This window comes from Ovis aries, chromosome 7 (genome assembly GCF_016772045.2).
Source record: "Ovis aries strain OAR_USU_Benz2616 breed Rambouillet chromosome 7, ARS-UI_Ramb_v3.0, whole genome shotgun sequence".
NCBI classification, from domain to species: domain Eukaryota; kingdom Metazoa; phylum Chordata; class Mammalia; order Artiodactyla; family Bovidae; genus Ovis; species Ovis aries.
The window spans coordinates 33,308,330-34,459,048 of NC_056060.1; the positions used below are offsets into that span (position 1 = coordinate 33,308,330).

The 1,150,719-nt window shown below is 43.5% G+C and overlaps 20 protein-coding genes, 3 long non-coding RNA genes and 4 other non-coding genes across 90 annotated transcripts; 13 read left to right on the forward strand and 14 right to left on the reverse strand.

Annotated features, from left to right (window-relative positions):
* Positions 1 to 125,801: 125,801 nt before the first annotated feature.
* THBS1 (thrombospondin 1) lies at positions 125,802 to 141,614 on the forward strand. 8 transcript variants are annotated; one of them, XM_027971665.2, is made up of 22 exons: positions 125,802 to 125,959; positions 126,549 to 126,644; positions 126,902 to 127,461; positions 128,374 to 128,449; positions 128,739 to 128,941; positions 129,053 to 129,175; positions 130,197 to 130,290; positions 131,700 to 131,876; positions 132,187 to 132,363; positions 132,674 to 132,847; positions 133,079 to 133,206; positions 133,310 to 133,462; positions 133,885 to 134,103; positions 134,597 to 134,704; positions 135,241 to 135,400; positions 135,550 to 135,668; positions 137,297 to 137,531; positions 137,722 to 137,949; positions 138,118 to 138,389; positions 138,792 to 138,889; positions 138,993 to 139,132; positions 139,522 to 141,614. In XM_027971665.2, the coding sequence occupies exons 2-22, from the start codon at positions 126,578 to 126,580 to the stop codon at positions 139,527 to 139,529; spliced, it is 3,519 nt and encodes a 1,172-aa protein (XP_027827466.1). In that variant the 5' UTR covers positions 125,802 to 125,959; positions 126,549 to 126,577; the 3' UTR covers positions 139,530 to 141,614. The 8 variants fall into 8 exon arrangements, with proteins under 8 accessions (XP_027827466.1, XP_027827464.1, XP_027827465.1 ...); XM_027971663.2 differs by having other exon boundaries at positions 131,703 to 131,876; XM_027971664.2 differs by having other exon boundaries at positions 128,742 to 128,941.
* On the reverse strand, positions 137,189 to 348,051 carry FSIP1 (fibrous sheath interacting protein 1). Of its 5 annotated transcripts, XM_004010437.5 has the most exons (13): positions 347,880 to 348,051; positions 340,726 to 340,858; positions 330,171 to 330,354; positions 325,249 to 325,403; positions 323,881 to 323,974; positions 303,186 to 303,284; positions 300,447 to 300,571; positions 298,887 to 298,997; positions 291,102 to 291,260; positions 280,770 to 280,910; positions 158,629 to 159,139; positions 144,165 to 144,247; positions 137,189 to 141,946 (listed from the first exon to the last, which is right to left on the reverse strand). In XM_004010437.5, the coding sequence occupies exons 2-12, from the start codon at positions 340,849 to 340,851 to the stop codon at positions 144,201 to 144,203; spliced, it is 1,752 nt and encodes a 583-aa protein (XP_004010486.3). In that variant the 5' UTR covers positions 340,852 to 340,858; positions 347,880 to 348,051; the 3' UTR covers positions 137,189 to 141,946; positions 144,165 to 144,200. The 5 variants fall into 5 exon arrangements, with proteins under 5 accessions (XP_004010486.3, XP_060274567.1, XP_042108188.1 ...); XM_060418584.1 differs by lacking the exon at positions 291,102 to 291,260; XM_042252254.1 differs by having other exon boundaries at positions 137,189 to 144,247.
* A 15,192-nt stretch (positions 348,052 to 363,243) lies between these two features.
* GPR176 (G protein-coupled receptor 176) lies at positions 363,244 to 479,534 on the reverse strand. Of its 4 annotated transcripts, XM_042252255.2 has the most exons (4): positions 478,446 to 479,534; positions 370,826 to 371,078; positions 365,051 to 366,104; positions 363,250 to 364,526 (listed from the first exon to the last, which is right to left on the reverse strand). In XM_042252255.2, the coding sequence occupies exons 1-4, from the start codon at positions 478,615 to 478,617 to the stop codon at positions 364,509 to 364,511; spliced, it is 1,497 nt and encodes a 498-aa protein (XP_042108189.1). In that variant the 5' UTR covers positions 478,618 to 479,534; the 3' UTR covers positions 363,250 to 364,508. The 4 variants fall into 4 exon arrangements, with proteins under 4 accessions (XP_027827468.2, XP_060274569.1, XP_060274570.1 ...); XM_027971667.3 differs by having other exon boundaries at positions 363,244 to 366,104; XM_060418586.1 differs by lacking the exon at positions 478,446 to 479,534 and adding an exon at positions 401,128 to 401,453 and having other exon boundaries at positions 363,244 to 366,104; positions 370,826 to 371,017.
* Positions 479,535 to 493,300: 13,766 nt separating this feature from the next.
* Positions 493,301 to 593,440, forward strand: EIF2AK4 (eukaryotic translation initiation factor 2 alpha kinase 4). Of its 5 annotated transcripts, XM_004010439.5 has the most exons (39): positions 493,301 to 493,505; positions 509,159 to 509,271; positions 512,348 to 512,450; positions 519,487 to 519,639; positions 521,635 to 521,715; positions 523,179 to 523,327; positions 527,199 to 527,314; positions 530,415 to 530,572; positions 531,466 to 532,001; positions 537,001 to 537,107; positions 537,650 to 537,807; positions 541,505 to 541,935; positions 542,475 to 542,544; positions 544,646 to 544,729; positions 546,535 to 546,657; positions 547,923 to 548,027; positions 550,070 to 550,127; positions 550,871 to 550,950; positions 554,937 to 555,038; positions 556,400 to 556,453; positions 559,184 to 559,420; positions 561,289 to 561,364; positions 561,914 to 562,035; positions 565,385 to 565,434; positions 566,353 to 566,521; positions 567,805 to 567,921; positions 569,642 to 569,707; positions 573,122 to 573,292; positions 573,716 to 573,850; positions 576,692 to 576,799; positions 577,374 to 577,502; positions 579,152 to 579,238; positions 585,048 to 585,160; positions 588,230 to 588,288; positions 589,179 to 589,276; positions 590,496 to 590,564; positions 591,231 to 591,275; positions 592,603 to 592,721; positions 593,204 to 593,440. In XM_004010439.5, exons 1-39 carry the CDS (start codon positions 493,362 to 493,364, stop codon positions 593,259 to 593,261), a joined length of 4,953 nt encoding a protein of 1,650 aa, XP_004010488.2. In that variant the 5' UTR covers positions 493,301 to 493,361; the 3' UTR covers positions 593,262 to 593,440. The 5 variants fall into 5 exon arrangements, 4 of the variants coding, with proteins under 4 accessions (XP_004010488.2, XP_060274573.1, XP_060274572.1 ...); XM_060418590.1 differs by lacking the exons at positions 588,230 to 588,288; positions 589,179 to 589,276; positions 593,204 to 593,440 and having other exon boundaries at positions 592,603 to 592,620; XR_006060344.1 differs by lacking the exons at positions 588,230 to 588,288; positions 591,231 to 591,275; positions 592,603 to 592,721; positions 593,204 to 593,440 and having other exon boundaries at positions 590,496 to 590,521.
* LOC114115908 (U6 spliceosomal RNA) lies at positions 514,961 to 515,062 on the reverse strand. The gene has a single exon (XR_003590017.1). It is a non-coding gene; the product is annotated as a U6 spliceosomal RNA (small nuclear RNA).
* A 293-nt stretch (positions 593,441 to 593,733) lies between the features above and the next one.
* Positions 593,734 to 596,895, reverse strand: SRP14 (signal recognition particle 14). Its single transcript, XM_004010441.5, has 5 exons — positions 596,841 to 596,895; positions 596,620 to 596,692; positions 595,989 to 596,101; positions 594,777 to 594,809; positions 593,734 to 594,278 (listed from the first exon to the last, which is right to left on the reverse strand). Exons 1-5 carry the CDS (start codon positions 596,862 to 596,864, stop codon positions 594,189 to 594,191), a joined length of 333 nt encoding a protein of 110 aa, XP_004010490.1. The 5' UTR covers positions 596,865 to 596,895; the 3' UTR covers positions 593,734 to 594,188.
* Positions 596,896 to 605,219: 8,324 nt separating this feature from the next.
* LOC121819962 (uncharacterized) lies at positions 605,220 to 608,393 on the reverse strand. The gene is made up of 2 exons (XR_006060345.1): positions 608,190 to 608,393; positions 605,220 to 607,587 (listed from the first exon to the last, which is right to left on the reverse strand). It is a non-coding gene; the product is annotated as an uncharacterized LOC121819962 (long non-coding RNA).
* A 34,362-nt stretch (positions 608,394 to 642,755) lies between these two features.
* BMF (Bcl2 modifying factor) lies at positions 642,756 to 663,614 on the reverse strand. Of its 9 annotated transcripts, none has more exons than XM_042252257.2 (7): positions 663,510 to 663,614; positions 662,999 to 663,097; positions 661,026 to 661,506; positions 660,557 to 660,853; positions 658,891 to 659,051; positions 655,236 to 655,304; positions 642,756 to 646,634 (listed from the first exon to the last, which is right to left on the reverse strand). In XM_042252257.2, exons 3-7 carry the CDS (start codon positions 661,063 to 661,065, stop codon positions 646,533 to 646,535), a joined length of 669 nt encoding a protein of 222 aa, XP_042108191.1. In that variant the 5' UTR covers positions 661,066 to 661,506; positions 662,999 to 663,097; positions 663,510 to 663,614; the 3' UTR covers positions 642,756 to 646,532. The 9 variants fall into 9 exon arrangements, with proteins under 9 accessions (XP_042108191.1, XP_042108190.1, XP_060274575.1 ...); XM_042252256.2 differs by having other exon boundaries at positions 662,999 to 663,127; XM_060418592.1 differs by having other exon boundaries at positions 661,026 to 663,097.
* A 20,822-nt stretch (positions 663,615 to 684,436) lies between these two features.
* Positions 684,437 to 741,372, forward strand: BUB1B (BUB1 mitotic checkpoint serine/threonine kinase B). Of its 3 annotated transcripts, XM_042252264.1 has the most exons (24): positions 684,437 to 684,566; positions 686,225 to 686,351; positions 694,179 to 694,325; positions 699,242 to 699,301; positions 699,689 to 699,833; positions 703,623 to 703,819; positions 712,370 to 712,539; positions 713,720 to 713,934; positions 714,107 to 714,198; positions 715,870 to 716,096; positions 722,190 to 722,302; positions 722,832 to 722,947; positions 723,507 to 723,556; positions 724,666 to 724,741; positions 724,875 to 724,980; positions 728,687 to 728,961; positions 731,156 to 731,289; positions 731,584 to 731,724; positions 732,073 to 732,173; positions 733,919 to 734,068; positions 735,676 to 735,818; positions 738,347 to 738,518; positions 739,298 to 739,404; positions 740,819 to 741,372. In XM_042252264.1, the coding sequence occupies exons 3-24, from the start codon at positions 694,186 to 694,188 to the stop codon at positions 741,048 to 741,050; spliced, it is 3,162 nt and encodes a 1,053-aa protein (XP_042108198.1). In that variant the 5' UTR covers positions 684,437 to 684,566; positions 686,225 to 686,351; positions 694,179 to 694,185; the 3' UTR covers positions 741,051 to 741,372. The 3 variants fall into 3 exon arrangements, with proteins under 3 accessions (XP_042108198.1, XP_042108197.1, XP_004010492.2); XM_042252263.1 differs by lacking the exons at positions 684,437 to 684,566; positions 686,225 to 686,351 and adding an exon at positions 690,855 to 691,084; XM_004010443.5 differs by lacking the exons at positions 684,437 to 684,566; positions 686,225 to 686,351 and adding an exon at positions 690,855 to 691,084 and having other exon boundaries at positions 724,681 to 724,741.
* Positions 738,887 to 752,674, reverse strand: LOC105608910 (uncharacterized). Of its 8 annotated transcripts, XR_006060348.1 has the most exons (7): positions 751,519 to 751,643; positions 750,233 to 750,365; positions 748,846 to 749,068; positions 745,265 to 745,488; positions 744,021 to 744,096; positions 742,667 to 743,268; positions 739,307 to 739,555 (listed from the first exon to the last, which is right to left on the reverse strand). It is a non-coding gene; the product is annotated as an uncharacterized LOC105608910 (long non-coding RNA). The 8 variants fall into 8 exon arrangements; XR_003589881.3 differs by lacking the exon at positions 750,233 to 750,365 and having other exon boundaries at positions 738,887 to 739,555; positions 751,583 to 751,643; XR_003589880.3 differs by lacking the exon at positions 750,233 to 750,365 and having other exon boundaries at positions 738,887 to 739,555; positions 751,562 to 751,643.
* A 2,178-nt stretch (positions 752,675 to 754,852) lies between these two features.
* Positions 754,853 to 791,477, forward strand: PAK6 (p21 (RAC1) activated kinase 6). Of its 8 annotated transcripts, none has more exons than XM_027971670.2 (11): positions 754,853 to 755,534; positions 756,286 to 756,365; positions 765,933 to 766,050; positions 779,189 to 779,397; positions 780,269 to 780,922; positions 786,466 to 786,963; positions 787,057 to 787,190; positions 787,559 to 787,685; positions 787,775 to 787,900; positions 788,357 to 788,491; positions 789,933 to 791,477. In XM_027971670.2, the coding sequence occupies exons 4-11, from the start codon at positions 779,194 to 779,196 to the stop codon at positions 790,098 to 790,100; spliced, it is 2,046 nt and encodes a 681-aa protein (XP_027827471.1). In that variant the 5' UTR covers positions 754,853 to 755,534; positions 756,286 to 756,365; positions 765,933 to 766,050; positions 779,189 to 779,193; the 3' UTR covers positions 790,101 to 791,477. The 8 variants fall into 8 exon arrangements, 6 of the variants coding, with proteins under 6 accessions (XP_027827471.1, XP_027827472.1, XP_042108201.1 ...); XM_027971671.3 differs by lacking the exon at positions 754,853 to 755,534 and adding an exon at positions 755,596 to 755,737; XM_042252267.1 differs by lacking the exons at positions 754,853 to 755,534; positions 756,286 to 756,365 and adding an exon at positions 765,329 to 765,466.
* An 857-nt stretch (positions 791,478 to 792,334) lies between these two features.
* ANKRD63 (ankyrin repeat domain 63) lies at positions 792,335 to 797,121 on the reverse strand. Its single transcript, XM_027971674.3, has one exon. The coding sequence runs from the start codon at positions 796,454 to 796,456 to the stop codon at positions 795,308 to 795,310; it is 1,149 nt and encodes a 382-aa protein (XP_027827475.1). The 5' UTR covers positions 796,457 to 797,121; the 3' UTR covers positions 792,335 to 795,307.
* A 4,908-nt stretch (positions 797,122 to 802,029) lies between these two features.
* On the reverse strand, positions 802,030 to 823,919 carry PLCB2 (phospholipase C beta 2). Of its 10 annotated transcripts, none has more exons than XM_042252272.1 (32): positions 823,894 to 823,919; positions 820,036 to 820,113; positions 819,342 to 819,410; positions 818,623 to 818,760; positions 818,417 to 818,496; positions 818,287 to 818,340; positions 817,904 to 817,979; positions 813,014 to 813,114; positions 812,678 to 812,844; positions 812,443 to 812,589; positions 812,114 to 812,271; positions 811,743 to 811,825; positions 811,385 to 811,469; positions 810,655 to 810,817; positions 810,401 to 810,510; positions 810,224 to 810,320; positions 809,254 to 809,338; positions 809,020 to 809,144; positions 808,333 to 808,487; positions 807,627 to 807,791; positions 806,964 to 807,063; positions 806,138 to 806,242; positions 805,875 to 805,969; positions 805,674 to 805,749; positions 805,391 to 805,435; positions 805,031 to 805,262; positions 804,770 to 804,935; positions 804,552 to 804,628; positions 804,366 to 804,461; positions 803,760 to 803,817; positions 803,441 to 803,527; positions 802,030 to 803,073 (listed from the first exon to the last, which is right to left on the reverse strand). In XM_042252272.1, the coding sequence occupies exons 3-32, from the start codon at positions 819,405 to 819,407 to the stop codon at positions 802,870 to 802,872; spliced, it is 3,396 nt and encodes a 1,131-aa protein (XP_042108206.1). In that variant the 5' UTR covers positions 819,408 to 819,410; positions 820,036 to 820,113; positions 823,894 to 823,919; the 3' UTR covers positions 802,030 to 802,869. The 10 variants fall into 10 exon arrangements, 9 of the variants coding, with proteins under 9 accessions (XP_042108206.1, XP_027827477.1, XP_027827476.1 ...); XM_027971676.2 differs by having other exon boundaries at positions 805,391 to 805,432; positions 823,670 to 823,919; XM_027971675.2 differs by having other exon boundaries at positions 823,670 to 823,919.
* LOC114115910 (U6 spliceosomal RNA) lies at positions 813,826 to 813,928 on the forward strand. The gene has a single exon (XR_003590019.1). It is a non-coding gene; the product is annotated as a U6 spliceosomal RNA (small nuclear RNA).
* A 12,877-nt stretch (positions 823,920 to 836,796) lies between the features above and the next one.
* INAFM2 (InaF motif containing 2) lies at positions 836,797 to 839,770 on the forward strand. Of its 2 annotated transcripts, none has more exons than XM_042252278.1 (2): positions 836,797 to 838,031; positions 839,457 to 839,770. In XM_042252278.1, the coding sequence occupies exon 1, from the start codon at positions 837,132 to 837,134 to the stop codon at positions 837,588 to 837,590; it is 459 nt and encodes a 152-aa protein (XP_042108212.1). In that variant the 5' UTR covers positions 836,797 to 837,131; the 3' UTR covers positions 837,591 to 838,031; positions 839,457 to 839,770. The 2 variants fall into 2 exon arrangements, with proteins under 2 accessions (XP_042108212.1, XP_012036586.2); XM_012181196.3 differs by having other exon boundaries at positions 836,797 to 837,738.
* A 5,175-nt stretch (positions 839,771 to 844,945) lies between these two features.
* Positions 844,946 to 853,913, reverse strand: CCDC9B (coiled-coil domain containing 9B). Of its 6 annotated transcripts, none has more exons than XR_006060353.1 (11): positions 852,872 to 853,276; positions 852,490 to 852,588; positions 851,763 to 851,918; positions 851,548 to 851,673; positions 850,690 to 850,889; positions 850,323 to 850,381; positions 849,674 to 849,727; positions 849,477 to 849,576; positions 848,866 to 848,908; positions 847,823 to 848,781; positions 844,946 to 847,213 (listed from the first exon to the last, which is right to left on the reverse strand). XR_006060353.1 is itself a non-coding variant. In XM_027971678.2 (11 exons), the coding sequence occupies exons 1-11, from the start codon at positions 853,789 to 853,791 to the stop codon at positions 848,233 to 848,235; spliced, it is 1,512 nt and encodes a 503-aa protein (XP_027827479.1). In that variant the 5' UTR covers positions 853,792 to 853,913; the 3' UTR covers positions 844,946 to 848,232. The 6 variants fall into 6 exon arrangements, 5 of the variants coding, with proteins under 5 accessions (XP_027827479.1, XP_027827480.1, XP_012036588.2 ...); XM_027971678.2 differs by adding an exon at positions 853,780 to 853,913 and having other exon boundaries at positions 844,946 to 848,781; positions 852,872 to 852,985; XM_027971679.2 differs by having other exon boundaries at positions 844,946 to 848,781; positions 852,872 to 852,985; positions 853,079 to 853,276.
* Positions 853,914 to 864,351: 10,438 nt separating this feature from the next.
* Positions 864,352 to 887,109, forward strand: DISP2 (dispatched RND transporter family member 2). Its single transcript, XM_015096942.4, has 10 exons — positions 864,352 to 864,385; positions 866,803 to 866,850; positions 868,310 to 872,649; positions 877,404 to 877,733; positions 878,016 to 878,045; positions 878,188 to 878,311; positions 878,574 to 878,689; positions 879,008 to 879,138; positions 879,509 to 879,606; positions 880,056 to 887,109. The coding sequence occupies exons 3-10, from the start codon at positions 872,255 to 872,257 to the stop codon at positions 883,320 to 883,322; spliced, it is 4,491 nt and encodes a 1,496-aa protein (XP_014952428.3). The 5' UTR covers positions 864,352 to 864,385; positions 866,803 to 866,850; positions 868,310 to 872,254; the 3' UTR covers positions 883,323 to 887,109.
* A 1,171-nt stretch (positions 887,110 to 888,280) lies between these two features.
* Positions 888,281 to 894,312, reverse strand: LOC132660177 (uncharacterized). The gene is made up of 2 exons (XR_009601466.1): positions 893,613 to 894,312; positions 888,281 to 890,988 (listed from the first exon to the last, which is right to left on the reverse strand). It is a non-coding gene; the product is annotated as an uncharacterized LOC132660177 (long non-coding RNA).
* A 3,486-nt stretch (positions 894,313 to 897,798) lies between these two features.
* KNSTRN (kinetochore localized astrin (SPAG5) binding protein) lies at positions 897,799 to 908,406 on the forward strand. Its single transcript, XM_012181200.5, has 9 exons — positions 897,799 to 898,032; positions 898,196 to 898,290; positions 901,304 to 901,433; positions 902,086 to 902,130; positions 902,969 to 903,074; positions 903,245 to 903,338; positions 904,404 to 904,459; positions 905,214 to 905,288; positions 905,988 to 908,406. The coding sequence occupies exons 1-9, from the start codon at positions 897,800 to 897,802 to the stop codon at positions 906,117 to 906,119; spliced, it is 966 nt and encodes a 321-aa protein (XP_012036590.4). The 5' UTR covers position 897,799; the 3' UTR covers positions 906,120 to 908,406.
* Positions 908,407 to 919,102: 10,696 nt separating this feature from the next.
* IVD (isovaleryl-CoA dehydrogenase) lies at positions 919,103 to 930,879 on the forward strand. Its single transcript, XM_027971680.3, has 12 exons — positions 919,103 to 919,291; positions 920,801 to 920,890; positions 921,130 to 921,181; positions 922,498 to 922,667; positions 923,255 to 923,348; positions 924,339 to 924,475; positions 925,750 to 925,846; positions 926,848 to 926,941; positions 927,407 to 927,488; positions 928,073 to 928,177; positions 928,282 to 928,354; positions 928,992 to 930,879. Exons 1-12 carry the CDS (start codon positions 919,139 to 919,141, stop codon positions 929,123 to 929,125), a joined length of 1,281 nt encoding a protein of 426 aa, XP_027827481.1. The 5' UTR covers positions 919,103 to 919,138; the 3' UTR covers positions 929,126 to 930,879.
* Positions 930,880 to 948,110: 17,231 nt separating this feature from the next.
* On the forward strand, positions 948,111 to 971,246 carry BAHD1 (bromo adjacent homology domain containing 1). Of its 5 annotated transcripts, none has more exons than XM_027971681.2 (7): positions 948,111 to 948,240; positions 962,421 to 963,860; positions 965,798 to 966,180; positions 967,127 to 967,286; positions 967,684 to 967,760; positions 968,511 to 968,611; positions 969,081 to 971,246. In XM_027971681.2, the coding sequence occupies exons 2-7, from the start codon at positions 962,435 to 962,437 to the stop codon at positions 969,268 to 969,270; spliced, it is 2,337 nt and encodes a 778-aa protein (XP_027827482.1). In that variant the 5' UTR covers positions 948,111 to 948,240; positions 962,421 to 962,434; the 3' UTR covers positions 969,271 to 971,246. The 5 variants fall into 5 exon arrangements, with proteins under 5 accessions (XP_027827482.1, XP_027827485.1, XP_027827484.1 ...); XM_027971684.2 differs by having other exon boundaries at positions 968,520 to 968,611; XM_027971683.2 differs by having other exon boundaries at positions 965,801 to 966,180.
* Positions 971,247 to 973,613: 2,367 nt separating this feature from the next.
* Positions 973,614 to 975,847, forward strand: CHST14 (carbohydrate sulfotransferase 14). Its single transcript, XM_027971685.2, has one exon. The coding sequence runs from the start codon at positions 973,912 to 973,914 to the stop codon at positions 975,040 to 975,042; it is 1,131 nt and encodes a 376-aa protein (XP_027827486.1). The 5' UTR covers positions 973,614 to 973,911; the 3' UTR covers positions 975,043 to 975,847.
* A 71,536-nt stretch (positions 975,848 to 1,047,383) lies between these two features.
* CCDC32 (coiled-coil domain containing 32) lies at positions 1,047,384 to 1,056,944 on the reverse strand. Of its 3 annotated transcripts, XR_009601467.1 has the most exons (5): positions 1,056,899 to 1,056,944; positions 1,055,212 to 1,055,467; positions 1,051,825 to 1,051,981; positions 1,049,416 to 1,050,185; positions 1,047,384 to 1,048,811 (listed from the first exon to the last, which is right to left on the reverse strand). XR_009601467.1 is itself a non-coding variant. In XM_004010446.5 (4 exons), exons 2-4 carry the CDS (start codon positions 1,055,453 to 1,055,455, stop codon positions 1,048,201 to 1,048,203), a joined length of 540 nt encoding a protein of 179 aa, XP_004010495.1. In that variant the 5' UTR covers positions 1,055,456 to 1,055,467; positions 1,056,899 to 1,056,944; the 3' UTR covers positions 1,047,384 to 1,048,200. The 3 variants fall into 3 exon arrangements, 2 of the variants coding, with proteins under 2 accessions (XP_004010495.1, XP_042108216.1); XM_004010446.5 differs by lacking the exon at positions 1,049,416 to 1,050,185 and having other exon boundaries at positions 1,047,384 to 1,048,339; XM_042252282.2 differs by lacking the exon at positions 1,047,384 to 1,048,811 and having other exon boundaries at positions 1,048,990 to 1,050,185.
* Positions 1,056,945 to 1,063,386: 6,442 nt separating this feature from the next.
* Positions 1,063,387 to 1,067,656, forward strand: RPUSD2 (RNA pseudouridine synthase domain containing 2). Its single transcript, XM_004010982.6, has 3 exons — positions 1,063,387 to 1,064,046; positions 1,065,737 to 1,066,033; positions 1,066,713 to 1,067,656. The coding sequence occupies exons 1-3, from the start codon at positions 1,063,420 to 1,063,422 to the stop codon at positions 1,067,445 to 1,067,447; spliced, it is 1,659 nt and encodes a 552-aa protein (XP_004011031.2). The 5' UTR covers positions 1,063,387 to 1,063,419; the 3' UTR covers positions 1,067,448 to 1,067,656.
* A 3,377-nt stretch (positions 1,067,657 to 1,071,033) lies between these two features.
* On the reverse strand, positions 1,071,034 to 1,071,151 carry LOC114115941 (small nucleolar RNA SNORA26). The gene has a single exon (XR_003590046.1). It is a non-coding gene; the product is annotated as a small nucleolar RNA SNORA26 (small nucleolar RNA).
* A 4,096-nt stretch (positions 1,071,152 to 1,075,247) lies between these two features.
* On the reverse strand, positions 1,075,248 to 1,075,329 carry TRNAS-GCU (transfer RNA serine (anticodon GCU)). The gene has a single exon. It is a non-coding gene; the product is annotated as a tRNA-Ser (tRNA).
* Positions 1,075,330 to 1,075,655: 326 nt separating this feature from the next.
* KNL1 (kinetochore scaffold 1) lies at positions 1,075,656 to 1,139,785 on the forward strand. The gene is given in 27 exon segments (XM_012181202.5): positions 1,075,656 to 1,075,914; positions 1,083,778 to 1,083,830; positions 1,084,870 to 1,084,909; positions 1,086,375 to 1,086,440; positions 1,090,298 to 1,090,359; positions 1,099,740 to 1,099,792; positions 1,100,040 to 1,100,073; positions 1,101,903 to 1,101,940; positions 1,104,149 to 1,104,201; positions 1,105,123 to 1,110,216; positions 1,111,838 to 1,111,976; positions 1,112,376 to 1,112,443; positions 1,113,229 to 1,113,327; positions 1,121,390 to 1,121,505; positions 1,123,602 to 1,123,692; positions 1,124,511 to 1,124,627; positions 1,125,597 to 1,125,684; positions 1,130,725 to 1,130,802; positions 1,130,963 to 1,131,002; positions 1,132,240 to 1,132,341; positions 1,132,794 to 1,132,894; positions 1,135,598 to 1,135,666; positions 1,136,343 to 1,136,452; positions 1,136,661 to 1,136,779; positions 1,137,490 to 1,137,612; positions 1,138,356 to 1,138,449; positions 1,138,451 to 1,139,785. Coding segments are annotated over 26 exon segments (7,053 nt in total). The 5' UTR covers positions 1,075,656 to 1,075,914; positions 1,083,778 to 1,083,795; the 3' UTR covers positions 1,138,475 to 1,139,785.
* Positions 1,139,786 to 1,150,719: the final 10,934 nt, after the last annotated feature.

Genomic DNA, 1,150,719 nt, shown 5'->3' on the forward strand with positions numbered 1-1,150,719 from the left:
AAAATCCAGGCTATATCTGGTGAGGGGCACCAGCAATCATGTGTCATCCTGCTCTGAGTCTGTAACACAGAAGTGCCAACGCAAGTCAGAACAACCAGGATTCTCACTTCCAAAGCCATCAAACAGGGCAAGAGCATGGCTACCACCTCCGCCAGAATTCTGAGAGACCCAGTAAATGGAAAACAACAGGAAAGAGGTGGGCAGACGTGCTCCCCCCACACCTAGTACACAGCCAGCCTGCCCCAGATGAAAGAGAGAAAGCAAAAAATGAATGTTGACACCTGTGATGAAGGGCACAGGCTGATCCCACATTTCATTTACCTCAGGCCTCCTCCAAGCCACTGCTTGTCATTTTGAAGGTTTACTTGTCAAGATGTACACAGGCAGTGCTTAAGCCATACCAAAAAGGAAGAACATTAAAAACAATCCAAAAAATGAAGATCATCTTTGCCAAAGGGAGTTGCTCTGTCATTTGTGGCAAAAGGCACTGGTGCTGCTGGTGCCATCCAAGTAGAAAAGAGAAAACAAACAATCTGATTTAATAATGGGCAGAGGAACTGAATGGACATTTCTCTGAAAAAGACATGCAGATGGCAACAGGTACATGAAAAGCTTTCAACATCACTGATTATCGTGCTGTGCTAAGTTGCTTCGGTCGCATCCAGCTCTTTGTGGCCCTATGGACTGTAGCCTGCCAGGCTCCTCTGTCCATGGGAATTCTCTAGGCAAGAATAGTGAAGTGGGTTGCCATTCCCTTCTCCAGGGGATCTTCCCTACCCAAGGACCAAACCTGTATCTCTTATGTCTCCTGCACTGAAACTAAATAGACATTTCTCTGAAGAAGACAAACAGATGACCCACAGGTACAGGAAAATGTGCTCAACATCACTAATCATCAGGAAAATGCAAGTCAAAATCACAAGCAGCTATCACCTTACACCTGTTAGAATGACTATGATCAAAAAGTTCAGAGATAGCAAGTGTTGGTGAGGATGTAGCAAGTGTTGGTGAGGATGTAGAGAAAAGGGAAGTGTTATGCACTGTTGGTAGGAAAGTAAATTGGTGCAGCCACTATGGAAAACAGAAGGGAGGGTCCTCAAAAATTTTTAAATAGAACTACTATATGATCCAGCAGTTCCACTCCTGGGTATTTATCTGAAAGAAACAAAAGCATTAACTTAAAAGATATCTACATACCAATGTTCATTGCAGCATTGTTTATAATAGTCAATATGTGAAATTAACCTAGGTAGCATATATATATGTGTGTGTGTGCATAAATATGATATATATGAATATTATTTAGCCATAAAAAAGAAGAAAGTCTTGCCATCTGTGACCACATAGATGGACTTTGAGAATGTTATGCTAAGTAAAAAATTCAGACAGAGAAAGATACATACTGTATAATCTCACTTATAGGTGGAATCTATAAAAACAAAATTCAGGGAGGTATGAATTGGGAGACTTGGATTTTCATATATACACTACTGATATTATGTATAGAATAGATAATTAACAAGAACCTTCTATATAGCACAGGGAGCTATACCCAATGCTCTGTGGTGACTCAAAGGGGAAGAAGATTTTAAAAAGAGGGAATATACATATGACTGATTCACTTTGCTGTACAGTAGAAACTCACACAACATTGTAGAGCAGCTATGAGTGAGTGAGTGAAGTCGCTCATTCGTGTCCAACTCTTTGTGACCCCATGGACACCAGGCTCCTCCGTCCATGGGATTTTCTAGGCAAGAGTACTGGAGTGTGTTGCCATTTCCTTCTCCAGGGAATCTTCCCAACCCAAGGATCGAACCCAGGTCTTCCGCATCGTAGACAGACACTTTATTGGAGGATAGTCTGAGCCACAACTATCCTCCAATAAAAATCTTTAAAAAATAAAAATAAAATAAAAAATCATGACTCACAGAAACAGAGAAAAGGGTATGTGGGAGGGCAGAAACAGGTGACGGTAGTCAAAGGGTACACACTTTCAGTTATAAAGTAAACAAGTCCTGGGGATGTGACATACAGCCTGGTGACTAGAGCTAACAATAATGTATATTTGATAGTTGCTTCAGAGAGTAAATCTTAAGACTTTTCATTCTAAGAAAAAATATTTGTAACTATGTGAGGTAATGGATGTTTACAAATTTTGTGAATGTTTCACTATATGTGCATATAGCAAATTCTTATGTTGTACATCTTAATGTTATACGTCAATTATATCAATAAAACTGGAAAAAAGGAATATAAAAATATAAATAAAGGTAATATAGATTTCAAAAAAGAGAAAGAAAAATTTGTTACCCAGATTTTCCACCTTTTCCCACTAACAGGGAAGAGCCCACTCTCAGACCTTCCTAAGAGGAGGCTCCTGCAGGTGGGGAAAGAAGGAAGGTTCAGTTAAGGGCTCCACTTCCTGGGGGGCATGTGCACCCTGTCTCGCTGGCCTCCCAAGCAGCTGCTTTACACTGAGATGGGAAATCAGTGCTATGATTTTCAATGCTTGATGTCCCCAGCAGCACTCATCAGCTGCTAATCCCAGAGGAAAGACGGTCCAATAAGCGATGGACCGCATCCATCTACCACGACAGCACAGAAGCTAGAGCCGCGGCCAGCCCTTGACTACATCCTGGAGTCTGCTCTTTGTTCTCACCCAGCTTTCCTTTTAGCATCTACTGCCTTATTTTTTGCATCCCCGCTGAGGAATCCCCAGACTGTTTATCAAGCCCTTCACCCATGCTGCCTGCACCAGCGCTTGTCTCGGTCTAGACTTCCCTCCAGATCTCCTGCTGCTAAAATGCATTCACTGTGCCTTTCATTTTACTGCGAGAAAAGGGTCAGTGTTAGAAAGGAGCTGATACAACACTTCCCCAAATAACTCCTGGGTCAAAGAGGAAAATCACAGTTGCAGCATTTTTAGGAAGAAAAATAACAATATTGACAAAACTACATATCAAAATGCACAGTGTGCAGTCAAAATTTATTCAAAGGAAAAACTGCCTTTAGAAATGTCTTAAATATTAAACAAGAAAGAATGAAAATAATCTGAACAGAAAATGGAAGAAAATATTAATAAACATGACTTTAGGAAAGAGAAAAGGAATATAAGTATGGCTAAGAAACTAATATTATAAGGGAATATTCATATAACCTATGCTAATACATGTTAGAGTGTCAGTGTATTGGAAAATCTTCTAGAATATTTAAGTGGAAAAAAAAGACCCATCAAGACATATTCAGCTAATATGCCAATTGAAATTGGAAAGATAAAAAGAACACCATTTTAAAAATCACCACCCCTAGGTGGTATATAATTCCTGAGTTTTCTGGATTGTTTCAGAGAATTTGAAAAGCTGGAAAACTTTCTAATTAATTTTATGAAGTTGGTAGAAATGTGATATCTGAAACCTGACAAAGTCAACAGAGACATACACACATACATTATATAAATATTAATATCTTGTATGATACACAGAGGTCACAAATAGAGCATGTCAAATGATCCAGCTAAGTATTAAGAGAATAATTCAAAATGGACAAGTAAGTTTTATTGCAAGAATATAAAAATCATTCCATATTAGAAACTGTATAATTCACTGAGACCAAAGGAAAACAGATGACCATCTCAACAGATGACTAAAGGACATTTGACGAAATGTGACTTTCATTTCTTCATTTTAAAAAGTCATAGTGAAGTTGGAAAAAAATTTTTTCACTACAATGATAATGATTATATCTATTGATAATCAATAATCAGCTTCACACGCAAGACTCAAATAGTAGAGGTACTCCCCTCAAGGTCAGGAAAAAGACAAGGATGCCTGCTACCACCACCATCATTTTACATTGTTATAGAAGCTCTGGTCTATCTAACCAGACAAAGAACTGTTGTAAAATGAGATATTAATATTATAAAGAAGGAGATAGAACATTCTTAGCAAATGATGTGATTATTCATTTGCAAATTCACCATACTTAATTGAGAGACCATTAGAACCCATTAGATTTCCTGAAGGTGATCAGTTATAAGACAGAACAAATGCTATAGCACCTCAACATGGAACAGAACAATTCATGAAAGGTAGTAATAAACTGAGAATAAATGCATCAAGAATAAACTAAGAATAAATCTAAGATCAAAAAAAAGAAACTGTAAATTCCTGAAGGAAATAAAAAGAGTCTTGAATATGTACACAAATATGCAATATTCATAGATGGAAAAATAATGCCAATTATTTATAAGCTGATCTATAAATATTATGGGGCTTCCCAGGTGGTGCAGTAGTAAAGAATCTGCCCATCAGTGCAGGAGATCCCAGAGACATGAGTTTTATCCCTGGGTCAGAAAGATCTCCTAGAGTAGGAAATGGTAACCTGCTCCAGTATTGTTGCCTGGAAAATTCCATGGACAGAGAAGCCTGGTGGGCCACAGTCCGTGAGGTTGCAGAGTCAGACACAACTGAGTGACTAAGTGCACACACACACAAATATTATGCAATTCCATCCAAGCTTTCTCTTGTCATTATTGTTTTGAAATGTTCTTTGCTGCTATTGCTGCTATTGTCATTGTTGTTGACATTTTTTAATGAATATAAAGTTCACTTGAAAAAATAAACGTGGTAGCTAAAAAATTATTAAAGAAGTGTAAGGACGGAGGACTTACACATTGTATAACCTGCAATTCTAATATTAAAACAATTAGTATGCAGCTAATGATAATGTTGGTGGAGGGTGCAAGGTGCACAAAATTGTTTAAGATATTGTTATTCTCAAGGAGATCCCATTCTTTTTAGGGAACTAGACATAAAAATGAATAAGTCTGTTAAAGCATAATACCAATTGTACCAAAAAAACATTAAGACAAAGTACTCTAATAATGCAGGAAGGGATTTCCTCCTCTCCTTTTGGGAGGCTGGGAAGCCCTGCAAAAGCAGAAGCTGGTCTATGTTTGGGGCTCACTGGTGGTAAAGGGTGGCAATCCAAGAACTGGAGAGATCCAAGCGAGGTCCAAGAACAGATTGCTTTGAAAAAAGAGCAGTAGATACTGAAGGCTATGCAGCTAGAATGGGACTCTATATCCAAATCTGAATATCTTTGGGAGGCAGGGGTTCAGAGGGTTAAAAGGTATTTTTAAGTAAATCTGGATTCCTGCATTTCATGCTCAGAAGTTATAATTTGCTTTGCGGTTGATTCAGGGTCACAACCAGTGTTTTAAGTCACTCTTTTAGGCTATAGGTAGCTATGAAAACAAAGATGTTATACCATTCTGGCCGTGTTTCAGAAAAATTCCTCTGGCAGTTGGATGGAGGTGGACTGGAAGGGAAAGACACTGGAAACAGTAGACAAAACTAATTCTCAGAGATGAAATATACTTGCCCTAAGCTGGCATCACAGGCTAATGGCAGAGCCATAGGTCTCCAACTCCCAATTCAGCGCCCTCCACCCCACATCACAGGGTGAGATGGAATGTCTAAATGATGGCAAACAGTGTCTAAGCTATGTCATTTCCCGAAGGCAACTCTGCCTGTGGACCTGAGAAGACAGACCCTGACCACCTCTCACTGTGAAATAATCCTTGTAAACACTTGAGTTGGTTGAACATTTTCTATAAAGAGAGCAAGTAATGAGCAGTACAGAGAAGTTCAGCAAGAAGACTCTTGGAGATCCTCATTTTACAAAGCAGGATGCACAAAAGAGAATTCTTCAAAGTGATGTGAGGAATTTATCTGTGTTCATAGAGCACATCCGCAAGATGGATATGAATCTCTCAATCTACTTTCTCTTCCTTCATCCAGGAAGCTTGGGTTATTCAAGTAAAAGAGTGTGTGGGTGGGTGTATGCACACACACACATCCTGTGCACCTTTTAGATTCCTGACGTCATTAGAAAAGTGCTTGAGAAATCCAACAGACTGGCTCTCCAGCCTACACCCACAAATGATGACGGAGCTAGGATCTCTCCAAAGTCTATTGTATACAGTATTCTATTTCGTACTAGTTATGCAGGACCTAAGGGAGATTTCACAACATTAGGAAGACAGTATCTTTTCACTTGTTTTTAAATTTCTATCAGGTGAGTCAGGAATATTGCCTTGTAAAGAAATTATCTCTTTGCTGATTAACTTGACATTCAGTTTTCTTGTCTAAACCCAAGATTATGACCTGAACTGTTAATATCATTGCTTTGGAAGGGCAGAGGAAAAAAAGATGCAAACAGGGAATGGAAAGAGGGAAGAAGAGAGGGGATAACAGGCTGCTTTTTTTTGATTTATCTCGCTTAATGTTCAATATGTAAGAACTAAATATTTCCCAAAACGATGGTGATAGCAACCAAGAAAGAGTCAGAGAAGATATAAGGACAGTCATCCCAAGGTAACCCTAGACCGAGACCCACATTCAATCCTCCACGCGCAGACTTTCATTTCAGTGAGCTAATGAACGATTCTACTATGAGGATGTACAGTAAGTGCCAACCTGGGCCTAGAAAACACACAAAACACCCCTTGGATGCCCATCGCTTGGAGTCTGGATCTCTAATACGACAGCCAGATATCCATAAGAACCTTAAAACATGAAAACATAGTGGACAAGGCATTCTGAGACTGTGGAGGTCAAAGTCAATAATATTTAGCAACATGGGAAAATAAACGTAGGAAAAAATCAAACTCGATTAAGGCTCTGGTTACCCCATTCTACCTAGTGGGAGTCCTCAGTATTCCTCACTCTTCTAGGCCAGAAATGATCAGTTATTCTTCTGCATTCAGCCAGTCATACACATGATCCAATCGGGATGATTTTAGTACAATTAATGTAGTTAAGGGAAAACTGACTTTACAATGTTCATCCATTTTTAAAACATCTCATAAGGCCATCACTAGTCATATCTGTGCACAGTTTTCACTCTCCCTCTCAGTCTCTGCACATTTGGATTCACCTTGACTCTCTCCAGTATCACTGCCTGCTCTTCAACATTTCCTCTTGCGGTGTTATGTAAACGGGCAGAAAGACATCTAGGTCCAAATTCTGCCTCTACCTCAGATAAGTTACTTAACTGCTCAATGCCTCAGTTTCCTCCTTATAAAATAAGAACAACTACCATATCTGATTGTTTGTCAAAGATCAAACGAGATCCTCCATGTGAAGCACTTTTATGCCCGGCATCTGGTAAGTGCTTTAAATATAATATCAGTGTTGTCAAATTCTAATGAATACAAGAATCACCTAGAGCTTATTGAAATGCAGATTCCTAAGAACCAAACACAAACCCTCTGATTCCATAGGCACAATAAGAGGCCCAGGAATCTTCTTTTAGAGAAACTATATCAGATAGTACAAAGAGTCTATAGACCACATCCTGAAAAACTCTCCTACAATGTCACTCCCTACACAAAATAATGTAAGGGCAACAGGTAGGCAGATCAGCTCTCAGAAGCGGAGACCTCCAAAGCATCCTAAACTACCATGATTAAGGAAGACAGATTACAACATCAAGAGAATAGCTGAAGAGATAACAAAACAGCCCAGGAATCTCTGAAATCTTTCCTCCAAAGCTGTCAGTGACAGCCAGGGAAAGGGTGCCAATTTCGTCCTCTTGTCTCTTTATATTTAGTGAAGTTATTTTGTTCTGTTGCTACCAGTTACCAGGAGCCCAGCTTAATCCCAATCTGCCCATTCTGTTGACATTTCATGTCTCAGTGGAGAGGACATTTACTGTTTTCCCAGTGATCTCTGTGCCAAGAACAGAGCCCTCATTCCTGGCTTCAGATGCGCGTTCCTGCAGGAGCATCAGACTCCACAAAGACAGACCCTGCTGCTGAGACCCTCCAGAAACTGGGAAGCTTGTTTCCAGTTTCCTTCACTGAGGCTTGTGCCTCAGAATTAGAGGGCTGTGCCAAGAGCTTTATGCTTGGAGAGGCCCCCAGTTCTGGAGTCCTAACCTAAAGGGGTCAAGAAAGACCTGCCAGCAAGAACTCAGGGACAGCAATTCACAATGGTGGTACAGAAGAGTGGGTTCCAATAAGCAGGAACCAAGAAGCCGGGGAAGTGGCATGGCCTGTAAACAGCTCCCAGTGAGGACTACAAGGTGCCTCTGTCGTCCCTCACACACTCCTCGGCAACCTGGAAATATGCAGCCTCCAGGGGAGCTCAAAGGGTAGTGAATGATTCACATTCCTGCTGCCCTCTGCTCTTTGCTGTGGGATAAACAGCCCCAAACTCAGCTTCCTGGCAGAATGTGATCTGTCCTGTCCAATTTCTTCAGTAGTTGTATAAGCAGCCGAGACACCCTGCAAGCTGACCCTGTCTCTGCCTCACCTGCAAAGGTGGCCTAGAGATAGCCCTTCATATCCTCATGGCGTTTGGTTAGTCCAGTTGTCAACCAAAGTGAATCATGAAATATCTCACCAAAGCACCTTAAACCTCACAAATGGAGAAAGAGAGCAAGAGAAAAAGATGGGAGAACTGAAAGGTTTTTTTAATGTTACCCTCCTTTTGTTGATCCATATATTTATATAGACTTCAGTTCAGTTCAGTTCAGTCACTCAGTCGTGTCCGACTCTTTGCGACCCCATGAATCGCAGCACGCCAGGCCTCCCTGTCCATCACCAACTCCCGGAGTTCACTCAGACTCACATCCATCGAGTCAGTGATGCCATCCAGCCATCTCATCCTCTGTTGTCCCCTTCTCCTCCTGCCCCCAATCCCTCCCAGCGTCAGAATCTTTTCCAATGAGTCACCTCTTTCGAATGAGGTGGCCAAAGTACTGGAGTTTCAGCTTTAGCATCATTCCTTCCAAAGAAATCCAGGACTGATCTCCTTCAGAATGGACTGGTTGGATCTCCTTGCTATCCAAGGGACTCTCAAGAGTCTTCTCCAACACCGCAGTTCAAAAGCATCAATTCTTCGGTGCTCAGCCTTCTTCACAGTCCAACTCTCACATCCATACATGACCACAGGAAAAACCATAGCCTTGACTAGACGGACCTTAGTCGGCAAAGTAATGTCTCTGCTTTTGAATATGCTATCTATGTTGGTCATAATTTTGCTTCCAAAGAGTAAGCTAGTACTTAATAAGAAAGAGTATTTTTTCATTTAAAAGAAATCACTGTTAAAGAATGAGGCACAATGATTATGAACACAGGTTTTAGAATTATGGATTCTACTTACCAGTTAAGTATTTTGGAGCAAATTATTTAAATATCTTAAGCCACTGTTTCCGTATCTGTAGAATGAAGACAATATTAATACCTATCAACAGGGTTATTTGGAGGAGAGCATAGCAACACCCTCCAATATTCTTGCCTGGAGAATCTCCATGGACAGAGGAGCCTGGTGGGCTACAATCCATGAGGGTGCAAAGAGTCAGACATGACTGAGCTACTAAGCACAGCACAGCACAATAGGGCTATTGGAAGGGGTAAATGATACAGTCTCTATAAAGTACTTACATAACAAGTACTCAATTAATTGCACTGATGTTATCTGTGGTAGCATGCCCCTTTATATATGAACACACACCTGTCCAGTTGACATTCACAGACCTGCAGTCCTAAAGTAGGATGACTTATCTGGTAAACCTACTCCCCACTCACACACACACACACACACACACACACACACACACACACACACATATGCACACTTGCTTTGCTGAGTCTCCTGCCATTATGGTACTTGTGGGTAAAAGGGGTAAAGAGGACAGTACGGGGATTGATACAGTCCATGATGTTGACCTCATTTAGCACCTCTTGCATCAAGCCACAGGTAAGCAGATACTGTGAGCTGTAGTTATCTAGGATCAATGGCTGTAGAGATGGGTCCTATAACCCTATAGTTCTGGAAATAAGAATATAAAATTCCCCTTCTAGAGATAAGAATGTTCCCAAGACTTTTTAGTGATTAGTGACTTTATCAATGAGACATTACATGCACACCACACACACCAGAAGTAGGAAGGTTAACAGAAATATTGGAGAGGCTCTTCCAACCTACCCAACTCACTGGGAAGTCAGCTACACAACACTCTTCTTGCCTACGGAGGAATTCTTCCATCACTCTCCATTGAGTAACACTTGACAATCACTCTCACTGTGAACAACTGTAACTGATAAGAGAGTGTTGGAATGAAAAAATATATATAACTTATCAGACTTTAAAGAAAACTGAAAATAAAATTGCTCTCTTCTTTCTTTTCTAACACACACACACTTGTTCTGTTTCACTGACTTTTGCATCACTCCAGTGTCTTTGACAGCTTCCTTCTCAAGAAGAATCTGAGGCCCCAGGAAATCTTTTCCTGTTCACAACCAAGTCAGGTCTTGTACTCCTGTTTTCCTTCTGCTTCTCTCCTGTGCAGTCCCCTATCTGTGGGGTTCGTTTATGTCCACTGGGCTCCTTTGTGGTTTCTGTTGAGCACTGCAGCTGCCTCCCTGGAAGACAACTTTCTCCAAGCTTGGCCAGAACCAATAGGTTGATATCCTTGAAGTTTCCAAACCACGTCCACTGAGGCCCTCAGTCCACTGACACCACACCCAAGTGGGATATATATCTCTTGTGGACTTGCCTTGCCCAGTTGGATACCAACACAGTCCTGCTGTGCAAGGATATGGTACAGAGAGTTTCATGAAGGACTCAATTTTCACCCTCTTTCCCATTCCCCTAGGACACAGACAGTACTCCATGAAAAGCTGGGCCAGAAAAAAGTCACATATAATACAAATCATTCATAAATCTCCTTCTCCCCTCTGATGGCCAATGGACTGAATCTCTTACCAGATCAAGTGCATCCAGTTGACTCTTTTTGGGGGGGGGGGGGAGGGGATGAGTTTTCTCTTGGGAGGCTCATCAGTCATTTATGCAATAGCATTTCTGCCCTACCAGGAGTCCCAGCATGTCTCTGAGAGTACCCTAAGATCAAGCTCAACTACTAAGATAAAAGTAATATTTTTCAGCTCTTCTGCTTCTCATATGATTTCTAGAGCTCTGAATCTGAACTTCACCCATGAGAAAAAAAAAAGAGATCCCTGATACTCATTATCCCCAAAGCCCATCATTTTAAAGGTGTGAATGAACAAATGAAAGGCTGAGAATTTGAAATATGCTTTCTCAGCCAAATGTTGAATCTAAAGCAGCCTTGATATCAAACTATATTGCCTTTGATCTCCCCATCCCACCTTTTTGTATCTTACTATTCACCCTGCCCTTGGCTCTCTGCCAACTGGATGGGCACTGCCCTGGCTTCCCTCTGTTCTTACCCAGCAGTGGCTTAATCTTAAAATTTCCTGCTGATAAACACATTTCAAAATGTATCTGTGAGACTTCTCTGGCAGTCCAGTGGCTAAGAATCTGTGCTTCCAAGGCAGGGGGCCCAGCCAGGTTTGATTCTTGGTCTGGGAACTGAAATCACATATGTCCTGTGGCTCAGTGAAAAAGTATAAGAAAAAAAAAAAAAATTTAATGTGTCTGTCTTGAATTCAACTCCCACAGGCCCTGAACCCCTAAACTAGCTAGTTAATCTCTCACTATAAGGGTGGAATGACAAACTAACCCTCTCAGGTTTCACAGTTACCACTAAAGAGAGTGTTTGAGAAGCAACAGCTTAACCTGAAGGCCCTGGGGGAGTGGTGTGGAGCAGGAGTGGGAGTGATGGGAAAGCAACACCAGGAACACTGGGCCTCTCCCTCTTGCCCACCACCCTCCAGTGTTTGCAGAGCCTGTCCTATTTTTACTGTGATCTCTCCCTTCTTATCTCTTATCTCCAGCAGAAGGTAAACAAAATAATCTTTCAACCTAATAAAATCTAATAACTTCTTAACAGAAGATAAACAAAATAATCACCAAAACAAACATTGCATCATTTGCTTTCACTTTTGGTGGTTTTCTCCATTAGTCCTCATTTATCCATTGTTTTTGACCCTTGTCATTTTTCCTACACCAGCCACAACTTGAATGAACTCTTCAGAGTCCCAAGCAGTGGATATTTACCCCTGTTTTTCCCCATGTCTCTGATACCTTCACTCTGATAATCATCATTAAAACAGGAAAATATTTAGCTCTGATTTCTGGGACCTTCTGTGTAAGCAGATCTGCAAGTATGTGGGAGATCAAAGCCCTTGGGTGAATCAACATAAACATATGCTCCAAAGAGGAGATATAAACTTCTTTTTCCTTAAACCCCAGAGCCAGAGTTCTCCTCCCTTCACTTGACAAAATCCATTCTGTATGTCAGAGAAGGTTTCCTGAGCCTTTCAGAGGTAGGCTTATGTCAGCATCATCTCTCATTAGTGAGCCCAGCATTACAGTTGGAAGAAAGTACTCATTTTCAACAATTATAGTTTATTTACAATGTTGTGTTAGTTTCTGGTGTAGGGAGAGCTCATTTTTGAGATGACAACATACAGAGACAGAAAAAGGAGACTTGATTTTATAGTAATGAGATAACCCTCACTAACGTATTTCCTTTCCTTTTTTCTGTAACTGAAAGTGCATGTACTTCAACAAAAAAAGTAATAAAGCACTTCTCAACCAGTCTTACCCAATGGAATTAACCAGAAAACTTCTTTCTTTTCACTCCCCTTTTTCAAGAAACTATACAAAAAAACAGTGTTTGATTTCTGTGAAACATTCAGGAATTCCTCATATGGGGATGGTAGTGAGGATTTCTAAGCTTTTAGGCTGTAATAAGGTCTGGGTGACTCATTCTTAGCCTTTTGATCATTTATCACATGACTTGCTCACAGTCCACAAAGGTCATGTTACAGCCAAGTTAGAATTTTCTTTAAGGTCCCTAAATTTCTCAGTAAGATTAGGACAGAAAGCTTTAATTTGCACCTCTGGCCAATACTTTCCTTTTACCCCATAGTCTTCATCTCTTTTCTCCAACATATTAGCATAGATTCAGTTTCTCTATGAACCAGAAAATGCTAAATAAATTGCTTCAGTGTCTGAAGCAATATAAACGCTGATGGATGTCTCAAGTGTAGGAGGTCTGGAGCTGGAGTGGTTCTCCACAAAGCCAGAAACACAAGTCCTTTCTACCTTATTGCCCCTCTGAGCATAACCTTAGCCTGGTGATCCAAGATGGTGGCTGGGACACTTGAGGTGGTGGGAAGGATGAAGGAAAGGGCACCCATACTGTCCCTGAAGAAGTTTCTCAGAAGCTGCTACACAACATTTCAGTTTATACCCCAGTGAACAGAACTTAGTAATATGGCCATACCTAGATGCCAGGGAGTAAGACTGCCATTCTGAAAACAGTATAAACAGGTAAAAGTCAGAGGTTCTATCTCCATGGGAAAAGGAGGTCACGAGCAAACCCATTTGTGTTACCAATTATTATAATATTCAAATCACAAAAAATTTCCAATTAAGAGATGAATCTGGCTGAAATACTGGCACTAAACCAGAAGACTCAGTGATAGATTCTAGGGTGAGAAAGAGAGGGAGGCTGAAACAGGACAATAAAATTGGAGAAGGTGGCCTTTGAACATGAGGGAAGGAAAGAAGCTGATAATAAACTTAAGAATTATTTAGAACCTACAAGATATCAAACCCTAAAGCCATAGAAATTAAAAGTTGATCACACTGTAGAAAAAGACAAATAAATCCATGGAACAGATCAGAGTCTAGAAACAGTGCTGTATATACATGGAGGAAGAATGGATTATTCAGTAGTTTGAAGACAAGGGGCTAACTTTTTAGGAAAAAACAGATCACCTTCTCTTATAACCTGGCTATTCCAGAAACACTACATGAAGGAAGGCTCTCTTGCTACTGTTTTTTGAAAATGCAATTCCATAAGTGAAAGAATAGGGCAAAGAAGTGATAAAACGAAGGGTGGGGAACCAGCATGAGGGGATGAGCTACTGGGCCTCTACTGCGTCATGAAGAGACACAGCCTATCACTCATCCATGCAGGATGTCCACAGACACACTACCTAAAACAGTGCCTCTGAACTGTTTGCTGGGAGAACAAATAGAGTATTCATCTGCTGATTTCCTTCTGTCTCCTATTTTCCACCAGCCACAGTGCTCACTGACACCCCATCTTATGCTGTGTACATTAGATACCACAGTTTCCACTGAATAGTTTCCAAATAACATGTTTCTATAAGCAGAGCAGCGAGTTGTTTTCAAAACATATTTCTTTAGGGATTCATAATGGAGTTTGATTGGCAGCTTTAGAAAAATAGAATCGTTTACATTCAATTTCCCTTTAATAGCTGCGGCTCACCAGCCAAAGGCAGTTAGAGATGTTAGAATTCACATCAAATGCTAAAGGACCCATCCCTTTGCCTTTAATATTATGAAAGGGAGCCAGTAAATATCTTCTGGGTACTCATTTCCTCATCCCAGAAGTTGAGGAAAGCAGAGAGGACAAAGGAGCTTTCCATCCCCCAGGGCAGGATCACTCCCACCTTCCACTGAGAAATCCAATTTCAGATCAGTAATATCCATCACTCAATGCTTATTGAACAAGAAGTTCCAGGCACCAGACACTGCTGAATTTCTGTGATATTCTAAATTCAACTGGGCTAGCCTTGCCCGTTTTTCAATATTGGTCATGACTGACAAGAGGGAAAATAGTTGCACAAGCCAGAAATATGAAAATAATTGAGCACTTCTGAAAGTTATTAGTTTGGATTTGATTTCTATTTGAGGCAAAAAGTAAAAAATCTCAAGTAAAGTTTTACTTGACCTATGCTGTTGATGCTTTTAAACTGTGGTGTTGGATAAGACTCTTGAGAGTCCCATGGACTGCAAGGTGATCTAACCAGTCAGTCCTAAAGGAAATCAATCCTGAATATTCATTGGAGGAACTGATGCTGAAGCTGAAGCTCTAATACTTTGGCCACCTGATGTGACGAGCCTACTCATTGGAAAAGACCTTGATGCTGGGAGCGATTGAAGGCAGGAGGAGAAGGGGATGACAGTGGATGAGATGGTTGGATGGCATCACCAACTCAATGGATGTGAGTCTGAGCAAACTCTGGAAGATAATGAAGAACAGAGAAGCCTGATGTGTTGCGGTCCATGGGGTCGCAAAGAGTTGGACACAACTGAGCAAGTGAACAACAAATGCATCACACTTAATAGACCCAAAATCAAAATAACAATGGCCAAGAAGAGTTCCCTTTATTTAGGTCTTCATCCACTAGAACAGGAGCTCAAAGCAGCAGAGATTTGTGCCCATTTTGTTAACTGAATTATCCCAAGTCCTAGGAACAGTGCCTGCTACATAGCAAGTGTTCACAAAACAACGCAATAAACAAAAGAGACTTGTGGGAGAATGTACATTTCTCATCTCAGTTGGACCTCTACTGAACAAAACAATGAATTTCGTGCATACTGCTCTTTTTTATATCTACATTTTTGTGAGTTTGAACCTGGTATCCCAGCACAATTCTCCATTTCAAGAAACAAGGAGAAATCCACCGAATTGAGCAAAGTGTTTCTGATGTCTCCTAGTCTTTGATTTATTAAAATTTGGAAACACAGCTCATGATTTGGAAACACAGCTCCTTTACATGAAGGTTTTAAAGTTTGTCTTTACATTTTAAATAGGCCAAGTTTAAGAACAAACAAATTTACATTTCTTAAACCAGCAAAGAAACTAATGGCTGACTAATTTGGACTAAAAAAAAATGGAAATCTATTGTGTGAACAAAACTTGGTAGCCTACAAAATTAAGGGGAAAATTAAATAATGAGATTGAGAAAGAAAGGGAATTAAGGCAGTTCTGGTCATTATAAGGAACAAAATTAATGAACAGGATTGTTGGGTATGTTTGTCTAGGGAGAATCAGCTACAATGGTCATACTGTTCAATCTTTAAATCCCAGGGAGAAAGGTTAAGAAAGTGTACGGCCCCTTAATAGATACCCAACAATACTGTGTCGAAGAGGAAATGCAAGTCTCAAAGCAGGGGACTATTATCAACATCCTGGGGAATGGACCCTGAACAGGCAAAAACCAACATTCCTTCTAACAGCTTTCACTAACCTAGTGACTTCTCCCCATATATGACCTACAGTTAAAAACCGAATCTCACCATGAACTTTTTTCTACCCAAATAAAAAACACAACTGCCCTCCATGGAGCTAAACTCCAATAACACGTCCAAATAGCAACTGAGAAAGTCTTGAGGAGGTCAAAAGGATGAAAACAGTCCATGCTGCAAAATTTATACACAACTTCTCGAGATTAGTGTTGCACCCATGAAGTGCCCCCTGCCCTGTGAAATGGAACAGTTCTGAAATATAACACCAAAGCATCCTACTTAAATAGCTGGAACCTTTAAGAATGGAGTTGACAAAAGCAAATTCATCTATTTCCCTGCTATGGACTTTTACTGGTACTTAGTGTCAGTTTGGACTTTTGAAAATATAGAAAGTTCTTGTTTAATATGGTGCACAGAACTATAAAAATGACTTTGCAGGTTGACCATGCAAAATGATCCAAATAATCAATAGGAAAAATTAAAATTATTCCCACAGCTTATAAAAAAGCTTTGTCAACACTTAAAGCCTTCTTTACTATTGGTTATAAGCAGTATAGGAAATGAAAAGATAGTAAAATGAATATTTACTTAGTAAACCATAATTTAAAACTCAGAATCATTGAGTATTAAAATATTTTATTTCTTTGACAAATAACATATAATATCCCTTATACGTGGAATCTAAAAATAAGACATAAATGAACATATCTATGAAACAGAAACAGACTTACAAACAGAGAGAGAACGGACTTGTGGCTGCCAGTGGGGTAGGAAGGATTGGGAATTTGGGATTAGCGGAGGCTATCTAATGTATATACTAATGATGGATAAACAACAAGATCCTGCTGTAAAGCATAGGCAACTATATCAGTAAACTGTGATAAACCACAAGAATATGAAAAAGAAAATGTATGTATATAGACATATGTGTGTGTATATCTGAATCACTTTGCTATACAGGAGAAATTAACACAATGTTAAAAATCAGCTGTACTTCAACTAAAAAATTAAAATATTTTATTTCTTTGTAAAAACAAACTCCACATGAGATTGAACCGAGTTTGACTTTTTTCTCTCATAGCATAACTACAGAGTGAGTTTTTCCTTTCTCTGCCTTGACAAATTGTCCTAATTTTTTCTAAATTTGGGTCAGCTTCCAACATTTTATCCTTCATGCTTTCAATATTATGAAATATTTCCAAGAGTTCCTTTAACGTGAACATTTTTTTTTGCTGGCGTCACTTCCTCTAGAACATCTTGATCCTTTTCTTCTCAGACACTCTCCTCCTTTTTCAGTTCATCTTCACTAAGCTCCTCTGACTGCATTTCTAGAGCACCTTAGTGGCACAATCAACTCCTCAGTCAGTGACTGCATCTTTAACTCTGTTTACCTTTGATATGAATTTCACTTCCAGCATTATCCAGTTTTGTTCTTTGCTGCATTTTTTATCTTTGTTGGCCAGTTTCCTCTTTGAAAAGTGAAGTCACTCAGTCGTGTCCGACTCTTTGCGACCCCGTGGACTATAGCCTACCAGGCTTCTCTGTCCATGGGATTCTCTAGGCAAGAATACTGGAGTGGGTTACCATTTCCTTCTCCAGGGGATCTTCCCGACCCAGGGATCAAACCCAGGTCTCCTGCATCAGAGGCAGACGCTTTAACCTCTGAGCCACCAGGGAAGTCCAGTTTCCTCTTTAATTACCTATTTTTGTAAAATTTTGCTTGCTGGGTAAGTGACAAGGAGCCAACATGATTGGTTGCATTATAACGTACATCTAGGCTGAAGAGGTAGCAGTGAAGTTTGTTCTTTATGCAATCTTCATAGTTACTATACCATGGTTACTGAAACATGAACTGAAATGGAGCACTAGTGTAATTTAAGGAAACCATGGTAACTAAAATCCATACATGTCAGAACTATACAAAGTGAGGACTGTCTGTGTTACAAAATATTCTGCTAAAAGTCATTAAGCAGGTCCTGAAATTTCTTAGCTTTGTTTTCATATTTGGGGTGAATTCCTAGATAGGAAACCAAATATCATGTCTTATCAGTATTTGCTTATAATGGCTGAGTGGCTTATATTTGACAACTGAATTGGAATTATCTAACAAATCTTATTGTTGACTTTCTGCCAAATACAAGTTCGAATTTGATATGTTAATTTCTCTTTTCTCTGATGAAAAAAGCTAATCTTTTGTTTATATGTATAAGATTAAAACCAACTATTTTCGGTTGGTTTTAGAAACACTATTCTCACCTTTCGAAACCCAACTCAACTGCTACTTCCTCCATGAGCCTCTCCTGGACTCACATGGCAGGTGAGCCCCCATGACAACTGATCCCGATCTGTGTCTTGGCTTTCTGCACACCACTCTCTCTCGGCGGCAGACAAGAGCCCTTGAAGGACAAAGATTTATTCTTGTTCATCTTTATATCCTTCCTAGCCAGCACAGTACCCAGCCCACATCATATGCACAAGTGTTTCTTGAATAAAGAAAATCTCAAACTTAAAAAAAAAAATAATCCCTTTTTTTTAGAAAACAAAAGAATGCCTCCTAGTATGGGATTCTAACTAAGAGAAAGTCCCTGAAGAAATAAGCTAGAGATCCAGTTTGAATTCCTAGCATTTGCATTCAGGAGCGCAAGAACCCCATTCCAGATTCTGGAGGGCACCTTGTGTGAGGTGGTCAGATGGGCCCAGGGAAGCCCCAAAGAGGAGGTAACTCAAAACAACCTCTTATCTGCATAGGACCTCTGCTGACACACTGACTTTGGTGTTTGGACCTTTCGAATCTATAATGGGTACACACGGGGTGAGACAGTTATGAAAAAACAAAAATACAGGTCACATGGTTCAGTGCATAAATCCAAGGAAAATGTTTTTTATATGAAATGGAGACAAGCATGTCTTGCTCATCTTGCAAAGTACAGAATGTTCCATGTGGACTAATCAAACTTTATAGGCCTACTATGCATCCTTGTACATTTCCTAATAATCTGTCCCTCCCAGAGATGTTGCTCACTGGAAACTTGTCCCTGACTAAAGAGCCAGTGTTTTCTGTAATGCATGGAATAAAATGGAAATACCACAGGGTCCATTTGACTTACTGAGGAGCAAGCAGGAAAACAACATCCATACATTCCACATTAGGCCCTTTCTCTCACAAACACACACACACACACACAGAGACATAAATCAGAGACAAAGGCAAGAAAGGATTTGGCTCATATAAAAAAATGAAATAATGCTATTTGCAGCAATGTAGATGGACCTAGAGATTATCATACTAAGTGAAGTAAGTCAGAAAGAGAAAGACAAATACCATATGATATTACTTATATGTGGAATCTAAAATATGACACAAATGATGAACTTATTTACAAACGAGAAACAGACTCGCAGACAGAGAACAGACTTACAGTTACCAAAAAGGGGAAGCAGGGTGAGGGAATAATAAATTTAAACCATGGGATTAACAAATAAAATCACTATATATAAAATAGATAAATAACAAGAACCTGCTGTGTAGCACAGGGAACTGTATTTGATATCTTAATAACCATAATGGAAAAAATAGAAAAATATATATGCATGTATGTATAACTGAATCACTTCACATGAGAAGCTAACACCACATTATAAATTAACTATACTTTAATAAAAAGCTGTCTAAAAAGTAAAGTGTATCGATTAAACAAAAAAGGATTTGGCCAAGTTGTGGGTCAAAGTACACAAAACTCCTTTCATTACATTGATTCATTTATCTGAAGATTCCCACAAATATTTAATAACATTCATCTGACAAAAGGGATTGTTGCTGCCATTTTACAGGGGGAAAAAAAGAGGAGACTCTTGATCTAATTGCACAATGGAACAAAGAAGAGAAACAGCTCTGCTAAACCTGAACACGGACTACAATATAAAGGCTGTAAGAGAATCACAAAAGGCTGCACTTGATCTTAAAGGATGTGTTGGAACTTGTCAGACAGTCAAGGAGTGTGTCCGTGTGTGTCTGCAGACATGCAGGCAGGTACGTGGAGACCTAGAGATGTGGGAGAGAAGACAGACATTTTCTGTACCCCACACCAAGGGTACAGCCTCAGCAAAGGCACAGAGATGGCTGTGCACGTCTTGTTGCTGCCAGCCAAAGTGTGAGATGATGAGTGAGCAGCAGGATTCACAGCTGGACAAAGCCAACCGAAAAGCCTCAAAGCACCATCACAAGAATCAAGTCTAGATTTCACTGTATATACAGTACAACATGTGTCTCCAGATTTTCAAGGAGAAGTTATGATAAGACCTTGGTTCTTATTTGAAAGAATGCCTTTCTGCAGCAAACAAAAATGTCCTTTGGAGTTTCTTGCTATTGCTGTTGTTGTCAGTGGTGGTGGTAATGCTGGTGGTTTAACTTGGGGTTTTTTGTTTGTTATTTCTGGCAGAAGCTGTGCTTCTGCCTTGCCCTGCTGGCCCTACACTCATAGACTTAGCCACTCTGCTCACACATGCAAACCCAGAAGGACAACCTGGTAGAAAAGCAAGAATGTATCAATGGAAATAACTTGATACTGGAACCTTAACAGCATGTTCCACCCAATGGCTCTTATGGATTGAGCCAAAAAGATCCATGACCCATCTACACCATCAATTTCCACTTACTAAGGGAAAGATCTCAATGATGGAAAAAAGGTAAAGAGAAGCAAGAAAAAATCAAAATGGTAATAATATCAGTTACACTAAGGTGAAACATTTAACAAACATACATCCATAAAATTTTAAATATACTCATTATGGAAGAAGAGCAGCAATTGAAAACTAAAACAAATCACTTCAAAACCTCACTGATAAAGCACTGATAACAAGGCATCCTTTCCAAAAGCTGTGGAAATTTCAGCTCTTTGTGGGTAAGTCCAGTGGGAGTTTTGCAAAATGTCAAATATTCCATGGCAACAAAAATTCTTATATAATAGTGTTTTGAAGGAAATACCAGTAGCCCTTCATAGCATGATTATTATTTTATTTGTAAAGTAGACCTGAGACAAAGGTAAAAACCAAAGCATTCTTGGTATATAATGCTTGCCTGCAAGTTCAAAAGAAAGGAATTACATCTCTGTGTTAACCCATCAGGAGGATTGGCCCAAACTTGAACGCAGCTTTAAAAATCTGCCAAGGCAAAAGCATCTGACAACAGTCTCCCATAGACCACACAACAGGACTTCTGTCCTCAAGGCTCTGAAAATTTCAGGGCAGTGTGATTATCTCTCAACACTTGGACTTCAGACCTGAGATGGGAAGGCCTTGAACTGATGGTCAGGGTACTCATTCTAAATCCTGCTCTTTTTGGGCTCTGTGTCCATACTGAACTCTCTATGGTTTTCCTCTAGCATCTTCCTCAAGAGATGGGCTTTGCTCCACAAGTCTGTTGCTCTGAACTCACCAGGCACAACGTGAAGGTGTGAGTGGAAAACAGTCACCAAGAATCCTTAATGAGAAATGTGATGCTCAAACAGCCTTAAGAAACAAACTGATGCCTTTCTTTCTACACAAGCAAAGACTGAGGCTCCTCAGAATCTTAAAAGGACTGCCTATTTTCTTGGTGATCATTTCAGTTGAGGGTGGAATCTGTTATACTATCTGATCATCAATCCCAAACAATATCTGATTTTCTTACTATGTATTTTTAAACCAACTGCTTTTAATGAAAAGTTCATCTAGATAGAAACTGAAATTCATTATGCTACAGCCACGGAGAGAACACAAAAATAACCAGGAATGAAGACTGGGCTTCCTGAGAGACAGACAGAACAATGAACAACAATGTCAGTGCTGATGATAAAAAACACCAGCTACGCATTTTTAGGCTCACTTCCAAGCTGTTAATTATTGCTACACCCATCCTCATGGTCTCAAAACCAAATCTGGAGCTTCTGAGAATTGATTCATGCTACTTCCCATATGGGCTGGATGTGGCTGGGGCTCTGTGAACAGGATGGTGTGTAAGAGTATGGGCTCTGAATCCAAATGGCCTAGGTTTACATTCTTCTCTCACTGTGTGATCAAATCCAAGGTATTTAACCCATCGGTGCCTCATCTACATTCTTAATCTCTAAAATAAAAATACACACCTGGGGTTCATGCGAGGATGAAACGTAAGGTGAATGTTTAAAAGTCTTCAAACACAGCTGCCATGTAGTAAGTGCTGGTTATACACTAATGAACGTGATGATAGTAATGGCCACACACTGGAAAAGGTCCCTGTCACCAAGTACCGCTACCTCATTAGCCTCTTCAGACCCAACCCACAGAAACAGGATGTAAATAGGCAAATGAAGATGTGGGATCACTCAGACCACTACACTGCACAGTTCAGTACAAAATGAATGAGGGTTGTCATTCTTTTCTAACTTTGTTGTCTTCTGCCAAACAAAGAAGACTTAGAGACACAAGTGGGGGTCAGAAAGCACCATACCCCGTCATGGTGTGCTCGTGTGCTTTCTCTCTCTTCCTCTCACGACCCACTCACTTGATTCACCATTTCTGTATCTCTACCTAATGGCTTCCCCCCACAGAAATGGAGGTTTCCAAACTGTAGCTCTCAAGCTTGATCAGGAGAGAGATGGAGGGTTCTTTCTGCTCATGCTTTGCCCAACCCAAAGGCAAAAAAGTAGATCTTAATCCAGGGGTTGGCAGGATAGCAGGCACTCATTCCTGCCCAGCTTCCCACTGAAAAGAGTCACAGTGAGCTGCTCACCGGTTACCTAAGGTGCATGCTACCATGCTCTAATGGGAACTGCATTTTTTCTGGAGACACTCCTCACCACCATCTGCCATCTCATGCCAGGAAAGGATGTACTTCCTGTGAATGTGGCTTTGACCTTGAACTACTCCTCATGAATATTAGTTAATGATGGCTCCCCCAACCCTTTCATAGGGTGGGTGGGTGTGTGTGTGTATAGGTGAGGCAACCTCATCTCTGATCTCCACAATGTTTCATCCAAGAGGAAGACATGGTGACTCGGAGAAGGTAAGTAACTAGCACAAGATCACAAAGACTGTTGTAACCCAAGTAAGCTTATAGTTAAACCCTCTGTTTTCTCCACAATAACATGCTGCTTCCCCTGCATGACATTTGAGAGTAAAAGCAGAGCCTATCAACTATTACAAAGCCACTTATTAATAAAATCTGCTGCCTGATTTCCCTAGAGAGTTAATTCCCTTTGCAGACACAGACTTTACTCACTGAATTGCCAACAAAGAAGAAAGACATGGAGAAGGGTCCAAGTTTTGGAAGCCTCCCAGCAGCTTTTCAAATCTCTTAGCCAAACACAATGAGCCCTGACTTGCATTGTTCTACCCAACAAGGGAATGCCAAAGTGTTTGTCCCTAACTTCATTATGAGAAGACCAATTTGTCCTCCTAAACACATCTGTCATTTCCTGAGGTTTATCTCTATTTCTAGTTTTCAGTGTCAGACTTTAGGACTTCTGCACCCTGAAAATGGCCATGCTCTTCCCACTGCCTGTCCACACCAAGAGTTTGGTTAAAGCCAATAGAATATGCAGTAGCGAGAGGCATGTCCCCTTGTGACCTCAAGCTCCCTTCTTGGCTCAGAAATAAGCTGTGCTCCAGCCAGGAGATACTTTCTTTTCTTTTTCTTTGCTTTTATAAATTTATTTTCAAGTTTGAATACAGTAAAAATCAGTTATTTTTGGCTTACGGCTCACTAAGTTTTGACTGAGTTGTGTAACCACTGAAATCAGGATACAAGGCCATTCCTTTGCAAAAAAATCCCTGGTGATGCCCACTGGTTGTCAGATCCTCCTTTCACTCTTAACGCCTGGCAATGCCAACTATCCTCTGCCCCTGCAACTTTACCTGTTCCAGATAAATGGAACCATGCACTATGGAGCCTTTTGAGTCTGGCTTCTTTAAACTAGCACAAAGCAGTAGAGATCAGGCCAAGCCTTTTTTATATGAATAGTTTACCTTTTTTATTACTGAGCACCACTCTGTTGGATGAACTCCCCATGGTTTGCTTATCCATTCCCAAACGGAAGAACATTTGGGTAGTTTACATTTTCAGGTTGTTGTGAATAAATCTTCTCTTACATAATTTATAAATTTGCATACAGGTTTAATATAAACCTGTTTTCACTTCTCTGGTGCAAATACCTAAGTGTGCAATTGATAGCCATATAGTAAATGTATGTTCAATTTTATAAGAAATTGCCAAACTATTTTCTGAAGGGTTGCATAATTTTTACATCTCTGCCAGCAATATATAAGAGTTCCAGTTGCTTCACATCTTCACTAGCACTTGGGTTTGTCAGGTTTTTTCTCTCTCTCTCCTCCTCCCCCCATCTCCCTCCTTCTCTCTTTCTCCACTCCCAATAGGCCAATCATGAAACTACTTATACAAAGATACTCTTGTGAAAAAGGTGAGGCTCCGTGAACCTACATAGGCAGTCATAGGCTTGGATAGCCCAAAGCAGTTCACAAGGTCAGGAATAGCAGAGTTATCTGTATGGCCTCAGTCAAAAAAACCAGGACCCACGGGATATACAATTCAAAAAGAGTTGCAATTTGAAACTCTCACAACACACGAAGTTAGGAATATTGCCTTATACATTTATTCACATAATACCATGCTTTATTCTTAACATACAACTAAACAAATGCATTCACTTTGCTTTATGAGCTTTCAAATATTCCACAGAGCATGTGGGCAGCCCCACTCGTAAGGACTGTGTAAATGGACAACTTCACTGCAGAGATGGTCAAAAGCCTTAGGCACACTCCATGAATAGTTGGAGCCAAGGCAGAGAGGCTCAGAATGTACAAACTCCAAAATGATGGTAACATGTTTTAAGAAAGTCATAAACCTATGAGCATCTTATGGAATTTCTGGGCCCTACTGCTAGAAAAGTGAGAAAATAATATAAAAAGAATCCTTGAAGTCTGTCTATGACCTTACAGTGGTCTATGATCTTAAGTGGTTAAGAACCACTGTCCAAAAATACCCATGGTTTTTACAGGCAGGAGGTCATTCTATCAACATCCTCCTCTTCTGAGCTGAAGAAAGGAACCCAAGAATTGGTTACTAGTGAAAGCATGGAGGAACAACAGCGGCATGGCTCTATCAATTATATTAATTTTCTAGGGCTGCCATAGCAAGATACTACAGACTAAATAGCTTAAACAATAGAAAGTTATTTTCTTACAATTCTAGAAGCTTAAAGTCCAAGGTCAAGATTTTGGCAGAATTGGTTTCTTCTCAAGAAAGAAAGATGGCTTACATATGGCCATCTTTCTCCACTGTCTTCACAGAGTCTACCCTCTGTGAATTCATGAAACTTTCACACATTTTAAACACATGTATCATATTACAGTTGCTACAGAAATCTCAGAATACATTTATGCATCACTAATTTGAAATTAACCACAGCTACTAAACCCACTGTCATATAATGCACTAAAGAAGAGGCACATATATTGCTATATTACATTTTTAAACTATATTTCAATTAAAAAGCATTCTCCTTTGCAATCTTACATCAAGTTTTTAAAAAATATTTTTGTCTGAGAAGGGTACTATAGGCTTCTCCAACTGCTAAAGGGTCCACAGCATAATTACAGCAATACATGGATATGGATTTATTTACCTCCAACCCTCACCACTGGGCCACTTAATCTTCGCTGGTAGGGTCAGATCTATCCCAAACTCTCAGTTCAAACATGCTCGAAAGAGAAAATGAGAAGGTCAAGAATTCATCAGTTCGGTACAAGTTGACCTTGTTGCAAGTTCTGTTTTTCCCTTCAATTATGTATTTCCTGTGACTACAGGCAGACCTCAGAGATATTGAGGGTTAAGTTTCAGACTAACACAATAAAGTGAACATCACAATAAAGCAAGTCACACAAAAACTTTGGTTTCCTGAAAGAGGAGAGTGAAAAGTTGGCTTACAGCTCAACATTCAGGAAACTAAGATCATGGCATCTGCTCCCATCACTTCCTGGGAAATAGATGGGGAAACAGTGGAAACAGTGTCAGACTTTATTTTGGGGGGCTCCAAAATCACTGCAGATGGTGATTTTAGCCATTAAATTAAAAGACACTTATTCCTTGGAAGGAAAGTTATGACCAACCTAGATAACATATTGAAAAGCAGAGACATTACTTTGCCAACAAAGGTCCATCTAGTCCAGGCTATGGTTTTTCCAGTGGTCATGTATGGATGTGAGAGAGTTGGGACTGTGAAGAAAGCTGAGCACCGAAGAATTGATGCTTTTGAACTGTGGTGTTGGAGAAGACTCTTGAGAGTCCCTTCGACTGCAAGGAGATCCAACCAGTCCATTGTAAAGGAGATCAGTCCTGGATGTTCTTTGGAAGGACTGATGCTAAAGCTGAAACTCCAGTACTTTGGCCACCTCATGCGAAGAGTTGACTCATTGGAAAAGACTCTGATGCTGGGAGGGATTGGGGGCAGGAGGCGAAGGGGACGACAGAGGATGAGATGGCTGGATGGCATCACCGACTCGATGGGCATGAGTTTGGGTGAACTCTGGGAGTTGGTGATGGACAGGGAGGCCTGGTGTGCTGTGATTCATGGGGTCGCAAAGAGTCGGACATGACTGAGCGACTGAACTGAACTGTATTGAGGAATGGCTTTAAGTCACCAGCTTTATTAAGCCTAACAAGAGAGTCAGCCAGTCCTTTGATGTTTTGAAGTCAGACATCAACTTCTCCTCTCTACCTGTGAAAGTCTTAGATGGCATCTCCTTCCAACAGAAGCCTCTTCTGTCTACATTGAAAATCTGTTCCTTGGTGTAGCCACCTTCATTCATTATATTAGCTAGATCTGGATAACCTGCTGCAGCTTCTACATCAGCATTTGCTGTTTCACTCTGTGCTTTTGTGTTATGGAGATGACTTCTTTCTTTAAACCCCATGAATCAACCCCTGCCTGTTTCTATTTTCCTTCTGCGGCTTCCTCACCTGTCTCAGCCTTCACAGAATTGGAGAGAGTTAGGGCTTTGCTCTGGACTAGGCTTTGGCTTAAGAGAATGTTGCAGCTGACTTCGTCTTCTATACAGACCACTACAAATTTCTCAGTGTCAGCTATAAGGCTGTTTTACTTTATTATTCATATGCTCACCGTAGCAGCACTTTTAATTTCCTTCAAAAACTTTTCCTTTGCATTCACAGCTTGCCTGACTGCTTGGTTCAGAAGGCCTCATTTTTGGCCTATACTAGCTTCCAACATGCCTTCCTCACTGAGCTTAGACGTTTATAGAGTTGATTTAAAGCAAGTGATATGCATTTCTTCCTTTCATTTGAACACTAAGAAGCCACTATGGTGTTGTTAATTGACCTAATTTCAATATTGTTGTGTTTCAGGAAATAGAGAGGCTCAAGAAGCGGGAAAGGCCAGTCAGTGAGCAGTCAGAACACACACATTTACCATTAAGCTCATGGTGTTATATGTGTTTTGCAACACCTCAAAAACAGTTACAATAGTCACATCAAAGATCATGGACCACAGATCACCATAACAAATAGAACAATAATGAAAAGGTATGAAGTATTGCAAAATGTGACACAGAGACATACAGTGAGAAAATGCTGAGAAAACTGGTACCAACAGACTGGCTCGATGCAGGGTTGCCGCAAACCTTCAGTTCGTGCAAAATGCATTATCTGCAAAGCACAATGAAGTGAGGCTCAATAAGATGAGGTGTGCCTCTGGACTGCTGCCTGGGCCCGCAGTTTTTTTGAGACTGAAACCCAGAAACCTCGCACCCCAATCATTGTACCTACCACAAAAAATATAAAAGGTCTCCTGTAAACTGTAATAATAGCCAATGTTTCTAGCTTAATGAATTGAGAGACTAGTGTTCTGCTCATGTTTTCTTCTATAGAAAGCTCTGAGGTTGAATGGCTGACAGGAGACGGTTCATGAGGCACCATGGGTTGGATTATGAAATGACAGCCAAATTTCCTGCGTGAAATTTCCGTCTCCTTTACATCAGGAAGGTGTTTCTTACTGACCACGTTCACAAGGAGCACTGGTCCTTATCAGGTTTAGTGCTAGACTCCCAAAGGAATCGAAGTTGTGTGAAGGAGAAGTTCTAATGCACTGCTATGTCTTCCTTCTCCAAGAGTATCTGAGGGATAGATTAGTGTAATTAATGTAATTAATGTAATTCCTAGAAGCGAGGCTGGGAAGAGCTGCAAAATGACCTCAAAACTTCTAAAAACTGCTAATATGGGTCTGCAGAATTAAGGCAAAGAAAATGACAATCATGATAATGTAGAAAGGGAAAATAACTTAGTTACCACAGAAACATCTGGAACTTAAAACAATGGAAGAAGTTGTCCACTGAGGAAAAGTTCTTATTTTCCATAGATAGAGACTTTCTGCTGAAGAACCACCAGTTCTGAAGTTGTTCTTAATGATAATAGACTAAGACTTTCTCAATAGCATTTTAGTAAATCTTTGAAGGAACTGAAGAAAATTCAGGAATGGGATAAAGCTAAAAGGAGAGAAGTTAGGTGTCATGTTCATGACCAGATTTGTTCAATTCACAAAGAAGCCTTCTCAGACTTTCAGTCCTCTCTGGCACTCTCTCCAAGAGCAACACTGCTGCTGGATTAACCTCTTGGAGTATGGAAACTTAAGCAGATGTGTTTTGGTTTTACTTATTTCACCTAAAAAAAAAAAAAAAAATTACATTTGGCTCCAACAGAGGTAACTACAAGTTTCTTTCCTGTAGAGTTTATACAGATTTTAAGACAAAGAGTCATGCTACCAAGTAAAATCTGGGCTATTGCACAGGTGCTTGGCTCATTTCTACAGGCAGGCTAGAATTAGGAAGTAAAGAATCTGAACATATCACACTCCATGTTCACGGGTATATATGGGGTCCTGCTTTCACCCCCATTTCCTCAGGAACTCTGATCCTGCAAATAAACCATTTCTAAATTCACCTTTAAGCAATGTTTTCTTTATTTAATTTGTTTTATTTTATGTATTTATTTGATTTGGCTGCATCTCACAGCATGTGGAATCTTAGTTCTCCAACCAGGAACTGAATACACACCGCCTGCAATGGAAGCAGAGTTCTAACCACTGGACTGTCAGACCAAGCCCCACTGAAATGAAATTCAGGCCCTCAAAGGTACATTTCCTTAGTTTCCATCTTCTCCACACACAGAGGCCACTTACACGGAAAACAAATCGCTTCCCCTAGAGATAGTCCCTTTTGTTTTGTCCCAAGTGCCACATTAGTGAATAAGCCTGCAATGTAGGATAGTAATCGCAGTGAATTATAGTAATGAATGAACCCTTCACCCTAAAGGGTGTCCAGGAAATAAATATGAGTGCACTCCTGAAACACATATGTATAGGAGTCCATTATGCAATAACTTGCCAATCGTAGAATGTATTTTAAGAACTCATCAGGTATCTGTGGTCCTCTTGAAATCTGTGATCTGGAGCCCAACCAATTTCTAAAAAGCCCCAGTGATTTAGAGCTGTGGTTCTTAAATTTAGCTGTATATCAGAATCATTTAGAAGGATTTTTTTTTTTTAATCACAGTTCCCTGAACACAGCCTAGACCAAATAAACTAGAATATGTGGGGGTCTGGGCATCACAGGTAACAGCCAAAAATAATCTCCCCTGGTTACAGATTCTCAGGGCTGAATGCTTTAAGGTCTGGAGAGTCCTTGTCTGGGCCACACATTTTAGGTGAAGCCCAAATCGCACAACAGGCGGATGGAGAGAAGGAGGCGAATCTGCCTGCTGAGGATGAAAAGACACCTGAGGGTTTAGTATTTATCCTCCACAATTGGTTCAGGATACTAACCAAGGTCACACCATGGCACCTTTTTTCCCATTCAGTGTTGCCCTTAATATGCATTGTTGCCCAATTTCACACATATAAGCATATACATGTAGAGACAGAAGCTAATTATTTGCCCCCGTGCCACTGCCCTGGAATAGTCCTATCCAAGACATAAACCTGCTTAGATTCAAGCTAACCAGATAACTTTAAAGGAAATCATTCCTCAAATGACAAGTCTTGTATTTGGCATGCTTTCAAATTGCTTGAGCAATTAAAAAGTAAGCAAAACTAACCTAGACTCCCTTCCCTTCGTGAGCTGAAAATAGCTCAAAGTATTTTTCAAGAATGAAGGATGAAGCACCAACCCACATAAACTGCTGACTGGTGTCTGTGGCTGATTTGCACAGCCATTTAGAACACTAGATGAATGAGGGTCAGGTCCTAATCTCATTTTTGTTCTGTTTTGAGGCCTCGGATTTTGTACTAAGCCCTAGCTACTGGTTCAGCAAAGATAAGATACTCCCTTCATGACCAAGTGCGCCAATACATGCCCAGCCCTCTAGAACATACAGTTAAGTCATTAAAGACACTAGCTGAGGACCTAAAATGCAAGGGGAATTGCCCAGGTAAATAAATCCTTGTTCTTTTAAAGTATATATAAATACGAGGATAAAGCTGAGAGTAAGAATCCATGATCTGGAGGAGGGGGAGGTGAGGACAGGAAAAATTACATTTTCAGTCACCAATACCAGCTTGTGTAATCCTCTTTTCCCTTTTTTTTAAATAGTAGAAAATTTCCCCCGGGACTTCCCTGGTGGTTCAGTTGTTCAGACTCCAAAGCAGGGGACGCAGGTTCAACTCCTGGTTGGGGAGCTAAGATTCCATGGGCATTGCCAGCCAAAACACTAAAAGCAATATTGTAACAACTTCAACAAAGACTTTGAAAAACGGTCCACATTAAAAAAAAAAAAAAGTGCCCCCTTATGAGGTTAATTCTTCCACAGATGGTCTGGGACCTCCCCTCTCCCTCTCAACCCAATTCCCCCCATCAGTTAGCCCTCTCACAGCTTAACTTCTCCCCAGGTGCTCCTTCTGGGTAACATCTAGATTCTCTCAAGTCTCCCCTAACTAGAAAAAATAAGCAGAAAGAATAAAGAAGAGGAGAAGTAAATCTGCTCTCTTCCCTGTGCCCTTCTAACGACTGCCCCAGCTTCCCAGCCTCACATCCTCATCTACCTGTTCACCTCCCCCAGCCCACCGAGTCTGGCTTCCCTCAGCACTCTTCCCTCATTGCCAAGATAAACCACCGCCACCACCCCTTTTGTAGAACCCAAAGGAAACTTTCAGTCTCTACCTCTTTCCCTTGACCCCCAGCTTGCACTAGACACGTTTGACCACTACCTGCCTGACACCGTCCCTTCCCCACCCTCTTGCCTTCCACTTCCCCATCCTCCTCCCGCTTCTCTGGCTTCTCATTCCTGCTTCCTTTGGCTGTTTCTCTGCCCTTGCCCATCTGACCTGTTATGTTCCTCAGAGACCTGCCCTTGGTCTGCTTCTCACCCTACTCCTTCTTAACAGGTGAATCTTCATGGCTTAAATGACCACCTATTTGTTGATAAACTTCCAAATTTATATTTACAGGCTTGATATTTCTGCAGAGTTTCAGATCTGAATAGCCCTCTGCATACTCAACATCTCCCTTTGAGGGACTTCCCTGGTGGTTCAGTGGTTTGGACTCAGTGTTTCTGTTGCAGGGGGCAAGGGTTTGATTCCTGGTCAGGGAACTAAGATCCCACAAGCCAAGTGGCAAAAAAAAAAAAAAAAAAAAAAGAAAGAGAGAATCAATATAACATCTCCCCTTGATCTCAGAGACATTTCAAGCTCAATACATCCAATTATATACAACGCAATTCACTTTCTCCCCTAAACCTGCTCTTCTTCTGCTCCCTGGGCCAGTCAACAGCAGCACCATACAACTGGTTGCTTAAGTTAAAAAACTTAGCATCTTCCCTGTTCTTTCTTTTCTTCAGTCTGTCCATCCAATAAATTACTAAGTCCTGTTGACCAGAGGAGCCTGGCAGGCTACCATCTATAGGGTTGCAAAGAATCCTACACGACCGAAGTGACTTAGCACACACAAGCATTGCATTGATTCTATCTGCTAAATAATCTTTTCAGTCTATTACTCCTTTCTCTTTCTACTGCCAAAGTTGAGGTCACTATCCCCTCTTAAACTGATCACAGCAACAAATCCCAAATATCCTCACAGCTTCCAGACTTACACCCTTCCAACCTATATTCTTTGTTGTCACCAGATTGATCCTTCTAAGATGAAATGCTGACCTCCCTCCCCCATTACAAGCATTAAAAATCCTTAGTACATTCCCCAGTACATTAGAATAGAATCCAAATTCTCCACAATGGCTTCATGTCCTAGGAGATTTGGTGATCTGGCCTTGCCTCCCCTCTATAGCCTCACCTCATGGCCACAATTCGTGGACTATAATCTCCCTAAAAAGCAATTTTCTTTATCATGTCCATCATTGTATTCCCAGCCTTTCAACAGTGCTTGGAATATAGCAAATTATTTATAGATATTTTGCTTAATCACTTTGCTAATAATTAAAGTTTAACATATTAAAGCTAAAAGAAATGACAAGTCAAATTTGCAGTTTCTTCCCGGCAGGAGTTATCAGTATATTGCCTGGGGCTCTACTGCATAATTATGAGGCATCAGGCCCTTCACTAAAAATGCTAAGGAGCTGGTGACCACTATTTGGCAAGGAGGCTTCATAATGAAAGGGACTGTATCTTTTTTCACTATGCCAAAGAAGACCCATCATAAATTCTATTTAGACACAACATATGCTGCAATGAGAGGGACGTATTCCAAGAAATGGAAAAAAGTATTTCCCAGATATCTCAAACTGGGTTCAGAATTTCTGTCTTCAGATCTTAGACAACAGTGAGAGAGGTAGAAGCAATTGGTCATCCTTAATTGTACCTGCTACCAGTTGATGGCTGAAAGGAAAAGTCTAAGATTACTTCTGTGAATATCAGCACGGAACCCAGTTCAGATATTTCTAGACAGTATGGAGGTTTGGGGAATAACTCACAGACATGTAGTCTTGGACCAACCTCAGAAGCAAATTGTTTATCCAGAGTAATGTAGAAATTTCCAAGGAATCTGTGCACGTGCATATGTGCATGTGGTGTGTGTAAGTGTGCATGTAAGAATGTATGAGTATGTGTATGTGATTTACTGAAGATCAAAAAGTGAGCTGAGATTCCTGACATATCCAATTGGCTTATAGCCACTCCCATCTCTACACTAGGACCATCACCACACACACACACATCACATATTTATTTATATTAGGTTGGCCAAAAAGTTAGTTCAGATTTTTTGTATGCTTTGGCAAAACCCAAACAAAGTTTTGGCCAACCCAATGCAAAACTTACTGAGTCCATCTATTTCCTTAACTCTTTGGTTTTCCAGAGAAGGCAACAGCAACCCACTCCAGTACTCTTGCCTGGAAAATCCCATGGACAGAGGAGCCTGGTAGGCTGCCGTCCATGGGGTCGCACAGAGTCGGACACGACTGAAGCGACTTAGCAGCAGCAGCAGCAGCAATCCTCACAACAGCCCTGCAAGTTTGATGCTTTTTTCTCCATTTTACAGACGTTTAAGCTGAGCACCTGAAGATCTAAGATCCTTCAACAAGTTAAAAAAATAAAAAAGAAAGAAATCAGAATCTGAACCTTGGTCCATCCAATTCCAAAGCCAGCCACCCTGTCATCAACATTTTCCTCCCTTGAATTGTCACTCTCCTCGTACTGGTTACAAGAAATGCCAGTGGGAGCAGCACTGCTTTACAATAAACCACCCTAATAAAAATGCTTCAGTGATTATTTTTGAGATGTCAAATTGAAAATGTACAGATTTCCCAGGACAAACAACCTGCCAAGTTTGATTGCACAATCAAAGGGCTGCAAGAAACCAAGGAAGCCAACTGTGTGTTGGAAAGACTACAGATGTCATTTGGGAATGCTCAGCACTTCGAACTTTCAGGCTGAGACAGCCTCACTTCCACCGGAACCACAGCCTTATAAGGCTAAACCAAGGCCAATGACTTCCTCAGCTGAATCAACCTGACACATACCGCCTGTTCTCTTAGCTCACTGGGATTCCACTGGCGGAGCATCAGCCCCGTCATGGAAAAAACACCATTGCCGGTAGGGCTGAGTGAACTGGATCACAAACACCCACCTTGTCATAAAGCTGCTATGAGACTTGCAGTGGGAAGATGGAGGAGGAAACAAGCTGGGGTCAGGAGTGGAGATATTTAGGCTCCCAAGAGAAATTAGTCACAAGCCATTCCTTCATCTCCACTTATAGCCATTTTGGGGAGCAACAAACTCTAAAAGGATGAAAAACAAAGTCCGCCTCCCACCCACATCCAGCATGTGCTCTGAAGATCACAGGAAGGCTTCTCTTCATTTGTTCTGGGGCACACAGGCTGCCTGTGAACAGCTGTGCCTTCCGATGGACAAATTAGACAGTCAGTGTTCCAGAAAAATAGTGGGCTCTGGGGAATTAAATCAGCCATTCATTTGATTCTTTTCCATTAGACCTTGTCTCATTGTACCAAAACTCTAGGAAAATAAAAGGAACTTAGCAGAAATCAGCTCCACAAATATTCACAAGGAGAACTGCCTGGTTCTGAGAAGCCACCTCGACCAGAGGTTGGGAAATAATGAAAAGGTTTGAGGCTTCAAAGTTGAGCACATGAGCATGCTTCCAAAAATGGAAAACTAGTGCCATCGCCAAGTAACTTCCCTTCCAGTTATCATTACTCTCTACAGATTATGGAAAATATTTGTCTGAGATGTTATTTCAACTGCTCTCATTCTCAGTAAGTATAGTAGGACTATCATGAAGCATGTGTTCATCATTTCCCCCCAGAAGTAAACTGTTGATCTTGAAATGTCAGGTGCTAGGGAAAGGATGAGGAAATTTTCAGAAGAAACCCAAAGGTCCTTCTAAGGGGAAAGACACTGCGAGTCCAAGTCTTTGAGATTCTGCTTAGTGGAACATCATCAGGGTGGACTTTGGTGACCACCTCCCCAACCAAAGCCCAGGACAAGAAAAGGCTACCAGCCCCTTTAAGAGGAAGCATCATGGTAGAGAGATATGGGACCAGTGGGCAGACTTATACACCAAGATTTATCTCTGAGACAGAGTAGTGCTTCTGGGTCTTTAAGGCTGTAACCATCAGAACTAGTACTGACCCAGCCCCATTGAGCAGAAGCTTGTGTCCTAGGGAAGAGAGACATAGGGGAATCAAACGGTGGACCAGCTTTTGAGTGACTCATTCTTGGGTCAGGAAATACTGGAGAATCACTGTTGCCAGGGTTGCTGCTAGAAGAAGTGCTACCCTCCATTATCATGTCTGTGTATCCACTTAATTTGCATTTTCCTGAGTGAGAGGCCTGATACCAACCAGCTCTCCCACCTGGCAGCCTGGTACCACACTGCAAAGCTACCAGCTTAAGGGGTGGTTATAGCACCATTTAGCCTCACGGAGTACAGCAGCCATGAGAACGTGTCTTGCAAACCTTCTCCTACCAGGGATGGAATCGACCCAGGGCCTCAACTACTACACTTTTAAGTCTCTTGCTGTGTTCGCACCATGAGTCCTCTTTCTGAGAGCTGCTCCCTGCCACTGATGAGGACTCCATTCTGGGTGACAGCATACCCTTTTGTCAGTTAACTTGGGCACGAGAACTTCCCAGGTGCCTCCTTAGACTACAGAGCAGGGTAGCCAGCTTCTACCTATCCTTCTCTCCTGATCCCTTTCACTGACTCGGTCACATTGTGATCTGACTGCTAACGCCAGCTTTTCCCTCCCTAAGTCCTTTCACACAAGCAGTCCCCCAGGAAAATCTTTGCAACGTGTAACACGATCTTGGCGTCTGCTTCTCAAGTTCCCTAACATAAAAAGAAACATTTGAATTGTGTCTACAGGAACAAAGTAGAAGAGGCAAGGATTATTGCTCAGATGTAAATTAAAATAGCACCCTGAATATAAAACACCCTGAAGCACCTGAAGACTCGTTGAGGTTATCATAAGTATGGAAGCCAGGGATCACTATAGATAGGTTCAAATTGATCAATTGTATTTGTGACTTTATCTGTAGGCAACACTTTAAATAAATATCTGCTATGCAAGTTTAGGCACAAAGGGAAGTATCAAAGCAAAAGGCTGTTCCCTACTCCAGTAACGGAAGGGAAAGCAAGAAGAGATGACATGCACCAGGGAGCAGCCCAAGGTTGCTTGGCCATGGTGACCTCCCAAATGAGCACTCCTAATATCCCATTAAAACCTGCAAGCACAGCCTGGATTCCATGTGTGGAGAGTTAAGGAATTTCTCCAGACCCCATTTATTGAACCCAACACCATCAAAGCCTAATAACACTCGCTAAATGATGACACATAGTCACCAGCCCTGGGACCCTCCATGTTCTGTCATCCAGAAGTAGAATGATAGCCCTCCCCAGAGAAGAGCCTTCTACCCAGTGCCAATTCACATGCAATTGATAGCTGGAACTTCAATCCATCAAGCGCTCATTCTGTGCCAGCCATTGCACAAAGCATTTTACGTTCAGTCATCTCATCCAGCCGTTGATTCATTCAGCACATCTGTTGAGCACCTACCCTGTGCCATCATTCCTCCAGGAGAGAACAAGACTAAAGAGTCCCAGCCCTCATAAAACTAGTGCTCTAGTGAGAAAGACAGAAATAATTTTCAAAAAGAAAGCAAACATAGACATATGTTTCAAGCAATGATGAATACTATAAAGACAACTAAAGCAGAGTAAGGTGCCAGGAAGCTATAGATAGAGGGGTAGAGTGCATTTTAAAAGGAGTAGCAAGGAAACTCATGTACGGAAGCAATATAATGGTAGAGATCTACAAGAACTGGGAGAGGTAGCTGGATAATCAAGCTATCAGTGAACAGTCCCCTTAATCTCCTTTAATCCACACCTCAAATGTGTGAAGTAGATGGTGTGCATGCATGCTAAGTCGTTTCAGTCATGTCCAACTCTTTGCAACCCCATGGACTATAGCCCACCAGGCTCCTGTGTCCATGGTATTCTCCAAGCAAGAGTACTAGAGTGGGTTGCTATGCCCTCCTCCAGGGGATCTTCCCAACCCAGGGATTGATCCCATGTCTGTTATACCTCCTGCATTGGCAGGCAGGTTCTTAACCACTAGCACCACTGGGGAAGCCCCAAAGTAGAAGGCATTATCCCCCTATTATGCAAGAACCTTAGAGAGGTTACATACTAAAGTAAATTTCATTCTAAAGCCAGGGTTAACATTACACCTCAGCCATTAAATTGGACTCTAAAATATTCCCACTTATATGCTAAAGTCGAGAAAGCCCAGGCTTTATTCATAGCCTGTTCCTGCTGACACACTTGTTGGGTTACAGAGAAGACACTTACGAAATGACAAAGAGCTGGCTGTGCTTGGGAAGTTCCTAGCCCAGTGCTCTCCATCACACACACACACACACACACACACACACACACACACACACAGTCTGCCAGGTCTGCAGCAATGCCAGGGCATCCTTGGAAGCATCGTAAGGTCTCTCTGCCTCTGCCTAGCAGAAGGCTGGCACTGCCTGGAGACCTTAAAGCCTGAGCAGTGGACACTCAGTGGGACCAGAACCACAAGGAAACTGGCCAGGTCCTGTTTCCTCACAAAAGTGTTCACTACACACATGAACAAGGAAATGTTTGGGTCGAGCAAATGGTAGAGTATTGCTTGAGCTTAAATATGGAATTTTATGAAGTTATCAGCATCATGTGTGAAATGACAGTCTTATCAAAGCTTATAATAGAAAGATGTGTCATCAATAGCTGCCACGGTCGTAAGAGATGAACATAAAGTTAACCACTCAGAACTCTGTTCCACAAACTTTTTCTTCAACAGTCCTTGACACATAGTAAGTCCTCAAAATGGAAGCTATTATTATTATATTCATTAAACATCATCATTATTATAGCTCTTTATCCGATCCCACAGTCCTGGCAGCTAGGAAAGGGGGTGATAACAAGGACCCAGAGAAGCTGTACTTCCCCACGAGGGTTCACCAGCCAGGGTGGAGGTCCCTGTGGGAGATTCTAAAATCAGCCTTCAGCAGGGAAAATGATGACTCAATAAACTCATAGATATTTATGTCACTCCTGCTTTAAAGAACATCTTTTCCTCCTGGGTAATAACTGAGTCCCATAAATAGATTCTAAACTTCTACCCATTCACCAAAAATAAACTTGGAGGACTTTCACAACATGGCAGTATGTCACACCATTAGCTCTACTGGGTCAGTTGATTTTTGCCTTCTTCCCAACACCTGCTTTATTGGAATCCCAATCTAACCCAGAGGTCCATGTAATAACAAAAGATCCAAGCCTATGCATTCATGGTTTCCTGAGCCCTGAATAACCAGGATTCTCTTCCTGTGTTACCAATAAATTGTGGTGATTAGGGGCTTTTTGTTTTGTTTTTTTCATGAACAGACACTCTTTTACCACCTTCATTTCTGGCACATGACCTAAAAATCTGTTTCACTGAGTTTTTTAATAACAACCTGGGTGTCTCTAGGGTGTTGTCTATGGGGTGATGAACATTTTTATGTAAATCTTCTAAGCTGAGAGCTAACATAACCCCAAGGACAGGGATCCTCTTCAGTCCATATAGAAGATCACATAACATCATCCTTAATAAAACGTAACTATAATTGCTTTGACAGTTTGTAATTTAGCTCAACATGTTTTGGAAGTAATATTTATGCACATTTATTTTCATTCAACCTATGGGACAACTGTTGATGTATAAGTTGGGGTTCACATCTGATAAAGACTGTACATAAAAAGTATACCTTGGAAACTTCATTCTCTTCTTGATTCTCTGGTGCTCATAGTCAACTGAATAATCAAGTTCTATGCCTGAGAAACATTGTTTATTACCTCATGTAAGTGTGCGCACTTTGAGAATGGAAACTGTCTTTGAACTCTCAGTCTCTCTGTAGCCAAACAAATCTGGTAAGCCCTAAGAAAAATGAGGGAGCTGCAACAGACTTCCTGCAAACAGATCTACTCCTCTTGGTTTCCCAGGCGTGGGTTTTGATAGAATGCATCTTCTTAGGTATGCTCCTCCTTAGGTTTGATAAGGGCTAACAGAGAGGCCAGGCACTGATCAGAACCCCCTATAGTTTAGAGATGGACTATATCTAACAAATTAAGTAGTGATTTATCAGGCCAGATATAATAAACTATTTTCAGAATGTGCTTCATTGCAGTTTTACTTCTTTTTGTGGAAAAAAAAAATACGAACTGGACATGCAGGAATTAACCTGTGAACCAGAGCCAGGAGAAGAAATTTGCATAAAATAGCCAGTCAGTCAGTAAGACCTCAAGATCCATTTTTCTCTGTGGTCTCCTGCCATTCTTATTAACTCAGACTATGGTGTTTAATGCCCTTTTTCCTCCTGACTCTAATGTCTGCTGTCTCTGACCTTGGCTTAGAAATCTCTGTTAGAGTTGTAATCTCTCGTGGTTGCATGCACGCTTAAGTTGCTCAGTCGTGTCCAGCTCTTTGAGACCCATGGACAGTAGGCCACTGGTCTCCTCTGTCAGTGGGATTCTCCAGGCAAGAACACTGGAATGGATGTCCGTTTCCTTTTCCAGGGAATCTTCTGGACCCAGGAATCAAACCCAGGTCTCCTGCATTGCAGCTGGCCTCCTGCATCCCAGGCAGATTCTTCATCATCTGAGCCACCACAGAAGCCCCAATCTCTCATAGTGGGAAGGTAAATAAAGATGGTGCAGTTCAAGCCTCTACCACTTCCCCCATCACCCTTCCAGGGCAAGAAATCTCCCTTCAATATCTTTGAGCAATGGTCACAGACCCTCCATGATGGAGATTGCTGATTATTAGGAATGTCTTCCTTGGATTGGGTCAATTTTCCCTCTCTGAAAATTTCATCCTTTTATGCTCATCCTGCCTTCTCTTTGCTTTTCTACACACCTCACACTTCCACTGTCTGGACACATGCTCTGAATTCTTCCCAAGGGCCCACTGCTGTGCGGAGTCTGCAGATGTACAAGGCTCTGAGTATACATCTTGGGTGCTCTCAAGTGTCAGTATCTTAAATGATGCCCATGACAAGGGGTGATTCTGGTTATGGTCTTAAAGCATGGTGAGACTGTTTTGTGACTGAGACAATATCACTTTGTCTATTTATCCATAGCTCAGAAAAGGAGTGATAGCATACAAGCTGAGTTTCAACACTAACTGGTGTTGGGAAATGTAATGAATTCCCATCTTTTTCACAAGAATTCCTATCAAGCAAGCTCACCCCCATGTATTGATGGCTGTTTACAATAGGCTGATGATAAATGATAATTTCATGAGACTAATTTACTTTTTAAAGGGAAGTAACAATAGTTAAAAATGTATAGCAAGTTTTATGCAGAGGAAGTTCACTGTGTCTCTTTTATCATTTCAATTATGTAGACAGAGAAATGTTTGTTCTTAAGAGCTTTCCAGAATATCACCTTAGTTCCTGGTCTCTTTTGCCACTTCCAGGTATATTTCCTGGCTGTGCTGAGATGTGAAAGTAAGGAAGCAGAATATGAGAGAGTCACTGCCCAGAGAATAAAGCAACCTAGATGCTAATCGCAGCTCTGCTATTAATGCTGGAAGATGAGATTAACTAGTCATTTTGAGCATTAGTTTTCCAACTTATAAACGGAGGAGCCAGGTTTAGATAATCAGCTTTGTTGCATACCAGTGAGAAATGGGTTTGGAACACGTCACTATTAAAACACTGCTAATCTTTCTGGGAGGGCCCACTGAGACCCCACAGGGGAGCCAGCATAGCTCTGCCCACTGGATGGGGGATGAGGAGTCTGGGAACCCCTGCTCCAAAACGAGGACTCTCAGCTCAGAGGCACTCCTATACCTGGCTGGAGGGAAGAAGCCATCCTCGCTTCTTGATAAGGCCTATTATTCAAAGCAAATGGCACACATCTGCAGCAACATGGAGGGACCTAGAGATAATCACACTAAGTGGAATAAGTCAGAAAGAGAAAGACAAGCACCATATGATATCACTTACATGTGGAATCTAAAGCATGATACAAATGAACTTACAAAACAGAAACAGACTCAGGACACAGAAAACAAACTGGTTACTAAGAAGGAAAGGGGTGGGGGAGGGATATATTGGGAGTTTGGGATTGGCAGATACAAACTACCATATATAAAATAGAAAAACAACAAGGGCCTATTCTATAGCACAGAAAAATGTATTCAATAATCTGTAATAAACCACATGAAAAAATATATTCTATGTATAACTGAATCACTTTGCTATACACCAGAAATGAAAATATTGTAAATCAACTGTCAGTCAGTTCAGTTCAGTCGCTCAGTCATGTCTGACTCTTTGCAAACCCATGAATCGCAGCACGCCAGGCCTCCCTGTCCATCACCATCTCCCGGAGTTCACTCAAACTCACATCCATCGAGTCCGTGATGCCATCCAGCCATCTCATCCTCTGTCGTCCCCTACTCCTCCTGCCCCCAATCCCTCCCAGCATCAGAGTCTTTTCCAATGAGTCAACGCTTCACATGAGGTGGCCAAAGTACTGGAGTTTCAGCTTTAGCATCATTCCTTCCAAAGAAATCCCAGGGTTGATCTCCTTCAGAATGGACTGGTTGGATCTCCTTGCAGTCCAAGGGACTCTCAAGAGTCTTCTCCAACACCACAGTTCAAAAGCATCAATTCTTCGGCACTCAGCCTTCTTCACAATACAACTCTCACATCCATACATGACCACAGGAAAAACCATAGCCTTGACTAGACGGACCTTAGTCGGCAAAGTAATGTCTCTGCTTTTGAATATACTATCTAGATTGGTCATAACTTTTCTTCCAAGGAGTAAGCGTCTTTTAATTTCATGGCTGCAGTCACCATCTGCAGTGATTTTGGAGCCCAAAAAAATAAAGTCAGCTACTGTTTCCACTGTTTCCCCATCTATTTCCCATGAAGTGATGGGACCAGAGACCATGATTTTCGTTTTCTGAATGTTGAGCTTCAAGCCAACTTTTTCACTCTCCTCTTTCACTTTCATCAAGAGGCTTTTTAGTTCCTCTTCACTTTCTGCCATAATGGTGGTGTCATCTGCATATCTGAGGTTATTGATATTTCTCCAGGCAATCTTGATTCCAGCTTGTGTTTCTTCCAGTCCAGCGTTTCTCATGATGTACTCTGCATAGAAGTTAAATAAGCAGGGTGACAATATACAGCCTTGACGTACTCCTTTTCCTATTTGGAACCAGTCTGTTGTTCCATGTCCAGTTTTAACTGTTGCTTCCTGACCTACATCCAGATTTCTCAAGAGGCAGGTCAAGTGGTCTGGTATTCCCATCTCTTTCAGAATTTTCCACAGTTTATTGTGATCCACACAGTCAAAGGCTTTGGCATAGTCAAGAAAGCAGAAATAGATGTTTTTCTGGAACTCTCTTGCTTTTTCCATGATCCAGCAGATGTTGGCAATTTGATCTCTGGTTCCTCTGCCTTTTCTAAAACCAGCTTGAACATCAGGAAGTTCACAGTTCACGTATTGCTGAAGCCTGGCTTGGAGAATTTTGAGCATTACTTTACTAGCATGTGAGATGAGTGCAATTGTGCGGTAGTTTGAGCATTCTTTTGCATTGCCTTTCTTTGGAATTGGAATGAAAACAGACCTTTTCCAGTCCTGTGGCCACTGCTGAGTTTTCCAAATTTGCTGGCATATTGAGTGCAGCACTTTCACAGCATCATCTTTCAGGATTTGAAACAGCTCAACTGGAATTCCATCACCTCCACTAGCTTTGTTCGTAGTGATGCTTTCTAAGGCCCACTTGACTTCACATTCCAAGATGTCTGGCTCTAGATTAGTGATCACATGATCATGATTATCTGGGTTGTGAAGATCTTTTTTGTACAGTTCTTGTGTGTATTCTTGACACCTCTTCTTAATATCTTCTGCTTCTGTTAGGTCCAGACCATTTCTGTCCTTTATCGAGCCCATCTTTGCATGAAATGTTCCCTTGGTATCTCTAATTTTCTTAAAGAGATCTTTAGTCTTTTCCATTCTGTTGCTTTCCTCTATTTCTTTGCATTGATCACTAAGGAAGGCTTTCTTATCTCCTCTTGCTATTCTTTAGAACTCTGCGTTCAGATGCTTATCTTTCCTTTTCACCTCTCTTCTTTTCACAGCTATTTGTAAGGCCTCCCCAGACAGCCATTTTGCTTTTTTGCATTTCTTTTCCATGGCGATGGTCTTGATCCCTGTCTCCTGTACAATGTCACAAACCTCATTCCATAGTTCATCAGGCACTCTGTCTATCAGATCTGCTGCTGCTGCTGCTAAGTCGCTTCATTTGTGTCCGACTCTGTGCGACCCCATGGACGGCAGCCCACTAGGCTCCCCCGTCCCTGGGATTCTCCAGGCAAGAACACTGGAGTGGGTTGCCATTTCCTTCTCCAATGCATGAAAGTGAAAATTGAAAGTGAAGTCACTCAGTCGTGTCCAACTCTTAGCGACCCCATGGACTGCAGCCCACCAGGCTTCTCCGTCCATGGGATTTTCCAGGCAAGAGTACTGGAGTGGGATGCCATTGACTTCTCCAGATCTAGGCACTGATTATCCAGTGGAAGTGAAATCAACTGTATATCAACTTAAAAAAAATCAGATAGCTCATGTAGGCATTCTATTCCTATACCTTCTCCACCCTTCAAGTACTCTGCAAATATTAAAGGCTTTTCCTTACCCTTCTCAGATAGTACTCAGATATGGTAATCAACTCATGTGGACACTAAAGCAGGAACATTAACCCAAAACTACTTTTTACTGCTTCTCATATTAAAAAAATAATTTTGTTATCCTTAACATGTGATGTATGTACATTTCTTGTTAAAATATAGGTAGAAAAAATGAAAACATTCCTTTAACCACCATTCAGAGATAATCAGATTGTGTCCACTATTTCAGATTATAAATGTACATACATTTATTAAAGTAGGCAACACCAGTAATGTCTTGTGACCTACTTTTTCACTTGATAAGATGTCATGGACATTTTTCCATTCTCTCATATAGTCTTCCACAGTTCAACATTCTATTATATGAATTAGCCACTGTGGTTTTGACCAAGTAGAATTGGCTAAGTAGAATTTGGCTAAGTAGAATTTCTTAATTCTATGCTGCTGGACATTGAGGCTGCTTTTCTGGAGGCTGCTTTTGGACTGGTTAGTGCACCTTGCCATGGGTCTTGGTAGCTTTTCACATTATGATTGCTGATGCCAAGTATTAGAAAAAGGGGTTGTACCTTTAGTGATTGCCTGGTTCAGCCCCTCTCTTTTTGCACAGATGACACTGTAGTTCAAAGAAGGTAAGGAATGAAACCAAGGGAATACATCTTACAGATGGAAGTGCCAAACTAAAATCCAGATCACATCTAATCAGAGCCAGTACTTTCCTCACTACTTCTTTTTTAAAAAAATTTTATTGGAGTAAAGTTGCTTTACCATGTTGTAAAGCATGGTTTCTTTCTGTATGGCAAAGTGAATCAGCTATACATACACACATATCCCGTCTTTTGGGGGTTTCCTTCTATTTAGGTCATCATCGTCACTACTTCTTACATAAATATATCCTTAAATATTATCCATTTCTATTTAACTCTAAACTCTCTTTGAAACTTCTAACTATAAAAGCCAGAGCAGACATTAAGAACCTTAATTTCTTTAAACAAGTCCTTTGATTTCTTGTTTTCCTGACAGACTGACTCCTTCCTGCACTGTTAGTGGGGAGACTTTGGGGAAGACAAAAGTCTTCCTTAATAATGGAGGCGAGGTATCCAGCATAACTGTGGGGTGGGAAAATTAGGATTCCAGGCCCACTTGTCTGCTTTTTATAGTTGTTCTCTTTGGGGATGGTTACCATTGCAAAGTATTAATTGCTCAGTTGTGTCTGACTCTTTGCAACCCCATAGACTGTGGCCTGTCAGGCTCCTCTGTCCATGGAATCCAAGCAAGAATACTGGAGTGAGTTGCTATTCCCTTCTCCAGAGGATCTTCCCGACCCAGGGATTAAAACCAGTCTCCCTCATTGTAGGCAGATTCTTTACCATCTGACCCACAAATGAAGCCCATTGCAAAAGAGTCTAGTTTAAATTACTTTAAGAAAAGTGATTCACTAATTATTTAAAACTAGATATCATTGACTAACAACTGAATAGTGAATCAGAGATGGAAGGCGCTCTGGAGATGACCAACTCAAGCTCCTCATTACATAGAGGGGAAAGAAGATCTGGAAAAGGGATACAACTTGTTCAGCTAGATATTGATGAAGTTAAAACACTGCTGGGATAGGACATCCTCTGTCTCTTAACTCAGTATGTTTTTAAACTATACCTCAGACCAATTGTGTGGCTGAGATGTGTGAGGATGTGGGGGTAACAGGGACACTCCAAGTTCCCCATGTCATCCATCCTCCCCCAAGCTCCAAGAGCTGCCCTCATGATTCAGATCAAAGTCAATAAGGATACAGGCTTCCCAGTGGCTCAGTGGTAAAGAATTCACTGCCAATGCAGGAGATGTGGGTTTGATTCCTGGGTCAGGAAGATCTCCTGGAGAGGGAAATGTCAACTCACTCGGGTATTCTTGCCTGGAGAACATCATGGACAGAGGAGCCTGATGGGCTATAGTTCAAGGCATCACAAAGAGTCAGACACAACTGAGCATGCACAGTAAGGAAAGAACTAATGCTCCTGAAGTTTCCTCAGTGTCTCATCTGAAGTGGAGAAAACATATGATCAGCTCCTCTGGAGAGGGCAAATCTGGAGCTGCATTAAGTTATATTTATTTAAGTAAATTATAACTCAGCAATAAAAAGGAATAAGCTACTGACACACACAGGAACATGGATGACTCTTAAAAATACTGTGTGGAGAGAAAGTAGCCAGACATGAGAGAATGCATTCTGCTTGGCCACACTCATTATAAAATCTAAAACAAGCAAACAATCCATTGTGATCAGAATAAGAAATACATAGGTGCCAACATTTGTAACTATGATATATTCCTAATGGAGAAAACTATTATCGTTTTTAAATGTCTCTATTTCAGATAATAGTTTTGTCTTATCATCTTTTCATGATATTAGGATAGTCAATTCTCTTTTGGCCACTATTTGCATGGTACGCTTTTTCTACCCTTTTACCTTTTACTCTTCTCCTTCTTTTTAAGTAAGTTTTTCAATTGAGGTAAATTTACTTAAAACAAAATGCAGAGATTTTAAGTGCTGAGTTCAATGACTGTCGACAATGATACCAAGCCGTGTGTCCAGCTCCCAAAACAAGATATAAAATCCCATACAATTCTCTCCTTGCACTTTTCCAGTAAATTTTCATCCTCTCCCTTTGGGATAAGCAGAATCCCAAAACACATGAAGCCAAAGCTGATAGAATTGCAGGGAGATTTAGAAAACTCAACAATTATAACTGAGGACCTTTCAGTAGAGAATAGAAAAATAGAGCAGAAAATTAACAGAGACAGAGAAGGCTTCAACAACACTATAAATCAAGTAGACCACTCCACACAACAGCAAAATACACATTCTTTTGAAGTGAAGATAGAACATTCTACAGAAATAAGTGTGCTAGGTCATGAATCAATCCTTGATAGATTTTAAAAGTTTGAAATCATGTAAATTATATCTCTAATCACAGAAATTCAATTAAAAATCAATGACAAAAAGAAACTTGGGTAATAAGTGGAAATAAAACATACTCCTAAATAACTAACAGGTCAAGGGAAAAAAAATCACAAGGAAAATTGGGAAGCACTTGAGTGAAAATAAAAACCAAAAATACCAAAATTTATGGGATGTGGTTAAAGTCATGTTTAGAAGGAAATGTATAGCTCTTAATGATTATGTTTAAAAAAATCTCAATCTACTATCTAACCTTCCACCTTAGGAAACTAGAAGAACAAATGAAACACAGCAAAGAGAAGGAATAAAAACTTCAAGTGTAAATAAATGGGGTGAAGAATAAAAACAATACAGAAAATTAATAAAATCAAGGTTCTTTTTTTTAAAAGATCAACAAAATTAACAAACTGTTAGCTGGACTGACCACAAAAAAAAAAAAGACTCAAATTACTAACATTAGGAATGGAATGATAAGCTTTACAGAAATAAATCTTACAGAATCTTATAATCTTACAGAAATAAAAAGTGATATAAGGGAATAATATGAAAAACTTCAGTGCTAACAAATTAGATAACTTAGCTGAAGTGAACAAATTCCTAGAAAAGCACAAATTATCTGAACTCGAGAAGTAGAAAAATCTGAATAAACTTGTAACAAATTCCCACAAAGAAAAGTGGAGGTCTCTACCAAAGCAGGCTTCACCAGAAGTGCAGCCTTTATCAGTAAAGTCTGCCAAGCATTTAAAGAATTAACATGAACCCTTTACAAAATGTGAATAAGAAAATAGAATCAAAGGGAATACTTCTCAGCGCATTCCATGAGGCCAGTTTTAGCCTGATATCAAAGCCAGGTGAAGATATTACAAGGAGAAAACTGCACATGAATATCCCTTATGAATATAGATGCAAGCTTCCTTTTAAAAAGTATTAACTAACTGCATCCTGCAACAGATAAAAATTATTATATACCACAACCAAGTGGGATTCATCCCAGGTATGCAAAGTTTAACATCGGAAAATCAGTTTATGTAATATACCACATCCAACAGAATAAAAAACATGCCCATGATTATTTTAATAGACTCATAAAAAGCATTTGATAAAATCCAACACTCTTTTATGACTAAAACACACACACACTTACACACAAAGACTGGGAACAGAAAGATACTTCCTCAACCTAACAAAATGCTAAGTTGCTTCAGTCAAGTCCAACTCTGTGCGACCCCATAGACGGCAGCCCACCAGGCTCCCCATCCCTGGGATTCTCCAGGAAAGAACACTGGAGTAGGTTGCCATTTCCTTCTCCACAACCTAACAAAAGACAGCTATAAAAACATCTATAGCTATCACACTAAGCTATAAAAGACCAAATGCTTTCCTTTCAAGATAAGGGATAAGACGAGGATGTCTACTCTTACCGCTTCTATTCAGCTCTGTGCTATAGACTCTAAACAAGCCAGTCACACACACAAAAAAAACAAAAATCATCCAGGCAGGAAAGTAAGACACACATCTATATCCAGATGACATAATCTTGAATACAGAAAATCCCAAGTAACCCACTAAAAAACTGTTACAATTAAGAAATGAGTTTAGCACCACTGCTGGATACAAGATCAAAACACAAAATCAACTGTATATCTATACACTAGCAATGAAAAAATCTAAAAGATTTCCATTATAATTAGCATCAAAAAGAATAAAATTCTTAGAAATTTTATTTAACAAGATTCCTTAAATTTAACAAAATATGTACAAAATTTATATACTGAAAACTACAAAACGCTGTTGACAGATACTAAATAAGATTGAAATAAATAGAAAGACATCCTATGTTCATGCATCAGAAGATTCAATATTGATAAGATAGCAAAAATTCCCAAATTGATCTACAGATTCAATGTAGTCCTTACCAAATTTCCAGCTGACTTTTCTCACAGAAATCCATAAGCTAATTCTAAAATTCATATGGAAATGCAGGGAACCTACAATAGCTGTAACAATCTTGAAAAAGAATAACAAAGTCGATGGGCTCACACTTTCCAATTTCACACCTTCCTATAAAGCTACAGTAAGCATAACAGTGTGGTACTGGCGTAAGGATAGATACATAAATCAGTGGAATAGAATCAAGTATCCAGTAAACTCTCACATTTATGTACACTTGATTTTCAACAAAAGGGCCAAGATAATCCAAAAGGCAAAGAATAATCTTTAACAAATAGTGCTGGATAAGTAGAAACTCACATGCAAACGACTGCATTTGTCCCCCTACCCCACATCTTACATGCAAATTTGCAGAGACAGAAATTGCAGGTGTACGAAATATTCTCCCACCCTCTTCTGGCCTAACCCTCCTACTCAATCCACCTCAAACGCCACCTCCTCAGTGAAGCCTCCCCTGATTCCTGCCATATTCTCGAGTCTAAGTGATAAGTTCCTCTGTTACACTTTCATTGTGCGTGCGTGTGTGCATGCTTAGTCACTCAGTCGTGTCCGACTCCCTGTGACCCCATGGACTGTAGCCCACCAGGCTCCTCTGTCCGTGGGATCCTCCAGGCAAGAAAACTGGAGTGGGTTGCCATTCTCTTCTCCAATGCCTTCACTGTAGCTTGTACATATTGAATACTTCCCTTATAGCCATTACCTCACTGGTTTAAATTTAAGATGGAAGTATTTCCCGCAAGTTGGGCCAGAATCCCTGCCACATACGGCATTTCCTTCACATAAAAAGTCATACATTAGCAGGGGACTATGTTTACCCCTATGGATTTGGGCCCACAGAATTTTCCAGGCAAGAATACTGGAGTGGGTTGTCATTTCCTTCTCCAGGGATCTTCCTGACCCAGGGATCAAACCCCGGTCTCCCTCACCGCAGGCAGAGGCTTTACCTCTGAGCCACCAGGGAAACCCTATGTTTAATTTCATTCCTTTTCCCATCTGCTTACCACAATAGAACCTTTCACTAACCCTGGTGACACCATTCAGTCTTCTCAAGACCCGGCAGCAAATACTCACTTCACCACCGCTTCACAATAGCCAGATTAATGGTCCTTTCCTTTCTTTTGCATAGAACAATATTATTTCTCTGTCAGTTAGCTCGGACTGGCATCATGGTTATCACTACTTTTATTCTCTGGGCCTGATAGAGCACCAGCGGTATTCAACCAGTCTAAGAAAAGGGGTTTCCAGCCAAGTGCACAACTAAGATTATTGCCAAGAATAGATACCCCATGGAGCCCAATAACAAAAGAACATAAATGAGGAGCAACATTCTGGCTGCTACAGATAGAAGATCTTCCTGACTTCAGTGAATATCAAAGACTCACAAAGAGAAAACTAAGTCCTCAGTTGTACTATCTGGGTCAAGAGACCCAAGAGGATAGCATGCTGCCCTCAGAAAGGTGGTGGGGCCCTGACCACCAAGGGCTTTCATACCCAACACCAGAGATCCTCGGGACTTCTGCAGCCTCTGCCTTGGGACTTCTCAGCCACCACAACCAGATAATCAGCTGGTTATTACTTACTCTCTCAGACATTCTCTCACTACTTCCTACACACACACTCACTGGACTTGCCTTGTAGCAGTAAGCACTAGTGGTGCTTTATTAAAGACAGACATGAGAAGCAATCATGTCTCATCTCTTAACAGGACTAGAGAGAATGTCATCTTCCTCCCTCGCCTCCAGACGCATCCCTTCCAATTCGCCTCAGTGCTGCTGCCAGGAGCAAAGAAAGTGCAAATCTGATCATGTGACCCATTTCATTTAATACTGAGGCTAGAGCATTCCTGGCAATTGATTGAAGTCCAAACTCCTGCTCAAAGCTTTCAAGGGCTTTCACAATCTAGTGCCCATCTACCTTTGCAGCAATATCCTCAATAGCGTCTCCTCATACACTGGGGGCTCTGACCTCCCCAGACAGCTCACTGTCCTCTTGAGATGCTGCATACTTTCATCATATATGATTTTCCATTCACTGTTCTAATTACGTAGAATCTATCCCCTTCTCGCCTTGTCCACCTGATGAACTCTCAGAGATTCTTGGAGAAGAGACTCAAATGTAATTCATCCTTCTGATCCTTTCCGCAGCCATCCCAGGCCAAATTAACCACCACTTCTGCGTCCCTATGAGCTACACTCATAATGGTTTTCTAAGCAAATAGGTGGCAAAACCAAGACTCAAATCAAGTCTTCTGACTCTATATCCTAAGGTCTTTATGCCATGCCACACTGCCAAAGGAGTCGTGCTTCAGTTTGGAATCCCTAGATAGCTGACCAAAGGTGGGTACCCAGTAAACATGCCTTGAGTGAATGAATGACACCCTATAGGTACTTTCCAGCATCTGCCCACTTTCTATTCTCCAAAGTAGAATGTACAAAGGAAACTTAGCTTTTCAGATGCAACCAATTCCTGAGGTACTATGAGTCATTAATCATGTCCCAATTTAGTGACACCGCAAATTTATGTCGTGTAATCATATAGGTCCTCCAATGAAGCTCATGATGCTTGTTTAGCCAGGGAAAAGGGAGAGAAGAAAAAGATAGCAATGTGTAATGTTTAGGGAGAGCCCTGGCCCAAAGAAGCATTTCCTTTTCAACTCCCTAATACACCTCTTTATATAGCCACTGAGCATTTGAACTCTCCAAGGGCCAGGGGCCAAGTCTGAGCTGAAAGTATCACATGCTATTTGGGAGAATGAAGCCAGGGTGTCCACGATACTATAAACACAGAGACAAATGGGACAAGCAGGCCCTAAGAAGAGAGGCCAAGCCCAAGAATATCAAAGGATTTCGGACTGTGAATCTACTCTCTTGTCTAAGGAGGGAAAAAAAGTAGAACATTTTAAAAAATAATAAACTCCTTCATTTTACCTTTTCACACCAAAAATCTCTCTTTAAGAAGTGGCAAATAAATTCATCACAACTAACTGGGTGCTTAGTAGAATGTTGAGATACCAGCCCTTAAAGGAAGAAAGAGCAAGCAATCAAAATGGGCTTTCCTGTCGGAGAAGGCAATGGCACCCCACTCCAGTACTCTTGCCTGGAGAATCCCATGGATGGAGGAGGCTGGAGGGCTGCAGTCCATGGGGGCGCTGAGGGTCGGACACGATTGAGCGACTTCGCTTTCACTTTTCACTTTCATGCATTGGAGAAGGAAATGGCAACCCACTCCAGTGTTCTTGCCTGGAGAATCCCAGGGACAGGGGAGCCTGGTGGGCTGCCTTCTATGGGGTCGCACAGAGTCAGACATGACTGAAGCAACTTAGCAGCAGCAGCAGCCCTAGGCTGAGAATCTGAAATTGTCTATTTTGCCAGTGTATTCTGTCTGCCAACCTATCTGCAAAGAAAGACACCATTTAAAATTTCACATCCACCTAAGATGGCTGTCATACAAAACCTATACTCACAGGCTCCCCTCAAAGCCTGGTAAGAAATAAAGAAAGAAGAAAAACTAAGGAAATATTCTGGCAGGTCTTCTGGACTTTAGAAATTCCATAAACAAAGACTTTGCCAAGATCTACTTGACAGGATTATAGATAGTTAATAAAGCAAGGGTTTGAAGAAATTCCAGTTTGTAAGAACCATTTTGTGGGTTTTTTAAATTAGTGTAATTTAAATGTAGGTATGATCATGATCCATTAGAGATGTGATATTCTGGGCTATTCTCACACATGCACATCTGGAGGCTTCCCAGGTGGAGCTGGCAGTAAAGAATCCACCTGCCAATGCCACAGATTCAAGAGATCTGGGTTCGAGCCCTGGGTCGGGAAGATCCGCTGGAATAGGAAATGGCAACCCACTCTAGCGTTCTTGCCTGGAAAATTCTTGCCTGAAAATGGAAAATTCCATGCACAGAGCAGCCTGGCAGGCTACAATCCATGTGGCTGCAAAGAGTCTGAGGTGGCAGAGCATATTTCTAGAAAAATCACTATGTCCAAAAGGTTTTCAAATTAACCTACTTTGAATGTAGGTATGATTACGCTCAATTGGAGATGTGATATATGGGCTATTCTCACATGTGCACATTTGGAATGGCCACAACTAAGGACCATGAATTAAAAGCCTGATTTAATGCAATCCACAGTGGAAGAAAGATGCCAGCCAACGAAGACACAAAATGGTGCAGCCTGAGGAATAGGGTTGGAGCTGGTCTTCAGAGATCCTATTACTACTTAGATTCTAATCTTGGACAGGACTGAGTTTCTTTAGGGCCCACCCAATACCTAGCATGCTGTAAATCCTTAATAAGTTTGCTGTTGAGTTTGTTTCTTTTTGTTGTTTAAGGGAAAAAATGACAGTGTTTAACTTGCTCTTTTATATCCAAAACACAGTACAAATCAGAGATTTGCTAATGTCTTGTTTATTCTTTTTCACTTAGTGAAAAAAAGTGGCACATGGAGGAGAGATCAAATGGATCCTCGAAGCTGTTAAAAAGAAAATTGCGTCCCCTGCTTTAAACTTGATCACAACCTCAGTGAGGACTTCAGACATGGGCCCTGCTGAGTTCCTCAGATTGCCATGGATTAATACAGCATAGGTAGGAACTGCACTCTTTTAGCAAATAGTTGCTGAGCACTCCCACCCTTAGCCAGTCATGGTTAAGAGTGTGTTGGGAATGCAAAGATGACTAAATGCACCCTACTCTCAAGGGAGCCACTAGGTGAATTTCATCCAGCTGACCAGCCTCTGCCCTCAGGTTAATGCCTAGGATGCCTGACTTCTGCTCGTCTCCCTCCACCCTTACATGTTTTGATCTGTCACTGCCGCATTGATGCCCCTTGGATCTATAAACTTGACCCTGACTTCCAACTTCTCTCAGGTTATATCGATTGACCAAAAGGTACATTTAAATTTTTATATAAGATGCTATGGAAAATCCCAAGTAAATGTTTTGGCCAACCCAAAATACACCCAACCATTGCAGATGTATATCCTACCACTGCTTCAGGCATGAACTGATCCAGGCACCTTTCTTTCCCAAATTGCTCATCTATCCAAAATAGCCCCTCTTTCTAATAGTCCCCTTCTCTTTAATACAATACTAACCCCACTCTTTTAGTTTCCCAGACTTTACTTTCCACTTCTTTTTTTCAACCCTTTAATTTTTCTCACTAGGCCCTAGCATCTGCCCTTTAGGATGGCTTTGAGGTCTATATCACGTTTCATCACCTGGGTCCCTGCCTCATTGGCCCACAAATGAATGCATGTAAGAATTAAAGATTTTAAAATTTAAAAAATAAAAAACTAAAAATAAAAAAAATAAAAAAATAAAAATAAAATAAAATAAAATAAAATAACTGTCCTCTTCGATCCTTCCAACTAACTTTTATATAAACTTCAATATATTCTAAAAGTATTTATTATTATTTTCCTGTTCATGAAACTCTTGGCTCTCTTTTGCCTGTCTTGTTAGATATACACTCTTTAAAAAAAAAAAAAAGTCTATAGTCTGATCTTTCCCTAACGATGCAATGTTACTTTTAACCACCCTTGTAATCCCCATCCTCTATTCTAATCAAGCTAACCCATCCTGGTATCTTTGTTCAAACTGGCCCTCATCTCACCAAACCACAGCCACTGTCCACATGGACACAATTCATTTAATCAAGTATTCACCAAGTACCTACTGGGTAATACACACTGTGCTGGCCCTTAGGAAACAGCAGAGAACATGACAGGCTCATGTCTTGTCTTCACAAATCTTATATTTTGTTACAACAATTTAACCTCCTGAGAAAAAGTTGGATCATTTTCTCATACTCTTTACCTTTAAAAATCTTGGTAGAGAAAATATTTTTAGGTATTTTTAAGTGAAAGTATTATAAATTTAATGTGTACTTTCCTAATCTGATTGAAAAGATATCCAACAATAGGTTTCATATAAATGAGAGAGTGTGAAACTTCTTTTTAATCTCATCACCCCCTCAAGAAACCTTGTAAATCTATTTGTCTGTTACAGAATTTTCCTTCTTTAAATATCTATGTTCCTTAATATATTCCAAACAGGGGCCCAGAGTTTTGCCTTATGTTTCTTTCATAGCCCTCATGACAATAAGAAACTAGTAAACTTCACAAGTATACCAGAGTGATTGACAGAGTATCCAGATTCAAATATCCACATTTAAAAACAGATCTATATAATTTAAAACCACAGAAATCCAAAAATTCATTATAGTGAGCTTTAACCACAACAGCCAACCATACTTTTAACTAGAAGAAAATCTGTCTCTTTTGAGATGGACCTCCTTTTCAAGCCTCTGCAGTCCAGAGGTATGAGGACAGGCAAAAAGGAAAGGGCAGAAAATAAAGAGTAATTAGAATGTGAATGATAATATAAAGAGTCACTTCTTTCTCCCTCTAAATGATATTTTTATCTTTGGGGACTGAAATGAACTTGTCACCAGACGTCACATGAGCTATTGGAGCCAAAACCTCCAAAAGTTTTTGACAAAACTCTTAGTTTCTGACACAGCTATTTTTAGTGAGAGAACATTGTCTTAGCTTCTGCAACATTTCCCAGAACAACAGTAAGTCTGAGATCAGACAGAAGGGAAGTTTATTTTGATTTAAACACTTACTCAGTGAGAGATTGAGCTGACAGCCATCTTACGTGCATGAAAGACACTCCTTCCACCCACCAAGAAAGCAGAAGTGTTTCAAAGGGAGTCATATTGCACTAACTTCTTCCTTAGAAGAGCAGTCCATCTGGACTGGAAAACTGGGACCAAAAGAGATAAATTGGCTTGATTCAGAATTTCTAGCTTGGTCTTTAAGAATGAGAATGCTGGAACTTCACTTGTGGTCCAAGAGTTTATAATCTGCCTTGCAATCTGGGGGACGTGGGTTCAATCCCTGGTCAGGGAACTAAGATCCAACATGCAACAGAGAAACTAAGCCTACACCCTGCAACTACTGGGCCTGCATGCCACAGTGAAAGATCCCACATGACACAGTAAAAACCCTGAGTGCAGCGACTAAGACCCGAAGCAGCTGAATACAGTAATTAATTTAAAAAAGAACTAGAAAGCCTTCTGATCCACTCTAAAGGTAAGAGAACATTATGAAAAGCAAGTCTCACCTGGACTATTGCCTTTATATCTCCGATCTTTCTCATAACTTGCAGGTACATTCTGGAAGGGCCCTTTAAACCCCCCAAGCTGAAGTCAAACTGGAGTGAAAACTGCAAACTCTATAAATACACAAAATCTTATTACCATTCAAATTTTTCTTATATTGTTTTCATTACATACTGCTATCTAGTTAGTTGCATATCTCTAGTTTCACAACTCCAAAGAGTATTTGTCTACAACTGAATAAGCCATAGCGCAAACTGGTTTCAAACTTCTCCCGAATAGTGCAAAATTAAAACCATGAGGTTTTTCAACAAATGTTATCTACAACCTAGAAATACATTTCCAATGTCATATAAATCAAATATCAAGATTACCATATTTTGCCCTTCCCCAACAATATCTGCAGTGTTATTTTTAAATGCATCCATGGATTGCCTGCAACACTATCTCTGATAACCGGGCTCAGAACTCTGAGCTTAGCCTGTAAGTGATCTCTCAGAAATATTGAACTGGGAAAAAGAAACACTGAACCACTGGACCCTGCGCACAGATCTGAGGGTGCGGTGACTCAGGGTCAAGGGGGTATTAAGGACCATGAATAAGCTGAAGTCATGGGAAGTCTGCCCAGTGGAAAAAGAAAAATCGACTTGATGCACAGAGAAAATTAAGGACATCATAAATGAAAGACCATAGAGCCTTCATTCTATGAGAACTGTCTGTACTTCATTGCCTACTCCTGGGTTCCCAAAAGTATGTTCTGTGTCCTTATAATAAATCCATCTATCCATAGATTAAAATGAGTTGGTCTCTCTTAAAGGCAAAGAGATGAAACACAAATCACTGTTGATACTGTGGAAGAGACTTTTATACGCTTTGTAATAGTGGAGAAAATCAGTTTCCTCAACCTGTGTAGTAACAAAAATCACTTGGCATGTTCAAAATACAGATTATCAGGCAGCTTCCCTGCAGATTCTGACTCAGGCCCAAGAATATGCAGACAATTCTGGGACCAACCAAGTTTGAGTCACACTAGATTAGGTGAATTCCAAGATACTTTCCATTACAAGGTCAACAAGTATTAATATGAACCAACCACTTCTCTATACACATTAGTTGTTCAAGTGTACAGATTTGGAATCAAAGTCATAGTGCTTGCCCTTAGGGGAAAAAAAACCATTTCTAGAACACAGTAGACTAGGTCAATCAATAGAGGAAAGCCTTAGAGACAGAGAAACAAAGCCAAACCATGTGAGTATATGCATTCGTGCCTGCATGCACTTTGATCTAATTTTAGAGATTAGAACAAATTCCTTCAAGAAACATTTGCACTATGTCTGCATTACATAATTAAATCCATATAATTTGGTAAATACATGGATTCTAACTCCCCAACACACAGAGCTGAATATTACATACTGACATATTACAGGGAGGAGCATGATTTCCTTGAAGACCAAGAAGAAAACAGTGAAAATACGGTCAGCGAAAGGATTTGAAAGTCAAGATTCTAAAAGATAGTGCAGACCTTTACTCATTCATTAGAATTCTACAAAGGGGCTGTGAAAGTACTCTATCCAAATTCTAGGGAAAGTGTGCGCAAATCCATAAGAAATGCCCTGTGTGGCTTTGGGAGAATAAACAAAAACTTCAGGTTGAGTTGAGCCTTTACTTTGAGCTCAGCCTCTAGTTCTAATAGGAACTACAAATAATTCTATGACTTTTTTAGAGATATAAGTCTCTTTTGAAAGTAATCTAACCTCCTACTTAGAACATAGTCCTTCAACCCCTGGACGCCCTGAGATAGGCAGGGTTCCAACATGGTTAGGACCTTAATACTTGAATCAAATGCTTATAGATGGGCTAAATCTTAGTAGTTGTGTGACTTTGGTGGGCAAGATATGCTTTCTCTGAGTATCTGTTTTCTAATCTATAAGATGGGGCAAGTGTTAGTCACTCAGCTCAGTCATGTCTGAGTTTTTGTGACCCTATGGACTGTAGCCCTCCAGGCGCCTCTGTCCATGGAATTCTCCAGGCAAGAATACTGGAGTGGGTAGCCATGCCCTCTAGATGCTATCTTAGGAGCAGTCCAAAAATAGCACACCAAAAACCAGAGAAGAAAGCCAGTGCTCTCTGGCAGCTAGAAAGGAAGAAATGTCCCAATAGGACAAGCAGGACCATGAACAGTGGATTTGGAACTGAGTGATAATAAAGTGATAACTGGCCAAGAGGGCTAGTTATCATCATCATCACGATCCCCATTGCCATCATTCCATCATCACTTCTCTCCTGGACTCGTTTGCCAAAGTGAAGTGAAAGTGGAGATGGAAGGACAGAGGCCTTGATAGGTGTCCCACCCCAACTCTCTGTGAGCCGAGCTCATTGGCTAAGCTTGGAGACAAGAGCAGAGGGTTTGGAAAATGGCACCAAGAACTACCCAAATTCTGGACCTTTGTGCTCACCACACCAGGACCTGTGAGGCTCTCTTTCCTTGCTAAGCTCACCCACACTCAGGGAAAGCTTTCCTAACTATTAGAGTCACTAACTGCCTTTCCAACAGGATTCACCCAACCCCAAGAGCTACGTAAGCAACACAGAGACCCAGAAAAGCACTGGTAAAAAAAAGAAACCTATTCTCTGATGTCTGTCTTCCCACCAGAGGGTCCCTGGTAGCCTTTGTAAGCAACATGAGAAGACAGCCTTACATCATCAACCCCGAACATGAAGGAATATGACGCTGAGCCACCTTGAAATGAGGAGATCTGAATTACTCATAAAGGAAAACGTTCACAATTGTATGAAGATCATATTTGGTTTGATATCATCTTGGAACAGCTACAAAGACTCCTTTTTAAAATAAGATACATTCTGATGGCTTCAGCATCACCCTGCTTGTAACCCCTTAAGGCATTTTCTGCTCCCAGCTCCTACAGGGAGGTGACAGCATGTGCCACAGTTTGAATGAAATTGAAGGCAACTATAGAGGGAAGGCCCTGAGGGCCTCGATCATATTTCTCTTACCAGCATGTGCCAAGGACAGGCCTGGGAGGCCACAGCACAGGGGGCCCTGAGTGGGAAGCCATTGGAGGCCACACAGAAGGCAGTAATAACCCATCAACATTCAATAAACAATCCCAGGACCAAAATAACTGGGAAATGATGACATTCAGAAATAAAGTGACAGGCTTGGTGTCCAGAAATTTCCCTTTGAGGAAGAGAATGAGGGGCCTCCTATCTGACTGCGGGATTGGCAGGGAAGGAGGTGTGTATTTCAGCCCAGCATGCATAGCTGTGCTGCAGGCCAGGCTCAGCAGCAGTTTTCCATCTACATTTTTGAGGCGCTTTCAATCTCTTCCAAAAGGACATTTCTCAAATAACCTGCCTGCAAACCCCATTGCCACTCAGGACACGCTTTTCTTTCTCAAGGAGGTGCCACCAGCAAGCCGCCAAGGCTGTGGTACTCAGCCAACCTGGGAGAGCCTGGCTGAAACCTTCATTGGAGATTTTCAGAATCACAAGGCTCGTAGGGCACAGTGGGCTGGGTTCATGTTACAAAGGAAAACCTCTAATTCAACAGCTTATCTTCCCACCCGGGGCTCCTTGTGATGATGGGACTTGTCTGAAAACACTGTAGGTTAACAGTAAGAAGTGGATCTGGCCTCACCTTCCCCCTTACTTCAGGCCCAGCTTCCTCCCCACCCTACACTGCATGCAGATACCTAAGAAAACACTTGGAGCTTAGTATCCAAATAACATTGGAGCTTAGTATCCAAATAACCTTGTGTTTTGCCTGTCTGCTCTGTGTCCAACCCGTCATGAGAAATTGCTTCAGTTGAATAGGGTATGGGAGGAGTTGTGTTAGAATGATGACCAGGGTTAAGGGGGAGAGTCTAAATCAGGATGACAGTCTACAAAGTAGTCCAGGAAGATAGATGGACACCTTTTCCCAATGCATCTCAATTGTCATTTTCACCTGGCCTGTCCTAAAACCATTACTCCTTGCATATTAATAATATGAACAAAATTAGTAGATTGGAACATAAATTGACAAGCTCTAAAGGAAGAGCACATATCTTAGTCTCTCTGCAGTCTCAGAGGACCCAAGCCAGTGGCCAGCGTGCATCTGTTGTCCATGGCTGTGTCACAAACCACCCCAAATGCTGAAAGGAATACCCATTTGCTTGCATGCAAATGCAATTCAGTTCATCCCACCCTTTCCTTCCCTGCTTATGTCCACAAGTCCATTTCTACCTCCCTGTTTGTTGTTGTTATTCAGTTACTAAGTCGTGTCCAACTCTTTGTGACCCCATGTCCTACAGCACGCCAGGCTCCTCTGTCCATGGGATTTCCCCGGCAAGAATACCGGAGTAGACTGCCATTTCCTTCTTCCTGCGTCTCTATTCCTGCCTCACAAATAGGCTCATCAGTACCATTTTTCTAGATTCCATATATATATACAGTAATAAATGATATTTGTTTTTCTCCTTCTGACTTACTTCACTCTGTATGACAGACTCTAGGTTCTGAAGGACAGGGAAGCCTGGCATGTTACAGTCATGGGGTCACAAAGAGCTGGAATTGACCTAGCGACTGAACAAGGTTCATCCACATCACTACAAGTATGACCCAATTTCATTCCACCTCTTAATGAAGAGCAGCAAAATGGAATTGTAAAGAGTGTGGACCAAGGGAGGTGGGGTCCCTTGTTGTTCAATTTTTACAATTTGCTCCACGGTGCTTGTCACAGGGAAGGACAGTCTGGTATAACGGAGGGGGAAGTAGACCCAAGAGCTGGTGGTAAGACGTGAGTGTATTCTCTGCCTCTTGAGTGTGGCCTCAGGCAAGTCACCTCTTGAGCTTCTAATAATAAGGAAATTTCCTCTTCTCTAGCATAGGAATAGGATAGAGTGACTTGGTTAGAAAAGACAAATGAGATAACTAAATTAAAAACACATTGAGACTGCAGGGTATGATGTAATTCTAACCATTCTGAATCCAAATACTAACGCTGTGTGAGTTTACTGATGCCCGCCTTCCTCTTAAACAACATTCAAGGCAAACGGGGTGGCTGCCGAGGGGCATTTTAAGAGTCCTAAGAATAGCTGTCCTGTCTAACAAGCTGAGGCTTCAGGCCCAGCTCAGCCACTTTCTCATGAGGAATCATTTCATCTTTCTGACTTTGAGTGTTTCAAAATAAAATTATATTTTTGTGAGGTTATGGGCCGTTTTTCTTGATTTTTGTCAGGATTATCATAAAATGCACTAGCACAATCAACACTATCATTATTATTATTATTCAAACATTTAGACTATGACCAAAAATAAAATCTGAAACTCATAACTTGAGCAGCCAAAATTTCTAGGGAAATAGAAGTTTAGTCTGTGCCTGAGCAGCTTCTTAGACCTAGTTTTTTATGTTTTTGAAACAAAATCAACACTAAAACTTGTTTTTTAAGTTGGAGTCATTTCTTCTTTAAAGACAAAATGCTATTACCTACATCAGTTTCTGTGCCTGGAAACCCTAGCTGCAGGGAGAGAAATCCTATCCCAAGGATGAGAGCTCCTGGGGCTTCATGGTGGCCTTGCCTGGGGCTCTCTTCTACCCCCAAGAACTTGGCCATCTGGCCTCCATCTTCCAGCCAGTTTCCAGGGCATCACAGCTGGGTACTTAAGCCCAGGTCTTTGGCAACACTGTCTGACAGCTCACTCAGGAAAGATGCAGTTGGGGCTGGGGGTGTCCTGCCGCTCTCATCACTCGACCTGGGTGTAGCTGCTCTGTTATGCTTTGCTGCAGTTTTCTGGAGCTTGGATGGCTTGAAGTAGTCTTCCCAGTTAACACTGCGTGCAAACCCCCACTTCTCCTCTAGCCAAGTTCTCTTCTGCCTCTGCCTGGACCTGGGCTTGTAACCAGCACTGAAGTCAGCTGGACCTGGCTGCTCCCACAAATCGATATGGCTGGCTCTGAGGACCAGGGTCCTGGGAAAGGGAGTGAGGTCAAGGGGAGTGACTAATGAAAAAGGAAAGATCAGGACAAGCTCAGCTTCCTCTAGCCAAGAAGAACCTAATCTGATTAGAACGGAAGGGATGGGCTCCTGAATAAAACTTGCACCAGATGTAGATGGTTTCTATCCGATCTCTGTATCCCAGGGTACTTTAGAGCAGTTAACGATAACAGAGCCACATGGTGGGTAGATGGGGGTGCTGACCTGCCTGAGCAAGGATTGGTAGAAAGGAAGAACGTATCAGAATGAGACTCTAATTCTGGCTCTGACACTTATTGACTGTGTAACTTTAAATACATCAATTCCCCTCAGTTTCTTTATCTGTAAAATAAGCATCTGACAGATCAGAGGTTTTTAATCTTGTGGATCAACAATATGAGCCCGTGAGCCTGCTGAAATGGGGTTCCAAACTCCCCCTGATTATCATTCTCCATGTAAATAAATGCAATCCAAATGGTCTAGCTGAATCCAATGTATAACCATTTGGGACATTTTCCCATCCCATTCAAACACACATCTCAGTGTTTCTTAATCTAGGTGGGGCCTTCTCCACTTACAAACTTTCATCCTATATTGTTCAGCCAGCTTGAGCATCTCTTGTCAGCGTCCAAGCTCCAAGAGGCGACTATAGGGTATCATCAAGGAAAGAAACCTGAGGTCAGTATTAAGTTACTGTAGGAACTGCAGAGAATTCCAATAAAATTACACAGTCTGAGAAGAATCTGGTTCGTGTCGTCACAAATATATGGTTCCTGCTGAGATAAGCGGTGGCCACGGAATTCCTATTTGGGAAACAAAATGTTCCTTGCAGACAATTTAGCCATTCCTCCCTCAGAGAAAGTCTAAACTAAATAACCACCCACAAGAAAGCAATATAAATAAGATAGTAATATCACTTGCTTAATCCAGTGCAGGACCCTTCTAAACCCAAGCCAGTTAGCACTTGCTTAAAGCAAGCACCATTTCTCAAGAAAAAAAATGAGTCATGCTGATGTAACAGGATAGAATGAAGGCAGTCAGTCGTTTGGGTCATGCGGTGACACTAGATGGGGGGCAGGGGGAGAGATAGCCCCAGAGGCTGCCTGGTAAAAATATCCACACTGAGGTCAAGAGGTAAAGAGGGCAGGTACCCTGGACTAACCCACTGGGCTTCTATCAGAAGTTACTGGCAATGAGCTGAGGAAACTGTGAGACTGGGAGTTCTTAATATTCCTCCACTGTCAAAATTCTTGCTTTTGGTGATGAAACAAATTGCCAAGAAAGCACCAAACCTCTCTCTGCTCTGGACCAGAGAAATTTGCACCCCGCTCAGGAGAAACAGGCTTGGGATGCCCTGAATGTGGGTTCTTTCCTTCCTTCCTTCATTCCAGAAAGACCCCGTGAGTGCCCACTACCTGCGAGGACAGTCCAGGCAGGGAGATTACAGAAACAAGAAACTCAGAGTCCAGGAACCTGAAAAGAGGACAGACCCCTCTATAGCCCTAGAGTAAATGCAGATCATCTCCTGAAAAGTCCGTGAAGAAGCTGAAAAGCAGCCACTGGTTTTTGTGAAATGGAGATTTTAAAAATAAATACGAGGCTGGCCCTTGGTCTGCCTGGCAGTCATCAACCCTGATCATCAGCTGGCAACAATGAAGAAAAGCAAGCTAGTTTTGCTTTTTTTTTTTTTTAATTGCCAACATGAAACACAAGCAGGAAAAAAATTTACCACAAAAGCACTCAAAAATCCTGCCTTTAAAACACAACGGGTCTGTACTGTGATAAACTAGGCCACAGCTCCCTTGAAAGTTGAATGTACCAAAGAACAAAATGTTTCTCATTACCCCCAGAGACACAGGCCTGGTGTAGTTGAAGAGTGAGAGCTCAGAGGAAGTGGGCAAAGAACTGCAGGTCATAAATAGCTAATATGTACTGGGGGCTGATTATGTGTCTGGTGCTGTTCTATACAGTTTATATATATTTAAGCCTCACAATAACCCTACAAAATGGGTTCTGTTATTTGACTCAGTTTGCAGCAGACACGTGAAGCTTAGGTAAGATGCCCAAGGTCACACAGTTAGTCAAAGGCAGAACCTGGAATTGAACTGAGCCTGTGCAGGAAGCCCTAGGAGCCCAGCTTTCCCTGAAGCTCCAAGTGTGGCCAGGCAAGGGGGTATTTGTACTTCTCAGCAGTCTAACCTATTAATAAGACAGGAGCTTTGGACCATACTTTTTTTGTGGGGGTGAGGCTCCAAAATCACTGCAGATGGTGATTACAGCCATGAAATTAAAAGATGCTTGCTCCTTGGAAGAAAAGCTATGAGCAACCTAGACAGCATATTAAAAACCAGAGACATTATTTTGCTGACAAAGGTCCATCTAGTCAAACTATGGTTTTCCCAGTAGCCATGTATGGATGTGAGTTCAGTTCAGTTCAGTTGCTTAGTCGTGTCCAACTCTTTGCGACCCCATGAATCGCAGCATGACAGGCCTCCCTGTCCATCACCAACTCCCAGAGTCCACCCACACCCATGTCCATCGAGTCAGTGATGCCTTCCAACCATCTCATCCTCTGTCGTCCCCTTCACCTCCTGCCCTCAATCTTTCCCAGCATCAGGGTCTTTTCCAATGAGTCAGCTCTTCGCATCAGGTGGCCAAAGTATTGGAGTTTCAGCTTCAACATCAGTCCTTCCAGTGAATACCCAGGACCGATCTTCTTTAGGATGGACTGGTTGGACCTCCTTGCAGTCCAAGGGACTCTCAAGAGTCTTCTCCAACACCACAGTTCAAAAGCATCAATTCTTCTGTGCTCAGCTTTCCTTATAGTCCAACTCTCACATCCATACATGACTACTGGAAAAACCATAGCCTTGACTAGACAGACCTTTGTGGGCAAAGTAATGTCTCTGCTTTTCAATATGCTGTCTAGGTTGGTCATAACTTTCCTTCCAAGGAGTAAGAGTCTTAATTTCATGGCTGCAATCACCATCTACAGTGTTTTGGAGCCCAGAAAAATAAAGTCAGCTACTGTTTCCACTGTTTCCCCATCTATTTCCCATGAAGCGATGGGACCAGATGCCATGATCTTCGTTTTCTGAGTGTTGAGCTTTAAGCCAACTTTTTCACTCTTCTCTTTCACTTTCATCAAGAGGCTTTTTAGTTCCTTTTCACTGTCTGCCATAAGGGTGGTGTCATCTGCATATCTGAGGTTATTGATATTTCTCCTGGAAATCTTGATTTCAGCTTGTGCTTCCTCCAGCCCAGCATTTCTCATGATGTAATCTGCATAGAAGTTAAATAAGCAGGATGACAATATACAGCCTTGACGTACTCCTTTTCCTATTAGGAACCAGTCTGTTGTTCCATGTCTAGTTCTAACTGTTGCTTCGTGACCTCCATACAGGTTTCTCAAGAGGCAGGTCAAGTGGTCTGGTATTCCCATCTCTTTCAGAATTTTCCACAGTTTATTGTGATCCACACAAAGGCTTTGGCATAGTCAATAAAGCAGAAATAGATGTTTTTCTGGAACTCTCTTGCTTTTTTGATGATCCAGCGGATGTTGGCAATTTGATCTCTGGTTCTTCTGCCTTTTCTAAAACAAGCTTGAACATCTGGAAATTCACGGTACACATATGGCTGAAGCCTGGCTTGGAGAATTTCAAGCATTACTTTAAGAGCGTGTGAGATGAGTGCAATTGTGTGGCAGTTTGAGCATTCTTTGGCATTGCCTTTCTTTGGGATTGGAATGAAAACTGATCTTTTCCAGTCCTTTGCTGAGTTTTCCAGGTTTTCAGGCATATTGAGTGCAGCACTTTCACAGCGTCATCTTTCAGGATTTGAAACAGCTCAACTGGCATTCCATCACCTCCACTAGCTTTGTTTGTAGTGATGCTTCCTAAGGCCCACTTGACTTCACATTCCAGGATGTCTGGCTCTAGGTGAGTGATCACACCATCGTGATTATCTGGGTTGTGAAGATCTTTTTTGTACAGTTCTTCTGTGTATTCTTGCCACCTCTTCTTAATATCTTCTGCTTCTGTTAGGTCCATACCATTTCTGTCCTTTATTGTGCCCATCTTTACATGAAATGTTCCCTTGGTATCTCTAATGTTCTTGAAGAGATCTCTAGTCTTTCCCATTCTATTGTTTTTTTCTATTTCTTTGCATTGATCACTGAGGAAGGCTTTCTTATCTCTCCTTGCTATTCTTTGGAACTCTGCATTCAGATGGGTATATCTTTCCTTTTCTCCTTTGCTTTTCACTTCTCTTCTTTTCACAGCTATTTGTAAGGCCTCCCCAGACAGCCATTTTGCTTTTTTGCATTTCTTTTTCTTGGGGATGGTCTTGATTCCTGTCTCCTGTACAATGTCATGAACCTCCATCCATAGTTCATCAGGCACTGTGTCTATCACATCTAGTCCCTTCAATCTATTTCTCACTTCCATAGTATAGTCATAAGGGATTTGATTTAGGTCATACCTGAATGGTCTGGTGGTTTTCTCCACTTTCTTCAAATTTCAGTCTGAATTTGGCAATGAGCTCATGATCTGAGCCACAGTCAACTCCTGGTCTTGTTTTTGCTGACTGTATAGAGCTTCTCCATCTTTCGCTGCAAAGAATATAATCAATGTGATTTTGGTGTCAACCATATGGTGATGTCCATGTGTAGTCCTTTCTTGTGTTATTGGAAGAAGGTGTTTGTTATAATCAGTGCATTCTCTTGGCAGAACTCTATTAGCCTTTGCTCCGCTTCATTCTGTACTCCAAGGCCAAATTTGCCTGTTATCCCAGGTGTTTCTTGACTTCCTACTTTTCCATTCCAGTCCCCTATAATGAAAAGGACATCTTTTTTGGGTGTTAGTTCTAGAAGGTCTTGTAGGTCTTCATAGAACTGTTCAACTTCAGCTTCTTCAGCATTACTGGTCGGGGCATAGACTTGGATTACCATGATATTGAATGGTTTGCCTTGGAAACGAACAGAGATCATTCTGTCGTTTTTGAGATTGCATCCAAGTACTGCATTTTGGACTCTCTTGTTGACTATGATGGCTACTCCATTTATTCTAAGGGATTCCTGCCCACAGTAGTAGATATAATGGTCATCTGAGTTAAATTTACCCATTCCAGTCCATCGGACTATAAAGAAAGCTGAGTGCCAAAGAATTGATGCTTTTGAACTGTGGTGCTGGAGAAGACTCTTGAGAGTCCCTTGGACTGCAAGGACATCCAATCAGTCCATCCTAAAGGAGATCAGTCCTGAATATTCACTGGACGCTGAAGCTGAAACTCCAATACTCTGGCCAGCTGATTCGAAGAACTGACTCATTGGAAAAGCCGCTGATGCTGGGAAAGATTGAAGGCAGAAGGAGAAGGGGGCGACAAAGGATGAGACAGTTGGACGGCATCACTGACTCAATGGATATGAGTTTGAGTAAGCTCTGGGAGTTTATGACAGACAGGGAAGCCTGGCGTGCTGCAGTCCACGGGCTCACAAAGAGTCAGACACGACTGAGCAACTGAGCTGAACTCTGGACCAGAGTTCAGTTCATCTTCCCTGATGGCTCAGATGATGAAGAATCTGCCTGCAATGCAGATTCAACCCCTGGGTTGGGAAGATCCCCTGGTGAAGGGAATGGTAACCCACTCCAGTTTTCTTGCCTGAAGAATCCCATGGACAGAGGAGCCTGGCAGGCTACAGTCCAATGAGTCACAAAGATTCGGACAGGAATGAGTGACCAACAATACTTTGATCCAGAAACCCTGAGCTTGAATCCCAATTCTGCCATTCAGTGGTGTGCAATTTTCAGTAAATTACTTCTTAGGTCACAGGATCCTCATTTGTCAAAAGGCACTAATATCTCCTTAAAGTCTATTGTGAGGATGTGAGGATTAAGTGAAATAAAAATAAAGCCCACACAGAATTCCATGCTTAAAGGAGAGCAGTTCTGCCTGACTATGGAGTAAGTTCCATATACATGAGTTTCCATCGATGGAAGTTGTAGGCTATCCAGGGATGTGTCAAAGCAGTGAATAATCACACATTAGCGGGTCTGATACGTCCACACTTTAGTAAAAGCCAGGCAGTTTTCTTTTTTTTTCCAGAGCATCTGCTTAATTTGTAACAATTTATTTTTAAATACTAGAAAGTACAGTCATTCATTTCAACCAAGGAAACTAGCAAACTGTGTGACTACAATTGTACAGTGATTTGAGGAGCTGTTGACTGTAATATGGCCAAGAATGCTTCTAGGAACATAAGTCTCACCAGAGTCCAAACAATGGCTAAACCCCATGGTGGGGTATAAGAGTTCACTCTGGACTGAGTGTATGCATAGTACACACAGCAGAAAAATTTGTTACTTAGCATTTTCACAAATGCTTTAGAACTGGGAACAACTGTTTAGAACAATTTACAAGCCCTAAATATCTCCGAATCCAACTGCTTAGTTCATGCTTGAAATGGTTCAATGAAATGAGAGCTGAGGATTCTTTCACCTTGATATTCTATGATTCACTAATAAAGTATGTTCTTTTTTTACAGATATTTTCAGCACTCACTCATTTACATTGCTATCTGCTTGATACTCAGTTAAAATCTCATCAGTCAATTCTGAGACTTTCCTCAACATTCAAAAAATTAAGATTATGGCATCTGGTTCCATCACTTCATGACAAATAGATGGGAGAAAAAATGGAAACAGTGACAGACTTTGTTTCCTTGGGCTCCAAAATCACTGCGGATGGTGACTGCTGTCATGAAGTTAAAAGATGCTTGCTCCTTGGAAGGAAAGTTATGACCAACCTAGACAGTGTATTAAAAAGCAGAGACATCACTTTGCCAACAAAGGTCTGTCTAGTCAAAGCTATGGTTTTTCCAGTAGTCATGTATGGATGTGAGAGCTGGACCACAGGGAAAGCTGAGCACTGAAGGACTGACGCATTCAAATTGTGCCAGAGAAGACTTGGACAGCAAGATCAAACCAGTCCATCCTAAAGGAAAACAACCCTGAATATTCATTGGAAGGACTGATGCTGAAGCTGAAACTCCAATCCTTTGGCCACCTGATGCGAAGAGCTGATTCACTGGAAAAGACCCTGATGTTGGGAAAGACTGAAGGCAGGAGGAGAAGGGAGTGACAGAGGATAAAATAGTTGGATCTGTCTTATAGATAGATGAAAAATATCTATCGTATAGATAGTTGGCATCACTGACTCAATGGACATGAGTTTGAGCAAACTCTGGGAGACGATGATGGACAGGAAAGCCTGGTATGCTGCAGTTCATGGGGTCACAAAGAGTCAGACATGACTGAGTGACGGAACAACAGCAGCAAAACCTGATGCAGAAAAATCAGGGGTTCCCTGCTGAGCCAACGGCTTGAACACAGAAGGGCAGCATTCACCCTCCAACATGCAAAAGAGTTCTCCTGGACATTTCTTGGGTTTTGTGTTTCAAACATGAGACTCAGTAGTTCACACTTGATGGTAACCTCTTACATCTGTTCATAGCACACAATTTCATGCCTAACTATAGACATATGAAATACTAGTAGTAGAGTAATAAAAATACAACAGATTTGGTGTCAGACAGACCTGGGGGTAAATTCAAATTTGTAATTTCTTACTTGAATGCCTTGGACAAGTCATTTAACCTCTCTAAGCTTCAGCTTCCTCACCTGTAAAGTAAGGTGTTAATGCCAACCATGTAGGGTTGCTCTGAAGACCAATGAAATAACGTACAGAACATAACCCTAAATTTGGCTGAGGATGTAATACATACTCAACAAACGCTGAAATGAAGCTAGAAAAGAAGTGTTCTTATCTTATGGAAAGCCACTGAGAGTAGATTAGGACTTACAAAGGTTATTCGGCAGCAACTACAAGGGTCTCTTGAAGTCTGAGGGGAAGGATTTCAACAGTCTGGTGGGTAAACAGACATCCATTCATTCCAGAAATATTTGTCGAGCACCACTACATGCCAGGAATACAGTGATGAGTAGGCAAACACTAATCAAATAACCACACAAAGGTCAGACTGAAACTGTGATAAGCACTCAAAAGAAAGGTACTGACACCTGGAGGTTTTATAATAGTGAGGAGTCGAAGGGGCATGGGGGAAGGGATGCTTGGCCTCAGATCTGAGGGCTGAATGAGTGGGTGCCCATTAGGAGAGAAGGGAGAAGGAAGAGAATTCCAGGCTGATGATTTTGGTGGAGTTGGAGATTTTGATTCCTGAAGGTTTTGTACGAAGTACTGAGCAGCAAGGGAAAGAATATACTCCAAACATAATGCAAAATGATCAAAGGAGGTATTCTGAAACTAGCTGCATAATCCTTTTTTTTAACCCTTCACCCTCACTGAAAATATAAACAGGTCAGGGTTATTGGAGATGAGGTGAGAGATTTTGGAGATAGCTGTCGCATGCCGTGAGCCCTGCCTCACTCCTTAGGGAAAAGCATGTGAGTGGGGGATCCCTCCCCTCAAACCTAAGAAAGGGAGTTTCCCAAGGCAACTTGGAAAGCTTCATCTGAGTCCCCGTAAGGTTCAGGGAAGAGTGAGGACTGAGGTCTGATCCAGCTGAGTTGTCAGCTAGCTGCTCTGAGGTTGACACTGCAGGAGGTCAGCCCATACTCCTGGGAAGATCCTGAGAAGCAGAGCCCAGACCAACCCAAGACCTCAGAGCTCAGGGACTGGACTGCCTGGCTCTAGGAGGAAGACGAAGGCACGGCTGGGCCCCACTGAGTACAAGAGCCTTACTAGTCTCTCAGCACTTGCCATGAGAACCGGAAAAGATGTCATGTCATCAATACTATCTAAAGCTGTCTCATATAAGCCCAGCTATCTGAACATTAAGGAGGGTAAAATTACAACAAAGCACTCAGTCATCCCTGGGCAATGAGACAGGACTGTGATGATACAGCTAGAGATGCTAGAGATATTTTAAGGTTTGGGGGCAGTATTATTGTGGTTTTGGTTTGTTTTTAAAACAGCTACCAAGGAAGGGGTCTTATTTATCAACACCACTAACTTCTACACAGCAACCAAGTCAAAGGAGACAGGAAAGGTTACACTGCGAGGAAGAGTCACAAATTACTCCTGCTTTTACAAAAACATCCAAATTGAATTTGCATGCCACCTCTGTCCCTGAGAAAGATGTCTACACCTCAAGAACAGCTAATATGGATCTCTTTAATACTATGATGATAATATAGTATCAATTTATCATTTGCCATATGCCCAGCATTGTTAAGCTTTGGTGCGTGGTTCTTAAAAACGGTTTATGTTAGGGAAAGATGGATGATTCTCCTGTCTGCTGCCTTTTTACCCAGTGCTATTTTTGTTTTATGTCACACTTGTTGCATTTTGGTACCCTCACGAGTCCTGCCTTCAAAGACAAATTCTCTTGGCTCCTCTTCCTCCCCATTCTCACCTGGAGCTCACCCTCAAGGCTGTGACCAAGAGCTCCATGAATCCACAGAGCAGACCCAGCTTTGCAGCCTCGCTGGTCAGGGTGTTCAGTTAGTTACCGCCCTGTGTTCTGGTGCAGACTTCAATACATTTGTTTATATTTGTGAGCAGAAATTTCCTCCAGATTACCTCTCATTAACTACACCCCCTTACACACACACAACCACACACCACCAACTATCCTCCGTCTTTTCCCTGCCCAGGGAGATAATCCAACGCCCCATCCCGTTGCTCAGAGCCCAGACTTGCTCGGATGGTAAGGAGGCTCCCTTCCACCCTCTGTCTCCTGAGTGTTTCCCAAGTTCTCCTTCCTTTATCCACCCCTTAAGTATGCTGGATTCCTGGGATTCCATCTTTGCCTCAGTCTTCTTCCCATCTACATGTTTTCCTCCCTCTCCATGGCTGTGCTAATATCTCTTTGCTCACACCACCCAGATCTATGGCTCCAGGCAAGATCTCTCTCCTTAGCACCAGGTGCCACTGACTGCTTCATCTCCAATGGTTCCCTTGATTTCCTAACTGGATCGTGAGGTCCTCAGAGATGAGAACCATGCCTTGTTCACCAGCAGGTATCCCTCAAGGCTTGCACTTCAGGAAGCACTTGGTGTATTTTCACTATGATGCAGAAGTGAGTGAATAAATAAATGGATCCTATGCATGTCTATGTAATGATTATCAAATTAAAGTAAGAAGAAAAAAAAGAGCCTCCAGAGGAATAGCCATGTGCAGCTTTGTCTTCTCACCAAGATAGAATGTCCTGAAGAGCCTGTGGAGCGCTGTATTCCATAAGCTGAAACATATGTGCCAGAAAGTGGCATGGTCAAATACATCAGATAAACACGAGACTTTTTAAATGTCAGCAGGATTCTTTGATCCTCTAATATGCTAATGTGCAGTTCAAATGTCCAAAAGGCAATGCTTTTCAGCCTTTGTCAAATATGTCTGAGTGTACTTCTATTTTGGTTTGTGTGTTTAATGTAAACCAGGTGTTCTGCACACTGAGACTCTGTCAATAATCAACTGGGGAAAATGAAGTCCTAGAACATCAGACCTTTAACTCGTACACTACTTATAAGAACGTAATTTTAAAAAACAACTTCAGTTCAGTGGCAGTATTAAGGAATATTGGATTTTTTTGGTAAGAACAACTCAGCAAATCATGTAGACCACTTGGATTCAAAAGAGACTTTGGGCTTGGCCTGGTGTGGACCTCATCCCAGAGGGTTAGGGTGGAGACATGGATATGCTTCGGGGTCACATAGGTTCTCTATCACTCAGGCCAGCCCTGTTAACCCATTTGCTATACTGAAAGCCACTTTTGTCCTGCCTCCCCAGGCAGAGTCATCTTTGGGTTGTGAAGCCCACACACACTGGCTCTCAACGGCTGTTCCTCTCTAGGGCCTTGGGGTGGACTCCTCACGCTATAGCAGCTGCAGGAAGTGCTGAGTGACATCACCTCCTGCTAAGCCAAGAAGCCTCCACAAGGTCAGGCCTGGAGCAGCCATGTATAGACAGAAAACACACAAATAACCCACCTCTTCCTGCCCTGGGGAATGAGCTCACAGCTTGGGGGAATCCCAGCTCTACACGTGCCAGGTGATGTCAGGATTAGTGTCCCAGCAGTTCTGACATGCTGCAGGTGCTTCATTCATGGGACACTACCCAGTCTGTACCAGATGGCAGCGTGGGAGATGGAAGTCCAGCTCCAAACTTTCCCTTACTCTAAGTTATAAGGCCTTTGGGGGACAGACTCACCCATTTTCTTGGACTGGGTTCCATGGATGTTGGGCCAATCAGAATGGGAATAGGGTGGAGATGGAGAAGAGGTTCTCTAGAGATTTCTCTACAAATAAAAATTCCTGGCAATTGCCTCCCAATTCTATTGCCAACTGTTATTCTCTGTGTCATGGAAAATCCTGCATTGTTGCTCATATAGGGGATATAGTACGAAGAGTTCAAGGAAAGCTGATTGGCTCACAGACAGGTGAGCAGAGTCATAGGGAACAAGAGAAATGTTCCTGCAATGAGTTGGACATCCTGAAACACCTAACCTGGGCTTCCCTCTTCCCTATCCTGCCAAAGCCAAGAGGAAAAGAGAATTCAACATCAGCCTACATTTTAGTTCCATGAAAAAAAAAGTTGCTCTATTGTTGTTTATGTTCAACTACTGTTCTGCTTGTCCTGATTATACCCTGCTTTCTCATCATAGGTAGGGAATGGGCATGAATAAAACAAAAAAAAGAGGTCCTAGTTTGATGTCCATGTCTCAGTTTCCTATAACTTCCTCATCTTTTCAGCGCTAAGCCTTTTCCATGTAAGGGGGTCGTTTACCTGCCTGATGGGATGAAGTCTCAGGGACCCCACAAGGTATCATGGAAAGATGTCCCCTTCAAAGGAAGAAGTCCCTTCACACCTTGAATGTCTACACCTAATCTAATGACTAACGCAGATGGAGGGGGCTTATCAAGGAAATGAAGGAAACAGGAAGGGAGACGAAGAAATAAGGTGTAAAGAGGAGGGAGGGAGGAAGAAAGGAAAAGAGAGAGAAAAAGGAGTAGGAAAGGAGAGGAAGAAAGCTGGGGCTGAGCAGAAGCCCACCCGATTTTATAAATACGTCATGGAAACAATGAAACCTGACTCTTCTGAAAATGGGAGAGTGAAAAAGCCTCCCTGCCTTCCCCATAATCTGTGTCCTGGTTCAGGAAGCCTAAAAACTGAGGAGAGCTGGGCGGCCATCCAAGCTCCAGCCCGAAGTCCTGATGGTCTGCATGTTGGAGGCTGCACTCCAAGTGGGGCTGCTTGAAGGACCCTCTCCCCTGGAGGGTCCACCACTACTGGTCAGGAATGGCCCTTAGGAAGCTGGTTCATAGCAAAGTCATTCCCTTCAGAATTTAATGAGCAAGCCTCAGAAGTATGGAGGGGGAACCCAAGGTGTGAACCCTGACTCCAAAAATAATATGCCAGAATTTTACTTTTCTTCATGTCCTTCAGGAAACAGCAGTGGAAAGTAACCTCCAAATGAAGGTTCCTGCGCATGAGGGATCCAGGGCAGAGGGAAATGCTTGGACCCAAACAAAAGAGCTACTCTACTTAATCTCAATAGCCACTTATGGCAAAGTGGGAAGATCCAGAGTGAGAATTGGAATGCCTCATCCTCAACCCATGCAGGGCCAGCATTGTCTTCATCTGTCAGTAACACATCTCAGTTCAGTTCAGTTCAGTCATTCAGTCGTGCCCAACTCTTTGGACCGCAGCACACCAGGCCTCCCTGTCCATCACCAACTCCCAGAGCTTACTCAAACTCATGTCCATTGAGTTGGTGATGCCATCCAACCATCTCATCCCCTGTCTCCCCCTTGTCTTCCTGCCTTCAGTCTTTCCCAGCATCAGGGTCTTTTCCAAGGAGTCAGTTCTTCACATCAGGTGGCCAAATATTGGAGTATCAGCTTAAGTGTCAGTCCTTCCAATGAATATTCAGGACTGATTTCCTTTAGGATGGACTGGTTGGATCTTCTTGCAGTCCAAGGGACTCTCAAGAGTCTTCTCCAATACCACAGTTCAAAAGCATCAATTCTTTGGTGCTCAGCTTTCTTTATAGTCCAGCTCTCACATCCACACATGACTAATGGAAAAACCACAGCTTTGACTAGATGAATCTTTGTTGGCAAAGTAATGTCTCTGCTTTTTAACATGCTGCCTAGGTTGGTCATAGCTTTTCTTCCAAGGAGTAAACATCTTTTAATTTCATGGCTGCAATCACCATCTGTGGTGATTTTGGAGCCCATAAAAAAAATAAATAAATAAACTCTCTTTCCATTGTTTCCCCGTCTATTTGCCATAAAGTGATGGGACTGGCTGTCATGATCTTAGTTTTCTGAGTGTTGAGTTTTAGTTTTCTGAACGTTTGGTACACATCTACTAGAATGAAACGTCACTACACATCTGCTAGAAGGGCTTACATTAAAAAGATTCCTCATACCAATGGAGGGATCAAGTCACCTCCCCACCATGAACACATCAAAACTACAAGTACATATGGAAAGATTCTCAGTGAAAACTGTCTTGACACTGGCAGAGGGTTCCTATACAACCAAAGTTATAAGGAAGATACACATGAAATTGGGTAGAAAAGAAAGAAAAGTGATCAGGTTAGAACCAGTGCCCCAGGAGGAGATTTGGAGAGAGATGACAGGGGCTGACACCTGCCCTGGGAAATGAGCAGTTGGAGTCACAGATGGGGCTTCCTAGTCCTGGGGTCCCACAGAGAGGAGACAAGCCCCTTTGGCTGGTTGTAGGACCACTGGGACGAAATAGAGAGGGCCAGGGGCGTCCTGGACTCTGCTAATGAGAGGCACACGTGCACCAGCTAACCCCCAAGGCAGGGGGGAGAGACTCTGTCCTAGCGGCTGCCAGGTTTCCTGTGAACAGCTCACTGTGCCCCCCAGTCCAAGCTGAGTGAGCTTTTTGGCCCCGCTCACTCCATACCACAGCATGGCACTGGATCCAGGCACCTGTGACTAAGGAAGAGACTCAAGTGGGGGGTGCAGAGATGACCCAGCCCTGGGTGGGGCAGTGGCGGCAACTGCTGGTGGCCCAGCACCATCAGACAGTGCCCCAGAAGCCATCTAGATCCCTGATGGTGGTCTCTGTGCCATAGCTAGTCTCCTGACACAGGCTGTGTCCATGCAGGCCCCCGCCAGCCCTGAGGGGCGGCTCCACAGCAAGGCAGAGGAGGCAGGGGGCAGCGATCTGCTCTGAAGGTTAAAGGAGACTTGTTCCAGAGGCTGTGTCTGAGTGCAGCCATGGACACCTACACAGGTAGCTCACCAGATCTCTGTCTACACGTGGGCCCTATTTGCATCAGCACTCCATTCCTCTGAGGCAAAGATCCTGGTGCAAGGAAAGGGAAAACACACAGAGGGAACAGAGCCAGCTTGGACTCCTCAGCGACTCTGCTCAAGTAACTTGGAGTCAGACCACCCCAACCCCTAACAGGGCAGGACAGCCATTGAGCATAATGGAGGTCTCACCTCACACCTGGTGCTGGCTCTAGCCTCTCCATCTCCAGCCTGACCCCTACCAAGGCAATAGCTAAAAGTGCACACCAAAGGCAGTGGACATAGGCAGTCCATACAGGGGCATTGCCACATGAGAACATACCTTTACCACAATAGATAACTAAATTCATGTGAGCAGAGAAAGTTAAGCAAAATAAAATGGCAAAATACTACTCTCAACTGAAAAAGAGAAAACTTTTGGAAAAAAAAATAGTAAAATAGAAATAATTTACCAGATAAAAAAATTCAAAACATTGGTAAAATAATAAAAATGTTAACTGAATTAGAGAAAAGGATTGCTACAAACTGCATATTTTAACAAGTAGTTAGAAAATATAAGAAAAGATCCAATCAGCAATGAATGATGCAATAGTTGAAATAAAAAACACATCAGAAAGAATAGCAGACTAAGTGATACAGAAGAATGCATAAGTGATCTGGAAGACAATAATGGAAATCACCCAATCAGAACAGCAAAAAGAAAAACTAAAATAGTAACAGCAATTTAAGAGACATCTAGAATAATCTTCACGTACCAACATACTCAGGCATACCAACATTCGTATTATAGGGATCCCAGAAGGAGAAGAGAAAGAGGAGATTACAAATGTATCTGAGAAAATGATGGCTGAAAAATTCCCCAACCTAGAGAAGGAAACAGATATCCAGGAACAGGAAGGACACAGGCTCTTAAACAAGACAAGCCCAGACAAACCCACACCAAGACATAATTAAAATGGCAAAAGTTAAATACTAAGAGAAAATTCTAAAGACAGCAAGAGAAAAATGAAGAGTTGTATACCAGGGAGTCCCCATAAGGTTATCTGCTGATTTCTCTGCAGAAACTTTGCAGGCCACAAGGGAATAGCACACATATTTAAAGTGCTGGAAAGAAAAACCCTGTAACCTAGGATACTTCTCAAACAAGCAAAAACTAAAGTAGTTATTTTGTCAATACTAACCTTGCTCTTAAAGAAATGTTGAAGGGTCTCCTCTAAGTGGAAAAGAAGGCAGAAGCTATAAGAAAGGGAAAATCCCACTAGGAAAGGCAAATATATAGTAAGGACTGAGGACAACCCGTTTAATAAACCAGTATGTAGATTAAAAGAAAAAAACTGTAAAAGCAACTATAACTACAAGAGGTAAGAGATAAACATGCAAATGCAAAATATGACATCAAAAACACAAAATGCATGGAGTAAAAAATTTAGATCTTTTAGAATGTGTTTGAACTTAAATGACTACTAGTTTAAAACAAATAGATATAAGTATAGGTCAACACGTATAAACCCCATGGTAACCACAGATGAAACGTGGTACGATAAATACACAAAAAATAAAACTAGAAAGAAAGAAACATAAGCATACTACTAAGGAAAATCATCAAACCACAAAGAAAGACTCAAAAGGAAGAAGAAATGAACCCAGAAGAACTATAAAGATGACTGGAAAACAATTGATAAAATGTCATTATTTTAAATATCAAGGAAAAAAACACTGATCAAAAGACATGGGGTGGATGATTGGATAAGCAAATAAGACTCTTCAATAGGCTACCTATCAGAGACTCACTTCAGGGCTAAAGACATATACAGACTGAAAGTGAAGAAATAAAAGATATTTCATGTAAATGGAAATAACAAGAAATCAGGGTAGCAATACTCATATAAGACAAAATGAACTTTAAAACAAAGCCTATAACAAAAGACAAAGAACAGCATTATATAATGATAAATTGGAACAATGTAGCACCTTGGTTTGCTCTTCCTTATATAGCAACCTCTGGGCTTAACACAGCAGATCAGATTCACCGTTCCGGGCAGTTTCTTTTATGTTGCATCTCGTATTCAACTCAAGAAACTATGACCCATCCTGAAGATGGGAAATAGACTGTGTTAGAATCTCTTTAGTCATAAGGATAAACCATGCTATATTTGGTTTTCATCATAGATACTGACTTCAGAATCCTCATGTAAGACGAAATTCCACTATATCTTTTCTAATTTTCAGAACAAATCCATGAAATGGTTGAGGCACGTATTATTATCTACATTTGACAGATGAGGAAACAGAGCCTGAGTGATGTTGTGATTTGCTAATAAGGAACAGCTTCATTCCAAGAACCCATGCCTTCAGACAGCAAGTCTAGGACTCCTTGAATCGTATCACCACCTCAACATGCTGCCATTTTGCTCACAGACAAAAACATTACTTATGGCCTAGATTTGCCTCACAACAACTCTAAGTTATTTTCACAGTGCAAGCAGAAAACCCTGCTAATTAAGTCCTAACTCTTCCTTAATATTGTCTATCCTCTTAATTAAAAAGCAAATGCTAAACCAAACATGGTAGCCTTGTGACTCTTACCTGCCAACCATAATCAAAATTTACTTTAATTCACCACCAAGATGTCAGTTACCCAACCTTTGGGAAAAAGGGAACTGATGAAGCAGCTAAATTATGATGACATGATTCTACAAACAGAGGAACCAACATCCTGGGAGAGTTCTTCAATGCCCAGAGCCAAGAGAAGGGTCTAAAACACATCTTAACCTATCATGTTATGGCACTCCTTGGACATCAACATACATTCTGCCATATGGACACATTCTAGCTGAAGCCCCTAAAAGGGCTGATGGATTTCAAATAGGGCATAGAGATTAACCTTTCTTTTAGGCCTCTTAAAGAAAACATTTCTGCAGGGGGAGGTGGAGAAATTGGATACAATCACCTCCAAGGATAATTTTCACTCTAAAACTCTAAAAAACTGTCCCCAATCCATTTACCAATGCATGAATTGCCTCCAAAACTCATGTTGCAAACAGTGGGAAAAGTGAGAGGGACTCTGGCTACTGTCTATACCTCCACTGATGAGGCCTCAGCCTCAAACAGATCCAAATTTAACAAGTGCCACTATCTCAAGTGTGACAACTAGGATGGAAACCATTCCCTCCCTGACACAGATGAGAAGCCCAGAGACCATTACCCAGAAGCTAGGAAATATGCTCTAAGAGTCATATTTTCTATAGGGACCTATTTCCTATCTTAAATGAGTTTTCATCCTATAAGAAAACACAGGAGTTCAGCAGGATCCATTCACACACGGCTTCACGAATATCATAGCAATCTCAGTTACTCTGAGCTGAGGCTGGAAAGTTCCATGAGCGGCCATGTTTGGGACTGCAATGCCTATGCTCATCCATCCTTTCACTGAACTCAGCTGCAACATAGAAAGAGGCTTCAAGAATTAAGGGAAATCAGAGTACCTGAGGAGAAGGCAATGGCACCCCACTCCAGTACTCTTGCCTGGAAAATCTCATGGATGGAGGAGCCTGGTGGGCTGCAGTATATGGGGTCTCTAAAAGTCGGACATGACTGAGCGACTTCACTTTCACTTTTCACTTTCATGCATTGGAGGAAATGGCAACCCACTCCAGTGTTCTTGCCTGGAGAATCCCAGGGACGGGGGAGCCTGATGGGTCGCACAAAGTCAGACATGACTAAAGCGACGCAGCAGCAGCAGCAGAGTACCTGAGCTCACCTAGGTCATTGGTCAGAAATGTGATAAGATGTACCAGTCTAGGTCTAACGCAGGATACAGCATGCTTGGGGCTGGTGCATGGGGATGACCCAGAGAGATGTTATGGGGAGGGAGGTGGGAGGGGGGTTCATGTTTGGGAACGCATGTAAGAATTAAAGATTTTAAAATTTAAAAAATAAATAAATAAATAAAAATAAAAAAATAATTTAAAAAAAAAAAGATGTGCTGATTAAGAGAACATGGAATGCTAATTTGCCTTGTTGGCTCAGTAACACTATGCCACAGACAATTTGGGCACTTAATCACTCAGTTGTGTCTGACTCTGCAACCCCATGGACTGTAGTCCACAAGGCTCCTCTGTCCTTGGGATTTCCCAGGCAAGAATACTGGAGTGGATTGTTATTTCCTCCTCCAGGGGATCTTTCCGATCCAGAGATTGAAATGCATCTCCTTCATTGGTAGGCGAGTTTTTTTTACCACTGAGCCACTTGGGAAGCCCAGACTCTTGTCCAATAGGTGCCAGGCCTGATTATGTGGCTTTTATTTGGCTGAATTATTGTCTTTTTAAATCAAGGAATCCTTCCACCTATACCTCCAATTTCCTCCGTTCTGTCTGGCAGTGAACCAGGAGCATAACAAACAGGCCACTAACACTCTACAGATGGAAGAACCTCAGGAAAGTAAACAAATTTGCTTCTCCAATTGCATTGCTTTCCTGGAGGGAGGAACATAAGAGAGGAAGACTCAAAACTAAACTCAGAAATTTCCCAACAATACTTAATCTCAGCAGTTCCTGCCAAAGATGACTGGCTTTAAAAATGCTTTTCGGGCCTGAGCGTGGGATAGCTCGAAGGCAATCCTGCTCCATGCAGAGCTGCTATTGCGTTTTTTCAGCTGTTTTCCAGCTGCCTGGAAGGGGCAGGGAGTAAAGCACAGAGCACCCATTTGCCTGGGCCAGGTGGGAGGAGCAGAGAAAACGAGCAGTATTGTTCCTTACTCAAATGCGCTTTAAAAAGAGAAGAGAACCTTTCCCTAGGGCCTAGGCTGCTGCTAGACTTCTCTCAGAGCCTTGGATGCAGACCCGTTGTGGATGGGTCTCTGAATAGGGGTGATTAGCAGCAGGTTTCAACTACTGGAGGCCCTGCATCACTAAGAACCCCAATCACTGGAAAAGTAGTTCAAGCTCAGCTACATTTGACCAAATGCACTGCCATCTCCAAAGCCTAACACATTCTGTACATGGAGAAAGTGAAGTCCAGACAGCACAGTGACTACCTGAAGCGTCGCTTTTAACATCAGTCCTAGAGCCAAGACAAGACCCCCTGCCTTCTAGGCCACCAAGACAAACTGACTCTTGAGCATCTCATCCCAGAAACAAATTGAGGGGGAAAATATTCTATGTCCTGCATAGACATACCATATCTTGGTATTTGAGAGGTAAACTGGCCCATGGTCCATTCCTATGATCCACTGTTAAATCATTTGTCATTTGCTAAGGCACAAATGTGAACATGTCCCCTGCACAGGGGGATAGCGAAATGGGGTCTAGGTGGAGAGTGAAAGGATCCCACCAGAACAGCCTTCCCTAAGAGCAGTTTTATTCGTCTCCATCTCTCCTCACCTGGTATATTGACCTGTAAATGCAGCAGTCAGCGGCTCATAGCTGTTTAAGAGCTACTGGGTGAAATACTTTCATTGAATTTCATTATGCTCTAGCTAAGAGTTCACTTCTTCCTCATGTCTGGATCTGGACTAGACTGACTTGCCCCCCAGAATGTAGGAGAGCTGGCAGGTATTTTTTTGCAGTGTATCCTGCAAGCCAACCAGGAGCTGAATTCCTATCTGGGCATCCACCTATTGCCAGTGGCAGCAGTGATGGGTAGCTACCTCTTCTGGGGCTATGCTGTTCTTTGTCTAACCTCATCTATCAGGTATCTCACAATACCATTTAAAATAAGGTATAGCTGGCAGCATTATCAAATAAAGATGGCAAATGAACTCAAAAATGGCATATGTTTCTTCCATTTAATTAAGATCCTGAAGGTCTTGAGAAAAAAGAAAAAATTTTTGTAATAGAAGGTGCATTTGGATTGTGAAAGGACAATTTATAAGTGCATGCCATCAGTATACTTATTTCTGATTCCCTGAGCCTCAAATACTTGGAAAACTTGGGCTCCCTTAGAAAATTCAGCATAGCATGGCCTAAGTGCTTAGACTTTGGCTCATAAGGAAATTCCTGGGACTTCCCTTATGGTCCAGTGGCTAAGCTTCTGCACTCCCAGTGCAGGGTCCCGAGTTCAAGTCCAGGTCAGGGAACTAGATCCCATATGCTGCAACTAAAGATCCTTCATGCCTCAAGGAAGATCAAAGACCCTGTGTCCACAATGAAGACTTGGTGCAGCCAAATAAATACATAAAAATAATGAGTGTTAAAAAAAGGAAATTCCTCATTGGATAATATTATTCAAATATGATTCTGGTCACAATGCTGGAAAACAAACAATAAAAGAACCACTTATAAATTCTCTTTGTGAGAGACATGAGTTGGAAGAAATAACATTTTTGCTGGGTTAAAAACAGGTTTTCAGAAAAATATCTGCTGTTTCAAGTTCTTTTAAATGGGTCCAATATTCTCCTCTAGGTCTGTTTCTAATGTCTAAGTGAAAAGATATTTCAAATTCATGGGCCAGTGAATGTGACAACTTGAATGCTAAGTTAGGAAGAAAGAAATTTTATTATTAAAGAGGAGAGGCACATGATTTTTTAATGTTTTTGATTAATGTTTATACATGTTTGGAAGCAAAATAAAATGGTCTTACAATTGGACTCCAGGGTCCACACACATAACCCTTCCACCTAGCTCACACTGGTCACGTATCAGGTTGCTCTCTAGAAGTTACTGTCTATCCCTGATTACTCTTTCTCATCAAAGGAGACTATTATTTCAGACTTTTTATCAACAGTAATAAACAATGACTGTGCTCCTGACACGTGTGAAGGACCTGTGCCAGACCCTGTGGTACAGAGGTAAGAAGAGAGTTCTTAGGGCCATGCAGTCTATGGAAAGTGTGAAAGGGAAAGTATTAGTTGCTCAGTCATGTCTGATTCTGTGCAACCCCATGGACTGTAGCCCACCAAGCTCCTCTGTTCATGAGATTCTCCAGGACTGTAGCCCACCAAGCTCCTCTGTTCATGAGATTCTCCAGGCAAGAATACTGGATTGGGTAGCCATTCCCTTCTCCAGCGGATCTTCCCTATCCAGGGATTGAACCTGGGTCTTCTCGCATTGCAGGCACTTTCTTTACCATTTGAGCCTAACAGCTACCCAAATAGACAACTTACAGCACAGCACAAGGCAGTCTAAGCCAAAGGCACGTGCAAGGTACAGGCAGAGATCCTCCAAAGAGGCCTGAGGTCCCTGGAAGGGGGTCTGGAGGAAGCCTTTGTGACCTTAAAAAGAAAGAGGCACTGATGAAAACCCAGCAGATGGGGGCTCTGGTTGAGGTGGTGGTTTGAAGATTTGAACAAAGGTGGTGGTTAGAATACACAGTGTAATTTGAGGAAATAATGCAGACCATTCAGCAGGATTAGTGGATTTGCAGAGGACAGACCTGGAAGGTGAAGATACAGAGGCCAGGGAAGGCACAAGCTGTTGTCAAAGCCAGGCTTGTGTGCACCAAGTCTAAACTAGAGTCTACCTTGTTAAATTTCCATCAACCTTCTAAAGTGAAAGTTGCTCAGTCGTGTCTGACTCTTTGCAATCTCATGGACTATACAGTCCATGGAATTCTCCAGGCCACAATACTGGAGTGGGTAGCCTTTCCCTTCTCCAGGGGATCTTCCCCACCCAGGGATCGAACCCAGGTTTCCTGCATTGCAGGCGGATTCTTTACCAGCTGAGCCACAAGGGAAGCCCTTCTAAAAGATAACATTAAGTCGGGAAACCTTGGTGGACTGTTTCACTTCTTTGGTTTTATGCTTACTGCTAATATTTTTTGGGCCATGTGACACGTGGGATATTTGTTCCCCAAACAGGGGTTGAACCCATGTCCCTTGCATTGAAAGCACAGGGTCTTAACCACTGCACTGCCAGTGAAGGCTCTGTTGCTGGTATTTTTACTGCCTGTAGGTTTTACCTTAGGTTCCTACCATGTGAGCTTGATATGGTCAGCAACAACAGAAAAACAGAAAGATTACAAGTTGTATAGCTGCTACTGAAGAATAGAAGAGGAATTAGAAAGGCTTAATCACATGACGAAGCAAGAGCACAACTCCCACAAACAGGTAAATCAAAGAAACAGTAACTGAGTACTTTTCTAGACCGCATGAGGCACAGATCCCATACTGGCTCTATTTTAAGTTGGTATTTTTTCCTGATAATCTGCTCTTTTAACTGGTCATTTTATTCTGATCCTGAGAGAAATATCTAGTGGATTAAGCACCTGCCTTTTGGGTGTGGAAATAGCTTGCTTATATTCCCGGAGAATTATATAATTTGCAGGATGCTTCGGTGTGTCGCTTTGACCAGCTCTACAGGCTCACGAGGTAGTCAGGACAGAGGCATTGTTATCGCCCCCGTTTTACAGATAGAACATACTTTACTTACTAACCTACTCTGTGACACAGGGCTAACCACTTGCCATCTGGGACTTCATCCCAGCAACAGGAAAAACAAGGGGGCACATGACTGCTTAGATGACATCTGACACCAAATTTGCTTTTCTGAGTTTCCACCCTTTCCTTCTTTTGACTCAAGAGTCTCTATCCATTGTTTTAGTGTTACTTCCTCCATCAGCAAGATTCAGGAGGAATGCTTTGTAAACTCAAGAAACTCAAGAAGCCACAGCAGCACTGTGAAGAGAAACAGCTTAAGCTCAGCTCTTGTGGAAGCAGGTGGCCAAGCAGAATGAGCTCCACCTTGGAGATACCCGGAAGTGATGAGCTCCACCTTGGAGATACCCGGAAGCGGCCCAGTCATCACACCAGCATCAGGCAGGCATCCCTGGGCAGAGAGTTTCCAAAGTTCACATTTCAGTATTTCCCTGGCTTTGACAAAGGCCTGAGCACCCGTTATGATGGGGAGGGTGATGTGGGTCACATTGTCACTTAGTATCCCTCTGGTTGGCTGCTAAAACCTGGAGAAGCATTGCTTTGGACCTGAGATCAAACTACTGAGGCCTGTGGTCCTGCCAGCCTGGTTAAGAAACATAAGAGCACGGATCTGATTAAGGCAGAACTTGGATTAAGTGGAAATCATTCTAAGCCAACACAGTGATATATAAATTTTTTCATAGAGAAGCCTGGTCCTTCCTAGTCCATCCTAAATTACTTTGCTCAACACATATGAATAGCATCAATCTCCAGCTTATCCCAGCCCTCAGAGTTTCCAAGGAGATCTACTAATGAGTGTCAACACCCAATACTGACAATCAACGACTAGCATTTGGAGGACTCCTTAACTCACTAGGGATGAAAACAAAACGAAACAAAACAAAAAAAGAAGTCAATTCCCCCTATATTAGTTTTCCAGGGCTGCGGTAACAAAGTCCCACCCACTGGGCAGTTTAAACAGGAATGCATCATCTCACAGTTCTGAAAGATCAAGGTGTCAGCAGTGTTGGTGCCTCCTGAGCACTGTGAGGGAAGGATCAGTTTCAGACTCCTCTCCTTGACTTGTAGACGCTGCCTTCTCCCTGTATCTTCACGTCCTCTTCCCTCTCTCTGTGTCTCTGTGTTTAGATTTCCAACTTTTTCATCCCATTTCATAAGGACACCAGTCATACCGAATTAGGGCCTATGCTAATGACCTCAATTTAACTCGATTACCTCTGTAAAAACCCAAAGGCCAAATAAGGTCACATTCTGAGGCGCTGGGGGTTAGGATTCCAACATGTCTTTCTGGGTGGGGGCGATGGGCGCAGGGACACAGCTGAACCCATTACACCTCCCTTTTCACAAAAGATAGCTCCAAAGCGGGAGGGGAGATCACCAGGATTAATGGGTTCATGGACGTAGCAAATGGGGGCTAAGGAAGGGATGAAGTCAGAGAGAGCAGGATAAGCTCTGGAGAAAATCCCATCTTCTGAGAAGGTCCTAGGCAACCCTCTGAGGGAAGGGAAGGTGCTAGACTCTCAACAGAATATGATGTAGCAAAGAGCTAGACCCGGGCTTCATCAGCTGGTGGTTCCACGATGCTGGAAGGCCACCTGCGGTAACAGGCCCTGCACAGGGACCCAGGACCAGACCATCTCCTACTCAGCTGCAGAGGGCCCAAAGGACCAGGGTCATGGCAAGTCCACTGGAGTGCATCTCAAGCCCCCTCCCCGCACCCATGAGCCCCCACCACTACCTTGTTGGACAAGGAAAGAAAAGTAGGAGTAGAGATCTAAAAGTCTGAGTATTTGTCTCAAAGAACCATTCCACTAAAGGGTACTGATTTAAACTGAAAGACACCTTTCAACAAAATAGTCTCAGGTAATTTAATTGGCAAGTTAAACACTAGGAAAATATGGGGGGTTTTCCTACCTAACTAGGCAAGGGTGCTGGAGCAAGATTAGGTCCATCGTGCATGCATGCATGATCAGTCGCTAAGTCATGTCTGGCTCTTTGCAGCCCCATGGATTGTAGCCTGCCAGACTCCTTGGTCCATGGCATTTCCCAGGCACGAATACTGGGTGGGTTGCCATTTCCTTCTCCAGGGTATCTTCCTGACCCAGGGATCAAATCCATGTTTCCCGCATTAGTAGGTGGGTCCTTTACCTCTCAGCCACTGGGGAACCCCCTTAGACCCATCACAGAATGGTAAAAATTACACTGTCATTGCACGTACAATTAATAAGATAAAATCATTGACTGCCATTCCTATGACAGGAGGAGAAGGAGTTACAGAGATCAAGTGAGGAAATGTTTGGGGAAACAGTTGAAAATCCAACCCCTGACCAGAGGAGGGGATGAAATCGAGCATGAGACACACACCCATGATAGGTGGATGAGTGTTTGGGGACTAAGAACATCTGCACAGATGTTAGACTGTGTTTCCATGTGCGTGAGAAGATACCTTCACTCTGACCCAAACCCTGTGTAACATCTCAACTATGTGGCTGTGACAAGACTGGCCAATTTCCCCCACCCTGTCACTTTCACAAGCACTCTCTTATGCAACCCAAGTCCACTGCGGTTTTCCTCCTCAACCTCTCCCCCAGCCTCCAGATTTTCCTCGCTCATCTGTGCACTCACTCTTTTAAGAGCACAATCTTAATGCACTCAAAACAACCACACAGTTAAAGCTTTCTCTGAATGACAGGCCATTGCTCGGGAAGGGAGCTTTCTATTAGCACAAGCACTAGGTGGCCTCAGCTTTGGGAAAAGTGATAACATCACAATTTGATGGTGGAGCTCATGCCAAATTTCAGAGAGAGCCCCAGGGAGCAGAATCACTGAAGTGACTACATCCTTGCCTTGGCATGAGTGTCTTCACACCACAGAACAGTGTTTATGGAAAAGCAAATGGAAGTCACCAGACGAGTGAGCCAGGACAGCAAGGGGACAGCTGCAGGGCTCAGCTCAGCTGTGAAGGCAGGGCCCGAGGGCACTCACCTCCATGAACACATACCTCCAAGGGCGCTTACCTCTAAGGGCACTCACCTCCATGAACACATACCTCCAAGGGCGCTTACCTCTAAGGGCACTCACCTCCATGAACACTCACCTCCAAGGAAGTGCAGTATAGCAAGCACTAACCTTCTACCATTTTCATGCCTAATATTCTTCCTCCCACTCTAACAGGGGACTGAACGCAACCCTTGAGTAGTTCAGTGTCTTGCCCTGGCTTACATCTTGCGTGTCCCAGCCTCCCCTATTTGCAGATGGGGAGCCTGTGGACTGAGAGGTCTGTGGTCCCTGTCTCCCACTCCTGCCTCCTCCAGGGCACACACCCTTTGCCCTTCAGACAAGGTCCTGCTCCTGGGCCCTGTGTCAGTCCAGCAGGGATCCCTGTGGCAATGACTGGAGGCTCTGCAGCTGCAGAATCTTTCACTTCCTGCCAAAGCCCACCTGGCCTCTCTGGTGAACAGCACTCGGGCCTGGAGGCAGGGGTATGTGTCTGTAGAGTCCGCACACCTGCCTCTGAGTGTGAATGTCTAACGTCCACCGCTACTGCCTCACCAGGAAGGAAAACAGAGAAAGAGAAGGGAAGAACAGGAGCACCAGGGAACCAGAAGACCAGAGGCCAGGAACCCAAAAAGAAAGGGACCTGACGACAGTTTGCAGACTTCATACTTGTGCCCAGGGACAGCCTGGCCTCTGTCACTGCATCTCAGCATAAAATCTGTTGTGTGTGTCTGGCTCCCCTATGGCCCAGAAGAGCAACTCAGAGACAAAGAGGGGACTTGTTTTCCTCTGGATGTCCAAAGTCAAGCATTGTGTGGTCAATGGAACATGCAATGACCACCCTAGGAGCTGATGCGTCACAGGGATCTTCATATGACAACCAGCTCTCAGGGTCCAGCCAGCCTGCTCAAATACCCCTGTTATTAGATGACAGACAGGACCCTTCCCAACCTCTCCACCCCGACACCTGTCACAGATGGCACCTTGACTACAAGTGAAGGGGCAGACCTGTGGTCAAGGTTTACCTGTGCAGAGGGCTCTGAGACACTATCCCAGGACCTCTTTGCAAAGAGAAGTGTGGAGGTGACAGCTGCTTTTTGCTTAACAAGGGAATCTCCTTCCATAGCTTGCATCTCTAGGTAGGCTACTTCAGGATGATAAATGAAACTCATTAAGAAGAAACAGAGTCATCCTTAAAAAAACTAAAAATAGTTATCATATATCCTGCAATCCCACTCCTGGGCTTATATCCAGAGAAAACTCCAATTCAAAAAGAAACATGCACCCCAGTGTTCACTGCAGAATGATTTACAATAGCCAAGACATGGATATGTCCATCGAAGATAAATGGATAAAGAAGATGTGAGATATGTATCTACTCAGCCATAAAAATGAGTGAAATACTGCCATTTGCAACAACATGGATGGATTTAGAGATTATCGTGCTAAGTGAAGTCAAAGACAGACAAATACCATATGATATCACTAATATGTAGAATCTAAAATAGGATACGTATGAATTTACTTACAAAACAGAAACAGACACATAGACAAAAAAAAAAAAAAACTTATGGTTACCAAAGGGAGAAGGGGGTAAGGGAGGGATAAGTACAGAATTTAGGAGTAACATCTACGTATTACTATACATAAAATATATAAAGAGCAAGGGCCTACTGTATAGCACAGGGAACTATACTCAATATCTTGTAATAACCTATAATGGAAATGAATCTAATGAAAAAATGGAAAAAGAGAGAAGACAGAGTTAGACCATGGCAGAGAGCAGGTTTCTACAAAAAAGTGACTCCTGACTCTCAGAGAATTCTAGGCCCCCAGAAATGTCCCCCCTGGCCCAGGGCCACTCCCTGCTGAGCTCTACCCAAGGGGCGGCTGTGCCAGGACACCATGACCCAGGGACGCAGGTGCAGCCATGCAGGGAGTCCGCCGGCTCTCAGCAATTCTGGGCCTGCTGCTGGCAGCTCTGTGACTGAGGCCACACACCAGCTAAGCCATTCCAGCGTCCTTGTCTGCAGAGAATGGACTGGGCTGACCCAAGTCATCACTCCAGGGCTTTCTGACACTGAAGTCCTAAGATTGTAATGCTGAAGTTACAGCAAGTCATCAGCCATCAACTGTCTTTGGCGTTTCCACTGAAGAGGCCATTGTTTTATGTTCTAGGGCCTCAAAGACCCAGGCCTGAGCAGAGGAGTCTCTCTCCCTCCCTCCCTCTCCCCCTCCCCCATTGAAGGCTGCCCAGCAGAGGGACCAGTCCTCCCTGAAACTCTCCCTGCCCACACAGCTCTTCTCCCACTGCCTCTCATTTAGCACTCAGCAGCCAGGCCTCAGCTTACAGTTCACGATCCTTTAGTACCTTGCTATTCAAACCGTGGTCCCCGGACCAAGAGCCTCAGCATAACCTGGCAATTTCTTAGAAATACAGGCTCTACTTCTGACTCACTGAATCCAAATCATCATTTCAACGAGGCCCCAGCTGACTCCTACATACAGTAAAGTTTGAAAAGTGGATTTATCAGATTTGTTGTCAAACTGGGTATAAAAGGAATAACCTGGAGAGTGTTAACAGATGATGATGCCCAGGTCCACCTCTGAAAGTCTGATTTCATCGATATGGGTTGTGCTACAGGCACAGAGGGTCTGAATCTCCCTGATGATTCCAACAGGAGGCACAGCCTGAGAACACTGCTTTCCTAACCCTCTCCAGTTGGATCTTCTATCTACTCCTTCAATATCCAATTACTTAACAAAGCAATAGTAAGCTGTCTTTTAATCAGCTAAGATATAAATAGATTTTAAGTCAGTTTGCAGTGCCACTAATTCTAATGGGTCCCCAGTTTATTTCTTGCTTCTTCCATGGAGGTGGGAGGTCTGGGGAAGGGGCGCAGACACAAGCCCAGCCCAGGAATTTTCTCAGAGGGCAGAGCAAGAACTTTTTAATATCCGCACAGAAGAATTTCAGGGACAAATCAGGCAGATGGCTGGCCTGAAGGCTCATTATTGTACTCAGTTAAGAATCTATGAAATAAATCAATGACAAATATCATATGATTTCACTTCAATGTGGAATTTAAAAACAAAACAGATGAACAAACAAAGCAAAACTATAGACGCAGAGAACATATTGGTGGTTTTCAGAGCAATGGGCGTTGTGGGGTGCACAAAATGAGTGAAAGGGGTTAAGAGGTACAAATCCCCAGTCATAAAATAAGTAAGTTACGGGGATGTAATGTACAGCATGGTGACTATAGTTAGTAAAACCATATTGCATTTTTGAAAGTTGTTAAGAGAGTACATCTTAAAAGTTCTCAAAACAAGAAAAGAGTAACAAATAGTTTATAATAGATTTGGTAACTAGCCCTATTGTGGTGGTCATTTTGCAGTGTTTACAAATATAAACTCACTATGTTGTACACCCAAAACTAATATAGCCATATGTCAGTTATACCTCAATTTAAAAGAAAAAGCATCTGTAACTCTGCACAGGAGGAGGCAAGCTCTTTTGCTCCCTTTGGATCAAAGCCCAGTAGGTGATGCACGTTGAATGCACACCCTTAACACCAGGCAGCTCTAATCACATGAAACAGTCCAACCTGGGCCCCCTCCAAGGATGACAGCACCAATTGGCAAGAGGCAGATAGCCAGCTGCCATCTCTGGAGGAAGGAACCCAGGGAAGCTGGCCGAAGGACTCCGCTGACATCACAGAAAAGCTCAAGAAGGAAGACGAGAAGACTGAGCTCAGGGTTTTCTGAATAGGAGTCCATTGTAGGCCACAGGATTTCCCTCATTTCTTAAGGAATGGGCTGTCAGATGAGGGTCTTCCCAGATTTTTGAAACTTAGTAGGCATAATCCTTTACATGGAAAAGTGGTCTACACTGCAATCTGAGTAGCTTAATTTATTTATGAAGAGAATTTGACAGCTTCAAAATGTATGTCCAAAGGAAATGGTAAAAATAAAAACTCTAAAAAATAAAAAAATAAAAATAAATAAAAACTCTATCACCAGTAACCTTTTCTAAAAGCTCAGATACTCACCAGCCAGGTGCGCTTGGGTGGAAGAAGAGAGGCAAAGCAGTTGTGTGACCTTAGATGTGTTATCTCCCCAAGCTGGGCCTCAGGCTCCTCTATGTAAAATAGAGGGACTCAATTGGGATGGTTTCTAATGTCCTATGTCAGCATGTTGTATCCTTCTAAAGGCTGAGTCTTTTTTTTTTTCAAAGCCTTGTAATAACTGCTGCTGGTGCTGCTACTGCTAAGTCGCTTCAGTCGTGTTCGACTCTGTGCGACCCCACAGAGGGCAGCCCACCAGGCTCCCCCGTCCCTGGGATTCTCCAGGCAAGAACACTGGAGTGGGTTGCCATTCCCTTCTCCAATGCAGGAAAGTGAAAAGTGAAAGTGAAGTCACTCAGTCGTGTCCGACTCTTCGCGACCCCATGGACTGCAGCCCACCAGGCTCCTCCACCCATGGGATTTTCCAGGCAGGAGTACTGGAGTGGGGTGCCGTTGCCTTCTCCGGCAATAACTGCTACAATCCCAAAATTTGATGGCAAGCTTCCTCATGGAGTTGGATCCATAGTCCCATCAACTAGGAATGTATAGAAAATTTCAGAGAGAACATAAGAGAAGGTAATACAAGCAGGATGGGGAACTCTGTCCTGCAGGAGGTCCTTGAAGTTGTTTTCTTCCATTTTATTAAGTGGCAAAGATGAATGAACTCTTTGAGCCTACTCCCATCAAGCTGTCACCTCCAGTTCTCCACCCAAAATGGTCTTCCCAAGGTCACCAAGAAGTTAGTTTGGTTAGAACCATGGCATCTTCATCTTTCTACACCTGTCAGCAGCATACTCTGCAGATGGCCACTTGCTCATCCTTGAAATACCTTCTTCCTCTGGCTTCCAGAACACACACAGGTCTGGTTTCCTTCCTACCCCTCTGGCCACTCATACTTGGTCTCCTTTGCTTGTTTCTCCCTGTCTCCCCAACCATGTAAGTTACAGGGCCCCTGGTCTATCAATCTCTTTTCTCTTCTTTCTCTGTCACTCCCCTAGTGATCTCACTAGTCTAGTGACTTTATCCTCACTACAAACCCCCAACCATACATCTCCAGCCCTGACCTTTCCCTGCTACAGGGTGCCAAGTAACCCCAAACAGCTGGAAATGCTCTAGATGGAGGGGTTTGTTCTCTTAGCACAGTAAGGGTAAAAACCATCTTGAGGCTACTTGTTTTTTAAAGCTTTCTTTACAGAGAAAGGTGGATACTTGCTGCTTATAAAACAGGCAGCATGTTTGGCAAAAGTCACAAAACATGAGGAATAAGGCAATACTCTACAGAGAACTGGTTCTGTGTCAGGCATATCCATTCATGCATGTACTCAATCATTCTGTGCACAGGAACAATAGCCCACAAACCTGAAGGAAACAGCCCCTTGGGAAGAGGCCAGGAGACCTTGTCCTTGGGGTACTTCTGACTCATCACTACAAGGAGGAAAGATGAGGACGCCTATCAACCAATATGTCATGTTTGCCAAATGAGCAAATGAATGAAACAAAGAAGGCATAGTTCTGAGCTGGTTAATGAACCCCAAAGCCCATTAAAAGGCAATAATAAGTATTCAGCAATTAGATTTTGAGGACCAACCATATGCATGAATCATGGTAGGTTTCTGCATGGTATACAAAGCTAAGGTCACAGCCTTCGCCAGGCTACTTGTCACATGGGTAGAAAAGGCCTAAGTGCTCCAGGACAACCGGGCCAGGCTGTCACGCTCTGAGAAGCCAGAGCTGGCCCTCATCATGAGCCACTGTCCCCATTCTGCGAGCTCCTTCGTGACCAGTGGCCCTCTGATCTCACAGGTCTATTTGTCCCCATTTGTCTCTACTTGCCTGAATATGTATGTTTTCCCCTTTCCATTTGCAGCCTTCGATAAGTGAGTTTGTAAACAAGCAGGGAGCAAAGAGTCTCACCTGGATATTCTCAGAAGGTCTTTTTGGAAAAGAGTTTCTAGCTCTGCACTGCTTTCACAGGCCAGAAGGAGACAGGCAGAGACACAAACGAGACACCACGCTCCCAAGAGCATTAACCTCGGATTTGAGAACACCGCAATAAAGTGTCAAAGCTATCCCCTTTGGGGAGGCTTCAGAAACAAGGAGTTCCACCAGGATTTCAGCTGACAGACCTCCTAATGCCCTCTTGCCTCCCAGGCCACACGACACAAAGAGATGAAGAGCACCCCATGCGCGGAGGCACACGTTCCCCCACCACCCCCGCCTCAGTGAAGAGCGTGGCTAGACCATCAACAGCAGCAGGTACTGACTGGGGTCTGTTCTCCCACCTCTGACCTAGGGGCTGACCCGGAAATCCCCAGAGAGGCCCAGGCCCTCCTTGCCTCCTGCTTCCTGTGTTGAGATCCCATCGAAATGAAAGACTGAAAAGACCTTTTCATGGAGGCACTGGCAAAACTTGCCTTTATATTTTTATAATCTCTATACTTCCTCATCCTTTTACAAGCAGAAAACCAAGCAGGAAAAAGCCCAAGATAGTTTTATCTGCTCTCCTATTCAACAACGGGGCCATGCCTTCCCAGCTCCCTCACTCCTGTTTTGGAAATGGACACTAGAAATTTTTCCTGTTCGTGACTGAGGCTGCAGTCTGTTTCCAATTACCTTGTTGGAGGTCTCATGGTTACACCCCTTTCCTAGTGGAAGGAAAACAAGCTAATGCATTCCCACTCCAGTCCAGCATCGGTCCCTCCAAGAGCAGCTGACATCCATTCCAGCCTGAGGTGGGTTCCCCCAGAGGGTGACTGAGGATAGAGTGGGACCAGAGATAGGAAGCAAGCTAAAGAGGTATCCACAGGGTGACGAGCCTTCTTACAGGTGGGGAGCAGGCTGTCTGACACACCAGGAGAAGGGCACTCCAAGGCCAGGTCCTGGGCAGCTGAAGAACAGGGTAAGCCAGAGGGGCAAAACCTAGGAGTCATCCTGAAGTAGAAGGACTGGCGAAAGGATGAGTGAAATCTTTAGCAGGATGAAAACCCACCTGGAGGCTTGCTAAAATGCAGATTTCTGTGCTCAACCCCAGAGAGTCCACTGGTCTAGGGTGCGGACCAGGCAGGAACATGCATTTCCCCAGTTTCTCAGTTAGTTCTAGTAGAGATTACCATTTGAGAAACACTGATGAAGAGTGACTGTGGTCAGACTGCAAACATTGGCCAAAGGAAATTATGTGGAGAATATGTACTTACTCAAAGTCCTGAAGACAAATCCAAAGTCAGAGGCTGAAGGGATGGAGAGGAACGCACTCCCAGTTCACAGGTCAGGCCTAGGGGCCCAAAGAAAGCACAGGTCCAAAGGTCTAAGGCAATCACTGGGGTGAACAAGCCTTAGAGGAGCTTCTGGAAGCCAGTGGTATGGCAGGTGGCACATAGCAGGTAAACCCTACATGCACAGCATTCAAGGCACATGCTAGAAAGTAAGGTGAGTCCTAAGCAAGTGGCCTGGCTCCTCCACATCCAGAATTTCTCCACAGTTCTTTATAAGTGTGGGTACTGTCGTTGGGGTGGCGGGGGGGGGGGGTGCAGCGGTGGCGGGTAACTTCCCTCAGCAAAAATAAGCGCAGGGAACCACAGGCTGTTGTAATGAAGCCATAGTTCAACTGTTCTGGTATCTGTTATTTGAGCATGGAGGATGCTAGGTTCTGCTGAGATTCTAAAGAAGATAACCTAACTCCATTGCCACCATTAGGGAAACAGAACTAACACATAAAGTACTTGAGAAAAAGCTGGCTGCTTAAGCAGGCCACAGTATTAGATAAAATTGAAGTCATTGACCACACTCTAGAGTCCAAAGGGCAAAAAGGGTCCATTGCACCCAGGAAGAAGTTCCCAGATCAAGCAGAGGGCCAGGATGAAGCAATTGAAGTCATAATCCTGTCTGCTGGGCCCCTTTTTCCAATAGGCCTGACTCTGTATTATACAGTCCAGGTTACATGAAATTAGACCTCAGAGCATCAGTTCTTACCTACTTGCACCTTTGGGGACCTACAGTTGACTTCTCATCCTAATCCTTTGACAGTTCATCTTCACTGTGAGGTCTTGCCATACTGTGAACCTGACATTAGGTATCACTCCAGTTTTGACTTTTGCGGTCCTTTCTCCTCATGCTCAACACAATGATTTGCAAAGTCCCTCTCGCCACTCTGCTATTGACCATCCTGGTTATAAATATGTACACTGACCCAACCCAGCCCCAGATCCTTGCATGCTTTTACACTGGCATAGGCTACAGTAGCTCCACAGGCAACAGTACCTCTATAGAGTTTTTCCAACTTCAGAAGAGAATTTACACCCTCATGAAACAAGAGAACAAGTGGGCTGAGTATGTAGGGACAAAGGAGAGATGGCAGATAAGAAGCAATAGTCAGAGAGGAGAGTCCACATTTTGAGATCAGTGACAACATTTTCTCCTTCAATTAGAATATTTCCTAACCTCAGCTACTCAGTTGAGAAGGGAGAGATGGATTTTTTCTAGAGTCAAATAAAGGTAATGTTTGCCTTGAAGCACCAGCCAACCCTAATCTTCTCCATCTTGCTGGAACCCACATGGAAAAGGTGGAATCAGTAGCACAACTGAGATATAAAAGGAAATCTGATAAAATTGTTCATTAATAAAAGAACTTCAGTTCTCTGGCCTGATCTGGGCCAAAGCTGGGCTGTAGGAATCTTGTTCTTGCTGAGTTTCACCTGCAGCCTCAAAACCTTTGGGAATTTAGAATCAATGAGGTCTAAATATATCAACTGGCAGTCACTGGGCATGGTCCAATCCATGGAGGTTTAGGGATTTGTAGCCTAGAACTATATCTTGATCAGAGAGGATGCAGTAGTTAGGCAAATAAGGATAGGTGAGAATTATCTGTTTTACCCACTCTAAAACTAGAAAAGACATTCTTCCCTTCCCCAAGAACTTCTCATTGGTAAAGATTTGCAGAGAGTGTTGGTTTGGGGTCCTCCATAGTTTCCTTCACTTTTCATAATGAATCAGCTATAACAGGGCCCCTCCTCACTCAATATCAGCAAAGGTCTCGGGAGAAAACTCATAGGTCTATGGCTCTGCACCCCTTACATGGTTATTACAGGTCCCTGGAGACATTTTTCATCGAGGCTTGCTGAGGATTTGGGCTGATTCCACTGCATTCCAGCTAAGGCTTAACTGAAAATCTTATGGGAATAGAAAGCCCTCTAAACAGGAGAGAACCAACATCCTCATTCTAAAATGGAATTGCCTTTTCTGGTCAAATAGTCTCTGATATGTCTTTTGTGAACAGGACATGTTACTTCTCCCAGAAAATATCGATTCAAAGTGTTGCTCAGGTAAAAAGAATTGTAGAGTAAAGCTGGCCTTCAGATTTCCTAATTTCTGTGTCCCGTCAACAATTTGAGGGAACCAAATATCACCTCTTCCCAAAGAGAACAAAGTCTGCCATTCTGGTAAACCAGGTGTAATACAATCTCAGAAACAGGAGAAATTTGCCTTGTCTTGAGTTAAGGGCAACAGGGTCAACTATAAAGGAAAAGAAAGAAAGATGCTGCACTGTTGAGCTGAGTAGCCACCCAAATATCCCAGAGAATGAACTTTAACTTTCTCAACAGAAAGGCAACCGCAAGCATCTTGGCAGCTCCTGGAGAAAGTTCCTTCATGAATGTGTGACCTTTATAGCATTTCATCTTCACATAGAATTAACACAGAGCCTGAAAGATGTGTGTCTTTTCCTGTTTTGTTTTAACGGCAGACCCGGAACACAGGGTACAGTTTTGCTTCTGTCTTGAGAGCTGTCCTCGCCTTGCCCTCCACGGCCTGCAGCCAGTTCAGTATTTTTGGCCAGACAGAAACATTCTCCAGTCCCAAGAATGCCCAAGAACCAACAGAGTTAGGTGGTTCCTAAGCTTATTTCCTGTGTTCAGATTCTGGAATAGAGTCCCAGTCTGGCCTTGCTACAGACACTGGAAGGTAGAAAAGGTGAGAAATTCTCTAAAATGTTTCCAAGTTTTCTATTTACTGGATAGACAACAAACCAATAACTGTTTGGAGGAGCCAGCCTGCTGGCAGCTATTTTCCAAGAATTTCCAAATAGCTGTGCATGCCCTAAGGGAGGGAGGTACCAGAAATGGAGTAAGAAGGGAGGAAGGTTAAAAAAATGATTTATTGATGCCCTTGGCTATTTAAGGTTAGAGTGGAAGGCACAGCTAAAATGTAGCTTGCTACTGCAGAAGGGAAATTAGCGAAGGGTGGTACCCTTGGAGTTACAAAGGATGCTAACTGCACAGATGAAGAAGAAAACTTTCCTGGAGATACACAGTTGACCTGATACACAATCTCTGTGAAACACTAATGTCCTTCTCTTACTTGAAGAAAATTCAAGGGTCTCCAACTGGCAAGGTGACCTGGTGTCCCTCAGGATCTAGGCACATCTCTTTAGTTCTGGCTGCCAGAAAGTCACACTGAAAGTCTCCAGGAAACCGCTAGGCCTGCAAGGAGAGGAAAGAGACCATACCCCAAAGGGGCCACAGGTCCCAAACAACAAGCAACAAGGGGAGTGGAAGAAAAGTGTGAATAAGAGAGATCATTACTATGAAAGCACTCTCTCTCATGAGCAGCCACACAAATGCTATTAACATTCTGCTAGGATGGCTCTTGGAAATTATAAAAAAGCAATTGTTCACATGTGTGCATGCTAAGTTGCTTCAGTCATGTCTGACTCTTTGCAAACCTACGGACTCTAGCCCACCAGGCTCCTCTGTTCATGGGATTCTCCAGGCAAGAATACTGGAGTGCCCTGCCCTCCTCCAGGGGATCTTCCCAACCCAGAGATCAAACCCCCATCTCTTATGTCTCCTGCACTGGCAGGCAGGGTCTTTACCACTAGTACCACCTGGGAAGCATGGTTCACAGTAAGTAAAACTAGAAAGCCAGACCACCAGGATATACTATGGAAGAAGAAATCAAAGGCTCAAAGGGGTAGACAAGAGGTGGGGCAGACAGTGAGGCAGGCTGGGACCACACTGCATCCGCCAGTGATGAGGGATGTGCTGGGAGGAGCGGCAGTAGCAAGAAGAGCCTCAGTGGTGCTGTTCTCTAGGTTGTGCCGTATCAGTGCTATTACAGGGCTGGGCTCCCAGAGACCAATGGAGATCAAAGGAAATAAAAAACACACTTGAGGCTAAGTGACAGCACTTAAGGGTCAGAAACAAGATGACTGCAATAATTGTACTGAGCAGAAAAACTGGCATGGGAGCCAGGGACATCAGACATGCAGGGAGCAATGGAATGGTTAATAGAACATAGCATCCCTAAGAGCAAGAAAGATGGGCTGTCAACAAGAGTGTTTCTCAATCTGGATAGTCCAAGACTGAAAGATCAGGAGGCTAAAGGCAATCACCCAATAAAAAGTTGTGATCCCTTGCCCAGTTTCCAGAACTAAACCAGTTATCAGATCTCTCACCTTCTGACTGAAGGAGAAGCCAAAGTACTCAGAAGGAGCAAGCCTGCAATGGCTCAGCAGGTGTGTAAGGTAGTGATGGCCTTAGCCTTCTCCAAAGGGTCCATGGCTATTTATTCCAGTAATCATAAACTGAGCAAAAGGAAATGTCCCAGTACTTTGAAGACTGGTAGATACAGAGCCATTCACCTCTGGTGCACCACATTTAGCTGCACAGAGGTTCCTGATGTCCAGCTGATGGAGGAGAAAAAAATGTCAAATGTTGTTAACAAATGAGTCAGCTTGATGTACAGATGCAAACCAGAAATGGACTTCAGTGTTCTCAGTCCTACTCAAGAGTGACCCTGAGAGAGAGCAGAGAGGGGGTTTTCTCCTAGTGAGCTTCCGGTGATGCACTGAATCACTCACTTTGTGAAATACATACAGATTTATGGTCAGTGGTCAATAACTCAGCTGGTTGGTTAGTGGCCTGAAAGGAGAGAGATTAAAAGATGGGGGACAAGAGGTCTAGGAGAGAGGAGTATGGAACTAGACATTTAAATGTGAGATCTCTGGACCCCATGTTAATGTCCACCAAAGAGCGCTCATCATGAAGAGGCATTTTACAGTCAAGTAGATGGAATAACTTGGCCAGTTGATGTTGAGAGCCTCTCTCATTTGCCACACCAGTGTTGGTCCTATAGACATTTGAACAAAGAGGTCACAATGGCAGGGATGGAGGATAAGCAGGAATCCTGTTTATGAAAATGTTGACCCATCTCATGCTGCTGCTAAGTGACCAGATCGGCAGGAACAAAGATTACTGCCAAGCCCCTGGTACAGAACCATTCTTCAGGACGATCAACCAGCTACTCTGTGGTGCACTAATTACTTTGAACCACTTTTTCTATGGAAGGGCCAACAATCCATCTTGAATGAAATCAACACATACTCATTGTATGGATTTGCCTTTCTTGCTCATAGAGTCTTGTCTGGCATCACTGTGTAAGGGCTTACCTCATGTTTAGTTCACAAACACAGAATCCCGTATAGTGTCTCCTCATACCAAGGAACCTAAAACAAAGGAGAGATAGCATTAAACACAGGACCACAGGCTCCACTATCTTATCTCATACTGTACCACATGGAAGCTCTTGACTTTACAGTGAGAGAATAGTCATTTGAAGAAGCTACTGAAGGCAAAAGGATGGCAGAGGATGAGACGGTTAGATAGCATCACGGGCTCAATGGACATGAATTTAAGCAAGTAGGAAGAACAGGGAAGCCTGGCATGCTACAGCCCATAGAGCTGCAAAGAATTGGACATGACTTAGCAACTGAACAACAAATCGCTGAAGCACCACATTAGAGATAATACTTAAGGATATGGTGTCATCCTGCAGAATGCAGTGAACCCCCTAATCAATGTAAATTGTATAGAACTGTGTCCTCTCTATATAGAATACATGATTGGGATAGCAGTAGGGGTAATCCCACCTACCATCCCATCCAGTGAGTTACCGAGGGAATTTCTTTCTTTCAACTCCAAAACTCTGGCCTCTACAGAGCTAGGGATTCTGGTTCCAAGAACAGAAATACTTCCACCATGATCACTGCAAGAATACATTAAACTTTAAGCTACAGTCACACTTTGGACCTCTTGTAATAAGAGTTCAACAAGCAGAGAAAGGCATCATCGTCATCCTTGCAGGGGCAATTGACTCTGGTCATCAGAAGAAGGTTGGGCTGTTGTCACACACTGGGAAGGAGAGGAGTATGTATGGCACCAAGAAAGACCTGTGTGGCATCGCTTGCTAACCTCCTAACCAACTGTAATGGTAAGTAAGAGCAGTAGTCATGCTTGAGAAAACAGCACAACCACCAGGGGCTCAGCTCCTTCAAAGATGAGTGTCTGGGTCGCCCACACAGTATGTGCCCTGAGCCAGCACAACTGCTAGCCAAGGAGGAAGAGAATCAGCAGTGGGTTGTAGAGAAAGGATTCGATGAACCTCAGGTGTTGCTGAGAACAGCTCTATGGTTAAGAGCTGTAGTTTGACCCATTAAAATTTCTCTTGTACATTTCCCAAGGAAAAGAGGCTAACCAGAATCCTAAAGGCTCTATTCCCAGATAGGATGAATTTTTTAAGAAGAAATCAGATGTTTCTTGTGCAGCAAGTGCAAGGGGTAACTTCAGTGGATGCTGAATTGCACCACCAGATTCTCCCCTTCAGTTCTGAGGACTCATCCCCCAGCTGCCAAGACTGCTAGCTACCCTCAGCCTGCAACTGAGTCCTTCTCCAGGAATTGTCCTTGGCTAAAGGGAGAGACCTCACCTAAGAACAACCCCACCCACAAGAGCCAACCTGTAGCCAATGAGTGGTCAACATAATGGCAAGAGGCTTGGCCCACTCGCCTCATTCCGAGACAATTCTAAAGGGATCCCCAAGTTCCAGAGCTCCCCAGGATGAGCTGAGGTCATTTTCAGAGGACACCACAGGCCCACTGCTTCCTCCGCCCTTCCTCTTCCTTCTGCTCGCCCTCTCACAAATGTTGAGGGTGCTCAACTAAACTTCCTGCACACAAGCCTCTATGTCCTCGAAACACAATATACATTAAAATCCTAAATGTTTTAGGTTGTCAGGATTTCTCATTTTCACCCACTTTGATGCAGTAGTCTCAAGTCTAAAATAGTCTAAGGAAATAACAAGAGATGAAATCAGAATTTGCTGCTGTGACAGTATAATTTTAAAAACTAAGAGGGCAATACAAATAATAATAATATGGAACTCTCTGCAGTCATTACAATGCATATTTTTGAAAAATATAGTGTGACATAGGAAAGTGTTCACAAATACATTTAGTAAAAACAGCAGAATACAGAACGATAAAAATATACATGGTTCACAAACATGTTAGTTACAGAACTGTCAAGCCCAAAAGAAATTAGACGATCAATTGGTAAAATTGGAAACAGTCAAATTTTGATTTATTGAATAGAAATTCTATCTCATGGTCATACTGATTTTTAGATAAAAGATAGTGAGTTTCCCAGCACTGGATATTTCAAGAATAAAATGACCGCTTGGCGAGCTTGATGTAGAGTGGAATCTAGTATTGGTTTAAGTTTTAAGGCGCTGTGTGGCCTCTGGAATTCCATTCCACAGTGGTAAGTATCAGAGCTGTGCGGTTTGGGTGTGCTTGTCACTGCTTTCCCTTGGTTTGCTTTGCTCTGCTTGGTTTTTCTGAGTTAACAACTTAACTCTTGAAGACTGTCTTTGACAACTCAGTGAGAAGGAATTCACTTAATAATAGCCACCTCAAAACCCTACAATTTTTTATCACAAGCATTAGATTAAAAGAATTCCAATAAAAGAAACTTACTTCAGTGGATACCACCCAGAATCTCTAGGCAATAGGAAGGAGTAACCTAGCCCTAATACTGAGGAAGGGGTGTGCTCTTTAAATATAAGGCTTTACCTTATAAACTGTGATGCCAAGTGATGTTTTGTGGTTAAGTAATCCCCTGTGCATTTTCTCTCACTTTCAACAGAGCCCAACTCACCAAAGTTCAGAGACTTGACCCCCTTCCACCGCCAAGCCCCATTTTCTAGGTCTAAATAAAGATCAAACATTCTCATTTTCCCAGGTTTTGACCCCCATTCCCCAAATAGCTCAAACACCTGGCATGAATAATTTGAAGGTTTTAAACAGCGAATGGCAACACTGTCCCTACCACTACTCCACACTCCCGAGACTACCGCCTGTCTGTAGAAGGAGACACTTGAACTCCAAGGAGAGATGAGCCCTGTCTTGGTCTTCTTTGTGCCCAGCCTTCAGTGAGGGGGGTGGTCTGCCCCTGCCCTGCCCTTTCCAACCAAGGGTGCCCTAGCCTGGCCACAGGTGAGGAGTTCCTCAAAGCAGATGGGGCCTGAGATTTTTTGTTCTCAAAAGTCACCAAGGGGTGCTGACCACCTCTCCTTCCTTTTCACCTCACTTTTTTCTATCGCATGATCAAAATGCAAGGATATACCAAAGGAATTGGTTTGAGAACTAAAAGTGACAAACGGACCCTCAAGTGATCATGTGTGAAAATGAGAAAGCTAACAGTGGAAAAGAAGAGTGGCATAATGGATTTGAAGGTGAAAGTGTTAGTCACTCAGTTGTGTCTGACTCTTTGCAACCCCGAGGACTGTAGCCCGTCAGTCTCCTCGGTCCATGGGACTCTCCAGGCCAGAAGACTGGAGTGGGTTACCATGCCCTTCTCCAGGGGATCTTCCTGACCCTGGGATGGAGCCCAGGTCTCCTGCACTGCAGGTGGATTCTTTACAGTCTGAGCCACCAGGGAGCCTGTAATGGATCTAGTTCCTCTCTATTCTGCCTATAGAACTGGAGATAGCTCTCTGATGTAGAACCACTGAAGAAAAGCCCATGTGGAACTGGAACACTTGTGTTTATTCAACAATTATTTCAAAAGCATTCACTCTGTGTCGGGCAATATATTAGGTCTATAGACCCCACCTGCATGGAGATCCTATTCCAGCAGCTCGGAGATTTATTAGAAGACTGTTTCACAACACCTGGAAGGCCAGACAACACTGTCAGACACAACATTGTCTCTGAGCTCATCCATCCCTTAGTTGTTCCCAGAAGTGCTGAGAAAGGAAAGTACTAGCCAGAAACATCCCGAGAGAAGGATTACCTGGGACAACTCAAAAACATCTCCGGAGCTGCAACTGCCTCCCTCTCCTCCTCTGCCAAGCAGGAAGACAAGACTGGAGAGAGCAGATGCTAGGAACTCCAAGGAAGTGCTGCTATTTCAGCTTGAGCAACAGCCCCAGGTGCTACCGCAGCTCTGGGCAAAACTGCAAAGCAGGCAAAGTTGGTCTTGCAACCGCCCCAATTCTTCTTGTCTCATTATCAACCTCCCAGACACTACTTGCACTTACGCTGCTTGAAATCTGCCCCCAATCCTCCAATAAGCCTAGACATGCCATTAGACTACTGTCTGATTAAAAATGCAAATAAGGTTTAACCTCACCAGGGGTGCCTCCACAGCCCCTGGCCAAGACTCCGACCAAGACGGAGACAGGCTGAAGTGGTGTAATGGAAAAAGCATGGGTCTGGGGCCAGAGAGACTTGGTTTCTCCACCCTCGTTCCACCACTTACCATTCTGTGACCGCAGGCCAGTTACTTAACCTCTTTCGAGTTTTAGTGTTCTTGGCCATAAAATGTAGATAGTAATGTCTGTCCAAGTACATTTGGGGAAAGATTAAAATACAAATGAGCTCCTCATTTCTTATCCTGTCCTTCCTCATCTCGTAAAGGGAACCTATAAACTCAACAAAAATAAATTAGGCAGTGGCTGAAGCCCCGTGCTGAACAGGGACCCTTGCCTGCAGTTTGCCATTGTTGGTTGCCTTGGCTGGAAGGTAGGAGAGGAGTCCTGGGGCAAAGTGCAGTGGCCCAGGGGATCACATTAACAGGAGCCAGGCCACTGGGAAAAATGGCTGAAAGAAGTCAGTATTATAATCCCCTTAGGAAAGGGCATGAAAAGCAAAGTGCATTCTCAATGGCTTCAAAAAGTTCTGGGTTCTAAATAATGTGTCCTGGAAATAATGACAAGAAGAAAGACTGGACTTGGCTTTATTTCTTCAGGTGACATCATTAAGATTTGCACCCTCTTTCCAGGCAATAGCACAGGCCTGGCCTCCATCGCTGCTTCTGACATGAAGTCAAGGCCCTGACCCACATCCAGCCTGGACGCCCACTGCTCCCCCCTGCTCAGGTCCATCTAGGCCAGCTCCTCCCTCACCACCAGCCAGCTCCTGCTTCCCAGCCTCCATGTCATTCAGCCTGTTCTTCTTTCCACCTAGAAAGCCGTCCTTTCCTATCTGCCTTTCACCTTCCCCCCCTACACCCACTCACACAGATTCACACCCACATTCCGGCTCACACAGACCCCTCTCCAGTGATAGAAGTCAGAGTCCAGGATCTGGGTCCAAGGACCAGGGCCTCTTCTAGACCCTACAGACCTGGGCCTCACTCTGGAATGTGGATGTCAACCAGGGGCCCTTAAAATTCAATTAAGGAGCTTTAAAAAACATACAGACACCCAGAGTCCACCCCAAACCTACCTACTCAGAAGACCTTGTGAGGAGTGTAGCTGGGCACCTGTATTTTTTTAAAGTTTCCACCCTGGAGTCTCATGTGCAGCCCTAGCGCAAAACCACTGCTCTCGGATAAAGACTTTTCTAAATAAAAGAAACTGGATACCATGGTATTACTTCAAAGACTCTACAAATAGAGCTGATGGAAAATAACACAAAAAGCAGTGGTTGGACAACCTGAACATTTACAAATCAAAGGGCCCAGGTAATAAGTAGTTTGGGATGTTCAAAGACCTGGGTAAGAAACCAGTGAAAGGTTTAATTATTTCTCTGAATTTATAGAGGGGTGGAAGGAGTCAAAACTGAAAGATCTGAACATTTATCCTGAAATTAAGCAGCACTTGTAGGTCTGTAATTAACGAAGGAAGGGTAGTAATGGTTTAAAATATGATTTGTAGATATATCGAGGGCAGTGGAATTCTCAAGAAATAACCAAAAAGACTTGCTTAAGGACAAAGAATGCAAAACAACATGATATCTTGGGGTTTTTTTTTTTTGTTTTAGAAAGGGTAACCATATGATAGGAGAAAAGAAACACAGCAGATGTTGCATTTTTGGACTCAAGTTGCAGTATTTCATATAGCAACTCATGAAATTTTAATTGCTAACATGGTTCAGTTGGCAGGGAAAGCAAGTCACATGGCTTGAATATGAACAAAAGTTTATGAAGGAAAGGTGAATTTGTCAGACAAGTCTTCCAGTAAGAAGTGTTCAGCAGGGTGTCCCAAGGTCAGTGCTTGCTCACTTTAGATTTCCTTGTGCGTTTTAATCAGCAATGTGGGAGAGACAACAAGAGACCCCCGAAATTGATCTGAAGAAAACTTGCAAAGGGGGATGTTGCCAAACCCTAGGAAGAAGTCCAAATTGAGATAGATAAGCCTACAGGGTTTAACCTATGGACGAAACAACTGAGGGCTGAGATTATTTATAAAGAGGCAAACAAGCTCATTGGAGGGACACTAATCAGAGCTCCTTATACTACAGAAGCAAAAGGACCCATATCACAAAAAGGTTTCAACTAATGGAGTAAGAGTGGATACCACCATGAGGAGGTCAGACTGTACTGGACCCAGTAAGCCTGCCCCACCCACCTCATCCTACTCAGCCTACCTAGCAATATCAGCCAGAACATGGGCAGAGGCAAAGCCTGTCACTATATTGATGACCAGCATATTGATGGTTTCTGTCTAGAAAAATAAAGTGTTTAAAAAAATGTCTATTAGCCATTATTAGGCACTAGCACACAGACCCTTTCACTGTGGCCCAGCCAACAAGCAAAGCTCTCCATAACATAGATATTTATGATTTCCACTAATCCCCATGCCCCTCTGGCTCACTGCTCAGCCAGGGAAGGAAAAGATCCCCTTCTCCTGGGAGTCCCCCTACTCCTTGGGAATGTTTCCTGCAGAATTCTGTGGTTCTGACTTTTAGTGAGTCAATCTCGGGCCCAGAGAGTCCAGTGTCAGGCAGAAGGGATTGAAAAGGTGAGATAAAGTAGTCAGGCATTTAAAAGGACATGGAGAGAAATGCAGGCTCCCTTGAGAAGGGCAGACTCAGAGCAGTTAAGAGCATAGAGGCAGGAGCTGCAGTGTCTGGGTGTAAGTCCTGAATTTAAACAGCTCTCGCTGCCCTAGGCTCTTCATAAGTAAAATGGGTGCAAGTGAGCATTCAGAGTGAAGCACTCAGAAATGCTTGATGATGCTAGAAAAACAAATGGAGCAGAGATAAAGATTCCAAGAAGGCTTAAAAGGCACTCTCAATATCCCTAGATGGAGAGGTCTCATATGCTTAATTCTCTTGCTTACTTCTCCAGCAACTATTTCTCCTGTCTTGCGTAGACTAATATACCTCTGACATTGTTCCTGCAGATCTTTATCCCAAGGAAGATGGAGAATAACAAACAAGCAAAGTATGCAGTGAAGTCGCATGGCTGCCAGAGGTGGGCCTTTTGGGGCAAACAGTAAGGAAGGGTTTATGGGTGAGGATGAAGGAAAAATACTCATGAATAAGATTCTAATAGGGCCAGTCAATATTTCTGAAATTTAAAAATGCTTCTTGCTGACTTTAGATACATCTTTTTTGTTTTGGACCTTCTAGACAAACTGAGAAGCTGTTGAGATGTTGAAAAATTAAATCTGAACTCAGGGTGCCTGAACATAAGCAAAAACCAGATGAGCAAGTGCACCATTGATCCCGCTTCCCATCACATCTCACCATCAATCAAACATCCTCTGCCGTGACAGTTGTCACTGTCGCTGTTGCCAAAATACAAAGTGGACATGACTCAACACCACTTCTGCCACAAAGGAAAGAGGCCTGGATGAGGGCCTTGCCTACTCAGTGGGGTGAGGTCCACATGCAAGGGCTTCTTAGCACACAGACTCCAACAGGAAAAGAGGAAAGGCAGGGAACCCTTCAGTGATAATATAAACTGTTGTACTTCAGCTACTGGCCCCAAAGGCAGCTTTGGATGCCATCCTGAGATCTCTTGAGATTTTCCAGTATCTAGAACATAGGAGGTTCTCAAATCATATCTACAAATGAAAGAAAAAAATGAAAGAATGCATGCAAGGTGGTGGCTGGGTCACCGTAACCCCCTCCTGGAGAAGACAGGGACAAAGCCCTTTGCTAAACAAGGCATAGAATGATGAGAGGCATCCTGCTTGGTAAAAAGAGAACTGGACTTGGCATTGAGCCTCCAGGCCAGATTTCCCAGGGGTCAGGTTAAAAATGTAGATCCTAGAGCTCCTCTCCCCAGGAACTGGGATTCTGGGGCTGGATCCAGGAGTTTGCCATTTTAAAAAGTTCTGTAGGTGATTTCAATTCAGGTAGCCTGTGGTTCATAGTTTAAGAAAAAATCCCTCTAGGTCCCATTAAACTTGAGCCTTCAGAGATGATCAGAGTGCTGGCCACTTTTTGTCCTGGGGGAATCCTACAGTCTCTGCAAAATTAGTGGATGTCACAACCTCCAAGCCCTAAATACAGAAAGAAACATACCACAGGGGGCAGCATGGAAACCCACTCACCAGCAAACAAGCCTCAGATCAGCTAGGAGAGGAGTTTCTGGTTCAGTTGAGAGATAAGAACAGAAAGTGAAAATTGCTCAGTCTTGTCCACCTCTTTGTGACCCCATGGGCTATTAAGTCCATGGGATTCTCCAGGCCGGAATACTGGAGTGGGTAGCCTTTCCCTTCTCCAGGGGATCTTCCCAACCCAGGGATCGAACCCAGGTCTACCACATTGCAGGTAGATTCTTTACCAACTGAGCTATGTGGGAAACCCATAAGAACAGAAGAATAACATTATCTGAACCACAGTCCCTGCCAAACTAAACTTTTTGTCACATGAAGTAAGAGCCTTCTGCATAAAAGCCTATGTCCCTTGAAGAGAAGGGTCATGGAAAATGTAGAGGTTTTTATGGCTCAGTTTTATTAAGAGGACAGAGTCAGTCTCCCTACTATAAAGTATAGGTAAATTGAGAGCTAAGTATCCCTCAAAACATCATAAAAATTAAATTTTATGTTTTTGCTGGCTAACTTCTAACGGTTGAGTTTTAGGAAGAACAATTTGACAGAGAAAGAGAAGGGGCTTTGAAATTGAGAGATGTTCCATTGAAAAGCCAACTAATTTTGGGAGGGGTGTGTCTTTGAAGGATCCAATCTGAGACACATACCCAGAGTTCAGGCAGCAGCCCCTCCCTGGATCAGGAGTTCAATGTCTCAATGTGTGCTTGTGAGAGAAACCAAACAGGACTAAGGGGAAACTGGTGAGTTGAGCTCCCAGCCTTTCTCCATGGAAGTGAAACGCAATCTGCTTGTTGGATCCAGGTGAAGGGACCAGAAAGACAATGCCCAGCCCTCACCTGGAAACTGCTAGAATGTAACCTGTCAGCATGGGCTCTCCTCTCTGCAGCTACCTGATGCTCTACCTGCCTCCAAACCAAGAGTCTTTTCCAGTTTGTTCTACGAGCATTTGTTGAGTGCCTGGTGCATACTCTAGGAAGGGCAGGAAACGATCCATTTGCCTAGCATGTGTATACTTGTCCCTCCAGGGCAGTGTCCAGTCTCATACTAGAGACAAGAAGACACTTTTAAAGTCCCTTGTGGAATTTTAAAGAACAATAAAGGAACAGAAATTCAAAGTACAGGAGCTGGAAGGACCAGCCACTCACCAATGGGTTGTATCCCAAAAGTTTCTTTTTAAATTCATTGTTGAGAGGCCCAAACATATTTGTTCAAAGGACAGGGGCCCAGTCTGAACTAAAGAATTCATAATGCAGCTAAAACCATGCTGTGCAATAAAAACAGGGGAAATACTTCTGTTCCATTATTATAATTAATTGCAAAATAATTTAAAATAAATACTAATTTTAAAAACTAAAAATCGTTTAAACAAAAATATTTAAGAGTTTTCTTTAGTGAGGACAGCCCCAGGAAATAAAGTTTAATTTGAATTTTATGAAGAGGAGAAGGTACGAAAGTATGAGGAAATCCAGACTCAGAGGATGTTAGATTCTTATCTCACATTATTTTTTTTTAATGACATTTTCTGTTTATAAAAATAGTACATGTTTGTCATGGAAATTTTGAAAAATACATTAAAATTAAAAGCACAAAATATAAATTATGCATGGCCAATAGGATGGTTTTTCCTGTGGTCATGTATGGACGTGAGAGTTGGACTGTGAAGAAGGCTGAGTGCTGAAGAATTGATGCGTTTGAACTGTGGTGTTGGAGAAGACTCTTGAGAGTCCCTTGGACTGCAAGGAGATCCAACCAGTCCATTCTGAAGGAGATCAGCCCTGGGATTTCTTTGGAAGGAATGATGCTAAAGCTGAAGCTCCAGTACTTTGGCCACCTCATGAGAAGAGTTGACTCATTGGAAAAGACTCTGATGCTGGGAGGGATTGGGGGCAGGAGGAGAAGGGGATGACCGAGGATGAGATGTCTGGATGGCACCACGGACTCGATGGATGTGAGTCTGAGTGAACTCCGGGAGATGGTGATGAACAGGGAGGCCTGGCGTGCTGCGATTCATGGGGTCGCAAAGAGTCAGAACATGACTGAGCAACTGAACTGAACTGAACAGGATGTAACTATTATTGACATCCTAATGTATCTCTGTACAGATGTTTTGTTCCAAACATATAGGCATGTATTTTTAATTTCAAAATAGAAACATTTTTGTCATCTTTTTCACTTTTTACTATGAAATCATCCATCTTATTATAATACCATCAACACTGTATGTTATCTTTCTTCTTAATCCTTGCCAAATTGATAAACCAAAACTCAAGCCTCATCTTGATTTCTATTTATTCTATCATTAGTGAGATTGTTCTTTGATTTTTCCTTTGATTAAATGGTCATTTGTATTATTTTATATGTAAATTATCTTTTGTGTCTTGTGTCTACTTTTCTGCTGGATTACGCATAGTTTTCTTTGAGTTGAAAAGATTATGAATATATATTAATATCTCCTTGGTCATATATATATTACAAATATTTTCATTTAATTTTTACTTAATTCATAGCATCATTTAACACAAAGAATCCTTTATTTGTATACAGTCAAATCTAAAACATGTCTTCCTCTTCAGACGGCATATTACTGAATTTTTATCTTTTGAAAAGATGATGCATGTACATGATTACAAGACCAAATCTGTAGAGACAGATATACACAGAGAGGTCTTGCCTCTATCCTCACCTTCCTCATCCAATCATACTGTCTTGTCCTGGTGCTTTTTCTTGCAAACTTTAAAACAATTATTTATTGATCCTTCTGAATTTGTACCAAGTATTGCATCGGTACAAATCTTTTTGCAATCTTTTCCAGCTCTTACAGTGAATGAGCAATGCAACACCTGGGGTTGCTGTCGTCATTTATATTAACTAGGATGGGCTGAGTTTTATGGCTTTAGAAAACAACCATAAAATCTTAAAATCGTGGAACAATGAAGACTTAATTTCTCACTTAGGCTCTAAGCTTTTTGTCTCAAGGGCCCATTTCACAATCCAGTGTTGTCTGTTATTTTTGCTCAGGTTAGGGGCAGGAAAGCTGGAGATTTGTGCATGGGTTCTTACAGCCTCTGTCTGCAAGGGACACACATCATTTCCCATCACATTTTACTGATCAAATCAAGACATACAACCATGCCTGCCTTCAAAAGGACAAAGAAATTCTATCCTACATTTGCCTAAAAGGAAAACGACTTGGAAGTATGGGTGGACAGCACTAACAAACTACCATATCAGTCTAAACACACTGTGCACACACCAACAGTATGTGCGAGTAGATTTTCCACTGTTGATGATAGCTTTTCAAATGTATCTTGGTTGTTTGGAGGGTACAGAAGTGATTCAAGTTAATTAGATGATTCAGGTTAACTAGATGATTTTCTTTTTTTTTTTTTTTTTTAATTTTAAAATCTTTAATTCTTACATGCATTCCCAAACATGAACCCCCCTCCGACCTCCCTCCCCATAACAACTTTCTGGGTCATCCCCATGCACCAGCCCCAAGCATGCTGCATCCTGCGTCAGACATAGACTGGCGATTCAATTCACATGATAGTATACATGTTAGAATGTCATTCTCCCAAATCATCCCACCCTCTCCCTCTCCCTCTGAGTCCAAAAGTCCGTTATACACATCTGTGTCTCTTTCCCTGTCTTGCACACAGGGTCGTCATTGCCATCTTCCTAAATTCCATATATATGTGTTAGTATACTGTATTGGTGTTTTTCTTTCTGGCTTACTTCACTCTGTATAATCGGCTCCAGTTTCATCCATCTCATCAGAACTGATTCAAACGAATTCTTTTTAACGGCTGAGTAATACTCCGTTGTGTATATGTACCACAGCTTTCTTATCCATTCATCTGCTGATGGACATCTAGGTTGTTTCCATGTCCTGGCTATTATAAACAGTGCTGCGATGAACATTGGGGTACATGTGTCTCTTTCAATTCTGGTTTCCTCGGTGTGTATGCCCAGAAGTGGGATTGCTGGGTCATAAGGTAGTTCTATTTCCAATTTTTTAAGGAATCTCCACACCGTTCTCCATAGTGGCTGTACTAGTTTGCATTCCCACCAACAGTGTAGGAGGGTTCCCTTTTCTCCACACCCTCTCCAGCATTTATTGCTTGCAGATTTTTGGATCGCAGCCATTCTGACTGGTGTGAAGTGGTACCTCATTGTGGTTTTGATTTGCATTTCTCTAATAATGAGTGATGTTGAGCATCTTTTCATGTGTTTGTTAGCCATCCGTATGTCTTCTTTGGAGAAATGTCTATTTAGTTCTTTGGCCCATTTTTTGATTGGGTCGTTTATTTTTCTGGAATTGAGCTGCATAAGTTGCTTGTATATTTTTGAGATTAGTTGTTTGTCAGTTGCTTCATTTGCTATTATTTTCTCCCATTCAGAAGGCTGTCTTTTCACCTTGCTTATAGTTTCCTTTGTTGTGCAGAAGCTTTTAATTTTAATTAGATCCCATTTGTTTATTTTTGCTTTTATTTCCAGAATTCTGGGAGGTGGATCATAGAGGATCCTGCTGTGATTTATGTCTGAGAGTGTTTTGCCTATGTTCTCCTCTAGGAGTTTTATAGTTTCTGATCTTACATTTAGATCTTTAATCCATTTTGAGTTTATTTTCTCTAAATCCAATAATGCTCACCTTCCAGTAAGACTAGAATCCATGCAAAGATCAATTTTTTAATTTATAAATTATTAGGGCTTTTAGTTACTTATTCCCTTCCCCTTGTGTGTGTACTTAGTTGCTCAGTCATGTCCAACTCTTTGCAACACCATGGACTGTAGGCCACCAGGTTCCTCTGTCCATGGAATCTTCCAGGCAAGGATACTGGAGAGGGTTGCCATTTCCTACTCCGGAGGATCTTCTCGACCCAGAGATTGAAACCATGTCTCTTGCTTCTCCTGCATTGGCAGGCAGATTTTTCACTACTGCACCACCTGGGAAGCCTCTCTTCCCCTAAAAGAGTCTAAATTAATTAGAAGTTACTATGATTTATTGGTGGTTGATTTCCAGATTTAGATCTATAGTCATATATAGCTCAGCTAGTAATTATAAATTCAAGTAGTTCCTAGGAGGCCATAGTTTACTTTCAGATCTTACACATTTCAGAAAATTTGGGTAGTCCAAGGTAGGACTACTATTGAAAAATTACCACCAACTGGGAGGCTTAAGCAACAGAAATTTATTTCTCCCAGTTCTGAAGGCTGGAAGTCAAGGCTCAATGTGTCAGCAGGGTTGGTTTCTCCTAAGGACTTGCTCCTTGGTGTGCAGACAGCTGCCTTCTCTTCTCACCCTCCTCACATGGTCTCTCCTCTGTGCCTGCCCATCCCTGGTCTCTGGCTGTATATCCAAATACCCTCTTCTTACAAAGACACCAGTCATATTGGCTTAGGGCCAACCCTAATGGCCTCATTTTAACTTAATCACCTGTTTAAGGCCCTATCTCTAAACACAACCATTTTCTGACATTCAAGAGTTAGAGTCCAACATACGAATTTTGGGGGAACACAATTCAGTCTTTAATAACAGCCTAATTTTACCCAGTATTTATCTTGCTAATTCATGCCATCATTTTCATATTAAAAATCCATCTCTCATTTTTATTATGCTTATTAATAAAGTCTTGCCTCTTTCTTTGTATCACTAACTTCATAGTCAGTCAGGTACAAGGGCACCCAGTTGACAGCCTCGTAGCAAGGGTGGCTGGTGTGGTGAGTTTCTGTCTTCTATCCTGGGAAGTGGGGACTCATATAACTGGGTTCTTTTTTTGGCAGTATCTGTATTCCTCTCCATATTTTGGCATGCACGATGTAATATGTGTATGCCAGCTTCAAGTATAGGGGCAGTCAATTACCTCAATAGAAAATCTACACTCCAGGGTTAGCTATTTGGCAATATTCAGGAGATAAAAACAAATGTACCAGCTATCCATAATCTGAGCAGAGTCCTTACCAAAGCAACCTTGGGTGGGCTTTGGGAATACTACATTATTTCAAATAGTTCTCAGCCCCCCCAGAGAGCCTGTGGGTTACCTTAATGGATCATTTTTGTGACAAATCTCTTTTCTGCTTAAACTAGCCAGAATCCATTTCCATGCTGTCAAGTCATCTGACTGATACTCTTATAATATACTGTATATAGCACATAGTATTTCTAGAAACCGTATGTAGTTTATCTCCTCATACAACTAAGTCACAGGTTCACACACACACACACACACACACACACACACACACACACACACACACATCAGAACTAGAAGAGACTGTAGCAGTTATCTAAACGCAGATCAAGAGAGAGCCCTGGAGAGGAAAGTTTGTTCAACGCCACACCTGTTCTCGCCCTTACTGCCAGAAGAATTGTTTAACTCCTATAACTCATTCCATAATTCTCAGCCTAAGGATTCTTTTCATTTAGATCTAATCTCTAAATCTATCTGTGTAAGCCTGAAAATATGAATACAGTAAGTGTTCCTAGTTCTTGGGGCTGTAACTTTACATAACCCAAGGTGACAGACAAAGACGTGGAGAAAGGGAAACACAGCTGGGTCTTTACTAGATACACACCCGAGCTAAGGAGCGTTACCTGTGTCGCTCTTCACCATGGCAGGGAACCCCCAGCCTCAGCAGTAATTCATTACAGGGTCATGGGCATGTCCTGCTCTATTCCACCTCTGTATCAAACAACAGCTCAGCCAGGCTTCAGGTCAGATCCTATTAAGTGGCCATGGAAACTCCCCTGACTGGGGCGCTGAGAGGGGAACAAGGTCCTGGTACCTGAACCTGGTCTGCATATCTTCCTTAACCAGCCCAGGCTAGCCAGGGGGAGCACTGCTATTTTTTATGGATGTTATCCAGGGCCATTCACTTCTCTGTGTTGGTCATTCAGCCACAACTATGGTTTGAGGGCTTTTGCTTTTTCCTTTGAGTTTTGTGTGTGTGTTTTAAACCTATTCTGTTCAAAGAAAATACATTTTTCTTGGACCACAATAAAGCATGTTCTCTGAATTAGATGACTTTTCACAAAAGATTAGTCTTTAAACCCTTGTGAGCTTAAAGATAGACTGAAAACTACTTCCTAAATCTCTTTTTGAAATTTAAAATGTTTCTGTGAGTGTGTATAGTTTTTGTGAGGGGAGAGAGAGGGGAGGAAGGTTAGCATAATTAAGCAGATTCAGGAAAAAAAAGTTATTTCCCACATTACTCCATGCTCTGAGACTTATTCTTATTTTGTTTTGTTTTGTTTTCCTAAGATATTTTAAATGAATACTTTTATCTAAATGAAGGTATTTTTAAAATGAAAGAAAATAGAGCTTATTATCTACTTTCCATCTGGGAAAAGGTTTTCTAGGCAATTTTTAAAATTCTATAGCATCTTTTTATTTTCTTTGTTTTTTTTATTTTTGGTGTACACATTACTAAATAAACCATGAGTCAAAGAGAAAAGTTCAAGGAAAATGAGAAAATATTTTGAATTGGCATTTGTAATTTGTCCCTTCTTGTATTTTCCCTACTCAGTTTTGCAGAGTTTTATTAATTTTTGAGACTCAGTCCTGTTGATAATAAAACTTATCCTAGATACGCATCCCTTCATCCATCCCTCTTTTATTCTTAATAGTTGACTGTGTATCTTCTGATTCGAGGCTCTGTGCTAAGAGAAATATACAGGAAGGAACCTGGAGTATTTAAGAGAAGGATGTTGATACACACACAGATTGAAAGTACCATGATTTGAGCTTCTGAGATTTTGGACTAATTAAACCGCAGGAAATGCAGCGTCTATGTTGCTGGCAAAGCTGCCAACAAAGGAGATATTAGACAGAACAATTCACAGTAGATTTCATCAGCCAAGAAAATTCAATTCATTATGTCCATGGAAGGAGAAAGTTAATTACTGGCTTTGGTTAATTGCTTTCCTGGCTCTGTAGTATTATCTTACCACACAAGGCAAGAGAAGCCAAGAAAGAGTTGAAAGAACTGCTCTTCCAAAATACACCGGGGAGAATAAAAAACACAGATGTTCCTCTCCAGGGCCCTTGGTCAGAGCCTTCTGCCCAGATTCTAAAACAGTTTAGTGAAACCAAAAGTGGTGTCTGTGAATGTCAACACATCAATTGGTCTTTCCTCTTTATCCAAAGACCCAAGCCTTTCTGAACAGTCTTCCGAGACTAAGCTTAGATACCATTTCTTCATGAAAACCTTCTGTGACCTCTCTACCCCCTACCCCACTCACACAACAGGCCAGGAGAGGCCCCTTCTCACTCCCATGCATCCTTGCTTACCCCTCATAGCTCATCCCTCAATGTCAGGGTTGTGGGTCTGTGGGTCCCCTCCCTCACAGGCCTGGTGGCTAAATAGACACAGGTCTTTGGCACAAAATAGACATTTAAAAATGACATATACTTACATAAATGATGAAATTTTCAGAGCATGCATTTACAGGAAAACATAAAAAGAAAATACTCATTGTGTACATTTAAATAATAAAGACTACACTAAGGCAGTTTACACTTATAAACAGAACAAAATCTGGCACATAGAGGATAAAAGAATGACCTGTCCTACAGGGTATATGTAACTCACACCATCTTCTAAAATACCTAAAGGGAGAAATCAGCCTAAAGGCAACTGTAATCACTGAAGACATAGGGTACATTATTTTTAATAGCGGGAAGCATTTCAGAACAGGATGTTGACACACAGGCACACTGAAGGCATCATGAGTTAAGCTACAGAAATCTTACACCAAGGAAAGCTTTAGCTGTTGTTCACTCATCAAACTTTGCAAGATTACTGCACGTAGAGAGTATGTGAAGGTTACAATCAAATAAACAAGTTACATGGAAATGTGAATTGGTATACGTAATTATTATTCTGCTCCACAATAGTTAGGTATCAGTGGTAAGCAGTTCATGTAATTATTATAATAATTAGCACAGCTAAATTGTACTTTCCTCTCCCCCTCTGGCTTAATTCATTCTCCGCTATGTGGAGAAGCACCAGTGTCCGCAGTGGTCCTGAGTGTCTGCAGTGGTCCACAGGGTCTACAGTGCCTACCACACATGGGCACAGACACCAAAACACAGACACCTGTGCACCCAGCCCTGAGCGTCTTTCACAAAATGGCCTAATATTGTTCAGTGTGGTGCTCATTTTTCTCCCTATCTAGTCTCCTTCTTGGAGAAGGCAACAGCACCCCACTCCAGTACTCTTGCCTGGAAAATCCCATGGATGGAGGAGCCTGGCGGGCTGCAGTCCATGGGGTCTCAAAGAGTCGGACACGACTGAGCGACTTCACGTTCACCTTTCACTTTCATGCATTGGAGAAGGACATGGCAACCCCCTCCAGTGTTCTTGCCTGGAGAATCCCAGGGATGGGGGAGCCTGGTGGGCTGCTGCCTATTGGGTCGCACAGAGTCGGACGCGACTGAAGCGACTTAGCAGCAGCAGCAGCAGCAGCAGCAGCAGCAGTCTCCTTCTTATGCCCCTCAACCAGGGAGGACTCAACTTAGGTTGGCCTGAAAAGTATACAGTTTAGAGGGTTTTACTTAGTTAAATAATATAAAATTTCAAATTCAAAGGTAAAAATGAGTAATTACTTAAAATGAGAAAAGTCACAACAAATTATAAAATACTTAAGTGACAAAAGCCACAAACATCACAAAATCAGAAAACCTGTCTCATGCATTTCTCTAACACTTTCCATAGACTACTCTCTGACCCCACACATGTCAACACGTGTTTCTTCTTCACCCACACACACACACACCCACATCAGACACTACATATGTCATGACACCACCTTTAACCCTACACCTTCCCGTTAGATACCAGCTGGGCACTAGGAATACTCCTGGAAGCCATCAAAGGGCAGGGACAGCTAGTCATTACTTCACTGTATGTAGAAGGGACTGCAAGCCATATAAATAGATCTCTCTTCTATGTCCCCCTTTATTAGATCCAGAAAATTCCTGTAGTCACTCTAACTCTTCAACATGAGAGGGAGAGTGACTGAAACAAGTTAGAATGGAAAATTCAGTGGACTTAACCAACTGCAGTTAAAATATCTTATTTTTATAAATGTTACCAAGCATATGACCACGTGAACATACCAGTAGGGCCCCTCTATGGCCTTGGAAGGAACCCAGGCACATGAGGAGCCCTGAAACTTAAGTTCCATCAACTTGTTGGTAAAAACACCTCTGCCCTCCTCCCATGCCCCATGCCCCATCCCCCATGGAATCCAATTCCCAACCTACCTACAAGGCCATGAGGCTCAAGACACCCAGCGCCATTCTTAGAGAAGGACAGACAGACACATAAGGGAATCAGGAAGGGTGAAGCCACATAGGTGCCCTCTGCCTTGAAGTCTTGGGACAATGAAGGACAGAAGGAGTGGTCATAGAGTTCTGAAATAAGCCAAACTTCTGAACTCAAAAAAGTAGACTCCAGGTCATTTAATAATGGTGAACTAAGTGCTTGCCTGGTGGCTCAGATGGTAAAGAATCCACCTGCAGTGCAGGAGATCCGGGTCTGAACCCTGGGTCAGGAAGATCTGGAATGGCAACCTACTCCAGTATTCTTGCCTAGAGAAGTCCAAGGACAGAGCGCCTGGTGGGCTACAGTTCATGGGGTTGCAAAGAGCTGGACACAACTAAGCCACTAACACTTTCACTTGCAAGTGCCTTCCATGTGTTACTGCAGTTCATCCTCACTAAATCCCTAAGGAGAAGTGGAAGAAAAAAGGAAGAGGAGGAGGATGGAAATGAAGAGGAGGAGGAGAAAAGGAGAAGGGGATAAAATAGGAGAATGGAAAGGGAAGAAAAGAGAAGGAAGGAGGCTGGGGATGGGGGTGGAGAAAGAGAAAGATGTCCTCCCTGTACACCTCTTCCCTGGGAAGCCATAGTGCTTATCTTTGGTGTCATAATAAAATCAAAAGCTCTTCTCAGACTACATACTCATCCTCTTAAATTAGAAAGAGTGACAATTCCCTTGGCTCAGTTCTACAAAGTGCAAATTGTCATGATCTCACTATTAAGAAAGGGATCAGGGAAAAAAACAACCTCCCAAGAGATGGATATCACTTAAAACAAACGCCCGGGTAACCCAGCCATTTGGGTGCTGGCCACATTTCCCAGTGTCATGTGAGTCTTTCATCCAGAATGAAATTGGATGCCAATCTCCATGTCACATTTACTCTTCAAAATTCTTCACACAATAGTTGGGGTTTTATTTGTGCCTGTCTTACCCTTTTAACTGACACTCATAATGTTCTCCCAGAGGGAGAAAAAATAACGATAAAAAATTTGGAAATATCACTTAATCTGGACTGCACATGGGATAATTGTTCAGAAAATTTGAAAAATTATCATTAATAAATGGGTGGTGTGAAATAGAACCTCAGAAAAGCTAAATTCTTTAGGAGGAATGTGTTTCATTAGCGTCAGACGCCAACTCCCTCCAGTCCTGGAAACTCCATTGTGTCACAGCCTGGCAGACTCATAGACTTCCTTAGTGACAGGGACCTCTGGAGGTCATTCCATTCCAGACTAACTACCAAATCCATACTACTGGTGAAGACAACCAGAAAATATTTCACAATCTATCTCAGGAACATTCTGATGCATTATCATTCTCACATTTAGGAAATCCTTCATCATTTCCAAATATACTGGTCCTGCTCCACATTCTTTGTGAAAGTAACAGGATCAACACCTTTACAATTTCAATACCAAAAAAGGCACAGAATTCAAGCACATTCTACTCTTCTGCAAGCTAACTTGCCTATTTTATTTTTTTTTTAATCTTTAACCATCTCTATGGCTCTAATACACAACCAAGGTACTCCCTGGGCCTTTCATTTGTGGTCAGAACGACTAAACATCTCACCCTACAAAAGATTAGGTTGGTACTGGGCAGAAGGATTATGTCACAATCCCTAGAAACCCTGGAAGACCAGATGCTTCAGCTTCCATAAAACTTGCTTGAGAATCAAAGTGATTCTTCATCGTGTCCTAGGCTGGGTAAATCTGAAGTGATATCATGTTTCTAAACACACGTTCTGTTTCTAAAGCAATTGACAATCCTGACTTCAAGCCAAAGTGTAACACTCTCCTGGGAGCAGCGGTAAGCATTTCAGTCACCTCGAGAGTGGGGTCCAGGAGGACTGGGACTCCAGTTGAAGGGAAGAGAAGGAAATACATTGTGCAGGTGGGCCTTTGGCTAACAAACTAACATCAGTTTCTTCTGCTGTCTTCCCTTCCTCTCTCTTGCCTAGCCCTCTTGCCTCCCTCCTCTCCCAATTGTGGGCACATACCTTGCTGTTAACTGGGAAATTGGGAAGGATTTCTGATTTACTATTAAAACATTTTTGAAATCATATGAAATGAATTTCAAAGAGTGAAACCCTATGAAAGCCAAGACTTTCAGCTGGAGGTACAAGCACTTGAATTGTTTTCTGGACTTCCCCCAATCAACACGCTCAAAAGTCACATCACCTCCTTGAACCAACCTCTTCATCTGTTAACTGAGAAGTTGGACCAGAAGGCTTTTTCTGGCTTAAAAAAGTTCCAAGGTTTTATTTTGGAGGAACTTGAAGTCCTGGTGGAAAGAGAAGAAACTGGGATGCAGGAGGTAGGCTTTGTATGCCTTAAATCAAGTCCCAAAGATGACTATGCTTTCCCAGCTCCCTTCCCTATTAGTAAGTGCCTATGGATGTGTGGTCTTCTTGCAGGGTGACAAACAATGAAAAAAAAAATTTCTACAATGAAACTCAAACCAGCCCATCCTTATTGATGCCCCAAGTGGCATCAAGATGATAAAACATAAAAAGTTGAATAGAGAATAAAGTTTGAGGAGCTAGTGGATAACACAGTGACTATAGTTGATAACATCATATTGAAATCGTTGAAATCTGCTAAGAGTAGAATTAAACGTTCTCTCTCACCCACACAAAAATGGTAGCTATGTGAGGTGATAGACGTGTTAGTTAACCCATGGATGGAATACTTTCACAATGTATCGTATCATCACATTGTATGCTTTAAGTATTTTACAAGTTTATTGGTCAATTACACCTCAAGGAAGCTGGAAAAACGTTACATAGAAGAGTATGAAAGGGGAGTCAGAGAGACTGGTCTCAAACGCAGGGCTTTCCATCATCCACCCTGGCCAGCCCTACACCCCTAGGCTCAGGTCAAAAATCTCATCATTTCCTTTGTCCATCCTCTTGCCCCATATCCTCAATTTCCCAACAGATCAATTTCCCAACTGCTTCCCTCCGATAAGCTTATTCTGGATACTCTTTCCTGAACCCACTGGACTATACCTCCCAGTTCCCCAAAGAAGGGATGCAAAGACACAATAACTTCAGAAGTCATGCTCTGTCTCTCCAGTCAGCTGTGAGTCATGCTTGGGGCTAGCAGGGCCTGCTGGCAAAAGGACAGGGGGAGAGAGAACAGTGCAACTTTTCTGGAAAGCACCTTAATAATATACGTGAAGAGTCTTTGAAAACATTTTTATCCTATGACCTGTTCTTATTTCTCTTACCCTAAAAAATTCAGAAGAGGTTAAAGCAAAGTGTGTGAAAAGACAACCTAAGCAGAGGGAATTTAAAAGCTTCATGAGCTACAATATTTGTGGCTCTAAGTAACAGAAAAACAACAACTTGGCCTAACTAATAAGCTTCCCTAGCAGCTCTGACAGAAAAGCATCCGCCTGCAATGCAGGAGACCCGGGTTCGATCCCTGGGTTAGGAAGATCCCCTGGAGAAGGGCACAGCAACCCACTCCAATATTCTTGCCAGGAGAACTCCATGGACAGAGGAGCCTGTCTGGCTAAAGTCCATCGGGTCGCAAAGAGTTGGACATGACTGAGTCGGACACACACACACACAAAGTACATATCCAGAGAAATCTAGAGGTATCATGGCCTTTAAGGTTGGCAGCTCAAAAATGTGCTCTGACTTACAGTTCTGTTCATCTCCCTGCTCCACCTTCTCCAGCATCTGTCTCACATTAAGTCTGGCTCCCCTAAGAGCACCCAACGCGGCCTGCCAGCATTCACACTCAAGTGGAGATGGAGAGAACCTGACTTCACGTGGCTCTTTCTTCCAAGTAAGAATGTCTTCCCAGAAGCCTTCAGCAAAACTCTCATTGGCCAGAACTGGGTCTCATGCTAATCTCCAAATCAGTCTCTGGCTGGGAAGAGGGAGACGGAGGCAGGGAACATAATTACCATTAAAGTGATAGTCCTACCTCTTCCCACTGAGATCAATTCCCCAAGAGTATTGCTTCAATTCTGTGGGGAAGGGGTGCAATGTTTTGGGGGGTCTATCACTTCAGCTACCCCAGGAACTCAGGCATAACTGCAGGAAATGCTGGAGCTGGTCTGAGAGCTGGTGGGTTTCCAGTCTTTCTGGGCCATAAGCTGAGTATAGAGGGATTTGGAAATTCAAATATTGGAGCGCTTTCCAAGCCCATACCTTTGGATACTTACATTCTAGTCCTTATACATCTGGAAATAAAATCCATTTTGAAAAACTAAAGAATGGAGGGTGATGAGTAGTGTGTAGAGAGAATGCATGTTTCCAAAGAAGAAACAAGTCAATTTAAAGCTGCAGGAGAACATCTCCTGAAGGAGAGGGAAGCCTGAGTTGATGTTTGATTGAAAGATAAGAAACACCTGTTGGTAACTCCCCTCTGGTTCTGACCATCCAGGTGGCTGAACTAAAGCAACTCTGAACTGTGATCTAGGGAAAATACACAGAGGGAATGAATACCTGATGTCTTCATTTCAGAGATGCTAGGATTTTGGTCCATTCTAGAATACAATAGTTGGCTGCTGTTCACTTCTAGGAAATTACTAATAAAAAGGCTGAACATTTCTAGCATTTTTTAAAATTCCTACACAAAATACAGCACACCTTGCTTCTCTTTGCTAGGTAAGCAAATTTTTCCTCAATTATCCTCCTCTTTTTAATCACATGCAGTTTTTAAGATAGATAATACAGATAGTCCTGTTCCTCCTATTCATGGGCAATGGTTTTAGATCAATTCCATATCCAATTAGGGGGAACTTTAAAAATAAAATCTTCTAGAAAAATGTCATATACTTAACAACTTTATTTTAAATATGTAATCCTCAATGATGACAACTTAGCAAAGCAAGAACCAGATCCTGTCCCTGGAAGGCCCATCCCTTGAGTCCATGTCAGATTATTGGCCTGAAACTAATCCCAGAACTTGCAGGTCGAGGATACACACACACAAGAGGGAAATATCACCCATATTAAAGGTACAGTTTTTCTTTCCCCTTTTCCCATCCTGCTTCTCCAAGAAGTATTTAGGTTTCTGAGGAATATTTTCAGCACAGGTTGACTAGCAGAAATGTGGGAGAGCTCCTATCAGTGACCCAGCCACCCTTTCCCCTGTGATCCTTCCTACCAGAAAAACTGGAGTACCACATCTTGGGCAAGGCCTCTATGTTGGAGGGCCTCCGTGAGCTTTCTCTGACATGAAAGCTCTTCCCTACTACCGTACAGATCATCTTCCTATTTCCAGGGTATATAGCAGGTTGTAGATGTCTTCTTTTGTTGGAAGAAGCCAAGTTCCAAGAAAAGTCCAGAGGAATGCAGGATACATTGTAGGCATTCCTTCAGTTCTGGAAGTGGCCCCCTGAAGGGTCATTCCAGTAAGCTTCTGCTCTGTCCCTTCAGCTAAGCCTATAGGAGGAGATGATCTAAAGCGGGCAATGCATCCTGCTTTTGTGCCCCTCTTGTGGCCCCTAAACCCTCCATTCATCTATATAAAATTAACAAGTAGGCCAGAGGAACAGGGGACCATTAGGCCATCTTCTGAAACTGTTCCTAAGTACCTGGTATTATCAGTAGCAAGTGAAAAAAAAAAGAAAGAAAAGAAAGAAAAGTCACCTTTCAAAGAGCTAACAGGGTGCTAGGAAGGAGAAGGAAGGGGAGGGGCATGTATGGCTGCTGACTCTGGAATTGTCAGATCTGTTTGATGAATCATTACCTATGACTTTCACGACAGGAATCTGATTTGACTAATCATCCAATAGAGGTTTTTATTTCTGTCTCCCAGCATGTGAAATCTGTCAGGTTTAGCAACTACTTAAGCAACAAACAAACAGCTGTCTTAAGAACATACTTGTCATCTTCTAGAGGTGTTTGCTGTGTACTGAGTAACTAGTAAACACTCCATCACCCACATGACCCTTGTCACACAACACTCCCACCCAAGAAAAGTGAAATTGCCAGTTGGATGAATGTTTACACACTTGTGGGTGTTGGGAATCCGGCCAGGTGTGAATGCTAAGGAGGGAAGTGAACCCTAGGGATTCCCCTGGCCGGTGACTGAGATCCTTATTTGGTGAAGCTACTACCTGCGCCCTGGGTCCCAGGGCCAGCCTGATAGCCTGGGATCACAGCAGGGGAAGTGCGGCTGCTGACGTCCCAGCCGAAGAGATGAATGGAATTCCAGGCAGCTGGAGTCATGCTGGCTTGGGACGGTGGCTTGGACACCAAACTTCCAATGACAGAAGCATTAAGCAAGCGGCAGCACTCACGGCAGTTGGTGCACCCACAGAAATGCAACCCACACCTCAGTTTCGGGAGCCTAAAAATGAAAAGAACGTTCAGGGAGGAGGGGGGAAGGAAATAAAATGATAGGAAGAAGGTAATTTATTACTCCATGAGTCTATTCTGTAAATAGTTCAAGACCCTGGAGCCAGATGGTGCTGCAAATCCTCCAACCAGGAGTCACGTTAAGCAGCACGAGTGGGCACAAAAAACTGTTTTTCAAGACACAATTTCCAATTTGGCTTTAGAACAGTGGGTAAGACTAAGTTTCCTTAACATTCCTGACTAGAAAGAAGCTGTCCGCTCACGTCCCCTTGATCAGAATTCGCACATCGCCCCCAAGCGGCCAGCGGTGGAAGCGCCGCAGCAATTGGGAGATGGCACTTTCCCGGGGACTCGGGCGGCAAGCCCCTGCGGAAAGGCTGCCCCGACGCACGTGGGAAGCCGAGCCCGGTACCCGCACTGCTGGCCAGTGCGACACCCACTCACGTCCATCGGGGGACAGGCGGAGGACAAGCGCGGGGCGAGGGCGGGGGCGCGGCGCTAAGCGGGTTCCGTGGTCCCCACCCCACCTGGATGGATGGACGAGGGTCAACAAGTACCCAAGAGGGAACTCCTTCAACTACTGATTCCCTCTTGGTCCCATTTACCCCGTTGGGCTTATTTTTTTCTGTACAAACGGGTTCGCTCCCCAAGTGTCCACCCTTCAGCCGTCGCGCAGGCATTCAAGGGGACGAGTTTGCCTGAAAGCCTCTCTAAGGGTCTTGGGCTGGGTGGCTAGGGCCCTGTCGGCTCGGGATGCGCGCACAGGGTTTGGGCAGCTCGGCGCCAGAGCCGAAGTGCTGAGCCCGTGAGCGCCAAGGCCGCGTGGGCGGGCACCTATTTTTCTGAGAAGTTCCAGTGCTCCTAGGCGCCGACCCCCGCCGCCCCCCTTCCACCTTCTAGCTGGAAAGTTGTGCGCCAGGCAGCGGGGGGCGGAGAGAGGAACCCAGACTGGCCCCCCTCCCGCTTCCTGCCCCGCGGCCTCCCATTGGTCAGAGGAAACCCCAGGAATGTGAGCGCCCCTTTAAAAGCGCGCGGCTCCTCCGCTCCGCCAGCCACTGCACTCGGGCCGGCCGCTGAGAGCCCACCCTGGCGAGCTCTCCCAGCCGCAGCCTCCGAATCCACGGCCTCCACCCCGCGCCTCTCCAGTTCTCTATCCCGTCGCTGCGCCCTTGTTGCTGGCCCCGGCCGCTACATCCGCGTCCGCACAGGTAGGACTCCCGGGCGGCCGCCGAGGACGAGTGCTGCCCTGGCCAGCCACCTGGAGCTCCCAGGCTTCAGCGCCTCCGGAACCCCGGATCTAATAACTTTCTGCCTTCCCCGTACTGTCGCGGATCTAATAACTTTCTGCCTTCCCCGTACTGTCGCTCCCAGCCTCTGGGGACTCTTGTGGAAGGGCGCCAGAGCCATCCTCTCCAGCCTTGGGGTTCACAGACTAACCCACCAGAACACCCCAAAATTTTCTTTTCCCCAAGTCCTATCAGTGCTCTAGAAAAGGACTGTGCCTCCCTGCGCCCCTAAACTGCATCTCCTGGTCTAGTGTTTACCCTTAACTTCTCAAGGAAAAACCCCTCTCCAGTGGTTGATCTTGCCCCCACCACCTCTTTAAAGCGGTAATCTCCCCTCAACTCTTACTTTCTTCCTGATGCTCTCTCCAAAGTAAATACGGTTGCCCGTCCTTCCAGCAAATGTGGGCCCAAAAGGGGATCCCCAGGGGCCCCAGCCCCAAGGCCAGCCAGGTTTTGCCCACACTCCCTGCTGGGCAGCCTCTGACCCTGGGCTCTGTGCTCCTTGCTGCAGGTTCCTTGCTGGGCACAAATAGCTCCACCATGGGGCTGGCCTGGGGACTCGGTGTCCTGCTCCTCGTGCATGCCTGCGGCTCCAACCGCATTCCAGGTGAGTCTGTATAATACCTTGTGTGGGGGGAGGGAAGAGGAGGAGGTCGGGTTACCCCAGGTGCACTTCCCTCCCTGTGTACTCCTCTCTCAGCTGCTTCTCCCCTGAGCCCTGAGCAAACCTCAGGCTGCCGGTTTCCTCTGACTGCCCTTTATTTAGCTCTTCCAGTGGCTGTCAAGAGCTTTCATTCCAGCCCTCTGCCTCACCCCCTCCCCCAACCCAGGGCGCTCACCATGTGTCCTGCTCTTGTCTAACAGAGTCTGGGGGAGACAACAGTGTGTTTGACATCTTTGAACTCACCGGAGCTGCCCGCAAGGGCTCTGGGCGCCGACTGGTGAAGGGTCCTGACCCTTCTAGCCCAGCTTTCCGCATCGAGGATGCCAACCTGATCCCCCCTGTGCCTGACAAGAAGTTCCAAGACCTAGTGGATGCTGTGCGGGCGGAGAAAGGTTTCCTCCTCCTGGCTTCCCTGAGGCAAATGAAGAAGACCCGAGGTACCCTGCTGGCTGTGGAGCGGAAAGACCACTCTGGCCAGGTCTTCAGCGTGGTCTCCAATGGCAAAGCGGGCACCCTGGACCTGAGCCTGACCGTGCAGGGCAAGCAGCACGTGGTGTCGGTAGAGGAAGCACTCCTGGCGACTGGCCAGTGGAAGAGCATCACCCTATTTGTGCAGGAGGACAGGGCCCAGCTGTACATCGACTGTGAGAAGATGGAGAATGCGGAGCTGGATGTCCCCATCCAGAGCATCTTCACCAGGGACCTGGCCAGCATCGCCAGACTCCGCATTGCCAAAGGAGGCGTCAATGACAATTTCCAGGTGAGGCCGCTTTGATTCCTGATCCACGGGGTCAACTGCTAGGCAGCTTATGACCAGGAGCAGCAGGGGTTCCAGTATAGGAAATACTGCCTGTGCACTAAAGCAGTGGTTCTCACACAGTAGGGAGCATCACAATCACCTGGAGAGCTTCCTAAAATGTGTACCGCTACATCCCACCCCTAGAGTTTTGGATTCAGTAGGTCTGGGATGGGACCTGATAATTTACATCTCTAAACAGTTCCAAGATGAGGTTGGTGCTAGTGTTCTAGGGATCGGACACTGAAAACCTCTAAAGGAAACAAGAAATAGTTTCCCTGTAACTGCCTGTTCAAACCTTAAATACTCTTTTGCTCTTCTCAAGAAAATAATTTCAAATGCATTGCACCAATTATAATATTGCTTGAAGTGGATACTTTTTATGAGCAGGATAAATACCACTTGGCTATTTGCTTCCTCATGGGGATGTAACCGATCCCAAAGAAAAGATTAAAATAGTGGCTATTTGCTGCTATAGTGTCTTCCTTGCTTAAACCTCTAGATCTTTGGGTCTGTGGCTTTGAAACTCCCACATTTAACTGACACTGGAGAGTGTCATTGTATCATCCGGTCTCAATATCAGATTCCATTTCCTGTATCCCCAAGTAGGCCGATAACTGAATTCTTTGTAAAAGACCGCAGACTTGGCAGAAGATACAATTAAGATTTTTGAAGCTATTTTGCAATTCCCGTGAATTTGGCAATTCACCAACAGTTATTTGGTGTGTTATTTTGACACGGTGATCTTGAAAGGGAGTTCTTTTCAAATTTTAGAACATCTGTTGTGTGCTCCTTCTAGCATAAACAGTCCCCCCTCCCACTGACCCCCCGGCCCCTACCAACACTCTACAAACAGTGTGTATCCTCTGCTCACAGGGGGTGCTGCAGAATGTAAGGTTTGTCTTTGGAACCACACCAGAAGACATCCTCAGGAACAAAGGCTGCTCCAGCTGTAAGTATCCCTCTGTTTTTAGGGCATATGGGAAAGTGAGGGCATTCCACCCAAAATAAGCTGAGAAACTTCAGCAATGGTGATTGTGCATAAATTACCCCAGGTAACATAGTTACCTTTATATAAAGGTGACCTCAAACAGTTTTCCACACTCAACAGTCCCCTCCTTTTGCATCCCTCACCCAAAATGAAATGTCTGTTACAGTTAGGATGCCTAGAGGCTGGCTGGTGGAAGCATCTACTTGAAGATATTCTCCTACTTTCCTCACTGTGTTCCTTTGTTCCTTAGCAGCTACCAGTGTCTTTCTCACCCTTGACAACAATGTGGTGAATGGGTCCAGCCCTGCCATCCGCACCGACTACATCGGCCACAAGACAAAGGACCTGCAAGCCATTTGTGGCATCTCATGTGACGAGCTGTCCAGCATGGTCCTAGAGCTCAGGGGTCTACGCACCATTGTGACCACGCTGCAGGACAGTATCCGCAAAGTGGTCAGTAGTCTCCACCCACCGCCTGTTAGCAGGAGCCCCTGCATGTGATGGTGATGATGCTGAGGGACTGAAAGTGAGGCTCGATGCTAATAACCTTTCTCCCCCTTTTAGACCGAAGAGAACAAAGAGCTGGCCAATGAGCTGAGGAGGCCCCCACTCTGCTACCACAACGGAGTCCAGTACAGGACTGGTGACGAGTGGACGGTGGACAGCTGCACTGAGTGTCGCTGCCAGGTAAGGCTCTCGACGGACTGAAACACAAATGGATGGCACACTCTCTGAAGAAAGAGCCAGATGGCTGCGGAGGCTCTTTTCATGTTCCATGGCTGGATACCCAAGTGGTGTCTTTTTCTTAAGATGCAGCTATGACATCTATAAAATCATTTAAATGCTCAGAGTTTTTCAAAGTCTTAATTATACCCCAGGCTAAGAATAATATCTAAAAGAGTATATCTATTTAAATATCTCGGTAACTTACCTGCTTTAGTTCAAGAGCTAAGTGTTGAATATCAGGTAAGTAAAATCAAGTTGGAACCCCCCCCCCACAACCTGATTCATATTTGGCTATGACATGGAGATTCTTTAATACAGTACTGATTGCTATTCAAATCACTTGGCCCAACATCATTAGAACTATCCACTTACCTCAGATGGTACTGCCTGTAGTGTATGTGTCCTTCTGGCTCACCCCCTACCCAACGCCAGGGGCAGAGGATTTTGGGGGGGTGTTGCTGGCTCATTGAGCAAAGTCAAGCTTAAATACAAATCATGGATTGCCGGATTTGGGAGCCACCTTTACTAAACTCCCATTTTTGTCCAATATTATATAAAGCCATATTTATATATGAGAAAGTAAGATGCTCATTGATCTTCTTTTCCCCATAAAGATGTAATTTAAAATTTTTAAAGTCCTGGCTGAGTTTCAGGAATTTGATTTTAGACACAGAGTAACAGATCTGACTCATGATATTAGGTGGTTCCAACTGCATAAATTCATGTTGTTCTGTGCATGAAGAAGTGACTAAGTGGCAATTGAGACGAATTCTAGAGGGATGGAGTGACAAGTAAGCAGCCCTTGAACTGTCTCTACAGTACTGGTGGCTGCCAAAAGACAGGCAGAGCTTCTATTAAAATCATTCCACTAGAGCATTTATAGCCCAGACGACATTTCAGCTTGTAATTGAAATGGTTCAGTATGTAAGCTTCTGCTTGCAATATGCTTAGTACCCATTTCTCCTTCACTGTTGCCCTGCAGAACTCAGTTACCATCTGCAAAAAAGTGTCCTGTCCCATCATGCCCTGCTCCAACGCCACAGTTCCTGATGGAGAATGCTGCCCACGGTGCTGGCGTAAGTTCCTAAGATTGTTGGCCATGCTTCAGTGACTGGATTGATTGTACATAATGCTGGAATACCAGTCCCATCTCTGTCACATGTTTTCATTCAGTTTCTTGCTACAGCATCTGGTTAGCTGATGGCTTGTCTGCTGTATACAACCAAAAAAATGCCATTATGACTAAATTACCCCCCTAATTGTGGTGTAGACAATAACCTTAGTATAGTTTATTGAGTATGATTCTGTGCTTTGAGAAAAGATGAGATGAATTGGTAGCAGCAGTAGCTTTAAGTTAACTGGATTTAGAATCTGACCTTGTGGCCTAGAGTCAGTAAAAATCTGCTCACTGGAGAAATTGATGGACTTAACTGGGCCTGAAAGTTCTACCCATTTTATCTACAGGCGTAGGAGACCTAAGAAAAAATAGTACTTTGAGTCTCAGGGCTCTGTAAGAAATTGTATTGTTTCATGGTACCCAGTCCCTGGGTTTTGCTGCCAGTATAATTAATCACTTTGCTGAGACACTGTAGTAAGTACAAGTCATAAAGATGATTTATCACAACTAAGATGCATGAAACAGGAAAGTAGCACTCCCCCTTCACATCCACGCCCCCCACACTCCCTGTTTCCTACACACACGGATCATAGCTCAGAAGAGCCAGTTCCCTTCAGAGATGTCAGTGACATTGGAACTGTCATAATCATTTGTACATTGCTTTCTGTTCAGCATTCACTTCAGATGTGGGTTAAAGGGAACAAGGCTAGCTAGGGACTAGCAGAGTGCTGAATTTTGAGTCAGGGATTACTAGGAAAACTTCGAACTGATGGCAAGAGAAAACAAAGTTCTCTATCTCCTGTCAGATACAGGACGTGATTGTAGTCATGGCGCCTGGGCAGATGGTAAACAAACACACTTCCCTCTTATGAAAATATGTGCAGAAAAGGCCCCAAATGCTAGGGTGAGAGGAGCAACCCGCTGACTGACCTCATGACTGATCCAGGGCCAGAGCCAACAGCGGCTCCGCTGCCTTCAGATTCATCTGCCAAACATGTGGGTCTCTGACTCTCCTGAAAGTCAGAAGTGATTCCTATAAGTTGCCTAAAACCCAAGTATTCTTGGAAGCCTGGGGCTGGAAATGCCTACCAAGACATCTTAAGTCAAAAAAGGGAAACTCATTTAAAATGCAGACTTGGAAGAAGGGGGCGAGGATGACTAGAAACATATGTGGGGGAAAGGTTCAGCTATACCGACCCAGGCAAAGCATGCAATTACCCCAAAGCTGTGCACAGAATGACCGCTTGGCCATTGGCCTAACAAATATATTGCTTTTCACTCTCTGGCATGGGAAGAAAGTCCAGAGCAGAGCAGCCCAAAGAATAGCTTGTTTTCATGATAACACACTAAATGCACCCATTTGCTCAGCAGCCAGCGACTCTGCAGACGATGGCTGGTCCCCGTGGTCTGAGTGGACCTCTTGCTCTGTGACCTGTGGCAATGGAATCCAGCAGCGTGGCCGCTCCTGCGACAGCCTCAACAACAGATGCGAGGGCTCCTCTGTGCAGACGCGGACCTGCCACATCCAGGAGTGTGACAAGAGATGTAAGTGTTGGGCCACTTGGGGATGTGGAGACCTGACTTGTCCTTGTTGTCACCAATAGCAACTTCAGAGCACAGAGGTTGAGGGCACAGGTTCTAGACTCTGATCTAATCCCAGTTCTCTGCCTTATCTGTGCACCCTTGAGCACAGCTTCTCCTCTCTGAGGCTCTTATCTGTAAATTGGGGGTAAAAATAGTGTAAAGATGTTTAGTTTGGCGAGTTTGAAGATGTGGTTTAGAGGATGCATTTAAAGTGTTAATGTAGAGCTTGGCTTGTGGGAAGCACCATATAACCATCAGCTTTGTCCTTTAGTTAAACAGGATGGAGGCTGGAGCCACTGGTCCCCGTGGTCATCTTGTTCCGTAACATGTGGAGATGGTGTGATCACAAGGATCCGGCTCTGCAACTCCCCCAGCCCCCAGATGAATGGGAAGCCATGTGAGGGCAAAGCCCGGGAGACCAAAGCCTGCCAGAAAGACGCCTGCCCCAGTAAGTGCATGCATCACCTGGCATGATGCTGGCAGCTCCACCCCGCTAGCTGCCTGGCATCCGTGGGTCATGGATGGGGGAAGATTGCTTCCTAGAGAAACAAACAGAAGCACAGCCCTGCAGGGCACAGCAGCTTCTTCTAACGACAAATAGAACCATTTCAGACTCACCCTCTTCCCAGACATCCTTACCATGTGTCAGGGTCATGGAGGTTTCTTGAAGGAGAAGTCTCAGGACTCAGGAGAGTCTCCTGTGAAGGTAGTGTTTGGAAATTGGTCTTAGCTTTGGCCTGTGGTTAATTTTCTTACAGTCAATGGAGGCTGGGGCCCCTGGTCACCATGGGACATCTGTTCTGTCACCTGCGGAGGAGGGGCACAGAAACGTAGCCGGCTCTGCAACAACCCCACGCCCCAGTTTGGAGGCAAGGACTGCGTTGGTGATGTAACAGAAACCCAGATCTGCAACAAGCAGGACTGTCCCATTGGTAAGCCACACAGCCCAGGCAGCCCAGGACAAAACCACCTAATGGCACACTCAGCTTTCATGGGGGTTCAGTTTCGATGGTCCTGAGTGGTTTGATTAAAATGCCAGATGGACAGCATAATCTCAAAAGTTAGTAGTTACACAGACCTTACAATATTACATCCCCATTTAAGTGACCAGAATGGCAGTAACAGCAGCTGAGACCCACGTTTGCCTGTCACTCCTATTTCAGATGGCTGCCTGTCCAATCCCTGCTTTGCTGGTGTCCAGTGTACCAGCTACCCTGATGGCAGCTGGAAGTGTGGTGCTTGTCCCCCAGGCTATAGCGGAGATGGCGTCAAGTGCGAAGATGTTGATGAGGTGAGGAGCTGGGAGCTACCAGACCTAGGAAAGCATCTCATCTGCCTTGGTCATTTCTTGTGGCAGTGTTCTCTAAACATGAACAAACCTGTTTCTTCCACAGTGCAAAGAAGTTCCTGATGCCTGCTTCAACCACAATGGAGAGCACAGGTGTGAGAACACAGACCCCGGCTACAACTGCCTGCCCTGCCCACCACGCTTCACTGGCTCGCAGCCCTTCGGCCGGGGCGTGGAACATGCCACCGCCAACAAACAGGTAGAGCAGAGGGGACTAGTAGATGGGAGTGAGGGGGGGTGTCCTTGACTGAGCTAGCCATCAAAGCGGGGAATGTCCTCTCACACCCTTCAAGGAAAACGGGGGAGGGGGTGAGTGTCAATCTAGCTTTTAGAAACAGGACTAGAAAATGAATTGTTCATCCAGCAGAGAAAATTGGTCCATCACATTTAACCATGCTGCTCTGGAGTGAGCTGTGAGTGGATGGACTTGTTAAGTGCCAGGGTGATGTGCAAGTTCAAGGAAGACAAACATAAAGCCATGTCAGCCTATAACCTGGCATCAACATTCCCAGGGCAGGATGGGGGGGACTCATACTCTTCCCATGGATCTCTGTCCAGAGGCAATGGGGAGCTGGGGACCCTCCAAGGCTCTGCCTTAACGTCAGAATGTTGTACCCACAGGTATGCAAGCCCCGAAACCCCTGCACGGACGGGACACATGACTGCAACAAGAACGCCAAGTGCAACTACCTGGGCCACTACAGTGACCCCATGTACCGCTGCGAGTGCAAGCCTGGCTACGCCGGCAACGGCATCATCTGCGGGGAGGACACAGACCTGGACGGCTGGCCCAACGAGGACCTGCTGTGCGTGGCCAATGCAACTTACCACTGCAGAAAGGTAGCCCCGCCCTCACCTGCCTCCAGAAATGCTTATCAAGGGGATGAGCTGAGGAATTGTTTAAACTTGGGGAATGGAACTGAAAGATCAAATCATCTGAAGGCAGAGGAACACTAATTCTTATTAAATCACTTGGTGCCAAGAACATGAATGGGGCAGGCCCTTTGGGCAGTTGTGTCCCACAGTCGATTATGTTGTCCAAAAAAAGTTCACTTCTCTACCAGATGCCAGCAGAGCATGACCCGTGTTCCCAGTATATATAAAGTTTAGAGCATTTATACAAAGTATTTGTATGTGTGTGTGTGTGTGTGTGTGTGTGTGTGTGTGTGTGTGTATATCCTCCAAGCAAACTTTTTTGTCTTCCCATTGAAAATACCTGCTGTCACAGAGTAGCATTCAGTTCTGTCTGCAGTGTTTTTTCAGTGCAGTCTCTAGTGCATGAGCTGAGCAAAAGGCTTGCAAACTGCAGCTGCAACGTGTCTTCTCTTTCCAGGATAATTGCCCCAACCTTCCCAACTCAGGGCAGGAAGACTATGACAAGGATGGAATCGGCGATGCCTGTGATGATGACGATGACAATGATAAGATTCCAGATGACAGGGTAAAATTGTTTTCCATTCCTCTCTCAGCTTTTATGTTCAGCAACAGCCTGTAACCCTTAAGATTCAACAAAATTACTGATATCTAGTCATCAGAAATTATTCATTGTGATCCTGTAGTTTTCAGACATAGATGTTGCCAAGAGAATTTTTAAATGAGGGTTTTGTTTTTCATCACAGCCTGCCTTTCCCCTGGTTGGAGCAAAAAGTTACAATGTGTGAACAAATGACACTTTGCTCCCCATATTGGATTCAGATGTCTTCTCTAGGTCACAGTAAGGTTATCTCTGCTTGCACTGAGAGTGGAGATATTGAGTTTCTATTTACATCTCACTGACTCATAACCAACAGAAATTCATTTTTCATTCATTATGTCCTGGCTTTTAACTTTTGCAGTGGTCATTTTACAGGGGACTTAGTATATCCACCAAGTAGAAAATGATGGCTGCAGATTTTCAGTTTTATATATATTATGCATGTGATCTGAGGCTAGTTTCGTGGACCAAGTTGTACAATGCTCCGCTTCTTCTCTTGGCAGGACAACTGTCCATTCCATTACAACCCAGCCCAGTATGACTATGACAGAGATGACGTGGGAGACCGCTGTGACAACTGCCCCTACAACCACAACCCAGACCAGGCTGACACAGATAACAATGGGGAAGGAGACGCCTGCGCAGCTGACATTGATGGGGACGGTAAGGTGCTCCCTGATCCAGCCAGCCCGTGGGCAGCTGTGACGGCATTCAGCTCTCAGCCTTGGACAGTGCTGGCTGTTAGTGTGCAGTCTGGTTGAAACAGCTGAGGCTGAAGATTCCAGCTCTTATCTGTCCCGTGTTCTCTGCAGGTATCCTCAATGAACGGGACAACTGCCAGTATGTCTACAATGTGGACCAGAAAGACACTGACATGGACGGGGTTGGTGACCAGTGTGACAACTGCCCCCTGGAACACAATCCAGACCAGGTAGGTAGATTCCTTTCAGAATCTTTCAGGAAACTGTTAGCATATCCCTTGCTAAGCCTCTTTAAAAAACAGAAGAGTTTAAGTTCAAACACTTTCATTACCATGGCTATCAGTGATCTCATAGCCAATTACAGCATTTTCATGTGAACAGTTTGCCTGACCTAAGCTCTTTGAAGAGTTCCACAGGTCTTTAGCATGAGTCTTGTAACTTCACTCTTATCCTCTATAAGAAGCCCACATGATTTGCTCAGTGGAATCTACCATTGTTAAGATAAATTATACAAAGCAGAAATCTGTGACTGACAACTGTACAGGAATATTAATCATGTTTGAAACTAAGAGATGGAAGAAAATATCCCTAAGCAAGATACACAGCCATTTTCATGGCTCATGATATAATCTGACCGCAGGAAAACCAAACTAAAAATATTTCCCCACACTGGAGAAATCCCTGTTTCTTTGTCATTCTTCAAGTGTTTTGGCATTGCAAACATAATTCTGTACCGGTGCTAGGGAGTGCTGCAAACAGACATAGCCAGAACAAGTTCCATGTCTGGAGGTGTTTATTTTCTAGTGTAATCACTCATCATCATTTTCTCGATGTGAAACTTAAGGCTTTTCTTTTCCCTAAAAGCAATTATTCTGGAAATTTAGAAACCACCTTTTTATAAATGCAAATATTTTTAAAAGATTCAAGAAATGATAAATCCAGCTAATTTCTGGAGACATCCAGAAACTCTCCTAATATTTTTGCTCTTATGACTTTCTCTAAAACAAAAAGCATCAGGATGAATAGCTTTGGGGAAATAGGGGAAAGCATGAATGATTTGGGATAGCATTCTTGATCAAATGGCATTGAGGGTCATCTGTTTTGAATTTTAGTCTTACTATAAATTAAACCTCAGTGCCATTTAACCTCCCTGGATAAGGTGTTGGTTCTTCAGATAATAATAAAGTTTATAACAATTAATGAATCATGTAAAAATCTTAACAGCAAAGAGCATAAATACTGGCAAGCAAAATTGCAATTTGTATGTAAATAATCTGTAAGCATTCTGTAAGAATTCTGTACTGAATACTTTAAAAAAGGTACTCTGAGAAATATGGTTTTGAAAAAAATTAGAATTTTGAGTTTACCTGAGCCAACACTGGACAATCCTTATGGACTAGATGGGTAAAACCAAATACCTAAAAGAGAAGAAAATGACTTATCCCACCATACGGTTACCCAGGAGGTATGAAAAGCAGTGCCGTGTTGCCATGATTTAATGACCTGGAGTAGAAGTTGACGTGTCACCAATTTCCTAATTAAAATTTTGAATAGAACATAAATTGTACCCAGAGCATTCAATTCATCATTAAGATATAAGTAGTTAATATGGCATTCTATCCTTAGTGATGAAATGATGCTTTCTATTTAATTTTATCTAGAATGTTTTCTATTTTAAAAGAACTTTCAAATATCCCTTTAAAAACTGTCTAATACAAACAAGGATCAAGAATAAAACACTTAAGACCAGTGAGGCTTCGCATCTATATTAACAAATCTGACCAGACACTGGAGCATCTCCATAAGCTTTCTTTAGCATCAGTAATTCACGTTCCAGCTTACCCTCTGCCTCTTTCAGCTCGACTCTGACTCGGACCGCATTGGAGACACCTGTGACAACAATCAGGATATTGATGAAGACGGCCACCAGAACAACCTGGACAACTGTCCCTACGTGCCCAATGCCAACCAGGCCGACCACGACAAGGATGGCAAAGGCGATGCCTGCGACCACGATGATGACAACGATGGCATTCCTGATGACCGGGACAACTGCAGGCTGGTGCCCAATCCTGACCAGAAGGACTCTGATGGTGAGTCACCGGAGCCACTTTTAAAGCGAGTGACTGAAACCATGGCTGTCCGGATTGCGGGAAAAAAAAAAAAAAGCTGAATACATTTGAGGATGAAAAGACTAAATGTTAACTTTGACAAGACAGTGAATTTTTGGCACCAGTAATGGTATTTTGGAATTTCACTGAACTCTTGCCTTTTTGCCTTTAGGTGATGGTCGAGGTGATGCTTGCAAAGATGATTTTGACCAGGACAAGGTGCCAGACATTGATGACATCTGTCCCGAAAATGTTGATATCAGTGAGACTGATTTCCGCCGATTCCAGATGATTCCTCTAGATCCCAAAGGGACATCCCAGAATGACCCTAACTGGGTTGTACGCCATCAGGGTAAAGAACTCGTCCAGACTGTCAACTGTGACCCTGGACTTGCTGTAGGTGAGTAGAGAGTTCTTCAAACGAAAGGCCAGTGTGTACAGGGGAAAGAAGCCAGTGTAAAAGCAGGCAGTTGCACGTGTCCCCGTGAGTGCTAAAAAAGGCTGGGAATGTGACAGAGAACCTCCGGAAGGCTGCAGGTTTTAACCTGGGCATGGCCTTCTTTTCCAGGTTATGACGAATTTAATGCTGTGGACTTCAGCGGGACCTTCTTCATCAACACCGAGAGGGATGACGACTATGCCGGCTTTGTGTTTGGCTACCAGTCCAGCAGCCGCTTCTATGTTGTGATGTGGAAGCAAGTCACTCAATCCTATTGGGACACCAACCCCACGAGGGCTCAGGGATACTCTGGACTTTCTGTGAAAGTTGTGAACTCCACCACGGGGCCTGGCGAGCACCTGCGGAATGCCCTGTGGCACACAGGAAACACCCCTGGCCAGGTGAGAACAACATCCTGCAGGAGGGGGAGGGATGCTGTGTTTGGCCCAGCCTCCCACCAGGGAGTCTTAGACATCAAGTTCCCGGCATCACCAACTGTAGCATTAAGCTCTGCATTGTAAAAACCATCCTAGTGTCTGAGAGGGTAGCTCACTTGAGATCAAAAGGCTAAAGCTGTTTGTTTTAGCCTCTTCAAACAAACAAAAATGTCAATGTCCCTTCTCTTTGCTGATATGCACATTCAAGGTTACATAACCAACAAAGCCCTTGGGAAAAAAATCCTGCAATGCAGCCCTCTAATTTAGGTCAACTCAGTACCTTTTCAAGTACCATTCCATTTCATGGAATCTAACATAAGTCTCATAATTAAGCTGTTTCAACCTTTGCTTTTGCTTTTCCTCCAGGTGCGCACACTGTGGCATGACCCTCGTCACATTGGCTGGAAAGATTTCACTGCCTACAGATGGCGTCTGAGCCACAGGCCAAAGACAGGTTTCATCAGGTAAGATTGCCCTGATTAAATATCCCTTAAGTCATACTGACAGGCAGGGAGGAGAGGACCAAAAGTAAGGGTGGCACTAATGTGATGTCCTTCTTTCCCACAGAGTGGTGATGTATGAAGGGAAGAAAATCATGGCTGACTCAGGACCCATCTATGACAAAACCTATGCTGGTGGTAGGCTAGGCTTGTTCGTCTTCTCTCAAGAAATGGTGTTCTTCTCCGACCTGAAATATGAATGCAGAGGTAGGAGCAAAATGACAGTGAATATATAGGTGAAATCCCTAGTTCCGACCAGTACCAAGAATGTCAGTCATGCAAGAGGCTGATTTAAAGGCTATGTAAGACACAGGGTTATTTCTATCTTGCTGTTGAAGACACAATGATAAAAATGAAATAATGAAAGCCTTAGAAAGCAGAGCATAAGTTCTGGAAGGTTATGCTATATCAAACACCTAGCAACAGTGTTCAAACACATTAATGTGTAATTTTATAAACTACCAATCTTAAAATATACTTTTGCCATTATAAAAGGAGAGCTGTGCCAAGATTGTTAATGTATTAGTGGATATTAAGATGACAGTGCCTCAGTGAATTAGTTTATGTATTTATGTGTTTATATATTTATTTCACAGATTCCTAATCATCAAACTGTTGATCAAAAGACTGATCATAACCAATGCTGGTATTGCACCTTCTGGAACCATGGGCTTGAGAAAACCCCCAGGATCGCTCCTCGCTGCCTGCCTTTGCTCTCTGCTTGCATGAGTGTGGACTCCTAGAACATGTGACTTGCCTCAAGAAAATGCAATTTTCCAAATCAGACCCTGCATTCAGCCTCTGACTGAGAAGAATCTTCCAAGGAGACAAACAATGACTTTGGTTGGCTTTTGCAAAAGCAAAAGCATCCACATGCTTTGGTTGGAAGGTGCCTGTCCCACTCTGCTTTTGTCAGAGCAGAATGCGACTGTGAGGCCAGCTCTGAGCAGTGGACTCCAAAGTGTTTTCAGGCATGTGAGAGAAGGGAGGACTCACTAGAATTAACAAACAAAACCAGCCCTGACCTACTCCCTCTGGAATGGGGGGGGCGGGGGGCCAAAGCCCAAAGGGGAGGACGCATACCCAAGAGACGATTGTATGAAGAAAATATGGAGGAACTGTTACATTTTTGGTACTAAATCATTTTCAGGGGATTGAAAGACTATTGCTGGATTTCATGATGCTGACCAGTGTTAGCTGATTAACCCACATAAATAGGCACTTAAATAGGAGCAGGGAAGGAAGGAAAAGACTGGCTTCTGGACTTCCTCCCAGATTTCCACCCCTTAACACATCACCTGTAGTGACCAGAATAGGGAGTCGGAGTTAAACCATCATAAGCCAGTGCTGGCTGCCACAGCTTGGTTCTATTGAAATTGTCAGTTGTATTCCAGATGTAGCTTCTGCAGATGTAGCAGGAAAATAAGAAAACCCACCATCTCAGTGAGCACCAGGCTGTCTCCCAAGGGACAGCAGCCCGTGCTTGTATTTTTATGGTTAGAAAGGCACAAAATTATCAACTAAGACATTCCTTTTCTTCTTTTTTCCTGAATATCATGGAGTTTTCCAGTTGTCTCTTTTGGACTGTAGTTTTTGGTGTTTTAAACAAACACTTTACAATGTAAACTATTTATTTTTTACTTATTCTGGGGGATCTGTCTGAAAGACTATTCATGGAACAGGAAGAAGCGTAAGGACTATCCATATCATCTTTGCTACAAGTCATTATGACTGTAAGATTGTAAATACAGATTATTTATTAACTCTGTTCTACCTGGAATCTAGGTTTCATATGGAAAGTGTCTGAGAGCAGGTAGTTGAGATTGATCAGCAAATCTTTCACAGGAATGGCACAAGGAAACCAGCATAGCAAGCTGCTCTTCACTTTGTGCTTAGACTGAATGATTTGGAATTCCTTTTTCCTTTTTTTTCCCCAAGTGGAATTACTTGGTTGTCCATTTGCAAGTGTTTTTAGTTTGCAAAGAAAGCCAAGAGGCCATTAATACTGTCTTATCCCATCCCTTGTGCCTATTTCCAGGGAGATGAAAAGCATCTACATTTATTATTTTTGCCTTTTTCCAAAAGAAAAAAATGACAAAGGTGAAACTTGTATACAAATATTACCTCATTTGTTGTGTGACTGAGTAAAGAATTTTGGGATCAAACAGAAAGAGTTTAAGTGTCTAACAAACTTAAAGCTACTGTAGTACCTAAAAAAAAATCAATGTTGTACATAGTATAAAAATTCTTTGCAGAAAAGTATTCCCAGTAAGGAAATAGCATTGAAATGTTAAATACGTTTTCTGAAAGTTGTTTTTTTCTATCATCTTGTATACCGTTGCTTTATTTTTATAAATTATTTTCTCATTGCCTTTGGAATAGATATCTCAGATTGTGTAGATATGCTATTTAAATAATTTATCAGGAAATACTGCCTGTAGAGTTAGTATTTCTATTTTTATAAAATGTTTGCACACTGAATTGAACAATTGTTCGTTTTTTGTTTTGTTGATTTGTTTTTTGCTTGTTACCCTCCTCCCTGTTTTTACTATTTGCCAATACTTTTCTAGGAATGTGCTTTTTTGTACACATTTTTATCCATTTTACATTCTAAAGCAGTGTAAGTTGTATATTACTGTTTCTTATGTACAAGGAACAACAATAAATCATATGGAAATTTATATTTATACTTACTGTATCCATGTGTATTTGTTTTCTGGCCTTATGTCATGAGGTATGGGTAAACTGTATCCGTAAACAATAGAGCATACACAAAAAGAAATCACAGTAACAGTAACGTTCACAGTTCCTATACAATTTAGGAAGACTGAATTGCTTAGATGACATTTTTGCTGGATTTGTGGAATAAAAGAACAAAACAAATTAGCCTGTCATACTAAAAACAAGCAATGAGAAATGACCACCCCCACAAGATGTGGGACTCAAAAGGATACAAGTTTATATTTTACTAATGTCACTAAATGTCATTTATTGAATCCTTTTCAAAGCCCAGTTCTGTTCCTGAAAACAAAAAGGAAAACAGGAGTGAAGCACATACTCACAGCTACATCTTCTGACCCATGAATGAGGACCCCAGGCTGTGAAGAAACTTTAGAAACGGTGAAGGGCAAACTGTCCTTGAAAAGCTGGGTCAAATGCTATAGATACCACATTTTGGAGAGTGACTATGCCTTTGGTCAGAAAGATGACTTAAGAGGGGAGAATTGGGAATAAATCCTAATAAATCCTAATATATATGTACGTATATATTAGGAATAAATCCTAATATGTATATATACATATATATACACACATATATATACACACAACATATATATATGTACACACACATATAAAATATCAATAAGCAGAACCTGAGCTTCAGGTGCGTTAACCATGAATGTAGAATACAGTCCAATTTTTAGTTGTAAAAAGAATTTTTAAAAATTTTAGAATAAAAATTTTTATGAATAAAGATCTCACTTTGATGTCCATTAAACAAAAAGGACAGGCTGAGTGAGACAGAATGTTTTTTTCCCCTTATTGACTTCTCTCTCTCATTCTAGAAACATATATAAGTATAAATTGCATAGTCACATATAATTATAAAATGCCAAATCACTTTATGGTATCCAGGTGAAGAATCGGGAACTGGAAGATGTTGGTTATAAACTCTGGAAAACTGATTTGAAAGAAATATTCTTTGAAACATGACATCATTCATTCTCAGAGCAGCTCAGCACATGAAGTCTTGGGAGAGAATTCTAATTCACTTTTAAGTAACAGAACAAAAGTAACTGATAGTATCAGGATGGGACAGAAGAAACTGGGACCTGGAGCTTTCTTACCAGGAATGCTCCATATGCACTCCAAGACTGACCTTCGAATCAGGTTGTACTGAAATAAAGGACTTGTTAAAAATTAAAACTACGCCATCAGGGTGATAGCTCTCTCCTTCTATAGGAGTTTATTGTCATGCATTTCAGAGTTGGATTGAAGGGCAATAAACTCTAGGTCCTATGGGAATTTACAATAAAGCTGGTGCCAATAGTTTTCTTGAGGAGTCATAAGTAAAAAAACCCTCAAATTTTAAGATCCCAAATTTATTCCCAAAATAAGTTAGCTCTTGCTCTTTCATACTTTTTCTCTACCTTTTCTGGGGGCAAACACTCAGGTCTAGAGGGAAACTTAAAAACACTGCTTTTTAAAGAACATTTTCTTTCTTATCAAGGTAATCTTTCATTTAATTTGGAGCCTTCATATTGAGTATATTATACAAATTCAGCTTGCCAGTTCTTTGTTAGAGGTAGGTACCTTCAGTTTACATGTTATGGAAGGGTCTCATTCCTTTCAAGGGTAAAATTAATTACTTAATCATTCTGCTTTCCTACCCTCTGTTAAACTTTTGTAACATAAAGGTCGACTATGTCCCAAATACCATTTGGAGAAATATACTATAAAGCCATAAACTATCTCCTCGCCATCTATCTCCCTCTCCTCTTCTCTCCCTCCCTCTCCCTCTCTTTCTCTCACACACACACACACATACATATCAATAAAACACCAGAAGCACATGGGTTTGGAAAAGACATAAAAGGTTCTCATAAATTCAGGTTACTGACTTGTAACTAACAAACCCTCCCTCTTAAAATAGTAATACAGCTTTTTAAAAACCAGCTGATCTTTATTTGCTGAATTCTAAAAGGGAAACTCTGAAAGAAGATAACAAACTAAATGTCATATATGAAATAATTCAGTCAAACTTCTGCTTATGAAAAGTACCACTACTAATAAGATAGTAAGGATAGCCTAACATTGTTTTGTTGGGAAAATTCATTTCTCTTCACAGCAAGCTATACTTACTTAACAGGCATAGAGAGAAGGAAAGAAGGGAAATCAGGGCAAAACTACAAGTCATGGTCAACAAACCTGTGTAAACCCCAATAATGCAGTAATGTGTAATATTAAATACAAAACAATCATAAAACTTCAATTAGTTTTACCATAGCACACATACATAAAATGTTGGTTTCTATAATGCAATAAAAAACAATCTTCCTGGGAATTTCAATGAGGAAAAACCAGTGAGCAATTTACCACAACAAGTTTCAAAAAATATCAAAAAAATACGATCCAGAAAGAGAGAATCTAAACATTAAAATCATCATTTGAGGAATGGCCTCTATAATGCATTCACTGAATTAAAAATTTGGAAAAAATGTGGTTTAACTTAATTTACCAACTCTCTTAAAAGCACAACCCAGCCAGTCACTGCTTAAGATTCTTTACATTCTTCTGTCACATCTTCAGTCTCCTGTTCATCTGCACATTAAAAAGAATAACCAAATTTGTCAGATATCTGTGCATAATTAAGAAAAATTATCAGCCTATGTTTTTCAAACATTAAATCCTTATACACATAAGATAAGCTGCATTCTTATTTAATATTTATCATACAATCATCACTCTGCAACAAATATTAAATTTATTTCAATATTTATTGAATATTAAAATCAATATTCAAAATATCCAAAATCACTGCAGACAGTGACTGCAGTCATGAAATTAAAAGACACTTGCCCCTTGAAAGAAAAGCTATGACCAACCTAGACAGCATATTAAAAAGCAGAGACGTTACTTTGCCAACAAAGGTCCATCTAGTCAAAGCTATAGTTTTTCCAGTAGTCATGTGTGGATGTGAGAGCTGGACTATAAAGAAGGCTGAGTGCCAATGAATTGATGCTTTTGAACTGTGGTGCTGAAGAAGACTCTTTAGAGTCCCTTGGACAGCAAGGAGATCAAACCAGTCAATCCTAAAGGAGATCAGCCCTGACTATTCATTGGAAGGACTGATGCAGAAGCTGAAGCTCTTTGGCCACCTGGTGCAAAGAGCTAACTCACTGGAAAAGACCCTGATGTTAGGAAAGATTGAAGGCAGGAGAAGGGGACAACAGAGGACGAGATGGTTGGATGGCATCACTGACTTGAAGAACATGATGGACCAGGAAGCCTGGTGTGCTGCAGTCCACGGGGTCGCAAAGAGTCGGACACGATTGAGCAACTGAACTGAACTGCACAGTCACCACAAGCTGTACATAAAATTTACAAGAAGAAGTGAAACATAAGGGGCTTGCCTTCATTGAGCTTACAGCTATGGGATAGTTTTTTGGGTTCTGAATGAAAATGGTTATGAATTTGGAGACATAAATCAAAATCATTATTATCATTATTATTTGCTTTGTACTAAGATTCCAGGAAGCTGAGTGAAACAAAAAGTAAATGTGACAGTTACGGTAGATAAGAACTGATCGCCTTTCATTTCTTCAATGTTAGAAGCAAATGGTGACACTAACCGAAGTGGAATGTAAATATGCTTCCAATCTTAGCAAGAAGCCTTTCATATAAGGCAGAATTGACAACAGCACCAAATAAAAGAGAATCAGGAGAAACTGGGACCCTCAGACACTGCAAGTGGGACTGTAAATGAGGCAGCTGACTTGGGGAACATCTGACAGTTTCTCGAAAGGTTACCATAGACCCAGCCATCCTCCTCCTGGGCATATCCCCTAGAGGAATGAAGACATGTGGGAGCTCAATCCCTCAGTCACGTCTGACTCTTTGTGACCCCATGGACTATAACCTGCCAGGTTCCTCTGTCCATGGGATTTTTCAAGCAAGAATACTAGAGTGGGTTGCCATTTCCTCCTCCAGGGGATCTTCCTGACCCAGGGATTGAACCTACAACCTCCTGCATCTCCTGCACTGCAGGCAGACTTTTTTTTCTTTTTTTAACTGATGGCTGAGCCATCACAGAAGCCCCAAATGGAAATATGTATCTACCCAAAAACCTGCACACCAAGATTAATAGCAGAATTACAAATAACAGCCAAAAAGTAGAAACAACTCAAATGTCCATCAGCTAATGAATGGATAAGGAAAAAGTGGTAAATTCACACAAAAGAATATTATTCAATAATAAAAGAGTAAAGTACCGATACAAGCCACAACATGAATGAATCCTGAAAACATTATAATAAGTAAGGGGTCAGACACAAAAGACCACATATTATATGATCCCATTTATATCAAGTGTCCAGACTAGGCAAATCCATAGAGTCATAAAGTAGGTTAGTGATCACCTAGGGCTGGGGGTTGGGGTAAATGGGTAGTGACTGTGAGTGGGTACAGTATTTTTCTCTAAGATAAGGAAAATATTATAAAATTTATAGTGGTGATGAATGCAAAATTCTGTGAACATTCTAAAACCCACTGAATTGTATGGTATTCTTGAAAGGTTACCCCAGAAAGGTTATATCCACATGCTAATCCCTGATGCTAAAGCTGAAACTCCAGTACTTTGGCCACCTCATGCAAAGAGTTGACTCATTGGAAAAGACTCTGATGCTGGGAGGGATTGGGGGCAGGAGGAGAAGGGGACAACAGAGGATGAGATGGCTGGATGGCATCACCGACTCGATGGACATGAGTCTGAGTGAACTCCAGGAGTTGGTGATGGACAGGGAGGCCTGGCGTGCTGTGATTCATGGGGTCGCAAAGAGTCGGACATGACTGAGCGACTGAACTGAACTGAACTGAACTGAATCCCTGATACCTATGAAAGTCATCTCACTTGGGAAAAGCATCTTAGAGATATAATTAAGGATCCTGAGATAAGAGCATCCTGGATTATACAGGTGGGACCTACATTAATGAACAAATGTCCTTATAAGAGACAAGCAGAGGGAGATTTGAGACACGTGCAGAGAGAGAATGTGAAGACAGAGTCAGAGACTGGATGATATGGCCACAAAGCAAAGAAGCCAAAGAATGTCAACAGCCGGAGAAAGTGGAAGAAGCAAGGAAGTATCCTTCCATAGAGCCTCTAGGCAGAGTATGGCCTTGCTGACATCTTGATTGCTGACTTCGGCCTCCAGAACTATGAGACGATAAATTTTTGTTGTGATCATGTGTTGTGGCAACTGTAGGAAACTAACACAGGTGTTCAGAGTAGATGTTGATAAAGCGGTTACTTTAAAAATCAATCTAATATTTAACAACAAATGATTCGGAGTTTCAGAGTACAGTGGAAAATGTAGTGGCATTGTCAATGCATGGAGAAGAAATATTAGCATGGAGAGGAAGGTGGGATGTATGAGAAGTGCACCTCAGTATCTCACATGTGAAATGAGGAATGGTAAGACCTCGGCACCACATCTTCATAAGTGCTAGTCCTTCTATCTGGAGTGCACTCCTTCTCACCCACCCAGTAAGTGACCACTCATCCTCAGAAGCTCAATTCAAATGCCACCTCCCCATCTCTCCAATCGTCCGTCATTCCCTCTAGTGTCGACAAATACTTTGTCCAGAAGTTCTTATACTTGGCCCCATATGCTGAGATTGTCTGCTTAAGTGCCTGCCTTCATCAATATCCTATGAAATAATTCAGAGCAGTGATCGTTACTCACCTGATAACCTAGGAAGAGCATCCTTAATGAATGAACACAATGGAACCCTGGAGCAGTGGTTTTTAGTCATAACTAAACAACAGACTCACCCAGACCCCATTCCCAGAAACTGGCTTTAAAAAACACAGATGCCCAGAGCCAACTCCTAGAAATTGATTTAATTCTGGAATAGAAACAAGGTATTAACCTGTTGTTAAATATCACCTGATGATTCTAATGTGCAGAGATAAGAAGCATTGTCTAAGGGATGGACTCAGTATAGCTTTACATGCCAGGCAGACCCGAGGCAGATGCCAAAGAGAGAGAGATCTGAAAATCAAAAGTACACAAAGTACAGATGATCCCATACCAGCTAGGTATGTCTCCAAATAAAATACTAGCCATGAAAAAGTAGTAGAGAGCTAAAGAGTAGGACTAGCTTGCCCTCAAGGAGAAGGCAATGGCAGGCCACTCCAGTACTCTTGCCTGGAAAATCCCATGGACGGAGGAGCCTGGTAGGCTGCAGTCCATGGGGTCACTAAGGGTCAGACACGACTGAGCGACTTCACTTTCACTTTTCACTTTCATGCATTGGAGAAGGAAATAGCAACCCACTCCAGTGTTCTTGCCTGAAGAATCCCAGGGACAACAGAGCCTGGTGGGCTGCCGTCTATGGGGTCGCACAGAGTCGGACACGACTGAAGCGACGCAGCAGCAGCAGCAGCAGCAGCACACTTCAGTGTGCAGACAGCTACTGGAGGGCATCTTGTTAAAACACAGAGCCTAATACAGTAGGTCTGGGACTCTGCAGCTCTAACAAGCTCCCAAGGGATGCCAATACTGCTGGTTCATAAAGCTACTCTACAGTCATGATCTTCAGTAACTCTTTCATGTTTTCAATTTATTCAATTTGAATGACGCAGTGGAATCAGAAGTTCCCAATACTTGACAAAGTGATAAGTTCATTACAATTAAATATCAAAACTCTCCAACATGCCATTGTTCACTTTATACTACTAAATTAACCAGTAGAGAAAGTGTTATTTTATGGTAGAGAAAATAATCAGGGGGAAATATTTCTATGAAGTCTACCCCAAGAAGAACTGAATTAGGGAACTACAGTCAATAATTTTTTAATAAACTATAATGAAAAATAATTTCAAAAATAATATATGTGTATATATATAAATGAAACACTGTAAATCACCTGAAACACTGTAAATCAACTATACTTCAACAAAATATATATTAAGAAAAAAAAGAAAATTAGTTGAGAGTAACTTGAAAAAATAAAATCACCAAATATAAATTTACTATATACTAAGCTGGTTTTAGAAAAGGCAGAGGAACCAGAGATCAAATTGCCAACATCCACTGGATCATCAAAAAAGCAAGAGAGTTCCAGAAAAACATCTATTTCTGCTTTATTGACTATGCCAAAGCCTTTGACTGTGTGGATCACAATAAACTATGGAAAATTCTGAAAGAGATGGGAATACAGATCACCTGACCTGCCTCTTGAGAAACCTATATGCAGGTCAGGAAGCAACAGTTAGAACTGGACATGGAACAACAGACTGGTTCCAAATAGGAAAAGGAGTACGTCAAGGCTATATATTGTCACCCTGCTTATTTAACTTCTATGCAGAGTACATCATGAGAAACGCTGGGCTGGAAGAAGCGCAAGCTGGAATCAAGATTGCTGGGAGAAATATCAATAACCTCAGATATGCAGATGACACCACCCTTATGGCAGAAAGTGAAGAGGAACTAAAAAGCCTCTTGATGAAAGTGAAAGAGGAGAGCAAAAAAGTTGGCTTAAAGCTCAACATTCAGAAAACGAAGATCATGGCATCTGGTCCCATCACTTCATGGGAAATAGATGGGGAAACAGTGGAAACAGTGTCAGACTTTATTTTGGGGGGCTCCAAAATCACTGCAGATGGTGATTGCAGCCATGAAATTAAAAGACACTTACTCCTTGGAAGGAAAGTTATGACCAACCTAGACTGCATATTAAAAAGCAGAAACATTACTTTGCCCACAAAGGTCCATCTAGTCAAAGCTATCGTTTTTCCAGTGGTCATGTATGGACGAGAGAGTTGGACTATAAAGAAAGCTGAGTGCCAAAGAATTGATGCTTTTGAACTGTGGTATTGGAGAAGACTCCTGAGTGTCACTTGGACTTCAAGGAGATCCAACCAGTCCATCCTAAATGAAATCAGTCCTGAATATTCACTGGAAGGACTGATGCTGAAGCTGAAACTCCAATACTTTGACCACCTGATGGGAAGAATTGACTCATTGGAAAAGACCCTGATGTTGGGAAAGATTGAAGGCAGAAGGAGAAGGGGATGACAGAGGATGAGATGGTTGGATGGCATCATTGACTCAATGGGCATGAGTTTGAATAAACTCCAGGAGTTGGTGATGGACAGGGAGGCCTGGCGTGCTGTAGTCCATGGGGTCACAAAGAGTTGGACACAACTGAGTGATTGAACTGAACTGAACTGAGAACTTGTTCTGAGGACCCTAATAGGATAATGTAATTAGTTTTCTTATATATAAACTGAATGCCATATTTCTCAAATATGCATAGCAAAATCTTGTGACTTGCATTAATTTGACAGATTGAGCACTCCACACCAGGGAGCCTGATTTTAATAAGTCTGGCTAGGGCCTTGGACATTATAACATGGGATGGATATCATATGGCCCCAAAGGGTCAAGCACATGAAGTAGAGAGGGCCAGATGGGGCCACGTTTTCCAGCAGAGTACATGCTCCTAAGGGAAATATCTACTATTCAGCTCTCCTCCCCAAGTGTAAGACCTGCTGATTTGCCAAAAAAGTCAGAAATCTAGGCTTTTATGAGAAATCTGATGAAATGTTAAGTACTATGTAGGCCTTCCAAGTCCAATCACTGCACTAATCATTTTATGTGAGTTTTCTCATTTGATTCTTATTATATTCCTAGAGGATAAGTACTAAAGCCATATTATCTTATAGATAAGGGAACCAAGGTAGAGAGGAGAGAGAGATTAAGTAATTTGCACAAGATCATCTGCTAAAAGTCAAGCAAAGATTCAAACCGAGGTCTGTCTCACTCACAGCCCACAGTCCTAACCCCTAAACCAATCACGCTGGTGGGTGGTTGAGCCAGGCATCTCTGCTCATCTACGTTCTAGCCTCGAATCCTGATACTTAGCTGGACTCTGTTAACTTTATCCTTTGGGTAATTAATTTTCTCCTTGATTTTATGTTCTCAGTTTCAATTTAGAGTGACCAACCTTCCCAATTTGCCAGAGACTGAGGGTCACCCAAGACAAGGGACATTCAGTGTAAAGTCAGGAGACTCCTGAGCAAACCAAGACAGTTGGTCTCCTTAGTTTTCATTTAATGGTGTTATGTTAAAAATAACCCTATCTGATTCACTGTTACATTTGTTATAGAAATTTTAAAAAACATTATTCAATAAGTGGGTCCTATGGGAAATTTCACTGTTTTCCTCGAAAAATTAGTGTGGTCTTATCCCCCTTTTTTACTGTGTGATTGACTTTGTGTCCCTTTATGCCTTACTCTATCTTTGTTATTTGCCAATCATATTTTCCTCTTAGTTACATGAATTTGTTGATAAGCAGCTCAAGTGCTTGATTAGAAAAAAAAAATACTGTACATGCATAGATGCCTTTTTGATTATCTAGAAATCAATTCAGCATAAGAAGCTTTGATTAAGTACTGGACTAACCACAGACCTGCAGCACTAGTATACCTGGCAGTATCTCCATGGTTGATGTGATCAAGGACCACTTACTCCTCTCACACGTCCATGCGGGGGAACTTTCAGTGGGGATGCATCCAGCTTTACCCCCACCATGGGAAAGAACAGTCAGTTATCTGATTGGTGAGCCTAGGGGAAGAAACAGCATGCTCAACCCATTCCTCTCTCCAAGGGGGTCACCATTCTCTGCCAGGGTGCCCTCTGCTCCTCATACTACTGATCCACATGGACAGGTGTCCATGGGTGAGGCTTGATGATCTTCACCTCTGCCAGAGTGAGTAGTAGGTTTATCTTGAGGGCATAACATCAGGAAGACCATTTGGCTACCTACCCAGATGACATCAATCCCCTACTTTTCATCAGCAATAAAGCCAACCTTCTAATTTTCATTTGTCAGAATCTATACCTCTCTCAGTTGGTTTGATAGGAATCGGGAAGAGAAGACGCTATTTATCGGTCTTCTGAAACCCCAACAGTAGGTGAGTGTAACACTGAATTTACTGGATCTTGTATCCAAAAAGTCAAATAACAGTAGTTACCACTAAGCTTAAAACACAAAATGAAAAATGAAGTATTTCAGGAGGGGGCAATCAAGGTGGCAGAGTGAAAGGACATGAAGCTCACCTTCCCCCACAAACACATCAAAAACACATCTAATGGCAAACAGTTCTCTCTGAAAACAAACTGGCAGAAGGACTCATAGAGCCAAGGCTATGAGAAACATACACACAGAATTAGAAAGGGAAGGAAAGCAATCGGGACAGGACCTGGGCCCCTGGGAGAGGATTCAGATGAAAATGGAGATTACTCAAGCAGACACCTGCCCTGGGGAGTGAGCAGTTCAAGCAATAGGTTGGGTGCTCCAGTCTGGGGTCTTTTGGAGGGGAGAAAAGCCCCTTGGCTTGTTGGAGGACCTCTGGAACAATTAGAAGGGTTATGGGAAGCTTAGACTGTTCGTGTAAGGGGTGTATACACACTGGCTAGCCCTAAGGCAGGACAGAGAGACATTTGCTCTAGGAGCAGCTGGTTTTCCATGCCTGCCTTGCCATGTGCCCCAGCCAAAGCTCCAGCCTGCTCACCCCATGCCATACCATGGCACTGAATCTGAGGTGCCCATGACCAAGAAATGATTCAACTGCAGGACACAAAGGTAACCCAGTCCTGAGGTGGAGTCTGGGTGGGATGGCAGTTGCCATTGTTGGCATTTACTTAAATGGAATCTCAGAAACTGCTCAGATCTCTGACAACAATTGCTCCACCACAACTCACCTCCTGATACACATCAAGACCCCATATGAGCCCCAGTCAGCCCTACAGAATGGTTCCACCACAGGGCAGGGGTGGTAGAAGCTGGGGGCAGTGATCAGTTGTGAGGGACAAAGGTTACTAGCACTCAAGCCTGCATCTGAGCAAAGACATAGCTGCCTCCATAAGTAGCACATCAGACTTCTGTCTGTGCATGGACCTTACTTATTTCAGCAGCCCCCTTCTCTGGGGCAAGAGTTTTGAACAGGGAGAGGGAAAAACACACACTTAAAAGGAGCAGAGTCAGCTCAGAAAGGAGGAGATAATAAAGATCAAAGAAGAAATAAATAGGGACAAAAAACTAGAAAAGATCAATGAAACCAAGAGCTGTTTTTTTATAAAGATAACAAAAGGGAAGGGAAGCAGTAAAAGTCATATTTGTAGATGACATGATACTTTATATAGAAAACTCTAAATTCTCTACCTAAAACCCATTAGAACTAATAAATAGATTCAACAAGGGAACAGGATATAAGATTAATACACAGAAGTCTACTGTTTTTCCATATACCAAAATACTATCAGAAAAAGAAAATTTTCCCTTTTAAAACCAATCTCTTTTAAAATCACATCAGAAAGAATAAAATATGTAGGAATTAACTTAACCAAGGAGGCAGAAGACCTATACTCTGAAAACTATAAAACATTTATATAAGAAATTGAAGATGATACACAGAAATGGAAAAATATCCTGTGCTCTTGGATTGGAAGAATTAATATTGTTAAAATGGCCATACTACCCTAAGCAATCTACAGATTTAATGCAATACTTATCAAAATACCCATGACATTTTCCATTTTCCACAGAACTAGAACAAATAATCCTGAAATTCATATGGAACCACAAAAGACCCCAAACTGCCAAAGCAATCTTGAGAAAAAAACAAGAACAAAGCTGGATGTATAACCCTTTTAGACTTTAAACTATACCACAGAGCTACAGAAATCAAAACAGCATGGTACTGGCAGAAAAACAGGCATGTAGATCAGTGGAATGAACAGAGAGCCCAGAAATAAACCAATACACCTACGGTCGATCCATCTATGACAAAGAAGGCAAGAATATGCAATGGAGAGAAAAATTTCTCTTTAATAAGTGGTGCTGGGAAAACTGGGCAACTACATGTAAAAGAATGAGGTTACAACATTTCCTCACAACATATATAAAAATAAACTCAAAATAGATTAAAGACATAAATGTAACAACTGAAACCATAAAACTCTTATAAGACAAAATAGGCATAACGTTTTTGACATAAGTTGTAGTAACTTTTTTTAGTCTGTAGCCTAAAGCAAAAGAAATAAAAGCAAAAATAAACAAACAGAATCTAACTTAACCGCAAAGCTTTTGTGCAACAATAGAAGCCATCAATGAAACAAAAAGACAACCTGCAGAATAGGAGAAAATATTTGCAAATGATATGACTAACAAGGGTTTAATATCCAAAATATATAAACAGTTACTACAACTCAATATCAAAAAAACCACCCAATCAAAAAATGAACAGAAGATCTGAATAGACATTTTTCCAAAGAGGACATGCAGATGACTAACAGGCACATAAAAAAGTTATTCAACATTGTAATTATCAGAGAAATGCAAATCAAAATAAAATGCAATATCACCTCACAACTGTCAGAATGGCTATCATCCAGAAGTCTACAAATAATAAATGTTAGAGAGGATGTGGAATAAAGGGACCCTTGTACACTGTCTGTGGGGATGTAAATTGGTACATTCACTGTGGAAAACCATATGCAGTTTCCTCAAAAAACTAAAAAGAGAACTACCATATGATCCAGCAATTCCACTCCTGGTTCTATACTCAGGAAAAAAAAAAAAATGAAAAGACTAATTCAAAAAAACACATGTGTCCCAAAGTTCTTAACAGGACTATTTACAATAGTCAAAATATGGATACAATCCAAGTGACCACCAACAGAAAAATGCATAAGTGACATATCCATCTATCTACCTACCTATAAAGGAATATTGCTGCTGCTGCTGCTAAGTCACTTCAGTCGTGTCCAACCCTGTGCGACCCCATAGACGGCAGCCCACCAGGCTCCCCCGTCCCTGGGATTCTCAAGGCAAGAACACTGGAGTGGGTTGCCAGTTCCGTCTCCAATGCATGAAAGTGAAAAGTGAAAGTGAAGTTGCTCAGTCGTGTTCAACTCTTAGCAACCCCATGGACTGCAGCGTACCAGGCTCCTCCGTCCATGGGATTTTCCAGGCAAAAGTACTAGAGTGGGTTGCCATTGCCTTCTCTGATAATAGAATATTACTCAGCCATAAAACGAATGAAATTCTACCATTTATAGCAATACAAATGAACCTAGAGTATATTATACTTAAATAAGTCAGACAAAGAAAGATAAATACTGTATAATATCAATTACATGTGGAATCTAAAAGATAACACAAATCAGTGTATACAGCAAAACAGAAATTGACTCACACATAGAGAAAACAAATTAATGGTTCCCAGAGGGGAGAAGGAAGGAGAAGGGGCAAGTTAGTGATATGTGATTAAGAGATACAAACTACTATGTGTAAAATAGATAAGCAACCAAAATATATTCTATAGCACAGGGAATTCTAGACATTATCTTCTAATAACCACTAATAGAGTATAATATGAAAAAATATTGAATCACTATGCTACACACCTGAAATCAATATTGTAAATCAACTACACTTCCCCCAAAATGACGCACTTCACACCGGAAACTTCTAATACATCTGTGAAGCAAATCCTTATCTCCAATACCACAACTGAAATTGGTCCTCAGTGTCACTAGATTTGGACCCCAATGCTTTTGAACTGTGGTGTTGGAGAATACTCTTGAGAGTCCCTTGAACTGCAAGGAGATCCAACCAGTCCATCCTAAAGGAGATCAGTCCTGGGTGTTCATTGGAAGGACTGATGCTGAAGCCGAAACTCCAATACTTTGGCCACCTGATGCAAAGAGCTGACTCATTTGAAAAGACCATGATGCTGGGAAAGATTGAGGGCAGGAGAAGAAGGGGACAACAGAGGATGAAGTGGTTGGATGGCATCACCGACTCAATGGACATGGGTTTGGGTAAACTCTGGGAGTTGGTGATGGACAGGGAGGCCTGGTGTGCTGCAGATCATGGGGTCGCAAAGAGTCAGACACGACCGAGCGACTGAACTGAAGTTTTATCTGACTCTATCTTTTAGAAGCAGAATTTTAAAATTCATAACAGACCTCAGCTCATGTAGGAAAATAAAACAATATATTTGCTACTTAAAGAGAAAATGATGAATGATTCTTCTTATTTTCTTCCTGTCTGCTTACAGAAATCTCATCTGAATCATACATTCACACATATCTGTTTCCTGAGAAAGAGAGGGAATCTAACATAACAGCTGAATACACTGTAATTTCTGATTATAATTACATCTTTAAAAGGCTTTTTGCCAGGAAAATTGGTTTAGCATCTAGTTTGGGGGTTCACTTTTGCATAAATAACATAATGTCCAATTTGGTATTTTAGAATAAATTGATTAACAAGTTATTTTAATAATTGTAAATGTTGAGGTTAGTAAAAGAAAAACTCCCAGGTTCAGATAGGCTGACAAGCATCCAAAATAATAATGTAGGATTTATTCCTTAAAGTTTATCATGTAATAAACAGAAAGTAAAATATGGTTCATATATTCACATCTATTCTATCTTAAACCTCCATAACCACAGGGTTGTTTGAGTCAAATACTGGGAATATCTAGAGCCATCAGAGGCATGTTTTCAGAAGTTAAAGCTAAATCACCATAGCTTCTTTCCATTATGTCATATTAAATTCTAGTTCATTCCATGTTTTCATGTTCTACTTGGCGACAGATACACATCAGTGCGACTGACATTCACATGGAAGTAATGTCATATCCCAGTAAAATGCTCTTCTCAACCCCCACATACTGATTCCATGAGAATGAGGCCCCATACACAATAAATCCTCATACCCACCTGAATAAGTTTTGATTACAATTGACAAAAACGAAATCCCAATACTTTCTTCCTAATAAAACCTTTTTGTCCAAAAAGAAAAATACACTGCAATTTTAGAGTAGAACAAAGTTTTTACAGTCTATTTGTTAAGTGAAGAAGGTTGGCAGGAGAAGACAGACCACACTCATTTAACTGAATTATCTGCTGTAAGTAAACTCTGCTGCTAGGTAAAAAGAGTATAGTTTGTGGAATTTCACTAAAAAAAAAAGAAGAAAGTTCCAAATCTTTATGTAGAATATCAGGCTTGCATAATTCTTAAGCAATACCATGTGCTTTCATTCATAATGTGAATAATAAATGTGAACTGCATTTTCAGTGTATTATTCTAAAACTAGGGCTTCCCAGATGGTGCTAATGGTAAAGAACCTGCCTGTCAATGCAGGAGATATAAGAGAGGTGAGTTTGATCCCTGGGTTGGGAAGATCACCTGGAGGAGGATACAGCAACCTACTCCAGTATTCTTGCCTGGAGAATTCCTGGAGCCTGATGGGCTACAGTCCACAGGGTCTCAAAGAGTCGGACATGACTGAAGCAACTAGCATGCACTCACACATCTAAAACTGGATAATTTAAATTCCTTTATTTATTAAACAGGCACTTGATTTAAGGCAGCACTCTGGATATCAGAGAAGATCTAACAATGAATCAGAAGATAGGACCTCTGTCCTCAAAAAGGTTACATAGTTCTAAGGAAGAGTATATGGGTGTGTGTGCCTAACAATGCAAGACTGTGTAAATGATGTGATAGGGGACTAACACCCTTGGACATTCAGAAGAGAAGTAAAACTTTTAAAACAGAGGAGCAGGGAAGGTTACATAGACAGGATGGGGTTAGAATTCAACTACCATTGAAGGTATACCTGCACATTCCTGAGAAGAAATAGTCTTGAGCAACATAGAGAGCACTGTGCATCCTGAGCCCAAATAAGCTATATAACCTGAATAACATTTAAGGCACTACATAGAGACTGATTATGAAGACAACTTCAGGTCAGATTCTGAAGGTCTTGAACAGCAAGTGAAGGAATTCAAATTTCATTCAACAGACAGAGGAGAGCCGTGGAAGCTCTTTGAGCTGGAGAGTATGTTCATCAAAGTTGTACTTTGGGGGAATAAGTTTAGGTGGTTGACAATGGCTGGAGAAGAGACAGCAGAGCAGGCATGTCTGATCAGGCTACTGCACTGATCCAGCCGAGAGGGGAGGAACAGCAAGGGAGTGATGGACATGGCAGGCAGTGCAGAAGCAGAACGAACAAGATTTGAAGACTGGAAGTGGGAAGCGAGGCAAAGGGCAGAATCAATGATGACTCTCATTTTAAGCCTGGGGGACTGACGAAATGGAAGTCAAGAGGGAAATCTGAGTTGAGAGGGAAGGATGAGGAAATTAGTTTGAGTTCATATCCAGATGGCAGTTTGAAATACAGGGCTAAGGAGTTAGTTCAAAACTAATAGATGATAGATTTAATAGGTAATAGGTATAGATTTAATAGGAAATATATTTTAATCTACATGAGAGGAAAAGTTGAAGCTATTTAACTTCAAAGTTTGAGTTTATAAACTCAACAAATATAATACAGACTATGTTAAACCTCTAACATAAATAATTGAATATTTGTTTATATCAAAAATTGCCCATAGTATTGGTATTTTGTACCATTGGTAAGATACAAAAAAAAAAAAAAAAACCTGACAATATACAAGTAGCTGGGAGGGGAAGTTTGTACACCGAAACTAACAAAACCGCAATGATACACAGCATTCCACAAATTCACTCCTCGAAACAAATATTCATCACTGATATTTAGAAGTTAAAATACTAAGCAAATCTACTCAAACTATTTGTAGCCATTCAAACTAATTTCTCTTTTCTTCTGAAATCAACACTGCTTTCTGGATAACCATAACTACCATAACTAATAATGGCATTAGTTATTAAAAATAATGTATTTTATAAAAGTACTAATCCCAACAATGATCTGATAGAAACATTAATAAATATGTTCTTACGTTAGCATGCTCTTAACTGACCCATCTGTGACTTTCAAGGATACCTCCTTATCCTACTATATTTTGAACTGTATTACCTTTATATTGAAGTGTTTAGTAAAGATTATTTTCAGTGTATTCTCCAAGCCTCACCTGGTTTGAGTGTCTCTGGAGGGCTGAGTTTCACATGTTGGTCTTCAGATGAAAGGCTCACACTGACGCCATACAGTGGATCGTCCAAGAAAGAGGGCCTTTTCAGTCTCCCAATGCCCAGAGTCTTAGACATGAAGTAGTCTTCTGCATCACCAATAACCTTGTCCTCAGAAAACTGAAGGCACTTCACATTCTCTGCTTCAAGGAGAAGAGCTGGTGACGTGTGATGCCCAGTCAAGGCTTTGGTGAGAAAGTAGCCTCTGGATGTTTCACATTCTCCATTCTTGGGCACATTTATGTCCTCCACTTCAGTGCTTCTAACCTTTGTTTTTGACCTGTTTAATGACTCAGAGAGAATAGATCCAGAAAGTTGGGGGAACTCAGGTGTTATATCCTCAATGTCTTTCTCTTCTCTTTCTGGAGACAGTCTAACTGTGGACTTTTGTTTGAACGAGCATTCATCCAGAAGACACCTTAACTGTTCCTCAGAGAGAAGTGATGTTGAATCTAACTGATGAGACAAACCAAAAGTTTTCAGTCAGTTGAATGAGTAAACACATTTATCTTTGGTAAGCTTTCAGTAATACAACATAAATGCAAGTAACAGAAAATCCTTTACACAAAACACCCAAACAGTACAACCATTCATTTTAAATCATTCAAAAATGCAGGGGAAATGTACAACACACCTAGAGAAGAAGCTTAGACTCAATCACACATACTAAAATTCAGGAAAAGTCCCATGACACCGATGGAAACAAATTATTGCACCAAACTAACCACTAACACTCTACATACAGTAATAACCTTGGGCTGAAATGAAGATATTAGAAAAACCCTTCAATTTTTAAGTCTTGGGGCATCAAGCAGGGTAGTAAGTAACCACTTCTTTGATAGAAAGAAAGAAATTCTGCCACAATATCTAGTTGGTGTTTCTCTGTTTCCTCCATTTCTGGGTATGAACCCTATCACCACCCAATTCCTTAACTCAGGCAAACAGGGTGGATTAACCTGCCCCTGGGGATTCACCACTCCTATGTCTGTCTACAGCTTTCAGTGGACAATGCTACAGAAGACAGAAAAGGAAGGGAGAGGGGGTGATGCATCCTGAGATGTGCAGTGGCTTCCGTGCCACAGGTCCAGACAGAGGCCAGGGGCATTCCAACAGCAGTGCACTCTTGGAGGAGGATTTGATCATTTAATCTCTGTTTGTAAACATTATCAGGATTGATTGTTTCAAACAAGATATTAAGGATTTAAAAACTTTTTTTTCTCTTCCAGTAATGTTCTCAGGAAATAAAATTAATCAAACAAAATTAAAGAGCTATGTGTTGTACAAGAATTCAACTGAACAGCATGCCACTTGAACTGCAACAGTGATTGGAAAGGAACATGACTGAAATATATTGAAAGACACTGAAAAAAATTCTCCTTCTTTAAAGAATTAGCACTGTACCTGATTTACATAGTAGATTATCTAGGATAACATTAATCCTCCTTTACAGGGGAGTGAATTATTTGACAACAAGAAATCCAAATAAAAAAATTTAAAAAAAGAAATCCCAATAAGAAAACCTAATCATGACTTGTAATGACCTTAACTTTTACTTCAATAAAGTAAAACAATTTTATTGGTCTAATCTGTAGTACACAGTAAGAATTAACTGAATACTCTGCATTTACAAAGTATTGGTGGGGAGCTATCATGGAACTAGTACAGTTAATTCCCCATAATTGTGTAATGCCTCTAATGTAGCTAACAAAAAGTAGCATGTAAAAAGAACGTCATATCATGCTTTTAAAATATATCATATGTTTTAAAATTGTATTAACTTCCATATATTAAAAACCAAGTTTCATACTGGCAAGTACCATTAAGAGTTTGAAAGTAACAAGAAATTCAGGTAATTCACCTTAAGGTTAATGTGCATAACAAAAAAAAAAAAAGGAGTTATAGCTTTTCTAAAGAAAAAAAAAGAGTTGTATCATATATTAGCAAATCCTACTTTTAATCACTAGACATTTCAGGTATCAGGATGTAGCACTTTATCCATTAGTAGCAGCATTTCCTTTACCCAACTATGTAAAGCTAGACAGCTAGAAAATGAGAACAGTCCTTATATGGTACCAGATAACTAAAATACACCTTCAAAAGCTGCTTATATAAAATTCCTTGCAATGCATAAATAATTCGCTAGGATTTAGAAACGGTCCACTGACTGTTATCCTCAGCAAACATCAAACCAAAGGCTTAACATAGGAAATTTCCAGACCTTAGGAAAAAATAAATCAGTCCATCCTGCAGCAAGAGGGTGAAGGAATATGGAAGGAGGTATCTGGGAGGAAATAAAAGAGGGGGTGGTGGAAAATTGGTAGATTATCTGATACGTTTGATCACGTCCCCAAATAATATTGATAGGATAAATGCTTAGAAGTTCCAAAGATTTATTTAGCTAGATACACAGAAAATTAAGTCAAAGGAAAAATAATTGTGAACTCTGAAAAAACAAGAAGCTATATGAAAAGAAAGGAAAGGAAGTTTTTCAGAGAGATTACAGAAAAATAAGCAAAAGAATATAATTATTAACTCTACGACAAACAAAAACAGAAAGAATACTATAGAATACTACTTACAAGCACTGAAATTGGAGCTGTGATCAAAAATCTCCCAAAAAACAAAAGCCTAGGACCAGATGGCTTCACAGGAGAATTCTATCAAACATTTAGAGAAGAGCTAATGCCTCTCCTTCTAAAGCTGTTTCAAAAGACTGCAAAGGAAGGAACACTTCCAAACTCATTCTATGAGACCACCATTACCCTGATACCAAAACCAGACAAAGACAACACACAAAAAAAGGAAACTACAGCCCAATATCACTGATGAACATAGATGCAAAAATCCTCAACAAAATTTTAGCAAACAGAATTCAGCAACACATCAAAAAGCTCATACACCAGGATCAAGTTGGGTTTATTCCAGGAATGCAAGGATTCTTCAATCTACGCAAATCAATCAATGTGATACACTACCTTAACAAATCGAAAGATTAAAAAACATATATGATCATCTCAATAGATGCAGGAAAAGCCTCTGACAAAATTCAGCACCCATTTATGATTAAAACTCTTCAAAAAATGGGCATAGAAGGAACCTACCTCAACATAGTAAAGGCCATATTTGATAAGTTTACAGGAAACATTATTCTCAATGGTGAAAAAGTGAAAGTATTCCCCCTAAGATCAGGAACAAGACAAGGGTGTCCACTTTCACCACTATTATTCAACATAGTTCTGGAAGTCCTAGCTACAGCAATCAGAGAAGAAAAAGAAATAAAAGGAATCCAGATCAGAAAAGAAGAAGTAAAACTCTCACTGTTTGCAGATGACATGATACTGTACATAGATAACCCTAAAGAAAGTATCAGAAAATTACTAGAGCTAATCAGTGAATTTAGCAAAGTTGCAGGATACAAAGTCAATAGACAGAAGTCACTTGCATTTCTATATAGTAACAATGAAAAATCAGAAAGAGAAATTAAAGAATCAATCCCATTCACCACTGCAACAAAAAGAATTAAACATCTAGGAATAAATTCACCTAAGGAGACAAAGGAACTGTACACAGAAAATTATAAGACACTGATGAAAGAAATCAAAGATGACATAAACTGAGATATCCTGTGTTCCTGGGTAGGAAGAATCAATATTGTGAAAATGACTATACTACCAAATGTAATCTACAGATTCAATGAGATCCCTATCCAATTACCAATGACATTTTTCACAGAACTAGAACAAAAAATTTCACAATTCATATGGAAACACAAAAGACCCCAAATAGCCAAAGCAGTCTTGAGAATAAAGAATGGAGCTGGATGAATCAAGCTTCCTGACTTCATATTATACTACAAAGCTACAGTCATCAAGACACTATGGTACTGGCACAAAAACAGAAATATAGACCAATGGAATGAGATAGAAAGCCCAGAAATAAACCCATGCACCTATGGGTACCTTATATTTGACAAAGGAGGCAAGACTATACAATAGGGCAAAGACAGCCTCGTCAATAAATGGTGCTGGAAAAACTGGACAACTACATGTAAAAGAATGAAATTAGAACACTTCCTAACACCATACACAAAGATAAACTCAAAATGGATTAAAACCTAAATGCAAGACCAGAAACTATAAAACTCTTAGAGGAAAACACAGGCAGAACACTTGATGACATAAATCAAAGCAAGATTCTCTATGACCCACCTCCTAGAGTAAAGGAAATAAAAACAAAAGTAAACAAGCGGGACCTGATTAACTTGAAAGCTTTTGCACAGCAAAGGAAACTATAAGCAAGGTGAAAAGACAACCCTCAGAATGGGAGAAAATAATAGCAAATGAAACATCTGACAAAGGATTAATATCCAAAATACACAAGCAGCTCATGCAACTCAATGCCAGAAAAACAACTAACCCAATCAAAGAGTGGGAAAAAGACCTAAACAGACATTTCTCCCAAGAAGACATATAGATGGCTAACACATGAAAAGATGCTCAACATCGCTCATTATTAGAAAAATGCAAATCAAAACCACAATGAGATATCACCTCACACCAGTCAGAATGGCCTTCATCAAAAAGCCTACAAACAATAAATGCTGGAGAGGGTGTGGAGAAATGGGAATGCTGTTGCACTGTTGGTGGGAATGTAAATTGATAGAGCCACTATGGAAGATGGTATGGAGATTCCTTAAAAAACTAGGAATAAAACCACCATATGACCCAGCAATCCCACTCCTAGGCATATACCCTGAGGAAACCAAAATTGAAAAAGACACATGTATCCCATTGTTCACTGCAGCACTATTTACAATAGCTAGAACATGGAAGCAACCTAGGTGTCCATTGACAGATGAATGGGTAAAGAAATTGTGGTGCATATACACAATGGAATATTACTCAGCCATGAAAAGGAATGCATTTGAGTCACTTCTGATGGGGTGGATGAACCTAGAACCTATTATACAGAGTGAAGTGAGTCAGAAAGAGAAATATCATATTCTAACGTACATATATGGAATCTAGAAAAATAATACTGAAGAATTTATTTACAGGGCAGCAGTAGAGAAACAGACATAGAGAACAGACTTATGGACATGGGGAGAGGGGAGGAGAGGGTGAGATGTATGCAAAGAGTAACACAGAAACTTACATTACTGTATGTAAAATAGATAGCCATGGGAATTGGCTGTATGGCTCAGGAAACTCAAACAGGGGCTCTGTATCAACCGAGAGGGGTGGAATGGGGAGGGAGATGGGAGAGAGTTTCAAAAGGGAGGGAATATATGTATACCTGTGGCTGATTCATGTTGAGGTTTGACAGAAAACAGCAAAATTCTGTAAAGCAATTATCTTTTAATAAAATATTTAATATAAAATATTATACAAGGAAAAAAGAGCTGGTTGGAATTTCATTTTAATATTTCAAATTATTATTTTTAAATTAGTTTTATTTAAAATTTTGAATAGCACTTTTATTTTTATATTTTAAGTTACTTTAAATTTTCTCAAAGTAATAAAATGCTAAAGAAATAACTGTTTAAATGTTTAAGCAAATATGGTAGCTCCTTGTCCCATTTATCCCCACTCTTTAGTTTTGTTTTTCAGAGTCAACCCCTTTTAATTCCTTAGAAGTTTTCCCCTGCCATTGACTTTATATACTGTTTCTTAATAGTTTTCTTTCCTAATTGATCAGTTTTGTGTCAATACCTCATATTTCATATCAATCATACAATGCTAATGTATTATTACATCAATTATATGCTGACTTATTTTAACAGTAGCCAAAGATTAACTTTGTTACTTCAAATATCCCTTCTCTTTCCTACCATTTTTCCAAAATAGTCAAATCACAATTTTTGGTTACCCTGGTCATCACTATTTATATTAAGACTTGTGTTTCCTATTAATTTTCTGTTTTGATGATCTGTCTATTGGTGTGAGTGGGATGTTAAAGTCTCCTACTATTATTGTGTTACTGTTAATTTCTGCTTTTATGTCTGTTGGTGTTTGTCTTACGTCAACCAGCTATATCTTTGGGTATCAGAAGCCTATCCAGATTTCAAGGAGCCTGAAATTTATATAATCTTGTAGCAGGGGAAAGGTACTTCTTTAAGAAAAATAATACAAAAGTACAAATAGACAATAGGTACGAGAGTGAGTTTCTTTTTCTTTAGAATGTGAAAAGATCACAGCATCTTAATGGAGGCTTGGAAAATCAAGTTCATCTCTTATGTTATCTCTTTGGATCATTTACCAAAAATGCTTATATAGAAATGTTTCCTGATTACAACCTAGCTTCCTCTCCCCACTCAAGGTTCATACAAGAGAAGGGCCCTGGAGCTTAAGCCTCCCTGGGTCCATAGTACATCTACTCCTGAGTGCTCCAAGATAAAGCACAGAAATCTGGAGGAGGGCATGGCTACGCACTCCAGTATTCTTGCCTGGAGAATCCCATGGACAGAGAAGCTTGGCGGGCTACAGTCTACAGGGCTGCAAAGAGTTGGACATGACTGAAGTAACTAAGCACGTGTGCGTGCGCGCGCGCACACACACACACACACACATACACACAGAGAAATAAGGTCAACTACAATCACCCTGATCCTCTGTGGGAAGCAGTTCAATGGGAAAGAAAACATAGAAGACTTGAACTTGGGCTTCAGTCCAAGCTTTCCCACCTTGTTCTTGTCACTTAAGGACCCATTTCATACAGCTATGAAACAGGGAACTGAAGAACTCTGCATTAACTTCCAGCTCCAAAATTTCTTTTTTGTGAATAACCACTCCAAAATTAAAAATAAATATAAGAATGAGATGTTCAATTGTACCTCAGAATGTGACCTGGATAGAATTTATGAAGACAAAACATCACAAAAAGGGAACTTTTATTTCTTGAATTTCTTCACAATACCAATCTTGAATCCAAAAAAATGAAAAATTCTCTAGTCTCAAAACATTATAAGTAAAAGTGAACCAAGTATATTAAGCCTGCAGATTAAATTAAATTCATCACAGTGTTTCTGAGTGGTAATATAACAGACACAACACAAGCCACCACAAGCCACCTTTCTCATCTTTTGATTCTCTGCAGAGCCTTGCCCATAATCTAAGCTCAGTAAATCAGTACTGTGGGAATCAAATGAATTAAGGTTGCTGAGTGTTTTGAAATGGCTAAGTACTACGTTACTATAAGTTATTTACAAGTGCTGAATGGGACTAAACTGGGTCTTATAACAAATATCCCTAATGACCCTTGATAGTGCAGGGGCCATAATCCATATCCTTCATCAGTTTGCTTTGAAACTCTGACCTAATGAGCTCCATTAGCTGAATGACTCACTGTGCAAGCACAGTCAAGTAACCATCTGTTCAAGTCCTCACCTCAAAGTATTCATCTTTCATGCCAGCTCTAATTTTCCAGTATTTCATAAACAAGTTATTTATTCATGCTATTCCTGTCCTTTATGAAATTCACCATAGAGCATTTCAGTCTTCATTTTTCCAGACCAGAGCCCAATCTATTTTCTCTCCTTCTATGAAAGCCCCTCTTTTCCCATCCTCATTTCAGTAGCCTTTTTATGGATCTTCTTTCTTGTTTTAGTCAAAACAGACACACTCCAGAGTCAAAGAGTAAATGTACTCAATTTTCTCATTAGAAAAAAAATACTATAGACCACTTGTGGTGTTAGTTCTCAAGCATCTTGCTGGTCTTGTTGGCACCCCAGGTGATGTCTTACAGAATAATAACCAGCATTCACTAAGCACCTACGTTGCGCCAATACTGCGCTATGCACCTTACATGTATCAATTCCTTAACTCTTCATAACAAATCAATGTAGATACTATTGCTATTCCCATTTTATAGATGAAGAGCTAAAGCAATAAGAAATTAAGAAAACTGTCCTTGGTCATACAACTAGTAAATGGTGGAACTTGAATCCAAGTAGTCTGGATCCGCCTGTATGTTTAACTACCAGGCTACACAGCCTCTCACCATAAATGAGTTCTCCCTCTACCATTCTCCACATGTCCTTTTCCAAACTGAGCTTCCTTCTTCAGTCCATTCCCTCAGATATTAAAAACTCTTCCTGTAGATTATTTCACTTAACTTTGGATTTTATTACCCACACTAGCTTAGTATCTTACCCAGATTTACACAGTGTCCTCTCCTTCAGTTCATTTCAGGGAGAAAAAAAAAAAAAGACAACCTCAGCTCCATTCCCAGGGTGCCCACTGTTTACACTTCTCCACCCATATAAACACCAGTTTGGTGTAGGAGCTAAATCTGATGGGGAGTGCAACTTGAAGTTGCTGGAGAGGGATCACAGACTGTGGATTACCTCACCCTCATCCCTGCCTCCCATGCTATGCTCTGTATCTGGAGTTTCCCCAGTCATAAAAATCTCTACTCATTTCACACTGGATTTATTGACAAGGCAATCAAGATAACGTCTCCAGTACAGATAGCCAGAAAGTCAAGCATTATAAACTAGCAAAGGCAATTTTGCCCTTTGATGTAAGCTCATGTCTGATGTGGATTTTCCCGCCCACAAATGTTAAGTTCCTGAAGACACACCCTATAAAGCCAATACAATTATCACAAATGAAAAAAGGGTGGAAAACCGAAACATCCTAAATGATTAACAGCAAGAATATGGATGTAAACAGCTTTCAATGACATCAAGTTCTACTTTATCAGAAGCAACTAGAAAACATTCCAATATACCAATATATAAGTTTACAACTCTTTGTTGCAGCCATTGCTGGCAACACCTAAGTACTGGTGTAATCAAAGGTTTTTAGCCACAAGGAACAGAAATCCTTATCTCAAAAAACAAGGTAAGGAACGATGAACTAATTCTTTAGCTTTTGCTTGTCTGGAAAACTCTTTATTCAGGCAGTAGAGGTGAGTACTGATGAAAGATCTAAGAAGTCATCTCATGGATGGTTTGCTGAAGTCATCAACAAGCAGGAAATGAACTATCAACAGGCCTCTTGGGGTCTGGAGCTGAGAAGCCCCCAGGAACCAAAGTCATCTGCTTCATCTTGTTCTCTTACTAAGTCCCTGTGGTCTCAACTGCTTGTTCGATCCATCCTCCTCTCTGCAAATCAGCTTTCTCTGTTTATTAATGGTTTCTGCTCTCTCACAACCTCAGCTTGACCAGGTAGCATGAATTAACTCTTGTCTGCACTCAACACGACGTTAAGAGTCTAACACCCAACAATGACTGACCATGGTCTTTATGTCCATTAGCTCAAATTTTTAAGCAAGATAACTGAGTTGGTCATTGACCAGGTGACAGACTGACCGTGTCAGTTTCAAGTGTTCAACCACTCGTCCAATCACCTGTGGTGAGGGTCACATGGTATGAACTTGGCCATTCAAGTCCATGTTTCGGGGTAAGGGGTATTTCCCAAAGAAGAAGGCATGAGCAGAGAGGGATCTATTGATCACTGTGCAACTTTTGAAATTGCCATTAAGTAAATAAACAATAGAAGGGGCCTGACATTTAATAAAGTATAAAGGATTAAGAATCAAGGTGTTGCTGAACTTCACCAATCTCATTCAGTCTGAGCATCCATTGAATAGCTCACTGAGATATAAAAGCAGAATTACTTGTCAGAAAATAATCACTTGGGATAGAATAGTAAGACTTATAGTTGGACTACAGAATAGCATTTGCAAGTTGACACACCACCCATCTGCTCATATAGGCTCAGCAGAGTCACACCACTAGTTGCGGCTCTTAAGAGTAAAGTCTAAAAAGATGATGAGGGTAAGTGATTAGTATTCCGTTTAATGTCTGCATCAACCAGGATGCAGTGCCAAGGATTCATAGACGGAATGAGCTTATTCATCCTGCCCCCCTTAGCTCCTTTCCGCTTTATCCTATTCCTCCCCTTTCTCTCTCACACCGAGACTGCCTCAACTGCATAGAGGCAAGTCTGGCAGGTACAACACTCTTTAGGAGGTCACAAAGGTCCTGGGGGCCAAGCAAGATCTGGTATATTTTCACTCAGAATACTCAGCTGTCCAGCCAGAGGAGAATCTGGACTCTAGTTAAAAGGAAAGCAAAGGTCATTGCCAGAGAAACGATGTAAAACATTCGGAATGAGGGCTGAGGCAAGGTTGTAAACAGGAAAATGAGTCAGCCCCCAGGTCAGAAGCCGGAGAAGCTGTGCACAGAACAACACAGAGTGCGAAACAGGCCAAGACGAGTGGTTCGGAAGTGAGTTCATGAATGTTGCAGTGGTGCTGGAAGCCTGATCTGATGCAAGGCCTGCATGTCAAAGTAACTATGTAGCATAGGACACTGCCCTTGCCCGGGCCGCCTATCTTCCCCAAACGGCTGGGCGAGGCAGGGCCTGGAAGGGTCTGCCTGATGCGTCTGCTCAATGAAAGGCGGCCGTGCCCCTGAGCACTCGGTGATGGTTTTCTCCCAGCCTCGGTACTAGAGCTGCTCTCCATGAAATCAGGCTTTCTGTTTCTAAGAGGACGAGAAGGGTGGGATGCCAGTAGAGTCCCAGTGTAAAGCGGAAGTGTGGGCATGGATGGGAGGAGCTAGAAGCAGGGTACGGGATTCTCCATTCCTCCACTTTGAAAAGGGGCCAGGAACTGAGCTTTAGTTGGGGACACAGTCAGAAGGGTGCAGCTGGAGAGCTAGATCGACTTCACAACGTTGGTTTATAAAACAATGATGGGGAAAGGGAGCTCTCATCTTTCCATTCTGGGGGAAAATTGTCATTTGAGGATTGCCAGCAGTTGCTATTTTCTAGGACAGAAACAGTAGATCCACTTCAATCAGATTCTCTTTGCACTGAGCAAGACATTGGAATGGCCCCTCTTTAACACATCTGCCACTTTCTTTGCAGAAACAAGGCTTGGGATCCAACTCCACAGCTGGAAAGAGCCTGGCACTCCTGCCCTACATTCTCAGCAAAACAAAGCTTAACCAGGACGTTGCTGGCAATGAGGTGGACAAGTCTGCACACAACGCATTTTTTTCTGGTCACAGGGGGCTGGACCACCCACCCACCCCCCACTCCCTAGAGAAATAAATCCTGCATGTCACTTTTAAAACAACCACATCTCATTGTTAGGCAAGATTGATGATTTATTGCACAGTAACAGTTGTGAAAATCATTTGCATGGTTTTCTCTACTCAGTTTGAAGTTTATCTTTACTATGTAGAGATAAGTTGGGTCAGAGGAGGTCATGATGGTGTCAGAAGTCAAGAAGACCACTAACTACTTAAATGCTTAAATGTGGGCCAGAGTCCAGATCAAACCTCACCCTTTTGTCAGAGGTCAGCTGGGACTTGAGTCAAGTTAGAGAAATTTGGTATTATCAAAATAGATAACCAAAAAGGACCTACTATATAGCACAGGGAACTCTGCTCTGTAATAACCTAAATGGAAAAAGAATAGATGCATATATAACTGAATTACTTTGATGAAACCTGTACATGTGAAACTAACATTGTTAATCAACTCTACTCCAATAAAAATAAAAAACCCAAAAAACAAGAACCTAAAGAACCTCCGTATGCCCACATGACTGCCTCTCTAAAACTTTAAATACTTCTCTTGATATCATCTAAACTTCCCATTAAGGAGAAGTGATCTCAGAACCCTGTCTCTGTCTGGGATCTTCAACATGTACTGTCTAGGCTAGCCTGCAGGCAGAGGTGCTGTGGTCAGTACAGGACCATCCCCAACAAGTGCTCCTCTAAGGTCAGGGGAGTATATCCAACAGGTGTTGAGGAGGATAACTGACCACCACTCACGCCCAGTCCACAAGAGCACAACGGAGGCTATCTCTCGGGGTGCTGAAACAAAGTGGAGATACAGCATGGCCCTAAATGTAGCACCTGGCCGCCTCACAAGGCCTGTCAATGGGTTGAACAAAGCCTACAGGCTCTGACCAAGAGGACTTTTGCTTTCCAGAGAGAGCAGCCTCAATGCCACATTCATCAGCTGCTCCGAGAACAGTTCTTCTGCCTTTTGCTGTGAAGGATCTCATTAAGGTAGTATTATCTAGACAGCCCCAAGCAAAGAGAACACTCAGTTGGACCCCACTGGTCACCAAGCAGGACCCTATGCAGCCTTCCCAGAACAGCCTTCCCTCCCCCATGTCCCCTGCAGGTCTTTTGTCTGTAAAAAAAGTTTAGTCAAAGATTAAGTTTAATCAGAGAAGTGGGGGGAAAAAATGCAAAGGCAAAAGAAAACAGTCAAACAGGACCAAACAGTAATAGTTTAGCCATTAAACAAAGTCAAGGATCTTTAGTTCCTCCTCAAGGACTTCATATAATATTCTGAGCCATGTCCTTAGAGCGGTTTTGCAGGTACCGACGCCCCCACCAGGTAGAAGACGTGAACTGTACTTTGCCACAAGCAAAGATCTCAGACTGATTGTAATCAGAAGATTGATGATGGTGACTTCCTATTACCTCACCTCCAACCTATCAGAAGAAGGTCCATGAGCAGATCACATACCCCACAAACCCCCTCCCTCACTCTGTCTTTAAAAAGCCTTTCCCTGAAAGTCTGTGGGGAGTTCAGGTCTTCTAAGCACAAGCTGCCCCGGACTGTTTGCTTGGTGCCCTAGAGCGAACACTGCACTTTCCTTCACCACAGCCTGCCGTCAGTCAGTTGGCTTTACTGTGCCCCAGAGAGCAGACTCAAGTTCGGTTCCATAACACAACCCACACAAGTGACATCCCTGAGAGATGCCCCAACCCTGGGAACTGGAAAGGAAAACTATTTCCTTGAATGTACAAGAAGTTTCCTAGCAGCACAGACAAGCCCAGGGACCAAGTTGCACTGGCATTAAAATGCTCCAGTACGACTGTATTCAGTTTCTCCGTCATGAGCTGTGCATCTGCCTGAAGCAGGGCAGAGCGGATCTAACAAGGCTGGTGCTGCCCCCACAGCTACAGATTCAGGCACGCTATTGAAGCCACACTCCTCCTGTCACCCTCAGGCACATTGCACCCCTCTAGCCACTCATCCATGGCTATCCTCCTGAGGCTGAGTTGTGACTTGCTAATAAGGTGGGAGATGCTCAGCTGGCCACTTCCACGCTTGTGCCAATTAGTTGGCTCTTAGAGCAGATTTTGACTAAGAGTGGAGAACCAGTGAATAAAATCCTTTCCCTTCCTCCCTCTGGGAGGACTGCCCTAATATGCAGCCCCCATATGGATCCCCTCTGAAGACATCCCTCAAGATGAAACAATCAGCTATACTTGCTGTGGCCAGCTTTACTGACCCTACCCACTTCTGCTTTTCTGGTGCTACTATAGTCCATTAAGTGACAGCTTGTAAGTTTCAGGCTCTGCCCCCCCAGACTGAGACAGGCACAATAAGCCACAGCTTCCAAGTCTGGGCAGGGCTCTGGAAGTGGCAGCTTGAGCTGTGCAGGATCAGCCTGGGAGCAGTGGGGCAGCAGCTCCGCCCCAGCCTCTACAAACTGGTCAGAGGCTGGCAAGGCAGAGCTGGCTGGGCACAGACATTGCCGAACTATGGCCAGCACTGTCAAGGTCACAGGAGGCAAAGTAATGCTTTGGGATCCTTGGGGATTATGGCTTAAAGTTGGTTCCTACTGCCACAGCAGAGCACTGCCTGAGGGATCAGCTCAAAGGAGAAAAGCCCTGGAGTCCTGGGAGGACATTTGCCCAGGGCAGTCAGAGAGAGCACAGCTGGAGGGAGAATATGAACTGGAGCCAAGGGGAGACAGCTGAGGTTTGAGTGTCAAGATAAACAAAATGACCAACAAGCTGTAAAAGTGGCCACGGTATGGTGTTCCGTACAAAGTCACATTCACTGCCAAGACAGGGGAGGTCTGCCTTCATTCTGGGTGGGCAGAGTTCAAGGCCAGGCTCGAAAGAGAGTTAAGCAGGGCAGACCCCTCCTTGTCAGCAGTTACTGATGGATCAACACGAAGTGCTGGGCGAGTTGTGCGAATACGTGGCATTTGTCCTCTTCTTAAACGCATCTCCAGCATCCTTTCTCCGTGTTGTTTTCCCACAGCTGCTGACATTCCATCTGGTAAAGTGCTCCCAAGTGAAGTGTTCTTAGGCTTCATGCTAGCTTTCTGGGGGGTGCGGGTGGGAAGCAACAGAAATCCCCAGGAGGAGAAAAAACACCTTTAACAGCAAGAGTAGGAGACTGAGGTTGCAGTTTCTGAGTTTAAACCCCAGATCTCTCATTCCCAGGTGTTCCATTTCATATTGGGCAGAGTACTCGATTTCGCAAAGCCTCACATGTCTAAACTAAAAGTGAAACACTAACAACTCACTGACTCCTAACAACTGGTCGTGAGGAGTACTAACAACCGATAATAGGCAATGAGAATGAGATACAGGTGTGAGGCTGCTGGCACGGCACCTGAGGCAAAGGAGGACGGATTTCAGTCAATGTGGGAACACCAGGAGAACCGCTAAACTTGATGATTTGAAGAGCAGGGGCTAGATGACCCACTTATGAAGTTGCCTACTGAAAACTGTACATCCCAACTTCCAGTGGCCCCTACCCACTGAGAGTCTGTCTGGAGTACCAGGAGTAAAGCTTTTCAGATTGTGTCACGGTGGTTTGCAAAGAGTGAACTGTCCTCTAATGTCTTCATATGGGGCTACAGCAACCATCAGATGCCAGGAGAGGACACACGCAAGCAAGAGGTTGAAAGTGAATCTCCATCACCCCTGCCAAAGCTGCCACTTCAAGCAGATGCTCTAAAGTCTTCAGTACCAGAAAGCACCGCAGTAACCAAAAAGGACCAGAGAGGGGATGGTTTCATGACACTTTTATCAGTGCTCAAAATAATCAATGTCAGGACTCAAGATGACTTTTGTGAAGTACAGGAATGTAGGTGAAATGGGCTTTTAACTGCAGAGGACATGTTTCCCTCTCACCAATGTCCCCTCCTTGCTCTGCTCCCTGCCCTCGGACATCTGGAGACCCCACGGCTGTCTCCTCAGCCCTCTCACCTGAACACATGCCTCTCTAAAAGTACATCAATTCCAAACCTTTTTAAATGTCTCACCGCCCTCCCATCACAACTTACCAGTGCTGAGATGTTTCCTCATTACTCCCCCTCAGACAAAGCAATCTAGGTTTACGGATAATCCTCGCAAGGAGCAAGCTCTTCAAATAGAATGATTTAGTCCGAAGGGGCAATTATAAGAATGGGAATCCAGGCCCCACAACTGGACAGTAGCAGATATTTGGGTGATCCCAGTTTTAGCAGCCTCAAAGAAGTCACACAGTGAGGCCTGGTCTAGCTATAAAGTGGTCAGTCTGTCTAATCTCATCAGATCTGATTTTCCTCTTATGTGTAAATCTAGGGCCAGAGAGTTAACTCCATGTTTAACTTGATAATCAAGGAGAGTTTTTTTCTGGTCACAAATGGGTGACCTGTAGCTTTTCCCAGGGTTTCAACAGTGCTCTTCAAGCTTTACCCTGTCTAGACATGTATCTGAAACGTCTAATTACCCCATACATTCTGCGTGGCACACAAAGCCCGACATCATTACATAAACATGAAGCTCCCTATTAATATTGCTGCTCAGTGAACTGTCCTTTTACATTTGCCAATTTGAAAGTGAAATCGTGCTATCACTGAGACTTAGGATAATGTGCTGGGAACAATAACTGCTAAGTTTTGCTATGACCCAAATTGTGGCAGCTAAATTCTCCAGAAAGTAAACAAGAAAAATCCATGTAGTAAACTGGACCCAAATTCCTACGAATCTAAATTGCTTGATGCATACTCTCTCTTAAATGATGAATTTAACTGTCCCTTCTACACAGAGCAAGAAGTCATATTAAAGGGATAATTCTTTCCACCTCTCTGGCCGTTGAGTCCTACATTAGGCAGGTAACCATTCCAGCCCTGGTCATTAGTTAGTTGCACTAGGGTTGGGGTGTGGAGTTGGGGTATGGATAGAGTTTATATGAAGTCAAAGACTACCACTGGTATGTACCAAGAATGCTGACATAATTATTCCATTCCATTCTCCCAAATGCCCAATGAGGGAACTGGGAAATCATTCTTCACATTGAGCAGATAAAGGAATTAAGGCTCAGAGAAACTAAGTATCTTGGTCCAAGGTCCAGATGTAATAAAAAATGAAGTCAGAATGTAAACCCAGAAATTTTCATAATCTTACTGGGCTTCCCTTGTGGCTCAGCTAGTAAAGAATCTGCCTGCAATGCAGGAGACCTGGGTTCAATCTCTGGGTTGGGAAGATCCCCTGGAGAAGGGAAAGGCTCCCCACTCCAGTATTCTGGCCTCGAGAATTCCATGGACTGTATAGTCCATGCGGTCGCAAAGAGTCTGACATTACTGAGCGACTTTCACTTTCACTGTCTTCACACAGATGCTCAGAAGAGTTGGCTAAGCTCCATTTTCCAGGGGAAGCACTCTGGCAGTAGTATGGTACATCTAAAAACATTATACAGCAAAAGAGCCTAGTAGAGCCCCTTCCCCTTCACAAACCTGAAACAGAAGTATGATCAAGAACCTCCTTCCAGTGTCTGACAGTTGCTCCCTTCTTCCCCCAAACCTGGAGTGCCAGGTTATTTCAGCCCAGCACCCCCTTCATCTGCCCTTCCTGATAGATGTTAAGTTTCTCAAGACTGGGACTAGATTCTTCCCATCTCTCTGTTCCCATGTCTGCGGCACAAAACAGGCACATGGCAGTTTTACAGGTTACATGAGACCTTCTCTGGGTGCTCCTTCACCTTCCACAGTAGCACTCACTCTAAACTAAACTCTGACGTAGCCTGTCCCCCCCAGGCCTTTCTCACCCCTGTGTCCTGCTCCCTCTGGACCCTGCTCACTCCATTTGACTTTGGAAGGTAAGGGTTTAATGGATTAATGAAATTTCACTTAACTATTTGAGAAGACCAGATAACAAAGCTTTAACTCCTAAAGAATCCCCAACATTTCAGATGCCACTAACAGCAGACAGGCAGACAAACTGGCTGAAGGGAGAAGATACTTCTGGTATTCTCTACATCACCCTTTACAGGCAATGACTCACCCCCTCTATGATGCCCCCTCATCCCCACCAACTCCATACCCACTAACCAAGGAAAAATGTTTCAGATTCACAAAAATTGTCAAGTGCAATAAAAAGCCTATATTCTGGGCCTATCACTGTGATATTCACTACATGTTTGACATAGAGGTTTAATTTGGTCTGCCATGAAAATAGAACTGAATAATAATCACAGTCTTTGATTGTGGTTAGGTTTAATTATGGAAATCTGCTCATGTATTTATATAGAAAGCCGCACACGCACAGCAGAAAACCATTTCTTTTCATAAGTATTTATAGGAAAAGAGCCTTCTAAAAAGGTTGTTTATTAGGAAGTAAATACTTCAAATAAACAAGGCAAAATAGGGTCCCCACCTTTCATAGGATATATTTTCTAATCATGTCCTGTTAACATTCTCTCTTTTCATTTCCAATGGTGAGCAAGGATTAGCTACAGCCCCAGCTCCAAGTGGGGGTGCTTAGTCACTTATTTAGAATGAAATATGCAGGGTATCAAGACAAATAAGTACAATCCATGTTCAACATGGTGGTGTTGGAAACATCATCTAACTGAATGTGTTAAAATTATCTTCCTGAAAAAAATAGTGAAAAAATGAATAAAAGCTTTATTTTTTTTATTTTTTTTTAAATTTTTATTTTTACTTTATTTTGCTTTACAATACTGTATTGGTTTTGCCATACATTGACATGAATCAGCCATGGGTATACATGAGTTCCCAATCCTGAACCCCCCTCCCACCTCCCACCCCATATCATCTCTCTGGATCATCCCCGTGTACCAGCCCCAAGCATCCTGTATCCTGTATCAAACATAGACTGGTGATTCATTTCTTACCTGATAGTATACATGTTTCAATGCCATTCTCCCAAATCATCCCACCCTCTCCCTCTCACACAGAGTCTAAAAGTCCATTCTATACCATAATGCATTAAGATTAGATCTCAATTACAGGAGAAAAACTATTAAAAATTCCAGCATATGGAGCCTGAACAACACGCTTCTGAATAACCAACAAATCACAGAAGAAATCAAAAAAGAAATCAAAATATGCATAGAAACGAATGAAAAGGAAAACACAATAACCCAAAACCTGTGGGACACTATAAAAGCAGTGCTTAGAGGAAAGTTCATAGCAATACAGGCATACCTCAAGAAACAAGAAAAAAAGTCAAACAAATAACCTAACTCTACACCTAAAGCAACTAGAAAAGGAAGAAATGGAGAACCCCAGAGTTAGTAGAAGGAAAGAAATTTTAAAAGCTTTAAATCTTTGTATTTTATGATACAGAAAATACTGTCAAATCAGACAAAATAATGAACAGCCTTTATCTCCTTTTAATCAAATTTCAAATTAATGTTTTAACTTCAAGCATGCGTGGTGAAAACACAAGTTCCCCTAAAGCAGCTAATAATAATTTTAGGATGACAGGCTAAATACAAAATGCATTCGGAAAAAAATGGAAACAAGGGGAAGTTTCACTAGAAAAAGTACTGAAGAATTTATTCACAGGGCAGCAGTGGAGAAACAAACATAGAGAACAGACTTATGGCCATGGGGATAGGGGAGGAGAGGGTGAGATGTATGGAGAGAGTACCATGGAAACTTACACTACCATATGTAAAACACATAGCCAACAGGAGTTTGCTGTATGGCTCAGGGAACTCAAACAGGGGCTCTGTATCAACCTAGAGAGATGGGATGGGGAGGAGATGGGAGGGAGGTTCAAAAGGGAGGAGATATATGTATACCTGTGGCTGATTCATGTTGAGGTTTGAAAGAAAACAACAAAATTCTGTAAAGCAATTATCCTTCAATTAAAAAACTTTTTTTTAATTTTTTAAGTAAAATTTTTTTTAAAAGGGAAGTAGATTCAAATAAGCACTTCCGTTTGTTGGATGTAAATTCTCTTACTATAATTATCATTTTTTAATGTCCAAAATTTTTCCCACATAGACCATCCTTATAAAATGCCAAAACAATTAACTTAATAAGTCGTTTTTAATTATTAAAATGCTTTTTTATCTGAATTCACTAGTTAATTTTTCATGACTAACTTGTTAAAATTAATTTTGTATTTATAAATTATAAATCTATCAACCCATAGTATAATTACATGTCAGGAAGCAATCGTTACAACTGGACATGGAACAACAGACTGGTTCCAAATAGGAAAAGGAATACATCAAGGCTATATATTGTCACCCTGCTTATTTAATTTATATGCAGAGTACATCATGAGAAACGCTGGACTGGAAGAAACACAAGCTGGAATCAAGATTGCCAGGAGAAATATCAATAACCTCAGATATGCAGATGACACCACCCTTATGGCAGAAAGTGAAGAGGAACTAAAAAGCCTCTTGATGAAAGTGAAAGTAGAGAGTGAAAAAGTTGGCTTAAAGCTCAATATTCAGAAAACTAAGATCATGGCATCCGGTCCCATCACTTCATGGGAAACAGATGGAGAAACAGTGGAAACAGTGTCAGACTTTATTTTTTTGGGCTCCCAAATCACTGCAGATGGTGATTGCAGCCATGAAATTAAAAGACGCTTGCTCCTTGGAAGAAAAGTTATGACCAACCTAGACAGCATATTCAAAAGCAGAGACATTACTTTGCTGACTAAGGTCCATCTAGTCAAGGCTATGGTTTTTCCAGTAGTCATGTATGGATGTGAGAGTTGGACTGTGAAGAAAGCTGAGCGCTGAAGAATTGATGCTTTTGAACTGTGGTGTTGGAGAAGACTCTTGAGAGTCCCTCGGACTGCAAGGAGATACAACCAGTCCATTCTGAAGGCGATCAGTCCTGGGATTTCTTTGGAAGGAATGATGCTAAAGCTGAAACTCCAGTACTTTGGCCACCTCCTGCGAAGAGTTGACTCATTGGAAAAGACTCTGATGCTGGGAGGGATTGGGGGCAGGAGGAGAAGGGGACGACAGAGGATGAGATGGCTGGATGGCATCCCCGACTCGATGGACATGAGTCTGAGTGAACTCCAGGAGTTGGTGATAGACAGGGAGGCCTGGTGTGCTACAATTCATGGGGTCGCAAAGAGTTGGACACAACTGAGCGACTGAACTGAACTAACATACCATATTAAAATTAATAATATATAACTATAAAGCCAGTGGAAATGAAAATCTTTAGATGTAGTTAATTATTTTAATAAATACATGATATTGAAGATTCATCTCGGATTTTAATGCTCTGTTTCTAAACTGGAATCACTGTACAGTATCAATCTAATTTATTTCAAATATATTTCATATTTAAGAGCTAGATATTAAAAGATTAGGTGCCAGCTGCATCATCTCCAACTACATGTAATCTGAAACACTACAGCTGGTTGCCATGTATGCTGTACAAAAAGTGAAAAAAAAAAGTAACAGCAAAGTAGACTACTGTCATTCCTAAGTGATCTGAGACTCTCACGCGTGTATGCTCCATCACCTCAGCTGTGTCCGGTGGTTTGCAATCCTATCAACTATAGCCCCCAGGTTCTTCTGTCTATGAATTCTCTTGGCAAGAATATTGGAGTGGGCTGCCATTTCCTCCTCCAGGGGATCTTCCCAACCCAGGGATCGAACTTGTGTCTCCTGCATTGCAGCCAGATTCTTTGCTGCTGAGTCACCAGAGAAGCCCCAACCTGAGACTCTCATGACCTCCAAATCTACAAATACATAAACACATGTATGAGTTCCTGGCTTTCCCCTCAGTTTATCCACAAGCTCCACCACCCCATCTACCAGAATCTCTACTTCATGCCCTGCTGGCCCTCATCATCACTGGATGAACTCTCCACGCTTTTCTCTGTAGCTAACCCCTTCACTTGTACAAAGAGATGACCCCTTCTTGCCTACTCAAAGTCATTGTTTTGACAATTCTCCCCATCCTCCTCTTCTGCATCACCATGTTCCCCTCTCCCTCCTGAATTATTCCTATGAGCATACAAAAAGTCTGTTGCTCTTCACCTTAAAAAAACACCCAACTGTGACCCCATATCTGTCTCCACCCACCACTCCATTTCTCTCATTTTCTTTACAATGAATTTCTTTAAATGTTCTTACTGTCATTAAATCCCTCTCCCACTAATGTCTCTTAAGCCCATTCCAAATAGGATTTAGTCCACCACTCCATCTAAATTGCTCTTGCCCATGGACCAATGTCCTCCACCTTGGTTAAGGAGGACATAACCAATAGGTCTGTCCCTATCTAACCAGACCTCTCAGCAGTGTAAGACAGCTGATGACTCTTCACTTGGCTTCCAGGTCACTGCTCTCTCCCAATTTTCCACCTCCTTCACTGGTTGCTCCTCCTCATTAGCCCCTTGGCCAGTTTTTCCTGATTTCCTCAATCTCTTTACCCTGGCGAATGCCCCAGGACTCAGCCCTTGGATCAGTCCTCTTTTCTACTAATCTCACCACCTTGGTGATCCCATGCATCTGTACAAGGCTGACTCTCAAATCTATTCCTCTTGCTTGGAGCACTCCTCGAACTTTAAATTCTTCTGTCCCACTTTCTATTGAACATCTCCACTTAGATATGCTATAGATCACAACAAACTGTGGAATATTCTTCAAGAGATGGGAATACCAGACCACCTTACCTGCCTCCTGAGAAATCTGTATGCAGGTCAAGAAGCAACAGTTAGAACCAGACATGGAAAAAGAGACTGGTTCCAAATTGGGAAAGAAGTACATCAAGGCTGTATATTGTCACCCTGCTTATTTAACTTATATGCAGAGTACATCATGAGAAACACTGGGCTGGAGGAAGCACAAGCTGGAATCAAGATTGCCAGGAGAAATATTAATAACCTCAGATACGCAGATGACACCACCCTTATGGAAGAAAATGACAAGGAACTGAAATGCCTCTTGATGAAAGTAAAAGAGGAGCATGAAAAGTCTGGCTTAAAACTCAACATTCAGATACTAAGATCATGGCATCCAGTCCCATCACTTCATGGGAAATAGATGGAAAAACAGTGGAAACAGTGTCAGACTTTATTTTTTGGGGCTCCAAAATCACTGCAGATGGTGATTGTAGCCATGAAATTAAAAGATGCTTACTCCTTGGAAGAAAAGTTATGACCAACCTAGATAGCATATTCAAAAGCAGAGACATTACTTTGCTGACAAAGGTCCATGTAGTCAAGGCTATGTTTTTTCCAGTAGTCACGTATGGGTGTGAGAATTGGACTATAAAGAAAGCTGAATGCTGAAGAATTGATGCTTTTGAACTGTGGTGTTGGAGAAGACTCTTGAGAGTCCCTTGGACTGCAAGGAGATCAAACCACTCAATCCTAAAGGAAATCAGTCCTGAATATTGATTGGAAGGACTGATGCTGAAGCTGTAACTCCAATACTTTGGCCACCTGATGCAAAGAACTGACTCCTTGGAAAGGACCCTGATGCTGGGAAAGAGTGAAGGAGAAGGGGACGACAGAGGATAAGATGGTTGGATGGCATCATCGACTCGATGGACATGTGTTTGAGTAAGCTCCAGGAGTTGGTGATGGACAGGGAAGCCTGGCGTGCTGCAGTCTGTGGGATTACAAAGAGTTGGACATGACTGAGAGACTGAACTGAACTGATGCACCTGAAGTTTAACATGTCCAAAGCCAAATTCCTGATCTCCGCCTTAACCCTGCTCCTCCCACAGTCTTCATGTCAGTTAACAGCAACTCCAGCTTTCCAGCTGCTCAAGTGAGAAACCATGGAGCCATCCCTGGTTCCAATCCTTCTCTCACACCATGTCTACAATGTATTGGAAATCTTATTGGTTCTACCTCAAAATATATCCAGAATCTAGCTTATTCTTACTTTCTCCACACTACCACACTAACATATCATTTCCCACCAGACTGCTGCTTGTCCTCCAGACTGCTCTGCTTCCCTTGGCTGCCCTACTGAGCATTCTCAACCCTGAGTCCTATCAGAAATGTACGTTAAACCACTGGATGATTTTCTACTTAGAACCCTCCAATGGTCCACAGCTACCTCAACATAAATGTCTAACTCCTAGGAGTTCGGTTCCCTTATCACTGCTGTGTTTTTATCTCCTACTTTCCTCTCAGTTCAATTCCTCCAGTCACACTAACTACCCTTCTGTTGCTGGAACATGAAGGGCATACTCCTGTTGTAGGGATGTTGCTCTTGCTGTCCATCTTCCTGAAATGGCCACCTCCCAGATATCTTCACAACTTCTTCCCCCTTGTCTTTCAAGCATTTGTTCAAATGTCACCTTCTCATGGAACCCCTCCCTGACCACTCTATGTAAAAGTACAAGAGCTTCCTCTGTACTTGCACTCCTGGTGTCCTCTCCCTGCCTATTTCTCTCCATACATAGGACTTCCTCTTCTTATATTTTCTATAATTTTTTTATTGTTGTTGCCTGCCTCCTTCCACTGGAATGCAAGCTCAAAGGGGACAGAGATGTTGACTGATCATTTCATGACTCTATCCCCAGAAAAGTATTTTGACATAGTAGGAGCTTAACAAAACTTGGCTAATGAATGAAATACTTTTTCTTAGAAAGGTACGTGTTGCACCTGGATGTGCTCATATCATGACTTAAGCATCCTTTTTTTATTCTCCAGTAAAATTTGACCTCCTGCTTAATGAGTGATACTAGCATTATTTGGAATCTTTGCTCGAATAATTTGATAGATGACTTTTTCTTACTTCTGTAACCAGTATGTTTCTTTCGGACAGTCTAGTGTTTTTAATCTTCTTTTTTAGTTTAAATGTCTTCACGAAGAATATAAGAATGTGTATATTCTCTAGTCTGCCAGAACAACCCTTTCTCTCTACTGTGCTACCCTCATCTATACATTTACGAAAACTTCTTACTCTTGGAAGGAAGAACACTTAGCAGTACCTGCATAAAGCATACTATAGATTTCATAAGCTAGTGCCATTTCTACTTTAATTTAACCAACAATTCCATTTTTTGGCCAAGAACCATAACTTTCTCAAACTACTTTTTCCTTTATTCATTTCCATCACCACACCAGTATATGATCCTTTCAGGATTATTTCTCACAGCAAAATAAAGTATCCATAAACATGGTGAGAATTACTCTTTCAGTGGTAAGGGACAGAGAAAGGAGCTTCACTGCCGTATGGATGGCAGCAGGCTGCCTGGACTGTCTCCTTTATAGTACTACACACGTATCTTATACCAAGATACCAGTGGTACCTGCTGTATCTTACTCTCCAGGTCCTATTAGCATGTCAAAATACACTGGATTAACATGATGTCCTGTGTGATGGTCAACAACTCTGTGGACAAAACGGTGCCACAGTGCCAAAGGAGATATCACCACTCTGAGGCAAGGCAGTGAAATTACTCTGCTTCTCTCACTAGAGAAAAGCAAATGCTCTACTTATTTGCCTAGAGGAAAAAGCATTTGCCAGGTAAATAAATGCACAGCAAATATCAAGGAATGAGTTTGGTTGCTCCAATAAAGAGATTCTAATAAATACGCTCAGGTCTCTTTTGTAGGAAGTTCTTGACCTTGCTTCCGCTGAAAGGATGTTGAGCTTATGAACAGATATCTGTCTATGAATTAGGTGAGAGCCGAAACCATCCTCCTATAAAAAGAAAAGTTAAACAAGCCTCTGTTTGCCCAAGATGCTGAGATTTTGGTTGTAAGAACCAGGGAGCACAGCTAAGTATCTATTTCAGTCACAGGGATCCATCATTAATAGCTATTCCCAAAGATCCCTGATTGTCATTCCATTCAAAATGCCCATCCTACTGCCTGTTATGGTAGCCATGTTTCCCATCTTGCCTTCTAATGGTGAAGTGCTGCTACTTAAGCCCCATTATGTGTGTGCATTAGTCGCTCAGTCGTGTCCAACCATTTGCGACCCCATGGACTGTAGTCCACCAGGCTCCTCTGTCCACAGAATTCGCCAGGCAAGAATACTGGAGTGGGTTGCCATTCCCTTCTCCAGAAGCTCCATTATATCAGGATCTTAATATCCCTAGTAACATCAGGGAGACCCATTTCAGCTTGAGCATATTCCACTAGCACCACTGACCTACACAGAAGGACCACTAATTTTTCTCCAAAAGATGTGAGTGGGCCCTTCATCACTGTATCTCTCACGCTTTCACTGAAGAGTTTCATCAGGACACCCTCAAGGGATTCAATACCAATGACATATCTCCACTGTTAATCTTATCTCCCTAAGTGTTTAGATTCCTTACTCCTACATTCTATAAAGGAATTTCTAGCAACTTGGTGGGGTCACATCCCAGTTTTGGTCAACCAATCAAGGAAACAATTAGAATCAATGCTGCCTATTCAGACTAACACATTGAATCCAGAACCTCTGATTAAGTGCTCCCACAGATTTTTCTTTCTTGGACATAGAACCTTCAAAATCCATTTTTACATTTCCTGTTTTTTTAAAAATATTAACTGGCAAAATTTTACAATTTTTTAGCACCCTAACCTATTTCCTCCTAACATTGACTTTATTATTGGCACTCTGAGGTATGCTGGGATCCAGGTGTAGCTGTACATCTGTGAATTGGTCTTAGGCACACAGGGAGAACTGACTTGGTAATGCAACTCCTTCAGGTGTCAGAAAATTCAATCAAAAGAGGAACAGCCTCATCAAACAGGAAAACAGGTGGTACTTCAGCTGGGAAGGGTAGGTTGACGACTCTAAGGATTCAAGGTACCCCAAGTTCACCAAATCCTGCCATATCCCCTGTGCTAATTCTCAGAGTCCCACCCTTTCTCTCTCAAAGCCTCAGCTTTAACATAAGAGACCTAGCTGTGAATTCAACTGACACTAATTCGGCAACCTGCATGATTGCATTTGGCTTTTGACCTTTGCCACCAAGAATTACAAAAGAAAAGAGATTCTTTTACCGTAGTCATGGAAAGTGCCTAGTTTTTAATCCATGCTTAGAGAAAAAAATTTTGGAATTTGAGCTCAAATTCTCTTTCTTTAAGCTGTCCAGCACTGTTAGAAGCAGCTACCATACCACCCCAGTCCTTCAAATCCTTATCCCATCACATTATTTTATGGAAGTTCCTGTTTGGTTCCCAGACATTTTCCTTCAATGACTACTTAATTTTAGAAGTTCACAAATGCTCTATCTGCTGACTTGCCCCTGAATGTTATTGTATGCCAGGGTTTCAATCCTAATGCAGCTGGACTTTATATTACCTTTAGCTCCAACTAAACCAGACAACCAATCCCAGAGCCACGACCACCATCCAATTTCTCTGCAGTTCCATTTTTTGCAACCATTTCTGTTACTAAATTTCATACCTCAGCGTTCTTAGTTGCAAATAACAGAAATAGCAAAACTGAGACTGGCTGTTTTAAGTAGAAACAATTGATGGAAACGATGTTGGATACTCTCACATAATCACTGAGAAGGTTTAAGAAGCGTTTTGGAAAACAATCAGGAACAAGAGGAGGCTAACAACCACCACCAGAATCATGCCAAAGAGTTCAAGGCTGTGGCTCCACTGGACCATTCAGCAAGTTAGCTGAGCTACTGACCCGTATCACACCACCAGTGTTGCACTTTGCTCAGGAAACTGACATTTCTATCCCCAGTGGTGACGTGGAGTGGATTCTCCACTCTTTCTGCCCCAACTGTTAGTTCAGAGTTGGACTGATGGACAGGCTAGGTCTTATGTATGTCCTGTGGCAAAGGCCACTATGAAACTAAATAGTGAGACTTCCCAGATGCTACAGTAAGAGGGTCATATCTGAACCCTAAGATTCATAAAGTGGGGACTTTCTCAAACAAGGGAAGAGGAATCATATGCTGGGCAGTCAAAAAAGAAAATGAAAGGAAAGGAGGGAAGGGAAGGACATCTCATACAGGTATCTCCTTTATATTATTGGGAAGCATCATTACAGCAGAAAAAGACAGGAAGATAAGATTTTTATGTGAGCCAAAGTTGGAAATTTTCAACACTAAGGGGAAAACAAAGTGTTGCAAAAGTTTCACTTCTCTGTGGGTATTTGGCATCTGTGAAGGAGAGGAATATCTTTTTTTTAAAACTTCTTATTTTATATTGGAGCATAGCCAATTAACAATGTTGTGATAGTCTCGGGTGGGTGACAAAGGGATTCAGCCATACATAGACATACATGTATCCATTCCTCCCCAAACTTGTATCTTATAATTAAAAAAAGGAAGCTGGTAAATAATAAAAGTTCCCTTGAGTTTTTCCATGTAAATTAGAGAATCTGGAAATAATACTCTTCCCTCAACCTTTTTTCAGTTCTCACTTAAGCCCAATTCATGAAAAGGTATTTAAAATATCTGCTAATATTTTCTCAAGAATGTTTTAAAATTCCACAAGGACCTACGGAAGAACATTTGCTATCAATTTGAATGGATACAAGCATCAAAGAAGAGAAAAAATTCTTCTAACTTTATTCCATTCTTTTCCTTAAGCGAGCTTAAAGCACATTATGGAACAGCATGTTAAAGACATCTGCTTTCCAGCAAGAACTAAGAGGAGAAACAACACAAGGAAACAGAGCAACATGGAGACCAGAAGTCTAGCTGGATGGAGAAGGGTAGGTAACATGTGACCTGGCAAAGGAATTAGTGAGCACATGGCCATTTCAGACATTCTGCCATTGGCAAAGAGCAGGGCATTTTTTCTCCATATTAAGAAAACAGAAAATATCGAAGCTACAGAAGTACACATTGATCTCTCATCCTAAGCAAGGATTTGTCCCTCCCTCTAGCTGTAAATCACCTGAACATTATTTAAGTAATTTAGCCTCTTGTTAGCATGAGTGGTTACACAGATCGCACTATGTGTATTGTCATTATGGACATCAAGAAGACAAAATACTTCATAAAAATGTAGGTAGGTGGACCACAGGAAGAGTGAGAGAGAGAAAAGACGGAAAGGGAAACGGTAAGGAGGAGACAAAGATGAAAGTGGCTATTCTATTCTACTGTTCCCTATGTGTGCTTATTTCTGTGTGTATGTGTGTGGCTTTGACTAGCAAATTTGCTCCATTTTAATAAAAACACTAAACTACACAATTCTGTTTTTATTATTTCTAAGTATAAGGGCTTCCCGTGTGGTTCAGCTGGTAAAGAATCCACCTTCAATGTGGGAGACCTGGGTTCCATCCCTGGGTTGGGAAGATCCCCCTCGAGAAGGGAAAGGTTACCCACACCAGTATTCTGGCCTGGAGAATTCAATGAACTGTATAGTCCATGGGGTTGCAAAGAGTTGGACACGACTGAGCGACTTTCACTTCACTTCACTTTTAAACTTCACAATTCTGTATTTATTATTTCTAAGTATAAAACTAGTGCCAGCTATTAACACAAGTCAAGACATGGAAAGGAAACTAAGTGTCATTGGATAGATCAGTGGATAAATATACACACACCACCACCACTACCACCAATGGAGTATTATTCAGCCTGAGAAAGAAATCCTGCAACTTGTTACAAGATGGATGGACCTTGAAGGCATTATGCTAAGTGAAATAAGTCAGACAGAAAAAATAAATACTCTATGACTGCACTTTCATGTGAAATCTAAAAGATCTAAACTCAGAAACAGAGGAGAATGGTGGCTGCCAAGGGTTGGGGAGGGTGGGGAAAATGGGGAGATGTTGGTCAATAGGTATAAACTTCCAGTTGTAAGATGAATAAGTTCTGGGGATCTAATGCACAGCCTGGTGATTATATTTAAAATACCATATTATATACCTGAAACTTGCTAAGAAAGACGATCTTAAATTTCTCACCACCAAAAAAAGTAATTAAGTGAGGTGATGGAGATGTTAACTGACCTTATAAGTCATGGTAATCATCATACAATACAGACCTATATCAAATCTTCACATTGTACATCTTAAACTTATACATGTTATATGTCAATTATATTTCAATAAAGCTAGGGGGGAAAAGTTAATGTCAGATCAAGACCCAATGAATGCTATATGCTGGGGAAAATTTAAAGGTGTATCCTCAGATTTTAAAAGTAGTTTATGAAGTCAGAGGGATATTGTGAAATCATAAGAAATACTGGGGAAAGAAAAAAAGAAGAAGAAAAAGAGCAGATAGCTTCAAACTATGAGGTTAAAAATTTACCAAATTCTCTTAGTCCCCAAGAGACACCTAAGGCCAAAGTTCACCACTTTCCTTTCTTCTGAAGCTAAAGCCACAGCAGTCATGGCCAAAGCTGGAAGGTCTGCGGGGGATCCAGAGACATTTAAGAGGATGACTGAGCCCTGGAGGCGATGAGCAGGGAAAGTACTTTTTCTTATTTCTCTGGCAACATTTAAGTGTTTTTAACACAGCTCTCCTAGGTCTCCTTGAAAGTCCTTGTGAAAGTTTGTGAAAAGAAAGCTAGGAAACCACAAACCTGGTCTGTAATTAAACAAACAATCTCAGTTAAAGGCAATAAGAGCTGTAAAAACAAAAAGGAATTACAAGTTAGGATACAAGACTCTACAATTATGTTCTTGAAAAGGCTGTAGTCAGGAAATGGATAAACTCTATTTTATATTGGAACTTTGTGACACAACTGAGTATGTGAAGGTTTTTTCATGAGTCCTATGATTGTCAGATTTTTTTTTTTTTTTTTTTTTTACTCCAAGTAATCCTTTGACTCTCTATCCCCACAAAATACAGCAATGTATGGAGAGCACCTTTCCTGTTTGAATCACAAATGCAAATAAGAACACACTGTAAAAGTTCAGTGAATATTCAGTTGAATCCTCAGGATACCCAAGAGTGTGATATAGAAGAGATGACAGAATTATTATTTCATATAAATTCTCACTAATCCATGAAAGGAAAAGAAAGGGTAACAAATAAGTAACAAGCAATTTAATCTAGTTATAAAACAGTAGTTTCAAATTCCTCTCAAAATTGAAACAAGAAATCATATTTTACTTCCACGGGACTTTAAGTACCATTTGGCAAGGGTAAATTTCCTCTTTTCACTGTTGTAATGCTGGCATTTAACAGGGTACTTGACGAAGAGAAGATGCTCAAAACATACATCTGAATAAATAAAGGAATACTCAATATATAGAAGAATAATTCAATGAATATTTATGTTAACTTCACGTACCTACTAAAATATGCTTAGTCCTCAAATAATGCCAACTAAGAAATAAGCAAAGGAGGGTCTTCGCCGGCAGCCCAGCGTGCTCCCAGTGCTGGGGCCCAGGTTTGACCTTGGCCAGGGAGCTGCAACTAACAGTCCGAATGCTGCAATGAGGAGCCAGTGCAGACAAATAAATACATCATTTTTTTTTTTAAGAAATAAGCAGAAGTGGAAAAGATGAGAAAATGAAAGAATGAGAAGCAAAAACAAACAGAGAAAAATATCACTTGCCTTTGTAAAATCCTATTGGCAGTCAACCCAATGATTATGGCACCTTGAAAACTCTCATCCTTCAACTAATGGAGCTCTTCAAATGGAATAGCTCAAGGAGCCACCAAAGAGATAATACTGTTCCAGGCATAATTAATGATCGCCCCACACCATTACACCTAATAACAAAATGAAGTCTCATCTGGCTGTACAATTATTTTGGGGATCTGCTGTCATGTCACAGAATCAAGGAAGCTTAGAGCTGGGAGGAAACACACGAACCACCTAATTCAACCTCAGTAATTCGCAGATGAAGAACTTGCCAGGGATTCTGAGTTCCTCGGCCCAGGGCTCTGGCAGCAGTGTGAAAACCTGATCCTCCATCCTTCAGAGTCCTTAAGTCTGACACAATCAAGATATCTGTTAGCTTGTATTCACCCAAGTTTTACCCGTTCATCAAGAATTCAAGACCGTTCAAGCCACTTCTAGGTTTGAATTGCTTCTACGTCCATTCTAATAGCAATGTGACAGTCATTCTCTACAAAACTCACAGGCTGACTGAGTTCCACTGGGGCATCAGGATGCATACAGGATGGGCGAAAACAGCTCTAGAGCAAATATTTAGATTTCTAGGCTCTCATTTCCCACTCATGAGTTAGGCCTTTTCCCACCGTACCTCTGGCTTTTAATCTACAGTTAGGGAAAATGTAAATAGGCAAATGTCTCAATATTGACACCAGGACCTCTAAATCCAACTGGTAGTAACAGGACTCAAATGCTTCAAAAAAGGATAGGTGCTTAACTCCCTCACTGGATCCTCATGGGGAGTCTCAAAAGGCGGTCCAAATGAAGGCTCTGTGTGGGTGCTCCGTCACTTCAGCCGTGCCCAACTCTTTCTGACTGCGTGGACTGTAGCCTGCCTGGCTCCTCTGTCCATGGGATTCTCCAGTCAAGAATACTGGGGTGGGTTGCCATGCCCACCTCCAGGGGATCTTCCCAACCCATGGATCAAACCCATGTCTCCTAAGTCTCCTGCATTGGCAGGCGGTTCTGTGTCACCGAGCCACTAGGGGAGCCCCCCAAATGAAGGCTACACGAGAACAATAAAGGTGGGAGAGCCCATGTGTGAAACACAATTTCCCCACATTCCTCTTCTCACCTGGTACAACAGAGAACTACGAGGGACGGCATCCACCAAGGTACTGCAAAAAAAAGACTAAATGGTACAGATGTTTACTCAAACTTTTTAATCCCAAAAAGGCTCATGAACAGAATCGATTCATTACTACATACAGAATCTATTAGATGCTTGAAAAACTTTGGAGACAAAGATGTCTCATATAGCCACAGAAGGATATGAGTAAGGAAGATATACAAGTTATATATACAAATTTTTCCATTTCTAATTCAAACTGAAATTATTTTTTTTAATTCCCATTACTCTCAAGAGAGACGGAAGCAGGAGTTTCTACAGTGCACATCTCTTCAGTCTAAGAGATGTGATACCACCACATTACCTACCATTGGGGCATAAGAACAAATTCAGGCCCTCATTTTTATAATCAACATGGGTGGCTGGCAACTCTCAATTGCACCAATGGGTAAATAAATGCATACAACTCCCCTGGATGCCTGTCGTTTTTCCTCTTTTCACATCATACAGTTTTATAAGGAGGCAAAAAAAAATCCTCAAAACTGTTTATTGACTATAATTAACAGGGTTATGGTATTTGAAATCAAATAAGCACTATGACTAATACTATAAAATGATGTATAAAAATGATATTAAACCAATGTGGTGTTCTATTTGACTTTCCAGTGAATGTAATTTTTCTGGTTTCCCTGATGAAATGTTATTTTGGAGGTACAGTGGAAGAACTATGAGTCATGCCTCCAGTCTCTATTTGCCACTTTGCCATTTACATGATTTAAAGCCAAAATCTGCTCTCCTTCCTATAACAAAATTACACAGCATTAAAACAGAAGTCCACCACCATGTTCTAGGACATTTGCATCAACAATCAGATGTAAAATAGGAAAAAATCCAGAACTCTGAATAGATCACCTAGCTGCGAGTGTAAATGTATAGCAGCCTGTAAGCCTTAATAATGTTCACAAAATTACTGAGTAGTCCTTGATTAAAAGGTGCTATAAAAATGCAAATTACAGTCATAAGAATAGGATGTGGATTGGGACCCTTGAAATCAACCTTCATTTTTTTTTACCTCACATGTAATATTCTGCTACAAAGCCTCCAATTTTAATGTTAGACTTGTCAGAGTTAGTGAAACTGAAATGAATCACAGACAATATCCATGATTCCATTATTACAGTTATTATTATACCATTCAATATTATAATATCATCATTATATAATACTATAAGTATTCATGGTACAGAAGCAGAATACTATAGGATAAAATACCGTATCCGCTGATCCTTTATTATAATGAATAAAGCGCTGAGCATTCTTGCTAATTTTGATAAGACAGAAAAGTTTCAAAGTAAGCTCCCTTCCCCCACCCTTATATTTTATTTATTTTTAACCTGCTTGGGGTCCAAGAAACCACTGGAGTGATAGACATTTACTAATGACCTTTCCAGCAGGGCTCACACATATGAGTAGCTTTCTCCAGCTCCCTCACAGACTCAGAGACTCAGGGTGGCTCTCAACAACCCACTTCTACCTGAGGGTCTTTGTATTTAACTGAATTCTTTAGTGACAGTGATCTATGGAAGAAAGAATGCTGCTTCGGGTAGGAATGCACACACGTGTTTTTAGCTATTTTATATTCAGGCCTGCTGTGACTCAGCTGGCAAGTTCAAAGTTATAAAGTCATTTTTCATTTCTTGGAGGAAACTGTCTCAGTAAAAATAAGAAAATTTAAGAAAATCCAAAGCTTTTCTTTTGAAGGGAGCTGTAGGATAAACTTTCAAAATGATTTCAGTCTGTCTCAGCAATGGTACAGCTCATGAAATGACAACCATGAAGGTCCATTTAACGAAATCTAAGATAAAAAATAAATATGTTTAAATAAAGTTTAAAATAACATGCAAATTAATTCCTTTGGGAAAGTGAATACATTGGATGTTTATTATCATCGTACTTGCCGACCTTCATGGAATGTATCTCTAAAATAACTTTGTACTATGATTTTCTCCCAGGAGCTGTAGTGAGAAAATAAAATTTCTCCAATGGAGAAATTCTTTACACAATTGATTTCATCCTTGAAAGCAGTTCATTTTTGGTCGTAACACTGAATCAACAAATTCATATTCAGACTTGGCCTTTGGAGAGAATCCTGTGGCAGTGTAATTAGTCCTTTGCACCTGAGGTCAGAAGTGTGGCAGAAAAATGGCACCATTTTAGGTATTGGTAGAGGAAAGTTTGATTATAAAGTGGGAAAGAGAAAAGAAGAAGAAAAAAAAGAGGTCCAATACATGAAGTGACTGTTATTTTATTAGAACAGTAATTACAGGTATGAGAAAATATTTAAAAGACAAGTAGTAACAGTGAAATCACAAAATTTTTGTTTTCTTTTTATGGATTTCAAACTGAAGTCATTAGAGAAAGTTAAAACTGAGTTCTTAAGTGTTGAGAGTAATTCTGGAAAATATTTGCCCATACAAATCCTAACTGGACCTGTTCTGGACAATGCTCCTATGTGGAACTGCCCAAGTAGGCTAATTTGGGTCTTATCAAATCCTGAGGCACCTGGAAGGAAAGATCTGAGAAACACTGATTAAAAAAAAAAAAAAGATGTGGAAAAAGATGAAAAGATGAACAACATAGGCTGTTTTCTGATCAGAAACAAGCTTGCCCACACCCATGAGAAAGTACTTAATGCTTGTAGGTCTCAAATTTGTTTGTATTTATTCCGGATATATCTGGAAAAATCTAGATAATGTGCTTCAACTTTAGTAATAAACAATGATTGTTACCTACAACAAGTGGGATCATTAATTCTGGTCCTTATTTCTGGATGTGCCTGCAATTTGGTGCATACTTTACAAACTGCCTTTGCAAATATTCTTTCACAAGCAAGTTCTTTAAATTGGATCTAAGCTTCAACAATCAATGTCATATTTGTCAACCTTCCAGTGGGGTATGATTGGAAAATTCTGCAAGTGTGCCAACCATAAATTGAAATAAGGTCTGAAGGGGTAGCCATGTGGCTACATGATTTACAAGCCTGCCATGCCATGCTAAGTTGCTTCAGTTGTGTCCAGCTCTTTGTGACCCTAAGGGGCTATAGCCTGCCAGGCTCCTCTGACCATGGAATTCTCCAGGCAAGAATACTGTGTGGGTTGCCATGCCCTCCTCCAGGGGATCAAACCCACGTCTCCTGTGGCTCCCGGGTTGTAGGCAGATTCTTTACTGCTGAGCCACGAGGGAAGCCCAGCTTACAAGCCTACAAAGGATCTAATGTCATGAAGTGTATGAATAACAAACCTTGGTGACAGTCATTTTCCTCAGCTGAAACTATTAGTCAAAATAATCTGGGAGACGTCCTTCTGCATCTTTAGATGTTTCATAAGGCTTTTGTTACTTTAAAAACTCAATTTCTGAAATTCCCTTCATACACTTGACCTCTCCAAGTGCACCTTCTCCTGGAATTTCATGCCCATCACAGCTGACTGCCTGTGAGTATCCAAACACTTCCCCTCCCTACAGGAAAGTACATTAACCTCCAGCCGTCTGGCTGTGCCACGTTCCTATCAGTTAGGTTTGAACATTTAAAACAGCTGTTCCAGAGGTGATTAATGACTGGAAATTTGCAACCCTTTCGTGTCCCTGGGGACAGGTCACCTCAGACCCTCTGTCATTGCCACCCGTCAAGATGTCCTGACTGCACACCATGCATCCCCCACCAGTGCTCATTTATCAGTCAAATCTGCCAGAATGATTCTTTTCTGGTGTGCATCTGAGACACAAACAAGAGAGACCTCTGTTTAATTGCCCATGACTTGGCTTTATAGCCTCTAAGAACTCAAGAGAATTTTGCAAAGCAGTTTCAAATTCAGAAGCTGAGAAGAGTATTTCCACTAGAGCTGAAAAGCAGCATCTGGATGCATGATGTTCAAAACCTCTCTGGAATGCACTGTGATTTATAAGTACTGAAAAACTAAACTTAGCAGAGAGGATGATTTAAATACATAACTAAAGGTACAACTATTTTATAGTTAGTTTCTATTTGTTCAAGAAACTCCTTTCTTAAGATCTGCTGCTCTCAAAAACTGAGAAAAGTATTTAATTCACGCTTTCAAATTGCTTGTGTAAAACTGTATAATTCCATTTCTCATCCAGGCAGTGGTAAGATGAATAATCATCAGGCAGTTATATGAGAAAAGGTTTTCAGAACAAAGTGGCCAGGAAGAGGCGTGAGAAGAAAAGCCCTGAGGATGCATAATTTGGGGTTTATTCCCAAATGAATATGGGGCTTTGTCTACTGGTAAGTGGGGCTCAGGCATTGACCCCACCCCTTCCTGCCCTGGGCACACCACACCTTTGCTCTTTCCACACCTTCCTACCGCACCCCCAGGCCTCTCACAGGGTGTTGTTACACACTGGTTTGGGTGTTCTCTAACACACTTGGACCATGGGACGATAATTTATGGGTAAATTTTAAGAACAATCATTCCAAAAATTATTCCTCAAAGGCTGAAAACACACATACACCAAGAATGGGGGGGGGGTGCTGGGAAGGACTGAAGGCAAAGGGAGGAGCGGGCAGCAGAGGATGATATGGGTAGATAGTATCACTGACTCAATGGACGTAAATTTTAGCAAACTCTGGGAGATAGTGGAGGACAGAAGAGCCTGGCATGCTGTAGTCCAGGGGTCACAGAGTCTGACATGACTTAGCAACTGAACAACTACAACAAAATATTTCTTAAAAGACTTGTTTTTTTAATTTCTAATTTCCAAAAGAAAATGCAAGTTTAAGTGTTCCAACAATATCTGCTAAATAGGACATACAGTATTTGCACTAGTATGTTGATTTTTTTAAAACCAGGATGATAAAGTTTGAATCCAAAAGTGAATTTATCATCACTAGATTTTACCCTCGAGTTAATTAAAAGATGGTCATCACTAGTGATCTTTAGAAAATTGTTACCAAAAAAATAAAAAAAGAAATTTGTCATGGTACTGGCAGCTTGAAATTTCCTAAACAATTTTCACTACCTTAATATAAAGCATTTACCATATGTTAATAGATTTTCCTACTACCTACTCACTACAATATAGTTTTATGATTTGGGTTTGATATAAACAGGGGGTTCTACAAATTATTCATGATCTTAGAGGGTAAGACCTAAGCATCAGAATGCTTAGAAAGCTCTCCAGGTGATTCTTATCTTTAGTAGTTGAGAACCACTGGGGCAGAGCAATGATCTCTAAGACCTGACTCCTTAGGAAAAGATAGATGCAATAATTAAGAACCTGGAAGAAATAAGCACACAAATAGAACATGCTAATTATGTAAATAAAATACTAGCTCTCTGCACAAAAGTAAAAGTAGATTGGAAAACATAGATGTAGGATGTGGTAGGTGGTTTAGAGTCAATGGTGCAGGCTTGGGGGTACTTCTTAGAAAAGGTACACTATAAATAAAAGTATAAAAGCCAATAGAGTCACTGAATATAGAATAAATGAGTAGGCATTTCAAGACCATCCCTTAAAACTATCTGAGCATTCAAGCCACCAAGCAATAATGGCTGTGATGTAACTTATCTTTATATCACTGTTTAGAAAGGAATGCTATTTAAGACCTGTGTGTGTGTAAAGTTTTTTATTTTGGTTGATTCTGGAAAATATTTCACCCTAAAAAGAACTGAACTCTTTGTCTAGCCTAAGAGCAAATGGAAGAGAATTAAGCAAAGCAAACAGAAAATAAACAATAACTCAACAGCAAAATGAAGACAAACAGGCACATAAGCATTTCACTGAACACTTTTAGTTTTCTTTAAGAAAGGGAAAAGGAATTACGTTAAGAGTCCTAAGAGTTTTCATAAGATGCATACAAAGAAATTACTGGCCTCTTTATATATACAATTTTGCAAAATGAGGACACAAAAAACACTTGGAAAGCCAGTGTCTAACTCACTCACTTCAGGAACTCTGGCTGGTGACATTTCCTGACAGAATATTTTATCCTGAATTTCACACCTTCTTAGCATGCTGCTGCTGCTGCTGCTGCTAAGTCGCTTCAGTTGTGTCAGACTCTGCGACCCCATAGACGGCCTCCCACCAGGCTCCTCTGTCCCTGGGATTCTCCAGGCAAGAACACGGTAGTAGGTTGCCATTTCCTTCTCCAATGCATGAAAGAGAAAAATCAAAGTGAAGTCGCTCAGTCGTGTCGGACTATTAGCGACCTCATGGACTGCAGCCTACCAGGCTCCTCCGTCCATGGGATTTTCCAGGCAAAAGTACTGGAGTGGGGTGCCATTGCCTTCTCCGCATTCCTAGCATAACGAAGGACAAATATGTGTTAGTAATAGATATATAGATATTATATCATATATACATACCAGGGACATTTTTCCTATCTATTATGATAATACTTCACTATCCCTGTGTTCTTCAAGATATCAAAGATGGTTGTGATGGAGTAGTCTAGCTTCAGTTCAGTTCAGTTCAGTCGCTCAGTCGTGTCCGACTCTTTGCAACCCCATGAGTTGCAGCACACCAGGCCTCCCTGTCCATCGTCAACTCCCAGAGTTCACTCAAGCTCATGTCCATCGAGTCGGTGATGCCATCCAGCCATCTCATCCTCTGTCGTTCCCTTCTCCTCCTGCCCTCAATCCCTCCCAGCATCAGAGTCTTTTCCAATGAGTCAACTCTTCACATGAGGTGGCCAAAGTATGCAGTTTCAGCTTTAGCATCATTCCTTCCAAAGAAATCCCAGGACTATCTCCTTCAGAATGGACTAGTTGGATATCCTTGCAGTCCAAGGGACTCTCAAGAGTCTTCTCCAACACCACAGTTCAAAAGCATCAATTCTTCGGCGCTCAGTTTTCTTCATAGTCCAACTCTCACATCCATACATGACCACTGGAAAAACCATAGCCTTGACTAGATGGACCTTTGTTGGCGAAGTAATGTTTCTGCTTTTGAATAGGCTATCTAGGTTGGTCATAACTTTCCTTCCAAGGAGTAAGCGTCTTTTAATTTCATGGCTACAATCACCATCTGCAGTGATTTTGGAGCCCAAAATAATAAAGTCTGACACTGTTTCCACTGTTTCCCTATCTTGCCATGATCTTCGTTTTCTGAATGTTGAGTTTTAAGCCAACTTTTCGCTCTCCTCTTTCACTTTCATCAAGAGGCTTTTTAGTTCCTCTTCACTTTCTGCCATAAGGGTGGTGCCATCTGCATATCTGAGGTGATTGACATTTCTCCCGGCAATCTTGATTCCAGCTTGTGCTTCTTCCAGCCCAACGTTTCTCATGATGTACTCTGCATAGAAGTTAAATAAGCAGGGTGACCATATACAGCCTTAATGTACTCCTTTTCCTATTCGGGACCAGTCTGTTGTTCCATGTCCAGTTCTAACTGTTGCTTCCTGATCTGCATACAGGTTTCTCAAGAGGCAGATCAGGTGGTCTGGTATTCCCATCTCTTTCAGAATTTTCCACAGTTTATTGTGATCCACATAGTCAAAGCCTTTGGCATAGTCAATAAAGCAGAAATAGATATTTTTCTGGAACTCTCTTCCTTTTTTGATGACCCAGCGGATGTTGGCAATTTGATCTCTGGTTCCTCTGCCTTTTCTAAAACCAGCTTGAACATCAGGAAGTTCACGGTTCACATATTGCTGAAGCCTGGCTTGGAGAATTTTGAGCATTACTTTACTAGCGTGTGAGATGAGTGCAATTGTGCGGTAGTTTGAGCATTCTTTGGCATTGCCTTTCTTTGGGATTGTAATGAAGACTGACCTTTTCCAGTCCTGTGGCCACTGCTGAGTTTTCCAAATATTTCTTATATTTAAAAAGGTCTCCTGTTTTTGCTATTACTTGGGTATGTATAAAAACCAGTATGTGACCTACTTTTTAACCACAGAGCTTAGATCACTCTCTAAGGCTCCTTGCCCTCACTGTGGCTTTGGTCTCTCCATCCCTACCTGGTTCCACACCACCCTGGGGGTATTCTTCCCAAACACTGCTTTACTGTTGTCACCCTCTGCCTAGGAACCAACAAGTGTTCCCTGTTGGATCAAGTCCTGAATATTCAGCCTGACCCTCAGGAATCTGATGATGCTGCCTCTTCAACTTTGGGTCCACCTCTCAATTTTTCATGCCAGTCCAGCTGATATTCAAACTGCCTTCCCTGGAAATCAGGTTTTCACTCATACACTCACTCAGTTAATGTTCACTGAGCACCAGCTGAGGGCTGTGTCTGGTGCTCATTCCTGGTCCCACACTTCTGCTTGTTCCTCTCTGTATATTCACACCTCACCCATTCTTTAAAGCCTGGCTCAAACACCCCACCCTCCACAAAGCTCTCAATTCTGCTCACCTGCCACCTGCCTCCCTTATCCTCAGGATCCCTAAGTCACACATTTCTCAATCTGGGTTTATAGAACACTGGCCTAGAACATTCTAAAAAATTCCATCCCTCGGGCTTCCCTAGTGGTCCAGTGGTTAAGAGTCTACCTGCCAATGCAAGGAACACAGTTTTGATCTCTGGCCCGGTAAGATCCCTCCACTAGTTTAAGTGTCAGTTGGGCTTTCCTGATAGCTCAGTTGGTAAAGAATCCACCTGCAATGCAGGAAACCTGGTTTCAATCCCTGGGTTGGGAAGATCCCCTGGAGCAGGGAAAGGCAACCCACTCCAGTATTCTGGCCTGCAGAATAGTCCATGGAGTCGCAAAGTGTTGGACAGGACTGAGCGACTTTCACTTTTCGGGCAGATCCCACATGCTGCAAGGCAACCAGGCCCCTGTGCCTTAACTACTACTGAGCCAGAGCTCTGGAGCCCATGCTCTGCAATGGGAGAGGCCATCACAATGAGAGATCTGCATACTACAAGGAAAGGTAGCCCTCACTCTGCAACTAGAGAAAGCCCATATGCAGGAACAAAGACCCAACACAGCCAAAAATAAGTAAGAACACTCCAAACTACCAAAAGATGCCATTAAAAACTCCATTCCTCAAAGAAAATGGAAAATTCAGGTTTAAACAAGGTTGAATATGTTTCTCTATTATAGGAATTCTCAGAGCCTTTAAAAAGTTAACATCAGTTGTGAATTCCTAAGAAGGTATAAAGGAGTCAGCATTTCACAAACTTACTTGGACAAGGAGGATAACTTTTTTTTATATTTCTACCGATATTCCAGGGAAATCCTGCTTGGGAAATGTTGTTCACTGGTATTTAAAATTGGTACCAATTTAAAACTGGTACATGATTTACCACTTAGTTGTTCTGGCTTTCTGGTATTATCCTATTATTCCTCTGTCCTTTCTATGCATCTTAACATTTTTCCAGTATCCAAACTATTAAGTCCTTCCACCCTTATGACTAAAAGCAAACAATTAAAACAGGAAATACTGTTTATCTCAATCCTTGGTAAAAGTTTTTTAAGACACATTAATCTATATCTATGCCTTAGTAAGCAGCATAATGAACAAATCTCTGATGGCCAAGGCAGGATGAAATAATAAAATAGCACCACTCTTAAAAGTGACCTCTTGTAGACCACCTCCCTGGGCCTCAGTGTCCTCATATAAATAATAACAGGAACCTCCCAGTTCTGATGGTCTGTCTTCCAGCATCTCAGTATTATTATCCCTTAAATGAGTATTCACTGTATGGCCCCATAAAGGAAAGGACAAAACAATCATACAGTAGACTGAACTCATCATTCCCAGAACATTCTTAAGAAGTCTTTGTGCTTTGTGCTCTGCTTTCTCATTATTCTAATGTTATTTTATTTTCTTATTATTTGCCTCCTTTAAATAAAAAACATCCCTGTTAACTGAGGCTTCTTGTGATTTGAATTTGAGTTAACCAAGGCTTCACGAGACAGAGAATGGGATGCCTCTCAGCTATAATAGTGACAGTAAACATTCCAAATGCTCTTTAATTCACAATATACATCTCTGGTCAGAGGTCAGATGGAGTCCCAGAGGGCACTGTCTATGGTAAGGAAAACTTGTTTAAAGAGGAGGGTGGACATAAACTCTGAAAAACAACTGAAGCAAGTTCCCATGTCTAGTGATAGCCCTAGTTCTATGCTTTAACAACTAAACAAACAATGCATTTCAAAATTTAGGGATTTCTAAGTTAACAAATATAAAATTTCTTATGCTTCAAGAATCCATTTGAAAAAGAAGCAATCTTATCATAAATCCAAGATTCCAGAAATGGTGACTGTTAATCTCTATTCCATTCTTCTAATGAATTTTGCTACATTAATTGGTTTTCTCCTAATATACTGTAAAATGATAAATTTTGCAACTCAAATCTTCATATTTTTCCTTCTAACCATCTTTTAAAAAGGATGTTTAGTTCAAGCTATGGAAACTGCATTATTTTTTTCAAGAAGCTTTAAAGTGTGTGACTTGGGGCAAGTTAACTTCTCATGCCTCCTCATTTCTTCATTCGTCCCTCCTCAAAGTAAAGATTACATTATCATAATATCTACTTCTAGGGTTGGCATGAGTGTTCAAGAAAATAACATATTAAAACACTTGACACGTCATTGTTGCTATTGTTATTACTGTTGTTTTACTACGGTTGTTGTCATTGTTTGTTATTATTAGTAGTGTTCTTTCTTAAATGACAGAAAGGATTCTATGAAGCCTCTTGAGGAGATTACATCACTTTGATCTGAAAGCCAAAAATTTTTTGCACTCCTCTAAATCAACCTGTAAAAATAGCCAGATCCCAAGTGGGAAAAACCCAGAAAATCTTTTTCATGTGATTTATTTTGCCTTTAACAGGTCCCCCATCTCAACCACTAAGCATCTGTCTCCCCCAATTCATGTCATCCAAGAAGCTTAAAGCAATTAACTGGAGGAAAGAAGTAAAATGAAATTGGATGAAATTAGATTGAAACAGCTCAATGCTTGATGCACAGATTGGAGGATGAATTAAGGAGCAAAAAGGAGAGATTTTTCCTCCCCAGGCAGAAGGCACAACTTGTACCCCCATAACCAACTTATGTCAATAAACAGCTATGTCACTGTGATTAGGTGGAGAAACCACTAGATTAGATGACCTCGGTGATTCCCTTCCAACTCAAAGTCAGCCTCAAAGGCCACACTGTTGCTTTTTGGAAAGTCAGGTCTGAAGGGGAGGATCAGTCTAAATATTATCATTTTAAAAAGAAGCTCAGCGCTATTCAAGAATGAAGCATAACTCCATTTTGAGGAGTACAACCTCAACTCATTTACTTAAATTCTTGCAGTGCAGATTAAGACAACATGACGTGATGTTTGGGTTAAAAGTAATTTCTAAATATTTGCTACATTCAGAATTAGTATCAATACATACTTAGTCATATATGAGTTTAACAGAAGCAATTGCTACTTGTATAGGACTAAGCGATGCTGAAAAAAATAAATTGTTGTTGATTTTCTACATGCAGATTAGCAACGAAAAGATTTCATTTACTTAAACCTTTCCTTCTACTTTTCCCCTCTTAATCTTGGATCCTACTTATCTGAGAAAGGTTCCTTTCTGCTCGAAGAAACCAAAGGAAAAGTAAACTTACTCTATGATATTGCTCAAACATTTTTTTTCTAAGACTTCAGCACATTTCATTTGTGATAACATTTAATAATTATTAACTAATGGAAGCTCATCAAGCAGACACTACCTTCCTTTGGACTGAGTCAAACACAACTAACTAAGAATGTATTAATCATTAACTATATGTTGTGCTAGCTATTTTGGGGAGAACAAGGCTACTTAGAGTTCCCACCCACAGCAATTTACAATAATTAACCTTGATGATGTAGATGAGAAACGCAGTGAAGTTCGCAGTATTCCATTCTCTTTAACGTGACATGAAAAGAAGCATCCTAGAGGTTACTAAGGACATTACAGAATCAAAAGTACAGTTTCTGGTCTCTGGAAGCTCACCAAATAGAGGGTTATAAATGTCAGATTCTAGATACGAAGACTTGTGCTTTTTTAATAGTATATTTTTATTTCTCTGTGTATAGTGTGTGGGCTTCCCTTCTGGCTCAGATGGTAAAGGATCTGCCTGCAATGGAGGAGACCTGGGTTCAATCCTTGGGTTGGGAAGATCCCCTGGAGAAGAGAATGGCTACCTACTCCAGTATTCTGGCCTGGAGAATTCCATAGATAAGAGGAGCCTGGAGGGCTATATAATCCATGGGATCACACATGAAGAGTGAACACAGACCAGAGACTAACACTTTTCCTTTCATAGTGGGTAACAATTTCCATTTTCCCAATTGTTCTGCTCTAATTCCAAATCGAGTTTGGATATATAGATTAGCAAAATCTCATGTGTAAAACACGTCAAGTTTCTTGAAAAAGTCTGTAGAAGTCCAAGTATACCTTTGGGAATGTGAAAAATGAATGTGCCTAATGACCAATAAATAATTTAAGGTATGTGTTTCTCATTGCTTTTTCCTCTCTTTCCTCTGGGTTCCACAAACTACATTCATATTCATAAGAGGTTGAAAGTGTTAATCGCTCAGTCACGTCCAACTCTTTGCCACCCCATGGACCATAGCCTGCTAGGCTCCTCTGCCCATGGAATTCTCCAGGCAAGAGAACTAGAGTGGGTAGCCAGTCCCTTCTCCAGGGAATCTTCCTGACCCAGGGATCAAACCCAGGTCTCCTGCATTGCAGGCAGATCCTTTGCCACTTGAACCACCAGGGAAGCCCAGAGATTGTCTTGCTAATTACAAAGATTTCTATCACTAGAGGAGAGATTGTATAAATCACTAAATTAAATAGTGCAATAGATAACAAGACCATCCGTTCTACACCAGTCATTTAAGCAAACCTTCTAGGGTGCCTAATAATGGAGGAGAAGCTGTCCTCTCATGTGTCCATGTGTCTAGGAAATGTTCTCAAAGTCACATAAATTGCATGAAAGGCGTGTTTCTTAAAGGTAATCAGAAGAACTGGTCTTGTCATTTATTAGATTAGAAAATTATGACCTCATATTTATCACCATAAAGGTAGAAAATTTCAAAAGAACAATAGATGAGAATACTGGATGCCTGAAATACTACAACTGAAGAGAAATTTTAAATAGAGCATCTACAGAGAAAAACTGCTAGAGCCCTTTGAGAGAAAATACATCTAATTCAGTCTGCCCAGTAGAAAAAGACAGCCCTTTGGAAGTTTTAAAAGAGGAGGCAAGAGTGAATGTTCTCTCAGACATAGCAAGTGTATCCATTTTTCACCAGTCTCAAGGCCTGCAGGCTCACAAGGGCTAGTTTACAAAGACACATCAGTCAGGATGACCTGTGTGACCAATGGCTCTCATGACTAATGGACTAAACAGGGAACAAAATTCCATAGCCCCCAAGTATGGTAAATGATGAATGACAATGAAAATAGTTGCCTATTCTGACCATGTAAATTCCTTTCCTTTACAGGGAGGCTGTTTGCCTGAAGGCTTAAAGGTGAATCATGGAACTGCACATGTTCTGGAAAAAGACGCACTAGCTGATAAAAAGATGGCTTCTCCAGTAATACACACACAAAAAAATCAAAACCTTTATAATCACGTGCTATTGCTTAAGCTGGCATTCTCTCTGTCTTACCAGTTTCACCAATCAAAATATATCAGGGTACGAGAGTTTATATAACAAGTACAGAAAGATCCCAAGGAAATTCCCTGTCATCTGGGTTCCTCAAACTACAGTTTTCCCAGCACCTGTTTTCTCCTTGTTAGCAATGTGAGAAGGTATACTGTCTATAAAGAGATTTAAGACATGTCATGAACTAAGTTATACGAGAACTTGTCCTTATGGAAAAGAAATTTAAACACATAGGAAATCTTTTTCTAAGGGTCTTCATGGATATAGATGATCCCCCTATCCACCGCCCCACCAACAGTTGCCATTTAGGCTCAAAAATATTGAACTAGAGACCTGTTATATTAAAAGAATGTCTCCATTCTAGAATTTTTTTCAGAGAAACAAGCCTAAGAATGGATATCTTCTGTTCAGTTGCAATCTCAACCAATTCTTCTGCTGATCTGACATTTCAGCTGACATTAACAGACTGACCATCCATTAATTCATCCATTCATTTAACAAACATTTATTGAATGCCTATCACAAAACCCATGTTGTAATGTGTGTCTGTGTGTGTGTGTGTGTGTGTGCGCGCGCGTGTGTGTGCTTAGTCACTCAGTCATCTCTGGCTCTTTGCAACCCCTTGGACTGTAGCCCACCAGGCTCCACTATCCACGGGATTCCCTGGGCAAGAATACTGGAGTGTGCTGCTATTTCATTTTCCAGGGGATCTTTCTGACCCAGGAAGTAAACCCACATCTCTTGCAACTCCTGCATTGGCAGGTGGACTCTACCATGGCACCAGCTGGGAAGCCCGCATGTTGTAATAACGCTCTAGAAATCTTGGCTCTGAAACTCAAAATCTGTGTAATCTTGAGTAAGTTTCTTGAACTCTCAGTGTCAGTGTCTTTGTCTCTAAAATACTGGTTGCTAGTGTGTAACTACTTTTTAAAAGCCAAGCTAGAGAAACACCATCCTCCTTACTCAGATGCCATCCAATTCCCCAGGAGGGGAAGTACATGGACCAACCTAAAGGGAGACTACGATATATTTTGTTTGGGGATTCAACTCACAATCTTGGGCAGGTTGCTCTGGATCCTTCCACCAGTCGAAGAACAAGATCACTCACTGAGACACTGAGTGTCCCATTCCCATTGCATATGGATATATGTAGGTCTACACAGCAGCTGAGATGTAGAGACGCTGAAGGCGTCAATCACAGCCGGTGTTCGGATGAACCCTCAGTTTGTCTCTGGAAGTTAGTCAAGAAGGCAATAAGATGCAGAAATTGAGTATAATATGACAGGATTGCCCCTAAATCCCAGAAACCTCTGAAAACAGTAGCTGATTGTGGGAGTGAATGGAAGGCAGGGTTATGTCACCCTTGGCCTGTTGCTACCAGCATACTCCAAACTGGAAATGCCTTGTGCAAGGACTTCTGTGATTTTAAAGACAGAACTGCTCTTATTGGCTTGGAAAAACCAGTTGATTCAAAACTTTCCTGATAGTCTTGAAGTATGTCATTTCAAATCTTCTTTTGTGCTGCTACAATGACAGCATACAAATGACTAATAAGCACATGAGAAGATGCACAGCATCACTAACCACCGGGAAATGCAAATCAAATCCACAATGATACACCAATTTGCATAGCCATTAGGATGATTATTAAGAAAGAAAAGAAAAGAAGTTTTGGTGAGGATGCAGAGATTGCAACCTTTGGGTACTCGTTGTGGAAATGTAAAATACTGCAACCACTGCAGCAAACATCAGTTCCTCAAAAAACTAAACATACAATCTGATAATTCCACTTCTAAGGTATATATCCAAAAGAATTGAAAGCAGTTGAACAGACATTTATATACCCATATTGATAGCAGTATTATTTATAATAGCTGAAAAGTGGAAGTAAACCAAGTGTCCTGCAAAGGATGGATGGATGAACAAAATGTGGTATATTTATACACACACACACACACACACACACACACAATGGAATGTGATTTAGGCTTAAAAAGAAAGAAAATTCTGACACATGCTACAACATGGATCACCTTGAGCACATGATGGTAAGTGAAACAAGTTAGACACAAAAGAACAAGCAAGAACAAACACTGTATGTTTCCACTTACATGGGGTACCTAGAGTAGTCATATTTATAGAGACAGAAAGTAGAATGGTAGCTTCCAGGGTCTGGGAGGAAGGAGAATTGGGGAGTCATTGTTTAAGCAGTACACAAGTGTCAATTTGGGAAAACGAAAAAGTCTTGAAGATAGATAGAGATGATGGTTATAAGAAAACATGAATGTGCTTAACACCACCAAACTGTGCACTTAAAATGGTTAAAATGTAAGATATTGAAAGGGTACACCATGGTGATTTGATATATGGATAAATCTTGAAAAGATTCCCACCATCTAGCAAATCACTATATCCATCACCTCATATATCTTAAAATTTTGTCAATCATATCTCATCAAAGCTGAAAAAAATGGTTAAAATGATCAATTTTATGTTACATGTATTTCATCACCATTAAAAAAGAAATAGGGGGAAAAGATTGCTTCTGCTTGGAGTCTTATGGGAAGGCTTGACATTGGGGTGCACTGACCTTAGACTACAAGGAGATCCAACCAGTCCATCCTAAAGGAGATCAGTCCTGGGTGTTCATTGGAGGGACTGATGTTGAAGCTGAAACTCCAATACTTTGGCCACCTGATGTGAAGAGCTGACTCATCTGAAAAGACCCTGATGCTGGGAAACATTGAGGGCAAGAGGAGAAGGAGACGACAGAAGATGAGATGGTTGCATGGTATCACTGACTCAATGGACATGGGTTTGGGTGGACTCTGGGAGTTGGTGATGGACAGGGAGGCCTGGTGTGCAGCAGTTCATGGGATTGCAAAGAGTTGGACACGACTGAGCGACTAAACTAAACTGAACTGAATAAACAGAAGTAGGAAATGGGAGATAGGGGATGCCACCAAAAGCACTGAGTAATTAATTATCTAGGGATATTGGGAGAAATTCAGTAGAGAACTCCATGTCTAGAATAAAACTTAAGAGATCAGATGAGGCTGAAAGGACAGCTGTGTGTAGTTGAAGGACTTTACTTTGAATGTCAGGCAAGAACATCTGTTCATAGAGGAAGGCAGGATATGAATAAGTTTGAACTCTTAAAAAGATGCCTTTGTATCATAAAAGACTACTATCAGCAATTATATGCCAAAATGGACAACATGGAAGAAATGGACAAATTCTTAGAAAAGTACAACTTTCCAAAACTGAACCAGGAAGAAATAGAAAATCTTAACAGACCCATGACAAGCACGGAAATTGAAACTGTAATCAGAAATCTGCCAGCAAACAAAAGACCAGGTCCAGATGGCTTCACAGCTGAATTCTACCAAAAATTTAGCAAAGAGCTAACACTGATCCTACTCAAACTCTTCCAGAAAATTGCAGAGGAAGGTAAACTTCCAAACTCATTCTATGAGGCCACCATCACCCTAATACCAAAACCTGGCAAAAACTCCACAAAAAAAGAAAACTACAGGCCAATATCACTGATGAATATAGATGCAAAAATCCTTAACAAAATCCTAGTGATCAGAATCCAACAACACATTAAAAGATCATACACCATGACCAAGTGGGCTTTATCCCAGGGATGCAAGGATTCTTCAATATCTGCAAATCAATCAATGTAATTCACATTAACAACTTGAAAAATAAAAGCCATATGATTATCTCAATAGATGCAGAGAAAGCCTTTGACAAAATTCAACATCCATTTATGATAAAAACAGAAAGCAGGAATAGAAGGAACATACTTCAACATAATAAAAGCTATATATGACAAACCCACAGCAAACATTATCCTCAATGGTGAAAAATTGAAAGCATTTCCCCTAAAGTCAGGAACAAGACAAGGGTGCCCATTTTCACCGCTATCATTCAACATAGTTCTGGAAGTTTTGGCCACAGCAATCAGAGCAGAAAAAGAAATAAAAGGAATCCAAATTGGAAAGAAGAAGTAAAACTCTCACTGTTTGCAGATGACATGATCCTCTACACAGAAAACCCTAAAGACTCCACCAGAAGATTACTAGAGCTAATCAATGAATATAGTAAAGTTGCAGGATATAAAATCAACACAGAGAAATCCCTTGCATTCCTATACACTAATAATGAGAAAGTAGAAAAAGAAATTAAGGAAACAATTCCATTCACCATTGCAACGAAAAGAATAAAATACTTAGGAATGTATCTTCCTAAAGAAACTAAAGACCTATATATAGAAAACTATAAAACACTGGTGAAAGAAATCAAAGGGGATACTAATAGATGGAGAAATATACCATGTTCATGGATTGGAATAATCAATATAGTGAAAATGAGTATATGACCCCAAAGCAATCTACAGATTCAATGCAATCCCTATCAAGCTACCAGTGGTATTTTTCACAGAGCTAGACCAAATAATTTCACAATTTGTATGGAAATACAAAAAAACCTCAAATAGCCAAAGCAATCTTGAGAAATAAGAATGGAACTGGAGGAATCAACCTGCCTGACTTCAGGCTCTACTACAAAGCCACAGTCATCAAGACAGTATGGTACTGGTACAAAGACAGAAATATAGATCAATGGAACAAAAGAGAAAGCCCAGAGATAAATCCACACACCTATGGACACCTTATCTTCGACAAAGGAGGCAAGAATATACAATGGATTAAAGACAGTCTCTTTAACAAGTGGTGCTGGGAACACTGGTCAACCACTTGTAAAAGAATGAAACTAGAACACTCTCTAACACCATATACAAAAATAAACTCAAAATGGATTAAAGATCTAAACATAAGACCAGAAACTATAAAACTCCTAGAGGAGAACATAGGCAAAACACTCTCCGACATAAATCACAGTAGGATCCTCTATGACCCACCTCCCAGAATATTGGAAATAAAAGCAAAAATAAACAAATGGGAACTAATTAAAATTAAAAGCTTCTGCACAACAAAGTGAAAGTTGTTGTTGAATTACGGCGCCGGGATTCTTGGCCCTGGAGGAGAAGAATTCAATCCGGGGCCAGAGACGAGGCTTGATCACTCAGCTTTTGTGTAGCAAAGTTTTATTAAAGTATAAAGGAGATAGAGAAAGCTTCTAACATAGGCATCAGAAGGGGGCAGAGAGAGTACCCCCCTGCTAGTCTTTAGCTGGATATTATATAGTTATCAGCAGCCTGTTAATGAAAGAAAGGAATGTCTCAAAACTTAGGATGGCACCAGGCCCCTCACCCATAGGATGTATTTTGGGATAATCTTGGCTCCAAATGGTTCATCTTGGGCCATAAAAGGATTAACTTGAATCTTGAAGAAGGGCAGAGCACCATACAAATAGTGTTATTTACATAGATTAGAGGAACAATATCGGAGTATAACATACTGGTTTATCAAGTAGGTTCTGAGCCAAAAGGCAGAACCGACTTGAAGACAGAGTTTGGAGTAAATGCATAGTACATTAGCATAGCTTAAGATAAACATTTCCATAAGAAAAAGGCATTTCTTAGCTTCAGGTGAAACCAGGCGTCATGGCAACACAGAATTTTAAGAGAAACCTCCTTTTAAATTTGTATAGAGAAGGAAAAATGTCGCTACTTTGTTTCCTCCTGCCGCTTAAGAGAGATAAAAATGTCTGACACTTGCAGGCTATTTCCTCTATTTGGAGACCCCTGGCCTTCCTGCCTGTTACCCTCTCAAAAGGAAACTATAAGCAAGGTGAAAAGACAGCCTTCAGAATGGGAGAAAATAATAGCAAATGAAGCAACTGACAAACAACTAATCTCAAAAATATACAAGCAACTCATACAGCTCAATTCCAGAAAATAAACGACCCAATCAAAAAATGGGCCAAAGAACTAAATAGACATTTCTCCAAAGAAGACATACAGATGGCTAACAAACACATGAAAAGATGCTCAACATCACTCATTATCAGAGAAATGCAAATCAAGACCACAATGAGGTACCATATCACACCAGTCAGAATGGCTGCTATCCAAAAGTCTACAAGCAATAAATGCTGGAGAGGGTGTGGAGAAAAGGGAACCCTCTTACACTGTAGGTGGGAATGCAAACTAGTACAGCCACTATGGAGAACAGTGTGGAGATTCATTAAAAAACTGGAAATAGAACTGCCATATGACCCAGCAATCCCACTGCTGGGCATACACACCAAGGAAACTAGAATTGAAAGAGACATGTGTACCCCAATGTTCATCGCAGCACTGTTTATAATAGCCAGGACATGGAAGCAACCTAGATGTCCATCAGCAGACAAATGGATAAGAAAGCTGTGGTACATATACACGATGGAGTATTACTCAGCCATCAAAAAGAATACATTTGAATCAGTTCTAATGAGGTGGATGAAACTGGAGCCTATTATTCAGACTGAAGTAAGCCAGAAAGAAAAACACCAATACAGTATACTAACACATATATATGGAATTTAGAAAGATGGTAACGATAACCCTGTATGCGAGACAGCAAAAGAGACACAGAGGTACAGAACAGACCTTTTGATTCTGTGGGAGAGGGAGAGGGCGAGACGATTTGGGAGAATGGATTGAAACATGTATAATATCATATAAGAAACAAATCACCAGTCTAGGTTTGATGCAGGATACAGGATGCTTGGGGTTGGTGCACTGGGATAACCCAGAGAGATGGTACGGGGAGGGAGGTGAGAGGGGGGTTCAGGAGCGGGAACTTATGTATACCCGTGGCAGATTCGTGTTGATGTATGGCAAAACCAATACAATATTGTAAAGTAAAAAAAAATTAAAAAAATTAAAAAAATCTAATATGACAAAAAAATAAAATAAAATCCAATGCAAAAAAAAACTGCGTTTGTTAGACCAGACTGGAGCAAGAAGTGTGTGGAGGCTGGGGAGCCAGTGAAGAGTCTGCTGTAACAGCTCAGAAGAGAATGTAAAAATGCAAGAGGCTTCAAAAGCACAGTGCCTTACCACAACACTTCTCATGCCTGAGTATAGTACACAGCCTGCTTGTAATGATTTTTCAAGTTAAATTATCATTATTATAATGTTACTTCAATGCATACAACACAGAATAAGATATAAATTCCTTATACCTATAGCTCCATGGACTGTGAAGAAAGCTGAGCACCGAAGAATTGATGCTTTTGAACTGTGGTATTGGAGAAGACTCTTGAGAGTCCCTTGGACTGCAAGGAGATACGACCAGTCCATTCTGAAGGAGATCAGTCCTGGGATTTCTTTGGAAGGACTGATGCTAAAGCTGAAACTCCAGTACTTTGGCCACCTCATGCAAAGAGCTGACACACTGGGAGGGATTGGGGGCAGGAGGAGAAGGGGATGACAGAGGATGAGATGGCTGGATGGCATCGCCAACTAGATGGACATGAGTTTGAGTGAACTCTGGGAGTTGGTGATGGACAGGGAGGCCTGGCGTGCTGCAATTCATGGGGTCGCAGGGAGTCAGACACGACTGAGCGACTGAACTGAACTGAACTGATAGCTCCTATGAAATTAAAAACCAAAACAAAGTTACCAATAGACAGTATTGTTCTAAAGCTCATCCTTTCCTGCTACTGGACACATATCAAGGAGGTCCAGCATCCTTCCTGGGGAATGAACAATTGTCTGAGGGTGTGAGCCTGAAGCAGAAGACCTGAGTTCAAGTCCTGACTCTGCCACCTGCTGGAGACTTGGGCAAATTCTTAATCAATGTGAACATCAATTTTTATATCTATCAAGGGAGCAAAATAACCTACCTCACATGGTTTTTTGAAAATCGAGAGACAAGTGGAATACCCTATCTATAATGTATTTTCTAAGAAGTTCTCACTGTCACAATCTTGTGGATTTGTATTAATATGCAATAGATGACTGAAATTTGCTGAATTAGGTGACATTTTTGGAAATTCTGAACCATTTTGAGAGAATCATCAAAGCTTACATTTTTCTGAGAAAGAGATAATCACTTATATTTTATTAATTATACTCAGGAGATCGTGTGTTCCTCCATCTAGTACCCTCATTTACAGAGGGGAAAAGGCAGAGAGGTTGAGGGCCCTCTTGTGTTGGTGACAAAGGCAAATGAGCTCAGGCTTCTTGGATTCCAGATCCTTTCCCCAATTACAAGCCAGAAGGCTCATCATTAATGCCAAGAAAAAGTAAAAAGTAACACCTACTGTGGAAAGCATACCTGGGCACCCTTCCATGATGGCCCCTTCCATACATGGGCTAAAGCGGGTCTCAGAGAAGATTCAACAGTTCCTAAGGAGGATGGAGGGTCATCACTCCTCAGGACCCTCACTAGTGCTCAGCGTAAGAGCTAATTCTTCACCCCACACATCATGCAGAAGAAGGGCACTATGCTAACTACCAATAGGTCTAAATGTCAACCCATGTCTTTTCCATTCTGATCCGACAGGCAGCATGACACTATACGTGCCCCTGTGCATGCGTGCTAAGTCACTTCAGTCATGCCCGACTCTTTGCACCCCACCGATGGTCTGTAGCCTGCTAGGTTCCTCTGTCCATGGAATTCTCCAGGCAAGAGTACTAGAGTGGGTTGCCATGCCCTCCTCCAAGGGATCTTCCCGACCCAGGGATCAAACCTGTGTCTCACGTCTCTTGCACTGGCAGGTGGATTCTTTACTACCAGTGCCACCTGGGAAGCCCAGACATGCCCCCAAGTCCCCATAATTCTCTTTTCCAGAACAATTTCTCTGAGTCATATTTATGACTCCTTAAACACAGGCTTTATCCTACACTTTTTCAAAGAGAAGTCCTTTAAGAGCAGAGTTATTAGCAGCAATGAAACTGTGTACTTTCCAGAATCATATGAATTATTAGATTCTATAGGTTTTATTTGTTTTTCAAAATACTGACCTTTTTTAACTTTTGCACTTGTAAGTCAACTTTGAAGAACTCTGGTTTTTGTTTTTCTAAAAAAGGCTAAACACAAATATTGCTGCTTTTTTTTTTTTTTTTCGTTTTTAATGACTCCTTAAGAGAAGTCAGCAGAGCCAAATCTGCTTTCTGAGGTTTGGGCTTTGCGCTTTGCTGGCTGCGCTCCGGCAGACCACACAGATGCAGGACCAAATGTATCTGGCACTCCCTGAAGAAAGCCATCAGCACCGATCCTCAGAATACTGGTTGTGCACCTAAAAACATGCACTACAGCTCTCACATCCTGGATCTCAGTACTTTGAGCCAAGATGGCTTGAGTTTTGAACAGTAACAGTTAGGATTGGTCACGCTGTTCCTGTTCACCAGTGACTCCACTCTCTTCTTCAACAAGCAGTGTGGCTGTTATAGTAATTTCTCAGATCTACTCAGGGGAAGATCATGTAACAAACTCTAGCAACTCAGTGAACCTCAATAACTGACAAAATTGCCAAAATCCAAGAATGGTTTCTCTGCAGTCCTGTATGAAGAAGAGCATAGGGGGCATCTGCTAAACAAAAAATGTAGTTTCTGTGACTGCTGAAATCAGACAAGTGGGAAATTGGAGGAGCTTAACACAAAATGCATTTTCTTGACTTCCTTAGCACAAGGAAAAAGTAGAATAAGTGGAAAGCTATCAAGCACAAACAGCAAATATCAGAAAAATCAGTGTCCTTTAGAAAGGATGAATGTTGTGCATGAACATAATTCTATAAACCTCTAGTAGCCCTCATTATATATTTAAAGAATTCTTTTACTCTGTTTGTGTGTGTGTGTATATATACTCAGTTGCTTGGTCACTTTGCAACCCCATGACCTGTAGCCCCCCAGGCTCCTCTGTCTGTGGAATATTGTTAGAAATAACTGGGAGAACAAAATCATTACTGTAGGTCCCCCTGTGATGAAAAGTAACAAAAGAGAACTTTAGTAATGAAATCATCAAGAAGTAAGAAATTTGGATTTTCAAATGCAGATTTGGTCCAAAAGTTCACAATATGTTTATGATATGCAAAACCTCCTCTTAACTGGAGAGAAGGGGAGCAGTAACCTGAATCAGGATCAATGAAAAGAATTATCAAAAAGAATCAACGAACAGGTACTTCCTTGGTGGTCCAGTGGCTAAGACTACATGCTCCCAATGCAGGGGGCCTGGGTTCGATCCCTTGTCAGGGAACTAGATCCCACATGCCCCAACTAAGGTCCTGCAAAGATCCTGCATGCCACAGTGAAGATCAAGATCCCATATACTGCAACTAAGATCTGGCATGGCCAAATAAATAAATCAGTTTCATACTCAGAATTTTATGTCTTCAATGTGGAGAAGAGTTTATACATAAAAGCAGGGACAAAGTTGCACAACTTATAAAAGTGGATCATAACTGATCCTCATCACCACTATGTTCAACTGATATAATGAGAAAAAAGTACTGGCAAACAAAAAATGGCATGTTTATTTCTACTGTATTAACCTTAAACAAAAAAGCTTTATCCTGTCTTTTATGTTCTTGGAGAAAAACTGGCACACCTTTAATTTACTAGTGAACTTCCTGTGTTTGGGGAGGCTCAAATTATGCTTATAAATAGAGCAAATAAGATTCTGACATATCCAAGATGGCAGAGTAGAAGGACATGCGCTCATCTTCTCCTGCAGAACTCCAAAATTACAACTCACTGCTGAACAACCATCGACAGGAGAATGTTGGATCCCACCAAAAAAAGATACCCCACACGCAAGGGCAAAGGAGAAGCCCCAACAAGATGGTAGGAGGGGCAAAACAGCATTTAGAATCAAACCCCATACCCACCAGAGACTCTCAGAGGGCTCAAACAAAACATTGTGCACACCAGGAAAACCCACAGAGACTGAGTTAGACCTGCCTTTGAGTGTTTGAGTGTCTCCTACAGAGGTACGGGTCAGCAGTGGCCTGCTGCAGGGCTGGGGGCACTGAGAGCGGCAGTGCGTACACAGGACCTTTTGAAGGAGGTCCCCATTATCTTCATTATCTTCATAGTTTGGCCTCAGGCCAAAGAACAGGGAGGGAACACAGCTGCATGCATAACAGAAAAGACTTACTGAGCATCAGAACAAAACCCAGTTTCCCCCTCAGTCAGTCTCTCTCATCAGGAAGCTTCCATAAGCCTCTTATCCTTATAAATCAGAGGGAAGACAAAATGAAAACCACAATCACAGAAAAATAACCAAACTGATCAGATGGACCACAGCCTTGTCTAACTCAATGAAACTATGAGCCATGCCTTGTAGGGCCACCCAAGGCGGATCATGGTGGAGAGTTCTGACAAAACGTGGTCCACTGGAGAAGGAATGGCAAACCACTTCAGTATTCTTGCCTTGAGAACTCCAAGAACAACAGTGTGAAAAAGCAAAAACATATGACACTGAAGAAGAACTCCCCAGGTCGGCAGGTGTCCAATATGCTACTGGAGATCAGTGGAGAAATAACTCCAGAAAGAATGAAGAGACAGAGCCAAAGCAAAAACAACACCCAGTTGTGGATGTGACTGCTGATGGAAGTTAAGTCTGATGCTGTAAAGAACAATATTGCATAGGAACCTGGAATATTAGGTTCATGAATCAAGGCAAATTAGAAGTGGTCAAAGAGTGAACATTGACACTTTAGGAATGAGCGAACTAAAATTGACTGGAATGGGTGAACTTAACTCAGATGACCATTATATCTACTACTGTGGGCAAGAATCCCTTAGAAGAAATGAAGTACCCCTCAGAGTCAACAAAAGATTCTGAAATGCAGTACTTGGACACAATCTCAAAAATGACAGAATGATCTCTGTTCACTTCCAGGGCAAACCATTCAATATCACAGTAATCCAAGCCTATGCTCTGACAAGTAATGCTTAAGAAGCTGAAGTTGAAAGATGCTATGAAAACCTACAAGTGTTAGGACCAAACTGGAGCCAGGACAGGCTCTAAGGGGCAGGCCAGGCCTGAGGTTTAGTCTCGAGGAAGGCTGAGACACAGGAAACTCCCGCAGGCAGTGTAGCTCGACCAATCAGAAAAATCACCGTAGCCCCCCGCCCGCGCCAGACCCGAGCCAATCCGGATAGAGATGCGAGATTTAAAAGTCCCGCACATGTGTATGGTTTAGCCAAACAGCTATGCTGTTACAGGAACAAAAAACCGTCTATACAAAAGTAGATGTGATTCAGAGTTCAGGGCTCTTGTAGGATTCCACTGTGCTGGATGAGACCTGGGCCCTAACTCGAGCTAGCAATAAATCCCTTTATGCTTTTGCATTGCTGTGGATGTCTTATTCTCTCAGTTTTGGGGACTCAGACTTCGGGCATAACAACAAGACTTTCTAGAACTAACACCCTAAAAAAAGATGTCCTTTTCATTATATGGGACTGGAATGCAAAAGTAGGAAGTCAAGAAATACAGGGAGTAACAGGCAAATTTGGACTTAGAGTACAGTCCAAGGGCAAAGACTAAATAGAGTTCTGTCCAGAGAACACACTGGTCATAGCAAACACCCTCTTCCAACAATACAAGAGAAGACTCTATACACGGACATCACCAGATGGTCAATACTGAAACCAGACTGATTATATTCTTTGCAGCCAAAGATGGAGAAGCTCTATACAGTCAGCAAAAACAAGACCAGGAGTTGACTGTGGCTCAGATCACGAATTCCTTATTGCAAAATTCAGACTTAAATTGAAGAAAATAGGGAAAACCACTAGACCATTCAGGTATGACCTAAATCAAATCCCTTAAAATTATACGGTAGAAATGACAAATAGATTCAAGGGATTAGATCTGATAGACAGACTGCTTGAAGAACTATGGACAGAGGTTCCTGCCATTGTACAGAAGGCAGTGATCAAGACCATCCCCAAGAAAAAAGAAATGCAAAAGGGCAAAATGGTTGTCCGAAGAGGCCTTACAAATAGCTGAGAAAAGAAGACAAGTTAAAGGCAAAGGAGAAAAAGAAAGATATATCCATCCAAATGCAGATGGATCCCAAGAATAGCAAGGAGAGATAAGAAAGCCTTCCTCAGAGATCAATGCGAAGAAATAGAGGAAAACATTAGAATGGGAAAGACGAGAAATCTCTTCAAAATTTAGAGATACCAAGGAAACATTTCAGCAAAGATAGGCACAATAAAGGACAGAAATGGTATGGACGTAACAGAAGAAGAAGATATTATGACGAAGTGGCAAAAATACACAAAACTATACAAAAAAAAATCTTCATGACCAAATAACCACAATGGTGTGATCACTCACCTAGAGCCAGACATTCTGGAATGCAAAGTCAAGTGGGCCTTAGGAAGCATCACTATGAACAAAGCTAGAGGAGGTGTTAGAATTCCAGTTAAGCTATTTCAAATCCTAAAAGATGATGCTGTGAAAGTGCTACATTCAATATGCCAACAAACTTGGAAAACTCAGCAGTGGCCACAGGACTGGGAAAGGTCAGTTTTTATTCCAATTTCAAAGAAAGGCAATGGCAAATAATGTTCAAACTACCACACAATTGCACTTACCTCACACACTAGTAAAGTAATGATCAAAATTCTCCAAGCCAGGCTCCAATAGTATGTGAACTGTGAATTTATAGATGTTCAAGCTGGATTTAGAAAAGGCGGAGTAACCAAATTGCAACATCCGTTGGATCATCGAAAAAGCAAGAGAGTTTCAGAAAAACAGCTGCTTTATTGACTATGCCAAGCCTTTGACTGTGTGGATCACAAAAAAACGTGGAAAATTCTTCAAGAGATGGGAATATGAGATCACCTTACCTGCCTCCTGAGAAATCTGTATGCAGGTCAGGAAGCAACAGTTAGAACTGAACATGGAAAAATGGACTAGTTCAAATCTGGAAAGGAGTACGTCAAGGCTATATGTTGACACCCTGATTATTTAACTTTTATGCAGAGTACATCATGCAAAATGCTGGGCTGGAAGAAGCACAAACTGGAATCAAGATTGCTGGGAGAAATCTCAACCTCAGACATGCAGAAGGCACTACCCTTATGGCAGAAAGTGAAGAGGAACTAAAGAGCCTTTTGATGAAAGTGAGAGGAGAGTGACAAAGTTGGCTTAAAACTCAACATTCAGAAAACTAAGATCATGGCATCCAGTCTCTTCATTTCATGGCAAACAGATGGGGAACCAATGGAAACAGTGACAGACTTTATTTTGGGGGGCTCCAAAATCAAGGCTATGGTTTTTCCAGTGGTCATGTATGGATGTGAGAGTTGGACTGTGAAGAAAGCTGAGCACTGAAGAATTGATGCTTTTGAAGTGTGGTGTTGGAGAAGACTCTTGAGAGTCCCTTGGACTGCAAGGAGATCCAACCAGTCCATCCAAAAGGAGATCAGTCCTGGGTGTTCATTGGGAGGACTGATGCTGAAGCTGAAACCCCAATACTTTGGCCACCTGATGCGAAGAGTTGACTCATTGGCAAAGACCCTGATGCTGGGAGGTATTGGGGGCAGGAGGAGAAGGGGATGACAGAGGATGAGATGGCTAGATGGCATTACCGACTCGATGGACATGAGTTTGGGTGAACCCCAGGAGTTGGTGATGGACAGGGAGGCCTGGTATGCTGTGATTCATGGGGTCGCAAACAGTCAGACACGAGTGAGTGACTGAACTGAACTGACTGAAAATCAATGCAGATGGTGACTGCAGCCATGAAATTAAAAGATGTTTGCTCCTTGGAAGAAAAGCTATGACCATGCTAAACATCATATTAAAAACCTGAGACATTACTTTACCAACAAAGGTCCAGCTAGTCAAAGCTATCGTTTTCCCAGTAGTCACGTATGGATGTGAGAGTTGGACTATAAGGAAAGCTGAGCACCATAGAATTGATGCTTTTGAACTGTGGTGGTGGTGAAGACTTGTGAGAGTCCCTTGGACTGCAAGGAAATCCAACCAGTTAATCCTAAAAGATATCAGTCCTGAATATTCATTGGAAGGACTGATGCTAATGCTGAAACTCCAATACTCTGGCCACCTGATGCAAAGAGCTGACTCACTGGGAAATACCCTGATGCTGTGAAAGAGTGAAGGCAGGAGGAGAAGGGTACAACAGAGGATAAGATGGTTGGATGGCATCACCGACTTTTAGACAAGAGTTTGAGTAAGCTCCAGGAGTTGGTGATGGACAGGGAAGCCTGAGATGCTGCAGTCCATTGGTTCACAAAGAAGTCAAACATGACTGATCAACTGAACTGAACTCAACTCAACTGAAGCTCTTACTTTGCTATTCCTCCTTCTTGAAAATAAAAAATTCAGTGTCAAATTCTACTCATTCTTTCTTTTACTGATAAAACAAACACTTTGGGGTCACCCACAATGTGCCAGTACTATGTCAATCCTAGGGGACATAAAAATGAAGACAACCAAAGTCTCTACCTTCTGACCATGAGATTAATATTAATACAAAATCGTAGCCAGCAGACATTCAGTGAAGCGATTTCATCCAAGAGTAAAAGAAGATACAAAAAATTACTATTTGCGGGCAAAAAGGAAGTTATCATAAAAAGAGATGACTGTAAAAGTTCATAGGAAAGATTTCAGTTCAGCTGCTCAGTCATGTCCGACTCTTTGTGACCCCATGAATCGCAGCACACCAGGCCTCCCTGTCCATCACCAACTTCCGGAGTTTACTCAGACTCACGTCCATCGAGTCCGTGATGCCATCCAGCCATCTCATCCTCGGTCGTCCCCTTCTCCTGCCCTCAATCCCTCCCAGCATCAGAGTCTTTGCCAATGAGTCAACTCTTTGCATGAGGTGGCCAAAGTACTGGAGTTTCAGCTTTAGCATCATTCCCTCCAAAGAAATCCCAGGGCTGATCTCCTTCAGAATGGACTGGTTGGATCTCCTTGCAGTCCAAGGGACTCTCAAGAGTCTTCTCCAACACCACAGTTCAAAAGCATCAATTCTTCGGTGCTCAGCCTTCTTTACAGTCCAACTCTCACATCCATACATGACTACTGGAAAAACCACAGCCTTAACTAGATGGACCTTAGTCAGCAAAGTAATGTCTCTGCTTTTGAATATGCTATCTAGGTTGGTCATAACTTTTCTTCCAAGGAGTCTTTTAATTTCATGGTTGCAATCATCATCTGCAGCGATTTTGGAGCCCCCCAAAATAAAGTCTGACACTGTTTCCACTGTTTCCCCATCTATTTCCCATGACGTGATGGGACCAGATGCCATGATCTTCATTTTCTGAATGTTGAGCTTTAAGCCAACTTTTTCACTCTCCACTTTCACTTTCATCAAGAGGCTTTTAGTTCCTCTTCACTTTCTGCCATAAGGGTGGTGTCATCTGCATATCTGAGGTTATTGATATTCTCCTGGCAATCTTGATTCCAGCTTGTGTTTCTTCCAGTCCAGCGTTTCTCATGATGTACTCTGCATAGAAGTTAAATAAGCAGGATGACAATATACAGTCTTGACAATATATAGCCTCCTTTCCCTATTTGGAACCAGTCTGTTGTTCCATGTCCAGTTCTAACTGTTGCTTCCTGACCTGCATACAGATTTCTCAAGAGGCAGGTTAGGTGGTCTGGTAGTCCCATCTCTCTCAGAATTTTCCACAGTTTATTGTGATCCACACAGTCAAAGGCTTTGGCATAGTCAAGAAAGCAGAAATAGATGTTTTTCTGGAACTCTCTTGCTTTTTCCATGATCCAGTGGATGTTGGTAATTTGATCTCTGGTTCCTCTGCCTTTTCTAAAACCAGCTTGAACATCAGGAAGTTCAAGGTTCACGTATTGCTAAAGCCTGGCTTGGAGAATTTTGAGCATTACTTTACTAGCATGTGAGATGAGTGCAATTGTGCGGTAGTTTGAGCATTCTTTGGCATCGCCATTCTTTGGGATTGTAATGAAAACTGACCTTTTCCAGTCCTGTGGCCACTGCTGAGTTTCCCAAATTTGCTGGCATATTGAGTGCAGCACTTTCACAGCATCATCTTTCAGGATTTGAAATAGCTCAACTGGAATTCCATCACCTCTGCTAGCTTTGTTAGTAGCGATGCTTTCTAAGGCCCACTTGACTTCACATTCCAGGATGTCTGGCTCTAGGTGAGTGATCACACCATCGTGATTATCTGGGTCGTGAAGATCTTTATTGTACAGTTCTTCTGTGTATTCTTTCCATGTCTTCTTAATATCTTCTGCTTCTGTTAGGTCCAGTGTCCTTGGTTTCCCTCCCCCTTGCTAAGCATGGAATACAGGAAAGGCAATCTGCTCCCATACAGAAGGAAAAGCTTATAAATGTCAACAATTTTTATATTTTCTTCACCCCAGACACTATGCAAATGGAGCTTATTGTGGTCTTTTTAATAACTTTCAAGAAATGTTAGTTAACTCATTGAAAAAGTTTAAACTAATCAGAAAAAAAAGAGTGAGAGAAGAGATCATTGCGTATGTATGACATTCTTAATATAATAGTTTAGATGGAATATAAACCAGTGGATTGATTCCTCAATTCTAAATCCTACAGTTAGATTTCTTCCATCAGAAAGTAACTTTGGGTATATTTTAACAAAATAAATAACTAATCTAAGTGAAAAATGGCTAAGAAAAGTCTTTAAGACATACAATATGTAACAACTTACTGGTTTAAAACAAAAGATTATTTGCTTAACTTAGAGAAGAACTTTATTCATAAGAAAGTTGAAATTAATCTTACATAAATTTTTCACATCTGCATTCTAAATCTTAGTGAATTTTCCTGTGTGAAATAGAAAGCTTAATCCAAAAGCAATCACTGAGAAAATGAAGACTTCTCTGGTGAAAAACATTCAAGACTGTTGGTATGCAAACTAAGAACTTCAAAATACTAAGGAATAAGTATCCCCCATGGAATTTTTTCTCCCTTTTATTTTCAAAACCAACTCTCTTTAAACATATAGAACAAGGATAAACTTCTAGTTAGGTTACATCCAAGTCATGAGATGGCTAAATAATGGGGAAGCTGAGCTGCTACTACTAATTTTGACACTCCTGAGCCTGTTTTTGCAAATGTAAAAGTTTCACACTTAAATCAATCCCAGATTATTTTGTACAATCTAACTACTCGGATATTTTTCATACTCAAGTCTAATTACATGATTACCCTGAGAAAAATTTGAATAATATGTAGATGAGAAGACAATTTCAAATAGATTTTGTTTACTCACCATAAGCTTCAAGATGGTATATATTTTTTCTAAGCACTGCTGGTAAAATTCACTGGGCCCAAACTGCTTCAAATGTGACAATCTGGACTCAGTGCTATGGATTTGGTTACAGATGTCAGAACTAATTAACTTATTACCTTATTCCTTCCCTCAAGTCACACACCAGAGAAAATTTGACTCTGTAAGCAATATAACTTTCTAACCTCAAATATTAATTTTTAGATCATATCTAGTAGAGTTCTGCCCAGCTGGAAATCACTCTTTTTTTCCTGGTTTTAACATTACTTTGGGATATAAAAATATTACTTAATCAGGCATTCAGAAGCCTGCTCTCCTTCATTCCATTAACACCTTCTAATACAGTGTAAGCACTGTCAAGGTTATATTCTTAAGACAGGCCAGGATGTCTTTGAAAAATTATTAGATCGCCCCCTGAAGGATACTGTAACCCGAATGAATGAGTCATAGGACTAACTGGAAGAAGGGCTGGTATCCAGTTTTCAGAAATACAGTTAATGATAACATTAAAAGACTGTCTTTGATTTCATGTGCAACTGCTCATCTCTCTTTCTAGCTGGAGTGGGGATTGGTGGGAAAAATGGTTGTGAGGAGGGGTGAAGGTCATTATTCAAATACATTCAAGCAAATACTTAGGAAAGTTGCCTTATTTTTTTATTTTAATAAAGTTATGTTGGTTAGCAAGAGTCTAGATGTGCTATGCCTAGAAGAGACTTAACTGCCTTAAAATATCAGCTATAAATATAAAAGTCAATCAACTCTACTTCAATTTTTTTTTTTAATTTAGAAAAGTTGAAAACCCATGTCCTAAAAGGCCCTTTAGAAGATGAATTATCGTGAGGGTCCCAGCACCTACCCAAAAAGGAAATATTTAGCAGGTAAGATGTTCTGAAATAACAGATGTTGTATAGATTAAAGATGTATAGTCATATACTCTGTGAGTCTTTCTCAATTAACTTGCATAATATTACTAAAAGAAGAATAATGAAGAGGATATATTAATAGGCAGTGAGGTGTTCTCCAGTCTTTCATACTGAATAGTACAGGGAAATTAAATTGACTTCCTCAGTTAGATGGGGATAATTATCTTAACATTCAGCACTAGGCTGTAAGGTTAAGGAAAATCTATTATGTTGTAGGAAAAATATAATACAATCAATGCTTTGTATTAATTGATTTTCTTAAAAAGCCTATTAATTGATAATATAATGCAACTGCTATTAAATAGTGCTGAGGAAAGCTAAGCAATTCCCTGCTAATTGCAAATCTGGTTAATGGGACAAAAGAAGAGACCATAATTCAAAACACAGCCAAAGGATTACTGTTTTGTGTGCTTTATACATTTCTCACTGGAAAAAACTTTATCCAGCAAAAATACAAAATGATATATTTAAAACATAATCTTAGATAACATCCTTGCTAAACTCAACAAGTTCTTTTGTTAAAATTTGCTTTGATAAAATTAATTCTGCCGAAAACTTGAAACATTCATGATATGTAAAGATTCCTTACAAGTTTACACCAGTGTTCTCAAATCCCCTAGATGCCATATAATGGTGACTAAATTTAACACAACTCCTTACCACTTGAAAATAAGTAGATCACACTACTATACCCATCTGTGCAGAGTTTTTCAACAAAACCTATATATATATATATACACTACACAATGAATTTCTAAATACACCACAAATAATTGCTATTATAACAGAAGTAATGTACTCCCCAGGGTATAAGTAAATATACATATACATTTGATTTTGTATCTCAATAGATACTAGTAGTTTTTATATTTATCTGTTTATTTGTGCTAAAATCTAATATTACTATATCCAACTTAATATTCAGTCCAAATTACATTCTAATATAAAGTAAGGAGAGGATAATGAAAATTCCCTCTTAGGTCTCTATAGTAGCAGTAGTTATATTCAAATTAAAAATAGGAACTGCACTTGGCACACTCATAATACATCCTTATAAGATTGGGAATGAAAATGGACTAAACCATTTTCATTGAAGGTAACTTGAGCAGAAGTAACAATGTGCAATGTATTGAGAGAAACAAGGTATGAAACAAAAGGGGTTGCAGAATTAATTTCCACCATAAAACATTGTTCAGGGGCACAGAAAAAGGAAACAGACAGAAGTCTTAAAGGGATAACTAGGTTTTAAGAATGTTTCTTAAGGCTTTATTCAGTGATCCTACACTCTATTTAAACTCTACTTCACTGGCAAGAAAAGAATTTGATGGAGATAGATATTGTGCAATGGAATGTAACAAAGCATTGTTCAAAGGCATTGTCTATTAATTTCTGTCACTGATTTTGGATCCATTCCTAATGGTAACTAAAAGCTTTTTGAATTGAAAACATTAAAGGGCTGTTAGAAACAAAGGCAGAGAAGTGCAGCCATGAAATAACCTGCAAGGTTTGAGGCAGGGAAAAGGTCTTCACAATTAGAGAGCACTGAGGGAAGGCAAGGGTTTCTGTGTTACTAAAATTATGTTATTCTTCAGAAATTAAAAAGCATTCCATAATAGCAGTTTCGCCCGATAAATTTACTCCCTCTAAAAAATCAAGCTAATGAACTGACATGGCAATTGAAAAGGGCGGAGCATATTTAAATGTCAATCTGTAAAAGTCTTTATGCTCAAAAAGAATTAGAATTAAGAAATCTGTTGGAATTTTGGCTAAATGAGCCCATTTTAAAGAATTTTTAAAATATGAAAATTGGTCAAGAATCCACCTAGTCATCAGACTTTTTGCAGTCAGTCAACACCTCAACCCTAGATGAACTCAGACATCAAGCTGTAGGCAAGGAGCTGAATATTAGTAGACTATTAAAAGAAGAAAATCAAGCCAATGGATTTTGTTTTATATTTATGATTGCTCTCCTCAGTGCTGCCCAGAAGTGCTGCTACATTTCTCTTAAGTGTGCACTCCCACCTCAGACAACTGTGTCACACCTGTTCCTCTCCTTTGACCACCTCAAAATGACACCTAACACCAACTTCACCTGATGATCTCACTCAACTCTGCTGGCAAAACAAAAGCCTGTACCAGAGTTCTTAAAAATACCGCCATCAGGGTACAAACCTCTGCCTCAATGCCCATTTTCCCTTTCTCCTTCCTATTACCAAGGAGAGGTGCCCCTCCTCCAACCAAGGCTAAGCCCCCAGCATGCACTCTTGACCTTCCACAAAGCATCTATGACCCATTCAAGGGGAGAAAATGCAGAAATAACTTCCCTCCTCTCTACCTTTGAGAATACTATTTGTCAGAAATAGCTACTGATATGTCTTCCCACTAGAAGTTCCTAAAAGCAGGTGTCTTGTTCACAATGGCTCTCTAACACGTACAACAGTGCCCATATATAGTAGGTGTGCAAAAAGGATTCCTTGAATATTTTTGGAAAATCACAACCTCTTCTACCACACTCTCAATCAAGGAGTGTACCCCCAATGACTGCAGGTTTCCCAGGTGGCCCTAGTAGTAAAGATTCCGCCTGCCAATGCAGGAGACACAAGAGACCGGGTTTGATCCCTGGGTCAGAAAGACCCCCTGGAGGAGGAAATGGCAACCCACTCCAGTGTTCTTGCCTGGGAAATCCCATGGAGAGAGGAGCCTAACAGGCTACAAGTCCATGGGGCTGCAGAGAGTTGGATACGACTGAGTGACTAAGCATAAGCACACACAAACACAGCTACATCCAGGGAAAATTAACTGCTCCCATACATTTGTATCCCTCCTATACTGCCGTCTATGGGGTCACACAGAGTCGGACAGGACTGAAGCGACTTAGCAGCAGCAGCAGCAGAACAAAGGAGAACATTTTTTTTTAATCCTGTACTTTCCAGGAAGGACTAGCTGAATTGGTGGAAAAGCCCAAATTTGCTTTATTAATTAATTTCCAAGTTCCAGCTCATAGTTTTTCACAGAAAAAACATGTACCATAAAGTATATGGATAACCAAAAAATTTCTTTATTTGCAAGTCATTTAGACATAAAGTTGACACACACAGAATCACTTTGATGAAAAGATAGTCTAAGTCTGTAATGAGAAAACTAAAAACTGATCATGTTTTTCCCCTCAAAGATTAACTCCATTGCAAAGTCAATTAACTTCACTTTATCTCACCAACACTAAAAAGATCTTTCATTCTCCATCAATTCACATCCTCAGACTTCAAGATTTCTATTCTCATGGAGGTAGTGGATAATTTTATCTTGCCTATGAACAAAGGCAAAGTAAAGTTTTAATTAATTAATTGTACTAAATAAACCACATAATGGGAAGTGACTAATAAGAACAAACCAGAGTTTTTTCTGGGCCATTCCACACAGAGCTAAACAAAAGCCACTTTTAAAAAACTCCCTGAGAGCACAATAGCTATTTTTCTGTGTGGATTCCTACAAGATAATGATTATGCAAGAAAAACACCTAATTTCCTTTTTTCTTGAATTCTTGTGTTTCCCAAGAGAGTTTACATTCACAGTGTAGAAACTGATGCTCGTCGAAGAATCTCATATACTTATTAACTTCATTAAACTTAAAAATCAAATAATATATCAGCAGTTTGGAGCTTCTGGCTAATCATGAAAGGAATAAACAGTGAAACAAGAAACTCCATGCTAATCAACTCTATTGATCTATCAATTCCTGTTTCCTCAAAGTGAAAATGGCAGACTGCACAGAAGAATAAAATAAGATAAAACTATATCTCTGCAACTGAAAAACTCAGCCAGCCCTGTTCCTGGTACAAGTAATGTGTATGGTAGAATGACATGGCCAAGACTTAAAGAGACTAACATTAACTAACTATAAATCTGTAAGCTTACAATTTACAAGAAGTCGTTTTAACAGTAATTTTAAAAAGACAACAAAAAGTTCCAAATAGTTATTCTTGTTATGATTTCAATATTGCTATTTGCATGAATGATTCTGAACTATTTTTTAGTCCATTAGTTCTGGCATTCATATGTAGGGACCACTGGAATGTCAAAGAGGCAACAATTAAAATACCAATTGCTTTCATTTATTCAAAGTGAAAATAAATAGCCATATGAAAGGCTTTATAAAGAAAACGGCTTCAAAATAAAACATTAAGGCAAAATGGCCCGTTAAACTATACTATCAAAGTGAATGAAACCCAGATTTTCAAATTTTTCAAACTAAATATATGTAGTCTCTCATTTTCAGTTGAAGACACAGTATTGGATGTGAGTCAATCATGTGCGATTTTTAGGATGCCTTTAGAATTGAAGTCTGGGACCACAACTAACAAAAAGCAAGCACTTGGCAGCTTCACAGCAGGATGCAGATTCCTTTTTCTCAGCAGAATTCCAGACATTCCATGTGTTTCCTATGAAAATAGAAAATGTCCATCTTAAAGTAGGCCAGCCTGAACTCCGACCAGCATAAAATGGCCAAGAAATGCACTTATTAAGAGAAGGTTTACATTCCCTCTTGTAAGCAAACTACAGATTTCCACTCTTCACTTCCATCCTACTCTTCCTCCAGCTCTTCCTACAAAATACTTGATGCTGTAAAGAGATAAATTTCGGGTCCAAGGAAACACATTAGATTGGGAGGGCTTTTAGGAGAAAAAGTGAGTAAAGTGCTTGATATTCTTCCCCCTCCAAAAAAAGAGTCCTTTTAAAAAACCTGATTTTAATAATAATATTTGAAGATTATTATTTCTCATAATTCCGTGACTTGATTAAGAAAAATAATTTTTAAAATCAAAGTAGCATATCTTTTCACCTGCCGTAACAAGCATACACTAAAACACGAAGAGTACCAGGTTTAAGCAAAGATCAGAAATTTTTTTAACTGCAGACATCACAGTAAAGGTTTGGCTCCTAGTCTTTGTGGTAGCAAATATACAACTTCATATGAGTGGGATTTACACTGGCACATGTCCATCCTTAGATGGCCCCAGCCGTGAAGTGTGAAGCACAGCTGGTTTGAAGAAGATTATGTGAGCCTTCTAAGTCCTTCATTCAAAAACACTCAATGAGTCCCTACTCTATGCCAGGACTATGCTTGCCAAATGTGGGCCAAAACAGACCTGGTTTCTCATGGGGTTGTACTCCGAGGAGAAAAACAGACTGTCTCACACACCTAAATAAATGTAACACAGCAGGACCCTATACAACCTCCCCAGTACACGCCCCTCCCCAATGCCTGCTTTAGCTCTTCTCTGAAGTACCTAGATAATAATATCGGAATCACATTTCCTGAGTTGTTTTACAGATGCTCAGTTCAGTTCAGTTCAGTTCAATCGCTCAGTCCTGTCCAGCTCTTTGCGACCCCATGGACTGCAGTATGCCAGGCTTTCCTGTCCACCAACTCCCAGAGCTTGCTCAAACTTTTTAAATGGATTAAAAAGCATCAGTTCTTCAGTGCTCAACTTTCTTTATGGCCCAACTCTCACATCCATACATGACTACTGGAGAAACCAAAGCTTTGACTAGAAGGACCTAAGTCAGCTAAACAATATCTCGGGTTTTTAATATGCTGTCTAGGTTGATTATAGTGTTTTTTTAATTCCAAGGGGCAAGCATCTTTTAATTTCGCTGCACCATCTGCAGTGATTTTGGAGTTCCAAAAAATAAAGTCTGTCACTGTTTCCCCATCTATTTGCCATGAAGTGAAGAAATGCCATGATCATCATTTTCTGAATGCTGAGTTTTAAGCCAACTTTTTCACTCTCCTCTTTCACTTTCATCAGCAGGCTCTTTAGTTCTTCACTTTCTGCCATAAAGGTAGAGTCATCTGAATATCTGAGGTTATTGATATTTCTCCCGGCAATCTTGATTGCAACTCGTGCTTCATCCAGCCTGGTATTTAGCATATAAGTTAAATAAGCAGGGTGACAATACACAGCTTGACATACTCCTTTTCCTCTTTGGAACCAGTCTATTGTTCCATGTCCAGTTTTAACTGTTGCTTCCTGACCTGCATACAGATTTCTCAAGAGGCAGGTCAGGTGGTCTGTATTCCCATCTCTTTCAGAATTTTCCACAGTTTGTTGTGATCCACACAGCCAAAGGACTTGGCATAGTCAATAAAGCAGAAGTAGATGTTTTTCTGGAACTCTCTTGCTTTTTTGATGATCCTACAGATGTGTGCAATTTGATCTCTGGTTCCTCTGCCTTTTCTAAATCCAGCTTGAACATCTATAAGTTCATAGTTCACATACTATCGGAGCCTGGCTTGGAGAATTTTGATCATTACTTTGCTAGTGCGTGAGATGAGTACAATTGCACGGTAGTTTGAACATTCTTTGGCATTGTCTTTCTTTGGGATTGGAATGAAAACTGATCTTTTCAGTCTTGTGGCCACTGCTGAGTTTTCCAAATTTGCTGGCATATTGAGTGCAGCACTTTCACAGCACCATCTTTCAGGATTTGAAATAGCTCAACGGGAGTTCCATCACCTCCACTAGCTTTGTTTGTACTGATACTTCCTAAGGCCCACTTGACTTCGCATTCCAGGATGTCTGGCTCTAGGTGAGTGATCACACCATTGTGGTTATTTGGTCGTGAAGATTTTTTTTTTTTTTTTTGCATAGTTCTTCTGTGTATTCTTACCACCTCTTCTTAATATCTTCTGCTTCTCTTAGGTCCATACCATTTCTGTCCTTTATTGCGCCCATCTTTGCTGAAATGTTCCCTTGGTATCTCTAATTTTCTTGAAGAGATCTCTAGACTTTCCCCTTCTATTGTTTTCCTCTATTTCTTTGCATTGATCACTGAGGAAGGCTTTCTTATCTCTCCTTGCCATTCTTTGGAACTCTGCATTCAGATGGGTCTATCTTTTTTTCTCTCCTTTGCCTTTAGCTTCTCTTCTTTGTTACTGATGCTAAAACCATCACCAAATGGAAGAAATAAACTACCTGATGACCATCAGCAGGTAGCCCCCAGACCTACTGGCGCCTGAGGATTGATGATGTTCACCCAGTGACACCACTCTGTTACTTCACCATCAACCAGTCAGAGAATTGTGCATGAGCTCATCACACACTCTACAACACCCCACCACTACCACCTTGCTTGGCCTTTAAAAATGCTTTGCCAAAACCCTTCAAGGACTTCGAGTTGAGTTCAGGCTTTGTGAGCACTAGCTGTCCTGAGCTCCTTACTTGATGCCCTGCAATAAATGCTATACCCTCCTTCATCACAGCCTGGTTTCAGTAAATTGGCTTTACTGTGCTTGGGTGAGCAGACCCAAGTTTGATTTGGTAACAAACATGTAACTATCTGCTATGATCAGTGTTAACAGGGAGTCACAGAGGAGTGGGGAGAGCCCAATCTAGCCCCAGTATTAGCAAGTGTTCCCAAAGGAAGTAATGGGTACATGAGAAGTTAACCAGGTGGAGAGGAAAAGGGAAAAGAGCAGTCCAAGATTAGGAACCAGCACGGGCAAAAGGGGCAAAGCCCGCTGGAGGAGTTAGTGAGGGAAGAGGGGTAGGCAGAGGGGAGGGCACAGGTTGTGGATTTGGGTTTGGAAATGTAAACAGTGAGAGGTGAGGTTGATGAGCTCCAGGCAACAGTCAGTGCCAAGTGTTTTTGGCTTTATGAAAGTAGGAAATACTGATCAGAATTTCTGTAGAGTGAAGAATGGGTTGTACGGGGGCCTACAGTAGATAGGTGGACAACAGCTGCCAGCCTACTTCAGTAAACCAAGGATAATAATGGGAGACTAAACCCAGAGTGCGGCAGTGGGAAAGGGAGATGCAGGCAGTTTTTAATGCTCTCAGATTTGTTACTCTTATTACTATCCTAATGAACGATGTTATTCAAATTTTAAGAAGGCCTGGTACCCAGTAAGTGTCTCCATGAATATCTGCTGATTCAGTCAATCTTTTCATTCCCTATTTCTTCTCTTTTTCAAAAAAGTGCCCTCTCGTATCTGTCTAGAATGACCCCACAGAGCAGCAGCAAATTCTCCAGAAAAATATATCTGTTAATTTATTTCCTGATTCATCAACACTGAAGGTACAAGAGAGATACAAAAGAAAAAATTAGGGAGAAAAAGTTTCCCCTGCCTTCAGGATCAAATCTTCATTTCTTTAACAACATTTTACATCTTAACTTGTTTTGGGTATTTAAGAACATGAGAGAGTACTGTATGTATTACCTCCCATAAGCATCAATACTATGTACTTTCATCTAGGCTATTTAGTCGATACATCAACTACATTCCTTTTATTAACCGACCAAAACCCAAAGGTGAGAGTGACTAGGGATGTGACTTTCACGGAGCCAGAGAGAGCATGAACCAGGACAACAAGTCAGCTGGAATCTAAACCTGGGCCCTTCCTTGGTTACCACACCAGCTCTTGAATAGCTATACTTTCTTCCCCTCACTTTTTCCTCACTTACAGTGACCACCCATTTAAAAAAAATATGTCCATTGCAGCAGGAGGTCAGTTTGCTGAAGGCTAAGAGAGTAGATACACACAAGTTATTCTTTCTAGCTTTGTCTAGAATTATCCACAAGATCTTAAGCAAACTCTTTGGATTTTTTTTTCCCACTGGTCAGATGAAGACGATGACATAGGTGTACAACAGAAAAGTATTAATGCTAATAATAATGAGACCCCCACATGGTAGAGCTAAGTCCTCCCTTAAGAAGGACCTTCTGCCCGGCTGTGGGGAGTGTGGTCAGCAGACAGCCTCTAGCAAGCAGCTCTCTGAGCGGCCTCGGCTGCTGAAAGACTCCTGCCTGAGGTCATATATTTTCCTGGATGGCCTTCGTTCACTGATGGAGTGAGGCGATAGGAAGGCCAGGCACTTCAGTCAACATAGGACACTGTGGATTGGCAACCCTCAGTGGGTGGAGGCTCTCCAGGTCTGTGGGCAGCTCAGCTTCTCCCTCTGCCCAAATATGCTTCTTCCTTCTCCCTTTTACAGGTGAGGCTCCCAGTAAACATCTTGCACCTCAAACTCCATTGACACACCTTGGCTAGAGAATCCAAACGGCCACATGCTACTGACTGGAGACACTTTCTAGGTCAAGGTAAAACTTAACTATCAATACATATTTGAAATGCCAAGAACAGGCCTGTTGAGTAATTTGACTTGAAACTGTTCTATTCATTAACAGAGGATATTTTTATTTCTGTTTTAAGTAAATTGAATCCTAGCTGATACTAAAAAAAAAAAAAAAAAAAAAAACCCTCAAGTTAACTTAATCATAGGCCAAGTCTGAACATCTGATTTTTTATTTCAAATAACCTTGGAAAAGAGTGATGAAGCTAAAAATGAAAGTGTAAAACTTAAGTAGCATGTCTAATGGAATGACAGCATCACTGCACTGAGACTGCCATAGCCCCGCTATACAGCAGAGATCTACTACATTAGAACTAGATGATATTCCTCCTGTGATAAGTATGGAAGAGAACTTTTGGCCTCTCTGCATATTTAATTAATATAATCAGGGGCTTCAGATTTCCCTTCAGACCATATGTGACATCAAAAAAGTGTGTACTTCAAAAAAAGCATTAAAACATGCATTCTCATTATAATACATTATTTCAGGTTCTCAGTCAAAGGACTTGTCGTTTTACCCTTACTGAACACAAACTTTCAACTATATCTCAGCAAGTAAATTCTGAACTATAAGAAGTGAATTAGTAACGTCAATAGGGTTATTTTTACATGTGCACATGCAATTCCATGATGCAATAGAGAACAGAAACAAAGATAATAACCCAGACATGCGACACCCTTCAGTCTAGTTTTCAGTGTGTTACAAAAAGCTGGTTCTGTAACTGCTTGGCATCAGTAAATTAACAATCAGCATTTTTGTCAGCAAAACATGTATATAAAACCAACAAGGGAGAGAAGATCCACTCACGAGTTACTGCCAAGGCTTAATGCAACTAGAGCCATTTAATTTTAGTTTTCACTTACAGTGGAACCATGATTAGTCTACGAAAGTCTTTTTTCCAACACTCTTGAAAACCAGAATTTAATATATTTCCTTGCTTAATTATAGTCAATGCCTCAATTTTACTTTTATCTAAATTTGAAGGTGATGTTTAAAGACTGGGGTTTTAAACTATTCAGGTAAGGATAATTTATATTACATAGATAGCAGTGATATAGAAAGAAATGTTCACCTAAACCGTTAAATATATGACCACTGAATTAGACATGCAGAGAGGCCCAAAGGTCCCTGCATTCAGCATCCACCATTTATTCATTCAAACATTCCTTACTGAGTACCTACAATGTGTCAATCAATATTTGGAAGGGCAAATCTATTCCAGTAGTGATCACTTCTTTTGATGAACAGAAATAGGAATTCAGGAAACAAATTTGGCCCCCAAACACATCAAAATGGCAGAAAATGTACTTCCACGTTAAATTAAAGAGCCATGTATTAGATGTAAACTAAAGAGTATTGATTATTACACTTTATTTTTTTTAAGGAAGCATATTTTAGAAGCCCAGAGAGTTGTTTTTATTTATTACTGTGTGGCATACAGGATCTTAGTTTCCCAACCAAGAATGGAACCCACGCCCCCTGCAGTGGAAGCATGTATTTTCAACCACTGGACTGCCAGGGAAATCCAGGTCTCTTAATGATATACAAAAGAATACTAAAGAAAGGTCAATTGATCAATTGGTTGTATGTTGCACCTAACTTCTGTCATAGGCAGAAATAGCCACTATCTTAGTAAGGCTATTTAAACAAAAATCCTAATAGGATTGACACGTTATACTGCCTGCTAATCAGTGTTACCAGTAACTTAAATAGACTAAAAATGCTGAATATTGAGGGATGCCATAGAAATTCTTTAGAGTCACAAACTTCTAAATGTACTGTAAGAATGTTTGCAACATTTTTACAAACAGAATCTGAGCGTTGTGATATTTTTCATTTTAGAATTCAATCCTATTCTTTGAATTCAAAAACCAAGCCAAATATACACTACTTAAGCAAAAGGGAGGCTGCAAAAATAGCACTCTGACAAACTGACAGAAAAATGTCACCTCCTGCAGAGAAACAGAGGTGTTGAAACAAATCAGGTTGATTCTAGTCTTTATTAATGTTTAATTATTTACAGAACATACTTCATTTGCAATGAAAATACTTGTTCATCAAGTTGAAAGATGAATGATGACTGCTTTTTGAGCATTTTAATATTAACTGGGTCAAGGCAGAGAACTAGCAAAAGAGCAAAAAATAAAAATTTAACAATTCTTCCTAAAACTTGTGTTAGTTTTTTGGTGTGCTGGAGAAGGAAAGACTTTTAAATGAAATTTTTTATTCTTTTATGCTTTGGTTAATTACAATTAATTAAATACTTGGTAAAAGTAGAAGAGCAAACTAATGTTTTAAGTTGAATTTCTTTTTCAAAAAATCAGCTGTCTGATGGAATGAAGGAATCAGGAATGCATTCTGTAAAGACGATGTTAATGTTTAACTTGGTTAGGTTTTAAAGAACTCCAAGGCTCCTGCAGACTGTTTTCCCTCTATGCCCCTACCTCGTGCTGGACACAACCACCAAATTTTAGTGCTACCGCCATAAAAGCCAAGGGAGTAAGTTTATTTTTCCCAAGGTTCAACAGAGATCTCTTGTGCTTAGCGTGAGGGCAGTGGATTCCTGCATTAATGCATATTTTTATTAAACTCTCACTTTATTTCAGCATGCTACAGATATTTTCCAAAGACGTTTATAAACCCTCTAGTTTTCTGACTTAAAAATTCAAAATATAGCCATGAAGGTCACATATCTAAATATTTCTACCCAAAGTGAATAATGCAAAGTCTCTCAAACCCACCAGCCTCAGCACTGAACATTTTAGATTGAATTTTTAGTAGAAAATGGCCAGCTAGCCTCCAAAGATTCCAAAGCTTCTTTTGCCTCAGGTAGGGGCTGGCTTCCCCAAACGGCACAGAGAATCCAACTATCACCTACTCAGCAAATCCCACTGAGTTCTGGGCTCCACATACTTGCAAGTCAGTATCCAAAAAAATGGGATATAAAAATTCTCCAGGAAATACCATCTGGATAAGCAGTGGTTATGAGTGTAGGCTTCGGAGTCAGGAAGACCAGGGGTGCCTCCTGGTTTTGAAAATTACTAATTGCATGACACTGGGCTAGTTACTGAATCTCTCCAAGCCCAACTGCCTCATGTTTAAAATGAAGTGAAAAATCTGCTTTGGGGAATTGGGTAAGAATCTAGTGAGATGCTAAGGGTAAGGCATTCAGTACAGGGGCTGTTGAAGAGATGCTCCCAGGAGCATTAATTGCTGTTAATATTGTTCCTGGCATTGAGATCAGCCCAAACACCTCCATACATGAGCTGAGCTTAGAAAGGGCCTGTCTCTACAGACACAATAGGAAACAATCACTGGTTGAAAAGTAAAGATAAGGATATTTTGGCACTACGGTTCTTTTCAGAATTTAGGGAATAAAACAACTGGCACTTTTTGCACACTTGAGGGAATAAACCAGACCAATAATTTGAATCTGCATCCCATATACTTGGAGATACAAAAATTTAGTTATGGTGATATGACAATAATAATAATAGATGTAGTTTAACACTTACAAAGACCTTGGAGAAGATGTCATACAAAATTTTCAGATAACTGATGCTCAGAGTGGTTATTAAATTTTCTAAAGACCACACAGCTAGTAAAAGAAGAGCCAAGGTTCAAATTTAAACCTGTCTGATTCCAAATGCTCATAATCACTATAATACATCCCAAGTATCCACCCCATGGCCTTTAAAATCAAGAACAAGAAAAAGAATGCCCATCATCATGACTTCTATACAACACTGTCTTGGAACTCCTAAACAGTATAAGGAAAAAAGGCAAAAAGAATGGAAAAGAGGAGATAACAATGTCAACTATGACTGTATACATATAAATGCCCAAAAAATCTACAAATAACATTATTTTTTTAAGAAGCAAGTTTAGAAAGATGACTGGATATAAGATCAACATACAAAAGCTAACTACATTTTTATAAACCACCAATAAACTGCTAAAATACAAAATTTTCAAAACATGATTTACAATTAGGATTAAAAATAGCAATTCAGTTCAGTTCAGTTCAGTCAGCCACTCATATCCAACTCTTTGTGACCCCATGAATCACAACACGCCAGGCCTCCCTGTCCATCACCAACTCCCGGAGTTCCCTCAGACTCACGTCCATTGAGACGGCGATGCCATCCAGCCATCTCATCCTCTGTCATCCCCTTTTACTCCTGCCCCTTATACCTCCCAGCATCAGAGTCTTTTCCAGTGAGTCAACTCTTCGCATCAAGTGGCCAAAGTATTGGAGTTTCAGCTTCAGCATCAGTCCTTCCAAAGAAATCCCAGGGCTGATCTCCTTTAGGATGAACTGGTTGGATCTTCTTGCAGTCCAAGGACTCTCAAGAGTCTTTTCCAACACCATAGTTCAGAAACATCAATTCTTCGGCGCTCAGCTTTCTTCACAGTCCACCTCTCACATCCATACATGACCACTGGAAAAACCATAGCCTTGACTAGACAGACTTTGGTGGCAAAGTAATATCTCTGCTTTTTAATACGCTATCTAGGTTGGTCGTAACTTTTCTTCCAAGGAGTAAGCATCTTTTAATTTCATGGCTGCAATCACCGTCTGCAGTGATTTTGGAGCCCCCCAAAATAAAGTCTGACACTGTTTCCACTGTTTCCCCATCTATTTCCCATGAAGTGATGGGACCAGATGCCATGATCTTCGTTTTCTGAATGTTGAGCTTTAGGCCAACTTTTTCACTCTCCTCTTTCACTTTCATCAAGAGGCTTTTTAGCTCCTCTTCACTTTCTGCCATAAGGGTGGTGTCATCTGCATATCTGAGGTTGTTGATATTTCTCCCGGCAATCTTGATTCCAGCTTGTGTTTCTTCCAGTCCAGGGTTTCTCATGATGTACTCTGCATATAAGTTAAATAAGTAGGGTGACAATACACAGCCTTGATGTATTCCTTTCCCTATTTGGAACCAGTCTGTTGTTCCATCCAGTTTAACTAGGAATAAATATATTTTAAAATAGATGCCAGATTCAAACAGGGGAATGTTTTAAACTTTATTGGGAGGCATTAAAGGATACCTAAATAGACTGAGAGATATATCAGGTTCATAATTAGGAAGACCTAATATTCAACATCCGCTGGATCATGGAAAAAGCAAGAGAGTTCCAGAAAAACATCTATTTCTGCTTTATTGACTATGCCAAAGCCTTTGACTGTGTGGATCACAATAAACTGTGGAAAATTCTGAAAGAGATGGGAATACCAGACCACCTGACCTGCCTCTTGAGAAACCTATATGCAGGTCAGGAAGCAACAGTTACAACTGGACATGGAACAACAGACTGGTTCTAAATAGGGAAAGGAGTACGTCAAGGCTGTGTATTGTCACCCTGCTTATTTAACTTATATGCAGAGTACATCATGAGAAATGCTGGGCTGGAAGAAACACAAGCCAGAATCAAGATTGCCAGGAGAAATATCAATAACCTCAGATATGCAGATGACACCACCTTTATGGCAGAAAGTGAAGAGGAGCTAAAAAGCCTCTTGATGAAAGTGAAAGAGGAGAGTGAAAAAGTTGGCCTAAAGCTCAACATTCAGAAAACGAAGATCATGGCATCTGGTCCCATCACTTCATGGGAAATAGATGGGGAAACAGTGGAAACAGTGTCAGACTTTATTTTGGGGGGCTCCAAAATCACTGCAGATGGTGATTGCAGCCATGAAATTAAAAGATGCTTACTCCTTGGAAGAAAAGTTACGACCAACCTAGACAGCATGTTGAAAAACAGAGACATTATTTTGCCAACAAAGGTCCATCTAGTCAAGGCTATGGTTTTCCAGTGGTCATGTACGGATGTGAGAGTTGGACTGTGAAGAAGGCTGAGCGCCAAAGAATTGATGCTTTTGAAGTGTGATGTTGGAGAAGACTCTTGAGAGTCCTTGGACTGCAAGAAGATCCAACCAGTCCATTCTGAAGGAGATCAGTCCTGGGATTTCTTTGGAAGGAATGATGCTAAAGCTGAAACTCCAGTACTTTGGCCACTTGATGCGAAGAGTTGACTCATTGGAAAAGACTCTGATGCTGGGAGGGATTGGGGGCAGGAGGAGAAGGGGACGACCAAGGATGAGATGGCTGGATGGCATCACGGACTCGATGGACGTGAGTCTGAGTGAACTCCGAGAGTTGGTGATGGACAGGGAGGCCTGGTGTGCTACAATTCATGGGGTCGCAAAGAGTCAGACATGACTGAGCGACTGAACTAAACTGAACATCATAAAGATGACATTCTTTCCAAATTAACTTAAAAATCCAATACTATGCTAATTAAAATCCTAAGAAGGTTCTTCATGAATCTTTAGAAGCTGATTTAAAGATTCATGTGGAACACTCAAGAGCCTAGAACAGCCAAGACACTTTGGAAACAGAAGAGCACAGAGGGGAGATGTGCCCAATCCAACATAAGAACTTCTTAAGAACCAATTAAGAGACCATGACTCCAGGCAAGGATAAACATACTGACCTACGGACTAGAAGAGAGCTCAGAAGAAAAGTCCCAAACACATCTATAACTTTAATATATGACCAAGATGGTGAATTATGCAATAAAAATGAAAGCTGAACCTCTGTTTCACATCATATGAAAACTAATTCCAGATGGATCTGGACAAAACATATCAGATGCAAAAAATTTTTAATTTTAGTGGAAAATATTTTTCAGTTCTTTCTGACCTTGAAAGGAAAGTCTTTCTTTAAAAGACAGACGGTGACACATGTCTACCAGTGGCTGATTCACGTCGATCTAAGGCAAAAACCACCACAATATTGTAATTAGTCTCCAATTAAAATAAATAAATTAATTTTTTTAAATGAGAAGTATTCCTTATAACACATTAATAAGTTTGACTGTTAAAAATAAGGATGTCTCACCATTAAAAGTCACCTTAGGAAAGTGAAAAAAACAAGTTACAAACTGGGAGAAGATATCTCCCACCTACAAAATCATCAAAGAATTAGTATTAAGAATATATTTAAAATTCATATAATAATAAGAAAAAATGAATCAATCCAATTTTTAAAACTAGGCGGAAGACATGAAAAAAAAAGGCATTTTTCAAATAAAGGAATACATAGGACAATAAGTATTTGAATAAATATTTAACCTTAATAGTGATCAAAGATTGCAAATGACCTTTATAAACTCACATACTGACCACAAATTTTAAAGTCTTATAATACCAAGTGTTCAGAGAGAATATGAATAAATATTTCCTAGGTATTGCTGGTAGGAATGTAAACTGGTACAACTACTTTGGAAGGCATTTGGATTATCTTGGAAAGTTGAATATTCAGATACCCTAAAATAGGAATTCCACTCCAAAGTAGTAAAAACTAGAGGAACTTTTATTTACTGTGTTATGTAAAGCAGATAACACAGACAAGAATGTTCATGACAAGAGATTTCATAATTTTAAAAAAAAAAGGTCTGGAAATAACCCAAATGTCTACTTAAAAGTCATTGTTGTTATCCAGTCACTAAGTCATGTCTGACTCTGAGACCTCATGGACTGCAGCACGCCAGGCTCCCCTGCCCTTCACTATCTCTCGGGGTTTGCTAAAATTCATGTCCATTGAGTCCACGATGCTATCTAACCATCTCATCCTCTGCCATCCCCTTCACCTGCCCTCAATCTTTCCCAGCATCAGGGTCTTTTCCAATGAGTTGGCCCTTCGCATCAGGTGGCCAAAGTACTGAAGTTTCAGCTTCAGTCAGTTCTTCCAATGAATATTCAAGGCTGATTTCCTTTACGGTTCAGTGGTTTGATCTTGAAGTCCAAGAAACTCTCAAGAGTCTTCTCCAGCACCATAATTTGAAAGCTTTTAAGAATATGTATAAAAAAATATAAGTATGTTCCCACCATGGAATGTTACACAGCCCTCAGAAGGAGTGCATTACTGATGCATACAAAATACAGATAGATCTGGGCAACATAGTAATGCCTGGAAATTTAAGTCCCCAAAGACTACCAGATGCCTTTTATCAAATCTAAACCCAAATATAAACTTAAGGGTATATTAAACCAGGAATCCAAATAATAATCAAACTGAAATACCTACCTCTCTAAAAATGTATCCTAAAAGTACAAATCTTCAGAAGTTTCATGGTGTAATATGCAATTTACTTCACTTACTTCATTTGCTAAATAAAAATATGTACTTCATCAAGATCAAATGAAATACAAATGGATGAAACTAAAAGTGTACAGTGATAGATGTTATGCCATCCCTCATTATTTATTAAAAACAGTATATTTAATAAATTTAAGGATGGAGATCATCCACGCAGTCATAAAGACAGCCTCAAAGAATTCCAGTGCACCAGAAAAATATTTTTATAGTTAAAGCTATGGTTTTTCAAACCCACCTTCAATCGTCTAGTCAAAGCTATGGTTTTTCCAGTTGTCATGTATGGATGTGAGAGTTGGACCATAAAGAAAGCTGAGCACCAAAGAACTGATGCTTTTGAACTGTGGTGTTGGAGAAGACTCATGAGAGTCCCTTGGACTGCCAGGAGATCCAAACAGTCCATCCTAAAGGAAATCAGTCCTGAATATTCATTGAAAGGACTGATGCTGAAGCTGAAACTCCAATACTTTGGCCACCTGACTCATTTGAAAAGACCCTGGCGGTAGGAAAGACTGAAGGCAGAAGGAGAAGGGGACGATAGAGGATAAAATGGTTGGATGGCATCACTGACTCGATGAACATGAGTTTGAGTAAGCTCTGGGAGTTGGTGATGGACAGGGAAGCCTGGGGTGAAGGCAATGGCATCCCACTCCAGCACTCTTGCCTGGAAGATCCCATGGATGGAGCCTGGTAGGCTGCAGTCCATGGGGTTGCGAAGAGTCAGACAGGACTGAGCAACTTCACTTTCACTTTTCACTTTCATGCATTGGAGAAGGAAATGGCAACCTACTCCAGTGTTCTTGCCTGGAGAAACCCAGGGATGGGGGAGCCTGGTGGGCTGCCGTCTCTGGGGTTGCACAGAGTTGGACACGACTGAAGCGACTTGGTGGCTGCAGCAGCAGGGAAGCCTGGTGTGCTGCAGCCCATGGGGTTGCAAAGAGTCAGGCAAGACTGAGCCACTGAACTGAACTGAGAAAAACATTTTTAGGTATATTATTATGAAAAGATATGTTTTGGAAAATGGCTCAGTCATGTAATTTTTCTTGCCACACTTGGTTTAGTATCCATCTGCAGCCATTTTTGAGTGAATGGGGAAAGCCATACATTTGCTCAAAGATCAGTCTTGAGCCCAGTAAGGAAATCTCTTTAGCTCCTAAATTAGAAGCCAGAGGAGCTTGGCAGCCTTCACATGTGGGAAACCTATCGAGCGGTGAATAGGATCATTATTCCCAAGGACTGCGTGTTCTGGGCATGGGACTGCAGCCCAGTGCTCCACGAAAACCACACTTGGACTCCCAACTCTCAGATAACATTAAAACCATGTGACTTTTCCCTCCTTAATGTCACTAGTCTATTCTGATGACAAATAATTGCCTTTGACTGCCAGATATTTAACATACTAGTTATATGAATACAACCAGTAAACCTACTATCCTGAAAACTGGAAAATCTGCCATTTTTGTCCTGAATTATTTAGGCAGTGCTTAATAGGTATCAGAGAACCTAAGGTTAAATACAATAGCATTATCATGAGTTTTCACTACTAGAGTCATTTAGATTTCACTCTTACATGCTTTGTCCATATTTATAAAGAATACATATAAAACAAGGGTCTTTCTTCCTTGAAAAGGAGAACAAAATTGTGGTAAGATAGTTTTAAAGCAAATGGGTTCATTACCAACCATTTGAAGTGTCAGTGTAGTGTTCTACTCCTCCGTGGCAGTGGCAGAAAGTTGCCAGGACACTGGGAGAAGGTAGGAAAGCCCTCATAAAGCTATGAAAATGAGAACACAGCACAAATGCAGGCAAACACCTTGCTACAGAAATGAGGATATGGAAGTGGATTAGGTTTTCTAACTTACTAATGTCAAAAATTATTAGGTATGTGATTCATGATATGTACTAATCAAAACACAAATATTTCCTACAATGTATTCCATGATGCCCTAATTTCAACAGAACACATCAACACATTCCAAAACTACTTGCATATATCAGTATGTAAACTTCTGGAGAGCATGGACCTAAGCTTAATCATACACATGTCTGACCCCCACCTAGACTGTGAACTGATAGTTGGGATTGCCTTATTCATTGTTGTATCCTAATAACACAACATATTATTGGCGCTCAGGAAATATTTTTTGATTGAATGAGGGAACTCAGAATTATGTATAAAGAGTTTAAATTTTTTTCCATACTTCATTAAGCCTATTAAATTCTTAAATCTAATAAAACTAACTTCTTTAATTCTATTCCTAGGAATTTATCCTAAGGAAATCATCAGAGCTACAAAGATAAATATATGGGGCTGTTGGTTGCAGCATTTTCTCTAATAGCACAAAATCTAAATGTTCAATAAGAAATTGGTAAAATGTGGTATATCACACAATGTAATGTGGTACTAGGCGGTTATTTAAAAGTGATACACAAAGTATAATTATTAAAAGGGTAATTTTTACTATATAACATTATTTATATACTGTATATTTATATATATTATATATATATATACACACACACATATACATATACACTTAGATTCTAATTTGCTATATGGGTATGGATGAGTAATTTGTATACACAGAAAAAAGACTTGTAGAAAGGAAATACACTGAAATGTTAAAAGTAGTTAACACATTTTACTACTAAAATTTAGTAATTAATATATTTAAAAACATAAAAATAACAAAAATAATCCTTTATAAATGAAATATAAATATATTTAGTTAACAATAACCATTCTTTTTGTGTGTGTGTTCTATCTGTGAGCTACCCAACAACCACACAAAAAAAGCAGTTGGTATTTAGTCTTATAAGTCAGAAATGAGACATTCATAAGAAAGAGGAAAATATGTAAATACAGTTTAAACACCACAAGAGCAACTCCACCAAAATGAGCACATGCTTTAAAAATAGTTGTGCAAATAAAATATCTCATTGGAAAGGTAAATATCAGACAATATTTTATTTAAAATATAGACACATTCGTATGTAGAGTAATGATAACACTGAAACACACCTTACAAAAATACTCTAAAAACTTCTAAAATAATAAATAGTTATTTCCAATTTTGCTTTCTAAAAATAAAATCCTGCTACCAATTATTATCAAGGGTATGATTTTATATTGAACATATGATTTAATATCAAGGGTATTATCAAGGGTATGATTTTCTTTCTTTAATGTCCTTTTATGTCATCACTACATAAAATCAATGACGATAATAGATTTCTGGTTTCATCCACTGGAAACACTGCATCCCTACAGGAAGGCAACATGGAGTCACAGAGCCTGAGTCTGCTTCTCAGTAAAAACTTCCCACAGCAAGCCCCCAAAGCGGCAAAAATTTAACACTAGAAACTAGATTCACTGTTGACTGATCAAAAGATTGTTAGGTTTTTCAGTTCTTTGGGTATTCTGTTGTTGTTGTCTTTTTTTTTTTTTCAATCCAAGAGAAGTCCTCTCTGTAAAAATCTCAAAACAGAATTCAAACGCAAAGGTGGATCTTATCTGAGTGTTGGGCTATTCATACACAGTTTCCTTCTTCAGCCAAGTTTACTAAGCTATTTAATGTCTCTGAATTGGTTTTTCTCATTGTTAATTAAAACAAGCTAAATTGATTTTCATGAAATTTTAGGAAGTTCTACACTCAAATAACTGACATTAGGTTTTTAAGAAAGATGGAGAATAGTTCACTATAATCACTGCAGTAGCCCAAAAGTCCAAAGTAGGGTAAAAGCTAAGCAACTAAAAACCCTGAATATCTTAAACCTAGTTTTAGGAATCAAACAGATCTGAACAAATAGTGCAAGTTCGTGTACATTTTTCTGAACTGTGGCCCTGGAAAATTGTCTGGGAAAAGAGGGTCTGCCCCAAGTAACACCCAAATTTTGGTCATAGTCTCAGCTACTATTCTGCTCAGACAAGGCTGAAGTCTGATTTAAAAGTAAGAGTTCTGCTATATCTGAAATGACAGATGGAAGTTACGAGGGCCCTCCATATTTGTAGGTTCTACATCCATGGATTCAACCCTTGCAGAACCCATGGATATGGAGGGTTGACTGTACTATTGCCATTTCATATAAGGGACATGAGTTCCATGAGATCCTGGAACCAATCCCCCATGGATACCAAGGACTAGGAGCAACAGAGAACAAAGAACCTGGATCTTTGATAACTGTGGAACCTGGACCTTCTATCCAGACATAAATATGGGAGAGGAAAAAAAGTTCTCACTGCTACTCCAGTATAATACAACTTAAAGTCATACCACAGTCACACCAAACAGTCGGCAGTTTGCGGTCTTGGTTTTTGAGTTTTGCTTTTGTTTTGGAAGGAGATTATAGAGGACTTTTATTTGTTACTTTTGAAGATTTTGTAACCAGTTAGCATTACTTTTATTATCTGAAAAAGAGAGTAAAAATTTCCCTTAAAATATGTCCTGGGAATTTTTCTGTTTGGAATGTTTTCATTTAAGAATATGTAATTGTCTAAATTACCAAAAGAAAAAGCAAAACAAAAAGGCAAAGTGCTAGGAAAATCCAAAGATATAGATAAAGTCATCAAAGAGATCAGATTTATGAAAGTCTATTTCTAACTATATTTTTCCAATATGGATATACAGCAACTTATAACACTACAGTTTATCAAGGGAAGAGAGTTAAGTGAAAAAATTTCAGCAAAACTAAAGATGAAAGAAATAAGATGAAAATGATAGTGTGCCAAATGCATAGGCTAAAGTCTCACAGCCTTGTTAGAATGGGCTGAAAAATCTTTTTCTGAGCTTCCTAGCAGACAGGGCCAAAGGAGCTCAATGCGTTGATCAGATGATAGAAATGAACATACGAGAAGGAAACACAACTAATTTGGGGACCAGAACCTACTGAGATGCCTTCTCTGGTGAGACCATGGAAGGAAGGTACTTTTTCACATTAATGATATGTCTCCAAACACAGATGGGATTTTTGAAACTTTGGGGCCCAGTTTCAAGCACAAAACTTTAATAATTTTAAGGTCAAAATTTAAATAACTTAAAGCTGTGAAAGACATCCATATTGTATAGAAGCTGAAACAAAATGGTCTCAATATGGTTGCTGAGCTAGTTTCTAACCACCTTCTCCTTTGTATAAATGATACACTGTCATTCACTTTCCATAATTTACTTTCTTTGCAGATACTAATATCTTAAGTATTAATGACACATTTTTCAAATATGCAGCACTAAAATCATTATGGTCTGACATTTTTATATACTTATAAAACATATTTTGTTCCAACTGTTTTTATTAGAAGAAATGTGGCTTGCTGAAAACCAAAACCTACATATTTTACTTTGGAGAAAAAAAAAAATAGGCAGCTGGAAATATAAAACCCCACACATTTGCTTTTAACACTGCTTGGGAACTAAAACCTATAATGTGAACTTGACATCTATTAATGGTTTGCTCAAAGAAACTGAGACTATGTTTTAACAGAAAGCAGAATTCTGAGCTCACGCCACAATCCACGGCATCCTCACCTCTCCCCAGGAAGGGGCAGGCGGGAGGCCCTGTGCTCCAAGCCTCTGTGGATGAGGGCTTGCTTTCACAGGGATCTCTGCATTGCTGTACTGTCTCCAGACTCGAGAATACAGAAACAAATTCTTTGGAATTTAGCCCCTGGGAGGCAAGCAAATTATGTTAACCACATGCAAACATTTATATTACTCTCTGGTTTGTTTCCAGGACCTTCCAAAATAAACTGCAATTTAAAATCAAATCTTAGAGGACTATATATGACAAGACATCCATATTGTTTTCTTGTCTCATGAAAGGATGCTAAATAATTGTGAAAGCAATTCTTTAATATCATGTAAATTTTAATGCTTTAATCATAGATGTGTTTAAAGTAGATTTTTGTTTCTTAAAATATCATTTATCTCCAAACTTTTCTGCTATAAATTAATTATGCCAAGCACAGATGGAGGAAGTAGGTGCCTAGAAGTGGTCAATAGATAAAAGATCCTGGTCTACTAAAGGCAAAGAAAGAGAACAAAACCAAATATATGTACATAGAAGCGGGTAGAGGCCAAGTATATAAGCAGCAGAGTCATGGATGCTTTCTGGGTGGGTTCTTGGCAAACAGGTCAGCAGAATAGCAGCAGAATAACAACACAAATAGCCAACTGATTTCCAATGTATCAGCCCAAACGCAAGTCTACGTGTTCTCTGCTAGTTGATCCCTTATCAAACATCTTCAGCTGGAACTTCAAAACTTGACATGAACCTCAACCAAGTAGGTTTATCACAGGAATGCAAGACTAGCTTAATATGCAAAAACCAACCAACGTAATCTACCAGAGTAGCAGTCTACCAGAAAGAAATTATAATAATAATCACATCAATTGATGCTGAAAAGCATTTGACAAAACTTCATATCCATTCTTGACTTTAACATTTGCAGAAAAGTAGGAATAGAAGAGAACTTCAATTGAACAAAACCTGCAACTAAAACCATACTAAACAGTAAAAGATTGAATGCTTTCATCCCAAAATTTAAAACAAAGCAGAAAAGTTCACTTTCACCATCCCTATTTAAAATTGTACTGGAAAATCTCACCAGTAAGACAAAAAGGCAAGGAAAAAAAATAAAAGGTGTGTAAGACTGGAAATTAAAAAATAAAACTATTTCTATCCCAGACAAGATGATTGGCTATGGAGAAAACCCCACAGTATTAGGAAGGAAAAAAAAAAAAAACCCTCTTGGAACTAATAAGTGATTTTAGCAAGTTCACCAGATACAAGTCAACACACAAAAATTCATCATATTTTTATATAGACTAGCATGGTATAAGTAGAACTCAAAAACCATATCATTTAGAATAGCTCTAAAACACAAAATACAATACTTTGATGTGAATCTAAAAATGCATGTATAGGATCTATATTGGAGAAGGGAATGGCTACCCACTTCAGTATTCTTGCCTGGAGAATTCCATGGACAGGGTGTCTGACAGTCCACTGGGTCTCAAAGAGTCGGACATGTTGTATTATACTGGGGTGGCAGTGAGAACTTTTTCCTCTCCTTTCACTTCCACTTCCAAGATCTATACACTGAAACTACAAAATGCTACTGAAAGAAATCAAAGAGCTATATCAATAGAACTGTGTACCATGTTGATGGATGGGAAGATTCAACATAATAAAGATGATGAATAAGTCATAATAATAAGGTCATTCCCTTCTCCAGGGGATCTTCTCAACCCAGGGATCAAATCTGGGTCTCCTGCATTGAAGACAGATTCTGTACCATCTGAGCCACCAGGGAAGGCCCCACAAAAATTGTATGTATAGGATCTATATACTGAAACTACAAAATACTACTGCAAGAAATCGAAGACCTAAATAAACAGAAAGGTGTACCATGTTGATGGATTAGAAGATTCAGCTTAATAAAGATATCAGTTCTCACCAAACTTACCTACAGATTTGTACAACTTCAATCAAAATCCCAGCATGACTGTCTATGCATATAGACAAGTTCATTCTAAAATTTATGTGAAAAGACAAAAGAACTAGGATAGCCAAAATAATTCTGATAAAAGAAAAATACAGTTGGAGAAACAACATGACCCGACTTGAAGACTTATTGTAAAACTACGGTAATTAAGACAGTGCAGCACTGCCAAAGGGACAGACGCAATACATCAATGGAACAGAATAAGACTCTGGTAATAGATCCACACATACATGGCCAGGTTATTTTTGAAAAGGGTGTAAAAACAATTCAATGGAAAAAAATAGTCCTCACCAAATGGTGTTGGGACAAATAGACATTCCTGGCTCAGACAGTAAAAATCTGCCTGCATTGCAGGAGACCTGGGTTTGATCTCTGGGTTGGGAAGATCCCCTAGAGAAGAGTATGGCTACCCACTCCAGTATTCTTGGCTGGAGAATTCCAAGGACAGAGAAGCCTGGTAGGCTACAGTCCATGGGGACTCAAAGAGTTGATATGACAGAGAAACTAACACTATGCAGAAACAAAAGAAACTTGACCTAAACCTCATACTTTTTATAAAAATTAACTCAAAAGGGATCATTTACCTAGTGATAAAATGTAAAGCTATAAAACTTTTCAAAGAAAACATAAAAGAAAATCTTTGTTACCTGGGGTTAGACAAAGATTTCTAGACATGACACCAAAAAAAGAAAATGATAAACTGTCTCAAAATTAAAATTTCCTGCTCTGCAAAAGATACTGTTAAAAAAATGAAAAGACAAGCCAACAAAGTAGAAGAAAATACTTTGCAAAAAAGATACATCAGTCCTTTATCTGATAAAGGACTTATAAACAGAATATTTGAACTCTCAAACTTCAACAGTAAGAAAATAAACAGCCCAACTCTAAAACAGGGCAAAAGATAGGCACTTCACCAAACACGATATATACATGGGGAACAGGCTTACAAAAATACATTCAACATCGTTAGCCACAGGAAGCTCAGGTTCCATTCCAATCCCGAAGAAAGGCAATGCCAAAGAATGTTCAAACTATTGCACAATTACACTCATTTCACATGCTGCTGCTGCTAAGTCACTCCAGTCGTGTCCAACTCTGTGTAACCCCATAGACAGCAGCCTACCAGGCACCCCTGTCCCTGGGATTCTCCAGGCAAGAACACTGGAGTGAGGTGCCATTTCCTTCTCCAATGCATGAAAGTGAAAAGTGAAAATGAAGTTGCTCAGTCATGTCCGACTCTTCACGACCCCATGGACTGCAGCCCACCAGGCTCCACCGCCCATGGGATTTTCCAGGCAAGAGTACTGGAGTGGGGTGCCATTGCCTTCTCCGTTTCACATGCTAGCAAAGTAATACTCAAAACTGTCCAAGTTAGGCTTCAGCAATACGTGAACCGAGAACTTCCAGATGTTCAAGCTGGATTTAGAAAGGCAGAGGAACCAGAGATCAAATTGCCAACATCTGTTGGATAACAGAAAAAGCAAGAGAATTCCAGAAAAATATATACTTTTGCTTCACTGACTGTGATTGTATGGATCACAACAAACTGTGGAAAATTCTTAAAGAGATGGGAATACCAGACCACCTTACCTATCTCCTGAGAAACTTGTCAGCAGGTCAAGAAGCAATAGTTTGAATCAGATAAGGAACAACAAACTGGTTCAAAATTGGGAAAGGAGTAGATCAAGGCTGTATATTGTCACCCTGCTTCAGAGTATATCATACGAAATGCCAGGCTGGATGAAGCACAAGCTGGAATCAAGACTGCTGGGAGAAATATCAATAGCCTCAGCTATGCTGATGACGCCACCCTTTTGGCAGAAAGCAAAGAGAAACTAAAGAGCCTTTTGATGAGGGTGGAAGAGGAGAGTGAAAAAGCTGGCTTAAAACTCAGCATTCAAACAATGAAGATCATGGCATCCAGTCCCATCACTAAATAGCAAATAGATGGGGAAACAACGGAAACAGTGACAGACTTTATTTTCTTGGGCTCCAACATCACTGCAGATGGTGACTGCAGCCATGAAATTAAAAGATCCTTGCTCCTTGGGAGAAAGGCTATGAGAAACCTAGACAGAATATTAAAAAGCAGAGACGTTACTTTGCCAACAAAGATCTCTGTAGTTAAAGCTATGGTTTTTCTAGTAGTCATGTATAGATGTGAGAGTTGAACCATAAAGAAGGCTGAGCACTAAAGAATTGATGCTTTTGAACTATGGTGTTGGAGAAGACTCTCCAGAGTCCCATGGACTGCAAGGAGATCAAATCAGTCAATCCTAAAGGAAATCAATCCTGAATATTCATTAGAGGGACTTATACTGAAGCTGAAGCTCCAATACTTTGGCCACCTGATGCGAAGAGCATTAGAAAAGACCCTGATGCTGGGAAAGACTGAAGGTAGGAGGAGAAGGGGACGACAGAGGATGAGATGGTTGGATGGCATCACCAACTCAACAGACATGAGTTTGAGCAAGCTCCAGGAGATGGTGAAGGACAGGGAAGTGTGGTGTGCTGCAGTCCGTGGGGTCGCAAAGAGTCAGACACAACTGAGTGACTGAATGATGACAAGCCACAGGAAAATACAAATTAAAACAACAATGATATACCACTACACACTAAAAAGGCTAAAATTTTAAATTCTAACAGTGCCAAGTGTTGGCAAGACTATGGAACACTTCCAACTCTTATATGTGGCTGGACAGGAATACAAAATGTACAGCCACTATGAAAAATGGAGGTTTGCAATTTCTTCTAAAGGTAAACATATATTTACCAAACAACTCAGCAATTTACTTTTGATCATTTATCTCAGAGAAATGAAAATTGATATTCACACAAAAACTTGGATACAAAGTTTATAATAGTTCTACTTATAACTGCCAAAGATTGGAAATAGCCCAAATATCCTTCAGTGGATAAAAGGATAAACTATGGCACATCCATACAATGAAAAACTACTCACTGTATTTCATAATTCACAATGGAATATGCAAAAAAGGGAGAGAACTATAGATATATGCAACTTGAATGGACTGCAAAGGCATTATGCTGAGTGAAAGAAACCAGACACAAGACTGCATGCTGTGTTACTCCATTTATGTGCTGTTCTCTTGCAGATGTGGGAAGAGGGTAACTATCAAGGGGCAGCATGCAGAGTTTGGAGAAGCAATGGAGTTGTTCTGTGTTCTTACAGATGTTAAAATTCATAGGACCTTACACATAAAAAAGTCCATTTTCTGCATGTTAAACCAACTTTCTGTATGTTAACTTAATTTTTTTTATTTTAAATATCCTTGAGATTATTTAATATTAAGTAATTATTATTAATTTTGTTAGGTGAGTAATGACATGATGGCTATACTTTTTAAAAACACTCTATCAATTAGAGACTCATACTGAGTATTTATGGATGAAATGACACAATGTATTGGATATTTCTGAAAATAACTCCAGTGGGCATAGAGTCAGGGTGGGGGTCATAGATCTGATAAATGTTGAAGCTGAGGATGGGTACCTGAATTTTCATTAGACTCCTCTGAATACATTGTATGTGTTTGCAATTTCTCACATCAATGGCTTTTTAACTTAAAAAAACTTTTAAAGTTGAACATGGGGAATCCAGAGAGGACACTGAGGCACATGGGGAACGTCACTGAAAAAGTTGGAGAACAAAAACGACAGTGATGATTCTTATCTGCCTCACTCCCCGTTGGAGCCCCAGCACCAACCACAGTGCCTGGCACAGGGGACACAATCCATAAATTGTTGCTGAATGAATGAAAAACAAATGGTGAACAGACATGGGGAGAGCGTGATTTTGTCCTTAGCACTATAGAAGGAAACAGCGTCAAGAATCATAATTCTCCTCATTTGAAATGGGAATGGAGAAGATGGCTTAAGATCATTTTTTAATGTTCAAACCTCAGTTCTTTTCATTATCCCTTCCCTTCCAAAATATCCTAGCCAATACCGGTATTTCTTTTGTGAATCATTCTAATAAGTGGTCCTAACAATTTCCTACCTGATAAAACACAAGTTTGAAGTGTCCTCCTGTCTATGGTGCCTACGCTTTGGCTTCCTCACCAGATGATAAGAGGACCTAATGTTTGAGTTTCCCCAGCATACCCCCAGGCACTGTCCTAGGCACTTTCCTTTCACTCCTGCAAGGTCAGTTCCTACTATCTCCACTCACAGAGGAAGGAGTGGAGGCAAAGAGAGGTCAAGTAACTTTTCAAAAGTCACACTACTAGCAGGTTAGTAGTGGTCACACTACTAGCAAGGGTAGAGCAGGGACCCAAACACAGGCAATCTGGCTCCACACTTGTCTCAACAGTGCCTCTCATTAGAACCTTGAGAACACACTCCATCATACATACTTCCGCAGTCTTCTCAGACATGACCCCTTCACTGTGTTGCGCAGGCAGTAGACACTTTACAACCTAAGTAACTGGTATATTATCTGGGTTGTCTTTGCAAATTCAAAGGTCATCTTTACGAGAAGTGTTTAGCTAAAGTCTATGTTGTTTTGAAATGCTCTCCTGTTTATCTTATTTAATTCCACCATGAGAATTTCTTTGACAAAAAAAAAAAATTATTCAATGTGCTAATAATAAAGACAAAATGTTAGTACCTAATCAGATGTTAAGATTCTTTGTGCAAATACTGCCCAAAATGGATACCAATACAATACTAATAAAGTAAAAATCATTCTAAGGAAATTTATTTTATATCCCAATGAAAGTCAGTTATGATACATGCATCCCCTCCTCCCATCTGTCCAGCCTGTAACTCCCTCCCACATCAAACACACACATAGTGGAAACTTCAGAGAACATTTGTCACTGAGAAGAGAAGATATGCCTCTGGGAATCTGACCACTCTTAAGATCTCTATCACCAACAGTTTGTTTTGAAGAACTTCAATATTTGACACTTCTGGAATACACAGATTTAAGGGTAAAGAAAAGAAATTAGTATAGTCAGCTGTCCCTGACTATCTTTCTAATGAGCTATGTACTTGCTGAATGAACATAGCTAATCTGAAAAAGTATTCTAAAAGGTGAGTTTTCCCATTGATCTTTTTCTTCTATGGCGTTCTTCTAAAGAGAGATTAATCCTAAAAGAACAAGAAAGACTTTTAACGAAATCTCACTGCACCTGGCCATCATCCAGAAGTCAGTTTGGTCTTGCAATGCACTCCAGACACTCTACATGCCTTCCGCATATTCAAATACGAGATCAGTTCAATGAAATGGTAAGCAATCATGAGCTGTGATTTTCAAGTATAACTCAAATCTTGCTGATATAATTAGCTAACATTAGCGAAAAGAATAACAAAAGCCATCCAGCTAATAAGACTAATTTTAAATAATGAATTTGGAGCAGAACAACTTTAGTGACTGTAACACAGAGGTAAAAACATTATCCTGCCAAGGACAACAGTATGCTAGTAGATTCACCACTTATATCTTAAAATGACTCTCCAGGAAACACCTCTACCAGGCAACCCAGCAATGACACCCAATCAGCACTGGCCAGAGAGAGAATCAGATGTGATGAAGTGACCACTAGGTGGCACCTCCATACCGTTTCTCATCTCAGAACATTGTTTCCTCCTTTACTATGGCCCGAAATGCCAGCAAAGCAGAATACACAGGTGCCTCCTTTCAACAAAGGAAACAGACCAAGACAAATTTAGAAAACATAACTTTCTACATATAATGCTTTGGTTTATAGTCATCAAAGACTATCTCACCAAACCATAATTATGAATTAGTATTCTGTATCCTTCTCTCTTTGGTAATGTATCATTCCAATATCACAGCATAGAACTGGAACATATTTCTTTCCTTTTTTTTTTTGTCACAAATATCATCTAAATACACATAACAGGAATCTTTTCTGCTCCTCCCTGTATATGATGGTTAACATTAACCATTATGTCTAACTGGGGGAGAGGGTAAAGAGTGGTTTCTAATACTTCTTGAATCTCAGTTATAAGATAAAGAAGCCCTAGAGATGTAAAAATGTGATAAATACAATTAACACTGCTGTATATTATCTCTGGAGGAGGGCATGGCAACCCACTCCAGTATTACTGCATGGAAAATCCCCATGGACAGAGGAGCCTGGCAGGCTGCAGTCCACAGGGTTGCAAAGAGTCCGATACAACTGAGCAACTAAGCACACAGCTATATATTATACATGAAAGTTTTTAAGTGGGTAAATCCTAAGAGTTCTCATCACAAGGAAAAAGTACTTTTCATTTTGCATCTATATAATATGATGGATGTTCACTAAACTTATTATGGCAATCATTTCTTGATGTATGTAAACCAAGTCCTGTCAATGGACAGGATTTACCAAATGGAGGCCAAGGGAATAGCCGGTGACCTCTGGGCAGCACCAAGTGACTAAGAACCTCTGCTTCAGATTACCATCACTGAACGCTCTTCTTTAAGAAGTTCCAGATGAGTCTCTAACCTTGACAAGTCAAGGTTCTTTCTACCCAGTCTCATCTATTAAAATCTAAATATTAAAGAGGAGAAATCCCAATGAGGTAAGTTAAGACAGCAGAGAGGATTAATGGGTATACAGTTTTTTTCATGGCAGAAAGGGGACACTGGACAGGAAACTGATATATCTCTCAACTGATATGGTTCTTACCCAGCCCTTTTCTGAAAAGAGAAAGTCTCTGTAGTTCTCTTACCCACTCTGACTAGACAGTTCTCAAGGGAAAAATCATCAGACTACCTGTCGGACTCTTTGCAGCCCCATGGACACCAGGCTCCACCCCGTCCATGGGATTTTCTAGGCAAGAGCACTGGAGTGACTTGCCTTTTCCTTCTCCAGGGAACTTCCCGACCCAGGGATCGAAGCCAGGTCTCCCGCATTGTAGACAGATGCTTTACCATCTGAGCCATCAGGGAAGTCTCTATAATTTTCTAAAGATGCTTAAAACCGGTTACACATATTTTTAAAGCATAATTGTTTAAAGAAACCAGAATTAAAAAAAAAAAAAAAAGAAACCAGAATAGCTAAAGAGTAAAAAATTTGGTTTCTTATTTTATGTGAAAAGTGTGTTAGTCACTCACTCATTTCTGACTCTTTGCAACCCTTTGGACTGTAACCTTCCAGGCTCCTCGGTCCATGGAATTCTTCAGGCAAGAATACTGGAGTGTGTATCCATTCCTTTCTCCAGGGGATCTTCCTAACCCAGGGATTGAACCGAGGTCTCCTGAGTTGCAGGTAAATTCTTTACCATCTGAGCCACCAGAGAAACCCTTCTTATTTTATGGTATGAGTAAAATGTAAAATTTTGTACAATACTCACAAGCGGTTCTCTTGAAACTACAAATTGTGATGATTTTCCACCAAGCCTAATAAAAAAACAACCTAGATGTCCATCAGCAGATGAATGGATAAGAAAGCTGTGGTACATATACACAATGGAGTATTACTCAGCCGTTAAAAAGAATTCATTTGAATCAGTTCTGATGAGATGGATGAAACTGGAGCCGATTATACAGAGTGAAGTAAGCCAGAAAGAAAAACACCAATACAGTATACTAACACATATATATGGAATTTAGGAAGATGGCAATGACGACCCTGTATGCAAGACAGGGAAAGAGACACAGATGTGTATAACGGACTTTTGGACTCAGAGGGAGAGGGAGAGGGTGGGATGATTTGGGAGAATGGCATTCTAACATGTATACTATCATGTAAGAATTGAATCGCCAGTCTATGTCTGACGCAGGATACAGCATGCTTGGGGCTGGTGCATGGGGATGACCCAGAGAGATGTTATGGGGAGGGAGGTGGGAGGGGGTTCATGTTTGGGAACGCATGTAAGAATTAAAGATTTTAAAATTTAAAAAATAAAAAACTAAAAAAAAAAAACAAACAAATAAATAATGCTGGTAGGAAAGATCATTTCATCAGGAATTTTATAAATCTGTAAGCTTAACACTGGGGGAATCTTCCAGTAAATAAGCAGCATAAGGTGAGAGGAAAGAGCCCCCCAAAGCCAAATAAGTCTTCTAACACCAGCTATGCTACCAATTAACTATGTGGCCTGCAGCAGTCACCTCATACAAATTCCTAAATTACCCATGTTGAGGGTTGTTACATACCAACAAGATAATTTACATGGGAAATACTTTGCAACTATAAACCGTTATTCATCTGTTATAATTATGTCCCAGCAAATTGTGGTTATTAGTTCACATGCCAAATGTACCTAAGCATCAAATACCATTTTACAAATTGTAAAAGGACATTGCAAAGTTTGAATTATACTCTGGCTAGAAGAAAACATAGAGTTCTTCAGGAAAAAAAATAATAATAATGCATCATCCGCATCTTCAACTCCAAGTCCTAAAGGATTTAATCCCATCACATAACACAGCAAAGCCTGTTATCCCATAAAAGGAAAGTACTAAACCCTCAAATTAAGGACTAGTTACAACTGATTATAGTAAGGATACTTATAATTTAGTGTCTAAGAATGTACGCTGAAATATAATTAGTGCCTCTGAATTAAAGCAGGATGGATTAGGCTAATTCATGGAATGCTGTTGGAGAGAAGACACTGGGTTAAAAAAAGAGAGAGAGAGAGAGAGAGAGTGGGAAAGAATGATCCTTGTGTTTGCACAGCAGCTAAGCAGCTTAATGTCCTTCTAATCAATCTGAATGGAAAGAAAGGGGAGGTGGAACGCTCTCCATCGCCGGGGCCCCCATTCTGCCTGCTTGGCACAGCAGCCCTCTCAGTGTGGGTATGAGCAGAAGGGGCCAGGCTTTGTGCCCTCCGCTCATTTCCCAGCTTAATTTATATGGTAATTAGAGCTCTGCTGCCAGAAGGGAGAGCATCTGCCAAAAGTAAAGTCCTCACAATCACAAAACTGACATCTGCTGTGATATGGCCAAAGTGCTGAATAAGAAATTCTTTTATCTCCTTTTGAAGCCATAAAGTACTCTTCGTGTTATTATTAGCTGGGAATTTTTAACAGTCTTGCATTGACAGCAATTATTTAACACATGCACAAAACAATAGAGTTTCACACCACTTAATAAACCTTTGAGCTCTGGGACTTCCAATGCTCTCACTGGCTGGATTTTATGGTCTAGTGGCTCCTGAACAGTCAAGTATACGAGCCACAAAAAACAGTATGAAAATTATTTGAAAAAACCTCTCTTTGTGCCCCTCCAGATCTAGCGAATGAATGAGGTAAGCTCCATGATCACGGGCTAATTAAAAGATTTGTCTGGCCACTTGATTCTCCACTCTTAACTGCTGCAATAAATCTTTGCGAAGGAATCAAGCTGAGTGCGTGGCTATTGACCTATTCCTATATCTAATTTTTTCAAAACATCTGCCAGAGTGGAGCAGGTTTTAACAATCTATTTAAGGTAGAGCTGTATTACTACCTTCCTTGGGAAAAAGAATTCATTCAAATATTTGAATACCAAATCCACTAAACCTGAAACAGTATGGCCCCTACAAAGAAGAAGAAAATTAAAAGCACTGCTTTCTGATACCATCTAATTAGGGAGTTATGATCAAGTAACGATGACAGAGGCTACGTATGTTTAAAGAACTCTTCCAGAAGTCAGGAGATACGGGTTACAAGCAGGTCACCTAAACCCCATGTCTTGATGTCTCACCTGTGACAATAGAGGTGATGACTATACCTACCTCCAAGGTTGTCATGAAGATCAAGTCATACTGCAGGGACAAGTACTTTCCAAACTATAATGCACTATAAAAACAAAGGCAATGATGATGCTCTGCAAATGACACTGAGTAGTCTTTATGTTTTTCATGCTAATTCAAAGATTTTAGTATGTAGCCATCTTGGCCTCTGAGGCCTTGTGATCTCACTCTATTTACTATGCGTTATCACTGGGACTTCTGAACCCAGAATCAAGAATACGGAAGTCGGAATATCAAAGTTTTAAGAATTATGAAATTTGTGGAAATGGAATATTCCCTCATAGCTCAGTTGGTAAAGAATCAGCCTTCAACGCAGGAGACCCCGGTTCGATTACCGGGTCGGGAAGATCCGCTGGAGAAGAGATAGGCTACCCACTCCAGTATACTTGGGCTTCCCTTGTGGCTCAGCTGGTAAAGAATCTGCCTGCGATGTGGGAGACCTGGTTCAATCCCTGGGTTGGGAAGACCCCCTGGAGAAGGGAAGGGCTACCCACTCCAGTACTCTGGCCTGACGAATTCCATGGATTATACAGTCACAACTGAACGACCTTCATTTTCACACTTTCTTTCACAAGATGGATGGCTAAAGCCCAGAAAGCATTATAAAACAAAGTCAACTTTTAAAAGATCCAAATTATATACACAAAATTCTTTAAAACTGTATCAGTTCACATCTTTATATATATTATATATATATTATAAACAAGGTGCGAATTACACTGATGCAGTTTTCAAAGGTATTTTTAGTCAACTAACTAAATAATTTAAAATGTACATAATGTGAGTTAGGTACCATTGAAAAATCATAATGAATTACACAGTCTCTTTTTCTTAGTCCATTTATTCTCCCATAAATTTGTAGGAGAGATGCATTGTCAGTGAGGTTTACATTTTCCCAGGATACAGACTCACACCGCAGGGTTTTAGAGCGCTCTGTCTTGCTTTCGCATACACTGTGCTTCTCTCGTATGTACATATCTCATTTTACCCGTTTTCTTAGATTGCCTGCAATAGTCATGTCAAGACCACTATTTCGACAAACTTCTAGCTGACTACCTGGGGATAGTCCTTGACCCCTACTTCAGGATGCACTGTTAGTCACTGCCCTGGGTATTCCCTGCCACCCTGCCCTCCACAGTTGCCACTCCCATCCATATCCCTGTGGCATCCAGCCACTACTCCCCTGCTTGTCCCATTCCCCTCCTTCTCTATGAATAACTCAAACTCTGCAGAGGTTTCTGTCACATTTGCCAAAGCATCAAATACCACCTTCTATACTTTATCCTTCAAAATCTTTATTGTTTACATTCTCCCACTAGTTATGTATTTATTTGTCTCATGTCCTCTATTTAATCTTAAATTCTTAGAGACAAATTTAATACATATTATTAGCTTTCATCATCAAATTTAATATTACCATGTTACTTTCACACTCAACAGTGTAACAGTGGCTAAAAACATCAATTAGTGGGTAAACTTTCCAAACCATAAAAAGCCCTGTGCTTTCATAAGTATTTCAAAACTTTTTGGTTCTCTAGCTTTACTGAGATATAATTAACATATATTAACAACATTGTATATGTTTAAGGCATACAAACATATTGATAGATATATGTTGCAAAAAATGGTTCCAACCATAGCATTTATCTCCATTCTGTTCCTAATTATTATTTCATTTTTGCATGCGACTATTCAACATTCAAGTATAAAATACAGTATCAGTTAACAGATATTTCAAATCTTAATACATGTTTTAAAAATTTCCTACTGCTGCATGTTGCTTGAATAATCAACTCACAAAATATTCTGAAGGGTAATATCAGATCATTGATGTTGACTGTGTGTTTTCATGTAATGTAGAGGTAGAATAAAAATAAAAACCGTGTTGGCTAATTCTGTTTTCAACGTTAAACTAAAATATTAAAGGCAGACTCCCTGAAGAAAAGAAATTACATTCTTCCATGTTTTACTTGCCACTGCTTATCTAAAACTTAGATCCAAAGAACTGTAGCTAAGAAAAGATTAGCAGCAGACTTCAAAGTCAGTAACAGACTCTTTAGCAGGAACATCATTCAGATGGTGATTCCCTGGCACAATTTACTCAAAACATATTCCAGAAAAGATGTAGGGCTTAGACATGAAAGGATATAAATATTTTTGATATACCATTTCAAGAAATATAAAGCAAGTTGCAACAACCCACATATACTTCTCACAAATGACACCACATGATAATAAGCTAGAAAAACAGCCCCTTGTAAACTTCTGTAATACCGGAAAATAGTCAGTATAATTTAACACTCTGGAAACAGTTGGGTCTATAATATGTAACAAAGAGTATGTACCCTAAATATATAAAGATAGCTATATATTAAAAAGAAAAACACCTTAATTTTTAATATATATAAATAGAAAATTTACCAAATAAAAAATACAAACTGCCAAAAAACATTTGTAAACATGTCCAAATTCACTAGCAACCAAAAGATGCAAACTAAAGTAATAATATCATTTTAAACTATCAGAGTGGCAACAAACTTTTTAATGATAACACAACTGGCATAGGTCTAGCACTCTGGAACACTGTTGGTGCATATAAAAATTAAACATCATCTTTGGAAGGTACATTGACAACATACAGCCAAACTCTTTCTACATACACTCTGACTCAACAATTTCACTTAGGAACTTATCCTAAGAAAATAACTCAACAAATACATAGCAGATGCTCACTCCATCATGGTTTATAACAACAAAAATACTGACCATAACTAGAGATGAACAATTACAGGACTCACACAACAGAAACACTCATACACTCATCATAATAGCATATTACTTAAAGTGATGAGGTTGGTATATAATTTATTAACATAGGAATGTGCCTATTAATGGATGTTAAAGGAAAAGAGCAGGCTATGAAATATCTGTAGAATATGAATCCACTTTTGTACAAAGACAAAGAAACCCAGAAGGAAAGCAAAGAGAGAAGAGGGGAGGGGGTTGTGTGTGGTGGAGAGCAGCAAGTGAATAGGAAAAAAGTCTGGTAGGGTAATAGCCATGGGTTAACTATGGTTGTGTTATTGGTCATCTTTTCAGGAAGGTAACATTGTAGGTGATTTTTCCTTTCTTCTATATATCTTCTGGATTGCTTGAATTCTCTAAAAAGCCATTTTTGCTAACCAGGTTTACATAATTACTTTATTATTAGAGAAATCTTTCCACAAAATCGCCTTCATCATCTTTAGAAGCAATTCTCTCTCGCAGACATAGAGAACATCCTATGGTTGCCAAGCAGGTTGCGGATGAAGGAGGGGTGGATTGGGAGTTTGGGACTAGCAGATGTAATGTTACATATAGAATAGATAAACAACAAAGTCCTACTGTATACCATAGGGAACTACATTCAATATCCTGTGATAAACCATAATGAAAAAAAATTTTAAAAGAATGTATAGATGTGTATAACTGAATCTCTTTGCTGTAGAGCAAAAACTAACACAATATTATAAATCAACTATATGCCAATTTAAAAAATAAAGATAATAGAAACAAAACAGAAACAGCCATCTATTATTTCTAGTTGGGCACAAAAGAATCCCTTGTCTCTAGTCATATCAAAACAAAACAAACTAAAAAACTTCCTGTATGTCTGCAGAAACCTTTTTAAATGTTCTCTAGTACTTCCAGCAGGAGGAACTTTATTGGAGCTGGGCCCTGCTGAGACATCAGACTCTTTGCTACTGGTAAACAGAGTATCTGATGCTGGTTGACCAAAAAGAGAGTAAAGAGTTAAATACTCTTCGGAATACTTGATTCATAAATGAACTGAGATAAATAGCAATTACATTAGCAAATATTATGCCCAAATAAAGATTGTTGAGATATTCTAACTTTAGGAATCAAATTGAGTTGATATGAAGTTCAATGACTATAATAATGAAGTAATAAAGCCTTTCCTGTGTTCCCCAAATTCATCTTCTCTCATCCCTTCCAATTTAAGAAGGAAAAGGCTGTAAAACAGGCTAAATAAATTCCCAACATTTTAGCTAGACATTGTGAATAATTGCAAAAAGACACAAATAAGTTTCCTATTTCTTAATATATCCTAGAGGTGAAACTGAGAGTATTTTTCCTACTTCCAAGATTACACACGTGGTTTCAATAAATCTTTTAATTTTCATTTCTTGGTCATCTTCTTTTTAGATCATATCTAACAACCCAGGTCAGACTCACTTTAAAAAGATGGTTGGACAATTTCAATAGGACTTTTTCCTCACTATTGTTAGGTTCTCCTAGAAATTAATTTATGCGTATTTCTTCTACTGCCCTAGACAATTAGAATTTTGGTGAAAATTTTTTTTAGAATAAACCAATGTATTTCTATAGCATATAAATCACTTTGTTCTTCTCTAAAACTGCCATGTCCAGTACAGTAGTCACTAGCCATATGTGGATACTGAGTTCCTAAAATGTGACAGGTTCAGATCAAGACATGAAATGTTTAACATTCTGTATCTAACTGGAAGTAGGATACCATATCAGTCAGTATTGCCTTCATTAAAAAAGAAAAAAAAGACCTGCCCAAAGTAGCCAAGGCTGGCTATGATTGCAATTCTTCCAGAGACATAGAAAAACTACCTAAAGAGATGGAGGTTACAGAAAAATCCAACATAACCTACAATCTTAATGTAGCGTACAAAATTAGGAGACTAGAAGCCTTGAGAGTATAACAAATATTATGTGAAATTTGCCTGTTACTCCATGTATTTCCTGACTTCCTACATTTGATTTCCAATCCCCTAAGATGAAAAGGACATAGAACTGTTCAACTTCAGCTTCTTCAGCATTAATGGTTGGGGCACAGACTTGCATTACTGTGATGTTGAATGGTTTGCCTTGAAAATGAACTGAAATCATTCTGTTGTTTCTGAGACTGTACCCAAGTACTGCTTTTTGGACTCTTTAATCGACTATGATGGCTACTCCTTTTCTTCTAAGGGATTCTTGCCCACAGTAGTAGATACAAAGGTCATCCAAACTAAATTCACCTATTTGCATCCATTTTAGTTGATTCCTAAAATGTTGATGTTCACTTTGCCATCTCCTGCTTGACTACATCCATTTACCTTGATTCATGGACCTAACATTCCAGCTTCTTATGCCATACTTTTCTTTACAGCATCAAACTTTACTTTCACTACAAGACACACCCACAACTGAACGGCATTTCTGCTTTGGCCCAGCCTCTGCATTCTTTCTGGAGGTATTTCTCCACTCTTCTCCAGGAGCACACTGGGTACCTACCAACCTGGGGGGCTCATCTTCTGCTGTCATGCCTTTTTGCCTTTTCGTACTGTTCATGGGGTTCTTGAGGAAAGAATACTGGAGCGGTTTGCCATTCCCTAGTCCAGTGGACCACATTTGTCAGAACTCTCCATAGGAAGTCAGGAGATACCTGGAGTAACAGGCAAATTCGGACTTGGAGTAAAAAATGAAGAAGGGCAAAGACTAACAGACTTTTGTCAGAGTTTTGACCAGTGGTATGACACTGGTCATAGCAAACACCCTCTTCCAACAACACAAGAGATGACTCTACACATGGACATCACCAGATGGTCAACACCAAAATCAGATTGATTATATTCTTTGCAGCCAAAGATGGAGAAGCTCTATACAGTCAGCCAAAACAAGACCAGGAGCTGACTGTGGTTCAGATCATGAGCTCCTTATTGCAAAACTGAGACTTAAATTGAAGAAAGTAGGAAAAACCACTAGGCCATTCAGATATGCCCTAAGTCAGATCCCTTGTGACTATACAGCAGAGGCGATGAATAGATTCAAGGGATTAGATCTGGTAGACTATGAAGAACTATGAACGGAGGTTCGTAACACTGCACAGGATGAATTGACCAAACCATCCCAGAGAAAAAGAAATGCAAGAAGGCAAAGTGATTATCTGAGGAGGCTTTACAAATGACTGAGAAAAGAAGCAAAAAGCAAAGAAGAAAGGGAAAAATATACCCATCCGAATGCACAGTTCCAGAGAACAGCAAGGAGAGATAAGAAAGCCTTCTTAACAATGCAAAGAAATAAAGGAAAACAAAACTGGAAAGACTAGAGATTTCTTTAAGAAAACTGGAGACACCAAGGGAACATTTCACGCAAAGATGGGCACAATAAAGGACAGAAATGGCAAGGACCTAATAGAAGCAGAAGATATTAAGAAAAGGTGGCAAGAATACACAGAAGAACTATGCAAAACAGATATTAATGATCCAGATAACCATGATGGTGTAGTCACTCACCTAAAGCCAGACACCCTGGAGTGTGAGTCAAATGCACCTTAGGAAGCATTACTATGAACAAAGATACTGGAGGTGATGGAATTCTAGCTGAGCTACTTCAAATCCTTAAAGATGGTTCTGTTCTGTTAAAGTGTTGCATTCAATATGCCAGCAAATCTGGAAAACTCAGCAGCACTCACAGGACTGGAAAAGGTCAGTTTTCATCCCAATCCCAAAGAAGGGCAATGCCTAACAAAGTTCAAACTACCATACAACTGTGCTTATTTCACATGCTAGCAAGATTATGCTCAAATCCTTCAAGATAGGCCTCAGCAGAACATAAACCAAAAACTTCTAGATGTCAAGCTGGATTTAGAAAAGGCAGAGGAACCAGAGGTCAAATTGCCAACATCTATTGGATCACAGAAAAACCACAGGAATTTAGAAAAACATCTACTTTTGCTTCATTTACTACGTTAATGCCTTTGACTTTGTGGATCACAGAAAACTGTGGAAAATTCTTAAAGAGACAGAAATACCAGACCACCTTACCTATCTTCTGAGAAATTTGTACTAAGGTCACTAAGCAACAGTTAGAACCAGTCATGGAACAACAAGCTGGTTCAAAATTGGGAAAGGAGTATGTCAATGCTGTATATTGTCACCATGCTTATTTAACTTACATGCAGAGTACATCACAAGAAATGCCAGACTGCATGAAGCACAAGCTGAAGTCAAGATTGCTGGGAGAAATATCAACAACCTCAGATATGCAGATGATACCAGCCAAATGGCAGAAAGCAGAAAGGAAATAAAGAGCCTCTCGATGAAGGTGAAAGAGGAGAGTGAAAGAGCTGGATTAAAACTCAACATTCAAAAAATGAATATCAGGGCATCCAGTCCCATCACTTCATAGCAAATAGATGGGGAAACAATGGAAACAGTCACAGACTTTATTTTCTTGGGCTCCAAAATCAATGCAGATGGTGACTGCAGCTATGAAATTAAACGATGCTTGCCGCTTGGAAGAAAAGCTATAACAAACCTAGACAGCATATTAAAAAGCAGAGACATCTCTTGGCCAACAAAGGTCTGTATAGTTAAAGCTGTGGCTTTTCCAACAGTCATGTATGGATGTGAGTTGGACCATAAAGAAGGTTGCGTGTCAAAGAATTGATGCTTTTGAGTTGGGTGCTGGAGAAGACTCTTGCAAGTCCCCTGGACAGCAAGGAAATCAAACCAGTCAATCCTAAAGGAAATCAACCCTGAACATTCACTGGAAGAACTAATGCTGAAGCTGAAGCTCCAGTACTTTGCCACCTAAATGCCAAGAGTTGATTCACTGGAAAAGATCCTGTTGCTGGAAAAGATTAAAGGCAGAAAGAGAAGGGGGTGACAGAGGATGGGATGGTTGGATGGCATCACCAACTCAATGGACATGAGCTTGAAAACACTCTGGGAGATAGCAAAGGTTAGGAAAGCCTGGAGTGCTGCAGTCCATGGAGTCACAAAGAGTCAGACAAACTTAATGACTGAACAACAACAAATGTAAAAGGTTTCATTTTACTGAACTTCTTGTTTCAATAGTCCTTATAGTTACTTTCAGCATCAACCTTGTTGATCATGAAAGTTCAATTACACACCAATAAAAACTTTCCTATAAGTTCAATTCAGGTCATATGAAAGAGCTGCTCATACAACTTTACCATAGCCTGCCATTAAATATGGCCCTATTCTATTTTTATAATTTTCCTCTGTTCCCTTCCAGTTAATCTAGAGACAAGTAGTAGACCCTTGATCACAGAAAGGGTTTTGTCCCAAGTCATTTGCAAAATTTCAAGCTCCTGTCCCAATCCAATCCAACAGCAAACTCAGAATTCCACCTCCACATTTATCTGAAGCAACCAGTGTCTTTGCCCTCTTTGCAAATCTCAATAACCACCACTAGAAGAGCTTTTTAAATTACAGAAAACATAGAAACATTACTTTTAATATCCACAAGCTTTAAGCTCCATGTGATGCCAAACTGAGACTAGGAGAACTATCCTGGTGGTCGGTGCTGGGCTGGCAACTAGGGATGCTCACTCTCTAAGTGACCCCTCCCAAACAAGAATATTGCAGAAAGCTTGGTTCACATTCTTGCTTCAGCAAAGTTCAAGTTTCCAAACTGTCATGTGTCTTTGTGTCACCAGCATGAAGTCAAAACTTTGTATTAATCTATAAATGCCACTGATCTTGCCTACTAGTCCCTAAAAAGGCCCAAGCTTTCACACATCTAGCCCTTTTCTACAAAGTATCTTCTTTCTATAACACCTACCCATATCTCCATAAAGGAAAGCCCTACTCATTTCCCAAGACTCAACACAGATTTCACATTTTCCACATAGCCTTTCCAGATCCCTCTGCTATAATCCCTACCTATTTTGAACAAAGTGCAGCCCTTTCTTTGTACTTCTCTCATGTCCCTTGTTTTTTTCTGCTTAATATTATCATATTTGTTTTGTAGTCCTTTCCCACTAGATCAAAGCTTGACTCTATGGGATTCCCTGATGGCTCAGATGGTAAAGAATCTGCCTGCAATGAAGGAGACCCAGGTTCAATCCCTGGGTCGGAAAGATCCCCTGGAGAAGGAAACAGCAATCCACTCCAGTATTCTTGCCTGGGAAATCCCATGGCAAATTTACTCAGAAATTTGTTTGCATTTAATTAAATCTGGACTTGTTTTTTTCTAATTGACAGAAGAGTTAACATTAATCTTCCAACATCACTGACCAACATGGCTTTTAAAATCTGGTCAGGAATTATAAGCATCAAAATAATAATTAGCTCACTGCTTTCCACTTAGTATCCAAATAGAGAAAACTAATTTCAACTATATGAATGGATGTATGTCTCTGGCTTTTTGAGCAGAGAAGAAATATTGCCTATGAGTGTCTACACAAGATTGCCCATAAGTGTTCCATTAGAAAGGCAGATAAGCGTTGGGGGAAAAATCCATTTTACTAGGAAAAAAATAACAGTGGTGTATTCGTTTGAGTGAACTCCAGGAGATGGTGATGGACAGGGAGGCCTGGTATGCTGCGATTCATGGGGTCGCAAAGAGTCAGACACTACTGAGCAACTGAACTGAACTGAACTGATTCTTACAAATGTAGGTTGTGTGTAATTATACCTTTTTCTTTCTTCTGCCCTAGAGTTCAGAGACTGATGTGCTGTTCTAGAAAAGTTACATAATAACTTTTCTTTGGCTGGTTGGAAAACACTGGTGGTGTTCTCACTAGAGGGATGATGCAAAACTTTAGAGAAGTTACAGAAAAATGAGGGGGAAAATAAGTGTAAGTGCCAGAATTCTGAGAAAAGATCAAGGAAGGTCTCATTTCAAGAATTTCCACTTTCACTATTTTTTCATTTCTATGAGTTCTTACTGGTTCCATTTCAAATCTTCCTTTGCCATACTCTCAAAAGTCTCTTTGATTTCTTTAAATATATTAAGCAGACTTATTTTACACTCTGAAATAGACTATTCCAAATTGCAGTTTATGTGGAACTGATTCTGCAGTATGTTTTTTCTATTAATTCATGCTTATGGTGGCTTATTTCCTTACGGTTTTTTGACGGGAGAAGGGGATCTTTATTGTGAATCCATGGGAATTCTGCAAGGATTTAAATTGTATTCTTCTACACGAGATTTCCCTTTCCTTCTATCAGGACTCAGGAGTACCACCAACCTAAGACCACCTGCAACTGACCATTCAGCTTGGGCTTTCTCAGGCCCTACAAGTAGTGTGAACTCAAACCCAAAACCTACCTCCATGCAGGCTAGTAGTTAGAAATTCTCACGGAAGACTTCTTTTCCATTCCACCCACAACCAAAGCAGAGATAGATACAGACAGATAGACAGAGAAAGGCAGATACATACACACACACATATACATACAAAATGAGAATGCAAGGTCTCTACCACTCCCCCTCCACAGCAAGTTTTTCCTCCTTCACTGAGGTTTTAATCAATGGTTGCCAGTTCCTCAGCCTCAGGCTCTATGTCCTGAGCCCCCTATACATGGCCTGCTAAAACCCAGGCTTTGGGCCATTGGAGATCATTAGATACCTCAAGGATAAAAGTTGGCTCCAGCGGCTGCTTCCCCCTCCTGATTCATACCGCCCTTTCATCTCTGTCCTCCAAGACAGTTCCTTATGTTTCTGCCAGCTCAGCAATGCTTTTAAAATTACTTTTCAAACAACACATCTTATCCAGCATACTTAGGCTTTCCCTACTGAGAGGATATTCTCTAAACTCTAGTCTGCCCTATAACTAGAAGTCAAATCCACCTACTTAGAGACCTGGCACAGAAAACAAGGCTATTGTCTTCCCCTATTTCTAAGTATAAAACTTTATATGATTCCAGTCAGTATTTTTCACCTTGCCTCAGCTTTTTCAGCATCCTTCCGTGGCTGTCTTCCACATGGCCCAGCTGGTTCTGCTCTGCCCCCAGTTGCCCAGAATGAATGTGGTTCTGGTCCCCAACCTCACATGGGTCCCTCTGGCCTCACCAGAAGAGGTCAAGAATGGACCTGCAGTCAGTGTTCCTCTGAGAATGGCCTGCTAGCAATGCCAGGCCTCAAACTCGTTGTTAACATCCTGCTATGAGAGAAAGAGATATGCCAGAATTTCAATCAGCCATGTCACTAAGCAAGCTTTTCTTGATGAAGTAAAAAGTATACAGATTTATGTTTTGGTCACATTTCCTTATCCCACCAGTAGCAAATAGTTCTCTGACCATCTACACTGAGATCACTGCTTTAGATAATCCCTGCTTTGGCCAGAGGGAGTCTGAGATGGTAACCAGAAGCAGAGCTAGAATCTGAAGGTCTAGTGAAAAACTGTACCAGCTGTAGCTGGTTGAAGAAATAACAAAAGGACTAAAGACTATCTATGAATACTACTAGGGGCTACCCTGCTGACTCGATGGTAAAGAATCAGCCTGCTAATGCAGGAGACCCAAGAGATGAGGATTTGATCCCTAGGTCAGGAAGATGCCCTGGAGAAGGAAACGGCAACCTACTCCAGTATCCTTGCCTGGAAAATCCCATGGACAGAGGAGCCTGGCAGGCTACAGTCCATGGGGTCGCAAAGAATTGGACACAACTTAGCAACTAAACAACAACAACAATGAATACTAATAACATTTCATTAGGAAAGAATCATTCAATCGTTCACTTAGAATTTAATATACTAAAAGAATGATACTAAAAATGAAATTTGGTGTTGAAAATAAACAGTATTCCTACTCCAAGTTAACATTCAAGTAACAGGCTTAGTTTTAACGTCTAAAATTGTCATAATTTTTATCTATGCATTCTAATTTTATATTGACAAATGCTATACTGGTTAACTATATTTTGTGAGTATATATTACAACTTTAATAATATTTATTTTACTTTATCTCTCTCTTTAGTTGCTAAATCATGTCCAACTCTTGCAACCCATGGACTCTAGCCTGTCAGGCTCCTCTGTCCATGGGATTCTCCAGGCAAGAATACTGGAGTGGGTTGCCATTTCCTTCTCCATTTACTTTTAATAATTATATTTAATTATATCCTTCAATGTGTTATTATTTGCTTATTTCTTGAAGTATGCCCATGCATTGGTCCCATCCATGACACATGGCCTCAACAAGTGAATTCTGAAAATCAATTCAGAAAGCTAAATGTGTTATGCTAAAATCTAACTAACTTTATTATCTATTCCTAGAGCCTCTCTCAATAGTAAAGCTTTAAGGAAAAACAAAGTTTTTCAGTATTAGGAAACAAAGCTGCCATCAAAATTTTCATTTTGAAAATGACTTTCAAGATATGGCACATTATCATTCACAAAAGGCACCATACCACACCCAATCATAATATCAAGTCCACATTATCATAATACATGTGAACAGTCAAAAACCAGAAGAAAATATCCTTCATACTTATAAAAATATTTGTTATATAAACAGAATACAAGATACATTTACAACTCTTCTTGTTCCAAAATGGATTTAAAACTGAAATTGACTAATGTATTTTATAAATGGATTTAAAATGATAACTGAAACAAAGGAAGTCAATGAAAAAACATCTAATTATCGTTAACATTCTATTTCCAAAGCACTACCACTAACTGTTTTCAATTCATCCTACACTGTACTCAAATATCACATGTAATCAATATCTTTTCAAAGGTTACTGGCTCATTTATTCACTCCACAATAATTTCTGAATATCAGCCGTGTACTTATAATTGGTACATGCTGTTTCTCAACCATTAGATGATACTATTCAGTTGCAAGAAGTTTTGTCAAATTTCTTCATTGTTTTATATACATATATATGTTCAATAAATATATGTGTAAAAATTTTATGTTCTACTTATTTGTTTCAAAATACGTTTCTCTGTCTATGATTATGAGAACAAACTTTTTATGTTCCACTTGTTTCAAAATGTGTTTCTTGGCCTATGATTAAGAGAAGAAAAATTTTAAGATTTGTTTAACTATCAATGTGTAAATCTCACTCTCAAAATTTCTCAACTAAATATTTCGTATCATCATTGCACATACCTGCCATCACCTACAGAAGAAAAACAAAGTTTACATGAGCTATAAAAAAAATACCAATTTTAATGTGTCAATGTTATTTTATTCATCTTCCTAAAAGCTGTGACAAATGAAAATATAAAGATTAAATGAACCCTACAGTTCTGAACAATGACACCAAAGAAAAAGTGTAATTACTTTTCCAACTCAGGCCTTAATTAGTTAATGTATAAATACTAAAGCTTACTAGTTAGTCTTCTAGTTTAACCACAAACATGTCAGGTTTGTTTGGAGTTCTTTTGAATTCAGAAAAGATGTATAAACAATGACTGCTTAACAGTTTAAGAATAAAGCCCACATTTGTGAGTAGCCCCAAACCTTAGCTGAAAATTGACTGAACTATATAGGTGTGACCTACAGAGGTTGGGTTTAATGAAATGTCCACAGGTTTAAGTGTCAAAAGAATTGGGGATTGGCCCAAGTCTATCAATAACTAATTGTGAGCATTTGAAAAATCCTTTAGCTGTTCAAGGCATTGGTTTCTGATCCATGGAACTGGCCCACGTGACCTCTAAGGCCCCTTCAGCTCTCACATTCTGTAATTCTGATTCTATGGTATGTTTATAGCAATTGAAGGTAGACCCTCCATCCATTCACTGAGCAGAAGAAACCCTCCAGTCTTCTGATTGGGGTCTGTGTATTCTTGTACTAGGTTAAGTGGCAAGAGCATGTCGAAATAAGAATCAGAACACAAGGATTTATCACCCTTTGTGAACTGCATTCTTATCTTCAATGCTCAGCAACAAGACTTCAAGTACTAAACATTTTGATACGATCATGACAATGCAGTTCACCAGACAAGGTCAGGCTCAGCGGTTTCCAGGAAACCAAACAGCAAAAGAATGTAGAAAGAAATAGTAGAGACTTCCAAATGATGAAAAAAATGAATTAAGTTCAAACTGAGATTCGAAAAGAGACACAATAAAGACGTAAAAAGTACGGTTGGCATATTTAGAATGAATGGAACCATGGAAAGCAGTTCCTGACAATAGTAACAAAACATCTTTGAGAAAATTTTATCATTAAAGGAGTAAATGAGATAGATTACATTGACTACTACTCTTTCTTAGAAAATGCAAAAACTAAAATTGAATTCTTTCATGAAAGCTAGAATTATTATGCAACTTCATTAAAGGAATTTTTATCTAATCCTAGAAATTAAAGATGTTCTTTATTTTTTAAAACATCATCTTAGTTTTATTATCACAATGGAACACTTGATACTTCAGAAAAATAAAACCAAACATGAATTATTTCTTTAAATTACCCAAAAAGTTCATCATTACATTAAAGGATTAAAATGTATATAAATAAAACAAGAAAATTAGAAATTGCCTCAATTATGATTCTTTCTTTAGGAGTAAAGAAATTTTAATACAAAGTGGAAAAATAAACCTAAGCTATTAACACATGTGTTTCCCTTCAGACAATTGTCAGTATACATACATATCTACATTACATAGTTATAGCTGATACTTAGAATCCATCTAGAATTTTTTTTAATAAATTCATTTTCTCCATTTATTTATTTAATTTTTGACTGTGTTATGCAGCATATGGGATCTTAGTTTCTTGATTAAGGAACTAAAACTCTGCACATTGGAAGTGCAGACTCTTAACCACTGGACCATCAGGGGAAGTCCCTAGAATTTTTATGTTTTATAAAACTCATTTCCAATCAAAAGTCCTTTACCGACAAAATCCACATACTTGTTATTTTATTAGTCCCATGATAGTATTAAATGGGTTAAGGTTGTATAAATGCTTTAACATTCTATTTGAGAGCATTTAAGTTATTTCTTGTTTGGTTTGGTTTGGGTGTTATTTCTTCAGAAATATTTCTAAAACATTCTTTAGAATTATGTAGATCAAAAATATAAAAAGTATAATAGTTGTTGCTATAACAATTGAACAATTGCATTCCAAAAGGAAAGCAACCAATTTTAAAAACTGGGCTTCCCAGAAAAATCTGCCTGCCTATGCAGGAGACATAAGAGACAAGAGATGTGGGTTCAATCCCTGGGCAGGGAAAATACCCTCGAGTAGGAAATGGCAACCCACTCCAGTACTCTTGCCTGGAAAATTCCATGGACAGAGGAAACTGGTGGGCTACAATCCATGGGGTGCCAAAGGGTTGGACACAACTGAGTGACTGAGAGATGGCGTTCAGCAATGACGTTCACACCAATGACGTTCAAATATTACCGTACCCACCTCCACAGCTCTCTATAGTAACATGATCATATCACATTTACCATTGTTTTTTCTGGTCTGATAAATGTAAATAGTGCCTAATGGTTGCTTAAATATGAACTTTAATCACTAGTGAAGCTGAACATTATTACTTGTGATGACCCATTTTATTTTTCTAAATGTATAAATACCACCTATTGAAGGACAGTAAATAGCAATCTTTCGTATGCATCAATGTATTCCATATTTTTAAACATTAATTCTGTTTACAATTGCAATAAGCATATAAGTTAGAACATAAAAGTATGAGAAATACTATAAAAATCACTCAAAAACCCAACAAACTTATCCCTTTCAATAGCTTATGCTATAGAAAGTGAATTTCCTTTTTTACCTCCCCATCTATCCCATCCACACTAAAAGAAAAAACACTCTTAAACATTTGATATATATCATCCTAGGATTTTTCCATGGCTTTGTTTATAAAAATGGAATAATACTCATCATTGTCTTATGCAACAGGCTCTTTTTCCTTCGTATGGTATCACAGACATCTTTCCAAGATATATAGATGTGCCTCATTCTTTTGATGGCAGTATAGGATTCTCTTACAGTAAAGATAACTTATTGAAACCAGGTTGAAACCAAAGGGGTGCCAGCTGCTATCCATGGTGGGTGGGGTGTGTGTGTGTGTGTGTGTGTGTGTGTGTGTGTGTGTGTGTGTGTGTGTGTGTGTGTGTGTATTTGTTCCTTTATTTATTTTTAAAGTTGCTATTGAATGTGTTACAATATTGCTTGTGTTCCATGTTTTGGTTTGGGGCCTTGAGGCATATGGGAGCTTAGCTCCCCAACCAGGGTCTGAACCTGTACCCGCTGCATTGGAAGGTGAAGTCCTAACCACTAGACTGCCAAGAAGTCCCATGTTTCCTTTTTTTTTATTTTAGTTATGGTCTCACAGGTACCTCCAATTCCCTTTGCCTCCTTGATCTTCCAATGCAATCACCCAACCTCTCCTCAACCCTGCTCAATTCACAACCCATTTTCTCCATTTCTGGTGGACTACAGAGGGCCTTCAGAGAAGATTCCAAGTCTTACTAGCAGGCATCATTTCATAGCTAGGGTTTCCAATCTCAGCTGGGCGGTCATCATTATTCACTACTGCTTCCTTCTCAACCTCATAAGGTCTATTCCCATCCTTTCCTACCCTACTTCAAGGCCCTATAACCACTCTACCTCTTATCCTGACCATATGGCTTGAACTCTAATTTACAGAGAACATTCAGGCACGACCACTCTCACCTTCTCTTCATCTCTGAACCTCCCCTTCTAGGCCATCCTTCCTGGTTTCCATCCTAAGTCGGGAAAAGGGTATCTTGATTCTTCTGCAAGGCTTATCTCTCCATCTTCAGTTTCATCCTCTGTACTATATCTGCCTCATCCTTATCATAGAAACAAACTTATGTAAATACCGTATTAATAATGTTAATAATAACAATAATAATAACAACATTTACATAGCACTTGAAATGTATTGGACCCTGTTTGAAGCGTTTGATGTGTGTTAACTAATTTAATCTTCATATCAGCCTATGAGGTAAGTATTAATTACAACTATCCCCATCTCACACATCTAGGAACTGAAGCACTGAGAGGTCAAGAGACCTGTCCAGGGTCACAAGATACTAGGTACCGAGTTGAGATTCAAACCCAAGTAGTCTGGCTTTTAACCACTATGTCCCACGTATAGAAGCTTACGTAACGTGACTATAACCCAGGTGGGTAATGTAAAGCCAAGTGGGATTAGAAGGCAGCATGGGCAGAGAAGCCTACCGAGCACCAAAACAAGGGAAAGGGACTCTCAGAGCTAGACGGGAAAGTCAGGGACGAAAGGTACCACAGGGCACCACATGAAAAATGATGGACAGGGTACTTCTGGCATTTGTTGCCTATTCTGTGAATATGGCTAGTTCCATTTCCTCCTGATTCCATCATCTCAGATTATCTCCACACAAGTAGTTTGCCTGACAGATCATGGCCAAAGCCAATGGGAATCAACTAGATGAGAGGTGAATGGCTCAGCACAAATCTTCCCCTACATGTGAAAAAGAGCCCAAAGCACAGCACCTTCACATACTCACCATACACAAGCCGCTTACTTGTGCTGGAGAAACTGACCTACACCATCCACATCCAGCCATCTTTTTATTTCACTGAAGTATAGTTGATTTACAATGTTGTGTTAGTTTCAGATGTACAGCAAAGTGATTCAGATAAGATATATACTCTTTTGCAGATTCTTTTCCATCACATACTATCACACAACATTGAATATAGCTCCCTGTGCTCTACAATATGTCTTCGTTGTTTATATATTTTATATACAGTAGCATGTTCCTATTAATCCCAAACTCTTAACTCATACCTCCCTTCCCGCCCTTCTCCTTCGATAACCATAATTTCATTTTCTTTGTCTGTGAGTCTATTTCTGTTTTGTAAATGAGTTCATTTGTATCACGGCTTACCATTCCACATGTAAGTGGTATTCTATGATATTTTTCTTCCTCTAACTTCCTTCATTTAGTATGATAACCCTCAGGTTCATCCATGCTGTTGCAAATGGCAGTGCTGCATTCTTCTTAGTGGATGAGTACTAGTCCAGCATACCGCATCTCCTTTATCCATTCATCTGTCAGGGGCCATTTAGGTGGTCTCCAAGTGGGGCGTGCGTATCTCTTCAAATTAGGGCTTTCAGCTTTTCCAAATATATACCCAGGTGCTGTGCTCAGTTGTGTCTGACTCTGCAACTCCATGGTGTGTAGCCCGCCAAGCTCCTCTGTGCATGGGGATTCTCCAGGCAAGAATACTGGAGTGGGCTACCATGCCCTCCTCCAGGGGATCTTACCAACCTGGGGGTCAAACCCAGGTCTCCCTCATTGCAGGCGAATTCTTTACTGTCTGAGCCACCAGGGAAGCCCCATATGCCCAGGAGGGGGACTTAATACTAAACCCTCCATACAGCCACCCAGCAAGTGTCACTCAAGCCTCATTTGAAAACCCTGCCCCAGACAGAGCACGCCCACTGAGATCACTCTGGCTTTCTTCCCTAGTATCTACCAGGAATCTGTGGCATTACGGCTTCCCAACCACCGTGTTTCCTTTTTCCTACACTACAAAGAAGAAAACTAATACTTCTAATGTCAGTCCTTCAAATCTCTTTAGGAAGTTAACATGTGTGACTTTTCTACCAAACCACTCCTCCCCTCCTTCCCACAACACACACACACATGAATACACACACACGCATATCTTTGCTTCACCAGGCTAAATAAATACACCCAGCTTCTTCAACAATCCTTCTTATGACCTGGTTTTAACATCTTCCTTATCTTTGTCACTCTACTATCCAAGTGTGATCCATTTTGCTTACCTCTTCTTTGATGTGTAGCACAGAAGCAACATTATACTGCTAACCTATACTGCTGCTGCTAAGTCGCTTTAGTTGTGTCTGATGGCAGCCCATCAGGCTCCCCCGTCCCTGGGATTCTCCAGGCAAGAACACTGAAGTGGGTTGCCATTTCCTTCTCCAATGCATTAAAGTGAAAAGTGAAAGTGAAGTCTCTTAGTTGTGTCCAACTCTTCACGACCCCATGGACTGCAGCCTACCAGGTTCCTCCATCCATGGGATTTTCCAGGCAAGAGTACTGGAGTGGGCTGCCATTGCTTTCTCCCATACTGAGTAAACCCTAAAGATTTGTTTTATCTATGCTGCTTCTAGCAGCCATGGCTTATTCTTCCTCTATTTACAGAGCTGGTGCTCAGGCCCTTGTATGTCCACTGAATTTCATATTACATTTGTGAGCCTCACCCTCATTTCATAGTATCTTCTTCCCCTAGCTCTTAAGAGCTAGACCCACTGCTACCAATATCACCACCACCTCCAGATTAAATCAAATCCTACTGCCTCAAATAATCTTAACCAATATGGCAAATGTGCATCTCCAGCCTCAGGCTACCATCAGACACGTTGGGTTAAATCACTTTTCCAGCCTCACTGATAATTGGTCCTGGGATCCAGATGGCTCCAGGAGTGCCCCTTCAGGGCTCCAACATTGCCCGTTAGCTCACTCTTTCCTCCTTCTATCTCTAAGAGTGGTGTAGATTTGATCCTTTAATCACCAATTCAATGGCCACAGATTACTTCTTTTACATAAATCACTGATCTTGCAACAATGTTCCATTGCAACAGAGACAATAAAACAAACTACAAAATTAACCATTTACAGAAACTATCATTTAGAAAACAAGAGTCTCTTGTCTTTAGGTAAGACGCTAACATATTGTGGCTCAGACGGTAAAGAATCTGCCTGGGTGTGGGAGACCTGGATTCGATTCCTGGATTGGAAAGATGCCCTGGAGAAGGGCATGGCAACATACTCCAATATTCTTACCTGGAGAATCCCAATGGACAGAGGAGCCTGGCGGGCTACAGTCCATGAGGCCACAAAGAGTGGGACGTGACTGAGTGACTAAGCACAGCACAGCATAGCATATACACAAATGACAATGGCACATTCTCCTAAAAAGAGTTACTTAATTTCCAAAAGAATTTTCAATAGAAGATTTAAACCCATTAATACCAACTAGTTAGGAAGCACATAAACTGAGCTTTAGACACTATAAGTAACACCATCTCTCATTAAAAATAAATATGCAAAAGGGCAAAGGCCAGCTAGCCCCACTCCCTCAACTTTAAAGTAATAAAACTAAGTCTCTAAGAGACTACGTGACTTATTCAAAGCAAAAGATCAGGCTACTGACAACACAAAGACTCCAGTTTCCAGCTTCCCAAACCACAAAGTAGCCAGAAGTCTATGAGGTACAACAGGCTTCACAGAGTTTGAAACAGACACAAGATCATCCCTCAGAAGTACACACAAAGTACACAGTATGCTTCACAGGACATTATGAGACACTAAGCAATTAAAACATAAAGACAATACAGATCAATACTCATGGGCCTTTATCTGCCAGACACCAATTCTGAACGTGTTGACCATAAAACAGAAAATCATGAAATTATCATTTACATAACAGCTTCTAAATATTTTGCCCATGAATGCTAATAAATATAATAAATTTGCACATTTTACTTAACAAAAAATAATGCTAATCAGAAAAGAAAATCAAGTAAGTGCCATAAAGGCAGTACAGCACGGTTGTTAGAAGCTAACCACTTAATCCCTTTCTCTTCCTTTTAACAGCTGTATAACCCTGAGGAAGGTACTCAACCTCTCCATGCCTACATCTCCTCATCTATAAAATGAGGATAGTAGTTGTATCCTCACTCTGTGGTTGTAAAGATAAGTCAATAAATTGTAAACTATATGGAACAGTCCCTGGCATGTAGTAGGAACACAATAATTGTTTTTCACTATTCATTTTTTTTGCCCCTCTCTATTTACATATTATTCTTTTCCACTTAGATAATCAAGCAACTCTTGGTATTTACAGTATTTCTTTAAGTCTAGCCAACCACCAATATGACATTGGAATGAAATGAAAGATTTTCTAAAGGAGCCAGGTTTTCAGTCAAAAACTAAATAATGATAAGAGACATGGCATAAGACAAATGGTCAGAAATTAGGAGAACTGAATCATGGATAATCACAGGCTTTGCCTGCCTTGGATTGGCATGTGTAGGGTGAGAAGTGCCAACTGTTCTTAAAACCAGTCAAATCACAAACATTTTATTCACCACATCAAAGTTTGCAATGCCAATCACCACCACCACAACTACTAGCCAAAAACACCTTTGTACTTCCTAAACATTCCTGCTTCTTTTACCCATATCAACAGACTCAAGGAGAAAAAAACATCCCTCAGAAACAAGAATAGAGGTTTCCCTAAAACATAATTCCATTAAACTTCCCATGAAAAGTAAACAAATAATGAACAACAAAGAGAAGCACATGCAGTTGCCTGACTCTAATTGCCGTCGCTGCTGCTGCTGCTGAGTCGCTTCAGTCGTGTCCGACTCTGTGCGACCCCATAGATGGCAGCCCACCAGGCTCCCCCGTCCCTGGGATTCTCCAGGCAAGCACACTGGAGTGGGTTGCCATTTCCTTCTCCAATGCATGAAAGTGAAAAGTGAAAGTGAATCGCTCAGTCATGTCGGACTCTTAGCGACCCCATGGACTGCAGCCCACCAGGCTCCTCCGTCCATGGGATTTTCCAGGCTAGAGTACTGGAGTGGGGTGCCATTGCCTTCTCCCTGATTCTTATTAGGTAGACCTGGATACCCTTTAAGTCTGAGCCAGCGCTGCTGCCCACGGCGGCAAATAGGAAGAGCAGTTCAGCTGGACATGACCGTCAGGGGTGAAGAACCTTGGTCAGGACTGGTGGACAGTCTTCAAGGGCTCTGAGGAGACCAGAATCTAATCAAAGTCACTTACCTGATACTTACTCTCATGGAACAGCTTATGAAATGCAATACGAGAGAAGAAAGTGACAAGATTATAAGAGATTAGTCAGGAGGTAATGATGCTGAGAGAAGAATTATACAAGTAGGGACAAAAAAGAAAAGATTTTCAAAAACTCAAGGAAATGGCAATCCACTCCAGTGTTCTTGCCTGGAGAATCCCAGGGGATCCTGGTGGGCTGTCGTCTCTGGGGTCGCACAGAGTCGGACACGACTGAAGCAACTTAGCAGCAGCAGCAGCAGCAGCAAAAGGAACAGTGGTAAGACAGAGCTACAAATAGAAGTACTAGTTAACACTTAAAGAGTCCTGAAGTTCACTCAAGATAGTAGGATTTAGTAGGAAACAGCAAGTAAATACTGCTGACGATTATGACTGACCAGCACTGGGAGACGATGTAGGTAGAATCATAAGTTCAGCCTTGCCATGATTCATTTTAGGTTAAAAACCAAAATTAAACATGCTGCCAAAATTCAGAAACATCCAATGGGTAGCTGGAAAAATCACAATATTACACAGCATTTCTAACAGTCTTTAAGTTGATTTAAGAGTTTTCTCTCATCAGCAAAAATGCATCTTTAAAAGGCAAGCAATTAAAACATGAAATAGGCTCAAGATGGATTTAGGATGTATTAATATTAATGAGTATTAACATTAACTAAGATCATGCATCCGGTCCCATCACTTCATGGCAAATAAATGGTAAAAACAATGGAAACAGTGACAGACTTTATTTTGGGGGGCTCCAAAATTACTGCAGATGGTGACTGAAGCCATGAAATTAAAAGACGCTTGCTCCTTGGAAGAAAAGTGATGACAAACCTAGACAGCATATTCAAAAGCAGAGACATTACTTTGCCAACAAAGGTCCATCTAGTCAAAAGTATGGTTTTTCCAGTGGTCATGTATGGATGTGAGAGCTGGACTATAAAGAAAGTTGTGCACTGAAGAACTGATGGTTTTGAACTGTCATGTTGGAAAAGACTCTTGAGAGTCCCTTGGAGGAGATCCAGCCAGTCCATCCTAAAGGAGATCAGTCCCGAATATTCATTGGAAGGACTGATCCTGAAGCTGAAACTCCAATACTTTGGCCACCTGATGTGAAGAACTGACTCACTGGAAAAGACCCTGATGCTGGGAAAGACTGAAGGCAGGAGGAGAAGGGCACGACAAAGGATATCAAGATGGTTGAATGGCATCACCAACTCAATGGACATGAGTTTGAGTAAACTCTGGGAGTTGGTGATGGACAGCAAAGCCTGGTGTGCTGCAGTCCATGGGGTCACAAAGAGTCAGACATGACTGAGCGATTGAACTGAACTGAATATTAATGATTAATAATATATTTTTATGAACCAAAAATGGGAGTATTTGAGCTTTAAGTACAATATGTAAAGATGATCTTATACAGAATAACTACCAAATTTTTCCACACAAAGAAAGAATAGTTATGTCTCTTAAGACACAGAATATAGGCATATGGATCATTATTCTGACTTCAGATATTTCACAGGTTTATTTTGTCATATTAATTATAACATTACTTTATGTTCTATGAATTACACTTTTAGCTTTAATTCAAATCCTTACTGACAAATCCCCATGTTTTCCTGATGTAACACATGAAAACAGTCATAAATTAGTCAAAGGAAATTGAGACCTTTTCATACAATCAAATGGTTACTCTAAATAAAAAAGACTTACCACATTTTCCTTCATCTTTCTTAGTTTTTCATCTATCTCTCTCAACCGATTCTGCTGATCCCGTTGTTCTTTGGTGTTTTGAAGAACCTTTTCTCCTGGAGTTACTTCTGTATTTCTACCATCACCATTAAGGTCAGGTTTCTAATTTTAAAAAAAAAAAATCATACACAGGCTGAAACTGTGCCATCACACATTTTTCCAGAGTAACTGAGCCCTGAAGGTTGGCTTTGCTTCTCAGACAATATTCCTTCTATTCAAAATAATCCTCGGAAATAATTCTCTAACGTCTTCCTATTTGGGGGGGGGGGGGAAGGTCCGATTGTACATAAAACAAGAGGTAGTTGTACAACAATGAGAAGAGAATTGGGCTTCTCAAAGTCAGGAGTTTTGAACTCTGGCTTTTCCTGGTTCCTGACTGAGATGGCCTTAGGGGAATCAAAAAACCTCTCTGAGCTTTAATTTCATCATCTGCAAAATGATAATAACTTTAAGATCTAGCCCCAAAGTCATCACAGTACATCACACGCATGCATAAATCTTAGTAACTAACAAATACAGGCTGCAGATGTCCTTTGAAAAGAATAAACATTACGTAATGGAAGTATCTCATTAGGCTTCAGTACTATCAGTAATATTTGAATTGACAGAACGATATTCTCCCAAAGTTAGTATTATTTGTAGATAATTAAAAACGGATATTTCTTGACAGAAATCTGGTCTTGTGTCTATAACTGAACTTCCTACATTTCCGCCACAGATTTCCTACTGTGTACTTTCATGAGGTAACAGGCAAAAATGACATTTTTTAAGTTGCCTTAGGCAGAATCTGCCCACATTCTCGTTTTTTAAACAGAGTTGGTCACCATTCCCTTTTAATGCCTTTTTCAGTGCCTTTTTCATCCATGCCTTTCTCTCGTCCTCACTGCCTCCTCGTCATTCACTTGAACTAGCAGTTTTCAGACTCCGGTGTGCTTCCGTGTCACCTCCAGAGCCCGAGAAAACATTCAAAGGCTCAGGCTCCACCCTGGAGACTCTGACTCAATAGATAAGAACTAGGGACACCTGAAGAAACAACTGCTCGAAAATTTGAGAACTACTGACTTAAAGCACAAAGTCCTCACTCCTTCATGGCTCTTTACGCTCATTTCTTGCTGCTTGGGTCTCAGACTCAAAACTCCAGGGATACTGCCCACTGCTAGTTCTCCACTCTCCATGCCTCTTCCTTCCAACTCCTCATGGAGACTCCTACTTTTCTGAGCTCAGCACAAACATATTTCCCGAAAAACATATCTCCTGACACACCCAGTAAAGGCAATTTCTTTCCCAGTCATGCCACATGTTCCCTCCCTGCACTCACTACACGGTCCCTGCCCAGACAGGGATTGTGACTGGTCCCACCCTGTGTCCCTGTACCCAACACGAACGAGAAGCTGGATCAGCACTGCCAACAGACTGTAATTTCAGTTCTCAGAACTCTGATCACACCAATATTTTAATGAAATTCATATTGCATAAAGCCCTAATGAAGAGACTATTAAAAGAGTATCTCAGTTTCAAGAAGTGACTCTCTCACATCTTATTTCCCCCAAAGGGAACTCGCTTCTGGTAGCTCTAGAAGCACCCACTGAGTAAATTACAAGTGACAAGATCTTTAAGAAGGAAACCTAATGTTAAGGAGGAGTTTGTAATAGCTGGTACCAAGGTCTCCCTGCAGCTCTAAGCATCCAACATTTTATGGCCCACTTTGAAGTTAAGATACACAATGTCTCCATCTGTTTGAGCTGCTATTATAGAATACCACAGATGGGGTGGCTTATAAACCACAGACATGTATTTCTGACAGTCCTGGAGGTGTGGAAGTCTAAGATCAAGGTGCTGGCAGATTTCATATCTAGAGAAGGCCTGCTCCCTGCTTCCTAAATGGCCATCTTCTGGCTATGTCCTCACACAATAAAAGGGACACAGGAGCTCTTTGGGTCTCTTTTACAAGGGCACTAACCCTATTCATGGGGGCTCCATCCCATGACCAAATTACTCCCAAAGGCCTCCCCTCAAAATACAATCACACTGGGGATTAGATTTCAACATATGGATTTGGTGTGTACACAGTCTATAGAATATAATGACCTGAAAAACACCCAAACTGGATTTCATTTTTAAATTAAAAAAATATCTTTTAAAGGACATTATTTTTTAAAAATCTACAACTGTGATTTTCTAAAAATCACCGGATAGGCTAAAAAAGAAAAACAGAAAAGAAAATTGTTAAGCAGACTTCATCAATATTTTTAAACTTTACTTATCCAAGCCACCACTAAGAAAATAGACAAGCCACAGGCTGAGAGAAAAGTATGACACATAAATATGACACAGGATTTGCATCCAATATATACAAGGAATTCACACAATCCAATAAAAACAAGAATCAATTTTTTAGAATCTAGTTTTAAAATGACTTGAACAGATACTTCATAAAAAAAGATAACATAAATGACAAATAAGCACATGAAAAAGTCCTCAACATCATTAAGTCATCAGAGAAATGCAAATTAAAGTCCCAATGAGGTCACTACATAGCCACTAGAAAAGGACAAAAGAAAAAGTTTGTTAAAATTAAACACTGGAGAGGTATGGAACAAGCGAACTCTTGCACGTTGTTGGTAACAGTATATAATGACACAAACATTTTAAGAACTGCTTGACAGTTTCTTAAAAAATTAAATGCTTGTCTAATCCTATGACTCAACAATTCCACTCCTGTGTCTCCATCTAAGAGAAATGAAAATGATGACTCAAACTTTGAACATGAATATTCTGAGCAGCTTCATGCACCTAGCCAAATGCCTACTAATAAGACCAGAATGATAAACTATAATGAATATTTGATGCCAGCTGGGACACTCACTCTTTCTCCCTGACCTCTGTCTTGTGGTTAGGTTTAGTCAGTGTTGGGAAGGAGTGTTAGAAGGTTGGAGGGCAGCAAGAAAAAGAGTTTTGGGTACTCTCCCCTTCCACTCTCTGCTTTGCCACTATGATTTGGGCAGCAATATATCCCTGACTTGCCCATTAAGGGGATTTTCTTAGATTCAACTGAATATTCATGTTCAAAAGCAAACAGAGGCCACACTTGGAGCCAGTCAATTCAGAAAGATGAGTGCATGCATGCTCAGCTGCTTAGTCACGTCCAACTCTTTTCAACCCTATGGACTATAGCCCACCAGGCTCCTCTGTCCATGAGATTCTCCAGGCAAGAATACTGGAGTAGGTTGCCATTTGTCCCTCCACGGAATCTTTCCAACCCAGGAATTGAATCCATGTCTCCAGCGTCTCCTGCACTGGCAGCCAGATTCTTTATACTGAGCCACCTGGGAAGCCCCAACTCAGAAGGCTATAGGACAGGAAACACAGTGTCAGGTATCCCTGGTCAATGGGAGTTTTTGCTGCAGTCCACATCATAACAATACAGGTACAAGCGGCAAGGAAGCCACCCTGGCTTAAATATTTCATATCCAATAGAAGCCTCATCTGTTGAAATGACTCCATAAGTACATTATCTGGGTCTCAGCAAAGGACATTCCCAGCCACAAGAATCACTGCATTTATGGTTTCCCCTTCAGGTCTCTATAATTCTTCCAATCCAGAAGTCATTTTTAGCATAAGCAAAGTTGCCTCCTATCATTGTTGACATTTCAACTTTCAGCAGATTGCCACAGAAACAGCTCAAATTGTCATGCTAAAGAGGGAGGAGTTGGTTAATCCTCTGCTAATCCCAATATGATTACAATTTTGGATGGCAGATTCTTCTACCGCAACTCTAGACTCCCCAAGTTCCAGTACAATTTTTCTTTTCCCTAACCCCTGGTGCTAGTCCCTAAGCATCCCAGCATCCCTCATTGGCTCCTTTCTTTAAATCTATAAATAGTTCCTTCATTTCATTATCTTCAAAATCCAACCTGGGTCAATTTCTGTTCCTTGCCCAGAACTCTAACTGTGTATGTATGTGTCTATGTGCACACACTTGTAGAGAAATAGACTGGAAGGAAATTTAGCTTGATGGTAAATGGTAAGGTAAGGTAAAAATCTTGATTTTACCTTGTTTTTCTTAGACACTTCTGCATTTCCTGAATTTTCTACAGTAAACCTATACTGATTTCATATGCATAAAAAATTATTTTTTATCTTCAAGAAAACAAAACATTACCAAGCCTATCTTCACTCTGTTTTGACAATGTGACTCTCTGTACCAAAAGATACCTGTCTCAAGGTTAGACTTTAGCTGAGTTCTGCAAGTCACTTTTTCTTTCTTGGTCTCAGCTTCTTCTGAGAAAGCTTCTTCCCGTTCTGAAAGCTGAGTCTGCAATTCACCACAATCAAAGCCAAGGATATATAAGATCTTTCCTCAGTCTTTGTCTCTGACAGCATAACCACATAGTACAAATATCTGAAAGACAGCATGTGATGAAAGCAGAGGCCAAGAAAAGGCAATCATCTGTTCTGGCAAAGATTGCACACTGGTATATTCAAGAAGCTCTGCGGAGCCAGGAGAGGTTCTGCTGTCACATCCAAGTGCCGATCAGTACCGTCTGTTTTCCTGATCATCAGAAAGATCTTGATTTCCTCTGGGTGAAAGTTTTTAGCAGATTTTCTGACCGTGCATATTGTTTCTCTATTTCTTGAGTCATACAGAAATGCCTTTATTCAGTTAAAGTAAAATTCAGTTCCATAAAAGCTCTCTATAATATGCACAGAACATCTAAGGAGGCACAAGAATAGAACAGATCATGAGGTCAAGATATTTGCTGATTTGACTAATTGATTGCCAAGGGATTCTAAGTTCATTCTTAGAAAAATATCTGTGATGTTGACTGAGCCAACAGGGGTCTTTGAAGCTAAGTAAACCCATTTCTAAAAGCCAAATACAGAGGAAATTACTCACGCCTTCATAAGTTATCTGATATGAAAATAAGGCATTGAGTTAAGGGCCAGAAAAATACAAACCTGCCTAAACAAAGCCATCTTGCCCTGTGTTTTCAAGCTAATGGTATGCTTTTCCACAGGCTACTGCTATTTCCTGTCATCAGATGGCTCTTTTGCCTGGCAGTACTAAAACTAAAGAAAAAAATCTTTTAGCCAGATTGTTTTTATCATTTTGAAATACTTCCATGAAATGAAAGAAATCTTGACTACACAAGAGGCTTAGCATAGAAAAAACAAGAAATATAAATATAAACTTCAAAGTAATCTGTGAAACACAGGTAGCAAGAATTCCACAGATATAACTGGGAGTGTTTGCCAGGTGGCGCAGTGGTAAAGCATCTGCCTGCCAAAACAGGAGGCACAAGAGATGCAGGTTCGATCCCTGGGCCGGGAAGATCCCCTGGAGGAGGGACCAAGAGGAGCCTGGCAGGCTATGGTCCATGGGGTCACAAAGAGTCTGAATGGCTCAGCTTGCACATGCACACGTTTGCCAGGTTAGCATCAGAGGCAAGGATGTCTGAATTAACTTCCTGTTTATTCCTCAATCCAGACACCCATACTCTCATGGCATACTTCTATGTTTTTTTTTTTTTTAATGAACAGATGGTTAATAAGATTTCTGTGCTTGTGACTAACATACATAGAAAACTCCTCAGTTCCTGACCTTGATCAGCATGTTAAGCAATTTGAGGTCAAGTAAACAGCATGGCCATTATTGGAACTCTGCAAATTCCTGGCCTCAATAATAAAACATCTTTTAAGATTCACATCAAACCATGTTTTATATTCCCTCAAGGTTAGCTAACATTGAAACAGAAAGAGATCAAAAAAATAGTTAAATGCTGGTCAAAATTTTCTTGGCAATAGAAGAGGTAAATACAGCTACAATTTTCCTCAATCAAATGTTTGTTAATATTTGTTGGTCTTATCAAAATCATATACAACTGAATCAACAGTTTAAGAACAAGAAAATAAATTGAGTTGAGGAAAACCTTTATATAGTCAATTAAACTAGCTGACTGAAGAACAAAGAAATTCCTCATATGTCAATGAGAGCCATTTCTGAACACTCTCTCCCAACCAGGAAAACAAAATCTAATGATGAACTGGAATGCTAGATTTAGTAAGACTGATTGCATGAGAGATGAATAAATTACACTTTTTTACAAGAGCCAAACTGAATAGAATTTATTATTGAATCCAGTTGCTAAGGACTTGAACTGAGTGCTTCCATAACGCCTATATCTTGGATATTTCTGGAGAAAGCTGGAATGTAACACAGCTGCAAGCAAGAAATACAGTAACTAAATTATAGAACATCACTCAGTTTTATGGTGGGATTTACAGTACGTGGAAAGAAATAACTGATTTGTTGGAGGTTAGAGGATGGATACAAAAAGGTATGCACAGTTAAACCGCAGATCCTAAGGAAAAAAATTGCTTCAATTAGTTCTCTTTTGCTATGATGAATGAAAATAAAAACCAGATGTAAAACTGCAACCACATGATATTACTCACATTACAGCAACAGCAGCCATTCTTTCTTCTGAAAGTGACCACAAGCTTTGTTTTACACTAAAGAAATCAGACATGTGAAAGCCAAATGCTGCTTTTAAAACATCTCCATGAAGCTAACAGCAAGGGCACCTACATGAGAACATTGTAATCAGCAAACTCTCAAGGAAGAGATTCCTCATCTGCCCCTTTCACAACAACCAATACTTCCTTAATCTCAGAGTCACCTCTCTGGAGCCCCTCAAATTATTGATTCATCCAGGGCTTATGTGCGTACCAGTTTAACATCTTATTGTTGCCACAGTCAGGTAAGTCAGAAACCCGGTGTGTTTCAACTTGTTTGGGAAACTATTTTCTTGATCAAAATTTTAAAACTTTCAAATGAATTTTTTAAAAATATCACTCCTTATTAAAATACCACTCCTTCATCAAAATTTCCTTTCCCTGTGCTCCCCCAACATAAGTTTTCCAGACTTCTTATAAGATAAGTTCCCGTATTATGGTACTTCTTTCACTGAATGGTCGGCCCACTGCACAAATTGGTCTATGTTTATACATCCTATCCTCTAGAATCCTACAAGCTGCTTTAAGGTCGGAGGTAAAGCCACATACTAATCTGGATACTCAACTTCCACCACCATGTCATCTCTCATGAAATAACAGGCATCCAAAGACGTTTTGATGGCCTGGGTAGGGGCTGGGCAAGTTACTTAAATGCAAGAAGCAGGCCCATGTTTTGTAGGCAACACAATATGGCGTGATGGATGGTGTAGCAAACTGGAGAACTTGTGCTTCATGGAAAGCAGCAGTTGCCACTCAGCTCAGTCCTATACTTTGTCAATCAGGGCTTCAAGCCTAATGTTGCCAGATTTTCTAATTTTTCAAAAGAAACTAGAAATCTGAACTTTTTATATGAATATGAGTTCACCCATTTTCACCAGTTTTCAACCTCATACGATGTGATGGTGGCCTTCTCCAGGGACTCTGACCTCCCCTACCTCACTCACTGGTTTCTCTTCCTCCTCCTATCCCTCACTTGAAATAAACTTTCTTGATATTCCTTATGGATGTGCTTTCTCTCTCTCCTCTGAACCAGCAAAGCACTTTGCTCATAGCCTTCTATTGTTCTTACCTATGATGTCTTGTACCACAGTTATCTATATATATTCTGTGCCTCCCACAAGGCAATAAGTTCCTTAAGTCACTTATTATATTAATAATAACATCTTTGGTTGAGTTTCAGGTCAGACACTGTGCTAAGTACTTTACACATAGTAACTTGTAACTCGCCTACATTTCAAAAGAACCCTCAGGAATAATATTATCATTACTATGTTACAGATGAAGAAACTGAGGTTTAAAGCGCTTCTAATTAACACCCAAGTCCTCAGAGCCAGTAAGTGGAAGAGCCAGAACCTTAAACAAGGCTTTCTCACTCCACAGTTCTATATGTTCCTGACTGATCTTTAAATGCTCTGCAATTCCTTGCGTGCAGTGAGCACTTGATTAACATTTGTTAATTGATTGTTGAAAATAGAAATTTATATTCCACTTGAAAGACATTTTTTTCTTAAGGAACATGGAGAAAAATTACTGATGAGTTAATGGTTTGCAGAAAGCTTAAAAACACCATGACTATGCATTATGAATATTTGTGGTTCAGCAATAGATTGGAGGCCATTCATCAACTGAATAGATATGCAGGGTTTATCCTGAGATACTTTTCCGTGTATTATTCAAAAAGAATTCCAATCCAAAAATAATATCCATAAAGTCATCTGCCATGCTAGCATTTCTAGCTTGAAAATTCAATGTGCAATACTGGTTTTAGTTAGAAATGAGGAAATGCCAACAGGAGATTTAATAAAAGCTCAAAAGAGGTTTGTTTTGTTTTGTTTTTTTGCATACAAGGAGCATTAATTACCTCCTTTCAATAACTAGGATGTCCATTTCTGTTTCTGCATCCAATGGGAGTCCCAAAATGCAGTTTTCTCTTTTCTCTAAATATAATTTGTTTCACATAAAAATATATAATATCAGTATATAACAACTAAGTAATGTACTGGTTTTCCCTTTTATTATTTTTTAAATATTTTGTTTAAATCATAAATGCTAACTTTGAAATGTGATTTAGATGACAATGACAGCATCTGATCATTTTCATGCTTTATCAGAAGTTCTAATGGCTGAACAAATCTCTAAATTCTAAGTCTCTCTTTCAAGAATAACATTTGATGATTGTGAAAAAGACATTTTCTGTATATAGGACCATTATCCAGCTTTGAGATCTCAGCAACCTTTGAAATCTAACAACAATAATAACAACAAAAATCAGCTATAATAGAGAAAGAACAAAGAATATCCCTGAACAATTTTATTCCCCTGTCCTGGCTTTCTCCTTTTGGGAATGGGTACCCAGTAAACATAAATAAACTAGCAGAAAAAGTGCTGATGTGTCAAAGTCCTAGGGTATATTTGGGTCAGGACAGAGATTCTATAGTTCTCTCTTAGAACTCTGCCCCCAATTGAGAAAACAGTGGTTTCCACTACCACCACTGAGCTGTGTAAAGGGCTCAGAGGCAGCTATGCCTGGCCCTTAGTAATTTAAGGAAGCTGTGATGACTCCATAAAGGTTCCCTCACAACCAAACTTTCTTGGGAGTATATTAACACTGCTCCTTTCTCTTAAGGTAGTTCAACTGACCCAAATCCAGATCCCTAATCTTCAACTGACAGCTTGAAGAAAAGATTCACTATAAAGCAGAATTATTACCTATAGACTACTGATAGTAGTCTATAAATATATAGAAGTATATAAAAATATTTAAATTTAAGTATATAAAAATATTTAAATTTTTTAAAAAACAAGTAAAGTACAAGTAAAAACAAGTACAAGCATCTAACATTGTACAGAAAATGATCTGGTGATGTGTTTACAAAATTGATGGAGGCTTAGTAGACTAACGAAAGACCAGCCATTTTCCCTTCAGGCAAAATTACCACCCAACTGCAAACTAGATCCCACAAAATACTGACACCTAGGGCAGGAAAAGAATTTACTTTTCCAAAGATGCTGTCATTCTTCTATTTTTCTCCACCTTCTACTAGCTACATAAAAGAATATCTGGGAACTATCAAGTGAAGAATCCTCACAGAATAGAAGCCATCAGCATGGTGAGCTTCGTTGTTTAGTCACTCATTGTGTCTGACTCTTTGAGACCCCATGGACTGTAGCCCACCAGGCTCCTCTGTCCGTGGGATCTTCCAGGCAAGAATACTGGAGTGGGTTGTCATTTCCTTCTCCAGGGGATCTTCCTGACCCAAGGATTGAACCCACACCTCCTACATGTCTCCTGTACTGCAGCCAGATTCTTTACCACTGAGCCAGAGGGAAACCCATTTGGTGAGCTTCACTGCTTGTTAAATTAAAGGAGCTAGAAGAATGTGGCAGAGTAAGGGACAGGTGACTATCATTGCTAACTCCTAGAACCAAGGAACAGAGAGAAATAAAGCTCTCAAAGGAATGAGTGCTGTGCTGATTCTCTTCCCTCTCCTCTTCTCTGTTCATGATCAAGAATTAGCTTAAGTCATAAAGATATTAAAATAAATATTTCCTCAGTAACCCCATCCTAGCAAATTATCAACTGAAAGAATAATGAACAGAAAGTCAGCCAGGGAAAATACACACTGTTTTGAAAATCACTATCACTACAATTATAGTCATGGGAAAAGCAATTGGGAAGAAATCTCTTTAGTTAACAAGAAGATTGCCAAATGATGTGAACTAGCGTAGGTACATATAAACCTGAAATCTAGATTCAGGCTCTTGAATCAAATATACCTTATCATTCTGATGTTCTGGTCTTGGAGAAGAGCTGAAAATTGTTGGGTAGATGGCAGAAAGTTCTTGGAGTTTTGTATCAATTTCAGCAAGCTGCTGATGCTGGGTGACTGCAAGCGTGTATCCTTCTCCCGGGACCAGCCAGCCATACTGACCTCCCTAAAAGGAAACAAAGGTCATTCTCACACTACGTCTTTCCCAAAATATACCTTTCAAATAGCCACATCAATGCTCCTCACAAAAACAAATAAAAATTTAAAATTAAAAAAACAGAATTAACTTGGAATAGTATAAGAAAAGAATTAAATAGTTTACTGTTTCATTATCTGCCAAGTCTGCATAAAGTATATTCTTATATTTTGCAGGGCTTTCCCACTATGGAATAAATCTCTTAGCCTCAAAGTCTGAGTCTCATAACATCCATATTTCTCCACTCTGGAAAAGTGGTTTGTTGAATAGGAAGAAATCATGTTTACACTATAGTGGACATGTTGTTTTCAAATTCTGTCCCTGAAAAGCAATTGAGTCTATAAACTCGGTTGTTTGGGTTTCAAGATCACAACTGGTCATTCACCCAACATTAGTTTCTCTTTTTTATTTTTAGTTTTGCAAATTAATTTTTATCAGAGTATGGTTGCTTTACAATGTTGTTTTGGCTTCTACTATACAGCAAAATGAATATATGTATATGTATACCTATATCCCCTCCTTTGGATTTCCTTCCCATTCAGGCCACAACCGAGCATTTCGAGTTCTTTGTGCTATATGGTATGTTCTCATTAGTTATCTATTTTATACATAGTATCAACAATGTATATGTGTCAATCTCAATGTTAGTTTCTTCACAGGTTAAAAGCCATTCATAATATTTCATTCAAAAATCCCCTGCTGGACATATGTATACCTGTGGCTGATTCATGTTGATGTTTGGCAGAAAATAACAAAATTCTTTAAAGCAATTATCCTTCAATTTAAAAATAGATTAAAAAAATTTTTAAATCCCCTACTGTGGGGAGGCCTTATACTGGGCAGTAGTGATTCAATATGAATCTCACACATTCCTGCCTTTAGGAGTTCTCAGTCCCTTGACAGCAAAGATTTTAACAAGGTGTGAAAAGTATTGGTAAATCCAGGGCTCCACAGGGATCAGGGAGGGTCAACTAGCCTCTCTGAACAGGAAAGAGCAAGGAGAAAAAGTGTTTGGAGAAGGCTTCCTAAAGGAAATAATCAATCTTAGTAACATCTTAGAGAAACAACACAATTAGCTGTGCACTTTAAAACTGGAGCTGGTGAGGGTGAGATGAGAGACAGAAAATCCAGTTAAGAAGCAAAAGCCACAATCTAAAAGAAAAGTGATGAGTGTCTGAATTTGGAATGTTTCCTAGGAATGCAGAACACAGACCCAATTCCAGGAATTCTACTTAGGAAGCAGAATGTATAGAATCTGGAGATAATTTGATGGAAGAATGAGAGAGGAGTATGAATCAAGCATAAAAACCAAATTTCTGATTTTTATCAACTAGGGGGATAGTGGTCATATGGATCAAAATAAGAAATACCCAGACACACTGTAGGTTTGAGGAGGCAAATGATAATGAATTCTGTTTGGGGCCTTTCAATATTCACAGATACCCCTAGGATATCCACCGATTATGTCAGGTAGTTAAATATGTTTGTCTGAAGTCCAAGATAGAGACTTAGAAATAAGTATTTTGGACTCACCCATAATTCTATAGTGGTTCAAACCCTCAGGGAATGGGTGAGGTCACAAAGAGAAGCAAGAAGGCAGAAGAACCATGAAGAACACTAAGAATAAAGGGGCAGATGGAGGGCAAGGAAGCCTAAGAATTTCATGTCCTTTGGTTTCATGACTCTAAAACCAGGGATCAATCCCTAAGTGGTAACCAGAAAAAGCACATGCAAAAACTTAAGCAGAAAGACTTAACATGTGTCTTTCCCTGGCCCCAGCATCCTATCTCCCTTCCTGCTTCAGTGACACGAATACTGCATAAGCCTCTCTAGGGAACAGGTCCCCACCAGACACTCCTTCTCCCTACCCACTGGCATCAAGACCAGCAAATGAACTAGATGCAGTCAGTTGGAAGTAAACACCCTGCCTGGACTTAGACTCTTGAGGGAGACAGAGATTCAAAGATGCCAGGAAGGTGAGGAAGAGGTTAATGGTGACAGCAACAGCAGTGAGGAGCCAGTGTTGGAGCAGGGAAGGCAGCGGCAGTGATCGCTAGCGTGGGTGTCTGGCATCTGGCCTCTGCAGTGCAACCCTGAACTAGCCTGCTTCTGAGGAGTTTCTAGGGCCATTTTCTGGCTATTTTTTCTGGCCATTTTCTTGATTTCTGCCTGGTTTAAAACCTGATCCTTCCAACTTTACACTGTGCCTTTGAGCTACCCACGTCTCCCGAAAAATTCATTTTCTCCCTTTTTTAATCAAAATTTGCCTCCATTTCTTGCAACCCAGAACACTGAATTTTTTTTGCCATGTTACTTATAATAAAGGATAATTGCATAAAGTCTAAAAGTAGGGAGAAAGTGAGATTATACTATAACCACAGAAGACATACTATAGCAATAAACATTTAAAATTTACTTGCAAGTTGGCATATGAAAACTATACATAATTATAAAAAAAAATCAAACTAGTCACAAATAAATTCTGATCTGTTTTCCTAAGTAAAAGTGACATAAATACTGTATGACCTAAAAGAGAAATAAGAATCTCACAGGAAAAAAAAAACAACTATGGAATCAATGATTAAATATTGGTTAATAAATTTTAAATTCTTGTTTGAATGGAATTCTTTTTAAATGACACTGGAGGGAAAAGAAACTGTTCAACTAAGTACAGCAGAAATTGAAATGTTTCATGTTTTATAGGAAGGAAATTGTGTGTTGTTGTTCAGTTGTTCAGTCATGTCTGACTCTTTGCAACCCCATGGACTGCAGCACACCAGGCTTCCTTGTCCTTCACCATTTCCCAGAGTTTGATCAAAGCTATGTCCATTGAGTTGGTGATACCCTCCAACCATCTCATCCTCTGTTCTCCCCTTCTCCTCCTGCCTTCAATCTTTCCCAGCATCAGGGTCTTTTCTAATGAGTCGGCTCCTCTCATTAGCTGGCCAAAGTATTGCAGCTTCAGCTTCAGCATCAGTCCTTCCGATGAATATTCAGCGTTGATTTCCTTCAAGATTGACTGGTTTGATCTCTGTGCTGTCCAAGGGGCCCTCAAGAGTCTTCTCCAGCACCACAATTCAAAAGCATCAATTCTTCAGTGCTCAGCCTTTTTTATCGTCCAGCACTCACGCTGTACATGCCTACTGGAAAAACCATAACTTTGACTATACAGATCTTTGTCAGCAAAGTAATGTCTCTGCTTTTCTAATTCACTGTCTAGGTTGGTCATAGCTTTTCTTCCAAGGAGCAAGCATCTTTTAATTTGATGGCTGCAGTCACCGTCCACAGTGATTTTAAAGCCCAAGAAAATAAAGTTTGTCACTGTTTCCATTGTTTCCCCATCTATTTGCCATGAAGTAATGGGACTGGATGCCATGATCTTCATTTTTTGAATATTGAGTTTTAAGCCAGCTTTTTCACTTGCCTCTTTCACCTTCATCAAGAGACTCTCTAGTTCCTCTTTGCTTTCTGCCTTAAGGGTGGTATCATCTGGGTATCTGTGGTTATTGATATTTCTCCTGGCAATCTTGATTCCAGCTGGTGCTTCATCCAGCCCAGCATTTCGAATTATGTACTCTGCAAATAAGTCAAATAAGGAGGGTGACAATATACAGCCTTGACGTACTCCTTTCCCAATTTGGAACCAGTCCGTTGTTCCACATCCGGTTCTACCTGTTGCTTCTTGACCTGCGTACAGCTGTGTAACATGTAGTAGATGATGTACGTGGTTCCTGCCTACACTTGCATTGTGTGGGAGTCTCGCCTCCCTAAGACAGAACCCAGAAAATGCTCTTCACCACCTGCTTTACAGCTAGGATTCAGGCCAGTAATGAGGGTCTACAATCAGATTCACCCATAAAATATTGATTTAGATGTGAGGAATTTAAGATCTGATGCAAAACCCATTTTGCTGGGAAGGGTGACAGCAGAGGCTTCCGGCTTTGGGGAAAGTCATTAGTAGTTGTGAGTTCCCAACATAGGGAAAAATCTTTAACAAATTCAAAGTATCCTAGACAAATTGAAGAGAACATTACATCCATGCAATGAAGCATGCCACTATAAGAAACAACTGGCAGGCATGAGTTCTGAGGAATTCAAACATAATTATCATGTTAGTCATCCTCTTTATGTTGGATTTGTCAGAGGTGAAGGGGCAGTGCACTGCAAAAGGACATACAGACACTTGAAAGAATACAGCAAATCTGAGGCATGGCAAGCCGTCTGGTACAGTTTCACGAAACAATAGATAGATCAGTCCCTTCCTTAAGGTGGCAGTCCCTTCCTGCCACTTTCACATCCTCCTCCTCTGATCTCTATTCCATCATGTGTCACCACCCATCTGGCTTCACAGAATCTCCACATAAAATGTCTCCCACATCAGATAATAAAAAAGGACACCTTTTCCTCGGAGGACTTGCAGAAAGAACTTTCAGCAAGTATTAGTTTAAAAAACAATAATAACTGTAAAATAGCAACAACCTCAAAAGGGGGGGGGGTTGCACAAGCAAAGTAAGCAGAATAGAGATGTTTGAAACTCCACTCGGAAAACTGTAAAATGAATGTAGATAAGCAAAATGACACAAAGAATAAAGATTATGAGAAAAATGCTTGAAGGCCTGGAGGAGAGATCCAGGAGGGGATTCTATACCCATGTATGGGCTTGGTACATAGACTGACCTGGTCCCCTCTTCCCATCTCCTCCTTCTTTGCCTTCTTCTGCTTAAAAAAAAAAAAAAAAAAAAGTGAAATCCTTGAATCCCCAGTCTTGACTGCACAGCTGTATGAAACGAAAGACTATGTGCAGTCTTAGCTAGGCCAGTGAGGTGCAGGTGGAAGTCATGGGGAAACCACAGCTTTCCAAATGAAAAGGCAAAGTTTCAGAGGTATCTCTTTTACCCTTTCCTTTCCCCCTTTCTTTCTGCCTGGAAAATTTACACATTATCTACAGATATAGCAGTCATCTTGCATGTGGAAAAACAAAAACACATTAAGACCATGAGTCAAGAAGATCAAAAGACACTAGCTACTTACACTTGGATTTCTTGTTACAGAAAAAATAAATAAATTTCTTATTTAAGTCATGGTTTTTAAAGTTTTCTGTGACTTGCAGTTAATCCCTTTCCCAATTGATATCCTACTTTATAGGAAGCCCAAAAGGAAAGAAAAAGAGATGACAGAAGAAAAGAAATAACAGAAGAAAATTCTCTGAACAGATGAGAAAATTGAAACTTCAGGTAAAAAGTACCTGCCTAAAAGGTGCCATGCAAGAACAAAAATGTATTTTTAAAGATGCACACAAATAAGTTCTGATAAAATTGGTGAATTCAAAAATAAAGAGAAAAATCCTACAAGCTTCCAGAAAGGATTTTACATCTAGAATTTAGTTAACACCATTTAAAGCTACCATTTGAAGCCATCATTCAAGTGGGAGAAGAATTAATTTTTGAATATGCAAACACTCAAAAATTATCTATACACCATCATATTTAGGGGAATTCTTTTAATTCCAGAAAAATAACTCAGGAAAAATGATTTTGACCCCATGGACTGTAGCCCACTAGGCTCCTCTGTCCATGGGATTTTCCAGGCAAGAATATTGCAGTGGGTTGCCATTTCCTCCTCCAGGGGATCTTCCTGACCCAGGGATCAAACTCACAACTCCTGCATCTCCTGCACTGCAGCCAATTCTTTACCACTGAGCCATCAGAGAAGCCCCAATAAACAGTTAGTTGAGTTTAAATACACAGGTAATAAGGTGGTTTTAAAATTTGGCTACTGTTGAGAAAGATTCCTGAAATATAAGCAGCATACTATTTTTAAAAGGAAAACGTATAACATCCTGGAACTAAAATTCCAAGTGATTTCAATGCATTCTAGAGGAGAAGAAATGGGAGAAGAGGGAAATCAAGGCATACCAAAGATCCTGCCCTGTTAAGATGTAAGATTTTAGAAATTAATTATTGAAGAACCTCTAGAAAGGAAAGCAGCCCACTGCCAACACTCTGATCCTAGTCCAGTGAGACCATTTTAGATTTCTATCCAGGAGAAACCGAGCTGAGAAGAACTAACTTCCTAAGCTGACAGAACTGGCAAGTGGCAGATCCTGCTTCTAGCCAGTCTGCCAAAGCCGGCACTCAACCACTCTCCTAAACCACCTCCAGTCAAAGCTAGGACACTCAACCACTCTCCTAAACCACCTCCAGTCAAAGCTAGGACACTCAACCACTCTCCTAAACCACCTCCAGTCAAAGCTAGGACACTCAACCACTCTCCTAAACCACCTCCAGTGTCTGTAGATTCCATTTTCCATTTCGCCATAACACAGTGTCAGTTGTGAATACAGAACCTGGAGGAATGTACACCAGCCTTTCTTAGAGTGGGAATTATAGAGAATTGTTTTTTTTTTTTTAATCTGAATTTCTAGCTTCTCTTGACAAATTGGAGGATCCAGGCAGACCTGGGCGGGGATTTCTATGCAGCAGCAGCCACTGACTGGCATACTGGCCCAGATATTGCTGCACATGCACTGCTTTTTAGCCAGAGCTAAAACTGCCCTCTGAACCCACATGTCTTAGGCTGGGCTCCCTAGACCCAGAAACTGAGGCAGAGATTCCTGTTTAAGTGACTTAGTGGAAGAGTGCTGTCAGGATTAGGGATGTGAGGAAAGCAGGCCAGGAACAAGGGAACAAAGCCAGACAAGGATGTTGCCTCAGCTGAAGACCGACTGACCCCTGGGGAAGCTCTGGAGGACAAACCGCAGCACACAGCTCATCCTGTTTCAAGGTGAGGAAACAAAGGGGCTGGGCGGGGTGCGGGCGGGTGTCGTCCTGTCCTGGACTGGTCAGCTCCCATTTGGCCCAGGACAATTCTCCCGAGAAGGAGTCACGGCAGGGGATGGATGCACAGATGTGCTAGGTAAAAGGCTGCTGCAGGGTGTCAGCAGCAGTCGCCATATCATCTCTACTAAACACAGGGGGACAGAAATTAGATGACAGAGCTACGAGTTTCAAGGAACACAGGACAATGTATTTCTTTGTGGAAGTAAGAATAGGGCTAGAAGTGCAAACTCTGAGCCTGCATTACTTATGTGACCTGCCAGGCCCTATAAATACTCACAATCACAGCCTGGACTCACTCCTCAGACTCAGCCTGTGCTTGCCCCAGACTCTTCAGGGAACTGAATGCCCAACGTTACCTGGACAGGAGCAGGATGGTGGTCTTAAGGGTTACTAAAGATTACACTGAAATTATGTGGAATCAGTTTAGGGATAATAAGAAATATCCAAAATAAAAGGATCCAGAGAAACATATTTCTATGTCATCAATGAGCAAGCCTCTCACATCACAGGCAGAGGGTATTATTGTGAAAGCCAACATGTAGGTCACTCATAATGATATAAGAGAGTCAATGATGAATCAACAAGAATAAATTGGAAATTTTCAATAAAAATACATTTGTAAAGCAGGATTTTTAAGTTAAAAACATTGCCTCATAATTTGAAAAATTACTGCAATTTTTGCTATTTGATCAACAACATGATTTTAAAAATAAAAATTAAGATGTGTGGAGCCTGTAGAATATCAGAGTTTACTTACCTCAGAACTGGACAGCCCTGAATCACTATCGTCTAAGTCCTTCAAAAGTTCAACCAGCTTTTCCTTTTCTCTGTCAATCATCACCACTGGTTTTCCCGAATTCTTGGCCAACTACAGAATGTATCAAAAGAAAATACTAAATACTCAAGGCAACTCATAGTTCAGGAAAAATTAAAATGGAATCTGAGGCTTCTATAATACAGATTCACTAAGGTAAAATTTGTTATATTAGGTATTTTCATTTGCTTGTTAATTTTATTTTATTCTAAATTTTGGTACAGCTCCATTCTCCAAGCAAAGATATTCAACCATCTCAACAAACATTTTATATAAAAAATAAAACATGGGCAGTTTGCAAACCTCTCTTTATATTAAATGTATCAAATGCAACATAGTTGCTGAGACATTTGGGAGGAATCTTACCACTTTCTATGTGGTATATATCCACTAAATGAAAATGCTTTTAAGTTTCAAGACTATCACATCAGGAGTTTAAATAGGATTCAGTTACTATTGATAAAAGGAAAAAAGGAAAATCTATGGCAGAGCTGCTGTGTCAGCAAGAACTTAGATATGGGGAAAACCCTACTGCTCTTGGAAAATTATATATTAAGTCAACCAACAATGAGCCAGTGCAAAAAGAACAAGTTGGAGAAGGTTTCTTTCAGATCATAGGAACATGCAGCACCTAAAAGTCAAGAGTCCCAGAGGCCAGTCCTGGCAGTGGCAGGCTGACCCATGAATCCAGTCTTCCTGGAAAAGACGTGCTAATTGTGGAAAACATCAGGCTTGAACTATGAATTACTTAACTCTCTCCTCTTAAAACGTCACACTTATCAATGTAGCTTTCTAGTGATTTAACTGCCTGAGTGGCTCGCCGTGAACCTTCTGTTCACCATACTTTTATTTCTTGCTGTAAATTATTTCGCATTCTGGTCGAATACAGGAGTCCTTGTGCCCTTGGTTAGTCTAAGTCTGCCTTGAGGACAAACCAAGTCAGACTGCACGGCCTTTAAAACCAAGTTAAGCCTCTATATCAGTGAGCTAATCCAAGCAAATAACAGGCTGCTCCAAGAGCCGGGAGAGGAGAGGCAGGGCCAGTAGGCAGACAACCAGCTGACCTCTCCACCTCTGCCAAGGCATTTTCCACTCAAATTTCTAAATGCACCAACTATAAAATCAATCTCATTACTTAAATAAAACCAATTTTACTAATATGCAATTTAAAATCTGGGAAACAGTATATAAAACTATTATTTAAATAAATGTTTTTCAAATTGAAGGAACCAGATTCATTTCTGGGCAATGAAACAAATGTATTAAGTTGCAGCTAGCATTTTTTAAGAGGGTAGGATGAGATAGAATAGGCTAGGATGGAGTAGAAAATAGTGAAATTAAGCATTGGTTCATAAAACTTCTCTTTCAGTTATATAAACTGCTTCAATTACATATACATGTATCATGGTCAAAAAAAAAATTTTAAGACAATGAACACAGCTATCTCCATTTTTGCAACTCATTTAGTCCCACATTCTGGCTTCTAAATTTCTAAGTACATACCTCAATGTTTCGCTTAATAAAATCCTGGCTGTGTTTACCCCTGAGCTCAATCTTTTCTGTATTTGAGAAAGGTTTATTTTCTTCTTTGATCATTGACTCATTTCTTTCCACATCATAGGTAAAATCTAATAATAAAAAAGTTCAAAATTTTTTCAGAATTATAATTGTCCATTATGCCAGAATTTACCTTAAGCATATATTGAAACATATAAGAAATAAACACACATAGAAAAGGTCCTAAATTTTAGATCAGAAACTTAAGACACACAAACATTTATTCTTAAAAATATAAATGTGCTACAATAATTTGCAATGAAGTTCTCATAAAACTTTTGTTACTCATTATCATGTATCAAACTTTCTGCTGTTGATTCCTTTGGAATCATGGGAGATAATGAAAAGAACTTCAAGTGATATACACGAAGGAGAAATCACTGACGTCATGAGAACTTTAACATATATTTTATTTTAGTATTTATATGACAAAACTTACTCTAAAGACTAGAATCATTACCTACTACTCATTGATTCGATGTTATCTTCTCAGAACAATAAACTTCTCATTCAAACCTGTTTTTTAAGCCAAGTCGGGGCATAAGTGTTCTAGATGTCCCACATCCTATCTGCACAAACCCCTAAAGCCCATCTCAGTTTGTCAGTTTTTCTGAACCTTTGAAGAGCTTTGCATCAACGTCAGTTGTTCAGACCCTGAGTGCTCAAGACAAGAGCAAGAAAAATACTTGTGGCCTCTTATCCCCTTTATAAAATATCTTGTTTTCACTGTAGCCACATTTAAAGCATTTTTTAAAAAGACCATGTAAATCCTTCATTAAAGCTCTAACAATATGCATAAAAAGTCTTCCTAAATGACAAATAAGAGTCCACCTTACAAAACAGGATAAACTGCCATATTAAAGTTCTACAGAAAAAAAATAAAAAACACTAGCCAATTCAATTCTTACATGATAGTATACATGTTAGAATGCCATTCTCCCAAATTGAATTGCCAGTCTATGTCTGACGCAGGATACAGCATGTTTGGGGCTGGTGCATGGGGATGACCCCAGAGATGTTATGGGGAGGGAGGTGGGAGGGGGGTTCATGTTTGGGAACACATGTAAGAATTAAAGATTTTAAAATTTAAAAAAAAATTAAATTTAATTAAAAAAAAAAAAAAACACTAGCCAGTAACTCAATGCAGACAGGCTTACTTAAAAGTTATCTTTGTTTTATAAGAGAGGTCACCACAATAAAAAGGATTAAGGGAGCTAGTCAACTGGTGTTTTTGTGGTTCATTAGCAAAGATTCAGTACAAGTTTAATAATTAAAGAATAAATTTTGATAACACTAGTTGGAAAGACCAAGAAAAAGCGTGAGATCTCTGGATTTAATTTCTTTTCAGACTAAAATAAATTTGAGTAAAAAAAAACAACAACAACAAAGTTTTACTTAAATTTAAGTTACACATTTCTAGGCAAAAAAAAAAAAAAATCTATGCTTTATAACTGAGATTTGATTCTTTAATCAATCCGGTGTCTCAGATGGTAAAGAATCTGCCTGCAATGTGGGAGACCTGGGTTCGATCCCTGGGTCAGGAAAATCCGCTGGAGAAGGAAATGGCAACCCACTCCAGCGTTCTTGCCTAGAAAACCCCAGTGACAGAGGAGCCTGGAGGCAGTCCATGGGGTCATATAGAGTTGGACGTGACTGAGCGACTTACAAACACCAATAGTTAAAGCAGGAGTTATTTTTTTGGTGAGTGGCCTTCTTAGATATAAAACATATAACTCTTTCCCATAATCCAAGTTGTATATAGTCTTTTAAACTGAAATCTGAAGTTTATTCATTCAGCTGAAGTTTCATATTCTCTTAACACATTAAAATAAATCAAATTAAATGCATCTTTGTCTACATTTATAATAGTTTCTTTAAAATACACTTTTAATACATTGTAGGAAAAAATCTTAGATAGTCTGGTAGAAACTATTTGCCTAGAAATGTCCTCTTCTCCTCCCCATCTTGGGAGTGATCCAGGGTAGAAGTTACCATGTCCCAGTAGTGACCCCAACTCTTGCTGGGTTGGATGAATTGGTTGGACAAAGGGTGGGCACCTAACCCAAGACAGATCATGGTCTCTTCTCTAGGATTATGGAATTGAATCACCCTCCCAATGACTCCAGACTTCCCTGGTGGCTCAGACGGTAAAGTGTCTGTCTACAATGCGGGAGACTCGGGTTCAATCCCTGGGTTGGGAAGATCCCCTGGAGAAGGAAATGGCAATCCACTCCAGTACTATTGCTTGGAAAATCCCATGGACAGAGGAGCCTGGTAGGCTACAGTCCGTGGGGTCACAAAGAGTCGGACACAACTGAGCGACTTCACTTTCACTTTCACTTTCACCCAATGACTAGCAAAAGGATACGATCTTAGGAATCAAAGAAGCTATCTACCAGGAAGATTCTTTCCATAAATTTTCTTTTTCACTTAAACTAGATTTCCATTACTAGCAGCCAGATTTAACTGTTTATTACACAAAATTTCAAATGTCCGAAAGACGACTATTATAATGAACCCTCAACAACTAACTTCAATAATGATTAACTTGTGACCAATTCTGTTTCATCTAGAACCTCACCTACTTCCCCTCACCACTGAATTAAATCACATCAAATCATTTCATCTGTGAATATTTGTATATATAGCTAGTATCTTCTTGTGACAGTATATAAAATCACATACCTTGTTTGACATTCTGCATATGATTTTCATAGTTTTCTGGTGGAACTTGAGTGTGAAACACAGAGAAAAAGGTATCTTCATGCTTGTTACAAGAAGGATCTAGTGATTTAAAAATCATTTGTTCAATATCATATGTTAACATATATATGGAATCTAGAAAGACGGTACTGATGAATCTATTTGTAGGGTAGCAATGGAGACGCAGATATAGAGAACAGACTTATGGACATGGGGAAGCGGTGGTGGGAGAAGAAGGTGGGACAAATGGAGAGAGTAACATGGAAGTATACACACTGCTATAAGTAAGATAGATAGCCAGTGAGAATTTACTGTATGACTCAGGGAACTCAAACTGGGGCTCTGTAACAACCTAGAGGAGTGGGATGGGGTGGGAGGTCAGACGGAGGTTCAAGAGGAAGGGAACCTATGGCTGGTTCATGCTATTATATGGCAGAAACCAACATAATATTGTAAAGCAATTACCTTTCAATTAAAAATAAATGAATTTTTTAAAAATCATTTGTTCAATACATACAAAATAAATAAGGAATCGTTTATGTGGACAGTTGTTTTAAAAAACAGATAAGATCTAATAATGTTCTCTGCAATATTCCTCAATTTCCTCTACAAGTTTCTTAAGACAATGTCACTTTCAGATAGAAATGATAATCATCTTTGTACACATGAGCCACTGAAAGCGAGAAATCAAAGCCAGTCAACAGTTTCCCTAGAACTTCTGTGCAAGAAGTATGCACCAGGGTGTGCTAAAATATCACATTAATTACCTGGATATAATATACCCAAATTCTAACATTCTTAAAATAGAGAATATACACATTGAATAACTTTGTGTTTCTAGTCCTTATTTTAGATCCACAAGGTGAGATTTCAGATATATGATCCGTCATTAAAATAACAGAATGTGTTTGAGAGAAAACTGGAGAGATACTTGGCAGTTAGCTTTCTTTTTTGGATTCTCTTGGGATACTACACATAAAAAATTAAGAAACTGTGTTTAACCCTTTTTGTTTAATTTAATTTGTCTTATGTTCTATTAAGCTAATTTAGACACCATATGTTTATAAGAAACAGCTAACATAAATAAATACCACTTTGCCTTAACATGAAAGCATCTGCCAGGCTGTGGCACAGAAATGTTTTTGCTTTAGAAAACATGACATATCTTGAAGATATTAGAGGATTCACCCCCTACCTCTGAAATAAACCTGATTTGAGCACCTGCTTGGAGATGATATGGGCAAGATATATTCACCATGACACAAATACCAACAAATTCAAAACATACAACTTCTGATAGTAAAAACAAATTCATCAGTTCAAATTCCCTAATTTGGAATTCATAATAATGTAGTGTCGCACCACCAGGATTAACAGTGCAACCATAATCCTTGTCCAGTGTTTGATGAGTTCATCTAGCAAATTAGTGGTATAAGCCTTACAAGAAGACAGGTAAGCTACTTAGCAGGCGAAAAGTTTTGAAGTTCTTTTCAAACTTTAATTTTTTTTGCAACCATTGTTATTAGGGCTCTTAAATATTCATTGACGCATACAGCAAGTCGGCAATTTGGCAACATTCTGTTATTGGTTTAAGTTGTATCATATATATTTCCAAAATGGTAACATATTTTTGATCACATAATTCCTCTTTAATAGCAGTTTCACTTAATTTTATTCTAAAGTACCTATAGAGACTTAAAAATATGAAAACCTGCCAAACAAAAAACTATTATAGCAAGGTGACACTGAAGGTTTTAAACCAAGGAGTTCTTCTTAGCTGAAATCATTTATGTGACCCTATGGCTCTTCATGCATAGTCTCAGGATATCATTGCCTCAGACAGAATGGGTACAGCTAGGGTACAGCCCTAACACTAAGGTCTCAGTTTAGCCTTGAGTTTAAAAGACAACAGTTGTAAAAGGAAGACATTCAACTGTAGAAACTCAACTTGAGAGGAAAAAAGCATTTTCTAAATTACAAAAGCCTTCATTAGAAAGCTCTTCCTTATAGTAAAAAGCAAACCAAGAATTCTAATTCATGTAGAAAAAATGATGGGATTAGAAAATAATGATTTGATAAACACCATAATAATAACTGATTCAAGTAGAAATTAATGAATAACAAGATAACAGCCCCAAAATATCCTCCCACAAGATAATTTATCCAGTGCAAAAAGAAAAATAGTAACTTTACAGTGGAGAAATCTAGCAGACACCAGCTTAACCAAATAATCAAAGTTAACATCACCAGCAATGGAACAATCGACGTCACACACTTCCTGTTATGATTCACTGAGAATACAGTACCACTTCTATGGGATTTCTGCCAAAAATACATAACCTGAACCCAATATGTGGAAACATAAACAAACCCAAACTGAGCAACTGTCTACAAAATAACAGACCTATAGTCTTCAAAAATGCCAATGTCATAAAATACAAAGAATGACTAAAGAGACATAACAATTAAATGCAATGAAAGAGCTTGAATTTTTTTTTTTTTTTGGTAGAAAGGATTTAAGTGGGATAACTGGTGAACCATGAATAAAGCCTTGATGGATCATAGTATTGTATCAATACTAATTTCCTGATTTGTGTGTGTGTGTGTCCGTCTGTAGAGAAGACGACAGAAGATGTGGTAAGATGCTAGTACATGGGAAATCTGAGTAAAGGGTATTTGTGAATTCTTCATACTTTTGAGACTTTCAGTCTGAAATTATATCAAAATTAAAAGTTAATAGGCAGTTTTTCAAATGTCCTCACTAAAAACATTTAGCTAAAGGGAAAAAAGAAATCTCCCTTCAGATATCAAGGGCTGAGCACAATTTTTTTATTAATTTTTTTATTGAATGAAAGATTCATTAAATTCTATAGTGTTTTACAATTTTCAAAAGTTTTGAGCACAATTTTTAATATGAGTCTTGAAAGAGGAAGATTGGAGGGTTGATTTAAGTTGCTTCCGGTCACCTAGGGAAGAAAGCCCATCCCAGACAACGGGAAAGACCTGGAAGAGCATCACTGGCATGAGTTTAGAGTAGACACAAGTGACTCACAAGTGAGACTGCTCCCTGGAACTCACCCTTTTGGAGGCAAAATCCTGGAGTTAGATTGAGATCATCAAAGAAAATGGGGAAACCAGAGCACAGGGGGCTCTGCCTCACTGAACACCTGGAATTCTAGGAGACTCTGCTCACAGTGCTCCACACATACTCCTGAGGCTCCAAAGCACCGATGGCAGTGTGGCATGTTTTGAGGGAGACAGGGCATGATATATTCACCCTTTCTTTCTCCCTGTCTCTTTTTCACTCACCCCCCTGCTCCTAATACACACACAGAAACATATGACATACAATTGCACGGCTGGCCTGGAGCATGGACGAGAACCAGGAGTGCTTGCTTTCCCCTAAGAATTAGAAACAGACCCCTTCCCAGCGCACATCATGACACCAGCCAAAAATGCACACAGCCAGGGACTTCCCTGGTGGCCCAGGGGCTGCGGCTGCATGCCCCCAATGCAGGGGGCCTGGGTTCAGTCCCCAGTCGGGGAGCTGGATCCCACATGCTGCAACTAAGACTTGGCACAGTCAAATAAATAAAAACAAATTTTTTTTAATGCACACATCCAAATGTCCCATGCAATTAAGAACCACCCCCATTAGACTACAGAGAAAAGTTCAATAAACTCAAAATATCAAAAAAATGCCCACAGTATTACAGATTTCTATATTGGCTTTTAAAGCAGACGGCTTATGAAAGATTCTGGAGAACAAAGGAAAAGCACCATTTTCTAATTAACTATAAGGTCAATGAGGATATAAGAGTACAGTAACAACATGTAGAGAATAATGATAATAACACATAAGGAAGAATGCAGTATAGAGCTAAGTCTATATTTAGAAACAAATTCATACCAATGATGCCTTTATCACATTGTTATGGACTGAACTGTATGCCCCCAAAATTCATGTTGAAGCCCTAACCCCTAGTGTGGCTGTACTTTAAGGAGATAATTAAAGTTAAATGAGATTATTAGGTAGGGTTCTAATCCAGTAGAACCAGTGTCCTTACAAGAAGAGGAAGAGGCACCAGAGGTATCTTCACCCCCCACCTCTTCTACCCCTGGGCCTAGAGAAAAGGCCATGTGAGGACGCAGTGAGAAGGTAGCCGTCTGTAAGCCAGGAAGAGAGCTCACCCAAAATGAATTTTCCAGTACCTTGATCTTAAACGTATAGTCTCCAAAACTGTAAGAAAATAAACTTCTGCTCTTTAAGCCACTCAGTCTGTGGTATTTTTTTAATGGCAGCCCTAGTAGACACAGATTTTAAGAGAAAATAAAAAGAACTTAACTAATTTAAATGAAGAAACTAATTTAACTGAAAACAACCAAACAAGTTCAAGAAAAGAAATAATCAAGATAATTGCTAGAATTAACAAAGAAATTCAAAATTGATTTACAGAAGTATAAAAAGACAAACCCTCGAGTATAATTTTAAAAACAGAAAACACTCACTGCTATCAAAGTAACATGGTACTGGTAAAAGAACAGCCACAAAGACCACTGCAACAGAACAGAGGGTTGAGAAACAGACCCAGAAAAACATACTCAACTTATCTTTATTTATTTATTTAGTGAATGTCTCATTTACACCCATCATTTCGCTGAACATTCATAGCCTTACCACAACACAGAGTAGCATTACTTCCACTTGCAGATGAGGTAAATCAGGCTCAGAGAGGCAGAGTACTTTACCCAGAGTCATACAGATAAATGGAGCTTGATTTTTCTGGCTTAATAGTCCTCCTTGAGAACTATTCTGAGCCTAGCATTATTCTGAGCCTATAACTGTGATTTGTTGTTCAGTTGCTCAGTCTTGCCTGACTCTTTGCTACCCCGTGGACTGCAGCACGCTAGGCTTCCCTGTCCATCACCAACTCCTGGAGCTTGCGTAAACTCATGTCCATTGGTCAGTGATGCCATCCAACCATTTCGTCCTCTGTTGTACCATTCTCCTTCTGCCTTCAATCTTTCCCAGCATCTGGGTCTTTTCTAATGAGTAGGCTCTTCACATCAGGTGGCCAAAGTATTGGAGCTTCAGCCTCAGCATCAGTCCTTCCAATGACTATTCCGAGTAGATTTCTTTTAGGATTGACTGGTTGGATCTCTTTGTAGTCCAAGAGACTCTCAAGAGTCTTCTCCAACAACACAGTTTGAAAACATCAGTTCTTCAGCACTGAGTTTTCTTTACAGTCCAGCTCTCACAGCCACATATGACTACTGGAAAAACCATAGCCTTGACTAGACAGACCTTTGTTGGCAAAGTAATTCCTGCTTTTTATTTTTTTAATTTATTTATTTTAATTGGAGGCTAATTACTTCATGATATCATTTTGCCATACATGGACATGAATCAGCCATGGGTGTACATGTGTTCCCCATCCTGAACCCCTCTCCCACCTCCCTCCCCATCCCATCCCTCTGGGTCATCCAGTGCACCAGCCCTGAGCACCCTGTCTCATGCATCAAACCTGGACTGGTGATCTGTTTCACATATGATAATACACATGTTTCAATGCTATTCTCTCAGATCATCCCACCCTTGCCTTCTCCCACAAGTCCAAAAGACTGTTACATCTGTGTCTCTTTTGCTGTCTCACAAATAGGGTCATCCTTTCAACTTATCTTTAATAAAAGAGCAAGACTTCTGAATAGAGAGAGGATAATCTCTTTAACAAATGGTGCTGGAACAACTGGATGTTCACATGCAAAAAAAAAAAAAAAAAAAAAACAAGCCAGACACAGACCTTACATTTTTCACAAAAATGAAATCAAACTGGACTATAACCCAAATGTAAAATGCAAAACTATAAAAATAGGATAAAAATCTATGTGAATTTCAGTTTAGTGATGAGTTTTTATAAACATCACCACAAGTATGATCCATGAAAGTAAAAGTTGATAATTTAAACTTTATTAATATTAAAAACTTCTGCCCTGCAGAAAAGACAAGCCACAGGCTGAAAGAAAATACTTGCAAAACACATATCACATAAAGGACCTGCATCCGAAATAGACAAAGAACTCTGAAAACTCAACCATAAGAAAACAGACAACTCACTAAAGAAAATATAGACATGGCAAATAAGCACCTGAAAAGATGCTGAACATCGTTTGCCATTACAGAAATATAAATGCAAATTAAAACAACGAGATACCAATAAACACCTATTAGAATGGATAAAATCCAAAAACCTGACAATACCATTTGCTGGCAAGGAGGCAAAACAACAGGAACTTTCATTTTTGCTGGTGGGAATGCAAAATGGTACAGTCAATATGGAAGACAGGCAGTTTCTTTCAAAGCTAGACATTTATCATATGATTTAACAGTCCTGCTCCTAGATATTTAACCCACAAAATGGAAATTTTATGTCCACACAAAAACCTGCACACGAATGTTTAAGAAGCTTTATTTATAATCATCAAAAACTGGACACAATCAAGATATCATTCAATAGATGAAGAGAAAAACAGTGATATTGTCCATGGAATGAAAGGTTACTTAGTGACAAAAAGAAGCTAGCTATCAAATCACAAAAAGACATGGATGAATCTTAACTGTATACTGCTAAATTAAAGAACCCAATCTGAAAAGGCTACTTACAGAATGGTTCCAACTTTACAATATTTGGAAAAGGTAAAACTAGAAAGATAGTAAAAAGATCAGGTGGCCAGGGTTTGGTGGAAGATGGGAGTGTTGAATGGGGATTCACCCAGGGGATCTTTAAGGGTGGTAAACCTATTCTGTATGATACCATAACAGTGATTACATGACACTACGCATTCTTGGAAACCTGTAGCTTCACCGCACAGAGAGTGAAACTTAATGTACGCTAACTATCAAAAGATTATTTAAGATGTAATAAAATCCCAGGACAAAGTACAGAATTTGGAAAAAAAAAAAAAAAAACAATCTGTGTTACTGATGTACAAATTAATTTCACTGAAGAGGATGGAGGGAAGAATGCTCATTTTAGGTGAACAGGAAATGAATACAGTCTGCAAGACTAGAGGCAATAGAAATTGCATGTGAGCTTTTTACTCCAGTTGATTAGGTTATGTCCTCAAAAATTCTGATATCACTACACATGTACAGTAGAATTGAACAATTAACTAAATAGGTGGCCAATGGTGAGAACCAGGTTTTTCACTGTTGGAATGTAGGTTACACATGAGCAAGAGGAAAAGTCAAGAAGGATCCATGTGGTAATAAAGCCAGAGACATCCGTATGAACCTATATTTAGCTTAACAGAGAGAGAGATGGTTATACATAGAAATATTTACAGATATGTGTATAACAGGTTAGCATACACACAAATACTTTCTTTCTCAGAAGCAACAACTCCCTAATACCAACAAATTGATCAAGCATCCAGATCTGGTTTCTAGTATCATTCTCCAATAGGAGGAACCAGGGCTTCTTGGAGAAACAGCTGACTTTCTAGGACTTATGCAGGAAATATGGAAGACGAATCTGAAGCATCTTATAGTGGCAGAAAGTAAGGGAGTGCACACAACAACAACAAAACTCACAATGGAGGAAATATGACCAAGGGGCCCAAAGTCAACTGAACGAGCTCCCAATGGCCAACGGTGGGAAACATCTGAGCAATAAAACAAAGTGGTATTGGATTATAATCCAAAGTTTAAAACAAATATCCACGTCTATGGTGATATAAATAAATAGGGAGACTAGATGAATGGGAGAATGAACCTGTAATCCCACACTGAATAATTCACAATAATCTATGTAAATTCTCCGCCATCAAAGAAGTGACACATAACATCCGCACTCCTTAGGTATGAGTTGTGCATAGTAACTTTCTTCCAAAGAAGATAGTATGGAAAAGGGGAAATATTGGGAAATTTTACATTAAAGAAATCTGACAAACATCAATACTTCTTTAGCCAGGTGACCAAAGTTAATATCAGTCGTGATGTTATACTGGTAATATAATGTGATGTGATGAAAATGGCACTTTAACTCTGTGGTCTTCCTCCCAAGAACATACAACACAAATATAATCATGTGAAAACCATGACATAATTGCTAGAAATGCTACAAAATACCTGACCAGTATTCTTCAAAACTGCCAACGTCAACAAAAACAAGAAAGCTTGAGAAAGTGAATAGCCCAGAGTAGCTTAAGGAGACATGAGGACTAAATGTAATGTGGTATCCTGAAGAGGATCTTGGAATAGGACAAGGACATTAGGTAAAAACTAAACATCTGAATAAAGCACGGACTTTAGTTAATAATACCCAGAGATCAAATTGCCAACATCCGCTGGATCACTGAAAAAGCAAGAGAGTTCCAGAAAACATCTATTTCTGCTTTATTGACTATGCCAAAGCCTTTGACTGTGTGGATCACAATAAACTGTGGAAAATTCTGAAAGAGATGGGAATACCAGACCACCTGACCTGCCTCTTGAGAAACCTGTATGCAGGTCAGGAAGCAACAGTTAGAACTAGACATGGAACAACAGATTGGGTCCAAATAGGAAAAGGAGTATGTCAAGGCTATATATTGTCACCCTGCTTATTTAACTTCTATGCAGAGTACATCATGAGAAACATTGGGCTGGAAGAAGTACAAGCTGGAATCAAGACCGTCGGGAGAAATATCAATAACCTCAGATATGCAGATGATACCACCCTTATGGCAGAAAGTGAAGAGGAACTAAAAAGTCTCTTGATAAAAGTGAAAAAGGAGAGTGAAAATGTTGGCTTAAAGCTCAACATTCAGAAAACGAAGATCATGGCATCTGGTCCCATCACTTCATGGCAAATAGATGTGGAAACAGTGTCAGACTTTATTTTTCTGGGCTCCAAAATCACTGCAGATGGTGACTGCAGCCATGAAATTAAAAGATGCTTACTCCTTGGAAGGAAAGTTATGACCAACCTAGATAGCATATTCAAAAGCAGAAACATTACTTTGCCAACAAAGGTCCACCTAGTCAAGGCTATGGTTTTTCCAGTGGTCATGTATGGATATGAGAGTTGGACTGTGAAGAAAGCTGAGCGCCAAAGAATTGATGCTTTGGACTGCAAGGAGATCCAACCAGTCCGTTCTAAAGGAGATCAGCCCTTGGTGTTCTTTGGAAGGAATGATGCTAAAGCTGAAACTCAAGTACTTTGGCCACCTCATGTGAACAGTTAACTCACTGGAAAAGACTCTGATGCTAGGAGGGATTGGGGGCAGGAGGAGAAGGGGATGACAGAGGTTGAGATGGCTGGATGGCATCACTGACTCGATGGACGTGAGTTTGAGTGAACTCCGGGAGTTGTGGCGATGGACAGGGAGGCCTGGCGTGCTGCGATTCATGGGGTCGCAAAGAGTCGGACACTACTGAGTGAGTGAACTGAACTGAACTGAATGTATCAATATCAGCTCATTAATTTTAACAAAGGTACCATACTAATCTTAATAAAAAGGGAAACTGGTTGTGGGTATATGGAAAATCTCTGTACTTTCTTCATATTTTTTCTATAAATCCAAAACTGCTAAAATTAAAAATTAACTTTATGAAGACTCTATATTAAAAAGAGAAACAAACACTTAACAAAATTAGAAGTAAGAAATGGGGCATATACACAATAAGAAGGAGAATTATCATTTTTAAACACTAATGGAAACTTTAAAATCTCAGTGACATGCACATATTGCCAAAATTGACTCCAGAAGACTGGTAAACTGAAATACAATAGTAAATATGAAAGACACTGAAAAGAGTCGGAGAATCGCCTCCAAGAAATTATTTGAACCAGATGGGTTTTTTCCAGTGAAATCTTTCAAATTTTAGGGAACAGAAAATCCCCATGTTATATCAACTGTTTCAAAGCATGGAAATAAACAGACAGCTAGCTCCATTCATTTTATGAAGTTAACATAGCCTGAAAAAGCATACACACAACCACTACTAACCCCACCACTACCTGCTACCCCATGACATACATACACATGGGCACACCCACATATATACACATACACACACACACAGCTAATCTCACTTATCAATATAGTTGTGAAAATTCTGAATAAATTCAACCATTCATATCTGGTACTAAATTAAAAGAATAATCCTCCATAACCAAAAAATTCATTGATCTAGTAACAAAAGAGTAATTTAGTAATTAAACCTATTAATTTTGAAACAGTTTGTCAAGAAGAAAAAACTTTACAATAATTTAAGTAGATATTGAAATACATTGCATAAATCTCAACACTTAAGTCTTTACAAAGTTCTCAGAATAGGAACAATTATTGAAAGGACAAAAAAAATTTGTATTATTTCCAGGTGATTATAAACTAACAAAACTCAAAGCAAACAACTAAAGCTAATTAGGGTAAATAAAATAATTATCACTGAGGACCTGAGAAAATCAAACAGTAAGGCAGAGAGGGCAAATCTTCCTTTCCTCTACATTTTAGTTCCACTCAAGCCTTCAACCAACTGGATGAGGACCACCCACAATCTGGAGAGTAATCCACTCCACTCAGTCTACTAATTCAAAGGCTAGTCTCTTCCAGAAACACCCTCGCTGACACACCCAGAAATAATGTTTAAACAGACATCTGGGCATCTTGTGATCCAGTCAAGTTGACGCATACAATTAGCCATCACAGACACTGGGGGGCGATGAAACCATCCGCCAAGATAGAGAAAATATACAAAAGAAGGAATGGGATGTAAGGAGAGGGAGAGGAGAGCCAGCGGGGAATGATGAATCCAGTAAAAATGCTACTATCTGATGAGTGGTCAACTGTGTCAGATGCTACAGAGATATCAAATAGGATAAAAATCAGGAGTAAGTCACTAGATTTAGAAGTTAGGAGGACCACTGATAAAGTAGTTTCTGTAGTGTGATAAAAGAAAATACAGTTGGGAAGTAAATGGAAGTTGACCAGGGAGCACCAGTAGGTGTAGACTATTCGCTCAAGAAATCTGACCCTAAGAGAGGAGGGAAACAGAGGCGTACCTGTTTGGGAGCAGCATGAAGAACGGAGGAGGTTTTCTGTACATGTTTAGTTGATTTGGTTTTATACGTATGTTTGGTTGATTTGGGGCTTCCCTCATGGCTCAGCTGGTAAAAGAATCCGCTCGCAATGCAGGAGACTTGGGTTCAGTCCCTCAGTTGGGAAGATCCCCTGGAGAAGGGAAAGGCTACCCACTCCCGTATTCTGGCCTGGAGAATTCCATGGACTATATGATCCATGGGGTCGCAAAGAGTCAGACATGACTGAGTGACTTTCACTTAGTTGATTTGAGGGCTCTTTGATTCTGTTTTACAGTCAAAAGATTTAAATGTGGTTAACTGAAGGGAAGGACCCAGAGGAGATGAAAGAGGTGAAGGTGGTAAGAGAGAAAAACTGATGGGTCAGGAGCCAGGGGCAGAGTGAAAGGCACAGGATATTACTGACTTTGGCCTTAGAAAAAAAGAGCACACATCCTCATTTAAGGGAAGAGGGAAGAGGGTGGAGAAGCACAGTCAGAGTGCAGTTTAAAGGCAGAAAGTAAGAATGGACCCACCCAGTTGATCAGTTTTCTCTGAACACTAAGACTGCCTGGGCTAAGGACTTGCAGAAGAGGACTGGAGGTTAAAAGTGAAAGTGAAGTCGCTCAGTCGTGTCCAACTCTTTGCGACCCATGGACTGTAGCCCACCAAGCTCCTCCGTCCATGGGATTCTCCAGGCAAGAATACTGGAGTGGGTTGCCATTTCCTTCTCCAGGGGATCTTCCGACCCAGGGATCGAACCCAAGTCTCCCACGTTGCAGGCAGACGTTTTAACCTCTGCACCACCAGGGAAGCCCTTAAATACAAGAATCCAAGTACTAACATCAAAGATTTCAAGAGAGGAAAGGAAGCCAGGAGGGAGGAAAAAGGGGGAGGAGGTGGGAGAGGCAGGGCGAAAGGGGTGGCCTTACAGACATCTCCTGCCACCTACAGATACCCAGGCGTTATGGGACTTTTCCCTGGGCCTCCAGAGAAGGGAGGACTGGAACTCGGACCTACCACAAATCAGACTAGAGCAGAACCAGAATTCAAGTTCTCTGCCAAGAGGAGGTGATCAGTCTCCAATCCTCAGCTCAGGCTGACGGCCCTTTGACCAGATTCCTGCATCCAGGACCGGTGGACTAGAAAAACAGGGAAGGATAGGAAGGGTTAAGGAGAGGAAAGAGAGAGGCAACGGGAGAGAGGTCAATAAAGTCTCTTGTTCCTTACCGGTCAGGGTACTCTGGCCAGTCGTCCGAGTCAGGAGGAGACCAGGGACAAAAGGGACCCAGTTGCGGCCACTGGGTCTGGTCCATTGGCAGGCAAGCTGGCTCCTGAGTACCCTGAGCGGTCAGGATGTCAGTCTCAGCAAAGAAGTCTCTCGCCAGAGTCGCCATTTGTTGTAGGAAGGGGGACCCTTTCCAGGGCCCGAAACTGGGCTCTTGTCGGAAGAGAAGAAATGAATTGTCTGAGGAGACACATGTGCTGACAAAGCAAGAGATTTTATTGGGAAACGGCACCCGGATGGAGAGCAGTAGGGTAAGGGACCCCTTAAGCACACAGTAATAATTCAGAAGAGCCATATTGGAGAATATAAGAGAAACTGCTAAGCTATACTGAGAATCCAGAAGAGGTTAAAAAACAAAAGACTCCTTAGCTATACCATTCAGCACAGGTATGTGATTTTCTCCCCCAGTCCTCTGCAAATCAGAGCAGAAAGAAAATACCAAATTTTCTTGGAATAATTTCATCTTAACATCCGAGAGTAGAAGCAACAATTTCCTGAATTTCACAGAAAAGCACTTTAAAAGAGGTATTTGCAAATTTTGAGAAACCTAATTGATTAAAATGTCACTGTTTTGTGCTTACCCAAACTTGAACATTTGGAGCTGGAAACACAAGTCACAAATGTGACAGAGGCAAAAAAGAACCTTTGTCCAAAACACCGGTAACACCCAATCCCACCACTAGACATATCTGTCTCAGAGAGTAGTGAATTTTATTTCTATCCGTCAGATAAATGCTACAAACTAAGGGAAAACTCCTAGTTCGGTAATTTCATATTTCTCTAGAAAAACTTTAAAGTGATCCTTCACAAATGTGGTGAGACAGACTTTTAAAATATTTCTGAGACGTCTAGAAAGTACAATACTGTCCCTTTCAAAACCTCAGTGTGGGTTATTATCTCATTTATAAAGCTAAAATATGGTTTTAAAAAATTAATTTAATGTGGCCTTTATCTATCTGTTAGAGCCAAGTCCTCATTTGTGTTTAGCACCTATAAAAAATACACAAGTAACTTTTCTTTTTACTGTTGGTTATTTGTGATGTTAGAAAGGGACTACAATGCATTTTATGTTTGGGGGGCTGGAAAACAGGTTGGAAATTGCCATTCTGCCACTAGCCTGAAGTCCTTTGAATTACTCTTAAGTAAGAAGTAAAGGAAATAACCTGGGAAAATAAAGAATACTCATTCTAAGATTTTTCCTTCAGTTTAAAGGGGAAAAATTAAAAGAATGGTAAATAGTAGGTCTGGATAATTGTAAATATGTGTTTAAAGTTCAAGTCTAAATAAGCCTGGCTCTAAATTCTTCAAGAGGTACTCTTAAAGCACTATTTTAACTAGATGCCGCCACCTACTGGACAGTTTACAAGGGGTTGAGCTTTCCCTTGTAACAAAGAAAAAAATGACCGTGGAGGAAAACAGAGCAAAAGGTTTCTTGTTTTCATAATAAGCTTTACAGGAACACTTTACTTTAAATTTTATGGCTATTATTGGTCTGATCAAAATAATTGCTAAAGTTTTAAATTTTTTACATTTTTAATTAAGAGGGGATAGTTGAAGTTCAGAGAATTATCTGGGAAAGAAACTACCCTCAGGATGGAACAGATATAAGCAGTGTCACGCCATTTCATGATATGAGGCTATGTTGTAATAGTAGAAATATGAGACTGTCAAAATTAGTGTCATGCGGTCAAATCGGACTCTTGCTTTTCTGTTCATTTCTTTCATATGCGCTAATAATACATTTCATAAACTGAAGATTCCAGAAGTTACCTCTTTTGGAATAAGCTAATAATTATGTAAAATGTTTCAAAATGTATAATTAAGCTAATAACATAATCTATAGTAAATGCTGGTTTCCCAGGTGGTGCTAGTGGTAAAGAATTCGACTGCTAATGCGGGAGATGTAAGAGACCTGGGTTCAATCCCCAGGTCAGGAAGATCCTCGGAGAAGGGAATGGGAACCCACTCCAGTATTCTGGCCTGGAGAATTCCATGGACAGAGGAGCCTGGTAGGCTATAGTCCATGCGGTCACAAAGAGTCGGACACTTAGCACATACTAAAATCCATCTCTTTTGTGTTTTAAGATTTTTAAAAATCAGATATGTGTGACTAATGAATACATGTCTATGATGTAAAAAGACAGAAATATAGATCAATGCAACAAAATAGAAAGCCCAGAGATAAATCCACACACCTATGGACACCTTATCTTTGACAAAGGAGGCAAGAATATACAATGCAGAAAAGACAATCTCTTTAACAAGTGGTGCTGGGAACACTGGTCAACCACTTGTAAAAGAATGAAACTAGAACACTCTCTAACACCATACACAAAAATAAACTCAAAATGGATTCAAGATCTAAACATAAGACCAGAAACTGTTAAACTCCTAGAGGAGAACATAGGCAAAACACTCTCTGACATAAATCACAGCAGGATCCTCTATGACCCACCTCCTAGAATACTGGAAATAAAAGCAAAAATAAACAAATGGGACCTAATTAAAATTAAAAGCTTCTGCACAACAAAGGAAACTATAAGCAAGGTGAAAAGACAGCCTTCAGAATGGGAGAAAATAATAGCAAATGAAATAACTGACAAAGAATTAATCTCAAAAATATACAAGCAACCCCTGCAGCTCAATTCCAGAAAAATAAATGACCCGATCAAAAAGTGGGCCAAAGAACTAAATCGACATTTATCCAAAGAAGACATACAGATGGCTAACAAACACATGAAAAGATCCTCAGCATCACTCATTATCAGAGAAATGCAAATCAAGACCACAATGAGGTACCATTTCACGTCAGTCAGAATGGCTGCTATCCAAAAGTCTACAAGCAATAAATGCTGGAGAGGGTGTGGAGAGAAGGGAACCCTCTTACACTACTGGTGGGAATGCAAACTAGTACAGCCACTATGGAGAACAATGTGGAGATTCCTTAAAAACTGGAAACAGAACTGCCTTATGACCCAGCAATCCCACTGTTGGGCATACACACCAAGGAAACCAGAACTGAAAGAGACACGTGTACGCCAATGTTCATCACAGCACTGTTTATAATAGCCAGGACATGGGAGCAACCTAGATGTCCATCAGCAGACGAATAGATAAGAAAGCTGTGGTACATATACACAATGGAGTATTACTCAGCCATTAAAAAGAATACATTTGAATCAGTTCTAATGAGGTGGATGAAACTGGAGCCTATTATACAGAGTGAAGTAAGCCAGAAAGAAAAACACCAATACAGTATACGAACTCATACATATGGAATTTAGAAAGATGGTAATGATAATCCTGTATGTGAGACAGCAAAAGAGACACAGATGTATAGAACAGTCTTCTGGACTCTGTGGGAAAGGGCAAGGGTGGGATGATTTGGGAGAATGACATTGCATCATGTATATGTGAAACGAATCGCCTGTCCAGGTTCGATGCATGATACAGGATGCTCGGGGCTGGTGCACTGGGATGACCAGGGATGGGGAGGGAGGTGGGAGGTGGGTTTCAGGATGGGGACATGTGTACGCCTATGGCAGATTCATGTCAATGTATGGCAAAACCAATACAATATTGTAAAGTAAAAAAAAAAGAAAAAAGAAATTCGCCTCCTATAAAAGGCTAGTCATCAAAAACATCTAATTAAATCTGAAGAACAAGGAATACAATAATAACATCTCTTCGTTCTGGTGAATTGGTCAAGTGTGAACTAATCCAGATAGACAACAGCAAGAATGAAAAACAATAGACACTTGGCTTACCCAAAAGTGTCTTTGATCCCATTTCCTTTTATACTGACCCTACTTTTACATCTTATCTGCTCTGCACACAACAAACACTGCCAATACATGATAACCAACTAAGAATTCAAAATCTAAAAACTGAAACTTTGAAATAATAATATTTAAAGCAATGACTGTCTCTGGCTGTAGCTTCTAAGCCTCTAGTAACTCCAGCTTTCAGCTCATGAAGGCTATGAAGATTCCATGTTAGAATATCAGTATTCATGTAAATGTCTCAGGGTCTAAAGTAGTCACGTGACTCCAGAGATACAACTGTGAACCCCATGTTGTTGTTGCTGTTCAGTCGCTCAGTCACGTCTGACTCTCTGCAAACCACACGGACTGCAGCACACCAGGCCTCCCTGTACCTCACCATTTCCTGGAGCTTGCTCAAACTCATGTCCATTGAGTCTGTGATGCCATCCAACCATCTCTTCTTCTGTCATCCCCTTCTCCCCCTGCCTTCAATCTTTCCCAGCATCAGGGTCTTGTCTGAGTCAGGTCTTCACATCAGGTGACCAAAGTATTGGAGCTTCAGCTTCAGCAGCAGTCCTTCCAATGAATATTCAGGGTTGATTTCCTTTAGGATTGACTTAACCATATAGACCTTCCATAGGCTTTAAAAATTAAATATATTTGATAGCTCAAATTTGTGAAGAAAGGCCAGATGAAAACAAACGTCTTACCCTCCAGGGCCAAAAGCTCCCTCAGTAGTGAACCCTGTGACCAAAAAGGCTGATGTTAAAAGGCTACTACCATGGATTCCCTTACAGAGAGGCCTGACTTAAAGTCCTTGCTCCAGAGTCAAGCACAGCAAGTGTGGCCTCTTACAAATGCCTCAGTGGAGAAATCAGCATTTAACTCCTGCATTCTAGAATACAGATTTTGATCATTGTTGTTCAGTCGCTAAGTCGTGTCCAACTCTTTGCAACCCCACTGACCGCAGCACACCAGGCTCCTCTGTTCTCCACTATCTCCTGGAGTTTGCTCAAATTCATGTCCATCGAGTCAGCAATGCTATTTAACCATCTCATCTTCTGCTGCCCCCTCCTCCTTTTGCCTTCAATCTTTCCCTACTGAACATCAAAGGAAACCATCAACAAAATGAAAGGACAACCTACAGACTGGGGGAACATATTTGCCAACAATGTGACCAACAAGGGCTTAATTTCCAAAATGTACAAACAGCTCATACAATCCAATAGCAAAAAACCAAACAACCCAAAGAAAAAATTAACAGAAGACCTAAACAGACATGTCTCCGAAAAAGACATACAGATGGCCAATAGGCATATGAATAGATGCTCCATTACATCACTAATTACTAGAGAAATGCAATCGAAAACCATAATGAGGTATCACCTCACACCATTCAGAATGGCCATCATCAGAAAGTCTACAAATAATGAACGCAGGAGAAGGTGTGGAGAAAAAGGCACTCTCCTACACTGTTGGTGGGGATGCAAATTGGGGCAGCCACTATGGGGAACAATAGGGAGCTTCCTTTAAAACTAAAAATAGAACACATGACCCCACAATCCCACTTCTGGAAGCCCTACTCAGAGCCAGTCTAATGCCCAAGCAACACTATTTGACCAATTTAGATGATGTACTTAAAGGATTTAAAATGTGTTCTGCCAAAACACACCAACTCTTCCCAATCACTAAAACATTCATCACTAAGAAGGTTAAAATAAGTTATATGATTCACAGTACTTCTTCAGAAAAAGAAAAAGAAAAGAAGGAAGCAGAGGAGGCAGATCACAATATACAGTTGATTCCTGAACAATGTAAGTTTAAATTGCACAGGTTCACTTATACACAATTTTTTCTCAATAAATGTGTACTACAGTACCACACAATCCTTGATTGGTTGAATCCACAGACTTAAATTGAAGAAACTAGGGAAACCACTAGACCATTCAGGTATGACCTAAATCAAATCCCTTATGATTATATAGTGGAAGTGAGAAATAGATTTAAGGGACTAGATCTGAGAGAGTGCCTGATGAACTATGGATGGAGGTTTGCAACATTGTACAGGAGACAGGGATCAAGACCATTCCCAACAAAAAGAAAAAAAGAAAAAAGGCAAAATGGCTGTCTGAGGAGGCCTTAAAAACAGCTGTGAAGAGAAGAAAAGTGAAAAAGCAAAGGAGAAAAGGAAAGATATAAGCATCTGAAAATTCCAAAAATAGATAAGGAAAGATAAGAAAGCCTTCCTCAGTGATCAGTGCAAAGAAATAGAGGGAAACAACAGAATGGGAAACACTAAAGATCTCTTCAAGAAAATTAGAGATCCCAAGGGAACATTTCATGCAAAGATGGGCTCAGTAAAGGACAGAAATGGTATGGACCTAACAGAAGAAGAAGATATGAAGAAGAGGTGGCAAGAATATACAGAAGAACTGTACAAAAAAGATCTTTGCAACCCAGATAATCACGATGGTGTGATCACTCATCTAGAGCCAGACATCCTGGAATGTGAAGTCAAGCGGGCCTTAGGAAGCATCACTATGAACAAAGCTAGTGGAGGTGATGGAATTCCAGTTGAGCTATTTCAAATCCTAAAAGATGATGCTGTCAAAGTGCTGCATTCAATATGCCAGCAAATTTGGAAAACTCAGCAGTGGCCACAGGACTGGGAAAGGTCAGTTTTCACTCCAATCCCAAAGAATGCTCAAACTACGCAATTGCACTCGTCTCACACGCTAATAAAGTAATGCTCAAAATTCTCCAAGCCAGGCTTCAGCATACATGAACCGTGAACTTCCAGATGTTCAAGCTGGTTTTAGAAAAGGCAGATGAACCAGAAATCAAATTGCCAGCATCCGCTGGATCATCAAAATAGCAAGAGAATTCCAGAAAAACATCTATTTCTGCTTTATTGACTATGCCAAAGCCTTTGACTGTGTGGATCACAATAAACTGTACAAAATTCTGAAAGAGATGGGAATACCAGACCACCTGACCTGCCTCTTGAGAAACCTGTATGCAGGTCAGGAAGCAGAACTGGACATGGAACAACAGACTGGTTCCAAATAGGAAAAGGAGTATGTCAAGGCTGTATATTGTCACCCTGCTTATTTAACTTCTATGCAGAGTACATCATGAGAAATGCTGGGCTGGAAGAAGCACAAGCTGGAATCAAGATTGCCAGGAGAAATATCAATAACCTCAGATATGCAGATGACACCACCCTTATGGCAGAAAGTGAAGAACTAAAAAGCCTCTTGATGAAAGTGAAAGAGGAGGGTGAAAAAGTTGGCTTAAAGCTCAACATTCAGAAAACGAAGATCATGGCATCTGGTCCCATCACTTCATGGGAAATAGAAGAGGCAACGGTGGAAACAGTGACTGACTTTATTTTGGGGGGTTCTAAAATCACTGCAGATGGTGATTGCAGCCATGAAATTAAAAGACGCTTACTCCTTGGAAGGAAAGTTAAGGCCAACCTAGACAGCATATTAAAAAGCAGAGACATTATTTTGCCAACAAAGGTCTGTCTAGTCAAGGCTATGGTTTTTCCAGTGGTCATGTATGGATGTGAGAGTTGGACTGTGAAGAAAGCTGAGTGCTGAAGAATTGATGCTTTTGAACTGTGGTGTTGGAGAAGACTCTTGAGAGTCCCTTGGACTGCAAGGAGATCCAACCAGTCCATTCTAAAAGAGATCAGCCCTCGGTGTTCTTTGGAAGGACTGGTGTTGAAGCTGAAACTCCAATACTTTGGCCACCTGATGCGAAGAGCTGACTCATTTGAAAAGACCCTGATGCTGGGAAAGATTGAGGGCAGGAGAAGGGGACAACAGAGGATGAAATGACTGGATGGCATCACCGACTCAATGGACATGAGTTTGAGTGAACTCCAGGAGTTGGTGATGGACAGGGAGGCCTGGCATGCTGCGGTTCATGGGGTCACAAAGAGTTGGACACGACTGAGTGACTGAACTGACTCATGGATGTAGAACCACAGAGACAGCAGACCACCAATACACTTATACTTGGATTTTCAACTGCACGGGAGCCAGTGCTCCTAAACACCACATGTTCAAGGATCAACTGCTACATACACACAAGGGGAGTAGAAACGCATGCACAGAATTAACTAGCTGGTCTCATAAAGCAGGACTGTGAGAGCATAGGAAAAGGACAAATCAGTAACAGATTTTTACAAAAGGTTGCAGAGGCCTGAGTGAGACACCTCACGGGACGTTCTCACACAACTAGGGGACTGTGAGCATAAACTGGGTGTCTAGAGACATCCAAGAGGCTCAGCCATTAAAGGCAAAGACATGCTTAGTCTACTTCCTGATTTTTCACTCCCCTGTCTCCTCATCTTTGAGCAGACAGAAACCCTAGAAGACTCTGAAACATACTCAAATTCACCATAGTTTCATATTGTCCTACCTTACATGATGGTTTCTCCTAAAGAACAATTAAACTCACAAAGAAAAAGAAAAGATAACTAAATTGGGAATTTTATTTAATCCAAATATTCTATGACTCTTAGATTTAAAAAAAGATGAATCAGTTTTACTCACCAACAGTTTCTTCTGATGCAGCAGTCAAAGCTAGAAACTTTTTTGTATTTTCCATCTCCTCATTACTTTGCAAAACTTCACCATTTTTTGCAGACTAATAAAAGAGAATAAAAGCTTAAACATGGGGAAAGAAAGCAACTGTATTCATTGATATTTTTTAATTCTAAGATGGTTTCCAATTCTGTTCATAAATACAGGTCATTTTTACTCCTTTAATTAGGAAATCTGTTCATGTTTCCCATTCCCTCAAAATTCTGTCAATGAGTATTCCCAGTTAAGAGTTGGAATATGTTTATCTCTATATGATAATTACCTTGCTTTAAGTTTCTGTTTAATAATAAGCAAGTTTCATACATTTCAAAATTGGTATTATTATAATTCTAGTTATAATTCATATTTCCAAGCAAGTAAAAATTTGCTTTGAGATTCAACAGAGGTAAGTGATAGACTAACTTTTCCTGCTAAAATTTATTTCTCTAGCTTAAAGCACTGCATTTTATATACTTACTTTTCCATCCCATTGGTCTTCCTGGGAACCTTGTAAAAATGTATTCTTAACTACTTTACTGTTAATTCACATCACTGCCTGGGAAATTTCCTTGGAAGTTAGTCAACTAATCAAGGAAGAATTTATCAAAAACAATTCATCTGTTGTTATAATGTTCCTTATCTTAAAAATGCAATGGCTGTACACAAGTCAGTGCCAACATCTGGTCAACTTCCACCCCTCAATACTACAGAGAATAAAAAGTCCAAGAAGGCCAAGGAGAGTTAATCAAGCATTAGAAATGCACTAAAACAGAAGTATATAGAGCATGGTCACAGACCACAAGCATCTTACAGCTTCCCAAAGAGATCTTGACCAGCATGTGAAACAGTCAACTCCTCACTTGTCTGTCACAAAAGTTTACTCAAATAATAATGGCAACGAGGGGGTTAGATTTTTTTGTTTTGTGTACTTATCTCCAAACTGTAAGCTTGCTGAAGAAAAAGCTGACATATATAGTTGATGAACGTAGGCACCAAATTCCTTTCTATTCCAGATATGGAGGAACCCAGGCACCCAGGCCAGATACTGGAGAGAGAAATCTATTGTGCTGTCTGTCCACTGGTGAGAGAAGCCTATTTTGTTGTCTGGGGAATGAAGACGCTCAGGGCAGTGCCCGAAATCTGGAATCCGGCAAAATCACCTTCTCCAGTTCCAGAAAACTCTCTCTCACTGCTCCCTCACCCCATACACACATGTAAACACTACTGCCCTACCTGCACAAAATAAATTAAGGAAGACCACTCTAACACTACCAGAGGCCATGCTCTTCCTACTTAAGTTGCTTCTCACATGTCAGCATAAGATTATACAATTCTTACCTTAAGTTCCTCCCACAGCTTTATTCTCATTTCTAGACCTTGCTTCTTAATTTCTTTTTCTCTGTATTGTCTCTTCACCAATATCTTGTCAAGCCTCTTCATCTTCCGAATAGCATCCTGAAGTTGAAAATCTAATTCTTTTAATTCAAATTCATCTGCATTATGTTGAAAGTAGGAACGAGCATGAAGTTTATTAAAATCATAAGGCTTTTTTTTCTTGTTTTATTTTTACTATTTGTTCTTTCATTCAACAGATGTTTATGGTTGGTGTAATAACTAACATTGGTGTCGTGAATCTTGGTTTGGAAAAAAGTGAAAGTGTTAGTCACTCAGTCGTGTCCAACACTTTGCCACCCTATGGACTGTGGCCTTCCAGGCTCCTCTGTGCATGACATTTTCCAGGTAAGAATACTGGAATTAGTAGCCATTCCATTCTCCAGGGGTTCTTCCCAACCCAGGGATCAAATCTGGGCCTTCTGCTTTGCAGGTGGATTCTTTACCATCTGAGCCATCAGGGAAGCCTGCTTTCGCTTTTTTTTTTTTTTTTCATATAATTATCTAACAATCCTGTGAAATAGACATTTAGTTCTCTTTTACAGCTGAGATAACTTAATCCTTTCAAATAGCTAATAAATTATAGCACTGAATTCAGAAGTGGGTCTCATATGATTTTTAACCCCAAATTCTTTCTCCTTCATTCTGCTATACTTTCTATATTCATAGTTAACAAAGAATAAGACAAAGACCCTATCCTGAAATTGCTTCAGACTAACTGAAAGAGAAGTCACTTACACAAATAGCTATAGTAAAGTATAGCATGTCAGAGACACAGAGTAATTCCACCATGTTAGAAACAAATTCAGAAAAGTACACCATGTAACTAAACACCTTTTATCTACACCCCTTCCTGTTATCTTATTTTCCTCAAACACCTTAAAGTAAAAGTGAAAGTTGCTCCGTCATGTCTGACTCTTTGCAAACCCATGGACTATACAGTCCATGGAATTCTCCAGGCCAGAATACTGAAGTTGGTAGCCTTTCCCTTCTCCAGGGGATCTTCCCAACCCAGGGACCAAACCCAGGTCTCCCGCATTGCAGGCGGATTCTTTACCAGGGAAGCCCAAAACACTCTAAAATGTTCTTGAATTATGGATAATTGATAGTTAGGAACTATTTAGAACTTCTGTTATTTAAGTTTTCACTTATGACTATGATTAATAATATTAATAATTATTATTATGATTAATGGTCATATTAATAATAGCAGCTAATGCCTCAGACAGTAAAGAATCCATCTGCAAAGCAGGAGACCCCGGTTCAATCCCTGGGTCAGGAAGATCCCCTGGAGAAAGGAATGCCTATCCACTTAGTATTCTTGCCTGGAAAATCCCATGGACAGAGGAGCCTAGCGGGCTACAGTCCATGGGGTCACGAAGAGTCAGACATGACTGAGAGACTAATACTATCACTACTACTAACATTTATACATTTACCTGATAGGCACAGTGTTAAATGCTTAATTTACATTCATTATTTTGTGTAATCCTCACCATAAACCAGCAAGACGGAATAATCATTGCCCCTATTTTACAAATTAGTAAACTGAGGCTAATTTGTAACTGAGTTAAATATATGTCCAAGATCTATCATCTTATAACTAGTAAAAGGCAGAGTCAGTCTCTGCCCAGATCTGTGTTGACTTCAGAGCTAAAGCTCTTTACCATCAGGAGATAATTCCTCTGTAAAATCTGATGAAAGATGATAACCTGGCAATGAGCATAGGTGTTCAAGTCCTGAAGTCTCAGCTACCCCAGCTTAGATCATCAGAGATGTCATATTATGCAAAAGCCAAGTTTTACAACTTTTGAAAATACAAAGAGTCCAATGGTGTTTCCCTATAATGTATATCACTTTCTCTTAAAGGAAAAGGAGATATGTTTAGAGGGAAGAAGCTTACCCAAAAAGAATATTGATCTTACTAATAAGGAGGCTCTACAAATTGTATTGCTCATGTACATCAAACGCAAAAGCCTCTAGTTCTAATTCCAACTGGCAGCCCTAGCATTCTCAAGCTCCATGTATACAGGTGGTTTATCCAGCAGGCATTTTGAAGTTAACTCTTGCTACACAGAAACAACATAATATTATGTAATATAAACATTACAATGTAAATGGGGCCACTAGCTAGTCTCAACTCTAATACCTCGTTTCCTAATAACTCTAATCCTGAGTCACCTGGTCTGAGAGCGGATCTCACCCCAAACACAATTTAAATCAGTTCTCAAAGTTTATGAGCTTGTTACTGAACCTAAACTCATTCTGCTCACCGCATGACAGGCCAATAAATCAGAAAACGAGCTGTTGGGACAAGAAATGACAACTTGAGTCAAAAAACTAGCAGACTGAGATGTCAGATTAGCGTCTCAAAAAAACATCTCCCCGTCAGTCCAAACCTGGGCTCTTTTTAGTATACAGCAGGGGGAGGAGGAGGGACCCACTGTGGCACCAACCAATGGCTGAGCAGGGCTACTAATGGTTGCTGATTGACGGTTGCTCACTAACAGTCACTTGCTTGGGGGAGGGGCCCACTGTGGCACCAACCAATGACTGAGTGGGGCCACTATGGCTGGTGTCTGCCTCGCTGCTACTGCACCCCAAGCAGAAAGGTACAACTGCAGAAAGCAGCCAGGTCTGAACTAGCACCCAGCTGGTCAGCAACATCATTCTTCAACCCACAGTGCAAGGTGTGCCGGTGGCAGAGACCATTAGTGGCCATGTGGAGATGGCTGACACGCCCATCAACCAGAACCACTGTCTGAGGCAGTGGGCACTGTGAGCACAGCCCTTTGCTGGCCATACCAGCCAGCCGGTGACCCCCAAGACAGCCTCAGAGCTGGTGCCCCCGGAGTGGAGCTCCCACCTGGCTGTTTGTGCAGCGGGAGCCAGCCAGCCTGGTGGGCTTAGTCAAGGCCTGAGTGGAGACGGGCAGCTGAGCAGCCCCTGCCTCGAAGGAGCCCACAGGCCGGTGCCAGAGAGGGAAGAGCCCATCACGCCTCAGGTTCAGGCTGGTGAGGCCACCACTACAAGCTCAGCTTTCCTTTATAGTTTATAAATTAAGGAGAACCCAAAGTAACTTTTGTTTATGGGTTATGTCTATGGATAATTACCATATTAGAAATCAAAATTGAAGAATATTATAAATATATATTTATTCATTTTGAAATAATAAACATGGCATTACTTATTACATTTTAACACAAATATAACACTTTTATGACAAATAGCTATATTTTCCCAAAAAATTGTTAAGAATAGTGATATTTTCAATCTTTAGTATCTGGATTAATAGAAGACAGCCGGATTCGCATACCTGCTTCAAAGTCAATCTACTGTAATCTGTTGCTTCAGTTAAAAGTATATGAAGAAAATTTGGCCTTACACAGTAGTTGGAAAGGGGAGGAGAATTACCCTTTTCAAATAATGGTGGATATTCTTCTTTAATACTAATATCAAAACTGGACAAGAGGTAGTTTCTTAACGGTTAGTTATAATGTGAAATCTGTAACCCTAGTTATTCCATAAATCCATGGATCTATTTTTCATGTTAAATGGATCTTTTATCCTGCATTGGTTATTTGGAAAACAGTGGTTCACTGAATTATGCAAACCTTCAAAATATTAACACATTTCAATATACAATATCAACAAATCACATTTGTTAATATTGCCACTGATTTTTATCAGAAAAGTCTAAGTACTAGGAAGTTGTAAAGCTCATACTGACATACACAAATTTTCTAAGATTCTAAGTTTTTACTTGAAAGCTCAAATTTTATCATTGACAAAAAATACTGTCCATTGTTTTCCTGAATCAACAGGTCCATTTCAATTTTTACAAAAACGTCTGCCAAATACTTAAGCCTGAACGATAGTGGTTTGTCTGCCACTTATTCTTTCAAGTGAAAATGGAGTCCCATTAAAAAATGACCAGTTCAACTCTCCAATTACCACACAAACACTTTTCCTCAACAAACACTTTTCCTCAACACAAGCTTTACACTTTGGCATACAGCCGAATTGCTTTATATGTACCTCCCAATTTACCACATAGGATATAAAAAAGATGTGTACTCAAAGGTCAAGATTAATTAGAATTTTAAAATTTTACTGCTCCATCAAGAACATTCTTGAGTGACATCGGCTATTTCTTTCTTCTGCCTATGCGAGGCCTTAAAGAACACAATGACTATTAGTACAGTTTGATGCCATTCATTGTCCTGATTCACGTCAAAGCACCAGCAATTTTACCCACCATTGCTTTTGTACCATCAGTGAAACCATTCAGCGGGCAAAAAAGCAAAGAGAATAATTTCAGTATGATAATGAATTATATTACTGACATATCAGTATTACAATGAAACTAGTTTTTACTTTGCAGAGTTCCTAAAAGGGCCTCAGAGCCCAGGGCTCTGCAGCCCATGTTTTGAGAACTGCTGTTCTAATTCACTTTGACCAGTATTAATAACCATGAGAAAAAAGGAGTTTTTTGAAATCCAGAAGTTATAAAAATCAAATGAGATTATCCCTTAAAAGGCATTTATATATTACAGGATACATTTTATCATACAATTTTCAAAAAGATCAATTAAAAGATCATGTCATAAAATACAAAAATACTCCCTACTTGATTAAAATGATTATAGTAACAATTTTATTATATGACATATTTTATTATATTTCTACACGTACTTAAGAACTCTTAATATTCTTGTAAATAAAAACTTGGTGATTTGCTTGCTCACAAAAAAATGTATATTATTTCTACATAATAAAAAATAAATAATAAAAAACATATGTAATTCTAATATTTTAACTATAACATCTGTAATTATCATTAGCTAATTACCAAGTAATTATCCTACCTGAACATTCAGGGACTATCTGATGTTGACCCAAGTTTGAATCTTCATCTGACCCCTCTTCAGGCAATTTTACTTTCTCAGAGTAGCTTTCCCCTTTATTATCATTACTGTTTCTACTTTTCTCTGCATTATTGCTTTCTGAGTGGGCTTCTTTATCAGAGTTCAAATTGACTGCAGTATCAACCTAAAAATTATTTCCAAAGAAATAGTTTTCAAAAATAATGTTTTTTATTTTAAATTTCTAGACTATTTTAACTCAAATATAAGTATTTATGTAAGGACATGCATCATACAGAAGTGTTAAATTATTCTATAATACTTGATAAAATACAATTTACATACACAATTGAATTTAATAACATTTGCACCAAAGTAATATGTACCACTCTTCAGCAATTTCTACCAATAATAGAGAAGAATCAGTCCCAAAGAGAATCTCTCTCTGTCAAGCTCTGAGGACAAGGCACGATGGTCCCTGCTGCCTGAGCTTACTCTCAGATGGAGAATCAAGGGTCTAGAGCAGGACTAATCAACATAGTAGTCACTGGAGTCACTGGTCACATGTGGCTATTGAACAGCTGCAAAGTGAATAGTCTGAATCACAGTGTGCTTCTAATGGAGTTCTTCAAATCAGAACCACGTGCTTTGGTTAATCATTTACTCTTTTACTAGCCACAGCTTTTCTATTTCATTTTGGTATCTCTTTCCATTTTAGCAAAGTTCATTTGCTAAAAACTGGTGAAGACACCAGTTTGGTGCAGCTGTGTTTTCCTGAGAGAGGACAGGAAAAGACATCCATGGCTGCACGAACCAAAAACAGGGATCACAGGGCTTGAAGGCTGTGCCTGGCAGTAAAAGTCACCTTGGAAATTAACACAGCCCACAAGAGAGGCAAAACCTCAGGGAGAGTGGAGACATACCTTTCCCCTCCAACGGAGGGAATCTCTGCTCCAGCCCTGAAGGACTCAGCCCTTGGAGGCTTTTATGCTCATGGTCTACACTCCATCACTGCAATCTGGGTCCCCTTGTGAATCTCCAGGACAGAAGGCAGGTAGTGCTGAGAATGAAACTGCCAGGGTTTAACTGCTTACACGACTGCACAAGCATCTCTCTTCACCTGAACTAGGACATAAGCCCCAGGAGAACTGAGCTGAGTCCGTACTATACAAATCATAACTGACATTTACTGAGGAAATACTACTGGCCAGGTCCTATGCTGACTTGCTTTACACACACTGCCTCAGTCACGTCTCACAATGACCCTCTGGGATAGGTTTTACTGCCCCAATTTAACAGAGAAGAAAACAGGTACATTATGGACTGAAACTAGTAGAGACCTAATTTATAATAAGCAAAACAATGCTTACTTTATGTGATGTGGGAAGTGTTAAAGAGGGTTCCCTGTTCAAAACTATTCTTCTGTGAAAGGCCAGGTAAAGCTTAAAATTCCATAATATCTAGTTAATTCTTAAAGCTGCATTGTTTTCTGAAAATGCTGAAATTGCTAGAAGTCACACAAGCCCTGTCAGTAATTTATATCTTGGCATAAATGAATCAAGCTGATCTTTCCCTGAGAATGGGTTTTTATACAGGGGTAACTGGAAAACTCAGCAGTGGCCACAGGACTGGAAAAGGTCAGTCTTCATTCCAATCCCAAAGAAAGGCAATGCTAAAGAATGCTCAAACTACCACACAATTGCACTCATCTCACACACTAGGAAAGTAATGCTCAAAATTCTCCAAGCCAGGCTTCAGCAATACGTGGACCATGAACTTCCTGATGTTCAAGCTGGTTTTAGAAAAGGCAGAGGAACCAGAGATCAAATTGCCAACATCTGATGGATCATCGAAAAAGCAAGAGAGTTCCAGAAAACATCTATTTCTGCTTTATTGACTATGCCAAAGCCTTTGACTGTGTGGATCACAATAAACTGTGGAAAATTCTGAAAGAGATGGGAATACAGACCACCTGACCTGCCTCTTGAGAAACCTATATGCAGGTCAGGAAGCAACAGTTAGAACTGGACATGGAACAACAGACTGGTTCCAAACAGGAAAAGGAATATGTCAAGGCTGTAAATTGTCACCCTGCTTATTTAACTTCTATGCAGAGTACATCATGAGAAACGCTGGGCTGGAAGAAGCACAAGCTGGAATCAAGATTGCCGGGGGAAATATCAATAACCTCAGATATGCAGATGACACCACCCTTATGGCAGAAAGTGAAGAGGAACTAAAAAGCCACTTGATGAAAGTGAAAGAGGAGAGTGAAAATGTTGGCTTAAAGCTCAACATTCAGAAAATGAAGATCATGGCATCTGGTCCTATCATTTCACGGGAAATAGATGGGAAAACAGTAGAAACAGTGTCAGATTTAATTTTTTGGGCTCCAAAAGGTGACTGCAGCCATGAAATTAAAAGACGCTTACTCCTTAGAAGAAAAGTTATGACCAAACTAGATAGCATATTAAAAAGCAGAGACATTACTTTGCCAACAAAGGTCCACCTAGTCAAAACTATGGTTTTTCCAGCGGTCATGTATGGATGTGAGAGTTGGACTGTGAAGAAGGCTGAGCGCCAAGGAATTGATGCTTTTGAACTGTGTTGTTGGAGAAGACTCTTGAGAGTCTCTTGAACTGCAAGGAGATCCAATAGTCCATTTTAAAGGAGATCAGCCCTGGGTGTTCTCTGGAAGAAATGATGCTAAAGATGAAACTCCAGTACTTTGGCCACCTCATGCGAAGAGATGACTCATTGGAAAAGACTCTGATGCTGGGAGGGATTCGGGGCAGGAGGAGAAGGGGACGACAGAGGATGAGATGGCTGGATGGCATCACTGACTCAATGGACATGAGTTTGAGTGAACTCTGGGAGTTGGTGATGGACAGGGAGGCCTGGCGTGCTGCGATTCATGGGGTTGCAAAGAGTCGGACACGACTGAGCGACTGAACTGAACTGAACTGAACTGAACATAACTAGATATTAGCAACTACTCAGATACCACATTTCAGGATACACAAAGATCTTTCACACATGTTATCCCATATGATCTTGACGCTTAGAATGAGCAGGAAAAATGAGACAAAAAACATGAAACAGAACAAAAGGCAAATAGTGCCCATTTCACAATTTTACCCACAGTTTCCCACCCCGCTGGCACCAACCATCTCCCCATCCCACTGCCCATGGGCCTCTCTATTCCCAACCCCTCTGATTGTCTACCCTGTAGCCTGTTTGCTTTTTCTTACTTCTTCATTCTCAAAGCCACATTCAGTCTCCACTTTTCATTACTCCATGTCCCCTATTTCATCTCCATGTTAGTCCCAGGAAAGTTAGACAGTCTATGAAAACACTTCCAAACAATTAGATACCTACCTGAAAGCCATGAGATTTTTACACCAGTTGCAACAATTGGCTCTTTCAAGAAAAATATTCAGAAGCAACAATAAACCAAAATTCTAAGAATGAGAACTATACCATTACTACAGAAATTTCGTTAAAATTCTAGCATTTTAGGGACTTTCTGGCAGTCCAGTGGTTAAGAATCCATGCTTCCACTGCAGGGGACATGGCGTCAATCCCTGATCGGGAAACCAGATCCCACAAGCTATACACCATGTGGCAAAAAAAAAAAAAAAACCCTCTAGCATTTTAAATTCATTTTCTGCCACTCAGAAATTTTGGCAAGAAATTAATAAAAAACAAATGAGTAATAAAACTAATCAAAATACTAGGATTTATTATTCTGACAATGTAAAAGGTCTTACAGACACTAACTCATTTGCAGTCAGCAGTCAACAATGCAGCATACCTGTGAATTTCCTACCCCAAGCCCAGATGAACCTTACTGATTTTCCACGAACTTTTTAAGACAAATCACAACTTTTACAACGTTTTGCCTTTGATATAAGTATCAAAGTCCTCGTTGGTTAATAAATATGCTAGAGTTTGTTTTGACCTATAGCTTAATGGGTTCAAATAAAATATGCCTGGAATTGCTGATATATTTCTTTTAAATAAATTTTGAATGAGGTAATATCAAGCTATGTTTTAAAACATGTGCATCAATATTGTGAAGCTGCTGCTTTAAAAAAAATTCATCACCTAGGAATACATAAGCAGAAATACTAATCCTTTGCTACTCTAAAATTCGTCAGGTCTTTGTAAATATATTATCCTACCTACATAAAATGGTAAAAATTTCATTCTAAATTTGTTAAACACAGTTATGTGACTAGCTACTGTGTGTCTGACTTTACACTGAATCCCATGAAAAATAACATAGGAAGGACTGACCAATTAGGTTAAAGAATTAAGGCCAATTAGCTAAGACGTATTGAGTACTTACTACGTGCTGCTGCTAAGTTGCTTCAGTCATGTATAACTCTGTGCGACCCCGGAGACAGCAGCCCACCAGGCTCCGCCATCCCTGGGATTCTCCAGGCAAGAACACTGGAGTGGGTTGCCATTTCCTTCTCCAATGCATGAAAGTGAAAAGTGAAAGTGAAGTCGCTCAGTCATGTCCGACTCTTCGCAACCCCATGGACTGTGACCTACCAGGCTCCTCCATCCATGGGATTTTCCAGGCAAGAGTACTGGAGTGGGGTGCCATTGCCTTTTCCATACTAGGTGTTAGTCACTTCTAAAAATTGTAGATATTTCACTCATTTTGTCCCCAAAACATGCCTAAGAGGTGGACAGTAATATTACACATTTGAACAGATTAGGAAACTGACACAGAGTTGAAGTATTAATAATTTTCCCAAAATTACATAAAATATGGTCAGCAGAGCCTATTTTGAACCCATAATCCAGAGTTTAGGTTTATAATCAGTAAGCTTGAGACTAAGGAGTCTAAAATTGTTTTGGGCTACTAGAATCCAAAATTGTTTTAGATTCCAGTTTAGGCTATATGGAAAACTGAATAAACTGAAACCTTCCATCTACTTAGAAATGAACAGTTCTAAGTTCACAAGAATACTGGGGAAATTGCCAGTCAACAGAAATTAAAAGGAAACTAAAAGCTGAGAAACCTGTATGCAGGTCAAGAAGCAACAGTTAGAACCAGATATGGGACAATGGACTGGTTCAAAATTGGGAAAGGATTACGTCAAGGCTGTATATTGTCACCCTGATTATTTAACTTATAGGCAGAGTACATCATGCAAAATGCCAGGCTAGATGAATCACAGGCTGGAATCAAGACTGCCAGGAAAGAATATCAGCAACCCCAGATATGAAGATGACACCACCCTAATGGCAGAAAGCAGAGAGGAACTAATAAGACTTTTGATGAAGGTGAAAGAAGAGAGTGAAAAATCTGGCTTGAAACTCAACTCAACTCAAAAAGATAAGTTCATGGCATCAGGTCTCATCACTTCATGGCAAATAAATGGGGAAAAGATGGAAACAGTGACAGACTTTTATCTTCTTGGGCTCCAAAATCAGTGATCCAATGCAGACAGTGACTGCAGCCATGAAATTAAAAGACAACTGCTCCTTGGGAAAAAAGCTATGACAAACTTAGCATATTAAAAAGCAGAGACATCACTTTACCAGCAAAGGTCCATATAGGCAAAGCTACACTTTTCTCACTAATCATGTACAGATGTGAGAGTTAGACCATAGAGAAGACTAAGCACCAAATAATTAATGCTTCCGAACTGTGGTGCTGGAGAAGACTCTTGAGGGTCCCTTGGACAGCAAAAAGATTAAACAGTCAATCCTAAAAGATATCAACCCTGAATATTCATTGGAAGGACTGGTGCTGAAGCTGAAGCTCCAACACTTTAACCACCTAATGCAGAGCTGACACATCGGAAAAGACGATGATGCTGGGCAAGATTGAAGGCAGGAGGAGAAGGGGATGACAGAGGATGAGATAGTTGGATGGCATCACTAACTCAATGGACATGAGTTTGCACAAACTCAGAAATGGTGAAGGACAGGGAAGCCTAGCGTAGTGCAGTCTATGGGGTTCCAAAGAGTCAGACACAACTTAGAGACGGAATAAGAAAAACAACAAAAACTGAAATAGGAACCTTGTAAATCCTTAAAGCAGATGCCCTGGTGGGGGTTGGGTGGAAGCGGAGTGCGTGTGTGTTAAGTTGCTTCAGTCATGTCTGACTCTTTGTGACCCTATGGACTGCAGCCCACCAGGCTCCTCTGTCCATGGGATTCTCCAGGCAAGAATACTGGATTGCACTGCCATGCCCTCCTCCAGGGGATCTTCCCAACTCAGGGACTGAACCTGCATCTCTTATGTCTCCTGCATTGGCAGGCAGGACCCTTTACCACTAGTACCAGGACAGGTAAAAGAAAAATTTGCTGGCCTCAGAAAGCCATGGACTTCGGCTTTACCACCTACACAGAGCTAGGAGACTAGGACTTGGGCTCATGCAAGACAGGATGGAGAAGACCCTTCCCTCTCCTGCTTCGTGAAGCTAGATCCCTTAAAACCGTGCCTCCTCTGTGACAGTGCAGATTAGAAAACTGTATCTATCCAAAAGCACAGGATACAAACAAGAAACATGTCTGTGTTCCGAGTGGGAAACAGTCTTCCCTGAGAATGTGCAACCATGGGGTCATGCTTTATGGGGGTTTGAATTCTCATTAATATTATTCATGTGCTCTGGAATGCTTCAAGATGAAAAATTAGCCCAAAAAAAAGATTCATGCCAGTGGTATCTCTGAGCCATTTGGTAGAAGCAAACAGAAACTTGCTCTGGAAGGTACAGCTTCAAATCAGGCTCCATAAATTTTCCAAAATTAAAACTTATAATCCCGAAGTTCAAAAGCCATGAACACATGACCAACAGTAAGCAAGAGTCAGAATAAACAAAAGAACCTAAGATATTACTATAAAAATCTGATAAAGATAAATATACTTTGGTCACCTCATGCGAAGAGTTGACTCATTGGAAAAGACTCTGATGCTGGGAGGGATTGGGGGCAGGAGGAGAAGGGGACGACCGAGGATGAGATGGCTGGATGGCATCACTGACTCAATGGACGTGAACCTGGGTGAACTCCGGGAGTTGGTGATGGACAGGGAGGCTTGGCGTGCTGTGATTCATGGGGTCGCAAAGAGTCGGTCACGACTGAGCGACTGAACTGAACTGAAGAAAGAATCCAAATAACACAAAAAGAATAAGATATTCTTTTTAAGAATTCTCCAGGCCAGAAAACTGAAGTGGGTAGCCTTTTCCTTCAGGGGATCTTCCCAACCCAGGTCTCCCACATTGCAGGTAGATTCTTTATCAGCTGAGCCACAAGAGAAACCCAGAAATATTGGCGTGGGTAGCCTAGCCCGCTCCAGTGGATCTTCCCAACCCAGGAATCGAACCAGGGTCTCCTGCATTGCAGGCAGATACTTTACCAACCGAGCTACCAGGGAAGCCCTATCAGAATAAACAAAAGAACTTAAGATGTTATTATAAAAAGCTGATAAAGATGAATAGTTCCAATGAGTCTGAAGAAAGAATCCAAATAACACAAAAAGATTAAGATACATCTGAAAATAAATGACAAAGAACTTCAAGAAATTAAAAATATACCATTAAGATTAAAAATTCAATGGATAGATTAAAGAACAGATTTGACATAGTATTAGAAAGAATTCCAAGAAATATATATTAAAAATTCCCCAGCATGATGCACAGAGAAATAAATGAAATTTTTTTAAAAAAATTTTAAGAGATCTAAAGAATAGAAGAGAAAGGTTCAACAGAAATTTTATTGGACTTCCAGGATTTCAAAATAGAAAAAAATAATGCAAGCAATATTCAAAACATATGAAAATACAGTGGCTAAGAATTTTTTTAAAAAAATAAATAAAAAACACATATTCTTACATTGAAGTAGTACTAGTTAGTCTTCAGAAAGACAAGTTAAATAAGTCCATACCTAGGGGAGTAATAATAGATATCAAAGACAAAGGGAAAAAAATAAAGTGGCCAGAGAAAAATATCTAAACTAGACAACCCACACTGGAATGAATATTGGGCTTAGAAAAGCCTTCTCACTGGCAACAAAAGAGGCAAGAATCTAAATGCAAAATATAAAACTATAAAACTTTCAGAAGAAAAAACAGGAAAAAAAATCTTTGGGAACTTGGGTTAGACAAAGGATTCTTAGATACAACCAAAAAACACAATTCTCAAAAGAAAAAAGCATGATGAATTGCACTTAAAATGTTAAATGCTCTTTAAAAGACACAGTTAAAAGAAAGAAAAACCAAGCTACAGACTAGGAGAAAATATTTGCAAATCATATATCTGACAAAAGACTATTTACTTACTGTTGATTTTTCAGAGTTCTTTATGTATTCTAGAGTCTTTTGAACATAAACTTTCCAAAAAAGATATGTGAATTGTAAATAAGCACATAAAAACACAACATTATTAGTCATCGGGAATATTCCAGGTACACCCTCAATGAGATAGTACTTTATACTTATTGTATGTATGCAAATATTTACAGCAGCTTTATTCATAATCACCAAAATCTGCAAACTACTCAAATGTTCCTCACCTGGGGAATGAATAAGCAAACAGTGGTTTACCCACACAATGGAACACTACTAAGCAATTAAAAGATGTGAGTGAACAAGCATCAACATGGATGAGTCTCAAACACATTGTGCCAGCAAACAAAAGCCAAACTCAAAAGCTACATTTTTTTTTAACTTCATTCATATGACCTTCTGGAAAAGGAAAAACTATAGAGACAGAAAGCAGATCCAGAGTTTCCAGGGATTAAGAGTAGGAGAGACTGTTTTTGACAGGCTAGCATTTTTGAGAGGTAATGATGGAACTGTTCTATATTGTGACTGTGATAATATCACTCCACACACGTGCCAAACTCAGAATTAAACACCAAAAAAGAGTGAATTTCACAGTTTGTAAAATGTTTAAATTAGAAGCAAAGAAGTCAATGAGATGCTATGTAAATAGATAGGAAGATTACTATCATAAAGTTAGAAATTCTCTCCAAATTAATCTATAAATTCAAAGCAATTTCAATCAAAACCTCAACAGTATTTTTCATAGAACTTGAAAACTGTTCTAAAATATAAAAACAACAAAAAGCCAAGTACAGCTAGGACAGTCCTAGAGAAAAATATGATGGGGAGACCGATCTCATCAGATATCAAGAATTATTACAATGCTCTAAGAGTTAACACACAGTGATGACGCAGGATTAGGTGAAACAAAACATAAGAGTTAAGCTAGAAACTGTATTTTACAAAGCTGCTTGCAGGCTGGATTCTGGATATGTGTTAATTTCATCCAATTAGGTGCATCTGCACAGAATTTATACCAGAGGAATAAGGCAGAAGCCATCTTGCTAAGCTCCTGATATGCAGCTGGTCTCTTTACTGACTGATCCACCAAGGAACCCCTATAATATGGACAAGAAATAGCAAAGGCAGTCACCTCTGCATGTCTAGTCACCAGTTTTCTGGTTCTGAGAGATGTGTAGAATATCAGAGGCAGCAACAGCAGCAGCTTTCAGATCTCTGGATTTTGGATAAGGTGGTGTGACTGGGCTTCCCTGGTGGCTCAGCAGTATGGAATCTGCCTGCAATGCAGAAGACACAGGAGACCTGGGTTTGATCCTTGAGTAGGGCAGACCCCCTGGAGGAGGAAATGGAAAATCCCACGGACAGAGGAGCCTGACAGGCTACAGGCCATGGGGTCACAAAACAGTTGCACGTGACTGAGCATGCATGCACAGCGTGACCTGAGAACCAATGATCCAAGAAAAGTCCCTCCTGTGATTTCCTCTTCAGCTGGCCCTCAACTGATTTAGGAGCTGAATTTCTTGTATTCGATCTAGAATACATTCTGGGCTGGAAATGCCTAGAATGCTTTCTATTTCCAGCGTTAAATCATTATAGACAATCCTCTAAGAGTCTCGTAATGCAGTCTAACCCATAAGTCAAAAGAATAAGTGAGAAAGGAGTCATAAAACTGCAAAGCAAATTTTCACCATAAGCTTCAAAATTTTTGTTTCCCACAACCTTAAGACAAATAAACTGCCCCACATCACAGAGAGAAAAACAGATTCTTTAAAACATACACACACATACACATCAAATTAGATATTTTGAGAAAAGATAGATAGACTAATAAAGATAAAAAAGGGAGTCACAGCCAGGTAATGTACCTACTAAATATATACCATGTGGTCTTGATCCAAATTCTGTTTTTTAAATTAATGAATCTTTTTCATAGTAAGAGTCAATGGTGGCATAGTAGATATTAGAATACAAAGCTCTCTTATGAAAGAAGTTAACAAATGAGCATTATCAAAGTACAACTATGAAAAAATAAGCCATACTCTATCCCCCCCACCAAAAAATGAGAAAGTAAAGAAGGAAAGAGTATTTTCACATTAAAAGATCTAAAGTAACAAACAAGAAATCTATGAGTGCTCCCAGAACACACCTTTTAAAGAGAAACATTAGAAGGGGATGTTAGCAACAGCTCTGGTTTACAAGTTGCTAGAGATTGAAAGAAGTCATTTATATCATTTCTAAACAGCAAAGTACCTTGAAGGATGCTGGTTCTGGTGAGAGCACCTCCAAAGAAGCATTTGAACTTTGGCTCCCAGGACGTGTCCTTGAATTTGAGGCTGGTTTTGAAATTCCATCTAAGTTTCCCTTTATAATATCCATTGATATCCTAAAACAAAATTTTAAGCAAGCTGTGACTTGTATGTTTAAATGTTTCATCACTGTTAACATTCAGTTAACTCAGAGCCTTTATTATAAGGATTATGTTGCTACCAAACTCACAGGACCCTAACTTCATCAAAAGATGTCTATGTCCACGGATCATTACATTTTACATCACTGTAAGTGGAAAAAAGCATGCTGCCCGGGATGTTAGATTCTCAAAGTGGCTAAAAAAGTGCAGAAGTGAATGCCATTCAGCGGCTTTCTGCATCTCCAACAGAAACACTTATTATGTCCTAGGCCTTAGAAGACCCTTTCAGAGAACCACACCTCTCAGCCAAGACTCATGCTTCATAGTAATAATTTCCCAAGGCCTCTACTTGCTTTTGGTTTTGCTTTCCTTATTCTAGCTCAGCCTTCAGCCTGGGCTCCCTCTCAGCTCTGATTTCTCCTCTCTTCCTTGGTACGGAATCTTCATGGAGTACCTGCTGCTGCTGCTGCTGCTGCTGCTGGTAATCACTCTTCTTTCAACCCTGCCCTTCTGAGACACACAATTCCACTTCTGCCCTGAAGCAAGAGAGAACTGAACCTACTCTATCTACTAGAGGACAGACTTTCATTATCTGGATACACATTGCCAATCTCCTTAACTATTTTTTGGGTAACACAGTCCAAAGGCCTTATACCAGTCTGGCTGCTCTGTTCCCAGGACTGTTTCCTAAAGCAGGAGATATTAGGCAGGGTGGTTTAATCTAATGAGAAAACTTGAGTATTGCCAGCACCTCAATCCTGCCAAACTGTGCCCTTGATTAGGACCATCCCCGATTTGTTCAGTAACGCTGGGGTGGCATACATGTCAAATAAAATGGAAGACAGAGAGAATTTCAGAGTTTGCCTTCTCAATACTTAGCTTTACATATGTGTGACTGGATATCGTCCAACAAATCCTTTCCTAAATTCCTACTGGTTATGAATCAAACCATTTCTCTCATAAGAGAATAAAGGCAACTGCCTTTGGCCCAGCAAGTGAAACAATGTCCTTTTCTTACCCTACAAAATGACTCATCTATCTTTCTCTTTTTGAACAGGGAAGGCAGAGTCCAAGGAAGTTCCGGACACAGGAGGAAGCCCAAACATGAACAACCCCATGCTCCTCCAAGGCACACAGAGGGATAATATGATTTAGCTCCCAACCATTCAATGTACCAAGGCGTCAAGGACCAGTAGGTCAACTCTTTCCATCTCAGCAAATGAAAAAGGCATTGATCCCAACATTATTCAACTCTGTAAAAGGGTTTCTGGCTCACTCAGGAAGGCACTGACATTATTATTGTGGGATGACGGATCACTCTGGCCCATCACATCACAATCAAAAAGCGTAAGTCACTGAAAGGCCAAATGTCTTGTAATGCACTAAGCAGCCTGTCAAGGGAGACTTATTGCAGTGCACAGAGGGAGCAATGAGATGGAAGCCTGTGCAGAGCCCATATAATACACATCAATAATGGGAGGGGCACAGCAAACCACCAATGGCACGGATCAGCTAAGAGGCTCCAGAAATCTCTCAATTTGCTTTAGAAATAGGTCTGTTCTTTCATGTTTGCTCCTGAAAATCATAAATAAAACACACTTCCCAGGATGGGTAGGGATATAACTAACAATCTTATGATTTGGCCATCTAGAAAAAAGTATGGATAAAGGGCAGTGAATTAGGAACTTAGAGATGTATCTGAGCGTATTAGAAAACAATCTCAGTAGCCATAGAGAAATTCCACAAGAAAAATAAAGCACTGTACTAGAAAGCAAACAATCAAATGACAATTAAATACTTTTAATTATATAAGCACTGAATATTGATTTAACCAAATACTGTGCCTTAATTATATTGAGTGTATGTGAGAAGGAGTATGTAAAAGGAAATGTATAAAAAATCTAATCTGTCAAAATAGGAAATCAAAGAGAATATCCAAAACTTGATAAATCTAAACAATAGTTAAACAAGCATAATGTTTACAAGTTCAAGATATTTGTCCCTGAAGGACGTGACTTTTTCCATTGTAAATATTATAATGTAGTTTGACGTATTTTACCACATTACTTTATTAAAAGTTTTTTAAATTGCTTAATAAATATGAAATCTCCAAGGGGCTGGAAGGAAACATACATCTAATTTACATAATAATGAGGTTTTTTTTGTTGTTTAGTTGCTAAGTCCTGTTCAGACTCTTTTGAAACCCCATGGACTACAGCTGCCAGGTTCCTCTGTCCATGGGATTTCCCAGGCAAGAATCATGGGGTGGGTTGCTATTTTCTTCTCCAGGGGATCTTCCCCACCCAGGGATCAAACCCACATCTCCTACTTGGCAGGCAAATTCTTTACCACTGAGCCACCTGGGAAGCCACTTTACAAGTTCAGTGGTAAAGAATCCGCCTGCCAATGCAGGAGACACAGGTTCCATCCCTGGGTTGGGAAGATCCTCTGGAGGAGGAAACAGCAACCCACTCCAGTATTCTTGGCTGGAGAATCCCATGGACAGAGGAGACTGGTGGGCTACAAATTCATAGTGTTACTAAGAATCAGACTCAACTGAGCATGCACAAATACACCTGGGAAGCCCAAAAATGAGGTTAGTGACTTACCAAGCAGGACATCAAGAGCATAAGTCAAAAAATAAGAGACTAATAGACGTGATCACATAACATTGACTGCTCTTGAGTATCAAACCAAAAAGAAAAAAAAAACTCTAAATTAAAAGATAGATGAGAAACTGGAGGAAATATATGCAATACAGATAATATACAAAAGATGAATACATTTACATATTTAAAGAGCTCTTATCAACAAGGAAAAGAAGCATTCCAATAGAAAACTGGCAAAGGGCATAGACAAGGAAGGAAGGCAGGAAGCAGGAAGGAAGGAAGTCGACATCCTGTTTAGAAAACAAGACCAATTTCTCTAATTAAAAACATATACAGAGAGGGACCTGAAAGATGATCACAAATCAAAGAAGTGACAGTGGTGGGTTCTGGACCAGTAGGTTCACGGATGTTCTTGTGTCTTCTTTTACCTTTTGCTTACCTCTACTTGCTGGTTTTCTAGTATCTTAAATTCATAATTAAAGAATTTTATTTATTGTAGTAAATTTTCTGGAATACATTAAAGTATATTCAAAAATAAATAAAAATCACCCAGTATTCATCACCCTGAGCTAAACACTGCTGGCACATTTCTTTTACATTTTTGCCTTGTATATTTTTTCAAAAAAATTGAATCCATGTATTCCTCACTTAACATTAAGTGATCAGCATTTTCTTATTACATTAAAGATAGTTCTAAAATAGTATATTATTCAGTTCTTGATATTCCATTAAACAGAAGGATATATGACCAGATTCTAACTTGCAACAAATCACTATTCTTTAAGAGGTACAAAGTTTTCATAACATTCATTTCAAGTGAGATTAATTTAAACTTTTTCATATAGGCTTGTGAGAAATGCAACCACCATGAATGATTTAAAACCAAAATGGGGACACCAGGCCAATGTAATTTGATGTTTTGGGATGAATGAAAGAATCAAAAGAAAATTAATCCTCCTCTGTTTAGTTATAATGAATAGCCAGCCTTTCTAAAAAGGAGAATTACATTTATTTTCATGATTTTAATGTCTAAAACTATTTGTGGTGTTTTTTTTTACTTTCTATATTTATCATGTAAGAAATATTTGCCTATGAGAGGGGGAAAAAAAGCACATAATATAGAACAATGTAAAAGTTTTTCAAGTTCAACTTACCCTCATCCCAAGAAACACAGTTAATAGATTTTTGTAGGTCTTACTTATTTAGGCATATGCAAACTTTCTATCCTTTAACTACCTATTCCTACTCAACACAAACACACACAAATGGCATGGTGCTTCACAACTTGCTTTTTCACACTTAATGCATTTCAGAGACTTTTCTGTACCACCACACACAAATACATTTCATGCTTTCAAATCATGGCATAATACTCTTTTGCATAGATGTAGCACTTTAAAAATCAGTTTCATTTAGCTTTTATATGGAAGATTTGCTATAAAAAGCAAAACAAAAATTTACTCAAAATTGATCACAGGCCTAAAAGAAAAACTCAAAACTATAAACTTTCTATAAAATATGTGTGATCATGGGCTAGGCAAAGATGTCTTAGATACAACATCAGAAAGTGAAAAGAAAGTGAAGTTGCTCAGTCGTGTCCAACTCTGCAACCCCATGGACTGTAGCCCACCAGGCTTCATCCGTGGAATTTTCCAGGCATGAGTACTACAGTGGGTTGTCATTTCCTTCTCCAGAGGATCTTCCCAACCCAGGGATTGAACCTGGGTCTCCCACATTGCAGGCAGACGCTTTACCATCTGAGCCACCAGGGAATCCCTTGGCGGACAACATCAGAAGTATGATTCATAAAAGAAAATACTGATAAATTGGAATGTATCAAAGTTTAAAAGTACCACTCTTCAAGTGACACTACTGAAAAGGAAAACAAAAGTCAAATATTGGAAGAAAATATTTGCAAAACACATAGCTGACAAAGGACTTACATCTTGAATATATGAAGAAGTATCAAGACTCAATAATAAGAAAGATTTGAGCAGACACATCACCAAAGATGTATAGATAGCAAGCTAGCACAGAAGACGGTCAACATCATTAAGCTATGGGAAAAATTCAAATTAAAACCATAATAAGATACTGCTACACATTCAAATGGTGAAAATTACTTTTTTAGAAACTAACAATACCAAGTGCCGACAAAATTGAAGCCACTGGAACTTTCATATATTGCTGATGAGAATACAAAATGGGATAGCAGTGTTGCAGAAACCACTTGCCACTTTCTTACAGTGTTCAACATACACTTACCTTATGACTCCACAATCTCACACTTGGATATTCACCCAAGGAATGAACATTTATAATCACACAAAAATCTGCATATAGAGGTTTATAGCAACTCCATTAACAACTTCCCCAAACTAGGAACAATCCAAATGTCCCTCAACTAGACAATGAATAAGCAACTGTGGTACATCCATACAGTGGAACACTGCTCGACAGCATAAGGAAACAAACTACTGATAGAAAACTTAGGCAAATCTCAACTATATGTTGCTAAGTTGAAAGAGGCCAGATTCAAAAGTCTCCATAGTATTTGCTTCCAATTATATGACTTCTAGAATAGAGAAAACTATAGGGACAGAAAATGGATGACTGTTACCAGGGCTGGGCATAGGGAAGGGTTAACTACATAAACTGGTATCAGGGGATTTCTGGGAGAATGATGCAAGTGTTTTGTATCTTGACTGTGATGGGTAATAACATAAACACAAACTGTATGAGTCTGCCAAAGCTCACAGAACTGCAATATTAAAAGGGTAAATTTTACGGTATGTAAAACCTCAATTTTAAGTTAACCTCTTTGTACAAATTTTTGCTTAGTTATGTTTATATGTCCAGAATATAAAATTGAATTGCTAAGTCAAAAAAAATTGCAATATGACCCAGAAATCCCACTCCTGGGCATACACCCAGACAAAATTATAATTCAAAAGGATACATGCACCCCTATGCTCATAGCAGCACTATTTACAATAGTGAACACAGGGAAACAACCTAAATCTGTCCATCAACAGATGAATGGATAGAGAAGAGGCAGGGAAAAAGTGAAAATGAAGTCGCTCAGTCCTGTCTGACTGTTTGTGACCCCATGGACTGTAGCCTATCAGGCTTTTCCAACCTTGGGGTTTTCCAGGCAAGAGTACTGGAGTAGGTTACCATTTCCTTCTTCAAGGGATCTTCCCAACCCAGGGATTGAACCCAGGTCTCCTGCACTGCAGGCAGATGCTTTACCCTCTGAGCCACCAGGGAAGCCCAAAGACATGGTACATATATACAATTATTTAGCCATTAAATATATTATTCAGTCATTAAAAAGGATGAAATGGCGCCATTTGCAGCAACACAGATAGACCTAGAGATTATCATACTAAGCAAAGTCAGTCAGAAAGAGAAAGACAAATACCATATCACTTATTGAGGAATTTAGTACAACACGAACATACATAAAACAGAAACAGACTCACAGATACGGAGAACAGACTTGTGGTTGCCAAGGGGGAGGGGAAAGAGGAGAGGGGAGGAACAGGAGTTCGGGATTAGCAGAGGCAACCTATTAAAAATAGGATCAATAAACAACAATGTCCTACTGTATAGCCAGAGAACTATATTCAATATCCTGTGACAAACCATAATGGAAAAGAATATGAAAAAGAATATACATATATATGCATGTATAACTGAGTCACTGCTATACAGAAGAAATTAACACTGTATATCAACTACACTTCAATAAATTTTCTTAAATTGTTGAGCAAACACTTGAATTTCCAATTTTGGTAAACTACCAAATTGTCCTACAACAGAACTGTACCAGATTACATTACTACCAACAGGGTATGCTGAGATGAAAGCGTCTGTTTCGCCAGCAGGGCCAATCTGATTATGTCAAAGATTTTCACCTTTGTCAAGCTGGTACATGTCAAAAAGTATCTATGAGTTACATTTCTTTAATTACCAAAGAAGTTGTCGCTAGTCAAATGTTTACTGCCCACCTTTTTTTTTTTTTTTTCCCCTGTGAAATATCTATTGGCATCCTTTGTCACTTATAGACTATGTAAAATGACTGGTGATTAATTTGTAACACAAGTTCTAGATCTTATGGGCTAGGACAGTGGGAGTCCTTGGTACTAGGTCTTAAGGTCAGGAACGTTTGCTACAGTGTCCAGGAAATCCTGGCCCAGCCTTCGAAGAGACTGAAGCTTCTCCGAGGTCAGACCCACCGCCCCCTCCCAGGACTCCGGGCCGGCCCCCTGCTGACACCCTCCCGCCCATCCCCAGCCCAGCAGCCAGATGGGACTACGCTCCACTCCTTCACTGGCTTGTAGTCCGGCGACAGAGCTCCGCTGCTAATCTGTGCGGTCCCTCACCTTCTGGGCGAAAACTAGTGTCCAGTCGTCAGAGCATTGACACAGCGTCACGCACTGTCCCCCGAAAGGGAGGAGTCTTTTCCCGCCACCGCAGTTTCTCTTTCTCTACAAGTGGAAGTAGCGGCGGGTCCTAAGCTCTCTTGCCTCTCGGAACGCCGTTCCCTTGGCAACCAGAAGCGGACGCTTCCAGTCTCGCGATAGGAGAAAAGGACAGTACCATCTAGGAACAAGACGTGGGAGCCCAAGAACGGCTGGGGCACAACCTGACGAAACCCTGAGACCTGGGGAATCTCTACTGTCTCCTCTGTCTTCTGGGCGGACGGTGGAGGGTGTGGAATGGTTTGTTTGTATTTAGGTTGAAGCCGGAACGAGGATGTATGGATGTTTGTATGCCTCTGTCCTCACTATTAATATGATGCTCTACAGGTTAGCTCATCCTCTCCGAGTTCAGTTTGCTTCTCCGTAAAATGGGGTAGTAATAATTGCTTCCTCACAACATTGTTGTGCGCTCAAAAACATAATGTTCTGTGAAGTTCTTAGTAAATGTTGGATGGCGTGTAAATAAAAAATAGTCGTTTTGCCCAGATTGGACTACAATCCAAAGAAGGTAGTAATTTCTATATGCACTTTCTTTCTTTTGTGGTTCTATAATTCTCAGAGCATGAAGACTACTTCCCTGGGTCCTCAAATTGACTTTTCTTCATCCTCAGTGCCATCAAATGTCTGCTTCTTCCAGTATAAGCAGCATTTTACAGTTTACAAGACATTTTCAATACATGGACCTTTTAGCCTCATTGTTAGGTGGTGAGGTATGTGTTCTGTAAGTATTTTTCAGAAGATCAAATAGATAAAAGTGATGTGTGCAGACTAGGACAGTGGTGGTTGTAAAAATCTGACTCTAAATGTCATCCATATACTTCTAAACTCTGCATTTCTATCTCCAGCTCTGAAATCCACACGCTTATCTGACTAGGTGACATCGATGTAAGAAGGACCTCAAATTTAAGATGTCAAAAAACTGAACTTCTCCATGGCCCCTCCTCCACCTCACCTTCTTACCTATCTTACCTAATCAATAACTGCATCCTGCCAGTCTCAGGCCCTCCTTGGGGCCTGAGATAATAATTGCTTCCTCAAGGTCCTCCTTGTTAGTGTTTCTACTCAAGAATTTCTTCCCAACATTTCTCAGAATCTTTATATGTTTTTCCAAATTAAAAGAAAGTCAGTTGAGAAATCAGGAAAATTGGACAGAGAGTTCTAATTCTCCTGCAAGAGTTAAACCTTAGCAATCAACATAGAGATCCACTGATACCAAGATAAATCAAAAGCAAGGGCAGGAAACACTGTGAGTCAGAAGCTGAGATAAACGTTCCAGGAATCAGGAGCACCTGAGAAAGAGGCAATCACAATTTAACCAGTCAATTTTGCTTGCTGTTATGGGAAAAGGGGTACGTCAAGGCTGTATATTGTCACCCTGCTTATTTAACTTATATGCAGAGTACATCATGAGAAATGCTGGGCTGGAAGAAGCACAAGCTGGAATCAAGATTGCCAGGAGAAATATCAATAACCTCAGATATGCAGATGACACCACCCTTATGGCAGAAAATGAAAAGAAACTAAAAAGCCTCTTGATGAAAGTGAAATAGGAGAGTGAAAAAGTTGGCTTAAAGCTCAACATTCAGAAAACTAAGATCATGGCATCCGGTCCCATCACTTCATGGGAAATAGATGGGGAAACAGTGGAAACAGTGTCAGACTTTTGGGGAGGGGCTCCAAAATCACTGCAGATGGTGATTGCAGCCATGAAATTAAAAGACGCTTACTCCTTGGAAGGAAAGTTATGACCAACCTAGATAGCATATTCAAAAGCAGAGACATTACTTTGTCCACAAAGGTCCATCTAGTCAAGGCTATGGTTTTCCAGTGGTCATGTATGGATGTGAGAGTTGGACTGTAAAGAAAGCTGATCGCCAAAGAATTGATGCTTTTGAACTGTGGTGTCGGAGAAGACTCTTGAGACTCCCTCAGACTGCAAGGAGATCCAACCAGTCCATTCTGAGGGAGATCAGCCCTGGGTTTTCTTTGGAAGGACTGATGCTAAAGCTGAAACTTCTATATAACTTTTATAAGAGACGTAGCCTGTAGCAAATATTCAAATATTGGAGTACACAGAGAACGTTATTGGGTGGATACCATTTGAATAATGTACCACACAAATCTCCAAGCAAGGCTAACAGCGCTTCCCATAATCATGGGTTGGAAATTGCTCATTTAAGAACTTATTTTGAATAAAAACTTGTTCCTTGGACTATCACTCATAGAATTTGTGTAAAGTATACAATAAGTATCAACTTATCAACATTTATTTTACTTGCAAGAATGACTATTAGAAGACTGTGCAGAAACACACACTTACCACACTCAGTTCAGTTCAGTTCAGTTCAGTTGCTCAGTCATGTCTGACTCTTTGCGAACTCATGAATCGCAGCATGCCAGGCCTCCCAGTCCATCACCAACTCCCGGAGCTCACTCAAACTCACATCCATCGAGTCGGTGATGCCATCCAGCCATCTCATCCTCTGCTGCTTTATCCTCTGCAATAAATTGTGTCTTTGTTTTTAATTTCCTGAAATACTTCTATGCCAACTATTGCAATTATACCCTCAAAACAATTCACATTCAGATATGTTAGAGCACCATATTTTTCTCTGCTGTGTTTATACCCCACCCCCAAAATATTCTAGAAAGAATTATGCCTTTCAAAATAATTCATAAAGATTTCATCTACAGTCAAGATATTTTAAGCTAAAATTTCCCTGGTCTCCTTCCAGGTTGGTGACATATGGCAGCGTTGGTTTCAAAGCTGGTTTTTGTTTTTGTTTTCGGTCTCTCTCTGTTCCTGAAATTCTCCTTCTGAGTGGAGTCAGATTTGAATGAATGAATGAGCCCACGTTGTATTCCATCTGGGCTCCAACTCTCATGCCAGCCTTGTTGTCCCAATTTCCTTTTTCTCACCATGAGCTTCAGCCAAATGTAACACGATACTAGGAGAGAAACCTCACTAAGAATTGTATCATAGATTCCACAAACTAGATTTAACAGTCATTTCTTTGAAGGGAAATTAAAAATGTGTGCTACTGGACAGTTCCCATGACGTGTGAATCTATGGCTTAGTTATTAATAAGTAACATTTACTGAGGGTTTAGGACATGCTTCAGATACATCATTCCATGTCACTTCATAACACCTATGCAACAGGACTGCTATTACCCAGATCGGTACTTGAGAAGCAGAGCATGGGGGTTAAGTGATTTTGCCAAGTTCATTTGGTAACTAAATGGTACTTGGATTCCAACCCAGTTCCAAAGCCTGTTTATTCTCTTCACCTTCTCACTGGACTGAATTCAAGAAGAAAGTTTACTTGTGTCCACTAGATGGTGCTGATTGCCTTCTGTTAAAAACAAAACTCCAAATCCGCTTTCAGAAATTCACTTTCCTTGGATTTTAGGTGTGATCCAAGAGGCGACTGAACTGAAATGTTCTGTTGTTTGAACTGTGCTTGGGTACGTCTTTAAGTGGGGCTTCTCAGGTGGCTCAGTGGTAAAGAACCTGCCTGCAGTGCAAGAGACATGGGTTCTATCCCTGGGTTGGGAAGATCCCCTGCAGAAGGAAATGGCAACCCACTCCAGTATTCTTGCCTGGGAAATCCCATGGACAGAGGAGCCTGGGCTATAGTCCATGGGGTCGCAAAGAGTTGGACATGACTTAGTGACTGAGCATGCACATCTATAATAGCCATCCAAAGAAGAGTGAATTAGATACCAAAAAATCAGAGCAGACTTTTTTTTAATCTTAGTACATATTATAAATATATGTATGTGCTCAGTTGTGTCCACTCTTTGCAACCCCATGGACTGGAGCCTGATGAGAGCCTTAATGGATTTCCCAGGCAAGAATACTGGAGCGGGCTGCAACTTCTGCCTCCAGGGGATCTTCCCCACCCAGTGATGGAATCAGCATCTCCTGCATCTCCTAAATTGCAGGCAGATTATTTACTGCTGAGTTACCTGGGAAGCTCTCCATATTATAAAATTGTTATTGGCCAGTCACCAAGTCATGTCACCAAGTCGTGTCCGACTCTTTGGGACCTCCATGGACTGCAGCATGCCAGGCTCCTATTATTTGATACCTAATATCAAATAACCATTGATAATTTTGAGAGACTAAAGTTCTCACCTATTTGTATTCCTATAAAACCTGCAGACTTTCTATAAAAGTCCATGTTTTATTTCATATACCCTTTTACCCAAACTCCACTCTCTCCTGTTCCTCCTGGTCCTGCTTGGCCACAACACTACCCACGTAATCAAGAGGCAAGACCAGGGGAGTAAATCAAGGCTTAAACAGCAAAAATCAAGTTCTGGAACAAGTAATCCTATTTTTATTCACAGTAAAAATGCACTTAGTATGTGTTTAGTTCTTTTTTCAGTACTTAAAAGCTATGAAATAAATCTGCTAAAAATGGGTTCTCAGATTTTGTTGTTCATAAGGATCATTTCAGATGTTATTTAAAATGTTGATTTTTGCCATTTGCGGCAACATGAATGAAACTAGAGAGTGTCATACTGAGTGAAGTAAGTCAGACACAGAAGGAAAAATATCATATGTAATCCCTTATATGTGAAATCTAAAAAGAAATTATACAAATGAACTTACTTACAAAACAGAAAGAGACTCACAGAAAATGAACTTGCCGGTAGGCAAAGGGATGTTTAAAGAGTTTGGGAAGGTCATTTACACACTGCTATATTCAAAACGGATAACCAACAAAGACCTACTATATAGCACATGGAATTCAACTCAAAGTTATGTGCCAGCCTGGATGGGAGAGGAGTGTGGGGGAAAATGGATAAATGTATAGGTATGGCTTAGTCCCTTCACTGTTCACCTGAAACTACCATAACATTGGTAGTTTAATGTTAATTGGCTATACCCCAATGCAAAATAAAAAGTTTAAAGTTTGAAAACTAAATAAATAAATACAATGTTGATTTTAGTCCCTATTCTCTGAATTAGTAGGTCCAGGAATCTTCATTTTAACAAACACTAGTGATTTTGGTGCAGTATGACGATGAGCATGCTTTGAAAAACACTGACTCAAGTTTGTATTTTAAAGAATAAATAGTGATAAGGTTGCTGCTCTGAAAGGAACCAGAGAGACCCCTGGATCTGGGCAATCCAGGGGCTCTGAACACAGACATTCAGTACTCCCTTTGTAAAGAGTAAGCTAGAAATGAGAATGTTCTCACCTCCAGCTTCCTTGATTCTGAACCCTCTCCTTACTCTGTCTATTATGCAATGCAATAGAGAATCAGGGGTTTCCCCAGTGGCTCAGCGGTAAAGACTGGGTTCTATCCCTGGATCAAGAAGATCCCCTGGAGCAGAAAATGGCAACCCTGGAGAAGCCCATGGACAGAGGAGCCTGGCAGACTACAGTCCATGGGGCCGCAAAGAGTCAGACACGACTGAGCAACTGAGCGCACACACATACAGAATCAAGTGCCAGTCAGAGGATGTCCCCATTTTAAAAGTCCCTGTGAGTTCGAGAGAAGCTTGCTACTACTGCACAATATCTGGTAGCCCAAATACATAATGATACCCTTTGATTTTTTAAGTGAAAAGAGTTAACCCATGCACTGTCATGGGATCATGTTTAACTTGTTCAAGCGATATGAGTGTCAGTGTGTGGGGGGGAGGGGGGCGGGGGGGAGAACTGTGCCAGGATGCTGTGGAGATACATAAAAATCAACACACAAACACACACACTGCAGCTATACATTTATGGCCCAGAAAGCCAATTTGATGTCGTGTCCTCAAGTCCTCCTCTGTCCATGGAAATTCTCAGGCAAAAATACTGCAGTGGGTTGCCAGTTCCTTCTCCAAGGGATCCTCCTGCCCCAGGGACCGAATTCTCATCTCCTGCATTGCAGACGGATTCTTTACCACTGAGCCTCCTGGGAAGCCCCCAGAGAGCTAACAGGTGTTTGTATAGTAAAATAGGGACTTCCCCAGCAACCCAGTGGTTAAGATCCTGACTTTCAAGGCAGAAAGTGCAGGTCCAATGCAGGATATGTGGCTTTGATCCCTGGTCAGGGAACTAAGATCCCACAATGCCACAAAGAGTGACCAAAACTTTTTAAAAATTAATTATTTAAAAAGTAGTAAAATAAAGAGAATAAAGATACATTCTAAAATCCAGAAAAAAAAATTTTTGGCCCGTGGGGTTGGGCCATCCCAGTTCTGCCCTCAAGAAATCAGCTCCACTAAGTGAGTCATTCTCACCAGAAAGGGAAAATTTCTCTTCTTGAAATTTCTCACAGTAACAGACTATTTTATTCTCTGATTTATCCTGCTGGCTCCACAGTTTGGTCACCTGAAGCAATTCTGTACCTGTAAAGATTTAAAGAGTTGCCAGAAGTTTCCCAAGGCTAGCTGCAGTCTCCATTGCTGGATGACAGTTGAGATTATACGGTTCTGCTTCTGGCATTTGGCCCCTGCCAGGAATATGGATGTGAGACTCTGCCGGTGGATAATGAAATTTAGTAATTTCAATGTAACAATTAATCCTGAGCAGAAACTCATAATTTCAGAACACAGTCCAAGGACCGGGTGTCATGCTTCATGCTTGTCTGATTCCAAATCACTTCTGAACTGAGCTAGGTCTCTGACCCCCTGACCCCATAGGGTATTTTGTTTGTTCATTTTTTGTTTTAAATTGGGTCTCTGTATAGTAAAATGTATTCTAGAATTAAAATCTTATAAACTTTATTATTATAAAAGCCTTTTGATTTAACATAAAAAAAGTTAAATTTATATCGCACATTTGAAATATATTCAGATCAAACTTCAAAGATCTTCAGTAACAACGAAGAAAAATTTTTCTTCTCTGAGTTAACATCTCAGAGATAAAGAAGTCAAAGGTGAACAATCACAAGGGGTGTTCATTGCAGCTCTCAGGCTGCCATCCTGATGTTCTTGGGGTCTCACTCACTCCTCACACATATTTTCTCGCAGTTCAAATTCAAAATAATGTTTCTATCTGAACAGACAAAAGTTTGTTAGACTAGGAACCAGTCATTATTTTGATGACTATTGGCTTTCTTGTTTAAATCCTTTTTCTTATTTGATCATTCATTACTTATTTAACTGCATTTATTTTCTCTTCATTTTATCATCATAGACAAACTGGAATTAATATACTAATTTGGATCAAAATGTATTACATAACTCCAACACTGGCACACAAAACCATTTTAAATTACACATCTCTGCTTTCTCAGCCAGAATCTGCAACGAGCTGACCTGGTCTCTTAATTTCTCTCAATCTGTTTCTCCATCTAGTAAAATAAGAGGCAGGATAACGATTTCTAAGCTTACTTTCATCTCCAAGAGTCTGTGAATATCTGACATTAGCAGACTTGGCTGTCTTTGGAAACCACCTGCTCATGTGTTCCAGTCTGAATTTCCACAGTATTCATACTGGTATAAGAAAAAACTATGTTCATCAAGCAGATAAGCAAGAATTGCCTGTTTAGAAACATCTGGACAGTGGTAACAGCCACCAGTCTTCTCCTCTGTGATCTACAAAGAATTAAACAGAGCAAAACCACAATCAGCGTGCCCTATTTTTACAGCACAATGCAATAGAATGAGTTGAAAATGGCTTAGGTTTTATGAGATTTGGGTTTACATCTCCCTCTATTGTTGATTCTAGGACAAGCCTCTTCACTTTTCCAGGCTCCAATTTACACCCATCTATTAAATAATGGGAAGGCAACTTCTGAATACTTTTCCTTACATTGTAGAAATAGAGAAATTAAAATGTTCTTGAGATTCTGTATTGAATGTTTTCTTGCAACTGTTAATGAGTACTTTTGCTTCAAAAAAAAGCAAACTTCTAATCTATGCAGAAGAATGAAAAAGGTAAATTATCAGGTTCACTTCATACCTGTCATCCATTAAATGCTCACTTATCTTATATGTTTTGATGCAGATAACTTGGTATTTTTGTGGAAACTGTGAACTATTTTTGTTATGTATCTAGTTCAGTTCAGCTCGGTTCAGTAGCTCAGTCGTGTCTGACTCTTTGCGACCCCATGAGTTGCAGCACGCCAGGCCTCCCTGTCCATCACCAACTCCCGGAGTTCACTCAAACTCATGTCCGTCAAGTCAGTGATGCCATCCAGCCATCTCATCCTCTGTTGTCCCCTTCTCCTCCTGCCCCCAATCCCTCCCAGCATCAGAGTCTTCCAATGAGTCAACTCTTCGCATGAGGTGGCCAAAGTACTGGAGTTTCATCTTTAGCATCAGTCCTTCCAATGAACACCCAGGACTGATCTCCTTTAGAATGGACTGGTTGGATCTCCTTGCAGTTCAAGGGACTCTCAAGACTCTTCTCCAACACCACAGTTCAAAAGCATCAATACTTTGGCGCTCAGTAACTTGGCCCAAATTTATGGGAATTTTGTATTCAGGTGGCACATTTGCATTCCTGCATTCGTCTACTTTTATGTTGGTCACTTACCCTGAGTCAAATCCTCTAGCAAGCTATTTCTGAGCAAGTGAGCTTTTCAGCCTTTCTCTAGTCATACCTACTTGCTTGGAGAGCCTGTCAGAGGCAGGCACTAGATGGTCATAGTAATCCCCTCCAACTCCTCACCACCGCTCATTTTAGATAGTAAGCATCAGAAGTTAAGGGGAATTTCTGAGTGCTAATATGTAGTAGTTACCTATCTATTCATGATAAAAGCAGGAAGAAAAGCATTAGTTAGAGAAATATTTCATCTTCTCAGTGTCATGGAAAAGACACTTTAAAGCACTGGTTTCCCCTCCACACATCTTGTTTATGGATTAGGCATTTATGAAACTCATGAGTTCTGGTCCATGGCCTTGAAAAAAATTGCTTAATCTCCTGGGCATCCATCTCTTCATATTAAATTACAGAGGTGGTATATAACTAGGCTAAGATCTTCCAAATTCTAAGTGCTATGAATATATGAAGTAAATGGGCATTTTATGGAGGAAGAAATTTCCTGGATTTAAAGAAAAATTTGCCATCCATGAAAACAAGATCCCTGGGGAAGATGCACACTCTTGGTGAAGGATAATTTTTATTGTCCCTCCCTCAGCACTTTTGTCAGCATTTGATCATTTATTGCTCTCTGTCTCTTGTGGGTTTTTTCCTCCCTTAAACTGTCCAGAGGGCAGGCACCATGTCTCAAACACATATTCCATCACAATAATGCGTGTTAAATGCAATAATACTTACTGTTATGAATGAAAGAATCTTGTTAACATTTTGTATGCCTGCATGGAAGAATATGGTTAAGCACTGGGTGAGAGTGATGTGAAGGCAATGACTCTCAAATTAAACTAAGGGTAGAGACTAAGGGTAGACTCAGAGCTTCCCTGATAGTTCAGTTGGTAAAGAATCCGCCTGCAATGCAGAAGACCCCTGTTCAGTCCCTGGGTTGGGAAGAGCCCCTGGAGAAGGGAACAGCTACCCACTCCAGTATTCTGGCCTGCAGGATTCCGTGGACTGTATAGCCCACGGAGCCTCAAAGAGTCAGACACGGCTGAGTGACTTTCACTTTCACTTCTTTCAGACTCAGAATTAACAAGGAGGACCTGGGGCAGAAGATGACGACTCTGAGTACTCTCAGCTGAGTGATCTCAGTTTTGGCATTCCAGTAAGTTTCTTAACATTTATTCGAACTGAATGACTCTATCACGAAACAGGAAATCATGAAGCAGAAGGAACTTTGGGAAATAACATTGAGAAAAACAGCTGTCAGGCATTAAGACTTTTAATACAGTCTCCAGCATAGTTTAATAATATGTGCCAAGTGGGTATTCAAAAAATAGTCATAATAATGAGAGATGATAACGATCATCCGTGCTTTGGAGGATGCAGTGGAAGAGCTGGTTCTTAATACCTTCTGTACTGTTTTTAGCTCTGTCTCTAATTTGCTTCATCTCTTAGGGCCATCTGTGCGTCTAGTTTTCCCATCTGCAAAATAGAGATCATATCATTTCCTACAGAAGTCTGTGGACTGTGCTTTAATATCCTACAGTGAATCATATATAAATACAAAGCAGGCAAAGAGAAGCCAAATGCTACCACAGGAATAAACTTTGAGGCAGAGAAAATTATAAGTTAAAATTAATTAAGATCTTCTAATATTCTAATGATCTGAAGTAGTTATTGCAAAGAAATTTATATTACCTTCACTTTAGCTTTTTAAAGTATATGGTTAATGATAAATACAATTCTAGAATAGTTTAATCTATTACATTCTATATTTTATACATATTTATCTATAATATCATGGGGGTTTTAAATTAATTTCTGAAGCAAACTAGCATTATTCTGAAGCAAACTTACTCTTAAAAAGCAGTAATTCTTAAAAGTGCTTTAATAAATACACCTTCAACTATACTCCAATAAAAACTAAAAGCTAGGGAAAGTGAAAGCGTCGCTTAGTTGTGTCCAGCTCTTTGCAATCCTATGGACCGTAGTCCGCCAGGCTCCTCTGGAGTGGGTTGCCATTTCCTACTCCAGGGGATCTTCCCAACCCAGGGATCAAACCAGTGTCTCCTGCATTGCAGGCATGCATATTCTTTACTGTCTGAGCCACCAGAGAAGCCCCTAAAAGCCAGGGAACTCTTCTCAATACTTTGTAATGACCATACAGGAAAAGAATCTTAGAAAGAGTGGATATATGTATAAGTAATTCTCTTTGATGTACAGCAGAACTTAACACAACATTGTAAATCAACTATACTCCAATAAAAATCGTTTTGAAAAAGAAATATTTCTTCTTTGTTATTGAGAAGATATGGGGGGAAAATGTAATTCAGAACAGCCTACAATTGCCTAGTTCATACAGCCAAACCAAAGGAATTATCTGAGTAAATTGACATCATTTGACATATCAGCAAAAAGCCATCGACTCTGACCCTGAAGGCCTAAATCTCATTTTCTCAATTCTCTTTAAGGATGCATACGATTTCTTGTTTCTTTGTTTTGTTCAGTCCGATGGTGCATTGCAAAATTCAGAAGCTTTTTAAATAGACTTTTGTAGGTCTCACTTTATAAAGTTAATTTGTATTTTTATATTTACACATGGATTAGTCTTAAATATAGCAAGAAGTTTCCTCTAATCATGATCTCCCCTGGAGATGGGATAGAGCAGACATTATGAAGAAGGAAGGAAAGTGGATGTTTAGGAAATGGATGAAGGCATCTGCTCCAACTTATGATGTGTTCACATAAATGCACTCTTATATGTTCAGTCTTCACAAGGACAGAATGTATTAGTCTTTCTCGAAGTCAACTTTCCAGTTAACCACTGAAAAACTTGTACAAAGTTTTAGGTACAATTTTCTTTTTCGATGCAATTCTAATTTTCTCATTTCTCTAGACCTGTAGTCATTATTTCATCTATATTTAAAATCAGGTAAAGTCCTAATATTATCTTTCAAAAGCTGGGTTTGAGAAGAAAATTATCCCTTGTATCATTTGCCTTTTAAATGATCATGAACTTAGAGTAAATGTTTCTCACAGAGAAACAGCCCAGAGGCAGAAGGCTGGAGTCCAATTCTTCATGGACTTTAGGGGAGTAGTATATAAATAAAACCTGTTTACACCAGATTTCCTCCATAAAAACCACCACGAAGAAAATGCAAACAAGAATGACAATTTTGTTAGAGGGAAGTCAAAATAAACTAGAAAAGATTTTTATAACCATCTATTTCTATGTCAAATAATATACTACAGAAGCATAAAATCTCAGAGTTGAAAAGAAACTTAAAACCTCATTTTGTCTTCAGGATTTAAATACAAATTGCTTCAGTCCCCCACCCTCACCCCCAAAGTGTGAGAAAATATATAGTTTGCTTTATTATTTTGCTACAGCTTACTTTCCTCTTGAGACCCTGGGATAATAGACTCTGACATGCGAGGTTTCCTTCCCTCTCACATGACACCGTGGGCGCTGTGGGGCATGCGAGTGCAGACAGCCTCTGTCCTCTGTGCCATTGCCTATGTGGTCATTCCTTGCCCCATTTAAGGCAGCAGTCCATCCCTTCCATCCCTCTGAACTTTGGGCTTCTCTTTCAGACTTGTATGTAAATACCTGAGTGAAGCCCTGGCTCCTGGACTCACTACCAAACTCTCCACAGGGATGCAGGACCTGGAGAGCAAGGCACACACAGGTCCCCTTGCAACTGTGCAAATCTTTCTTTGTTTTGCTATGTTCTTGGGGCGTTGTCTGGGAGGCAGCAAAAGGACCCCTTTATCCAGAAGGTACAGATGTCTGTATCTTATCACTTACCCCTGACTTCTCTTCTCTACTATCCTCAATTCCAGGGAAGCTTTTTTCTACTGAGGGGAGATGGTTTTCCCTCCTCAAACTATCTCAAACCTTTGGCTAATCCAAGCTTTCCCGATGTTTGGCTCATTCAAGGCTTCTCAGTGTTTGGCTAACCGAAAGTTCCTCAATCACAGTGTTATTAATATTTTGGACCAGGTAAGTCTTTGCAGTGGTGGGCTGTCCTGTGCATCACAGGATGTTTAGCAGCATCCCTGGCCTTTACTCACTAGATGCCAGGATCACCCACCAACTCTTGAAAATCATGACCAAATATCCATTAGGCTAATCCCAAGAGTTCCCTCTGCTTTTCTAAGACCTTGGCTTTGATATACAAAAACTAGAAAGGGACTCACAGGCTATTTGGTTTCCTTTGAGGTAATGAATGCCTTCACCCGATCTTCCCTGAGGCAATACATGTGAAGGAGCTGAGCAAGGTAAGGAGGGTAGAGGAATTGGATGCACTGCTGTGATATGGTTAATATTTCAAGTATTAACCCATCTGTGATATTCTTCCTCACCTGTTGGCTTAAAAGGTACTCCACTGGTCATTCTAGCGCCTCCTTTGTGTGGATATTACCTTCCTTCTGTCTGTAGGTTGCAGTGAATACACATATAGAAAGAAATTTAAAAGGGAGCAAAAAGGGATTTAACCACTAAGTTCTGATCAATACAGAGGACAAAAGGATTACTGTTTATGCCCAACACACATACCTAGAGCTGTATTTCTCAATATTGAACTTCCTTCCAAATTTAGAATTTACACTCACTCTAGTGAATATACAGAGAGGCTTAGGTCTTGAAGAGACAAGTAGATCAAAAGCCTTGCATTCAACGCCTTTAACCCTTGTATGAGTCATTTCAAGGAAATCAATGAAAACCAGCAATAACTCTGACAGAAAATCTTACTTCAGCTCATTGCCCAGAGATTTAGCCACTTCTCCAAGTGCTGTATCTCTTATTTATCCATTTATTATATCATTCACTCATTTAAGTTTGGAATTAAGTGGCTCCTACAAACCCAGGAGATAATTAGCCATTACAGATTCACATAACACCATGCTGGAGATTACAGTTTGACTTCTATGAAGGCCACTAGGCCTTTATTCTGCCTATTAACTAACTTATTGCCTTGGCATAAATGGGAATAAACACTGGTTAAGCCAGAAGCTAACAGGAAAGATATTTTAGCTTCTAAAACCTCATGCAGGCTACAGTCCAGGGGGCTGCAAAGAGTCGGACATGGTTGAGTGACTATGCACAACTGCCTCAAAGTATCATCATTATGAATACAAATAATTGTTGGGTAACTGGTGAAAACATCAGTGTAGTATCATTTTCTGAATAACACTGCAAAAAAACCTCAACCACTGTTTTTAACGTAGCCAGGTAAATCACTGCAGATGGTGATTGCAGCCATGAAATTAAAAGACACTTGCTCCTCGGAAGGAAAGTTATGACCAACCGAGACAGCATGTTAAAAAGCAGAGACATTACTTTGCCAACAAAGGTCCGTCTAGTCAAGGCTATGGTTTTTCCAGTGGTCATGTATGGATGTGAGAGTCAGACTGTGAAGAAAGCTGAGCGCTGAAGAATTCATGCTTTTGAACTGTGGTGTTGGAGAAGACTCTTGAGAGTCCCTTGGACTGCAAGGAGATCCATCCAGTCCATTCTAAAGATCAGTCCTAGGTGTTCTTTGGAAGGAATGATGCTAAAGCTGAAAATCCAGTACTTTGGCCACCTAATGTGAAGAGTTGACTCATTGGAAAAGACTCTGATGCTGGGAGCGACTTGGGGCAGGAGGAGAATGGGACAACAGAGGATGAGATTGCTGGATGGCATCACTGACTCAATGGACGTGAGTCTGAGTGAACTCCGGGAGTTGGTGATGGACAGGGAGGCCTGGTGTGCTGCGATTCGTGGGATCGCAAAGAATTGGACACAACTGAGCGACTGAACTGAACTGAAGCACTACTATTAATACAGTTTTACTCTGTTTCAGGCTCTGTGTTGAACAGACCATGCCATTTAGTCCTCAGGGCTACCCCGTGAAGTATACTATTGGATTCCCCTGAAAACAGAGCTTGAGATAAGGGCTTTGGGTGGTTGGTTTGGGGGAGGTAATCCTTGAGGGCATGAATGAGGATAGAGAAAGCCACACAGAGAAAGAAGAGGAGTCAACAAAAGGCTGCATTAACCAGACACCATGGTGGGCAATAGGGACTCCAGCTGCTTGACCTCTTGAGAAGTAGAAAGATGCCTCCCACAGTTGTGCAGCAGAAAGACAGGAAGCAGGGGCATCTATCCACTGACGCCCATGACCCACTGGTCAAGGGTTAACCCCCAGAGCTAGGGAGCTCTCCCAGGGCAGAAAGGAGAGGAGCAAGGCCTTGATGGCTCTCAGGAAGGTAAATGGATGCAGCCAACAATGGCCCACTGCAGACATGGCTAAAATTAGAGGTGAAATATGTGAGTCAGGGCAACAGCAGCTTCTACACAGTTATTACCTCCCCATTTTACAGAGGGGAAACCAAGATACATGGAGGTTACCTCACCTGCTGAAGATCACAAGGTGGGTCAATGGTAGAGTCAGGATTCAAATACTGACCATCAGACTTCAAGGCCATGGTCCCAACCATAGCGGGTAATGACAGCTGCACTATACTCTTCCCAGTGTAGCTCCACCTACAGGTTTAAGTAGTCCACCCACCAACTCTATTTGGAAACCAGATTGGGGACATTATTCAAACACTGCACTTTCTTCTTTGGGAATTCATTTTTCAAGTTGCAACACGATACGAAAATGCTACTAGAATGCTGTATCTACATTTTGGGAAAAAAATAAATACCTTTGACTTGAGATCATGCAGAAAGAGAGAGGTTCAGATAGTACACCACTTGAAAGAGGGCGAAAAAATCACTCATACAGCTTTTTTTGAGTTTAGAAACTGTTTTTTGATTTTTTTATTAAAACATAATTCTTCAAAGAGTATAGAAATACACCTGGCCATGATCTGTTAGATGTCAACCAACTGCTTCAAACATACATAAGAAATATCTACCAAAGTCTGGCTCACCAGAACTTACTAAGTTGTACATATACATTATCAGAACATCAATGTGGCTACATTTGACAGATTATTCTCAAGTGGACACAGTTTTCTGACAGATTATGTTCCTTCTTGATGAAAGCTGTTACAGTTGTGAATGTTTGAAAGATAAGCTTGAAGGGCCACACGGTGAAGCATCAGGACGTGAGGAGTTACAGAGGGCATGCAGGCCCCTGTTTCCACTGTGAGCACACAATGTACAGAAGAGACAAACACAAAGAGGAAGGCACTCCCTCCTCGGGAGAAGGGTCTTTGGGTTCATAGTCAGGAATCACAAGACAGCACACCCAGGAAAGGACAGGAAAAAGAAATTCCCTGCACACAGTCTGACCTTCCTCCAAAGGACAAGGGCCAGTGTGGTTCAAGGAGATCTGCGAGGACCACTGCCTTTGGGATGTGCTGCCTGCCACTGAGTATGCCCCCTCCCTTCAACCTTGCTCAAGGCACTGGATTGGCTCCCTTAGGTACAATGAACAAGAACAAACACCCACCAGAAAAGAGCAGAGCTGGTGCTTGATTTGCTCTCATTAAGAGTGAAGTCACCTGTACTTTGAATTCAGTGGTCTCGAATCACTTGTGAGAGCCCCCAGGCGACTGGTCAGTTGAGGACATTGTCCCTCCCTCTCCTACCCCGTCTGGGTCCTGCTTTAACTTCGTTGGGAAACAGGAAGCCAAGAGCTTAGCTGGGCTAGGTGTTGCCTTGGCATTTCACAATGATGAATTCCTTCTGTTTTGTTCCTCCTCTGTGCCCAAAATGAAGGGAGTCACACAAACAGACTGAAAATGAAACTGGCAACACCTGGGATCTGGAGTCTTCCTTGGAAGAGAACCAAACTTTCCCCACTCTTTTGGGAAGAATCACCTCTCCTAATCAGGTATTTTTAGCTTGACATTTCCAGAGGCCCCCATGTATACTAACTTTGCCTTTTGAAATGATTTTTAATTCCAGAAGTTGGCACAAGATCATAATTTTCAATATCCTTTACCCCTGCTGATTGCTGCATAGAATCTTTCTCACGAGATCATCTGGGAAGATTAAAGCCTACAGAGTGTGGGTACTTCTCAGTCTTTCTTCTCCACTTCCTTCACATTTTAAAATCAGTCTAATAGGCATTTTCTTTATGGTCACATGGCTCCATAATTATCTTGGGCTTCTCTTAGAGTACTTGCTCCCTTTGGCACTCCATAGACACTCTCCTCTATGTATACTCTCTGCAGGGCCCCAAAACTGAGATATCCTCAGAAAATGCACACGAAGTTCCCACCCAAGACCCATTCCCCACTACCCAGCTTTTGTCTCCACAGTGAGGAACATGGACTTTACTAAGGACTTGGATCACTGAGATAAACATATATATAGATAGATAGATATACACATCCTCAATAAAGAGGACATTTGATTTTATATATAGATTTCCCTCTCATTCATAAGCACTTGGCCCACAGAGCAGGAGTCAACCCATGCTGAGTTGCAATGAGATCATACAAATCACAGGCCCAGTGAAAGAAGAGCAGGAATGTGGAAAGACCTGTGGCTTCCAAGGATTCACAAGCCATGCTAGGAATCCACCTTTGGGAAGATGCTCACTTTATTGTTTCTGCTCATCTTCCGCTCTACCCTGCCTACCTTGGGCATCTTTGTCTGGATCAGCTCTTCTGGGGTGTTACCCAAGGGAGGAAGCAGCCTCTTCTTGCTGTTTCGGGTCTCTGAGAGCCACTGGGGAGGCAACTCAAAAGGCCCAAAGCCAAACTGCAGGGAATACTTGTCAGGAAATGTCTCAGATTCCACAGACACTGCTGGTGCTACCTGGGAGATAGAGTCCACGGTGCCCGGGGGTGGTGCGGGAGCTGCAAACTGTGGCCCCAGCTCTGCCTCCAGGCAGGTGGGAAGTAGCTCCTTGGCCTGGAGAGCCCCTGAGCCTGGGTACTTGACTTCGCTCTCTTCCTCATCCTCCGTGGGCTTGAAGATCTGCTGCTGCCCAATGTGGAACATCTCCAGGAGTTGGCTGCCTGAGCGCATGCTGGGCTCCAGGCTGGCCTCAGCCATCCCACTCCCTGTGCCCACTACGTTTCGGCGGCTGTAGCGGTGGTGCAGTTGGACCAAGGTCCCTACCAAGCACTTGCGGACAGATTTGTTCACAGTAAGAAAAAGCACAGGGTTCGCCAGCAGAGAGACTTTGGGCAGCCAAATGGCCGTGAGCAGCAAGAAGACGGAAGTGTCGGGGACATTAAGCACTGTCTGGTAGATGACCAGTGTGGCGTAGGGCACGCTGCATAAGATGAAGACCATCACCATGGACAGCAGCGTGGCATGCAGCTCAGCCTCCCGCTGGGAGGCATAGGGGATAGAGATGGTGTTCTGTGGGGTCCGCAGTGCTGCTATGATGACCTTCTTCTTCTGGCTGGCACTCAGGGCCCGGCGTATCAGTATTAAGAAGAAGAACACCACAGCCACAGGCACGATGACCGTGGTGATGTTGTAGACCAGAACGTAAACCAGGTGGCCCAAAGAGTTGCTCCAGACTTCCGTACAGGTTGACATGGCGTAGATGTCGGCCACATTGGTCACCGCAAACACAGGGACACTGGCCACCACTGCATGGGCCCAAATGTATATCACTAGTTCTCGGGACTTGGCATCAGATATTTTTCTCTCCAGCGGATAGAGGACTGAGTAGTACCTGCCAAATGCACAAGCAAAATTCATTTCACAGAAGAAGATACACTTTAAATTAGGGGAATTTATATTACTAAAAGTAGGAGAGAGGAAAGAAAGGGTCGAGTTCTTTCTTTCTGCGTAAGACAGAGGAGATCACTAGGGGAATTTGGAAGCTAGACCCTAAGTTTTGAGGACTTTGCCGTACAATTCAGTTAGCTTTACAATTATTGCCACCAGCACTAAATCCCAAAGAGTGCCCTCGATATAAAGGATATCTCCATCTGCTGTGAAGGCACTCTTTTTCAATTTAAGGGTAAAGGGTAGTTTGTAAATAATTTTACATGGGCTAGAGGAGCTTAAGGGCAATTTTCAAAGCCATGAAGAGAGAGAAATTTGCACACAAATCCAAAGCAAACTCATGCTGCAGTATATGTGCATGGGTATCATTAGCATTTACAGCTGCTGGCGCAGAAGAACCCAATGTGAGGGACAGACTCTGACAAAGTCCTTCAAAATCAATTCCACTGAAAAAATTTTGTGGGCTCAGTAGCCATTTTTTACATGATAATCGCTCAGGACCCCTAAGATCAATCAGTAGGTCTAAAACACCTGCACAGTTATATCTTTATTAAAATCAGAGATTTTTTTCCTTCAAGCTTGACTTGATTATTCTATAACCACCTAATCAGAATTCCCAAAGCACCTTGCTTCAATATCACCTATGACTTGGGGAAACTGAGTAATTTGATTTGTTTTGGGTTTTTTTTTTCTTTTTTTTTTTTTTTGAGTAATTTGTTAAACCCCTAGAACCACATCTGTCTTGAATGGGCAGTCAGTAGCCCAGTCCTCAGAGATACAGAAGTTTTTTCACCCTTAGCCCACGTCTGTGCAGTCAGCTAACGCTGGAGTCGGCCTTCCAACCCTATTAACATGTATTCCCTCATGCGGCCACCTGAGCATGTGTGCTTTCCTGCCACTAGGATTTCTGAGCACCACCCTTGTGCTACATATTGTGCCAGGCACTGGGCTGCAAAGATGAAAGGATACACAAGAATGTTTCTAAACTACATGGGGGAAAATGGCATGTAAGCAAACAATTGTAACCGAGGAGAAGATGGCCCTACTGGAGGCATGCATAGAGGAGGCAGGGGAAGGGGAGCACCTGGGAAAATGTCAAGAGAAAGTGGTGCTGTGGTGGAGTCTGGCAGGGGACAAGCTGGGGAAGAGACGATGCACACACACATGACCATGGATGACCAGAGATGGATGAAGCGCGGTAAAATGTATTCTAGACCACTTTCTGGGAGGGGAAGAGAAGAGAAAGAAATGTGTAAGTCACGCACAATCTCCATTTTTTCTCTCTGAATACAGATAAACTTTTCTATTCATCATTTAACAAATCCAACATGATGGTCCCACACCCACACATGAATACATGTCCACTCTCTCTGATTCCCATTTGCTAAAAGACATGTAATGAACCCGTTTCCCATCATCTCTGATTCCATTATATGTAAGGAAATAGATGCAACACGAGCACACAGGTTCACTATACATCATTTTGTTGGAGTGTACGTGTCTAGAGAATGATGCAGAAGTGCACATGGCCTCCCAATTAACTTGCTGACTTGGTACCATGAAACCAATATCTGAGAAAGAAGTGAGGGAAAGGACTGTTCTCCCTTTGTCTTCATGTACACCACACTTATGCTTTTGAGTAAACACTAAATAATGAAATAGGGACTACCAACCTTGCTTTTCTACTAAAAGAACTTGCTTACCTTTTTTAAAAAATAGGAATTTGATATTAACAGATGTGCTAAGCCGTTTCAGTCATGCCTAATTTTTTGCGACCCTATGGACTGTAGCCTGCCAGGCTCCTCTGTCTGTGGGATTCTCCAGGCAAGAATACTAGAGTTGGTTGCCATTTCAGGGGATCTTCCTGCCCCAGGGATCAAACCCAAGTCTTGTATGTCCCCTGCACTGGCAGGCAGGTTCGTTACTACTAGCACTACCTGGGAAGCCCATTAATAGATGCACAATACTATATATAAAATAGATAAACAATACAAATAAAGACTTACTATACAGCACAGGGAACTATATTCAATATTTTGTAATAACCTAAAATGGAAAAGAATCTGGCAAGATTATATATATATTTATACATATATATATGAATCATATATATATGAATCACTTTGTTGTACACCTGAAACATTGTAAATCAACTATAATTCAATAAAAAAAATAAAGTAAAAGATACACTGGAAAAAAACTTTAAAATGATGGCAAAAACACAGTAGATTTTCTGCTGGAAAGATAATATGGATTTCTTATTATTTATGTATTTTCTTGCCTAAAACCAGAGGCTCAAAAATAATCCACAGGGATTATTGTTCTGGGTGGAATAGCAATGTCCTGAATGATGTGTTTCCACTCTTGTTGCATCCTATTCTTAAAAAACCTTCAGGATTCATAGCAGCATTATTCACAAGATCCAAAAAGTGGCAACAGCCCAAATGTCCCTTAACTAGTAAACAGATAAATAAACTGTGGTATATGCATACAATGGAAAATTATTCAGCAATAAAAAGGAATGAAGTAAGTCGTTAGAAGAGTAGATCAAGGGGCTTCCCTCGTTGCTCAGTGGTAAAAATCTGCCTGCCAGTGCAGAAGGCATGGGTTCAATCCCTGATCCGGAAAGATCCCACAGGCTGTGGAGCAACCAAGCTTGTGTGCCACAGCTACTGAGCCTATGCTCTAGAGACCGGGAACTGCAACGAGAGAAGCCACAGCCATGAGGAGCCCATACGCGGCAAGTGGCGAGCAGCCCCTGCGCTCCGCAGCTAGAGAAAAGCCTGAACAGCAATGAAGACCCAACACAGCCAAAGATAAAGAAAACTGTTTCTAAGAGACAAGAGTAGATTGTAACAGTTCTCATCATCAGGAAAATGATATGTTTCTATATGAGATGATGGATGTTATCTCATTCTTTTAGAATATTTTTTATGTGGACCATTTTTAAAGTCTTTATTGAGTTTGTTACAGTACCACCTCTGTTTTATGTTTTGACTTTTCAGCCATGAGGCATGTGGGATCTTAGCCCCCTGATTAGGGATCAGGACCCACACCCCCTACATTGGAAGGTGAAGTCTTAACCACTTGACCTGTCAGAGAAGTCTCCAGCTAAATTTTTAGTGAGCCATTTCACAATATGTGTAAGAAAATCCATTATGCCATATACCCTAAATTTATACAGTGCTGTAGTAAAGGGCCTGTTGAGTGATGACCCCCATGTAAAAGAAGGCAGACACACAACTCCAAACTGGTCCATGTCACTTGGTTTTGTCACCTGCCTCGTCTGCTCCTGTGGATGGTGAGTTGAGAGGAGAAACTGTCGAAGAGCTGCAGTGGCTCTCTAGTGGTAAAAGGATTGCAGACAATTTATCTGAGAAAGAATGTGCCAAACAGAAGAGAAGACTAGAAAAAAATATATATATATATATATGTATATATATATATCGGTGCAGCCTATCTAAACACAGGCCTCAAATAGCTCATTTAGTTCCTTTTTATCCCTGAGGAAACTGAGGCTCAGAGAGGTTTGCCCAAAGCCACCAGCAAGGAAACAGCACAGGTAGGACTTAAAATCAGACTTCTGGCTCCAAGATCCCTCTTTTAAGTACAAAGTCAATGATTTCTGCTAGTATGCAGCAGGCTTTGTATGACTTTGTGTCCCGTCATACAGCTGACACTGGGCAGCTAATGAAATCTGGGTTCCAAGTCAGATAGGGTGAAGTGACTCCAGAGATGGATTTTGCAGTCTATACCCTCAATAGGTCATAAAGGTTTAAGCATGTTTAAAATAGACAAAGAGCATTAAAATTCTAAATTCACCTAAAACATAGTTAAATTTATCACAGGATATAAAGTCAGAAGAATCAGCACATTTCACATAGCAACTTCTCCTTTTTGTAAATCTTGAAATCAAACATTCTTGTGGACACAAAATATTTTTCAGTTCTTGTGTGCTATTTAATTCTGTTCTCTAAAATGTATTATTATCTCAACTCTATTCATGAAGTGCTAGCAACAACAACAACAACAACAAAGGCAGGAAGTTGTTGATTACTGAGATCTTTACACTTCACTGTGATAAATTTGATCAAATTATGTATAATAGCAATAGCTAGGATGTAAGATGTAAGATTTATTTCAAATGGACATCCATTAAAAAGTGATGGGAAGAGAAAGCAATCACCATCACAGTATAAAACCTTGGAAATAAATCCTCCAAAGGAATTTCTGGTGCTATCTGGACAGGTCCAACTGGACTGTCTAATCACTTGTTAAATAACTACTGAATTGTTTGTTCTCTTGTTCTTCCAGAAATGTTTTCATCCATCATCAAAAGGCCCTAATTGCAGAGTTAGCAATCTGATGAGCAATCTACTGCAAATTGCAAAGCAAATATGGCCAATTCCAACCAGACTGAAACTATATCATGCCCCAGCTCTGCCCCAGCACCCTCATGATGTGCACTCCTCAACACCACATCTTTTCTCAACAGCCCCATTTTTCGGGGCTGCTGGCTTTTGTGAGGCATCTGTTTCAGCAATTGATTCTCTTTCTCTTGACCACAAGCAATATTTGGAACATCAGCTATTCACCATTTGCTTCACAATGCTAATTTTTCAGTACACTTAAAAAAAAGCTACGCCCCCGGCTCCTTAATCTTACCTATCCAAGGCAATGGCAGGGAAGCTGAGGATAGTCACAGAGCAGAAGACTTTGTGCAAAAACTTGACGACCCTGCAGAAGAGCATGGTGTAGATCCACCAGCAACAGTGAGGACTGGTGCTGAGGATGATGTCGAAGGGCACGCAGACCAGGCTGGCACAAATCCCCGAGCAGGCCAGGTTTTTAATGAACCTGTTGGTGACAGATTTGAACACGGTTGTGCGGCAAGTCGACCATAACACCATGAAGTTTCCTGGCCAGATAGGCAAAAATAAAAACAAAAGAATTTTTAGATAAAAAGAAAGAAGACAGAAAGGAAAGAAAGAGAATGCAGGTTAAAAAAAAAAAAGATTGAAAAACCACATTTGGGAGTTCATTTCAAAGAACTTAAAGGCCATATTATATTATCAATTTATGTGAAATTATTAAATCACTTTCAGATATATCAAAAAGTCTAGAAGAATTTTTAGTGGTGAGTTTTGTTATTTAATTTCAGGCATAATAAGTATTATCATGATGATCCTGTCTCACCTGAGTATAAACAATTGGCTGCTGCTGCTGCTAAGTCGCTTAAGTCGTGTCCGACTCTGTGTGACCCCATGGACGGCAGCCCACCAGGCTCCCCTGTCCCTGGGATTCTCCAGGCAAGAACACTGGAGTGGGTTGCCATGTCCTTCTCCAATGCATGAAAGTGAAGAGTGAAAATGAAGTCGCTCAGTCGTGTCCAACTCTTAGCAACCCCATGGACTGTAGCCTACCAGGCTCCTCCACCCATGGGATTTTCCAGGCAAGAGTACTCGAGTGGGTCGCCATTGCCTTCTCCAAAACAATTGGCTAGGTATTGCTAAATCTCAGCCAGTCTACTCTGTTAAAGCTTGCAAATGACCTCCAGTTACCAAACTCTGCCACAGAAACAGGTCAAAAGACACACACACGTGGCTTACAATTTTCTATTAGCCATGTTTTTTTAAAACTAAAAAGAAGCAGGTAAAATTCTAGTAGAGTATTTTATTGACCCCAATCTATGCTAAACAATATCATTTCAACATGTCATTGCTACTTTAAAAAGTACTAATGAAATATTTCCATTGTTATTTTTGTATCACATCTTTGAAATTTGGCATGCATTTTTAAATTGAAATATAATTAATACATAACATTATATTCATTTTAGGTGTGCATGCTGTACATTTTATTTTATACTTAAACATATTTTCAGTTCACATTAGTCACATTTCAAATGCTTCACAGCCACATGCAGCTGGTGGTCACTGAAGAGGCCTACACTGCTCTAGGTCTTTAGCATCTATAACATACTTGCCTCTCTCTAAGCGTTCTCCTCCTATGGCTTCCACAGGCCCACAGTCTCCTGTGTTTCTCCCACCCTCCCACCTCCCACCCTCCCACCAGGTCCTAGAGGCTCCTAGTCTTCTTCACCAGGCCCTTTCCCATCTTCTCTCTGCAGCCTCTTACTAGGTTAAATTATCCATTGAGATGTCTTGCTTTTGAAACATTAATGACCCTCACATTCACGCCCCAGACTAGACCTCTCCTCTCAGTCTGTTCTGCCTAACCACTGTCCTCCAGAGCCTACACAATCTGGGACCAACCTGCCTAATCTCACACCATGCTGCCCCTGGCTTGCTGGGCACAGTCACACTACTCTTTTTTTCTGTTCTTGAAGCACATCGAGGCTGATTCAGTCTCAGTATCTGGGTACAAGCTTTTATACTGCCCAACAAGGTTCTTGTATGTCTGATTGATTCCTTTTAATCCAGGTCTTAGTACAATTGCTGCCTCCTCAGAGAAGCCTTCTCTAACCATATTTTTATTTTAAACATTCACTGTTCCTCCCTCCACTATACTCTGTTATGATACTGTGGCCTTCTTAGCTTTCATAATTATTCATTTGTTTATTCATTTTCCCTTCATTTCATGAGGACAAAAAAAAATGTCAATCTTGTTCACTATTACAATTCCACTGCCTAGTTCAATACCTAGCACAGAATAGGCATTCAACAAATATTTAGGTGAATGAATTTGTAAAAGGACAAATAACAACTAAAAGTCCCTGCAATAAAATAACCCTTCTGTATTTGGAATATCACAAGAGGCTGTTCTAAGTCAGTAGTTCCCAAACCTTACTATGCATAAGGATTACTATATCAGACACCCTGTCTCACAGTTACAGGTATAGAATTGGAAACTTACATTTGTAACAAGCTGGCCCCAGACTGAAGCTTCAGAACTAACTGCCATGTCTAGCCCTTATCCCCAGGGCCTCACAGGGCCCACGTGCTCAGGTATACCAGGCAGCCTATTCTACTAGGGAGGCTTTCACCTGGTGAGAGAGCCCGGTCCACATGGCCAATCAGTCATGACCCAAGAATACTGCTGCCTCTTGAGTACAGCCACAGAGAATGCCCTCTAATGACCTGAGCTGGCAGCTCAGCCTCACACAGGAGAGCCATGGTACCAGGGGAGGGAATAGCAGAGTTCAGGGCTGCAGCCAAAGTCACCCCAGGAGATGCCTCAGTGCCTCAGATGTTGACATAACTTTCTGTCAAGAGTCTCTCTTCAAATACAATATTCTACAGCTACTTCGTATTTGACAGGAAGAAAAAAAAAAAAAAGGCACTGTGTTTAGGTAAGTAGGCCAGCTGCTTCCAAGAAATTCTCTAACAAACTTTGGTTACATAAGTATGCTGCCTCAGTGAGATGAAATTTGCAGTGGGCATATATACACACGTGTTCAATACAAGAGCTGTTTATACTAATACCACTACCTCAGGCCCATCCAGCTCTGTCACCAAGGTTATAAGCTGAGCAATAATGATGTATTTGAAGCTCCATCTACATGGGGTTTTTTTCCCTGGCCTTTTCCCACTGAAACACAGAATAGGATCTTGCTGAAACATCTTTCCTCACTTAAGTTTTACAGACGGGACTTAAAATCTGCTAACAATCTAATAACAAAACTGCCCACTTAAAGAAATCTGACATGAAGAGAGTGTCATAATATCATCAGTTGTCAATGCTGAGGCCGTCTCCAGTCCACCGGGGGACTTTCTATAAAGACATAAATGAAGACCCTTAGCATTCTCTTTTTCTCTATCACTATTAACCTTTGTCACTTTGTAGGTTACACTGGAAAGCCTTTTCATAGGAAAAGGTCAGTTTTCATTCCAATCCCAAAGAAAGGCAATGCCAAAAAATATTCAAACTACTCCACAATTGCACTCATCTCACATGCGAGCAAAGTAGCGCTCAAAATTCTCCAAGTGAGGCTTCAACCATCTGTGAACCAAGAACTTCCAGATGTTCAAGCTGGACTTAGAAAAGGCAAATTGCCAACAGAGGTCAAATTGCCAACATCCACTGGATCATAGAAAAAGCCAGAGAGTTCCAGAAAAACATCTACTTTTGCTTTATTAACTACACCAAAGCCTTTGACTGTGTGGATCACAACAAACTATGGAAAATTCTTAAAGAGATGGGAATACCAGACCACCTTACCTGCCTCCTGAGAAATCTGTATGCAGGTCAAGAAGCAACTGTGAGAATGGGACATGGAACTATGGACTGGTTCCTAATTGGGAAAGAAGTACATCAAGGCTGTATATTGTCATCCTGCTTATTTAACTTATGTGCAGAATACATCATGCAAAATGCTGGGCTGGCTGAAGCACTGAAATCAAGATTGCTGGGAGAAATATCAATAACCTCAGATATGCAGATGAAACCACCCTTATGGCAGAAAGTGAAGAAGAACTAAAGAGCCTCTTGATGAAAGTGAAAGAGGAGAGTGAAAAAGTTGGCTTAAAACTCAACATTCAGAAAACGAAGATCATGGCATCTGGTCCCATCACTTCATGGCCAATAGATGGGGAAACAGTGGAAATAGTGTCAGACTTTATTTTGGGGGGCTCCAAAATCACTGCAGATGGTGACTGCAGCCATGAAATTATAAGACACTTGCTCCTGGGAAGAAAAGCTATGACCAACCTAGACAACATATCAAAAAGCAGAAACATTACTTTGCTAACAAACGTCTGTCTAGTCAAAGGTATGGTTTTTCCAGTGGTCATGTATGGATGTGAGAGTTGGACCATAAAGAAAGCTGAAAGCTGAAGAATTGATGCTTTTGAACTGTGGTGTTGGAGAAGACTCTTGAGAGTACCTTGGACTGCAAGGAGATCCAACCAGTCCATCCTAAAGGAGATTAGTCCTGGGTATTCATTGGAAGGACTGATGCTAAAGCTGAAACTCCAATACTTTGGCCACCTGATGCAAAGAATTGACTCTTTGAAAAAGCCCCTGATGCTGGGAAGGATTGAAGGCAGGAGGAGAAGGGGACGATAGATGATGAGATGGTTGAATGGCATCACTGACTTAATGGACATGAGTTTGAGCAAGCTCTGGGAATTGGTGATGGACAGGGAAGCCTAGCATACTGCAGTCTATGGGGTCGCAAAGAGTCGGACATGACTGAGTGACTGAACTGAACTGAACTGAGGCTACGCTGAATAAAATATTTTATGTAACAAACAAGAAAATTCACTGCAAACGAGAGAAGAGGGTATGTGCCAACGTCTCTCATCTACACAGTAAATTGTTTTGCAACTCAACTGAAACTAATCTCAGATATCATTTCCTTCATTTTCTAACTCTCTTATCTTTCTCTCTCCCAATTATGAAGGGCACACTTTTTATTGTTTTTTTTTTAATCACACATCTTAGTAGTATGTCTACACTTATGAATGAGAAAACTAGTTTTCATCAAGTTACTATTGAAAAACTTGAGATGGCTGTAGTCACATTTTATCTTCACTTATTTACAAAACTTTAGGGCCATTCCAGTGTTCTTGTCTGGAGAATCCCAGGGACAGGGGAGCCTGGTGGGCTGCCATCTATGGGGGTCGCACAGAGTCGGACACGACTGAAGCGACTTAGCAGCAGCAGCAGCAGGTGGCATCTGAAATCTAACCCCTTTTCCTATTAATAACTACAGCTAAACCTCTATGTTTTGTTCCTTCTCTAAACTACTTCTCTCTCTCCTCACTTAAAAACTGATGCATTTGGCTCTAAGAACCTGAATTAGAAGAAAGGATCAGGTGAGGGACACCCATACTCAAGTTTGATGGGCCACACATTTTATAAAAAAGTGTGTGTGTGTGTACATGAGTACACACATACATGCACACAAATACCTACACAACAACAAAGCAAGAAAATTACATATTTCATCATTTAATCTCCTGAGCACTTTAGATTCTTCTTAGCTTTACAAGGTACTGCTGCTGCTGCTAAGTCGCTTCAGTTGTGTCCGACTCTGTGCAACCCCAGAGACGGCAGCGCACCAGGCTCCCCTGTCCCTGGGATTCTCCAGGCAAGAACACTGGAGTGGGTTGCCATTTCCTTCTCCAATGCATGAAAGTGAAAAGTGAAAGTGAAGTCGCTCAGTCATGTCTGACCCTCAGCAACCCCATGGACTGCAGCCTACCAGGCTCCTCCATCCATGGGATTTTCCAGGCAAGAGTACTGGAGTGGGATGCCGTTGCCTTCTCCATTACAAGGTACACCAAGGGATAATTCAGTATATATTTTAAACAGAATATTCAACCTTGAGATATTTTTTTATTTTAGGCATCCTGTGTTTTAAATCACCCAATCCCTTTTAGAGATGACTCAAGTTTCTGTATCCATTCTTTCTCCCTACACATTCACATTATATTTTCTAATGCTGGAGTCCATGACAACATTCAGTGCCAGGGTTGTGGGCACAGTACCAGTTAGTACACACTCATAACACACATAACCAAAAGGGAAATGAGAGGTAGAACATGATGGCATTGGTTCAAATCTACTCTCCCTGGGACTGCTATTACTCTATCATTCCTCCTCATCTAAATTACAAATCAAGATTTCCCTTTACAAAGTATAACTTGATATCAGACAATGCGTAAAATGACAAAAAAGAAAGTAAAAATTATCGACGCAGTGATAACTATCTGTAAACTTTAAAGTATTTATCTTTCCAAACTCCTGTTTAGATATACAGATATTTTTATTATGCCAGTTGGACCAACTATTCACATGGCTTTTTAGATCTTTTTCCATATCAACCATCTTTCTATGACAATAAATAAAAATAGATTGATATCATCATTTTAACAACTCCATAAAAGCAACAATGCTTCTGTGGTTATACACTAACACTAGTGTATTTTGTCTGTTGCATACTGATGAGCTTTTTAAAGCTGCTTTCAATACATCTCTAGTATACAATGTTGAGTTCAACATCCTTATATATTTAAATTTGGAGGAATTTGACTTATTATTTACTGAAGATAAATTTCTAGAAACAATTTCCAGGTCAAAGAATTTGCACATTATATATATATATATATATATATATATATATATATATATATTGCAAAATGACCCTCCACAAAAGGCATATGAGACCATTGTTTCTACCACATGCTCATAAAAATTCTGTGGTCTCACTGAAATATTTGGAATTTTGCATGCTTCCTCAATCCTAAGATTCATGTTTTCCTTACTTCTAGAAAATTTTCATCCATGGCCTCTTTGAATTTTTGCCCTACCTGTTTTCTCCCTATTATCTTCTTCTGAAATTAACAGACTTATATTAAACTTCATTCTAGTCTCTTAACCTCTCTTTCATGTTCTCCACTTTCCATCAATTTATTGTCTTCTGCAAACTGAAAGCTATTTCTCAGGTTTTCCTTCCATTTTATCAATTCTCATTTCATCTAGAAGTAGTAACAGTATCTTTCTTGTAGCTTATTGGGCATTACACTTTTTGAAATTTATATTTGGGTCTACTGCAAACTGCCTACTCTTTATTTCTAGTGTCTAGTCATCTTACTATGGCTCTGTTCCTTCTTTAATCTATAACCATGCTTTTAAAGTGCTCATAATTTTCTTTTAGATTATTATATTGTTTTTAGTTCTCAACATGTTCATTTTGCCATTTGTTTGCTATATTGGCTCTCTTTTTATGGTTTTCCTCACGTGGTTTTTAATATTCAGTTATGAGCTCATAGTATATGGGGGTTGCTTTTCTGGGGCAGGCTGTAGACCTGGTCATGGAAACGTTTCAAGTGGCTAGCCAAGCACACATTAGTATGTTGCTGCACTTTCATGTGCAAATCAAAGAAAAGGCAGTTGAAGGACCATTCTGAGAAAAGTTTAGTGTCGGGGGTAGTTTTTAACCCTAGGGAGATGCAGGATACTTTAATGACTAAGAACACAAACCCTGAAGACTTCCTCTCATATTCACATCCCAGTTCTACCATTTACTATGTGATCATGGGTGAATCAACTTCCCTGTGCCTCAATTTCACTGTCTGTAAAGTGGACATGATAACAATGCCTATGTCTCAGAGCCATTACAAGGATTAAATGAGCCCATACAAGTAACATACGTACAGCACTTAGAATAGCTTCTTATGCCTAATAACGTGCTATGTAAGGAGATGCGTCACTTGTTACTTTTAGTTGCACAGCGGTTCCCAAGAAAGGTCTGACAGAGAGAGAAAGAGAGGCTGGGCCAGAGGAAAAGAAACCTGGAGCGGTATAGAGAGACAATAGAAGAGGACAGCACCCTGGAGGGACTAATAAGCAGTCAGATATGGGAGACAAGATAGGACTGACTGGCCTGCAGATTTCAAATGGAACACTAGGGTCCACCAAAGAAAAAAATCCTTGGATGGTGCTGGCAAAATCACAGCAGACATCTCGTGGGTTCACAATACTTCCTGGGACTATGTGTTTGGGTATTTGTGACAACTTTAGAGCTTTGTTCTCAGGTGTGTGGGACACACACTGCCTGTCTCTCCTCTTTACTGTCTTCTGGATTCAGTGACTTCACTAAGCCCCTATCTCCCTGGCAGGGAGGGCAGGGGCCACTGCCAGACCTGTTCCCTCCTAGGCTGTCCAGCCTCCATTTGAATCACAAATGACAGGTCTCAGATCAAGGACATCTCTTCTCCAGATGCAGTCTTGCGCCTAGAATCCATCAAGTCTATTATAAGACATTTCAAACAGCCTACAGAAATCTTGCAGGAGCACACAGACATGATATATCTTAAGAAAGCCCCACAGTGAATTAAAAATCATAAAGGGTCAAAGAAACTGAAAACAGAATCAATGATCTTGACATGGTTTCATAAAGAAAAATCTCAACGTAATGATGACTTCTTCATCATGCTTTCAATTCAACTATGTAAACAGTGGAAAACCATCAAGAGAGTATTTGTATCATTTTGGGGAAAGTTTTTTAAATGCTATCTGGCCAATAATAATGATACAAGTAATAAAACAATGATTATAACTATACTTCATTATTTGTTTAAAAACTTTTAAAAACAATAATTACCTACCATCTTCCCAATTAAGTGGACACTACTCATGTGCATTTAGACACACAGGTTGAGCAATTAAGAATTTTATCAGAATTTAAATTTTGGAAAAATTTTATTCAAAATTATTTGGGAAAAAAAAAAACTACAGTTGGCTGTTGAATAAGGCAGAGGTTGATCTGCATGTAACATAGTCAGCCCTCCATACCCACAGTTCCTCCACATCCGTGGATTCAACCAACTGCAGATTATGTAGCACTCTAGTAATCACCACTGAAAAATATCCACATTTAAGTGGACCCATGCAGTTGAAACCCATGTTGTTCAAGGGTCAACTGTATTCAGTTTCTTACCACTTTATTAGAAAGTAAAGGTGTCTCTGAATATCTAAGGGCATTGCTACATTTTATTTAGGTATGATTCAGATGTAGTTTCATTATGAAACTGATTTTTGCAATGAGTTAGTTTTAAAAGAATGTGGCATGTGGTGAGGGGAGGGATGCAAACTTCTCAACATCATATAACCCTTTAAGACCCCTGGCTGCTCCCAGAATTACTATTCAAAGTTGCAGCATCATGATAGAATGAAATTAGCCTAGATATCTAAAGGGCAAATCCATGTTTTTCTCTCAACCCTTTAACCTGCTGCCCAACCAAAACCCTCAAAGGGACCTCCTTTTCATTAGAAAGAGTGAGAGAGAGTGACGGTAAGACAAGATAGGAATAAACAATTCCTCAGAATAAAGAAGGCAAATGGTACCTGGAAAGTTAAAAAAAAAAAAAAAAAAAGACACTGTTAAGCTCTGTGAACCTGGAAACACAAACATTAAAATTGAGTTACAATGTTCACACTTACAAAGGAAAGCTTAAATAGTTCACGAAAAGGATTCTAATTTATTCTGATTTTTAAAGTATTTCTCCATTTAACCTACATGGGTAAATTTCCCAGCACTGGCAAGGTGATAAGTAGCTACTGATATTTTTAAGAATTATGGCTGCAGCAAGAACGTGGAAGAAACAAGCTTGTAGCCAGAGCTCTGTACCTGGTGGTTTTCAATACAATTTGCTCTTCTTCTGAGTCTAAAAGTTTGAGCCTCTCCCTCACTAATGAAGTGTCAATTTGCTATAACTTGTGATTAAACTCTCTGGTATCTGCCCAACTCTTTAAACTGATTATTATTAGCATGAGAAAACTGTTACTTTAATTATCATTAATTTGATTTCAGAAGTTGTTCTAAAATGATACAGAAGGTTCAAATTAAGCAGAAATTGGATTAGCAGGAAGAAGCTATGAAATTAGTTTATTAGAATTCATGGTGAATTTTAAATAATTGCTTTGAATGAAAAGGCTCTTTAGTTCAGTTCTGTTCAGTCCCTCAGTCATGTCTGACTCTTTGCGACCCCATGGACTGCAGCATGCCAGGCTTCCCTGTACATCACCAACTCCCAGAGTTTATACAAACTCATGTCCATTAGATGTCCATTAGAATTAGATGTTTTTCTGGAACTCTCTTGCTTTTTCTGTGATCCAGGGGATGTTGGCAATTTGATCTCTGGTTCCTCTGCCTTTTCTAAATCCAGCTTGAATATCTGGAGGTTCATGGTTCATGTATGGTTGAAGCCTGGCTTGGGGAATTTTGAGCATTACTTTGCTAGCGTGTGAGATGAGTGCAGTTGTGCAATAGTTTGAATATTCTTTGGCATTGCCTTTGTTTGTGATTGGAATGAAAACTGACCTTTTCCAGTCCTATGGCCACTGCTAAGTTTTCCAGATTTGCTGGCATATTGAGTGCAGCACTTTCACAACATCATCTTTCAGGATTTGAAATAGCTCAATTGGAATTCCATCACCTCCACTAGCTTTGTTTGTAGTGATGCTTCCTAGAAACTCTATACAGTCAGCAAAAACAAGACCGGGACCTGACTGTCTCTCAGATCCTTATTGCCAAATTCAGACTTAAATTGAAGAAAGTAGGGAAAACCACTAGACCATTCAGGTATGACCTAAATCAAATCCCTCATGATTATACAGTGGAAGTGAGAAATAGATTCAAGGGATTAGACCTGATAGACAGAGTGCCTGAAGAACTATGGACAGAGGTTCGTGACATTGTATAGGAGGCAGGGATCAAGACCATCCCCAAGAAAAGGAAATGCAAAAAGGCAAAATGGTCCTGATGAGGCCTTAGAAATAGTTGAGAAAAGAAGAGAAGCAAAAGGCAAAGAAAAAAAGGAAAGATATACCCCTTTGAATGCAGAGTTCCAAAGAATAGCAAGGAGAGATAAGAAATTCTTCCTCAGTGATCAATGCAAAGAAATAGAGGAAAACAATAGAATGAGAGAGACCAGAGATCTCTTCAAGGAAATTAGAGATACCAAGGGAACATTTCATGCAAAGATGGGCACCATAAAGGACAAAAATGGTATGGACCTAAAAGAAGCAGAAGATAGTAAGAAGAGGTGGTAAGAATACACAGAAGAACTATACAAAAAGGATCTTCATGACTCGGATAACCATGATGTTGTGATCACTCACCTAGACTCAGATGTCCTGGAATGAGAAGTCAAGTGGGTCTTAGGAAACATTAGCCTAGAGGGATTATTTCTCCAATAAAACAATGCAAGATTATGAAGCCTGAGAGGAACTTTATCTGGAAATTTTATTAACCCTCATGAGCACCAACAATGGTTTTATACCTAGATAAATACCCAGATAAATGAATGAATAAAAGCTTGAAGTTCTATATGTCTCTATCAGAATTTTTTTCTGTGTACTGAGTTTTGTAGGTACATCTATTGATGGCAACTGCCTTTAATCAACAAGCTGAATGCTTACTATCTCCCCAAGCACACAGTGTCAGAGCAGTTTGAGGGAGACGCATTCAAGGATACATCACGCAATACGGTAATTAGTCTAGCAAACGTACACAGAATACTCATGCATTCTATTCTCCTACTCCCTCTCTTCCAGGAACTACAATTGTGCGGTCTGAAAGGGAAAATTATGTTGGAAATATTTCCAAAGAACACAAGAGTAAGATAATTACAGGGCTAAGAAAGGAAAGTGAGCCAAATCCTGCTTTAGTCCATGGGGACCCAGCATGACTGATAAGAAGTACAGGAGTGAGATTCTGGAAATGAGTCTCTTACTCCTCATGAACTGGCACAATCTATGACACTAATGCAGAGTTGAAAATTCCATCCTTTTTTCTTTAGCTAAGTTTGGAAGGAGAGGCAGGAGAATGGGAAAGCCTGGAAGATGAGGAGCAAGAAATGACATTCTAAAATTCTCATAACAGATTTCAGACCACTTCCTCACTGCTGAGGAGGTTCCTTTTGCTCTAGAGTAGACTCTCCTTCACCACTTTCTCCAGTTCCTTCAGGAAAGGAGGAGGCCAGTAGCAGAGGGGTGTTTGTAGAGTGAGGAGCTGAGACTGGGAGAGCCAGAGCAGTAGATGGTACAAAACGTGGAGGCAGCCAGATCCAGTCCAGGGCCAGAGAAACATGGTCAAGGTAGGGAAGGTTCTGGAAGGAAGTGGTGGATCTGAAAGTCAGAGCAAGGTGGAGAATAGAACACACACAAGAAACAATGAAAAGATAAGTTACAGCACACAGCCCATCAAGGCCAACCAACATGAGAAAATGGGATAAATGGTCAGATAAAATACTAGGAATCAAGAGCTCTGTAGGAAGCGGGGAAGTGGCATGTGGGTAACAAAGGAGGAACTTAATAGTTGAGACAGCCTCAATCTGGACTCTGAACTTGGATACGACTCCTTGTGAGACAAGAACTGAACCAACAAGATGTATTTAGGTGCAGTGCGGGTGTAATATGATTTTGGAAATACTTCTAATGAATACGCAGGAATAAAACCTTTCCGAAAGCATATTCTTAAGACTTTTCTTTGTCTCTTTTCCTCTTTTGTCTCCTTCAAGTAGTATCAGAAGATGGAGAAAGAGGAGAAGAGGACAAAATCTGAGAGCAAAATAATAAGGAGAATGATTTCAATTCTATTTATCTCCATGCCAAGTCCTGTTTTTATATGTGCATTTCCCAGTAACTATTTAAAGCAACCTAGGCCTTCTCTTCAGAGAAGGCAATGGCACCCCACTCCAGTATCTTGCCTGAAAAATCCCATGGATGGAGGAGCCTGGTGGGCTGCAGTCCATGGGGTCGTGAAGAGTCAGACACAACTGAGCGACTTCACTTTCACATTTCACTTTCATTCACTGGAGAAGGAAATGGTAACCCACTCCAGTGTTCTTGCCTGGAGAATCCCAGGGACGGGGGAGCCTGGTGGGCTGCAGTCTCTGGGGTTACACAGAGTCGGACATGACTGAAGCAACTTAGCAGCAGCAACAGCAGGCTTTCTCTTCCTGAATCTTCATTAGTCTCATTGCTGAAAACTGGCAAAAGGATTCTTTTCTCTGTATCATGTTCTAAGAATCCAGGATTCATGATTATGGTAATCACAGTGGTACAGGTAAACAGAGAAGGAGAATTCTAATATTTTAGCATTTCATGAATAATCAGCTAGCTTCCAGTTCCTGTTTTTTCCTCTCATATTAGTTGATTTGAATAATACGAGTTATTTACCATGTAATTTTCCTGCTGGTTCAAAATAAAATCAGCATGAAATACTATTACCTTGTTTAACGCACTAAAATCAATGAAGAGATGTGACCTCTTATTTTCCCACTCTAAAACAAAAGGCAGGGGGAAGAATTTTTTATCTTGTGAGACATTGATTTTCCACTTTCTGGGTTAGTAAATTACTGGCTTTCAGAGTGCAGTCAGTGTCATCAATTCAATGTGATTGAAGTAAATAAGATAAAATATAAAATCTGTTCACTTTCAATAATTCCCAGTTTCCATTAGTCTTGCTCCCAACATTTTTCTTATAAAGGTTTAAGCATGCAAACACCATGGATGAAGGCAGAACATTGGCTAGTAAGTATTAGCCAACAAAATTTAATATTACCCCAAGTAAGGAAATAAAAGTGAGCATATATACAATGTCCAGGGAAACAGTGACATGCTACATTTGTTTATTTAATTTTTTTTACCTCACCACGTAGCATGCAAGATCTTAGTTCCTCTACCAGGGATCAAACCCGTGCTGCCTGCACTGGGAGCACAGAGTCTTGACCACTGGACTGCCAGGGAAATTTCTACATTTTTAAATTGTCATTTTTCCAATTAGAAACTCTATAATTCTTTAGCAGGAATAAGAAGGTAATCTACAACACTAAACTGACTTTATATATTCACATGAATGGAAGGAACCTGGAAAAGTCATCTATACTTCTTTGCTTCCATACAAGACTGTGTAAGTCTTATGCAGAGAAAAGCTATTTTTGCTAACTGTTAAGACTTCTGGAAAAAGCAACACCTTCAGACTCCCTATGGTAATCAGCTTCCAAGATGGCCAGTGATCCCCACCTCCTGGTTTTCACAGCCCTCTGTAGGTTTCTCCTACAACTGAATAGGTAAATAATGGGATACAGCAAAATAACAGTGAGACTCCCAAGGTTAGGTCATAAAAGACATCATCACTCTCGTCTTAATCTCTTGAATCATGTGCCTTGGGAAAAACCAGAAGAGTCTGGCCACGCATCACAAGTTTGGCATTTCCTTCCTCTGCTGCTGCTGCTAAGTCGCTTCAGTAGTGTCCGACTCTGTGCAACCCCACAGACAGCAGCCCACTAGGCTCCTTTGTCCCTGAGATTCTCCAGGCAAGAATACTGGAGTGGGTTGCCATTTCCTTCTCCAATGAATGAAAGTGAAATGTGAAAGTGAAGTCGCTCAGTCGTGCCAGACTCTTAGCGACCCCATGGACTGCAGGCTACTAGGCTCCTCCGTCCATGGGATTTTCCAGGCAAAAGTACTGGAGTGGGGTGCCATTGCCTTCTCCATTCCTTCCTCTACCCCTCAGCTTTTTCACAATGAAAACAGCTTCAGTTTATTTCTGAGTGTTTTTTTTTAAAACTAGTACATGGTCACTGTTATAAATTCAAATGGTTCAGAAAAGTATAAGAAGAAAGAAAAATTACCTGGAATCCCACCACCTTATAAACATGATTAATATTCTGGTCATCATCTCTTAATATCTCTCTTTATGTGTATAAACATAGTTTTAAGTAAATGGTATATCACTTGTACATGCTGTCCTTTATGGATACCAGCATGATTTTCTCACTATATAATCATAAATAAATATATACACTGTATTTACAGACATATATGACTATATCACAATTTATTATTTACCCTTTGTGCTCCAAATGGGCATTCACTTGGTTTATAGGTCTTGGCCATTATAAATAATATCACAATAAATATTGAACATATATGCTATTTTCTGGTGTTTTTTTTCTGTGACTTTGATTTCTCATTTCCACCAGCAATGTGTATAGAAACTTTTCCTCCAAAATTTTTGCCTGTGGCAGGTACCATCACTTCTCATTGATCTTTGCTAATCAATGGCTGAGAAGTTATATAAAGACTCAGAAGGGGTAGTCCCTAAGAGCAGTGCCCTAGGCTTTGCGGATAAGACATCTTAGTAGGGCATATTACTTTTCAGAATGGATCACTGTAACATTTCTGGAAACCCATCCAGCCAGTTTGGGATTGAACACTGCTCTAATCCACCGTAAGCTCAGTAACAGATCTACTTGAGTCAAGCAGGCCCTCCTACATCATGCTCTGTCTCCCAGACCATATACACTGCTTCTGTGGGGGTTAGCACCCACAAGAATGTTAGCACGCATTACACTTGCGTGCCTACTCCACTGCATGCCAGATGAGGAAGACAGTGTCAGGAGAGGAAAATAGAAAGAAATCGTGTGCACCAGAGGAAAGCTACAATCCACAACAAGCCAGTCCCCAGAATTGTAGTATAACTCCAATCCAAAAAACATTCATTCTGAGAAAGTCAGAGTAGGATGAGAAATTAGGTAATTGGGAGTGCCAGCTAGAAGCAGAAATGGAAAGTCACTTCTACAAAATTTCACTGGGAGGTGCAGCAGGGGGGACGGGTGTGCCTGAAGAAGTCATGGAAATCCTGCTTCCATTCCCCAGGCCTTGCCCTCAGCTTCCCTTTCATCTGGCTGTGCCTGAGTTATATCATTTTATGATCAGCTGAGGATCTCGGACTCCAGTAAGCATCCTCTGAGCTTGAAGACTGATCTAGAGGCAGAAGAGCCCATGACTGAGCCACCGGGAGCATCATTCCAGATGGACTTGATGGGCAGACCAGGAAGCTAGCTCAGTTGTCATCATAAAGGCTTTCCTTCCAGCCAATCAGTGTTTTCAGGCAGTCCTGGCACCTCGAACTAACCCTAGGGAGTATCAAATATTGAGAACTCACACAAAGGAAATCACTTGACTACAAGACCCAGCATCACCAAACCACCAGTAAGCACCCTTAGATGAGTGCAGGACGCCTCATCTAAACAACAAACAAAACAAAAACACAAACCCAGTCATTAGCAGACAGGATTACCACCTCACTCAGCCTTGCCCATCAGAGGAGAAACACACAAACAAAAACTCAGCAGAAATCTCACCCTATATGAAGTTTACACAAACCACTGGACCAACCTTAGGAGGGCAGAAACCAAAAGGAAGAAAGAATTCAACCTTGAAGCCTGGGAAAAGGAGACCTCAAACACAATAAGCTAAAAAAAAATAATGAAAAGGCAGAGAAATACTACACAAATGAAGGAACAAATTGGAAACACAGAAGTCCAAATAAATGAAGAGGAAATAGGCAAACTAATTGAAAAAGAATTCAGAATAGTGATAGTAAAGATGATCAAAAACCTTGAAAAATTTACTATTCAGCAAAGGACATTGAGAGGGCGTACACTTCTGAAAAGTATCTACAGCTGAAATAAAGACAGGACCCAGGAATGCTTGAGAGCTAAAAAAAATTTCCAGAAAGGGGGACCACACAGGAAGATGGGCCTAGTTTTAGCAGGGAATGTGGGAGAAAGGCTCAGAAGCTGATGGGCTCTGGGAGTCCTTACCTCTTCATGTTCTCCTCTCTCTAAGCCCAACATGCTAGCCACTGGAAGGTCCTCCCATAGTGCAAGGGGCTCCTCCAGGTTCTGCAGAGAGCAGGGTAGAGCAAGGCATGACCACTGCAGAGCTGGGGCAAAGCCAGAACACCCATAACATCAGTGTACACACATGACCTGTTTCCTTTTTGTTCCTATAACCTTTCCAAATGGCATTTACACAAAATTCATCTGTCAATGGTTTTTAAATCATACAGAACAGCATCTATGATCAAAATCCATCATTCTCATAAAAGCTGCTTCTTCAAAGCTCTTTTTGGAGAAACTGAAGCCAGTGGAGGTCTAAAAGCAGCTGCAAATGTGCCAGAAAGGTCATCTCCAAGAAAGAACCTTGATTTACTGAAACAGTGTACCCCCAGGGAATAGCAAACGTGAGAATTCAAATAAAAAGGAGAAAACATTTCTCACCATTAATTAGCAAAAATAAAATAAAAATTTATAAGAGCAAGTATAAAAGAGTATGGGGATATGAACATCTTTATATGTTTTTGGCGGACATGTAGATTGCTATAGTGATGGAAAGTAACCTAGCAGTATCTACTAAGTGCATGTATTTCAGCAGTCCTACTTTTGTGAAACTATTGTACAAACAAAAGAATCAATATTTATTGATTCTTTCAGCTATATTTTATTCAGATATATTTGCTGAAGGATTGTTAACCATGATCCCCAAATTTGAAAACAATCTGAATGCCCATCATTAGGATAAACTGTGGCATGTCCCTATAGGAAGATACAGAAATATATAGAAAGATACATCTCAGGCTGTCAACAGTGATTACTTGAAGCAAAGTGGTATGTGGGGATGACATAATAAAAAAAAAAAAAAACTGGTAAAGAAACTGCCTGCCAATGCAGGAGATGCAAGAGACACAAGTTTGATCCCTGGGTTGGGAAGACCCCCTGGAGAAGGGGATGGCAACCCACTCCAATATTTTTGCCTGGAGAATCGCATGAAAAAAGGAGCCTGGCAGGCTGCAGTCCATAGGATTACAAAGAGTTGGACACAACTGAAGTGACTTAGCAAGCATACACACATAATACATGGGTGTAACAATTTGTTTCTAAACTTAAAAAAAAGTGAAATATGTTTAAATACACACACACAACTTTTATTTCTAGCCAGCTTTAGTATGATGCTGAAAATGTCAGCTTTAGAGGTTAATTTTTTTATTTCCAAGAGTCCATTGTTGAAATACAGATATTTCTCAAGTTGTTTGTTGGCCCTTACCACCTGGAAAGATGATGTTTTGCTCACTTTCCAGCAGTGACAGCAGGCTGGGAGAACTTCCTTACCTAGGACAGGTAGGAGCCTGCGTGGGGAAGAAAGGGGCGCAGGTGCCCCACAGCTCCTGGCTGATGGGCCCACATCTTGCTGACCCTGAGGGACAGACATTGAATGGAGAGGTTGATAAGCCTGGTATTTCCCACTTTTGCTTGAGGCCAGTATGATACTGCTCAGGCTCCCTTCCTGGTTCACTGGGGGTGAGCATCAGTACGGAGTTGACCCCTGCCAGCTAAAAGGGCAGTCCACAGGGACCTCAAGGGAGCCACAGACTTAGCACTGGCTGAGACAACAGCAGTGATCAAAGGTGCCAGACATGGTTTCTTGTAATCAACTTGGGAAACAGGACAAGTAATCACAAAAGTGTGATTTTCCTCAGCTCCAATAAAATGAAAATGCCTGTCCTTGTTATAGAGAATCAGAAGAATCAATAAGGAGTTTGAGGAGACATCAACATGTCCTATGGGCATATAAACCACTGCTTTCACGCTGATGTGAACCTGAGGGCTGAGGCTCTTCAGCCTGGACAAGTACAGACAAAAATGCCCTCCTCCCACATTGCCTGTGGGCCTGTTGCTTCAGGCTGGAGTAACTAGAACGGAGGCAGAAGTGCAAATGTTAAATGACTGCTCACCAACTTCAGCAAGCACTTACTGCCTAAGGCTTTACAAAGGTCATGTGCACTTTATAAGTACCCTTTGAGATTGGTTCTATTTAACCCATTCCAGTATTCTTGGGCTTGCTTGGTGGCTCAGAGGGTAAAGAATCTGCCTGCAATGCAGGAGACCCGGGTTTGATCCCTGGGTTGGGAAGATCCCCTGGAGAAGGGAACGGTTACCCACTCCAGTATTCTGGCCTGGAGAATCCCATGGACAGAGGAGCCTGGCAGGCTACAGTCCATGGGATCACAAAGATTCGGACACATCTGAGCGACCTTCACTTTCATTTTCACAGATGAAGAAACTAAGGCACTAGCAGTTAAGTCATGGTTCAAGTTTATAGAAATAGGAAGTAGGGGAGCTGGAATTCAATCCCAAGCAGTCAGATTGCAAAGTCTAGGATAAAACCACCACATCACATTGCCTTTGTAGGATGAGACAACACCTGAACGCAACCCTGGATACTGAGAACAAGGTCCAAAGATGTGTTCTGGAAATGATCTTAACTCTGGTGGGATGGATCTTTGAAAAACCTTGGCTTGAATATGGAAGCCATGAGATGAGAAACAATGCCAAAGTTCCAGGTGAGGTGTAGATATAGGAAACAAGAAGTTTACAGCATAACCAATACTCTGGGGGCAGAATCTATCAAAGCCCTGTAGAGTGAGGTTGCAGGTGCCTGCAGGGAAAGGTATCTCACTCTGGGGCGGCAGGGTGAGCTTAGGACACACTCAGAGGACTTGAGAATATAACTGCTTGACAGCCTCTGGTCAAAAATTAAAATAAGAAAAGCTACTTAAGCCAAACCTATATAGTGGAATTTGTTAGACTACTTTCCCTGCTGTATGTATTCACTTATTGCTTTGAATTTATCAGCACTGTTCCTACCTCACCTGAAAACTTGGCCACCTGGCTTTACAGAGAGTTTAAACATCTCCCTCGAACAAAGTTGGCCCAGAGAGAAGTCCCCCTCTCTTCTCTTTGACCAGGAACCACTCTGCTGCCCACTATATCAAACAACTCTAATCCTAAGCCAAGAGAAATGAAAACACAGGTCCACAGAAGAACTTGTAAACAAGTATTCATAGCAGCACCATTCATAATAGCCAAAAAGTTAAAACAACCTAAATATTAATCAACTGATAAAGACAATATATTATATCCACATAGGAGTATTATTCAGTCATAAATAGGAATGAGGTTCTGATACATGCTATAACATGCATGAACTCAAAAACATATACTAAGTGAAAAAGCCACTCACAAAATATGACGTATTATATGAGTCCGTTTGTATGATACACCAGAATAGGCAAGTTCTTAGGGACAGAGAGTAGATTAGCAGGTGCCTAGGGCTGGGGCGCCTGGAGGAGGGCATGGGAACCCACTCCTGTACTCATGCCTGGAGAATCCCATGGACAGAGGAGCCTGGCGGGCTACAGTCCATAGAGTCACAGAGTCAGACATGACTGAAGCAACTTAGCACACACGCACACTCAGGGCTGGGGGGTAAGGAGGAAATGGGGACTGACTGCTATTGGGTTCACTTTTGGAGTGAAGAAAATGTTCGAAAACTGATTGTGGTGCTGGTCGTACAACTCTGTGAATATGCTAAAAAAACCATTGACTTGTACACTCTAAAAAGGTGAATTATCCAGTTAAGTGAAGTTTATCTCAATAAGGCTGTTATTGAAAAAGATTAAAAAAAGTTTCAGTGAGTGCCTGAAGGTTTGGGGCACAGAAAAGAGAGAAGCCTTAATATGCATTTAATTACATTTCCCTTAGACATTGCTTTTAGTGACTATTACAGGGAATGTGGTCTCCTGAATCAGACAGAATATAAAGACAGCTGGCACAGAAGCATGTCTAGCATCTCACACAGGGTCCCCCATTTCATGCACCAGAGGAATTTGGCCTTGCTCCCCCAGTGGGGTGAGCCTCCTGCTCCCCAGGAAGCTACAGAACAGGGCAGCAAATAGACATACAATGTTTTGCTTTGAAGACATTCTCTCTCTTTTTCTCTGACTCACCCACTCACATGCACACACCAAAAACCCATTTTCTAATACTTCTCCCCAGTGTTACAGTACCTCCTCTGTCTCTCTGTTTTCTCCTTTCATAGTTCAGCAAACAGCTTACTCATTTCATAAGAGCAAGTTTGTTGCAACCCACAAATAATAAATCACAGGCATAATTAGAACCACAAGCCTAGCATAGCTAATTCTCTTACCAAAAAAGTCTGGTTATGAATATTTTTCATAAAATTAAAGAATAACTGCTTAAGAGTTCTAAATCCACTGATGGGCAAAAAGTTATACAATTAAGGTAAATCTTACATTCCACAAAGATTTATTACAAGAAAGAAGTCAATCAATCATTCTGCTTTTTTAGAGATTTGAACAAGAGAAAACAGGAATTGATTGCATCAGAGAAACTTTTTTAAAAATAAAAAAGGAATATTTTGTCCTTAACGATGATTAAGCCCTTTAATAAACTTCCTGGAAAGGCTATGAAATCTCCTTCCCTTAAGGGTCGTATCATTGTTATCACTTGAGATCAGATTTGGCTAAACATGAAATAGTAGCTTAAGCAAGGCAAAAAAAAAAAAAAGTGTTTGTCTCATCTAAGAATCTGGTGACTGTTCAGGGCTGCTTACAGTGGCTCTGCTCAACAAAATTCTCAACATCTTTCCAGCTCACCATTCCATCATCCCAAATAGGGAACCCCCATCCTCATAGTACAAGGGGACAACTAAAGCTCATGAAACACAGCAGTATTTCAGGCAGCAGGGTGAGAGAAGGGATGAGCTGGGAGAAGGGCAGCATGTGTCAACTGTCCTTAAGAAAAATTCCAGGAATCTATCATGTGATGTTTTGCATTGGTTACTGGACCACACTGGTTGCCATGGAGCCTGTCTTTATCTAAGCAGCCATGTGTCCACGCTCACTGGCTTCAGTCATGTCTGACTCTTTGTGACCCGATGGGCTATAACCCACCAGACTCCTCTGTCCATGGGATTCTCGAGGCAAGAATACTGGAGTGGGTTGCCAGTTCCTCCTCTAAGAGATCTTCCCAACCCCAGGATTGAACCTACCTCTCCTGTATTACAGGCAAATTCTTTACCCACTGAGCAACCTGGGAAGCCCCTAAGCAGCCATGTGCCCACCTAAAAATCAGGGTTTCTATTGTGATGGAAAGAGCAGGAAAAGCTACTGGAGACCATCCCACAGTCTCTGCCACTGTCTTCAATACTCATTTCTTTTACTTGGACAGACACTTCAAAGGCATTTCTTTTTACAAAAAAGTGCACAGAAGCTGAAAGACAAAGAGAAAGGGATTTTTCACACTTTGGGTACTCAGAGATATTTGAGTACCTCCCTATTATCCACAATTTGGGACAAATTTTTACTTTTATTCTGCTTTAGGTTTGAGAAAGGATGCAATTATCCTAACCCCAAATAGCCAGAATATTATCAAGTACAGGATAAATAATCAATAAATAAAACCATAAAATTAAATAAATAAGCAAAAAGATGAATAAGCCAAAAAAAAAAAATCCTTTTTGTCAAGCTCTTGCACTTAATGCATCACCTGAGGCAGTCCACATGCGACATCAAACAATCACTTAAATGGGCTACACTGCTGAATCTGGTAGATTCCGCCTAAACTCCTACAGCAGAACCAGCTCTTGGAGAGGATATTTTTCCCTGCAGTAACTCATATAGTCCAAACTATCAGACTCCAGTACAGTGGAGAACAGTGGACAGTTCATGACCTCCATAGATTTCAGATGAATAAACTCTGGTTTAAATTATGCTGCTTTAAATAATGTATAAAGTGCTTTTTATATATAATAAATAATCATAAATACAGATATATAATTATTTTTCAGATTTTATTAATAAAAATACTAATAATAATAATAAGGATGTAATAAATACTTGATCCTAGAGACAAATACAGATTTTCTTTTTGAAAAGTGAGAATTGGAATATTTCTTGCCGTATCAATAAACAAGAATGACATAGTCATCCAGGATTCCAGCCCTCCAATGTGAGTTCCTGAGCCAAAGGGCACTCAATGGGCTTCCCAGGTGGCTCAGTGGGTAAAGAATCTGCCTACAGTGCAGGAAATACAGGCAGAGGCTGCTTCGATCCCAGTCAGGAAGATCCCCTGGAGCAGGGCACGGCAACCCACTCCAATATTCTTGTCTGAAGAATCCCAGGGACAAAGAAGCCCGGAGGGCTACAGTCCAGAGGGTTACAGAGTCAGACACTACTGAAGTGGCTGAGCATACACTCAAGGGCACTTAGGAAGGGGTCAAAAACTGCTATCTAACAGCCATCAGGACTGCAGCCACTCCCTATTGTAAGCCCCAGGGGAGCTCAGGATGTGAAAAAACACAGAATGCTGATTTAGGATAGCTGAGATGCATATGCAAGGAATGATTTCAGTGAGCCCAGACTATTGCATCCTCCTATACATAAAAAAGCACTAAATTCATTAGCTTGAGATATCTGGTTCTCTTTAATTAATAATCGTTTGATGTTCAGACTACCTGCCCTTATTGCAAAACTTCTTTATTACCTGGCTCCTCCCCTCACCTCCTTAAGCAGTTCTCTCAGGGTTACTCGACATGCTGACTCCAGGGCTTGAAGTCCTAAAAATTCCCACTGAATAAAATATAATTCTTAACTTTCAAGCTGTGACTATTTTTTAAGTGAAAGACAGGTGAAGGACAGGGAAACCTGATGTGCTCCAGTTCATGGGGTTGCAGAGTCAGACATAACTGAGCAACTGAATAACAACAACATATTTTAAGTTGACAAAAGTACACAATTTTTTCTGTGTGTGTGTATAATTTTTTGTATACACACACACACAAAGTATATACATAATGATTAATGTATACAAAAAATCGTATACATAAAAAAGTATACAATAACAGAAGTATACAATTAAGTTGACAAAAGTAATTTAAAAATTACTTTAAACAATGACATACCGTCTAGTCAAGGCTATGGTTTTTCCAGTGGTCATGTATGGATGTGAGAGTTGGACTGTGAAGAAAGCTGAGCGCTGAAGAATTGATGCTTTTTGAACTGTGGTGTTGGAGAAGACTCTTGAGAGTCCCTTGGACTGCAAGGAGATCCAACCAGTCCAGCCTAAAGGAGATCAGTCCTGGGTGTTCAATGGAAGGACTGATGTTGAAGCTGAAACTCCAATAATTTGGCCCCCTGATGCAAAGAGCTGACTCATTGGGAAAGACCCTAATGGTGGGAAAGATTGAGGGCAGGAGGAGAAGGGGATGACAGAGGATGAGATAGTTGGATGGCATCAGTGACTCAATGGACATGGGTTTGGGTGGACTGTGGGAGATGGTGATGGACGAGGAGGCCTGGCGTTCTGCGGTTCATGGGGTCGCAAAGAGTCAGACATGGCTGAGCGACTGAACTGAACTGAACTGAACATGATACCTAGACAGTCATTGTGGAATTATTTTCATATAAGAAGACTGTCATTTCGTTTCCTACTAAAGTCAATTAAAACAAATATCTGTGGAGTTATCCTAATTGCCTAGGCTAATTATGACAATGTATGCATGTGTGCATACTCAGCCACTTTAGTTGTGTCTGACTCTTTGCGACCCTATGGACTGGGCCTGCCAGGCTCCTCTGTCCATGGGATTCTCCAGGCAAGAATACTGGAGTGAGTTGCCATGCCCTCCTCCAGGGGATCTTCCTGATTGCCGGATCAATCAGGCAGGCATCTGCCTGTGTCTCCTCAGTCTCCTGAACTACAGGTGGACCCTTTACCCACTGAGCCACCTGGGAAGCCCATGACAATGTATACATGTCTGTCATTCTGTGCTGAAAGGGTGATAATCACAGCCATCAGTTCCCCACAGATTACAATGCCTCCACAACATTTTAAGCTCTCCATGTTATCTCTTTCTTTGCTATGTGTAAATCTGCACTGTCATCATCTGAATGAAATGTGGTATTCCTGACTCACCATGTAATATAGGATCTTGAACCACTCTGTATCAGGAGACTCTAGTCCCATAGCCCTTTCCCAACCCCCTTTGTACAAGAAAGAGAAATTCAGAGACTTTATAAGAAACTTTAGCCAGTGCTTTGAACACAGGGATATAAAAAGAGACAAATTTCTGGGAGTTTGGGAGAAGGAGATAATCTCAGCTTAGCAGAAAGAATAGAGAAGATGCAATTTAAATGAAGAAGACACAAGAAGACAATGTAGAATCAGAACCTGATGGTTGAAATGGAAAAGGAAATAAGTGTGGCTGATACCCTGATGTCACAGGGCATTCAGACCTTGAAGAATATGTGTGAAACGTGCCATTTGAACCTGAAGAGGGTTGGTGCCCTGGAAGTAGCACAAACCAGCACAAAATGGCCTCACTTGTATATATGTATAAGGGAAATTATAAACAAAAAAAATTATACTTCTAAATCATTATTCTTATTAGCCTTAGTTTAGTCCATCATTAGAATAACCTAGGCATTAAATACAAATCAAAACTACAGTGAGGTACTACTTCACACCAGCCAGAATGTCCATCTTCAAAAAATCTACAAACAATAAATGCTAGAGAGGGTGTAGAGAAAAGGGAACCCTCTTACACTGTTGGTGGGAATGTAAACTGATACAGTCACAATGGAGAACAATAGAAGGTTGCTTCAAAAAAACTAAAAATAGAACTATCATGTGACCCAACAATCCCACTCCTGGACATTTATCCAGTTCAGTTCAGTTCAGTCCCTCAGCCATGTCTGACTTTGCGACCCCATGGACTGCAGCACACCAGGCTTCCCTGTCCTTCACCAACTCCCGGAGTTTACTCAAACTCATGTCCATTTAGTTGGTGTGTTGCAGCCACACGTTCCGGGAAACAAACAAACTCAGATGGACAATGCAGATAGTGGAGTGCAGTTTATTACACTGGTGGGCCCAAGGCAGAGTCTCCTCTTAGCATAGGACCCCAACCAGTTTTTGTGGAAACTTTATATATCTTAAGTGGACGTGCCCAAACCACCTCCCCAAATTCCCCGAAACTAGTCTGAACAAAGGAAAAGAAAGATACAATCAAAGTTAACCCGTGATTCATATGCCTTAAGCCTAGGTAGTTAACAGTGGACAATTATCAATAGGCCTGTGGTCATACCCCAATAAGCATAATAGAACGTATGATTCTATTTGGTTACACAGATAATTAGGGTATTGCCAGGGTCCAGCCCTGGTGGATCCAGGGTAATTTGAAGGAGAGACGGAATCGGCGTCCTAGGAAAAAGCTATTTAATTAGAAATATAAGGAGAGATTAGAAAGGAATAGTGTAGTAGGAAAATTAGTGGAGAAAAAGAGGCTGAATAACTTGGTTTATGTGGGATACCAATAAAGCTTCGAGACAAGAAGCTTGCACCACCTACGTAGGCCATCAACGCCCACTTGAATAGTGGAGGGTGTCCCTCCTTGGGCTCCCTCTCACGTGGATCTTAAAAGCCAGGGCAAAATTAGCAGGCTTGGCAAGCACCCATGCTCCAGATGGGAATTCAGCCAGAAAAACGGAGAACAAAAATGAAACGACATGGGGGAATCAGTCTTTCTAGAAACTGATCCGTTTTCTTTATTTTTAGGTTTGCTTATATATTTTTTGTTATACATAGGGATGAATTCAGAGTCACGTGGGGTCAGCAGACCTGACCCTTGTCAAAATCAGGTGCTTCATATAAAATTATACAAAGGTCTTAGGGGTTTTACATCATCTTCTGGCCATGAGGCCTCCTGACATTTTATGGCCCTTTCTGATAACGGTCAGTCAACCAGAAAACTTATTTTTTCCAGAGGTGATTTTTTCTTAAAGTAGGCGCCACCCTCCAAATAAAGTTGCATTCCTATAGGGTGAGGGTGTAGTGGGTTACAATCAAGAAAGGAATTTACTTAGCCTAAGGTTTAACATAATTAATCTTAAAGGTTACTATTTATTTTTCCTATATGCTAGTTATATTCACTATAAGGGCAGGGAATATGGAGATTTAGCAGCAAATATTGGCTCAACAAATGAAAAACCCTTCACCAATATAATTTTTAATCAACCCACTAATACTATACTAATAATTTTGTAACTTCTCAAAAGAATCTGTATATAGAAAGTTTAAAGCATCTCGTGCCTCTCACGGTTGGGAGGCTGTAAACAATCACATGGGGCTGGACGAACCTGCTCAGGCAGGCTAGAGAACCTTCAGAGGAGCTTGTAAGTTGAAACACTCTTGTCACGACCAGGAATTTTTATTAACTTGGAGCTGTAAGTTAACTCCTTCTCCAAAAGAGGTGGTGGAGAGTCAGCCCCCCGTAAAGTCAGAGGTATAGGTGAGAGCATAAAACAGTAAAGTAGGCACTCTGGTTTGGGGGTAGATGCTCGGGAACAGGGGGTCTCCTGAGACTCGATCTCGCCTTTGCGTAATGCCCAGCCTCCTTCCTCACGACCTTTGCCATGGCGGAGTTCCTCACGCTGGCTCCCAGCAGGGTATTCTTTTAGGCAATGGAGGGGATCTTCCTTCCGGGGGCTCGTTTTCCAGTTGGTATGTAGTTTCCATCAATACTGGGCATATAGCTCAAAGTCCACAGTCTGGCCCAAGATGGAGTCCTGCTTTCAAGATAGAGCCTGTTCTGTTTTCTCCTTCAGATGATGCCATCCAACTATCTCATCCTCTGTCGTCCCCTTCTCCTCCTGCCCTCAATCTTTCCCAGCATCAGGGGCTTTTCCAATGAGTCAGCTTTTCACATCAAGTGGCCAAACTATCGGAGTTTCAGCTTCAACATCAGTCCTTCCAATGAACACCCAGGACTGATCTCCTTTAGGCTGGACTGGTTGGATCTCCTTGCAGTCCAAGGGACTCTCAAGAGTCTTCTCCAACACCACAGTTCAAAAGCATCAATTATTGGGCACTCAGCTTTCTTTCTAGTCCAGCTCTCAAATCTATACATGACTACTGTATGGATTTGACTATGGTCCAGTCAAACCATAGCCTTGACTAGACAGACCTTTGTTGGCAAAGTAATGTCTCTGCTTTTTAATATGCTAAGTTGGTCATAACTTTCCTTCCAAGGAGTAAGCGTCTTTTAATTTCATGGCTGCAATCACCATCTGCAGTAATTTTGGAGCCCCAAAAAATAAAGTCTGCCACTGTTTCCACTGTTTTCCCATCTATTTGCCCAGAGAAAAATGTAATTCCAAAAGATACATGCACTCCAATGTTCATTTCAGCATTATTTACAATATCCAGGACATGGAAACAACCTAAACGTCCATCAACAGAGGAATGGATAAAGAAGATATGGTACGTATATGCAACGGAATATTGTGTGTATTCAGTTGTTCAGTTGTGTCTGACTCTTTGCTACCCTATGGACTATAGCCCACCAGGCTCCTCTGCTCATAATATTTACCAGACAAGAACACTAGAGTGTATTGCCATTTCCTACTCCAGGGGATATTCCCAACTGAGGAACTGAACCCATGTCTCTTGTGTCTCCTGCATTGGGAGGCAGATTCTTTACCACTAGTGCTTCCCAGGTGGAATATTACTCAACCATAAAAATGGACAAAATTGTGCCATCTGCAGAGATACGCCTGGACCTGGAGACTTTCATACAGAGTGAAGTAAGTCAGACAGAGAAAAATAAATTTCGTATATTAACACATACATGTAGAATCTAGAATATGGTACAGATGAACCTATTTGCAAAGCAAATAGGAGACACAGACACAGAGAACACATGTATGGACACTAAGAGGGGAAGAGGGTTCGGATAAATTGGGAGATTGGGATTGACATATGTATGTGCATGCATGTAGGCCTAGTTCGCTTCAGCGTATCTGACTCTTTAAACCCTCTGGACTATAGCCCGCCAGACTCCTCTGTTCATGGAATTCTCCAAGCAAGAATACTGGAGTGGTTTGTCATGCCCTCCTCCAGGGGATCTTCCCAACCCAAGGACTGAACTCACATCTCCTACGGCTCCTGCACGGCAGGCAGATTCTTTACTGCTGAGCCACCAGGTAAGCCCTGACATATATATACTACTTATATATAAGGTGGATAACTAACAAGAACCTACTATATAGCACAGGAGGAGAAAAAAGAAGATACAATCTGTTTGTAAGACATATATAAGTTAACCTTAAAAACAGATTCCAATATATATTAGGTGCAGACAAATACTGCTTGATTCCACTTATACGAGGTACCTAGAATAGTCAAATTCGTATAGTCAGAAAGTACATTGGTAGATGTCAGGAGCCAAGGAGTGATGGTGGAGGGGAATAAAGAGTTAGTGTTTAATGGGGACAGAGTTTCAGTTTAGGAAGGTAAAAAATTGAGGAGATGGATGATGGTGACAGTCATACAACAATGTGAATGTATTTAGTGTCACTGAACTGTATAGTTAAATATGGTTAAAAAGGTATGTTCTATATTATGTGACTTTTACCACAATAAAAAAAGATTTTTTTAAGAGATTTACTATCTAGCCACTCCCACCCCCAATACCACCGCCACCATGATAGTTGCCATCAACTGAAGCAGAACTCCAGGTCAGCCCCAGTGACAGTGAATCAAACAGCCACTCTCAGAAATATATTTTGCAAGTTAGACTACATCTGGTGTTTGAACTTACCAGTTGATTGACAAAGCAATAACACACTCTGCTTGTGCAAAAGACTATTATATAAGCATAGCTCTGCTGGAGGAGGGGAAAAAAGCCAAATTCCCAGCTAAGATGTCATCAGGATTCAAAATGCAATAAATCTCTTTCTAGAGTAGGTATGATTTTTAAAATACCAGACATCCGATGGCAGCAGATGCAGTTAACAAGGAAGAAAATGCTGACTTCAACAACAACAAAAAATAGTTTAAAGATCTGGGAATTTAGCCCAGTTTCAGAACACAGGGTAGCAAGTACTCTTTTCTATGTGATTTTGACTCACTTCCCTCATTTAATTTTCCCTTCAGCTCTAGGGGAGGCCTGTAAAGCTGAGAGCAAAAGCTATTAAACTGCTATGAAGATATTACTCTGTCACTTTCCACTCAAGTTCTCTTTCCACTGCTGAAAGTAGAAAGAATAGTTAATAAAGTGTCAGAGGGATTACTACCATTGCTCATCAAGTTTTACCCAAACCTTAATGCCACACAATTAACAGAATGATAATATATAATAAAGCCCTGCAAAATCCCCAGTATTTTTTTCATGGCCCTTCCAACAAGGAGTAAAATCAAGGGCAGATTTCCCCAAAATCCTCTGGACATAATCTAAATAGTACAGAACAACAGAAAAGTGGTCCTCTAATGTCAGGACTCGTGAATATGACATGGGGTGCTTATAAAAATGTAGTTTTCTGCTGCTTTCCCCAAACCTGCTGATTCACAGTCTATGGCACTGGGTCAAGGAATCTGTATTTAATAAGCCCCTACGTGATCTTGAAAAGGTAATTTCATATCACACTTTGGAAAACACTGCTATAGAAAGTATATTTCACCTCAACCCACATTACATGCCTGGCAATTTAGCTTTTCACCTATCCCAGTATCCAAATCACAACTAGACAGTGTTAATGGTTCTACCAGAGACACAGGTCAGATGGAAGTGGGGGGAGGGAGAATGGTGAGTAATGAACAGAGATCAAGAAATCTTCTTTGAAACTGGTCTTAGTCACCCAATAGGAGCCCCTCCACATCACCAACCTCTGACTGACGGAAAATAAAAGATTAGGTGAGAATTTGGAGCAAGAACCAATAGGACACATAGATCTTGGCCCAGGAAGTACCCATCTTTTCCCTTGGTTTGCTGCCTTAAGGAGAACATACATTCAGGTCACTTCAGTTCAGTGGCTGAGTCATGTCCAACTCTTCGCAGCACACCAGGCCTCCCTGTCCATCACCAACTCCCAGAGTTCACTCAGACTCACGTCCATCGAGTCAGTGATGCCATCCAGCGATCTCATCCTCTGTGGTCCCCTTCTCCTCCTGCCCCTAATCCCTCCCAGCATCAGAGTCTTTTCCAATGAGTCAACTTTTCGCATGAGGTGGCCAAAGTACTGGAGTTTCAGCTTTAGCATCATTCCTTCCAAAGAAATCCCAGGGCTGATCTCCTTCAGAATGGATTGGTTGGATCTCCTTGCAGTCCAAGGGACTCTCAAGAGTCTTCTCCAACACCACAGTTCAAAAGCATCAATTCTTCAGTGCTCAGCCTTCTTCACAGTACAACTCTCACATCCATACATGACCACAGGAAAAACCATAGCCTTGACTAGACGGATCTTAGTCAGCAAAGTAATGTCTCTGCTTTTGAATATGCTATCTAGGTTGGTCATAACTTTTCTTCCAAGGAGTAAGCATCTTTTAATTTCATGGCTGCAATCACCATCTGCAGTGATTTTGGAGCCCAAAAAATAAAGTTTGACACTGTTTCCCTATCTATTTGCCATGAAGTGATGGGACCGGATGCCATGATCTTCGTTTTCTGAATGTTGAGCTTTAAGCCAACTTTTCCACTCTCCTCTTTCACTTTCATCAAGAGGTTCTTTAGTTCTTCTTCACTTTCTGCCATAAGGGTGGTGTCATCTGCATATCTGATGTTATTGATATTTCCCCCGGCAATCTTGATTCCAGCTTGTGTTTCTTCCAGTCCAGCGTTTCTCATGATGTACTCTGCATAGAAGTTAAATAAGCAGGGTGACAATATACAGCCTTGACGTACTCCTTTTCCTATTTGAAATCAGTCCGTTGTTCCATGTCCAGTTCTAACTGTTGCTTCCTGACCTGCATACAGATTTCTCAAGAGGCAGGTCAGGTGGTCTGGTATTCCCATCTCTTTCAGAATTTTCCACAGTTTATTGTGATCCACACAGTCAAAGGCTTTGGCATAGTCAATAAAGCAGAAATTGATGTTTTTCTGGAACTCTCTTGCTTTTTCCATGATCCAGCAGATGTTGGCAATTTGATCTCTGGTTCCTCTGCCTTTTCTAAAACCAGTTTGAACATCAGGAAGTTCACGGTTCACATACTGTTGAAGCCTGGCTTGGAGAATTTTGAGGATTACTTTACTAGCATGTGAGATGAGTGCAATTGTGCGGTAGTTTGAGCATTCTTTGGCATTACCTTTCTTTGGGATTGGAATGAAAACTGACCTTTTCCAGTCCTGTGGCCACCGCTGAGTTTTCCAAATTTGCTGGCATATTGAGTGCAGCAGCACTTTCACAGTGCCATCTTTCAGGATTTGAAATAGCTCCACTGGAACTCCATCACCTCCACTAGCTTTGTTCATAGTGATGATTTCTAAGGCCCACTCGACTTCACATTCCAAGATGTCTGGCTCTAGATGAGTGATCACACCATCATGATTATCTGGGTCATGAAGACCTTTTTTGTACAGTTCTTCTGTGTATTCTTGCCACCTCTTCTTAATATCTTCTGCTTCTGTTAGGTCCAGACCATTTCTGTCCTTTATCAAGCCCATCTCTTCATGAAATGTTCCCTTGGTATCTCTAGCCCTAAACTGTACAAGGCTTTGAAAAATTGAACTGGACAGCCCAGCAATGATCTCAAACCACTCCAATGCCCTGTCAACCTGTTCCCTCCGCAGATCCAACCATAAAACATGCTGAGATAACTCTCAGACTCTCTTAGGGTGACCACCCATCCTAGTTTTCTCAGAACAAAGGGATTTTGTGAGATGCAGGACTTCCACTGATGAAACTAACAGAATTCAGGGCAAACTGAGATGAGCTATCTGACTTCAGTAATAAACAGGGGTCACAACTTGTCACCAGTCATGCTGACTGGCTCCTACTAGACACAGATAACCTCTCCATCCTCACCTGGTTTGGAACTACTTTAAACATTCCCCAAGGTCTAGTCCTCAAACCATGTGAGTCACCAGCACCAGGGAGCAACTCCACCAGGATCTCAGACAGAAGGAGGCAGGGTCTGGTAGAATTCTTCTTGAGAGGCCATTTCTAGACTAGGCCTATGATTTTTCCAGTAGTCACGTACAGATGTGAGAGTTGGACCATAAAGAAGGCTGAGCACCAAAGAACTGATACTTCCAAATGGTGGTGCTGGTGAAGACTGTTGAGAGTCCCTTGGATAACAAGGCGATCAAATCAGTCAATCCTAAAGAAAACCAACCCTGAATATTCACTGGAAGGACTGAGGCTGAAGATGAAGCTCCAATAATTTGGCCACCTGATGCAAAGAGCCAACTCATTGGAAAAGACCCTGATGCTGGGAAAAATTGATGGCAGAAGGAGAAGAGGGCATCAGAAGATGAGATGGTTGGATGGCATCACTGACTCAATGGATACGAGTTTCAGCAAACTCCAGGAAATAGTATAGCACAGGGAAGTCTGGCATGCTGCAGTTCATGGGGTCACAAAGAGTTGGATACAACTGAGAAACTAAACAACAACACCCAAAAGTTCTGGTTCAAAAGTAGAAACCTCATAACTCTGAAGTCTTACCAGAGCACTCAGAGAGATCAAGTCATATTTAGTCCTTGCTCTCATATCCAGAATCTGCATGGAGTCTCAGCATCCAGAATCTTCAGCAGAAACCCAGTAATTACAAGTAAGAAAGTTTCCCATTCACCAGACTTTAAATTTACTTTTCCTACTAGATAAGACCTAAGTTAGAGAAAAACTAACAAGTAAACAAAAGATAAATTTCAGACAGTACCTAGTAGTGATAAAGCAAAGAAGGGAGGTACTTACTAGATAATCTTCAGTGACTTCAACCTTGGCTACAACCAGGAACCCCTGAATGCTCTGGAAACTGATACCTGGGCCACCCTCAGAGGTCTGGATTTAATCAGTCTGTGATGAATTCACCTGGGCTTAGAGATGTTCTTTAACATTACCCTGATGTTTCCAACATGCAGCCAAAATAGAAAACCCCTGCTTAAAGTTGAAATGGAGGGTCTCTCTGAGAAAGAGACCTGCGCATGGAGACCTTAATGAACAGGAGGGAGCTGAGGAAAGAACACTTGAGAAAGTGCAAGGCTTTTGAGCAGGAATGATAGAAACAATGCAAGCCCTAGGAGGCAGGAGCTTTGTGCCTAGACACTATGCCCACCCAGTGCCTGGAATATAAAAAAAAAGGCTTCATGTATATTTGTTGAGAAAATTAATTTTTAAAAGGCCAAAATGCCTGAAGTGAAGTGACCGAAGTGGAGGGAGGCATATGGCAGAGGAAGGAAAAGCAGGCACAGCAGGACTGTGTCCTTCTGAAGGTCAGAGGGGAGCTGCTATTGTGTGTACAGTGGAAGACACTGGAGGATTTAAACAGGAAAGTGATGTTACTTTTTTTAAAAAGATCATTCTGGACTTCTACTTCTGGGAAGATGAAACAGATGTACTTTTCCTTATTCTTCCCACTGAGTACAATTTAAAACCTTGGACATGATATGGAAAAAAAGAGAAGAAGACTATGGGAGATAAGTCAGAAGCTTGGGACCCAGGAACCAATAAGGTGATGAATTCTCTGGGTTTTCATTGTGCCTTCTGTTTCTCAGAGCTGAACGTGTCAGTAAACTGGAAACACAAATGGACCAAGATAAAAACAAAACAATCAAAAAGCCTGCTCCATTCTAGCAAAAGACTAGAAAAGGGGCAGCCTAACAAGATGGAAAACTTTTAGACAATTAATATCCTGGTGGCTCAAAAGGTAAACAATCTGCCTACAATGTGGGAGATCCAGGTTCCATCCCTAGGTTGGGAGGATCTTCTGGAGAAGGGCATGGCAACCCACTCCAGTATTCCTGCTTGGTGAATTCTATGGACCGAGGAGCCCGGTGGGCTCCAGTCCATGGGGTTGCAGAGAGTCAGACACAACTGAGTGACTAACACTTTCACTTCCCAGCCAAATAGCACAGAAAACACTGTCACTCCAGCCATACATGCCAAGAGAGGCCAAGTGAGGAGCCCAGACTTCCAGCCTTGCCAAGTTGTAAGGGGACCCCATCACCCCCACTAGAATGGTGTCAGAGAAAGCAGAGGAGAGAGTAGGAACCTTCACCACTGAGCAGTGGTGATGAGGCCAATAAGGTCTGTGAAGGCCATAAAGAGGACAGTGACGTGATGCTTCTGCCCTCACACCCAGGGAGGAATCAGCAGGCGCCCAGTAGGGAGCCAGAGCTAAAAACCTACTCAGCTTCCTTATTGTGCATCAGTGGGACAGAAAGGGGAACCTGGGCCTCTATCCTCATCTTACACTAACAAAGCAGTACTCTCACCTCCCCTGTCATAGTGGAATCAGAGAGTACCAACTAAAATAGGAGGATAAATAAGATACTCAACCTCATGACATAATTCCAAAAATGCCCAGGTTTCAACTGAAAAATCAATCATCATATCAAGAACCATGAAAATATCAAACTAAATGAAAAAAGATAATCAACAGACGCTAATACCAAGATGACATATGTTACAATTATTTAACATATGTTACAATAATTTAACAATTATTTAACAAATTATTTAATAATTTCACAATTATTTAATTATTTAACAAACTCCTCCTGCCTAAAACAAAGGCAGGAGGAGTAGGGGATGACAGAGGATGAGGTGGTTGGATGGCATCACCGACTCAAAGGATATGAGTTTGAGCAAGCTCTGGGAGCTTTTGATGGACAGGGAGGCCTGGCGTGCTGCAGTCCATGGAGTTGCAAAGAGTCGTACACAACCGAGTGACTGGACTGAACTGATGATATATATGTATATAAAATCATCCTGTCAACTGTGAGGAGGCTGAATGGTAAAAAACAGGGGTAGTGAGAGAGAGACCAGTTAGGAGAACATGAAATCATCCAGGTAAGAGATGACTGTCCTACAACTACCACAGTGGGAAGTGAAGCAGAGAAGTGGGTAGATTGGGGATGCACTGTGCAGGTATAAGCAACAGCAGTTGCTGACAGGTTATCTGCAGAGAGTGAAAGAAAGAAAAAAATGAAAAGAGACTGGGAGGTTTCTTACCTGAACAACTAACTAGATAATGATGTCATTAACTGAAGTGAGGAACAGTCTGTTCTCCACAAATATTTCGGATTTCAGTTAGCTTATCCTCTTCTTGAACAACATTCACAATTTGGATGTCAGTTGTTGCCCCTGCACATTTAGAGCTGCATAAGTTCTACACAGGTGACGCTGCTTTCAAGAAATGCAATAAAGAAAACATAAGCCTGAAACGACCAGAAGCAAGGAAGTACTGCTGAGTCAGAAACCCATTTCCACCATTTCTTCAAGAATTGGAATATCAAGAGTAAGAGAAAGCAGGACTTTGTTGCTTACTCTGAATTTGTAAATCAACTATTTCAGGTGAGTTTTCTACTGAAAAAATTTTCCCATTCAAACTGATGTTCTAGTTGAGGGGTTTTCTTCCTGATGCAATTAAAGATAATTGGAGGGCCTAACCCAAAAAACAGATGACCATACAGCATCAGAGAACTTATCTCCTCTGAGGTACAAGCTGAAGGCCCAGGTTTACTCTTCCTCTAAGGCGGTGCTGGATTCTCAACCATAAACATCAACTCTTATTTTCCTTAGGAACACAAGTCAGTGGGCTGCAGCCTCTGGTTGTCACAGCAACTGAAATTTCACACATGAAATGTTTTGCTCAGAACATAGACTTAGCGTAGCACTTTTTTTTTTTTTGAGCATGTATTTTATTTTAGCACATGAAGGATTTTGTGCCATTTTCAGTCATTTCTTCCATCTCAAATATATTCTTTTCTAAAATGCCACAGTGACTGAAGACTAAGACCAAAAAAGGATTGCCAGATTTCTCTCTTAATTAGACTTTTGATTGTAATTGCTCCCTTGGTTGCTATCTACCCTTGAACAATCTCCTTTTGGTATTGTGGTTCCAAGGTAACATAAGGCCACATAATCAGATTCAGCCCACCAGGCCACCATAATCTACTGATACATTCTGAAAGGACGGACCTACTTATTCCTTTATATCATGCTGTCCTTACTCTTTTGGTCTATTATTTCCTGCTAGCCCAAAAAAGAAAAAAGAATGATGCACTGGCTCAACTTTAATATTATGGGAAATAGGGAAAAGAATTCTGAAGGCAATGGTTTCTTGTTCAAGAACAGTTTCCCAGTGGCCCCAGAGCACATATTAAGCACATGTATTAATACTACCACTCCCAACTAGAGAAGGAAATGGCAACCTACTCCAGTTTTCTTGCCTGGGGAATCCCATGGACAGAGGAGCCTGGGGGCTACAGTCCACAGGGCTGCAAAGAGTCACACAAGACTTAGCAACTAAACAACCCCAACTTTCAACATAGCAAACACTGAAAAACTGCCACAGTTCTCTTTGCCTCAGAGCCCAGTACAAGACCTCAGAATCTTTCTCAACACTGCACTACATGCAGCTGCTACCAATCAACTGGAGATGTAGGAATGCTGAAACCTATTTGCTATCTGGGACTAGAATCTTTCCCAATGTTTCAAAAATCAAGTACAGCATACTGTTTGACTATAGCAGTCAAAAAATAATCCTAAAATTTTGTAAAACAAGCTTAAAACTAGTCTGTTACTTGCTGGGTCACTCACTTGCAAAGTCAGTCAGTTGTCAACTATCAAACATATTCTTTGATTTACCTTGAGACTCCCATCTTTGCCCTATGGGTTATTTAGAAATGTGTTAGCTAATGCAAACAAGAGAGCCTGTTAGCTTTTCCTGTTGCCCAGAGATTGTGTCCTTAACTCTAAGTAGCTATGCTACAAGTAAGTACATAACAGGAGAGTTAGATGGCCTCTTTGAAACACACACACAGGGTCAAGTACTCCCAATGTGGTGTGTTTTCCTACAGATTTCATCCTCTTTGTGATCTGTAATTTTGGAATGTCTGTTAGGAAATGACTTAATTTGCCATCATTTTCTAGTCATTGGCTACACCTCCTGTAGTTGGTTAAAGCTGGGCAATAAAGAAGAAAGATCATAAAGATCTGAGGGCTCAGAATGCAGGCTGGCCCTAGCATGGATGAGCGAAGCCAATTTCAACCTGCTTGCTCACAGGGGTTTTAGGATGATGGTCCACCGTATCAGGAGAACCCTCGCTGACTCTGCTCTTTTGTATATATTTACATTGCATGCATGCATGCTAAGTTGCTTCAGTCGTGGCCAACTCTGCGACCCTATGGATTGTAGCCTGCCAGCCTCCTCTGTCCATGGGATTCTCCAGGGAAGAATACTGGAGGGGGTTGCCATGCCCTCCTCATGTATTTACATTACCCAATGCTAAAGGCCCACCTGAAAATGAAACATAAATTCTGTTCTTAATTATTACAATGCTTTGGAATGTCCAGAAACTGGCTCCATTTAGAAAGCAGGAATCAGGTGGGCCAACTAAGGAATTCAGTTAATTAACTGAAAAAGAGAACCTCTGAGATAGTCCTGATTGTGAACATTCTGTTCATCATGGCCTCAATAAATCTCTGAAATGTCCCAGAATTTCAATGTTTCAGTGAACTATGACAGACTGAAGTCAATAACCTCTAGGTGGAAAGCCTCCAAATATTCTCCTTATGTAAGAAAAAAAAAGTTCACACAATTGTAAGAGCTTGCAAAGCTTATCAACTATGATGTAATGTAGTTCACTTCAGTTGCTCAGTCATGTCTGACTCATTGAGACCCCATGGACCGCAGGCTTCCCTGTCCTTCACCGTCTCCTGGAGCTTGCTGAAACTCATGTCCATCGAGTCAGTGATGCCATCCAACCATCTCATCCTCTGTCATCCCCTTCTCCTCCTGCCTTCAATCTTTCCCAGCAACAGGGTCTTTTTCCAATGAGTCGGCTCTTCTCATCAGGTGGTCAAAGTATTGGAGTTTCAGCTTTAGTAGCAGTCCTTCCAATGAATATTCAGGGTTGATTTCCTTTAGGATTGATATATTAGTCATGGCAGCAAATATTTTCAGGAATTATTAATATATAGTATAAGTTATTTTACCTATAGTATGAAAAGTGTTTGAATAATTATGAAACTGTATTTTAGTATCAACATGACTAAGAAACTGTACCTTTATCAAGGCTTTGAAAAAGAAATCATGTTTTAAAGATGTGACAATCCCCATTTAACATTCTACACCCTTTATGAGTGGGATAAACCGTGCCACAGCAGGAAACCTGACATCAGTTCCCATCACAGAAACATCAGTTATCAGTCAGCTGGAGAGCTTTTAGTATTTCAATTCAAATTTTTTTCATATAAAATGTTGAGTCATGTTTCACGAAAGAAGCAATGACTTGATGTCAAATCTTAACAAGATAACTGTTCCAGACCTTCATACTCAGTGTTGAACTATCAACCCAAACCCTGTGCATTTTACCGTGTTTACTCAAGTACCCTTGGGGGTTTGAGATGGGGCCCTTGGGCATGCTCCCTCTGTTCCAAGCAATTGTTTAGAACTCTTTTCTCCCTTGGGGCCCTTTAGGAACTTCCATTCCAGTGGCAGTTCTATGGAATGAATGTTTGTGACCCCACCAAAATTGACATGTTGAAACCTAATCCCTATTGTGATGGTAACTGAAGGTGGGGCAGTTTGGAGGATGATTAGGTTAATAGGATGAAGTGAAGTGAAAGTCGCTCCATCGTGTCCGAATCTTTGCAACCTTGGACAGTAGCCTGCCAAGCTCCTCTGTCCATGGAATTCTCCAGGCAAGCATACTGGAGTGGGTAGCCATTCCCTTCTCCAGGGGATCCTCCCAACCCCGGTCTCCCGAATTGCAGGCAGATTTTTACCTGAGTCACCAGGGAGGCCCACATGAACGGGATTAGGGCCCTTATAGAAGAGACTAGGAGAGCTAACTGGGCCCTTCAACCCTGTGCGAACACAGGAAGAAGATGCCCATCTGTGAACCAGGAAGTGGGCTCTGAGCAGACACCACATCTGCCAGTCCTTCCTAGCCTCCAGAACTGTAAGAAATACATTTCTGTTGTTTAGAAATTCAGTGGTAAAGCATCTGCCTGCAGTGCAGGAGACCTGGCTTTGATCCCTGGGTCAGGAAGATACCCTGGAGAAAGGATTGGCAGCCCACTCCAGTATTCTTGCCTGGAGAATTCCATGGCTAGAGGAGCCTAGCAGGCTATAGTCCATGGAATCACAAAGAGTCAAACACAATTGAGCAACTAACACTTTCACTTTTTTCACATCTATGGTATTCTGTTATAGTGGCCTGCTGCTGCTGCTGCTGCTGCTGCTGCTGCTGCTGCTGCTGCTGCTGCTGCTGCTGCTGCTGCTGCTGCTGCTAAGTCGCTTCAGTCGTGTCCAACTCTGTGTGACCCCATAGACAGCAGCCCACCAGGCTCCCCTATCCCTGGGATTATCCAGGCAAGAACACTGGAGTGGGTTGCCATTTCCTTTTCCAATGCGTGAAAGTGAAGTCGCTCAGTCGTGTCCGACTCTTCAAAACCCCATGCACTGCAGCCCACCTAAATAGACTAAAAGAGGCTATTTGCTTGACTTCTGATCCTTTTGGTTAGTCTGCCCTTGGAGTGAGAATTTATTTCTCCTGGTTTGACCTTCAGTGTCTGCACTGTCCTTGTCCCCAGGCTCCAGCATATGTTGTCCCTAGTCCTTTGGCTAATACATCCTCATTCTTAGAAGCAGAGTAGCTAACCTACTCCAAACACACACATACAATTTGAAACTAAACCAATTTCCAAATTTCCATACTGTTTTTTCTGTTTGGTTAGGAAGTTTTGTTCCAAATTGTGTGAACATAAATTTTCACCAGCACAATCTAAAACTAGAGCTCAAAATAATAAAAATAAAAATTCAGAAATGGTCAAAATGTCATGTTTTATGAGTCATTTCACTAAAATGTAAAAAGCTTTCCTATAGAAACAAAAGGTAAGAACTTTTAAACATGATATTCTACCTGATGAAATAAGAAAAGCAGCCTCACTGATGAGTTTGCTGGCATGTGATCTGGTTCATATAATAAATTTTTAAAAAAACAGAGCTGAAATTCATACACATTTTAAGATTCTTTCCAAAAGTCAGTGGCTCACTACAATTAGTTGCAAGTCACATATCTGCAACAATATTCTATAAATAACATATCTGATGCTCAACTAGATGTAGCAGCTCATGTTAGAAAATCATTCACACTTGTTTATGTTTATTCAATTCAAATGAAGGATCTGAAATCATTTAGTGGTCATCAAATGAGAAATGATGTCTTGCCATATTTTAATAAGATTTCTGATATCTATGTCTGCTCTTGAAATAATATGAATAAAGTCTCAACTGCCAAAATGTATTTTTAACCATTGAAAATGTTGCCACTATGTTTAAATTTCCAACAATTCCTGAAAAATTTAAGCCAAAACTTGATCAAATGAAGAGATACTACTTGATCTTACCTAACACTGTTCAACATTATAAAGATATCAACTACCTCACATTAACATATAATTTTAACATGAATCCAGTAACGAAAACCAGCAAGTTTATTTTTACTCTGGAATTTGATACATCGATTTCAAATTTCATATGAAAAAAATGATCAATCCAAAAAAATTAGGAAAACTGAAAAAGAAGATAAATTTGGAGGAAATAGTTCTATTGCTATTAAAAACAACCCAAGAAGCTTCTTTGATTAAAGTAGAACAGATGGGGAAAAAAATAGAACAGAATAGAAAAAATACACAAATTACATTTGGAAATTTGGATTATGATAAAGATGGCAACACAACTCACTGAGCAAGAAAAGAAGAGAGTTTATAATAATAGGGCTGTGTCAATTAGATAACATTTAGGAAAAAAATCATTTCAGTTCCACACTTCATAACATACGCTAGAATAATTCTAAATGGATCAGATTTAAATGTAAAAAAATGAAAGCATGCAAGTACTAGAAGAAAAGATAGTGAGTTCTTTTATAATCTAGAAGTAGGAAACAGGGCAGCAGGCTCAAGCTGGGGTTCAGGCTCCAGATTTTGAGGATGAGAATGAGGCAGAGAAAGATGCCTCAAAGACAGCACGTGCCCAGACATGGAGGTATGGAAATGCATGAACTTCAGGAAACTGCTGATAATGAGCGTGGCAAGGGGGTGGGCCATATGTGAAAGGAGCTGAGGAGTTTGAACTTCACTCTGAGGCTACGGAAGGCCATGGAAGGATTTCATACAGCTGAGTGAAATAAGCAGATATAGATTTTAGAATAATCAGAGGAGAAGACGATGGCACCCACTCCAGTACTCTTGCCTGGAAAATCCCATGGATGGAGGAGCCTGGTAGGCTGCAGTCCATGGGGTCACTTTCACTTTCCACTTTCATGCATTGGAGAAGGAAATGGCAACCCACTCCAGTGTTCTTGCCTGGAGAACCCCAGGGACAGGGGAGCCTGGTGGGCTGCCGTCTCTGGGGTCACACAGAGTCGGACACGACTGAAGCGACTTAGCAGCAGCAGCAGCAGAGGAGAGTGAGACAGACGGGAGGCACAGAAACATAGTTGACAGCAGAGGAAGATAAGATTCTAGAGGAGTAGCATGAGTCAGACAGACAGAGGGTCAGGATAGAGAGTGGAAGCAGGGCTGAGGCGGAGGGAGGAGCCTGAAGTGTCCTGACCACCCTTTACACTGAGTGGTGAGAACTGTAGCATCTTTGCTCAAGTAGTTCTGGAATAAGAGACAACCTGGGTACCTGGGAAACAAGATTTTATATAAGCTTTGAAGTCTCTTCCAGTCTTAACTGGATTCTAGCTATTTGCTCAGGCTGATCCAACCAAGACGGAGGTCACGATGCCACCCTCAGCGTCAATAAATGACATTTCACTAGAAAAGTGGGTTGGGGCTGTAAGGACCTTTCACCATCACCTAGAAACTGCTAGGGGAGAAGGGAAGCAAACATGAATTAATTAAGGTTTAGCTGGCCCAAGAAGAAAGCAGAAGTCGGAAGATACAAACAGAAAATAAGTCTAGGAGCATGAGCAGCCATCCACCAACTATTTCTTCAGACTCTTGGAGTCTTTACTACTTTTTTGACAAACCTGGCAGTTGGTTCAGAGTAAGTAATCGGTAAGGTGATCAGAGCACAGTCTGCAGGAAAACACAGGATTTACTCAGCAAACCCAATCTGTAAATCTGGCTAAGAATAGGCCCCAGTGCCAACTGTGGGTTTAGAGGAGCTTCCAAATGAAAGCAATGCAGCAGGCAGAGTCAGAGGATTTTAACAAAACGTACAGTGAGACAAAAAATAGGAACTAACAACTTGAGCACTTCTTCACCAGGACATGCACATTTAAGTATCACCTAAATCAAATCCCTTATGATTATACAGTGGAAGTGACAAATAGATTCAAGGGATAGATCTGATAGACAGAGTGCCTGAAGAACTATGGACAGATGTTCGTGAGGCAGGCATCAAGACCATTCCCAAGAAAAAAAAATGCAAAAAGGCAAAATGGTTCTCTGAAGAGGCCTTACAAATAACTGTGAAAAGAAGAGAAGTGAAAGGCAAAGGAGAAAAGGAAAGATATACCCATCTGAATGCAGAGTTCCAAAGAAAAGCAAGGCGAGATAAGAAAGCTTTCCTCAGTGATCAGTGCAAAGAAAAAGAGGAAAACAATAGAATGGGAAAGGCTAGAAATCTCTTCAAGAAAATTAGAGAAACCAAGGGAACATTTCATGCAAAGACAGGCACAATAAAGGACAGAAATGGCAGGGACCTAACAGAAAAAAAGATATTAAGAAGAGGTGGCAAGAATATATTGAAGAACTGTACAAAAAAGATCTTCATGACCCAGATAATCACAATGGTGTGATCACTCACCTAGAGCCAGACATCCTGGAATGTGAAGTCAAGTGGGCCTTAGGAAGCATCACTACGAACAAAGCTAGAGGAGATGATGGAATTTCAGTTGACCTATCTGAAATCCTGAAAGATGATGCTGTGAAAGTGCTGCACTCAATATGCCAGCGAATTTGGAAAATTCAGCAGTGGCCACAGGACTGGAAAAGGTCAGTTTTCATTCCAATCCCAAAGAAAGGCAATGCCAAAGAATGCTCAAACTACTGTGCAATTGCACTCATCTCACATGCTAGTAAAGTAATGCTCAAAATTCTCCAAGCCAGGCTTCAGCAGTACATGAACCATGAACTTTCAGATGTTCAAGCTGGTTTTAAAAAAGGCAGAGGAACCAGAGATCAAATTGCCAACATCCCCTGGATCATCAAAAAAGCAAGAGAGTTCCAGAAAAACATCTACTTCTGCTTTATTGACTATACCAAAGCCTTTGACCATGTGGATCACAATAAACTGTGAAAAATTCTGAAAGAGATGGGAATACCAGACCACCTTACCTCCCTCCTGAGAAATCTGTATGCAGGTCAAGAAGCAATAGTTAGAACTGGACATGGAACAACAGATTGGTTCCAAATTAGGAAAGGAGTACATCAAGGCTGTATATTGTCACCCTGCTTATTTACCTTATATGCAAAGTACACCATGAGAAATGCTGGTCTGGATAAGGCACAAGCTGGAATCAAGACTGCCAGGAGAAATATCAATAACCTTAGATATGCAGATGATACCACACTTATGGCAGAAAGTGAAAAAGAACTAAAGAGCCTCATGATGAAAGTGAAAGAGGAGAGTGACAAAGATGGCTTAAAACCCAACATTCAGAAAACTAAGATAATGGCATCTGGTCCTATCTCTTCATGGCAAATTGATGGAGAAACAATGGAAACAGTGACAGACTTTATTTTGGGGCACTCCAAAATCACTGCAGATGGTGACTGCAGCCATGAAATTAAAAGAAGCTCGCTCCTTGGAAGAAAAGTTATGACTAATCCAAACAGCATATTAAAAAGCAGAAACATTACTTTGCCAACAAAGGTCTGTCTAGTCAAAGCTATGGTTTTTCCAGTAGTCATGTATGGATGTGAGAGTTGGACTATAAAGAAAGCTGAACACAGAAGAATTGATGCTTTTGAACCGTGGTGTTGGAGAAGTCTCTTGAGAGTCCCTTGGACCGCAAGGAGATCCAACCAGTCCATCCTAAAGGAAATCAGTCCAGAATATTCATTGGAAGGACTACTGCTGAAGCCGAAACTCCAATACTTTGGCCACCTGAGGCAAAGAATTGACTCATTGGAAAAGCCCCTGATGTTGGGAAATTTTGAAGGTGGAAGGAGAAGGGGATGACAGAGGATGAGACGGTTGGATGGCATCACCGACTCAATGTACACGGGTTTGAGTAAGCTTCGGGAGTTGGTGATGGACAGGGAAGCCTGGCGTCCTGCAGTCCATGTGGTCACCGAGAGCTGGACATGACTGAACGACTGAACTGAACTCAACTGAAAGTGCCGTGGATTGAATGTTTGTGTCCCCCGCAAATTCATGTGTTGAACTTCTATTTTTTTTTTCAGTTTTCTTTTTTTTTTTTTAATCTTTAATTCTTACATGTGTTCCCAAACATGAAGCCCCCTCCCACCTCCCTCCCCATAACATCTCTCTGGGTCATCCCCATGCACCAGCCCCAAGCATACTGTATCCTGCGTCAGACATAGACTGACGATTCGATTCTTACATGATAGTATACATGTTAGAATGCCATTCTCCCAAATCATCCCACCCTCTCCCTCTCCCTCTGAGTCCAAAAGTCCGTTATACACATCTGTGTCTTTTTTGCTGTCTTGCATACAGGGTCGTCATTGCCATCTTTCTAAATTCCGTATATATGTGTTAGTATACTGTATTGGTGTTTTTCTTTCTGGCTTACTTCACTCTGTATAATCGGCTCCAGTTTCACCCATCTCATCAGAACTGATTCAAATGAATTCTTTTTAACGGCTGAGTAATACTCCATTGTGTATATGTACCACAGCTTTCTTATCCATTCATCTGCTGATGGACATCTAGGTTGTTTCCATGTCCTGGCTATTATAAACAGTGCTGCGATGAACACTGGGGTACATGTGTCTCTTTCAATTCTGGTTTCCTCGGTGTGTATGCCCAGAAGTGGAATTGATGGGTCATAAGGTAGTTCTATTTGTAATTTTTTAAGGAATCTCCACACTGTTCTCCATAGTGGCTGTACTAGTTTGCATTCCCACCAACAGTGTAGGAGGGTTCCCTTTTCTCCACACCCTCTCCAGCATTTATTGCTTGCAGATTTTTGGATCGCAGCCATTCTGACTGGTGTGAAGTGGTACCTCATTGTGGTTTTGATTTGCATTTCTCTAATAATGAGTGATGTTGAGCATCTTTTCATGTGTTTGTTAGCCATCCGTATGTCTTCTTTGGAGAAATGTCTATTTAGTTCTTTGGCCCATTTTTTGATTGGGTCGTTTATTTTTCTGGAATTGAGCTGCATAAGTTGCTTGTATATTTTTGAGATTAGTTGTTTGTCAGTTGCTTCATTTGCTATGATTTTCTCCCATTCAGAAGGCTGTCTTTTCACCTTGCTTATCGTTTCCTTTGTTGTGCAGAAGCTTTTAATTTTAATTAGATCCCATTTGTTTATTTTTGCTTTTATTTCCAGAATTCTGGGAGGTGGATCATAGAGGATCCTGCTGTGATTTATGTCAGAGAGTGTTTTGCCTATGTTCTCCTCTAGGAGTTTTATAGTTTCTGGTCTTACATTTAGATCTTTAATCCATTTTGAGTTTATTTTTGTGTGCGGTGTTAGAAAGTGATCTAGTTTCACTCTTTTGCAAGTGGTTGACCAGTTTTCCCAGCACCACTTGTTAAAGAGATTGTCTTTACTCCATTGTATATTCTTGCCTCCTTTGTCAAAGATAAGGTGTCCATATGTGTGTGGATTTATCTCTGGGCTTTCTATTTTGTTCCATTGATCTATATGTCTGTCTTTGTGCCAGTACCATACTGTTTTGATGACTGTGGCTTTGTAGTAGAGCCTGAAGTCAGGCAAGTTGATTCCTCCAGTTCCATTCTTCTTTCTCAAGATTGCTTTGGCAATTCGAGGTTTTTTTGTATTTCCATACAAATCTTGAAATTATTTGTTCTAGTTCTGTGAAAAATATGGCTGGTAGCTTGATAGGTATTGCATTGAATTTGTAAATTGCTTTGGGTAGTATACTCATTTTCACTATATTGATTCTTCCAATCCATGAACATGGTATATTTCTCCATCTATTAGTGTCCTCTTTGATTTCTTTCATCAGTGTTTGTGTTGAACTTCTAATGGCTATGTGGTGCTATTAAGAGGTGGGGCCTTTGGGAGGAATTAGGTTTAGATCAGATCATGAGGGTGGCTTCCCAGGTGGTGTAGTGCTTAAGAATCCACCTGCCAATACTGGAGACACAGGAGACATGGGTTCAATCCTTGGGTTGGGAAGATCCCCTGAAGAAAGAAATGGCAATCCACTGCAGTATTGTTCATGGAAAATACCATGGACAGAGGAGCCTGGAGGGCTACAGTCCATAGGATCTCAAAAAGTTGAACACTACTCAGCACACACACACACACGGGTAGGACCCTCATGATGGGATTAGTGCTCTTATAAGAAGAAGAGAAAGAGGTCTGTTTGCATGTGCACACACTGAGGAAAGGCCATGTGAGCACACAGCAGGAAAGTGGCCGTCTGCAAGCCAGGAAGAAGGTCTTCACAGAGAACTGCTGGCAGGCACCTTGATCTTGGAATTCTCAGTCTCCATAACTGGAAAGTATTTGTTGTTTAAGACACCCAGTATGTGGCATTTTGTCATTACAAACAAAAGGTGACAAAGTACGCATCTTATGTAGAGCAGTCAAAGAGGTCACCCCAAGACAGAGTAATGCTTTATGCTTACAGTCAATTTTAAAAACTACTTTTCCAAAATACTTGCTGTGCTTTTATGGGCTCTCAAGACAGAGGCTTTATTAGGACACATATCTTTAATTAAGTGCTGATATGAGTCCATTAATCATGTGATTACAATTACAGGTGGGACTAGACCAAAACTTCAGTAACGAGTTTGATCATTCACTTCCTGAACAATGTTTGTGCCTACAGGAAGGAGCAAAGGGGCCAGCCCAGAGTCTCTCCCTCTTTGGACACTTGACCTTCACCTGAGTGACCTGTCTTCAGCAAGGTAGCAGGTTCAGTTTCATAACAGGGTCTGACTACAGAGAAGAAGGAATGGGCTTGCTACTGAAATAAGTGTTTCTCAAGTCAGCACCTTAGCCCTATAGAATGTTCCCTGAGACATTTAAGATTCCAAAAACACTGTTCATACACTCCCCTCTTCATTTCATTCAAGTAGCGGCACTCCCCTTCACGCCATACATCTGTTTGTTTTTGCAAGTTAAAGGGTAGAGAACCCTTTGGTGAGCTTTCTGTTTTGCATTTTTAGGGCCTATAATTTTAATTTACTTAGGATTCTGTTATGGGTATTTCAAAAATTCTTAGGCTTGGTGAAATTAAATAAAAGTACTCAATACCTTTTCCTCCATAAATCTGTTTAAAGGGAAAGTAGAGATTCTTAGATCTGGAGCCCCAGACACTCAGCAGGAGAAGCCATGGGAGGCTGTAGCAAGCTACTCCTGTGACATCCCCTCTGAGCTGTGGAGAAGCAAGGGCTCTGTTGTGTTCACCTCTGGCAGGTCTCTTGGCTCCCAGAGGTCCAACCTTGAGCCACCAACCCTCCGGATGGAGGCTACTTATCACAAGCTATTTACAGAGTGAGTCTGCACAGCCAAACAGTACTTCTCAGTGGCTTCTTTCCTCTCTTCTCTCTTCCCCTATAAGCCCTCCTTGCTTTCATTTTCTTTTTTAAAAATATTTGTTTGTTTGTTTATTTGGCTGTGCCAGGTCTTAGTGGCAGCATGCAGGACCTCTTAGTTGCAGATGTAGGACCTAGTTACCTGACCTAGGGAAAAAATTAAAATTTCTAATTTATTTATTTTTAATTGAAGGATAATTGCTTTACTGTGTTGATTTCTGCCAAACATCAACATGAATCAGCCATAGGTATACATATGTCCCCTCTCTCCTGAACCTCCCTCTCACCTCCTACCCCATCCTACCCCTCTAGGTTGTTACAGAACCCAGGTTTGAGTTCCCTGAGTCATACAGCAAATTCCCACTGACTATGGTAATGCATGTTTCCATGTTACTCTCTCGACGAGTTCTTGTTCAAAGGCTAACTGCCTTCCTGCAATAGCACAATATTAATCCTTCACCCCAATCACATTTTATTCTTAGAGATATGCCCCATCAACTCTTCCAGCTTTGTCTCCAATTAATCTCACTACATTCAGTGAAAAAGAAATGTAGACATCATAGCTGTCTCATTAACAAATATGTGGGGTGTTGACGTATCTAGAATTTTATGGAATTAATAGCGGGTGTGTTGGTATCTTAGGACTGCTATAACAAATCACCACAAATTGAGTGGCTTACAATATTAATTATTTTCTCACAGTTTGGAGGTCAGAGGTCCAAAATCAGTTTCCCTGGGCTAGAGTTAAGGGGATAGGTCCTGCAGAAACTTGAGGCAAGGATCTGGGGCCCTGCCTTTCCAGCTTCTGGAGGCTGCCTTTGTTCCATGGCTCATGACCTGTACCTCTGATCCCTCCAACCTCCTGCTTGTCACATCTCCTCTGTCGTTAAACCTCCCTCTGCCTTCCTACATTGTGATTATACACTTAAGTCCCACTCAGGTGATCTCAGATAATCTCATCTTAAAATCCTAAACTTAATCACATCTGCCTAACACAACACTATAAAGCAACTATGTCTGCTCAGTTGCTCACTCATGTCCAACACTTTTCAACCCCGTGGACTATAACTATAGCCCATCAGGCTGCTCTTTCCACAGGATTTTTTCAGGCAAGAGTATCAGAGTGGCTTGCCATTTCCTCCTCCAGGGGATCTTCAACTATACTCCCCCCAAAAAATAATTCAAAAAGAAAAAAATTTCACATCTGGAAAATCCCTTCTATTATATTAGGCAGTAGTCATAGGCTCCAAGGATTAGGAGGTGGATATTTTGAGAGGTCATTATTCAGCGTAGCACAGAGGACTTAAGAAACTCCATCCATTTTTGTTCCTTACAAGCGAGCCAGTGAAAGGGAATGACCTCATTCGGGGATAACCATGAATCTGCTCTCTTTGGGAGAAAATGGTAAATTCTAGTACTTTATCAATAGCGTATAATCTGTAACATCTTACAACTTATCATGTGTCCTAACACCATCATTAGAAAACTAATAAAATGGAGAATTGGTGTGGTAGGAAGAATTCTAAAATGAGCCCCACTCCCCACCTTGGTATATGCACCCTATATTATCTTCTGCCCTTGAGTATGGGTGGCACCTGTGAATGATGAAATGTCAGTCCCTTGATTGCATTATATGATACATGAGACTTCATCACAGCTAACTAGATTGAGATTCTCTGGACAACCTTGAAGAAGCAACTTGCTGTTTTGAAAGGGCCAAGTCACTATGACCTGAGAGTGACTCCCAGCAATACCAACAAGAAAATGGTTCTGAGCACTGTCCTAGAACTGCAAGAAGATAAAATTTTCCAATAACCTGAATGGGTTTGGATGAGGACTGCCACTTCAGAGGAGATCACAGCTGCAGTTGAACATCTTGATTTCAGCCTGTGAGACTCTGAGCAGAGGACCCTAATAACCTGTGCCCAGACTCCTGACTCAGAAAAACTGAGATAAAATAATTGCACTGTTATAAGCCACTATTTGCCTGCCAATACAGGAGATGCAGGTTCAATCCTTGGGTCAAGAAGATCCTCTGGAGGAGGAAACAGCAACTCACCCCAGTATTCTTGCCTGAAAAATCCCATGGACACAGGTGCCTGGAGGGTTACAGTCCATGGGGTCACAAAGAGTTGGACATGACTGAGTGATTGAACATACACACAAGCCACTAAATTTGTGGCTATCTGTTATGTAGTAATGGAAAATTAATACAGTTGGCAAATATGAAATTTTTTACATGGATAGACTTGGGGTGGGTCAACGAGCTATCTGAAATCACATTAAAATTTTAGAGGGTTCATACACATGTGTATTTAAGGAATGGAGCCAAAACTTCCATTAGATTTTCAACAAACCAGTGACCCATACAAATGGAGAACACTAAATTACGGATCAAGTGGAGCAGTCAAAAAATACTTTTTTGAGATATTTCTTTTGAGATCTCCATCCGGCATGTATCAGAGAGTAGAGAGATTCTATAAAGAAAAAGTGGGGACTAATAAACCATTCTTTGTTAATATCCTTCCATCTCTTACCACACAAAATGAAAGTGGAGAGTGGAGACGCAGGAGTATATTTCATTACAAAGTATTTCTGTAGAAAGACATCTCCCTCCCTCGAGGCAGGTCTCATGGGCTTTAAAGTACCTAGCAGTACCCAGTAGAGTGAAAAAGTTGGCTTAAAACTCAACATTCAGAAAACTAAAATCATGGCATCTGGTTCCATCAGTTCAGTTCAGTTCAGTTCAGTCACTCAGTCATGTCTGACTCTCTGCGACCCCACGAATCGCAGCACTCCAGGCCTCCCTGTCCATCACCAACTCCCGGAGTTCACTCAGACTCACTTCCCATGAAGTGATGGGACTGGCAAATAGATGGGGAAACAGTGGAAACAGTGGCTGACTTTATTTTTCTGGGCTCCAAAATCACTGCAGATGGTGATTGCAGCCATGAAATTAAAAGATGTTTATTCCTTGGAAGGAAAGTTATGACCAACCTAGACAGCATATTAAAAAGCAGAGACATTACTTTGTCCACAAAGATCCATCTAGCCAAGGCTATGGTTTTTCCAGTGGTCATGTATGGATGTGAGAGTTGGACTGTGAAGAAAGCTGAGCGCTGAAGAATTGATGCTTTTGAACTGCGGTGTTCGAGAAGACTCTTGAGAGTCCCTTGGACTGCAAGGAGATCCAACAAGTCCAGCCTAAAAGAGATCAGTCCTGGGTGTTCATTGGAAGGACTGATGTTGAAGCTGAAACTCCAACACTTTGGCCCCCTGATGCAAAGAGCTGACTCATTGGAAAAGCCCCTGATGCTGGGAAAGATTGAGGTCAGGAGGAGAAGGGGACAACAGAGGATGAGATAGTTGGATGGCATCAGTGACTCAATGGACATGGGTTTGGGTGGACTCCAGGAGTTGGTGATGGACAGGGAGGCCTGGTGTGCTGTGGTTCATGGGGTCACAAAAAGTCAGACACGACTGACCAACTCAACTAAACTGAACCCAGTACATGCTAAAGTTGCTGTTGTTTTGTTATTCCAAAACCAACACCACATCTGTTGGTGGCAGGCATAGTTGATTCCCTTTTGTTAGGGAAGTTTGCTTTCTTTCTAACTGTCCAAGTTGTTGGGTTTTTTTAAAATTACTAAATATAAGAGGTGCTATCTTATTTTTTGAGCACAGTAAAAGTAAAAGCAACCATTTCTGAAAACATCTTAGATTATTATGACAATAAGCATGTCAATGTCTATTTGTTTATTTAACTACAAAGGTATCATAATTTGGTAAGATTTGGTTTCAGAGGAATATTTGTCTTTGCAGAATTCACACTAGTTGCACAAACAGTGACATTTAAAAGGCATCCCTGGATAAATGCATATGTTTGTATACAAGAAGAGTTGACTCATAAATACTGAGATTTTCAATGCTATGTTTGTAGATGGTGATAATGGTTTAGTTGCTAAGTTGTGTCCAACTTTTTGACTCCATGGACTGTAGCCCTCCAGGCTCCTCTGTCCACGGGATTTCCCAGGCAAGAATACTAGAGTGGATTGCCATTTCCTTCTCCAAGGAATCTTCCCAACACAGGTCCCCTGCATTGCATGCTGTCTCCTGCATTGCAGGTGGATTCATTACCAACAGTACTACCAGGGAAGCCCCAAGATAGTACAAGAGTATTAGAAAGATCACTAGACTGACAGTCAAGAACCAGACACCCATCCAATCTGCCACTCTAAGAGCTTGGTCAAATCTTTGAGATTGGTTTTAGGAGGTTGCTCAAATCCTTTTTTTCTTCACATATAAAATGGGGATTATAATGCCAATCCTCTTTATCTAATGGGTCTGTCAAAAAATGAAATAAAATATGTGAAAATGTTTTGAAAACTGCAAAATATGATAAACATTTACAATAGCCTCATTATCATTTTGCTTAACTCAAAGAAGTTTCTCATATGCACACATATGCTCATCAGCTGTCATCAACTGATTTATCTGGTGTGTACTTTTTGCAGATATATGAATCTATTCTAAATTCCTCCCTAAATTTACTATTAAAAGAATAATAATATTGGGCAGTATTATTTTAAAAACTGCTTCAGCATTCATACACGTGTAACCCCTTTCAAGGTACTGCTGCTGCTGCTACGTCGCTTCAGTCGTGTCCGACTCTGTGCGACCCCATAGATGGCAGCCTACCAGGCTCCCCCGTCCCTGGGATCCTCCAGGCAAGAATACTGGAGTGGGTTGCCATTTCCTTCTTCAATGCATGAAAGTGAGAAGTGAAAGTGAAGTCGCTCAGTCGTGTCCAACTCTTCCCGACCCCATGGACTGCAGCATTCCAGGCTCCTCCGTCCATGGGATTTTCCAGGCAAGAGTACTAGAGTGGGGTGCCATCGCCTTCTCAGTTCAAGGTCCTAGTAACATGCACTTAAATTTGATGTTAAACAAATGAAATAAGTAACAGATGCAATACCCATTAAGGGGAAGTTTCAGGAATCTCTTTTCCTTTGCACTTGGGAAATCTCATTGCTAGCATCCAAGTGTACACAGGGAATTCAGGCCCAATAAGACTGGATTTCCCACACCTTCTCTCTCATCCTCTAGAATCCTAGATCTGTATGGGCTGCAATTCTCAAATTGATCTCCTACCAGTTTGCGTATTCCAATACAGGACATATAATATTAATGGTTTTTGTTGTTGTTGTTTAGTTGCTAAGTTGTGTCGCACTCTTCTGCAGCCCCATGCACTATAGCCAGTCAGGCTCGTCTGTCCATGGGATTTCCCAAGCAAGAATATTGGAGTGCATTGCCATTTCCTTCTCCATGGGAGCTTCTCAACCCAGGGATTGAAGCCATGTCTCCTGAATTGGGAGGAGGATTCTTTATCACTGAGCCACCAGGGAAGCTCATTAACAATTTTATGTTTATATTAAAGATTTTTATACTTTAATTACTATTGCTGTTATTAGGGGATGCCCTATTCAATACCTCATGGAAACTAACATTTTTCTTAGCTTATATTCTGGTGGGAAATTTTCACAAAGGCCAAGTAGGTGATCCAAGAATACATGGTCTACAATATATTTTGTTCCTTCAAAGTGGTCTTGGAATCAAAGGGGAAAAAATGGTTGCTTATTCAACTTACAAATAGTGTCACCTCTCCATTTCCAGAGCTTGGCTGCTTTATCTATTTTATCCTATTTTTCTTAATAATTCAATTAAAAGTCTCTCTCTCTCTCTCTCTCTCTCTCTCTCTCTCTCTCTCTCTCTCTCTCTCTCTCTCACACACACACACAGACACACACACAAACCCAACCAATTACTGAGTCTAGCAGCTCTGAAAACATCTAACAGAAATCCATGTTGGTCCCCAGTGTTTTTTATATTCTCTGTTCTTTCAATCTTTGGGTTGTTGTCTCATTAGCCTTGGGGAGATCTTTTTTACCAAAGTTACTGTTGCCAGGAAACATAAGAACAAGATGGAGAACAAAAGCTAAGAGCAGAATACGTTCATCTCCCCTCAGAATCCACACAGATATGTTCAAGTAAACACCCCTGAACACATAACCCTCTATAATCACATTCACTCAGACCCATCCACATCCAAATGTAGGCTGTAAACACAACAGATGCCCCATCAAATCCGAGCAAATGCTGTTCTAGACATCATTGCCCTTTATCCAGCTAGTATCCACTTCTGGGACTTCCCTGGCAGCTCAGCAGTTAAGACTTCAAGCTTCCACTGCAGGGGTCACAGGATTGATCCCTGGTTGGGGAACTAAGATTGCACATGCTGTGCAGCCAAAAATAAAACAGCATCCACTTCTGAACTAGTAACAGGTATATTAAACCCAGGTCTCCTGGTTCCTGACCCCCTGCTTTTTTTTTACTGTACATGCAGTATTTCCTGATAGGAGTGTTCTAAAAACTGAGGCATATGCTTGTGACATTCAGGAAGGACTGTGCACTTTCCTTCACCACAAATATTTCTTGCCATTCGTTATGAAACCAATTTAAAGCTCTTTGGAAAATAAAGCTCATCATTATACCAAAGAAGAAAAAGAGACCAAAAAAAAAAAAAAAGAACAGAATGAAGGTGAGGGAGGGATGGCTGACTGAAGGTCTATCCTTTGCAGTCAGGTGAATGGAACACTCAAGAAACCCCTACGTGTTTAGGCTCTGAGGACACAGTTCTTCCTGAATGTCACAGGCAAAGTAAAGTGAGAGTAGGCAGTACCTGACTTGCATGTGTGTGTCTATGCCTGGAAGGTGGTCCATCCTGGTGGAGATTACAGTGAAAGGTCAATGAGTGCTATAATGGTATCAAAAACACCACATCTAGTGGAAGAATACCAAAGGACAAATGGGATCAACATACCATTCCATAGATTATCTGGTTTACCCCTTCACTTTAAATATGAAGACACTAAAAGGGTAAGTAATTTGCCCAAGACCATAATCAAGGTCAGAGGAAGAGCTCAGACTAAAACCCAGTTTTTATCTGTCCAGTGCTGAATGTTGACCAAGTATGGGGTTGCTCCATGGAAAAAAGCCCAGCTAACCTCATTCTGTGACGTTGGAAGAATGTGGTTACAGGAGCTAAACATTCCTGACTAGAACTAGTCAGTGGTCATCAGTTGATTTTTAGATGCCTGTGGAACACCTAAAGCAACTTTATCCCAAAGATCTACTGAAATGTTAAGGCCAGTGAATTCTTCCACACTTGACATCCTTGTCATATATCCAAAATTGTACTCCGTTTTGTACTCTCATCACCACATTGCTCAGGGGTGCCTCTCTCTACCCTAGCTCTCCTCTGCTCCTTCTCTTACCTCTCACTGTACCCTCTGGATCTTTTATTCCAAGATTAAGACTAACACTTGACATGATCAAGTGCCTACTTCACAGACTACTCCCTGTAGCCTTGGGTCTTAACTGAAATCCAAGCACCCTGCTTCCCCACTGGGTACTACTATTGACTCGACTATGCACTCCACCTCAGGGCTGGGCATTGGATCATCAGATTCCTCACTCCCCATTCCACATCTAGCACACTGTCCTTCCATATTCTTGTAAACCATGGGTCCTTTATGGCTCATGTCCTCTGACTATATTTCCCTCTGCTTCTTCTTCATTTCTGTAATCTGCAAAGTTCTAGGTTGTTCATTACTTGCTGAAGATTTTAGTGCCTAACTCATAGCCTCTGTCGTCTCCAGGTCTTACCATTATCTAGAATAATTTCAAAGTCCCATGTAAGTGACCAGACCCACAATTTCTGTACCTGTCAACTCCAGTGAACTTCTCTTTCCTTCACTCACTCACATAGTGAATACCCTCAAAACCTTGTTATTGCTGAACTTCTCTGGCAAAACTAACATTGACCACAATGGATTAAAATGAAAGTGAAGTCGCTCAGTCATGTCCGACTCTTTGCGACCCCACGGACTGTAGCCTACCAGGCTCCTCTGTCCATGGAATTTTCCAGTCAAGATTCCTGGAGTGGGTTACCATTTCCTTCTCCAGTGGATCTTCCTGACCCAGGGATCAAACCCAGGTCCCCTCATTGCAGGCAGACATTTTACCACCTGAGCCCAGGTGGCTTAAGGGAGAAGCTTACTCTCCCTCCACTTTTCCTGCTTTCACTTATTCCTTGAACCACAGTAATCTATGCCCACTACTCTTTTGAAACTATTCTGTCTCAAGGTCATCATGCGTTCCTCTTTGTCAATCAAATAGACATCACCTAGTCTTTCTCAACTGGGTTTGATGCCATTTGTCATTCTCCTCTGGAAACTCTCTGCTCCCTTCATTTCTGGGACACTTCACAACCATGGTCCTCCTCCCACCTCTGTGACCATCCCTTCACAGTCTCCTTTACAGGATTCCTTTTAACTTGCTTTTTAAAATGCCTCCCCAACATCCTCTCATTAGGTGAACTCATCCACACTCTCGTGGTTTGGTCATCTACTATGATGACTTCTACATTTTTACCCTCAAGCTTTAGATTCTTATAACTCAATAGGTATTTCACAGGGACCTCAAACTCAGTTTGTACCAAACTTGAAAACTTTTCCCTTCACACGCTACTTTATCCCACCTGCTTCTCCCCTTGAACTCAATCTCTCTCTTTATTAATGACACCACCACAAATATCCTATCTAGAAAACTAATCAACACCTTCAACTCTGCCTTAACCCAACCTTCACCCCCACATCTGCTCAATCATCAAGCTTGACAATCTTATCTCCTATAATTTTTTTTAATTGAAGGATAATTGCTTTACAGAATTTTGTTGTTTTCTGTCAAACCTCAACCTGAATCAGTCATAGGTATACATATATTCCCTCTCTTTTGAACTTCCCTCCCAGTTCCCTCCCCATCCCACCCCTTTAGGTTGATACAGAACCCCTGTTTGACTTTCTTAGCCACACAGCAAATTCCTGTTGGCTATCTATTTTACATATGGTAATGTAAGTTTCCATGTTACTCTCTCCATACATCTCACCCTCTCCTCCCCTCTCCCCATGGCCACAAGTCTATTCTCTATGCCTGTTTCTCCACTGCTGCCCTGGAAGTAAATTCTTCAGTACCATTTTTCTAGATTCTGTATACATGTGTTAGAATATGATATTTATCTTTCTCTTTCTGACTCACTTCACTCTGTATAATAGATTCTAGGTTCATCCACCTCATTAGAACTGACTCAAAGGTGTTCCTTTTTATTGCTGAGTAATAGTCCATTGTTTATATGCACCACAACTTCGTTATCCTTTCATCTGTCAGTGGACATCTAGGTTGCTTCCATGTTCTAGCTATTGTAAATAGTGCTGCAATGAATAATGGGATACATGTGTATTTTTCAATTTTCCTCAGGGTATATGCCTATGAGTGGGATTTCTGGGTCATATGCTGGTTTTATTCCTAGTTTTTTAAGGAATCTCCATACCATCTTCCATAGTGGCTGTAACAATTTACATTTCCACCAACAGTGCAAGAGCATTCCCTTTTCTCCACACCCTCTCCAGCATTTATTGTTTGTAGACTTTTTGATGATGATCATTCTGACCAGCGTGAGGTGGTATCTAATTGCCATTTTGATTTGCATTTCTCTAATAACGAGCGATGTTGAGCAGCTTTTCATGTTGTTTGTTAGCCATCTGTAGGTCTTCTTTGGAGAAATGTCTGTTTAGGTCTTTTTCCCACTTTTTGATTGGGTTGCTTGTTTTTCTGGTATTGAGTTGTATGAACTGCTTGTATATTTTGGAAATTAATCCTTTGTCAGTTGTTTCACTTGCTATTATTTTCTCCCATTCTGAAGGCTGCCTTTTCACCTTGTTTATAGTTTCCTTTGCTGTGCAGAAGCTTTTAAGTTTAATCAGGTCCCACTTGTTTACTTTTGTTTTTATTTCCATTACTCTAGGAGGTGGGTCATAGAGGATCTTGCTTTGATTTATGTCATTGAGTGCTCTGCCTATGTTTTCCTCTAAGAGTTTTATAGTTTCTGGTCTTACAGTTAGGTCTTTAATCCATTTTGAGTTTATCTTTGTGCATGGTGTTAGGAAGTGTTCTAATTTCATTCTTTTACATGTAGCTGTACAGTTTTTTCAGCACCATCTATTGAAGAGGCTGTGTTTGCCCCATTGTATATTCTTGCCTCCTTTGTCAAATATAAGGTACCCATAGGTGCATGGGTTTATTTCTGGGCTTTCTTTTTCCATTGGTTTATGTTTCTGTTTTTGTGCCAGTACCATAGTGTCTTGATGACTGTAGCTTTGTAGTATAATCTGAAGTCAGGAAGGTTGATTCCTCCAGCTCCATTCTTCTTTCTCAAGACTGCTTTAGCTATTTGGGGTCTTTTGCATTTCCATATGAATTATGAAATTTTTTGTTCTAGTTCTGTGAAAAATGTCATTGGTAATTGGATAGGGATGGCACTGAATCTGTAGATTACATTTGGTAGTATAGTTATTTTCACAGTATTGATTCTTCCTACCCAGGAATATGGAATGTCTTTCCATCTGTTTATGTCATCTTTGATTTCTTTCATTAGTGTCTTATAATTTTCTCTGTACAGTTCTTTTGTCTCCTTAAGTAAGTTTATTCCTAGATATTGTTTTGCTGCAATGGTGAATGGGATTGAGTCCTTAATTTCTCTTTCTGATTTTTCATTGTTACTATATAGAAATGCAAGTGATTTCCGTGTATTGATTTTGTATCCTGCAACTTTGCTAAATTCACTGATTCAGTTCAGTTCAGTCAACTCAGTCATGTCCGACTCTTTGCAACCCCATGAACCACAGCATGCCAGGCCTCCCGGTCCATCACCAACTCCCAGAGTCTACCCAAACCCATGTCCATCAAGTTGGTGATGCCATCCAACCATCTCATCCTCTGTCATCCCCTTCTCCTCCTGCCCTCAATCTTTCCCAGCATCAGGGTCTTTTCCAATGATTCAGCTCTTCACATCAGGTGACAAAAGTATTGGAATTTTAGCTTCAACATCAGTCCTTCCAGTGAACACCCAGGACTGATCTCCTTTAGGATGGACTGGTTGGATCTCCTTGCAGTCCAAGGGACTCTCAACAGTCTTCTCCAACACCACAGTTCAAAAGCATCAGTTCTTCGGTGCTCAGCTTTCTTTTTAGTCCAACTCTCACATCCATACATGACCACTGGAAAAACCATAGCTTTGACTAAACAGACCTTTGTTGGCAAAGTAATGACTCTGCTTTTTAACATACTGTCTTAAGTTGGTCATAACTTTCTTTCCAAGGAGTAAGCATCTTTTAATTTCATGGCTGCAGTCACCATCTGCAGTGATTTTGGAGCCCACAAAAATAAAGTCAGCCACTGTTTCCACTGTTTCCCCATCTATTTGTCATGAAGTGATAGGACTGGATGCCATGATCTTAGTTTCCTGAATGTTGAGCTTTAAGCCAACTTTTTCACTCTCCTCTTTCACATTCATCAAGAAGCTCTTTAGTTCTTTACTTACCAAGAGAAGACTCTACATGTGAAGATCACCAGATGGTAGACACCGAAACCAGATTGATTATATTCTTTGCAGCCAAAGATGGAGAAGCTCTATACAGTCAGCAAAAACAAGACTGGGACCTGACTGTGGCTTGGATCATGAACTCCTTATTGCCAAATTCAGACTGAAATTGAAGAAAGTGGAGAAAACCACTAGACCATTCAGGTGTGACCTAAATCAAATCCCTTATGACTATACAGTGGAAGTGAGAAATAGATTTAAGGGACTAGGTAGATCTGATAGACAGAGTGCCTGATGAACTATGGATGGAGGTTCGTGACATTGTACAGGAGACAGGAGTCAAGACCATCCCCAAGAAAAAGAAATGCAAAAAAGCAAAATGGCTGTCTGAGGAGGCCTTACAAATAGCTGTGAAAAGAAGGGAAGTGAAAAGCAAAGGAGAAAAGGAAAGATATGCCCATTTGAATGCAGAGTTCCAAAGAATAGCAAGGAGAGATAAGAAAGTCTTCCTCAATGATCAATGCAAAGAAATAGAGGAAAACAATAGAATGGGAAAGACTAGAGATCTCTTCAAGAAAATTAGAGATACCAAGGGAACATTTCATACAAAGATTCACCGATTAGCTCTAGCAATTTTCTGATACTGTCTTTTGAGTTTTCTATGTACAGTATCATGTCATCTGCAAACAGTGAGAGCTTTACTTCTTTTTTTCTGATCTGGATTCCTTTTCTTTTTCTTCTCTGATTGTTGTAACTAAGACTTCCAGAATTATGTTGAATAATAGTGGGGACTTTGGCCAGACTCATCAAGAAAAAAAGAGAGAATAATCAAATCAACAAAATTAGAAATGAAAAAGAGGTTACAACAGACAATGAAGAAATACAAAGACTATTATGAACAACTACATGGAAATAAAATGGATAACCTGGAAGAAATGGACAGATTCTTTAAAAAGTTCAATCTTCCAAGACTGAACCAGGAAGAAATAGAAATTATGAATAACCCAATTACAAGAACTGAAATTGAAGCTGTCATCAAAAATCTCCCAAAAAACAAAAACCCAAGACCAGATGGCTTCACAGGAGAATTCTATCAAACATTTAGAGAAGAGCTAATGCCTTTCCTTCTAAAACTCTTTCAAAAAATTGCAGAGGAAGGAATACTTCCAAACTCATTCTGAGGCTACCATCACCCTGATACCAAAACCAGACAAAGACAACACACAAAAAAGAAAACTACAGGCCAACATCACTGATGAGCATAGATGCAAAAATCCACAAAAAAATTTTAGCAAACAGAATTCAGCAACCCATCAAAGAGCTCAGACACCATGATCAAGTTGGATTTATTCCAGGGATGCAAGGATTCTTCAATATATGCAAATCAATCAATGTGATATACCATATTAACAAACTGAAAGATAAAAACCATATTATAATCTCAATAGATGCAGAAAATGCCTGACAAAATTCAGCACCCATTTATGATTAAAACTCTTCCAAAAATGGGCATATAAGGAACCTACCTCAACATAGTAAAGTCCGTATATGATAAGCCTACAATAAACATTATTCTCACTGGTGAAAAACTGAAAGCATTTCCCCTAAGATCAGGAACAAGACAAGGGTATCCTATGTTTCTTAATATATCACCAGTTCTTCATCCCTATTGCCATGCCTTGGTCTAAGTCCTCATCATATCTTACCCAGAATTCAACAACATCCTCTAATTGGTTTTACTGCTTCTAAACTTGTCTCCATCAAATCTATCCTTAATACAACTAACAGAATAATCTGACTAAAATATAAACCTGGCCTTGTCCTGCCCTATTTAAAACCACACTGTGGCTCCCTGGAAAACACCATGATGCTGGGAAAGATTGAAGGCAGGAGGAGAAGGGGATGACAGAATATGAGATGGTTGGATGGCATCACTGACTCGATGGACATGAGTTTGAGCAAGCTCTGGGAGTTGGTGATGGACAGGGAAGTCTGGCATGCTGCAGTCCATGGGGTCGCAAAGAGTTGGACATGACTAAGCAACTGAACTCAGGCTTCCTGAGGCTCAAAGAATAATTTCTAAGCTTCTTCACAGTCAGGTTCAGCCTTGTGAGATCCAGTTGCTGCTCACTCATGAGTAGAACAGTAGAGACCTAGTAGACAGTGAAGAAGTCAAGAGGAAATGGAAACAATATATGGAAGAAATATACAAAAAAAGATCTTAATGAACTGGATTGTTGTGATGGTGCAGTCAGTCACCCAGAGCCAGATATTCGGGAGTGTGAAGTCAAGTGGCCCTTAGGAAGCACTGCTGTTAACAAAGCTAGTGGGTGTGATGGAATTCCAGTAGAGCTATTCAAAACCCTAAAGGATGATGCCATCAAGGTGTTCCATTCAACATATCAGCATATCTAGAAGACCCAGCAGTGGACACAGGACTGAAAAGGTCAATCCTCATCCCAATTTCGAAGAAGGGTAGTACTAAAAATGTTTTAAACATCAGACAGTTGCACTCATCTCCAATGTTAGTAAGGTCATACTTAAAATCTTGCATGCTAGGCTTCAACATTACGCAAACCAAGAACTTCCAGATGTCCAAGCTGGGTTTAGAAAAAGGAAGAGGAACCAGAGATAAAATTGCCAACATTCACTGGATCATAGAGAAATCAAGGTAATTCCAGAAAAACATCTACCTCCATTTCATCAACTATGCTAAAGCCTTTGACTGTGAATCATAACAAACTGTGGAAAGCTCTTAAAGAGATGGGAATACCAACCCATCTTACCTGTCTCCTGGGAAACCTATATGCGGGTCAAGAAGCAACAGTTAGAACTCAGAATGGAACAACTGATTGGTTCAAGATTGAGAAAGGAGTATAACAAGGCTGTCTGCTGTCATCCTGTTTGTTTAATTTATATGCTGAGCACATAATGAGACATGCCAGGCTGGATGAGTCACAAGCTGGAATCAGCATAGGCAAGAGAAACATCAACAACTTCAGATATGCAGATGGTACCACTCTAATGGCAGAAAGGGAAGAACTAAAGAACCTCTTGATGAGGGTGAAAGAGGAGAGTGAAGGAGCCGACTTAAAACTGAATATTAAAAAAAACTAAGATCATGGCATCAAGCCCCATTCAGTTCAGGTCAGTTCAGTCAGTCAGTCATGTCTGACTCTTTGAGACCCCATGAACTGCAGCACGCCAGGCCTCCCTGTCCATCACCAACTCCCTGAGTTTACTCAAACTCACGTCCATTGAATCGGTGATACCATCCAACCATCTCATCCTCTGTCATCCCCTTTTCCTCCTGCCTTCAATTTTTCCAGCATCAGGGTCTTTTCAAATGAGTCAGTTCTTTACATCAGGTGGCCAAAGTATTAGAGTTTCAGTATCAGTCCTTCCAATGAATATTCAGGACTGAATTCCTTTAGGATGGACTGGTTGGATCTCCTTGCAGTCCAAGGGACTCTCAACAGTCTTCTCCAGCCATAGTTCAAAAGCATCAATTCTTTGGTGCTCAGCTTTCTTACAGTCCAACTCTCACATCCATACATGACTACTGGAAAACCCATAGCTTTGACTAGACAGACCTTTGTTGACAAAGTTATGTCTCTGCTTTTAATATGCTGTCTAGGTTGGTCGTAACTCTTCTTCCAAGGAGCAAGCATCTTTTAATTTCATGGCTGCAGTCACCATCTACAGTGATTTTGGAATCCCAAAAAATAAAGTTTGTCACTGTTTCCACTGTTTCCCCATCTATTTGCCATGATCTTAGTTTTCTGAATGTTGAGTTTTAAGCCAACTTTTTCACTCTCCTCTTTCACTTTCATCAAGAGGCTCTTTAGTTCTTCACTTTTGCCATAAGGGTGGTGTCATCTGCATATCTGAGGTGATTGATATTTCTCCCAGCAATCTTGATATGGAGAACAGTGTGGAGATTCCTTAAAAAACTGGAAATAGAACTGCTATATGATCCAGCAATCCCACTGCTGGGCATACACACTGAGGAATTGAAAGAGACACATGGGATTGCTGGGTCATATGGCAGTTCTATTTCCAGTTTTTTAAGGAATCTCCACACTGTTCTCCATAGTGGCTGTACTAGTTTTCATTTCCACCAACAGTGTAACAGAGTTCCCTTTTCTCCACATCCTCTCCAGCATTTGTTTCCTGTAGACTTTTTGATGGCAGCCATTCTGACTGGTGTGAGATGGGATTGCATTTCTCTGATAATGAGTGATGTTGAGCATCTTTTCATGTGTTTATTAGCCATCTGTATGTCTTCTTTGGAGAAATGTCTGTTTAGTTCTTTGGCCCACTTTTTGATTGTGTTGGTTATTTTTCTGGCATTGAACTGCATGAGCTGCTTGTATATTTTGGAGATTAATTCTTTGTCTGTTGTTTCATTTGCTATTATTTTCTCCCATTCTGAAGGCTGCCTTTTCACCTTGCTTATAGCGTCCTTTGTTATGCAAAAGCTCTTAAGCTTAGTTAGGTCCCATTTGTTTATTTTTGTTTTTATCTCCATTACTCTGGGAGTGGGTCACAGAGGATCTTGCTATGATTTAAGTCAGAGTGTCCTGCCTATGTTTCCCTCTAAGAGTTTAATAGTTTCTGGTCTTATATTTAGATCTTTAATCTATTTTTAGTTTATTTTTGTGTATGGTGTTAGAAAGTGTTCTAGTTTTATTCTTTGACAGATGGTTGACCAGTTTTCCCAGCACCACTTGTTAAAAATATTATCTCTTCTCCATTGTATATTTTTGCCTTCTTTGTCAAAGAAAAGGTGTTCATAGGTGTGTGGATTTATCTTTGAGCTTTCTATTTTGTTCTATTGATCTATATTTCTGTCTTGTGCCAGTACCATACTGATGCTAGGAAAGATAGAGGGAAGAAGGAGAAGAGGGCGTCAGAAGATGAGATGGCTGGATGGCATCACCAATGCAATGGACATGAACTTGGGCAAACTTTGGGAGATGGTGAGGGACAGGGAGGCCTGGTGTGCTGCAGTTCATGGCATCACAAAGAGTCTGGGCAACTGAACAACAACAGTACATATTTGAGGGAGAAGCACTTTAAAACTCTTGCTTCTGTTTCTCACCGTAAAAACTCATCAATAAAAGACATTTTTCATTGGAAAAGGTACCTTAGGATCAACAGTGATGGAATAACCCAGCTATGTTTCCAGGGAGAGAAGAAAGTGCTACACAAATAAAATAAGCTTTATCTTTATGCAAAACACCCACTGCTTTATTCACTACAATGGATAACACACAACAATATGCCTCCTGATCTTAACCTGGGGGTGTAGGAAATAGTTTAAAACATGAGTATAATCAAATGACAGCCACTGTGCATTTGTCTTCTCAGCATGCTCTGCAACAAAATGGACAGAGAGTCCTAGATTGGTTGTTCCTGCCAGAAGTGCTCTGTCCAGAGCACTGATGCCACCTTTTGAACCAAGGGATGAGGCTAAAGCATTCCTGTTCTACACAGATAGCATCAGAAAGAAGCAGCTCCATGGTTTCACGTGGCAAATGTCAGCAGTACAGTTGGTCTTTTGATTTTCCCGATCCTCTCATTCAGGAATACAACATGTTTATTTTGAATATTGAGAACAAACTATAAAGGTTCTTTGAGAAGACTGAAGGGCAAGTTTGAGGAAGATGTTCTTGCATACTTACAGATTTATCATCTGATGAAACAATGACTACTCTTCATGTGAAAAATCACACTATCATTTCTGGACACAAGTTCAATTTGAATCATCCAGTTTCTTAAACTGACAGAGTTATCATATGCTTGCTGCCACTCCTGACAAAAATTATGAAGTATTTTCTATTTTAGTAAAATAAGGAGAAAGAAAAAAATCACTGGGTATGAAATCGATCATCTTGCTAAACATTAGGTATTAAATTGCAAATAATAGCTTTCACTTGTATAAGGGAAGCATTTACTATTAATTTTTCAAGCTTTTCTGCCAACTTAATAGACATTTATTACCAATCTGCTGATAAACATGGGATTTTTTAATTGTTGCTCTTTTTTCTTTTTTTTATTTGAAAGGGATTTCTTTTTTTTAATTGAAATATAGTTGATGTACAATATTATGTTACAGGTATATAAAATAGTGATTCACAATTTTTAAAGATTATACTGTTATAGTTATTATAAAATATTGTTTATATTCCCTGTGTTGTACAATATACCCCCATAGCATATCTGTTTTCTACAGGACAGTTTGTACTTTTTAATCCCCTACTCTGCCTTGCCCCTCCTACCTTTGCTCTCCCCACTGGCAACCTCTAGTTTGTTCTTTAAATCTGTGAGCCTGTTTCTCTTTTGTTATGTACCTGTTGGTCATCTGAATGTCCTCTTTAGAAAATGTCTCTTCAGGTCTTCTGATCATTTTTTAATGGTCAAGGGGACTTATATGCTAGGTAGAAAGCAGAAAAGGCCTAGGCTAAAGACAAAGGCATGTCCCAGCTTGACTTGTCCCTTATCACCATAAAAAAAAAAAAAAAAAAAAGACATTTCCAGAGCTCCATCCAGTAAACTTCCACTTACTAACTGGCCAGACGTACCCCTATCTGCAAAGGAATCTGGAAGGTACTTCTATCTAGGTACTCTGTTACCCCAAACAAAATCAGAATCTTTTAAGAAAGGAATAAATAATAAGAGGATAGACACTGAATGGGGAACAAGCTGTGACAGCCACATGATAAAGAACACTGGGTTTTGCAAGTTTAACAGGTCAAAAGTCATCGACTCAGACCTTTACTAACTACAGAGGATTTTCCCCCTAAGAAATAGTTCTTGATCATTTTCTATCAAACTTACCATGATGACTGATTTATGTTACCCTGCTCCCCGAAAAAGATTGACCAGACTCTAGAAAACATCATGTTAGTAACCAAGATTCACTGGCTCATCAGCACTACCTGAGGGAACTAAGCCAAACTCTCTAGCTTTGCTTTGCTTGTTGAATGTTTATTCTTGCTGATTCCACCTTCAGATGTGTCTGTGCCCCTCTGTAAAGCCAGAATGGTCTCCAAAGTAAGTCAGGTAAAGAAGGAGGAATGTGAAATACAAAACAAAAGAAAGCTTCCCCCACCTTCGTGCTCCAAGCAGCCTCTCCTGCCCATTTTCCAAATCACCTATCAGTCTCCAAAGTAAATTAGAGACAAGGCTTCCAATTCATTAACTATGGCACAACTATCAGCAGACTTGGTAATCACAACATACTTGCCCTCCTAGGCACTGAAGACAGTCCCCTGGCCCATATAATCAGCCAAACACTGTTCCTCCCTTCCAGAAAGCCAGTGCTCAGTGATGCAGAACAAGACACGGAGAGAAAGACACAATTTGTCCAAATCTTAGACTAAATCTATAATTCAACACAATGTCCCTGCTTTCACAGGGGAATGCTAAATAATGTGTCTTTAGAAATGGGAATCTTGGATGTGTCTGCCAAGAACTGTGAGACTCAGCAGAGAACTTGTCAGGAACACTTCCCTCTTGCTGGGAAGCAGCCCAGGGAAGAGAAGAACACTCACTTAGAAGAGGCGAGACCTGGGGCCTGCTGCACCCCAGCACACCCAGATAAGTCGCCTCCTCTCCCCCAACCTTGATTTTCACATCTATAAAATGATGGCGTCGGACACAACTAAAGATATCTGTGCTGTTTTGCCTCAGCAGCAGGCCAAAGGGTCAGAGGCATCAAAGTGTGGGACTGAATGATTTTTAAAATGTTACTGATTTGACAGAAGCAACACTTGGTACATGAATACTAGAATGTCAGAGAACAGGTAAAGGGCACAAAACGTATTTACTCACACTGATTTCCTTTTTGTCAACCATCATGCAAATGTGCATAATATGATAATAGCAGAATTAAATTTTAGCAGCTAAAAACAAAATAATTGATTATGTTCACCTTCAGCTGTAATGGTTAATTGACCTGGGCCTGTTAGCATCAGTGTGTCACATAATAGCGATCTTTGGGAAGGGAACTTGTCCCTACTGGCCTAACAAATGGTGTGGGTATCCTAATTTAAACAGAAAAATAAGGCTCCAACCCTTTCCCAGGCTTACCTGCAGGGACAGGTAGGCAGCTTTTGTTCCAATGGGATTCAGGTTGGACCCCCAGGGAAACTCTGAGGCTATTGCCTAACAGTCTCTGAGTCTAAACCAGTGGTTGTCAAATTTTAGTGTACCCATGAATTACCTGAGAAACTTGTTAAAAATGCAGATTTCTAAACCCCACTCTAGAGACGCTGGTTCAGTAGGTTTGGGGCACATCACCACAGGAATGGGTATTTTAGAGATGTACCAGAAGGCAACTGTGATATAGGTAATCCAAAACCCATAGCTGAAGACACACACTCTACATGGGTACTCAGTCAAGTCCAACTTTGTGACCTCATGCACTGTATCCCACCAGGCTCCTCTGTCCATGGGATTTCCCAGGTAAGAATACCGGAGTGAGATGCAATTTCCTCCTCCAGGGGGTATTCCTGACCCTGGGATCGAACCCTCATCCCCTGAGTCTCTTGCTTTCCAGGCAGATTCTTTTACTGCTGAGTCATCCAGGAAGACACATTGGTCCTTCCAAAATAGTTGAAAGGGACCCTTGTACTAGAAAAGGGCCTGGGTTTCCTTTGTTTGGCTAAAAATCTCATAGTCAAGCATTAAATTCCAAGCCAGCATGAAGAACCTTGCTTCTAAAGAAGATCGAGATGGCCTGGGCATGAATGAGCAATGCATATTCCAGATGAACAGAAATGAATGGTCTACAATCTACATTCACTGGAATGATGACACTGAGTAAGGCAGCAGTATCATTAGACACTATGTATGAATGAATCATTCATTTGACAGGTGAAAAGCAGCATGGGCAGAGGTCCTGGAGGGCCCTGCAACCCAAGCAGAACTTACAAAGCATCAGACAGTTAATTTCCAGCAAAGTTTCTTGCTGGAAATTAACTGTTTCTGCTTTTGCTTATCTAAAGCTTCTGAGTTTCCTAATGACCTACCTTCCTAAACAAAAATTTCACTTGATTTGAGGTTCTTCACCAAGAATCCTAACTTCTCCTCCAGAGAAGCATGTATTGTTATCCTTCTCCCTGAGCTCTGCCAGTAGCTTCTCCAGTGCCTTTCTTACCCTTCTTGAAGATGTAGACCTTTGCAATTCTTTGATAAGATTTCAGTTGCCAGAGTCTTGTCCACTTTATAAGCTTCCAGCTCATTAACTTTTAATGAAGAAGACTAATGGCTTGCAATTAAGTCACCTCCTCTGGATTAGTTAGGGAACTAAAACTCCAAGCAAGACCCTTATCTTCTCTGCCATTGTAACTCCCACCCCTTGTGGCAACTGCTAATGCTCCTCATGTTGCAAGGTTTGGGATCTCTGCCACTTCAAGGTAGGGACAATTCAGAGAGCAATGCTACCTTCTCCCTCACAATCCCTGCTTTAAGCCCAGGAAAAATTAACTGAGCCCATTCTATCTCCCTCACTGAATAAAGTGTTATGGGACCTTGACTCAAACTGTCCCCAAATATGAGAATGCTAGCTTCTCAAAAACTTAAAATTGGAAATTTCTGAAACCTCTTCCTGGGATATAAATGCCACAAAGGCAGTGACTTCAGTTTGTTTCTTATGCCCCTAGTACCTAGAGCAGCGCACGACATACAGCAGGTGGACAAATAACACTAGGAAGGGCCACACTCAGCATCGTCACAGACCTTCCATGGCTGGACCTAAGGCACATCCCCTCAGTCCTATATTTACAGTGGCAAGCAGGAACCTGCTCCCAGCTCAAGAGAGCTAAACATACATATCTCTTCCCAGCTCCACTTCAGTGAGGTCACATCGGTAGCTTGAAATTCACGGTGGGAATATCTACACCATCAAAACTGGCAAACACATCAAAACTGGCAAACACATCAAATCAAGGCTTTTTTCCAAGAGAGAGCTAATTGTTTAACATTTACCAACATACCATTTACCAACATACCACTGTCCTTAAGACCTACAACATCTCTTTTCGGTGAATACAAAGGCTGGAAAAAATGAAGTTCAGTTTTTGGCAGCTCCAATCTAGAAAACAAAGCAGTATTATGTAAAAGAATCTCTTATTTACTTTTTAAAAGAATCAATTCACCCCAGTCCATGATTCGGGTTCCCTGCACAACTCTATACAAGAAACTGCAATGAAATCTGAATGGGCTCCACTGTGAGGATGTTTCCCATCTGCAGGTTATAGTTAATAAGAGGTAACTGAGCAAAGACAAAAACCTGATAACAAGGATGAAGGAGAGCCTGGGGAGATGAGCCTCAGACCTGGGCCACTAAGAGCCTAGGGAGCTGCCAAATGTAAAGCTCTTCTGAGCTGGGCAGTATGGAATCATAGACAATGATTTTAACTATAAATTACACTTTCTATTGTATTTTCAAACATGTTTATAGCATTTACTATGTGACAAGCAATAGTCAATTTGCTTAGCAAATGTTTACTCATTATTTTAGCTGCAAGTACCATACAAGTGTCCAAACTAAAGAAACCTTTAACTCTTCGGCTCACAAAAAAGCAGAAACACAAATCTGCTCATCACCCACTTAATGACTCTGGACTTGGTGAGAAAACTGAAGCTGAGGTCCACCTGACTATGGATGAGCTGGACTTGACTAGATCTGCTTAGGGGACACAGACTAAATGTAGCACCATGGTATATGTCTTCTGTGGAGTTTAGAAGCCAAGGAGAAGGAAGCAGTCAGTGTTGCCAGAGGCCTTCTCCTTTTTGAAAAGGTAGAAGACTAGATTAGGAAGCCTTTTAAATCTTTTCCAGCTATGTAACAATGATGATAATAAAGACAAACTATAAAGCTGGTCCTATTTGCCTGTTCAGATATTACACCGCAATATGAAATCGTCTCTCAGACCCAGACAGTATTGACAATAACAAAATCTCCTTAAAGAGTAAATGATATGCCAGGAGAATCTGCTTATGCTATTTTTGAGCCTAAATGGACTAGAACCCCAGAATGAGACTAAAATACAATACTGATACTCTAAATAGAAATTTTAAATCAAAGAGAAAACAATAGTCTACCTGAATAATTTATGCTATCAAGATGGACCCATTCTCAAACAACTAGAATTTTGGAAATCAGATATGAGGATTCAATATTTGCTGATTCATTTATTTTCAGTTCAGTTCAGCCATTCAGTCATGTCTGACTCTTTGCGACCCCACGAACTGCAGCACGTCAGGCCTCCCTGTCCATAAACGATTTCTGGAATCCACCCAAACCCATGTCCATTGAGTCACTGATGCCATCCAACTATCTCATCCTCTGTCGTCCACTTCTCCTCCTGCCCTCAATCTTTCCCACCATCAGGGTCTTTTCCAATGAGTCAGCTCTTCGCATAAGGTGGCCAGAGTATTGGAGTTTCAGCTTCAACATCAGTCCTTCCAATGAACACCCAGGACTGATCTCCTTTAGGATGGACTGGTTGGATCTTCTTGCAGTCCAAGGGACTCTCAAAAGTCTTCTCCAACACCACAGTTCAAAAGCATCAATTCTTCAGCACTCAGCCTTCTTCACAGTCCAACTCTCACATCCATACACGACCACTGGAAAAACCATAGCCTTGACTAGATGGACCTTTGTTGGCAAAGTAATGTCTCTGCTTTTTAATATGCTGTCTAGGTTGGTCATAACTTTCCTTCCAAGGAGTAAGCATCTTTTAATTTCATGACTGCAATCAACATCTGCAGTGATTTTGGAGCGCAGAAAAATAAAGTCAGCCACCATTTCCGCTGTTTCCCCATCTATTTGCCATGAAGTGATGGGACCAGATGCCATGATCTTCGTTTTCTGGATGTTGAGCTTTAAGCCAACTTTTTCACTCTCCTCTTTCACTTTCATTAAGAGGCTTTTTAGTTCCTCTTCACTTTCTGCCATAAGGGTGGTGTCATCTGCATATCTGAGGCTATTGATATTTCTCCTGGCAATCTTGATTCCAGCTTGTGCTTCCTCCATCCCAGTGTTTCTCATGATGTACTCTGCATAGAAGTTAAATAAGCAGGGTGACAATATACAGCCTTGACGTACTCCTTTTCCTATTTGGAATCAGTGTGTTGTTCCATGTCTAGTTCTAACTGTTGCTTCCTGACCTGCATACAGGCTTCTCAAGAGGCTGGTCAGGTGGTCTGGTATTCCCATCTCTTTCAGAATTTTCCACAGTTTATTGTGATCCACACAGTCAAAGGCTTTGGCATAGTCAATAAAGCAGAAATAGAGGTTTTTCTGGAACTCTTGCTTTTCCATGATCCAGCAGATGTTGGCAAACTTGATCTCTGGTTCCTCTGCCTCTTCTAAAACCAGCTTGAACATCTGGAAGTTCATGATTCACGTATTGCTAAAGCCTGGCTTGGAGAATTTCAAGCATTACTTTAGCGTGTGAGATGAGTGCAATTGTGTGGTTGTTTGAGCATTCTTTGGCATTGCCTTTCTTTGGGATTGGAACGAAAATTGACCTTTCCCAGTCCTGTGGCCACTGCTGAGCTTTCCAAATTTGCTGGCATATTGAGTGCAGCACTTTCACAGCATCATCTTGCAGGATTTCAAATAGCTCAAGTGGAATTCCATCACCTCCACTAGCTTTGTTCGTAGTGATGCTTCTTAAGGCCCACTTGACTTCACATTCCAGGATGTCTGGCTCTAGATGAGTGATCACACCATCATGATTATCTGGGTCACGAGGATCTTTTTTGTAGTTCTTCTGTGTACTTTTGCCACCTCTTCTTAAAATCTTCTGCTTCTGTTAGGTTCATATCATTTCTGTCCTTTATTGAGCCCATCTTTGCATGAAATGTTCCCTTGGTATCTCTAATTTTCTTGAAGAGATCTGTAGTCTTTCCCATTCTATTGTTTTCTCTATTTCTTTGCATTGATCATTGAGGAAGACTTTCTTATCTCTCCTTGCTATTCTTTGGAACTCTGCATTCAGATGGGTATATCTTTCCTTTTCTCCTTTGCTTTTTGCTTCCCTTCTTTTCACAACTATTTGTAAGGCCTCCTCAGACAGCCATTTTGCTTTTTTGTATTTCTTTTTCTTGGGGATGGTCTTGACTCCTGTCTCCTTACAATGTCATGAACCTCCATCCATAGTTCATCAGGCACTCTGTCTATCAGATCTAGTCCCTTAAATCTATTTCTCACTTCCACTGTATAATCATAAGGGATTTGATTTAGGTCATACCTGAATGGTCTAGTGGTTTTCCCCACTTTCTTCAATTTCAGTCTGAATTTGGCAATAAGGAGTTCATGATCCAAGCCACAGTCAAGTCCTGGTCTTGTTTTCGCTGACTGTATAGAGTTTCTCCATCTTTGGCTGCAAAGAATATAATCAATCTGATTTCGGTGTCGACCATCATTTATTATAATTACCATTTTATGACATCTTTTAAAGTGACTCACGGCTCTCAAATTATATTAACTTACACTGGCAACTTGGGGTTTCAAGAACATTGATTCCCCTCTCTTGCTTTTCCCACTAGCCAACACACATAACTGAAATGCATATTAAATTCACATAGTTGTGAACTACAAGCTTTGACATTATATTAAAACCAAGATAGATATAGAAGCCAGTTGTGCCAATCTTTCAATGGACTGCAACAATTTTCTGTTTGTTTTTTAACTCAAAAGAAATACTTCAAATGTACCCAATACTGTCTTTCCCCTCAACCTTCCACCTTCACACACATTTTCAAAGGCAGTTTCCAAAAAAGAGCACTTGGATAGACTTTCACACAACAAATTCTCTATCACAACAAAGACATACAATTCAGTTAGAGTTTATTTTCTTTTTTAAACAACAGATAATTGTGGTGGTTAAGCACTTACTGATTTGGTATGGTGGAATTAAAGAAATCTCAACTAAAACTGGAGTGAGGACAGGCCTGTAGGGGGAGCTCTCATGCCTCATGGAGATAGTCAACTGCTCGGAAAAGGAGATGTACACCTACATCTGTAACAGAAAGGTGATGCCTACTTTACTATCCAGGCTTCCCTACTACCCTACTTCCCTTCCCAGGTGGCTCAGCGGTAAAAAAAAAAAAAAAAAAAAAAAAACACCTGCCCGCCAATGCAGGAGACACCGGTTCAATTCCTGGGTCAGGAAGATCTGGAGAAAGAAACTGGCAACCCACTCCAGTATTCCTGCCTGGGAAATCCCATTGGCAGAGAAGCCAAGTGGGCTTCAGTATACAGGATTGAAAAGAATCCAACTCAACTTAGAGTCTAAACAACAATAACCTTACTATCCAGCAGGAAGAAACACAAGCTGGAATCAAGATTGCTGGGAGAAATATCAATAACCTCAGATATGCAGATGACACCACCCTTATGGCAGAAAGAGGAACTAAAAAGCCTCTTGATGAAAGTGAAAGAGGAGAGTGGAAAAGTTGGCTTAAAGCTCAACATTCAGAAAACGAAGATCATGGCATCTGGTCCCATCACTTCATGAGAAATAGATGGGGAAACAGTGGAAACAGTGTCAGACTTTATTTTGGGGGGCTCCAAAATCACTGCAGATGGTGACTGCAGCCATGAAATTAAAAGATGCTTACTCCTTAGAAGGAAAGTTATGACCAACCTAGATAGCATATTCAAAAGCAGAGACATTACTTTGCCAACAAAGGTCTGTCTAGTCAAGGCTATGGTTTTCCCAGTGGACATGTATGGATGTGAGAGTGGGACTGTGAAGAAAGCCGAGCACAGAAGAATTGATGCTTTTGAACTGTGGCGTTGGAGAAGACTCTTGAGAGTCCCTTGGACTGCAAGATCCAACCAGTCCATTCTGAAGGAGATCAGCCCTGGGATTTCTTTGGAGGGAATGATGCTAAAGCTGAAACTCCAGTACTTTGGCCACCTCATGTGAAGAGTTGACTCATTGGAAAAGACTCTGATGCTGGGAGGGATTGGGGGCAGGAAGAGAAGGGGATGACCGAGGATGAGATGGCTGGATGGCATCACTGACTCGATGGATGTGAGTCTGAGTGAACTCTGGGAGTTGGTGATGGACAGGGAGGCCTGGCGTGCTGCGGTTCATGGGGTCACAGAGTCGGACACAACTAAGCGACTGAACTGAACTGAGCTGAGGACGAAGAAAATCCTGTCTCCCACCTCCCACACACACATACACTCTGATTGGAGACGGTGGCAATCCAACCAACGAATTGGTTGATTCTTCTATGGGGAGACTCTCCGTACTTTGGACTCACAGCTTCCTCCAGTGGACTCTTTGGCTATTACAGCCCCTGCCCTGTTCCCTCCTCTTCCCTATAATAGCAAGTTCCCCTGCCTTGTCTCTGGATTTGCCTATAGTATTCCATAGTTCACATACCCTAAGTTGCAATTCCTCTGGCTGTTCTTAAATAAGCTTGCTTTTACTGGTAGAATATCTGGCTGTTATATTACAGAAACTGACAGTATGGACAATAGTGATATTAAACCAACCTAGACAGTATATTCAAAAGCAGAGACATTACTTTGCCAACTAAGGTCCGTCTAGTCAAGGCTATGGTTTTTCCTGTGGTCATGTATGGATGTGAGAGTGGGACTGTGAAGAAGGCTGAGCGCTGAAGAATTGATGCTTTTGAACTGTGGCGTTGGAGAAGACTCTTGAGAGTCCCTTGGAGTGCAAGGAGATCCAACCAGTCCATTCTGAAGGAGATCAGCCCTGGGTGTTCTTTGGAAGGAATGATGCTAAAGCTGAAACTCCAGTACTTTGGCCACCTCCTGCGAAGAGTTGACTCATTGGAAAAGACTCTGATGCTGGGGAGAGATTGGGGGCAGGAGGAGAAGGGGACGACAGAGGATGAGATGGCTGGATGGCATCACCGACTCGATGGACATAAGTCTGAGTGAACTGTGGGAGCTGGTGATGGACAGGGAGGCTTGGCATGCTGCAATTCATGGGGTCGCAAAGAGTCGGACATGACTGAGCGACTGAACTGAACTGATCTGAAAGCAAAGACTAGAAACACTGACAATATTTGCGTATTTGCTTGTCATCTCACTAGTGCTCTGCAGATATTAGCATATAGCCTCCCAGCATTATGATACAGATAAATAAGAAAACTGGTGCTCCGCATAATTGTTTATCCTTTACTCTGCTTTCAGTTATCAAGAACTTCAAAAGCAAATATTAAAAATGTACAAATAAAACTCCATAACACCCTTTCTAGCAAATCACCCCACTGAGAAAAAAACTTGGACAAATACCTTTTTTTAATTAAAAGATACTCATCACAGCACTACTCTTCATGGTTTTAAAAAAGAAACATCTTCCATGTCCAAAAATATAAGCATGGTTAAATGATTAAATACCTGAATACCACACAAATGTATGAAATGCTGCTTTTAACAAATGTTTAATGATATAAGAAAATGCTCATGAATATTTACTCTTCTCTTCTTCACAACTTTTTGTGTTTTCTAAATTCTCTACTATTTTACAATGAGACGAACATTACCTTAAAAATAATAACAGTCAGCACAAGGACAAAATGCTAACAAATGCCAGAACCAGAACACCCAGAACTATCTAATTCTAGAGCCCTTTGGCCCATTACCCAACACTGATCCTATCTAAAGTGTTAGTCATTCAGTCATGTCTGACTCTTTGCAGACTCATGGACTGTACCCTGCCCGGTTCCTTTGTCCATGGAATTCTCCAGGCACGAATACTGGAGTGGGTAGCCATTTCCTTCTCCAGAGCATCTTCCTGACCCAGGAATCGAACCCAGGTCTCCTGCATTGCAGGCAGATTCTTTACCACCTTAGCCACAAGTCCTATTTTTATCCCAAGAACATTATACTCAAAAAAGGAGTAAGTCTGGCATGACCTACTTTTTCACAAAATAGACGATTATGACTGAGCTTTCATAATTTAAAATATTGCTTCTAGTTCTGGTTGTTTTTTTCCTTAGTTTTCTGATGCAACATACCAGAGGCAGAGTTCAGTGTGAATAAATGTTATTATACCAAAAGGCAACATAAACCAAGTGAGTCATTTGCCCAGAGATAGACTGGCTAGGAAACCAGTGCAAAGAATGTAGACCAGAGTTCCCACTCCAGGCATTTCGGCTGGAAAGTAATTCATCAACAGTTCCATATCCCTGGTGAAAAGGAAATTATACCAGCAGATGCTCTGTCCTTAATGAAGCTGACCATCCCTAGTCTCTCTTGCACGTCTTCCTCTAGGATTTTTTAGGACTCTAGGACAGAACATGATCCAGCAGGCAGAAAACTACACCACCAAGTGTGTTAGTGTGTTAGTCACTCAGCTGTGTCTGACTCTGCGACCCCATCAACTGCAAACTGTCAGGCTCCTCTGCCCATAGAATCCTCCAGGCAAGAGTACTGGAGTTGGTTGCCATTTCCTTCTCCAGGGGATCTTCCCAACCCAGGAATCGAACCTTGGTCTCCTGCATTGCAGGCAGATTCTTTACCATCTGAACCACCAGAGAAGCCAAATACACTACCACAAACAGTTCCTTAATAAAAACCCTTCATTTAATTTCAAATAATTCACATATTTTATATTCGCTCCACACACATTTACAGAATACCTATTGTGTACAAAGGATTAATATTTATCTCTGAAACACACACATTAAGACCATTTTGCAAATAAGGTTTTAAGTCTATTCGCCCTTCAACTTCCACCTTTCCCCATCCCTTCTCATATCTGCAAGTGCCATGGCAATAATGCATCTGATAGCAAATTGCATTTGCTGCCTGTGAGACCATGACCATAGTTATGGAAAACATTTTAAAATTTTATTAAAAAATTTTATCTGGTCATAGCCTCGTTTGTTTTGGACTTAATTTAATTTATTTCAAGTTCAGAGCATCTAGAGCTTGAATAATCAGCTAATAATCCATCCTCAGTGTCTGCATCTTTTCAGGCAGCTTTCCATCTCTATTCCCTGTTATTGTCAAGAAACCCCAATTCATTCCGTGATTTGCATGAGGCTACTCTAAGCCAGCAAGAGACTCTGTCACTCTGCTCCCAAGGGTGGCCATTGTAAGATGTTGTCAAAGTTCTGAATTATCATCTGAAAACCTTACCATTCATCACTGTCTCTGTGGACCACATTAGTGACAATATTTTAATCTGATAAAATATTTTTATTTTATTGCTTCATTCCTACAAAGTTATAATGTCAATATGGTCTTAATGGTCTTAATGTCAATGGTCTTAATGTGTGTGTTTCAGAGATAAATCTTAATCCTTTGTACACAATAGGTATTCTGTAAATGTGTGTGGAGCAAATATAAAATATGTGAACTATTTGATGTTATAACGTCAATAAATATTACATAGGTCAGGTAGACTAATTCACACAATGAAAACTAATTTAAAATATTCTTTTTCCTCTTCATTTATAGTTAAGTCTTCCTTTTTAAAAAAGATTATGGTGATTTTACCAAGTGACTTGCTATCCTTAAAATCTTTCAGTAAGAATGATCACCATCATGGCAAGATAACACCTCCTTACACCAGTTCCACAGTTGCAGGTCAGAATGGAAACATACAAGTACCTCTCTTTTCAATCATTCTTGAATTATGTAAACAATAACTATAAACAGAAATGTGAGGTTATGTTTCTAAGAGGAGACAGAGAGTGAAAGGAATATCTGAGGAATGAGAGCAGTTAGCCAAGGAAGAGCTTTTATGGATAAAGGAACAATATTGGAGAAGGAAATGGCAACCCACTCCAGTATTCTTGCCTGGAGAATCCCAGGGACGGGGGAGCCGGTGGGCTGCCGTCTCTGGGGTCGCACAGAGTCGGACACGACTGAAGCGACTTAGCAGCAGCAGCAGCAGAAGATAAGGTGAGGAGACTGGGAAGAAGATAATGTGCCCTGGGAACCATGTGTGGTTTGGAATTCCTGGAGTGGAAGAGGTGAGCTGGAGGGGGAAACAGGGGCCAGGTTGCTGAATGTCACTACAAGGAAACAGAGGGAATAGGAGGCCAGAGAAAGGTTCCAGATAGGAGAGTGACAGGATCAGAGTCAGTAACTGAAGGATACTCACGACAGGTGAAAATGGAAGTGTAAGACATGTTCTCCCAAGAAGCCTAACCGTGAGCAGAAGAGGAAAGACACTGAAGGGGGAGAAACGCAAAGGGGTTGGCAAAAGAGCCAGGTGGAGTAAGAGACATTAAAGGTAAAGGAATGAGACAGATGACTGTTGGAGGATATGGATACTAATGAGCTTGTAAGTATTGAAATATGAACTTGAAAGCTTTACTCACCAGGGACCTCCTTCCTGTTCTAATGGAACATTCAAATCTAGATTTCTCATCCAGAATGCCAAGTCTTCTGGTTTCGAGCTACACAGAGTGTAGTCTGAGGACCAAGAGCATCAACAGCATCTAGAAGCTTGTTAGAAATGCAGAATCTCAGGCTCCACCCCAGACCTCCAGAATCAGAACCTCTATTGTAACAAGATCGCTGGTAGATTCACTTACACACTGAAGTTTGAGAAGCACAACTATAGACTAACTCTGGAGACCTTTAAGGAATTATGAAGAATAGGAAAGGAACCAGAAGACTAGAGACAGGAAAAAGAGGAGAAAAAAATACAGCAAAATTCATACTGGTCAACCTGACACTAATATGAATTAGTGACAGGATGACCAGAAGTAATCACTAGGAGCCAGCATGGATACACTAAGTATAAATTCTGCCCCAGAGAACAGATTTATGGTAGCCAAAAGTGGGTGGGTTGGGGGGAGTGATGGAGTGGGAGGTTGGGGTTAGCAGATGTAAACTATTATATATGGAATGGACAAACAACAAGGTCCTACTGTGTATCACAGGGAACTCTACTCAATATCCTGTGATAAACTACCATGATGGAAAAAAAAAAAGAATATATAAAACTGAGCCACTGCTATAAAGCAGAAATTAACACAGAATTGTGAATCAACTATTACTTCAATTTGAAAAAAGAATAAATCATGCCAGTTTCTCTTTATTTTCTATCAGCAAGCCCAGGAGATAAAACAGACATATCTGGTTTTCAACAAAGCATCTGATAAAATGCCTCAAAATACATTGCCTGTGAGACCATGACCATAGTTATAGAAAACATTTTAAAATTTTATTAAAAAATTTTATCTGGTCATAGCCTCGTTTGTTTTGGACTTATATGTCTGGACTGGGTAATAGTTCTATTCAATCCATTCATAATTGGTTTAATAATTATTTCAAAAGGGTTTTAACTAGTAAATTAAAAGTAGACTAGATTTTACCAGATCTCTAATGACAAGACTTCCAACCTTCTCTCCCTAACCATTCAACGCTTTTTAAAATTTTGATAATTTAGGAGACACCAAAGATACACTTCCCTGGTAGCTCAGTGGTAAAGAATCCACCTGCAATGCAGGAGATGCAGGATTGATCCCTAGGTCAGGAAGATCCCCTGGAGAAGGAAATGGCAACCCATTCCAGCATTCTTTCCTGGGAAATCCCAAGGACAGAGGGGCCTGGCAGGCTACAGTCCATAGGCTCATGAAGAGCCGAACACAACTTAGCAACTCAACAACAACAACCAAAGATACACAGCTGGTTATCACTTAAAGCAAAAATGTTACTTATCAAGCTCCACTCCCCTTCCCCACAAAATTAACAGGTTGATACAAAGAATTAAAACATCTTAGTTATATTTAGATGAATTTAAACGATGATGAAACTAACCTGGGCTCCTAAACAATAAAGACAGGATAATGAATAAGAAGCATAACAGCAGCAAAATAAAGGCTTGGGAGTTTGAGAGATGCTAAATTCAATATGAGACATTAACATGAAGTCAACAGGATGTGAGTTCAGTTCAACCCACCTGCCAAACTCCCTATACAAGACTCATGTAAGATTAAAAGAGGGCAGCAAAAAAATAAATAAATAAATAAATAAAAATAAAAGAGAGCAGCAGAGATTTAAATTAGCTTTTGCATTCTGTAACTTGAGAGAGTACACAAAGATCCCATAATAAAAATTAAAGATGCCTGATATTAACAATAAGAAGTCTTAATAAGGAGACCCAATTGAAGTGTGCTTTAGAGATGCCCACACACTCCCTTGTTGTTCATATTCTAACAAGAGATTGGCATGCTAATTCAGTCATAATTCTCCCCAAACTCAAATAGCCCTTAATTGGTCCTTCTGATCACCTACTTGCCCTCTCTGTTCTCCTTTGTGCCAAACTTAACATGACCCTTGACTATATTATGTGTGTTCCCCTAACTACACTGCTTGTGGCTTTTTTATAAAGACTTAATTTCCCAGTCTGGGATCGTTGCTGCATACATATTGGATATTTAGAGGGCACATTTAGGCTTAAAGCATCTTAGGGATACTGTTGGCCTGGGAAATCCAGACTAGTGACAGATGGGTGGAACTTCAAGGCTTTAATTACTGAAGTATTAAGAAGCCCCAGAAGAAGGTGGAGCCCAGCATGAATGAAAGGAATGAAGGCAAAAGAAGCCCAAAACACTAGGGATGGCATATGACATGTACTCATAAGATGATGCGTATTGTCTAAAATTTTATTTCAATCTCAGTTTTGTGAGTAAAAAATAAATTCTGCATAGTACAAATGGAAGGATGATTTCGTGTTTTCCAATTTAGGTAACTTCAGACAGTTCTATCATGTTTCTAACTGCTAACTATTCCAGCTGAAATTCCATATGGAGATATGAGGTTGCAAGACAGAGAAGGAACATCTGAAAATAAGATGAAGTACTCCCATTACCCTACCACTACTTTTATAAAGGATATACCTCAAAAGGCAACCAACCTCCTATCTTTTGAATAAATAATTTAGTTATAACTTATAGGATATGGGCTGAGATGGAGATGGTTAGCAGAGGCAGAATTAGGAAATTAATCTCACACATAAAATTTTGAGGTAAGTTTCATTATCTAAGTCAGATTTGAGAAGGGGTCCTGCTTATTGAAACCGTGAGTATCTATCTTTTCCATATTACCTTCAGATAGTAAGTAACACTAGCTATTAGAAGAGGGGTAGAACTGGTGCCAATAACCCCAAACTTAAATTCCTACTTCCTCCCCATCCCAATCCCTCTTTGCAAGAATGAGTTGACTAAAAGCGATTTCCCAGGTGGCTCAGACAGTAAAGCATCTGCCTACAATGTGGGAGATCTGGGTTCAATCCCTGGGTCAAGAAGATCTCTGGGAGAAGGAAATGGCAACCCACTCCAGTATGCTTGCCTGGAAAATCCCATGGATGGAGGAGCCTGGTGGGAGAGTCCATGGGGCCGCAAAGAGTTGGACATGACTAAGCGACTTCACTTTCTTTAACTTAATGCTACTACTCTTATAGGAGGAAAAAAACACATCTTCCAATGACCCAGACACTTAAGTAACCAATCTTTCCTTTCACTCCCCTAACATCTACCCTCACTGCTTGGCTCCTGGGGCTATAACCTGGGAGTTAACCTGCATGATGCCCACCTAAGAAGACACTAAGAAGTTGGCTGGGCATCCCTCAGATGAATGTTAAAGTGTGAAGCACCTGCATCAAAATCACATAGAGCATTCATTAAAAATATGGGCTGCAAGATCCCAGGCCAGGGGTCTCAGAGCCTATGGTGGCTCAGTAGTAAAGAACCTGCCTGCCAATGATCTGCCTGCCAATGCAAGAGACACGGGTTTGATCCCAGGTCCAGGAAGATCCCACATGCCATGTGGCAACTAAGCCCATGCACCACAACTACTGAGCCTATGCCACAACTACCAAAGCCCGCATGCTCTAGAGTCAGTGAGAAGCCCACCTACCCCATGAAGAGTAGCCCCTGCTTGCCACAACTAGAGAAAGCTCATGTGAAGCAACAAAGACCCACCACAGTCAAAAATAAATAAATAAATAAAGTTATATTAAAAAAAAGACCCCAGACCAAACCCACAAAATAGAATTTCTGATAGTGGAACTCAGGAACCTGCACTTTTTAACGAACTATTTTTATGCACACTATGTTTAAGAATCTCTGCCTCTCAATGACAGCCACAAAGAGAGACGAAGTGATTTACCATGTCAACCCATCACTCAACAGTAGGGCCAGGCTAGAATCCACCATTCCTCAGCACCTGGTGTGAACTTCACCAGCTAGAGCCCAAGGGCTTGGTACCAAACAGAAAAAATGATTTGGCGCTCTACAGAGAAAAGTCCCATCCAATCTTAACAATAATGGCATCCCACAGAGAAATAGCCATCTAGTCCTTAATCCTGCCTTTCACGTGGCAGAGGCAGAAAGCTTCATTTTAGGGCTTCTGATAATTTGTAGAATTGCCACTGCTAAAGATTCACAGCCTTGGGAGAAGGCCATGGAAACAACAGGACAAACACAAAAGGTGCTATTTTCATCAATCAGTGAGAGGGTCTGCAAACCGAAATTTGATTATTTTGTCTCAGCTTGAGTCTCACTTGAACTTTATGTTCCTGGAAATTACATTCACACTCAGGTTGACTTCAGAGAGTTATTCTTTCTTTTCCATTTAGCAGCATTTGGAAGTGCTTTTTGTCCTAAGACACTGCACAGGAAGCCCCCACAAAAAGAAGCTATAATTAAACGTGTAAATGAGCACACACAGGGATGCTCAGGGAGCCAGGGAATAAACATCACAAACCCTCTACCATGAGGCACAGGTATCCTCACACATTCTTACTCAGAAAATACAAAGTCATTCTTAATATAAGACACTCTCAACTACTTTATTCAGAACAAGTAATAAATTACTTAATTTGAAATTTTGTCTGCAGAAGGCATAATGACCTTAAATTATCACATTCAATATTATTTTAGCCTTCTTATAAAGGTCATCTGATGAAATATCAGTTATTTTAATAGGAGGTAACAGTATCATTCATGTTTCATGGACATGTGAACTCACAACTGCAAGTTTTATCAGCTCTCATTAAAAAGCCACACATGATAATGTCATAGAGTTTGTGAATGGCAACCAGACATATATGGAGACCAAAAAATGTCCTAAAGGAATCAGAATGCTTACTTGTGGCTTAGGTTGAAATTTCAGTGCAAGTTTTAAAAATATAAAATAAAAGCAGTGTCTCTCCTACCCAGCTTGGAAGTGATGATGGGCCCTAAAAACTGTATAAAACAAGAAAGTGTAGTAGCGCGGTCTTGTCCAACTCTTTGAAACCCCATGAACTGTAGCCTGCCAGGCTCCTCTATCCACAGACTTCTCCAGGCAAGAATACTGGAGTGGATTTCCATTCCCTTCTCCAGAGGATCTTCCCAACCCAGGGATTGAACCCAGGTCTCCCACATTGCAGGCAGATTCTTTACTGTCTGAGCCACCAGGGAAACCAAAGAAAAACTCTATAAGTGGCCCTAAAATGCTTTCTTCAAAAACAGTTGCTGATATGAAAGAGATATGTATAAAATTTAAACAAAATCGCTTCATCAATTTTAAATAAGAAAAAAAGGCTGGATGAAGCACAAGCAGGAATCAAGATTTCTGGGAGAAATATCAATAACCTCAGATATGCAGATGATACCACCCAAATGGCAGAAAGCAGGGAGGAACTAATGAGCCTCTTGATGAAAGTGAAAGGGGAGAGTGAAAAAGCTAGCTTAAAACTCGGCGTTCAAAAAATGAAGATCATGGCATCTGGTCCCATCAGTTCAGTTCAGTTCAGTCACTCAGTCATGTCCGACACTTTGCGACTCCATGGACTGCAGGACGCCAGGCCTCCCTGTCCGTCACCAACTCCCGGAGTTTACTCAAACTCATGTCCATTGAGTCGGTGATGCCATACAACCATCTCATCCTCTGCCGTCCCCTTCTGCTCCCACCCTCAATAGTTCCCAGCATCAGGGTCTTTTCAAATGAGTCAGTACTTCACATCAAGTGGCCGAAGTACTGGAGCTTCAGCTTCAGCATTAGTCCTTCCAATGAATATTCAAGACTGATTTCCTTTAGGATGGACTGGTCTTCTCCAATACCACAGCTCAAAAGCATTAATTCTTCAGCACTCATCTTTCTTTATAGGCCAGCTCTCACATCCATACATGACTACTGGAAAAACCATAGCTTTGACTAGACGGATTTTGTTGGCAAAGTAATGTATCTGCTTTTTAATATGCTATCTAGGTTGGTCATAACTTTTCTTCCAAGGAGTAAGAGTTTTTTAATTTCATGGCCACAGGCACCATCAGCAGTGATTTTGGAGCCCCCCCAAAAAAAGTCTGTCACTGTTTCCAATGTTTCCCCATCTATTCCCATGAAGTGATGAGACCAGATGCCATGATCTCTTAGTTTTCTGAATGTTGAACTTTAAGCCAATTTTTTTCACTCTCCTCTTTCACTTTCAACAAGAGGCTCTTCAGTTCTTCTTCACTTTCTGCCATAAGGGTGGTGTCATCTGCATATCTGAGGTTATTGATGTTTCTCCCAGCAATCGTGATTCCAGCTTGTGCTTCATCCAGCCCAGTATTTCACATGATGTACGCTGCATAGAAGTTAAATAAGCAGGACGACCATATACAGCCTTGATGTACTCCTGTCCCTATTTGGAACCAGTCAATCCTAAAGGAAATCAATCCTGGATATTCGTTGGAAGGACTGATGCTGAAGCTGAAGCTCCAATACTTTGGCCACCTGATGCAAAAAACTGACTCATTTGAAAGGACCCTGGTGCTGGGAAAGATTGAAGGCAGGAGGAGAAGGGAACTACAGAAGATGAGACGGTTGGATGGCATCACTGACTCAATGCACATGAGTTTGAGCAAGCTCAGTTGATGATGGGCAGGGAAGCCTAGCATGCTGCAGTCCATGGGGTCACAAAGAGTCAGACACAACTGAACTGACTAACTTACCAAGGCATCAAGACACATTACAGTATATCAAAGTAAGGAACTCAGATCAAGAAACACATTTTTCAAAGTCATGTCCAAATGCTCTTAACACTTGATTCCTCACCCACCTGGAAGAATAGATGGAGAGCTGTGCCCACCACTGGGTCCCACCCACCCAGATGAGAAGGGAGGGGCTGCCCATCTCTCCCCTCAAGCCTAGAAAGAAGCTTCAACAAGCCCATGCAGACAGCTTGGTGTGTGAACCCTTACAACTGAAGTTCACAGTGAATAGTGACTGGTTCCCATCTGAGAAACCTACAGGGCAAGACATGGGTTGACGGGCTGCTTAAAGAGGAGGATAAAGTGGGCAGGCTGCACTCCCAGAATTTTGGGGGCCAAGAATTCATGTGTGTTCCCTTGGATGAGATGTGGGCTATGGTTTAAAAGCAATTGCATGGGGTCAGGTCATGACTTCTCCAAGAGGGTCACCTGGAGGGACAAACAGTCCTCAGCAATAAGAAGCTGGAGCCCCAGCAGCATTCACAGAAGCTGAGGACAGAGTGGGCTACCAAACAAGAATATGAGAAGACATCACCACCATCAAGGGATAGGTGATAGTCCAGAAAGCATGACGTGAATTACAACAGGATGAGTCTTTCTGGTCTTTTCTGTACCTCCCACATTTCCTCCCTCCACCCCTATACTATCAGGCACAACTTCGGCTTCAATCCAAAAAGTCAAGAAATGTTGGCCAGAGCTCAAGATAGGGAAGGAAGCCAACCAGACACCTTTACCCAACTTCAAGCTTCTCCCAGGCAACAGACCTGACCTGGGGGTTGTGGGGAAGGGAGAAGTTTTCATTTTCAACCAAGTTTGGTGTTTTGCCTCTTTCATCAGACTTGCACACACTATGTACTAAATTGGCAGTGTTTTAAGACTTAAGAGTAACCAGAAAAGTTGCAGAGTTGCTCATCCTTTCATTTAAGAAGTCATAGAAATGGAATTGAAATTAAAAGGAACAAAACACTGAAAAACACAATTAGGATGAATCTTTGGGGAATTATATTAAGTGAAGAAACCATTCCCAAAAGGTTCCACACAATATTATCCTATTTATATAATCATCTTGAAATGACAAAATTATAGAAACTGAGGTCATATTAGTGGTTGCAGAGTAGGAAAGGGTAGGAGCAAGAGGAAAGTGGATGTGGTTACAAAGGGGCAACAAGAGGCTTAAAACAACAGAAATTTATTGTCTCCCAGTTATGGAAGCTAGAAGTCTGATATCAAGGTGTTGGCAGGGCCATGTTCCCTCTGAAACCTGTAGGGGAATCCTTCCTTGTCTATTCCTGGCTTCTGGGGCTTGCCAGAAATCTTTGGTGTTCCTTGGCTTACAGTTGCATAGCTCAATCTCTGTCTTTACTTCTTTCTCTGTTCCCCTGGGTTCTGTCTTCACTTGGACTTTTTATAAGGACATGTCCATTAATGTTGGATCAAAGGCCCACCTGACTCCAGTATGACCTCACTGAAAGTAATTACATCTACAATAACCTCACTGCCACATAAGGCCACATCCTGAGGTACTAGGGGTCAGGACTTCTACATATCTTTGTGGGGTGGTGGGGGAGTAGGGATACACAACCTCTAATACTTGGCTAGGGTAAAAATATTGGGTTTTTTTTTTTCATATCTTATTCACAGCCCCATTCCCACCACAGAGCTTCCCAGATAAGACAGGGAGAAGGATGAACAGATAGTGGTTCCCTAAAAATTGACAGAAACTCCAGGGCACCACTCTGCTCTCACATAGCTAGGAGCCACCTGTCTCAGTATAGACCACCTGTAGCTCCATGATGACAACACCGCCTCTTAGCCACTCTCCCACAGGGAGCATCCTGTCCCTAAGCTGTTTCAGCAATCACTTTTATTTTGTCTAGGATCTAAAAGCCTGTAAAAGCTATAGTGACATCCTCTATGACACATTATGCTGCCAGGTTCAAAATGCTGCCTGTCTTACTTCTCAGGCTCCCTCTAAATTAAATCAGGCTATAATTTCTGTCCTTGTGGATTTCCTATCAAGGGACCTGCTGTGCCTCATGATATCTGGTTTTTATGAGCACCACTCCAGGCTACTGGATATGACTGTATCTGAGTCCTGGCTGTGGGCAAAATTCACGGTCAGAATGCTCCTAAGCCTCATGCAAATCAGGATAGTGGCTATTTAATTAATTGTTCTGTTTAGCTGCCCCCAAGCATCTCATTCAATAAATACTTACTGAGCATCAACTATATGCCAGACACTCTTCCAGATGCTGGGGACACAGTGGTACATTAAACAAACTCTCTGTCCGTGCGATTCTGCATCCCAGTGGAGAGAGACAGAATGCTACACAAACAAGACAATTTCAGGGATTGTAACTGCTATAGAGGAAATAAACAGGATGATGTGATAGAAATGGAGAGGGGACATTTGAGCTGCAATTTAAAGGATGAACACAAGTCAGCCACAGGATGTGTCTAGGGAAGAACATTCCAAAGCAAAGAGAACAGCAAGGACAATGGCCTTTACAAGTATTGAACTTGACATGTTAAATTGAAAGGTGGTTCAGAAACTTATGTGGGACATCTATGCTTTGCTCCTTTCTGCCACTTGCTATATACCTTCTGCCTCTGTATGGCCTTTTTAAAAATTTTTATTCTATATTGAAGCATAGTTGATTAACAATGCTGTGTTAGTTTCAGCAAAGTGATTCGGTTATACGTATATATGTATATATTCTTTTTCAAATTATTTTCCCATTTAGCTTTTTACAGAATATTGAGCGGAGTTCCTTGTGATATATAGTAGGTCCTTGTTAGTTATGTATTTTAAATATAGTAGTGTGTATATGTCAATCCCAAATTCCCAGTGTATATCTCCCACATCCTTCCCCCTCAACTATGAAAAGATACTCTACATCACTAATTATTAGAAAAATGCAAACCAAAACTACAAAGTGATATCACTTCACATCTGTCAGAATGGCCATCATCAAAAAATCTGCAAACAATAAATGCTGGAAAGAGCATGGACAAAAGGAAACCCTCTTACACTGTTGGCAAGAATGTAAATTGGTACAGCTACTACAGAGAACAGGATGGAGTTCCTTAAAAAACTAAAAATAGAGCTACCATGTGATCCTGCAATCCCAGTCCTGGGCATATAGTTGGAGAAAAACATAGTTTGAAAGGATGCATGCACCCCAACGTTCACTGCAGTTCTATTTACAGTAGCCAAGACATAGAAGCAACCTAAATGTCCATCGACAGATGAATGGATAAAGAAGATGTGGTACATATAAGCAAAGGAGTATTCAGTTCAGTTCAGTCGCTCAGTCGTGTCCGACTGTGCAGCCCCATGAACCGCAGCACACCAGGCCTCCCTGTCCATCACCAATTCCCGGAGTTCACCCAAACCCAAGTCCACTGAGTCGGTGATGCCATCCAACTATCTCAACTTCTGTCTTCCCCTTCTCCTCCTGCCCTCAATCCTTCCCACCATCAGGGTCTTTTCCAATGAGTCAGCTCTTCCCATCAGGTGGCCAAACTAGTGGAGTTTCAGCTTTAACATCAGTCCTTCCAATGAACACCCAGGACTGATCTCCTTTAGGATGGACTAGCTGGATCTCCTTGCAGTCCAAGGGAGTCTCAAGAGTCTTCTCCAACACCACAGTTCAAAAGCATCAATTCTTCGGTGCTCAGCTTTCTTCACAGTCCAACTCTCATATCCATACATGACCACTGGAAAAACCATAGCCTTGACTAGACGTTGGCAAAGTAAAGTCTCTGCTTTTGAATATGCTGTCTAGGTTGGTCATAACTTTCCTTCCAAGGAGCAAGCATCTTTTAATTTCATGGCTGCAATCACCATCTGCAGTGATTTTGAGCCTAGAAAAATAAAGTCTGACACTGTTTCCACTGTTTCCCCATCTATTTGCCATGAAGTGATGGGACTGGATGCCAAGATCTTAGTTTTCTGAATGTTGAGCTTTAAGCCAATTTTTTCACTCTCCTCTTTCACTTTCATCAAGAGGCTCTTTAGTTCCTCTTCACTTTCTGCCATAAGGGTGGTGTCATCTGCATATCTGAGGTTATTGATATTTCTCCTGGCAACTTGATTCCAGCTTTGCTTCAGCCAGCCCAGCATTTCTCATGGTGTATTCTGCATACAAGTTAAATAAGCAGGGTAACAATATACAGCCTTGACGTACTGCTTTTCCGATTTGGAACCAGTCTGTTGTTCCATGTCTAGTTCTAACTGTTGCTTCCTGACTTGCATACAGGTTTCTCAAGAGGCAGGTCAGGTGGTCTCTTTCAGAATTTTCCACAGTTTATTGTGATCCACACAGTCAAAGGCTTTGGCATAGTCAATAAAGCAGAAATTGATGTTTTTCTGGAACTCTCTTGCTTTTTTGATGATTCAGAGGATGTTGGCAATTTGATCTCTGGTTCCTCTGCCTTTTCTAAAACCAGCTTGAACATCAGGAAGTTCACGGTTCATGTATTTCTGAAGCCTGGCTTGGAGAATTTTGATCATTACTTTAACCAGCGTGTGAGATGAGTGCAATTGTGCAGTAGTTTGAGCATTCTTTGGCATTGCCTTTCTTTGGGATTGGAATGAAAACTGACCTTTTCCAGTCCTGTGGCCATTGCTGAGTTTTCCAAATTTGCTGGCATACTGAGTGCAGCACTTTCAAAGCGTCATCTTTCAGGATTTGAAATAGCTCAAGTGGAATTCCATCACCTCCACTAGCTTTGTTTGTAGTGAAGCTTCCTAAGGCCCACTTGACTTCACATTCCAGGATGTCTGGCTCTAGGTGAGTGTGAGTGATCACACCATCACGATTACCTGGGTCATGAAGATCTTTTTTGTACAGTTCTTCTGTGTATTCTTGCCACTTTTCTTAATATCTTCTGCTTCTGTTAGGTCCATACCGTTTCTGTCCTTTATTGAGCCCATCTTTGCATGAAATATTCACTTGGTATCTCTAATTTTCTTGAAGAGATCTCTAAGTCTTCCCCATTCTATTGTTTTCCTCTATTTCTTTGCACTGATTGCTGAGGGAGGCTTTCTTATCTCTCCTTGCTATTCTTTGGAACTCTGCATTCAAATGGGTATATCTTTCCTTTTCTCTTTTGCTTTTCGCTTTTCTTCTTTTCACAGCTATTTGTAAGGCCTCCTCAGACAGCCATTTCGCTTTTTTGCATTTCTTTTACTCAACCATTAAAAAGAATGAGATAATGCCATTTGTGGCAACATGGGTGGACCTGGAAATTATCATACTAAGTGAAGTAAGACAGAGAAAGACAAATATATAATATAGTTTATATAGAGAGTCTTCAAAAATGGTACAAATGAGTTTATTTACAAAACAGAAACAAACTCACAGACTTAGAAAATGAACTTATGTATTATCTGTTTAGCTTGACAATGCCCACATGGATCTGGCCCGGGTTCTTCCCTGCACTTGAATGCCTGGACTTTGTGCTGACAAACCTCCCACTGTCCCACCCATACCCTGGGCTTGGATCAATGGAGGGCATTCATTTCACCCCTTACAGAAGTGATCTGCTTCAACAGTCGTGAGAGCTGGACACTGGCCACGGTGAAATTTAAAGCAGAAAACCTGGAGCAGCTAATTTCCCCAACCATATACCTGTCAAGTGTCCAGGACCCCAACTACACACCACAGCTAACTGTGGTGAGAGTGGTGTTTCCCAGGACTCAGCCATGGCCTTGCCCTCTGACCTCCCCAGAAGCTCTGTAAACACTCAGGAAGCAGAAGCCAGTTTATCACCCAAAACCTGGTGAGCTCATCATCTCCTGGGAGGTTCCATCTAACAATGGCAATTTTTCCCTTTTCTAACACAAATTTTCTTTCCTAGCTTCTAAATTTTTATATTAGGAATTAAATTTTTATGTTAATTAACTATTAACAGCTGTTTATGTGTAAGTAACTTGATTTTTTAAAACAATGTTTAACTGAGAGAGAAAAAGCAACAGAAGCTCTGTGCTGATTCAGAACCAACATCACTGTATTTCCTGGTCCAGCAGAATCTCCTCTGGGCTTCTGCCCCTGTACACGCACAGGCAGCTTTCAGCCTCTTTTACATTCCTGGGCTTATTTTCCACTCCTGACCTCTGGCACTGCTAGACTTAGAGTCACCCTCAGTGTATGTGAGCATCTCTCCAGCTGCCAGCCCGTCTCTGGCTCTTATGCAACTCAGGGCTCTGGGTCTCAGCTGCTCTTCTTTCCTGGGCATCAGATGTTCATGGCATCAGGCCCTACCTGGCTGTGAGAATATGCTCACATGCATGTCACTCCCCCTCCGAATTTGTTTACACAAATGCAGGATATGAATGGTGATGGCAATACTATATAAATCAAGCAGGATGTTTCTGTCATGCATGACAAAAAGCCAACTCACAGACGCTGATGCAAAAAAGGGAGATGCTGGGTGTTTGGGGTTCATGTAGTTGGAGAACACAATTTCTGAAACTCCAGGGACTCATACAGTATCACCAGGATAGCTTTTATGTCACCCTTCTCCTTCCTTTCACCCTTACCTCTACCCTCATTCTCTACGGATCAGCTTGCTTTATCTCTGCTCAGCAGTCCCTTTGGAAAAGAGGAGTTCTCTACACCTATGGCATTGACCAAGCTTAGATCCCATGAGCCATTCCTGGACTAATCACTGAAGACAGGGAAATAGGATCCCAGGACCAGCAAGGCCTGGGTCACGTGCCCTCTACTGTCCCCCAGATTGCATGGAGTCAAGCGGAGTACTGTGAGGGGCTATCATATAAGGAACCGCACAAAGTAGAAAGTGGTAGATACTACAGTTTGGTTCACTAAATATTCATTTCATAATCTTCCAACCATCTGCTACCCTCTGCAACAAAGGCTGGAAAGCTAAAAATACTACTTTTTCAGACAGCCTTGCAGTTAGAGCACAGGCTTATATCCAAGTTCTGGCCAGCAGATGTTCCCAAGAAAAGCAGACATGATTAACGTGAGGTGGTGACTGGTGCAGTCATCAGATTTTCTCGTAAGTACAGGAGAATGACAGATGCCTTTGGTCCTTCACGGCCAGCTATGTCGTAGGGTTCTAGAGTCTAATCTCTGCATCACTGATGGTATACAACGACAGCTTCATTTCTGCTAGAACTAGTGATATGCTGTTCATATTTCCTGATGAGGTCCCAGCCCTATACCATTCAGGCTTGGTTCCCTGAATTCCATAAATTTTGTAAGCAACTTAATATCCTGAAGGAAATTTCTTTCCTCATCATCAACAGGCTAGTTTCATGTAGAAGAAAAACTAACACCTTGTGCTGTTGCTTTATGCAAAAATGTGCATATTATATTACTTGGTCAGGAGTAAATAAATATATGTCTGCTCTCTGAGTCCCACCACTCCGCCAAAATAAAGACAATAAAAAGATCCAAGATCACACTGTCTAGCTCTGGTCCCCAAAATAACTGAAATTGTGAATCTTTCCTATAAATTACCAACTAAACAACAACTTTATTGTTTTGCAACTTTATTGACTTTTACAGTGGCCTCTTTTCCTTTCACCCTCACCTCTACCCTCATTCTCTATGGATCAGCTTGCTTTATCTCTGTTCAGCAGTCCCTTTGGAAAAGAGGGGTTTTCTACACCAGTGGCATTGACCAAGCTTAGATCCCATGACCCATTCCTGGACTAATCGCTGAAGACAGGGAAATCAGATCCCAGTAAGACATGACACACATATGACATATCTGAAGATATGACATAATCTTTGAGGTTACAACACTCATGTGGGGTAACTGTGAGCAGAGTAACTGTAAACACGGTAATCTTGTGGTGGTTGTTTAGTCGCTATGTCGTGTCTGATGTTCCTGCGACCCCATGGACTGTACCTCGCCAAGCTCCTCTCCACGGGATTTCCCAGGCAAGAATACTGGAGTGGGTTGCCATTTCCTTCTCCAGGGATCTTCCTGACCCAGGGATCAAACCTCCATCTCCTGCATTGGTGGGTAGATTCTTTACCACTGAGCCACCAGGGAAGCCCAATCTTGTGGTTGTTTTTTTAAAAATAACGGTTTGCTGTGTATTTCATCTGGGAAGCCAGTCCTTCAAAAACCTGAACTCCCTTGCAATCCACCTTTGTAAATAAAATGTTTTTCCTTCTAGAATGCCTTTATGGCTGAGTCTTCTTTTGACAATAACCTCTGTTATTTGCAGTTAAGAGCCCTCATAAATACTGGAAGGGAAGTTCACCAGTGGGTGCTCATGCATTGTTAAGGGAGAGCAGTACTGTTAGAGGGAGAGGATGAGTTGAGACAATGAAAACAGAAAATTGTCCCTACATTGTTTCATAATTCATATTATGATTGGAATAATGTGGTATTGTTGTAAACTACAAAATCCAGTGTACACATAAGGCTAAAGCAATATTCTTGATTGCCAGTTACCATTTGGCAGGTAAGTCAAGGGCACCTACACTGTATGGGTAGCATCCATCTCCCATTAGCTAAACCCTGCTTGTCTTTTGAAGATCCTTTAAGAAGTTCCTAAACTGCCCATGTATAATGTGACCATCCTATGGCAATTAACATTGCACACGGAGTCATCTATCCATTAATAGATATCGACTAGGCATCAACTGACAAAAACATGATCACAGGCCAGCATCAAGCAGCACCAGCAGGACACAGACAGGGAGGAAGGTTATTCTGGACACCTGATTCAATGTAGCCATCAGCGCTATGGGGAAGCCAGGGTAGTGGGCTAGGAAGAGGCACAAGGGGAGATTCATGTTATCTGTAACATTTTAATCAACAGAAAACAAGTATGACAAAATGTTACCATTTGTTATTTCTGAATAGTGGGCTTATAATTTGTAAATATTTTTCTGTATTTTTAAAACTTCTCAAAGGAGAAAAAAGTGAGGCAGTCAGAAAGAGAAAGTGTATATACGTTTCATGCTTTGCCTCTATCTCTGTAATTTTGCTCCTCAGGAGAAACTTTCATCAGAAAAAATATATTAATTTTAAAAAAAATACTGAATTCTGCAATTGATGTTAAACCATTGTTAGAAATTTATTTTAAGTGGGAAGGTGCCTAGACATCAGTGATTAAGATTAAACTGGAAGTTTTTCAGAGTGTCTCAGATTTGGTGAAGCAAATATGCAGTGCAGGCCAAAAAAAAAAAATGTTTCCCAACATTCTTCAGAATCAAGTGTGGCCACCAACTGAAATATTGCTTAAGGCCATTTGAAGGCATTTCCCTGGAAATTGCTTGTAAATGCAAAAGCAAAAGAAAACAACAAAATTCCTGAGTGTTTTTATTTCTAGAGGCCTCCTGAAAGAAATCCTTTGTGTGCGTGTGAGTGTGAATGTGTGTACATACTGTGGGGAAGGAGATGTTAATTGACAGGGTTCAGGGCTACACTTTTGGCTTACTGAATCTTGGCCATGCCTTACAGTGTGTTAAAGGAAGCTTTATTTACACTTATTTTCCTTTTGTCACTAATGCTTTATAATACCCTAGCTTCCTGGTAGAATTTTAGGAGAATTAAGCTAACACAAATCAAGACCGCATAATTAAGTCCTGTAATACATTAATTGACCTAAGTTTAGGAAAAGGAGTTGGCTAGGAGATAGTCAGTTATACAATAGGTATAGCACTGGTGGTGGTGGTTTAGTCACTAAGCCGTATCCAACTTTTGTGACCCCATGGACTGTAACCCGTCAGGCTCCTCTGTCCAAGGGGTTCCCCAGGCAAGAATACTGGAGTGGGTTGCCATTTCCTTCCCCAGAGGATCTTCCTGACCCAGGGATTGGACCCCAGTCTCCTGCACTGCAGGCAGTTTCTTTACCGACTGAGCAACCAGAGAAGCTATACTAGGTATAGCACTAGTTACAGTATAATGGCCAAAGTTGGGTTTAAAACTATTTTGGCTAAAAATCCCAAGTGTGCCCCCAACCTCCATCCTATCAACCCTCAAAGTTGTAGGTTCTCTGCATCTGACCTAGGAGCTACATTCTCAGACACCTAGGAACTATGGGATTAGAAGGAAAGAGAAATTTTAATGTTTTATGAGTGTAAAGTAACTAGAACACAACTTTTACTCATTCATCCATTCAATAAAAACTTATTGAAGTCCCAATGGCTCAGTGGCAAATAATCTGCTTGCAATGCAAGAGACACGAATTCCATCCCCAGGTCAAGAAGATCCCCTGTAGAAGGAAATGGTAACCCACTCCAGTACTCTTGCCTGGGAAATCCCATGGACAGAGGAGCCTGGTGACTACAGTCCATGGGGTCACAGAGGAGTCAGACATGACTTAGCAACTAAACACACAACATATATACTCTTAATGTTCTTTAGACTAGATTCCTAAACCTTCTTAAGCTCTATTTCCTCATCCACTTTTTTATTTTCCCTATTCTGAGCTAATGCCATCACCCCATTTTATGGTAGCATATCTCCTAAAATCAAATCTAGCAATCATTCCACCTTATATTTTAATATGTTTTGCCTATTCTCCAACTAAGACACTTGCTCCTTGGAAGAAAAGCTATGACAAACGTAGACAGCATATTAAAAAGCAGAGACATTACTTTGCCAACAAAGAACTCTATGGTTTTCTCAGCAGTCACGTATGGATGTGAGAGGTAGATCATAAAGAATGCTGAGCACTGAAGAATTGATGCTTTTGAACTATGGTGTTGGAGAAGACTCTTGAGAGTCCCTTGGACTGCAAGATCAAATCAGTCAATCCTAAAGGAAATCAATCCTGAACATTCATTGGAGGGACGGAAGCTGATGCCAAAGCTCCAATATTTTGGCCACCTGACCCGAAGAGCTGACTCCTTGGAAAAGACCCTGATGCTGGGAAAGATTGGAGGCAGGAAGAAAAGGGGACAACAGAGGATGAGATGGTTGGATGGCATCACTGACTCAATGGATATGCGTTTAAGCAAGCTCTGGAGATGGTGAAGGACAGGGAAGCCTGGCGTGCTGCAGTCCATGGATTCACAAAGAGTCAGACATGACTTGAGTGACTGAACAATACAATAATTCTCCAACTTCCAATTCTGGCTCCATGGCAGAACTTAGAACACTGCTACAAACACCTAGAAGTGTTGGATAAAACAGAAGAGATCTTTAAATTCATTGCAAACCTTAGAAGAAATAAAAGGGAAATCCCCAGTTGCCTGAAACAGAGACAAAAGGGCTTGCACTGAGGGGCAGTTTTCAGACCAGGAAATAGGCTCTAACAGTTAACTTTGGGTTTCTACAGCTACACACAAACTGAATGAGGCTGGATACTCCTTGAAGCAGGTAGTTGGAATGAAATCCCAGCATGAAGCCAGAATCCTCCAAGAGTGGCCACCTCAGTGAGAGAGAGTGAAAAACTGTGTCCTCCACCTCAAAGAGATGACAAAGAAATGAACCTTTTCCTGCAGTTGAGGTCTTGGGCTCGTGATGGCCCTATGATACCTGGCAGAAACAAATGTGAAAATGAAGGTCACTTGTACAGCCAAGACCTCACAGAATCCTTCAGAAAAAGGAGATGGACTCACAATTAAAAACTTACAAGCATTCAAGGAAATGATCCACCACAAGAAAGAATCAGCAGACACAATAAACATCCCAAGATAACAATCTGAAACAATACATCTGAAATTATACAAGAGGGAAATAAAACCATGAAAAAGAGAGCAAGACACTAGTATAAACTGATACCCTCCTGCTCCTTTACATGCCAGGTATGTGCTTATACCCTCAACTTTTTTAAATGCCCTACATGTAATCTCAGTCTTGCCTATATGATGATGTCACCAGAAGTTCCAAAAAGATCCACTCCATCCATTTCTTAACATATGTCACTACATGAAATGCTCAATGTAGTCACCCTTTTTGCTTAAGATAGTAATTTTTTTAAAGTACTCTTAAGGTCAATATATTAATGTAATAATATCTGTAAACATCGACGTCTGAAGTGGTTTATTTAGCACGCCACCATGAGGGAATGGAATTCAGTTCCCTTTAAGTTTGAAAGAAGGAAGACAAGTAAGCAATTCAGAACAAGGTCACTGGGCATCCAAAAGGAAAAGAAGAAAACAAGAGGTGTCTGAAAGAGATGGAGTGAACATGAGACCATAAAAACTCTGAAAACAGGTGTCGATTTTTCAAAGGCAGTTTTCTTACTTTTCACTTTGCCTAGGGTAAATCCTTACTTTTTAGGTTTTACCTAGAGTTACTCATGCCTTTCAGCCTAGTCAGAAACTCCTCTCAGATTTTATACTTTATTGCTAACAAAGATTTTCCACCCAGCCAATCTGGAAGTTCCTTGACAATAAAACAGTTTTCACAACAGCTTCCAGTCACAACCAATCTAAATGACTTATTCAGAATAATGACATGTAGAGAAACTTTTGAGCAAACTCAATGGAAGAGATAATTTCAGAGACTTGGGACACCCCAGAGAAAAACAAAGCCATATCTGTTTGTTCTCATTTTGAGACAAATTTTCTCCCTTTCTACAAAATTCAAATAAAGTAAAAGGATATTTCTTGCAGAACCATGAATATCTGGAGTTGAGACACTAGGATCAAAAATAATAATAATTAAAGGTGAAATTTTCAGACAATAAATTAGTTAGTTGCTTTGTCTACCAGCATTAAGACCTTCTGTGCTGTGCTGTGCTAAGTCACTTAAGTCATGTCTGACTCTGTGCAACCCTATGAACTATGGCCCGCCAGTCTCCTCTGTCCATGGGATTTTTCCAGGCCAGAATACTCGTGTGGGTTGTCATGCCCTTCTCCAGGGATCTTCCAAACCCAGGGATCAAACCCACGTCTCTTATGTCTCCTGCATTGGCAGGCAGGTTCTTTTACAACTACCACCACCTAGGAAGCCCTACTATACCTTAACTCTCAACATACGCAGGCATACCCCAAAAATACTGTGGGTTCAGTTCTAGACCAATGCAAACAAGGGAACACTGCAGTAAAGCGAATCACAGGAATTTTTAGTTTCCTAGTGGATGTGGAAGTTATGTTTATACTATACTGTAAGTCTATTAAATGTGCAATAGCATGTATAAAAGCACGATGTACATACCTCAATTAAAAAATACTTTATTGCCATATTTCAAATATTTTAACCTATATAATTTACTCCAAACTTTTTTTTAAATGTCTACAAACTTTATAGGTCACACTACTTTAATACTACTACTTATACCTACTGTTATTTATAAAATAAAGTGTCTACAAGAGAAAATCTATTTAATAGATGTTCAGATATACCAAAAAAAAAAAACCTTATTGTTAAAAAATGCTAACCATCATCTGAATCTTCAACAAGCCATAATATTTTTGCTGGAGGGCTCTTGCCTCCATGTTGATGGCTGCTGACTGATCAGGGTGGTGGCTGCTGAAGGTTGAGGTGGCTTTGGCAATTTCCAAAAATAAGACAATGAAGTTTGCCTCATTGATTGACTTTTCCTTTCACGAATGACTTCTCTGTAGCATGCAATACTGTTTGATAGGATTTTACCCACAGGAGAACTTCTTTAGAAGTTGCAGTCAATCCTCTCAAACCGTGCCACTGCTTTATCAACTATATTTATGTCATGTTCTAACTCCTTTACTATCATTTCAGCAGTCTTCACAGCATCTTTACCAGGAGTAGATTTCATCTCAAGAAAACTACTTTCCCTGCTCATTCATAAGATGTAAGTTCTCATCTGTTCAAGTTTTATCATAAGATTGCAGCAATTCAGTCACATCTTCAGGCTCCATTTCTAATTCTTAGCTCTCTAGCTGTTTCTACCACATCTGCAATTACTTCCTCCACTGAAGTCTTGACCGCTTCAAAGTTATCCATGAGGCTTGGAATCAACTCCTTCTAAACCTCTGTTGTCATTGATATTTTTACCTTGTCTCATGAATCACAAGTGTTCTTAATGGTGTCTAGAATGGTGTATCCTTTCCAGAAGGTCTTCAATTTACTTCACCCAGATCTATCAAAGGAATCATTATCCTGACAGCTGTAACCTTACAAAATATATTTCTTAAAGACTAAGACCTGAAAGTCTAAAGTACATCTTGATATACGGGCTGCAGAAGGGGTATTGTGTTAGCAAGCATGAAAACAACATGAATCTCATTGCACATCTTCATCAGAGCTCTTGGGTGACTAGGTGCCCAAGAGCTCATTGTTAATGAGCAGTAATATTTTAAAAGGAATCTTTTCCTCTGAGCAGTAGCTCTCAGCAGTAAGCTTAAAATATTCAGTAAACCATGTAAATAGATGTGCAGTGATTTAGGCTTTGGGTTCCATTTACAGAGCACAGGCAGAGTAGACCTGGAATAATTCTCTAGGATTTTCAGAACGGTATCAGCTTCAACTTCAAGTCACCAGCTACATTAAACCCTAATAAGAGTCAGCCTATTTGAAGCTTGAAGCCCGGCACTGACTTCTCCTTTCTAGTTATGAAAGTCCTAGATGGCATCTTCTTCCAATACAAAGTTGTTTTGTCTACACTGAAAATCTACAGTTTAGTGTAGCCACTTTTATTCATTATCTTAGCTAGATCTTCTGGATAACTTACTGCAGTTTCTATATTAGCACTTGTTGGTGCACCTTGCACTTTTATGTTATGGAGACAGCTTCTTTCCTTAAACCTCATGAATCAACCTCTGCTAGCTTCAAACTTTTCTTCTGAAGCTACCTTACCTCTCTCAGCCTTTACAAAATTGAATAAAGTTAGGGCTTTGCTCTGGATTAGGCTTTGGCTTAAGAGAATGTTGTGGCTGGTTTGATCTCCTACCCAAACCACTAAACTTTATCCATATCAGCAATAAGGCTGTTTTACTTTCTTACTATTTATGTATTCACTGGAGTAACATTTTTAATTTCCTTCAAAAATTTTTCTTTGCATTTACAACTTGGCTGTTTAGCACAAGAAGCCTTACTTTCACCCTGTTTTAGCTATCAGCATGCCTTCCTCACTAACCTTAATCATTCTAGCTTTTGATGTAAAGTGCTGCTGCTGCCAAGTTGCTTTAGTCTCGTCCGACTCTGTGTGACCCCACAGACAGCAGCCCACCAGGCTCCCCTGTCCCTGGGATTCTCCAAGCAAGAACACTGGAGTGGGTTGCCATTTCCTTCTCCAATGCCTGAAAGGAAAAGTGAAAGTGAAGTCACTCAGTCGTGTCCGACTCTTAGCGCCCCATGGACTGCAGCCTACCAAGCTCCTCCATCCATAGGATTTTCCAGGCAAGAGTACTGGAGTGGGGTGCCACTGCCTTCTCTGATGTAAAGTGAGATACATGCAATTCTTCCTTTCACTTGAACACTTAGAGGCCAGCGCAGGATTATTAACTGGCTTAATTTCAATACTATTGTATCTCAGAGAATACAAAGATGAAAGAAGAAGGAAACAGGAATGGTTATGCAGTACAGTAGATAGCTAGGGCTCAGGGTATTTAGAGGAAACGAGAAGCAACTACTATGGATATGTGACTTCTTTGGGAGGGGTATTAAAAAGTTTCCTGAAATTCAATAGTGGTGATGGCTGCATAATTCCATGAATATACTAAAAACCATTGAACTGTATACTATAATTGGGTGAAATGTATAGTACATGAATTTTAATTTTAATAAAGTTTTTTTACATTTTCACAGTAGAATTTCCAGAAGAATTGATAAATTCAAGGCCTAGAAAGGGAAAAAAAAGGATTATCAAAAACAGTTCATTCAGATGGAAGCTAGACTGCTTTCCTGTATATTACAGATAACATTATTAAAGAATGGGGTGGTGAAATGCATATAGCATATGGAAATCAAAGGCAACATGACGCAGCTTGAGTCAGTATATTATGAGTTCATCTACCCAGGCTGATAACTATTGACCTCACCACTTCAAACTCCTTAGGTCAATTCAGGACACCTTATTCTTGAAGTAGTCTACTAGGTTTCTAGACATACCAAAAACAGAAAAAAAGCAGGTATAATAAGGCTGATGATATCACATTATTACTGGCTATAATTATGGTAAAGATATTTATCATGATATATATATTTATATCATGGAAAGAACATTTTATGCAAAGATGGGCAGAATAAAGGACAGAAACAGTATGGACCTAACAGAAGAAGAAGATATTAAGAAGAGGTGGCAAGAATAGGCAGAACTATACAGAAAAGATCTTAATGACTCAGATAACCACGATGGTGTGGTCACTCACCTAGAATAAAACATCTTGGAGTGCGAAGTCAAGTGGGCCTTAGGGAGCATCACTACCAACAAAGCTAGTGGAAGTGATGGAATTCCAGCTGAGCTATTTCAAATCCTAAAAGATGATGCTGTGAAAGTGCCGCACTCAATATGCTAGCAAATCTGGAAATCTCAGCAGTGGCCACAGGACTGAAAAGGTCAGTTTTTATTCCAATCCCAAAGAAAGGCAATGGCAAGGAATGTTCAAACTACCACGCAACTGCACTTATTTCACGCACTAGCAAAGTAATGCTCAAAATTCTCCAACCAAGGCTTCAACAGTATGTGAATCAAGAACTTCCAGATGTTCAAGATGGATTCAGAAAAATCAGAAGAACCAGAGATCAAATTGCCAACATCCACTGGATCATAGAAAAAGCAAGAGAGTTTCAGAAAAACATCTACTTCTGCTTTATTGACTATGCCAAAGACTTTGACAGTGTGGATCACAACAAACTGTGGAAAATTCTTCAAGAGATGGGAATTCCAGACCACTTTACTTGCCTCCTGAGAAATCTGTATGCAGATCAAGAAGCAACAGTTAGAACCAGACATAGAATAATGGACTGGTTCCAAATCGCAAAAGGAGTACATTGAGGATATATACTGTCACTGTGCTTATTTAACTTACATGCTGAGTACATCATGAGAAATGCCAGTCTGGATGAAGCTCAGACTGGAATCAAGACTGCTGGGAGAAATATCAATAACCTCAGATATGCAGATGACACCACCTTAACAGCAGAAAATGAAGAGTAACTAAAGAGCCTCTTGATGAAAGTGAAAGAAGAGAGTGAAAAAGTTGGCTTAAAACTCAACATTCAAATAACTTAATCATGGCACCCAGTCCCATCACTCCATGGCAAATAGATGGGGAAACAATGAAAACAGTGACAAACTTTATTTGGGGGGGCTCCAAAACCACTTCAGACAATGACTGCAGCCATGAAATTAAAAGATGGCTCCTTAGAAAAAAAAAGCTATGACCAACCTAGACAGCATATTAAAAAGCAGAGACATTACTTTGCCAACAAAGGTCCATCTAGTCAAAGCTATGGCTTTTCTAGCAGTCATGTACGGATGTGAGAGTTGGACCATAAAAGAAGGCTAAGTGATGAAGGATTGATACTTTTGAACTGTGGGGTTGGAGAAGACTCTTGAAAGTCCCTTGGACTGCAAGGAAATCAAACCAGTCAATCCTAAAGGAAATCAGTCCTAAATATAAATTGGAAGGACTGATGCTGAAGCTGAAGCTCCAATACTTTGGCCACCTGATGCAAAAAACTGACTCATTAGAAAACACCCTGATGCTGGGAAAGATTGAAGGCAGGAAGAGAAGGGGATGACAGAAAACAAGATGATTGGATGGCACCACCAACTCAATGGAAATGAGTTTGAGCAAGCTCTGGAGATGGTGAAGGACAGGGAAGCCTGGCATGCTACAGTTCATGCAGTTGCCAAGAGTTGGACACAACTGAGCAACTGAACAACAATAATATATTTATTATATTATAGTATCATATATATTATCATATTTACTATCATATATAGCGTGTGTGCGTGTGTGTGTGTGTGTGTGTGCATGCTCAGTTGTGTCTGACTCTTGGTGGCCTCATGGACTGTGGATTGCCAGGTTCCTCCATCCAGGGAATTTTCCAGGCAAGAATACTGGAGTAGGTTGCCATTTCCTACTCCAAGAGACCTTCCTGACCTAGGGATTGAACCCATGTCTCTTGCATCTCCAGCACTGGCAAGCAAACTCTTTACCACTGAGTCACCAGGGAAACCATATATGTGTATATATATGTATGTATGTACGTATATATACAGACTGTTACTATTACATTGTTATTGCCTATAATCATGGCCAACATACTATATTGTATATAATTATGAAAAACCATCCTTGTATGTATGTCTTATGAACACAAACTAGCAGTAACATTGTTTCCCTCAAAAATTTAACTAAGGAGCTCCAAGAACTATCCAGCTGGTTAATTAACTGGTTAATTTCAACTAGTATCAAAAGCACAAATATATTTCTCTGTCAAACGAGTGCCATGAACACTGCTAGTACTCAATATAATTTTGTTGAATGATTACAGACAATCATGAACAAAAATAGTGTTCCCCCATATCATCTGTCAAATCAATTCAACATATAATTTCCCTCCCTCTTTCCTTTGAAATTATTACTTCAATGACCATCTCAAGAAATCACGCAACAGACAACTTGAACCTTTATTTGAGGTCATCAACTTCACATAGGTATAGTCTGTTTACAGTAAACTATTCCTAAGGAAAAGGGAGATAGGTTAAAATTAAGAACAGTACATATGGTGTTTTGGCAAGAGGACGGCAGGCTGATTTCTCTATTTTAAAATAAATTTCAGGGTAGGATACACACTTTTTAGCTATTGTCTACAGTGCTAATTTTCTTTAAATAAGAGCAAATTCATTTATGAAAATCTAAATGCCTCCAATGATGATAATAACAGGTAAGAGGCAATCTGTCCAGAAGCAGCTGAGAGGTAATACACTAGGTCACAACCACTGACCTTTTTCAAGTCAAAGCACCAGAATGGGTCCAGCTCTCCAGGTCCTTGGACTGTGAATCCAAAGAGAATAAGGGAAAAGAAAAAGATCAACTCTGAGGAGTTAGATCCAAGACATTTATTGGAAATGATGGTTCCAATTCTTTTTTAGTCTTTGATTTCACATTGCTCACTACTAATGCTATATATTTATCAAAGGCAATCTAAGCTATTTGACTCTCTTTCAACATCTACAGTATATCTGAAGATATCCCAAGATGTTGCACAAAAAGGCTGAGAGACACTAACTCACAAAAACCTTCAAAAGGCATTATTTGAATAATATTATATACAATTCTTGAGTTCATTTTCAACACAGCAAATAATGTTCTCTGAGCGACTTCACTTTCATGCATTGGAGAAGGAAATGGCAACCCACTCCAGTGTTCTTGCCTGGAGAATCCCAGGGACGGGGGAGCCTGGTGGGCTGCTGTCTATGGGGTCGCACAGAGTTGGACACAACTGAAGCAACTTAGCAGCAGCAGCAGCAGCAGAGTTGAAATATTATAGCTATTTCTTGATGTTATTTTTCCCTCATACAAGGCACTAAAACAGTTTTCAAAAGAAGCTGTAAGATGTCAACAGTACAAAGAAATTTTCACATATAGCAGGTATCTGGAAATCCCAACAAAAAATCTATGTTGACAATATGGGAATTTACTCAAAGGGAAAAATTCATTCTCCCATGTTTAGAGACAGGGGAAACAAGCAGATTAAATCAGTGTCATATGCTATTCCAGATACTATTCACTCTTCTGCTTTACTTTTTATCCTAGATTCTTCTGGGATAATTTTTCTCTTTTGGGGCTTCATGAAACTAGGCTTCCCAAGTTTACTTGCCATGCAACTGACTACACATGGCTCTGGAACTTAAGCTCTGAGAGCCTCAACTGGCATTCACCAGGATGTAATGACATAGACATGTTTGTATGGGTCAAATCCTCAGAGAACAATGAACCAATAATACCAATAACAAGTGCACAAGGCAATGCTATGTAGCTAAGCTTTTATGAAAACCAGAAATGCCTTTCATGTTCGCATAAGTTCTCTGACTTTTGATTTCTAGAAATTTAACCATATTTATACTTCTTATAAAAAATAAAAAGGAGAAAATGGAATTCTCTCCTAGAAGGGCTTAAGTCATGTGTAAGGGGGAATCCTGACTAGGTCAAGTCAAGTATAACCAAAGATCAGGAGCAAAATCAGTCTTCTCTTTGAAGATATCCATAAAAGCAGTTTTTGCATGTCAATTAAAGCGCTGTGTAGAAAAAGTTCAATTAAGGGTATATTTACCTAGGAACTCCTGAATCCAATGCAAGTTACCAGAACTGAAAGTACATGGGAAGCAAAGCATTAGTTAACTGTGCATTGTTTGTTTTGTCCTTTATAGACATGCTCTGTTTCCTATTTCAGTAGTACTGAAGTTTTCAGATTCAACCTATGAGAAAATTTCTCTAGGCACCATCTTCCTTCAGGGTTAAAGCTACCAATGAAAAAAGCAAAACATTCCCTCCTCTCTCTCTCTCTTATATATATATATATATATATATATATATATATATATATATATATATGCAGATATATGCAGAATAAATGCAGAAATAAAAATGCAGCCACTTCTACTGCCTCCCCAATAATAATCTACTCTTTAAGTAAGTGTGGCAATATTAGAATTTAACTCTCAAAAATCTGTAGTGCATTGTGCTTGATACCCAGTTGGTGTTCAGTGTTTACTGTTTGCTAAGTGAATACTAAAAATATTTGGGACACAAGCTTTTGCTTTGTTATTATGCATATATATTCCACTCATAAAAACACATAACATACACACATAAATCTACATATAGCCCATTAGTGTCACCTCCTGAAAATGTCCTCATGACAAAAAGTGAAAGATAAATATGCTAGAATGGGACAGGATGATGACAATTACAGAAGTTACATAAGGAAATTATAAACAATTCTGCCATAGTCTGTTTTTTTTATTTACTATAGTGTGTTATTCTTTTTCTTTTAAATTGGGATATAGTTGATGTTTCATGGTCTTTTTGATGTCAATTATCTTGGTTTCCATGGAAATTCACAAGTGTCTACAAAAAAGTAATCTATTCCTACTTTGAAACTTTAAGACTGCTCTTGGCCATAATATCACACATAATTACAATCAATCTTTTCACAACCTTTAAATGCCATTATCAGAGAATTTATATTTGAAAGGAAGCCACATATTTACAAGTAATATGCAACATGAACAACAAATCTCAACAAAAATGAATATTCATTGTATCATTTATCATTCAAAGAGTAGCTACCAGAAGTTCAGGTAATTCTCACATTAGTGCACTAATATTTTTACTAACCACTCATTTTATTTCGTTGGTCTTTTCCTCCCCCAACAAGTATTCCTAAATTTGTTGTGTGTAGTGTTTTGTGTTTTTTCTCCTGTCTTTATCCTATACTTTAAAAACAAACAAACAAAAAAACCTAGGGAGAAAAGTATATTGGGATTTATTTCGTTTCGGGGTTTAAAAATATCTGAAGGCAACACAGAGCTTAACTCCACAAGGTTGTTTACCAGAGGTTGGTGTTCCGAAGAAGCAACCCATTTTTTCAAAAGCGCGCAAAATAGGGTTCTTGGGGGAAAATACAAAAATGTATACAAAGAATAGATAGGAGCGCAAAACATATCAGTCATCAGCAACAAAACTGAAGCTTTGTGGCTCTGTATTTGTCAACAAGAGGTCGGGGCCAGCGCACCGCCATGGTACTCAGGATGGGCACAACCCAGTGACCATCCCAAAGCGGTCCTCAAACAGCCTCCTGGAGAGGTTGACCTCCGCCGGGGCCAGGCAATTGCTCCTCCACTCGGGACCAAACCCTACCGGAACTCCTGTTTCCAGCTTGGGCGCTGCAGCCGACCATCCCTGCTTAACTCCCCTTCAGTTACCCTGGCATTCTTAAACCTCCTTCAACTATCTGCACTTTTTCCAGGCACCCCGAAACCCAAGGAGGCTCCAGCGACGCCCCATCCCGGCTCTCCGTGCCTGAGCTCTCGGGGAAGCCCACCCGGGAGGCGCCCCAGCGGGCGGCTTACCGAGCAGCGAGCCTATGAAGATGACGACCTGCACGCTGGTGGTGAACTGGCGGTACAGCTGCGCCTCGCCAAACTCCCCGAGCGCGCTGCGGTTGGCGCCCGCCGCCTCGGCGCTGGACGCGTTGCGCGGCTCGCTGGCATTTCGGGAAATCCAGCTACCGTTATGCCCCATGGCAAGGCTGGGGCTCCCGCTCAGTCGTCGCCCGCCCGTGCGCTCGTCTTGGACCCCGGCGCCACCTTCGCCAGCCCCGGGCGCGGAGGAACGCGCGGGTGCCTGGTGGAGTCCTGAAGAACCCCGGGCAGCCGCGGGTCCCCTCAGGTCTCCACATCGCCAGCCCCGGCTCCTGGGAGGCGGGGAGCTGAGAGGGCGAGGCTTCGCCCCATGCCCGCTCCCTCCCGGGCCCCCGTCAGCAGCCACATGAAGGCGGCACGGTCAGAGCCCCCCAAGCGTCGTCCGTCCCTCTTGGGTGGTCAGCTCCGCCAAGACCACTTAGCAGAGAGGGAAACACAGGAGGTTTCTGATAGTCAAGGAGGGCGCTCTTTGCTCCCGCCGCCCTCTTCAACCTCAGCTCCTACCACCGAAGGTCCTCTCGAGTCTCCTCAGACTGGCAGACTCAGGCCCTCTCCTCAGAGGGAAGAAAACATTTAGCTGAAGCCCTTTCTCAGTTCTGCTGGCTTCGAGGATAGATGGCCATGGGAAACCCGGAAAATGGCCAAGTCAAATGCTTGGAGTCCCAAGGGGACCCTGGAGCCCCTCACAGCGCTCATGGTCAGGGTGGAAAGCTCTGAACCTCTCCAATAGCCTCGCCCTCAACGCCCGGCCCGGCTGTCCCTCAGAATGCCCGCGAGGTTTCCTGCCCAGCCCCTCGCTGAGTGCTCAGACCTCCTGCCTCAGCGCGGGCTGCAGGGATCTTGTTCTGCAGCCCCTTTGCTTCTGCACAGCCCAGTGCCCCGTTTCCTGGACCCGCTCCGGCTCTCAGTTGCAGCGAGAGAGCCTCCAGACTTTGCGGGGACACGAGAAGACACCCCTAGGAGTGCAGAGCCACCTTCTGCGAGGGCACCGGACTCCTGCCGTGCGCCTGGGGCAATGGGGAGCGAGCGGCCCGCGAGCGCGGCCACGTGACACGCGCGGCCCCGCCCTCACGCTCAGCCTAGAAGAGGGGAAGGGCGCCGCCATCTTGCCCCCCCTCCCCACCAACGAGCCCGACAGCCTAGACGGGGAATGGCAGGCACTGAGGAGCCGGGTCTGGCTCCGGTGGACAAGCCCGGTGCTCCTCCGGTGCTTCGCATCTTTTAATGCTGTCGTTAAGTACTCCTTATCTCTTCAGCTGGGGCTGCCTGAGGCTGATAATTCCACGTCGTCGTTGCCACCTGGGCAGGGAGCCCAGTCTCGTTCATCAGGCTTTGGGTGTAGCTGAAGTTATTTAAGAAAGATGGGATTTAGAAATCCAGTGTACTAGTTTCCTGAGCCTTTTCACTTAGTCCCATTTCGTGGTGCAGTGGTAAAGAATCCGTTTGCCAATGCAAAAGGCAAAAGAGACTACAGTTTCACCTCTGGGTGGGGGAGATCCTGTGTAGTTGGAAATGGCAACCCGCTCCAGTATTCTTGCCTGGAAAATTCCATGGGCAGAGGAGCCTGGAGGTCTACAGTCCATGGGTCACACACGCATAGGGTACAACCCATAGGGACATACACACACTCACAGATAGGATGCAGTCCGTAGGGACATACACACACCCCATACACCCCAACCCCAACAGGGTGGATTCTGGGATTGAGTGAGCAACTTTCTGCCCGCTGATGCAAACAATTGGGAAGCTGGGATGACCAAGTAAACGAGGGGGAAAATGGCACAGAGAAGCCTAAGGGGAAAAGGAACAGGTATGGCATCCAAAGAGAGGATTGGGGGAAAAGAGAAAATGACAAATGAGATGAGAAGACAACTAAATATTTGCCTGTTTGACCTTTTTTTTGTTTTGTATTAATAAGTGAAGGACACAGTAGAGGGCTTTGACATAGTGCTGGGTAGGACTAGGTCCCAGGACAATAACTTACGAATTGATTAAAATTACAGTTATTTCTTGGTTGTCTCAAGACTAATCATGCCACTATAAGGCTGCTTCTCTTTCCCTGTTAACCCTAATTACTTTTCTTTTTTTTCTTATTTAAATCAGAGGATAATTACCTCACAATATTGTGATGGGTTTTGCCATACATCAGCATGAATCAGCCTCAGGCATACATGTGTCCCTCTTGAACCCCCCTCCCACCTCCCTCTGCATCTAATTACTTTTCTTGAAAGGGCTCTCCGGAGACCTACCTTCTTCAGTCTTCCCAGTGTTAGCATATGGGTGCTGATAAGTATTTCCATGTCTATGGAAAGATATAGGATCCATTTATCTTCAAAGGAATTCCTGGATTCCAACTTTCTTGGCTATGTATCAAAGAGCAGGAAGGGACTTGGGTAGGGAAAACAAGAGATGGAATAGGACTGGAGATAACTGCAAAGACCAAGGAGAAGGTTGGGGGAAGTGAGGAGGGGTCTGTGAGTTTTATTGCCCCCTTCTTCCCTTTCATCATTGACTGTCTCTTCCTCCTCCCTCGTGTCCCCAACCCTACACTGTCATATGTCCCTGCATGGCCTCTCACTAAAGGTGGAAAGAAGGAAAAAGCTGGGAGTGTTTTGCATCAGTAAACCCAAGCAACAGTTTGCTAAGAAAAGAGGTATCCTTATGGCTGCTGGCTACTCATCTGGACTAATAGTTCTATTTCCAAATGGCTATTTCTATACCTATACAACAGACATAGACATTGCAGGCTATTATGCAAACATCATTAGTGTTCAGTGACATCTCATTCTCCTCTTCTTTTCGGCATTTGTAGTTGTTGTTGACACTAAGTCATGTCCAACTCTTTCGTGACCCCGTGGACGGCAGCCCACCAGGTTCCTCTGTCCATGGAATTTCCCAGGCAAGAATACTGGAGCAGGTTGCCATTTCCTTCTCCAGGGCATCTTCCTGACTCAAGGATAGAACCCAGGTCTCCTGCATTGCAGGAAGATTCCAGACTGTCTAAGCCTTATCGGCATACAGAAAACTATTTTTCTTATCTGCCCCTGCCAATGGGCAAGGTCATGTGACTACAATAACTAATGATATGTAAGCAGAAGTGACAAATCATTTCTGGGCAGTGGTAGTGAAAAGCCAGTTGTGATTCTCAAGTCTCTCTGCTGCCTTCCATTGTGATTGTGGAAGGGGACTTGTGTTGAACTGGAAGAGCTGAAATACTGAAACTGTACTGCTGAGTCACCATATTGGAGGGCGGGTATTGCAGATGCCCTCAAGATCCACCCCAATATAACATAAAATTTTATATAAGCAAGAAATAAATATTTGTTATACTAAACAACCAAGATTTTTGGAGCTGCTCATTATCAGGGCATAAACCAGGCTACCCTGGCAGATAGAATCCTGAAAACTGGGGCCTGCATATTTAAGAGAGCATAGACTTTATTTCTGGAGAATAGAAGGTGAGTCAGGACTTAAAAAAAAAAAATGTGTATATTGGTAGCAATAAGGATATCCTAGGTACTTATAAAATGAAAGTAGTAGCTCATAATAAAGCCCCTGGGCATCTCTCAATTAAACTATTGGATTTTTCATGTCCAAAAACCTACTGGTCTCTGATAAATTTGTCATTTATAGCTTCTTTGGGGAGTATTTAAGCTTAGCATACTCAGATTGTCTCTTTACACAGACAAACCAGCTCCCTCAAGGGAAAGAGTATAATATGGGGTAGGGGGGAAGGACATGATGGTGTCAGTTGGACCTGGGTTCTAATGCCTATTGCCCCATTTCTACTTGTGACACTGGGCAGTTACATGACCTCTCTAAGCTCAGTTTCCTCCTCCATCAAATAGGTATAAAAAATGCCTATTTTGCAAGGCTGTTTAGAGGACAATAAAATACTAAATTAATGAAAATCTCTAACAGTACCTGGCACATCACAGGAAATCAATAAAGCATAACTACGTAAGATTGAATCCTGTTTATTGATGTTTAAAGATGACAAATATCAAAAAAAAGCATTATCTGTCAACATTTTAAACAATCATCTCTTTGTAAATATGAATAAAAAACTGCTGAACAAGTCCTATATTTAAAAAAAAATGGAAGAACCACTTATTTTGCCACTAACAAAGGACACAATTGGCTTTCAGAGAAATTTTGTTTGAAGATTTAGAAGTCCGGGATTTAGCTTTTACACTATTGGGTTAAACACATTTACTTTATAGGTTTTAGTCTGGTGTAAGTTAAATTATCATCAAAGCAATTATTTATTTAAAAGACCCTAAGACAGTCCTTTTCATGTTCCAAATTATCTCAATATGTGGACTAAGAAATGGTTTTCTACTGATATGCATCTATAATTCCTAATGCAGTTTCTCAATCTGTAATAGTCATTGTACCTATAGATTGCTATTAAATTCATCCAGAATACCTAAGGTGAAAGACTGAATACCTCTTCCCCCAGAAAGCCTCAGTAATTTCACACACACATATACACTTAGTGATTATAAAGCAACCTGACTAATTTTTTAATAGCAAGTATGCCAAAAATAAAATATCCATAAATATTATCTATCACCTTTAAAAAAGTCACCTTGGGAAAACGTTTAACTGTTGAAGAGCAGTATGATTTCTCAATACTTTGGGGGACTCTCTTTTACACTTTATTTTTATAATTGCCATCACTTCATGGCAAGTAAATGGAGAAACAGTGGAAACAGTGACTGACTTTATCTTTCTGGGCTCCAAAATCACTCCATATGGTGACTGCAGCCATGAAATTAAAAGATGCTTACTCCTTGGAAGGAAAGTTATGACCAACCTAGACAGCATATTAGAAAGCAGAGACATTACTTTGTCCACAAAGGTCTGCCTAGTCAAGACTATGGTTTTTCCAGTGGTCATGTATGGATGTGAGAGTTGGACTATAAAGAAAGCTGAATGCAGAAGAATTGATGTTTTTGAACTGTGGTATTGGAGAAGACTCTTGAGAGTCCCTTGGACTGCAAGGAGATCCAACCAGTCCATCCTAAAGGCAATCAGTCCTGGGTGTTCATTGGAAGGACTGATGTTGAAGCTGAAACTCCAATACTTTGGCCACCTGATGGAAAGAATTGACTCATTGGAAAAGCCCCTGATGCTGGGAAAGTTTGAGGGCAGGAGGAGAAGGGGACGACAGAGGATGAGATAGTTGGATGGCATCACCGACTCAATGGACATGGGTTTGGGTGGACTCCAGGAATTGGTGATGGACAGGGAAGCCTGGCATGCTGCAGTTCATAGGTTCGCAAAGAGTTGGACATGACTGAGCAACTGAACTGAACTGACTGAACTTTTATAATTAACTTCAGAAGCTGTACTATTCTTTCCTGTATCATAAAAGGAAACATTGTTTCACTGATAGTGATAAATATGTTCTCCAAGAATAAATTTGGAATTTCTTGAAAGAGCCAAAAATTATCAAAGATCGATTCGGGTGAATTAAAAGGTCAAGACAGTATCTTCTTTGCTAAAAGAGGACATATGATTATAAAATAGTATGACTGAGAAGTAGTGACACAGTTTTGGATTAAAAATATTTACTTAACTTATTCCATAGAGGACAAGATTCATTTGGGTATATCAATATGTAGCTACATACAAATACCCACAAAGTGATGCCCAAAAAGGGCAGTTTTTATTTCACACTTTCTTGAGCAGCAGGAGCCACATTGCCTCTCCTACTCCTGCCAGGCCAGAGAGAGCTTTCAGTTCAGTTCCGTTCAGTCGCTCAATCGTGTCCGACTCTTTGCGACCCCATGAATCGCAGCACACCAGGCCTGCCTGTCCATCACCACTCCCGAAGTTCACTCAGATTCACGTCCATCGAGTCAGTGATGCCATCCAGCCATCTCATCCTCTGTCACCCCCTTCTCCTCCTGCCCCCAATCCCTCCCAGCATCAGAGTCTTTTCCAATGAGTCAACTCTTCGCAGGAGGTGGCCAAAGCACTGTAGTTTCAGCTTTAGCATCATTCCTTCCAAAGAAGTCCCAGGGCCGATCTCCTTCAGAATGGACTGGTTGGATCTCCTTGCAGTCCAGGGACTCTCAAGAGTCTTCTCCAACACCACAGTTCAAAAGCATCAATTCTTCAGCGCTCAGCCTTCTTCACAGTCCAACTCTCACATCTATACATGACCACAGGAAAAACCATAGCCTTGACTAGACGGACTTTAGTCGGCGAAGTAATGTCTCTGCTTTTGACTATGCTATCTAGGTTGGTCATAACTTTTCTTCCAAGGAGTAAGCATCTTTTAATTTCATGGCTGCAATCACCATCTGCAGTGATTTTGGAGCCCAAAATAATAAAGTCTGACACTGTTTCCACTGTTTATCTATCTATTTCCCATGAAGTGATGGGACTGGATGCCATGATCTTCGTTTTCTGAATGTTGAGCTTTAAGCCAACTTTTCCACTCTCCTCTTTCACTTTCATCAAGAGGCTTTTTAGTTCCTCGTCACTTTCTGCCATAAGGGTGGTGTCATCTGCATATCTGACGTTATTGATATTTCTCCCGGCAATCTTGATTCCAGCTTGTGTTTCTTCCAGTCCAGCGTTTCTCATGATGTACTCTGCATAGAAGTTAAATAAGCAGGGTGAAAATATACAGCCTTGACATACTCCTTTTCCGATTTGGATCCAGTCTGTTCCATGTCTAGTTCTAACTGTTGCTTCCTGACCTGCATACAGGCTTCTCAAGAGGCTGGTCAGGTGGTCTGGTATTCCCATCTCTTTCAGAATTTTCCACAGTTTATTGTGATCCACACAGTCAAAGGCTTTGGCATAGTCAATAAAGCAGAAGTAGATGTTTTTCTGGAACTCTCTTGCTTTTTTCATGATCCATCAGATGTTGGCAATTTGATCTCTGGTTCCTCTGCCTTTTCTAAAACCAGCTTGAACATCAGGAAGTTCATGGTTCACGTATTGCTGAAGCCTGGCTTGGAGAATTTTGAGCATTACTTTACTAGCATGTGAGATGAGTGCAATTGTGCAGTAGTTTGAGCATTCTTTGGCATTGCCTTTCTTTGGGATTGGAATGAAAACTGATCTTTCCCAGTCCTGTGGCCACTGCTGAGTTTTCCAAATTTGCTGGCATATTGAGTGCAGCACTTTCAAAGCATCATCTTTCAGGATTTGAAATAGCTCAACTGGAATCCCATCACCTCCATTAGCTTTGTTCGTAGTGATGCTTTCTAAGGCCCACTTGACTTCACATTCCAGGATGTCTGGCTCTAGATGAGTGATCACACCATCGTGATTATCTGGGTTGTGAAGATCTTTTTTGTACAGTTCTTCTGTGTATTCTTGCCACCTCTTCTTAATATCTTCTGCTTCTGTTAGGTCCATACCGTTTCTGTCCTTTATTGAGCCCATCTTTGCATGTTCCTTTGGTATCTCTAATTTTCTTGAAGAGATCTCTAGTCTTTCCCATTCTGTTCTTTTCCTCTATTTCTTTGCATTGATCACTGAAGAAGGCTTTCTTATCTCTTCTTGCTATTCTTTGGAACTCTGCATTCAGATGCTTATATCTTTTCTTTTCTCCTTTGCTTTTCCCTTCTCTTCTTTTCACAGCTATTTGTAAGGCCTCCCCAGACAGCCATTTTGCTTTTTTGCATTTCTTTTCCATGGGGATGGTCTTCATCCCTGTCTCCTGTACAATGTCTCAAACCTCATTCCATAGTTCATCAGGCACTCTATCTATCAGATCTAGGCCCTTAAATCTATTTCTCACTTCCACTGTATAGTCATAAGGGATTTGATTTAGGTCATACCTGGATGGTCTAGTGGTTTTCCCTACTTTCTTCAATTTAAGTCTGAATTTGGTAATAAGGAGTTCATGATCCAAGCCACAGTCAGCTCCTGGTCTTGTTTTTGTTGACTGTATAGAGCTTCTCCATCTTTGGCTGCAAAGAATATAATCAATCTGATTTCAGTGTTGACCATCTGGTGATGTCCATGTGTAGAGTCTTCGCTTGTGTTGTTGGAAGAGGGTGTTTGCTATGACCAGTGCATTTTCTTGGCAAAACTCATTTATCTTTGCCCTGCTTCATTCCGTATTCCAAGGCCAAATTTGCCTGTTACTCCAGGTGTTTCTTGACTTCCTACTTTTGCGTTCCAGCCCCCTATAATGAAAAGGATATCTTTTTTAGGTGTTAGTTCTAAAAGGTCTGGTAGGTCTTCATAGAACTGTTCAACTTCAGCTTCTTCAGCGTTACTGATTGGGGCATAGACTTGGATTAGTCATACTGAATGGTTTGCCTTGGAAACAAGCAGAGATCATTCTGTCATTTTTGAGAGTGCATCCAAGTACTGCATTTCGGACTCTTTTGCTGACCATGGTGGCTACTGCATTTCTTCTGAGGGATTCCTGCCTGCAGTAGATATAATGGTCATCTGAGTTAAATTCACCCATTCCAGTCCATTTTAGTTTGCTGATTCCTAGAATGTTGACGTTCACTCTTGCCATCTCTTGTTTGACCACTTCCAATTTGCCTTGATTCATGGACCTGATATTCCAGGTTCCTATGCAATATTGCTCTTTACAGCATCGGACTTTGCTTCTATCACCAGTCACATCCACAGCTGGGTATTGTTTTTGCTTTGGCTCCATCCCTTCATTCTTTCTGGAGTTATTTCTCCACTGATCTCCAGTAGCATATTGGGCACCTACTGACCTGGGGAGTTCCTCTTTCAGTATCCCATCATTTTGCCTTTTCATACTGTTAATGGGGTTCTCGAGGCAAGAGTACTGAAGTGGCTTGCCATTCCCTTCTCCAGTGGACCACATTCTGTCAGACCTCTCCACCATGACCCGCCCGTCTTGGGTTGCCCCACAGGCATGGCTTAGTTTCATTGAGTTAGAGAAGGCGTGGTCCTAGTGTGATTAGATTGACTAGTTTTCTGTGAGTATGGTTTCAGTGTGTCTGCCCTCTGATGCCCTCTTGCAATACCTACCATCTTACTTGTCTTTCTCTTACCTTGGGCGTGGGGTATCTCTTCACAGCTGTTCCAGCAAAGCACAGCCACTGCTCATTACCTTGGACGAGGGGTATCTCCTCACTGCCGCCCTTTCTGACCTTCAGTGTGGGATAGCTCCTCGAGGCCCTCCTGCGCCCGCGCAGCCACCGCTCCTTGGACCACTTCTTAAAGAGCGATAAGAACAGGTAAATGTTTTTACTTCCTATAAGGAGAACCTAAACAGAGCAGGGCAGAAAAAGTATTCAAAGAGGTGATTTGAATATGAAGATTTCCCGTATTTGGCAAAAATCATATGGCTACAGATTCAAGAAGCTAAGTGAGTTCTAAGCAGGATAAACTCAAAGAAATCTATACCAAGGCACATTATAATCAAACTTCTGGACACTAAAACAAAGAAAAAAATCTTTAAAAGTAGCCATAGTGAAAAGCCACTTTATCTATAGGGAGAAGCAATGTGAATGATAGTAGAGAGGCTGACTTTATTTTTCTGGGATCCAAAATCACTGCAGATGGTGACTGCAGCCATGAAATTAAAAGACACTTAACCCTTGGAAGAAAGGTGATGACCAACCTAGACAGCATATTAGAAAGCAGAGACATTACTTTGTCAACAAAGGTCCATCTGGTCAAAGCTATGGTTTTTCCAGTGGTCATGTACGGATGTGAGAGTTGGACTATAAAGAAAGCTGAGTGCTGAAGAATCGATGCTTTTGAACTGTAGTGTTGGAGAAAACTCTTGAGAGTCCCTTGGACTGCAAGGAGATCCAACCAGTCCAGCCTAAAGGAAATCAGTCCTGAATATTCATTGAAAGGACCGATGTTGAAACTGAAACTCCAATACTTTGGCCACCTGATGCGAAGAGCTGACTCATTAGAAGAGACCCTGATGCTGGGAAAGATTGAGGGCAAGAGGAGAAGGGGACAACAGAGGAAGAGATGATTGGATGGCATCACCGACTCAATGGACATGGGTTTGGGTGGACTCCAGGAGTTGGTACTGAGTGACTGAACTGAACTGAATTCAAACTACATAGGCCAGAAAGAAGTAGCATAACATTTTCAAGTGCTGAAACAAAAGAACCACTGACCCCAAATTCTATATATATATCCAGTGAAAATATCCTTTAGGAATGAATGAGATTATAATTTTAAAATTTGGGGACAATGACCAACAATCTGGGAGTTTTCCCTTGGAAAATTGAGGGTAAACAGCAAGTCCAGGAGATGTACTGATACTGTGGAGAAACAAGAAGGGCACAGGTAAATAGAGACTCTTCCTTGGAGAACTGATCTAAGGATTTAAGGAAGGGTTAGAGAATAAGGAAATCTTGGGTGTCCTGAAAATTGTATGTGAAGCCCATTTATAAACACTTTTAGCAGTCTGAATGCTCCGAGAGTTTAGAGGTTATTTGCTGGAAGCCAGGCAAAGAGGCAGTCTTTACTTTCGAATGATCAGCAAGGCAACCAAATACAATGTGTGGGCCTTGTTTGGATCCTAATACAAAGCACTGTAAAACAAAACAAAACAAATCTCTTCCTTTTAACAGACTATTAGGGTATAACTGACATACAATAGTGTTAGTTGCTCAGTTGTGTCTGACTCTTTGTGACTCTGTGGACTGTACCCCACCAGGTTCCTCTGTCCATGGGAGTCTCCAGGCATGAATACTGGAGTGCGTTGCCATGCCCGTCTCCAGGGGATCTTCCCAACCCAGGGATCAAACCCAAGTCTCTTGCATCATCTGAACTGGCAGGTGGGTTCTTTACCACTAACACTCCTGGGAAGGGTATAACTGACATAACAATAAATTGCATATATTGTACAGTTTGATCAGTTTTGATATATGCAAATATCTGTGAAACTATCATCATAATTAAGATAATGAATATATCAATCACTCCATTCTTCTAGAATCCCTTCCTGTGGCTCACCTTTGTCATCTAACCCCGGGCAATCGCTTACCTTCTTCCTATCACTAAGTTTGTTCTTAGAATTTTGTATAAGAGGAATCATACAGTATGTACTCTTTTGTCTGGATTCTCTCAGCAAAATTATTTTGAGATTCATCCATGTTATTACTATACATAGCAAATTTCTTTTCATTGCTGCATAGTGTTCTGTTGATTTTACTGATACATCTCAGTTTGTTTTTACCTCAATTTGTCCATCACTTTTTGTTTTCAGTTTGGTAATTAAGGGCTATGAACATTCAATTACAAGTCTTTATATGGACATATGCTCTCATTTCTCTTTGATAAATAAATACCTAGTCATATGATCAGTATATGTTTAACACTTTAACTAAAACTCATGATAGACCTAAATGTAAAACCAAAAACGACGAAAGTTCTAGATGAATACATGGAGGAAAATCTTTGTGACTTTGAGTTAGGCAAAAATGTCTTGGATAGGACGATAGAACATGATTCATGAAAGATAAAAACTGATAAACTGAATTCCCTCAAAAGTAAGAACTATTCTCTTTGTAAAACATTGTTAAAATAATAAAAAGGCAAGCCACAGACTAGGAGAAAATCTTCGTAAATTACATATCTGATAATAGACTTACTTCAGAATATAAGAATTCTCAAAACTCAATAATGAGAAAACAAACAACCTAATTTGTAAAATGAGCAAAAGATATGAACAGACAAGATATATGAATGACAAATAAGCACATGAAAAGCTGACAAATATTATATATCATCAGGAAAATGTAAATTAAGGCACAATGAGATACTGCTACTGCTACTACTAAGTCACTTCAGTCGTGTCCAACTCTGTGCAACCCCAGAGACAGCAGCCCACCAGGCTCCCCCGTCCCTGGGATTCTCCAGGCAAGAACACTGGAGTGGGTTGCCATTTCCTTCTCCAGTGCATGAAAGTGAAAAGTGAAAGGGAAGTCACTCAGTCGTGTCTGACGCTTAGCATGGACTGCAGCCTACCAGGCTCTTCTATCCATGGGATTTTCCAGGCAAGAGTACTGGAGTGGGGTGCCATTGCCTTCTCCAGTGAGATACTACTGCACACCAATTACAGTTTTTTAAATTTAACAATTATTGGCAAAGATGTAGACTAACAAGAATTCTCATAAACTGGTGGGAATGCCCACTTTGGAAAACAGCTTGCCAAGTTTTTTGTTATTGCTGTTGTTGTGAAATTTTGACTTTGAGATAATTTCAAACTTACATAAAAGATAAAAATTATTCAAAGAATTCTCACATATCCTCCACCTAAATCCTCCAGTGGTCAATATCTATGCTTGCTTTATCATACCTCTATTTTCTATCACTTGGGAGATAATTGGAAATGTAATAACCTATTACCCCTTAAGGTTTGAGTGGAAATTTCCTAATAACAAGGACATTTTATATTTGACCACAGGACAACCATTAATGTCAGGAAATTAACACTGATATAATACTGCTGTCTAATCCACAAGACCCTCTTCAAATTTTGATGATTGTTCTGATAATATCTTTATAGGTCCAGCACCCAGTACAGATTCTAATTTTAGACAGATGGAGAATTTTGAACATAAATTGGATATTAAATTATGCTAAGCAATTTTTATTTTTTAGGGTATAAGGATAGTATTATGTTATCTTTGTAAAATATCCTTATCTGTTAGACATATGTACCTAAGTGTTTATAGAAAGAATGATATGATATCTGAAATTTTCTTTGAGATTCATTCCTAGGGAGGTGTGTGTGTGTGTGTGTGTGTGTGTGTGTGTGTGTGTGTTGGGGGCTGAGGAGAGGGGAGAAATTAAGTAAGATTGGCAAGATATCTAAATTTGTTGAAACTGGGTGATGAATATGGGCAGGTGGTAATATTTCCTCTGCTTTTAATGTATGTGTGAAAATTTCCATAATTAGAGTATTGTAATTTTTTAAAATGGAGAAATGGAAGGATTTTAGGGATTGGAGTGATATGACCATATTTTTTACTTAGAAACATTACTTTGGCTGCAATAGGAAGAATGGCTTAAAGTGGGGCAAGAATGAAAGCACTGACTAGTTTCCCAACTGCTGAAGTCATCCAGGGAAGAGATTATGGTGACTGAACCAAGCTAGTGTCAGTAGGATAGAGTGAAGTGGATGAATGAAAGAAATGGTAACTCTCTCAATGTCCAGGATTACTCTTACTTGGGTTGGGTTGGGGAGGCGATGGTGCTATTTACCTAGACAGGCATCACTGGAAGAAAAACAAACAGATCCCCCAGGGAGGGAAGATTTGAAGGGGCCTTCGGTCAGACTAGTGCCTTGTATTATTTGGCCAAAATTGAGTATATAGATGACAGCAAGAAAATTAAATCATCATTATTTAGCAAGCAGTATATGGAGAAGGAAATGGCAACCCACTCCAGTATCCTTGCTTGGAAAATCCCGTCGACAGAGGAGCCTGGTGGGCTTCAGTCCATGGGGTCACAAAGGGTCGGGCACGACTGAGTGACTTAACAACAACAACAGCAACATAGGGGTAAGCCCAGGTATAGCTACCGTTAAAAAACCTGCCTGCCAATGCAAGAGACATAAGAGATGGACGTGGATGCAATCCCTGGGTAGGGAATATTCCCTGGAGGAGTAAATGGCAACCCACTTCAATATTCTTGCCTGGAGATTCCCATGGACAGAGGAGCCTGGTGCGCTACAGTCCGTAGGGTCACAGAGTCGGACACGACCGAAGCGACTTAACACAACACACATATGGGTAAGCAAGGTAGACAGAAGGAAATGTCACTTACATCTAACTTGAGGTAATATGATATGATTATTCTAAATCAATATGCAGCGTTAGTAGCCAACTGAAGATGAAACGCAATGACAAGGTCCAGGTAGATAGGTTATTTTATAAACTTGTAAAAATATGATTGGCGACAGCACACAACAGAGAGACCTCTTAAATTTGCATCAAGCAAACTGGACAAGCAATATAATTCTCTTCCTGGGAACGTTGCTCATGTCTGAGTAGAGCAACATTTTTCAGTTTAAACTGCACGGTGGTACAGGGTGGGCAGATAGGAACAAAGAACATGCACTACGATGTTGAATCTATGATTAAGGGGACGAGTGTGAGGGTATAAAACAGGGGCGAAGGAGTATTGGTCACAATTTTTACTCCTGGTCGTCTTCTGGGAAGGTTTAAGGTGAGTCAAAGCTTCTGGGAAATCCATCAAAGTCTGACTCTTGTTTCGTCTCTTACCGTTGCAAGAGTAAAGGAGTTCCGACAGCCACTTCTGTTAGAGACTTATTTCGTGAAAACCATACCCTTTGGCATTATCATTCCATTCTGATTCATCTGATCTCTCTTGTTCCTGCAAGTTCCTCCGCTCAGATTCCCCCGGAAAAATGTAGGCCAAACTCCCGCAGGTTCGCTCACACACCACTGCTGTTAGCGCGCTAACAGGACTAGCCTGGAGAAGGAAATGGCAACCCACTCCAGTATTCTTGTCTGGAGAATCCCACGGACAGAGGAGCCTGGTGGGCTACAGTCCATGGGGTCGCAAAGAGTCGGACACGACTGAGCACACAGCAATACTAGTCTTCGTGCCGGAGGGACCCACCCCAACTCTGACCGGGCCCGGGACTCAGCGCCCTGCCCACACGCCCACTGCGGGCGTGGAGCTCCAGCTCGGGTCTTTCTCGCTAGCGTAGAGCCCCTAACCTCATCCCTGACCCCGCCTCCGGTTCGGAGACTCGCCCCAGGCCCGCCCCGGCTAGAAGGCCCGCCCCGGCTAGAAGCCCCGCCCACGATCCCACCCCCGGAGTGGAGCCTGGGCCCACCAGCTACCGCCAGGCCGTTCTTCCAGGCTCACAGGACTGCTATGGCCGGGGGCCGCGGGGCCCCCGGGCGTGGCCGGGACGAACCGCCGGAGAGCTACCCGCAACGACAGGACCACGAGCTGCAGGCCCTGGAGGCCATCTATGGCGCCGACTTCCAGGACCTGCGGCCGGACGCGCGCGGACGGGTAGGAACTTGGCATGTCTGGTCGGGGCTGGCGTGCTGCGGCCCAGCCTCCCTTGGCGCGATCTACCCCGGCTAGGCCCGCCCGGCCTTGCCGGAAGCGAACACCCGACACCCACTTCGGATTCTGGATCCCTTTCATCCCTTACGATCCACCCGCGCTCACTTCTTGTCCTTGCACCCGCAGCCGCACGGCGGGTCTTCAGAACCCCTGCCTGGGACAAGTTCTCTTACAGCGTTTCTCCTAAATCGGCTCCCGTCTTACCTGGCCTTGCTTCTTATTCCCCCTGACGTTCCATAACATACCTGCCTCCTTACTGTCTTGTCTCCTTGGGTTTGATAGACAGCGCATTCATGGGGACCCATTGCAACTTTGGGAACGCTTTGAGGGCTCTTGCACAGATCTTATTGATGTCCTTAATCAGAAGTCTCACCCTCCGGTATGTGTTCAGGACTGTTAGCCGTGTAATTACGCTGTACCCCTCGGGCGTCCTCACTGTGTTGTGCGGTGTGGAGGAACTTTCCTCTGTGCCTGTCCTTCAAGAGTGTGGAATATATTCTTCTTAGCTGTAATGAAGAGGGAGTGTGCTGAGTCCAAACCTTTTAAAATGGCATTTGGCTAAAATAGTTTCCTTTTTGTCTGGAAATAAGGCACATTTTAAGCTGCTGATCCAGTTTTTTTCCCTCATCCTTGAAGCATTATCTACCAAACTATTGTTATCTATAGTATTTTTTTTAAAGTAGTACCTTTCTTCATCTGCCTTTAAGTCTTGGCTTTTTACAACATGCACTTTATCAGCACATGCAGGATTTGCTCAATATCTAGGATCTTCTGGAGCTGTCAGGGCAAAACATTCTCTCTCTCACCCAATGTGTTCCTTCCTTAACTATTTATTGTTCTAGGTATTCAGAATATAGTCCAGCACAAACCAAACCAAACCCTCATCCTTCAGGGAGCTTACTTTCCTAGTACTTAATTTCAAGAATTAAGACTGAAATAGTAGAAATGTTAATATTCCCCTTATACATACTTAGGAGAAGGAAATGGCAACCCACTCCAGTACTCTTGCCTTGAAAATCCCATGGATGGAGGAGCTTGGTGCAGGCTGCCATCCAGGGGGTCGCAAAGAGTCAGCAAGACTGAGCAACTTCACTTTCACCTTCATACATGCTTATAATAAAAGAATAAGGTAACTTTCTGGTGATCTGGTAACTTCTCAGTTCCCTTGAGAACCAGGAAGTGTAACTAAAATGTGTCACAAAGTGTACATTGGGACTCAATACAAAGCTCCTAAGACTTCATTCAGAGACAGTGTATTTAGTTTACACAGCTTAATTATCTGGTCCTAAGACTGCAAGAAAACAGAAAAGAACAAGGAACTGCTTGTGGGGATACTGATAATCTCAATTTATGGCTGGTAGCCTTTATAACAAGATAGTATAGTAAATAAAACCAAGAGTGTAAGAGGCAGGTAGAAGAATTCAGATAGCTGTACCCTGAGGTACATGGGCAAATATCCTTAACACTTTGCTAGGCCCCACAAGCAGCTAATTGGTAGTTATAAGGATGAATCAGAAGGTAGTCATTCAACATGGAGAACAGACTTGTGGTTGCCAAGAGGGAGGGGAGGGGGAATGGATAAACTAGGAGTTTGGGGTTAGTAGATGCAAACTATTACATATAGAATGGATAAACAACAAAATCCTCCTATATAGCACAGGGAACTCTATTCAGTATCCTGGGATAAAACATAATGGAAAAGAATATAAAGAGTGTATATATGTGTATAACTGAGTCACTCGGCTGTACAGCAGGAATTAACACAACATTGTAAATCAACTATACTTCAATTAAAAAAAGTTTTAAAAAGTTAAAAGAATGTAATCATTCAACAGGTACTTTTTACTTGCCGGTCTTTAGGGGAAGGTTATTCAAGTCCACAATCCTTTATCCAATCCCTGAGGCTTGATGGGTTTCAGAACTGGAAGTGTTTGTGTTCGTGGCCATGTGTGCACATTCCATGCTTATCTAGTACCTCCCTCAGTGGCTTCCCTGGCGGCTCAGATGGTAAAGCGTCTGCCTGCAATGCGGAAGACCGAGTTTGATCCCTGGGTCAGGAAGATCCCCCGGAAAAGGAAATGGCAACCCACTCCAGTACTCTTGCCTGGAAAATTCCATGGACGGAGGAGCAGGGTAGGCTACAGTCCATGGGCTTGCAAAGAGTGGGACACGACTGAGCAGCTTCACTTTCTTTCCCTCAATGTCTGGAGCAGCATCCAGAATCAAGCACAGTGAAACATGTGAAGGTTCGTGTTCACCCTCAATGGGATGTATAAAGACTATTAATAGCCTCATGTCAGTTCAGGCCAAATTTGCTGCCAGTAAATTCAGCTCAAGATTATTGACCTGAGTAAACTTTAATTTCTTAAACATCTGAAGTTTTTTAAACTCTTTTTGGGAGATGTATTATGAGGTATAGTTTCGTTTAGTAGCATATATATATATCATTAATAAAGAAACATTTTGGGAATACATGCTAAAAATTGTCTTACATACTAAATTTTGGACACTCATTGCTAGTTTAAAATAGGATTTCCTCTGAAGTTATAAATGTATTGTTAACTTAATTATCTTGGCTACTTTTCTGTCAGCCAAAGGCCTGCTCATTTATAATTTGATAGCTATTACCTCCCTCCTAAAACCTTGCTTCTGTTTCTGGGCCCACCAATAGTGTATAAGTACTTCTTTACCTACATCTTCACCAACATTGTAGACATCCGACTTTTTCATCTTTGCCAATGAATAGATGAAACATGTTTACTTTTTTAGTTATAAGTTATTAGGACCACCTTTGTCTGTAAGCCATGTTTTTTTTTTCTATAAACTTTTTGATGTTGTTTAGTTTATTTTTATACTCTGTTGCCTATTTTCTCATTCATTTGTCAGAGCTATTTATATCTTGAGGCATACCATTTATATGTTAATTTATGTGTTAAGAAAATTAGCATTTTAGCTTATTATATTGAAAGTATTTTTCCCTGATGATTATGCATTTTGATATTTAGGTAATTTATACAGTTTTTAAAAACTTATAGTCAATATAGTCAAAATGATCTTTTTTTCTTTATTGTTACACGGTCCCTGTGGTTTGTTTTTTCCCTGCTCCAGTGTTACCAAAAATGAATTCTTTAAGGCTTTCTTTTAAATCTTTCATGACTTTTTTAAAGGCTTCCTTCAACTTTTTTTGTTAAGTTCTTACCTCTGAATATGAATCTTTTCCACTAATGTGAAATGCCACCTTTGCATTGCATAAGGGTAGACTGGCTTCATAAGGATCAGTTCAGTTCAGTCACTCAGTTGTGTTCGACTCTTTGTGACCCCATGGACTGCAGCACGCCAGGCTTCCCTGTCCATCACCAACTCCTGGAGCCTACTCAAACTCATGTCCATCACGTCGGTGATGCCATCCAACCATCTCATCCCCTGTCCATCCCCTTCTCCTCCTGCTTTCAGTCTTTCCCAGCATCAGGGTCTTTTCCAATGAGTTGGTTCTTTGCATCAGTTGGCCACAGATTTGGAGTTTCAGCTTCAGCGTTAGTCCTTCCAGTGAATATTCAGGACTGATTTCCTTTAGGATTGACTGGTTGGATATTCTTGAGGTCCAAGGGACTCTCAAGAGTCTTCTCCAACACCACAGTTCAAAAGCATCAATTCTTCAACACTTAGCTTTCTTTATAGTCCAGCTCTCACATCCATACATGACCACTGGAAATACCATAGCTTTGACTAAATAGACCTGTGTTGGCAAAGTAATGTCTCTGCTTTTTAATATGCTGTCTAGTTTGGTCATAGTTTTTCTTCCAAGGAGCAAGCATCTTTTAATTTCATGGCTACAGTCACCATCTGCAGTAATTTTAGAGCCCCCAAAAATAAAGTCTCTCACTGTTGTTCACACCTACATGCCTACTGCCTGGTAAACAGCTCTCAATTTTTATTTGGTTGTTTGCTTAATATACGCTTCCTTACTTGCTCAGCTGGTAAAAAAATCTGCCTGCAATGCAGGGAACCCTGCTTCCATTCCCAACTGTATTTGGGTGTATTTCTTGACACTCTATCCCAGAAATCTATTTAGGTTCTATGACCATATTGCTTTCATTACTGTAGATTTATAACCAGATCTAGTATTTAATGTAGTCACCATTTACAGAATATTCCTGACTAATTTTACTTTGGTTTTTCATTATAAACTTTAGAGTCAACTTGCCTGGTTAAAAAATTACCCTGGCATTTTTACTATAATAATGTTGTTATTGTTGTGCAGTCACTAAGTCCTGTCCGACTCTTTGTGACTCCATGAACTGCAGCATGCCAGGCTTCTCTGCCCTTCATTTTTTCCCTGAGTTTGCTCAAACTCATGTCCATTGAGTCAGTGATGTCATCCAACTATCCCATCCTCTGTTGCCCCCTTCTCCTCCCGCCTTGATTCTTTCCCAGCATCAGGGTCTTTTCTGGTGTGTCAGTTCTTTGCATCAGGTGGCCAAAGTATTGGAGCTTCAACTTCAGCATCAGTCCTTTCAATGAATATTCAGGATTGATTTCCTTAAGGATTGACTGGTTTAATCTTGCGGTTCAAGGGACTCTCAAGAGTCTTCTCCAGCACCACAGTTAGAAAGCAACAATTCTTAGGTGATCAGCCTTTTTTATTGTCTAGCACTCACATCCGTACGTGACTGCTGGAAAAACTATAGTTTTGACTAGATGGAACTTTGTTGGCAAAATGATGTCTCTGCTTTTTAATACACTGTCTAGGTTTGTCATAGCTATTCTTCCAGGGAGCAAGCGTCTTTTAATTTCATGGCTGCAGTCACCATCTGCAGTGATTTTGGAGCCCAAGAAAATGAAATCTGACACTGTTTCCACATTTTCCTCATCTATTTGCCATGAAGAGATCGGACCAAATGGCATGATCTTAGTTTTGTGGATGTTGAGTTTTAAGCCAGATTTTTCAGTCTCCTTTTTCACCTTCATCAAGAGGCTCTGTAGTTCCTCTTCACTTTCTGCCATTAAAGTGACGTCATCTGCTTATCTGAGGTTGTTGGTATTTCTGTCTCTGCCGGCAGTCTTGATTCCAGCATGTGCTTCATCCAGCCTGGCATTTTGTATGATATACTCTACATGTAAGTTAAATAAGCAGGGTAACAATATAGAAGCCTTGACGTTTTTGTTTCCCAATTTTGAACCAGTCCATTGTTCCATGTCCAGTTCTAACTATTGCTTTTTGTCCTGCAGACAGGTTTCTCAGGGATATTCCCATCTCATTAAGAATATTCTACAGTTTGTTGTGATCCACACAGTCAAAGGCTTTAGCATAGTCAATGAAGCAGAAGTAGATGTTTATTTGAAATTCTCTCGCTTCTTCTATGTCCAGCATATGTTGGCAATTTGATCTCTGGTTCTTCTGCCTTTTCCAGATTCACTTGTACATCTGGAAGTTCCCGGTTCATGTACTGCTGAAGCCTAGCTTGAAGGGTTTTGAGCATGATCTTGCTGGGATGTGAAATGAGTGCAGTTGTATGGTAATTTGAACATTCTTCAGCAGTCTCTTTCTATTGGGAGCCGTTTTAGGCATTACTGACAAAATGGAGGCATAGCCCTAGCCCCCTCTCCTCATTCCACAGTCACGGATCCGGGATGAAAGAGTTTAGTTTTGTGATTCTGACTTGTTCTTTCCTTTCTTCGGTTGAGTTGGCTGGAAAGAATGTTAAGGTGTTTATTGTTCTTGAGAGAAGCGTGAGAAAGCACAAAGCCTTCTGCAGTTGTGCCCAGAAGATAATCTATAAAGTAACCATTGACATTTGTTCAAAGATTTTTACAAAGAATGTCCCAGGATGAGCAGGTAGGCTGCAGCTTGAGGCCATGGGAAGGATTGTTATCTGAGACCTATTTGTGAGGGAAATGTTTATGGCAAAGGAAGTTTGCTGAGCTTAGGGTTGGGGAATAATTAAAAATAGTTAGAAGCCTTTTTAAGGAGATAGTGAGCTTAGCATACCAGGGGCAAGCAGAATTTAGAAATTTAAGAAATAAACTGAGGAATGTGGAATGCAGCCCAGACATCAGCATGAGTTACAATGTAATCACAAGTAAACAGGGATTCTAAATCACTGAAGCAGGAAGGCTGCTTGAAGGGCAACAATGAGACAATAATCTGGGTGAGGGGAAACTGACAGTCTCAAACCTTTCCCGTGATGCTTTTGAAAAAATATAAGAGAGAACCTGATGCTTGAAATAAACATGTAGTCCCTTACTTACCTGGAGTCAGAGGCTACATCGTTTCCCGCCGACACTGCTCATCCCTTCAGGCTGATTCCCTGGCTGATGGAGCTGGACTCCAGCACCTTTCTTTGGAATTGGGATGAAAACTGACCTTTGCCAGTCCTGTGGCCACTGCTGAATTTCCCAAGTTTGCTGGCGTAATGAGTGCAGCACTTTAACAACATCATCTTTTAGGATTTGAAATAGCTCAGCTGGAATTCTGTCACTTCCACTAGCTTTGTTTAGTAATGCTTCGTAAGGCCCACTTGCCTTCACACTCTAGGATGTCTGGCTCTAGGTGAGTGAACACACCATCATGATTATCTGGGTCATTAAGACCTTTTTTGTATAGTTCTTCTGTGTATTCTTGCCACCTTTTCTTAATCTCTTCTGCTTCTGTTACGTTCGTGCCATTTTTGTCCTTTCTTGTGCCTATTTCAAAGCCTGAAAGATGATGCTGTGAAAGTGCTGCACTCAATATGCCAGCAAATTTGGAAAACTCAGCAGTGGCCACAGGACTGGGAAAGGTCAGTTTTCATTCCAACCCCAAATAAAGGCAATGCCAAAGAATGCTCAGACTACCGCACAATTGCACTCATCTCACATGCTAGTAAGTAATGCTCAAAATTCTCCAAGCCAGCCTTCAGCAATACATGATCTGTGAACTTCTAGATGTTCAAGCTGGTTTTAGAAAAGGCAGAGGAACCAGAGATCAAATTGCCAACATCTGCTAGATCACTGAAAAAGCAAGAGAGTTCCAGAAAAACATCTATGTCTGCTTTATTGACTATGCCAAAGCTTTTGACTGTGTGGATCACAATAAACTGTGGAAAATTCTGAAAGAGATAGGAATACCAGGCCACCTGACCTGCCTCTTGAGAAACCTATATGCAGGTCAGGAAGCAACAGTTAGAACTGGACATGGAACAACAGACTGGTTCCAAATAGGAAAAGGAGTACGTCAAGGCTGTATATTGTCACCCTGCTTATTTAACTTCTATGCAGAGTACATCATGAGAAACGCTGGGCTGGAGGACTCACAAGCCGAAATCAAGATTGCCAGGAGAAATATCAATCACGTCAGATATGCAGATGACACCACCCTTATGGCAGAAAGTGAAGAAGAACTAAAAAGCCTCTTGATGAAAGTGAAAGAGGAGAGTGGAAAAGTTGGCTTAAAGCTCAACATTCAGAAAACGAAGATCATGGCATCTGGTCCCATCACTTCATGAGAAATAGATGGGGAAACAGTGGAAACAGTGTCAGACTTTATTTTGGGGGGCTCCAAAACCACTGCAGATGGTGACTGCAGCCATGAAATTAAAAGATGCTTACTCCTTGGAAGAAAAGTTATGACCAACCTAAATAGCATGTTCAAAAGCAGAGACATCACTTTGCCAACAAAGGTCCATCTAGTCAAGGCTATGGTTTTTCCAGTAGTCATGTATGGATGTGAGAGTTGGACTGTGAAGAAAGCTGAGCGCCGAAGAATTGATGCTTTTGAACTGTGGTGTTGGAGAAGACTCCTGAGAGTCCCTTGGACTGCAAGGAGATCCAACCAGTCCATTCTGAAGATCAGCCCTGCGTGTTCTTTGGAAGGAATGATGCTAAAGCTGAAACTCCAGTACCTTGGCCACCTCATGCGAAGAGTTGACTCATTGGAAAAGACTCTGATGCTGAGAGGGATTGGGGGCAGCAGGAGAAGGGGACAACAGAGGATGAGATGGCTGGATGGCATCACTGACTCGATGGATGTGAGTCTGAGTGAGCTCTGGGAGTTGGTGATGGACAGGGAGGCCTGGCGTGCTGTGATTCATGGGGTCGCAAAGAGTCGGACATGACTGAGCGACTGAACTGAAACTGTGCCTGTCTTTGTGTGAAATGTTCCCTTGGTATCTCCAATTTCTCATGGATCTCTAGTCTTTCCCATTCTATTGTTTTCCTCTATTTGTTTGCATTAGTCAGTTAAGAAGGCTTTCTTATCTCTCTCTCCTTGCTGTTCTCTGGAACTCTGCTTCAGTTGGGCATATCTTTCCCTTTCTTCTTTGCCTTTCACTTCTGTTATTTTCTCAGCAACTTTAAGGCCTTCTCAGACAACCACTTTGCCTTCTTGCATTTCTTTATCTTGGAGATGGTTTTGGTCATCATCTCCTGTACAACTTTACAAACCTCTGTCCATAGTTCGTCAGGCATTCTGTCTACCAGATCTAGTCCCTTGAATCTATTCGTCACCTCCACTTATATTACCTTTATTTAATTTGGGGAGAACTCAGATTTGATTTTAATGTTTGTTTAAAATGGAGTCATAGTTATTAAGTTTTAAGGAATCTAGCAGTTTGTTGTTTTTTTCTTCTTGGTCATTTGACAAATAGGCAAATGCTTGAGAACAGAAAGAAGATGAATGAATGAGCTTGGTGATTTTTATAAGGTCAGTTACAGAAAATGACTGAGAGCTTTTACTCTCATTATTATTTTGTTTTTGGCATCTTTATAGACGTAAAACTAAAGACTTGCCCAGATTATCTAGCTTTCACGTGTTACTTTATTTCTAGATTTGTTGTTTTTTTATGCAGACTAATTTCTTCCCCACATTACAGGAAATGAGAACAGAAGCAAGTAATAAACATGGGGCCATGCTGAACCAAGTCTTGTCATCAGAATTTAAGGGGGATTTGACTAGCAGAGTCTAGATAACAATTATAGACCAAACACCTGAAAGTGGTTTGAATTGTATAGCTTGTTTTATGTGCTTGTGGATAAAAATATATAACATAAAATATACTAACTTAATTTTTAAGTGTATGGTTCAGTGTATTTATGTGGTTAATTGAAAATTGTGTTAGTTTTTCTTTTTTTAAGTATAGTTGATTTATAATGTTGTGCCAGTCTCTGCTGTGCACCAGAGTGACTCAGTTTTACACGTAGATACAGTCTTTTTCAATATTCTTTTCCATTATGGTTTATCCTAGGAAATTAGATATAGTTCATTGTGCTAGACAGTAGGACCTTGTTGTTTATGTAATAGTTTGTATTTACTAACCCCAAATTCCCAGTCCATCCTTCTCCCTCTTGTGTTAGTATTTTTAATTAATTTCCCAAACCTTGTCCTCACTCTGCTGCTCATCTTGTAAACCAGTGAATTTTAATCATAGGCTGTCATTAACCCTCATGCCTTGGAACCAAAAGTTGTGCTCCTATGTGGAATGGTCGATAAAATTCTTTTTAATAGTCTTGTGGCTCAGCAGATAAAGAATCTACCAGCAATGTAGGAGACCCAGAAGACGAGGGTTTGATCCCTGGGTCGGGAAGATCCCCTAGAGGAAGAAATGGCAACCCACTCCAGTATTCTTGCTCAAAAAGTCCCATGGAGAGAGGAGCCTGGTGGGCTATAGTCCATGGGGTCACCAGGAGTCGGACACAACTGAGAACACGCACATCCTTCCTTTCGGTACTTTTAGCAGAAATAGACACATGCTTATACCAGTTTATTTTGGGGTGAGTGTGAGGAGGTACCCACGAAAAGCATATTGAGACTGAGAAACTGGGGTTTCTGCTGGCATTGGCTGGGCACTTCTCCAGGTGGAGTGCACAGTGCTGAAAAGAGGGTCCCCCAGGTCAGTGTTGCTAGTCCTGTGGATGTAGTAATATACTTGGGGTTTATTTCTTGAAGAGCTAATATCTTTTTTTTTTTTTAACTCTGGTGGTAATTAGTCTAGAGTATTACCTTTCATATTTTAGGACTGAGTTTGTATTACTCATTCACATTTTATACCTTGAGGATTTTTTTGACTGTTTTGTAGTATTAAAGGGCTTCCCATGAGGCCCAGTGGTAAAGAATCTGCCGGCCAGTGCAGGAGATGTGTGTTCGATCCTTAGGTCAAGAAGAACCCCTGGAGAAGGAAATGGCAACCCACTCAAGTATCCTTGCGTGGAGAATTCCATCAACAGAAGAGCCTGGTGGACTATATAGTACTAGGAGTTGCAGAGAGTCAGACACAGCTGAGCATCTGAGTACATGTATAGTATTATACTTCAGACGAGTATCCAACTTCATGATCTCATTGAAAAGCATTTACTCATATTTTATTATAGTGTGGCCTTCTTTCCATGACTGCTTCCTGTCACTTATATTTTCAGTCTTCAAAACAAATCTTTTTCCTCATGCAGAATTTTGTATATTTTGTAGCAGTATGTTCTGCATTGCTTTCCTCTCATTACATGCTCTCAAAAATTTTTTTTTACCCCTTACTATGTATTTTTCTGTCTACAAATATTTTTTCCAGGAATTCATTATTTCCTTGTGGAGGTTAAATCAAAGATTTTATCAACATTAAATTCTAGTGACAGTTTATCTTCTAAAGGCATGGAAGATGCCCTGCCCAGTGTTAATCTTTAATATATCTTGGTTGTTGAACTTTTTAATGAACTCCTGTTCAGTTCCAGGAAGCCTTGAATATCCTAATATGAGCTAATGCTTGGTATCCTAAACATGTTTTGCATAAGAGCCTCTTTACATGTAGGGGAGCCTCTCAGTTTGCTTGAGAAAAGCCTGGTGAATTTTCTGTTCTTACCTCTGAAAGCACTGTTCCCTGACTGTTATTTTCTTTTTCCCCAGTGAACCTATGCCGGTTAAAATTAAGTTTAGCTACATATGACAGAAAACTTTAAATAACAAAGTCTGTTTTTTTATATGTAAAAGTCTGGAGCTGAGGGCTTTTTCTGAATTACTCTTCTACCAACCTTACTGCCCCCTATGTGGTCTGAAATGGCTGCCTGGCCTCCAGTCATCACGTCTGCGTTCCAGCCAGCTGGAAGGAGAAAGGAATGAAAAAGCTTCATCCCTTTCTTTTAATAAAGGTCACTTCCTGGAAATTGCATCTTACAGTTCTTTCATATTCAGTTTAGTTCAGTCACTCAGTCGCATTTGACTCTTTGTGACCCCATGGACTGCAGCAGCTAGGCCTCCCTGTCTATCACCAACTCCCGGAGTTTACCCAAACTCATGTCCATTGAGTCCGTGATGCCATCCAACCATCTCATCCTCTGTCGTCCCCTTCTCCTCCCGCCTTCAATCTTTCCCAGCATCAGGGTCTTTTCAAATGAGTCTTTCATATTACTGGCTTTAAATTAATCCAGTAGCTACAATGAGCTGCAGACGAGTTGGGGAAATGTATTCAGCTAAAAAAAATTGAGGATTCTATTACAAAGAAATAAAAGGAGAGTGGATATTGGGGAAACAGTACTTCACAGTCTGTGCTTCATAAAGAGAATATCATTCTGGCCCAATCAAGCTGTCAGCCAAAGACGAAAGCTTTATAAGTATCTAGTCACCTGGTAGCTTCAATGTCCTGCTCTTTGGGTTGGTCTCACTTGGTACTCAGAACCGGACAAGTTGTTAGATTTTTGTCCAACATATGTCGTTCATCAGCATCCATGGGTCTGTTCCTTCATCCAAACCACCATAACTGGACTCATGCATTTCCTAAAACTGAAACCTTTATGCATCCAGGAGTGTCTTCACTTTGTATCCGAACTCTTTCCTCAGAGTTTGCTTTGGCATTAAGTTTGCTTTGGCATTATCTGGGCTCACCACTATTACCAACATTGTTCTGCTAGTGTTGCTGTGCAATGGAAGTAACTAGAACACTAGACCTGCATTTGTCCTAAGGCTGGGTCAGCCCAGGAATGTTTGCAGGATCCTAACCACTTTTTTAGGCCATTGTTTTATATACTGATGTTCTGCCTCGTGGTCCCTTTGTGACTGAGAGAGACCTCCTTTCCTGATTGTTGCCAGGAGTCTTTACCTTGATTCATTGTTCCTTCTTAAGCATCCCCTTTAGTAAAGAATGGTATGGGCTTCCCTGATAGCTCAGTTGGTAAAGAATCTGCCTGCAACGCAAGAGACCCTGGTTCGATTCCTGGATCGGAAAGATCCAATGGAAAGGGATAGGCTACCCACTCCAGTATTCTTGGGCTTCCCTTGTGGCTCAGCTTGTAAAGAATCCACCCACAATGCGGGAGACCTGAGTTGGGAAGATCCCCTGGAAAAGGGAAAGGCTACCCACTCTAGTATTCTGGCCTGGAGAATTCCGCAGACTGTATAGTCCATGGGATCACAAAGAGTCAGACACGACTGAGCGACTTTTACTTTCACTTCTTAAAGAATATCTTCAAAATGTGTGGTCTCCCAATGGCCTCTCATTTCTGAAGCTGGCTTCTGTTGTAGTGACTCCAGACATGAAATGTGGGCTTCCCTGGACCATTTCCTGAGAATGTCAGTTACGTTCAGATACACGCTGCACTTCCTCCATAAAGAGAAAAGGGAATGCTAAACCAAATTTGTTATCATATGTGTGTGGAGATAACCCCCTTCATGTGGCATATGTTGTCTATTTGTTGCAAGTTTATCTCTATACCGAGCCCAGGAAAGTTCATCCCTTGCTTTGCATTCGTAGTTTCTACTTACACAACTTGCTTATGTATTAGTAGTCAGGTGACTCTTGCTCCTTTCATTCATAGGAGGCTACTGCAATGTTGCTTCAAAACAGAAAATCTGCTATTGCTCCTAGATACTGTGCTTGTGTTTTAACACCTTGGCTTCCACCTCTTTTCCTTGGATATTTTACTTTAAGAAGATTATCTATATGGCATTTTCCATTTTTTTTTAATTTATTAAAGTATAGTTGATTAGCAGTGTTGTGTTAATTTCTGCCTTACAGCAAAGTGACTCAGTTACAGATATGTATATGTGTGTGTGTGTATATATATATACACACTTACTTTCATATTTATTTTGACTCTTTAAAAGCCAAGTGGGTCAGTATGGATTTACAGCAGTATCCCCATCTGCATTCTAAAATATAGTTTTTGTTGGTCTTCAGCCAAATTAGAAAATGAAAGGCAGAATAATGTCTATGTGAAGATATAGTAATATAAGCTAAATTGACTACACTTTATTCTGTTTTTGTACTTTTCTCCTACTTTTGGTGCTAAAATATTCTCTATTTTCTAAAGTGATATCTACAGTAGAGAGGGAGCAAAAAAGTATTTTCTTGACAAAAGTGTAAGTTGGCGACTGTAGTGTCTCTCTAAAATTTGTGGCCTATGAGATGAGAAATTTCTAAAGATTCGACCTGGTAGAGAAAGCATTGGTAAAATTTTGAGTCTGTCTAATAAGCCTTTCTCTTTAGTTTTTACATCTCTAAAATGGAGATATATACCTTTTTCTACTTCACTGGATTGATGTTGGGAAGTGAATAATAGTAACACAGGCAAAGACTGGTTGATAGGATCTACTTCAGAATGATCCAATGTGGGACTTGGGGATAGGGCACATAAAGATGCCCAAGATTGGCCCTAAATGGGTCATTATTGAAACTGGCTGGTCAGTACATGGAGTTCATTATATCATTATCAGCTTTATTTGAAGATTTCCATACTGAAAAGCTTTTCCAGAAGTGAGGCTGTTTAGGAGACTGGTCAAGGTAATAGTTTGTCCTTTCCTTCTTAGCAAGTGAGAATTGGTATTTTTGCTGCTTTTAGTAAATAAATGGTTGCCCTGTTAAATTCTGTCTGATATGATCTGTATCTGCTTTACACCAGATGACAGCCAGCGTGTCTCAATTGAAGAGGAAACAGGAAACTGGGAATCTAACAGGTTGTTTCATTCTCACTCCTGTGAGGATCCTCAGAGGAAAGCCTCCTCTACTTGCTTTTTTTTTTTTCCCCTCACATCTGCCTGTCTAGAAGAAAAACCCCTCCTCCAGTCAGTCTAGCCTGTTTCTGTTCTGCCCAGGATCCATCAACTTCAGATCCTAATTTGGTCTCCTTCCCGCTCTTCCATAATATTTCCATCAGCATCCTCACACTCTGTAGTATCTCCCGTCTTTAAAACAGAACAAAATAAAATTATCCCTTGATTTCACCCCCCAGCCCCAGTCTGTGGCCCCACTCTCTGTCTCCTTTAATTTAACCCGAACCCACACCTCCTTGAAAGAGTTGCCATAGACTTGCTGTGGCCTCATCCTCACCCAGCACCCACTCCTCTCACACCAGGGTCTGCTCTTGGCAAGGCCACCAGCAGTCCTCGTGTTTCCTCTCAGCAGATGTCCTTTTTCCTCATCCTACTCTGCAGCAGGGAGCTAGAGATCTACAAGACACTAGCCTTTTGGTTTCCTCTCTCAGGACCCAGTCTCTCTGTCAGCTTTATCTCAAATCCACCTTCTTCTCTGTCCTTTGCCACCAACACAGACTGAATTTTTACAGCAGCTTTTTTAAAAAAATCAAGGATTATTGTAAATGAAAACCGAGCTTATGTATTTTATATACACAGCTGATTGTATACCTCAGAGTGCCACATGTAAGGTTCATGTTCTGTCGGAATTTAATGTTCCTCAATACTTCGTCACCCTTGGAAGAATTTTTATGCTTTCTCTTTTCCGATAATGCCACACTTCTCTTTTTGCCCGGGCTGCCTTGACATTCCCAGGCAAAGGCAAGCCTCAACTCCTTTCAACTCCTTACTCTAGCAATGCGACAACTCAGGATTGGCATTAACAAGGGAGGGCTGATGGGAAAGACACAGGTTTGGGTGTCTTAGCTGGACTTGAAGTCCAGCCTTGCCACTGTGTGTTTGTGAGGAAGAAACTTTGAGCCTGAACCGCCTTGTCTGTAAAGTGGAGATGACACCTACCTCACAGAGTTGGTAGGTTTATATTTATAAATTATAGAAACTGCCTCAAATCCTTTTTGGGAAGAGCATATATAAATAAAGGATAATGGAATGTTTAGTTACTTGGGGAAAAACAGTTGGTTGAAAGCATACACAGTTCTAGAAGAGCTATCAGATTTCTCCTTGTCAAGAGTTTCACATGTTGTCTCAGTATTTGAAGCGTCAGTAGGCCTTCTGTGACCCGCCTGTCTGAATACCTTCTCCTCCTCCACCACTCTGTTCCATGGCTCAGCTTTGCTTTCTTTACAACACTGGTCACTATTTGAAAATATCTGTATGTCCTCTATTTTGTGTCAGCTAGTTGGCTTCCTGTCTGTCAAGATTTGCCCCTGCACTCTCAGTCTCTAGGGCAGCACCCGCTTACTTGAATAAATGGAGGGTGCATGGGACATTTCAGGTCACTCCTTAGAAACCTGAAAAGGAAAATGTACTCTCTCTGGCACAAGTTTTGTTTTTAAACCATGCTTTAGGAAAATGTTACCAAAGCACCTGTATAAAGTAAAACTGTGTATAATATTTTAAAAGTAGAACTTTTGAGCTGAAAGAATTATTATCTTAATCGTTAATGACTGGCTCTCTAGAGAAAAAAAAAAATTTTCTTTTTCTCTTTTAGGTCAAAGGGCCTCCTGAAATCAATTTAGTTCTGTACCCTCAAGGCCTGACTGGTGAAGAAGTGTACGTAAAAGTGGATTTGAGAGTGAAATGCCCACCCACCTATCCTGATGTGTGAGTTCGTTTATAAGTGTGTGTGTTAGTCTCTCGGTCGTATCCAACTCTTGCAGCCCCATGGACTGTAGCCCACCAGGCTCTTCTGTCCATGGAATTCCCGAGGCAAGAATACTGGAGTGGGTTGCCATTCCCTTCTCTAGGGGATCTTCCCAACCCAGGGATCAAACCCAGGTCTCCTGCATTGCCGGCAGATTCTTTACCGTCTGAATCACCAGGGAAGTCTGTTTGTAAATAGCTTTGATGTGATTTCAGTTCTCTGTTTTGAAAACAAAGGAGCAGGTTGAAGTTAATGGTATTTTTTTCCTTCTGGCCCCCATACCATTTAAAATTTTATTTCCTGTCACCTGCAATTCATCAGAACTACATCAGCAATAGATGTTTTCATGAAGCCCGTCTCCAGTTAGGTTGGCTTCTAGTTAATCGTCTCTATGGGTGGTAGTGTTTGCTCCATGACTAATGTTTGCTTCTTCTGTTAACTTTTGTTTGTTTAATTTTTCACAAACTAGGAAGAGGAACAATTTAGGGGAAAAAAAGGTAAAGGTACAGTGACTATAAAAGCCTGTGTACTTAGTTTTAAAGTACAGTTTACATTAGGACTTAGAGTAGCCTTCCGAGCCTAGTGAGACCTTGACTTCCAAGTAGAAAAGGATTTAGTCGCCCTCTTTCAGGGTTGGGAAGATGGCAGGGTGTGTAACATCACTGGCTTCTACCCATTAAATGCCCAAGAGTTTTCCAGTCAGTGAGACAGCCAAAAGCCTCATGTATTTCTAAACTCCCCCGAAGGTAATAACCCCCTGGGTTCAGATCCAGTAGTAAAACAAAAGCATTAGCTGTCAAGGCTCAAGTAATCTTCATTTCAAGTACCATGCATATTCCATATAATTTTTCCCAGACATTCCATGTAGAAAAGCAGATTTGGCCTGGATGATGTTTTTTTAATTGAGCTTGTTGTGCAGGAAGCCAGTGAAGGAAAATGACAAGTAAAAGGATGTACTGCCTTACCTGGTGGGTGGTAAATGTATGGAATTTGTTACCTTAAGAGGTGATGGAGTTTATGAAAATACAGGTAGGTCAAGATGAGCTCCCTGAAGTTAGTAACCCAATTTTAGCCCAACCTCTGTGCCCAGAGTAGAATATAGTAGACATTCAAAAAGTTAATTTATGCATTAATTGAAAGGTAATTAATTTTATGAAAGAAAAACAAGACAGTGCCTCTCTAGGTCTTATCTTTCCTGACACTAAATAGGTGGTATCTTTTCTGACACCAACTGGGTGTCTGAACAATTCAGTTCAGTTATGACACTAACTGTCCATAGTTGTTGATAGCGGAGTTGGGGCTTAGTCCCATGACGAGACATGGATGCCAGTTGCAAGTCCCAGTACTTCTGATCAACTGGCTATAAATTTGCATGTTCCTGTGACCCCCCTCCCCCTGCCCCAGGTTTAATAATTTACTAGAACAGTTTACAGAACTCAGGAAGGCACTTCACTTACTCTTACTGGTTTGTTATCAAAGATACAACTCAGGACTGGCCAGATGGAAGAGATGCTTAGGCAAGAAATATGTAGAGGGGCACAGAGCTTCTTTGCCTTCTTGACATTGACTGATGTCACCTTGGAGGGGGAACATAATTACCCCTGGTTGAGAACCACTATGTTAGAGAACTCATCAGGTAAATCTCAATGTGTCCACTTGGTAAAAATATCATTTAAGAAACAGCATGCAAGTGTTTAAAAAAGTTAAAAAGTAAACATTGTAATATCAGCTACATAAACTTATGAATTATGTACCAAGAGCATGAAGAGAACATTGGAAATTTTATAGTGTTTAATTAGTGTTGCAGATGAATTTTTCGCTAATCTGTTAATATTGCTATATAATGACTGCTTGAATTTTTTTTTTTTAATTATGTAAGTCTTGACTTGGGGAAACATTCCTATCTTTTGAGATAATATCATGCAGGAAAACTTTCCTTTTCTGTAAAATAGTCCTTTATACCACTGTGAGAAAGAGAATCCTGGATTAAATGGACCTTACGTAGCCTTTCGCTAAGATTTCCATCTATCCAGGTAGATGATGACTGTAGTAATCTATCATAATGAAGCATTGAGAGAATGCATAGATAAGTGAATAGTAAAGGCTTCACCAAAGTAAAATGCCATGAATTACTCAGAAATGCTTGGTGGGAAGTGATGAATCATTTTCTCATCTGTAAAATTAAATAAAGCCTACTTAATCTCACGAGTTGTTATTGGATATGTTGTGGTTGGAAATAAGAGGAACCCCAAGGGAGGGCTGATTGTATTTTCCTTGGGTTGAAGGTGTTGACTGTTAGTTGTGCCCTATAGAGATGAAGAGTATGTGGTAGGTGTCCTTGGAATAGCAGAGTTTGCAGAGTGTGCATGACATGAGTGAGTGAGCTCATTTCTAGCAGAATGAGTTCCTGGGACACAGCCTGTTGTAGGAGTACTAGATGGAACACTGTGCCTCCATCTCACACACAGTTATCCTTATCCTGCTTTATGCTGGGAGCAGACAGATGATCACAGAGTGCTTAGACCCTTGTGGGTGAGCTGTCAGAGTTTGCTGATGTTAGGGGGCAAGCCAGGATTGAGCATTACCATAAAAGGGAGTGCATGGTGAAGTTACTAGGCTAGAATCACACACAGAGCTGGAGTGATTTTTTAAAAGACAGTAAATAGTAGTTGATGTTAGAAATTTGAATCAGATTGTAAAGCTGAAATCAGAGACAGGAGTTGGAGAGACACCTGATTGAGCCCCAGTAAGTCTGGTCCTCTTGGGGTGCAGGGCACTCGAAAGCCCATGCTGACGCCTGGCCAGCCCATTTCTGCCCTACAGGCTGCAGGTGACTCCATGTTGAGTGCTGTGTCAACAGAGTTGCTGGAGTAAAGTTGAAATCCTTTTGAGATGAAAGGAAATGTTCCTAGGGGTACCAAGAAGTTCACAAGTGAGGCCCTTATGGAAACCCCAGGCTCCAAGCTTGAAAATTAGCAAATATTAATGCAAACAGTCTGTACTTTTTAGAATAACTCTTTTTTCTTTCTTTTCCAGAGTCCCTGAAATAGAATTAAAGAATGCCAAAGGTCTGTCAAATGAAAGTGTTAATTTGTTAAAGTCCCGCCTAGAAGAAGTGGCCAAAAAACACTGTGGTGAGGTATGATTTGTAAAACTGGAATTATGACAGAATGATAAAAAATCTTATCATGTTCACTAGTGTTTGCCTTCCAGCCTTTTCTTTGGCCTTAAAGGCTTTCCCATTGCACCTCAGATCTAACTTTCACTAGAATGTTCTGGTTTTTATTGGTATCTACAAAGGGGAATATTGCTGTTTGGATTGCTTTAATTAACAGTACTTATGAATTACAAATTTTAGAGTGTGTATAAACAGTACTGTTGATATTTAATTCTTCTGGAAACACTCCATATGAAACTGACCAGACTTTTTGCACACTTTGAGCCTGGCATCATGACCTCATCTTGACTTGAACATTTACGTTGGAAAATGTTTGCAAACGAGTGATTTCTGACCAAACTTTGCCACATCTCCCCTTTTCATATCAGAAGAACTAATTGTTTACTTCTCAATAATTAGGGACTCGCTGTCCTCCATCAGTGTCCCTTTTATACCTGCGCATTTACACCTACTTCAGTACTGATGCTTTTTTAATCCTCTGACTTCAGGGTCTGCATGAGCTCCTCTTTGGGTGAGAACTCTCTCTAGAGGGCCAGGCTGGGTGACCTCTTAGGGCGAGTATTACGGTCTGTTCCTTAAGCCCACTGAGTATCCTAGGTATAATCCATCTTCTCCTCACTTTTGTGTAAGATTATGCAGTGGTTTTGCCTGTGCACATCACTTTTAACTTCTCCTATCCTATAAAAACGGAGAAGAGTTAAGTAAGGACTAGCCCTAGGCCTCTATGTCACTATGAAAGTGACTGGACAAAATTTCACTTGCATTCTGTAACACAGTGAGTTACAGTGTGCCCTCTGGGGTGTTTTTTGACCCTAAAATCTTTGCCCACCTAAGTTGTGTTTCCAAGAACTTCAGTGATTGTTGTGGTACATAAAGTGATTTTAGAACAGCTTGGACAAAAAAATAGGCCTTGGGAATTACTGCAGAGTTCTTTCTAGTTTAAGTTCTTTCTAATGTAGTCTAATGTCTAACTGAAAAATAATATGGAGTTATATTGAAAATTCAGCTACAGAATCCTCTGGTTTCTTGGATTCATGATTTTTCATTTTTTGTAAAGTTCTTTGCTGTGCTTGATTTGACTTTTATAGTGCAGTATTATATAATATAACTTACATAATCGTCATGCAAACTCCAGGAGATAGTGAAGGACAGGGAAGCCTGGCGTGCTACAGTCCATGGGGTTGTAAAGAGTTGGACATGACTTAGCGACTGGACAACAGCAATATAATCATCATGCTATACATTAGATCCCCAGAACTTACTTATTTTATAACTGAAAGTATGTATACTCAGACCCACATATCTCCCCTTTACTCTCACCCACCAGTCCTTAGGTAACCACCATTCTAGTCCCTGTTTCAGTTTTCTTAGATTCTACATGTAAATGATATCATGTAGTATTTGTCTTTGATTTATTTCACTTAATATAATGCCTCAAGTTCCATTTGTGTTCCTGCAAGCAGGAGGATGTTCTTTTTCATGGTTGAATATTTCATTGTGTATGTATATTTATATCACATCTTTATTCACTTTTTCATTGACACTTAGCTTAGCTATTGTGAATAATGCTGCAATAACGTGGGAGTATAGATATCTCTTCAAGATCCTTTGTTTTCATTCCCTTTGAATATGTACTCAGAAGTTGGATTGCTAGATCATATGTAGTTCTGTTTTTAATTTTTTGAGGAACCTCCATACTGTTTTGCAGACTGGCTGCAACAATTTACATTCTCACCAAAAGTGTACCAGGGCTCCCTTTTCTCCACACCCTCACCAATACTTGTTGTTCGCTGTCTTTTTGATGTGTGAGGTGATAGCTCATTGTGGTTTTGATTTGTGCTTCCCTGATGATCAGTGATGTTACACATCTTTTAATGTGCCTGTTGGCCATTTGTATGTCTTCTTTGGAAAAATGTCTATTGTGTTCCTCTGTCCATTTTTTAATTGGATTGTTTGGGTTTTCTTTTTTATTTTTGCTGCTGAGTTGTATTCTTTATATATTTAAATATTGACCCCTTATCAGATATATGATTTGTAGATATCTTCTCCCATTCTGTAGTTTGCCTGTTCATTTTCTTGATGGTTTCCTTTGCTGTGCAGAATCTCTTTTTTTTTTTTGCTGTGCAGAAATGTTTGATTTAGTCCCACTTGTTTATTTCTGCTTTTGTTGTCCCACTCACCCCAGCTCCACCTTTTTTTGACTTTATTTATTTATTCAAATTTTTATTACAGTATAGTTGATTTGATTTACAATGTTGTACTGATTTCCACTGTATGGCTACATATACAGTATCCACTGCGTTTTGGATTCATTTTCCCTGTAGGTCATTACTGACTTTTGAGAAGAGTTCCCTGTGCTATACAGTTAGTCCTTACTAGTTATCTATGTTATATGTAGTAGTGTGTACATGTCAATCCCAGTCTCTCAATTTGTCCCTCCTTCCCCCCTCTCTTTCTCCCTTGGTAACCAAAAAAACATGGAATGCTTCATGGATTTACATGTCATCCTTGCACAGGGGCCATACTAATCTCTGTATCTCTCCAGTTTTAGCATATGTTCTGCTGAAGAGAGCACATTGTCTTTATTTTAGATTATACTTTTTAGTGGTCAACAAATGCACGAAAAGATGCTCAACATCACTAATTATTAGTGAAGTGCAAATCAAAACTACAATGGGGTATCACCTCATACAGGTCAGAAGGGCCATCATCAAAAAATCTATGAACAATAAATGCTGGGAGAGGGTGTGGAGAAAAGGGAACCCTCCTATACTATTGGTGGGAATGTAAATTGGTACAGCCACGATGGAGACCAGTATGGAAGTTCCTTAAAAAACCAGAAATAGAACTACCATATGACACAACAATCCCACTCCTGGGCATATACCTGGAGAAAACCAAAATTTCAAAAGGTACATGCATCCCAGTGTTCATTGTAGAGCTATTTACAATAGCCTTCACATGGAAGCAACCTAAATGTCCATCAACTGAGGAATGGATAAAGAAGATATGGTACGTATATACAATGGACTATTACTCAGCCGTAAAAGGAGTAAATTGTGCCATTTGCAGAAATGTGGATGGACCTAGGGAATATCATACAGAGTTAAGTAAGTCAGAAAGAGAAAAACAGATATAGTAGATGAATACATATATATGAAATCTAGAAAAATGTTACAGATGAACTCAGTTGCAAAGCAAAAATAGAGACACAGATGCAGAGAATAAACATGGATACCAGGAGGGGAAGGGGAGTGGTGGGATGAATTGTGAGATTGGAGTTGGCATATACACTACTGTGGATAAATGGATAACTAGTGAGAACCTACTGTGTAGCATGGGGAACTCTATTCAGTGTTCTCTGGTGACCCAAATGGGAAGGAAGTCCCAAAAAGAGGGGATAATGGATACAGATAGCTAATTCACTTTACTGTACAGCAGAAACTTAACACAACATTGTAAAGGAACTATACTCCAATAAAAATAAATAAATTATACTTTTTCAGTCATGTCCGAGTCTTTGCAACCCCATGGACTGCAGCACACCAGGCCTCCCTGTCCATCACCACCTCCCAGAGTTTACTCAAACTCATGTCCTTTGAGTCGGTGATGCCATCCAACCATCTCATCCTCTGTTGTCCCCTTCTCCTCCCTTCGCCTCCTCCTAAAATATACTTTTTGTATTGAGATGATTGTAGATTCACATGCACTTGCAAGAAATAATACTAAGAGAAGCCATGTACTGTTTACTCAGGTTGCCCCAATGGTAACATTTTTGCAAAACTGTATTATAATATCATAAATAGTATATTGACATTGATATAGTCAAGATACAAGATAGTTTCATCACCACAAGATCCCTTTTGTTGCCACCTCCTTATATCCCCACTTCCCTGATAGCTAAGTTGGTAAAGAATCTGCCTGCAATGCAGGAGACTCCAGTTTGACTCCTGGGTTGGGAAGATCTGCTGAAGAAGGGATAGGCTATTCGCTCCAGTATTCTTGGGCTTCCCTTGTGCCTCAGCTGGTAAAGAATCCACCTGCAATGTGGAAAACCTCATTTCTATCCCTGGGTTGGGAAGATCCTCTGGAGAAGGGAAAGGCTACCCACTCCAGTATTCTGGCCTGGAGAATTCCATGGACTATATATATAGTCCATGGGTGCAAAGAGTCAGACACAACTGAGCAACTTTCACTTTCTTTCCTTATATCCCCACGCCCTCCTTGATACCCAGCAACCATTAATCTGTTCTCCATTTCTATAACTTTCTCATTTCAAGGATATTATATAAGTAGCGTCTTAGTATGTAACCTTTGGGATTGGCTACCTCCCTTTCATCTTCATTCTCTGGGAGCTCACCCAGATTGTCACATGTGTCTATAGTTGTGACTTTGTATTGCTGAGTAGTATTCCATCTTACGTCTATATAAGATGTTTGTTTTGCCATACACCAGTGAAAGACATCTGAATTGTTTCCAGTTTGGGTGTGTTAAAAATAAAGCTGCTCTAAACATTTATGTTAGAGTTTTGTGTGAACATGTTTTCATTTCTCTGGAATAAATGCTCAGGTGTGCACTTGTGGGTGTATGGTACTATGTGTTCATTTTTTTAAGAAACTGCCGAGATTTTCCAGATTGACCATTTTCCGTTTCTACCAGCAATATGTGAGTGATTCAGTTTCTCCACATTCTTGCCAGCATTTAATATGACTTTTTTATTTTAGCTCTTCTAATAGAAGTTGTGATGGTTAATTTTATGTGTCAGTTGGCTAGGCCATGGTACCCAGATATTTGACCAAACACTCCATATGTTTCTGTGAAGGTATTTTTTAGATGAAATTAACATTTAAATCAGCAGACTTTTAGTCAAGCAGTTTACATAATGTGGGTGGGCCTCACCCAATCAATTGAGGGCTTTAAAAGAAAAATACTGGCCTCCTTGGAAGAAGAGGGCATTGCCAGGAGATGGCCTTTGGAGTTGAATTGCAACATCAGCTCAGCCCTGCCTCACCAGCCTGCTGGCCTACCCTGCAGAATTTGGACTTAGCAGCTTCTATAATCATATGAACCAATTCCTAAATCTCAATCCATTCTTCCCTTTCCCTTCTCCCTCTGTCTTCTCTTCTTCTCTCTACAACATACAGTCAGCTCCCTGTATCTGTGGGTACTCCATCAGCACCCATCAGCAGTTGGAGTCAGGCAACCACAGATGGAAAATATTCATGAAAAAAAAAAAATCCAGGAAGTTCTAAAAGCAAAACTTGAGTTTACTGCATGCCAACAACTATTTACATAGCATTTACGTAGTGTTTTCATCCTAGAAGGTATTGTAAGTAATGTAGAGATGATTTGAAGTATATGGGAGGATGGGCATAGGGAATATGCAGATACTGCATCATTTTATATAAGGGATTTGAGCATCTGTGGATACCAAGGGATGACTTTGTGTGTGCGTATACACATACACACACACACACACACACACACACACACACAAACACACACGCCCCCCTTCTATTTGGTTCTGTTTCTCTGGAGAACCCTGACTAATAGAGATGTGTACTATGCCATGAAGCAGTGTCGCTGCTATAAATAAGGAGGTCGGGGGGGTGGGGTGGGGGTTCCTGGTAAGGTGACATTTGAGCAGAGGCCTGAGAGATGCAAGCCAGTGAACAGTGTAGATGTGGGGATGAGGAGGACAAGAGTCAATGTGGAGAGCAGCTCTTATTTACATCCAGTCTTATATGATTTATCAGATTTGTATAGAAAATGCTAGTGAATTATATAGATTATCAAAAGAAAAGTCCTCCACTACCTGGCTCCTGGCTTCTTTCTGGTGTAGAAATGGTTTTGTAATAGAGACTGCCTTCTTTCACCAGCTTCCTGTAAGAGAGCTTTTCATACAGTAGCTTGCCTCTTAGATTCTAGACTAGTGTTTCTCAACTGTAAACAGAAATAAATCAAATGAAAGCCACAGCTTCTAGTACAATAAAAAAAAATACAGCTTCCTCCAATCATTGCTGTATATATGTGCTGCCAACGATCTCTGTGATTTCTCTCAAAAAGAGAAAGGTGAACAGCAGGAGAACTGTATATTTTTGTGTACAGTGACATCTATTTCTAGTGACTTTCTACCACCCTTTTAAGTCCTTTTAGAAACAAGAACTTTCCATCTGCTTCTTTGTCACTGAGGAAAAAGAAATTTCAGAGTGGTGGTCTTCGTCTGCAGAAGGCACTTGGCTGTCTTAACCTCTTTGAAGTTGGGGTAGTTTGGTCAGTGTGGGTCCCAGAAACATGTGTTCTGTTGATTTACCAACCAAGCTACAATTTAGGACTCCAAGAGGCTGGGGAAAAGTGGCTTCCTACATTCACATCTGATGTCTGAGAGGGGAGGCTTTCTCCTTCTGATACTGTGAATGCTTCCCTAAGTGGAAATGAAATGCTTTCCAGCTATTGATCCACCTTCTGCTGGCCCATTGCTAGCAGGAAGAGAGTGAGGCCTTTAAATATTTGCATATGTACCCAACTAGGATGTTTTCAGTAGGGTTCATGAATAGGTGAAAGCACTCGTGTTAGCAATGATTATTCTCTGCTCAACTGTCATTATATAGGCAGGTTTTCCAGTCAGGAATGTAGTTTTTACTTTTATGCAATCTTAAAAATCTTAAATATATTATCAGATTTACTTATATAGAAAAATATTTTAGAAGATTTATTATATAGAAAATGCCAATAAATTGAATAGGATTACAAAAGTGACGCTTTTTATTTATTTAGATAGTGATCTGTCTTGATAGCAACACAGTGAGATGAGTGCTGAAAAGCTTTCTCCTGCTGTGGTCACCTCCCATAACTGATTTAGAATGCGTCGCATCAAAATGAATATCATCATTGTGAACGGTCTCGGATGGTCTGCATGTTTCTCTGTAGTCTTGCCGTTGGACCCTGTCTTCCCATCACTTGACCATTTGTGGTTGATTTCCATCCATGTGTTTAGGTGATGATATTTGAACTGGCTTACTATGTGCAGTCGTTTCTCTGCGAGCACAACAAGCCGCCTCCCAAGTCTTTTCATGAAGAAATGCTGGAAAGGCGAGCTCAGGAGGAGCAGCGGAGGCAGTTAGAGGCCAAGCGGAAAGAGGAAGAGGAGGTGAGACTCATGTCACCACGGTGGCCAGCCAGAGGACTGAGAGCCCCTATAGGTTTTTAATCTCTGTCTCTGCCTACATACTTATCCATAGTTATTAAGTTTTGCTCTGGATTTGATCCAAGAACCATGAATTCATGTGAAAGGAGGCCCTAGGAGTAACCAAAAAATAAATACTATGAGTGATTCCCTCCCAACAAGTATCAGTGCTGCCCCTAGAACCCTTCCTTAGTCCTGGTCTTTAAATGAAAGAAAAAGTCAGTTTAAGCCAACTTTTGTGTGTGCTTGCAGAGCTGTGCAGGAGTTCAGAGGCTATTACCATCTTCCCTCTGTGGGACAAGTATCTCATGCCCAAACAAGTAGCCAAAGCCAGAGGCTGAACGTATTTTTTTGTTCACTCACCATTTGTATTTTTTCTTTAGTCTTAGTCTGCATAAGAATGTACACTCCTGTGTTACTTTAAAAATCCTTTAATCAAACATAATACGTATATCTAAATTTCCTTCTTGATTTTTGTTCTTTTTCCTCTCTTTAGTCTTTTAATAAACTTACTTACCTAGAACTTACTTTGGTATAGGTTGTTAAAATGAGGGTCTGAGTCCTCCCCCCCGCCATTTTCCTAACACATTTATTAAATAATCATTCATTCTTAGGTGATTTGTAATACTTCATTTAAAGGGTATTTTACCTACTTATTTGTACTAAGTTCTATTTGTAAATTATCTCTTTGGTTCAATTCATCTGTTTTTTTCTCAGGTCTATACCACAATCTTTGAATTATTGTGTCTTTGTAACATTTGACTATCTGAGGAGTCAGGACCCCTGTCCCTTCCTCTTTTATTGTTCTTTTTTTTTCTCTCAGCTATCCTCACACATGTATTCTTACAGAGAAATTATAGGATTGCTTTCTCAAAATCAAAACAAAGCCTCTGGAATTTTGAGTAAAATTGTACTTATATATCCATTTGGGCAGAATTTACATCATGACAAAGTTCAGACTTCCTATCCAGGAATAGTTTTTCCATATATTTTTATCTCTTAATGAGGCGTTTTAGTTTTCTCCCCTTAGATGTTACAGTTACTTCTAGGATTTTGTTATTCCTACTTTTCTTAGGTTCTTATTCCTTGCTCTTTTTTTCCTACTTCATTTTGTTCATCCTTTGCCTATGTTAGCATTGTCTTTGTGAGTTCCATTCATTTTGTTACTGTTTATCTCCTATTTAATTGCATAGCCTAGTTATCATTTAAAGTTTAAAGTTCCTTAGCTCTTAGGCAGACACATTTTAATTAGAAGATAAAGATATTTAATTAACAGTCTTGTTTCAATGTACTGCTGTAAGTTTGGGGTTTGTTTTTACATTTTCTATTATTGCTGTAATTGTTTTTGGTTAGTCTCTCAATGGTTTTGATACTTATAACCTGGAATTTTAGGAGGCTCATAAAAATGCTACTTTACGTAAACTCAGAATCATTTGAGTAATAGGTACTTCGTTCAAATGAATAGATTCAAATGCCCCTTTTAACAGTGAGAAAGCTGGCTGGGGAGTGCAGCTGAAGGTCTTGTTACGGGTGTGGTGCCAGCTCAGTCCACCTCCACCTGGGCAAAGAGTAGGTGCAAGTGCATGTTCTCTGCAGACAGGCAGATACCAAGAAGGAGGGGCTCAGTCAAGAGTGGGGAGAAGTGAGAGGCCAGTGGTGTTGCCACAGTGAAAGTCCCTCCACTTTGGGAATCTCCTGGTGGTCCAATAGTTAGGACTCTGAGCTTCCACAAGTCCCTCCACGTTAAAGTGGGGAGGAAGTGTCCCTCCCCCACAGTCTACTGCATTTAAGTGGGAGGTCTACTGCATGAGGACTCTGATAAACTGATGAAACTATAGTATTCACTAAGGTTCTACATACTTTTGGGACTGAAACTCGAAAGATTTTTTGTGATTTCAGAATTTGTGTGTTGTATGGGTTTCAGAGATCAGCATTTGATGGCGGTATGATTTATTTCAGCAACGTGAAATCCTTCATGAGATTCAGAAAAGGAAAGAAGAGATAAAAGAGGAGAAGAAAAGGAAAGAAATGGCTAAGCAGGTACTCTAGAATTTCTGTCATAGTCAAATAGTTTACATTTTGCTAAATATACAATCTTTTTCTTTCCATTGATGGTAATTTAATTACTGTATCTTCATAATGTTTGAATATCTCAGAAGTCTTGACTTCTGTCCTTCATTCTTCATTATTCCTTTTCCCCTCCTTTGTTGCTATCAGTAGTAAAGTTTAAAATGAGCCACTTAAAAGTCTCCCAAATATCATTCATTGTGTATTTTATATTCTCCAGATAGTTACCAAACTTTGAGTTGTATATTATCTGTAGAAGACTTAGGCTTATGTAACTAGAATAGTTTATCAACAGAGTTGAAGGAGAGGGGAGATTGAAGCTTTGATAATCAACTCAGACTCGAATTCCTAATGCTTGGAAAACAAAACTATTTGTTCATACTGAAGAGTGAACAGAAACCAGATGGATCTGCCTGAGATTTCATTCAGTGATGGAAAACAGATTTAAAAAGCAGTGGTGGAAAAAGGATATACTCCTTTGTCCTGTATTTTTCCTGAGTCCAACTCAATCAGAAAACCAGTTACACATGGAGAAATCCAGAGAGAATTTTGCTCATTCTCCTTTAAAGAAATGGCCTTTCACCTAAGGGAAACAGTGAGGTGCAGTGGGAGGAAGTACTAACGTACGAGTAAACAGAACCTGGCTGGAAGCGTCAGCTTTTTTACTGCCTTGGCTTGGTGACCTTGACAGGTGACACTCTGCGCTTATTTTCTTCACCCCTTAGTGTGGCACAGATAACGCTTTCCTGGATGTCTTGTGTAACCATTCCTACAGAAAAATGCACCGCCCTTTGTGAACGTGCAAAGCTGTATACAAATTTAAGGTGATACGACTGTTCGCCTGTCTTACATCTAATCTGCCTTCCCGACAGCCGCTCTGCTCTCTGTTTTTTTCTTTTTCAAACGTGTTCAAAATAGTTTAATATTGGAGTCAAGATAGATAATAAAACAATACTAGTTCTGTCAATAGAAGAGATAATCTAAACGTAGACCCCCACCCCATATATTTATATATAACTGATTTTTTGAGCCAGGTGCAAAGATAATTCTGGAGAAAGTATAGCCCTTTTTGCAAATGGTACTAGAATATTTTTTTTCTTTTCCATTATGGTTTATTACAGGATATCGAGTATGCTCTGTTTGAAATGCCTCCTCCTGTTTATCTCTTGCTCTTCTCCCTAACTTTTCATGCATAGTCCACATTTCTAAGTATTTATAAAATTCACATTCTCTTAAAACGGTAACCTTGACCTTCAGTTCTTGAAACAGTACGTATTTGGACACCAAATTTTAAAAAGTTGAGTTCAACTTTATTACGCTTGAAAATCTTCAGCTTAAATGAAATTTGCATGCTCTACATATTTATGATTACTTACCATGATTGTCTTCCATTATGACTTTAGGTCTAAAGTAGGTTTTATTTTTCTTTTTTTAAGGAACGTTTAGAAATAGCTAGTTTGTCAAATCAAGATCATACCTCTAGAAAAGACCCAGGAGGACACAGAACAGCTGCCATTCTACATGGAGGCTCTCCTGACTTTGTAGGAAATGGAAAACATCGGACCAACTCCTCTGGAAGGTCTAAGTAAGTCCCTGAGATTTCCAGTCCCTTAAAACAACTTGTAGTGAAATTTGGTTGAGTTGTCACATGACAGTTTTAATAACTTTTTCAAAGCCTGTGTATCTTAATATATTAGTAATATAAAATTTTTCATTTGTTTTAATACCTCCAAGTATCTTTCACAAAGCTAGTTTTATTTCCCTTTATATAACAGTTATTAACCTAAACAGTGTTGCCTCCAGCGCAGTTTGATCTGACTTTTGATGATCTAACTATTCAACGTTAGTTGGTCAGTCGTGTCCAACCCTTTGTGACCCCATGAACTGTAGCCCACCAGGCTTCTTAGTCCGTGGAATCCTGCAGGCAAGAATACTAGAGTGGGTTGCCATTTCCTTCTCCAGGGGATCTTCCCAACCCAGGGACTGAACCTGAGTCTCCAGCATTGCAGGCAGATTTTTTACCATCTGAGCCATCAGGGAAGCCCAATTATTCAGTAAGTGATTTAAAAACTTTTCTTCCATCAGAATCATCATCCAGTCAGATTCACACTGTTTTCAGTCTGTAACGCCTTAGGTCTCACCACAGATGTGGGGAGAGCGCCACAGTGGGCACAGGTGTAGGGGATCTTTACTTGAGGATGGGAGCCCCAGTTTGCCGCCAGGGCGCCCCTCCCCTTGCTACTGCGGACACTGGGCTTCCCTGTCACCGCAGGTGGGCTCCTGGGTTACATGTCACCCAAGGTCACATGAAAGATACTCTCTTCCTCCGTATCCTTTTCCACTAAAGAATTGAAACTTCCCTGCAAAGTAAGTCCCCTACATACAAACCTACAAGTTTCGAACTTTAAAAGATGCAGACGTGCATTCCATCAGTGTCAGGCGTGAGCGAAATTGCAGCTTGCCCTCCCTCGCCTAGTGCTGACGATCCTTCAGCTCTCCCACCTCCCATCTCTACCCCTTCCTCCAGTCAGTAACGCTTCTTGACTGTTCATTCAGTGCCAGCCCCTGTATGCCAGCTGTTGTACTATACTTCTTGCTTTCCAAGGTACTGTACTATAAGATTAAAAATGTGGGTTTTTTGGTATTTGTTTTTTATATATTTCTTGTGTGAAAGGTATTATAAACTTATTATAGTACAGCACTATATAGCCAGTTTTGTTAGTTGGATACCCAGGCTAATTTTGTAGGACTTATGAACAAATTGGACTTATGAACACTCTGTCAGAATGGAACTTGTTTGTATGAAGGAGACTTTCTATGTTTGCTGTGACTGCCGCTGTAGACCAGAAAGGAATTTTAGTACAGAATTCCTTTCTGTGATTAGGTGGGTGATTAAATAGCACAGGTATTACCATTCAGCTTCTGTATATATTTAAGCTATCTTCTGTGATAATCTAAGCACCACTTAAAACCAGCATTTTAGGTACCAAACTAAAAGCTTATGTAATCTTTGGGGTTGCAGTTTGTTTATAAGAAGGAGTCATTTCACTTCTTTCCCTAATTAGCTACTTTGAAAAAAAATCAGCTCAGAAAACATTTTGATATTAACATTTAACCACCTACTGTTAAGGTGAACTAAATGTTTTCTTGAATGCAGTTTCTGGTAATGATTTCTTTTTAAGATTATAACTCCTTATTCCAATTTAGATTATTTTTGCAACTGGGCCTCCATTAGGCAACATAGTTTGAAGCTGTCAGAGTATTCCACTAGGAAATATCTAACAAATTCCTACTGTGTTAGAAATGGTGGAAATAAATCAATGCTGTGAATAAGGCTGTATAAAAAGCAATTTTTTTAGTTTAATTTTTTCCATTTTTGTGGCTAACTGTAAACAGTGGGTCCAAGATTAGACTTGCTTTTGAGATCGGTAATTATTAGAAAGTTTATTCAAGGAAGGGTGGGAAATTCTCTGTTTCCTTGACACAGGTAGAACAGATTTTTATGTAGCGCTTATAAAGGGACATTAGTATGTCTTGGATAGAATGACATTTCCACGAGCATCCAAGAAGTCATTTTCATGTATTGTTTGCCAAGATTGTTGTACAAACCTGTATGGAACTCTGGCACTATGTCACCGACAGACTAGAAAAGAATGAATCTTTGTTATAGTTTACATGCTTCTTTGGTTAAGAAATAAAAAGTCCTTGATATACTGAAGTATCTCAAACATACTCTTTATTCTTTTTCTTCCTTGCTATTCACTAGTCTTTAAGTTGGAAAGCCAAAGGAAATGAGCAGTGTTCCATTTTATTCTTTCAACTAGAAGATGCATTCAGTAGAGTCAGTAGACATAACCTTGTCATGAACATTGTCAGCAGTCAGTATTCAAATTGGCTGTGACTAAAAGGAATACAATCTAGAACAAGACACTTGATGAGGACTTACTTGCTAAAGGCCAGACACTATTCTGAGTCCTAGGGATTCAGTAAATAAGATCAAGATGGACTCTGGTTTCACGGAGCTTGTATTCTAGTTGGAAGAGACTGTCCACAAGCAAACCAGTTGTCAGATAATGACTAGTGCTCTGCAGAGAATTTAATTGGCTGCCTTGAAGAAAGACTGAAAAAGTGGCTCAGGTGCCAAGTAACTTTCTAGGTGGACCTGCAGAAAGTGTGGGCTTCACTGCTCATTGCTTCATGTTCTCAGTGAAAGTGGAGGTCAGGATCACATTCACAGTGAGAGGACTGCTTCCTAGAGATCTGTGCCTGATCTTAGCATTTCTAACAAGTGTCCAATCCTGACCATCAAGGGCACTCTTCCTGGCCTCGTCCCTGCAGAGCTTTCGCAAGTTAGTTGTAATTTTTGCATTGTAATCTGGCTTTCCACTCAGAAAAAAAGGGAAAGAGAGAAAGAAGGGTTAGGCTTTGAGTATGGGGGTTGGGCATTCTGTAGTGTGGGGCCCAGTTAGTGACTAGGAATTTGTAGTGCTCTTAAGCCCCGATTTTGCAGCTTTCTCCAGATGTGCGTGTACACAGGATGTGGGGTCAACATGGACTTGAGCTAAACCACTTCCATAGAACTTCTGTGATGATGGAAATGTTCTCGATCAGTGCTGCCCACTATGGTAGCCATTAGTCACTTGGGGCTGTTGAGTACTGACATACCTCAGAGATGTTGCGGGAGCAGACCACCACAGTGAAATGAGTATCACTGTATAGTGAGTCACTTGCGCGCTTGGATTCCCAGTGCATGTAAAAGTCATGCTTACACTAGGCTGGAGTCTGGTAACTATGTGATAGCATTGTATCTTAAAAAAAAAAAAAACAGTTTACATACCTTAATTTAAAAATATTACTAAAAAAACACTAAACATCTCAGCCTTCAGTGAGTTATAGTAGTAACTGAGCACAGATCACCACAACAAATACATAATAATAATGAAAAAGTTTTAACTGTTGCAAGAATTACAACAAAAGTGTCACACAGACACATGAAGTGAGCAAATGCTATTGGAAAAATGGCGCTGATAGACTTGCTTATTAAAACAAGGTTGACACAAACCTTCAATTTGTTTTAAAAAAAAAAAAAGCAGCCATGGTATCTGTGAAGTTCAGTAAAGTGGAGCACAATATAATGAGGAATCCCTGTACTTTTGCCTACTCAAGTTGAAGAACTGAATTTTTAATTAAGTTTAGTTGTAGTTGAATTTAAGTAGCCACATGTGGCTACCATACAGGGCAGCGCCCATCTGGAACAGGGTTTGTAGAGTTCACATGGGGAAGACTTCATGGCGAGTTGGGGGTTGGACAGCTTTCCCATTAGCCCCTTCAGCTCAGTTCCCAGCAGAGACTGCTGTTGGACAGTGAATTGACTAGTAAGCAGGAGAAAATGGAGGGGCACAAATTTCCTGTGTTAATCTTAAAGAAAAAAATCATTGTCCAAATTTATTTTTAAGGCGAGAACGTCAGTATTCTATGTGTGGTAGCGAAGATTCTCCTGGCTCTTGTGAAATCCTGTATTTCTCTGTGGGTAGTCTTGATCAGCTCATGGTGCACAAAGGGAAATGTATTGGTGAGTAAACTAGCTAAACTCGTTTAAATTATTCTAATTACGCAAGTTAATCATGAAGGAACAGGGGAGAATAGACACTACGTCGTCTAGACCAGCGTGGTTGCAGGAAAACTCTGTAAGCTGACAGTCATTCTAGCTCCCATTCTTGATGATCAGAAGGAGAAGTCACTCAGCTTTCCACTTCTGTAAGATGGAAATAAAGCCCCAGGCTGTTGGAAATATTGTTAGCAGAAAGACAAAATTTGTCATCATTAGAATTTGCCAAAATTTTCAAAACCCGGTTGGTTGAAATATTATGAATCTAGAATTTTGCCTCATATATATCTGTTACTGAAGAAATATGTATAGCAAAATGAGTTCTAATGCCTGTGATCTTTGAGGGTTAAGTCTCATTTTCTTAATTTGCTGTCCACCTGCTTAGCATTTTCTTGCTTCGCATCCTGTACCAGACCGAGAAATTCACTTTATTTTCTGTGTGTTTTATTTAGCAGTTTAGCCATCTTATTTAGCAGATGGCTATTTGTAGTAAATCTTGTTCAAATTTTTATTTGAATTGTTTATATTAAAATCAAGTTTTCTGTGTCTATTTCCTTTGCTCTAAATGTACATCATCTTTTATCAGTCATACAGATACAGCCACTAATTGGTGTAGGGATCACTTGCATATGGTGAATTTGACAATTAAGTTTCATTTCCAATCCCATGAGTATTCTTAGCAGAGCTAGTAGGCAGCTAAATTACCTAAATCAAGTTTGCTTTCTTGTAAAGGGATCTTTTTTCCCTTCCTCTTTGAGGAGATGTACACAGAAAGGGAAGTTGCCAGGGAGAGGGCAACAGGTAGAGGGAAAAGAAACCAAGCGTCTGAAGAGTCCATGACCTGAACACGTAACCTTGGCTGATGGAGGCGGCGTGGACCATGCAGGATTCTGCGCGTACACAGAGCCTGCCCTCTTCAGACACAGCCACCATTTGGGAAGGTTCAAGACCTTGGCAGAGATGATTTGCTTTGGTCTTGAGGCTGTCCTTGACTCTAAGGCATTTCTGACTCATGAATTGGCAACATAAAACTCACTGCTTTTAATGATCTGGGGAAATCAGGGAGGCGAATCAATCCAACTGTGTATTACCTTACCCCAGCCTCCTCGTCTCCTTGGTACTCATTAGACAAATTCACCTTTGTTAATACTCTCATTAGGAGACACATTTGCAGTCTAAACTTTTTTTAATGTAAAACCACCAAGTAAATTATTTATTTTCTTTTCTCACAATGGGTTTCATTTTTTAAATGGGTCCTAATTTTTTAAGAAATGTTTTTGTGAAAGATCAACTAATTAACATTTGCTTTTCAATTTAAAGCTGTTGGAACTAGAGGGAATCAAGAGCTTCCCCAGATACTATTCCCTATATATTAATATTAAAGCACTGAAGAGGCTTCTATATAAATGACACACGGTAGAGTATCCGTCTGAGTTCTTATGGTAACATTTTCCTTCAGCCTTGTTTCAGTGTGTTCTTTTTTTCTTTTTATTATCCCCACAACACAGAAGTGACAAAAGGTGGGTGGCAATAATAGAATTATAATACAAAAAAAAAAAAAAATGCAGCCAGCAATTACGAAATAACCACTTAATCCCTGCTGGGGATATATATATTGCAAGACATTGTGCCATATAATTCACAAATTTAATTAGGCTTTATGTATATCACATCACATTCCATCCCATTAATATTTACTATCCTATATCTCCAACATGTGCTGCATAAATCCTACATTCCATAGGTTGCTTACTTTGGTTGACAGATTTTCAAACACTAGAGGTTTTTATTTTTACTTTCCCTTAGCTAAGAATGTCCAGAATTATTTATAACTAGTATAACAGATCATTTCAATTAAAATTAAAAATCTCTTAAAATTGTCAGCATATCTGTGAAGGAACACTGCCTCTCAGTGAGTTAGTTCAGCCACATTTCTCTAGACTATTTTTGCAAAAACTACTTTGTCTTATGTATACAGGTTAAATACTTTACTTTTCATTATGAAGATAATGTAGCATCATTGAAAACTATTGTTTATATAGTAAGAGAAAAAGAATAGATCAGTAGTTTTCATTTGGGGTGATTTTGTTCCCTAGGGGACATCAGTTGACGTTTGGATATTTTGATGATTAACACTAGGGTGGAGGTGCTACTGGCATCTGATGGATAGAAGGGAGGGCTGCTGCTGAACATCTTAACAGTACACAAGACAAAACCCCTTTCAACAAAAGATTTTCTGGTCCCAAGTGTCAGTAGTGTCGAGGGTGAGAAACCCTGTTATATATGCTACAATTTGGTAAATTAGGGGAAAAAAAGGTAGACGGTTCTAGAAGAGAAAGACAAATTGGTGATATTGCGGGTGATATTTTTCTCTACTTCCAATTTTTTGGTGATTTTCTATTACAGTCTTTAATAAATTTTTAGATTTTTGTAAAAAATTTGGGGGCATTACAAAAATTTAGCTCCCCCAGGCATAGGTGGACACCATATGCCTATCACTAAATAAATGTGTCTCTCTCAAGCACTTCAAATTTAAACTGTCATGACCTGTTCCTTCCCTCAAAGCCATTGGCCAGTTTGTATTTACTGAGCATATTCAGATTTTGTGTTTAGAAGATCATTGATGTGTTCAAATTTCTGAGTTACTAAAACCTGTTTTCACTATGCATGCTAATCTTCATTGATGGAGCGTTCCTGGTTCCAAACTCCTATCAATGTTAGTTGATATTTAGCATATGAAGGTTATACTACCACACCAGCAGGCACAGTTGTCAGAGGTGGTTATGAAAATAACATTATGAATACCAGTAAATAGAAGAAAACATTGATCTGATACTAAGATCTCACTGTTGAATATTGTCCCTTTGTAAAATTAAATATTTTAAAGTTGAGTATATTGTTAAAACACCAAAAATTGGTTACAAAAGAGCATGTATTACATGAAATCACATTTTTCATAGTACATGGTATCCATTGTTGAGCAAATGACTATTCCCTGTGTTTTTTTTTATGCCCACAGAAAATATACCAGTGATACTTAATTATATTTCCTTTCAATGTGCAGGCAGTGATGAGCAGCTTGGAAAATTAGTTTACAATGCTTTGGAAACAGCTACTGGCAGCTTTGTCTTGTTGCATGAGTGGGTCCTTCAGTGGCACAAAAAAATGGGCCCATTCCTTACCAGTCAAGAAAAAGAGAAGATTGATAAGTGCAAAAAGCAGGTAGGCATCCAAGATGGCTCACTGAGCGAAAGGACTAACCTGGAGTTTAAGGCAATGACAAAACAAAGTAACTCAGCATTTGACTGGCCAGCAAAAAAGACCCAGAATGCGATGAGATCTGTTCAACCAGAGGGGATGGTGGAGGATCATAAGTGTTTCCAGACCCTGCTGCCTCTTTCAGAACTTCCAGAGCGTGGTCCATACTCTTGCAGCTGCTTCTCAACCTCCTTTCTTAGCTCTTATTAGTCCATTAATAGCTCTCTCTCCAACAAGGACTAAAGAGTACTTCATAACGGTGCTATTTGCAATCATTAGCATTTTCTCAGTCTCTTGAAATATTCACAACTACATTTTAGGGGACTGGAGAATTGTATAATTGATTCATAATACTTAGCTTAAGGAGAACATTTAATATTGCAGTGGTACATAATAAATAAAGAGGTTATAAAACAGTACGTGAAGCATCGTGTTTGGAAATGTATGTGTATTTATTACAGACAGAAAACCTGAAAGTAAATACACTAAAGTCATAACAGTTGTCTTTGAGTAGTGACCATAAAGATAAATTGTGGGATTTTTCTTTTGTATTAGTACCTATTAAAATTTTGAGAGTGAATCTTTATAATCAGAAAAACTTATTTTTAAATTAATGTTTCTGTTTTCTGGTGGCCATATTGCAAAAGAAGCTGCTTTTAAAACTTGTCCATCTTTAAGAACTAGTAAAATGACCATGTGGTTTAGGGGAGGACTCAGTTCAGGGCATGTTCCTTCTCCTTGCTGTTGAAAGTACATTTTCTATTCAAATATTTCACTTTTGCAGTGAAACACTAGTAAATGCTGACCAACCCAGCTGTCATCATCTTATTGTTTTTGTTTTTTTTTTTCCATTCCAGATTCAAGGGGCAGAAACGGAATTCAGCTCACTGGTGAAACTGAGCCATCCAAACATAGTACGCTACTTTGCGATGAACCTCAAAGAGCACGACGATTCCATCGTGGTGGATATTTTGGTGGAGCACACTAATGGGATCTCCCTCGCAGCCCACCTGGGCCACTCGGGCCCCATCCCGGTCCATCAGCTTCGCAAGTACACAGCTCAGCTCTTGTCAGGCCTCGATTACTTGCACAGCAATTCCGTAGTGCACAAGGTTCTGAGCGCATCGAATGTCCTGGTGGATGCAGAGGGCACCGTCAAGATTACGGACTACAGCATTTCTAAGCGCCTGGCAGACATTTGCAAGGAGGACGTGTTTGAGCAGACCCGGGTTCGTTTCAGTGACAGTGCCCTCCCTTATAAAACTGGGAAGAAAGGGGATATTTGGCGTCTCGGCCTTCTGCTGCTCTCCCTCAGCCAAGGACAAGAGTGTGAAGAGTATCCCGTGACCATCCCTAGTGACTTACCAGCTGATTTTCAAGATTTTCTAAAGAAGTGAGTGTCATTGAGATTTTTCTCTAACTGCATTTTACTCGTTTACTTTTGATTGTGCTTGAATGTGCTTAACATCTAAGTCATGTATAATCTGAAAAGTGAAGAACAGGTTTCGACTTACTTCTTTGTTCTCCCAGTCCTTTCCCAGCCACATATGTTCTATTTTCTCAGGTTTATTGTTCTCATAACTCCTACATTCTTCTAAATTCCCTTGGGCTTAATAATAGACTTTCAAACTACTTTTTGGGGACTGCCTGGTATACGCTAAGAAATCAGTAGGGACTGCTGCTAGGGGGAGAAATGCCCCAGGTATCCCAAATGGTAAAGGCCACTTTTACTGCTGGTTCCTAAGGGGTCAAAGACGACACCTCCCATTTAGAAAACAGCTTTAGGAGTACGATTCTGCCCCTGGTTTTTCTTAACCATTCTTCATTAGCAATGTCCCATTCAGCCAAATTATAGAAAGCAAATGACTTCCTTGTCCTAGTCAGAGGAGTCTCAACATCTGTAAATTACAGTTACAGATTTAATTACAGAGCCAAGTGTTGTTTTTTTTTTAATTAAGATATAGTTGATTTACAATGTTGTGTTAATTTCAGGTATGGTGAGTGAAAGTCATTCAGTTGTGTCTGACTGTTTGTGACCCCATGGACTATACAGTCCATGGAATTCTCCAGGCCAGAATACTGGAGTGGGTAGCCTTTCCCTTTTCCAGGGGATCTTCCAAACCCAGGGATCGAGCCCAGGTCTCCTATATTGCAGGCAGATTCTTTACCAGCTGAGCCACCAGGGAAGCTCAAGAATACTGGAGTGGGTAGCCTATCCCTTCTCCAGCAGATCTTCCCGACCCAGGGATCGGACCCAGATCTTCAACATTGCAGGTGGAATCTTTACCAACTGAGCCACAAGGGAAGCCCAGTTTCAGGTCTACAGCAGAGTAATTCATAATTCAGGATGTTTGCAGATTATATTCCATAGTAGGTTATTCTAAGATAACAGCTATAATTCCCTGTGATATACAGTACAGTTAGTCCTTGTTGCTTATCTGTTTTGTTATCTGTTGCAAATCTGTTGCTTATCTGTTTTGTATATAGTAGTTTGTATCTTTTAAAACCATACCTCTAATTTGTCTGTTTTATACTTTGAGATAGTCCTTACTGAGGTTTTCCTCTGGCCGAAAGTCTTTGCCCAGGTCCTTCAATTCAGTGATTCCTTATTTTGCCCTGCCTCTGTCTAAGCTACACCTTGGTTCTCTCAGTTTCAATAAGATCCCTTAGTCTGCGTTTTTCTAGACATTCCCCTGGTCCTGCAGAAGTGAACGTGGCTTCTTCCCTTTCTGACACTGTCATATTTCCCACCTTTTTTTTTCCCCCAACCATTCACTTTTACTCACTTCATCACTCTCTACATTTCTTTTACCTTTTACGTTTCTTCTGTTCCATCTATTCCAGCTGCCATTTGGCCTGACCTATAATATTACTATTTCCTGTCACTCAGTTGTTCTTACCCATTACAGAAGTGAAAGTAGCTGCACTTATATTTAAATAGATGGTTTGTGTATACTGTTGCTAAGTCATTTCAGTCGTGTCCGACTCTGTGTGACCCCATGGACTGCAGCCCACCAGGCCCCTCCGTCCATGGGATTCTCCAGGCAAGAGTACTGGAGTGGGGTGCCATTGCCTTCTCCCGTGTATACTGTTAAATAGAAGTAAATGTGCCTCACAGACATAGAGATCAGACAGTGATAGTCAGGGTCAGGGATGGAGTGGGAGTTTGGGGTTGGTAGAAGCAAACTATTATGTATAGAATGGATAAAACCAAGGTCCTACTGTATAGCACAGGGAACAATATCTAATCTCATAGCATAAACCATAGTGGAAAAGAATATTTTTTAGCAAGATGTATGTGTGTGTGAAACTGAATTACTTTGCTGTATAGCAGAGATTGGCACAACATTGTAAATCACCTATAATTTAATTAAGAAATAAATAGAGATACAATACGCAAAATTGTAGAAAGGGGCTAACGATTCTTGATGCTTGTCCTCTCAAAGTATATAAACATCTAAAATTTCCAAAGAAATCTTTTATGATTTCTCTTTAATGCAGTAGAACTTTTTAAAACTATTTATAAAAGCACCCTGATGATGAAGCTGGCTAAAATGACATCAGAGGGAAAATGATAGAACCACTGATGGAAAGATTCATTTCCTCCTTCAGAATGTCACCTTTAGCTTTCTGCCGTTCCTCCTTGGTCAAGAATAGTTTAGTAAAGGTTAGTAATATAAACAAACAACACTGGGAAGTTTAAGTAGAACATATCTTTCATATTTAATAATAAAATGAAGGACTCAGTTGCCAAAATTTTCATAGTTCTCTCAGAGAACAGTTCTATGCTGTCAGTTTTGAACTTGAGATCAGCACCATTTCTTATTCTGTTAATAATATGGTTGTCCTTTAGACTGAGTCATATATTTCTCTGTCTTCCTAGAGTGGTTTGATAGACCACTTTTTTAAGAAGCAGATGTGCAGTATTGTTTTACTACGTTTGCTGTCTAACCCCAGTTAACAACAACAACAAATCATTCCCAGACAAGCGTAGCAGCATTTCGTGTGTAGTTACATTTTTACTTATTGGTGAACATCTTTTGAAGAAAGGTTTTGTTTCACATCAGTCTCTGTGATAGGATAGAGCCCAGAGTCGAAGCCAGACAGCTCGGTTCATATTCTACCTTTATCCCTCACTGGTTGAGTGACTTAAACTCCCTACTCTGAGTCTTTTCCTCCAAAAGACAGGGATAATAGCAAATAACATAACAAGACACCTAAGGATGGAAAGCACCTAAGGATAGGGACTGGTTGCCAGGAGAACCAACCACTTGATTTAGGGCTTGAAACTTTCAGTCCTACCGCCAACCTCCGTGGAGAGGGGAGGGGCTAGAAGTTGAATGGATCACCAATGGCCAGTGATTTAATTGTTCATGCCTACGTAGTGATGCCTTCATTAAAAACCAAAAAGACAGGATTCCGAGAGCTTCCAGGCTGGTGAGCACATGGAGGTGATGGGTGGGTGGTGGCCCAGAGAGGGCAAGGAAGTTCCAAGCCCCTTCCCACATACCTTGCCCTCTGCATCTCTTCCAGCTGACTGTTCCTAAGTTATATAGCCTTTTACATTAAGCTGATAAACTAGTAAGTAAAATGTTTCTGAGTTCTGTGAGCTGCTCTAGCAAGTTAACTGAACCCAGGAGGAGGTCATTGGAATCTCCGTTCCATCGGTAGCCCACTGGTCAGAAGCACAGGTGACAACATGGACTTTTACCGGTGTCTCAAGTCAGGGTAGGGAGGGAAGTCTCAGACTGAGCCCCTAACCTCTGGGATCTGATGCTCTCTCCAGTGTCAGAATTGAGTTGAGTTGTATGACACCCAACTGGTATTGGGAAATTGCTTCTTGGTGTGGGGATACACCCTCGCCTCAGTAAAATTGGGTGCAAAACCTTTTATGTAGTCAAATGAAGAAAGCAGTTGATGAAAATATGTTCAGGATAGTGTCATTTTTTTAAACTCTGTGTTCACAAATTAAAACTGTATCTTTTGTTTGAATGGTTGTCCAAGACTTTATCCTTATCAGTAATGTTTTAATATTTGCAAGGAGAAAGTATTCACATGTTAATGATGTAATTAAAAGTTAATTTTTAATTTAGGGGACAATACAGTATCTTTTACATGCTTTTATTGCAATCTTTTCTTCCCTCTCAAGGTATAAAATTAGGAGTGCTTTACTTTTCAGTACTGTGCCATGAGAAAATTAAATATTACCTTTTATGGTAGTTGCTGTCACCACTTCATACATGTAGATTTAAGTCCATAATTCACAATGATGATTGATTGTTTTAAATACCTTTTTGTAATTAGGGCAACGAGCTACCAATAGCAGTGCTACTTGGGTCATTGTTATGAAAGCCAAGCAGCTTATTGGATTAGTTAGAACAGTGATTCTCAGACTTTCTCTTGGATTGAATCCACCTGGAGAGCTTGTTAACGCACAGATTACAGCCCAACCCCCCATAGTTGCTGATTTACTAGGACTGGGGTAGAAAATATGTATTTCTAACAAATTTCCCAGGTGATACTGATGCTGCTGTTCGAGGGGCCTCACTTTGAAAAACACTAGCTTAAAGGTATGGCTTGTTTTCATTATTAAACAAATTGTTTGTTAGAACATTAAACAGAAAGGCTCAAGGAATGATAATTAAAAGAAACCAGGTGGTAATATGAGCTTCCCAGGCGGCTCAGTAGGTAAAGAATCTGCCTGCAACGTAGGAGACACAGGAGACACGGTGTAGGGAAGATCCCCTGGAGGAGGGCAACTCACTCCAGCATTCTTGCCTGGAGAATCCCATGGACACGGGAGCCTGGCGGGCTATAGTCAATAGGGTCGAAAAGAGTCAGACACAACTGAAGTGACTGGGCACATAGGCAGGTGATAAAATGTGGGACTTTTGAAAAGTTGTTCTTAATTGTTACCAGCATACTTCAAACTGTGATGAATAGGCTGCATCTAAATTTTGTCATATTGGGCCCCAACCCTGCATCAGCTAGCTGTCTGATTTGCCTTTCCTTTGGGAACTCTTATGACTGGTCCCCAGAAAAGCTTAGTGTAGCATGGCAGGTCATTAAGCTATTAGTGGGAGCAAAAGTTCATAACCTACTTGTGCTATCTTATCCTAGACTTTTAAAAATATTAAAAAATGAGTCAGTCTTCTGGCCTCTAGAGACTATACTTGTTTTTTCTCCCACTTATGCAACCTGGTGCTTAGCATATAAATCCTGCAAGAATGTTTATTAAATTAAATTCACTTAGGGACACATTTTGGTCCGCAAGTAACGTGATTTCTCTAATGTGTATCTTTGAAAGATAAACCCATAATTAAAAGCCTTGGATTACTTTATTTAGCATTTATTTTGTGCATTGCTGAGATTCTTTTTCCCCTCTCATTGAGGTGTGTCTGCTTAGATGACAAGGAAAGATGGAGTCCTCAGCAGTTGTTAAAACACAGCTTTATAAATCCTCAGTCTAAAATACCGTTACTGGAACAAAGTCCCGAAGGTGAGTCTGTTACCATTCTTTTCTGATAGCCTATTTAACATTAATTATTTTGAAAGGCTATAAACCTAAGACTGGAAAGGACTGCATGGGTCATTTGTCTATTTTATGCTGAGCTATACGTGAATCCATTCGTTGGTTGTGTCTTGTGTACATGGAGGTGTTTGGCCATCCTGGTTTTTCATATCCCCTCTGATGGAATGTCAGGCAGTGCAGCCTCTTCATGTGGATTCACCCTTATCATGTCACCCTGATGAAGGAGCCTCAGTAGAGACTGGGATGATCAAGAGACCTGGGTTTGGCTCCTGGCTCTGTTGCTCGGTCATTTCTTTACCCTCAGTTACCCCTCCCTGTAGACTTGGGCTAATTAAATATTTCTACCTACTTTAAGGAATACGAGGTGAGGAAAGTATTAAAGGGTCAGCCAGGTAAGAGGTACTTTTTAAAGCTCCCCGGCGGGGGCCCCTTCCTCCCACGCCTGCATCGCGGTTGGATGTTGCAGCTCTGTTTTCAATGCCTCAGTTGCCTCTCTTGTTTTATCTCAGATTCTGGAGGACAAGATTATGTGGAGACTGTCATTCCTAGCAACCAGCTACCCAGTGCTGCGTTCTTCAGTGAGACCCAGAGACAGTTTTCCCGCTATTTCATTGAGTTTGAAGAATTACAGCTTCTCGGCAAAGGAGCTTTTGGAGCCGTCATCAAGGTGTGATATAGAGTTGTCCCCAGCCCCTTTTAGAGCCCTTTCCCTATTCCATCTCTGTAGAGGTAAGGATTTCTATTTTGAGGGTAGGGAGGAAAGTGAATACAACTGTTTGAAACAAAGATCATCTTCCCCTTAATGTAGTTAAAGGCTTTTTTTAAAGTTACACTAGACACATTAAGAATGCATCATTCCTCTTCCCTCGCTGATGCAGGGCATTAACATGATAACTACATGATTGTAACAGCCCTTCAAGTGGAGTCAGGGCCTCTGCATGAAGAATGTTTCTCTGTGCTTCACTTCAGAAAGAAGATTATCCTCTTTTTCTCCCATTTGCTTTTAGAGTCACTGTAGCTAAGAGAGTTACAAGGTTAGAACTGAGATGGAATTCAAACTGGGAAATGGCCCAGATGGTCTTGATGGCTTTTATTTTCCAGCTCTTACCGAGATGGAAAACTAGTGATACGTTATTAAGGTATGCTGCTGTTAGGTCTTGCTTTCCTCATTCCAGGCTATTTGGGCAACTTTTATTATCAGCTTCCCCTTGAGAGAGATTTCAATTCTTTTTTGTGTAATTTAGCTACTTTGTTAGAATTTAACAGACCCAGATTACCGTTATCAAATCCATATGAGAAATATATCATCTTACCCATAAGAAGGTAGCCCACCATCAATAGAGCAGATTTCTGTTTAGGATTCTGAGAGTATTATTAAGAAGCTTTGCCTGTCTCACTGTAGAAGGCCTTTTACACTGAAAAAAGAAGCAAATGAGTTTTTCTGTAGTAATCAGGGACAGAAAGACAAACTTCAGCCAGTTTTCCAAAAAACAAAGTCATAATATCATGGAAAATTTTCAACTTTTTTCTTGAAAGTATAGACATTATATGACTGAATAAATCTGCTTGGGCAGGTATATTCTGATCAGGTAATCACAGTTATTTTTAAGAGGAATGGGTGATTGACACATATATTACCCCTTTAACTCACGTCATAATTTTGATCTACTTCTTTAACTTCTTTGTATTTAGATACTTAGAATGCAAAACATGATCAAACTTCATTTCCTTATAAGTATTTTAAAATGATTATTGTTGTTGTTGTTCAATTGGTAAATTGTGTCCGACTCTTTGCAACCCCATAGTCTGTAGCACACCAGGCTTTCCTATCCTTCACTACCTTCTGGAGTGATTAGTAAACTCATATAACAAAAACATTTTAGCAATTTAAGCCCCGTGTTTTTCCTGTGGTTTCTCACTATGAGAACCTCACAGCCCTCACACCCCATCTCTATTTTCAGGTTAAGGTAGGGCTTTGTGCACAGAAGTCTGGCATTTCATTAGCAGTTGGAGCTGTTACTGTTCATGCACCTCTGCATTTTAATAAATGAATTCCTAAGAGTTCCCGTGTACCAGGCCCTACACCACAGCCAGTGACTCACAGTGTTACCAGCCCAAACTTGGGTCAGCTCACCCAGCTCACTCTCAGTAGAGCCAGTCTACTGACACCAGGATTTAGTGAGGGAAAGTGCAGGCGCCAAGCAAAGAGTAAGGGTAGCTAATGCCCAAGAGACCCAAACTCCTCAGTGGATTCCAGGGAAGCAGTTTTCTAATGGCAAGGTGAGAGAACAGTAGGGTGAGTGATCAGCTCATGGACAATTCTCTGACTGGTTGATGACGTGTAACAGGGTGGTGTCACAGGACTTACCATCTTAAGTCCTTGGACTTCACCTGGTCTGGGAGGCTACATGCTCATGCTCATCATGAGTTTCTTCCATCTGGTGGGGTTTTAGTATCTGTAAAACAATTCAGGAATATGCTTCAGACACTGTTATCTCTGTGCTTCAGGAAAGAACTAAAGATCTGTGACTGCTCTGTGGCTGATTCACTTTTTAAATCGTTCCAGTTCTCCTGGCCCAACTACTATTTTTTGGTCACTCTGTGTTCACATTCTTTCAGTCATTATTGAGCAGCCTTTTCTGACTCAGGAGAGGCCTGGGAGACTAAAGAGGCAGGCTGGGAATATCATGGCTGATTTATCCTGGGAAGGCCCTAGGGAGCCCTGCTTGCTTACATTTGTGATATGTGTGATATATACTGAGACATAAGGTTGAAAGACAGTGCCAAAACTTCCCACCATCCTCCTCTCTATTAACATGGCAGTAAAAGGGCTGTCATTTTTGGAGTGTACATTCCCTATTTGAGGCTTGTGGTAGGTGGCTCACTAACCTTGTCTTTTAATCTTGTGATATTCTTACAGAATAGGTATTATACCATTTTCCAGATGAGGGAACTGAGGCTCAGAGAAGTTATTTCATTTGCCTGAGGTTACATGCATCAATAAGAGATATCAACCAGCATTCAGACTGACCTGTTTGACTCAAAAACATCTTTTGTACCACTGTTTTCATACCCCCAAAAAAGATAATCTGAAACTCATTTTTATAGTGTTCCTTTCTCATTCTTAAAAGTAGTTTTGGTATAGAAATTGAAGCCCATGAGCCAAGCAAGAGAATGATGCTATGTTTTGTAACCAACTAGTTTCTCCCTCTGCTATGGGCAAGTTGTTAGTTTTTATCACTTCAGTTGACCTGCATGGTTGATTGGAATGTTCAGAAAACAAAATTTTGAATAAAATTTTTCAGCCAATTCAATTGCGTAGTGAAACTGCCCAGGGTAAGGATGCCTCTATGTAATATATGGAGATTTGCCTTTGAAATGTTTTCTTGTATTTTTCTTTTATTCTTAATTGTATTGTTCTAGTCCCTACATAACATCAATTGTAAATCTTCAATCTCGTAATAAAAATCAATGGGCAGTAAATGTGTTATTGCCAGTTACTTTTATTAATATTTACTGAGCACTTTTCTCTGTGAGGCCTTGATACATGTGCCTCACTCACATCACTTCATTTAATCTTCAGTCACCTTTGAGGTAAGGACAGTGGTATAAGTTCCATTTTATAGTTTAAAAAAATGAGTTTCAAGGCAATTGTCATTTGCCCAAATTCTTTATAAGCTGATGTTTAGAATTTGCATGCAGGTCTATTAAAACTATTGGAGTTTAGTTTGTGTTTAGTGATTTTAAGTGTTAAAAAAAAATTGGAAAGAAACTAAAATCACCTTCTAAAACTTTATACTGAGTTTATAAAATAATTTTTTAAAAACAAAGTTGGAAAAGCAACAAGGCTTACTTGGAAATTTAGAAAGCAGATGTGATATTGGCAAGGCAGGGATGTAATTGTGAATAAATTAAAATGGAGATTATGAATTCCAGAGTGGTCCAGTGGTTAGGACTCCATGCTTCTACTGCAGGGGTGTGTTCCATCCTCGGTGCCATGAATCCTGCCTGAAATGGTGTGCGCCAGCCCCCCCACCGCCCCCACCCCCGCCCCGACCCCCCCAGCCACCCCCATCCCCCGTCGCCAAAAAGGCTAATAAGGTAAAATGGATATTACGTTTTTCCTCAGAGTCTCCTAGCAAGCTAAATATATCTAGCTTGGGGTGAGATGTTTTCTAAGTTTTTGGCAGTCACAACTTTGTTCAGCCTAAGAGTTTCAGATGTGTGGTCCTTGACTGTAGCTGTGGATTCTGGCTAAGGGGTTCCCCTTGGGAGGGGGGGCTGGTGCAGTAGGAATGCCAATCCATGTGCGGTTCCGAGTGGCTGACCTGCTGGACCCCTCTTCCTTCCCTTTCGCGCGGCAGGTGCAGAACAAGCTGGACGGCTGCTGCTATGCGGTGAAGCGCATCCCCATCAACCCGGCCAGCAGGCACTTCCGCAGGATCAAGGGCGAGGTGACATTGCTGTCGCGCCTCCATCATGAGAACATCGTGCGTTACTACAATGCCTGGATCGAGAGACATGAGCGGCCGGCAGGCCCGGCAACCCCGCCGCCGAACTCGGGTCCCCAGGCCCAGGACAGGCAAGCCTTGGCCCAGCCAGCAGGCGACAGCGACCCGGACGGCCCGGGCAGCGTGGAGGCGGCTGCGCCGCCGCCCATCCTCAGCAGCTCGGTGGAATGGAGCACGTCCGGCGAGCGCTCGGCCAGCATCCGCTTCCCCGCCGCCGGCCCAGACTCCAGCAGCGACGAGGACGACGACGACGAGGAGCAGGGCGTCTTCTCACAGTCCTTCCTGTAAGAGCTTCCGGTGCATCCTGCCTCCCTGCCAGGCCCAGGCAGGGGAAGGGGGACTAGGTTGGAAATCCAGTCCTGTAGACCATGTGGGAATACATGTACATGAAACTTATTTTAGAGAGGAAACAAATTCAGTCCAAAGATTTTTTTTTACCACCTGCTATCTTCAGGAGGTCTCCAAAATTCAAGTCCTGGAAGAAGGAAAAGTAGAAACTTCTTCCAATTCTTCCTGTTAATACATTTAATAGGATTTTTAAAAGAGTGTTCTTTTTAGATAAAGGCTTCTAACTCTGGAAATAAAGGAACTAATTTGGAGTCTTGATATGGGGCCTACTGCAGCTCTAAAAAGGGTTACAGAACCAATAATTAATGGTCCTAAAATAAAGTTTAATTCATCTTAGAATCCATCCTAGTTATTTACATTCGTGGTTTTATTTCATTGTATCTGATTGGATGCAGTTTATTATGACCCCTAGCTATTGAATTATATATAACAGGGAATTTGGTTTCTTTAGTCTTTCTCTAATTCTCTTTTTAAGACCTGCTTCAGATTCTGACAGTGATATCATCTTTGACAATGAAGATGAGAACAGTAAAAGCCAGAATCAGGTAAATATATAAATGGAAGTGATACCATTTTATTCTTCATGGGATGGGGACATAGCAAATGTTTGATGTTATACACTTCAAGTAAAATAATAAAGCCTTAATCTGACATGCAAATATAGAAACTGTCAATTTAAAAAGCATGATTATTTAAAATACGCTATCCATGTGATTACTTAGATGTCTTAATTTATCCACAGAATAAAACAGGCCTGCTTTATTAGAAGAAAGGAATAAATTGACATGCTAGGTTTTTTGTTTTGCTTCGCTTTTAGTGAAAACCATTTCCTAGAGGACTTGGGGAAACATTATGTGGTTGGGAATGAGGGTTGAATGCAAATTATTTGGGGAAATAAATACCCTAATTGTGGAGTTATGTGGGTCTCTCTCACAGTTAATCTTGATGACTTACTCTCATAAACCATCCTCTAGAACAGTGTTTTAACACTGTAGGTCGTGATCCTGTAACAGGTTATAAAATCAGTTTCAAGGGTTACAACCAGCTTCATTTTATTTTCAGTGCTATGGAGAGGAGTATAGAATGCAAAATGCATACTACTACTAAAGGTAAACTGTTCACAGAACTTGTCTCTATGGTATTGTAAAATACAACATGGTCTGAAAGATTTGAAAACACTGCTTTAAGCCTTGGACCCCACTCAGTTCTGTGTCTTCCTCCACCTAGACCAGCAGAGCCCCTCAGTGCTGATGACATGGAGTTCAGGGTGAGGCTTTGTGATCTCTAGGGCTGTCTGTAGTTGCTAGAGAAAGCTTCTGTAGCTGGGGACTGGATACAGTGACTTTATTACCAAAAATAAAAATAAGAGTTACAAGCAGGGTGCATTCACAGTAGATAAAGGTAAGTCTACACATAGACTCTCTTAGATAAGCAGTTAAATTGGTTTGAATGAGGTTTGAATGCATTAGCCAGCATTTTTTATAAGTACTTCTCTTTTCTATTAAAATCCCCCTTAAACCCCTGAGGAAGTTTAAGGAATAATAGCATAAGTAGTCTAAGCTAACTGCTTTGGTTTTAGCATTAGTTATGCATTTAATTATTATGGGGGCACCAAATTTACAATTCTGGCTTTGCTCAAATAAGTGAGATATCCCATGGGGCACTCTAATTGATGGGTAGAAGCCTCTAAGAGATTAACAATTTTCTACAGATAATCCCTAGAATAAATAAATAATTCAAGAGTAGAATTTGGAGAATTCCCTAGTGACTCAGTGGTTAGGACTCTGAGCTTTCATTGCTGAGGGCGTGTTCGATCCCTGGTCAGGAAACTAAGATCCACCTCCACCCACTCCCCCCACAAAAAAAAGAGTAGAACTTGATTGATTCCATAACAGGTTATTTTTCCTTTAATAAATAAAACATTGAAAAATGTTTCCACACAAAAAAATGCAGATCAGAAACAATCAAATACTACCTAATATTTTTTCATACTTGGGGGTTGGAAAGAGTAATATGTCATTTAGAAGAAGAAAGAATTTTTTTTGAAGGGACATGAGTTAGAAAAATAGCTGTAGGGGACAACCATGTGGAAAAGTGGTGTGGGGGATTGGTCACCCTACGTGGCAGCCGGGTGGTGGTTCTTTAGTGCTATAGCCAAGGGCAGTGTGCCATTTGGTAACATGAGCATATTTAAATTGTTTTAGCTAAAGATGGATTTCTCATCTTCTGTTTCCAAAGTAAGCCTACCATCAAAGGTGACATTCCAGTAAAACTGCAGCCTTAAAACATAAACCTGTATACATTCTACCCCTTCTTACCCGTAGGAAGATGTCAGTGGTAAGAAGGAATTGACTTTGAATCTTTCTGTGCATTGTGCACCTTTAATACCTATTTCCTGTTGTCCCTTTCATTGTTCTTTACAGTAATAGACCTATAAACTATGTGTTAGACTCTGGTATTGGCAAAGTTGGCTTTTAAGTGCAGTGAGCATCAAAAAGGACAGTGGTTGTTCTGCTCACTGACCTACCCTCCAAGGCAGCATGATGGCCGTGTATGGGTAGGGCGGGCATAAACGACTTGGTGACAGTAATGACTTTGTGTCATTTCAGCCTCGTTTTGAGCTCTCTTGTGTTCTTCTTGTGTTAGGATGAAGATTGCAATGGAAAGAACAGTTGTCATGAAAGTGAGCCACCAGCAACCACCGAGGCTGTGCACTACCTCTACATCCAGGTGAGGCCCTGGCACACAGCTCAGTGACTCAGCAACTCCCAGCAGTTGCTGGTGAGTAGGTTTTGGGAGATGAGAGTAAAAGAATGAGCAGAAGAGGGCTCATCAGCACTGCCAGGGATGAATTAGCCAGAGAGGATTGCAGAATGGAGGCCCTTTCCCTCAGCCTTGAACCCGAGCTCTCTGGTACCAGAGCAACAGACAGCATAAGGCAGTGGTCTCCAGTTCTAAGCTCACCTGGATCTTGGAAGTTCACATTCTGGATCCACCAGTCACAGCTGTGTGAGCTCAGGCAAAGTTCTTCAGTATCCTGTGTCTCAGGATGCTGGGACATTTAATCACCTGTTATTTAATTTAATCACCTGTAAATTAAACAATAGCAGGTACCTTAATGACTTGTGAGGAATAAACACAGTAATGTGTGTAATTAGAACCATACCCAAGGCCACAGGCGCTAGACTGTACACATACAGAAATTCTGTTTTGTCTAACAAGTTAAATCTGGACAAGTAAGTTACGAGGCACATAACATCCTCGTGTGCACAAAAGACACACCAGCCTGGTTTTAGGAAAGTAGCTTATCCTGGAACCCCTGAGGGATAGGAGAACCAGCTCCAATGAGGCATTGCTAAAGGGAAGCCTATAGGCTTTGTCCTGCTCCCTCTCCCAAGGGGCACGTTCTAGACAGTGGGAGCCTGCCAGCAGAGGGACAGCCACAAACCAAAGAGGAAAACGTGCCCCTGGCCCAAGAGAACAGGACTGTGGGTCATTATTAGTATTTTCAATCACATCTGCAAGGAGGCAGATCTTTAAATGTGAGAATCAGTACTATGCCAAAGAAGGAACCCTCAGACAAGTGTAATGTTTCAAAAGAGGTTAGTTAGGTGGTCACTTTACAGAAGCTGCAGCTGGTTTTAGGTTTTTCCTAACAAAAATCACTCACACTCATGGTAAAGTGTTTGTCCCCCAAACTGCTAACTATTGTGTAGCTTCTCCATTCCAGTACTCTCTGAACAGTTACAGTGAGGCGAAAGTGTGTAAGGGGGGTGTGTGAAGTGCGGGTGCCAGCACGGTGGGGGAGGCAGAGGCCCTCTGGAAGACAAGCCAGAATTTGTAGATGTCATTCTGAGCCTGAAGGGTATTTCTCTCTTTTTAAATGACATGTTCCTCTCTCTAAAAGCAACAACAAAAAAATCCATGAGGAATCTCAACTTTGATGCTAGTTTGAAACATGCAGTCTGGTTTCATAAATCAAATGCTATATGTTGAGCTAAGACTTAAATGACATTGCCTTGTTTTCTGATAGATTAATACAGTCAAGCAGGATGAGATAGAGCCCTTTCTCGAATATTTGGATATTTACAATGTTTCAGTCTAGACTTGAAGGCCGTTGTCATTAATTTAACGTACAGATGAGAGAAGCTAGTGACATCATTGAATTATTAATTGGCCCTTCTTGAAAATGTGGGCTTGGAAACGATCTTGTAAAACTAAATAAAATTTAATTTAATTCTGTTTTCGTATTACTTTTGACAAGGCTTTTAAAGTCTTATTTTTTAATGAACAATAATATGAAAAATAAAGAATGATTTTGTTGGAGTGCTAAGAGTATGCTTCTTCCCCCCAGTTTTTGAGGTTTTTTTTTTACTACTGTTTGTTTCTTTTTTTAATTAAAAAAAGATAAGCCTTTCCTGTAAGTACTTAAAATCTGTGGTCCATGTTTTAAAATACAGGATTACACTAATTGCCATCGTTCTCCTTGACTGAAATCTGTCATCAAATCCTGCCTGGTTCGTTCTTATCTGTAGATGGAGTACTGTGAGAAGAGCACTTTACGAGACACCATTGACCAGGGGCTGTATCGAGACACTGTCAGGCTCTGGAGGCTTTTCCGAGAGATTCTGGATGGATTGGCTTACATCCATGAGAAAGTAAGCTTGGCAACATTTCACATCTGACATATTTCACATAAAATTTATAACAAAAGTAAATATGAGACTTGAGAAAAACTGAAATAGAGGGAAAATTATGGGTATTTTGAAATAATCTATTTTGACAGGAAATAGAACATATCAAAAGACAAGAAAATAGCATAAAACCTCACAGTTCAAAGAAAACAGTGAAGGATAGGACAGGGGTCAGCAAACTATGGCGCCCCACAGGATCCCTAGCCACTTCTGTTCATCCTGTGGGCTCAGGATGGCTTTTACATTTTTAAGCGGTTGTAAAAAAGATTGAAGGAAGGGTAACATCTCATGACACCTGACAATTCCGTGAAATTCAGACGTGTGTCCCTTAGTCACGTTTTGCTGGACCGCGGCCGTGACGGTTTATGTGGCGCCTGTGGCTGGGCCTGCGCTGCTGCTGCACAGTACAGGAGGTGTGCCAGAGCCTGTGTGGCCCGTGAAGCCTGGAAGACTTGCTGTCTGACCCTTTACAGACAAAGTTTGCCAGCCTCTGGGCTAGGTGGAAATACTTGAACAAGTAGGGAAGGGGAGCATGCTTCCCTGAGTGGTTTAGAGAAAGTGAGAGCATGATTGATTCATGCCAAGGTGTGTGATTCTGACTCGGTGCTGCCCTTCCTAGGAACATGGAAAACCAGAAAGTCATCGAGCAAGAGCAGAGATGAGACTGAGAACATAGCTTGCCAGGTGTATAAAATGTCACTTTAAAACTAGGAATTGTCATCATGACGTAAATGCTAATGGACCTAGCTTCAGGATGAAACGCAGCTTACATTTTAAACATGAGATTCTCTAATGCATTAGCATAAATGTTTTTTTCCCCCCTGTGCCTCAAGTTTCTTTAACCTTAAAATGTTTATACTGTACTGTATTTATACTAAAAGTCCAGGACTCTAATTTCCAGATGTCCTGTTTATAAATAGAGGAAGAAATGAAAGTGGTGTTTGTCTCCCTGACCAGAACAGGGAGACAAGATGCAGCAGAGAAAAGGATCATTGAAAGTCTGAGAGAGGGATGCCGAAGGGAACCGTTGGGATCAGACCTGATCAGGACCAGCAGCAGGCTGACTGGGAGAGGGTGGCAGAGGCCAGCCAGCCTAGACTAGCATGGTCTGCAGGAGATGGCCTCACCCGGTTTTTATCACTAGATCGTCCTTTTAAACGAGGAAACAGGAATAATATAAGCTGTTCTTAGGAAAAAGTATTGTTGGTTTCTTTGCTCTCTTCTATCAGGGAATGATTCACCGAGATTTGAAGCCTGTCAACATTTTTTTGGATTCTGATGACCACGTCAAAATAGGTGATTTTGGTTTGGCCACCGACCATCTAGCCTTTGCTGTGAGTATTTTTTTTATTCAAGTGTGCCTAAAAACAAATGCATGTGCCTCGATTATCCTGTCTTCTAACATTCTCATGAGTTCTCTGAACTCTGCTGTGTGATCCCCAGGAAGTATACAAGTCTGAAGGAGTGGCTGTAAATTATCTTGCAGACTTTGAGATTGTGAATATGTTTTAGTGAGTGCATTCCTCTTGAGAGACATACAATTATTAGTTAGTGGGTGATGTTTAGGGCAAAGGCATATAATACTTTATGAAATGATTTGGTGTTTTGGTCTACCGTGCCAGACACTGAGCAAGATGTTTTACACTCCAGGGACTTTTAACTTAAGGAAATAAGACTTAAAAACCATGAAACATCAGGAGAATGAGTTCTAGACAGCAAAAGTCAGAAAGTATTAATGTTATTCACAACATTATAGTTTAACAAACAAAGCTAAAACAATGTAAGTGAAATAGTCATATAAGATTAAAAGACTGAAAATTTACATATGGTTATGAGGATAAAGAAACACTGCACAGAGAAAAGAACATTTCATATGGGCCTGAAAGGACAGGGCCTGAAAGTCCAGTAGACTGGGATCGAGGGCAGGGCCTGGTGACACCAGAGTCAGGGGTTCCAGGGAAAAAGAACTGCATAAGCAAAGGCCCTGGGGTAAGCAGACATGACTGTCGAAGGCCAGCCTGTTGTCTGGTTGAAACTGTGAGGGTGTAGGGGAGCCATGAAAGAAGATGGCTTAAGGTTGGGGATTCTTGCAGGTGATTGAATACTAGGGGAAGAATTTTACTTAACATCACGAGCCAGAGCTTACGGCACCAAAGTCTGTGGTAAACACAGTTAATTCTAAGGGTGATCAGAGGAAGAAATTAATAGTGAGAAGGACCAAAGGGCCAAATTAGAAGGTGACGTTAGAAGGAACAGAGAGGGAGGAAGTGGAAGGGGCACAGTAAGGACGTGGTCCTGACCAGCATGGCGGCGAATTCAGAGTGCTAAGACCAAACGAACGAATTTAATTTGATGTCTCGGCTTTAGTCTATAGACAGACATTTAGTCTATGTCTGTCGGCCTTTAGTATATAAGGGCCTCCCCTATAAGGGGGCCTTCCCAGGTGCCTGCCAATGCAGAAAATGTGGGAGACGCAAGTTCGATCCCTGGGTCGGGAAGACCCCCTGGAGAAGGAAATGGCAACTCACCCCAGTATCTTGCCTGGGCAATTCCATGGACCAAGGAGCCTGGCAGGCTACAGTCCGTGGGGTCGCAAAGAGCCCACACAGCTGAGCGACTGACCACATGCACGTGAAGTAGATGAGAGCTCAGGCTCTGGAGGCCCGCTGCCTGGGCCAGAAGCCATGGGTAAGTTATTGAGCTTCCTAGCGTCTTTTCTAAAACATGTGCCTAAGGTAAGTACCGAATTCAGAGTTGTCACCACAACAAAATAAGAATTTAGGTGAGCCCTGGAGCAGTGCCCTGCTCTGAGAATGTTACAGCTGTTGTTATCCGTGGTAGTACTTATAACAGGAATCCATGGAATGATGAGAGAAAAACAGTGATTCAGGTTAATGCAAGACGGCACTGCCACAGATGTAGTGGAGGAGGTGAGGCTCCCTAAGAGGTATTCACAGCTCTGGAGGGATACATTTAGTGACCAGCCTCTGGGAGAGAAGAGTGAAAATTGATCCAGATAAAGTAATAGCAGTGGGAAAGTTAGAAAGTGAGTTTGTTGTTATTAGTCTTCTTTAACTCTTTCCAGTAATAGATTCTGTTTTGAAATATGAAAATAAATTAGTTTTGGTAAACTTTAAGGGGTTCTGCCATGAAGGAGGTCTGGGTGAATTGCCCCTCTCCTTGACCTCATTGGGTTTCTAGTGAGCCCTATGTTAGTAGGCTAACTGAACTAAAAAAAATACATAACTCAGAAAAGCATTATTACAGTTGTCCTGGATTCTTTGTAGTATTTTTTATTCAGTTTTCATTTAGAAGTGATAATCCATTCCTGTGGAATAATATTTTAATTTGATATTTGGCTTACTTATATTTTTAGGCTGACGGCAAACAAGATGATACATCAGGAGATCACTTGATTAAATCAGACCCTTCAGGTAAATCCAGAAGATTTACCTGTGTATTTAATGCATGTGTTAATAAGCAGTCCACAAAATTTCCTTTTTTCCCTTTTTTTTTAACATACAAAAAGCTGTACATATGTAATGTATACAACTTGAGGCCTTTCGAGGTACATACGCACTTAGAAAATGTCACCATAATCATATCCATCACCTCCAAGTTTCTCCCTGCCTTCTTACTTATTATTATTACCAATTTTGTGATAAGAATACTTAACAGGACAATTTTAAATGTGCAATACAGTATAAAATTTCTCAATTTGAAACCTGTTTTTCTTTTGTAAAGATTTTATTCTAAAGCAAATTATAATTATTCATTAAGTTAATAAAATTATGAACATTCTTTAATTTTTTTCCCCTCTTCACTATATTGATTGTTCTTGAGGACTCTTAAGAAACTAGAGCTTCAATTAGAATAATTTGGTTCTGTGGGCAAGCAGTTATACTTTGACCCCAGGTGGTAATGGGAGATTACCTCATGACCTGGCCTGTCTGAGATCTTCCTGCCTGGCACTGCCCCTTTACCACAGCAGAGCCAAGGTATGTGGCTGGCTGTCCATGATTCAGGGTTAGCAGCTTGGTGAAATGTATGCTGCTTCTTCCTGTGAATAGAGTCAACAGACTGTGTCTCTCTCTTAAGAAACTTTTTTTTAAATAAAAATTTGCCTTATCTCTAAGTCCTGTTATTAGACACCTTTTCCCTGCCTTCTTGCCTGCAGGTCATTTGACTGGGATGGTTGGCACTGCTTTATATGTAAGCCCTGAGGTCCAAGGAAGCACCAAATCTGCATACAACCAGGTAAAAAAAGAAGCTTTGCGGGGAGGGGGGGGCAGGGGAGGAGGGGGCGGAAAGATTGAGAGAGAGAGAGAGAAAAGAAAGAGTATGAAAATCACAGCGCTCGGGGTTCAGTTACCAGCTGAGAAAGCAGGAAACATTCGTTCATTCAGTCTGTCAGTTCAGTTCAGTCACTCAGTCGTGTCCGACTCTTTGCAACCCCATGGACTGCAGCATGCCAGGCTTCCCTGTCTATCACCAACTCCTGGAGCTTGCTCAAACTCATGTCTGTCGAGTTGGTGATGCAACCCAACCATCTCATCCTCTGTTGTCCCCTTCTTCTCCTGCCTTCGATCTTTCCCAGCATCAGGGTCTTTTCCAGTGAGTCAGTTCTTCGCATCAGGTGGCCAAAGTATTGGAGCTTCAGCTTCAGCATCAGTCCTTCCAATGAACACCCAGGACTGGTTTCCTTTAGGATGGACTGGCTGGATCTCCTTGCAGTCCAAGTCTGTATCTTGCATCCGTTGAGTGACTGTTCCAGGTAGGACATGTGATGCCCAAAGACAGTGACTGAAGCTGGCACTCTTGCTGCCAAGGAGCTTACAGGCCTTTTGTCCATCTAAAGATTTAAACTAACGGGCCCTGGGCCAGGCCCTGGGAACACAGGGAACAACGCAATCAACTAATAAGACATCTTTTTCCAGCCTTCAGGGGGCTTGTCCACTGATGGATGAACCAAACAAGTAAAAATTCTTAAATCACAAACTATGTAAGAGCTAAGAAGAAAAGAAATGGGGTCCAGTGACCAGAGGACAATAAGGAGCATCGTCCTTAGGTTGACTGATTACAGAAAGCCTCTCCGAGAGGACAGCTGTCCTGATAAAAGAGGAAAAGAGGGAGAAGTCACAAGAGTTGGGGCCTGGAGCTTGGCTCGGAGGGGAGAGGGATAAGCAGAGGAAATAGCACCTCAGAGAGAAGTGTGTTAGCGAGGGTGAGAGCTGGCATGGCGTGGTGCACTTAGGACAGTCGCAAAGAAGGTCAGACTGGCTACAGCAAGTGAGCCATGGGGGCAAGAGGCACGAAGCAAAGCTGGGGGGAACGCCAGGGTCAGGTGATGCAGGGCCAGCGTGGACATGATAAGGAGTGAGCACAGGCAGCCCCTGAGGGATCTCGAGTGAGAGAGTTCATTCCACCTGTTGCCGGACGCCTTGCAGAAATCCAGATGGGGCGGCTGAGCTAGGACGAGCGGTGGCAGTAGACACCGGGTTTGCTGTTTTAGTCGCTCAGTCATGTCCGACTTTTTGCAACCCCATGGACTGCAGCACGCCAGGCTTCCCTGTCCTTCACTATCTCCAGAGTTTGCTCAAACTCATGTCAGTTGAGTCAGTGATGCCATCCAACACTCTCATCCTCTGTCACCCGCTTTTCCTCCTGCCCTCAGTCTTTCTCAGCATCATTATCTTTTCCAATGAATCAGCTCTTCGCATCAGGTGGCCAAAGTATTAGAACTTCAGCTTCACCATCAGTCATTCCAATGATTATTCAGGATTAATTTCCTTTAGGATTGGCTGGTTTGATCTCCTTGCTGTCCAAGGGACTCTCAAAAGTCTATTCGAGCACCACAGTTTGAAAGCATCAATTCTTTGGCACTCAGCCTTCTTTCTGGTCCAACGCTCACATCCGTACATGACTACAGGAAAAACCATAGCTTTGACTAAATGGACCTTTGTCACCAAAGTGATATCTCTGAAGTATGCAGGTATGAGATGCACGTTGGAGGGGAAGTGACAGGTTTTTTTAATGGAGTGGGTGTTGGGTGAGGAAAAGGAAGGGAAACAGGACAATACTCAACTTTCTGCCTGGAACGGCTAGGGGAAGGGTAGTTGACTGAGCCTCGGAACCCTGAAGAACGATATGGGAGGTGGAGGAGAGAATGGCAAAGAAAACTGCCTGGGGCACGTTTAGAAGGAAATGCCAGATGAGAAATCCTATTGGTGAGGTCCAGTCTGCTGCTGAAGACTCAAGACTCAAGTTCAGGGACTTCCCTGATGGTCCAGTGGCTAAGACTCGGGGCTCCCAATGCAGGGGGCCCAGGTTCGATCCCTGGCCGGGGAATTAGATCCTGGTTGCTACAAGTGAAAGTTCATATGCTGTAACTAAAAGAGCCCACATGATGCAACTGAAGACCCTGCACAGTCAAATAAGTAAATATTTTTTTTAAAAAAAGACTCAAGTTCAGAAGAAAGGTCAAAGTCAGGGGTATAAATTTGAGAGTCACCAGCACACAGATGGGATTTAAAAGCTTGAGCCTGGCTGAGATCACTTAGGGCAAGACCCATAGAGGTAAATTTTTAAAACACACGAAGCAGGCAGTCTGCATCAAAGCGTGTTTTCAAGCTTGCAGTGGCAACTCTAGTGTGGGTTTTGATTCTGACGAGAGCACCAGGCAGTGAGTTGAAGGAGACCTCCAGACACCAGGCGAGGATGAGGGTGTGTAGAGGTGGACATGCCCACCCTGAGGGAGGGAGGCACCTATAGTGTCACCACTCCAGTTTAGCCTGCAAGAGGGTAATGGAATCCTTGAAAGGATTTTGGCCTAGCACTCTTCCACCTTTTGAAAGGTATCCTAAGGAAACAACCAGGGACATCCAAAAAGGTTGGTGTGAAAGACGTTTGTCACAGCGTTGTTTATAACAGGGCGGAATCGTGTTTAAAAGTAGGGAACTGGTTAAATTATGGGGCTTCCGTGTAATTGAATATGTCATTAAGATCACGTTTTAGAAAAATGACATTATAGTATTAAAATATTCGTTTGTGTTGGGAGAGTAAAAGTTACAGATGACACTGGTTCTAGTTTTAATGCATGTGTGTGTGTGTAGATATTTTTTTTAAAGGCATAAAATGGGCATATCTTAGCCATCAGTAGTAAATTTCTTTAGGCAATGGAGTTATGGATGGTTGCTATTTTATTCTTGGTGCTTTTCTGTATATTCCACATTTTTCTACAGCTAATGTGTAGGAAATGACACGATGAATGTTTGTTTTTAAGACTTTGGAGGTCACCGGTTGGAGAGGCTCTCCTACTAATCCTTGAGTCCAACTGCATTCAAGTTTTCCTTGGAAACGGCTTCTATGCCTGTGTGCAGTGTACCATGAGCAGTCTCGGCCTGTTTGTGCTCGGCTGCCACAGGCGCAGGACCTTCTAAACATCCTCTTCCCCTTGGCAGCTGCCTACCTGAGACTCTGCACTGACTTGCCTTTTGCCTTCTTTACTTGTACTTCCCTATTTTGTGGGGATTTGTCACGCGATCTTTCTGTTGTGCTGTGCTTCTGTCCTCATCAGTATGGCTTTGCAATCAATAGCTGATACTTGCTATCAGATGCAGATTGTGCTGTGTTTCCCTTTTGAGATGATCAATAAAAATGCAGTTTTGTTGTTGTGTTGTTTAGCTGCTCAGTCGTAACTCTTTGTGTCCTCATAGATCGCAGCCCACCAGGCTTCTCTGTCCATGGGATTTTATAGGCAAGAATACTGCAATGGGTTGCCATTTCCTACTCCAGGGAATCTTCCTGACCCAGGGAGCGCATCTGTGTCTCCGTATCTGCATCATTGCAGGTGGATTCTTTATCACTGAACCACTGCAGAAGCCCTGTAAAGATACAAAGCTGACTCTTTTAAAGATGTCGGTTGTCCTTGCTCTGTAATAATTATTCTCAATGTGTGGCCAGGGGTTATCTATGTCTGTGGGTAGGGCTGAACCAGTTACAACCAATTTTTAAGAAAAATGTTGAAGTCGTCCCAAATATTTTATCGTCTAAATATAAAAATCTCATCTATATTTTATACTTACAGATTTTTTTTTTTTTTTAGGACAGAGTGAATTTTTTCTCATATGGCTTATTTTTCGCTTAGGTGAACGTTATCCCATCTAACAGTGCTCATCCTCTAATTCCCTGTTGGATTATGCTTTCATATCTAGGTTCTAAATGTAATTCTTTTTCCTCCTCAGAAAGTGGATCTCTTCAGCCTGGGGATTATCTTCTTTGAGATGTCCTATCACCCCATGGTCACAGCCTCAGAAAGAATCTTTGTTCTCAACCAGCTCAGAGATGTATGTATCAGATGTTTTAGCGCCTCCATTTCCAGTAACCTGAATCTTAGCATGGACATTAGAATTCAGTGCTGGGTGTTTATCTGTTATTTATAATATAGAAAGGGGTGGTCCTGCTGTAATTTTCTATGTTTTCTAGTAAATGGAAATTCATCTCAGCTTATGCACTTACAATGATAAAAAAACTTACCCCAAATTGATTTATTTTTGGAGATATTGCTAGGTTATCCTTTTAAAAATATTTTGAGATTTCCTCTTGATTTTAAAACAAAGGGATTTTAAAATTTTGCATAATATCAATATAGTTACAGCAATGGGAAGGAGTTACAAGGATAGCAGATATTTAGATCTAGAAATTAAAAGGTTCCAGCTGAATGTACTGGATATAGTAATGCCTAAAAAATACCACTATGACCAGAAGGTAAGTGGGGTCTGGAATAAAAATCAGCCACTTGAATTTTTTTCACAGTGAGATCTCCCTCAGTCTTCTTGGGTTTGATTCCTGCCTCTTCCCAAACTAAAAGGGACTAATGTTGGCATGTGTGAGGTCAAGGGTGCCCATGGGCATCAGCATTAAGATGAAGGGAGAACAAGGTTAGAGTGAGGGAGATTTAGGCTCACATATTCCTGTGTAAGAGAGATGGAGGATCTTCCTCCTCCTTCCTAGAGCAGAACCAGTATGCATGTCTGTTGGTATTAATCACATACAGCGTGACTAAGAATACCCTGTGAGGTATCTCAGGAAGGAGTTTGATAGTTCAGCTGCCAGGACGGCGTGGGCAGCTATGTTCATCATGTATCAGAGGAAACAAAGTGATTACTGTGTCCTTGCCTTGACTTGGAGTGCTCTTCGAGGATTATGTCGTTGGTGAAGTGCCTTTCTTTAGTGTAAAATTCATGTTTGTTGCCTCATTTCAAGAATATCTCAACTGCCAGGTTAATGTTATGACTGAGGTCTTATTTTCCAGAAAGGTGAGAAATTTAAGGGGGTGGGTAGAGATTGTCATGTTGGTTTTCTCTTACTCTGTGTTGACCGTTTTGTACTTTTACCCTTGTTCGTTTTATAAGGTTGCTCTTGTCTTTCTCTGAAGCCCTTAGATGGTAAAATACTTTGTTCTCAAATGAGGTGCTTTCTGTCACCTAGGCTGTCATTTGGGTGAAGTTAGTGTTAAAACGTATCTCCTTGGAAGGATGGACATTGGGTTTCAAGATTAGTTTCTTGTCCATCTCCCCTTGTTAGCAAACTTTCATTTCTTTATTTGATTTTCTTACCTCTGGTGAATAAAATGCTTTCACATTTTATTGTGAAAATGTGGCAGTCTGCCAAGCACTAGCTGATTTGAATACAATATTTTTTTTAGCCCACTTCACCTAAGTTTCCAGAAGACTTTGATGATGGAGAGCATACAAAGCAGGTAATTTTCTGATACTTTAATTACTGTGTTCTCACTCTGGAGTTTTAATTACTATTTTTCTTCTTCAATTAGTAATCTTCTGCCACTCATTCTCTTGTGTCGTGGGAACAACGTGGGGGGAAAATATCAAAAGATGGAGTACTTAAAATGTGTTTAGACTTGAAAAACACTGTAAAAATGCCAAGGGCTGGCATAGAAAATTAACAAACTACAGGGTTCTTTTTTGTGATTCGTCATGCTTTTGAAGTACTGTTTGGACCTTTGGCTTAGCTATTGGAAAAAGAGAACGCTCTTACAGCTCATTGTTTGAGATTAAGCTTGAAACTTTAAGAAAAAGAAAATACATTTTAAAACTGTAATTTTGTCCTGTCTTATATTGGTTAAAGTAGCTTATATTGTAAAGGGGAAGACTAGACGTTAGATGATACAGTAATTTAAACAAAATAATTTTTCCTTCATACTATAAATACGTGTGTGTGTACACGCACTTGCCTGCTAAGTTGGCTTCAGTTGTGTCTGACTCTTTGCTACCCTATAGACTGTAGCCCGCCAGACTTCTCTGTGGGTTTTCCAGACAAGAACACTAGAATGAATTGCCATGCCCTCCTCCAAGGAATATTCCCCACCCAGGGATCGAACCCGTATCTCTTACATCTCTTGCATTGGCAGGTGGGCTATTTACCGCTAGCGGAACCTGGGGAGCCCCTGTAGTATATGTATGTCATAGTGAATTAGTAGCATCTGGCTACTATGAAGGAATAATTATTAGTGATTTTGTTATAGTGCTTCTGGTGTGCCTTTCTTCTTAGTGCTGGCTGTTTGTCTTAGAGGGACCTTCCATGGTTAATATTCTCGTCATGTAGAAGTTTACTCCTTAAACTGATTTCTTAACAATTATAATCAAGGCAGAATCCCTTATTTAAATTTTAATGTTGAGAACAGAAACCTAGCTAGAATATTGCATTAATTTGCTTTTTTTTGATTATTGGTTTTGTATCTGGATGGACTTAACTTTTCTAGACTAATTTTCCTCCCCTGTAAAATAGAGATATTAAATATCCTTTATTTTATATTGGCACAAACATCCTATAATTTGGTAACATTTAACATGTGACATTTGTTTATGGTTCGAGGGACCCATTCTGCCTCAAATGTTGAATTAGAACCATTAGAAAGTGGCTTCCCAGGTGTCTCAGTGGTAAAGAAACTGCCTGCCGATGAAGAAGACACAAGTTTTGATTCCTGCATCAGGAAGATCCCCTGGAGGAGGAAGCAGCCACCCACTCCAGCTTTCTTGCCTGGGAGGTCCCATGGACAGAGGAGCCTGGTAGGCTGTAGTCCATGGGGCTGCAAAGAATCAGACATGACTGAGTGACTGAGCATACATTAAAAAATACATTGAGTCATGTTTCTCCTTCCTTTACTAGCTATTATCACTGACCTGAACTGAGTTGTTCCCTGTGTTTTTTAGGGTATCATAAGTAAATACTCAGATCATAGCATTTCCCTGTAATGAGGTCAGTCTTATTCAGCATTCCCACGTGGTGGCTTCTGTGGTGTTGTAGTTAAACTGCAGGCATAAGCACCGCTATACATACCATTTCTCAAGACAGTGATTGTCCTCCTAGCGCAAGGACTTACTGGGCACCCTGGAGCGTTTGCACTGGGGATGTATAAACTTAGCCATATATAACCATATATAAACTTAACCTTATAAAACGTATAAACTTAACCACGGCAGCCACTGCCACTGCTGCCTCCCATGCCGCATTGTTGCTTTTTATCTGCAAGAAGGCAGCATAGAAAATGCTTATTGACTGAGTATAACAGTTATTGCCACATACAGGAATTAAGTATTACTGTTGATTTTGCTGAATAGGATATTATTTTTACCAGTTTAATTTAACATATATATTCATAAAGTTATATCACATCAGTTCCTTTCTTTATATGAAAAATAATTACCTGTGTTTTTAATTCTAGCCTCAACCAGGGTTAAGGATTATGGGGGAGGGTATTTTAAAGATATGTAATTAAAGATGCTTAATGAGATTCATCTATATTGAGGTTTTCTGATCTCAAGTATTCCTCTAACTCCTTATGAACAAGAGAGTTACAGAGTCATTCTGGGGCCTTTCAGAGGTTTAAGCAGGGAACTATAGTATCTTCAAATAGTTCCCTGCTTAATTAGGTAGTAGCTATGAAAGTATAATAAATGAGTAACAGAAGAGAATTCAAGGGAATGGTATGAATACAGATAACATAAAAACAAGATGTTTTCTACTGATTTAGGGATTCTAGCAGCTCTTAAGCATTATATTTTCTACTAAAATTAGGCACCTAAAAATAACTTGTTTTGTGTTCTTGTATCTTGTCTGGTTCAAGAACCGTACCAAAAAAGCTGTATTTTAGATACAGTGTGTGTAGAAGGCCTAACTTTTGCTTCTGTGTCTTTGTTGAAGGTTTTTTGGTCCTTTATAACAGTGAAGTACGAAAAGGGCCTCTACCTTTTAGGAAAGATATTATATTAACATTACCTTGTTGCACAATCCTACGACCATAATGAACTATTGGGGGGAAATGACAAATTCAGAAATTTCAGAAATACCAACTAAAATGGATGATCTAAGGGGAAGAAGTGTGTCCTTTAGGACCTGAACCAACCACCAGCTTGCTGGGAGAATTCCCGAGCACCATCCATCGCATCCCATCCCCAGTATTGCATTGTAGAAATCTGTCATCTCCTGGCTGTTGAACCACGATCCGGCGAAGCGGCCCACGGCCACAGAACTGCTCAAGAGTGAGCTGCTGCCCCCGCCCCAGATGGAGGAATCAGAGCTGCACGAGGTGCTGCACCACACCCTGGCCAACGTGGACGGGAAGGCCTACCGCACCATGATGGGCCAGATCTTCGCCCAGCGCGTCTCCCCTGCCATCGACTACACCTACGACAGTGACATACTGAAGGTGGGGTGAGCCATGGCTTGAAAGAGCTTTACCTGCTCTACGAAAGGATCGAGTCCATTCCTGAATTTTCCTGGGTTCCTTTAATGCCTCCCACATAAATTCTCTTTTTTTTTAATTGAAGCATAGTTGATTTACAGTATTGTAATAGTTTCAGGTAGACAACAAAGTGATTCAGCTATATCTATCTATTCTTTTTCAGATTCTTTTCTATTATAGGTTATTATAGGTTTTATTATAGGTTGTTTCCTAAAGGAAATCAACCCTGAATATTCACTGGAAGGACTGTTGCTGAAGCTGAAGCTCCAGTTCCTTGGCCACCTGATATGCAGAGCCGACTCATTGGGAAAGACCCTGATGCTGGGAAAGACTGAAAGGAAAAGGAGAAGGGGATGGCAGAGGATGAGATGGTTAAATAGCATCACTGACTCAATGAACATGAATTTGAGTAAACTCCAGGAGATGGCACCAGACAAAGGAGCCGGGTGTGCTACAGTCCATGGGGTCACAAAGAGTCACACAGAACTTAACCACTGACGACAATTATAAGATATTGACTATAGTTCTCTGTGCTATACCGTAGGTCCTGGTCCAGCATAAGCTCTTAGTTTGAGGTCTGTATATGCAAAATGTGTGCGTGGGCATTATTCTAGGAAGAGCCACACTTTTAACCACTTACTTGTAGGAGTTCCTGATCCACCCTCTAACCAAAGAGGGTAAGAAGTGGTGCTTTCAGAGACCAACCCTGGCCCAGATGCCAGTGCTGAAAAAACCAGTTCAGATCCAGGTTAAATAGCCAGCTCCAAATACTGGCTGCACATGAAAGTCACCTGTGAGGCCGTTTGACAACACAGAGGCTCAGGCCCTACATCCAGTACAGTGACTTGGAGTCTAAGTGTGAAGCACTTCAAGAATCTCTGTTCAGGGACTTGCCTGGCGATCAGTGTTTAAGACTCCATGGTCCCAGTGCAGGGGGTCCAGGTTCAGTCCCTGGTCAAGGAACTAAGATCCTGAGAGCTGCAACTAACACCCACTGCAGCCAAATAAATACATAAACAAAAAAAAATCTCAGTTTAAAAGCTCGTCAGGTGGCTTCTGAATGAAGCACAAGCAGGTTTGGGAGACTTCAACATTTTCTTTCTTAAAAGCAAAAACAATCTGAAACAGTATAGCAAAATGTTAAAATTTTATAAAGTTGGGTGAGTTAATAATAGATATTTGTTATATTCTGTATACATTTCCATATGCTTAAAATAGAATTTGAAGAGTAGCAGAAAGTCCTGGTAAGGTTTGTGGAAGATCAGTGTAGATTTCAGGGGCTAAGTGGTTTTTCTTCACTGGTATATTACATATCTACAGGATTATGGTTGACTTTTTAATTGTTGGTTTTTTGCTTCTGTATTGTCTTTAATAAATTTTCTGTAGTGAAACAGTGCTACTTTTATTATAAGAAAAAATGAAAAAGAAAGTTATTTACAAAATATATAAATGCCATGTAGCTTTCAAGAGGCCCGCTATGAAATACTGTAGTCTGTGGGAGGGGGTTTGATGCTGTTAGATGTTTGACTGCCACAGTATCTCTGAAAGTCCTTTTGGAGAGTTGTGTGTAGGACTAGCTGTCTCTGAAAGGCACACATCACCGTTGCTGAGAGCTTGGACTTTGAACTGAGGAAGCCTTCCCAAAATAGGCCATGTTGCAAAACATGTGGTTTTCTCCTTTCCTGAATATGTTCAAAAGAGGAGTGACTCGTTGAGATCTGTTTTGTGATCTTGGGAGTAAGTAGTAAAATGCATACGACAAGCCACAGAAAGATATTTTGGGCGATCCCTTCGATCAGGCTTCAATGACACTTGAATTGGTCATGTTCTAGGGCAGCTTCTCCATCCGCACAGCCAAGATACAGCAGCACGTGTGTGAAACCATCATCCGCATCTTCAAAAGACACGGTATGTCCTCTTTTAAAAACATGGGCCTTCTCAAAAGACATTTTGTTTCCTCTTCAGAAAGTCATGTTAATGGACTTGGGTGCAGCCATGCTTTACTTTTAAATTCAGTTACACTCATTTGACACCCGTGATATTTAAGCTTATTTTTATAATTCAGCTTGTGGAGGGGAGACAGATTTGAGTATTATAACCTTGATGCTAAAATATAGTTGGTTTGTGGAGTCGGAAATATGACTAAGGAATTTCCTGGCAGTCCAGTGATTAGGACTGAGTGCCTTCACTGCCATGGGCCTGGGTTCGATCCCTGGTCAGGGAACTAAGATTCCGCAAGCTGTGTGGTGCAGCCAAAAAAAAAAAAAGGAAATGTGACTGAATTAACAAACTTAACCTTAGATGAGCTTTCCATTAGTAAACTTAGGGAATTGAAGATAAAGTGATTTCAACAGTCCCAGTGGCAGATTCTTAACTGTCACGTTTGTGTTTGTTTTAATTTATGTCTCTGGAAAGCATGAGAAACAGTGACCAGTTATTTTTTCTCATTTGGTATAGGAGCTGTCCAGTTGTGTACCCCACTGCTGCTTCCCCGAAACAGACAAATATATGAGCACAACGAAGCTGCCTTATTCATGGACCACAGTGGGATGCTGGTGATGCTGCCTTTCGACCTGCGGGTGAGGCTGGCAGACTTTGCTGACAAGTGTGGGTGCCATGCCTGGTCCCAGGGCTGGTATCATATTAAAGGAATAGCCCCACCAATCATTCTTGCCCCCAGGCTTATTTTCTTAATGTCACCTCTAGGAAACGTAATCTTAAGAGAGTTATCAGGGTGACAGCATCATGAGAGCATCATGGTAAACCTTTGACCGTGTGTGCCTCCACCTTAGTGCTTATGTAGAAGCAGGTACCACATCTGCACATCAGTGTTGAGCTCCTCCAGGTGATCATAGCAGGCTAACTTGGCCAACCCAGACATTTCCCATACGTTAATGTCTAGAACGGTTGAATTCTTGTAACAGCAAGGGTCACTGCTAAGTGTGTGTGCCGAAGTCTGCTCATGCTTGCTTTCTTATCCCCAGGGTTCCCTTTGACAGCAGCACGCTTACTGGTTGATCACCCGCATGGTGCTGGCTTCTAGCAAGCCCCTCTGTACATGCATGTGACAGACAAGAGGTTTAATATTCCTCTTGTACAGAAAGCACTTACAAGTAGAGAGATGAGTAAAGGCTGTAACCAGGCAGTTCTCTGAAGAGAAGATGCATAGGGCTAATAATTTTCTCACAGATATTCAACCTCACTAATAAGGAAACACAAAGCAAAGGTGTCTGAACTTCACCTCTCAGACTGGCAAAAATCTGTAATGCCCACAGATGACTAGAGTTTAGGAAAATAAGTACTTTAATATATTGCTGCTGAGAATGTAAGTTGCTGAACCTTTAGAAAAGTAATCTGAATGTATTTAATAAAGTAAATGCATATACTACACCCTTTGAGCTAGCAATCCCACTTTGAGGGATTTATTTAAAGAAATAACACATTGGTGTACAAATATTAAAAAGAAATCCATTTCCGATTTATCATGGTGGTCAAAAACTGAAAACTGCTACTGTATCAGCAGCAAAATGGTTGAGTAATTTATTATGGAATATTAAAGAGATAAAATGTCAAATGCATATATATTTAGGTAGATCCATATCTATATTTGATCCGTAGGAATATCCATGGTATCCTATTAGCTGGAAAAAAAAGTATGTTTCAAAGGAACTGTAATATGATTCTTTTGGGGAGGTTGTGATTTCCTCAGTTCTGTCTCACTGCAGCAAAAATTTGAAGTGATGGACGGACCAGTGTTATAGTTTGGTGTTACAGCTCAGTTTTATTTGGCAAGGAAAGGAAAATACACCCTCAAGGCATGAGGGCGGGCTGACCCAAAAGACACAAAGAGAAGAGAAGCCAGAGGCTCAATTTTGGCTCCTCTTTTTATATGTTTTTTCTCCTCCCCCTGAGCCTGCCCTGTGTAAACTGGGCTAGCCAGGAGGGCTGGTTGATTCACCTGAGGTTCTCACTCCAGTCCTCAGACCTTCCTTTGTTCTATTTTCACGGGCTTTTCCCTTCTTTGTGTTTTAGCCACTTCATTCTGGACTCCTTTTTCCTAATCTAACTACCTAACAATTCCTAATGGCAGAAAGTGAAGAAGTACTAAAGGGCCTCCTGATGAAAGTGAAAGAGGAGAGTGAAAAAGTTGGCTTAAAGCTCACCATTCAGAAAACTAAGATCATGGCATCCAGTCCCATCACTTCATGGCAAATAGATGGGGAAACAGTGGCTGAGTTTATTTTTCTGGGCTCCGAAATCACTGCAGATGGTGATTGCAGCTATGAAATTAAAAGACACTTACTCCTTGAAAGGAAAGTTATGACTAACCTAGACAGCATATTAAAAAGCAGAGACATTACTTTGCCAACAAAGGTCCATCTAGTCAAGGCTATGGTTTTTCCAGTGGTCGTGTATGGATATGAGAGTTGTACTATAAAGAAAACTGAGCACAGAATTGATGCTTTTGAGCTGTGGTGTTGGAGAAAACTCTTGAGAGTCCCTTGGACTGCAAGGAGATCCAGCCAGTCCATTCTAAAGAAGATCGGTCCTGGGTGTTCATTGGAAGGACTGATGTTGAAGCTGAAACTCCAATACTTTGGCCACCTGATGCAAAGAGCTGACTCATTTGAAAAGACCCTGATGCTGGGAAAGATTGAGGGCAGGAGGAGAAGAGGACGACAGAGGAGGAGATGGTTAGGTGGTATCACCGACTCGATGATCATGGGTTTGGGTGGACTCTGGGAGTTGGTGATGGACAGGGAGGCCTGGTGTACTGCGGTTCATGGGGTCGCAGAGTCGGACACAACTGAGCGACTGAGCTGAAGAATTCCATTTTTATTATACAGAGAATGAAAAAAGCTTAAAAAAAAAAACAGCTGAGCATGTACACAGAGATGGGTATTTGAATGTACCTGGTATGTTTGAGATATATATAGTGCTCCCACATGCATGTGAATAATGACACATATCAGCTTGTTTGTATCCCTAGACTGAAGTGTCAAAAACTTGAACTTTTGACTGTATTTTTCTGGAGGGAGGTCTGGAATCAGGACATTGTCTTTTTTTCATATCTGTGTTTTGCAGTGTATTGCAAGAACATGTTTTGCTTTTATGGTTTAAGAGGAAATTCCTTGTATGCCCTTGGATGTAGTTTTTCTTTTGCAGTAAGTCAGGTGGTTTGGGATTATTTTGAGTGAGAGGTGAGTAGGTAGCATATCAGATTTGGGCTCTGTTAGAGAAAGTACAGAAGGGCAAATATTTACATAACTATACTTAAAACTGGCTCCTTATTGTCTAGACATTAGGACACTAAAATGCAGATTGTTAAACATTAGCTTTCTTTCTGGGAGCAAATATATTAAATCCCCCCAAATAAAAAATAATTGCCCTTTGAGAATTTGACCTATTAGTTAATGATACCACGTCATATCTCTTGAAGCAATCTGATAATGGTTTTATAAACTGTGGTGATTATTAGTGGGTGGTTATTAAGAATTTCTTCTGTAAGATCTATGAGAAAGTCAGGAAATTTGTAAGAGGTAATACCCATTTTGACTGCAGTATTATGTGACACTTAAAAAAAAATTCACAGGTCATCACATAACTTGCACAGAATAAAATTTGGCAGAGTATATTTCACTAAAGTGATTTTCTTCTCAAACTTAAGAACCTAAGAAATGCCACAGTGAATAAGGTTGGTGTTATATCCAGCAGTGAGATCAGCTGCTGACTGACCAACTCAAAAACATTCCAAGGAGTGTGAGTGGCGAGCAGTGCACAGCTTTGTGAACATTCTCAAAACCACTGAATTGTAAACTTTAAAAGGGTGAACTCTATGGTATGTGACTTACAACTCAAAGGTTAAAAAAACAAAAGGAGTAGTGGTCGGCACCTCTTGATACTGACCTTTGAAACTTTATTTTTCAGGTTCCTTTTGCAAGATATGTGGCGAGAAATAATATATTGAATTTAAAGCGGTAAGAAAAAATGGGGGTTCATTTGGTGCACGTGGGAAAGAAACCCAAAAAGAGTATTTCATCTACTGTGATCATTACACAGTCAAGTGTTTGGAGTTTAAAGTACTGAGCTTGGAAAATGGTCACAAAGCCCAGCGCCAGTACCCCTTTCTGTGATCAAGACTGGCATCCTCCTGTTTGTAGGAATGTTGCATTTGGGTGGCAGCCTGAGACTCCCAGTCTTTTCTCTGCCTTCTAAATGTCCCCAAGCCACTTGACCAAGTACTGTCACAAATGGTTGCTTCGAAAGACATCTGGCTGTTCTTGATCACAGATGACCCCTTTTAAAATTTAATTGAAAGGACAAGTGGCCGGTGGTCTCTGTGTGAAAACTGCCTGCACAGGTAACTGAATAAAAACAGCTTGTGGAGAAGTGGAGGAAACCCAGCAGGAGTGCTGAACCTCCAGGCACTTACCGCTGGGGAAAGGTTTTCATTCAAATACCACAGGGGCAAACACCAAGATCTGCATAAATTGGAGCAATGTCAGCGAGGCATCTGACTTTGCAGCTCCTTTCCTAAACAAAGTAAAAGCTCTTTTACATGCCTTTATTCTCAATTCCAAGTAAACAGTTACTAATCATAAAGTGTGGGCATCACTGTGTAGAAAGCAAACACTTATGATAAACTTGTTTTTCTGTGTTATTTCATGTCTATTTCAGACTTAAAAAAAAATAAACCCCATTGCTTAATAGTGGCAACACTGGGAACTGGAACCTAGATACAAAGCATGACTATTCTGGGCAAATCTATCTTTATGTTGTTCTCTTAATCATACTACTGATTGATTTTTCCATATTATTTCTTTTATTCAACAATCTCTTACACATATGTAATTCCAGCAAGCAATGACCTTAGAAATGCAGGCTTCTCTCCGCAGATATTGCATAGAACGTGTGTTCAGACCTCGAAAATTGGACCGATTTCATCCCAAAGAACTTCTGGAGTGTGCATTTGATATTGTCACGTCTACTACCAACAGCTCGCTGCCCACCGCTGAAATCATCTACACCATCTACGAAATCATCCAGGAGTTCCCAGCACTTCAGGTTCCTTCCCAGACCCTAACATCCCAAGGTTATCCCGCTAAACAGAGTCCTTCAGCAGATTCCGTGGGGCCATAGAGCAGCTCCTCAAGTGGTGGCCGGGAATCACACTGCCACTCAAGCCCCTGGGAAGGCTTCATGTCGCTTGTGGGACGTCTCATGCTCTTAGCTCCGCCTAGAAAGGAATGAATTTTGTTTTTGTTTCTTCGGTTGTGGGGAAGCTATAGTTTCTCCATGCATTCCAAAATTTGAGGAATTCAGCTAAGAGTCCTAGGATACTTTGAGTATGTTGGGAACTCTCAGCTCCCTCCTACGCCCAGGCTCTTTTTAAAAAATATGTACTGATTATTTTATTGCTTTAGATTACATGGAATGCATTTTCTTTTTTTTTTAATCAAAGTTTAGTTGATTTGCAACAGGTTTTAATTTTTAAAAATTTTAGCCACACTGCATGGCATATGGGACCTTAGTTCCCCAACCAGGGATCACACCCAAGCCCCCACCATTAGAAGCCCAGAGTCTTAACCACTGGCCTGCCAGGGACGTCCCTGCCCAGGCGCTTAACAACTGGCCTCGCTTTGTGTGGTCTCTGTGGACTCCCCAGCCAGCGGAGGCTCCTGTGCGCTCAGTGGTTGCTCTCCTCGGCCTTCCCTCCCCATCCCCGCTGCACGCCCCTCTTACTCTCTCCACAGCGACCTCCCATCAGTCACCGTGCACCCCTGTCCAGATAGACCTCTCTACCCAGCTGCAGTGGGGGCCCGGGAGCCTGCCTGCAACCTCCCTGATGGGCCAGCCGCCTTTTCTTCTCAGCTCTCATAGCACATGAGAGAGTACCCACATGCTAGTTGCCAGCTGTTTCCTCCAGGCAGAGATGCTCTTTCAGGGCCACTGTCTGTGCAGCCCACTGCCCCTGGCTCAGCGCACAGCTCACCACCCTGTGAATGCCCTTGACTGTGCGCTTATACTCCACCAGCTGGGCTTATAGGTCAGTCAGTACTGAACCAGGTCTTCTCCCACTTTGAAATCTGTGTCACTTTGCTCAGGCTTTTGAACGTAGCTGGAGATGAAAGTATTTCTGATGTGTATGATAAAGATTAAATTATTAACATATTATACTCTGACCACAACAGTGTAAGAAGAATATATATGAAAAAGTAAACTAGAAGGCAATATGCTAGAATTCATTCCTTCCATTGTGTCAGTTTGGTAAATGGGGGATAAGAGTCTAGATTTTGTCAGGTGCCTGTGTTGCTTTTATAATGAAAATAATAATTTCTCTATCCTAGGAAAGAAATTACAGTATTTACTTGAACCATACCATGTTACTGAAAGCAATACTCTTACACTGTGGGATCCCAGAAGATAAACTCAGCCAAGTCTATGTTATTCTGTATGATGCTGTGGTAAGCATTTAATTCCTTTGAGTTGATATTGAAGGATAATAATAATAGCTGATGAGAATTTTCTTAGTGATGTAACCATAAAACTGAATTGGGAATTTTATCTCCTTCCCCTCATTGCTCTGAGGTAAAAGAACCAATGGCTTTGATTCTACCAACAGTTTTGTTTTTGTTTTTCTATCAATAGTTAACAAGTATTGGTTGAGCTTTTATCCTGTACTAAGCCTTGTGCTACTAGTCCCTAGTAGCACACCTCCATGGTTTGTTTGCAAGGGTAACTTCTGAAGATTGAATTATCTTATTTAATTTATAAGGTAATAAACTTCTTCACTCACTTGCTTCTTAAGGCAAAAAAATCACTAAGTAATTGGTCCTGATACTTGCCTGTAATAAGTTTAAAAATAGTCAGCCCTTACTAAGCATGCACTGTGCTCAGAATATATGTGCCAAGCATTGTTCTAAACCCTTTATGAAGATTAACTTGCCTAAGTTAATCTCACAAGCACTGTTATTGTCCTTTAGAGAGGCCAAGAAAGGGAGTATTAGTTTTGATAGTAAAAGACTTATGTCCTGCCCATAATTCTTCCAGCCTGTCTGAGCTTATCAGTGAAGTCATTTATAGACTGGGGGAGACTGGTTTAGACTTTTCTTGGGGCCTCATTTATCACCTCATTTATGTGAGACTGGGGCAGCATCACCTCCCATTGCCCTTCCGAATTTAGCCACATCGTTGTCTTTATTACTCTCCGGTATTTGTGCAAAGCCTGAAGGAGGGACAGTGAAGATCTTAAATATTATGGTGCTGGGGTGGAGGTGAATCCTTCCTTATCTTTTCTAATTTCTTTTCATGTTAAATATTATTTTTATAATAACATCAAGAAGATATAGTCACTAGCAGTGCCAAACAGCCTATAATTAAGACAGGATAAGCTGGGGAAGTTCATAATGGTTGACGGTTTTTTGTACACTAAAAAGCTCAACCAGCTTTTATTTCATCTTCCTGGGACACATCAAGGGTCCTAACTTTAGTGTTTGCTTCTTCATGTTTCTTTTCTCCTCCCAAAGTGCTGCTGCTGTTTGGCAGGGACAGATAGAACAGAGTGTCAGCGGGAGGCTGGCAGAAAGCCCAGGGATGGTGCAGAGAGCTTCCCATCACTCTTGTTCATATTCTATAGGCTGCCTGGCAGCATGGGGTGGCACTCAGAGCCTGTCCACACGTGGCTTTCATTAGGGGATATGGATCAGTTGACTCTAGCATAAGCACCCCTGGGTAAGCCTCTCTTCCTCTGGGTCACCTCACCATTCAGCAAGTACAGCTTTCCCCTTGTTAATTCTTTTTTGTCAGGAATTGTTGTTCAGTTACTCAGTCGTGTCCAACTCTTTGCGACCCCGTGGACTACAACACACCAGACTTTCCTGTCCTTCACTATCTCCCAGAGTTTGCTCAGACTCATGTCCATTGAGTCAGTGATGCCATCCAACCATCTCATCCTCTTTGCCCCCTTCTCTCACCCTCAATCTTTCCCACATTTTAAAACAATGTTAGTTATATAGCCTATGTGAATTGTGGAGGGAAAAAAAGTCTTTTAATCAGTTAATCCATCTTTCGTGATGAGGAGCAGTTTGTCCAAAACGAAGGATACGCCTGTCAGAATTAGCCTGGAAACTGTACCTTGTTCAGGCCAAATGTGACTCTCATTGTTACCTCCTTCTTCTCCATTAGACAGAAAAGCTGACGAGGAGAGAAGTGGAAGCTAAATTTTGTAATCTATCCTTGTCATCAAATAGTGTAAGTATCTTTCAATGGTGTGATTACGGCTGTCCCTGTAACACTGTGATTCCAGAAAATGCCAAATTCTCACTGCAGTCAGGCAGCGGCGCTTCCCGCCACCTCAGACAGTTTTTCCCTCAAGTAGCTGCCATGGCAACGTCTGGAATTAGGGGAGGAGAAATCAGGGCCATGATCAAAGAATGCGTCTCCATGCTGTTTTCCTGACACCATATCCTTCTCTTCACACTCCTTGCCAAGGCTGTGCTCGGTGGAGCCTCCTGCCAAGCATACCTCACGCTGCTCGGCCTCTGCTGAAGTAGATTCTTCAGGATCGTTTGCGACACAGAGCTCCACCTCACAGGCCTCCCCACCTCCTAGTCTTCCAGCACCTCAGAGCTGCATTATAGCTCTGGCTTTTCTGGGGCATTACCTACTCCTAAAATCTCACTGGCAGTGAGGAAAATCTCACAGGGCAAATAGGTTTGTCGTTTCTCTCTTCGAGCATGAGGTTGGGCCCAGATCTTTGCCAGTCACTCTGACTTAACTGAGCCCCTGAAAAGCAAAAGACAACAGGGATTTCTTACATTTTCCTGAATATTTATTTAAGAGAAGTGTTTTTTTTTTTTTTCTTTTTTTTACTTTCCCAGAGCCCTTCTAGACCTGGTCTGACACTCAGTTACATAATCCTGTTGTCATTTAGCCACTAAGTCTCTTGCAGCCCCATGGACTGTGTCCCACCAGGCTCCTCTGTCCATGGGATTTCCCAGGCAAGAATACTGAAGTGGGTTACCATTTCCTTCCCCAGGGGATCATCCCCACCCAGGGATGGAACCCATGTCTCCTGCTTGGCAGGCAGATTCTTTACCACTGAGCCACCTGGGAACCCTACGGTGATGAGCAAACTTCACTTATGGGATAAAATAAAATATGATGGTGTGCAGGCCGGGCAGAGTTATTCAGATTCTAGGGCGCCTACCATGTGTCAGGCACAGGGCTAGGGATGTAGAGAGAGGTCAGTGGAAGAGTCCATGGACTGCTTTCAACTTCTTCTTTCATATTGGCCTTTAAAAGCCATAAGGGCATCCATCCAGTATGTGTCTACCCTCAGCTCACAACTTTCACGGGGTGTCACAGTTTAAAGAACTCACTCAAATATTAATAGTTTGCAGGTTGGGAAAGTAAACCAGATACATAGCGCTAGGAACTCTGGAAATTAGACCAGATTGCATTTTAAATGTTAACTATTATAGGAGGTATTAATAACTACAGAGTGATTCAATGACATAATATTCTAGTACAAAGGACAGTATTTATGCAATACCCTAGATATGTACATAGCACATAGCCATGTGCAGAAATAGTCCCATGTATAAATAACACAAAGAATCTGTCCAAGAAACTGCCCAGTTCAGTGACTCTTTAAAATGGTTCAAGCCTAAAAGGTTCTCTGAACTAATATCACATTTCAAAATACTTCACGCTTGCACAAGATAGCCACATTGGTTGCTAAAATGTCAGCTGCTTTGCTTTTTGCTGAATCTCTACCCATTAGTCATGTGATGTGCATGTATGCTCAGCCGCTTGTCGTGTCCGACTCTGCAGGCCCATGGACCCTAGCCCACCAGGCTCCTCTGTCCATGGGATCTTCCAGGCAAGAGTACTGGAGTGGGTTGCCGTGCCCGCCTCCTGGGGATCTTCCCAACCCAGGGATCGAACCTGTGTCTCTTAACGTCCCTTCTTTAGCAGGTGGACTCTTCACTGCTAGCACCACCTGGGAAGCCCAGTCATTTGATATTAAGCGTTAATTCAAAGTTGTGTGTTTGATTAGTTCAGAATGGAAAAATTAGTATCTAATATAGGCATTGGTGGGCTTTCCAGGTGGCTCAGTGGTAAAGAACCCGCTTGCCAACACAGGAGACATAAGAGACCTGGGTTCAGTCCCTAAGTCAGGAAGATCCCCTGGAGGACGGCATGGTCACCCACTCCAGTATTCCTGCCTAAAGAATTCTCAGGGACAGAGGAGCCTGATGGGCTATAGTGTCGCAAAAAGTCGGACACAACTGAAGTGACTTAGCATGCATAGGCGTTTGGTACTCTCATTATTTTAAAAGGGAACCCTAAGAGTATTAGAAGAGGGAGTAGAAATACTGCAGGGAAGTTTCAAATATCTGGCCCAGTCTTCATATTTTACAGACAAGGCACCTAAAGCCCAAAGAGATGTGTGACTTATCCCACGGTACATGGAGTTACTTGGTGATAGGTTGAGTACCAGAATCTGGGGGTGTAAATTCTGATGCTTCTGGTGGTTTATTAATGGGGTGGTGGTGGTGGTTTAGTCACTGAGTTGTGTCTGCCTCCTGTGACCCCATGGACTGGGACCTGCCAGGCTCGTCTGTTCACGGGATTCTCCAGGCAAGAACACTGGAGAGGGTTGCCATTTCCTTCTCTGATTAATGGGATAATATAATTTTTTAAAAAATCTTATTAAGAAAAAAGTAAAATCAAAGACATAAAATTTTTAAATGTTACCTTTAAGATACTAAAGAAATTATTAACACTTTGGGGTTTTTTTTTAAATATAAGTGATTTATGATTATGGAACTACCTTAAGTTTCATTCATAAGTCTTCATTCAGCTCTTCAATTCCATGTACCTGGTTATAGATGAACCAGGTTCTGTCTGCCTATAGTCTCAAAGTAGCTATAGTTTTGCCTGTTAGTTTCCACGTTAGCCCCTGGAGTCTTTTTTTCTGGTTTTATGATCATAGTTAATTCCTCTTTAACTGCACTGGGCCAGGGCCTGTGCCCGGTCCACAGATGGATCATTGCTAGCTGCTGCCCCCTCCTGGCGAAGACGACGAGTACAGCTGCGGAGAGCTGGGATCTGGGATGAGGTCTGAGCTGGAAGAGAAGGCATTGGGGGCTGCCTGTAGGAGGTGGTATCCAAACTGCATCTCAAGCCTACAAGTAGGAATTATTCAAGGGAGGACAGGAAATACCCATCCTAATTCAGTGTAGTGTTAGAACGAGTCAGACCTTGCCTTCCTGTCCCTCGTTGACATGCCTATAGTCATGGAATTTCACAAGCATGAAGAAGGCAAAGAGGAACAATACTGGCCTGAAAATACATATAATGGAGGCTCTGTTAGTGTCAGGGTCTGCTCTGCTGGGGTCGGCATTCGCTGTGTGTGGGACTGAAAATGAACTGTGAGTAGGGACCTGGAGTACTTCTGCGAGGTGCCTTAGAGTTGTTGGAAAACAATGATCCTTAGTGGGGACTGTGGAAAAGACTAAAATTAGCCTTGACCACAAAATCTACCCTTTTGGAGGTGCAAGAGCTCTGCCACTCCCCCCTGTGTATAGGAAACATGCAGCAAAGTGAGTCTTTCTGGCCATGGATTTTGGAAGCTAACTGTGCCTCCTTGCTTTCCAGCTGTGTCGACTCTACAAATTTATTGAGCAGAAGGGAGAGCTGCAAGATCTAACCCCAACCATAAATTCATTAGTAAAACAGAAAACAGGTGTTGCCCAGTTGGTGAAGTACGGCTTAAAAGATCTGGAGGAGGTCGTTGGACTGTTGAAGAAATTTGGCATAAAGTTACAGGTTTGGCGGTTGTTTGATTCTGGCAGCGCAAATTTGTAGCATTAATAATAACACAAGGGGGAAATGGGTTTTATTTTAATGCTAGTTAAGTGTTTTATTTTTCCAGAAGGATGCTGCTTTCCACATTTTGGAACATTTGATACCTAGTAATAATTTTGGCTTATATCAGAATTTCTTTGTGAGCATCACAATTCCTATTGTGTGGTAATTCTTACTATGTCAGCCTCAAGAGAGGTGGTTATTCTTGAAAAGAACAGAGCTCCTCTTACTTGGTAGGCTGTGGTCCAACAGACTGTGTACTGAATATTTTGTTTATACTAAATATATTGTTCTGATGTTCATGATAGAAAATGAGGTCTTCAGCATTGCACACTCTTTAAATCTCAAGCCCTTGACACATCCGTGTGGCATTTCCCTTGACAGGTCCTGATCAATTTGGGCTTGGTCTACAAGGTGCAGCAGCATAGCGGAATCATCTTCCAGTTTGTGGCATTCATCAGACGGAGGCAAAGGGCTATATCTGAAATCCTTGCAGCTGGTGGTAGATATGACCTGCTGGTGAGGGCACTTCTTCCTCAGCTTGTTATTTTAATATTTACTTATTTGGCTGCACCGGGTCTTAGTTGCCATACGTGGGAGCTTTGATCTTTGCTGTGGCATGCAAACTCTTAGTTGTGGTATATGGAATCTAGTTCCCAAACCAGGGATCGAACTCGGACCCTGTGCCTTGGGAGCATTGAATCTTAGCCACTGGACCACCAGGGAAGAAATGTTTTGAAACTACAGAAAAATTGAATCACTGGTATTACTGAACACCTATATATATTTCAACTAGGAATAGAAATGTCTTATGAAATGCATTTGTACTATTTTTAACTTTTGTGTAAATAGCTAATAGGGTTACAGGATATTGCAGAGATAGTACAGAGAGGTCTTGTGTACTTTTTATCCCGTTTCTTCCAATGGTTAAAGCTGGTATAACCATAATAAAATACCAAGCCCAGGACACGGACCTCCACATACAGTACATGTCTAATTCTGAGCCATTTTTATCACATATGTAAATCCCTGTAATTACCACCACAGTTGAGATACAGTGGAATATAGTAATAGAACCTTAACTCCTTTATGTCCTTTACTCATCCCCTATATATGATTGTCTTAAATATTTCCTCAGTGTACATTGAGGTCCACATCAAACAGTGTTGTGCTTTTTGCTTCCAGTGTTGAACTCTGAAAAACTCAAGAAAAGAAGAAAGTTTACTGTATTTACCCAAAATTTCTGGATTCTGATGAGAAATCTGGGTTATTTGAATTATTTTTCCCCTATAGGAAAGATGACTCTTGATGCTTTTAAGATTTTTTTTTGTTTTTTTTTTTGCTTTTAGTTTGAAGTTCAATTATGTGTCTTGGCAGGACTTTCTTGGGATTTGTCCTGTTATTTGATTTTTCCCAGCTTCTTGAATCTATAGGTTTGTCTTTTGCTAATAAGCCTTCTACCAAGCACCAGCAGGCCTCAGAGAGGGTTCAGTGGGGAGTCAGGACTTCCATATCTGCCTCGGGGTAGTGCGCCTCCCACCAGCAGAGTCAGTGGAGGCCGGGATCCCTTACTTCCACCCTCACCCAAGCGGTAACAAGGCCCTCCTCCCCTCTGGGGTGTGCCGGAGGAGGCTGAATGGGAAGCTGGAACTTTGACCACTATCCAGCATAGTATGCGGCATTATTTTTTCCACAATTTTTTCAGCTTTACTTTTTCTCTCTTTCTAGAACTCGGATAACACAAATGTTACATCTTTTGTTATGCTCCTATGGTTCTGGGACATCTTTCTTTACAGTCTCTTTTCTCTGTTGTTTAGTGATTTTATCTTCAGTTTCTGATTGTTTTTCCTGTTATCTCCATTTATGCTGTTGGGCCCATCCAGTGAGTTTTTTGTCTCCCACTTCCTTGCTTTTTTTATTTGTTTCAAGCCCATTTATGATTCCTATTGTAGCATTTTTATGCTGGTTGCTTTAAAATCCTTGTCTGATAATTCTTACATCTGTTTCATTTTGTTGGTGTCTGTCGATTTGCCTTTTCTCATTCACTTTGAGATCCTGGCCCTTGTTACGATGCCTGATTTTCAGTTGTATCCGGGTTGGGGAGTTGGCAGGCGGCCTTGTTACTGCTGGAAAGTGGTGAAAGTTCCAGCTTCCATTCAGCGTCCTCTGGCACCACCCAAGAGGGGAGGGGCACCTTGTTACCACTTGGGTGGGGTGGAAGTTGGGGATCCTGGTCTGCACTGACACCACGAGGGGAAGCATTACTCCCACAGATCAGAAAGTCCCGGCTCCCCTCGGTGTTCTCAGATACCACCCTCCTGGGACTTGGTGGGGCCTCTCTGGGTAAGGGGGAATGTCTTGACCCCACTCAGCCATGAGTGGGAGTGTCTATGCTTCTTCTGTAACATTTGGCCAACCAGGGCTAGTATTGTCTACAGATTTGCTGTCTTGCTGGTTGCCCCTTTCTTGATTTTTTTTGACCAGAGAGATCAGATTTTCCTTGGGGCTTTTTTGTTTGTTCTCCTTGGCATTTCTGGGATGACAGTTTCTCCAGCACTCAGTCCTGGGTACAAGAGGCAAAAAACCAAACCCAGGGAACTCACCACATGTGGTTCCTCGGACCCCATGGTCCCTGGTCAGCCTGCCATCTTCTCTCCACTCTCAGAGTCGTCTAATGTTTGTTTTATCTGTAGTGTCCGGGGGTTTTAGCTGTACTTAGAGGAACAGGGAGAAGTGTATCTACCCATCTTGGTCCAGAACCTATGTATCCAACTTTAAATTATCTAGTAACATAAAGTAAGTAAAAAGAAAAAGGTGGCATTAATTTTAATAATGTATTTTATTTAACCCAATATATCTAAAATAATATGTAAGCATGTAATCAAAATTTTTTAATTATTAAGGTGCTATTTACATTTTTTCTAAGTCTTTACAGTTAGCATTTGTTTAACCCAGTATACCCAAATACTATTTCAACATGTAATCAAATATCTAAAAATTATTAAGAAGCTATTTTATATTCTTTTCCATTCTGAGTCTTTGCAACCAGTGTGTTTCACATGTACAGCAAACGTCAGTTCAGATTAGACATTTCACATACTCAAGCCCCATGTGGCTAGTGGCTGCCAAACTGAACAGTGCAGAGCTCGGTGCAGCATTCGTTAACATCTCCTGAATTTGCAGGTTTGCTTGCTTCTCTCTCTTGCTACACACACACATGCACACACACACTCTGACACACTTTATTTTGTTGAACCCTTTGATAAGTTGCTATTAGAGTGCATGCCCCCAAATCATCGCTTTTCCTATCATCACACTTTCTTCCCCATTTCATAACCAGAGCCGTCTGTCTCTCCACAGATTCCCCAGTTTAGAGGACCACAGGCTCTGGGGCCAGTTCCTGCTGCCATCGGGGTCAGCATAGCCATAGACAAGATAACCACTGCTGTCCTCAACATGGAAGAGCCTGTAAGTACTAGCTCTGCTTTCCAGCATGCTCTGAGATGGCTCTCCTTTTGTAGTCATTCACATGGAGCCCCAGATGTAGTAGTTATAGACTGAGGTTTGGGAGACTGTCTTTGCTGTGAGGGACAAGCCTAAGTCTTGGTGTCGATACTTAGCCTCTGCTTTCTAGCTGGGGGACCTTAGTCCAGTAGCCTGACTCTCCTTATCTGTAATATGCTACATAAATGTGAGAGATTACCCTTGTTAACAGATTCATATCAAAGCCCTCTGGTCATAATTCTACAAATAAATGGTTTTTTCATCTATGTTTCAGGCAAGATTAGTTTTCCCAGAGAAAAAGAATATCTTCCTAATGATTTAGAAATAATTTCAAGTCTTTTATCTTAAAAAACTAATATAAAAATTTTCTGACTGTGTCATTTTTTTTTACCATGTCATTTTGAAGCAAAGACTTGTGCATTTATGTTGCTGTATGTGATTTTTAAGGTGCCTGTTTCCATATGAGTGCTGCCTCCGTGGTCTCACATACATGCCTGGAATCTCCCTCCTCTAAATGTAATCAATGTTTCTGATCCAGGTTACAGTAAGCTCTTGTGACCTCCTGGTTGTAAGTGTTGGTCAGATGTCCATGTCCAGGGCCATCAACCTAACCCAGAAACTCTGGTCAGCTGGAATCACAGCAGAAATCATGTATGACTGGTCACAGGTAAGGAGACAAAAGGCGCCTGTGAGTAGAGGGCGCCTAGTCATGGCTTCAACAGCAAATCAGCGTCTATGGCTTTAGTTTCTGCCAAACTATCTCTGTGATTTCAATTGCTTCCTGTAGGAGTTTCTGATTGTTGGAGTAACAAATTACCAAACTAAATGGTTTAAAACAGCACTTATTTGTTATCTTACACTTCTGGAATTCAGAAGCTTGAAGTCACTTTCACTGGGCTAAAATCATGGTGTCTGGTAAGGCTGGTTCCTTCTGAAGACTTTAGTAGGAGAATCCACTGCCTTGCCTTTTCCAGCACCTAGAAGCCTCCTACAGGCCTGCTTGTGGCCCTTTCCTCCATCTTCAGACTCAGTAGGGTAGCACCTTCTTTCCTCTGCACTACGTTTCTGTCCTTCTATCTCAAATTGACCCTCCTGTTCCTTTTTACCAGGACCATTGTGATTATACTGGGCCCATCCTGATAACCCAGGATAATCTCCCCATCTCAAGATCTTTAATCAATCTGCAAAATCCCTTTTACCATATAAGATACCATAGTCACAGGCTCCCAGGGGTGAGGATGTGGACATCTTTGCAGGGCCATTATCTAGCCCAGCACACTTCCTAGAGGCATTCTGTGTCTAGTGTTTTTAGCTTTGTCTCCTCGGGCCTCTGACAGCTGGCTTAACTCCTGCTCTGGGGGTGGAGATGAGAAGAATGGCACCACCGAGCACCTGGCCTACCCTTTAGAGTCAGGGGCCTTCAGATGGCTGACTTCTCTGCAAGCAGATCACAGAAGGGGCTGCATTACCAGGTGGTCCTCCAAGCTGTACACACATTCACCCTCACTCATGGTGCCCCAGAGCATGAAGAGACGCCTAGGGAACAGAACCCTACCCTTCCACCTGTTTATTCCACATTACCTGCCAGCAGCTGCTGCTGTCCATTTTTGTGTGTGTTATATAAAAATTCATGTCAGAAGTATGCTGAGCAATAAATTATAATCGTTTAACAGAGCAGTATCCTATTCCACTTACTTGTTTCATAAATTGTTAGAGAAGTGTTCTGTCTTAAAGTAAAATTATAAGCTCAGTGATGGTGATTTCAGCCCAGCACAGGGGTGTCCCCTGCAGGCTTCTCTGCTCTGATACTTCTTTGCTTTATGCTTCAATTCTGCTTTTCACCTTCTACTGTTTCTTTTGTTGCCTTTATTTTCCCCTAAGGCCTTTTCCCTGTGTGTGTGTGTGTGTGTGTGTGTGTGTGTGTGTGTGAATATTTAGCAACCATCAAGATGTGAAGCTTTTGAAAACCTCTTACTATGTCCTGACCACACTGAGTGTGTGTGTGTGTGTGTGTGTGTGTGTGTGTGTGTGTGTGAATATTTAGCAACCATCAAGATGTGAAGCTTTTGAAAACCTCTTACTATGTCCTGACCACACTGAGTGATATGGCCCCTTAGAACAATAGTGAAAGCACAGGAAACAAAAGAAATCTTATTCCTCCTTTGAATTCTATACTCTTCTTGCTTAATATTTATTTATATAAACCATAAGATCAACATGTTTAGTTATTCACTTTGAGAACACACTGAGCATAGTGTTTTCATTCTCCTTAACTACTTGAAGCTGTTCCAAGTGCTTGGTGTTTATTTGTTTCAGTCCCAAGAGGAATTACAAGAGTACTGCAGACATCATGAAATCACCTATGTGGCCCTTGTCTCGGATAAAGAAGGAAGCCATGTCAAGGTAAAGACCAGAGGAAATCTTTCACAATTCAACAATCAGATTTCCCAAACTGTATTAACCATGGAACGCCCAACCTTCCCACTGAGGTCCTGTCCTGGCCTTGGGCATGAGTGGAAACCCATTATTTCATTCTCCTTTTGAATTGCTAGGCCTGTTTTTGGGAAAAAGTGTATGAAATAAGGAAGAGAGAATCTGAATCTGAACACTTTTCTTTGAACTTAAAAAAAATTAAAAAGCTATAACTAGGTTTTTTCTCTACTTTTTTCTCCCTTTAAGGAGATAAAAATAATAACTATAGCTAATATCTCCTGGCAGACATATCTCTAGTTAACTTCCTAACCAATTTTACTGTGTTGTAGTTAACCCAAAAAGTTCATAAATAGATTACCTCATAACCTTTATTTCTATTTTTAAAGGGAGAAAAATCAATGTATTTTCCCTTTGTCTTTTCCTTTTAATGTCTTTGTCTGGTTTTGATAGCAGAGTGATTTCGGCTTCATAAATGAGTTGGATCCTCTGTTCTCTGGATAATGTTGTTGTAGAATTGGTATTATTTCATTCTTAAATATTTGCTAAAATTCACCAGTAAAAACACTGGGACCTAGATACAGGGCTGTCAGATTGCCTCTTTCTCCTTGAGTTTTGGTAGTTTATATTCCATTTCACCTAAGTATTCAAATATTCCTCTTACTATCTGTAGGATCTGTAGTGATATTCCCTTTCATTCCTGATATGGTAATTTATATCTCCCCCTGCCTTTTTTTTTTCCTGATCACCCTAGCTAGAGCTTTATCAATTTTGTCTTCAGAAAACCAGCTTTTTATGTCATTTTTCTCTATTTTTTGTTCATTTGTGTTCTATTTTATTGATTTCCTTTTTTTTTCTTCATTCTGCTAAATTTGGATTTAGAGACAGTCACTAGTTGAGGTTTGCTTTTCTTATCCATTTTTTGACATTCCCTGCCTTTTATTGAAATGGTTAAATAATTTATATGTTATGCAGTTATTGAAATGGTTGGGCTTAAATCTACCATTTTGCTATTTGTTTTGTTTGTTCCATCTGTTCTTTTTTCTCCCCTTTTTTTTTTTCTCTTTTCAGGCTTTGTTTTTAGATCAAATAGTTTTTATTCCATTTTATCTCTATCACTGGTTTACTGACTATAACTCTTATTTTTAGTGGTATTTTTTAATGACTTCTCTAGGGTTTGTAGTATACAACTTGAAAATTCTGCCTTCAAAAACTACTGTATGCCTTCACATGTAGTATAAGAACCTTAAAACCAAATACTTGCATTTCCCCCACCATCTTTTGTGCTATTGCTGCCAATCTGTTTTCTAAGTATGTTACTAACTTCATAATACATTGTATTTTGGTTTTTATTAATCAATTACCTTTTACAGAGGTTTTTGAAATAAAGAGGGAATGTCCTTTATAGGGCTTCCTCTATAGCTAAGCAGTAAAAAAATTCACCTGCAATGCAAGAAATATGGGTTCAATCCCTGGGTCAAGAAGATTCCCTAGAGGAGGAAATAGCAGCCCACTTCAGTACTCTTGCCTGGAAAATCCATGGACCAAGGAGCCTGGCAGGCTACAGTGCATGGGTCGCAAAGAATCGGACACAACTGAGCACACACACACATCCTTTATATTTACCCATATATTTACCATTCCTGGAACTGTTTATTCCTTTGTGTTCAGCCAGATAGCATTCTGATTTTATTTTCCTTCTGCCTGAAGAATTTCTTATTATTTCTGATTAGTGCAGGTCTACAAGTGATGAATTCTCTCAACTGTTACTAGTCTGAGAAAGTCTTCACTTCACCTTCATTTTTGAGAGATATTTTTGCTAGATATATGATTCATGATATATGTTTTTCCTTTTGCACTTTGAACATTGTGTTTTATTGTCTTCTGACCTGATAGTTTCTGTTTAAAAGTCTGCTTTGATCATCTGTCTGTAATTTATCTTTTTATCTTCTGACACCTTTTTACGATTTTCTTCTGTCACTAGTTTTCTGTAATTTGAATATGATGTGCCTTGGTGTCATGCTTTATGTTCTAATGGTTGGTATTCACAGAGCTTCTTTGAACTGTAGACTTACAGTTTCCATAAAATTTGGAAATTATTCAGACTTTTCTGTCCCTTTTCCTTCTGGGAGTCTGATTACAGAAGGTTAATCATTTGATATTGTCCCTCAGCTCACTGGAGAAGGCAATGTCACCCCACTCCAGTACTCTTGCCTGGAAAATCCCATGGACGGAGGAGCCTGGTCGGCTGCAGGCCATGGGGTCACTAAGAGTCAGACAAAACTGAGCGACTTCACTTTCACTTTTCACTTTCCACTTTCATGCATTGGAGAAGGAAATGGCAACCCACTCCAGTGTTCTTGCCTGGAGAATCCCAGGGACAGGGGAGCCTGGTGGGCTGCCATCTATGGGGTTGCACAGAGTCAGACACAACTGAAGTGACTTAGCAGCAGCAGCAGCAGCACAGCTCATTGAGGCTGTTCTTTTGTGGGTTTTGTTTGCTTTTTCTCTCTGTATGTGCTTTCTTCTGGATCATTCACTGATCTTTTCTGCAGTATCTTATCTGCTATTAATCCCGTCCAGTGCATTTCCTATTTCAGGTATTGAAGTTTTTTCATCTGTGTAAGTTACATTTGTGTTGTTTTTAAAAAATGTCTTCCATTCCTTCCCTCATCATAGTTCTTATTTCCTTTACATTCTTTATAATAGTCATTTTTAATTCCATCATCTTGACATTTTTGGTCTGAATTTCTCCTGGTTATGAATCATATTTTCCTTCTTCTTTTTATGCCTGTTAACTTGTGAGTAGTTATTAGACATTATGAAGTTTACATTTTTCTGTACTGTGTTTTATTATGTCCCCTCCCCCACCCCCTGCTTTTTTTTTTGTTTTTTTTTTTTTTTCTGGCTACACTGCACAGCTTTCAGGATCTTAGTTCCTGAATGGGGATTGAACCCCGGGCCATGGCAGTGAAAGCTCCCAGTCCTAACCACTAAACAGCCAGGTAATTACCCTTATGTTCCTTTACATACTGCTGGACTTTGTTCTGGGATGTAGTTAATATCCTTGACTTTTGCTTCATCCTTTCCAGCCTTTAAGTTTTGTTAGGACAGCATTTAGTCTAGATCTAATTTAGCCCCACTCCTAAGGCAGTGCCCTTTGGAGGATTCTGCCTTAGGTTCCATGGATTATGAGGTCTCTCCACTCTGTAAGAACAAGAACTATTCCCATTCCTGTGGATTTCAGGTATGCCTGCTCATTTCTGCTGGTTGTTTCCCCAGCCTTGGATAGTTCCCTCTCTCCCATGCACAGATCAGTTCTCTGCCAAAGATGTGAGTGGACTTCTCTGCAGAGCTTGAGAAATCTTTCTTTCTCTGGGTGTAACTCTCCTCTTCAGTCCTCTGCCCCACAGTTTCTAGGCATCCTGGCCTACCTAACCTCTAGTCTGTCTTCCCAGCTCAACAAGACTCCTGGCCTTAGGCTCCTTCTCCCTGCACTGCAGTCTGCAGACCTCCTCAGCACAGTTATCTGGGGCACTCCAAGGTTCACTTCATTCCCCTCCTCTCAGAATAACAGTCCTCCACTACTTGTTGTCCAGTGTCTGAAAAACAGTATTTATATATTTTGTCTGGTTTTCTAGTCATTTAAGGCAGGAAGGTAGTTCTTATAGTAGTAAGTTCTTCATGGGAATGTTTGTAAGTCTTCACTGTTAGCCTGCTTGATAAGTCACGAAATCATAAATGACCCAAGTCCTACTGATCACACCTCTTCCAGAGCAGTGACTGCTCCTGTAATATTACCAAGACATGACCAACTAGCCTCTGCTAGATAATTATAGCATCATAACCCACTGCTATAATGATCAGCAAATTTTAAAATCTTGAATCAAAATCTGCTTCCCCAAATTTACATTCATTGGTCCTATTTCTGCCTCTAGAATGGTCAAAATAACAAGTCTAATTCCTCCTCTTTCTCTTAACTACCTTCACATGAATTTTAGGAGACCACTGCCATACAGTGGACCACTTTAAGTGTCCTCTTTTCTGGTTTAAACATTCCAGTTACTTAAGCCATTCCTCATAAAGTGATTTTCCAAATCCTTCACCCTCCTAGTTAACCTCCTTTAGACACATTTAACTTTGTCAGTGTCTGTCCTTAAATGTGATAATAGAATTCTACACGTGCTCTAAGCATATTCTGACTAAACAAGAAGGATCTGTAAACTCCCTCAATCCAGATAACATATTTCTCCTAATACAGCCTATAAATAAGTAAACTAACTTTATCTACCATGTAGCTCTTTTGGTCCTCCTGAATTCATCATCAGCTGAAACCCACTGGCCTTCCCACAGTTGTCACCATATCTGACCAGTCTTCTGCAGTGAGGGCTTGATGACAGGACCTCATATTTGTCTCTGTTAAATGTGATCTTGTTCACTTCAGTACATTGTTCCAGCTCATCCAGCTCTTTTGACTCTTCTGCCTCTGGTAGTGGCAGCATATATATAAATACATGTATATTTATAAATATAAAATAGCAGCATCTTTATATTTGAAGGGCAAGACATCACTATGTTCACCCATTCAGCAAGTGCATATTAAGCATTCACAGTGTGGAAGGGATTGAATTTAGGGCCATGAGGGATGCAGGGACATATAAGCCACAGGTCCTGCTGTCAAGGATCCTATAATCTGGTGGGGAACAGAAGACATTCATGCATGATTATGAGCTAGAAGATGCCCAACGCCATGAGAGTCCTACAGGAAAATTCTTTGAGGATTCCTCAACCTGAGATTACTACAGAGGTAGCAGGGAAGTCTTCAGAGTGGAGGTGCAGTTAATACTGGACCCCCATGGATGGGCAGCAGACTAAAAAGGCTTTTTAAGCAAAGGAATAACAACAGTAATGGCAGTTCTTTCAGTAGGTGGTCCCAAAGATAGAGGCAGGCCAGCAGAGAATGATTCCAGAATTACCCCAAATAGTCCATTTGGAGTGAAGCAGAATTGTGCAGAGGGGCACTTGAGCAGGAGAATATGGTTCTAGCTGGATCATAGAGAGCCAAAATGCCCAACCAGGGAATCCAAACTTGATTTAGCAGCTAGTGGGGAGCCGGTGGATGTTTTTGGACAGAGGGAACATCAGAGTATATAAGAAACATTAACCGCAGGGAGATGTAACATGGAAGGGAGTGAGGGATACCTGAAGCTGGGGACGGCTGAGGGCAGAATATCAGACTGTCCCAAGCCAAGGCAGGGCACTGGCCACGGGAGTGAAGATGAACAGACGGGCGCCATACAAGTGGGATGACAGGACACGGGTTTGGAAAGGAGGGGGAGGAGTTGTAGAAATCTTGGTGACTGACCCGAGGATGTTTAAGGGGGAAAACATGTGAAAGAATCAAATGAAATAGAAGCTGGTTTGTCTTGGCCTTTTTTTTTTTTTTTTAATTCTGTCGTCTATAATAAGCTGCTTGAATCTGGACAGGGTTTCTCAGCAGCCACATTTTGACATTTTTGGCCAGATGCTTCTTTGTGGGCCTGTTGTCCTGTCCGTTGTAGGATGTTGAGCTGCATCCCTAGCATCTACCCACCAGATGCCAGTAGCACCCCCACAGCTGTCACAACCACAGAGGCCTCTAGTTACTGCCAGATGCCCTGTGGGGAGCAAAATCACCCCTGGTTGAGAGCCACCAACCTAAACTGTTGACTGAAGAGTCTTACTATGGTACTCTTCAGCCTGCTGGCTTTAGAAATGATGGGTCTGTTTCATTCTTTTTAAGGTTAAGTCTTTTGAGAAGGACAGGCAAACAGAGAAACGTGTGCTGGAGTCTGATCTCGTGGACCACGTTGTACAGAAACTGAGGACTAAAGTCAGTGATGAGAGGACTACCAGGTAACTTAGTAAACAAAAGCCCAAAAAACCAGCTGCAACTGCCTAAATAGAATTTTCATACATTTATTTTAAATGTCAGTTTGATCCTTTGGGGAGATAAAGACAGGTCAGGATAACTTTTCTTTTCCCCCCAGCGTAACTTGTAATGAACCATAGTAAAGGTAACTTTTAATGAACCATAGTATAGCTTCTGAATAACTCAGTAGTTTAATTATATAACTCTGTGTAAAACTAGTCATAACTTACTCTCAGCATTTGTCCTTCATAACACGTCAAAGATTATTTTATCATTTTGAAAAGCCTGAGGAACCACAGTCTAGCTGTCGTGTATCTCATTTGGTCAGTGAACTGCAGTACTGTTTTGCCACTGGTTTTGAAAGATCTAATATTCTGGAAAATAATAATGTTCTGGGAAAAGTTCTCACTCATCACAGCAATGCAAATTGGTTCAACTGTCTGCATAGGAATTTAACAAAGTTAAAAGCCTTAAAACTAAAAAAAAAAAAAAAAATTACCCAGCAATTCCACTTCAGGAATTTACAGTAAAATTATTCCATAGGGATAGTACAGAGATGTCAATCAACACACATTGTTTATAACAGCAGTTCTCAAAAATTTTGGTCTCAGAACCACTTCATACCCTTAAAAATTATTTGAGGACCCCCTAAGAGCTTCATTTATGTGGTTTATATTGATCAATATTTCTATGTTAGAAACTAAAATGTAAACATTTTAAAAATACTTACTCTAAAATAACAATAATAAACTCATTACATGCAAACCTAAATAACAGTTTTAATGGAAATAACTATTTTCCAAAACAAAATAAATTTAGTAAGAAAGGTAGCATTGTTTTACAGTTTTACAGATATTGTTGCTTTAATTTTTGTAATCTCTAATGCTAAGTAGAAAAAACTACATTGTTTTATTCTTATTATTACTATTATTGTTTTATATTGTCTGTTTCTGCATTCAGTCTCTTATGATATACATCATGTAGGCTCTGGAAAATTCCATTACACATTAATGAAAGGATACCAATAAAAGGATAATTAACCTGTTAGGATTATTGTGAAAATACTTTTGACCTTGCAAATACCTGTGAAAGGATCTCAGGGACCTCCAGGGTCTCTGAACCACACTTTGGGAACCTCACTTACAATATCACAGTAATTCAGTGATAGAAGATTGCTCAAATTACAGTAAATACAATGAAATACTGTGCAGCCTTTAAAAATTATTTTTCTAATAAAGCTGAGTTTATTATAAGGAAAGACGTCCACAAATAAGATATGATCCCATTTTTGTTGCAACCAAAATATATAGCTCATACACAGAAAAATGTCTGGAATGATGAACCACATTTTTCATTGTAGTTATTTTTGATTAGTGGGATTACAAAGGATCATTTCCCTTGCTTTTCTATATTTTTGTAAGTTTTTTATTTATGCTTAGAAAAAGAGTACTCTACTGGGGGACTTCGCTGGTGGTCCAGTGGTTGAGAATCCTCCTTGCAGTGCAGGGGACACTGGTTCAATCCCTGGTCAGGGAACTAAGAGCCTACATGCCACAGGGCGACCAAGTCCACGTGTCACAACTGCAGAGCCCACGTGCTCTGGAGCCTGCGTGCTGCAACTAAGATCTAACACAGCCATAAATTTAAAAAAAATTTTAATACTTTTTTTGACTTACATCAGTAATTCTCAATCCGGAGTTTTGCCCTTCAGGGGACATTTGGCAGTATTTGCAGAGATTTCTGGTTGTTGTCTACTACTGTTATCTAGTAAACACCAGGGTGGTGGTGGTTTAGTCATTAGGTCATATCTGACTTGTGTGACCCCATGGACTGTAGCCAGGCTCCTGTGCCCATGGGATTTGCCAGGCAAGAATATTGGAGTGAGTTGCCATTTTCTTCTCCAGGCGATCTCTTCCCAACCCAGGGACTGAACCCGGTCTCCTGCATTGCAGGTGGATTCTTTACCAACTGAGCCACCAGGGAAGCCCAGTAAACACCAGGGCTGCTGTTAAACATCCTATAGTGAAGAGGACTGACTCCCCACCTGCACCCCAACAAAGAATTATCTGACCCACATGTCAGGCTGAGAAATCCTGGCTTATATAAAATCAATGTTCTTGCTTGCATGCCTTCCCTGGCCCCGGCCCCGCCCATCTCCACCTAGCTTGAGTAAATTCACTGTCAGGCTCTGGGGGGAGGGGGCGGGGTGTGTGTGTGTGTGTGTGTGTGTGTGTGTGTCTGGGGGGAGGGGGCGAGTGTGTGTGTGTCTGGGGGGAGGGGCGGGGTGTGTGTGTGTGTGTATCATGTTCTTGAAGTCTCTAGATATTAGAATTGGGTGGGTGTGTGGGTGTGTGTATCATGTTCTTGAAGTCTCTAGATATTAGAATTAAGAATCCAAATCAAAGGCAGAGCTTTAGAAAACAAAAAAGTTAGCTAATTAATAGCGACTATTAGTAATAGTACAGGCAAACATTATTAAGACACTTAACAGGCCAGATGGATTTAGTTTTAGCAGGGAAGGGCTTAAAATCTTTCTTCCATGTGAATGATTATTTCCCTGTTTTCCCAAGATAGAGTGCTATTATGTCTCTCAAAGGCTATAAAGTAATTCAGTCTGAAAGAACATCCATTCACAGCTTCTGAAAGAATCTCATTTACTAAATGTTCTCTGGTGGGTGATCACCAAGGTTGCATCCATAATGAAGGTGGGGCATTGCTGATGTTTCCTTGTATTGTGAGGAGAGCAGAAAGAACACCCATTGTATTTCATTGAAATTAGCTTCTTATGTTGAGCCAGTATTCCAAACCCAGCTGAATAAATCAGAATGTTGTCTCTAAGAATGTTAATTTGAAGTGACATCCTTTATAATTTTTATTTGCTCTTAATAAAAAACATAATTAAGTGCAAATTTTGTTTCCTCCACTAATGACCAATATTTATTAAATATCAGTATATTTAATAGAAAGCCTCTAAGTGTAGCTCACTATAAATTATGTGTTGCTTTTGTCTTAGCAACTGTTTATTCTAATTGTTTTTGTTTGCTTGTTTTTAGAGAAGCTTCCGATAATCTTACAGTACAAAATCTGAAGGGATCATTTTCTAATGCTTCAGGTATAATTACTAATTGTAACTTAAACATAATAATGCTTGTGTGTGTGTGTACATGTTTGCTCTAAATACTTAGAACTGTGGCTAACTCACTGCATCAGTAATATCCTCTTAAAGTAACATATGTACAATTAGTTATACCAAAAAGAATTAATCCCTATGAAACTTACATTCTAGAAAATGATTAAAAACCACTGGGAGTTTGGTGACTCTTCTGGTCCTGATATGTCTGTCTTATTTTTACAAGTGGTTTAATCTTCCTTTGATTCAGTTTATTATATAGATCAAATGTGGATAAATTTTCCCCATATAGAAGATTGAAGAAAAGTATTTTGAAATGCCCTAGAGACGCTATGTACATTTGTTTTCATGGAAACCAAGAGGAAACAGTGGTGATAGTTACACCTTTAGTTTTACTACATTTGTCAACCCAAGTGAAAAGGAAATGTCCCAGTGAAGTGCACGAGAAGATACTACTTGACTTTTAAGAGAATTAAGTCTTTTGGGTTCATTTCTGTTGGCAGGCTTTCTGCCACCATCAGACTTGAAATACTTAGAGGAATTTAAAGAATTACAGTTGGGAAATGTTAAGCTCGCCTTTCTTTCCTTAGGTTCACGAGGGTTGACTCCCTGTGCCTCCCTGCACCTTTGTCACCTCCCACTGAAGGAGGGAAGGCTTCGGTCCTGACAGAAGTGTCAGAACTGCTAGGCGATAAGTGGGGTTCTGGGGTTCTGGTCAAGTGCAGACAGCTGCAGAGACAGAAAACAAGGCTTAGACATGGTCCAGTGCCTAGAATTACCCCCAAGTGGATTCTAATCATCTCTGCCAGCTCTGCGGTGTGTAATAGAAAGTGGGACCAGATAAGGCCATAACTGCTAAAACTCTGTTTCAGGCTTGTTTGAAATCCATGGAGCAACGGTTGTTCCCATTGTGAGTGTGGTCGCCCCCGAAAAGCTGTCAGCCAGCACCAGAAGGCGGTATGAGACCCAGGTACATGGTCAGAGTCCTTGGCTTTCTAACATGAGCTGCAGAGGAAGAAAACGAGAAAGGGAACGAAGGGACAGTTTCCTGGAAATGTTTTTCTTCCCAACTCCTGAACTTGGTGACTTATGAAAATTTCACCAACACAAAGCATCTCAGGTGCCAAGATTCTGCCCTGTTTGTCCTCCAAAGAGGCCTCAGTGTACACTGTGGGCACCCACAAGCAGCTGTTGTCAGAAATACTGAGTCCAAGCAAAAAGTTTCTGATCCTATTTGGTTCTGTTGTACATAACAAAGCAGAGGAGATCTAGCCCAAGATGTGTAGCAGGTTCCTCACTGCATACATGTTTTTGGTATCTGTTATTTGCCTGATTCTGTGCTAAGTGCCAGGTAAAATGGAAAACACGTGACATGGCCACAGTCCTCAAAGACTTTATAACCTTAGAAGCATATATATAGTTGGAGAATAGAAGAAAATCAGTACTAGGATGCTGAATTAAGTATACTGAATGAGTGTTAAGAGTATGCTACAGACATGGGGGAGAAAGAAAGATCAGTGTTTGTATGGATGATCAAGAAAGGCTTCGTGGAGGTGATCCCTGAAGGATTTCAGCAGGCAGAGAGGGAAGATGAGGGCATTCCAAACGGAAGGGACAGAGGGAAGGACAGCGTAGAAAAGCTAATGAGCAGAGTTAGGACACTGGCCTCATTTGAGAGTAGGGTGTGAGAGGGTAGCCATTACTTAGGAATGTAATTAGACTGAAACACAAAAGATCAAGTTACCTCATTTTGTTAACTTTCCTGGCTATTTCTCAGTGTTGGGTGGAAACTCACTTTTCATATCTACCATATTTCAGTTCCATGTTCTCAATGCTGTCACTGTCCCCTTCTTAACTTTAGCTTAATACTAAAATCTCCCTGCTTCTGCATGCACTATTTTACAGTACTGAGCTTTTATTACATGTCAGTTCAAAATTATAAAGAAATAAGTGGATTAGTAAACAAAGGATCAAGGTAGGCTATAAAATCTCATTTTTCCTGAAGTCGTAATACACTAGACACTCATCTTACTGAGGTGATGAAGAGCAAGTCCTTATATAGTATTTGGGATCCCTTTTAGGCTTTGGTTTGTCACCTGTGATTGTTTCCTAGAATAAGAACTGAAATGGTAAGAAAGATGGCTTGACTGGACAGATTCTGAATTCTAACACACTTTCCTTCTTGTTAGGTACAAACCCGACTTCAGACCTCCCTTGCTAACTTACATCAGAAAAGCAGCGAAATTGAAATTTTGGCCGTAAGTCACTTTCTTTAACTTTCTGAGGATGGCTTTTGTCCACACTGTCAAATTTTTGCTGTCAACAGAATTGGGATACAGGCCTGTTTCTCCTAGTTTCTTCCTCTGAAAGATTGGGAATGGGGGACTGAAAACGAAAATCATTTTTCTGAATGTTTCAGGCTTCCCTGATAGTTCAATTGGTAAAGGACTTTGCCTGCAATGTTCGATTCCTGGGTCGGGAAGATCCACTGGAGAAGGGATAGGCTACCCACTCCAGTATTCTTGGGGTTCCCTCATGGCTCAGCTGGTAAAGAATCCGCCCGCAATGTGGGAGACCTGGGTTTGATCCTTGGGCTGGGAAGATCCCCTGGAGAAGGGAATGGCTACCCACTCCAGTATTCTGGTCTGGAGAATTCCATGGATTGTATAGTCCATGGGGTCGCAAAGAGTCGGACACGACGGAGCAACTCACTCTTTCACTTTCCAGGCCTTTGCAGGTAGTGCTGCCAAAGTTTTGTGGTGTGATGTGTTAGTTCTAAGTGCTGAGATCACATCACTGCCAAATTCAGTAAGCAGCATGGAAGCATCCCATTCATGCTGCTCCATCCAAAGTGACACCACAGTCACAAGTCAGTATGTGCTGCTTAGGATCCCTGACGTGATACATTTTTGTGTTATCAACAGGTGGATCTACCCAAAGAAACAATCTTACAGTTTCTGTCATTAGAGGTAAGCAAGATGAACTCTTCTGCACTATAGTCTTTAAAATTCCAAAGTTTTCTGTTGATTTGCCAAAAGAAAGTTAAAAGTGGTATTATTTTCTTTTATGATATGAGGCATTTTTCTAGCAGTCCCAGGAATCTAGGAGCATTGTTTCTTTTGTGTGATATGAATTACTAAATCAGATTTTGAGGGAATCACACTTTCCTAGTGGTGTTTTTTTTTTTTTTTTACATTTCAGAGATGCTTTTTAACAAACACCTAGGGTTTTTACTGTGTCTCGAGCTCTAGCAGGCCTTGTTCTAAGCACTCTAGGAATGTTAACTCACTTAATCATAACAACCCCAAGGGATACATACCGTTACCTTTTTACAGATCCTTATCTTACATTTTATGGAGAATGGAAGCAGAGAGGTTAAACATCTCACTCAAAGTCACCCAACTAGGGAGTTGCAGAGCCAGGATTTGAACCTAGGCAGCCTAGTGGAATCTACATTCTCACCCACTATACTGTGCTGCCTCAAACAAACCTTCATTCCAACTAGGGAAGCTCATTTGCAAAACTAGAACTATATGGAAGGTCTTTCTGTAAAAACTGAATGTAGGTCTTTCTTTGTGTGCTTTTTTTTTAATAGGTACATACCTTTATTATCAAATAGCCTAACTGAACTTTTTTAAAAATTTAATATTTACCTTTGCTATAAGAATATTCAACTGTAAGAATAACTACATGTGATTTTTACAGCATATCTAACCAAAGAATATTTTTGTCTATCCAGAGTGTTTCATCAGATTAAGTTAGATGAAAAATGAACTTTGTCCCAGAACTGACATTTCATGCTATATTTTAAGGTTATTCTCCATTTATATAAAATATTGATTATATTCCTTGTGCTGTACAATATATCCTGTAGCTTATAAGCTAACTTCCCCCTCCCCTGTCCTCCATCCTCACTGGTATTCTCCTGTCTGGTAAATAATCATACAGCACAATACTGGTAATTTACTGCTTCATGAGCCACTCAAACAGGTGCACATCAGAGGTGGCATCTCCATCTCACCTAAAGTCAACAGTTGGCAGAAATAACAGTTGGCAGTCACATTAACACACTGGGGCTGTAGCATTCTTAGGCAGGATCTAGTAAGCTGGTTTTATAAAGAAATTCACTTCTTCAAAAGAAGAACCCTCGCAGTCTCCCCACTAGTTCTTTCCCCCTGTAACTGATCTCTTCAGTGTACTTAGAGGGGGGATGGCATTGACACCTCATTAGTGACCCAGCAAAAGCCAATTAATAAACCTTAGTACGTGTTAAGTCTTATCTATATTTTTTCCTAGTGGGATGCTGATGAACAGGCATTTAACACAACTGTGAAGCAGCTGCTGTCACGCCTGCCAAAGCAAAGATACCTCAAATTAGTCTGTGATGAGATTTATAACATCAAAGTAGAAAAAAAGTAAGTTATCACTTAGGCATTGCAGGTTTCAATATAGGTTAAAACTCAAGCTGGGGAGGGGTGGGGGGCATTGTTTGTTTTTAGGAGTTTTTCCCCAAGAAGGGGTTTTAGAGTAACAAAGATGTTATTGTCTTGTTGAGGTTAGATGACTAATAAATTGCTATGTTAGAACTGCAGTTGGTGACCAGTGAATACATGTCAGGACTGTGAATCACAGTCATGATCGTATCAATAACAACACGGTGATCTCAGTAGCAGCTATCCCAGTTATCATTTTAATCATCCAGGTAACTCCTATGTTTTATGTCCCCTTGTCAGAATGCCAGTTGTTCATGTTTTCAAACACTAAAATGTTTCTAGTGACTAGCCTTCCATCTTGTTTTTGATTACACAGAACTCCTACAGTTAAGTGTTCTAAAAATAAATTATCAGCCCCGTTCTTTACCCATTATACTGATCCTGTCTTCTCCCTCCTCTTGCAGGGTGTCTGTGCTCTTCCTGTACAGCTACAGAGATGACTACTACAGAATCTTATTTTAATCCTAAAGAACTATCATTACACTGTTCAAACAGGCAGGAGCTTATACTACAAAACATTGTACATTCATTATAATTTTAAATTAGCTTTACATTCTAAGCTGTCCTACAAAGCTGAGCTTTGTAGGTTTTTCATGTGTAATATATTATAAATTTATCTTTTGAATAAATGTTTTCATATATCTGTTGCTTTTTAATTGCAAATCTATTAACACTACAGGGTTTATGGAGCTAGAACACAAGAAAACAGCTTTGTTCTTCTCTTAGCCCTATATACCAAGCACATGAAAATGTCCAAAGTAAAGGGCATAAAGAAATCAAATATCATCATTAACTTGGAATCTTTATTCTTGATGATTCTCTAATAAGCTTATCCTTAGTCTGGTTAAGCAGACTCTTTATTTGGCTATGAAACTCATTCAGATTTGCTAAAGGAACTAAGATGATAAAATTATACAGCCAGCTTGGAAACCCATGAAATAACACAACTTTTAATAAAATTGTCAGGTTTCAGTTCCAGTAAACCAAAAGACAGGGCCTCAATCCTATACATAATCACATCATTCCAGAACGAGAAGCTATGGCCAGAAACTTTTTATGGGGTAGGAAAAAGAATAAAAGTTGGTCAGTGCTGATAAATACAGGTTAAATAATACACTGCTCTTTACAGATGGCTACAGCGTCTGTAAACTATTATCTAGGAATATACAACTGTCCAACACAAACCACTAGCCAGATCTAAGATAAACTGGCTTCGTGTAACTACCCTGTAAACACTGCAGCCCTTCTTCCATCCAAAAATGACCCTAATCTCACATGAAAACAGTCATTAAAGGGAATCAGAAACTCAGCTTTGTGGCCAAAAATAAAAACCAAAGGAAAAATAGCAATTCAGTGGTTAGTTGGTGAAAACGGGAAAGCTGGTGCCCTTCACTGCGCTGCTTTGCTCTTCTTACTCTTGCTCTTTTTGTCCCTCTTCTTCAGCCCATCCATGTTAGCTCGCAATAGGTTTGAATAAGCCTAAAAGACACAGAGCATGACCTTAGTGCAAAGAGTTGCAAATTGGTGAAGCATCTGCCCTACTTCCGTAATGGATTTAAGATTGCCAAAATCAGAAAGCCTAACTGATAAAGTATAGAATTCTATGGGACACCTGTATCCTAAGGAATATGGTGTAAGGCAAACACCCTCACGTTATAGCAGGTTCTGCAACACCCACTATTGAGTTGCACATTTTTTACTTTTTTTTTTAAGCAAAAATGGTAGACTGCAGGCGACTTACATAGTACTCTAAGTATAGCATATATGAAGCCTAAGACAACAAAATTTAGCTAAAAAGACAATGTCAGTGTTGAAGTAAAATTCATAGCTTGGCAGCTTTTACTTGTAAACTATTGGTAAAACACAGTATCATAGGAGAGCAGTGAACTTAAGTCACAGTCTTAACCCAACCCAGTGTTAAACATTAGGCTGACTCTTGCTTCAAGAAATGGGACACAGAGAACACCAGAAACTCACCATCTGAAACTTATTCACTTCTTTGGAGCTCACCTGGAAAATAAGGGGGAAAACATCACCCCTGTTACCACAAAAAAATCATCTGCCTCACCCAGTAAAACTCAAAAGCCTCATGAAGACATCCTAACCTTTAAAAATATTTCTTCCCCACTGCAGGAATGGGAAAGCTATTTTTCTACTCCACTTTCCTCTGCCTGAGGAACAAGTAAAGTAGCTCTGCACTTTGAGAATTGTACCAAGATGGGAAACATGGGCTGCTTAAGAAGCTATGCTTCTCGCCTCTGTTGAAATCTCTTAAACACACTGCACTGACTTTTTCTAAGGAGTCTAAGCAATGTCAAAGAACTTAACCTTTTGCGCAAGATACATTTAAATTACACCCTCCCCATCTTATTTTAAACCTACTTTCCATTAATTCAGGCCCATGTAAGCAAACTGCAAGCTACCACAAGAGAAATTTTATGTCTGAAGATTCCTTAGTTTTCCATACTTCATGATACCCAACTTTATTTTTTTAAGCCACATAAATGCTTGCTTTACTGTAAAAATCTTCTCAAGATAATTGGTAATGGAAGATTAAACAACTAATTATAGCCCACATTATCCTGAACATCCTATACTGATTAGAGGGCAGCCTGGTTCTGCCCCAGTAGAATAAAGAAGTATTCATTTGATCCAAGGAGTCTTCTTGCTTTCCCATCAACTTCCACTTTGAAAGGGAAAGCTAGAACTCTTACTCAGTGTGCCATATGCTCAGTAGTGTCTGACTCTTTGCAACCCCATGGACTGTAGCATGCCAGGCTACATGCTCAAATTCAAAGCCTGATATAATACATGTTTGGTACCTGAACCACAACGATAAAGGAATAATCAGCTTAAAAGTAAAAAGCATCTGGTACCAAGAAACTGTTCACTGAAGCCCCAGCACAGTAAGGGAATAAGGAATCAAATATGCCAGCTGCTCCTTACAGTACTACTCTGAGTAAGGACCGATATGCTAATATTTTTTTCTAACAAGTGTTTGACTTCTACCACCTTCATTTTAATTTTGCTCTTGGGCTTTCTATTAACAGCTGGGGAACTACACACTAGGCTTCATTTAGTAACTTACAAAAAAAAAAAAAACACAAAACCTGGTACAGATATAACCCATCCTCAGTTAAGTTCAAGTCTTTAAAATTCCAAAACAGGAGTATTAGGAGTCCAACTTACCACAGTGCTGATCTTCTTTTTCCCATCAGTAGCTCTTAACAGACATTTGTTGTCTGAGGGCTCAAAGCCCTCCACAGAACCCTTCCTTGGAATGGGTTTAGTTCGGCCATCATCTGCATGAAAAATACATCCTGCTGAACATAGCCACAGACTTAACAGGTAGACAAAAAGTTAATAAGTCGGGAAGGGATACAAAGAGGATACCTAATCCACCTCCACTGATCTAGTTCTGTTAACCACATTATCTGCTATCACAGATGGCTTGGCCACATCTTGGGAACCTACCTGCTACTCCCAAGATGGGAACACTAATATCAAAGCACATTAAACCTCACTAATCATGGCGCGGCCTGGAATCCTTGACAAGGACAGCCCTGACATGACTGGGGCCCACTGGAACCGGAACTGACTTAGGTGGTTAAGTGCTGGGGGCCGCACCAGCCCCAATCCCTAATACTCTCTGGCCCCTCAGCTCTGAATGGGCCCAGGATAAGGTGGAGGAAGGCAGGGGAAGCAGAGGATGCGCAGCAGAAAGATTCTGCCTGAGGCTCCCAGTCACTGGGCACCCGGGCCGGGGTCTCGCTCCGCCTCCCAGCCCGCTTCCGGCCTTGCCGCGTCCACAGCTGCTTACACTTCTTCAGGGTGATGAACACGCTGCCCGACAACCGGCATTTCTGGAAGAGCCTAGTCAGCTCCGTCAGGAACTGGAACACAACAAGCCCGGCCCCGTTAGGCAACCACAAACCCCCTTCCCGCCTCGTCAAGTCCCTGTCCCTCCAGAAGAAAGAGACAGAGGTCCCGAGCTAAGCCCCAAACACCATCGGTCCCTCAGCCGGCCATCTCTGGCTATACCTGTTCACTCTCCAGCAGCACCATCCCGGCGCTGCTGGCTCCGCTCCGTCAGCACAAGCCCCAAGCCTCTGGAGCCGGAAGTTTCACTCGGCCTGGGCGGGACTTCCGCTATTAGGTTTCTTGTCTCTTTCACACAATCCCTGCTTCCACCGTTTCTCCGCCCCACCTACCTCGCGCCCGCGCTCAGGGACGCCCCCTTCTGTTCCGGGAGAGCGACGACCCCGAATGCCTTTGGAGTGTGTCTGATTTCACAGACAAGCAATCCCCTCATCCAATCAGCGGAAGGGAGTAAGAGCACGGAAGGATTTGATGGAAACCTGTAGTTGTGGATCAGCTGGTAGAGAATCCGCCTACAATGCGTGAGACATGGGTTCGATCCCTGGGTTGGGAAGATCCCATGGCGAAGGAAAAAGCTACCCACTTCAGTTAATTCCATGGGCAAGTCCATGGGGTCGCAAAGAGTCGGACACTACAGAGCAACTTTCACTTTATAGCTGTGTACATTCAGCTGTGTGTTGGGCAAGTTACCTAACAGTTCGGTGCTTCAGTTTCCTCAATGTATACTAATAGTATCCACTTCACAGTGTGGCTTTGAAGAATAAATGAGCTAATATTAAACAAAACAGTGCGCGGCTCATAGAGCCTGCTCAATAAACATTAGCTCTTCACTTCACGACCCAGATAATCATGATGGTGTGATCACTCATCTAGAGCCAGACATCCTGGAATGTGAAGTCAAGTGGGCCATCAGTACGAACAAAGCTAGTGGAGGTGATGGAATTCCAGTTGAGCTATTTCAAATCCTGAGAGATGACACTGTGAAAGTGCTGCTGCACTCAATATGCCAGCAAATTTGGAAAACTCAGCAGAGGCCACAGGACTGGAAAAGGTCAGTTTTCATTCCAATCCCAAAGAAAGGCAATGCCAAAGAATGCTCAAACTACCGCACAATTGTACCCATCTCACATGCTAGTAAAGTAATGCTCAAAATTCTCCAAGCCAGGCTTCAGCAATACTTGAACCGTGAACTTCCTGATGTTCAAGCTGGTTTTAGAAAAGGCAGAGGAACCAGAGATCAAATTGCCAACATCCGCTGGATCATGGAAAAGCAAGAGAGTTCCAGAAAAACATCTATTTATGCTTTATTGACTATGCCAAAGCCTTTGACTGTGTGGATCACAAGAAACTGTGGAAAATTCTGAAAGATATGGGAATACCAGACCACCTGACCGGCCTCTTGAGAAATCTGTATGCAGGTCAGGAAGCAACAGTTAGAACTGGACATGGAACAACAGACTGGTTCCAAATAGGAAAAGGAGTACGTCAAGGCTGTATATTTTCACCCTGCTTATTTAACTTCTATGCAGAGTACATCATGAGAAACGCTGGACTGGAAGAAATACAAGCTGGAATCAAGATTGCTGGGAGAAATATCAATAACCTCAGATATGCAGATGACACCACCCTTATGGCAGAAAGTGAAGAGAAACTAAAAAGCCTCTTGATGAAAGTGAAAGAGAAGAGTGAAAAAGTTGGCTTAAAGCTCAACATTCAGAAAACGAAGATCATGGCATCTGGTCCCATCACTTCATGGGAAATAGATGGGGAAACAGTGGAAACAGTGTCAGAATTTATTTTGGGGGGCTCCAGAATCACTGCAGATGTTGATTGCAGCCATGAAATTAAAAGATGCTTACTCCTTGGAAGAAAAGTTATGACCAACCTAAATAGCATATTCAAAAGCAGAGACATTACTTTGCTGACTAAGGTCCATCTAGTCAAGGCCATGGTTTTCCCTGTGGTCATGTATGGATGTGAGAGTTGGACTGTGAAGAAGGCTGAGCGCCGAAGAATTGATGCTTTTGAACTGTGGTGTTGAAGAAGACTCTTGATTGAGAGTCCCTTGGACTGCAAGGAGATCCAACCAGTCCATTCTGAAGGAGATCAGCCCTGGGATTTCTTTGGAAGGAATGATGCTAAAGCTGAAACTCCAGTACTTTGGCCACCTCATGCGAAGAGTTGACTCTTTGGAAAAGACTCTGATGCTGGGAGGGATTGGGGGCAGGAGGAGAAGGGGACGACAGGATGAGATGGCTGGATGGCGTCACTGACTTGACGGACGTGAGTCTGAGTGAACTCCAGGAGTTGGTGATGGACAGGGAGGCCTGGCATGCTGCAGTTCATGAGGTCGCAAAGAGTTGGACACAACTGAGCGACTGAACTGAACTTGTCGTTTTTATCATTGCCATTGTATTACGTTCCCAAGGGGGTCCTCTGAACTATTCCTCTTCTCTGACCAGGCTCGGTGGCCCCAGCTCTAAGGCCTTGATACAGTCAAGTATGAAATCATGCAGTGGGTTTTCACTGAGGGTCTCTTAGCCTGTGCCAGGCACTATGGTTGGAGTTGGAGCTACTGCAGGATAAAAGACAAATTCCTGGTTTCCCGAAAATTGGGTTAAAGGAGAAGGAAGGAAATAAATAATAAAGAAGAAGTATAGCTTCAGATAATGACGGCTGTGAAGACAACTAAACAGGATGATTCAGGTTGGTGTCAGGGAAATCTCTCTGAGGAGAACTTTGAGCTTAAAACTAAAGGGACCAGCCATTCAAAAATCTAGGAATAGAGTGTTTCAGACACAGAGAATGGCTAGAGCAAAGACCCCAAAGGGGAAACAAGTTGCCATGTGTTCATAAGGCTTGGGGTGTGGGGGTGGAGTGGATGTGGAAGGAGGGGTGAAGGAATATGGAAAACTGGGAGAGGTAGCCACTGACCAACTCATATAGGACTCATATAGGACCTGTGGTTACGACAAATTTGGATTTTATTCCAAATACAAAGAAAAGCTTCTTGTTAAGGAAGTTTTAAACAGAACAATGATAATTTATTTTACATTTTTTAAAGATCTTTGGTCTGTGGTGTAGAGAAGCTACTGTGGAGACAAGGCAGGAAATAGGGAGACCAATTAGACAGTTGCATTAGCTTCCTATTGCTGCATAACAAATCTGCACAAACTTAGTGTTTTACAGGTCTGGAGGTCAGAAGTCTAAAATCAATGTGTCTGCAGGGCTACTTCTCATCTGGAAGCTTCAGAGGAAAAATCTGTTTCCTTGCCCTTCTAGAAGCCACTTGCATTCCTTGGCCCATGGCATCCCTTCCTCACCTCATTATAACCCCTTGTTTCCATTGCCACGTCTCCTACTACTGACTTTGATCCTTTTGCCTCCCTTTTATAAAGACCCTGTGGTTATATTAGGCCATCCTAGATAATCCAGGGTAATCTCCCCATGTCAAGAGATCTTTAATTTAATCACAAAAGTCCTTTAAACATGTAACATAACATATTCACAAGTTCAGGTATTGGGACATAAATAACTTGGGGGAGATATGGGGGTGACCCCAGAGGTTATTACAAAACTCTAGGTGCTTGCAACATTTGCAATCAGATTAGTGTATGCTTCAAAAGTAGAGTCAATAGGACTCATACACAATTGGCTGTGAACATTAAGAAGAAAAGAGGAATCATGGATGACTTATAGGCTTTCGATTTGAGCAAATGGGTGATGGTGATGCCATTTACTAAGACAGGAAAAACGTGAGAGGTAAAAGTTTTGTGAGAAGAAGAAAGGGGTTATTTTGGTCTTGTAATATCTGAGATTCCTATTACATATCCAAGTGGAACTATTAAGTAAGCAGCTACATACACAAGTTTGGAGTTCAGTGAAAAGGTAAAAGTTATAACTGAAACTGGGAAGGCATCTTCATAGGCCCATGGTACTAGAACAGTTTGGTGAAAACCCTCCTATGAAGCTGTCAGCACGAGACCACTCTGCAATGACTAGCACTATAAATAGCCTCTAAAGATCCCTGGGTCTTGCTGTCACTAGCTCAGAAATCAGAGTCCTGGTTGTAAGCACCAGATTGACCAATTATAGATTATATGCTTGAGCCCAGGCTTCCCTGCTGGCTCAGTGGTAAAGAACCCACCTGCCAATGCAGGGGACTTGGGTTCAACCCCTGTGTCTGGAAGATCCCCAAGAGAAGGAAATGGCAACTTACTCAAAGTATATTTGCCTGGGAAATCCCAAGGACACAAGAGCTTGGCACACTACAGTCCTTGGAGAGTTGGACATGACCTAGCAACTAAACAACAATGCTTGAGCCCTAGTTCTGGGGTGGATGAGGTTCTGACTCTTTTATCTTCCTTGCCTTTCACCAAGACCCACATGATGGAGGATTACAAATAGGTTCAGATCCTGGAGAACTGAAAGCCAGCATATATCTGCTACACAAGGTCTTCAGGGTGCTGGACATTTGGAAGAAACTGTGAAATCATCAGAGACTGGACATATTTAAGATGTGCTGTAGACTGCCAGGGAATATGAGGGCTCACCTGATATTTATGGTCATGAATTTAAGTGAAACTAGTTACAGACTTGTGTGATCCAAAGGTTGCCCTAAATGATGAGCTTTGTGCTCTGACCCTCTGTTATTCATTGAACATTGAGAAATGTTTTTTAGAGGTATGGGCTTCGTGTTGGTGACACCAGGGTGAAGGAAAGAGCCCTGTTGTGCTCAAGGAGCACAGAACAAAGAGACCATGATTCATCCAGGGCCTTGTCGGGATTAGCCATCAAGGTGGACACATCTCACCACTTCCCAACTCTTTGTGACCTTATGGACCGCAGCACGCCAGGCCTCCCTGTCCATCACCAACTCCCAGAGTTTACTCAAACTCATGTCCATTGACCCTTCAGCTTGCTCTAACATAGTAAACATGGATGCTTACATTTAAATTAATATCAGGCATTGGCAGTTCAATGGTTAGGACTCAGTGCTTTCACTGCTGTGAGCCTAGGTTCAATCCCTAGTCAAGGATCTAAGATCCCACAAGCTCATGTGCTTCAGCCAAAAAAGAAAAAAGAAAAAATTCAGTTCTTTAGTTTCACTAGCCACATTTCAAGGACTCAATATCCCCATGTAGCTTGGATAGTGCAGGTATAGATTAGCATTTCCATTAGCACAGATTCTATCAGACAGCACTGCTGTGGATAACATCGAGGCTGGCATGCAATGAATGCTCAGCAAAGAGTACTAAGCAGTGCTATAATTTATAGCCCAGCCACCTTCCTACCCAGGCTTCCTAGGTGGTGAGTGGTAAAGGATCTGCCTGCCAGTGCAGGAGATACAGGAGACTAGGGTTCAATCCCTGGGTTGGGAAGATCCCCTGGAGGAGGAAATTGCAACCCACTCCAGGATTGTTGCCTGGAAAATTCCATGGACAGGGGAGCCTGGCAGGCTACAGTCCATGAGGTCACAAAGAGTGTGCACACACACAGGCACCTTCCATTATTTGGATACCACCATCTTGATTTCTGCCATTACCCAATTACCACCTGCATTGGTAGTTAACACTTTTAAGTTGACTCATTTTATACATAAAGTTTATTTAATATTATTATCATAAAACTACCATGCGGTCCAACAATCCCTCTACTGGGCAAATACGCTGAGAGAACCATACGTGAAAAAGATACACGTACCACAGTGTATACTGCAGCACTATTTGCAATAGCTAGATGTCCATCAACAGATGAATGGATTAAAAAATCAGTGGTACATACATATGATGGAATACTACTCATCATTAAAAGGGATGCATTTGAGTCAGTTCTAAAGGGGTGGATGAACCTAGAGCCTATTATACAGAGTGAAGTAAGTCAGAAAGATAAAACAAAATTGAACATCAATGAATATATATGGAATCTAGAAAGATGATACTGATGAACCTATTTTCAGGGCAGCAATGGAGACGCAGACATAGAGAACAGACTTGCAGACACAGTCGGGGAAGGAGAGGATTGGATGAAGTGAGAGCAGTGTGGAAACATATATATTACCATATATAAAATAGATAGCCAGTGGGAATCTGATGTATGACTCAGGAAGCTCAACTCGGTGCTGTGGGACAACCTAGAGGGGTAGGATGGAGTGGGAGGTGGGAGGGGGGTCCAAGAGGGAGGGGACATATGTATACCTATGGCTGATCCATGTTGATGTATGGCAGAAACCAACACAATATTGTAAAGCAATGGTCCTCCAATTAAAAATAAATAAAGAAAAGCAAAAACAAAATCATTATCATAAATGGAAAACCCATATTTTTGCCATAAATAAAAGATGATAAAAACAAGTACTATGAAACAAGATAATGTGGCTAAATTTTAAAACTTTAGATTTAAAAAGTAAATATAATGAATAAAAACAAGAAGGAAATGAATCAATTTATGAAAACAAACACCTGAAAATAAATTCTCCAATGAGAAAAAATGGAATCGTTTATGATCCAGTTAGGAGTAAAGATTGCTCAGTGAACAAAAATATTGAAAGTCTCTGTCAATAAGACATGGTTAAATTCTAATGTTGTCAAGCACCTGAAATCCTACCTTGCAATCAGGTCGATGGCTTTTGGCTTTTGGAGTATATGTGGCAGGAAGCTGGGTCACTGTCTCCCAGCTGTACAACCCAGACAGCTTCTGGCTCCTTCTCCCTTACCCAAGGAGACCTGGGGAATGAAAACTTGTTTCCAAATCCCCTCCCACATCCTGGTCTTCAAAAAAGGTCTGCACAGCACCAAGGGCAAGACAGATCATCCTGGAACTCCACCATCTACTTGAGGTCAAGTGCAAGGCCACTACCAGAAAACCTTGGAGGAAAGACCCGTGCTCCTCAGCCGTAGGGCCTGCAAGAGTGTCCTGCTTATACCACCTAAGGTAATCTCTCAGAAATGCTGGGGTCACACGTGTCCACCATTTATTTTATTAGCTTTTAATCAGAGCTAGGGTTTGAATTAGGATCAAGGGTCTTATTTAGGCAAGGGTTGATTAATTTACAGCTGCAGCCACTCTAATGCAATCAAGGTACCTGGAACATAGAGTGACGGTTATAAACACAGATGCTGCATCCTAGCTGCCTGATTTTGAACCCCAGGTCTTCCTCTCCTTGTCTAAATGACCAGAGAAAAATTACCTTTTATCCCCATTAAAAGATAATTTAAAAAATTAAAAGGTAAAATCATGACTCATACACATATGTAAGAGCTATTTACCTTAGCATTATAATGAGGAAAGCAGGTAGGTGTCACAATCCATTCAAAGGAGACTCCAAGGAACAAACACACATATAGAACAGGAATATTGAAATCAGTGTACATGGAAGCAAATTGACTTTTCCACAAGAGGAGAGTATCGTCCCTCAAACAAACAGAATCTGAGTAACCAAGGATAGGAATCATGGCACTGCCATCATTTCTCTGCAATTTAGAATAGCAAACAAGCTCAGAAGCAACGAAAGGCTCTAATCAGCCCAGAGGATGAGCTCTAAACACTGCAAAGTTTTCCAGTGGACACCCACTAATTTTTTTTGCTTATTCCAAATTTATGTAAATCTTCTATGCCTCAATTTCCTCACTGGCAAAATGGAGATGAAGTTCAAAGTTCAAGTGCCATGGGGAGGAGGAAATGAGTTAAGGTGGGCACTATCACATCCTACTCATCTGGATGGGAGTTGGCTGTTCCCGTTTCCTATTTGTCAAGGTATGTTCATTCTACAGAAACAGATCCTGACAACAAGCGTAAATCAGCGTCCATCTTGACAGATACTGTGCTAGTTTGACTATTTCCAGTTTCTGAGACCACACCTCGGATTTTGACCTGTCTCACTCTAACCCCAATGTACTGACTTTAAGATCAGCTTAAGAGAAGAAAGGAGGGAGGGTAGCACCAAAACACAACAGGAAGTGAAGTTGGGCAGGTTTGGGTTCAGGGTGATGGGAGTGAGGTCCTGAGGTCCTGAGTGAGGTCCTAGGTGAGGTGATGGGAGCCCTCTTGAGTCTGTGAGAGGTGGTCAGGTCTGGTGGGGGCATCTGACAGAAGGTGTGGGGGCATCTGAGAGAGAGGTGACCAGAGGGAGATGGCCAAACCTCCCCCAGAAGTGTTCTAGAAGTCTGGGTCCCCAGAGGGAGAGGAGGCCCTCCTGGTCACCACGCCCTGGGCTGAAGCCAACCAAACACCTGGAGCTGCCATTTCCTTTATTCCTCCTGTCAGTCAGCCAACAAGTATTCACTGTGTGTCTTCTCGGGAGACTCAAGCCTCCAGAGACTTCTGCCCGACTGTGCCCCCAGGATGTAGTCCTGGATTTAGTGTCCTGGAAAGACAGCACGAGAGCACTGGACTGGGAGTCAGGGGACCTGGGTTTGTCGTTGGTCCTTCTCTGTGTGGGACCTTGAGCAAGGTGCCTATCTATAGTTACTTCTGTGTAGTACATACCTCCAAATGTTGGTTTCAGGTTTCAGTAAGATAATCCATGTAAAGAGCTCACAGTAAGTGTCCAACAGATGTATTTATTAATAATTTGTTTTGTTATCATTACATTAAGGACTTAGACTAAATTGCTGAAGTCACTTCCATTGCCAAACATATGAGCTTATGCTTCTCTCCCCCAGCCCCACCTGAGAGCCCTAGGGAAGTTTCCAGAGTCCATGAGTGCCTGTGGTTAGCACTGGCCTTCCCCCTTGCACGTGGCAAGATAAGGGAAGTAGGCGCTGCCACCAGGGCCCCCCTCCAGGCAAGAGTCTCAGGGGTGGTGGTGGCCCTCCCTGGGCCCTGCCTGCAGTGCTCCTTTGGGCCGGTAGGGGACGCCCCAACCTCACCGGACAAGTGCGGCCACAGGCAGCCCTAACCTTCCCAGATCTTGTCGCATCACCTTAGAACATTAAAAAATCCAAGAGTGTTCCCATTGTTTTTCAAAATAGTGAAAACTCAGCCTTCTGCTGAGGCTAGGAGTTTCTCTGTAATGGATATCATTCATTCAATCATCGAATGTGGACTGAACAAGCATCCACTCAGGCCAGGCACCATTCTAGGTGGTGGGGTCACGGGATGTCGACCAAATTCTCTGTGAGAGGAGGAATTCCTTTTTTCTCACACAATACCTGGCTTATATTTATTAAGAAATTATTATAATTTCACTCATAATAATGAGTGCCAGGCTCATTGCTGCTTGCTTCAAATATTGCATTTGTACTCAGTCACTCAGTCGTGTCCGACTCTTTCTGACCCCATGGACTGGAGCCCACCAGGCTCCTCTGTCCATGGAATTTTTCAGGCAAGAATGCCGGAGTGCGTTGCCATGCGCTCCGCCAGGGGATCTTCCCAACCCAGGGATCGAACCTGGGTCTCCTGCAATTCCTGCATTGCAGGCAGATTCTTTACCACTTTGTCCAACCCAATGTATTATCTCTTGAACTCTCATAGTAGTCTTGTGAGATGAGTGTTGTTTGACATCCAGCTTCTGGAAGACACTGAGGCACCAGCGAGTAGAAAGATGTGGCTCGGTCACACCCTTAGTAAGAGGTGGAGTGGAGGTTTGAACCTGGGCTCACTGACTTCAGAGCCAGCCACCTCGCTGCACTGCCCCTGACAGGGTGAGGGACGGGTGAATGGTGCAGCCTGAGGGCAGCCCAGACCAGAGACAGTGGTGGGAGAAGGGTAGGAGATGGTGAGAAGGGAGGGAAGTCAGAAAAGCGGCCAGCTCTGGGCGCAGTAGTAAAACCCAGGACTCTGCTCTCCATCTGTCGTCTCTCCCCACCACCCTCCCATGCTCCATCCCCTTTCCCACCCTGCTCCACCCCCAGCACAGACAAAATCCTGCCTCTTGGGTCCTCAATTTTTGGACTCTGAGGTCCAACTCAGCACTTTCTGGCTGTGTTTCTGAAGAAAAGTCACTTCTTTGATCTATATGAGCCTCTGTTTCCTCAGACTGTAAAATGGGAATATTCTGCTTACACTGCTTTGGTGGAGTAGGACGTGAGAAAGCCCAGCAGGAAAGCCAGGTTTCAGATATTTTCCCCTCCTGCTCAAGCAGTGCCCCAGTACAAGCCCTCAGTCCTCCGAAACACCTTCCCCTCCACCCACCAAAACCCCAGTCTCTGACTAACCTCAGCTAGTGGTGCACAGGCCACCCATCTGGCAGCTAAATCATGCTAACGTGTTCATGACAGATGGTTAGATACATCACACACACACTCCATTTTTGGAGGCAGTTTGGGCAATATTAGACAAAGAAAAGACTCTAATGGTAGGATTTCAGGTGCTGTGGCTTTGGGGAGATTCAAAGCAATTCCCAGTACCCCGCAGATGACACCCCATGGGCACCTTGCCACACGCTCCTAGAAGGTCAGAAGTGTGCAGAATTGGGTAATGGCACTCATGAAATACATGTGAGCTTTAACAGGGTTACCCCCCTCGTTGATGCTTTCCTTCCTTGCTGAACCTCAGGAAGGAGAGGCCATCACACCCCAGGTTGTATGAGGGGAAACTGAGACCCAGAAAAGCAGGTGTGGTTATAGTTCAAGTCATCCCAGGAAGGCTGGAGGTCTGGGGTATGAAGAACCCTGTGTTCTTCCTGCCTTCCTCCTCCCCCTACTTTTAAGAGTTTAGTGAGTGGGACAAGGAGCCCCTTTATTCATGACGATTAGGGATGCTAAATTTTTAAATTTCCGTGCTGGGAAGTGAAGGACAGGAAATTATGTAGCCAGAGTTTCTGTGCAAATTACCCAGGTGTCCCAACTCCCCAAAGTAACAGATGCTCTTCATCTCTTGTCTTCTGCCATCATTTATCCTTGATTGTCCAGGGAAGCTGACTCCAGCGCTCTGAGAGACCAGCAGATGCAGATTTATATGGCAAAACCTAGAGAGACACGGTGAACGGCCCCTTGCCAGATCAGAGCCAGGTCCTGGTTAATAACATCACTAAACCACTGACTTAGTGAGTCACAATACGAAACTGTTAAGAGGCCTCCAAGATCGTTCTAGTCCAACGCTTACCCTTCTAGTTGCTCAAAGATAAGAAACCTGAGTGAGGCCCAGATAAGGAAAGTGACTTGCCCAAGATCATGAAGCTCATCACGGCAGAGTAGAGGCTGGAGACCCGAAGCCCCAGGCCCATGCACTTTCCATTGCCTTTCACACCCCTCTGAATGTCCCTTATAGGTGGTAGGGAGGCATGGGCCCTCTTGCTTAGCCAAGGGCAGATCAGGCTGTCTCCTAGCAGGTGGGCTCAATGCCAAGCTCAGCCCTCCCTTGGGGACAGAAGAGCTGAGGCCTACCCTTACACCGCAAGCGCCAGGCACTGGGTTAAAGGCTATAGGAGACGGCTTCCTGCTTGGCCCTCATCCAAGGCCATTTCACAATGTGGGGAAGAGCGCTAGGCTGAGAGTCTGGGCTTAGTGCTCCCTCCACCTCCACCCCAGCCCCTCTCAGACCCCCTGGGTACAACGAGCCAGGCCCTACCTGAGACGGGCAATGAAGCAGGATAAAGCAGAGAGCTCATCCTGGCAGTGTTCTGAGTGGTCCCCTGAGGTGAGCAGTGGGTGCCCTGAGGTGAGCAGTGGCTGCCCTGCAGGCAGCAACCATTCTCCCTTTTCCCTGGCTGTCCACCTGCCAGCGTTTACACTGGGAGAACCGTGTGTAGACCGGAGATGGTCCACTCGATCAGCCCCGTAGTACTCTCATTATGAGTCAGAGGGGAATCTGGAAGCAAGCTTGGAGAGGGGCAAGGCCGTGGGCAGCTTCCTGTAATGAGGCATGATGACGATCAGAAAATTCCGGGCAGGGAAGCTGAAATCATGGTCCTCTCCCCTCACACACACACACACATACACACACACACCCCAGGCTGGGGTGACTGCAGTTCACATGGGAACCAGGGCAGGGACATTGGGACATTCGATGAGAATTCATTATGTCCCTCCAATTGGGTCAGCATGAGCTCAGCTCTGTGCGGGATCTTGTCTGAAGTAGGAGGCAGTGGTCAGGGACCCAAATTCTCCTGTCTTTGAGTCTTAAAGAGGAGATAAAACAAAGCCAGGTGAAAAGTCAAATCACAAAACAAGGCAGTGTGAGGTTGGGGCCCAGACACTCATACTGCATACTGGACGGTCCAGTATAGCCAGTGGGGGGTGAAGGGGACAGGGGAATCACTGTGGAACAGCCCAGGGGACCCCCCTGGGAAGAATTTGGCTCAGCGGGAATGATGAAAAAGATCTTCTACTGGGGAAGGGGAGACAAGGCAGGAGGGAACATGCATATTCTCAGGACAGATTCTCTTTGCACAGAATGAGACTGGAAGTGTGCCTGGCCCCAGGCCGCTTCCTTCCTCTGAGCTCTCACTCCTTGAACTTGGTCTTCCTCTGAATCCATGGGGTGTCAGTGGCCTAGGGAGGTAGGTAGCCACGTGGAGAGCTAGGCAGGGGCGAGGGGTGCCAGGGAGCTCACCCCCTCAGCCGGGGAGCATCTGACAACAGGAAGCAGCTGCAGCAGGCTCCAGGGCTGTGTGCTGGTGTCTGTCACTCTCCTTCTCCCCCAGCAGCAGCCCCCGCAGAACAAACTGTTCTTCGAGAAGCTCTGGGGACAGAGGGCCCACACCTGCTCCCCAGGTCGGTTTGGACAAGTCAGCAGAGGCGTGCCATGGCCCAGCAGCCCCTCACCCCCTCTCTCGCATGATGCAATGTAACACAGAACAAGAGCTTTGGGGAGGGAAACAAGCACTGTCTCTTCATAAAGGCCTCACCCTTGAATTTCTAAGGATGTCTCTAAAAATAGGACCTAAGCTCCAGGTCCCAAACTCCAAACTGAGTGGAGATGCTGAGTGGTGTGGCTTTTCAGAAAAAGCACAAAATCAAAATGCAGGATTTTTCAATCTTAATCCTGCCAGGGAAAAGCTGTGTGACCTTGGACAAGTCACTTCCCTTAGGCAGACTTCAGTCTCCTTCTTTGTAACACGAAGAGTTGGGATGGGTGAGGTCTGGGTGACTTCCAGTTTAAAATGTGAGAGACCCATGCTCAGAGGACGCTTTGGGGCTGCTGTGAAAACTAGGGCTTGAGTAACGGAGAGAAATTAGGATGAGACTCTGATTGAGGGCTGGATAAAATAGAATGGAACTCGGGATTTCTCTGGAGGTCCAGTAGTTGAGATCAGTGCAAAGAAGGTGGATTTGATCCCTGGTCCGGGAACTAAGACCCCACATGCTAGACGGCATGGCCAAGAAAATTAATTTTAAAAAGAAAAGGAATGGGATTTAATTTAGGACCTGAGATGGTAGAGTTTTGTTCCCCCCAGATCCCCACGATAAAGAGAAGTGGATCTGTTGGACTGAGAACACCTCAAGAGAAGCTCATCTTATAGAAGGCTCCCCAACACTTAGTGAAGAGCAAGACTCTTTCTAGATAGTTTAAGGTTGTTCCACCCCCACTTTACAATGAGCTGGGAGGAGGAACACATCTGAGAGCAGGGCAAGGGGTGCAGTAACACAAAGAAGGAAAAAGCCCAGGCTTTCTAATGCTCTTCTTCATGGAAGCTGCTCCTTAAAATTCCTTCAACTGGGGACCGAGCCTTTCAGACCACAGTCAAGCTAAAAATAGTCAAGGCTAAGATTCTGCTTTTCTAGGACCCCAAGGTATCATTGGAGAGACTTTCAGCAGAGTGGGGGCTGGAAAAGGGAGAGAAGGGGGCAGTCCAGATATCACAGGAGACCTGCTTTCTCTGAAGCCAGACCAAGGTCTGGTAGCTCAGACCTGTTTCCTGTGGGCAGTGATGAGGCAGAAGGCCTTGGGGTTCTGGGTCACTTTCTGAAACCCTCCCTGTTTGCTTCCCAGGCCTCAGCAACCCCTAAGAGTAGAGTCCAGTTTAGCTCTCATCCATCTACTACCTGTTCTTTATCCAGTGTGGGGGCCAGGAGACCAAATGACACTGCTCTCTGGCCTCCCACCAGATCACCCACGTGGCTTCGATGCTGTCTGCGCTGTTTTGGAGCCGCAACCCTAGGCTCTTGGAGGCAGCTTCAGCCCAGGGTGGAGTGTGTAAGATGGGAGGAAGGCTAGAGGGTGGGGAGGAGGCGAGTATGCTAGTCTCCACTGGCCTTTAGCCTGTGGGCCGTGCTCTGCCAAGACCAATGTTGGCAAAAAAAGCAAAGGAGAGAGGAACAGGGCCAGACCAAGCTGACATGTGGCGCTTCCCAGCTGTAGCCCAGAGCTGTGCAGACACGGGCTTGGCATGCTCCTCTGTGTGTCTATGTTTGTGTGTGTGTATGCACACACACCCAAGTGTACATGCACAAGAAGGTGTGTGTTTGTTGACCTGGGTGAGTGCTGCCCATCACTATAGTGTGTGTATGCTAAGTCGCTTTAGCCATGTCCAACTTTGTGCGATCCTATGAACTGTAGCACTCCAGGCTCTTCTGTCCATGGGATTCTCCAGTCAAGAATACAGGGGTGTGTAGCCATTCCCTTCTCCAGGGAATCTTCCCCAGCCAGGGATTGAACCTGCGTCTCTTACATCTCCTGCATCAGCCGGCAGTTTCTTTACCACTAGCGCCACCATGGAGAAGGTGACAAAACTCTGTATTTACCGTCAGGCTTAGTGGTGCTGGGGGCTGCAGAGCCAGAACACCCAGCCCCTGCCTACCCCAAGACACTGCTTCTCCCAGAATCAGAAGAAGGGGAGAGGTGGACAGGGCTGCATAGAGGCTACATCTTCAAGGAGAGCTCAGCCAGGCCAGCAGCCCCCCTCACTCTGACTCAGCCCTCTCCTCCTATTTGACCAGGAGCATTTAAAGAGCAGCTCCTTGGGCTTCCCTTGTGACTCAGCTGGTAAAGAATCCACCTGCAATGCAGGAGACCTTGGTATGATCCCTCCTGGGTTGGGAAGATCCCCTGGAGAAGGGAAAGGCTACCCACTCCAGTTTTCTAGCCTGGAGAATTCCATGGACTGTGTAGTCCATGGGGTCGCAAAGAGTCGGACATGACTGAGCGACTTTCACTCACTCCTTGACCTGAAGTACTCCACAGCACCAGATCCCTCTCCCCAGACATGCCACCTGGCAAGAGAGCCAGACTTCTGCCTACAAGGAAGGCTTCAGGACAGCACCTCTACTGCCAAAAAGTTGTGCAGGAGGCGGGCTTTGAAGGATGGGAACGATTAGGAAAAACTGAGGCTAGTGGACTAGTGAGGATGGGAGCCAAGAGAGACATTTCAGACAGGAGGGTGGGTTAGGGATGCATGTGATTTAGAGGGAAGGCGATAAGCAGGCCTCTTTAGTAGTACATTCTGACACCAACCAGGAGTCCTGCAATTGAATTCAGGATCAATTCTGACACTAACTACTCAGGCTTAGCTTCAGATCCCATAGGCTAAAGGGCAGAGGCCCCAAGAAGACTGCCCTTACTTCTGTTAACAGATGCAAATGGGGTCCCCAGGCCACCCACACTTCTGATTTGGCTATACCAGTTCCCACTACCTCCTTTCAGCTTCAACAATTTGCTAGAATCACTCATAGAACTTACCAAGTGTACTAGACTTAGAGTTTTATTATAAAGTACAATTAATTCTAGAAGAGCCAGACTGAAGCGACATACAGGGAAGGTCTGGGGGCAGAGTCTCCACGCCCTGTCCTCACGGGTCAGGTGCCACCTCACCTGGTGAGCATCGATGTGTTCACCAGGCAGGAAGCTCCTCCGAATTTCAGTCTCCAGAGTTTTAGGTGGGGTTTCATGTCACAGGCACGGTTAGTTAAGCCACTGACCACATGATTGAACTCCATCTCCAGTTGCCCTCGTCTCTCCAGAGGTTGGGAGTAGGGTGGGGATGAAATTTCCCACCTTCTTTCTGGCAGGGCCAGTCTCCCCCTCAACTTCAGACTATCTAAGGACCCACCACCAGTCACCTCATTAGCAAAAACTCAATTGTGACCAAAAGGACAGGTTGTCAACTCCAAAAATAATTCCCATCACTGAGGAAATAGCATGCTTTTATTTAAAGTTCTGTTGCAGGTAAGATCAAGACCAAATACATTTTTCTATTATATTGCAATTGTAACGGATGTTCCCTGTAGGGCAAAGAGGAGGAAGCTGAGGTTAGAAAGGTAGGATGGGGCAAATTGATAAAGTCAGAAATTGAAGGCAATCACCCCCTCCCTCCCAAAGAGGTGACGGTAGAGGATAAGTAGTGGAGACAACATTTTGTGTAACAGTTGTGAGCTCTCTGCAGACATCTGTTGTCAACATCAGCCTCTCCTCTGATCCTCCTCTGACCTGGAAGAATGAGGTGCCTTCCCTTGAAGAGTCTTCTCTCTCTGAATAGAGTGTGAACATTTATCCTGCCAGACTGTGAGCTCTTGCCGAGCAAAAATGTATCTCTACACTCCAAGATTTAGCACAGCCTGCCAAGCAGTGGATGCTCAGACAGGTGTGCAGAATGAACTTGGTTCCTTCTAGAAAATGTCACCTTTCTCACATTTAGGAATGATCAAGAGAGTAGGGGGATGAGTGATGACTTATACTGGAGAGAATGAGAAGGGGAGTGGAGCTTAAACAAGAGCAAGACTGCCTTTTCCCACAGGGTCCTGCACCTCCTGGGCCCCCTGTAGGAAGACCGCCCTTGACGGGTGCTCCGCGGCAGGCAGTTGGACCGGCAGGATGAGAAGTCAGACTGGCGTGGGTGGGCAGGCAGGCAGATGGGCAGCTTTAAGCACCTGGGGGCAGGTCCAGCAGAAAGGTGCCCTTCCGGGGACTGTGTGAAAGCTTTCCCCTTGAATGGCTTCCAGCCCCTGGAAACCCCAACCAGCATCCAAGCCACAGTTTACTCAATAGTAATAGTTCCCACTCCAAGACCTGGACTGGGTGTGAGCAGACCTGCGTGGCCATCCATCCTTCCTCTGACACTAGGCCATTTGCCCCCTTAGGTAGCCCCTGAGGGGTCCTCAGTGGGCAGGCTGGTGGCGGGGGGGCAGTGAGTGCCATCACTGAGGAGGAGGCTCCAGTCCAGCCCCCCAGGCAGTGTCCCATGATATGGAATTGCTCCAAGGAACCAGACAAGAAAAGGGACCTGACACCAAGGTTTCTCAGCGGCCCTCAAAGCTAGCTGAGAGTCAGTGACAGTCCCTTGGCCTTGCTCTGCAGGGTTCTGGATGTCTCGGGTGGGGGCTTGTCTCTTGCATCCCTGCATCAGAGGTCTTTTGATATTTCTTTGGCCGTGGATCCACCCTATACCACCGAGCATGGTACCTGGCATTTTAGGGAAGCCACAGTTTGGGAATGGAAGGAATGGAGAAGGCCTGCTTCCAAGAAATAGTTAATGAATCCTCTCCCCTTCCCCCAGGCCCCTTGCACCTGCAGGCTGCGGTGTGTGGTTTCCCACAGCTGCAGCTGGCTCTGCGGCAGCCCCCTCCCTCCCTCTGAGGGAACCTGAGAGGCCCCAGGCCTGAGGCCCCTGGGAGGGGTGCCTCAGCCTTGGTCCAGCTGCTGGGGGTGGCAGAGCAGTCTGGCAGCCCTTTGACCTGGACCTGCCACAGGGAGCACTCTGGCTGAGTGACCAAATCTGGGAGGGGTCTGCCGGGCTTCCCTAAAGCCAAAGGCAGAGACTCCTGTTTCAGAGACAACCGCAGACCCTCTCCACAGGGCCTCTCAACTCTTCCCTGGATCCAGACCACTGACTTCTGGAAGAAGCTGGTGGCCTCTTTAGCGCTGGCTCGGCATCCCCTGGGTGGGGAGGGGAGGAGGGGAGGGATGGGGGCTCCTGAAGCTGAGGGTGAGTTGAGTGTGAGAGGTAAGTGGGATGGACAGGAAGGAAGAGGAGGAAGTGAGATTTGGCAGGGCCAGGCCTCTGCTGGTCAAGGCAGCCGTGAGCCCACAGTGCTAGACTCTGGCAGGCACTATTCTCTGTCTTGCCTAGAAAAGGGCAGGTTACCCCAGTTGCCCTCTGGGGCAGACCAGTGTGCTCAAGGGATCTCAGAGCACTACTCACTCTGAGGCAATGAAGCAAAAAATGTGGAAGCTTCCCTGCCGAGACATTCCCGCCCCCCACCTTCCTGGGATGAGTGAATGAGGTCCAGAGGCTCAGCCCATGCTAACAGCCTGCCCGCTGCCCTGCCCTCGGCTGCTGGGCACACACCCACATCCCAGGGGGGCATGTGGCTGGTGCTCCGCCCAGGTCCCAGCGGAGCAACGTTCACTTGGGTTCAGAGGCTTGGGAGATGGAGGGATGGGAAGGCTGGGGTCTGACAGGCACAGGTGGTGACAAGGCCCAGGGCTCTGGCTTATCTCACGTCCAGCTCTAGGCAAATTGCTTCAGCTCAACACTTTGCCTCTGAGGCCTTATGGCCTCGGGCTCAGGGCTATGGTGGCCTCTAGTCTGCAGTAAAAGCCCAGCTCCCGCTCAGAAACAGCTCCCTCACGCAGGATAAGCAGCGGGGCAGGCGATTTGGCAAAGAAGGCCTGAGAGAAAGCAGATCTACCCATCTGCAGAAACTCCTGAGTCAGAAATGGGGAGGAGGAAGACAGAAGGCCTGGCACCACCCGCAAGTTCGGTCCTCACTCCCTTGCCTCAGGACGGGGCCAGCTGCAGGGAGGCGGCCAGGCCGGAGGAGGTGAAGGTGTGTGCCGGGCGGGTACTGGGCAAGCTTCAGTTTTGGCTCCTGTGTAAACTGACACCCCTAAGTGGGTAGGGCTGGTGCCAACCACCCAGGCCAGTGCCAAGAGTCCACTGTGAGCTCCAGACTTGTGCTTGGCTGGTTTGCAGCAGTGCCACGTGGCCACAAGCACGGAGCTCTGGCTGGGAGTCACCACTGAGCTGGGTGTTCCCTCACGGGTACGGAGGCAAAGCCCCATGAAAAGCACTTTGAGCTCCTGAGATGAGGGACCTTGATGAGGAGGCCCTCGAGGAGGTGGTCCTGCCTCACTGGGCTACTGATTTATGTGTTTTTGCTTTATTGCTCTTATTACACTATCATGGGCATTTACTCATTGTGGTTGTCCAGACCCCATATGTCAAGAAAATTCCAGTAAATCTGTGGCTGGGAGAGCTGCAACCCATGTCTGAATGCCACCTTCTGATTTCTGACTTAAACAGCATCGCCCTTTTCCTTCTTGCTCAGATTCACCCACTTTGACAATTTTATATCAGTATGGATAGTTAACCAAGACTGAAATTCTCCATTATTGAGTTCGGAATCTTTCTATTCATGCTTTTATCTGTATTTCAGTCGATGAATATTTAATGAGAGCCTGCTCTGTATGATTCCCTGTGCTGGTGTTGGGAACACGTGATGAATAAAACAAGGCCTTTCCTTGATGAGCTGACAGGCTGCACCCCAGACGTCACAGCCAGCATCACAGGGGGTTTCTCTCTGCACCCAGCCATGACTGCTGAACACTTTCAATTTCTTGAAAGAAAAATCTTAGAGTCCTTAGAAGACAAGAACCCCCCAAATAAGACTGTGATCTTTCAATATATTTTGTTACTTTATCTTTAAATATGTAATTACAGTCACATGGTTCAAATACAAAAACAACATTAAAAACCTCAGTGGGAAGTCTTCCTTCTAATTTTTTTCTAACAGTTCTCATCCCCTGATATAAAAAAAATGCTTCTCCTTCTAGTATTTCTTTGTGTAAATATATTTCCTTCATTTTCCTCATTATTATTCAAGAGGTAGTTTATTACAATCATAGTTTTTCTTGACACTACGTGTTAGGGATTGTTCCATATCCACACATGGAAGGTTCTCCGTTTTCTCTTACACTTAACAAAGTGTCCTTTGTTCTAAGCCAGTCCTCCACTGACAGCACTAGATAGTCAGTCTCTAATGTCTTGCTGCCAGACAGAGCAGGATCTGTCCTTTCCCACACGCAGAGGTACACAGGGTCCAAGGGTTGGGACACTTGTAACTTAGAGAGACTTACAAACTGTCTTCTAGAGATTGTGCCACAGTCATTCCCACCAGCAATATGTGAAAAGGCCTGTTTTCCCACCAGACTGAGATTTTGAAAGAGAAAAGAAGGAGGCAATGTCTAGGCTCCAAAGAAGCAAGGGAAGAAGAAGGCCAAGTCCAGAGCGGAAGCCCAGAGCACTCAGCTTGGCAGATGAGGTGCACAGATAGCAGAGGACTGTGTGGTCCAGGCCATGGTGTTTCATTTGTGTTTAAGCCTCAGGACTGATAATCGGAGTGCTATTCCCTAGAAGAGCAAGGGACTCCAGGAAGAGAATCCGTGAAGAAAGCCCAAGGGAAGAGAGCTCAGCTGGTATATGGGGTGCATGGTACATGAACAAGGATCATGAGACCCAGCAGAAAAAGAAAATAATGACAACTATAATATTGTGGGTTTTCACTTTCTAATAGTCATGTATGGAAGTGAGAGAGTTGGACTATAAAGAAAGCTGAGCACTGAAGAATTGATGCTTTTAAACTGCGGTGTTGGAGAAGACTCTTGAGAGTCCCTTGGACTGCGAGAAGATCCAACTAGTCTATCCTAAAGGAAATCAGTCCTGAATATTCACTGCAAGGACTGATGCTGAGCTGAAACTCCAATACTCTGGCCACCTGATGCAAAGAACCAATTCATTGGAAAAGACCCTGATGCTGGGAAAGATTGAAGACAGGAGGAGAAGGGGATGACAGAGGATGTGAAGGTGGGATGCAATCACCGACGCAAGGGACATGAGTTTAAGTAAGCTCCGGGAGATGGTGATGGACAGGGAGGCCTGGAGTGCTGCAGTCCATGGGGTCACAAAGAGTCAGACATGATCGAGCGACTGAACTGAACTGAGGGAAGAGCTTGTAACTTTGAAGGTGTCTCATCCTGTTTACGGAGAAGGCAATGGCACCCCACTCCAGTACTCTTGCCTGGAAAATCCCATGGACGGAGAAGCCTGGTGGGCTGCAGTCCATGGGGTCACTAAGAGTCGGACACGACTGAACGACTTCACTTTCACTTTTCACTTTCATGCACTGGAGAAGGAAATGGCAACCCACTCCAGAGTTCTTGCCCGGAGACTCCCAGGGATGGGGGAGCCTGGTGGGCTGCCGTCTATGGGGTCACACAGAGTCGGACACAACTGAAGCGACTTAGCAGCAGCAGCAGCAGCATTCTGTTTAAGGAGGTGGAAGGAATTTTGGAAATTCCTCAGTGGGACTTCCTGGAAGCACCATCCAATCATTGGTGCAGCAAATGTCAAGCCCTAACTTGGCACCCAGAACTACCCTGTGTGCTGAAGATACAAACGTTAACAGGACAAAAACCTCTGCTCTAGGGCACTACCTAGGCAGTCCAGTGGTTAAGATCCCACACTTCCACTGCAGGGGGTGCGGGTTTGACCCTAATCACGGCCGTAAGATCCCACATGCTGCACAGTATGTCCAAAAAAACACTCAGAGTTGGACAATTCAATAAAGGATGAAATTAAAAACCAAAAACAGCTCTGTGCTACAGAGGTCTACAGGGGCTAAAGAGGTAAACAAATAAATATTTCAGATTGTTAGAGATTGCAGATGAGATGGAAAAGAGGGAAATCCTCTCTGAGGAAGTGACATTAGGACAGACACAAGTCCAGAGAAGTGGCCCATTCACAGATCCGAGAAAGAGAGTCCAGGACGGATGAGGGGGAGAGCAAGGTCGGGGTCCTGAGCGTGAAGGAGTGAGACTGCTCACAGCACAGAGGCATCGAGTGAGGCTGGAGGAGGCAGCCAACGAGACAGGCGGCAAGCTGGGGAGCCTCCGGTGGGTGCTGGACCATGGCAAGAAGTTTGGGTCTCATTTTAAGAATAACAGGAAACAGAAACTGGTCACAAAGACATATAGACATGGTTCTCGTTATGGGAAATATCTAAAATAGGCAAATCCATAGAAAGAAAAAGTAGGTTAGTCTCTAAAGTAGGTTCACCCAGGGCTGGGAGAGTTGGGAGGAAATGGGTCAGTGACTACTAATGGATACAACACAGGGGGCAGTTGATGAAAATGTTCTAATACTGATTACAGCCATGGTCATTCACACGATCCTGTGAATATACTAAAAATAAAACCCCACTAAATTGTATACTTTAAATGGGTGAATTACATGGTATATGGATTATATCTCAATAAAGCTGTTATACAATAAAGCTGTTATAAAAAATGATAATGGGAAGTTATTGGAGGGCTGCATTAATCAGGGAGTAACATTGTCATGCAGTGAGCTGCGGGAGGATAAACTATAAGGGAGCACAAGCAGAAGCGGAGATAGCTGGGAGGCTACGGCCCTGATGGAGAAGGCAATGTACTCTTGCCTGGAAAATCCCATGGACGGAGGAGCCTGGTCGGCTGCAGTCCGTGGGGTTGCGAAGAGTCAGACACAACTGAGCGACTTCCCTTTCACTTTTCACTTTCATGCATTGGAGAAGGAAATGGCAACCCACTCCAGTGTTCTTGCCTGGAGAATCCCGGGGACAGAGGAGCCTGGTAGGCTGCTGTCTATAGGGTCACTCAGAGTCGGACACGACTGAAGCGACTTAGCAGCAGCAGCAGCAGCTACTGCCCTGGGCCAGGCTCAGGGGTGAGGGGTACATGGGGGAATGGTCACTTGGCCTGGGCTGGTCACTTTGTGATAGAAATTAATGAAGAGGTCAGACTGGGGTATTTAGAAACTAGAATTTGATAATGGATTGGATGCAAAGGGAGGGGAAGAGAGATGAATCCAGGCTTTTAAACTACAATGGGGAAAACTGGAGGAAGAGTTGGGTTGGGGGAGGGACAGGGCTCAGAGCTCAGTTTTGAACATGACAGGCCTCTGAGATGTCCACTAGGTAAGGGAGATGTCAGAATCAGAGTCACCACCATGCCAACCGTCACAAGCTGCGGGTTAGCAGTCCAGTGAGGAGAGCTCTACAGTTACCCCATCAGGACTGGACACAAGGCTTCCCAGGTGGCTCAGTGGGAAAGAATCCACCTGTCAATGCAGGAGACACTGGAGATGTTGGTTTGACCCCTGGGTCAGGAAGATTCCCTGGAGGAGGAAATGGCAAGCCATTCCAATATTCTTGCTAGGATAATCCCATGGACAGAAGAGTCTGGTGGGCTGCAGTCCAGGGGGTTGCGAAGAGCTGGACATGACTGAGCAACCGAGCACACACTGAGCACATGCTAGGCACGTTGTGTGCACTACTCCAGATTCCCTCGGCCTCCCTTCTGAAGAGTTGACCCCACTGTGGTAATCAGCTTTGCACAGGCCTTGACCAGCATCAGGACACAAAAGCACCAACAGCGTCCTTCTGCTTTCATCTTCAAGCCTCCTGACACCCTGGTGTGGGGGACATCCACGGAATCCATTTGGTGTTGACCCATGAGCCACCCAGCAGGGCAGGTAGTTAATATCCCTGGGGTAACTTCACAGGAGCTGATGTACAAGTGACCCCCCCTTTCTTCTGGGAGGTTCTGAAGTACATTTCATAAAGCTTCTCAGAAGATTCTGCCGGATGGAACAGCAGTCACACATAGAGACAGCCAACTAATTTCATGTCTAGACCAGCAACCCTCTATCTGTGATTCTCTCTTCCTCTCCCTCACTCCTGTTCCCTGGGTCATGTTCCCAAATACACTGAAGCCTCTGTCTCAGACTCTGTTTGGGGAGATCCCATTTAAGATACCATCCATTGAGACACAGAAGATTAAGGTCACACAGTTCATCGGGGTGGAGCAGGACTCATATCTAGACAGGAGGTCCTGAGCTGGAGCTGCTGTTTCATCCTCTGCCCTGTTCCTCATTGCTTCTTCTTTTTTTTTTTTTTTCTTTTTAAGTATTATTGATTTATTTCTTTGGCTGCGCCTGGTCTTAGTTGCGGCACATGGGATTTTTCGATCTTTGTTGTGGCATGTAGGATCGAGTTTCCCAACCAGGGCCCCCCGCACTGGGAGAACGGAGTCTTAGCCACCGGACCCCCAGGGAAGTCCTCCCCCCATCATTGCTTCTTAAAGACTCCAACTTCTAGATGGCATTGAAAGTCACAGGCCAAGATGGGATCTGAGCAGGAGACACTATAAGTAGGAGAGAAGTCCCCACACCATGCTAACAATTAAAGGTCAAGAAGAGTAAGGGCCAGTGAAGAAACTCAGGAAAGAGCTGCTATGCAGGTAGGAGGAAACCAGAGCAATTTGTCTACTAAGCAAATGCAGTTGAGAGGTGGGATAAAATGACAGGCAACTGATCGTTGGCTATGCCAAAAAGGAAATCATTGGTGACTTGAACAAGTGCAGCTTCAGTGTAGTGGTAGAGACAAATCTTGGCTGGAGTGGGCCAAGAGGGCATAGGGGTGAGAATGCGGGGTGGGAGGAGACAGGGCAGAGCTGGAGCGATCACAGGGTCAAGGGAGGGTTTGCTTTTAGGATGAGAGTGATGACAGCACATTTATCTGCAGAAGGGAACGATCTGGTGGAGAAAGGCAGTTGGATATGCAGAAAAGAGAAGGATGATTGGGGGCAAAGTCCTGGAGGGAACGAAGGGATTGGAATCTGGTGAACAAGAAGAGGGGCTGGCTGGGAATCAGAGTGGAGGCCATTCATTGGAAGAAAAGAAGGCAGTGACTAGAATATAGTTGCAGGCACCTTGGGAGAGCTGATAGTGAGAAGACAAATACTTTTCATATGATTGCATCTATTTTCTTAGAAAATAAGGAGCAAGGCTGTTAGCTAACAAGGCTGTTGTTTGTTAGGAACAAACAGGAGGTGTTGAGGACTGGAGAAGAGAGATGTGAAACACTCATCCGGAAAGTGGGGCAGTGAATCTAAAAGAGAAACACAATAGGATTACTGGGCAAGCTGAGTGCCCACTTGAGGTTTGTGGTCAGAGATGTAGAGTGGAGCTAGTCGGCATGGCTGTGAACTCTTCCCCACGCTGTTCAGCTACTCAGCACAGGTGCAGAGTAGGTAGGGTGTTGGGGTTAAGTAGGGTCAAGGTGTGTCAGGAGAGTCCAACTGAAGGGAAAGGGCCAAGAGAGTGGAGGGCTTATGCAAAAAGGTGATTACTGTCAGACCACAGACTCAAGCTGGAAAAGGAGGTTAATGGGAGATCAAGGGGCTAACGGACAGCAAAAGAGGGTGAGTTCAGTGGCATGGTGGTCCCAAAGGGGACAAAGAATAGAACAGAGGTGATAGACTAGATGAGCTAAAAACACAGGAAGTGGTGATCAGGAAGTGGGGCCTTCAGAAGTGTAGAGTTCAGGTTATGGGCATGGGAGTGTGTGGCAGAGGTGGGACGAAGTCTGGTGCAGAGAGGACGTCAAAGACCATCAAGGCTAGGTGTTGGGTCGGTTATCTATGTAGAAGTCCTTCCCTGCCCGTTGTGTCTAAGACAACTCCTCATCACCTGCATTAACCCTCTACCTGCCGTCTTCCCTTTCATCGTAGCTCTGCCTAACATTATTTTGCGTGCTCAGTTGCTCAGTCACATCCAGCTCTTTGCAACCCCATGGACTGCAGCCCACCAGGCTCCTCTGTCAATGGGAATTTCCTGACAAGAATATTGGAGTGGGTTGCCATTTTCTCCTCCAAGAGATCTTCCCAGCCCAGGGAGTGAACTTGGCGTCTCCTGCGGCTCCTGCATTGCAGGTAGTTTCTTTGCCACTGAGCCACCAGGGACATTCTTTTATGTAGCACTTACTTGTTAATTGTCCTTACTCCCATGGGAATGTAAAAACCTTGAAGGCTGGGACATTTTCTCTCTAGTTTACTTCTATATCCTCAATTCTAAGAATGCTTCCTGGGCACATAGTAAATGCTCAAAAATATTTATTGAATGAAAGGATGATTGTTAGGTTCTCAAAAAATAATGAAGGAGTGGTGGTGGAGGGGAAGATCATGAGCCAGGCACTAAAATATTCCGGGATTGAGTGGAATGGCCTAGAGTATGGTAAACTTCCTCAAAGGGGAGGTGGCTGATTTGGTCTGATGGCACTATCTTGCCCTCCTGAAATTCACCTGGAGGAGACAGCATTTCTGATGCCTTCAAAGAAGATGAAGTTTTAGGGTGAGAGGGAAGGAGAAGAATCCTAGAAATCCCCAACAGGAGCAAGGAGGACAACTTCCCACCTCCAGACTCACTGGTATGAGGGATGTAGAAGAAAGAGCAACCACAAGAGGTGGCTACAAGGGAGTTGTGTTTTGGGGATTAGGGAGGTTTCCATTAAGAGCAGGAAGGTGAAGAAATGCTCAAAGAGAAGGTTGAGTATATGGGGAGATTTTGCTGATGATAAACCATGAGTTCCAGAGAGTAAAGTTAAAGTATTTGGGGGATTGATCTTATTAGGATGATTACAGAGCTTTATGAAAGTAAAAGTCTGGGGGAAGAGGATGACCAAGATTCTCAGACTTCAGGAGGTGACAGGCAAGGGAGCAAGGCATGAATGGGATTGTCCTGATGGTCTTTCAGAGGGAGATGTGTAAGAGGTCTCATCCCAGCCTGGTCCCTTGGGTGGTATGTGACCCTGAGGTAGCTATGTTGGGGTTAGGGGAGGGGAAGTCTTCCCAGACACCAACTGCTCAGAATGGAAAATGAGGGCAGCTTTGGTACTGGAAGGGAAACTGAGTGGGCACTCAAGAGGCTAGAATATCAATGTCACCCCAACCTTTCTCACAAACAGTTGTGTAACTACAAAATGGACAGCATTTTCCTTACCTATAAAATGGAGAAGAGACAAGGTGAGTCCCAGCTCTGTAAGTTTTGGTCTCTCTCTCTTTCTCCTTTCCCTGACCACCTGCCTTCTCAGACTCCCCACCATTTGGCCCAGGCTTTATTTTCCTTGGGGCCCTTACTTTATATTAACCACATTCCCACTGTCAGGAGAGCTCTCTTTCTCCTCCCTGGCTCTAAAATGCCCCTTGCATGCACTATCCCATGCCACTCTGATCCTGAGCAATCAAGAAGGTAGGCATGCCTTCCCTTGGGCACTGGAGGGAACTTCAGGCATGAGTGAGGAGCCAGAACTTCCCACAGGCCATGGGGAAGACGAGCAGGGACAAGTGGCAAAGCCACAGACTGACATGGAGAGGCTCCCCAGACTCTCCGAAAAGGAGCGGAGCCAGTAGCCCTGGCTCGGGGATGGGCTGGTCACTATTCAGTAACTCTGGGCACCTGGGGCCCAGCCCAGGGAAACAGCCAGAACAAGGCTTCAGCCAGGGGGCTTGATTTGAAGCTAGTATGTGAGGGAGCCATATTCTCATCCAGGCTTCCCCAAAAGCAAGTGTGATCCTCCCTGACCCACCGGGCAGAGAGAGTTATATCCACCTTGCTTACTTCACTTGTAGGAAAGGCCAACATGCACGAGGCACTCTCCGTGCCTCAGCCATTAAGTACTCCTCACAGCGCCCTGTCTGATTCCCCCTTTAGGGATGGAGTGGCAGGGACTCAGAATATCTATGTTACTCATCTGAACTCCAACAGCCAATAAGTGGCAGAGTGAGAAACACACAGTTTAGTTCCCTGGGAAGCAGGTATCATTGTCCATTTTACAAATCTGGAAATGGACATGGAGGGGTTGAGTTATTTGCTCAGGGCTACTGGGCTTGCTGATGGCAGGACCAGGACTTGAACCCAGGCCTGAGTCCATAGCTCATCCTCTTCTCACTGGTCCACACAGCATCCCCAGCATTAGCATGTGGGGCAGGGGTCTTCAGGCTGCCCTGCCCAAGGCGTCATCTGTGCAAATACAGAAACTGTACTCTCACTCAGGCAGGTTCTGCAGGGTGGAGGAGGTGGCTAGCCAGATGCTGGCAGGAAGCATTTTGCTAGGATACATCTCCATCATTCAGAGAAGGAAATGGCAACCCACTCCACTATTCTTGCCTGGGAAGTCCCATGAACAAAGGAGCCTGGTGGGCTACAGTCCATGGGGTTGCAAAGAGCTGGACACAACTTCGTGACTAAACAATAACAACAAAATCTCCGTCACTTCAGAACTCAGGCAGCAATACCGATCTTTTTTTTTTTTTTTTTTTGGCTGCACTGGGTCTCCTTTGTTGCTGGGAGGGTTTCTCTTGTGGAGCACAGGCTCTCAAGTGTGCAGGCTCAGTGGTTGTAGCCTGTGGGCTTAGTTGCTCCAAGGCTTGTGGGATCACAGTTCCCCGACCAGGGATTGAACCCACATCCCCTGCACTGAAAGGCCGATTCTTAGCTACTGGACCACCAGGGAAGTCCAATATTTATTCCTCTTGAAACTCACCAGGAGGAGGTAGATTTTCTGATGCATAGGAAGAGTCAGACTGGCCCCTATCTTGGTCTTCTCTGCAGACTTCTTTGAGAATCTCTGGAGACTTTGGAGTCATGGTCAGCTGGTAAAGATTCACCTCCCCATCTCTCAGGTTGGATAATTGAGGCATGAAACGGCAGACTCCTTCACCGAGTCCTTTTCTGGTGTATTTTATACGTAACCTGAGGCAGGAGGTGGAGACAGGATGTGTCAGGCTGCTAATGCGCTTCAGAATCCACAGGTTAGGAGTGGGACAAGGGATTATTGGGCCGTACACTACAGGCCTGCAAGCCTTGTAGTGACTAGTTGCACAGCTTTGAGACCAAAGAAAGAGTCTGGAGACAGTGACAGAAGCATTAATGGATTATTGGATAGGGGGATCCTACACAAAGCTTCCTGGAGCAACACCCCTTCGCAGATAGCGGGCAGGACATGGAAGGAGACTTCTTTGCGGGAGAGAAGGAAGCTACCATGTCTAGAGGGAACTGACATCAGATGAACTCATCAGTTACCAGGGACAAATTAAGCTCTATAATTAAGCAGATTGGATAGCCACATGAGGAAAACAGGCACTGGTCAGGCAGGGGATGTACAGAAAGCAAGAGAATAGCCATCTTGAGTGGCCTAACCACACAGGGGGATCTACAGCATCTGTTGCTGAGGAACGCATGCTGATGATGACGAAGCCTCCATTGCCAGCCATGTAGTTCAGAGACCTTAAACTTGTTGTAGCCACACGTTCCGGGAAACAAACTCACTCAGAAGGACAATGCAGATAGTGGAGTGCAGTTTATAACACCGGCGGGCCCAAGGCACAGTCTCCTCTTAGCCAAGGACCCTGACCAGCATTTGTGAAAATCTTTTATACCCCATGTGTATATGTCTGAACCCACCACTCCAAATTCCTTGAGACTTACATAAACCAAGGAAAATACAATCCCAATAACCCCATCATTCACGTGCTATGTGCTCATGTGCTCTAACAGTCAAACAATTAGCCAATAATGAATAAACCTGACGTTACACTCCGATTGATACAGAAAAATGTATGGCCTGTCTGGAGGAAGGGATACTAGTGTATGTTTTCTCTTAGGCGATGAGTAACCTAGATAGGATCTTCAAGGTTCCCCTGTCTGGAGGGGGTCTTATCCTTCTGTTATTGTTTTCATAGGCACTAAACACAGAGTTCAGAGTTCATTGGAAACGTGGCTGAGCATGATCAGCATCAACAGGCCTAAGGGAGTCCAGGCCCTGTGAATTCCTTCTTCATTACCACTCACACTGAAAATCTGAGGGCTCCTGTTTCATCTTGTGGCCACAGGACCACATTCCACCATCCATGCCCACCTATAACACACACAATATGTGCTCAATAAATATTAATCAGCTTCATACAGGGCTCAAGAAAGGCTGTGGGGAGAAAGGAGGCAGTGTTTCACCTGGGCCTTGAAAAGTGCAGAGGACCAACGCTGACAAAACAGCACAAGCAAGGTCATGTGATACACTGACGGACGAGGATCATGTGAGAGGAGATAAGGCCATAACTCAGAGCTCCCGAGTGGGAAACTGGTTACCACATGGTAATTTACATTTCTTGTTCTTGAGATGTGGACTTCTCTTGGGCCCAGAACCATAAACCAGCATAGAGCTGCACCTCCCTACACAGAAAATCTTACAAATTGCCCCTGAGGCACTGGATCAGCTGATAAGGATCCTACATGATAATCTGGCTCATCTCATTCATTGCAGTGACCATACTTCATACTTCAGAGTCGTCTGCAATGATGGGAACGTTCTCTCTCTGTGCTTACAATATGGTAGTACCAGTCACCTGTGGCTATCAAGCACTTGAAATGTAGCTAGTAACACTGAAGCTGCATTTTACATGTATTTAATTTTAATTAATTTAATCAGCCATATGTGACTAGTATTTACTGTATTGGGCAATGCAGGTGTATGTTGCTGCCTGGTCATGGACCGTCAGCTCCATAAGACACAGAGGTGCCCCGCTTTACTTACAGGCTTCTCCCCAGCACCTACTCAGGGCCTGGAATGTCACTGGCATTCCTTAATGAAGGGTTGTCACATAAACTAATGAGCAAATTCTGTTTCCTGTCACTGTTCTATAATCTCTATAAGAGTAGATACCACCTTTTTTGTGTACAGAAAAACCCATATAAAATGTCCCATCTTCATCATTTTTAAGTGTACAATGCAGTACTGTTACTATACTCACACTGTTGTACAACAAAAGGGCGTCTCACTTTGTGTTCTCAGACACCAGCACAGCGCCTGGCATGTACTCTTAGGAAACACTGGCTGAAGGACTGAAAAACACCATGCTTTTGAGAAGCCAGAGCAGAAATTCCAGTGCCACCTCCTAGCCCAGCCCCACACGCTCCCTGGGGCTTTGAGGATACCTCAGAGTGAAAGTTCTAGAGCACTGGGTTACAAAGAAGCGTGGGGACTAAGACAAATTTCATGTTTTTGATTTCTAAAATAAAATGTAATCCACATAATGTAGGGACTGACAGCCGTATATGTACATAACTTGTTTATCTGAGAATGCTGCCTCTTAGCTTTTGCCGATTGTCTGGAAACCGCTTCTCTAGGACCCTGAGATAGATTGATGCTTCTAATTGATGAACCAGGTCTCTCTCAGCCTCCAGCCACTTTATTCCCTCAGTTCAGGGAACCCTTGATAAATAATGCTGATAAATAGCAGGTTTCAGGTGGAAGCCTGAGGAAGGCTGGACTAGAGGGAGATGAGCTCTGCTAAGGGTAGTCTGAGGGCTGTGAATATAACAGGGAAGAATCTTTGTATTCTATTAGGCGTCAATTACTAAGGGTATGCTACCCATCAGTTTAAATTGTACAGATTGGCCCATTTCTGGGAACCCTGTCTCCCACGTAATGAGTGTTAAGCTAAAATACCATTGTTAACAGGAAACATCTTAACCAGACCCACCTGTGAATGGCTGCAGGAAGGAAGAAATTAACACATCCCCTACCAAATATGGGGAACCTGGACTTTATTCCCTCCCCTTTTAGTATAAAAGAAGCCTAAATTCTAACTTCAGGGCAGATGCTTTTTCAGGACCTAAGTCTGCCTTCTTCTCAGTCTGCTATTCCTTGCCCCAACACCTCATCTCTCAATGAGTGGCCTATAGTGAGGTGAGCAGTAGGCGCCTGGACTCGGTAACATGAACGAGAGCTTTGGCCACAAGTATCTGTGTGTTTAAATCATGTCTGGAGCTCCTAGCAGAAGAGTCAGATATTAAGCATATAACTTGGAAGAAGTTCAAAGAATTGAATGTCATTCCTGTAACAAAACTCATTGGTTTCCATTTATTTACTTATTTAGGTGAACAATGTTTAAATCCACAAAAATAAAACATGGAATGAAACAGATGCTGAACTTTCAGTTTAGCAGTAAATCATAGTTATTTACATATAGATGCACTAATTGGGAAGAAAACTTGCCCCTGCCACCTCATTAAGATATATTTCCAAAAAAAATTTACTGTTTATGTTTAATAGTTTATCAAATTGTGTAATTATTTACATGGCTATGATCAATCAATTCGTATTAATCACTGTGACAACTAAAACCATAACAAAAATTGTTAGCTAAGGAAGTTGTAACTTAAAACCTTTTATTGATATTACTCAAAAGAAGATTTTCAATCATAAAAAATATATTAGGATAAAATGTATAACAGAAGTAGAATGGAAATAAAAGCTCATGGAGACAAAAAACAACGTAAATTTCCAACTGTTGAAAAATTTGTCCATTTTTCTATTTCTTAATGAATAATGGAGGATATCAAATTGCTATGATATTTAGATTCCATTGAACATTTAAAATAGATTTTAAATTTTTTATTTTGAGGTGTCATTCATTTCTCTTTGACTTTTCATGACTATAATATATAATCAAATAAATGCACATGTTAAGTGAAAAAAAATCAATGTTCATAGGATGTGAGAAAGGATATCCTTTGGAATTATTTAAACTTGAGATGAAAAATTTTAAATGTGACCTTAAAAAATACAAGAGGGTACGTAATGTTAAAAATTCTTTTAGAGGATTTGGAGGCCACTGTCTGGAGTTAAGAATTCGGTGTCTACAGCGCCTGCTCCCACCCTACGGTACCGATCAACTTCTGGAAATACATCTGTACTGCTCCGCTTCTACAGGGAATCTTTGATGTGGCCAAAAAAAAAAAAAAAGACTAAAAAATAAACCAAACCCTCCCCCGCGTGCCCTGCCCTGGGGCTCTGGACGCCGGGCCAAGAGGGCTCAGCCAGCCCTCCGCCCCTCCCCGCGAGCAGCCACCGAGCCCCACTCTCCCCCTCAGCCCCGCCCGGCCCGCCAGCCCGGGCCACCTCCTCCCCGCCCTCGCCGTCCAGCCCCGGAGTAAATAAACCACCGGGCTGGGACCCAGACAATGGGCTTTGGCGAGGAGTTAATGGGCTGGGCCTCTGGCGTTAGCCGAGTGTGACCGGAGCTGGCAGGGGGCCTGGCCTGGCGCCAGCATCGATTACGACTAGACGGAGCCAGGGCAGACTTGGCACGGGCGGGCCCCACAGCTGGCAGATTCAGTCACCCTGGCCACGAGGGCATGAGGCCTGCCCCGGGGGCTGCTGCCACCCGCTGGCCGGGCCCCAGCCAGCTGCAGGCGTCACTGTCAGTGGGGAAGGGCCGCCTGTTGAGGCTCCAGACCCCCGGCTCTGACCTTTGGTCCTCCCCAGGGGACTGCCCTGATAGAGCCTCTTCCTGTCCCTGGCTGCCTCCGAGGCTGCTCTGTGGCCCGGCTGATGGGGGTGGAGGTGGGGGTGGGGTGGGGAGTCGGGGATGGGACGGTGAGAGCAGGAGGACCACAGGAGGTTTCTAAGCTTGGCTGGTGTCTGTCAGCAGGAAGAGCAGGTGAAGCAGCCCCCCTTCTGCTCTCCGGATTGAGGCTTGCTTTTCCTGTCCCTCGAAAACCCTGCAGGGCCACTTGGCTCAGCTCCACCTCAGCTCCCCCACCCTGAACAGGGAGTGGGAGGGGTGGCAGGGAAGCCGACCTGAGGGCTCGCTCTCAAGCCTGGCTGCTGTGAAGCTGTTCGCATTGCAGTTTATGAGTGGGGGCTCGGCTGGGTGGAAGGGAAATTCTTTGCTTTCTTAAGTTTACTTCTAGCTCCCAGACTCCCCTGGAGGCTCTCCCCTGGGCAGTGAAGTATAGTATAACCCTTCACCACCACACATGTCTCCATCTCAAGCGGACTCTTCAGTCTGTTCAGAGGAGATCTATGGTCTCAGTCTTGCTGATTGGGTCTGACATCAGGGAGATCATCCTGCCAGGCAGAGTCTCTAAATTTTAGGGAGTGGTCAGTCCATCTCTCCCCTGAGATGTTCAGAAAAATAAACCTGGGGGAGAGAAAACACCTGACTATGTGCCCAGAGTGACAGTCCTTGCTCCCTGAGGCCTGGGGTGGAAAGCAGGGAGGCCAGGTCCTGCAACAGCGTGATGGTCCCACATCCTCAGAGATGCAGGCGCACGAGTGCATCCCAGCCCAGGAGGCAGTGATAGGCACCCTAACCCCACTGTGACCCAGAGAGGGAGGTTGAAACAGGGAGTGAGAGAGGCATTTGAAACAGCCCTCCGAGAGCAGAGGAAGAACAGCGAGCTCTCATGCCATCTTAAGATCTCTTTCTAACCCTCAGTTTCCCCCGCTTTGCTCTTCAGGCTCTGGGACTGGATCCTCCTGCTTTTCTGTGACCTGTTCTCAGAGGGATCTGATAGTGGAATGACTGACTAGCTGAGGGTGGATAGGTTGGGATGGGGTGGGGATGGGGGGTGGGGGATTGGGAGGGGGATGTGCTGTTCACCCAGTGACTCTCACAACACTGGGGACTTGCAGCCCCTAGACTGTGAAAACCAGATGCGGTGACAAGTAAGAGACACGCTGGTCTGCACTCAGGATAAGTGTCCATGCATTTCGGACAAAGGGAGGAGTGGTGGGAGAGATGACTTTCCTTTAAAACAAGTTTGGATATTTGATGGAGAAGTAGAAATACATACAATTCATCCCCTCCTCAACCACTGCACTGACTTTTTTAGTGTCCTATGAGGACCTACAAAAATCACTTAGGTCATTTAGGAACATAAAATGTGCTGTGTATAACTTGGCTCATAAAATTGTCACCTTTGTTATATGGTTTTAGAGATGAGAAGGCCTGTTAAAAAGTTAAAAACGTGTTGTTAATGGAGAGTCTTTATTTTTCCCCAGTATTTTTTAAAAACCAAAAGACTCCTTAGGGAGTCTGATTTTTTTTTTTTTTTTTCCCCACTCTGCCCTTCACTTCTACAGTCTGGACTCATCCTTTTGGCCCAGGAGCTTGCAGGCCTTTCACAATGGATAACCTCCACATCCAGGGCCAGTTTCACAGATGTGTGACATGAGGAGCCACACAGGGCCCCATGCGTGCTTAGAAGGGACTGCCCTTGGTTTAATAGTCTGCTGTCACCATCTTAAACTTTTTCATCCCATTTTAACAATGGGCCTGCATTTTCATTTTGCACTGGCTCCCACAAATCACATAGTAAGTTCTGCTCACATCCTGCCAGTCCCCCAGCCTGAGGCCAGTGCTGACCGTCCCAATCCCTCACGGCTGGGCCTCATCAGCACAGTATCTCCCCCAGGGCCTGGATGACCTTGCCCTTGCTTAACTCTCCTTCTGTGCCGGCCCCAGCATTCCTTGCCAGATCCCCCGCTGTCCCTGGCCAGCTCTTTGGCATCTACATCTTACACCCCCCTTTCCTCTGGCTCTGGTGATGCCAGGAACCCGACAGCCCCATGAGCCTGTTTCCAGCCTGGGGTCAGTCTGAGCAGCCAGGCTTGCTTACCGCACCAGCTGGGATTCCCCTCCAGAAGCATGCCTCGCGCAGAGCGGGCAACCTTCAAAGGAGCCACGTCTTCCTGGTTGCTGCCTTTGCATCCTGATCCAGTCTGATGGTGTTTTTGCAGTTTTCCTGTCAGCTTGGAGGGGAGAAGTTCAAAGAGACTCTGTCTTCCTTTCTGACTTCCTTTGCAGACAGAGCAGCTTTCTCTCTGCAGCTCCCCTGCCCCACCTCTCTCAAGGAAATTGATGTCTTTCCCACTCCTTCCCTCCCCCGCAAAAGGTTCATTCCTAAGGGTTATACTGAAAGCAGGTATGTTGGCAGGGGGTCTGAAGCACAAAGCAGCTCAGAGTTCAGTCAATACCCTGGCTTGGGGGTCTGTTTGCCAGTACTCTCCTATAGAGTTAGACACTTGGAGGCATGGAGAGAAAGGAGGGAAAGAGAGAGCTCCTGGGGCTAGGAGAGCCTTAGCTCCTCTCACTAGAGCTCCTGCATCGCCAGTTCTGAAAGCAGGTAATAGATTGTTTATAACTTGCTTCTCCTGTTCACACTTTGTAGGGACCAGTGACAAACAGGAGTTTGCCTCGCCTGCCTCCTTCCTGCGGGAGAAGCTTTGCAAAGAAGTTATTCACTGGGAAGAACCTTGGATCCCAGGGGTCTTGGAAGGGGCTTCTGGGCTCAGAATGTGTGGCAGGCACTCCCAGCCCAGATTGGGAGTTCCCTGGTTCTTTCAAGGTATATGTGCTGCTCAGCACTGAACTTGGCCAATCTAACTCAGAAGACGTAGCACAGTGCTCAGGACCTGCACAAGTGCAGTTAACACTGTGCCCCCTTCCCTGTTCTCCCTCCCTCCTCCTCTGTCTATTAAGATGGTCAGCAGGACCTGGGGGTAGAAGTGCCTTGGCTGCTGTTCCCATGCCAGCCATAACCACTCATCGAAGGAGAGCCTGCCAGGCCCAGGGACGAGCCCAGGGCTTCAAGTCTACCCTTCCAGATCAGCACTGAAGCCAGCCAGACGCAAACTGTGTGCTGTCTCTGAAGACAGGAACAGGACTAAATGAGTAGGACTGCAAGCAGGCCAGGAGATGAGGTGAACGGTAGGCCCACATCAGCAGGAACACTCTCTGAAAATCAAAATCCTAAGAGTTGAGGGAACTGGTTTCCAGAGAGGTTCCAAGGGAGAAGAAGCCTTATGGAGAAGACTCAAACGGTAGAGGAATAGCTGCTGGAGCTCCTGGGAGAGAAGGGCAGCACCAAGGGCAGGAGAAGGACAGAGGAGCAAACCAGGGCATTCAGCAATTTACTTGCCTGAAAGGGAAGAAGAGTAAGGTGGGAACTTCCCTCTAAGCGAGACTGTCAAGCTGCCGGGTAAAAGAGGAAGGGGAAGAAGGTCCAGAGAATAGGAAAATCACACCATGGAATCAAAGTGATTCACTCTGAGCCTAATGAGGAGAGGAGGGGAATAGAGTATTGGGGAGAGGGTGGGGGAAAATTTTAGCCACTTTAGTCAATCGTGTGACCCAGCAGTGCTGGGGACTTTCCTCACTGAATTAATGCAGATTGACTTGGAATACCCTTTGTGGCCAGAAATGGTTAGCTGTGCACAAATTATGTCCCCTTCCATATCATGCAGGCTGAGACCATAAAGAATCTGCCTGCATCGCCGTAGACCTGGGTTCGATCCCTGGGTCAGGAAGATCCTCTGGAGAAGGGAATGGCTACCCACTCCAGTATTCTTGCCTGGAGAATTCCATGGACAGCAGAGCCTGGCGGGCTACAGTCCATAGGGTCACAAAGAGTGAGTCACAAAGGAGCAACTAACCCTTTCACTTTCACTTTCCACAGCATGCAGGTGACGCTGGGAAGTGCCCACCCAGCCGGGAGCTCTATCCCTCAGTTTTCCTGGCATAAGTACAGTACCATGTGACTAGAGCTCACTAATGGAAAATGAACGGAGCTGGTATGTATCATTGCCAAGCTGATGTGGTGAAGAAGCAGACGTGCCTTCTTCACCCTCTCTTTACCCATCAGTAGGGGATTTTAAAGGTACTTGCTAAAGCTAGATGAGTGACAAGCTAGAAGGAGTCTGGATCCCTGAATCACCCATCGAGTACCCACATTAGACAGCTGTGTATGAGAAATAAACTTTTGTGTGTTAAGCCCTGGAGATTTGGCCAGGGGGTTGCTATATAATATAGCAGTTAGCATTCCTAATATCTCTGACCTAGATATTACACTTATAGAAATCATCAGAGATGCGAAGATTTAGAGAGCCGAAGAAGAATGAGCAGAACCTTAAATGGTTATGATCTCAGTGATCACTGCATTGGACTTGGAGATATGGGAATGAGAAGTGGGCACCTGAGGAGAAAAAATTAGTTTGGGCAGTTGCACTGTAGTACAAATCCTAATAGCTCTGGTGGGAAGAAGGAAGAATAGCAGCTGATAAGAAAATAAGAAAACTGATCAACAAGGCTGGTGGTTATTAATAACAAGTACATAAACTGAACCATCTGTGCAAACATTTTGGAAGAGGTTGGTGAACAGATCTTGGCATGGGAATACTTTGTTAATTGTGATGGGCAGTAATCAGCATTTTTTCCTAAGAAATCCTTTGGCATATAATTAAATTACCTTTTATATCTTTTATCTTTTATATCTAGAAATTTCCCAGCTCAAGTACCCCAACACTAGTGTTTTCAGGAATCTGAAATCTTTTCTTCTCCTTCCTACAAGTGATCCTTCTCACCATCCTCTGTGGCCCCAGGCAGTGATGGTAGTACGGGTAGAGTAAGCACTAGTCCTGGAAGTTATGTCTAAAATATACTTTATTTGTATATTGCTTATATTGGGTTGGCCAAAAAAAGATCATTTGGGTTTCTCTGTCACATCTTATGGGAAAAACCCCGATGAACTTCTTGGCCAACCCAGTACTTTCAAGTTACTTTCAAATGCATTTTCACTATTTTGTAGAATTGTAATCCCTACTGTAGACAGTATCTTCCAGACTGGTGACACTCATATACACCAGAGTTGATATCCAAAGTTCTATCATGTCATGTTTTTGAAATAGTAACTTCAAATATGGGCAGAGAATGAAAAAAATAAATAAAAAATCGTTCCCCCTTGTTAACTCTGTTAGGCAGGATACGCTAGGGTGTGCTGCAGCAATAAAGTAACTCTGAACACAATGGACACAACAAGTCTTCTTTCTTTCCTATGTTATGTGTTCATTCCATGTGGCCAGGGGCTTTGCTCCACATAGTCCTCAGGCACCTAGGATAACATAGGTGATACCATGTGGTAGCGGCACTACCTGAGTAAGAGCCCTCCTCAGTCACTGGAACAAGGGAAGAGAGTTAAAAAATGGCTCACAGATATTTTCTGCTCCAACCTGGAGGTGGCGCGCAGCATTCCTCCTTCTATTTCACTGCTTAGACATTGTGACATGGCCTGCCTACAATGCAGGACTAAATACAGTGTTAGTGAGCACCAATGTCTCTGCCATAATTACTATGTCTTCTCCCATCTCGTCTGCCGTTTCCTCTCTGGGACTGCCTGTTTTCTACTCATCTTTATGTGCGTACAATACTCCTAACTTTCTGAGACTGAACTATGACAGAGACAGCAAACGTGCTATCCTTTCCTCCTCATGCCCAGCAGACAGCACTGGTTAATCGAGGCACTCTTTTCTGCTCCGTCTAGATACACCATCAGAATCCTTCCCTAGTCAGGTGGCTGCCAGTTTGTCAGTATTATCACTTGAGATGAAACTTACTTGCCATTCCCTGTCTATGGAATTTCACTGACTCCTTGAACACAGAACTGGTTTTCTTGGCTCTGCCCCCACTACTTTCTTTGGAGATGGACATGAGACCAACAGACACTCATTTCTGATTTCTATACTGTTTACAGATATCGAATATGGGGCCTCCTATGTTACCAGCGATCTCAGGCTCTGGTATTTTTCTCTTCAACTTCTACCACTTTGATCAGGGTGAAAAACAATCAAAGGAAATTTGACTTCCTTCACAGCTAACATGGGCTAACACAAAGACAGAAAGAAAAGAAATCTTTAGGGAAAAAACAGAAACTCAGGTCCTTCTGACCCAGAACTTTGAAATGGATAGGTCCAGACCTCCTCTCCAACAGCCTCTGAAGTTCCACAAGTCACTCCCTTAGACCAAGAAAGGGAATTTTTCTTTCCTATTTTCAGTAGCATGGAGTGAAGAGAACATCTTTTGTTTAAAAAAAAATTATAAATTTAAAAATAAAGATAATATTCCTTTCCTTAAGAGGTTGTGGTTGTTTTTTTTTTTTTTAAGAAAAAGCAGGATCACAATAAGAAAATTCAGAATGTCCTTCCCCTCAACCATTAAAACTCGGCTCACCATTTTCTGTTTCTTGCAAGCTTTGTCCTGAGCCCCTGGGGTCTCTGGTAAGAGACACTTCAGAAAATAGAGAAGTTGGGGCAGGCTGCCGGCTTCCTTGTGTTTTGTTTTGTTTTGTTTTGTCCCCCTCTAAGCTGTTTCCCAAAACTTCTTGAAGTCCTTACATTGTACAAAGTGAAGATTTGCTCTCTTACACCAAGTAGTCGAGAAGTCTCTCCCGACCGAAGTTTCACTACCGTTGCTGTTTGGAATTGGCTCAGCAGACGTAAACAGGGTCATCCGGGGCCAAAGAGGGTGGGTGTTTAGTTTTAAAGCTCTGGGGTTAAGAGTGAAAGCATGTGACTCCAGCCTGGCCAGAAACAGAGAAGCCTTTGTGTGCAAGGAGCAAGCAATAGGCAGTCCTGAGGCTAAACACAGGGGGAACGGGAAAGAGAGAGCTGACACGGGTTTCAGGGGTCTGACAGGATGCCACTGGAGGGAGATTAACTCTTTGTGTCAGGCTCCAAGGCTTCCGTGGGGAGAGCTTCTATTTGTGGCTCATGGTAGAGCAGAGGACCTCAAAAATAAAAATAGAGCTTCCTTGGCTTGCAAAGGGACACAAGTACTCCTATAGCCAGTATGGGGAACAGGCAAGCTAAAGCAACTGAAAGCAAGAGCAATGACCAGGGGGAGAGTTTTTGATAAATTAGGCAACAGAACTTCCTTGGAATCCTAACATCTAAACACTGCAGGCTGTTCCTGGGCCAGTGCTTCCCCCAACTCCTCCCCATCCTTGTTGTGGATGGCTGGGACGAACCAGAGAAGACAACAGGGCAGCCTGGACCACATCTCCCCCTCAAGGCCCCCCTCCGGGGGAGGAGAGTTGGCACTGCCAGAGGAAGGCTGGCAGGTTGCTGATTCAGCCCACCCTGGCTGTACCCTCAGGCACTTGCAGCCCATGGCAGCATCATTCACCATGGGCTTGGGTGGGCTTGGGTGAACTTGGGTTCTGCTCACAACCAGTACTGAGCCTGACCCACCATCCTATACTGCTCATAGCCCGTCTGCCCCAGTGCCAGCATGCCCTTTCCCTGACCCCACCTCTGCCCAGAAATCACTGCATCCAATCTTACTAAAGTGAGCAAGTCAAGTTTCCTGAAAGTCTGCAAAAATTTGACTTCTAGACTTCAGCAGGGGAGGAAAAGGAAACAAGATTCATTTTGCCACTTAATGCCTGTACCCACGGGACTCCAGAGGAGTTCAGAAATACATATGGCGGAGAATGGCCCATCTAGCTAAATATCACATTGGTACTCATTCCATTCCTCCCATTCTCATTCATCACTCCTTCCTTCCACAGAGGTTTCTGAGCAGCATACAAGTGTCAGGTTCTTTGCTGGATGGTGGGGATAGAGTGGCGAATGAGACAGACCAGTTCCTGCCACCAGAAGTCTGTCTGCAGAGACACACAGTCATTCACATGCTAATCAAGGAAACGCAGGTTCTCATTCTGGGTAAATGGTGGCTGCCAGTGGCGAGAGGCGGTCCTGATGGTATGACAGTCATTCTTACAGGTGAATTTCAGTTTCCTCAGTAGATGAAATATCACCAGCTCTTCTCTACATTTCAGAAGGGAATCACTGAGGTTAGGTCTACAGCAACAGCAGCAGCACATTGAGCAGTATCCAGCCTTAGGGCTCCAGCAAAAGGCTCACTGAATGCAGGTTTGATCTACCAGACCCTGGGCTGATCTATCAGACTGTTGTCGCTGTTTAAACCAGTACTCAGCCCACTTGATTGTGTGTGTGTGTGTGTGTGTTTGTGTATGGACATGTACAGTCCCTGTAAAGTTTGTACCTGGCGTTCAAGGGCACTCTGGGCAAATGTAATGATGTGTTAGAAATGAGGTTGTTGCCAGGCACTGAACCCTCTCCACTTCAAAGGCAGAATCACCAGGCAGAACCCTGAACTCACTCAGGTGTAAAGCAAGAACCTTTTATCAAGGGTGCCCAGAGTTCCCAGGCCTTTCACCTTGGCAGCTCCTGGGTCTCCCATGGCCACAGGCCATGCTCTCCTTCATCGTCAGCATCCAGGTGCTTCCTGCCAGCTCTTTCAGCACGATCCTCCAAGACACCTTCATCAGAAGCCCCTTTCCTCCCTGAGTTTATAGGAAGGTACCCAGATCTCACTGCCCCGCTTCAAGCTGGATGAGTTCGAAGAGCTACAACACTGTCACAGCTTCAGTCCCCTGTGCACTGATGGAGAAGTGGGTGTCTCTGAAATCAAGAATGCAATAAACGCAGGCCCTCCAGAGATGATGCCACTCTCCCTCGCAGTGGACACAAGGGTGAAGTGTCTGGGAGAGAGGATCACTTCCTGTGGGATAAGCAAAGGCAGGGGAAGAATGAAGAAAGAGCTTGCTTTGGTTTCTGAGTTTTTGCATTACTCCTCCTTTTGCTTTTGTCCTTAGAGTCCTTAAATCTGGAAACCAAGAGACCAAATAACCTGCCTGGGATCTGATACAAAAATCCTTGAGTCTGTGCATTCTCCTGAGGAGAGGATTGGTATATAGTTCCAGCAGAATCTCTTTTAAAAGAGCTTAAAACCCAACAAAGAAATTGCAGAAGAAAATGCTGGGCAGGTCACAGACAGGCAGTCTGGTTCCACCCTAATGTCCAGATGAGGACACCAAGGACCAGAGAGGGGACGTCACTTCCCTGCCCCAAGTCATTCAGCTAGTTAGTGACAGAGTCAGCTTAAAAACCCGTCTCCCTAATCCCAGCCAAGTGAACTTCCCACTGCTTCAGAGTAACTGGTTTTCTTTGGGACCTAATGTTGTGGACAGGGATCACGCGTTTCTTTGAAATCTATGCATGAACTTCCAGTGGCGTCATGCAGAAGGGCTCCTGGCAAAGGGCTCAGCCAGGGCCGTCAACTTGTTCAGTGAACCTTGTTGTCTCACGGGCATTAGTTTAAACGCTAGAGAGAGATCTGCCTGCAGGGTAGCATGGAGCCAGGGCATCTTTGGATGGTAGCAAAGCCACAGCCAGACTGAATACCACTTACATCACGTACTCTCTACCCTCCCTTCAGGGCAGTTGAAATTCTAATTCCATTCAGACCCTTCCCACTTAAGGCAAAAACTTCTCTAGGAAAGCAGGGGATTAAGGGCAGAATGACTGGTTTCAGGGTCCAGTGGAGTCTCAATTTCCACAGGGACTGCTTCTAAGGCTTCCTGTAAGACCAAAATCACAGGAAGTGAAAATTGCCCTTGAAAATCCTGTCAGACACCCATGAAGTACAACAGGATCACTGCTCAGGAAACCCCAGACAGCCAGCTTTCCTTCAGGTTGGAAAAGGGTCCTCTTGCCTCAGTTGAGCAGCTGAGGAAACCACTGACATTTAGGGCCAGACTGGACCAGAAAAAAAGCATCTTTGAGGGATAAGACGCTGGTGCGATAAGAGGTCGTGCATGCTCCTGTCACATACTATGTTCTATGTTACACTCACTCCAGGTACCACATGTTCCCTGAGTGCAGGGCCAGGGACCCGTCTGCTGCACTACCTTAGTGAATGCATTTCTCTCTCTCCCCGTTCCCCCTGTCTCACTGAACTTGTATAGTGTAAACTGAATGGGTGTTCCAGGAATCTCCACCTTTATACTAGCCTCTCAACATACTGCCTCCTTGGGCTGCCACTTCTGACCCATAGAAACTGAGGTGATAATAAATAATTGAGATGACTGGTGGTTTTAAGAGGTTTATGTGCGTGCATGCTCAATCGCTCAGTTGTGTCTGACTCTCTGTGACCCCATGAACTGTAGCCCACCAGGCTCCTCTGTCCATGGGATTTCCCAGGCAAGAACACTGGAGTAGGGTGCCCTTTCCTATTCCAGGGGATCTTCCCGACCTAGGGATTGAACCCACATCTCCTGCATTGGCAGCTGGACTCTACCATTTGACCCACCTTGGAAACCCTTTAATCAGCTACATTTAGGGGTAATTTATCATGTATAATACATATATAAGAATACACATACAGTGGAGAAGGAAATGGCAACTCATTCTATTCTGATCCTAGTTTCTATGGGTCAGAATACTCATACAAGGAGGACTGGAGGGGCAGGCTAAGAAATGAATGTGGACTGGATAGAGTAGAATAAGTTTGCCAGTGGAGAGGGGTGGAATGGAGTCTGTCTTTTAGAAAGGTCCCCTGGCAGCAGAGAAGGCACTGGGGGTGTGGCAAGGCAGGGAAAGAGAGCAGGTAGGGGCTTGCAGTTGTCCAGGGAAAAAACTGACCCTGAAACAATGTAGCAGAGATAGAGAGAAGACAGGTGCAGGGGCTATTTCCAGATAAGAATGGTCAGAGCTTATTGGTCATCTGCCTACAAATCACAATAATAAAAGCAATAATATTAACAGCTAATATATATTTTTAAATGAACATGTAACAAGCACTATTCTAAGTCCCTTACACAGTCACACATTTAATGCTCACAACAAACTTATGAGATTATTATCATCTCATTTTACAGATGAGGAAACCGAGGCACAGAGAGACTATGTGACCTGCCCAGTGTGGCTCTGCTGACAAACAGCAGGGCCTGGGTTCAAGCTTGGGCAGCTGAACCTTTAACTTCTCACTGGATTCCTGCAGGGATCGGAGAGAGAATGGAGGGCCTGGCTGGGACAGGTGAGCCATCAGGTTTCTAGCTGGGCACGAGTGCAGCCTCACCTGAAGCAGGCATAGATGACTTGAAAGAAAGTCACTTCTGTCACAATCACCTAATACCCCACGAATCTCAGAGGAGCTGCTTTAAGGGCTCAACTGCAACCCCGCACGTGAAACGTAGAATAACATCCGGATATGGCACCAGGCCCCACTTCTACCACACTCCAGTAAAAATAAACCTTGCTGTCCAAATATAGAGTGGTTAGAAGTGCCATGTTTTACAGGAGAAGAGGCAGTTATTTGGCATTAAAAATAGATGAGTTTTGGCTTCCCTGCAGATCTGGGCAAGAGCACTGCAATTTCCAAATGGAAACCAAGATGGATGGGGTGAGCCCCACTCTGACTGACTCAGCTGTTTAAAAAGTCCCAAAAGAAAACTGCATCCCTTTTCTGGGCCTCAGTTTTCTCCTCCTTAAAATGAAGAGGTTAGACAAGACAACTGACATCACTTCAAGCACTCACTTTCTACCAGGCTAGGAACCCGAGTCCAAGGCTGATCCTCAGAGAGCCAACAGCTTCCCAGGTCACGGGGGCACAGCACAGGCCAAGTGAGTCGGCCCTTCGGTTCACAGCTTACTGCTGTGAGCGGTTTTTCCCAAGGATTTTTAGAACTCTATCAAGCGCTTTAAACTACCCCTTTGAGTCAAACACATTGTTAATACTCAAAGACAAGCCAGGAAGTACTCCTACAACTAGCCTACCTTGTGAGATGCTACCTTGATAAAAGGAAAGCCAGGCCTAGGATGACAGGGGTGAGCAGTTGTGTGGAGGGGCCACCAGGGCACTTCTGGTCACTAAGGCTGCCATTGCCAAGGGCTGGCCCCAGGGCAGGTCCTTTGTCCACATTCCCTTTAATCCTGCAGGGCAGGCATGCCAGTAATTTACACACAGAAAAACTGAAGGCTCAGAGAGGTTATTCGACTTGCCTATGATCATTCAGCTGGTGGAGGCTGGAACCGAATCCAAATCCAGGTCTGGATCCAAAGTTTGTGTTTTTCCACTTCATGGGGCCTCTGCTGTGCTTCTTGTGTGATCAGAATGTCTCTTCACTAGCCCCAAGAGGGAAAAGAAGTCCTGACAAAAGCTGGGGTCCTGGGCGGGGGTGGGGTGGTGGGGGTGGGGTGTCACTCATGAGGGCAGCGAGAAGCAAGTTGGGAGAAGCAAGTTGGGAATCTCTAATCCCTTAACAAAATCACTGCAGATGGTGATTGCAGCCATGAAATTAAAAGACGCTTACTCCTTGGAAGAAAAGTTATGACCAACCTAGATAGCATATTCAAAAGCAGAGACATTACTTTGGCGACTAAGATACGTCTAGTCAAGGCTATGGTTTTTCCTGTGGTCATGTATGGATGTGAGAGTTGGACTGTGAAGAAGGCTGAGCACTGAGGAATTGATGCTTTTGAACTGTGGTGTTGGAGAAGACTCTTGAGAGTCCCTTGGACTGCAAGGAGATCCGACCAGTCCATTCTGAAGGAGATCAGCCCTGGGATTTCTTTGGAAGGAATGATGCTAAAGCTGAAACTCCAGTACTTTGGCCACCTCCTGTGAAGAGTTGACTCATTGGAAAAGACTCTGATGCTGGGAGGGATTGGGGGCAGCAGGAGAAGGGGACGACAGAGGATAAGATGGCTGGATGGCATCACTGACTCGATGGATGTGAGTCTGAGTGAACTCCGAGAGTTGGTGATGGACAGGGAGGCCTGGTGTGCTGCGATTCATGGAGTCGCAAAGAGTCGGACACGACTGAGCGACTGAACTGAACTGAAGTGAATCCCTTAACAGACCCCCTTGCATTTTTATTACACCTTGGAAAAGACCAGCTTTGCTTTAAATGGTTTTATTAAAAACTGTACCAATTGATGAGGGCAAAGATATATACACATATATGCATGTGAAGAACACAAAGCCAAATATTCTGTACAGGTTTAGAAACAATGAGTTCCCATCCCCTCCCTCTCTTCTCTTGTCTCTCTCCCAGAGGCAGAGCACAGTGAACCCAGGACAGCTAACCTGGGAGGGACAAAATGCTACATTCTCACTAGGTCTCCCCCACAGCCCTTGTGGACCCAGGGATGGAGCAACCTGCTGGGCGATGCTCACGGAGCAGGGAGAGGTGCTGGTCTGCTGTGCAGAGAGAAGGGCAGCACAGACTAGGAGCCTGCAGAGCTCCAAGCACCTTCAGCCTGAGCGGCTGACGCATCTATGGCTTGCTCTGCTGTTCCCTCAAGGCTCAAAGTGCCCACCAGCCTTGGACACCCACTGTTCAGTGTCCCCAGGAGGCTTCACAGGCTAATGAGTGAAGGAGTCAGCCTGAGTAGTCTCTCACCAAGGTGTCCCCACCCACACACAGAGGGACCCTGCAGGACCAATGTGCAGAAGCCCCCACAGAGCAGATGTGCCTGCTTCTGCTATCCCTCACTTGCCCCACCCCACTTCATCAGAACTCTCTGCATGCTAACCAGGACAATCACAGTGGCTCCTCGGCCCCCAAGTGGAGGAGGCCCTGGCTGGACTATGTCCCTCCTTGCCATGTCCAACCCATCCTTGGATGAGGCTTGGCCACTGGGGACAGAGAGACACGTCAGCTGGGCCCCTCTGAGCATTCAGGACATGCCTGTCACATAAGCCCCTTGCTCTGGGGGCTTGAGGGAGGTGATCCTTGGACAGAGCAAGAAAAGGCCCCAGGGGTAGCCTTCTACCAGTCCAGGCTTTGAGGCAGCCAAAGAGAGAGAGGCCCAGCTGAGTCCTAGAACTGTCTGAGGGAGTCAGACAGCTGGCCTGAGGGGGTTCCCTCCCTAGTCCTGCCACTTTCCAGAAGCCCCTACTCTGGGGTTCTTAATGAGAAGAGTTGTTTTGACCCTGAACATCAGGCTTCCCTTCCCTCCAGGGCAATTCCTACCAGGGAAGAGTTTCCAGTCCCTCTCCCGAACCCCACCCTCAGCAAACCACAAAAGCTCCACAAGTCTTCTGTCGGTTACAGGTCAGGAGCCAGGTCAGACTCTCCCTCCAGTTGATTCTCCACCCCCTAACTGGAGACAGCCAAGCTCCTGGGGGTGGGGGCTGGGGAGAGGGAGCCCAGGGGAGGGACGGGTCTCCTGAGGTTGAACTTGAGGAATGTTCAGACCAAGTCACCAGGCAGAGGGGGAAAAGGCCAGTCTAGATCACTACACCAATTAAAAACAGCCAGCCAGGAGGAACCTCTTCCTCCTGGGACTATTCTACCTGCTGAGTTCTGGCGGGAAGGGAAGGAGGGGTGTTTCACATTTGGTCCTGGCTTGCTTAGGATAGTGAATTAGCTTCTGGCTTCATGGAATATGGAGACAGTACAGTCAGACGACCCTCTACCCAGCCCCAGATGCACTGTTCAACTGAGCTTCTCATACTGTGGGCTCAGTTCTCAGGATAGGCCACTGGACATCCTCCTCGGCCCGGCAAGGTCTCTGAGGCTGATGGCTTTGCCTAGGCACCAAGGCCTGGGCCATTTATTTCCGCTCTCACTCAGCTCACATGGAAAGTCTGCTAAGAGGAGGTAAAAGTGGCTGGTAAAAATAATCCTGTTTCCTTATGTGTGCCACTCGAGGTATACCGGCACTCTGCCAGTCACAGCCTTGGTCCAGGAGAGGGAAAAATAACACACGTCCCATGCAATTCAAAAAAATCGTGTGAAGACCCACAGGGAAGGCTGGACTTCACAATGGTCAGCCTATCCCAGCACCAGTCTCCATGCCTGTTCCCTGGGTTCCAGAAGGAACCTATCTTCTTAGCAGACAAACCATGGTATACACCCTGAGAATACAATTCTGACCAAGAATAGGTAGGCAATACCTCTAGAATATCCAAGCAGAACAAAACCAAGGCTGATGCACAGTTTGAAGTCCTTCTTCAAGCCATTGTGAGCTCATAGGGTACCTTTGTGCAAATTAGGAAAGGCATCCTTCCTGTAAGTGGACACAGCCCGACACTAGGGCATACAACTTAGTGAGCAGAGCATGGGCTAGATTCTAGCTTCCATCACCTTCTTCTGCTGGAGCCCTTGTGCAGTGAACAACCTGCCTGACCGTACATCCAGATCAGTGTGTCCTTCAACAGGAACGAAGACCTCCTCTCTGCACAATCAGAGGAGCGGGGACTTGTTCAGATATGAGAGTCTGCTCTGGACTCCTCCAGCTTCCTTGGGTAGCCCTGGGGCCTTCTCTGCCCAGGGACGCCGTCTTTTCTTCAGGCCTTGCTTCACCGTTAGCACCAATGTTAACTTTTCTCACATATCCAAAAATGATAATTTAATTTCTAGGTGTCTGGTTAACAGATTCCCTGCATCTTTTTCAGATTCCCTGTGTCTGCTCTCAGAGCTGCCAGGCAGGCTGCTTTAAATTCTCTCCATTAGTGCCACAGCAGGGAGAGAAAAGGAGTTCAGAGGCAGCAGCGATCCTGCTGCATTCCAGCGCTTGCCTTTCTGGCCTGGCTGGAAGCTGAAGGAAGACGGGAAATGTGCACCCAGCTTTGATAGTTCCTCACTCTAATTACTGTCTGTTACTCTAAAAGACACATTTCAGCTGACAAAGCCACTATGCTGGCTTCTTCCTGGATCCCACTAGGTGTGAGAAAGGAATGGGGATAAGAGGGAGGAGGTAACTGGTTTCCAAGGAAACCAAGGGGTCTGGGTTCCTCTAGGGCTTACTCTCATGGGTGGGATGGCCGCCTGGTTTCTGACACCTCCACAGTCCGGTCCTGTCTCTTCCGGCCCTAGAGTGCTGCTGTTGGGGGCGGGACGCAGTCTGTTGGCTGGCTCTTTCAAAAGAAGACCTGACAAAGGCACAAGCTGCTGGCTACAGCACGTTGACTGGCTATTTGGCTCCTCCGTGGTTGACACCCAGCCAGTCCCGGGCAGCCAGAGTGGGCAGTGGTTCTGCACCTCAGGACCAATCCTGGGCTTCTAAGTGGGACCAAGGCAGACGTGAGGCCTACCCAGAAGTTTGGTTCATTTTTGCGGCACCTTTTGAGGGTCCATGGAGAAACCCAACCCTCCCTGAGGTCTGCTGGAGATGACAGGGGCTGGGCAAGAATCCTTTAGCCCTTGGGGCGGGCGATGGCTGGGCCCAATGAGAGCCCAGACATGGAGCTGGCTGACTGACCTAGTGTAGCTGCCATGCACAGCTGGAAAGCCCCTGGCTGAGGCCCTGGGGGGGTTAAAGTGTGACCCGTCAGATAGGGGCTCCATTCATGGTGGAAGGCTGATAGGTTTGGTGGAACCACAAGTCTAATCCAGCCTTCTATCTCTTAAGTTCCTGTGGGAAAACTACAGTCCACTCACGGGAGATCACTACCTGCTCGTCTTCAACAACTGATGACAGAAGGATCTACTCGTCCGAGCCCTTAGGAGGTTCCAGGGAGACACACCAGCCTCTACTTCAACAGTGTTTGACAAAGGCCCCCACTCCTGGTCGAGGCCCTGAACGGGGAAAGAGGTCCTGCTTGGGTATGTCTTATGTACACAGAGAAATTTTTAAAATAAAAACACAAAACAAAACTTCACAAGACGCAGTGTCAGTCCTCATCGATGTTGTTCCATGGTGCCCGTGCAAAGGGGGCAGCCCAGCCTCACCTGGGGCCTGCCCCATTCCTGTTCTCATCTCCATTCAAAGCCACGTTGTGTAGGAAGAGGAGGATCTGCCACCACATGCGATTTCGGTTCTGCTGGTGCTAAAAGAAAAAAAAAAAAGGCGATGCAACTCCTAAATGCAGCCTGAGACGACAGCTTATTATTTCCAATGCAAAAGTTCAGATCCACACATCCCAGGGCAGCACCTTAATCCCATCAGGACAGCAAACTCGGGGGCATGGGGGATCTGGGGGAGTGATGAGAAAAGTGGCGATGAGGGGGAGATAGCAGAGCTCTCCATATACAATTGCAGTGTGAATGTTAAAAAGAAAAGACCAGGCTCTTTATGCACTGTGCACAAGAGGATTAAACTTTTTCCCCTGCTTGCAGGATTTTCCAGAGTTTAGCCAAGTGCTGCTTTTAATCAGATTGGCTCCTGAGCCCCTCAAACCTCAGCTGCACGAACAACAAACTTTCTTCAGAAAGAAAGAGAAGAAGTGCCCCCCTCTCTCCCCCAACTCCAAAGTAACACAGAGAACAAGGGGGGAAGGGGGGGAGCCTCCATCTGCAAGTGATTTGACACTGTGAAGGTCAAAGGGTTAATCTTCCATTTAAACCACACTGCTGAGGCAGCAAAAATCTGATTTCATCCAGTGCAAACACGCACACACACAGACACACACAGACACACACACAGACACACTCACACACACACACACACTTGGGCGCCTGCCCTCTCTCCCTTCCCAGCATCTTCAGCTCTGCGCTGCCCTTTTTATAGCTGCTCTTGACAGTAAGCCATAAATAATCCCTCTTGGAGCGCTTTCCTACTGACTGGAGCCAATTAAACGTTAAGCAAGAACATACTTGAAAACAAAACAAAAACAAAGAATGCACACTACTCTCTGGAGGTTATCCCAGGTCCTACTGTCAGGCAGGGAAGCTTGGGGCAAAGGTCAGGGGTCAGTGACTCACAGGACTGTGGCTGGTGCCCCACCCACACAGGTATCAGCAGAGGCCCGGAGGGAACTGAGGGGTGCTGGGAGAGGCGGTCTTTGTTCTCTCTTTATCTGCCAGGGCAGGAGGACGAGGCTGGGGCCCTCTCCACGGGGTTCTCAGTGGACAGGGGAATAAAAACCGAGTGTGCAAAAAAAAGGAGCCAGCACAGAGGCTGGACTTGGACTGCTGCAGCAGCCTGGGCAGCAATCACGTTTACGTGAGGTGTGCGTGTGTAGGGGGAGCTGGAGCCCCTGCAGTCTTTAACCACAGCCCCGGCCCCCACCAGGCAACTCCCAGTCAGCTGAGCAGAGGCTAGAGTAAGTCAGTGGCAGAGCTGCAAAGTGAGCCCCCAGAGCTCCTGGATTCCCAGAGCTTCCTAGGGACGTCAGGCCCTGACCCCCTGACCTGTCCCCAGGCAACTGGCCAGGTTGCTGGGTTCCCTGTCATCCTGCCTGAGGCCACAGAGAGAGAGGAGAGGTGAGATGTCAACTGAGGCTGACCTCAGGGCCCTGTCATGTATCCGTGTCCCCCCACAGCCGCACCCCCTATCTGTAGCAATAGCATTGCTCTTTTCCCTGCAGAAGGGGAGACTGGAAAACCCAGAAAGTTGGAGGCACGGCTCCTGCTAGGAAGGGGAGGGAAGTCAGGGTGTGCCACAGAGGAGGCCTGGCAGACTGCGACTGGAGAGACTGATGGCTTCCTTGTGTTTTGTAAACAAAGACGAGTAAAAAGAGGAAACACACCAGGCTTAACAAAATCTGGTTAGAGTAAAGCAGCGTGAAAACGGACTCAGCTGCAAACCTGAAGACTCAGGCTTGCCTGCAGCAGCTGGACAGAGCACCCCCTCCTCCTGTCTCCCCTCCCCAGCTGCTACCCAGGACAGGTGCAAAGGTCATGGGTGGAATAGGAGGAAAATCCAGGAAAAGACTGGTCTCTAGGGAGGCCAGTCTGCTGGAATTTAGAGGCTCCTCAGGTGCCTCTTTGAAAAGGCCAAGTAACAATAACAACCAAAATCCAAATAGTCACTGTAAACTGAGTGTCAGGTTCTGGTTTATGTCCTTGGTTCTCAAAGTGTGGTCCACAGACCAGCAGCTTCAGCCTCAGCTGGGAGCGTATAAGAAATGTAGACGTAATGAATCAGAATGCATTTTTTAAATATTTTTTTAATATGGGCCATTTTTAAAGTCTTTATTGAGTTTGTTACAAGATCCCCAGGTAACTTTAAGACACATCAGAGTATAAGAAGAACTGCTCTACACACATTAAGCTCATTTGATCCTCTCAACAACCCTATGACACATGTATATATTATCATGCCCATTTTACAGATGAGATCATTCAAAGAGCTAGGAAACCTGGCCACACAGCTAGTAAGCAGCAGGGACTGGGTTAAATCCAGACCACCTGGCCCCAATGTCCTTACTCATTACACTGTGCTCCAAGTGCCACCGCACACCTTTCTTTATACCAGAGCAGGCCCTCCATCTTCCCGTTCTCTAAATCATCTCAAAACAGCTCAAGGGCCAAGGAAGGGAGATCACAGCTCTACAGTTTGGGGCCTGAACCAATCCCATCTCTGTAGGCCTCAATCTCTCCCCACATTCCCCTAATGGAGGCCACTTGCCACTCTGGGTAACTTTCTGGGCCCGCAGTCTTTGCGAATAAGGCAAGAGAGAATCCTCACTCCAATCATGGTGGGTTCTAGGGACCCAAAAGACAGTGGTATTAGACTGGAAGGTGGAGACATTGCTGGGAGACACAGACTGGCCTAGCTCCACAAGGGACCAGCCTTAGGAAGGACCTAGGTTCTGTGCCTCTCCCTGGGACAGGCCTTGGGGCTCCTGAATCAGGAAGGAGGCACTCTAGGCAGCGGGTAACTCCCCGGAGCCAGGAATCAGAGGAACTGGGAGGCTGGGGTCTCTCACCAGCCAGCCTGAGTCTTCCCTCTCCTCATAGGTGAAGTGGAGGTATGGTATTAGTGGTTCCCATACCTGCTGTGTCACAGAATCCACTGAGGAGCTGTTGTAAATAGAGTCCTCAAGTCCCGCCCAGAACAACTGGGGCAGAATCTTCAGGGAAGGGCCCAAGAATCTGTATACTGAAATGCTCCCCTGAGTGATATTTTTTGAAATCAGAAGTAACATCTATTGTCTACTTTAGTCATAAAAATGATACATCTTAACTGTAGAAAAACTGGAATACAAGAAATTAGAAAGGAGAAAATAAAATCACTCATGATTCTATAGCCTAGAAGAAAACATTTCATGATTTGGTATTTTCTTTAGTCTCTTTCAATCTCCTCCCACCAGAGTAATGACTTGGCGAAGCTGGAGGTTAATCCTGCCCAGGTGCTTCTAAGGCAGCCAGGCCACACAGGCATTTAGAAACCACCGAGGTGATTTCCAACCATAAAGCTTGGTGATTCGGAGTTTGTCACCCACAATCACCTTCAGGATTATAACTCAGAGCTCCAACAACTAAATTCAGCCTGGTGGAGGGTCTGGGTGGGCTTGGAGAACAAGCTGCCTAGTACAGGGTCAAGCTGGCTGCCCCGGCAGCCATAAGACACAGCAAGACCAGGGCCTGGGAAACCACCTATTGCCCCAGCAACCCTTTCTGCAAGCACGAGCAATGCCACGCATACCCCACCCAGCCTTCTCGGGCCACAGGGCGAGCTCCAGAAGGCCCTTTCCTGAAAGGACATCAAATCGCCACACAGTAAGAGAACCAGAAGGCCTTGATTATGAAGAACAATGATAAATAAAATGTTTTTTCTAAATTTTTAAAAAGGACATTACTAGAAAGGAAAGAAAAAGGACATGAAGGGAGGCCAGGGAGAGAAAGAGTAAGAAGAAAGGCAGTCAACATTCACTGAACAGGATGAGGTACACGAAGACACTGAAACATCAGAGCACATGGATCCTTCCAGGAGAGGGTGTCCGGGAGAAAGGGAGAAGGAAAGGGGAACCAGGAAAGAGTGCGCTTGGCCCCTGACTCATCACCTGAGATCAGTGAGTGCTGACCCCTGGCACAAGGTTCAGCTCTCCCAAGCTGCTTGGGACCCCTCAAGTTTGGGAATCTACAAAGAATGGGGGTTCCCAGAATGCATAGCCAGGGTATCCTCAGGGCTAGAAGACGGGCTCAGAAGATGAGAAGCTGATGGGAATTTAAGTGTACACCAGAACTCTCAAATTTGGTCCAGAAGGTAGGACCAAGGCACGGAAGGCAAGAATCGAGGTAAATGCCCCAAAGGAAGGGGTCCTCACATGGTGGATAAAAATGCTCTCTTCAGTTAAGACAGCACAACCAGGATGACACACCTGGGGTTCTCCTTTCAGCCCCACTTTCCTTCTGTGGGCAGGGGATAAAGGCAGTCAGCTGACAAGTGTTGGAGTCATTCCCACTGTGTGCAGGCACTGTGACTGAATACCCAGTCATTCATCCTGGATGATGGGGAACACGTAGGGCACACAGTAGGTATTCAACAAGCACACTGCCCTGACTATAGAAAAATCAGCGTTCCAAGATAACCTGCTTGTCTGAAGCCAGGAACAACTGATGTCTGGCCAGGTCTGAAGATGTACTTGATGCGATAGGATCAGCCTCTTGCCTAGAGAGAGGCCCAACTATTAAAGGCTTTTTTATTTTTTTTAAGAGCTGGCTGCAGTGTCTGACAAGGTTGTATTACACATATCAAACTCTGTTTCATTCCACATGGCCTCTGCTCTAAGCACAAAGAGGGTTCCCTGCTCTCCCCTGATAAGAATCTCCCTCTGTCTCTCCTGCTTCGTATCCAGTTCACACCCTCTGGGGACTCTGTGTGTCACCGGTGTACCAGATGCTCCAGCAGGAGCCAGTTCACCCTCAAAGAATTTGGGTAAAGAGCAAAGCTACGCTGTAGCCCTGATTTCGAAAAACCAAACACACAAAATGCAAATTGACCAAACAGATCAGTTTATAACAATCTCATACCTGAAATGATTTATCATCTCTTTTGCTCCTCACAAAAATCTGGGCCATAAGAAAGGCTGCTGCTGCTGCTGCTGCTAAGTCGCTTCGGTCGTGTCCGACTCTATGCGACCCCATAGACGGCGGCCCACCAGGCTCCCCTGTCCCTGGGATTCTCCAGGCAAGAATACTGGAATGGGTTGCCATTTCGTTCTCCAATAAGAAGGGCAGGTATTATTTTCAATCCCATTTTACAGATGGGAAAGCAAAGGCTCAGAAAAGTTACCCCTAATGTTAGTTGGGAGGGGGTGATTCAGATCCCTGACTCCAGAGCTGTGTTCTTTCTCTAAAATATTACAGTGTATTTATTCATATTATGAAAATGATATTAACTGTTCAAAGAGAATCACCACCTAACTGCTCCCTCCCCCCAGTACATTTAAAGAAATTGTTTCCAGATCATTAACTAATCTAGTAAGGATGCTATGGACTAGAAAGACAATAAACCTTTCCGAGGCAGAGCTAACTGAAGATCAAACAGAAATAAAGCTAAAACTGGTCTGAAATGTTAACTTCAGATGTTTCTCTGAAACCATGCTCAGTTTCTTTTAAAATATAGGGCAATACACTCTCTATAAAATGTCGTTTTCCTACCGCACTTCTTTCCTTTCCCCATCAACTCTAAACCGACCACAGCAAGGCTGAAGCACAAAGCCTTGCTGTTGACAACAGGTATACAGAGCTAAGGAAGACTTCAGGAAAATTCCACATACCAGAAGTCGGGAAGATGTTTCTGTTTGATTCAGCAACCTTTTATCAGGTATCCAACTGAGCTAAGAGTTACGAAGGACACAAAGATAAGCAAGCTGTAAGCCTTGTCTTCAATTATTTTACAGTCTGAAGGGGAGGAAAGCAAGAACTCAGTTTCACAGGAGGCAAAGGTGGGCCAGGGTGCAGAGTGGGACCTCCATCAGATTCTCACCTTCTGGGCTGCACCTGCTGAGGAGCTGGGGTAAGTGATGGGAAGACCATGGTTTTAGGATCAACAGTGTCACATGGGCATGTAATCCCACTTCTCGGAGCCCTGGCTTCCAATAAAATGGGGGTAATGAGGTGTCGAAGTACCAGGTTGCTGTGGTGCTTAAATGAGAGAAGTATCTGAAAAGCACTGGGCCGTGGCTACCTGGAGCAGCTCCCCAGTCCCTGGTGAGGTCCAGGTTCGACTTTGTGGAGCAACTCCCTTGACACCCTCAGCTGAGAGCAAGTGCCCCAGGAGCACCACCTTCTGGGCAGGCTCATGAAGCCCTGGGGGAATGCCTGACTTTTCACTCTGAGAGGGACCAGGGCAGCCAGGGGCAGCCGGGCTCAGGATCCCAGGCTGCCAGGCCGGGCGAGGAATTCTAAGACCCCCGGGGCCGTCCCACGGGCCCTGTGGGCCTACCGTCCCAAACTGCTTTTGTCCGAGACACCAAGGAATGAGCAATGTGGCAAAATGGAAAAGGAAAAAAATTCGCGCCAAGCTTCCTCAGCCCAGCCAGCAGCACTAACAGACGTTGAAGCTATCAGTCACCACCATGGCAACACCAACTGCTTCTCCCAGAAAGGCAGCCTGGGCCCAACTCAGTCCAAGATTGGAGGCCTTCCTCTAACATAAGTGGAGGCCACCGGCTTCAGTCCCTGGGGGTGGGAGATCGGGCTGTGCTTGCCACCCATGCCCCAGAAACTTGGGTTGCCCCTCCGCGGCCTGGAGACAGGAAGTACTGAGGCCCTGACCCAGCTGCCCCTGTCTCCCCCAGTCTGAGAGCAGCTCCTTCAAACTACTGAGCAGCTCCTTAGGAACTCAGGAAGAGGGGTATATGCGCTCTGGTCACAAGAGAGGGAGACACATATGGCTGATTCACATTGTTATATAGCAGAACTAACACCACGCTGTAAAGCAACTATACTCCAATTAAAAAATAAACAATTATTTTTAAAAAGTGAGGGAGAGAGGGGAGTGAGGAGGGAGCAGGTCCGTTGTGGATCTACAAGGAGGGGGAGAAGGAACCCCCAAGGCTCTACCTCCCGACCTGATGCCTTTGCAGCTGACTGTTCTCATCCCGCCTGGGGCCACTCCCTGGACGGGACGGTCAAGTCGAGCACCGAAGGCCAGACTTTCCTCCTCACCCCACACACTGGCTGTTTCTGTACTGGTCATGGAACATGCCCTCTTGGTTGCCAGACACAGATCAAAAGGCAAACCAGACTTTTTTCTTTGTCCTTCTTTTCTAATGCCTCCTCCAAATCCCTCCCTCCCATCACCCTCCCTGCCCTGGCGGGGAGGAGGGGGGAAACCCAAAGTCAACCCTATCCCCATGGCTTGCCTTGGTGGGGAGGGAATGGCCTGTCCGGAACTACGAGGCCCTTCTCCTGGAAGAGAGAGTAGTCAGGTGCAGAGTTGTGTGGGGAACTCGGCTCTAGTCAGCCACGCTGATGACTCAGAAGCTAAATATAGCGAGCGATATAAACAGAGCCAGCCACAGAGCAAACACAGGGCCCCCAAGCCCCAGCACTGACTCTCACGCACAGCACTCTCCAGAGCCCCTCCCCCAGCCTCACTCTTCCCCAGGCACTGTCCGAGGGGTACCTCCCACTCTGAAGCTGGCTCCTAGGGACCCTTCTTACCCTAGAGAGAATCTCTGGGGCTCTTGCCCCGGGCTTCCCCATCTAGAGCCTGAACAGCTTTATTAGGCATAGTCTGAACTCCAGAAAACCACTCACCAACAAGGACAGCATCCCAAAGGGTCAGGAAGCAGTGAGGGGCTCCCTGAACAAAAGATCCAGGCTGCTGGCAGAGAAGCCACTAGTTAATAAACCAAGAAAACACCAGCTCACGTACAACTTCCAAAAGAGCTCCCCAAGAACTCCAAAACCAGGTCCAAACAAAATCCTAAAACCCATTTTCAAAAGTGTTAAATTGTCGAGGCATTAATAGTTACTGTGTGTTAGTCGCTCAATCGTGGCTGACTCTTTGCGACCCCCTGGACTGTAGCCCACCAGGCTCCTCTGTCCATGGGATTCTCCAGGCAAGAATACTGGAGTGGGTTGCCATTCCCTTCTCCAGAGGATCTTCCCGACCCAGGGATCGAACCTGGGTCTTCTGCATTGTGGGCAGATTCTTTACTACTGAGCCACCAGGGAATTAATAGTTAAACATATTACAATTTCCAAAGGGCTTTCACATCAACTCTGCAAGGTGTGTATGAGAAACTGAGGCTCAGATAAGTTAGTTACATGATTTGCCTATGAACACAGGACTCATAAGGGACAGAGCTGGGATTTGAACCAGACTTTGTGTCTAACCCCAGGATCCTTTCTCTGACCTTACAACTAAAGATGGTTTCCACTGAGTGGCTGAAATTTTTCTCAGATCTCATTTTCCATAAAGTCTAATTACTATTCAGGGAATTTCCAAATCTGACTCTTCTGAATCTGACTCTTCTGAGCTACTCCTGGTCCAAGCGAAAAAGCCATTTCCAACAAGAATTTCAATTCTCCTGTAGCTTTACTCACTCAATGGTCTCCAGTAGCCACTTTTTTTTTTTTTTAATGATTCTTGGCTTCTTAACACTGCCCAGAAATACCCCACAAAGTTCAAGAGGGTGCCACTGGGACAGGAGACTTTCCTAAGGGGAGAGGACACCAGCTTTTTCCCATTTTTTGACTCATGTTGGAGGAGACCACGGCAAGGGGAATGGAAAGAAGCTGGGACTCACCTTCTGGGCCAGAGCAGCCCCTGAGCGCAGGGAGGAAGCAATCCTGTACTGCCATGTTCCCTGAAGAAGCTGGACAGACAAGAAACACCAAGGCACCATCACAGAGCCAAGGTCAAGGTAGGCTAAGGTCACCAGACCACCACAGATCATATGTTGCAGCTCAGCTAAGTTCACAAAGGAGCAAAGAGGGGAATCTTTTACTCCTGACCCAGCCAGAGGAAGTTAGGGGTGTGTGACCAGGTTTGGAAAGGCTTTTTATCTCCACTCACTCTGCCACCAACTCCCTTGCTGCTTTGGAGACCCAAAGCATTGACAGCAAGCACAGCTTGTCTCCAATCCTTGCCCATTGGTCCAGAGAAGCCATCCGGGAGAGATCACTTGGGTAGCCAGTCTAGACCTCCATCTAGCAAGCTCCTCGAGAAACATGCTGGGAGGGTTTACAGCCCACAATAAGCAGCACCAGGGGGAGTTTGGAGCATGTTGCCTTTAGGGTCATGCTGACATACTCACTTTGCCATAATGCCATCCTATAAGGCACTACCATCATCACACCCTTCCCTGTGCTCCACATCTCCTGGGGCTTCCCCTCATATAGAAAAACAATAACTGGAAATGACTGACAGTCCAGTGATTAAGACTCCATGCTTTCACTGCTGAGGGCATGAGTTCAATCCCTGGTTAGGGAACTAAGATCCCACAAGCCTGATGTGGCCAAAAAAAAAAAGAATAGCTGAGATCCCTAACCAGGGACAAAAGGCAGAAGCTTCACCTTCCCTACAGGATTCAGGGACCCATGGCCATTGTCTGGCCCTGGGACACCATCCCAGACCTGAGAAGAAAGGAGATGGCCAGGCCCCTTCAACCTTCTTACTGTGTCTTGAGTTGTCTTTCCTGGTTATCTAAACTCAACCCACAGTGATGGAGACTGATCATCATTCCCCCAGGAGAAATGTACAAGGACAAGGCCCATAAGTGAATAGCTTGGAAGCCAATTTCTCTGAACAGAGCAGGTAGAAGGGAGCCCACAGGAGGCAGCTCTGCTTAGGGACTAGCTGGACAGGTGGGCTGGAAGATGCACTGTGAACTGACAAGAACAAATGTGGGGGATGATCAGGATTATAGAGACAAAGGAAACAAGCATTAAAGAATACCTACTGTGTGCCTGGAACTCAGATAAGTGTTTTCTCACTGAATCTTCATGATCAAATTCTGTGACATTAGGTCTAATTTACAGAAGAGGAAATAGGCTCTGCCAGATCAAGTGTCTTCCCAGTAGCTGGTAGATGGCAGAGCTGGCATTCAAACCTGGGCCTTCAGACTTTGTATCTGAAGCCTCAAGACTTAACCCTAAATTACTTCTACCCCTGTGCCTCAGTGTCCTGCTTGCAGAGATGAAGGGAAGGAATAGGGAAAGAAGATGAAGGATAAGAATGTAAGAGTGACGACAGTTTTGTGTGGATATGAAATATCTAGACGTTAGTTTATATTGTAATCAAGTTCAGAAAATGACTCACTTCTTAAAACTAGCTGCTAAAAGGCCCTACACATGCCAGCACTCCATCTGCCCATGGCCATGATCCCAGTCCTTCCCACAGGATGGGCTCCCAGCGAAGTGAGCAGGGTGAGTGGGGAGGAGGGCGATAAAAGTAAGACTCCCATGGACAAAAAGCCTGGCTCTTTGAGATGGAAAATTTGGGAAATCCAGCTCTCGGCCTCATTGGCCGGCCTCCTGCCACTGCACGGTAGGAGAAGGTAGCTGGCAAGATGGTGAGGGGCACAGGGAAGTCAGGAGCCAGCAGCGGAGGAGGTGCAGAGCTGGGGAGACTCTCCTCTAGTTCTCCTCCCACTCTGTGGCTCTGCCCCTCCTGCTCCCAAGCTGAACCAGGCCCTCGAAGAGACAGCTCTGCACTGGGGTCAGTGATGCCAAACAGCAAAGGGCAGGGTCAGACCTTGGGATCAGGGCCAGCTTCTCCTGTGAGGGACTGAGTTGGGAAGAAATGGCCCTGGGCTGAGTTCTAGTCCTGTGCCAGGGCTCGACTGGGCAGAGGAGGCCTCCTAGCCTGCTCCCAAGCCTAGAAGGGCTCACCAGTGGATGGTGGAACATTCTGGGAAACAGCTGTCGAGAGAGATCAGGTCTAATGCGAATGCAGAAAACTGCCTTCCAGGTAGTCCCCCAGCTGAGTCCAGGAGACCCAGAGCCACTGTGTTCTCCATCAGCTACAGCACTGGGGCTAGGAGCTGCGAGCTCAGGCCAACCACAGGCCTACACAACCAGCGTAAAATGAATGGGTAGGAAGAAGGCCAAGAGGCAGAAATCAAGAACCAGAGTGGACTGAAGGGAAAACCCTAAGCCAAGTTTCCACAGAGCTATCAAAGGAGGGAATAGGGGCTGGAACTTGGAGCCAGAGGAGACAGCCAGGCTGCCTTATCTAAGCATAGGGCCACCCTCTCTTCCTGAGGGACTGGGGGACCCACCAGGACCAGGTCTAACCCCACATTTCCCTCAGAACCCCTTGGCAGAGAATAACCCCTTCTGTCTGGATCTCAGGAAACTTAAACTCAATTTCTGTCTCCCCACCCCACCTCCCGCCAGGTGCTGGCCATATTTTGGTCCTCAAACCAAACCTATTATCAATAGCTCTCCTCCGGTCACCTGAATTTCCCCACCTAACCTCAGGGTCTGCCCAATCGTGGTGGATTAATTATTCTCTTGATTTCCTAATATACAGTCATATATAGACACGCATATACACACACACACAGCCGACTAGGCAAGGACACTGTCTCAGAGGCAGGGAATGTGTTCATTTCCAGGTGGCATGACTTTGCTTCAGTGGTGGTTGTACTAGCAGGGATCCAGCCTCAGGCTCCTCTCCCCGCCTTGGCAGCCATCCAGAAAGTCAGCCCAGGGAGGAAGAGTTAAGTGCCCAGGGGCTGGGCCAGACTGCCGCTGCAGAGCCAGGCAGCCTCCAGCCCAAGGCACAGAGGGCTCCTCCACACGAGCCCGCCAGCCGCCGCCTTTGTTGATGGGCTCTGCCACAAGCTCCAGTGACACGCGATGCTCCGCCCTGGCGGGCTGGTGCCAGGCTGCCCGCTGAGCACCCGGTCGCTGGTCTGGAGAGACTGTGAGGTACACAGTCTCCAGAGTCCTGGCCCTGGTTTCCAGACAGAGACAATGAGGAGCGGCCTCCCCAGCTGGAAAGTGTCGGGTTACAACCGGTTCCACCACTTTTCCCAACTCAGACCCGTCCAGGCCTCGGTTACCCATTTCCCACTGCACCACAGCCAGGTACCTCCGACTGTCCAGTTTTCCTCAGCACCATGAAAATCTTCCCCTTAGGTCTGCAAGGGACCATCTCCCACTGATGAACTCAATAAGATACAGTGTGTCAATCAAGGCTGCAAGAAGCTATGCCATTCTCCAGAAGAGATCGGAGCATTTCCCAGGGGCCTGAGCTGAAAGCAGGCAGATAAACAACTTGGATCTCATAGGTGAGAGCAAAAGCACTCATCCAGCCAGGCCCATTCTCGATTTCCAGTTCAAGAGAATCACGGTAACGTGGGTCCTGGCAGAGACAGAGTTGCTGAGGCAGGCCCCAGCCCCACAGACCCAGCAGATGCACACCACCTCCCCCCACCAAGCCCCAGTGCCTACTTGCTGCATATGAAGCCGATGGAACTGGTCTGCAATGCACTGGAGTTTTCGGGCAATCTGTATCTCTGCTCGATGTTGCCACTGCCCTTCAGGGGGTTGGTCACCAAGGGGCAAGCCTGCAGGGAAACTGGCAGGAAGGGGGAGCCGGTAGCCAGCATTGCCTGCAAAGACAGAGGGCCCACATCTCAGCAAGCTCCACCACTGCCCCATCTTCCCCATGCCTGCCACCCCTGGTCAAGACCCGGGGTCAAGGGTAGACTCTAGTATGGGAAGGAGAGGAACTGAGCCTGTCTTTCTCAGGGCACTCTGCCAAATGTGGACAGCCTGACTTGCCTGCTGACCAAGAGTATGAAAGCTGATGCCAGGCTTTCCTCCCTTCACTGGCAGCGCCATGGCAAAGGTAATAAGTGTGGCTGAACTTGCCAACCTTCTGTCCTTATTTACACAGCTACGCTTGACCACAATTTATTATTCATTATTCATACAGTAGTAGCAGGCTGAAGCTCTTCTCTAGAAAAACATTGGAGGCAGCTCTCCAGAGATCCTCAGTTGAGCAAAGCAAGGGACAGAGAATGAAAATCAGAAAGTAACCTCACTTTTTGGTGTAGCAGAGAAAGGCTGGTTTCAGGCCCTGAAGCTCTGGGCAGTGGCACAGAAACATAGGGAGAGAAGACTCCTCTGAACCACAGAGTAGCCAAGTTCCTCTCTGCAGCCAGCCCCAGGCCAGACATCTAGACCTGCTCTCCTCACTGACCAAGTGCTGGTCACCGAGCTGCCGCTAGGGGCGCCCGCTTGCTCCCGTCTTTCCCTCCTTCCTGCCCGCCTGCCTTATCCATCTTCTCAGATTCCTGCCAGAACTTTGCCTGAATTGTCCTACAGTGCAGCTCCTTCTGGGAATAACTGCAGCGTCTCCTCAATCCGCTCCATTGGACCCAGCAAGATAGCCTCTGAACCACCCTTCCCTCCATAAGCTTTGTGCTAAATGAAGAACACTGGCTATCTAACCTTGCCCTTTTGCCAGAGGAGGGCAAATTGCTAATAAAACCAACCACTGAAGCCCACAAATGAAAGGGTCTTATCTGACTGAGCCTTGGAAACAGCCCCTTTGTTGGCAATGAGCCTAGGCAGGCCCAACCTCTTTCTCCAGTTCCCCTTCCAAACACAGAAAGTCCCAAGTGACAACTGGGGCGGGGAACCTTCTGCCTCCAGGAAACTTCTCTCCCAGAACAAGCTGGGTTTTCCCCTTCAGTGTCAACAGCGAGTCACAGATCCCCCAGCCTTCTCCAGGGCAACACTAGCCACTTTACGGAAGGTACATCACTATTACGACACAAAAGCCTGGGCCAGTCAACAGGCCATAATATGTAAAAGCCAAGACCCAGGTACCCTTCTTCCAACCCAAGGAGATACCATGGACCCAAGGATCCCTCCAGAAAGGGACAAATGAGCAGAAAAGAATGGCAAGGCAATCTGTCCTGCTTGTGGCCTGAGGAGCACAGACAAGAAGCAGTATATGAGCAGAGAGTCAGCAGGTGAAGAGTTGAGGGATCAATAGCCCCTGCTGCTCAATTTGGGGAAGGAAATAGCAAAGAGCAGGTTTGGGGAGGGAAAGTCCCCTCTTTTCCCCCATCTCTAAGGGAGGAGTCCTAAGGCTAAGAGCACTCACCATAAAAGAGTCGCTGGGGCTCCTCAGTCACCCCACAAGGCAGCATGACACCCTGGCTCGGGGAAGCTGGGCTGAGAGTCTGGGTAGCCTTGTCTTCCTGGCTGGTGGGTCGAAGCCCAGGGCCACAGCAGTGCGTGAGAGGGAAGAGCTGCAGACGGCTGAGGGGGCAGTCCAGCTGGCTCTGGGCAAACAGGTCAGCAGAGAGCAACCTCCTGGGCTGGGCCCCTGGCTCCCCATCCTCTGGCTGGAATACGTCATCCTCCAGCTCCTCCACACACTGGGGTGGCTCCATCTCCCCTGTGAGGGTGCAATGCAGGCATCCGGGAGGCTGCCCCCACCCAGGCTCTACCTGGAAGGACTTCCCTCCCTTTCCTTCTTTCCTGCTCCCCCTTCTTTTGTGGAGAAGTGGGCTCAGGCACTGATGACAGTCAATCCTACAGATAAAGCATTGCCAAGGGTGACAACCCACCCCCAAATGTGGGCTGCCTTGCAGTTCCAGGATTCTCCATGTTTCTTCCCTGCGCCCACTTGGAGCCACCTTCCCCTCAGCATCCTCTTCTGACCCAGGCTGGTCACAGTCACATAGTTGGACTGCTACTGACTCATAGCCATAGCAGGGGTATGGTCAGCTGCTACAAGTACGGAGGGTACCTGGAGAAATGTCAACAAGACTAGCCTCTGTGAGTGGCTGTGGGAGGGCAGAGGGTGCTGTGACTGGCTGTACCCACAGTGCTCACCACACACAGACCCCCTTGCTGGCCTGAGGAGTAACCATCAAGTTCTCATCTCAGTCTGAGCAGAGCTCCAGGCTGGGCAGCAAAAACAAAAGCCAGCGATCCTAGCCCGGCCAGGTTCCCTCCAAACCTGCTAAGCCCCGCCCAAGACTCTAGTCTCCACCCGCTGCTTGCTCAACACAACAAACAGGCTCAACGATGTGGTAAGAGTGTGTCCTGGGAGAGAGAGGGGGAGAAAAACCCAAGTTAGTCATTGCAGCTGCCCTCTCAGCAGACTGGAGCTATCTGTCTACCACAGCTTAGCCGAGAGGAGAGGTACGGCATGCAGCAAAGTGCCCAGAGTTCCCCAGCTCAGTGTGGAGTCACTAATCTCCACAACTTCAAATCCTTCCCCACAGCCTACCATTCCTGCCAGCACCGAACCTGAGATGGGTACAACCTGCCTCATAGAAGGAAGTGAAATTCAGCCCTCTCTCTGTGACCTCACTTGCTGCCTGAACTCAGGTTGTTGATATGAGTTTCTTGGTGATAAAGAAGTTCCACTTGCTCCACTTGATGGCTCTTGGAAGTACGAGCTTGCAGTCACCCAGCTTCTTGTGCTCAAAGTTAGTCCCCTATACACACACCAGGAACCCCTCAGGGTCCCTGGGGCAGTCAGAAAAGCAACCACCTGAGTGGTTAAGGATACGGAGAGATGGTGTTTGTCACTGCCAGAATCAATTAGAGGTCCCCTGGGAATTCTGTCTTCCACTCTCTTGCCCTTGAAGAACAAGCCAAATGGTCTGTGGGTTGGTAAAGTACTTAGAGGAATCTCAGTTAATTCAAGAATCTTGGCTTTCTCAAATGCAAGCTTTCTTTAAGGCGCCTGCTTCAACTCTCCCTCCATCCCATCCTGTCCTTGAGCTATCTATGGTCCCTATCCTGCCTGTCCTCTTCCCTGTCCACTTGGATGGCAAAAAAAAGGCACGTGGTGTTCTTGGGACAGTGTTTTCCTAAAAGGTGTGAGAGGACTAGTTTATCAGTGCCAGGAAACAAGGCATCCTGCAGAAAGGACCAAGCGCTGTCCTACCAGTTACCTGGCAGGGGCTCCCCTCCAGCCCTTCCACCTCCTCTAGGCAAGCTGGCAATCCCAACCTAAGATGGGGCCCTCCAAAGCCAATAGCAAGCAACAGTCATTGTCTTGGCTTTTCCTTTGAAGCTTATCACCTCTCCCACCCTCTCCCAGCAAAGCCCCAAAGTTCAGCCCTTGCCTGCACTGGACAGTGGGGGAGGTGCAGCCAGAGAGTGTGGGTCTGCCAGCCTAGGGGGACCCTTCCCACTCTACACAGGAACTACGATGGCTCTTCTGCAGGTGGGAGCCTTCAGAGGGGTGCTGGGCAAGATCAAGCGCAAACTGGGATACAGTAAAAAGACTTCTCCCCTTCCCCTGAGCTGAAGAGGTGGTGTCCAAACAGGCAGCAGGAGGGCACTTCCTAAGTGCACTACCAGAGAAGCAGTCCTATCAAGGAGACCTAAAACCTGCTGGAGCCATCCCAGCCCTTAGGACGCTAACAGGGATGCTGAACTCAGACTCCTCCTCCTCCTGGGAGAAGGCAGTAGCCAGACATTCTGAACCTCTTCGAGGGCTAAAATCTGGGAACGCACACATACACACACACACACACACACACATACACACACTCACGCACTCACACAACACACAGCAGACCTGGGTGGCTCCAGGGGAGAATCTCGGCCTCCGAGTCGTGATGCCAGGGTTCCGTGCCAGGGTCCAGCGTGACGAGCACTCGGGGGCTTGGCGCCCAAACTCAATTGGGAAGGAGGGGGGAAAACCCAGCTGTTAAGGAGAGGAGCCTTCAGACTCCACAGGGATGTAGGAGGTCCCACAACTCCCTGCCCTACCCCAATGTCAGATCCAGAGACCGGGCCATTCTCGGGCACCCAGATCTGCTCAGCGGGGAAGCGCAGGTTCCCCTGCCCACCTGGACCCAAGTCATTAGAGACTCAAATGCCACTAGCCCCGCATTCCTTTGTGGAGCCGCGCACCTACATGTGGGTTCGGTACCCCGTTCCCACACCCCAGTGCCCCAGTCCATGATCACTCCAGACGCCCGCAGCCCAACCCTTCCCGGGCCCCCACGCGCAGCGCGATCCTATCCCCACTTCCCCAAGGAGGTGAGATCCAACTCCGCCCGGCCCTTGGCCGCCCAGGCGCTCACCCGGCAGCAGCGGGCGGCGGGAGGCGCGGGCAGGGGCGGCGGCGGCAGGAGGCGGTCAGGCTCGGGTGGAGGCCACTCTGCACCGCGCGGTATTGTTTCCAAAATACGCCCGCTCGGGGCATCCCGCAAACAGCTGATGAGGCCCCTCCTCCGGAGCGTCACACGGATGGCTAGCCAATGGAGAGTGGAGCCCGAAGTCCCGGGCTGGGCGGCTGCCAGGGACTGTCACGATTGTACTAACCTTCCCTTGGAAACATTGCAAGGGACCGAGCCAAATTCCGACCTCCGCCAGAAACGCAATTGGAGCGCCGTCGCCCAAGCAGATTCGGTTCCTAACACGGACTTTGGAAGCACTCGAGAGCCTTTTAGTCCTCCCTGTTAGGAGGGAGATAGGGGGCGCCAAAGTGATTTTTGTCTTCCTTTTCACGAGTATGGTCTGAATAATTTCGGCGCGTCCAGAAAGGGAGACGAAGAGAAGGAAGCGGGGAGATTTTAGATGATGAGGCTGGCAGCATCCAGAGGGCCCAAGATATGGGTGCCTGTGGATCCCGGCCACCTGGTGGCAAAGCATCTTCCCTGGCTGCTGGGCAGGTCAGAAGCAAATTCCAGCCCTCAAAGCTGTAGGAAGCTTGAAAACGTGTGACTGACACTGTTACCTCGAGTGACATTCAGATCAAACATCCAAAGGGACCCACAGGCTCTCTTATTGACTGGGAATGGACAGTCAAACAAAATTAACATCTGGCTGAGGAGAGGAGCGATCAGGAATGCAGGGGCTGCTCGGGCAGTTGACACATCCTGCTTATGGCAACGCTGAGAGATGGAGCTAGGGTTGCAAGGAAAGCAACGTGTCCTGCAGACCACCTACTATCGGCAGGGGAATCTATGGGCTAGTTCACAAACATTTCTTAAACACCCTCGTTGTGCCAGGTACTGGGCTAGGTACCAAAAACCTGGTGCCTGCCCTCAGGGAGCTTACAACCTACTTAGAGAAGTAGACCAGAAGATAATGGAAAGCGACATGAAATGTGGTAATGCCAGGGATAATGACTGCTGGGAAAGCAGAAGAATTCAGAATGCTAAGAGTGGGGAAGGCTTTAGGGAGGTCGCTTTTGAATTGGACCTTGAAGGATGGGGCAATTTTTCAATCAGGAATACCAGATAAAATAGCCAAGGCCTAGCTTTAGCACAATCAAGTGCTGAACTGGAGAATTTGTCAAGAGATCAAGGGCAGGGGGACGTATAGGATCATTGGGTGCACACCTGGACTGAGGAAGGGTGAGCATGGGCAGGGAGGTTCAGATCAGATTACAGAGGTGTCCCTGGAATGGCAGCTGAGGAATCTGCACTTTATTCCAGAGGCATAGGTCAGCCAGCAAAGATTTCATAGAAGATGACTGACTTGACCAAGCCTGGATTTTAGGGAAAATAAATGAAGAGGCCAGAAATCAGTGAAAGGGAGCCAGTCCCTGCAACAGATTAGGTGAGGGATGATGGGGCTTGACCCAGGGGACAGTGGGGACTGGTAGTGGGGACCACCAAGCTGCTCTCTCTGAGTTTGTAAACTCAAATTTAAGCTAAGTGGGGCTGGGACTCTTAGCCTAGTGGAGCCTAAAGCCTCCTTGTCCCTTTTTCCTGCTCATTCTGTCCCTAACTCCTTCAAAGGGTACCTAAGAAAGTGGACCAGGCATAATGAGGGCTGTGGTTGCTAGAATAGGAAAATGCTATCCCCAAAAGTTGGAGAAGAGGGAAAAGGGAAAGGGGCAAGAGTCAAGCTTGGTCATCAGCCCGGTCCCCACATAAGTTGACAGATGTCCAGAAAGAGGTGCTGGAGCCAAAAGGAGGTATATTATTTTGCCAGGAGGCTTGGCCAAGAAGGAGTGTCAGAACTGGTCAGGGTGATGTAGCAGTCATGCCATATGTGAGCAGACGAGAAGGCCAAGACCAGCCTCCGTGCGGGGCACCAAGGAGCCCTCACCACATTTGCTTAGGTCTACACACACCTCCTGAGGTCCATCCGTCTCTTCTGACTGGCTCTCCTCCTGGGCCCGTATCTCAGGTGGGCCAGTTGGGCCTAAGGGCATGACTTAGGGTCAAGAGTAGAACTAAAGAACAAACCAGGTCTGAGTCTGTCCTCTGGGGCAACACAGCCCAGGGTACATGGGTCATCCTGACCCACTTGAGCTGCTAAAGCTCTGTCTGCCTTGCCACAGCCCTGCAAGGCAGAATTGGGTCCACGAGGCAAGGAATCTGGTAGAGAAAGCTTATAACCTGGGGTCCATGTATTCACCAGGCTCACCAGGGGCTCCTCAGCTTTAGGAGAGAAACTTGCTAGATTGTATTTGTGAGTTCACACAAGCATTTTTATGTGGGTGTGGTGGCTCTGTAGCTTAGAACAGTTTCCCAAAGGGGTCTGCGACCCTGTAAAAGTTTTAAACTCACATTGTAGGGGAATGGGGCTAAGGAGCAAAGGGGATCATTTTAGTGGGTCTGAGCAGGTTGGAAGACAGAAGAAGGGTCATACCCTGTGGTGACATTTCTTCACAGGCCTCTCTACCAGGCCTTCCCAGCTTGCCCCCCTGGGCTCCCTGTGAAGGACACCCATAACTTGGCCTCCTTTGCTCTCAGCCTCTAAGGTCAAGCAGCAGGGGCCCAGCCTTATGAGCTAGAGGAACCAGAAAAAGACTGTCAGGGATAAAGGGGTCAGGGAGGTCAGAAGCCTCACTCCCACTTCTCATCACTGTCAAAGCAGACCCCTCCCCGTGCCCTTTCTCCCCTCCAGCACAGGATAGACTCTGCAGCCCGAAGAGTCAGGACCTGCTGGGCTGGAGGTCTTGGCTCCAAGTCTGCTACCAACAGCAGCACCCTGGGAACAGAAGAACCCTGGACTTGTGGTTCAGAGCACATGCATCTTGCATCCGCAACAGAATCTCTTTTCCCTCTTTCTCTGTTGAAACCATTCTTTGCCCATTTTTGTTTGTTTGTTTGTTTGTTTTTTATTTTTCCCTCTGCTAACTGATGCTGGCTCTGGGAAGACGTATTTTGCCGCAAAAAAAAGTCAAGTTACTCCGAAAGGCATCAGCTGGGCACTTGAGAGGGAGGCACAGAAGACTGGGGAGGAAATGCAAAGAGTTAAGGGGAGGCTGCTTTCAGCAGAAGAGAAAACCCAGCTCCCTGTAGAAAGCTGCCGAGCTCTCTCCATTGTTTCACCTGGCTATAGGGTTTCTCTCTGAGACAAGGAATGGGCTCTAAAACTCTAGTAACTGGATCACTGGGAAGGGAGGTTTTTAAAAAACACCAGCTGACAGCTGAATAATAGGAATTACCAGGCAGGCTGCCCTGGGGTTACTGAGGTTTGTAACTCAACCCCTAGGGAGGGGTTAGATTGGAAACTGATTTATGTGTAAGGTGGGGGTCTTGGTGGAAAAGCCCATACTGCTCAACTCTCTTGCCTCTTAACTCCCTCTGGGAGGGATCGTGTGTGTTAGAAAGGCCGGGAACCTGGAAGCCATGGTGTCCTTCCTCGGTGGACTTGCTCTAACAGAGTGAATTTATCTCTCTGTGCATTATTCCATCTGTGTGCAAAGGAATAGTCTCTTCTGAGTTGCAGAGAGGTGTTTGTGTGTGTGTGTGTGTGTGTGTGCACATGGCACAGAAGAGGGGCAGGGGGTTAGGGAGGGAGGGGAACCTACCAGAACTGACAGAGTGGCTTCTTCTAATCGAGTGAGCAAGTGGAGAGACTTGATTTCCTAGTCACTGAACTTCCTCCTTACCAATCACTGGAGAGTGGGGTTCAAATAGAAAAAGCGTTGCTAAAGAGAAAATACTTAGGAATTCCAAGACCTGGATGTAAAGGGAAATGCAGAGACTGAGGCTACCATGGGAAAGCTGAATGGAACCTAAAAGATTAGGTGAAGTTTGGGATCACATGCATTATGACAGTCAGTACACAGTTTTGTTTTGGGGAATACTCAAAAAATATTTGCTGAATGAGTGAATGAATGTGCCTCTCCACATTTAGAAAATAGGAATAGTCCTGTGTTTGAAGAGTGGAGAAAACAGCTGCAGTGGAAGATTTTCCGTGAATGCCCTATCTACATTGTCTTGGCTTACATGTTTCTTCTCACCAGCAGAGCCTCCCCCTAAGAGGCATAGCTGATGCCATCAACATCTTGATACCTTCAGACTACCCTCCTCCAGGTCTGGCACATGACAGAATTTACTAAGCTTATGGAGACAAATTTACAGAAAAACTATAAGCATGGCCCTCAGGAAGTGTTCTCGCCTCTTGCCTAGTCCAGCACTCAGCCTGCTCAGCCCATGGAAAAGAAGTTGGCTTTAACCTGCCAAGGAATGAAGAAATCCAATCAAAATACTCTGCCTTTTACTCTACTCCTCCCTCGATGCATCCTCTTTCCTGGGCAAAGTTACATCAGTACATTAGTCTCCTTGGGACTGGCATGAACATCTCAGAAATTTCCAGCTGAGGCCAGAGTACAATCAGTTGCTATCAAGGAAACCTGCCACCAGAAGCACCAGGGACCTGTGCTTTTCAAGCTCAGAGCCTCTCAGTTTTTGAATCTGGTGTTCAAGAGGTGCTGGGCCAAGAAATGAGTTGGATCAGCTGTTTCCCAGCCAAACGCTCAACTCCCTGCTGTCCTGGAGTGGGAGAGGGCCACTATCTGAAAACGAGCCAGCTGTTCACTTACCCACGTGTGAGTTCACCAGACATTTGCTGAGCACCTGCCACGTGCTAGGCTCCATGCCAAGAGCTGGAGGTGCAGATAAATCCCTGCGGGGATCACTGAATATATCCGCACCCTTTCATCCCAAACATGAACCCTCATCTGCACACCTATACACAAGCTCAAAAAGAAACTGGGGATAGGAGGAGGGTACGGCAGGAAGAGCTGCAAATGCACGAGGTAAGGGAAACTGGCCTTTCCAGGAGGGTTGAGCATCCCCACAAGTGGTCTTGCCTTTCCTTGCACAGAGTGTCTGGGAAATGCCTGATGCCCCGCTATCATCAGGCCAAGTAGAAAGAATTCAGTTCCCAGCTCTGCCATCAACAAGTGACCTTCCAGCACTCACATTTACATCTTTGCCCCTACAGATTCAGAGGTGGCATAATTTAGGTAAATAGGCAGGCTGGGTAGGGGTTAGGACTTTGGGGCAGCACCAGCCTCTTATCTCAATCCTGCCTGAGGTCCCTGGGCTATAATTAAAACAATTCTCACCTGTTGAGCACCTACTGAATGCCAGGCACAGTTCATTTAATCCTAAACAATCCCAAGAGGGATTTATCAACATCGGAGCTATTTTACATTCAAGGAAGCTAAGGTCACTTCTCCAAAGACAGGCAACAGAACCCTGATTTAAGGTCACATCTGTCTGGCATGAAAGTCAGTGCTCACATCCCCTACATCTACTGCCCCAAAGGCACGCCCAGGCCCTCCCGACAGGCAGGATTCATCCCTGTTCCCCCTCAATAACACAGTGTCCCCAGTGCCCCCAGAACTGGAAGGCCAAGCCGGAGGCAGCCTAGCGAGGTGAATTCCAGCCTCTCAGTCGCAGACACTCCCACCACCACCGCCACCTGCGGCAGAAGCGATTGCATCACCCGCAGGAAGCGGTCCAGCAGCCCAGCCTCAGCTCTGGGGCACGTTTTCAGTTCCTGCTTCTATCCTTGCGTACATTGAGCACACTACCTTATCTTTTACTCCTGCGCTGGCCCTGTGGGTTCAGGCTAATGTGCATGTCTGGACAAGGGACTGTGGTTTGTTATTCCGGTGGGTTTGTAGGGACCTACTGGGGCCACTCACCCTTTTTCTGAACGCTGCTGGATGAGGGAGAGTAAGTCAGGCTGAAGGGGCTTTCCCAGCCAAGAAACAATCAGAGATCCTGTAAGCTCAAAGAAAAAGTCCTCTTGGATGCAGGAGACTAGTCCCAGGAGCCACCATTACCTCACCTCTGACTTTCTGTCTGGTCCACGTGAGCTTCTCAGGTGGGCCAGAGAGGAAGGGGCTGTAGAGCCTGCCAACACAGCTAGGATGTCTCAGGCCCATTAAACAGGCAGACACATGGCTCTGGGCTTTGCTGCGTTCTCTAAATGGTTATGGAATTTTCTGGAACTAAGGATAGATCTTTGCCCCCAAAGTTCCTCTTCTGCCCATCCTGGACTTCCTTTCCCTCTCTGCCAGCTTCCTTTTCTCTATCTGCCATGCAGATTCTGTCTCCTCAATCTCTCTTCCTACCCTGCTTTCTTTCTGCATTTGTCACCTCTCTCTGGCCTCACCTTGGGCCACAGCCACAGCAGTCAGCCTTCATGAGCTCATAAAGTGCTCAGCGTTTTAGTGGAGTCATCCTGTGTGGAGGATGTGTGCTGCTTTCTTTAAATTTATTTTTACTTTATGTTGTTTTACTTTTAATCATATATTGTTTAATTATGTTCATAACCAGTCATTAAAGACAAAAAAGCAGAAAATACAGCAATGTTGAAATAAAAATTAATGAAAATTAATCTGTTGTTTCACTTTAAGATACTCTTTACCATAGGTATAAGCTGCATTCATCCAAAGTCCTCATGTAGACCAATGAGTTGTCTCCAGTTCTAAGATGCTGGTCTCAGAGAAGGAATGGAAAAGGCTAGAGGCTGCTTCCTTTAATGTTATCATCCCCATGTGAAAATGATTTGCCTCCATCTGGGTGACATTTTAAACAGCTCTACAAGTGGGGTTATTACTGTCTCTTTACCCAGAGAGGTAGCTATGCTAAACCAGTGACCACTATATGGATCTTTCCCAGCTTTCAGATGTTCTCTGTACACAAACCTGACTTACTCCTTGGCAGGTGTAAGGACACAGAAATCAGTGATTTGAGTAAGTAGCAGGTTGTTCTCTTAGGACCAGCCCAGCCTTAAATTACTAACACTGGTTAACTTTTTTAAAGAAATGTCAAACTGCGACATGAAATTAGGTAACGATAGGGCCATTTCAGTCTCTTTCCTAAGGATTCAGGGTCATTGAACCTGTTCTAGATGTGATGACCTCTAAGGGATAAAGGGAGAAGCCAAAGACCCTCATCTCTTTCCCCGGATCAGACCAGATTATGGAGCCTCTTCCAGGTTTGACAAACTTCTAAGCATTATCATCTGAGACTATGTAAACTTGTGATGAAGAAACTTAAGTATTGGGGTCAATCCTGGTTTTCACAACTAGAGAAAAATATCAAAAATTCCCAGATACTTCAGAGTAGAATTATTTTTTCCATCCTGATTGCTCTCACAATGAGGATATAAAATATACAAAACTGACCTCTGTATAAAGCCCCAGGCATAAATTCTTATTGACTTTAGGGAGAAACTACTTCCCAGCCTAATTCAGCTCCAAGACAGGATCATAGGCTATGACCTTCACTGTGCCTTTGGACTAGGTAAGCTCCCAGAAGAGGATAATAAAACAACGTTGGGTTTAGAATGTAGTTCCTCTAAAAGGATCCCTGGAGTTTACTAGTTTCCTTGTCTGCAGGAAGGAAGTTTTTGCTCGAATGTTTGTTATTCAAATATTCCCTGTAGGCAGAGAGCTTCTGTATTCCATTTCTTTGTACTTGAAATAAAGTTTGTGTCATTATCTTTGAAATATCATTTTTTAAAAAATTAGTCTTATGTTTTGGAGCTCATGTTTTATTTGATCTCTTTTGATTCTTTGTTATTGAAGGGAGATCTCTTCCTATTTCTACACTTCCCCAATAGGTTTAACGGAAATCATTATTCTCTGCAAAGAAATTATCTCCTTTATATTGAATATTTATTGAACACAGACTGTGTGCCTCTAACTATATGAGGGTTACAGAGGCTATGAGGAATAAGACACATTTCCTGACTGCCTTCTCATTGCCTGAGCTAAATAGTCTTTACTGAGATATAATTGAGTTATAATCACCTACCTCAAAATTCATTCATTTAAAGCAGCAGTTCCCAACCAGGGACTGGTTTCACGGAAGAAAATTTTTCCACGGACAAGGCAGTGGGGCAGATGGTTTCGAGATGATTCAAGCACATTACATTTACTGTGTACTTTATTTCTATTATTATTACATCAGCTCCACCTCAGATCATCAGGCATTAGATCCCAGAAGTTGGGGATCCCTGATTTAAAGTATACAACCTAATGTTTTTTTAAATACTCACAATTTTAGAACATTTTCATTACCCTCAGAATAAACCCTGTACGCTGATACCCTGTATCAGTCACTCCCCAGCCCAAGTAACCAAGTAGCCACTGATCTACTTTCCATCTCTATAAACTGGCCTATTCCTGAGACTTTGACAATGGAATCATATTCTATGTTGTCTTTTGTAACTGGCCTATTTCACTTACAGTCCTCTCTAGATTTATCCATGCTGTAGCGTGTATCAGTACTTCATTCTTTTTGATGGCTGAATACTGTTCCATTGCATGAATTTATCACATTTTGTTTATCTGTTCATTAGTTGGTATACATTTGTGTTGTATCCACCATTTGATATTATTAACATTCATGTAGAAGTTTTTGTTTAAATACCTGTTTTCCATCCTTTTGAGTGTATACCTAGAGTGTGCAATTGCTGAGTCAAGTGGTAAATTTATGTTTAATCTTTTGAAGAATCACTAGGGGTTTAATTGCATTTATGTAATAACTAATGCTTCATTGGAAGGTCTGATGCTGAAGCTGAAACTCCAATATTTTGGTCACCTGATGTGAAGAACTGAATCACTCAAAAAGACCCTGATGCTGGGAAAGATTGAAGGCAGGAGGAGAAGGGAATGAGGATGAGATGGTTGGATGGCATCACGGACCTGATGGACATGAGTTTGAGCAAGTTCCGGAAGTTGGTGATGGACAGGGAAGCCTGGTATGCTGCAGTTCATGGGGGTCACAAAAAGTCGGACACTGAGTGACTGAACTGAACTGAACTGAATGCTGTTAAATATGTGTTCATGGGCTTTGGGCTTATTGGCCATTTGCATATCTTCCTTAAAGAAATGTCTGTTCAAATCTTTTGCCCATTTAAAAACTGGGTTATGTGTCTTTTTATTGGCTGGCTTCCCTGGTAGCTCAGACAGTAAAGAATTCGCCTGTAACGTAGGAGACCCAGGTTTGATCTCTGGATTGGGAAGATCCTCTCGAGAAGGCAATGACAACCCACTCTGGTATTCTTGCTTGGAAAATCCCATGGACAGAGCAGCCTGGTGGGCTACAGTGCACGGGGTTGCAAAGAGTCTTGCATGACTGAGCAACTAACTCTAACTTTCTGTAAGAATTCTTTATATATTTTGGATACAAGTCCCTTATCAGATATATGATTTGCATATGTTTTTTCCTATTCTGTTATCTTTTTACTTCTTGTTTTGATGATGTCATTTACAGCACAAACATTTTTAATTTTGATGTAGTTCAATTTGTCTATTCTTTCTATATTGCTTATGCTTTGGGGGTCATATCCAAGAAACCATTACCTAACCCAAGGCCATAATGATTTACTCATATGTTTTCTTCCAAGAGTTTTATAAGTTTTAGCTCTTACATTTAGGGCTATGCTCCATTACTAACTTTTGTATATAGTGTTAAAAAGGGGATTTAAGTTCATTTTTTAATGCATGGATATCCAGTGGTCCCAGCATCATTTGTTGAAAAGATTATTCTTTCTCCCATTGAATGGTGTTGGTCACTAAGTTGTATTTCTCTTCCTTTCATGTATGTGTCTATCCTTTATTCCATTACCATACTATCTGAATTACTGTTGCTGTATAGTAACTTCTAAAATTGGGAGGTGTCAATCTTCCAACTTTTCTGCTGTTTTTCAAGATCATTTGGATATTCTTAGTCCCTTGTATTTCCATGTGAATTTCAGGATACACTTGTCAATTTCTGCAAAAGAGCCATCTGGGATTTTGATTGGAGATTGCATTGATCTGTAAATCAATTAGGAAGTATGGCTGTTTTAACAATATTAAGTCTTCTGATCGATTCATGACAAGGGGTATCTTTCCTTTCATTTAGATCTTTTTAAATTTCTTTCAACAATGTCTAGTAGCTTTCAGTGTACACTTTTGCACATTAAATTACTCCTGAGTATTTTACTTTTTTGCTGCTGCTATAAATACAATTGTTTTCTTAAGTTTATTTTTATATTGTTTATTTCTGGTGCATTGAAATACAATTAATTTTTCTATATTGATCTTGTATTCTACAATCTTACTGAATTCATTTACTTAGTCCAATAGTTTTTTTTTTTTTTTAAATTTTTGAGGAATCAGGCTTTTCCATGTACGATATTGATTAGGTCATCTGTGAGTAAAGATAGTCTTACTTTTTTAAGGTCTGTATGTCTTTTATTTCTTTTTCTTGCCTAACTTCCCTGGCTAAAACTTCCAGTAAAATGTTGCACAGAAGTGACAAGAGTGAACATCTTTGTCATGTCGCTGATCTTAGGGCAAAAGCTCTCAGTCTTTCACTATTATGTGTGATGTTAGCTGTGGGGTTTTTGTAGGTGCCCTTTATTGGGTTGAGGAAGTTCCCTTTCATCCCTAGTTTATTGAGTGTCTTTATCACAAAAATTTTTTAGATTTTACCAAATGCTTCTTTGTTTCTACTGAGATGTTCATGTGATTTTGTTATTTATTTTATTGATATTGAGTTAGTTATTGATTGATTTTGTGTATAAAACCAACCTTGCAACCTTACAAATTCCACTTCACGTATAATCATTTCTATACGTCACTAATATTAGTTTGCCTGTCTTTTGCTCTGTTATAGGCTTTTGAGGAGATAAAATTTATACAGAAGAAGAAATAGAGGACATTAGCACCAACAGTATGTAACCAAGTACTATAAGGTAGACAGCATCAGTACTATTCTAGTAAATATTTATTGTGTACCAACTACGTGGCAGGTATTGTGGTTTGGGGAGATAAAAGCTACAGGGGCTGAGGGGCCTTGGTCAGTGTGCCTCCCTGCCATTCTAGCCAGCATCTTCGAAGTCATCAAGACCCCTGCTCCTACCCCTTCTCCACTCCAGTCATTCCCACGGTCCATTGAAAAGAGGACCAGGACTCCTTGGGGATTTAATTAGGTGGCCAGAGATAATGCTGTGACTCAGTTAAGAAGCCAAAATAACAGGGTAAGAACAAAGCTTTGGAGTCAGACAAATGGGGATTCAAATTCCAGCAAAGGCACCTACTGGTGATTTGGAACGAGTATATTAATCTCTCTGAACTTAGTTCCAGATGGAGTTCCGTCTGTCAGATGGAGATAATTATAGCACTCATCCTCAGGTAGTTGTTGGGAAGTAGAAATTATAATAAATTATATGAAAAACCTAGCAGAGAGCTTTTGGTACATGATAGATGCTCAGCAAATCATAGCTATTACTATGTGTTCAGTACTGTGTGACAACCATAGACCAGGAAAATAAAGTCCAGAAGAAGAATGAAAAAGTCATCAACTCTATTTTCAGAAGGTGCATGTTCCAGTTAGGGAGTCCAACTTAGCGCATATAAAATAACTGTAGCATTATAAAAACAGCATATAAGGTACCTAAAAAAATCATTGTATAGAATATGACTACTATAGGAATAAATGAGGCTATAATATGTAAAATGCTTAATACCAAAGTGTTAAGTGACATATAATAAGTACTCAATACATGGTATTAGTTATTATTATTAACAGTTGCCTTTACCTAACCTCTCTAGAACAGTGATTTTTCAAATTGTGGTCTCTGGTTCAGCAGCATCAGCATCACCTGGAACTTGTTAGAAATGCTAATAATTCTTTTTTAAAAAAACATTTATTTATTTACTTTTTGATTGTGCTGGGTCTTCGTTGCTGCACGGGCTTTTCTCTAGTTGTGGCAAGTGGGGACTACTCTATAGTTGCGACGCAAGGACATCTCATTGCAGCGGCTTCACTTGTTATGGATCACAGGCTGTAGGGTACATGGGCTTCAATAGTTGCAGCTTCTGGGCTCTAGACACAGGCTCAATAATTGTGGTGCATGGGCTCAGCTGCTCAGGCATGTGGGATCTTTCCGGATCAGGGATTGAAACTGTGTCTCCTGCATTGGCAGGTGGATTCTTTACCACTGAGCCACCAGGGAAGCCCAGCTAATAATCTTTGATCTTCTCAGACTCACTGACTAAGAAACTCAGAGTGTGGGCCCCGCAGTCTGTGGTTTAATAAAGCCTCCAAGTGATTTGGATGCAGTGGTTTTAAATGCTAGGATTACCTGGGGAGCTTGAAAAAATCCCTATGCCTCTGCTCACCTGGGCATCCCAGATAGTGCTAGTGGTAAAGAACCTGTCTGCCAATGCAGGAGATGCAGGTCTGATCCCTGGGTCAGGAAGATCCCCTGGAGAAGGGCATGGCAACCCACTCCAGTATTCTTGCCTCGGAAATCCCATGGACAGAGGAACTTGGCGGGCTACAGTCCATGGGATCACAAAGAGACAGACACAACTAAAGCAACTTAGCACGCATGCATACTCCCCTCAGACCATCCCCCCTAGGGAGGGGATCCAGGCCTTGGAATTTTGTAAAACTCTCTAGGTTATTCAAACGGACATCTGAAATTTAGGGCTACAACTCTAGATAGAGACTTGCATTAAAAAGGAAAAAAGAAGATTCAGCCTTTAAAATTAATAAATTTACTAATGCAGGTTGTAGATAAAGTCCTAAAATGCCCCTTTTCCATCTATGCCCCCTCCTCCCAAATATGCCCTTCGAGAAGGGAAAAACAAGAGAAAACAGAGCCACTTCTCTAACCTAAGTTTGAGCTAGTGGATGTGGAACAATTGTCCTGCCCCTTTCCCTTAGGGTGACTGCCATCCTGGAGAATAGACACTGCAAGTTTGAGCCTGATGTTCATTTTTAATCACCTGTGTTATTTCTCTCTGGAGGACTAGCAGCATCTCCCTTGAACACAGAGGGTCTCACGTCATTCAAATCCTTACCTTATTCATGAAACCAGAAAAATCCTTCATCAGCCCCAATCGTGCACCACAGAAGCCTGATCCAGGTTGTTCCAGCATGTAGCCTGTTCACTGCATGTACGCAGCATGTACACCTTGCCTGATCTGGTGTATTTTTGATGCCTCCAAAGTCCAAGACTACTTCTCAGACAGAAAGAAAACTTGGTATGGAGGTCAGCCTATGAGAGTGAAATGGAAGCCAGGATGGCCTAGAGCTCATTTATCAACCTATATAAATGGTTGTGCAAGATATGGCCTCTGGAGGCAGCAGATATTTGCCCCTAGCTTTGCCAGCAATTATGAGGATAGCCACCAGTCTTGGTCGGGCTTGCCAGTAAAGCAAAAGCTTCCTCTGCTACAGGCAGTTTTAGAGAAGTAGCTAGTTAGTAAAAGAAGGGTGGGGTTTGGAATCTCAGACAGGAAGAAATCCTGCTCTGTCCCTTATAAATTACTTAACATTTTTTCATCCTAGTTTCTTCATCTGTTTTTAAAAACGGGATTAAAAATGAGATGACGCACATGCTCATCCTTAGCCTGGTGCCAATCACATAGATGCTCAGGAAATGTTAGTTTCCCTTCCCTTTCCCAGAAAAGGGAAGGAGCAGCAGGGGTATGATAGGCCAGTTGCCTGAGTCTGCTCTGTGACCTCCCAGAACCACCAGTGTCCCTGTAACTCAGCATCTGTGTCTTTCAGAGCTACTGCTCATTAAAAACAGGGTAAGATTTACATGTTAAATACCTCTTCAGTAACTACCCAGCCAGGGCTGCAGCAAACCTGTGGTTTAATCCACTTTCAGTTACAATCTACATTCTCAGCACATAATTTAGAGACTCAAATAGCTGGGTATAAACTTTGTTTTAATTCCAAAATGATTATGACATTATTCAAAAAATAATATGACAATCTTATGACCCTATTTCTTTAATGGAGAGACAGTACTTCCAGGCTGTACCCATTCCCATGAAAACTTGGGCTTTTTTTTTCTGGACTTTCAATTTTGGGTTTGGGTTCACATTTCTCCTTTCCCTCACTGAGTCTAAGGCTGAATTTCTACTAGAAAGAAGAAAAGGAAGTAGAGGGAGAAAAGACTGTTTTAAAAAGGAAACAGTTCTGTCCTTTAAATGCCCCCAGCCCACATGAACCCCACATGAACCCTGCATTTCCAGCCCAGGAACCTGAACAAAAATAACACTAAGATTCTTGGGATAGTCCAGATGTTGTTCTTATTTGCATATATTTGCATACACTTGCACAGTGAATTAATTAGGGTGCCCAGTGATGACTGCAATCAACCCTAATATTACAAACTGGTCTGTGAAACAGGTGGCATGACCACAGGCCAGGGCAGGACAGTGCCACAGCCCAGAAGCTCCTACTGTGCTGGGGGGAGCTCCCTGAAGTGAGGCCAGAAACCCAGTGCCACAGAAACTGAGTGTTCTCTATTAACCTCTCACCCTCTTTACTTCCCCCTTTGCCCTGCTCCAGATCCAGATCCATCTGCCCTTCCTTCTTCTCCCTCCAGATCCAGGGAAGGCCATGGCTCAGTGACTCCCTCCTGAAAGCACTGAGTAAAGGCAGGCCTGAGCCCCCATGGAGCCTCAGACTGCAGGGAGTGCCCCAGTCTGGGAAGAGAGAACCTGCCAAGCACACATCCCTTTGGCAGTGCCTACTTCCCCCCAAGAGAATACACACAGCAGTTAGAGCAGGGCAGACATGTAGCAGCATGCCAGTAGTGTGGAGCCTTGTAGGGAAATCTCCTGGAAGGTAGGCAGAGGAGCAGACCCTGAGGGGGCTGGAGGGTGGGGGGTCGGGGCCGGATTTGGCCCTGATCCGTTACACCTGCCCTTAAGGTACACCATTAAAGTGGCATGCTGTTTTCTCCTGCAGAATCCTTCATTCTCTGGCCATTGACCAGCCTGGCTCCAGACAAAGCCAGAGAGATTGTTCTAAAGTTTGAACTTCCATAGACTCTCTGCATCTAATGAGCTGTCACTCAGAACTCTGTCCTAGAAGCCTGGTGGTGCCTGGAGGAAGTAAGAGGGGACAGCATGTGTGGCTGCATCCACAGCTGGGACTGAGCCTCCCGCGGTGAGGAGGAAGTCTGAACTCTGGCCCCAAATTTCACTCTCAAGGAGCTCTGTGCCCTTAAGCTGTTGAGTTACCTGGTTTCCTGAGGGCAGAGCCCAACCATGACTCATGTCTCTAGATCCTACGTGACCCTCAGGCCAGAGCCACCCACACAGCATTGCGAAAGTTACCTTCTCTCGTCACAGGATTGTCCATACTTAGGTCAAGAAGGTAGGTGTTCATGCGGAATGACCTGAGGAGGGTCCCAAACCTCTCAGTTCCCACAGCCTGCTCTGAGGCCTACAAATCCCACAGCTGGGATCCTTTTGGAGTATCGGAAGGTCTTGGTAAGATGCAGCGGTTGCTAGAAGAAAGGCTTGGAGAAAGGAGCTGAGGCCTCCCCTATAGAAGGTGCTCCAGTTTATCTGGGGTAAAGTTCAGCCACAACCTCCTCCTCAGGGCTAAGGGGTTTGTTCCCTCCTTTGACAAAAGCCACAGACCCAAATTTCCCGTTTTACTTCCCTCCACTTCCACATGGGGCTTCACACCCGATGTGTTCAGTTGGCCATCCTTGGACAAACTGCTTTAGTGCAGTGCGCCTCGTAAGTGATTAAGAGGAGTCAGCAAGTGGGGTGTGAAGCCTGCTAAGAAGGATGGTCCACTCTAAAGGAGATCAGTCCTGGGTGTTCATTGGAAGGACTGATGCTAAAGCTGAAGCTCCAATACTTTGGCCACCTCATGTGAAGAGTTGACTCATTGGAAAAGACTCTGATGCTGGGAGGGATTGGGGGCAGGAGGAGAAGGGGACAACAGAGGATGAGATGGCTGGATGGCATCACCGACTCGATGGGCATGAGTTTAGGTGAGCTCCGGGATTTGGTGATGGACAGGGAGGCCTGGCGTGCTGCGATTCATGGGGTCACAAATAGTAGGACACGACTGAGCGACTGAACTGAACTGAAGGATGGTTGTTACAGCCACAAAGAGGAGAATGACAGGTGCATGTTCACAACCCCTCATCCAAAATTCTGAAATGCTCCAAAATCTTAAAGAAACAAGCAAAAAACCACTTGGCATCAAAGCCTATTAAAATGATATGAAGCTATTCATAATTTCTATTCCACTTAGGGTGATTAATACTATATTTTTTTCTGCCAAATTAGCAAAGTATTTACAAATGCAGTGCTGGCGCAGACCCTGCTGGAGGTGGTAAAAAAAAACCCATGGTATATGCACCATATTATCTGGCCCCATGGGTACAGATAAGAGATTGAAAAACACATATAGAAAGCTATTACAGGTGGAAAGAAACAGGAGCCTATATAGACTATGTTAAGAAAGTAGGCTGTTCATTACATTTCGAAAAAAAAAAGAAAGAAAGCAGACTGTGACTCTGACCTGCTGAATTCAAATTTCTAGCAGTGAAAGTACAGAGTCCTAACCACTGGACCTCGGGGGCGTTCCTGATTTCACTGGTTTCAATCAAAAAGTGCAGTATATCAAACCTCAAGCTACTGGACAGATTTAATGCCTAAGAAGATTTGACAAGAGAGAGAGCTGGGAGGCACGAGAACATGGAGAAATATGGATGAAACTGACATCTGTGTGATCCAGAGGAACATGCTGCTGGGGTCCTCACTTTTCTTCTCTCCCTTCTAATGGAATTTGCTGGAGAGGAAGAAACCACCATTGTGTCATGGCCTGCGTAGATGTTTTCCCATAGTCAAAGAGGGCCCAGGATGGGCCTTGGGGAGGCTTGGAGAAATGAGTTAGGAAAAGGGGACTGGAGGGTGGCGCGCGAAGACTCAGATGTGGACCCTTCTTGTAAAGGGAGACGCAAGCAGAGAGGACCCAGAGAGGGGTCCCGTGTGACTCATTATGCGTTGGTCTTGGATTTTTGCCATTTCTAAACATGGAGCCCTGCTTACTTCTTTCAGATCAGACCTGCTCCAAGGGGTATACAGATTTTGGTGCAATCTTAAATCTCACCCATACCCTGATGACGCAAGGGTAAGACCATCAGTCTCGTCACTCAGTATCTGTGCAGGGTGGGAACCACCACAGAATCATGGGCTTTTAGATATGGAAGTTCCTTCCTTGGACCCGACACCTTCCCTTTAACGTGAACACACACCAAACTCAAATCCAGTCCCAGTGTTCTCTGGAAGAGTCCGTGGTGCTTCTCTTTCCCTGGAGGAGACAGCCTGAACAAGGACAGCTCCACAGTCCTCACAGAATCATCCCTGTACCCCCTCTGCAGGGCACGAAAGGCAAAGAGAAGAAAAGCAAATCCTCTGCCTGGGGTGGAGGGCAACAGGATCGGTTTATCAGCTTTTGGGGCACCCTTTGAGGCCGGCAGGCAGGATTGTATTCCTGGTGATTCAGTTTCAAGCACGATAGAGGGCCTGCAGGAGGGAGGTCCAAAAGGTACCACCACAAAGTTAGGAAGGACATGTGTTCAGGTTTGCCTAGGATAGTCCAAACACGTAATATATAACTGCTGCCCAGGCATAACTATTAAAAATGTCCCCTTTCACTACCTTGGGGCTTCCCTGGTGGCTCAGAGGTTAAAGCATCTGCACCTAGGTTCCATCCCTGGGTCGGGAAAATCCCCTGAAGAAGGAAATGGCAAACCAATCCAGTATTCTTGCCTGGAGAATCCCATAGACAGAGGAGCCTGGTAGGCTACAGTCCACGGGGTTGCAAAGAGTCCGACACGACTGAGCGACTCCACTTTCACCACCTATCACTGTTATTATTTTAGACAATCATTTCTCTGGTCATCCTGGAGTAGCTCTGAGTTTCTGTCTGGTGTCTAAGTCTCCACTTTGGTGAGAGTTATGGAGAGACACCCTTGGTGTGGTCAGAAAATTGCTCTGCCAAGTTTTCCTCAGAATTTTTCTCCTTCTCCACATGTCCAAGCTGCATATGCTACTTCTGCTGAATCACTGACCCCACTGTACGGCAATTTTCTTTCCCACTAGGCTGGGGGTGACTTGGAACAAAGATCCCATCTTATTTGTGACCCCCTTGCCCAGTTAGTGCCTGGCATGTAATAGTAAATGCCCAATAAGGATTTGCTGACTGAGTAACTGAATAAAGAAATGGGAGTTGGACTGTGCCCTCAAATTTGCCCCTATTACATGCTATGTGACCTTCTAGCAGATAACTTCTCTGAACCTTGGTTTTCTCATCTGTCAATTGAGAGAGTTGCTTTAGAAGACCTCCAAGATCTCTTCTCATTTTGACATTTGGTGATTTTTTAACTCCCACCACAGACCAAAAAACTCCCACTTCTGCAGGTGTTTCTTTGGTTTGAGATGTAGCTACTCACATGCATGCATGCGTGCTAAGTTGCCTTAGTCATGTCCAACTCTTTGCTCTCCCATGGACTGTAGCCTGCTAGGCTCCTCGGTCCGTGGGATTTTCCAAGCAAGAATACTGGAGTGGGTTGCCACGCCCTCCTCCAGGGGATCTTCTCAACCCAGGGATTGAACCTGCATCTCTTATGTCTCCTGCATTGGCAGGTGGGTTCTTTATCACTAGCGTCACATGGGAAGCCAGCTATTCAGATATCCTCTGTTAAAATGCACATCCACCACATGAGGAAGTTATAATAAAAAGTGCATCAACGTCACTGAGGAAAATTCTCTGGTGTTTATAATTATATGGTCTCAGAGACAGGCGTCTGGAGGGAGGGACCATAGGAAAGGTATGTGTTGACGTGGATAGGAAAGAAAGTCTGAAGCAAGGTGAACTGTGTATTCTGGGGCTAACTGAGATTCTGCAAGAACAGGAGGCTAGGAGCCTGGGTAACTGGAACATAGGGGTCATAAAGACAGTGGGGAATTGTGGGCGCATGGAAAGTTGCCAGAGAAAACACCATCAACTGCCTGTGTCTGTCTAGCAAAATAGCTGAACACGACGAGTCAGGCAGTGGAACAGACAGGCTGTGGATCTCAGAGGAGGCAAGGGCTGATAGCTTCCTCCTGGAAGGCAGACCAGGGAACTTGATGGGAGGCATCTCTGGGTGGCAGGCTGTCAGGCTACAGGCCGGCGCCATTGACCTTCCAGTGCAGCACTTCATGGGACAGTCCTGACATGGCTAAAACTGAGCAGAAGATAAAAAAGCCTGTCTCCCTCACCTTCCAGATTCCCCTCCACTCTGCACATGCGAGGGAAGAGTCAGACCCGAGGCAAGTGGCATCTTCCCAGGGTGCCTACTTTTGTCATTTGCATAACCTGTCACGTTCTCTCCTCCTCGCAGATAATTTTGCCATCAATATAATGGCATCATTTTATTATTAGTCAGTTGCCCTGTGTAAATCACCTTTTTTTTTTTTAACCCCAGGTACACTGGATTAATCATAATCCTTGGTCTATAGCCCCCTTTCTTCACTGATCCATGCATGGTCCATCTTTGTGTTTATTTATGTTTAACTGTTTATTTCAAACTAATATAAGAAACTGTCATGAACACTCAGTGCTAGAACCAAAATATGGACTCCTGCCACCTCTACCTGTGTGCTCCTCCTTCATCCTGCCCCCCTCCTTGCCACCCAATACCCTCCACAGTTGTGGTTGCTTTCTTTTTTATTTGCTCTCCAAGGCTGATGAAGTGTAATACCCACTACCAAGCTTACTCATTAGGACCACAACCCAGTGCTTCTGATGTCTAACTGGCTGGATGTGATCATGCTTAGAAGAGCCCCAGTCTCAGTGGATAACGGGTTCACAGTATCGTGGCTGCAGTCACTAATGCAATGAAGTCGCAATGAAGTCAGATTCCCCACAAATATAGTTCCCATTGTTTAAAAATTTTATCCAAGCCAGGGTTTCTCAGCCTTGGCAATACTGACATTTGGGGCTGGCTCATTGTTGTAAAGGGCTGTCCTATCCATTGGTGGATGTTCAGCGGTATACCTGGCCTCCACCTGCTATAGACGTCAGTAGCACCCAAGCCCCTCTCCCCCACACCCCCAACTCCCCTAGTTGTGACAGTCAAAGTCAAAAATGTCCCCTGAAGGAGGAGGCAAAATCACTAGCTATGGAAAACCACCAACCTAAGCAAATATTTGGCAATATTCAGTTCAACAAATTCGGCAGGTAAAATGTCCTTCCCTAAAAGAAAAGACATGCACATTTGTGCTGTAAAGCCTTGCTTTGAAAAGTGTGTGTGGTCTTGAACCAGAAGCATGAACACCTGGGAGCTCATTAGAAATGCAGATGCTCGGGCCCCTCCCCAGCCTCAGTAGGCCCCTCCCCTACTGAGTCAAGATCTGCATTTTAACAAGATCCCCAGGTGGTTTGTGTGCAATGAAGTGTGAGGAGGAACACTGCTGCAGAGATTACGCAAACTGCACCCTGTGAATAACGTGGGCTCCGATGCAATGTTTCCCAACTAGGGAAGTTACTGCCATTTGAGGGGACAATTCATTGTTCTATTGGGTTGTCCCCTGCTTTGCAGGACATCCCTGCCCCATCCCCATTAAATGCACACACGGAGCTCGGTCTCCTAGGTGATCACAGTTACCCTCACCCTCCAGATGCCCTCTGGGGACCAGAACTACCCCGTGGTACAAACCCCCCGAGTGGAATGTTTCTTGAAGCATGGACAGTTTGTCCAACAGCAGGCTGCCTCAGTCTACAGATGAATCCAGGAGGCAAGGAAAGGCAGAAGTTAAAACATCACAACTCTCCACCACAGCCCCAGCTGGGGGAGGGTACCAGCTGCTGAGCACTGGCCGGGAGAAGCCACTCCAACCAATGGGAACACGTCAGAGCTGGGGGTGGAGGGAGGAGCTGGAGGAGGGGAAGCAGGGGAGACACAGGAGCCCTCTGGGAGAGACAGAGCTGCAACTGCAGCCCAACCAGTCAGACCAGCTGGGGCAGTCCCTCCTGGTCCTGGCAGCCTCGGCAACCTAGTCGGGATAGAGCAAATAAATGACAACAGTTTGGCATCCGAGAGCTGTGTCTGAGGTGAGGAAGGGAATGCATCCAGGTAGGCGAGGTGCTCATTCTGTGCTCTGTGCTGCCCCCTTCTCACCTGGGATGGAGGAGAGGGATCTTCAGGCCCTTCCCAGAGCCGGCTGGAATACATAGTTCCATAGCTGGGAAACCCGAGAGCTCCATGGAAGAGCTCCAGCTTCTAGACTACAGCTGGACGCCTGCCCTAAACAGGAGCTGAGAGGGCTGGGTTTGCCCTCCAACCTTGCCATTTGCCAGGCATAGGGGGCGGGGGCATCCATAGCCAGGTCTCCACCTCACCTCTAAGTTCCTACCTTTGTAACACCCAGCGCACTCTCTGTTGCCTAGGATGACACGTTAGCTATGCTGTTCCTTCTGCCTTGAAGTCACTTCCTCTTCTTCCAGTATCTTTTACTCATTTTCCAGGACCCCTCTTCTGACTTCCCCTTCCCTCAGCTCCCAGGAGGGGAAGGAGCTGCATTCTCTTTTGAGTTCCCCTAACTCCAGGCTCATAAGCTGCCATATTATAGAATTTTTTTTAAGCACAGGACTTATGCAATTTTTCATATTTATATGAAAATGTGTCCATACCTGTCAGGTATGGCACCTGACATGAAATACTTAGGCAGTGTTTGTTGCGTGAATGAAGGACATCCCAGAGGGTTTGGTCACCAAGGTCATGTCCTCGTGCTCATGCTGAGTCGCTCAGAAGTGTCCCACTCTTTGCAACCCCATGGACTGTAGCCTACCAGGCTTTTCTGACCATGGCATTCTCCAGGCAAGAATACTGGAGTGGGTACCCATTCCCTTCTCCTGGGGATCTTCTCAACCCAGGGATCGAAGCTGGGTCTCCTGCATTTCAGGCAGGTTCTTTACCATCTGAGCCATATTCACTTCCATCAGTCTGGGAATTCAGTGAAGAGCCAGAACCGTGACACCCCACATCATGGTTCTCTTTTAAAAAATATTTGTGTTATTATTATTTTTGGCAGCATTGGGGTTTAGTTGCAGCATTCAGGATCTTCCACTGTGGCCAGTGGGCTTCTCTTGAGTTGAGGCACACGGGCTCAGCAGTGGTAGTGCATGCGCTTAGTTGCCTCGCAGTAGGTGGGATCTTAATTCCCCTACCAGGGATCAAACTCATATGCCCTGCATTGGAAGGCAGATTCTCAACCACTGGACCACCAGGGAAGCCCCACCTCGTGGCTTTCACACCCCACTGAGGGACACACTGTAGAATGCAGAGCCTTTGACTGCTTAGAGGAGCCAGCTGGTCCAATTTCTTTGTTTGCAGTTGAGGAAGAAACTGTCTCCCACAGATGGGAGGGCTGAGCCTCTTTCACACCTGTCTGTGAGGCGTCGTCTTCCCCATGACAGCCACCATAAGTAATACGTATCCAGGGTCTATCTGTCCCAGACACAAGGCTCTCAGTTGGTAGAAGCCAGCCTCTCAAATACCACAGCTCCCCTGGTGAAGTTACAAGGACCACAGCTGGCAGATGTCCCTGGGTCAGTTTTCCTGGAATGCTCACCGTCTTCTCTAACTCCTTATGAAGGGTCTGGATGGAAAATCAGAAACAAGATCAGATTGATCTACTCTTGTCTTTAGCTGTTAGGAGATGATGTTTTTCTAACTCTGCCTGTTTCTGGATTCTTTCTCCCTCTTTCAGTTTGGGAACCTGTGTTGAAAGAAAGACATAGGAACTTCCCAGAGGCAACATGTCCTGAAGACCTCCATGGAAAAAGGAAGTTTGTATGGTTCTGATCCAGCTCAAGAGCTTAGGGTTCTCATCACTGGTATGTTCAAGCCCAGGAGTGAGCCTGGGACTCTGAAATGTGAAGAATTTCCCTAGTGTTGCTCTAGAAGTGGCCCAAGTTCAGGTTTCCCACTGGCTCTCAGTCTCAGAACTGACTTAAGAAAGAACAATGTTGACCAGTCCTGTGAGGACCCACCCTTCCAGGCAATGATCAGAAAAGGACAGCCTTTAGAGGAGCAGGAGGAGGTGGGAGCAGAGGTCAAGTAACTTGTCACATCGCTTAATTCTCTGAATCATCTCCTATCTAGCCATGGCCAGCTTTTACTGTGCAATCCAAATATTTCCATGCTTGGCTCCCACATTCAGCCAAACTGAGTTGTTTCCAATCATCTTATCCTGTCCCAGCCTGGTGGCCTCTGACCTCTGGTCATTTCTTGGAAAAGCATAGCATAACCCAGATCCACAGAATGTCTCCCACAGCTGGGCCCCTCAGAATGTCAGAAGCAAACTTTCCAGTCTGCACCACGCCCCAGGAGGCAACAACTGAGAAAGGGAGTGAGGAAGCCTCCCAGGTGGATAAGTAATGGGAGGTGGGGTACCCATGCCCTACACACTCCATCCTCCTGTCAGTTTTCCCACACTGGTTGGCTCTGCCAAGAGCCATCCCAGTTGTTGTCCACCTAGCATGGCATCACTACCACCTTGAATAAGGACAGACCAGTATGAAATTCATTTTTCAGGTCTCAATGCTATAGAGCCACCTGAACATGAATAATGAAAATTCCACTGGCTCTTCCATAGGATCTCTAGACCCAAGGTCACGGTTAACACATACATTGCTTTGGATGAATTAGAGAAAGGAGATCCCTCTGGGCATATTCCTTTTTAAAGTGCCTACTCTGAGTGAATGAAGCAGGAAAAAGCTTCTCCATCCGTGCCTCTGGCCAGGCACTCTTGGGCATAGCATAATTTGGACAATTATATAAGAGGGCCTGACTCAACCTCCCTTTCAAAGCCTCCCCCAGGTCATCTGAGTGTTTCCCAGAGATCTGGCACTCAGCAACCTGTCCATTCCCCACTGTCGCCATCCAGTATTTGCCATGCTTTTCCCTTCCTGCTCTAGCTCCCTGGTTGAAGGCCTCTACCTCTGAGACCACTGGAGGATATTTCCCCTCTGCTGGAGCCTGCAGCAAGGGTGCTGATGTGGCACTAGCATGGGGTCCAGGAATGGCCTCCCAGTGCTCTCAGAATGGCCAGAAATTGAGATGTTGGAGCTGGGTTGTGCCCTTGGCAATTGGGCCTGAAGACAGTGCTGCTGGAGGCCAGCATTACACAGTATCAGTTTCTACAGCCTCTGCCTATCAGTCCTTTCTCTACAAAGCCAGGGTCCTTGGGGCCAGGTCAAGAAAGGTCACTGCCCAAGACAGATATCAAGTGGCCCTTCCCATTCCAGTTCTCCCCAAGCCTATGGTTCCACCATTCTTCTTCCTCAGAAACAAAAAAACTGCCTGCCAGGCACCCCATTCCTCTTTTTTTTCTTCAAATATCCAATATGTTGGAATAAGTGGAGGTTCCCACTCTTCATGATACTAGTTTCCTCCCCAAGAATTTGGCACCCAGAAGCTGAAGTTAATTAAACATAAACTTGGGTTGAAAGAATTCAACATAAATTAAGGTTGAATCCCTTAATTTAGAACTGAGGTTTGTGGCACCCAGAGCACCGGTCTAGAAGTAGGACGCTGGCAGCATTCAGATCCTGTTCTGTTCTTCCTATAATGGGTGACTCTCATTGCCACTTACTTCCTTGAGGTTGGCTCACCTCCTGTATAAACTGAGTACAATAATGAATATTTGGCAACTCTAAATTCTCCAAGACCTTCCTGTAGGGTAAAACTCTGGCACTCTGGTCGGGCTAATTCCAGATCAAAACAGCCTGCTTTTGCACTTCTTATTGATGACAAACTTGTAACTTACCTGGTATCTTAATGGCCCTGCCATATGAATGCTTCTGTTCTTAGCTTGTGATCCATTCTGACCTTTTGGCTCTTTTCTGTTGATACCAGTTGATAACTGGCATCTTCTTATTCAGTATGTCTATTTTTTGCATTCATCAGTGTGGAAATTCAGGGTCAGGCAATTTCCAGTGATTTGAGAAGACCCATGAAAAGTAGGGTAGTTCTTCCGAAAAGCAGAAGTAGAGTCCAGAAAGTTTTCATGGAATTGGAGAGAAACCCAGCTCCTAGGAGAGTTCCCTAATACCTTGTCACAACAGCTACTGTGAGATGCAACTAGGTAGCAGCCAGTAGCTGCCAGCCCTGGGGTTAATGCCTCTTCTCTCCCTTCCTCCTGGCAACACAAAGATGGTTTGGATTATTATGGCTCCTCCTCATTGGTTCTTCTACCTCAGGACAACTCATCACTGGTAAATACAAGATGCAACCATTGCCCTGATTGGCTGATCTGTTGCTGGGGTAAAGGGCAGCATGGTGATGCTGCTTTGCCAGATGTGGTTTCCTTCAGGTCCTGAACACACACACCCTCATTCAGCCTCTCTTGACCTTCCTCCCATCCTCAGAAAGTCCCTCTATCCTCCTGTGGTTGCACGGTAAACAAGCAGTTTGTCCAGGGATCCCTGGAGACCCAGAGGTTTTCAACTTTGCAGTGTTTAGCCTGCTAAAGTAGGGTTTTGTATAATTCAAGAAGGCAAAATTGGGGAAAATCAGCCTTTGACAATCAAGAACACACACATCCCCCCATGACCAAGCAAGAGCTCATAGATTTTCTGACAACTAAACTACCACTGATGCAGATAGGTATGGCTTTGCACGTAAATGGGTGAAAATGAGAGGCTTGCTAGTCCCCAACTCCTACCAGTTGCCACTGAACCTGAAATTCCATCATTAAGATTTATTCTGCTATGAATTTTCTTCCCCTGGGACCTACTGTTAGAATACAAAGAGCCAAAATCTGTTCTGAAAGATGTGTGAAAAGGCTTCTTTATGGTCAAATAAGTCTAGAGATGCCAACATATTTTAGTGTCCCCTGTGGTAGGCAGAATAACGGTCCCCAAAGATGAGTATGTCCTAATCCATGGAACCTGTGAATATGTCACCTTATGTGGCAAAAGAAACTAGGCAGATGTGACTAAAGGTTAGGACCTTGAGACAGAAAGGTCATCCTGGATAATATCAATGGGTCTGTTATAATTACATGAGTCCTTCAAAGCAGAGAGATTTTCCTGACTGTGATCAGAGAAAGAGATGTGGCGACAGATACTGGGTCCAGGAGAGTGATGCTGCTGGCTTTGAAGGTGGAGGAAAGGGGCCACAAGCTAGGGGATACTGGCGAATGTCCAAACACAAGAAAACAGGAAACAAATTCTCCTGAAGGGCCTCCAGAAACACAGTCCTGCCAACACCTTGTTTAGTGTGAGACTTGAGTCAAATTTCTGACTTAACAAATTGTAAGGTAATAAATTTGTGATGTTTTAAGCTGCTAAGTTTATGGAAGTTTGTTAGAGAGCATTAGAAGACAGAATATACTCCCTCCTTCAGAGATTCATGAGTGTGCATTAGCTATTAAGGGCTCTAGTGAATCTTTCAGGACGGCTGTGCAGCTGCTGCTGCTGCTAAGTTGCTTCAGTCGTGTCCGACTCCGTGCAACCCCATAGACGGCAGCCCACCAGGCTCCTCTGTCCCTGGGATTCTCCAAGCAAGAACACTGGAGTGGGTTGCCATTTCCTTCTCCAGTGCATGAAAGTGAAAAGTGAAAGTGAGGATGCTCAGTTGTCTCCGACTCTTCAGCTAGGCTTGTTCAAAAACGCTGCTCCCTAGCCACATCTGAACTTACCATGGTTTCTTCCTCAAGAAATCAGAACTGGGACTAAAGAATGTCAGTAAAGGCTGGTCTGCTGAAGGGGAAAAGAGGCAAAACCTCCGGAGCTGTAGCATAGCTGTATTTTCTGCCTGGGACTACAACAGAGAAGCAAGGCGGTGTCATTACCACATTACAGATGAGTTAAAACTTAAGGTCAGAGAGAATATGTCGCTTGCCTAAGGTTGCACATTTGGTACGATTTCTACAGAATTAGAATCTAGTTTTCTTCAATTCAAGTGCGGGGCAGGAAACAGCTGGGTCAGAGCCGCCTAAGAACTCTGGACACTTGTGACACTCGGGGAAGACAGCAGGAGGTGGTCATAGTCTGGCCAGCCAGTCCAGAAATCAGGTCAAGCGCAAGCACTCAGAGATATCTCACTATGCTCATTATATCAGAGAATTCTGATGCTTAAAATGTTCCTCGCTTGGCTCAAATATTAGCTCTAAGGCCTGGAGGCAGAAAGCACCTGTTGAGAATTTACACCTCCTGATTTTACACCCGCTAAGCCTGCGGCACCTGGACAGCCACAGTCCCCGGAAACTACCACTCCCACTATGCACCGCGACAGCATTGACTAAACCCGGGATAAACTACAAGTCCCAGGATTCCTTGGGAACGAGCGGGGAGGAGCGGAGGGGCGTAGCACGTTGTCCGCGCGGGACCGTTAAATTTGAAACTTGGCGGCTGGGCGTGAGAGCTTGGGGTGGCTGGTTCGTGAGGGAATTAGGTGCGTGCTTTTTCGGGGAGCACCCTCCGGTTGCTTCAGTGCCTCGAAGGGCAGGTTGCAGAAGGAGGCCCAGGCGGTCTGAGGCTCTGAAGAAAGGCCCGCGGGAGGACGAAGCCCTAAGCCGGGAATGCAGGATGGCGGCGATGCAGAAGCAAAGGGGTGCTCCGAGGTAGGTACCGGAGAAGGGCGGCCGGGAGCTGGGCCTGCGAGCTTCTAGGGTGCCTGGCAGTGACAGAGGCTCCGCTGAGAGCAGTCCAGGAGAAGAGCAGGCCCGACCGAATCGTCCTCCCTGCTGGAATTGGACGTGAGGAGTGGAGGTGAAGGCACTGGGTTAGCACTGACCTCAGTGCTCTGAGGGCGCGTGAGAATCCTGCTGCATCCAGTTGCAAAGCCAAGGAGGCTGTGGGACCCCAAGGGTCCAAAGGGCTTGGAATTTGTGGTCTGTGTTTGTGTCTCAGCCCAGCCATTCGCTAACTCTGTGACTTTGGATACGTCTTTAAATGGAAGATGCTGCTGTTAACGCTACCTACCATTCCGAGTTCTGGGAGAATTCAGGGTATTTGTAAAGTAACTGCCTCCAAATAAGTGCTTAGCACATGGTAGGTGCTGTCTTTAAGTTAGCATAGTTAGAAATCTAAAAAGCCCATTTCTGCATGCTTGCTGCTCTTCCTTATTTATCCATATATAAGCTCTTCTGTGGAGAAGGCAATGGCACCCCACTCCAGTATTCTTGCCTGGAAAATCCCATGGATGGAGGAGCCTGGTAGGCTGCAGTCCATGGAGTCGCTAAGAGTCGGACACGACTGAGCGGCTTCACTTTCACGTTTCACTTTCATGCACTTTCATGGAGAAGGAAGTGGCAACCCACTCCAATGTTCTTGCCTGGAGAATCCCAGGGACGGAGGAGCCTGGTGGGCTGCCGTCTGTGGGGTCGCACAGAGTCGGACACGACTGAAGCGACTTAGCAGCAGCAGCAAGCTCTTCTGGATTGAAATTCTATGTGCGTTCTCATTAGGGGGTACACGGTATTTATGAGCTTCCTAGGTGTCGCAGTGGTAAAGAATCTGCCTGCCAGTACAAGAGACACAAGAGAGACTCGGTTCCATTCCTGGGTTGGGAAGATCCCCTGAAGCAATAAATGGCAGCTCCAGTATTCTTGCTTGGAAAATTCCATGGACGAGGAGCCTGGTAGGCTACACACCATAGGGTCACAGAGAATCAGACACCACTGAGCACTACCACAACCACACAGTACTTAGATAAATGTCATTTTACGAGCTCTTTAATTCATGCAAAAGATATATATACTTTTTAAATTTTATATTGGAGTATAGCCAATTAACACTGTTGTAATAGTTTCAGGTGAACAGCCAAAGGACTCAGCCATACATGTATCCATTCCCCCCCCAAACTCCCCTCCTATCCAGAGTGCCACCTAACATTAAGCAGAGTTCCCTGTGCAATAGGATAGGACCTTATTGGTTATCCATTTTAAATATAGTGATGTCATGCGAGATATATTTATTAACCACCTACAAAGTACTAGGTGTAACAAAAACACAAAAATCCCTATCCTTATGAAGCATAAGTTCTGGGTGGAATGAGGGTAGGGAAAACAAGATAAATAAACCAAAAGGTAGACAGTGGTTGGTACAAAACAAACAAAACTGGGGAGGAGGACGGTTGGTGCAATTTTTGATAGTTTTGAACAGAGGGCCTCACTGAAAAGGTGTCATTTAGGTCAAGACTGGAAGGAAACTCAAGAGTTAGTCATGCATTGATCTGGGGGGAAGTACAAAGGCTGGAGGGTGAGAGTTGGGGGAGGCAGGGGCACTGGCTGAGTAATTGGAGCAGAATGAACCAGAGAATAAAAGGAAATGAAGTAAAAAAGGTGAAGATGCAGGCATTGTAAGGACTTGGCTTTTACTCTGTAGTTGAAAGTTATTGGAGGGTTTTGAGCAAAAGAAAGACATGATCTGACATGGGTTTAAACAGGATCACTTTGGCTGCAGTATCGAAAAGACTAAAGGTAGAAAAGGATGGAAGCAGAGAGACCAGTTTAGACGTTATTGAAATAGTCCTGGCAGGAGAAGATGGTGGCTTGAGCCAGGCTGAAAACAGTGGAGATGCTGAGAAGAAGGTTCATTTCTGGATACGTTCTAGAGGTGGAACCAACAGGACTTGCTGGATGACTGGGGGATGTGAGAGGGGTGTCTAGGTTGGCATTAAGATTTTTTACTTGAGAGCTGGATAAATGAAATTGTCGTTTATTTGAGATGAGGGAAGAAGCGGGTCTTTGAGGAGGCAAGAGGAGGAGAAGGGAGGGAGGAAGCAATCCCAGCTCAATTTTGGACATTTAACAGATATTTTAATTGCTATTTTAAGAGAAGAAATCTAGAAACCTCAATAAATATTTATTCACTGCTTACTACTGTTAGATCCTGTGTTAGATTATGAGAATAGAAAAATAAATGACATGGCCCTTACATTTACACAAAATAGTTAAAAAGATAAGAGTAGTTACAACTTGCATTATTAATCACTTACAGTTTGTTTTCCTGAAGGGAGTTTTTAGCTCTTGTCTAGACTGAGGTCACACAAAACTTTCACTTTATTTTTGAAGAATAGTGCCTGTCTGTCTCTGTTTTAAACACAGAAATAGCATCTCTTAGCCAGAAGTAAGCTTCTCTTCGAGAATTGTAGAGCTCTGAAGTTCACAGTATATACCCTTTGTGGTGATTACCTCCAAAAAGCTTTTGCGGATTCCCCCCATAGAATTGACATAATTGGAGGAGGCATTTATGACCAGTAAACTGTATTTTTGTCTGCTTCTACTCTGGGCTACCTATATATATAAACTTCAGTTTTAAGTAATCAGTTGAAACATGGGGTTAGTATGGTAAACACTTTGCTAATTTTAAATTAAACAAGTGATAGGTATCAATCTGACTTTTGTCTGCTTTGCCAAATTTATAATATTTTTTTCCCTTCTTTCTTCCTGTCATAAACTTTCTTCTTAGGATATTGCTCACAATACTGTAGCCATGTTCTCTCTTCCATTAGGTAATACTGCAGCCTTGAACTTGGAAACAAATAGACTCAGAAGGTTAGGAGTATAACATTAATAACACTACTAATGTGCCAGCCCACTGTTTTTAACCCAGAGATCATGAATTATCACTTTTCTGAAAACATTTACAATAATCCAATGTTATAACAATTCAGTGCTAGTATGAGATTTACTTTTGTTTCTCTCTCCACAGTGAAGTCATGTCCTTGGAGGGAGATGAATGGGAGCTGAGTAAAGAAAATGTCCAACCTTTAAGGCAGGGGCGGATCATGTCCACACTTCAGGGAGCACTGGCGCAGCAAGAATCTGCCTGTAACACTACTCTTCAGCAACAAAAACGGTGTGTAGAATGGCTGGGGCTCCACCAGTCATCCCCAGCTGTGGTAGTTAATGTGGGCGTAGACCCATGCAGGATGGCATAAGAAGTACTAAACTACTCTTCAAAAATTGGTAAAACTGGTAGTCTGAGAATCTGTTCCTCTCCTGCATTCTTATCACACAACAGCTATCTAAAGATCCCCTCGAGTGCACTTAAGAACAAGAGCTATAGGATTTCATTTCACTGTGGAGCAGCCAAACTCTTGTATCAACAGAAATATTTCTTATACAGGGGGAACTGATAAGTAAAGCAAGTATCATATTATAGTATTTACCAAAAGAATTATGTCATTCTGAATCCTGAAACAGAATTAACTCTTTGAGACTAATCAATTAATGAAATTGCTTCTTTGTGTTCTGAATACTGAGGGAGAGTGCATCTGTTTATCCTTTGTCTGTACTCAATTATTAATGTTCTAGGAACATATTTTTGAGAATGTATGCAAAAGAAATAGTGGTCTCCAAAGAAAATGTAAGCCTTGGAGAAACTGAATTTAAAGAACTCAGGGTGATGAAAAGCTGAAAAATACCACTCTATTGTTCAGTATAGTGAACAATAAAACTTGCTCTCCTTTGACAAATGTTTTGATAAATACACTTCTTTTCAAAAAGGTAAACCAAAGTATTGGTTTCTACCTGCAGTTTCGTGACCAAAAAATTCTTGTATTATCAGAAAATTAGCATAACTTTGATCTAATGTAATGAATACCCTTGATCATCTCTTTGACTCTTTAAAAGCACTGGATTTTATGGTTTTGTTTCACAGATGGTGTTCTATTATTAAATCTTTTTGATGACATTCTGTGACATTGTACTAGTTTTTCCACTTCACTAACTATTCTTCCTTTTTGCTTGTTGGCTTCCTACTTGATTTTACCTAAGTTTCTGTTCTTTGTCCTCTGTTCTCATTCCATATTCAGATTTTCCAGCATTATTTAACTACTATCTACATCTCTTACTTGCTTTCTAAATGTCTTTTTATCTACCTGTAACATATGATGAGATAAATATTTCACTAGTGTATTAAATACTGGATCTTTTCTCATGTAGGACCTTCCTTTTTCTACTCCATTTTGATTAATGATATGAATTAATCTGAATGATCTTACCTCACTGCTCTCTCATACTCATTGATTTAGTCGAGTGCTAGGGATTGGTGATTTTTTTTTTTTTAATCTATTTTTTATTATTTTAGACTTTTGACTGTGCTGGGTCTTCGTGGCTGTGTGCAGGCTTTCTGTAGTTGTGGTGAGCAGGGAGTACTTTTTGTTGCAGTGTGCAGGCTTCTTACTGAGGTGGCTTCTCTTGTTGAGCACAAGCTCTAGGCCATGGGCTTTAATAATTGTGACTCTCGGTCTCAGTAGTTGTGGCACACGGGCTTAGTTGCTGCAAGGCATGTAGGATCTTCCCAGAGCAGGGATCGAACTTGTGTCCCCTGTGTTGGCAAGCAGATTCTTACCAGGGAAGCCCCTAATTTTTTTAAGTATAATTTGCATGCAGTGAAAGGCTCAGATTTTTAAGTATGCTTAGGTGATTTTGATACACATTTCAAGACAGAACATTTTTATTTCCTCCGAAGGTTCTCTCCTGCACCTTCCCAATCAATCTTCCCCTCCTCCATGAAGAAACCAGTGATCATATTTTTATCACCATAGGTTAGTTTTATTTTACTATTTTATATAAATGGAATCATATAGTACTTTCAATATGTTTTTTAGGCATTTTCATGTTGCATGTATTAGTAGATTGTTCCTTTTTTTAACTGAGTAGTATTTCATTTGTTTATCCCTTTATCAATTATGGACAAATGGATTCTTTCCAGTTATGTGTTTTGTGGGTAAAGCTGCTATTTACATTCTGAATAAGACTTTTTGTGGACATAGATTGTCATTTCTCTTGGAATAACATTGCTAGGTCAGAGAATAAGTGTTTGTTTTCCAAAACGGTTGTAACATGTTGCACTCCTATCAGAAACAGATTAGAATCAATTTGCTCCAGATCCATTCCCATATTTAGTGTGATGTTGTTGTTGTTGTTGTTTTTTCATATTAGCCATTCTGGTGGATGTATAATAGTATCTCATGATGGTTATACTTCCCATCTCCCAAGTGACTACTGAAGTGAGCACTTATTTACTTGTTTATGGGCCATTTATATATCTTCTTTTGTGATGCGTTTGTTCAGATATTTTGCCTTATTTTACAATTGGAAGATCCCCTGGAAGAGGGCATGGCGACCCACTCCAGTATTCTTGCCTGAAGAATCCCCATGGACAGAGGAGCCTGGTGGGCTACAGTTCATGGGGTCGCAAAGAGTTGGACATGACTGAGCATCTAAGCATAGGACTGCAAGAGTTCTTTATGTAGTCTGTATACAAGTCCCTTATCAAATATATGTGTTAAAATATTTTCTCCCAGTTCATGGCTATCTATTTTCTTGGTGGTACTTTTTGACAAGCCGAAGTGTTTAATTTTGGTGTCTGATTAACTAGTGTTTTTCTTTTAGTACCTTTTGTGTCTCCTCTAGGAAATCTTTGCCTGCCTAAAAGGTCCTTTTTTTTGAAAAAAGGAAAAAATCCTGTAGTTCTTTTTTTTTTTTTCTAGTAGCTATGTTTTAGCTTTTATATTTAAGTCTGTGATTCATCTTAAATTTATCCTTGTGCATGGTGTGAGGTTAGAATAAAAGGTCTTATGCCTCCGTCCCTACCCTCGTATGCCTATCTAGTTGTTCTGCCTTCATTTGTTGAAGAGAGTTTTTTGTCTTTCCCCATTAAATGGCTTTGGGGCTTTTGTCAAAAATCATTTGGTTGTGCATGTGTGGATCATTTCTGGACTCTATGCTGTTCCATTGATCTGTTTACCTTTTCATCAGGTTGTATGAAAGACAACTTGTATGTTGTCTTGATTAGCTTTATATAATAAGACTTGAAGTCAGGTAGAATTCAAAATTCTTTTAGCTATTATTAGTCCTTTGCTTTCCAAATTTTAAAATCATTGTGTCAGTTTCTAGAAAAGAGACTGCTAGAATTTGAATTGGATTGCATTGAATCCATAGATAAATTTGGAGGTTTGCTGATTTTTATCAGTATTGTCTTGAATTTTATTTTTCATTTATTTCATTATCTCATACTTAAATCACCATTTTAGTCACACAATTGTGGCCCCTTTTCTAATTTCTCCTGTTATTATACTGTTGTTATCAAACAGGGTTCTTGGATTCTTTAATCAGTAGAAATTGATAAGAGTCCAGACAAGACATTCAAGCAAGGCTTTACTGGGACTAGAGCTGCAGGGATCAAAAACAAGTAACAGGTTCCCTTGCTTGCTTCCTGAACGTGGGGCCAGCTTATTCCCTAAAGGGAGTGAGGGTAGGGGCAGGTCCAAGGTTTGGGCTGGAGGGGTGGCTTGGATGATCTGCCCACCCCCTTGCTTTTGCTGTATGCAGGGATCATACTGCAGTACCCTGCTTTTGCTCTGGACACCTTAGAAGTAGCAGTTGGGTTTTTGGTCTTTTTATATCTTGTTCAAAATTTGTTCCAACTGCTCATGTACACAGTTATTTTTTACTCCCTTATAGTTTCTTTATATTCTGTTGCTCCAGAAAACATTTGCCCAGGTGCAAGCACTGTCGCCAAGGGTCCCAGGTCTCAGCCTTTTTCAGTGTTACCTGATTAATCTTTTTGAAATCTTTACTTAGCATATTCAAGATACTCTCCAACTGAAGAACCACTACTGGCTGAACAGCCAGAATCCAAGCTCTTAAAATTTACATTTAAAGCATTCTCTTACCTCTTCAGATATCTCCATTTATTCCCAATACTGACTTTATGTTATAGCTGGATAAGCTCTCCAACTTTGACAACTTTATTCAATACTGATTTCCCTGTCTCGTAAAACTCTTTTTTTCTTTGAAATCTTATGTTTCCTTCAAAGTCCCACCTTCTACAACTGCTTCTTTTGACATTATAAAGCCTTTACTATCAATTCTTGACAGTTGTAATATACTGCTCTGTATTGTTAGTTAATTTTTCATTTATGTACTGTCTTTCTTATTAGAGTTTAAGGGTCTTTTGTGTCAGGGACTATTCTTATTCTTTATGTTAAACATAACCCCTTATACAGTTATTATTGATACACTGTTTATTTAAATTGTGGTTTATTACATAATACTTCCCCTCTATTCTGACTGGTTGATCTTTAACTTCATCTTAGCCCTCTGCCTTTGTAAGCACTTTATAAAGTCATATTTCACACTTTCTCTGAAACATTCCTCCAATTTTTATATGGTCTAATTCTTCTTTGACTAATGTTATCCATGGAATTCTTCTTTAAGAGTCTTATTTCTGGATATATATTTATGTGTGTGTGTGTATATTTAGCTTCTTCAGTACTATCATATGCATATAAAGGTAATGGGTGTCATTTATTGAGTACTTAACTACTTACTTTGTCTAAATACTTTACACTTAAGACTAATCAACCTAATAAGATAGATCGTATTATTATTCCCATTTTACAGATGAGGTAACTGAAAGCAGAGTTTAAATAGCTTTTCTAATGTCACTCAGTTAGTGATTAGTGGAGCTGCACTGGAACCTTGGGAGTCTTGTTCCAGAGCTTTAAATGCTGTGTAATAGTTTTCTATAAGTTGTCTTGAAATTTCTCTTAATTTCTTCATATTTTGTCTCTCCAGTTATGTTATCAAACAGAATCCTCATTATTTCTATTCTTTTTCTTTCTGTTTAACAAGCTCTCAAACTCCAGTACAGTTATCTAGATTGATATTAAATACTTAATAATGAATAAAAATAAAGGTGACACTCATTCATTTGGCTGTTATCACTATTGCCTATGCTAACATTTTCTGTTTAAATTTCAGGGCATTTGAATCTGAAATCCGATTTTATGCTGGAAATGACCCTCTGGATGTTTGGGATAGGTGAGTCTTTTTTATTTAACAGGGCAATAGAAACTTAATAGATGGAGTTCTTATAGCTATGCCTCTCAAACTGAGTTGTGTGAAGCAGTGTGTTAGAGTAGAGAGTAGTGTTTTTGAGACACAAAGAAGCAGAATAATTATAGTGTATCTTCCTAAGGTGTGACTGTGAGCTATACCCATCTGCCACCATCCTCATTTTTTCCCACAGGTACATGTTAGCAATATTTAGAAAAGTCTGAGAGATACAGGTTTAGGACATGTCACTGAAAACCTCTAAATAAACATTGTCAACATATTAGATATTTCTGCTTTGAAAAGTCCAGAATGGATCTTGGAACAAGACATGTTAAACTTGAAAAATAATTCATTTCCTCTCTTCCTATTCAGATATATTAACTGGACAGAGCAAAACTATCCTCAGGGCGGGAAGGAAAGCAATATGTCAACATTATTAGAAAGAGCTGTAGAAGCGCTACAAGGAGAAAAGCGATATTATAATGATCCCCGATTTCTTAGTCTCTGGCTTAAGCTGGTAAGTCTTTCTGAAGTGCCATCTGAGTTTATTAAATTAAGAGACTTTTCTCAATAGGTATCTTATACATTCAAAAACTGAGCTGTTCAGTAGATATTAAACATTCCATAAATACTCAAAATTGTTTCCATCTAGAGATGCATTTTACAAGAATTTTTTTAACCCATTAAAAGTGACCATAAGGCCTGTATATCTCTCTCTAGGAATGGGTTATTTATCGGTTTTAATCATCATTAGGCCCTGCAGCTGTACTCGGGGAGGACATATAGGAACCAGCACATGGTGGTAGTACAATTGTTTGGGAAAATCTTTTGTAGGTGATTCTGCTGTTCCTTTCTCCCTTTTTGTGAATCATCACCATAAAAAACAGTGTTGTTTATATTTTATCTCTTTCTTTTTTTTTTTTTCATTTAGTATGTTGCTATAATTAAAACTATTGACCTGACCACTTTGTACTGTCTTACTTGACATGTAGTTCTTTTAAGAACACTTTTGAGGATTTTTTATGAAAACATCTTCTTTATAAAAATGATGACCAGAGTTTCTTAGACATTAACTCTTCTCTTTTATCCTAAAAGAGATTAGAGAAAAGCAACTGGGGACTTGGTGGTGGTCCAGTGGTTAAGAATCTATCCTCCAATGCAGGGGACACAGTTTCAGTCCCTGGTTGGAGAACTAAGATCCCACATGCCATGGGGCAACAAACCCCACAAACGACAACTACTGAGCCTGCACACCACAACTAGAGAGAAGCCCACACATCTCAAAAAAAGATCACCTGATGCAGCCAAAACTAAATAAATAAGTAATTTTTTTTTTTAAAGAAAAAAGGCAAGTGGTAAATATTTAGAATAGAATTTTAGGTGATAGAATTAGATTTTGGATAAAAACTTTAAATAAAATATATAAAAAATTAAAAATAAGTAGTCAAGTAATTCTAAATAATAGACTATTTTCAACAATCATTGTAATATGATAAAATACCAACACTGGAAATTAATAAGCTTTCTGGCTAAAATATACCTCTATATTTATGGCTAAAATATGATAAAATAATTATTAATATCGTTAAATGAATCTTGAAGACATAATTATCTTGATTTCTGCAGGCCATTTGACATATCTTGGCATCCTTATGTAAGCTGGTGACATTACCTTAGGGATAGTAGTTATAGGAATTTATAAGAAAGGATGGCACACGAAGAATGCTAACCAGATTTGTTAGTGAGACTATGGTTCCTGATGGTGAACTAATAGATTTTGTTGTTCATTGTATTTTATATAATATTCTTATACGTGACTTACTAGAAGATTGAACTAAATAAACCTCTAAAGCGACATTTAATCCCAGGTTTCTATGATTATAGTTAGTTGAAGCTATTAAAAGTAGTAATTGGAATAATTTCTCTGTTCACTTGTGTTAATACAATGTTTGTAGTGAAGAGTAATGATTATCATAGAGTAAAAAGCATAATCTAAGCCAGTGCTCCTGAAAGAATGATCTGTAGACTGTTCAAGGTAAATACAAAAATTGAGAGTAAGCGTTTAGAAATTTTATTGACATTTGATGTTGTGCATCTATGTGCATCATTTTTCTTATAACTTCTATTTTATTGTCTTTTAAAAAAATATCAGTCAACAACGCAATGGAAACTTTTAAACACACACGCCTAAAATTGTCCCCTTCACTACAGGTAATTGGAGAGGCACTGGTCTAGGTAACCCTCAAATTCAACATTAAAAAAAAAAAAACACCTCAAATTCAAATTATTAGCCCTAGAGTGATCAGCAGTAATCTAAACTTTGTACCTGGGAAACAAGGTGCCTATTAAATTATTTTGCTTTCTTTCTTAGTCAAAAGGAGTAAAGATGGGCTCCTGACACTACTCTTTTGCTTTGCAGAAAGTTTTCTCCAGTCCTTTTTATAAAGGATAACTAAAATCTAGCTAAGGAAAAACTTGTTCTTAGAAAATATCCAGTATTTTTAGTTAAAAGTTTAAAATGGTTTTAATTTGGCTTTTTAAGAGTTACCAGAAAGATATGTTTAACTTTTGAATTGATTAATCTAACCATCTTATCCTTTTATATATTTCTTAAGTGATCTTATTCAGCACTCTGGAATAACCCAAACTGTATTCACTGCCCCATGCTGCACCACAGCTGTTCAGAAAACCATTATTGAAGTGCAGTCAATTTTAAACTTTATTTATGTAGTAATAGATATCAAGGACTTGCTCTTACAGTGATAAACATTGAGAATTATTACTTTGCTTGAAATATCGTCACATGTGGGAAAACATCTCTAATTTGAATAAGCAGAAAAACTCTGTTACTGAATTACTATGAAATTAAACTATAAGATACTAATGGATTTTGTTAAACATAAAAATGGAACATTTCATTTTTTTCTACTAGACCGTGGGTAGGGACTAGAATGTAGTAGAGAGCAATGTTTTCTGCCTTTGTGGAACTTACTTTATTGAGGAAGACAGATGGTAAGCAATTAATTGTAAGTGTAATAGAAGAGAAAGAGGGAAAGTGTTGAGATGTATGGTAAAACATACAAGGTGGACTAAACCAAGGCTAGACAATCAGGAACAGAAAGATATGAATGAAAATACATGTGGTAAATGAACAGGAGAACATGTTATCCTCTGCAGTAGTAAAAGAACTCTTAATGAGAACACTGAAATGCTATTTTTATATGAAAGTAGAAACTTTTAAAAATAAATATTAGCTATGAAATTATATTTGGAAATAACTACTAACATTTTAAATTTGTATAACCATCTTAGAAAGCAATTTACTTTTTAACATAGTTCCACTTATAGGAATTTATCTTAAGGGAATAATGTAAAATGTGAAAGGCAATATGCTTAAAGGTATTCATTACACAATTATTTACAATTGGGAAAAAGTAGAAATGGTTTGTCCAGAAAATAAGGGAATAGTTAAACGATGAAAGATCTACTAGATGGAACATTGTTCACCCATTCAAACATATTAATTAAGTAGCAGCATGGAAAAATGAATGATGCACAGTTAAATGGAATAAAAATATTTAATTATGATTAAAACTATGAAATGACAAAAATCTTTTTATCCCATGGAAAAATGATACATGTTCCTTTTTTTCCTTAAGAGAAAAATAAAGACTGAAAAAATATATATATCAAACTTGTTAGTGGTGTGGGATTTTTACCGATCCCTTCCCTTTCCCTTTTTGCTGCTAGAATTATCTGTATTGTGGCTGGTCTTAATAAGGTCCCTTTTAAAATACAGATTTGACCATGTCATTTCTTTGCTTATAGCTCTCCTACCCCAACACATATAACATTGACTATCAGGTATATTTACAATTGATGAGCTTGACTTTCAAGCCCAGTCACACCTTTTTTCCCCAAACTTCTATCTCACCTACACCTCCACAATCTTAGTCTTCAGTGTCTTTGCTTATGCTTTTTTCTCTGCCTAGAGTGCACTTCATTTCCCACTCTTTACCTTATATAAGTTTATTTCTCCTTAAGGGCCACACTCAAATGTCATGTATTCTTGAAAGCTTTCTTCCCCATTTTTTTTTCTTACAAATTAATTCCTTAATTTTGTCAGGTAAGGCATTAGTGTAAATGTGTTTTAGGTCCTCCCAATATATTCCTTATAATCTTGTGTTATAATAGATAATATTTTTTTCAGTGCAGAAACTACATATTGTATCTCCAGTGACCGGCACATAACAGACAATATGTGAAGAAAAATTGGTTAACTGCTAATGTTTTTAATTTGTTACAGGGGCATTTATGCAATGAACCTTTGGATATGTACAGTTATTTACATAACCAAGGAATTGGCATTTCACTTGCTCAGTTTTATATCTCATGGGCTGAAGAATATGAAGCTAGAGAAAACTTTAAGAAAGCAGATCTGATATTTCAGGAAGGTATTGAACAGAAGGCTGAACCACTGGAAAGACTGCAGTCCCAGCACAGGTAAACTTCCTCTCTGGAGCTTTTCTTAACTCTTTAATAGGTACAGAAAGTTGTTTTGCATCTGAATAAAGTGCTCTCTGTGGATTGGCAAGTTAATTTCATTACTATTCAGTTTTTTAAAAGACATACTTTAAGTATTTTCTATTTAACATACAGTAAAATCTAGTCTTTGATGTACAGAAACATGTAACCATTATCATCATTAAGATATATTTGAATTATTTCATCACTCCATAAAATTCCCACATTCTATCCCTTTGTGGTCAACACCTATTCACAGTCCCAACCTCTAGCAACCACTGATCTATTCTCCAGCCCTATAGTTTAGACTTTTCCATAATGTCATGTCAGTGGAATCATATAGTATATAGTCTTTTAATTTGGGCTGCTTTCATTTAGCATAATGCATTTGAGTTGTAAGAGTTCTTTAATCTGAATACAAGTCTTTTGTCAGATGAGTGATTTGTAAACCTTTTCTCCCAGCTTAATTCTAGAAGTGACTTTTACAGTACAGAAGTTTTTAATTTTGAAGAAGTTTAATTTGTCAATTATTTCTTAAATGGGTTGTGCTTTTGGTATATCTAAGAATTCCATCTAGCTGAAGGTCACAGAGATTTTTCTCCTGTGTTTTTATCCTAAAGTGTTATAGTTTTTGTTTTTAAATTTGTGATCCATTTTGAGTTAATTTTTGTAGAAGGTATTAAGGTTCTTTTTTTGCCTATGAGCCTTATTTATTCATGTGCCTTTTGTTGAAAAGATTTTCTCCATTGAAGTACCTTTGCATTTTTGTCAAAAATCAGGTGATCATATTTGTGTAGGTTTATTTCTGTTGCTCTGTTTTCTCTTTTGATCTTAATGTCTATCACTGGTATATATTACCCTTATCTAGATTGCTGAAGAGTTATAGTAAGTCTGGAAATCAGTTAATTGTTCTTTTTAACTCTTCTAGTTCATTTGACGTTCTGTATAAATTCTAGAATCAGCTTTCTAGGATTTTGATTAGTATTATGCATGAAGAAGATGTATTTCTCCATTTATTTAGATCTTTTATTTCTTTGAATAGGCTTTGGTAGTTTTTATCTTTCAAGGACTTGGTCCACTTCATCTAAGTGATGAGTTAATAGGCATAGAGTTGTTCATAGTATTCCTTTATTATCTTTTTAATGTCCATAGGTTAGGTAGTGACCTTCCTTCTTTGTTTTTTCATATTGATAATCCTGATATTTGGTCCTCTAGTTTATCAAATTCTATTGATCTTTTTAGGAAATCAACTTTTGCTTCCATTGATTTTTAAATCTTAATTGATACTCTGCTCCTAATTTTATTAATTTCTGCTCTTTATTATTTCCTTCTTTGTGCTTACTTTGGGTTTAACTTGCTCCTTTTCTAATTTAAGGTGACACTGAGCACTGTTTTCTAGAGCTTTTTTTTCTAATATAAAAGATTTCTGTCTAAGCACTGCTTTAGCTGTATCCCACAGATTTTGATAATAATACTATATTTTCATTTTCATTCAGTTCAAAATATTTTCTAATTTTCCTTATGTCTTCCTTTTGATCCGTGGGGTATATAGAAGTGTATTATTAGGAAGTGTTTGCAGATTTTTCAGGTATCTCCCTGCTACTGATTTCTAGTTTAATTCCATTATGGTTAGAGAACATAATTTGTATGGTTTCAAGTCTTTCTAATTTATTAAAGTTCATTTTATGGCCCAGAATATGTGAATGTTTTGTGTACACCTGAAAAATGTGTTTTCTGCTGTTTTGGAATAAAATGTTTTATAAATGTCACTTTTAGGTCAAGTAGATTGGTAGTCAGTTCTGGTCTTCTGTATCCTTGCTGACTTTCTGTTTACTTATTCTGTCAGTTACTGAGAGAGGAATCTTGAAGTCTCTTTTATTGTGGTCTTTTTGTGGGATTTTCTTTTTCATTTTTTTTGCCACACAGCTTATGGGATCTTTGTTCCCCTTCCAAGAACTGAACCTGGGCCTTCGGAAATGAGAGTTCAGAGTCCTAACCACTGGACCACCAGGGTATTCCCTCTTTTATTGTGAATTTATCTCTTCCTTCTTTGAGCTCCTATCAGCCTTGCTACATATATTTTGAAGTTCTATTAAGTATATACACATTTAGAATTGATCCCTTTATCATTATATAATGTTCATCTTTATCCCTGATCATACTTTTTCTGACGTCAGCTTGATCTGATATTAATATAGCCAGTCCAGCTTTCTTTAGTTTTCATGGTACATCTTTTCCTTTCTTTACTTTTTTTCCCAACAGTTTTAAAGGTATGCAACCATATCCATAATCTAATTTTAAACATTTTTAACACCACAAAATGAATTCCATACTTATTATTATTCCACAGAACTGGAAAAGGTCAGTTTTCATTCCAATCCCAAAGAAAGGCAATGCCAAAGAATGTTCAAACTATCACACAATTGCACTCATCTCACATGCTAACAAAGTAATACTCAAATTTCTCCAAGCTAGGCTTCAACAGTATGTGAACTGAGAACTTCCAGATGTTCAAGCTGGATTTAGAAAAGCAGAGGAACCAGAGATCAAATTGCCACCATCTGTTGGATCATAGAAAAAGCAAGAGAATTCCAGAAAAACATCTACTTATGCTTCATTGTGCTAAAGCCTTTTGACTCTGGATCACAACAAACTGGAAAATTCTGAAAGAGATGGGAATACCAGATCACCTTACCTGCCTCCTGAGAAATCTGAATGCAGGTCAAAAAGCAACAGTTAGAACCAGACATGGAACAACAGACTGGTTCCAAATTGGGAAAGGAGTATGTCAAGGCTGTATATTGTCACGCTGCTTATTTAACTTATATGCAGAGTACATCATGTGAAATGTCAGGCTGGATGAAGCACAGGCTGGAATCAAGATTGCCAGGAGAAATAGCAGTAACCTCAAATATGCAGATGACACCACCCTCATGGCAGAAAGTGAAGAAGAACTAAAGAGGCTCTTGATGAAAGTGAAAGAGGAGAGTGAAAAAGCTGGCTTAAAACTCAACATTCAGAAAACTAAGATCGTGGCACCCAGTCCCATCACTTCATGGCAAATAGATGAGGAAACCATGGAAACAGTGACAGACTTTATTTTCTTGGGCTCCAGAATCACTGCAGATGGTGACTGCAGCCATGAAATTAAAAGACACTTGCTCCAAAGAAAAGCTATGACCAACCTAGACAGTATGTTAAAAAGCAGAGACATTACTTTGCCAACAAAGATCCATATAGTCAAAGCTATGGTTTTTCTAGTAGTCATGTATGGATGTGAGAGTTGGACTATAAAGAAAGCTGAGGACTGAAGAACTGATGCTCTTGAACTGTGGTGTTGGAGAAGACTCTTGAAAGTCCCTTGGACTGCAAAGAGATCAAACCAGTCAATCCTAAAGGAGACCAGTCCTGAATATTAATTGGAAAAACTGATACTGAAGTTCCAATACTCGGGCCACCTGATACAAAGAAATGATTCGTTGGAAAAGACCTGATGCTAGGAAAGATTGAAGGCAGGTGAAGGGGATGACAGCAGATGAAATGGTTGGATGGCATCACCGACTTGATGGACATGAGTTTGAGCATGCTTCCGGAGTTGGTGATGGACAGGGAAGCCTGGCCTGGTACAGTCTATGGGGTTCCAAAGAGTCAGATACAACTGAGCAACTGAACTGAACTGATTAGCAGTGACTCTCCATTCCCTCTCAATCCAGTTCCAGGCAACCATTAATCTTCTCTCTCTGGATTTCCCTATTCTGGACATTGCACATAAATGGAATCCTACATTATGTGGTCTTTTGTGACTGGCTTCTTTCACTTAGCATGTTTTCAAGGTTCATTATAGATGAACGTAGTTATGGCATATATCAGTATTTCATTTTTATTGCCGAGTAATATGTCATTCTATAGATATAGTGCATGATTTATCCATTCATCAGTTATTGGGCATTAGGTTGTTTTCAATTTTTGGCAATTATGAAATAATGCTGCTACAAACATTCATATTACAGGATTTTGTGTGGATTTCCTTTTATTAACAAAGGGGTTTCTTTTTATTGAAGGGTAGTTGATTGTACAGTGCTGTAGAAGTTAAAGGTACACGATGTAGTAATCCACAATGTTTAAAGGTTATACTCCGGGTGGTGCTAGTGGTAAAGAACCCACCTGCCATTGCAGTAGGCATAAGAAATGTGGATTTGATCCCTAGATCAGGAAGATCCTGCATGGCAACCACCAAAGTATTCTTGCCTGGAGAATCCAATTGGCAGAGGAGCCTGGCTGGCCACAGTCCATAGGGTCACAGAGTTGGGCACGACTGAAGTGACTTACTTAGTAAGTGACTTACTGAGCGTACGCACTCCATCTATAGTTACTATAAAATATCAGCTATATTCCCTGTGTTGTACAATATGTCCTCGTAGCTTAGTTTATACCTAATAGTTTGTACCTTCCTATCCCCTACCCCTATTTTGCCTCTCCCCACTAGTAACCACTAGTTTGTTCTCTATATCTGTAAGTTTCTTTTTTGTTTATTCACTAGTTTGTTATATTTCTTAGATTCCACATTTAAGTAATATTATGCAGTATTTGTCTCTTTGTCTGACTTATTTCACTTAACATAATCCCCTCCAAGTCCATCCATGTTGTTCCAAATGGCAAAATTTCATTCTTTTTTATGACTGAATATTATTCTACTATATATTTATACCACATCTTGTTTTTCCATTCATTTGTTGGTGACACTTAGGTTGCTTCCATATCTTGGCAGTTGTAAATAATGCTGCTCTGAACACTGGGGTGCATGTATCTTTTCATATTAGTGTTTTTGTTTTTTTCAGATATATACCCAGGAATGGAATTGCTGGGTCATATGATAGTTCTATTTTTAGTTTTTTGAGAAACCTCTATGATCTTTTCCACACTGGCTGCAGCAATTTACATTCCCACTAACACAGTACAAGGATTCTCTTTTCTCCACATCCTCGATAACATTTGTGATTTGTGATGTGTTCTTTCTGATAATCGTCATTCTGACAGGTGTGAGGTAATACCTTATTGTGGTTTTGACTTGCATTTCCCTGAAGATTATTAATGTCAAACATCTTTTCATGTGCCTTTTAGCTCTCTGCCTTTCCTCTTTGGAAAAAGTCTGTTAAGGTCTTCTCTCCATTTTTAAATCAGGTTTCTCTTTTCTGTTTTAACCTGACAGTGTCTTTTTATTAAAAGTGGTTCTTATACACAGCAAAGAGTTGGATGTTGTGTTTTTCTCAACTGTCACAATATTTTTTATGTGGTTTACTTAGAACATTTTGATGGAATTACCAACTCTGTGGGATTTAGATATGTTATTTTAGTATTTGTTTTCAGTTTCTGTGTCTTTTGTTCCTTTGTTGCCCATTTCCTGTCTTCTTTTGGATTGTTGGTTTGTTTTTTCTTTTTTTTTTAGTATTTCACTTTAATTTATTTTATTGACTTTTTGTTTGTTATTTTTTTAGTGGTTTCTCTAGGGTATATAATACATATACCTAACCTTTCACAATCTACTTAGAGTTAATATTTTACCACTTCAAGTAAAATAATAGAAGGCAGAGAACCTTTATAACCATATAGGTTCTATATTTTCCCGACTTTCTTGATATACTGGTGTTAAGTATTACATTTACATACATTGAAAATCCCATCAGACAATGTTATAATTTTTGCTTTCAAAAGCCATATGTATTTTAAAGAACTTAGGAGAAAAATAGTCTGTTATATTAGCATTTTTGTTCTCCTTGTTCCTGAAGTTCCAAGTTTTCCTCTGATATCATTTCCTGTCAGACAAGAGGTTTTTTCTAGCCATTCACTTAGAGTGAATCTTTTCCAATAAATTCTCTTAGTTTTTCTTCATCTGAGAATGTCCCCCCGCCCCCACCCCACCAGCCTCACTGCATGCAGAATCTTGATTTCCTAACCAGGGATCAAACCCATGCCTCCTGTTTTGGAAGTGTGGAATTTTAACAACTGGATCCCTGGGGAAGCCCCTGAGAGTGTCTTTATCCATCTTTGTTTCTGAAGGATATTTTCACTGGATGTAGAATTCTGGTCCAACCATTCATTTAGCATGTTTCTGTCTCCTAGACTCACTGATATCTAATGGGGCATCTACAGGCATTTGAATGGTTCATCCTCCTTTTTGTAATGAGTTTATTTTCTCTGGCTAAGTGTTTTTTTTCTTTAACATTGCTTTTTAGCAATTTGATAATGATGTATCTAGGTATGATTGCCTTTATATTTAATCCATTTGGGGTTTACTGGGCTTTTTGAATTTGTAAAGACGTGCCTTTCACAAAATTTGAAAAGTTTTCAGCCATTATTTTTAAAATGCTTTTCTGTACCTTTTCTTCTGGGACTTCAGTTCCACATATATTAGACTCTCTGATACTGTCCCACAGGTCCATGAAGCTTTGTTCATTTAAAACAAAATTTTAACTATTCTTTCTGTTCTTTAAGGTGAGCAATTTTTATTGATTTGTCTTCAGGTTCATTTACTCTTTTTTCAGCTTTCTCCATTCTGATAATGAATATATCCAGTAAATTGTTTATTTCAGATATTGTGTTTTTCTAAATTTCTAAAATTTCCATTTGATTCTTTTTCATAGTTTCTGTGTGTCAGCTGAGAATTTCTATCTTTCCACTCATTTTATATTATGGAGCATCATTGTGTTAGCTGCTTTAAAATCTGTCTGAAAACTCAACACCTGGGTCATTTGATGTTTTTATTAATTTTTTATTAATTAGTTAATTTTAATTGGAGGATGATTGCTTTACAATATTGTGATTTTTCTCTATTATTCTTTGAACCACATATAAAATTTCTACATGAGTACCAATCGTGGTTGTGCTGTGATTTCCATATTTGTATTTTTGGTCACTGTGCTGTAATGTGCTTAGTCCCTCAGCTGTGTCCAGCTCTTTGCGACCTGACAGACTGTAGCCCTCCAGACTCCTCTGTCCTTGGGGGTTCTCCAGGCAAGAATACTGGGCTGGGTTTTTATGCCTGCCTCCAGGCGATCTTCCCAACCCAGGAATCAAACCCAGTTCTCCCACATTGCAGGCAGATTCTTTACTGTCTGAGCCACCAGGGAAGCTGTCATTTGATGTTTGTATTTCTGTTTTTCCTTTGAGAATGGTCACATTTTCCTGGTTTTTTATATGTCAGGTGATTTTGGATTATATACTAGACATTTATACTGGTATTATTAGACTCTAGGTCCTGTTAGTTAATGTTGATGTTTTTGTCTAATTAGGTAACCAGCCTTCAGATATAATTTCTTTTTCAACTTATGTGAGTAGTGGTTCTAATGTCAGTTCAATTTTCAGAGACCTTTAGGTCTATCCCATTTGTCTGTTGCTCCAGGGTTAGTCTAGGGCTTGGACAGTGGTTTATATTATAGTTCAGTTCTTAAAGCCTTTTCTGTGCTGTTTTGGGTCTGCTTTGTGTATGCATAGCTCAAGGGTGGTCCAGGGCTTGTGCCAATTCATGTACAGAATCAGGAGATTCTCTTCTTCAGCTCATCCCCTCCCAATATTTCTCCCATACTCATTGCCCCTCACAGTCCGCTTTTTCCTTTCCTCTGGACAAAAAGATGAGGTTTCTTTAGGAGTTTTAGCTTCCTGCACTGCTAATGTAACAATTCAAAACCAAATGGAAAAGAGAAGGGGAAAAAAAACAGGAAACAGCCTTGAGTGGGTTGTTTCTTTGACTCCTCTCCACAGTCCACTTGCTTTTGTTTACTTTTTAGAGACCTCAGCTGCTTTTTTGTATTTTGTCTGGAGTTTTTAATTCTTTTTTTTTAAGTTTTTTTTTTTTTTAGAGTTTTTAATTCTAATCAGTGAGAAAGAGACTAATATGAGCTTATTCCATCTTGGCCAGCATTTGCAGTTTATTCAGTTTCTTTACCCTTTTGATAATACTTAAAACTTTGGCAACAGCACAGAAGTTTAGTCTTCAAACTTCTACCAGCTTTACTAAAAAGTAAAATGTCATGTTTAGTGCAACTTCATTCATCTGATTCAGGGAAAATGTTGGGGTAGGGAGTTGGGTGGGGATTCTTTGTAGCAAGAGAGACAATAAAATAGATGTGTCAAGATGTTAACAATTAGTTAATCTAGGTAAAGAAGATATGGGTGCTCACTCTTTCAACTATTTTGTGAGTTTGAAAAGTCAAAATAAAAAGTTGATGGGAAACTCTGATCTTAATATATTCTATAATCTTAATCTAAGACACTGATCTAATCCTGAGGTCAACCTGCTGGTGCTCTTCAGAGTATTTTTGATTGGTCAAATTTGGATATATAAATTTGGACCTTCTCTGATTTCAAGGTGGCTTTCTTTGTTTCTGACAGAATAAACACTTTCTTTTGGCTATTTCTATATATTTCTTCCCTTACATCCCACTCTTTTTCCCTGTTTAGCAAATTAGGAAATTGACTCTGGACAGTAGTGTTCATCTCACCAACTGTTAATTGTCCCTTCTCTTACTTTAGACAATTCCAAGCTCGAGTGTCTCGGCAAACTCTGTTGGCACTTGAGAAAGAAGAGGAGGAGGAAGTTGTGGGATCTTCTGTACCACAACGAAGCACACTGGCTGAACTAAAAAGCAAAGGGAAAAAGACAGCAAGAGCTCCAATCAGCCGTGTAGGGGGTGCTCTCAAGGGTAAGTTTGTTAGGTGTTATTATGGGAAGCTTTTAGTTTCGGGTGATAGGCAAATTATGTAAGGAAATCATGTATAAATATATATATGAACATTGTCCTGCTGTTCTGACTACTAGGAAGCAAAAAAAGAAGTCTAAGGAGAAGCTGAGATCAGTGTGCAGTAACACGAAAACATGTCAGCATTTTGTGTCTTTAGTTAAGAAAAACCTATTCTGGGACACTTATAATGCAAAGAAAGAGGGAAAGACAGAGAAGGAAGGAAAAGAAAAAAGAAAAACTTAATCTAATATGTATCTAGAGTAATAAGCAACTAGAGTTTCTGAGTTTCAGTTACTAGTCGACAGATATGCAGTAATATAGCAAGTATTATCAAAGTAAAGCTTAACGTGTACCAAATTCACAAAGAATGTATTAATTTGGTCTTCAGTTTTGGAGGGTCAGGAATTGGGCTCTCTGTATACTTAAAGATGATCAGCAATAGCTGTTTTTTAAATCTACTATTTTTTAAGGTAAATTTTAGGTTCCCAGCAAAGTTGAGCAGAAGGTACAGAGAGCAGTAAGCTTTTATTAACCACATTTATAGCAGTTAGACACGAAGACCAGATATTTAGATCTCTTATCCCTATCCTGATATCAACTTTGTAATACTCAGAATGTTCCTTGGAGATCTGAGAATTAGAGTATAGAGAATATAGTCCTAAAAAGTATTTTATCCAGATCATGATGAAGCTTGACTCTAATAAGCAGCCCCACTAAAGAGAATACCAATAATAAGTGGGCTGCATTGGGTTGTTTTTTTTTTTAGATTCAATACATTTCAGCTGAGAGAAAAATTTTACCTGAAAAATAAATATTAAGATTTCAGTTAATCCTGATAAAATTAGACAATGTTAGAATGATGACTGAAGGAAGATACAGAATTTGTTTTTTGGATATCTATATGTAAAAGATTATAGGTGAGGGAAAAAAGGGAGGGTATAAGTAACAAATACAGAATAGACTTAAAAATTAATAATTTGATGCATTAAGGTTTTTTAAAATTTTTATTTAAAAAAATCTCTGATTCTATGGTAGTAGAAGTAATCTTGATTTGGGAAAGGTTCAAGTATACCTTATTGGGCATCTAAATTGGTAAAGATTTTTAAATTTAGATTTTGAAAGTTTAATATTTTTCTCTTAGCTCCAAGCCAGAACAGAGGTCTCCAAAATCCAGTTCCTCAACAGATGCAAAGTAATACTAGAATTATTGTTTTTGATGAAAATGCTGATGAGGCTTCTAGAGCAGAGTCATCTAAACCTACAGTCCAGCCATGGATAGCACCTCCTGTGTCCAGGGGCAAAGAGAATGAGCTGCAAGCCGGCCCTTGGAACGCAGGCAGGCCTTTGGAATACAGGGTAAGGACTCTAAGATCCAGTTTATTTGCTGACATAACAAAGGCTTCAGAGTTCAAACAGAGGAGTATTTTTAGCATCTCTTTTAATTCCTCTTGAATAATTAGGCATGGTCTGCATATGGTGTGTCAGAATGTAAAACCATGGTAATTTTAGTTTTCTTCTTCATCGCCAGCCTCGTGGCAATACAGCGTCTATGACAGCTGTACCCTCTATGCTTCCAAGTTTTACTCCATATGTGGAAGAGACTGCACAACAGCCAGTTATGTGAGTTTGATTTCCAGATATTTTGAGGTGGTAATTATTAAGGATGGACAGGGGCATCTATCTAACTCCTAAAGCATTTTCTTCTTTGTGGAAATGAAAGTAAACAAAAGTTTTATTTCCTTTATGTCTTTCTTTTTTTTTTTTTTTTTAGTGTTTTAGGGCTAAAAGACCACTTGTTTTCTTATTAAGGAATAAAAATAGGTTTATATTTAAATTGGTGTAGTCAAAGATAGTCACTGTTATTTAAGGGAGATGTTCTACCTTTATTATTGACAGTAGTGAGGAGTTATGGCAGTTTTTGCTCATAACCTGCTTTTTCTTTCTGAATGTCTTTTTCTTGGCATTTCTATGAAATATAATAAATGATTAAATAATCAGGTAGTCTAAGATTCAGTCTAATATATAACATTGTGGAGTGGTAATATTAGGTCATATTTTGTGTCCCATTGCAAGAGTTTCTTCATATATAATTTGTAACCCCTCATTATATGCTAGGTGTGATGTTTGTGTAGGTTTTTTCATAGTCTTTTTATCAGTTGAGCAAATTGAGGAAGCCTTTTAAGCATGTAGATGCTTGGACCATTAAAATTTCTGATCCAGTGTATCTGAGGTGAGGACCAGATATCTTTAGTTGTAAAAAGATACACAAAAAAATAAAAAATATATAAGTGATTCTGATCCATAGTCCAGATCCTAGTTGAGGTATGCTCCATTTTTACGCCTGTATTACCACTCTCTACTCTTCCCCTTCAGCTGATAATGTTGAATTTTACATCATCAGTTCCCTAAATGCTGTATTTCTAATTCTTCTGGGTTCAGAACAGTGATAAATGGGCATAAGTTAGCTTCATTTTGTACACTGGGCTCTATTTAGATTTGGTTATTCACCACAGCCATAGAAAACAAACTTATGGTTACCAAAGGCCAAAATGTTAGTGTTAGTCACTCAGTCATGTCCAACGCTTTGCGACCCATGGACTATAACCCACCAGGCTCCTCTGTCCATGGAATTCTCCAGGCAAGAATACTGGAGTGGGTAGCCTTTCCCTTCTCCAGGGGATCTTCCCGACTCCGAGATAGAACCCAGGTCTCCCTCATTGCAGGTGGATTCTTTACCGTTTGAGCCACCAGGGAAACCCACCAAAGGGGAAAGGTATGGGATACGTTAGGGGATTGGGATTAACATATACACATAACTATATATAAAATAGATAACCAACAAGGACCTACTGTATAGCACAGAGAACAATACTCAGTATTTTGTAATAACCTATAAGGGAAAAAATCTGAAAAGGAATATATACATATATATAATATATAACTGAATCACTGCTGCACATGTGAAACTAACACATTATAAATCAACTATACTTCAATAAAAATATTACCTGCTTTGAAAAAAAGATATGTTATTCAGATTTATTTTTACCTATAAGTAATATAAGCTATTTGATGACTCAACTTATAGCTAATTCCTTCCTCATCATAGTAGTACTTAGAACATAATTGTTGATGGACTATGTAAATTATTTTTAGCCTCTTAATCATTTTTGTTTTTTGGAATCCATCATATATAGCCTTACAACTGACATCATCCCTGTGTTTTGTCAAAACATAAGAAACAGCTCATTTGATCTATATGATAAATAATAATTATCTTGTTTCTTTTAGGACACCATGTAAAATTGAACCCAGTATAAACCACATTCTAAGCACAAGAAAGCCTGGAAAGGAAGAAGGAGATCTCCTGCAGAGAGTTCAAAGTCTTCAGCAAGAGTCTGAGAAGAAGGAGAAGATGATGTATTGTAAGGAGAAGATTTATGCAGGAGTGGGGGAGTTCTCCTTTGAAGAGATCCGGGCTGAGGTTTTCCGGAAGAAATTAAAAGAGCGAAGAGAAGGTATGTGTATTTATCTAGCTCAAGTTTGTAAAAATAACTTAGTTGTAGGAAGACTGAGTTGCTATTTTAAGCCTGAGGAAAGTTACTGCTGTTGTGTGTACCTTTGTGTGATGCTTCTGTGGTTTCTGTATTTCTCTATATAAGCTGAACTTCCATTGCTGCTTTCTATGTAACCCATGAGGGAAAATTTTAAACAACTAAGTTTGTGTTCAAAAGTAAAGAAACTGCATGACCAGTTCATATTTCTCCACAATAGGCAGACAGAAAAGTGCTTTTCCTAATATTTCCTAAATATTTCACTTTACTTTTGATACTGTGCCTGAAATTTCTCCCAGGGCTAATTTAGATTAATGGACTCTGTCATTTAGATGATAGTTGTATGTCCTGATTATTAAAGAATTCTTTCTGAGTTAAGGGAGGCTTATACATTGAAAAACTGGAAATTTGGGAAAAGTAGGAAGTGGTTCTGATTCTGAAGCTTAGAAGTGCTTGGGGGCAAAATGTGCCCCAAACAGGCTGAAAGTAGGGAAGTTTAGCAGTTTAGCATTTGGAATTTAAGGCATTAGAAGATGAGTGAGAGTATAGAAAAGTAGGTTATGGGGGGTGGGGGGAATCCAAAAATAAATTTTATTCATTTAGGCATTTTGCCTAGGATATACCAAGAATGAAGAAATAATTTTTTTTTTAACGCAATCATCCAGAGTAACCTGCAGTTTAGCTCACCTAAAGAGATGTGACATTCATAGGGCTAGCTGGGAAACTTAACCGTCACTTATAATTTGTTTGAGAAAAAAAATCATTTCAGAGTTTCAGGTGACAAGTTAGAAGCAAAGGTCTGTAAAGCAGCCTGTTAGTAAGTTTGGAATTGCCTTGTTGCATGAACTAGGGCCTTCCAAAATTGACAGAAGTGCTTTGGTCTCAAATAATATATGGAAAAATGGAATCTGTGTGTCTAGGTAGGAGAGAGGGAATGCGTAAAAGATAAGGAACTAGTTGTGTGAAGCTTTTTAAAAGTGGAAACCACCACAACAAAGAAGTAGGCTAGCAGAATAGCCAAATATGAGCTGGGAAAGGAGCAAGGCACTTAGGTTGAAACTACCGCTTCCTAAAGGGAAGGCTCTAGCTACACCAAGTATATAAAAGTAAAATAGTACATTTTATTCTCAACTAGCTAAAGAAGAACCTGAGCTAGGGTTAGTTGGGATTTGAGTACTGAAAGAAGTATTGACCTCTGAGGATATTGTAATACTCTTTTCCTAATCTTGTCTCTGATTCTAGTTTGTACTCTTAAAATCCTCATGCCTATAAGAAAGTGGTTTCTTGTTATATTCAAAACTAGCTTCAAAAATTGTTGCTGACATTCAACTCTCAGGTAGGGACATGAGAAATGAGGAAGCCACAGGCTGGGTCTAAAGACAAGGCTGTTATCTTTTCTTCCCGTTACTACTTCTAAAGCATTTTCCCCCTTCTCCTTCAAAAAGTTTCTTTCCAATTCAGTTTTTTTCCTACCCATTGAACCTCCTTAGTATTCTACATACCTGGCTCATTTCTTATTTCTACCCTTACACCATCCACTCTATTGTATTCACCTGGCAAAACCTCAGCCCTAGTTAAATCCAGCTATCTCCTCACACTCTGTACCTGCATCCAAGTATAATAGTTTAATGTAGCTGGAAAAAAATGCAGCTGTGAATTGGTCTCATTTTAAATACTTTTTATTGTTTATTTTAGCTATGCTGGATCTTCATTGCTGTGCATGGGCTTTCTCTAATTGTGTTGCACCAGCTTCTCATTGTGCTGGCTTCTCTTGCTGCAGAGCGTGGGCTCTAGGGCACATGAGCTTTCCTGGACCAGGGATCAAACTTGTGTCTCCTGCATTGGCAGGCGGATTCTTAACCACTGGACCACATAGGAAGTCCTCATTTTAAATTCTTGACCACAACATTTACCAGTGCCTAACAGTCTTACTAGTTACCTGATAGGTGAATTTCTTCTTTCTGCTAAACAACTAATTTAATTTTGTTTGACTTTCAAATATATATCCCTGTCCCTCCTGACCTAGAATCTCCTTTGTAACCTCATTGAGAAAATAGAAGGAATGTAATGGTAACTCTATTTTCTTCCACCAAATCTGCCATCTCTGCTATCTGTACACTCATTCTTTTTGTTAAAATTAGCATTTCTCTGTTCCTATCAAAGGAATGGTCCTTATTTCTTCCCCCTCTAGCGTTTTCCCTTTCTACTAAACCATTCTTACTAATTTAGGCAAATATAATGTCTCCATCTTTTTAAAAAGAAAGAAAATCTTCATTACCCTTATTCATCTCCAACTACAACCCCATTTTTATACTCCCTTTCACAGCAAGATTTGGGGGGAATTGTAATCTTTTGCTGCCTACTATTTCCTCAACTGAAAAAGAGTAGTCATCTACAGAAGTGAATTGAACCATACAGAAACCTGAGTACCGAAGAATTGATCCTTTCAAATTGTGGTATTGGAGAAGACTCTTGAAAGTCCCTTGGACAGCAAGAAGATCAAACCAGTCCATCCTAAAGGAAATCAACTCTGAATATTCATTGGAAGGACTGATACTGAAGCTCCAATACTTTGGCCACCTGATGCAAGGAGTCAACTCATTGGAAAGACCCCAATGCTTGTAAAGGTTGAGGGCAGGAGGAGAATGGGGCAAAGGAGGATGAAATGGTTGGATAACATCATCAACTCGGTGGACATGAGTTTGAGCAAACTTTGGAAGATAGAGAAGGACAGGGAAGCCTGGCATGCTGCAACCCATGAGGTCGCCAGGAGTCAGACATGACTTACCGACTGAACATTTCCTCAAGCATCTTTTCTATTCCAATGATCACAGTAACCAGAAACTTCCTTTTTGCCGAATCCAATGGCTGTTTCTGAGTCTTGATCTTTATTGACCTCTTGGCTTCATTGAGTACAGTTGATGAAATGCTTTATGAAATGCTTCTCTTTGGCTTCTTCCTTGATGGTGTATTCTTGCCCCATTTCCTTTACTGTTCTTCTCATCCAGGGCCTCTTCGTGAGGCCCAGGAGAGTTCTGAAATAACCCAATTATATCTTCTTTCAACAGCCATCTTTAAGTAATGGATTAAATACTGTTTACAAGCTATTGACTCTCAAATTCATATCCCCATCCCTGACATTTCACCTGATCCCCAGACTGATATTTAGTTGCCTGAATTTATTGGCTGTCCTAATAGGCATCTTTTAAAATTTATATGTATTTATTTGGCTGTGCTGGGTCTTAGTTGCAGCGCACAGCATCTTCAGTCTTCATTGAGCATTATGGGGGTCTTTAGTTGAGGTATGTGGAATCTAGTTCCCTGACCAGGGATTGAACTCAGGCCCCCTGCATTGGGAGCTCAGAGTCTTAGCCACTGGACCACCAGAGAAATCTCTCCAATAGACATTTTAAGCTCTACATAACCAAAAACAGTTACGGATTTATGTCACAAACCACACCCCAATATACAAATGTACCACAGGCTTCCCTATTTCAACAAAAGGCATCACCGTGCACCAAGTTGGTTCAGTTCAGTTCAGTCGTTCAGTCGTGTCCGACTCTGCGACCCCATGAACTACAGCACGCCAGGCCTACCTGTCCATCACCAACTCACAGAGTCCACCTAAACCCATGCCCATTGAGTCGGTGATGCCATCCAACCATCTCATCCTCTGTCGTCCCCTTCTCCTCCTGCCCTCAGTCTTTCCCAGCATCGGGGTCTTTTCCAATGAATTAGCTCTTCGCATCAGGTGGCCAAAGTATTGGAGTTTGATCCTCAACATCAGTCTTTACAATGAACACCCAGGACTGATCTCCTTTAGGATGGACTGGTTGGATCTCCTTACAGTCCAAGGGACTCTCAAGAGTCTTCTCCAACACCACAGTTCAAAAGCATCAATTCTTTGGTGCTCAGCTTTCTTATAGTTCAACTCTCACATCCATACATGACCACTGAAAAAACCATAGCCTTGACTAGACAGACCTTTGTGGACAAAGTAATGTCTCTGCTTTTGAATATGCTATCTAGGTTGGTCATAACTTTCCTTCCAAGGAGTAAGCATCTTTTAATTTCATGGCTACAATCACTATCTGCAGTGATTACGGAGCCCAGAAAAATAAAGTCTTCCACTGTTTCCCCATCTATTTGCCATGAAGTGATGAGACTGGATGCCATGATCTTCGTTTTCTGAATGTTGAGCTTTAAGCCAACTTTTTCACTCTCCTCTTTCCCTTTCATCAAGAGCCTCTTTAGTTCTTCTTCACTTTCTGCCATAAGGGTGGTGTCATCTGCATATCTGAGGTTATTGATATTTCTCCTGGCAGTCTTGATTCCAGCTTGTGCTTCCTCCAGCCCAGCGTTTCTCATGATGTACTCTGCATAGAAGTTAAATAAGCAGGGTGACAATATACAGCCTTGACGTACTCCTTTTCCTATTTGGAACCAGTCTGTTGTTCCATGTCCAGTTCTTTAACTATTGCTTCCTGACCTGCATACAGATTTCTCAAGAGGCAGGTCAGGTGGTCTGTATTCCCATCTCTTTCAGAATTTTCCACAGTTTATTGTGATCCACACAGTCAAAGGCTTTGGCATAGTCAATAAAGCAGAAATAGATGTTTTCTGGAACTCTCTTGCTTTTTCCATGATCCAGCAGATGTTAGCAATTTGATCTCTGGTTCCTCTGCCTTTTCTAAAACCAGCTTGAACATCAGGAAGTTCACGGTTCACATATTGCTGAAGCCTGGCTTGGAGAATTTTGAGCATTACTTTACTAGCATGTGAGATGAGTGCAATTGTGCAGTTGTTTAAGCATTCTTTGGCATTGCCTTTCTTTGGGATTGCAATGAAAACTGATCTTTTCCAGTCCTGTGGCCACTGCTGAGTTTTCCAAATTTGCTGGCATATTGAGTGCAGCACTTTCACAGCATCATCTTTCAGGATTTGAAATAGCTCTACTGGAATTCCATCACCTCCACTAGCTTTGTTCGTAGTGATGCTTTCTAAGGCCCACTTGACTTCACATTCCAGGATGTCTGGCTCTAGGTGAGTTGATAACACCATCATGATTATCCGGGTCGTGAAGATCTTTTTTGTACAGTTCTTCTGTGTATTCTTGCCACCTCTTCTTAATATATTCTGCTCCCCACAAAAAACTCTGAAAGGTATATTTTATCCCTCTTTCCTTACCATTCCCCCACATCTAATGAATAAACCAACCTTGCCACCAAAAACTTTCATACATCTTTCATTTATCGCCAGTCCCATTATTGCCTCAGTCCAAAGCACAGTCTTTTAGCTGGACTACTGCAGTTAGACTTTCTGCCGACTTTCTGGCCTTCCCAAAATTCACTGTGTTCACAGCACATTATCATTTTTAGAAAGTCAGGTCATGTCCCTCCTTTATTTAAAATTCTCCCGGGTCTTTTCATTGTCTTAGAATGCAGTACAAATTCTTACAAACCCTACATGATTCGGCCCTCGCCTACCTTTCCAATCTCATCTTTTACTTTGCTCCCTATTTCTATGCTACAACCACGTTGGCCTTCTTTTGAGTCCTTGTACCAATGATCTGTTCCTCCGTTAGGGCCTTTATGCCATCTAGTCCCTTTCCTCAGATCTTTATATGACTGGCCTCTTGTTATCCAGGTTACAGCTTTATAATGTAACTGCCTTAGATGATCTCCCCTGATCACTGGTTTAGTAGCTCCTGACCTCCATTCCCCTACCCAGTAACACATTTCCACATCACCTAATTTTTAGTTTTAACACTGATTATCTTGTTAATTTCTGTGTGTTTGTTTTTGCCAAATTGAACATTAGCATCACATGACCAAGGACTTTGTATTATGTGCCACTAAAACCTAAATACCTTGTTGTGCTTGGCACATAATAGACTTCTGTTTTTTACTAAGTAAATAATAGAGACCGAGACCTCAAGTTGAGGGCTTTGCTCCATCTGTGTCATTCTTATCTGTAATATTGACTGTCCCAAAGACAAGCTTTGACAGGATAAATTGCTATGAGGAGTAATGCCTCAGCCAACTTTACTATTTCTAGCTGAGCTGCTGACCAGTGCAGAGAAGAGAGCAGAAATGCAGAAACAGATTGAAGAGATGGAGAAGAAGCTAAAAGAAATCCAAACTACTCAGCAAGAAAGATCGAATGAGCAGGTCATTTTCTCTTTTCAGTGCATAACAACTAATGCTTATTGAAACAAATTTAAACAATATGAAAATGTAGAAGGTAAAAGTCCTGCCAGTGCCCACTCTGTTTTTGGTAGTTTCTTAGCTACTAGTATAAGCAAAGTTGAGCAGAAAAGTAATTTTAACAGGTGACTTTAAATGGAATTTGTGGCATATAAGTGATACAATTTATTGACGTCTTAGTTATACTCTAAATCACTATTCTGTTACTTCTGACTTTAGTTTTTTATTCTAGTCATGTTCCATTAAAATGAGATTAGCTAAAGAAATTTAGTGTGTATTTGCTTGCCACTACTTAGTTAAGTACAGCAGTATCAGTTTATACTGGGAACATAAATTTGAGAACTTCTGTGGGACAGACATTCTATATGGTTAGTAAATATCTTGGGAAAGTGTAATATATATAGTAAAGCTAATTTTGGCACTAAAACTTGAAAATAGGTAGCATTTTCTAGATAAAAGGGGCATACTAATTTTGTTTATTGAATGCAAATAGCAAGAAGAGAAGATCTCTACAAAGGAGACAGCTGAACTGCGAATTGCTTCAGAGTCTCAGGAAATAACAGGAATGGCTCTGTCCAATTTTGTTTGCCCGGTAAACTCTTATGCCAGGTAGGACCACATTGGTGGAAGGAATGATGCTTATAGGAAGGAGGACTCTCTAGACTTGAAGTTTCCTTAACGTTTATAGTATTGAGACATGATTTTTGCAAGTCTTTATCATAACGTCAGCTTTGATGCTAATGAGGGAGGTCTAGGTACTGGCTTTTTTCCATTTAAAAAAGATAACGTATTTCTTATAACAACCAAATAATTTTTTAAGTGATAAAACCACTCATTTCTACCACCAAAAGATGACTAGCATTAACATTGCTTTATTTCTTCTTTATGTGTTGTTTTGGATTTGTTTATAAAAATGAAGGTTTATCATTTTGTAATCTGCTTATATTGTTAATGTAACTTGATGTCTGCTATCAAATATATTTCTGTAACAATTCTAATGATTGAAGGTTCTATCTTAAAGAATTTGGTTTAATGGTATTAGAATATTTTCTTTATCTTAGAATGAAGATTATATTTAATTTTTTAAAAAGCCTCTTGGACTTCTGAGAATTAAATAATTTGTTCCATGGGTAGTAAGCCACATATTTAAAAACAAGTTTCTTCACAGGGAAACATCACTTGCAGAAAACGTTTGGCAAGAACAACCTCATTCTAAAAGTAAGTTGTATTTGACAATCTCATGAAGACCTTACTGATAACAAATGCATTATGTAACAAGTATAAATAATTTTATTGATTGTAGTAAAAGGAGGTGAAAGAAAGCAAAGAGGGGAACTCAGGTTTATAATCTTTGAGTCATGGAATTCAATTTATTAGCATATGATTCAAGATAGGATAGACATTTGAAAGAATATTTTTGTAAAATAACTCATTTCTTAAAAGTATTTCATTTTAAATGTAATTTAAATTTATACTAACTATAAAATAATATTTCGCTTTAGTTAGTGCACTCTAGCTAAACATAGCAGTAGCACCCAGGAGCCAAGACTGGAAAGTGGTTTTTTGATGGAAAGAGAGGGGAAAAAACTTAAAATTAAAGCTATTTTATATTCAAATTTGGTCTTTTTGGAAACGTGTTAAAAGTGGTAGAAACATGAATATCCACCTAGTAGTTTAAAAAATTCAGTAGAATCTGATTAAACCTTTAAGTCTAACCATCAGTGTATAGGAAATGTAAGGCATAGAAGAACATTTGAAGCAAGAATATAATTGGCCAAAAATCCAGCATTATGGGGTAAACAACCCAGTTTCTAAAACAAAAAATTAATAGTAAAAACAAAAACCCTATAAAATAAAAGCAATTTAAGAGGCAATTTCAACTGGTCACAGTGTTTGAATCTACTTTACATTCCTAATTCAAACTTTCTAAAAAGTTTTGGTAAAATGTGATACTTCTGACTGGATGTGTGAATTCAGAAATGGTTAATTCTGTAGATATGATCATGTTTTGAGATTATGCTTTTTAAAAAGATGCTATCTCTAAGAAATGTGTACTGAAATATTTACATATGCGATGATATGGTGTTTTGTATTTGCTTCAAAAATAATTCAGAGTTGGGTTAGATTTGGGGAGTAGTGATGGGGAATAAAGATGAAACAAGATCATCCATGTTTAGATCACTTTTATTAAATGATCTTTACTTTTGTAGTTTGGAAATTATTTATTATAAAAGATAAAACTGTTTTTCTGCTTTCAAACAGCAAAAATGTTAATTGACCTAACTGTCGAAGAGTAGGGCATTTACTCTAAAAGAGTGTAAATTTAGTCTCTCTTTCTATAGGTTCCAGTGTACCTTTCTCCATTTTTGATGAATCTCTTCTTTCAGAAAAAAAGCCTGTCAGGTTTGAGGGTTTTTTTAATTTGTTTTGTTCCAACAATGAAAAGTTTTCTATTATTATAAATAAGGGTGAAATAGGAGGTTACTGTTATCTGTGTTAAAAGAAGAATTGCTAAGTGGGATATGTCTTTTTCTAGTCCTGCTGCAGCTCCCTCACGGGTTCTAGCCCAGCGAAGACCTCTTGCAATTCTCAAAACTTCAGAAAGCATCACCTCAAATGAGGATGTATCTCCAGATGTTTGTGTAAGAAACAGTATCCCTAAGTTTATATAAATGGGCTAGTGTATAGTTTCATTCATTTCTCATGGAAGTTTAAAGTGAAAATCATTGGCTTGAAATAAGCACATGAAAAGATGCTCAACACTATTATCAGAGAATGGAAATCAAAATCATGGTGAAATACTATACACATCCACTTGGATGGCTATAATCAAAGAGACAAAATAACAGCTGTTGGTGAGGTTGTGAAGTAACTAGAACCCTCATACGTTACTGATGAGGATGTACAGTGGTACAACCTGTTTGGAAAACAATCTGGCAATTCCTCAAAATGTTGACAATAGGGTTACCATATGATCCAGCAGTTCCCTCCTAGGTAAATATATCCAAAAGAATTTTTTAGTTAATTTATTTTCAATTGAAGGATAACCAAAAGAATTTAAAACTTATCATTACACAAAAACTACATAAATGTTCATAGCAGCATTGTTCGTAAGAGCCAATAACAGGAAACAACCAAACATTCATCACCTGATGCTTGGATAAACAACATGTGTATCTGTAAAGTGGAATAGTGTTCAGCCATAAGAAGGAATGGAATATTGACATACCCTACAACATGGGTGACTCTTTAAAACACTTGCCTAAAATGAAAGCACACCTAAAAGAACACAAATTGTATTATTCCTTTCATGTGAAATAAACAGAAGTCTTCTCATAAAGGCAGAAAATAGATTAGGATTTCTGTGGGATTAGGGATAGAGTGGGTTGGAAAGTGACCACAAATTGATATAGTGTGTCTTTTTAAGGTGATGAAAATGTTCTGAAGTTAGATAGTGGTGATGATTGCAAAGCCTTATGAATGTGTGATACTAAAAACCACTGAAATGCACATTATAAGAGTGTATTTTTTGGTATATTAATTATATCTCAATTTTTTTTTAAGTAGGGAAAAATCACTGTCTTCAAAGCCCAGGATCTTTTTTCCTTATAAAAAAAATTTTGTAGCAATGAAAGTTATGTGAACCAACCTTTTTTTTTGTAGTAATGTTCTGTTTTAACCACTGTGGACTAGTGACCCTGCACACATTCAAGTCAAAGTAAATAAACTTTATCAATGACATTTTATTGAAGTTTTAAACCAGCATCTGGAAATTTGTCTTAATATTTAAAGAGAACTGAGTATGTTTAATCTAAAGCTTATAAGGGGAGACATGATCAGTATCTATAGTGATTTAAAACAGTGTTAAATCAGTGTATTCCAATGAATCAAACATGTTTTTCTTTTTTACTTATTTATTGAGGTATATCTTATATCCATGGACCTCCCTCAGTAGCTCAGCTGGTATAAAGAATCAGCCTGCAATGCAGGAGACCCAGGTTTGATCCCTAGGTTGGGAAGATCCCCTGGAGAAGGAAATGGCAACTCACTCCAGTATGCTTGCCTGAGAATCCCATGGACAGAGGAGCCTGGCAGGCTACAGTCCATGGAGTCACAAGAGTTGGACACGACTTAGCAGCTAAAGAGAGAGAGCTCTTATATAGATACATTGCACAAATATTAATTGTACAGCTAGGTAAAATTTTAAATATGTGAATATCCATGCAGCCTTCACATATATCAAGATACAGAAAATTTGTAGCAACCCAGAAGAACCTTGGGAGCCATGTATGACTGAAGGTGCTGAGGCCCCATTCCAACTGGAATTTCAATTGCAATTCCAGTTGGAATTCCCGGAGATAAAATCCAAGCATGTATTTTTGTCTGTTTTAAATACTTGCCCAGGTAATTCTAATGTAGGTAATAGAGATGATGATGTAGAAGAGTAATTTTTACATACTGGATTCTGGAGAATACCACCAGAGAATAAGGCTGGATTTGGAGGTAGTGGTTCTAGGTTCAGATGTTCAAGGATGGACCAAATTATTAAGAGGATATCTTAGGTTTTTTTGTCTTAAACCTTTTACTTGAATTTTGTTAATAGGTACCTACCAGCATTTTTTTCCCTAAAAAAGAAAATCATATTTAAAGTGTCTAACAGGGCCATAAATAGTATTTGCATAAATGTATCCATAGACTACAGACATCTATTTTACTCCAATCTTACGATTCTTCAGTTTCATCTATTCTTTCTTCTAGATGTATCTCTCACCTCTACTTAATTATGTTGAGCCAGAAATTCAGAGTATATGTCATATTGGTAATGATCTAGAAAGTTAATATCTAGTATCAAAGAGGGTTAAATGAAATAGGCACTTTTGTGTATTCAGGTAAATGTATAAAGTGGTACAATATTTCTGAGGGAAGTTGGGCAGTATGAATAAATACCCTTAATGTCCATTACCTTTTTGACCTGATAGCTCTATTTTTATGAACTATTCCTGAGAAAACTAACATATTCCTAAAGATTTAAAATCTATAAGAATATTTAAAATAGTTCCATGATAGTAAAATACAGGGAATAGCCTAAAACAGTTGGTCAACTTCTGATAGACCCACAGTGTTACCAACATGTTTTTAAAGAATTTTTAATAGCACAGAAAATAAACTAAAAAATATAATAACGAATAATATGGACTAGCATATATGCTGTAATTTCACTTGTTTTAAAACCTCTTTTTAAAATGCATAAAATATGCTTGTGCATGTATCCTACCAGACGTATGTGGTCATAGCAGTTGTCTTTGGATAGTGATAACGGGACTTCCCAGGTGGCGCGAGCGGTAAAGAACCTGTCTGCCAGTTCAGGAGATATGAGACGCAGGTTTGACCCCTGGGTCCAGACCCCCCTGGAGGAGGGCATGGCAACCCACTCCAGTATTCTTGCCTGGTAAATCCCAGGGACAGAGAAGCCTGGTGGGCTACAGTTCATAGGGTCGCAAAGAGTCAACACAGCTGAAGTGGCTTAGCACGCACACACCAGTAGTAACTGCAGTGGAGAAGTGGGAGGATCAAGTGTGGGAGGGAGACTTTTTTACTACAGATTCTTTTAAACTAGTTGACTTTTTAAAACTATACACTTGTATTACTTTTTAAAACAAAGGCATATTTTAAGTGTTTTCCATTATTTTATACTTTTTTCCCCATATTTTCTATCATCATGAATTGTTGTTTAGTCGCTAATTCATGTCTGACTGTTTGTGACTCCATGGACTGTAGCCCACCAGGCGCCTCTGTCCATGAGCTTTTCCTGGCAAGAATACTGGAGTGGATTGCCATTTCTTTTTCCAGGGGATCTTTCTGGCCCAGGGATTGAACCAATGTTTCCTGCATTGGCAGGCGGATTCCTTACCATTGAGCCACCAGGGAAGCCCATGATCATGAGTTACCTTTAAGAAATAAAATAAAATATTTAATTATTTGTCATAGAATAAGACCTAAAAGCTAGGAGAATAGTCGATTACCAGAATGTATTCTAGGCCAAAGCCAGAAGAAAAATGGTATTGGTTCTTTGGTTCCTAGGTGAAATTGATTGAGGAGAAAACATTGTCCAGTATTTTTCCTTTGTGTGGAGAATCTTCACAGTGTATTTTCGATGAAATATAGTTTGCTGTTTTCATAATACAGAACCTTTTTCCTCAGATGTAAAAATGTACTTTTAAAAATTGTCTTTCTCTAGAGATTCTGTGTTAAAAATCACTTATCTAATGTCTCTTTCAGTAAAAAAGATAGGCCATTCATATGCTCATTGAAATGTTTCAGCTAAATTTTATGTGGTTTTTATTTCAGGATGAATTTACAGGAATTGAGCCCTTGAGTGAGGATGCTATTATCACAGGTTTCAGGAATGTAACTATTTGTCCTAACCCAGAAGACACTTGTGACTTCGCTAGAGCAGCTCATTTTGCATCCACTCCTTTTCATGAAATAATATCCTTGAAGGATCTCCCTTCTGATCCTGAGAGACTGTTGCAGGAAGAGGATCTAGATATGAAGACCTCTGAGGACCAGCAAACTGCTTGTGGCACTATCTACAATCCACCTCTCAGCGTCAAGAAGCTGAGGTGAGTGGTAATTGTAGGTTGCACAAACCAAACTGTTTGAGGGCTCTTACTCTGTGTGTGCTTGTCAATTATAGCCATCAATTATCAAGCTTTTACTACCTGCCGAGTACTGTGCTAAGTGCTTTACGTGACAATTAAGCTCCTTCAGATAAAATGTTAATGGGATTTAGTAATTTATTTGAATATGAGGGTTAGAAGTAAATTTTTCAAAATATTTATTTATTGATTTATTTAGCTGCTCCAGGTCTTCGTTGCATCACGTAGGATCTTCCGTCTTTGTTGCAGCATATGGGATCTGTAGTTGCAGCAGGCAGGATCTTTTAGCTGTGGCATGAGAACTCTTAGTTGCAGCATGTGGGACCTAGTTCCCTGACCAGGGATCAAACCCAGGCCCCCTACATTGGAACCATGGAATCTTAGCCTCTAGACCACCAGGGAGGTCCCATGGAAGAAGTAACTGGGTTTGATTATGGTATCTTTGAGAAAACTCTAAAAGGGTACCTGAGTGGTAGAGAAGAGGCATATATTTTTCCTTTAATATTGAGTTTAAAATAATGATAGAGTAGCTTGATGCTAATTTTAAATAGGCTGTCAGAGATATACTTTTCAAAAGTATCTTGTGATAGAGAGAGAGAAATGAAGACAGTAATAGCGGGAATGGCATCGAGAGCCAGGGACTAATAAGCCTTGTGATCTATCCATACTTAAAAGTCACCTAATTTAAACGAATTCCAGTTTTAGGAATATTCCTTAATTTGCCAGTTTGTGCTTTTAAAGCTGTATTTTCAAACTTTCCCCCTAACAAACTTTTCTCAGTTTCTAGCCCATAGTCACCTTGATTAGTTTCCTGTTTTCTTTCTTGGCCTTTGCTTATTGAAGAGTTAAAAAGTCCAAAGAAGAGATAAAGAGGAAGAAAGCTAGTGTCTTAATCAGTTTTTCTCGGTCTAGTTTAGAATAGATGTAGAATAAGGCATTTGCTATAGATTAGGTTGTTGTTTAGTTGCTAAGTTGTGTCCAGCTCTCTGGCAATCCCATGGACTCTAGCCCTCCAGGCACCTCTGTCCATAGGATTTCCCTGGCAAAAATACTGGAATGGGTTGCCATTTCCTTCTCCATGATAGGTTAGGTTGATAAAGCACAAATTTAATAGTTGGCATTGCTCATCAACCAAAGTAGATAAAGTTACCTAGATTCTGATTATGAATCTTTTTTTTTTTTTTCCCCAGGAAAATAATAGACTTTAAAGTGAGATTTGAATAGTGGATACTTTTTTTTTTTTTACTTTTGTTTACATTTTTTGTGGCATTTATTCCCAGGCCAAAAGTTTTTGTTTCTTTGGTTTCTTCTAGGGTATCGTTTTCTTCTATGCAACCTCCTTTTCTGGTTTAGGACCGATTTGTTCTTTTTCAGTGAGAATTGATCATCTCAGTGTGGCAAGGAGAGCTCATATATGGGTTGATCTGACCATGAACTCTCTCAAGTCCTGTGCCACATCTTGAGGACCTTGTTCACCTGGAATGTGCTCAGTAACTAGAGAATCTATATCTAAGCCCTTAGGTTCAGAATTACTCTCTGCATTTTTGAGCATGTGCAGTAAAAATTCAGCACTCTTTTTGGGCCACTGACCCTGCATCCAGCCCCACTGTTTAGCCTGTGCCCACATTACCAACTCTACCATTATAATGACAGAATGGTACACGCTGCTTCTTTAAGGTGACACCCTTTAGACACTTGGCTGCTTTCGGATATGCATACCCTTAATGGCCTGGACAGTTTCACGAATGTTCTTAAAGTGAACTCGAAGATTTGAGCCTCTTGATTTACATGATTTTGTGGGGTTTTCTGGGTCAAATGAATAGCACACAATTTTTAGAGGTCACCTCAGGCCACTTAGGCTTCCCAGGTGGCCCAGTGGTAAAGAATCTGCCTGCCAGTGCAAGAGACCCAAGAGACTTGGGTTTGATCCCTGGGTCAGGAAGATTCCCTGGAATAGGAAATGGCAACCCACTGCAGTAGTCTTGCCTGGAAAATTCCATAGACTGAGGAGCCTGGCGGGATACAGAGGTCGCAAAGAATTGAACTTGACTTAGCATGCATGCAGGTCACTTACTAGAAAAGAGCAAATAAAATTAGAACAAAGATAAGTTGATATAAATTATCCATTTGAAGACTGATTCATTTGTGGTTCTTTCAGCCCAATTATTGAAGACAGCCGTGAAGCCACACACTCCTCTGGGTTCTCTGGATCTTCTGCCTCAGTTACAAGCACCTCCTCCATCAAAAGTCTTCAAATTCCTGAGAAACTGGAGCTCACTAGTGATGCTGCAGGTAGGTTCATATATACCATTTGTGAGGAAATATCTACATCTGTATCCAGTGAGCACTTTTTATCAGAGCAAACTGAGGCATATGTATTTCTTCTCTGGAGAAGTTGCCATAAATTGTGAAATCACTAGACTAAATGACTATAAACTGAATTCAGTATCATAAAGACCTGAGATAGATGAGTGTTGTTAGATTAACAGTTTTGATCATGCAGTCTTGGGGGGAGTTTTGCCCTCCTTTGTTAAAATACCCATTTTGGTTTTAGGGTAATTTTTTTTTTCAACTTTTTTTACCCAGACAGCCCTACTCAGTCACCCTGGTGTTCACAGTATCGCAGACAACTGGTAAAATCGCTACCAGAGCTGAGTGTCTCTACAGAGTTTTTTGTAGAAGATAGACCAATGCCTAATTTGGAAATAGAGAAGGAAATTGAATTAGGTAAGTATCATTGAATGCATGGCCTTTTGTGTGTGACAGTATATAAATAAGTGACTATTAATACTTGAACTTGATGCTTAAGCACAATCAATATTTCTAGAACGTAAGAAACAGCATTATAGAAGTTGACACATTCATAAGTTTATGTCCCAGTAACAATAGGAATTCTGTCTTCCCCTCTTTCAATTTTTCCCCCTTTTCAATTTTTAACAAATGATTTTGAAAAGTGTTTTAGATGCTACTAACTGTCAAATATAAAGTTCCTTTAGCCCTTAAACCAGGAAATAAAACCTAGGGGGCTGTCCATATTCATAGTGATTTTTAAATGGAATCAAACCTTCTCAACAGATAATGAGGAATATTGCATTAGACAAGAATACCTGGTATGTGAAGATTACAAGTTATTCTGGGTGACACCAAGAAACACTGCCGAGTTAAGCATAATAAAGGTAGGACTGATTCTTTGTCATTTCATTTACTTCATAACTAACATCAGTTGAAGCAGTAATTGTGATTCCATGGCACCATCAAATCCCTCTGATAGTCTAGGAGCTGCCTTATATGAGTCAGTGATGCATCAAGAAATCGCTCACCATTATATGCCAAGGGCTGATGTGAAAAATGACAAGGTATTGTGTAAATCTCTTAAATACAACATGTTCAAACATGTTAGGTATTCTATCAGTTTTATCTTCTTGAGGACATCTTCTGAAATTTCCTGGCTTCCTTCAATCTGGAAGGAACACACACACACACACACAATATTACTTTGAAATTTCCATTCACCATCATCCCAGGGATTCATATTACCTCTTCTTTATATTGACTGCCTAGTTACCTTGGATCCCTGTTTTTTTCCTTCTTTCTTGATTTAACTTAGGCACTTGATGGCCTTTCAACCTGGAAACTTCTTTAGTTCTGAGAAATTATCTTCAAAGAAAAAATTATTTCTCCTCTCAGTCTTTGCTGTTCTTGTATCCTAGAATTCCTTTTGTTGGGATTAGGGTTTCCTGAACAGATTTCTTTAAAAATCTTACCTTTTTTTCTGCTGTTTTCTCTTTATATTTTTGCTTTATTTTCTGGAATGTTTTATCAACTTTATTTTCAGCCTTTTTACTGGGTTTTTCATTTCTTTTATCATGTATTAAATTTGTAAACTTTCTTTTTTATACTCAAATTTTTTCATCTTCATAGAATTCTTTCTTCATTTCAAAGATGAACTATTCCTTACCTCTCTGACTATATTAACAGTGCTTTAATTTTGCTTTCTCCCTGCTTCATCTATTTTCTTTTGTCTGTTTTGATCTCCATCTTTCATATTTGAGGCTTTCTTCAAGTCTTTGGTTCTCTCTTCATATTTAAGTATGGGTCTCTAGAAAACCAGTTAAAACTATGTATATTGACAGCTGTAGGCCTCACTGTACAATGATCTCATTTGACCTTGATATTGGAAAAAACCCCAGTCTTTAGGTCTTTTCTCTTGAGCTTATCAGATACCTCAGAGAAAAGTTCTGGTTTCTTACCTAAGGTATATAATCCTGGCTGCTAGTCTCCTAAAAGCTTCGTGGGGAAATTAGTCTGGAAAGTAGAAGGGCAGGAAGGTACATCTTAACATTTGACATATAATAAACTTTTTCTTCTTTTCCTTATGGCATTCCCACCCTCAACAGTGCGTAAGTGTCCTTAAGTCTAGAGCCCTTCTGTTCTCTAGGGAACAGCCCTTATATTCTCTAGGGAAAAAAGTGGTCTTCAAGAATGAAAGAGAGGCAGTTGTTAGGCTGGGCTACAGGAGCCGGAGGGGTAGTCTGGGGTCTAACTTTCTCTTTAACAGAGTTCAACCCCTCCAGTTTTAGCTCCACATTGACCCTTACCTCTGTAGATAATTAGTGCTACCAGTTTTATATTACAGAAAGATGGGCTTGTGATACAAATTTGGTTGCTGTCAGCCTTCTCTACTGCTAGAATCAGCTTTCTTGGGTCTGTTAAGTGGATTGTTACCTCTTAATATTCTGTTTCCAGCTCCCAGAATATCCTACTGCTCTGTTCTTTCCTAAAGGTTTATGCCTTTTCAAATATCCCTCTTCTATTATTATTTCTGTCAGGATATCAGAAGGACTGGAGGGAATGTTTTCAGTCTGCCAACCATTACCATAGATTCTAATGGCTTTTATTTTTAAAATATATTTTCTTACAGGTATCTTTTCAACCTGTCCCGTGGGACTTTTATATCAACTTCAAGTTAAAGGAACGTTTAAATGAGGAGTGTGATAATTTGTGTAGCTGTTATCAATACCAAGATGGCTGTATCGTTTGGCATCAATATATAAACTGCTTCACCCTTCAGGTTTGCAATAATATGAAAACATACCATTTAAAATCCTTAAGTAGAGAGATTTGTATGACACTTGGCAAAGGAATTTAGTACACAATTCCTATTAATCTTCTAGAAATAGATTAATTAATTTATTTTCCGAAGTTATTTTGACCAAGAACACATTTTAACTCTTTATTATGTCAATTTTCAAACATATAAAATGAGGCAGAATTGTGTAATGACCCGGTCATTTATGATCATCACCAGCTCATGGCCACTTTTGTTTTAAATTCCTGGTCTGATAATTCCAATATCCCTGCCATGTCTGGCTTTGATGATTGTTAAAACTGTGTTTTTTGCCTCTTAGTATGCCTTGTAATTTTTTCTTGATAGCCAGACATGATGTACTAGATAAAAGAAATTGCCCTTTAGTAATGTGATGATAACGTACGTGTGAGGGGAAGGAAAGTGTCGTACAGTGCTATTATTTATCATCTTTTGTAATGCACGTATGCCTTTGGACTGTGAACTTCACAACTTTCTGTTTCCTAAATTGCCCCCCATACCTCCCACCTGCCCAGCTTAGGTGGGACAAAATAGCTGGAGTGGGCTGGAATTGGGTATTTCATTTATCCAGGGTCAAGTAGACTCTGATAATATCCCAGTATGTTAGGCTCTGGTTAACTAGTTTCCCCTGAAGGCAGGCCTTATTAAAAAGAACAGAGTGCTCTGGCCTGTTTCAAATGTTTCTTTTTCCCCTCCCCCTGCTGGAAACAGTAGGGGGATTTTTCTACAATATTTACTGTGAAAACCTGATCTCCTAGAGGTAAAATTCACAAAAATGTGGGTGCTTCCCCTATACTTACAGATACTAGAAGAGTTGTTGATTTTTTAGTTTGTTCAGCTTTTTACATGTTCGAACAGAGTAGCAACTTCCAAGTTCCCTACATGAGGAATGGAAACCAGAGTCTATTTTTGCCATTCTTGTTTTATCTGTACTACCCCTCTGGATTATTTTTAGTACCCATACACATATATCTCTTTTTTGACCATGCTGCAAGGCTTGTGGGAATCTCAGTTCCCCAGCTAGGGACTGAACCAGGACCCTTGGGAGTGAAAGCCTGGAATCGTAACCGCTTAGGCCACCAGAGAACTCCCTACAATATGTGATTTTATTCTTTGGACTAGTCTTAAGACAATTTTATGGCTTTTTTTTTTTTTTTTTGAGATTATTTCTCCTATCATTTTTATTTTATTTTTTTTAATGTCTCTGAAATTATTTCATTTCTCATCTCTTTTTTTAAATTGAAGTATAGTTGATATACAATGTTATATTAGTTTCAGGTATACAACATAATGATGATTTTGCTGCAATTGTGATGGTAATATGAATTCTCCAAAATTGTTGGCATGAGGATAATTTTAAACTACCATTTATATAGAGATCCTACTATGGGCCAGCCTCACCCTGTATGAACAGTCTTACTGGAGAGCAGCATTGTTAAAAATGGGACAAAAACCAACCTACAAAGGAGCCCACATTCTAACAGAGAACCAGGAAGAGTACAGAGCAGCAGTAAGCAAGGTATTGACTATGTCACCCCAATTTAAATAATTTTCTGTCCTTCTATTTCCAGGATCTTCTTCAACACAGTGAATTTATTACCCATGAAATGACAGTATTGATTATTTATAACCTTTTGACAATGGTGGAGAAACTACACAGAGCAGAAATAGTCCATGGTGACTTGAGTCCAAGGAGCCTGATTCTTAGAAACAGGTTGGTCCTTTTCATTCTCTTATAATTCTATCAGCTTTGGCTTAAAACATGGGTAGTTTCCATTTTCTCTTGCCTTTTGATAAATACTATATTAAAGAATACTGTATGTTAAGAGGATATTTGCTTCCTAAAAGTCAGTAGTCACTGAGAATAGTTTAAAAGTATTCAAAGGAAAAAAAAACACACACACATTGAGGAAATAATCCAGAAAAAACGATATCACTCTGTTGTGATGATTCCTGTTTAGAGAGATGTAAAAGATAAATACTTGTGGAGTGTGAAGTGGGCTGTCTAGTGTTCCTTTGTGTGGGGCCAGTGCAGTACTAGGTAGATTGCTAGCAAAGCTGAGGCACTGCTCAGTTTCAAAGACCAAAGTTTAAATCATACCAAGCTGAGGTAATTGCTGAGAGGAGTAAGTAAAACCAGAGTGCGAATGCAAACCATGCCAAGAAAAGGGGCTTAGTGTTGAAATCCAGTGTAGCCATCAAGTTCAAGGAAGGAAATTTCAGAGCAGGAAATAAGAGATGAAACCCAGATACTCAGTTAAGAAAATATAGAAAACATTGAGGCATAAACAAGGCAAAAATGGTCAACAATTTTTGTTTTATGGAAAGGACTAGAAGACCAGCACGCCCTTCTAGTGATCATTGATCTCATGATGTTTGAGTAAGCAGTGTAGTTTAAAGATGCTTTTTCTGTCCCAAGCTTGTGACTTGGGTAAGCAGTTAATTTTCTCTTTGAGGTCTTTGGTGAACACTAAAAGCTGGAATCATTCTCTACATTTCTCCTGACTACTTATTCTGTTAGAAGAAACTGAATTAGACTCCAGATCATAGTTGGCATGGAAATTAAATAAAAGAATCTCCAATGTATTCCTGCAATCATAACCAAAAGAACTAGAGCTTCCTACCTTCTTTCCTGAGATGGTGGAGTCTTAAAGGCTTCCCCAAGCATAATACAGCAGCATTTCTCATCCAGAGTACCACAGGTACTTAGTGCGAGTCTGGTCCAAGCATTTCAGGATTTTTATATCTATTCCCCTATAATTACCTCCCACCCAATTAAATACAAGTTACAGTCAACCAGTCATTGTGATCACCAAAAATCTCCCCATATGTTTCTAAATGTGAAAAACCCTGGTACAGTTTTTATTTTGATTCTGTTTCACAGCACTGAAATTTCAGAGGGATAGTACTAGAGTTCACAGGGCTTTTCTCAGGAATTGTAGGCAAAGAGATTTTCTAAGCCTTTTTAGGATTGGGCATTTGTATTCTGTATATTTAGATATCCTCTCAGTCCCCCGAGGACTCTAGAAAACCACATAGTGTTCAAGGGACATTGCCTTTTAATATGTCACAACTTTTCAAATTTGATAGGAAATGTTGTATAGATTCACAAGGAATTGAAAGAGCCTTTTGAAGTCACTTAATGCAGTTTCTACATTGTGTGTGGGTAAAATGAGATCCAAGAAAGTGGAATGTCTTGCCCAGGGTAACAGTGAATGGAAGATTAGAGAGTTAGGAGACCTTTCTGCTTTTCATTATTCTAAGAAACATTTTCCTACCTCTCCCAAGTTTTGAAAATATTTGGGGATTACAGTTTTATGGCCAAAACAAAATTGTAAAGAAAAATGGGAACAGTTGTAAATTTTAAAGTAAAATAGATAAGCTGGTGCTGTGGAGGTATATGTGATAGGATTAATCAAAGCCTCTATTTAGAAATATAGGACCTGCCATTGATATCAATCAGGAACTGAGAAAGCAGAGAAAGAAAAGGAACACATAAAAAATAATCCATGTTTTCCTCATATAAATAATTCCTATATCTCTTTGGAGAACAGCTTTATTACATGGAATAGGTAATTCCAAGGAAAATCAGTAGTGATTTAGTGCTATGAAGTTGTGTGTGTGTGTGTATTTTTTAAGGAAATAAGGGTTGGAATTACAGATAAGTATAAGATAGAGTATGGTATTAGTTTACTGTAAACAGGATAGTTTACAGTATTTTGTAAAGGTGTCACTTTACCAAAAAACAGTCTTATGTTGTTTTTGATTAAATTCAATGAAGGAGTCTGAATGACATTCAGAAAGCCTAATCTATAATAGTAAACAAGAAAGGCTATGCCACCTATAAAAGCTTAATTTCCTCCATCGTAATCCTTGGTAGTGTATGAATTATTGCTATTATATATGTTAATATCTATAGTACAAGGCCCAGGCCTGCATTCTGCTTCTGGTACTTAGTTTATATAATATGAAAACTCGGGAAGTGTTCTGTTGTGACCATGCTCTTTGGCTTCTATAGCTTAGGCCAGTAAACCACTCTTGACATTCCCCAGTTGGGTGGATACAGGCACTTCTCTTACAGGTGCATTTTCACAACTAACCACTTGAGGGAGCTATTGGCATAGCTAAAGCACACCTGCAGTACCTCCTCTTTTTCTTTGCTTTTTTTTTTTTAAAAGACCAGCTATGCAGCTTCTTTCGTGGCCTGTTTTTTTAATCTCCTTCTCTTAAATTTGGGCTTAGAATCCACGATCCCTATGATTTTAATAAGAACAATCAAGCTTTGAAGATAGTGGACTTCTCCTACAGTGTTGACCTTAGGGCACAGCTAGACGTTTTTAACCTCAGTGGCTTTCGGACTGTACAGACCCTGGAAGGACAAAAGATCCTGGCTAACTGTTCTTCTGCCTACCAGGTAAGTGTAAAATAAGCCAGAGCAAATATGGAGAGGGTTTCTTAATCTCTTTCTTACCTAAATAAGCCATGAAAGCTAATGTTTGCTGATACTGTCTCTCCTGAAACAGATGACCTAGTTTTCATATATCACCAAGTCAAGCAAAATGTACCGTTTTTCTGTCACAACACTGAAGAATATACACATACACGTGCAGACACATGACTAACTCAGTAGCCTAAGTGTCAGGGCCGTTTCTACCACTTATCTGTGTTGTATTTTGTAAATCATTTTCTGTGATCCTCTCTGTAAAATAAAGATAATAGTTTGCTATATGTACATTAGAACTCTTGTGAGGAATAAATGAAATAAAGTATATAAAAAGAACATTAGGACAAATGTAAACTGTTTTATATGGTGGCATTATATGCAAAAATCCCTTTTGACTTAGCTCTGGATATATGGCATTTGCTGATTGAATATATAGCATAACCGTGAACTAGTCACGTGCAACACATTTAGATCACAGCTGGAGTCCATGCATATTTAGTAGGTATACAAATTTGCATTTGACAGTCCAGATATTTTTGTTCTTAAGGATAATTCCTAGAGTTGGCTCTGCTGCTCACTTCTTTGGGGAGTTTCTCCCTTCACTGTAAGGATAAGAACAGTCTACTAAAATGTATGTCATAAAATAAACTGAGCTAAGCACTGTAATGCCTGTCAACTTCCTGTATAAATAAACTGGCATCATAGTGGCAGAGAGTGATTTTAGCTGATAGTGCTCTTTGTGATTTCAGGTAGATCTGTTTGGTGTAGCAGATTTAGCGCATTTATTATTGTTCAAGGAGCACCTACAGGTCTTCTGGGATGGGTCCCTCTGGAAACTTAGCCAAAATATTTCTGAGTAAGTATTGCTGATTTCAGGATCTTTGCCTGTCCAAATGATCTTCTCTTTCTCTCCGGTGCTCTCTCAGCTTTGACAGCTTGGTTTCTTAATCCAAATGCCATGATTTCATTAATTTTAACCAGTTTTCATTAGATCTTCAGTGGAGTACCTTGTGTAGGACAAAGGAATTATTAATAAAAAGGGAATCAAACTATTCAGCTTCAGGACATTATTTTGAACCTAGATATATAAATACGACATATAGGTTGACTATGGAAGTCTCTCAGTTTAGACGTCTTAATAGAAACATTTTGTGAGAATAATTTCTAACCAATTGGTGTTAGTCTTATACCCCTTTTTAATTGCTTTTATGAAAAGGTAATAAGCATCTCTTGAAGAGAGTTAAATTTCTAAATTACACAATTTTAGGCTATTATTTATTTAGTGAATGAATAAAACCAAAGCAGAGAATTGAATCTCCTTGGTGAGGAAGTAAATGCTCTCTTAGTAAGAGTTGCTCGGTCTTAGAACCTTAGTATTCCCTCAAGCCTGCTCGTAATACTTGATAAATATCCCATCTTCCATCTTACCTTATCATAGCTGTTAACTTCCCAGAATAAGTATAACAATCTATCACCTACTAATAGATTCTTTAGTTAAAAGAAAAATCAGTATTGATACTTTAATACCACTTTACTTCCATTTTCCCCTCCCAACAATTGAATTGTTGTTTTTCTTTACTCAGAATTGGCCAGTCTTATTTGTCTCTAACATATACTTTCAAAATGGGTTTGAAATATAATTAAGGCATAACATAGGATAGAGTTAGGTATCTCCAGTTGGTTATGGTCCTAGATGAGTCTTACACAAGTGGAAGCAGGTAGGGGCAGGTGGGATTTTCTAACAACCTTGCCTTATACAATAATAGAAGCTTATCTGTTTAAAAAAAATTATTTTTTTAATACAAACATCATAGACTTAAGCAGTAGTTTCTTCAGTCAAGCTTAAGATTCTTCGAAGGTTGTAAAGATAATGAACTACTGGGCAAGGGGAGAGAGGAAGCTGTCATCTTTTTAAATGACCTAGACATTAGGAAAGTTAGAGGAGAGGAGAGAAATTTTGTTTTTCTTCTAGTTGTAGAAGTGCTGCATCTCAGTACATGGAGGAAATTTATAGATTCAAATGAAAGATTTTCTTTCCCTTTAGGTGTGTTCATTGTATTATAACTTTTCCCACTGTGGTAGTCTTTTTTTTTTTTTTTTTTTTGTAGTTTCACCTTGCGCTTTCAAAGGACACTACTTGATCTCTAACCCTAGAGTTAGGTATTACCTTAAACCATGTTGGTGCATAAATGTACCATTGAGTTAAACACAGAAAGAATTCAAACTCCTATATGCCTAATCTTGATGAAAATGGTTTTATATATTTTTAGGCTAAAAGATGGTGAATTGTGGAATAAATTCTTTTTGCGGATTCTGAATGCCAGTGACGAGTCCACAGTGTCTGTTCTGGGGGAACTTGCAGCAGAAATGAATGGGGTGTTTGACACCACATTCCAAAGTCACCTGAACAAAGCTTTTTGGAAAGTGGGGAAGTTAATCAGTCCTGGGGCTTTCCTCTTGCAGCAAGATAGGCAGTCAAGCCTCTCACAGATTCCTGCCTAAAATCAACGGTTGTACTGTGGAATGCTGGATCTGTGTATGCTGTGGTTTAATTTAGGTACACTACTAATACTTTTCTACTTTTTGATAGAAGTATATTTCTAGGTAACTGGCATTTTCTTCTCAACAATGTACCTACTCTTGGCCTTGACTAAGCTTAACAAAGAACAGTTTTATTCTAAATGGACTCAATATTAATGGGTACCTTGCTGTCATTTAACACATTTGCCTCAACTTTTCCTTGTACTCTTCCCATTTGTAATTTGTAACATGTATCCTTATGATCACTATGTATTTTGTAAATAATAAACCAGTATTTGTTAAATTTGTGCTTCTAACATCTCATCTACTTTTTGCCAACTAAGATAATAAATAGCCTTATTTTGCAGACAGGAGCTACTTTACCATGGAAATTTGTGTATTCTAGACTTGCAACTGGTATTATAGGATCATAATAATATAGAATAGCCAACCATTCCTGAAGGTGTTCGGGACTTTCCATTAAATGGTCTAGATTGAAAAGTAGATTAAATGGTTTATACAAGGCCAAATTTTCTTAAGTTTCAAGTGGTAAAGTTGTTTTTATTATGTCTTAATGTTTTCATTTTTTTATCCACCGTGCCCCTTGGTCTACTTATATAATCTAGTGGTGCTGCTGCTGCTGGGCCTCTTGATAAGGGCTGTGTGAGTTAGGGGAAAAAAGGTTTTGAATGGACTTATAGCAACCTTTCAGAAATGGAATGATCATCATTCTGTTACATGCAAAATGACTTGTTAGGAGCAAGGTTAATGAAGGATTAGAAGAAGGTTTTTCATTTGAAAAATTTGAAGGGGCAGAATGTTAGAATAAAAAGATGACTTTGACACATGGACTCATTTGGGAGTGCATAGGTCTAGATAAAGTATTAGACCACTAAACAGAAGCTTGAATTACATCAGGTTTGGAGATAGGGAAGAAAATCAGTAGAAAGGGCAGTGAAAACTATTTCATATCTAAATATCAAAATTATCAAATGTGCCTCTTATGTTGGTGCCTTTTTTTTTTTTTTCTTTTTAACTCTAGTTGTCACTGTTACTGCTCTAAAATTGCTGGAAAGCAGAAGATTCTAAGTATATCTTAACTAAAAATATTTAAGCATATATACTTGAAGCACTGAAACATGACTTGCATCTGAAGGATAGTCAACTTAGAAATTTTTGCTCTTAACCAAAATATGACTTTTGATACATTTTCATGTTTGTTTCTTGTACAACTAAAGATATAAAATTATATACTGTATCTTTTATGTAACTGAACCCATCTATCCCTCTGCTGTTCTTTGATTTCTCAATCCACCGCTTTGACATGTAAAGTCATTACTCTGAGGCTGGATGGTAAATTTAGATTCTTTCTTAACATAGGCTTAGCTTCCATCTAGTGAATTTTTCAGCAGCCTTGACAGCCTGACTGACAAAGCACTGCTTTATGGATAAAGCTTTATTTCTGAAAGTCTGCTCTGAGGAGAGGGAGGGAAATCTGAGGAAGTTAATTTATTAGGGAACTTGGAACTGTTTTGCTGCCTCTTCCTGCATTCCCCATCCCTTCCAATCCTTTGTTTGTAGAGGGAAGAAAATATTACCTGGTCAGTTAGAACCTGTGATGTCTTCATTTTCTCTTGAAGTGACCCGAAGTGACGTCGCTCAGTTGTGCCCGACTCTTTGCGACCCCGTGGACTGTAGTTTACAAGGCTCCTCTGTCCATGGAATTTTCCAGGCAAGAGTACTGGAGTGGGTTGCCATTTCCTTCTCCAGGGGATCTTCCCGACCCAGGGATCAAACCCAGGTCTCCCTCATTGCGGGCAGACGCTTTACCGTCTGAGCCATCAGGGAAGCCCTCATTTTCTCTTAGCCTGAGCATAAAACTATAAAGTGGGCATGTTTGCCTCTTCCTTATAGTTTATGCTGTTTGTCTTGAGAGAAGGAAGCCTCTATTTGGCTTCCTTCAAATGGTTATTTCTTGTCTCACTAAGGCAGTGATAGTGTAATGATGGACCTGAGGAAAAGAACACAGTTGAAAAGATTTTCACTTTTGTTTGAAAAGAAACCATGGAAATACAGTGCCTCACCATTCACAAAGTGTACATCCACTGATTTTCTTCCACTGTTAGAGTCTTCACCCCCTGTGACAGTTGCACAAGAAAGCTTCCACCCAAGTCATGGTGCTCTGCTGCCAAACTTGAATCTGGAAATAAAAGAGCTCCTATAGCATTAGGACTTTGACTGTTAGCTGGGCTGTTATCTCAAGATAGATAAGAAAGCCTTTCAGAGGGTTAGCAAAAAGCTCTTTGAAATGACTCTTGTATTTAGGCTAAAATCTTTAAGCAAAGACAGCTTCTATTGCTTTGGAAAAAGAGGAATTCTTCCTCCAGCCTCACCAACTTTTACACCAAATTTGCTTCCAATCTGGCTTCTAAAATTAAGACTTCCCTAGTGAGGAAAATGCATTAAAAAAATATATTTAGTATGGCAAACTTCAATCTTAATGAGGTTCTTGGTTCCACCAAAGATATAAGAAGCTACAAATATTTAATAGGATAAAGGTGGCAGTTCAGGTAACTGGTATTGAAGCACGGATTAGAGTTTGAACTTAATTAGAGGATGAACCAGTACCAGCACTAGTTCACAAAGTGTGCACGCAAGCTCAGCTGTGTCCTACTCTTTGCGACTCCATGGACTGTCGCCTGCCAGGCTTCTCTGTCCCTGGTATTTCCCAAATAAGAGTACCAGAGTGGGTTGCCATTTCCTCCTCCAGGAAATCTTCCTGACCCCGGGAGTGAACCCAGATCTCCTTGGCAGGTGGATTCTTTACCGCTGAGTCACCTGGGAATCCCTAACTCATACAGCACCCTTGTGCACATTAGAAAAAGGCTGCTCCTAGTGGATTCAGTCCCTTCCTACGCAGCATAGCTTGACTGGACTGCAGTCCCCACTTACCCGTTCAGCCTGGTACGCTTGTGCAGTGAATACATTGCCCTGCCATATGCAGTAGTCTTTCCTGTTTCACAGCTACCTACAAAAAAAAAAGTTAGATCAAAAACATTAATGTAAAAAGCTGAAACTATACTAGATGACTTTGTAATTTTTTGTCTGTGATATAAAACCAAGAATAAACTAAGAAGATTGCTATTTATTACTATAATAGATAAAAAAACAAAACCTAACATAGTCACCTATCTCCCCTCGCCCCCACCAAAAAAAGAAACTCTAAGCTCAAACTAGGAATAATCACTGGCCACATGTTTGTGGCATTTTTTCACTTGCATTATCTCAAGGTCTTATGACTAGTCTCTCTGCTCCCCGCCCGGCCCCACCTCCAGTCAAAGCAGAACACTCCAGTGGCTTCTAGTGTCACATAGCTCAGAATGGGAAGAATTCTCACAGCCTGCAAGACCCTGCCAGGTCTAACCTGGCCATTCCCTCACCTCTTCCCTGACTCCTTTTCCTTCCTCACTCCACTGTACCATGCCCACCTCCTTTCTCTTCCTTAAACATGCCAACTAGTTTCCTTTATGAACTTTTAGCTTTCCATCTCTTCTGCTTGGAATATTCTCTCCCATAATTTCACATGCATTACTCCCCTACTCCCCTTCAGGTGTCTTCTCAGATCGCCACCTTATCAGAGGCCTTCCCTAGCTGTTCTGTACAAAATACCACGCCTACCCTTATACACACTGCTGTTCTGCTGTTACTCTATCGTTCTTTACCCTGCTTTATTTTTTCCATAACACCTATCACCTACCTTTTCCATTGCGTATATAGAAATGTATTTTATCCTTTCCCCCTGTATCCCACTACTAGAATTTAAGCTCCTTAAGGGCAGGGATTTCCTTTGTTTTAACCCCAGTGCCTAGAGCACAGTCAAAACACTATTTTATACCTAAGATACAAAGAACTCTTGAAAAAATGAAAACCAGTAGAAATAGACAAAGGTTATGAACAATTCACTAAAAACACTTCAATGGCCAACATATGAGTTGTTCACTCTCATTTCTAATTAAAACGCAAAACAAATGGGAAATTTTCATCATTCACATCGTAAATGGTTGAACATTGTATTTGTGAGGGTGAGTGAAAATAAGCACTCAGATGTTATTAGTGGGAGTGCAGATTGGTACACTACTAGGAGGTGATTTGGCAATATTTAATTTAAATCGGAGAAGTTTTTCCTAAGATTTTACCTTAAAGAAGTGTTGGCACAGATGCTCAAAGATGAAGCACTGTGTGAAATAGCTGTCCTTCCTGCCTCCAAGTCTCATGAGTCCCACAGGGGTAATCAGTGCAACCAACCCTGGGAGAAGAGGCGCCTGAGACTAATGCAGAGGTAAAATCAGACCATTTCTGTAGGTGGCGGTGGCGCTTGGGCATTGGTGCTGAAGCCCACGTCTTCCAATTTGGCATGAGCCTGTAGAGATGGCAGAACCTGAGTTAGACTTTGAAAGTAGAATTCTACACATTTCAGCTTATGTTTAAAAAAAAAAACTGAGGGGGAGAAGGTGGTTGTCTTTGAGGAGAGGGGCAGCGAGAGGAATGAATAAAGGCTTGTACTTTTCAATTGTGCATTTCTGAGCACTTTGAACATTCTGATCACTTCTTTTATGTCTGTGGGATAATCTAGGCTAAGAAATTATGGGCTATGGTTTTGTCATTTTTTCCCTTCTCTACATTAAAAAAACAAAAGCCCTAATAAATGTTGGGTTTCTTTTTTTTTAAGCAGGAAATTTAGGAGACTTTATCATCCAAATATTAAAAAAAGATCAATTTGTAATTAAAATGAGAGAGTAAAAGCAGTTTTACATTACTGAAGATAATACATCTAAACTTCCATCTTTGGTATGTTAAAAATCCATACATGTTCAAATATTTTATAATTTTCTATTCAAAATGCTCTTTCTAAAATTAGCATCTTCCTACTATTGCAACTTCCTATGTCTGAACTGGGGTTTGTATGACAAAATTTGACTTTTTTCAAAACAAAAAACATAGGTTTCATATAAAAGGTCATTGAATTTCCACAGATTGACATAGCATGATTAAGAAAAGAACAAACTAATAAACTCAGGCTAAATGTCTGTAAACATACTTTTTTCCATCAAAGCATACTACTTCCAATAGTCTTGCTCTTTAGAGGTTCCTACAGCAAAGTCTCAGCTCCCTAGCAGTGTTGACCCCTAATTCAAATTGACTTCTCCATGGGAAGCAGTGGTTGCCCAATCACACTGCTAGTTCTCAAACCCCTTGTGAGCAAGGACTGTCTATTAATCTTATATAGTCGTAGACATTAGGAGTGAATTAAATATGTAGAGAGTTAAAAAAAAAATAGTGAATTAAAATGTGAAAAATGTGGCCACAAGTTCATAAACTAGTTATATCAGAGTCTTGGTGAGGAGGAAAAATCTCTCCTAGGCTGCAGATGTGTCTGGAATCCTCTCACTTTCATTTCTAGTATGCCACTTTGTGTATGTTTCTTTAATCTTACCAGCCTGGTCATGTGATACATTTAATTGCTTCAGTCCTACAATTAGCAAAGTGAAGATGGCATTTCATAAAAACAAATACCCATTAAAATCTGTGAACAGGAAGATGAATATACATTTGCCTTTGCATTTTTAAAACAGAATTGAAAAAACCTGGTGATTCTAGAATGAAGTGATAAAAATACTGAAAAGGATGACACATGAAGCTTCAGTGAGACTGGCTCATTCCAGGAAATGAGACAGCTAAAGGTGAGTGAGTGTGTGGTACAGCAAGTCAAGGAGTCCCAGAGAATTGAAGGAATCAGGCAGGCAGAAATATGAGCTGGGCAGAGCAGACAGAAGTTAACTGGCATTGCTAGGAGAGACCTTCCAGATCACCTACCCTGTCACTGAACAGATAAGGAAGCCACTCGCTCAGAACTCACCCAGGCAGGCACATCCAGTTCCCTACCTAGCATGTGGACAAGTAGGGTAGGCCGCTGGGGTAGCCCCATAGCTCCTGGCTGCATTACACCATTAGTTGCCTTGGATAGGTGCGTGTACATGTATCTTTTTATAGTAGAGTTACAACTTATATGTGGTGCTCACGTTATAGGGGGTCAGCTTCACAGGGGTAATAAGACCTACCAGAATCTCCTCAATATTGAGGTGGCCCCCTGCCTATGGTGCCACTGCTTGGAGGTTAGAGATGCTGCCTCTGTGGCCAGAATGCCTGGGTTTAAATCCCGGCTGTGTGGCAATGAACAAGTTACTTATCCTCTCTGAGCCAGTGTTGTCCTCTATAAAGTGAAGATAACCTGAGCGCCTACTTTACGGAGTATTTAGAACTAAATAAAGCTTTTAGTACAGATGCTTGTAGATGTTTATATTGGTTTAGTTCTAACGTGGTCCAAAGTCCTCTGGAAACTTCTCAAGTAAATTGGAACCTCAGCTAGATTAGGGCCTTACTATAATTTACTGTACAGAGTACAGCTAAATCTGTAATATAATAAAGGCAGTTGAAAGAAACATGATGTTCTGTATTCTAAAGGAGAAATAGTTATTTCTGTTGGGAGCGACCTTCAGGAAACCAAATAATTGTACTTAAAGAAAACAGTCTCAAGATCAGCCAAGTTCTAAGCTTTCAGGAAGGTCCATCTAGTCTCATCTTCACCCCACAGGGCTGTTTCAGTCCTGTCTGCCCTGGTGGTACATATCAGGCAGGGTCTTGCTGCCCACACTGGTGGGAAGCCGGATGCAGATTCCCTCTTCTTTAACCATCTGTAGATGTATCTCACTCTTATGCCCTCGCCTCTCGTTCACCAGGGGAAACCCCTTCTGGCTTAGGCACAGGGGCTACTCACCCCATTTAAGGCCAAGATATTTAGTCTCTTCCTGAGACTCTTGCTGCTAGAGCTTAGGCTTTCAGAACCATTTCTATATTACCTTCTGCTGCATCCCTCCCCTGAGCCAGTGGATGAAAAGTGACCACTTGCTTGCTAGGAAAAAGGAAAGCTAGAACGCAAGGCGTCCTATGAGTTCGATTCATGAACTGGAAAACCTGGGCTGCAACCCCAGGTCTCCGCACTGGCTGCTTGATCAGGGTGGGTCAGTCTGCCATCTGTAAACTAGTGCTAAGCGCTATTGTGAGAATTAACACAATATGGTTGCTAAACTTGAAAGTCCCATGGTTCCTGGTAAGCAGTGGATTCATCTCTGTCTGCCCAGCAGTCAGCCCAGAGCTGGGTACAGGAGGCAGCCAGAGCCAGTGTAACCCGTCGTGGACTCTACAGCACAGTGGAGATACCTGACATTCCTATTCACTCAGGTTTCGAGCTGCAACCTGTTGACTCCTGTTCTGCTCTTTGTTGGAACATGTTCATTTACCCTCTTCAGGACAGCAAATACTCTCTTGGAATGTGGCAAAAATGATTAGCCAATAAATATAAACTCTACTGAGGATCCACTTTTAATGTCAGGCACCATGAAGGATATAAAGAAATAGAGGCATGCTCTCCCCCTTCAGAGAGTTTATAATTTAATTAGTGGAACAGGATATTATAGGTTAAAGGCTAAGAGAATATAGAGGGGAATATGTCAAAGGACATCTCAAGGTAAGGCTTGACCAAGAGCTAAGGAGTTGAGCAGATGTGTTGGGACACTTTGAAGAAGGCAGGGCCAGCATGGGTGTCCCGGGGTCATCAGGGCATGGCAGGGATTGGAGCTTGTATCAGGTAGTTTTCAGCTGCAAAACTCAGAAAATCTGAACTAGCATAAGGGGTAAGAATATCTGTTATCTCACATACCAGCCTGAAGCCCAGCAGTTCACAGAAGACCCACGCTCCTCCCTATTCCTCCATTCTCTGCATGTTGGCTTTTGTCCTCAAGGCTGGTCCCCTTCTGGAACCCAGTTGGCTCCCACAGCAAGCCAGACAGCTTGGAGCAGCGCAAGGAAATTCTTCCCAAAAACTCTTCAGCAAACTTGCACTCCTGTCTGGATTGTCACATGCCTAGGGTCTAAACCAGTCCCTGACAAAAAGAAGGAAATTACCAAGATTGGTTCAAACTAATTGAGATTACCCCCAGGGCTGGTGCCAGGGAGGAGCCCTTCCCTGAGCACACAGGAAGGGGAAGAGGGTACATGCAAATAAGCTGGGCTTCTTCCAGCAAATCAGAAGGGGGATATGAGATAGATTTAGAGAGGCGACTGGTAGTGTCTTGTGCATGGGTGGTGTTGGGAAGGAAAAAAAGACAGAATTTGGTAGGAAAACACCACCCTGTACTCTGAAACGTTGCCTGGGTTCAAACCCCTGCCCTGTCACTTAGAGACCAAGCAAGAACTTCAGGAGGCCTCAGATTCATCACCTCTAAAATGAGATAGTTAATAGTTCCCAGCTAGATTGTAAATTTCATGAGGACAGGGACTTCTCCACAAAGTTATCCCTAGCGCCTAGCGCAGAGCTTAGCACCTAGCAAGTACTCAATAGCTATTTATTGAAAGGACTCATTAATTGGATTGTTGGGAGGATTTAATGAGTTAATGTGTGGCAAGGGCTTAGCACTGTGCATAGCCTCTAACGTGTGCTCAAGAAAATGAGTGTTTTGGCAGTCACTGAGGCAGTAGGAACCCTCCATGTATGTGCTTTCCCCTGTGCTGCCAGGCTTATCACTAGCCCTTGCTCATTGAGCAGAAGCTCAGGTGTGTCTGGAAGGCTCTCCTGGGGCAATGGGCCTGGGATGGCAGAGGCCATCACTGTGCACTTGGGACTCTGCGGTTTGCAACTTTGCTCTGACCAGTTTCTGAGCCAGCCCCCATGTTACCATTAACGCTTCAGGGTTAATCCCCTAAAGCCTCCAGAGACCAGCCTTACTCACCTCTAAAGCTGTATGTGCCCGAGTGGAGAAGGGGTGCCCATGTCACTGACAGAAGGCTTTTCTTTTTAGCTGTGTCTCAAGTGAAGTTTCCTCTAGTCCCTCTTCCCTGCTCTGACAGAGGGGGTCCAGCCCCTCCCATCGAGGCTGCTCCCAGGAAGTTTCATTTCTGGGAAATGCCACTGCTGGACCTGCTGCCAGCCACTGAACTGGGAACTAGGGGTGGCCCCTCCTGAATTCTAAGTCTGTGTCCTTGCCACATAGCAGTGAAAGTCAGCCAGAGGCAGCAATCAGCCCAGTCAGAGCAGGTTGTGGCCAGACCTTGACTGAGTGGCCCCCTTCAGCCGAAGGGTGCAGTGTCCCCCGGAAACAGTCACGCCAAAGCTTCCTGCCTTGGCACAGGGTGTCACAGCTGAGGCCAGGGCTTGCATGCCGACTCTGGCTTTGCCGCCACCTAGCTGATTCAAGGAGAGTTATTTTAACACTCTGAGTTGTAGACTCCTCATCTGTATGAATTGGGATAATGATACCTCCCCCTTGGTGCTTTAAGGATTCAGTGATCTAACAAGCAGGGAGAACCGAGCCTTCCTACTTTACTTCTAGTCAGAGGGCCGGTGCAGGGCCTTCTGTCAAGGCCAGAAGGGCAGTGGCCAGGCAGCAAGGCTGTCGGCCAGCAGCAATAGTAATTCCTGCTGCTGCTGCTAAGTCGCTTCAGTCGTGTCCAACTCTGTGCGATCCCATAGACGGCAGCCCACCAGGCTCCCCCGTCGCTGGGCTTCTCCAGGCAAGAACACTGGAGTGGGTTGCCATTTCCTTCTCCAATGCATGAAAGTGAAAAGTGAAAGTAAAGTCGCTCAGTTGTATCTGACTCTTAGTGACCCCATGGACTGCAGCCCACCAGGCTCCTCCGTCCATGGGATTTACCAGGCAAGAGTACTGGAGTGGGGTGCCATTGCCTTCTCCGGATAGTAATTCCTATTGGAGTCAAATTGAGTTTTTCCAATTTCCTTTTTTAACTTTACTTCACTTTACAATACTATATTGGTTTTGCCATACATCAACATGAATCCGCCACGGGTGTACATGAGTTCCCAATCCTGAACCCCCTCCCACCTCCCTCCCAATACCATTTCTCTGAGTCATCCCAGTGCACCAGCCCCAAGCATCCTGTATCCTGCATCGAACCTTTGTTGAAGAAGCATTCCTAGAGAAAGTCCCTAACAGCAGGCACTCCTACTCCAGGAGCACGGTGGAGAGTCCCACCAGTCACACTCACAGCCCCCGGCCAGGCATTCTCCACACACCTTGCTCCACCACCAGGGCATGCCCGTTACCCTGGGCTTCTCGCCCCACTCCACCCCCACAGGAGGGAAACGGGGTGGAGCGGGAGGAGAGGCACAGTAAGGGCCCAAGCACCCTTATATGACAAGGCCTTTTAAGCTCCGTTCCACTCAGCACCCCCAGGACTTGGCTGGTCCTTCTCCCTTTTGCTACCAGCACCTTGGAGGGTGGGTGGGGGCTCTGGAGGCATCTGCTACGAGAACCCCACCTGCCCTGTGGGAAGCCATTTGGGAAAATCTCTTGAAGGTGGGGCCCCTACTTCTGACCTGGAGGCTGCGGGCTGAGGGCTACCTCTGAGGCGACACCAACCCTGGAATGCAGGACACGGACCTCCAGTGATGACAGCTGCTCGTTCGTCCCAGCCCTTCCTTTCCGGAGCCTGCCCCAGCTTGGGACGGCAGTGGGGCAGGCAGATCTGTTCCTCCCTTCCTGGCCCTTTGGCAAGAGGTGCTGACGAGTGTAGGCAGGTGGAGACAGGCCCGCACAGCCGTCAGGAAGGCCTATGTGAAGCACCCTCTATACACACAGCTAAAGGAGGCGGGAAGTGTAGGAAAGAAGCTGAAGAGCTAGAAAAAGCTGGCAGTAAAAGGGCATTTTTTCCCACACGTTAGAACCCTAGACTTTGTTTCTGAAACTTGTTATTCTTAAGGAAAGCCTGGGAAGCATTTGTCTACGAAAATGTGAGGGCTTTGCTATTACAGGGCCTTTCCAAACCAGTTCCCAGATGATTTGTTTAAAGCCATTCGGTGGGATATTTCGGTGTAAGCTTTCAATCCAGTGGAACCTGACTCACCAAAATGGTGCCTACCAGACAAGTTGCTTTTGAGGCTTTAAGAATATCACCATTTTCAACAGTAAAATGGAGAGAAGTGAAAGACTGTATTAATTAGTTGTAAGGACACCATCTAGGCCGATTCACACGCTGCCACTCCCTGAGAGCCAAGAGTAAAAGACAGAAAAACCCACAGAGACAGCACCACTGCTGCCTTGGACTGAACGACAGATACCTCACTCTTGGGGCTTCAGCAGAACGGGCCTGCGGGGGCAGCAAAGGGAGCATCACCGGCCTGTGAGGAGGAAGGCTGAGTTCCAGTCCCGACTGCCTCCAATATCCTGTGTGGCTTTGCTGAGTCACCTCATCTCTGGGGGCTGCAGTTTCCTCACCTGCGGAAGGCGGGGCAGGGCTGATGATTTGAGAGTCCCCTGCAACTCCATGACTCACTGTGTTCCAAGTATATGGGGGGCCAGAGCACAGAACCTCCTCACACTTTCGTTCACTCAACGAAGTATGCGTGAGCATCTACTGTGTGCCGGGCACCATGCTAGGGCTCCTGCCCCCAAGAGCTCAGCCTGCTGGGATCAGCAGAGGTGACCCGCTGGGCTAACAAAGCGTGCAGAGCACCCAAGCAATGGCCCAAGAATGCAGGCGTCTGCCCGGCTGCCCCCTACAGGCGGCAGCCAAGCCTGTGAAGGGTTTCTTCCAATGGCTGACAGATTTCCGCTTTTCTACAACCTGTGAGGACAGGGGTCTCAGTTGGCAGCAATTCTCACCAAATCAAGAGTCCCTGTCAAAAAAAAAAAAGAATCCATGCAACATTACGTAGAGGAATGAATGAGTTCTACTCTGTGCAGGCGTCAGCTTCCCAAAGTCCCTGAAGACGAGACTAACAGAATCAACAATGTCTATCAATGATTATCACTCTCAGAAATTTGGAAGGATGAGCAAAAGTGGCCAAGACCCATGGTGACCCTTGACTGGTCTCTGAACTCCAGTACCCTTTCCTTTGGGGCTTCCCAGGTGGCTCAGTGGTGAAAAGTCCATCTGCCACTGCAGGAGCCACGGGAGACGTGGGTCTGGTCCCTGGGTCAGGAATACTCCCTGGAGGAGGAAACGGTAGCCCACTCCAGTATTCTTTCCTGGAGAATCCCAGAGGAGCCCGGTGGGCTGCAGTCCATGGGGTCACAGAGAGTCAGACATGGCTAAGTAACCGTGCACTCATGCACGCACCGTTTCCTTCAGCGCCTGCACCCTACTCTTCTTTCCCACCTCATGTGGGTAATGGGAACCCTTGACTAGGCTACTCTCTGCTCCACCAGACCAGAGACACACCAGGTGGAGCACACGGTGGGAGCACCTTCCATCCAGGTGGGGGAGGCATGGAATCTGCAGAGTCAGGTCTGATGCCTAGAGACCTCTGTACTGCCTGGCCTCTGTCCCGGACTTGATTCTCCAGATTTCTCATCAGTGCTGGGAGCTAGTTACCTGATGCCTGTCCAAAAAAATCCCTTTTCTGCTCAAGATGACTAGTAATTAGAAACCCTAATTGAGTTTTTATGACTAAACAGGCCACGTGGTCCCACACCGCACAGCTCAATCAAAATGTCTATGTGTGCAGCCTGAGACCTTCACACAGAAGGTGACTGGGGTCATTGCTTTGAAGATTAATCTGACGCCATTTGGTGGGTGGATAAGAATGAGCCCCAAACAGCACAGTCATGAAGCGGAAAGCTGAGAACCTTCATGTTTTCTGAGCTCTCAGGATGAGCAGCTCCTGTGCCAGGAGCTTTGTTCATTTATTTCCCACAACCCTGTAGGCAGGTGAAATCATCCCCATTTTACACATGAGGAAATCAAGGTCCAGGTGGTTATATAACATGCCAAAATTCACTCAGCTGATGAACGGTAAAGCTGGGATGTGAACTCGGGACGGAAAGCTCAGAACCTGGGCTTTTAACCAAATACCACACTGTTTCTTTATGGAAGAAAATTCATGAAGTTTTCAAAAATAACATGAGCAGCCTAGTGCCACCTTGGATGTAAGGGGCGGGGGTGGGGAAGCATCGAGGGGAATGGTGGGTTTCCATCTGGCCATCAGCAGCAGTGGGCACTGGGGTGGGAACTGGCTGGTGAAGGTGGTGCCCATGTTGGCAGCTGTGACTTGGGCTCTGGAATGAGCATTTCCAGGTTGATGGTCAAAACCATGGATAGGATGGTTTTCCAACAGGACCGTGGGCGAGTTTGGGAGAGAGGAGCAGGGGGCCCAGATTGGGCTTGGACACTGGGAAAAGATAAAGAACCAGTAAGTGGATGGGTGGGTTCAGGGACCTGGAGGGCATTGTGCAAGATTGAGCTCTCCCTGGCCCCAGGGGAGCTCAAGCACCTACCTGCAAAGGCAGATACTTCAGATCAGGGGCTGGGAAACAAAGGGTCTTTGCCAAGCCCTGAAGCTGATGCCCCTGCTGCCCAGCACCCTCTATGTGCCGCTTTCTCACTCTTCACAGCAAAACCAACCAAGACCCCAAAAGGGGCTCAGCCAGCTGTGGCCCAGCAGCCAGGTCTTGCAGCCCTGGGTGCGGGAAGCCCAGCAGGTCCGGGGCTGCAGAGGGGAGGCTCGCTCGGAGAGCACAGGCAGCCCTTCCCCCTCGCCTCCCCCTCAGTAAAGGAAGGCAGGAAAAAACGTGTTTTTATAAATAGCTCCAGCCCCAGCTGATTTGTAAATTCAGTGGGTTTTTTTTGTGTCAATGACATCACCCTCCTCCCCATGGCAACCCCCGACGATATCAAAATTGCCAAGCAACGTTGGAGCAGCTCGGCGCCCCAAACGAGCAGGTCGCTGCCTGAGGATTTAATGGAGAAATCCCAAAGTGAGCCGGGGTGCTCAGTGGAGGAGGGACAAGCGGCCAGGGAGGAAGCTGGAGCCCGCCTGCCGGGAGCCCTGGGCCAGCTGGGGCCCCGTGGCCGCACTCCCTTTGACAGCCTGCTGCTGCCGGCTGCAGGGGGCAGGGCATTGCTCCCAGCCTGAGGTGCTGGGAGCCAGGAGCAGCTATCCAGGTGACTAAGCCGGCCCACGGGCACTGAGTCACCCGCTGGCCTGGAGATTTCTTCCTTCCCTTTTGCATCTGATTATTTTGGGAGCTGGAAACTTGGAGCTGCACCTGGGTCCCGCCCCTTCCAGCTCTCCCCTCCCTACCTGGGGCTCCACGGAAGATGGGACCTGCCACAAGCCTGCCGCCACCCCCTAAGGATATGGAAGATGCTGTGAGGGCCCGAGGTGCCCAGGGAGAGACGTCAGTCGGCAAAGTGCAATAGCGGATAAGGTGATGAGGCGGCCTGTCCTCTGGAGGTGTCGGGAGAGAAGGGGAGTCTGGTCCAGCCGACCAGAGTCCTCCTGCCCAGCTTTGAACACACCTCCTACAAGATATTTCCATAAATGAGTGGCTCCTAGGGTCAGAGTGGCACTTGGAGATCGAGGCTGGATTGGCTTAGGCTGGCCTGGGGAAGGTAGGTGGCTCTGCTGGGTGTGGCCCCACGTGTATGTGTGTGTGAGAGGGAGAGAGAGAGAGGAGCAAGTGTGTGAGAGCAGACCACAGAGGGGCCAGTGAGAGTTGGGGGTGGGGGATCCGGCATCCATTCACCCTGACCGATGCTGGGCCTGCCCAAGACGCGTGCTGTTGAAAAGGATGCCAGGCACCTGGCCTGAGCAGGTGAGGTGCAGTTCCAGCTCAGATGGGCCCAGGACCCACTGAGTCCATGGGGCAGAGACACACAGGGTGCCAGGGCAGGGAGTGGTCCAAGGTTGGAAACCAACCCCCCAGAGTGCTGGACAGCACTTGGGCTGCCCCTCTTCTGGCAGCCCTGGGCAGTCAGCTTCCTACAGGAATTCAGTCCCTCTCCACCCGTGCCAGTCGGCACCCATGTGCGTCTCCCACCGAGCTCGTTTGGGGACATCCCTGGGGAAGATGTTGCTCGGGGCTCCGGTCCCCCATACTCAGGACCCAGAGGGCCAGCCCCTCGGGCCCTCGACCCCACGCGGCACGCTCCGGTGTGTGTCAGGCCGAGGGGCGTGGGCCCCCCGCCTCCCCCACACAGCTGGCAGCCTCACAAGTACACCGGTGAGTAAGCCGCCGGGAGGGAGGAGGCTGTGTGCCCACAGAGGCAGGACGACACCAACCAGGAGCCTTCGGGAGAAGCAGCTGAGTGAGAAAAGCACTGAGGTTTTCTTTTTCTTTTTCCTTTTTTTTTTTGCCTGAAGGGAGTGCCGCTTCCTGAGCTAGAGACAAGCAGCGGCCTGCGGTGGGGAGCCCGGGGCCCAGCTGCCCAAGGACAGCTCAGGTAAGGTCCCTGCGGCTCGGGGCCCCCCGGGCAGGGTGGGGGTGCCAAGGTGTTCAGGTTGCCCACCATCTGGGACAGGAGCGGCAGCTGTGGGTTTCTGGGCTCAGGAGCCCCACGCCCACACCCCACCCCATCTGCCCCCCTTCCCGTGGATTTGGAAGCAACCCTGTCTAAGCTGGCCCCTGGCTCCCCAGCCAGAGAGAGAAATGCTTGTTTCTGCTGCTCCTGCCTTCACCTCCCCTTCCTGCTGGGCGGCGCACTGCCACCAGGACACCCTTCCAGGAGGCCCCACCACCTCTGGGACACTCCCCTCATGTGTTCATCCCACAAATATTTATGGAGCATCCACTGGGGCCTGGGATCCAAGTCACACCCTCATGCTGAGCTTGACTTGGCACAGATTCTGACCCTGAAACTCGGCATCAACCCAGTTCAGGGGACTGCTGGGCTGAGAGCAGGCCCCAGACCGCATGCAGGGTTAATGACCTAGTCGGCTTCAGGGACACCAAGCCCATTGAGCTCCAGTTTATAAAGCACTGGGGCCACCCCCTCCATCCTGCCCCCACCCCACCTCGCAAGAAGCAAAGCTCATATGGTGTAGTTTGCTTTTTCCCTGGTATCACACACCAAGGTCAGAGGGTCCTGCTTGGGGTCTCTCCTTCAGTGATTTTGGTGGGAACCAGGTTTCTGAAGTAGAGAATGAGCTCTGGACTGCGTGGTCCCCAGGCCTGGTGGGCCTGGGACTGAGCCTCACAGAAGCTCACCTGGCCAAGAATAAGGCCTTTGGGCCAAGCAAGGGGTGACAAACCTGGGAGCCCTGGTGACCAGGGTGCCTTGTGAAGAGGACTTGGCCCCAGGAGCAGGCCTGGGAGCCCCTGATTTGGGTGGAAAGCTCTGTGCACCTTGCAGTGGCTACAGGGGAGGAAGATGGGGGCTGCATGGACCTTTCAGTCCCCCAGGGACAGACATTCTTGGTGAGCTGAGCAATCTGGAACATGCCAGGCGCAGGGAGAGGTGCAGGTCAGCGGCCTCCAACCAGGGCAAACCCGCTCTGCGCACAATCCCCCAAAACGACCAGGAAGGGTCCTATCCCGGAGGAGCTCAAGGGACCAGAGTCAGGATGAACACCAGTGTCTCCCACTCATTTAATCCCCATACGTGGCTCCAGGGCAAGGAAAAAGGGAGTCTTTACGAGCTGTGGCATTACCAGCTGAGGGGTATTCCCACTGCCTGGGAAAAGGCCGCTCCACGCCTGGCAGTTCCCTACGTATGCAGAGCTGAGCAGCAGCTGGTGTCTGGCTGGGGGCAGAGAGGCAGCAGCTGGGGAGCACCAGACAAACAGCAGGCCAGCAGGGTGGTAGCTGGCTGGGCCCAGTGGGAGGGCCAGACAGGGAGGAGGCACAGACCCTGAGACACTGCACTGCTCACCCAAATGGCCCCAGAGCCCTCTGTGCACTCTGTCCTGGGTTCAGAAGGCCAGAAGGACTTGGGGGAAGCTGACCTGTGGCCGGAAGCAGAGTCTTTCCTGCTGGATGCTCCCCACACCTGAGTGGGAAGGAGACTCAGGCGGTAGGAAGCGTGCTAGCAAACTTCATAACGGGCCCTCAGCAGCCTGTCCCTAAAAGAAGAACTAGCTGACAGGTTGGACTAGATCATGGAAAATGGAAGCTTCGGAAGCCGAAGAGCTCTGACTTCCTCAAGGCAGGCTGGCCCTCCTGTCTGGGATTAACAGGCCCACTGGTCCTGGAAGCAGCCCTTTCCAAGCTCAGTCTGAGGGCCTGTGGGCGGCTAAGGTGAGAGGTGTGAGGATGGGATAAAGGAGGGGACTTGTCTTTTCTGGGGAGCTTACAGCCCTTCAACAGGGGAGAGGAAAGCTGAACCGGATGGATTTTCATACCCTGGGGGTAGTTAGCACAGGACAGGGTGGGGGCGGGGGGCAGGGGACAAGTTCCCTTACAACTCCATGGCACCATACCCACCCTAACAAAGGGACACTCACGCTGGCCAGCATTTTCTATAAAACCTCATCACAACTCACCAGGCAGGGCAGAGACTTTACAGAGGGACAATGATGGCTTTTTGTACATCCATGGGCTCTCTGTGGTGACCTTTCACCCTTGAAGTGCTCGGTCAGCGATGCTGACACCTTTCTGCTTGGCTCTGGTTTTCCCAAGTTCACCAAGAACTTGGGGGGGCCTCAGGCCTGTGGCTAATGGGGGTGGGTAGGCAGGGCTGTGTTCTCTTGCACACTCAGGCTGCCCAGGATTGGGGACGGGGAGGGGCTCCACGTGCTCAAAGAAGCCTGACTAGGAAGCTCAGGTCTGCTGGTTCCCAATTCTGGTCTCTGAATCCCATGCAGCAGGAACCCAGCCCACTCACCCACTGCAGGGCAAATAGCAAGGAACCAGTCACCTTGCTCAAGGCCCCCACTGCCTGTTCGCCACCCCGCCCCTGAGTGCTGCTGCCGCAGCAGGGTTAAAACCTTAAAACCGGGAGGACTAGTTCTCTGGTTCAGTCCTGGCCTGGTGCCTCCAACATCCATTTCCTTTCGGCTTCGAATGAGGTTCCCTAGGGAGTTGTGCAAGACACAGACGGTGCAGGGAGACAGGGACCAGCTGTGCATGCAGAGCGCACTCCCAGGCCAGTGGACAGGAGCGCAGAGGAGGGAAGGGCTGGGCCAGACAGAAGCTGGCCGCCCTGGATGGACCGCTGTAGAGCATCAAGCCAAAGGGAAGCCCCAAGACTGTGACGCAGCCCTCATCGTTTCGCAGAGTGAAACAGAACCCAGAGAAGAAAAGTGGGGTCCTGAGATCACAGAACTGACTGGCAGCAGAGTCAGTTTCGGGCCTGGGGGTCCCAGCCTTTCCATTAGGAGCATCAGTAAAGGCGCCCCCAAGCAGGGCCAAATGAGAGCTGCCAGGTAACACAATGGTTGGGAGAGGCAGCCGGCCTGACATAGTAGGAGGCCGGACAGGTTCCCTTGCTCCTTTGTGCTTCCAGCCCTAACAGGGCTGGGCCCTGCCCTTCCCCAGCCCCTACTTCTCACTTGACCTGGAGCCCCAGCTCAGCCCGTGCTCTTTCACCAGGTCCCCACAAGGAGACAGGCTTGACCCCTTCCTGGGACCAAGCCACTCTCTGATAAACAGATCCAGCTAACTTGTAAATAGATAGACTCAGCTCTACTTGTCCCAGGAAACATTTTCTATTTTAAACATAAGCCTGTTAATGTCTGAAGCCAAAGGACGGGGTAATGGTGATAGCATCTAGGAAGGAAAGAGATTCTGGAGCTGACTCTGTGACCGGGAGGCACACAGGAGATCCTCTGCCTCAGGTGGTCTTTTCCCTGGTTATATGCCATGACCCTGAGCAGGAATTTAAGTGTCCACCATCAAAGGTCAGATTCCAGGAGCAGGCGGCCTGTCATCTGTCATTTGTCTCCCTGACACCAGGCCCAAGCTGGCTTTTATATCCCATGATAGTGGGTTTTTCTGGGAGATGGTATGTCAGGGATCAGGAAAGGTGGAGGTCTCAGACCCTGAGGAGGGATGGAGCCAGACCCAGGGACATGAATGCAAGGCCAGGAGTTAACAAGCATGCAGGCCTCCTATAGAGAAGAGGTTGGTCAGACAGGAGGTGGAGCTGCCTCTCAGCAAGAACCACTGCGAGGAGAGGCGGGTAGGGCAGTGCACACCAGGACCCTTCTTGTCAGTGTTCACATAAAGGTCCCACAGGCCCACCTAGGACGGCTGAGGTGTGGTCCGGAGATTAAAGAATGAAACACCCTGAGAACAGATGATGGAAGCTGTCTGCCCACACCCCATCCTAGCACCCTCTAAGCATAGCCCAGCCCAGCCAAGTGGCAAGTCATGTCTTCTCACACTGACCCAAGGCGGATGCAGAAGGTGGATTGCCACAAGCTTTACAGCAAGATGGTTAACGCTCCCAAGAGGCCACATGGGCCAGAGTCTGTGAACTCCGTGCATTTAGAGCTAAGGTATCCCCCAGAAGGTTGTAGATGTGCCTTAGGCAGCCAACATCATGCTTCCTTACTCTTTCCTTCCCTGGATTCTGGCCGGAGTTCATACCTACTCAGAGCACAAGCCTTCTGCTGCTCCAGCTCACTTGTCCTTCCTGAAAGTCAGGCCCTGGGCTCCAGGACATGGGTGCCCATCAGAACCCTGCCCCGACCTTACACTGGGGGCAGCTGCTGGAGGTTCCTGGGAGAGAGGAAATGACAATGAAGGGTTTCCATTCAGGAAGCTTCCAGCTGTTAGTTCTGCCAGCAAAAATGCCAGCTAGAGAACTAAACTGCCAACAACAGACATTTGGATGGAACTTTGGAGCCCATTAAGAGCAGGGGCTGCAAAGTGATCATAGTGAGAAGATATTAAAGGAATTCATCATGTCTCTAAAATGAGTGTCCTTAGCATAGAGGTAGCTCTTTCTGGTGCCACCCTCCCCAGTGTAGCTCATGCCCCCATGTACCCAGGAAGGGTGCTGCAGTCTGCCCTGCTCCTGCTCCAGCCCCTTGAGGTGGGTGGACAGTGGCCCCTGCATCTGGGTGGTTCGTCCAGGTCACCAGGTCCCTTTGGGACTCTCAGGCAAGCTCAGCCGCAGTGTCAACTTTCATTTAGAGAAGATGGGCCTATGTATTCTAGTTGGCAAAGGAAGCCCAGTACAGATGCATGCTTGAGGAAAAGGCAGGGTGTGGTCATTTCCTTCAGCTGAGGTTCAGAGTGGCAGTGACCAGGCAGGGGAGAATATGGACCTTCCCCAAACCTAACTGGGCCCAGGTGGCGCTGCCAGACGGGGCTGGGGTTCTCTCTCTGGAATTTGGAGCGATTTAGTATCAAGGTCTCCTGGAAGAACCTGGGATTCTGCCCTGATGGTGCACTACACTGGGCTCCATTGCTCCCAGTGGCAGCTTGTGCATACATGATGTGTGAGAGGGGTGTTTTCTCCTTGGACCCTTCAGCAGCTGTGAGGGCCAAGAGCCAAGAACTCTCACCCTGTTTGGGGGTGCTGGTCCTTTGGGGGCCCTGTACCCCAATGCTCTAGACCTCATCATTCCACCATCTTCCCAAGGAAGAAGGGCACATGTATGCATGCTCAGTTGCTCAGCTATGTCAGACTCTTTGCTCCCCTATGGACTGTAGGCCTCCAGACTTCTCTGTCCATGGCATTTCCCAGGCAAGAATACTGGAGTGGGTGGCCATTTCCTACTTCAGGGGATCTTCCTGACCCAGGGATCTAACCCACGTCTCCTGCGTCTCCTGCATTGCAAGCATATTCTTTACCCACTGAGACATCAGGAAATCTCCCCTGAGAAGGGAACCCTTTCCCCCTTTATACATATCAAGAAACTAATGCTGAGACTAGCTGGAAGTCTAGAAAGGCAGAAGGGCTCCGATCTTGTAGGAACTCATGGTCTCTGTGGCTAGATTCGACCTCCCTCCTGCCTGAAGACCCCAAGGGTTTGGCAATCTCAGCTTTCTCAATTCATTCTCCCAAACCCTCAGAGGTTGCCTCCCAAGCCCATCAGGAGAGAGATGGATAGTTCTGTCAGGGTGAGGGGCACTGATCCAGGCCACCCCAAGAGCAGGAAGGGACAGGCGTGGACAGCCTGCAAGCAAAGGGGAGGAAGGGATCTTCTCCAAAGAATGCCTCCTCTCCTCAGACTAGGGGCTCAGGGTAAACGGGCTGCTACTCCTCCTAGTGCCCGGCCCCAAGGGGTTTCTCCAGCCAAGTAGCTAGCAGGTGCAAGGCCCCACCTCCCCATGTGGCCTGAGGGTACCTGGCACATTCTGGGTCTGTGAGGGACAGACGGCTTGATGCAGGGATTTCAAGCAGAGTGCTGGCTCATGACTCAGTGAGAGATGGCAGAAACTGAGGCCCTCTCTGCCCCTCATACCCAGGGCCATGTGGGGTTCCTCATCCCCTCACCAGAAATGGAGGAGAGGTCACCCCCGCACTTCTCTGTCTCACATGACTTACCCTTCCTGGGTGGTAGTCAGGGCCGGCACCAAGAGGCAAATTACCAGTGCGTCCCCCAAAGACTGCTGCCATGGACCTGACCCCGCATGGTCAATCATACCTGACAGCCTCTGCAACCAGGGAACTCTGAGCAGTACTGAGTTATAAGAATGGACTGGGGACAGATACTCTTGGGTTGAAATTCTGGCTCCACCGCTCAGTAACTACAAGACCCTGAACCGGCTGCTTAACCAGTCTGGGCCTCATCTGTTTCCTCATCCGTAAAATGAGAATAACAACAGTATGGTCCTTCTGTCTCAGGGTTGTTGTGAAGACTTGAGTGATGATATGTGTAAATAGCTTAGCATGGGGCCTGGCCCATCGGAAGCATTCAAGAATCAGTAGGCATTATTCTTACTATTATTACAGAAGGGCAGTTATCCAGAGAAAGGACCCTGCGGAAGTTGTTCGAGTCACGGAGCAGAAAGGTGCCGGGAAAAGATAATGTGTTTGTGTTTCCAAACCACGTATCGATCTGTATCTCTCCTCCTTGGCCCTAACCCGGGCTCTCGGCTCAGATGTTACAACAGGCCCCGACAGCCACAGGCTGAGAGCCAGGGAGTGCCTGCCCTGCCCATGTGCCCTCCCTGACACCCTCCCAGACCAGGCTGGTTGACCAGTGCCCCAGAGCTGGTAGGGCTCTGAGAACCACAGCCCATGGTGAAATGCCAGCTTTCAGTGCCCCAGTCCAGCACTCCTGCCCAATTTGTGGAATGGCAGTGCATGGACAACCCCCTCAACCAGAAGGCCTATGCCAGCTGCCAAGGCTCTTCAGAGGAGGGTGTGCCTGGTCCCTCTCCCTGTGCTTGGGGTGGCAACCTGGCAATAGGCCCGAAGAAGGCTTGTAGATGCTGGAGAAGAAGCTGTCCCTAGACTGTCCCCACCACTTCCGGCACTGCTATTCTGCCTCCTTCTCCTGGGCAAGGCTGAGTTGGGAGTGGATGAGAGGAAGATGGGGAAGGGGAGAGAGTCACACACAGAAGTTACTCACTCAGGATCTATTCTGCGCCTCCCAGCCATCCAGATATGCAGAGGCTCATCCAACCCACCGCAGCCGACCCATCTGTACCCTGCCTGGAAGTGCAGAAACGTGTAGCTATGATGGGCCCAAGAGGCCCCCTAGTCCAGTTTGGTATTCACTATGGGAACCTTTACTCTAGCCCATCTGACAGATAGTTATCTGCTTCTTGAATACCTCCAGAGATGGGGGATTCATTACTTCCTCAGTCAGTCTTACTTAGGTAGGAGTCCTGTCTCTCTTAAGGCCCCAAACCCCACAGCAGCTCTCAAAGATGAGAGTCCCCCCAAGTTTCCCTAGACTTTCTCCCTATGGGGTAAGGATGGGACTTGGCTTGTAGCCTTTCTGGGATACCCAAGCCTGGATCCAACCAAATTAAATACCAGTTCATTTCTGATAATACTGTAATGTTCCCACTTTAGTGTAGCTTAACAGTTCAAAAGTCCTGCTTGGATCTGTGGTTTTGGCATATAAGGTATTTTAATTAAAAGAAAATAATTCATGTGTGTCAATTAAAAAAATGGTTTAGGGTGTTGATTCTAGGTTCAATGGTGTAATGCATTTCATTCTAGCTTTGGTTCCTGCTTCATTTCAAATCCTCAACAACCATTTTCCCCCTCCCTCCTTCTCCTTCTCCTTCTCCTTCTCCTCTTCCTTCTCCCACCCAGCACAACCAGCTTCCCATAGCCAGCCTGTCCATCTGGCATCACCATGCCTTCCCCAGGGAGGCTGAGGACAGACATCAGGGCTTTGTGATGCAGCCAGACAGGGTGCAGGCCTGTTTGGGGTGATGAATTCCCACTGGCCATCTCAGCTCTGTTTGGTGGGAGCCTACAGTAAACTGTGCATAGCAACTGAGCCTAAAATGCAAATTCTTTATCCATAAATTGCACAATGTCTAAAGAATCAGTGAGCAAAAATGTACATGGCAACAGTGACCTCAATGATAAAGTTTGAGGTGCTCAAAGTGATGAAAATCCCTGCATTGTCCCCAGTGCCTGCCACTGCTTTGGGGGCAGCCATCTGGGGTCCAGATATACTGAATTTCTAAGCTAGAATCCCCTGGATACTCAGTTGGACACAGCCCTCTCTCTGGACCCAAGGACGGCAGGAGTCTGCTCACTTCCTTGTTTGGGGAAGAGACAGATGGCCCGTGCCCCTCTCCCACACATATAAACACAGGACAAACCATCCTCCAATCCAGGGGCAGGGCAAAGAGCAGCCCAGAGTGAGCCACTTGGGATTGCCATCCTAACCCTCGGCCAGGGAGCTGCTGGGGACAACTAGGAGATACTGGCTCTAGAACCATATCTTCTCCTCTGTTTGGCGGGGGTGGGGCTGGGGGTAGGGTGGGGGTCCAGGGCTCCTGGAAGCTTTCTTTCCCCAGAGGTTCCCTACAATCCTGAGACCAGAGGGTTCTCAAAACTGAGCAAGATCTGACAAAGGCGTTGGGGTCTATAATTTCCGCTTTCCTGCCCACACAAGGGGGCCACCCCAAGGCAGTCGTGGGACCTTGTCCCTGTGGGACAGGACGGGCCAAGGTGGCAGGTTTCAGGGCTCCAGCTGCGCTCTCCCCGGTGTGCGGTGGGCACGCGCCGCCCGGGCGTGCGTCTTCAGTGCAAATCAGGGAGTTAATTACAAAGAGGCGCTCGGGGGACAGTCCAGGTCAGGCCTCTACGCGGCAGCCCAGGGTCCGAAGGGCCACGTATAGGTCACGGTAGGCAGCGGCCGGGACCAGTACCGGAAGGCAAAGGGCTGGCTGCCGCTGGAGCGGAGCGGCCAGAGAAAATGGGTTGAGCAGAAGGGCGCTCCTCGGGAGAAGAAGCCCCCTGGCCGCTGCCCCTGCGCGCCTCGGCGACTTCTCCCGGGCTCTGCGTTCGCCGCGTCCTACCTGAGGCCACACCCCGAAATCAAACTCCGGGCAGGTGAAGCCGGCGCGGCACAAACATGTAAGCGCGGCCTCTCCTCGCCGTTCCCGGCGCCTCCCGGCGGAGGGTGGGCCGGACTGCCGCGGCCTCTCGGAGAGCTCTGGGGGCTTCCCGCTCGGCAGGTGGGTGTCCCGACCGCCGAGGGGCTGTGAGCTCCGCCGGGGCGGGGACCGGCCTCCCCGCGCGCGAGGCTCCGGGTCCCCGGGCTTTCCTTCCCCAAAGTGCGGGGCCGCCGGCGCGGGCAGAGGGGACTCGGCTGCGCCGGGAGCCGACCTCCCTCGGCGTGTGCGCCCGGCGCTCGCGCCCAGGCTGGCGGGGGCGGGCTTCGTCCAGAGAGCGCCTCGCCCGGGCTGGCGAGGCGGGGCCGGCGGCCGCGCTGGGTCGGAGCGAGGCGGCCAGAGGGAACGCTGAGCCTACCGCCCCCTATCCCCGTGCGCTCCCCTCGCACCTGAGAAGGTGGCTCAGTCGGAGGCCGGGCGGAGGGGGATGGGTGGCGGTTCCGAAGCCTCTGGATTCCGGCCAGTCGCAAAATCCGCGGGGATACTTACTACCTCGGTCACAATGAATTTCTGATCTGTTTCCACCCAGGCCTCGGAGGACTGGCCCTGGAAGGTGCCAGGCCTTCCCTTTCCTCGGTGCCTGAAAGCTCTGCCCTCTAAAGAGTGAGGAGTTGGGAGAAAGAAGAGGCCGGGAAGGCGGCCCAGAGGTGAGTGAGCCCCGGGAGGGTGTCCAGGGGACTTCTCGGACCTGCGTGAGGCACAGGCTGGGACAGTGGCAGGCAGGTGGCCCTCCTGTGCTGGCCCGTTTTCGGTACTGTTAGGCAGGGGTCCCTCCCAGTCCTTAGTGGGCGTCCATTGTTACTTCAACTGCCTGCACCCACAGCAGGCGCAGGGCTTCAAATGGCCCGCCCTTGTTCCTGGCCCAGGTCTGATGCCTGTCTGGGGAGAGGCAGTGGCGCCAAGGCCAGTGCACTGAATTCTTGTTTGGGAAAGAGGTTCCCAAACAGGAAGGAGGGAAGCAGGCCCAGCCTTTGGGCTGAGCAGGTCAGGCAGGAGCCCCAGCCAAAGGTGCTGGTCCGCATATCCCAGCCTACCAGCTCACTCCCCAGCTCTCCAACCTGCTAAAATCTCTCCAACTTTACCTGCACCCAGTGAGTGGATTCCAGTTGGGAGGGAGATGCCGCTGAGGACACCAAGGGCCAAGACATGAAGATTTCCGGTGTGTAGGCTGCATTTTCTCTACCTTGCCCCATTCTGGTGTGTGTGTTTTTTAAAAAGATGTATGTATTTATTTGTTGACTTTGTTGCTGCACTCAGGCTTTTTCTACCTACAGAAAGCAGGGGCTACTCTTTATCGTGGTGTGTGGGTTTCTAGCTGCGGTGGCTCCGCTCGTCGCCAAGCACAGGCTCAAGGGCGTGTGGGCTTCAGTAGTTGTGGCTTGAGGGCTCTAGAATATGGGTTTAGTAGTTGTGACACATGGGCTTAGTTTCTCCGTGACATGTGGGTCTTCCCAGGTCAGGGATTGAACCTGAGTCTCCTGCATTGCAAGGTGGATTCCCAGGCGCTGGACCACCGGGGAAGCCCATGGTGTGAGTTCTGCTGTGAGCTCTTCCCAGTCATACGTAGGACAGTGGTGGCGGGCACAGCATTTGGAACCCAGAACCCAGAAAGACCTGGGTTCGAATTCTGACTCTTTGCCTTTGATTCCTTAGGCAAGTTGCTTTGTTTTCTCTCCTAACTTTAATGAAGTTATCTATAACATGGGGGTGATCATGCCTTCCTTGCAAGGCACGTGGTGAAGTGACAATAATAACTGATGAAGGAGGACAGCCCCAGCAGGAGCCTACCTGCCTCGCCTCCAGTTTTGGAAAACGTCAAGCCACCTGAGCCCTCTCTTGGAGAACTTGAAGAATGGTCTGGCTGTGTGACAAGAGATTGTGGAGGATGTTAGAGCCAAGCAGCGGGAATAAAGTCAAGGCCGAGGGTCTGTGGAGGGTGGGTAGTAAGGCGCCTCTGGGCAGAGGCCATTTCTGGAAGGGAATTGGCTTTGGAGGCAGAAACAACAGCATGCTCTGGGGAGCTTTGCAGGGCTTCACCTGTTCATAGGTGACCCTGGACATGTTGTTACCACCAGTGCAGACTGGGCCAGAGAGAAACTCTGGCTTGAGGCTTCTGGTCCTACCTCTGCCCAGAGGAGCTGTGTGATCTGGGGCAGGTCAGTTAGCTTTTCCATGTGTATCCATCGTGGAAGAGCTTGGGAGTTGGGCTTGAATCCTAGCTGCACACTCACCATCTCAGACAATGACTTCCCTCTGAGCCTGTTTTTCCACCTGTAGACTTAAGCTCTTAAAATCTACCTTGTAGAGTTGTCACTGTCATGACCACAGTGTCTGACACGTGCTGGGCACGTAATACACGTGTATATGTAGGTTCCCTTTTTCAGCTCTGCCTTCCTCTCCTTGGTCACCGGTCCTCCTAAAAAATACACTCAAACAGGTTTGGCCCATCTCACTGCAGTTTTGTGAACTTGGAGTGAGGAGGCGAGCAACGTACAAACGATAACTGTAAAAACAGTCTTTTTGTGACTAGGGGATTCTGGAGGTTCTTTGGCCGAGGCACCAAGGGCTCTGTGATGAGGATTTGGACCTCTCTATCTATGTGGAAGCTGGTGAAAATTGAATAGCAAAGAGGGGCCAGGACTGCAGCCCTGCCATGCTTCCCTCTGCCCTTGGAGATAATCCTGTGCCCAGGAAATCCCAGCGCTGCCGACTGGGGAAGCAGTTGAGATTCTAAGTATGGTGAACAGAAGAGGTCAGAGGGCTGCTCTGGCTTGAGCTGTGGCTGGACCGCAGCACGGCACTTGCAAGCTGGAGCTGGGCCCAGGAGGCAGGCCTGAGTCAATATTGACCTTCCCTGGCTGACCAGCCTGACTCTTCGGCCTCTCATTCAGCTGGAGTGTTGACACAAGTGATTGAATGAGACTTATTATCATATTCTTTTCAACAGCAGCCCCATTATCTTTCCCTTGGGGATTCACTAAGACCTGTAGTGTGGGTAGGATGCCAGGGGTGGGGAACCCAGACATTCTGGTGCATTCTGTGCCCAGGCCCTCTGTCCTGCACACTGGGCTTCTCTCTGGGCTGCTCTGGTAGGGCAGAAGAACCTCAGGGTACTGCTTTGCATCCTGGGGATGCTCCATCCACATTTCCACACAGCACCCTGGGCAGATCTTACGGAGCCTGTGGGCAGGGGCAGTAAGGGGTACAGCCTGGGTCTAGGACCCACCTACACTGCAGGGGACAACTGGGCAGAAGAGCAGATGAAATTGTCTTCAGGCCCTTTGCCTGGTGCATTTCTAGGGGCCAGGAAGGGTGCTGGGGTGCCACCTCTCTTGTCACGTGCAGAGGGCAGTTTGAGGCCCAGATCCTGGTGAGCTGAGGGGGGACAGAGCTCAGCCCTACACGAAGGACGACGAGCTCTGAGGGGACAGAGGGCAGGGGCCTTAGGAAGGGGCACATCCCCATCACTGAATGCATTGGCACTGGCCAGCAGGATGTGGGCGAGCTCCTACAGAGAATGCCACCAAGGGATGGAAAATGAGGCAGGGACTCAGGGGAAGCCAGACCCCAGCAAGTCCTACAGGCAGGCTGTGCAGGTCGGGGGACCAACAACATCTATTTGGAAAAGCCAGCTAAACGCACAAGAGCAAGGATTCTGTTTTGTTCACCACGATCCCCAGAGCCTTGAGCAGAGCAGATGCCCAACAAATGAAATTTATTGAATAAATTAACGAATAATACAATTTTATAAAACTTTGAGAATAATCTTGCTGACGGATGAGAATACTCCAGTGAAAGACTGGCCTCTGTCCAGGGTATTCTCAACCAGGGGGCTGGTGAGGCACATTCCTTGTCATGGAAGGGTGGGGGGTGGGGGTGTTAGCTCATCCTAACAGAGAGCTTACAACATCTCGGAGCTTATGAAGCCAAACAAATCCTATTCCCTACGAGTGGCTGCAAACTCCTTCAGGCTCGCTTTCTGGAAAGCACCTTCCGAGCCTGTAGTGTGCTGTTGTGAATCCCTTCAGTGGGGTAGTGTCCTTTCCTTGAAAAGAATTCAACATGTGGGAACAGCCAGAGCCCACTGGAAGCCAGGTCTGGGGGTGAGGCAGCCACATTGGACACCAGCTCTTCTGGTGAACAGCAGAGACCACAGGTTAAGAAAACAGTTGGCACTGGCTCTAGATGGGCCCCAGAGTTACGTCCCAAGAGGACTTCTGGCAGGAAGGCAGTCTGGGAGCACGTCTGGAGCAGGCAGTTTCACTTCCCAGGGTCTACCTCAAATGGCAGTGCACCCTGGGAAGCCTGTGCTCTGCTTTGAGGTTTAAGCACAGACACATGCCTTCGGGGCTCTGCCTTGGGTTGGTGGGGTCCCAACAACTGGGTGGTCCTGGCACCTCAGGCCTGGCAGATGGGTGTCTCCTCACTCAGAGGAAGAGCAGCTTGAGGGAGTGACCCACCCAGTGCAGCTGTCTGCCGTCCCTGTTATGGACCCTGGACCAGCTGAGCCACAGCACCTAGTCCAGGGGCTCCACCGCCCAAACCCCACACACACACCTGTCACTGTAGAACCTTAGCATCAGCTACAAAGCTCTGCCCACCCTCCTTGAGCCAGGCCTGCCAGTTGCCTGACTTTAGGCTGAGACCCTACTGAGGGGACGTGACCTGTGCTGGAGAAAATACTCTCCTGCTATTTCTGTGGTCTTTCTGTATGTGCCAGGCCCTGCATCACAGCTGCCAAGGCGAGCTCTTTAGAACACCCGCACCACCACCATTGCAAGGCAAAATACAAACAAATCCTGGTTCCAAAGTAAGGGTCAGCTTACAAGTCAGCACCCGTCTCCGTTGGCCTCTGACTCACAGATCAGAACAGGAAAGAACCCAGCAATCTTGGTTGAGAGAGCGGGCCCTGGCCCACCCCCTTTTACACAGGCTGCGCAGCCCCTCCCTGTTCACAGATACCTCTGGGAAGGAGACCAACAACAGCCCGAGTCCTTCCAAGTGGGCATGGTAGATGGAGCAGGACTTGGGAATCAGATCTGCGTTCAAACCTCAACTTGGTCATTTCCTGGTTCTGTGACCCTGGGCAAGTTATTCAGCCTCCCTGAACCCATCTGGATTTGCAGATGATGATAATAATGCCTACCTCCCAGGGTTGTTGTGAGGATTAAATTAGTTGGTGCTTGAAAAGTGGCTAACACATAGTAGGTGTTCAAGAAAAGTTACTTCCCTTTCTCTCTGGAGTCTCCTGCTCCTCTGACAGGAGAGTCCCGCCCCTCAGTGACCCCGGGCTTCGGCTCCCTGAACTCTCCCACCAGCTCCACCCTCAGTGTTACTGGGTGTGGCAGCTCTTCCTCCAGAAGGCTCTGCCAGGAGCTGACCGGCTCCCCAAGTGCCAGGCTCAGCTCACACTGGAGGGAGCAGCCTCGGCAGGAGCTGTGCCCGGAGCTTCCTCCTCAGACTGATTGGGGCAGGGCTCTCCCCTCCTCTCCCTTCCTCTCCCACCCAGTCATGGGCCAGCCTGCTGGCTGGAAGGTGACTTCCTTGGCCATTCAGAAGAGGAATGTGCAAAGCATTCCTCAGGCGTAGAGACGCATCCCAGCCTACGAAGACTCCTAACCCCTCCCTCCTCTGGTCTGGCGAGGTGTCAGACCAGAAGGGAGGGGCTGGGGCAGCAGAGTTCACCCTGAACCAGAGCGGGCACCCTGCCTCTGCCCACTTTCTTCCGCCACTGAAGCCCACATATTTTCTGTCAGGCTGGGCAGAAGGCAAGGCCGGGACTGGCTCTCTGAGGGGACAGCAGCCCTCTTCCTGCTTCCTGCTCCAGAGTATCTTCCTTAAGGAGAGCTCTTCCACTAGGTGAATGAGGTGTGGACTCAAAGAGCTGGAGCTTCTGGGTGACAGTTTTAAACGTGGGCGTGGCCTGATTTGATTTAACCTCAAGGCTGACTCAGCACCCGCTCTCCCTCAGCCCAGGGACTCCTGGGCTTGTCAGAAGGTGGGAAATTGCGTGGAAGATGGAGACCTAGGAATGGCAAGGGAGGGCCCCTGTCTGGGCATTAGTGTGTGTGTCTAGGACACAGAACTGGAGAGAGGCACTCAGGTGATTGATACCCAGTGACCTGGCAACAGAGAAAGCAATGGCACCCCACTCCAGTATTCTTGCCTGGAAAATCCCATAGACAGAGCAGCCTGGTGGGCTACAGTCCATGGGGTAGCTAAGAGTCGGATACAACTGACTGACTTCACTTTCACTTTTCACTTTCATGCATTGGAGAAGGAAATGGCAACCCACTCCAGTGTTCTTGCCTGGAGAATCCCAGGGACGGGGGAGCCTGGTGGGCTGTCATCTATGGGGTTGCACAGAGTCGGACACGACTGAAGCGACTTAGCAGCAACAGTAGACCTGGCAACATCAGAGACTTAAGTGGGTGCATATCTCTTAGGAACTCAGTCCTCATGGATCACTCTTTTCTTTATTTAAAAATATGTTGTTTTCTTTTGGAGAAGGCAATGGCACCCCACTCCAGTACTCTTTCCTGGAAAATCCCATGGACGGAGAAGCCCGGTAGGCTGCAGTCCATGAGGTCGCTAAGAGTCAGACACAACTAAGCAACTTCACTTTGACTTTTCACTTTCATGCATTGGAGAAGGAAATGACAACCCACTCCAGTATTCTTGCCTGGAGAATCCCAGAGACGGGGGAGCCTGGTGGGCTGCCATCTATGGGGTTGCACAGAGTTGGACACGACTGAAGTGACTTAGAAAAGCAACCCCCTGTCTTCAAGGAAAATTCAGAAGAGTACAAAGATGAAGTAGGAGGAAGTCACCTGGGGCCCCACCAGTCAAACACGAGGATAATGAATATTTTGCTATATTTCCCTTCAGATAGTCATTGTGTTCATACTGCATTTACAAATTAATCTTTGTAAAATATTTACAAAGACCTTTGTGAAATCTTTAGAAAGAAATTACTATTGCTAACCTAGGCCTGCTTTGGACAGAGAAGACCTTGGTAGTTTAATTTGTCCTTGGGACCCATGGGTATGGACAGGTTTGGGCCCCAGCAGGTCAGGGCCTCCAGAAGAGGCCCCGATAGTCACTCACAGCAGACCTAGGGCAGGGGATGGCCAGACTATGGGTTTCCCCTTCCAACCCTCCACCATCACTTTATTATTTTGCCTTTCACAATTAGAGCCAATTAGTTTGAGGATATGATATGAATTCATTTTTTCCAGATTCTTTTTTTTTTTCATATGAAGATCTAATTGCTTCAGCTACGTTTATGGAAAAGATCATCAGTTCCCTGCCATATTGCAGTGTCACCTTTGCCATAAATTAAAGGACCTTATGTGAGTGAGTCTATTTCTGGATTCTCTCTTCTGTTCCACTGGTCTGCTCATCAATCTGTGTGCCAATTCCACCCTGCATTAATTATGGTAGCTTTATAATCCGTCTTGATGTCTAGTAACGTAACTCTCCAACTTCGTTCTTGTTCAAGACTGTCTTGGCTATTCCTGATTCTTTGTTTCTCTGTACATTTTAGAATCGGTTTGTCAATTTCTTTTTTTATTGAAGGATAATTGCTTTACAGAATTTTGTTGTTTTCTGTCAAACCTCAACCTGAATCAGCCATAGGTATATACATGTATCCCCTCCCTTTGGACTTCCCTCCCATCTCCCTTTCCATCCCACCCTTCTAGATTGATACAGAGCCCCTGTTTGAGTTTCTTAGCCGTACGGCAAATTCCCATTGGCTATATATTTTACATATGGTAATGTAAGTTTCCATGTTACTCTCTCCACACATCTCACCCCCACCTCCCCTCTCCCCATGTCTGTAAGTCTCCCCATTGCTGCCCTGTAAGTAAATTCTTCAGTACCATTTTCCTAGATTCCATATATATGCATTAGAACAATATTTATCTTTCTGTTTCTGACTCACTTCACTCTGTTTAATAGGTTCTAGTTTCATCCACCCCGTTAGAACTGACTCAAAGGTGTTCCTTTTTATGGCTGATATTCCATTGTGTATATGTACCACAACTTCTTTATCCATTCATCTGGTGATGGACACCTAGGTTGCTTCCATGTTCTAGCAATTGTAAATAGTGCTGCAAGGAACAATGGGATACATGTGTCTTTTTCAGTTTTGGTTTTCTTAGGGTATATGCCTAGGAGTGGGATTGCTGGGTCATATGGTGGCTTTATTCCTAGTTTTTTTTAAGGAATCTCCATACCGTCTTCTATTGTGGCTCTATCAATTTACATTCCCACCAATAGTGCAAGAGCATTCCCTTTTCTCCACACCCTCTCCAGCATTTACTGTTTGTAAACTTTTTGATGATGGCCATTCTGACCAGTGTGAGGTGATATCTCATTGTGGTTTTGATTTGCATTTCTCTAATAATGAGTGATGTTGAGCATCTTTTCATGTGTTTGTTAGCCATTTGTATGTCTTCTTTGGAGAAATATCTGTTTAGGCCTTTTCCCCACTTTTTGATTGGGTTGTTTGTTTTTCTGGTATTCAGTTGCATGAGCTGCTTGTGTATTTTGGAAATTAAACCTTTGTCAGTTGTTTCATTTGCTATTATTTTCTCCCATTCTGAGGGTTGTCTTTTCACCTTGCTTATAGTTTCCTTTGCTGTGCAAAAGCTTTTAAGTTTAATCAGGTCCCACTTGTTTACTTTTGTTTTTATTTCCATTGCTCTAGGAGGTGGACCGTAAAGGATCTTGCTTTATGTCATTGAGTGTTCTGCCTGTGTTTTCCTCTAAGAGTTTTATAGTTTCTGGTCTTACAGTTAGGTCTTTAATCCATTTTGAGTTTATCTTTGTGCATGGTGTTAGGAAGTGTTCTAATTTCATTCTTTGACATGTAGCTGTCCAGTTTTCCCAGCATCATCTATTGAAGAGGCTGTGTTTGCCCCATTGTATATTCTTGCCTCCTTTGTCAAATATAAGGTACCCATAGGTGCATGGATTTATTTCTGGGCTTTCTATCTCATTCCATTGGTCTATATTTCTGTTTTTGTGCCAGTACCATAGTGTCTTGATGACTGTAGCTTTGTAGTATAATCTGAAATCAGGAAGGTTGATTCCTCCAGCTCCATCCTTTCTCAAGACTACTTTGGCTATTCAGGGTCTTCTGTGTTTCCATATGAATTGTGAAATTTTTTGTTCTAGTTCTGTGAAAAACACCATTGGTAATTTGATAGGGATCGCATTGAATCTGTAGATTGCATTTGGTAGTATAGTCATTTTCACAATATTGATTCTTCCTACCCAAGAACATAGAATATCTCTCCATCTATTTATGTCATCTTTGATTTCTTTCATTAGTGTCTTATAATTTTCTGTGTACAGTTCTTTTGTCTCCTTAAGTAAGTTTATTCCTAGATACTTAACTGTTTTTGTTGCAGTGGTGAATGGGATTGATTCCTTAATTTCTCTTTCTGATTTTTCATTGGTAGAATATAGAACAGTTTCTCAATTTCTATCAACAGAATTATGCTGTGATTTTGATTGATATTGTAATAACTCTGTAGGTTAATTTGGGAATAATTGATAATTTTATAATATTGAGTTTTCTAACCTATGAACATTCTTTATTATCTTTAATGTTTGATATTTTTCCATGTAGAGACCTTGCATCTCTTCAATTAGATTTATTCATAAAAATCTGATATTTTTAATGTAAAGTGGGAAAGGATGGCTGAAGGGTTTTACCTAATAACACTTCTGACATCAAATGAGAAGGTTTTTTTTCCTCCTAAGATCACTTCTCCAGCTCTCTGGGATCAACTGGGTGTTCCACAATGCAGTTTGATTCTGACACTAACTACCTGGAATAGCACAGACCCCTCAGGCTCAACCTTACTAACTGCCCCCTATTTTGGACTCCCGCTCCAAAGCCAGTACTTCTGACCACCTGGCTATAAATTAAGTTTCCCACAACCCTCTTCTCACATTTGATAATTTGCTGAGATGGCTGGTGGAAGTCAGGAAAGCACGTTACTATGACTAGTTTACTAGAAAAGAGACAACTCAGGAACAGCCAAAGGGAAGAAGAAATTCTGGGCAGGAGAAGGGAAGGGCATAGAGCTTCCATGCCCTCCCCAGACACGTCACCCTTTTGGCACCTGGGTTCACCAGCCCTGAAACCTATCCCGGAGGGGTTGAATGGCGGTTCCATTAAGTAGGCACAATTGATTAAATCATTGGCTATCGATGGCTTTGGTGGGGGTTGCTGTGCTAGGTCTTCCTTGCGGTGTGCACACTTCCCAGTTGTGGCTAGTTGCCCTGTGGCATGTGGGATCTTGTTTTCCCTCCCAGGGATCACACCCACATCCCCTACATTGGAAGGCAGATTCTTTACCACTGGACCTGAGGATTAACTCAGTCTCCAGCCCCCTCTTCCCTTTGCAGAAGTAGGAGAGGGTGAGGCTGAACATTTCAACTGTTTTATCACTCTGGGGATTCCAAGAGTTTTAAGAGCTCTGTACCAGGGGTGGGGGCTGGGGGAAGGGTTGGGGGACAAAGCCCAAAGGTCTATTTCCCATGGTACCATAGAATTTTTTTTTATTTCATTTTCTATTTGTTTGTTGCAGGTGTGCAGAAATACAGTCGATTTTTTTTTATACCGATCTTAAATTAGGGACTTTTAAAATTCACATTTAATCCCAAAAGATTATGTGTAGATTTTTCTCTGTGCAAAATCATGTTGTCTCAAGCAGTGTTGGCCTTACTATCATTTTGGATGAGTCCTGGAAGCCTCCCTTTAGGTGTGGATCTCCCACTCACTAAGTGACTGGCTCAGATTCCTAAATCTCTACTTCCCCTCCCCTGAAGCCTGAGCTCAGTTCATTGCTTCTGTCAGCTCCTGACCTCCCACCCCAACTCCTGGGCCCTAGGACCCTGCACTGTCTTCCTTTCTCCTCAGGCCCTTCCTGATACCTGTGGGAAGAACTTGATCCTGGAATAGTTGTTAGGGTGATTTTGGAGTCACATAGACCATTTACTGAAGATGCTGTCTCCGCACATTCCTGCAGCAAATGCTGGGCCCTTGAGTGGGGCCAAGAAGTTAGCGTGGAGGTTGTTCTGGGTGGGGTTGGGGGGAGTATTGTTGTTGTTAAGTCGTTGTCTGACTCTTTGTGACCCCATGGACTGCAGCACACCAGGCTTCCCTGTCCTTCACCATCTCCCGGAGCTTGCTCAAACTCATGTCCATCAAGTTGGTGATGCCATCCAACCATCTAGTCCTCTGTCGTCCCCTTCTCCTCCTGCCTTCAATCTTTCCCAGAGGGCCTTTTCTAACGAGTCGGCTCTTCCCATCAGGCGGCCAAAGTATTGCAGCTTCAGCTTCAGCATCAATCCTTCCAATAAATATTCAGTTAATTTCCTTTAGGATTGACTGATTTGATCTCCTTGCAGGAGGGAGTATTAGCCAGCTCTTTTTCAACTCTTGGCTGTTCCCTGCACCTCTAGAGGAGTTCACAGAGTAGGGAGGAGAGTGAAACTGTCAGCTGAGCTAATCCAGAGATGTCTGGACAGATCCAGAGGGTCTGAGACGCTCTGAGAACAGAATTGCAGAACTGAGATTCTTCTGTAGCCAAAGACCACCAGGAGGAGGTCAAGTTTTACCAAACCATGAAGAGTCTACATTGTGGAGAAGTAGCAAGGGCCCTAGTACCGGAAATCACACATAACCTGTGCCAGGTGACTTTGAAGGATTGAGGTTGAGCATCAATTCCAGACTTGTATCTGCTCATGTTCTGCTGTCTGCAGAGCCCTGAACTGAGAGGATGCTCAGAGAGGTAACAGAGCAAGAGAAAAAGCCCCTGTTTCATGGGAATCTGCTCATTCAACACTCCCTAAACGTGTGTGTTATCTTTTATTAACCCCACTTTATAGATGAAGAGTGCTGGGGGTTACAGCATTTATGTAACTCACTCAGAATCTCCCCAAATTAGTGGCAGACTTCCTGCCACTCTCCTATAACTCAAAGGTGTATTTCATTCTAAAGTCCTTGGTTCTTGGAGCTTCTGCACATGTGGCTTTGCCTGGTGGGAATGTTTGATAGATTACTGAATTTCAAGGTCCCCAAAGTAATGGCCATTCCAAGAGGTATGACCTGGATTCAGATTGATTCATGCTTGGTGAATGTGGAGAGGCTGTGGCTGTTTGAGCCCCCTTCCCTCCAAGTGGGCACCAGCTCCCTCCTAGATCTGTGACCTACTCCAGAACCTGTGAAAGTAACCAGGTTACTGGTTAACCTCCAGAGCAGAAGCAAAAAGAGAATGCCATGTTCTGATGCCATGAACATATTCAGTTCTGTGGATAAATGAAAGACCCAAGCATTCAATTCAAGACACATGTCTTGTTGAAAGTGACCTTTCTATCTGACACAAGCGCCTACTGAGTATCTTTTGCACACATACCCCCCCACCCACATACACACAAACCCATTGAGCTATTTTGAGCCACATCAGACATAAAAGTATTTGAGTGGGTACCCCAACTGTGTCTTCCATCACATGTGGTCCCAGCCTAGGGCTCCCTGAAAGCAAAGCCAGAGCAGTACTTGGAAGGGTCAGTCTCCCTTGCTCAGATCTGCGTGCCCATGTCACTCAGAGCTGTTGATGGAGCTTAGTAGGGCCTTAGGTGGTGGTGGTTTAGTCACTAAGTTGTGTCTGACTCTTGCGATCCCATGAACTGTAGCCTGCCAGGCTCCTCTGTCTATGGGATTCGCCAGGTGACAATACTGGAATGGGTTGCCATTTCCTTCTCCAGAGCATCTTCCCAACCCAGGAATCGAACCCAGACCTCCTACATTGCAGGCAGATTCTTTACTGACTGAGCTATGAGGGAAGCCCCTTAACACCTTAGGCAAACCCCTAACTGCAAAGTAAGGGATGGAGGTTTGACTGCAGGGGATGTTTTGTATAGTCAGAGTTGTGAGACCAGAGAGAAAGGAGCCCAGGCAGAAGTGGGCTATCTTTTCCCCCTAAGATAGTGGCCCTCACCCTCCCCAGCAGTGCCCTTGGCTCAGGGCCTTTCCAGAATTAGGGCCGAGCACCTGGGGACCACAAGGGTCCTTTTAGTTTGGCCCCTGACTGGGCAGCATGCCTGTGAATCAGCAGCTTGCCTTTTTGTGAGGGTGCATGTCACATTGACAGGTTTTGTTTTAGAACCATCCTGGGACAAACCCGAGTTGACTGTGATATAAAAGAAAAAACAAAAACCTTTAATGCGCAGTTGGATTCAATTTGCTAATTTTATTTAGGATTTTCTTTTATGTTCATAAGTGAAGTTTGCTCACATTTTCCTTTTCTTGTACTAGTCTTATCTGCTTTAAGAATCAAGATCATCCTCGCGTCATACAATGAGTTTGTGGGCTTTCCTCCCTCTTCCCCACCCCCCTTTTAGCTCTTTGACGGTGGAATGATATTTGTCATGTCTTTGGATCTTATAAAAACACACCCCCAGAGTCTGCGTGCTCGGCAGGGGACTTGGCTCAGACAAGAAAGCAGACACCCCTTTTCCATGTTTGTAGTCTGTGTTGGCTTGTTTATGGGGTTCTTGCTACTTCTGGGACTGCTCTGTGGGGAGCTAGCCCATTCCCCCAAGGAAGAGGCCTGCGAGGTGGGGTAGGGGGAGCCTGGGCTGGTACAGGGGGGCTGTGCCCGGGAAGGGAGCCTGGGGCCCCAGCACACGCTGCAGCCCCCTGTGCTTCCCTGGGGCCAGGCCCCTGTGGAGCCGGAGCTCAGCCTAAGCCTCCCCATGCAGGCGCCATGTTCCGCAAGAAAAAGAAGAAACGCCCCGAGATCTCGGCCCCACAGAACTTCCAGCACCGCGTGCACACCTCCTTCGACCCCAAAGAAGGCAAGTTCGTGGGCCTCCCCCCACAATGGCAGAACATCCTGGACACGCTGCGGCGACCCAAGCCCGTGGTGGACCCTTCACGCATCACCCGGGTGCAGCTCCAGCCCATGAAGGTGAGGTGCGGGGCGGGGAGGGCGGAGGGTGGGGTTCAGACCATCCCTCTCCACAGAGGGCAGCTGGCAGGACCACCCAGGCACCGGAGGAAACGTGACAACCAGTTATCAATTAGTTACCTTGTTTTCTTTCCCAGCTAATCAGCCTCTTCTCTCCCTAGGGAGAAGGAGTCTGGTTTGAAGGGGGAGGGTTATCCCAACCCACAGGGTGGGAGGGTTGCCAGATTAAGCAAATAAAGATACAGGAGGCCCAATAAAATTTGAGTTTCAGATAACAATGAACAATCTTTAGGTATGTCCCAAAGCGATATTTGGACCTGGGGCTCTCACAGACCAGGGGGATTATGTTGTGTAGGTCGGGACACAACGTGATAAAAGCCCCGTGATAAAGGGGTTGGGGTCAGGGCTCTGGTGGGGTTTGGAGGCCACAAAGCCCATGTGTGTGGAGGAGAGCCTTGGCCTGGAGCCTCTCCCCCCAGAGAGCCCTGCATGCCCCCCCAGAAGACCACAGATAGAGCTGGAGAACGGCAGCGAGCCCCAGGCAGGGTCTGAAGTCCCACCAGCTCCCCAGGCTCAGCCACCCACACCATCAGGCATGCTGGATAAAACAGTGTAGTTACTCACCTGCCCTGCCAGTCTGCGGAGCTCTTGAGCCCATGAGAATGAACCTTCTTCCTGTATGCCCACCCCGGCACAGGCCTGGCCCTCTGTGAGCCCTGGTAAGGGACTGAAAAATTAAGGAACAGGTAGATGATGCACCAAGCAAGGTCCTCAGGTGATCCTCCTCCTCCAGGCCCCGCTCTCTGACCTGACCCCCGCCCTCCACCATGAACAGGAGGCTCACCACACTCTTCCTCCACCCCTCCTGCAGACGGTGGTGCGGGGCAGCTCGGTGCCTACAGACGGCTACATCTCCGGGCTGCTCAACGACATCCAGAAGTTGTCGGTCATCAGTTCCAACACCCTGCGTGGCCGCAGCCCCACCAGCCGGCGGCGGGCACAGTCCCTGGGGCTGCTGGGGGATGAGCAGTGGGCCACTGACCCGGACATGTACCTTCAGAGCCCCCAGTCTGAACGCAGCGACCCCCACGGACTCTACCTCAGCTGCAACGGGGGTGCACCAGCAGGACGCAGGCAGGTGCCGTGGCCCGAGCTGCAGAGCCCACGGGTCCTTCCCAATGGACTGGCCGCCAAAGCACAGTCCCTGGGCCCTGCTGAGTTCCAGGGTGCCACACAGCGCTGCCTGCAGCTGGGCACCTGTCTGCAGAGTTCCCCAACCGGGACCTCACCCCCCACGGCCACGGGCAGGCGTGGGACCAAGACTGCCAGGCATGGCCCCGAGGAGGCCCGGCCACAGTCCTGCCTGGTGGGCTCGGCGGCGAGCAGGCCCGGCGGGGAGGGCAGCCCCAGCCCTAAGACCCAGGAGAGCAGCCTGAAGCGCAGGCTGTTCCGAAGCATGTTCCTGTCTGCTCCTGCCACGGCCCCTCCAAGCAGCAGCAAGCCAGGCCCTCCAGCGCAGAGCAAGGTAGGTCAGGCCGGGGCCCCCACTCTCACCAGGGTAGGCAGCTGGGCCCACTGCATCCGCTGGGGACACAGGCCCTGCCCGCCTTTCCTGCTTACATGGTCGGGTTGGGGGAAGGCAACAGATCATCAGCTGCAGATTCTACCCTGAACCAGCTGAGCACTCCTCCTCCAAAGGCTTAGCACGTGTGAGTCAGAGGTTGCAAGCCAGGTCACTTTGCAGGGGTTTCTGAGGGGCTCCAGTATGCCCCAGCTGACACTCCTGCTCTCTGGGGTGTGTCTAGGCAGACCACACAGGGAGGCAGGTACGCCCCCTGAAAAAGCAGCACTTTTAACCGCAAGCCCAGACTCTTGCCTGCCCCCAGTGACCGGCAACCCCCACCCAGGCCCCAGCAGAAGTAGGGGCTCTAGGACTTAGGGGGCAGGGTCTCTCTGACTCCCTCTTCTCAGATCTTCTTTTGGCCTCAACCCCCTGCTTATCCCAGGGCTCTCCTGAGGTCAGGCACAGCCTCCCTGCACTGCTTCTCCCATAGACATTCAGAATGCCCTTCTCTAGTGAGGATTTCTTCCTCCTCACTCCCTCCCTTCCTCCTCTCCTTCCTGCCTACCCTTTTCCTAGTGGTTGTTGCTCTGTTTAACATTTCTATAATTATTTTTTTCTCATATTGTGTGCCATATGAAAAGCTAGAGGACTGAATTTGCCTGGGGTCTGGGAGCATCGGGAGAACCGACTTTCAGCATGTGTGACAGTATCAAATGCACACATTTTTCTTGTTAAAAAGGAACCAGTGAATGGAGCCCTAATGGTGACATTTCTTGGCAGGCAGAGGAGAAAGCTTTGCCTTCTTCCATACCCTATGACACCCCGTCCGTGGTGACAGTAACATCCTTTCCCATTTGGCAGATGAGAAGACTGACTCAAACAGTCAGCCAGGGGTGGGGGGCCCTCTGGGCTCACACCTCCTCCTCATGAAGGCCTTTTCACAAAGGCATCTTTTAGCTCCTTCCTAAGGGACAGGCAGAAATAAGCTTAGGCCACAGCACAAGCTTGTTGCTGTTTAGTTGCTAAGTCGTGTCCGACTCTTGGCGACCCTGTGGACTGCAGTCCACCAGGCTCCTCTGTCCATGGGATTTCCCAGGCAAGAATACTGGAGTGGGTTGCCATTTCCTTCTCCAGGGAATCTTCCAGACCCAGGGATCGACATGTCTCCTGCTTGGCAGGCAGGTTCATTAGCACTGAGCCACTAGAGAAGCCCACGAGGGTTCTAGGTCAGATCTAAGAAATAACCACCACAGCAGCGTGAGTGACAGAGTCTCCCCTCCCAGATGGCGCCTCTGTGTCCCGCCTGAGCGTGGAGGACAGTGGGGTTGGGAGTGACCTGGACCCTCAACCCCTTCTAAGTCGCTGCCAGCCAGAGGAGGTCTGGGCTCTATGCCCTCCAGCCCCCACTGGGACAAAGGACAGTGGGCTAGGATCCTCTGCAGGGGTTGGTTTTGGAGAGGAATAGATGAGATGTGGCTTGATATGTCATGTGAGAAAACATGAGTGCCTGTGAGCATGTGGAGGGGTTTGGAAGGCTGTCCCTGGGGAGACATTCCCCAGAAAACTAAGGATGGAGCAGGACAATGCATACCACCAGAAAGTGCACGTAGAGGGTCCTGATGGAGCAGGGAGGTGGTTTCAGGGATTTGGAGAAAGACGGTGTCAAAACTGGCATGCATGGCCCAGGGCTCCCTCCTCCACCCCACAGCAGGGGGCCAGGCCATCCCCCATCTCTGCACACTTCACCAGGCGCCTACTGTGGGCTGCTGCTGCAGGCGGTGCAGCATCTCCCCTATACCTATGGAGGCAGGTGGCGCTTGTCCACAGTTCCCAGTCTGGCCCCCTGGGCACACCCTTCTGGACAGATGTTCTCAAGCCAGGCCCCTAAAAGGCAGGACCAAGACTGCCCCTTAGCCACTCTGGGTCCAGGCTTCTCAAGCTTGTACCGCTGATGTTTGTAGATAATCCTTTGTGGTAAGGACACTTCTGTGTATTGAAGGATATTCAGAAGCATCTCTGACCGCTACCCTCTAGATGCTAGTAGCACCCCTCAGATGGGACAACCCCAAATTCCTCCAGACATTGCCGAGTGTTCCTCAAGGGAAAAAATCACCCCCAGTTAAGAACTACTGCCCTCAGCTCTTGTACCACTTGGCCTGCAGTCACTCACTTTGACCAAAGAGCAAAAGAGGACCTCAAGGAGGGACAGGAAGGCCAAGGAGGTAAGACAGAGCTTGAGGGATTTAGAAGTGGTCCCACTTAGTGGCAGAAGGCCAAGTCAGAAAGACCTCAGCAATCTGCAAACCTGGGTTAAATACCTGCTGTGTATCATGTACTCCATTATATGCCAAGGACCCCCAGTCAGACCACTGCATAGAGGTCAGAGATTAGGCTGACCAGGGCTGAAGTCTGCTTCCTACTGAGTGACTCTAAGCAAGTTACTTAACCTCTCTGAGCCTATTTCCTCATCTACAAATGTAGATAATAATATTACCCATGGCTTAATAAAACAAGCCACAGGGCCATGAGCATTAGATGAGATAAGGCACTTAATGCCCTTGTTAAAGTGGTAAGCCCTCTGAAAACGGCTTTATTATTTCTTAAATATCATGAGATGGCCTCTGCCTGTGCAGCCCCAACAGAACAGCCTCCTGAGCCCGTAGCTGGAGAGCCCGGCCCTGTCCCCACAGCCCAGGAAGGGGACATGCGGCAGCGTTGTAACTCCACGAACGACTCTTTCTAGTGGCTTCCTGCCCTGCAAGAGGCCTCAGTCACACAAGTAACTCCAGAATTAATCCAGAGTCCTTAATTAATTCCACGTTTTGTTGCCCTTTCGCTTTCTTGAAATGGTTTAACAAGCTTCACCCAGTCCTTTCTGGTGGCTCTGTGAGGTAGAAGCTCCCTCCTTGTGGAGACAGGCAGCAAAGCCCACAAAGGGACACTTGGGACCAGACCCCGCAGAGGTGAAGACCAAGCCTGGCCCACCACCCCCATGTCCTAGACCACATGGGTGCTGGCCTCTCCACCAGGTCCATCTACTGCTTCCATCCGCCCCCTGTAACCTTGGGCCCTAAGCTCAGGGTCTCCATGGGGGCCTTGATGGCAGAGAAAGATGAAGCCCCCTCCTCAGCCCCTCTGCATGGCCTGTCCCCACCCTCCCCATGTCCACACATCCTCAGAGCAGAGAGCTCATGCAAGAAGCTGAGAGGCTGGAAGGAATGGGAAATAGTCTGACTTCCTTAGAGATCCACGGTGGAGAGAGGTCAAGGGCTGAGAGGATGAGGTTGAGGGCAACATGAGCTTTTCATGTCCCCAAGCTCCGCCCAGCCCCACACCAGCGCTGCTCAGAGAGCACATTTTCTGTACTAAATCCGCCTTGGCCAGCAGGCAGCCTTTTTACAGAGCCTTGGGCGCTGCTTCTGGGTGACAGCGTGTGATACTTCTGTTCCTGGTTGTGGCCCCACAGCCTCAGTGGTGGCCACGCTCCCTCTACCCCTAGTCCCCGCCCTCCCATGGGCTCCCTGCAGCCATGGAATCAGAGCAGCTCAAATTGCGGTTCGAGGTTCCTCCCACCTCAAAACCCAGTGCTGGTGTGTTAGTTGCTCAGTTATGTCTGACTCAATGTGACCCCAGGGATCAAGCTTCTCTGTTCATGGAATTCTCCAGGCAAGAATACTGGAGTGGATTGCCATTTCCTCCTCTAGGAGATCTTCCTTACCCAGGGATCGAACCTGGGTCTCCAGGGCCTTGTTAAAATGCAGAGTCCCTTCCCTCAGAAACCTACTGAGGCCATTCCCAAGGCCCAGGATTCTGCATTTTATCCAGCTCCCCAGATCAGAGGAAACTGGGGCTCAGAGAGGGGGACTGGCCTAGGATTCATGGCAAGTCAGAGCAGAGCAAGACCAGAATCCGGGTCCTTTCCTGACCCTCAGCTGGAGGTCCCACTGCTTCACCACAATAGACTAGGGAAGGGCAGGTGAGGGTTGGGTACTGGCGGGGACATGGGACAGTCTACCTGCTGCACGGAAGTGCTCCCCAGGCAGGAGTGGAGTGGTCTCAGCGGTCCCAGGAGGCGTTCCTGCTCCTTCCCCTCGAGGACTGAGCTGGAGCCAGGCACAGCCTGCCTGAGGCTGCAGCACGCCCAGCGTGCACACGGGGCTGGGGCTGGCAGAGCGGCCACGGCAGTGGCACTGTGCACCTGCTCAGCCCTAGGCCAGCCCAGGCCGGGGATTGGGGTGGGGGCTCTGAAGTCCAGGGGGAAGGGCTGCTGAAGAGGTTGAGAAGGCTCTGGCTGAGCCTGGTAGGACCCAAGGCCCAGACTGACGCAGTCCAGCCCAAGCTGAGTGCTTGAGCAGATTCTCTGGATGCTGACTCAGTTGTGAGGATAAGGGAGGGCCAGCACCCTCTAGGCACCTAGACAAACCGTCTATGAAATGGGCTCTGAGACATTCTCAGAAGGTCCCCTTGCAGCTCCTCAAGTGTCCCCCAGTAGGTCACTTTGGGGGATGGCCCTCTCCAGGTGCCAGGGAGGTGTTGTGTGGTACTTTACCAGCTTCTTGGGGAAAACCCAAGGATGGGACCCTTTCTTACGGGGGCTGCCAGGAGGGCTGGAGCTGTGCAGGGCTTACTGGGGGCCCAGTCTGCACTCAGTTCCACCTTCTCTCCCTCACTCCCCACCAGGAATCAGAAACATGGGCTCCCTGCCCTCTCTTCCTTGTTGGGGGATACATGGGGGTTGCATGTATCACCCAGAGGGGCTGCTCCAGGGAGCCCTTAGGAAACCCTTTCACCCCAGCCCCAAGGCTTATGTTTGGCCGGACCTACCCTCCTGACTCCACATCTCTCTAGCACCAAATCCCCAGTCTAGGGGACACCCAAGGATCACCCCCCCCACACCCCTAGGTAACATGGCTGTGTGGCTCACAGCACAGACACACAGACTCCCCATTGTCAGGAACGAGCAGGACTATCAGACCTCAACTGGGGTTTTCCTTCCCTGCCCTAGGAGTCAGTCACAGCTGTGCTGCTGCGTTTGCCACCCCCCCACCTGATGCCCAGGGCCTCTTCTGCCCACCTGAGCCCTTGGATGGGAGAGACACAGCTGTGAATCCCTGTGACCCAGATTCCCTGTGCACCCCACAGCACAGAGTGGGGATCGCCTCCTGGTGGCCTCCCTGGGGCCTGACTGTCCATCACCCAGGGAAGAAACACCGAGCTAGGACACTCCAGGGACCTGGCTTTGTCTTCCCAGGAGGGGCAGAGTAGATATAAACAGCTGTTATTTTTTTCTGCTCACTTGGGAACACTGAGGGTTGGCTTCTCAAGCAGGACTGTGGTTTGACTTCAGTTCCATTTGAAAATCTTTGCTTGAGGCATCTCCCACATTCATCTGATGCCCTGCCTGACCCTACCCTTGTCCAGAGGTCACAGAGGCCACCCCCTGTCCCTGGGAAGGGTGCTCCAAGTGCTCTCACAGCCAACCTTCTTTCTGTTTCTTTCTACAGCCCAGCTCCTCCTTCAGACCGGCACTGAAAGGCGGCCCCCCCAGCCTGGTGGCCAAGGCCCAGTCCTTGCCCTCAGACCAGCCCATGGGCCCTTTCAGCCCTCTGACCGCCTCGGATACCAGCAGCCCCCAGAAGTCCCTCCGCGCGGCCCCAGCCGCCGGCGCTCCTCCAGGCCGGTCTTCCCCTGCGGGGTCCCCCCGCACCCGGCATGCCCAGATCAGCACCAGCAACCTGTACCTGCCCCAAGACCCCGCGGTGGCCAAGGGCGCCCTGGCTGGCGAGGACACGGGCGTCGTGACACACGAGCAGTTCAAGGCTGCGCTCAGGATGGTGGTGGACCAGGGTGACCCGCGGCTGCTGCTGGACAGCTACGTGAAGATTGGCGAGGGCTCCACGGGCATCGTCTGCCTGGCCCGGGAGAAGCACTCGGGCCGCCAGGTGGCCGTCAAGATGATGGACCTCAGGAAGCAGCAGCGCAGGGAGCTGCTGTTCAACGAGGTGGGAGGAGAGGGTGTGGCGGCCAGCGGCGGGCCTCCGGGCGCAGGGGCGCCGGGAGCGTGCTGGCACTCAGGCATCCCCTCCTGCCCCCAGGTGGTGATCATGCGGGACTACCAGCACCTCAACGTGGTGGAGATGTACAAGAGCTACCTGGTGGGCGAGGAGCTGTGGGTGCTTATGGAGTTCCTGCAGGGCGGTGCCCTCACGGACATCGTCTCCCAAGTCAGGTGGGCAGCTGGAAGAGCAGGGCCCTGGCACTGGCTGCCCCACTACTGTCCTGGCAGGGCTATCAGATAGCCTGAGTCCCAGATGATTGAGGTACCACCTGTTGCATTGTCCTGAGCCATCCTCCCCACGCCCATCGGCTTGGGTAAACCAACCTGGGGGTCTTAGGGGAGTGAGGAAGATACTGGGTCTCCAGCCTAGGCCCAGGCCCGTTTCCACCAGGGCTCTGACCTGACTTGGCTCCTCCACACATTGCCCAGGAAGCTATGGGGCCCAGTATTGGGGCACCCACTCTGCCCAGCCCCTCTGCCCGGCCGCCCTGCCAAAGCTAACATTCTCTTTTGCTGGTGGCCGTGTGTTCTACATCCAGGCTGAATGAGGAGCAGATCGCCACCGTGTGCGAGGCTGTGCTGCAGGCCCTGGCTTACCTTCACGCCCAGGGTGTCATCCACCGGGACATCAAGAGTGACTCCATCCTGCTGACTCTCGACGGCAGGGTAAGCCCTGCCCATCCTGGCACACCCACCACCCCCTTCGCAGCTCCCTCACCTCTCATTTCCTTTCCTCCCCTTTGCCCTAACTCCAGGTGAAACTCTCGGACTTCGGGTTCTGTGCACAGATCAGCAAAGATGTCCCTAAGAGGAAGTCCCTGGTGGGAACCCCGTATTGGATGGCTCCAGAAGTGATCTCCAGGTCTCTGTATGCAACTGAGGTAACCACTCTCTCCACCCCCCAGTCCTCCCAGAAGGGGCTTGGAGACACATGGTTCTACTTGTGGTCCTCCCCAGAGCTTCCCACCAAACATTGCCCCCAGTTCTTAGGTTCCCGCTTAGTCAGTCCTGTCCACTGGCCCCTTTTGGATGGTTCTTCTCTGGCCTGTGAGTTTGCTGCCATAAGCTGGCCCCCCAAATGCTCTCCCCCAAGCCCAAGGGCAGGTCAGGGTGTGGCCAGGCTTTCCTGTGTGTGATGGCCTTTCTAAGAGAGTGGCTGACAGCTGTGACCCTGCAGCCAGTGGTCACTTAAGCAGGGCACTGGGCGGGTGGCCAGGAAGGAAGCCAACTCACCAGGGAGACCTGGGACCAGCTGCTCCTCTCCGCCTGCAGCACGCTGCTCACTACCAAGAGGCCAGACTCTGGCCAGTGGAGTCAGGGACATTCTCCTCTTGCAGGTAGATATCTGGTCTCTGGGCATCATGGTGATTGAGATGGTGGATGGAGAGCCACCCTACTTCAGTGACTCCCCAGTGCAAGCCATGAAGAGGCTCCGGGACAGCCCCCCACCCAAGCTGAAGAACTCTCACAAGGTCAGTCAGCACACAGGCGTGAGCCTGCAGGCCCCGTTCTCCCTGAGGCTTCAAGGATCAGAGCCTGGCTCTCAGGCCCAGCTGCACCTGGGTGTGGAGCCTAGTCACAAACTCTTACGGTCACTCTGACAGGTTTCCACCTGCAGGCAATGACAGGAGCCGAAGAGAACAGAAGCAAGGCTGTGGGGAACCCTGACGTCCTGGAAAAGAATCTAGAGAAGCTAACTGAACAGGACACACCATGCGTTGGGGAGCTATACCACAGCACATGTTCCCAGTCCATCCCAGAGAACTGGCTTGCCCTCCCTGGCAGTGTATATGCTAACCACATCTAAGCCAGTTTCCCCTTAAAACCAGTGTTCGTGTGTATGTGTGTGTGTGTGTGTGTGTTGAACCTTTTTCTGCCAAATCCACCCAAACCAGTGTTCGTGTGTGTGTGTGTGTGTGTGTGTGTGTGTTGAACCTTTTTCTGCCAAATCCACCCAAACCCCCAGTCTTACCTGTGGGTACCCCCTGCTGGTGGCCAGCTCAGCACAGAGCTGCAAAATGGCACTGCCATCTGGTGGCCAGAGTAAGAAATGTCCCAGAGGATTGAAGCTGGGTGCCTAAATGGCAAAATAGTTTCGTAGCCCAGCTGGATGAGAGGACAGACAGGAAACACTTTGAGACAAATGGTCCTTAGAGCCTGCACTCCTGACCCCTAGACTAGCAGATAGTTCTAATTAGCTAATTCCCCAGAGGATGCAGCTTTCTGTAACAGCCTAAGACTCATCCTTATCCTAAAATATTTCTCAGAATGAACTGAGGCAAGCCCTTGACTTAGACTCCAAGGCATCGAGCAACAAAAGAATCTTCTTTTCAGGTCTCACTTTTCTAGTTTTCAAAACACTTCTTCATCCCTGACCTCTTTTTTTTTTTTTTTTAATCTTCACTAAAGCCCTGTGTGAAAGACAAGGCAAGCAGATATTATCATTAGCCCATTCTACAGATGAGAAAACTGAGCTGTAGATAAACGTGCAACTTGTCAAGGGATCAGGGATAGACCCAGAACTCAATCACTGGCACCTTTCCACAGAGTCTGAACACAGAGCCCTGAGAAGCAGCATGGTAGATGGGCTGTACTAGGAGCCCAGCTCTCCAGGTACCCTAATTCCATTGCTCAACAGCCCCCTGTGGTGAACTGGCCACTTTTCCTGGACTGATGCTGACTTTCCTTGGTGGTTGTTTAGTTGCTAAGTTGTGTCCCACTCTTTCGTGATCCCATGGACTGTAGCTTGCCAGGCTTACCTACCTGATAATCCAAAAAGTGCAGAGCCTGGGAGGAACCAGGAATAAGAAACAAGAGAATATAAGGCTTTCATATGATGGTGGAGCCAGGCAGATTGGGTCACCCGAAAGTGGCTACCAGCTATGGCTTCCTCTCACTGCCCTGCCTCCACAGGTCTCCCCTGTGCTGCGAGACTTCCTGGACCGGATGCTGGTGCGGGACCCCCAGGAGAGAGCCACAGCCCAGGAGCTCCTGGACCACCCCTTCCTGCTACAGACCGGGCTGCCCGAGTGCCTGGTGCCCTTGATCCAGCTCTACCGCAAGCAGACCTCCACCTGCTGAGCCTGGCCCCAGAACGCGCCTGCCACCTGTGCCCACAGGCAGGGGACACTGGGCCGCCAGCTTGCCAACAGGCCTGCCTGCCTGCCTGCCTCACTCTCAGTATTCTCTCCAAAGATTGAATGTGAAGCCCCCAACCTACCCTCCTGCCCCTCAGCCCACTGGGCCAGGCCGGACCTGCCCCTCGGTCACTCTCCCTCCCAGGAGTCCCCAGTTGCCTTTGGGATGATGGAGACCCCTTCTGCGGGATGACCCTTTGTTATTTGCACAGGGATATTTCTATGAAACATGGAGACCAGCGCTTCTGGCCACGGCGGCCAACACAGCAGAAAAGGCTGCTGTGGTTCTTTTTTATATATATATAACGGTAGTTGTAAACGAGCATCCCAGGTCACCCAAGAGGCAGACTGCCTGTCTTCACTAGGATGCTTGCTATTCTCAGCTCCAGCTCCAAACCCTGGGGTCTGAGAGGGCCACAGGGAAGGCGTTTATTGCCCAAATCCATCTTCCTCCCTTTGTGTCTGACTTCCTGAAGTTGCAGTTCCACCTACACTGGCTTCCTGTCCCACCTGTGATGACAACATGCCCCTAGCACAGCCAGCACCTGAGTGTGAACAGCCTGCTCGAAGGACATGGGTGAGGGAGGGGCATTTTCTGGGTGAAAGAGGAAGGAGGCAACTAGCAGTGAAGGTGGTCTCCCTTGACAGGGTATGCGTGTGGTCGGGGGGGGAAGGCCACCCACAGCTGGCTTCGGTTAGGCTTCTCCATCTTTTCTCCCACTGAGTTCTGCTCTGAAGGCAACCTGCCTGGCTTCCTATCACTTAAGTCCCAGGTTTCTACCTGACCAATGAAGAGGTCTATATTGTCAAACATATCCCAGGTGCTTGGCAGTTTTCTCCTGTACCGTGGAGTCTGAGAGCCAGGGACCAGTATGGTGAGAGAACAGGCTTTGTGAGCTTCATCTCAACAACCAAGTCATCAGGGACCCGCTCCTTTTGTGTATGCACGGGGGACCGGTTCATTTCAAAATCCTGGTCTGAGGGAGGTGAACCAACTCCCAGGGTCCATCATGTCACTGGAGTGGGCACCCCACCTGTGCAGACCACCCACCCCTAACTCCTCCTCATACACCTGTCTCCTTGTCCTCCCAGCCTTCAGGGCTGTTGTGAGACAGGGAATCCCAGGGAAGAACTCCAGGTGTCTGGACCCTATCTAAATAATATTTTTAGATTCCTCTGTCCCTAGAGCCCTGCTTTGGGGCAAAAAGAAAAAATTGCAAGAACTTTTTTTTAAGGGTCAGAGTTTTAAAAAACAAAGCATCTTCCCTTTTGTGAATTGTTTGCACTTGTGCCTGTTTTAAATTAAACTGAGTGTTCAAAACCTCTGGCCTCCCTGTTGTCTCTGGGAATGTAGCCAGGCTGTCTTCAAACTAGACACACTCTAGTGGGTGTCCAGGGTGGTCCCCCTTCCTCCCTGATGTGAGTTCCCCATGGCCATTCTGAGTCACAGAAAACCCAACTCTCTGGTGGCAATGAGGGCCGAGAAGGAGGGAAACAGGAAGTGAAAGGCCCTTGGGACTGAATGAGCTGAAAAATAGACAAGGCTCCTTCCCAGGGGAGAAGAACTCAACCAGAAAGCCAGAGCCATGGGCCGTGCTTGCTGCCTCCACGGGGGCTCTGGGGCAGCCGCCAGGGATAGGGACAACTTTCTGGAGCAGCGTCTCCCTTTCCCCGTTTGCTTCTCCCACCCCCAGAAAGCTGCGGCTCTCCTCAACATGTCTACAGGAAGTGGCCTGGAAATGCCTCTAGTGAGAAAGCCGTCTCTGTTTCGGTTCTCAGAAAGGAAGGAGACCATGAGGAGCTGTGAAGAGCACAACTGGAAATCAAGAAACCCGGGTCTTTAAACTTCTAGCTCTGACACTGATTCCAGCACTTCCTTCCTGAGGTCTCATCCTGCCCTCTCTCTGTCGGGGTCACTGAAACCTCTAACCTAGGAGGAGCAAGGAGTCCCACAGACTTTCTCCCCACAGCTCCTTACCACAACCCCACCCAGACAGCTGCCCTGGTCTGAGGGTCCCAGTCCCAACCGCTCAGCAGCACCTGATTCTTACCTCCAGGAGGCAGCCACAGTGGGCTGGGCAGAGAAGGAGGCTGAGAGAAGGTGGGACCTTCCCCCTCCCAACGGGAGCCCACAGTCAGGAGTGGTTGGCAAGGCAAAAAGACACCAGTTCTCTTAACTGAAGAACACTGGATTTATTAACTGTTCTGAGTTCTAAGGGTCCTTCCACTGCGGTGTCATTGCAAGCCTGTGCTTTGTGTCATTTAGCTTCACACACAGACCAGTTCTGAGCTTACATCAGCTCCAGTGGCACAGGTGACTTCACAATGATGAAAGCAACAAGAATTTGGAAAAGCAAAATGTTTCGAAAAGTCTCTGCTGGACCAGAGTGAGCTCAAGAGGACCGCAGCCTCAATGTTCTGGGGCTAACAATGAGAGGAAGTTCAGGAGAGCGAATTGTGGTGAAACGTCAAAGTTTTGCACAGAGCTGGGGCAGGTAAGTCTGCAAGAACAGCAAGGCAGTCAAAATACACAATTTAGTTCAGACAGGAAAGATCTGCTGTGGTTTTTTAGAAACAGCACTTTCAACCATCAAACCCTTGGCAACTCCACAGAGAGGAGCCCTTGAAGTTGTTTACCCAATAAAGAGGACCTAAGGTGACCTTCAACCAGAAATCCCCATGTTAGCGACACTTAAAACATGACAGCACCTTCAACACAACATGCAACCCCAGACCCACGTCTTCAATGTGGTATTTTGAAGAAGCCAAAATACTTATATTCTTACACCATTAAAAACGTCATAAAAGTTAAACACAGTTGGAAAAGGATAAGCGAGCAAGCAAGGATCAGGAAAAAAAGGAGTTTGCAGTTGGCACATCCAATTACCACCCGCATCCCACCCCAGATCCTCTCCCTCTGGCTTTTCAGGTGATTTTCAGAACTTTTCAGTTCACCCACCACTCAGACAGTGGGATATTTAGGGAGAGAAGAGTGGGGAAAGGGCAAAACACCCAGAAACGAAAGCAAATCTCATCAGAAGAAAACAGTGCAGAATCAGTAGGCCCCACAGTTCAGAAATCACAAAGGACCGGTTGGAAGCTCCCAGTCTCTCAGAAGTCAGCCGGAGCTCTCCACATGCAGCCTTGGAAGATCTTGGGGTCCTAAGTGAAGGGTCTGGGCTCCTGCTACTCCACATGCGAGTTTTTTGTTCATTGTCCCTCACTTCACTGCTGTGAAATGACTTCAAGTATCCGGATTTAACATACTACAAGAGGAAGAGGATTCCATGGGTAAGTGCACAGGAACGGAGAAGTACACAGCGGTGATTTCAAGCAAAACCAGAAGTCTGAACTCCGAGCCAGGAGGCAACTAGAGCGCAGTGTTGCCACCAGGGGGCACCAGAGATCACGTCCAGAGTCTGGGCCCTGGCGGCCTCGCGGACCCTGGAGGGGTGGAAGCCCTGCGCAAGCGTCTGACACCTATACGAGGCCCGCCTCTGATCACCCACCCCTCACCGCAGGCCCTATTTCTCATCACAGGTTATTCTCGCTCTGGGCAGTTTCCTTAGAGTTACTGGCGAGAACCCCTCCGTTCTGCAAAGATGAACAGATCGACGTCTTGAAAGGACCCCACTGCCGGCTCCTGAAGCGGCTGCAAACTCAACCTCTGGGGTTCACAAAAAACTCCCCCACGCACCGCTACCACAACCGCTGGGCGCGCGGGTTCGTGTGCTGGCGCTTCCGCAGGGCACGCGATTCGCCGGACCCTCCGGACCCCTCCTGCTTGGCTGACACAAAGAAGAGGGCGGGGGAGAGGAAGGAGGGGACCAAAGGCCAGGCCAGGAAAGGGCCTTTAACCACCTCTCCATGGTTGCCTCTGACTCACTAATCTGCCCAGTGTTGAAGCTGGGCCGAGCCTGAGTCCCACGCGTTGGGGCAGAGGCAGGGGTCCTTGGTCTCGACCTCTAGCATCCATCATCTGCCCTGCCCTCCATTAACGGCCCAGCAAGAAGCAGGAACCGTTTAACAGCCCCCTTCTAGCTCTCGCCAGTTTGATATAATTTAAACCCGGACCTGAGGCTCGTGTGGGCTTCAGACTCCCTCGCGCCGCAGCCGTTTACCGTGGCAAACACTTCAGTCAATTATCCCCCTCGCGGAGCTTCTATTTAAAGAGACATTGTCAGGTTCTTAAGCCTCGGATCAGACCCGCTGCTTTCTGCTTCACATACAAAGACTTAAAACATGAGTTCTTTGAGGATTGGAAGAAATACAATTAAGCAAAGCCTTCGCAACCGTTCCACCCTGCGGGAGCACCCACGTACGGGACGGAGGAGCTGGGAGGCGGTGGGGACGGGGGAAGGGCTACGTTCTTTTCGTTTCAGGTCTCTGAAAGTGAGAGGAAATCACTCAAGAGCCCAGAACTGGGCTGGGCAAGGGGAGGGGGGCGGAAGACCCCACATTGTCAATGAAGTTGAATCTTTGGATCAGGCAGAGGGAGCTAGAATTACTCAGCTGCTGGTTCAAGGGACAACTGGCATTCCTGCCACCACCGCCCCCCCCCAAAGCTGCTTTCAGTGTATTGAGGCAGGAGTTTCTCCCCAGAAAAACTAAACTTCCAGATTTCTTCCCTCCTGTCCAGAAGGGCTCCCCTTCTCCAACACTCCAACGTGTAAGGGGAAGGAAGATTTAGGTGGTGTGGGGCATTATTGTCAGCATCACTGGAGTTGGACGGGGGAGACTAGGCCTTTGTTCTACAGGTCAACTCTTTCTGCCTGGCTGATGAGGGTGTGAGAAAACCCTCCAAGGGGGAAGGAAACCCTGCGGGGGGCCAGAACGACTCTGGACTACACCTTAGCAAGGAGAGAAGGAAGTCCAGCTGGAAGGTTGTAGCCTATGCAGCTTTCACAACAGGAACAGCAAGCCTTCAGAGAATGTGAGACTTAGGGAGTATCAACAAGCACAAAAAAGAAATAAGATAGGGGTCCCTTTCAGAGAGAGGGCTGAGGGAGTGAGATCTCATCTCAGCAGTAGGGGCAAGTTCTAGTCTCTGAGGGTGAGAAATTGTCAGGAAAGTGAGGGGCCTAGGAAAAAGAAATCCCAGTAGAGCAGAGATTGGAAGGTGGGGAGAGCAGGACTCAGCCTCGAGGCTGTTTACCGCTGAGCGTGCAGCACCACGGCCTCCGTGCCCCCCTGCCAAGGCTGAGGCCCGGGCACCGAAAGTGGCAGAGCATTGGGCTCTAATTCCTGGCCGCTCTCGGGCCCAGACGCCTCCCCGACCAGGCTGGGGATGTCTGGAGCTGTGGAGCGTCGGCGCAAACCCAAGCGGCCAGAGCCGGGATCACCTTCCGGGTGGGGGCTAAGACCAATGGGGGCTTGCACTAAGGTTGGGGGTGCTCCCTCCAGCACCTCCTGCGACAGCCACCGTCCAGCCCCCGAAGACTGGGGCGAATGCGGTAGGGCCATCAGGGCTCCCGCTCGCAGTCGCGCCGCCTCCTCCTCGGTCACGGCACCCAGCGCCAGGCTCATGCTCCGGCCCAGCTCCGGCCGCTCGCAGCCCTGTACCCGGTGCCGACCGAAGCTCTTACCCCCCGAGCCAGCCTCGCCGCCGTGACCATGGCCGCCCGCCGCTCGGGCAAAGCGCGCCAGGAGAGGCCGCGGTAGGCGGCGGGGGCTGGGTCGTCGGCGCTCTGGGCTGGGAGCGGGGACTGGACGGCCAGGGGGGCTGTCAGAGTTGGAGCCCCGGGCCGCGGCGGCGGCGGCTGCGCGGCCCCACGGCCCTGTAAGGGCCTGCACACAGGTCCCGTGGCCGCGGGCGGCCGCCAGCTGTAGGGCCGTGAGGCCCGCCCGATTAGTGCGGTCGAGGCGTAGGCCGAGGCGGCGGAAAGAGCGCACCAGGAACTCGAGCACCGCCCCGTGGCCGCACGCGGCCGCCCACATCACCGGGCTGTTGCCTGCCGAGTCGGCCGCCTCGGGGTCGCCGCTGAACTGCACCAGCAGTTGCACGGCGTCCAGGTGGCCGCGCTCGCACGCCAAGCTGAGCGCTGTGCGGCCGCGCTCGTCCCGCAGATTCACTGCCGCACCCTGCTCCAGCAGTAGTCGCACAAAGCGCGCGCGCAGCGCGGGGTCTGGTAAGCCCACGGCCACCATTAGCGGCGTGCGGCCCTGCTCCGCCCGGCAGTCGATGATGCTACGGTCCAGCGCATCCAGGACAAAGCGAGCCAGGTGCACTTTGCCCGCCTGCATGGCCTCCAGGAAGGTGCGCGTACCCGCTCGGGGGCACAGGTCCTTGGGCTTAAGCATGGCCTCGGCCGCCGCACCCAGGCGGCCCGGCAGCTCCGCGCGGGGGCGCCCCTGTTCCCGCGCCCCGCAGGGCTCGGGGGCGCTCCGGTATAGCCCCCTCCTTGCGTGGGCAGCTGCAGCTGAGGGTCCTGAGGTCCCGGCTCGGTCCCCAGTTGCCCCGCCGCTCCTGGGGTGCACCCCTGGTGTCTCGCTGCTCCTTTCTTGAGCTTCCCGCCTGAAGGTGTAGATTGCTTGCTACTCCGGGCTCCGCGCCTGGCCCGCCACAAGACGACGGGAACCGAAACTCAGGCCCCTCCTGACTCTCCGGCTGCTTTCCCGGTGTCCGGCGCCTCTCAGTCCCTCGTGGCTGGGAGCCGCGCCACTCACCCGCACCCGGGGCAGCCCCGCTCCCCCGATGAGACGGTGGCGCCCGCCGTGCGCGCCTGCCTCTAGCCCTGGCGGGGCGCGCCGCTCCTCATCTGCTGGCGCCGCTCCTCCGCCTCCTCCCCTCTCGCGGGGGCCGGGCCACGCCAGGGCGCTTGCTCCTTACTTGGGGGGCTCGGCGGCGCGGGAGCTGCCGCCCGCCTGGATACCTGGTTTTATAGCCTCGGGGGTCTCCATGACAATGGCTGCCCTAGAAGCGGGCTGAGCTGTCTGGGCCAAAACGGACCCGGCGGGGGAGACCGCCTCTGACCGCCACCCACCCCTTCGTGGGCCACGATGTCGGGGAGCAGCTCCTCCTCCGCGCTTCCCTGGGACTGCGGCAGCGGGGATGGGGCGGGGGCTGCTCGCCGAGGACTATGTGTACCCAACCCGGCCAATCCCAGTGTCACAGTCTGCTATCCCCACCCTCCGCCCCCACCGGAGTTGGTTCCCTGGGCTCCTTAGAAACTGGCGGGACCCCGAGCCCGTCGGGGAAGAAGAGAGCTACCCCCAGAAGTGTGGGTGGAAGGAAATGGAACCCCATGAGGGCAGAACTCGACCATAAGCGAGCTGGGGGTGGCGGCGAAAGGCGGACTGGGAGTAAATCACTCCCCAAATCCGGGGAGGGGGTACCTACGCTACGCGGGGCTGGGGCCGCTCGATCTGGCTGGGAACGGCCCCTGGAAGTGTAGCGAATCACGCGCGCACACACATTCGTTCCTCCCGCACACACTCATTCGGCGCGGGGGTGGGAGGGGGAGTGCGTTCTCCAATCTCAGACGTTTCAACCCCGACAAAGCGCCCGCCCGCCAGCTCCCGGCGGCTGAGACGCTGGCGGAGCTGAGACGCGGCGACCGGAGCGGGCGTCTTAAGATCCGAGAGTGTGGCAGCCGCGTTAGCAACTCCTCGGCACTGCTCCCCGCTGCTTCAGGACCCGTCGCTACCCCAGAAAGAGCAAGGGACATGCAAGCCTCGCCCCAGGGTCCCCTTCTCCCTCTTGAGCACAAAACCACCCCCAGAACACAGGACTCTGACCTTTACCACTAGCTGACCTCTTCCGAGAGGAAGACAGCACGCGTCAGTGTGGGAAAACCACCACTGCCTCTCTCCCTCTGGCCCGCTGCTCCACCCTGGGCAGGGAAGGAGGGGTGTGCAGGCCTCGGCGGGGAGTCCGAGCGCCCAAGAGCTGCTGGGTGTGGCGGTGTGTGGGGTGGAATGAATATTTGTGAAGAAGTGAGTCAGGAATCCACTACAGAATTCACTGAGACTTTTAGTGAGCCAGGTATTGTGTGTTCCCAGGTGTGGGAAATACAAAGGCGGAAATTTGGTCCAGGATGGAAGAGACCTCCCCTCTCAAGATGGAAGACAAGACCAGGACATAAAAAGCCGAGTTTATGGCCTAGGGGCTGAATAGGTCTGTAAAATACAAAACCGAGACAGTCCCTGAAGGAGAAAAGGGAATTGTGGAGCAGGGGTGGGCCCTAGGATCTTCCCAGGATAGGCCTTCCAAGATGGAATCTGGCTGCTAAGAAGCAAGGTAGACATCCTTATGGGGTTGCTGAGGCCAGGGCATGGAGACAGGAAAAACACCTTTAGGGGACAGTGTTGAGGGCTGCTTTTCAGGGTCCTTTTATATGAAAGACAGGAAAATACAGGAAGAATGAAGTCCAGGCTGAGGACTGCATTGTCCTCAGCCTGGGCAAAGCAGTGACCAGAAGCTTTGCAGCAGAATCTGCCTGGAGAAAGGTATGGGCAGGGAGATTTGTCTCTGGGAAAACCCAGTGGGCCCAGATGGCCGAGAGACAAAGTGGATGCCTGGCCCTGCACCCTAAGCATCTCACCTCTCTCCAGCTCCCAGGCTTCCGAGATGTCCACCTGGCATCAGGGCCAGTCATGGAGCTGCTGCTGCTGCTGTTGCTAAGTCACTTCAGTTGTGTCTGACTCTATGCAACCCCATAGACGGCAGCATGGAGCAGGGGCTCCCAACTCCCCTCTTGCCTGCGGGGAGCATGTGATGTATAGCTGCACACACCATGAAGCCTCCCCTTTTACTTTTTGCATTTTTTAATCCCCCTACTCTGGGATCTGCCGATTTTCTCTCAAGGTGTCACAGAAAGGGCACAGTATTTGACAGTAAAGTCCTAGCTTGAAGGCATTCACTAGCAGTGTGGCTCCAGGCCGGAATACTCTCATCTGAAAAAGAAAGCCGATAACACCAGCCCTGCCTGCTGCAAGCAACAACAGCAAGCTAGAGAGTGTCAAGGAAAGAGCTGCTCAGTTAGAGGGCAGAAAGTCCAAACCCACCCCCAGACTGGGGCAGGTGGTGGTGGTGGGAGGCATCCTGGGGTCGGAATAGACTCTAACCCTAGCAAGAATGCAGGAATGATCTCCCTGTTTTCTCAGGCTGCAGAAGAAAGGTATTCCTCTCTTCATGACTCAATTTCCCTTTTCTGCAGCATGAAGGAAATTGCTGTCTTCTCTTCTTTCTCTGTTTCCAAGACTAAGGGAGGGGGTATCCCAGAAGTCTGTGTGGCAGGCCGGCCTGACAAGCCAGGACCTGACACCCCCAGGTGGAGGAGAGAAGCAGCTATAACACAGAAGGGGCACTAGTCCCAAAGAGCCACGCCGCGCCTCTCCTCCCTGGGCCACCCAACCTTGTTTACATCCTTTTTCTCTGTGGTGGATGAAGAGTTCGAAGGAAGAAAGGGAGTTGAGGCAAGGCCTCTCTCTGGCCTGTCAGGGTGTGCTGAGCTGTGTGCGCTAAGGGAGGAGCAGCAGTTCCATTGCTTCAGCCCGTGCTACCAGCCCAGCAAGGCCTATGGCAGGACGGTGTAGAGGTGGGGTAGGATGGGGTGGAGGGGGGTGGGATGGGGTGGGGAGGGCAATGCCAGGTCTCATGCCCTAAAGCCTTTGCTCTGACTTCCCTTGGGCTCAGCATGTTCTGAGCAGAAAAGAAATAGCAACGATGAAAAAAAGCCGAGACTTTGCTTTGGAGCACAGAGGCACCAACAGCCGGAATTAGAAGCTGTCGCTTAGGGAGCTGAAGGCTGACAGGCGATGGAGCTGAAGCAGGCAGGGGGCAGGCAGGCACGCCACACTCCCCTCCCCTCCCACCTGCTGAGCCTCCCCTATTGCAGGCCCCAGGCTGGCAAAGGGCTTCCTCCCAGAGGCGGCTGGGGTCTGCAGTCTGTCACTCTGTCTGCAGCTGCCCCCCTCCGCAGGCTCCCTTCTTTCTTCCTCAAGTGTCACCAGCCCCCTCATCCAGTCACGTTGCACCAGCTCAGCAGGGTTGGGCCTGGTGGCACGTGGCTGGGAGATCCAGAGAGCTGGGGGGAGGGGGGTATAGGGGATGGGGTGAGTCAGCAGGGGACTCTGGCAGTGAGTCAGCAGTGGGACTGGGAAGGGGGTAGGGACCTTTCTCTTTGTGAAAAAGGTGAAACTGAGGCATGCCGCTGATGGGGAATCTGGCCCCAGCCCCCTAGATCTGCAACAGGAGTGGAACTTAGGTGCTCTTCCCTGGCCCAGAGCCCTGAGAGAGGGCATCAGTTCTTCCTCTGCACATCCCTGGGGGCCAGAAATTAATGCACCCCCAGGGTCCGAGGACTATGGCATATTCCCAGGGGCACCCTGCCATTTTTCCAGAGGACAGAAAGCAGGAAGGTGGATATTTGCCCCCTCCTTCTGGGAAGCCCCAGCCTCTCCAGGAAGCAGGACTGCATCCTCTCCCCCATTCCTGGGCATCTTAGCGCCAGGCTGGAGGCCTAGGGACGCTGCCCCAAAGTGACTGAGAGGCAGAGAGAAGGAAGTCTACTTCCAGTGAGCGGCCATTGACCAAAGCTGGGAACTGCCCAGGGGGCCTTATTTGGTGCTGGCTCTGGCTAGGTCAGTGAGTTCCTTTAGTCCTGGATGCTCATCCCTGTGAAGTTCTACCCTGGGCTGAGGAGGAGAGGGGGCAGCTGAGTGCTCAGCTGGAGGGGTGAAGACAGAACACTGGCCTGGGATGTAGATGTCCCAGGCTTAGCTGCCTCCAGCGTGTATGCAGGCTGATCAATGACAGGACTTACTTCTGTGAATGAGCAGGGCCCCAGCCTCATCGTGCCACGAGAGACTGCTAGTATCCCAGAGATCAGCCCCCAGAGGAATGGGGGGAGGGGCTCCTGTTTATTTTCCAAAGGCACAGGTGCTCATAGCTAATGGCATTTGCTATAATTCTCTAATAAGAAAACAACCTCTTCCCAGAATCTACCCCCCCCCCCCCCACCCTGCCTCTCCCAAGCCAGGGCCTGTCTTCATGTGGGATTTGAGACTGTGTCAATAGGTGTTAGGGAAATCCCTGGTGGCTCAGAGGTTAAAGTGTCTGCCTGGAATTCAGAAGACCCGGTTTGATCCCCGGGTCCAGAAGATCCCCTGGAGAAGGAAATGGCAACCCATTCCAGTACTCTTGCTTGGAGAATCCCATGGCGGGAGGAGCCTGGTGGGCTACAGTCCATGGGGTCGCAAAGAGTCGGACATGACTGAGCGACTTCACTTTCACTTTTCACTTTCAATAGGTGTTAGGCTTCCCCGGTGGGTCAGGGGCCGCAGAGACCCGGGTTCAATCCCTGGGTGCGGAAGATCCCCTGGAGAAGGGCATGGCAACCCACTCCAGTATTCTTGTGTGGAGAATCCCTGTGAATCCCCATGGACAGAGGAGCCTGGCGAGCTACAGTCCATAGGGTCACAGAGTCAGAGACAATTGAGCCACTTGGCAGATGCAAGCACAAAGCCTCCTACAGCACATGGTGGGGTCAGCCCTAACTGCCACAAGAGTCTAAAAATCTGACCACTCTAAGTCTGTCTCAAGGGGCCCAGTTGGCCTGAAATATTCTGATTCCCCAAGAGGGTGGGGGACACCTTTGCTCTTTGCCCCAACCCTGAGGGCAGAGCCAAGGAGGCCACATTTGGGTGGGGAGTGGAGCAGAAGGGTGATGTCATTTTCCAGTGGTTATGGCATCAGGGCTGGCAGAAGGGGAAGTGAATCCTCTTCAAACCCAGAGGCAGGGCTTTCCCACTGTGCTCTGGAAGGGACCTCGCACCCCTAACCCCAGTGCACTTCAGTTGAGGGGCACTCTACTCTGCTGCCTGCCTCCCATTTCTCAGCCAGAGAACAGAGGCCAGGCTTAAGCAGAAAATCTTGGGACAGGGTTCTTTAGTAGGAGTTAGAGAAAAATAAATAAACCTCATACAGTCAGGAGAGAAAATGGTGCTGACTTTGTCAGACAGTCTGAGTCGGGGGCATATGCTGGGAAATGCCCCCAGGTCTTGGAAAAGGGGTGATTGGGCCTTGGGTGGGAGAGAGCACAACAGACCGTCTTTCTCCCCTCTCCCCCAGCCCCGGTTGTCTCAGTGGCCTGAGGGTCATACAGCTGAGGCAGCTTTTCCACATCAGCCTCCCATCCCCCACAGGCAGGAGGCAGCCATCCATCCCCAAAGAACTGGAAGGAAGTGCCAGACTCTGTATCTGGGAACTGACAATGAGGTCAACACAGGGCAAGCCGGAGATGGGGCCCAGGAGCCAGGCTAAGCCGTCCCCCTTAGGTCAGGAGCTTTGGGAGTTTGGCCCTGCTTGAACTACAGGGGCAGGAGTGGAGGTTCCAGGTGGCCAGGTCTAACCCTCCAGGGGAGGAAACTGAGTCCAGAGTGGCTCACTAGGAAAGGCAAGAATGGGGGGCCAGAACACCATTTCCTGCCTCCCCGGTCGTATTTTTCCCCTCCACAAATATGTGACACTTATTCAGAGAGGAGGGGAGGAGGAGCAGGATGTTGGCTTGGAGAGGGCCTCAAGGCCCCAGAGAGGCCCCACATGGTTCCAGCCTCCACCTTCGCCTGCAGCTGAGGGAGGAGCTCCAGTGTCCAAGGGAGCTCCAGCTTCCTGCACCTCAGAATGCAAGGGGCCCTCTCCTTCAGGGGTTGGAGCCATGTCCCAGAAAAGAATGAATGTCCTCGCAGGATGTCCCCATGGGATGGGAGCATCAGAGGTGGCTCTCCTGGGTCTCTGCCTGCTCTGTGAGTGTGTCCTGCTCACACAGCTCCCTGGAGACCACACAGGGTCTCTCAGGCTTGTCCTCCTCCTCAGAGGAGAAGCAGGCCCGGAGGCAGGTCCTCACTGATTCCTTCACTTCCATCTCCAGGCCCTTCATCTTGACCTCGTACTCTGCCATCGCCTCCTGCTGGAACTGTGGGGACAGTGAAGAATACCCACTGTCTCAGGATGGGCCACCTGCCCCCCTCTCCCTCCCCAGGACAGTGGAACTGAACCTGGAGATGCCTGGTTTGTTCAGACTGCCCAGGAGATCAGGGTGGGAAATGGAGCCCATCAGGCAGGTTTCCCAGGGGAGGGTCGGCCAACCAAGCGAAGAGATCTGCAGAAATGCCTCATGACCCCCTGGGAACCAGAGCCCTGACCCCTCAGGAGAGGGGCCAGTTCCTCTCCTCCCACCTCCTGACTGGTAGCTCCCCAGAGCCCGGTCCCTTTACACCCTGGAGCCAGGCCAGCTCTGCTGTGGGCCTGGGTAGTGGTCCCCCCAGCCCCGCTACACCCACCTGTTTTTCCATCTCCTGGATCTGTTCCAGGCAGGCTGCTTGCTTCTCCTCCAACTTCTCCTGGTGCCTCTCCAGGTTCTCCTTCATCTGGGCCGGAGTAAGTGGCAGATACAGACCCCTTTAGGCTGGTGTCCCAACCTCTGTACAAATACTAGAACCCCAGATGGCCAAGGGGCAGCCCCTCCCCCACTGGCTCCTGCGCCATCCCTAGCTGCCTGGGCCAACCGAGACAGTGCATCTCCTAAGGGCAGAGTAAAGGCCTGGGACCACCTCTTCCCTCAGAGAGAGTGTGTTTGGGAAGAACATAGCTCTAACACACCTGGTTGATCACCTGCACCACCTCCTGGATGTGGGAGTTGTTAATCTCTCTCTTCAACCTGTTGGGGTGATCAGAATCTCAGATGAGGTAAGAGGCCGCTGAGAAGAGCTGGGTAGGACAAAGTCTCCACAGGGTGTAGGCAAAATGAGAACTTCATCATAGAATCATCTGTGGCTGGAAGATCTATGTCTGGTCTGGGAACCAGCTAGAGGGGTAAGCAGACAGACCCACGGAGGACCTGAGGAGCCTTTGGGAGCCCTGGGGGCCTTCTGAGGGAAGGGGCTTCCTCACTAAAATGCACTGTTCCTCAAGGCATGCATGGGAAAGTGTAGGTGGAAATCAGTTGTCCCAAGGTTTCGCTTCCCTCTTGGCATGTTTAATTTCCCCTTAAATTCTCCTCTCTGCTCAAACAGTGGTGGCATCTGCTTTTTGCCTAAGGAGGACATTCTTTGATTCAGAGGCAACAGAAGTGGAATCGCCTTTCAAGAACCAGCAGACCGAGAAGCAAGTCAGGATCCCCTTGTAGGGAGGCCCCTTCCCACTGGAGTGGTTCCTGTTCAGCACCAGGCCCGGAGTTAAGTCCTGTGCCTCCCCTCCAGGGCTCACCTCTCCTGAGCCATCTTGTCTGTGGTGACCTTCATCATGGCCTGGATCCGCTCCAGCCTCTTGGCCTCCAGCTTCTTCTTCATCTCTTTGGTGTCACTGCAGAGAAACAGGCATCAGGAAGACGTTTCCTGCGGCCTGGGCCTTCCTAGGAGGTAAGAGTCAGGAGTAGAAGGGAGGCAGGCATACGTCTCCAAGGTCTCCTTGAGGGTCTTCCGCTCTGCAGCCTGTTTCTCCCTGGCCAGCTCCATCATCTTGGTCATTTGCTGAGGGAGAGGAAGAACCGGCTAAGCCAAGCAGAAGAGAAGCCCTTCGATGTGCAATGCGCGGAAGATGTGCAATGCGCGGAAGGTGTGGGGTCTGGCCGTCGCTTCCTCTCCTTCCCCTCCCCTCCCGGACTCTGGCACCTGGGCCGCGTGCTGCTCCTTGAGCTTCAGGACACACTCGCATTGCTCCTCGCCCAGCTGCAGTAGCTCCAGCTCCAGCCTGTCCCTCATCTCTCGAAGGCGCACGTCCTCGCCCTCTGGGCCTTCGGCCGACGCCGCCCCGGCGGTGTCCTCGCCTGGCAAGGTCCTGAGACCGCCACGTGGGAACAGGCTGTGAGCCCCAGGCCATCCGCGCCGCCGAGGGCAGGGTGCCGCCGCCGTGGCCACCGCCACCGCCCTTACCTCTTTTTGCGGGATCCCTTGCCCGGGCCGAGCTTGCGGCCCCTGCACCCGCCGCTGACCCCCGCGCCCGGCGGCCCGAGCCCGGCCAGCTGCGCCGCGCCCCTCTGCAGCAGCTCCTCCCAGCGCCGCACGCCGCGCCGCCCCAGTTCCCGCAGCTCCTTCTCCTGGCGTCGCTGCAGCTTCACGACGCCCTTCAGCTCCCGCAGCTCCTCCAGGCTGGCGGTCTGCGGTTCTGTGGGGGCCAGGGTGAGGCGTGCGCCCCCCCCCGGGAACCGCCCCGGGGAATCGCCCCCCGCCACAGAGTCCCCGACCCTCCCCAAACTCGACCCCAACGTCTCTCTCGGACTCAGCAGGCCTTACCCGCAACTTCTTTCGTGGCCTCCTCCCTGGCCTTGGCCCCGGCTGCTGCAAGAGCCAAAGGCGAGGCTCTTGGGGTGCCCTGCGGGCCCCCGGGTTCGGCTGCACCCCGCCCAGTCCCGTGACCGTGTGGGCCGCCGGCTGAGCACTGCCCAGCCCGAGGCTTCACACGCAGCTGTTCCCTCCCCAGGTCTTGCCTTTTTATTTTTATTTTTAATGAAAAGCTGCCCCCAGGCTGGGATGTGCCTATGCCCTTCGGATGGGTGGGAGGACACCGAGCGCGTACCTGCTGACCCGTTGCTTGTTGGAGCCGATGCCCCGTTGACCTGGCTGGCAGGGTGATTCCCAAGAGGGAAGGGACCCTGTTGCAAGAGTGGGTTGGGAAGGTGCCTCTCACTCTGAGCCCTGGAGTCCGCCCCCACCCTCATCATCCTGCAGATGGGGCAGGCCTGTGGGGGACCCTGGCAGGAGACCTGGTGACACAGACCTCGGGCTGGCCTCCCATGGCTTCCTTGAGCTTCACAGCCTTCTTATCATGGGCACTGAAGAACTTGATAGGATTGGCGAGGGCCACCGTGAGATCTGGGTGCACAGGGATATGGTAGGCCTGGTAAGGAGATGTGCCTCGGAGTCTCTCCTGTCCTCGCCTGCCCCAGGACGCCCTGTTCTACCTTCCTCTGGAGGCTGGCTTGAGGAGAAAGGAGAGAGGATGGATAGCCTGGGGCTCCCGGCATTCCATGGGCCTCCTACCTGCCCAGGTGTCAGGCACATAGTCCTTCATCTCCAGGAAGACAAAGAGCGCAGGCATGGTGAGCGGCATGTTGCTCTCGTTGTGCAGACAAAGATGGTGGTATCCTGTGGGACATACCAAATGGCCAGTGAGCCAGAGCCCACTGCTTCCAGCGCTGCTCGCCAGCAGCCCAGTACTCAACACTCCTGCCTTTAGTCTGGTTCCTGGCTGTGTGATCTTGAGTAGATTACTTTAAATCTCTGAGACTTTCCCCATCTGTGAAATGGGGTAACAGTGTCTACCTCATGTGGTTGCATGCATGCTAAGTGGAGTCAGTTATGTCCAACTTTGCGACCCTATGGACAGTAGTCCATCAGGATCCTCTGTCCATGGGATACTCCCAGGCAAGGCTACTGGAGTGGATTGCGATACCCTCCTCCAGGGGATCTTCCTGACCTAAGGATCGAACCTGTGCTTCCTGCAGCTCCTGCATTGCAAGCAGATTCTTTACCACTGAGCCACTGGGGAAGCCCACTTCATGTAGTTATTCTCAAAATAAAGTGAGAATGTGTTATAAGCCATTAAAGCATTTTAAGTGCCCAGTGAGTGTTAGCTGCTTGGGAAACTGCGCCAGTAATTCCGGAAAATTAGAGACATTCAGTTGGGTGGGCAGAGGTCTCAACCTCTGTCAGTTTCCTGGAGAGGTACTATTCCTGCCCCACTTTCTTGGGCTGATAACATGACAGGGCTACCTTCCTGAAGCTGCCCCATCCTGTGGACAGGATCCTAATACTGGTCTTGGTCTCAGACCCATTGGGAACAGCAAAGAAGGACCCCTGTCCTTACCAGAATTCAGGGCACTGATGGGGATGATGCGGTGTCCAAGAAACTTGTTGCCTTCCTCCATCACAGCGACTCTGAGGGAAGCCAGCTCAGGCATCAAGATCTGGGGAGAGTTCAGGACAGGCTGGAGTGGGGAGGGGGCAGCCAGGCTTTCCCCCTTCCTGGCTCCAGAAATCTAGGGTCAGTGTAAGAACTTTACCAGGTTTGCTGAGGACAAAAGGCCCACTCTAAGCCATGCACACAGCCATCCTAGCAGCTCCTGTCACGGCTGGTCCACACAGGGCAGAGAGCTGGGTATATGGCCTGGGCTCCGGGGGCCTGCTGCAGACAGCCCTTGGCAGCTTTGTCAACAAGTATCCAGTGGGCGCAAAAGACCCCCATGATTCCTTGGGCCCCCGCACCCTGGTCTGAGAGGGCACATTTCTGCCTCTAATCCTAACATGAACAAGCATGGGCATACACACCTGGACACACACGCAAAACCTGCCCACCAAGTAAATTTCTGTTAACTTGGTTTTTGAACTCTTGAAACTCAGGAGGCACAGGTGAGGGGTGGGGAGAGGAGGAGGTTCAAAGAACTCCCTTTATGTATATCCTCTTCTACAAGTAGAGACCAAGGAGGAGGGGCAGGTCCCAGCCCCTGCCTGCCCTAGGCCCCGCCCCCACCTTCTCAAAGACAAAGGGCTCCTCCTTCCAGACCGGATTGATGGAGTTGGTACTGGGTGACAGCTTGGTGCGATAGCGCCTCTTGGGATCCCCCGGAAGGCCAAACAGCTCCACTTCCACATAGGTGCGCACGCTGCGTTCTGACAGGAACTGCCCAGAGATCACCTGGAGGGGTGGGCCGTAGCACGGGAGATCAGTATCAGTTTCCTACTCAGGCCATGCCCAGAACCTAAGTCCTCCAGCCCCTTGGCTGAAACATCCATTCTTGGGTACTGGGAAGAGCCCCGTTCAATTCTGGCCACAGAGTAGAGGCTGTGTGGCTCAAAGGTTACGGCTAAGCTCTGGCATCCAGGGTGTTTCCAGCATTCAGGGAAGAGGTGTGGGCTTCCCCACCTCCTTCCCCAGTGAGGAAGGAACAGGGCCCTCCCCCAGGGCCTGGGGCTCCTGCTGCCCCACTCTGCCCACTCTTCTCCCCTCCCCCAACCCAGCCTCAGCCCTTCCCCTTGGTTTCCATGGGGACCAAGAGGCAGCCTCCAGTGCAGAGGAGGAGGCAGTTTCCAAGGCAACTTGCTACTGCGCTAAACTGGCTGGGGCTGAAGTTTTCAGGATATCAGGGAAGGGGGTTGGGAATGGAGGGGTGGGGCTCCTGTGTCTTTTTACTCAAGACCCCAGCCCTCCCGGCTACTTGTCCACCTCAGGGCCTTGCCGTAATGGAAAGGGTGGTGGCTACCACCACGTCGATGCGGTCCACTGAGAAGGGATTGAACTGCTTGTCCGACCGACGCATGAACTCATGCTTGAGGAGGTAGCCACTCTGCCCGTTGAACTCGAAAAGCGCCATGTTCTGCTGCATGGGCAGGTCTGGGGGGACAGGGACAGTCAGGCAGGGAGCCCCAGCTCTGAGTCTGCACACAGCCTCTCTTTCCACATTTCCCCGCCTTTCCCATCTTGTGAGCAGGGAGGTTGGGAGGGCTGTAAGGATGAGGGTTTCTCATATCCCATATTGGTTCCTTAGGGTCTCATCTCTCAGGAAGGGCCCCCAGCCCGAAGTCAGCAGGAGCAAAACCACGACCAGACCTCACACTCAGAGTGGGAGCTGAGACCAGTGGAGCAGGGGTTCCCACAGCCCCACTCAGGCTGAGCGGCCAGAACGCCAGAACCCTTGCCAGCACTCTGGCATCACCACATACACACTGGTGTACCTGCAGTCACGCAGGTATGAGCCGAGGCACTAAACGCTCACACACCTGCACGTGCACCCACCCAACTGCATCAGCCTAACTGAACATCAGCTCCCCCAAGTCTGTTTCAAAGACCACCTCCTCCTCCCCAGGGAAGGGGTAAAGGTGGGAGGGGCAGGGGAAGGTTCTTAAGGGCCTGATCATGCCCTTACCCATCGTCTGGAAGTTGAGGGCAACCATCTGACAACCGGCATTCCAGAACATCTGGGGCATGTAGTTGGAGGAGTCCATGCGGGTACCCTTGGGGTAGATGCGGCTCATTTGGCGCTTGTTGTAGCTGCCATGGAGTATAGGAACCGGGAGGACCACAGACCCACGAGCCTCGTCTCAGGACCCCCGCCTCTCCACCCCACCAGGGACCCTGGCTACAGAGGTCTCAAGGATACTCCACAAACTGCACGGAGGACTTGGAGAGCAGGTCGTAAGCCTTGAGCTCCGTGAAGGAGGAGATAACATAACTTCGGTTCTTCTCTGCATAGAGAATGATGGAGAGTCCACATCAGGCTGTCCCTTCCCATAAACCTGTCCTCCCCTTTGGTATGCTTGAGGGTTGAGGGGCCAGTCCCAGGGCAGGAAATGTGCAGATCTCTGTGGGTAGCGGTGTGTCCTGGGATAAAGGGTATGCACAGTGGATACACAACAGGGGTTGATTGTGAGTGCCAGAGCCCTGGAGGGTGGAATGCATGCCCTGGGCACACACAGGGACTGTGGGGAACACACCGAGATGACCCCAGAGGTCAGGAACGTGCCATGAAATACAGGGCACAGAGGTTAGGGGCCCACAGCAAGAGTGGTGCACAGGAAAGGGCACAGGCTGGGGGTTCAGGGATGAGAAGCATCGCAGAGTGGACACAGAAACAGGTGTTGGTGATGGGGACGTGCATAGAGGGTGAGAGGAACTCGCTATGAGCATGTCCAGAGAAGATAAAGGTAAACAGCACGGGTGCGCTCAGAAAGGGAAGGGGACAGGCACTGTGCTCTGGCTGGTGTCTTTGCCGTCCACCCCCTCCCAGGAGTTCTCATGCCCCAGAGACCACAGGAGCCCCCGGACGCCCAGCTGAGGTGGCCTGCTGTAAATGACCTGCCTGTCACCGACACATTCCAGAGCATTCTGCTTGCTGCCAAGTTCCCAGTACAGTGACAGCACACTGGGAGCCACTGCCACTTAAACATGCCCTTTGCCTGGCTCCTCTGCTGGGTATTTATAGACAGGGCTCCCAGCCCAAGGGAGGGGAGGACCTGCCTGGCTCTCACCCCCACCCATCAGGCTGCTCTGGTGTCAGGACACACGTCCAAAGGGCCTTCTCCTGCATCGAATCTTGACTTCCAGCGTCCCACCACCCCGTGCTAACTCACGGGCAGAGAACTCGAAGGAGATGAACTTGGTGGGCTGGATGTAATTGACTAGGCTGGACATCTCCTTGTAGGCCGTCACCTCCAGGCCTGCTGTGCCCTAGGGAGGAGGGGGAGGGTAGAGAAGAGGCCAGAACAGAGCCCGGCCCCACATCCCCGCCTGGAGGACTCCCCACACACCTCATCTGATTGCATCTTCTTTATCTCTTCTTCATCCAGGTTCCCGGACTCCTCCTCTTCCTCTTCTACCTCCTCCTCTTCCAACTCAGCCCCTTCCTCACCAGCCCACACTGCCACATACAGCTCCGTCAGTACTGGGGGCACCGGGAGACCCCACACCAGGCTGGCTCTCCCCTTCAGGCCCAGCCCCTCTCTCCCATTCCAGATGCTCCCCCATGCCCACGCCCACCCCTACTCCCCCCAGGCCAGCTCACCTGTATCCTCACCCACAGGGCCATTGGGTGGGCTGCTACCCTCAGCCTCCCCATCCGGCTCCGTGCTGGGGGATGCAGGGCCAGAAAACTGGTTCTTCTTGTTCTTTATTAGGATCTTGCCTCGGAGATCCTCAGGGCTGGGCAGGGGGATGCCAGGTTTCAGCTGTGGGAGAAGAGAGAGAGGCCTCAGCCATCTCCTCACCTTCAGGGTATAGCCTAAGCTCCTTCAGGCCAGGCTGCCCTCCACTTGCCCCCTGCCTACTTCTCCAGCCTCGTGTCTCCTCACTCCACCTAGGGCACCAGTCCTCTGTCTGACCCAACTTATCCCAGCTCCTCAGTGATGTTTTCTCACCTTATTCAGTCTGCCTGGAACACCGTTGCCCACTGTCATCAAGATAAATCCATTATCTCCCTTAAGTTACAGCTTAATAATCACCTTCTCCAGGAAGCCTTCCCTAATCCCCAGGACCAGATCTGGAGCCCCAAGTACTCCTAAAGCAGCCACTGGTTATAATGGCATGGTTACTTGTCTGCTTCCCAACTAGAGGGTAAGCAGTCTGAGCGCTGGGACTGGCCCCTTTGCCACTGACATGTCCCTCAAGCCCAGCATGGTCTGACATGTGGTAGACAATAGGACCCAACAATCCTCGAGGTGAGTCCCAGCATCCTGGCACCCTGCCCTGGGTCCCCAGCCCTTAGCCCCAGATGCCCCACAGTGAAGTCTTCTCACCGGGAACTTCTCCAGGGGTTCTGTGAGCAGCATATCCCCAAACATCGTCCGGCAGTACTCGGCCATCTTAGCCTGTTGGCGGGGTCTGCAGGGAGCAGATGTGGGTCGTGTTCAGCTGCTCCTCTCTACCCTCTTATCCATCTTTTTGTGCCCCCTGATGACCCAGATCAGGGGCTCAGGAATTTGGGGAGGTAGGGACAGAGGCAGGAGAGCCCGCAGTCCCAAGGAGATTGTGAGGAGACCTGGGAGGGAGCTGGAAGGCATGGCTAAGAGGCTGGGGAATGACTGTGGAGAGGGTAGCAGCAGGTGGGAGACAGGGCCAGGGAAGAGAACAAGGCTGGGTGGCCGGGATACACACGAGTCCACGTGGTTTTCAAATGACAGGATGACCGGATAAGGGGAGGTCTTAAAGGCACTTTCTGCAATGGCTTCGATTGCTTCCTGGAGGAGAAAGGGACCCCGTGGGGAAGAAGGAGGTCAGTGCTGTGCTTACACTCCCCAAAAGGCACCGTTGTCCACTCTCCAGTTTCAACACACATATAGAACTGGAGGGCGACTCTTGGCCCCTGTCACTTCTGGTCCCTTCTGGTCCCTTCTATTCCCCACGCTGGTCCAAGGCCTCCCAGCCATCCCTCCTCTCCTGCTTCACCACCCCCAACCCCCAGAGGCTCTTGGCCCAGGGCCCTTCAATAGTGCCCCTGTCACCAGCCTCTGCACACCGAGTCTCACCTTGAAATAAATGTCTGTGGTCATGGTGAAACCGTGGGTGATGATGGGCTCCTCATCGGGGGGCTTCCCCTTCCAGCAGTCCAGCTCCACGCAGCGGCAGCCTGCCAGCAGCACTTGGCGGTACATCTCAGCAGAGGAGAGGCCTGAGAACTGGCCAGCTGAGCCAGAGGAGGGGTGAGAGGCAGGGGCTTCACTCCAGGGCAGTCCTGCTCTGCCCCGCCCCTCTCCATCACGGGGGGCTGTCCTGTGGGCAACCCCTGCAGGGGATTCAGGGGACAGGAACAGGGCCCAGAAGAAGAGAGGTTGGCTGTGAGGTCGCCAGGGCCCACCTGTCAGGTAGGTGTTGTGGGAGGAGTTGATGAAGTAATGGTTGAGTGGCTGGGTCATGTCGTGGTGCAGCAGCAGCTTGTCCTGGGCCAGCACACTGTTCTCTGGCCCGCAGAGAAACCACACCATGCCCTCGGGGGACAGCTGGCCTGGGGGATGGGGTGGTTGTCAGGGTTGCAGCCTAGTTACGGGGACGGGAAAGGTCCATGGAAGGCCCAAGTTTCCCTCAGTCCTCACCCCGCTGCACATTGATGCCGCTGGGCTCATACTTGTCGATGAGGCCCTGCACCTGGTCAGGCCGCGCTGGCGGAAACAGCAGGGAATTGAGCCTGGAGTCACGCTGTTTCTGGTTGATGAATTTGGCCAGGTGCTCCTTAGTCATATACGGTTTGGCCTTGGAGTGGCTGCAGGCCAGAGAGAGGAGCACAGGTCCCCCTCTAGATCCCCTGGGCTGGGGTGAGAGGGGACTCAGACAACCCCCTTCTCCAGCAACATCACCTAATTATCAGCATGGCAGGTGGGAATTTCAGCCACCACCCCTTCCCCAAGCCCAGCCCAGCCCAAGAAGCTCACTAGGAAGTGAAGATCTCATCTATTTCTGGACGAGGACAGAGGCTCATGAGGAAGCTCTTGTACACGGACTCTGGGAAGTCCTCGGGATTGATGGCATCGTTCTGGGAGATAGAGAGTCACTGATGACTCCTGGGTCCACCTCCCAACACCAGGAACCTCAGACTAGGCCCAGCCCTGTGCAAGGGGACCTGGGGAGAGGGATGGCTCAGGGCAGACAGAAGAGCATCAAGGGTACCCTGAGCCCCTACTTTTCAAGGCCCTTGTTGCTGAGCAGAGAGCATCTTAGCTAGTTTGCTTTGCCCCTGAATTGACCTCAGCTAGTCACTTCCCAGGTGGCTCAGTGGTAAAAGAATCCGCCTGCAATGCAGGAAACACAGGTTCAATCTCTGGGTCAGGAAGATCCCCTGGAGGAGGAAATGGCAACTCACTCCATTCTTGCCTGAAAAATCCCATGGACAGAGAAGCCTGGAGGGCTATAGTCTGTGGGGTCACGAAGAGTCAAACACGATTGAGTGAATGAGCACGAGTCTCTTGGCTAAGACAGAATTTGAACTAAGAATGACCAGAACAGGAAAGGAAAGAGGTGAGAAGCAAGTGGGGCTGTTTGTCAAAGCTGTGGGCTATCTTTTTCTTTTTAAGTGAAGGATAAATTTTCAAAAGAAAGCAATTTGCATATAAACAATGTACCTAACAACAGAACCTCAAAATGCATGAAGCAAAATTGACAGAATTGAAGGGAGAAATAGACAGTTCAACAACAATAGTTGGAGACACAAAAAAAGCACAAGGAATGATAATGAAACATAGACAGATTGGACTTCATCCAAATTTAAAATTTTTATATTCCTTCAGAGAAGGTTAGCATGGCCCCTGTGCAAGGATGACACATAAATTCATGAAGTACTCCATATTTTTAAAAAAATTGTATTCCAAAGGACACTGTCAATAAAGTAAAAAGACAGACCACAGAATGGAAGAAAATATTTGCAAATCAATATTTGACCAATAACTGATATCCAGTAACTGACCATGCCACAGTAAAAGACAGTCCAATTGAAAGATGGGCAATGGATTTGAATAGATGTTTCTCCAGAGAAGATATGAAAATGACCAATAAGCATATGAAGAGATGCTCAACATCATTAGCCTTGTGTTCTGTGCTTAGTTGCTCAGTCGTGTCCAACTCTTTGCGACCCCATGGACTGCAGTCCTGCAGGCTCCTCTGTCCATGGGATTCTCCAGGCAAGAACACTGGAGTGGGTTGCCATGCCCTCCTCCAGAAGATCTTCCCAACCCAGGGATCAAACTCAGGTCTCCCGCATTTGCCATCTGAGCCACAAGGGAAGGGGATTCTGCTGGGCCAGTTTCTGAAAATCATCAGGACAAGGAACTCCTTTCTATGTCTGTTCCATTTTCTTCCTTCTGGAATAAGAATGTCTATGACTATTATCATATGCCTATCACACCACTGCATTTTGGAAGCACAAGCCCTGTTGTCTTTTTCACTGATTCACAGATGTAATAGGGCTTCCCTGGTGGCACAGAGGTTAAAGCGTCTGCCTCCAATGTGAGAGACCTGGGTTTGATCCCTGGGTCGGGAAAATCCCCTGGAGAAGGAAATGGTAACCCACTCCAGTATTCTTGCCTGGAGAATCCCATGGACAGAGGAGCCTGGTGGGCTACAGTCCACGGGGTCCCAAAGAGTCGGACACAACTGAGCGACTTCACTTTCACAGATGTAATGGAATTTTGCCCCAGGATTTTGACCTGTTGCTGATTTAGCTGATCTAGATGAGATTTGCCTGGAAAACCCCATGGACGGAGGAGCCTCATAGGCTACAGTCCATGGGTCACAAAGAGTCAGACACAACTGAGCGACAACACACACAGATGAGATTTAGGAATTTCGAACTGATGATGTTTGGATGAGAGTTTAAACTTCAGGTTTGAGACTTTGGGGAATATTAGGGTGGGGTGAATATATTTTGCACAGGGGACAGACATAAATTTGGGGATCCAGAAGGCAGACTGTAGTGGGCTAAAGGTCACCTCCAAAAAAGATATGTCCATATCTTAATCCCCAGAACCTTTGAATGTCTCCTTATTTGGAAAAAGGGTCTTACAGATGTAATTAACTTTGGGCTTTTCATATGAAATTATCCTGGATTGTCTCAGTGGACTTGAAATTACAACAAAAGTGTCCTTATAAGACAGAGGCATAGGGAGATTACACAGAGCAGAAGGCAATGTGAACACAGAGCAGAAAGAGAGATGCGGCCATAACCCAAAGAATGCCAACAGCCGCCCAGAGCTGGGAGAGGCGAGGGGAGAGTTTCCTGCAGAGCCTCTGGAGGGAGCGCGGCCCTCGATTGTGGACATCTGGCCACAACAACCAAGAGAGAATACATTTCTGATATGTCAGGTCACCTAGTTTGTGGAAATTTATTGCAGCAGCCAGGGAAACCAATACAACTAGTAAACATTTTAAAGGGTTTTGCACTTTTAAAAGACATTCTGAAGAAAATCTGGATAAACTGTGTGTACGTGCTTAGTCGCTCAGTCATGCCTGACTCTCTGTGACCCCCATGGACTGTAGCCCGCCAGGCTCCTCTGTCCATGGGATTTTCTAGGTAAGAATGCTGAAGTGGGTAGCCATTGCCTTCTCCAAGCTAATGCCTTCTCATTATCCTTAGGTAATTGCAAATCAAAACCACAGTGAAGGGCAGTCCAGTGGTTAAGATTCCACTCTTCCACTGCAGGGAGCACAGGTTCTATCCCTGGTCAGGGAACTAAGATCCCACAAGCCAGGGGGTGTAGCCAAGTGGAAAAAGAGCATAAAACCACAATGAGATACTGTACACACAGAATGACTAAAGTAAAAAATAAAAAAAGAGAGTAACAAGTGTTGGTGAAGATGTGGAAAAATTGGGACACTTGTGCAATGCAAGTGGGATTATAAAATGGTATGGTCGTTTTGGAAAACAGTCTAGCATTTCCTCAAAATATTAAGTATGCTGCTGCTGCTAAGTCGCTTCAGTTGTGTCTGACTCTGTGTGACCCCAGAGACAGCAGCCCACCAGGCTCTCCCATCCCTGGGATTCTCCAGGCAAGAACACTGGAGTGGGTTGCCATTTCCTTCTCCAGTGCGTGAAAGTGAAGTCACTCAGTCGTGTCTGACTCTAGCGACCCGTGGACTGCAGCCCACCAGGCTCCTCCGTCCATGGGATTTTCCAGGCAAGAGTACTGGAGTAGGGTGCCATTGCCTTCTCTGAATATTAATGAACAATTTTGTCTGGACATATGTTTTCAGGTCACTTGGGTACATACGTAGGGGTGGAATTTTGGGGTCATACTTAATATTAAGTATAGAGTTACTATATGACCCCCAAATTCCACCCCTAGGTATGTACCCAAGTGACTTGAAAACATATGTCCAGACAAAATCATTCATAGAAGCATTATTCAGAATTGCCAAAAAGTGAAAATGACCCAAATGTCCATCAACTGTTGAACAGACATCTACACCATGGAATATTATTCCACAATAAAAAGGAATGAAGTACTGATAGATGCTACAACATGGATGAAGCTTGAAAACATTGTGCTAAATGAATGAAGCTTGATATCAAAAATCACATATTGTATGATTCCATTTACATGAATTGTCCAGAAGAGACAAATCTATAGAAACAGAAACGAAAAGTAGATTTGGTGGCATTCAAGAATTCTGTGCCTTTGCTTTTCATTCCAGAAAAACCCATCAATTGTTTTCCAGGTTCACTCTGAAAAGCCAATATCGGTCTCAGTTTGGAGCAGAGGCTCTGAGCAGACGAGCTAGACTTGAATCTTGGACCCACCGATTACAAGCACAGATGGCTCAGGGGCTCCTACTGCGACGCTGGAGAACTGATCAATAAGGAGGATGTGGTCAAGGTGGGAGCTCAGGAGGTGGGAGTAAAGAAGCACGGATGTTACTGACAGCAGCCATGGTGCCCTAGCAGGAGCCCACTCACACCTTCTCCCCAACCCCCAGCTTGCATCCTCTGTGACTCATGGCACCAAGGGGTCCCCAGCTCCATAGAGCTGACCGCAGGGAAGGATTCCTCCTGGGATTCATGTGGACAGGTGGTCAGTGAGGCCTGAGTTTTATTTATTTATAACATTCCAAATTCTTATCAGGAGACAAGACTCCATGGATTCCGGGTGGTACTCTATACTGAGGCACTGACCAAGGGAGAATGGGGGCCTGAGATCCACCCCCGCCAGGCAGGAACCCTGGCTCAGAGCTGTGTTTGCCCAGACAGCTCCTTTCTGTAAGTCACCTAAGGTACCTCATGGGTGACCCCGCATACAACTTGTAATTCAAAAGTAATTACTTAAGTAAAAAGAAGGGGCTTCCCTGATGGCTCAAGTGGTAAAGCATCCGCCCGCAATGCAGGAGACACAGAAGACCTGGGTTCAATCACTGGGTTGGAAAGATCCCCTGGAGAAGGAAATGGCAACTCACTCTAGTATTTTTGCCTGGAAAGTTCCATGGACAGAGGAACCTGATGCGCTATAGTCCATGGGGTTGCAAAGAGTCAGACATGACTGAGCATGCAAGCACACCAGTGGAAAGAAAGATGTTTTCATGTGTTGAGCTGAAGGAATGTAGACCAACCTACTCTGAACTTGGGCACCTCAGCCCCCTGCCCTGGTTCTCTCACTGCTCCTGATGTCAGGAGTCGGTGGCTCCAGACTTACCTGGTTTTTCAGGCTGTTGGCCAGGACTGTACCATCATTTTTGCCCTCCCCACTCCCATGAGGCCTGCCTAAGTTGCCCTCCAGCCAGAGGCAACTCAGGTGAGGAGGAGAATGCCAGGAGTGGGCTGAGAAAGGAGAACCACTCACCTTGCCTTTGGGGAGGTGGCAGGTGCTGAGGGCAGCTTCCACCCGCTTGCGGTCAGCAGGGAACATCTGGAAAAAACTGAGAGCAGAGAAAGTGAAAGTGAAAAGTGTAAGTTTCTCGGTTGTGTCCGACTCTTTGCGACCCCAAGGACTATACAGTCCATGGAATTCTCCAGGCCAGAATACTGGAGTGGGTGGCCTTTCCCTTCTCCAGGGGATCTTCCCAACCCAGGGATAGAACCCAGGTTTCCTGCATTGCAGGCAGATTCTTTACCAGCTGAGAAAGGCATCAGGCAAAGAAGGGGTGTCGGGCCTGGAGAGGGAAGGCTTTGAAGAGCTTGGAGGAGGGGAGGGGAGGACATGGGGAGGGAATAGGGGAGACTCACTTCTTCACGGGAATCTTCCCCTCAGGGTTAAGCTGCATCTTGAGCTTCACAAGGCTGGTGGGCAGAAAGCAGCCTGTCAAGGCTCAGTCCCGCACACTTAACCCTGAAGGCCAGGCAGGTGGGCACTTACATCTTGTCCAGGAAGGTGCTGCGGGAGGCATTGGCCGTCAGCGGGTGCTTGGCCAGAGCCAGTACGTCTTCAGCCCAGTCCTGCAGGACCCCAAACACAGCAGTCAGGTCCCTGACCCCAGAGGTGCCACCACACCCCACAGCCCAGGCCCATCCCTTGGGATTTCCAGGCAGTCCCCAGGGCCCAGACCTGTGCTCCCCACACACCTTGCCCACGTTCTCCTTGTAGGAGACGAAGTTATGGAAGGTGAGGTCCACCATGTCAGGGCCGGATACCACTGTGAGCGTCTTCAGCAGGAAGTTGTCAGGGGTGTTCATGTTGAAGACTTCCCGGAGCTTCTGACTCTGCAGCGGGTGGTGACACAGTGGGGATCAGCAGTGTGCCCCTGGCCCTCTGCACCGTGGATCCCCTGTCTCTCCTTCTCAGCCACGTGAAATCTGGCTCACTGGAGGGCATCTCATCTGTGCCCATCGTGGGAGCCACGGAAGGAGAGGCCCACAGGAAGAGACAAACCAAGGCCGTGGGGCTTGCAAGTTCTGTGTATTTTGTTTGCCATTTCTCATTTGAAGACAGATTCTTCGTCCCCAGGTTCAGGGAATCTTGCTTCCCACCAATCCCTTCCTCCAACTTCCTTACCAGCATTAGGCAAAAACAGGCAAAGCATTTGGAGGGCAGGGGAGAGGGGGCTAGCCACACCTCCCAGACAGCCTGGGGTGCTCTAGGGGCAAGAGCTTGCCGTGCAACATCTCCATTCACTGTGTCCTGATACCAAAGCCCCAGCAAGCCAGGGGGCAGTCACACCCCTTCATGGCTGAGGGAGAGACCCTTGGCTCGCTCCAGAGATCAGGCTCCCCGCCCCCACAGGGACCCCTACCCTATGGAGCTGATGGCTGTGCTGAGCCTGGTCTCCTCTGGGCCCACTTACCTTGGGCATCTTGGCAAACTTCCCAAAGCGGGTGTCCCGGATGCTGGTGATATCCAGAAGCTCCATCTCCTAGTAGCAGCAAAGACGGGATGTGGACCAAGACATCAGATCGAGGATGAAGGGCAGGAAGCTTTACACCCCTTCACATCTTGGCCAACTGCCTTTTCTAGATGCCAAGACTGTGGGGTCTCCCAGACTGCAAACTTCCCTTCTCAGCAAGTGGTTCGCCTTCCTCATACGACCCTCCTCCCTTCCTCTATAGCCATGCCTCTCCTGGCCACTCAAATTACTGGGCGGCTGTGACCTCATCTCCCCACCTCCATCCCAGATGCACTCTCTCCAGACTCCCCCACCCTTCTTTCTGCCCATGTGCTGAGACTTCTCTGATCTCTCTGGACCCTCAAGGTTACCCAGAACCATAGACAGGGAATCAGCCTTTGGCAGCAATTCTAATTCCATTCTCTCTCTCCAAGAGATGCTAAGGGTGGAGCACTGGGGCCCAAGGCAGTCGTGGTCCTCACTGGGGTCCTCCCTCCCAAAGCAGCCAGACCCACCCACAGGGGGTCCCATGGAGCCACCCCTTCAGGTCACTCTATACTGCTGGCATCCACACCTTCACCCCTGTGTCAAGAGGCTGCTTGGATTCGATGGATCGGCAGGAGTTCGGGGCCATGGTAGACAGGGGCTGCCTCACCTTACTCTGATATGTCCAGTACAAGTAGTAGCCCTTGGGATCCACACGGAGGATAACCGGAGAGGCTATCGTCGTTTCCTACAGAGAGAAGGAGTCAGCACCCTGCTCTGAAACTTCAGGCTGAGCACTCCTGGCTCTAGCCAGGGGTTTCAGAGTTCACCATCTGAGGTGGCTGTCCCAGGGGTCTGTGGGTATTTCTCTTTGTTCTCCAGAGCTAAGGGCGGGGTATAAGCCTTAAAAGCTCTGAACCAGGGCTGGGAAGGGGTAGAGGGTTGGAAATGACATTTCTGGAAGAGAAGAGGGTTTCCCCTCTAAATCCCAAATAGAAGTTCTCCCTCTAGATCCCAAGCAAGAGTCTTGGCCCCCACCTTACCCTGTTTTCAAGGCCCACAACTCAACCACTGGAGTAGAATGTTCCTCACCAAGACTCCATGCTACCTCCAGGAGAACTAAACACAGTGAGAGCCGAGAACCCAATCCCTGCAAAGCAGCCTAGCTCCTGCCTGCCCAGTCCTCCCATCCGTGGATCCCAACCACCCAACTGTCCCACATGCCTTCCCACCTCCCAACACAAGCACCCAAACTTTCTTGCCTAAAATATCATCAAAGACAAGGTTCTGGAAAGCCTTTCCTGAGACACGCTGCAACAACAGGGTAAGAGCCGGTTCTCAGATGTAGAACCCTATCTAAGAAATCCCCAGGGGCTCACAGACTCCCAGGAAACAAGCCTCTCCTAGACCATGAGCTCTGTGCACCGCGTTTGCTGAAGGAGTGAGTGAATGAAGGATGAACTCCCTTCTGAACTCCTGTTCCACTCACAGAGCACACAGGCTGCCTTTTATCTTAACGGTCTTTGCATGCACAAATAACAAGATACGAAAGTTGAAGTTTCCAACAAGGCATGGTAGTTGTTACACACCAAACCAGAACAAATGCAAAACTTACAAAGGAAATGGTCCAGAAAAATGTTCTCAAATCCGGGGTGGTTAGGATATGAGAGGGAAGAGAACACTGCTAATTCTGAAAAAAGCTATGTTGTGAACTCCGTTCCCTTGCCTCCCCAAGGGAGGGTTGGGGGGCCTGACCCCTCACCTTAAACCTCCTGCACTTGGAAAGCTTTTGTCACCCCTGAGGTTGTGGGGTCTGACACCTACCTGGATGACATACGGGCTGACTATTGGAGAGAGAGAGTCATAGTGGTGTGATAGTGAGCCCAAACCCCCAGAGTCTGTAGGGCAATAAATCCGTATTTTCTGGGTCCAAAACGGGCCTGTGTGGGAGAGGGGCAAAGCCAAAGTTGCAAGAAACTGAAAGTGGTAACTGGATTCTGAGGGGCTGAAGAAGTAATTTCAAGTGACCTCCTGAAATAGAAATGATAGGAGGACCTTGGGCTTCCCTGGTGGCTCAAGGGTGAAGAATCCATCTGCAGTGAAGGAGCTGCAGGAGACATGGGTTCAATTCCTAGGTAGGGAAGATCCCCTAGAGGAGGTTATGGTAACCCATTTCAGTATTCTTGCCTGGAGAATCCCATGGACAAAGAAGCCTGGCAGGCTACAGTCCATGGGGTCGCAAAGAGTCATTCATGACTGAAGTACTTAGCACAAACCCAGGAGGCCCCTAAGTAAGAGATCCCCAGGGGCTTCCCTGGAAGGTCTGGTGATTAAGATTCTGCACTTTCTTCGCAGGGTGGGGGTGCAGAGGTTCCTTCCTTGCTCAAGGAATTAAGACCCCCACATGCTGTGTGGTACGGGCCAAAAAAATTTTTTTTAATTAAGGAAAAAGATTCCCCAGTTTGGGGAAGGTGGTTGGTGGGTCTCCTAAGAATCCTCAAAAATATGCATGAGAAAAAAAAGAAGTCTTGACCTTTTGCCAGGCCCAGTCCATGATAGCAGCTGCTCAGTTAAGAGCATCAGTACCTCTTTGCCCCATCCCTCTGTGCACCCCACTCCTAGTAGGCATAGAGGAGGAGCAGGGGATCCCCCCACAGGCCTTCGCAGAACGTCTGCAGCTCACCTGAAACCATTCTTGGAGGTGGGGTAGAAGATGTCATTCTAAGTCAGGTTGGAGTTTTGAGATAACTAGTCTCTGAAGTTAGACTGGGCTTTGTGAGGAAAAGAGTCCATAGGCCTGTTTATTCCCCAAGAGCAGATGAAATGTCTCATGACTGGCTGAGTGTCCTTCGGGGGTCATAGGGGAGCTTCTCCCACAGAATACATTGTAAAGGGGCTCTGGGACACAAAATTAAGTTGAGAGCTCATTGCACGCACTGTACTTATCCAATACCCAGGTTATCTGCCAGCTGGACCAAAGGCAGTCTGAGAGCAGAGCCTCATCTGGCAGGTGCATGTGCCTGAGACCGGGAGCTTCCTGCTTGTGGGAGGCAGGGTCCAGGACCCTGCAGTGCCCTGCCTCAGGGAGGGCAGCGGGCCCGCTGGCTACACGGAGGCTGGCTTGCAGAGAAGGCCACATGGCACATCCCCGTCCATAATGACGCTAAGGTTACACACATTTCCCGGAGGAACTGAGAGAGGCCACTTCACTTTTCATTCTGAGCCACTTCCCTCGTCCTGCAGACTCCTGGGACATACCTCCACCATGCCGCAGTGGCTACACCACTCCTGTCAAAGCAGAAGGCCCCTTACCACGGGCCACTCCCCACAGTCATGGCAACCGGGTTACTCAGCCAAGCCCAGTCCCAAAGGCCTGAGAGCCGCAACTCGTGGCCCCCCTCATCCCACCTGCGAGGAGGAGGAACCAGCCCTAAGGGCCCACCCCTCCTGCCCCACCACCCAGCCTTCAGATTCCCTCCCTGGGACCAGCCAGCTCTGACTCTCACACCAGGCCAGCCCAGCAGCCTCCCCTCCCTGAGGAGGACCCCAAATCCTTCCCCTTCCCTGCCCAGAGAATGCCTGGCCTGTGGCCACACACACATTTTCAGGGTCCAGGAGAACCAGAAGCTAGGAAGGAGGCCCAGTTTGAGAAGGAGCAGACACATGGAGACAGAGGTGCAGGACAAAGCGTGGTTTCCCCATTCCCTGCAGACAGGCAGGCGTCAGGGAGCCAGGCAGAGAGCAGCCGGCAAAAGCAGAAGTCTATAAGTTCCCTCCCAGGGCCGGGGAGCAGAGCCTCCAGGTCTCACTCGCTCAGGGTCATCCCACAGCCGCTGGCGGGGAGTGGGACATCCCCAGGACAGGCCGGGGTGGGTGTAGAGGAGCAGGTGCTTATGCTGGGAGCAGAGGCCTGGCTCACCTCTGCTTCTGGTCCGGCCTTGGCTCTGGGGCACCTTTCCTCTCTCCCTCACTGAGACCAGGAGAAACACACCCTACTCTTCTTGGGGGTTAGGGAGAAGGGGAGACCCAGACCCAAAGAGGCTTCCTCCTGCGACCACCCGAGCAGCCATCCTCCTCTCACATCCACACACAGAGCCTTAGCCCCTGGCTGCCGAGGGACACAGGCTTGGGCACATACCCTCACCCCCAGGTTTGTTTATCTGGGCAGCTGTATCAGCTGCCTGGCCAAGCCACACGGGCGCCTGAATCCTGGCAGACATAAACCAACCCAGTCCCCCTGGCAAAGCCCGCAGCAGCCCATCCGCCACCCCATCACCGCATCAGCCCTCTCCAGCCCCACTCACATCATCCCATTTGATGAAGCGCTCCCCTTGGCTCAGATAGGCCTTCACTGTGGGGGGCAGCAGGACAGGGTTGAGAAGAGACATGGTGCCAAGAGTCCCTCTTTGGAGAGGCTGGGCAGGCAGAGAGCTCGGGAGGAGGGGAGGAAAGAGGGCGGGCAGGAGGGGAGCCTAGCCGGGCTCACATAGCACCCGCCCCAGCTAGTCCGGAAGTCTGGTGCTCTTACAGCCCACAGGGTGCAGGACGAAGTGTTTCGGCCAGAGGCCCATCTGCCTTTTAAATCAGCCTCCTCCCGCCAGCCTGCAGCTGGGGGCTGTGGTCACCGCTCCTGCCCATGGAGGCCAGGCTCCCCTCCCCAAAGCCCCCGCCCTCACCCGGCGCCTCAGCACTTCCTGCTCAGGGCTTCCTTCTCTGTGCTGCTCGGCACTGAGAGACAGGTCATGAGGTCTGGTCGCCTCAGAGCAGGGGCCTCTTGGTCCCAGATGAGATGCAGCAGGGGCATGAGCTAGGGGTACTGCTCCCCAAGTGGACACCTTGGGGGAAGGGGCCCCCACAGAGGTGGGGTCCTGAGCGCCAGAGTCTGTCTCTCAGAGGCTGAAGAGAAAGCTGGGACCACCTGAAGATGGGAGTTGAGGGTGGGGCAGGGTCCAGCTGGGATTGAGTGCTTTGAATAAGCAAAGTTTGCTGAACACCCAGCTCCTCTTTCTCAACCCTTCCTCCCCATGAAAATGAGGTGCAAGTGAGGCAACTGCACCCCTCACCTGTCACATGACTCCCTCCTCTCAGCCCTCCAGAGTGGCCAAGGCCTGGACCCTCACTGACTAGCTGCCACTCGGCACACAACTGCCCTGAGCACCCTTCAGCCACCGCCCTCCACTGTGATCTCCTGCAGGCCTCCTCCTCTGCCCTGCACTGGGGCCTGTCAGAGGGAACACTTAGGGCAAGGGGTGCTGTTCAGAGAGGCCTCTGCTCGGTCCACTCAGGACGCATGACCCTAACTCTACTCCAGCCCAGGCCCAGGCCCTGGGAGCTGTCATAGCCCAGGGCAGTCCAGCCCACTTCCTCTTGCCCAACCTGCTCTTATCACCCTTCTTAACCCAGCTGGGGGAGCCAGAGCTCTGACCAGGACTTCCTTCCCCTCTCAGGGCCCCACTTTCTGCCCCAGGTCCCATCATGGTGCCACCCCCTGGTCACCACGGGACCCTTGCCCAGGCCCTAGAACTGCCTCCGATGGCCAGTCTGGCCCAGGGCAGGAAGACGGGGGCCCTTTGGGGGCTGGAGCTGAGGGGATTCCTAGCACAAAAATAACTCTCAGAAAAACAATTGTAAGACCACTGGGGTGGAGTAAGGCCTGACAGCCTATGAAATCAGCTTGGGAATCCTCCATGCTGACCTGCCCTCTGCCAAAGCACTCAGCCAGGCTCCCGTCCCTCTGAGTCCTGCTGTCTCTCGCCTCTCCTCCCCCATGCCTCCAGCCCAGGCCCATCTGTGGGCCCCTCTGGTGTCTCCTGCTCTTCCGATGAGTCCCTCCCTGGGATCAGGTTCCCTCTCTGTCTGTTTGAATGCATTTTGCAAGGGAAATCCTTGTCCCTTCCCAAAGCCCCTGCACCTGTCACCTGCAGCCACCCTGTTCCTGCACCCAAGTTCCTCCCTCTTGTCCACCTTGCTGAAGCCTTCTCTCCGAATCTGGAAAGACAATCTCCACCCTGTACAGACCTCCCCCCCGCCACACCCGCCATTTTATGGGACTGAGGCAGGGATTTCAGGGCTCTTTACTCTTTTACCCTTTCTATCTCTTTTACCCTGAATGTTGAAGGTCTGAATCCACAGAATAAAGTTTCACTCATCTTTACCCAGTGATGACATTCACTACCTGGACCCAGTTCTTTTTTTTTTTTTTTTAATTGTAGGATAATTGCTTTCCCATGTTGTGGTGGTCTCTGCTGTACATCAGCTTGAATCAGTTATAATTATATATTTCCCCTCCCTCCTTACCCTCCCTCCCCACCACACACCCAGTTCTTGAGGCTCCCAGCTATAGCTTCAACTGTCCTCTCCTGCTCACATCTTGCAAAGCAGCCCCCAGAATGCAGGAGACCCATGCAGTGAAGGGAGGGGGGGAAAACGTTCATCAAAGAAGGTTTGAAAGTGAAAGTGTTAGATGCTCAGTCATATTTGACTCTTTGCAACCTCCTTGGACTGTAGCCCGCCAGGCCCTTCTGTGCATGGAATTTTCTAGGCAAGAATGTTGCAGCAGGTTGCCATTTCCTTCTCCAGGGGATCTTCCTGACCCAGGGGCTGAACCCGGCTCTCCTGCACTGCAGGCAGATTCTTTACAGTCTGCGTCACCAGGGAAGCCCAAAAAAGGGCTTCTTTTCCTTCAAAAATATTTAGGTATTTTAAAATATGAACGACAAAAATATTGTGTAAATAATGGTAGAGTGGATATAGAGAAAATCAGAGAGGTCACATGAATACCCAGTTTGACAAACTGACTCCTGGGCTGAGCTGAGTAGAGAGTGCCTCACACCAGCTCCCAATCTCACCCCCAGGGCAGAAGGAGGAAGGGTGAGGATGCCCCCTGCTGGGCGCACTAGAAAGCACGGGCCTCCTGGGGAAAGGCTGGGAATCTGAGCAGGGCAGATCCTCAGGGAAGTCTCTGGAGGGTCTGTCAGTCGTGGCGATGGGTATGCTGGAGAGTTTGGCATGGCCGAGCTTTGGGTGGTAGCAGACTGTGAGAAGTTAGCTGCAACAGGGGGCTATCTCCCAGGGAGATCCAGGTGGCCTGGAGCCCCATAGGCAGGTCCTGAGGTCACTTGCTCACCTGGCAGCTCTGTGTGAGGACCCCATGCTTTTGGTTTTTCAACCTGTTTATCAGAGAAGTTTAGTGCTGGAAGTCGAACTTAGGTCTTTGGGTGGCCCAGTTACCAGACAAATGAGAGAGTCAGATTAGGTGGGTTTCTCACCTGCTGCCATGACTTACCTGATGAAGCAGTGGGGTTCAGGAGCCCGGAGGCCTGTGGTGAGTCTTGGGCCAGTGGCCAGCCTACTTTTGAAATGAAAATGGCTCAGATGTTGCATCCTTGAAGATCGGTTTCCTAGTCAGGCACGGGGAGCCAGGCTGGGATCACTGCTCTATGAACCCAGCCACCTACTAGCTGGTTTGTCTTGTGATAGCTAACCTTCCTGTGCCTCAGCTTTCTCACCTGTAAAATGGGGATCGTTATGCCTCACAGGACTCTATAAGAGTTAAATTATACAATGGATGTAAAGTACTTCATACATGGCCTGCACATGAGCACAATAGTATTATCATTATTTTTGTTGTTTTGTTGTTAATATTATTACTTGTTAGCAGACACAGACAGGAGAAAATCAGTTTCTCATTACTATCTCCTCAGTATATATTGCTATCGTTTCCACAAGCATCTTTACTGACTTGCTCTTTGGATTCTTTTTTGGCAGTTTGTGAGGATCAGGGGCTGATGCCAAGGTATGATCCTACCCTTCCCAGGGCAGATTGAGTTAGGGGTGCTCCTGGTTTAGACCTGAAGGAGACTGTCCCCCAAGCAGCCTGAACTCCTGACATCATAAGCACAAGGGCTCACATCATGGACAAGCACCAACCTCCCACCACCTTACCATCATCACAGCCCCCACAGCTGATGAGGCAGGCATGACAGTAAGGACCAGGGGCTGTCCATTAGTCTGGCTGTATGTCCAGCTGTGGCTCCAGACCCAGCCACCAAAGGCATGCTGAGAGCTGGGTATGAATGGAGGCAGGGACAAGGCTGGGTAAGCAGGTGCTGAGCTGCTAATCCCTTAGGGACGAAAGCAAGTGATCAAGAGTTCTCTGCAGAAACCCAGAAGGAAGGTATTGCCTGTCCTCCCATGCCAATCCCTGCTAGAATCATAGAAGAAACCATCTGGGACTTCAAAGTGGAAAAGAAGCAGTCCCGTGTGTGTTTCCCTTTGAAGTGTCATTTTGAATCAAACTTACATGGAGGTATAGCTAGGGGAAGCCTGGATCCATCCTCAAGAAACGTTGATTTCAATCTCAACTGGAGAAAAGGTTTGCTATGAGATCGTAACAAGTTACCTAAGCTCTCTGATCTTTAAACTTTTGATCATTTCCAAGATTCATTCCAGCTCTAAAAATCTTTCCATTCAGAAGGGCCAACCTTGTCACTTTCCTCTGAGAGATGACAAACCTAGAGATGAGAGCTGAAGACAGCAGGAGAAGGATAGCCTCTTCCTCCTATGGGCTGTTCTTGGACACATTTCTCGTTTTCTCTGCCGCAGTTCATCTGTCTGTGAAAAGGACCTGTTTTCATAAGTGTGATGGAAATGAGTTAGACACATTCTTCTCCAGGCAGGCATGGTGACTTGTGCATAAGGAATGCCCTCAGAACTGATTGATTGCTTCCATCCTTACTCCTATCCTGGTCCATCTTTTTATCAGGACCTGGGCAAAGCCACAGTGAACCAGCCCTTCAACTTTGCAAGTAGCAGGAAGCCAGTAAGGACAGGGAAGTTGTTGAGAGACATACTCAGGATCCCCAAACATCCTAACCCGCTGGAGCAATAGCCTGAACCTCACAAGGTAAAATGAACAGGGCTTAACTGAGAGATCTGGGCTTGGCTCCAAGGCACCGAGTGTACAAGGACAGGGTGGGGAAGTAGCGGCTTAGCAGAAGCATGTGTGAATAAAACTGAGGGTTTTTGCTGACAGGTTTTCATTTCATGAGTCAAATGAAAAGGCTGCCAAAAAAGCGGACAGACTCTTAGGCTGCTGAATTAAAGTAGAATACTGAGCCCAGTGACTCTCCATTTTTATATCAATCAGAATCGCTTGGGAAGCTCTGGAAACGCTGCCTATTCCTTGCTGTACCCAGACCTTCTGAATCAGGACCTGGGATGTGTGGGTGGGGAAGGGGAAATGAGGAGTTTGGATATCTGAAGAGCTTCAGCCTTGGTTCCAATGTGTAGCCAGGGCTCTAGAACCAAGGAAGACTCACGCCTATGCTCATTCTTGGTACGTCAGACCACATTGACTGCACTCTGGGACTTCAGTCTTGGTGGCTTTATGATGGGGGAAAGCAAGCTGGAGGACATTTGGTGGAAGGTGGTCAGGGTGTAGGATGCACCCGACGCTCTGTGAGGGCTGGCAGAGGGAGCCATGGCATAGAAGAAGATGGTGAGTTCCACCTTCAAATGGATGAGACTTGTTCACCTTTGGGTCCCAAAGATTGGAATTTTAGGTGGTTTAGGTGATTGTCTTAGATCAAGTTCCTCATGAAATATTATGAAACGAAGATTTGCTTGTAGGAAGTTTATTGGGAGTTATTTAGTTATTTAGTGCTCTCAGAAACAACATATCTGAGGGAGTGAAGGAAACAAGATTGAGCAGAGGAAGAAAAGGATCAAGGATGTGGTCACAATCAAGGACTCCTCCACAGGCAGCTTGAAGGTGGGGAGGACCTTTCAGAGTTGGTCCTGACTGAGGTTGAAAGCCCTTCCTGCAGCACTGACCTGGTAGCTTATCCTTCATGAAGTCAGGAAAGACAGCTCACTTTGGCAGTTGAAGGAAATACCTAGAGAGAAACTCAGCTGTGAGCCATCAGCAGCAACACTCCTACCAACTTGGGGATAAGCTTATTGGTCCCAGAGGCAAGATCTGGGTGGTGCACCCTACCAACCAGGACAGTATTCCCCTTTGCACAGCTCAGAAATATTTGCATCATATGGTAAGCACCCTCTGCCTGGGAAGAGCCACTCCAGAATTCTGGTGATTGTTTCCTCTCGGGAACTTACAGGGAGGCAAGTAGGATGAAATATAGTCCTCACTACTGAAGCTTGTCTTGGTGTCAGGCTGATATTCAGAGTCCCTCCAATACCCCTTCTAGATTATCTTTCCCTTCAGTTGGTATCTCTCATGATCTAAGTGGCCCACCTGGCTCAGGAGTCTGAGCTCCTAATCACCATGCCCTTTTCAAGCCATGCTGCCAAACTTATCAAAACTGGGCAAAAGAGTATCAAGAGACACCCTAGAGGATCACCTGGGTGCCAAACATATCCTTCCCTGGCCCCATGATAGAGCAGCAGCCATCGTATTCCCAAGGATCAAGGTCAAGTACCCCCAGCAGGAAGTGACTCCTTTTTCTTGCCTGCTGGTCTCTTGACACAAGGAAACTAAGAGGCGGGAAGCAGCCACACTTAAAGTTCATGAGATTTTTTTCCTGTGCCCTCATGGAAATGTTCCACCTCTAGGAACGAGATTCTCTAAACCCAGAGATCCTAGAACTGTAGGAATAAGAACCATAAATTCTCCCAAAGTATCATTGGGAGCGATGGTGAGTGGGGCTGCTCCAACTTCAACCCCATGTTTATTAGGCTTCTGTATCCTACTGCTGGGCCATATTATAATTAAACAGGGTGCATACTTCATCCTGTAGCATGATGTCCCACCATCTCTAAAATAGTGCTTCAGCTGCACCTTTGAAAGACTGTTCCTTCACTCTATCAGCTCTTTTCACCAGTAGATAGGTAGCAAAGAATGTGGTAAGACCAGAAGATTCTATGTGCCCAGAAGATTCTTCTATGACTATGTGCTCATTGTTTTGCTGTGAAGTAGGACTCTTGGTCTGATGTAATGTTGTGTGAGATCCCATGTCTATGAATCAAACACTCTTTAAGCTCTCAAAGAGCAGTGCTACTTGAGGCCTTTAGCAAGAAAGAGAAAACGATCCAGAATACATGCCGATTCAAGTCGGGATAAATCACCAACCCTTCTACATTAAAACCAGTACAATGTAGTCAATTCATCACCAAGTAGCTGGTTGGTTGTCAGATGTTGGCAGGTTGGAGATTTGGCAAGAACAATAAAAAGTCAGCCTTGGTGAATGAGAGCCCATTCTGTTAGGCCTATCCCTGCCACCATACACTAAGTGTAGCCTCCATCTATGCCAACATGGCCACTTTATCCATGTACCCATTGGGCCAGCACAAGTGGTCAGTGACAGAGACTGACTGATGTCAACTAGCCAAACCATTATATCTGCTTGACTATTTAGCCTCTCCTCCACGGTGGGTCCCCTCCGGTGGCCATTAACATACAATGTGTGGGTCTTCACACTTTGTGTCCACTCCTATAGCTACAGCCGTGTGCCTCTTCTTGTTTCCAGTTTCCCATTGCTTCTCTTTCTAGGCCAACTCATCAAGCCATTTGCTACAGCCCGTGGGCCTGCACATATTTTTATGTAGGGCTACTCTACCAGGCAGCCATGAAGATAATTCAGGTCTCCAGATATCAGTGTCAACTCAGACACTGTATGACCTTAAAAAGTTTGGCTATTCCACTTTCCCCCCTGTACAGTTACCCAGTAAACGGCCATGGTCCCTTCGGGGAAGGAGTAGAACAATCATTACTGTATTGCCACAGTATTACAGAGGCCTTCCTCCTGGGACCCAGTCTCTTCTTCAGTCAAAGGGTTTTGGATCTGAAAATGGAGTCAGGTCTAGAAACCAGACAAGGTATTGTGCCTTTTTTTTTTTAAGTTGATATTTCTAATTCTTTTATTGATTGACTGATTTAAGTTGTACTTATGTACTGTGGCTGTGCTGGCTCTTGGATGCTGTGCAGGCTTTTCTTCAGCTGTGTGAGCAGTGGCTACTCGCTCGGTGTGATGTGTGGGGTTCTCTCTGCAGCCACTTCCCTTGGTGTGGAGCACAGCCTCTCAGTGCATGGGCTTCTGCTGCTGAGGCCCGTGGGCTCAGTAGTCCCAGTTCCCAGGCTCTAGAGCACAAGCTCAGTAGTTGTGGGTCATGGGTTTAGTTGCTCTACAGCATGTGGGACCTTTCAGAATCAGGGATTCAACCTGTGTCTCCTGCTTTGGCTGGTGGATTCTTTACCACTGAGCCACCAGTGAAGCCTGGTATTGGGATTTTTTATTGGAGCAACCATCACCAGTCTCCTGGTCTTTCATTCTTGATTTCTTTTCATTGTACAACTCAGCAATTCTGTGTGTGGTCTGTAGATCCCTGGGAGTTCCTGAAACCACTTCAGGTATTTCACAAGGTCAAAATATTTGCATGTAAGACATTATTTATCTTTTTAACTGTGTTGACATTTGCACTGAAAGCAATGTTGCGCCTTATCAAACCAAGGCAGTGGAACCAAACTGTTCTGGTAGTGACCAGGGAGGGAGGAAAGGGAAGGAAGGAAGAGAAGAAAACAATCAGTTTTAGTTAAGGATGTCCTTAATGAAGCAATGAAATTTGTTAAATGTTATTAAATCATAACTTGTAAATACATGTCTTTTTAATTTTCTCTGTAATTAAATAGCACTGTATTGCACACAGAAATAGAATGGTTCTCTCAAAAAAAGTACTTGCACAATTGAGAATACCCTAAACTAGCCTTTTTTTTTTTTTCATGAAACATCACTTTCACTTGAAAAAATAACTGACAGATAAACTGTGGTCATTGGACTTGGTTATTTGGCAGATATTTTCTCAAATTCAAGCCAAGTAAGCCTGTAACTCTGAGGAAAACAACTGATAGTATCTATTGTCAATGATACAATTTGAGCTTTCAAATGAAAATTAGAATTTTAGGAAACTTGTATGCACTATCATCAAGTTGACAGATTCCCAATATTTCTGATGATAATAACAAATTTGAATTTTAGTATTATATAATGAATTGTATCAATATATGAAAGATCTGTATAAGTCAATGACCTAATATTTTCCAAATGACCAAAGGATGTAACAAAATCATGCACAGGTTAGAAAAGTCATTCAGAATGCACGATATTTTTTTTTATCGAGTATATATTACCTTCTAAAATAAAAATAAAGCTGGTGAATGCTGAAAAAAAAAGAATACAAGATAGATCAATAGACTTTAATGTGATTGAGTACAAAAGTTCACTGAAAGAGTTTTATAATCTACATTATAACTACCATTTAAGAAAATACCACTTGTTGAGTTTGGTGTAGTATCAAAGAAAAATACCCACAATTAGTTGAAAAGACTATTAAAATGCTCCTTTTCCAACTACATATCTTTGTGAGGCCAGATTTTCTTCACATATTTTAAACAAAATAACATATAGCCAACCATAGCTGATATGAGAATCCAGCTGTTGTCTATAAAACCACATTTAAAAGACTTGCAAAATTGTGAAAAGGGAACTCTTTGCACTAATTTGCCCCAGTAATGTTACATCCTATGCACTAATAGGATGTAATGTTACATCCTATTTTATTAACCATCTGCATGGCTCTACCGTCAGGACCCCCCCCCCCCATTGCCAGTCCAACTTGCTGCTCCTCACAATGGTGTGACAACCTCCGGTCTCCATCATTTTGTGGTCCCGTCAACCCCGCTGTTATTAGGGAGCCAGTTCTGTGTTGGTCTCTTGCTGTCGGCCCTGACCTGCAGAGGACAGCCAAAACTCAGCTTCTCAGTAAGTGCACTCCTTCTTGCTCTGATAACAAGAGTATCCTCTGGGCCTTCCTGCAGAACTGAAGTGGATTTCTGGCCTTACACAGAACATCCACTAGAGCATGACCACTTCTCTGGGTTTTTTGAACCCTCCTTCCACCTTCTGCCATGGTACTTCTGGCATTTCCGTTTCAGTTGGTAGCCTATCTCCCAGGATCCTTGTCAGGATATGAAATTCTGTTTCACGGGAGAGTGCTCCTAAATCAATAAACTCCCCCTCATTCAACTTAATAGTATTCAGCTCCCCCTTGATTCAGCCTATACATTCTCTCCTGGCTCCTGTCAATACATACTGGCTACTTCTGCATTTTGGAGATGGAGCCTTCCTCCTTCTCTTCCCAGGTTTGTTGCAACTTGGCTCTGTGTTTTGGTCTTATGAGCCAAGAGAAAGATGCAGCTTCCTTTGGTGCCTACGGGCAATGCCCAGAGACAGTGGCAGCTGTGAGCCATCAGAAGTCAACATCCCTAATAGCTAGAGGAATGAGTGCCTTGATCCTGAGGGTGATGTGGGCGGTACTCCCAACATTCATTACAGAGACAACTTTCAGCTCTACCTGTGAGGCAGAGAGAGATCAGGATCTAAGGTCCTAGAGTCAGAAAGACTCAGGTTTGAATTCTCTCTAGTTATGAGACTTTGGGTAAGTTGTTGAACTTTTTTGGAGGCAATTTATTCATCTCTAAAATGAAGGTAAATAACAACTACCTGGTAGATTATTGTGAGACAAATGAGACAAGGAATGTAAGTGCTTAGTATAGTGCATGTGCGTGTCAGTTGTGTCCAACTCTTTGCGACCCCATGGACTGTAGCCCGCCAGACTCCTCTGTCCATGGGATTTTCCAGGCAAAAATACTGGAGTGGGTTGCCATCTTCCCCTCAAAGGGATCTTCCTGACCCAGGGATCGAACCCGAGTCTCCTGAAGCTCTTACATTGGCAGGTGGGTTCTTTACCACTGAGCCACCTGGGAAGCCCTAGCATAATGCTGAGCATATAATACAGATGTGGATGTCGCTGCTGCTACAATTGGTCAGAACTTTCCAGACCCCAAAAGGGCTGCCTTAGGGAGCAGACAATAAGGTACACCAACATGGAGGGTCTTTTAGCTGATTCTGGAGGGTGCTCCATAGGATGCTGTGGGCAAGATTCTAGGGTATTTACAAAAGAGGACCTTTGGGGCCTATTCTGTCCCCAGGCTGCTTTGATTCTCTGCTCTGACTGCCTACCCTTAGTCCAAGAGAGGCTCTTAAAGAAGCATATTCACTTTCAGGCCACTAGGGGGCCATTTAGCTGCCTGCAATAGGAATACGCTAATGGTTTCTTAATGGCTCAGGCACCGCGGAGATCAGGCTCAATTATATCTGAAAGCATTTTGAGTTCCTAGGGTAAAAGACACTGTGTAAATCCAGATAATAAATAGAGCTTATTGATGACAGGTTAAAGAAGCTGGCACTGTTTAGTTTGGAGAAGAATAGGGTGAGAGGATTTGAATAGGGGCTGCAAGTATATTTATTTTTCGGTATGGAAAAAAGTGACAGGCTGTTTTCCTACTTCACTGGGAGCCAAACAAGAAGAAAGAAGTTTAATTTGCAACAGAAGAAACTGAGTGCATTCAAGGAAGCAGTTGGAAGGAGGCTTTGGGTTGGATGGACTCACTTGGAACCTTTACTAATAATTCACCTTGGTATAGCTGGTACAAATAGTCCTACCAGGAAGGTCAGAGAGTAAGGGAGAGAAGAGAGTTCAACATCCAGAGACAATCCGGGAGGTTTGACTTAACAGGTCATCCTGCATGATAGGCTCTGGCCACCTTGGGAGCAGAATGGGGAAGGAGTGGTTGTCTTTTCCCCATCAGCCTGCAGAAGGCAATAAGCACTCCACACGTTCAATGTCCTTAAAATTTCTCAGAAAAGTAAAAGGGAATGCTGTTCTTGGAATAAGTCCGGTTGGCCAATGCTAGCGGCAGACTCGCACCTGAGCTTCAGGAATCACCTGGCTATGGTGTTGCAGTTCCAGGCACTCATCAGCACACTCAACTCTGGTAGCCACTTGACTTTTGTGCTGCTGAGGAGGCAGGGAAGCAGCGTTGAGGTGGGACTTCGTAAGGGGGCATGGTGTCTTGAAACTAAGAAGCTGGAGAAATGGAAAAGATAAAGATGGCGGGGAGGGGCGGTCGGACCGCGGAGCTGTCAACTCTGGCGCCTCCCCTCTGTGTTCAGACTGCCCGAAGTGACAGGTTATGTAGCAGCAGCGGCTCCCGCTCCCAGGCCTCAGTTTACCTCCAGAGGCGGGGGTGATTTCACCTTGGTGCTCTCGACTCGCGCCCGGTCCCACGTACCCTCCGGGCGGGTCTTTCAGACCCCTTTACTTCTAGCGAGCCTGGCCCACAGAATCTGAAGCCAGGAGCCAGGAGGAAAGATTCACCCACAGAACCCCATGAGGACTGTCTTCTCCCCACCCCACCCCCACCACTCCAAGGCAGTTCTCCCATACCCATTGAGATACCCAGGCGGTCCATAGACCCAGCTCTGGGAACAAAGGAAGCAGAACTCAAGGAGGAGAGAACCAGAAATTTTAGAAAATCTCACAAACGGAATGCAGTCGGGGGCGGAGAGAAGGCAAAAGAGAGAAGTGGCTACTGAGAGTGTGAGCTTGGAGACAGACTCTCCAAGGGATGACAAGCCCCACGTACGAAGGGTGGCAAGGGATCACCGCCCAGGCTGAGACCTGAATTGGGTCAGAGAAGGAGAAAACTCTGTAAGCCGCTCCACCGGTTCAGTGGAGCCTCTTGAGTCCATGGATCAAGCCTAAACCCGGGAGCCAGAATCCCCCTAAAGCGGGATCTGGGACCTGTTGCGAACTTCAGGACTAAGGCGGGGGGAGAGTCTGGAGAACCAGCTCAGCACGTGTACTCTCCCGACTCGGGAAAGGACAGAGAATCGGGAGAGCGCCTGAAGTCCGGGGCGGGATGCGGCTGCGGGTGGGAGTGAGGGCTAGGAAAGAAACCGACCAGCTGCAACCTCAGTGCATTCTCCAGGTTCCTGGGCTGCCTACGCCAGACGTGGGCCAGGCTCGCTAGAAGTAAAGGGGTCTGAAAGACCCGCCCGGAGGGTACGTGGGACCGGGCGCGAGTCGAGAGCACCAAGGTGAAATCACCCCCTCCTCTGGAGGTAAACTGAGGCCTGGGAGCGGAAGCCGCTGCTGCTACATAACCTGTCACTTCGGGCAGTCTGAACACAGAGGGGAGGCGCCAGAGTTGACAGCTCCGCGGTCCGACCGCCCCTGCCCGCCCAGCTTCTAGTTCACCACTCCGCCCCAAAAGACGCTGTTCCCCTTTTAAAGAAGCGCCGGAGGCTCCCACCCTCGCCGAGTCAGCCCATGCGGGGCTGCGGCGACGTTGCCCTTTTAAGAGACAGCCTCTGTTAACCCTCTCTTAACGGGGCGTCCCGGCGGGGGGCTCCCGGCGCCAGCCAACAGCCAGCCTCCTCCCCGCGCGGCACTTCCGGACCCCCGCCGTTGCCCTTTTAAGAGGCAGCCCCCAGCAGCTCTTTCCCCCGCCCCTTGTTGCCGGCGCGCGAGGCGGGGGAGCCCGGCTGGAGCGGAGAGCGCTGTCCGCGCGGCCACTGGAGACCGGGCGGCCGGCCGGGCAGGCGGCGGCGGCGGCGGATGGGGACTTGGAGTCGGGCGACTGTGGCGGCTGTGGCTGTGGCGGCAGCGAGGAAGCAACTGACGGGCCGGCGGCGGCGGCGGCGCTGGCGGCGGTGACTGGTCCAGGCCCCGGCGGCGGCTGCAGCGACGCAGTGGCGGGCTGCGGGCTGGCGGCGTGAGGAGCGGCTGCGGAGAGCCGAGCGGCCGGGAACCGAGGGCGCCGGGCCGCCCCTTGCCCAGTCCTTGCAGGCCGCCAGGCCCCCTCCAACCGGGGCCGTGGAGCACCGGGGCAAAGGCCGGGGCCCCCCCATGAAGGAGCGCGACGCGGCCCCGGCCGAGCGGGGCAAGCCGGCCACCTACACCGGGGACAAGAAGGCGAAGATGGCGGCCAAGACCAACAAGAAGTGGGTCCGGCTCGCCACCGTGTTCGCCTACGTGCTCTCCGTGTCGCTGGCCGCCATCGTGCTCGCCGTCTACTACAGCCTCATCTGGCAGCCGGTGGGCGCCGGGACCTCTGGGGGAGCCGCCGGCCCGCCCCCCGGCGGCTCCAACGCCACCGGCCCGTCCGGGACTTCGGGGGCGGCGGCGGGGCCCAACAGCACGGGATTGTCCCGCCGCGAGGCGCCGCGCGACGCGCCCCCGCTGCAGGCGGCGCGGCCCGTATCTCCGGAACCCTCTGCCGACAGCCCCCAAGCCGGGCCGCTGGAGCAGCCGCGGGGGGCCGAGGAGGACGAGGAGGAAGCGGCGGCGGCGCCGGGGAGTCGTTGAACCCCTCGGTGGCAGGGGCGGCCGGAAACCATCCTCCCCAAGCCCGGAGGCAGGACTTTGCAGCAGGACCGGGCGGGGAGCCCGCGGAAGTGACCCCCACAGGAGTGAACGCCTCTCTTCCCCCGATGATCGCCGGCTCGCCCCAGGGGTGAGGGCCCTGCAGCTCATCTTCAGCCAAGGGACCACTATGCCCCGGGGGTTCCGGGTTTGGTCTTCCTACGGACGGTGCTGCGCCAGGGCCCTGAGCCATAAGGGGGTGGGGGAGGGGTGGGGAGATCCCAGCACTGAACCCTTCTGCGCCGCTAGCTCTTATGTATCCTACGTGGAGGGGTGACTCGGGCTCTCCCCCAAGACTTAAAGAAAGGAGGGAGCTGTAGGGGCTCTTCTTTAATAAGCCGAAGCTCTTGCAAGGAGGCGGGCACCGAAAGTAGTGGAGCTCAGGTACGTCAACCTAGTTGCAGTGGCCACAGATACATTTAATTTATAGATCCCTGTATATAGTTGTTGACATATGCACTAGAAGCTATAATTACATAGAACTACATGTATCCTCCCACACCCTGGGTAGCTACTGACTGGTGGGGTTAAGCAAGGGCTATTTGCTGGCCCCCAAAGTGCAGCTAGCCAGAAGGGCACAAACACTTTTTCATTACCCACTTTTTTACCTTTTCCCCCTCCTATTCCAGAAAGATAGGTTTATGACACAAAAGAATATAATCGTTCTCAAACCTGTTGAAAGGACGATGGAAAACCTTTGGAGAAGTAGAAGCAGTTTGGGGAGGGTGAGGAATGTACCAGTCTCCTCCTCTTCCCACCCTAGTGCCCCCACCTAAGAGGCTTTCTATTGCAGCCCCAAGTATCTGGATACCCGCCAGGGAAGAAAGGAAGGGAAAGAGCAATGTCTCTGTGCTTCAACCCTTGGCCTTCTCACAGAGGTTAGGAAGAGCAAGCTTTTGTAAGTAGAATAGCTCACAAGTGTTTTATCCTTTTTTTTTCCCCCTGCTCTTCAAGGTCAGGTCTTGTTCTGTAATCACCTTCACCTTCCCTCTTGCCCTGAGCCTGTAGTGACAGTGTAGCCCTGTGATTAGAATGAAATCTGTTGTAAATCCAGAGCTTTGAGCACATCCTCTGGTTTTGAGTTCTACTGTGGAACTCGAAAGGCTGAAAGATGGGCTTCAAACTCAGGATTGTGTTTTGATAGCCAGATAATAGACCACCCATGGGAAAGCTAAACTGCCTAGTCTTTACCTCTCCTGATAAGCCCTACTTATATGCAGCCTATACTTTCATTGAGATGAGAAGCAGCAAGTGAAATGACAGATGTAAAGCTAGCTCTGGGGCCACAAGAATTCTACATCCTCAATTTGGATTCCATTTCCTTCCGCCACTTGCTTTTAGGCAATTGAGTGTGGGTAGTGACAAGATATCAAACCCGTTCGTGTTTCCTTTTTGGGAAATGAGGCACTTTAAAACAACGACAACAACAACTTATCCACCTGAGTCCTGAAACAATTTGTCTCTCCAGTTTTCTGGCCTATACTCCAGTTAGCTCTGATCCAGGTTTACAGGACCACAGCCTCGATTTCAGCCATGTCCTGCTGTGGGCAAGATAAAAGCAGCTGAGCTGTCATTGCCTAGGGGCAGGCTGGTAGCACCCCCAAGGTGTCTTGGCTGAAGGAGATTTCCGAGCACTTGACTTTGGTCATTAGGAAGCCTTTGAGACCTTTTTAAATTTTTGGTGAGGGCCTGGGGGAAGAAACATAGAATGCCACTTTATAACTTCAATAATAGCCTGTAATTTATATTTATTGTGTGAATTTTTAGTCCTATATTTTAATAATTTGTAAATCAATCTCTTATTCCAAGAATCCTTTGAACTGGCAGGAGAACATCTGGGAGTCCAGTCCCCTGTCCCCATTCTGACCCCTGCATTCTGGACTGTTGAATCCACTTTGGGATGGATCAGCGTCTAGAGAGACCACTTGTGGGTTCAGCTGTTGGCCTCCTGACTCTAACGCCTTCACTGGAATTGGGACATCAACTCCAGCCCCAGCTGTGAGCATGCCCAGAGACATTATTTATAATTCAGCCATTTAAGATATACCTGTACTCAAAAAGTCCTGTATATTTTTTAAAAGTTTTATTTTTCAGGTGAACAAAAATACATTCTAAGAACTCTACGTCAGGCTGTGTAAGTTGATCGTTTCTCTTTTCACACTTCTTGGGGAAGGAGTTAGAGTTTGGAAGAGGTAATGGTCTAAGGTGTGGTGGATGGGTGATGATAAATAAGTGTAGGAGGGAAAAGAAATTGCTCTAATGTTCTCTGTGCCTGATGGTTTGACCAAATGGATCAGTGAAGGGAGGCAGGAATCCATCTTAGTCCGGAGCAATCACGGGGTGGGAAGAACAGTGATATCTAGTTGGGCTACCTTTGGCTGACCTCCAAATGGTTGGAAAAAGTTCTTCTTTTAAAGGACTCTGAGCAGATGCCTAACTGAGGAAATTAAGGGACCAGTAAGCATGCATTTAAGAATTATTACAAACACTGAGCTGGCTGAGACCTAGAGGATCAGCTGCCTGATAGAATCACTGTTCTCACCTTTAGACCATTGGCCCCTAGAAAGCTCAAGAAGCACTAATACTGGGGGAGACAAATGGATGCGTCTGCAGTGGTTGGTCAGAGCGTTGTCTACAACAGAGGAGGAGGTGAGAGAGCCACAGGGCAGAGAGAAGGTATGGGTTGCTTCAAAGGTGAGGCTTTTTCTTCCCTAGAGCAAACAATAAAAGACTTGTGGGTGAAAAGCACAAATATGAGGGATTAGTTGTGCGGCAAAATACACAGCAAGCAATTGAGCTCAGCTCATTATTAGACAATGCTGCCCTGCGCAAACCAGAGTGAGAAGCCAGTGTCGGTGGAGCCCCCTGAGGCCTGCACTTCTCCAGAGCTGTTGGGGGTGGCTGCTGTGCTTTTACATGGCCGTGTAGTCCGCAGGGGAGCCAGGAAAAGTCCGCCCTTCTTTTCTTTCTTTCTTGAACCTACACAATGGCTTTCTGTGAGAGGGCTTGGTAAGGCAGAGCAGAAGGGGAGTGAAAGAGTTTCCAAGGTTCTAGCGAGCCCCTCCTTCTGGAGCCAGGAACATGTGGCTTCTGCAGTTGCACACGGCTTCACACTTTGGGCGCATATAGCAGTGTGTGCAGCAGGACCCTGCTGACCAAAGTGAAGGGCACTGCTCCACCAGAGCAGGGCCTGGTGGTGGGAGCAGCGGCCAGAATCGTTTTATTGTCAAGGGTTAGAAATTAGCTGCAAAATTGCCCATCAGGTTTTGAGCCAGGAAGAAGTCTGGGCAAGATTTCTTTTCTTTTAACTGTTTTGCACCAGCTCTACCTGGACCATTTCTAGGTATTTGCTTATATTACAAGTGACTGTATGATTTATTTCCTGACAGCCTGAATTTGATGAAATAACCACTTCTTATGAAAGTGTATTTTGGAGAATGAAGGCTGAGGGGTTTGCCGAGCCGTTTAGACTGGGCTTGTGTGGGTATCATTTCTGTCCCCCATTGTGCTGAAGAAGGGTTTCTCTGAAGTTTCCAGTATAAGAAACATTTTTCTTCCTAACATCCTAACAGCCCTAGATTTCCACACATATGAGACCACAGCTTTGGAATTTTTTTCTGTCTACCTTGTTTTTTGCTTTTCACTAGGGAGTCCTAAGATAGTGTGTTCTTGCATTGAGTATTTATATCCTGTTTTGAAATGCTGAGTGGAGAGCATCAACTTGTTTCTACATGTTTCTTTAAGGGGAACTGAAAGGTCAGGTCCCAAGCTTTAGGGCTACCAGAGCTATTTAAAAGAGGTAGTAACTGTCCCCACCCCCCTTCCTGTCTGCAGAAAATGGAGGGATTTCTGGAATTGCAGGGCAGTTACAGAAGGGCCACCACTGTACTCTTTGTTGGTCTCCCTCAGCAGAGGGAGGGACCACAGTGGCCTTGTTCGTCTCAAAGACCAGCACTAAGCTCAGGGCCTGGCACACATGAGGAGGCACTCAGGCCTCTGCCTGATCTGTGCTGGATAGAGCTGGTGCTAGTCTCACTGTGGAGTCACCATCATGGTCCACTTGTGTACCTGCATCCACAGTCGATCACCGGGGTTCGGGGGTGAACTGCTAGATGGCAGCCTCACTGGCCACTCCAGTCAGTTTCTTCACTGCCAAGCTGAGGGGCTTGGGCTTGGCCGCCTGTTCTGGCCAGGTGCCGGAAGTACACAGTTGGGTTCCACGTGGTGCTCTTAACAGAGCAGCATGGGCTATGTAACCGCTCCATTGTCCCCTTTGTTCTGGCTCTGTGGCCTAATCGTGAGTTATAAAAATATCTGCTCTACAGACAGTTTTTTGGTCACATTATGTCCCACAGGACATAGCCTGTGGGTTTCTACTACCAGAGAACCTGTGTTATGCTCTTTTTTCCCTCCAGTAAAAGACAAAGAAAAAATTCTTTTTTTCAGCCACACACCCAGACTCTACCAGGCCCTCTATCCTGAGTGCAGAAACAGCCACGGCTCCCAGCAGCACACTGAGCACGGGAACCACCGGAGCCCAAGCAGCTTCCCTGGGCCCATGCCATTCTGTAGACAGTTGTTAAACTACTGTGGGACCAGAAAATGACTGTGCAGTGTTTGCCCACAAGGAATGTATAGTCATTCCAACAGGAATCTACTCCTGTTACTTCTCTGTTTTCTTAACTTCAGTAATCTGTTTTTGCAATAGCCTATCCGTTAATCAATGACAAGATTCTCTTTTAAAAAAATATTGATTTGGCTTCACTGGGTCTTTAGTTGCAGCTTGCCAGATCTTTGGTCTTCATTGCAGCATAAGGGATCTTTAACTGTGGCATGTAGGACCTAGTTCCCTGACCAGGGGTCAAACCTGGGCCCCCTGCATTGGGAGTATGGAGTTTTAGTCATTGGACCACCAGGGAAGTCCCAGCAATAAGATTCTAACTTTCCTTAGAACATTTTCCATAAACTGCTACCATTATTTCAAGAACTCTTTATTTACCACTTATAGTGTGCCAAGTGAGCCTCAGAAGTCCCCAAACCAACTTGTTAAAAAAAGTGGTTATTGGTTACCAAGGATTTCCTTTTGGCCATCCCTCTCTGCTAGCTCAGTGTTCAGAGGATGAATTGAGGTCTCCTCTCACTTCGTCCTCGAGGCCACTTGTCCCCTTAAGCTCCCTGCTAGTAGTCTAGGTGTCTGGGCAGTGTTGAGTCACAGCCAGTCTCTGAGCTGTAGGCAACTCACAATATCACCAGGACCCAGGCTGACCCGGCAGTGGGCTATGGGTAGGGACCCCTGAACTGGAAGAGACACAACCTACAGACTCAACATTGCATTAGTTATCACCCTTGACCCCTCTCTTTCCTTCTCAGCAAATGGGAATTCATGAAGCTGCTAAGTCGCTTCAGTCGTGTCCAACTCTGTGCGACCCCACAGACTGCAGCCTACCAGGCTCCCCCATCCCTGGGATTCTCCAGGCAAGAACACTGGAGTGGGTTGCCATTTCCTTCTCCAATGCATGAAAGTGAAAAGTGAAAGTGAAGTCAGTCAGTCGTATCCAACTCTTAGCGACCCCATGGACTGCAGCCTACCAGGCTCCTCTGCCCATGGGATTTTTCAGGCAAGAGTACTGGAGTGGGGTGCCATTGCCTTCTCCGAGTCACGAGGGCAGATGGAGCTAATAGATATGACAGGGCTTGGAGATCTTGGGAATAAAAGTACAGTATATCCATATGAGATAATATATTTTCAAGGGAGTGTCTGTCCCTTTGGGCAAAAATGCTGCGTAGAAAGAAATGTGAAGGAGCAAGGAGTAAACATTACGCTAGAGCCCAGACCATCAACATCAGCATCACCTGGGAACTTATAAGAAATCCCATGGCTTAGATCCCATCCCACAACTACTGAATGAGAAAGTCAGGAGATGGAGCTGGGCAGGGTGTTAACTAGGCTTCCAGGTGATTCGGATGCACACTAACATGTGAGAAGCACTGGCCCAGTCTTTCCCTCTGATTCAGTAAGTTGGGGTTAGGGTATTACTGTTTGGACAGATGGTTATCAAAGGTGACTTTTGACCTTCCTTCTTGCTTGAAGCCAGCTGCCCTGCTGGGGGAAGAGGAAGCACTGTGTCCCTAGAGTTTTAAAAGGGAAAAGGCCTTCATTGTTGGTTCTTTTTGAAGGTTGCAGGAGAACTTGCCCTGGAAAGCTTGTTAAGAAGGAGGAGGCAGGCCCGAAAGAGTCCTCTCTCCCTGTCCCACAAAGATACTGATGTGTTTGCCTGACCTCCTGCCTTGGGGCCTGCTGTTCCTCGAACCAGTCCTTAAAAGGAGCAGTGGGTGCCACATTTGTTCTTTCTGGTGCCAGGTCTGTGCTATTTCACTTCGCTGGCGTCAAGTGGATGCTTAATGAGAGGCTGTGACGTAGGCCAGCAGACTCGTTGAGAGAAAGCAGCCTCGGACTGTGCTTTCTGCAGCTTCTCTCACTGCCTTCCCCAGCCTCACATTCTCCCCCCACCTCCTGTGGGGCTGTGGTCACCTTCTGTCTGCTCTTCCGCATAAGCCCTGATAGCCCTCGCTCAGGACAAGATGCTTGTAGGGTCTGTGGACACTGATAAATGACTCAAGAGGCAGAAGTAAAGCGGTGCCTTTCATTTCTCCTATTCCCTTGAACTCCCTGCCTGGGACTTAATCCCCCAGTTAAGAAGATATGGCCATATTGGGATTTTTGGCATTTCCTTTATTATTTTCTGGGGCCAGTGCCATCTTTTCCTTTTATTCCTGTCCCTGAGGCTAGGGTTTGGGGCTGGAACTGATTGGTGGTCAAACCTTCCAAACTTGGACTTTGATAGCTGGGGATCCTCCACTTCCAGGGATCCCTTGATTATATGAAAATACAGGCATGCTACTCCTTCGGGTGGTAAAACTTCAGGAGGCGTGAAGGCAACTCCACAGAGGAGTCTGTTTCTGGGGAGTGAGTTTGTGAGATTGCGGCTAATGTAAACAGAAGAAAAAAGGAAATGCCTGAACTGCAAAAGCCAGTGTCAAAGTTAGGGGGAAATGTTTAGGACATCCTTGTGATCCAGTGGGTGGATGAGGGCAAAGAACATTTCCTGTAAGAGGAGAGTCGCTTCATGATGCTTTTAACTCACCAAGACCACCCCAGGGAAGTAAAAGCAGCTTACTGTCCTAGAAGGTTGAGTACCCTTTCAGACCTTCCCTCCTTTTGAGAGTGTGTTGACCCCAGTGAAGACGAGACCAGAAGAGAAGGCAATGGAAAAGATAGAAAACAAAGTAGACCAAGATCACACCAAATCACTACTTCATTTATTCAACAAATATTTACTGAGTGTTGTCTTCATGCCAGGCTACTGTTAATAGAGTGCCTACTGTGTGCCAGGGGTATTTTGCATATTTTCATCTTTAATTTTCTTAACAATCCTTCAACATAGGTATTACTAGCTCCATTTTGCAAACAAAACTGAGGCTTTTAGACATTAAAATTTACCAGAGTTGTCCAGCTAGCAGGTGACAGACCTAGAATTCAGATTCAGTCTCTTGGGATTCCAAGGCCCGTGTTTGTTCCGCTCTACCATGCTGCCTGTCATCCCCAAATACCTCCCTCACAGTGTGGTCTGCCGTGCCCCTCTGTAAGGTGATCGGCGCCAGGATAGAGATGCTTTCCACCTCTTCTGCCTTGTTTTGAGGCCTTGGGTAAAGCTTTCATGTCCCTGCTGGCCCCTTACTGCCCTGTGCACTCTCCCTCATCAATTCCTCCAACTCTGTGCTTGGGCTCCTGAAGCCATGTCCCATGAAGAACTTCCCACCTTTGAGAAGCAGTCTTGTCTGTTGGTTGGAGAGGAGAAGGACATCCAAGAAGGCTCCCAGCCAGGCCTTTAACGAAAGGATCCAGGAAGAAACAGAGCAGCCTTCCATGGCCTTGAGCTTTGTGGAGGGATGTTTACCCTTCCCTCCTGCCCCTTAGCTGGTTTCATCCTGGAGCAGGGTTTGTGGCCACCAGAAGTGCTAGCTCATTGGTCCTGAAGAAGGGCTCCCCTTTTCTAAGGAAAGCTCAGTGATACTTGCCTTGTGCTACAGTTCTTCCTATGATGAAGATACTCTATGCCAGACTCCATTCTCTCCAACTGCTAGTGACTCACTCCCATGACATCCCTTTCTCCTAACACCCAGAAGAGAGAGAAGCCCATTTTTCCTTAGCCCTTTAGCCCAGCTTCCTTTCCCGCTTAGGTCTTGTCATAAGGCCTCAAGCAGACCTCTGCCCAAACTACATCTCCAGCCCACAGTCAAACATGACTTGGCACATACCCTTTAATGAAGGCACATCTGTATAGTTGGCAGCATTGGCAGTTGGGGGAAGTTTGTAATTCTTAGAATCCAAATTCTGGTTCACAATTTGGGAGACATCTGAATTCAAGGGCTCTGCTTGAACCTGCTCTACTCCAGCTCCATACTTGGGAGTCATGGGTTCCAGAACTAGTTTTATGCTCTGAAGTCACAAATGTGTGACCGGATGGCAAGAGGAAAACTTAAGCTTGGAATCTTTCACCCTTGCCTTTTCGTATCTCACAGGGGTCTTCTCCCTACATGCACAGAATGTTCCCAAGCCTTTCCAGAATTCCTCTGATCAATCCTCACCTCTTCCAACCACCTTCACCTCACCCCATTCCCAATCAACTTTCTCACTCCCCACTACAGGAAGTTGGCACCACCAGCTCTCAAGCCTTTAACCCAAAGCCTCAGCTTCCCACCTGACTCTGAGACCAGGAAGCTCTCACCTGGCAGGGGCAGCCTGCCACCACCCCATGTAGAGCCAGCAGCCAGCCCTTAAGAGTCTAGAGTCTGTCTCTGTCCTCAGCCCTCCATATATTCTAATCCAAATCCTTCCTCTCAAAGTGTGGTCCAGGAACCCGCAGTAAAGACAGCACCTGGAGCCTATGAGAAATGCAGGTTCCCAGGCCCAGCCCACAGTTAAGAGTCTGCATTCGTCTGCACCTTTATGTGTAAGAAGCACTACTCAAAACAATCTGATCTGCTGAAAAGTCATCCCCTCCACCCTCCTCCTCAATAGAGGGGGTGGCTCGTAGAGTAAGAGCCAGTGAGGAAGCCTGGCCTCACAGTTGAGCCACAATTCAGACCTCTCTTTGACAGTGGAGAGAAATGCTGGGGATGATCTGGACACTCCAGAGAGAACCCAGAGAAGCCACTGAAGCCTGGGACTTTCAGCAGAGAGGAACAGCCACGGCCTGGCTATGTGGGGAGATCCAAGCAGGGGTTTGGGGGCAAAGGGGACACCCAATGAGAAAGAGAGGCGTGCCCACCTTTGCACACAGCAGTGGGATGGTTCCCTCTGGGCTCCTACCACCATCTTCAACACCTGTCAGGCACCTACAGCCAAGAACAGCTCCTGCTGTGCAGCCTGGATCTGCCGGATGACGAGGCTTCTTCCCTCCCTCTTGCTGGCAAAGTCACCATCGCCCACCGGCTGCATTGCTGGTAGTGGGTGCTCAGGAAATGTTTGTTGAATTGAGAGGAAGCCACAGCTTGTGCGGAGTCTGGATAATTCACCAGACGTGGGTCTCAGTGGTGGGGGGTGGGGGGAACAGAGACTAAGTAGGAAAGACGAGTCCTGATGTCGTACTTAGCTGGAGTTGCTGTTTCTCTGCCTCTTGAGTCCCTGCCTGAGACCTCGCTTTGGCATGACACAGTGCAGGGAGGCGGTGGGAAGAGGAAGTTGGAGATGGCAGAAAACGACCCCGGGTGGCAGGCTCCCCCTCCCCCATTCAGGATGCACTCAGGTCTAACCTAGGGGTGGGGGAGGAGGTCCCTGAATATGAGCTCCCCAACCCTGCTGTGGGGAGAGACAGCCATCTGTCCCCTCTTCACCCCACCCTGCTTCAGAGACTTTCTTGAGATCCTTCCTTTCTTCTGTCCCTAGCTCCGTCCCTGCCGGCTGTGGCCTCCCTTCCTCTGGGCCTCAGCCTGCTCTTCCCGAAAGGTAGCAGGCAGCCAGGTAATTGTGAGATTCCCTCGTTGGTCATCCAGTGATTCTGGGACTAAGAGTCACATGGGTGCAAGACAGGGGAAAGCGTAGGAAAGGGACCCAGGCCTGGGCTAGCCATGCCAGCTGCTGAGGCTGGCAGCAGTTGACGAGCTGGCAGTACCTGACGAGCCAGGAGCCAGCAGCTGGAGAGAGTGGCCAGGCCCTGGGGGTGACGGGAGCTAGGTGAGCCGGCTGCTGAGTACTTCCAAGCCTTGTCCTCTTGTCATGGCAGGGAGCCTGTGGCCTGGGCAGCAGTAGGCTTGGGACAGAGTTCACCAGCCTCACAGACCAGGCGTGGCGTGGGCATGCACCAGGGGCTGTACCTGCAGGTGAGAGCACACGTGTGCACAGGGGGTGCCTGTGAGGGCAGGTGCTGGCTCCTGGCCTTCAGGGTCTCACTCCCCTGGAGAATTTGCCAAACTGCTCAGCCAGGCCGCCACAGCCACCAGCCACCACACACCCATGGCGCAGACTCTGGACAGCGCCTTCCCTCCTCTCCCCAGCCTGGCCTCCTGCTCCCATGAACTTTGCTCAGCATCTTCCTGCAGGGCCAGGACCCCCTGTCCTGCTCCTCACACCTCCTGCACCCCTCGCCCTTTGGCTGCCTCCTCTAGGGGCCCTGCTCCGAGGTGTCAGGCCCTGCTGGGCCCCAGCCTTGCCAGGCCTGTCTTCTCTGGACTCCAGGGGCTCTGCCCCTTTGGGGGGCCCGGAACAAGTCTGGGCTTCTGGCATGGCCTGGGGCTCGGTTGACCCGAGGGGCTGCTCCTGGCCCTCCAGCCGGGATGCAGGGCTCTCCTGGGCCCCAGGCTTTGAACTGAGCACACAGGCGCTCTCCTGAGACCCAGTGCTACTGGCGCCTCCTAGGGAGAGATCGAGGGGAACCAAGTCTAAGTTTGGTGGAGAGCCCGGACTGGCTGGACTGGCTGCCAAATCTCCCGACTCCTCTTTCAGCCCCTCTGGTGATGCCGATGCTGGCGTGGGGGTGGTTCCCGGGGCACTGGTGGGTCCGCCCGGCTCCATCCTGCTCTGAGTCTGCTCATGTTCCTTCCCATTCGGAGTCTTTCTGGTGCTCTGGCTTCCCTGAAAACAAGAGGTTGGCTCTACTGGTTGGCGAATTTAGGGCTCATGTCCCTAGCCCACCCCATCCTATGTCCAAGTACCCACCTCCTGGCTCTCCGGCTCCTCCCTGTCTTCCTTCATTTCCCACCTGCAGAAACACAGCATGTGGCAGGCCCCACTCCTAACCCAACCCACCCCACCTCACTCCACCTGCTCCATAGCTGGCAGCCCACATCCCCCAGGGAGAAACAAGAGCCCAGGGGTCTCAGAGGAAGGTCAGAGCCACAACGAGGCTCCAGGATGTTTCCCTTCCAGCCTGACCTTCCGCCCCAAACCCAGCCATTTCCTCTGAACACTGCCCACTATAGCGGGTCCCCAGCTGCTGTTTATGGCCAAGCCCGCAGCACCTTGAGTTCTGTGGGGACGATGGGCGTGTCCCAGCCTGTGCTGCCTGGGAAAGGCGCGCCTGACTTCCCCCGGGAAAGGAACTGCTGTAATTACCGCCGGCCTCCCAGGGCACCCGGCTCTTGCTGCAGCTGCTGTTGCTGATGGCCTCTCCCCGCATCTCATTAACCCGCCACCAGGCAGCAGTCAGCCAAGAGGCAGAGGCCCTGGGGGCTAGAGCAGGCACCTGGGCCAGGCGGCCTGACCTCCCAGAGGCCAGGAAATCCAGGAGCCCAGAACCTCCCCCGATTTTGCTCCCTGTCTCAAGTTACCTGCGGGCCCTGCCAGTCAGCCTCTCTGTCCCTCGAGCCTTGCTGCGGGTGGCCAGCGCCACCACGGGTCTGCCCTGTTGCCCACCCCGAGTAGCACTGCCTGCAAGAGATGGTACACATCAAGAGAGAAGGGGGTCATGGCAGCCTGGTTCCCTCACCAGCTCCTGGGACCTGATCCTCCTCCTCTCTCAACTCACCTTTGCCTTCAGGGGGCAGTGGTGGGGGCTGTAGCTTTCGGTGACTCCTGGGACCTAAGAGGGAAGAGGAAATTGGGAAAGGGTGGGATCACAAAAGAGCCAAAGCAGCAACATCAGCTCTTTCAGGACCAGGAAGTTGTCAGTCCTTCTCTTGGTCCAGTTGTAAGTGTTCTGGTTCCCAGAAAGATGTCTGGCCTGGGTGCTGGGGTTGGGGGGTGCGGTTAGGGCCGCATCAGGGGAGCTGCGTCCCTGTACTTGCTTTGCCACTTCTGGCTAGGTGACCAGCAGAGCAGCCTCTCCAGCCTTGGCTTCCTCATGTGTAAAATGAGGGGCCTGCGATGCAGTGGAATTATCCCTATAATAGATAAGGATCAGCTGCCACCCAGGAGGGTGCAGCACCTCAAAAGTACCCCAGTACTGACTTCCTAGTGAGCCTTCTCTCCAGACCTTCTGGGGTCAAAACCCAGGACAACGGTTGTGGGTTTAGAGGATGCAAAGGAAGTTCTGATAGGGAGCAGAGGAAAGAAGACGTTCTTTCATGCTTCTTTCCAGCTCTGAAAATAGGTGGTAATCCAAGAGACAGAGGACAGAGAGGGAGCAAGGGGTGAAAAACTCCAGGAGGGGTGGGGGTCGTGGGGTTTTGGCTCACCCCTCGTGCTGCCCACCCTGGCTGGGCCCTCTTCCCGAGGCTTGCTGGAGCCCTGTCGCCTGCATTGCAGAAAGAGGGAGTCAGGGTGGCTGGTGGCGGGAAGGACAGAGACTGCAGAGCTGCTGGTGGGCCAACACCCCCTCCCCCACTCTAGCCCTAGGCCTAAGGACAGCAGGGAGAGGGTGGGCCCAAGAAAGATGGGAAACTCAGTGCCTACACAGAGCCCTTAGCCCAGGGCCCAATCGGAGGGCTAGGGAGATCCTCACCACCCTGGGGGGGCCCAGCCACCCTCCAAGAGGTGCCCACAGTTAGCCTGACACAGCCCCACAGCACGTCAACCCAGCAGCTGCCGGGCCCTGCCACCCACGTGGGCTTGGCCTTGTCCACGTCCCACGGGCGGCGCCAGTCACCCTGTGCGTCTCTGTGCCGCGCCAGGCGGGCCTGGTCTATCTGCTCCCGCTCCTGCTTCCACTGGGCATAGTCCCAGCCCACCTCCAAGGGGCCCCCCAGTGCCCGGCGGGGAGCTGGGCCTGGGACCGGGGCTGGACTCCGGGGCTCCTGGACACCCTGAAGGGAAAAGACACTAAGCACCATGGGGTGGAAGCAGAAACAGCCCTGGGTTTGGGATGGGGATCCAGGGAGTCTGCTAACCCCTTCCTCTCTGAAGGTTTTGACGACCCCACCCCCAGATTAGATCCATTCCATGTCGGTTAAATCCTGTTTGCCATAGGCATGGTTTCCATCCAAGGTTAGCTGTGTCTTTGAGGGAAGATGACCTCTTCGTTGGTCATTTCCTCATCTGTGAAATGGGGATAATAAAAGTGCTATCCACGGGGTTGTTGCTGGGGTGTGTGGTCAGGCGGAGGGTGGAGGGACACCCAGCTGCTGGGAGCAAGAGCCAAGACTAGGGACTGCTGCCATCTAGAGGTCACACCTGGCACGCGGCCAGTCTCTCACACCCTAGACCCACCTCCAGACCCCACCAGATTGCACCAGAGGTCCAGGAGGGGTTAGGGGCTGGGACACGTCTCTCGCTTGCACTGTCTCTCACTGCATGACCCACCCGCTGTGGAGACTGGTCAGAGAAGGGAAGAAGGAGTGGGAATTCTTGCAGGTGCTGCCTGGGTCACGTCTCCCCAGATGGGGACATATGCGACTCAGCTTCCATGCCTCTCCCAAATGGGGACCACCACGTTCATGTCCCCACCCCTTCTTGGGGAGGTACCCTCCGTGCAGAATCTGAGCTGACGGCCGGTGGCACGGAGGGGCTCCGGCCCACGCCTGCTGCAGGTGATGCTTCTGCTCCCTGGTTCCGTGCCCTGGTGGGCTTCTCACTTACGATCCGCTTGGCCTGGGGAGGAAATGTTGGGCAGGGTGGCGCAGGCAGGGAAGAAGCGGAGGCTTCCTGGCTCACAGGCTTCCCCTACCCACCCTGCTCACCTCGGCTTTGTTTTCCATGGTCACGGCCAGATCCACCCGCTCCCCCAAGCAGAAGGTGCCAGTGTGGGCCTCTGCCTGCTCATCCTCAAGCGTCTCACTGGCTGCTCCAGGTCCAAGGGCACTCCTCACCCAGTTCCGGCTGACCACCCGCTTCCCCTGCAGAATGAGGTGCCATGCCGTGAGACCACATGGGCAGCACTGGGCAGAAGTTGGGGGTTGGGTCCTTTGGGTGCTTCCCCAGGCTGGGTTCCAGCCCTGGCCCTCCCTGGAATGCCCACTGAGGAGCTGCCTCTGTGAGGCGTTCACATACCAGTGGCATTAGGTTATCCAGGCCTGGGGCCACCCAGGGGCCCAAGACGCCACAGTGGCCCATCTCTGAGCTGGGAAATCCAAAGCGCTCAGACAACGAGGCTCTGTTCTCAGACGCTGTTCCTGGCATTCAGCCCCAACGTCCCTGTGCCCTGGGACTTGGGGTTTAGGGGCAGCCTGTGCGTGGGGGCACAGGTGCAGAGCTCTGGGGCTGGAAAAGGGCATGGTCACCTTCCAACTGTGGCTCTTTGGGGTGGGGGCCAGCAGTGGCCTGGGCTGCATGAGGTTGGTAGGTGCGCCACTGAAGAGAAGTGGGAGAGGCAGAGGAGCAGGGGCGGCTGTGCTCCCCCGGCACAAGCTGGGCCGCCACCTCCCTGCCACCCCACCCTGTCTCCCGGGTGGGTCTTCCTCCAGGAACCTGGCTGACGGTGACAGTGAGGCCATCAGGACGAAGGAGCTCCGGTGTGGTCACAGCCATGCCCCCCTGCTCTGCCTGCCGCCGGTCTTCCTGGATCTCCTGTGGGAGGGCCCCGGGGTCAGCACAGGCCACGGCCCCCCAGAGGCACAGATACACAGACGCCGACAGGCCTACACAGAGAGACACCAGTGGGACACCAGGGGGCAGACACACCACATCACAGAGTCCCCAAGACCCTCGCAGAGCCTCTGAGATGGAAGACACCCACCCTCACCCCGGTCTCAGACCCATGCCTGCAGGGAGAGACCACCATGCCGGAGTCTGCAGGTCAGCCTAGGAGTGCTGGCCCAGTCGGTCCTCCCGCCTGGCTCAGCCCACTCACCTGGTACCTGCGCAGCAGGGCCTGGTTCTTCTTGCGAAGGGCGACTATCCTCCGGTCCAGCTCTGCGTCCTTCTCTTCCTGCTTGCTCATCGGGGACTCAGCCCCGTGAGGCCCCTGCAGAGGGCAGGGGCCCAAGCTCCTGACTGCTGGGCCCATCCCTTACCAGTTCCTCAACTTTTATATCCGCCCATTCTACCCTATTCTTACCACCCAAGGAACAGCCCCAGACCCAGAGCTAGGGCCGCGTGGGGAGTCAGCTCATGGAAGGCCGTAAGCCCCCACCCTGCTAGGCCCATCTGCCATCTCCCTGCGTCCTCTCGGGGGGCTCAGGTCAGAGCCTCATGCCCAGGCCCGCAGCTCCCAGCAGTGGCTGCCCCTCCCCCCGGCTCTCCAGGGAGCTCAGCTGCGGAGCAGAGCCCGGAATGGGAGTTATAAATGGCTCTGGCAGCGGAACCTGCCGTGACTGGGAAGTTGCCAGGGGATTCAGGAGGTCGAGGGGGGAGCTGTTGGGCTCCCAGGCCGAGAACCACAGTGAAAGGAGAGGACCCTGCTCTGTCCTGGGCTCCTAGGCCATGGACCCCACTTCTCAGGCCTGCGCCCAGCCTGTGGGAAAGAGCCGCTCCCACAGGCCCAGCCTTTCCAGGCTGAGAGCAAGAGCTGCCGGCAAGAGTCAGCTCCATGGGTGGGCCCCACTGCGGAGCCCCCCAGGCACACAGTGATCCCTGGGTCCCTCCTTGTCTGGCTGCAGGGACTCCTTCGTGGCCGACACCCCTGCCCAGCACCCTCCCCTCCCGCCTAGGCACAGCCCTCTTCCTCCCGGGCCCAGCTGTCCCTAGCTGCCCTCAGAGTGTGGCCGCCTGGCGTCCCAGCCCCAAGAAGCCCCCCGCCAAAGGCAAGGTGCCACTCACAGCTGAGTGCATGGCAACAGCGGGCACGGAGAGAATTCCAGAGCAGTCCTGGGGGGAGCTAGAGCGGGAGGGAAGCCGGAGCCACCGGAGCTGGGCCTCCCTCCACCGGCCTCTCCCTGCCGGCTTCACTGCTCAGCACACGAGATCATGTTGTGATTACAAAAGGCTTCTCTGGGCTCCCAGCCAGGAACGCCGCGGCCACCGCCCCCACCATCCACTCTCAGAGGGCGAGGACCAGGGCACCGGCAGGCAGCTGGCCCTGCCCAGCACCTCTCCGTGCCCCGCCCCAGTGTCCCCAGGCAGACTGGCAGGGACTTCTGCCTGGCAGGGCGAGCCCACACAGGGGGCCTCATGCTCCAGTAGGACCCCAGCCTGGGCCTGCCTGCAGACAGATGGGCAGCTGAGTAGGTCTCTGTCCCTCCCATTAGTGGAGAGAGGCCTATAGTCCAGTCCATTGCCCTCCCTGGTCCGAAGGCCTCTGCTCAAATGAGTGTCCCCTGGCCCCTCATTCTCCTCATCAGTTCTGGAAGAGTTCATCTCCCCTAGGCCATCAGGTACTACCGCATACCTAAAATAACACCATTAGTCATTCATTCCTTTGGGTTCAGCGTTGTCTTCCCTGTACTTTCAAGTACAGTTACTCCTGGGATGCTCAACTGTCCAGGTCACCGCTTGGTGCGGGGCACCTCCCTCAGGGCCCATGCCGCCACAGCTCAAGCCTGGACAACAGCCTTTCCCCTTGGCTCCTGCTTGGGAGCCCTTCCTGGCCTTGCTTTCCAGGGCTGGCCCTCTCAGCCTCTCTGACCCTCAGACTGGAAGCAGCCTTTTCTGGGAAAGTCTCCCCCCAGATCTTGCCGGTACACCCGAGGCTGCTGTCTCTGCCCTGGACAGCAGCTTGCCTGGCAATGCCACCCCTAGTGCCTCTGAGACCAGGAGTTTGGGGGTGCCAGGGGGAGAGGTGGTCTCTGTATCAGGAGCACCTGGGATCTGGTTCTCTAGTAACAGGTCCCCGACCTCCAGGCCCTGAAGGATAGGTCAGAGGTTCCTGCATTCCCCCTCAGCCCTGACTGACCGGGATCTATTTCCCTAATCCCGTGGACAACTTGTCCCTTCTGTCTCCAAAGCAGAAAGCCCTGCTGCCCTCTCCTTCCTACCCAGACCAGCCCAGGCAGCCAGAGATCCAACCCTGCTGCCCTTGAACCACCCCTTCCTATCTGCCCTCCCCTGCGCACCACACTGAGCCTCTTTCCAGGCCAGGCCTTGGAGCAGCGCCGCTGACCCGGCAGCCGATCTCCGCCACCCTAGAGTTCCCATCCTGCTTGGAAATGCCACTGGGCTCTCTCTTCCTTTCGTGCCGGATGTTCCCACTGAGTCAGACTCTGCATTCCCAGCTACAGTGACGCACCCAGGCTACACACACACACACACACACACACACACACACACACACTTCTTCTCCTACCCTCTCCACGTGCTGCCTACTGAGTTCCAGTCTAGTCTCTGACAGCTGGAGCACGGCCCTGGTGGGGTGGCAGTCAGGCCTCCTGTCACCTGGCCCATGCCCTGTGTTTGGAGCTGGAAGGCCCTTAGAGCACCAGCCTGGGAGTGAAGGATGCAGCTGAGACCTAATGTTCCCCATGATCTTTGGAACCCAGGTCTGGGGAGGAGGAATGGAGGTAGAGGAGACGAGGTCTGCTTTCCCCATTGCGCCTGTTCCCAGCCAGGGTGGGGGCCAGACAGCAGTGAGGAGCAGCAGGCTGGGTAGAAATCCAGTCATCCTGCAGGGTGGGCAACCCAGATCTCTAGAAGGGCCTGCAGGAAAAGATTCCCCTAACCTCATGGCAAAGGCCTCTGCATCTAGCAGGCTGAAGGCCCATGTGACCAGGACGGACCAATAGTCAGACAGCCCCACGGCTGCGGGCCACTTGTGTCCCAAGTGTTACTCACACAATGTCAGCCTCAGAGCAGCCCCCATATTCTCCTATTTTCTCCAGAGTCTGTGGTGTGCCTGTCTGCTCCCTACTGGAGAGAGGCTCTCTAAGGGCAGGAATGGTGTACTGAGGGCCTCTAAATCCCCAGGGCCTGGCACAGTGTCCCTGAAAACTACAGTGCCTTCCTGGGGGCCTGCAGAATGAATATATGAGTGAGTAACCCACGCCGTCCTGCGCATGGCTCTGGGTACCTGTGCTTCGACTGGGGCTGCTGTTCCCTGCACCCAGAATACTCGCAGCCCTGAGGGAGGAGGTGGCCGGTAACGTCGCTAACTGTGCATTTCCTTTCCCTGTCTGGAGAAGGTAGGGCGTGACCAGCCTAATGGTCCCCGGTATAGGGGATCGGGACCACGCCGCTATTAGTCTGTGTGACCACTAGGGGGCAGCAGGCCTTCAAAAAGCCTGGTTGGAGGTGGGGAATGGCTCTTCCCCGGCTTCTGCTGCCCCCTCCTCTCCAGCAAGTCTGAATCAACCCCGCCTCCCAGCTCCATCAAGCTAGCGAAGTCACACAGGCTGTAGAAGCCGCATTTTATTGGTGATGAGACGGGAGAGGTAGCACCCAATACCTGGGCTGCTCAGCCTGTTTGTGGCTCAGAAGAAACCAGCTGCTAGACATCCGCCTCCTGCCCGTTGTTCTTCTGGCTGCTACAACAACATTGTTTCTGCTGACCCCTCCTGCTGTGCCCTCCCTTTCTTTGCCCAGGAATAGGCCCATTGTCCCAATACCTCAGCCACAGGTCTAGGTCATGTCTCTTCTGTGGCTGGTTCACCACCGTCTCAGGCAGCCTGCCAACTGGGCCCATAGCCATAACTACCCACCTCCAGCACCTTCTTGGATCAAGAAACTGCTGTTACAATTCCTACTGACTAGAGATTTAGTTTAGGCCTCTCAGCTCAGGCCAGGCCTGGCCCTGGGTAAGGAGGACTCAGAGGACGTGATGTAGGGGCAGATGGATGAGCTCTTGTCAGGCTCCCGCTGCCAGGGACAGTCTGGGCCCCATGGCTCCAAGAACACACATGCCAGAGCAGTTGTTGTTGTTGTTGTGTCCGATTCTTTGTGACCCCATGAACTGCAGTACACTAGGCTTCCCTGTCCTTTACCATCTCCTGGAGTTGGCCCAAACTCATATCTATTGAGTCGGTGATGCCATCCAACCATCTCACCCTCTGTTGCCCCACTTCTCCTCCTGCCTTCAATCTTTCCCAGCATCAGGGTCCTTTCCAATGAGTTGGCTCTTTTCATCAGGTGGCCGAAGTATTGGAGCTTCAGCTTCAGCATCAGTCCTTCCAATGAATATTCAGGATTGATTTCCTTCCGGATTGACTGGTTTGATCTCTTTGCTGTCCAAGGGATTTCGAGCGTGTTCTCCAACATCACAGTTCAAAAGCATCAGTTCTTCGGTGCTCAGCCTTCTTTATGGTCAAGTCTCATATCCATATACAACTACTGGAAAAATTATAGCTTTGACTAGATGGCCCTTTGTCAGCAAAGTAATGTCTCTGCTTTTAAACATGCTGTCTAGCTTTGTCATAACTTTTCTTCCAAGGAGCAAGCATCCTTTAATTTCATGGCTGCAGTCACTGTTCGCAGTGATTTTGGAGCCCAAGGAAATAAAGTCTGTCACTATTTGCATTCTTCCCCCATCTATTTGCTATGAAATGATGGGAATGGATGCCGTGATCTTAGGTTTTTGAATGTGAAGTTTGAAGCCAGCTTTTTCACTCTCCTCTTTCACCCTCATCTAAAGGCTCTTTAGTTCCTCTTCACTTTCTACCATAAGGGTGGTGTAATCTACATGTCTGAGGTTATTGATATTTCTCCCAGCAATGTTGGTGCCAGAGCAAGATGGAGCCGAAGTCCTTTGAAGCAGCGGGTGGCAGAAAGATGGTCCAAGGACCCCTCTTCCATTCTGCTCTCCAAGGCACACCCTGGGCTGGGGTATCCTGAGCTTTACAGCTCCAGACCAGCAGTGGGAGGAGAGCTCTGATATGGACCGAACTCCTGATCTACTTCACTCGGCCCCTTCAACACAAGGGAACAAAAAGTGACGATCCAGGCTCCACCTCAGAGGTGTTTGAGGATACCAGGCCACCTTAGCCTGAGGCCGGGGCCACATGGGACCCAGGCCAACTGAGGAGTTTTCCAGAAGATAAGCTTCCAGGGGATGAGCAAGACTCAGCAAGGGGCTGGCAGTGAGAATGTTGCACGGATGCAGCCTGAGAAGCGGGAGTGGCTTCTTACCAGTGAGGGAACATCAGCTTAGGAGGGTGCAGTCCTAAAGGGGAGGTCACTGAAGGGCAGACCCAGGGGCAGAGGAGTCCAGAGGGGCTCACTGGAGGTTTCACAGTGGGGGCCAAGGAGTCCATGCAGCGGTTCAGGAAGCCAGGGAGGAGGCCGAGTCCAGATCCTGCAGGGCAGGGTCTGCACCAGGCAGGGCAGGGGACTTTACAGGGAAGAGTGAGCAGAAGCACCTCAGAACATCAGTGTGTGACAGGGGTGGGGTGGGGGTGGGGTGCGTGCATTCAGTGAGAGATGGGGCAGGGCAGCCAAGACAGTGTCAAGGTCTGGAGCCTGGGGCCCTCATGGCTGTAGGGAGGCAGGCGGGCTTGCCATGCATGTGCCCGGGTGCTCCTTCCTCCCAGTAGGCAGAGAGGCTGGAAGTCCCTTCACACCTTGACACTTACCACGGAGGGCTGGCTCTCAGGGGGGTGAGATATGGGTGGGTTCACACCCTCCAGGGATGAGGAAAAGATCTGGCCCAGTTCTGAGAGCAGGCCACCTGTCCCACTGAGAAGATGACAGGGCCTTTGGAATGGTGGGGCGTGGCATGGGCGGCGTCACCCAGCCTAGAGGCTTCAAGGCTGGAGAGGGCAACTGGATGAGAGAAAACATGCTGCCGTGCCTGGAACACCAGTCACCACGGGGAAGAAAAAGCAGCCTGGGGGTGGGAGGGCAGTAGGGTGACCTGTTGTCCAGGTTTGCCTAGAATAGAGCCCAACTCAGCACCAGAAGTCCTGTGTCCAGAGCTCCCTTGGTCCTAGGTGAGCCTGGCTGTTTGGTCTCTTTCTGGGGAAGGAGGCTGCGGCAAGTGGCTGGAGCCGGCTCTCAGGAGCCTGTGAGTGAAATATTCTGAGTGAAGCTGGAGGCCAAAGGTAGGGATGTGTCCTGAAGAAAGATCCCAATGTGAGCAAGGGGAAGAACAGTGAGGCCAGGAAGACACCTGGGTCATCAGTGCTGATACTACCAATCATCACAGTAACACCTTGCTCTTACACCCAGCACTGCCAAAGCCCTCACACACAGTGTCATTTGATCTCATCAGGCTTCGAAATCTGTGAATTAGTCAGTGCTTGTGTTTTTCACTTTTTGGAGATCAGGGTCAGTGACCTGCCCAGAGGTCTCTGCAGTGAGGTGGAGATCTCCCACCAAACCTGCCTGGTCCCCAAGGCACTCTCTCCAGCCCAAGCCAGAGCCAGCCACCTATGCCCTCCTGCCATGGGAAACTTGTCCACCCCCGCTTCCCCAAACCCTGCAAATGTGCCTGGCTCTGTCTCCCTCCCTACCCTATAGGACAGTCCAGGAGCAGAGGCCTTGCTGGCTCTGCTGAAAGGGATTGGGGGGTCACAGAAAGGGCCGATATCCTGCCTTTTGGCCTTCACTGTCCATCCACATACTCCCTAGGACCGCCACCCTTGGCCTCTCAGCTTCTCCTCTCCCTGAGCCAAGAAATGTCTCTTCTTGTCCCCTGAGTGCCTTTATTCTCCACTTGGTGCCTTTCTGGCAGGGAAGGGCCACCTCTCTCTGCCAGGCAATAAACCCAAGCACTTGGTGAGCGCTTAGTATCTGTCGACTAAAAAGACACACAACGTTAAGAGTTGCAAGTTAAGTTTTATTTGGGGCAAAATGAAGGCTGCAGCCCGGGAGACAGCAGCTCAGATAGCTCTGAGAAACTGTTCCAAAGAGGAAGTGGGGGAAAAAAAAAAACAAACAAAGAGGAAGTGGGGGAAGGTCAGTATATATGATTTTGGTGAAGGCGGAAAAGTAAAACTGTTAGTTGCTCAGTTGTGTACAACTCTTTGTGACCCCAAGGACTGTAGCCTACCAGGCTCCTCTGTCCATGGAATTCTCCAAGCAAGACTACTGGAGTGGGTTGTCATGTTCTTCTCCAGGGGATCTTCCTGACCCAGGGATCAAACCTGGGTCTTCTACATTGCAGGCCGATTCTTTACCATCTGAGCCACAAAAGGCGGAGTTTAGTGCAGTCAAGGCTTACTTTACAAAAGGTTTTCTTAGTCCTAGGGCTTCCCTGGTGGCTCAGAGGTTAAAGCGTTCCTGAGGAGCTGATGTCACCATGAAGGGATTTAGTGATTTTCTAGATATGAGGAGATGCAAGGGTTGGGATCTTACATCAGTTCCTGCAAATATCTACCTATGTAAAGACCTGTTCCACCAGTTTCTCTGGAGCACAGAGTGCTTCAGTCTCCACCCTGAATCCTCCTCGGGGTGTTGAAGGTCAGCGGCTGCACAGGGTTCAATCTTCTCTGAAGAGCAGACGGCAAACGCCCTTGCTATTGTTCAGTCACTGGCAAACGCTCTTGGCTAGTGCCAGTTTGTAGCTGACCTATCTATAGTGCACAGTGCCAGAGGGTGGGGACTCACACGTGGTCTAGGCTCTGCTCACCCACAATATCTTAGGACTGGGTAGGGGGATCCCATGAACATCGTGCATGCTCAGTTGCTCAGTCGTGTCTGACTCTTTGTGACCCTGTGGACTGTAGCCCGCCAGGCTCCTCTGTCCATGGGATTCTCCAGGCAAGAATACTGGAGTGGGTTGCCATGCCCCCCTTCAGGAGATCTTCCCAACCCAGTGATCGAACCCATGTCTCTTACATCTCCTGCATTGATAGGAAAGTTCTTTACCCCTAGCACCACCTGGGAAGCCCCGCATCATGCTCTGCTATAAATTAACTACAATGTGCCCACCACTGCTATGGGCACTCTCCTCGCTTCCCAAAGGCCTGCACGCCACCTGTCTGAGGACCCACTCAGACCATCCTCACTTCTCTGTCCACCCCGTCAAGATGGGTCACCCTCCTCAGCCCGAGACCTCAGTACTGCCTACTACCTGCCTGCCTGTCATGACCCAGACCCCGACTCCAGAGACACAGAGAACTGGGGTACTGAACTTCGAGCCCAGAGCCTCTACTGCCCTCCTCAGCCCTGCAGCCCCTCTCCCCTTGGGGGTCCATGAAGTCATAGGCCTCTTTTTTCAGCTTCCAGCTAAAGGCCGGGGCTGGAGGTGACAGTTCATGTCATCAGGGTCCTGGAAGGGGAAAAGGATGGTTCCTGAAAGAGGCATCTGGGAGGGCTGGGGAGGACGGGGTGTGGTGGCCACAGGTGGTGCCATTCAGGCAGCCCAGGCTACAGGGTGGAGCATTTTGAGCCCTGCCTTTGTGAGCTTCTGCCCGCCCTCCATGCCCTGGCTCCCTGAAGGCTCACAGCAAATGTGCGCATGATGGATTAATAACTCCCCACCCAGCCGTAAACCAAAGCCCTTTGTCCACAGTGTTACCAAAGCAGGCTGGAATTTTTCAGAAAAGCATTCCTGAAAAGAGAGACAACATAATGTGGGAAAGGGGCCCAGGCTCTAAACTCAGATGGTCCCCAACTGGGACCAACTACACACTGGCTAGGTGACCTCAAGCACGTGTCTTAACTTCTCTGAATCCTGGCTTTTTCTAATCTAGAAAAGAAAAGATATAACACATATCCCCAAGACCTGATATGAGATAATTGGTATTTTAAAAGAAGCTGACACACAAAATACTTTCCATTCCTGCCCACCATGGAAATAAAGGAGAATCACTATTTTCCGCCTCTCTATTTTTCAAATTGTTTTCTGATGTGGTTATGTTGCTTCTGTTTTTACGGCTCTGATGGAAGCCAAGATGATATACCAGAAATGGCACAAACTGTACAGTTTAATAAGTTTCCTCCATGAAAACATCACTACAATCAAGATAATGAACACATCCATGAACCCCAAAACTCTCCTTTTGTGCCTTCCTAATGGCTCCCTCCAGCCCCTCCCCTTCCCACCACGTTTTCCCTGAGCAACCGCTGATCTGCTGTCATTATCAATTAGTTCACATTTTCTAGAATTTTACACCATTCTAGAATTTCATAGACCATTATATAGTGTGGATTCTTTTTGTCTTACCTTCTTCACCAGCAGTGATTCTGAGGTTCCGCCATGTTCTCTTGTGTAGCAACAGTCCATTCCCTTTTACGCTGGTGTTCCATGGAGTTCATGTGCCGTGACCCATTTGTTCATTCACGTACTGATGGATGTTTGAGAAGTTCTGCCATTTTAATTATTTCAAACAAAGTTACTATGAACATTCAAGTATAAACTCTAGTGAGGCCCAGGTTTTCCTTTCTTACTTTTGTTAGTATTTATTTATTTTTTTGGCTGCATCAGGTCTCAGCTGCTGTACTCTGGATACTTAGGTCATATGGAATCTTTCACTATGGCATGTGAGATCTTAGTGTCCTAACCAGGGATCAAACCCATGTCCCCTGCATTGAAAGGTGGATACTTAACCCCTGGACCACCAGGGGAGTCCTAGGCTACTTTTAAAAAATGAATTTAATGCAGCTCAGGTGCATCCAGTTCAGTCAGGCTTTTTCCAGGCCAGCCTGGAGACAGCAGCTGCTTTAACCTCTTTGCTTCCTCCTGTGTGTTCTAGATTTCACATGATCATTGTTCTCCTGGATTGAAGCAGCGCGAGACCGAGCCCCTTGGCCTGTCTGAGGATGGGAGTGTCAGTGGGCCTGTTTCATCCAGCACAGTGAGCCCACGTGTAGGCAGCCTGAACTCAGGTCTGCCGAGGAGCTGCCTTTCTGGGAGAGATCCTCCTGCTCCTTTCTCTAGGAAAAAAAAAAAAAAAGCTTAAATTTGTAGAAGAGAGAAAAATAAGCACAGAAATCGAGACCAGTTATAACCCAACAGTAACTACATAAAACAGATTCAAGTGATGGGTGTGTATTGATGAACACAAAGATTGCTTCCAGGATTATAGAGTGGACACTTTTCCCTCATGTGTTAAGCTTTTAAATTATCAGCTGTATTGATTTAGTGGCTTCCCAGGTGAAAGTGGTAAAGAATCCACCTGCCAATGCAGGAAATTCAGGAGAAGAAGTTTCCATCCCTGAGTCAGGATGATCCCCAGGAGGAGAAAATAGCAACCCATTCCAGTATCCTTGCCTGGGAAATCCCATGGACAGAGGAACCCGGCAGGCTACACAATCCAGGGGTCGCAAAGAGTCGGACGTGACTAAGCAACTGAGCACACAGCACACAACTACACTTGAACCTTGCCTTCATTCACCAGATTGTTACTGGACACCTGCTGAGGGCCAGGAGATTGGCTCAAGGCCAGTCCCTGGGAATACAAAGGTGAGCAGACAGTCCTGTGGAGCAGGAGACAGGAGAAGACAGAACCCAGGGAGAGAGGGAGCTTGTAACAGGGCCACCCGGTCTGTCTGCAAGGGCCTAAGGGAGGTCAAGGGGTGTGGCACACAGCAGAGGCCAGAGGGCTCAGGGAGCCCAGGCCCCAGGGACTTACAGAGCACAGACAGCTGGCAAGCTGGCAGCCTGGACTGCAAAGCCCCTTCCTGCTTGTCCATATTCCATCTCCAAAGTCCTGCCTTTGTTTTTTTTTTTTTTCTTCTCTTCAATATCCTGGCAAGTGATTAATCTTATCCCTAGTCCTGCTTTAAAACACTTTTTTAAGTTGAAATGTAGTTGATTTACAATTATTTTTGTAGATTATATTCCATTAGAGGTTATTACAAGATGATAAGTATAGCTGCTTATCTTTGTCGCTTATCTATTTTATATATGGTACTTTGTATCTGTTACTCCCATACCCCTGATGTGTCCCTCCCCTCGTTGAAAACCGCAAGCTTTGTTTTGTTTTGTTTTTTTCCTGACTCATTCATTTTTCACTCCCAGGCAGCTCCCTGAGCTGGGGTGGCACAAGCGAGAGTTCAGGCCTGGGATTTGCTGTGCAGGGCAAAGGTTCCACAGGCCCCTCCACGAGGTGCATTGTTTCTTCCTCCACCCATGGGAACAGGCGATAATCTCACTGTTTTGTGTGAGTCAGTGGGTTAACTAAAGAGTGTGAAGCACCTCGTGGCCTGACATTCAGTAGGAGCTCTGAAAGTGTTCAGAGATGGCCCCTGGGTGATAAACAGCCTTGCCATGGTGTGGGCCCCCGGCCTCCTTGGTTCTGTGGCATCTTGTTACCAGACTGATGGGGTACTGGGTTCTTCCCTGCTCCCTCCCACCCAGCCTCCTTACACACACACACCCCCACACACATACCCCCCCACACACACCCCCACACACACACCCACACACCCCCCCCCCACACACACACACACCCTGCTTCCGACCACTCTTTGCCCTGTTTAAGTTTAGCCCAGCCCTGTTCATTCCTCCACACCCTCTGTGGACCTGACCATGCCAGCCCCTCCCCATCCTTTACAAATACTCCTGAGGACAGATAGCGCCTTAGATTGCCTATTGCCCCCTGTTCTGCACTCCCAGGTAAGCGTCCAGCTCTGCGGGCTGTGGGAGGGGACAGGAGGGGCTCTGTGAGCTTGTGTCTTTGTGATCATGGTCTTCCTGGGTATGTGTGTCTGTGTGCTGAACTGGTATCTGTGTCACTGTGTCTTTGTGTGGGTGTCGTGTGTGTGTGTGTGTTGGTCTGTATCTCTCATAAATGCAATGTAGGTCTGTGTGCTATGTGCCTAGGTGCCTGCCCCCTGCCCGGCCCTGCCCCGACTCCTGGGTCTGCTCTCTACTTGAGTTAGAATTGAATTTACAGCCTCTAATGTGCCAGGCACAGGGGCTTAGCTGGTCGAAGGGATTGTATTAGTTTCCTTCCAGAGCCACAAACTCCTATCCCCCAAGCACCTTAGTCTGAACTGGGGAGGGACAGTCTAAGGCCTGTCTTTTTTTTTTTTAATTGAGGTATAATTATCAATAATATTAATTATCAATATCAATATCTATATCAGGTGTACAACAGCTTGTACCATTTGACCCCCTTCACCCATTTCACCCAAGCTCTACTCACCACCTCTGGCAACCACCAATCTGTTCTCTGATTCTATGAGCTCAAAGTTTTGTTTGTTTGTGGGTTGTTTTAGATCCCACATATTATTGAGATTACGTAGTACTTGTCTTTCTCCGACTTACTTCATTTGGCATAATGCCCTCAAGATCCATCTATGCTGTCACAAATGGCATGATTTCATTCTTTCTTATGGCTAAATAATATTCATTGTGTATAATACACATTTTATTTATCCATTCCTCTGTTGATGGACACTTAGATTGTTTCCATGTCTTGGCTGTTGTAAATAATGCTGCAATGAATATATGAGGGTGCATATATTTTTTCAAGTTAGGGTTTTTGTTTTCTTTGGATGAATACCCAACAGTGGAATTACTGGATCATATGGCAGTTCTATTTTTAATTTTTTGAGGAACCTCATAGTGTTTTCAGTAGTGGCTATACCAACTTATATCCCCTTTTCTCCACATCCTTGCCAACATCTTTCTTGTTTTTTGGATAATAGCCATTCTAACGAGTGTGAGGTGATATCTCATTGTGGTCTTGGCTTCCATTTCCCTGATGATTACTGATGTTGAGCACCTTTTCATGTACCTGCTGGCCATCTGTTTGTCATCTCCAGAAAAAAATGTCAAGTTCTCTGACCATTTCTTAATGGGATGGGGTTTTTTTCCAAAGTCAGTCTTTTCTCTTTCTTCCAAGTCAGATCCTGGCTGGCCCTAACATTTTCTTTACCACTCCCTCTCCCAGAACTAGTCCCACGAATCTCTTCCAGACTCATCACTCATTAAGGGGAAGGAGGAGGGGGCAAGAAGGATCATAGCATAGCTCAGAGGCTGACCTCAGCTCAACATTTGTGGCCCAAGTAAAAGCCAACGAAACAGATGACTCAAAAGGTGCCAGGGTCCTGTCTTGCAAGAGGCTTGGGCTGTTGTAGTACAGATGTGTGTGCTTGTATGTGGTGTGTGAACATTTGTGCTTCTGTGTTCAACAACCAGAGTACCCTGATGTCAGGCATTTGGTCTATATGTTACATATTATATTCTGAGTTGTGGGTCAGAAACAAAAATGAATATACCGCATTTGCACTGGGTCCATTCTGGAATTGCCCATTATGACTTATGCACCAGCCCCATGCAAGACAATGCCAGCCTTGGCACCAGAGCACCTCAGAAGCCCAGAAGCTCCATCCTGTGATAGCACACTTGTTGGCATACAACAAATTGACTCAGATCACCAAGCCAGCTTCCACTCCTAGTGGGAAGAGGCGGGAACAGGCAGCTTGGATCAGGGAAGGTTTCCATTCATTTGTGGCTTGGAGGCACAGGTCTTAGGGTCCCCTGCATCCCCCAGAAGCACCCACCCACTAACCCAGTCCTCCCAGCTCTGAGTGAACTGATCTCCAAGCTTCCCCGCACCACTTCCTCCCTTCCCCCACCTTTATGCCAGACATCACACAGGGACAAAAGTCTCTAGGGACTATGAAACTCATAGGGACTATGAGTACTATGGCCTGACACATAGCAGGCACGCTACACAAATAACTAACATGATTGAAACTGGCCCAAGTAGAAATGAGTTCATTCATGATTGTGAGTCTGGGGGTGGATCTTGAGGGGTCACATGTAAGGGTATATGGTTCAGGGATGCATAATGTTCTCATGTCTCTGTCTACATACCAGATGGATAAACCCACTGCAGTCACTCAACACCCATGCCTGGCACCTACTCAGTGTCCAGCTCCATACTGAGTCCCAAGCTAAGCTAGAGGGAGCAGTTTATCCCTTTCATCTCTTAAGGGGCTATGTGTGTACATCCCTGGGGGGAAGAAGGAGAGACTGAGGTTTAGATTACAGTAAACTAAACTTTACCCATTGACTCATAGGTGTTCCTTTTGTCATTCCCTGTGCCTGCTCCAAAAACATGGAGCCACGTAAGTACTGTGGTGGGAGACCGCAGCGTGGAAGAAGGAATAAGGAGGGAGGGAAGGTCATGAAGTCAGGGGCAGTCAGTCACATCTAATGCAAGCCGTGTGTGTGTGTGTGTGTGTGTGTGTGTGTGTGTGTGTGTGTGTGTGTGTGTGTGTGTGTGTGTGTGTGTGTGGTGGTAGGGTTCCAAAATGAAAACAAGCCTCATGTTCTTAATACACTCTACAGTTTAAGAAACATGCCCACACATCCTTCATGTCACTAGGTCTTCGACTTCAGGAATGAAACAGACAGGGGCTCCCTCCACTGTTCACGTGAGCTCCAGGGAAGTTATCAGTCTTTCTCAGGGTGAGGCCCTGGACGTGTGGCAGGATCTGGGGCTCAGAACTCAGCTCTCGGCAGCTATGCCAATGGCTCCCCTCAAAAGGAACAAAAGACCATGATGGCCCTCAATATAAATCTCATCAAGTAGATGATTCCCACCAACAGAACACTACAAAATACTCAGGACCAGTCAGATAGGCTATGGCAGAAATGAGCCCACTGGACCCGAAGCTTGGCAGACAAGGCAGGCAGGACGGTCCAACCCAAGTGAACTTCCTGCGGGAACATAACACAGAGTGAAGCAAGACAGATTTCCAAGTGGCAGGAGATTAGAGCAAAGTCTGAGAGCGGGAACCAGAAGGTTATAAGCATGAGCAAAGAAACAGCTGAGGATCTGAGCAGAGATCAGCCTGAGAAAGGTGGAATCTGGGGGGAAGGGGCAGAGGGGGAAGCTATGTGGGGCCCACCTGGAGGTGGAAATAAAAGAACCAGGGCGCCTCCTTTAGCGTCATGGACTTTGACGTAGGTTGGGAGGGTGCACTTTGTGCAGTTTCTGTGCTGCAGAAATTAACACAACATTGTAAAATAATTCTACTCCAACAATAAAATTAAATCTTTTTTAAAAAAAAGGTTGAGGGACTTCCCTGGTGGGCCAGGTGGCTAAGACTCTGTGCTCCCAGTGCAGGAAGTCAAGGTTTGATCCCTGTTCAGAGAACTAGACCCCACATGCCACAACTCAGAGTCCACACGTTGCAACCATGACCTAGTGCAGTTAAATATATAAAAAAATTTAAAGAAAAACAAAAAGTCAAGGAGGCAGACAGCTGACAGAGTGAGCACTAGAACCCACACTTCCTAACCAGCCCCACCCCACCCAGGAGAACTCAGCCAGCTCTTGAGCAAACAGGGACACACCACTGAGCTTTGCATTCACACACACACACACATATACATGTATGTGTTGAGTGAATGAATGAATGAAGGAATGATGGTCAGGCAACTGGTCAAGTCTGAGGAGCCTTGTTGAGGGAGGACAGTGGAAGGTGGGCACAAAATCAGCGCTAGGAAGAAGACAGGATTCTCACTGCAGAACCAAATAACCAAAGCTCTTTGTTTTTTTTTCTCCTTCCTCTCCTACAGGCCCACAGGTAGGAAAGTTCCTTAGCCATCTCCCTTTTCCCTCCCTGCTGTCAGTCCCCTTCCTAGACAGTCTGGTGGCAGCCACAGACATCCCCCAAATGTACAGTAGGGAGGCCTCAGCCCCACGGGTGGGGGGGTGGGGAGGGAAGGAGCATCACAGTACAAGTCCAACCCTGGCGGCAGCCTTCTCTACTCCTCCCCAGTTTTCCCATCTGTCCCTCTTCTTTTCTCACATCCCCTCCCTGCCTCAGCAGCTCATCCTCTCCCCTGCTGCTTCCCCTCCTGTTCCATGCTTCTCTGCTTCCCTGGCTACCCACAGCCCTCTCAGATGGCTGGCTTGCTCCCAAATCCCAACCACACTGCAGGGACCCGTGACCTGCCTGTCTACCCTCCTCCCTGCTTCCCCTCCGCCAGCCCCCCACCACTAACAGACCCAACTCCTAGGCCTGGAATGCCCCCACCACAAAAGAGACATTGAAGAGGCAAGCAGGGTGGGAGGTGGAAATTTCCAGGCGTCACTGAGCCTGGATGGGGCAGCGGCTGCCTTAATATTGTCACCGAAAGACTCCTAACCCTGGAGCCTGTCTCTTTCCCACAGGTTATAAGCCATTATCAGGCCCTAGGAAGCAGCAGACTGGGGAGTTATCCAACCCTTAGGGACTTCCCAGGTGGTGCTAGTGGTAAAGAATCTGCCTGCCCATGCAGGAGACTTAAGAGACATGGTTTGATCCCCGGGTCAGGAAGATCCCCTGGAGGAGGGCATGGCAACCCACTCCAGTATTCTTGGCAAAAGAAGTGTCAGGTCGCAGAGTCAGATACACCTGAAGCGACTTATGCACACACACAGAGTAGGGCCATAACCCTCCACTTCCTGCTCCCTTGGGGGTCCCAGGCCCCCAGTGCCCAGCACCAGAAGCAAAATTGTGTCTCCTCTCTTCCCTGGGCCTGTGCTAAGAGGCAAAGAAACTCCTCTGGCCTTGGGGCCTCAAGAGTGGTTCCAGCCAAGACAGAAAGGTAAACCACCCATTCCAGGACTCTTCTGCCTCAAGAAATAAAACCTTGATTTTACTCTCTGTTCTTCCTGATTTCATGAGTCTGGCACCTGCTCAGGGACAGGCATGGGCTCACATGTACTTCTGTTGACATGTATGCACATAGCCAGGCACATGCACCCATAGGCATGTACCTGTGTACACAGAAGGTCTTTATAGGTTCATGTATATAGACATAACTATTTTTATGTAGAGGTAGTACAGATCTTTACCTGCACACGTGTACTGCCTACATAGAGAACAAGCACATCCTTACCTTTGTCTCCTCCCACCCTTCAGCTGACTCCTCCTTCCCCTTGGCTCCTGCATCTCTCCTCTCTGTGCCTCCTGTCTCTTCCGTGCCCCTGGTCCTCACTGAGTTCTTCTGTAGCCTCCCCCAGCCCTACCTTCATTTCTAAATAGTCAACATGGCAAAACCTCTAATCACTCTTCATGGGTTCTTGGGTGAAGGAAGGGAGAAGATGAGATACTTCAGCTTCTTAGTCACAGATAAAATAAACCAAGGTCCAGAGGGTGGGAGCCATATCTCAGCTCAAGGAATAGAACTCAATTAATCTAGTTTCCTCCCATTGTGTCTGCTCTGTGCTCTAGTTTCATCAAGGCAAAAGGCCTAAAACTAGGAGCAGTCACTTGCTATCTCTGTCTCCCAGACCTCTACCATGAGCCCCTACTAGTACCCAGGAATCCTGTGTCCTCTAGAGGAGGAGCAGCAGAGAGACAAGGGGAAGGGAGAAGAGGAGTTGATCTCAGGTAAGACTGGCACTGACCTCTGACTCTAATATTGTTCATCTGATTTTCCACAGGGGCACTGCCATGGCCATGGGCACCCCCCTGGCCCTGGGCACAGCCATGGAGGCGGGCACCCCCTGGCCCTGGGCACTGCCATGGCCATGGGCACCCCCCTGGCCCTGGGCACTGCCATGGCCATGGGCACCCCCCTGGCCCTGGGCACTGCCATGGCCATGGGCACCCCCCTGGCCCTGGGCACCCCCACCCTCCATGTCCCCACCCTGGATCAGGGCACTGTCCTGGAAGGGGCCACCCACCTGGGCCCCCTGGGCACCCCCCTGGCCCACATCACTGAGGAAGCAGAAGAAACAGGACCCAAGAATGGGGAGCGTGATCTAGCATGGGGCCTGAACCAGAATCTTCTGTTCCTAATAAACAGCCTCCTAGAGGCCATATTCTACTCTTAAAAGAGCCAATCTTCCTTCACATCCAACCTGACACTCAGGGGGCCCAGTGGTTTCTGAATTTCCTAGTTATGAAAATTGGTCCCAGTCAGGCATACTCAGTAGTTTGGTTCAGTGGTATCCACAGCACACAGCTGAATAAGGTCACCCCTCCTTTGTTTGCACTTCTGCCCCATCCCCCATTAAAGGGTCTCAAGGATGGTCTCATCACCTCTACCACATCACATACACTCAGACACAGTGGGCTGTGCATGCCTCCTTCTAGAAGGATCCACAGAAGCCTTCAGTGGATCCTGAACTAACTATTCCCTGAAAATATGTAGAACTTTCCAGACTCCTTACCTTTGCACAGTTTCTCCATCACTACCACCTCCACCTCAGCCCCGGTCAGGAAAGCCTTCCTTCCAAGCCAACCAAAGCTCTACCATCAACATGAAGCCTTCCTTAAAGCCCTTTAGGATGAGTGAGGTCCTCTCTGTCTTTGCACATTGCTCCTGTCTCTGCAGCTTATATCGACCATTGCATGGGCCCAACCACACCCTACCCAGTTGGCATCAACTAATGGGACAGCTTTTATCTCTCCAACCAAATTAAGCTACTCAGGGCAGGGCCACCACTTCTACACCTCTAGACTCTCCCACCCCCATCCCCTACTGGTCTATACCTTGCATAGAGTGGCATTTGCACACAGTTTAGGGATACCCATAGTCCAGATACTACTGGGTTCTGACTCTTCCCAGCCCTATTCTTCAGCCAAGGCATCTCCCAAACATACAGACAGCCTGCTTGCTGTAAAATCCCTTCTGCTGCTGCTGCTAAGTCACTTCAGTCGTGTTCGACTCTGTGCGACCCCATAGACGGCAGCCCGCCAGGCTCCCCTGTCCCTGGGATTCTCCAGGCAAGAACAGTGGAGTGGGCTGCCATTGCCTTCTCCAATGCATGAAAGTGCAAAGTGAAAGTGAAGTCGCTTAGTCGTGTCCGACTCTTAGCAACCCCATGGACTGCAGCCTTCCAGGCTCCTCCATCCATGGGATTTTCCTGGCAAGAGTACTGGAGTGGGGTGCCATTGCCTTCTACCCATTCAAATTCCACATTTGGGGGCCTCTCCACTTCCCAACTCCCAGGCTTCTCACAGGGATCCTACCTATTCTGGTGCTACTACAGCTCTCCAACCATGCCTCTCCACTTCCCAACACACTGCCCCTCTCTCACAGCCATTCCCTGACGGCAGAGAAAGCAAGAACTCGGAAATGAGTGGTTAATGATTACATTTCCAGGTTGAAGTGGGGTAGTTCTAAGAAAAGGAGCTGAGGATTCTCTGAGTCGCTTCTCTCTCTTCCGGGTCATACTCGCACTTGAATAACAGAATCGAGGCTCCACATTTGAGGGGCACAGACCCAGGTCCAGACCAACTTGGAGAAAGATCCAACTTGAACAGGCGCCTAGCCTCACTGGGAAGGAAATGGTGGGGGTCCGCTGAGGGAAGCTCAGAGAAATATGGGAGTAAAAGTAGCCCAAATTTTCAACCCCTCAGCATTCTGAGCAGTAAAGTGTCGGCATGGAGCTGCTTGCTCTTCTAGGCTTGAAGAATCAGCGTTACAAGTTATGAGGCTCTCGACACGGAGCCTGGGGTCGCGTTTCCTTGCCCCTCACGGAAGACCGATCCACCCCAGAAACGCCGGTGTGCGAGCTACAGCCAGATGGCCAGAGTCCTATCAGCAGCTGTCAGACATGCCCTGGGTAGAGGGGCCCACAACAGCAGTTCGGGGGGTCGTTTAAAGACAGGGAGCCCCCAGCTCCGACAGCCCCGCGGCGGGAAGTCTTTGTCCCCGCCCCCCAGTGACGCGCCCATTGGCCAAGCTCTTCCTCGGCCCCGCCCAGTGACCGGCCTGCTTGGGGTCGACGCATGCGCAGGAACCCGCCGCCGCCGTTGCCGCCGCCGCTTCAGCACCGGCGCCCGGACAGCGGCGCCGCCCACGGGCATGGACGGTGGTGGCGGCAGCAGCAGCAGCGATCCGGTTCCCGGCCCGGGTCCGGAAGGGGAGCAGCGGCCCGAGGGGGAGCTTTTGGCCCCAGAAGGCAGCTCCCCGGACAGGTAGGGGCGGACTGTTCCGCAGACCCAGCTTCAGTCCTTCCCAGAACCCGCGCCCCAGATATTCCCAGTAGCCGCCATATGTCGCCCCATTCATTCCCCAGACCCTCCCAGAGCCCGTTCTGGCGCCGCCAGACTCCTGGCCCCCTGGCCACGCCCTCTCTCTGCCGATTTTCATTCTCCCTGATACTCCCTAATATCAGCCCCCTTCGCCCTCGCTGCCCCCGGGACCTGCCCCACCCACTGTTTCTACCTTACCTCTACGACCCCGAGTTCCCCCCGCCCCTCCGGCCTCCAGAACCCCTCCCTCTTGGCCCTGCCCCCACGTCTTCTGTGTAAGCCCCAAGCCTGCAGCAACCTCAGTCCCGGTTCTAGCATGTCAATGTGCTCGAGGGTGCGTGTGTGTCGTAGATGGACTCGCCAAGGTGTATGTCCTAGGAAGAGGCCAGACACTCGGCTGCCAAACTAGGGTCTGTCTTTGTCCATCACCATCGGTCTCCAGTCTGCCGCCCCGCATGGCCAGCTGCGCACGTGTGGGCTGGAGTCCCCACGTGTGGCAGCCACCTGCACCCTTTGGATGTGATGGGTTGGCTGGCTCTGAGAGTCAGGTCGTGGTCAGTACCTTCCCTGAAGGAGCACCAGGCTGGCAGGACAGAAGGAACAGCTTCCTGCTGAGGGCCCAGATCTTGGTGCCTCTCCTCACCCTTCCTCCACCATATGTGTGAGGGAACAGCCCAGCCAGGTAACAATATGGCGCAATTTCTGTGCCCTGCCTGTTCTGCCGCCCCCAGGATCCCTCACCTGACATGACGCTGCCTCTCTCTCCTGCCTGGACTGAAATAGGAAGCATTCTTTGAGGGCAAAAGCAGAGGTGAACACATTATCTCCAGACTGCCCCAGTTAAATGTATATTCTGTACCTCAGAGTGAAGAGGAGACCCCACAAGCAGAGAGAAATGTTTCCTTCCCTCTACTGTCAAACCAGCCTGGATAGATTTAGCCACCTTTCAGACTGAAAGGCACAGAACTTTCTGCGATGGGATGAGAGACAGGATTAATGTGCTCCTTGGACCAGGCGACTGCCTGGCACTATGGCCCGACCAAAGAGCCAAGGATGGCCAAGGCAGAGATAGTGACAGGGCAGGGGCCAGGAGCATCCCTAGAAGGGGCTGGAGAGTCTTTTGCTGCCTCAGATATTTTGCCCAGGATCAGCCCTATCTTGGACTACTCACTTCCCATGCACATAGGGCTGATACTTGAATACAGGAACTATTTGCTGTCTTCTAATAACTCCCTGAGACCTCTGGCCCTTCTCTGCCCCTCCCCAGAGACCCTGGACAAATCAGGCAAGGGGACTCATTTCATTCCAAGAAACAAAAATCATTCCTGCTGAACTAAGCAGCACCCTGGAGAATGAATAAGACAGCACATGCACGCGCTCACGCATGCACGCACACACACACACGCGCGCTCACGCGTGCACGCACACACACACACATTTACTAATGTAAAGACAACAGGGCAAACTGAAACAGTTCATTCTTTGTGTCTTTAAAATTACTTTTTATTTGCCTAGTGGCATGAACTGGAGCTCCCTCATCTGTCCTGACCATTCTGCCTGATCACATGGATGTTCATATAGTTATATGTCCGTGGGCTTGGGGCATGGTTAATACTCCTGTATATTTGCCCATTATGGGGCTCCCAAGTGAGGGTCTGGGGCATTATTAGCCAGGCCCTAACTTCTATGGCCATGAGTCAGACCTGTGTCTTCCCTTTTCATTAACCTTCCTATCTGCCCCAGTCACTTGGCCTACAGGCCAATGTGCCCAGGCAAGCAGCCCAGGAAACTGCTCATCCCAGTCAGAGCCATGGAACTGAGGGTGAGAATGAAAGCCCCCAGGGGAAGCAAGGCAGACAGCTGATCCTAGGTTCCTGGAAAGGGATAAAAGGGATTGACAGGAAGGGGCTGGGCTAGGGAGATCCCAGTAGAAGCAAACCAATGGGGGAGACTGAAATCCCCCTTGAACAGGGGCCTGCTAAGCAAGGGGGGTGCTGATGAGATTTGGTAGGCTGGTTAAGGAGGACTGAGTTCAGTTCTCAGCCACTACCCCCTGGAATGCTGGCTTCCCTCATGAAAAAGGAACTGACACTCCAAGTGGGGACTTGACTCCTAAGACAAGCCCAAAGCTCAGTGATGCTTTAAAATCACGGGCAGCTGAAATAGGCACCCTGGCTGCCCCACCCTCCTGACTTTGGAAAGCAGGCCCTACTCTAAAGAGGGAGACCAAGACTAAAATGGGTCACCTTGTGCTTCCCTGGTGTCCAGTGGTTAGGATTCCACCTTTCAAGGCAGGGGGCATGGGTTCAATCCCTGATCTGAGAACTAAGGTTCCACACCCCACAGGGTGCAACCAAAAATGTATACAAAATAAAATGGGTCACCTTCATGCCTTCAGGGTCCAACCCAGACCAAGCACAGTGCCCAGCATGTGGCAAGTGCTCAGAAAAGACCTGCAGAATAAAAATCTTAAAGAAATAGATATCCCCACTTATACATATGAAACCCAGGTCATTTTTCCAGCTTCCCTTTGGCCCATGGGGATGTACAAGGGATTTATCTGCCAGGACACTGGTTGCTATATCATTAACTTTATGGGGTCATCTGAGGTCTTGCTTGAAAACAACTTCAGTCAAATTCCTATTTTTCTAAATGTAGAGTTAGTAAAAAAAAAAAAAAGAAGAAGAAGAAGAAGAAATAGTGGTTTAAACCATGAGATACTGTGGTGGATTCATGTCAATGTATGGCAAAACCAATACAGTATTGTAAAGCAAAATAAAGTAAAAATAAAAATTAAAAAATAAATAAATAAACCATGAGATAAATTCTAATGCAGCTTTTGATAACAAAAAGAAAAGTACTGGGACTTCCCTGGTGGTCCAGTGACTAAGGCTCCATACCCCTGATACAGGGGGACTGGATTCTGGATCCTGGTCAGGGAACTAGATCCCACATGCTGCAGGTAAGACCCAGCACAACCAGAAACAAATAAATATTTTGAAAAGAAAAGTAATTATAATTATGTATGTAGAGAGATTCTTAAGGTGTGAGAAGTTTTCAAATGGAGACATATTATCTGAAGTGCCTAAAGAGTTCAAATTGTAAATATAAATATACTTCTTAATCTACACACTTCCTGCAGCACTGAGTGTGAAGAGGCAGGAAAGCAAATGCCTTCCACATGCCAGGCTCCATGCCAGGCACCTCACAGATCTTACCTCAGTTAATTCCCATACTAACTTGAGCTGCTGCTAAGCTGCTAAGTCACTTCAGTTGTGTCCAACTTTGTGCGACCTCATAGACAACAGCCCACCAGGCTCCCCCGTCCCTGGGATTCAAGAATACTGGAGTGGGTTGCCATTTCCTTCTCCAATGCATGAAAGTGAAAAGTGAAAGTGAAGTCGCTCAGTTGTATCTGATTCTTAGCGACCCCATGGACTGTAGCTTACCAGGCTCCTCCATACATGGGATTTTCCAGGCAAGACTACTGGAGTGGGGTGCCATTGCCTTCTCCAACTAACTTGAGAGGGGGACCTTATTCTCATACCCTCACTCAACAGACAAGGATGTCCATGTTCCAAGAACTGTGAATCTTTCCCAAGACCCCAGAGCTAAAGGATGATGGGGCCAGGATCCCACCTCCACTGCTCCCTCATTTTAGTTTCAGCATGAGGGTTATCCCCTGCCCCTCGACTGCCTGCCACCCAGCTTTCTGGCAGGAAGAGAAGGAGCTTACTTTTTTTCAGTTCCACTACTTGATTTCTGGGCAGAACCCAGCCTCTGTGGGCAATGTCCACTTGCCATCACAGCCAGGGCCCTGGCCCATGGCCCCTTCAGCAGTGCAGCAGGCAAGACTGGAAGCCAGGGTTGGATCAGCAGACACCTGGCCATTCCATGGGAGCTATGCAAATTCTAGCAGGCCAGGTGAGCCAGGAGGATGGAAGGAAGGAGACTCCCTGTTGGGCCCAGAACCCTCTGGGAATCACCCATGGCCCTCAGGCACTTGGTTCTGTGACCATCTTCTGTCCTAGGTCTAGCAATCCTGCCACTGGGGTAGGACAACTCCCCCTGCACCCAAGGAGTGGGGCTGGGTCCATGCACAGAATACTGCCCCCATGAGTAATTTGGAAAGACAAATCTATTGCTGACTCCTTCCTGGCAAGTCTCTTGGGGGTCCTAACTCCCTCTCCCAGCTGTGCACACCCTTGCAGAGCAAACCTCTTCCTGAAGTCCTAGGGTTGGTGAAAAAGACAATAATTGCTTATGCCAAACTTTTCCTGACTTTCCTTGGCTTTTAAGGTGGGAACAAAAGTGCAGCAGGTGCTTAATTAGTGTCTGACAAGAGAATGAAGAGACGATTGCAGCAGACAGAGCTGGGCTCAAGGCCTGGCTCTTCAGGGCTCACTGAACCTCAGTTCTCAACTCTATAAAAGGAAAGTACTTCCCCTGTATGGTTTTTAAAGGTGCAAATTAATCATATGTGTTTAGGGGTGCAGAGACTGATGAGGGAATGAGACAAGAAACCCCAAGAAGTAGGCTGGAGGTGTAGACCCAGAGGCCCTATCCTCGTCGCCTCCTGCCAGAACCAGTAACAGTAAAACCCAAGCCCCACCCGTCTCAGCTCACTGAACACTGCAGGGGCATGGTATGGACCACCACTGTCTCACCCCCATTTTCCCTGCCTCCTCCTCCCCCAGGTCCCAGAGCAAGGCTGTGGCCCCAGAGGCCAGCCCAGAGAGGAGCTGCTCCCTCCACAGCTGCCCCCTTGAGGACCCTTCCAGTTCTTCTGGACCACCACCAGCAACTTCCACCCTCCAGCCTGTGGGCCCGTCCAGCCCCTTGGCCCCTGCTCACTTTACCTATCCCCGAGCACCACAGGAGCACCGGGGGGCAAGCTCCCTGCCAGGGCTTGGGGACCGGGCAGGACTGTGCTCCCATGGCTCCAGCCTCAGCCCTTCCCCAGCCCCCTCACAGCGTGATGGGACCTGGAAGCCAGCATCTGTGCAGCACCACGTGGTCAGCGTCAGGTAAGGAGGGGTCCAGCAGCTGGCCAGCTGCCCTGGAAGGTAGGGCAGGGCTGCAAAGTGGGGCCAACTCCCGGAGGTCTAGATTCCTTCACTAGGAGGCAGCCCAAGTGTCTCCTGTCTCTGATGGAGGAGGCAGCCTGGAGGGAAGAGGAAGGAAGGGTTGGAACTCGGGAGTGGGGAGGCTTGCAAGGGTCGATGCCAACTTCCTCTACCCTCTACCCCTACTCCAACCTCCCACCTTACAAGAGGACTACAGCAAGCGTCTTTTCTTCTCTCCCATAGGCAGGAACGGGCCTTCCGGATGCCAAAGAGGTAGGCCTGGGCCTTCTCTGGACCCATGGGGTGACCAGGCCCAGTTTAGCTCCACCATCCCTCCTTGGTGGCTTCTAAGCTCATCTATTCCCTGCTACCATGCCCAACGCCAACTCATGTGTGATCTCTTCCTCTTTCCCAGCTATTCCCAGCTGATTGCAGAGTGCCCAGTGGCCGTGCTGCTGCTGTGTCTGGCTTTCATCCTCCTCTGCACCCTGGCTGGACTGCTGGGGGGCCAGCTACCTGATTTCTCCAAGCCTTTACTGGTGAGGGGCCATGGAGGGATGGGGCCCCCATGCCTGACCACCTCGGCTCGGTCTGGGGCAGAACTCTGGAGTGGCCCTGCTGGGAGTGGACTCTCCAGTGAGAGCTCAGAAAGGGTACAGAGGTGATCCTTGGGTCCAACCATCCAGGCATCCAGGCAGGCAGGCTCAGGTCCCCTGCTCAGGGACCCAAAGAAGCAGAACTGAGAAGGAAGAAGAACTCCCCCTCTTTGTGGTCTGATCTTCTCTGCCCTCCTCCCTGCAGGGCTTTGAGCCTCGGGACACGGACCTTGGGCGCAAGCTAGTTGTCTGGAGAGCACTGCAGGCCCTCACAGGCCCCAAGAAGCTGCTTTCCCTTTCCCCAGACCTTGAGCTGAACAGGTAATGGCTTCCCATCTTTCCACTTTTGGGGGCAACCAGAGATAGAACGAGGTCTCCAGAGAGGAGCCAAAGACATGTCAGGGGACTTCCCTGGCTATCCAGCAGTCGGGACTCTGCACTTCCACTGCAGGGGACACAGGTTTGATCCCTGGTCAGGGAACTAAGATTCCACATGCCATGTAGTGCCGTCAAAACAAAGTTTAAAAAAAAAATCAGGTCAGAGGGCCTTGCTGGAACCCCCTGGGCAATGGTATCTGGCCTTTTCTGAGCCCCTCACCTTCTGGACAGTGCCTGGTATAGATTTTTTCTCTACCTTAGCTCAAACCCCCACACCACTCTGAGCCCTGCCACACCCTGGAGCAGTGCCCAAGAGGGGATGGTCCGGCCTCGGCGGATGGTGGAGTCCTTGGAGGACAGAGGGCAGGAGAGCTTCTTCTGTGGCCCCCCTGGTAAGCTGCAGCCTGGCCAGTTCCTAGCTTTAATGGTGGTTCTCCCTCTCCCCACCTACTAGAACTGGAGGGCCCAGGAGAACAAATCTGGGCAGACAGAAGCGGAAGGAGACTGGCCAGTCACATTCAAACCAAGGAAGTAAGGGTTATAACTGGGAGGATGAGGCAGGTCTCAGTTGCTCCAGCCAGGAAGGGTCAAGCTGGACGGGGGTGTGGCACAGGGGAGGGATGCAGGCCCAGCATCAGGCAGCCAGGCACAGGTTTGAGGCTCCTGAGAATCTGAGCCTCTTATGGCCCAGAGTAAGCATCTTCCCTTTGGTGGGCCCAGGATCTGGGGCCAAAGCACTGAGCTCTGGGCCGTGTGTTGCAGAGAAGAGCTATGCCCAGCTGGTGTTCATGTCCACCTCAGCGGGCAGCCTGTGGAACCTGCACGCCATTCATTCTATGTGTCGCATGGAACATGACCAGGTGAGCTGGCTGAGGATGTGCTGGGGCTTGGTGGGGGTGGGGAGAGCTAGGGACACCAGGGACCTGATCATAAGGAAATAGAGTTGAACCAAGGTTGCCAGGCTGGGCTAGGAAAGAGCATTCCCTGCTTAGAAAATTATTGCAACCCTGCTAAGAGGCTCTAGGTTGTGGGGGAGAGGAAAGCGAAGGGTCAGCTGCTTCCAGAAGTGCCAAGACATAGCTGCTGGGAGACAGACCCTCAGAGCCCGGGGATTTTCAAAAGGTCCTGAGGCTCCTCCTTGAAGGAGTCAAGATGTAGCTGCTAGAACAGGGGCCTGACAAGTCAGGTCAAGATACCCCTCTGCCTCTGCCCTGCTGCCTCAAAGGAGGTGAGAGAGCCTGGGACAGTGCTTAGAAACCTGGACCCCGGCAGTTCCCCTGAGCTCTCTCCTGCTGTGTGTGCCCTGCAGATCCGCTCCCATCCCAGCTTTGGGGCTCTGTGCCAGCGTACAGCAGCCAACGAGTGCTGCCCAAGTTGGTCCCTGGGCAACTATGTGGCTGTGCTCTCCAATCGCTCCTCCTGCCTAGACATTACTCAAGCCGATACAACCCGCACGCTGGCCCTGCTGCGGGCCTGTGCCCTCTACTATCACCGTGGGGCCCTGGTGCCCTCCTGTCTGGGACCCGGAAAGGACAAACCCCCACGCTGTACCCAGGTTCCCACCAAGTGCTCCCGGAGCAGTGCTGTCTACCAACTCCTGCACTTCCTGCTGGACAGGGACTTTCTGAGTCCCCAGACTGCTGACTACCAGGTGCCCTCCCTCAAGTACAGCCTGCTCTTCCTGCCCACCCTGAAGGGTGCCTCCATGATGGGCATCTACCTGGACCGCCTCGCTATGCCCTGGGGGCTCTCCGACAACTACACGTCCGTCACCGGCATGGACCTGGGCCTCAAGCAGGAACTGCTGAGGCACTACCTGGCCCAGGACACGGTGTACCCCTTGCTGGCCCTGGCCGCCATTTTCCTCAGCATCGCCCTCTACCTGCGCTCGCTCTTCCTCACGCTCATGGTGCTGCTGGGGGTGCTGGGCTCTCTGCTGGTTGCCTATTTTCTCTACCGAGTGGCCTTCCGGATGGCCTACTTCCCCTTCGTCAATCTGGCAGCCCTCGTCCTGCTGAGCAGCGTCTGCGCTAACCACACCCTCATCTTCTTCGACCTCTGGCGCCTCAGCAAGAGCCAGCTGCCCTCCGGGGGGCTGGCGCAGCGCGTGGGCCGCACCATGCACCACTTCGGCTACCTGCTGCTGGTCTCGGGCCTCACCACGGGCGCGGCCTTCTACGCCAGCTACCTGAGCCGCCTCCCGGCCGTGCGCTGCTTCGCGCTCTACATGGGCACGGCTGTGCTGGCGCACCTGGCGCTCACGCTGGCCTGGCTGCCCTCCTCCGCGGTGCTGCACGAGCGCTACCTGGCGCGCGGCTGTGCGTCCCAGGCGCGTGGTCCGTGGGCCGGCAGCGCGCCCCGGCGACTGGCACTGGCACTCCACCGACGGCTCCGCGGCCTCCGGAGGGCGGCCGCCAGCACCTCGCGCCTGCTCTTCCAGCGCCTCCTGCCCTGCGGTGTCATCAAGTTCCGCTACATTTGGATCTGCTGGTTCGCCGCGCTGGCGGCTGGGGGCGCCTACATCGCCGGCGTCAGCCCCCGCCTGCGGCTGCCCACGCTACCGCCGCCCCGCGGCCAGGTCTTCCGGCCCAGCCACCCCTTCGAGCGCTTCGACGCCGAGTACCGTCAGCAGTTTCTGTTTGAGCGGCTGCCTCAGGGCGAAGGCGGCCACATGCCTGTGGTCTTGGTGTGGGGCATCCTGCCCGTGGACACGGGAGACCCTCTGGACCCTCGCAGCAACAGCTCACTGGTGAGCGACCCTGCCTTCTCAGCCAGCGGTCCTGAGGCCCAGCGCTGGCTGCTGGCCCTCTGCCGCGGAGCTCGGAATCAAAGCTTCTTCGGGGCCCAGCCGGAGGGCTGGCCCACATTGTGCTTCGTGGAGGCCCTCCAGCGCTGGATGGAGAGCCCCGGCTGTGCCCGCCTGGGGCCGGGCCTCTGCTGTGGCCACCTGGGCTTCCCCTGGGCCCCGCAGCTTTTCCTACACTGCCTCAAGATGATGGCTCTGGAGCAAGGCCTGGAGAGCCCCCGGGACCTGGGACCCCGCTTCAATACCCAGGGCGGCTTGGCTGCCCTGGTCCTGCAGTTCCAGACCAACTGCCCCTACAGTCCAGACTACAGCCAGGCTCACCACTTCTACACTGAGGTCAACCACTGGCTGGCAGCAGAGTTGGGCAGGGCACCCCCTGGCCTGCGCCGGGGTTGGTTCACTAGCCATCTGGAGCTGTACAGCCTGCAGCACAGCCTGAGCACCGAGCCTGCAGTGGTGCTGGGCCTGGCGCTGGCGCTGGCCTTTGCCACACTGCTGCTGGGCACCTGGAATGTTCCACTTAGCCTGTTCTCAGTGGCAGCTGTGGCAGGCACTGTGCTGCTCACCGTGGGGCTCCTGGTTCTGCTTGAGTGGCAGCTCAACACTGCCGAGGCCCTCTTTCTCTCCGCCTCGGTGGGCCTCTCTGTGGACTTCACTGTCAACTACTGCATCTCCTACCACCTGTGCCCACACCCTGACCGCCTGAGTCGAGTGGCCTTCTCACTGCGCCAGACCAGCTGCGCCACAGCAGTGGGGGCTGCAGCCCTGTTTGCAGCCGGTGTGCTTATGCTGCCTGCCACGGTGCTGCTCTATCGCAAGCTGGGCATCATCCTCATGATGGTGAAGTGCGTCAGCTGCGGCTTCGCCAGCTTCTTCTTCCAGTCTCTCTGCTGTTTCTTTGGACCAGAGAAGAACTGTGGGCAGATCCTCTGGCCTTGTGCACACCTACCGTGGGATGCTGGAACTGGGGAGCCTGGTGGGGAGAAGGCAGGTCGCCCACGGCCAGGGCCAGTGGGAGGGGTGCCCGGGTCCTGCTCAGAGCAGTACGAGCTACAGCCACTGGCACGACGCCGGAGTCCCAGCTTTGACACCAGTACAGCCACCAGCAAGCTGTCTCACCGGCCCTCAGTGCTCTCTGAAGATCTACAGCTGCATGATGGCCCCTACTGCTCCCGGCCCCCGCCAGGCCCTGCATCCCCAAGGGAGCTGTTCCTGGACCACCAGGCAGTTTTCAGCCAGTGCCCAGCCTTGCAGACTTCCTCTCCCTACAAGCAAGCCGGACCCAGCCCCAAAACCCGGGCCATGCAGGGCTCCCCAGGGAAGAAGGCTGAGCTGGTGCAGGCCTCACTAGAAGCCCCAGCCCACCCTCCCAGGCCCAAGCCCCAGGTCGTGGAGCCCCCTGATTGCCTCTGCTCCTCAGCCAGCACCCTGGAGGGGCTCAGCGTCTCTGATGAGACCTGCTTAAGCACCTCCGAGCCCAGTGCCCGTGTGCCAGATTCCGTGGGTGCCTCCCCAGAGGATCTGGATGAAGCCGAGCAGACAGTACCTGAACGGGGCCAGCTCAATGAGAAGCGGGACACACTGTGGCTGGCGCTCAAAGAGACTGTTTACGACCCATCTCTGCCCCCCTCACACCAGAGCAGCTTGTCCTGGAAGGGCCGTGGTGGGCCGGGGGATGGCAGTCCTGTGGTGCTGCCCAACAGCCAGCCAGATCTGCCAGATGTTTGGGTCCGCAGGCCCAGCACCCACACTTCAGGCTACAGTAGCTGAGGGAGGCCCAGGGAGGCCCGACTGGGGCACAGAGCCTGTGGGGATGACAAGCCCAGAGCAGCACCAGGCTAGAGCCTGATAGTGTTTCCCACATCAGCGTGGGGAGGTCTCGCTCTCCAGCTGTGGATTTTAAACCCTGCCAGATGTTCTGGCCCTGGTCTGGGCTGCTGCTTACTCCCCACACCTGGAGGATTCGGTTTGGGGGTGGTCTTTGGAGTGAAATGCCAAGCTCTCCTTGTGACCTGCGAAGGGCTCATCTGTTCCCACAGTGCCAACCAGGACCCACCCTCTGGAAGGGCGAAGGTCATGTGCGCAGCTCCATGTATTGGGGGAGGCTGACTTGGCCCCCATGACAAGGGGCATGAAATTCAGTGGGACTAAGGGACCCAGTCCTTGGGATCCTGTGGGCCCCTTCATCAACCAAGAGCCCTGGGAAACTTCAGCAGCCTCCTGGGCCTCTCACCTTTCAGAGGCTTTTTTATCAGGACACTTCCTTTTCTTTGGGGGAGGCTCTTGGAGTCATAATTGGACTGGGGTCTCTGTCCTGAATGGTCTACTCCCCTCACATTACCCAGTCTGTCAAGAAATTTGTCCCAGCCAAGCAAAGGTGGCTTCTGGGAGTAAAGTAGGTGGTGGAGAGATGGTGAGTCCCAGAGCATCCCTGAATTGCTAACAGTCCCTCATGGAAAGCTGCTCTGGCATGGAAGTGTCCTCTCCCCTGTTAACACCAGTAAGAATTCTTTACATCCCGCCTATTTTGGTTTGCAGAACACTTCCATGCCCATTGTGTCCTGGGAATCTCATCACTTCTGTGTGAGGTAGCCTGTAGTTGGTTGGGTCCCAGGTTACAGGTAAAGACAATGCAACTAAGGTTAACTGTTTTCACAAAGTCCCATAGTGAGCGGGTGGCAGAGCAGGTTTCCTGACTGACTCCACTGCTGCTCCCACTCTCCTCCTGTTTACCTGCCCCAGGGACATTGACCTACGGCTGTCTTGATCTTTGCTCTGGCACCTTTTAACAACCTGTCTTCACAGGTGCCTCTGGGTACCACTTTAGGCCTCCGTCTCCAGAAGAAGCTGCACTCTGAGCAAGCCTGGAGTTCCTCCCCATAGCCCCTGGACTTCCTTCCAGCTCCAGCTGAGATGTCTTCATCCATGAGGCACCTAAGCTGATCTGATTCCCAAGTTCAGGGTCAGGGGAAGGCCTTGTCCATGGCTTCGGTGTGCAGAGAGCCCCTGCCAGGAGAGGCACTGAGGGCAGTCGAGGCTGGGCAGAATCCAGTTAAGGCAGGAACTCAGGCCTGCCCTCTTTGGAGGTATGGCAGTCTGATGCTGTTTCGCAGGTCAGGGTTCTGGTTCCCAAAGGACAGGTCTCTCTAGGGGCACTCAGCAGACAAAAGTCTGACACTCCTTCCCCAAAGCAAAGGGTCTCTCTGGAAGGTTTTATCTCACATGAGAGCTCATGACACCTGGAGCATCAACAAATTTACTGAGCACCACTCCACCTATGGCACTATAAGAGGACAGAGACATGGAGGGAAAATCAGACATCTGCCCTCAAGGATCTCACCCTCTAGCTGGGGAAACAGCCCCCACCCCCATACATGCAGGCATCAGTGGGTCACTGATGGCACCATACGGCACTTGCTGAGCGCCATATGCCTGTCACCATGAGCACTGCTGGAGCTCAAGCACCCAGGACTGGTAACCAGGAAGGATTCCTGAGCTGGGCTTCAGTATCTCAGCCTGGAAGTGACCTTAACAATCATTTGTTTCAGCAGTTCTCAAACTTTGGAGCCTCAGGACCCTTTGTTCAAAGAATCCTTGTGTGGAAACACTGCATATAGAGCTGAGAAAAAGCAACTACACTGTTGAATGCTGGGGGTGGGGAAGTCCAGAGCCAGGTCAGCCTCCTTTTCTACTGTGCCTCTCAGGGGATCCTGGGGAACCCTGAAAGCTCTTGATGGCTCTGAAGAATGTGTCTTGAAAACCACTGATCCAGGTCATTTTACAGATGAGCATCACAGAGGGGAAGGATTTTTCTGGGGCCAAAGAGACAGAACTGGAGGCAAATTAGGGGGTTTGGGCTTTATATATATATATATATATATATATATATATATATATATATATATAGTTGAGACTTACCTCCCACGCCAACTTATAAGAAGTGGGATATGGAGATATCAATGAGATATGGGAGTTGTGGAAGTGACAGAAGACCATGGGCAGGAATGACAGGTTACATCGGCTTTGCAAGATAAAGATACCCATCTGACTCCTGGTGTCAGGAAGGAGAGACAGTAACTAGGACTAACTTGGACCATCTCCCTGGAGTTCTAAGGGACCTCTCTCTCTTCATGTCAGAGGGGAATTCAGCCTCTCTGGCCTAGGGCTGCTCATCAGCCTCTGAGTCCTGGCTTCTCTGCACTATGGACTTTCTCCTGTTATCACACAGCCAGGTCGGTAGAGCTCTGGTCATCTGGGATCATCACCCAGAGGGAGGACAAGGTGAGCCCTTCCTCCTGAACATGAGCAGAAGTCTGGCCTTGACTCCATCATTGTAGCTGCCTCTCAGGGCCACACAACCCTTCAGGAAGGCAGATGAGCTGGAGCAGCCAAAGTACCGACTAGATTTGTTCTTTACACCAGCGTGCCCTAAGGACTGGAAGAACTCAGTGTAATCCCAGTCAGCGCCTCGAACCTGAGTGGCCCAAACCAACAGCAGGCATCACAGTAGTGGGTAATCCCACCTGCATCTCTAGCTCCAACTTTGGTGTTTTTTTTTTTTTTTTTACAGGGTCTTAGTTCCCCAACAAGGGATCAAACCCGTGTCCCCTGTAGGGGAAGTGCAGAATCTTAACCACTGGACTCCCAGGAAAGTCCCCCTTGCCCCAGCTTTGGAAAGCAAGATTTGAAGTATTTTCAGCAGACTTACTATCATCATTATGGTGGTTACAAAGAGTGTATGGCCCTGGATACACATGGAGAGAAGCTTAGAAGCATTCTGTGAGGCTCTGGTAAATTCAAGAAATGGCTCCTTAACACTGAGACACTGTATTAAAACTGATTTGGGACTTGCAGTCATTTCTCCTATTTGTGCCACAGATCCTTGAACTCATACCCAGAGCATGAGTATGTGTTATTGTATGTTTTAAAAATGTAACTTGGTATAGTTTGTTACTATGGGCAAACCCATCCTTCCATGGCTGTGGCACTTTGGTGGCAATGTCAGAGACTGAGTTGACTGGTAAATCTTAGATTTTACAGGCACAAGGCCTACCCTATACCGTGATATTTAGGCGGTATCTCAGCTTGAGCCTGATTCTGAAAGAGACATCTCACGAGAGATTTATAAGCCAAATGCCCTTAGCCCCCTCAAACTCATTCCTCTCCTTCCAGTCCATGACAAGGCAAGTGAGGGGATCAGAAAAGAAGATACATCGGAGAGTTTCTGGTCTTTTCTTTCGTGGTGGCCTTATCTTGGCCTTTGATAATACATGTGGGCAATTATGAGCTCTCTGGCATCCATGACATGCATCAAGATTTGCTTGGGAATGGGAAAAAACAGACATTCCTTACCCTTTCTACCCTCACCCTTGTTCACAGGGATGACAGTAGCTCAAGGTGGTGTAGAGGTATTTATGCTTAGGAGAAGTTGTCACTCAATTCGGGAAAATAAGAAACAAAAGAAAGCCACCATGTGCTATGTAAATGGTGGGCTGTCCCAAGCCACTTTGTGCTGAAGAGCCCTGGAAGGACCTTGATAAACTTATCATGATCATCAGGCCTCTGTGTGGTTATTCATGTTATACCTCAACATAAGGGGAGATCAACAGTTTACCAAATTCACAAACAACAAATTAGAGCTTCAAGATCGCTAAAGAGAATCCCTCAGCTGGGCAGACTGATGTGGATTTGAATTCATGACCACAGCCTCACCTGTAACCTCAGCTCTGCCTAGCCTCCTTGCATTCTAGTTACTGGTTTCAGTTCTTCGCAGCAGTCATTTCATACTTTCTCCACTTGCTTCCAACATCAGATGCCCTTCACCTCTCTGCACACTTACTTTCAGTAGTCAAAAAACTCATTATTCATAATGAAAGCTGGAGGCATCAGATAGAAATTTCCTCACCTTCAAGGCACCCAGTCCCCAGCTTACCTACCCTGCTCCTACTGGCTTCTCTCCTCATCCCTTCTGTTACAAAGAAGGAAGCAGTTAATGTCCCCACCAATGGTTTATAGCAGATAGGTGGATACAGATGGCTTGGAAGTCAATTTCAAGAGCTTCCTTCATAAGTTCCCTCTCCGCATATTGATCAGCCTAAGAAGGAGTCTTTGGCCAGCGCTCTCTCCTCCCCAGCAGTGACCCTTCCTTCATTCTGACTCCTACTACTCTGGCTCCATTTTCTGCACTATAAACGAACAAATAAATAAGAGGACTACTTGAGAATGTTTTGCTTGAGTAAGTCTTTGAGAGAGCAAAGCCAAGAAATATGAACATTATCATAACTGTATTCCCTATGGTCACATAGCTTAAGTAGAGACTTGGAGAATATATATATATATAGAAAATGGGGCAGCAGGTAAAGAATCTGCAGGAGTTACAGGAGATATGGGTTTGGTCCCTGGGTCAGGAAGATCCCCTGGAAGAGGGCATGGCAACCCACTCTAGTATTCTTTCTGGGAAAACCCCATGGACAGAGGAGCCTGGTGGACTATGGTCCATGGGGTCACAAAGAGTCTGAAGCAACTTAGCACATATTTTAAATACCCACATTGAACTTGTAGAGATGAAAACTAAAATGTCTGTGATTAAAAAAAAAATCCCTGGATGGAATCAATACTTTCAAGGTTTTAGACCAAAAGGATCAGTGGACTTGAAGACACAGAAATAGAAATTATCTAAAATGAAACATCAAGGGAAAAAATAAGCTTAGAAATAAATACAGAGCATATACAACAGGCAGAAAAATTGTCCTTTACAGTTATTCAAAATTATGAAATAATTTAGGCAATAACCAAAAATGAAGAGGATACATTTTAAAAATAAATATTTTGTGAGGGAGTATGAACAAAGGAGTCTGAAGATGCTGCTCTAGGTACCATCTCCCTTGCCCCTTTCTCTCTGACTTTGCTCCTTTGATCATCCCATTTCCTTCTGAAGCATCCTTTTCTTTCAGCTGGCTCATTCCCATAAGCACATGTATCCACTAGTATCTACATCTTTGAGAAAGTTCTACCTTGACCACCACAACCCACCTCCAGTTACTGCCCAATTGCTCTACCCCATTCGCAAACTCTCTGACACCTGCCGTCTCTGCCTCCTCATCTCTCATGTACTCTTCAGTGTGCTCCAGTGTAGCTTCCGCTCCAGCCTCTCCACCAGAATTCCTCTTCCTGATACTCCCCAGTGACTTCCGTGTGTGTGTATGAGAAAACATATGCATGAGTTTATTCATTGCAGGATTTTATACTCACCAATGACTTCTTTGTTGCTAAATTAAATGGATCCATTTAAATTCTCATCTTGCTCGCCCTTTCATTTATTTTTTTAATAGCTATTTTATTTTTATTTGACTGCACTAGGTCTTTTGTAGCATGCGGGATCTTTTTAGTTGAGGCATGTGAATTCTTAGTTGCAGCATGTAGGATATCTAGTTCCCCAACCAGGGATGGAACCCAGAGCCTCTGCATCCGGAGCTTGGAGTATTAGCCACGGGACCACCTGTGAAGTCTCAAGTTATTTTCAATAGTTTATCACTTCCTTCCTCAGCAGTTTACCACTTCCTCCTTCCTAGCTTCTAGGACCCCACTCTGTTTTCTTCTCACCTCTCTGGCACCTCTTTATCAGATTTCTTGGCTTGGCACCTTCTTGTCATTGCAACTTCTGAGTACCGGCATCAATGTCCTAGGTCCTAAGGCTCTCTGTACATTTCTTCCCTTGGTAATCTCATCCAATACTGCAGTTTTAAATACGTGTGTGTGTGTGTGTGTGTGTGTGTGTGTGTGTGTGTGTGTGTGTGTTAGTCCCTCAGTCATGTCCAACTCTTTGCGACCCCATGAACTATAGCTTTCCAGGATCCTCTGTCCATGGAATACTCCAGGCAAGAACACTGGATTTAGTAGCCATTCCCTTCTCCAGGGAATCTTCCCAACCCAGGGACTGAACCCAGGTCTCTTGTATTGCAGACAGATTCTTTAATGTCTGAGTCACCAGGGAAGCCTTAAATACATATATATGTATGTATGTATGTATGTACATATATGTATTTGTGTGTATATATATATATATATATATATATGCCCATAACCAATCCAGGCTCTCCTCTGGGCTCAAAGGGTACGTTTTCATTCAACTGCCTACTTGACAGCTCCACTTGAATGTCTCAAAGGCATTTCAGGTTTGTCATGTTCAAAACTGAACTCTTAATCTCTCCCCAACACAAAATAATGACTCTGATAGCTTACAGTGAATGATGTCAGATTCATGATCTCTGAAGAAGAAGATTTAGTTTTGGGACCAGGAACCAGGCTTGATCACTCAGAGCTTTTGTGTGGCAGAAGTTCTACTGTGACACAGACATCAGAAGGGAGACAGAGAGTGCCCCACTCCTAGTCTTCTCAAGGCCTTATATACTTTCCCCAGACCCACTCCTACAACATACATCTTAAATTAACAAGATTAGAACTAACAACAGAAAAGTATTACCGCACCCATCCTCACAACATACACTTGGGATAACAGAATGTTTTTGTTAGGAAGGAGAAACATGCCCTTGAGCAAGATACATAGTGTTTCATAATCATTCAGTTCAGTTCAGTTCAGTTGCTCATTCGTGTCCGACTCTTTGCAATCCCATGGACTGCAGCACACCAGGCCTTCCTGTCCATCACCAACTCCCAGAGTTTACTCAGATTCATGTCCATTGAGTCAGTGATGCCATCCAACCATCTCATCCTCTATTGTCCCCTTCTACCTTCAGTCTTCCCCAGCATCAGAGTCTTTTCAAATGAGTCAGCTCTTTACATCAGGTGGCCAAAGTATTGAAGTTTCAGCTTCAACATCAGTCCTTCCAGTGAATATTCAGGACTGATTTCCTTTAGGACAGACTGGTTAGATCTCCTTGCAGTCCAAGGGACTCTCAAGAGTCTTCTCCAACACCATAGTTCAAAAGCATCAATTCTTCAGTGCTCAGTTTTCTTAATAGTCCAACTCTCACATCAATACATGACCACTGGAAAAGCCATAGCCTTGGGTAGATGGACCTTTGTTGGCAAAGTAATGTCTCTGCTTGTTAATATGTTGTCTAGGTTGGTCATAACTTTTCTCCCAGTGAGTAAGCATCTTTCAATTTCATGGCTGCAGTCACCATCCATAGTGATTTTGAAGCCCAAAGAAATAAAATCTGCCACTGTTCCCACTGTTTCTCCATCTATTTAACATGAAGTGATGGGACCAGATGCCATGATCTTTGTTTTCTGAATGTTGAGTTTTAAGCCAACTTTTTCACTCTCCTCTTTCAATTTCATCAAGAGGCTTTTTAGTTCTTCACTTTCTGCCATAGGGTGGTGTCATTTGCATATATGAGATTACTGATATTTCTCCCAACAATCTTGATTCCAGCTTGTGCTTCATCCAGCCCAGCATTTTTCATGATGTCCTCTGCATATAAGTTAAATAAGCAGGGTGAAAACACACAGCCTTGACATACTCCTTTTCCAATTTGGAACCAGTCTGTTGTTCCATGTCCAGTTCTAACTATTGCTTCCTGACCTGCATACAGATTTCTCAGGAGGCAGGTCAGGTGGTCTGATATTCCCATCTCTTTCAGAATTTTCCACAGTTTTTTGTGCTCCACACAGTCAAAGGCTTTGGCATAGTCAATAAAGCAGAAATAGATGTTTTTCTGGAACTCTGTTGCTTTTTCGATGATCCAGTGGATGTTGGCAATTTGATCTCTGGTTCCTCTGTCTTTTCTAAATCATATAATCACTAGTACAGAGCTTATGGGAAAACATACCTTTGAACAGGATGAGTCGTTTTGTTATTTAATCACTGAAATGACAGTGAAAGTCGTTCAGTCCTGTCCAACTCTTTGCAACCCCATGGACTATACAGTCCATGGAATTCTCCAGGCCAGAATACTGAAATAGGTAGCCTTTCCCTTCTCTGACTCCCCTGGTGGCTCAGACGGTAAAGCATCTGCCTACAACGCAGGAGACCTGGGTTCAATCCCTGGGTCGGGAAGATCTCCTGAAGAAGGAAATGGCAACCCACTCCAGTATTCTTGCCTGGAAAATCCCACAGACAGAGGAGCCTGGTAAGCTAAAGTCCATGGGGTCGCAAAGAGTTGGACGCGACTGTGCGACTTCACTTTCACTTCTCCAGGGGATCTTTCTAACCCAGGGATCAAACTGCCGACTGAAAAAAGATGTACAACTTGAGAGTTGCAAGTTAAGTTGTACTTGGGACAAAATGAGGACTGCAGCCCAGGAGGCAGCATCTCAGATAGCTCTGAGAGACTGCTCCAAAGTGGCAGAGGGGAAAGGTCAATATATAAGGTTTTGGTGAAGGAGGAGTTCAATACCATTTTTACGAAAGGTTTTTTGTAATTCATGAGGATCTGATGTCACCATGAAGGGATTTAGTGCATTTCTAGATATGAGGAGATTGAGGATTGAGATCATAAAATCTGTTCCTAAAAACATCCAACTATCTAAAGACCTGTCCCAGCAGATTCCCTGGAGCACAGAGTGCCTCACTCCACCCTGAATTCCCTCAGGGGTTTTTGAAGGTCCACAGCTACAGCAGCATGGGGTTCACTCTCCACAGAGGCAGATGGCAAATGCCTTTGTTGTTTAGTCATTGGCAATGCTCTTGGTAAGTGCCAGTTTGTAGTTGACAGAACCCAGGTCTCCAGCATTGCGGGTGGATTCCTTACCAGCTGAACCACAAGGGAAGCCCAAGAATACTGGAGTGGCTAGTCTATTCCTTCTCCAGTGGATCTTCCTGACCCAGGAATCAAACTGGGGTCTCTTGCACTGCAGGCAAATTCTTTACCGACTGAGTTATCAAGGAAGCTAATAACCATTAACTTTAATCATAAGCTAATAATCATTAGCTCTGAGCTTCAAGAAAGTTAGTCTTAAAGATTGTTGTCATAACAACTCAGAGTTCAAGAAAAAAATGTATTATGTGACTAAGACAAAGCAATGAAGAAAAAAAAAGTTTGTACCTTTCTCCTCCTCCAGAGCCCTGGACCCCTTTCTCCTCCTTGAGGGCCCCAGACCCCTTCTTCCTTAAGGACCTTGGACTCTTTATCAACCTACCTAAGAATTAACTCTCTCAACTCTACCCACAAGATTATTCAAGCCTGGGAGTCATCCTTAAGATCTCTCTACCCCTCAGCCCTCCTTCTCCCACATGCAATCTAGCACTGAGTCTTGAGATTCTGCCTCCAAAAATGGTCTTAAATGTCTGCCTCTCGCCATCCAAGCCACCATAATCTCTCACTTGAATGATTAGAGTAGCCTCCCAACTGTCTCTCCGATTCCTCTCTTGCTCCCCTTCAATTCATTGTCCATGGAGTAACCAGAGGAAACTTTTAAAAATATAAATATATTTAAAGTATTATATTTTAAAATATAAATTGGGGGATTCCCTGGCAGTCCAGTGGTTAGGACTCTGGGCTCCTACTGCCAGCAGCTCAGGTTTGACCCCTGGTTGGGGAACTAAGACCCCACAAGCCACAAAGTGTGCCAGAATAATATTTATATATCGAATGACACTCTCCTCTAATATTTCAATGACTTCTAATTAGTCTTAAGAAATCTCTCTACTTTTGGTCTACAAAGACTTTGATTTTCATTTGATTTCCTATCTCTCCAGCTTTATCCCCAAGAAAAATAAATGTAAAAAGGCAAAATGGTTTTCTGAGGAGGACTTAACAAATATCTGAGAAAAGAAGAGAAGTTAAAGGCAAAGGAGAAAAGGAAAGATATACCCATTTGAATGCAGAGTTCCAAAGAATAGCAAGGAGAGATAAGAAAGCCTTCCTCAATGATCAATACGAAGAAATAGAGGAAAACAATAGAATGGGAAAGACTAGAGATCTCTTCAAGAAAATTAGAGATACCAAGGGAACATTCCATGCAAATACGGGCACAATAAAGGACAGAAATGGTATGGCCCTAACAGAAGCAGAAGATATTAAGAAGAGGTGGCAAGAAGAACTGTACAAAAAAGATCTTCATGACCCATATAATCACAATGGTGTGATCACTTACCTAGAGCCAGACATCCTGGAATGTGAAGTAAAGTGGGCCTTAGGAAGCATCACTATGAACAAAGCTAGTAGAGGTGATGAAATTCCAGGTGAGCTATTTCAAATCCTAAAAGATGATGTTGTAAAATGCTGCACTCAATATGCCAGCAAATTTGGAAAACTCAGTAGTGGCCACAGGACTGGAAAAGATCAGTTTTCATTCCAATCCCAAAGAAAGGCAATGCCAAAGAATGCTCAAACTACCACACGATTGCACTCATCTCACATGCTAGCAAAGTAGTGCTCAAAATTCTCCAAGCCAGGCTTCAACAGTATGGGAACCGAGAACTTCCAGATGTTCAAGCTGGATTTAGAAAAGGCAGAGGAACCAGAGATCAAATTGCCAACATCTGTTGGATCACAGAAAAAGTAAGAAAGTTCCAGAAAAACATCTACTGCTTTATTGATTATGCCAAAGCCTTTGACTATGTGGATCACAATAAGCTGTGGAAAATTCTTCAAGACATGGGAATACCAGACCATCTTACCTGCCTCCTGAGAAATCTGTATGCAGGTGTTATGCCCAAGTCACGAAATCTCCCAGTGACCACTAGGGAGCCGATGCAAAAGCAAGAGAGTTTTTATTACCAAGCTCGAGCTGGGGCTCCCACCATTACCGACACAGCGGCTAAGGAGAGGAGCCCTGAGTTTTGGGTTACACTGCTTACATAGGGAATATTCAGGTGAAAGGGTAACAAAGGGGGTGTTCAGGCTGAAGGACTATTGATTGGTTACCCTCTTCTACAGGGTTGTGTGTGGATTTCTGATTGGTTTTTTTACTTCCGTGGTAAATCATTACTTCCAAGGTAAATCACAAATTCTTGAACTTAAAGTCAGGAGGTTTAACCTAAGGGCCCATTGGCTCGTGAGCAGTGGGGCAAGGTTAGGTAATATCCAAAGTCTAAGTCTGTTTGCCCGGAACCTTTGCAAAATGGAGTTCTTTTACAAGATGGGGTAGCTTAAGCTCTTCACAGGTCAAGAAGCAACAGTTAGAATTGGACATGGAAAAAAATAAATAAATACATAAAAATATATTAAAAAAAAAAGAATTGGACATGGAACAACAGACTGGTTCCAAATTGGGAAAGGAGTACGTAAAGGCCGTATATTGTCACTCTACTTATTATATACAGAGTACATCATGCGAAACGCCAGGCTAGATGAAGCACAAGCTGGAATCAAGATTGCAGGGAGAAATATCAATAATTTCATATATGCAGATGACACCACCCTTATGGTAGAAAGTGAATTAGAACTAAAGAGCCTCTTGATGAAAGTGAAGAGGAGAGTGAAAAAGTTGGCTTAAAACTGTTGAAATTGAAACTGAAGTCGCTCAGTTGTGTCCAACTCTTTGCAGCCTGTGGACTGTAGCCCACCAAACTCCTCCGTCCATGGGATTCTCCAGGCAAGAATACTGGCGTGCCATTTCCTTCTCCAGGGGATCTTCCCCACCCAGGGATCGAACCCAGGTCTCCCACATCGCAGGCTAATGCTTTAACCTCTGTGCCACCAGGGAAGCCCTTAAATACAAGAATACAGTCTCTCAGAAAACCTCCTATAGAGACACAGAACTTCAGATCTAAGTACTAACATCAAAGATTTCAAGGGAGGAAAGGAAGCCAGGTTGAAAGAAGAAGGGGGAGGAGGCAGGAGAGGGGAATGAAAGGGGTGGACTTACAGATGTCTCCTGCCACCTACAGATACCCAGGCGTTATGGGACTTTTCCCTGGGCCTCCAGAGAAGGGAGGACTGGAACTCAGCCTTACCAGAAATCAGACCAGACCAGAAACAGAATTCGAGTTCTTTGCCAAGAGGAGGTGATCAGTCTCCAATCATCAGCTCAGGCTGAGGGCCCTTCAACCAGATTCCTGTGTCCAGGACCAGGGGACTAGAAAAACGGGGAAGGATAGGAAGGGTTAAGGAGAGGAAAAAGAGAGGGAAAGGGAGAGAGGTCAATAAAGTCTCTTGTTCCTTACGGGTCGGGGCACTCTGGCCAGTTGTCCGCGTCAGGAGGAGACCAGGGACAAAAGGGACCCAGTTGCAGCTGCTGGGTCTGCTCCATTGGCAGGCAAGCTGGCCCCTGAATACCCTGAGTGGTCAGGATGTCAGTCTCAGTGAAGAAGAGTCCCCGCCAGAGTTGCCATTTGTTGCAGGAAGGCAGACCCCTTCCACGGCCCGAAACTGGGCTCTTGTCTAACACTCGGAAATGAATTGTCCAAGGAGACACATCTGCTGACAAAGCAAGAGATTTTACTGGGAAAGGGCACCCGGGTGGAGAGCAGTAGGGTAAGGGTCCCCTGATCCCCACTTTGTTTCTGAGTCTTATTTTTCCTTATTCTTCTGCGGTACTGCTCCCTCAGGTCGGTTCGTTGTTGAGCTGGTCCTGACACCTGTCCATCACCAACTCCCAGAGTTTACTGAAACTCATGTCTATCAAGTCAGTGATGCCATTCAACCATCTCATCCTCTGTCATCCCCTTCTCCTCCGGCCTTCAATATTTCCCAGCATCAGGGTCTTTTCAAATGAGTCAGTTATTCGCCTCAGGTGGCCAAAGTATTGGAGTTTCCGCTTCAGCATCAGTCCTTCCAATAAATATTCAGGACTGATTTCCTTTAGGATGAACTGATTGGATCTCCTTGCAGTCCAAGGGGCTCTCAAGAGTCTCCAACACCACATTTCAAAAGCGCAATTCTTCGGCGCTCAGCTTTCTGAGACAGTCCCGTCACTTCATGGCAAATAGATGGGGAAACAATGGAAACAGTGACAGACTTTATTTTGGGGGGCTCCAAAATCACTGCATATGGTGACTGAAGCCATGAAATTAAAAGATGCTTGTTCCTTGGAAGAAAAGCTATGACCAACCTAGACAGCATATTAAAAAGCAGAGACATTACTTTGCCAACAAAGGTCCATCTAGCCAAGGCTATGGTTTTTCCAGTAGTCATGTATGGATGTCAGAGTTGGACTATAAAGAAAACTGAGCACCCAAGAATTGATGCTTTCAAACTATGGTGTTGGAGAAGACTCTTGAGAATCCCTTAGACAGCAAGGAGATCTAACCAGTCAATCTAAAGGAAATCAGTCTGAATATTCATTGGAAGGGCTGATGTTGAAGCCGAAAGTCCAATACTTTGGCCACCTGATGCAAAAGAACTGACTCATTTGAAAAGACCCTGATGCTGGGAAATATTGAAGGCCGGAGGAGAAGGGGACGACAGAGGATGAGATGGTTGGAGGGCATCACCGACTTGATGGACATGAGTTTGAGCAAGTTCCGGGAGTTGGTGATGGACAGGGAGGCCTGGTGTGCTGCAGTCCATGGGGTCACAAAGAGTCAGACATGAATGAGTGACTGAACTGAACTGAAGAAAAGCCCATTCTCATGATTATGGATTCCTCATCAGGTTAACTCCTATTCCCCCTTTTAGTCAAACATCACTTAAGATATCTTCCCTGACTCTGCAATTTAAACTAGGTTTCCCTGCTTTTCTCTCATAGCATGTTGTACTCTCCCCTAATAGTTTTACTATAGTTGATAAATACATATTTTGGTTTTTTTTCCAGTTTAATTGAGATATAATTGACTGGTTTGTATGATTATTTGCTGGTCACTGGGTTGTAAACTCCAGGAGGGCACAGCCCAAGTGAGTCTTGATATTTGTTGTCCTCATCCCACCTGCCCATTGTCTGACACAAAGCAGGTGCTCAATGGATATTTGTTGAATTAAATGAATTATGCGCTAAATGTTAGAGAATTCTGCCCCGTTGGCTAGGAGTAGCTTTGAATCTCGGCTTAAATTCTGGATAAGTGTTTTAAAAGTTAGGACTGAGGATAGGTGTCTCAGGTATTTCAGCTCACAAGCCCTCTCCAAATCTCACCTGCCACTCTCCACCGTGTAGTTTTTTTTCTTACCAATCCCTCTCTGCTCCTGGCTTTCTGGCATCATGCACCATCCCTAACAATCACAGACCAAATAAAGAGAAGGATTGTGACAAGGACCCTACACGTGACTGCGTTTCCGTCCCAAGGCCGGCATATGACACCAGTGGCTCATAGCTCCATTAAAGACTGCAAAGTGCATCACTTCTCTTCCCCCGCCCAGACCTGGGGACTCCTATACCCAGCGCCAGGAAGCCTAAACTGCGGCATGGACTCAGATCTTCCGTACAGCATGGCAGCCGCCGAAGGCGTCGCCCACGCCAGTGACTGCCGTACAACATGGCCTCCTACAGAGAGCGCCCCACACCCCCTTCCGCCCGGTCGCCGGAAGTTTCCCTTTGAAACCCTGGCGGCAGACGCGGTCCGTGGTACGGCAGTTACTGCGGAGCATCTTTTGAACCAGAGCGACGAGGCGTGTGGGCAGGAGCAGCAGGCACCTGGGTTCGGCTCTCCTGGGGCAGGAAACTGTGCTGGATGTGGGAAGTCGATGGGATGGGCTGGGAATGGAGGATTTTCGCTCTCCTGAGTCGCGCTCTCCTGGGGCCTCCGCCTGCTTGGTCTCCTTGGCCCAGCCCTGGGTAACCATTCACCTTGTAACTTCTAGGCCCCAGCCGTGCCGCCTCGTTACGATGACCAGCGTGATTAAGACAGTGTACACCCTGCAGCCCACCTGTGTGCTGAGCAGCGGCCTGCCGGCAGGTGGGTGTCCATGGGGCCCTTACCCCCTGGCACTGCGAACCGGCCCTGGGGTGGTCGGGCCAGGAGTCTGGAGGCGTCAAATCTGTTGTTGGGGGTGGGTGGCACCGGCAAGGAAGGGCATTCTACCGGCTTTGACAGCTTGCTAACTTCCCTAGAACCGGGCTGTCTAGTTTATAATAGGAGTTGGGGGAAGGGCGGTAAGGTAGAAATTTGGACTTGCCCCACCCGCCTGCTTCTTCAACCCGAACTCTGCTGCATTCACCAATTAGACTCAAGTTGCTGACTATTCTACAATATTATTTGCAGTAAGCTAGGGATCCCTTTTATACGTATCTGTTTTATTTCCAGACTTGGGGTGTCCTGAGGGACTGGGTTTGTTGTCAGGGAGGAGAGAAGAGAGTCATTTAAAAAGCAGGATAGTTAGGGAGAAGCACTAGGGTTCACACCGTGTCTGGTTCCCATTTGTAACTGCACAGTGTCCTTTATATAGTACATTCTCAGCAAACATTTGTTGAGTAAAGTGAGAGAGAGAGGGATCAGGCCTAACTAATGCTCCAGAACTTTGGGAGAAGAGGCATGATTAAAAGCAATGTTTGATTGCTTTGCCATTTTGCTTTGTGTGACTCAGCTTGGAGTTGAAATTATCTCCTAAATTCTGCAACTGTCAGCTGCCTAATCTAGAGATTATAGCAGGGAATTGGTTTCAAACGTGAGAACTGGGTGGCGGTGGAAGGTTTTGAAGCAGCTATTTAAGATTCTTTCCGAGGTGACTCCATGCAACTGATTGATGAGGCTAGTAGGATTGACCTATGAAGTAAATAGGCTTTTCTCCAAAGGCCTTACAGGATTATGTTTGTCTTATATTGCTTCAGGACACCCGAATGGCAATCCTGTCATCAGCAGGGCTTAGGAGTTGATGGAGGAACTGGAGTCAGTCGTACACTGCCTTTCTCTTAGAAAGCGGCATCTTTAGTTCAGTGGGGAGTGACTGGCATCTCCCCACCCAAACTGGAAGTTTTCATCTCTTTGCTTCTTTCCCAGTCACAGCTTTACAATCATATGTAACCCCAATATTTAAAAATTTTTAGGCTGCCTCCCAGGTTTTTTGATGTTAGGCAAGGGTTGGTTGGTTTTTAGTTTTTTTAACAGATAACATATACACATGTTTAAAAAAAAATTCCAAAGTTTGGAAACGATATACAGTGAAAAATTAGTCTTTCCATCCTTGGCACTAGCCATCCAGTTCCCTACTTAGCATCTCTCATTTTAAGAAGATAGTCTTTGTTAAACCCTGCTAAATTTTTCCTACAATACCATCCTTAGGTTCTAACAAATATGGGTTATTGGAACCAATCCCAGTCAATGAAGAGTGTTAATTTTGATCCGTTTGCTGTTGATACCTTTTTGCATGAGATATTTCTTATCATGTATGACTTATTAATACCTGAGAGAGGAGAAGGTAAATTCATTCACCCAAGGTTACCTTTTCTGACAGATCTCAGAAAGAACCCTTTTAATACTTGCTTTGTGTGAAAATAGGATGTAAGTGCCCACTGAGTGTACCTATAAATGAAATAATTTGTTAGCCTGAGAAATCATATTTATTCCAAACTGTTGTGCAGCTAAAGTCATCAAAATAAATCTTTATCAAACACAAAGTTTCCTAATGCCTGCAATTCAGTACTTTGTATCTCATTTCTTCATCTTGATTTAATCATTGATTTCTTCAACTTAAGATAGGTCAAGGTTATTAAAACTATTTTTGGTTGCGCAGTCTTTCTATAGTTTTGGAGAGCAGGAGATTCTTACTGTGGTGGCTCTTCCTGTTGCGGAGCACAGGCTCTAGGTGGGCTCAGTGATTGTGGCACATAGGCTAGTTGCCTCGGGGCATATAAAATCTCAGAAACCAGAGTATGGGCCCAGGTTTTTAAAGGGGCCATTTTACAATGAACAAAATGAAAGTTGGTATAAAGTAGAAGAATCCTTTGCATGTATTAGATGGGGTAGGGTGAGTACTTAACTCCAGAACAAGTTACTTGGATTTGCTATGAAATGGAAGTGGTAGAAAGAGGTGTGTGGCGGAGGGCGGCATAAGGGCTAGGGGGCAGATGCTCTCTTCTAGGGAAGAAGAGTGTCATGTCAGGGCCATTTCTGTGGTTATCTGGCAACAGCCTACCAGGATCAGAACAGAATGCCAAATAAGGAACCGAATATGAAACTCTAAACTTAAAGATGGATAAACAAAAATGGATGATGGTAAAGGCCAGCATGGAAGAGGGAAGACGACGAAAGAAGCTACTTTAGAGATGGTCTTTGAAACTGACATGTTCCGTTTAGGCAGTAAGCAGGTTTTGAATTTTTGCTAATATGCCAGATACTCTCCTAGATGCTGAGGTACAAAGACATCTGCAAAGCAGGAGGCCCCAGCCTCCGGAATCTAATGCCTGATGATCTGAGGTGGAGCTGATGTAATAATCATAGAAATAGAGTGCATGATAAATGTAATTAATGTACTTGAAGCATTCTGAAACCATCCCCACCCCACCCCTGGTCTGAGGAAAAATTGTCTTCCAGGAAACTGGTCCCTGGTGCCAAAAAGTTTGGGGACCACTGTCTTAGAGAACTAGTTAGTGAGCCAGTCTGGTCAAAACAACTAAGCAACAGCTGAAGCTTGAAACAGCTTGCATGTAGCTTAGGGGAGCAGGCAAAGTGCTTAAGAGCAGAATGAGATAGTTCCATTGAATTGCTGTATGAGGCAGGGTTCAGCTGTGTTTTGCCTTGCTGGCAGCCACACTGCCTCTTGTGATCTTTGCTTATATGAATCTCCACCCTCTGGCCATTCGGTTTGCTATATCGTCAAACTTCTGGCCACCCTCAAACACTGCACTGTCACATTTAAAGAATTTTGGTTTCTATTCCCAGTTGGTCTACAAGTCTTATTCTTCAGGATTTATAGAATTGGCAGCTGTTGGTCATGATATGTGAGGTTTCACCCGTTTGTTTTCCTTTGCAGATGCACAAACTCGAGCCACTTTTAAGAGCCAGTTACCTGTTAAGTCCAAAGAAGTTGATGTTTCCAGACCTCATTCAGGAGCTTCAGAGACTGATGTTACAAAAATCATCAAACCGAGACGAGAGAATGGGTGAGTCAGAACATCAGTATCCAAATAGAACTTCCTGTTAGAAATTGCTCAGTACCAAGAATTAGGGTTTTGCAGAGCACAAGGTGTCTGATGGATTGGCCTGTAGTCAGTGGCCCAGAGCATCACAGCATTGCTGAGCTGTTTTTCAGAACCCTCGGTATTGATAGCTCAGAAGAGGTGCAGCCAGGGTTATAATAGGTACTTTCTTCCTCTCTCAGCATTTGCTTTGCATGTGCAAATAGCAGCACTGCAGCCAAACCCCAGCCCTAAGTGGTAGTCGTGGCAGGTGGGTGCTAGTTGTGAGCCTGAGTTGCTAGTGTGAGCACAGGCCAGCCTGGCATAGTGTGTGTATCTTTCCCGAAGTGCTCAGCTCCCACTGAGTCAGATTGACATGAGGTAGCCACACCATTCTGAGCAGGAGCAGGTCTCTCAGGCTGTCAAACCGGTCAGGAAGGGAGCCCATTCCCTATTCATAAGCCTTTTTCAATAGTCTGGGCAGAAACAAAAGTGTGTGGTGCAGTTGAGATATAGTTGACATATAACATTGTGTTAGTTTCAGGTATACAACATAGTGATTTGATATTTGTGTATACTGTGAAATGATCACCACAGTAAGGCTAGTTAACATCCTGATTTGTTTTTGCTTCTCTAGGCAGCTGAAGGCTACAGACACCTCCAGGAGGAACCTCAGGAAGAGGTGAGCAGCAGGGTAAAGAAAACTTGGCCACCACTTTAGGGTAGTGGGCCTTAATACAGAGTAGGGCTCTGGTTGTACCTCAGAATCACTCATGGGACTTGTTTTACCATGTTGGAGTCTGGTGCCACCTCAGAAATTGGAATGGAGTTTTCAGGGGTGAGACACAGCCAGGCCTAAGACCCAATGTCAGGGCAAGAGTCGGTGATATGACAATCTTGAGCAACAGACAGGAGTTTGGGGGCTCCACGCCAGGACCACTGCTTAAACCCAGTGATAGCCCTTTAACAAGGGCAGGAAGCCTCAGGATGGGAGAAGCTGCATGTGTTAGTGATTTCAAAATGAGTATTCTACTGCTGGTGGTAAAATCTTGGAGAAAACTGCATCTTTCTATGCTTGAGGCTTGCTTGGCCATTTCAGTCCCGAAGGCAGAAATAATATAAGCTAGAAAGTTTGTAGAAATAGGTTGTAATTCCACATCTATTATTGAGCATGTCTTAAAAGTTCTAAAGACAAAATACTATTAAGACAGACTCAGAGAACTTTAAAAAGATTCAGTATTGATGATGATAATGGCGATTACTGACTAAAGTTTACTATGGGTCAGTAGCTCTGTCACAATTTGCATGTATATTCTCCTTTATCCTTCACAATAATAATAATATGAGGTGAGGGTATTAATTCTACAAATGAGGAAACAACCTGAGAGGCTACAGAGCTCCCTGAAGGTCGTATTCCACTATGTGATGAGGCCAGGATTTGAACCAGCCTGTTTGTGTAACTCCATAGCCCATACTCGTAACCCCTCCACCTCTTTATCTAAGTACAATTGTCATTACAGCTACAAACCATTGAGTAAACAGAAATCAGAAGAAGAGCTCAAGGATAAGAACCAGCTCTTAGAGGCTGTCAACAAGCAGTTGCACCAGAAATTGATTGAAACTCAGGTAAGAGACCCACCAGACCTCTGCCATCAGCTGCCCTGGTGAAGCACGTGGACTCCTGAGGGACCACACCAGGTGGTCCTGAGAGCAGCCAGAAAAGCCACTGGGCTTGTGCTGTGGCTGTTTGCAAGGAATGGGATGGGCCTGCCCTGTCTGCATGTTCACCCCAACAGGGAGAGCTGAAGGACCTGACTCAAAAAGTAGAGCTGCTGGAGAAGTTTCAGGACAACTGTTTGGCAATTTTAGAAAGCAAAGGCCTCAACCCAGGTAGGAACTGCCTTCAGAGGAGTCAGTGCCTGTGCCCTTTCCTGAGTGGTTCTGGGCTGTGTGGCAGGAGTTCAGCATGGTGTCAAGCCAACCTGGGCAGGGCAGGGGTTGCCTAGTAAAGCCCTGAAGATTTCAGGGAGCGCCTCTCTAGTCTCGGGTGATGTTGACTCTTCCTGCCCAAAAGTATTTCCGGTGTTGTGGAGAGAGGGTTATCTCTTTCTTACCTGAACACTTTATGCCATTCTTTTGATGCTGATCTTGCAAATAGATCAGAAATATCTTCTTTATTTCGAGGGATATGGCACACAAGGAATCTTCATGGGTGGAGAGAGAGAGAGGATACTGTTGAAAAGGTTCTGAAGCTGGCTAGTAATCTCTGAGTCATGATGTGATTCTTGTTCTTACCCTGTCCCTAGAGGGCTGCTGCTGCTGCTAAGCCACTTCAGTCGTGTCCAACTCTGTGCGACCCCATAGACAGCAGCCCATCAGGCTCCCCTGTCCCTGGGATTCTGGGCAGTCTGTAACAGAGGAAACAGTGGAAGGGATTACCCAGAGACTGTCAGAGAGCCTGAGTTGAGGAACTTGAGGATGCCCAGGGAAGGAGCCCCGGCTTCTTTGAATTAGAGTACTGATTTTGAATGCTGCCATTAAAATAGTGCATTTTAGGATATATTCGTTATAGTCACCACACACGTTTTTGCGTGATTTTAATTGCCTATGTGTATGCATTGTTTTTACAATAAAAATGTTGAAGGCCTATAGAGATTTTATAAATAGTTTTATGTACTGTAAACAGACCTAAAACCTATACATTTCTTTTGGACAAATTTTCTGCTGAGCTGAGGAGAAAGTTTTGGCCATATCCATACCTGGAGAGGAAGGAGAAGTAAAATCCAGCTCTGGAGAGCAGGCATGGGGGACCCTGCCAAGGTGAAAGCTCAGGAGAAAGTGTCCAGGCCCAGACCCTCAGAGAAGTTTCCCTCATGAATACTCCTGTGGAGGGCTTTTTATTTTAAGTTGTAGTTCCCTAGTCACGGCTGACTCTGTTGTATCTACTGGTTTTAGGCAATGAGACCCTGGCATCACAGCAAGACTCCACTGCAGATCACATGGACTCCATGGTGAGGGGGCAGGTGTGAGGGGGTGAGGGCGCAGTGAGCGTGGGGCCTTGCCGATCTAAGCAGTTCTCTGCCATATGCTCGGCAAAGCCCGCGAAACAGCCTTTGGTTATCCAGGAAGAGGGTGGTTGGATGTGTACTCAAAATAGCATATTTTCCATAAGGGTGACTTTGTGCTTACAAATAAGAGTGAGTCTGAGTTGAAAATGTACTACTTTAAAACCCATAGTAGGGTGGACTAGTGGAGACAGCTTTCTGGTTTCTCTGTTCTACGCTTTACCAAATTTTTCCCCTTACTCCTTTTCTAAGAACTGTTTCTTACAAAGGTCCAGCCTGAATTAAACTTGTCCTCTCTTTGGTTCCTTCCCCGAGGTAGGAAGGTAATTTGTTTGGGATTAAAGCCTTTTGATCTTCTATGATCTCTTCCCCAGGAAGATCAGTTGTCATCTTAAAATACTAGGCGTGGACACCCCCTCCGCTCCTCAAGGCAACTTAGTCAGCCCTTCAGTGGCTACTGCCTTTCGTTCGTATTGCCTGTGTAGCACGGAGCATGTGGAGGTGTAGTCCTCTGTCCCTCCGGTGGACTCTGTTTCTCAGAGGAGCCTGGCACGTGTGTGGACACTCAGTAAATGACCGAATGCAAGGGATGTTAGTGGTCATCTAATTCAACTCCTATGAGGAGAAGAGTTTATATGAAGCAAAGTTCTTACCTTTCAATAAAGATCTGTTACTATATTTGCTACTGCTTTTCTCTTAGCTGCTGTTACAAACTTTGCAAGATGAACTGAAGCTTTTTAACGAAACAGCCAAAAAGCAGATGGAGGAGTTACAGGTAAGAGGCAAACATCACCCCAAGGCAAAATTACCATTTCTTACCACAATAGGAGGGTCTCTGGAGGACTCTTTTATTTATCTATTTATTCATTTTTAGTAAACTATTTTGCAACCATCTTAGATTGTGACAAAGTTGCAAAAATAATAGAGAATTCAATTCCCCTAATATTAACATCTTACATTGTCATGGTATATTTGTCAGGACTAAGAAGCCAATATTGATGCATTACTATTAACTAAATTCCAAGACTTTGATTTTACTGTTTTTTTCAACTAATTTTTTGTTCTAAAGATGCTTAGAAATGTTCACATCTGCAGGGCACGAGACAGTGTGCAACATGCCAGATTACCCCAGGTGAGAATTGACACCTGTGCAAAACCTATGTGTGGAAACCTGATATCTCAGGGAAACCTGTAATAGGAAACCCAGATTCTTGGGTCTCGACTTCTTTGAATTGCTTGGATGAACTGTGGGATACTACATGGAATCCTAGAGGATTTCATTGCTCCAGCTGAGATAGCAGATTCTGTAGTAAAGACAGTTCTTAAAGCCAACACAGATAAATCTAAAAAGAGACAGTGTGTGTCAATATTCCAGTGGTCTTCCTCAATGGAACAGAATGTTCTGGTTATTGGATTGTCTTTTCTGAGTCAAAGTTTTGTGGGGTTTTTTGTTTTTTAATGTCTTTCCGTGCAGGCCTTAAAGGTAAAGTTGAAGATGAAAGAAGAAGAGAGAGCCCAGTTCCTTGAACAACAGACCTTATGTAGCAGTCAAGTAAATGATTTCACAACAGCCCTTGAGGAAATGGAGCAGCTATTAGAAATATGATAAAAAGCAGGTGGCCACATGGCTCTCTCTTGGGGATAGACTCTCAGAGGCAGCTACTTAGGACATCTGCTTCTTGGCCGTGATCTTCTAGGACTCACCATCCCCAGAATGAAAACAGTTTCTGCAGTAGGATTAAAGACAGTTGATGTTGGAATGGCAATTCCTCCCTTAAGCAAGCATTCGTTCCCAGCCTTCAGATTGTCCAGCTCTCCTGAACCTCACAGTTCATAATTAGGGCCTACAGGAGAGGAGGCCTGAAAGGTTGGATCAGCCTCCTAGGATCAAAAAGCAGCACATCATTAGCATCAGGAGACTCTAAACCAGCCACAACCAGAGACGCCCAAAGACGTGCAGGAAGAAACAGTGAAGCATACATGCTCCATGGGAGACATCACTGAAGAGTCACGCGGTCCTTTCCTAACTTGGAACACATTCTGTCCCATCCTGGCTGGGCTCTGTGACCTCACTGTAATGGCTTAATAATGGGGTGAAGGTATAGATTGCAATAACAGGTATGAAACAATACACCTTGGAGCTTTTAATCTAAATCATTTCTGTGTTGTTTTTTTTTAATACAGTGTTACTTTTAAATAAATATTTCTGTAATTATTCAGATTGCAACATTGTCAAATGACAATAGCTTTTTAATCTAAATATGGCCACTGAATACTACTGAACTAATCTGTTAACAAGTTCAAGGTTACAATTTCACCCAGAATGTTTTTCTTCTATTTTACCCAGAGTATTTTTCTTTTACTCATTTTAAATGCTCTATGACTGGCCCCCCTCCCCACCTCCTCTTCTGTGAGCATTAGTCAGTCTTCTGTGGGTGTTCCCTGTTGGCAGCAGTATGTGCCAGACTCCTTCCACCAGGTTTGTGTCACTAGCTGCCTGTATTCCTAAATATGCTTAATCTCTGCTGTTGCCTTGCGTGGCCAATCCTGGACCTGGCCTGCTGGACCATTAGTCAACTGAAGTCCACAGCAGGCCTTCCCTCCCCCTCCTTCCCCCATGGTTCACCAAAGGGCACAGCCATAATTCCTTTTTTTTTCTTACTGGATCCCAATTCCCCAACCAGGGATTGAATCCGGGCCCCCAGCAGTGAAAGTGTGGAGCCCTGACCACTGCTGTGCTTGGTCATTCAGTCATGTTCAACTCTTTATGACCCCATGGACTATAGTCTGCCAAGCTCCTCTGTCCATGGGATTCTCCAGGCAAGAACGCTGGAGTGGGTTACCATGCCCTTCTCCAGGGGACCTTCCCAACCCAGGGATTGAATGCAGATCTCCCACATTGCAAACAGGTTCTTAACGTCTGAGCCACCAAGGAAGCTCCTAACCATTGGACCTCCTAGGAATTCCCCATATTTCATTTCTTAGTCAAACTAGGCAGACTTTGGCTTTAGCCATCTCCCATTTTTCCCTGGACCTCCCAATTTCTTCACCAACTCCCCCTACTCTTTAGTATTACTGGGACTGTCCAGAGGCACCCAATCAAGTCAAGTAACATCCCACCCTAATTTATAGGGCTAAAATTCTTTGCCTTCATGCCCATAATGCATTCACACAGTTGATTATGTCTCAAATATTTTGAGGGGGAAACCCAGTTAAATAATTCACAGTGAGAAGAGCTGGATATTCTAACCATTTTCAGGATGTTTATAGTTTAAAAGGTTATTTGAAAGAAAAAAAGTGAAAGTGTTAGTCACTCAGTTGTGTCCAATTCTTTGTGACACCATGGGCTGTAGCCCACCAGCTTCCTCTGTCCATGAAATTCTCCAGTCCAGCGTACTGGAGTGGGTGGCCATTCCCTTCTCCAGGGGACCTTCCTACCCAGGAATCAAACCCAGGTCTCCTGTGTTGCAGGTAGATGCTTTACCATCTGAGCCATCAGGGAAGCCCCAAAAGGTTATTTACCCAAATGAATCCGTAATTGGCGTTTCTGGTCCCCTTAAAAGTTCTACTTGCTTCTTGAGAGAAAGGGTAGGAAACTCAGCTGTGAGATCCTCACCTCCTTGTCCTGCCTCCCTAGTTAACTCCTAAGAATGAACCTATCTCAGCTCCTCCATGACTCATTTTACCCAATGTACAGACCCTGTTAGTTGGAGGCCTGGCCTCACAGGGGCCCTTTGCCCCACAGTTCTGCTTTGCACCACCAATCAGCATTTGTGCACTTTGCCTTTTCTCCTGTGCCCTCTAACCTCTGCTCCATCTCCCTTTTGTACATGTGGAGGTGTGCGGGTGCTTATTCTGGTCTGGAGCCTGAATAAATTCATGTACTACCTGAACTCCGTGTGATTTGCAACCTCCACATTGCTAGTTGCTTATAGGAAACTTTAATGTCACGTGACATTCTGAACCTCAAAGATGCTTGCAGTACACGCAGTGAAACATAGCACAGGTGACATAAAGGTGAATAACAAAAGCAATAATTTATTACACAGTGGGTCCTGTGGTATGGTTATATGCTATAGTAGTTAACTGAGTTAGTTTGGTAGGGGAAGGCTTGATGGAGGAGGTAGCCTGGGAGTTGATGGAAAAGTAATACTTGGAGAGGCTAGCTAGAGGATTGAGAACTTCCCAGGTTGATGAATATGTGGAGATTAGAGGAGAGAAGTACACACAGGACCTTGAAGCTTCATGCCTTTCCCCCCTGCCTTGCCGCGTGTGTCTCTCCCATCTGGTTGTTCCTGAGTTATATCCTTTTGTAATAAACCAGATCTGAGTCTGTGAGCATTGTAGCGAGTCAAACCCAAGGAAGGGATAATTGGAACTTCCAAGGAGAAAAAACTATGAGAGATTGGAAAAAAAAAAAAAACCTTGAGGGAATATCCAGATGAGTCTTGAAGAACTGAGTAGAACACTGATTGGGCTTGGTCAGAGGGTTGAAGTTAAGAGATTAGTTCTGATGCTTTAGAGAACACTTGTAATATACCATATGTGATGTTTATGTGTACATGTTTATGGGTACATGGTGTTACTAGAAGTTTTGAAGAACCTTAAATGCCAAAGCAGGAGGTATAGATTTTTACCACTCAGGCCAGAGGTTTCCAAACTGTCTCAGTTCAATGTTCCTAGTATCAATATTTTATGACATGCCAAAATAAACATGTAAAAGTTCTATTTTTTCAATATCCAAACAATAAGCCCTTAATGTCTTAACAACTTAATAGATCTTTGAAAAAAAAATACACAAAAATCTAAAGGTATTTTTATTTTTAAATAACTTCAGTTATTACTAACAGGATGTTGGGCACCTTAGCTTCTCAGACCTTAGAATCAAACTGGACACCACCACTTTTCTTTCCTGTTTGATACTGAGAAGAATATTGCATGATCTAATCTTGAAATTGGCCTTCTTCAAACTAGTAGTTCACATGTTGTCTAATATGTATTACTATGATTTCCCCTAAAGTTTATTTTGTAGCATCCCAGGGAGCTTGCTGCCCAGTGGTGTCATGGATCACAGTCTGGGAACCATGAATCTAGGTTAATAATGACTCACTAATACATTTTGATCAGGTAATCATCATAAAGAATGTTTAGAAAAATTAATCTAGTACTGTATGAAAGATGGATGGCAGGATTAAGAGAATAGGGTCAAAGACATCAGGAAAGAAGGAATCAAATGTATTAGGACCGTGACAGCAAAGGTATAAAGAAAGATTTGACCACTATGGAGAACAGCATGGAGGTTCCTTTAAAAACTAAAAATAGAGCTACCACATGATCTAGCAATCCCACTCCTGGGCTTATATCTGGAGAAAACCATAATTCAAAAAGATATATGGACCCAAATGTTCATTGCAGCACTATTTACAATAACCAGGATGTGGACGCTACCTAAGTGTCCATCATTGATACATATCTACAATAGAATATTACTCAGCCATAAAAAAGAATGAAATAATGCCATTTGCAGTGACGTGGACAGACCTAAACATTGTTATACAGAGTGAACTAAACCAGAGAAAAACAAATATATTGCCTATATGTGGAATCTTAAAAAAAAGGTATGAATGGATCTATTTACAAAACAGAAATAGAGTCACAGATGTAGAAAACAAAATGATGGTTTCCAAGGGGGAGAAAGGGTGGGGAGAGAGGCAGATTGGGGGATTGGGATGGATATATACACACTGCTATATATAAAATAAATAACTAATAACCTACTGTTTAGCACAGAGAACTCTGCTCAGTACTCTGTAATGACCTACATGGGAATAGAATCTAAAGAGTGAATATATGTATATACATATATAACTGATGTACTTTTCTTATAGCAGAAACTAACAACATTGTATATCAATTATACTCCAATAAAAATTAATTTTAAAAATTTGAAACACAAGAAAACTACAGGCATTAGTTGATGGCATATGGGTGTGGGGAGAAAAGAATCTACATACATAAAGGTTTTGAGCTAGGGTGACAGAATAAGAATTGGTTATAAAATTAGGATGTAAAAACCAGCTTCCAGCCCATTCCCAGCCAGGTAGATCTGGGTTGGAATCCCAGCCTACTCACTAAAAACTGGTCTTTTGCAAATTCTCTCAGTCTAATTTCCTACCTGTTAAGTAGAGATAATGTCTGTCTGAATGGATTGCTGTAAAAATGAACTATGGCCAGCACCAAAGTCTGGCAGAGGTACTCAAATCCTGATGATTATTGATAAAGCTCAAAATGAATCTTGGCAAATGATAATCTTCTTAATCTTGCCATTTAACTTTCACTACCGTACACTATGTCCTTCTTACTCTCTGTTCTCTCTTCTCTGTCTCTGGCTCTTTCTCCTTAGTTACCTGATTTTACCTTGTATTGGCAAGCCTCCAATACTCAATTACCCTCTCAACTGGGAACTCTCAACTTTAACTGCGGCTCAAATTACAACCACCTTATAAAACAAAGCACCCACTTCCATTCCCTCCAAGTTACTACCTACCCTCGATTAACAGTCAAAAGTCTCAAAATAAATAAATGAATATTTTTAAATTAAATAAATTGTTTTATCATTCCAGGACTTTCTTGGCAGTCCAGTGCAAGACTTTGCCTTCCAATGCAGTGGATTTGGGTTCCATCCCACATGCTTTGAGGCCAAAAAAACCTAAACACAAAATAGAAACAGTATTATAACAATTTCAATAAAGGGAATTCCCTGGCGGTCCAGTGTTTAAGACTCTGCTCTTCCACTGCAGGAGGCCCAGGTTCCATTCCTGATTAGGAAACTAGGATCCCACAAGCTGTGCCACGCAGCCAAACAAACAAGCAAACAATCTCAAGAACTCACTGTTCTCTTCCCTTCCAATTTGGCTTAAAGGCAAAAACGATTTTATAAGGTACCTAGAGTTGGCAAGTTCAGAGGGACAGAAAGCATACATGTTATAGGTTACCAGGGACAGAGAGGAAGAGTGAAGGAGGAGTTATTTTTAACATACACAGTTTTTGTTTGGCATGATAAAAAAGTTCTGGAAATGGATAGTAGTGATGGCTGCACTATATTGTGAATGTACTTAATGTCACTGAACCATACACTTAAATACAGCAAATTTTATGTATATTTTACCCTGGCTCAGATGGTAAAGAATCTGCCTGCAGTGCAGATGACCCAGGTTTGATCCCTGGATCAGGAAGATCCTCAGGAGAAAGGAATGGCTACCCACTGCAGTATTCTTGCCTGGAGAATCCCATCGGCTATAGATCAAAGAGTCAGACGTGACTGAGTGACTAAGCACCACCACCACTAGAATTTTAAAATAAAATGCAATGAGGCTCAACAAAGTGTACCAACTTTAAGCATACAGGTTGACAAATTACTGCCCCCTCCAGAGATGAGCACCAGTCTGACAGGAAATCACCCTCTATGAGGACTGTCTCTTCTCGAACTTCACATAAATTGATGTGTCCATTTCATCACTGGTAAATAGAACAGAACAAATGTAAATTGCAATTTATCTTTTTTCTTGATCAGTATTATTAGGGCTTATAATTTTTATGTTGATTTTCTTGGTTATCTATTTCACAATTTCTATTGTTTATTATTCATTTCCATCTATATTTGGGGTTATAATTTACTGTTCTTTTTCTTTTTCTAGGTTCTTAAAATAGAAGGATAGATAAATCCATGTCAATTTTTACCTTTTACAGTATATGCATTGCCAACTATAAACTTCCATCTAAGGGCCGGGTAGTTGAATCTCGCAAGTTTTGCTAAGTCCTATTTTCATTATTTGTCTTTCCTCTAAAAGCGTATTCTAATTTCCATTGTGATTTCATCTTTCTTCTATGGGTAATCTGGCTTCATGTCTCATCACTCTACAAAAGCAGTTTTTGATAAGGTTGTATGAAAGAAAATTTTATGGCAAGACAAGAAAAATTGTATATTTGGCTGAATCACATAGCATGTGGGAACTTAGTTCCCCGGGGCTAGGGCAACCTGGCATTGGAAGCTCAAGAGTCAACCACCGGACTGCCAGAGAAGTCCCAAGATAAGGATAAACAATATTAAAAAAAATGTTCTCTGCCCTTTAGCTTCCTCTCTCTGCTCTATTGTGCATTGTGTATCTGCATTTTGCATCAGCAAAACCTTCCCCATTGGCAGGAATGGGACACCACAGAGGCTGATAACTTAGCGCTCCAAGCACACAAGACAGTCTCAAGAATGTCCCCAGGAGAAACTGAGACACACAACAGAGACACACTGACCCAAGAGTCCTGCTCAACCACAAACAGCAACGTTCCAGCATCAAGACAACTCCTTAAAATAAAATTCCTATGACAGTGGACTGATCTGGATTATGTAAACTGCATAAACTGGATTGTATAAACACATCATCTAATGATAATGATCTCCAAAGTTTTGGCACCAGGGTCCAGTTTTGTGTAAGACACTTTTTCACAAGAGTGGGGGTGGGGTGTGGTTTTTGGACGATTCAAGTGCATTACATTTATCATGTACTTTATTTCTATTGTAATTACATCAACTCCACCTCAGATCATCAGGCATTAGATACTGGAGGTTGGGGACCCCAGATCTAATGTATGGCCCTCTGTCTCAAAAAGTTTATGTAACTGACTTCTCACAGGCAGAACAGTTCTCAGAACCCAAATTTGAGGGTTACAGTCCTCAAATTTGGCTCAAATTTCTTTCATAGATTGACTCTTGATTAATTTTTCATTGATATACACTTGGTGTAGTGGGTAGGATACCAGAGACACCCACCAGAAGATACCTGGAAGACACCTCAAATTGGCACTCAGTACCAGCATGGACATTTTGAGCCTCACTAGCTTCTCAGCGTCTCTCACCAGGTGTTCTGGTGAGTTCTCCTCATACATCCAGAGCTCAGGTATGCATTGTGATGATCCTGAAAGTTTGATTTGGACTAGTTTTTATTCATCTTAAGGGGCACCCATGCACATCCTAGGCAGAGTCCCAGGGGGATCTGCAGAGGAAGTCCAGGGAAAACATAGGTGGCTGATTTGTGTTAAGTTCAACTTAAACTAAAGAAAAAGGGTAAACTGATACATGGTCTGAACAAAGTTTTTTGTTAGTGAAATGAGAGAGAGTTCTTCAGCTCTGAAGAATAAAGGGACATTTTGCTCCTATCGGCCACAGGCTACCCTCAGATGTGTCAATCCTCACCACGTGCAGTGGTCCTACAAGGAAACCTGCTAGGAACCCTCCAATGACCATGAAGCAAATACTGCTCCTCTGGGGGGCACCACAGAGGCTGATAATTTAGTGCTCCAAGCACGCATGACAGTCTCAGGGGAAACTGAGACGCGACAGAGACGCACTGACCCAAGGGTAACTCCTGGGGAAACTAGTGCACATCCAGTCCACCACACTGTCCTCAGAAAATTGTTCAGATGGTATCTCACACCTGAACCAGACTACCAAATCAATAATGGGAGCTTGTGCCTCAAGGGCCCAGCAGCTCTTAGATGACCAGCCACCTATAGGAACTTCAGCTGGGTTTATGTATAACACCTAGGAAACTGACACTTGCAAGTATGTAACTTAATGGCAATGTCTGACCAAAAATCATTTGTTCCTGAGATGGCTAAAATGGGGCACTTTTGATTTACCTAAGTTGGTTTATTTGCACACTAAATTAGAAAAAGCAGGCTTACAATCAAACAGCTAGAATGGAGACATTTTAATCAGCACCTGGAAGCCTCAAAGTAAGGGAAAGATAAAATGGCTTCACTGCAAGAGACAAATCAGAAATTATCAGAAACAGTGACTAGATTAGAAAAGACCTCATAAGTCATCACTGCTTCTCCTCCTTTCTCTTCTCCTTCTTTGGCTGTTTTGTATCCTCTTTTTTTCTGAGCATCCCTATCCTGATCTCTCTGCTCTTCCACTGTAAGAAGGATCAAAAAGCATTGCTATTAAATATGTAATTTCCTTTATTCCTCTTTGCAATAGGTGGTCTTATTTTCATTTAAAAATGATAAAAGGAGAGACTTGCCTGGCAGTCCAGTGGTTAACATATTGGGCTTTCACTGCAGGGGGCACAGGTTCCTTCCCTGGATGGGGAACTAAAAGTTGCATGCTGCACTGCAGCCAAAAAATAGGGAAAAAATAGAAAATAAAAAAATTTAAAAAATAAAGACAATGAAAGGGAATTCCCTGGCAGTCCAGTGGTTAGGATTCTGCACCCTCACTGCCAAGGGCACAGGTTGAACCCCCAAACTGTGAACTAAGATTTCACAAGCTGTGTGGCACAGCCTATATATATATAATGAAGTAAAGTCTGAAAAGATCCAAGAAACTTATCTAAATTCCATATCTAGGTAGCAGGATTGCAACACTGTTCCTGGACTCAGGGCACTAAACTATCTGAGATGAATTGTTCAAGACCATTGACACCATCCCCCACCCCTAAACACACACATGCACACACACACACAACAGAAGTGGAACTGCAAAGCAGGGAAAGGGACAGAAGCTGAATTCTATCAGCTCTCCTCTTTCCCCTCATACATGAATCTTCCTTTCTGCCTCCCTGAAATGGAGTGTTGTTGCAGCAAAAACAGAGGTGAGTGAACAGCCTTTGGCACATAACAGCCAAACAGGCCTACAAGACTTAAACAATCTCCATTATTCTTTATCTGTTACAACTGGCAAACACTTGTAGCTGGACTTGTACTGCACAAAGCTAATGAATCTCTGACTCTGTATAGATTGCCCTCTGGACTTGGCATTCTTTCCCCCTACACTCTCTTGTAGCATTCTGCATTTCAGAAGGTCATGGGCTGATAACCTCAGGGACACAAGATCAGTTGCTAAGTTGTCTGATGCAAGCTGTGGCCATCAGAAACTCTGCAAGAGAAAAAAAATAAAACAAGACCTCCAAGAGGATATAAAACCTCTCCCTATTCCCAAAAAGGGGAGCATAGTTCTTGAGGCACTAGTCTGCTGTGTTTCCCTTTTGCCTGGCAAAAATAATAAAGCCACTCTTTTCTGTTTCCTCCAAACCCTGTCTCCATATATCTATTTGGCATTGGTGGACAGGGAGCCAAGATTAGGACCCTGTGATGGGTACAAATCCTTTCTATGTCCCTGTTTCTTACTTGTAGTAAAGAGGCTTCAGCCTCCTAGACCTTCCCTGAGTGCCAAAGGGCAGGTTTAAACAGTTGCTAAACAGAAAAATCACAATAAACTGTGGAAAATTCTGAAAGAGATTGGGAATACCAGATCACCTGACCTGCCTCTTGAGAAACCTATATGCAGGTCAGGAAGCAACAGTTAGAACTGGACATGGAACAACAGATTGGTTCCAAATAGGAAAAGGAGTACATCAAGGCTGTATAGTGTCACCCTGCTTATTTAACTTCTATACAGAGTACATCATGAGAAACTCTGGGCTGGAAGATGCCCAAGCTGGAATTAAGATTGCCAGGAGAAATATCAGTAACCTCAGATGTGCAGATGACACCACCCTTATGGTAGAAAGTGAAGAGGAACTAAAAAGCCTCTTGATGAAAGTGAAAGAGGAGAATGAAAAAGTTGGCTTAAAGCTCAGTATTCAGAGAACTAAGATCATGGCATCTGGTCCCATCACTTCATGGGAAATAGATGGGGAAACAGTGGAAACAGTGTCAGACTTTATTTTTTTTTGGCTCCAAAATTACTGCAGATGGTGATTGCAGCCATGAAATTAAAAGACGCTTACTCCTTGGAAGAAAAGTTATGACCAACATAGAGAGCATATTCAAAAGCAGAGACATTACTTTCCCAACTAAGGTCCATTTAGTCAAGGCTATGGTTTTTCCAGTAGTCATGTATGGATGTGAGAGCTGGACTGTGAAGAAAGCTGAGCGCCGAAGAATTGATGCTTTTGAACCGTGGTATTGGAGAAGACTCTTGAGAGTCCCTTGGACTGCAAGGAGATCCAACCAATCCATCCTAAAGTAGATCAGTCCTGGGTGTTCTTTGGAAGGAATGATGTTAAAGCTGAAACTCCAATACTTTGGCCACCTGATGGGAAAAGTTGATTCATTGGAAAAGACTCTGATGCTGGGAGGGATTGGGGGCAGGAGGAGAAGGGGACAACAGAGGATGAGATGGCTGGATGGCATCACCGACTCAATGGACATGAGTTTAAGTGAACTCCAGGAGATGGTGATGGACAGGGAGGCCTGGCGTGCTGCAGTTCATGGGGTCGCAAGGAGTCGGACACGATTGAGTGACTGAACTTAACTGAAACAGAAAAATGAGGGACGGCAGAAACAAAGGAGCAGTCAAGAAATTATAGTACAATAACAAAGCAGGGGACTGGTTCCTCCTCAAGGAATATACCTAACAATATCTTTGAGCTCTTCTGCTGGAACTAAGGCCACCCTTGTGGAGAACAGTAACTTTAGGCTGAGCACCAGATTTCTGGAATAACCCTGTTACCTCATCACCAACCGTTGAGAAGAAAGTCTGCACATAGTGGAAGATCAGGAAGACTCTGATCCCCATCCCCTGACCCACAGCCCTAAATGGTTAACTGCAGCTAGCTTCCCCGCTCTTTCCCTTTAAAAACATTCAGTTAGTGCAGAATCTTCACAGAGTTGGTTCTTGGACAAGAATCTGCCTTCAACCCAGGTTGCCCTCTGAATAAACCAATCCTTTCTATCCAACCAATGCAAGTCTTTCCAGTGGGAAGCAGCCCAACCTGAGTTGGGTCCACCCCTACCTCACCCCTGTTAAAAATAAGCCCTGACTTCTGTTCTTAGGTACATTAATTTGGAAGCAACTCCTTAACAACCCTTTTCCCATAAAATTATATCAAAGTCAACCTCTGCTACATAATAAAGCAAATTTTCCTGAGTTATAACCAGCATGCACCCTAGAGCAAGGGTTCTTCTCCTAGATTTACTCTAACAATGTATTGCCAAGGACGGGGCATTCTGTCTTTTTCCATTTGCAGTTTTGTTGTGGTTGTTAGGGCAGAAAGTGAAGAACTAAAGAGCCTCTTGATGAAAGTGAAAGAGGAGAGTGAAAAAGTTGGTTTAAAGCTCAACATTCAGAAAACTAAGATCATGGCATCTGGTCCCATCACTTGATGGCAAACAGATAGGGAAACAGTGGCTGACTTAATTTTTCTGGGCTCCAAAATCACTGTAGATGGTGATTGCAGCCATGAAATTAAAAGACACTTACTCCTTGGAAGGAAAGTTATGACCAAGCTAGACAGCATATTAAAAAGCAGAGACATTACTTTGTCAACAAAGGTCTGTTTAGTCAAGGCTATGGTTTTTCCAGTGGTCATGTATGGATGTGAGAGTTGGATTATAAAGAAAGCTGAGTGCCGAAGAATTGATGCTTTTGAACTGTGCTGTTGGAGAAGACTCTTGAGAGTCCTTTGGACTGCAAGGAGATCCAACCAGTCCATCCTAAAGTAGATCAGTCCTGGGTGTTCATTGGTAGGACTGATGTTAAAGCTGAAACTCCAATACTTTGGCCACCTCATGTGAAGAGCTGACTCATTTGAAAAGACCCTGATGCTGGGAAAGATTGAGGGCAGGAGAAGGGGACGACAGAGGATGAGATGGTTGGATGGAATCACCAACTCAACGGACATGGGTTTGGGTGGACTTCGGGAGTTGGTGATGGACAGCGAGGCCTGGCGTGCTGCAATTCATGGGGTCGCAAAGAGTCGGACACGACTGAGCGACTGAACTGAACTGAACTGTGGTTATTAACTATTTTGGCCCCGCCAGCGTCAAAAGTGAAAAAGTGAGTGTTAGTCGCTCAGTCTTCTCCGACTCTTTGCGACCCTGTGAACTCTAGCCCTCCAGGCTCCGCTGTCCGTGGAATTCTCCAGGCAAGAATACTGGAGAGGGTTACCATTCTCTTCTCCAGGGGACCTTCCCCACCCAGGGATCAAACCTGGGTCTCTGGCGGGCGAGATCCTATTTCTCCCACCAGGAATCGAACCTTCCTCGGTGAGTGGAAGCGTTGAGGGTCGTTCAGCGAATTTCCTGATTATGGTTTTAACAGTTGTTTTCCCACAGATGTCTGCAGTTAGGTACTGCTATTTTTTTTTTTTTTTTTTTAGTGAGAAAAGCTTTTTTTTTTTTTTTTTAATTTTAAAATCTTTAATTCTTATATGCATTCCCAAACATGAACCCCCCTCCCACCTCCCCTCCCCATAACATCTTTCTGGGTCTTCCCCATGCACCAGCCCCAAGCATGCTGGTACTGCTATTTTTAACGCCGCGGAGATACTGCATCCTCTACTCAAAAAGACTTTCTGCTCTTCCACTTAAAAAAAAACAACAACGCAACCCGGACAAGTCGCTGGCAGATCCAGCTTCCCCACAGAGCACACCCACCTCGCCGGGTTTGTGCCTGATTGGCTGGTGCCTGGATAGCTTGTGCTTTGGCAGTCAGCTGAGGATGATTGGCTCCTGGAGACCCCCCACCCCCTCGCCGATTGGGTGGCGGCAGCGAAGTCGGGATTGGTGGAGCTCGCAGAGCTGAGTCTCAGCTGCGTGAGCTCCCGCTCCAGGGACAAGGCAGAAATGGCGACTGCAGCTTGGTTACTGGGTTGGCGTGTGGCGAGCTGGAGGATACGACCGCCGCTGCAGTCGCTTGCTGGACTGATTACCCAGCGGACCAACTCGCTGTTGCCCGTAGACGACGCAATCAATGGGCTGAACGAGGAGCAGAAGCAGGTAGGGAGGTTCACCCTCCTTCTGCCCCTTACCGTGGTCGGTGGTCACCCGGGCGCTTTTCTGCCTGGCGCTCACCCAGTAGCAATGAATGATCTGGGGACTCTGAGCGCGCCAGCGCGGGGGGCGGCCGCGGGCCCGAGCCTCCCGTCTGTGGAAGTATCAAGGCCTGGTTACGGAAGTTAGGCGAGGAGACAGGAGTGGGGGGAGCATGAGGGGATGTTTTGGTGAATCGGCAGAGGATTACCCTCGTTTGCCAATAGGACCGTCAGTCTCTCTGAAGTCCTCTTACACCTCACTACTGTCTAAGGCTGTGGTTCTCAAACCTGGTTAGTCATCACCATTAAATCGTTTTCAAATACACACCTTGGGGTTGAGGGTGGAGTTGAAATGAACAAGGGAGTTTGGCTATTTCTTCGACCTATGGGGTCAAAGTACAAAGCTGAAAAAACTTGAAAGAGGTTGTTACAAATGAAGCGGAACCAGAGTTATTCCTGGTGGAAGGAGACTGTTCACTTGGACACTGACTTGAATTTACAAGAAATGTGATTCTCCGGTGGTCCTCAGCAGGTGCCTAAGCTTGCTGAAAACTCCAAAAATCCAGTTGCATTAGGCAGCAGACCCAGCTTTGAATCATCTCAGGCAGGAAGTGCCAATCCCAGCTCTCAAGATTTCCTGCCAGAAGGAGTTTCTAGTCTCTTTTGTTGTTGTTATCCCTGTCCTTCAATATCTCCTGGAGTTTGCTCAAACTTGTGTCCATTGAGTCGGTGATGCCATCCAACCGTCTCATCCTCTGTCGTCCCCTTCTCCCGCCTTCAATCTTTCCCAGTATCAGGGTCTTTTCCAGTGAGTCAGTTCCTTGCATCAGGTGGCCAGAGTATTGGAGCTTCAGCTTCAGCATCAGTCCTTCGAACGAACATATGCTATCTAGATTTGTCATAGCTTTCCTTCAAAGGAACAAGCTCTACTCTCTTTTTGAATTATCCCTTTTAGTCAAAAGTTAATGAGCAAAAAAAAAAGCCTGACACGTGCCATGAACTGAAGGGAGCATGTCTGGAGCACAGTGAATGGGAGATGAGAAGGGTACTGGGGAAGGCTAGAAGAGCTGCAGGACTTACCTCACAGGGCCTTCTGGTCCTGGATAAGGAGCTTGTCTTTTTTTTTTTTTTTACAATTAAAAATTGAAGTATAGTTAATTTACAACGTTGTGTTAGTTTCAGGTGTATGGCAAAGTGATTCCATTATACATGTATAAGGAGTTTGTCTTTTAAAGACCATGGAAGCCCATGGAATGATATACATAGGGGAGTGACATTTAAAAAATAGTCTTTAAAAAGAGAGGTGAGGATCACCTCTAAGGAAGCATAAACTAGTGGGGCCTCTCAGTTGGATGCTGTTTGGTGAGGCTATTTGTGTCCTGTTTCCCTGAAGGTGGCCTCAGTAGTGGAGACACTGTCCTCAGCGGCAATTATGTACTGTTTCAGCAACATCCATCCACCTCTCTCCCTCTAGCTTCGTCAGACCGTGGCTAAGTTCCTTCAGGAGCATCTAGCCCCCCAGGCCCAGGAGATTGACCAAAGTAATGAGTTCAAGAACCTGCGAGTAAGTCGTGAGGCCCAGACTGAGAGGGACGGGGGTGGGGCAGTCTGGGAGCTGGGCTGGGCTGGGCTGGGAATTGTACTGTTGCCTGGCAAGACTCACACAGTCTTCTGGTGAATAAAAGCCCCTAAGAATGCAGCCCCTTTTTGGGAAGCCCTTGCATCTCATTGTTCCAGAGGTGCCTGGCACCTGTGACTGGCTGCCTTCTCACAACCCACTATGCGTCTCTGTTCTGTTGGCAGGAGTTTTGGAAGCAGCTGGGGAACCTGGGAGTCTTGGGCATCACAGCTCCTGGTGAGTGTGGTTTCTTTCCAAATAGAGAGCTTTTTTTTTTTTTGCATGCCCTTTAACACATTCCCCAAAGAAGAAGGAAAAGAGAGGAAAGCTCTTACTCAGAGTAACCCAGAGTCTCACCCAGACAAGAATGAGCTGGTCTGTTTCTTTAGGCAATGATGTTAAGAAGAGAAAGGATTTAGGTCAGTGTGGTTCACTTGGGTCACCCAGACTCTTGAACTCTGCACACTTAAGAAGTTCCCCCAAATGATCTGGGGAGTTTAGAAAAACCCAGATTGAGCAGTGATCTTAATACCCCAGGCTTCCTGCCTCCCCTAGTCCCTAAGTTCTGCCCTACCGGTAGTGTGAAGGCAGAACCGCTCAGGGCAGTGTGTCCCTGTAGGGGATGCCTGTGTGTCCTCTGCCCACAGCTTGGCCCAAGAGCTTATTTGGAAGCAGATTGGGAGGTGTTTGGGAGAGGGACAACCATCTGAGCCTCCGTGTGAGGTGGCCAGATGGTATATTTAATAGACTATCCCTCGGCCCGTCCAAAGTCTCCTATAGGCCTACTTGTTTCCAGGAGATGAAGGCAAGGAACTGGTGGGCTTTGTTTCAGATGTTAGCCTCTGATGCAAATGCCAGCCTGGCTTACAGTGCCCAGTAAAGAGATAAGCCTGCAGCTTCACCAGCCAAAACCTGGATGGCCCACCCTGCTCTGGCCTGCGTTCACTGGGCATTAGAGTAACGGTGGACCACAATATTCTCCTTACACTGCCCCCTCACCACTTGGAGACAATTCTTGGGATTTTAAGCTGATTGTAGAAATTTTACATCATGAGTAATGATGTAATCACTTAAAAATTAATATAGACTTATGCACTTCTTAAGCTCTCTGAGTAGTGGATGCTCAGGTCTTCTTGTCTTCATTAAGAGATCTGTCTGAAATACGGAATTCCCCAGTGATCCACTGGTTAGGACTCCGTGCTTTTACTGCCAAGGGCCTGGGTTCAATCCCTGGTTGGGGAATTAAGATCCCAAAAACTGCATGGTGTGGCCAAATAAATAAATAAAATCATTTTTAAAAAGAGCTCTGTTTGAGATAAAGCAGGAGTTGCAATGACTGTTTTCTGAATCACACCTTAGTTGACCAGAGGCGGCAGAAAAAACTAAAACGAATCCTGTGAGCTTGCAAGCAGGGCCCACAGCCATCAGCCTACTGACTTTGCTAGAGGGAACTTGGAATAGGTGCTGTCACAGTATTCCTCTACAGCATGTAAGACAGTGTCTGCATTTAACCTGGTCTGCCTTTTCCACTCCCCTGCACCCCCCACCCCCAGTTCAGTATGGTGGTTCTGGCCTGGGCTTCCTGGAACACGTGCTGGTGATGGAGGAGATATCCCGAGTGTCTGGAGCAGTGGGGCTCAGTTATGGAGCCCACTCCAACCTCTGTATCAACCAAATTGTGCGGAATGGAAACGAGACCCAGAAGGAGAAGTACCTCCCCAAGGTGAGGAAATGGGGCTGGAGGAACACACTCCTCTCCCACTGGGGAGGGCTGGTCAGACTTGCTTTCTGTAGTGGGCTGCCCTGAATCTGCTAGGGCTAGGAAGGACTCAGAGATTTGCTTTAAAATGCTTCAGTCAGGGCTTTCCCTGGTGGTCCAGCAGTTAAAACTCTGTGCTCCTACTGTAGGGGGCGCAGGTTCAATCCCTGGTGGGGGAACGAAGATCCCATATGCCCCGTGGTATGGCAAAAAAATAAATAAATAAAACTTTAAAAAAAATTAAATTAAAATTAAAATGCTTCAGTCAAAAAAATAAACAGGACCAGAACACCCAAGTCATCACTGAACAACGTTTACTTGAGCATTTTAAGAAACAGAAGCCTCAAACTAGCTTCCCTTGCAAGGGGAATGATGGGAAAAGGAGAGAGAGCTTCAGCCTTGTGGATACAGAGCTTCTCTTCTAGGACTTTCCTGTACCCGGATCTGAGAGGACTTGTAGGGGTGTCACATGACCAGGCCAGAAGTGGTCCCAATGAGCCCCTACTGGGTACTTCAGGTCATAATAAGGCCCTTTGGGGTTTTTCTTGCAGCTGATAAGTGGTGAATACATTGGAGCCCTGGCCATGAGTGAGCCCAATGCTGGCTCTGATGTTGTCTCCATGAAGCTGAAAGCAGAAAAGAAAGGTGAGGCTGCTCTTGATTTGGGAGCTGAAATGGGCAGAGGGACAGACCTATGGGTTGATTGGAGGTGCCTCTGCTGGGTTTCCAGAAGCATTTGCCAGCTGGACAGTTTTTTTCTCAACAGAAGTCATGGTGGACTGACTGGCAAAGACAGGCCCACACCGCTTGTATAAGTAGCCAACTTCCTCTCCTTCAGTTCAGTTCAGTTCAGTTGCTCAGTTATGTCTGACTTTGCAACCCTATGGTCTGCAGCATGCCGTGGTTCCCTGTTCATCACCAACTCCTGGAGCTTGCTTAAATTCATGTCCATCAAGTCGGTGATGGCATCCAACCATCTCATCCTCTGTCGTCCCCTTCTCTTTCCTCCTTCAATCTTTCCCAGCATCAGGGTCTTTCCCAATGAGTCAACTCTTCACATCAGATGGCCAGAGTATTAGCGTTTCATCTTCAGGATCAGTCCCTCCAATGAACACCCAGGACTGATCTCCTTTAGGATGGACTGGTTGGCTCTCCTTGCAGTCCAAGGGACTCTCAAGAGTCTTCTCCAACACCACAGTTCAAAAGCATCAATTCTTTGGTGCTCAGCTTTCTTTATAGTCCAACTCTCACATCCATACACAACTGCTGGAAAAACCATAGCTTTGACTAGACGGACATTTGTTGGCAAAGTAATGTCTCTGCTTTTTAATATGCTGTTAGTCATAGCTTTTCTTCCCTTAATTTCATGGCTGCAGTCACCATTTGCAGTGATTTTGGAGCCCCCCCCAAAATAAAGTCTCTCACTGTTTCCGTTTGTTTCCCCATCTATTTGCCATGAAGTGATGGGACCCGATGTCTTGATCTTAGTTTTTTGAATGTTGAGTTTTAAGCCAACTTTTTCACTCTCTTCTTTCACTTTCACCAAGAGGCTCTTTAGTTCTCTGCTTTCTGCCATAAGGATGGTGTCATCTGCATATCTGAGATTATTGATATTTCTTCCGGCAATCTCCTTAGGAGATCACTATGTCCTGAATGGCAACAAGTTCTGGATCACCAACGGTCCTGATGCAGATGTCCTAGTTGTCTATGCCAAGACTGATGTGACTGTTGTGCCAGCTTCTCGGGGCATCACAGCCTTCATTGTGGAGAAGGTGAATGTGGAGGAGTTATGGTGAGAGGCTGAGAATGGCACCAGAGATGACCTCCTTCAAGTGATTATACACACCATCAGTGTGGTGTGCTCTGCCAAGGCTCCCTCCTGGGATAGGGCTGGGGCAAGAGAGGAGACTGAAGGGAGGGTAGCCAAAAAGTGGAGTCTAGGGAGGAGGGGTCAAATCCGAGGACAGTGGAACCGTCCACAGAGCCAGGTTGTCTGGATGTCCTGAAAGATGAGGGCCATCGGGGTATCAGGGGTGGACCTGGAGTGAGCTGCCCACAGGATGAGAGCGGGAGGATGCTGGTGGGGACCAGAGAGTGCACGTTCCAAGAATTGTCAGTAGAGGCACAGGGGAGACAGCAGGAGTTAGAGTGAAAAGTTGGCAGTTTCAGTTGGCTTTTAGGAATGGGAGAAAACTGAACCATTTTTTTTTGGTAAAGAGAAAAACAAAATAGGAGAGAGAGAAAGTGAGATATGTGAGAGCGAGTAAGCAAAGCACAATGGTGAACTGAGGGAGAAGAAGCAAGGCGGGGTAGGGGGGCCAGTGTTAGTGGAGGAACCAGCTGCCTAATGGTTCCTAAGGAGGAGGCCAGGGCCCCAGGGAGGGTGGACAGGGGAGTGGACAGTTCCAAGAATGAGTGTTGTAAAGGTTTCTAGTACTCTGCGTGGAGAGAGGGTGGAGATTGTCCAACAGGGACTGGAGAACATGGATGTGGCCGAGACAAGAACTCTCCTGGCTGAGCCGAGGTGTATGTGTCTCCTGGAGGAGAGGGAAGTGCCCTCCTGGAGGGCATTGCTCCGCTGGGCACCTGCCTGACCGTTCTGCATCTGATGTGTGCAAAGCGCACAGGTGGTTGAGTTGACCCCAGGTGGGGCTCCATGAGGTGCAGGTAGCAGAGGGACAAGGAGGGCAAAGGAACTGAGTGGGCTGGGGCAGTGTCTTAGAAGTGACTTCCCCAGAGGAAAGGAACCACAGCCAGGAAGAGTCAGGAGGCCCCCGGGGATCAGGTATTTAACTGGGAAAAAAACTGCTCCTGTGAGAACTGGGGGAAATGCAGCTAATGGCAGGGAGGCTGGGGTAAGGTGTTAGGGCCGGCTTCTCCAGGAATGGGGCAGTCACATACAGAGTAGGGGCCTGGTGAGTAGAACGCTGGTGTATCAGGCAAGGATGGGGACTGGATGGGAAGATGGATGCTTACCAGGGGTTTTCCCTTTCCTTGGCCCCTGGGGGGTGCTCTGTAATTAGGACCTCCTTTTATTCCCATAAAGGGGATGCCAGGCTTCAGCACCTCCAAGAAGCTGGACAAGCTAGGGATGAGGGGCTCCAACACCTGTGAGCTGGTCTTCGAAGACTGCGAGGTTCCTGGTGAGTCTGAAAATGCGGGAGGCCCTGTCCTGACCCCGTCACATGCTGAGAAAGCCTGACTCTTGGTCAGAGAGCCTCACCAGTGTTAGCTCACCAACCGCATGTGGCCAGTCAGTAGGCCTGCCACTGTGTCCTGGCCTGCTAGCCCAGAGGTGTGGGTCTCAGGTGGACAGCTGTCCTTCCCGGCCAGAGCCCCTGCAGCTGCATGTCCAACTGTGGCTGCACGGATGGGTGATGCTCCCTGTGTGGACACACACTGTGCCTGGGGCTGGCATTGCAGTCTCTGGGGTCGAAAGGTATGCTCTGCCCTCCCCTACTCGCATCCTTTGGACTGCCTCGTACGTACAGTTGCCGGTGGAGCCAGTGTGAGGTAATCATTAATGATGCTGAAAAGCCGTCTGAATAAATGGGTGGAACTGGACTCAGTGAAGGAAAGGCAGTTCAGTCTATGAGTGTTTCTGCCCTGAAGTGAAAATGTGCCATGCTGTGGGAGAGCCAGCAGCCTGTGATGCACTGAGGAGACGGAGGGCACAGACTTGATCGGTTAGGCTGGCTCTGTACCTTAGCCAGAAGCCACCCCTTCCCTGCTGCAGTCCACCATCTGAGAGAAGGCACTTTGGTTATAAGGTGCATCTAGGGAGGGGCGATCGGTGCAGATGCTCCTCTGTCGGCAAGAAAAAACTCCACTGGTGTTAAAGACGGGTCAGGGGTGTCAACCCTTTGCACTCAGCTTCTCGCCCACAGCCCCCCAGGCCACCCAGTGTCCTCACTTCCAGGGTGGGGATGTGCTCAGCAGTTTCCGTCACCAGCTCCAAACAGCCCATCTCCTGGACAGCTTTGTCCATGGACCTCGCTGGGGAGGGAGGAAGGTTGTATTGACCTGAGCCATCTCAACATAACCTGGCTTGTGAGAGAGCCCTGTTACTAAACCCAGCAGCTTTTCTAAAAATGAAGAGGCTGTGGACGGCCCGCTCCCCTCTGACTGGCACTTTTCCCCATAGCTGCCAACATCCTGGGCCACCTAGGTAAGGGCGTCTATGTGCTGATGAGTGGGCTGGACCTGGAGCGGCTGGTGCTGGCCGGTGGGCCCCTTGGGTGAGTGCAAGGCTTGGGGGTGGGGGGACTCTCACAGCTCCTTGGCAGGCCATCTCCCAGCTGCTGCGCATCCTCTCCCGGAGACAAAAATTTACCTTTCCTGTCATATTTGCTGTCTTCACACTGAAGGCAAATATCATTAGGTGACAGACAAAAAAACCTGAGGAGCCATCCTGACTAGTTACTCAGAACTTGAAGCAGCAGGATGCCTGGGTTAGATCTCTGCAGGGTCCCACCACTCCACCTGGTCTCAGGGGAAGGGACACAGGTGCTGGGGCATCAGTGCGGTGACTGAGCAGGGGCAACGAGCGTCCTCAGGCTCCTTACTCCTGCCTCGGACGCCAGCTCCTTGTCTCCCCTGGCTGCCCCCGCTCAGGTGTTTCCACACTAGCATCCCCCGCCACACACACACAGCCGGCAGTGGGATGAGAGCGAAGCCCCTCCTCAGTGTTTCTCTCCTCGCAGGATCATGCAGGCTGTCCTTGACCACACTATTCCCTACCTGCACGTGAGGGAGGCCTTTGGCCAGAAGATAGGCCACTTCCAGGTGAGTGGGATGGTTTTGTGAAGATGTACTCATTCTCTGGTTTCAAGTTTTAACAAATGAGCAAATGGGGCATGTGCTGTGGGCATTTACTCTTCTTTGTCCAAAAATGAGCTTGAAGGAGTTCCCTGAGCAAGCCTCGGCAAGATCCAGCAAGCCTTGAGGTGTGGCAAAAAAAAAAAAAAAACGAAGAAAAATGAATTTGAATACTTGGGGCCCTGGTTTCCTCAGCCTGCTACCCGGCTTTGGAAGCTGTCAGGCAGTCCGTCTCCCGTCGCCTCCCTGCTTGTTTGAGGTGAATTAACCCAGGAGGGTTGGAGGGTGAAGCCCAGTTGGTCATGGGGAGGGAGTAATTCCAAGGCACGCTTTCTGGTCTGTGAGTGGACTACCAGGTCTGCGATTCAGCGGTGGCTCTCTGGCCTGAACTCCAGGCCCGCTGCCGTGTCGCCCTCCTAGGCAAGTCCCCTCGCCTCTCTGTGCCTGACAGCCCCCAGTCCTGGCTGTCAGGTTGCTACTGCGGACAAAGGAGCGATTCTGAGAGGAGCTTGTCTCCAGCACACTGACCTGTGGCCTACTTTTGGGCACAGCTGATGCAGGGGAAGATGGCAGATATGTACACCCGTCTCATGGCCTGCCGTCAGTACGTCTACAATGTTGCCAAGGCCTGTGATGAGGGCCACTGCACTGCCAAGGTGAGGGCCGGCCCCAGGGGATGGCACACACCAGGGAAGGGGCGGGGTGGGCCCCCTCCACGCAGTCCTGGCTGACCTTGCTGACCTGGAGCCTCCGCCCGCAGGACTGTGCAGGGGTGATTCTTTACTCGGCCGAGTGTGCCACACAGGTAGCCCTGGACGGCATCCAGTGTTTGGGTGAGTGCCCCTCCCGCTCCCTACTCCCAGAGCCTGTGGCTGCCTCCAGGAAGAGGCTCCCCTCCACTCCTCATTCTGTGCTGTAGCTGAACTGTACTTTTAGTACAGTTACCGGGAAGGCATGGAAAAGCAAATGGGAAACCACCAGAGGCCTCAGATTGCTACTGTCCTCTCATCTCCCCAGCCTGGTCCTGTCACCGGAAATGGGGGAAAGGAGACACTTCAGAGGTGGAACAGCCTCAGTTCACTGCTGCACAGTGGTTAAGAGCGCAGGCTTGGGCCAGATGGCTGGGTTCAAATCCTGGCTCCACCACTGACTGGCTTTGTGGCTGGTGCAGATTACTTCCCCTCTCTGGGCCTGGCACCCTGTAAGCACTATGCAGTAGTTTCTTCCCCCTGCCTTCTCCATGTCCGCCAGTGGTTCCCCTGCCTCTGCCTGGCGTCCTCAGCACTCTTGAGTGGCCTTCCGGCCACCCCCCATCCCCGGCCACCCTCCCTCTCACCACCTTTTGCTGCTTCTCTTCAGTCTCTCCTCCTGGCCCATTTCTAGATGCTTGATCTTGTTTGCTTCCCTTGCTTTGCCCACTGCCTATCACTTTTCCCATTGTCTTTTTCTCTGCCCCATCCATGGCTGCAGGTGGCAATGGCTACATCAATGACTTTCCCATGGGCCGCTTTCTGAGAGATGCCAAGCTATATGAAATCGGGGCTGGGACCAGTGAAGTGAGGCGGCTCGTCATTGGCAGAGCTTTCAATGCAGACTTCCGCTAACCCCTAGACCCTTCACCCTGCTTCCCAGCACCTTGAGGCCTTTCTCTGGAAGGACAGCTGCCGCAGGTCTCCTCCCAGCAGGCCCCACCCACCGGCTCAGAAGTGTGCAGTGACTTAACAAGGAGTCCTCAGGAAACAGGCTGGCTTCTCTGGGGCTTTGGTGACTGTGCCCTTGCTCTCTAACTTCCAAGCCTGGTGCTCCCCCTCCCAGGAGGGGCACCTTTTCCTTGGATGAGCCTGTGTCAGGGAACCCTCTGCTCAAGTACACCAGAAGTATTACCAAGTTCATTAATTTGAACTTGGTAGTCTCTTTTCTTTATGGGGAAAAATACCCACAAAACCCAGCCTTTGTTTCTACCAGTTTCTATGAGGCATTAACTTTCATCAGTGTGTGAGTGGGAACTCCCACTGCAGCCTCCTCCGTCCCTCATTTTTTAGAGCTGGAATTCCATCACTCTGGGGCAGAGCTCTAGGAACAGGCATTTCAGAACACCTGTGCCACCCAGAATCCACAGTGGGCAGAGGTCTGCATGCTCGTGAAGGCTGGGCTCGATGCCTCCAGCACTACCCTGCCAGTGCCACTGTCCATTCCTGGCCATGTGACAGCCCCCAGCTGACTGGGCAGCAGGCCTGGGTTGGCTGGCCCGACTCCAGCCAAGGCTGCCTGCACACATGTCTCTGGACACCCTGTGGCTATTTGTTACCACTCCACAGTGGCTGCTGCCATTTTGTATTAAACATATCATGAAGCAAACCCATCTGCTTCTAAACTGGTGTTTTGGGAGAGAAGCAGTCTACTTGTTCCTGCCTTCTGTCTGGCTCCAGCCCTGTGTCCTTGGAGCACAGCAGATCCAGGCCCTGCTTCCGGCCTGCTCACTGGTGATGGGAGACACAGGGGTGGAATCAACCCACAAGAGAGAGGAGTACTCAGTCCCCCTTTTCCAGATCTTGCAGTGATTTTTAAAGAAAGGAGGGATCCCAGAGTGGAAAAAGTCTTGGAGCCAGAAGGAAACTTATAAATTGCCAGAAACTATCCCCGTGTTTTTTTTTAAAAGACCAAGACAATTTGGTTTTCCCCAAATCAGAACTGGAGTTAGAATCCAGATCAGCAGAAATAGGGGTTCTGAGAATGCCAGCATGGAGCCCCACTTGGGGCTTGGATGGAGCACAGTCAGGGTATGACAGTTTTGGGTTGTTCCACCCCATCTGAGTTCCCTAAAAGACCTGGTTTTCTTGGTCCGCAGCCCAGCAGCGCCTGTTCTGACTTTTGGTCCTGGCCTGTAGCCAGGAGCTGTTCCCAGCCTGATGCTTGTGACAGGTGCTATCGGTTCCTTGCCAACCCCAGCCCAGACCTATGCTGAGAGGCTTGTGGCCCTGTCCCTTTAGTTTCCCACCCTGCTCCCTACTGTGCTGGAGATGAATGTGGCTAAAATGGTGGTCTTGCTGGGCTTAAAATGTAACTGGGGACTTCCCTGGCAATCCAATGGTTAAGACTCTGTGCTTGCAATGCAGTGGGTGCAAGTTTAATCCCTGATTGGAGAATTAAGATCCCACATGCCGCATGGTGCAGACAGAAAATAAATAATAATAAATTTTTCAAAATAATAAAGTGTGGCTGGAAGCCCAAAGACGTCAGAATGGGGTATTTCAGCCAGTCAGTGAGGATAATGTAGCTCTGCCTCCAGCGTGGGGAGAACAATGATTTTCCAGATGCTGTATGTGAAATAAAAATATTTTAAAGTAAAGCCAAAAAAGTGAAGTCTGAGTCGTGAACAATGGGAAAGCAGGGGCCACGCGGTTCTTGGAGTGTGGGGTTGATTACATGCGTTGTGCAACTCTGCAGCACTAGCTGCCAGCACCTCTCCTTCCTGGGGCTGCCTCCTTCCACTCCAGTTTTAGGCAGGTCACTATCAGCCCAGTTCCCGTGCTGACGACCATCCTGTTCTTCGTTTTCCTACTTGCCTGTCTGTCCTGATGGCAACAGAAGCTAAGGGAATGGTTTTCCAAGTGTGATCTGGGCACACACCCTTTGTCAAAACTTGGCAACCTGTTAAAAAAAAAAATGGACTCCTATATGGACCCCAGCAGAGAAGGCAATGGCACCCCACTCCAGTACTCTTGCCTGGAAAATCCCATGGACGGAGGAGCCTGGTAGGCTACAGTCCATGGGGTCGCACAGAGTCGGACACGACTGAAGCGACTTAGCAGCAGCAGCAGCAGCAGCAGCAGCATATGGGCCCTAGGCCTAATCACACCTCCAGGGATAATGAGGAGGTACAGGCAACCTTTTAGAACAGCTGAGCTGGGGCCTAGAGGACATGCTTCCAGCGGCCTGAGTCCCAAACTCATAACCTGGTAATGATGCTTCTTCACCTATATAAATATTTCAAGTCTCATTTTGACATACTAACTCCTTGATCATGACAGTCCTATGCAAGACACAAAGTTGGCGCCGGGCCCGCTTCCGGAAGACGGGTGAGTTGCCCACCGTAGGCGAAAAGACCGTAGGTGAACCGGCCACGCCCAGACGTGGAGCCAAGGCTGGTGTCAGTCAAGCGTGGGGGACTGAGAAAGGAGCGCCTCTTTTTGATTTGGGGACGGACACCCAGTCCACGTCCGCCTGACGGAACCGAGACCCGGGACCCTCAGTCGAGAACCTCAGGCTAAGGCAGGTCCAGGGTGCAGGGTCCAGGGCCCTCCCTCTGCCAGATCGTCTCACCAGAGGCGTCGCGCGCACCGCGGAGCTCGGCTCTGGCTCGCGAGCTCGGGCTCGGGCGCGGCTCCACCAGCCCTGCGTGGAGCTCTCCTGACCCCTGTCGGCCGCTCGCCACAACTGCAGGGTGCTTGCGACTGGCGGCTCCCAGCCTCGTATCTCAAGATGCATAGGGCTCAACGACAGCCTACTATTCTCTATCTTGTATCGCTTCATACAAGAAAGGCCACTTTTTATCCATTTAAAAAGAACATAAATTCAGAACAAAGGCCGGTTTGGGCGGGGGTGGGGGTTATTTGTTTTATGTGAATGGTTTTTGAACTATGATAATTTAAAGAAACAAAAACTGCAAACCCTCCCCTCCACCCAGTTCCACGGTGAAACTCCTTTTGAATCTTTAAGAGCTTTCAGTTGGTAATTCACTTCATGCTTTTAAGCGATATGGCTACTTTACTGGTTTGATTGCAGATAGATCTTTAAAGTGCACACGTTTGACTGATGAGAAGTTCACTACCTGCCTCATGTCCACAGGCCAGCATGTGGGGCCCTGGGATCAGATGATTCAAAGCCCCATCCACATTTCTGGCTGTCCCTGCCTCTGCCCACACTAGTCCCAGAGGGGAGCCCTGTGTGACACACCTGGTCACTCTGGCAAGGAGCTGTTCCTGAAAATGGCCTCTCCTGCACCCACCACCCACTCTCAGACACAGCTAGCCTGTCAGAATAGTTCTTTGATCCACATCAACCTGACAACTTGCCTGTCTTCTTCCAATTCATACACCTCAACCCTTCCTCTGTATTGAGCTATTGTAACTATCAAGCTCCCCTAAAGCCTCCAGTGGCTCCCAGCACTTATAAGATCTAAGGTTTGCAAGGCAAATGTGACCCTGATCTGCCTTGGCCATCCCTTCCAGCTGCTCCTCTCCCATCCCTGCTGAGTACTTGTATTCTGGCTGGAAACAGTCCTCCTGACACTGTTTCTTACCCTGTACCTTTGCTCCAGCTTATCCCTCTGCGGAGGATGTCCTAGCCCTTCATCTTGGTCTTGTTTCCTCATCCCTGAAGCTTCAGTTCAGGGACTGCCTCCTTCAGAAAGGCCTCCCTTCTCCAACCTTTCCTAGTCTTCTGTCCCCATCTCACCCATTCTGAGTGGGACCTCTTCCTGCTTCTCCTGGGCATCTCTACATCAGGGGCTTTCCCCACTGTCGTATTTATCTCATCTGTGTCTGTTCCCATGCATTAGACTAAGAACTTAAGGGTCAAGGTTGTGATTGAACTGCCTTTTTACGTTCACTATCCAGCACAGTTTCTAGCACATAATAGCTGTTCAACAAACATTTACTGAAAGTGCAAATGAGAGGTCATGTGATACTTAGCTCACATTTTGCCTGTATTGATATCATAGTTATTTGTATATGTGATTACCTCTGTATATGGTACAGATCTTTGAGGTCAAAGACCATTTCTCACTTATCTGAACCCTCCCAACAGCACCCAGTACTCACAGTAAGTGCTCAGTGGCTATGTTCATGCTGAATGAGTGAAACAACAGGTGGGCCAGAGCCCTGGCCTAATCCCCAGAGTTGGCAGAGACAGCAGAGCCAGCCGGCCTCGCCTGGCCCTGCTTCCCCCAGGCCTTCCCACTCTGGAGTAGCAGGGCCCAGCTGCAGAGGGAAGGCCCTCACCTCCCATAGTCCTCTGACCCCCTCAGAAACAGAAACGAACTGTGATGAGGGACCCCGGCTCCATCTCTGCCAGCTGAAGACAAGCGTAGAGATTGGATATGAAAAGAGGGCAGAGTCAGGGCACACGCCATCCTTTTTTTTTTTTTCTTAAATAAAACATATAGTATTGAATATATACAGAAGAGTATATAACATGTATGTATGCAGTGTGAAAAACAACAATAAACTCCTTTGTACCCAGCACCCAGGCCAATGAAGAGAACATTCTGAGTATTTTAGGAGCCTGTGTGCCTCATGATCCTGAATTTAGTGACAGTCCTCTCCTCACTTTTATGATTTCCTCCCTCTGTTTGTCTCCCTTAACAGTATTATTTTGATCATCTGTTTAAGCTTTGTGCAATGGGACTCATATTAAATATATTCTTCTGTCTTGCTTCTCTGGCTCATCATTGTGTAGTTTTTAAAGATTCATTCCCGTTAATGAGTGGAGCTTTAATTTGGTCACTTTTGCCCTGTATCATATGTTTCATTGTGTGAAACTACAATTTAATTATCCATTCTTGTGTTGATGGACACTTGGGTGGGTTCCAGTTTGGGGCTATTCTAAAATATTCTGTATGTGTCTCCTGGTTTATGTGTACAAGTCTCCAGGTACATTCCCAGGAATGGGATTTCTATGTTGTAGGTATACGTGATCACCTTTATTAGGTAATTCCAAATTGTTTTCCAAAGCTGTTGTATGCCTATATTTTTTACAGTGATGCCACCAGAAGTGGCCCAAGGTACAGGTGGCACACCAGCCCCGTGGCCAATACCATGAGCTTCTTTTCAGCAAAAGGAATAGTCAGATAACAAAAGACTGTGCATCACTGCTTTCCTGCCCAGGCCTATAAGCCATAGTCAACAAACCTTTATGGACAAGCTGAGAATCATGCCCTGGACCAGCACTGAATTAGCACAGACCAGCCTCAGAGAGGGACAGTTTTAGTTTCACTTACTCTGCCAGGCAGCCTGATGTAGCTTTACCCTGGAAGACATGGAAGAGTACAGGCTAAACAGGTAAGTGGGAGTTGTCTTGGAGAGAGGAACGATATTCCAGGCCCAGGGATATCTCAGCACAGGCAATATCTTCCCTCTGCAGAGGACAGGGGCTCAATGGAGGAAGTACAGAGGGCTTCCCTCACCAGCAATAGACCGAGGGACAAGAAGAGAGAAAAGCAGGGCCATGCAGGGAGCCCCAGAGATAGGCCCATCTCCATCCAAACACACCCGTGCCCTGTGCCCACTGGGCAAACATGCATGCATACATACAGACGCTCACATGGCTGCACTCACCAGCAGACAGGCTGTTAGATGTGCCACAGGAATGGAGGCAAGGAGCGTGAGCTGGCAGCTGCCCGAGGGAGATAAGCCCTGCAATGGGGGCCACTTGCCTGGCCTGCCTTGAGAGTCCCTGGGGTGCATCTGCCTGGGTTTCAGGAGGCAGCCTCTGCAAAGTTGAGTATTTTCAGGGCAACCAGGACCCACCCCAAATGCTGGTTCTATTTATGGGAACAGAGTAGCAAAGTTTCCGTCCATACCTGTGTACCTTGCCTGATACTGCCAGGTTGGGCAAGGTTGGGTATACGTTAAGTCTTTTTACTTGCTAAAATAAAATGATTTACTTAAATGTATTGTAAGATGAATTAAGATCTAAATTCTAAGATCTAAATCAGGGGAGGAGGAATCAGAAATGAGAAGAGGCTAGGGATGTGAGACCTTACATCCTTCCTAACTGGCTTGCAGCCTACCCAGCCCTTTCTTTCTTTCCAGAATCCTGCTGTTGGCCCAGAGTGGAAGGGTGGGGTTGGGGCCATTGCAAGGTTGTTCATGAAGACTGCAGGGATGTGAATTTTGTATGACCACACTGGCTGGGGAGAGCAGGGATCTGCTCTCCAATACTGAGACTATTTCCAAGGTCCAGAGCTAGCAGTTAACAGTTTCAGTTAAAGAATCATCACCTAGATGTGTAGATCCAGCAAGAGCTGGCCCCTCTCACTACCTCTTTCTGCCCCCACCTCCTGGGTGCCTCTGGGCACAGTACACCTTGTGGTAGGTCCTGCAAGGCTGAGAAGAGGGTCGTTGGGATCTCCACCTGCCTGCACACCCTCCTTTCCTGGGAGACTGCCTGGCTCCAGAGAGAAGGAAGATGAAATCCTAACTGGAAAGCAACTGGGACCTCTCTTGTCTTCTCCTATGCAGGATGCCCTGGTGCTTGAAACCCTGCCACACATACTCCTAAACCCCATTCACTGATTCCTAGGGTTCTTTCAGAGTTTCATGCTGCAATTTTTTGGCCCTCCCCGCCTGATTATCCAAACTTCCAAGCGGACTAGAGACTCATATCCTGGACTCCTGAGCCCTGAAGATGCCCTGGAGATGCCTCAGAGTATCCCATATTTGGGACTTCCCTGCTAGTTCAGTGGCTAAGATTCTGCTTGCAAGGCAGAGGGCCTGAGTTCAATCCCTGGTCAGGGAACTAGATCCCACATCCCACAACCAAGAGTTTGCACTCTACAACTCTAAAGATCCCACGTCCTGGAACTATGACTAGGCACAGACAGGGAGGCCTGGTGTGCTGCAATTCATGGGGTCGCAAAGAGTCGGACACGACTGAGCGACTGAACTGAACTGAACTGAAAAAAAGAAAAAGTATCCCATATTCTGCATTCCTTAAACTTCCATGTTCCCCTCTGCTCTGAGGATGGGAGCCCCAAGTGGCTCAGCCATTTTTCTTCTCCAATAGATTCTCTGATCTGCCCCTTCCCACCACTCCTTGCCACCCCAGCCTGCCCCAGTCACCAGGAAAAGCCAGTCAACTCATTTCCCTGCAGCCTCATGGAAACTCCATCACTCTGCACCTCAGAGTCTTGCAAGGGTTTCCTGGGGTCCACCACCCAGTCCCAGCATCTGTTGGTGGATGGACCAGCTTATCCAGTCTCGTCCTGCCCCTCAGCCTGGCACCCTAGGCTCAGAACACTTGAGTGACCCACCTCTCCATCCCCCCAATCTCCAGGTCAATGAAGAACAACCTTCATTTAGGGGTGCCAGGATTCAAAGGCAAGGAACAGTTATGGGGCCAAAGGAGTTTGCAGTCTACTTGGGGAGATAGATGTGAAAACACTGATAAGCACTTAATCACCCCAATTAGTTCTTTTTCAAAGTATATTTTATTTTTTATCATTATTATTTTTGGCAGCACTCTTCGTTGCTGCTTGCGGGCTTTCTCCAGTTGCGGAGAGCAGGTGCTATTCCCTAGCTGCACTGCTCAGGTTTCTCATTTCAGTGGCATCTCTTGTTGCAAAGCACAGGCTCTAGGTATGTTGGCTTCAGTAGTTACAGCACACTGGTTTAGTTGCTTCACAGCACGTGGCGTAGTCCCAGTCCAGGGATCAAACCTGTGTCCCCCAGACTGGCAGGCAGACTCTTAACCACTGGACCACCAGGGAAGTCCCCGCAGTGTGTTCTACTGTTATCCATTCCTTAAGACCCAGCATGAGCACTACTCATCCAAATATTACGTATCTGGCTTGCTGCTGAATCCCCAGCATTGAGCCTAGCTTAACAGAGGTACCCACCATTAAATACTTGCATAATGAATGCCTTCCTTGGGGGGCTGCAGGAGGGGACCACCTCTCTTCCTGTCAACCTCCACCAAGCTCATTTAAATGAAGTCACATTTAACTAAAACATCCAGAGTGGACTTGCAGGGGGAGGGGCAGAAGACGGCAGGGGAATCCCAAGGCTTTGCCTTGAACTGAGTTCTCCAATCTTTTCAGTAGCAGCTAAAAGAACAGGATTCTGGGGCCACAGATTCTAACTTCTCTGCGAAGCCATCTGGACTGCCAAAGTCAGCACCGTAATGTTTTTGTCTCCAGATTTCAAAGAGTCTTCCCTGTGGAACCCACAGGTATTGTAATCCAAGCGCTGAATTAATCATCAGAAAATTTTATAGGAAGAATATACACAAATCATAAAACCCACATACGTTGGAAACTTAGAGGCCAAGGTAACATCACAATTACTCCCGCATACAGGAAACCGGGCTGAGAGGAGAGAGTGTAAGGCCAGCAGCAGGGCCTGGCACACAGTGTGGCTACAGGACAGTTTTCTAAGCTGATATGAAAGTCCAGCACTGTGACCCCTGTCAAAGCAGGCAGACCACAGAGCTGCTGCTGCAGTCTTTTTCTGCCAGTCATTCATTTATTCATTCAAACTGCTACTGAGAACTCGTGTGTGCAGGTACCCTGCCAAGCTGTGGGGAAACAGTAAGACCCAGTGCAGGCATGGTCTTCACCCCAGGCCTTACCCTCAGTGGCCCAGCAAGGCTTGGTGGTGGGGGAGCACTGCCGGCTCAGGGGTGCAGCTGGAAGAGGTACGGGGGTAGGGATCAGAGAGCTTCCCAGCTGGAGCAGCCTCACTTTTCTGTCCCAGATTCGGATTTTATCCTGACAAGCTAGCAGGAACCACAGAAGAGTTTAAGCAGGAGAAGGAGGCGATGTGATCCGTTTGGAAAGATCCCTCCAGCTGCTGCGTGGAGAACAGGCTGCGGGATTGGGTGGGGGGATGGGGTTGGTCTGAGCAGATGCCATGGCTGCTGTCGCTGGGGTGGGGAGGCGGTGCAAGGAGTAGAGGTAAATGACAATCAGGTTGCGGTGATGGATTAGACATGGATGGTGGCTGAAAAGGGAGAGGGAGGTTCCAAGGATGACTCGCAGGTTCCTGAAACCCTGAGAGAGTGCTGGCTGGGTTTGCCTGTAGTTGAAGCTGGTTAAGGTGTATCTGATGTCCTTGAAAGACTACATTATTTCAATGTCAAAATGAGTGCAGAGGGCAAGGAAAGGGTATTTTTGACAAGGCTTTGCAAAAGGAATATTCTTGTTATAAAGAAATATGATAATACACTCACAACATTTTGCCTTCCAGTCTAATAGTGAGATGAATGTTGCTCACAGCAGCTTCATGTGTAAAATTCAAACTAGTTGCTAACAGACATTTGGAAAACACAAGAATAGGGAATTGTTGGGAAAAGCTCTTTTAGGAACAAGAGATGAAGGAACAATTAAAAGTGGCAAGGCTGGAATTTGACTCCTGACTCTGCTACTTATTAACTGTGTGACTCTGGGCAAGCTATCAAACCTCTCTGCCTCAGTTTCTTCATCAGTGAAATGGGAATAATATCTTCCTGTTTCATAAGACTGGCTGAAGATTGCAAGAGAGTATATAAAGAACTTAGCTTATGGAATCTCTCTGAAAATGTTATCTGTCACTACAGAACACCCTCCAACAGAGAGAAACAAATGAAAATGGAAGTTACTGACTTCCCCATATGCATTTCAGTAAAGAAGAGTTGCCCATATAACCAATCATGATTTTTGCAAATCTCCTCATAAGATGTTTAAAAATTAGGATAGTATTCCCAAATCAGGGGAAGTGCTTGTCAGACCTCATGCCTGAGTCTGTCACCTGCCCCGCTACTTACTCGCTGGCTCAGTCTCGCTTGGGTCATGTGCTCAGCTGGATTCTTCAGTTTCAGAGGGACTCTTCTTTGCTGCGTCGAGGGGAGGCTGTCCAAGTCAGACGTGATATAATTGCCATCACGTTCCAGGTCCACTGGTGCCAAGTATCAGTGGTGCTGTGGTTGGTCAGCACTGCCCTTACGGCCCAGACTTTAGTTTGGGGACTTCTCCAGGAGCTGTCTCTGCTGGGAGGAGCTGATTCTGGGCTCCCGTGCGTTCACTGAGGTTAAAGGAAGATGGCAATTAGCCACCAGTGATTCTGCCTCTGCTCTAGGTTTCAGAAGATTGGCGGGGAGGGATCCGTGGCTATGGCTAAGAGCCTATAGGAGAAGGAGGCTTGGGGGATGTGATCAGCAATGCCATGGAAAATCTTTCCAAATGCAGAAGAAGATGGCTGTAATCATGGAGACTGCTCTGGTGTTGCGAGGGTAAAGTGGGAAAGCCACGGGGAAAGCAGCTGGCTCCTCCCCCAGATGCAGCAGAGAGGCACCCAGCCACCTGAGACCAGACTGGGACATGCTGCAGTAGGGCAGACAGAATACAGCCATGGGTACCATGTAGTAGGGGCTCCCCACGTGGGACCGGTGAGGGGGCGAGGCTGGGGGTGGGAGGGGGCAAACAGAGGTTGCAGGACTGCATTCCAGTACCAATACAGAAACAGGGCAGATGGCAGGATGGGGGAATGATGAAGTCGATTCATAACTGCTAGTGCTTTGAGGGGATTCACTGAGGGTCAGGCACTGTTCTAAGTACTTCTCATGTTTTAAAAAGCTGTAGAGCCAGGACTCCAACTCAAGGAATCTGGGGCTAAAAAAAGTCTGTATACTTTAATCGCTACACTAAGTGAAATGTGGAAAGAGCAAAGGTTTTAGACCCACAAAGGGTGAGACCTCTCTCTGTTAACCCTTTATGCTAAGTGCTATACTTAAAAAAGCAAAGGTTTGGAACCACTCCAAGCCTGTGTGCTCCTGAGCTGTTACTTAAGACTCTACAGGTCTCAGTGTCCTTATTCATTTGTAAACTTGAGAATAATATTAACCAAAAAGGTTAAAGAAAGAAATGTATGCTGAGTGTCTACCTACACCTTCAGTAAGTTTCCTGGCTTTGGAGGACATGGTCCATTCCAGATCTATGTTTTCTCATGGTCCCTGCAGGTGATTCAAGGAATCACAGTGGGTACACCCCTGCATTTCCAGTTCACAGTCTTCTGGTTCCTCATAAATGGGGTCCCCTTAACATACTCCCATTTGACATCTGAGTGGATGAGGGTCCTGTTCTGATAGCAGTGACCCTGAGGAAGCTGAGGTCCCAAGTGACCCAGATTGTCACAGACATTTCAGGTTTCTTGGAATCATTCCATTAATTTATTCAGTTGCCATTTACTATCTAACTCATCAAACATTATTAGGCACCTACTATTTGCCAAGCATTACACGATGTTCTTCAAAGTAGTCACCAGAGGAGTCCACACACTCTGGACCACACTGAAATTATCTTTTCATCTGCAGCCTGGGTCCATGGGTCTTAGAGTGTGCTCAGTAAACAACAATAAAGGTATTATGAGAAACAGGCTGTCTGGATGTAATGAGGCTCTCCCAGCAGGGCCCAGAGAGGCAGACACTCCAAAGGCCTAGACCATGACACCCACCTCTGTCTCTGTAGTCACAATGCAAGGATCACAACCTGAAGATTTTCAAGGATCAGCCACACAGAAATGCTGGAAGAGAGCAAGGTGGAATCATGGCACACTGGAGCACACCTGCCCTGTAAAGATGGCATTTGCTACTTGGCACTAGCCTATTGTTGCAAGTGGAAATAGGGGCCAAAGATAGCCAGATCTTCTGACTTTCCAAGTGAGTGAGTAAGTGAAGTCGCTCAGTCATGTCCGACTCTTTGCGACCCCATGGACTGTAGCCTATCAGGCTCCTCCGTCCATGAGATTTTCCAGGCAAGAGTGCTGGAGTGGATTGCCATTTCCTTCTCCAGGAGATCTTTCCGACCCAGGAATAGAACCCGGGTCTCCCGCATTGCAGGCAGACGCTTTACAGAGGAACTGTAAATCTGGATTTTTATTTGAAATCTCCAAACATTTCAGCATTGATTCCTAATTTTAATCTTTTTTAAAAGGCTTGTGAGAAAGAAAAAGCTTGTCAAAAGGAACTTTCCTGCCTGCTAAAATCTGCTCAAAGGTTGCCAAATTGGGGCCCCTGAGTGGATCCGTTCAAGGGGAAAGGTCAAGGGCTGTACTGGAGCTAGGTTCTGAGGGACCTAGAATGCCATTCTTCTTTGAATCCAAAGGTGTGCAAGACACACAGGATACCATAAAGAGGAAGTCAAAGCCACAGTGCTGCCTTCCAGGGGCTTACAGTCTCAACACTGAGACCCAGGCAAAGAGGCAGACGGTCAGGAAGGCATAGCAGGAGGCAATGTGGGGCCCCTGGGAGTCCAGGACATTATGGAGCAAGGCATTCCTAAGCTTTGGGAGGACTTCACCTGAGCTTCAGAAGATACTTCCAGGAAGTCAGGCTTGAGACTCTGAGGATAAGGATTCCAGAGGCAGAGAGCCCGGGGAGATCTAGGAACAAACTTTTCTGGAGACTCTAAAGAAAAGCCCTGTAAAGTTTGATTCCAGATGTCATGGGGAAAGGCTGGCTAGAAAGTGCAGGGCTATAGTATGAAGCTTCACTGATACCTCCCACCCTGTCCTACTCTATCTGGCAATACCAGCAATGGTCTTGGTCCAAAGGGGCACACAAACCACATGGCTGTCCAGACTCATAGAAAGCAGTGCTGTGGGCTGCTTCCAGGGGACCCAACCCTGACCTGAAAGTCGGGCAAACTGGGGTATAAGTCTCACCTGTGCCACTTGAGACAGGCATTAACTGCTTTAAGCCTCAGTTTTCTAATCTGTGAAATGGTGCCAGTGATCATGCCTGTCTCCTGGGATTGGGATGAGGATGCAACCAGCTCAATAGGGTTTTTATCATCAATGTCCACTGCCTGAGAGTTCCAGTCCCTAGTGGCAAGCAGGAGGGTAAAGGCGGTCTCCCTGCCTGCCGACATCTCTCCTGCCGCTGCTCCAGGAAATGGCAGGACTGCTTTGAATGGGTGAGGGAGGAGATGGAGGCATTGGACACTCCCCATCCCTTTCGGGTAGAACCCGTGCTGGGCGGTGGGAGCCGCGTTGAGAGAGGACTCTTCCCCAAGGACAGACCAACCCGTGCTGGACGGTGAGAGCCGCGTTGAGAGAGGGCTCTTCCCCAAGGGCAGACCTTTTCCTCCCAGTGCTTCTGGAAGGGAGCCGGGAGATCCGAGGTAAAACATCCCTCTGAGAAGCCAGCGCTGGGGGGAAACAGAGGGACAATTTCACACCACTCCAACCCCCAACCTGCTCTGCTACTCCAGGTCTCTGGCATACCCAGAACTGACCAGGACCTTCCTTCCCTTTAAAAGCCTCCGGTGCGCGATGCTTTGGGAGGAAGCCCACTGGCAGGGCTTACAAACCCGCGTGGCTCTTGCCGCTTCTCTGACCTCAACTTCCGACTCACCCCCTACTTCACAGCTCTGCGCCTTTGCTCAAGCCAGAACCCCTGCCCGGGGCGTCCTTAACTTTGCCCCTACAGAAGGCAGGTCTGCGTGGAGAATGCCTGCTCCTTCATAAAGACGTTGCTCACGGCTTAGCCCCTTCTCGAACGTTCTCGCACCTCACCCCAGCGCCACACCAGGGGAGACCTTGGCACCTCTCCTTTGGCTTCCTCAGCAGCCACTGCGAGTTCCAGTCAACAAATTGTTTGTCAAGCTGTTTTCTGCCTACTTGTCCTTCTACCCCGAACACATCTCAGCTCCCGACTGAAAGCTTCTCGAGAGCAGAAAAATTAAAAAAAAAAAAAATCGGTCTAGTTACTCGTGGTAACCCAAGGGCTAGCCCTTTGGGTAGGGGCATTCTGGCCCCTCAAGAATCCCTCAAGGGGTGGACGGCTGGGCAGAGGCGAGGGCGAGTGGGTGGCTAGATGGAAGAACTAGAACGACGGATGGGGCCGCTTTTGCAGAACCGGCGGGGTGGGGGTGGATGAGGTGAGTCCTTGACCCTCTGCAGTCTGCGCCCGCAGAACCCAGCCCACCCAGCCCCGCTCCCTCTCTCGCTCCCGGGGCCGGTGCCCACTGGGCCAGGTGATCTCGAACCTTCTCCCTCTCACACCCCAACAACAAACAACCCTCGCGCTCTCCCTCCGGAGAAAGGAGGTGGAGCCTGACCTCAGCCGGAGGCTGCAGCAGCTGCGGGAGGTGCGGGGTGGGGGGCGGAGGGCTCGCAGCTCCGGTCCTTGGGGGAGCCTCTCCTCCAGGGAGTGGCACGGGTGGGGGCCTAGGCGGGTCCTAGGAGCCCGGGAAGCCCTCAGGCGGCAGCCTCGACCCTCCGCGGGCGAAGGGAGGAGGGGCATAGGGGTGGCTTCATTGGGAGCCTGCTTCCGACTCTCCCTCTCGGTCTGGAGTACCCTCGGAACCCCCTCCCCCCGTCATATCCACCCTTCTCGAACCCCAAGGGCCCGGTGGGACTAGGTGCCGAGTAAGCGGGGTGGGGAGAGGATGCCGCTCGGCTGGGCTCCGAAGAGCCGAGATCTGCCCATCCCCCACCCCCTTGGCTGGAAGTGGGGTTGGAGGGCGCACAGGGGTGACACGAACCCCCGGGACTCGGCGACAAGAACAGGAAAGAACCTGAAATGGGGTTTGATCTGCAATTGTTGGGGCTTTGGTGGAGGCAATTAGGATAAGGGGCAGAAAGGGCACCCCAAGGGGAAGGCCTGGGGCCCTAAAGAGGGTGGGAGTCGGGAGTTGTGAGAAGGAAGGAGAATGAAGAAACAGCTTTTTCGGGGGCGGGAGGGCAGCCTGCAAAGACTTCCCCTGGCCAGCAATCTGGAGACTAGCACTGGACAGATGGGGGTTTTGGACACCGCGCCATGGACGTGTTCCCCAAGGTCTGGTGCAGGAAGCCCTCCCCCCGCCCCCGGCCCCCCTTGTTCCTTGTGCAGACACTGGGCCCACACGGGCCGCTGCCTCACCTTGACCTTCCCCTCATCCTGTGGCAGTGGGTGCCATTAGAGGAAACAGAGGTCCTCTTCCTAGCTAGGCACTCAACACCTGGCTCTTTGGCAGCGCGGGGGAGGCTTTGCCCCTCCAGCTCAGAGTCACAGGGAGAGCACTACGGTCTCCCCTATCCCTAGGGGAAGGGGCCCCACCAGGTAAAGACCAAACAGACGGCAGCACGTGGATTTGCCTGGGGGCAAATAATTTCTGGAGATCCCTTTAAGGAGGGGGTTTCGATCCCTTTAAGAGGGAGTGGGTCAGATAAAAAGGACTATAAAAGTCCAGCTTCCTTTATTTCCCAACACCCACCCCCCATGATGGGGGAGAGGGGCAAGTGCTGCGGCCGCTTTTAAATGGTGTGCTGGTATCCCTGCCCCAAGGCACCTTGACCTCCAGTTTGTCCAGTGGGGCTGAGGGACTAGGTAGCTCAGTTAGTGATCCTGACTCCTAGAGTTCAGGCATTCTTGGGCGGGGGGAGGGAGGTGAAGGGGGAATGCAAGGGAGCTGCTGCCCCACTCTCAGGAAAGATGGGACCAGGGCGTGGAATGGAGGGGAAAGTGGTTACCGCCACCACTGCAATGACTGCGCTGCCCCGGTGGGGTGCCTTGCCCGGTGCCAGGTGGTTGGAACTGAGGGCAGGCGGTCTGCAGGGACTGCGGCGGGCAGTGGGGGAGGTGCCTGGCGGCTGGACTGGAGATGACGGAGCAGCCAGTCTGTCCCGGCTGTCAGTCTGGTCGTACGTGGTGGGGGAGGGGTGTGCAGCGTGTTTTCTCTCAGCCCTGGATGTTTTCCCTCTCGCATCTCCCTCACTGCTCTCCCGTTCTGAGGCAGTTAACCCTTCGTGATGGGTCTGAAGGGGCAGGGAGAGTCCCTGCCTCCAGGCTCCAGGCTCTGGAGACCTGATGAATCCAGTCCTCTCTCCAGATGAAGCAACAAATCCTTTTCAGTGGGGGACCTGTTGGGCTGCTGGGTGTGCCAGGGTGAGGAAAGGTGAGGGTTCCCCCTGGCTTTGGCACAGCCTTGGTGGAATGGGGTGGGGGCAGCATTCATTCAGGAAAGGTTTAGAGGAAGAGGTGGAGCCCTTCTACACCTGGGACTGGAAAGGAAGGAAGCCCAGGTGAAGAGGTCCCTGGAAGTGGGGTGAAGAAGGAAGACCAAAAGGTCCCTTGGGGAACAGGCATGGTGTGCAGCCCCTGGCTTCTTGGCTGGCTTGTTGACCAGCACTGACAAAGGGGATGCGGAACAGAGGTAGATTGGGGGCTGACATAGGAGGAACATGAAGTGCCTTTCACCAGCCTGTCTCCAAACCATAGCTCACTCGGAGCCTCCTGGGGCAAAGGAGACAGCCACCCACATGGGGGAGGCTCTGAGAGTAGAATTCCTCCAGCTGCTGGGCAGGCTGGGCAGGCTAGGTAGGCTGGAATGGGCTCTCATGACCACTCTGCCTCCTCTCCAATCATTGGTCCCTTTTATTCCTTCCACCAGGGCCCCAGATAAAGACAACTCTTTCCCCACTATCCCAGCCCAGGGCCATTAGATCTTCACTCCTAGATGTTGGGGAAAAGTCCAGTCCTCCATCTTCACCCTGCAACTACTTCTTAGGCCGAGCTCGGGCTTCCTGCCACTTGGGTCTCCTTCCCTTTGACTAGGTACATTTTTCTGAACCTCTTGGCCTCGATCTCTGCCCATTAGTGGGCATGAAGCCAAGGTCACCATAGGCTGAGCTGCTGACAGGGGTCCCTTCCCCTGTTCTGCCTTGGTTCTAGGCTGCCAGAATGGTGTGGCTTAGCTCCAGCGGTCACCTCTGCTGTTACCCTCTACCACTGGGCTCTTATGAGGGGTGGGGGGTGTCATCCTAAAGGACAGACTGTGACAGGGGGATGGGGTATTTTGTGATGTGAGGGTAGGGCTGGCCTGATGGTAATGGGGAGACCACTAGGAATCTTTGTCCTGGGAGGCTCAGAGAGGGGGAAAATCCCTTAGTGTTGTTCTACTTTTATAGGTTTAGAGACATTGCTTTCCATAAGGGTGTGAAGTAGGAGAAGTAGGGGACAGTTGTCTGAGAAGGACCTGGCCCTTTGAGAAGAGGTTGTGCCACTGTCTTAGCTTTCAGCTTCCATTCACACCCTGTTCAGTGGCCTCCTTCTTTAAACATGTCCCCCAACACAGCAAAGACAGTCTGGGCCCCATCGATAGCTCTACAGGCAAACAACTATTTCCCAGCCACAGGGGCTGGCCGCCCTGATCTTCAATAGAGAGCTGAGTCTCAAGGTCTAGGAAAAGCAAGGCACAATGTGTGGTGCAGGAGAAACATGCCAAGGCTGGGTTTCTCCTCTTGCCTAGGAGCCCCAGCACTGGGGTCCTTCTCTCTGTCAGAGGTGTTCCTCCACCCAGTCTCTCCCTGGGCTACTCCCAGGCTCTAGTGACTCGATACTACCCTTTTTGCTGCGCCTCCTTTTACCTCCTAAAGCTCCCCTCCCCCGCCTGAATTGGGAATGAGGCTTTGTTCTAGGGTGGACTCAGCATTACTCAAGAACCTACTATGTGCGCATCCAGGGCTTGCTGAAGTGAAGCCCTTTGCCGGCTCTGGCACTACAAGGTGCCCAAGACACAGTCCCTTCCCGCACCTCCCAGGGACTCCCACACCTCCATGTGACCTCAGCCTGCTGTGCCCACCCACCCCGCTGACCCCGCGGAGCGTGCTCGGGCTTGGAAAGGCACGTCTGTGGGTGTGAGACGGAGCCACAGCATTCGGTGACTAGGGGGAAGCCAGGTAAGTGTCCACACTTGGTCCCATCCTCGCTTGGGGACGCGAGGGAGGGAGTCCAGCCTGGGCTGTCAGGCTGCCCGCCCCCACCTCCCTCCCCCGGAGAGCTCGGATGTTCCCCGCGGTAGTGGAAGAGGGTGTGTGGGTGTCAAGGACTCACAGACCAGGCTCTGCTGTCGGCTGCAAAAGGATGAGGGTTCCACACTCTGCTTCTAAGAAGGGTGAATTAGGAGCTGGAATCGGGGGTGGTAGGTGAAGGGGAGAAAGAGAAAAAAGAGATGCGGGTGAGGGGTTACCAAGCCACGACCGACCTTGCTTGAAAGGAAAGGAGACGTGGCAGGCAGGGAAGTCGGAAAGATGAGGCAAGGGCGGGAGGGGCTTCTCAGCAGTCGGGGCCCTTTCGTTGGAGTCTGGGGCCCTTTCTGCAGGAAAGGGGGGTTGTCCTCGCTTGATTTTCAGCTGGTCTTCCCGAAGCTTTGCCCTAGGGGCAGCAGCCGCTGGCGAGCGTGGGGGTGGTCCTCGGCCCGCAGTTTTCTCTCGAGGGTGTCGGAGAGGAGAAGGGGGACAAGGGATGTAGAGAGGTGACCGCCAGGGGGGTGAGATTAGATTTCGGGGTGGGGGGTATCAGCTAGGGGATTGGGGCTCCAGGGTCGGGTCACCATGGGATACTGGCTCATGTTCCGGAGATGAGAAAATCCAAGAAGCCGGCAAAGAAAACCACCTTCCTCCACCACCCTTGGCACCGTACCCCTCCCCCCAGGCCCCACCACTCCCCGCACCGCCTCCCCCGGCCGCCTCGTGCTGCCCCCTGCGTTGGGACGACCGACCCACGGTTCTGATTGGTTGGAGACCGGGAGGGGGAGCCGAGGGCCGGATTGGCTGGCGGGGCCAGCGCAGGGCGGGGCGGCTGATTGGCGGAGCTGGCAGAGGGGCGCGCTGCTGATTGGCTGGGGACGAGGAAGCAGGAAGGAGGGCGGCGGAGGCTCAGCTCTCGGGGAGTTTGTGGGGGAACCGCGAGCGGCGTAGCGGATCCCGGAGCCCGGCCCCCGCCGCCCGCCCGTCCGGCTGCCTGCCCCGCCCGTCCGGCCCCCGCCGTCCGCCCGCCCCGGCCAGGCGCGCCCGCCCCCCCGACGGCCCCGCCCGGCTGCGGCCCCCGCTCCGCCCGCCCGGCCCCGGCCCCCAGGAGGAGGCGCTGACGCAGCAGCGTGGAGCCCGGGAATTGAGCGCCCCCGGGGGGTTCCAGCCGCCGGATTCCAGCCCGGCCGGGGCCTGCGGGCGCCCAGAGCCGCGCCGTCCGCGCCGCCGTCCCGGTGAGCTAGGGGCCTCGGTCGAGGAGGGGGGAAGGGGCGAGCGGGCGGGCGGGAGCAAACGAGGGAGGCAGACGAGTGAAGGGGAGAGGACCGGTCGCCCGTCAGCGCGCCCCACCGAGCGCGCAGCGCCGCCGCCCCCGCCAGCCCGGGAAGGGACGGACGGACGGACGACGCGAAGCAGGTGCGGCCGCTCGCTCTCTCGCGCCGCCTCTCTCCCCCGGGTCCGGCGCCACGGTCCCGCCATCGGGGAGCGCGGAGCGCCTCGAGGTGACAGCCCCCGGGGGCCGCCCGCTTCGCAGGCCGGGGGCGGGGTGGGTGGCGGCCGCCGGGTGGCAGCTTGGCCGGGTGGCGGCGGCGCGGGCGTCCCGGGCCGCGGAGGGCGGGAGGACGCCGGTCGTTTCTTGGCCTCGGAGGAGCCGGCTCGCCTCCGAGTGCGCGGGCGGCGAGGCCCCCGCCCCCCCGTGCCCCCTCCCCCCATCGCGGTCCCTGAGGCAAGGGGCCGCGGCCGGGGGCGGCGCCGCGGGATCTCCCGCACAGGGTGGGGGGCGCCCTCCCGCGCTGGGAGCTGACCGGTTATTGCTGGATGGGGGGCAGGGGGTGGGGGCCACGCCAGGGCGGGGGTAGTATAGACTCGACCTGATCGGACTGGGAGGAAGGGAGGCGCCGAAGAAGGAAAGGAACCGGTTCGAGAAGCGAGTGTGGGCCGCGGGAGGCCCGGCGAGGACCGTGCGGAGCGGCGGCCGAGTCCGAGGTGGGGCGGGGGGATCGAAGTTGTCAGACCGCCTCCAAGTGACAGCGGGACCCAGTGCTCGCGGCCGGGCCTGGCCCTGCCCTGCCCGCCTCGCCGCCTCTTCTCCGGGGCCGGGGGCCGGGTCAGGTCGGGCCCGAGGGGCCCGCTTGGCGGCGAAGCGCCGGACAAAGGCGGCGCCGGAGCGGGCGCAGGTGGTGGCGTCGGGGAGGGGAGCGGGTCCGAGCCACCCACCCCGAGGGGCGGGCGACCGGGCCGGACTCTGCCCCGGGGATTGCGGGGGCCGGGGCGACCGCCGGGAGGAGCTGCGGCACTGGCTCATGATTCCAGCCTCGGATCGACTGGCTGTTCTGGAAAGAGTGGGGTCGAGCCAGTGGGGCAGAGGTGGGGGTGTGCACGCAGTGGGCTTGGCCAGTGGCGACCCGGTTGCTGGACTTGCCCAAGAGACAGTTCGGTGAGGAGCTCTAGAGCCTGCCAGGAATGAGGTGTTTCGGCGAGAAGAGTCTGCCCAAAAGGTTAATCCCACCTGGGACATCTCCTAGTCTCCCGTTGTCACTGGTCTTAAGAGGGCAGAAGACCAGCTGGACTGGGGACTAGGAGATAACCTCCCAGAAGTGCTCCTGGACAACCGTCTTCAGCACTTTTCTTTAGCGAAAGAAGGTGCTCACAGAGAGAAAGGAGAAGCTGAGTTGAGGGAGGAATTTAATGATTAAGTTTAAAACGTTTCCTATTCCCTGAGAGACTTTCCTCCCACCCTTTCCACCGCCGTTCCTTCTGAAAAAGAGCGAAAAGGGCCCCAGAGAGACTGTGTGTTCTGGAGGAACACCACTGTCCTTGACCAACTAGAGGACATTTGGGAACCAGTGGCTTAAGCCGTGAGCCCCTCTTACCCCACCAGTGACCAAGCTGGGTGCTGGTTTTCCAGTTGTAAAAACCCACTCAGTGTTCCAGTGCTCTATCCTGTGATCCCATGCTTAATGGAAGAGTTGGGACCACAAAAACAGACTCAGGGTGTTTAGAGTGTAGACTTTTATTAAAAATCCGGGTGTCACCTGGGGAAGGTTTTGATGATGAGCTGCTCCCAGCTGTGGTTGAGTGTAATCCCTCTTTGGGAAAGCAGCCTGTCACCCCTCTTAGTCTGAGCATGGAGTTAATTCATGGCCGCCCTCTGTCCCTCTCCCCAGGAGGGTCTAGACCCCAGCCTGGGTGGAGTTGAGGCTTGTGGGAAAGAAAGGGAGGTATTACCTCATGCAGGAGACTTAAAGTTTTTTTCTGAGGGAATTTAATTGTATGTCTAAGGTCCAGAGAATGATGAAGCATCTCAAGGTCTTCGTGTCTTCTGCGGGGCTACCCAGTGTGCATGTGATTCTTTTGGGGGCATCAGAAGGGGGTGACCTGGTCTGGCCACCAGAACTGAAAGGAGAATGGCCAAAACAATGGTTCCCTCTTTGGCTCTCACCTGGCAGGAGACTCATGCAAGTCAGATCAAGTAGTTAAGAGTTTGCTCTGTAGAGTTTAGCCAGTGAAGAGTTTCTCTTCTTTCTATCTCCCTCTCTTTCTTCCTTTCTGTTGCCCTGCTGTTCCCATGTCAGGCCTATGTTGTTGTCATGGCCTTCCTTTCCCTCTTGTTTGTGCTGGCCCTTCTGATCCATTTCCATACACAGCTGCTAGATCATTCTTCATAAAGCGCTCCTTCCCCTATGTCACTCCCCTCCCCACAAACTTACAGTGACTCCCTGTTTCCTGCAGTCTCATCCTGGACAGTGTCCCTTAAGGTTTTCCCCTAGCCCCGATGTGCTGAACAGGTTTATCACCCTGCCTCTTTGCTCCTCTTGACTTCCCCAGTTGTCCCCAGTTAAGAGTCCCTTGCCGCCTCCTTCTCCTGCCTGAACCCTACTCATTCTTCATTTCAGACCACTCCAGGCCAGCGTTGCTTGCCTCTGAGATTGTGACCCTGGGTTTTATAACATGGCATCCTCTTGAGTGCTTTTGTTCTTTGGAAGTTTCTTAAGGATAAGGACAGTATGAGTATTAAACCTGTGTGTGCATGAGTATTCCAGGATTTGTGATACAGTGCTGTGCATGTCATTTTTATTGAATGAATAAAAGCAGTTGACTGCTTAGTTGAGTGGGAGCAGAGGGGAAACCTGCCCTTCTGTTTCACCAGAACTCCAGATAATATGGAGTCCTCGGTGGTTTCCGACCTTTTCTGCCTAAGGCACATACATAGGGCGTGTTTGGGGTGCTTTAGCGTGGGGAGCAAATGATTGCTTCTGATTTTCCAGCTGGTGAAGAGTCTGTCCTGTGGATTGCTCACATGACACCATATAGACATGAATTGGAAAAGGGCTGTAATCCTGTTTTCCTCCTACCTCACCAGGCCATTCTCCCCACCCGGCTTTGCTGCTCTTATGCAATTTTCCTTGTTGTCCATGCTAAATGAATCCATATGTTTTATCTCTTCTCAATCCTGGGTGTAAATATGGGAGAAAATGCGGTGCTGAGAGCAGAAGAGAAAGATTCCTGTTCTGGCCTGTGAATGGGGCTTTGGGGACTGATGTTGGAGGAGATGTTTAGAGGGGCATCGCTGACATGGGAGGCATGATCAGCCCCACACTGGACCCATCAGAAAGGACAGCTTATGATCCCAGCTCTCTCGGAACTTCCATTTTTTGTTTACTACCAACCCTGGACCATGGGGAGATGGGAGAGAGGGCTGGTGACTGGTTTGAGTCTAAACAGTGGAAAAAATAAATTCTGCATCCACCCCCTTTCCCCCAAACCTCCCCTTTGTGCCCCAGTTTGATGATTAATGGACCAGCATTTCCCTTCTAAGCGGGAAAGCCACCCCTCACAGTTGCCATGGCAATGCAGACCGCTCCCCCGTCAATTAAAAAAAAAAATCTGTACTAGTTCTCTCCTCCTTGCTTCTACAGTAGCAGGAGACAGGCTACCTCTGAATGAATATCCTGGCCTCTCTTCTCAGCTGCCCAGGCTGTTTTCTCTGTGTGTCCTAAAACACAGCCCTTCCTCTTTTCTGAGGTTCGTCTGAGTTTCTTCACTCTGAACAAATCGTGCCCCTCTTAGATCCAGCAGCCCATGGAACACTGTTACAAAGAAGCAGAGAAATTTTCTGCCTTTTTATTCATCCACAATGTAGATTAAAAACCACAAAGAATCTTCTTCTATCTTTTCCTTTGGGGTTAAAAAAAAACAGTCCCTCCACACCATCTCTAGTTTGTAGAGGCTTAAGTTCGGGAGCATTCTGACATCCTTAAAGGAAGTTTCAGTAAACCTGGAAGGGATTCAACCTTCAACATGAGTAGTTCACATTGGAGTTCTATGGGGATTTTCGATTTATTTTCATTCCTCCCCACCTCTCTGTCCCAGCACTCAGGAGGACTTGTGTGTTTTCATTTTTATCTGTTCTTACTCCTCTTGGCCTTGCTCCGGCAACATCTGGCCTGAGCGCCCTGTCGCAAGGTGAGTCATTAAAGAGGGGAAAAAAAAATCTTAAGGGGAAAAAGTTAAGAGGCAGCCTGTGTCGAACTAAGGCTGCCAGTTGAAGCTGCCGGGTTTATGGAGCATTATACGAACAGCCCCAACATTAAAGGGCCTCCGTTTTATGAATGGGTTGTGAGGAATGTAAATAAAGCAGCATCTCTCAATGGGGAAGCATTTTACATAAGCAGTACTACCCTGGCCCAAGCATTTATGGGAATTTGCTAGCATAGTCTGGCAGGACTCACTTCCTTTGTGAACTTGCCATTGTGCTGGGGACTTTGGAGGGACAAGAAGAGTGCGCTTGGACACAGAGGGCAGCCCCAGCACTCTGCTCTGCGGGTCCCCAGCCTTGATGGGCCAGCTCACCCTGAGAAGATGGAGTCAAGAGCCTGTAGTGATTAGAAGCGTAGGCTCCTGGGGCCTGGGGTCCTGAGATTCTGCAGGTTCCCGCTTCACCTTCAGGCTGCTTCGACCTCCAAGGAACAAGGGACAGGGAGGTCCTGGTGATGAAATCCTGCCCGGTTTTATGGGAGGCACCTAACTGGAGTAAAATAGACTGGTTTGAATTTCAGCTCCTTTGTTTCCCCTGCCCACCTCCTGGTTCTGCCACTAATGAGCAGTAAACCAGCTAATAGGGAGAAGGGACGAAGAGCAGCAGCAGTCGGGGGTGCTGCAGGCTGCCTGCTCAGGGCCAGACAAGTGCCCTTCGCTCCACTGAGCTGGCTTTGCAGAGCGGCTGAGCACTAGCCTGGCCCTGGGGTTCCAACGGAGGGATTGCTGTCCTGCCCTAGGCAACTTGGTCTAGAAGCTGAGGGTCTGAGGATTGTGGGTTTGGTGAGCAGGCCTCAGGGCAAAGTCATGTCCAGGACTTTGTGTCATGTCCTAGGAAGGATTTTCATCCAGATTCCATTTTTCCCAGTGAGAAACACCTGCAAAGTTGGGTGGTTATTAACCTGACTCAGCCTCCCACCAAATAATAATAATAATAATAATACCCTTGAGATAGATCCTCTGCAAGCATCAGGAGTAAAAGAATGGCTTTTTCTCTCAGCCTCCCTGAGGTTTTGAAACGGGAACTTATTTCTGAGACACCATAATAACCAAGTTACCAGGACAAAAAAATCACAGTAACTCGTCTTAGTTAACAGGATCAAGCCAGGCAGACACTCAGGGCCTATGTTTTTTGGTGTGTTGCTGTCTCTTGTGACCCCCAGGCCTCATCTGGAGTGGTGATGGCCCCAGCGGGAGATTTGCTTCTGGCCTGGGCACTGTGGAGTCTGAGAAGGGGAGGGTCTGCGGGAGACTTAGCCCAGAGTTCCACTGTCCCTTCCATTCTCAATGCCTGTTCAAGCCTTCACCCTCCTTAGATGCAGCTCTTTCAGTTTCCTGCCTGAAGAGAAGAGGGGTGGCCCACACTCAAGCCCTTCTCCAACTGCAGCTGCATGTCTAAAAGTGTCTGGAGAAAATTCAGTTTGTTAATCACATTTTCATCTGGTCACATGGTTTAGAGGTGTATTGTTATTGGCCATGCCATGTGACTTTAGTCCTCCAACCAGGATTTGAACCCCAGCCCTGCAGTGGAAGCATCACATCCTAACTGCTGGACTGCCAGGGAATGCCCTAGAGTTGAATTATTAGTTTTTAGAGGACCTTTGTAGATATCACAGGAAAGGTATTAGGGTGCTGCTTGATGCCAGGATATTGTGATGTGTATGTCAGAATGGAAGATGGAGTCAGGTTTGGCAAGCCTGTCTCAGTATTGGGGGCAGAGCTGTTCTCTGCCTGGAGGGGTTCACACAGTTTGGACAGAGTGTAGAAAAAATTGTAAAATGGATAAAATGACTGCAAGAGATGATCATCAGGGAGAATTGGAAGGACTTGAATTTATTCAGCCCAAAGAGGTAGCCAAGAGGTCAGGTAATATGTCTTTGAATATTAAGATGACTGATTGGAGTGTGTTGACCGAATTTCAGTCTTCATTGCAGTTCGTGCTGGAGATTTCATCTGATTCAAGAGACGTGGTTAGGATGGCGGGGGGCGGGGAGTGGATTCTTTTCCTAGATTTACTGTAAAATCAAGAAAACCTGTCTTTGCAGCCCCTACCCTTTTCAAAGATATAAAATGGGTTTGTTTTAGAAGTACATCTAAGAACATACTGGGAACTTTGAGTAGACTCTTCTGTAGAAACAGTCTGTAAAACTATGTACATGTTCCCTGGCCAGTACATAGATGCCATTTAATCGTAGTACATCTTCAATTCCTTTGTGGTGAAAAATCAAGAAAAACTAATAATGTGTTAATGCCAATACTTAAAAACAGCTCAGAAAAGCAAAATCGCACATGCAGGATTATTGGCCTGTGACTCAGCCAGCAGCCATCCTGTGTTGCGGTTCGGGGCGTGGACTTGGGGACTGACAGCAGCTGCCCTGCCTCCGCCCTTGATGGTGCGGGAGTGTGGGCAAGTTCTCTTACCTCTCTGTGCTTCTGTTTTCTCCTTGTTAGGTTGAGATGATAACAGCCCCCAGGGGGTGGGGAGTGGCAAGGATGAATGAGAGTGATGGTGACTGTAAGATATGGAATGAGAGAAATATTCTCCTGAGGTTGCTGGGCAGGTTGGGAGGGAGAAGGATGGTAGTGGAAGAAGGTTGTGCTGTATAACATGAGAGAATTCCTAAAGTAGCCCATTGAACTGTGGATTACACTAAAGAGGCATGGTGGACTCCTAGCGATGAGGGAGAGCTTTGAGGTCAGAGTTTCTTGTCCTGGGCTCCAAGTGGTGCCATCAGCCTAGGGTAGAAATGTTATATGAAGGGGAGCAGGTGGGCAGCCAGATCTTCATTTGTTCAGCAAGCTCTTCATAAGCCCTGTGGATGAGATTTACTGGTAAGGAAGGCAGACCCCGCCTGTCCTGGTAGAGCTTGCATAATGGGAGTGGCACTAAACACTTAGTTAATTAGTGAGATGTTCAGGTTAGGTGCCTGTAACTCTGGTAGGGGCTGCCTGTGGTTCTGTTTGCGCTGGCGGAATGTTGGGAAGGCCTGGTCTTGGGTCTTGTTCCCCATGGCTGTTTCATTCAGGGAGGTCAGCACTTCGCTGGGAAGGCCGAGGGCAGAGCTCCCATGTTGGCCTGGCTGGCCAGTTTCTTCATTCAAGACACTAGATAGCACCTCTGGTCTTGGCAAGCCATCTTAGACATCTAAGTTATTGGTTCCTGGAGTGTCCTGGTGGTTGAACCAGCCACATACCCTTTGCCATTCTTTGGCAAGTGCCTGGAGCAGGCTGGTGAGCTGATGTGTTTTTTGGAGAACGGGGCATCAGTCCTTGAGGCTTCCTCCTGGTGGGCCTGTTGCTGAGCCTTGAGGCTCCGTGGCCCTGTTCCTGCTGTATCTCTTCCACACTTTCACTGCCAGGAACAAATAGGTCCTGCCCCAGCGGGAGATTTGCTTTTGGCCTGGGCACTGTGGAGTCTGAGAAGGGGAGGGTCTGCCGGAGACTTAGCCCAGAGCTCCACTGTCCCTCAGCCTGGAGCAATTCTGTATGGAGCCAGTGGTGGGCAGTCTGGGGAAAGTTGCCTTCGTCTCCTGCTCTTTCCAAATGTTTGTGAAGCAAATTTTCTAGGGTGCTACCCATTTCCCACTGGGCTTGGTACACCTGGCATGAAGTAGACCCTCAGGAAGAAGCTGGAAGTCGCGGCTCGGGTGTGCCCTCTGGGAAGCTGCTTTGGAGCTAAGTTCTCTCCGCCAAGCTCTGAGCACTCTGCCACAGCCCTCTCACAGACTCTTGTCCTCTATCTTCCTAACAGCTCAAGTTCCAGTTGCCCAGTCTGTTTTGCACTTTCCCTCAGCTCTTAGCCTGATAACTTGATATGTAGGGGGCAAGAATGAGCTTGTGTTGATCGCCTGTTGTATACCATTCTTATTTAACTGGGTGCTCACAACTCTGCTGTGTCGATCAGGAAACCAAGGTTCAGGAAGTTCAAGCTGTTCGTTGATCGAGCCCACTTGGGATTAGTGGCAACATAAAGTGGCTTCCAGCCCTGTGTGGGTCTCACCTCGCTGAGTTGTGGCGAGGGGCCAGCAAAATGTTGGCCGAATGAGCAAAGGTCACAAGAGGTGCCGTGTGCCCGGGCGTGAGTGGCGGGCACTCTGGCTTAGCTAGACCGACGCCTGCCCTGAGAGGTCTGCCTGGTGCACACTGGAGCAGGGCCCCTGAAAGAAACTAGGGGAGGCAAGTCGCCTTTGGCAAGGACTTGTGCCTTTAAAAGAAAGCCTCTAAAGACTAGTTTTGTATTGCATGTGATTACCTCCTAATTTGTCAGATTTGAGTTTCTTAGAGCAGAGCACTGCAATATGACTAAAATACAATGCTCTCTGCCCACTGTCCCAGCTCAGGGGGCTATGTGTATAGATTGATTCTAGATCCAAGGGGTAGGTCTTGTCTGCCTTACTCTCAGCCCCCTCCCTGCAGGAGGGGCCTTGCCCTGAGACTAGGAACTGACTGTTTCCAGTGAGAAAGAGGAGATTCCACCTATTCTACTGTTCCTGTATTCTTGTGTGTGCATGCTAAGTCTCTCAGTCACGTCTGACTCTTTTGAAACCCTATGGACTGTAGCCTGCCAGGCTTCTCTGCCCATGGGATTCTCCAGGCAAGAACACTGGAATGGGTTGCCATACTCTCCTCCAGGGAAATCATCCCAACCCATGGATTGAACCATCGTCTCTTACATATCCTGCATTGACAGGCGGGTTCTTTACCAGTTGGATACAGATCAACTTAACACACACGTGCATGACATCTGACTTTGTGTCCAGAGCCAGAAGTTCATGGAGGTTCTAGACACCTGTGTGTCTGGGCACTCCTGCAGGGAGGGTCAGAGTGGACAGGAGTAGCCAACGCTGGGGCTGTGGGACTGGGCTGGTTGGCACCCTGGACCTTGTGTCGGGTAGGGGTGGACCTTTCCTGTACCACTGCTCCCACCTCTCTGGGCTTTTGGGAGCCCCCAGTGTGAAGTGTGAGGAGCAGGTGGTCTGCCAGACAAGAGATAGGCTTGGTGCCTCCAGGGCAGGCGAACCCAGCTCCTCAGATGGCCGCCAGACCCCGGGGCAGCCTGTAAAACCAGCCGCATCCAGACGGGGCAGGCCAGTTCTCTTTGGTCGGCCACGGTGCTTCCTGCCCAGGAGTTTGTAGGAGCCCAGCCTGACTGCAGAGTGAATCGAGTACCCACAGCAAGTGAGGCTGAATGGGCACCAGGGAGGCCTTCTCTCCTCAGGGACAGAACCCTGGGGCTTGAGCTCTGCGCTGCCAGAGCTAAGACTCCTGCTCTCTCTGGGTGCCTGTGCTGAAGCCACAGTCAGATGGTGGCAGCAGGCAGTGCATGCTCTCTGACCCATCCCCCGGGTCTTGAGCATCTGAAGATCTCGCCTTTCTTGTTTCTTGGAGGCCTGGAGCTGTTGTTCAGGGTCTGTGGGATACAGTTTCTGCCCCTGCCCTCTGGCTGCATTGTAAACGGAGCCCCTCACCGTCACCTCGCACTGGGTCCCTCTCGGGAAAGCAGTGGCGCTGCCGAGTTCCCCGGGGTGGACTCTAGGGTGTTTTCAGTGGAACAGTTGCAGGGCAGGGTTCAGATGCAGGCTCCGTTTTCAGAGTTCTCACCACCCCCGCTGGCTCTGGCCTCCTAGTGTGGGGATTTGAGGGCCACGGTTGGGCTGCCCTCGCCTGTCTGTGGATCTGAAAGAGGGGGATCCCCGGGATGTTGGCCTGCTTGGCTCCTGCATGGTGACTAGTATCATTCTCACCACCACTCTTAAGTAAGCTTCCTTCTGATGTGTCTCTTTGGGATGAGGAATCTGACGTTCAGCAAATTTAAGTAAGTTATTCATGATGGGCAGACTTGGCGTTTAAATCCAGGTCTGCCTGACTTAAAGCTTTGGTTTTTTCCATTTTACCAGCTCTGGGGGATTCAAGAGATAACAGCCGCATCTTTATTTGGCTTTATCACAAGAATTTCGGCAGCTTCACCTTTCTGTTTTTCCATGAAGTAATATCAACTGAGTTTAAAAGAACAGTAGCTTGCCTTTGTGCTCTTGCTGCTCTTCTTCTCTGATAGAAGCTTCAAGAAACTCAGTGTCCATGAAAAAGTATTACTCCTTTGAGAGGTGGGGATTATTCCAAAAGAGATTGCAGAGGTGGGCAGTGCTTAGCTCTGTGCCAGCTGCCTGGCTTTAGGTGTAATTGTAGGGAGGTGGCTTGGGACAGGGCCTTTCTTGACCCTCACCCAAGGGGCCACCTGGGTCAGCTCTTGCCTAACTAAGACACCCCCTCCAAGTACTCCCTCCCATTAAGAATAAACTAAAAAGCCAGAATTTAAAGTGCAGTGGTAAGAGAAGTTTCAGGAAGAGCATTGGGGCGGGGGTGGGGGGGGGGGGGGTGGGGCATGGGTCCTGAACCCCTAAGGGTGAGGTGGGGGCATGGTCTAGAGCCGGGTAATGTAGGGAGACCCCCTGGCAGGGCTAAGGGCCGCTTTCCAGCCTAGTGCAGCCTCTGCAGGAGTGAAGCAGACTTGACCTGCTCACTCAGGCCCCCACCCCGCTCCTTTCCCCTCTGGTGCCCGTGGCCCATCTCCTCCAGGCCTTTGACCTGCTCTCACACACAGTACCTTGGGGTGTGCTCCACCTGGCCTGGTGGGTGGTGGGGGCTGGGTACAAGGTGCTGCTACAGTTTGAGGATAAACTCTCCTTTTTCTGTTTCTGTGGAGATAACTTCACACAGCCAGGCAGACTTGTGATTTTGGATTCAGCTTGTGATTCAATGGGTCTTCAGCTCTGAAGACCACCAGACAGCCACTATGCTTCAAGGCAGCTGTCAGACTGGTTTTCTTCAGTAAGAGCGTGCTTGACATGGTCTCGGCAAGCTGTAATATGCCCTGGGGAGTCTCTCCTAGGAACCGTCTCCCAAGGGGGCCCAGACTACCTGTCCCTGGGAGGACAGGGCTTCCCAAAGAAAAGGAAGGTAGTCCGAGAACCTAGGCACCCTGGTGGTGTGTTGGCAGTGGTAAGAAGTTCCTGGTTGAGCTAGTCTGTAAGTGGGAGAGACAGACAGGGGAGCTTGGCAGAGCTGGAAGGGAAACCAAGCTTTCCTGGTTCAATGGGATCTTCCCCCATTGAGCTAGGCCCCCCTGCAGGTTAGAGGGGCCTTGGCAGGCTGGGTGCCCCCTCCACCCAGCCCCACCCCAGGGAAAAGTTGCTGCCAAAGTTCTCACACGTCCATCTGGCTTCAAAGCATGGCTCACTCTCTTCAGCCTGGAGTGAGTGCGGTAGGCAGCAGAGACCCCAGCCTCTTCTGGGGGGTTGTTGGGGGGGGGGGGTGCCGTGGCTGCCTTAGGCACCACATGAGAGCTGGGAGTTGTTCTGTGGGTGACGAGATTTGGCAGATTCAGGGGAGGCTTGCAGGAGGCCTTTATGCTTGATTTGGAAATGTGACTTGCACCCTGTGATTTACTAGGCTTCCCTGGAGCGTTAGCCTCAGGGATAGTGAGTGTCCCTGAGGGACTGGAGGGCTGAGAGGGAGATGCAAGAGTGAGATCCTCTGCAGGAAACAAGTTCTCAGGTTCTGGGGACAGCTCCAGAAAGTGGAAGGCTCCTCTCCTAATCTTCCATGTTGAGAGGGAAAGACTGAGTGGGACCAAGTATCCCAGAATCCCTGGGCCATCCACGCATGTGGCCAGTCTACCAGCCAACTAGGGGTGGTGAACAGACCAAGTCCTTCCTCGGTCTAAGAATTCTTCATTGACCGGACTTGAAAACACCTCCCTCTGTTTGCTTTCCATTTCCCATCTACCCCTCCTTATTCTGCACTTGGTGTCCATGTCCTTAAAGGCCAGGTGACCTCAGCCTTGGCCACCAGCCATTCCCAGGCTGATTGCTGTAGTCACTTGGGGCCTGTTGAGGGGCTCTGGCCCCTGCTCAGCTGTGTGGTCTGTTCACTGTTCTCCAGGCCTTCTGGGAGTGGAGGAGGCCTGGGTGCAGACTTCCCCAGGAAATACAGGAGTCCTTCTCCTTGTCCTTGCTCCTTCACCTCCGGCACAGGGGTGCCCTGCCAGTGAGGGAAGGGCCTGGGGTTGTAAGCACCTGGGATGCTTTTGAAGGTGAAATGAGGCATTGCTAATAAGCGTGCTGAGCAATCAGGGATGGGTGGTCCCCCTGATGAGAAGCAAGAAAGAGTCTTAGGGAGCCTAGCAGATGCCTGGAATTTTTCAGGAGCACTGCAGTCTGTGCTTCAGGAATGAATGGATTTGCCTTCTGTGACTCTCTGTCCTGCCTGGGGCCTGGTCTCTGGATATGCAGGTCCCCGCACGTGGCCAGAGCAATGCCTGGCATGCTGCCTCCCTTTTCCAGTTTTCCAAGTTCTTTCTCAGGGCTGAAGGAAACCCACGCTGCCCTCAGCCTGGTTTTTGAAGCACTGTTTCTCACCTAGTCTGGTTTATCTCTGGAGAGAAGAGACCCAGTGATCCCAGACACTGGCCCAAGGCCACAGGAGCTACTGGAAGGGCTCTGGACTCCCTGGGAGCCCTCAGGCTTGGGACTTTCAGGGTTAAATCCTGGCCCTGCAGGGACTGCTCCCAGCTCCTCTTGTGGAGTGAGAGTGAATAACAATAGCAGTAGGGAAATTAAATTGAAAAGCCAGAGGGGGGTCGCAGAATGCTGGCGAGGGCAGAGCCCAGTCTGACATCTTACTTGGCATCACCTTGCTTTGTTGGAGTATAGGTAGAAAATGAACAGACCACCACCCGGGGAAGGGCCGGGAAGGGAGCCTCCCACCCCGCCCCTCAATTCTTCATTGCCTATGCCATGCCAGCTTCCTGCACACAGCCTACTTTGGCCTTTTTCATTTAGGGGGAGACTCAGGGGCCCCCAGGTATGTGGGAGGTAGGGGTATCTGCCATGTACATTTAGGGGGTGATGTCTGGTCATGGGCATTGTCTGGGGCTCTAGGTTTCCTGTGATTCTCTCCTCCATCCTGCCCCTTTCTGGCATCTTGCCTACCTGGAGGGAGTCCTGGTAAAAAGGGCTGGACTAAAAGCGGCTTTGTCCCGAATCAGTTCTTCCCTTTGGTACTTTCTTTTCCCAGCTCTTGGTGGCTGGTGGACTTTTAAAGCTGTACCACAGGTCTAGAGTGTGGTCCGTGGGTCTCCTACCTGGGAACACTGGCCCCAACCTTACTGCCATCCCTCCCCCAGGTACTGGGCTGTTTGGAATCTGAACTAAGGTGGGGCTGGCTCCAGGGGCTGGGTGATACGTCCCATCACGGGCTCCTCACAGCCAGGCCTTCATCCTTCAGGGGGCTTTGCAGCAATACCCAGGTTATGGCTGTCCACTGTACTTGCCAGGCAGGTGTCCCCACAGACTAGACTTGGCCTTCTCCACAGCCCAGCAGGCAGGTTCCTCATCTCAGCTTCTCACTGTCCATCTCCTTGTCCTCCTTGGCCAATCTCAGAGGCCCCAGGAAAGGGGAGGATTGATCATGTCTTTGAGGGACTAAATGGACTCCCACCACCCGAGCCCCTATCCTGCCTCAGTGTCCTCAGAGTCTCTTCCTGTCCTGTGATGAATATCCAGTGGGAGAAAAACAGGTGGGAACAGCTGCAAATTTTGTCCCCAGCCTTTTCTGTCTTCTGATTCTGGGTTTGCATTGCGCCATAGGCTCCCCAGGTGCTCGGTTCAGAGGAGTGTGGGGTAGCCAGTCCACGCACAGCTGCTGGTAGCCTAACCCCACTAGACTTTTGCACTCTGGAAGAGGGGTCCTAAGAAAATCCAAGCTGGAAATAAAGTGAGGGTAGGCCAGAGTTATTGTAGCAGGTGCTGGAAGGGCTCCAGCTGGGGAGAAGGCAGACCAGGACAGACTTTTCTCATTGCCTGCTTCCGTCCTGCAGGTTGGAGATACTCCATGACACACACTCGGAGGAAGTCTCTGCCCATGCTGAGTTCGGGCCCCACAGGCCGCCAGGAGCCCCTGCAAATGGAAGGCAGCAGTGTGGAGCAGCAGGGAGAGGGCGTGGAGCCCGGTCCTCCTGAGAGCACAGAGCACCTTACAGGGCGCCGCAAGAACTACCCACTGCGGAAGCGCCCGTTAGTTCCCGAGAAGCCCAAGGCCTGCAAAGTGCTGCTGACCCGCCTGGAGAACGTAGCCGGTCCACAGAGTGCAGATGAGGCTGATGAGCTGCCCCCCGACCTGCCCAAGCCCCCTAGCCCAACCCCATCCAGCGAGGACACTGGCCTCTCACAGCCCCGCAAGCGGCGCCTGGCCTCCCTCAACGCCGAGGCCCTCAATAACCTGCTGCTGGAGCGGGAGGAGACCGGCAGCCTGGTGGGCACCCGCCGCAGCCGAGGGGGAGACCCCCACCGCAGCCGGGACCGTGACCGGGCCGCTGGAGGCTGGGCCTCCTCTAAGAAGCGGCCCCGGCTTGGGAACCTCGGAGAAGGAAGTCGGGACCTGTCTCCAGAGCTGGCACCAGATGAAGGGGCCCGCAGAGATGGCGATCCAACTCCCAAGAGACTGGCCAGCCTGAATGCAGCTGCCTTCCTGAAGCTGAGCCAGGAGCGGGAGCTCCCCCTGCGCCCGCCTCGTGCCCACCCTGAAGCAGATGGGCACTCTGCGGAGCCACCAGCACCCAAGGGCCTGAGGCCTAAGTGGGCCAAGGTCAATGGCAAGAACTATCCCAAGGCCCGACAAGGGGCTGGCTCTGGGGAGGCTGCAGGCCCACCTAGCTGGCAAGGGTGCCCCGAGGAGTCTTGGCCATCTGCTCCCCATCGTGGGCCAGCCAGCCAGCCACCTTACCAGCCCCTGAGCAAGGCTCTGGAGAGCCCCTTGGGGCTGCGGCCACAGCTGCCCCTGCTGATGGGGGGCCAGGCAGCCCTGAAGCCGGAGCCTGGGCGCCCAGGGGAGGAGTCACCTGCCCCCAAGCAGGAACTGCACCAGCCCTCGTTCCCCACACCACAACTCTCCCCGCTCCCGATGCCGGGCAACCCTGCTGACTACAATGGCCTGTATGGTCGGCCTGAGCTCACCGCATTGGGCAACTTCTATCTGTACTGCAGCCAAGACGGGCTGCAGTGTGGGGGCTACTCTTCCTGCCCCATGCTCCCCGAGGGCAAGCTGTCCCCAGTGGCTGCACCTAATGAGGGGCTTCTCTTGGCTCCAAGCTCAGTGCCTGCAGGCACCCCTTTCCAGCACCCTCCATGGGGTTCTCGCTATTGCTCCGATGAGGATACTGGAGCGAATGGCTACAGCATCTGTGAAATGTTGTCCACGTCTCTTACCCACTTCGGCACTACCTGTGGCGGCTGCCCCTACAAAATGCCTTTTGCAGCAGGTATGCCTTCCTAGAGGTGGGGTTTCCCAGGGCATCTCTGAGATGCGGTGTCCCAGGAGGGTGGGCCGTGGACTGGGGTGGGGTGCCTTGGCATCTACAACTGCATGGGAAGGCTAGGGGTTTTGAGAAGGGCGGATTCCCCTGATTTTGTGTGATCAGCCTAGGAAATTCCAGGAAAGAGGCCCATGTTTAGTTCTCAGCAGCCCTGCTGTGTCCCTGCTGTCTGTAGAGGTTTCTAGACTTGGCAGTTGGCAGCACTGTGGTGGTAGAAAGGGCAAGGACAGTCTCTCCTGCCTCTCCTCTGGGATACCCATTCTTAGACTTTGAGTAGCAAGTTAGATGTTGAAATTAGCGCTTGTGCCATGTTGTTCCCATGTCCCTTTTGCCTTCCTTGAGGAAAACTAGAATTCCTTACTTCCCAGGAACCCAGACCATCTGCTTGCCCACCAAGTGCAGTATCCATGGGAGGGATGGTGGATACCAGGCCTGGTAGGTGGTGCCAGCTGTATCAGGACAGTTTCATCCTGGCCGTACAGGCCTTGAAAGAGAAGTAATGCTCACACTTAGCATCGCCTTGCTAGGTGTGGACCAGGTGGGCACACCCGGAGAACAGACAGGCTGCTGTTGGGGCCTGTGGCTTTGGTGTATACCTTCCCAGCAAGATCAGACACCTGAGAGTCTCATGCTGTAGCTGATGAGACAGCCCTAAGTGATCTCTCTGCCCCCACACTGGCAGGAGTGTCTTCACATGCCTCTCCAGGCTCCCTTCTGGGCGGAAATGACACAACCAGAGCCATGCTGGCCAGCACGTCTGGCGTGCTGCTGGTGAAGTGAGGGGCCATGCCTTCTCAGGGCTTTCTGCCTTCTCCACAGCCTTTCTCTAAGGGGTCTATAAAACAACTTAATAGACCGCTTGACTCTCGCCAGACTTGTTGTTTCAGGTTCTGGCGTGAGTAGGAGCTCTGGAGAAATGAGAACAGGCTTTTATTTCTCTTCTGTACCACTCCCTAAGTTTAGTCACCTAACCCGTGGGACCCTAGACCCTTAGCCCTTTGCCCTGGGACACCAGTAAGCACCATGTGCCAGGTGCTTGTTCTTGGTGCTTTATATATGGGAAGCCATACGGCATGTTAATTGAGCACAGAGTCTGTGGCCAGACTGAAGTGTTCTCCCCAACCACGTGATTGATTGTGTGACAAACCAGTAAGCGCTCTGGGTCTCAGTTTCCTTAATTGTAAAACGAGAGTAGTGGTACCCACCTCATGGGCTTGTTGTAAGGATGAGATGAATTGATAGAAAAATACTTAGGACATACTACATGATACTCGAAACTACTGCTTCTGTGGCAAGGCACTGAGAGGTAAAGGGACTTGCCTGAGGTCACACAGCTGGCGAGTGGCAGATCAGGGACTCAGATCCTCATCTAGCTTCAGATCCCCTGCTCCCAAGCACTGTCGAGGCCTTTAGAAAAGGAATATTAAGTCAGAGCTAGAGATGCTGTTCCCATTCTCCTTCTTTCAGGCTAGAAGAGGAGGTGGAGATGTCTGTGGGCCAGTCTCCCAAGGTCAAGGAACACCCTTGGCAGTCACTGATCATCTACCTCAAGGGCCTCTGACCCCACCCGCCACTGCATTGACCTTTGGGTTTACACTTAGAATTAAGATGGAAGCAGGTTTCCCTGATAGCTCAGCTGGTAAAGAATCTGCCTGCAATGCAGGAGACCTGGGTTCAGTCCCTGGGTTGGGAAGATCCCCTGGAGAAGGGAAAGGCTATCCACTCCAGTATTCTGGCCTGGGGAATTCCACGGACTGTATGGTCCATGGGGTCGCAGAGTCGGACACTACTGAGCGACTTTCACTTTCAGACTCTGAAAGCAGACGTGCTGGGGATTCACTGCTTGTCCTTACCTGCCTTGATTCCCTCTCTCATTTTCCCAGAAGGCTGCAGATCCCTGGGCCAGCTGGAATTTCCTCTCCCGGCAGCCGGCCACCCTGCCTCGCCTGCCCACCCCCTCCTGGGGTGCCCTGTGCCCAGCGTGCCACCTGCAGCAGAGCCCGTCCCCCATCTTCAGACACCCACCTCGGAGCCCCAGACAGTAGCCCGCGCGTGCCCTCAGAGCGCCAAGCCTCCTAGTGGCTCCAAGTCAGGTCTGCGCACGGGCTCCAGCTGTAGGCACACTGCGCGGAGCAAGGCCGCCCGCAGGCCCAGCCACCCTAAGCAGCCTCGTGTCCAGCGCCCACGCCCCCGCCGCCGTCGCCGCCGCCGCACTAATGGCTGGGTGCCCGTCGGGGCTGCCTGCGAGAAGGCCGTCTATGTCTTGGTGAGCGCCAGCTCCCAGCCGATGGGGAAAAGGGAGGGTGGTGGCAGGGACACAGGACCTGCAGCGAGGTGGATCCCAGGAACCCCATCTCTGGCCACTCTTGAGAGGTGACAAGGGGTTCCAGCTCAGTTTTACCCTGGGGAGGTGATCACGCTGCCCCAGCCCGCTCCCCCAGCCCCTCCTGATCCGGTGTCCTGTGCCTTGGGGAGTCAGGGAATACACAGTCAGTCACAGCTGGTGGCTGCCATCTCCATCACTGACTCTCAGGCCTCCTGATGAGTCTTCACCTCTCATCCTGGATTATAAAGTAGAGGACTTCCCTGGAGACTTTTTGGATAAATATGTACAGGGGAAATGGGGATAAGCATAGGAAATTAGTGACACAGGAATGTCTGGGATGATGAGAAGAATGTTGGCTAAAATGTATCGAGCACTTCTGAGGGGCCAGAACTGAGTGAAATTTTTGCATGCATTATCTGCTTTCATCCCCGCCACTGCCCTGTGAGCTACGCCGGACCCTGTGGTCCTGTAACTACCCTCATTTGAAGACAGGCTTAGCAGTAGATTAAGTAATTTGCCCAAGGCTTCGCCACTTACCATGGTGGTTTAAGAGTCAAAATCAGACTGTCCATTAGGAAACTTGAGGACTGCCGGGTGCTGGGGGCTTGGAGTGTGAAAGCCGGCTATCAGGGGTGAGGTGTTCAGACACAGCCCCAGAAGTTTTGAGTCACTCTCTTAGCTCTGCTCTCGTTTATCGCCCTTCCTCCCACTCTGCCCCAAAAGCCAGGCTCAGGGAGGAGGGGACAGAGTGCTCGCTGCTTTTGTAGTCTGCTGTCCACAGTGGTTTGACTGCTCTGAGGAGATCACAGAGGGAAACAGCATCACTCCCTCCCCATGCTGAGTGTGGCCCCACAAGCCTTGTTTGTGTCACTGGTTTGTTGCTCAGGATGAACCGGAACCAGCCATTCGAAAGAGCTACCAGGCAGTGGAGCGGCATGGAGAGACCATCCGAGTCCGGGACACTGTCCTGCTCAAGTCAGGCCCTCGAAAGACGTCCACACCTTATGTGGCCAAGATCTCTGCCCTCTGGGAGAACCCCGAATCAGGTACCCCCTGCCTAGAGTCCAGCTGGGCACTAGTGTCCCACGTTCTTAGCAGAGTCTGCCTCCCTCTAAGCCAGCGTCTTGTCTGTTGCTCAGGGAGACAGCCTTGGGCTGGGCTTGGATCAGCTCATTAATCTTTCCGGCTATCAGGGACTGGGCACCCATCACCCTGCCTCACCTGTCAGTGCCTTTTTCTCCTTCTTCCTCCACACCTAACAGCATTCTCGGCCGCTGAGTTACCAGACTTGGCCCAAGGCAGGGGATGGGGTGGCCGGAGCTCGCAGGATTGGCCCAGGCTTTGAAGTTGGATGAGTCTCCAGGGCAGGTGGCTAGCCCACCTGCCCATCTCAGTCATTCTGGAGTTGCTAGCTCAAGCCCTGATTGCTTCTGTTTCCCTCAGGAGAGCTGATGATGAGCCTCTTGTGGTATTACAGACCAGAGCACTTACAGGGTGGCCGTAGTCCCAGCATGCACGAGGTGAGCTGCCTGGCGGCGGGAGGCAGGGGCATGGAGAGCATGGTGTGGGGCAGCAGCCTGGCTGGTCTGGTCCCTGGACTTGTCACCTAGGACACCAGAGAACCTGGGGAGGGGCCAGAGTTGTAGCCTCTTTTCCTAAGACTGCCCAGTTCATGTGTCAGTGGGTCTTTTGCCCTAAAAGGCGGGGCAGAAAGGGGCCCCTAAGGCAGGGGGTGCCAGAATGGGCACAAGTATATGCGTCCTCCTGGTGACAGGAAGGGGGAGTGCACACCTTTAGTGTCATGCGATGTGAGAGGGAGGGGAGGAAAGACTCTCCTGACACACCCGGGTATCTCCCAAGCTCTGCACTCGGAGAGGTGATGCCATCTGGGTGTGGTTGCTCCACCCCCAGACTGGACTCCCTTTTGCTCTTTTTCCCCTTGCTGGGACCTTTTTCCTCTAACCGGGAGGATGTGCACCAGCTCCTCTCTTCTCCCCTGGGCTGGGGTGGGGGTCAGGAGGCTGATCTTAGTCAGGGGCTGGAGCAGGCACCTGGCTCCTCCTGAGAAGGACAGGACCTAGGAGGAATGCCCTGGGCTGTTTGATGGGATCAGTTAGGCTGAAATTCCAGGAAAGCTCCTTGGCTTCCTGGGCGCTAGCTGGAGTTAATCTATTTTGGGTCAGGAGTCCCAGCAGAGTTCATGTCCATCTTGCTCTTGGAGTTAGGTGCTTCCCACCCTGGTAGCCAACCTCCTTCTGTCTCCCCTTGAGCCTTTGCAGAATGAAGTTTTTGCATCGCGACATCAAGACCAGAACAGTGTAGCCTGCATCGAAGAGAAGTGCTACGTGCTGACCTTTGCCGAGTACTGCAGGTGGGTGGCGCCCTGTACCCCTGGCTTGCCTCTCCCCTCAGACTCCCCAGACTATTCGTGGGTTGCCTGTGATCCCCAAGGGGATTTGACTCATTGGACCTGACCTCCTAGAACTTTTTTCCAGTCTGCTTCCATCATCTGATTTTTATAGGAAAAAAAATAAAATCGTTCCCCTTTTGAGGCAGAGTGAATTGGGACAGAGTTTCAGGGTTGGGGATGGTTACAGTACTGCTGTCAGAAGGCAATCAAGGAGAACTGGCAGGTGTTTGGTAGGGAGGTTCAGTAGGTGTGGGTCCCCAGGGACCAAGAAGATGGAGTGGTGGTTGGCAGAGAGGGCATAAGCCCCAGGACAGGAATGGAGGCAGCAGCTGCCCTTGGGGAGGCTGGAGGGGATGTCCAGCTCTCTGGGCAGGGTGGGGAAGGAACTGGTCTTCCTGCTAAGACAGCTGTGAATGGTGTGTCACTGCAGATTCTGTGCCATGGCCAAGCGCCGGGGCGAGGGGCTTCCCAGCCGAAAGACAGCACTGGTGCCCCCATCTGCGGACTACTCCACCCCGCCACACCGCACAGTGCCCGAGGACACGGACCCTGAGCTGGTGTTTCTTTGCCGCCATGTTTATGACTTCCGCCATGGCCGCATCCTCAAGAACCCCCAGTAGCCTCCTCACACCCATGCTGGGGCTGCCCACGGGCAAATGGGGCTCAGGGCAGGGGGCACTGCTTGAAGCACAGCACTTGGTTAAGGGGCCACAGGAGCTCAAGGTGGCTGGCCTGTGGTTCTCTTGTGGGGGAGGGCAGGGGCCCCTGTGGGATTGGGCCCCATGGGAGGGAAGGGGAGGTCAGGGTATAACAAAAGCATCAGAACCCTCAGCTTGGCCCAGGGTGCCTCTCTGGGGTCCACGGGCAGAGGCTCCTAAAGAAGCAGTCTTCCCTGAGGCTGGGCCAAGCCTGAGGGGCATGGGCCCTGGAGGGACTGGGGGAAGGTCCTTCAGGAACCATGCCCTTCTTGATCCTCCCCTGGGCCCTTCAAGGGGGCATGGGAGCCAGCTTTACCTCACCCACTGTGACCCGCTGCCTCCCCATTAGCCTGGGACCAGGCTCTCCCAGATTCTAGCACAGCTCGGAGCCCATTCCTTTGAGGCCTGGAGAGCCAGTGTCTGGCTCCCAGAGCATTGACTTTCTCTTCCTGGACTTGGGGCCTTTCTCTGGCATTCCTCCTTTGCCCTTGCAGTAGCCCTTGGTGCTGGGACAAGTTACCAGCCCTCACAGTCATGGGTGTGGCCCCCTCGTGGGAGTCAGCTTCCTGTCCACCTCCTGGTGAAGGCCACCCAGCAGGTCTGGCTTCCCAGAAGTTAACTGATTAACACGGGCTTTGTCATGTCTGGGAGAGCAGAAGAGAGCTGGGAGGGGGTGGGGGCAGGGGGCAAGGAAAATTGCTACCTGATTTATTGAAGACTTCTCCTCTTGCCTTACACTTGGAGGTTCTAGGAAACCTCTTGCAGAACTTCACACATGACTCTTCAAGCCACACCCACCTGAAATCAAACCAAAGGAGTGCTGTGGCTCTCTTTGCCCCTGACACCCCTTTCCCTAGTCTTTTGTAGATTGCACTAATTTACATCCCAGCAAGAATCAACACTGTATCAGTCCACAGACCTGCTGAGCTGCAGCCACTCACTCTAGGAGCTAAGGACCTGCATTTTTAGTTTGTTCCTCTTGCCAAGGGGCCCTGTTGTCACCTCATGCCACTCCCCAGAGTAGATTAGGAGGCTCAGCCCCCTGCTGTCCTTGCCAGGAGTAGGCCCTGGCCCTGGGGCACTCTGTGGGGCTGGAGCAGCCTGGTTCTTTCCTATTTGTACCAAAGAGGAGCCTGACGGGAAGAGGGAGTGTGGCTTGGGCCTGGTGTTGGGCGCATGCTCAGCAATTCTGCAGGGTACCACCTTGGGGACAGGAGCCAAGCAGGGCAGGACTGGGTCCCCCTCCCCTAGAGAGGGGCAGACAGACCCCACAGGCTGAGGAGGTTGCAGTGGGTGAGGACAGTTGGGCAGGAGCTGGAGAGGCAGGTGGAAGCAAACCCTGAGGGCACACCCAGCAGTCCCCAGCCCTGCCCTGTCCCTGCGCAGACGGCTCCTCCTGGACCATTCAGAGGTGAATTCACACATGGGAAACCCAATCTCAAACCCCAAGGGAAGAAACTTGGGTCCCTTCTTACTGAATAAGCTGTTTGGAGGAAGACATCAGTCAAGGAGGGTGGGGCAGTAAGAGAGGGTGGCAGAGTGAGAGCTGCTAAGGAGCCCAGCCTCACCCAGCAGGAGGAGGTCAGGCCTCCTCCAGGGAGGTGGGGTCCATTGCCCAGAACTTAAATGCTTTTGAAATCTCTTAGATGTGGAAATATTTTTTGAACCTGAAAATGCAGCTGGTAGAATTTCAGTGGAAGCATAATTCATGTAAAATATATTTTAGTTGATATTTTGTAAAATGCACTTTTTGTGTGTGTCGACCCTGGTTTCTCAGATCTGTATTTCAGTGTTTACAAGGGAGGGAGGGCCTTTCCTCACCTCCCTTTTGACAGAGATTAGAAGTACTTCTTTAAGAAAAAAATAAATTTGAGACATTGTATTGATTTAGAAAAGGACCATTTTCTGCGTGTCCTGTCATCTTTTTGTGTGTGGGCTCACACCTCTTTATTTTGGAGGGGCTCCTTAACTATTGCAGTGCAAGGACTCACTGAGGCCAGTAAGCCAAGAGCACAGGAAAGAGGAGGGCGGGTGGAGAGCAGCAGCAGGAGAGGACACAGAGGGAATGGCAACTTGGAGTTGATTTCTTCGCATCGTGGTAGCTGAAGCCACCTGCCTGGGCTGAGGGAAATCCTCGGGTCACCAGTTCTTACCTGGCTGGTGACCTGGGAACTCACCTCCAATTGGTTGCATGGTGAAGATACTATTTCATCACCTTCAGTCATGCCCCTGGAGAACTGGTCAGCAGAAACTGAGGGCCTTGGCATCTTGCACCTGTCACTCACGAGGAATTGAAGGCCACATCATGAGGCAGGGACTCAAACCTGGACCATTGGTTCAGTCAATCCAGCCCTCGCCCCAAAGCCTCAGTGTTGACTGTGTCCAAGGTGGGACGTCGTCTAAGGCTGGGGGTGTTCCTTGGAGGCAGTTAATGCTGCTCAGCTGTCCCCTGCATTTTGGAAGCACGTCTGGGTAGGTGCATTTCCATAGGGGTTACTGGTGACACAAACACCACCATGGATGTACTGTAGCACTGACATCAGTGTGCTGCCCATGAGAGTCCCGTGAGATGGGTGGTATCCTATCATTTTACAGACAGGAAACTGGTGTGGAGACAAGTATTTTGTCTAGAGACTCCTTTAGAGTAAGTGGCTGTTCCTGTATTCAGACTGCCTCACTGTGACTGCTAACAGAAAACTGCTCAGAGAAATGAACGCATGTGACCCATTTAGCAAAAACTTTCTCAAAGTTGTTTTCTCCTCTCCTGGTATAAAAGATGTTGTTCAGTCACTTTAGTCGTGTCTGACTTTTGCGACCACGTAGACTAGCCCGCCAGGCTCCTCTGTCCATGGGATTTCCTAGACAAGACTACCGGAGTGGGTTGCCATTTCCTTCTCCAGTGGATCTTCCCAACCCAGAGATCAAACCTGTGTCTCCTGCGTTGGCAGGCAGATTCTTTACCACTGAGCCACCTGGAAAGCCCATAAAAGATGTACTTACTGTTTTCTTTTTTTAAAAAGACTTCAGTAGAAATAATCCCACTACCATAAATCTACCTTCGGTGCTCTTGGAAACAAGGAGCAGTTTAGTGATGCAAACTTCTAAATCAGTGAATGGTGCAGCCTGAGACACACTCTAGCATTCAGACTGGGAGTAGTGAGTCTGCTCTGAGGAGCTGAAGGCCTCCAGGCTTCCCATTCCTGAGGACGACTCCTCCTCTGAATTGTTTTCATCACTCACTAAACTCAGAGCCTCTGGCATCTTCTTTGCCATTGCCCCCTCAGTACTGTGTGTTCTGGGGTCAGCTGCTTTCTCCCTCCACATTTGTGCTCTATTAATCTCAGGATTGTGATTGGGAATTTAGGTTTGAGAATCAGACCAATCCATGTAGAGTCTCAGCTTCCCTGAGCCTCTCTTGTTTCTTGAGCTACTCAATGGGAATGCGCAGCATGGCTGTGACAACTAGAGATAATGAATACAACACTGACGACACCCGTCTCAACAACTGTGGACCCCGCTCTGTTTCAGAGCCTCGCTGGCTGCCTACTTGTAAGAGTGAAGTGTGGATACAGTTCAGATCAATACAAACTGTCCACTGACATCCAAGTCTTTCCCTGTCTCTGCCTCTAGTCTACATGGCTAGCCTGGTGGGGTTGAACACAGTTTGGCTCCAGGCAAGGAAGTTGCTACTCAGTGGCCCCAGCTCCTCACCCTTCAAATGTGTGCTGATCACACCAGTAGTCATGAGGTACCAACTTGTCACTGGCCCCTCACAAGAGAGTGTCCCAGCTCTTCAGGCCTGGAGGAGGGAAGACAGGAGATTCCATTTCAAGACATCCCTTGGATAAATGGATAAACACTAACCAGGTGCTGTTTTAAATCCCAAGGGTCACTGCCTGACAGTCTAGTTGGAGTAGCCCGACACAGCAGATAGGGGAGCACACTGGGACCTCCAGAAATTTGGGAGAAGAGTGCAGCGGCCCCTTGCCTCCAGACCTGTTGGAGTAAGGGCTCTGCCAGGTCATAGGGTGCGGCGGCCAAGCATTGCGTGCAGGTTCTGTCCAGCTTCCTGGGCACGCGCTGCGCGGGAGAGGGAACCGCGGCCTCGGTGTTTTCTGCCTTTGGGGCCTCGGCAGCTCTTGTGCCCGAAGGCCAGAGGACCAGAGCGACCCTGCTCAGGCAGTCCTTTCCAGGGTAGGGGTCCGCACGCGCCCTTCCAGCCCGCTCACTCAGGGGGGCCCGCCCCTCTCCCCGCCCCTGGCCTGGGCCCGCCCCCGCGCCTGTGTCACCGCGGGGCCGGGGGAGGAGAGCGGCCGGGCGGGACATCCGGCCCAGGTCCCTCGCCGCGCCCGCGCGCTGCCCGCTGCCCGCCGACCGCTTCGGCGCCGCATCCCGGGAGTGGGCCACCCCGCGCGCGCCGGGGGCCTCCAGCCAGCGTAGCTCTCCCCGATCCCTTCCGGGCTCCGCGGGTCCAAGCCCCCGGGCCCGCCCCCAGCCCGAGCCCGCCTCCCAGACAGCCCTCGGATCAGCCTGGCCCACGCAGGCCCCCGCCCCGGGAGCACGATGTTCCCCCGCCCGCTGACCCCGCTGGCGGCCCCAAATGGCGCCGAGCCCCTGGGCCGGGCGCTGAGGCGGGCGCCCCTGGGCAGGGCCCGGGCTGGGCTGGGCGGGCCGCCCCTGCTGCTGCCGTCCATGCTGATGTTCGCGGTGATCGTGGCTTCCAGCGGGCTGCTGCTCATGATCGAGCGGGGCATCCTGGCCGAGATGAAGCCCCTTCCCCTGCACCCTCCCAACCGCGAGGACGCGGTCTGGCGCGGGACGATCCCCAGGCCTGGGAGGCTGTCCCTGGATGCGGGGGACTCGGACCTGCAGGTGAGGCAGGATGTCCGGAACCGGACCTTGCGGGCAGTGTGTGGACAACCGGGCATGCCCCGGGACCCCTGGGACTTGCCGGTGGGGCAGCGGCGCACCCTGCTGCGCCACATCCTAGTGAGTGACCGCTACCGCTTCCTCTACTGCTACGTGCCCAAGGTGGCCTGCTCCAACTGGAAGCGGGTTCTGAAGGTGCTGGCGGGCGTCCTGGACAACGTGGACGTCCGCCTCAAGATGGACCACCGCAGCGACCTGGTGTTCCTGGCCGACCTGCGGCCTGACGAGATTCGCTACCGCCTCCAGCACTACTTCAAGTTCCTGTTTGTGCGGGACCCCTTGGAGCGCCTTCTCTCTGCCTACCGCAACAAGTTTGGCGAGATCCGAGAGTACCAGCAGCGCTACGGAGTTGAGATCGTGAAGCGGTACAGGGCTGGAGCGGGGCCCAGCCCTGCGGGGGACGATGTCACCTTCCCCGAGTTCCTGAGATACCTGGCGGATGAGGACCCCGAGCGCATGAACGAGCATTGGATGCCCGTGTACCACCTGTGCCAGCCTTGTGCGGTGCGCTATGACTTTGTGGGCTCCTATGAGCGGCTGGAGGCAGATGCCAACCAGGTGCTGGAGTGGGTGCGGGCACCGCCCCATGTCCGATTCCCAGCTCGCCAGGCCTGGTACAGGCCAGCCAGCCCTGAAAGCCTGCACTACCACCTGTGCAGTGCCCCACGGGCCCTGCTGCAGGACGTCCTGCCCAAGTATATCCTGGACTTCTCCCTCTTCGCCTACCCATTGCCTAATGTCACCAGAGAGGCCTGTCACCAGTGACCATGGGTGTGGACCAGCAGTTGTTGGGGACTGGTTTTGACAATGCCAGCTTCTGTGTTGCCGTACAGTGAAACCCGGGCTCCAGCGTTTCTCTTTGTCTAAATGCCTAGCTGGAAAGGACTGCCCTTGGAAGTTCCTTGTCCAGGGCGGGTGCCCACAGTGGCTCAGACGACAAGGTTGGACAGGTGGCCTGGTGCTCTCCATAGGGGCGTTTCTTGGGAGCCAGTGTGGTCCTTCTTGCCCTGGCAGGGCAAGATACCAGTTTTTCTAGTGAGGCAATACATCTCTTCTCAAGACCGGCTCCATGGCCCTGCCTGCAGGGATTTTACTGTCCACTTGATCAACCTTAATTTAACCTGTAGCCAAGCCCAGAGGTGGTGCCAACCAGGAGCATGACCAGAGCTGGGGGCCATGTGGCTCTGATCTCCCATTCATCCACTTCATGTGCCTTAGGGCTGGAGTCAGTTGTGCCTTATAAATGACTTCTGTATCGTTCTGCTTCAGACTTACAATTTCCTATGCTTGCCAGGTTCTTTCCATTTTTTCCAAGGAAAGGAAAACTGAAAGGGCCCCTGCCTGATAGCTCCAGTACCTGGCCCTACAGCATCCAAAGACCCGTGTGCCCAGCCTCTTCTTGGGACTCTGGGCACTTTCTCCCATCCCCCAGGGTTGTGACTGTGGCTGATGTATGTGGCTGCCACTTTTCTGATGCATTTATTTAAAATTTGTACTTTTTTATAGAACCTTTGAGAAGGCTTTGTTTTCCTAATAGCTGAATTTTTTAATAAAGCCATTTTGTATACAAGGTCAGTATCTCTGATTCTCCCTCTGAGCTCCTGTGTGTCCACCTTGATGTCCCTCTCCCCAGAACAGGAGAGAGAACTTGCAGGTAGAGAAAGTTGTCACTTGCTAGGGCTAGTGCAGTGGGCCGTCATCATACCATGGAGCCTTTGAGAGCTTCCTATAGGCCATACCAATCACTGACTCAGTTTCTGGGGCGCCACCATTAAGAAAGGCCCCAGGCTTAGAGCACATCTACATGATTATTCCCTGAAGGTAAGTAAAGATATTTCTCCTCTTAGGCAGGAACACTTCTTGACCGAGGAGGCCCTCAGTTGAAAAGGGGGATCATTGCATGAGCTGGGGGAGGTTATTCCTGGCATTGAGAATTATAAGGAAGGCAAGGAAGAGAATTATAAGGAAGGTTGAGTGGAGGGGCCAGCTTTTGCTGACTTAGATTCAGAGGAGGTTGTGAGCAATGTGGGAGGAGTACTATCAGGGTAGTAGAGGACAGGCCTCAGTGTGATTCATTCAGCTTCTCTCCAGAGACCCCCAGACCTGAAGAACAGGCGGCAGGGCCTGCCAAGCCCCTGCGAGAGAGTCACGGCCAGAGCTGGCCCTAGTCCTAGTTCATAAGTCCCCCATGGGAACTGCTGTGCTTCAGGGACCTGGGGCTGTGGTGAGAGGTGATGCCTGAGGGAGGGAGGGAGGTGGGAAGGGCCTCCTTGCAGATGTCACTTTTACCTGGCCTTGCTACTGGCCTGACTGGAGAAGTAAACTAACCACATTTGGGGGAAGGGGCTTCTTTGGGCACTCATGTTTCTTTGCCATGACTCAGCAGGAGGCCTTAACTGATCCCCTGTGTGGGATCCTCAGCTCCTGGAGGTTCCACCTCAGATAGCTCCTACCATGCTCACCATATCTGCCCAGTTACTTGTCAGTCTCTCCCACGGAGAATGTGAATTGCATGAAGGTGAGACTGAATATTTCCTGGGTTCACATGACATTCCCAGGACCTAGCCCAAGGGACCAGCAGGAGGTAGATGGCCTTAGCAGAACCAAGGTGGTCATCTTGACGCAGGACAGAGAGTACTGTGCTTGCAGTCACCTAGATTGATTGATTGAGTCCCACCTCTGCTCCTCACCAGCTGCCCAACCATCTCTCTGACCGTCCATATGTTCCTCTGTATCATGGGAATAATAATGCTTATCTTACACGTAGATCGCTGTGAGGAGTAATGAAGACAAAATGAGTCAAAGGCCCAACCCAGCACCTGGTTTGATAGATGTTCTCTGAAATGCTAATTGAACACCTGATCCCTTGGAGGCCTATGGGGACAGGGAGAACCCAGGACACTGTGTCCACTCACTTCCTCTGCCAGCCGGTCAGATCTTCTCTGAGCTTCCGGCCCTTCAGGACCTCCCACCCCTACCCCCACCCTCATCCCCACTCTGTCCCCAGTGTCTTGCTCCTTGGCTGGGAACTGCAGCCCCAGATCCAAGGCAGCTCCTCAGTCTTCCTCCCAAGGCCCTGGCAGCATCGAGCCCAGCTGCTGTGTTTGCCTTGTCTCCTTTCAACCCCACAACAGCCGGGTGCTACAGGTTTTAGCCTGTTCTACAGATGCAGAACCTGGCACAGAGAGAGTTAAGTATCCTGGGTGACCTCCCAAACTGTAGGGGCATGGGTGTGCAGAGTGACAAAGGGAGAGATGGTAGAAGGTGAGGGTGTAGAGAGAAGAGGGGCTGGAAAGGTTAAGGAAGATGAAGGAGGGGTGGGGGTGGGGATGTGAGCGGCTCTAGGGGCATTCACACACATTCTACCTGCGCAGTTCTTTCATTCCTTCATTTGCAGAGAACCCAATTCAGCCCAGCTGACATTTGCCATTCCCTGCCCTGGAGGAGATGCTGTCCTTGATGTGGTTAGCTTATTGGCTACTATTGGCTAGACAGAGGAGGGTGCCAGGCCGCAGAGCATCCTGACAGCCAGAACCAGACACCTTGTAGTGTGGGAGGAGGGTTTGAGGTAAAAGAGGTCCTGCTTAGATAAACTGCCACTTTCTGTCCTTTTTCTGCCTAGAATCAGCCCGCGAGGAACTTCACTGGGGATCTACCTTTCCTTTCAGTAAAATGGACTTCCTCAAAGAAGCTGCCATGGTGGTGGCAGAGAGTTGTGTGGGTGCGGCCAGTCCTAGTGGGGCTTGCCTTATACTGGGTACCCAGGCCAGAGCTGGAGGTGTGTGGTGAGCTGTGAGTCATCAGGGTGGGGCCGAGGGCCTTCTCGGGTCTAGACACCTGGCCTCTGTCTACTCAGGATTCCCCCTTTCACTGGGTCCATCCTCATCCCCACATGGAACCAAGCCCTACGCCACTGCCTGGTGACTCTGAAGACAAGTGAGTGAAGTCGCTCAGTTGTGTCCGACTCTTTGTGACCCCATGGCCTGTAGCCTACCAGGCTCCTCCCTCCATGGGATTCTCCATGCAAGAGTACTGGAGTGGGTTGCCATTTCCTTCTCCAGGGGATCTTCCTGACCCAGGGATTGAACGCAGGTCTCCCACATTCCAGGCAGACACTTTAACCTCTGAGCCACCCTGAAGACAAAGCCCCCTTTAAAACTTACTGCATCCCTACCACTGAGTCCTCTTGGGCACCAGAGCATGATGTTGGCAGCTTAACTTCTCTCAGCTGAGGGTTATGAACAAAGGAAAGAGGGGGAACCCAAAGGGACCTGGCCTTCTGGGTCTGGGTCCTGGCTTCACCTCCAGGATTCAGTTCTGATCCATCTTTCAACCGTCTGAAGCTATTGCCTAGAAACCATGTCACCTTAAATTCTAAAGTCCTTTCCCCTCCGCTTCCCACCTCTGTCCCACCCACCACACAGACCCTCTGCAGGAAACTCCGAAGTCCAAGTGGAACCACTGACCCAGGGGATACAGAGCCCTCACCTTTCCCAGGGGCCAAAAGGAGAGCAAGCCTGCTGGCCCCCTCCCAGGGTGAATCCAGTGCTTTTATTTATTTATTGAGCCAGTCCCTGCCTGGCCTCAAACAAGAGAAAAGACATTCTTTCCCTTCTTAAAGGGAAATAAGAATTCACAATGGCTACTCTGAACTGAGAGTACCTGTGCCAGCCGCACAGTGGAGTACTTTAACTCATCATCCTTTCCCTTCTTAACAACCACCCAACAAGTAAATGTATTCCCATTTTATAGATCCAGAAAGTAGGACTAAACAACTTACCCAAAGAGGTGGTGGGGCTGAGATGAAAACCCAGCTCCATCAAGTGTTTGGACCTCCATAGGTGAACATGCATCACAAGTTACCCAGCTCATTGGATTTGCTGCAAAGCGTCCTGTTCATTTTCTCTAATTTTTGAGCCCTTTTCCTCCAAATCTCCTTCCAACATTCCCCAAGCAATTCTGTTTGCAGGCCTCTCCAGCTATTATAAAACTGTCCAGAATTGCCCACCCTGAGAATCTACTTTCCAGTAGATCCAGACTGAATATAGTAGATTTTCAGTTTGGGTCTTCTGAGAAGTAGATACCAAGACAGAATTAGATGTGCAAGAGATTAATAGGAGAAAACAGCTGTGAAGGGGGAAGGGAGCAGGAACAGGAGCAGAAATAGGCAGGCAGTGTCTCCTGACCCTTGAGAAAGGAGAGCAGGAAGGAAAAATGGGGTGGGAAGAGTCTCAGATTACAGTGCCCCTCTAAGAAAGCCTCAGCAAGGCTAGTGGGAAGTCCCAGGCCAAGACTGCTTTTTGGAAGAGTCCTCCACTGAACAGAAATGGGGGGACACGAACATCATAGCAGATTGAGGTGCAGCAGCTGGGACCTATCAGCCAATTCTCTTCTCACAGCAGGTTCTCTTGAAAGGAGATGTGAGCCAGGCACTTCCACGGCTGCCACACAGACCTGGTTACTCCAATCTGTGGGTACTGGTCTCCATAGGTTCTGTTGACATAACGACCTTTTTCACAAATAGAAAATGGCTGTTAGCCTAGCAAGAGCCTCCAGGTGTCGGGCATCTTGAAGTAAACTGTTCCCCATGGTCATTCCGTGGCTTTATAGCAGGACTACTGCCCCTGCTCTAACTCTGGGTGTTGGAAGACGTGTGCTATCACTGTTCCCAAGTGCCTGTACTGTAATTTTCATGATGTTTTCTCTGAAACTTACCCAACTCACTGCAGGCTTGGGTTATCTTTGTTTTGCATCTTCATCATTGATTGGGTGGATATTGATGATTATCTTTGCTTAGCTTTCATGTCTCATAGGCTCACCCTTTCAGCTGAGAGCAGAATCACCCAGAGATTGAGTCTGGGTGATGGAGCCCCAGATCTCCAGGGCATACAGTCTAGATTTTCTCCCAATAGGCTCATCCAGATGGACTTAAGCTGCAAGACAGCTTGAGAGGGAAGCAAATTCCCCTAAAGAGAACTTCTAGGGACCCGCATGCCCAGGAGTACCAGGTACTCTGTAGACTCCTCTACCGAGCTCTTTGTACTGCCTGGCCCCAGACCCCTCTGTAGAGGAGTCCCCATGGAGACAAAGAGAATCACAGTGTTAATCCTGATGGTGCCCTTGTGGGGAGATCAGGAGGACCAAATTTGGGCCTGGTCTTCTGCTCCTCAACCCTCCAGCAGGAAAACTTTGCCGGCCTCAGCCTTTGGGTAGGGCTTGGGAGACAGAAACACATGAGGGGCTTGAGGAACTTAGGGAGGAGGTGCCTGTTATGTTACTTCTTCCACTGGCCCTGCAGTGCCCGCCCCCAGATCTGCTGGGCCACCACCTCAGGGACGATTTGCAGATGGAGGGAGCCATCCATCTCACAGCAGCCTAGGAGCCGGGAAGTCATGAAGCCTCCACTGGACCGTTTCTCTGTCCTCAGCCCTGGAGAGCTGAGCTGCATCTGAGACCCCCACCAGAGCCCTAGCAGAGTCCCAGGAGTCCAAGCACCGTGGTCAGACGGACCATCAGGGCAGAGGAGTCCATGGGAACCGAGTTTCAGGCTGGCCCTGAGCACACTGCTGCTGAGGGCCTTGGGCTGCCTGGAGGAACACACTGGAAGCAGGCCCAAGAACGCTGGTTTGGCTAGTTGAGGGGAATGAGGCAAAGCTTTCTGAATGAGGAGTTAAGCCAAACTGGGAGTCAACTGATCCCTGGAAACGCAGACATGCCTCTATCACACACACACACCCACCCAGCCCACGTCCCCCCTCCTATCACCCACCTAGTGAGAAGCCGTAAGGAACCTCTTCCCCAGAAACTACTGGGAAAGCAGCAGTAGTAGGCTGGTTCTCTGAAGGTGGGGGTAACTCCTGCTGCCTGAGTGCAAGTGTTTGCAAGTGTCCAGTGATAAAAAGAGAGCTCTTCTGAGAGATGAAAGAGAAGGCTGGCCTAACTAAAGCAAGAAAGCCAGGAGGTTAAACCCAGCCCCTGTGCAACTTTTGGGGAGGAGTCTTTTGCTTTTGGGGACTGCCCTCAGCCCAAGCACACAGATAACAGAATAAATGGATGGAGGACAGTGGGACAATGGGCGCAGAGGAAGGATAGAACAAAGAAGAAGACTCAGAGTCAAAGCTCGGATACCTGGCCCTCCCTGAAGCTTTTCTCAACTACTGACTAGTTAGTCCCTTCCTCCTCTGAAGTCCCATGGTCCCTAGTACATACTTCTAGGAGAGCTTTCTACCCATGGTGTTACTTGTCTGCCCCTGCCCTATAGCCTGGGAGTTTCTCAAAGGCAAGAGTCAGACTTTGTTGCTCTTTGTATTTGTAGCACATAGTAGGTGCTCAATAAAGGCTGAATAAGTGGAAGGTCAGCAGAATAAATGGATAAGTACGTGAATAAATGGATGAATGGGTAGATGGATGGATGGATAGGTGTGTGTGTACATTCTGAATGGGAGGATGAATGGCTAAATGGATAAGTAATTGGGTGGATGGCGGGATGAATGGATGGATGGGTACGTGGATGGATGGATGGATAAACAGCATCAAGGAGAATAGAGGAACTTCTGTAGGAGGAGAAATCAAGAATCGCAATGAACATCTACCTGGTGGCTAGCATATTGCTTCTTAAAAGGAGAGAACTAGAAGGAAGGAGAGATATTGCACTAAGGAAGAGATGGCAGAGGTTTGTGAGATGGAGCAAGCAGTCCAGGATTCGGCCCTAGGTTTGCTGAGATGCAGGATGGAAAGTAGTGCTACCAGGATTGGCAGGCAAATAGATAAGAGACAGATGTCATGAAAAGTAAAACTGAGAGAAACCTGGGAGTTGAAGTGTGACCATGTGAACTCCCCAAAGGGAGAAACTTTCAACAGTCGAATGGCTTCCCTAAAGCAGAGGTGAAAGGAGGCCCTGTTCGTTTGTTCCTAATCCAGCCAAGCTTCCAGAAGAGGTAGGTAGGAGTCTCGAGGGGTTAATAGGGAGGGAGTACCTTGGAGTACCCCTGGAGGAGGAAATGGCAACCCACTCCAGGGTTCTTGCCTAGGGAATTGCATGGACAGAGGAGACTGGCAAGCTACAGTCCATGGGGCTGCAGAGAGTCAGACGTGACAGAGCATGCTCGTACACAGTTAGGGTACTGAGGACAGAGTGACCCGATTCCTGAATTCCAGCCCACACTCTACCACACACCTCTGATGATCTGGAGCAAGCCTTTCTCTAAGGCTCACTTTGCTCACTTGTCATCTTCTCTACTTTGTGGAGTTATGGGGACTTGCAGACCACACAAGGAAAGGAGTTTGACGCGGCATAAATCTGTACCAACAGAAGGCTGGAGAGTGGTCATCCATGGGGTGAGAGCTCAGGAGTCAGGCAGTCCTGGCTTCAGATGCTTGCCCTCTTGCTCAGACACTCACTAGCTAGGTCAATCAAACCAGCCTCTGAACCATTTCCCCCACAAGTGAAATGAGCAAAATGATATCTGTCCTGAAGGGTTGTTGTGAGGTTTCAAAATAAGTCACAGAACATGCCTGGCATTCAATAAATGAAAGCTAATATTACACTGTCATTATTCAGTCGTTCAGTCATGTCCGACTCTGCGACCCATGAACTGCCGCACACCAGGCTTCCTTGTCCTTCACCATCTCCTGGAGTTTTCTCAATGTCCACTGAGTCAGTGATGACATCCAACCATCTCATCCTCTGTCACCCCCTTCTGCTCCTGCCCTCAATCTTTCCCAGCACTGGGGTCTTTTCCAATGAGTAGGCTCTTTGCATCAGGTGGCCAAAATGTTGGAGCTTCAGCTTCAGCACCAGTCCTTTCAATGAATATTCAGGGTTATATAGAAGGGATTAATCAGGGCCGCTGTGTGCAATCACATGGCTGGTGCCTGGACGCAGGCTGGATCTCCCAGAGGAAGAGCACCTGTTTTTCACTCTCACAAAAGTATCATCCGCTCTGCATCTAGGGGGCCACAGCTGTCAAGCCTGGGATTAAGAGTGTTGTTTCCAGGTCTAATCTCTTATCCTGCCTAGAGGAGAAGTCTCAAGGCCAGGCTGTAAACACAGCCAATGGCCTGGGTTGGGCTGGCTGGGACGTCCTCCTCCCAGAGGTGAGAGAAGGAGCCCTTGCCTGTGTCGGGGACGCTGTCCTCACCCCTTGGGGGCCGGCACAGCGGGGAGGCCCCAGCGCTCCAAGTCCCGCCACCATCCAGCGCGAGAGCCTGTCATTCCATTTTCTATGGTCATTTTTTTGGTTTATGAAATCATTCCTTTGTAGGTGCAAAGGTCAGTCATAGTTTATTAATTACTTCCTTGTACCAGGCCCTGTGTGAAGAGATGTCTGTACACCTTTTCTCCTCTTATTTTGAAAATGTACAAACCTACATAAAAGTTGTCAAATTTATACAGTTAACACCCATAGACCTGGATTCATCAGTTCACATTTTGCCACATTTATTTTATCTCTCTGTGTATGTTTTCCTGAACCATTTCAGGATGGATTACAGACATCATAATGCTTCACTCTCAAAGTATTTCAGCATATATCTCCTGAGGAAAAGGACATTCAGCCAGGTAATCCCATACTACAATCAATGGGTCTAGGTCATTTTACATTTATACAACAGTATTAAGTCCGTATTCAAATTTTCCCATTAGACTGGATAACGTGTTTTGACTTTTTATTTCTTAAATCAAGGCTCACACCCTGTATTTAGTCATATCATGACTTCTTAGTATGCTTTCATCTAAAACAATCTCCCACTCCCCCACCCCACCCCCCGCCTTTTTGGTCTTTCATGCTGTTGACATTTTGAAGCATTCAAATCAGTTGTTTGCAGAAAGTCCCTCAATTTAGATTTTCGGATGGGCTCCTCCTGGTTAGATTCAGGTTGGCAGGTCTGGTGCTCCTGGTGACTCTCTGATGGGATTTACCTCTTTATGTTACAGAAATGGAGACTGAGGGTCAGAGAGGGCTGTCACACAGTTACTGAGAGGCTGACCCGGGGTTGATGCAGAGAGCTTGTTTCATAGTCTGCCTGTTCTCCACACTGATGGAAGCAGCTGGGAAGTCTTATCACTTGGATTCTTACAATGGATTTGTTTACTAGTCACTTTTAGCATCTTGACCATGATTGGAGAGCAGATTTTGATAGGATGTCAAAATAGTGTGGGAAGGAGAGGGACACCCCAAAGGGATGAGGGAAGTGGTGGCTTCAACATACTACAGTGAAGCCTAATCTTCATTGTCAGCCTTGTTGGAACCCCAAATTCCCCTTTAAGTTCTTTTAGAAATTTGACTTTTTCTGCCCTTTTCTAGACCTCTATGGAAGGGATGGGTCACGTCATACACACACACCACGTGCCAGACTACCAAGGGTGTAACAGATTTCTGGGTACCATCATCAGTGAATTCTATCTTGTTGCCTAGCAATCCTAGGGCATTTCAGCCCTTCCCAGCCAGAGGGTGGGTAGAGAGGACAATCAGGTGACTGACTGGGTGTCTCTTGCTCTGGAGGTCTTCTGGCCCCCACTTCCTCATGACCCATTGCCTAACAACCAGGAGGTCCCTGTACTCTATGTAGTTACCCCCTCCCTCATAGGAAATGAGCAGAATCTCTTTAGGGCCTTTCTTCCTGACTTGGGATCCATACAAGTGCACTGTAAAATGCTGGGCTCCTCCCAGGGAGGAGTTCCTGAAGGCTAAGGGGCGGATACATACCTCACCCTGCAGTGAATCTTTGAAGAGAAAAAGGTAAAGGAGAAGATCGAAGTAAGAGCCTTCTCATGCCAGGACAGTTCAGCTCTTCATGGTGTGTTGCCACCATGGCTCAGGGATCTGCTGGCCAGGAGCGCTGGGTTTGGGTCTGGGCCAGGGCAGCTCCTTAATCATCCAAGCTTGCCTTTAATCTTGAATACATGTATATAATTTTAACCATTTTATTTGGGTAAGATTTAGACCAAGGTCCTTGTCTAGAGTCCTTGGGACCCCTGAGAGGTCTGAGGACAGATTTCAAAAGGTTGCTAATCTTGGGAAAAGTTGTATCTTTATTTTCTCTAACCTCTTCTGAAATATATGAGATATTATAAATTCATAGTTTTATGAAATATCAGTAAAATTGGTGACTTTGACATTTAAAGACATCACAGATATTTTTAATATCACTTTACCATCATTGAAGATATCACAAACTATCAATTATACTCATTACTACTTAGAAATTATGTTATCAGACCTGCCACTAGATCCTGTGAATAATATATTCATAAAGAAGCATGTATTAATACCACATTTTCATTTTTTAATATATTGATAGCTAAATTTCAATATAATTGGTTTCCTTTGCAAGCCTATGATTTTTTTTTTATGCAACATGCAATTCTGAAGCTTCACCAGACCACCAAAGGGATCTGTGGTACAGAAAAGGTACCTCAGGTTTGGGCTTTGGAAATTTTTGTCAGACTATGACCTAAAGATGTGTTCTGGGGAGTCTTATAATTTTGAATGTTCTTTGATGGTGACCTAAGCAAATTATCGTATAATATTCCTGATGGTTTGAAGCACTACCTTATAATCCAGTGCTTCTGTGTCATCTCCGCTTCCAAGTTTGCATTTACAACAGAGGTGGTGCAAGCAACTCTACCAGAGCTCTTCCCTGATGATAGGACAAAAAAATGGTGTGGAAATTGGTAGAAGGAAGCAAGCTGAACTCAGAGAACCTGCATCTTTGCAGTTGGCACCATAGTCGGATGGACAGAATTCAGTATAACAGCATCATTTATCACATAAAATAAATGATTTTAATTTGAATGATTTTTAGCTGTGATTTTTTTGAACCTGTAATTTTGGTTTTTTTTTACAGTAATATAATAAGTATTTCCATAAATCTACTTAGTTTTATACTTACTTGAGTAACAAGTGGATGCCAGAGAGCTGGGCAATTTTTTTCCCCTTTTAATTGGGTGTATACTCCTCAAGAGTGTGAAATGCTGGGCCCTGGCACTTACTGGTAACTCTTCACATTTCCCTCTCTAACTTAACCCTTTTCCTTTGAAGAATAACTGAGTTAGGGTCTCAAGCATTAGAGTGACTCAATTTCAAAGGCTTTCCAGATACAGGATTAAACAGCAAATTGCCTAGTAATTTCTGGAAATGTCAAATGTGTGATTCCTTGATTCATCCAAAATGACTACATTGTGAGGACTGAAGTGTATAGGTGCATTTATTCCGGGGAATGCTTTGGACTGTTATGACTTTCCCAGGATATGGCTTCCTCATGATGTGAGCAATACTCACTGTGGCGAGGGGTCGGGGGGGGGGGGGGGGGGGGGGGGGGGAGAGGGCAGGAGGTGCCTTACTCTCATGAAGTCAAGGAGAAAGGCCAGGCTGAGCATATGGTATGTGTGAAATAGCCCTTCTTTCCTAATCTACTTTGCAAGGCATTTAAGTTATGTTTTCTGTAGTTCCATAGTTTTAAAATTATATATATATAATATATAATATCTATTTATATATGTTATATTTTATATATATATATATATATATATATAATTGGGCTTCCCAGGTGGCTCAGTGGTAAAGAATTCACCTACCAAGCAGGAGACACTGGTTCAATCCCTGGGTCAAAAAGATCCCCTGGAAATGGAAATGACAACCCACTCCAGTATTCTTGCCTGGATGATCACATCACAGAGGAGCCTGGTGGGCTACAGTCCTTGCAGTTGCAAGAGTTGGACACAACTTAGCAACTAAACCACAATACACGTAATTATATATATGTGTGTGTATGTGTGGGTGCTACTGAAAAAAGTATATATATATATAAAGTATAAATATATATATTTTTTTCTGTAGCAGTACCTAAAAACTTGAAAACCTAAAAAAGTATGAGTTCAACTTTAAAGTCTGTCTCAAAGGAATCAAAAATGGTGATTAACTTTGACCCTCTTGAGGATTAAATATCAAGCAATTTACCAGTGTTGGCTTTTTGAAATAGTGCGTAGCCCTTGTTGGATGCTGAGTCTCGTTCATTCTGGCAGTGTCATTCCCAGAACTAAAGGCTCCCTCTCTGAGAATCTGAGTTGCTCACGTTGCCCTTCCACTGCTATGGGGGCTTTCCCAGTTGTCCTGATGACCTTCCTCTGTCTCCAGGCTGCACACCAGCCTGTACAGTGGCTCTTGGCCCCAGCTCTGCCCTTCCTCAGGGCAGCTTCCTCTGGCACCGCCTCCTCCCCACCCCACCAGTGTTACTCTGGGCTGTCATGTCCTTACTTGCAAATACAGCTGCCTGTATTTGCCCTGAACTGCCCTGCCTGACTCCTTGAGGTCAGGATGGTTTCTCTTCCATCATTCTAGCTTTTGAAGTACCTGGAAAAGTCAGTTTTATATTTCTTTTCTAGAAGGAACTTGGAAAATAAGTCACCCAGGCTCCGACTGGAAGGTACTGCTTGAGGAACATTACTCAAAGCAGAATCTGAGGAGGTTACTGGACAAGGCATTTTTTTTGGCGTGTGGTAAAAAACACATAACATAAACTTGCCCTCTTAATTTTTAGGTGTGCAATATGATAGTGTCAACTAAACGCACATTGTTACATAGTGATCTCTGTAGCTGTTTCATCTTGCATGACTGAAATCTGCTCATTAAACTGCTCCCCGTTTCCCTTCCCCCAGCCCCCGATAACCACCTTTCTACTTTCTGTTTCTATGAATTTGACTATGTTAGATACCTCATATAAAGAGAATCATGTAGCATTTGTGTTTTGTGGTTGGCTTATTTACATAACATAATATCCTCAAGGTTCTTCTCTGTTTTGGCAAATGACAGGACTTCCTTCTTTTTTAAATGGAATAGAATTCCATTGTATCTATATCCGTTCATCTGTTGATGCGTGCAAATTTTCACTGGACATGGGTGTGCAAATAGCTCTTCAACATGATTTTAAATTGTTTTGGATATATACCTAGAAGTGGGATTACTAAATCAGGTGGTAGTTCTATTTTTACTCTTTTGAGGAAACTCCATGCTCTTTCCTAGTGCAGCTACACCATTTTACAATCCCATCAACAGTGTGCAAATGTTCTAATATCTCCAGATCCTTGCCAACACTTGCTATTTTCTTTTTGTTTGCTTGCCTTTTCTTTTTGATAGTGGCCATCCTAAAGGGTGTGAGGTGATACCTTATTGTGATTTGTTTTTGCTTTCTCTGATGATTAGTGATGTTAAGCACCTTTTTATGTTTTCTTGGTCATTTTTACATCTTTTTTGGACAAATATCCATTAAAGTCCTTTCTTCATTTTAAAACTGGGTCTTTTGTGGGTGTTTTTATTGTTGTCACTGAGTTGTATGAATTATTTATATATTCTAGATATTAATCCCTAATGTTGCCTTTTACTCTCCTGATTGCATCCTTTGCTGCACAGAGGTTTTTAAGTTTGGTGTAATCCCATTTGTCTATTTTTGCTTTCACTTTTGTTGCCTGTACTTTTGATACCATATTCAAGAGATATTGCCCATACCAATATCATGAAGGTTTCTTTTATGTTTTCTTTTAAGTAGTTTTATAGTTTCAAGTCTTATATTTAGATCTTTAATCCATTTTGAGTTAATTTTTGTAGACTATGTAAGAAAAGGCTCCATGTTCAGATGCTGGTTGGGGGCAGCTTCGCAATGCGTTGACACATTTTGCTTAGCAGCTTGTATTCTTAAACATAATAGGACAACAAAATTTTGTACAATAATTGTTAAGGTAATCATTGTTAATGATACTGCTGTGGACTAAATATTTATGCCCCCTCAAAATTCATATATAGAAGCCCTAATCCACAATGTAATAGTATTTGGAAGTGGGGCCTTTGGGAGGTAGATAGGTTTAGATGAATTCATTAGGATAAAGCCCCTATGATGTGATTTGTGTCCTCCCAAGAAGAGGGGGAGACTGGAGTTTTCTCTCTCTATTCATGCGAGTGCACAGTGAGAAGGTGGCCATCTGCAAGCAAGGAAAAGAGCCCTCAGCAGACACCAAATCTGCCAAGACGTGGATTTCCTGGCCTCCAGAACTGTGAGCAATGAAAGTTTGTTGTTTAAGCCTCCAGCTTTCTGTTACAGTAGCCTGAACTAAGAGACTCCAACTAGTTAAAACACAAACCAAATAACAGGCTCTTATGCTTTATTTTTCATGGTTTCCTCTTGGAAACCACCACCCAAGTTGCACAGCTGAAGGTAGTATTGTCTTGGACCAGCAAAGCAAACTTCTAATTTTGTGTTGGCTCTCACCTCTGCCCATCTCCTTGACTAGACTCCTCTGACTGTCCCCATTCCCCTCCACCTCCTGAACCTCTACTTTTCTCAGGAGTCTAGAGGTTTGATCATTCAGACTGTGCTCCATCAGCATCACTGGTCAGGAAAGCTTCCATTTATACACTAGTCACCAGCAGGCACCTGTGCTGGCATTTCCCCAGGGGCAGACAAGTTGCACTCAGGTTGAAACAGGCCACGTGAAAGTTTCTGATGGTCAAATATGTTGGGGAAATCCAGAGTTTCTAAGAATTTATAAGATTTTAAAAGAACTACAAGAATTTAAAAGATTCCTGCACATTTAAAACATTCCTGATACGTTAATACGTCCCTTCCAGATTTGAATGGAAGGTGGAGATGGAATATGCACTGTTCTTCCAAATTTATTTGACTATAGAATCCCTTTTTTCACAGGTCTGGGGTTCCTCTGAATCTATTTTGGAAAAGACAAGTCTCTAAGAGGCTCAAATCAGCTCTTAAATCAGCTTTGCCCTTTTGACTCTCATCTATAGATTCCCTGGTGGCTCAGATGGTAGTCTGCCTGCAATGTGTGAGTCCCAAATTCAATCCCTGGGCTGGGAAGATCCCCTGGAGAAGGAAATAGCAACCCACTCCAGTATTCTTGCCTGGAAAATCCCATGGATGGAGGAGCCTGGGGGGCTACAGTCTATAGGGTCACAAAGAGTCAGACACTTCTGAGCGACTTCACTTTCACTTTCATAGATAAGCACATGTACAAAATATTTCCATCCACTTCTAATTTCCAAAAGTAGTAGAAATTAGTAGATACAATTCAGGTAGAAATATGGGTCCATGAGTGTTTATTACTCTTTGAACTGTACATATATTTTATGTATGCCGTTTTATATGTATATTTTGTCCAAAATTATTTTTCTCTTTTAATTGTTTTAAGTATCACAGCTTTCATAACCCACATAGGACTCTGGAAATGGAGACATGAGCTTCCTGAAGTTTTGCATTAAAGTAAGCAAATCTAAAAATTGGTCATGTGGAACTCCCTGGTGGTCCAGCAGTTAGGACTTGGCACTTTCACTGCCAAGGGCCTGAGTTCAATCCTTGGTAGGGAAGCTAAGGTCCACAAGCTGCACAGCATGGCTAAAAAAAATTTGGTGATAAAGAGGTTTATTCTTTTCTCACTTATCTACTGTTTTAAATCTGTTTTTTTCAAAGTATACATAAAGAGATTGTGAGGCTTCGAGCACATGTAATTATCACTTAGTTGAACCATGTACCACAGGATAGAAAGCATCATCTTCTATCCTTATAAGCCCGTGTTTTCTCCAGGATATCTGGCATAGTGGTTAAGAGCAAAGTGTTGGAAATCAAGGAGATCTTTATTCAAATCCCCACTTCATTACTTACCTCTATGACACTGGATAAATTGCTCTACTTCTCAAAGCCTCAGTTTCTGGATGTATGGACTGTGGTTTGTTTGGAGATGCGATAATACATGTAATGCTCTTTAAATTGCACCCTTTCATATAATACCAGCACCATTACTAGGTCTGGCCTTGTGAATGAGCCAGCAGAATGAATGAGTTCTTGTTGATGTTAGGGGGAGCAAAAAGTATTCCTCCCCTCTGCTTCTGTGATGGGTAATTTCATATATCAACTTATATGGGCCACAGATATTTGGTCAGACATGAGATGAACACTTAAATCAATAAACTGATTAAAGCAGATTGTGGTCACTAATGTGGGTGGGCCACATCCAATCAGTTGAAGGTCTGAATGAAAAAATGGCTGATCCTCCTGGGAGTAAGCTGGGACATTGTTTTTTTTTCCCACCTTCAAACTCAAACAGAAACATTGATTTTTCTTGAGAACTGAGCCTGTTGGCTTTGGACTGGAACTAATACCATCAGTCATAGGTCTCCAGCTTGCTAACTGCAGATCTTAGGACTTTTCAGCTTTCATAATTGCCTGAATTAATTCCCTGTAATAAGTACACATACACACACATAAACAGGCACACACATGCACAATAGCCTATTGGTTTTGTTTCTTTGGAGAACCCTGCTAATATAATTTTGAAAGATATTCTTAAAATGTCACAGCTGGGGACTTCCCTGGTGGTCCAGTGGTTTGAGACTTCATCTTACAAAGCAGGGGGTGAAGGTTCAGTCCCTGGTTGGGGAGCTAGGATCCCACATGCCTCATGGCCAGAAAGCCAGAACATAAAACAGCAGTAATACTGTAACAAATTCAATAAAGAGTTTTTTTTTAAGTCACAGTTAATGAAATTGGTTATGGGAATTTCCTGGTGGTCCAGTGGTTAGGACTCCACACTTTCATTGTCAAGGTTGTAGATTTGATCCCTGGTTAGGGAACTAATATCCCACAAGCTGCATGGTGCAGCAAAAGAATTTTTTTTTTTAAATTCACAATTAAGATAATCAAAATGACTAGAAAAATATCAACATAAGGACTGGTGTGAACATTAAATATAAGGTTACTCGTAGAACTAAGACTGTGTGTTCATGCTAAGTTGCTTCAGTCATGTCCGACTAAGAGTGAGAGGTAAAACAGAAACGACAGGGCAAAAAAGGCCATATGCTTGTATAATGTAGCTATGTTGTCGTTGTTTGGTTGGTACGTTGTGTCAGACTCCCTGCAACCCCATGGACTGTAGCCCCTCAGGCTCCTCTGTGCATGGGATTTCCCAGGCAAGAATACTGGAGTGGGTAGCCATTTCCTTCTCAGGGGGATCTTCCTGACCCTGGGATCAAACCTATGTCTCCTGCATTGGCAGGTGGATTCTCTACCACTGAGCCACCAGTGTAGCTATAGACAACTGTAACAATGGGACAATGCAGAGAACATATGTAAAAACCCAGTTTTAACTGTTCTCAGTAATTACATTGATAGTGGTAATATTAATGTTACTTTGAGACTATTGTGTGTGTGAAGTGGGATAAAGTAGGTTATTAATTATGTGGTATTCTAATTTTATCCTGCCCTGTGTCCTTGAGAACCAGGCTTCTTGGAGCAGAAGAATAAGACAGATGTGATACGGAAAAGGTTAAGTGAAAACCCAATAGTCCTGCATTCTTTTCACAAGCTACGGCCACCTTCCCTTGTGTCCACAGCCTATATGTTCTCATACCCCTCATGACATGGACTCCATGTGACTGAGATTCCCTCTTGCCTGGGAACGGCCCTTCCTTTTCCCTTCCTCCACCCCCAATACTCATGTTTGTAACACAGGAAAATGCTCACTGCCCAGAAGTGTTTGGACACCTTTTACTAAGCACATGATGATGAAGTGGAGAAAGTAGATCTGATGAAAGAAAAGCAAGAAGCTTCCCATAGAGAAGGGCTGCCCTGATCTCTGATAGCTTTCTTGTCCCTGGTTCCACCGCCTTCTCGAGGCCTGGCTGCATGTGCGTCTTTGAGCTCTGTGTATCCTTATACTAAATTTCCCTTTTCTGCTTAAGCTTGCTTGAGAACTTATTCTCATCTTTCAGTTTGGGAAGGGTCTGGCTAATTCTTGGGGGCTTCCCTGATAGCTCAGTTGTTAAAGAATCCGCCTGCAATGCAGGAGACCCCAGTTTGATTCCTGGGTGGGAAGATCCCCTGAAAAAGAGATAGGCTACCTGCTCCAGTACTTTTGGTCTTTTTGGTCTTCCTTGTTGCTCAGCTGGTAAAGAATCTGCCTGCAGTGTGGGAGACCTGGGTTCGATCTCTGGGTTGGGAAGATCCCCTGGAGAAGGGAGGGGCTATCCACTCCAATATTCTGGCCTGGAGAATTCCATGGACTGTTTAGTCCATGGGGTCGCAAAGAGTCAGACACAACTGAGAGATTTTCACTTTCACTAGCTAATTCTTACTGAGGCATACATGACTAATAAAACTTCCTAAGATTAAAAACACAAAAAGCAGGGGAGTTCTCTGGCTGCCTAGTGGTTAGGATTCTTGGCTTTCACTGTTTGGCCCAGATTCAATCCCTGGTCAGGGAACTGAGACCCTGAAAGCTGCAGCGAGAACAAAAACAAACAAACAAATAAATAGAAAATATTTTAGTCCTGAGTCTGAATGGGAAGTATCAGTAGGAACTCATGAGATAGTTTATATTTATCTATTGATCTATCACTTGATCTATCCATTCTAGCTCTATCAGCTGAAGAGGCCTAGGAACAATGACCCATCCAGGAGCAATAAATATCTATAGTACCCAGACTGTAGTCTTGAAATACCATTTTCTATTAAAAATAAAAACAACAAAAACAAAACACACACACAAAAATAGAGTTTGTTGGAGAAACGGTTGGTTCCATTTCTGGAATAGGAGATACAAAAGACCAGCCTGGACATCATGTTTTATTGGACAGCAAGGGAGTGATTAAAGACTTGTCATGAAAGTCAACTTAGAAAGACTCCCACAGCCAAAGATGGGACAATTGTAACTTCAGAAAAGATCATTGTAACCAACTGAAACAATCAGCTATGTCCAAATTTGAGTTCGTACTGGTATTTTAAAAGTCATCCTCAGAAAGTGATAGTTCTTATCTTTAAAAACTAGTAAATTAAAAAGAATCAAGCATTTATTTTGACTTTCTAATGAATTTTACTGCTTGGCTACTACCAAGCAGCAAGGGCCTTGCTGGAGAAGGAAATGGCAACCCCCTCCAGTATTCTTGTCTGGAAAATCCCATAGGCAGAGGAGCCAGATCAGCCACAGTCCACAGGGTTGCAAAAGTCGGACACAACTTAGCAACTAAACAACAACCAAGTAGTAGATGAAGGGAAGCATTTTTAAGATAAAGTACCCTAAAAAAAAAAAAAGATAAAGTACCCTAATTAATAAATTAAAAAATAAGTGATAGAATATCACCATTTTCCAATCCCCAATGAATTAAAGAATGTAGGCAGTCAGCAACAGCAGCCACTAACACCACAAAACCTTAGATAACCAGCTGCCAATTTGCAGGAAATACAGAAGACGGAGGAACGTCTTGAACTATGGCTTAGGGAACTGGAAGGATACAGGAAGCAAAACCCTAAACCACCAACAGAAGTGGCTGACATTTTTTAGGTGCTACTACATGCCAGATATTGGCCTGACTTTCCACGTATGATTTCACTTCATCTTCATAACAACCCTAGGAAGCAGGTACAATTGTCATGTCTAATTTACAGATAAGGAAAGTAAGGCACAGAGAGGTTTAGTAATTTTCTCAGGGTCACACAGCTAGCAGACAGGTGAACTGGAATTTAAACTCTGGCCATCTGGCTCCAGGACCTACTCCCTTAAACACGAGGTTATATTGTCTCTCACACACAAAAAAAAGTGTTGTTGTTGTTTTTAAAGAAATAAAAGTTTTAAGCTAATCATGGTAAATTCATGTACACCCAGACACATACAAACTCTTAAGATCCAAATGTTATTTAAGAATATATGTGCAAATGCTAAAACCATATTATTAAACTAGAGATAAAAGAATTCAGCAGGGTCCTTCCCCTAAATCTGATTTGGTCCCCACCAACTATCACGTTGATTTTCTCAGAAAGTGAAGGTGATAGACAGGATTGATTCTTCTAAGCATATCCGAAAACGGTGTCTTGCGATAAATTTTAAGGTCCTGCGCCGACGTGGCAGTTGTCACGATAGATGAAAAGACATTGGAGGCATCCTTGTGAACGAAGTGCCTGAGGCTTGCAGAGAAGGCAGCCAAAGGGCAGCCATCTTTTTGAAATGCCTGCTCTCTGACAAGCCCACCATCCTGCTCCCAAGAGTACAGAAAACCCATTCCCACCTCTCACACTTTCTCTCTCTGTGTGCCTGCCTCCCAGTCAGACCCGAAGTGAAGTTCACTCAGTCGTGTCTGACTCTTTGCGACCCCATGGAATTCTCCAAGCCAGAATACTGGAGTGGGTAGCCTTTCCCTTCTCCAGGGGGATCTTCCCAACCCAGGGATCGAACCCAGGTCTCCCACATTGCAGGCGGATTCTTTACCAGTCATACCCAGTTCTGAACCAAAGCCAGAATGTGGCTCCTGTCAGCCATCCTTCACACTTCAGCCCTTGAAGCAGCCCTTGCCCTCCTGCCTTGTCTTTCTCCCACACTCCTTCCTTCAGGATCAACTGGTTTTCTGGAAGCATCGTTTCCATCTGAGGGTGAATTTAAATCTCTGAATTATCTCCTGCAGGGTCTTAAGCATTTACATTTTATCTCTAGCTCCTGACTTATACAGTGGGGGAGTTTTGTGGTTGTAATTCATCATCGTTCCCACCCACCTTCCTGAGGGTCCTTTCCAGGCACTCTAAAATCACCCCAGGCAAGAGGTTGTCTTCTCTCCCTGGTTATAAGGAGACCCCAGGGGTCCTCTGACACTGCCCACACTGTCCTCAACCCACCTGCCTCGTTCTCCTCCTCCGAAGACTTGGAGACATCAGTATTTATTAAAGTGAATTGTGGCGCGAAAGAGATACTTTGGCAGTGTTGGCATCTTTCTTAAACCCAACGAGGAGCTCAGGCTTGAGAGACAAGCACCAGATGTCTGAACATAGATAACTGTCACTGTCAGATAACTGTTTCTGAAAACCCTTCCCTTTAATTTATGCATGCTCTATGAATAAATACGTTTCAAGTGTGCCCGAAGCCGTTTTTAAGTGAGTACCAGCGTTCTCACTGTATGGTATGTCTGCTGTCAATATGATGTGCTGTCAAGATACTTGCCTTAATGAATACCGATTTGAAAGTTTCAAACATTCTCTCTTTTCCTGACATGTATTTCAACTTTCCAGGATCTGCTTCTTTCCAGGTAAAAAGGATAAAATATAAAAACAAGTATCTGCCTCTAAGTCAGAGCCTTTGGTATCAGAATTTAGAGTTAGGAGTTTTGAGGCATATGTACACAGATCAAAAAAAAAAATATGCTGATTTCGAACCAAGTGAGTGTTGTTGGTATCTTCGAATGAGTCAAAATGTCTGAAGTATTGGGATCCAAAATGACTGAAATAACCCTCTGCCTTTGACTTTAGACATCAAAGCTGTGGGTACTAGTAAATGTTTCAGTTTCCAAAAATCTGGTCCACACTCTTGCTTGTCCTTGTAGTTCACATTCATCAGAGTTGAATGATGCCACATGCCTGCGTTTCCGTAGCAGACCCCGCCTCCCCACCTTGGCCTTAATGCTGTTTGAAGTGTCATAGGCAGTGGTGGTGAGACCTGGGTGCTGATGCATGCCGTGAGTCAGGAATTCTGATGCACACATCCATCCTTGTGATTAGTCTCTTTTCCTGTCATTTCCTGTTCCTAGTAGATCAATGGGCTAAAAATGCCTCCCCCCACCAGTAATTGTTTACAAAACCATCTGCATGTACAGATCATGCTGTTGAGGTTTACAGGTGCATACCCCAAATAAAAACATTTGTCTTGATGCCACGATATATGTAGCAATCCCACCAGAATCCATGCTCGGCAGATTCATTGAGGAGAGCACTAGTGCTGTTAGTATGTGGATTTCCCATTGACCAATGAGGGCCCCCTTTCCACTGAAATATGATACTCGCTTCAGTGAGTCCTGATGCACAGGATTCAAGTTCACATTTGCAAGCTCTAACAGAATAATCAAGCTTCTGGAAAGAGTTGTTTATACCTGTTATCTCCATTTCCCAACTTACTATTTATTTCCAACCTCTAGCCCCCATCACTCCATAGAAACATCTTCCGCCAAGATCAAAAATGACCTATGACCCACTAGATCCAGGGGGCATCTTCAGGCTCCATTTTTTACTTCCTAGGAACATTCAACCCTGGGGAACCACAGTCTCTTTCCTACAGCCTCCCTTAACTTTTGGGACAACGTCCTCTACGGGTATCTCTCCTCACTGTCTGACCCTACTGGTCTGGCTGTCTTGTGGACTCATTTTCATTCAGCTGTTGCATGTTGAGGCTCTTCCAGGTCTTTCCTGGACCTCTTTCTCTCTTGCTTTCTCCCCCAACTTTGCATTCATGCCCAATGTTTCAAGTGCTATGTATGTCGATGAGCTCACACACAGATCTCTAACCCAGGTCTCCCCTTCTAAGTTGCAAACTAGTTACCTGTCCAGCTGCTAATTCACATCATTTGGATGTTTCAAAGGCACTTGCAACTCAATGTGTCCAAAACTCACAGTTTTTCCCCAAGAAAAAGAAGGAGGAAGAAGAAAAGAAAAGGGAAGGGAAAGGAAGAGAAGAGGAAGAGAGAAGGGGGGAGAAGAGGGACACAGCTCCCAAGTCTAGACATTCTTTTGATGGCGGGCAGCAGAGGTGGGGGAGGTGGGCCATGCGACATGGCTTGTGGGATCTTAGTTCCCAGATCAGGGCTTGAACCTGGACACTCTGCAGTGGAACTATGGAGTCCCAACCACTGGACAATCAGGGAAGTCCCAAATCTGGACATTTTTTGAGCTTTATATTCTCACAACCTGACAACCTGGAGGCCAGACATGGGCATTAAAAAATGCAGTAATCTCTAGTGACAAGCCCCCAATACACTGAAGTCACTGGGTGAGACCCCAGCACCCCAATCCACCCTCTCCACTCCCTCAAACTCAGTGGGCGATGCCCTTGCTGTTCTTGCCTTTCCCACCCTGACCACATTCCGCATCTGCTGTTTCCTTATTGCTCCAGCCGCTTGTTGACCAAAGAGACCCGAGCCACCACCCTTCCCCTCATGACATTCAACTCTCGCTGCCATCAATGCAAGGGTGGGAAGATGGTTCCTCCACTGTTACCACGTCCAGTTTTCTCAAGTCTGGACAAACCTGAAAGATCTGGCTTGTGAGCAGGACACCAGTCACTGCCCCCAGATGGTGTCCAAGTAGCCCAACCCTCTCCTACCTGCCCATCCAGCTTGCTTCTCTCAGAAGTTTGGGACAGCATTTTTTTCTTTCTTATTTAGGAGAGTTTTTTGGGGGGCGGGGCGTGGCCATGATAAACAGTTTGTGGGATCTTAGTTCCCTGACCAGGGATCGAATGGGATCCCCTTCAGTGGAAGTACTGAGTCCAGCCATTGAACTGCCAGGAATTCCCTTGGAGGGTTGATTTTGGAAACGCCATTTCTGTAGGACCCACAGAGGACCTTCGTACAATAGAGTCTTGATACGCAGTCTATTATCCTAGACCTGAGATGACCCCAGCATAATCCTTGCTACACTTTCCCTTCTGCCAAGACACCTCCTCTATCCCTCCAGGTCCTTACTTACTCTAAGCCTCCTCAGCTCAGACCTTACTTTCTCAGGGCAACCTCCTCTGACCTGCAGACCAGATCAGGTCTCTCTGTGGTTTGCTCCCTCTCGTCTGTAGCTCTTACTACAGTTGGTAATTCTATATTTGATTTTTATCTACATCCCCCTCTAAAGATAAGGTCACTGAAGGCAGCAATTCTTTTCTGCCCACCATAGCTTCCCCAGCTCCCTGCACAACACCTGGCCCATGATAGGGGCTCAGTGAGTATCTGTTGAATGGGTGAATGAACTATGATTCACGTCATTTTGTGTCAATCTTTTGAGAGCCTGTGTTTGGTAAAGCCATTCCCTTTGATGACCAAGAAAACACTTTGAGGGGCAGCCATTAACCAGCAGGCATTTCATGTGTGAGCACCACAATATTACTGCTTGTGAGTTCAATACTCCAACCTTATATTTTATTAAAGTATTTCGTTCAGGGTGGTAAAAAAAAACACTGTTACTGGCTTGTGGGCAATTAAACCTGGCTCTGGGGGAAGGGGTCATGTTGCAACACTGCAGATAAGTGGGGATACCAGTACCAGGTGGGGAGGAGACTGTGTGAATACCCCAGCTTCTGCTTGCGGACAGTCTACCTCCTGCCTTCAGCCCTGCAGACTGCAAAGGGCATGAAGAAGGGATTGGACAGTCCTGAACCAAGTGACAGGTACTCCTGCAATCCCTGCAGTCATGAGGGGGTTCTTCAGGGGGGTCTCAGAATGAGACTGTGTGGCTGGCTTCCAACATTGCTAGGTTTATTCAGTCATCTCACCCTGTACTGTTGGAAGATGACAACAGCAAAAATGACAGCAAAGCTGCTGTAATGTGTTGGGATGAGGCTGGTAGTAGAGTTAGAACCAACATCCACTTCCTTGGTTCCTGGTAGAAGTCACACATTGAGAATGAACCCTCGGTGAATGGAAGGTGAGGCTCCAGGAAGCAGTGTGGGAAGGAGAGAGGAGCACTGGGCTTGTTGTCAAGGTGATAACCATGCGCTTCCATGGAGCCCTTGCCATGGGTGGGTGCTGCAGTGAGCATTTTGCAAGCATCATCTTATTTAATTCCACAATAGCCTATAAGTGTTCTTATTATCACCACGTTTCAGCTAATGAAATAAAATGTCAGAGTGAAAAAAGCGTGCCTGAGGTAACACAGCTGAGCAAATGTCAGAGCCAGGATCTGAAGCCAGTTCATTTGATTCCATGTCAGCCTACTTAACCCGAGATATGCTGCCCATCAGGAAGTGGGTTCCAGCCCTGACTCTTCCATTATGTCTGGGTGTCTTGGAGTAATTATTTCATTTCTATGAAAGTTTCAAATCTGTAAAATGTGAAAAATAATACCTTTGGCAGAGGGTTTCTATGAAGATTAGATGAGACAATGAATTCTTTAGAACTGTGCTCATGAAGCAACCACTAGCCACGTGGGGCTACTAATACTTGGAATGCGTCTAGTGAACTGAGACGGGCTGCTAGTGTAACATATACACTGGATTTTGAATATTTGGTATGAAAAGAGGATAAAATATCTCATTAATAATTTTGCATATGGAATATCTGTTGAGATGACCAGTTAAATAATATCTATTACTAAAATTAATTTCACCTGTTTCTTTTTTCATTTTTAATGTGGCTGCTAAAAAATTTAAAGTACATTTGTGACTCACATTATATTTCCAGTGGACAGAACTGCTCCAGAGCACTATAAAGATGAGTGACTACTGTTATGGAAATTTCACACAGAACTCTATTTCCCTGCTGAGGTCAGCACCTAGACAGAGTCTGACATAGAATGAGTTCCCGTTTTTTCTGTAAACATGAGTTCTAATGAATTTTGGGGCTTCCCTTGTGGCTCAGCTGGTAAAGAATCCGCCTGCAATGCAGGAGACCTAGGTTTGATCCCTGGGTTGGGAAGATGCCCTGGAGAAGGGAAAGGCTACCCACTCCAGTATTCTGGCCTGGGGAATTCCATGGACTTTTAGCTCAGTTGGTAAAGAATCTGCCTGCAATGCAGGACACTTAGGTTCAACTCCTAGATCAGGAAGATCCCCTGGAGAAGGAAATAGCAACAAACTTCAGTATTCTTGCCTGGAGAATCCCATAGACAGAGGAGCCTGACAGATACCTCTGTCAGAGTCGGACATGACTTAGAGCCTGAACACCACCATAGTGAATTTTTAAAACTGTGGGTTTTAATCTTTTAAATCCAGTCTTTCTGATGTGTGCTTTATTGTTGTTTTTCAAGTCAGCAAGGTTTTCCAAGTGAAGGGAACTCTCTCTGTCTGAGCCATATACACTTAAAGTATATCGATGACAATCTAACACATTCTGCCTCAGATTTTTTATTCAGATAATTGGAGAGTAAACTGCATCACCCAGAGCATAAGAATTACTTTTTCCTTACGCATCCCTTTTTCCTTCCATTACTAATCAAACATTGCCTATCCCAGTTCATAATAATGTCTGAATCATTACATTATAATTGTTTCAAACCACTGTCTGTGAAAGTGTATCATTTTAATGCATGCCTAAATTTCATCTTGTTCCTTTTGACCAATCTAGATAAATTTTGAGTCTTGAGTCTCTCAAAGAACATCATGCTACCCCTTTCAGCTTTGTCTGCAAGTTTTTTTCTAGATGCTCTATTGTTCATTCAGGTCACTAAATGAGAACATGGCTAAAGACAGCACAGTTCACTAAATTATAACTTCCATAAGGACAGAGGGACCTTACATAGCTTACATAGCTGAAACAGAGTAGTGAACTACATCCCATACTGGAATTATATTACAAAAAAAATGAAACATAATGAAAGGTTGTTTTTTTTTTTTCAATTAGGGTAACACTACCTGCTATAACACATAAACCCCAATATCAGAGATTTTAAGACAACAGAAGTGTATTTCTTCCTCATTTAACAGCCTGGTGTTACTGTTTCTGCTCAGTGGATATCTGTCTTCCCTCTGGTGATTCAGATCCAGGGGATTCCTCCCCTCCCATAGCTCTGCCATCTCCCAGGGCCTTGTCACTATCTGCAGCCAATCAGCAAAGAAAGAACTTGGAGATGGCACCCGCATTTCTTAAACCTGACCTGAAAGTGGTATACAACAGCTTCTGTTCATATTCCACCAATGCAAATTTAGCGCATGGTCCCTTCCATAAGGGGAGCTGGAAATACAGATCCAGGATGGGAAGGCCCTTTCTAGAAATATATTACACTGTGAAAGAGGATCATGAAGTCAGGTCTATGCTCCCTGTCTTTCTATTTATTTATTTGGCTGTATCAGGTCATAGTTGTGGCCCGTGGGATATTTGTTGCGTCATGCAAGGTCTTTCATCATGGCTCATGGACTCTTCAGTTGCAGCATGTGGGCTTCAGAGTTGCTGTGCAGGGGCTTAGTTTCTCCACAGCATGTGGGATCTTAGTTCCCCAGCTGGGGATCCAAGCCTTGTCCCCTGCATTGCAAGGCTGACTCTTAACCACTGGACCTCCAGGGAAGTACCCAATCTCTGCTATCTTCTAAATGATACTTACTTCCATAAGGCTGCAAAAATGCATGCAGTATAATCTAGGTGTATCTTCAGACTTCACAAACCTTTACATATTATCACTGTCTCCCAAACACATTAGACGTCACTTTAAATGCATGGCATAAAATAATAGAAATAACAAAAGACTGAAGAACCAAAAAAAAAAAAAAGACTGAAGAACCATTTACATTTTATAGGGATACTCTTAATATACTAGTGCACCAAAGGCAATGATCATAAAACTGTATTCCTAAGATGGAAGGAGTTAGGCGTAGAGTGGCAAGATGACCAAACTTTACCTCTCTTCACCCCACTGTGCTGTGGGAGCAGTTGCAGAGAGAGCGCAAGATAAATCAATTTAAGGGAGGCTGCAGTTGGTCTTCTTATGCCCTTCAAGTCTGTGGAGAAGTGAAATGTCAACTATTTTTTCTTTTTAATTTTAGTAACAAAAATCTCATGGTTACTCATATTTGCTCTCTCTTGGCCAAAGTTTCTGGATGACTTGCCAGCTAAATACCTTAGAAATATAACTTAGTACCTAAATGATCACATAAATATGTGAAGAATAATGTGAAATGTTGAAGAGTAAACATGAACAATGACCCCTCAACTTCTTTATATTCCCCACAGTGCCGTGCCACAGCAGGCACCTGCTAAATATGTATTGATTTTTGATGGATTAAGGTGGATCCAGAGGTTGTTATGACTGCCTTACCTGAGTATTCAGTTCTGAAAATATTTAATACTTATATATATATATATATATATATATATATATATATATTATAGGCATCAATCCCCTTCATGGAAATTCTTTCTTTGATGTGAAAATGTAACCCATTTAAACTTTTTTTAGTTTTTTCGTTTTCCTTGCCACACTGTGTGGCTTTTGGGATCTTAATGCCCTGACCAGAAATTGAACTTGGGCCCTCAGCAATGAGAGTGCAGAGTCCCAACCACTGGACCACTAGGGAATTCCCTTGCTGCTGCTGCTACGTCACTTCAGGCGTGTCCGACTCTGTGCGACCCTATAGACTGCAGCCTACCAGGCTCCCCCGTTCCTGGGATTCTCCAGGCAAGAACACTGGAGAACACAGAAGGTTGCCATTTCCTTCTCCAATGCATGAAAGTGAAAAGTGAAAGTGAAGTTGCTCAGTCGTGTCCGACTCTTAGAAACCCCATGGACTGCAGCCCACCGGGCTCCTCCGACCATGGGATTTTCCAGGCAAGAGTACTGGAGTCGGGTACCATTGCCTTCTCAGAGGGAATTCCCTTATTTGTGCTTTAATTTAATTTTTTTGAGGGGGGTACTATTTTCTAAATTGAAATCTTTTCATGTCTTTGGGCTTCCCTGATAGCTAGTTGGTAAAAAATCCGCCTGGGTTTGACCCCTGGGTTGGGAAGATCCCCTGGAGAAAGGAAAGGCTACCCACTCCGGTATTCTGGCCTGGAAAAGTCCACGGACTGTATAGTCCATGGGGTCGCAAAGAGTTGGACGCGACTGAGAGACTTTCACTTTCACTTTCATGTCTTCAGTTCTGAACCTGCTCTCTAGCTTTGAATGTGACAGTTAGGGTTTTCTGTTCTATATGTGACTAGAATACAATAAATTAAAATGTCTAAAAATATCTGAATATGGACATTTTTCTGTTTAAAAGAGTAGTCACAGGACTTCCCTGGTGGTCCAGTGGCTAAGGCTCCATGCTCGCAATGCAGGGTGCCTGGGGTTCAATCCCCAATCAGAGAACTAGATCTCACATGCTGCAACCCGGACCTGGCACAGTCAAATAAATAAATTAAGTAAGTAAATAAAAACAAATATTTTTTTAAAAAGAGTAGTCACTTTTGATCATATCATGCTTATCTAATGTACTAATGTGGGGCAAGGGAGGAGATCAATTTATGCAGTAAATGTCTTCTTGTAAATAATCATAAAAATATAATATGCAGAGCTGTTTTAATAAGCTCCTCTCTCAAAGTGGGAAAATATTTTTAACTATGAGTAAATTCCAACAGCCATACATACCAAAAAGACTGATATATTTAGTAACATTAAAAAGAAAATATTCCCACATGGCAAAAATACTATAAACAAAGTGAAAAGACAATATAAACTTTGAGGCAATATTTGTAACTTGTATAACTAGAAGCTAATTTTCCTATTATATAAAGAACTCATAAATAAAAACAAAAAGAAAAATCCACTAATAACCCAATATAAAAATGAGCAAAGAAAAAAAAATGAGCAAAGAATATAAAAGACCACACAGAGAAAAGAAACACAATGGGCCTTAAATATATGAAAAGATGTTCAACCTCATTCATAAAATAAGTGTAAATTAAAACTACGCTGAAAACATATTTCACTAAGACTTTTCAACTTACAATAACACACTCTGTAGGCAAGGGCCTGGGGAAAATTAGGAGGATAATATGGGACAACATCTGCAGAGAGCAGCTTGACAATATTTCTCAAAACTGAAAGTGCACTTACCTTCCCACCCAGCAATTCTACTTCTAGAAGTCTACCTGAAAGATATCATTCATGCATATAGTGACATGTATACTGTCACTGTGCATTCATCCCATTATTAGTTATGATAGCAAAAGTGTTGGAAGCAACCTAAATGTTCATAGACAAGAGGACTGGATAATTAATTTATGGCTCATTCATACAGTGAAACACGATCATATTTTGGGAAAAAATTTTTAATGAGGAAGCTCTCTGTGAGCAGATACAGAAAGATCCTCAAGCTATATATTAAGAGGAAAAAGTCAGATGTAGACCAGCATGAACAGTATGCTACACTGTGTAAAAGAGAGATTATTCCTAAATGCTTATTGGCACGTAAAGAAACTCAGACTAATAACAGTGGAGGAGAATGGATAGGAACCAAAGACTAAGAGAAGCCACAGAAGGGAGACTTTTGTGAAAACGCTTCAGATATCTTCTGATGTTTTAGTCTTGTTAATGTATTATCTATTCAAGAAGTTACATTTTTAGAAGTAAAAGATCTCAGTTCAGTTCAGTTCAGTTGCTCAGTCATGTCCGACTTTTTGCGACCCCATGAATTGCAGCACACCAGGCCTCCCTGTCCATCACCAACTCCTGGAGTTCACTCAAACTCACGTCCATCGAGTGGGTGATGCCATCCAGCCATCTCATCCTCGGTCGTCCCCTTCTCCTCCTGCCCCCAATCCCTCCCAGCATCAGAGTCTTTTCCAATGAGTCAACTCTTCACATGAGGTGGCCAAAGTACTGGAGTTTCAGCTTTAGCATCATTCCTTCCAAAGAACACCCAGGACTGATCTCCTTTAGAATGCACTGGTTGGATCTCCTTGCAGTCCAAGGGACTCTCAAGAGTCTTCTCCAACACCACAGTTCAAAAGCATCAATGCTTCGGCGCTCAGCTTCCTTCACAGTCCAGTGAACTTTTAATTCAGCTTCGGTGAGATGATGGTGGTCTAAGGAGAATGAATTTTGATGACTAGTGACATAACTGTATGATACAGATGGTCTTGTATGGCTCACTGACTTCTTCCGCTCAAGTCTTGTCTCCCCATTGAGACTAATGGCCCTCACCTCTTCTTGAGCATCTACAGTATCTAACCTAGGTATCCCTTCAGGATCTGAGGAAACTTGCTGGTTGATTAAATCCCTGACTTTCATTTCTTTTCATCATGAGCATCTGTTGTGTGTCTCCATTTCTTCCTTTCAAGTAAATCAAAATATTAGAGCAAAAGGACAAGTGGAATAGAAAGTTGCCAGGTAAATTAGGCCTCCTGAGAGTGTATCCTCAGGTTTAAAAAATGGCAGTCTCCATCTCACTGATGAAAATGTGTTTGCTTTCTATTCAGTCAATTACCTATTGTATGTTGGATGGTATTTTTCTGGTTCAAATGGCTGTCTGTATCAAATGCCAACATTTAAAAATCTTATTTCCTCACTATAATAAAAAGTCTATTTCCTCCGCTCCTGTTTCAATGCTGACAACTCTATTGTTAGAATCTGCAAGTTGGTGTCTTTCCAGCCAGAAGATAATTCAGCTGAGATGTTTGATTGTTACGATATAAATGTGATCTCACTTCTCCATGTGAGCTGCTTCCTGAAAAATCACTTAGTGGAACAAAGAGAAAAAGACGTGAAAAGTCCAGAGCATGCTGTGCTGACTGCTGGGGTTGGTGGCGGCAGGAGCAAAACAAGTTTGAAAGACTCCCGCCACCAGCTGAGGGGCCTCCTGGGATCCGGGTCCCACCCACAGGATCCACAGAGAATCGTTCTGGGCAAACCATTCCAGCCTCATGCTTCCCAAGAGCTGAGAGAGCCGGGTGTTAACAGCAGTTTACTGCCCTGCCTGCCCACTGCTTCCTGGTGAGGGAGTCTGTTCAAGCACCGGCAGGCCAGCGGGGCTGAGACGCGCAGTGAAGAAGGTGTCATCTGACACCCCCCAGACTGGACCACCAGGGCCCAGCCTGGACGGCACTGCCCCTGACTGCACACAGCCCCTCCACCAGGCAGAGAGAGAGTGCTTTGGGCTGGATCCCCAGGGTTTAGCATCCTCTTTCCTCCCAGCATCAGCATTCCCTTTCTTCAATTCATTCCCCATTGGAGAAATTCTAGAACACATATGCTTGGGCATATGTCAATTCCAGGACAATTGATTAATCTGGCTGGGCCTCAGTTTCCTCTTTTTTATAGTAGTATCAAACTTTACAGCCTGTAGAAAACTATTCGGTAGTTTCCTATAAAGTTAAATATACACTCTGTATTTGACTCCTAAGTATTTGCTCAAGAGAAACTAAAATCTGCATTCACTGAAACGCTTGTCTACAAATATTCATAGCAGCTTAATTCACGATAGCCAAAGACTAGAAACAACTCGAATGTCCATTGACAAGTAAACTGAAAACACATTGTAATGTATTCATAAAACAGAATACCAGTCAGCAATAAAAGGAACACCTCCTGACACATGCTTCAGCATGAGCGAATTTCAGAAGGGTTATACTAAATAAGCCAGACTCTATGATTCCATTTATAGGAAGTTTCTTGAAAAAACAAAGTGGATTTACGGTCTGAGAAATCAGAACAGTGTTTTCTTTGGATGGTAAAGACTGAGGAGGGCAGAAGAAAGTTTCTGGAGTGATGGAAATGTTCTGTGTTTTGATTAAGGTGAAGGTTAAATGAGTATACATATTAATCAGAAACCATATAATTGTACTTTAAATTTTGTATGTTTTATGTAAATTAAACTTCAATTTTAATATCTTTGAAAAAATAATAGGACCTACCTTACAAGATTGTTTTAATTATTAAATGAGTATGTAAAGTGTTTAGAGTAATGCCTGGTATATAGATATTGCCATATGAGTATATATGTAGCATTTGTAGTGGTATATACATGCAGTATTTATATAACTTTTACTTTGGCCATCTGATGCAACGAGCTGACTCATTGGAAAAGACCCTGATGCTGGGAAAGATTGAGGGCAGAAGGAGAAGAGGGTGACAGAGGATAAGATGGTTAGATAGCATCTTCAACTCAAAGGACGTGACTTTGAGCAAACTCCGGGAGATAGTGATGGATAGGGAAGCTTGGTGTGTTGCAGTCCATGGGGTCACAAAGAGTTGGACACAGCTGAGTGACTGAACAACAACAAATAGTATTTATAATTAACCTGATATCTATGGCATTATGGGAAAGACATTTTAAAGTACTATATGTCATATATATACTACTGTGCGTAAATAGATACCTAGTGGAAAGCTGTTATATAACACAAGGAGCCTAGCCTGGCACTCTGTAATGACCTACAGGTGTGGAATTGGGAGATGGAGGTGGGAGGGAAGTTCAAGAGGGGGGAACATATATACAGTTGTGACTGATTCATTTTGTTATAGGACAGAAATCAACACAACATTGTAAAGCAATTATCCTCCAATTTAAAAAAGTAAGGTACTATATGTCAGAATTTTCTTTTTTCCTTTATTAATATATTTTATTTAACCCAACATATCCAAAACATCTTCATTTCAATATGCAATCAATATTAACTTATTAATGAGCTTTTTATATTCTTTTCTGTGTCTTAAATTCTGTGTATATTTTGCCATTACATTATCTCAATTTGGATGATAAATTTTCATTACAAATATTTGATCTGTTTTTAGATTTTAAAAAACGTACAGCTGAAAAGGTAGATTCACATATCTAAATTTCTCCAAAGAAGCTTTAAAGTTTTCCAAGAGGGACTTCCAAGGTGGTAAAGTGGTTAAGAATCTGCCTGTTGGCGCAGGGGACCTCAGTTTAATCCCTGGTCTGGGAAGATCCCACATGTGACACAGCGACCATACCCATGCATCACAACTAACTGAGCTGGTGCTCTAGAGCCTTCAAGCGGGAACCAGTGAAGCCTGAGTGCCTAGAGCCCATTCTCTGCAAGCCACCGCAATGAAAAGCCCTTGCACTCCAATAAAGAGTAGCTCCTGCTCGCCACAACTAGAGAAAGCCCAATTGCAGCAAAGACCCAGCACAGCAAAAATTTATAAATAAAACAAAACAAAAAAAACTCTTTGAAAAAAGTTTTCCAAGGAATGCATCCAAATTTCATTGCCTGTAAATTGAATAAGATAAAATGGAATTTAAAGTGTGATTCTTCAGTCACACCAGCCATGATACAAGGGCTGGACAGCCAAACATGGGTAATGGCTACTGTATAGGACATCTAGTTCATTCAGGTATTCACCCTTGGCACCAGAAGAGACTGCTGCATTTGGAGGCAACCGAATTCGCTATAAAGGACTTCACACTGGAGGAGGTAGAATCACTTTACCACTGTCCCTACCTTGTAGGGAGTTGTGAGCATTAAATGGGCCGTGTTGCCCAGCTACATTTGTATGTGATTCATAATGATATAAATGTGGATAGTTAAGTCATCCAATTGAACTTTCTGACATAATTTCTATATGTAAGAAACGTTGCTTCAAGTCGTCATATCAAAGAACCACAGAATGATGCAAGGGACACCACATATGCAACAGTTCCATAACAAATACTTATGTGTGTGCATGCTAAGTCACTTCAGTCATATCTGACTCTTTGCAACCCTGTGGACCATAGTTTACCAGGATCCTCTGTCCATGGGATTTGCCAGGCAAGAATACTGGAGTGGGTTGCTATGCCCTCCTCCGGGGGAATCTTCCTGACCCAGGGATCAAATCCCCATGTCTTATATCTCCTGCATTGGCAGGCAGGTTCTTACCACTAGCGCCACCTGAGACAGATGCCCCAAAAGATGTCACATCAGCTGTGGCTATTTAAACTGTCCCTTTAAGAGGCTGCTTGAGGCAAGAGAAAAAGCTTGACTGCCTAGGTTTGAATGCTGGCTCAGCTCCTATTACATGTGATACTGAGGAAGTTACTTAATCTTCCTAAGCCTTGGTTTCCTTATCTGTAAAATGGGAAAAATACCAACCCCATGTGGATTTTTGGATGAAGAAGCCATATGTTTTGGAAATAAAAATTGTTGCTGATCTCTGCAGAGAATGAATGCTGGTGATAAGAGGGTCTTTGTTGAGCAGGCTGTCTGGTCTGGTTGAGAGCATATGTTCCCATGAGCAGTTTAGGGAAGGCATGACCCAGCTGCTCTCTGCCTGAGGAAGGAGAAAAGATGCAGAAGCCCAGAGGAAGACCCTGGAGGGAGTGCCTGGGGCTGGGCAAGATTAAGAGGCCTCTCAGAGAAAGAGTGAATGAGGAATAGTCAAAAAGGCAAATAAGGGAAGAGATGTCTAGCAATGAAACTCTGCACCCACGCTGTATGTGTAAAACCCCCTCTCCTTGGTCTGCCATATAAACCGTCAAACAACAGAAAAGCACAAGATTTACAGAAGGTCTTGTGTGCGTGGATTTTTTTTTTCTTTCTTTTTTGAGAGAACTGAGAGTAATTGCTAAGTCCTGCTTCAAGGGTGGCACAGGGAGGAAAGATAGTCTGCAAATACTCAAATCTGGGTTAGCATGTGCTTTGCACAGTCCTGGGTTCAGGTTACCCGCTTAAAAAACGACACACATTTTGTGCGTGTGTACTCATCTGATGAAGAACGTGCCTGATTCCACGCGGTGAGCTCGTGTAAGTGCTCCAGCCCAAATGTTTCCGTTAACAGTAAAGGTGTCTTTGAGCCTTTGGGTGGGCGCGCGAATGTGGGGATGTGGCTACAGCGGGCACCTGTTTTGCTCGGCTAGTGGACAAGCAAAACCTCCCTCTTTAGGGTGCAAATTACTCTCTCCTGTTTAGCTTCAGGCTGGTGGGAGGCGCTAGGCAATGAGCCCCGAGCAGTCTCCCAGCGGTCGCGCCCCGCGGCAGCCTGGTGTGACTCGAATGCGTTCTCCCCGGCCCCGCGCAGCTCCAGGTCCCGCTCTGGGATCTGGAGAGTGACCCGACCCTGTGCGCTCCGCAAGCTTTCCGCGCTTCGGCCTCTTGCTCGTGACTCTGGCGTCACGCCTGCCAGCCGCCCAGACTCCGCACCAGGCGAGGCCAAGAGTGCGCCCAGACACGTTCCCCGGCCCCGCGCGCTTCTCCCCCGGGGCCGAGCCAGGGTCAAGGTCTCGGCCCTGTCCGCTCGCAGCGCCGCCTTCTGGCGCTGAGCCGGCGGGAACTTGCTGGCAGCTCCAGCGCGGATCTCTCACTGCCGGTTCCATCGCCGACAACAGGGCGGAGACTGGGCGCCCCTTTGGACCCCGAGGCCGGGAGGGGCGGGGCCCCCTGCTGGGTGACCACCCAGGTATACCTTTGGAGCCTGAGCTTTGCCAGGTTGGAACAGAGTGTTTTAGACCGGAGGTTTGAGACGAAGCTCCGGCTGTTGCTTGGATTGGACAGGAGAGTGTAAAACAGGGTCAGCTGCGGTAGTGAGCTCAGCTGGTGACGAGAGCCAATCCTTTTTGCGGGATGGTCCCAGGAAAGCAGCTCTCCACCCACCGAGGAGGTCAGGGGTTCTTGACATCTCCCCGTGGTCGCACCCCACCCGCCTTTGGCCCCGCCCCTCTACTCCCCAGACCTCCCCAGACCTCTATTTTGGGACTAAGAACCTGCCTGCCGGTAGAGACAAGGGTTCGATCCCTGGGCGGAGAAAATCCCCTGGATGAGGGCATGGTAACCTACTCCAGTAGTCTTGCCTGAAGAATCCCATGGACAGAGGAGCCTGGCGGGTTACAGCCCATGGGGTCACAAAGAGTCGGACACGACTGAAACGGCTTAGCAACGCACAGCACGTGAACTTTCCTCACTCTGACACCCTCTCCTGTGGAGTGTGCATCTGTAGAGACCTGGGTTGCCCTTTTTGTCCTCCAACCCTGCCCTGCCCCCCATCACCTTGTTTTCCCCAGTGACGCAGTCTCCCAAGATCCTTCCTCAGCCCCACCCATGACCCTTATCACAGCTCAAGCTCACTCACTCAGCAGCTTCAGCAATAACCCTAGTAGGTAGTCAACTCCCAGCCCCATTCTCATCCCTGTTTCCCAGTTTTTACAACCCTGTGGCTATTTCTGGCTCCCTATTCCCCTACCTCACTAATCTCCATCCTTAACACGTGTCCCAAACTGTGCCCTCCCCCAGCTGTCATCATGGTCCCTGACTCAGGCCTCCACCACACCTCCCTTGAATCTGGAATCACTGTCCATGTTCAGCACAGGAACTTATGACCCAGCTTGATGGAATATATGTGACCCATTGGTGTCCTGTGCTGCCCTGGCCTCCACTCCCAGCTGTACCCTCACTTGTGCTTACAGAGCCATCAATGGAGCCCAGAGGTCTGGCAGGATCCTCTCTTCTTGTCCAACAGGCCTGCTAGGGTCCACAGAGCACATTCAGCATCCTGCTTTTTCTGTCCAAAAGTTTGAAACCCCATTTCTTTCTTTCTTTCTTAATTTTATTTAAGTATAGTTAATTTACAATGTTGTGTTAATTTCTGTTGTACAACAGTGACTCAGATATATATACATATATATACTTTTTTATATTCTTTTCCATTATTTATCATATATTGAATATGATATTGAACATAGTCCCTGCTATACAGGAGGACCTTGTTTATCCTTCTTATATATACTAGTTTGCATCAGTTAATCCCCAATTCCCAATCCTTCCCGCCCTCATCTGCCATCCACCTTGGCAAGCTCAAGTCTGTTCTCAATGTCTGTGAGTCTGTTTCTGCTTTGTAGAAGTGTTCATTTGTTTTGTATTTTGGTGGTGGTTTAGTCGCTAAGTCGTGTCCAACTCTTGTGACCCCATGGACTGTAGCCTATCAGGCTCCTCTGTCCATGGGATTTTCCAGGCAAGAATACTGGAATTGGTTGCCTTTTCCTTCTCCAGGGGATCTTCCCAATCCAGTAAACCTGGGTCTCCTGCATTGGTGGCTGAGTCTTTACCAACTGAGCTATGAGGGAAGCCCTTGTTTTGTATTTTAGACTCCACATATACAATATGGTATATGTCTTACCTTGTCTGAGTTATTTCATTTAGTATGACAATCTCTTGGTCATCCATGTTCCTGCAAATCAAATGACATTATTTCATCCTTTTTTATGGCTGGATAATATTCCATTATATATATATACATACATATATACATATATATATCACATCTTCTTTATACAGTCATCTGTTGATGGACATTAAGGTTGCTTCAATTATTATAAATAGTGCTGTGTGTATGAGCATAGGTACGTGTATTTTTTGAAATGCAAACACTTATAATTTTGTTTGGTTGTGTACTCAGGAGTAGGATAAGCGGATCATAGGGCAACTCTATTTTTAGTTTTTTGAGGAACCTCCATACTGTTTTCCATAATGGCTGCCCCAATTTACATTCCCACCAACAGTGTAAAACAGTTCCATTTTCTCCACACTCTCTCCAACATTTATTATTTGTATACTTTCTAAATATTTATTTATTTATTTTATTGGTTGCACCATGTGGCATGTGGGATCTTAGTTCCTCAACCAGGGATTAAATCTGCACCCCCTGCATAAGAAGCAGAATATTAACCACTGGGCTGCCAGGGAAAATCCATTTGTAGACTTTCTAACGATTACCATTCTGACTGGTGTGAGGTGGTACCTCATTGTAGTTTTGACTTGCATTTCTCTAATAATTAGCAATCCAGTGCTAAGTCACTTGAGTTGTGACCCTTTGCTACCCCATGGACTACAGCTCACCAAGCTCCTCTGTCCATAGATTATCCAGGCAAGAACACTGGAGTGGGTTGCTATGCCCTCCTCCAGGGGATCTTCTCAACCCAGAATCAAACCCAGGTCTCTTATGTCTCCTGCATTGGCAGGTGAGTTCTTTACCTCTAGCGCCACCTGCTAAGCATAATTAGCAATAATGAGCATCTTTTCATGTATTTGTTGGCCATCTGTATGTCTTCTTTGGAGAAATGTCTATTTAGGTCTGCTGCCTATTTTTCGATTGGGTTGTTTGTTTTTTTGTAATTGAGTTGTAGGAGTAGTTTGTATATTTTGGAAGTTAGACCCTTGTTGGTTGCATCATTTGCAAATATTTTCTCCGAGTCCATAAGTTGTCTTTTAATTCTGTTTATGGTTTCCCTAGCTGTACAGAAACTTGTAAGTTTGATAATGTCCCATTTGTTTATTTTTGTTTTTATTTCTATTGCCTTAGGAACTGAGCTAAGAAAACATTGGTATGATTTAGGTCAGAGAATGTTCTGCCCATGTTCTCGTCTAGCAGTTTTATAGTGTCATGTCTTTGTCTTTAAACTATTCTGAGTTTATTTTTGTGTATGGTGTGATTGTGTGTTCTAACTTCATTGATTTACATGAGGCTGTCCAGCTTTCCCAACACCACTTGGTAAAGAGACTGTCTTTTCTCCATTGCATATTCTTGCTTCCTTTGTTGGATATTCGTTGTACATAGGTGTGTGGGTTTATTTCTGGGCTCTCTATTCTATTCCATTGATTCATATGTCTGCTTTTGTGCCAACATCACACTGTTTTGATTACTGTACCTTTGTAGTATTTTCTGAAATCTGGGAGGGTTATGCCTCCTGTTTCATTCTATTTCCTAAAGATTGCTTTGGCAATTCTGGGTCTTTTATGGATCCACATAAATTTTAGAATCATTTGTTCTAATTCTGTGAAAAACGTCATGAGTAATTTGATAGGGATTGCATTAAATTGCTTTGAGTAGTATGGCCATTTTAGCAATATTAATTCTTCCAATCTAAGAGCATGGAATAGCTTTCCATCTCTTTGAGTCATCTTCAATTTCACTTATTAATGTTTTGTAGTTCTCAGTATATAAGTCTTTCACATCCTTGGTGAGGTTTATTCCTAAGTATTTTAATTTTTTGCTGCAATTTTAAAAGGGATTGTTTGCATTGCCTTTCTGATACTTCATTGTTGGTGTAAAGAAATGCAACTGATTTCTGTATGTTAATCTTGTATCCTGCTACCTTACGGAATTTGTTTATCAGTTCTAGTAGTTTTTGTGCGGAGTCTTTAGGGTTTTCTATAAACAGTATCATGTCATCTGCATATAATGACAATTTGGAACGCTGTTTCTTAATCTCACCTGCCATTGAGGGTCCTGCATCCTTCAAGAATCTGCCTGGATGATTGAAGTGGAGTGGAGCTTGCTTACCATCCCAGCACATCCAGGGATCCTCTTTGGTCAGCTAAACATTTTACTGAGAATTGGTAAAGGAAGCAAGTCTGGCTTGATCCAGAGTCTCAGCTGCCCCTGTTTCCTGAAGTTGATGATGGCAACATAGCCACTTTCTGAGCACCTACTGAGCATAGTAAGGGAAGATCATCACCCTCTCCCCTGGCTTAGCTAAAACCTACCCTTTCAATCAAGGTCCAAGCTCCATGCAGCTGAGGGCTTAATTAGGAGCCCTTATAACTTGCCATGTTTTTCTCATTCTGTCTTTGCTATCTCCAGAAAGAGCCAGTAATGTTAACTCTGTCCCTTTGGTCAACTCTGGAGCACCCCATCACACCTTAGGCTGGACAGCCAGGGACAGGCCAAGAGAGGCAGGACTTCCATTTCCAGAGACACTCAGGATGTGTGCTGTGGATGAGTGCTCAGGACTCTTATGCCCCATGTGGCCTCCACAGAGCTCTTCTTGGCTCAGGCTGAAGACACAGGGTATCCTGCCCCTGGATGAAGGCAGGAGATCGTTCTTTCAGGGATACACACTAAAATAGTGCTTCTCACATTTTAGGACGCTTTTTTTGTACTAGGAAAGACAGTGGAGAAGGGGCCAACAGGAAGTGGCTAACTTTTTAGTGTTCCAAGAAATTCACTGATAATAATTACCATCTACCATCACCATCATTTCATTCATAAACAAACTTTTTAAATTCTAAAAATATGGAAATGACATCATTGAAGGATTACTAATAGATTTTGCTTTTTTTTTTACTTTTTGTTTTGAAATGATTTCAAACTTACAAAAGAGTTGCAAGAACAGTACAATGAGCTTTTCACTGAGATTTGCCAGTTACCAAATATTTTGCCCTGTTTGGTTTGTCATTTTATGCACACATACACACACACAGAGAAAATAGTGTAGCTATTAATACATAAATTTCTTAACTGAACTGTTTGAGAATAAACTGTAGACATAGTATCTCTTAACCATGAAATACCACAATACTATTACCAAATCAGGAAGCCTGACATCTTTGGTGCAATGCTATTATCTAATCTGCATACCTTCTTCAGTTTTTGCTGGTTGTCCCAGTAATGTCTCCTCCCCGCTGCAGCTCCCCCTCCTCCTCCTCCCACTCCTCCTCCCCTCCTCCTCCTCCTCTCCCCCTCGTCTCATCCTTCTGCTCCTCTTCCTTCTAAGAGCTATTGTCTTTTTCTGGTCTAGGGTCCAGCCCAGGATCACATGTTGCACTCAGTCGTCATGTCTGTTCAGCTTCCTATGGTCTCCTCAGCCTTTCTTCGTCTCTCATGACACTGTTTTTTGTTTTTGTTTTTAATATATGGGCCAGTCATTGTGTAGACTGTCCCTCAGTTGGAATTTGTCTGATGTTTCCTCATGATTATATTCAGGTGATGCATTTTTGCCAAAAATACCACAGAAATGATGTATCCCTCCTCCGTATATCACAGCAGGAAGTATGTGACATTGGTTTGTCCTATTTTGAGACATGTTAACTTTAATCACATGGTTAGAATGGTGGCGACTGTGTTTCTCCACTGTTACATTACTCTTTTCTCCTTTGGAATTGTTAAGTAATTTGTAAGGTGAATTAACAAGTTTTTTTAGATGACAGATAATTGTCTTTTTGGAAATCTCTCTCTAGAGTCCTTCGTTTCCTCATTTGCTCTTGTCTAGTGAAAATATCTTCCAGATCGTCAGCGATCCATATACTGGCTCTTGAAATCACAGCACAAGGATACAAGCAAATCATTCATTTATCAGACAAATCCTTGAGTACTATATAGGCCAAGCACTTCACAGGAAAGGATGGAATACCGTCGGAACCAGTAAATAATATAATCAAGTACAGTCCACCTCTTTTGTAGAGGGGTCTGGAAAACACAGGGAGTAGAGGAACAAGTTGAACAGCACCTAGAGGAAACAATCATTAAATTCAACAAGTGGAACGTTCTGTAAGAAAGCTGGCCTGCAGTCTGCAAAAGGACAATGTCTTAGAAAAGAAAGGAGTAGCTAACCTAGATCAAATGATACAACAGTTCAGAAGCTTTGATTCAATCTGATTTTTTTTCCTAAAGCTATAACTGGGGACAGTTGGGGAAACGTCCATATAGACTTGTATTAGCTGTGTTATGGAATTATTCTTAGTTTTCTTAGATGTGACAGTGGCTTGTAGTTATGAAAGGAAATGCCCTTATTTTAGGAAATGCATGCTAATGTATTTAGGAGTGAAGTGGTGTGATGTTTGCAATTTATTTTCAAAAGGTTCAGCAAAAAATGTGTTTATGTATATATATAGAGAGAGCAAAATGATCAAATGGCCTTTGTTAAAGCTTGGTAGAAAGTGTAGGGGTGCTCAAAGTACTATTTTTTCAACTTTTCTGTGGTTTTGGATTTTGTAAAATAAAAAATTTGAAGGAAAACTCTGTAGTTGTGATTGTGATTAATACAAATAAAACTCCCTTTTAAACACTGCTGAACTTATAGTAGATTTTTTTTTATCATTGTAAATTTTCTCTACCAATTTCTCTTCACAATCATATGAGAGAAAATGTCCTCGGTTTTTTAATATTTAAAAAGGCTCCCAATTCAGCCTCTCTGGAAAGTATCTGGGTAATATAAGAAACACCTTAAAAACTTGATGTTATCTTTGACTTGGGAATTTAATCAAGAAAATAACCATGCATTTCTGTAAAGACTTAGCAATAAAGATGTTCATCCCAGTATAACAGTATGTCAGTGTAAACCTGGATATAATTTAAATGCTCACCAATAAAAAGTTGGTTAAATAAATTATTATTTATTTAAACAAGGGCTTCCCTGGTGGCTCAGATGGTGAAGAATTTGCCCCAATGTGGGAGACCCGGGTTTGATCTCCTGAAGAAGGGAATGGCTACCCACTCCAGTATTCTTGGCTGAAGAATTCCATGGACAGGTAGGCTACATTCCATGGGATCAAAAAGAGTTGGACAAGACTGAGCAACTAACACTGTACTGTACTGTAAATAAACTATGGCCCAGTCAGCCAAAGAAAGGAATATAATGCAGGCATCAAAAGTGTTGTGGGGTCAGCTATGTGCTGACAGTAGTTGAAGCTGAGTAATTTGTATATAGAAGCCCATTATACTAGGCTTTCTGCTTTTCTACATTTTTGGAATTTTCCTTAATTGAAAAAAAAAAGTTCCAGAACAATGTTTAACAATGAGTGGAAAGATATTTGGACAATATATTTACTTCATGAAAAAAAATCTGTATGTACTGTATAATACCATTTTTGCTAAAAAAAAAAAAAAAAAAAAAAGAATAGAAGCAAAATGAAAAATATACACCCAAGTGGCCTTACCTTGCTTATCTCTGGGAGTTGGGCTTACAGATAATTTTTATTATTTTCTTTAACTTTATTTCCACTTTCTAAAATTTATGAGGCGAACGTGAATTACTTTTATACTAAGAAAGCAATAAAAATGAAAGTTGAAGGAATGCTGCTGAGTTACTGAATGTGTTCCTTTGAGGAGTCTAAAGAAGCCCCACTGAGGGTCCCTGGGGCCGTATCCAGAAGTGGGACCATCCCCAGCCACAAGGTGGCAGTGCTGCTTGCTGAGGCCACCCGCCTTGCCTTGAGCACCCCGCCACACCCCTGAGCTAGCCTCTTAACCCTGAAAACCCAGGGACACGCCTGAAAGTAGAAAGACAAACTGGTGAGCACAGAGGTTCCTCCCCTCTCCGCATCTAGGTCAGGGATGCAAATGGTGTCGGGGAGTGGAGGAAATGTTCCTTTCCTTGGGGAAAATGGAGAGCCTTCCCCACTAGAGCTTGTCTAGTTATCTCATGTGTCAGCAGAGTGTGTGTGTGTGTGTGTTTAAGAATATGTTCTGCATGTTTTATTGATTGTGTCATTCTTGTTTGTGTGTGTGTGTGTGTTTTAATGTTTAAGAATCTGTTCTTTATTTCAGAACAACATGGATAGAATGTTGACAAAAACACATTTACTTAGTACCCAATTCCATGTATATTTTCTTCTGTTTCAATTCACATATTGTTTATCATATTGGAAATCTTTTCTATACCTGCCTCTGAAGCAGGATCACTTTACTATACTAATATAATTTCAGCAAATAACTTGACAACCAATATGCAGTGTGTTGAGTAATGGCATCATTTTGCATTATGCTCTGTGAACTGGGTCCATTGGTAAAGAATCTGCCTGCCATGCAAGAGACCCAGGTTTGATCTCTGGGTTGGGAAGATGCTCTGGAGGAGAGCATGGCAACCCACTCTAATACTCTTGCCTGAAGAATCCCATGGACTGAGGAGCCTGGTAGGCTACAGTCCATATGGCCGCACAGAGTCGGCCATGACTGAAGTAATTAGGCTGCAGCAGCTGTGAACTTATCTTAAAAGTACTTTATCTACAGAACAGCAATGTAAGTATATAAAATCATTTCCCAATCAATAATTTATAAAAGTTGACATTTGCACAATGTTTTTTTAAATACAACTCACCTAATTGTTTAAAGTGTAAAGTGAGTGTGAATGAATCCTCATTCATTCACTCATGTCTGTCTCTTTGTGATCCTATGGATTATAGCCTGCCAGGCTCCTCTGTCCATTGGATTATCCTGGCAGCAATACTGGCGTGGGTTGCCGTTTCCTACTCCAGGGGACCTTCCTGACCCAGGGATCGAACCTGTGGCTCCTGCAGCTCCTGCAATAATATGAGGATCCTTTACCCCTGAGCCACCTGGGAAGCCTAAAATGTAAAATCTAATGTCTTTTTAGTATATTCACAGAGTTCTTCACTCATCACTGCAATCAATTTTAGAATATTTTTGTCATCCCAAAAAGAAGTCTGTATCCATTAGTAGTCATTCCCCATTCCCCCCCCCCCGTTTCCTCCCTAAACAAGCACTAATCTGCTGTCTCTATATATTTGCCTGTTCTGAACATTTCATATAAATGGAATCATGCAATATCTGGTCTTTTGTGACTGATCTGGCATGTTTTCAACATTCATGTATGTTGTCACATGTATCAGTAATTAAGTCCTTTTTATTGCTAAATAATATGCCATTGTATGGAATTTTACTTATCCATTCATCAGTTCATAGATATTTGAGTTGTTTCCACTTTTGGCTATTATGAATAAAGCTGTATAAACATTCATGTACATGTTTTGTATGGATATATGTTTTCATTTCTCCTGGGTATATACCTTGGTAACTCTGTGTTCATCCTTTGAGGAAATAGCAGGCTGTTTTCCAATAGCAATGTATGTGGGTTCCAATTTCTCCACATCCTAGACAATGATTATGTCTTTTTTGTCATAGGCAGCCTGGTAGGTATGAAGTGGCATCTCATTGTGGTTTTGATTTGCATTTCCCTGCTGGCTAGTGGTCATTTGCCACTAGCCATTTTCTTCTTTGGAGAAAACTCTGTCCAGATCCTTTGCTCATTTTTTAGTTGGATTATTTATCATTTTATTATTGTAAGAGTTCTTTGTATATACTAGATACAAGTACCTTATAAGACATCTTATTTGCAAATATTTTTGCAAATACTTTATCTGATTGTCTTTTTACTTTCCTGATGGTGTTTGTTCTCTGAAGCACAAAAGTTTTTAATTTTGATGAAGTTCAGTTTATCTATTTTTTCTTCTGTCACTTGTGTTTTGCTCAGCCCAGGGTTACAAGGATGTATGCTTGCATTTTCTTCCCGTATTTCTTCTAAGAAATATATGGTGCTTATGGTCTCAGGTAGGAGGCCAAGTTTGGATAGCCAGTTGTCCCAGCACCCTTTGTTGAAAAGACTATTCTCTCCCCCTTCATTGAATTGTCTTGGCACTCTTACTGAAAATCAGTTGGTCATAAGTGTAAAGGTTTATTTCTAGACTCCTAATTATATCCTATTGCTCTATCAGTTCAGTTCAGTTCAGTCGCTCATTTGTGTCCGACTCTTTGCTACCCCATGAATCGCAGCATGCCAGGCCTCCCTGTCCATCACCATCTCCTGGAGTACTCAGACTCACGTCCATCGAGTCCGTGATGCCATCCAGCCATCTCATCCTGGGTCGTCCCCTTCTCCTCCTGCCCCCATTCTCTCCCAGCATCAGTCTTTTCTAATGAGTCAATTCTTCGCATGAGGTGTCCAAAGTACTGGAGCTTCAGCTTTAGCATCATTCCTTCCAAAGAAATCCCATGGTTGATCTCCTTCAGAATGGACTCGTTGGATCTCCTTGCAGTCCAAGGGACCTTCAAGAGTCTTCTCCAACACCACAGTTCAAACGCATCAATTCTTTGGCTCTCAGCCTTCTTCACAGTCCAACTCTCACATCTATACATGACCACAGGAAAAACCATAGCCTTGACTAGACGGACCTTAGTCAGCAAAGTAATATCTCTGCTTTTGAATATACTATCTAGGTTGGTCATAACTTTTCTTTCAAGGAGTAAGCGTCTTTTAATTTCATAGCTGCAGTCACCATCTGCAGTGATTTTGGAGCCCAAAAAAATATTCTGACACTGTTTCTACTGTTTCCCCATCTATTTCCCATGAAGTGATGGGACCAGATGCCATGATCTTCATTTTCTGAATGTTGAGCTTTAAAGCCAACTTTTTCACTCTCCTCTTTCACTTTCAGGAAATACTTTTTTTTTTTTTCTCTTTCACTTTCATCAAGAGAGGCTTTTTAGCTCCTCTTCACTTTCTGCCATAAGGGTGGTGTCATCTGCATATCTGAGGTTATCGATATTTCTCCCGCCAGTCTTGATTCCAGCTTGTGTTTCTTCCAGTCCAGCGTTTCTCATGATGTACTCTGCATGTAAGTTAAATAAGCAGGATGACAATATACAGCCTTGACATACTCCTTTTCCTATTTGGAACCAGTCTGTTGTTCCATGTCCAGTTCTAACTGTTGCTTCCTGATCTGCATACAGATTTCTCAAGAGGCAGGTTAGGTGGTCTGGTATTCCCATCTTTTGAAGAATTTTCCAGTTTATTGTGGTCCACACAGTCAAAGGCTTTGGCACAGTCAATAAAGCAGAAATAGATGTTGCTCTATACCTATCCTTATACCAGCATCACACTGTCTTGATTACTGTGATTTTGTATTGAGTTTTGAAACTGGGAACCACGAGTTTTTCAACTTTGTTCTTTTTCAAGAATGTTTTGGAAACTCTGGTTCCCTGAGATCTCCATATGAATCTTGAGTCAGCTTGTGAATTTCTACCAAAAAATCTGGTTAGGATTTTGAGGTGAATTATGTTGAATCTGTAGATCAATTTTGGGAGCACTGGCCTTAACCATATTAAGGTTCTGATCCATGAATGTAGTATATCTGTTAATTAGGTGCACATATGATATTTCACTTTATTTTTACTAGGCAGGAAGCTAAACTATCAGATGGTCCTGGTTCACTCTCAAACATCTGGGTACCTTGAACAAAGTCTACTAAGCAGGTATGTGTCATTCACAACAGCTTGAGGTTAATAGCCCCTTCTTTGCAGACAGTTGCTCAGAATAATTTAGACATACTGCCACAAATGGCTGGTTTTGTACTATAGGAAACTTCGGGTAAGTCTTCTCTGGACTTACTTTCCTTGCCTGTAAAAAAGCAAGGTAATCATGATTACCTCAATCACATCAGTAAAAATTTGCTAAATGAAAAAGTTTTTAACATATTTATATATTTATTCTTGGCTGCACGGGGTCTTCATTGCTGCGTTCAGGCTTTCTCTAGCTGCGGGGAGTGGGGGCTCCCCTCTAGTTGCGGTGCAGTGGCTTCCCTTGTCATGGACCACAGGCTCTAGGGCGTGTGGGCTTCAGTAGCTGTGGGACATGGGCTTAGTTGTCCTGGAGCACGTGGAGTCTTTCTGGACCAGGGAGTGAACCTGTGTCCCCTGCATCGACAGGCAGATTCTTAAGCACCAGATCACCAGGGAAGTATGAAACAAATTTTTTTAAATTATTAAAGTTCAATGGACAAGAGTTTGAACAGACATTTCATTAAAGAAGATATGCAAATGACCAATAAACAAATGAAAATATGCTCAGTATCTTTAGCCAACATTTGAATAAAGACTGTGTTGAGATACATACCCACCAGAATGACTAAAATTTAAAAGACCAGTAAGGCCATTTATTGGTGAGAATACAGAATAATTGGGACTCTCATTCACTGTTGGTGGGAGTGTTAAATGGTACGACCACTTTGGAAAACAGATTGGCCGTTTTCTGTAATGTTAATATCATAATAATATGTGGTATTTACCCAAGAGAAATGAAAATATACATCTATAGAAAGATTTGTATACGAATGTCAGAGCAGTTTTATTCACAGTAACCAAAAATCAGAAACAATCCAATACCTATTGACAGGTGAATGGATAAATAAATCACGATATATTTAACACAATTAAAGATAAGTCAGGGACTTCCATGGTGATCCAGTGATTAAGAGTTTGCCTTCCAACGCAGGGTTCAATCCCTGGCTGGGGAGCTAAGAACCTACATGCCTTGTGGTCGAAAAACCAAAACATAAAAACAACAGAAGCAATATTGTAGCAATACTGTAGTTATTGTAAAGACTTTAAAGATGGTCCATATTTTAAAAATCTTTAAAAAATAAAGACAAATCAGTAATTTAAAAGAACAAATTACAGATGCACACAACAGGCATGGATCTTAAAAATATTATGCTGAATGTAGAACCCAAACACAATGATTTTAGTTGTATGAAATTCTGGGGCAGAAAAAATAGGCTATAGTAACAGCAGGTCTGTGGTTTCCTGTGGACAATATGGATGGGAGGAATGACTGCAAAGTTTAAGGAAATTTTCTGAGGTGATGTCAAGGCTCTGTCTTCATTGGAGGGATAGTTATATGAGTATATAGCCTTGGAAAAACTCATCGAGCTGCTTCTGTGCACTTGATGTATGTTAAAATTAATATACCTAAAATGGATACATTCCTGATAAAATAAAATTAATATACTTAAAATGGAGTACATTATATTGTATGTAAATTATACCTCAAAAAAGTTGGTTTGAAAATGAGTCTACACTCCAGAGTTAGCTATTACACGTGCTCCAGCTATCTTTCTATCTTATCTGTATCAGGTGCTCACTAATTATCAGAATTAATGTTAGAAATGGGTTTTCCTTGGTGAAAATACTTAGTGATCTATAAATTAATAAATACCTCCCTCAGGACTTCCTTGGCAGTCCTGTGTTTAGAACTCTAAGCTTTCACTGCCAAGGGCCTGAGTTCAGTCTCTGGTCAGAGAACTAAGATCCCACAAGCCATGCAGCACAGCCAATAAGTAAATACATAAATAGACGAATAAATAAATAAATAAATAAGTGCCCCTCTCAGTATTATCACGAGGATCAAATGTGATAACGTGCAAATACGTCTTTGAAGTCTTGGCTTATACATCAGAGATTCCCCCCAGACTTTCAGCTTTTCCAGCCTCCCACAGTCCTGACATAAATGCCTGAGAGGTCCCCCTGGCTGTCGCCTGCCAGAGTCTGGGCTTGTTTACAGTCACCTCCAGGTCACACGCCCACAACATCTGGGCCCACACAGTACCCAGGCCCCTGGGGGTTCTCTTTCTGGTGTTTCTCCTTAGGTATAAATAAAACAAGGTCCTGAATAATTGCACATCCTGTCCTTGGCCTTTTTCTCTCCAACACTGCCAGTTACCCTGAGTAGTGCTTGGAAGTAGTTGGGCTTTACTGTTCTTTCCCACTAAGAAAGCAGGACTGAAGACCCCTCCAACAAAGACTCCTCTGATGCTGGTGTACGTGTGGGCTGCCCACTGCAGCCTCACCTACCATGAAGTGGGCTCTGTAGACCAGAGCCAGGGAAAGTTAAAGTTGCTCCTACCCCAGGGGTAAACATGGTTGACAGTGTTCACTGTCCTTCCAGAACTTTCTCTAGGCACATGAAGATATATGGGCTTGTTTATAAGTGTGTGTTGGGTAGTAATTTGAAGAAGAAGAAAAAAAAAAACAGACTGGGATCATAATCTTTCAATTCAACAAATATTTGCTAACTATATGTGATATGCTAGGCATTTCTGAATTACTGAAAATTATTCTGCATCTTGCAGATTATGTTTAAAAGTATAAAAATCTTTTATGCCAATACATAATGATCTGTCATTATTTTTTTATTATTGTAAAACACTACACTTATCACTTCAATGTATTTCATGCTCTGATAAATATGAAATTGATAGAGGTGCCCGTAGCTATTTCTATCACCAGCATTGGATGGGATGCAATGAGCAGATTTCCTAAGATTAAAGGATCAGGCAATAGCATGGGTGAAATGATCACCACAGTAAGTTTAGGTAGCATCCATCACCTCATATAGTTATAACTTTTTTCTTGTGATGAGAGTTATCAAGATCTACTCTCTCAGCAACTTTCAACTATACAATTCAGTTCTATTAATCTAGTTACCATGTTGTGTATAATATCCCCAGAACTTATTTATCTTATAACTGGAAATGTGTACCTTTTGACAATCCTCATCCATTTCTCCCAATCCTACCCTCTACGCCCTGGCCCTGGCAACCACCAATCTGCTGTCTGTTTCTATGAGCTGGGTTTTTGTTTGTTTTTATTTACTTAGTTTTGGCTGCGCTGGGTCCTTGTTGGAGCGCACAGTCTTCCTGCAGTTCCGGGAGGTGAGGGCTACTCTCTAGTTGCTGTGCCCTGGCTTCTCATTGCGCTGGCTTCTCTTATTGAAGAGCACAGGCTCTGGGGCACAAGGGCTTCAGACGTTGTGGCTCGCAGGCCCTCGAGGGCAGGCTCAAAAGTTACGGTGCATAGGCTTAGTTGCCCCGTGGCGTGTGGGATCTTCCAGGACCAAGGATGGAACCCATGTCTGCTGCATTGGCAGACAGATTCTTAACCACTGGACTACCAGAGAAGTCCAAGTTGGGTTTTTCAGATTCAACATATAAGTGAAATGATACAACATTTGTCTTTCTCTGACTTATTATGCTTAGCATAATGCCCTCAAGGCCCATCCATGTTTTTGCAAATTCCAGGATTTTCTTCTTTCTTGGGGCTGATTAATACACCATCATATATATATATATATATATATATATATATATATATATATACACACACACACACACACACCCCATATTTTCTTTATCTATACCATATTTTCTGTGTCCACTAATCCATCAGTGGACACTTAAGTTGTTTCCATGTCTTGAATATTGTAAATAATGCTGCAGTGAACACGGGAGTCTAGACATCTTTATGAGATAGTGATTTCATTTTCTTTGGCTGTGTATCCAGAAGTGGAATTGCTGGATCACATGGTAGTTCTATTTTTAATTTTTTGAGGAACTGATTTCCACAGTGGCTATACCCATTTATATTCCCACCAACAGTTCACAGGGGTTCTATTTTCTCCACATCCTCGTCAACACTTATTTCTTGTCTTTTTAATAATACTCATTCTGACAGGTATGAGAAGATATCTTATTGTGGTTTTGATTTACCTTTCCCTGATGATTAGTGATGTTGAGCATCTTTTCATGTGCTTATTTGCTCTCTGTATGTCTTCTATTCAGACCCTCTACCTATTTGTAAAACCAGATTTTTTCTATTGAATTGTATGAATTTTTAATATATTTTGGATATTAACCATTTATTAGACATATGATTTGCAAATATTTTCTCCCAATACATAGGTTGCTGTTTCATTTTGTGGGTGGTTTTCTTTGCTGTGCAGAAGTTTTGGATGTAGTCCCGCTTGTTGTTTGCTTTTGTTCCTTTTGAAATCCCCACTTTCAATGCCAAGGAGCTTTTCTTCTATAAGTTTTATGGTTTCAGGTCTTATGTTCAAGTTTTAGTTCACTTTGAGTGGATTTTATGTATGGTATTAGTTAATCGCCCAGTTTCTTTTGCATGTGGCTCTCCAGTTTTCCCAACACGATTTTTTTTTAAGTTTTTAAAATGTAATTTTAAATCAGAGGATAATTGCTTTACAATATTCTGTTGGTTTCTGCCATACAACAGTGAAAATCAGCCATAATCCCTTCCCTCGTGAGCCTCCCTCCCTCTTCCCATTCCATCCCCAACATCATTTATTGAAGAGGGTATATTTTCCCCATCTTATATTCTTGGCTCTTCTGTCATAAATCAGTTGACTGTATATGCATGGGTTTATCTCTGGGCTCTCTATTCTGTTCCACTGATCTATATGCATGTTTTTATGCCAGTACCATACTGCTTTGATCACTATAGTTTTGTAATAAAGTGTGAAATCAAGTTTATGCCTCCAGCTATGCTCTTTCTCAAGATTGCTTTGGCTCTTTGGAGTCTTTTGTGGTTCCGTACAAATTTTAGAAGTATTTTTTATATTTCTGTGAAAAATGCCATTTGAATTTTATAGGGATTACACTGAATCTGTAGACTGCTTTGGGATCTGTCTTTATTTTTGACAGCTGCATGGTACCCCACAACATGGCAGCATCACACCTCCACAATTTCTTTAACTGTTTCCCTAATTTTAGACATTCAGATGCAGAAGGAGATGGCAACACTCCAGTATTTTTGCCTAGAGAATCCTGTGGACAGGGAAGCCTGGTGGGCTGCTGTCCATAGGATTGCACAGACTCAGGCATGACTGAAGCAACTTAGCTTGCGTGCATGCGTTGGAGAAGGAAATGGCAACCCACTCCAGTGTTCTTGCCTGGAGAATCCCAGGGATGGAGGAGCCTGGTGGGCTGCGGTCTATACAGTCGCACAGAGTTGGACACAACTGAAGCGACTTAGCAGCAGCAGACATTCAAATTATCGCCATATATTTTTCTGTTACAAATAAAGCTTCAGTGAGTGCCTGCATTATATGATATTGTGCACATTTATGAATATTTCTGATACTTCTATGAGGTGAACTGCTTAATTAAAGGGAATGTACAGAATATTCCTAATTGTTTCCAGGTATCAAGATGGTACCCGTTTATTCTCCTACTACTAGCATATGAGAGGACCCTGCTCCCTGTGGTCTGTGAGTAATTTTGTCAATCTGCAAGGTGATATTGGGCAAAACCTTTTCAATGGGAATCAGCCTCAGCCATCAATATTAATTGATCAGTTTATGACCTTTAGCACAGGGCACTTCTAGACTATAAATTAAGAGAGGTCAAGCTCTAGATGCTCCCATGGGGGAGCTTCAGATTTGACTAACACTGGCTCAGGTTAGTCGTGCACTTTCACAAGCAAAATTTCTTTTTTCCCTTCCCGCTTCCCTCCAAGGTAAATGCCATTATCTCATTTATAGATGAAGAAACAAGTCCAGAGAGGTTGACGCCTCCAAATCACAAAGTTAACAAGTAACAGAGCCAGGGAGGAAGGAGCATCTACGGGTGATGGCAAGAGTAGCAAGGGCAAGGCCATTATTAACCCTGGGCTTGCCGGGGACTAGGCTTGGGCCTCAAGGCCAGACCTGTGGGGTGAGGGCTGGAAATGAGACTAAATTCCTTCCCAGGCTGCAGCGTGTGGGATCTGTTCTGCCTGGGTTTGTCCTGGTGGGGCAGGAGGCAGAGGCTGTGAATATGGAGAGAAAAAGGTCCTGGGTCTCCTAACTCAGAAGGACCAAGGGAGGAGTGGGGAGAACTGTTGCCCTGATGATGGTGGAGGTGTGTACAAGTTGATTACCTGTGTCCAGGCCTTGTGTAGATGCTAATGGGAGACCTCACCCCTCTGCCCAGCTGGCTGCTGCTAAGTCACTGCCCAGAGCCCTCTGTAGAGACCTCTTTCCTCCCAATAAAAGCATCTCCTTAAACAGTCCTTGCATGACTGTGACTGTAAGCCTAGGATTGCAAGGACAGACTCTTGTTTGACCATTTCTGATTCTAGCACTTGTAGATTGGTCCCCAGAACTCAGTGCTCTGAAGAAACGTTCTCAGAAGTTTCTGGCAGACAGCTGAGTGCCTTTCCCCTGAGAGTCCATTCATCCCCCAGGGAAGCTCAGCTCCAGTGGACAAGCTAACAGGATCACAGAAACTTCTATGGCTCTACACCTGCAGAGTTTCAGTCTGAAAACAGGAGCCTCCCCAGAGGCAGGAAGGCACAAGATATCTTCCCCTATGCCAGCTGTGTTAAGGGGGCCCTGCCCACTGGCAGCATGATTGACTTGGTAGTTTTCTGCTGTTTTCAATTTTGAGGGGCCCAAGGGCTACAGAGAAGGGCCTTGTGTCCTAATGAGAATGCGGCCTAGGATCTCAGGAAGGTACAGTCAAAGGTACAGTCAACTTTCTTATTTGTAAAATTAGTAGAAAATTATCCGTGGTGTGGTGATGCAAGGGAATGTCATTATTCTTAGAAAATTCTATATTTATATAGGGAAGGTGGGAGTGGAGAAAGCAAATATGCAAATAATTAGTGAATCTGAGTAAAAGGTATTTGGAAATCCCTTGTACTGTGCAACTTTTCTGTTAGCTTGAAATGACATCAAAATTAAATGGTGACAGAGACATAGAATTACAAAAATCAAAGGTGTATATTTAGGTATATACCTGACTAGCCCAGGAAAAGTCCTAATTTTGTGTAAATTTTGAATTCTTTTTATCCAGTTGTAATCATGAACAATTTTATAGTCTTTTTTGTGTGTGCAAACATAGGTCATAAAGTGTTTTACATGCTGGTACACATTCCTGGCAACCATCATTTTAATGACTTATGATATTCCATTAGATGTCATAACTTCTGCTCTCTTGCTGATGGACATGCAAGAGGAAGGAGAGGATTGATATCAGTTCACCATGACTTGGCACGGTGCTAGCCACCACAGGCCATGCATTATCTTTTAAAAAAAAATGTTCTTGAAATCTAGTTGATTTACAATATTGTGCTAATTTCTGCTGTACAGCAAAGTGACTATGTGATACACACATATATATATTCTCTTTCATATTCTTTTCCATTGTGGTTTATCACAGGATGTTGAATATAGTTCCCTGTGCTGTACAGTAGGACCTTGTTATTTATCTGTCCTATATATATGCATTATCTTATTTAACCCTCACAATTCTACTGTGATAAATATCTTTTACCCATAATGTGTGGATGAGGAGCTTATAACAAGCCAATCTTATTCCACTAGGGCAGATTCCAGATTTAGTTCCAGTCTCTCTGACCCTTCAGCCCATCCTCTGCCTCTGCTCTTGCCCTCACTCTGTTTTTTTCATGACCAAAAGCTTTCTTTTCTTCCTCTTCTAACTTCACAGCTCTTTTTCTTTACTGCAGCTTATGTCTTCTATTGTGATTAGTTCAGTGTCTTGACTCAAAGCTAGACTATGGGTTCTTTGAGTGTAGAGTCACAGCAGAGTCATCTCTGGAACAGACTCACCTCAACGGGCTTGGTCCAGCATCTTACACACAGCAGGAGTTCACATTGCTTATTCTCTCAACAAATTCTGTCTTTATGGAAGGCCCACTATGCCCTGGATAGTGTTCCAGATTCTTGGGACGTATCAACAATTCAGTACACGATGGAGCTTACATTCTAGGGGAAGCAGAGGTACAATAAAGAATATACATGACAAACAAGAAAAGTAATGTAGAAGGTGCCAAGTAATGTGGAAAAATAGAACCAAGTAAAGGGAATAAGATGGTAAAGAACCCATTTGCAGTGCAGGAGACCTGGGTTCGATCCCTGGGTGGGGAAGATCCCCTAGAGAAGGAAATGGCAACCCACTCCAGCACTCTTGCTTGGAAAATCCCATGGACAGAAGAAAGAGACAGTCTGCAGTCCATGGAAATGCAGAGTCAGACACAACTGTGAGAACTAACTTTCACTTTCCCTTTCAAAGGGGAATAAAGGAGGATGGGATGCTTCAATTTTAATTAGAATAATCAGGGTAGGCCACATTGAGAAGGTAACACTTGAGCAAAGACTTAGAGGAGATAAGAGTGACTCATGTATACCACGTGAATGAGCAAGTGAATGAATAAAATGACTCATGATACATTCTAACTATGCAATTAGACAGCAGGCATTAGAAGGGCTAGGACTCCAAACTGGGAAAGATAAATTCCAAGGAGAGATAAGATCAAAGTTTAAAAGATCATACCAAGCACAGATGGGGTGGACGATGACTCACTCCCCAAATAAAGCACCAATTTGCTACTTCAAAATAATTTTGGAGCAAAGAAAATTGTTTTCCATAGCAGGGAATAAACACACGAGGCTCACTCCCTAAAGATGGTATAGGCTGAAAGCACAGGAAAGTTTTCATTAAACCAATAGATGTGGGCCCTGAGGTCAGTGACTGAAAGAAGCTGGGGATATTTTCAGGGTATGGAAAACAATAGAATGGAAAGACTAGAGATCTCTTCCAGAAAATTAGAGATAACCAGCGGAACACTGCATGCAAAGATGGGCTCAATAAAGGACAGGTGGTATGGACCTAATAGAAGCAGAAGATACTCAGAAGAGGTGGCAAGAATACACAGAACTGTACAAAAAAGAGCTTCACAACCCAGATAATCACAATGGTGTGATCGCTCACACTCACCTAGAGCCAGACATCCTGGAATGTGAAGTCAAGTGGGTCTTAGAAAGCATCACTATGAACAAAGCTAGTGGAGGTGATGGAATTCCAGTTGAGCTATTTCAAATCCTGAGAGATGATGCTGTGAAAGTGTTGCACTCAGTATGCCAGCAAATTTGGAAAACTCAGCAGTGGCCACAGGACTGGAAAAGGTCAGTTTTCATTCCAATCCCAAAGAAAGGCAATGCCAAAGAATGCTCAAACTACTGCACAATTGCACTCATCTCACACACTAGTAAAGTAATGCTCAAAATTCTCCAAGCCAGGCTTCAGCAATATGTGAACCATGAACTTCCTGATGTTCAAGCTGGTTTTAGAAAAGGCAAAGGAACCAGAGGTCAAATTGCCAACATCCTCTGGATCATTGAAAAAGCAAGAGAGTTCCAGAAAAACATCTATTTCTGCTTTATTGACTGTGCCAAAGCCTTTGACTGTGTGGATCACAATAAACTGTGGAAAATTCTTCAAGAGATGGGAATACAGACCACCTGACCTGCCTCTTGAGAAACCTATATGCAGGTCAGGAAGCAACAGTTAGAACTGGACATGGAACAACAGACTGGTTCCAAATAGGAAAAGGAGTACGTCAAGGCTGTATAGTGTCACCCTGCTTATTTAACTTCTATGCAGAGTACATCATGAGAAACTCTGGACTGGAAGAAACACAAGCTGGAATCAAGATTGCTGGGAGAAATATCAATAACCTCAGATATGCAGATGACACCACTCTTATGGCAGAAAGTGAAGAGGAACTAAAAAGCCTCTTGTTGAAAGTGAAAGAGGAGAGTGAAAAAGTTGGTTTAAAGCTCAACATTCAGAAAACTAAGATCTCGGCATCTGGTCCCATCACTTCATGGGAAACAGATGGGGAAACAGTGGAAACAGTGTCAGACTTTATTTTTTGGGGCTCCAAAATCACTGCAGATGGTGACTGCAGCCATGAAATTAAAAGACACTTACTCCTTGGAAGGAAAGTTATGACCAACCTAGACAGCATATTAAAAAGCAGAAACATTACTTTGTCAACAAAGGTCTCTTTAGTCAAGGCTATGGTTTTTCCAGTGGTTATGTATCGATGTGAGAGTTGGACTATAAAGAAAGCTGAGCACTGAAGAATTGATGTTTTTGAACTGTGGTTTTGGAGAAGACTGTTTAGAGTCCCTTGGATTGCAAGGAGATCCAACCAGTCCATCCTAAAGGAGATCAGTCCTGGGTGTTCATTGGAAGGACTGATGTTGAAGCTGAAACTCCAGTACTTTGGCCACCTGATGCAAAGAGCTGACTCATTTGAAAACACCCTGATGCTGGGAAAGATTGGGGGCTGGAGGAGAAGGGGACGACAGAGGATGAGATGGTTGGATGGCATCACCAACTCAATGGACATGGGTTTGGGTGGACTCTGGGAGTTGGTGATGGACAGGGAGGCCTGGCATGCTGCTGTTCGTGGGGTTGCAAAGAGTCGGACCCGACTGAGCAACTGAACTGAACTGATGCCCCAACTCTTTGTTGGGATCCTGGGTAAAAGTCTAGCCTGGTGCCATGTTAGAACATAGAATCTTGGTAGATTGAGCCCTGGGCTGTGTATCCTATATCAACAAACATTGAAAGTCCTTTCTTTTACACTTCACGCCTTTGATGTTTGTTAAATTTCAAACTGGACAGGCAGAATGAATATATTTGTGGCTTTTTTTAAAGTACAGGAATTACATAGCATCAATTTTTTCAAACATATCATCATTCTTTCTGACCAGGTCAGGATATGTCACCTTGTATAATCCTTAACAATTGATTTGCTTAATAATTTCAAAATTAAATGGCTTTTGTTCTTTACAGAATGTTTCTATTAGAAATTGTTGTAGTTGTTTAGTTGCTAAGTCATGTCCGACTCTTGTGCCACCCCATGGACTATACCCCTCCAGACTCCTCTGTCTATGGGATTTCCCAGGCAAGTATACTGGAGTAGGTTGCCATTTCCTTCTCCAGGGGATCTTCTTGACCCAGGGATTTAACTCACATCTCCTGTGGATTCATTATCAGTGAGCCATCAGAGAAGACCTTTTATAGAACTATATAAACTTAATTTTGATGAAATGAATCATAGCTGAAATGTATGAAGTTGGCTTAATAGATAATTTCTTTACAATAGAGGCTCACTTGTGAAGCAAGTACCTCCTGAAATTTTTTTCTGTGTATATACATTTTTGTTTTTGAGAACACCCACTTGACATTACAGTTTTTAAAAAAGACTTAAACTTTTTATATACTGATGTGGAATGTTCTCAAAAGACAGGCATGTATTTGATGCTATTATTTCTATTAAAAATATACACATACGGCCTCATATGTGTATAGAATATCCCTGGAAGGATGCACCAGGAATTGGGGATAGCATCTGTCTCCAGGGTAAGAAACAAGGTGATTAGAAAATGGGGGAAAGTGGCAGAGGTGATTTTTAACTCTATATCCTTTTATATCTTTGACCTTAGTACCATGTGTATGTATTATTTAGTAAAAAACTAAAATAGTTTTAAACACAACATAAAAATAAAATCATTTCTGTTCTAGGGTAATTATATAGTCACCAAAATGACTCAGAAATTAAATAATGAATGTTAGTGTTATGACACATTGACAAGGTCAGGGAAAGTATTGTCTGAGTCCAGGAAATGCCTTTTCCTAATTCTCCCTTTAACCGTAGACTAGTATGTGAAGCTAGTTGATCTCAATTTTGATTTAACAATTTACTCAAAATACAACTCATTTCCATGCCTTTATGAGATAAGGACCTCTGCTCTGATTTCACAGCATCCACCCTATCTTCAAGATTGCCTTTTCTTTTTAAATTGCAGCTTCTGAAACATGAAGGCTTTAATAATTATATGAACAACAGATATAAACACACAACTTGCACAAGATAAAATGCAAGTAATAAACCTAAGCATGGAAAATAGTTCATCTCAAGGATCAAAGGAATTCAAACTAAAAAAAAAGAAATCTCGTATTCAATAAGCAATTTATTCAAAGGTTTACCCCAGTGGAATGAAGGGTCTGGTAGAATCTGTATATATTGATATCACTGGCTAAAATATAAATCAGCTCAAACCTTTTACAAAGTGTATGTCAATTCATGAAGCCATAACAATATTAATGTTTTTTGACCTGGTAATCCCACTCCTGGGAATTTGTCCTAAGAAAATATTTCAAAAGAAGAGAAAAAGCTCAGTGTAGAAAGCTCGTCATTGCAGTTCTATTCATCAAAGTGAAGAAGTTATGGACTAAGAAAGAGTGTTGGTTTGGGAGTCAGGTGTCTGGTGTTAGAGGTCTTGTGTGCTGCTAAGTCACTTCAGTCGTGTCCGACTCTGTGCGACCCCATAGGCGGTAGCCCACCGGGCTCCCCTGTCCCTGGGATTCTCCAGGCAAGAACACTGGAGTGGGTTGCCATTTCCTTCTCCAATGCATGAAGGTGAAAAGTGAAAGTGAAGTCGCTCAGTCGTGTCCAACTCTTCGCGACCCCATGGACTGCAGCCTACCAGGCTCCTCTGCCCATGGGATTTCCCAGGCAGGAATACTGGAGTGGGGTGCCATTGCCTTCTCTGAGAGGTCTTGTGTAGTCTTGGGTAAATGGCCTGAGCCTGCATCTGCCAGGCTGGAAGGAGGGAAATCAGGCTGGGAAAGTTGGGTAGACCCAGATTGTGGAGGATTCTGGCTGCTAAGCCAAGGTCTCCAGGCCCTATACTGTCAGCCAGAGGAAGCATTGCAAATACTGGATTAGAGCTCTGTATCAGGAAAATTAACCCAGCAGTGGGTTATAAGATGAACAGAACAAGCAAGAAGGTGGAGTGGGGAAGCCACTTAGAAGGCTTCTGCAGTAGTCTCTATGACAGGCAACGACTAATTAAATGAAACAGCCTAAGATGTGTGAGTACCTTGTGGGTGATGAGCCATTATCATAAATCTCCAGCCTCCCCAAGCATCTGCTTTACAGTCTGCCTGAGCAGACATATTTCATAATAACACCTTATACTTCTATAGCCCTTTAAAGTTTTTTTTAAGTGCTTTCATGTATATTATCTCATTTGATTTTCTAGGGTGTTTACAAGTTAATATTTGTAAAGTTTTCCCATGTAACAGACCTAGGTCTATGGGTTTATAATTTTCAGGGTCCACCCCACCTCTCCTCCTCCCTTCAAGCTTCCCTTTTTTGTTCAGTGTTCAGGCGCTCCATAGTTCTTTCTCCCATTTCACTGAAAAAAAAAAAAAGTGACTGAACAATGCACAGGCTCCTGGCTTAAGTCCCCCGCCACCCCACACACACCACCCCAACAAGGCAGGTAAGTCATCAGTGTGCTGGATTTGAGCGCATTTGGTTTATTTAATCATTTGTTCATCATCCTTGAATTGCAGTGGCATTTCACATGTTCCACCGTATGCTGTTCCCCGATGCTCTGCATACACAAGTGAGCCTACAAGGGGACCTAGCCTTCCCTCACCTCCCTCCAGCACCAACCCTCTCCCATCCCAAGGAGGAACATCTCCCACAGGAGGCCCTCAAAGGGAGCCCAAGTAAGACAAACCCAATCCACAAGAAGTGGGTCTAGCGATCACCCAGGAAACCTGGGACCTGGGCCTGCACTGTGCTGGAGACTTCATAACTCGGGGCTTCTCTGGCTTTCAGAGGCACTAATGAGCAGGGCTGAGCGGTAATTAAGTCTGTGCTCAGCTCCACATCAGGCAACACAGCTGCAGCCATCCAGGAGGCGGGAGAGGGAGGAAGACAGGAAGGAGGCCCCAGCCCTCTCTTCCCACTCCAAGCCCGCTCTCGGGGGCTCTTTCAAGAGGAGGCTGTAAAGCCATAGGTTGAGGGAACAGCTATAGGAAACAGCTGCTCAGGGCTGGAGGGAAGGCTCCCGGATGCCAACCAGGTGTTGCTGTCCAGCCCATGGGCTGCCAGTAGGCCAAGCTGCAGGTGTGTCAGAGGTGACGTTTACTCTGTCTTGCAACCAGCTTGGCACTACAGGGCCTGCAGCAGGGTGGGGCTGAGGTCTGGCAGGAAAGGAGAGGGATGACACACACCACCCACTACTCATTGCCATGCTGGTACACCGTTGTCTCTGGGGAGCCTGGGACCTTCTCCAGCTCACACCCCAGACCAAGCAGCTGTGGGTGAAAACCGACATCAATGTCCGTTACTCAGGGAGTGATCCTCTGAAAGTCCCCGTGTCGATCGGACCCCCTCCACGCCCTCCAGTGGGAAGGCTGATGTGAAAACAGAGACATGCCTTTATTTGGGTGTCTTTCTTTGGACGTTTGTATTTTTTATTTTCTATTTCTATTTTTGAAAGAATCATTTGGCGTTTCTTTATGTTTCAGCATATGTGTCTTGGAGCAATAAAGGTGTTTGCAGTGTGGAAAAAGTGACATTTGATCTGAAGGAGTCTGGAGGGGATCTCTGAGTGTAGGGAGCTGACCTTTTGTAAGCACCCACCCAGAGCATGGGCTGCGAAGTGTGAGCTGAGCCTCCAGGAAGGTTGTCTGGTGCCCTCCACAGGTCAAGTCACCATGGAGCCTCGGTGGCAGCCGCGAGAGCGAGTGCGTGCTGTGCTCCGGTGCCTCTCTCCCCTCGTCTCTCTGGATGGCTGTGGCTAACCTTTTGTCCCCCTCTCACTCTGTCACCAGCTGTCCCGGTTCTCCGTCTCTCCCTCTCTCCTCTCCGCCCAGCCCGGATGCCTGAGGGCTGGGCTGAAGGGAAGCAGTTGTTGCTGTTTTTCCCCAGCTCCCGCTCAAACCTGACACCCACAGAAAGGTCAAGCCCACGTGGTTCAGCACATCCCTGCCTGGCCCGCCCCAGCTGTTGCCATGACGACTGCTGGGCTGGAAATGTCCTTAGCCACCTCTACTCAGCACATTGGGTGGCTGTCCCAGGCTCCGTTCTCAGAAAAGCCATTCCTGCCAGGCATTCCGGAGTTACAGGGCTTCCGGGAATACGGACAGACAGAAAAACAGACCAAGTCAGAGGCACACATTCTGACCTAGACAAAGAGAAGCAAGCAGACTCAGGGACCCAGAGACTATGAAGATGCAAGAGAGATGGTGACAGAACCTTGGCAACGCAGGACAGCGGGGAGAAGAAAGTGAAACAGTCGGGGATGGAAATAAGAAAAAGACAGAAAGAGACGCACAGGGACCCTGATGACATAAGCAGAGAGAACCCCAGGCTAAAAGGATAAAGGAGAGGCTCTGAGGGAGGGAGGGGAGAGGAAGAGGGCAGAGGTGTGAGAGAAGTCAGTTTTCACACCCTCTTGCTCCCATCCCAGTAAATTACCTTGTTATGCGCAGGGCTGGGATCCAATATTTCTCTTTGTCTCATTCTCTCCAAGGGCTCAGGTGGAGTCTGAGAGGATTTGCTGGCCTGGCTCTTCCTCTGGCTGGATAACATTTGCCACCTTAGGGGAGCGATCTTGTCCTAAGCTAATAATGATAAACTTGAACCCCACCCTACACCAGCACATAAACACACACGCACACACACCCCTCTTCCTGCCCTAGGGAGGTCCTTGGTTCCATCTTACCCCTAACTCATCATAAATACTCACTCTCAGCCTCACCTCTCCAAGGTGGTAAAATGGGCATCAGAACACTGAGCAGGGATGAAAAGAAAAGAGGGGAAATTAAAGACTTGTGGAGGTGAACATCAGAGGTGATGAAGTAGCTCTGGAAGGTAATTAACATGGAAGAGGAGAGAAGGGACGGTCTGGAAAGACTGAGTACCAGACAGGAGTGTGGGAGTAAGAGGATAAGAGGAACCAAGGGAGGAAGAGAGAGAGGTGTCCAAGCTCTGACCAAAGCAGGCCAGAGAAGTTAGAGGAGGTGGTGAGCCAACCTGGACCGGTCCTCTGGGTCTGGCCAGGACCCCTGCCTCCAATGTTAGTGCTCTGATTTCCCATCTTTGAAGTGTCTCCGTGGCCTTGAGTGAGGTTTCTCGGGGTCTTTGAGCTCTTGGTTGTGCTTAGTCTTTTCTTTTTAAGATATAGTGAGAGGAAACTCAGAGCCCATCCAGCCTTCAGCCTTCCCTGGCCTTGAACACACTGTAGGACAATGGAGCCAATGTCCCTGATGTCACTATGTTTCTAGCTCACATGTGGATGGAGAAGAGAGCAGGTGACAGCTTAGAGGGCCCAGCCCGGTGCCCCTAGCCCGGAGAGCCCAGCCAGGGAGTCAGGCCCAGAAGGGAGACTGGAGCCCAGTAGAGCTGTGAGTGGACACTCAGACACGGCTGTGCTGAACTAGCCAACCGGCAATGTGCCATCAAAGGTCCCACACTGGAATGTGCACCACGGAGGCTGGAATGTGCAAATCAAAGGTCCCTTGGAAGATAGGTCTGGGCCTGGGTGGGAAAGGGGCTGTAGCAGATGTTGATAGTGCCCCATGTCCTTCCAGCCCATTTTCGGGTCCAGCTGCAGCTGCAGTGGATGGTTCTGACACATCCTCTCTTCTGCCAGAGGCTCTCCTCAGCCCCTACCCGGCAGCCTGGGAGTCTCAGAAGCCTAACTCTCCCAAAGGGCAAACCTCAATCAACAAGGGATGGCACTGGTGGAATTACTTTATCACTCGGGGAGGAATTCTGATCGGTGATCTGTATGGTTCCTCAGAGTGGTCCCAGGAGGACTGAACTGTAAGTAGCTGAAGTGGGCCCCTCAATCCAATTTCCCCATCTCATTGCTCCCTCACTCCTACTCAGCCCCTAAAATAATGCCTACATCCAAGTCCTTGTTTCATGGTATGTATTCAGAGAGCATAAATAGCACAAGTGCTGTCTTTCTGTGACCTTCAGAGCCAGAGTCAAAGTCAGTTCCCTTAGGGCTGAGCTAAGATAAGAAGTGTTGGAAAGGGACTTCCCTGATGGTCCAGTGGCTAAGACTCCCAGTGCCGGGGGACCTGGGTTTGATCCCTGGTCAGGGAAATAGATGCTCACATGCTGTAACTAAGAATTTGCATACTGCAAATTGCAAATCCTGAGTGCCACATCGAAGACCCGGTGCAGCCAAATAAATAAATAAATAAATATTATTGTTATTTTTTAAAGTGTTGGAAGGCTCTATTCCTGACTGCTGGTTGGCAGGTGATCAGGTGTTTGTTGGAAGGGGTCATTATCATCTAGGGAAGGAAAAGCACTCACCAGCTCTACCTGCCTGATGTTGGGAAGGCCAGGGTGGACTTGTTAGCAGCAAGCTTACATAGGTCTCCAACAGACAGCCATGAACTGTTGTAACTGGGAAGGAACCTCAGGGGGTTACCTGATCCAACTTTCCAGCAATTTGGGAATTCCCTTTACAACCCCTCTGACACTTGCTTAAACACCTCTAGTGACAGGGAACTCACTACCTTTACAAGTAAGCACTGTCCATTCTTGGATAGCTATTAGTTCTTATACTGAATGGTCATTGGCCTCCTTGAGACTTCTCCACACTGGACCTAGTTGTCCTTTGTACTTCGATATCTCATTTTTCTATCCAAGGCTGCTCCAGATATTCTAAGGCCAAGCATGTGTACTACATCTCTTCTCTAGGCCAAAAACTCTTATTGCCCTGATGGTTCTTCAAATGACTCAATCTTCTGAGCCTCCTCATCCCGGACCCCTCCTCTAGGGAGCATTCTGATTTGTCAACATTCCTCTTTCATTGTGGTGCCCCAGTGATGCTTTGAAGCAGTACAACGAGCGCAGAATGTATTTTTCACTACTATGGCCCAAAGTACGTTTCCACTATTGATTTCTAGAATTATGATTTTTTGGCAGGTACACAACTGGGCTTCCCTCATAGCTCAGTTGGTAAAGAATCTTCCTGCAGTGCCGGAGACCTGGGTTCAATTCCTGGGTTGGGAAGATCCCCTGGAGAAGGAAATGGCAATCCACTTCAGTATTCTTGCCTGGAAAATCCCATGGACAGTCCATGGGGTTGCAAGAGTCAGACAGGACTTAGCGACTAAACCACCACCAACACTGCTGACTCAGCTGAACTGAAGGCCCTGAATGTCTGTGCTTCTGGCTTCTCTGCATCCCTTTTGCTTTTTTTTTTTTTTTAAGATTTATTTATTTATTTTTGGCTGTACTGGGTCTTTGTTGATGTGCAGGGGCTTTCTCTAGTTGCAGGAGCAGGGGCTACTCTTCATTGCCATGTGTGGCCTTCTCATTGTGGTGGCTTCTCTTGTTGCAGAGAATAGGCTCTAGGCATGCATGCTTCCATAGTTGCGTAGTTGCAGCTCTAGAGTGCTGGCTTGTTAATTGTGGCACATAAGCTTAGTTGCTCTGCAGCATGAGGGATCTTCCCGGACTAGGACTGGATCTTCCCAGATTGAACTCATGTCCCCTGCATTGGTAGGCAGATTTTTAAACCCCTGAATCACCAGGGAAGCCCCTCTTGCTCTTTTTTTCAGGTAACAGTGACTCTTCCCCCACTTGCCATTCTCAAATGGGTCTGGTGTAATTGCCAACCCCCAAACCCTATACCTATTACCATGGGTTTGGACCTAGGCTCAGCCAAGAAATGAGTATCCTTTCCCTGGTCACAGTAATTGTTTCAATGAGCATGTGACCCAAGCCAGGCCAATCAGATTCCTTCCCTGAGACTCATTATATATAGCTAGAAGGGAGAGCTCTACCTTTGGATTTACTAAACTGATGATGTGCAGAACTCTCTGTGCTACACCAACACACACACATCAACGTTTATAGTGGAAAAAAGACTGAAGACACTGTTTGAGACCTTAGACCACTTCTGTTCTTCCCCATCAGTGTCCCTTTATAACTTAATCTAGTTTGAGTCTAGCTTCTGTTAATTCCTTTCTCAAATTCATGGATTCTTTCCTCAGCTGTGCTACCTATTGACAAGCCCATTGAAGGAATTTATCTTTAATACCATGTGTGTTTTATTTCCAGCATTTCCTTTCTGCTTTCTTTTTCTTTGGCTGTGCTGGGTCTTAGTTGCAGCACACAGAATCTTCGATCTTCAATGTGGCATCAGAATCTTCAGTTGCAGCATGTGGGATCTAGTTCCCTGACCAGAAATTGAGCCCGGGCCCCCTGCATCGGGAGCATGGAGTCAGCCAGGGAAATCCCTCCATTTGGCTTTCTTATAGTTTCTGTGTTCATGCCAAAATTACCCCTTTGTTCATGTAAGCTGCCAACTTTTTTTCCAACAGACTGTTTCACATACTAAGTTGTTTCTATTTTTAAAGTTCCTGTCTGATGGTTTCACTATCTGTGTCATTTGCCAGTCTAACTCTGTTGATGTATCTTTTGACAATGAATTGGATTTTTTTCTTTGTTGATTTTTTGTATGTTTTGTAAATTCTTTTTGAGTGCCTATCCTGTGTAGAACAGCAGAGACTGAGGTAAACGGTATTTATGCCTGGAAATGGTCACGCCTCTTCTGTCCGCAAGATGGTCTGAGGGGTGCGCGCAAGATGGAATTAATCTAGCTAGGAGTCAGGCACGGTTTGGATTTTGTTGTTGCTGTCATTATCTCAGTGCATCACAGAAAAATCCTTCTAGTGATGCTGCTTAGAGTGGAGACCACGTGTCAGAAGGTTTTTCTGTATTCTTCTGTATTTTCTGTATTCCTCTCCACCCTCAGCTTTTCAGCCATCCCAGCATGCCAGCCCCTCAACCCAGAGGATACTCCCATTGCTTGCTCTTTGGTGCTAGGCTCATGGGGGTTAGAATGGGGTCTCTGACATCCTGCTTCTGCTTCAGTCTTAGGCAGGTCCTATGTGAGTTTCAGAAGTGGTTCTTTCTCAGTATTTCTGCTCCTGCTCCCAAACTCCACCTCCTATCTGTGGTTGGTTTGGGGTCAATCTTTCTTCCCTTTCCCCCAACAGAGCAGACCTTGGCTTGAATTCTCAGCCTGAGAAAGTTCCCTGCTTCTCCCCTTGGAGTAGAGGGCTTTTGCTTCTGTTTTCTCCAAAAAATCAATGGGTTTTCAAGTGTCAAAGAAGAATGAGAAGTTTTTTTACCCCTCACCTAGAAGTAGATGAGGGCTTCCCTCGTGGCTCAGTGGTAAAGAATCCACCTGCCAATGCAGGAGAGGTGGGTTCGATCCCTGGGTCAGGAAGATCCCCTGGAGGAGGAAATGGCAACCCACTCCAGTATTCTTGCTTGGGAAATCCCATGGACTGAGCAGCTTGGCAGGCTACAGTCCATGGGTTACAAAGAGTTGGACATGACTTAGCAACTAAATGAAAACAATAACAACTTAAGCAAAACTCTGTTGCCCCTCCCTAACTTAAGGCTCTTGCTTATTGGAGAAAAGGACTGTGGGAGCAGCTGAGGCCTTTTGCCTTTCCCCAGCAGCTGCCTTAATCAATATATGCTTGAACCACCAAAGAGGAAAGCTCTCTCATTTCCTGCCCTGCTCTTTTTCTCAGGAACCTCAGGGGGAGTCGGTAGAATAAAGGGTGCCTATGAGTATATAAACTCCCCTGTGTCTGAAATGGTCTCCAGCTACCCTAAACTGACATGCTAGCCCATGACACCCTAGCATTTAAACATTTGTTAAAATTTTTGTTGGTTTCATCTTACCCGCTTGTATGACAGCCACCCCTGTTTCCTGTGCTCTGCTAAAGTTGAAACAGTTCATGTGTGTGTGTCTTTCTCTCTTGCAGAGGCTTTACTTAGTTGCCTGGTGACCTCAGCTTTCTGAGGGCCCAAGAAAAGCTGCGATTTTTTTAGATTATCTAGCTATTCCTCATTGTTAAGGTGGCAGTGATGTTTTCTTGCAGCATTGTTCATCCTCAGTAGAAATACAAGTCTTCAAGTCACTGTCACCTCTTAGGGAACTGCAACCACCTCACAGCTGGTGCCCACACCCAATTTCGTTCCCCTCCGTGCTACATCCAGCATAAGCATTAAAATTTTGTAACCATCGGAAACTAAAAGGGGCTGCAAATTAGCTACAAAATCTGAAACCTAGGTTATGGTGTACACACGCACTCAGTCGCGTCCAACTCTTTGCGACCCTCCGTGCTGTAGCCCGCCAGGCTCCTCTGCCCTTCAGATTTTTCAGGAAAGAATACTGGAGTGGGTGCCATTTCCTTCTCCAGGGGATTTTCCCAAGCCAGGGATCAAACCCATATCTCCTGTGTCTCCTGCAATGGCAGGCGGACTCTTTACCGCTGAGCCACCAGAGAAGCCCAGGTTATGGTGTACCAGTTATCTATTGCTGAGAACACTCCAACCCAAACCGAAGTGGCTTAAACCATGACATTTACTCTGTTCATGAATCTATAGGGTTTGCAGGGACAGCTTGTCTCTGTTCTACTTGGAGTCAGCTCGGGTGGTTTGAAGGCTGAGCCTGAACTTATTTGAATCACTGGGGTGGGAAGACTCAAACAACTGGGGGCTAACCTGTGGGAGCCCCTCTGGCTCTCTGCCAGGCCTCTCTTGCATGGAGGCTTCGAGGTTGCCAGACTTCTCACATGCTGGCTCAGAACTACCAAGGAACATTTTGAGAGAGAAAGAGAGAGATCCCAGGTGGAATGCTTTTATGACCTCGCCTCAGAAGTCACATTATTTGTGCTGTGCTCTATTAGCAGGGCAGTTAGATAGGTCTACCCAGGCTCCAGGGGAGGGAATATTGACCCCACATCTCAGTGGAAGAGTGTCCACACCACACTAAGATGACCATGTGGGATGTGATATATTGATAATGGCCATCTTTGGAAAATACAAGCTGCAGTACATGATTCTATTTGTTCTATAGTAGTGAAAAAATAACTTCAAAGAAATCAAGCTAGAAAATAAAAACACAGAAAAACCACAGAGCCATCTGATTGCATTATTTCATGTTGGCAGATCATTTCCAAGTGAGAATTTGTGTTCCCCTCATCAATTTAAACACGTCAAACCCGTGGCAGCTATAACCATCTTTCTAGATGCAATTCTGATCCTGTCACTGACCCTCTTAAAATGACCCTTTAGCTCCCTGTTGCTCCCCAAATGGATTCCAAACCCCTGAACGTGGCTTATAAGCCCTTCACACCTGGCCTTGTTTATTAATTTCCAACCTCACCTTTGATGCTGCCTCCCTGTCCTTTATGCGCCAGCTACCCTGAACCACTTGCCAGTATCCAAACTTTCTTTGGCCTTTTGTACTTGCTGTCTTCCTCTTCTGGGACTTTTCTCTGCCACCAGGCTCTTACACCTCTCATCTCTCCAACTGCTATTCTTTTTTCTGGACTCAGCTTCCCTAATGTGATCTTCCTCCTACCTCCCACCTAACTGGCCTAGGGCTCTCATCTCTCCTTCCCATACGCTCTCAAAGCACTCTGTGCCTGTGCTGAGGCCCTCCAGCATCAGTTAACCAGGCTGCATCACCCCCTCCATCCCCACGTGGGAAGATAGTTTTATTTTATTCCCCACTGTGAGCAGTGCTTGAAGCATGGCAGGGGCTCAACAAATATTGGTTAGAGAAATGAATCTGTGCCTTAAATAGCCCACTAGGTTCAAGTAAACAGCCCTCCCACAAGCCTGAGATAGCTACGGCAGGGTCCTGTCTTGAATGTTATAACTGAGGTAGGGCCAAAGCTAGTTGGGAGACTTTGGAATTTTCAGGAAAATATCAGCTGCTGTATGTGGCTGGATCTGTTCCTAGCTTTGGAGGACTCATTCCAAGGCAAGGCCAGGGAGTAGCTCCAGGACATCTTTCCTCTTTCCACAACAGTCCTGGTGGGCAGGCCTGCCTGACAGGGACACACCTCGGCAACAGCTGGTAGGATGTTTGTTTACTTGGTGTGCTCCATCCAGAGCCTATTTCTGGAGTAGGTACTGGACGCAAGCCTGTGCCATTCCAGCACTGATCTTGCCAAGCCCTGAGCCAAGAGAGACAGCGGCAGTCACTTACCTTATCTCCCTGGCTCCAACCCAACCTTCTCTGGATATACCCAGTCATGACCTTTTTGCCCTGTTGGGAATTGCCCTTCTCTGCCGCTAAGGTTTAGCAGTAAATATTGCTCCATGTGCTCTTTCTGTTTCATTAAGGACAAGAGGAAGGAAGAAAGTTAAGGGTGATAAGAAAGGCTCTCTCAACTCATAAATTTTACTGACTTGAGGAAGTCTTAACTGGAGTTCCTTGGGAGTTCCCTGGGTCTAAGGAAACAGATCAGCATTTTTGGCCAATAGAATTTTTCCTATGGTTAGTCTCATTTCTGAAACGGAACTGGAATAGTAAGAGGTCATTTGACTAACTTACGATTCCACAGTAAGCCACAGCATGGATAAAGATAGCACCTTGGTTTCAAATTTAGGACTGATACATCCATTGCCTAAGTTAAATTTATATTAAAAAGCTAGCTTTGGAAACTAATACCAAATTTTTTTATTTTTTTATTTTTGGTAAATAGTTTCACCTTGTTTTTAGACAAATCACTTAAGTTGTCAGCTCTAAACCAATTAAGAAACCATAGTTACAAACCACTGGACTCCCTTCTGTGGAAGCCTGTCCCTGCTAAGAGTGAAGTGACAGGGCAGCCAGAGATCCAGGGCCTTCCCCTCACCCCGGCCCCTAGTTTCACCCTGGGCTAACCACCTTTCAGCCCTACAGTTTCTTCTCAGTTCCTCTAAATCAACTCCACCTTTATTCACACTAAGAGTCCTGTTACTTAGGTCGAAAATGGGAGAAAGGGAAAAGGCAAAGTTGGAATCCTGAGTAACACTGTTTTCTGGTTCAGAAGTGTTCTCTAACCATCAATGAGCAGCTGCTCTTTGGGAGAATATTTCAGACCTCACTGCTTTGCTTCTTAAATTGTTGTTACTGAGGAAAAATAATTTTGTTTATCATGCAAGGAGAAGGACAATCTCCCCCCCACGCCTTTCCTTTCTAAACCTATCCCTCCATCTGAAAGCCATCAGATGGCTGTGTAGGAAGAGTGAGGGCTGGCACCTGAACCAGGCAGAATCCTTTGCAAGCTTAGCCCAGGACCAGATGACTGTCAGTGTCTGGCTTCCTCCAAGCATCTGGGGAACAGAGAGGGTCACTCATTTTATCAAAGACATCCTAGTAATAAAAGGCAGTAGGAATAAAGTTAACACCAGTAGTCAATGGCAAAAAAAAAAAAAAAGAAAAGAAAATAAATCAGGAAATTATGACAAAAATATTCATATTACCTGGTTGGTTCCCATCCTTCTGGACAACGCAAAATTTCTAAATCTACTTGATTTAGAAATGAGCAAATGTTTGCTGGAGATTTTTATGGCTACCTGTTTATCATTAGGGATTTGGAACCTACTACCCAAAAAGAAGCTCCACTGGAGCCATAACCCCAGAGCTCCTACCCTCATAGCACCGAAGTTTGGTTTGTCAGAGGGCACGTGTTAAAAAAGGAATCTTCCCTGGCGGTCCAATGGTTGAGAATCTGCCTGCCAATACAGGGGACACCAGTTCGATCCCCACTGTAGGAAGATCCTACATGCCCAGGGGCAACTAAGCCCATGTGCCACAACTACTGAAGCCCACGTGACCTAGAGCCTGTGCTCCACAGGAGAAGCCACTGAAAAGGGAAGCCCATGCACTGAAACTAGAGAGTCGACCTCTTCTCTGCAACCAGAGAAAGCCCGCTCACGGCAACGAAGACCCAGCACAGCCATAAATAAATAAATACACAAATCTTAAAAAAAAACAGTAATCTGGCAGAGGTTATCAGCTCTCCTGCCCTGACATGTGTTTGTCTTTAACTCCTCACTGCCTGGAAGCACCTCTCTGGGAGGAATCGGGTTAATAACACCACACACACGGCTAGTCTGATGAGAAGAGTTTTATGTGGGCGATACAAACTGAACAAGGACACCATAAACAAGGAAGGAAGCACAGGCTCAGCCAGGAAAGCAGCCACAAGGAGCAGGCGTAGAATTATTCAGGAGCGGTTTCAAATACCAACACCATATTTACATGTCTAATTTGGAACCTGGCTCTTTTTAAGCATCAGAGGAAGTTAGGGGAGAAACCATGCATGAGATTAAAAATATATATACATGTATACACAGAGACACCAACATTTTCACACTTCTTTCGTTCATTTTGCCCACAAGAAACAAATTTCCTAAAGTCCCTATATTTATTACGGAGTTGGCAGAGAAGCCCCAGCTGGGGCTTGGATTCAAGGAGGCAGACTTCACTCTCTTTGACCCTACACACCCCTGACAGTTTACCAATGGAACACTTGGAACATGGGCAGGAACGTTCAGGAGAGGCAAGAAAAAGTACAGCTCATTTAACTTATGCATTATACACAGGGCATCAGTTTTTCCAAATACCTTCACACTTCGTCCTTTACTAGGTTCTTAGCAGACTTCTCACCTGCAGCTCAGACAAGCTGTGAGACATAGAGTAAGGTGGTACTTTGATCCAGTGCACACTGAGTCAGTCACTTTACTCAAGACATTCACACATGCCAGACCCTGGCAAATCCTCAGGGGGCTGTGGCTTCATGCTTCGTGGAGTGGAAGGCTGGGCTTTTTCCCTCCCTAGATACCTCCTTGCTGCCGCCGTCACTGCCAATGAGTGCTCCGCTGTTCCCTCTGGACCCAAGACAGCTGCTGGGCGTGTATGTGTGTAATTTATTGTTCTGCTGCTGTTGGCTCGTCCCCGGGCGCTGGCTTCTCAACCTGTGACTCTGGAGGAATCAGATACTGGACCTCCTCCGTACTGATGGCTACCTTATCTGGCTGGAGCCACCTCTTGAAATGTTCCAAGGTGCTAAGAAAGAAAAGGAGGCAAGTGTGACTGCATCAGACTTCACTGACTAATTACTTAATGATTATCTCAGATACTCCAAGACTGCCTTCCCACCCACCACCAATTTCTTCCTACAGTTGTTTTTCACTGCTAACACGAGGTGCCGGGCACAACAGCTCCTCTGACAGCTGTGCATCCTAGCAGCTCCATGGTGTAATTTACCCCCTAGTGGGCACTTGGGCAATAAGCAGCACGAGGCCCCCTTCAAATGCAGTTTCTGAAGACTTGATGAGAACAGCTGAAGAGCCTATGCCTGTCTGGTCTTTTTTCCTCCAAACTGGAGAGAAGAGAAATTTTCAAGGGGAGGAAACATTTCAAATAAATACCAAATTATTGCATGTTAAGTTGCTTCAGTTGCGTCCGACTCTTTGTGACCCCATGGACTGTAGCCCGCCAGGCTCCTCTGTCCATGGGGATTTTCCGGGCAAGAATACTAGAGTGGGTTGCCATGCCCTTCTCCAGGGCATCTTCCCAACCCAGGGATTGAACCCACGGCTCTTATGTCTTCTGTATTAGTAAGACAGAAACCTGAGCATCTTGGTATCTCTGATACCTGAAGTAGTCAATTATACTTACAGCACTTAGTTGCGCTAAGTGTGGTTTTTGGGGTGTTTTTGTTTATTTAGTTCATTCTATAGCAAGATGCTAAGATGGAAACATCTGAGTAGCAATGTCCCCCACAAAGGAATGGCCACTATAGGGGGCTTTTTTTCGTTTGGATCTGTAGTAAGGAGGATCTGTGTGATCCCTGGTAGCTCAGCTGGTAAAGAATCTACCTGCAATGTGGGAGACCCTGGTTCGACTCCTGGGTTGGGAAGATCCCCTGGAGAAGGGGTAGGCTATCCACTCCAGTATTCTTGGGCTTCTCTGGTGGCTCAGATGGTAAAAAATCCACCTGCAATGCAGGAGACCTGGGTTTGATTCCTGGATTGCGAAGATGCCCTAGAGGAGGGCATGGCAACCCACTCCAGTATTCTTGCCAGGAAAATCAATCCCATGGACAGAGAAGCCTGCCAGGCTACAGTTTATGGGGTCGCAAAGAGTCGGACATGATTGAGTGACCAAGCACAGCACAGTGGAGAGGGGGAGGTATCCCTGCCTACCTTCCTTGAGCATCCAGGATCCCCCCTAAAGGTATTAGACAGACACAATAAAATACAAATGACTAGAAATAGTGGAAAGCTCATTCTATGCTCTTCAACAGCAAAAAGTCATATGCCAAAAAATAGGCCATAACCAGCAGACTTCAGACACCTACAATGGGGGAGTCATGTTGTGGACAGTAAGATTTCCCAGCCCATTGCTCCCTTGCCAAAAGCATTCAGTGAGGAGGGGTCACCTATCTGGTCTTCACATATGTGAAGAAACACACAATTCCACTACAAAATGGCCTGTGCTTAAAACATACACTTTTAGGTTTAAAACCAAATACATATCTGTTTCCTGTGCTTGTTCTGAACAGAAAGAAGCATTCCCACAGATGTAGGCTCAGGGCAATGCAATGTGGGTATTTAATCTTCATCTACCACACATTTCATAAAATGGTTCCAGTTATTTCTTCAAGGAAGGGAAACCACATTATTTCATATATTAATAAATACACAGAAACATGAACTTGAGTCTTGATGCTGATTGGATTTCAGAGAAAAAGAATTTCTATTTGAGAATTATGCAAAAGAAAGTTGTCTTTGTTTCTCAGAACTGGAGAGGAAGGAAATATTAATATTAGTGGGGAGAGAATATAATACCAAATTATTAGTGGCTCAGGAATCGGTGCGTCTTCATCTTTTGTGTTTGGGTCAATTTACTGGGAAAAGAAAAGAGTAAATTTTATATTATTTTCTGAACCCTTGGAAGGTGGCTGGCCTGATCTTAGATGCCATCCTGATTTCTGAAGGATCTGGGGCCACCTTGAGTATCTGAGATAATGTAAGTGAAAATACTTTGCAAGTTAAAAATAAAATGTAACTATGAAGTTCTATTTACATGATTTCAGCAGCAGTATTCATCTGATACCATGGGACTCTGAAAATCAATGTTAATGACAGGTTGTAAACTTAGGTTAAATCACAGTCCCCTAAAACCTTGTGTTAAAATTCAGGTTTTTATTTCCCTCATTGATTTTCATTTTGAATAATTTCTTAGTGAATTTTAAAACTCTGTTAGGAAGAATAATATTAGGAATAGCTAACACTTTGTCTTGAGAGTCCCTTGGACTGCAAGGAGATCCAACCAGTCCATTCTGAAGGAGATCAGCCCTGGGATTTCTTTGGAGGGAATGATGCTGAAGCTGAAACTGCAGTACTTTGGCCACCTCATGTGAAGAGTTGACTCATTGGAAAAGACTCTGATGCTGGGAGGGACTGGAGGCAGGAGGAGAAGGGGACGACAGAGGATGAGATGGCTGGATGGCATCACTGACTCAATGGATGTGAGTCTAAGTGAACTCCGGGAGTTGGTGATGGACAGGGAGCCCTGGCGTGCTGCGATTCATGGGGTCGCAAAGAGTCGGACACGACTGAACAACTGAACTGAACACTTTGTACTGACCCTGTGCCAGGCACAAGTTCTAAGTGCTTCATACACAGTAACTCATTTAAGGCTCATAACAACCTTATGCAGTAAGAGCTACCACTCTTGCTTCACAGAGCAGGAAGCTGAGGCACACATGGGTCACTCACCCAGTAAGTGGCAGAGCTCCTGTGCCCAGTGTCAAGCATCATCCTGCTGTTTGTAACAGAATGACCTCTCCTCCTTTCTGCATCTGGCCCACCTGAAGATACTGTTTCCCTTTGGTACAAAACTAGAGCCCAGAGGGAGCTCAATGGTCTTTCAACTCTTAAAGCACATTGTCACTTCTGCTCATCTGGCTCTTATGCTGCCTCGTTTTATTAGGTATGTCTTCATATATATTCTTCTCTCCCCAAACTAGTTCTGAGGACCAAAGGAAGGGTCTAGAACGTCGTTACATCTCCCCCTTCATGCCCATGACATCAAGCACAGTCCCTTCACACCAGAGATGCTTAAGAAATTCATCCATTTGCGCTACACAAATTTGAGTGTCTACAGTATGACAGAAATTCTATAAGGCAGTGGAGACTCATAGGTAAGAAGACAGTTCCAGTTGTTGACTGATGACTAGTTTCTCAAGTGCAGTGTGTACTTAAAAATGAAGACGGTGGTTTATTTTCAACTCTGTTCAACCTGTGATCAAGATGTAGATGGGGTATTTGCTTTTTGGCAAAAATATCCTTTCTCAAAAATCTGCCACTGGACTAAGAGCAAATAAAGCAGCCTTAAAAAGGATGATATTTATCTCAGAAAAGCTGCTGTTGATATCAACTTATATCTGGACTCAGATGTCACTCTCCCTGACTTCTTTAGAGGAAGAGAAATGCTTTTGGTGAAACAGACTATCACCTGGAGCAGGACTAGGAATCAATTACCTCTCATCAGAATCAAGTCCATCCACAAAGAACTCAGATGCTAACTTCTCCTGGAGGAACCGGTCCCAGCATTCCTTCTTTGCTTGGGCCAGGGTTCGAAGCATGTCCTTGGAAGTCACTTCCTGATTTAAACCTTTGATTCTTCTCAGTTTCTTTTCTAAAGAGAGAGGAAGTTGAGCTTAACAAGGAACTTGAATATGAAACAAAAGTAATCTAAAATGCAAAATGCCAACTGAAAAATTCTTATTGATGAGTACAAGCACACTGCTCTCATTTTTTTAAGGACAAACGTACATTTTTCTTTTTCCCTCACAACATCTTCCCTCTACATTGTATCAAACAAATGTGTAACTCCAGAAAAAGGAAAACTATAGATTCTCATAAATAAACTGATGGCATATTTTCTTTGAAATCACATAATCTCAGCAGGTATCTCTCTAAGGAAAGCTTGTTTTCCCTGGCGTGTGATGTGTATACTGTTGTCTTTTTTCAACTCCTGAAAATAGTTTTTCTGAGGAGTAAATGGTTGGGTTTTGTTTTTTGGTAACGGTGTCATAAAGTGGTTTTCAAACCTCATGAGAAAGAATCAGAGAAAATGGAGAGAGATTCAATGGTTCATTAGACACTAAAATTAACTTGATGAGAACACAATAATAAGAGACCTTTAAGATCACTATGTGTGATTAAAGTCTTGATTAAAGAAAAGGAATCTCCTAACAGTTTTTTCTGAAAGTTGTTCTACTTGTGGCCTGAATGTTGGAGGCTTAATAAAAACAAATATCTTATAATCCCTGTGAGAGTAGTTACACTTTGCAGTTTAAGTAAGAACACAAGAAAGAGGGAGTTCTCTGGTGCTCCAGTGGCTAAGGATCCAAGCTCCCAATGTAGGTGGCCCAGGCCAAATCTTTAGTCAGAGAACTAGATCCTATGTGGTGCAACTAAGATCAAAGATCCTGGGTGCCTTACTTAGACCTGGTGCAGTCAAATAAATAAATATTTAAGAATAAAGAATCCAAGAAAGGGTATCACCATTTGTCTTCTGCCTTAATTTAGTCTTGCCTCCAACTATAATAAATGGGTAAATGATGGCTTTTTGGAAGGGATAGGTGGATATCAAGCCCAGGACCAATAGAAACTTCATGATTTGCAATCTGGTTTTCATTTCTAAGCAAGCCACATCAACTTGAACCCACTTATCAAAACAAACACCTTCTGGTGCTACAAGTTACCACCAAAAGCTTACCATGTGAAAAAAAAAAAAAAAGAAACCTACAGTTGATAAATGTTAAATATTTAAGGAGTTTTTTTCTCTCCAGGAGGATGTGAAAAGGGTTATGTACATCTCACGTTGAATTGGTTAAAAGTTGTTTTTTTTTTTTTTTGGCTAGTTGTGGTATGTGGGATTTTGTTTCCAGACCAGGAATGGAACCCATGCCCCCTGCATTGGAAGCATGGAATCTTAACCACTGGACCACCAGGGAAATCCCTGAATTGGTTAAAAGTTTTTAATTGTTGCTCTTAGTACATTCTCTGATATAAGTTTATTTGGCAATAAAAACAATCTTTATATTGTTAGACCTTGTCAAGGTGGCAAGAGGTCTTTGGGGCTGGAAGAAGTCTTCCTCTCTCTGTGTGCTGAGTCCCTAGTTAGGTGTGATCAGGCAGAAACAGGCACCCTTGCATCTTCCAAACCTGCCTGCCCTTGTCACCCAGATTCTGCCATAAGCAACAGAAATGCCTCTTACTTTCTTCAGGGAAGGACATTTTAATCATCATGTTAACTGATTTTAGGAAAGATGAGTGGAATTTTAACTTTCTGAACCAGTCTTCACCATCAAAGACATGACTGATTCCATGAAAGATTCTTCTTTTCCCAGGACATAGAGCACCAACAAACCAGAGGATCTGGTTCTCCAGCTTCCTCAGACTGTTGTTTCTTCTCCTTACCATCACTGAAGACAGATTCTGACTGCCACAACAGAACTGTTAACCTCCTTGGCCATTACTGCATGGGTGACTATCCTATTTCTGATGGCTTCCCAACAAATTTCACATTACATCCTCATCTTTCTCATTAGCCATCATTCCACATGTGTTTTTCTCATATTTTTTCTTGCACATCATTAATCGAATGCCTTTTGTTTTCCCAAGACATTTCTTAGCAATATGTAAACCCTATTCTGACTCTTCTTTCTGTCCTTCCTCAAAAGCTTCTTCCAGAATTGTCTCCTTCTTCAAATAATTATTCCCAGGTTTGGCTCTGTGACATGTTGATGGGTCTCATGGATGTTTAATAAAACAGGATAACACAATTCTGAAGTTTGGCAATCCTGTCCAAGACTGATATTTGTCTTTCCCCTATCAAGGGACGATCTGAATCTCTTTCCTAAGTTAGGAGTCTCTCTAAATACTTAAGGCCATAAAGATAAGTGAAGATGTGTTCAGGAAATATTTTAAAAGTGAAATGGCTAACAAGAGGAAGAATGAACTTTATGTCAATATGTTGTTGTTTAGTCGGGAAGTTGTATCCAACTCTTGCAACCCCATGGACTGTATCCCACCAGGCTCCTCTGTCCATGGGATTTCCCAGGCCAGAATACTAGAGTGGGTTGTCATTTCCTTCTTGAGGGGATGTTCCCGATCCAAGGATCAAACCTGAGTCTCCTGCATTGGTAGTCGGATTCTTTACCACTGAGCCACCAGGGAAGCCCATTATGTCAATATACTCCCATCCCAACAATCATTCTATTAAATATAACAGTTTCTCAAACTGTAGCATCAGAAATCCAAATGGAGCTCTGGGGCCATGACCTTTTTCTTTCAGGAAGGTATAGGTTTGACACTTTTGGGTAACCTGAATACTTGAGCCACCTTGGCCACCTCATGAGAAGAGTTGACTCATTGGAAAAGACTCTGATGCTGGGAGGGATCGGGGGCAGGAGGAGAAGGCTGCATGGCATCACCGACTTGATGGACGTGAGTTTGAGTGAACTCTGGGAATTGGTGACGGACAGGGAGGCTTGGTGTGCTGCAATTCGTGGGGTTGCAAAGAGTCAGACACGACTGAGCAACTGAACTGAACTGAACTGAACTGAAGAGTAGGTAAGAGTGTTCTGTAGAATGCCAACAAATAAAGCAAAATTTAGATGAAACAAAGGCCAGAGATGATAAAGACTATTTCAAGGGATATACTGGGAAAACAGGGCTCCTTCCCAACAACCATCCTGAAACCCCCTGTAGATTCACACCTGACAGATACATGTGGTGAGGACAAAAAGAAAAATTAAGAATAGAAAATCACATTTGATGTAACAGAACTTCAACATGCTTCCTTAAAACCTCCAGCTTCAGATTTAAACAAACAAACAAAAAAGCCATCTAACTTACCTAAAGATGCTAAATACACTTCTGAATCCTGCAAGGGAGCCCAAGGCTTTACAGCTGGCTGTGCAGCAAAGTGTGGGGCCTCCCTCTGGCCTGTGCCTGCAGGGTAAGAATCCATAAAGGAGTCTGAGAAGGCATTGCTGGCACTGTCCTCTTGGTCAGGATGTGGCAGGCAGGAACAGATTTCAGCCCAAAGATCTGGGCCAGATCTTGTGGTTGTAGAGTCAATGCTTTCAAACATTTTCATTTGGAATCTGACCTGAAAAACAGAACCTCAAGTGAATAAGAACTGACTTGGGAAGGAAGGTTACAGCCTTTTAATTAGTTTTTCCTAACAAAATTTAAAATGTATTCTATTACATTCTTATGTTATAGATAAAAAGATGACAAAAAGGTAATTGGGTTTCTCTTCTGGCTTTGCACTTGTTTTCATAATGAAGTTGGTCTTTTAAAATAGAATTTCTATAAGCCAGACACAAAAGACTGAATGATTGAATGATTCCATTTTCATGAGGTCTCTGCAGTCAAACTCACAGAGACAGAAAATAAAATGGTGGTTGGGATGGGGATGGTAATGGGAGTTATTGTTTAATGGCTACAGAGTTTTAGTTTGGGAAGTTCTAGAAATGGATGGTGGTGATGGTTGTGTGATAATGTTAATGCCACTGAACATTATATCTAAAAATGGTTAAAATGGTAAATGTACATTATGGATGTTTTATACATGTGCAAGCACACACAGAGGTATTTCTAGGACATTTCCAGTGAGGACAACCGTCCTGCACTTTCCTCCAAAGATCTCCAAGATGCGACCACTCTGTCCTCAACCAATTAAATTCTGTTTTCAATAGGACACAGACTAAAAGTCCTGCACAGTTCCATATACAGTACACTACGATAATAAAAATGCTGCTTGGTGAAACCTGTCAGAGTACTAGCTCATAGGCTCATTACATGGAGGAGCTGAGCTTGAACATGCTTCATGTTCTTATTAAAAAAAAAAACCCAGAAAGATAGACATTTTCATCATTTTACAGATGAAAAAACTTAGGATCAGAAGCATAACTTGCCAAAGACACATTACTGGTATAGAGTGAATCCTTGATTGGAAACCAGACCCCCGCCGCTCCAAAAGCCATGTTTTTACCCAATAAAACTCAGCCTGTTTGTGACTATACTGAAAATAGCATGAGCAGAGCTGAGAGGGAACAGCGACCCACAGAGCCCTGGGGGCTTTCATAACCATCTAGTCTAGTAGGATGAACTGACACCTCCTTTCAGGAGGGACCTTTGAGATTATGAAGGCTGCTTAGGAAAAGATCTGAATAATTTCAGGAGCGAGAGCCCAGGAAGCGCAGGGCCCGGAAGTAAAAGGCCAGATGTGACGGAGGCCCAGTATGAACTGATGCCAAGGGTCACAATGAGGCTCCACTCCCATCCCGAAGTCGTCTGAACCCACCCACACCAAAACTTTGCTAGCATCAGAGCCCCGGTCCCCTGGTCCCCACTAGGAAGTACCGTCCAGAGCGGAGAAACAACCCTCGTGTCCAGATCCGGGGCCTCAATCACTCCAGCCTCAAGGACTGACTAGGCGGGACGACTCAGGCCCCCAGGCACCTCTGTGGTATCTCGGAATACGGCCGGAGCCAGGGATAGAAACGCCGCGCAACCCTGCGCCTCTTCCCCTTACCACAACCGCCTGCCAGCAGCCCTCAAACGCTCGGCTCAGTTTCTTTGCAGGCAGCAGGGAAGAAATAAGGAGGCGGAGTCTCCAGGTGACGGATCCCGGGAGTCCTCCAACCACCGCCCAACCTGGAGATGTTCTGTGCGTCGATTGGTCGAGAGGAGTTCAGCTGGGTAAGGAAGTGAGCCGCATTGCGCTTCGGAAACGATGGGCGGGACTGTTGTTGCCTGGATACGGTGGAGCACACACCCTCCGCCCCTGTTTTCCAAGGGGCCAGGTTGATTCCACCTATATCAGTGGGTTCCAGCCCCGCGGACGCCGCTTTCCACGTGATTCCTGCTCGGATAAGGAAGCCCAGTTTCCAAGGCCTTGACTTTTCTTGGTTCCCTGAGCAAGTTAGTCTCCTCAGCAGTTCTCTGACTGGTGTTGGTCCCCGAAAATTTCAGACCTTCGACACGCAGATTAGAGAACGTATGCCCCTTGAATGGGGGACGGAGGCGATTACTCTCCTTACTCCCACAGGAGATCCATGTACTTTTCACCAGTTATGACGCTTTCCCACATTGATTTAGTCAATAGGCATCAAGCTCCTGCTGTGTTCCAGGCATTCTGTTAGGCGGGAATTCAAGACAGGTAAGACTTGGTATGGGTCCCAGCTTCATGGTTTAGGAGGAAGCGCCATGGAGACAGACATGTTTACAAATCACCGCAAAGAGTTATAGAGATATGACGGAAATGTGGCCAGAGTACATAAAGGAGCCAGTGGTCATGGGAGGTGTGTGTCAGAAAGGCTTTTTTTGGTTTGTTTTAAAGAAGATGACCTTTGATATCCTTCTGGGGTTCGCTGAGACATAACCCTCCCAACCTGATCTCCAATTTCCAGGGTCGATTACTCTCTCACAAAGATATATGTGAGAAAAGACAGTAGCCACCAATCTGTAGAAGTAGCTTGGCTGAGGGTATAGTCTCTAGATGTGTCTGAAGCTTCTCAGTGTGGCTATGGTGGTGATAACTACCACCATGTGAAACAGAACTACAAGGTACTCTTTTACTTACATGTATGACCATTCCTAGAATATGCAAACAGAAGGAAGTGGAAAGCAAGAAAGAAAACAAAGGAGCAAATAATAGGCAAGATTTTTGCCAGTGCTTATTCATAGAGAATATATGAGGATGGGCGGTTTCCCAGAGTCCTCCAACTGCTGCCTGACCTGGTGACATGAATCTTGTAGCATCTGATTCATAGAAAGGATGACTGTCATAGATTTATGGGTGTTTCATTGAACTGCTCCATAGCCTTTCAACTCACTTATGAAGTTTTCTCTAATATCCCGCTCACCAAAATAATACCCTCTTGATTTCAAATTTGGCCACCCATATCTTACATATCTTGATACCAGAATGAGGGTTCCTTTAACAGTAGGCACAAATAGTGGCTGATGTAAAATTGAATACACCTTTCAACTGAAAGTGATAGTTGTAAATTAACAAATGGTCACCTTTTCTGATAGGGCTGCCCAGGTGGTGCAGTGGTAAACAGTCTACCTGCCAATGCAGGAGATGCAGTTTCCTGGTTTGGGAAGATCCCCTGGAGAAGGAAATGGTAACCCACTCCAGTATTCTTGCCTGGAAAATTCCATTGACAGAGGAACCTGGCAGTGTACAGTCCATGGGGTTGCAAAGAGTTGGACACCACTGTGCACAGCACACCCTCACTAATTCACCCATGTCATTTGAGTTTAATTAGTGTGTGTGCTGAATAAATCCAAACCAGATCCTGGACTTGCAAAGGTGAAACCATAAGCCCCGATGATCTCCCTCTTCCCAAGGACTGCTCACACTTAGAAGCCACATGACAGCAGTCAACATCCTTCTATCTTAGACTCTGTTTTCCCACAGTGATTCGTACAAATATGTTTTTCATTTGTATTCTCAGCCAGCCTAGGCCTTCACTGAGGTCAGGAACCATGTCTTTCTTACCTTTGTATCTCTGAAGCTAAGTGATGCTTGGCAGATGTTCAAAATTTATTTGGTGTCTGAATGTTTAAATTAGAAACCTTTTGGTCAAAGACTACACTGAACTGGAGCTAGATCTTGTGATTCACTCTTCAGTCTCTTCTCCAAGTGGCAACCAGGGTGATCTTTTTGGAATGAAAATTGAATCTTCACACACACGCACACAAATTGGATCATCACACACACAAACAAACACACACACCAGAAACTCTTTGATAATTCCCCATTGCTCTTAAAGGCTTAAATTCTTATCAGAGTAAGTTAGGTAGAGTTCTTAGTTCAAATAACAGAGCTCATTCTAGCCAGTTTAAGTGGTAAAAGGGATTAATTAAAGCTGCTCTGTACAATAAAATTTCTGTAATGATAGAAATGCTCTGTATCTAAGTTGTCCAATAAGGTATCTACTAGTTTTATGTGATTCTTGGGCACATGAGATGCAGCTTCTATAACTGAATAACTGAATTTTAAATTTTCTTTCACTTTACTTAAGTTAAATAGCCACATATGGCTAGTGACTATTCTGTTGACCATAGGATTAAAATATATTAAGCAGTTCACAGAATCTTAAGATGGGCCAGAGTCAGACTTGGGGTCTATATAGCCAGGAGTTTCTAAACCTCAGTGAAGGACTTCTCAGGGAGCACCCCACTGCTACTCAATGTAGATACTGCAGCTGGACACTGGACACAAGAACTTCCCCCATGTTAGTCCCCAGTATAACTCCATATATCAGTATACAAATCCCTCCAGTGCTATCTCCTCAGACATGAATTCCACACTGCTATTATGCCTCTGAACCAAAGGCCCTGCCTGATCAAAAGAGCCCAGGTGATAGATGCCCAAGTTGCTAAGGATTCTGGGAAGGCCAGTTTCTAGATCCTACCTCTTGGAAACAGTACTTAATGTGGGAAATTCACCACACAAAGAAGAGTGTTGAGAAGATGCTGGATGTCCAAAGGGTATGAGAACGGTCTACTTTGAATGGTTTATGTCAGTGCTTTCCAAACTTTAATATGCGGTCAGATCATCTGAGGATCTTGTTAAAACAGAGATTCTCATTCAAGGGGTCTGAAGGAAAGAGGAAAAAGATTCTGCAATTCCAACAAGTTGCTGGATGTTTCCCATGTTGCTAGTCCACAGACCACGTTTTGAGCAGCAAGGCTTTATACAATTCCACAAGGACTCCCTCTCTAGACCTCTCTTATAGCTTTCTCCTTGTCTGTGTTTCAGACACATTCTGAAAAACACTCTTTACAAAAAAATACAAAAAACTTTATTGAAATATAATTCAAACTCCATAAAATTCACCCTTTGTCATGTGGCTGGTTCTCAGAGGTCTTGGCTTATCTTGATTTGGCTGTTTCTGAGCCTGTTCTCCAGCTCTCTTATGAATCCTATGAGGCACTGCTACTGCTAAGTCACTTCAGTCGTGTCCGACTTTGTGCGACCCCATAGACGGCAGCCCACCAGGCTCCCCCATCCATGGGATTCTCTAAGCAAGAACACTGGAGTGGGCTGCCATTTCCTTCTTCAGTGTATGAAAGTGAAAAGTGAAAGTGAAGTCGCTCAGTCGTGTCCGACTCTTGGCGACCCCATGGACTGCAGCCTACCAGGCTCCTTCGTCCATGGGATTTTCCAGGCAAGAGTACTGGAGTGGGGTGCCATTGCCTTTCCATGAGGCACTAATATCCTTTCAATAATTCTGTCCCTTATGAAGTTAACTGGAGTTGGTTTCGGTATTTTGCATATAAGAATTCTGACAAATACATCTTCTGATCCACTTGGAGTTTTAATCTCAGGACAGGAGCATATGGAAGGCAAATGGGAGCTCTCTAGTCCTCATGCTGTTAAGGAGGACAAATGTAAAAATATTTTTTATGGGGTGTGTGTGCTTAATTACATATATGACAGCTTTATTGAGTTCTGAGAGGTAAAAGTTAGTCGCTCAGTAGTATCTGACTCTTTGCGATCCCATGAACTGTAGCCTGCCAGGCTTCTCTGTCCATGGAATTCTCCAGGTAAGAGTACTAGAATGAGTTGCCAATTCCTTCTCCAAGGGATCTTCCCAACGCAGGGATTGAACCCAGGTTCAAAACTTGCATTGCAGGCAGATTCTTTACTGTTTGAGCCACCAGGGAAGCCCTTCAGTTCAGTTCAGAGGCTCAGTCATGTCCAACTCTTCGCGACCCGATGAATCGCATCACGCCAGGCCTCCCTTTCCATCACCAACTCCCAGAGTTTACTCAAACTCATGTCCATCGAGTCGGTGATGCCATCCAGCCATCTCATCCTCTGTTGTCCCCTTCTCCTCCGGCCCTCAATCCCTCCCAGCATCAGGGTCTTTTCCAATGAGTCAACTCTTCGCATGAGGTGGCCGAAGTATTGGAGTTTCAGCTTTAGCATCAGTCCTTCCAATGAATACCCAGGACTGATCTCCTTTAGAATGGACTGGTTGGATCTCCTTGCAGTCCAAGGGACTCTCAAGAGTCTTCTCCAACACCACAGTTCAAAAGCATCAATTCTTCGGCGCTCAGCTTTCTTCACAGTCCAACTCTCCACATCCATATGTGACCACTGAAAAAACCATAGCCTTGACTACATGGACCTTTGTTGGCAAAGTAATATCTCTGCTTTTGAATATGCTATCTAGGTTGGTCATAACTTTTCTTCCAAGGAGTGAGCGTCTTTTAATTTCATGGCTGCAATCACCATCTGCAGTGATTTTGGAGCCCCCCAAAATAAAGTCTGACACTGTTTCCACTGTTTCCCCATCTGTTTCCCATGAAGTGATGGGACCAGATGCCACGATCTTAGTTTTCTGAATGTTGAGCTTTAAACCAACTTTTTCACTCTCCTCTTTCACTTTCAACAAGAGGCTTTTAGTTCCTCTTCACTTTCTGCCATAAGGGTGGTGTCATCTGCATATCTGAGGTTATTGATATTTATTTCTCCCCACAATCTTGATTCCAGCTTGTGCTTCTTCCGGCCCAGTGTTTCTCATGATATACTCTGCATATAAGTTAAATAAGCAGGGTGACAATACACAGCCTTGACGTACTCCTTTTCCTATTTGCAAACAATCTGTTGTTCCATGTCCAGTTCTAACTGTTGCTTCCTGACCTGCATACAGATTTCTCAAGAGGCAGGTCAGGTGGTCTGGTATTCCCATCTCTTGAAGAATTTTCCACAGTTTATTGTGATCCACACAGTCAAAGGGTTTGGCATAGTCAATAAAGCAGAAATGGATGTTTTTCTGGAACTCTCTTGCTTTTTCCATGATCCAGCAGATGTTGGCAACTTGATATCTGGTTCCTTTGCCTTTTCTAAAACCAGCTTGAACATCTGGAATTTCACGGTTCACGTATTGCTGAAGCCTGGCTTGGAGCATTACTTTACTAGCATGTGAGATGAGTGCAGCTGTGCGGTAGTTTGAGCATTCTTTGGCATTCCCTTTCTTTGGGATTGGAATGAAAACTGACCTTTACCAGTCCTGTGGCCACTGCTGAGTTTTCCAAATTTGATGGAATATTGAGTGCAGCACTTTCACAGCATCATCTTTTAGGATTTGAAATAGCTCAACTGGGATTCCATCACCTCCACTAGCTGTGTTCGTAGTGATGCTAAGACCCACGTGACTTCACATTCCAGGATGTCTGGCTCTAGGTGAGTGATCACACCATCGTGATTATCTGGGTCATGAAGATCTTTTTTGTACAGTTCTTCTGTGTATTCTTGCCACCTCTTCTTAATATCTTCTGCTTCTGTTAGGTCCATACCATTTCTGTCCTTTATCGAGCCCATCTTTGCATGAAATGTTCCCTTGGTATCTCTCATTTTCTTGAAGAGATCTCTAGTCTTTCCCATTCTGTTGTTTGCCTCTATTTCTTTGCATTTATCGCTGAAGAAGGCTTTCTTATCTCTCCTTACTGTTCTTTGGAACTCTGCATTCAGATGCTTATATCTTTCCTTTTCTCTTTTGCTTTTCGCTTTTCTTCTTTTCTCAGCTATTTGTAAGGCCTCCTCAGACAGCCATTTTGCATTTCTTTTTCTTGGGGATGGTCTTGATCCCTGTCTCCTGTACAATGTCACAAACCTTCGTCCATAGTTCATCAGGCCCTCTGTCTATCAGATCTAGTCCCTTAAATCTATTTCTCACTTCCACTGTATAATCATAAGGGATTTGATTTATTGAGTTATAAATCACAAAATATGCTCACCCTTTAAAATATACAACGCAGTGTTTCTTAGTACATTCAGAGTTTAGCAATCTTCATTTTGTTTTGTTTTGAAATATTAATAACTTTCAAGAGTTTTTCCAGAGTAAAGGAATTTCGAGCATATCTACATGGAATCTACACTTTTAATGAGTCATTCTTACAGCTCTCAACTCATTCAGCTACCTCCTTCACGCCTGTTCTCAACGCGATCCCGCCTCGGCACTAGGTCTCACTGATTGGTTGGTGCCCAGTGACGCCCTCAGATCGCGACCCAGAGGCCGCGGCCGCTGGGTCATGTGGCTGGGAGGCCGGTTGTGGCTCCCGGTTCTTGGGCAAGTGTGCTCCAATCTCCGGTGCCTCGCAATTGCCAGGACTTGGAGTGCCTGTAGGAGACCCATGGCGGAAAGACTCTCGACCGGGGCTGAGGCAGCGAGCGGGCTGGGGGCTCCAGCTCAGCAGAACGGAGATGCGGGCGGCGCCGCGAGGGGTGAGCAGCCCCCTGGGCACCCGGAGCCGGGGGGTCCAGGAGTGGAGCCGGTCTCGGAGGACGCGAAGCAGCCCTCAGGAAACGGGGAGCGGGCCCCGGCTGCAGCCCTGGGCCCTGCCAAGCGGAAGAAGCGGCGGGGCGCGGTTGGAGAGCGCGTTGTGCCGCCCCCGAAGAAGCGGCGGGCAGGGGTTAGCTTTGGCGATGAGCACTTTGCTGAGACCAGCTACTACTTTGAAGGCGGCTTGCGCAAAGTGCGGCCCTATTACTTTGACTTCCGGACTTATTGCAAAGGCCGCTGGGTGGGCCACAGCTTGCTGCACGTCTTCGGCACGGAGTTCAGAGCCCAGCCTCTGGCCTACTACGAGGCCGCTGTCCGAGCGGGACGCCTGCACCTCAATGAGGAGCCGGTACAGGACCTCAGCATTGTGCTCAAGGTGGAGTCCTGATGGGGCCTGCCCGAAAGGGGGCATGGTTTTTTCGGTTACTAGGGCATAGGTACCGGAGTAAATTTGGGGTCATTCCGAAGCGTTCTCGTTTTAACTTGTAACTCTTTTACCGCTCCATTTCCGCAGGTAGACCGCCCGTATGTTTCAGACCTCAGCCCCTTATCCCCTTCATCAAAGCGACTTTGTTGTTTCCAAGGCACAGAAGTTGGAATTCTTGTGAAAGTGAAAGTTAGTCGCTCAGTCGTGTCTGACTCTGCGATCCCATGAACTGCCAGGCCTCTCTGTCCATGGAATTCTCCAGGCAAGAGTACTGGAGTGGGTTGCCAATTCCTTCTCCAGGGGACCTTCGCAACTCAGGGATTGAACCCTGGTCTCCTGCATTGCAGGCAGATTCTTTACCGTTTGAGTCACCAGGGAAGCACCAGGGAATTCTTACATTTCCTTTTATGCAGTCTTGTGGCACTGGCGCTGATGACTTTCTGCCTTGCATTGTAGATCTCTGTACAAATGGTAATAATCGAGACTATCATTTATATCTCCTGACTGTGTGCTGGGCACAGCATTAGCATTTTATGTACTTTAACATTTAATTCTAATGACAACCCTGTGGAGTAGATACTGTCACCTCATTTTGCCTGTGAGGAAGTCAAGGAAACTAAGATCAACCTCACAGAAGTAAGGCACAGTGCCACCTCCAACACCTGTGTTCTTATAAATGAAGTGAAAGTCAGTCAGTTGTGTCCAGCTCTTTGCAACCCTATAGACTATACAATCCATGGAATTCTCCAGGCCATAATACTGGAGTGGATAGCCTTTCCCTTCTCCAGGGGATCTTCCCAACCCAGGGATAGAACCCAGGTCTCCCACATTGCAGGGAAATTCTTTACCAGATGAGCCACAAGGGAAGCCCGTGTTCTTATAACTTCCACTTGAATTATTTATCCTAGAGCCTGATAGGATAGAACTATGAAATGACAGAGATTGAGACCAGAATTGTGTAGCCCAGTGCTTTGACCCTTCTTTAAATTTCCATCACAGCTAAGAGGTACCAGACATTGTCATTAACACTGTCTCACCATATTTGTGAGGGGATGGCAAGACATTTGGAAAATGAGTGGTTTGAATCAGTCACAGTTTTGAAGCACAGGTCTGGACTGATGCTCATATTTTACAGATAAGGGAACTGAGGCCTAGAGAAGTTAAGTGACTTCCCTAAGAGCATGCAGTAAGCCTGTAGCAAATCCAGGTCTAGAGCCCAAATCTCTGGACTTACAGCTTGGTTTTGTTCAAGGTCACAATAAGTGATGGTTTATGGAGGATTGAACTGAACTGAACTATGGAGGATTTTCCCCTTCATTTTAGAAAAATATATTGTTAAATATAACTTTATTGTAGAGAAAATACAAATAATCAGAACAGCAAAATCCATAATCATACCATCCAGAGATAATATAACATTTGGACTGTATCCTTCTATCTCTTTTTCAATGCCTGCTTCTGCCTGTGTGTCTGTGTGTTTACAAAATAAGAATACACTGTGTATACTACTTTTTCTGCTTAAGGATGTACTGTGACCATTCTTTCATCCAGTAAGGAAGATGGGGGGAAGTTGTGTGTGAAGTTGACTGATCATAGGTGGCTGGACCCTGGGCTGACCAGTTGCCTGTGTCATTGGCAGGACAATGACTTCTTACGGAACACAGTGCACAGGCATGAGCCACCAGTTACCGCAGAACCCATCCGCCTGCTAGCAGAGAACGAAGATGTGGTGGTTGTAGACAAGCCTTCTTCCATTCCTGTCCACCCCTGTGGCCGCTTCCGACACAACACGGTCATCTTCATCCTGGGCAAGGAGCACCAACTAAAGGAGCTACACCCATTGCATCGGCTTGATCGCCTTACCTCCGGGGTCCTCATGTTTGCCAAAACAGCAGCCGTCTCAGAGAGAATTCATGAACAGGTTCGGGACCGGCAGGTGAGCCAAACTGAGTTTGCCTCTCGCAGGCCACTTCTGGGCTCACAAATGCTCTGCATCAAAAGGGTGTCACTGAGTTCTAGATCTGAAATGAGGTTTTGTGTTTATCTGCTCAAGCTTCCCATCTTTAGGAAGGTCAGCACCTAAGGAGCCAGAGACAAGTTATTATCTCTTAAGTTTCAAAAGATGTTTAGAGAAAACATATACTGCCTCTCTTGGTAATTTGCTGTTTTGAAATTTTAAATGCTGACAGGCTGAGCAAGGTTTTTAAGACTGGAGAGAGTCTACTTGGTGGAAAGATTCTGGACAGAGTTGGAAGAGGTTTGGGTGGAAGAGTTAAATAGTGGTGATTGTGGTCTTGAGACTTGTAATTCTGGATCTGATTGTAATATATTTATTGTTTGCTGTTTACCAGGCTCAATACCAAGTATGTTAGAGCCCAGCTAACTAAATCCTTGGAATAGCCCTGTTGAGATAAATGCTTTTCTAAGCAAACATTTTCTAGACAAGTTAATGGGTTTTAAAGAAGCTGAGTACTGTAATGTGCCTAGGATTGTGCAACTGGCCAATGATGGAGCTGGGGTTTGAACTCTCTTCTGTCTGATACAGGTGCATTTGTCATCACTGAAAAGGGTTTGGGCTTCATGCACTGACTTTCTCCCTCTTCCTTCCTGTGTAGCTGGAGAAGGAGTACGTGTGCCGGGTGGTGGGGGAGTTCCCCACCGAGGAAGTAACCTGCAAGGAACCCATCTTGGTGGTGTCTTACAAGGTAGGGGTGTGCCGTGTAGATCCTCAAGGCAAGCCCTGTGAGTCAGTGTTCCAGAGACTGAGCTACAATGGCCATTCTAGTGTGGTGCGGTGCCGGCCACTTACAGGCCGCACCCACCAGATCCGAGTCCACCTTCAGTTCCTGGGCCACCCCATCCTCAATGACCCCATCTACAACTCAGCCGCCTGGGGCCCCTCACGAGGCCGAGGCGGCCACATTCCAAAGACAGATGAGGAACTCCTGCGGGACCTTGTGGCAGAGCACCAGGCCAAACAGAGTCTGGATGTGCTAGATCTCTGTGGGGGTGACCTGTGCCCAGGAGCCCCAGACTCCACAGCACCTTCCTCAGAGCTCAGCAAGGACTGCCTAGAAGAGATGGTTGCATCTGCCCAGAAGATGGATGGAGCAGTTGAGGCAGCCTCTCGGGACCTGGATGGAGTGCCTGTGACATCAGGGAAGGCAACCAAAATCGATGTTGTGAATCAAGAGACAGACCCGCTCTGTTCAGAGTGCCGGAGAGTGCCACAGGATCCCTCGCCCCAGGACCTTGTGATGTTTCTGCATGCCCTGCGCTATAAAGGGCCAGACTTTGAGTACTGTTCACCGATGCCTGCCTGGGCACGAGATGACTGGCAAGAACACTGAGGGCTATGGCCAATGGAGGGATTATTTGTTGGATTGGAACAGGAATGGGCCATGAAGTAGGAGCTAACCGCATGGGCTGGTACAGAGTTTCTCAGGGGTGAAGTTGGGCTCTTAAAGGACCTGCTTATACTTGCTACCTTCTTCCTTCCTCTCCCTCCAGCTAGAGTTTGGGAACTTTCTGGTTTGTAAATAGAGCTCTTTTTTTAATACCTTGTGTGTCTAGTTTTTTCACTACTTGTTTCTTTTTTTCTTTTTCTAATTGAAGTAAAAATTGACAACACAATTGCCATTCTAAAACATACAATTTAGTGGCCTTTCTTACATTCACAATGATGTGCAACCCTCACCTCTTAATTAGTTCCAAACAGGCAATCCCCATTTCCTCTTCCACCTAGCTCCTGATTCGATTAGCCAATCTTCTGTCTTTATGCTTTTGCCTATTCTGGACATTTCATACAAATGGAATCATACAACATGTGACCTTTTGTGTCTGTCGTCTTTTGTTTAGTGTGATGTTTTCAGGCTTCATCCAATTCACAGCATGCATCAGTAGTTCATTCCTGTTTATGGCTGAATCATATTTCATTGCATGGATATACCACATTTTGTTATGCCCATTCATTGGGCATTTGGGTTGTTCCCACTTTGGGGCTATTGTGAATAGCGCTGCTATGCACATTTGTGTACAGATTTTTGTTTGAATACATGTTTTCTGTTCTTTCGAGTATATACCAAGGAGTGGAATTGCTGGGTCATATGGTAATTCTTTGTTTAATTTTTAGGGGAATCACTAAACTTTTCTACAGTAGCTGAACCATTTTACATTCCCATAGGAAATGCACAGGGGTTCTAATTTCTCTCCATCCTCACCAACACTTGTTATTTCCCAATGTTTTGATTATAGTTGTCTTAGTGAGATTGAAGTAGTATTGTGGTTTTGATTTGCATTTCCCTTGGGACTAATAATGTTAAACATCTTTTCATATGCTTGTTGGACATTTGTGTACCTTGTTTGGAGAAATGTCTATTTGAATTTTTTGCCCATTTTTAATTTGGATTGGCTTGCTGTTGAATTATAAGAATATTCATATATTCTGGGTATATGACTCTTAAGAGATATATAATTTGCAAATATTTTCTCCCATTCTGTAGGTTGTCTTTTCACTTTATTGGCAGTGTCCTGTGACTCTCAAAAGTTTTATTTTTTTATTATGGTGAAAACACTTAATGTGAGATCAGCCCCTTAACAAATCAGTGTGTACAATATGATATTGTTGACTGTAGACACTCTGGAACTTGATCATCATGCATAACTGAAACCTTATACTTGTTGAACAGCAGTTCCTTATTTCCCCCTGCCCCCAACCCCTGACATCACCATTCTACTCTCTGCTTCTGTGTTTATTTTAAATACCGAAAAAGAAAAACTCACTTTTCTTTATTCATAGAATACTCTGTACTTCTAAAATATGTGGTGGTTTCCCCATATCAAGCAATTCTTTGACACACAGGCTGGGTATCCTACAATCTGACTCACCTCTGACACCATCTACCCAGAGATAGGGTCAGATCCCACAAATGAAGGACTCGGTCCCACAAAACTTGTCCCCACTTCAAATGACAGTGGCAGGTCCAGATTGTTACCTGTGAATCAGAGTTTCCCACAACCCTCTCCTTGGGTTCAACCATTTATTAGAATAACTCACAGAATTCAGGAAAACAGTTTCCTTTCTTGATTTATGGCTTATTAGAAATGATATTAAAGACTAGGAAAGACCAGCAAGATGAAGAGATACATAGGGCAAGGTCTAAAAGGGTCTGAGCACAGAAGCTTCTGACTTCCATAGAGTTCAGGTGGGTCACTCTCAAGTATGTGGATGCCTTCTTGTTCACTGACTCAGAAGCTCTCTGAACCTAGTTATTAGGGGTTTTCAGGGCCAATGGTCTTTTATTTAGCCCAAAGAGAAATATAAAAACTTTCTATTCTACTCCACAGTACCACAATCAGAAAAGGAATTACTGCTTCTAACTCCGTGGATCACCAGTCATGTCCTCAGGTCTTGCCATCATCCATTAATTTCACCTTATTGAAGTTGAGTTTGACCCAGTTTTACTTCATTCTGAAGATCTCAAATGAAAATTTTGAGATTTGAAATCTCGGGCATTGCTCATTCTCACTATGATGAGGAAAAGTGTAACTGTTGCTTGCTGTCTATTCACAGCCATCTTTGCAGAAGTTACAAAGCATGGGCTATAGCAAGTGTTATTCCCCATTTCCCCAATTCTATTGGTATTTATTCATTTTGTCTTCCCCAAGCAAGTTTACTATAAGCTAGATTTCAATTTTTGCTCTAATTGATCTTCAATATGACATATTATTTAGTTTTCAGCTTACTAGGCATTCCCAGAGGTTATTTTGGCAAAGTAGATGTTTTCATATGGTAGCATGAAGCTAAGGGAATGATTTGAGAAAAAAGTTTTGAGTTGGTGTTGCAGACTCAGAGAATTCCTGGATTAATTCTTGAACCTCTTCAGGCCTTGTTGGAGCTTCACTCATAGCTCAGTCAGTAAAGAATCTGCCTGCAGTGCAGGAGACCCAGGTTCGATCCCTGGATCGGGAAGATTTCTCTGGAGAAGGAAATGACAACCCACTCAAGTATCCTTGCCAGAAAATCCCATGGACAGAGGAGCCTGGTGGGCTATAGTCCATGGGGTTGCGAAGAGTCCTGCCCAACTGAGTGACTAACACATCACATCACAGACCTTGTCATGACTGTCTTCCCAGAGATGTTTCCCAGTGGGACTACACTTCTAATGGTAAGGGATAGAAGGATTTAACTTATATCATTGCCTACCTCTCAAAACCAACCTTTGCAAGTCTTACAGCCCTGGGTCTGGGTTTTTCTTATAAGAGTTTAAGAAATGAACTGGAGGCACGCGAGCGCGCACAGACACATGCACATTTCACTTCTTCCTTCAGAACTTTGTCTGTGAGGGCTCACACACACACACATTTCACTTCCTCAGAGCTTTGTCTGTGAGGGAGGCTGACACATAAGGGCCTGCCCAGGCAGCAGACCATCACCAACTAAACACTGGACAGTTTTTTCCAGAGCACCTCATTCTCCATTGAGAATTGGTCTTCTTGAAGCTGGGCTCAGAATGGAGATTCATTCCCTGGCACTGAAATAACAGAGATCTGGAATATCTTGGTAATGTAATTTGGCTGCACAATAGTTCTTTATTTCTGGTCTTCCAGAGGTTGAGGGGTCCTGCAACAGTTCAGGACAGGACTTACAAAGAACTGGTGTTGATGGAAAATGATTTCCTTGATCTGTGGCTTGTGACAAATTTGGAGGGGTGGGGTGGGTAATGGGAATCTTGCAAAATGTATCAGCAGATCAGGCAGAACTGTCTTGGCCAAGTCCTCAGTTGCAGCTCCTCCAGTAGATGGCGCCTCTAACTCTTACTGCCTTCATTTATTATAAATTTATTTTTCTATTACTAATCCAAGTCCCCACACCACCACCCCTGGGCTTTTGAATAATCTGGCATGTTGTTAATTCTGTTTTGTTTTTTTTTTTCCAGCTGTGACTCCAGACAGAATCCAAGAGGAGATTTACAATCTTTTCTCTGGATTTTAGAGATTTACTCTACCTTTCTGTGTTAGCCTTAATCCTTTCAAGTCTCATAGAAAGAGGTAAAATAAGCACAACTCTTATACATAAAAAGATCACAGACATGCCAAAAAACTGGGACCATCACAGCAAGACTTACTGCAATTTCATATAAAAGAAATCACAAATGAACTAAGCATGAAAACAGGTAAAGAAATACGGAATAGAAAAGTGAGCATCTACTCATGATTTCTTCTTCTTTTTAATCTCAAGACACTTCCAGTGCTTTATAGTTTCAGAATTTTTACAGCTGAAGATCTTCCTCTGAGAAAACAACCCACTCACTTTTTATTTATAGAGACTGGATGCATCGATAGACCTTATCAATTTTCCATAGGAAGTCATCATTGTGAGAAGCAGGCAAAACTCAGAATAAGCATGCAAACTTGCCACTCTTTGGAGAGGTCGAAGCACCAATGGACAATTTAAATACCGTCTGGCAAATGCTGAGGAAGACACACAGAGCTACAGGAACATCTAGGAGGGGTACAAAGACCCAGAAGTAGAAGAGCATGGGACTAGGTGAGAGAAATCTAAGGGAGCTGCAGGTTGCAGGGCTAGGAAAATCTTCCTGATGGGGATGACATCAAAGCTGAGATCTGAAGGAGCAGGAGCCAGCCAGGAAGGGGTTGATGGGAAGGAGGTGTTGGACAGCAGGGGCATGATCCAGGGAGAGGAGTAAGTAAAGCATCTGCAAAGGTGTTGGGGAGACAGAACAAGGCCTAATTCAGGGGAGGGGTTTTAAAACTGATGTGTTGAGGACACTTCAGAAAATCCCTCAGGAGCTCTTAACCTTTTCTTGTGACACAGATCTTGGGCAGTCTGGTGAAGCCTATGGGTCCCTTCTCAGAATATTGGTTTTAAATGCATAAAATTAAGTTTGTTGTAATATAAAGTTAACCAATTATGTTGGAATACAGTTATCAAAATAGTTTTAAAATCTGTGATTTAATTCCAAATGAAGTCAGAAAGAGAAATACCATGTATCACTTACATGTAGAATCTAACATATATGTAGAATCTGTGACACAAATGAATTTATCTACAAAACAAACAGGCTCACAGACATAGAGAATAGAGTTGTGGTTGCCAAGAGGGAGGAAAGGAGGGGAAGGATGGATTGGGAGTTTGGGATTCAGTTCAGTTCAGTTCAGTCGCTCAGTCGTGTCCGACTCATTGTGACCCCATGAATCACAGCATGCCAGGCCTCCCTTTCCATCACCAACTCTCAGAGTTCACCAAACTCATGTCCATCGAGTCGGTGATGCCATCCAGCCATCTCATCCTCTGTTGTCCCCTTCTCCTCCTGCCCCCAATCCCTCCCAGCATCAGAGTCTTTTCCAATGAGTCAACTCTTCACATGAGGTGGCCAAAGTACTGGAGTTTCAGCTTCAGCCTCAGTCCTTCCAAAGAACACCCAGGACTGATCTCCTTTAGGATGGACTGGCTGTATCTCCTTGCAGTCCAAGGGACTCTCAAGAGTCTTCTCCAACACCACAGTTCAAAAGCATCAATTCTTCGGCATTCAGCTTTCTTCACAGTCCAACTCTCACATCCACACATGACCACTGGAAAAACCATAGCCTTGACTAGACAGACCTTTGTTGGCAAAGTAGTATCTCTGCTTTTCAATATACTATCTAGGTTGGTATTAGCAAATGCAGACTATTATATATAGACTGGATAAACAACAAGGTCCTACTGTATAGCACAGGGAACTACAACAATATCCTGTAATAAACCATAATAGAAAAGAATATGAAAATGTATGTGTATATATGAATTATTTTGCTTTACAGCAGAAATTATAAATCAACTATAATAAAATTAAAAATAAAAAAAATTGGTGACTTAATAATATAGTGCACATACTTCCTTATGAATGCTTAAGCTTACAAGATCTAATGGTAGGTCCAAAACGAAGATCATGGCATCTGGTCATATCACTTCATGGGAAACAGATGGGGAAATAGTGGAAACAGTGTCAGACTTTATTTTTTGGGGCTCCAAAATCACTGCAGATGGTGACTGCAGCCATGAAATTAAAAGGCGCTTACTCCTTGGAAGAAAAGTTATGACCAACCTAGATAGCATATTCAAAAGCAGAGACATTACTGTGCCAACAAAGGTCCGTCTAGTCAGGGCTATGGTTTTCCAGTGGTCATGTGTGGATGTGAGAGTTGGACTGTGAAGAAAGCTGAGCACTGAAGAATTGAGGCTTTTGAACTGTGGTGTTGGAGAAGACTCTTGAGAGTCCCTTGGACTGCAAGGAGATCAGCCCTGGGATTTCTTTGGAAGGACTGATGCTAAAGCTGAAACTCCAATACTTCGGCCACCTCATGCGAAGAGTTGACTCTTTGGAAAAGACTCTGATGCTGGGAGGGATTGGGGGCAGGAGGAGAAGGGGACGAAGAGGATGAGATGGCTGGATGGCGTCACCGACTCCATGGACATGAGTTTGAGTGAACTCCGGGAGATGGTGATGGACAGGGAGGCCTGGTGTGCTGTGATTCATGGGGTCGAAATGAGTCGGACGCTACTGAGCGACTGAACTGAACTGAACTGAAGTACTGTAGCAGTAATGGGCATAGAACAATGGCAGTATTGCATATTGCTAATATGATACAACAATATCCGTTATTTCAGTTGGTGACAAAAATCACAGGTAAGGTTAATATTTGGAGAAGGAAATGGCAATCCACTCCAGAACTCTTGCCTGGAAAATCCCATGGACAGAGGAGCTTGGTAGGCCATGGGGTCGCAAAGAGTCGGACACAACTGAGCGACTTCATGTTCACATTCAAGGTTAATATTACTGTATTTTGTTGCTTACCTTTATTAATAGAAGGAAGTGTTTTCAATTAAAGATTAATGAAAATAAAGCTGCAATTTTTTTTCCTCCCAACCAAATAACCAATTCAGTTCTATCCATGGACCCCTTGGGAGCGTGTGGAACCCAGGTTGAAACCCTTTCAAGCAACAGGGTGGTGACTGGATTAGAAAGCAAAGTGCTTGGGTGACACTCAGCCCTCAGCTCTGGGAGGTATCTACATTGGATTGATGTGGGAGAAGTCAGTAGAGCCTGATTTCCACTCCTGGAGCTGAAGATACCTGCCCAGTGTCAGGTTCTGGGGTACCATTCAGTGCGGAGAGAATGTGTAAACCATGACCGCAAAGGATTGGTGAGCGCTTTTTACTAATTTCCAGCACCATATAGGGTGGTGGTGAAGGGCCACCAGAGTTTGACAGACAAATAAATGCCTTTTCTGGAAGTACAAAAGCTGTATAACCTTGGACAAGTTTATCTTTCAGTTTCCTCATCTGTAAAATGGAGTAATAAACATGTCTGTTGTGATCACAGTGTTATTGTGAATTGTGAATTAAAGTGCTGTAATTCATTGTGGTGCCTGTAGATAAATACTGGATAAATGACGGTTGTTAAAATGTGAGTTGAAAGACTGCCTGGTGACCCTTCAGGAGGAGAATCTCTATTCTTTTCCTACTCCCTCTCTGCTTAAATCCAAGAGAAGAATTAAAACTTTCTCCTCTGGGAAGGCAGCTATGTCTTCACCTCTCTGACTTCCAGATAACTACCAAGTTTCCAAGTGCTGTCAACATCTTTTTTTTAACGTCGAGTACTTTTCCTGAGCACCTGCAGCCTCCTGGGGACTGAAAGAGAACCCTGAACACTGAGTCTCACGGTAGCTTTTGAAGTAAAATCTGATATTTCATAGTAACGACAGGTATGAAAAACGCTGGGGTTAGAGTCCACAATAACCGAAGTTCCTCAGTCAGGAGCTGGGTTAATTAATACCGAGCAGACCACCACTAGAACATATGTAAATAGCGATAATCGTGGGATTCTATGCACTGTTTTTTGCTACATTAAAAATACACTAAATGCATTATTTAATTAAACACTGATTCCCCAAAAATGTCTCTTTCCCTCCTTTTTCTTTATACGTGAGGTCAGAATGTTCCAAAAGCTGTCTAAAGAGTAAAACCGGAGGTTTCAAAGTCGACTAGTAAATCATACTTGCAATGAATAAGCAACTGTTTCCATTCCGCAAGGAAATTCACCGTCATCGGTTCAAATCAGTGGCGAAAAAATAAAACCTTCGCTCGACGAGGATGGGATTCGAACCCACGCGTGCAGAGCACAATGGATTAGCAGTCCATCGCCTTAACCACTCGGCCACCTCGTCCCAGAAGCCTACTCCTTCCTGGTAGCTATAGGGAGTAAAACTAGGGGGATGTGACGTAATGGAATGGGAGCCGCCATTTTGTACGGAAGCAAAGCTCCGATCTTTTTTACAGCAAGAAATAAAAAGAAGATGGCCGCTCCCATGCAGTGAGGAATCTGCAGTGGGGAGGAATAAAGGAAAATTCCGTAGAAAATGAGATAACCTTGGAAGAAATAAAATTGGCATACTAACTGGGAAAAAACTTTGACTGAAGAAATCTTAGGGAGGGTCCGCCGCCTAAGGGGCGGGGCCGACGCGTTGGGCGGCTTTGCGCCTGCGCTTTAGCTAGGCGGTTAGATTTGAATGCTTTAGAGAGTCCTCTGGGCGTCGTGAGGAGACGGGAAGGGGTGGGGGTGAGCTGTGTGAGGAGCGTGCGGACCACAAACAAGTCTGAGGAGAGTTTGTGAAGCCCTTGGGCCGCGGCGGGTAACTTTAGTCCTGGTCTTCGCCCGCGGGAATTAGGTTTTGATAGAGCGGACTCAAGGCCCCACGCTGGGAGGAGAGGGACGCGCCTACAGCCAGGCTGCCGCAGAACTGTGGGCTCAGGTACGGACGCTTCTCCCCCGGTGCAGGACTCGCTCTTTTCTCACCTCGGCCTACACTTGTGCCGCCTCTCGCCCCCCTAGCAGTCTCCATCCACACCTGGGCCCCACGGGCGGCCCTGGGTCGCTGGCCCGCGGCTCTCTCCGCGTCCCGCCCCGCCATCTTCTGTCAGGGCTCCAGGACTGCCCCTAGCACCTACCTCCTTTTCCCTTCTTTGGGGAACTCACGGGTGTTTGCATTTCTTAGTCTTTTCTTAGCTATAAATGAAGTAACAGAAATGTGATTTTGAACTCTCGGTTTATGGTTTATTTACAGTGTCTGATCTGAGTGCTAGCGGCACTGAGCAGATTTTGAGTTTTCTGGGGCTGCCGTCTATGGGGTCGCACAGAGTCGGACACGACTGAAGCGACTTAGCAGCAGCAGCAGCAGCGGATGTAATAACATAAATAAAGCCAGTATTAGTACGCCACAAATAAGTTTTTAAAAAAATCCTCGGTGCGTTATTAAGCCAGAGTTAAGGAGTCTTTTCTTGCTGTTTGTCTCAATAGTAGAGTTTAAGAAAAAAGTTCTAAAAATATGTTTTGTCGATTGGAATCTTAAAGATCGGTTTATAGAGATATGACAGAGAAGACCAAAGCAGAGCTTACTTTAGGTATTAAGGTTGAAGTTTTCAGTTGAATTGGATCAGTCTAATTCCTCAGATCTGTATTGGATTCCTTGTCTTGTGCTCGGGCAGGGAGCAGAAGATTCAGTCCTTCATCTAAAATTTACAGTCCAGAAAGGGAAGGAATTGATATACACAGATAACTATAAAGCAAGACACTGTAAAGGATTACAGGACATTCTAAAGGAATGTGGGAACACAGACCAGCTTATTTGATGCTTTTTGGCAATGGAGTCTAGAGGAGGCTTCTTGGAGAAAGTGGTATTTGAGGTGGAACTTGAAGGAAAGAGTGGTTTGAGATGTGAATTTAACGTACTGTAAAGGTTGGGTTCCAAGTGGTATGGTTTTTCTTGACAATGTGAATGGCTGGAAATGTTTACAAGGTGACAAGTAGATGTAAACTGAGTGAAAAATACTTGGAGTGGTAATATTAATGATGTGTTTGATGCTAAGTAAGAGACAGTAAAAGATACCCTAGATATTGGTAGTAGGACAGTGCTGTCCAATAAAACTTCCAGTGTTAATGGTAATGTTTAATTTCTGCATTGCCCAGCACGGTACTCATTAATCTCATATGACTATTGAGCACCTACATTGTGGCTAATTGTGGCAAGAACGGTATTTTAAATTTTCTTGCATTTTAATTAAGTTTAAATGATATAAACTCTAGATCTGTACTAACTGATGTAGCACAAGTCTAGAGTCTATATCATTGGACACTATGAAATATGTTAACTGTTGTTCAGTGGCTCAGTCGTGTCTGACTCTTTGAGCCATGGACTGCAGCAAGCCAGGCTTCCCTGTCTTTCACCATCTCCCAGAGCTTGCTCAGAGTCATGTCCACTGAATCGGTGATGCCATCCAATCATCTTTCTCAGCGTCAGGGTCTTTTCCAATGAGTGGGCTCTTTGCATCAGGTGGCCAAAGTATTGGAACTTCAGCCTCAGCACCAGTCCTTCCAATGAATATTCAAGGTTCATTTCCTTTAGGATTGACTGGTTTGATCTTGCTTTCCAAAGGACCCTCAAGAGTCTTCTCCAACACCACAGTTCAAAAGCATCAGTTCTTCGGCGCTCAGCTTTCTTTATAGTCCAGCTCTCACATCCATACCTGACTACTGGAAAAACCATAGCTTTGACTATGTGGACAAAGTAATGTCTCTGCTTTTTATTATACTGTCTAGGTTTGTCATAGCTTTTCTTCCAAGGAGCAAGTGTCTTAATTTCATGGCTGCAGTCACTGTCCGCAGTGATTTTGGAGTCCAAGGAAATAAAATCGGTCACTATTCCCATTGTTTCCCCATCTATTTGCCATGAAGTGATGGGACCGGATGCCATAATCTTAGTTTTTTGGATGTTGAGTTTTAAGCCAGCTTTTTCACTCTCCTCTTTCACTTTCATCCGGAGGCTCTTTAGCTCCTCTTCACTTTCTGCCATAAGGGTGGTGTCATCTGAATATCTGAGATTATTGATAATATACATAAATTGAATTAAAAGATACTTTATTTTGTTCTTTAATAATCGCAATTATTTGATTGGATATGTGCACCTGTAACTGAAAATGGGGTCCGACTGCTTACCACTCAAAAGTCAATAAAGAGGCAAGGTTGGTGGAAAGGAGAGTTTGCTTCTTTTTGGATATTGGCAATGGGCTAAGAGGGCAGACTTCTGTTCAAAGCCCAGCTCTCCCCCAGTGATGATCAATGGGCAACAGCTTTTATAAATATGGGGAGAGGCTACATGCAGAAACAGCACAGTCAGCTCTGACAGTCATCTTGAAATTGATCATGTGGTGATCTGATCAACATCATCTTGATTGTTTTAAATACAGTTGATCTTCACTCCTAGGATGGGCTTGTTCCCGTTTCTTTGAGACTAATTCTCTGAACAGTGGTAGCTTATGTCACGGCTACAGTCTACTCATTGTGTAGTTCACTTCTTCCACCTGGTGGGGGTTTCAGTATCTTTAAGAGCTCACAGGATATGGCCCAGAATAGTATCCATAGCCCTTGAGAAGGAACTAAAGGTCCTTTACTATGCTTGATGACTAAACTATTTTTATGTGGTCTCTTTTGCTGTTTTCCTTTGTTTCTGCATTTTCTCACTTCTCTGATTATGCTTATTCTTTGGGTAAAGTTTTTCCATAGACAAAAGGCAGGTGGAGAACATGGGGAACAAGGTCCGTAGAGTCCTCCTCCATTTCATGTTGAACACTACACAACTTTCAGATCTTAGAATCGGATACTGCCATGCTCATTTCTGGGGCCACATTGATCAAAAGTACTTGCTTTATATCACAGCAACTGCCAAAAATCCAGCTTTGCAATAATATGTAACCAAAACTAGTGTAAGGTCAATGGGTACTCTTTTGAACTAGCAGTAGATAGATGTTGAGAATTATTTCTCTCAGAAATTTAAAATGTTCCAGAACCCCTTTGTGAGTATGCTGTAGCACCCTTCCTTATGTGCCAGGTTCACCGTTTTGGAACCAATTAATAATCAATGAATGTGATGATGATCGAAAGTTCAACCATAACAGCATTTTACACATGAAGCTTAATGTGAGAGTCTGCAGTCTCCTATTTCTGTTGGAAGTGGAACTTACAGATATGTAATAAATAGAGTATTTTAAAAAGAGGATATCAGTAAGCTTTGACTCTTATCACTTAAGTGCTAAGTCTGGCAGAGAGACAGAGATTATGCACAATGACTGTTTCAAACAATGGATATGTTTAGATGATTCAAGGCTATGGTTTTTCCAGTAGTCATGTACAGATGTAGAGCTGCATGATAAAGAAGGCAGAGTGCCAAATAATTGATGCTTTTGAACTGTGGCACTCTTGACAGTCCCTTGGAAAGCAAGGAGATCAAACCAGTTGATCTTTAAGGAAATCAACCCTGAATATTCTTTGGAAGGACTGATGCTGAAGCTGTGATCATTTGACTACCTGATGCAAAGAGGTGATTCATTGGAAAAGACCCTGATGCTGGGAAAGATTGAAGGCAGAAGGGGAAGAGGCTGACAGAGGATGAGATGGTTGAATGGCATCACTGAGTCACTGGACATGAATTTGGGCAAACTCTGGGAGGTGGTGAGGGAGAGGGAAGCCTTGTGTGCTGCAGTCCATGGTGTTGTGAAGAGCTAGACACAACTTGGTGACTGAGCAACAAGATTTTGATAGTACTTTAAGTTTTATCTATGAATTTTGAATATGGACTTGAAAATATTTCCAAAAGGAGAAAAAAATATGGAAGGCATTGAATTTATTGAGCTCATATTATTTACTAAGCACTGTGCCAAATTCTCAAAATGTGACAGTAAACATAAGAGACACCAGCCCTGTTCTCATGGAGTTTACTGTTTAGGCAAGGATATGTTGATGCAAATAATAGTCAGTCTGTAAATAAGAACAGAAGAGAGTTTTATTTGAGCCAAACTAAGAAGTATAGCCTGGGAGACAGCCTTTCAGTTCTGAGGAACTGTTCCGGAGAAGCATGATTTTCAGTGCAGCTTTATATCTTGTCAGAACAAAGAACATCAAATATAACAAGGGTACCTTCCTTCAGTGTTTCTTAAAGAAAGATTAACACATACACAGCTGGTCATTATGTTCTTGGAGCCTGGGAAGGGAGCCTTATCATCAAAGGAGTACCAGCACTGATGTCCCAGAAAGGGAGGCTTTTATGTCTGTCTTCAAAACAGACATTCTTTACTTCTGGACAGTGTACCCTCTTCTTTAATGGCTAAAGCACATGTATAGTGTATGTTAGATAAGCTATAACACTGGCTGTTCTAATTAGAATAAAGTTCAAGCCAAATCATGTGTAATCTGACTTGATTACAGTGGCTTCACCATACTTCAATATGTGAAAATTTCTTCCATCAGTTAGTTTGGGAAGATAAAAGGAATAATTAATTTACATAACAGACTTAAATTACAGTTGTGGTAATGCTACAAAGGAGATATACACAGTGATACAAAGAGTACTTTTCTTGGCTTTCTTGCCAAGAAATAATAGCAAATTAAAATTTGATGACTTGGGAAAGAGCTTTGTTTGTGCAGGAATAGAAATGCCAATGTTTCTAGCACAGAGAGAGAGACAGTGGTATGAGATTTAAGTATGAAGTCCTGAGAGGTAAGCAGGATCCAGATCTTGTAAAGCTTTGTAGGTCCTGGTAAAGAGTTTATTTTCAGTACAATGGTAAGCTTTTAAGGGGTTTTACATAGGGAATGTCTTAAAGGTGATTTATGTTTAAGAAGATAACTGCCTACTATGTGGAGAAAGGACTTCAGGGGGATAAGAGTGGAAGCAGGGAGACCAATGAGACAGAAATTGTAATATTCCACTTGAGAGATGAGGGCAGCTTGAATTATGGTGGTGAAGATAGGAGGGAATGAATTTGGGATATATATTGGAAATAGAATCACTAAGACTAAAGCATGTAAAATAAGGTATCTTTTAAGCATCTGTTTGGTTTTTTGTTTGTTTCGGTTTTTTATGTGTTGCCAAAAGTGTACAAACATTGATTCTGAAAGTTACGTGTATGATATTAATTTAGTATTATGGTGGTTGTTGCTGTTCAGTCACCAAGTCACGTCCAACTCTTTTCTACCCCATGGACTGCAGCACACCGGGCTCTTCCATCCTCCACTATCTCCCAGAGTTTGCTCAAACTCATGTCTATTGAATAGGTGATGCTATCTAACCATCTCATCCTTCGCCACCCCCTTCTCCTTTTGCCTTCAGTCTTTCCCAGCCTCAGGATATTTTCCAGTGAGTCAAGTCTTCGCATCTGGTGGCCAAACTTCAGCTTCACCATCAGTCCTTCCAGTGAATATTCAGGATTGATTTCCTTTAGGATTGACTCATTTGATCTCCTTGCTTTTTAAGGGACTCTCTAGAGTCTTCTCCAGCAGCACAATTCAGAAGCATCAGCTCTTCAGCACTCAGCTTTCTTTATGGTCCACCTCTCACATCTGTTCATGACTACTGGAAAAATTATAGCTTTGACTGTATGAACCTTTGTCAGCAAAGTGATGTCTCTGCTTTTTAATATGCTATCCAGGTTTGTCATGGCTTTTCTTCCAAGAAGCAAGCATCTTTTAATTTCGTGGCTGCAGTCACCATCTGCAGTGATTTTGGAGCCCAGGAAAATAAAACCTGTCACTGTTTCTATTTTTTCCCTTCTATTTGCCATGAAGTGATGGAACTGGATGCCATGATCTTTGTTTTTTGAATGTTGAGTTTTAAGCCAGCCTTTTCACTCTCCTCTTTCACTTTCATCAAGAGGCTGTTTAGTTCCTCTTTCTGCCATTAGAGTGTTATCATCTGCATATCTGAGGTTGTTGATATTTCTCCCAGAAATCTTGATTCTAGCTTGTGTTTCATCCAGCCTGGGGTTTTTCATGAATTACTCTGCATAGAAGTTAAATAAGCAGGGTGATATTATATAGCCTTGTTGTACTCTTTTCTCAATTTTGAACCAGTCAGTTGTTCCATGTTTGGTTCTGTTGTTCCTTGACCCACATACAGATTTCTCAGGAGACAGATAAGACAGTTTGGTAGTCCCATCTCTTTCAGAATTTTCCACAGGTTGTTGTGATCTATACAACCTAGATAGCATATTGAAAAGCAGAGACATTGCTTTGCCAACAAAGGTCCGTCTAGTCAAGGCTATGGTTTTTCCACTGGTCATATATGGATGTGAGAGTTGGACTGTGAAGAAAGCTGAGCGCTGAAGGATTGATGCTTTTGAACTGTGGTGTTAGAGAAGACTCTTGAGAATCCCTTGGACTGCAAGGAGATCCAACCAGTCCATTCTAAAGATCAGTCCTGGGTGTTCTTTTGGAAGGACTGATGCTAAAGCTGAAACTCCAGTACTTTGGCCACCTCATGCAAAGAGTTGACTCATTGGAAAAGACCCTGATGCTGGGAGGGATTGGGGGCAGGAGAAGAAGGGGACGACAGAGGATGAGATGGTTGGATGGCATCACCGACTCTATGGATGTGAGTCTGAGTGAACTCCGGGAGTTGGTGATGGACAGGGAGGCCTGGCGTGCTGCGATTCATGGGGTCGGGAAGAGTTGGACACGACTGAGTGACTGAACTGATCGATTGATTTTTTGGCTGCACTGGTCTTAGTTGCTTTGCGAGGTGAACGGGAGCTTTTCTTCATTACAGTGCATGGGCTTCCCATTGCGATGGCTTCTCTTGTTGCAGAGCACAGGCTCTAAGCTCACGGGCTTTAGTAGTTGCAGCTTGCGGGCCCTAGAGTGCCTGGGCTTCAGTGGTTGTGGCACACGGGCTTAGTTGCTCAGCGGCATGTGCAATTTTCTTCAGTTCAGTTCGGTTCAGTCACTCAGTCGTGTCCGACTCTTTGCGACCCCATGAATTGCAGCACGCTAGGCCTCCCTGTCCATCACCAACTCCCAGAGTTCACTCAGATTCATGTCCATTGAGTCAGTGATGCCATCCAGCCATCTCATCCTCTGTCGTCCCCTTCTCCTCCTGCCCCCAATCCCTCCCAGCATCAGAGTCTTTTCCAATGAGTCAACTCTTCGCATGAGGTGGCCAAAGTACTGGAGTTTCAGCTTCAGCATCATTCCTTCCAAAGAGATCTCAGGGCTGATCTCCTTCAGAATAGACTGGTTGGAAATCCTTGCAATTTTCTTGGACCAGAGATTAAACCCGTGACCCTTGCATTGGCAGGCAGATCTTATTCACCCACCACCAGGGAAGTCCCAGTTACAGTGTTTACAGTGTTATTTTTATGTCTTTTTTTTCTTTTTTGCTGAGTTAAGTTAAATTTTCATAAGATAAATATTCATTTTGTGCAGATTTTATTAAGCTGTATTTTGATGGCTGATTGACTATATTTTGCGATTGAATTATTATGTAATCCATAAACTCCTATAAACTGGGACAGTTTTTTATTTGAAGCCCATATCATCCCAATCAGTATTGGTCACTGATTTCATCTTGAATATGAGAATTTTCCTAGAGTGGTAATTAGAGCAGTGTAAAGTCCTCAAAATTTTTCATATTTCATATTCCTATAATGAAAATTTTTTCTTCTTTCCTTCCTTTTTTTGCCCTCTCACAGAAAGTAATCCTAAATTCTCAATTTTGTTCTAAATCTCTTCCTTCATTACGGTTTCTTCTCCTCTTTTCTCACCTTTTCTTATTGTGTATTTGTTACAGAAAAGTTTTTCTTCAAAAATGGATGGGATGTCTTCAGAGGCTAATGACGAGAAGTAAGTTCTTGAAATGCAGCTAAAAACATTAACTCCTTATCAGAGAAAGATATTTTTCCAATTGGTAAGACGTATTGATAACTTCTGAAATGTTTTCCCAGTCTGTTCCAGGGAAAAGAAGTAAATGTTACAGAATCACGGCACTTCTTGTCATATCTTTGTATAAACTCATCTAGAGTGAAAATTGAGATGGATTTAGAGGCTACTTCCCATCTCTTCAATTTAAGGATGAGAAAATTGAGGCCCAAGGAAATGATTTGTCTAAAGTTGGCATCACAAACTAGCAGCTGTTTACAGCCTATAGGCATATGGATATATGACAAAGAAAAATATTTTTAAAACATTGTTTTTTAATTTTTGAATTAGTTGCCAAAATTTCATACAACAGTAGAAAAATCAAGTGTTATGACACTGGGCTCATATTCTTGCTTGGCAACAGCTAACCTAGTGGAGTACATAGTAGCTGTAATGATCAAACCAGGCAGGGAGGAATTGTCTGTAGTCTCAATACCACCTATTTTTCTTAACATCTGCTAAATTATCTGTTTGGCTTTTTCAGTATTCAAAACCTGGTCTAAAAAAATCACACAGTAGTAAAACCAGAGCTAGAGGCTTTTAATTTATGATCCATTTATCTTTTGGGTTTTTTTTTAGCCCATACTGCTGCTTATAGAATCTTAGTTCCCTGACCAGGGATTGAACCCATGCCCCCTGCAGTGGAAGCTCAGAGCTCTGACCACTGGACCACCAGGGAATTACCTTTCTTATTTTTTTTTTTTAGTCCATTTGTCTTATAATTGTACTTATATCAATATGGTAAACTATGTTGTACTGATTGTTTTTCAGAAAATAGTTGTATGATATACCATATGTATTTTAAAATGCTGACTTCCTAAATACTGAATTTAAGTCTTGTAATATAAAGTTGATTAAGTGAAAGTGATGACTGATTTATAAGCATGGAAGGGATATTGTAATGATGGGTTTTAGAAATTCAGTCTTTTACTGCTGTGTACGTAAAATTTTTTCCCTTTTTCAGTGGCAATGTGGAGAAACCTGTTGGAAGACGACATTCTTCAGTAAGAAACGCTTATTTGAGCTGTTGTTACCTTTTATTGACTGATGACTGTGTACCACAGTAATTTTGAATGGCATCATCATCCCAACCCTGCTGGCTTCTATTACTCTCTGGATAAAGACTCAAATATTTAACCTGATTATACAATTCTGTAGATATACTAAAATTCCTATTTTATGGATTTCATGGTAATTTAATTCATTGTGTTCTGTGTAAATTATTCTTTAATAATCTGTTTTAAAAATATATAAAAACTATTGTACAGAGCTGCACCAAACAAAATAATCCAGCTACAATCTATTTAAGCACAAAACTTTTTGAGTTATGAAATTGAAAAAAATCCAAAAGATAGGGATGATATTAGGCACAAGTTAACTAACAAGGGGTTCCAACAATAGCACCAGTGGCTCTGTGATACTTTCGCCATAAATATCTTTGCCGCAAACACTTTTGCCGCATTACTAATTGGCAGCAGTATTATCATTGTGGAAGGGTTTTATAACACAATGCAAAGCTCAATTACAAATATGTATCCTAGTGTTTGAAAACTGATAACCTATCTTAATAGAAGAAATTTTAGTGAAAAACTATGATGCCAAATGAAAAGTATGAAACAATAAATTTTTTAAAATGTATTAAATATACTATGAGCAAAAGATAAAAGGCAAGTGCTTAGGTACAACTCACAAAATAAAATCAGTTATTTATGCAGTATTGCCATGAATTTACACACATTTTAAATGTATTCAAGTATTCTGTAATAAAGTCTTTAACTTTGTTACTCGTTTTTCATGTTTCATTATGTCCTTTTTAATGTCCCTCTTTTATCTTTTATAGCAAAATTGCCTTCTGGTCAATTTGTTATGCAGCAAAAGTGTTTGTAGGACAGATGTCTCTGCAAGGACACTTATGGTGAAAGTACTGGACACAATTAGTACTTGATTTCCTTTCATTTTTATACTCTAATCTCTTCCTCTGGGTAATAAACAGTTCTCTCTCTATATTATTATTATTACTACAGTATAGCTAGCTCTCCCAACTTCCAGGTTCCAGTTCTACATAAAAAATAGTGTCTGTTTCCCCAGGATTAAAAAATAAATAAATAAACCCAGAATACTCAGGGTTGAATCATGTTGGCTCTGTTATTTTGATATGAGTCAAGTCCTCATTCCCAAACCAGTCACTAGTGATGAAAGAATGTTTGTGCAAATTGATCTTGGCTTGGGTTACCTGTTCAACCCTAGAGCTGAAGTAGAGTTTTACCCAGACCACATGGGATGAGAGTTAGCAAAATAACTGGGAAATGTAGGCAAGAAGGGAATGGAGCCAAACATTTAAAACAGCCACAAAGTACAAAGTAGTATGAATTTGTGGTGTTTTAGAGGTTTCTACAGAAATTTTAGTATCTCTACCTTTCTGAAATAATAATAGATAATAGCAGACTTTCTTGAATATTTCTCTTCTAGATTTTGAAACCCCCAAGGAGTCCTCTTCAGGACCTCAGAGGTGGAAATGGGAATGAAACTACTCAGGTAAGTCTCTGGTACAAATGCATCATAGATGACTATTTTCAGTGATACTTTCAGTAAGTAGAAAATTTGCTAGCTATTGAAGGGAGAGCACCATAAATGATTCTCAGCTGAATATGTACAAGTAAGCATTCCTGGCCCTCAGGTTATAATCCAAACATTTGAGCAAGCTGGCACTCTTGATTTTTAACCCCTATTTACTTTTCCAGATTTCTTATCACTCTCATACATGTATCTCACCATTCAGAATTGCTTACCATTCCCCAAACAGACATGAACTGTCAAGACTGCGGGTATTCATATGTGATATTACCTCTGTTAAGTTGGCTAGTCCCTCATCCTCATTTACCTGCCAGTATTTTATTAAAAATTTTTCCAAACACAGTGAAAAGTAGAAAGAATTTTGTAGTAAATGTTCATATAGTCATTACCTAGATTCTACAATTAATATTTTATCATACTTGGTTTATCGTATATTTGTAGTCCTCTTTACCCCATGATTCCCATTTGATCTCTTAAGACTCAGCTTTGGTGTCACTTCTCTCAGAAAATCATCCCTTAACATATTCTGTTGTAGTTGTTTACTAATGTCCATTATAATAAGAACTCTCTTGAGATTAACTTTGTTGTATTTTTTTTTAGTGTATTATACATGGTATATAATTCACTTTCAGTACATTTTGTTGAATGATGAAATGTTTGTAGCTTTGGAGTCCATTTAATTCTGAGTGCTTACCCTACTTTAGCCTCTATAAATAAATTTTTCTATTTCTCACATATATCAAGCCTTTGCACATGATCTGAATCAAATGCTTTCCTTCTGTCCAACTCTTCATCTGACTACTAATCCTTCAGATCTCAATTTAAATGTACTTCCTCACAGAAATCTTCTGTAATTCTCAGGCTAAATTATTATTTTTTAATGTAGTTTTTATTCATATCACTTACTGCTACTGCTAAGTCACTTCAGTTGTGTCCGACTCTGTGCGACCCCAGAGATGGCAGCCCACCAGGCTCCCCCCATCTCTGGGATTCTCCAGGCAAGAACACTGGAGTGGGTTGCCATTTCCTTCTCCAATGCATGAAAGTGAAAAGTGAAAGGGAAGTCGCTCAGTCGTGTCTGACTCTTAACGACCCCATGGACTGCAGCCTACCAGGCTCCTTCATTCATAGGATTTTCCAGGCAAGAGTACTGGAGTGGGGTGCAATTGCCTTCTCTATCACTTACTACATTTTGAATTTTATATTTGTATAGATTTTTGTTTTAATGTCTATGTTACCATTAATCCCCAGTAGAGTAGGGACTCGGAGAAGGTGATGGCACCCCACTCTAGTACTTTTGCCTGGAAAATCCCATGGTCGGAGGAGCCTGGTAGGCTGCAGTCCGTGGGGTCACTAAGAGTCAGACACGGCTGAGCGACTTCACTTTCACTTTTCACTTTCATGCATTGATTGGAGAAGGAAATGGCAACCCACTCCAGTGTTCTTGCCTGGAGAATCCCAGGGACAGAGGAGCCTTGTGGGTTGCCATCTATGGGGTCGCACAGAGTCGGACATGACTGAAGCGACGCAGCAGCAGCAGCAGAGTAGGGACTGTGTTGTTTGCTTTACCATTCTTTTGCTGTCACTTAGCATGGGATTTAGTATGTGTGTGTTTTCTTTTTTTTTAGTTTAATGAACGTTTGAATGAGTAAATAATGTATTCATAGATTCATAGAGCTTTAAAACTAACAGGGCCTCAATAGTAATCTTGAATCTTATTCCTTAATTTTATAAATAAGAAATAGGAGGTCCGGAGAGGTTAAATGTTTTGTCTAACCCCACACAGTTAGTGGCAGACTTCAGACTCAAGCTGTAATTTCCTTAGTGCTTTCTAATATACCACACAAATTTCAGGGTTTTTTAAAAGGTAAGAAATATAGTAGTATTTATTATGTCCATATTATTATCATTATTAAGCTCAAGGCCACCTGTAGTGTCTCCCAGGATCTTAACAGAGAGGATGAACATTCCTGGTTCTTTGTAACAAAATTTATGCTCAGGTATCCAGAATTAGGAAAGTAAAATTCTCTGTGGATTTAATTTGGTTTTGTGTTTGGTATCTATATGAGTAAAAATGTTCGTCCTTGTTAAGGAAGATGAAGGAAAATAAAAATAGTATAATGAAAATATGTTCAGCATCACTAATCGTTAGGGAATTGAAAGTCAAAACCACAGTAAGATATCAATTCATATCTGTTAGGACTATTAAAAAAAAAATAACAACAGTTGGCTAGGATGTAGAGTAATTGGAATCCTTGTGTACTATTGGTGGGAATGTAAAATGGTGCAGCTGCTATAGAAAATAATGATTCCTCCAGAAACTAAAATAGATTTACCATATGATCCAGCAGTTCCACTTCTGGATATATACTCCAAAGAATTAAAAGCAGAGTCTTGAGATGTACACCACTGTTCATAGCAGTGTTATTTACAGTAGCCAAAAGGTGGAATCAACCCAGAATCCATTGACAAATGAATACATAAACAAAAGGTGGTATTAATGGAATATTATTCAGCCTTATGGAGAAGGCAGTGGCAACCCACTCCGGTACTCTTGCCTGGAAAATCCCATGGACGGAGGAGCATGGTAGGCTGCAGTCCATGGGGTCGCTAAGAGTCAGACACGACTGAGCGACTTCACTTTCACTTTTCACTTTCATGCATTGGAGAAGGAAATGGCAGCCCACTCCAGTGTTCTTGCCTGGAGAATCCCTGAGACGGGGGAGCCTGGTGGGCTGCCATCTCTGGGGTCGCACAGAGTCGGACACTACTGAAGCGACTTAGCAGCAGCAGCAGCATTCAGCCTTAAGAAGGTAATTCTGACATACTACAATGTGAATGAACCTTGAGAACATGATGTTAAAAGAAAGAAAAAAAAGCCACAAAAGACAAATAGTTTTATGAATTACCTGGAGTAGTCAGATTCATAGAAACAGAAAGTAAAATTGTGGTTGTGGGGAAGTTGGGGCATATGAGGGAGTTGTTTGTTGAGTATAGTTTCAGTTTTGCAAGATGAAAAGATTTCTGGGGATTGGTTACACAGCCATATAGATGTATGTAACAGTATTGAAGCGTACACTTAAAAACAGTTAAAAGAGGCTTGAGTATGTTAAGTAAAATAGTCACAGAAGGACAAAAACTCCATGATTCCACTTACATGCAATGTCCAAAATAGTCTAATTCATAGAATCAGAGAGGAGGGGAGTGGTTATCAGGGACTGAAAGGAGAGGGAAATGGAGAGTTGCCAATCAATGGGTATAAAGTTTCAGTTATACATGTGAATGAGTTCTAGAGATTCACTGTATAACACTATGTCTATAGTTAACAACATTGTATTATACACTTAAAAATCTGTTAATAGAGTAGATCGCATCAAGTGTTCTTACCATAATAAAATTAAAAAAATTTTAAGTGATTTTATGTTAATTGTATTTTACCACAATTTAAAAAATTATTTTAATCTTAAAAATAGTGTAGTAAGGTTACCATGATAGGCAATATATCACTTGTTTTGTTTCCAATCTTTCTTCTACTGGATAGCAAAATTACCACTTATTTAAAGGAGAGAGAAAAGGTTAAGGACAGTAATCACCTTCCTTAAATATATGTTTGTGTCAGTGAGCTTATCATCATTCACATTGAAAATCATATTCCTGTTAAGTGCTTCTATATTGGAATTTTTTGAAGGATCAAATTATCAAAATTAATAATATCACATTAGTTTAAAATAAGACCTGGTGTCTGTCTTATCATACTCTTGGAGACATACTTCTTAGTCGTTTCATTAAGAATCTTATCGTATATTCTCTGCCCTTAGGAATCCAATGCTTTGAGAAATAAGAAAAACTCTCGTCGAGTCAGCTTTGCAGATACTATAAAGTAAGTTGAAAAAAATAAATGTTACTGATAATACTATTTTTTTGTCTTACACCAAATATGTTGGTACTAACTGATTTGGATAATTGGTGTGTCAATTAGATAAATGTTGGAAAATTGTTATTTAAAAGTCTGTTATGCTTAAAAGATGGAGAAGGTGATGGCACCCCACTCCAGTATTCTTGCCCGGGAAATCCCATGGACAGAGGAGCCTGCAATCTGCAGGTGGTCACTGCAGTCCATGGGGTTGCAGAGAGTCAGACACGACTGAGCAACTTCACTTTCACTTTTCACTTTCATGCATTGGAGAAGGAAATGGCAACCCACTCCAGTGTTCTTGCTGGGAGAATCCCAGGGACAGGGGAGCCTGGTGGGCTGGTAGACTGCCGTCTATGGGGTCGCACAGAGTCAGACACGACTGAAGCAACTTAGAAGCAGCAGCAGCAGCAGCATGTTTCAAAGAAACACTGAAAGCATCCCCTCTAAAGTCCAGAAGAAAAACAACTACGTTTTACTGCTGTTGTTTAACATTTTTTTTGAGGTGCTAAACAACAAAAATAGAGAAAAAAAACAGTTATTGAAATTTTAATATATTTCATATATAATAATAATCAGAAGATAAGTGTCTTTTTTTCTTTATATTATATTTTGTTGCTGTAAATTTAATAACATATAAAGAATAAAACATTACTAAAGGATACTAAGTTAAGAATTGTATAGGGAATTCCCTGGTGTGGCCAAAAAAAAAAAAGAACTGTACAAATGAAGACAATTACCTAAATAAAAAGATTTAATATCATAAAGATGTCACTTCTCCCTAAGTTATAAATTTAATATAATTCTTATATATAGTATTTTTATGATTATTTTCTTGATGCTCATCAATATATTTGTATTTTCTCACTGAAGAGTTATTTGAGAATTTTAAAATTCATGTAAAGGCATTTTGTGGTCATTTTTAGTTATATTGTAGTGAGAAAATGCTAATCTGTATTATTTTGATTTTTATTGACATTTTCTGTGTGATCTTATATGTGATCAATTTTTGTGAATGATCCATAAGTACTTGGAAAAGAAAATAATATTTTGAATATTAGGGTGTAGAATTTGGCATATCAGTTCTATCCATTTTCTACCTTTTATTATTTGGGTCTTCTGTAATCTTATATAGTTTCAGTCACTCTAATTTCCGTGAATTATGAGAGGTGAGTTAGTCTCTAATTGATAGTGGATCCCACTCTAACTCTCTTTATCCGATAGTTTTTCTCTGTGAATTCTATGTTCATTGGTACATATTATCATTGTTAATCTTTATTCAAGATTGTACTTTCTGGCATTACAAACTAATCATCTTTGCTTTGTTTATTGCTTTTTGATTCAGATTCTACTTAGACTGCTGTTAAGATTTCTGTCTCTGCTAGATTTTTGCTTTCATATTTGTGGTACACCTTTTTGTATTGTTTGACCGTGTATAAGCAATTGTAAAGTTAGTCTGTTCCCTCCCTTCCTTGTACTATTTAATATGCTTAAACTTCAGTTGAAACTTCATTGTTTTATATGATATCCTTTGGCATTTATAAAGGATGAGGTAGTTAGCCTAGTTCTTCCTTTCATCTTTTCCCCCATTCTCATTCCTTTCTTAATTTTTTTTTTTAAATTTTTATCATGTCTCTTTTTCCCTCTCTCTCTCGTATCTCTCTCTCTCTGGGTATTTGACGTTAGGGAATCTGTCACATTTGCGTATCAGTTCTATTATATATATTTAATTGTTCATATCAGTTCTGTCACTATAGTTGCCCTAATTATCTCTTGGTTGGTTGAAGCTTTTTCCTTTATATTTGAGGGCTCATTGGAACAATATTTATTCTATGAGTTCTTGGGTACTCAAACTGTTAGTTACAGGCTTTATACTTGACGATTTAGCTGGATATAAAATCTTCAATTCACTTTCTCTTTAAAGAACTTGTTCTGTTCTTTTAAAGCATTGACTGTTTCTATGAACAAGTCAGAGGAGAGTCTTTTCTTATCTTTGAAGTTTATTGAATGCATTACTAGAATGCATCTTTACTAGATGCATTCTTTACTAGAATGCATCTTCATTTTGACTGCTTTGGGTCTTGAATCCTGAATCAACCTTTTAATATTTTTTTCTATTCCATTATGTAAATTTCATTCAGTTCACTTCAGTCCCTCAGTCACCTATGACCTTTGTGATGCCATGGACTGCAACACGCCATGCCTCCCTGTCCATCACCAACTCCTAGGGCTTGCTCAAACTCATGTCCATCCAGTTGGTGATGCCATCCAACCATCTCATCCTCTGTTGTGCCCTTCTCCTTTTGCCTTCAATCTTTCCCAGCATCAGGGTCTTTTCAGATGAGTCAGTTCTTCGCATCAGGTGGCCAAAGTGTTGGAGTTCAGTTTCAGCATCAGTCATTTCAATGAATATTCAGAACTGATTTCCTTTAGGATGGACTGGTTGGATCTGCTTATAGTCCAAGGGGCTCTCAAGAGTCTTCTCCAACACCACAGTTCAAAAGCATCAGTTCTTCGGCACTTGGCTTTCCCTATAGTCCAAGTCTCACATCCATACATGACTACTGGAAAAACCATAGCTTTGACTAGACAGACATTTGTTGGCAACGTAACGTCTCTGCTTTTTAATATACTGTCTAGGTTGGTTGTAGCTTTTCTTCCAAGGAGCAAGTGTCTTTTAATTTCATGGCTGCAGTCACCATCTGCAGTGATTTTGGAGCCCAAGAAAATAAAGTCTGTCACTGTTTCCAGTGTTTCCCTATCGATTTGCCATGAAGTGATGGAAACAGATGCCATGATCTTCGTTTTCAGCCAACTTTTTCCCTCTCCTATTTCACTTTCATCAAGAGGCTCTTTAGTTCTTCTTCACTTTCTGCCATAAGGGTGGTGTCATCTGTATATCTGAGGTTATTGATGTTTCTCCCTGCAATTTTGATTCCAGCTTGTGCTTCATCCAGCCTGGCATTTCTCATGATGTACTCTACATATAAGTTAAATAAGTAGGGTGACATATATAGTCTTGATGTACTCCTTTCTCAATTTCGAACCAGTCTATTGTTCCATTACCAGTTCTAACTGTTGCTTCTTGACCTGCATGCAGATTGCTCTAGAGGCAGGTAAGGTAGTCTGATATTTCCATCTCTTCAAGAATTTTCCACAGTTTGTTGTGGTCCACACAGTCAAAGGCTTTGGCATAGTCAGTAAAGCAGAAGTAGATGTTTTCCTGGAGCTCTCTTGCTTTTTCTATGATTCAACAGATGTTGGCAATTTGATATCTGGTTTCTCTGCCTTTTTAAAATCCAGCTTGAACATCTGGAAGTTCTTGTTCATGTACTGTTGAAGCCTCGGTTGGAGAATTTTGAGCATTACTTTGCTAGCATGTGAGATCAGTGCAGTTATGTAGTAGTTTGAGCATTCTTTGGCATTCCCTTTCTTTGGGATTGGAATGAAAACTAACCTTTACCAGTCCTGTGGCCACTGCTGAGTTTTCCAAATTTGCTGGCACATTGAATGCAGCACTTTCACAGTATCATCTTTAGGATTTGAAATAGCTCACCTGGAATTCCATCACCTCTATTAGCTTTGTTTGTAGTGATGCTCCTAAGGCCCACTTGACTTTGCATTTCAGGATGTCTAGCTCTAGGTGAGTGATCACACCATCGTGGTCATCTGGGTCATGAAGATCTTTTTTGTGTAGTTCTTCTGTGTATTCTTGCCACCTCTTCTTAAGATCTTCTGCTTCTGTGAGGTCCATACTATTTCTGTCCTTTATTGAGCCCATCTTTGCATGAAATGTTCCCTTGGTATCTCTAATTTTCTTGAAGAGATCTTTAATCTTTCCCTTTCTGTTGTTTTCCTCTATTTCTTTGCATTGATCACTGAGGAATGCTTTCTTATCTCTCTTTGCTATTCTTTGAAACTCTGCATTCAAATGGATATATCTTTCTTTTTCTCCTTTGCCTTTCGCTTCTCTTCTTTTCTCAGCTATTTTTAAGGCCTCCTCAGACAGTTTGCCTTTTTGCATTTCTTTTCCTTGGGGATGGTCTTGATCACCAACTCCTGTACAGTGTCACGAACTTCCGTCCATAGTTCTTCAGGTACTGTATCAAATCTAATTCCTCGAATCTGTTTGTCACTTCCACTGTATAATCATAAAGGATTTTATTTAGGTCATACCTGAATAGCCTAGTGGTTTTCCCTACTTTCTTCAGTTTAACTCTGAATTTTGCAAGAAGGAGTCCATGATCTGAGTCACAGTCAGCTCCCGGTCTTGTTTTTGCTGACTGTATAGAGCTTTTCCATCTTCTGCCACAAAGAATATAATCGACCTGATTTTGGTATTGACCATCTGGTGATGTCCATGTGTAGAGTCGTCTCTTGTGTTGTTGGAAGAGGGTGTTTGCTATGACCAGTGCGTTCTCTTGGCAAAGCTCTATTAGCCTTTGCCTTGCTTCATTTTGTACTCCAAGCCCAAACTTTCTTATTACTCCAAGTATCTCTTGACTTCCTACTTTTGCGTTCCAGTCCCCTATGATGAAAAGGACATCTTTTTTTGGTGTTAGTTCTAGAAGGTCTTATAGGTCATTGTAGAACTGTTCTACTTCAGCTTCTTCGGCATTAGTGGTTGGGGCATAGACTTGGATTACTGTGATATTGAATGGTTTGCCTTCAAACAGAGATGATTCTGTCATTTTTGAGATTGCACCCAAGTACCGCATTTTGGACTCTCTTGTTGACTGTGAGAGCTACTCCATTTCTTCTAAGGGATTCTTGCCCACAGTAATAATTATCTGAATTAAACTCATCCCTTCTGGTAAATTTTAGTTCACTGATTCCTAAAATGTCAATGTTCACTCTTGCCATCTCCTATTTGACCACTTCCAACTTACCTTGATTCATGGACCTAACATTCCAGGTTCCTATGCAACATTGTTCTTTACAGCATCGAACTTTACTTCCATCACCAGTCATATCCACAACTGGGCATTGTTTTCACTTTGGCTCCATCTCTTCTTTCTTTCTGGAGTGATTTCTCCATTCTTCTCTAGTAGCATATTGGGCACCTGTCAACCTGGGGAGTTATCTTTCAGTGTCGTATCTTTTTGCCTTTTCAGTAGGGACTCAATAATTCATAAATACAAATAATGTTTATAACCTTTGCTTTTCTTCTGTGTTATAGTCTCTCTTAATTCCTTTTATTTTCTTTTACTTTGTTTAGTTAAATTTTTCTGTCCTTTATCATATTTTCCAAAGTGCTTACTCACTCTATCTCTTCCAGTTTCACCTTCTTTCTGTTGCTGATTATATTTTTTCTTCTGCTTCTTTCATCAATTTCATCTATTTGTGTGTCTTTTTCCATCTTCTTATCTTTTCCTTGAGTTCTTGCATTTCTGCCTTTCAGAGAGATGATTGCTTTGTTATGCTTTTTAAATCCATAGCAAACTGTGAGTACAGTTTTCATCATCTTTGGGACATTTTTCTGAGTATTTTTTTATGTTAATAAAATATATTATGCTCTGCTTTCTTTTAATCTTTGGTGTCTTTATGGATTGTATGCTTTTTTCTCATCATTGAATATGTTGGGTGTTATTTTCAAGACATTTCTGTGGAGGAGGAGGGGATGTGGAGGTATTCCAAGGTAGCTGTTTTTCTAGAAATAGGCTCTCTTTTTAGCTGTCATAAAGACAGACTGTCTATTTAATATCACCACCTTCAAATTTTATTTTCTGTATAACTTAGACTGCTTTCACTTGGCCTATAGTGAGATGAACTCCTAGATCAGTTTAACCTTGGATTTGAACAGTTTGGGATGAGACTTGATTGTTTCATGTCCAGAAATCTAGGAAAGTCCTGGGCTTTAATCTGCATTGTTTCCCGTTCCTCATTTGTTCCTCTGTCTCCTCCAAATTCTTTACCTTAATAAACCTTTCAGACAGATTAAAGAAATTCAGTTCTGCAATTACCACATAAAGCATGATTTTTGCACTAGGATGCCCAGGATTTCAGTTGTGGGGCTGCTGGGAAAATATTTTCTTCTTTTCCTTAGAGGAAGAGTAAGTAGATGTTGGTAAGGGGTGAAGTAGGGAGTTCCCTCTTAGCAGACACTGTGTGACATCTTTCTGTTAACTGAGTAGTTCCAAACAGTAGGTACTTTCTGAAATATAAATTTGTTGTTGTTAACTGGTAGTAATTGTAATTGTTTTATTGCTCTTTTCTGTTCATCTTTTATCTGTAAGTCAATTGATGCCTTTCTGGATAAACATGAGTTGTCAATGTTTTATATTATTGAATTCCAAGGGTGGGGGGTGGGAGAGACATTATAAGATTTGGTATTACCGGGGAAGGCTAGCTATTGCCTGCCAGTAGGCTTCCCTTGGTGGTATATTCCTTGGTAGAGTTGCCACTGTTTTCCTAGATCCTGCACTTGGTTTTGCAGACTACAATTTTTTTTTCCCTGTACCAAAACTGGGTGGATCTTTTAGAAATGGGCTTGTATTAAACAGATTCACTAGAGATTTGTTTATAACTAAGAATACTACTACTAAATATGGGCTTCCTTGGTGGCTCAGATGGTAAAGAATCTGCCTGCATTGCAGGAGACCCGGGGTCAATCCCTGGGTCAGGAATATCCCCTGGAGAAGGGAATGACTACCCACTCCAGTATTCTTGCCTAGAGAATTCTGTGAATAGAGAAGCCTGGGAGGCTACAGTTCATGGGACTGCAAAGAGTCGGACACGAGTGAGTGACTAACCATTTCTTCACTTCACTGCTAAATATATCATGAGAAACAAATGAATCAGAACCCTTATATGAGTACATCAATACATTCCTCAAAGGCATTCTACCTAAGAAAATAAATTATACTGTAAATATGGCTTGCTGATAATGGAATCTGAACTATTAGTTATGAATCTGAACTACTAGTTATGATTCAGAATGTTTAAAGGCACCAGGCTATGAAACCTAATGAATCTACCTCCACAGTAGGTACACACATACCTATTATTGCATGTCTTAAAAGATTCTATTTGTATACTCCCTGAATAACTGTGGCCTAGGTTTGATTTAATAACTCACTTTCTCCACTTTGTTTAAGACTGACTTTTCCTTCACATGTTGTTGCTGCTATTGTTGTTGTTTTGTCAGCTTGCAAGATCTTAGTTCTCTGAGGAGAGGTCGGACATGGGTAATTTTACTTAACTGCGTGCTAAGTCACTTCAGTCGTGTCCAGCTTTTTGCAACCCTATGGACTATAGCTCGCCAGGCTCCCCTTTCCATAGGATTCTCCAGTCAAGAATACTGAAGTGGGTTGCCATGCCCTTCTCCAGGGGATCTTCCTGACTCAGAGATTGAACCCTCATCTTTTAATGTCTCCTGAATAGGCAGGGGGGTTCTTTACCACTAGCACTGAATATTAGTGTAAAAATAACTATTTTAAGTTTTCTGTTAAGCATTTGTACTGTGTTAGATATTTTTGTGTAAATTAACCTTTTTTCTTTTGAGTTAAACTTCCTTGGGATTATGTTCCTCAAAGTAGAATTCCCAGGTTTAAAAGAAGCAGTAGTTACGTAGTCATTATTACATTTTTGTTACTGGTTTTAGTAACTTTAGTAATGTACCTATTTTTCCTCAGGGTATATTTTAACACTTAATTTTAGCTGATTTGATTGATTTTATTATCTTAGTTATTTTAATTTGGATTTTATTCGTCATTACTATTTTTTCTATATTTTGCTCATTTGTGCTTTTTTTCTCATTTTGAAATGTTTTATTTTTCATTTCTTCATCTACCTAGACAATATTAAAGAAAATATTTTAAAGTTTTTGTGTGATTGAACTCTTTATTTGTTATTAAAGCATGTGTCTTTCTTGGTTCATAAATAATTTTTGCAACAGATTGTACCTTTGAAAGCTTTCCTTATATCATAGATACTGTATAGGTTGAAAAAAAATGAGAGGGCAAGGGATAACATAATTAAAGTAAATTTACAGGAGAATGGAGGAAAGAACTATTTTGCTATTTCAGTTAACTGTCTCCATATGTTTGCTAAATATGCTTTAGTAAATATGTTTTATACATTTACAACTTACTCTTTGCTCACTTAATATGTGGTTTCCAAAATTTGGATCTTATATATAAAATGGATAACTAATAATAACGTGCTGTATAGCACAAGGAACTCTACTCAATACTCTATAATGGTCTTTATGGGAAAAGGATCTTAAAAAAAAGAAGTAGATATATATATATATATGTATGTATATATATATAATTGATTCACTTTGCTGTGCACCTGAAACTAACAGAGCATTGTAAATCAACTATACTTCAGTAAAAATAAAAATTTGGATCTTGAGGCATCTAAATATATTTTGGCATTTTCTTGTTTGTATTTCTTTCATTTTTTTTCTCTGACTTTTTACATGTAAATTGGGTTATTCATTGTTAGTTTTCATTGATAACTTTCCTCTTAGTGTGTAATAGCAACCTTGTTTAGTTCTAATACTTTTATGCTATGAAACGTAATGTGTTGAATTACTTCATAGTTATCTTCACTTTTCTGTTGTTTGTCCATAGATAATTTTTAAAAATATTTTTAATTTATAACTTGCAGGTTGTAGATTGAGTTTAAAATTTTTAAAAATTTAGTCAATAGCCATTTTTAATAGGGTATTTCAACCTGTTTACATTTGTTAAAATCAATATGCCTATTCTCTCTGTATTATTGGGTAAATTTAACTTTATTGTTGCAGATTTTTGGTTTTATTTTTTACTTTTTCTTAGAGTATAGTTGATTCACAATGTTGTGGGTTTTGTTTTGTTTTTAAACAAGAATGGGTATTATAAATGCTTTTAGAGCAATTATTAAGATAACTAAGAGTTTTTAGTAGTTTAATCTTTAATACAATAAAATAATTTTTTGGATGTTGCATTATCTCTGCATTCCTGGGATAAATCCAATTTAATCATAATAACTTTGCTAACATTAGTTTGCTAATATTTTGGGTTTTCTGCACTAATATTCGTATATGAGGTTGGCCTGTAGATTTTATGTGGTATTCTTACTTGGTTTTACTACTGAGGTTCTATGAAGTTTTATAAATCAATCAGAAATCTTTATCTTACTTATCTCAAAACAGATTGTAAATTAACATCATAGTGTTCTAATTAAAATTTGAAGATTTGGGAGAGTTCCCTGGTTGCCTAGGGATTAGGATTCCAGGCTGTCACTGCTGTGGCCTGAGTTCAACCCCTGGTGGGCGAACTGAGATCCCACAAGCCATGCAGTTCAGTCAAAAAAAAAAAAACTTGCAGATTTTCAGTAATCTTTATTTTCTTTTCTAGAGTATTCCAGACAGAGTCTCATATGAAAATAGTGAAAAAGTCAGAAATTTCAGGTAAATTTGTTCTGTTACCCCTACTAAATCTGTTTTCTATATGATTATGCTATGGTTATCTAACCAGATAACTGGTATAACTTAATATCTATCTGACTGCTTAAAAAGTGTAACTTGAGCTGTGAGGGGCAGAATGTAAGGTATGGCATTAGTATTTTTTTATTGTTGTTAACATCCTTATGTAATTTTTCTAATACTTTATTACTGTATTTTTAAAAAACTTTAATAACCTTTTCTCTATTTATAGAAACAGAAGCAAGAGAAAATGTCCTATTTATACAGTAAGTAAGAAAAGTGTGATGCAAATTATACTTTAAATGTTGTTTATTCCTATTATTTAAGTGTTTTTAAAGTTAATATTCTTTTTGTTTTTTATTTTAATTCCCTTTTGTGTAATACTTAGGATTAATTCTTAAAACACATTATTTGCATAATAATTTAACATGCTGCTGTGGCTGTTAAGTATAGCTTATCCTCTTAAGAGGGATGAAACATTCTACTTTCATATGTAAATCCTTAAAATACATCCACTAGTAGAAAACAATAAATACCAGGTCTTCAGATTTTTTTCATTATATGTTTTTCTTATTATAATATTAATTCAAAAATTAAATAACCATAGAGCTTGAACAGATGGAAAGATGCTTATCTTCCTCATAAGAGAAATATAACTTAGGGTATATTGAGATATAATGTTTATCTAATCAATTAAGAATCTAGGTAAAAAGTCACTCATTGGTAGTAGGTAAATATTATAGAGGGCTTCCCAGGTGGCACTACTGGTAAAGAATATGCTTGTCAGTGCAGGAGACACAAGAGACTTGAGTTTGATCCCTGGGTTGGGAAGATCCTCTGGAGGATGAAATGGTACCCCACTTCAGTATTCTTGCCTGTAGAATCCCTGTTGGGCTACAGTCCATGGAGTCACAGAGTCAGACATGACTGAGCATCTGAGCATATACTGCAGAAGACAATTGGCAATGTCAGTCCAAATTTTAACTTCACATGCTCTTTGGCACAGAGATTTCATGGAAGATGCAAAAGATTCTAAAGGTCTATCACTAAAAGGTTGGTTAAATAAATACCAGTTTTTCCGTGTAATTGACTAGAGCTGAGCTGGAAGGAAAAGATTGTCTGTATATACTTATACAGAAAAATCTCTAGGCCATATTACTCAGGCTTCCCACAGATAAACACTATTGATAATTTTGGATATCCTTGCAGAAAATATATATATCTATATATCTAACTACATGTTAATCTTTAGCTTTAAAAAAAAAAAAAGACAAAAATGGGATCACTTGTAGCACTTTCCATGTTGTTACATACAGATCTACATCAGTCTATTATAATATGCTGTATGTCAGCACCAATGTTTAGTCAGCTCCCCATTGATGGACATTTGGGTTGTTTCATTTTACTTACCTTTGTTTTCCTAGAAAATGAGCTGCTTTAAAGGTCATTCTTTTCCCAAAAAGTAGGGAATTCTCTGATGTTCAATGGTTAGGACTCCATGCTTTCTAACCACTGCAGGGGGCATGAGTTCAATCCTTGGTTGAGGAGCTAAGATCCTGCAAGCCACAAGGCACAGCCAAAAAAATTTAAGAAAAAAAAAAAGGAAAGAAAAAGCAAGCAGCATATGTTAAGCATATTTTTATAGTGTTCTTGATATTTAAATTTCTGAAAAAATTTAATGGTAAGTTCCTTTAATTGCCTTGTAATTTTTTCTGCCAGATTAGATGTGCTCAGTTGCTAAGTCATATCCAATTCTTTGCATCCCTGTGGACTGTAGCCTGCCAGGCTTCTCTGTCCATAGGAGTTTTCAGGCAAGAATACTGAAGTGGGTTGCAGTTTCCTTCTTCAGGGGATCTTCTTGACCCAGGGATCAAACCCAGTTCTCCAGGGGCATCTCCTACATTGGCAGGCTTATTCTTTACCACTGATCTACCTGGGAAGCCCACTTATTAGATGAGTCTTTTTTTAAAAGATGTCTTCGGAGTTTACTGCCAGTCATCCTGTGAAAACATTTCACCTCCCCTCCTCTTTCAACTGTTGGGATTCTTGGTAATTGTCTGGAGTATAGATTTTTAAATTACTTATTAATTTTTAGGAATAAGAATCCAGAAGATAACTGCTGTGAGATAACTGGTGAGTAGGATCAGAATACTTTTCTTCTTATCATGTGTTTTTCTCTTCATCTAGATTCCTTAAAAAGTAATATTTAAGAGTACCGTGAACAAAAAATGTAGAGGAAGTATTGATCTTTACATAAGCTCTTTAATTTAAAATTTAACAAGCTTACTGATACTTCTCTCAAACCTGCTGTTCCTTGTTTCTATGTTGAACTCCCATTCACAGTCACTCACTAAAGTCAGGAATTGAGTCGTTTTTTAACTTTTCCTTCTTTCCATGTATCCTTTTGGCCCTATTCCTTTCAGTTCTGTCTTTGAAATATCTTGCCTATATGTTACTTATTCTCTGTACCTTCTGCCAGTATTTGAATTCAAATCCTCACTTGAATTCTTTCTTGGACTATTGTATTTAGTTTCTTATCCTTCTAATTCATTCTATGTATTTTGAAATCTTACTGTAGTACCGCCCATCCTAAAATTGTTCAAAAGACACTATTTTGTTTACAGGATAAAACCCATACTCCTTAGCATAAACTTAGAAAGCCTTTTATAATTTCACTTGTCTTTTTCTCCAACTTTATCTCCAGCCCTTTACAGGCATATTTTGATCTGGCCCATGAATAACTACTTGAATTTTCCCATATGGTCTTTTTTCTGACTGTGTCCATTTGTAAATGCTGTTTCCTGTACCTAAAGAGGTCTTCCTTATCCAATTTGTCTAACAGTCTTCTCATCTTTCACTTAACTTAGCTTTTCCCTTAGCTTAAGTGCCATTCAAAGTAGCCAGTCCACAACTGTTATAGTCCATGAGAAGAAAGGAACTTGCGCTATAGTAGTAAGCTACTGTTTAGTTAGTGACTTTATTTTTCTTAGCAAAGCTTTATTGATGAAAGGAATTTTATAGTGGCTGCAAGCTCCTTATATTAAATTAATTGATATTAAGTAGTTCACAGACTGACACCATACATTAAGTGGTGCTGGCTTAAATTGAGCCTTCTTGATTATCACAACCAAGCAGTTAGTTACTCTGATGTGTGCTCTCAAAATACTATTTTTCAGTCTGTTATAGGATTTATCATATTGTATTTTAGGTATTTATTTTTGGCTCTTTTATTAATCTAGAAATTCTTTGAGTCCAGAAACTTTGTCTTGTTTGTTTGTGCTTTGGCATATAGTTGAGTTTTGGAGCATGTATATGTTCTGAATCAATATTTGTTAAGTAAATGACAAAAATGCAAACTTGATATGTAAATAAGGCTTTAGTAAAAAGCCCATAATCACTTCATTATATTCAGTCAGGATTGCCATAAACTATTGAAAATATTCTAAAGATTCGTCTTAAACCTAAGTATTTTTAGATACATTTCTTGTTTTATTATAGCATCTTCAGTCACTTCCTTGTTTCCAAAGTCCAGTTTGTCCCCCAAAACTTTATATTTCAGTTCTAAAGTGTCTTGAATCTAATCTCTTATTTCTGTTCTTGCTGTCTGTTGCCCTAACACAAGTTCAACTCTACAGTGTTACATCTGAACTATTAGAGTAGCTTCCTCATTGGTTCATCTTCTCTTGAATCTATTTTCTTCTCTTGAATTATTTTTATAAAATGCACATCTCATCTGGGAACATCTAGATTCCTTAACATAGAATAAAAGATGCTCAAAATCTTACCCTAACAGAGACTTCCTTGGTGCTCCAGGGGCTAAGACTCTATGTTCGCAATGCAGGAGGCCCATGTTTGATCTCTAGTCAGGAAATTAGGTCCCACAGGCTGCAACGAAGATCATGTGTGCCATAACTAAGACCCAATGGAGCCAAATAAATATATTTTTTTAAATAAAAATGTTACCCTAACATTTCAATCTTAGCAGTTGGTACTCTTTAGTGTGTAACTTCTACTGTCCAGGAAATAAAAATGGAGACGTGAAGGAGGGAAAAAATTAATCCATACTTTCCATCTTTAGAATCCTACCTTTAAAAATTTCTACCACATTCTGAAAATATTTCAGTATGGAGAGAATACAGTAATCACTGATCTGTCTTTTTCTAAAGTGGGACAGTTTGAAAGTCTCAGTAAAATTTAATACCTAAGTCTTTAGAAAGGACTTAGTAACTGAAAAAACTTTAGTAAATACTTGTAACTGATGAAACTCCTATGAATTGAAAAATCAGGCTCTTTGTGATATATACTTTTGTCATGATTATAGTTTTTCTTTTTACTCAATAGGAATGAACACATTGCTTTGCGCTCCCATTCAGACCCAGATGCCCCAGAAAGAGGTATGAGTTCATTCAAATACCTTCATATTTTAATTTTGTTTGATAGTCGAAACTTTTAAAACACAAAAAATTTAATGTTAATGACATGATTTAGAAATTACTTACCAGAATGAACCAACATAGACTGGAAAAGCTACCTACCTTTCCAGTTAATTTGTGGTTCAGTCGCTACGTCATGTCCAACACTTTGCGACCCCATGAACTGCAGCACACCAGGCTTCTCTGTCCTTCACTATCTAGCAGTTAACTAAGTATAGTTAAATCACTTCCAGTTTAAATAATACAGAAATATGTTAATTATATCAGGAATTCTCAAACTTTATGAGGCATATGAATAATCTAAGAATTTGGTTAAAATATAGATTCTTATCCCCTAGATCTGGGATAGGTCCTGAACTTCTATACGTCTCTCCCAGGTGATAGTAATGCACTGGTCCATAGACCATACTTTGAGTAGCAGAGTTAGACCATGTCTTTACAAGTAAAAGCACTGCATTCAAAGAAAACTCAACCCCCAAGAACTTAGAGTGTACTATGATTTAGCCATCATGCGCTTATTCCTTCTAAGTTTTTTTTTACTTAGAATGAGAATGACCTATCTAATATAATTTTCATTTCAATTACATTTGGTATTGTCAGTCTTTTCATTTTTTAGTCATTCTAGAGGGTGTATAATTAACCTTATAATTAATGGTTAATTATAATTAACCTTCAAAAACTGCAAGTATTCATAGACTTTAGAAAAACATTTTAATAATAAGTTACATGCTGCTCACCACACCACTGATTCACACAAATCAAGGTATCATGAAACCATCATTTAGGATTGCTTATATAATCTTTCTGTATAGTACATGTTATAAAATACCCTTTTGGAAGTTTGCACTTTATCTGATCTCTTATATTTTGCTTTTGCTGTAGATTTCAGTTACAGAATACAGCCATGAAAGGAAACATGCAAATGACCAAACAGTCATCTTTTCAGATGAAAACCAGATGGACCTGACAGCAAGTCACACTGTGATGATTACCAAAGGCCTTTTAGATTGTACCAAAAGTGAAAAGTCCACCAAGATAGATACTACATCGTTTCTGGCTAACTTAAAACTCCACACTGAAGATTCAGGAATGAAGAAAGAATTACATTTTTCTGTAGATCAAAACACGTCTTCAGAAAAGAAGATAAATTTCAATGACTTCATAAAAAGATTGAAAATAGGAAAATCAAATGCTTTTCCTTTTACAGGACCTGATAAAGAAAATTCTGAGATGCCTGTTCATTCCAAAGAATTAAATAAGACCACTTCTGTACATCAAATGCATGTATCTCTTGGTGTAGGTGAAAATACCAGTAATATGACTAGACTCTTTAGAGAACAAGATGATGGAATGAATTTTACCCAGTGTCATACAACCAATATTCAGGCTTTTGTTCCCACATCCAATGAGGCCAGCTTAAAGGAATTTAAAGGTGATGATATAACAGTTTATGGCAATGATTTCATGGACTTGACAATTAGCCACACTGTACAGAAGTTACCTTCAGCAGATAATCTATCTGAAATAGAAAATCAAACTCAGGATGTCATGATGGATGTTTCAACATGTTATGAAACTAAAGCACTAGAACAGAAGACAGTCTTTAAGGATAAACCAAATGATGCTTTCCAAGACCTTTCCTTAAACCCTGAAGGTAACATACATATGATCAGAAGTCATATTACAGGGACAGAAATTCAAACAGTCACACAGGCTACCAACCAGAATATCAGACCATTGGCCATGATCCCAGAATCTAAATATTCTGGTCCAGCTATTCAAGATGATAAGACATTCTTCTATTCTAGTTGTAACGATGCCATGGAACTGACCAAGTGTCACTCAAGTATGAGAGAGGAGAAAAATTTGGTAAAGCATGACAATAATTATTCTAAAATGTATCCCAATCCAGATGGCAACTCTCTTAGAGAAAAAACTGTTTATTCAGGAGAAGATAGCATGGACATTACCAGGAGTCACACAGTTAAAATAGATAATCAAATTTTTAAACAAGTTCAGACAAATGTACAGAAAGCAACTGCACCAGTATCTGAAAAAGAAATGATGATCCAAAATCACATAATTGTGTCAGAGAATTGGGACATAAATGTAAATTGTCACTCTGTTCCTCTTGTATCTCAGGAAAGATTACAGCAGAGCCCAGAAAATCCTTTATTTATTTCATTGACTGACAAAAGGACTGAAATCTTCACGGATGAAGATATGGATTTGACTAAAAGTCACACAGTTAATTTAGGAAGTCAGTTTCCTCTTGCATCTTACAGTCTGACATCTGAGAATACCAGTAAATCTCACTCTCACAGCAAAGGCCTTTCAGATGAATGGGAAAAAATGACCAAAGATCATATTGACCTATCCCAACAACAAAACATAATATCTAAGAACATCCCAGCTAATACATGGGACAAAGAAAAAAGTCAAGTTCTGAAGATTTCACCCTTTCTTGATAAAGATTCTCCTCAGTCACCTGATGTTAACCAGGACGTAGCAACAAAACATAATATAGTATACTCTCGTGAAGATCTTGACAAACAGGTACCACTGGGAAATAACAGAAATACAATTTCATGTGAGAAAGCTTTGTTGCCTACTACAAAGCCACTATTTTCATCAAGAGGATGGCCTGCCGTGAGAAATCATAGTGTTGTTAACAGTCAAACAGTAAAATCTGTACTAGGCCAGAATTCTAAACTGCCTGAGCCACTAAGGAAAAGTTTAGGTAATCCCATTCCTGACTGTTCTGACAAGACAGTTATTTGTTCAGAGAAGGAAGAAAATATGGATCTAACCAAGAGTCACACTGTCATTACTGGATTTGGTCCTTCTGAAGTACTAGAACTAAGTAAGACTAATTTTGAAAACACTAATAGCCAGTTATCAACAGTAAATAGACAGAAAGCTATAAAAGTTGAAAAATGTAATGAAAGTCCTGTAGAAAAAATGGGAGTGTTTATTTCTAATGGTATCATGGATGTGTTGGAGGACAAAAAAGTACAGAAATCCGGAATTCTGAATGAAAAACAAGACGTCAAAATTTGTGGAAGAAAAAGTCTTGGCAGACTAAAAGTTGATAAGACTGTTGTATTTTCAGAGGGAAATGAGAATGATATGGATATCACCAAGAGTTGTACAGTGGAAATAAATCATAGACCTTTAATAGATGAACATGATTCCCATTTGGTGCCTTTGGCAGGACATTCTAACACTGTTTTGTATGCATGTGGGCAAGATGACATGGAGGTCACCAGAAGTCACACAACTGCTATAGAATGTAAAACTGTCTCACCAGATAAAACAACTACTAGGCCTGTGGACAAAACTGTAATGTTTGTAGATAATCATGATGAACTAGAAATGACAAAGTCCCATACTGTTTTCATTGACTGCCAAACAAAGGACAGAACTGTGCTTCCAGACAGACCTAACTTTGAACTATCCAAAAGAAAAAGCCTAGAAAAATTAAAAGTGACCCCTACTTCTACTGAGGAGAGTGTTTTTTTCCCACAAAATGTCAAAAGGGATCATTCAGTCGCAAAAGTCAGCCAGCTAACACTACCAGGGAAATGGTCTAATCATGGTCCTTTAGAGAAAGCTGAAGCATTTATAGCTGATGATAACATGGAAATGTCTAAATCAACCATTTGGAAAAATGATAGAAATGTACAAAAGCCTATATTTCTGAAAGAACCTCTATCAGGCAAAAATCAGAGAAGGAAAAGCCTTAGACTCAAAAATGACACGACCAATGCATTTTCAAAGAATGATAAAAATGATATGCATGTCATCCAGTGTTGTGCAGTGGAAATAAATAACAAAAGTGTCCTGGAAGATAGAGAGGACTCCCGTTTGGTGCCTTTGGAAGGAACTTCTAATACTGTTGTGTATACGTGTGGACAGGATGACATGGAGATCACCAGAAGTCACACAACCGCCTTAGAGTATAAACCTGTCTCATCAGATAAAATAACCACTAGGACTACAGACAAAACTGTTATGTTTGTAGATAATCACAATGATCTGGAAGTTACTAAGTCCCACACTGTTCTCATTGATTGTCAAGCCACGGAGAAAATACTTCAAGAGTGCCCTGCATTTGGAATAGCAAAAGGAAAAACCTTGGGTGTTTCTTTTCCACAGGATGGTAATTCTATTCAAGAAGTCACTGAAAAACAAGCACTGGCTGTAGAAAACAAAATCGTTCTTCACAGTGAGCAAAAGCATAATGTGATACCCTTTGTTCCTACTAATACATTGTCTGGGGGTCAAGGTGAGACAGATGTCAAATTCCATAGCACTTCTGTGGATGAAGAAGTTATGAAAGTTGTAGGCCAGGCCTGTACATTGGAAAAACCCAAAATTGAAAGCTGTCAGTTAAATAGTACAGATAGAAGAAATGTGGATTTTACAGGCAGTCTTGCAACTGCTCTTTGTGGATCTGGTGATAATTATTCCTGTTTACCTAATGTTACTTCCTTTTTTGGTAATTTGGAGAAGAATGTCGTGTCCTTATGTGATAAAGATGAAGATTTAAAAGCCAGTCATTGCCCAGTGCAAAATGATCTTCCTTGTGCAAACAATTCAGCCAGTGATGATTATTTGAAATCTGAGGGACTGCCTCTTTCTGCTCCTTGCTTGTTAAAGAAGGAGAAAGTTGTTCAAACCAATACCCAAGGACAGTTACATTGTGCCCCCAAAGTGCTAAAAGATCAAGATCTGATTAAGGAGCCCCCAAATCTAATATCAAATGAAACTTTAGTATATGGTGAAGATTCGGGGGAGATGACTAAACTTAGCTCAAAGCCAGTGTGTTTTAAGCTTCCGAGGGATCAAATGGAGCCCTCTGTTGATAAGGCAGAACACAGTTTAAAGAAGACCTTTGTTGATGATGTTTGTGTTGCTTCTCAGCACCATCTATTAACCCAACTACCTCCATTACCTCAACAAGGACAGAATAGTGTCAATAAAGATGAAGGAATATTGTCTAAAGCTGGAAATAATTTAAATATTGTTGGAGGAAATTCCTCTGAACCCACATGTGAAAACGATTCCACAATGCTTTATAATGGGAAACAGTTTACTGCAGCCTATAAAAACGAACCAAAGAAAAATATTCAAACAGCTAAATGTAATACAGCTATAGATTTCCACAGTAACTCATCCTTGACTAAGCAAGTTATCCACACTCTTATCCGTCCTCGAGAAGCATCAGATCCTGTAATTGCATCCAGTGTTGCAACTTGTAGTGTCAAGCCAAATCTGCATAACTTAAATGGAAAAACTGAAGAAATTTTAGATTTCCAACCAGTTCATTTACCACCTTCTCCAGAACAGTTACTTGAATTAGTAAATAAGGTACGCTGTGATATGAGTATCGTGCAAGCTACAGAAGCATGTAATGTTAACATAGTGACTAGCAATGTTAAAGATGATAGCGATGAAGAAAATAACATTCCACATAAGGGAGCTGAAACCACCTCTGTCCCATTAATGACAACTGTAAAAGATAAAATGAGGAGATGTTCTTTGGGAATATTTTTGCCCAGGTTGCCAAACAAAAGAAATTGTAGTGTCACAGGTATTGATGCTCTGAAGCAGGTTCCACCAGACACAACTGATTTAAATCACTTAGAAACTCAGCCGGTTTCCAATAAGGATTCAGGCATTGGAATTGTTACAGCTAAACTGAACTTAAGTCCATCTCAATATATAAATGAGGAAAATCTCCCGATATATCCTGGTGAGATTAATTCCTCAGACTCTATCAGCTTAGATACTGAGGAAAAGGCTCTGACTGAGACATACCCAAAAGAGACTTCACCCTCTGAAAATAAAATGGAAGAAACCTGCAATAGCCAAAAAAGAACCTGGATACAAGAAGATGATGATGATATTCAGAATGAGAAAAAAATCAGAAAAAATGAAATTGGGTTTAGTGATACTGGAAAAGATCAGGAGGTAAGCCCTGTCTTGAACTAAGAAATGTTCTTGATTGTCTTCTTTTAAATTATGAGTATTCTTGAATTTTAATTTTAGTGTTAGGTAAGCAGGAATTGATTATTTCCAGTTATAGGCATGGAGAAATATTCCTGTATAAAATCTTGAAATTAATTGACTAGCAGGTAGACTTAAACACAGTTTGAAGTGACAAATGGTCACAAAAAATGAAATGGGAAGTAGAAAAAATTAATATTGATTATGTAATTCTAAATATTCTGTCATTTCTAGTGATTTGTCATTGTGACTTTGCATATAAAAATCTCTAGGCAGGGTACATGGAGTTTGATAAGTCATCTTCAGTGTTAAAATGTTTGGAGGGTAAAAAGATTTATTATGCAGACTGCATAAAGAAAAGATGGAGTGAATTTTCTTGACTAATGAAAATACGTAGAAGCTGAGAGTCCATTTCTCTCGAGGATGGGAGAATGGCTAGATCAAACCCAGGACCTCAAAGTGAAGTAAGATTTTGTGTTTATTTAAAAACACTGATTCGGATAACTTGGGGAATACAGGCTTTCCTGGTAGCTCAGCTGGTAAAGAATCCTCCTGCAATACAGGAGGCCCCAATTCGATTCCTGAGTCAGGAATATTCCCTGGAGGAGGGATAGGCTACCCACTCCAGTATTCATGGGCTTGTCATTTAAACTGAGTTTTATAAGTGGAGAAATAAAAATTAGAAAGTATCATAGGTTCATAGAAACAAAGTTTAAATTCTGTTAAGAAGTTTGTAAGTAAGCTTAGAAGATGATTTCAGTTAGAGGAAAATGACACTTAAGTCTGTAAAGTAAAATAGTTAAAATGGTAAAACCAGGACCATGTGACTTACTTGACTTCAACCAAAGGAGTCTTGGTCATCTGGGGAAAGAAATACTAAAGCCTTGAAATAAATTTTTTCTCTGTACTCTAGAGAGGGCTATCTTATATAGTCAGTATTCTCTTCTGTTTTCTACAGTGTGGTAGCCCTGACCCTGGTGTCTAGTAGATGAATAACTGGATAGGTCAACGTTTGGTAGCTCATAGGATCTGGTTACAGAGAAGGCAATGGCACCCCACTCCAGTACTCTTGCCTGGGAAATCCCATGGACGGAGGAGCCTCATAGGTTACAGTCCATGGGGTCACTAAGAGTCGGACACGACTGAGCGACTTCACTTTCACTTTTCACTTTTATGCATTGGAGAAGGAAATGGCAACCCACTCCAGTGTTCTTGCCTGGAGAATCCCAGGGACAGAGGAGCCTGGTGGGCTTCCATCTATGGGGTTGCACAGAGTCGGATGCGACTTAGCAGCAGCAGAAGCAGCAGCAGGATCTGGTTATAACCTAGATACCACTGAGAAACAATTTTCTTACATAGTATAATGCATAATGTTATTTCATTATATTTTTAAAGAAAATTACTTTGAACTTCTAAAAGCCTACTAAGCTTCTTGTTACTTATTCTAATTCTTTACTAAAGTATTTTATATGATTACAGATAAATTTTATGTTAGAAGTATTTCTCTTGGCATTCAGCATTTAGTCATTATAATTAATAGTGTCATAACTTTACTCTTATGATGTTCCTTTATTGATGATTTCAGATTGCTAATCTCCATGCTGAAGGAGATATGGATAAAAATGCTAACAGTGTATTGATAAAAAGCCTGAGCAGAACTCCTTCTAGTTGTAGCAGTTCTCTGGATTCAATCAAGGCTGATGGGACCTCTCTGGACTTAAGCAGTAAGATTTTAATGAAGGCTAAATAAGAGAAATCATTTGTTACTTGACTAATAATACATGTATTTCAGTTCAGGAGATATTTGAAATTTGTATAAGCTTTTTGGGAGTTATAAATAGTTGATAAGTAAAATAATATCTAGTTTATTTTTAATTCTTAGTTGTTTTAATAAATTGAGAAGTATTACATTACAAGAGTGATTTTCTTAAGAAGCTTAAAATTAGTAGAAAAATATATATGGAGCCTTAAAACTAATATACTTTACCCTACAAATGACTGTCTTCCCAGAAGGATCCTAGCAGATAGCTTCAAGAGCATGAACCACACATAAACCTGAACAATAAAATTAAGTTTACGATTTAATTTAACTTGTTCATCACTTGAATTTGCTTTACTTTTAGCACACCTTGGTAGTCAAATAGAATCACAGTTTCTCAGAGATACCGTTTGTGAAGAGAGCTTGAAGGAGGTATGAAAGTATTTCTCATTTCTTTTTGATAATTTATATACTATTTTGGCTGTGCTGGGTCATCTTTGCTTTGTGCAGGCTTTTTTCTAGTTGTGGCAAGCAGGGGCTCCTCCCTGGTTGTGGTGCACGGGCTTCTCATTGTGGCGGCCTCTTTTGTTGAGGAGCTCAGGCTTCAGTAGTTGTGGCACGTGGACTCAGTAGTTGCGGTTTGTGGGCTGTAAAGCACAGGCTCATTAGTTGTGGCACGTGGCTTAGTTGCTTTGCAGCATGTGGGATCGTCTCGGATCGGGGATCAAACCTGTGTCTCCTGCATTAGTAGGATTCTTTACCTGAGCCACCAGGGAAGCCCCTATTTCTCAAATGCAACAGATTTCCTCATTTTGTTTCTCGTTTAATTTTTTTGAATTATGAAATATTTCAGATATGCAGAAGACCAGTTTTTGGGTTTTTTTTGTTGTTGTTAAGGACAGGACATGGCAATTATGTGGAGTAGAATCACAATTGGAAGGCCTACATTTTGTTGTTTTTTTCCCCCAATTTTACTATTACTGAATAAACTTAAGAAATAATATTAGATGAAATCTGCTTGTGTATAGCCTACATCAGAATAATATCTACACAAATATGCAAAGTTCTTTAAGCTATATAGAAACAAAGGAGGTGGTTCTAGTCAAAATTGCTCATACAAACTTTGAGCAGTGGTCAGAGTTTGAGCAGTGGTCAAAGTTTGAGCAATGGTCAAGTTTTACCTTGAATGGTCATGCAAACTTTTTTTCTTTCCTCAGAAACTCAGAGATGGAAGAATAACAATAAAGGAGTTCTTTATACTTCTTCAGGTCCACATTCTGATACAGAAACCCAGACAGAGCAATCTTCCAGCCAAAGTAAGTACAATTTCTTGGCAAAATAGTCATCTCAGTTAAAATATATTGTAATTGTTTACTAAACTGTATCAAGCAAGTGTTTATTAAAAAACAAAAAAAGAATCTAAGGAAAATTTTGCTATAGAAGGTACATTTGGGGTTAGCATAAAAATTTATTTTTTAAAAATACAAATTTTGAAAAAGTGGAGGTTTTTTTTTCATTTCTTGCCATCTGTTTTGTTTTTTATACTTTATGCTGAACATATGCTTTCCCCCTTTATTATAAAAACTCATGTATAGCAGAGGTTTTATTTCTTTTTTAATTTTTTTTTTAATTTTTTTTTTTACTTTATTTTACTTTACAATACTGTATTGGTTTTGCCATACATTGACATGAATCCACCACGGGTGTACATGCGATCCCAAACATGAACCCCCCTCCCACAGCAGAGGTTTTAATAAACATTTTTCAATATAAAAAATATTTAAAATCATAGAATATTTAAATAATGCAACCAACGGGGAGGGAGGAGGAAGAGGGATTCAGGATGGGGAACACGTGTATACCTGTGGCAGATTCATGTATGGCAAAACCAATACAATATTGTAAAGTAATTAACCTCCAATTAGAATAAATAAATTTAATAATATAACCAAGAGGCTTAGTTTAAAAGATTAATAGAAAACTCATATCATTTACATATAAAATTACATAGTATTTTGTTTAACTTAAGTCTGTTGAACATTTACAAAAATTAGGTATGCCCTTGATCACAAAGAAAAACATGAGAAATTGAAAAATGGAGATTTCATAGATATCATCTGATCTTAATCCAATAAAATTAGAACTATTAAAAACACAAACATCTTGGAAATTAAGAAACACATTTCTAGATAATTCATATCAAAGAGTAAAGCAAAACTATTTAGAAAGCAAAGGAGAACAATCTATGGGATATACAATGGAACATACACTTAGCAGGAAATTAAAAGCCTTAGATATCACTGTTATAGAAGAGAATCTAAAACTAAAGGACTTTAATACTTTAAGAAATTGGAAAATGAACAATAAAATGACATCCGTAAAAAAGGTAGGAAGACAGAATTCAGGTAAATAGAAAATTAATAAACTAGAAAACAAAAACTAGTAGAAAAGATAACAGATCTAAAAATTGGTATTTTGGGGGAATTCCCTGGTAGTCCAGTGGTTAGGACTCCATGTGCTCTCTGCCAAGGGTTTGGGTTCCATCTCTTGTCAGAGAGCTAAAATGAAGCACTTAGTGCTTCATTTATTAGTGCAGTGCAGCTAATAAAATAAAAACTGGTACTTTGAAAAGGATTTAAAAACTCTTAAAGAGCTTAATTAAGTCAAAGGAAGGCTTCTCCCTATGGTCCAGTGTGTAAGAATCCCCCTTGCAATGCAATGGACACCAGTTCAATCCCTGGTCTGGGAAAATCCCATGTGCCTCAGGGTAACGGAGCCCCTGCGATACAGCTACTCTGCTATGCAGCTACTCTGCTATGCACTACTCTAGCCAGTACTTAAGAGCCCATGAATCATAACTGCTGAGGCCATGTACTGCAACTACTGAAGCCCATTAACCTTGAGCCCGTGCTTTCCAACAAGAGAAGGAAGCCACTGCAATGAGAAGCCCATACTCAACAACTAGAGAAAGCCTGTGTGCAGCAGTAAAAACACACCACCACCAAAAAATAAATCTAAAACAAAGGGGGAGAGAGAAAGCTAAAATACATGTAATTGAGAAAGACGCATCCACAGGTTAAAGGAAAGATTAAAAGAATTTTTTTTAATCCTTCAACTGTGATGACAATTTTTAAGACCTAGATGATTTTTTAGAAAAATACAAATTACCAAAATTAACCCAAGAACTGGATAACTGTCATTAACTACCATTGAATATTTGTTTTGGCTATACCACCTGACTTGCAGGATCTTAGTTCCCTGATTAGGGATTGAACTCAAACCCTTTGCCATGAAAGTGAGGAGTCCTAACCACTGGACAACCAGGAAATTCCCACCAATGAAATTTTTAGTTTGCAGTTTACCATTAAAATTGTCACTAGGACCAGATGACTTCTAACTTTTAAAGAATAGACCCACACATTTATGACTATTTGGTTTATGACGAAGATGCCACTGTAGAATAGTGGCCTTTCCTATAATGGTGTTGAATCAGTTGGTTATCTACAGGAAAAAATGAACCTTGATCCATACTTCACATTATACATTAAAAAATCAGTCCTATACAACACCAAAGCACAAGTGCCAAAATTAAAAATTGGACTTCATCAAAATTTAAAACTTGTATGCTGCAAATGATACCATTAAGAAACAGCAAACACAACCCACAGAACAGGAGAAAACATTTGCAAATCATACAACTTAGCCTTGTATCCAGAATATTTAAAGAACTCTCACAATTCAAAAAAATAACCCAACTGGGGACTTCTCTGGTGGTCCAGTGGCTAAGGCTCAGTGCTCCCAACTCAGGGGGCCTGGGTTAAATCCGTGATCAGGGGACTAAAACCCATGTGCTGCAGCTAAGACCCAGTGCAGCCAAATAAATAAAAAGAAATTTTTTTAAAAAAAAGATAACCCGATTAAAAAATATCAAAGGATCAGAATAGACATTTCTCCAAAGAATATATGCTAATGGACAATTAGCAAAATAGTGATAAAGGAAGTACAAATTAAAATAAGTTACCACTTCACAGCCACTAGGATGCCTGTAGCCAGAAGGACAAAATAACAAGTGCTGGGCAAGGATGTGAAGAGGCTGGAATTTTCATACATTGCTGGTAGACTTGTAAAATGGTGTAGCCACTTTGGAAGAGCTGGATATTTCCTCAAAAAGTTAAACAGAACTATTATATGATCCACCAATTCCAATTCTAGGTATTTACCTAAGAGAATTGAATATGTACCTCTACACAAAAACTGGTACATGAACATTATTCATAATAGCCAAAAAGTGAACTGATTAGTGGTTACTTGAGGCTAAGATAGGGGTGGAGGAGAAAGGAATGACAGCTAATGGGTACAAGGTTTCTTTTAGAGGAATGAAAGTGCTCTAAAATTAGCTGGTGATGATGTTGCACAACCTTGTGAATATATTTTATAAATCATTTAGTTGCATACTTAGTGAATTATATGGTGTGTAAATTAAATCTCAATAAAGCTGTTTAGAAAGAAATCAATTACAGGAGGATTGATATCTAAAGGTAAAAAGTAAATCAAAGATAGAAAGGAGAAAAATACTCACGCATCTTTTGGGTCCCCAACCTCATTATTCTCATCACCATAATAGTGTCCCTTCCCTGTAGAATCCCCTTGCCTCAGCTGCAGATGGGAAATAGAAAGGTGTCTAGGTATGTATCTAGACTTGGGAAATGCAGAAACAGTACCAGGGGCCAGAGAAAGCAAAGGGGAAGCATAGAAACAGAAAGGCTGCTGGCCGGGTAGAAGAGTGGAGGATATCTGGGAAGCTAATCTTTGAGGCATGAATCAAGGGAATATTAGTATGAATTAGTATGACTCTTCCCCTTTGGTCTCAGGCTTTGTAGAGGTCAGGAAAGGCAGAGTTAGGGAAATATATCTGGGAAGGAACCATCAAGAGGGTAAGACAAATCAACTGTATTTCAGTAAATTTTAAAAAGAGATGGTAAGAAGAGTTCATGCAATAGCAGGAAAGAAATTTTAAAATCCCACAGTAGGGACTTCCCTGGCAGTCCAGTATTTAAGACTCCATGCTTCCAGTGCAGGAGGCACAGGTTCCATCTCTGGTTGGGGAACTAAGATTACACATGCTATGTGGTGCAGCCAAAAAAAGTAGTTAAGAAAAAACCCCAAAGTAGAGAAGGGCCAAAGAAATGGGTAATGTATGGGCTGTGGAAAAGGACGTTCACAACTATGGGCATCTGTTACAGGATTTAGATGACCATGAGTCTCCTTTAGGCTGGAACTAGGGAGGCATTCTGAGGCAGACAGGGAGATGTATGTTTGGCACCCATGTGTGTGTGCAGTTGCAGGAGTTCAGCTGGTAGCACCAGCTAAAGATAATATGTAGAGATACCATATTGCTATATTGTGTAAGAAGAACTAGTAACATAGTATTGTAGGTCAGTTATATTTTAAAAACAAACTCAAAAAATGAGGTCAGATTTGTGGTTTACCGGAGGTGGGGATGAGGAGAGGGGAAGTTGGATCAAGGCAGTCAAAAGGTACAAACTTCCAATTGTAAGATATATAAGCACTAGGGATGTAAAGTACAACATGATAAATACAGTTAACACAGTTGTATTTTGTATATAAAAGTTGTTAAGAGAGCAAATCCTATGAGTTCTCATCACAAGGAAAATTTTTTTCTATTTCTTTAATTTTGTATCTGTATGAGGTGATCATTCAGTCATTTCATTCACTCAGTCATGTCTGACTCTTTGCAACCCAGGGACAACAGACTTCCCTGCCCATCACCAACTCCTGGAGCTTACTCAAACTCAAGTCTATCCAGTTGGTAATGCCATTCAACTGTCTCATCCTCTGTCATCCCCTTCTCCTCCTGCCTTCAGTCTTTCGAAGCATCAGGGTCTTTTTTAATGAGTCAGTTCTTTGCCTCAGGTGGCCAAAGTATTGGAGTTTCAGCTTCAGCATCAGTCCTTCCAATGAATATTCAGGACTGATTTCCTCTAGGATGGACTGGTTGGATCTGTTTACAGTCCAAGGGACTTTCAAGAGTATTCTCCAACACCATAGTTCAGAAGCATCAATTCTTTTCCATTCAGCTTTCTTTATAGTCCAACTCTTACATCCATACATGACTACTGGAAAAACCATAGGTTTGACTAGACAGACTTTTGTTGGCAAAGTAATGTCTTTGCTTTTTAATATGCTGTCTAGGTTGGTCATAGCTTTTCTTCCAAGAAACAAGTGTCTTTTAATTTCATGGCTGTAGTCACCATCTACAGTGATTTTGGAGCACCGCCCCCCCTAAAAAATCTCTCACTGTTTCCATTATTTCCTCATCTATTTGCCATGAAGTGATGGGCCCAGATGCCATGATCTTAGTTTTCTGAATGTTGAGTTCTAAGCCAACTTTTTCACTCTCCTCTTTCACCTTCATCAAGAGGCTCTTTAGTTCTTCACTTTCTGCGATAAGGGTGGTCATCTGTATAAATGAGGTTATTGATATTTCTCCCTGCAATCTTAATTCCAGCTTGTGCTTCATCCAGCCCGGCATTTCACATGATGTACTCTGCATATAAGTTAAATTAGCTGGGTAACAGTATACAGCCTTGATGTACTGGTTCCCTATTTGGATGGTTCTATGTCTATTGTTCCATGTGATAGATATTCATTAAACTTGTGATAATCATTTCATGATGCATGTAAGTCAAATCATTATGCTATAAATCTTAAACTTACACAGTGCTATATGTCAGTTATATCTCAATAAAACTGAGGGAAAAAAAAGATTCTGTGTTAGTGCCCCATGACCTTCTGCATGCCCAAGGAATGTTTCATACCAAATATTCCCTTTCAGTGCAGTTGTGGAACTATTGCAGGTACCCTTACCAGGCCTGAAATATCTAAGAGCTGATAGTGCATAAATTGGGCACTTAATCAAAATAGATAAGGCAAGGGAAGGGAGTGACTTGTGCATGTAGTCCTGGACACAAGGAGCAGCAGTTTAACCCATGTATTGCATTACAGCAATGGCAGTTGCATTCAGTTGTATCCACAGTGCATAAGCCTGATATCCTTTGCATTTGACATTCCTGGTGAATCTCTGGGAACATAGTCCTGTGTTTCACTTTGTGGTTATGAAGGTTCAAGAGAAACCTTACTCTTTAAAGAAAAAAAATTGAGCTGTTATAGGAATTTTCAAACATATACAAAAGTAGATAATAGTTTAATGAACTTCTCATGTATCTATCACCAAACTTCAAAAATTATAAACTTCTGGGACTTCCCTTAACCCAGTGGTTAAGACTTCGCCTTCCAATGCAGGGAATACAAGTTTGTTCCCTCCTTGGGGAGCTAAGATCCCACGTGCCTCAGGGCCAAACAAAAACATAAAACAGAAGCAATGTTGTAACAAATTCAGTAAAGACTTGAAAAAAAAACTATCAACCCTTGTCTCTATATTTCCCTACCTCTCCATCTGGTTATTTTGAAGGAAATCCCAGGTATCATCAATTTATCTGTATTTCAGTGTGTATCCGTGAAAAGATGAGGATTCTTTAAACTATGTCCAAATATGATAATCTTATCTTTAAGTGATTAATTATTCAGTCAGTATTATATTTCCCTGATTGTCTGCATTATTTTCCAGTTTGTTAAACTGCAACCCAAATGAGATTGATAGCTCTTTCTTAATTATCTTTTAAAGTATAAAGTCCCCTTCAATAACCCTCTCTCCCCCCATCTTCCTTCTCTCTCCTCTTTTTTTGTTTTGGAGGAAACCAGATTTTTCCATACTCTGCTAAGTATGTGTTTTGCCCATTATGCATACCCTAACTTTCGTTTTAACGTGTCCTTCTGTCCTTTGTATTTTCTGTATATCGGCAGAGGCTTTATCAGATGACATGTTTTTGTTTTCCAAGTTTACTTTATACTTGTCCTTCCGTCAGGAGTGAATGTCTGGTGATGATCACCATTAAGTTATCGTTATATAGATCTAGCAATTTATTAGAGGAGTTGTAAAGTAGTGATATTGTAATTTTCTTCATTTTTCCATATTATGTCCAAATACTTCTGTAAAAAAAAAATTCCTTTATCAAGTATTTGGCTCCTATATGAAAGACAGTCAGCCATTTTCCCAAGGAGGCCTGATTTCTTTGAGAAGTATAGAGGTTTGATTTTTCTTTATAAATTTAGCCTTAAAACTACTTTTTAAGAAAGAGAGTCATCAGTAATCATTGCCTTTAGCACCTTTTTACACTTTGACAACATGTTAGAAAACTAGTTACAGATAGAGAAATGAAATTAAAACCTCATTTGTATTTCCTTTTAATTTATCAACTGAAAGGAGAGAATGAGAGGAAACTAAAGTTTGTTAGATTATTTAGCAGGCCCTGAACTTTGGTACCTTTTTAAAAAACTTTTACTTTGATCTTAAGAGGTTGGTCAATATTGTACCCATATTATAGATGAGGCCAAAACCTAGAATGCTAAAATGACCTATTCTGTGCCATACTGCCTGTGAATAATGGACATTTGTAGTGTTTTCTTTGGATTTTATATGTAATAGGCTAAATTGGTTTTTCCAACACTGCATTAGGGACATCAGAAAGTCACTGGGTTAGAGCTATAAGACATTTAAAAAATGTCCAAAAGACATTGTAATACATTTTTTAAAATAACCAGATTTTTACTGCTTCATTTTATGTGTGGCAGAAAAGTCTGAGTTTAACCTGGGATAGAAGTAAGGATCAGGGCTAGTGAATGAGAATAGAAAAGAATAATCTTGGAAACTGGCATCTTTTTTTTTTCTTTCAATAAAGAGGTTTTTTATAAGTTTGAATTTTCAGATATTGATAGTTTTAAAACAATGTGTAAAACTCAAACAGGGTCTCCATATCAATCTAGAGAGGTGGGGTAGGGCGGGAGATGGAAGAGAGGTTCAAAAGGGAGGGATATATGTATACCCATGGCTGATTCATATTGAGGTTTGACCAAAATCAAAATTCTGCAAAGCAATTATCCTTTAATTAAGAAATGAATTAAAAAAAAACAATGTATAACCATTTCTCTCTCCCACGCAAGTTTACTGAGGTGTTTATACAAATGCATAAACATTTTCAAATCATTTATAAGCCTATGTGTGGAACTTCCACGGTTCCTCTAAACATCTGTGGGAAATGGACTTTGTTGTCAGAGACTTTATTTCAAATTCCAACTGTAGCTTACTAGGTATATGAATTTAAAGTTTTCCATTTTTCCTTTGTAGAACTTGTAAAAGTAAGCACTCACGTCTCAAGCACTGTTTGAGACTCTTAACAGTCCTTGCACATGGTTTGGTCCTCAAATACCAGTTTTAAGCGATTTTTTTTTTTTTTTCAGTTTACTGTAAACACATCACCTATTCTGGAAGACCTGATGTTAAGTCAATATGTTTACCGACCCAAGATACAGATTTATAAAGAAGATTGTGAAGCTCTTTGCCAGAAGATTGAAGAGTATGAAAGTTTCCATCTTTTGTGTGTTTTGTTGGATGGGTGAATAATCTGTGTGACAAGATTTTGATTAGAATAACACTGGCATAAGAAAAGCTGACCGTATTAATTGGCAGTGTAATATAGTATATGGGAAAGAATTTCAGTTTTGTAGTCAGATGAAAGTTCAACTCTTGGCTACTTATGTAAGTTATTTAACCTTCATTTTCACATTCATCAGTTGAGGATAATAATACCTACTTAGTAGTGTAGAAGTAGTGTATATAATGAGCAGTAGAAGTAGTATATATAAGAAGTTTGCATGTCATTCTCAGCAAAGAGTATGTCCTTAATAGGGATTCCCAGGTGGCTCAGGGGTAAAGAATCCACCTACCAAGCAGGAGATTCAGGTTTAATCCCTGGGTGGGGAAGATCCCCTGGAGAAGGAAATGGCAGCCCGCTCCAGTATTCTTTCCTGGAAAATTCCATGGACAGAGGAGCCTGGCAGGGTATAGCCATGGGGTCACAAAAGAGTTGAACATGACTTGGTGACTAAACGATGACAACAAAGGTCCTTATAAGCAATAATTATTAGATTATGATATCATAAATTCCAAAATAACATGTTTAAAAGAAGATAGTACCCTTTAGAGATTTATATAGTGCCTAAAAGTAAGATTGCCTTTGGGTTTATAGTTTTATCACATTTGCTCTTAGTTTGCATTTATAAAAGAACATGGTTTTAATCAAGACTGTAGCTCAGTGGTTTGGTGTTAGTAGATGCAGCAGACTAATTTACAAATTAGGTATATCTAGATTTTCACAGGTAAACCAAACCTTGCAACTCAAGGCAGTGTTTATATCATACTTATCTAGAACTGTCAAACTGAATTTGAACCAGTCTAACAAACAGAAAAGAAACGAAGTAATCTTTTAAGAATCATGCAGTTTTAAAACTTTTGGTGGTAAACACACTGTAGTGTACATAGATGTCAAAATATAATGTACACATGAAACATATAACCAGTGTTTTAAACCAGTGTCTTAAACCAATGTTACCTCAATAAGTAAAGGGAATTATAGTTTTAAAGGGCTTCCCTTGTGTCTCACCTGGTAAAGAATCCACTTGCAATGCAGGAGACCTGGGTTCGATCCCTGGGTTGGGAAGATCCTCTGGAGAAGGGAAAGGCTACCCACTCCAGTATTGTGGCCTGGAGAATTCCACGGACTGTATACTCCATGAGGTTGCTAAGAGTCGGACACAACTGAGCGACTTTCACTTTCACTTTTCATAGTTCTAAAACTAGAAAGTTAAGATGCTGTTAAATTATAGTACTGCAGATTTGCCTGTTTCTGGCTTGTTCATTGAATGAAGTACTGAGCACCTACTGAGTGTCAGGCGCAGTACTAAATCCTGGGGTTCATCCCTGAACAAGACAAGTTTCTTACCTTCATGTTATTTAAGAGTTGGGTGTCTCAGGATTTGTCTAAGAATGTTTTATTTTGAATAAAATAGATTCATTGCATAGAATGAAAAGTTTGTTTAGATGTGCTCTACTATTTTATTTTGTACCTATGTGCCTGTTTATAATATCTTCTAACTCTGATAAAAATTTATTCCCTATACTTATTAACTAGGTAACTTTGCTACTTTTATTAATGCTGAACGGAATTGGAAACTTTAACTTAATAGCTACAACTTTCCAACAATTATGCATTCACAAGCCCTTAAAGGATTCTTTATAAGCAACATATTGAGTTGACCAAAAAGTTTGTTTGGTTTTAAGTAAAAATAAAAGACATATTTTTCATTTCACCAAGAACTTTATTGAACAGTGTATTCATTAACCAAATAAGCTTCTTGACCAAAACAGTATTTTCATTTTGGAACAAGTTGCTGCATTGAGATGAGAATTCTATTTGGGAGGGAAATTTTTTTTGAATCATAACATTCTTGAACTGTTCTACAAGTGTTGAAATAGTCAGACTGGCCACTATTCCTGAGTGAATTCCCCTCTTTATGTAGAAAAGAACTAGGAAAAATTAAGTATGCCTGTAGATCTAAACTGAATCATTCAGGTTGACTTCTGAACTCTGCTAATTAACTTTTCTCTATTTAGATTAAAGCTTTCTGCACTGAACCAAGATAAACTGTTAACTGATATAAATAGGAACCTGTGGGAAAAAATGAAACACTGCTCTGATGAGGAGGTACTTTTGTCTCATTTTCTGAATGGGAATCAGTATAGTCATTACAATGTTTATTGTGAAATTAGTACCTTTTTTCTTGATAATTGGACTTCACTGGTAGCTTAGCTGGTAAAGAATCTATCTGCCATGCAGGAGACCTCACTTCAGTTCCTGGGTCGGGAAGATCCCCTGGAGGAGGGCATGGCAACCCATTCTAGTATTCTTGCCTGGACAATCTCCATGGGCAGAGGAACCTGGAGGGCTACAGTCCATGGGGTCACAAAGAGTAGGACACAACTGAGCGACTAAGCACTCACACACATACACACACTCACACTTGATAATTAGTGGTGAGTTCTTTAGTTTACTTCTCAGGTATAATATGTCAGTAAGATTTTATTATATATGAATGATTATTAGTATAGAATCTTACACTTCTTACATGATCAATTTAATATATGAAATACATTTGAAATTTAGAGTTCCCTTCTTGTTCGCTTTTCACTTAGATTTAGGTAGGGAAGAGATAGACTTTAATTGATTAAATAAGCAACTCATTTTATATTTGCCCTTATTGAAGTTTTATTAACTAAAGAACCTGTCATTTTCTAATTTGTAATATAAATGAATTTTGTACTGGAATTATTCAACTGGAATTAAAGTTGAAATTTTTGGTTCTGGACTTAACCTATTAAGTGAAATTAAATTTGCAAATAAGCCTTAGGAATCATAGTCTAGGATGGGCAAATCTTAGCACGTAGCAGCTGAACCAGCCTTCCCAGACCATTTGCCTTTTCTAACTCGTTTGTTTCAATGCAGTGTAATCTTTGACTTTACAGCTGAAGGCCTTTGGAATTTACTTGAACAAAATAAAATCACGTTTTACCAAGATGACTAAAGTGTTTACTCACCAAGGAAAAGTGGCTCTATACAGCAAGCTGGTGCAGTCAGCTCAGGTAATTTGAGACCATGAAGAGCTTAGAAATACCTATTAAAATTACTTTATAGTGATTGTGGAATATGAAGAATGTTCCTTAGGAGACATGTGAATGAGAGTTGGGCAAAAACTGAAAATTGTTCTTAAGAAGTGAGGGTCAGTTTAAGGAAAGTAGTAAATCCTGGCATCTTGAGTAATTCTAGAATATATTTACTAATAGGGGTGTATGTCTCATCTCGAATTATATATATTGAAATAAAACAATATAGAATTATGATCTTCCTTTGCTAAGGACTTTGCTCTGGTATTATCTTCTCATAGTCCATACTCAGCTATGCATGTGTATGCGTGTATTTTTAAAAAAATAGCATTTTCCAAAATGGTCATCCTTGAAGAAAAGTCCTACATGAAAAAACTTTTCATTGGCAAATAAGTCTGGGAAGTGTTACATACAGTGACGCCCTTTTGACGAAATATAATAGCTAGCATATTAAAGTCTAAGGCCAGAAATTTTTTTTTTTTTGGTCTAAAAAGAAAAAATGCTATAATTCTATTTGATTAGTGTTTCCCAAATTTATTTGACCATAGATCATTTTTATAAACTCTGTTATATATATTACATAGAAATATAGAATAAATATAAAATATGAATTAATATTAATCTGTTATGTATGTTTAAAAAACTTTTTTTAAGACAAGACTAGAAGTTTCAATCTTTTAGATTTGCCTGTTCATGGGACTTCCCTGGTGGTCCAGTGGTTAAGACTCTGCACTTCCACTGCACGGGGCATGGTTCAGTCCATGGTTGGAAACCAAGATCCCGCATGCTGCACTGCACAGCCAAAATGAAAATAACAACAAACAAACAAAAAGATTTGCTTGATCATAAATCAGACGTAGCAGTGATGTTAGCAGTTTGAACTGTTTATAATGTTATAATGTTTTGTTTTGAGGTTTAACTTGACAGTCTATGATATTGTGTGTTTAGAGTGAGAGAGAGAAACTTCATAAAAGGATAAATGAGATGGACAATATACTTAAGAAGATTGATAACTGTCTCACCGAGGTGGAAATAGGTAAAATATCTTGAATACTTTTCCAAAAGAAAATTTAATTGTATCTAAATCCTTCCCTACTTTGCTAGTAACACTATGCTGAAGCCTGGTATTTAGCAGCTTGAGACATTAAATTAGAGCAACTCCTTTACTGTGGTCATTCATATAATCAAGAGATACCCAAAATAATAAGTCTCTTTGGAAAACTCTTCATAACTTAGACCGTAATCTTGTGTTGTTTTTTAATAAATGAACTTATTTATCCTTTCAGTTTGGTCTCTCATTATCCCGACTTGTTAGTTTTATCTTGAAACCGCTTTTTCAAAGATCACAAAATTTCACATAATCATCAAATTTGGTCGCTCTCAGTCCTTAGCCATCTAAATCTCTTTCAGTATTTGACACTGCTGATTCTTCTTTTCTTCCTGAAACATTCTTGTCCCTGAACTCTATGGTATTGCTCTATCTTGATACTATTCTTTTCTCCTGACTGTTTCTTTTAGCTCCTCTGTTGTCCCTTATCTAACTAAGCCCTTGTGTAGCATTCATCTATTCATTTCTATATTTTCTCCCCTAATGCTTTCATTTGCCTTAACAATTATGTTTATATGAATGATTCCCAAATTCAGTTAAATTCATCTAGCATTTGTTCAGCACCTACTTACTACCTGCCAGATACTGTACTTAGTGTCAGGAAAAATATATACACAGATTTTTGCCCATTTTTAAATGTTTATTTATTTAGGCTGCTGTGGGTCTTCACTGCTGTGTGCTGGCTTCTCTAGTTGTGGCATGCAGGCTTAGTTACGGTATGTGGCATCTTGGTTCCCCAACCAGGGATGGAACCTGAGCCCCGTGCATTGGAAGCTTGGAATCTTATCCACTGGACCACCCGGGATGTCCTAGATTTTTGCCTTCAAGTGACTTGTAACCATTTTGCATGAGGGCATCTTTCTCTTTCTCTTCAGTTCCAGACTTAATATTTCCCCTTCTTGCTGAACCTTTCAACAAAAGTGTCCTTTAAGCACCTTAAACATTATGTGAAAAAATGGAAGTTATTGTCTTCCATTTTCAAAATAATATCTAAAAATTTGTTGTCTGTGATACTTCTCATTTGTATTAACAGTGTCACCATTCTTACAAATTGTAAAAGGCTCATAACCTTTATTGTCTTTGAGTTTCTCTTATCAAATCCTATTATATCTGCTTCAATATCTTCTGTATTCTTCCCTGCTCCCATTAACACTATCATTAATTCTGACATGTGCTATTTCAGATCTTCTAACTAATCTTTCTACGCTCTTAATTTCATTCTGTCTCTTTCCAGTCCAACCTTTACATTGCTGCAGGATTAATAATTATAAAGGACAGTATTCATTATGTTCAGTTCTGTCACTGTTCAGTTCTGACACTGTCACTGTTCTGTCACAGTTCAGTCACTGTTGTGTTCAACTCTTTGTGACCCAGGGACTGCAGCACACCAGGCTTCCCTGTCCATCCCCAGCTCCTGGAGCCTGCTCAAATTCGTGTCCATTGAGTTGGTGATGCCATCTAAACATCTCCTCTGTTGTCCCCTTTTCCTCCTGCCTTCAATCTTTCCCAGCATCATGGTCTTTCCAGTGTGTCACTTCTTCTCAGGTGGCCAAAGTATTGGAGTTTCAGCATCAGTCCTTCCAATGAATATTCAGGACTGATTTCCTTTAGGATGGACTGGTTTGATCTCCTTGCAGTCCCAGTTACTCTCAAGAGTCTTCTGCAACACCATGGTTCGGAAACATCAATTCTTTGGCACTCAGCTTTCTTTATGGTCCAACTCTCCCGTCCATTCGTGACTACTGAAAAAACCATAGCTTTGACTAGACAGATCTTTGTTGGCAGAGTAATGTCTCTGCTTTTAAATATGCTGTCTAGGTTAGTTTTAGCTTTTCTTCCAAGGAGCAAGCATCTTTTAATTTCATGCCTGCAGTCATCATCTGCAGTGATTTTGGAGCCCCCCAAAATAAAGTTTGTCACTGTTTCCATTGTTTCTCCATCTATTTGTCATGAGGTGATGGGATTGGATGGGACCCATGATGGGATTGGATGCCATGATCTTCATTTTCTGACTGTTGAGTTCTAAGCCAGCTTTTTCACTATTCTCTTTTACTTTCATCAAGAGGCTCCTCAGTTCCTCTTCAATTTCTGCCATAAGGGTGGTATCATATGCATATCTGAGGTTATTGATATTTTTCCCGGCAATCTGGATTCCAGCTTGTGCTTCATCTAGCCCGGCATTTCGCATAATGTACTCTGCATATAAGTTAAATAAATAGGGTGACAATATACAGCCTTGACGTATTTCTTTCTCAGTTTGGAGCCAGTCTGTTGTTCCATGTCCAGTTTTAACTGTTGCTTCTTGACCTGCCTACAGATTTCTCAGAAGGCAGGTCAGGTGGTCTGGTATTTCCATCTCTTTAAGGATTTTCCAGTTTGTTGTGATCCACACAGTCAAAGGCTTTGGCATAGTCAATAAAGCAGTAGCTGTTTTCTTGGAACTCTCTTTCTCTATAATCCAGCAGATGTTGGCAGTTTGATCTCTGGCTCCTCTGCCTTTTCTAAATCCAGCTTGAACATCTGGAAGTTCACAATTCACATACTGTTGAAGCGTCACTTGGAGAATTTTGAGCATTACTTTGCTAGTGTGTGAGATGAGTGCAATTGTGCAGTAGTTTGAACATTCTGTGGCATTGCCTTTCTTTGGGATTAGAATGAAAACTGACCTTTTCCAATCCTGTGGCCACTACTGAGTTTTCCAAATTTGCTGGCATATTGAGTGCAGCACTTTCATAGCATCATCTTCTAGGACTTGAAATAGCTCACCTGAAATTCCATCACCTCCACTAGCTTTGTTCGTAGTGATGTTTCCTTAGGCCCACTTGACTTCAGACTCTGGGTGTCTGGCTCTAGGTAAGTGATCACACCATCGTGGTTGTCTGAGTCATGAAGATCTGTTCTGTATAGTTCTTCCATGAATTCTTGCCACCTTTTCTTTTATGTTACTACCCTGAAAAACTTCTGCCTTTCCATTTATTACAAAATAAAGTCCAAACTCCTGAGCTTAACGTTTAGCGTTCTCAACCATCATTTTCAGATATTCCCTTCTTACATGATTTTTACTATTATTCCCTTACGCATTCTAAATTCCAACCAAATCTTGTCATTTCTATGCAGTTCTGCCACTTTGTGTTTGCCTAATACATTCTCCTTATATTTTTTACCAAGGTATAGTGTTCTCTCTCTTGAGCTGCTATGACTATTTTATTGTACCTATCATATCTAATTGTAATTATAGTTACTTCTATATAGTTTACTTTCCTATCTAATTTGTAAGCTCCATGGGGGCAAAGATCAGCTTTTATTTTTCTCCATATCCTTCAAAGTTCTTAGCACTATGCTTTGCACAGAAAAAGTGCCTGGTGTATATTTTCTCCATTGAACTGGTAATAAATATATGAAGTCCATAGACTTAGACTATCACACCCCTTTGTTCATTACCTTGTCTTTTCACTTATAAAAAAAAAAAAATAGAAGCCATTAAGGCCAAAATTTCTAAACTTCCTGCTACAAGACAAACCAAACTTTTATATATCTGTATCCATTCTTTCATCCTTCCTTTCTTTTCCCTAAGATCAATCTCTCCACCTAAACTTTGAATTGCAGCCTCTCTTGTCTTCTCAGAAATCTTATCACACTGACTTTCCCTTATCTCTTGCATTTACAACCTCTCTGCCTCCTCCACTGAATATATTCATTTCTCACCTTTAAAAGTACCAACAATCACACTCTTTCTCTAGCTGCTACTGAATGGCTCTCTGTTTCTGTCTCCTTTCTTCATTACTCCTTGAGCAAATTACGAAGTACCTATCATGTGCCTCGTATAGTGTTTGGTGCTAAGACTACTGTAGTGATTAAAAACAAAACTTTATGCCTTTGTGGAGTATGTTTTTTTAATTTGTCAATTCTCCCATTACTATCTTTTAATTCAAACATTCATACATTAAGAAAGGCTTCCATACTTTAATTTTTTACAGTACTATACAGAGCTTCGATGCTATTTCAGTTTCAGATTATAGGAGATCACATTCAAATATGTTTTGATTTGACAATTTGCTTTTGCAATATTGAGGAAAGATTATAAGCATTAATTAGTTTTATGGTAACTGCTGTGGAAGAGTGGTTCCACGGTGCCGTAAGCTCCTAAAGTAGAAATCTGTCAGTTCAGGAGAGGCTTCCCTTTGAGGAAGTGGCATTTAAGCCAAGGTCTGAAGAATAAGTCGGGGCTAAAGTGAGAAGGGAGGAAAAAGCAGACTGTTCAATATGAATAACACAGGCAGGAGCCTTTCTATGGAAAAGAATATACCAAGTAAAAGGATCTGAAATAAGGCAAATGTGGCTAGAAAAGAGAGAACAAATGGGAACATAGTCTGAGATAAAGCTGGAGATGCCAGCTTTAGGGACCGGGTCAAGGAGGGCCTCTTAAGGAGTTTTGACTTTTTCTGAGACCAGTGAATAGCCATTTAAAGGGTGTTAAGCATTGGCTGTAAATTAAGAAGTTAAGCAGTTTTTGTATGGTATGGTTAATAAAGAACAATAGCTTATATAAAGGGAACTTGGTAGTGGTGAAGGAAAAAAGTAGATTCAGAAAATATATCTGAGGTAAAAGTCTAAGGTTGGTTTGGATGTGGGGAGAGAGGCTTTTAAGGATGATTCCAAGGTATCAGAAATAAATTTAAATATGTGTGTGTGCATTTATATATGTGTATGGTTCCTGCTTAGTCCATGGGGTTGCCTAACAATAATTTTGATGTATGCAAATTATATATAAAAAATTTCCATCTGTCACTAGAACAAGTCTTATAAAATTACTATTGTATCTCAATGCTTTTTTGTCAAGGAAAAGGTGGGTTAAGATAAATGCTTGTGAAATATTCTTAACATGACATTTTGGGACCATCTCTTCTTTTCATCTCTGGTTGTTCAGTTATTTTTGACTGAGTTACTTTAATCCATGGTCTATTTTAGAAACTAAGAATTTGGAGGATGAACAGAAAGACAGTCCTGTTGAAGAACTGAATTCTGAAGTGAGAGCTGCAGAAAAAGGTAACTGATTTAATTAGGGAGGTAAATGGGGAAAAAATCCTCTGAGTTTTTTATTTAAATGAGATTAATGAGATAGACTTTTCAATAAAACAGATGATTTTTTTACCAGTATTTTAATGTGTGCATTCTGATCACTTTGTTTTTGTTTTTCTTTTCAAAGAACTGGAACAGCTGAAAACTGAGGAAGAAAAGCTTCAAAGGTTAGCCTTCAGTTTGAGTGTTAGAAAATATGCCAACCTCCACATGGTTAAGTGATTTCCTACCTCCAGAAACTGACAAGACTGAGAACATGAATATTGACGAAGGTTGAGCCAGGGCTTCTACTCCACTTTGCACTTGACCTTGGAGGCCATCTTAGCAGTATTCTCTAAGCATTTATTGCTTACAGAGCATTAATCCAAGGCAGTAGTTCTCAAGCTTGTGTAATATCAGGATCCTGTTAAAGAAAATCTAGCATTAAACTGCTTTTATATGACACTTAAGTGTAAATAAATAAAAAATGAGGTATGTGTTTCTTATACTGTGGATCTTATTTAACTATAAGACTCAAAGAAATCAAATACAAATAATGACAAAGCCAGTTAAATTCCAACTGGAAACATTAACTTGATAGGTGATAATAATTTAGCTAAAATTAAATTGATGCTAGCAAAATGACTAACAAAATATAAATTCTGTTTAGCTCTAATAAGCTAAACAAAACCAAATGTATGCACCAAAATTATGGCATGTTTCATTTTTGAGGTGGGCATTCTTATGGTCTACATTATGCTTACATTTTTAACATCAAAATAAAAATTAAAATTTTTTGAGGTTAGTTTTTGTTAATTTATTTTTAATTGGAGGATAATTGCTTTACAATATTGTGTTAGCTTCTGCCATACAACAGTGTGAATCAGCCATAAGGATACATGTTTTAGTGAGGTGGATGAATCTAGAGCTTGTTAGAAAGAGTGAATTAAGTCAGAAAGAGAAAAACAAATACTGTATATTAATAAATATATATGGGATCTAGAAAAATGGTACTGACAAACCTGTTTGTAGTGCGGAAATAGTGACAGACACAGAGAACGGACTTTAGACACAACAGACGAAGGAGAGGATAGGATGAATTATGAGACTAGCATTGAAACATACATTACCATATGTAAAATAGATCAGTAATGGGAAGTGTTGTATAAAACAGGGAGCTCAGTGTTTTGTAACAACCTAGAGGGGTGGGATGGGGTGGGGGGAAAATGTAAATTTTAGTAATAGACCCACACTTCTAGTTTAATGTTTATTAAAAAAAAACCTAAAAATGCAAAAATATACATCACTCACCTCACTGGGGAGCCATTTAGCACATGGCTTTTTGTCATAAACTTTTATTTTAATGATGTCTGAATTCTCTAGCAGTGACGTTATCTTTCTGTGAATACCTGGTTTGATTTGCAGAAATTTCTTAGAGCTGGAAATACAGAAAGAGCAGATCCTTGCTCAATTAGACTTTGTGCAAAAACAAACAAGGAGAACTGAAGAGTTGCTGGATCAATTGAGGTAAGGGAAAACAGGCAGCATTAATTTGTGTTTTATCCTGTACCATTGTGGTTGTCTCAGTCTACTAGTACAGTTGACATGTGTTTGTAATGTGTATCACTGTTTTTAACCTATAATGCAATGTATTCTCAAAAAGAAGAATTAATATACTCAACAGTAAGCTGAAAGTATACAAGGTGGGAGAGCTATGAAATTTGTAATGTTAAGATATTTAATATTTTATATTGCCTAGACTTGGCTTTTCTCTGAAAAATAACTCAAAATTGAGTCAGTTCTTATTTCTTTCAAAAGCATAAGTTTGTACATTCACAGTATTGGAATTAGAGTAATGAATGTCTCCCAAGCCAGTAGAAAACTCCAGTAGCTGCTGATGGTACTATTCAGATGGTAGAAGAACTTAACTCTCTTCTTTTATCTTAAAAAATGTTCTTTTGTTTTTTCTCTTTATTCAGCTTGTCTGAATGGGATGTCATTGAGTGGAGTGATGATCAAGCTGTATTCACCTTTCTTTATGACACAATAGAACTCATCATTACCTTTGGAGAGCCAGTAGGTAAGTAGCAAGAATAAGATAATTCCTCTGCAGATAAATATATGGTTAAACTTACTAAAGATTCATACTTTGTTTTAATACAATATTAACATGTATTGACATGACGAAAGTACTGCTGAAAATCTTAAAAGAGGCAATCACTTTATTTAGTGATAATAGAATTTTATTTTATTAAATAAAAAGTAAAAAACCAGCTAGTGAAAGTTGCCCTTTGTTGAATTACATTAGATAATAGAAATTTTGCCTATCCAGAAAAATGGATCAACATGCTCTTCACATCTATTTACTCTGATTTCTTTTTTCCCATCTGTCTCTGTTGTGATGGAGGATTTGCTCCTAATGTTGATGATTCTTGATTGGGTTTTTGATATACATAAGTTAACCCAAAAAGCTAATTGGAAATACTCTCTGTATTGATTGGTAGGTTTATCAAAATTGGTAAACATCACTAGATGGTAATTTAATAGAATCCTAGCTATTTTGTTATAATCTCCTGTCAGTATCTTTAGGTCTCTTCTCTTGAAACAGCTTCAGCATGGCCAGCCCTGGGTGAACATGGCCAAATTGAAACTTTGAATCTTTATAATTTCTCAGCCTCCAAGCCCAGTTCTCCTTAAACATTCCTGGGAATTCCTTGTCTGTCCAGTGATTAGGACTTGCGCTTTTACTACCATGGCCCCAGGTTCAGTCCCTGGTTGAGAAACTAAAATCCTGTAAATCGTGTAGAACAACGCCCCCTCACCCTCCAAAAAAAGTTCCTTTTCTAAATGAATACCATCAACTTCTGTTCAGATCCGAAATTAAAAGTTAGGAATAACTCTATACCTCTTTCTTCTTTACCTGGCATATCTAAATTATGAGTAAGACTTACTGATTCAGATTTAACATTCATCTACTATTTTGTGTCTCTTCTGCCAAGAGATACCTCCAATCTGTACAATAACACTATAGGTAGTCTTTCTGGAACTTTTTCTTTCCCCCTCTATTTCTTTCTCCTTCCTGTAGCTGTAATAATTGTTGAAAATTTTGTCATGTACCTCCTACTCTTAGACTGATAATCAGAATGCTTATAACCTGTAAAGCCCTGAATGAATTGAATTTTTCCTCCTTTTCCTTCCTCATCTTACACTGTTCTCTGCACATCGGCCACAGTGAATTTCTTTCACTTCTTTAAAAGATCATGGTCTTTCGTGTTCAGTCATATTCCATCCTACCTCAGGACATTCATCCTGATGTTTCTTATGCCTGGAAACTTTTTCCCTGTGTTAGTCCTTTTGGGTTGCCATTTTAAAAATACCATAAACTGGGACCTCCAGTGGTAAAGAATCTGCTTTCCAGTGCAAGGGACATGGGTTCAATCCCTGGCTGGGGAACTAAGATCCCACACCCTTGAGACAGCTAAGTCCATGCACCGAAACTACGGAGCCACCAGCACATCCTAGAACCCATGTTCCACAACAAGAGAGGCCTGCATGCTGCAACTAGAGAAAATTTTAAAATATAAAATTTTACATAACCATACACTGAGTAGCTTATGAACAACAGAAATTTATTCTCACAGTTCTGGAGGCTGGAAGCTCAAAATATGGGTGCCAGTATGGTCAGGCAAGGGCCCTCTTCCAGGCTGCAGACTCTTCATTGTATCCTCACATAACTAGCTAGCTCTTCAAGGTCTTTGTTTTAGGAGCACTAATCCCATTCATAAGGGGTCCATCCTTATGATCTAAGCACCTCCCAAGTTCCCACCTCCTACAACTATCACAGTGGGCATTAGGTTTTCAGCCTATGAATTTTCAGACCATAGCACCTCCTCTTCACTAAGTAAATGTCTACTAATAGTCCTTTAGAGCTCAACTAAATTATCACTTTCTCAGGAAAGTTTTCCTTGACTCTTCTTTTACTCACTCCCTTTGCTATTTGCCCTCCTGGCATATGTTCTCATTGCTTCATGCAGTTTTCTTTATTGTGCTTATTACAGTTTGTAGTTCTTGGTGTGTTGATTAGTGCAATTATCTGTGTGTCCCCCTGAGTTGTAATTCTTTAGAGCATAGGTTGATCATGTTTGTTTGTCTCACTAGCATATCCTCAGTGCCTAACGCATAGATAATATTCAACAGAGTGAAAAGAATCAATCTTAGAGACAAGAGATAACTCTGGTGTATGGAAGAACAATCAGCTCTCCTAGCTACCTAAAATGCATTGCTGTTATTTAGTTGCTAAGTCACATCCAACTCTTATGTGACCCTATTCACTATAGCCCGCCAGACTCCCCTGTCTATGGGATTTCCCAGGCAAGAATACTGGAGTGGCTAAAATTACTGTGATGCTAAAAGCATAAATTGTTTTCACTGTATTTTTACAAAGATAATAGGTATAGGGAGGTTGTAGTCGTCTTCTTTATATGATTCCTAAAAAGAATATTATTTTTGCACAGAAGTTAGGGTTCAAAGGAGGAGGCCCTGATAAATTTACAAAACTGTCCCACACCTTAAATTTCCTTAAAGGCCTGCCAGTTAATATAGTTCAGTGTTCTCAGGGGAACCTTTACATACACAGAGAATAGTATGATTCAGGGATAAAGCTTCAACTATCTATGAAAAAATCCTGCTACCCAGAAAGAATAGGATTCTAAAGTACTGGGTTGTATGTGGCTTTAAATCAGATGATAAAAAGAAATACTGTTTTTGTGCTGGTTTTTCCTAGTTGGTCTCCCTTTCCTGGGCAAGGCTTCTAGGAAGATTGTTGATCTGAATTTTCAATCTCTGTTAGATGGTAAGTTCAGAACATTTAATCCAACAAAACTCTTTTGGAAATTTATTTAATATTAATTAAATTATTTAATAAGTGTATATTGTTCCTTGAGAACTCTTTTACATACTAAATTAAATATAAACAACAATAATAATTAGAAATGTATATTAGACCAAAAACTGCTTGAGAATTGTTCTAAATATTGTATGGGCTTTAAAAGAAATTTTAAAAAATTATTACTAAATCTTGAGTAATAGCTATTTCCATAATTTAAAAATTACCATTATGGGTACTTACTCTGAATCAGACATGTATATTACTTACATCAACACTATTCTCCATTTTGCAATTAGAGAGCTGTAGCTCAGAAGCAATAAGTATTGTGCTTAGGATCACTCAGGTAGTAAGGAAAGCCAGAATTTAAACTCAGGGTTATGTTACATTTAAACCTACACATTTATCTCAATTTTATTCTGTATGTGATAAAGGCTTGAGTTTATATCACAGTGACTTAATGTTCACTATATATGATTTATGTGTTTGAAAATAAAATAGAGATGATAGTTAAATACCTAGTTATTTGAAGGTATTTCTAGTTAATATTTCTAGTGTGTGTGTATGTATATATATATATAAAATACATGAATGATAAGTAATACCCTGCTTTTGATTTTTGTTTGTTTGTTTGTTTCCTCAGAGGATAAAGCTCCTCCTTCCTCCATTTTAGTTCATAGCCTTATTTTCCAGTACATTGAGCAACAGGAATCCTGGAAGAAGACATGCACAACACAGCATCAGGTACCCAAGGTAAATTCCCACAGAAATATTTAAAGGAAATTATGTCAACTGTTCCAGAAAGCAGAACTGAAATTTTATGTATGTAATAGTGAATCCTGAAATGATAAATATACTAAGATATACTAAACTGTTCAACTTTGGGGTATTCTTTATAAAAGAGTCACTAAACCCTAAAATGTTCTTATACTTTCATCTTTTCTTTTTCTGTTTTTCCCAGATGCTTCAAGAAATCTCACTGGTAGTGAGCCACTGCAAACTCCTTGGAGAGGAGATTGAGTTTTTAAAGCGATGGGGACCAAATTATAACCTAATAAGCATAGATGTGAATAATACTGAGTAAGTGTATTAGTTTCTGTAGAGCTGCCATGACAGAGTGCTACAAACTGGGTGGCTTACACAATGGAAATTCATAGTCTCACAGTTCTGGAGGCTGGAAGTCTGAGGTCAGAGTGTCAGCAGGATCAGTTCCTTCTGATGGCTGTGAAAGAGAATCTATTCCATGCCTCTCTCCTAATTTCTGGTGATTTGCGGGAAGTCTTTTGGCATTCCTTATTTGTAAATATGTAATCCCAGTAGCTTCTTTTATCTTCACATGACATTCTTCCTGTGTGTATGTCTGTGTCCAAATGTTCCCTCTTTGTTAGGACACCAGTCATTTTAGATTAGGGGCCCACCCTACTCTGGAACGATCTCATCTTAACTAATTAATTCTGCAATGATCCTCTTTACAAATTAGGTCACATTCTGATGTACTAAGGGTTAGGGCTTTTTTTTTTTTTTTTAGGGTTAGGGCTTTAATACATGAATTTTAGGGGACATAACCCATGATGGTAAGTAGTTAGTCGAAAACTTATTAAAATAATTTAATTAATAGTTTCATGACTAATGATGAAAATACAAAATAAGCATGCTTTGTTCCAGATGTTTTACCCTCTGTTCATTTGATAAGCAATGATGTATACCATAGTTTCAGTATAAAAAGAAAATGTATTTGTTTCATTCCATTTTTGTTTTGTGTTTTTAATTGAGGATCTTGTCTTTTATAGATTGAAGCTTTTATTCTCCAGCTCAGCAGCATTTGCAAAGTTTGAGATAACTTTGTCTCTCTCAGCTCACTACCCATCAGTCCCATTACCTTTCTCTATTCAAAATCACCTTGGAAACATTGGGTGAGTAAAGAGCAAGCAAGAAAGGGCTCGCAACTACTTTTTTACCTTTGTTCTTTCTTTCGAAAGATTTCTCAAAGTGGTCAGAAAATGGATAGACCATAGTGAAAGCCAGAAGTCACCTCTCGCTCTGATTTCATTTTGAAGAATTTGTTCTTTTGAAGTCAGTGACCTTCATTGCTATCTCCAGTGAATACTGGAGACCATTGGTCTATTTTTTTATATTTGCTCCATTTTATGGTAACTCCTTCCTGAAACAGGAATCGAAAAGGAAAAAAAATCCTGCTTAAGTTTAGCCCAGGTCACATCTGAACAACTTTCATGGCCTTAAAAACAGAGTAATCACTTTAAGAATTATGTAGTCATCGTGCTTTTCTCAATTAGTTTGTGGAACAGACTTAAAAGTACTTCATTTCTACTGTATGTTTTGTGACTTTGTATACACTGCTGACAGATTGCAAGGTGATAGAGTATAGAATATGTCCACCCCAAATCCACCAGCAAATGCCAGTAGTTTAGATTTTCATTGCCAGAGAAAGCAGCTAAGTCAGGATACCTCACAATTACATACATAATTGGTTCTTAGGCCTTATTTTTAGAATCTCAGTTCAGATTGGACATCTAATTATTTCCAGAAATGCCTGTTTGTGCTTCCTAGTAGATTCAGAAATCCTACTCAAAAATATGAATTTCGTTGAAATGAAGACAAGTTTCCAGAAAATTAATTAGCCTTTTGTTCTTTCCAGCCAAGATGAAGTCACTGCCATTCTATCTAAAGTGCCACTGGAAGACAACTACCTAAAGAATGTAGTCAAACAAATTTACCGAGATCTGCTTCAGGACTGACAGCCATTTCTACCACTAGAATCATGGACTGCAGTTATAACAGTCAAACACAGTACACTTAATACTATGTCAGTGTTTCAGTTACTGTTTAATATTCATACTGTTTAATATTCATCTTTAGGTCATAGAAGCCTAGTAAAGTTTCTTTGATGGAAATTTCTCCCACTAAAGTTACGCTCTCTGCTTTAGTACAAGCCCTTTAAGAATTAACTTTTAAGTATAAGGAGAGGTCACCACAGACAAAAATATTAGCTATTTCCCCATATCTAGGGCTGTGATTTTTAGGTTTATATAGTGTCTATTAGTATTTTCCTAATATAATTTTGTAGGGAAAAATTAATTTTTGGTTTGATACATATATGTAAATATATTAATACTGTTTTTGTGTTTGTGATATAGTAAAGAGATGTATATAGAAATACATAGAGATGTATAGAGAGACATCCCTCTACCTGGGCAGTTTCAAAACATTTTTCTGAAGGATGCCTTACAACAAGATTCTCAGTCTCTTTCATTTAATAACAGCTTCAAACAATATCACACCCAAAACACAGGTTTGTCAAGTTTTGGTAATGGTAATGAACTTTTAAGTATTGTTTTCTGAAGCCAAACACTTTCTTATACACAAAAATAGGCATGTCCATTGATAATTGAATAATCAGTATTATCTGTAAGATAGAAAAATTTGAAAAAACTTCATCTGATCTTTAGTCAAATCCTAATCATGATCATTTTTGTTTCCCTTATATATTTCTCAAATATATTTACATTTTTAAACTAATTTATATTAATATTTTGGTTTATATTTTGGGATCAGGTTAAAGTTCTATGGGTCCCATGAATGTTATCTGCCATCTTGATTGGCTTTTACTCCTGAACTACTAGTCAAAATAGTAAATGGTCTTTTAAGCTTCAAAAGTCAACATAAAACTCATTTGCCATAAAAATCAATATTTAAATGTTCCCTGTTTCTGTAAACTCCTTGAAAAAAATTTAAGGTCATCAATATGATATGTTTCCCTGAAACTTCCCATGAAATTTTTTTTCTTACTGGAGTTGTTTTATTTCTTTCTGTAAACCTAAAAAAGTAGAAGTTTTGTTTTATACATTTTGGCAACCTGGAATGACCAGCTCCAAGGATGATTTGGCTTGTAATGATAATCTCTGCTTTCTTGGGTTTGGAGTACATAATTGTATTATTTATCTAGTTATTTGCTTTTCTGTTTGTTCAAAGTATTGGTTATTTTTATAAAATTCTTTGGAAGTTTCTTCAGTAGTGATTGGAAACAGATTATTTTTTGCATTATTAAAGTAAGTTTATTATGTAAAATATTTTTAAAGCGGTATCTCTTTATGAAGTTTTTTTTGTTTTTTAACCCTGTATCCAGTATATCCTTGAAGATATGCCTAAGCAAGCTCACTTTAGAAATAATCACTTATTTGAAAACTCAGATAAGGTTAAAGTATGTCAGGACCTTAATAATAGAAACAGGTACCAACCGTAGTTATCCCTTTGTCTCTAAGGCACAATAGAAGAAAACTATTTTGAAGTCCCTTAGGAAACTATCCTTTCTTAAGAATTAATGTAGTGGTTCTCAAAGTATAGTCCCTAGACCAGCGGTCCCCAACCTTTTTGGCACCAGGGACCAGTTTCATGGAAGAAAATTTTTCGACAGATCAGGGGCGAGGGGAAGGGTATGGTTCAGGCAGTAATTTGAGCTATGGGGAGCAGCAGATGAAGCTTGCCCACCACTCACCTCCTGCTGTGCAACCTAGTTCCTAACATGCTGCAGACTGATACCAGTCTGTGGCCTGGGGGTTGAGGACCCCTGTTCTAGACAACCTGCCTTAGCTGTTCAAAAGTATCCATGTTGTTGACCTCAAGTCTAGACTGCCAGATATTTCTCCAACGGAAATGGATTCGGGATCAGAAGAAAACGGCAGTTCACGGTTTGCAGCCATGGTGGGTCACGTGCAGTTTCCCGCTCTACAAGGAAAGGAAAACACAGAGAGGAAAGAAAAGCTAGGAGGCTACAGGAAACAAAGGCTTTTCATTGGCTGAACCCTTCCCAGAAAAGGAATCTTTCTTCTTTTTGTTGGACTCTGCCAACAATGCAGCCATGAGAATTCCCCTTTCTGCTCTTCTTCCTCTACTTAATCAAAGTTTTTGATTATTAATTTTTTAAAATATCGTGAAATCAAAACAAAACAGAAAGGCTCCTAGATTACAGGAGACTAAAGAACTTTTGAAAGGCAATGCTTGATCCTTGATTGAACCTTGTATTAAAAAAATTCATAATGGATATTTTGGGGATGTGGAAATTTGAATATTAAACTATATATTAGATAATAGTTTTGTATCAGTGTTAAATTTCTTGTGTGATAATGGTATGTAGGAGAATGCTCTTATTAGGAAACACATGTCTGCAGTTTACTTTCAAATGATTTTTTAATATATATAATTTTATTTATTTTTGGCTGTGCTGGGTCTTCGTTGCTGAACAGGCTTTTCTCTAGTTGCAGCAAGTGGAGGCTACTTTAGTTGCAGTGCATTGGCTTCTCATTGTGGTGGCTTCTCTTGTTGTGCAGCACAGCTCTAGGGCATTTGAGCTTCAGTAGTTGCAGTGTATAGGCTCAGTAGCTGTGGCTCAGGGTTCTAGAACACAGTGTCAGTAGCTGTGGTGCATGGGCTTAGTTGTTCCATGGCACATGGGATCTTCCCAGATCAGGGATCGAATGCGTGTCTCCGCCATTGGCAAGAGGATTCTGCCAATGAGCCACCAGGGAAACCCTCAAATGTTTTTTTAAAAGTATATGTGGGTATGTGCATATATGCATGTGTGTGAGAGATGCAGAAAAAAGGAGAGAAAACAAATACAACAACATGTACATAGGTGTTTAAGTGCACTGTTCTTTCAACATTTCTTTAGGCTTCAATTTTTTCAAAATGAAAAATTGGAGATGAAGAGAGGTTTGCTTGAGGACTTCCCTGGTGGTCCAGTGGTTAAGGCTCTGCATTCCCATTGCAGAGGGCACAGATTCTATCCCTAGTCAGGAAGCTTAAGATCCCACATGCTGCACAGTGTAGCCAAAAAGGGAGAGAGAAGAAAAAAAAAAGTTTTCTTGGTGGCCAGGCTTGAGAGGTAGTACAATTCTAAAATTTCATTGAGGCTCTAGGAAAGACTGATGAATTGCTTTTGTTCCATAAGGAAGTGTATCTTCCTGCAGCTGTTTCTGATGCCAAATTTTATTTCTTTCCTTCCTAGACTATGCCAAATTCTTTCTGGTGATGTTTCCTTATTTCTTTCCTTCCTAGACTATGCCAAATTCTTTCTGGTGATGTTTCCCCATCCTTTAAAAATTTTCCAAAACGAAAAATTGTATTGTGTTCTTTTTTAAAAATTGTGCTTAAATCACAAGGAAAGTAAACATTTCTTTTTAATTCTGCCCCTAGACACTCAGTTTCCCTTTTTAGAGACAACCAGTATTACCTGTTTCTTACCTGTTGTTCCAAACCTGTCTGTGTATAAAAGTAAACATGTATGCAAGTAGGTATGAGTGTGTAAATATGTATTTCTTCTCTCCTTTTTTACACAAATAGCCCATCAATACATGTCCTTCACTTTACCTTTTTCACTTAAGGACATATCTTGTTAGGTTCAGATCAATACATAAAGAACTTCCAACACATATTTTTGCTTTTAGTTAAATCGTAGACCACTGGATGGATGTACTGTATCTATTGATAAGCATGTAGGTTGTTTATCATCTTCTGCTACTGTAAATTATGCTGAAATTTTGCATACGTGTTAAGTTTATCTATAGGATAGCTTCCTAGAAATGGAGCTGTTAAGTCAAAGGCTAGTTGCATTTGTAACTTTAATAGATGTCGGCAAACTGCCCTTTAAAATAGTCAAATCAATCCTACTAGGACTGAGTACCACAAACTTGCTAATACAGTGTGTCCCAAGCTTTTTGATGGTTATCTCAGTATGGTTTTGATTTATATTTCTCTCGTGTGAAGTTGTGCTTCTTTACCTGTGCTTTAGAACAATTTGTATGTCCTTTTCTGTGAATTGTCTGTTGATAATCTTTGCTCATTTTTCTGAGTTATCTTTCTCATTGACTTGTAGGATGTGTTTATAAAAGAACTCTTTTTGATATACGTTGCCAAATTTCCCCCATTTGTTGGTTTACTTGATATTATTTATGATGGGTTTTGCCATTTAGAATCTTAAAGATATATATATAATGATGAAATAAAATTAACATTTTAAGCCAAAACAAGAAAAAATTTTCACTGCCCTTTCAGGCCTCCTCCCTTCCCTCTAGTGTGCATTGTGCACCTGCATTTTGCATTAACCGCACCTCCCCAACAGCAGAAATACCTGTTCAGACATAGAGACCAGTTTTTCTTCTGGCACCAGCCATGTAGTCCTTAGAAAAAAACATTATTTTCTCAGTCCTGTAAGAAGTCTCAATGAACTACCACCTACCTTGTATATGTGGACATCTTTGGTGAACTTATGTATAAAGATTATGACTGGTATGACTGGTACAGAACAGACTGGGTCAGGTGACCTGGACAACACCTAATGGAAGAAAGTTCTTAACTACTAAATGACTCTATTAATGTTACTAGCCATATTACTTGTATTCTGCCTATTTCATAAGATTACTGGGTTGTTTAGTTCATTTGTTTTGTGTGTGTGTGTGTGTGTGTGTGTGTGTTTAACATTACAAAATGTGTGACTGAGCCTCCAGTAAAATAATAATGACTAGGGGACTTGAAATGATTGACCAAATACATAGTTGGTGGCTCAGACAGTAAAGAATCTGGCTGTAATGCAGGAAACCCAGGTTTGATACCTGGGACAGGAAGATCCCCTGGAGAAGGGAGTGGCAACCCACTCTAGTATTCCTGCCTGGAGAATTCCATGGACAGAGGAGCCTGGCAGTCTACAACCCATGGAGTCGCAAAGAGTTGGACATGACTGAGTGACTAACACTTTCACTTTTCAGGGGACTTGAAATGATTGACCAAATGTATAGTTCTATAACATCAGTGTTTATAATAGTGTAGGTATGGGAGTAAGCCATTTCCTGGACCATAAGAGACAAGTAAGACAGGCAATCCAGAGGCTTTGGGCAACTATTAATAGGCCCGAGTCAAGTAATAGCACAGTGAGTAGCATATCAATGAAATCCTCGCCTGACATGGGAATGAGTATTCCTAACACTGTGGGACAAATTGGTCATGAAATGCCTCCCAAATCTTTGTCAAAATTAAGACACAACAGGAGGGTTTTGTAAAAGAAAAAATGTTGGCCACCATCCAGTTCTATAAGATTTGAGTTATTAGCAGTGTAGGATGACATACAGTACATCCTAGAAAGGAATTCAGGGCGAAGAGCAGGATGAGGCATTTCATGCTCTGGCAAAACTGGCAGAACTGGCCCTCAGTTATTTTCTGGAGAAAATTTTATGAACCCAGTTTCTTGCATCTTCCCGTACTTAGAAAAGTACTAACACCGTTAACTAAGATATCTATTCTTTTTGAATAGTAGTCACCTAACAAGATGTGTGTTTGGTTGCACATACCCCTTTGTCAAAAGTCCCTACTTGACTTCCCCTTTATTTCTTTTGCTGTAAAGCCCATGGTTTCTCTTAGAACTTTTATGGTTTAACACTACATTTATATCTTTGATTCATTATCCTAACACAGAGTATGAGATAAGGATCAAAATTATTTTTTTTCAGATGGCTATATGGTTATCTCAGCACCATTTAATGAACACCCTTTTTTTCCCAGTGATTCACAATTTCTCTCTTCTCATATACTCATACACTAAATTTCATATATTTCTCATATACTAAATTTCTCTATATATTCATATCTATAGCTGAGTATGTTAGACAGAATAAAGCTCCCCAAAGATGTCCACATCTTAATTCCTGAAACCTATGAATGTAACCTTATATCACAGTAGGGATTTTGCAAATGTTCTGAAACATCTTGACATGTGGAACTATCCTGCATTAGCTGGGTGGGTCCAGTGTAATCACAAGGGTCCTTATAAGAGGGAATCAGGATGTCAAGAGTCAGAGAAGGAGATGTGATGATGGAAGCTGAGATCAGAATGAATGTTGGCTTTGAAGATGGAGGAAGGGACCTCAAACCAGAGAGGGCAAATCCCTCTGAAAATTGGAAAAGGCAAGGAAACAGACTCTTCTAGGACCTCCAGAAGGAACACAGTCCTGCCAACACCTTGATTTTAGTTCATTGAGACCCAGAATTTAGGAATTCTGACTTCTAGAATTGTAAGACAATGCATCTCTGTTGTTTTAAGCCACTAAATTTGTGGTAATTTGTTACCAGCAGCAATAGGGAATAACAGCACTGGAATAACTAGTCTGTGCCGTTGACCTACTTTTGTGTACAAGCACATTTTAATTATTATAGTTTAATAATTTAGTTTTCAGAGAAGGCAATGGCAATCCACTCCAGTACTCTTGCCTGGAAAATCCCATGGACGGAGGAGCCTGGTAGGCTGGAGTCCATGGGGTTGCTAGGAGTCGGACACGACTGAGCGACTTCACTTTCACTTTGCACTTTCCTGCCTTGGAGAAGGAAATGGCAACCCACTCCAGTGTTCTTGCCTGGAGAATCCCAGGGACGGGGGCGCCTGATGGGCTGCCATTTCTGGGGTCGCACAGAGTCGGACATGACTGAAGTGACTTAGCAGCATAATTTAGTTTACTGGCTGGTTGGTTCAGACCCTTTTATTTCAAGATGTCCCTGGCTCTTCCTGCTTTTTATTTTACCATATATAGGTGAGAATTAGCTTGTTCAGTTCCAACAAATCCTTGTTGACATTTTTACTGAGATCATGTTGTATTAAATTTAAAGATCAACTAATGAAGGACTGCTATCTTAAATATGCTGTGTCTTCCAATACAAGTAGATAGTAGCTTTTCTGTTTTGTGTCCTTTATTATCTTAAAGTTCCTTTTATTTTTTTTTCTTAAAGTTCCTTTTAATGTGTACTTCTCTTGTTAAGTTTATTCCAAGACATATTTTGTTACAATTTAAAACTATAATTGTAAAGTCAAATTTGTACAAAAAATTCATACACAAAAGAATATGGATGAAGACAAACTCATTCATATCTTACTAGAGAGCATCCTTCCACATACTAGGTTTTTTTAGCCATAAAGAAGAGCAATGACTATTGTATAGGCAACTGCCAGTGATTGACACAAATCCCACTGGGATTTCTATTGGAAATTCTGCCATAAAGGTGGGGTCATCTGCATATCTGAGATTACTGATATTTCTCCCCAGCACTCTTCCAGCTTGTGCTTCCTCCAGCCCGGCATTTCACATGATGTACTCTGCATGTAACTTGAATAAGCAGGGTGAAAATATAGAGCCTTGACGTGCTTCTTTCCAGATTTGGAACATATTCATTGTTCTGTGTGTGGTTCTAACTTGCTTCCTAACCTGCATAAAGGTATCTCAGGAGGCAGATAAGGTGATCTGGTAATCCCATCTCTTCAAGAATTTTCCACAGTTTGTTGTGATCCACACAGTCAAAGACTTTAACGTAGTCAATGAAACAGAAGTAGATGTTTTTCTGGAATTCCCTAGCTTTTTCTCTGATACAGTGGATGTTTGCAGTTTGATCTCTGATTCCTCTGCCTTCTCTAATCCAGCTTGAACATCTGGAAGTTCAAGATGTTCATGTACTGTTGAAACCTAGTTCTCGGTTCACATACTATTGAAACTTAGCTTGGAGAATTTTGAGTATTACTTTGCTAGCATGTGAAATGAATGTACTTACATCCAGAGTAATGCCAGGCTGGATGAAGCACAAGCTGGAATCAAGATTGCTGGGAGAAATGTCAATCTCAGATGTGCAGATGACACCACCCTTATGGGCAGAAAGCAAAGAGGAACTAAAGAGCCTCTTGATGAAGGTGAAATAGGAGAGTGGAAAAGCTGGCTTAAAACTCAACATTCAAAAAATTAAGATCATGGCATCTGGTCCCATCACTTCATGGCAAATAGATGGGGAAACAATGGAAACAGTGACAAACTTTATTTTCTTGGCCTCCAAAATCACTGCAGATGGTGATTGCAGCCATGAAATTAAAAGACACTTGCTCCTTGGAAGAAAAGCTTTGACAAACCTAGATAGCACATTAAAAACAGAGGCATTACTTTGCCAACAAAGGTCCATCTAGTCAAAGCTATGGTTTTTCCAGCAGTCACGTATGGATGTGAGAGCTGGACTATAAAGAACGCTGAGTGAGGAAGAATTGATGCTTTTGAACTGGTGTTGGAGGAGACTCTTGAGAGTCCCTTGGACTGCAAGGAGATCTAACCAGTCCATCCTAAAAGAAACCAGTCCTGTATATTCATCAGAAGGACTGATGCTGAAGCTGAATATTTGGCCAATATTTGGCCACCTGAGGCAAAGAACTGACTCATTGGGAAAGACCCTGATCCTGGGAAAGATTGAAGGCGGGAGAAGGGTACGACAGAGGATGAGATGGTTGGATGGCATCATTGACTCATGAATTTGAGCCTGCCCTGGGAGATGGTGAAGGACAGGGAAGCCTGGCGCTCTGCAGTCCATGGCAAAGAGCCGGACATGACTAAGCGACTGAACAACAACAATTAGAAATTCACTGAGTTTGGAGAATTTTCAACTGAATGATATTGAGCTCTTCTGGGAACATAAAGATTTCTCCATACAGGTCCTGAACATAAAGTTCATTCCTAGATATTTATGGGTTTTATTGCTACTGTGAATAGGATCTTTTTTTCTATTATATCATCTAGTTAGATATTGTTAGCACTTAATAAAGCTCTGATCTTTTTATATTTTGTGATTACACTACTATATTCTCTTATTGTCCCTTAAAACATTCAAGTATATAATCATATCTATAAATCTTTCCCAATATTTACATCTTTATTTTCTCATTATTTCATTCTTTTGTTACTACACTTAGTAGCACTTTCTGCACAATAGTAAGTAATAGTGGCAATAGATAACTTTGTCCTTGATTTTTTTTTTTTTGGTGGAATCTTAGTTCCCCAACCAGGAATCAAACCTGGGCCCTTGGTGGTGAAAGCATGGAGTTTAGGACTCCACTAGATCACCAAGGAATTCCCTTGTTCTTGATTTTAATGAAAGTATTTCTAATGTTTAATTAGCAACGAGATGATGGCAGCTTTCTGGGATATCTATATCTATGTATTCTTGATCACGTTAAGCAAACACCTAATACCTTTTAACCTTTTTCTCCCCTTAATGAGGGATTTATGTTGAAAGAGATAGGAATACCAGACCACCTGACCTGCCTCTTGAGAAATCTGTATGCAGGTCAGGAAGCAACAGTTAGAACTGGACATGGGACAACAGACTGGTTCCAAATAGAAAAAGGAATACGTCAAGGCTGTATATTGTCACTGTGCTTATTTAACTTATATGCAGAGTATATCATGAGAAACGCTGGGCTGAATGAAGCACAAGCTGGAATCAAGATTGTGGGGAGAAATATCAACAACCTCAGATATGCAGATGACACCACCCTTATGTCAGAAAGTGAAGAAGAACTAAAGAGCCTCTTGATGAAAGTGAAAGAAGGGAGTGAAAAAGTTGGCTTAGAAAACGAAGATCATGGCATCTGGTCCCATCACTTCATGGGAAATAGATGGGGAAAAAGTGGAAACAGTGGCTGACTTTATTTTTCTGGGCTCCAAAATCACTGCAGATGGTGATTGCAGCCATGACATAAAAAGACACTTACTCTTTGGAAGAAAAATGACCAACCTAGATAGCATATTAAAAGGTAGAGACATTGCTTTGTCAACAAAGGTCCGTCTAGTTCAGGCTATGGTTTTTCCAGTGGTCAGGTATGGATGTGATAGTTGGACTATAAAGAAAGCTGAGTGCAGAAGAATTGATGCCTTTGAACTGTGGTGTTGGAGAAGACTCTTGAGAGTCCCTTGGACTGCAAGGAGATCCAACCAGTCCATCCTAAAGGAAATCAGTCCTGAATATTCATTGGAAGGACTGATGTTAAAACTGAAATGCTAATACTTTGGCCACCTGATGTGAAGAACTGACTCCTTTGAAAAGATCCTGTTGCTGTGAAAGATTGAAGGCAGGAGGAGAAGGAGACAACAGGATGAGATGGTTGGATGGCATCACCGACTCGATGGACATGAATTTGAGTAAACTCTGGGAGTTGGTGTTGGACATGGAGGCCTGGCGTGCTGCAGTCCTTGGGGTCTCAAAGAGTCAGACATGACTGAGTAACTGAACTAAACTGATGCTGAATTTTATTGGATATGATCAATAACCTCAGATATGCAGATGACACCACCCTTATGGCAGAAAGTGAAGAAGAACTAAAAAGCATCTTGATGAAAGTGAAAGAGGAGACTGAAAAAGTTGGTTTAAAGCTCAACATTCAGAAAACGAAGACCATGGCATCTGGTTCCATCACTTCATGGGAACTAGATGGGGAAACGGTGGAAACAGTGTCAGACTTTATTTTGGGGGGCTCCAGAATCACTGCAGATGGTGACTGCAGCCATGAAATTAAAAGACGCTTACTCCTTGGAAGGAAAGTTATGACTAACCTAGGTAGCATATTCAAAAGCAGAGACATTACTTTGCCAACAAAGGTCCGTCTAGTCAAGGCTATGGCTTTTCCAGTGGTCATGTATGGATGTGAGAGTTGGACCGTGAAGAAAGCTGAGTGCCAAAGAATTGATGCTTTTGAACTGTGGTGTTGGAGAAGACTCTTGAGAGTCCCTTGGACTGCAAGGAGATCCAACCAGTCCATTCTGAAGGAGATCAGCTCTAGGATTTCTTTCGAGGGAATGATGCTAAAGCTGAAACTCCAGTACTTTGGCCACCTCATGTGAAGAGTTGACTCATTGGAAAAGACTCATGTTGGGAGGGATTGGGGGCAGGAGGAGAAGGGGATGACAGAGGATGAGATGGCTGGATGGCATCACTGACTCGATGGATGTGAGTCTGAGTGAACTCCGGGAGTTGGTGATGGACAGGGAGGCCTGGCGTGCTACGATTCATGGGCTCGCAAAGAGTTGGACATGACTGAGCGACTGATCTGAACTGAGAACAGAACTTAGCACTCCAAAATGTCTCTTTGGTTTGTGGGTTATTTCAAATTGAAAACAATCAAGACCTGACCAAGATCAGAAAGTAACTTTGACCTTTTCCCTGATTGCCTAAAAAATATTCAGAGGTTTGTTCCTGGTTCAGGGGTATCACCAGTCTACTCTGTGTTCCATTGTCTCTGCATGACCCAACAAATATTTATTTGCCAAACATTTGCCTTTCCATCTGCCTCCCTCTCCTTTAAAGTCCTAAGCCACTATCCCCAACATCCTATTTTGTCTTTAGCTAAAGATGGTTTTTCAGGTGAGGGTTTCTGCTCTTTTGCAGAGTTACTCAGATTTCCTGGGTCACTCCCAGGTGTACATATTACTAAACTTTTTATTTTTTTCCTTTTGTTTTAATGTCAATTTCTCAGATCAGCCAGAAGAACCTATAAGGGTAGAGGAAAATTTCTTCCTGACAAATGCTTTCCAATATGATAAAATTAGTAATTTGATTTTTCTCCTTGCCCTATTAATAAAACCAATTATAACTGACTTTTTCTAATATTGCATCATTCTTGCACTACTCAAATAGATCATTTGGATGTGACATGGGATTTCTTGTTCTAGATTTCCTTTTTTGTGCTCCAGGTTGATTATGCTAATGAGATCATATTCTTGAACAAATGATCAGATTTCTGCTGATTAAGTTTTGGTTTCAAAACTTGGAAGTTGCCTCCTTGAGATTTCAGATTGGTCACTTACCTTGTAACTTAGGATATATATATTCAAAACTTCAATTACACATTTATAGATATTCTCATGAATTGCTGATTGATTTAGTAAGAAATCTACTTCCAGCTTAGTTGGTTGTCTTGGAGGAAAGGAACATAAAACTACTCATTTGTTTAAGCCAGAAAAAAAAGATTACTGGAATGTAGGAAGATTATTGGAATGTAGAGCTATCTCATGGACCTCAAGAGCATTAAGTGCTGCAGGTTCCCTGAGAAATTGGAAAGATCTGGGAAGCAGTCAGATTTCAAAACAGTTTCTTTCTGTTTAACTCTCTCCCACTTCCTTATCTCAATTTCTTAACCTTTCTGCAAATGGGTTTTCTTT

Coding starts and splice junctions, on each gene's coding strand:
- CCDC9B (XM_012181198.3), bottom strand. CDS start 853,027: ATGGGCCCAGCAGTCAGGAGCTTGGGCCCCTGCCCTCTGCAGGGGCCT. Junction 851,674..851,762: donor CCATGGAAAACAAAGCCGAG/GTGAGCAGGGTG, acceptor TTTCCTCCCCAG/GCCAAGCGGATCGTAAGTGA. Junction 850,382..850,689: donor GTGGACAAGGCCAAGCCCAC/GTGGGTGGCAGG, acceptor TCTGCAATGCAG/GCGACAGGGCTCCAGCAAGC.
- ANKRD63 (XM_027971674.3), bottom strand. CDS start 796,456: ATGCTTAAGCCCAAGGACCTGTGCCCCCGAGCGGGTACGCGCACCTTC.
- FSIP1 (XM_004010437.5), bottom strand. CDS start 340,851: ATGGATATTATAAAGGGAAACTTAGATGGAATTTCAAAACCAGCCTCA. Junction 323,975..325,248: donor AGCTGTGGGAGGAACTTAAG/GTAAGAATTGTA, acceptor CTCTTTTATTAG/TCTGCAAAAAATGGTGAAGT. Junction 280,911..291,101: donor CAGAACATCAGAATGATAAG/GTATATTTGATT, acceptor TTTTAAAATTAG/AAACCTGACCTTAATGGTGA.
- INAFM2 (XM_042252278.1), top strand. CDS start 837,132: ATGAAGGAGCGCGACGCGGCCCCGGCCGAGCGGGGCAAGCCGGCCACC.
- BAHD1 (XM_027971681.2), top strand. CDS start 962,435: ATGACACACACTCGGAGGAAGTCTCTGCCCATGCTGAGTTCGGGCCCC. Junction 966,181..967,126: donor AGAAGGCCGTCTATGTCTTG/GTGAGCGCCAGC, acceptor TTTGTTGCTCAG/GATGAACCGGAACCAGCCAT. Junction 968,612..969,080: donor ACCTTTGCCGAGTACTGCAG/GTGGGTGGCGCC, acceptor GTGTCACTGCAG/ATTCTGTGCCATGGCCAAGC.
- CCDC32 (XM_004010446.5), bottom strand. CDS start 1,055,455: ATGAAAATGTTTGAAAGCATTGACTCTACAACCACAAGATCTGGCCCA. Junction 1,051,982..1,055,211: donor AGTGTATTTAGCATCTTTAG/GTAAGTTAGATG, acceptor CTCTCTCTTTAG/AAAAGAAACTGAGAAGAATC. Junction 1,048,340..1,051,824: donor GGACTTGATTCTGATGAGAG/GTAATTGATTCC, acceptor TTTCTTTCTTAG/CACCTTGGAACATTTCAAGA.
- KNSTRN (XM_012181200.5), top strand. CDS start 897,800: ATGGACTCAGATCTTCCGTACAGCATGGCAGCCGCCGAAGGCGTCGCC. Junction 903,075..903,244: donor AGAAATTGATTGAAACTCAG/GTAAGAGACCCA, acceptor TCACCCCAACAG/GGAGAGCTGAAGGACCTGAC. Junction 903,339..904,403: donor AAGCAAAGGCCTCAACCCAG/GTAGGAACTGCC, acceptor TACTGGTTTTAG/GCAATGAGACCCTGGCATCA.
- RPUSD2 (XM_004010982.6), top strand. CDS start 1,063,420: ATGTGGCTGGGAGGCCGGTTGTGGCTCCCGGTTCTTGGGCAAGTGTGC. Junction 1,064,047..1,065,736: donor ACCTCAGCATTGTGCTCAAG/GTGGAGTCCTGA, acceptor TGTCATTGGCAG/GACAATGACTTCTTACGGAA. Junction 1,066,034..1,066,712: donor AACAGGTTCGGGACCGGCAG/GTGAGCCAAACT, acceptor CTTCCTGTGTAG/CTGGAGAAGGAGTACGTGTG.
- BUB1B (XM_042252263.1), top strand. CDS start 691,050: ATGGCGGCGATGCAGAAGCAAAGGGGTGCTCCGAG. Junction 699,834..703,622: donor TTAGTCTCTGGCTTAAGCTG/GTAAGTCTTTCT, acceptor AATTTGTTACAG/GGGCATTTATGCAATGAACC. Junction 723,557..724,665: donor AGAACAACCTCATTCTAAAA/GTAAGTTGTATT, acceptor GTGTAAATTTAG/TCTCTCTTTCTATAGGTTCC.
- IVD (XM_027971680.3), top strand. CDS start 919,139: ATGGCGACTGCAGCTTGGTTACTGGGTTGGCGTGTGGCGAGCTGGAGG. Junction 925,847..926,847: donor CGAAGACTGCGAGGTTCCTG/GTGAGTCTGAAA, acceptor TTTTCCCCATAG/CTGCCAACATCCTGGGCCAC. Junction 927,489..928,072: donor AGAAGATAGGCCACTTCCAG/GTGAGTGGGATG, acceptor TTTTGGGCACAG/CTGATGCAGGGGAAGATGGC.
- EIF2AK4 (XM_004010439.5), top strand. CDS start 493,362: ATGGCCGGGGGCCGCGGGGCCCCCGGGCGTGGCCGGGACGAACCGCCG. Junction 569,708..573,121: donor TATCCTTGTCATCAAATAGT/GTAAGTATCTTT, acceptor CTTGCTTTCCAG/CTGTGTCGACTCTACAAATT. Junction 577,503..579,151: donor TCATGTATGACTGGTCACAG/GTAAGGAGACAA, acceptor TATTTGTTTCAG/TCCCAAGAGGAATTACAAGA.
- PAK6 (XM_042252266.2), top strand. Junction 787,191..787,558: donor GACATCGTCTCCCAAGTCAG/GTGGGCAGCTGG, acceptor TTCTACATCCAG/GCTGAATGAGGAGCAGATCG. Junction 788,492..789,932: donor AGCTGAAGAACTCTCACAAG/GTCAGTCAGCAC, acceptor CTGCCTCCACAG/GTCTCCCCTGTGCTGCGAGA.
- GPR176 (XM_027971667.3), bottom strand. CDS start 478,617: ATGGGGCATAACGGTAGCTGGATTTCCCGAAATGCCAGCGAGCCGCGC. Junction 371,079..478,445: donor CTTCATAGGCTCGCTGCTCG/GTAAGCCGCCCG, acceptor CTATCTGGCCAG/GAAACTTCATGGTGTTATGG. Junction 366,105..370,825: donor CCTGCCATTGCCTTGGATAG/GTAAGATTAAGG, acceptor TGCATTTGGCAG/GTACTACTCAGTCCTCTATC.
- PLCB2 (XM_027971675.2), bottom strand. CDS start 823,753: ATGTCTCTTCTCAACCCTGTCCTGCTGCCCCCCACAGTGAAGGCCTAT. Junction 812,272..812,442: donor CCACAACACCTACCTGACAG/GTGGGCCCTGGC, acceptor CCTCTGGCTCAG/CTGGCCAGTTCTCAGGCCTC. Junction 810,321..810,400: donor AGAAGATGCAATCAGATGAG/GTGTGTGGGGAG, acceptor CCTCCTCCCTAG/GGCACAGCAGGCCTGGAGGT.
- SRP14 (XM_004010441.5), bottom strand. CDS start 596,864: ATGGTGCTGCTGGAGAGTGAACAG. Junction 596,693..596,840: donor TGCTGCTGGAGAGTGAACAG/GTATAGCCAGAG, acceptor GTTGTGTTCCAG/TTCCTGACGGAGCTGACTAG. Junction 596,102..596,619: donor GTTCATCACCCTGAAGAAGT/GTAAGCAGCTGT, acceptor TTTTTCATGCAG/ATGATGGCCGAACTAAACCC.
- THBS1 (XM_060418580.1), top strand. CDS start 126,578: ATGGGGCTGGCCTGGGGACTCGGTGTCCTGCTCCTCGTGCATGCCTGC. Junction 126,645..126,901: donor CGGCTCCAACCGCATTCCAG/GTGAGTCTGTAT, acceptor CTTGTCTAACAG/AGTCTGGGGGAGACAACAGT. Junction 134,705..135,240: donor ATAAGATTCCAGATGACAGG/GTAAAATTGTTT, acceptor TTCTCTTGGCAG/GACAACTGTCCATTCCATTA.
- BMF (XM_042252257.2), bottom strand. CDS start 661,065: ATGGAGAATCCTGGAACTGCAAGGCAGCCCACATTTGGGG. Junction 655,305..658,890: donor ATCGGCTTCATATGCAGCAA/GTAGGCACTGGG, acceptor TTGTCTGTCCAG/CTTCTTCAGGGAACATGGCA. Junction 646,635..655,235: donor GGGCTGCTCTGGCCCAGAAG/GTGAGTCCCAGC, acceptor TTTTTCTTTTAG/CACCAGCAGAACCGAAATCG.
- CHST14 (XM_027971685.2), top strand. CDS start 973,912: ATGTTCCCCCGCCCGCTGACCCCGCTGGCGGCCCCAAATGGCGCCGAG.
- DISP2 (XM_015096942.4), top strand. CDS start 872,255: ATGGCCAGAGTCCTATCAGCAGCTGTCAGACATGCCCTGGGTAGAGGG. Junction 878,312..878,573: donor ATTTCTCCAAGCCTTTACTG/GTGAGGGGCCAT, acceptor TCCTCCCTGCAG/GGCTTTGAGCCTCGGGACAC. Junction 879,139..879,508: donor CTTCTTCTGTGGCCCCCCTG/GTAAGCTGCAGC, acceptor CGTGTGTTGCAG/AGAAGAGCTATGCCCAGCTG.